A 1153433-nucleotide genomic window follows, 5' to 3' on the forward strand; every position below is an offset into this window, starting at 1 on the left:
TGAATGACTCACGTAAATTATCTAACATGCTTCTCACAAGCAGGAAACATCCTTTGGACAACACTGAAGATGTCCTCATTGTTAAAGGGAAGCTCTGCACGTATACTGAAGGATCAGGAGCTAAATGTATAAGACCTTGCCAAGAGACCCTGAGAAGACACAACATTTTACATTGTGTCACATGTGCATGGCATACCAGGGAATTCACTGCCTAGGTCAAAAAAGCAACACTTCTATTTAGTCCTACTGAAGTGTAGCACTAGCAAAGAAAGAAAGCTTTTTTTTTTTCCCATTATTACAGTTCATCTTAAATAAAAGTTACAACCAACTTTTCTCCCTTCACAGAAACCTTGTTATGTTTAGCATGATTGTTCTTAGTTCTTCGACAGTGTGTTCATGCAGGTGTCTCATAACCATCATTATTCAGAGGTACTCTGCTGTTCCCTTTGTAAAAGCATTGAAGTGTCTAATGTCCAGTTAATAAAATGAAATCTATAAAAGTCACCTCTTTTTCTCCAGCATTATGAACATCAATTATCGGCAAATTGTTGTAAAACTCATTTAAGAATAAAATGTAGAATAGCAGCAGATGTAAATACTGTTTGAGTCAAAAAGGTGCACACTTCAAATACATACTTATGGCATATCTCCCAATTAAAAAATACACTAGTTCCATTCCTATTTTGAAAAACCCTCGGTCAATCTTTTTATTTTAGTAGCAGCATGAAAACCTCATGATATATGATACCTTCACAAAAGCTGAAGAAGTTGTTGCCAAAGCAAGTTCCCACCCTTGCTTTGTTGCATACAAAGCAGGTATCTGGCCAACCAGTTTACCAAAATGCGTGCATCTTCCCTCCCTCACAGTGATGGCAGCTCATTCACCAGCTATTACATAGACATTCACAGTGTTGTGCAGCATGGGAGTTGCTCATCCTTAAACAGTGTAGTCTTTTTGGCTGTCAATTCAGTTTCAAGCAACAAACCTTTCTTGTTGGTCTGAATAATAATTTTATTTTCTTCCTCTAATTTTTCCGTTTAAAATATTTAGGCGTGCTCATATGAAAATGATGAATAGGCACATAATTATGTCCATCTTTATAAGATCCAAACCTAAAAAAAATATTCAACAGAGCAATACTATTACAACATTATTTAACCCATGCAATTAAATCATACAACCCCTCCTGTACTTCTGAATGTTCTAGGCAATTTATTTCAGAAACAGGGCCCAACTCTATTAAATGTACATCAGGTTCTATGAACCCTCTCCTTCTAAAGGTCTTTGAGTATACTGGAGACAATTAATTACATTGATTCTGCTCATGCTATAGGCAGTCTATAATTGGAACTCCAGATGAAAAAGCTGAGTGTTGCATTTATCTACTTAAATTCTAAGCTAAGTTCTTCATCCTGATTTTAATGGAGATACAATTTAAACACCCATAGTATCAAAACAGTCAACCCTGTTACAAATACTGTACAACCTGCTTTGGCAAATTATGATGAAAATTCTACATTTTCATGCCAAATTTAAATATGAAACTTTTGACAACTGACTATTATGGTACACAGACTTGCAAAGGTAAAATGGAGCACTTATCAAAATATCAGTGCTAAGTAATATTTAAGAGCAATGCCATTGTATTGCTAAAGAAGTAGAGTTAATCAGAAAAAGTTAAATACATTCCAGTAGGGTGAACATTTTCTGTTTATAGGCAGACAAAAGAAATGAGGACAAGATTCTGTGCTGAAGTCAACTCAGAAAACTGTGAATATGAATGCTACCTGTAGGCAAGTTCCATCATGTGGAAAAGTCTGGGCAAACCCCTGCTTAGACAGGAAACCAGTGGCTGAGTGGTACATAAGAAGTGAGTACACTCCACTCTCAGATGTAGATGAGAAAGTAATATATTCTGCATTATGCATGTTAGGAGTAGTGAACGTGGCATTACTGGGAATTATTCTCTCAGTGGCAACATCTGTCACTAACTTCATGACTCTTTCACTATTAATACTTAATACTAGAATAAATATCTTTCTCTATATATCTCTTCCTTATGCAATACCAGTGGAAAAATGATGACAATTTAGAAATAAATGAGTCTTTTACATTAAAACTAGTCCTTTTTTTTCCTTCTTGACACATGCAACATACTGTCTCAGGCCTTCTTTTTAATTTTTGCTCCAGTTATATGGTATGCTTTAAAATGCTTATGCAAAAAGTATTTAATGTATAAATTGTATTTGATATTCTAAGTGACAGTAAGAGCCCAATCTCTGAAGTGCTGAGAAACATGGAAGACCTTTCATTATCGATCAAATGAGTCACCACACCACTTGGCAAATATCCCTATCAAACAATCTCAGAAATTGCCTGGGTGAAATGAGCATTACTTGCAATTTATGCTGTGACACAACCGACTGATTTTCCCAGGGCATATGCCAAAACAATCGAAAAAATGGAACTGCAAATCAGAAGTTCTTGACTTCTCCCTTTCTGATCAGTTGGGTATTGATCAGTGCCTCTCACTTTAGAAATATTTTGTTCCCAGACTTCTCTTTTACGAGATGCCAGGTACATCATCCCCTTCATTTCCTATGAGACACACTGACCTGGGATTGAAATGGATGTCCTCAGGAACTTGGCTGGGATCAGTGACAATTCTGTCGTTGTCAACATAGCTATCCCCGTGATCTGGGATTCTAAATTTGGCCATCTGGACTTCTGAATCACTTAAACCAGCATGAGATATGCGGGCATAACCCAGCCTGTCAAATATGAGAAGAGTTAGTTTGAAGAAATAACCCAAGACAATTTCGCATTCTTAATGAACATATCTTTTTTTTCCAAGAGCTATGCTTTCACTTATCAACACAATTTTCCATTTCTGTGAATCTCACCCTCAAAAAACTAAAATTGCTCCATAAACAGGATCATAATACCATGTCACAAACATAAAAACTGAAAAATTGTGTTTGACAGTAAAAATAAGTTCTATGTATAAAAACCTTTTTTAAAACTTACAGCTTTAGAGTATGAGTGCAGGTATAAGCTCACTAAATTTTCACTGAAAAGATTTCAATATTCAAGAAAGAAACTCAAGCATCAATTGAATGAATAATGAGAAAAATTCAAATTGCAAATAGAGTTTTAGCTGAGTTTTTTTAGTTGCCTTTTTTTTCTTTTTTACTCAATACTGTTAAGACAGCTATTGAGTTTACAACTTGTGAACACTGCAGAATTTGCATAGTTCAAAAGAAGATGAAGTCCATTTTGGTACAAACATCACCAAGAGAATGATTTACAAGCAATTTGGGATTAAAAGATATGGAGTGCATAGGTCCTGTGCCTCAATGTGTGTTTACACAGTTCAAGTTTCCCCAAAATCCAGCATAAAGATTGGCTGGATTAGATCAGCATTTTGCTTCAACAAACCCTAAAGCATAGTTCAAAATTTGTATCTTCTGTATCACATACAAATTAGGTCTTAGCCTTCACATTTAGAATAAAGGTGAAAAGCCAGAGCTTTGGAAAAATGTAGTTTTATACTACCAAAGCAGAGTAGATCTGCTTTTGACAGAGAATGATGAAACCTGTAATAGCGTCTTTGTGAATTGTATTCAGAGATACACCAGTTGTTGTGACCCTAAGATCAATGTTTCACATAATTTTATGATCGATCCAACTGCCCATAATAATTGTTTAGGAATGTAAGACTCTTCCACAATCACTTACAAAAGATTATAAAACTGATAACCATAAAAATATTTAAGCCTACAAATAGGTGATTCCCTTTAACATACCTTATTAGTCCACGATACATAATATAGCTACACCATCTGTCCCTGTCTGTACTGTCAATATCCTAGAGGGATAGTGAAAGGGAAAAAAAGTCAAATAAATAAGGTAAGTGTTCATCTGGGTAGGCTTTAAATCAGTAACAGGACCAAAGTGTAAACTCACTGCAGAAAAATATTTTGTCTAAAACATTGTAATAAGGCAGAAAGAAAAAAGCTCATTGTTAGACATGGAGAAATCAGACAACTTTTTGGTATCTCCTAATGCAGAGTTCATTTTTAAAACAAAAGAATCACAGAATTAGAGGCTATCTGGAGGTCTCGTACTCCTAACCTTGGTCAAAGTCACTTCAGGCAGGTCGCTCAGGGCCTTATGCAGCTAACTTCTGAATATCCCCAAGGATGAAAGTTTCACAACTTCACCAGCTCCCTGTTCTAATCCTTGACAACCCTGTGACTTTTTATTTCTTCTAATTGACATTTCCCTTGGGGCAGCTGCTGTCCATTGCCTCTTGCCCTTCCACTGTGTAACTCCACCTTCCCTGCAAGATATCATGAGGTAGCTAAAGATTATACTTGAAAATGGGCATGTGTTTTCTTCTCTATTATATTTACCAATTTGAAATATTAAGCTGAGTGTTTCCAATGTATATATTTTCTGTAAAGATGAAGTATTTTAATATTACCTGCACATTTCCATTTTTTATTAATTCAGTATAGTCTCTGGATCCAGGAGCTGAAGTGATGTATCCTAGAAACACAACTTGCTTAGAGCTAGTCTTCAAGAGGTTTGAAACAGCTATTGCTTGGAGTTTTCTGTCCAAGTCCTCTCTAAAAGAAATGGAAAAGACTTTAATACATATACATTTTAGCTCACAATCTTTGTGGTATGATATAGTAAACCACAAAGCAATCTGGTACCATTTTGTTGCTCAATATTAGAGAGCATGAAAGTTCACAGAAAGCTCATTGATTCAAAATTATCACTACATTTGATAAAAGCCACATGGTCATGGTAGATGCAATTCACATTCTCTTTCTCTCCATTACAGGAATGACATTTTCTATTACTGTTTTGTTTTTAACACTGATATCATCACTAGGAAATGGGAATGTTGGTGTTTTAGTTATCTAAGCCTTTGTCTCTGCTTGCACTTAAAATTAAACTGTGCTAGAACAATGTGGTGTGTAGCAAAGAACTCACACGCTAGAGAAATTTTATTATGGATAGATCATGGTAAATAAAGTCTTAAAGTCTGTGTCCCATAATTTATGAAATGTAACCAGGGTTACATCATCCCATTAGCACTACTTAATTACATTTGGCATGTATTTCACATCTCTTTTACAAGATTTACACAAGAGTTCCAACATGACCAAAAGTGAGAGAGAGTGAAGTAAGTGGAGCCTGGTAAAATACTTCATTGGATCCCATTCCCTGTCCTTGGATTTGTCATAAAATAATGAAAAAGCAGTTCTCTTTCAATGAATCTTCATGTTAATGACTTGAAATGGTTGTGTAAATCATATTGTCTTCTAGATTTTGATAGTCTGGGCTAGCAGTAGAAACATTGACAGAGAGAGCTGATTTTGGAACCTCTAAACCCTGAAGAAGACAACAATTTAAGTGCAGCTACGCTTTCTAAATAGTGGTACTTCTGACTGAAGCAACTGTATTAGGGAGAAAGAGCACACAGACAGGAGACAAAAAGAACCCCAAACACTTAAGTAGAAGTCTGACCTAGGTATATATGAAGTTGCCTGCTCAGCTAGCTGCTCTTTCCAGAATGCAACTCTCCAGAAAATGGGATCTTTTAAAGGCACAGGCATAGTTATAGTCCCACATTTTAAAAATCCTATTTAAAAACAACCCTAGTTATCCAGTATTCTATAGTCTGTCAATGTAAGCAGCAGAAGAAAAAAATACTAAAAATGAGCAGTTATGTGCAGTATTTAGTTACAAATTCATTCCTCTCTAAAACACAATCTAATTTGCACTCATTTCCCATGTGTCTCCTCAAATTTTCTCTTTCATCTTTATCTCATTTCTTTGCAAGGGGATAATACAGTGTTATTTTCTTCTACTTTGACAAATAGTTTCTCAGACAGGCAAGTCTAATCATCCATGTGAGGCACAGAATTAAATTCTTTTCTAGAGTTAAAAATGGGGAGTGATTTCTGACAATTATATTTGTTTAATAAATGGGAAATCTATAAACAATTTGCAGGTTTGGTGCAGTTTCTACTCAGGGGAAGAAAATGGGATACAGAGAATTCCTCTGGCTTTCTGAGCAGCTTCTTTGTGTTATAATATTCTGCACCCTATCCATAAATTTGCTGCTCCATTAATTGTAACAATTTTTTTTTAAATTCCAGATCTTACTACATAGCCACAAACATACTAGATTTCCCATGAAATATAACAGAAATAACAGCTACATGGAGCATTCACAAAAGGATCTCTTATTAATATTCATTACACACAGGTAATCCAAACATTGTTTTCAAGAACTGAAATATATACCTTATTCTTTTTCATCACTTATTTGATTTATAGGTATAATATTGCTTTTCTGAATTCAGAGATCAGACTTTCTATTTCCACTTGCATACTCTCAGAAAGACACTGATGGATATTTTGCTGCTGTTTCAACACTGTCCTTTCTTGGAGGTTTCAGATGTATTACTTTTTTTAAAAAAATACAAAACAGTATTCTATTAATGCTACCTATCTGTAACTGTACCTATCTGCACTCATTGTCGAATGTAATACATCTATTCCACATGCAAAAAGTCAGAAGGATGCTGTCCTGTGCTGAGGTGCATCTGCAGCCCTATCATTTGTTGTGACTTTGCAGAACTGTATCTTTAAATCCCTAGTAATTCAGATAGTAGGTTCAGCTGAGTTTTGCATGACACATTAAAAATGCTTCAAAATTTTAAACCACTAGTTTAACCAATTTTGTTTAACCAAAACTGTCACAGTATTTCTTCAAATGTGCCCAGCTAGAACCAGTATGACAGCAGCAGATTTTAAAGATTACAAAATAAATCCTGTAATTTACAAATTACATTACATGACTTTGTACACTCTATGTAAAAAAAAGTGAAATACACACTCTTCATTTCCGAAGTGAGCAACTACAAAATCAACCAGCTTCCCTGTGAAGTTGACAGTCAGGGAGATGGCAGGTGCAATCTCTCCCTCTGGAGATGGAAGGAGGTGATGGGTTGATTTTACAATTGGATACCTGGACAGTGCCATAATCCTACATGAGGAGAGGTAAAAAGTTACATTTTGTGATTCACAAGCACCAAAGGTGTGAACTAAGCAGATAAATGTGAGCAGAAGATTAACAGTCACTGAAATAGAAAACTATAAGACCAGAACACAAACCATGTCTAGTGGATTTTCCTCAATATAGAAAGTTTCCCTCTAAAATACTGCTTAACTACATGTCTAAAAATATATTATCAAGTTAATTCCTACACTAAGAAATATATTTTCATAAATATTAATTCTTTCACTGAGATTTTCATGATCTGTATTTCAGACAAAAAAGAACTTTATACTACCAGAAATTAAAAGGTATTTTATTAAAAGTAGAAGTAGGTAGAAATATATCTTTAAAATGAGAGATTTCTCTTTTTTTTAGCTTCTGTTTGGACATTTTGCAACAGGCTTTTCAATGTATTTCATTAATAAAATCTCAGAGAATTACCTCTCTCCCCCATTCTGTCTCAAATAGACAGGGTCTGGAAGAAGAAAATTACAAAAAGCCCCCCACATATGTCAAAAATTAAATGGCCATAGCAACATCAGTAGGAAGTTCTATCTGCCACAGAGATATGTATATCCCTCTGAAAATAAAAAGCCACATTATATGCCAGTATTTTTCTAGAGGACAAAGATGTTTAAAGATATGCAACTGGTAGGTGGTCAAGCATTAAGGTAAAATTAGACACAAAATATCTGGTCAAGCAGACATGCACCTTTCTATTCCCATTTCCCATTATACAGCCCAAGCTAGATATGAATTCAAAATTTCTCATACCTCCTGATGTGCTGCATTTTCCAACTGCTGTCACATTTTTAAGTCTGCAATATAAAATTCTCATAGCCCAAACCAAAATAATGTGAAAAGGGCATCAGGTGCAGCACTTGGAATGCTAAACTTCCAAATCTGTACATTAAAGGGTAGGATGCCATTCTCTGCATCACCAAAACCAAAGCAGCTTATGGAGGCAGGCACCAACATCTGATCGTGTTTAGCAATGAGAAAACTTCATCCACGTGTTGAATCAAAGCCCATTGCTAAAGGACAAGCTTCAACAAGTGATTATAGTAAGTACTATTCCAACTATTCTTTGCTTCTGTATTAGTGCAGTTTGTATTGGGCAATATGATTACATCTATTTATTGTCACTGCGCATGTAAATGTGACTCACCCCCAGGTGTGATCTCTTGTACTTGGACCAAAATCTGTGTAAAATCCCAGTCTTTCTCCTAGCCACATGGTTGGATCATGATTTCCAATGAATGGTTTAGAGGCATCACTCTCTATAATAGTGATAAAATCTGCTTCTAGGATGGAAGGACAAAAAGAAAATAATTTCACATTTATAACTGTTACCTAAAAATGGGACTTATAAAAAACTACAAAATGTCATTATTTTGGTTACAGAGAGATAGACACAAGCCCTTCAGGGGTCAGTCAAGGCAAATCAATGCTGGCAACAAAGTCATGCCCAAACTTTTGGCTAATGCAGGCCACACAAACTCTGATGAAGATGCACTTAGTGTCTGCTGGCCATGGCTCATCCCTGGTGCATAAGCAGAGACACAAGAGACTGCAGAATACAGCTGGCCTGAGCGGACCTCGTGCCATTTCTGAAGCATTAGAGACACCGTGCACACACAGATTAACTGCACAGTAGCAAGTCTACTGCTTTCAATTTGATGAACAAACACTACATAGCACATCTGCACTTCCCTTCATCTACCAAATCCTATTGGGCTTTAAAAGGTCCTGTGCAAGACACAGCTGGTTACTGTTGCCAAAATAATTATTCAGCCCAGAGCAACCTTGCATCAGCCCCAAGGCATGGTAACAGAAGGGTTTGCAGCTCCAGTGAATTACTGACCATCTGCAGCCCCCTCACTTTCTCAAAGCACTGTGGTCCCTCCCTGTTTACATGCAGAGGTGTAGTTTTGCCAGGGGAACATGATGGGTTCCCCTATATTTTAACTGCAGGATAGAGGAGAACTATGCAATTCCTTCAGGAGCTGGCATCTAACAAACACCTGCCCATGCCTGAAGGAAGGTGGGAGTCTGCAAGCTGTCTCCAGGATGGCTGAACTATTCAGACTCAGCTTGAGCAGCAGGTCAGTAGAGCTGCAGCAGTAACAAGTGCTCCAAGTGCTCCCTTCTTGCTGCAATTATGCCACTCTTAGAGTGTTCCCCTACACAGGAAGGCAAATCAAGTCACCATTTCATCCACAGCCCATCCATAAGGAATTATGACCATCCAGCACCACAGAAGACTTTTTGCTTTCGAAGTATCATATGCAGGAGTGTAAAGCATTGTAAGGAGGGAAAATGGGGGCTCAGAGTTCTTAACTGGATTCCCAGGTTTTTCCTTCTACATCATTAGCATACATGCTGATCACAGAAACAGTAACTGAAACCATTAAGATGGGTTGATGTTGGATCCCTCCAGGGCAGACAGAAATTCCAGTCCCAAAAGCCATTATATGTTGCATCTTCACCTCCAACAGAGAGGTGAGCCCAAGGAATGCACACCACCACACCTACCACACCTTTAAAGACAGCTCCTACCCTAAAGCAGATAGCCACTCTTTTCTCTATGGCTCTCAAAATCAGAAACTCTTCTTTTAGGAATTTCTAGATGAACTCTGAATGCATTTACTGACAATGTTAATGTAGTATTTTTTATAACAATATGCATGTAATATAAAACTCCAGAATACTGTTTCCACCTATTAGAAACTATGATTTATTAATTTATATTTTGGAATTTGCTGCCTTTTTGACTTACCAATTGTCTTTTTTAGAAGTGATATTTTATTACCCTAAATAAATGCCAATGGACATAACAAGGTAATCACTTTTTCTAATATTCATTAATTTAAACTATAGGTACCAGAAATGAATGCATTCATCAAAATTAATAAATAAATATGCAAAGATTAAATAACCACCCAGATATGAACTATGGAATCAGTTATGCAGAAGAATGCTCCAAATTTCAATTCATTAAATGTCCTGGCTATTTTCTCATATCACCAGATAGCCAACACAGCCCAGCTCTCTGAACCTTTGATCATGGGAAAGTGAAGTGAAGTGAACAAGGTTAAAATCAGCCTCTTCACTCTTCACTAACTCCTGTGTATCTCTGCCACAAAATCAAGACTTGCACAGGAGCACCATTTTATTGCTTGGGTCTGTAAAGCCTGAGCTGCTCAGGAAAATACTGTGGTGGACCGGAGAGCAACAAATGCTGGAATGGCAGCACAGACATTTGCTAATTCCCTGAACTGCTTTTGACGTTAAACTGTCTGTCCCCTGTCTACCCTATCTCATGGGTACTGCAGGAAAAGAGTATCACCTACAAGCGCTACTGGCCAATTCCTTTCAATGCTCTCTGTAACAGCACTCATCTGGAGACCAAATTCTTAATTTCCTATAGCTAATTTTCCAACCAAAATCCTGCCCATGAGCAACAGTTTAGACACTCTTCTTTACAGTGAAATCATGACAACCAAGCTACAATCACTTCTTTTCCTGTAAACATTGCACTGGTTCAGTGATGGAAACAGTCTTGTATGTTTCTTCTCTGTATTAATGGTTAAGGGCATTGGAATTTCACACCCTTTAGGAATTATATAATGCTTCACATTTAAAAAAACCCACATAGGAGTTATAAAACATTGTATTTTATCCAAAAGTATATTTATGTTTGTAAATACCATTGTATTTTATCTAAAAGGATATTTCATTTATGCAAAGAATTTCTCTATAGACAAGTAACTCATCAGCAATATGAGAAGTAAAATCCAAATAAGAAATATAATGTTTCCTCTGATCAGAAACCTCTTTAAAACATATTAAACAAATTATCACCTCTGCAAATGGATTTTTGACTGAAGTGATTGTATTGGAACAGTTCACAAATTGAGGAGAAAACCACGAAACATGGGTTCTTGTTTTAATGCAAAAATGGCCTCAGTTACCAAGGTGTTTTCACTTGTCTCTTCAGATGAATTCTCCCAAATATAAATGAAGTAGGGGGAAAAGTTACCTGTCTGATTAAGCAAATTAGCTGCTCCTTCCAAATTAGACCATCCTTCATTGTCATATCCAAATCTAAAAGGCCAGATCATAGCAGAGAAATCTCTTTTTGGAACCTCAAAAAATAAATGGAAAAAAGTAAAATAAAATTTGAATTTTAGATATTATAGCTTTGCAGTAAACAGCACCATACACATGGTGCCATAAAAGACATACAAGAAGACATGTTTTAACCAATCTATTTTCCTAATAAAGCTATCAGAATTAAAAAATACTAAATCTGCTATTAACAAGGGAATAAAAGTCATCATAGTTCAAATGAATTTGTACAAGTAACAATAAACAAATGAAGAGGAAAGAGACAATGCATTTTTTCATCTTACTAAGAGGAACTGACCACTTTTTGCCACACAATAAGGCAAAACCTGAATTAATTGAAAAAAGAAAGCCAACCATATAAATCTGTGTGCATTTGTGAATCTAACACTAAACTCCACGACTGTTAACCAACTTGTTATTTGTTACCTTTGCAATACCTATTTTCTTGCAAGATAGAAAACGGGAATCTTCAAATTTTTATCCAATTTCCATACCTAGTCTAAGTCGAATCTATGTCAACCAACTTTTCAGAGAGCTTCAATTCAGAGTTAAGATATAGTATAGAACCATAGAATTCCTTCACCTGGAAGAAACCTCAGGAAGTTATCTGTTCAAACTCCCCCTTCATGAGATCAGAAGGCTAACAGCATTGTCCAGTTTGAATACCATTCAAATAAACTAATTTATAAAAGTAATGCTCAAATTGAACATATGAGATGTGAATCTCTCAAATTTTCAAAATATTTTTTCCTTCATAGTTTCACTATAAATCTCCAAAGACAAAGACATGTCAATTTGACACAAATTCATAAATTAAATTTTTGCATCTTCATTTATGCATTAGTTTTTCTGAAAATCTGGTTGCAAAGATTTCTTCAGCAACAATTAACGCACCTAAGCTATTACACACACATTTTATGTATATTTGAAAGTTACCATTCTCATAAACACCCTACTCACCCCTTGGCCCAACTTCTTCTGGTAAGTTTTATAACGTAAACCCAATCCAAGCAAGCCAACACCAACAAACAGCCACAATACTTGAAATAGAAAAACACAGAAAAATGGTTTTAATTCCAGAAAAAACATGTTATTATTGCTGTTAAACAGGACACTGATTCTAAGGTGTGCTATTCACAGGATGAGAGATGTGTCCATTTCAGTGACAACACCAGATCAAGGCAGTATCTATGCATGCAGAATGTGTATATATGTGCAAATACACTCTCCAAAATGCAACATGCTGAGCAGACAAAATGTACAAAAAAATCCTTGAAATAGTTATGAAAAAATTACAACTACTGAAGAATTCTTTACAGGACGTGAGTAAGAGCATCATGTAAACTCTTCTGTGTTTTCCTCTCTCTGTGCAAGTATACATTTGTAGTATGCAATTTTTATCTTATATTAACAAAATGTGTGGAATAAAATTTAGTTTACTTTACAAGCCTTTAGATGTCAGAAAGATGTGGCTCTTGCCAGACTTACAGAGTGGTCATTTGTTTGACGTACTCTTGGAAAGACAGTGCAGCTTCATAGAAAGCATGTTCAGAGCTTTCTAATTGCTCCTGCAGCATTATAAATAACCACAGTGTGCACATAAGAGCTGTGACCATTCAGCATAATTTAATTTGATGATCCAAGCCCTCTGCATTTATTTCATTTACACAGTAGCATATGCTATCTACAATGATTTCAGCAACTCCAGTTTATTCTTTCATACATTCAAAAAGATATGAAATTATTTTAATGCAAGTTTTCTGGAATGGTTTTGTGTAAACTTCAAATACATTTTATAATGGAAGATGTCAGAAAGAAGGACATGCTGTCTATATTAGCACATGTCAAGCAATTTCATACTCTGCAAGTCACAAAGGTTCTTAGAGTGGAAGCTGAGAAACAGTACAAGTGTGGGCATGATGAGGAAGTACAAGAGGCACTGTTGCAACATTACAAGGTTAGCTGAGCAAGGGCTGTGCTTTGTGACAGGTAGTATTTTGAAATATTAATTTACTTCTGTGAAATGTTTCTTAGCGATAATATTCAAACCACTTGAAATGGTGCTCATGTTGTCTCTGACACACAAACTCTAACAGGCCACATGCTTTTGGCTCCTGAGTATACAGGGTAAAGATCTTCATAAAGATTCCAGAAACAGCTCTGAAAAACTGTGAAGCACTATTGTCTTCTTATTCCAAATGCAGCAAAATGTACATAAATGGCAAGTGATTTGATTCTAAGTCACAGAAGAAAAGATGCAGGAATTGCTATCTTCAGCATCCTAATCTCCTTAGGGTTACCACGCCCTCATGCCTAGCACTTTGTTCCTCTACCAAACTTTGTGCTACTGACAGGCATTTTTCTTTAGAAACAGTAAGCTGGCAATGAAAACAAATCAGGGACTCAAATGATTGTAGAGAAATAGTTGAAAATATTTGTATGCTTCAAAAGCCAAAAAGCAATAAAACCTCAAACATTTGATTTTCATTTCTCTTCAAAACCTAAGGAAAAAAGCAGACCCCATACATATAATCTGAAAATCTGGGATCCCTAGGCATAGTTGAGGGGCAGCAGATGACAATAGCTTCCTGAGGACAGGTCTGGTCAGAATGCACATCCAGCTTCAAGCATTGTGCTGCCAGCCACAGCAGGCCTGCAGGACAGCCTCCTCATGCAGGAGAGTGTCACACGTACAGCAGCTCAAGGCCAGCCAGTGCCGCCACACTGGCAGCCAGCTCACACAGCCTGGCAGTGCTGTCACACCAAACTGCTTCAAAATCGCCGTACCGCATGGCTGGGAAACCATTCACATCTTTTGTACACACCATGTAAATTCCAAGATCCAGAGAGGCCTCCTCCTCAACCACTAAAACAAAACCACCAATGATGCTGAATCCATTTTCACATTTTGGTTTTTGCCCAGTTTCTTGTCTCTGTTTAACACATTCCATTAGGAATAGCCTCTATCAGTCACAATCACAGTGAGTCAGCTCCTCCAGTAGTATATGTCATCATTAACCTGGAACTAGGGAAACACCAACTACCAGTCTAAGACTAGCACCAAAAAAACATTTCTAAAACATCTGAGAAAATACTCCACAGTGTTATTTTTTTTTTCCCAAACAGTATTCCTAGAGTCATGGAGAAAAAGAACTAAAATTATACTTACGTAGTTTAATATAGTTTTTACTCCTTTTGAAGAATGGTTTTTGATTGCTTTTCACTTCAAAGACAGAGCTAAGGTCTTTCTTGGGTCCTGTTAGAAAGTCTACCCCAATACATAACATTATAAAACCTGTAAAAATATAAGTGATTAGTTTTTTCATAGACCTTTAACATATTCAACATTGCTCATAAACAGGTTTTATAAACTCCCAGCTGTTGTGTTACAACATAACAACCTTATGGTTTCAACAACAAAGAGGATTCAAAGCAAAAGGCAGATAAATGCCATACCTAATGAGGCAATGCAGGAACTATGAGATTTATTGGAAGCACTCTCAAGTAAAAACTGATTTGCAGTGCAGTTACAGGGTATTAGGTCCAAAAAGCTAACACATGGCAGATTATTTATGCTAAAAGCCTTCCAGGCCCTGTTGATGGCTACAACTCTCAGCTGAGCCCACTGTTTTCAAAATCTACTGAAACTAACCTGGACAAGAACAACTGAGTTATACCTACATATTACAGAACCTTAAAATAACAGCTTGATGAAAAAAGTACATTGATGATTGCACATATCCATTATCTTTGACAATGAACTGCTCTGTCACCAAGATAAAAGCAACAAATTTTTTATATAGGAACTACAAAAGCAATTGCTCAACACTTTGTTATAAAACAGTGCAAGCAGACTGCAGCAGGCTGGAAGTCAATTTAACATGGCAGCAACTTGTATTCTGGAACTCCAGAAACAACAGAAATAGTTCTGCTTTTTAAGAGCAGAAAACTAAACACACATACAGACACATTTTAAAAGCTAGTAAGCAACTTCAGTGCACCAACTGTTGCAATGAGTGGGGATAGTATCTTTTCAATATGTAGCTCAGACTAATAGTACAAGGTCTTTTCCAATCCCTAATGAGATAAAGAATCCAATTACTTTCAAAAAAAGCATGGGAGGATAATGAACTGGATAAGAGCTCTGCTGGAGAAGATATATGCCCTTAATATCTTTGTGGCATACTTAATTAATTATAGAAGCTATATTTTACTTCAGAGAAATAGCTAACTATTACTCAGTATTTTTTTATTTCCCTTACTTGTTACATCAGCTGTAGTGAAAGTTTGCAAACCAGGACACTCGGTCTAGAACAATGAAGGGAAACAACAAAACCTTTCTCAAAGGGTGACTGATTCACAGCCATTAAAGTTGATGGAGATCAGGAATCTGACCCCTCAGCATTATATCACCTCACAGTGAAGCAGCACAGAAGTTTTGAATTTAATGATCTTACTTTCATTGTCACTTTTTGTGGTGCAGTTCCCTATCCAAACTGCAGCAAGAGAAAGGCAGAACATTGAACAGGAGAAGAAAGCAAGAAATAGCACTTGCACCTGGAAGAAACCAGAAGAAAATTAACAGTTTGCCAGAAAGCCAAGCTGTAAGAGTAAAAGCACAGCAACATATACCCAGTCTCAAGGTATAATCTTTGATAAGCATGGGATGGCATCAAAAAGATAGAAAATGCATTCCCAGATGGAAGTTAAACTCATGCAGTGCCATCAGCTGAGATCTGTTCCATTTACAGTTGTCTTTACCAAAGAGAAGATTAGGGCCATCTCTCGGCTACTACCCAATGATCACACCAGGTAAATTAATCACAAGTGTGCATTTCAAAGGAAGTAACAGAGAGGAATTTTGAATAAAAGTATTTCTTTTGTAAAAGCATTACTCAAGAAAGCATTTGACACTCCTCTACCACATGCTTTCTTCATATAACTTCAAAAATTAAATTTAATTACCTAAGATAATTGTTTCTAAAGACTCCTCAGAGTGCTTTCAGAACAAAGAAAGTAATGCAATAATGGAATTAAATTCTCCTAAAACACAATGAACTGAAATCCCTCATGTGAGTGTTGTAATATAAGAGACACACATGAAAAGTAAGAAACTGGAGTGACACAAAGTATTTGCAAAGACATTTATGAAATCTGAAACCTTTGGAGCAACAAGTTAAGCCCAGCGTTCATTAATCCTTTCCAAATAAAATATACTAATGCGTCACATTTTTTAAAATGTCCCACACAATGAGCCCAAGACAATGTTTGGCATTGTTTAAATATAGTTAGTGAAATATGCCATTGAAACATGTTAGCACCTATTGCAAAAATATTTCTGGAGACAAAACCAGGAAGGGTTGGTTTCCTTTCCACCTCTCCACCCTCATCAAGTCATCATTTTGCTAAAGCCTATATATTTGCTCAACTCAGTTTTTCCTGATTCGCAAATACCTGACAATTTCTTTTCTGCTTGTCCTGTTCACGTGTTTCTGATGCTACAGGCTCATCTGAATGCCGTGAAACATGCTGGTGTGTCCACAAAACATAAGGTAGAGCCACAGGGGAAAGAAGCTCAGGTCTGCAATGTAGACTAGCTAGATCAGCAGGATGCTGCACTTTGCTCTCAGAGCAGGGCTAAATACTGCACTGAATTACATCAGAGTCCCAGTAACTACCCTGTTACCTGAGGCACTGCTGCCTTAGGTAACCAGCATATCTGTGCATTCACACCCTGGACTGTAGCTATATTTTTAAGGTGACTGGGTAACAGATCTCTGCCTTCACTGCATACTTTAGTTATCAGACATTTTTCTTCTTTGTCATTTTCCCTTAACTGAATTCTATTTCCTGTCCACATTTTAGACTATTTCTAACAGTAACGAAACAAGTAGAATATTTTTTGCATGTCTCATTAATTTTTACACTGAAACTCTTACCACAGTAAGTAATTAAAGAGTAACCAAGCATTTGAAAAGACTCTTTATACACTACATACATTTCACATGTCTGTCTGAGGCTAAAGCAAGCGTATTTGTATTTGTTCATTATCATAAATGTACCTAGAAGAAGATGGGAGCTTTCTCTAATGTAAACTCCTCCAGGTACAAATTTATAAGCTGTACACCACACACAGAAGAACAATTCAAGAACGTAGGCAAACATGGCTGTGCTCATGGCTTTCCCAGGATGCGGACAGCTAACAAAGCGCCCAGCTAGTTGAGGCCACACACACATAGTAAAGATACCAAGAATGTTGCCTGCAACAGCAGCACTCCATGTGTGTAGATAAAGGAGGCCAGCTGAAGATGCCAAACCTGTGAAGGGATAGAAAAGAATAGAGTAAGTCTCAGTCAGGTGTATTACCCACCACATTCATTGTCATATTCTGGCTAGCGAAAAAATAGAGTCTGAGAAATATAATTGTGCTTTCCAGCCTTAGAAACTGCATCACTACAAGGACAGGTATTCACAATAGCTAAAGAGAATCTTTTATTTTTCCCAATATCTCATTCTTTTAAACATTGCCTATTCAGCTGAAAACAGTACAGCAAAAAGAGGGCAGAGAAACATCATCAAGAGCCAAAACTGAACAGTTTTTTCTTACAGAGTTCTTCAGCACAACAGAGGAATGATGCAGTTCTTAAGAGAGTTACAGGTACGTCTGTTATAAATCTCTTTTACCATATACAGAAACAATCAAATAGATTAATATAATTTCCTGATCTTTCCCTGTAGATAACAATAGGATGGGCAAGAAAGCAATTATTAATCTTTTACTAACTGCAAGATCCTTGACTTACCATGCTATCTTTGATTTGGGGATTTGACTCTAAACAGAACATTAACAACCACAGAACCTCTCTATAACAAGACAACTTCATTTTAAAACATTATTGTAGATATGAATATTTAATGTGACACCATAAAAGCAAAAAGAAACACTTTTAATACATCAAGGTTCTGAGCATTTTAGAATATAATGTTCGAATCAACTAAAGAACCTTTCTGGGCCTGTTTTAAATAAGCGATGCGTGTACATCAAAAATCAAAAGTTCATGCTTACATTACAATCTGTACACACATTTCTTAACACTAAAACCTGCCTGTTCACACTATTTTACTGCCTGCAGAACTTGGCAAGTAAAGACACAGGAGGCAAGCTTGTCTCCAGGTAGACTGCTTGTTAAATTACAAGTTATTTTGCCTCCTGTGGAATTGAGAGGCTTGTGTCCTCTCAACCCCATAACCCTAGATGTGGCCTTATCATAGAATCACTAAGGTTGGAAAAGACCTCTAAGATCATCAAGTCCAACTGTTATACAGTGCAGGTGGTCAGAACTGAGATGCTGCTCAAGGGAACAGAACCTTAACAGGGCTTCTGAAGACAATAACACTGCTCTGCAATGGCCTGGAAATTTGGCCTGTAACCCTTAGTCAGCTGGTGACAAATGTGTACTGCAGTCAGTGGCAAGAGAAAAGTAGGCTTTGATTAGCCACACTTTTCTGAGATGTGATATCAGGTCAGAGGACTTGAGTAAAGGGAATAAGGTAACAGACAAAAATTCTGCTTAGGATTTGCACCTACCTATAAGAAACAAGGCAAAACTGATGATAGAAGACCAGCTCCAAAATGAAAGCATCAGTCCATGAGCAAGGCCCAACAGAACTGTACCTCTGATACAACAATAAGGAAAAAGAAAACTTGCACTAATATGATTTTTAAAACACCTGATATTAAAAAAAAAAACCTTCTAGATACACAGACAACGGTCCTTGGTAATATATTATAATTATTTTACTTTAAACAAAGCTAAATTTTGTTCATACCCAGCTACATTTTCTTCCCTTTATTGGATGTAAAAAACATCCAGCTGAAAATAATAGCAATTTACTGTAATGTACAAGTGAGCCGTGTTCAGCAGCAAAAGCAGTCCACTGCAATCTTGGTAAAAAAGGCAAAAACAACTCAGAGAAAACAAAAGGGAAGAATCTACCCCAATCAGAAGTATTTTCTTCATGTCAAATACGGAATCTAACACTGCTGTCAATCTTGGGGAGCTCTTTTGTATACCAATTCCAAAATATAAATGCTGTCAACTGCCATCACGTGTACTTTACTCAGAAAAATGAATTTGTTTTCTTTCTAGATTTTGGAACCTGAATGAACCACATAGAGCATTAAGACTATATTCTCACTAATCAAAACTTCTACTGAAGTATATATTTTAATAGTGCACACAGTTCATTAATACTTTGTGCATGTGTCTCTGATCATCTCCTCTCTGAAGCCAACTGCTCGACTAATTTACTGCATTCAGAAGTCCTTGAACCTCAGCCCTAATCTAAAAATTGTTTTGAAATGTGGCAAACCAAGATTTTAGTGCTGAAATAAAAATAATTATGTATCAGAAAATTTTAAGGTCTGGACAAAATGCTCAGTGATATCTCAAAGGAAGAATGAATCCTCTGTGTGAAGTACCTTGTACCCACTTTTTTCTGTCTTATACCATCATCAGGTTGAGTTTTAACTTGTCACCCACTACAGCACTGGATTTTCATTACAATTTTGTAGTAATCATCATCATCATCATCATCATCATCATGCACTTACCCGTATGGATTAGGATCTGGACCTGTATGTGGATGTCCACTTACTGCCCATCTGGAAATTAAGGAAACCTCCCCAAATATCCACAGAGTGAGGAACATAAGGCTGCCAAAAGCAATCCCTGATAAAAACCAATGAGGATGGGAAGCAGTCTCTCTAATCGCATTAGCAGTTTTGTTTGTTTCTTGTTTCCTCTTGTCTCCACCTAGAATAAGAATAGAAATACAGCCAACCAAACTGTCAAATCCTATTAGCAAGAGTTACTGAGAAAAAGAAATAGCCAAAATCACAAATTTACTAGAACAAATTACATCCACAAAAGCTAATTTATCTGATTAGGTTTGTGTTATCAGAAATTGATAATAAAAAAAAAATCTTTTCTAACAACCCGAGGTCTGTCAAGAAAATGTACTCACCTTAAGTGTTCCAAAAATGCCAACCTGCTCATCTGATTATTTTCCATAATAAAATTTTAAATGTTTAAACTGGCTTTGAAAATCAGCAGAAAAGTTATTCATTTGTTCAGAGGCTTCTGTTCTCTGAAACTCTAAACTCTGATAAGAACAAAACCTGACACTTCCAAATAAGCCAGAAATAAACTCCCTTCCTTCTCCTTTTTTTCCATGTGCTTTAGAACCTCTCTCATCTAAGGAGACTTTAATTGCATAGACATATCCTTTTGTCACCCACAAACAAGACAGATTTCCTTCCTAATCACCTGCAGCAGATTCCCTAAATTCTGATGAAAGCTCAGGCTTAATTTAGATTGTGTAATGCAAGTTTACACACAATATGCATGATGCTAATTTATACCCGTTTACACATAGATAAGGTTTTATCTTTCAATTAATTCATTAAGGTTATACTGAGAAGGAAGGAGATTCTGAGGATTTAACATGAGCTGCCTTAACTAACCAACCCAACCTTGCTGTCTTCCTTGGCAATACCATCTATACAGCTTAGCCTATGCCAGCCCCCACTACTGTGTACTCTGCGCAAACACTCCAAGAACTTGGGCAAATTTAACTGGGACAACTTGTCCACTCCTCCAATTCTTTCTGTTTATTTTCACATATCAGCTGTTCCCCAGTTACATCTCCCCTTCTCTGTTAAAAGATATGCACTGGCAGAGAAACTCAAAGTGCAAACTGAAATAACAAAATAACAAAAACACCCAAATGTTTCACGCTGGAAAGACAATAATTCATTCTGATTTTATAGGTCTAGCTCATGCCTTTGTTTGTGTTACTGTCATATTGTTGGCACTGCAATAAGGAAAAAGAGGCAGTTCTGGCACCAAGTTACTACCACTTGTATGAATTATGATACCAGTTCTGCCATATTATGGGCAGATGGAAGTACCCCACGACTTCTAAAACCTGCAATGCTCATGCAGGCGGTCTAAAATCAGACTGTATTGGGGAAAAAAATCAAAGAATCAAAACCCAGTGACACATAACTAGGTATACTTTAGGCTCTTTTCATAACCACCATCTTTGCTGTAATATACTTACCTGAATGGATTTGCTCCACTGCTGCTATGAAACCAATTGTCAATATGACAGTATTGGCAACTTGTGAGCTCCAGACTGGATTAAGTGATGTGTACCAGATACGGAGAACAAGGAGCATTATCTTGCCTAGCATGAAGCCCCATATCCTGATGAACCTATAAGAATCAGTTTTTGAAATAGTTAGACATTTAGGAGATTTAGAGGAAAAAAAAAAAAAAGAAAACATCTTTTAATATAAAGAAACATCAGTTAAATTCCATCAGTGTAAGAAAATACCTTTGTAAACTGTTTCCTGACCACCATGTCACTGTTTGAACCAGCAATGAAGAAGAAACACCAGCAGCCAAGATGAGCAGTCTAATTGAAGCATTTGGTGCATGGTATGATGCTAAGCTTCCTACAAACAAATACACACACACAGAGCTTACTTTAATGATCAGTAGAGACCCGGTGATAAGGATTTCCTGTGCATTAGGTCAACATTGTCTGTAATTTGAATAGCTACACCACTTATCTGAAAACACATGGCACTACACATTTTTAAACTAACCAAAGAAATGTAGGTATGCATACAAACTGGGTATACGACTTCATAGCAGTCATAATTTTCAAGGAAAAAAATTATATGAAGCAATTGTCCAACAGTCAAATTGATTGCTTTTATTAAAGTACTTATGGTGATTGATTCCATAGAGAGGATATATGGATATCTAAGCATATACAGATATTCTTCAACCATGCACTTAGATAACTCAAAAGCCATAAAGTTTTATGTACTGTGACTGTTCCTTTCTAAAAAGGATATGGCTTTTGCTACAGTGCACTTACAAAAGTAAGTACACTGTGGCAAAAGCCACGTTCTTTATTATACAGGAGCAGTCAGCATACATAGCACAGGGATTAGTAATAACTGCCTCAGAAGGGGTGAACAAGGCTTTCTCTGGCTCAGTATCTGGTCTCAGAAGTGGTCAGTACCAGCCTGTGCCAGTTTATTACTGAGAGTTACCACTTTCCCAGCCACTGAAAGAGAGCACTTGCATACTCCTTTGCTGTTTCCTAGGGCACAGTGACCCCACATTACCTGCAGTTTTAAACTCTGCTAACAGGTTTCCAATTCAAGTGACAATGGACCGCATACATTCTCGTAACTTCAGTCAGTGTGGCAAATTCTGGCCCAGGACCAATGACAAACAGCAGGAGAAGCAGCAACACTGTTATGATACCAGCCATTTGCTAAGTGAGTATGAGTCAAACTTGAAGAGATGTTAAGCAAGTAATGCCAGAAATGGCGCTGCAGATTCTGGCAACACGTGCTAGGAATCTTCCAACTGTTTACCTGCTCATTCTGCTCAGAGTTATAGATGCAAAGCTTAGAGCCAAGATGATGAACAAGATCAGTGTGCAGTGAAGGTGTACTTGCATGAACTTCAACAGAGGTTTCATGTACAGCACACACAGATTTCTGTCACTAAATTGTGCTGGCAATCCATAAACCTGCCTCTTCAAATATTTCATCATGTGTGCTACCCTGATTAAAGGTAGCATGGGTTTGCCAAGTTAGAGCAGACACACCTTTAGTTGCTATGCAAGTACACCCAAGACTTAAATATATCTATCCAAACACCCAAATTTAATGTATGTTGTCTGAAGACACAGATACAAATAGACACTACCACAGGGTACTTTGCTGTTGTTTGTTTGCTTTCAAATAGAACACAAAATCAAGTAGCATGAAAGGATACAGAAATTAGAAGTTGCAGGGAAAAAAAAGCTTCCTGAAAAGGCAGAAAGAAACAAAACAGAAAAAAAATCATCTCCATAAATATTCTGGTCTTAGCTAAGCATGAAGAATTTTCTTATTTTTTGACTGTGAAACTGAAGACTGAGTAGAATGGGGTGGCGCATGCATGGGGTAGATTGTTCTGCCTGACAATTCAACAAGTCCCAGAGGAAGGCCATGGCTTTTCTGAGAAGGAAAAACGATCAGAAAGAGAATGAATAAAATTGTCCCAGTATGAAGGAGGAAAAACACAGGAATAACTGAGAAACGGGAAATCAGCAGCACATAAAAGACCATCATAGGCCTGTCACTGCTCTTTATTTAGCAGAACAAAAATTGCACACTTCTAAGTGATTTCCATATCTTTTGGTAAAGTGATCTAGTAAACACAGCAAGGTGATCTGAAGGATTAACCTTAAATAAACATGGCAAATTTTTTGTTACTGTCACATCTGAAGGAAGGTAAGGTGCAATTTTAAATGCTTATACTCACTCCTACTTTCTAAACTAGATCTTGCAGAAGGCAACATGCGAGGCACTGCTGCAAGAAGCTGAAGAATCAGTTCACTGAAAAGCTTATTACAAAACAAGAAGACAAGTACTAGGATGGATATAATGGGAAGAGCAGGAAAAGAAAAGAACATGGTAAGACTATTCTTCAAGAAAATCAATGACACCAACAAATTCTGCTCAGTTATAGTATTTTTCTAGAGATAAAGAACAAGAATTCTTTTTTATAAAACTATGCAGGGAAAGAAAATAAGATGATCTTACTCTGTCTTCTAGCAGTAAAAGAGGAAAACTATAAATAAAGTTATTATCTGTCTATCATCTTATATTGACAAATGAGGAGCTAGGATCTGCTGCTTGTAAGACACATCACTCAGCAGCAGCATTTTCACCTCTACACAGGATGGAGACCCTTGGAGTTCATCCAGTGTGGCAAACTCTTGCCTCTGAATCTGGCTATAGCTGCCAAACCTTACCCCAAAAAACTTTCAAACAATCAACAAGAGCTAAGATTTGCATCAGTTAGCTGAAACTGAAGTGGGAATACCAGCAAATCTTGGTTTCAAGAGGAGCCTGTGGAATGGGAAACGGGGCATCTATTTCCTGAGTTTAAGATCAAATTTTCATCCTGTGCAGCTGACCATATAAGGGTTATTTCATATTTAGGATGAGCCTATAACCCCTCTACAGGCATGAAGATAGATAGATTTAATTTTAAAAATACATTCTTAGAAGAAAAAACTGCCTCAGAAACTCAAAAAGAATGTTTCACTCACAGAAACTAGCCCCAAGCTGTTCTGTAATGCCTCATCCCTACCCATTGTCACAATTCAAAAAACACCTACTCTGCTGATATTTAAGTGATACTGAAAATACCCTTCCTATTGGGCATCACTCTTACTAAATTAAAAGCTCCTAGAAATAAAAGTGAAATTATATTTTTCTGTATTTATGCAATATAATGGCTACAAAAAATATTTCTCTGACTGTAGCTAAAAGCTTGAGAGAAAAAAAAGAAACCAACAAAACATGAGTATGGGGAGAGTGAGAATTTCTTATTCCTGTCTCTTTTTATAATAGTCTGAATTTTAAGGCAATTTGGAATTTTTATTCTTATGGACTGATACCAAAACAGAATCTATAACTCACTGTAGTGCATACTTACCAACCATAGCCAATCTCAGAAAGGCTAGGACATACTTGTTGTTAGCCAACCTCCAAAAAGATCCAATTGTCAAGAATATTGGGGAAAAGAAGGCAACAGCAAAAACTTCAAGGCCTGTGAGTGCCAGTGTCTGAAGAGGGAAGTAGTAGATCATTGGTGGCAGTGCATGGTAAAGAGACCAAGAAATGTAGCCTAAAACAAGAGCAAACCAAAAAAGGAAAACTCCATCACGTGTTTTCAACAAGATTTCCTGGAGATTACTTAAGAGGTACCATTTTATACCTTCACATATAGACTATCAAATGTATTTGAAAGCAGTTCAAGCAACAACATCCACGTTCTTTGAAGAAATGTTTGTTATTTCAAGTTAAATAAATGCATTTTACGAGGAAATAGAATTATGACAATAAAACAGCTCTTCCCACACTCAGTCAGCAGTTCCTTCTTTGAACCTCAGTGAAGTGCTCAGCTTCGGAAAGGATTAGTGTTCAGAGGGCTGGCTAAATAAGCAGTCCACCCACAGTGTCAGGGCTCCTCAAAGGCAGACTGGTGGCTAAAGGAATTATTCTAGTAAATCGGTGCGCTGTTCTCCCCTGGAGACACCTTATGCGGGCACAGCAGCAGTGCGCTGTGAGTTTCCAGGCTTTGCAGGAGATGCACCGAGCAGACGACACTGCGGGTGCTGGGTCTGGCGACCACCCTGGGCGCCCTGCCTTGAGCAGGGCAGCACAGCACCGCCTCTGCAACACCTGCACAAACAGGTGGCCCGGAGCAGCAATAAATTCTGGCTGATCCGAGAGACAAAAAGCATTCCAGCACTAGAGGAAGAAAAGAACCCGAAGAAGAACGCTCAGACGAGAGCACTATATACTCGTTCCAGAGGGGAGCTGTTCATGGGCGACACAGCTGCACGCAGGTGAGCCCCGCGACGCCCCGCCGAGGCTGCTCAGCTGCGGCCGGCGCCGGCTGGGCCCCCGCTGCCCCCAACCGCGGCCCCGCGCCCCCGGCCCCGGCGGGCGGCACCGCCGCCACCTACCCAGGACACTCTCCGAGAGAACGGCCTTCCACAGGGGGAACATCGCCCCCGGGGCTGCCCGGCTCGGCGGGGGCTGCGTCCCTCTCACCGGGAGCCGAGTCCCGAGTGCCCGGCAGGGCGCGGCGCCGCCGCCCGTTCCGCCTCACGGAGCCGCGTCCTCGGCGGGGGCGGGCAGCCCGCACGGCCGGACCGTGCTGTCCGTGATCTTCACAGCCCCGCCGCGCTGAACGGCCAGGACATCTCGCCCCGCCACTCATGTGCCAGCAGTTTGTCCCCGGAGCAGTCACGGCAGCAAGAAAAATAAAAGCAAAAGTTTGTCATAGCACAGGGTGGCGGGGAAAAGAGGAGCTAACCCACTAGGCAGCCTGTACAAACACAAGGTTGACTACGCGGGGTTCGGGGATGTCCGAATCAGCACTGTGCTCACCTTTGTGAAATGTATGCTGTTCTATAGCAGAGTAAGGACTTCTGATAAGCAATGCTGTCTACAAAAAGCACAAAAGAAGTGTTTCATTTGCTGAGATTCCTGAGTAACTATGTTTGATAATTTTAGAAGAAATCATGAGTTAAAACGAGCCAGCCATGATCACAGCTGCCAAGTTCTGGCAAAAAGATTACAGAAGCAAAATCTCAATTTTAGAATTCGGGGGAGAGGGGCATAAAAAGTAAAATTGTAAATATAAGCTAAGAACTAAGAAGTCCTTTTGCTGTTCGAATATACCATCATCTTAAATTTTAATAATCTTCATCCAGCATCCTATAGAACCACCATCGGTGTCTTCTAATTTGTGTTAAAAAGACTGTCCCATTCTAAATAAACCTTATGGTACGCATTTTCTTTCCCCAGTTTGTGAAACTCTAAATCCATAGGAGTAAAGTATTAACACCTAACATCTATATGACCTATTATTAGCAATAAAGTCTGGTCTAGACCTTTGAAAGGACACGGTAGTAAACTAAATTTTGCCCTAGAAGTCTCAAAGTCAAGTGATTCATTTACCCTTCAATATGACGGGGTTTGGCTATTACAAAAACTCTGTTGAATTCTGGCTGCTATTTGAAAATGTGTTTTTAAAAATGGAAATATGTTTTAAACATCCACACAATAATTAAAGTATTTTGATGGAAAAGTTGACCTCACTAGGGAAGGAAGATTGACACTCACAGATTTAATGAGCTTCTCTGTTTTCTCCAAGTTCCATGTCATTAAAGGCATCTTTCTTTTTCTTCATTATAGAAAAGTCATACCAGAATAGTCACCAAGCTCACTTATCACTGGACATCAGAATTATGTGAGTGATGACACGATTTCATCTCACTGTGGTGTGATGCAAATGGAAGATGAGATCTTTGGCCAGAATAAACCCAGAACATCACTGCTTTTGGAGCTGCTTAGCGGGAGTGTGAGGCTCACAGCATGTATTCAGCAATAAATATAAAAAAAATTTTGCAACCCTTTTTGTAATTACAGTATCTTGCTTCATGGTTCAGAGGTGGAGTTCCAGTAAAACAAGACATGACTGGAATTGCGAACCTGATATGCTTGTGTGGCTTCCATTAAACTCATAATGCAATTAAAATAATGCAAATCCTGACAAATTTACCAATTGTATTCTGGGCACTCTCTCTGAGATTCTTAGTAACTGTTAAGTTTGGCTTTACGTGGCACAAAGTTACATTCTAGTGCTCTCCATAGGGCTGATATATGCATGAGCATCAGAGCAAAAGAGGAGTTTTCAGGTATAACGTCTTAAATACAAAAGTCAATGCTTGCAAGGTGCTTAGTTACACATATATGTGTAGCAATGCCTTCCACTACATTTTTTTGTATTCCTGGCATGCCACAGGTGTACTTGACAAAACTAAAGCAAAAGTATTTGATCTTTATAGGAATACAATTATGTCAAACCAGTCAAGTCAAGAAAACACTACAGTAGAAGCTTCCACTCACAGAACAAGAAGCATTTTCATTCTAGAATAATATTCAAGACACCCCTACCCCAAGGCAGACATAACAAAATTATCTGAATTTAACAGCCCCATAATTACATTGGTTGACAGGAGTAAACTCTTCTAAAGCTAGTGATTGTAAAAAACAATGCTTTATTTGCATTCAAACTGTATGTTTTGAAACCCAAGTAAACACATGGCACTTAAAAGAACTTTCAGACCCCTGTGAGTTGTCCTTAGGTATTGCCTGAGATGCCTGAAATGAGCATGATGTAGAAGCGGAAGCAAGTGCCAGAGAAATGGGGGAAAAAAGCATGAAAGTATGAGCACAGATTAGGATTAAAACTGCAGCTCTGGAAAAAAGCAGGAGTGGCTGAGTTTACAGTTAGGCACTTGTCACAATCACATGGGAAACACAAACACATGCAGGTCCCTGCAAGCACTTTACTGGGTTCTTCACACTGAAAAGGGAAAATCCTGTATCTTAAACATTTCATAATTACCAACTATTCACTTCTTAAAGATAGCCCAGGCCAAGTATAAAATAGAAGTACATCCAAGAATCAGCCAAGACAGAGAGAACTTACATGATTCCTTGCAAGTAGTGAGGGCAGTTTAATGTTTTACTCAGAAGTATGTTGACTGTTTCCTGCTGTGACTTTTCAGTCTTTTCATTCGCCCTTAACTCCTACTCCCATCACCATAAGAACAATGCCCTGTCGTGTAATTCTTACTTCGTTTTCAATGCTCTGTTATGGTTACAAAGCAAGGGGGTGGAGCTTTGTTTCTCAGGGAATTTTCAAGCAATTAACAGGGTTTGATTTTGTAACAGACAAATAAACCACGTTTAACAAAAGTGGTAATAGTTCCTCCCACTGGCACCCACTGCACACGTACGTGGAGTGTTTCTGTTAAACATGCACACCAGAAAGGCTTTGCTTTAGTGACTGTGGTGAACCTCAGGACCCTGGCAACCCTACAGTGTTTTCTAAGAGGTTCTTCAGTCAAGCAGCCAGAGCCTGAAAACCTTCCCTGAGTTTGTGAAATCTCAGTTTTTGATATGCTTCTACTCTGACAACAGATAATTCTTCAGCCAAACATTCAACTCCATATTGATTGTTTTACTTTTGGTATCACTTGGGTTTTTTTTTTTTTCTTTGATGTGTAAAGCTGGTTTTGTTTGGGAGCGGTAAGAATCTCTTTTGCTTTGTGTTTACTCTTCCAAATCACTAACATTTACTGATTTCTGTCTATTACCTTCTCTCAATTTTTATAACTCTGAAAAACTTTTAGGTAAATCTTGGAAAGAAAGAGTGTTTGAAGAACATATTCAATTGTGATAACCAACTTTACATTTAAAGTTACAATTAAAAAGAAGCTTAAACTGATTTTAATAGGCACTTTTGCACAGAAATTTGCAAGAATTCTTTCGCAAGAATTCAAACAATCCTATCTCTAGGCAATCACTATCCCAGGCACACATATGGCCCACGAGAAAATTATCATTCCAGTGCTCTTTCGTTTTATGTTCAGTTTAAGCTGGAGCAGTTAAGAAGTTATGGGTTATTAAGTCCTCACTCCACATGGGATTCTCTAGTGTATTGCATTTTTCAGAATAGCATGTAGCCAATATCTATTAAATAGCTTTAATGTATGTTTTCAAGAATACCTTTTAGATACCAGTATTAAAAAGGTATTAGATACACTTTCGAGACTTGTTTTAGGACAACACTCTTGCCCAGCCTCCATGTGAAAAGCACATTTTGCAGCAGCAAAGTCTGATCCTCTGGTTTGGCAGGCAAGAATGGGAGAATAGCCTGGTGAAAGGGGCTTCGAGTAGCCAAGACTCATGGAAGCTGAAAGCTTTTTCTGGACTTAAGAAAATTAACTATGATTTATGTTTCTTATGAAACTGAGATGCCAAGGTCATGCAAAAGGAGAAGTTTAATGGTGATCTCACAGGCTATTCATTTCATGATAAGCACTGAAGTGGCATATCACCATTTAAGAGACTCTACTGAAAACTATTGTCTTGCTGTGAAAAAAAACAACAAAGCAAAACAAAATAGAAACAGAGACCTTTTTTATTAAAATAAAATGTAGAATAAAACTCATGCTTATATATATATATTTTTTTTTTTAGAAAACTTATTCTTAAGGAAAGGCATTGAATTTCTTATTTTAGAGAAAGTAGAACCATTTTTTCCAATATTTCTTGAACAACCCCTCCCACACCCAACTGACATTTTCAGGATAACTTTGTCTTGGGAAATTATTTTTACTTGATGAAAGTGCCTTTCTTATTTGTTTAATTCTTGTTAATATTAAAATTTAATTATTTACAAGCATCGTGGTATTAAAATCAAAGTAGATAAGCAACACTTTTCATTCCAAAATGGTCAAGGTAGAATTTCTTGTTTCTTTTTTAAAGAAGAAGATTTCATTTCCAGAAAAAATATTTTCAATTTGTAGGACAGACCCCTTATGTTGTATACTGGGCTCCTCACTACAAGAAAGACAAGAAGTTACCGGAGAGGGTTCAGTGGACGCCACTGGATGATGAGAGGTCTGGAACATCTCTCTTGAGGAGAGACTGCAGAAGCTGCGCCTGTTTAGGCTGCAGAGGAGAAAACTGGGAGGGGTCTCATCAGTGCATATAAATATCTCAAAGGTGTCAGAGGATGCTGCCAGACCCTTCTTGGTGGTGCTCAGCAACTGGATGAGGAGCAGTGGCCATGAACTAAACCAAGAAGTTTCAATTCAGCTTGAGGAAGACCTTTTCATTGAAAGTGGCAGAGCACTGAACAGGCTGCCCAGGGAGTTCATGGAGCTTCCCTTTCTCTAGGTATTCCAAAGCCACCTGGACAAGTTCCTGTGTCACCTGCTCCAGGTGGCCCTCCTTGGCAGGGGAGATGGGGCCAGATGACCTCTATAGGGCCCTTCCAACCCTAAAGATTCCGTGAGTCTGTTACCTTCATTAGCACATACCCTCGCTGAAAGAGCGTTCTGAATTTCAGTGGAGAAATCCGAGAAGGCGGAATTTTCTTGGCATGCTCGCTGTTCTTCGCAGAGCAGCCGACCGGCAGGCCAGAAGTGCCCGTGTGACCCCCGAAGGAGCGAGGAGCGGGGCACGAGGTGACCTGGGCGGGCCCTGCGGCCCGGCCGCCCCGGTGTCCCTGCGCCCGGCGGCCGGCAGGTGCCGCTGGAGACCGGCAGCCCGGGCCGGCCTCCGCCCAGCGCGGCTCAGCCCGGCAGGCGGGCATTCGTGGGCTTCTGGGGCCAGCCGGGCCGGCCCGGCCCAGCCCAGCCCAGCCCAGCCCGTTCCGTTTCCTCCGGCGGCCCGGGGAAGGTAAGAGCGGTGGGGGCCCTGAGTGTCAGACTCCTCCTCTCCGCGCCGAGCGGCTCCGCGGGGCCGGATTTCTCCGGCGTCACGGCAGGGGAAGGTGGGGGTCGGGTCGCGGCTGTCGGCGGCAGGCCCGGCGCAGGCGGCCGCTGTGGGCCTGTGCTGCCGCAGGCCGACGACGATGTCGCCCATCAGTTCAGGAAGCACACTGAGGTGCTTGAGCGTGTCCAGAGAAGGGCAGCGGAGCTGCTGAAGGGTCTGCGGTATAAGTCCTGCTAGGAGCGGCTGAGGGAGCTGGGGGCATTTAGCCTGGAGAAAAGGATGCTCAGGGAGACCTTATTGCCCTCTACAACCACGTGGAAGGAGGTTGTAGCCAGGGGAGGACTTGTCTCTTCTCCCAGACGTCTAATGGCAGAACAAGAGGACGTAGCCTCAAGCTGTGCCAGAGGAGGTTCAGGTGGAACATTAGGAAGAATTTCTTACAATTAGAGTGATTAGACATTGGAATGGACCTGACACTTAATGCCATGGTTCAGTTGATAAGGTGGTGTTTGGTCCTAGGTTGGACTCGATGATCTTAGAGGCCTTTTCCAGCTTAATTGGTTATGAATTTCTAGGATAGAAATACTCTGTGCTGGCTGGGCGTGCCCTGCCCTGGGTGTGGGCGCTGAGCAGCTGCTGTAGGGATGAGCCCTGTGCTCTCAGGCTGTTGGTAGGGACCTTTTCATTGACTACCTAGTGCAACTACTCTGTAGACTCACCTTTGTTTTAAACTCAGGCTTTTATTTCGAAGAGCCAGTTCAAATAGGTGTGAAGCATCATGTTGAGGCTTGTAATCTTCCTCACAATGGTCCTTGAAATGCCTCTCTGAAATCTTTGATGAGTGGTGCCTGCCCTCAGCGGCACAGCCCACTGCATGGACCAGTTAATACAAGCAATTTTGGCTCCCCCTTTCTTCCCCGAAATTCTAGCCCTAGAAATTATGGGCTCATAATTCCTATTCAGAAGGAAGCTTTTTTATTGAAAACACAGTGTATGAAGTTGACAACTCTCATATCTGAAAAACTTAGCTATCTTCTTGCATACTGCTTCTTTGTCATCTCATTAGAGGTAATTAAACTGTGAGATATTTTCAGGAGCCTAAAATTAGCATTTTCTTCTGAAAATGAAGACATTGTCCTGAACATTTCTTGTAAAAGACAAATAAGTTTTTTGACTATTTGATCCTTGCAAACCACATTTATTTAATCTTGTATTTTATAGGTATTTCATTTAAACAGAATAATATAACTGGGAAATTCTTCCCAGAATATACAGTTAATTGTTGCACTAAGAATTATGTGTAAGGTTGAGAAAACAGCAATGAGTATTGCAGAAAATTATAAGAGTTTACATTTCTCAGGTAAGCTAATGGAAATACAGTTATTTTTTGGGATAACAGTTGTCTTTCCAAGACACAGGGACTTGAAATATTAGAACACTTTTACATTCATCAGATAGGAGACAGCTTGTGTCCTAGGTATGAATTAATGAGTCGGTTACATAATATTTTGATGACATCAACTCTGTCTCTTTGTTTCATTCTTGCCAGTATAGCTCTCAGCTTTCATCCCATGTGGGAGATGTACCATGAGGCTGCTTAAAGGGCTAAATATTTTTGGGGTTCTTCATTATGTTGAAGCAGTAGCATAGCTGAATAACTTATAATTCAGGAGAATTGTACTTAGGAGGCCCATGGCAAACTGCAAATAGCTATAATCTTTATTTATACCCACTCCTTTTCCTTAATATTTTTTTAATTTATTTTCCTCCTGTGACTCAGCTCTTTTATTATCATGAAAAAGACAAGCACTTTAAGTCTGTTGCAGCCTTTAGATACTGTTTCCAGTGATTATTTTATGCAGCCGTCTGCACTAGTAGGCTTTCTGAGTAGATAAGAATAAGAAGGCAGATAAGAAAAGAAATTTTTTTTCATTTTTGATTGACACAAACCTCTTTAAAGTTTTATGTGTCTTATATTTTATGTCATTTTTTTGCATTAAGTGACAAGAGACTGATGAAAATTAAATTGCTCTCAGATTGAGGAAGACGGTGTAGAGTTGTGAGCTTTCCTCATAGAATGTGGGTTTTCAAACTTATGGTTTTTCAAAGAGACAGTTATCATGGTCATTTTTGTGAGTGTCTAAGAATAAAGTGCAGATTGGTGTGAATTCAATGCTTTAAGTTTTTTTACCCAGAGGATAGGCGGTTATGTTGCTTCTATTGCTTAAAAAAGCTTTGCTGTCTGTATATCTAGTGTATATGAAGGAGATGCTGCTTGAACTTCATAGCTGTGTAACTGACCCCAAAGTAAGTGCAGGAAGTTGTTTATACAGTAATATTATGAATGCAAAAAACCATTTTGAAATGGTATGAAAATAAAAAAATCCAGTAAATTGTTGCATATCTTTTCTATTTAACTCTGCCCTTTGTAGTCACTTTAGCCTTGCTCAGTGCCACTATTCTCACAAGGTACTTTAAGAAAAGGAGAAGTGCCCTCTATGTTAATAAAGTGCCAGAGCATGCAGCAAAGTGCTAGGTAAAAATGGCAATTTAGATTCTTTGAAGTACTCTAGAAATAAATGAGTTTCCTTCTTGCTTTTCCCTAGCAGCATAGCTCTCAAGCATGGAAGATTGCCATTCTAAAACTCTTTGGAATCTATTCTTTGGTGTTATTTTTTTAAAGGACGTTTGTAACTGAATTGGGTTTTTTGAGACACAGATGTGGTTTGTGATAGGCTTGCTTGGTGGGTCCCATTTAATCCAGGCTTCAGATGATGGCAGTGAGGAAAGAAATAGTGCAGCAATTCTGGACAGCACACTAAAGAGGCTATTTCTTGGACCTGCAATACATTAAACAATTAGAAAGTTTTCAATTACTTCTCATAGTTATTTTCATTTCTTTATGATTGAGCATACTATACTAGGTCATGATTCAGCATTTAATTGTAGTTACTGACTTACCTGTTTAAGTTACACACAACTCTGTGTGGCTGATAAGTGATAAACTGCTGTAAATTGTGTATCAGGATGCTCTCTGCTCTGAAAAATGTACTCTTTTCAATCTCCTCATTTTTCTTTCTAGGTGAACATTGGACTTACAAATATCAGTATGATATCTTGACTTTTTACCTTTGTACCTTGCAGGAAGAGAAGTAGCCAAGCATAAAACGCATAGCTTTGCTGAACAAGAGCAGTAGCAGACTACAAGGAAAGAGACAATGTCTTCTGAAACAGGTCAACAGGGAAGTCAGACACCTCCAATAAAGCAACCTGGATGGGTGAGCTGGGTTTCCTCCCTTTTATTTTGATGCTATTGCTAATGAATAACAGATTTTGTCTCAGTTGCTCTTATTGAAGAGAGAAATAGGTGTCTGTTAGCTTAAGCATATAGATGAAGAGAGGAAAGGATGGTGTGTCATTTTTCCTGGTTCACTGTGCACAGAGGGCTAGGAGTTGTGAATCTTAAGGCTCTGATTTATGCCCTGAGTTATGAGCTGGCATAGCCATGGTGTCTGAGTACAAGTCCTGCAAGCTCTGCATGCTTGATGGGGACATGTTCAGAAGGGGAGAAGGGAACAGTACAGCACAAGAATCTGGTCTACAGCTCTACAGAAGATGAACATTCTCCTCTGATGGAGACATTGAGGAATTTAAATGTGATAGGACTTTTTGCTAACCAGTCACTACCAGAGGGCAGCAATACTGGGCTGATCTGCAAGGAAGAGGCACAAGTGACAGCAGGGTGGCAGGGGCTGGGGCCTCAGATACAGAGAGCACAGTATCACTGTACCCAAAAAGAGGAGGAGAGCAGATCCAATGATGTTAACCAGGGTCAGCCTACAGTCAGTTCAGTGATTGCCAGGCAAGTCTGATGCTAAGCTGGGTGATCAGGTTAGCAAGGCAGGGTAAGCATCTCCATGGTATAGCTAGCACAGTTAAGGCAAGGGCCTGAGCTTATATACAGCTCCTGAGCTGAAGGGCAGAGGCCCTGGGCATAGCTTCTTGCTGCTTTCTCCGAGCTTTTCTGTTTTTTCAGCAGTCTAACTCAGTGTTACACAACTGTGCCATGGTAGAGCTGACTCTGAGCCCAAGCAGTTAAACAGCTGGCAGGGTGTGTATGGAGGCAGAAAGGTTGCAAAGCCTGTTAGTACACTTGGGGCTCTGACATGCATTTCCTTATCTTTCAGTCAGCCTGTTTGTATTTTACTGTATTTGTTATGACCTTGCTCTGAAACCAGTTTGAAGCGTTTCTCTATGATCTAGAGTGGAGCCAAATCTTTGTTTGCCCAGTTCCACCATTAACTTTTGTGGGAGCAGTGCTTGAAAAAGGGCTGAGATACTAATTCCTATAATGTGAAATGTGTGGCTATGGCCAGTAAATGCATTTCCTTATTACGGCTATAAAATCATAGATGAAATAAGTCAGGCATAAAAGGAGATAGAATCCTGTAATAGATGAATGTACTCTTTTTTTCCAAGGCATTGCTTCTTCTGTGATGCCTGGCTTTTCTTTCAAGAATGTGTATGTTTGAAGATTATGTGTTTTTACAGAAAAATGCTAAAATTTCAATTAATTTTAACTTAATGACAACTCCCTTCTCTTGGCTTTTTTTGCTGAGCACAATGTCACGGTATGGAATTGGAATACCCTTTGGATCAGCTGGGGTCAGCTGTCCCAGCTGTGTCCCCTACCAAATCCCCAGCCAATTTGCTGGTGGGGCAGCCTGAGAAACAGAAAAGGCCTTGACTCTGTGTAAGGTCTACTCAGCAGTAATTAAATATCCCTGTATTGTAAAGACTGGTTTGGTCATAAATCCACAACCTAGCACCATACTGGTTACTATGGAGAAAATAAACTCTTGTCGAGTCAAAACCAGTACACCCATTTATCTCAGATGGCCGATAACAACACTTCAAATGATACACTGAGTCTTTTCTTAAAGAAAGAAAAATAATCCTCATATGTTTACATGCCAATACCCTGAATAGAATGCAACGGAGAATACTGTCACTTTTTCCTCACAATCACAGTGGGTGGAAAAAGAGCTACCTTCAAGAAGTCTGTTGCTGGTCTGGTTTGTACTAGGGTGAAGGCAGTATGATTGAGTTCAGTTAATGCCATGGATATATTTGAATTGCTCAGAGAGAAAGTTCTTCTAGTGGGGAGTCTGGCAGAATATATGTTGACCCTCCATGTAGTTATTTCTGTTTCTGTATTGGGATGTTACGATTTCATCACACTGTTTGCAACAGAATAAGGAGTTTTGCTTGGGCTTGCAACAGAATAAGGAGTTTTGCTTGGAGGTTTTTGTATTTTTATTTGTTTTTTAAATAATCTTTATCTTCTTTAATTGATTCATTTTTTTTCTTCCTGTGAGATTAAATTCGGTAAACTAATCCATGTTTATGCTTTCAGCCAATGTTATTTTGTCCCATGTCCCAAGTTCAAGACAGAGAGGTTGCGAGGATCATTAAAGAATGCAAACAGGAAAGTTTCTGGTACAGAGGTGAGTGATCCAAAATCATTCTTACCACACTTACCACACAGAATTACTTCTTGATGTATGCAAAGCTGTCTGCAAAATGCTTTTTTGTTGGAATACTGTTGTGGGTTAACTCCGTCATGTTAAGTTAAGCTTTGTATTCTTAAAGGTTTAATTGAATTATTTGCATAATTGTTGTAGGTAAAGGTGGTTGAATTGAGGTCTTGTTTAATCTGAACTTCAGCAGTTGTAGAATTGGTTCTGTTCTTGAAGTCCATTATAACAACCACCTTAGGAATGTTTTACTTTGTTACATACTTATCTTTGCCTTTGAATGAAAGGCAGGCATGGCTATGTGTCTTTGATTTGTGAAATTTTTTGTATGTTAGGACAGCTAAAAAGATCAGTGCTTGGTGTTTTAGTATCCTTTACTTCCACCCTCTCAGTTTGTATCTAAATTACATATTTCCTGAATGGAGAAGATTGAAAAGGATTTCAGCATTTTATTGGAGTTGTTGTCATTAGAAGTGTTGCAGTAGTTAGAGGAGATATAATAAATATATATATATTGTGTTAATTCCAGATGTTACAGCACGGCTGATGTCTGGCACTGTGTGAGGACATAGTGGCTTAGAAGAGAAAGTAATCTGAATGAGCAGATGTAATAGGTGATTAAGACAGTAGGCAAAGTTAATGTTTAGAAATAATGTGTTTAACATTAGAAACAGAAAACATTTAATGTATAAGAGAGTATTTATCAAATATTTAGCAAATTTTGGCTGATACCAGCTGCTCTCCTTTTCATTTTCACAGCTCTTCCTTTATCTCTTGGGAGCATGCTTGTCACCCAGGGGCTTATCTCAAAAGGTAAAGATAAAAAAATGCATCATTAAAGTGCTGTTTTTCAAGATCAATATTCTTCTTGCTCATTACCATCATTGCTATGGTGATTTGATTATTAAGTGTGCATTGCCATAGTCATTCTTTTGCAAGAGCATGAACTGAAAAGAGAATTTGCAAATCCAAAGACTGGTGGCTGGATTTTGTCACCATGATCACATGGAGTTGAGTAGAGCCTTCACTGGGGCAGCTCGCAGGGCAGAGCATTGTACAGCCCGAGCAGGGCGTTTGAATCGGGTGCTGGAGCTCTAACTGTTGTTCTGTTTGAAAATGCTGGCAATGTTTTGACAGTGACCATGTGTCAATATGACTACAGCTTTGGTGCAAAGGGACAAGGAGTACTGCCAAAGTGAGGAGACAGAGAGCTTTCTGTAGAGATGGCTCATGATCTGCAGGCTAACACAAAAGAAAATTGTTTTCTGTTTATGTGGTGGATGAGCCTAGTTCTACACATGGCACCTTCAGTTTCCCTGCTGGGGGCCTTGACTACATATAAGCTTGAGGTTGGTGTTTTGGAGATCCACCCTGAAGTCTGCTAAGCTATATCACAAGAGGCTGATGTGGGTTCCCTACTCCATCCTTGACCTATGAGGTTGTAGGGAGACAGGGAAGGAAGGTGTAAGAGTGTGTTAGAGAAGGATTACACGTTGGAAAAAGGGTGAGTAGTGACAGGAAGGGCACTGGGGCAGTCTCTGTAGCTAGTGTGCCAGCCTCTGGCACCAGGTATTCTTCACAGTTTCTGTTCATTGTACTTGACTGTTTCTGATCAGCTGTGAAATAACAAATGTTCTTAGTAAATAATCATTACTGTGTGTCAACTGTTGGAGGGGGTGATTAGAAACAAACAACACTTTTGTTCCTTCCTCCCCCGAGAGACTCAATACAAAATTGCATAGATCACAGTGGGCAAAAGCCCTTGTGCTTAGCATAGGCTGAATACTCCTCTGTCTAAATACTTTCTTCTGATGGCTGCACACAGTACCCTGCCTCTAGAAGTTGCTGGAGCTTCTAAGCCACATTATTACTGTCTGAATGCGTGTAACAGTGCAACCAGTGTTTACTTCCCTTCCCTTTGCCGTGGTAATCTTGCTGTGTGGAGCCCTCCTCCACAGCATGGCATTCCTCTGCCAGACACATAGTTCTCAGAGGAATACTGGTTTCACCTCCTGAGATTACTGGGGGAATGTGGATTTTGGTGGAAAAGCTAAAGATAATTTTTTGCTTTTCTGGTTTAGCACACCGTTCTCCTCTTAAAGGCCAAAATGTGTGATCTTTCCTCTGGAGAGAGGAAGGCTAGATACTAGTGGTACAGTTTTAATTGATAGCTGTGGAAAGCTACCAAAGAGCAGTTTCATCCTACTTATCACAGCACAAGGAGCTGGATCCTGTGTAAGAGATTTAATTTTGCTGTTTTATATGCAGGGCTGGTTTGTGGTGAAACATAAGCCACCATCACTTCCTCTGCAGTGCTGCAGGTGTCACCAGTGGCAGACATGCTGCCTTCGTGTTGGTTTATACTCTGAACTCCTGCCTGAACTGAATCCTGCAAAGTCCAGATTCTCTTCTTTCTATGACTCTAGAACTGCCCCAAAACACATGCTCTAAGAACTAGTGGAATAGAAAGTGCCCTGATGTACTGAAATGAGTTAATGGACTTCATACCATCTTCACCTTAAGAAATGCAAACTCTGTAGGAAAATTAGTGCTGGTTTTGAGTGCTGCTGAGTTCCTCAAGTCAATAAGTGAATAAGCTTTCTGACTGTTTTCTTTTATTGTAGGCATTTTCTCAGCAAGCCCAAGATTTGGTCCATTCCCCAAGATGGCAAGTAAGTTGTAGCCAATTCTAAATAGAAAGAAAGGGTTCTTTGCCTGTCATATGTCTTTACAGGCATATGCCTGTCATATGTCTTTAAAGGCATATGCCATTAAATGGATCTCTCTGAATTTCTTTCCAAAATCTTCTTTTTTTGCAATTTATATGTTACCCCAGCAGATTAGGAAATCAAATTTCTGATGTGTTTAAAAATAAATGTATAAAGCGAGATTCTTCTAATGTTAATATTTTCAGTAGCAGCTTATATTTATGTAGTGCAGTCTCTCAAATTTGTATAAACTCTAGTCTCCACTTTGTTTTATAAATTAATGTCAGCTCATTGATCATCTGTGCTTGGCAGATTGCACAATTTATGGTATCAAGAAGTCACAATACTATAATCTATAAAATAGTATGGTCCTTTTCATGTGTTTGTTTGATTGATCTCAACTGTCTAATTCAGAACCATGGATTGATAAAGAAAACAGATAGCAGCACAGTAACTGTACTGTACAGTGAGGTGGCTCGTAAATGACAAGAAATTAAATAGATTCCCTCTCCAGCAGAAATTCAGCAGGAAATCGAGGACATTGAAGTAGTCTTTTATTCTGACTTTAGTGAGTGAAAGCCACAGTGCAAAAGTATGGCAAGCTGATGTTCCAGCTTCTTAGAAGGTCAGAGAAGTTGGTGTTAAAAGTGTGATCAATTAGAAGTAAACCATGGTGTGCAATCAAAGGCAAGAACTATTAGTGCTGACATTGTGAGTTAGTTTTATTTTCTATAATCTGGTCCTTTAAATGTTATCTCCTTTTCCTGTACACAGAAATATTATATCCTTTTTCTGTATCAATTATTTTGGAACAGTTGTTCTCTCTCATGATAGGTAACCAGTTTTCAGTAGTTGTTGAATTCACCCCTGTATAACTTCACATGTGTTTGTGACATGTTCTGAGAAGATGTGGTACAGAATTTGTTATATGATTAAAGTGGAGCCAATAGCACACTCCTGATTTAAGCTGTTGTATTAACTATGTTTTGTTATCTGTCTCTGTAGTTGCTGGTGTCTTGGGTTTTGCCATTGGAAAGATGTCATACATGGGAGAATGCCAACAAAAGTTTCAGAAAATGGGTATTGCACCATTTGGTCCACAACAAAAAAGGTCTGTGCTAATTTAAATTATTAAGCCTATATCAAAATAGTCTGAAACACACTAAAAATCATATGCAGCAAAACTATGAATTTAAATTCTGTGATTAGATCCTGAGGTACTTGTTATAGTCTTGGACTATATATCTCAGTATTAGAAACTACAACACACTCTTCAGAAAATGCAAATTAAACTCATTGTAATACCTGTTACTAGGATATCCATTATTTAAATGAAATTATTGTACTTTTAGGTGTGATGTGACAACAGTTACTCATTCTCTTTTCATCTAGTATCATACTGCTATGATTGTCCATGTTATCACTTTGATCCTTTGAGTCTTCCTTTGGAACATACCTCAGGCCAAATATGCTACAGATTTTCTTATAATGTTCTCATATTTTAACAACAGTGTCAATCTTAGCTCGTGTTCCAACTTCCCTCTCCTCTATGGCTTCGCCCAACCTCATGCTTTCATGCCAAACCATGAAAAGCACAAACTGAGGGGGTGCTTTTTCCACCTTGCACCTCTAACTGTAGAATAGATCTCAGTGGTTGACTTCTGTCGCCTGGTGCCTCCATGTTTTATTCGTTGTTTTCTTAACTTCACATAAAGTACTCCTTCACATCAAATCAGACTCTGACTTCCTTCCCAGCTCCTCCTTCAGCTGCCTGTTGTACTCTCCATTCTCAATATGGCTTCTTGTATAAACCTTTTGCTCACAGAACACATTTCCAAAAATCCTATCTAAAAAACCATTCTCCTTTGTCTTTCCACATCTTTCCCCCAGACCAGCATGAGCTTTTATGCCTATAAAAGTACCTGACTGATAATGGGAAGCTTCTTCATTGTTCATCTATTTCTTTACTTGTATTCTTCCCCCACATAACAAAGTATATACTTGGTATTACATGAAATGTTATACACCTTACTCCTAGCTTGGTTTGCTCATAGGTGCAAAGGCAAGGACTGTCCTTTGCTGCTTAGAAAATCCTGTTATATTTTAGCAATTGCTAGAAGGAGTACTTATTACTAATTAATGGGCATTTATTGGCTGAGACATTTAGATGTCATATTTTGCAGTTTATATCCCATATTACAAAAATTGGGGAATCTAGGCAGGAGATTACTTCTTCAAGAACTTTTACCATCATGCTCTATGGTTGTATTAGAAGAAATCCAGCAAAATTCTTCAATGTTTTATTTGCTTTCAATATCGTAGGAAGTGTCATCATACTTGCAAAGAATGTAAATCAAAATCGGGATCGAGTGAGAAAGAAAGTTCAAGTCCTTCGGCAGCTTAGTGCAAGGTAGGCAACCTTGTAATTTTTTTGTTACATCTCATGTTATTTTCCATGGTGAATGGTATTCTTCTTTTGAACAATATAGTGCAGATTTTAACAGTGGATCAAAATGCAAGAATTACTCAAGGAAATATTCTGTATTTGTAATTCCTGATTAATTTTGTTTCTTAATGTTTACCTTACATGCCTTTCATACTAATTTTAAATCCCCCATCTCTGTGGAATTTTTTCTTTAGCTGTAGCTGAGTATTGATGATCGACCTAAGTGGAATTAATTTGGATTGACTGCTTGTATTAAAACAAATACAACTCCTTTCAATTTCCAGCTTGTTTTACTTAAGAATCAAATAATTATGGATTTTGTTGATATTTAAATATGCATTGAAATATTGAGAACTAAAAGCAGACACAACTAGGTGTAGGTTTTTTGCATTCAGTTCTACAATTTGGCTAGAGCCTTAGTGGGGTGGCATAATAGTCGTGCAAGAGCAGTCTGCTGTGGTGGGGCAGGGGACATGGCTCACGTGGTGTTCTTACCCCAGAAAGAGGGAAGTTCCCTTTGTGGAAAAGGAGGGTTTACAGGGTAGAAGGTAGGCAAGTGTTTAAAAGGACTTGCACTCTATGAAAAACAGGCCAGCAGCTGGGTTTTTTAAGAAAGCTTTCACACTGTCTGCTTGTGGTAAGCTGGCCTACATTTCCCACAGGCAGGAGAATGTGTGAAAGTGTTTGCAAATAGTTCGGCTGCCTGCAAGAGAGGAGAGGAGAGGGCCTGTTTGAAACCCTGCCTTGGGAATTTATACAGCTAAGAACACAGGTCTGACACAGAAATTGTTGGATTGAGTCTAGCATATATAATGTACGAATCTGGACAAGGATATTGGTAATGGTGCCTTTCTTACTCCAAAGTGCATGCCCACAGACAGCCTGTAAGGAGGGATATCCTATCAGAACCTGTTCACTTGCCCAGATGAGAGGTTTTGATGGACTTTTACTATGCAGCAATACATTGTGACAGTGAGGATTGAAAAGAGTTTTCAGAGTCCTTAAAGAAGGCATTAGAATAAAGTCATGATTTTAACCAACTTTGCCACTGGTTCAGCATTTTTTATCGAGTGCTGCAAGTGCTCAGCCACTAGCAGAAAATGCACTTTGGCTTAGGCTCACCTAATAGGCTCACCTAATAGGTGCCAAAAGAATCAGTGTTTCTCTTGTGCCAGCTGTAGAGATAACAAAGTGAGCTGGCACTCCAGGCCACCTCACTGCTCTATTTTGGTATGAGGACAGGGGTAAAAAATCTCCCAAAACTTTCTGAAGGATTTCTTGCTAGTGCCAGCATGAAGGAGGAAGTGAGCCAGACTTAGATAACTCTGAATAAAAAACACTCTAAATCCATTAGCACCTCTGAGCTTAATTAACTTCTTGCAATGCTGTGCTGATTAACTGCGTTTGAAGATTTTGTCTTAAATAAATGCTTACGTAGGCTCACTTATTTCAAATAAGGACCCCAAAGCATATAATATTTGAGAATGGTCATTTACTAGCGATTACCTGTGTAGAGGAATCAAATATTTTTTATGGGATTTACCTCTGCTGATGTCAGAGCTGCAGCTTGCTGAACCTTCAATCCAAGCACATTTTATTTTTCAGCCTTCCTCTGTGAGCTGACAATATTTTTTCTGGTATGCGAGTACCAATTAGCTTTTAAATAAATGCCAAATTGTCTCAAATACAAAGGAGCCTTGCAGCTTTTAAAGGGGAAGAACACAGGATGCCACAGGCCCCTCTCCTTGTTTTCTTCTTGTAATGGGTCCTGAAAATTCTGCTGTGGAACCTGTTCCCTGCTCCAGCTCACATGTTCATCAAAGACCTTGATTGCTGCACATTTTACCAGTAGCTTAGATCTTCTTGTTTGGTTTTTAAAAGGGCTTGAAAGCTTAGTCAAAAAATTAGTTTGAAAACAAATGTAAGGTAAGTGTATTTCTTTCAAGTTTTAATCACTGTAATGAAAAAGCCATTATATTTGGGCCAGTCTTGTATTTTGAATTTGCCACAAATCAGTTCTGATGGACAGGTTTTAAAAACCGAGGAAAAGAAGTACTGTAAGCATTATGTTGTTTTCTGTGTTGTTAAACCTCCTCTGTGTTTCAATAAAAAAATCTTAATTTAGCATGCTGTGCTCTAAAAATGTGCAGAGCCCCTGCTGAGCACATCTTGCTACTATCCATGCAAAGCATATGGTGCAAGATCTGGCAGTACCTGGGAAGACCACTCAGATAAAATTGTATTCATGTTTAGGAGTCCAAAGGCAATGTCTTTTATCCTCAGAGGCTCTGGAATGTTCTCAGAGAAATCACCAAGAAGCTCCACGTTTCACATTGAAAGCAAGGTGACACATAAATAACAGGTCATTTTATTCTGTTTACAGATGTGGTGAACGCAATTAAAAACCTCATGGACCATCTTCTTTCAAGGCACTTTCCTGTAGACTAGAAATAATAATTTTGTGATTCTATCTCTTAGATTTGATATAGATTGACTTATTTGAAATAGTTGCATATTGTTACATAGTTTTGTTTAGTAGTTTTTTAAATGCACTCTGAAATACACTCCTCTCTTTTCAGCACATATTGATTTATTTTTTTCTCTTCAGTGCAATCTAGCTCTTAGTGCTGAAAAATTACATTTGTCTATTGTATTTAGATGCTGGCAATGCTTTGTATAACAAAGTGGTTTATGTTGGAATGTTTGTCTGTGTCAAATGGAAAGGGTGTGAGGATGTTTAAATGGTTTGCACAGTGAAGCAGCTATCCAGTCTCTGAGCTGACCCCTTGGTTATGGAGTACTTTAAGAGTACCCAATTCAGGGTATTGTCAGACTGCAGTTACTGTGCTAACCAATTTCCCATAAGCCAGTGTTACACAGAGGGCTACTTTACCAGGGATACCAAAATCATGAACAAGAACACACAATATTTTGGAACAGTTTATGGTTGCATAAAATCTGAGGCCACCAGATGCTGAGAACACACCAAAGCTAGATGGCACATGCTCTCTACAAACAGCAGGACACAGTCTTCCATGAAACATCTCAGCAAATCAAAAGCAGGCACTTCCCCTAAACACAGTGATGGCTTTCATATGGAAATAAATGCAGCTACTGAAAAGTTTGGCCTTTGCTGTCAGTCGACGAAGACTGTCTTCTGTGGGTTTTTTCTGTTTGCTTTTATACTATGCCTGTGGTTAGTGTTTCTCTTTTGAACTTGCTTCTGTGGGCATCTTTACCTCAGCACAAATAAATTCTGCAAGCAAAATATATAGTGTGGAAAATGTAACTATAATGTAACTATTAATTGGTTAGTAAACACAAAAGATATTCTGGATTTGACAAAGTCATTAGACTGAATACTCAACTCCCTGATAAAGTATTTGGATATCCTTTCCTAGCCAAGCAGCCACCAGGCAGAAGGGGAAGGGTTTGACTGGCCTCCCTGTTCTTTTCTTTACTGTAAGAGTTTATACTTTTCTACTTGGTGTTTAGCCTCTTGAATTCTTGAGCTACTAAGAACCCCTGTTTCAACAGGGGCTTCAATTTTACACTCATTACTTTTCTACAGAATTTTTTCACAGCACTTTCAATGGGAGTCAGGGATACACAGCAGTGCTGTGTCACAGCTGCTGCTGTGTACAGGCAGGTGAGCCTTGGAGAGCCTTCCACAGGGCCTCCAGGGAGAGGGGCTTACACAACCACAGAGAAGGCAGCCTCTGTTGTGAAAATCATGTAATTGTCATGGGTGTTCTGTGATAGTCACCAAAACTTGAGTGGTGACATGTCTGAGCTACTTCCCCTTTATCTGTCATCTGCTGTCAAGATAACAGCCAGAAGCTGCACCAGGGTTAGTCGTGCCTGGGTTATCTGAGAGAAGCCATTACATCCAGCTGACACCAAGGAGAGCAATGCATGTGACAAGGACCTTGCATGTCAGACTCAGAGGTTGTTCTTGTGGTCAGTGGTACCTCTTGGGATTACAGCTTAGCTACTGAGCTTTTCTTTAAATGAAATTTTGATTGTTTTTTACTTTTGATTATTTTTCTGTAATAAATATACTGATGTATAAAATTTCTTGTTTCCTTTTTTTCTAACTTTGTTTCCATACTTTGCAAAAGGCTGAATAGCTAATTGTGTTGATCCAAGTTCATGAGTTACTGTGATACAGGTATGAAAAAAGGCAATTTGTGAATAAGATGTATTAGCCCTAAATTTATGCATATCAAAGGAAACATGAGCACAGTTAATGGGCAAACTGTTCTTTCAAAGGTCGTTAAAAGCAGCTGTTTTGTAGTAATTATGTGCAGTTTAATGAGCTAATCTTTGTTGGCCATTGCTGTTGTGAATTCCACACAAGCAGGTTAAAGAATTTATTTTTAATTGAAGCAGAAGTTGAATACATTGAATTTAGAAGTGATCTATCAAAAAAATTGGGAAAGATTTAAGGTAATCCGTTTCCTCTTTAATAAGAGGAGAAGTCTCCAGGGGGAAAACCATTTGACCTTGCAAAGGTAAACTAAACTTTTCTTAGTGTTTTCTTACACTGATAATAGGCAGTACTTTCCCCTTTGGCAGAAGATGTTACAAAAAGGCCAAAAAAATCCAATGAACTTACACAGCTTCCTGTGAATCATTTGTATCTGGAAAGCTGAACTTGTTTTCTTCACTCAGAGACAAAGGAGTTGAACTGTGTGCTTAGGCATATCACAGCTTAGGTGAAGTCCATGTACTTGTTAAAATCAGGAAACCAAACACCTCCTTCAGCTGTGATACATACAGGGTGGATAGCTGCATATAAGCCTCTGTGCACTTTATGAAATTATGGCTAGAAAAAGGGTGCAGGATGAAAGCTACAGTGACATAAACCTCAAACAACTGCAATAGACTGCTTATCTTTGTGGATTTTTATATTAGCTGTTGGCATTCATTTTACAAATATGGCATTCACTCCAAATTTTGAAAAAAGGTGTTTTAGAAGAGAAAGCAATTGTAGGTTGCAAACAGCATATTCCTGTTTAAATCCTTAGTAGGTGGACTCTAGGCAAGTCAGCTGGTCTGTAATTCTAAATCTGGGAATGAAAGGGACATGAAAGCTCACTATCCAGGTTTTCATAAGTCCCTACCAAAAACAAGATTTGAGCCTTATTTTATTGTATTTTTAGAGAAGAATGAGAGAATAGGGCATGCTATGCAACAACAGGTAACAGGCTCTGGAGTGAACTGGTAAGAAGAGAGCAGGTTCTGGGGCAGGATTTACAAGAGGAGCATGCTGGACCAGGCCCTGTGGGAAATACAAAGTGGCAGCAATGCTAACTTGGGAGCAGCAGCCCCTTCCTCAGGTCCATTTCTACCAGTGGAAGAGCTGCTGATTTGTCCCACTCACCCACCTTGTTTTTAGCATCACACGTGAAAAATTCATTTGAGAGGACAACTTCTGACATCACTAAACCAGTAGTACCACATCCTTCAAATACTAAGAGCTTGTACATTGTATGAGTATGGAGGGTTATTTGTTTTGTTTGTTTTTTTTTCCTAGTAAGTACCTCAAAAAAATAAGGTTCTCCAGGAAATAAATGAGACTTCTCAAGGCTGTTTAAAATCTAAAATGCCTGAGAGGGCATTTGGGGACATGTTAGGGAGCATCTGGTCAACATTTTAACAGATAATCTGCCACAGGAAAACACAAGTGTTTCTTGATGACAAAATTACAGAGCTAGGAAAAAAAATCTTTGCAAGAGAGGCTGACTAATAAACTTCATAGTCATACAGGAAAATACTAACTGCATCACACAGTTGGTTTTAAATTGCTCTGACTTTTTCAGTACAGGGACCTGGGAGTCATTTTGCATAGTTGCAAGACATAGGATCAGTGGTCTTTGACATCCAAAAGACAAGAAGAACATTAACAATTCCCAGGGAAAAAACAGATTTAGACTACATAGCAATTCTATGGCATGCCCTCATTTTGAATATTATGGTGCTTCCAGTGCATCTCAGAAACTGTGCAACAGAGACAGAAATGGGAGAAAGAAAAATTAAAGTATAAAAGAATGATCAGAAATACAAAAGAGATTATGTAACTCACTTTCCAGGCTGAAAACATCTCAAGATGAGGAATACTATGTCTGTAAAAGAGTGAAAGATTAATTGGGAGCAAGTAATTGCTGGTTTTGTAAAATCAACACTCAGTGAAATCAAATTTAAACCAAACAGAAAAGAAACTCTTCTTTACACTGCACAATTCCATCAGGGTCTTTCCTGCCACACGATCTGGTAGAAGCAAAGAAAACAGCTTCAAGAGACATGACCTACACAGAGACTTGGCTGCGAAGCACCTGCATTTGCATGATCCAAATGAGGCCTTTGTGTCAGGAAATTGTGCAGCTGTGATCAGTGAAGGACAGGAGTGGGCACCAGTGAAGATCTCCTTCTAGAAGGATCACTAGCCAGTGTGGGAGACAGGGTGACCATCATGGTGATTCTTACATTCTTGCTGCTATTGAAAAACCAAGTTAAGAGCCTTGCCAAATGAACTAAACCCCAGGCAGGTCATATCTAGAAATGGAGACTGAAACATCTTCATGTGTAGAAAGCACAAGATTCACGATTCCTGAGAAAACACATCTTTAAATTATTTTTATTACAGTACAGTGACTTCCTGTGCAGATTAAGAGTGAAAAAGAACTAAGGGTGGTAATGGATGCTTTTCCCATTGTCTTTGGCACTCAGATTGTTTGAGAGCAATGGCACTTCAACTTCTTGCATAGAAAAACCCCACTTTCCCAAACTTTGAAATGTTTCTTCTCACCTGTGAGCATTTTGAGCTTTCTGCAGCCTGTGCTCAGGCACATCAGCAAGCTCAGGTATTTCAGAGCAAGAGATTTTATTACTTCATCCCAGAGGCACATTTTAAACCTGTCCTTCACTCAGCCAGCTGGAGGCTGAGGTCTGCCAGGGCTGGGCTGGACGTGCCCAAGGGTACTTCCTTTTACACTGTCGCATCTGTAGTACTCAGAGGAAGCCCTTCCCAGCAGCAAACGCTTGCCATTTACTCACTCCCATTCTCCTGCTTAGCTCCACGGATCCAGCAGATCGTAGTGCTCTGAGCCGTGCCAGGCACGGAGCCTGCCCGTGTCTCATGCTGCACAGCTGGCAGCTTCCCCCGTTCCGTTCCGTTCCGTGCCGCTCCGCTCCTCCCGGCACAACGGGAGCTGGCGCGGCCCGCAGGGCTCCCGCCCGCGGCTCCGGCCCGGCCACAGTGCAGCCTCAGGGCGGGCTGAGAGCTGCGCGTTCTCTGGCATGTGAAGGGGCAGTGAGGAAAAATGCATGCAGTCTTACATAAAATCTTCAGTGAACCCTAAAAAGCGCTCTTATGCACTGACTCCACGGCACTGTACCAGCAGAAATGTTTTCTACTTACCATAGCTAAAATTATTTTGATATTGTTAATAATCCATCATTAATGTTTAGGGACTGGCCACTGCAACCAAATTCACCCTTACCTGTATCAGTAGCACTGTTTAAAAATGCTAGTTATCCTAAAATAGTTAACAATTCTATTCAAAGTACAAAATTAAGCCAAACAAAATTATTTATTTTGGCATTAGATTTATATAGAAACTAACATTTGGCTTCATAATTAAAATAAAAACCTAATGCACTAGAAATGTGCTTCCTCTGTGGGTTAGTAGGAGTGGAAAAGAATATGTATCATTCTGTGTAAGGAATGAATTAAAAATTTCAGGGTTTAGAAGCTGTTCATGCAAGAGCTCATACCCTGAAAATGGAGTCCCATGTCATCAGTGAGCAACTGGAAAAACAGCAACACAAAGGTTATAGACTATGAATTTTTAATCCTGAATAATTTACCTCAAGTTTTGGAAAAGGAAATCTAACTCTCAAAATCTAACTCTCCATTTCTTGTTCATCTTAAGATTTTTTTCTCCTTTCAAGGATAAGTGAATATTCTATGTGATTGCATATCCATTGTATCAGATGACTGTGCAGTGTCTATCATATATCCTTTGTTTGCTCACTGCAGCATCACATCATGAAAGTAGCTCATACCAGGCTCTTGCTTTTTAGTTTTCAAAGTATAAACTCGAGGCAGATGCGTGTCCAGGCCTGCACTGGCTGTGCTGAACTAGCACAGACCCAGGGCAAGGGTCTGAAGTGGTAATGGGATGCAAACTATCCCAGTTGTTGCCTTGAGATTAAAATGCAAGGATTTGTGGATTTCTGCTAACAACTTAATAGGAAACTAAACTGCAAAAAGTAAAAGGATATTTTTAGACCCACTGTTTCATGTAAGAGATTACAGAGAATTTATTCTGGTTGTGAGTCAGGAAGATTGGGCTGCAAGCAAAGCCTTCTTCTGGCAGGTTTGGTGTGTTTATGGGAGCCAAGGAACTGAGCTGGAAATGCCTCCTGTAGCTGGGCAAGGTCCTCACTCAGGGCCACAAACAAGAGTCCCCATGAGGAGAACAAATAGGTCTTTCAGCTTCCAGCAAACAGTGGACAAGTGAGGATTTCTTCTTGCATCTCAAGGAGGCAAGAAAATTATGGGTTCAATCTGGAATATTAATGACTTCCCCAGGTTTCTGCAAATCTGCTCAGCTTTCATTAATCACATCAAATCAAATCAAATCAAATCACTTTTCAGTTACACATTTCTCTTCCATGTAGCTGTGTTCCAAACAACAGCAGCAGGGAAAAAAGCCCTGTAAAAGCAGACTAGTACACACTTGGGGCTCTAAACATGCCTACTAATTTGGGGAAACACAGAAACATTCAGGACCAGGATTTTTGGTAGCTTTACCAGCTATAAAAGAGCTGAGGCACATTTCTGCAACCCTCTTCTCTCTGTTCATGTACGTTGGTTACAATAAACTTGGGGATAATGCTACCAGCTCCTTTAAACTGGCCTGCTTGTTTTTAAGTTTGAAGACAACTATTTTAGAGGGTTTTTAAAGAAATGTTCTTTCTAAAACAAAGAAAATCAGACTTTCAGACTCCTTCCAGACTCCTTTCCTTGTGTTTGATATAAGGTATAAAAAGTTACTTTTTTAATGTTATTTTTGAGGCAGAAAAGAAAATTTACTTAACTGTACAATAAACATTTGAGTTAATTCTCAATTATTGACAAATATACAGGTATGATAGACCATAGAAAACATTAAGTATTTTTTAACACCGTTGTTCTATACATTTAGTAACATTGCTCCCAGCAACAGTAACCCTGCTGTCAGCGCCAAGACACTTGGTTTCAGTTAAAAATTCCCAAAAGTCATGGCAGTGCAGTATGAGCAAGCTACTGATGGGTGACTGGGCAGCTGCTATGAAACCATGAGTGTAAAGGCCCTCTATGAAACTAGGGGGTACTAATGGAAGACAAACAGAAAAAGGGAAGAAAGATTGAATTCCCCTGGCTGCTTAGTGAATCAGGGGACATACACATTGTCACAGCAAACTCAATGTGATCCAACTTTGATGAAATATCAGTTCCCAATACCCTACTAAATTAACAGCTATGATAGGGAACTCTCCTGTATTTAATGTGTACTAAGGGCGTGAAATCAAAAGAATTTAAAATTGGGTGACAGCAAACCAAACTTGTTCAAGTACAAAAGAAAGTATGTCCTCTGAGAGTAACTAGGTGCAACAGTATAAAAGCTTTATATTCAATTTAAAAATGCTATCAATACAGAACAACATTTACTGACATGCCTTTTATTATCTCCTTTAAGAGAGGAAGAAAAATTCTGATACGATTTATATAAAACACTGTGCTTGTCCACTCAAAAATATTAATGTGAAGCAAGACACTTTGCAGGAAGGCGCCATCACAGGAATCTGCTCTATTATTATCATCTTAATAGTCTGCCTCCTATTACTTGCATAACTGACAACTAAGAAACTGTGAATATTTTCATGATAAAGCTAATCAGCTTTGGAATAGCACACTGAAAATCACAGCAATACAATTCTGGCAGACTGTATTTTCAGAGTTCCCTCATAACAGCCATGAGAAGCACTCTCTACAAAGTAAATTTCTGATACAACTAAAAGATTATCCAATTAGCACATTAATTTTTTAGAAGATGAGGTTTTCTGAAAGCAATCTTCCTGTTTTATTTTAAGTAGTATTTGGCTCTTTAAGCATCCTCCTCTTCCCACTTCTTCCTCCTCATTTGTGCCATTTGCTACAAGTCCACTAAATCAATAAAGTCTTTGAGAATTTTCAACTTGGTAGGCGCATTGTTTTTCAGCTCCAACAAGGATGTCAGGAATGCTTTTATGTTATCAACTTCATCATGGTTTTTGCTCCCTTATAGCCCAAATCCCCAAATAAACAGAGTGCTGGGAGACAAAACTGCACAGGTGAGAACATGAAAATCCCTAAGTGAGGGCAACATGTTCAGAGACAGAGTAGGTCATGAAAACACCAGGAGAAACTCTTCAGTTTTGCCAATGTAGCTCTTCTCTTACAGGTGATAATAACAAAATATTCCATTGATTGGGATCTCTTCTCCATAAACATGGTGGTTTTGTCATGACTTGCAAAAATTGAGAAATATGGTCAAATATACAGAGCCTAACATTAGCAGTCAATATATCATTCAAGGTTTTACCAAAGTTTGTCATGTTTAGCCTTCTGCACTTAAATGTAGCTATTTTCAATACGTGCAGTTTCACTCAATTATTTTCTTCAGAAATGACTGTCTGTAGAAACCTGTTGTGGGCAAGTCAGAGTATCAATCTAAAAATACAGTTGGCACCAAGAAACAGTTTTGAAAAAGTTATGGTTACTTCAGTGTCTGGCTCAGCTCTTCAGCCCTTTCCCCCTCAACAGTTTAGTGGTATTCCCAACATTAAAAACCAAGTATGATGACAATTTCAAGTTCCCAACATATCACTTTCAGACAAAACAAGGGGAGAGGTTGAGTTCTACAGGTAACTTTTAATGCAAGTCTTGAAAATTTGAGAAGATTCTGATATTGTTCCCTTCTCGATACATGGGATTGCATTTATTTACATGTATTTTTACCTTATGATCTATGTTCATATTACCTTTCTCATTCTTAAACAACAGCACAAATGGTTTATAGTCATGACACCTCAGAGTAGCCTTGCTTTTCATTTATGCAAAATTAAAAAAAAATTCAGCATAAATACAATTTTAAATTTTCTGAGAAGTCAGGATTTTCTCCTCATTTATTATTAGTTGTGTCTGGCAGAGCACACCAAAGGTGCTGATACTCATGACTAATCTAGATGAAGTTCAAGTTAGCTGACAGGAGGTAATTTTCTTCAGTTCTTCATTTGACTCTTACTCATCCCAGGTATCTCCATATTTATTTACTTTAACTAAAGAAAACAAAAGAAAAACAAAAGTAGTCATGTGATAGTTTAACTGCCAAAGTTTATCATATACAGTGCCAAAAAGTATAATGAAGTGCACTGTCATCTGAAGTGGTGTGTGGGGAGAGAGTCAGTCACAGCACAACAGACATGTAATTAAAGCTACTTTTGAATAAATGGGGAGAAGAGTTTGCTAATCATTTTACCTTAATGAATTAATATTCAATCAGGAGGCCTACTGTGCTAATTCCTGCTCTACAGAATTTGTAATTACTTTAAAACAAATGTAACACGTGAATGAAACAAAGACAATTGGAGGAAACAGGCAAGGAATGTTACAATAAATAATGAGGCCACATAATCTAGTTACATGCACAGTTGGATGTATTCAGGATAGTTAAAAACACATTCAAAGACAAACAAACAGAAATCAGTAATCCCGACTAGGAAACTACACAGCCATTATTATTAGGCAGCTTCCTTTAGCATAGGATTGAATCAGGGAGGAAAAAGCCCAGGGTAGTGGTCTAACGGCTTTGCTCAGAAGTGTGCCACTGTAACCAAACAACAAGCAGAAAGTGAAAACAGGCTCCTTGAAAGTGAGCTGCAAAGTCCTCTGTGATTGACTGCCATCACTGAAAAGGTTAAGAATGGCTCCATTTGATCCAGTAGGAATGCTGACAGTAGTCAGGTACCCCTTTATAAATTCACTTGCAAGTTAATTATTAAGCTCACTGTTTATTACTAACTATGCAGCAGAACAAGTGGAATGGAGGAAAACGCCTGGTCCTTGTCTCTGTGAGCTACCAGCAAACTGAGCATAATGCCCTGACAAATCTCTTTGGAGTGACTGATATTGCAGTGAGACACAATGAGAAGCTCTCTCAAAGCAGGATTTGATTTCCATTTCTATTAACCACGGCAGCTGAACAGGCTGCACTCATTCCCTGGAAAATGGGCCAGTCTAGATCACTATGCAGATGCACGTATTTGTGCTGCTGCAGGGAAGGGAGAAGGCACTGGCAGATGGAAGTTAGGGATTGCTTAAAGCTGGTTCAAACACAGTTTGGTTTCCCTTCTGCCCTTGCAAGGAAGGTTCTATTTGCTAGGGACTCAGAGATAAGAGAATGAACCAAGGGGCAGTGACTCAGAAAGTATGAACAAGCACACAGCAAGTAACATGTCCAGTTTGACACAAGAAGCTAAATTGGATCTTAGTCATCAACATCAGTGTAATCCCTGAACTGCAAATTTAAATGTACTTGCATGTGCAAACCATTCCTGAATTTTTGTATGCCCTCCTTCCTCTTTTTCCCTAAAAATGTGAAGAGATACTTTAAAAAGTCTATTTACAAATCTCACACACTGCTCAGTTTTATTCTCAAAGCCCAAGTACAGCCTTCAAACACAGAACCCAGAAATATAAAAGAAAGAATGCAATATTTGATCAACATTTTATAGAGGTCTTTTACATACCTCAAGTAACTAAAAATAAAGTAAGTTAATAAAGTAAGTTATTCTCATTTCACAGACACATTTGCCATGGAATATGGCAAGGTTTTCAGAATGCTGCTTATCATTTCTTTGTATGGTTCACAAGTGACATTTCTAGGCTTTCTACTTGTAGAGAAGTATCTTGAAAAAGAAACATGGTGTAAACCCATGAAGTGTCAGCTGATGGAATTTAAAAGCAATCTGAAACTGCAGCTTCAGTAATTTTTTCATGTCTCATTTGGCACAGTCACATGATAAGAGAAAGCCTTTTATCCTTGGAATAACAGTTAAAAATCATTATACAAAAATGGTTTATAATTTTTCTTTCAAGACTGCAGATCTGTCCAAAGATAGATGATCTACAGAAAGCAATTCACAAGCATCAAAGACTGACACTCTTAAGCAACAATGTTCCAGAGCTTAGTGTTACTGCTTCAGAATGTTTTGCTTTAATACACTCTTTTACACTTGTTACCACCCATTATGCCTAATAGGAGACAACAGCTGTTCCTAGAAGCCTTGTTGCAACATGGCTGACAAGACTGGGCAGTGCACACAAACCCAAACAATGCAAGGTGACTAGTCCATCAGTATGTTCAAAGGTAAAACTTTCCTCTAGCTACAATTGTTTTTACAGATGCCATATTAAATTTAAAAAGTTCTGGAGCAAGCAATTGAATATGAATTGCTTCTGTGTCTCCTTTTCAAAAAACTGAGTCAAAAAGTTGTCTGAATGGTGTCTTGCTCTTCAAGACACTGCATTCTTATTTTACTCTGTAGAGTTTTCTTTTTCACTGTGAAAACAAATCTCAATATTGCTGCCAAATACCGTTTCCTTCCTCTGGGTTTTAATGTAGAAAATGAACCTCTACAAACAATGCCTCTATAGAAATTCACTAATTCCACATGAAACTATTCATAAAATAAATACCCTCCCCTTCAAACCATCAGCCATGTGCTCTATTTTGAGAGAACAATGCTATCTAAAACACACGCCCCTTTCCCATAGCTCTTTGGTATAGCTCTGAGCTCAGAGAATTCTTTTTTGAAAGAGGTTGCTCAACATACTCAATGAAGCAAAACTTATGAGCTCTTCAGTCTGGCACCAAGCAATATGGCTAGAGAAAATGAATTACAATTTTCTATGGGATTACCAAAATTTTCAAAAAAATAATTAATCTGAAACAGGAAACTACAGACTGTATCTATCACATATGAGATACCTGCAGATACACTAAATATACATTGCTTAAAAAGTATGCAGAATTAAGGTTTGTGTTTGCAGCCATTTTTAACATTATGGCAAATATCTGAATTTTGCAAGTATTTCTGTAAATCAGTGTATTACCTTCCTTAGCTGGTTTTTCCTGTGAAAGCTTGCTTGGAGTTTCTGCCTTTGGTGGTTGCATTACCTCGTATGTCTGTCTGTGTTTATTCCTTAGTTCCTCGTATGTGATGCCTTTTTTTTTACGACTTTCTTCTGGAATTGGAGCAGGTTCTGTACACAAAACAAACAGAAAAATACTAAATATGACATCATAACACACCAAAATTTGGCTTCTAGAATACCAGTTAATTATTGCTCAATCTCAAATTAAAAGGAGCATGACAGCTGGAATTCTAAATACAACAGTGAATATGTATGGTCTTCAAGCAATCCATTCCTTTTATCCTTCTGATTTTGTCAAACTTCTTTGAAACACTGGCTGTTAATTAGTTTTCTTCATTTTACCATAAGAAATTCTAACAACCATGTGGTAGTTGATGGATAAAATAGCTCTGGTCACTTTATCTAAAATTTACAATTATTGTACATTTGAGATATATATGATTTCTGAAGAGAAATCTAAATGAAGCTCAAGGGTTTGCATAAAGGCTTTAAATTTAGCTTTCAAAGAATTAGGACAATATCTATCATATGATGCCTGATAAATATTTGATCCTTTTATCTGTATTTATATTGCAGAATCTTGGTTACTTAATAAAGGTTTTACCAAATATTGATATTTGTGATGAAATGCAGTAACAATTTTCTTGACACATTTATATCTGATATTTTCATATAATTATAACCAAGTTGCATGAAAGGGCTTTTTTAGTGAAATAAAACATTTTTCATAAGTAAGTTGAAAAAATCCAAACTAATTCAAAGTACAAAACCCTGCATTTGACAGTATCTTCTTCCTTTGTGTACCAGAGACACCTGAATTCAGAATCCTGTGTTTAACCTGCAATAGCTGTGGAAGCAGGGGAACAGCTGCATCATACTTGAAAACCATTTTAGTTCTCTGTGAGAAAATCAGACTGCTAGTGGATAGAACACAATATCCATTCAGTTCCCAGGAGACAAAAATTTTGTCCCATTGTGAAAAAATGTTAGAAGTTGTTTAATGTCACGGAGTTACAGCACTATAAAGTGACAGCCCCACACACAGATGGTGGAACTGCAATCACCTTGAAGGGCCAGCAGGCAGTTTGTAGGCTGTGGTTTATTCAGTACAGTGAAGGGATGGCATATTCCTCTTTCCTTCAGTCAAAGAGAACTTTCAGTCAGGCTGAGTTTTTCGTAAGTTTAGTTCCACAAAAGATTGCACTTTGTAAGTTAATTCAGGATCTTTATTTGCAATTAAAACAATTTTCAGCTAGAAAATCCTGAATCTAGTTTACAGTTAGAACACAAAATAAAATTTATATTCATCTTCTGTGTAAAAAAATTCTTGTAATTCTTTCACAGCTCCTTCATTCAAAACCACTACATTTTGCCATGTGTGTTTGCATAGGGTGAGAATACATAGTTTAGCAAGAGCAGTGTCTAAAAGAAAGGCAAGAGTCCTTGCAGTACAAACTGTTAAACACTAAGACCCACCTTGAACAGTGTAGTCAGTAATTCCTGTAGGTGAAGATTCATTCAGAGAAGCACTGAATGGAACAGGCTCATAACTTGAGAGGGCTCTATCTGTTGAGCTGTAATCATCTGAATAGCTAGAAGAAGGTGGGAATCCAGCTCTTGGAGAAGATGACTCAGTAAATGACTGAGAAGGCATGTCTGAAAATTCAGATTTACGACTGGAACGACTGGAAAAGAATAGAACTAAATATTAAATACGAAAATACTGAAGTTAAAAATGGAACTATAAAAATACTTGCAATTCAAGAAAATGTTCTTTCATTTTAAATAGTTTAGTTTCCAACTGAATCATCATCTTAAAAAAATTTTGGGATGTTTTGGGTGTTTTCTTTACTTGCAAAAATTTCTCTCCTTCTTTCCCCACAAAATCTTAGCTCATACCTCCAGAATAGGAGAGAAAAGAGACAAAACATATTGAACTTTACAATAATTGAAGTTACAATCCTTTTTCTCAAGGAATCTTCAGACAAAAACACTCCACATCAGACACAAATAGTACACGGTGTGCCCACATAACTAGTGGTAATATGAACTACAGTGAATTTTAAAAGCCTTTTAGGAAGAATTTGATATTTAAAACCCTTCATCATTAGAAGGTGCTGTAATTGATCAGGGCTGAAGAACAGAAGGAGGACAAACAGCTATCTTAAGAAAATTAAATGATGAAAATTAATCAAGTTGCTGAATTCTTCAAAAATATTATTGAATTTTCTCTTGAGAAAGATGATAATATTATATAAAGAATATTCTGGAAATTGGTGCCAGATATATTAAAGTGTTCACTATATTCTTAGACAAGCCACTACACAATACGCCCCTCTATCAGGAATGCCACCACTAGAATGCCACTAGAACATCTCTAGAGTATTTATTAATTCTTGACTTTTAATTTCTGCTTAGCTGTGCTTTTAGTTTCCTATGAAAAACATTTGCAATTAGTCTTAATTTAATTCTCATAATAAACATACAGAACAAAGCCACTTTATTGTCTCAATTATATTTTTAAAATACATGCAAACACAGCTTTAAAAAACTACCTAATCTTTTAGCTCCCTATCAGTTTTTAACTCGTAGTATATTTTGGTAAATCAAATCACCAAAATACATGAATTAGTAGACATACAATGCTCAGGAAAGTGTAATGATTTCTGTTGCCGGGTTAAAAGAGCGTGTGTGGATAATAATGCAATTGAAATGAATTGAAATTATTTATTCAACCAACGAAAAGGAATTTATCACTTAGGAAATAAAATTTTACAGATACAAATGGGCCATTAACGGTAGAAGGAATTTATTGGTGTGGCAGATGATGGTACTTAAACAAGTTCTCATGTAAACACAATTAATGAGCATGACAATTTCATATTAGAAATTGGAGGGGGGTGAAGGGACAAGTCCAACTCCAATTCAGCTGATTCTATACAGTAAGTGTATGAAGTGGTAATGCCTGAAATTGTTTGATGTCATAAAACCATAAACATTTCAGAATAAAGGTAAATTTTGCAGACAAAATAAAAACTGTCATAAATCTGAATTTATAGTGTATTTAAGAATTTAAGCCAATCCTTTATAAACATTTAACAAATCTCAGCACATACACAGGAGGACTACTACTCACTATCCAAACACTATCCTCCCAGTTTTGAATCAAGGGTTTAAGTGACATATTCTGAAAGCAGCTTGCAATTAAAAACCAGTTGAAGTAGAAAACATTCTGGAAGAAAACAGGAAATAGTTTTCAGAACCTGATGAGTTTCTCATATGTACAGCATAATGGTGTTACAGATGTAAAGGATTTAAACAAACAGCAGTAAGTTTGACCACCATGCTTCTTCCTGCACTGATATTGTTTACTAAGCTCTTTCCTTTGATAAACACTGAAATCATTTCCACCCTTTTCCTACTTCAATCAAACTAAACTATGGGAAAAACTTCCAGAATGTAACACTATTTTATTTCAGTTAATTTAGCTTACTTCTAAACTAAGGAGACAACTTGTGCTGTCACACTTCTCTAAGCAAATTCCATGAGAAACACTCTCAATTTTACAAGGAATACAGTTTGCTAAGCAAAGTGTTTATTTTTCTACTCCTCAAAGTGATCAGTTGATGTAAAGAGCTCAAAATATGTATTTTATAGCTTGCCAACTGATACAAATACAGATTTCTGAAAGTGGTAGATTTGAGATAATGGGTAATGAGGGAAGGTGCAGCTCAGAAGGTGTTGGAAAGCTGCAAAAGTAGTATTAATCTGTTAGTGTTTAAAATACCCTATTCAGAATATGTTTTAAATTTAAGAGATAATTAAATTCTTACTTAGGTGAACTATGTCTCTGAGCTTGTCGTAGAACATCTCCTATTGGGGAATCCTTCAGTTTCTTAAATTTCTCGCTACAGATTGGCAAGTAGGATATCTTTCCAGCCAGGTATCCACACATTCCAGCAACTTTTTAAAAAGAAAAAAAGATGGGTTTATATGCTGCACTATAATATCCAACATTGTTTTAAAACAATAATTTCAAATAAATAATGTAGTATCTTGAATAAAAGAAAGAAAACCAGTTTAGATCTAAACCAAAACCATGCAGTAATCATCTCTGCTTCTTCTGCAGACAAAGGGTACTAAAACCAATGCAACAGCTGAACAGAGACATAAAGCAATGATTTAAACATGTTGTGAGCATTAGATGATTTCAGCTAGTACGTGGTGAATGAAAGGTGGCAAAAAAAAAAATTAAATTGCATCTTTTTTTCCCAAGATCCAGAAATCAAAATAAACTATCAAAGATGATAAACCAATCAGAAATAAATACAGGCAGTAAATTCTGCTAATTTAGTCCATCAGAACAGTCAGATCCTGAAAAGGCTTTACCAGTATGAAGAGATGTCTAAATCAACTTAGCAGTAGGCTCATTTTCTGTAAAGGATTCTGTGATTTGGCTGCCAGGGGGCAAACAACTGAATTAGGTGAACCCTTGTAATCACTAAGCAAATGGTTTCAATTTAGTGTATGAGCTACTTGCACCTGCTGCAAAGGACATAAGAATAAATTACCAATATAGGTCTTTCTGGCTTAAAACTTATGATTTCCATCAACTGGCTTCTTCAAGTTTTATGAGTGGGTCAATGGTGCATGAAGGATTCCGTGGGAATTAACAGTTTTCTTGTTGATTTTGTAGGAGAAAATAGACCAGACTCTTCTTTCATGTGCAATGAGTATGCCCTAAATATGAAGACTAAGAGTCTCAATTATCTTTAAGTCAGAAAAGACTTAATTATCAGTAATGTTAATCCTCTGCAATTCTCAGCTGTAGATTACATTGCCTGGGAACCAATATAAAGGGGATTTTACCCTAGCCTGCTTTGCTGATACTGAAATTTTGATTCCTGTTCTAATGTCTTATTTTCAAAAGAAGGGTAAAAGTCCTTTTCCAAGGGAATAGAGAAGAACAGCCACAACTACGAGTGACATTTACAAATGAGGAATGTAAGGGTTCTGCTGCTTAGTGGGTTACAAAAACCCAAACACCTCATATACAATAAATATGTGCAAAGAGAAAAATTACAAGCCCTTAGATTGGCCTAAGAAGAATTTAAACTAAATATTTAGCAAAATAAAGCTTAACAGAAAAGATGATTATTCTTTTGCAAAAATTAGGAAGAGAAAGTCTCTTATTCTTGAGGCCTTCTAGTAAAGAAAAGGGGAAGTATCTCTCTGGAAGATGTTTCACTCAAAGCAATTATTGGCCAAAGTATTTGATTTATTTTATTACAGAACTAAGAGACAGATGATCCACATTTTTAGATTTATCTATTTTATTACATTTTTAGATTTGATTGATTTTATTACAGAACTAAGAGCCAGATGATCCACAAGTTAGCACAGTAAATGAGGTATTGTTCTTTGCTTCTACATTCACTGTGACAAGATCTTAGAGAAGCTGATTAGATATGGCCAGGTCCTACTGCAGACTGACATGAAGTACACAGAGGCATTGGAATCTTCCCCTTCTTTCTCAAAGACAGAGAGGGCCAATAGCTCACTGCTCTGTTGAAGAGGATGCTCTCCATGTAGTGAATCAGCCATGGCTAACTAGAAGTTTCAGTAAATTGTTGAGAGTACCTAAAAAACCACTGAGAAAAGTATAGTAATTCCTAGAGGCAGAACATCCTGGCCAGCCCAGCTATACCTTATTTTTCCCTCTGATTTCAATAAATTAGTTCTATTAAATAAGAAGAATGTGGCCCTTATGTGTAGGAGTGATTGGGGAAATAGCCGTTCTATTATTTATTAGAAATGTTTGTGCTACACCATTGTTTGGTGTTCAAAGAAAGTAACCAGAATTTAGCATAAACAACTGGAGCCCTAGTCTCTCACATTCATTTATCTGCTTAAACAACACTTCCTTGACCACAAGTCATGGGGTTTACCCTCTTCCCACTGAAATAAACTAGCTGTATCTGCACAGATTGGCAAGATGGCAACTTCCTGTTTTACTGTCCTGTATAACATTGAAAAGGCTAATTTATTAAGTTAATAAATTATTTTTGCTTATACTTCGTCCAAAAATCATTCACATGAAATTGCTTTTTTCCTACAATTGTATATACATAATGTCCAGGAAAAAAAAAGTAATTAAAATAGCCTGAATGGGATACATGAGATACATGAATAAAGACCTTCAAATTCGGAAGGGAGGGGTGGGTGTATTCTGGCAATGTAATTTAAAGCAAGGTTGCACAGTATCTATTCACAACGTTTTTATCTTAAATGATTATGTTACACTTACCAAGCAATTTTATACAAACCTTATAAACAAAAGTTGTGCAAAATGTGCAGTACAAATTCAGACAGTGAATAAATCACTGAATCATAAAATTGTTTGGGTTGCAAATGGACCTTAAAGATCATCTAGTTCCAGCCCTGCTGCCATGAGTAGGGAAGCCCCTCACTAAACCTGGTTGTTCAGGACCTCATCCAACCTGCCCTTGAACACTTCCAGGAATGAGGCATCCACAACTACTCTGGGCAACCTGTCCAGTGCCTCACCACCCTCAGTAAAGGATTTCTTTCTAACATCTAATCTAAATCTCTCCTCTTTTAGTTTAAAACCATTGGTCACACTGGCCATTAGGAAAAGGTTCTTCACTTTGGGTTGTCAGGCACTGGAACAGGCTCCCCAAGGAAGCAGACACAGCACCAAGCCTGTTAGGGTTCGAGGAGCATCTAGAAAATACTCTCAGTCACATGGTGTAGTTTTAAGTTGTTCTGTCAGGAGCAGGGAGTTCGGACTCTGGTCCTTACGTGTCCCTGCCAACTTGAGTCACAGTGAATTGGCCAGCCCCAGGGGAATTACATCTGCATAAGAGTCCAGAACTTACAGCATGAATAGAAGCTGAATTTACATATAGCTTTATAGCTTTTACTTACATGCAACTTTAATAAAAGAGCCAAATCTTGAGGTATCTCTTAGAACACCTGAAAATGAGGATGAAATCAGCTATTAAGATAGGATATATGATATTACATAAGATATATGTAATCAGATATCAAGAATTAACTTGAAAAACCTCAAATGTAGTTATGTTTGTAGAAGCAGGTTACTCTTTTACACTTCACATTAAAGAAAATTTTAAAAAAACCTCCTAATATCTGAATTCCCCATAAAATTAAAAAAAATCTAGGAATTATCTCTTTAATCATATTTAATCGTTTAATAAATGATTAAATTTAGTCAAATTTAATCATTTATTAACACACTAAGAACATACTATTTCATAATCAGTGAGATACTGCACTTCTCACACAATGTAAAACATATATGAACTCGATTTTAAGTTCAGCTCCTTCTTTATATTGAGGAATGCAAATCATGTAGCTGCAGAGTCTGAACTTCTTTTATTTGCAAGTAGATTGGACATTATACTATCATAATAACTTTCCTAACAGCAGAAAGATATTTCAACTGAGCAAACTGAAATGAAACTGAAGTATTTTTATGCTTTACCTTTTCTAATTAAGAAACTAGTACCAAGCATGCTCACTGCAGCCAAAGGAAAAGCTGTGAAGAAGAAAAAAAGCTGCTTAAAATACAATTTTTAATATTTTCTACCACATTTAACAAATATGCAATAAAATGAGAGTTGCTATGCCTTCCAAAGCTCATTTGTTTAAGGATATAGATATATAAAATTAACAAAATGTATATAAATTATCAAACATTGTCAATTCCAGTTTTTAAGACCTACTACAAATTATGTCGTACAAGTTAATGAGTCATCCTGCCTGCATTATCCTTCATGCTTCCTAAAATACAAAAGCCACTGTCAGATGGAATAAACTCTCCAGACAAGACTCCAGGTCTAGCTACAACTGCTACAAGGTGCAGACAGGCATACACAGTTCTTCACAACAGAAGGAAGTTACATAGAGGCCAGTGCTTCTAAAAACTGTTGATAATCTAAACTCTTGATGTTTTAAGATAAGAATTTTGGAAAAAGTTTAACTCCTATAGAGCTACAGCTCCCCCAGCTACAACCTGAGGTTAGGGTCAGAAATGCAGAGAAAACAACATTCTGGAAGACTATCACTGCCTACCACAACCAACCTAACAGTTCATGTCAATTTTTATTATATTGAAAGACTTTATGTGGCAAGAAGCATTTGGAGATCGCAAAAAACAAAATGAATGCTTCTTTCAAGCAATGATGATTATTTTACTGGGAAGATTACTGTGCAGCTACTGACCACTGCACAAGATACAGTGACAATGAAGTAAAAAACACAACAGAAGGCTAAAGTTATTTACATTAAAGATTTAAATATGCCATAGAGAAATTTAATTTCATGCAAGTCTGAAAATGTAGATGCTACAAAAAGGCTCAGTGACTTCTAGGAGAGAAATTTTTGCAACAGCACTAGATGGCTGAAGTATTTTGATGCACACAATTTGTTAATTAACTTCATATGTGAAGAAAAATTTGCATTTCTGGAGAGCAAAGTATTAAAGAATACCTTGCAAATAAACATCTAATTCCCTCAAAAATTCTGACAGGTCTAAACTAGGCAAGGAGTCCAACCAGCATCTATCTCAGGGTAAATGTGACTGAATATCGCTTGTAAGAAGAACTATTGGTTCCTTGGTTCAAAGTAGGATTACAGAAAAACTTCAGAAGAGAAAATTAAAACTCCCAACCTATTAGATATTAAAAATCTGATGCTTTTAGAGATTCCAGACCTAGATTTTCAAAAATTTACTGTTCTACATTTTCTCAGATATAAAACAACAGCACAGATTTGAAGCTAGATTGTAAAAGAAAAACAAAAGCAAACAAAGCCAACAACAAAACAAAACAAACAAAAATCCCCCAACAAAACAAGGGAAGGAAGGATGTATAAAGAAAAATGCGTTCAAATATTATTACAGAAGATTTCAGTCTAACCCTTAGAAGTCTGAAATTATTTATAGACCTAAGAGAAACATTCCAGATATCAAAACCAGGCTATACTAGTATGTGAGGATATAAGTGAGCTGAAATGGTACCTAAAAAAGTTTTATCAGTATGATTTGATTTTGTTAGTTAGCATGATTAGAAGGGCACAGGATAAAGTTGAAGCCTGTAGTGTGAATTTTTAAGAGGGTAAGAATTTATACGATAATGTGATTACAAACTAGTAACTGCAATAAATCACATATTAAACTGAATTGTGAAATGACTAGCGGCAGAAGCTGTCAAGAGAAATTATGACAAAACAGATGGTTTATAAGAATGAGTAAAATTTGCTACAGCTTGAAATTTGAATAAACAAACTGAAAACACACAAATTTATAGTAACCTCAGTGAATAACAAAAGCTGACATAATACAAAGTGAGGACTTCAGGGCAGTCACACAAGCACCCTCTTGCAAAGGGGAGTTCAAGCAGTATGCATTTAATACAGTGAATACAACAGTCTGGTACATATATGCAGAACAGGGAAACAAAGACAGGAGACCTAGAAAACAGTGATGGACTTTAGGCTCTCCCAGCGAGATAACAGCACAGTACACAACCCCTGAAAAAAAAAATCTGTTACTGCTGTAGCTCCCTAAAGAGAAATTACTCAAGAAACTAACTTAAGGCTTTCAAGTAATACCTACATATTGTTTCTTCAGGGACTATATAAAGATGCACACACAGGGCAATGAGCTACATTGCCAAGCAGCAGAACAGCTCAGGAACAAACAACTCTCTCTCCTCTTTGTCTTCCAGAAGAGAGATTATAAATAAACCACAACCATCATGGTACCACTAGTGGACCTGCGTCTTTCACTTATAAAATTATACAGAAAATGTACATTTTAGAAAATATGCTGAAGATTTCCAAGTATTTGTATAAAAGTGGATGAGGAGAATGCCAAACCAATGGAGAAAGACAAAGAGAACTTTGAATCATTAATTCAAAATCACAACGCCTTAGGAGCTGTCCCTGAAAGTACTGGCTTCCATGAGAAATCAGAGCCCCAGTGTGCTAAAATTAGCAAATCAGCTGCTAAATTCTACATCTGTCCTGGTTTTTGCCAAGCCACCTATCAGCATCAGTAACCTACTAGTGTGTGATAAAACAGCAGGTAACAATCACATCAGGTCTTTTCAAACCTCGAGACCAGAAGTACAAAAATCAAGCATGCCTTGAACCTTAGGGTTACAGAAACTATGCAGAGACACGGCAATTTTCTCCAAAAGCTGAACAGAGTGACTACTTATATACTGTTCTCTTCACAAGTCTCTATAAAGATGAAAGCCAATGGTTATAAGTTATTTTATTCTTGCATGTTAAAGATAACAATAAAAATTGAAAATAAAAATGCAGAAATAACACAAGAAAGAAAATCCAGTAATATAAATGAGACTCAGTAATTAAATCTATTTTCAGACTTTTAATACTTAAAATATTAAGATATCTTGTTATAAGGCATGCAACTTAGAAATTATTTTGCACCTTTACAAAACTGCTGCAAACTCTTAGTAAATACTACACGGATCAGCATTTGCTGGGACACAGTTCTAGTACACATGAAGCTCATTAATGCTCTGTTGTGCTATATTGACCCGGGCCCTCTGTAATGCCTCAGGCAACAAACTAAGGGTGGAAAGAAAGCAACCAAGTTTACCAGCAAAGGGAGCTTACCTCTATAGCGAAAACTCTCTTCAGCACATTCCTTGAGGAGTCTTCTTTCTTCCTCTGTTGGAACATAGGGCTTTGGTACTTCCCTCTTTCATTAGTGAAATAAATTAGAAAAGAATGGACAAAACAGTTTAGGGGCATTTTTCAATCAAAGAACGTAATGTCTAACTTTCACACCTTGTAGTTTCTATACTTTCACCCAGTTAAGAAATCAGTGCCTTTTGTCCATAAATGTCACATGAAATACATAATTTTTAAAAATCCAGTGCTTCTAAAAATTACATGAGAGAGCAGGAAATACTTAGTGCATAGTCAGAACCCAACTCAGCTCAGTCCTTTACTTTAGAAAAGCCTGCTTTGGTCCCTCCAACCAGCCTTCCAAATAGCTGACATCTGACAGATCATTAAGCCTTTTTGAAGTATTTCTCAGGGTTTCAAAGACGACAGGGTGTGTTGTTGGCTCACAGGGATGTAATTCAGCGAGAGCTGACCAGCTGCTTCACCAGCGTGTGCGAGGTTTGTGCGGTGGTGCTGACCCTGTCCCGCCATGGGAAGGCCATTGGCACCAGGGGAACCGAGAATCACAGAATCAATTGGGTTGGAAAAGACTTCTGAGGTCATCTAGGACTGAACACCACTTTGTCAACCGGACAGCGGCGCTAAGTGCCATGTCCAGTCTTTCCTTAAACACCACTAGGGACGGTGTCTCCAGAACCCGCCATTCCAATATCTAATGGCCCTTCCTGTGAAGAAATTCCATCTAATGTCTAATCTAAATCTACCCCGGTGCAGCTTAATACGATGCTCTTTTGCATCGTATTGGTTGCCTGGGAGAAGAGGCTGATCCCCACCTGGTTACAACCTCCTTTCAGCCAGTTGTAGACAGTGATAAGGTCGCCCTGAGCCTCCTTTTCTCCAGGATAAACAACCCCAGCTCCCACAGCCACTCCTCATAAGACTTGTACTCCAGACTCCTCACGAGTTGCCCTTCTCTGGACACGCTCCAGCACTTCAGTGCCCTTCCTGAACTGAGTGGCCCAGATCTGAACGCAATACTTGAGGTGTGGCCTCACCAGTGCCGACGAGAGTGGGATAGTGACTTCCCTGGTCCTGCAGGCCACACTATTCTTGATTCAGACCAAGATGCCACTGGTACCTGAGGACATCGTTGGCTCACGGTCACACGTGAACACCTCCTCACCTCCTGCCAGGACCCCCGCTCGGCCCCCGAGAGGCCTCAAGGGCACCGGCCCCGCGTGGAGCTCAGAGCAGGGGCGGCCGAGCGGCTGACAGGAATCCCTTTTCCCTGGCCCGAGCCCTCCGCCTCGCCGCCCCCAGCCCCGCCAGGTATCCCCACGGCAGCGACGCCGAGCCAGCGCAGTTACCTCGGCCGTGTCGCCGCCGGGGCCGGGTCCCTGCCCGGCCTCCATGGCCGCAGTGACCCGGAAGTGCGCGCGGCGCACGCAGGGCGCGGTGCGCGTGCGCGCAGCCGGCAGTCCCGCAGGCGGGGCGGGCTTGGCTCGGCAGCGCTGTCTGCGCTGGGGCCGGGCCGGGCCCCTCACAGAGGGCAGCGAAAAGCTTCCGTCTGTCCCTGCCTAGCTCCAGCTGTAGGTACGGTACCCACGGGTTTGCTAACCGCTTGCTAAAGTTGCGTGGCCAGAATATCCTAAAAGGAAAGGATCTCTGTTGCCTAAAAAAAGGGGTTTTTCTCAGTCAGGACTAAGCAAGGGTCTGCTGGGCAGCTCTTGAGCTTGAAAGTGGTATTAATTTGGTGGTTAGGATTGATTGTCTTGGAGTGGAAGACTAGGAAGTTGTGTGCTTGATTCTAGCTAATGCCGTGGAAATGGCAGCTTTAGCAGGTGCTTGCAGTTTTTGAGAAGTAAGGAGAAGTTGAGGGGAAAAAAGGTATGGTGTTGATAGTGCAAGGTGTGCCTTGGCATTTTCTTGTAAACACGCAGTACTATGGCTTGAGCTCACTATGTGCTGATGTGCCCGTACTTGCGTGTGGAATGTACCACTCCCTTTAAGCCCTTCGTACAGCAAGCCATTGTCTCTTTACCCCGGAGTTAGGCTTAAATTGCTGCTTTCTGATGGCTGTAGAAAAAGGGGTCCATGCCTGAAGACAGAAGAAGGAAGGTCTTTGAAATTGAAGGTCTGAAATTGGAAAAGAACTATAAAAGGAATACTGTGAACATGTGAAGGGCCTAGGGCAAATGGACTAATGAAAGCTATAGAGGAGATTGGATTCTTGAAACAAAATAGGTGGATAGAACCAGAAACTATGTATAGTGGGGTTCTTTTATTCATACCTCTCATCATACAATAAATACATTTATAATTTACATGAGATTGGAAGTAATTGTTGTTATCAGGCAGTCTTTATTTCTGCTTGTCACCTGGGCCCGTGCTAATGAAACATTCTCCAATACATGACCATCCATGATGCACATTATTAGTTGGAAGGCAAAAGATTTTTGCCTCATCAGCTCAAGACAGTTTTGTTTATGGGACTATAGCTCATTTATTAAGACAACTTATTTCATGCTGTTTTCCACTTACCTGTGCAAAGAATACAGTGGGTTTTTAAATCTTTAACTTTTGTGGGGTAGGACATGCTTATGAATTGCACTTCCTCTAAACAAGGAGCTTCAGTGGGGAGGAAATGGCAATCAGTCTCCTGCATTGTAGAAAATAATAACTTTGAGCTGCTGTTTTGCTTCTCTATTGTAAAATTAATAGTTATCCATTCAGTTTTCTCACTTCACTGTCTTCAAATTTCTTAGACTTCTAATGGGGAAAAATTAAAATAATGCAGCAAACTGATGAGTTTACGATCCATTCAAAAATCTTTCCTAGTACACCCTGCTTGTGAGAGACTTAAAGGTTTCACCTGGCTACATACATCCATTTGTTAGAGCTTCAGTTGTAGGGCCATATGCAGCATCGATGGTAGAGCATATCCTTGGCACTTAATTCTCTGTACTCAAGACCGGTTGTTGAAGTTCATTCATTGAAAGAAATGTTAGCAAGGACACCCTTTCTGACCCTCTGGTCTTTTTTTTACAACTTCCTTTGTAATCATGCTGTCTTTCATGCAACTGTGAGAACTTCAGTTTGCAATTGATGATTGCATCACCAAGTCCTTCTGATAAACATTAAATGTTGTTCTCTTGCAAGGCTTAAGGCTAGATATTTAACCCCTTTCTTGAATACTATTTTCTCTACTTTCTGCTTTAACAGGTGCCATTATGCAATATGCCATTTTTTTATAAATGTATGCAATAGGGTAGTTCTTAAGAGAAAAAATGTCAGGGATCTTGAACTGTCTGTTTTAACAACAGGCACAATGGTGGTTTGACACTTCAGCAGCTGTTTTATAATTGCTGTTCTGTGTTGTTTTAAACACAAAAATAGTAGATTATTCGTATAAAGTTATATATTTTTGGGCCACTTTAGGAGTCAAAATTATTTTTACAAGTATTACAACTCAAATATCTATGTCTCTAAACTTTTTATCTTTTATGACTTAGTATCATTGTAAGAATGAAGAATATATTTGAGATTCAAAATACTGTAACAAAAAAACTTGATAGTTAACCTTTAGAAATCGGAACTTATTTCTTTGTGAAGGAGATGCCTTGAAAGAAAAATGAAAACTTTCAAATGATGAGATTCTCTCAAAACGAACTGATTACTTAGGTTAACAAGTTGGAAGGTGTGAAAGTCACATGGTTTCTAATTGCAGTACTTTGCAAAGTAAAGTGGTGAATATGCAGCACTCTTGAAGGTGGAGCTCAAAGAATTATTGGGGTGAGCTCTGTGCAGTCTGTCAAGTGGTTTAAAAGTTTATGATAAATTTTTTTTCATCCCTTTGTTAACAGCCAGTGACAGGTTTTATACAACTCCACTGCAAAACACAGGTGGCCTAACAAATAAGTTTTACAGTACTGTATAAGACATAACTAAAACTATTAGATATATGAAAGAGTTGGTGTAAACACTGATCTGGTAAGGAAAGTCTCCAAAGCAAGTACTGGAAGTGTATGTGCTTAAGTACAAAAAACAATGTGAATAGTGGGGGGTTTTTTCTGTTGTTTTTTACTTGGTGCTCTGGACAATACAATAAAATGTAACAGCTGAGAGGTTCTGGTGACTGCCAAGAGTTAACAGGACTGTATTTGGAAAAATGTCTCCCTAATGAGGAAATAACAATGCCTCATACCAAAACAAGAGCATTGTTGTAACTACTACAACTGGTGACAAACAAAGAATCAGTTATTTGCCTGAAGCATTATGGCACATCAGCAAGAATCAAGAGTGAGTGTCTTTGAGGAGCTGATAGTCAAAGCCTCAATCAGTAAGGACTTTACCCACATAGATAATGATTGCCTTTAATATTAACTGGTACTGTAATGTACTTTGAAAATTACTTTACATGTTAACTAATCCTTAGAGCTATTTTGTAAAGCTGACAGGTAAAGGAGCATTTGGGTCTGAAAATGATTGTACATCCTGTAAAGTTCAGGTGCTCAAGGTTAAATACCAGTGATCTGATTTTCGTTGGTGGTGAGGTTCTGCAGCTCTTGTATCAGTTACCTGCATTTATTGGGAAGATCACTGAGCCCCTAACTCAGAATAACTTCAAAATCAGAAGCAACCTGTGACATACTTTGCTTCAATCAATTGTCTGAAATGATACACAACACCAGGAGCAATGAATCCTGTTTGTCATGTTAGGTGCTCTATCACCCACGTTTGGACTGTGGTACAATTGTTAAAATACAGTAAAAAGTACTCCACAAAATTCTTAAAGCCACAGGGAAGAATTAACCTCAGCTACCAGGATACCTTTATTTTTTTCCTCTCCTGCTTTCTTTTCCTACTGGTTTCTGAAAGTTGATGTACATAATCTGTCTTAAGGGTATGCAGCACGTGGACATGAATAGATGAACACGGAGGGGCTTTTACTGCAAATAAACGATAATTGTTAAAGTGTGGTACAAAACTCTGAACTTCTAATAGAATTTTTTTCAACTGTTGTGTTGCTGCATTTGTTCTTTGTACTTTTTACACATTTCCGGTTTTCTTGAAAATGCTTTCTATAATACAGTACTTGGATGACAGGCTTATGTTTAACAGTGGGAAAATGTTAACTGCAGTTTTTTTTCTAATACTGTTTTGCAAATCTTGTGTTATTTTATCACACTTTACGTGTATTTATTTTTCTTTCTTTCCCCCACCCCGTTTTTCTTTAAAGGCTGGAGGCTTTGAGGCACTTTAACAGAAAATATAGTTACTTTTTAACCAGTAAAAATGTTAATGCTGGTACTGTTTCTGTAAACGTTGGCTCCCAGATCTGTGCATTGTTTAGAAATACATTGTTACTTCCAACCACCAGACCTGTTGTATTAGTGAAATCCTGGCTAGACCCAGTAGCGGCTCGGTTTTGTGAGGATGATGTTGTGAATTATTACTCCGCCTCGCTGCCAGTGCATTGCGATAAACCTAGCAGCTTGGCGCCAGCGGGAACGACATGAAATCAAAGCGAATAACCAATGGCCAGAGCAGTCCAAGTGCTCTATATGCCATGCAGGAGTGGCGGCAGCTTGCCCTGCCCTGCCCTGCCCCGCAGGCTGCCCGGGAGCCAGGCTCCTTCTGCGGGGGAAGCCCGGCGGTTCGCGTTGGTAGAACAACGCGAGTAATTCCTGGCAAAAAATAAAAAAAGCGGTATCTCAGCATTTGTGCAGCTGGCCGAGACACAAATATTTGCCCTTATTCGCTGGGGGGAAGGGCGGGTTTTCCGACCGCTTCCTACGGGCGAAAGGAGCGTCCTGACGGCACTGGCACGGCGCGGCGGGACGTCTGCGCGGCTTCATCGCCTCACTAGCCGGAACACTTCCTTGATGTTTCCCAGCGACGCTGCTGCGTGCCCAGAAAGCCGTTTGATTCTCGGCTACCTTGATGATACCGGCCTTCTTAATGGCAGCGATCGGTCCTGCTCTCTCCGGGGGCTCGGAGGCATCCTGGGGCCGCCCTCCCCGCCGGCCTGGCCCGCTGCGGGGCTGCGCGGAGCTGCCGGGGGCCGATGCACTGCCCGGGCGGCCCGAGGGGAGCGGCGCCCGGAGCGCTCCGGGGGCGGGGCCGGCCGCTTCCCCGACCTATCACAGCCACGGGAAGCGGGGGAGGGGGGGGCACCGCCAATCGGGGTTCGGCTCGCCCCTCGCCGCCTCGCGATTGACCGAAGTGTGGAGGGTGGTGCCTCGTGGGCGGGCCGGACGCTCGAGAGCCAACGAGGAGGGAGCGCGGGGGCGGGGCCTTGTGAGTGCTGCGCGCCTGCCCCAGTGAGCGCCGGGGCCGGGCGGGGCCGCGCGTGCCAATGGGGCGGCGGGGGGGGCGGGAGCGCCGCGCCGGGACGTCGAGGTGCCGGAGGGGAGAGGCGGTGTCGGGATAAAGCCGGCGGGGGATGCCGGTGGCGCGCGTCGCTCACTGGGTCCCACCAGGGTCGCTCTGAAGTGTGGGGGAGACCGCAGCCACCCTGAGATAGGCGGCGGCGCCCGGGGCTGCGGTAGCTTCCACCGGCGGGAGAGGTGAGGCGGCGGCGCAGCCAGGATCCGGTCGTGGCTGATCGGAGGGAGGAAGGGGCGCTTTGCCCCGACGGGAACGGAGCCCGCTAGTTGTGCTGTGCGGCCCCTGGCGCTGGCCCGGCCCCGGTCCTCGCCGCTTTGTTTACGGTGGGGCGGAGAGGGGAGGGACGGAAGGGAGGGCATCGTGTGGCCGGGCGGCCCTGCCCGCCGGCATGAGTAGGGCGGAGGCAGAGCGGGGGTCGGCGGCGCTGCGTGCGCCCGGCCGCCCCCCACCTGAGCTCCGGACCTCCTGCCCCGGGGAGACGGAGCTCCCCCGATCCCCTCTGCGGCCCGCGCTCTGTCTCCTTCCGCCCCTTCCTCCCCGGCCGCGGCCCCACCCGTGCGTGCCCAGCCTTCTCAGCCAGCGGCCCCCGAAGCCTCCGGCGTAGGAGCGGCACTCGCACAGCCCCGCGGGCCGAGCGTAAAGCGGCGGTCGTCGCCGGGCTGCTCCCGCCCCACGCCCGTACCCGTCCAGCCGGCTACGGCCGCCCCCGGGACAGCGGGGCCGCGCAGCCGCCGGGCAGCCACCGCCGCAGGGGATGGCGGGGCTGGGAGCGGGCCAGGCCGGCCGGGAATGGCGGGACGGAACGGGGAGGGTGGCACGGAGCCGGGCTTTGTTCCCGGCCCCGCCCCGCCTGGGGGTGCCCGGGGGCTCCGGCGGAGAAACGCGCGTCCCGGCTCCTGGTGCGGAGGGCGGTGCGGGCGAGCAGCGACGCCCCCGGCCGCCCGTGCCGTCCTCCGCGCAGCTGGCCCGCTCCCCCGCCTTCGGGTGAAACTTGGGAGACTTGAGCGGCTAACTAGGGGACGTGTGTGCGCTCAGTGTGCAGCGCCTCGCTGATGGAGTCGCTCTGAGGTGCTTTTAGGACCAAGTTTCGCTTCCACAGTTTTTACCGCCTCAGATGGGCGTGCTTGTATAGCTGTAAGTATTGTAGGGGCTTCATTAGTTTTCCCCTCTTCACTTTCATGCGTGTCTTTCTAGTATTTTGGTAATGTGATAATTTTTGTTACTCTGTGGGCAGTTCAGTTTGTGTCTTGACCAGAAATCACTGCCTGACGATCAGGGTAGCTGTAGCTAAAACATCCTAAGGATCAGAAGGAAAACATTAAAAAAAAGTCCCTGAAAACCCAACAAACCTCAAATATTTTGGTGGTCACTCATACTGAGGGAATTGCAAAAGCAATTTGCTAATATGATCTTAAGGAATAGTGAAGCAGTCTGGAGATGAGGCAGCAAGAGTGTAACCTGGACTTCCTTCAGAATTACAAATCTCAAATGGACATTAGGAAAGAAATATACTAAACCAGAAAATGAATTCTTTACTCCTTTGTGTAGTGTGTATCTCTGTGCTGCAGACTCCATGGAGTATATGGAGTACTATGAGAAAGGTGATTTGCTGATCGAGGGTTGAGCAAAGAGTGAAATTTACTGTAGTTTCTTCAGAAGTATTTCCTCATTTCCTCAGTAGGCTGTTTCAGCCGCTTTGCTTCTGTGTTGTTACTGTTGTGCTGAGGATATGTGCTAAATACTTCAGAATCTTTGTGGAAGATCGCACACCAAGTGCTGTAAAACCACGCTGATTCTTATCTTGTGACACTATCTCAGGAAGGAAGCAAACCACTCCGTAAAAATTGTGTTGCAGGTTTGTAAGTCGTGTATTTAAAGATGAGAACAACATTTTCAGTGTCAAAAGCTTCCTTTATCTGTGGTTTGTAGAGGTCCTTAGTGGTACTTGATGGTGGTTGTTTCCCATAGACAACCAACTTCCCTGGGCAAATTGCTGCTGTGAATGACTCCTTATTTATATTCCAAAATTGATTTGGGTAAAGTCTCTGCTGACTTCTCTGGAAGTGGTTTCCTTGGAGCAGAGTGGTGGTATGTTGCTTTGGGATATTGTAGAGCAGTGTTGCTGAGCTTCATTTCAAAAGAAAAGTTGTTTAATTCTTTCATGAGGTTAGTTAAGGTAAAGTTGGAAAATCCAGCTAATTCTATTTCTTTTTGACTGGCCTAAGTGAACCAAAGCATGGTGATAGTTGGTTTTCGTGTAATAACATAATACTTCTGAGAAGGGAGGTTTTAGGTTGTAGAGGCTAAGGCAAAAAGTGGAACTGTTCATTTTTCATGTTACTGTATTAACGCTTTGCAGAGTCATCCTGCTAGGCATCAACAGCTCAAAAGTGGTCCTCATATGATTATTTACTGGGAATACTTGTCTTTCTAATTTGGGGTGATAGAATTAATTGGTATGCTGAAAGTTTTTGCTAATACAGTTGAGATCATGCTGTCTGTATTTGCTTTTTATAAGAACTTAAGACGCTTATAATTCCCTTCAGTGGCTATGCATCAAGGAAAACAACTTGGAAAACAGTGTGTTCTGCATCAGGCAGGAGTTGCCTATTTTATATCTAGCTTTGTATTTAAGAGGGTTTTGTCTTCATCATCTTGCCAGGTGATGACTACTTCATAATTGCATAAAGGACCAAAGGACAAGTTTAGATTTTTTTGTCTGTGCTCCTTAAGACGTGTGAAGGCAAACTTTTCACTTCAGTGGACTTGCATAATACAGAATATGGGTTCATAATGTGCTCCTAGCTTAGAGTGGCATGAGTTTTTAGCAATTTTTGCCTACATTTAAGCCTTAGTTTGAAAGAAACTATAGGTATTGTGCACATAACGTCAGAGGAAGGAGCTATATGCACATATGGGTTATGAGTGACTGTGAGAAAAATGAGGATGATATTTCAGGGTTTGTGACCCTGTACCTGTGGTTACTGGCCTGCCTTACCAGTAGAAAATCTGATGTAGTTTATCCTCGAGGCGGGGGGGGCAGCTGGCCTAGCACATAGCCTGGCTGTGGTTTGCTGCTTTGTGCAGCTTCTGCGTGCTTGCACCCAAACAACTTTCAGCCTTTACAACTCTTGTATCTGTAGTAATCCTCCCAGGAATCACAGTGGACTGGAGAAGTGTTGCAATGTTAGAAGGTTTCAGAATTCAGCATTATTCTTGTCTGGTCTTGCTCTAAATCCTGATGAACTCCAGTAATAGGTGCTAGCCAGACTGACTCAGCTAGGGTTGCTTCTGCCTTTCTATATTCAACTAAAAGAGCAGTTCTTTCTGCTATTTAGCTTGCTTATCCTCAGTGCTCGACAGTTAATTGTCTGAGTATCTGTGTACTGCCATATAGCTCTCTCCTCTGTCTCTTCTAAGATTTCTGTTGTCCTCCCTTTCCTTCCTTCCCTTCCCCCAAATCTATTATAATCCTAATTCCCTCTGACATGAACACCTCCCAGGAAGAATGACTGAATACAGTATCAAACAGAAAGTGTCCAATACCATCAGTGGAAGATATCAAAAAGGAAAAAAAAAATCCCCTTGAGCTAGTTGAACAACAGTGTTTGCTCTGGACATGGCTCCAGTTTTGAGGGATTTTTGTATTTATCCTTAGTTTTTCCTAGTGATTTATGTTTGCATGCAAAAATAGAAGAGGAACAAGTATTAAAAACAAAACCAAACCAAACTTCTAAAGTTGAGTTTGAGGTTCTCTGAAATGTCTACATATTTGATATGGTGCGAGGACCTGGTGTCCTGACGCCATTGCTGTAAGTTTTGGGGTTTTATTGTTTTGTTCTTTACGAGGGTATTCTTGCCCCTGTCACCAGAAGCAACGTGAATTGGTTTTTGTGGTTAGTGACTATAGTCAAAGCTGAGCTGCATGGAATTTGCACAGACCTCGTTACAGAAGGACCTTTCTTCCATCATTCCAGCTGCTGCTTTGGCAGCTGGTCCATACAGGTGTAAGAGAACTTTACTTTTCAAGAGCTGGGGCTGACCTAGCCTGAAATAGCTACAGACTAGAGTGTCTAGCAGTAGGCTTGGGACTATTGACATGCCGCTTGAGTGGTGTAGATGGTCCCTTTGGAATTAGTGTGGTGACCTATTTTCTTCTTATTCCCTGTATTCCAGAAAATGGGAGAAGACTCCTAGCTTGGACCTTTTTCTCCCCTCTCAGATTTTTTATAAGTGAAGTTACATGAGATGGTCATGATAATAAAGCAAGTGTGTTTGTGTGTTTTGTCAGCTAACTATTGGAAGTCTGCTTCAAAACTAAAAAACAGATACTTGGGGAATATTTGCAACTGTATTTTAAAGCAGTTTGTCAGTGGCAGTTGCCAACGTTATTTTTCATCTTGGGTAGCAATTTTTTTCTTTTTAATGTTTGTTTCCCCTTATCTTGAGTGTTTCTAGAGAGCAACAGCATAATTTTGCTAAACCAGATAAACCAGACTTTCTCTTGTACAGGTGAGATTTCTCGTTCACCTTATCATACTAAAATACTGTAATTGCCTTCTTCATATATTTAGTCTTTTTAATGTGCATTGGCCGGGCTTCTGTAAAGTGTACCAGGCAAAATTCCAGGGAGAATTTTTAAAGGTTTTTTAATACTCTGGTGAGTGTATCTTGCTGGTAAACCTTTGGGATCCTGTTTTCTTTCCATAGTCCTCTCAAGGTTTCTCTCTGTCTTCATAAACTGCAGCTTATAACAAAAAATATTACTGCTCAAGTATGTTACATTAAGGGGGGAAGAGAATCTGTAGGTTAAATCCAGCTTTAGTGAGTATCACTTTTGCAAACAGTCCTTGGTCATACTATAGTTTGGGTCCCAGTGGGCATGGTGTTAGTTATACTTGTGCAGAGAGTATTCAAGGAGCTCAGAGATACCCCAGCAGTGTGCCAGTAAGCAAGGGAGAGGAGCACAAAATAAAACGTTGTGTGCTAAAATGATCCTTGTGGGGTTATGGCAAGACCTGCCTTGCCATATGCAATCCCATTTGCTTAGCCTTTCACTGACTTCCTGCTGTTGAACTTTCACTGCTGGCTTTTTGTAGTAGTCTCAAGGACAATAATTGTGTAGATTTTACCAGCCCTATGCAGTTAAGTTTGTTTGTTTAGAGTAACTGAATATAATGTTGGATATGTTTATAAAATAAGAGCTGGAGAGAGCATAAAAACTACAAATAAAGATAGTTTTGTTGTACTTGATCCTGAAGATAAGGCTCTAGTAATTCAATGTGGGAGAGTGTTAAAAGAGATTAAATTTTTTCAGAAGTGAAGGAATATCTATAACATAAGGCTTGGGAATGAACTGATAAAATGAGACCTCAGGAATTTGCATTTGAAGTTGATATTGCATAGAGTGACTGTCTTTCTCTCTTGATGTTGTCCAGTTTTGCAAAATAAAGAAGCATCTTCTTTTGTAAATGCCATGTCCTAAAGAGGACTTGGAACTAAGAGTAGACATGGACAAAGGCTGATTCTCTTTAAAGGCATTGGCATGGGAGATAGCTGAAGTGTTCCTAGTAATTTTTATCTGTCTTTCATGAGAATAGTCCTTATCAACGCCACTTCTGCTCTTGCACTAAATCAGAAAGAACTGCTGGGGTTGTGACTGTGGCGGCTGGACATACTGATATTGACAGAATTTTCATGATTTTTAATTGAGCTAATCTAAGCTGTCAGTAATGCTGATTATGTTAAAAAAAATTGCTGCAAGCAAAAATACTAAGATTTCTACCTCTGTAGACATCATCCAAAACCAATGTCATCCAAAAAGCTGAAGAATTACTGCCCTGTGCACTGTGACTGCTCACTGGCCTGTTTATTCTCTGGGATAGGGTGATGAGTGGTCACTGGTCCTATGATGGCTGTTGGTGTGACTCAGGGGGCTCCTGGATACCCCACATGAGCCCATAAAGAGAAAGGAGTTGCAAATGAGTGCTCTTATTCTTTGCAGGAGTAGCAGTATGTATAGATCTCCCTGACATCTTCACTTGGATATAGCAAACCTGATACTCTGTTTCTTGACACAGAAATCATGGAGATCGTGCCCCATTCCCTCTGTTTCTTTAACTGTGAGCCTACCACTGCCACCCTATTTGAAATTACTTTGGTGGTAGGTGTTGCATATAAAATTGGGGATCAGAGCTGTCTTTTCAGATGGAGTTGATACAGGTGTTTGTGTGCATATTTATATGTATTTACAGACACCTACCTGCAGAACTGATAGGTGAATAGCTGGGGAGGGTGAGAGTGGTGGATAGCAAGTGTGGGAACAGCAGGCTGGGTAAACAGAAGTACAAAAGAAACAGGACAAGCTTTTGGTGCAGGAAACAGAGTTTTTACCTACACATTTCTTTAACACTTTTTGTATAGTTTTGGGCCTTTGCTGTATTAGGGGAAGAATGAACCTTATTTCAAAGCGTTTATGAACACTTCCTGTAAATCATGATCAGGCTATGATATTCACAATCTGTAAACAAACTATCAGGCACAGACTGTACTTGTATTTTTGTGGTGCTGAGATAAATTATGTGCAACTGATTTTATCCAGTTGGAAACCCAACCTTGTATCTCCTGGGACAGGATCTAAAGAAGGTATTGCACAGTGTATTCCTTTTTATGCCATAGTATGAGTTGTTCTCTTGTCTTGCCTTTTTAAATCAAGATTCAATAGTTCTATTTTCAAGTATCTCCATAATTTGAAAGTAGCTTTTATTGCATGTTCCTGTCAAACCATATCTAGTATATAAAACTCTTGCATATAACTTAGGTAGTTTAAGGGCTTTAAATGTTTGTGACTGTAGCTCAGTATTACCAGTGCTCCAAGTTGAAGAACTGACACATGTTAGGGACACAAGACATTCTGAATTTTGCAGGTGGCTATTTGAAAACTACTGCATGATTGTTGGGGGAAGACTAGAATGAGTAGAGAGAGAGAAATCACTAGGGCTTTCATAATGTTTTGTGCCTAGAAACAAGAAGAATAATTCAACTACTTTAATGTTTGTTATTGTTACGCTGGAGAATGCAGACTGGCCTCATTTGAGCCTTTCCTTAAAGTGAAAAAGACAGTTCATGTCTCACCCTGTGTCATTATAAACTCTATGAACCCTAGAGCTTAAGAAAAAAGAATAGGTTGAGATGGACTGCAGGTACAACAAAGTCCCCATTCTGATCATTGCAGTTCAAAAGCAGTTAGCACTACTGCTTTTTATGCAGTATTTGTATTCTATTTCCAGAGGCCAGAGATAATTGCACTAGGTTGGGATATATAAATTAAAATGTTTTTCTGGAACTTGAGTAGCTAAGAGATCAGCTAGCTGATGTTATGCTTGCTATATTAAACATTATTGATGTTCTACTTCATTGTTGTCTGGTCAGCATATTGGAAGAACTACTGGTGTTTATATATAGGACCTTAATTTAACCTCTATTGAAGATGCTTTGAGGGGAGGAAGTGGGGAAAGCAGCTTCCTGCTTTGTTCGAGGGAGTAAAGTGGTGAGGTGTTTTTTGGTGTGGGTGGAGCAGTGGGGAGGTGTTATTTTTTTATTTAATTCATATAGACCTTTCTACTGAATGTGCATAAAGTTCATGTTGGTTCCTCCTAATGTAATTTCATAACTAACAAAAATTGCCTCATTTTTCTTTGTATAGATACAGTAACAGAACTGGTCAGTGTTTTATAATTTTTGGCACTTTTTAAAAAAGAGAATGTGTTTTGAGCCTTAACAGTCTGTTAAGGGAAGAAATGTTCTACATCAGATGTTGATTTTTTCATCATTCCTTAATTCCAAGTGCTTGAACCCTGCTAGATGCTGATCTCCAAAAGCTGATTGAATAAAAAGGGATAGTTGACTTTGGTTTGAGATACTTTCAAAACTAGGAAATTGCCTAAAGCAATTTGAAGGTGTGATGTAAGGTCCTGTTCTTTGGATCTATTTTATTTAATTTCAGGCTTATTTTTAGTTCAACTGTGCTTGCAATTTGTTTTGTAAAAAGGGACAAAAGGAGTTTAGTTTCCAAAGCCATTTACCATTTTTTGCATTTCTCAGTTGTTGCTTTAGTGGTGGTGCAGAGGTCGGAGTTTAAAGCTTCTTCTTGTCTACACTGCACTCTCATGGAAGTTCTCACTTTTCCTGTGGCTGAAACTTTGTTAATATAGATGATGGTGAGCAGTGGTGTTCAGATGAATGCAAACACTCCAGATACACTGTTGTGCTTTACTGTTGAAGGCAGCAGTGCATCTGAGGAGAAGATGATGGTTTTTGCTCGTCATAAGGGTCTGCTGTTTTCCCTTCCAAGCACATATGAAATAAGAAGGCACAGGTGATGATAAATTCTAGGGGACATAAGATTAGGCAAGCTGCCGTCTTACTCATTTCTTCTCTTGTAAATACTATACAGACTTAGTTTTAGCTGTTCTCCTGGTGGAAGCAACATTTCTTCAAGTCAGTCTGAACATCTGAGTTGGTTACAACCTCTCATGCTAAGAGGAAAGAACTGTAATTTCTTGGTCCTCTGCAGATCACTTGCAGAAAATATTTCTCCGTTGCAGTTTCTTGAAAAGCAGCAGAGAAATACTTTCTCTTAGACTGCTAGTCTAAATTAGTGGTGTAATAGAAGGTAGTAAAGGTCACTTTTTGGGGGGCCCAAAATATTTGGTTCTGTACTACAGCTGAGGAAACACTCCTCTAAATCAACAATCAGAAAATAGCAGAGGTAAAGGAGCAATCAGAGGGCATTAGCACCTTGGAAAGGTATAACTGCATCACTAGTTTCTATAGGCAGTGGGTTCCTTGTCTTGTGGCACTAGTAAAGGCAATTTTTCTAAAGAGAATAATCTGAGAAACTGAAAAGATCTTAGGCCTAGATGGAAATATCCATTCTGCTGTGCTAAAAACACAGTCTGAGTTTTGGCATACTCCTAATACTTTGAAATGAAACTCCTAAAGAGAAAAAGTTATGGTAAAGAGTCAAAGAACAGGCAGGGTTTGTGGCCCTGGCCCAGCGGATAAGATTTGGGATTGACTTACACTAACTAAGGAAAAGAGAATTCAAATAACCCATTTTGAGTTATCATGGTCAAATTATTACACGTTTAGTACCAAGTCCTCAAATTTATCTTGCAAATCCTCCTTCACTACAAACGGGAGCATTTTCAATTGAACTTCATCAGTTTGTAAATGGAGAGCTATTTGTAATACTTGGAAGAAGAAAGTGTTGAACCAGTAAAATACATGTAGTTCTCAGGTGCAGGTGGTTGGCTATATTCCAAAGATATGTTATGACTGAGGCAGTTTTTTCTTCTTGTCCCATGAATCCTTTTAGGTGATCTTGATATGCCTTATGAGTGTTATCTCATTTCCATATCAGTTATGTAAAAGCTGAACCTACATTAATTTCGTACCAATGATCTATGCATCTTCCAGTTGCAATATTTGTATTTAATGAAGTTCTCCCTGCCCAAGCCCCTGAAGGCTTGGTTTTTGCATTAGTGACTCTGTCTGTCTCCTTTTTATGACTTTTGTGGTTCCTCACTCAACTGATTAATTGATCCTCAGTTAATTAATCAGCAGCCACCCAGCCTTGCTGGTTGTGTGGATTGTGGTGTAGAAAAAAAGCTGTTTTTCAGTAAGGAGATGGCTGGTGAAATTGGGAGAGTATTGCATGACTATTTTGTTCTTGACAGCATTTAGTAACACTCAGTTCATCATGTACCATTTTTAATTTGTGATGTTGATTATTGTTATACACTATTAATATACTTAAAACTTTTACAGGAAGCAGAAGAACAAAGTTGTTACTAAAAATCTTCTGTTGATTCACAGTGTGCTGAGCATCAGTAAGGAAATGGAGTAGATTTGAATATAAGGAGCCTGGGAAACTTCATTCCCCCTTTTTATTCTTATGACATCCAGTTTTATGGAGTAATTAGCTTAAAAGTGGCTTCTGTAATACTTAGGTACTCTCAAGCTCTTCTTTTTGCTATTTCTGATGTCAGTCACCAGTATCACTTACTTGGGAGGACAGCAAGCCATAAGCTCAATATAGTCTAGTAGTGCATGCTGTTGCTGAGGAAAAGGTTGGGAGAACAAGGGCAGTGGTCAGCCACTGAAAGTCTTTCAGCCTTCTGGTGTCATTTTCCCATGCTCTAGTGGAAAAAAATGCATAATGGTCTGTAACAGGGAAGTCTTGTATAAAGTCAATATGTTGTATAATAAATCTCATTTATAGTTAACAGTGCTAACTACAGTTAACATTTATAGTTAACAATGTTGTTTTCTTGTTTTCATACTTTCTGTATGAGGAGTGGTGTAAGTTGACAAGAGGACCAGAGCTCACCAGGGATAGTGTATTATCTCAGGAGTGCTTGTGACAGTAGGTTACTTAGCTCTAAAAAATGCTGAATTTATGGGTCAGCCACAGGTTTGACCATAGTGCCATTGTGTAAATGTTTGCCCCTAAACTTCAAGCTTCTTGTTGTAATTTTTCAAATGATGTCATAAAAACTGATGTTGTTCCTTTCTGCCTTTATTCTACATGTGTAAAGGCAAGCTGTATTAAAGCCTGGTTGAGGTTTGTAATGTGGAAACACCACTTCTAGCAGATGATTAAAACTATTAATATTTCTTTCTTTCTTTTGAAGTATTGTCTTATTAAATCTTTTGGGCTAGTAATTGTGAAGGCTTTAATTTAGTGTGTTGTGTGTATCTTCTTAAATGAGGTTGCTGATACTTGGATTTCCAGCAATATTAGTATTAATCCCCATCCCTGAGGTTTTTGGAAGTGATCTGCTGTACCCCCTCTCCTATGCTTAGCAACATGTGCTGAATTGGAGCGTGTTAATTGCTGCTCAAAAGTTAAAGTTGAGTTCCATCTTGCATAGTAGCCAACATTATAGCAGCTGCTCTGTGAGTATAACACGACAGCTTGACAATAATGCTCTGTGAACACCTGTCCTTCCAAAAAAAAGTGTATGTAATTAGAAGTTACATGTGCTGTTACTTGATCAGATTTGAAGTTGGCAAAATTTTTATTTGTGTTTTCCAGTTCAGGTTGTTAGGAGTTCTGAATTCTTTTAGATATGAAAACTTAGAGGCAGCATCAGTTTTTTCTTTGTACTATTTTTTGAACCTTATGATGGCAAACCTCTTGTATTTTCAACTTTGTTACGTTTCTCTTTTTCATGTTCTGCTTCTTAACTTTTCATAAATCTTCCATAGGGGTGAACCCCAAACACTGAAACTACACCTATGTGATACCTTTCACTTCAAATCTGAAAAAGTATTATTAAAGTTATATTATTAAAGTATTATTAAAGTTATATTTTAACTTGTCAGCTGCCATTAGGAAATGAAGCCAGATGAACCAGCAATATGCTGTAGCTACTGTAATCTTCACTGGCATCTGATGAAGACTTTTGACCTTTTTGCTACCTTTACTGATACTTTATTTTTCTTGTAGTCTGAGTTAATCTGATCAGATTGATTCCGTAGAATACCTCAGGTTGTATTCAAATCCAGCTGTAGTTATTCTTGAAGTTCTGGGCAGCAGCTACAATGTAAAATTCGTTATTGCTCAGTGTGCACAAAAAAACCTGACTACATCGCATGGGTTTTTGTGGGCTTCCCAGAGGCCTCTTTCCCTTCAGTCTGCTAGCTGAACTGACAGTGCCTTCCTAAAGCTTGGACAGTCGAATCAGTTTTCAGCTTAGCTTACCTTTATTTCCTTCCTTAAGCAGCTGGGCTGTTGGGTGGTGTTGTGGTGGGAGGGGGAGATTGAATGTGGTGTGGTAAAGAAGGAAGATGTTTGCTCTGAAGGCAGCAAGCAGGGAAGCCTCTAATCAGAATGGATTGTGTACTTGTGAATGTATGTTTTGCTTGTGGTGGTGAGCTAAAATGTCAGCATATGCCAGGGGGGTTTCTGTCTGGGTATTTATTAATTTTGGGGAGGGTAATAATGCATGGGTTTGTGTTAAAGTGCTGTTCCAGGTGATTGTATTAGGGGAGGAGTTAAAGGACAGCTGATCCACTCTCTTTTAAACTGGGTAACTGAATGTAAGGTTTGGCATGAACTGAAAGAAACTATTGCTTACCTTTAACTTAAAAAAGGAGCAAAATGAAGAGGAAAAAAAGGAAATGATACAGTTTATTGATGTAGGTAGGCTGAAAGGTGATGCATTTCTGCTGTGCAGAAAACAATGTTAACTTATCCTAATTGTCTGAAAAGGTAAAAGTGATGTGTGTTTGATGCACTGCACTGTCAAATGCACAGACTATGGAAAACAGTTGAGGTTTTTATTAAAATGTTGCAAAATTTAACAGGTAAAATTCACAGTCAGATAAAATTCACAGTCATAATTTTTTCTGTATTTAAATGCTTTCCTTTGTAACTGGTCAAGTCTTTGAAACACTTGACTTCCTTGTTCAAGGAATTATGTAATACATTCCCAATTTATATATAAACATCAGGTTGCCTCCTATTTGCAAGTTTATCTAATTTTCTTGCTTGTCTCACAGTCCCATTTTTAAGCTCTCTTTTACATCTTAAAATCTTCAGGATGTGGCTTTTTACTTTTAGATTGCACTTATATGGGTCTCTCTTCTGTATTTTTGGAAACACTAATTAAGAAGTAGAACAAATTGTACATAAAAGAATTGATGATGATTGAATAGTTCACACATACTTAAAGGAAACTACTACATTTGTGCTGCATCAGAGCCCTGAAAATCATGTTGGATGTACAGGATTTTTTACAAATTTTTCCTGGAAAATTTTCAAGCTATGGAATTTTAAAATTCCTGGATTTTTCCAAGCCACGAATTTTAAAAAGAAGAAAAAAAACTTCCCCAGATAAACTAGATGTTCCAGAGTGGTGGACTGCTGCTGCATGATGGAACTTGAGTTGTTAAAAGCAGTTGAAAGTGCTTGATCTGCCTTCAGGGTAAATTTAAAAATACTGAAGTGCTCTCTTTTACTGCAGTTTGGCACTATAGAAGAACAAAAAGAAACTGCTGCCTAGGCAAGTTGTGGCAAGTATGTCAGCTGCATACAAACTTCTATTGTGAAGGAATCTGTAGAAGTTCTCAAAGCTTTGTTAGGAAGACCCAGCTCTGAAGTATTGTTTTGTTTCTTTTTCTGACCACATCCTCCTGCTAACTGAGCAGATGGAAAAAAAACCCCAAAAAATCAGAAAATAAATTAATAAAAGTGCTAATATGAAAAAATTGATTCAGAATTACTTGCATTTTAGAGTGGTTAGATATGATTAATAAAAATATGATTGTAACCAAAGTGCAATTAAAACCTTTTATAAGGCATGGATACGTGCAGAATATGCTGAGCGTGGGAAACCAGATGTTATTTTGGTGTCAGTTTTAACTTTTCTCTTTCATGGGGAAAAAAAATCATTAAGAATAATTAGCTTCTGAGCAGAACAGCAATTTTGAAGACAAATGTAACAAATAGATTTTTATAGTTTTTAACATTTCAATGATAAATTTAGAATTCAAAAGCATTGGGAAATTGTTGACATCTCTGTTAAATGTCTAAGGTTTGATTTTTTTTTCTCGTTTCTTTTTCAGAGTTCTGTATTTCATTTGTCTGTACTGTTTTTGGAGATCTTTCTCCAATTTTTGGCTACATACCAGCCGACTCAAAGCTGTTTACATCTTTGTCTACTCTTACATCTCGAAGCACAACGTTGGACTTGTGGGGAAAATGTCTTGATGGATCCAACCTAAGCGTGATAGCTCTCATCTGTGGTTAACAATGGCTTCTAAGTGGTAAGGTCTTTCTCACAGTAGAGCCATAAATAGATTTTCATCTCTCTCTTTCTGTTTTCATAGTCTGTGTTGTACTGTTAACCCACCTTGAGCTGCTACTTCAGATATCCCTTGTCTGACACAAGTCTGTCTGTACTGTGTTAAGTCCAACAAGAACATTTGTTTTAATGCACTTTAGTAACTGATGATGGCCAAAAGTGAATGTCTAAGGAAGAGGTCAGGAACAGGGCAAACAGCCTCCCTGTCATCTGCGTCTTGGGGACTTCTGAAGCCAGTTGTGGTTTCTGTGCATTCAGTAATTCTCGAATTGCCTTGAATTAGTATTTCTTTTGTGTAATTTCTGTATGTTCAACAGTTCTCTCCAGTTTCCTTTAGCGAGCGTCAGTGCTCCGTGCAAATGGGAGTTGGTGGGAACAGAGCCCTCCCGCCTTTGGGATGTGCGGGCGGGCGCCTCGCACTGCCCCCTTGTGGGTGCAGCCGGATACTGCAGTTCATTGGCAAGGGCAGTCATGGAGTCGTGGAACGCTTTGGGTGGGAAAGGACCTCTGGTTCCTCAGTCAGTTCTCATTCCTAAGTCAGTGCCATGTACAGATGCTCTTTTCTTTGCTGCTTTGAATGTAAGGATTCTACCAGTAGGGAATAGATAGGCAGTGATGCCAAGGACAGGGCAGCTATTGTCACTAAAGCGCTTCTGAGCTGAAATGAGATGGACATCTAAACTGTCCTTCAAAAATAATATAACACACTGCTTTTCTGTAGTCAAATGGTAAAACTGATAGACCATGCTTTCTTTTGGCATTTGAGAGCAGAGGCTACATTGGTGTGACAAGACGAAAATACTGAAGTGCTGTTGTTGATATGCTGTTTACTATGTAGACTTTTGTATTCAAGAAAATTTTATAATTTATGTATTCTATAGTATTTTGTAGAATGTAATACAGTATTTATGGTTTATTACTAACAGTCATTAATAATTAGAATATTATATGTTATATAATATTTACTCATAGCTCTCACTTTCCTTTATTTTTTATTATTCTATATGTTCTGTGCAGGAGAAGTATGCAAAAAAATAGAATTTGGATGCATGATAAGATCTGCCTTTGGAACATCTCCAGTATATCATGTACTCATGTTTGCTTCTGTTACTGTTTTTCATTTCCAGTGATGTAACATGCTGACCTGTTTTACTGTCCTTTCTTAGAATTTTATACCATAATTATTTTTGTACTGATGCATTCTTTCTCTCCAAGTTTAGTAAATTTGTTGCAGCAGAAGTTTACCTTAAACACTGTATCTTGCTATTGCTCAAGGAAGGCAAGCACATCTTTGAACATTAGAATAGGAACTCCAAATCCATCTTTTAAATGAAGCAGAACAATGGAGGCAGAAGGTTTGAGAACATTAGAATAATTTTTTACTCTTTTTCTTCTGTCCACACTGATCCTGCTTGGGACAACTTTAGTTTTACCGAACTCTAAAAGTTTTTAGTGCTTATGTATGTTTCTACATTTCTGTGTGTTTATATAGAAAATGTACTTGAATTACAAACTTCAAATGTTCAGTTTGAATTGTGTAGTTTTTTTTATTGGGCACAAGGCTGTCCAGTACTGATCTAGTTTTTTGGAATACTTCTCAGTAATTATTGTGCTTTTTGTACTTCCTGTGAGATGTTGAAAAAGCAATTAGGTTTTAAAAAATCAGCTTTAAAACAAATATTCTTAGTACTGGGTCCACACTTGTGTCTATTGTCTCCTGTATTAAAAGCCTACTGTGTTTTGTACAGGTAATAGATGTTTGGGGTGTTTGGGGTTCTTTTTGTTTTTCACTTTAGGGAAAAGTGGTCTTTCAGGGTCTGCTTTCCTGTTGGAGAAGAGAGAGTTTTATGCAAGTGCTTTCCTTTAAAAATATACATGATAGGGAAAAATAATACAGATGGAAAAATATGCCAGTTGCCAGTCTTCTTTGGTGTTGCTAATTTACCTGCAATCAGTTTCCTGATCCACCTTGTTGTTCAGGGCTTTGTCCAGTCAGGTCTTGAAAAGCTCACATGACTTCTCTGCAAAATTGTCTGGAGCACCAGTTATGCTGAGAAACCTATTTTTGTAAAAGCAATTCCAGAACAGTATTCAAAACAATGTGCGTGTTAATACTTGACAAGCATTTTTGCAAGTGTACTACCTAAGTTTGGTTAATTTCTTTTCCAGCATAATTGAGGGTCATCATGAGGAGAAAAGTGTAGTGGTTTTTTAATGTATTTTATTTAAAAAAAATTTCTTATTCTTCCTTTTCTTATTTCTTTTCCTTAAATAATCATTTAGGATTAAAGGAGTACTTATTACTCACTTGATACTCTGCTCAGCAGTTTCATTAGTTGGGTCAATATAAATTCTAAAGAGTATATTGGAAAAATAAACAGGAAATTTAAGTTCTTTTTTCATCACAAAGTTTCTATTAAGATATAGCTCAGTGGGCCTCACTGACTTTTAATAAGGCTTTTTGTGGGCTTTCCCCCTTGCCTCCTGCTTCATTTGGACATTTGTTCTCACTCTGATGCCTGACTAGAGAGGTATGTTTCTGCGGAAGAACTTTGCAGACCATACCGAATTGTAGTGACAAATGGCTTGGAGAATGCCTCACACTCGATGCCTCGTATTGTTCAAATAATGTGGAACATCTGAGGCACATCTACCAAACAAACCCCAGAAGATGGAAATCTAATAGGGACACAGAGGAGCTGCTTAATTTGTCAAATGGAAAAGTGTCTGTCAGACTAGAGGGGAAAAAAACTGTTCAACCTTACTTAGGACTTACTTTCCCTAGGATTCTGTGGACTTTGTGCTTTGTTTTCATTTGTTTGGGTTTCCTTTTTAGGCAGCATTCAATGTTCATAATTTTTTGTTTTCAATGTTTTGTTAAGCTGTTTATTGATTTTATTTTCTGGCATAAAGAACAGCTATGTATCTTGATAATGAAAAATAAATTTTAGTGTGATTTTTTTTTTTTTTTTTCTATTGACTGCATTTTTTAAAATGTAATCTCATTATGCATTGAGCGTAATATACAAGGCACTACCTTTAGGTGTTTTTTTAAAACCTAAAACAAAATACATTTGGCCTTAAAAGGGGCTAGAGCTGTGGTGAATTTCTTTTAGCAGTCTCATTATGCATCAGCAGAAATATTGTGGAGAAGAACTCTGTATGCTAAGTAATTTTGCTCTTGCTTAAAATTGCACTATTACAGCCCTTTTTAAATATGCATATATACACACATATATACAGCTATTTCTATCCATATATATCTTCAACCCTCATTTTTAATGCTTTTTTTGGTTGGGCAGCTGTTATATATTGGTTGTGGAGATGCTGCTGTTCTCTATTTGCAGCCAGCAACTGTTTGCTTGAAAGCAATTCACTTAATTTAAAAGTAACAGTAACTTCTACCTTAAGGTGTTGGGTAACTGTACAAGTTACTGTAAAGACTCCATACTACAGTTTGAATCTCTGATATATAATGCAATGGAAACCAGAAATCTTTAAGGAACTGGAAAATGTTTATTCCTTGGTTAGCAGCTAATGAAAATACTCTGTCTTTAAACAAAACAAGTATGTCAAAGACAAGAAAAATGATGATAAATTTTTTTCAGAGGTTTGGGTAAAGCACAAGTGATGTAGTTACTTCTGATACCTCCTAGGTAGCTGCAGAGCTTTCCTGCGGAAACTCTGAGTTGCCCTCCCTTGTACCCTTGCTCATCAGGGCTTTATACATCTTGCCTCACTTGGCCCAGGGCAATTTCCATGTACAGTGCACCACTGGCCATTAAGTTCTTGTTTCTACTATGGTTAGTTCCTCCTCAGTAATGCTCTGGCTCAGAATGAAGTGCAGCAAGCCTCACTTCTGATGTAGAACTGTTCTTCGGTTTGAGCCACTCCATAAAGAATATAAGGATTCAGTCTAAAACATACAGCTGAGTTAAAGAAGGAATTGCAGGGTTGTGTAAGGAAAGGAGCCTTTTCCCTTTCAGGTGTACTTAGCTCCTATTCTTAATGTTAACCACATATCATTGGCTCTTCTGTGTGAGTGATGGAAGGTAATCCTAGCATGGACAAAATGACAGTCACACCTCTTTAATATTTCCTTTAAGAGGAATTCATTCCAGTTTGTGAAAATTTTTGGAAAAGAATCCTCATGTGTTTCACTATTACTAGTCTTTTATTATTAAAAGTCACAAGTGAAGAAAGAACTCCAGGTGTTCTTTAGGCTTTCTGTTCTCATCAGATGACTGGAATGTCACTTCTTTAAATGAAGGAATTCTTCCCTTCCTTGGTGATCATTTTCAGCCAGGTCCTTAATTTTCAGTTTTCTCTCTTTCCTCTTCAAAGGCAGGTGATTTTTTTTCTTCCTGCTTCTAACAGGAACAGGCTTAACCTCTCCTTCAGATAGGTAATACAACAATTCTCTTCCATAATAAGGATACTTCCATAAATCTTTTACAATACATACTAATCTTGTATATGTTTCTTCTGGCATTAGAAATTAGAATAATCCTTTTAATCTGATGATATGTGTAAGTAAAAAGTATGCCACCACTCTTTAGTCTTAGTCTGTACTTTACGATTTACCACTCATAATATTATCTGTTCCACAGATCCACCTTAAGGTGTGGTACTTGGGTAGAACTACTGAAACATGGAATGCCTTTTGAGCTTTGCTGTTGCCCCCAGGTGACTGTCAGAATGCCTGAGCAGCAGAGCTGGTGTGTAGGAACAGTAACTTTTCCTTGATTGCTGTCTTTTAAGTAAAGTCTGTTCACTGCCCTTCTGAAGTTGCAAAGTCAGTGTGCTGTGTATTGCTTCTGGGTTTTTAATTTTATTTTTTATGATGATCTTGTTTATCACACTTCAATTTTATGAGCTTTACTGTGATAATATGACTGCATTTAGCAAACAAACCTGCATGGTTGTGCATAAATACATAAATGTTCCATAAAGGGTAGAAGTTGATGTTTTCTCTTGGGCAGCTCAACAATTTTTTATTTAGTTCTTTCATCTTCGTGTGTTTGTTTACTTAGCAACTTTGATGTACTGAGAATTAGTTATTCTAGCAGTGCATTTAGCGACTGTGTTTAGCTATTTGCTAATAATCAAAAATTGTTTGGTTTCAAACTTAGGGTTTTTTCCTCCCCTTCTTCCTAGAAACATTTTTGAACTCTAATTTAGTACCTTAGCTGGACTCCTGTTTCATCCAAGCATGTTGTATCTTTCCAAACAGGAAATTAGATTTCATCTAACATTGAAAGTTAGAATTTCCTCTCCTGTGCTCAAAGCCCTGAAACCAAAACCTCACCAAACCTAAACTGTATCTGTTCTTTCCTTTATAGAAATTGTAAAAGTGCAAATTCTCTGCCTCTTTTCTTGTTTTATGATAAACATAAATGATATTTTGTAAGTGTTTATGTATTTAAAGCTACAATACTGTGGTGCCCATAGGCCCATGTGGAATTCTACTGGGAGCGTTATCCGCTCTGTCAGGTGTTTTGGTTGTTGCTACTGATTTTTTTTCCTCCTCCTTAAGACAGGAACCCAGATGTTTCCATTCACAGTCCAGCCCATTTGCTGAGACAACAGGAAACCTGTTAAATACTCGTACTGATACATATGGTATGTTTTAGAATTTTAGTATTATGGTCTGTATAACAGAGCCAAAATTAGTAGAGACTTGAGCATGTCAATCCACATGAATGGACTGGTGAATGCAGCCACCCAAGTAGGTTGGGTTTTCTTTCAAGTAGGTTGAATATGAGTTTCTACTTTTTATTTTGCCATGTAGATTAAATTTTCTGTGGCCATGTTTCAAGAACCCAGTTAATTTTGGAATAGAAGAACTGAAATAGATGGGATGAGTGTAAACCAAGACAGAACCTGTATTTAATGCAGGCATTGAAAGCTTTTTCATTGCTATTGCAAATGGAGCTTATCCTATGAGCTCACTAAGCATGTTTGGTTTTTTTTAAGTAATAGAAGCTATGGAGAAAAGTCACAGTGGAAAAAAAGGATAATGATAATTCCCCCAGGTCAGCAGCATTTGAAACATGTGTGCCTTGTATGAAATTTTAAGCAATGAACTACACTTAGGTTAGGCTTGGTAAGGGAAGCAAGATAAATGTGCTGTACGCAGTTTTGGGATTGGAATGATGGTTATTTTGAACAGTGGAATATAGAGTCCCATACTGTTTGACTTTAATGCTTTTGGCCAACTTTTAAAATCATGTCATTCAAACATGAGGAAGTTCTTCTACAGATGTGTACTTTTATGTAGTGCTGGAGAAACTCTTTAAAAGAGACTGTGACAATGGCTGTAAAAATCATCAACTAAATACCCCCAATATTTGTTTAAGAAATACATGTTGACTCACTGTTTTTGAGTATTCTGGAAATACATGTGTGCTTGGTATCTGGTTATCACTTACTGTCTCTTCTGGCTGTTCTGTGCATTAACAATTGGCAACTCTTTTTTTTCTGTAAAGAATGTAAAAAGCTTTTGGTAAAAGTTTTCAGGTCTCAGTTCCTTAGAGATCCAATTTCACTGTAATATTACCATTGCTGTTCTGGCAACGAACCTTTGATTTTAAAATGTTGCTTATTTTGAGGTCCTTTATATAGAGATATCAACATCAAGATTGTCATCATTCACTTCGATTATTTCATAAGAAAAAAGATCTGGCCACTTCTATTGTTATGGGATTGTGTAACGATGTTTTCTCTTGCTGTTTCTGCTTGTGTGGAAATGGGTATGATTCAGGTTGTGCTGCATAGTTTGGAAGATCTTGTGCAATATATCAGTACTTGGAACAAGCAAGAGGTTAGCAACAGGAAGCCTGACTGGATTGTAGAAGCTGTGGGGTAGACAATACCTCGATCTTCTCAGGAACTCCTAATGAGTTCAGGAAAGCATTGTATTCTTGCATGTGACCTCAAGATAAGAACAGTTAAAACTTTATATATAAATGGTAAAAATTTGGGGGTTTTTCTGTTAAACAAAATAATACAATATTCAGTCAGTGAACATAACAGTTTTATGTTCAACTGCTGATGGATATATTTTGACAGATATTTGTATTTTTTCTTTCATGCTAATGCTAGATAATCAAGGCCAAACTCTGAAACCTCCCCCTCAAATCATTCCCGGAATTTTGCAACCTTCCAAAGAAAAAGCCCCACAACTTGTTCCGAAAGGATCTCCAGCCCCATTTATAGCAAATAAATACAGCCTAAGTGATTAAAAAAAAAGTGAAACTTTACCAGAAACTGACTGTTGTTTGTGTCTTTAATTTCTCAGGAAAGACCTAGGTGTGTCTAAGAAAAGTGTGGAGATAACTGAAACTGTTTACATTTTTACATTTAAAAAAGCAGTAAACCAAAACTGTAGAAAGGTTAAATGGCCTAAAGTATTTTGTATGCAAAATAATAGCTACAATAAATTTGCACTGATATAGAGAGAGTGTATTTGAAAATTGTACATTGATTTGTCCCTGGTTGGGTTTTTTCTGTGAAATTACATTAGTTGAACGGAACCAAGGAAACCATTAATGCCAAGTTGCTTAGGAATTAACTGTAAAGTTAAGTGTAAGTTACATGAAGGATGGCCTCTTAAATATATTTTTAAAGTTTGAAAGTTTGGCAAGTTGATTCCTTTAAATATGGAACAGGTCCTTACAAGTGGTTAGTGCAGACTGCCAAAAGATGAGATGAGACTACAATATGACAGGTACACTGTTTTCTCCCTCTGTGTGTGTGTGTTTTTCTAGGCTATGTTCTTTGTTCAAAGCTATGTGACAGTTGTAGTTTTAAAGAAAAAAGATTGCTATTTAAAAAAATGCAGCATATACAGAGGAAGAAACAGGGTTTGTCTTCCCTACCCATGCAGGCTTTTGTGTGAAATTGAGTGTCCTACTATTTGCCTAGCAGGTATAACATGGATGTCCAGTGCCCACTACCTCACGTGAGTTTAATGCAGGTGTGTTAATTTATACCTGTAGGCTGGATTTATACCTCTACTGTTTTATTCTGCTTTCAGTTGCCTGTCTTGTATCGTATCTTTTTTTAAGAGCAGTTTTTTTTCATTGGGATATGACAAGCTATTACAAATAGTCTTACAAATATGTCTTCTCTTCTAAGAATCAAGAAGAAACTTCCTGTACTTGGATTTTTCTGCTAAATATTTGGGTATTGTAGTTAGTCCATTTTTTTAGCAGATTTGCTTCCACATGAAACAATGATGTCAGGTTGAAATGAGGAAGTTGGTGAAAACGGTCATGTTTATTTGGTGCACACTAATGCTGTGTTTAATATGTTTTATATGCTATGTTCAGTATGGGATGCGTGGTTAACACCCTTAATCTCAAGGAATATTAATGTTTCTTGAAGAGCTGCAAACAGATAGACCACTTTGCATCACTTGGCCTGCTTACTCTTTCAAAAGGCCAAACTTGCACCCTTTCTTATGCTGCTCGGTCTCTCCTGTTGAAAGTCCTTTGGTGATGCCTCCAGTACCAGTGTCCCAGCAGGAAGGATAGTTTTGCTTTGTAGGTTCTTGTTCTGATGGAGTGTTGGTTAGGTTGGGTTGTTTTTTTTGTTTTTTTTTTTTTTTTTTTTTTTTTTTTTTTTTTTTTTTTTTTTGGTGTTTCGTTGTGGGAAATACAGGCACAAAGAGCTCCCAAGGCCTCAAGCATACAAGCTCAGAGATAGAGATAGATACAATGTTTGACCTAAGACCTTGGAGGAGGCTTAAAGGTTTAGAGCAGAGAAGTGAAACAGACACAAAGTAAGAATAAAGATTTGTAGTTTAAGCAGAAATATGTTTTAAGCAAGTAGAAATATGCCTCATGTAAGCAAGTAAATATGCTAAGCAAGATAGTAGAAAATTTTAGAGTCTAGTAATGGAACTTGTTACAGAGTTGGTAAAAAGTAGAAGATACAGCAATAAGTTTCTGTAGAGTTATATGATTGGATAAAAAGACATGCATTGGGGCAGAATCACATAAAAAAAGATTGGTTTATGAAGATGCTAGTGAGCTTTGTGGAAGTAGTTGATTGGATAAGAAATATATAAAAGATATTATAACTAGAATTAAACTGGCTTTTGATGTGATGGCATTGGATGTAACAACCGTACCATCTCATCCTTCCATGAGACTGATTTTGCAAGAAACCATTTTTTAATCACGTCATCAGTTGACCCCATCTCCTCTGTATCCTGAACACATTGTTCCATCCTGTTAATGTTGCCCTCTGGCTGAAGAGTTGGGAGAAAGCATGGGGTCTGTGTGTCAATAGGTGTGCCCACCCCATAGCAGTGTTTTCCTAAAGGGGAGATCATAGAATCGTTTAGGTTGGAAAAGACCTTTAAACCACCAAGGTTTGCAGTGTGAACTTTAACTTTGCTGGCACAAGAATGCCTCCAGCTGTGTCCTTTGCCAGCGTGGTTGTACCGATGGCCATATTGTCAGCATGGCTCTTGAGGAATACATTGCTCACATGTGGCCCGGAGTGCAGCTCCAGGCTGAGCTCTGTGGAGCCAGGAGCCCGAGGCAAGAGAACGTGAGTTGGTGACCCTTTGCACAACGAAGGGCACGGGGAGCTGTGGTGCCAGCCAGGGCACTGGACACTCAGAGACAGGCGGCCAAGGACTCAGCTGGAAGACCCCAATCATCCCTACATCTGCACTGTGAGGAGGGTATAAATGCCCAGGGGTTCCTTTGCTCGGGGTCCCTCCTCTGAGGCACCAGCTCCAGCTGTGATTGTGATTTAATTATTGCATCACCTTAAATTATTTTAAGGATCTGGACGTCTGAAACTCTGCTGTGGGAACCCTGGGATAGAGCCTACAGGAAACCTCGTCTGACTGTGAGTGTGGGGTGTGCAGCTGCGAAGGGGCCTTAATCCCAGCTCAGGTGGTGCCAGGGTGGCTGGCAGAGTGGCTCCGGGATGGGCGGACTGGGAGTTTCCTTAACATGGCTGTATTTTGGAGCACACGTTCCCACCGTGCTAAACAAGCTCCCCTGAACTTGTTGCCTTCTGCGGGGGCCTGTGTAATCTGGCGCAGTTCTCCTTTTTCCTGTACCAGGGCGGTCTGTGCGGCCCTGACAAGTTAGAACCAGCCCGCGGTGAGGGCCGTGGGCTGCGCCGGGCCGGCAGCTGGGGCCAGGCGGAGCGGGGTCCGGCCTCAGGCCGCGCGGGGGCGCTGCGGGCAAAGCCCTCCAGGAGCGGGGGCGCGGGGCTCCCTGGAGAGCCGCGGTGTTCCCGGCCCGCGCCTTGCGGGATCCGGTGGGACCGGCGGCACCGCGCTTCCCGCCGCCTTCCAGCACTCTCTTGCCGCCTTACGCGTTCAATATAAAGGAAACTTCTGTCCCCTCTCCCACAGCAGGTAGGGCTGGGCTGGCGTTTCTCTGGCACAGTAGGGTAGTTCTGGAAACGTTTCGTGTTGCAAAGTTGCAGCTTTGCAATGCACACTTGCTCGGGAAGAGATGTGTAAAATGATGTGTTGTTTGTGGTAGGCTACAGGCCCTCTAGGCAGTCTTCCAAAATTGTACTTCCCAGTATCTTGTCTCATTTACAATTGTCTTTTACTATTATTATTGCTAATTCTAGTAATTCTCTGCGCGTGTGAATTCAAGTCACTTGCAAGTAGTTTTTTCTCACGTGGATCTTTCTTTCATTGACCGTGTTTTGTTTTTTCAGTATTTTTTATTCTTCGGATGTTCCTCCATCCGCAGGTTCACCTGCTTCAGTGGAATTCCCATGTACATGGCTTTCAATGCACCCCTGCCAAACAGCTTGGCTATTTGTGTTCTGAAAGGTCTAATCCAAGGAGACAATGCTCTGAGAGGTGCTGTTGTGCTGTGATCATTCACTGGGTTCCCCACTTCTGCAGGTTTCATGATCTGTTTGCAATCCCTTCTGATGCAAAGTTCTGCTAATGTGGATTCCTGTTAGTGAGAGGTGCAGAGCTCAGACGTTATCTTGCCAGCCAGTAATACAAACATCAAGAACTGTGGCAGGGGAAGCTTGAGTGACTTCAGCAGGCACTTCAGTGCATAATCAGAGTGTAACCGAAGTGGAATACACGTGAAAAGACATCAAAGATCTTGCTGTAATGCATGTAACAGTTTTAAGAGCAAGTCTTCTATTTTTTTAAATCTTTTTGTTTAGAGGTTCCAGAATAAGAATTAAAAATTCTTACTATTCTTATTCTGTTAAAATTTATTGAATAAGGCTTATTGTTGCCTGTTTTGGTTTTGTTTAAACATGAATTTAGGTATAACAATTGTAAGACTTCTGATATGTTTTATCCCGACAGATAATCTGTAAAACTTGCTTAGGTTGTATAGAACCCACAATTGTACATTGTACTATTTAAGATGATGGTGAGAACAAATGTGAGGGAGGAGTATATGTGAAATGACATAACAAGGCAAAAACATAAACCTTGTATCTTGCCTTAATTTTTTAGAGAATACTGTTTTCATAGAATGTAGTGAAGCATGGAAGTCCTGGAGTTAACCTCCAGCCATCCATATACATATATAGATATATGTGTGTGTATCCCCAGCTATCTTCTGTAGAAAACTTCTTGATGCTCTTTTCTTAAGAGTCAAAAGCCACCCTGAAGGAAAAATTAGTCAAAAACTTTTTGATACATCTAGTTTTTATAAGCTTTATTAGTTTATCAGATTTAATCCTTAAATATGATCACGTGTCTGGAGGGTGTTTTTTTGTTGCTTGTGTTTTATGTGTCCTATTACTTTAAAGGCTATTGTTTTCTAATTTTACAAAAAATGTGACTTCAACACCTGTCTTTTAAATTCATGATTAACTCACATATGCAACATTGTTGTGTAAAATGTCACACCTTGTGCACTTAATGGTAAGTGATGTACTAGGTACTTGAACTTCACATGTCTACTCCAACCTGAGTCCACACACATAATAAAACCTCCACAGTGTGGAGCACAGCACTTTGATACCTAGTCTGAGCCTTTCAGAGTGTGTTTAAGATAGGTACAAAGTGAAATATCTGGTTGCCCCATCTGCAAGCTCCAGTTTGGCAGGTGGATATTTGGAAGCATTCTCAGTCTCGTGGAAGCATCTGAATTGCTCTCTTGCTCCCAAATGCTAGGAACTGCAAAGTAGGTTTGTGGCAAGATTTCAAGGGCAGAAAAAGGATTTCTATAGAAAATAATGCTGTTATGAATAAATGATGGCTTGAGCTTGTAATGGCTCGTGATCTGTTGTAATCACAGATTGTCTTAGTGCTATCTTTATTATTGTTCTGAAAATGTGTAAACCCGCTTCTCTGTGTTTTCTTTTTGTGTTGAGGGTAAAACACTGTGAGTGAAATCATTATAGGGAGACTTTTCTGCTTGATCTCCCTGCAGGAAGTGGTATTTTTGCAATATGTCTCTTATGATAAGGTCAGAATTTTGTATTCATTTCTAAGGAAAAAAATTGTGTAGATGTTTATATTCATTTACAAGGGGAGTTTGGGCTCACCTTGATATCTGGGGATTTTAATGCAGAATTTAATAGAAAAGATATTTTCAGTCTATACAGAACTTGAAAAAATATCTTAGGTGGCAACTTTAATGAACTTGTACCAACTTTTTCAAGTTGTGGCATTCTGAACAACATACGTGGCAGTTGAGTAAGACTGACAACTTAATCCAGTTGAGCAGCCCCTTGTCAGCATGTAACTGAAACTCTGAGACCTAAAGCATGTTATGCTGCATACCTTTCATAGACTTCTGTTTTTTTCTTTTTAAGAGCTAAACAGTAGTGAATTTCACATTAAATACCTTCTTTTGAGGAATGTATAGAAGTGTGCTATGCTTCATGTGTAGTTTGGATAGTTGTGTTGCATACATTCAGCAATGTCTTGGATACTCTGCTGCCGTCATAAAAATAACAGAATCATGCAGGCTGCCGGTGAGATGTTTGGAGTGAGCATTTAGTGTATTTCCTCTGAGCAGTGTGTACAGTCTTCAGTGGTAAATGAGGTAGGAATATTGCCTAGTACAGTGTCTATCTCCACTCTTAAGTGTAGTAAATAACAGAATACAGTAAATCAAATGACTATACATATTCCCAATTGTAGAAAGCCTTAAGGAACATTTTTCTTCTATGATAATTTATTTGTTTTGTCCTTGAACTTTCTGCTCCAAATGCAAGTCATCTTTCTGGCTTCTTTAAGCTAAATATAAAACAACATTTAAACTTCCCGAAATAAAACCCAAAAATTCAGCTAAACCAGGCATGTATGGAGAAGTAGCCCTAGGGATAAAGTGGATGTTTGGACAAGAGACAGGTTATTTCTGTACATGTAGTTTTCTGGAAGGTGGTGCGAATATTTTAAGTGGTAAAAATAGCACCAGAGTCCCTGCAAAACAGCACATAAATATAATAAAAGTTAGTATTTTTGTAGTTAGTGGCTAAAACTATGTAAGAATGTGAATGGAGATGTTATACACCAGCTTTAAAAACAAAGTGCCTAGACTTTCTGAATGGTAAGTGTTATCTTTCAAATACAGAAGAACGCTCTCTGTGCACTTCATGAAAATGAAAAGCTATTGAACTCTGTCTGAAATGAGTTTGCAAATGTGTTGTAAATTTTCTTAGGGCTTAAAACTTTTGCAGTGCTAAATAATGTCTCCTTGGCGTGCAGAGTTTAGCATGCGTTGGTTAATATATAGGCTTGGTGGTGTTTGGTTTTCTTATCAGTCCACACAGTGAAATGTCTTTAGAATCTGCCTTGGAGCAGCTGGCTGGCAGCTGACGCTGCTGTTGGCACCACCCAGGTTTAAGCATGACATCACCAGAAGAAGTCAACCTCTGTGCTCAAGGAAGTTCATGTGGGAGCTACGCTCTGTGGAGCATAACTGCTGAGAACACAGAGGGCATGTAAAAATGGAATTCCTGAAAAAAATTGTTCCCGCTGCTGCTTCTGGAGATGTTGTGGATGTTGGGAGTACAGCCCGTGAAAGCTCTCCCAGGCTGCTGAAGATGAGACGGGTCAGACTGTTTTCATTAGGACAGACAATAGATGAAGACGAGGAGACACATGTTTTACATCCTGATTACTGTATGTATCCATGTCATCAACCTGGTGGGAACTGATTGCTAAGCTTTCTTCAGATCATGATTATTTTGTTAAATTGACAAATTTGAGTATAAAAGGCCTTTTTATCAGAGTTCCTATGACTATGGCGTCTCTTTAGAGCTATTTTATCACTGATACATTATCATCTGTTAGTGACCTATGTGGAAGCAATTTTTCAGGATTTCTAATTTCAGGACTTCTTGTCTTTGCATGCCTGTGTAGCTTTTCCCCCTCCTCTTTCTGGGATAAGAATATGTTTAAGTTTTTCAACTGTTATGTACATAAAATTAGTCACTAAGTTGTCTAGACAGAAGTGTGCTACACCGAGATCTGTGACTGCAGTGCAAGATGTGAGTTTTGTGTCATCTTTTCTCTCCTTATTTTTTGATCCCCTAAGTTTTCAAAGGTTTTCCTTTTAAGTGTTTTTTATCTCAAAACTGTGTATGTTTCACTTTCTTAGTATTTTGAAGATTGCACATTTTTAGAAAACGTATTATGTAAATAAGTCAAGTAAGAATATGGATATTGTCTAGAGAATTTTTAACCTCAAGAACATGGGTAAGGTTGCTTATATGATTCCTTTTTTAAAATTGTTTTTACCATGTGTTAGTGGCTAAATATTAGTGTATTGTGCTAATAAAAAGTAGAATTAGTTCATGTTCCTTTTTCAGATAGTACAGCTGGGTGGTAATGGAAAATTCAGTTTTACTTTTTTTTTTTTTTGCCTTCAGCTAAAATAGGTCAGTCTTGGGCCTTTATGGTCTTGGATTCTGCTGGCTGTCAGATGAAGTTTTTGCCCTTTGCTGTGTGGTTAGATATTTGCAAGAATTAGTACAGCTTTTAAATTTTTTTCCTTACCTGCAATTTTTTTCCTGTCTACCTGCAGTGGTGAGAGATGGAGGCATCCGTCTTACTGAGTGATGAACTTACAGTGTTAGGGAATTAAGCTTGTGGTAGTGTGAGAGAAAAGGATTTCCTTGGAAAGACTTCTCTTAGCCTCTCTGATTGTAACATGAACCACTTTTTTCAGTGCATCAGGTTGAGCAAAATAGGCAGCTGAGGAAAGCAGGGACAGTTCTGGTCTGTTAAACAAGTGGTTCCTGTGCACAGCAAATTACAACAAGTTAATGTTCTAATGCTGTGGGTTATTGAAGGCTGCCTACAGAATAATTTGTTATGGCTGCCTGTATACTTGAAAACTGATCAGACGCCCATGGTGTCTGATGGCAAAGGTTTTTTAGCCTCATTTAACTTGGAATGCTCTACAACAGCCCTGGAGTTTATAGTTGGATATCCCTGTGAATTTAATATCTCCATAGGTGTATCTCACCAATCCTGCTTTTATGCTACATTCTAATTTCTTTATAGCTCTCAATTAATATTTTTTCCACATGTTATAACATCAGAAGAAATAGAATTGTCTTTGTGTCAGGTTAAAAGAAAATGCTGTGGGCTGATTGAAGTTGGTAGACAAAACAGATACATTCATCTTTCTTCAGTGTTTTGTTGATAGAGCAAATGAGGATAATAAACATAGAATAAACTACTCTGACTCTTAAAGATGAATTTACCTCTCTTGATCCTTAAATATGTGCCAAATGGTGACTATTAGGAGTGATTTTGTGGAAGCCAGCAGTGCCTGACTAATATTGTTTAATAGTGTGATGTCATCATTTACGAAATGAAGACTTAGTGTCTGTTCTGGGATCATGCTTTTACAATAGCAGATAGTAGCTGAATCCTCTTTAAATTATCTGCTTATTTCTATTTTTGTATCTTGGTAATGGAATGAGCTGCTCTGCTGGAATAGAGCAGAAGAACTACTGTGTTTACCAGTTGGGTATGCTGCAGAAGGCAGGTGCTGACCAAACAGGTAATAAAACAATAGAATTATTTGAAAAAATATTGTAAACATTTACTTGCTTATTGTTGGCAGATGTGGTGTTAATGCACCATAGAATTTGAGGAGCTCAGTCGTCTTTTAAAGCTAAGGTGGTTTGTCCTATTACTGTGTTTGAATTTGAGAGTAAGTGGTGTTTATTTTTTTTTCTTTTTACTTTCTGTTCCTTATTGCTGCTGTTTAAGATTTTTTGGGGTGGGTTTTTTTTTTTGTTTTGTTTTGGTGAGAATTTATGTGAAATTCTGAGCCTGACAATTATTTTTAAGTATAACCATATTTTAGAAGTTCTCCAACAGGCAGACCAAGCAAAAAAAAAAAAATTCCTAGCATTGAAATCCTAAAATATTATTTTTGTAATACCAGTTAGTTGGGTTTGCATCTAGCTGACCTAAACTTTTGTGAGAAATTCAGGTGGTGAAATTTTTTGTTGTTGTTGGTTGTTAAAATATTTATCATATCAGCTGTCAAAATATTTACTCAGTATATACTTTGTTTTAGAGCTGAAAATAGGACCTTAAAAATACATGCTCTGTGATACATCTTTTAAAATATGTAGTTTCCATCGGAATGGTTTCAAGTGTATTTTAGAAATCTTTTCAGAAATGTCTTTAGATGGATAAGATTAGTACAATTGTAGAAGAAAACCACAACTGACTTGAAGTGTTTGTACATGACTGTGCATCACAATGCTTAACAGAGGTTAGTAAAGGAACTGGCAGTTTTTTAAAATTTACTGTAGAGTTTGAGTGGGCATGTTCTCAGTTGTAAAAATTTTTTTCAAAAAAAATCTACAATCCAAACAAAACATTCAAAGTTGAGCATGGAAATTTCACGTTGTGGCGTTAAAGGGGAGTGCCACAACTGCCCTGAGTGAACTGGCAAAGGCAGCTGTACCTGTGGTGTGTGAAACGTGCTCTCCTGTTGCAGATCTGTGCTTTCATTGTGTTACACGGCAGGGTAGCTAATACTGTGGAACTGTCTTAATGGCCAGGTGTGTGAGTCAAATCTGCAAGAATTGTAGAAGAGATGTTAATTTTATCAGTGATGTGAGTATTCTCACTGCTCAGAGCCCCCATGTTATTTCTGGGTATGGAACACCTACTTCACTTCAAGTGCTTCTGCTAGGAGAGTAAAAATACACCAACAGGAATGTGTTCTTTGGTGGTAAAGTAATGTAGCTGTGGCTGCCTCAGGGGTTAGCAGCAGGGGCTGGATACACATACAGTACCTGTGAGCAGTGTGTAACCTATAATATCAGCAGCTCTGCAGGGCATATTCAGTTCCTAGTTGCATCTCTAATCAGCCCTGTACAGCAAAGGATGACCTGGGACTTGGTGTTTATACATGAAATAAAAGTCAGTTTCTGTACCCAAGTGCAGAGTTTTGGTTAGAAAAGACTGGAGGGGTTGGTGTACAGCTCAATACCATGGCTTCCCCCACAATCTCTGATCGCTTGTGTTTAAAGACTGCTCCATAATAGTGTTTGGGATCCAGAATACTATTTGCATAAAAGCCTCTAACCTCTCTCCTTGTTTTCTTATCACTGTAGATAACAGTGTTTTGCTTGAGTAGTGCCCCAGGAAATTGTTCTGTGTATATTTTCCATAAGAAATAATAAGTGAACCTCTCCTAAGAGCCTTTGGAGTCTGTGCTTGGAGCTCTTTGCAACAGAAGGGAGGGAAAGGAGATTTTTGGTTCGATTTTTGAGTGCAGTTTTACAAGCGGATCAGGCTGATCTAACAGTTTGCTGTCAATGAAAAGGGCAATCTCACTCACAGCTGTGCAGCCTTCCCCATCTTCTCCTGAGTTCTGGTGTGGCTTTTCCCTGAGCTGATTAAATTCACAAAGCCAACGGAAAATGTTCCAATGTATTAGGGCCACTTTTGAAATGAATCGGCAAGGGGAATCAACTTGCTGAAAGGGCCTTTTGGGTCAGTAGTGGGGACAGCATTAGATGTCCTACCATTACCAAAAGTAGCAGTCACCTTTTGGATATCCTCTGTTTTAATTGATTTGTGGAAAATGAACTCTTAAATATTTTAGATAAATGGAAAAACAAGCATCTCTCCAGAGTTTTATTTTAAGTGCAGGCATGATAGGTTTTATTATTGCTGCTTATAAGCAGATAAAATGACCACTGGGTAAATGTTTCTTAAGAAAGGCATTAGCTTAAGATGGAGTCAATAAAGAACTGAAATCAGGTCCAGCAAATCTTTTTAAAACTAAGCCCAAGTGCAAAGAGGTACACCTCTGACTTCTTTATTTTACCATTAATACAGAAAATCAGCTATAGTTGTGTTTAATTGTCAGGCACATCTCAAATATAATTTTTACTTAATTCTATTGAAGATCTGATTTTTTTTAAAATTGCATACATGACTATATATCTAATATATTTCTGCTGTAGTTTTTCTCAGGGTTTTTTCTGAAGAATGTGTGCATAATTTTACAATGAATATATTTTAGTCAAGTGGTGAAGTAATTGAAATTTAGTGCTTCATACAAGGTGTGTATCAGTACAAATTAAAGGTGGATCTCAAGGTATTTCTTCGTACTTAGCAGCTTCTTATGTGAGGTATATTGAAATAAATGTGTGGAGTATATGCATATATAGTGAGGTAATTTACTTGTTTTCCTCTGACACATGGTGAAGAGAGCTTATCAATTTTTTTACTGCTGTTGGTCACTTACTAGATTATCTTTGTATCGCATTTGCAGGGTCTCTTTTTATGCATCTTCTGGACTTCAAGCGCTTTAAAGGTCTTCTCACACATAGTGTTAGTATGAGCTTTCATGTGACAGCTGAATCAATGTAATGGCTCAGTGTTGTGAACAGGAGATTGTACCCTTCCACCTGTGTAGTTGTCTTGTGTATTCATTTTTGGTATTCCCATTGCATGTCTATCTTTGGTGAGACTATTCTACTTACTAAACCAGAGGAAATCACTCTTCCCTTTCAATACCAGTGGATAGGCAGCAAACTGGAACACTGTGAGAAATAACCAAGAGGAAATTTAGGAAGTTAATGTCAGTAAACCTGCTGTTTGGACTTTGTTTTTCTGTTCTTTTGACTGTCTGTCCTGCAGATTTGTAAGGTAAAAAGTAAGAAGTAATAAAATCTCCAGCTTATTAAGGGAAAAAAATAAAAAGTGAAATTGGACAATACTTAGCTGCAAATATTCATGGAAATGTTATCTTTAGGCTAATTCTTTGAAATAATGCAGATAAAATTTAGTGGTAAAATTGTAAATTAAGCAAACATCTCTTGACCTTTCCAATCTACAGTTATTTTTAAGGTAATTGTGAGAGGGACAAAACAAAGCTTTTAAGTTGAAGGAGGGGGAGAGAGACATGATACATGTGGGGGATGTGAGAAAACTTAACATAGACAGAAAAACAAGTTTTCAGAAGATTCTACAAAAGCTGATTGAGGAGAGTTGTGAAGTGATGAAGTCAACAAGATGTGGAGCAACTTGTTGCAAAAATATCTGCTGCTGTAAAACTGTTCTATCTGTGATATACTGGTAATAGAAGAACAAAAATATTCTTTTAAATTTTGTGTCTAAGGTGTCCACAGGCCTTGGAAGTGACATTTTGAGAGAGACAGAATAGTTTAGCATGTTGTTCCTGTTTTGAATGATACTGTAAATATCTTGCACATAGAACAGATTTTAAAACTTTATCTGCTGTCAATGTCTGTTAGTGATCCCAAGGCAGAGTATGTAAAAGGGTGGATAGCAGGTAAAACAAAAGTATCAGCTTATTTTTAAGGACCTGTTTTCTTTGAAGTAAAAAAACTGTTATCCTTTAAAACATTAAAATTGATCTATGGGCTAAAAAAATCTAAACTAATATCCTCCTAATGCTCAAGAATCTATTTGAAAGGTCAGTATAGTATTTACTAATAGGATTAATTCAGCAACTGCATATGAAGATGCCATGCTTGTGATACCAGCAATTCAGATTAAAGTTACAGAAAGGTTAGAATTGGAACATTGTAAAACAGCTTTTAAATTATCACTTAAAAAGAAGTCTGTGTTTCAAATGGAAAAGTTTTAGTTTGTAGGTGATCAGACTAGTTTTAATCTCCTTTAGGCATGTTTTTTTCTGTTTCTAATGAAAATGTGAATTGTAAGTGGAAGAGTCAGATATGATATTTTTCAGTAATTGATATTTTTGATGACTGGTAGTTTCTGTTGGCTGCATTTTTTTTACTGTTTTATGTCTTTGTAAATTTACAAAGTTTCTAGTTGCTTTTGTTCTAAGCTCTTCAGTAACAGGATAGTTCTTACCCTGTGAGTTCTAACTTTATATGTGTTCCTTTATTGTGTGAATCCAAACTGGAGGAAAAAGGCTACTACTTCAACTACATCTTCTTAATCAAAGGCTACTTTGGAAAGCCTTTCCATTTTCAGTATATGTTATTTTTGGTGTCTCTGACTCAGCACTGAATATATTGCCTTTAGTTGCTCATCAAGTAAGAATATGTTCTTTCAGGTAGCAAATGCTGTTGAAGAGTAGCTGTGATTTGGGAAGCAGTGTTAGTGACGTTGGTTGTTTCACTCGACATGCATCCTCTTGTTCTCCAGCCAAGTTCTAAAAGGTCCCTTCAAGCAAGGACCCACCCTCCCAGACAGGAGTGTTCTTGACTCATGCTTGTAAATTTTTGATGCTTGTATTTATTTATAAAAGAAGGATTTTGTTATGAGAAATCCAAACACACTGGTGTTTTGAAGAGATGGGTAAAACTTTCAGAAAGCCATGTCACTTTACCAGTGGAACCTTCTCAAGAGATTGTTTCTGACTGCAGCAGTTTTTCATGACATGCTCTGGATGTTCAGGACTTGGTGTATCCTCACTTCATGAGCTGTGCAATATGCCTTTGTAGGGCGATACTACATACATAATAATAGTTAAAAAAATAAAACTATATAAAAATAGTTACAAGAATATATAAAAATAGCTGATTAGTCTAAAAAGGTACGTAGGGACATGTATGTTGTGGACCCTCATTGCTTTGGATACTTTCAATGCTCATTGACAAGACCCGTATGGCAACATAAGCTTCAGATACTCTAACATCAGGATGCTGTTGCACGGTCATATTAGAGACTGACTCAAAACTGTCTGGTGTCACTTGGTACCTCTTAAAAATGCACTGGTATGAGCTTTGTCTCAGTTAGTTCTTTGAGAGGATGACGTGCTGTAGAAAAAAAAAATATTGTATTTATCTAGTGTGTTGTTTTCAGTCTGTTAGAGTTAGTTTAAAACAGTTTTTTCTTTGTTGATTGGGGTTTCCGCAAATTCTGTTTCATGGAAGGAGCCATGCAGAGCAGAGTAGGTTAATTTGCCCAGATATTGAGGAAGTTATAGACATTTATAGGTACATTGTATGTTTGGATAATTAATGTGTTCATATCAGTTGCTGGGAGAAATGAACAGCGTGCAAATACTCTATCAATGAATAATATGACTGACAGATGGGGAGAGCCAGTTGAATGAACAGAAGAAGCTAAAGCACGTTGTCCACTTCATGTTATCATCTTGTTACCACCTGATTTCAGCTGTTCATTTTTCAGTAATTCGTAGGGCTTGCAGTGGGGTGACACCATGGCTCTCGTTTGATGTGCTGTGCCTGATGCAGGTGTGTGGATGCAGAGCTGCCTGCCATGGTTCAGGTGGAATGCTGGGCTTTGCAGCTGCTGCCCTGTGTGCAGCTGTTGGCAGAGGCCAGTTTGTAGTCCACTAGCTAAGGCACTTTAAGGAACTCTGTGTTGTGGACTATTTGCACAACTTCCAGACAAACATGGCCTTGTAAAGTTTTAGTGTGTGTTAGGTGTTTAGTATCTAACTGTTGCGTTTAGCTGCCCTTGGTTTGTTACTACTTCTGGTTCTGTCCCTTTCTGATTTTTGTATTTCTTTTCTTGCTTTTTTGTAGTGTAACAACATGCTTGCTCAAGATAAAGGCTCAGAAAAGACACTCATGAATTCTTTTATTTCTGATTTGCAAAACAATGTATATTTTACCTTTTAATTATTGTTTTGAATCTTAAAAGCATCTCTATTTTTTACTTACTCTTCAGGTTCCTACAAGAATATGTGTTTCACAGAAATGGGAGAGCTGCAAAATTCAGCATTATAAACAGTTAACTGTTCAAATCCTGGTAGCTAAAGCACTAAAGAAAGGTGCTGTAAATATTTTCTGGCTTTGGAGTAAAGAAATATGCCATTTTAGTTCAACTGTGAAGAATGCCATATTGATGTAATGACTCCATTTATTTTTTTTATATTGACTGGTGGAGCTCCATGTGCTCCTGCCCTGTGTAAGTGAAACATCAGGAAAGGCAGTTTTAGGAGCTGAAACCTCAAGAGAAAATTGACTGTCCATGCCTTACCTCTCCTTGCTTTCCTTTTTCTGACTCTCAAGTACAACTGTCCAAGTCCTTATACTGTGTGTGCAGAGCTGCCGCCTACATAGGATTGAAGCCATGGTGGAATAAGTTGGTAGGCTTGTGATTGTGAGGAGGTTTTACAGAGACACCTGCAGAAGTTCCCTGTTGTCACTGTGCCATTGCCCATCCCTCTGCCTACTCTTAAGTGCCCTGTGGCAGAGGTGGCTGAATGACACGTCTTCATATGCAGGGCTTTATAGTGTTTAATGTATGAGCAGGAGCGGTCTGCAGTGACAGTGGCTTGGGAGCAAACACTCTGCTTTGCTTATGGCACAGGGAGGAAGGCAGGAGCTCACCTCCAGGCACAGGGTGAGCACATACACAAGGATCTTCAGCTGCTCTCTGAGTTTAGTGGTAATCTGCGTCCGAGAATATTTTCTGCTCAAGTACTGTTGCGCTTGTGAGGCTTAGTAGATTGCAGCTTCTGTGCTGAGTTTATCCCTATAGGTAGCTTTTTTCTTTAATTTTTTCTTCTTTAAAGTTTTCCCAGATGAATCATAAGCTCTCAGTGGTTTATTTTTCCCCCCAATGCTCTCCATAGGGATGGAATAACCGATCCTTGCATAATGTAAATACGATGTTTCCCGTAAAAGTGGCACAGACATCAGCAGCTTGGGAGGAACAACAAAAATAGAAACATAACTGATTTGTAGCAGTTGTCTTGAGGCCTTGTAGGGTAACAGAGTTAAGCCTTTCCTTACTCTATCCATTTAAACGCCCAGCAACTAAGCAGGGATTTTATTTTCTGTGTAGCTCCATCACTGTTTCCAGGTCTCATTTAAAAGGTTGGTGAAAACTGAGGGCCGCTTCCCCAGACCCAGTGCATTGGTATGTTAGTGCTGAAGCACAGTGAGGAGGCTGACAAAGTACAGAATTGGACAGATCAGACCTTAAGGCAGTTATTTCAGGTTGTCTGACATTGAGCTATCCTAATTGGGCTTTTTACCTTTAAGTTTTATTTGCAGTCATTGAAGATTGAAATTTAGCATCTGAGAAGGGAATAAATCACTGTTTCCCAGAATTTTAATTACAGGGTTGCTCATGACAATTGAGAAACTTGGATTTGTCAGACTTAGAAGATGTGGTAGCAACTTTAGCCTTGGGTATCACTTTACCTGTCTCATTTTGTCTTGGTGGGAGATAGGTTAAATAGCATCTCAGAACTGCCTATTGTAGTTTTTGAAATGTTACATCTTTTTATTACTGATTTATTTCCTTGTAGTCTTACAGTGTTTGCTGATCTGGAAAGCTAGATTTTCAGGAAGGACTGGATATCTGTTCACTGTAAACTCTTACAAAATTCATAAGCCCATTGTTAACTCTTGAAAATGTTTTGATTTTTCAGGATTTGATTACTCTTGAAGGCTGTGGGGTATTCCTTCCCTTTTTTTTTTTTCCTCATTTACAGCAAACTTACTATTCAACCTAGATGTTGTTAACTTAATGAAAAGTTAAATATTAACTGTATCCTCTTTGATCCTACTCAAAGACTCTGTTCTGTGAGGAGGCTGTGCATGTGCATCTTCAGTGTCCTTCCAGAACTAGCTGGAAAGTTCATAATTTGCTTTAAATGGGAAATATTATTTGTAGTTCTGAATGCATTTTCTGTCAGTCTTTATTATCCTGAATATAAACGTAGTAGGGCTGAAAACTGTAAAGAAACTTCCAGAAGCAAGAGTAGCTGCATGTTTTTTGTAACTGAAAAGAATGCCTTTAGCTTTGGTTTTTAATTGTGTTAATGCCAGAATGCTTTGTTCAAAATAATCTAAATTATTTTGCAGAGGGATAAGTAGAAAAATCATATTCTGTTATCTTGGCCATGTCATTAGAAAAAAGCAAGAGCTGCACTGGGGGTTTGAGGGAGGGAGGTAGTGTGTTATGAATATGCTCCTAGAGAAATGAAGCTATTGTAGAACTGGGGAAGAATGCTTCAAATGAAAGGAGTGGGGGGGGGGGGAAGGAAATGAAGCTAAAAATATGTAATGCTCCCTGTGAAACACAAATTAATGGCTTATAAATGTTATTTCTTTGCCATTTAAAAGCAAAAACTTTTTGAAGTTAAATATTGCTCTTTTAAGATAGTAAATACAGCAATATCTTCAGTCATGAAACCCCTCTTACCTTTTCAGTCTGTAGAGGTGAAGCAAAACCAGTATTGTATGAATCTTTTTTTTTTTTTTGGTCTTACATGTCAGTGTTTGCCACAGGCCAGATCTCTGGCAGTTACTGCAGTAGCAGTATTATGCATATGGCACTTCATGTACATTGTTCACAGTAGTTGCCAGCAGTGTATCTGGGCATCTCCAAGAAAACGGCATGATGTTACTTGAATTCAAGCTGTGCAGATAGCCTTTGCATACACATTTCTGGTAAATGTATTGATCCTATTATGGATAATGATCCTTTCAGAAATATTTTTATTAAATACCTAATGCTGCAAATAAAGAAAAGTTATCTGTACTATCTACAGTGCTGAAGTTTCTGATCTCTTACATTGCTTGGGTCCTCTAGCTATTAAAACGCTCAAAGCAAATCTTGTCTGTCCTGTGACTGGGCTTACTGTACATCTATTGAAAATGCCATCTAAAAGGTATGTGTGGAAGTGCTGAATGGGCTTTGCTTGTACAGGTCAAGCGTGCTGTGGATGAATGGTACCAAGAATGGCCATTCTAATGGTTCCTGGAGCAGCTGGGCTTACAGTGCGTGGATCTTGTAATGTATCAGTCTATTTCCAGCCTGGAGTCTGCTGACTTAGGTCGCTGAAGCAGCTTGAGCTATTTGCTTCTGGCCATCCTCTTTACTAAGAGTTTTCCATATCAGAGCAGAAAGCGTGGTGTGGACGGGGCACTTGGATGAATCATTTTAGTAGAGTGCAAACAGCTTGTGTCTGCAGATTGAGCACTTCTGCTTTACTGCACCTACAATCCAATTCTTGTCTTGTTCTTTTTAGAGCTTACTGATACTAGTGTGCTTATTCATGCATACCTCACCTTGGCTCTTGAGAGTCTCAAAAATAGACTTTATAGTAGTCTGTTCCCTTTAGAAGTGAAATTGATCCAGAATCAAAAGGTATACAAATACTGAGATCAGTATATAAATGGTGTATTTATTGGAATTGTGTAATGTTCAGCCTGTTTATAAAAGTATGCACAGATCTTCAATTTAATATTTTCTTCTTTGGATTTTTTTCGTGCATGAACCATCTCCAGATGAAAGCTATTTGCTGATATTTAAATGCAAGTGCTTTATTTTCCATTTTATCTAAAACAGTAAAATATTAATCTTATGGAAGACTTCTTATAAGTACTCAAACTGATAGGTATTTTTAGTGGTCATACTTGTTGCTCTCGGTTTTAGACATAGTGTACTTTCCAGAAGACTTTCATTTTCCTCTCTGAGAATGAGGAACTGGAAAAAAATCCATATTGTAAATGACATTTTTCTAACAGTGTTCTAGAAATACATGATGTTGATATCTTGTAACTCTGCATTATGAGTTTTCTTGGGCTCTTCTCAAAGAATTAGCCTTGTCTGTGCTTGTCCAAGATTCAGAGGCTTGTAATCCATAGTTTTCGTTCCTGTTTTTACCATTCTTGTTTTGATAAAAAAATAAAAGGTTACATTTTAAACTTTGTGGTTTATACTGAAATCTTCTGTTTATTCTAATATTTGGTAGGTTGTTTCATTAACTCATTTCAAAGGAAAACCAAAACCCAAGAAGTCTGGTATGGCAGTCATTGTTACTAACACGCCTTTGGTTGTAAAGCAGTTAAATTGAGTTGTGAGGAAGAAGAATTGTTGGAAGACTTGTGCACAGTTGTACAATAAGATAACTCCTATGATGCTGATGTTATATGATGGGTCTAAGATGCTGACAGACTTGTTACTCCACTTGTGAAATGGACTTGTACTGATAATTTGGTTTTGCCTTTCTTGGGGGAAGGGGAGGACTGTGAAAATAATTTTTAAGTCTAATAAATTAGTGATGTCCATTTAATCAAAGTTGCTATGTCTGTTCATGTATGTATGAGAGCATACATATTTATCTAGTATTACAAGAACATATTTATTTTCAAAATATTGATGCCTAATATTTTATATTCCCAGTCTTCAATGCATCTACTGAAATCCTTAGAAGGAGAAGCTTATACTCTTGGTACATACAATTCTCATTTCTTAGAAATTGTTAATGGGCTAATATTTTTTCTGTTAATAATTTAAAATAACAATTGCTAGTATTCTTGAGGAAACCCAATCTATTGTGGTCATTAGTTGATACTATGAATAAATAACAGTGCTACAAAATCTCAGATGCTGTGGTTAAAGGCCGTGTAACTTGCTTGGCCAAGCACCTCAACGTCATAAATAAATGCAAGTTTTGAAAAAGATTTCCTGATAATAGTTTAATTTTGAAACGCTGCTTTACAGAAATACTGACAACTTCTCTGTTCAATGTCTTCTTAACAGGAATCCAGAAAGGTGGAACATGGAGACTCGTATTTTTGTAGGGTTGTTTTAGTATATCTCCTAGAGATTCTGGGATGATTGTTTTTAGTAAGTTTTTGGCACTGATAACTTAAAGAATAAAAACTGAGGGGGGGGAAGGGCAACTACAAAGAACACAAAGTGTATTTTTAAAAGTCATTATTTTTGAGGTGCTGAGAGAGTTGGCTCATGATTTTGGAATGCACACTGTTAACAACGATTCCTTTGAAGAAGTCTCTGTAGCCCAGTGTTAAAGACAGTCAGAGACCAACCATAATTAATACAGTCTTTCAAATTAGTGGGGAAATTCATCAGCCGGTTCCAAAATCTGACCTTTATATCGTACTCGTAACAAAATACAACCTCTGTTATGTCTTATTTAGTAAGAGGAAAAAGGAATGCTTGAAGTGTAACTTTAAATGTATTCATAAAAGGAGTGATGAAAAGGAATATGAGGTAACACTACCCACCCGCTATGTAGGCAGTACTACCTGAAACAGGCTTATGAGAGAAAGTGTGATGTGAAGTCCCAGAGTTACTCTGTGGATGTATGTTCTGCTGTAACTTGTTTGGGAAGAAAAAACATAGTATTTTGATATAGGTGGCAATTTGGTATCTAATTACAGAAAAATATTTTTTGTATGGGGAAATTTGGATTATTTTTAATCTATGAAAACTGAATGAGATTACTGGTCTCTCTCTTAATAAAACTGTTCATCTCCTAAATGACAGCAACTGTTGCTTCAACAAGCCTAGTGCAGTGGCAGGCTTGTCCCTCTTTCTCCAGTGTTGTTCTGCTGCTGTCTTAGACCTGTCACTTAGAACCACTTAGTTTTACATCAACTGGTTTGTGTTACCTCTCTGTTAATGATAATTCTTTTGTCTATGTGGGGTGAGAGATGAAAAAAACCCCAAACAAACAAAACCAAAACCACAAATAAACCCCAAACCTGAAAAAAAATTTTTGTACACTGTTCTTAAATTTTTCCTACAACTTCAGATAATTCTAATTTGTCTGAGGACACAGGTATTATTTTCTCCTCCTGGTTTGTTTATTCCTAGTACAGTATGGGTAGCAGTTTTGAAGCTGTGTTTTTTTAAAAAATCACTTTAAAGCAGATTTAGGTAATCAGTGTTGGATTACATCCCTTGGAACCCAGAACTGTAACTTCTAAGAGACTTTCCATTGTAGCATTTGAGATTATACTGGACAGAGTAAACTATCAGAAATACCAAAATTGTGCAAAGTTCTTTGGAAGACACTAAGAAAAAAATCCCCAACCCAGCTCAAGTCCTTTAAAAGACATTAAGGAAAACAGCCACCACCAAGCAAACTCCAAAGAGCTAGCAGAATCATAAAAGGATTTGGGTTGAAAGGGGCCTTAAAGCTAGCGCTACACTGGGTTACTCAGAGCTTCATCCAGCCTGGCCTTGACTCTTCTGGGGATGGGATGTCCAGAACTGCCACTGGCTGTTGTTCTCTTGCAGGCATCCACAGTAGGATTACTTACGGCCTTCCTGCCCTCCACTGTGAATGTTTTTCACATTAGTGATTTCCCATCCTCCGTACCGCCACCCCTCCTTTGATTTTGACGATTTTTAGCGAAGACGGCTTGATTGGCTTTTGGCTCTGCTGAGAGCAACGCTGGGCAGTTTATTTAATTCATCACGATTTTAACAGATCGGTTGGAAGTTTAAATAAAACTCGGAAAAGCACAAACAGCATTTTGTAGCACCTTTTGGTTGTAGTTGCAAGGAGTCGCTTCGTTCGGCTGCCAAGGGCTGGGTAGCTCGGTCGCTGTGCCTGGGTCGCTGTGAGCATCCCCCGGCCGGAGCGTGGGTACACCCCGGAGGCGGGAACGGCCCCGGGGCGGGGCCCGGCGGGCGAGGAGGGGTCGGTCCCGGCAGGAGCCGCCCCCGCCCGCCGCCCCCCGGGCCCTGCGTCACACCGGCACCGGCACGTCCCTCCCGCGGGTGCTGGCGGAGGCGGCGGCGCGGCCGGCGCCCCGCTCCGCCCTGCTCGCACCATGCTCAGCCTGCAGGACTCCCTCTTCTTCGAGATCAGCATTAAGTCTCTGCTGAAATCCTGGAGCGGCAGCAGCAGTAAGTATGTCGCTGCACCCGGAATCACAGCAGTGTAGCAGATATCTTATCCTTTTTTAATTATCTTTTTGAGGGGATTTTTCCCCCGTTTTTCTTTTTCTCTTTTTTTTTTTTTTTTTTTTTTTTTTTTTTTTGCATGCTGCCGTGTGAAATTGCCCTTTAAAAACCAGGGTTTTTCTGGTCCTGTGTGCTGGTGCAACCTGGCATAGTCAGTCTGAGATATATCTCCTTCTTAGTTCTCATGAAAGATTTTGTATGTATATATTTGTTTATTATTTTATTTTCTCAGACTGCAGTTGTTTCAGTCTGGTAAAGTTCTTTGCATCCTTTGCTGTCCAAGAGAGGTGACAGTAGATGCTCATCTCTGCGGAGTTCCCAGATGCTGATGATGTCTTAGTTCTGTCAAGCTCCAAATGCTCCTTTGAAGCAAATCAGTCACCCTTGGACAGTGTATTTTACGGGGGGATATTGTTTTTGTGCCTGAAACCTATTATTATGCCTACAAAAACTGCCCACTTTGATCTTCTAAATGTCCTGAAAGGAGAGTTTCTAGGAGGATTCCTTGTCTGAATTGAACCAGCGAAGCAAGGATGCTGCTCTTGGTTAAGATAACCCGTCTGTCCTCACATCACCCCTTCACACATGCTTCAATGCAGGGTCTGGGCCCGGAGCTGCCTCACATTGTGTCAGAGGCTTTGCTAACATAAGCACAGCAACTTCATGACAGGATGCCAGGAGGTGACAAAGATGACGTAATTGAACGTCAACTGAGTATTTCCTACGTCTTAAGGTTCTTGTATATGTGAAAATGAAAAAAGTTAAGATCTGGAAGTAACTGGTATCTCAGCTTTATCTTTCATTAATTGCTGCTTGAGATGTACTGGGATGCACAGTTTCTACTCACCATACACTTCATCAAAATAGCTCCATTAGGATTTTTACCCCAATACAGTAGTATCTATTCACCTGTCTTGTTTGAAGGAATTAGTAGCAAGTTATTTATTATACAGTGTATTAATCAGTGCTAGGAGAGCATGCAGATACTTAGTTTGTCCTAATAGCTCATTCAGACCTGATTTGCTTTTTGTATTAACTGCTGTAATTCATGTTTTAGACTGATAACTTCTAGACTATTGTCTTACAACTTAAAGCAATTTATGTTTCAGAACAGGTTTTCCGTATAGGTTTTGCTTTTTAGTTTAATTTGTGTCTTGCAGATTAACAGTATCTGTTCCAAATTATACCTTGTAATTGTACTTGATAGTTATTAACATGCTTGCTGCAATGGAGATAACCGGAAGGATTTTTCCAGTATTTTATAATAGAAGTTGAAAATACCTTATGAAAATGATTAATAATCCTTAATATCGATTCATATATATTGTTTCCAAACTAAAATAAATAGCAGGATACAATCAGTAACAATAAATTTAGTCTGCAACTAGATATATAATTGTATCAATAAGGAGATAAATTGCAGCTTCTCGACTAGATAATTGTCAGCTGTGACAAGACAGAGTGATAATAATAACAAGATAGAATGTAATAATAATAAAAAGGTTGTCTGAGAAGCGGTTATATATGATGCTATGTTTTCTCCTTTATGCCCTCTGTTATGTAAGCACAATGGAGTAAGATCTTCCTGACTCCTTCATCAGGAAGTGGCACTTGGATCATCTACCAACAAACCAATTTTTTGTGTGCGCTGGTGAGATAGCTGGGAACTATTTCACTTTTCCCAGCATTGTCACTCCATTTGTGAGAATGGTTGTGATTCCAGCATAGCTGCACGTCTACTCCTGAGCGTGCGAGAGTCGCATTCTGATGGCACTGTGCAGACTGGCCGGGAGCAGAGCCCTCTGTGCAGCCTGTGCCAGCTCCAAGGACTGTGATTCACATGCATACCTTAGTGAGTTGAGCTGAAGTGGGCAAGCCATTTGCTTTGTTCCTAAAACATTGTCCATTCAAGTGATGCAGTATGTGCAGAGCAAGGAATTACACAATATTTGTATTGAGGATGAGCTTGGAAATTCAGGAAATATCCATATGCTAGGAAATTACTTCAGAAAAGTTTTTGCTATGTTTTCATAAATTTTTTTGGTGCAAATACTACTTTTTATGGTTTTTATCATAACTTAAAATTTTTCCATGCTGAAGGATGTCAGAAAAGGAGTGGGTGTGCTTGCATGCATTTCCATGTACATAAAAGTAAGCATCTGCAGAGAGTGTTTAAGTGTCTAACAGAAAGGCAGCAAAGCTCCATTTGTCTGGTTAAGGGCTTGCTTAGCTGGCATTATGTTGCAGTGCTGGCTAAGGTTTTATTGTAGTTGATCTTTTTTCTTTCAGTAACAACAATGAAGTGACATTCATACGGCCTAGTTTCAGAATCCTGTCTCTGTGCCAACAATTTTAGGCATTACTTCTTTTTAAATGGAGTCAGGAATGTTCTTTTAATCCAGCAGTGAGTTGAGGATGTTCCTGCTGAAGAACTGTTTGCTTACTGAAGTTGTGACTGTAATGGGGGCTTTATGCTTGCCTGTCCTCAAGGTTCCTTGGCTCCTTAGTATTTAAGGAATCCTAGATGTGATGATGTATCTCAGTGCTCTTGGATTCTGTTGTGATGATGTATCTCAGTGCTCTTGGATTCTGTTGTTTAGCCCATTGCAGTTTCAGTATGTGGTCTGTCTAGCAGTTCTTCTGAGTTCCTAAATTGTAGGAAAAATACTAATTTTGATTGATATTTATGTTGCTTGGTGTAACAAAGTTCTTTTATTTTGTCCACTAAGACCTTCATTTAAGGATAAGGAGGTCTGGATGCCATGAGAATTGCTTTTAGTAATGCAGTATGTGGGTTCAAAAACCAAATATGGTGCTGCTTACAGTGAAAAGCATTAAGTAATAAATACCTTTCTGTAAGATATGACACAAGTTTTAATGAAAACTAGGCATGTATTTCTGGGGCTTACAGTCTGGACAGGAACATTGACTTTCCAGTAAGCACAAGTACAATCCATTATTGCTTTTTTAAAAGCTTTTTTGTGTTTCCGATATATACTGTATTAGTAATCATATCCTGTTTAGAAATAAAGAATTATTTCTGGATTTTTTTTTTTAATAGGATGTATTGTCTTTCTTAAAGCTATCACACAGCTTTCTGTAGCTGTGCTGCAGTTGTGCTGTATCTATCTGGTAAACAGAAGGGTACACCTGTCGTGTGGATGCTTCTCTGTCCTTGAATTCATCCCTATCTTCTTCTGGATGAATCAGTTTTGGAGGTACTTTGTGAGATTTTCCATACCACCTTGCTCAGCTTGATTCAGAAGTCATGCATATATCTCAAGAACTTATGCTGGTTCAGAGAACAAGGCTGCACTTTGACAGTGCCCCTGCCAAAGCTACATTGAGGTTGTTGCCCTTGGCCTCTTTTTGATAAAGGTTTGTCACAGTGATTTTCAAAGTTACTGAGACTTGTGAGCCTGGGAACAAAGTCCTGCCAGGAAAGTGGGCTGTATCTGCCCGTACAGCAGTTGGTTTGGAAACTGTTATAAAATCAGAAAGAAATGGAGCAGCTTTAAAAGCTCCAAATTATTGGAGCTGTGGCTGCCAGGTGCTGATGAGCACATGAAAACTGGGGAGCTGCCTGACAGATAGTTTTGAATCATTCTTTCTGTGAATGAAAAAAACCACTTGGAGTTTGGTTTTTAAGAGTCACTTATCATCCCATAGGATTAGTTTGACTAAAGATTACTTTCTCCTTTACCAACCAAAAATGAACTCTTGGCTCTCAAGAGAGCTTTTGCTCTGCTAATACAGTATTTAACAAAGTAGATGTAGTGGATTCATTTTTGTCCTGTGACTTTTTGTTTGAGGACAGCAGTGAAGCTGTAATCCAAGTAAGAAAGGTCGTGTTAAAGTGCCATGATAGGATTGTATATGAAAGAGGACCATAGGAAGAATTCTGGGAAAACAAATGTTTTCTTGATGGTCTTATTCTTTAGGAGAAGATGAGTGAGATAGAACATACATGGAGGTGTGTGTGGCTTTCTAATAAAACCACAGATTTGCTGCTTCTGTGGCTACTTGCTAGTGGATTATACTTTTTAAAAGTAATTAAAGCACCAGTTTTTAACATACTGGAAGTCATTGTTGTGTGATAAATATCAATTTCTTTTCCCATTAACTGTTAAAGAGCAAAGAAAAATTAAACTTAAGGAAAAAATTGATCTCAGACATTACATGATTGCTTCTCTTTCAGACTGTCCTTTGGGCTAAGAGTTACTAGTGGCATGGCAGTGCTCGAGAGAATTTTCATACAGCTTTTATATTCCAGTGGAAAAATCAGTATTGCTTCACAATGTAGAGAAATCCTGTTTTCATGAGATACTATTTTTGGTGCCCTCTAAAACAATAATAGTTATTAAATAAGTACAGTGTTAAGTAGGGTGTTAACTTCATTTCTCTAGTGTTAAGCATCTCAAACAATAATATGCTCAGTCTTTTTTGTAAGAAACTTTTTCTTTATTGTAACCTTGACTTCAAAGGATCACATCAGTTAGTAGTGTTGCCTTGTATGCTGAAATATGATAGGCACTTTCTAGAGAATTTTTCTTTATTATTATATCTTCCAAAACTGTTTTGACATGTTAAAAAGTGAATTTTTTAAATGAAATATGAATCCAAATGTATTGAGTTTTGGAAAAACTACTAAATTCTGATTTTTTGAAAAAAGCATCTACATGTAATTGTGTTAGTAAATGTAGTTATAGGTCCCTGTACTACCCGAGCAGCAATTTTTTTCCCCTGTAGAAGGGACATATGATGACCTTTCCACAGTCTTCAAGTTGTCATGGGAAAAGCAAGTTTATGTCAGTAGTTAATTACCCAATACAGTGTCAATGTATCAATGTATTAATGTATTGTGGAGTGTGACCTCCATATTTGGCTCTGTTTATGAACTTTTGTGGCCTTTGATGATGGCCTCTTGTGCAGTACATCTTGAGGTACATAATGAGTCATTGCATTTCCAGATATATGGTGTGTTGGCATATTCATTAACAGAGGTGCTGGTAATGTTCTGTGTAGTAAAATTTGCTATGTAAAGAGAAGAATAGGTGGGGATTCTTTTCCCCTCTTCCTTCCTTCTTTCTTTCTGGGTACATTTGGAACAACAAGGTCTATCAGTGGATGTAGGCTTGAAGAGGGTAACAAGGCTGTACGTATACCATCCAGACTAGTCAAAGCCAAGTACCACCCTGAAGCTGAAGAGTACCCAGCATAGATAAGTGAATGGTCTCAAGGGAAGGAGGCTCCTGTAACAGAATGTGACAGGCTGCCTGCCTCTCTTGGTGGGCCTGTATGGATATCTCTGCTCAGCTGGATCCTTGAGTCTTGCTCTCCTGTCTTTTGCATAGAAGCCTTTTTATATTTGCTCCTTTTTCTTCTGCGTGACTGAAGATGGGGGGAGTGGGTTGGGTGTTTTGGAGTTGGTCTATGTTCCATTATTGCTAAGCATTCATACCTATTTGTATGCTTTTTACCTGCCTTACCTATTTGATGCCAGCAGTCTGTATTGTAACACCTTCCATGTAAGTTGGGCATTAGGGTGTGGATGCTCATTAGGGAAGTGCATCAATCCAGATTTTTACCAGTTGTAATTAGCTAAGGTTATATGATGTTTTGTGCCTTACTTTGGGCTTCTCTGCATGTAAAGATGGAAAATATGGAACTGTTATTTAAAACAAAAATTTTTTTGAGGATTGTTTTGTGTGAAGTTCTTTGTATTAATTTTTTAATAAAATACTTGTGTTGTAGGTAGTACATTATATGTTGGGATATACATTATTTATCTTCATCAGACATAGATATGCTAGAATGAGCTTCCCTTTGTGAAATTCTTTCTATGAAAGTGATAGACTTTCTGCTAAACCCATAACTAGATTCTGTAATGATTCAAATTGCAGAAGAGGATGCTGTTGAAAGGAGAAAGTGCACCAAATGCAAATCACTCTGTCAGCTACTGTTGCTGGAATAAACTGCCTGCTCTGCATGGACTTCAGGAAAGCTCCAGATAAACCAATTGCAACAAGCCATATCAAATACCCCATTTCTGCTGACTGTTTTTTTTTTTTTTTTGCACTCTAGCTCTGGTGCTTTTGTATTTGAAGGGGAAAGGTTTAGACGTTAGGGGTTTAGTAGCATTTAAGAGATAACTGACACAACGACATTTATTTATTTGGAAAGAGGATTGCCAACTTTTTTTTGCTATGTTATATCCTCTGTACATGTAGTTAGAAGTTTTCTGCTTTATAGAAATAAATGTTCTTCCTCATTCCTATACAAAGAGTAATGAGGCTGGTCAAAGGGAGCTGTTAAATTCTGTTAGGTACAGTGCAAAATAAGCGGCTGTTTAAAGAGGAAAAGACCATTTTAAATCAGAAAGGACACTCAGAACCTAAAGGAAACTGGGCCATGCTACTGTAAATAAGAATTAGGTTTTTGAACTCTTAACATTCCCAGTTGCCTGTATGAACACCACAAGCAAAGGTTTATATTAGTAGGGCTGCTGGAAACTACATTTTGTGAGAGATGTCAGGGGAGTTAAATGAAATATGACGTGTATAATAGGCTACCAAGCTGCAATAACAGAAGAAAATAAAATGTTGAGGCATAGAATTGCTTTAACTGCTTTTAATATTAGAATACTAATTATTGCAAAATTAAGGTACAGAACGAAATAAACTTTTTATCATTGAGTTAGCTTTAATAACTCTCATTAGACAAATCCAAGAGTCTCTTATAAACTGATCTAGAAGTACTTAAAAATACAGTTATGGTCAAAAAGCTAGATGTAGAAAGTGTTTCAGTACAGTTACAGAATTACATGGTTTCTGAGTCTTTAATTAATTTTCATCAAAATTTAAACTTGATGCCCAAAGTAGGTATAGTTAGAAAAAACAAGAAAAGCATGATGTGTAGGACTGATTTTACTCAGATTAGGACAAATTCTACTAATGAATATATATGTATATATATTTTAAATGCTTTCAAAGTAGTAGTAGAAAACAACAGACATATGAAACATTTTCTTCATTCTTTGCCTTTTCTCATTTTTCTTCTAAGAATCAAGAATTTGAAAATCCAAAGGAAGTACTTTTTATCAGTTATATGTAGCCTCAGAAACAGACTGCTAAGAGTTTAAAAAACAACCATTTCAATCTTCAAAAATAAAATTTTTAATTTAGAACATTAATATTTATAGGTTTCTTGCTCAAGAATTCATTTAAGTTCTAGAAGCAGTTAATTTTGTACAGAGATCTTAGGAAAGCATGGGAGGTATAAATAACTCCTGTGCTTCTGCCCATCAGGCACAGCTGGCATGTGAATTGGAGATATTTTCAACTATATATTTTGAAGTTTTCTTTGCAGACAACAGGTACAGACAAGAATAGTGGTCTAGAAAGATGTATGAATGCCTTAAGTGCTTGCAAATCAATGCTAACTAATTATTGGATATTTGAAAGGATTGTTACATTCACAGTGCTATCAAAGCAGTGTGAGTAGCTCTGGGGGTTGTTCATTTTCTTCCTTTTGCTACTTTTATTCATCATCCCTGTTCACTGCCTTTGTTCACACTGCTGAACTAGAACTGAAGATCTTCAGGTTAGGAACAGTGATGTTTGTGAGGGTGCCAGGGTCACTGGCCAGTAACAGCTCAGCAGCCCTTAGTGCAGCCCATATTGTGCTTAGAAAATTGTGTCTGACATCTCAGTGGAAATCTGCCTCCTTTTTCTCTCCAACATCTTGCTTTGTACTGGCTGTCAGCAGGACACAGGAGCTGGGCCAAATATCACCAGATTTTTACTGTTCTTTCAGCTACAAATGAGGTCTTATCCTGAAAAAAGGGAGGCTGGCAACTGGCACTTCATTTTTATGACAGTGAAGTAAAGAAAGAAAGAAGCTAAGCCAGGTGTACTGAGGTTTGGCTGAGACGTTCAAAGGTTTTTTTGGTAGCTGTTTGAACTTTGTGTCCAGAAACCCATGATAGACTAAGCTGGGGATATTAAGGTGGGTTCTGCTTGTAGGGGTGTTTTAATCTTTTAATCTCTCTCTCTTCAGAAAGTAACTGGGTAGGAAAAAAGGAAGGAGGAACCCAAAACCTAGAAATAACCTAGCAGAAGTGCATGGATGGCAAAGATTTTGCAGTCTTTTTGTTTTTGTTTTTTTTTTTTTCTTCTTAAATAATGATTAAAAAAACTCTGAAAGAGTACTTCAAGTTGGAATTTTTCTTCCATAGGAAGAAATTAAAAGTGTATCATTAATTCTGAAAGAACTACCTTAAGAAAACTATGGATAAACCCCAAGTTTCCCAAATATGGCAAAAGGTGGACAAAAGGAAAGTGATTATACTGTTAGAAGTTTTCCTAATATCTATCAGTGTAGTATTGTTCAAAGGTTTATTTGAATAATTTTTACTTATGTATTTATTTTTAATTTATAGTTCATGCCTATCTTTTATGGCCACATTATCCCTAAAGACATTGCTGTAACTGGAAAACTGGTGTGCTCATCTTGGAGAAGACAAGGAAAAACAACATAATGTGTTTAATCCAACAGGGGAGAGGATGGCAGGACAGAGCCTGAGAGGTCCTTGGCATTGGTTCTATATTATTTGAAGTAAACCTGTAGGATTTCACTATCTAAAATGTAGTAGATAGTGAAATGATAGTGGGTTATGCTACCACTGAGCACAAAAACTTTTTGAAGTGTATTGAAGCTGAAGTTCAGCATCACTAAAAGTCAGTCTTGCTGTGCCAAACTGGTGTCTCGCTGTAGATTCAAGACTTAAAAAAAAAAGTATGCACTGCACTTCTTATTCTGAAAACCTGAAGTGAGGAAGTAATGTGTCCTTGGTTAACTTTAATTTAGATACTGTTTTTTTAACATATATTCTATTTTCTATTCTAATTTCTATTTTTTTTTCAAGCTTTTGTATGTTTTTCCTGCGTGCTTACTTCTGCTGAGACCATCTGTCTAATGATGCTGAGAAAAACAATGTTAAGTCCTTGAGAACTGTTTGCAGTTTTAAGACTGAGGTTACTAGGACTGACTGCCAGAAGGCAATTGCAAATACGGGACAGTTTTGGCTATTTGGGACTGAGAGAGGTGACAAGAGGCCCATGAGGTGCAGCTGTGCCATCCTGACATGATTAAAACATCTCGGTGTTTTATGGTGGTGTTAATATGCGACCAAACAGGCTTAATACCACATCCTGAAAGAAAAAGATGAGCGATGAGCTCTGCATATGAAACTCGCATTTCCAGGTCACTGGCCAAGAGTGTAGCTTTGCCGAGGCCAGAGCTTGTTAGCGTTTGGTGGATTGCATTTGGTCTCTTTCCAGGTGTCAGGGCTGGAGCCCTCCCTGCTTTGAGGCCCTAACCCCCCACCATGCCCAAACTGCGCCTCTGCTTCTGTTCCCCCCAGAAGCTGGTCAGTTGTTCATCTCATCTGTGTTTGATTACTGGAGAGTAATTATTGAGGTAATGTTTTATTAGAACAGGTACAGAATTTGCCGGTGTAACTTCAGTATACTGAGGAAGCTTGAGCTCCAAAACCTTGATCAGAGAGTCTGAGATTTCCAGGGTTAAGTGGGAATAACTGGGCTGTGTAAAATATCAGTTCTGTTAACAGTATACCTGAGCAAGAATGAAGAAAGTATTGCTTCATTTTTAAAATTAATGTTGCCAATATATTTATATATTGCAGCTTGGGATATGGCAGCATTGACTACCTGTCTGTACTAATTCTGGTTGGAAACTTAAGTGACCTAATTGTTTTTTTTTTTTTATCATGTAGCAGTAGTAAGGAATGCTATAGATTATCAGACCATTATATGTTTTGTGATATCCTCTACTAGGAAATTTCACCCTTTCTTCCTAAAGAGGGATGAACAATGGAGAATTTTTAAATCAGAAAATGAATAGTTTCTTATAATTTTTCCTGCATATTCCTCATTTTTATATTTGTGTGAACTGTGTAGTCTTCTAAATATCGTGCAAGTACTACTGTCATGATTGGCCAGCCATAGTTGATGTCAGCACATGCAGATAGATACTTAGTTCCTTTTCAAGCCTCAAAACATGGTAGTATTTGAATGACTGCAGATCTAAATGTAGCTATGACACAGTTGTCTCACCTCCTTAACAGGATGCTCTCTTTAAAATATGGATTAATGTATAAACATGTATTTATCCCTGTCCATCAGCTTGTAGGCCAGCGTATCTGTTTCTTTGCTGATAGACTGGGGATATTTTCCATGTCTTCCTACACAAATACAAAACCCACTATTGGATTTTTACCACAAAACAGTGTAGGAAATGCTGTTGCAACATATATAAACTATGTAGCAGACGTAAATGTGATATCTTGTAGGAGGGAAAGTAGATGTTATTTAAACTGTGAACTGAGGAGAGCAAAGCACATGAGTCCAAGAGGTCCACCCTGCAGCCAGGCACTAGGATAAGGGGTGCTTAAGGTGTCTGTCCAGCAAAAAGGCACCACAATGCTTGTGTCAAGCTATTACATCTGTAATGTATGGTCATGGTCAGGGAGCCAGGAATGTCAGGTGTAACATTCTTCGTGTGTCTTGGGCTCTTTTTTGGTTGGCAACAGATTTTGAAGCAGTGTTTTTGAAGTTGTCACTGTTCAGTGTGCCCATCCTGTCTCACTTCTGTGAGTCATTTCATGATTCTTTGTCTCCAGATCTGGGTGTGTTTTGAAACTACAGATGGGTGAGGTGGGTGCAAGGGGATCTTCCTACCCACTCAGCCAGGTGTTGTTCATGCAGGCCATGCTGAAAGCAGCATATTCCCTGGTGCCTCCACAGCCAGAACTTCCCATTCATATCAGCCTCAGCCTCTCAGTTACAGGTCTCTGCAATGATTTTTAGAGCTTAAAAGAATGTATTGAAACCAGATAAAGGTTCCTGTTGCAGAGAGAGCAAACTACTTTTTGAAGTAAATTAGAATCAGGTAAAAACATAAAAAGAAAGTTGAGGGAGGTAGGAGAAAAAAAGTTTTTTTTTTTCCTTGTGATACCAGTACATGCAGCTCAAATCTTTTAAATGACCAATTTAGCCATGTATTTTGTAGTTTCATGGACAAGCATATGACATCCTATTTTTATTTCAGATGTGACTATTCTCCTCCCATGAAACTGACAAAGAAGCTGTTAACTCTGAAACCTTGGTGTGTTTATGGTGGCTAAGAATAGCTCTGCATGGCACTGAGTATTGTCTTCATATAGAAGTCCAGTGTGAGTGCTGGCTGTGTGCATGCTGGGTGGCGTTTTTTTGCCAAGTTTGTGTTATGCCCTTGAGCTTCGTCTGAGGACTTAAAGCTCTGTAGGCTGTCATCTGCTTCCCTAAGGAATTGCACAACTTGGAATTCTTCCTAATTTAGTTTACTTTTATTTGCAGTAAGCATAGATAAATTTAGTCAAAAAGACTGATTAGAAATACAAGTGTCTCATGATTTTTCTTAAAAAAAAAAAAGCTAACTAGGTTCTCATGTGAACTCAGCACTACCTTTTGCTATTAAAGACTCAAAAAGCACTGAGAAACCTCAAAAAACAATACCTACACTAACCCACACATGCAAAGCAAATTTGGATAAGTGTCCTAGTGAACAATCCTAAATTTTCTATATATTTGTTAATTTTCATATTCATAAAACTTTTTTCCCAAGAAAATAGGTGTCCCAGACTATCAATAAATTAAGCAGCTGACACTGCTCTTTTTCTGTAGAATTTGATGAAAGAAGGACTTGGCTCAGAAGAGCACATTTGATAAGCAGGAAAAACACAGACAACTAACTACATGTATTTAAAAACAGAACTTACAACGGCATTATAAGATGTGTTTGTGCCTTCACAAGGAAATTTTTGCAATACTCAATCTCTCCAATGTGCGGATAACTCTTTGGTAATATCTGCTGGGAACTGAAACTCGTTGGAGTTGAATTTCCAGAAGAGCTGATCCCCTGAGTTCAGGGCAGAAAATTTCATTCAGGGAAATTACCAGATTTTTTTTTTTTACAGTTAAATTTAGGTAGTTACCTGGATTTGAAAAGAAAAAGGGGTTTGTTTTTTTATTCCTCGGCAAAATTACTAAGAATATGCTTTTGAAAATGTTGGGTTCGCTTTTTCTGTTTTTCTTCCTATGACATGTTTGTGTTAAATGTGGCAGATTGAGTTAGTCTAGTATATTTTCCTTTTCAGCTCATATGTTCATATGGAGGATTACCAGGCAAAACTGACAGAATCGGAGCATGGAACAGTTGTTCTTTTCTGAAATTGATATTTAATGCATGAGACATTTTCTGTCCCTTATTTGTGTATGCTTGAGCATATTCCAGTGCTGGATTGTATTTGTTTATTTATTCTCTTCTTTGCTTTTTTTAATCCTTGTGTATATATACCTAACATTTCAATTTTCAAAACATACCTTGGTATCAGAAATGCTATTACAGTATTTCTGAGTACGTCACAAGACAGTTATTTACAAAGACATGAAGGTGCTCTCTAAGAGGACCCAGTCTGGGCTAATGTATTGGGTTTTTTTTAAATTTTGTTTTAAAATGATACATTATTTGAAGTTCTTGGTTACTTTATAACTGACATTCCAGAGTCTTTTTCTGAAATAATCTTTTAGAGCAAAACTGCCAGCATTCATTACTTTTGTGCATTTTCTCAGGAAAGGTATCAATTTGACACTAATGAGGATAATTGAGGATAATGAGGATAATGAGGAAAAGTTTTTTCCTCTTTGAACTAGGAGCTGGAATTGCCCTCTTCTCACAAGGAAAGAATAAGCAGGCAGCGAAGTGAGAGAAGGTTAAACAAACTACCTTGGGCTGTGCTCTGCAAGAGACCTCTTTGCAAAAGCTGCTGGCTTCTGACACAATCTTATTTGGAAATAAGATTAAGCATACATTTGTTGAGTATTTTGACATTGTTTTTTCTTCAAATACAGTAGACCAATAGAGTTTTTTATATCCTTAAGTCTGCAAACTGAGGATGTGAAGTTTTGTTTTTCCAGAGAACCGTGGATTAGGAAAGATGAGATAAGGTATTTAAGTTTCTGTTTGCTAGTTAACAAAGGCATGCCTGTGGTCACTTTGACCTTGTTACAGGATGCATTTTTTGTGCGATGTATACCTGTCATTTAATATATTGAAAGGAAATAAAACATCATCACAAGTGATATGTTTGCAGTGACAGCTGTTAGAGTGTCTGTGCAGCCTGTATTTATGTGTATTCCTTTGCTGCTATATCCTTGCCTTAGTTTAACATTTTAAACGCTACTTCTTAAAACTTGGATTTAGTTTGTGTTTTTCTTTATCTTCATGTAGTTATCATACCATGGAAGTGAATTCTTTATTCAGAGTAGGTTCGCTCTCATCATTGCTGTGGAAATATATGTTTTCTTAACTTACAGATCAGTGTATAAGGAAATCTGGAATAAACACTAGTGAATAAAATTCTCTTTCCTTCTCTTCCTACTCTTTCACTCCCCAGGCCTGACTAGTGTATCTTTCTACTGCTGCCTTTGCCTCCCTTCTGCTTTTTAGTTTAACATTATTTAACCAGGCATTGATTTAATTTTATTGCCTTTGCTAGGTCATGCTTAATGCAGGATTCCGAGCATTAGTGTGTTTCCAGCCTGGTGCAGCCTTCAATTTGATGGCAAAAATGGGTTCCTGTCTTAGCAGTAAGAGAGAGGAGTAAGTTCTGTTCTCTGCCCCACTTCCCTCACCCCATGGACTGTGCAGGGCACACTTTATGTGCCAGTCAGAAAGGTCATGAGTGCATGCAAACTTACCAGCATGCGCTTCCCTGTTGCTTGAAAAGTTGACCATCAGTATCTGGCTCTCAAATGGGAGTCCACCAGCCAGGAGAGGGAATGATGAGAAACTGCCCTCAGCAAGCTTAAATTTGCTCTGTAGTAATCTGCATCCCCCTTGAAAACTTCTTTTAAATAATAAAAAAACTCCAGGAGATGGAACTGAAGGAGAAATAGTACTAATGCATTATGACCTCTCAGCCATTACATGAATCCACATATCATCTAAAAGCATGGTAACTGACTGGTATGGTGGTGACCCTGAACTTATAAGCCCCTATGAAAGGCAGGGAATAGTACTGGCTCAGACTTAGTGGGGACTCAGTTTACATTTTCCAGAGTGCAGATGGATCAGAAGAACTAACAGAACAAGCAAATGTTATGCAATTCTGTCTTTGCTCTCCATGTTCAGTGGGAAGTTGATGTCTTTGTTCCTGTTACAGAAATAAAGTTAAATAAAAAATAAGCATCGGATACTGCCCTTTAAAATTAATACTGTAAGCTTTTTTTTTTGCAAGTTAATCATACTGGAATAAATTGCTTCTGTGTTTGCATCGTTAATGAAAGTATGACTTGCAATGCTGTAGAAGCCTCATGCTAATGAGGATAGGAAGTAAAGAAACAAGTTTAGGGATTTTTTTATACTTTTGTGGTTATTCTTTTGAGGGAACACAAAATTTTTAAATGAGTGAATGTTGATAGTTATGTATGTTCATTTCTTAAAGTCTGGTGTTTTGAAGGAAGCTGAGATACCAGGCTGGATACCTACATTCTTTGCTTGTGCTGTGCAAAGTAGTTTGATAGTTAAGGGCATGTTGGTCTTCACAAAGTCTACTGGGAAAGGAGACTGAAGGTACCAGATACGTGCTTGGGGTGGTATTGTTTCTCTGAGAAGTTTGCAACTTGATTACAGAACCGTTTTCAAGCAGAAATTAATGTATTAAAGTCTAGCTTGCTTTATTGTATGTGCAGCTTAAAATTGAATTGAACCAGTTGTAGAAAGTGTCAGGACACTAAGAGCATTTTTGAAAACTACTGTTGGGAATTTAACTTACAGCCCTGAACCTTTACATTCCTGCCATTATCCTGCTTCCAAATGTGATGGATTATGTTTAGATTATGGACCGATGAGACTTATCCTTTACATTCTTTGAAGCTGATCTTGCATGAGAGCAGCTTTCTGACAGTGAAACAAAGCATGTTAAATAAATCAGTCATTTGGAAATATGCTATTAATTAAATCTCGCTTCTTTCTAAATAAGGATTGCTGTGAAATTCAAAAATATTATTTTTAATTAAAGTACTTTATTTGAAGAGGTTTTCTTTTCTGGCTGTTGTTCTAGAAAAGGAATTACATAAACTATATTTTTAATGATTTGACACTTTAATGGCCAGGATATCCTGATAGCATGCCGTAATCAAGAGTGACTGGGCAGGACTTGAGACAATTGAGTTCAAACTGATTTCCTCTTCCCCCTCTAGTTTTTGTGTTCTATCACATTGTTTTCCACTGTGTATGGTTTGCTCTTTTGGCATCTCGTGCTATCAAAATTATTTTTTAATTTTTCTTTTTTTCCTGTCTGATAATAATCTACATGCATGGTCTACCATACAAAGCTCTGTAAAATGAGTCACAAAATGAATTGCACTTCTTGCATATGCATGTAGAAATTTCAGCCGGTATTTCCCATCTATTCCTAGCTACTGTGTTGTTGAGGATTTTTTTAAAGTGTATGTAAATTTATCTTATATTCATCTTAGTAATTTAAAAAAAATAATATTTAATTTTAAATTTCTTGTTTGCCATGGTAGTTGCTTGTGCCATAGATGGGACAGTCTGTCCTGCTGTCAGACACTACATTAGAATTACACAGCACTAGAGATCAGATGATCTTCAGCATTATCTTTGGAGCTTCTAGCAGCCTTTGATGCTCTCAAATCCAACATTCTCAGTGGACAGAGGGAGCTCAGTAAGAACTTACAGTATATTTCGTACTACTGCCCTCAGTATCCTCACACTATCCTGAATGTCAGATCTGATCTCTTTTTCAACCGTTAAATTTCTTAATAAAAATTTTTGTGTGTTCTACTCCAGTAAGTAAAAAATGCTCATCCATCTGATTTAGGTGATTGTGCGTTATGTACGTGGCTGTTGTTTGTCCTGTTCAGCCACAGTTCTGTGAGAAGCAGGTGCTCCTCTTATGCTTTGAGGATAGAGGTTTAGAAAGAATGGTTAGTGGAGCTGCTACTTCTCACCTATGTATAAAGGTAAGAGGGATGACTGCCACAGTCCATAATGGCAAAGCCAGTAGGATTTACTTGGAGAAATTTGAAGCCTGGTTTCTCTCTTTTCATGTGTCTGAGTTTATGAAAAATAAGTATTTAAAAGTAATTTCCCTGATTTTATTTGAAATCCATTTTATCTTTTTATCTGTTCTAGAGTTTCAGGAAAGAAATCGTATACCTATTTTATTTTGGACTTTTCAAAATAGGGAAGGGATTATAAGAGATGAAGTCCCATACATAAATTGGAGTATTTGCTGGTTAGAGTTTGCTAAGCCGTTAAAGAAGCTAGACAAAAAGAACGTCTTGTTCTCCTCATAATGCTTCCTCAAAGAACATCTGAATATTAGTACAAAAAAGAAGTAAAAGAACAATGTGGCAGAGAATATAGCAAAAAGTCTCCAGAGAATTATGGTGATGGGGAGTTTAGAAGGGAAAAAGACTTTTCAAGGACGTTTTTTGTGTTTGACACACGGGGAATTTACTTCAGACAACCCGGACAATGGTTATATGTGTGGAAAAGATGCTGGAGAAATTTTATTCTAAACTGAAATATTTGTGGTTTGTTGGAGTTGGGTTTTTTTAAATAATAAAAACATCACTTTCAAATTTGATGGAATATTACTTCCCTTTTGCTTCTTTTCTTGTGGGAGACTGTTCAGTTGCATTTCTAGAAAGTTATGCGAAATGAAAATCTAAAAATCACATTTTAAGAATGAAAGTGACAGAGGTATTAACAACAGTGGAGAAGAAGGCTACTGAATCTCTGGAAGGACTAAATTACTTAGTTACAAGGCAAAGCTCGAAATCTGAGGATCATCTGTAGCAGCAAGACTTCTAAGGGATTGCAATCTGGCCCAGATACCTTGAAAACCAAATATTGCCAGACAAGGTTCTATGCCTTAGAATTTCTGCTGTGTTGGCAAGAAGTAATGTTTCTATTACCATTCTTGCCTGTGTTTGCAGAGTCTTTGACAGCAGAAAACAAGTTTCATGTGAGTACCTGTAACTAGACAAATTCACAGCTGCTCTCCCAGTTGAGTCAACTTTCCCTAAAGAAAGAATGTTCATATTTGCTGGAGGTAAAAAAATAATCTTTACAGTAAAACTTCAAAGATTTCTGTGAAGATTTTGTTCTGTGGGGATGTTTTTAGTCCAGATGAAAGCTCAGCTGTCATAGCACCAGTTCCCTCAATAAACTCAGAAATACCTTCTGTATTCTCTCTCAGGCTATCCTTCATGTTACATCCATATGGTTAATTAACTACTTGTTGAAATGAATTTATCTTCTGTTTATTGATGCTGCTTTCATTTATGTTCTTTGTCCCAGAGTTTGGCTGAAATTAAACATATCTGAGACTCCTTAGAGAAGTTTTTAATAGGGAAGTGTTTCTGCTGCAAAAGTAAAATGGGAGTTCCAATTTAGACGTGGAGGGGAAGTTATCAATACACATAAAACTTCCTCTCACTGAAAGGTTAGACTTGGCTTTACAAACTTTACATGAACCGTACCACTGAACAAAGCCACTTCTAAGCCTGTTTCTACTTCACAGGTAGGTAATCCATTCATCTTGTCATCCTGTGACATATCATAAATGCATGACACAGGAACCAGCTACAATTGCTGGTTACTTAATTATTTCCATAAGTCCCTTAAAACCAGTAAAAAATTGAGAGAGGTGAGGTAAGAATTTGCACTCTGGGCTTAGTCCATGTGACCTCTTAATGAGATAATAGTTTTTCTTTGCCTGTTGCGTAGTTGGACACATGTATGAAGCCAAAATCTTTGTTAAACATCTTCCAAAGAAAATTCACTGTATACTGCCAACACAGAGAAAGAAGAGTGAATTCCATAGATGGTGTTGCTGGATGAATTAGTTGTGTAGTCTGTATTGAAAATAATAGGAAGTTTGTGCATCAAGAATATACATCCAGACTAAAGTATGAGAAATAGGGCAAAAAGTGCAAGTTTGTTTTCTTGATCATGTATATTCTAATGTATTCAAATTGATTTCAGTTTCTACTGCTGTGTTTGTATTTGTGGTGTTACCACAAATCAGTTCATATGTATTATAAAAAGCAAAGGAATATCTAGGTATCAGACTCTATGAAAACATGCAGTCAGTTGCCCATAATAGATACTTAATTTCACTGTCAAAGACTGTGAATTTTGTTCACACTATTTAGGTTATCTTGTAACACGACATCACTCTGGTATCAGGAGGCCGCTTTGCCTCTCTCTTGGCATTGAGTGTTTCATACCAGTATCAAGATTAATATTCATATTAGGTATGGGGTTTTTTAAGGGCCTCGTTAGAATGCCTCAAAAAAGGGCATCTGGCAGAAACTCAATTTCTTGATCTGTTCAAACATATTATTGAGAATAATTTACAGAACCAAGAAAATCAGAATAGCATTTGTATAAAATGAATGTGTATTTTATGAGTTTGCAATTTTTTTCTCTTTTATTGTATCTAGTAGCACTATTTAAGATTTGTACCACCTTGCTGGTAAATAAGTGTTAGTGAAATAAATGAGAAAATCTGGATAAATGCAGTATAATGCAGAAGTGTCTGCTAGTTCTGCAGGACTGCTGAATCCAGCACTTGTGTGACGCTGGTGAGCCAAGGAGCCAGCCACGTGTGCCGCAGTACTGGGTGTGCGTGACATCAGCAGGGATTCAGTACAGCTGGAGCAAGTGAGGCAGGGATGAATCCAGCTTTCAGACAGGCTTCATGCACTATCAGTAGTGCTACATAGTTGGAGCAAAAACCAGTGAAGTAGACCTGGTTGTCTGCTGTGCCACCACATGCTTCAGCAACCCAGGTAAACCACGTCCTCCCATCGCTACTGTGGAAGCAAATCCAAGAGATTTGAGTGAAGAATGGCTCTTTCTTTGTATTTGCTTATAGGTTGGAGGCTAAGATCTGGAATGTGCACCTGTTACTAGAGCAGTGCTTGTTGAATTTCATTATGTTCATAAAGCTGTTCACTGTTCTGTTCATTCAAGTCATAAGACTTTCTTTTCGACTGGTAGGAGAAAGCAGAATTTGGAAACAGTAGAAACTTGATGATCAACAGGATTTTCAGAATTGTAAAGTAATGATAAATTTAGTGAGGAAGTTGCTCTGAAAAATGGGGTTTTGATCAGGGACATGAGAAACCTAAGTTTAATATTTGGGCTCTATTCATAATTTGTTGGGATGATTCTGGATAGATTGCCATGTCTTTTGAGCATTGACATCCTTTTTAGGAAAAAAAAATTCTTTTGGTAAAAAAGCTAAAGACTTTTTGTTATGAAACACTCTAACAATCACTACAGACAAGTTTCCATGTATATTAATATCATTTCTGTGAGGCAGGATAAAATGTTCTAGATGCTATCAGAGTAGAAGGCAAGGAACTTAATTAAAATTCCTTTAAGTAACCACACGCAATATTTTTAGTCATTGGAGATTTTTGTATTGTCAGTTGGACATGCAAACCCTATTCTGCAACAAGTGTCACAGGAAATATAAAGTACTTCTGAAAGCGCATGTGCTTCAAAATAACAGTAAAAAGCTTAATTGCTAAATGTGAGCTATGTAAAATTATGTACTACTTTAGCAATTAATTATAAAAATAGCAACCAAGAATATAATCTGCTTGATGAAAACTGCGGAGGTCCCTCAAGATTGTGTTGAGCATGTTTATTTTATAGTTGAGTATCTTATTTCAAAATGCTATAAAAATAATTCCAGATGTGTTTTCAGGTATGTGGAAAGAGGAGAGGTACCTGATGGAAGTTTTGCTTCAGTCCAGCCATTTCAACTTCCTGAGACACAGCAGCAAGTGAACCCAAATTTCAGTTAAAGCAAAAACCATTAAAAACTTGGGGAAAAAGGCACATATAAAGTGCCAACACTTGGCTAACTGTAAAGTAGTACCCCAAAAAGTCTGAAAGCTAAAAATCATCGTTTTGTATTAGCCATGAAGTAAAATGAACTCATCAGCTGTCACTGGCTGGTGTCCATTACCTTTCAGTACCTGCTTTGTATGTTTAAACTCTGAATAGTCTCATTGGTAAATAGGATGCTACTTTATAGCCTCCAATACTTGATGCATTTGGCCTATGCGGAGAGAAAGAGGATGATAAAATAGTAACATTCTTTACTATCCAATTGGGTGTTAAATAAGTGTCCAGAACTAGGAAAGGTTGTGTTTAACATGAAGCAACTTTGTTTTTCACTTAGCATACATCAGGGCGTGTTGCCTTTTGACCTAGGAGTGTGTTGTCTGTCTAATTACCCTTTGTATTGTTTTACTGTTCCTTGAAACTATCCAAACAATTCAGTGTAGCCCTAGCAACCAAACAATACTGTTTAACAAAGATTTCCTTACTGCATTGCTCCCAGATTTCCCATGTAGCAGTAGCTCACATCAGAGCAAACAAACAGGATATTGTTTCAAGTGAATAATGTTCACTGTTTTCAAGTGATTTGTGAAAGTAGTTTTTTAGTTTCAAGCTGTTGCAAGTTGTATGGTTTCTGGCTTCAGATCTCATATGAAGTTCTGTAGAATTCTTTGTGTTTTGAAGCTTCCAAACGATGTTTGAGACTTACATTTTCTCTGGCAGCTAAGAGTAAAGAATGGCTTATGCTGAATAGCAGAAAAAAATTATTTAATTCTGTCCTGCAATGACTTTTTTTTTCCATTAGGCATATTTAAATTCATATCGATCCTTCTTACAATTTTATTGATTGCAAATTCATGAGTAAATGCATCCCACTGAATGTAATTATACCAGATAATAATGTTGTTTGACCTAGCTAAGAAATCTAAGAATAGATTTTGACTTTTCTTTAACAAACTCTTATATATTTATTAAATATTTGAGCTTTTTCTCCATTTTCCCTCCTACATGTTTTTCTGTGTGTATTTAACCAGATTACTGGTTTTACAAAGCAGATAAAACCATGAACATTGTCATATGGAAGACAAGAGTCTTGATGCTAATGTCAACCACTAGTGGTGTTATGAATTAGAGTCCTCAGCAAGTTCATGGATGAAAGTAAATCCTAATAATTTTTTCTTCCTTTTACATACTCTTACATTTTAGGAAAAGGAAGGTATTTGTAATACTCTCATGGCGGTGTTTATAATTGCTTCATTATGACAGTTTTCCCTTGTTTTTTTTGGGGGGGGGGGAGGGTAAGTTCATTGCCACCTGGAGAGTTTGTGCGTGTGAACACAGAGATTAATAACATGAATGGCTGTAGGATAGCCTTGACTCTGCTTAGCTGCTGAAAGAGTAAAAAAGCAAGCCCTGTTCCTGCACTGACTCTGTGTTGGCTGGAAGAGATTGCATCCCTTGACAGTGCTGCAGTGTGTGCTTCCAAAGGGGGCTCTGTGAAACTATAGGCGGAGAGAGGGGTCCTTGCTAGTTCTGGTGGATGTAAGGCTACCCTGGCACCACATTTCCTTGGCTGCATGGTCGTGACCTCTGCCTTGTACTGAAATGTCTGCAGCACTCGCAAGACCCAGTCAGATTATAGTCCAGTTACTTCTTTTTTCTTGCCAGCATAAGTTTTTTGCCCAGTTTATCCATTTCCTATGGGTTTCTTTTGAGCCTGAGGAGGGAATTTACCTGTGTTTAGATCAGTGTAGACAGCCTTGGAGTTTCATCCTTAGTGAGGGAAGCTGTCTTATAGCTTTAAAAGTTAACACACTGAAGTGGTCCCTTTTACTGAGGATTGAATTGCTAGCACTAAGTAAGGATAGCACTTAAAAGATGATCAGCTCTCAATGTTTCCTGATTCTTGAGTGACAGGGGCTTTTTGAATGTGATCTTTTAAAATCTGAAGACAGAAATGTATTACGTAATCACACTATTAAGAGTTGCCTACCTAGTTGTATTCATCTAAATATAGTTTGGGGTTAAGGAGCACAGTGATCTTTCTCAGTTTCCCCAGAGAGCAAAAAGAGCTGGTTGAGTACCAGCTCCTCTGGCATGTTTGCTTCAGTCCAGATCATGCAACAGTTGTGGCATATCCAGTAGGTAAATCTGGAATGATCTGAAGCTGCTGCTTTGCTAAATTTCTTCTGACAAGACACAAGTAATGATATTCAGAAGAAATGATACTCATTTCTTTCCAGCCTGTTAGCGTTAATATCTTTTAAAATAAGACAGTCCAACTTGTCTGTAATTAGAACAAAGCTTTAGCTTTCCTAGAAACTCTTATATTTAGGATAAAAGCAACTGCATGTATTAGAAATATGTGGTATCTTTTGTGGGTCCTTAGCTACTCAAATTTCTGTTTTGTTTATCTGATGGAGATGAAAGGAAAGTTGTTCAAAATCTGCATGTTGCAGCATTCTTCTGTTTTGCCTATCCCATGCTTGGTATTTCTGTTTGTTACCTGCTATGGCTATGAAGGATGTCTTTATTCCTTCTTTCACCTATTCTCAAACCTCTGTGCTCTTGTTCTTGACGCATTTTCATCTCTCTCATTTTCTGCGCTGCCTTTGGAAACATTGACGCTTCAGGATGGCAAGAGTATAGATGCTGAAGAACATAGGCATTGTAAAGATACAATTTTTTTTTTTTAAAGTCCCTGTAATGTTCATGTTTTTGTACTGAAGGATGAGCCAGTCATCAGATGTGGGATGAGAGACTTTTGGGTTGTAATCTTCCTTCTGCAGCCTGCACTTTGTTCTGTTTCTTAATGCTTTTATGTACTTATATGTAGTGAGCTTCTACCATAGGGATTTAGGTCATGGCAGTGTCTGTGATGTCCCATTGTCTCCGGCTGTGTGGGACATGCTCTTCTCTTTTAGGGCCTCTGTTACTGAGATCAAAGTGCTGGATTGAAGTGTTAGAGGATGTTTAGAAATTTTTTATGACGTATGCAGTGTGTATCTGTTGTTCTGGTGTTCCCCCTGGTGCTCAGGAACTCAGTTTTGTGACCTTATGCAAGTCTTTCCAGCTTCAAAGAAAGGGTTCTGCAATTTATATTTATTTCATGTTTTATGCAACAGGAAAAAAGTTGTTTTTTCATAAATGAGTTGAAAAAAATTTGAGAAAAAGTTGTGGATAATATTTAGCTTACAGGGGTTTGCACATGTAAAAACTGAGATAATATAAAAAAATTTTCAGGTTCAGCAAAATAAACCAAATGTGTCTCCTCACACTTTACCTGCAAAAAGCCTTAAAAAAGCTTACCTAAACACATCACAAAATATAGCAGAATAAAACAGATGGGAACTAGACTCCCTGCATGACTGTCTTAAAATCTTAATATAAATAGATAAGAATTGTTAATATCAATTCCTAATAGTAATTGAAAAATAACATCTGCAGTCATGGAATACACTAGGGAAATATCAGACCTCCCTTGGTACATCTGGGTCATCATTAAGAGGTGTCAGCAGTTACTTTGATATATAGTGTGCAAGACAAGAATTGTAATTATCTATCCTGATTGTTTTGTGTATTAAAACCTCTGTGTGTGAATTCTGAAGCATGATTTTCCATACTGCAGTTCCCATTGCTAGCATCTTTCACAATAAATAGATGTTTTGAAATGCCTGAGGAGAAAAAAATTAAAGGTGGATAACTATATATAAAGTTTGTATATGACGGTTTCGGTATAAAAGCAAAATAATTAATTCTTAGAAAATGAGACTGACACATACAGTGGGTTTTTTTTTAATTAATAAATATTTCTGACAAGGAACAAGTTTTTAACATGGGAGGTCAGTTAGCATGACATGTCTAAAAAGGGTTTGCATTCTTGTTAGGAAAACCAGCTTATTGACAAAAATAGTTCCAAAGAAGAATTTTTCTTGAAGGATTTTGGACACTAAATAGAAACATGAACTTAATGGATGATCCATAAAATGGAATCAAAAAAAGCTTCTCATACTATTGGGATAACCCTTTCCATTCAACCTTCTGATTTTTAGTCATACTTGAACTGAAGCTACTGTATGTTAATCATGGTCATTGTAGAGCATTTCATTGACAACAGGTGTGACCTACATTGTAAACCCTTGTGCAACTTAAGCGTAGAAATGCCGACCTAACTAAAACAAATTCTTGTTGTATGTTACAGTTATTTCCTTCTGTTTTAGAGAACTTAATGTGTGAAAATGTGTGTGATGAATGGGAAAATATACAGTGACTGGCACCATGTTTAGAAGCTCTGCTTTATAGCTTTGTGTTTTTCTTGTTTTTTTTACCTTTAGCCTCCGCACCACCCAGCAGAGTAAATAAACGTAGAGTTTCTCCAAGTGTTGTTTCCACCTGGGAAAAGAGAGGCATCATCATGTCTAACATTACTATTGACCCAGATGTGAAACCGGGCGAGTATGTCATCAAAAGCCTCTTTGCTGAATTTGCTGTTCAAGCTGAAAAGAAAATTGAACTTGTAATGGCTGAACCTTTGGTAAGTCCTTCTTTTTCCTAGTATTTCTCAAAATGCTCTTGGTTTTTTCTGGAATAGGCTGATTGATCATATGTATGGTTACTGAAAAAAGCACTCCCAGATATTGTTGACTTTTCAGAGAGATTACTTCAGGAATAAATAAGCTTCTGCAAACAGGGTTGCTCCCTGATTTGTTTTATTGACTTGTGTCAAAACTGTTACCTAGTAGTTACTGGAAACAAGACCTCTTTAGTGTATCCCTGAGGTCTGTGAAGTTACTAAAGGAAATAGGAGCAACGAAAAATGTTATTTCATTAATACTGTGAAGTGTGTTTCCTGTCAGTGTTTCTTTTAAATAATACTTAGGCAATATACTTTCAAGAAAAGATGCATTTGGTTTGTTTTCTGAAGTAATGATACTAACACCTGGAATAATGTAGTAGTCTGCATATATTGCAGATTAAGCAAAAATGTAAAATTTCACTGGTGATCCAGACTTCGTGATTTTGAAATAAATAGTTTTCTTTTAATTTGGAAATTTCTGGGGGAAAAAAAAAAAATCAAACAAACCCAAAACCACAACAAACGAAACCAACTTCTTTTTTTTTTAAACCTGGAAATTCACTGGGCAAGTGAGATGCTGTGGCTAGCAGAAGGCCAGCTCACAGAAGGCTTCTGTTGGCAGCTGCTGCTTGCCAAAGTGCTAGTGTGCAGAAAGTGCATATGTGAGTTTTTGAGCCCCAGTTTTGAAACTTCAGGAAAAAGTTTTCTTAGGAAGCAGTCCAAAAGAACACAAAAGCAGGGCTGAAACTGTTTTGTGGATTATGGAATCATCTTCAGCTACAACCATTAGTAAATAAAAGGATGAGGAAAATGAAACTTTTCTTTATATCTATTTTATATATATATGTCTGTGACCACCAAGCAAGTTTACAACTTAAATATAACTTGTCTGTTTGTTTTTGATATCCAAAATATAATGTATTCAGGAGGGGTTTATAAGAAAGCACAAAAACTTTGTAGCAAAAGGGGCACACAAGTGATGAAGGGTACCTGGCTGAAAATGAGAGGAGAGCTGCAGTGGCAGTGATGCTGTGGGAGGAAAGACTGGTAGCTCCACTGTCCACCTGTGTGCCAAGTGCTGCTCCTCCAGCCCCATTCCCATCCGTCGACTGAACAGATAAGGGAGGGTAGTGCTTGGCCAGAGGGACAGACTGCCTGGAACTGGGATGAGCTCAAGAGGGCTTTTTCTGCAGACACAGCTAGTTTGGAGTCAAATATAACCAGAATAATGTGAACAAGGTAAATATAATAGCCCTGGAGTTCACTTTTGCTGCAAAACTTGTCCCTAGACCAGATAAAATAAATCCACTGTCATCAATCCCAGGTTGTGTCTCCTTTCCATGCTGTTGACTGTTAATTAAACAAATGTTTTTATCTGTTAATCATACAAAATTGAAACGTCTCACCAGATTAAAAATTAAAAACCCCATGAAACTAATTAAATAATTCACTTTTCACAGAAGAGTGATTCCCAGCTCTGTTGCCTGGTGAGGTTTTATGGTGATTGCGTGATGTCTACCTTAGTCAAGATTTTTTACTGATAAGAATATGAAGTCAGTATTTTGTGTGTATACAGTGTGTATAAAATTCTTTGGGATAAAGTAAGAAATTACAAATATTGCTTAAGTAGTGATTTATAAAGGTTTTAAACAGTTTCTTCTGGGTTCATTGGCTGAGGTGAATTCCTTTAAACAAAATGTATTTTAATGGAAACAAATGTAATTAACATGTATAGCCAGCTTTCTTTATTTTATATTGGTGGGTGAGAAGGACTGTATAAAAATAAGCAAATTAAGAGAGGTGCCAAAAGCTGGGGAAAAGTGAAACAACCTGAGCCTGTATAACATAAAGAGGTAGAAGGGAATCCTTAAGTATCCAACTGAAAGGAAATACTGAAGTATTGAAGCAGCTTTATTTCTGTATGTAGGATTGGAAGTACTGAACATTCAGTTCTAGTGTATGAAATTTAAAAAGAAAGATAAAAAGGCTGGAAGAGCACCAGAAAAGCACTGATTGTGATTGGATAAGAGGCTTTAATGGAAGAGTGGAAAGCCCTTTATTATTTTAGTGTGATTTGATTTTATGGAATGACTTGGCTGCAAACAAAAGTATGAAGAATATATATAGAGAGACATAAATCTTTAATGGAGCTAGGCTGTTGGGTGAAGCTGTTTGAGAGAATTTAAAGCCAGAGCAATAAAAATTAGGAGCTAGACAGTTTTTAAAACTTGAACATGAGAGTAGGGGAGCAAAAATTAATTAAAATATAAATTTAAAAAAAAGTCACTGCAGATCAAAACAGCATCTGTGGGTGAGGGGTAGTATCATTTTTGTTAAATGCATGGATTACACTTAAAGGTAACTGACTTGTGATTTCAAAAATTAACTGAATGGTTTCTCTGGCTGTGATTTTTTTACCTTATTTCTTCTTACTCATTTAATTAAGAGTTTTCTGCTTGCAAAGTTGTAATACCTTAGCGTTTTCAAAGTTATAGACAGAGCTCATCAGCAAATGCTTAAAATAAATGATTAAATGAAAGCAGCAAGTGTAATGACAGGAAGGAAGATCATCCTTTTAGTGAATAAATGAAATAAAACCACTTTTTTTTTTTTTTAACCAGCTGTGCTAAATCGTTTGGAGCAGTATATAGTTTTAAAGGAAAAAAGAGCCCAAGAGTAGTCTTGTAGCTTAAAAAATACTCCTTCTCAGCTGAGAAGGATGACACTGAGGAATGTGACACCAGCCTTCCCAAAATGTGACATAAACCATACCAGTTAAAAAGATTAGTGATAAACTCAATTATTTTGCATTTTGTCAAGCTTCATGTAAATATGGATGGTTAGAATTTAAGCAGAGAATTTAACATGGTGCCAGGTACTAAATTGTACTAGTCTCATGCTGAAGTCACATCTAGCAAGAGTACTTATGCCTGTTACCAACACAAGCGATTTTATTCTGCTGTGGAAATACTACACATGGCTCAGACTAGCACTGTGCACTTTTGCAAGTGCACGTGCTTTCACAAGTTTGTCTGAAGTAAAGTTTAGCACAGTACTCTGCTTGCCCCTGGGGCAGGGATGCACTGCCCAGCCCTGGGGCTGCAGGGCAAGGCAGCGTCCCTTGTCTGGTTTCTTCCCTGCAGCTTGGAGCACAGCCAGAAGCACTCTGGTTGGCAGTGCACACCTGAGCCACCCTGCTGAGGTGTGCTAGCCACCAGAGGATGGTGCCAGGAATGCTGGAGAGGGGCCAGCGGGTGGTACCTTTTTCCATGGGTGTAGTTGTTTGCACTGCACATGCATATCCTGATCCCTGCTGCCTGCCATATGTTGACATTTCTCCTTTACACAATGGATGCAAACTGCTCTTTGCTTAATGCAATAGCGGCTTGGGTTTTTTTCATTTCACTTGTAAAAGATAAATGGAGACCTATTATTTTCATCTCTCTCTGAACTTCAGGAAGCCAGGAAAATAAATCTTAAATTATTCAGTTAGAGTTTCCAGACCTTTACTTTATGCTGTTGAATAGATTTCTTTAAATCATGTGAGATGACTGCAGCCATGACAAAGCAGAGGTAGAAAAAGACATTGAAAGAAACTAGATTTAAAAGCCAAATAATTCAAAGGCCTTGATAAACCTGTGTTGGGTTCAAGAGTATTATTTGGTTATGTCAGGTTTGTTTGGTTAGTGTTACATTAACTCTACAGTGTGTTTACCTTTTAACAGTTAAGATCCTTAGTGCTGAGGAAACATAATAGAGTTGGTTGTGAACTTGTAAGGTCTTCATTCTTTTTGACCTTAAAATCTTAATCATTTGATATACAGAAGTATCTAAATTAGTATGGATTATGGGAGGGAAGCTAAACTTTCAGAACTGGTTTGCTCTCTATTGACATAGATTTCAACTTCTTTGGGTAAAGACTTAGAGATTATTTCACTTCTCTTTGATTTGTCATTCTTTTCTTTAGCAATTTTTGGGTTTAGACACATGCAGTGGGTATAGTGAACCCAAGGTTTCTTCGCCTGTATAATAGCATTGTAGTATTATGGCGGAAGCATGGTCTGTTGGGATGTTGTATCCTAAGGAGATTTAAGGAACCTGACTTTTCCCATCTTTTTACAGGAAGACTTCTTCCCATTTTCTTACACTTTTCCATCTTGTAAGGAAATAGTTTTCTAGTTTTTCGCATTTAACTTACTTAGCAATGATACAATGTTTGTATAGAGTGGAACATTTCTTGTATTTCTGCTTTACAGATAAGCTAGCAACTACTGTACAGATAACAAGAATTCATCTATAGCAGGGCATTTCTGTGTAAAAAAAAAGGAGGCAGGCTTGCTAGCTAAAAGAAAATTTGGCTTTGCAAGTGCTCTCTGGAGCTTTTAGTATATGCTTCAAAATATCAATTCTCATAACAGTGTTTTGAACAGATTTAACATGTAAAATTACATGAATTTGAAAGAAACAAGAAAGTGAAACCTTTTCCCCTTTGCTTTTAAATAGACAGTGAAAGAACATTAACTATTACATCAGTTGATCAAAAAATAGAGCTTTTTCAGAATAACCAATGCATTTACCTAGAAACCCCCTTCTTAAAATATTTTTTAATTTGGGCATACTGGAAGTGAACATAAATGGTAGTATTTTCTTAGATAATTAAGTGGATTTCTTTGGATTATAGAAAGTGAAAATGGTTTGTACATTGGCATCTTTATAATTTCAAATTATACTTTCAGAGTAGGCAAGTCCTTTTTGCCTGGGCAGTGTTGAATCCAAGTTTTCAGAGGCTGTAATAGTTGCCAGATATTGCTTTCTTTTTAACACCAAATACAGGTGCACTTACAGGAGAAAACGCCAGAACTGTGCTGCATTTTCAAGATTACAATTACGACAAGATAAAATAGGTTGCCAGTTCAAACCTTGGATTTGGGACATACAAAATGAATTTTTATCTGTTGAACATACAGGCTTAGGCTGTCTCTTGCAGCCTTGCAAGTGTTAATCACCAAGCAATGTTGACTTTCTCAGTTTTTGTCAACAGCCTGACAGCATGGGTGTTGTCTCATTCTAAACTACTGAGCAGTTACTTTGTGCTGAGTTACAACCTGTTGAGAGCAGAACTGGCTATCAGTATTGCTCACACCTCCTTTGCATGCCAGACCAGGCAAGTTAACTACTTGACTTACCTTGCTCCATAAAACTTCCTTGTTTGCTTACTGCAATTTAATGTGAACTATTAACTCTTTAGGTACATTTTTACTTTCCTTGTGAAAGGTAACATTTTGGACTCATTTATATTATCAAGTGAAGGATAGTTTAAAATTTTTTTAAATAAGAGGAAATGCTCAGCAGATCTTTACATATGTTACTGAGGCACTTGGGTTGCTGTAAATCAGTGACCCTCAGAGCCAGTCCACAGGATTCAGTGTTCTTTCTTCTTCCTTTAGTCTTTTATTCCACCTTTTTATTTTTTAATATTGCCTTTTTTTTTTTTTGTTCCTTACAGTTACTTCAAGTTAAAGCAAGTGATTATTCACATTCTCCTTTTACTGTCTTCTAGCTGTGTTTCCCTGCAGTTCAGGGGAAGAGCAGATTGGAAATGCATTGAACACTTGTCTCTGCCTTTGTGATGACATTTAAAAAATCATTTTTGTAACTTAGAATAATTGCGGTGTATGAACATGAATAAACTTGTTAATTGAGATAGGAATGGCTTTCCCTCCAAGTTACAGTTGACACCACCAGCTAATCCTCATTTGACCTCTGACATCTTTGTTTGTCAGTCTTAAATGTTATTATTGTTTACCTACTGAATTAATTTTTGGGAATATACTTAACATCTCCAGAAATATTTCTATCTGAAAAAAAAAGCAAATATTTATATTAAAAGTTATTGCTTTGTTCTGTAATATAACAAAGAAAGAACAAATCTATCTTTGATAATAGTCAATGACATTGTGAAATGTATGTTTCTTTTTATTTTTTACAGGAAAAGCTCTTGTCCAGATCTCTTCAAAGAGGTGAAGATCTTCAGTTTGATCAGGTAGGAGACATATAATTGAAGTCAACTTTCATTGGATTAGGGTGGGCTTTTTTTATACAGAATAGTGGTTCCACTGTTGTAGTAACTTAGAACATCCACGTCTGAACCTGTGTCAGAAGATTTAGACTCTGAATGTTAAACCTTATTTTCCATTGTAGAATATGATAGTAATAAACTACTGGAATAGGTAATTATTTGGAGGTGGCAGTGAAAATTGGTGGAAGAAAGACTCTGAAATACACTGGAGGACAAAAAGTCTTATTTATTTCTACATCACTTATTGTTTGACTGTTTGGGGTTCTGTTTTTATAAACAAATAGTGTTAATTTTATTTTGTTTTTATAAACAAATAGTGTTAATTTTATTTCAGGAACATGGTTTTTACTGAGCTTTTTGATTCTATGGCAGAAGGTATACGGTGGATTCGAAGTGTTACTAAACTGTTACTTGTCCTTTTCTGAGAATGTAGATAGACTGCTAGGCAATTCCATTTCACTTACTCTCAGTGAACTGTGTCTGGAAAGACTCTCTGCTCAATTTATTCATATTTATTGTCTGTATTTCTAATTCTTCAATAGTGTAGGGATGTTTCTGTCTCATAACTACTTCCTTGCAGTGGAGAAGCAGTGTTTAGAGGAAGCCCAATTAATTGCCTGTTCTTGTTCTTGACTGTTCCCGAATAGCATCTACTATATGAAGCTTAGTGTTCTGTCTACAGAGAGGTTCTAAAAACAGGCTGAGTGAAGAAAAATAAAAAATAAAGCATATAACTTCTAAAATGTGATCATATATAAAGACAACATTAGTTCTCCTGAAAATACATTTTTTTCCAAAACAAGTTTTGTTTGTGTGTGTATATGTGTGAGTTCTTATTTTGTTCTTTTGTTATTTGTAATCTACTTTGAAGTTGAGATCTGAACTTTAATGCAACTGAATAACTGCTTTAGACATACCTGAATGGCTGGGATTATGAACTTTGTTAGGGAATTTGGCACATTGTTTGGCAAAAGGAATAAAGATTGCGTCTCTCTGTTTGTTGCTCACTGTATAAAAGCCTCATTAGGAACAATTCTCCAGCAGTGCAGGAGATTACAGATAAAAAAAGTCATTGGTAAAATATGGGAATGAGGAGGATCCAGAGGTCACAGCCACAGCATCCAGCAGAGAAGTTAGAGCTGTTGCTGGACCAACCTTGTTCACCCAGAGGTCTTTATGGAGCCAGGAATCTGAGACTAAAAAATGGCTTTACCTGTACTGATAATGGGGTCTGAGCTAGTAAGTGTTGTACTTTGTGAATAAAGAGAGCATGCTTGGAACACAAGAGGGCCCTGGGACTAAGGTGGTATCTAATTAAGACTTGTTCTCTCAGCTGGGTAAGTGATGAGAAGAGAAGAGGGGTGGAGGAGGAAGGCATGTAGTGTTGCCTGTTCCACTAATGAAAAAGTAAAATAGCATTTAATGGGATTATAAGTAATTTTTATTAGAAACATAACCCGACCAAGAGGGCTATTAAAACAAATTGGAAAAATAAATGGCTTTTGTCATTTGATTTCTTAATTGGAGCAATAATATAAATTTAGCCAAAAGAGGTGATATTTTGGAAAAAGAGAACAAAATGTCTATGTTGATACACTCGTGAAGTGTTAATAATGTTAGCATTTTAGTACCAGAGCTTTCCCTTCACCATTCCTAGCACATCAGGAAGCTACCAGACGGGAGTTTTTTATAGAGCATATATTGCATTTCCTAAAATATTTTTGCTTGTACAGCTTGAAACTGAAATAGCTTGTGGTTTTCTTTTTTTGCTCGTTGTAGGAAACACGCTTGGCAATTTCCTACTCTTGTCCTAAGACACCAAAATTTTATGATCCCACAGAAGCCTGTGTTGGCCTTCTCAGTGACTGAAAGCAGATGTACGTGAGGTTCAGGCTTGTTCATGCTTAGGCACAACTTGAGCAATGTTTTCAGGACCAGGATTTTTTCCAAAGCTGCAATTTGTGCTCTAGCATCTTACTATAATTTTGCTTCTCTCTTTTTACTTCTCACTGTGCTGTTGGATATGCATGCAAAGCAATTAGCAATATGTTACAGCCTTTAAGACTTGAGCAGGATTTGCGGTTTCATTCTGAGGAACTGAAGTATACGTCACATCTATTGCAGCCCTGTCCTCCTGGGTATTACAGGAGCACTTTGTCTGGATTGCTGCTTTCCACCTAGGCATAATGCAATGCTAAAATAAAAGAGTTTTCTTGTATGAGAAATATATCTTTTATGTAAGAAATTATTTTTAAAATATAAAATTATTTTGAATTTAGTATCTAGGCAGTATAGTAATTATTTTAAATGAAAAATAGCTGATGTTCTGCTTAGATGCTATGCAATAGTAGCAAAGATATCATCTTCCTGGTGATTCCAGTGCCTTTTCATTAGAATACAGAGAATGCAAAACTTGGCAGGAAAAAAATAATCATTATGTAAAGGTTTTTATTTTTCAAGAGGAAAATGCTTTATTATGCCAGTAGTTTCTGGCTTTAGCATTTTAGCAGTGACATATTTCAATGTGTGTGATACATGTTTCTTTCTCTAGAAGGCAATGTAAATTGCCTAACTACCTTTATGAACATTTATAAATGGTATTGGTATTGATAAACTGTGTAAACTTGCAGGAAAACCTAAGGAAAAGGTTTATTAAAGCTTAAAATGCAGCTTGCTTCTTTTTCTTCTGCTAATAAACCCATCAGTTCAGAGCACTTTTTAATTCTTGTGACTTGAATAACTGACTAATTAGCAATCTGAGTATTGTATTCAGAAGATTAAAAGAAGTCCTTCTGAAGTTTCCCTGTAGTTAACTTTTCCCTATCCCTTTGACAAACCTAAAACCCCAAGATGCTTCAAATGAGGAAAAAGAAATAACTTCATTAATGTTATATCAGAACATATAATGGTATAATATTATATGGTATCTGGAGTAGTGAATAATAGATAAGTTACAGCATGAGCATGGCTCCTATTAAAACCTTATCTGAAAGATCCAAGAGGTAAGTAATACATGGCATCAGTGAAGCAACATGGTAACTCTTCCATTCCAGCCTGTGTTTAGGGAATGGGCTTGCTCCCTGCTGCCTCCTGGAAGCAAGTTTATAATGGTATTTTGCTGTCTTCAGTCATTCTTCTCATTTCCAAAAGGTTTTTAGTTAAAGGAAGCCTAGATAATTTAAGTTTAATAACATCTTAAAGTCTTCCTTCGATAATGGTTTCTATTGCCACATCTGTTGCACACATGAGTTTACTACTCATACAGATTTTCTGAAAGAAAGCAGAAGATAGGGGAGTTATACTAAAAATAAATGTAGCTTGAGACCCAGGGCAGTCAAATGTAGTAGAGGCAATGGAGAATATCTAAAAGGCTCTTATTTTTGTTTATATAATAACCAAAGAACCAAGTTTTTTAAAAGTTATAAGCTTCAGTTTAGGAGGGTTGGCTCTTGTCATTTGTGATGTGAAGGTGTGTATACTTCAGACATGCATACGGCAACATTCAGGGACATCCTAAAACCTCTGCTGTTTTCTCAATGATTTTATACATGTTATATGTCTATAAATTTGTCATTTTGTGATCCCTGTGAGCTTTGGAACACTGTACTTAAATTTATTATAATAACGGACTCAGTATGTTATATTTACAGTTAACTGTCCTAGGTGAAAATGAATATTAACTTGCCACTTCGTGAAGTTATGTGAGACATGGTTTTTAACATTAAAAAACAATTTAAAAGAATTATTAAACCCCAGGATTTTCATTGCTATATCAGGCTAAAGTATTTTTCTTACTCTTTCAGTTGATAAGCTCTATGAGCTCAGTAGCAGAGCACTGTCTCCCCTCCTTACTACGCACCTTGTTTGACTGGTACAGGCGCCAAAATGGAACAGAGGATGAATCTTATGAGTATAGACCTCGGTCAAGCACAAAATCAAAGGGGTAAGAATTTTCCTCACAGAAGTCTGTTTGATTTTTATGTGCTTTCTCATAAGAAAATGTGTGCTTTGTACTTCTGTAAAAAGTATGTTGTATTTGGATTTGTCCTTACATAAATTTGTGTAAAAAAAACACCAACTTCTTTAAGGTAGTGTATTTAACTTGTGTAGATGATATACATGAAGTGACTTAATGGTTTTGGTGTGGATATACAGAAGGAAGTTGGATACTGGTAATTCGAAGCTAGTTTGTCCCCCTTTTTTTTTTTTTTTTATTATTGGCAGGACCTTTTAGGAGGAGGGGGCAAGATGTCAGTACTGTGCCAAACTCCTAAGTCTTTCCACCTATCCATTTTATATAAATCTGCAACAGTGATTACATGAAAAATAATGCAGTCATTGTCCCTGCAATATTTGTGTTCAGTTTTGTGTCTGATAGCTGTGTTTTTGGTTTCTTATTTTAGGGATGACCAACAACGTGAAAGAGATTATCTACTTGAAAGGAGGGACTTAGCTGTAGATTTCATTTTTTGTTTAGTTTTAATAGAGGTTCTAAAACAGGTAAGATCTTTTGCTTTGGCAAAATAATTTTAATATTTTGCTTGTAATGTTGGTTTTGATAATCTCCTTTAAATTTTTATTTTAAAAACTAGAATGTATCTATGATGAGCATATGCAAGGCTGTAATTGTACTCTCAGTTACATAAAGCCTTTGGCCTCTCCTGCCTTTTCTTTACATGGCTGCATTATCTCAGTTCATGTGTCTTGGAAAGCTGCTGATGTACTGCAAAAAGCAGAACTGTAAAAAATAACATTTAATTTATGCTCAGTACCCTTTGTTGGCTTAAATGTTCTTGAAATACAGGTTGAAATTGTTGCATAATGAGGTTAAAATGTCACTTTAGAATTATCCTTACTTGGCTGAGAATGCCAATGCAGATTGTGTAAAAGTTATATATGGCAGAATTAGCTTGATATATGGCAGCAAAGGATGTGTCCTTGGACACTTGTGGGAGAGATTTCTCCAGGGCATCTCACAGTACTGTTTATTTGCTTCATACATGCATGTATGTATAGGTGCTACATACATGTAAGTGATATGTGCCTTTCAGATACCTGTTCATCCAGTGCCAGATCCTTTAGTTCATGAAGTTCTAAACTTGGCTTTTAAGCACTTTAAACATAAGGAAGGGTAAGTTTCAATTGTGTACTTTAAAATACTTTGAATTACCAGCCTGTGTTTTTTTGTTGTGATTGCTCTCATTGCCTCACACGCAACATGTTGGTGATAATACCAGTGTGAATGAACACGAGCCAATGTCTTTAAATTGAAAACACATCTTGAAAGAACACAACTGTGTTCAACGTAGCACTGAGTTCATTTTGCTTTGAATATACAGAATGATTTGCATCCTCAGACGGAGTAAAGAAAGTCTGAGTTTGAATAAATACAGTAAAATTTCTATCCAGAATATGTTGCTTTTGAAATAAGAAATGAAACTACATTACTTTAAATGCCACCCATGCATTTCATATTTAAATTTAATTGTTTTTATGGTAATAATTTGCCTGCTAGGGGACAAATTTTTTGTTTGTAATTAAAAACTTGCTTGGGTTTTAGAAGAGCAAAGTTGTATTAAATGAGGTTTTTTCCCTTTATTGGTTTTTTTTTTTTTTCCTCTTTAGGTATTCAGGAACCAACACTGGGAATGTTCATATTATTGCAGACTTATATGCAGAAGTGACAGGGGTTCTTGCTCAATCAAAGTAAGTTTAGTCTCTGACTTTTTGTGTTTAGGGACAGGCCAATGTAGACTTAAAGACTATTTGATACAGCAGAATCTATTTGTGTCCCCAGTAGATAATCCCGTAAGTCAAATGTAGTCAGATGTAGTGTGTTGTGTCTGTCTGATGTTCCAGCACAAAAAAATTGAACAATTTTTTTGTGCTGGAACACAAGAAATAATCTTTAGTACAATTGCTTTGCAGTCGGCTTGTAGGGGCAGGGAAAGGAGGCCCTGTGCCAGTTAGCTGTTGTCTACTTAACTGGTATATTCTAATGTACTGATCATTGTAGGCACTTGTAAATGCCTAGATTTGAAGTAGCAGGGTTCATGTTCCTTGCATTTCTCATGCAGTAGCTGCTGTTATTGTTACAGACTAAAGAAATTGGTTCAAAATTATAGACCTCGTACAAAAGTTACAAGAATGCAAATAATTGCTATCTGTATCCCTGTTCAGGTTTCAAGCTGTTAGGAAGAAGTTTGTCACTGAATTAAAGGAACTGCGGCAAAAAGAACAGAGTCCTCATGTAGTACAGAGTATCATCAGTTTGATTATGGGAATGAAGTTTTTTCGAGTAAAGATGTATCCTGTGGAGGATTTTGAAGCATCGTTTCAGTTCATGCAGGTAAACAAATGCTACCGAAAACTGAAATGAGTATAATTTTAAACGTTTAAAGTCATGAAGCTACGATGACACTTGCTGTGATCGGTCACTCCCTCTACTTGTGTGCCATCCTTCATCCTTTTCTGTTCAGTTCCTAATTTTTCGGAGGTGTGAATTACTTGTTTCTGTGCAGTTTGTGAGAACCTGGCATCAGGAGAAGCCTTTCACAATTGCCTTAGTAGTGTGGCAAACCTGTAGACTGGTTGAAAATGGATAGCAGTCAAATAATTTCCTCTCTTTACAAAAGCAGTGTATTAAGGGAAAATAATTATTTGATATATAATTTTTTAACAGATGAGAAGTCAAGACATACTTTTCTTTACAAACACTTCACTATGGATTATTTATTGTGTATGGAATATTTAATTATCTTAAATTTTCTTTGCATCAAAGTCCTTTGAAAATGAAAATTAGTATATAAAAATAAAATATAATTTTCCAATAAATTTAATGGAGGTAAGCATTTAAATTTTTTAAGCTTCAAAATAATCTGAGGGAAAATGTGCATATTTATATTCTTTTGTATTCTGAGTACTCTTTATATTCTGAGTAAAAAGTAAATAGCCATCTGGTATTACAAATGTTCTCCTTTCAGTTCAGTGAGGTGTAATGCTGGCCAAACATGTTTTAAAGTTTCTTATGTTTTGTGAAGTTGATGCTGTTAAGGAATATAAAACTAACTCAAACACATTACATGTTTAAAATTAAAACAGGCAACTAATGTTAGAACACTAGTGGCTTTTATGACATAGTTATGTTTGTATTCCTTTTTCTAAATAATTTTCTAATGTTTTCTTACTAAGGAGTGTGCTCAGTACTTCCTGGAAGTAAAAGATAAGGATATAAAACATGCACTTGCTGGTTTGTTTGTGGAAATTCTCATACCTGTGGCTGCTGTAAGTATTTTAATCCCCCCTGCCTCCTACTTTCTTTTGGTCTCTCATTATTAAAATTATTCAATTAATCCTCAAATTATTACATTTTTATAGATTCAGAAGGACATCTGGTACCTAGAGGCCTTACAAGGAGGCTGAAGAGGGACTTTTTACAAGGGCATGTAGTAATAGAACAAGGGAGAAGGGCTTTAAACTGAAGGAGGGTAGGATTAGATTAGATTTTAAGAAGAAATTCTTTACTGTGAGGGTGGCGAGGCACTGAACAGGTTGCCTAGAGAAGTTGTGGATGCCCCATCTCTGGAAGTGCTCAGTGCCAGGTTGGATGGGACTCTGAGCAACCTCCAACACAAACTCTTCTGTGACTGTTACATAGATTTCAAGCACCTTCATAGTCTTAAAGGGAAATAGGTTGGCTTGTGTGTTAGCTCATTTCCAAGGTTTTTTCAGAAATTTAAAAAATTGTCTGTTTTCTGGACACATTTATTACCAGAGCATTGTTTAATTTTATATGTGCTCTAAAAATTTGAAATTTCCTTGGTTTAATATTTGTTTGCTCAAGGGTCTAGTTGACTTTTTTTTTATTAGCTGAAACCTTTTAAGTTCTTTCTGTAATAAGCTGAGATGTGCAACATTTTTACAATCTGATAAGGAGACTGTGAACTCTTATGCAGGAAGGAAGAATGTAGGTTTTGGCTAATTAAATAAAAATCATTTGTAGAGGTGAATGTCCACTGGATTTAATCCTTCAAGTGGAAGAGCTGTCAGTCATCTTGTATGTGTGTTTTAAATCTAAAAGTAGAAATTTCACGCAGGAGCCATGAACAAGGAAAAAAACCTTATTATCTTCCCAGTGTTGGATATACTGTGCCTGTAACACTGCTTGTGAGAATCTTTTAGTCAAGACAGGCTTTCTGTCCTACCAGGCTGCTTTGCTTGGTTTTGTGAAGCTTATTCAGCAGGTCAAGAAGAAATTGTGGCACCTGAGTATAATTCAAGTTGACCATTGACAAATTCAGTTAATTTCTTCATAGTAGATTGATACTTTCTAGGATTGTTGTCTAAAATGCTAGTTGTATTAGCAGATGCCAGGCCTATGTTTGGCATGCAGTCCCAAAGAGTGGCCAGTTGTGGCTCTGATATGCCACATCGACTATAGGGACACATCTTGCTATATATGGAAAATTGGGACATGCAGATCTTGTTTTGTAGAATAGGATCCATGAAGAGTAGCAGGCTGGGTGGGCATCCCATCTGAGCAAGACTATAGGAGAAGAAAGATAACTCTCTCTGAGCTTTCCATCCTCTTTTAAATGGTTTATCTTGCCCTGGGCAAATGCTTCTTTCCTTTCCATGGTCTCAGTCTTGGTTTTTTCAGGGGGCGGGGTTGTTTGTTATTGTTTTGCTTGGTTGGTTGGTTGTTTTTGTTGATTTTTTGGGGGGGAGGGTTGTGGTTTTTTTGTGGGTTTGTCTAAGTTTTTTTGTTTGGCTGCCGTTGGTTTGTTGGTTATGTTTGGTATTGAGGGTTTGGGGTTTTTTTATTATTTTTAAATTACAAAGGAAACAATCTTTCTTCAGGTTGCTTCCTTTGTAATTTAAAAAGACAGAATTAGAAAGAGGTGCTTCAAGTAGTAACTGCTTATGGGATGAAGTTTTGATCTTACCCAGGCATGCTTACACTCTTCTAGAGAAGAATAGAAGAATTTCTTTCCTATTAAAGAGTGAACACGTTTTGTCATTTTGAATTCCATAGTCGCTTGGCAGTTGGAGTGGGAGTGCTGAGTGAAACTATTTAGCATTTAGGTAAATGCAAATATTAGTTTGCAGAATCATAAACGTGGTGAAAACTGCCCTTGAAATAATGAGGTAGAAGCAGCACTTGGCAAGGGTGGAGGCACGAACAGGGCTGTGCAGAGCACTTGTGGTGCTGTGTGATCCGGCCTGAATCAGCGCTTCAGACAGTTGGGAGGGAGGCTTGATCTTTCCTTCTGACTCACTGGGTCTCTAATCATTTCATACAAATGGAGCTTCTTAAATAGAAATGAGGAGCTCATTCCCAGGCTGAGGTGCAGTTGAGCAGGTTAGTCATTCTCTGGGAAGATGTGAGATGCAAGTTTGAATATTTTTGATGCAGCTGAAGGAATTGAATGTAGATTTTTTGGTATCTTGGATACAGAAAATCACTCAAGTGAGGAAGTGGTTGGGTTTCAGCATTGAGACTTCTCTACTGTCATTTTCTTGCTTAGTCATTCAGGCATTTTAAGAAACCTGACCTGATTTGGACCCTGCAGGTATGATGAATCATGGCATATTTTATAGCAGGGAAGTTACAGCTGCTCTGAAAGCCTAAGGTTGTATCCCAAAGCAGCAGTGCTGCGGTGACAGCAACTGACTGATTTCTCATGTGGAACTAGCAGAGTACTAATCAACCTATAGCCCAAGAATAGCAAAAGATAAATAATTTGGTAGATAGGAAGTGATTTAAATCATAACTACTTTCTCAGTTCTTTCTTTGTGGATCTGTACACATTACAGAGATACATGCTATTTTTGTGCTTCTACATCATGAAGGTTTTAGAGTGTTCATAGCAAGATGGACATGATTTTTCTTTATGTAGTGTTAGTAGATATAATGTTTGTGTAATATTAATAACTGTAAATAATAAAGATAACAAAAATTATCTTATGTTGTAAGGATAAGGATATGTATAGAGGACCTCTTCCAAAAAGCCATTTCAGTCTCCAACACCCCCACCCCTCAATTTGATAAATACAGCAGAAATAGTTTAAAACAGTAGGTTGAGAAAAGTCTTTAAATAGACCATCCTGAGGATCCAGAGAGAAGCCTGAGGCTTGCAGAGGTTTCAGTAAAGAAGGTGGTAGTTGCCTGGGTTGTGGAAGGAAACCTATTCTATGTGCAAGAACAGAGCGGGTCAGAATGGTGTAGGGCTTCATGTGTGTGTCGTTAATTCTGAAAGCTGAGCAAAGATGACTTGCATGATTGGTTGACTGGTAATCCTGTGGATTATTTCTTAATTTTCCAGTTTTCAGTATTAAAACAAAGAAGAAAACAGGAGCAGTTAAGAGGGGAGCTGTGAAAGTTAAAGATACTAATTTTTTGAATAAATGTAAATATGCATTTGAAGATCTTCAGTGTAGTTTTTATTTGCTAGTTGGTATCAAATACATTTTCTTCTTTGAGTATGGAATAGAGACCATGCTCCTAAACCAGCTTATTTTAGTGGGCTGTTCTGTTGGGGTGGAGGTTTTTTTGTATGTTTGCTTTAATTGTTAATTTTAACCATATGGTTGTCGTGTATGGCATGAATTCTTATGCTTCTGTTTATATTTCAGTTAAATACACTCAAATACCTTGCTAATGTGAAATTTATCTTCTGAATGGTCTTGAATTCATAAACATCTTAATGTGTATTAAAATTGCCTTCTTTGTAAATTTTTAAGCCCATTAACTTGTGGTTTTTGTGTTTTTTTTTTTTTTAATAGGCTGTTAAAAATGAAGTGAATGTGCCATGTTTGAAAAATTTTGTGGAGATGCTTTATCAGACTACCTTTGAATTGAGTTCAAGAAAGAAGCACTCGCTGGTATTTTAAAGAAATATTTCAGCTTCTCCATTTTGCTCATCTTAGGCTCTTAAGATAGTACATTATTGAGGAAAAGCTTATCAAGCCATATGAATTTTAATCTTAACATCTTAGTTTAATTAAATTCCCACAGTGTATGTGCATTTGTTCTAATTTTGCTTTGTTTCTTTGTGCAGATATGTGCTCTTATCTCACATGTGAGATTGTCTTGAAATCAGTGCTTGTTTTTGATTATTTTAGTGGGTGTTAGCAGACTTATTTAACCTAAGTCTTTTTAGTAAAAAACTTGCATATATATGAATATATTTAAATTAGGGTTAATTAAAAGATGCAAATGCCAGACAAGACTTTTTCAGTAAAATAGCAGCCTCTTAATAGCCCTTCTCTGCCTGGTTTTCTCCTCTCTTCATACACCTTGTTTTTCTTTTTCCAATATTTTTTTATTATCTCTTATTTTTGCAGTATTTGGTTATTTTTTATGACTGTGGCAGCCATATTTCAAGTCAATTCACTTCACTTTGCTGAAAATGTAGAGCTAATTTTTGCATTTCAGTTGGCGCATTCAGTAAATGCAAGTGAATTTAAAATGTTTTAGTTTCATGTTATGGATGAACTTTTCTTTCTAGTATTCTGCACATATGAAGCATATATCATTGTACTGGTTAAACTCCTTATGTAAGAGTAACATTGAGTGGTTGATATTAGTATTAAAAATGTCATTTTATTTATGAAGTTAGAAATGTTGTATCAAGAGTACTGTTTACCTACTCATCCTTTAGTTTTGCTTCATAACAAGAAAAGCTGCAGTCAGATTTGGTACTAATCACCATTAGGTGTTTAAAGTATGTGGTACTTAAGCAAATCTTAACCTTACTAAAGCAGAGCTAAATCATACTTTGCATATACAAAGGTTTAAAATAAAACATATTGCGGTTCATTCCTCACTAAAAGTAGGTCTTGAGTAGAAGTAGCATTTCAGACAACAAGTCTGTCTGAGTTTTTACTGAGTTTATATTTTTCCTGAATATTCTTGAAGGCAGTTCACCTGCCCGGCATGTAGAGCTACATGAATTGAATCTTGTGGTTGCAAGGAAAGCCTGAACATTGCATGAAGGGTCAGACATCTCTCAGTCCTTGTTTGATATCAGGCCTTGCTGGGGGATGAGCTTCACCTTGGTCCCACTGCCCCAGTCTGACCCCCTGAGCTCTTACAGCACTCAGAGTTACCCAGGGCACTGTGCCTGGCGCGAGTGTACCAGGGCAGGGGAGAGGCTGCCATGCAGTGCCAAAACTGTGAGAGTGAGAGGCAGCAACCAACTGTGTCTCATTCTCAATGTACAACACATAGGAGGTCTGCAAAGAGCAATTTGATCAATTCTTTTTCCCCCTACTCATAGGCTTTGTATCCATTGATCACCTGCCTGTTGTGTGTCAGTCAGAAACAGTTTTTTTTAAATAACTGGCACGTTTTCCTGCAGAACTGTTTGTCACATCTGAAGGTAAGAATCCTTTCTACTTAAGAACTGTTGCAAATCACTAGCATTTATTACAATGTGTTCTCAGCATTCTTGTGCCAAATAAACAATGAATAATATTTGGCTGTTTAAAAGGACACTGAAATATTTTTCTAAAAAGAAATTAAATGTTTCGAGTCTCTGTATTAAACCTAGTAGTAAATTTTTTTGTGGTGCTATATCATGTTGGAAATAAGTGTGGTCCCCTTGGGGATTATCATTTTTATTGAGTAAAATCTGCAGAAGTATCTGCTAATAAGGGCTATTAATGCCAGAGAAAATACAAACCGTATTTCTTTATGTGCAAATTATATGTGAGAAAATAAGTGACTTATCTATCTGCTCTTATAAGTAGAATGTATAGGAAGTGCAAACTTTCTATCTCTTGTTCACTTACTGAGGGAATAGAAGATGAACTGTGAGACCAGAAAAAATGTTTCATCTACAGCCTGTGATACAAATTTTTAAAAACCAATTACAGTGTCCCTTTAACTTGTGCCTTCTGTTGATATCATTGTAACCATCAATTGTTTGATAAAGACATCAAGATATTTACGAATCAGTCACTTTATTGTAGTTATTGTACATGTTCTTTCCTTGATTATGATTAACATAATTCATGATTTTGCCTAATGTATTGATTTTGATAATGTTAATAAATTCTTTGATCCTCCTTCGCAACACTGATTCTGGTTAGCTATGAGTGACAGTTATGAAGCTTATTTGTAAAATTCATAAACCAGCATGAAGTCAAAAGGAAAACGGTTTAGCTGCTTTGATTGTTTTGGGTCATTTTGTTCTTACAACATCTTTCACACCTTTCTGTTGCTTGTTGGGTTCTGTATATTTTTCATCTAACATTATTGCAGTTCTTTTGCAATATTTGCCTTGATTTTTGTTTTGTGGTTTATTTTGCTTATGGAGGCTGCTTGTGCTTTTGTTTTTAAAGCTTTTAAAAAAACTCCTTACAATCTAAGAGTTGCCTTTTTCTGGCATAATGTCCATCGCTGGTAATGGATGTATTAAGATTATAAATGCCAGTGAGTTTAACTGGTATTTCCTGAGCATGCATTTTATATTTTACTTAGATTTGTTAACCACTAACCGCTTAACACATTTACTGTAAGGCTCTATTCAGCAGAAATTCCACTTATGAGTTTCTGCACTTCAGAATTTGCAGTGTTATGATGCTATGCCATCAATGAGTCCTTTAGGGTATTTTATGGCTTGGTTTAATTTGGCACACCAATTACTATCAAGTTTTTTGGGTGCCTACCTTGTTAAAAAAATTCATTGAGCTTAATCTTGAAAAATACACCCCCACTGTCCTGATGTGTCTTATGAATTAATGTGTTCCTTTGTTTCTGAAGCTAATTAAATGCATGCATTCTGTAATAAGTAATCTCATTAATTTACAAATCTGAATTTCACAGCAGTTTAGTCTTTCGGATTTCCCCTCCCTCGTATTTCCTGATTTTCTAATGACTAAAATTATTTTATTTGGAGTTATTTAAATATGTAAAATGAAATAAGAAATTCCAAATCCATTACCTCTAGTGTCCTTGTTATTAATAAAGTAATTTTGAAAGTTACTAGGAGATACTTAGAGCACTAATAGGATTCATCTACCCCTACTGAATTTGGTGAAATTAACAAATTAGGAATTGAAATAATGATAACACCTGGAGTCTGTCACAGGGATATTCTTTGAAGAGTACAGGCACAATAGAAGTCACCAAGAGGTAATATAGGGCACGGATTCATGGTGCTCTCATTATTCCCTGGTGAGTGCCCAGTACAAACTCTTCCTTAGCCATGAACACCACGTTGCATGTTGGTGACTGAAATGAGCCATTTCCCATTTGCCATGGTGTGAAGGCTCACACCCTTGCAGCGGCCCAAAGTACCTGGGGTACAATTTGTTCATACCCTGCCTTACCTTCTGGTGCTATATTAAATTTGATAATGCTCCTGACAGTGCTCTGGATCCTAAACCTGGCAGTATTTATGGTCTTTGTAAACTCTTTGTGCTGGGTTTCAGTGCACATCACCTTTAGTTATCCTCAAAGCAGGCTTAGAATGTGGGGAGAACATCCTAGCCTTGCTGAGAGGAGGAAACCTAGTGGTCTGGACCAGTGCAATTAGCACATGAGTGAGCTGTAAGAGTCAGTATAGACCAGGAGTGTACAAAAGAGTTGTTTTTTTTTCTGGTATATATATAGTTAGCTTTGTCCCACAAATCTCTTGGGCTGCTGTTTCAGCACTGAGCCCAGCAGGCATTTTTTTACACATTGTAGTGTGGGCAAAATTCTGAGTTTGTTCAGCAGACAGTAAAGCTGGGTCAGTATGTAAAACACTTTGCTTACTTTTTTTGACTAGTATTTACACAGATTAATTCCAGCAAGTTTGTCAGAAATCTGATAAATTCTTGGATGAATCTGAGTTGTGGTATCTTTACTACCTCTTCTGGAGGGAGGAAGAAACATTTTAGAAAGCTGGAGAAATGGGAGAGAACAGTGTCTGCCATTCTGCACCACTGTTGGCTGGAAAAAGAATACTTTTTTTTTTTTCCCTCACAGTTTACCATAGTGTCTGTCACCACAAAACCTTTGAAAGTCGACAGAATGTTTTCTGCCACTGTAGCAAACCCTTTATTTCTACTGAATAGAGTCCTTGCTAGACAGCTATCTGTTGGTTTTGAGCTTTTTTTCATCTAACATGCATGTGCCTTCCATTCTCATGTTTGTTATGTTTTGCTGTCTCACATTGCTTTATTTAGATGCCATCTAACAACAGTATCAGAAAACAAATAGAAACACTGCAGGTGAGTTAATATGTTGTTGTAACTCAGTGAAATGTTGCTTTGTCTCATGTAAATACTTTTGTTTTGGTTTTTTATGTTATTTGTTGTATTTTGTGCTTTCCTTTCTTTGTTAAATTGCTGTTAGTACTGTTAGAAGCAATAGGACTAAGAATAGCTAATGTTTCAGAGATGTTTTTCTCTTGCCAGGGAGTAAAGGAGAAAGATCAGAAAATTGTCTAATACCAGTTTTTCCTTGGGGGTGAAAGTGTGGCTTTGTGAGATTGATTATTAATATCACAGCTGGTTTCCCTGAACAGCAGTGCATGTTTCCTCTGGAAGTAACTACCTATTCAGATGTATGGGTTTTTTCTGTTACTTCATTTCAAAAAGTGTCTTGCATGTGACCAAACTGAAAACATTTTCACAATAAAAAAACGTGAAACTGATTTACTGTAACAACTTGCAGTGCACTAACTTGAAAGACTTTTACACTGTTGGTTTTGCAGGTTTTAAAAAGTAGAAATTGTTTTAGTTCAAAACAGAAGAAAAGTTTAACATCAGTATTAAAAAGTACTTTCTTCAGTAAGTGACTACATTTGACTAACATGGAAAAAATGCTGTTTTGTTTCTTGCCATCATTGAGATTTGTTTCATTGACTCATTTTAATGTGTCATGTAAAACTACCGTAATTTGCTCTTACCTTTTTGGTTTCGTAACAGATACTGTTCCTGACAACTTTTTTCATAGTCTGCTGATACCATAATTTATGTTTAATAGTTTTAGAATTTTAAACAGAACTATGTTTCAAAAAACCCAAACATATACAGTATTTTAAAATCTGACAGACGTCATCTGAAAAAGACAAAAATTATGCAAGGATGTTGAATTACATAGCCATCTATTCCTTATTCTAGTTGCTCTAATATCTAAGAGAAAATAAATACTGACATCTTAACACCAGGTGTACATGCAGTGTTGTAATTCAGACCCCAAAAGCAATTTACTTCTAGCATATTTGTTTAACTCTTCATTGTAGGAAGTGATAATTCAAATTTTCAATGCTTAAAATAATAAAAATACTGCAGAATTTATTTCTTAACTATTTTTAAAACGTGGATGCCTCTATAGATATGCTCCTTTTTTTTTCTTTATAACAAGCAAACTTTGTCATAACTACTCAGAAGTAGCTCTATTGGATGATGCGCCTCCTAACAGATGGAACATTGTTTACACATTATTAAACTATCTGCTACCTCTACCATTTTTTTATTAGATGATTGAAAGCCATCAATAATTTTTTTTGTTTACTTCTGGACCTGTAAATTAAGCTCCCCTGTAGAATATCAGAAATTAGAAAATTAAAGCATTACTCATTTCCAGATGCATTTCAGATAGACTTCAATAACACTTGTATCAGTGAATTCCCCAACCTGCTCTGACAATCAGTAATTGTTGGCCTGTAAATTAAATACAATGAGAAATAATATTGTGGGTTTTTTGCTGTTTAAGCTAATTAGAATCAAAGCTATCACAGTCTCACCCTCTGGTACAGTTACATTTCCTTGTTCCTCACAGTAGCACTGCAGGTAAATTAACTGAAGAGTGAGACATTTATAAGTGTGAATAGTAAACAGGGACAGGCGTAACTTCTTACTGGATAGATTTTGTCCAGATCACTTCCCTAAATTTACCCACTGCCTAACTGTAGGTGCTAATTCAGAGGTGATGGCAGCACACATTGATGTGTGAAGGGGAGATAGAACAGCATTATCACTGATGTAAAGTGGGTTAAGTTATTCCCTCTAATATTCTGGTATTCAGTCTTGTCTGTTACTTGTCTGTCCTACTTTGAAATACCACTTCTGCCTCTGTGATTCCATGATAGGCTTTTAGTGCCAACACCAGTAGTCTGGACACACCTGTCTTTAAGCCACCAAAATTACTCTTCTTTGTGTATATAGTCTTTTACACAGACATGGACATGAGGTTATTTTGATCAGCTTATGGGTGCAAGTTGGACTTTCTTACTGCTAGAATTAATGTAGAGGGAGCATTGAGGTTGTGGGAGAGACAACCATGAATGAGACCACCCCTTTTTGAACAGTATGGTTTTTTAGTTCCACTTAGACCCTTTGTGAATTTGCACTCCGTTTGTCCTGGAAGGACAAAATGATCTGCTATTCTGACTCACTGGCTTGTGGCACAAAATATGAAATTAATTATGTTCAGGTCATCATATAGATATGTCTTGAAACAGAGAGACTTCACTGGAGATGGGGAAGGTGTGCTTTTGGGGTTCTGTTTTTGCTTTTTAGTTGGTTTTGTTTGGGTTTATTAGTTTGAATTGGGATAATGCCTAAAAAGTTGACAACTCGGAATCATTTATTATATTCAGAAATTTATACTTACGACCAGGTCCAAGAATCTTGCTGGACACTTCTAGATTGTAAGTACTCCAAGAATCCCTATTTGGAAAGGAGGTTTCTGGAGCTGGTACAAAGAATGTTACTGTTTTACACAGTTTAAGAGCTTGGAGGAGCAAAGCTAAACTCATAGTAGCAGCTTTAAGACAGAAATCATTTTGCGTTCAGTAGGTAGTTTAAACTGAATTGTGCTGCTAGATTTTATATTAATTCAAGAAACAGTAGCGTAATTGTTGCAATAAAAATTCATTGAAAGTGGGCAAACACTAATACAGCCTGCGGGAAGTGTCTGCATTGTGTGAAGCCACACCCAGAGATGCATCTTTGTGTGCCTTCCCTGTTTTGCATTCTTTTCTTCTGCACCTGCTGTTGTCTTCTGTCACAGGCTGAGTGATGGAATGAGACCTTGTGCTTGATCCAAAGCAGCTACTCCAATGTTTTAGACAAAATATAAATTGGTTTGCTATGAAGTCGGTATTTGTTATCAATGGCATTCTGAGAAAAGTTCTTGAAAGCAATATACTCTTGGTGTGTTCATCTCAAGAGGAATATCTGCTTTTTACTTACCCTCAGAGTTAGAGGTGTGTAAAATGAGCTGGAGTTAGTAGTTTAAAATGTAAGGTTAGGAAATATGCAATACAGCCTTGGTTTTTTGAAAAAATATCAAAAACTTGTAGTCAGTATTAAACTCATCTGTTTTCATTGTTAAAAAAAATTATTTTCAAAAGTAAATAAACATTATAATAGAATTTTGTCACTGTCTCACAGGCAACAATAACTGTATTTCTAAATTTATTTTACAGAATAAAGATCCCAAAATGTCCCGAGTTGCACTGGAATCTTTGTATAGGTTATTGTGGGTTTATGTTATTAGAATTAAATGTGAAAGCAACACTGTAACTCAAAGGTAAGTTCATTATGCAAAGTATTTTAAACTACTGATGATGGAGATTTTTTTCCAACCTAGTGATATCAGAGAAGCCAGCTCAGGGATTGTTTAGTCAAGTAAGCAGTAAATATTTGTCTTAGTAGAGAAAAACAAAAGCCCTTGAGTACTTTGATGGAGAGAAGGAATAAAGTCTAGAATTGTCTTTGCAGGGATAGAAGAAGGCAGAGAGGATGAGCAGGAGATTTTTTAAAGTCAAAAGGCACTAATGGTGACAGAACAAATTGGGTATGAAGTGTCCATCACTAAGTATGGACTGAAAATAAAAAAGGTTTTATTTATAATTGTGTATACTGAGAATTTGTAATAATCAGTCAGATTTTGCCCCTCCTCCTGACTATATAAGTAACTGGTTTAAAACAGGATTTTTTTCAGTTCATAGGGGAACCCATGATCCTTTTGCCTGTGACAGCTGGTGCTGGGCTTCCTGTACGTGGTCCTACCATATTATTTCATAGTAGCTCCACACACACACACTTCTAGATTTGAACTGTAACATCTGTGCTGTTATAAGTATCTGTTTTTCAAAGATCTTTTTTTTTCTTTTTGTTTCTAAATTCTTGTAGCCGTCTCATGAGCATTGTATCAGCACTTTTCCCAAAAGGATCGCGCAGCGTGGTCCCACGAGACACACCTCTGAATATATTTGTGAAGATTATTCAGTTCATTGCTCAGGTAAGAATACATCTAGGTAGAGCCAGGATAGTAAGATGAGCATTATTTGGAAGAAATGTAAGTTTAAAGTTCGTTTTTGAAATGTTTGTACTGAATTAGTGGTCTCATATCTTGAGTAGAATTTCTCCAAATATGTGTAACAAATGAAAGAATTCATTCTCTTTCTAGTGGTGACAAAACTTTTTTCTTTAAATTTCCCAAACTGTTATGTATAAACATTATGATGATTAGTATTTACATTTGTATTGCACTGTTGGGGGCTGTGTATATATATATTTATATATGTTTGTAATATAATTACTATATCCATTATGATATTTTTATAAGGGACAAAGAATTAGAAAAGTAATACCTACTTATGTTTAGCCTGGAGACTGGCCTCAATAGACAGAAAAAGTATGCAATGAATACAGTAGTGTATAGTCAACATTACATTATGATTTATATTATTTTAGGTGCTTCTCTTGTCCTAATATCAAAATACAAGGTGAACTCTCATTAATCTTTAACTTTATAGATTTGAGACATTTTTCCCTGTCTTAGAAATAGCTTGTCTGTGCTTCAGCTTCCAAAACTATTTGCTTTTGGTCATACAGGGATGAGACAGGATACACAACTCATCACTGTTTATATTTTTTTGTATTTATATTGCAGTATTTTTTTATACCTTAGGTCTTCTCTTTATCCCATTTTTTTTTCTATAACAGCTCATCTTATTTGTAGAAATGTGTTTGATCTGATGATGAATTTTCTGGGAATTTTTTCAGGAAAAATGGTTCAACCATATCAGGGGATGAGCTTTGTTGAATTGTACTAGATTAAAAAAAAAAGTCATAAGAAGGAAAAAAGAAATATTTTATAAAAATTTTTTAAAAACTTTTACAACATGATACCCAGTAGCTGTGCAAAGCCAAGAAATTATGCATATTAATGGAAAAGAGATGATCATACAAATATAATTTTTGTTTGCAGGAACGTTTGGATTTTGCAATGAAAGAAATAATATTTGATCTTCTTAGTGTTGGAAAATCACCTAAAACCTTCACTATTAATCCAGAGGTAATAAATGCTCATTACTTGCATGCCATGAGAACAAGGCATTGGGGGATTTTTGGGGGGGAAGTGGTTAACTGTTTTTGCACCAGGATAAAAGCAGATTAATGAGTATCTGAAGGAGTGTTTTGCTAACATTAAAAAAGCAATTGTTGTGCACTGTTGCTGTTTGATTTTAGGTGAGCAAGCAGTTCTACAGTTAAGACTCATTTCAACAACAATTTCAGAAAGTATGTTTTTTTTGGCACAGTGTAACTGTAAAGCATTTTTTCAGGAGAGTCATACCTAGCTCTTCAAGACCCGGTCTAACAGATGGGATGTTTAGCAATGTCTGTCTTCAGTGTGTTGCTCTAGAGGGTCATATCAAGTCCTGGAGTGCTCAGTACTATAAAATATTCTGTATCTTAGCCTGGGCCAAATCAGGCTTGAATCAGAGTGTGGAGTGGCACAGAAAACTTAAGCTCTATTCCTGTTACTTTCATTACCCTAATATGTAACATTTAAATAAGGTCTGTCCTGCTGTCTGTTTAAAAGAGAGGAAAAATGCAATTTGTATTTTGTCCCTGTGTGACTTCAATATTGTAATTTTTTTCTGCTTTCTCTTCCCTTTTTTCCTCCCATTTTTGTTCTTGAAGAGGATGAATATTGGCCTCAGAGTCTTCCTTGTCATAGCAGATAGCTTGCAGCAAAAAGATGGTGAACCACCAATGCCAACAACAGGAGTTGTTCTTCCGTCAGGAAATACTCTACGTGTGAAGAAAATTTTTCTTAATAAAACACTGACAGATGAGGAAGCAAAAGTTATAGGTATGTTGCATTCTTTTGTAAGTTGGCATTTTAATATGTATGTATATATTCCCAATTATTTTCATCAGTACATTAATGTAACTTTATTTATGTATTTATTTTAATTGTTAGCAAGAATTACTTTGATTCTTAAGGAGGGCTGCTAGACAGTATTGACCCTCTGGTGTCTCAGACTAAACCCATGCATTTTCTTAAAGTGTTTTGCACTCATTGCAAAGTAAGCACAAAGAAGCCTGAGTGCAGTGAGTGTGGTAAATAGCATGGCAAGTTTTTTTCCTTGATGTCACTCTAAAATGTCCCAGATGTCTCACAGCTGAGCGGAGTAAGACAGTTTTGATCCGTGTACCTTGTTGATCTTCTGTGAATGAGGTAGTCATCTTCAAAGGACTGTTTCAACATGTCACATTTAAACTAGAACTAAAAAGCTTGGAATTGAAAAAATGAAGAAGCAGCTAATGGTTACTTCATCGCTTTTGTTTCTCCTGCAGGAAACTTCTGCTTTTGTATAATGTCTTATTTTTATAGATATATATTTCATATATACATAGATATATATTTCATATATGCATGCATTTGTTTTGACACTTAAAATATGTATTTCATGTCATCTGTGCAATAAGAAGCTTGTCCTAACCTGAATAAGTGGCAGAAATTTTAATAAAAATATGAAAGACGCTGATGGAACTCTGACTTTTCAGGCATGTCCATATACTATCCTCAAGTCAGAAAAGCACTGGATAGCATTCTTAGGCATTTGGACAAAGAAGTTGGAAGGCCCATGTGCATGACCAGTGTGCAGATGTCCAATAAAGAACCAGAAGACATGATTACGTATGTACTGAATTGCAGCATTTTCGCTGTCACAGTAGCATCACATTATTTTTATTCTCTAATGTTGCAGATACCATCATTAAAGTGTTACAGTTCTGGGTTTTTTGCTGGACTATTAAGTGAATGTTAGTCTCATTAATTATTGATAAAAAGTTTGTTACCTCCATAGTTGTGGCATGAAATTGAGAATACTTTTTTTAGTGTACTGAAATAGATTTTCCTGTCTCTTTGTTTGTTATAAAATGCTTTTGTAGGGGTGAGAGAAAACCTAAGATAGATTTGTTCAGAACTTGCATTGCTGCTATCCCGAGACTGATTCCAGATGGCATGAGTAGGACTGACCTCATTGAATTGCTTGCAAGGTAAGAGAAAAGGGATTCTGCTCTTAGTGGATGTTCCTTTTCAAATGCTGCGTGTGCACGATTGTCAGTGCCCTCACTATGCAGCGTGAGTCACTGCATGCAGACTCTGTCCTCGCTGCTCCTGCCAACCTTCTGCAGTTGGTCAGGTTTTACCGGAGGAGGTAAATTTATCCTGCAGACCTTGCACTTAATTTTAGAGAGTATTTTGAGAACTAGGAATTTATCTCTGTTGCTTTGTTTTTTTGAACTTCTTTTATCTTTTTGTTACTGCTATACTTTTTTCCTTTTTCTTTTCTGTTGCAAATACTATAAATTTTCGTTAAGTCATTCTAGTTTGACATTACCAAAATTTGAGACAGGCACCTGGGGGAAACTTTAGTATTTTTCTCTACTAATCCTGCTTTGTTTTTCCATTTTTCTGTGATCCAACACTACCCATATTCTTCCATCTCTTATCTCCATTTAAATTGAATGTACCTTATCAGTACTGATAAATAGTTGAGAAGATTTTTTAAAAATTTTTAATGTGAGGATAATCTGGCACAGCAATACAGGACAACATATAGCTTTGAAATTATAAATCCATTTTCATATAATGGGTTGAGTTACATATATAAAAAGTTAGTGATAACTTAAGAGAATAAGATTTTTCTAACACTCTTTCTTCAATGTTTAAAATAATATTAAAGACATGAAATTATTAAGTAGTGTTATAATACTGGAATAGGAGTCTTCTATCATAGTAGGCTGAGACAGATTTTTAAGTATATGTGCAAAGGATTTTTCTGTGAATTTTTTCTCATATCCACAGTCAATGTCTGTAAGTCCAGTGTCCAAAGTCAATAACTACAAAACAAACGTGTTGTTTTCAATTTTAATTTGAAGAAAATAGCCTATACATCACAGGGTGCTGGTCTGCTGAGCTCAGATGCATGCAAAGATGCACCTTTGTTAAACACTTGATAGTCTCTCTTGAACACAGTTAATTTGTATTAAGTTTTGTGAAACATTGCATTATTTTGCTGTAGTAGAAGTACCTTCTGTTACTAGCCAGTTTCAGTTTTATTCAGTGCAGAAAAAGAATCTCAGGAACTGTTCTACATTGTGGAGTAAAGAAGGAAGAGTAAGCACCAAACATTAAATGATAAAGGCTGGTTAAGAGTATGCTTATCTAGGGTGATGATACCAGTATTTTTTCTAAACAGGCTGACAATTCATATGGATGAAGAACTTCGTGCCTTGGCTTTCAATACGCTCCAAGCATTAATGCTTGATTTTCCAGATTGGCGGGAAGATGTTCTTTCAGGATTTGTTTATTTTATTGTGCGTGAAGTGACTGACATCCACCCAACGCTTCTTGACAATGCAGTAAAAATGTTAGTGCAGCTCATAAATCAGTGGAAGCAAGCAGCCCAAATGCACAATAAAACCCAAGATGCTCAGGTATATCTCTATAAGGTCCTTTGATGTTAAAACGTACTTAGAACCTACATACAAACTTAGTAGTGGGCTTTACTGGTTTTGTTAAGTAATAAAAATTCAGCTAAATTTCTTACAGCACTTGAAGACTTCTAGATCTCTCATTTTAAATTAACATTTTTTTACCAAAATAAAATTAGTTCCAAATTATTAAGTATTATGTGAACATTAATTCATGATGACATTTTGCTTACGTTGTAGGTCATCATGTGTTACTGGAAAGATGTAGGAGTTATTAAACAGTAGAACTAAACCCACCATGTAGAAAGGGTCCAAATAATTTAATATCATAGTTGTTTACAAAAGAGTATTGCCTGAGGTTTTTGAAATTTTGCTCTCATTGCATCGTCTTGTGAGAAAGTGAAATAAAGATGTTTCTGTAGTATTTGTTTGGACTAAATTCAGAGAGGTAATAAAAAATGAAATGACTAATATTATGTCATTCTCATAATGCAAAATTTGACCAGTAGCCAAAAATCTGAATATTTCATTATTAAATCTGCATTGCCAATAATGGAACTGTGTCTTAGTTGTGTTTACTTTTTCTTTATTTGCCTAACTTATGTGTTGTTTTTTTAGCGTGGTGTATCCAATGGGGCTGCCCATACCCTTCCCCTGGAGAGGACCCTTTATTCCAGTGTATTCCATGTGGTGGAAGGCTTTGCTTTGGTCATCCTTTGCAGCACAAGGCCTGCCACCAGGAGATTAGCTGTCAGTGTTCTCAGAGAAATAAGGGCCTTGTTCACACTTCTAGAAATTTCAAAGGTAAGAGTTGATGACCCATTCTTAGGCTGCCTGGTGAAACTGCTTTTATTTTGACATTCTTTGAGCCTGCTATGCTTTGTGTTTTGTAGAGTGATGATGAGTTGGCTATAGATGTAATGGACAGACTAAGTGCTACTATCCTGGAGAGTTTCATACATCTCACAGGGGCTGACCAGGTAGGACCATTCTTATGTAGAGTTGCTTGTAAGATGAGGTAATTCTGTAAAGCTATCCCAAATAAATATGTATTTCAAATGAGAGTGTCACTATGTTCATGCTGATTTTAACAGCAATTTATCACCACAAACAAAAAGGCAAAAATCTGAGGAATGTTGTGAGGTTGACTCTACCATTGTAAACTTTCTGACTGATAGTGTGTTGTTATCACCACCATGTAAACACTGAGAGCTGTGTCTTTATCTGTTTTTTCTCATCTTGCTCACAGGCTGCAATTTCTTAAAAGCAAAGGGCACTGCTTTTTTCTGCAGTAATAAAGTGTCATAACAGTCAATGTGCCCTTTTTCCATGATGAATGCTGTAATAACTGTCAGTGAATATCAGCTGAATTCCATACTTAGGTATTTATCATAAACTCCTAAGTATCAAGGAAACTTCTGATTTTGGGATTAAGAAACAAATTGGAATCCAGTAGTAAGGCTTTTAGAGTACAAATCTTTTGGAAGAATTACATTTTTATGCATGAAAGGGTCTTTTTCTAGGATTTGCTGTTTCGTAATACCCATTTGTTCACAAACAACATGTTTCTATAGCTGTTCACATTAAGATCTTCTGTAAAAAGCCCCATAAATTACTTTTTTCTCTGTTACAGGCATGCTTTTGATACTGATACTTTATTAGATATATAACAAAAGATATTTTTGCTTAAAGTACATGGGTATTAAATATTTGCTCATTGTCTTTTCTGTGCACACAGACTACTTTACTGTACTGTCCCAGTTCAATAGATTTACAAACTCTGGCTGACTGGAATTCCTCCCCAATCAGCCACCACCTTGATGTGGTCAGTCCCTCACATATTTGGATATTTGCACATGTGACTCAAGGCCAAGATCCATGGATTATAAGCCTCTCAAGTTTCATGAAGCAGGAAAATCTTCCAAAACACTGCCCAACAGCTGTAAGCTATGCTTGGACGTTTGCTTATACAAGACTTCAGCTGCTGTCTCCACAAGTGGATATCAAGTAAGTTTATTTCTAAAGTAAATACACTATATTGTATTGAGTAATATTTCAAGATGTATCATCATTGTAGTGTCATTATTGTTTCGTTGAGGTAACATAAATTCTTGATATTGTTTGTGGATTTAATTCAGCTTTATATAACAAAAAATTAAAGCAGATTTATCTACCTAAAATATCAGCTACAGCTAACATTAATTAATGCCTTTGGCCATATTGTAGTTTAGCGGATTGGAATATAAAAGCATGCATTATTGATGTACAAGTCTGCTCTGAATAATTTATTCACAGTTTACTATGTTAACAATTTGGGAAGTCATGACATATGCATAATTGAAAAATAAATTCAGTAGAAAACCAAAGTAAAATGTGGTAAGCTTCATTTACTCTACTGAGCTCTTCTCTTTCTTTTTTAATAGCAGCCCTATCAATGCAAAGAAAGTAAATACTACTACAAGCAGTGACTCCTATATTGGGCTCTGGAGAAACTACCTGATTCTTTGCTGCAGTGCAGCATCCTCTTCAAACTCCTCCACTTCCACAGGCTCTGTGAGATGTTCCCCTCCCGAGACGCTGGCGTCTACCCCAGACAGTGGTTATAGCATTGATTCAAGAGTAGGTTCTTCTGATACTTTCTGTAAATAAGTCCACATCTTATTGAAAATAGAAATACCAGAGGTGTCCTATAATAACTATCATGATTAGAAACTGGTATCATTTCTCTGAAAATATTTTTAGGATACCTTTTTTTAAAATCTGTTTAGAATACTGTTGTAGTTTGCTTTTCCCTATCTGTGGTATGTTTTTAAAGCAAATCCAGTCGCATAATGAAGACGTTTACCCAATCTCAAAATCTTATCTGGCAGTAATGAGGAAATGCTTTGTTTGCTGTTAAAGGGGTGGTTTTGCTGGCATTGTACTTCTGTAGTTTTGAGCAAATAGCCTCTCACTTCAATAACTGAAACAGGAACCTATTCAGGCATGATGTATCTTGTTGTATTTTCCCAATCACAGATACTTTTTTGTCTTCATATTATCTTCAGATTGTTTTTTTCCCCTCTTCATTGTGTCTTTCTGTTTATCTCCTTTTTGGCTTCCTGAAAAAGATACAGTAGACATAAAGATAATTCATGGACTATGCAGCAGATTTTGACAGAAGCAGCCTGTTCCACTTGTTTGTTACCAAGATACTTTCCCTAAGTCTGATAAACTATAGACTGAAAGCTTTGTTCTCTTTGAGAGCCACACGGGAGTCTAAGGGGTTGGGCACCAGAAATCTACTTCTTCCCCAAGGAGGGCAGATATATACACATGCAGAGCATCTGTATATCGTGTTGTTTAATTCATTGTCATCTGACTAGGAAAATTCAGTAATGCGAGAAATAGTTAATACGGCTTTACTATTTCAGGAAATCTTTTCAATGTCAAAGATAAATTTCACTTTTATCATTTTGAGTTACTGGTCCAGTGTGTATAGACTGTGAAATTACAGCAGATGTTTTCATGTCACCACCTTGTGGTAGCTACTTCACTGTGTTTTATTCTGGCTTTCTTCTTAGATTATTGGCATTCCATCCCCTTCCTCCCTGTTTAAGCACATAGTTCCAATGATGCGCTCTGAGAGCATGGAAATTACAGAATCTCTTGTCCTGGGACTTGGCAGGACCAACCCAGGAGCTTTTAGGTAACTGTTGTGTTTCATCTGTTTCTATTCTAATTGGTTACAAAGCTGGGGAATTGAAGCTTTTTTTATGTGTGTATATATATATGTAAAATTCTATTTTTTTGCTTTTAAGAATTTTTAAAAAGCTGTGACAACTGATTCTCATTGTCTTTTCTAGCATTTAGAGGCATGATAGAACTTGTAAGAATTTTATGTGGAGGTCATGCCTGCATAAAGAAAAAGAAGTTAGTAGAAAGAATAAACAGCTTATTGGTATTTAAAGCTGCCCTTATCTGAAAGAACAGATTGTGTGAACTAATAACATTTGAAGTGTTAATTACAATCGAGTTTGTAGGAGTTGATAAACTTTCCTCGTTGATATTGCCAATTGCTCTTTATGAGGATGAATGAAGAGAAAGAGCATCTGAGGGCAAGAAAACCTCCTGGGAAGGCCATTGGATGTTCTCTGACAGCAGCCAGTCTTTGCTGCTGAGAGAGATTATGAGAGTTATAAAGTTGAGATTATGAGAGTTATTATGAGAATTATAAAGTTGTACCATACACAGCAGCCAACTCTGCTTCTGCAGAAGGAGCCAGGAATTGCTAATACTGTTGGTTTTGAATAAGATGATGCTTCTCTCCAGTCATTTTTGTCCCATATTATCATAGATAACAAGTCAATATTGATATTAATTTTCAGTTGTCATATTCTGTCTTATATCCCTTGATAATCTTATAATTTTATACGATATCTGACTTTATTTGCTACCAAGAGTAAAGCAAGACTTGGTGCCATGATCCTGAAGAGCTGCTTAACAGCTCTGAAGTCTAGAAAATGCTTTCAGAGATAATTTTAGCGGAAATCCTTGATTTCTGAATTAGAAAATTTCTGAATAAGAAAAAGAGATCTGATCCTCATCAGATCAGAATGTGATTGTTTTTTTTTAAAACCAGCTTTTTTCTCTGTCCAGTGCATGTATTCACACCAGATGCTAGCTCTAGCCTACTCCTCACCATTGCTGCTCTGCAGTGATTTGGTGTTTAGCTTTTGTGGTTTTAGGCACTGTTCCTCCCCACTTGTTATGTTTGCTCAGGAACTTTTTTCATTTTATATTTTATATATATGTAATTTACATAAATTTATTAGAATAATATTTTTGTTTTGTTTAACTGATCACATGGACTCTTGATCTCCATTGTAAGCTGACCCTTTACTGTATTTTAATGCAAAAAAGTTTCTTCCAAATTATTTTCTGTGTTTTCTGTGTTTGAAAGAAAATATATAACAATATCTAACCATGCTTAGCTTTCTTGTAAATGAGAACACCACAACATTTGTGCAGCATTCTGATCACCTGGACCTACTCTCTGAAGGAGGAACTTTGGATGAGGTATCAGAGGAGTCAGTCATTACCATGAAAACTTGAAGTGGTTTATGCTTTTGATATATCTCAATTACAGCACCACAGGAAGTAGAGGAATGTGTCCACTCCAACAAATCTGGAGGCAGTAGTGACTATTTTAACAAATATGAAAGTAAACCAAATGTGTTTTTACCTTAGTATTTTGTCTGTATATTTTCATACTACTGATCTCCTTTCCCTGCCTCCTTTTTGAAATCATAAGAGAATCTTAGTTTGGCAGAAGGAACCAAGTAGTGATAAAGACTGTGGAGCTTCAGAACAAATGGGGAATATGTAAGCACACTCTCAAAACCTGTTTCAGTTTTCAAAGAGACTGGTCTAACTTCTGTCAGTGTATTGTTACTGGACTTAAAGAAACAATATTAACAACTAAATGCATCATAAAAGCTGAAAGGGCATTGTATGATAAGTTGCTAGCAACTTTTTTTCCCCCCCTAATGATATCTGTTTGCACCACATGGCTTTGTTAAACTCTTAATATGAAAATAAATGAAAATTATCTGTGATAGAAATAAGCCATAATACTTGGAGAATGCAAATTTAGGGATAATTGTTTGGACATTAATTAAACAATCTGCATTAAATTAGGAAAATATCTTTCTAGGAGACTTCGCTTTTAAAGGCTACGGGTAGAGAAGGAAAACCCGAGGGTGTTTTAACTTCTGTTGTAACACCACTTCTTGAGAAACATCTTTCAGTTGAGATGTTAATTTACTGTTTGTTTTTATCCTTTTAATTATTTTAATTCAGGGAACTAATAGAAGAATTACATCCTATAATTAAGGAAGCACTTGAAAGAAGGCCAGAGGTAATTAAATATTTAATTTCCATTATACTCGGTACAGTTTTAACTGTCTTTTCACAGAGAGGAAGCATTAGTTGTTTTCTTAATTTATGCATATAAAAACAGTCAATATAACAGAAAAAAAGGTGAAATATTGCTTTTTTAAATGATTGTGAAGTGTTTGCATTAGAAGAGCTTCATGTTTGAGCTCTCTGTTGTTCCTCTATCAAGAGGTTTTGTTTCAAATGATGAAAAAATGCAGTAACCTTTTCCACATTCTTTTAATTTCTTTAACCTAATCATAGTTTTACACAATTGTCACTTTTTTATATCATCAGTGACATTCCCACAATTACTAGTACCTATGACATAGAATTGAGTTTTACTGTCCACCAACTTTGTTGAGGTTTGGTGTTGCTGGTGGTGGTGGTGGTTTTCAGTGAAAAAGTTTTTAAACTCACCTGACTGTTCTAATGAAAATGACGGAAAGGAAAAGCACTTCTGTTTCAAAATGTTCCTGTACTGTTGTGTGTCGTGTCAGGCTTGCATAGAAAGCCTGACTCAATACACAAAATCATAGAATCATAGAATATTTTGGGTTGTGAGGGACCTTTAAAGGTCACCTAGTCCACCCACCCTGAAGTGAGCAGGAGCATCTTCAGCTGCATCAGATTTCTCAGAACCCCATCAACCTGACCTTGAATGTTTCTGCTGATGAGGCATCTCTCACCTCTCTGGGCAACCTGTTCCAGAGTTTCACACCCTCATCATAAAAAGTGTCTCTTTTATATCTAGTCTAAATCTACCTACTTTTAGTTTAAAACCATTGCACCTTGTTGTATCACAACAGGCCCTGCTAAAATGTTGGTCCCCATCATTCTTAGAAGCCCCTTTTAAGCACTGAAAGGTCACAATGAGATCTCCCTGGACCCTTCTCTTCTCCAAGCTGAACAGCCCTACCTCTGGCAGCTTCTCTTCACAAGAGAGGTGCTCAAGCCCTCTGATAATTTTTGCAACCCTCCTCTGGACCCATTCCAATATACCCATGTCCTTCCTGTGCTTGTGGACCCCAGAAGGCAGTACTTCAGGAGGGGTCTCATGAGAGTGGAGCAGAGAGACAGGATCACCTCCCTCAAAATATGTGAGGAGACTGCCTTTTGCACTTCATTGTTTTATATATTGCACTTTGTGACAAGAGACTGAATAATACATGTAATAGCAAACCTGGTATATCTCAGAGCTGCAGCAGGGAAAACGTTTGTTCACGCTCTGGTTTATTAAACTTGTTAGCAATTTTGGTAAGTTATCTTGAAAGATTAGTGCCTCTAATAACAGATGCCAGTTGTAGTACAGATATAATAATACTTTAATATTCTACTCTGGTTTTCTACTTAGTTTTTCTTCTGCTTCATGTAATTTTGTGTTTCCTCTGATGGACAGAACATGAAACGGCGCAGGCGTCGAGATATTTTACGAGTACAACTAGTACGAATATTTGAACTGTTGGCAGATGCTGGTGTCATTAGTCACAGGTAGGGGCAGCACACATGAGAAGTTGTTGGTGTTCATGAATTGTCACTGATAGACTTATGACTCAGTATAACAAGCATGCAAAATTCATCAGTGAGTTTCAGTATACCACTAAATAAATAGACATGGGTTTATAAAACTCAGAATTTTGCTGGCTTTCTAATCCCTCTCACTCCCATGTTCTTTGTCAGTGTGTTCTATGTTTTATTTAAAGTGTTACTATTCCCCATTCTTTGAACAGGCAGTACGTCATGATCCCTTTTGTTTGTGTGTGCTCAAACTTTGCACCACTTGTGCAAGTTGTAATTGTTCTGTGATAATTCAGGAACTTCTGCCTTACTTGGAGTGCTGGTGCTAGTCAGCATATCCTATGCAGAGAAGGCTACTGCTCATTAATGCTGGACTTCTGAAGGATGGAGAGTGCTAACTTGGTTATTGAGGGCTTTTTCCTCAGTTTACCCTGCTTTGGTAGGGACACTTTGAAAGAAGTAGTTTTGGCATATGTTTTACAAAAGTCCCTAGGAAATCTTTTCCTATGCATGTGGAATTGTATAAGAGCAAGTAGTCTAGGAGATGGTTGGCCCCTTCCTCCCACTCTGTTTGGCAATGATGCTTAGACATGTATTTGTCAGCCTTAACAATGTATGTGTGAAATTCTCATCTTCAAGTGTATTTCAGAATGTTGCCCCAGAAGCATTGAAATGTCTATCAGCGTGCTGATATTTTAGAGTCCAACTATTAAAACCATTCTTTTTCTAATCTTTTAAGGTTCTCACTAGGGGAGGGGGAAGGGACTTTGTGTTTGGAGATTTTAGTTAATATTTTTAACACTTGTCCCCAGTATAAGAACTAGTTCAGTGGAAGGATAAGTGACTTCAGATAATTAGGTTTGATTCTAAGTTTGCTTTCACTGGAGTTTTTTACTGTATTGCTGAAGTAAAAGCTGGATGAAGAAATTACTTTGAATTAAGTATTTGCAGTGAGGAGGGTGTAGGGTTTTTTAAAGATAAAAAACATAAGGATGATTTTCAAATGTTGTGTGTAATTACCATGCTCTTTGGTTTTCTAAATTTATTTTATATGTTCAGTGCAAGTGGTGGCCTTGATAATGAAACACATTCCCTCAACAACACTTTACTTGAGTATGTTGATCTAACAAGACAACTCCTAGAAGCAGAAAATGAAAAGGACTCTGATACATTGAAAGATATCCGATGCCATTTTAGTGCCTTAGTGGCAAATATCATACAAAATGTTCCAGGTATGTAAAAATGTAACTTCTGATTACTGTATTTAATATGCAGTACCTTTAAAAAAAACAAAATCAACCAAACAGAAACTAAACAAAAAGGCACTTCTTATCTGAACTTTCAGAATACTTTTATTAAAATAATTTGTGACATGAGTTTTGAATATAACTTTAGCAGTATTAGTTTTAAGAAATTTTTGGTACTGTTTGGCAAAGTCCTGTTGATCGTCTATGTATTTGAGTTCTGTAATAGGTAGTTCTGTAATAAATAGCTTATTCTTGTACATTATTTGCATTAAACAGGACAATAGTCAACCTACATCCAGGCATTATGGTGTTAAAATAATAGTCTTTACATGGATTTTTCCTTTTATATTCATAGTTTGGGTCTGTTTGTGTTACATGCTTTATCTTAAAGAATTGCAAGGGGAGTGTGTATAACTGTGTGCTTTTCTTACAGTTCACCAGAGAAGAAGTGTCTTTCCGCAGCAGAGTCTGCGCCACAGTCTGTTTATGCTGTTCAGTCACTGGGCAGGCCCTTTTAGCATCATGTTTACTCCCCTGGACAGATACAGTGATAGAAACATGCGAATAAACAGACACCAATACTGTGCATTAAAGGTATTTCCACACTTCTGAATTTTGGAAACAGATTGTTATGTCAGCATGATGCAAATTTAACATTTGGGCTTTTAGATGTGGTTTTCACATCCATGTTTTAGCACCTTTTTATTCCTTCTGCTTACATGTGTATTTATGTCAGTTCAGCTTTTCCCATACTGTGACTGTTGGACTTGCTATTGAAATTTCTTACAATCACTACTGAATATTCACTTTCTGACTTTAGTTCTCATTTGCTTAAGTTAAAGGCTTTCATCTAAATGTACATTAGCAATGAAACTGGTTAATGGTGTATTAACTCTTCAATATGTCAGAATTTAGTATTGACCTTTCTTTGTATTTGAAAGTTGGGAAAAATATGATTTCCTAATTTCTTTAATAAAATGTTAAACATTTTCTACTACCCCTGGTCTTTCTCTCTTAACAGAATTTAGTTATCTGAATAAGAGCAATTCCTGTATCTGAGTTATTAAAATGTGTTTTTCAATTGCTTTCCAAAGGCTATGTCTGCTGTACTGTGTTGTGGCCCTGTTGCAGACAACGTTGGGCTTTCATCTGATGGCTATTTATACAAATGGCTGGATAATATTTTGGATTCACAAGATAAAAAGGTAATACAAGCAATATCAACATCACTTTGCAACTATCAGTGCCTTAAACACATGTTTTAGTAAGTTTGCAGACAGATTTGCATAAGTGCTCTACTTAAGCTCAAAGCTGTTTTAGTAGAGCAGGCTTTTGCGCTGTCCTTCGTGTGTATTCACCCTGTTGTGAGGAAGGTGATCCCTAATCAGACCAGAGAAACAGAACGGAAGAGGAAAGGACAAGGGGTGAAGCACTGTATATTGATTATATCCAACTGATCAGCCATGTTAAGTTGTAGTAATAAGTCAGGTGTTCCACAGATTTAAAGGAGGTGAGATTTGGAACATGAACTCTTGTGAGACTCTAGAGTTCCTTGGGGTCCTTCGGAGTTAGTAAAACCAAGCTTTTCATCTAAACAGCATGGTAAGCTTTAAAGGCAGGACCTCTACTGCCCTATAATGCTAGGACGACATAAAAATACAGCTCCTGGGGGCTACTTTGATTTCAGGAAAGGTGCAATCTCCATGCAGGTGTATCCCTTGTATCCCACTGGAATTTTTGCATGTATTTAAGTGCTTCTTTGTATCTAGTGCTTTCAGGGCAGTGTTTCTGTGCAAGACATAAAAAAGGTAAATAGCTCAAACTAGCCTTGGAATTGAAGGGGAGTGAAAAAAGTCAGTAGAACTCTAGTTATTTGTGTCAATAATTTATGACTGTGTGCAAGTTGAACAGTAAACAATGTGACAGAATTATCTGCTGCCACTTTAGGCTATGGTGTCATTGGTTTTGGATAGAACAGATTTCATGTTCCCAAAGGTTTCAGCTTTCTTAAATAGTTGGTTTCCTATTTTATATGTTGATTTTTTTTTTATACATTTTTAAATATATATTTACTCTTCCCTAGGTTCACCAGCTAGGCTGTGAGGCAGTCATGCTGCTCTTGGAACTCAATCCTGACCAGAGTAACCTCATGTACTGGGCCGTTGACCGGTGTTACACAGGTTCCAAGCGGGTAGCAGCTGGCTGCTTTAAAGCCATAGCCAGCGTGTTCCAAAACAGGTACTACAGCATTTTTCAAAGCTTTAAAACTTCCATTTTCAGTGTGCTTTTATGTAGAACTGTGGGGTTTGCTTCCACAGAGAGACAAGATCATCACTGTTTGTGTGTTTGTGTTACTAGAGAAGCTTCTCAAAATGTTATTCTGTCCCCTATCATATTCCTTGTAAATTAAACTTATATAAATTCAAGACTTAGAAAACCAAATGTAATTTTATTTTTTTCATTCTTGCCATTTTTTCCTAGGGATTACCAGTGTGATACAGTGACCCTCCTGAATCTGATACTATTTAAAGCAGCTGATTCTACTAGGGCTATCTATGAAGTTGCTATGCAACTATTGCAGGTTTGTAAACTAATTCAGATTATTATTTTTTTCTTTTAAAATAATAATTGTCCTGTATATTAAAAAAAAAAATCTGGTTTTGTTTGGATGTCTTCAGTAATGAAATACAGTGTTGTTTTTTTTCTTCTCTATTTTAGTACATAGTTAAACCAGATCCTTACCTGCACAAATAGACTTTCCTGAAAGTCTGTCTCTTTCCGTGCACTCAAGACCTGTATTTTCATAATGCCTGCTTTTTCAAGAAACAACCTAAATCAGGACTCTCTTGATTTGGCCCTGAAACAGAGTGATATATAGGTCCATTTGTCCAAAAGCACCTCAGAGAGAAGCAGGTTGTTTCCCCAGCCTTTGCTGTTTGCTCGGGTAGCAGTCCGTTTTCTGAGTTTTGCACTATTACCAAACATTTTTTCATCTGTCTGTGGAGAGATGGCAGAGAAGATCTTGTTACCTATTTAATTTACTTTTGTATGTTCCTTTCTGAGGTCATTTAAGGATAAACTTAAAGGTAGCATTAGTGTTTAAAAATCTGTGCTGAGAGTAGCTCAGACCTTAAGTCTTGAAAGTTTTTTTGAAGGTTTTTTTGTCAGCTAAATTAAACAGCAAAGTCCTCACTGAAGTCACACCCTTATTGATACATCATCCCCATCTTTCTTTTCATGTGGACTACTTCTTAAAATCATCCCAAATTTATTTTTAAAGTATCAGAGTGCTTTAGCCTCCTGCTGTATCTCTACCACATAAGAGATTATGTTGTTCCTGTCCATATCTCATAGATGAGCAAAAATTGATATTGTTTAGAAATGCAGATGTTAAATAGTATTTCGCATTTCGTTATGGATAAATTTGTATTTAAGATGGTATTTTGTGAAAGCAGGTTTTGGAACTTTATTGCTGGAAACTCAAGTGGAATGTATCTTAGTTAGTCTTCTATTAATTGACCACAGTGTTAGCAAATGCTGTAGATGTTTGGAGATCTGCATAGATAGGAAACATTAAATGAGAACAGATACATGAATTTAAGAAGTGATTTTTGTATAAAAATTTCTACAGTAGCTCTATACTTAGCTTCAAATTCTGAACATTGCTGTTGCAGATTTTGGAACCAAAGATGTTCCGTTATGCTCACAAACTGGAAGTTCAGCGGATGGATGGGGTTTTGGGACAGCCTTCTCCTTTACCACATTTGTATTCTATGTCATATTATCAACTGTCAGAAGAATTAGCAAGGACTTATCCTGAGCTGACACTTGCTATCTTCTCAGGTACGATTTTAAAACAAAACAAAAAACTTCATCAAGTCAAAAGTGTTGTACAAAATGTGTCATTCTTATTTTTCAATAACTGATTTATATGTAATTCACTAAAATCAGGACACCAACATCATCATACTGAATAGAGACAAAAAAGCCTACTAAGTGACAGTTTTTGTTCACTTGTGTTTGAAATATATTCAGGGTAAAAGAACATGAATCAAAAATATTTTTACTGGCTTACTGATAACCATGGAAAATCACATTATAGAAATAATTCACAATTTTTAAAAAAATTCGTTCTTTCATTGTTCCCTTTAGTGTGTTATTTATTGTAGATTGCTTAAATGCATTATTCTGTACCATTTTTAAACAATTGCAGAATAATAACCTATTACATAAATTAAAAAAAACCTACTAAGACTAATATAAGGAAGAAAAGTTTTTCACACACACACATATATGCATACTAATGTGATTTCTTCAGCATACTGTTTGTCAGCACTTTCTTCAGTTAGCTCTGCTGAAGACTGTGGACTTAATCATTATGAAATGACACTAGTCAGCTAAACAAAAAAATGCATCTGTATCAGCATGACATTATATCAGTATGGTGTGCTGGGCTCATGATTGTTGTTACCACCAAGCCAGTTCTCATTCTTGATTTGGAATTTGTGTGTGTACCTAATTTTTGAATGGCAGAAGTGAGTCAAAGAATCCAAACAGCTCACCCAGCTGGGAGACAGGTGATGCTGCATTATCTGCTGCCATGGATGAACAATATTGAGTTGGTGGACTTGAAACCTTTGCCAACCATTCGTCGGCAAGATGAAGATGAAGAAGATTCTCTGAAAGACAGAGAAATGATGGTGAACAGTAGACGATGGCTACGAGGAGAAGGCTGGGGATCACCACAGGCTACAGCTATGGTTCTGAACAATCTGATGTACATGACTGCAAAGGTAAAATTAATTACTTAAATGCTTATCTTGTTTTAGTGAATTGTTCTGTTTAGGATGCAGGAAAATACTGTTCAGAGATATTATGTCGCCAAGCTTTCAAGAAGTACTGTTCATATTTGTGGAGGTGCTTTGTATACCCAAACTATACCCTATAGTTTTGAGGTATTCTAAGAAATACGCAATATGTAACATAAATGTCATAGTAATTGTTATGTGTTGTGACAGTATATAACTAAAGTTTTGCAATATAGGTGTCTAGCTGGATAGAGAATACCTAACTGCCTGTATGGCTATGATCTCAAGGAGTTTTGGAACCTGTCTTGCTACCTGATTGACTCTCCTTCTTCCCATCATAGCTACTTCCAACAGAGAAGTATTGCTCACATGCAATGCTCTTGTCAGTCAGAGTCCTAGTGATGAGACATCAGGTTTTGAACTATCAGTTAAAAGCTCTTGTCAGTGTGTGCTCCATGGAGTTTTATTCAGTATTGTCAGCAATTGGGAGACTGGGTCTCTATTAAATTTCACAGAATCGTTCGAGTTGAAAGGAACCTCAGGAGATCTTCAGAACCAACCCTCCTGCCATGGGAGGGTCACCCTGAGCATGTTACACAGGAACTTTTCTAGGTGGGGTTTTGATTTTTGGAGAAGGAGGCTTCACAACCTCCCTCAGCAGCCTGTTCCAGTGCTCTGCCACCCTGTATGGAAAGAAATTCTTCAGGTTGAGGTGGAACTTCTTGTGTGTTAGTGTATGCCCATTGCTCCTTGTCGTGTCGCTGGGCACCACCAAAAAGAGCCTGGCACCATCCTTTTGGCCTTTGAGATATTGATATGCATTAATGAGACCTTCCCCTCTCAGTCTTCTCTAGACTAGAAAGGCCCAGCTTCCTTAGTTTAATGTATTATATATCAATGGGATATAAAATATGTACACATATGTTTAGATATATTTTTATACAATTATATCTATAAAAGAAAAAGCTATTTCCAGAGTATGTTTTTAAAAATACATGTGAGTGCAGCATTCTGGAACATTAAAAAGGCAACAGTTTCCTACAAGATTTATGTCTCTTTTTTCTAGAGCCTGTTTCACTTGATCATACAGGTAATATCTGAGTGCAGTGTTTTCTCATGAAGTTTTCAGGACATACATTTTTTTTTGTTTTCTAGTATGGTGATGAAGTGGCTTGGTCAGAGATAGAAAATGTCTGGACTACTTTGGCAGACAGCTGGCCAAAGAACCTGAAAATAATTTTGCATTTCTTGATCAGTATTTGTGGAGTGAACAGTGAACCCAGCCTTTTGCCTTATGTGAGTATGTGACAGATCTCTCATTGGTGCTTATTGATATTTTAAAAATTAGTATGTCTAGCAGCAAAGATCACCAAATAAAAATGTGAGGTAGGATTTATAGTATCAAAATCTCCACCCTGTATTTTATGACCACTAATACTATGAACAAATCAAATTCAGTTCTTTTGTTTGCCTTACTTTGGACATCTATGTCAAAATTACAGAATCAATTTGTCAATCAATTAAACCAATTAATTTGTCATTCATGGAATGAATGTAGGACTATATGAAGACCATAGACATTATTTAGTGATTAAATAATAAAAAATGTAAAAGAGTTACTAAAATTCTACATATGTCTTAGCATTTTATTTTCTTGTCATAAAAAGAAATCTTAAGAGTTTGATAGCTAAACTTGGATTAATTTTTTTAAGAATACACACTGAACAATTTTTTTCCCATGCTATAATTTAGTATGTTCCTAAAAAGATAGATAATACAGGAAAATAAAGCACCAATTATACCCTGCAGAGCATCATTCTTTCATGACCAGTATTATACCAAAAAAACCTCACCAACCATCCCAAGCACCCTCAAAACCAATTTTGTTTTATGTGAAAATGTATGTGAGAGCACTGCAGGATAGCATGAAGAAAAAAGTAATAATATGGAGGAAAAGAAATGGTATAGAACATAACTGAAATATCAAAAAGAAATTACATCAGAATACATTCATTCCAGTGTTGATCTCAGGTGCTGCTAAAACCTTTGTAAGAAAATCTTTTGCTTAAATAATTTTCAGAAGCGTACTTTCAAACTCAGAAGATTTACTTTCTTACTGTTGTGATATATTTTCCATGCTTCCTGCTATTGACAGCTAGGAAAGCAACTTTGGTTGCTTTTAGAACTGGAGTAAGTTTCATGCATCATCGCTTGCAGTGCAGATAGATACTGATTCTAACAAGTTGTGGTATTCAAATCTTTTAATATAAATATAAATATAAATATTTATATATATGTTTTTTATGGCAGGTAAAGAAAGTCATTGTTTATTTGGGTAGAGACAAAACGATGCAACTACTAGAAGAGCTGGTGAGTGAACTTCAGCTTACGGATCCTGTCAGTTCAGGAGTCACCCATATGGATAATCCACCATATTACCGCATTACATCCAGTTACAAAATCCCCTCTGTCACGTCAGGTAAGCATTTACTGACTTAACTCACTTAAACTGTTATTATTGATAATTATAAACATCCTGCTATCAATCAGTTATGCTACTGCAGTGCATTTGTAAAAATATTCAATAGGAGTGCAAGGTTCTGTTTCTAAAAAACAGCTTAAAGGTTTGTTTTACAGTATCTGCAGATTTTGGTGTACCCAGAGTTCTTACTGAAGAAATCTGATAGGTTCACAAGGGATGGGTTTGTCTTAATATGTGCATCAGACTTCATCTGTGTTCGGAGACCTTGCACTGTTTACCCTCACTATATGACTTTTATGTCTAGTCAGTAAAACTATGGGGAAAATGTATATAATTTTAAAGCATTTAAAATTCTGTTACAGACACAAACTGCATCCATAGGAATTGTTTCAAGAGGATTTAAGTTCACTTACTTAAGAGAATTTATCTAGAAATTATTAACAATAGATCAATCATCAAAAACCCCCCAAAGTGCTGAACATACCAAAAGTGTCTACCTCATAGTTCAGTCAAAGAACATGCTGAGAAATGTGGGGAGAAGCAGTCTTCTTTTGGTGGAGTTTCCATCTGTCTAATTGAGCTGCAAAAGACACAGATGTGGGGAGGGTATCTAAGCAAGGCCTCAATTTTTGTCCTGAAAATTTGTCAATATTATGAGGCAGCCTGTACCTATCATATGGTATTATCTGGATCACAAGGTGGATGCATTGGCACTTATTCTTGGAAGTGTTTGAAAAATGTGAAAAAAATTCTGGGGCTCTTGCACTTTATGTAATTTAGAATAGCAAAGGCTAGAAGGGTGCAAAATAGCTTCCAATTGGGGCTGTCAGTTCAATGTGATGCTTGAAAATTTCTCCTAAAAGAAAATTGTTAAAAGTTTCACCGCAGGCTATTAGGTTTTAATCCTTAATGAGTTTGTGGTTTGAATTAACTAGATAACAAAGTCCATTTTACAGATTGCTGTGAGGTGTATAATACAGGAAAAAAGGAAATAGGCCTCTAGGTACCGCTTAAAAAACTTTCTACTTTAATTCACATTGAAGAGTTAGAGATTCCTGGAATAGATAATTTTTATTTTTTTCCGGTTAGTGAAATGTTGGTAGCAGCTCACAGTCCTTTATTGCACATGAAAGTATGGCTCAGTTTGTATTGTGCCAGTTGCTGTAGAATAAACCTGATTAGGGCTCTGGGCAAGGACCAGTAAATAAGGGTGATCTTGTAGTGCTTAAGACTACTTTTCCATTTTATTGACCAACCTTTTTCCTTGTCCATAATTCACAGGTACCACTTCTAGTAGCAATACAATGGTGGCTCCCACAGATGGCAACCCTGACAGTAAACACATGAAAGACAGTATTGAAGAGAAGTAAGTATCTCCTCAAAGTGCAGTTATTAGTTGAATTATAGGAATTCCTTCTAGGTACTTTAAATACTCCCATCTCAGCAGCTCCAGGTATGTCATCATTGCAGGGATTACATTCCATGTAATGGCATGCATGTCAGCAGAACTGGAATACTATTTGGGATTAACAGTAGCAGACTCAAATGTAGTTTCAACTCCAGTCCAGGTCAGGCATTGTATTGCTTATAGCTATATTGTTGGTGGTGCCTAAAGTAACTACTGTTACACTGGACTCTGTGTTCACATGGGGGCAATTGTACTGTAGGGTGGGGTTGGTGAGACTCTGGAACACATTGCCCAGAAAAGATGCCCCATCTCTGGAAATGTTCAAGGCCAAGCTGGATAGAGCTCTGAGCAGCCTGGTCTAGTGGAAGGTGTTTCTGCCCATGGCAGGGGGGTTGGAACCGGATGATCTTTAAGGTCCCTTCCAACTCAAGTAATTAGGTGTTTTTATGACTCGCAGGTTGGTTTATTACCTCACTGGAAATGAACAGTGCCTATGTCTTTCTAGTTTATTTTCCTTAACTGGAGTATTTGGATGCCTGGTATCTGTGTAAGATACCTTACAGCTAACTTTAAAACAGATTTCTCCCTCCCTAATTTTGGACCTATTTAAACATAATCTTTTGGAGAAATTTGGCAGACACTGTGAGGCTGATGGAAAGGAAACAGTTGGTACAGACTTAGTCTTAGGCTGTGTACTTGGAGCTCAGCATAACTGACTGTGGGCATGCTATCATTTTGTGTTAATATGAATAGCTAACTTTCAAGTGAAAAGGGAGTGGAGACTCTGTAACTAGCATGAGCAAAAGTGTGCGTGTATGCCATTACTGCCGAGTAGCAACTATGTCATAAGTTCGCAAATGAGTTTCTGACAACTTGTTTGAGAGCTTTAATAATTACAGTGCTGATATAATTTCCCAGTTGGACACTTTCTTTCCTTCCCTAGGAAAATTATTTCAATATAATTAGAATAGTAAACATATTGGTAAAGGCAACCCCAATACTTAAATTAAATTGGGATGAGCTGTATGATAGTAAATCTCAGAAACTTGGAAGGCAAGGTTTCATTCAGAATTCAGCCTAGCAATGCACAGACAAGGACTTGGCTGCTATGGAGGCTCAAGCTGAAGAAACTTGTAAAGTAAAGAAGGCAGTTTGGAAAGTCTCTGAGTTTTCCCATATACTGTAGGGTTGTCTCAAACCTCCCCAGGATATAAGCTTCTGGATAAGATGTACCCTGTACATCTTGGACTTGCCAGAAGGAGAGAATTTTAGAAACTTACATAGAAGCAGTTTGGAAATGGTGCTTTTAGCACTCTAATTTCTCTGATTTCTTTATAGTTCAGCAAGGTAGGATTTTGCACACTGTGTGTGTATACATGCATATGTCTCTGCCAGATCTCATATGGATTTCCTTATTTTGTTGAAGAGTGAGAAGAACTTCTGTAAAGTGGTAACAATTATTTTAATGTGCTTAAATGCTAGTGAAAATGATGGAACAGAAATACAATTTTAAGTGGATAATCTCTTCGAATCCCCTTGTCTGGTGTTGCTTGAGAAGGTATGTCTTGCATGGCTGAGGTGCTTTGGCATCATGTTGATTATCCTTGTAAAATGAATTGGTTTTTGGACAGGAGTTTTGCTGAAATTCAGTTTTTCTGAGAGACCCTGATTAGTGCTTGTCACAGAATGTCAGTTACTAATTCTGCTTTGCTTGCACCTACAGCTATGCACACCTAGACATCTACAGCGGGTTGAACAGCAACTTAAACCGCCAGCACCACAGACTGGAATCTCGCTACAGCAGCAGCTCTGGAGGATCATATGAAGAGGAAAAAAGTAATATTCTTTATTTTAAAATACTTCTATGAATAGCATACATAATTTTCACAAGCCAATATTTCTGCTGAAGGTTGTGGAATATAAAGAAATGAGCATTATCAATGTTTTTTGCATAAATCTATTAAAAATCAGGGGTTTTTTTATCTTCATCTTATTACAGCTGTTGAAGTCTAGCATACATTTGACTGCAATAAAATATTCCAGGAAGATAATATGCTTTGTTCTTTCTGTTATCCTCTTGAATGAGTTGTGAACATCTTCCTGAATGAAATGGTTTTACTCCATTTCCTTTGACAGTTAGGCACAAGAAACAGAGATGAGCAGGATGAAGATGAGATTTTAAAAAATGTGATGGAAAAGAAGTTTTTTAAAAGAAAATTATGAGTAATTGTTCTTCTAAAGGATAGCATTCTATCCTTTACTTATTAAAAAAAAAGGGTACTAAACTTTTTGAATCCATAACAAGGGAAAATGTAGCAGGGAAAAAGGTTCTCTTTATGTACATCTAATTTCCAAGATTGTTCTGAGAATGTGTCTTGGGTTATTTTTTGTGACTTATGTTGGTTTTTTTTCCAACTGAGATGCAGAGGTATGGAAGGAGATAAAAATTTCTTCTGAAACTCCATTATGCATTTGCAAAGATTTCCTTAAGGCTTATTAACTGTGGCTACTTTTGTACCAATGCCTAAGATACAAATCACCATGGCAGTGCTATGGAAAGCAAAGCAGGTCATGTAATCAGGCAAAAATGAGGTCAGTGGTCAGACAGTAAATGACGTGCTACATTAGTGGGTTCTGTGTGCTTAGTCAGAAGAATTATTTCACTGAAACTCTTGTTTCAGCTAAGTGTTAGTAATTTAAATGACTTTGTACTTCACCCTGCATGGGATAATCAGATATAGTTCAGTCATGGAAGTGGTCCCATAGACTTAGGTTTCACTCAATTTTTTATTGACTGTTGATTTTACTACTGGTTAAGTAGTTTGGGTATGTTACAGCACACAGTACAAAACTGCCTTTTCCTTAATTTTCTTGTATGACTGAACAGCAGGAGGTGAACTTCTGCATTTTGAGCTTTAGATGTCAGTATGGAACCTATCCTGTCCCTGCTGTATTGAAGCAATGAGAGTCCCTGAGGATCTTCTAATACACTCTTCAATGACTGATTCTTTGCACACTGTGAAGATTAGACTGGATATGTAGTTCTTACTGCCTCTGTTGAGGAGGTGAACCTAATGTCCTCTACAGAGATTGTTGAAAGGGCTGGACATACTAATGCAGAATCTCCTAAACTTTGGGTCAGTAACAGGTTAATGGCTTCTGGTCAGCCAGAATGTTTATTACTGCATGGATAGGCATTATCCAGAATCACAGCTGCAGTCAGTTTTGGATTTGTTTGCTGTTTGTGATAGCAGCACTGAGTATCCTGAACTAGATGATATTTCCCATATTCCATCAGTAAGGAGTTTGTCACTTCCAGTGGAGAAGGTGATAATGAGTTGAAACATGTGTGAACATCTGAAATTTCTGCAGCTATACTTCCAAACAGAGCTGGTAGAACCACTGAAACATGAAACTATTGAGGCAATTTTCTTGTTTCTAGTCTTGACTGATAGTTCTGAAGTCCAAAACAACTTTTAAACCAGAAAAGGATTTTGGGTGTGTTAACACAGTACATGCTCAGACCAAACAGCTGATGTTTCTCTTGCACTTTTGAAGCTTGCTAAATGAAAAACTAAATGTCTTTCTGTGCTTTCTTGACAAATTTACTGATTTTCTAAGTAGTAACTTTTATCAACCAGTGGGATTGAGCTATGCTGTTGTAAAAGTGGCAACTTCCAAGTTACTCATGGATCAGGCTGGCATTATCTGGCAGATAGCACTGGTGGGGTTTTGTTGTGAGACCTATAAAGATGTGCTCTTGATGAATACTTCCTTAGCCTATAATAAAATGGTCTTCAAGATGAGTTCAGTTAAATCTTAGGGCCCATCCTTAATTAACTACCTATCTGGCATGAGGTTTGAAATTCAAGTAAATTACATTAGATCACTTTGCCTTTTATCCTAAGTTTTATGAACCTATTCAAAAACATCTTACTCTGTTATGTAGCATCTTTAGCATCATCCTTTTACTAAAAGAAATAACACTTTCTTCTTTCAAAAAACTGTGTCCAACTGTTACTGTTTACAGCTGGCTCCCCTTCCCCTCTCCTAGATCTCACCTTTTCAAGAATTTAAAAATATTTCTTCAGAAGACTGTAGCATACATACACATGCATTGTAAATATATTTCTGGTTTAATTTTCTGTTCTGTTAGGTGATTCAATGCCTCTCTATTCCAACTGGCGGTTGAAGGTGATGGAGCACAATCAAGGAGAGCCTCTCCCTTTCCCACCTTCTGGAGGTTGCTGGTCACCACTGGTGGATTACTTGCCTGAAACTTCTCCTCCGGGCATGTCACTTCACAGGTAGCTGTTTTGGCATTGCCAGTGGCAGTTCATTATGTTTTCATTTGTGTTGCACAAATAAGTCATTTGAAGATAGCAGATTAAAGGGCAGTTAATAATACATTTGTTTTCTGTGGGTTTACTCACAGGTCTAGCAATTCAAGATTACTTAAACTTTTAATCTGGAGGATTAAAGTGTTTCTATTTTTATTATGAGCCTTCATCTTTTCCCTTATAACACAGCTTTGTGAATGTTTATAGACTGAAGAATACAAGTTAGAAGCATATGAAGCTCTTTGCAGCTCTTTGTGAAGTTCCTGTTACATTCTTCTAACATACTATTTTTTTTTTGTTTTAGATGCAATATAGCAGTGATTCTTTTGACTGATTTGATAGTTGACCACAGTGTAAAGGTGGAATGGGGAGGATACTTGCATCTTTTGCTTCATGCAATTTTTATAGGTAACTAACTTCTTACAGAAATACTTATAGTAACTTGAGGACTTCTCAGCTGTTCTTTTTGATATTTAAATTAATTTTTACCATTGTATTGAAATCCCATTAATTTGGTAATATTTACAGTATTTTTAAAAATTCAATGAAATGTCTTTCAGCTTAATTACTATAATGTAGATTTTTTTGGAGTTGTTTAAGGCACTTTGTTTAGGAGTCACTTTTACCTCTTGTAGAAGACACAGTAAAATTCAATGTTTTCCTTTCTGTTTCTAAGTGTAATAATTTTCATACAGAGCAAAAATGAAGTTCTTAAAATTCTTCTTACTTAAAATTACTTTGTACTTTAACCTTGCATGGGATTGTCAGAGATCTGATCAACATACAGTTTGTTAAACTATATGCTATTGTTTCTGTATTGAAACACTGAAAAAATATTGTTTAGAGAATTCTATATCTGTTGCTTGGTAAAGTATAGCAGATCGATTTGAATACTGCAATTTTTTAAATAATGTAATTGAACATGCCCTTTGAATATCGTAAAGCCTTGCTGTTTTCCTTTTGTGTTAGGTTTTGACCACGGTCACCCTGAAGTCTACGAGCATTGTAAACGACTACTTTTGCATCTACTGATAGTGATGGGCTCTGGCAGTAATGTCCAGTCTGTGGCTTCTGTCCTACTCAGAAACAGAGAGTTCAACGAGTCCAGGGTGCTTACTGTCAAGCAAACTACCCATTTAGATTACACTTTCACAGGTATGCTTTTGATTTATTACATGTTGCCTGCTAAAATAACATGGGAAGTTACCTCTTCTTACAGGCATTAATAAAATTTCTGTTGTTTGAAATATTTTCCTGTGGCCTTGGCATTAAAATTTATTTCTTTGGATTTTAATGAAGTCAAAATGAATAGAGTTCTCACTGGCACTTCATGCTCAGTCATCAGAGTAGGGAGCAGAGTTATATGATGAATAGTAGTGGAAATCAAAGAGGGAGATCTATGTCTTGGAACTTTAATGCAGTTTTCACGATGCCTTTGAAAATAAAAACCAAGAAGATACATCTCTTACTTGGTTATAACAAGTTAAAATTTCCAAGTTTTGTCAGCTGTGATTGCATTCTTTATTGGCTATCAGAATATTTTTTGAGATACTACTTTTTAATATTCCCCTTAACTTTACAATATTGTAATTATACAGTATACTTTATATTTCTATGTAACTCTTTATGAAGGGAATATTCTGATGGTGAGACTGTATTGTAGTTTCTATTGAAATAGTTCTTTGTAGGTTTTTTTAAATTCAGGATTTCATATTATTTCAGTAGGTGGCAGCACATTGTTATACAGTTGTTTGTTCTCTTTTGTTCGCATCAGCAATGGTTTTATTACTTAGCAAAAGTAGTTGTCTGATTTGTGAATTTGTTTTTTTGTAGCAATGAGGAATTAAATTCCACTGTGTATAGTGGAAGGATTATTTTATAGGAGTCTGTTCAGCAGAACTTTAATGGTGCATCTACACAGTGGCATATACAAACCATTCCCTTCCTAATCTTTAAGGGCTTGGATAAAACTGTCTAAACAGGACACAGTAAAACAAAGATGTTTGATAGTAATTAGAGTAAGGTCAGCATTGAACATTTCCAGCTGGGGACTAGGATAAGGTGTTTACAGGTATGCATGCCTAGCACAAGGTTGGACAAGATAATTTTAATTTTTATTTGAGCTGGCTAAGCTCAAAAACCCACGTCCAAACTCTGTGGTTCTGTAGTGAAAATTTGTGGTGGGTTAGTGAATCTTAAGCTTGTTTAAATACAAGTGCTACAGGCAAAGGCCCTGCCAGTTTTCCTTGGTAGTTTACTTTCCCTCAGCCCTTCATAGATGGATAGAAGGGTAATGTGAGGAGTCACTGCAGTTGTATTTTATTGTCACGTGATTCTTTATATGTGAGAGAAAAATCTTCTGGCCACAAGATTAAGCTAACTTCAGAGAAACTTTGTGCAGCCACAGAGGCTCTGCTCAGAGTCCATTCACTAGATAATACTCAGTGTCCACTGATTTCAAGTACTGTCAGTTACAGTGGGACTGGGTTTTACCAAAAAAAGTCTGCTCACTAGTAAGAAGTAATCTGTATAATTTTTTAAATTAAGTTGAGATGCCTCAGAAGCTGATGAGCTCTGATACTATTAATACAAAATCAAGGATAATACGGGGGTTTTAAAAAGGGATCTAGCAGTCCCCAATTAAAGTTCAGATAAATCATATGAAGAATTTGGATATATGAGATTTGTTGATTTCTTTGAAATTATTGCATCCATTAATTTATTCTCTTTAAAGTATTCTCATTACATTTACTAAGTTATTGATCTTTTTAGAGGGCTATTTTTTCTTTTGATATATTTAATATTAATTGTCAACATAAAAGTGCATAATCATCTTGTTTCAATTTCAGCAGGTGTTCATGATTTTATACCTGATTACCAGCCCTCCCCAATGACCGACTCAGGGCTTAGTTCAAGTTCTACCTCTTCTAGCATCAGTTTAGGAAATACAAGTGCTGCCATTTCTCAACTGCACACCACAATCCTCAATGAGGTTGACATTTCAGTAGAGCAGGATGAAAAAGTGAAAACTCTTATAGAATTTATTACCTCAAGGTAAGATTTCAGTTTTTATTTTTGTTGAGACACATATTTGGTGGAAAAATGGCAAATGTCTCACTATTTAGCATCATATTGTCTAACTCAGTCTCTGATTTATCACCAGTAAATGTTTTTATGTGATACACATATGAAAAGCTCTAACTTTACAACACTTTCAGAGAATTTTGACCATTCTTTCAAGTCCTATCTGTTTAGAAGTATTTTGCCATGTTTTACTCTGAATTAGGGCAAGAATACATTGAGATGATTAGAGAGCTGCAAGATTTTTGTGCAGTTTAGGGATTACCTAGGAGTTGAGAGCTGACTATTCAAAAATGATGAATTTGTTGCACAGGACATTGGTAAAATCATCCACATTCATGCACTTTGTATGATAGTTTATATTAAGCTTTCAAGATGGTGTTAATCTGAAATCCTACCTGTTTCTCCATGCTTTGATACTTTTTCTTGACCTCAGCCTAAATTTGTGATTGTGTAGTGTATAGATGGAAAGGAATTGGAAAGGAAGGAAGTTAGGAAGTGCATAATGGTGGTAGTTGTACTGGTTCTTTCTTAGAGAGCTATTTATTATACTATAACTGTACCTTCCATCTGTTATATCTGTTAGATACTATAACATCTCTTCCATCCTCTTACCCAGTTATTTCAATTGGAACTGATACACTGCTTTTCACTTTGTTCTTAACTTCTTGTATATTGTAAAATATTGGTCAGTTGTCAAAATTCCTTCTAATTCGTGCCTGCACTTCTAGATGGTTTCTTTTATGTAGTACATAGTAGATTCTTTTGCAATTAACCTTAAGGTTTAAATTTCATTTAAATAATATTAAGGACAAAGGCTACGTTTTATATTCTGCTTACTCTATTTTTATATTTTTTAGGAAAAGAGGCCCACTTTGGAATCATGAAGATGTTTCAGCCAAGAACCCTAATATAAAGAGTGCTGAACAGTTAACTGTGTTTTTAAAGCATGTGGTATCTATATTTAAACAGTCTGGCTCAGGTATGTTAGCAAACAGACAGTACATGATCTAATCTGCAAGACTGTGAACTAAATAAATACTTTTCAAGGCATGTAAATGCATAGGTTATCTATAAAATCACTCTAGGAAATTACTACTTCTAAATAATGGTTTTCTTGTGTATTGCTTACTTCAGTTCATGTTTCTGTTATGACAGATTTAAATATAATCTTTTAGGAACGGGATAAAATATCTCAGTAATTTATTGTGAACAGTTAATATTCTTATCATAAATGTTTTATTGTCTGCAAGTCTCTCTGGCATCAAGTATCTGGAATGCATGTTTATATTCCTGTAAAGATTTTTGAGACTAATACTTCTTGAGAAAAATGTAGAGGATGTGAGAATATTTAAAATTTGGGGTTGACTGTGGCAATTCACTTGTAAATTCAAGTGGATTTGTTTTTTTATAAGCCAGTGATACTTGACTATTTATTTGCCTTCATAGGAGGATATCAATTGGAGCATCGTCTCAGTGAAGTTGCTTTGCAAACTGCTCTTTCTTGCTCCTCTCGCCATTATGCTGGGAGGTCTTTTCAGATTTTCAGGGCTCTGAAGCAGCCTCTCACTCCATCTACACTTTCTGATGTTCTCTCCAGATTAGTAGAAACTGTTGGAGACGCAGGAGAAGAAGCTCAGGTATTTGAAATTGTATAGTTGTTTTTTATTTTTAACTATTTCAAATATGAAACAGTTTTAATCATGACTTAAATCATGGCTTCCTGAATTTCACCTAATTAACTGAGGAAAAGTTGTTCACATTCTCTTCTACAGCAAGAGGCTCTTTCAGAGAGTTTTATACATCTGTTTACTGTAGACACCACCTCTTTCATTGTTAGAGAATACTGAGATCAGTCATATAAGAAACTTTTTTTTTTGTTTTCTTTTGTTAAGAACTTTACCTGATAAAGTGTTAACAATCATTCAACTTACTGTCATTGTACATCTTAAGAGTGTATCTAATATTTTAATACTGCAAAATAAGTCTGAATGACTTTGTCCTTCAATCCATCCCTCAAAATAATGCAAACTAGAATTAATTCAGTAAATGCTTATAAATAAATTGAAGTTTTTCCTTGTCTTGAAGCTATACTGCTAAATTGAACCATCTCACGAGGATTGTATTCTAACTGAAGCATGAAATAATTTAGTTACTGCTACTGATTTTGTATTTTTATATTACTACTCAGTAGATTTTCTGTGATCTTCCCTGTGCATATTGCATAATTTATAATGGCCTGTGGCTTTCCTCAGGGTTTTGTCATAGAGCTGCTTTTGACTTTAGAATCTGCTATTGATACATTGGCTGAAACCATGAAGCATTATGATCTGCTTTCTGCCCTTTCTCAGTAAGTTCTTTTATTAGTCTATCTTTATTATGCACTTTTGTACATTTGAATTATCAAAAATCTGTATTATAAATGTAATTAAATAATTTCTTGTCATCTTTGCAGAGTAATTGTATCCATATAGCAAAATTGCTTGCTCTGGTATGTTTTTATCATTCTGCTTCAAGCAAAACTTGTAAGAATCTAGATTTCCTAAAAAGGATATCATATTGCCTTTCTGATTTACCCTCTTGGGTTCAATTTAATTTTGTAAAAATGGTGTTCAAGGAGTTTTTTATGGCTCAGTTCTGAAATATTGTCAGTTCTTCTTAAACTTCTTGAATTTAAAGGGTCTGCAAATGTTGGTCTGTCTTAGGCCTCAAGTTTGTTGTCCATATATAAAAAGTGTAACTGAACAGTCTGAGTCATTTGTGTGTCTCATTACAGTTTTAGTGGTTACCTTGATGACTTTTTATCAAACTGAAAAAAAAAATCTCTAAATGTACAGACATCTGTATTTGTTTGATTTCCTTGCAAAGTTTTTGAAAATGCTGAGATTTGTAGGAATACATTCAGGTTCTCAGTATCAGAATAGGAAGGTGTTGGGTTTTCAAGGTCAGATACCTCAGAGAAATACATGGTAGTAATTGTGTTAATTCATTTATTTCCCTGCTTTTATCACATCTTTTAATAAGTTGGGATGCTAGATCATCACTTACACATAATCTTTTGCATGCTATGGGCTAATGCTTCCAATTTTACTGTAATTTTATGGTATTCTGGGCTTGTAACAAACAGATTTGATAGAAAAGATAACAGGATGCTGCCGTGTTGTTTTTATGCCGTAAGGATATTTTAATAATAGATACAGATATCCTGTATTTGCATGTATTATAATGCTCTTAGGATGATGAAACAGAATATACTGCATGTATATGTGATTATTGTAACTTTTTCTTTCTTTCTTTCCCTTTTCTAAATTCTTTGTTATTAAAGTATTTTGCTTGTAACACTATGTAATACTGATTTTATTTTAGAACCTCATACCATGATTCTGTAATGGGAAACAAGTATGCAGCTAATAGGAAAAGCACTGGACAGATAAATCTAAGCACAAGTCCCATTAATAGTGGCAGTTGTTTGGGATACTACAGCAATACAAGGAGTAATTCCTTGAGACTGAATTTAATCAGCGAGCGGAGAGGTGACCGGCGACGGAGCAACACACTGGATATAATGGATGGAAGGATAAATCACGGTGGAAGTTTGGCAAGGACTAGAAGCCTTTCCTCCCTGAGAGAGGGAGGGATGTATGATGTGCAGCCCACTACTGACCCTGTCAACTTGATGGCCACCATATTTTGGATTGCAGCTTCGTTGCTGGAGTCAGATTATGAGTATGAATACCTTCTGGCTCTCAAGCTACTCAACAAGCTTCTTATTCACATGCCTCTGGATAAATCAGAGAGTCGGGAAAAGATAGAAGAGGTGCAGAATAAACTGAAATGGAATAACTTTCCAGGCCTTCAGCAGCTTTTTCTGAAAGGCTTTACTTCAGCCTCTACACAAGAAATGACAGTTCATCTCCTCAGTAAACTCATCACAATTTCCCGGCATGCTTTGGTGGATCCTTCTCAGTTAGCAGGTACCTTTAAATATATTTTAAGGTGAAAAATATATTTTTTCATCAAATTAAGTAGAGTCAAAATCAGTAGTAATTGTGCATTTGCCTTAAAGAAACACTCCTGTAAAATGCTTTCTGCAGTTTTCTGTATTACACTGCTACATAGTGGGAATACATTACAGACGATGATTATCTCACAAGCAAGATTGCATGTGAACTTTATGCATTGACTATTGCTTGCAAGTGAGTTTTAAGAGCTGTGTATTTTTTTTCATTATCTTATGCTAACTAGCTCAATTAGCCCTGTTTACACATTTTTAGAAACAATGTGACATAGTGCCTAAAACTATGGTTTCATGGTAGTTTTGATTAATTGGTCCAGTGATGATTTTATTTTCATCATGCATTTTTATACCTAACACAGACTTATCTATATACATTGTTCATACATACATACTTAGGTAAATGTATGTGTATGTATAATTTATATATCTGTGTGAAAGTATGTGTCATGCTGTCAGAATTTTAAATACTGGCTAACTTCACATTAAATTAAGTCATTAAAAACCTTAAGGACTCATATAACTCTGTTTATGTATGTGTTTAGGATTTCCCCTAAACATCTTGTGCCTACTTCCTCATCTGATACAACATTTTGATAACCCAACTCAGTTTTGTAAAGAAACAGCTGACAGGATAGCAAAGGTATGTAACATGATGCTTGGAGAATTGTCCAGGAGGATATATACACCAGCATTGTTTCTGTATTTTTTTGGGGTCCCTGATTTAATGCTTCTATGTGATTCTAATAGTAATATACACATAACTCTAAGAGGCCATATTTTAAAGATGTGATTCAGTCAAATTTGTATACCTGGACCTTGTATCAACCCCTGAGTTTGTTTCTTTAGTTTGTTGTGTAAAATGTAGATTTCAAGAACAAATTTTCTTACCCATTATATCAATTACTTTTTCTTACTTCTCTGTTTTTTCTGCTTGTAATTTTGAATGTCAACCTAATCACATTTTAAGCATGCTTCCTAATTTTCTGACAAGGAGAAAGTGATTCTTACTGGTGGAGAAGAAAAGGTTTCATTGTACACAGTAAAATACACCTTGAAATATTTCTGAACTGCAGTGGCTGTTAAAGCAGTATGTGGTGCACACCAGCTGTTAGCCAGGATGGTGTTGCACTGTCCTGACAGAGTCTTTTAAGGAAGAATGTGGAAAGGAGAATAGAAAAGAGCTGTCTGGCATAGATGCAGGCATACACTTCTGGCTGCTCAGGCTGTGACATGTGAACCACTAAACGACTGAGGCTGTACACTCAAAGAGTATGTGCCTGATGCAAGTGCAGAAATCACTGCTGCCCTTAAATACTTGTATTACTCAAGTGAGGGATATTGGTCCATCATACCAAGTGTATGATGAATAGATAGACTTGGAACATGGATGCCACAGTACCAAAATTCAACAGAAACTGTAGGTCAGGCTTGTGTGATTGGTTTGATTTCACTTACTAGAAAATAATTGAAGTGAAATCTTAGAAGTGAAATCTTAGAGTGAAATTTGGGAGAAGCATAATGACTCAGGAAGGCTTGGATTTTAAAAAAATATTTCTAATATAATTAAATATGATTTTGCTTTTCAGGTTTGTGCAGAGGAGAAGTCACCAACTCTTGCCAATCTGGCTCATATGATGAGTTTATACAGTACACACAGTTATTCCAGAGACTGTTCTAACTGGATTAATGTAGTGTGTAGATACTTGCATGACTCTTTCTCAGATGCCACATTTAACCTCATAACTTATCTTGCAGAGGTAAATTTTTACTGGAAGTATCTCATGACAATTCATTGCCAATTACTATTTTCTCATGATTCTGCATATCAGGGGGAATACAGCATATCGTCTCTAACAGGAAAATATTACTAAAATGTTCTAGAATGTAGAAAAGATGATATTTTGGAGTGGAGTAATTTATAAATACCTTGAAATTAGAATCCCTCTAATGACAGATCTCCTTTTATGAGAATGGTGTTTGGTAGTAGATATTTATATTCTGTAGTACACGAATATACACTGTCTTGGCTTTAGCAAAATAAGCTTAATTTAAAATTTTAAGAGACCTTCTTTAGTCAGGTACACATGTCTTTATCACAACTTCAAAAATTAATTGCAAAGTTCATTTGTAAGTAGTGCATAATGTAGAAAAGATATATCAGTATATTATTCTGCTGGCCATTCATACAGGAAAGCTGTTAAGTACTTCATATGAAAAGCTTGTAGAGCTTGTCCTTGAAGTGTATCACTTTAAACTGATGGAGGCATTTTAAAAAATTTGTTCATTCTTACAAATGACTTTATATATACATTTTTTGTTTGTAAAACTGCATTTACCAACCTTCTTTAAGGTGTTGCTGTAATTGTTTTTCATACTGTTTTAAGATTTTAATTTGGTATGAACTTTTATTTAGTGAAAAGTGTTTTACTATTAGATGCTTTCAGTCTCTGCTGAAAATATGTCAAAATTCAGGGGAAAAATTAATTGGGACAAAAAAACATTCTGCTGTTACATTACTGTTTTTTAGTGCTAAAGCAAAAATTTGAAAGATAGGAAGTGGTACGTTTAAGTTTCTTGAAGGGAAAAATAAATATGTGTAGAAGTTAGCTGTATTTTAATGTTTGCTTTCACTTTTTGCTACCATTGAAGGCCCTAATTAAATTTTGTATTTTAAAAACCTCATTTTAGCTGTTAGAGAAAGGCTTATCCAGTATGCAACAGTCCTTGCTGCAGATCATTTACAGTCTTCTGAGTCATATTGACCTATCCACAGCTCCAGTGAAGCAGTTTAATTTGGAAATCATAAAAGTTATTGGTAAATATGTTCAGGTAGGTACTCTGAAGAACTGTAAAAGCTTGTCTGTTCATTATCAAAATGGTATCAAAATTACACTTGAATATTGGGGGGAATTTATTTCAGATATAGAAAGAGTTGCTTGTAGTCAGATTTCATAGGGTTGGGGATTTTTTTCCTATGTACTTAATTCACTAGATGCTTTTGTATTTGTCCAGTGTGGTTTGGATCTGGTGGCACACGTTATCTGGGTGAATGTGCATCTATGTATGGATGTAGGCAACTTGTCATACGTAGTTAGAGATGATCCTTCAACTATTAAAACACAAGGAAATGTTTACTGCTAAGCTGGACAAATGTTTATTTATGTGTATATGTTTTAAAAAGAAAATTTTACGGTTAAATGAATATTTAAATCACTCTCAGTAATATATCCGTGAGGGACTTTAAGGTGCACCTTTATAAAATTGAGTACATTTTTTATTAAAGAAAGTCCCCAAAAGATGAACCACAGTGTTTTGCCCAAGGTAGTTTAAGCCTTTGTACTCAAAACACAAATTTACTGAAAATCTATTTCGCAGAAGAAAGTCTAGCATCTTACTGAAAGATTTTATAAAAATGCCTGGAGCATAAAACCATTTCAGTGCACAACATTCTCTTCTTTTTTTCTCTGAATTCCATTATTGCCGAATGTATTTCAGTCAAATGGTTTAATCATAATTAACCAGGAAAGTCATGTTCCCTGGATGGTTTGTTATTGATGGATATGTACTTTAGATATTGTGCTCCTGTCAGAGTGCATTAGGCAAAATAAAATGATTAGCATTTTTAGCTATAGTTTTTATGGCCTGGTGTCTTCTTGCTTCACCTCTAACCCCTCTCTGAGCTTTCTATGCAAGCCCACACTACCGTGGAATGTAATCTGAATTAGATGTAAGCTATCAAAAGATGGTACTAGTGAACAAACATTCCAGAGAAGTCTTAACATATTTTTGATAAAATAAAATGTGTTACTATAAATGACAAAAGAAAAGATCATAAATTATCATGTCTTGTGTAAATTTTCTACTAAGTTTTGGGTCTTTTCAGTCCTCTGCAATGACAATGGCTGTAAATAAATCTAAGCTGCTACAGGATAGTTCCAGTTTGAGAGTGCTTTTTTTATGCTTATGATGCACAGAAATGGAGGAGATTATTGAAGACTCTCATTATCTGCACAGAAGCATAAAGCATATACTACTTAGTGGATTGAAAGGGGTGTTTACTTTTTTTAATGCAATAAAGTAATAGTTTGACAAACATGGCCTCCTAATTAAAAAAAAAAAAAAGGCAGACATCATGCTGATTTCAAAAATTGGAAGATTTAAGTTTCAGGCAGAATCATTGCATTTCTGGGCGTGTAAATCTTAATCTTTGCACAAAGCTGCTTTTATTTTGTCTCTTCTTCTGATCCTTTTCATAATGCATGTAATTGAAACCACTGAATTATTTACATTGTCCTAATCATTTTTTTTAAGGAAAGTCCACTTAACTCTGGCTCTGCCTCTTACATTCTCACACTTCTGTAGCATTTCTTAAGCACTCCATTGATTCGATACTAGAAACTTTGTAAATGTTTTCACTTCTTAGTTAAGATTTTTTGTATTTCCTCATGTATTTCAAGGAATAGTTTTGCTTGTTTCAAGTTCCATTTACTCTCCCCGTAACTGTAAAATGATTAAATATTGCCAGAGTTGGAATTGTTAATTTGAGTACTGTCAGTTACTGTAGTTAAGTGATAGTAAAATACTCTCAGTTTCTGTCTCCTGGGTCCCAAAGGGCAGTTGCTTCAGACAGTGGTAAAAAACATGGTGTAACTACAGGGATGGAGGGACATGGGCTGTGGTCTGGTTGTGGCTGGCCCCGTGAGCTGGAGCTACGAGCCTGCTTGGCTGGACCTGACCACACTCCATGGGATGGCCACTGCTTTCCTGGCACTTCAGGGTCTGAAGTTTCCCACCTGTGCTGGCCCCTTCAGCCATGGGTAATAGCTCAGAGGTTTTGGGTTGGGGATTTTTACAAAATGCTACTGTACATAAAAATTGCTGTCTTGGTTGAAGGGATTGTTGTATGATTTGTGTATGTTCTCTTCAGAGTCCATATTGGAAGGAAGCCCTTAATATTTTGAAACTGGTGGTGTCTCGATCAGCAAGCCTTGTTGTGCCTAATGATATTCCAAAGTCTTATGGAGGTGACATAGGCTCTCCAGAAATCTCTTTCACGAAAATTTTTAATAATGTCTCCAAGGAGCTACCTGGGAAGACCTTAGATTTTCATTTTGATATATCAGAGGTAATTATTATATTTAGATGACAATGCACTTGTGACTTGCTGTTACAAACTCAGATGTTATTTTTTGTTAGCCTTCTACATTTATATGTTTTTGAATAAGTACAGTTTTTAAAAATTGCAGAGGTTGAAGTTTTATGTACTTGTAAATGAGAGTGATACTGGAAGATAAATTTCAAATTCTTTTATGATGTTTGTTTGCCTTTTCCCCCTTTTGAATATCTGGAGAGTGAATTACTAAAAGTCAGTAAGGTTATTCTCAAGGGTTTCTCATCTGTGTCAGAGAGCAGACAATGCAGCTGGCTGCTGCTTGCAGCTGAAGAGACCAGGCTTTCAACAAATGAAGGGCTGTGCATTCAAGGGCTGAGAGGATTAAAACCCTGTACTGCAGTTTTGGCATGAATTTGGAAGGGGGAGGAAATTTAAAGGGGGGGATAGGATACAAAATGTAGGAAATTCAATGTAAGAGGGATACAATTGGAGAAAAACCTCCTGCGGTTAAAAATATCGCCCCTGCCACCAATGATACTCATTCCACATCTGAAAAGGGGAGCATGGCCAAGTGACTGCAGTGTAATGTAGAGACATGAGAGTTGTAGAAACTTAAGAAGTGATCAGAAGTAAGAGCCCCTGGTTGAAGCTAACCCTAGATAATGATAGGAGATACAGATGTCTTAGGAACATTACTTAAATTGGCAAGTACATTCACTACTGAAGTTTCAGGACATGTGGATACCTGAGAGACAAGATAAATTCCTACAGAGTTCATTGGGTTAGCATTTGCTGTCAAAAGAGTTGAATTTGATAATTGTTTTTTCAGAAGTGTGTGTGTGTGTGTGTGTGTTTGTAAAGTTGCTGGTCTGTGAAAACAATTTGTACATGTCAGGGAATGATTCTACAGAGAAGCTTTTCATCTTTTAAACTTATAGCACATTTGGTTTTAAAGTGTGTTTAAAAATATAATTGGATTGTCAGCATAAAATGTGCATAATTCAAAGCCACACAAGTGGGCAGAATGGCCCTTGCTGCATAGGGTACAAGTATTCAGCTTTGTATTTCCCAATGAGCCAAGGCTCAGTGGATTAGACATGGGCTTTACAGAATGCTTAGAAACAGACCAACCCTCCTACAATTCATATAATGCTAAATTCTAAAGTCAAATATGTGGTCTTTATTAATGTAGATTTGAATTTTAAGAAAGTGTTTGTTATCTTTGCTAGACACCAATTATTGGGAATAAATATGGTGATCAACACAGTGCAGCTGGTAGAAATGGAAAGCCAAAAGTCATTGCTGTGACCCGGAGCACTTCTTCAACTTCATCAGGCTCCAATTCAAATGCACTGGTTCCTGTCAGCTGGAAGAGACCACAGCCATCTCAGGTACATCGTGCCTCAAACACTTTATACATATATTAGAGACAGTGTTTGTGAATGTATTTAAAAAAATGTATTGAAGTGTTATTTGAAGTTTGTATTATGTCATAGCAAAACAGTAAATTATTACAGCATAAACTAAAAGCTGATAATAGTGAAAAGTAAAAAATTTTAAGATTGTTTTTAGAGGATGTCAATATGCAATATGACTAGTTGAATATGCAAATGTTTTCTGTTTTTACCTGGACCTCCAGCAGCTGCCATGCTATGTGATTTTCTTTGGTATATTTTTTCAGAGAAGGACTAGGGAGAAGTTAATGAATGTGCTTTCTCTGTGTGGTCCAGATTCTGGTCTCCCCAAGAATCCTTCGGTAAGTGGTAATGGTGGTTTGTTTTGGTTTTTGAACTCAACTAGCAGAATGCACCAATGCTTGGTGAAGTTATGAACAGTGGATTTGGACAAGCTAGTTTTGGTTCAGCAGTTCACAAATCCAATGGAAAGATTAAAAAGAAGAATCAGAAGTAATGGATTACTATTGGTCCTCAAGGACTCCAGTGGGCATGGTTGTCTTAGCTAGAAAAGAGAACTGAACTAGGTCTCCCCTGTTCTGACTAAATCTCTACCATTACAGATGCTTTTGAGCGAAGGCATAGCAGTAGCTGAGGACTGCAAGGGTGTTGATGCTGTATTGAAAATATCATAGAATCCATTGAAAATAACCAGTGGGTCATATACCTTGAAGCGTGGTTATTTATAGGAACAGTAGTCTTAACTGTTGAGTAAAAATAGGTTGATGGTTTTACTTCTGTAAAAAGAACCCCACTGGCATACTATACTTGATGGTGGTGCTTTTAAAATAAGCTTTTAAAATAAAGTGGACAGCCTACCTTGGTTATCATCTAGAACATATTTGTTTTATTGTGGCATAACAGTTCTTACCTGGGAAAAATATTGGTGGGAGAAGGATCTTGAATCTAGTGGAAGAAGCTAAAATAAAAATAGATGCCTGAAAGCTGGAACTGGAGATATTAAAAAACAGTGTATGGAAGTAAACAGAATATTGTCATTTGTGAAGGTTGTGAAGGTCACAGTATTGGATCCCTTTTAAAGGTGTACAGTCCTTCCACAGAAGTTTGTAGGTGAAAACATGTCGCAGTGAGGGAAGACTCGGAACAGCTTAATATGAGAGTTCAGCAAGCTTTGTTTATTGATTAGAGCATCAAACATTTATGCACAACAAGTAATAAGCTCATGCATATTCTGTAAGCTAAGTAGTCTATTGGTTATACTATAAATATCAATTCTTATCTTGCTCCCTCATTCCTTACGACTTAGATCTCTCTTTTCTCATGCTTTGCTCTCGGCTACATCATCTTGCTATCAGACTACAGCTATACTCAAGGCCACGGCGGCCTTGCAGGTGCAGGGACCCAGATTAGCTGGGTCCAGTACTTTTCTAACTCTTGGTCAGCTAACCAGAGCATGTCTACGTGACCTTTGTCATGTAACTAGTTTCTAACAAAAACAATATAGTCTCTGTCATGTGGCTGGTTATTATGATGGATTCTTTTGTTCTTAAATTTGGTATTGAGATTATGAAAATGAAGTTTGGGTGATACGTTTTTCTCTATATATCTTTGTAACTCTTAGTTACATTAAGGAGAGAATGATACCACTAATTTCAAGATGTAGTTTAAAATCCAACTAGTCTTGAAGCAAAGTGTTATCAGTACAGGGGTAGACACACTGCCTGCCACTAATTCCATTAAATGGCAGGAATTAGGATAGCTGACTTTTGGAGTCGCAGAAATTGGAAGCTTCTACTTTTGTTTTTACCTATATCTGCAGGTTGTGTTTTCTTCTAATGAAGACTTGGAAGTTGGAGATCAACAAACTAGTCTAATTTCAGCAACAGAAGAAGTAATTCAAGAGGAGGAAGTGGCTGTAGAAGACAATACCAGTGAACAACAATTTGGAGTTTTTAAAGACTTTGACTTTTTAGATGTTGAATTGGAAGATGCGGAGGTGAGACCTTGGGGTTTCTTCTGTGTATTTCCATTTGAGAGCATTTTAAAAATAAGGTTGTGTTGGTGCAATTCTAAGGAATTGGCAGCCCTACTAGCTAATCCAATTCAGAAGAATTTGTGACATGATGGAGCTTAGTTAGAGAAACCTGGGCCAAAAACTTTGCAGGGTTAAGTTGTTGCAAATTGTTGGCTGGTTTCGGAGGGAAGAGTGGAGGGTTTTTTGGAGGGATTTAAGTGACTTTATCTGAAAGTGAAGTGATATGACAGTGTAAGCCAATGTCAGCATGAACACCATGCAGGAGAAAACTTAATTATGGAACAGTGTGTTAAGAAAATGGCGTAATCCTTGTTTCTCATATGTTTCTGGATTTTGAGAACTTGATGAAAGGCTTTCAAAGTAACAAACTGTATGATATACTATCTCATTATATACAATTAACTTACTCTCTATAATTGCTTGCTTTGACTTTTACATTATATCTAGTATATTGCAGTTTTTGTATTTCCTCTACTTCTCCTGTCAAAAAGAGAGAGGGAAGGTAAAACAAAATTCAGTATTGAGAAATATTGAAGATTCTGTTAACAACTGTTACTTGTTTCAGATCAACAAAATGCTTCAGACCAGAATTTGCTGAAGCTTAAAAGTATGACTATAAAAGGACTGGGAAGGAAAAAGTCAAATGTTTTATAGTTTCTTGCAGTGGTTTTGTTACAGTCTACGCAAACAATTGAATTAATAATGGAAATCCTTGCTGGTCATGAGTCCACAAGCTACTAAGAATATCTACCTATCTAAACACGCATTGTTCTTCTCCTGATTTATGTAGACATCTTTATAGGGTTTCCCCCCTAATTCTTTAGATTTATCTCACTTTCCTCCTGCTTCCTGTGTATTGCTTCACTTCAGCCAGTATCCGCTCCTTCTAGGAAAAGTACAGGCTCATTATCCTCTATTGCATAGATGTAAGCACACACTATTCAGACACCATTTCCTGTATTGAATACAAGTTTAGAATTGAGTCTCAGTAGTATTAAAACATTATTTTAACACTAGACAGGACTTGGCAGATAGGATGGCAGAAGTTGAAAACTTCACCAAATGAAGTTAACCTTCAACTTCATTTTCTGTGCTATTTTAGTGGCAGATCATAATTAAGAAAAGACAGTTTCTTCTTTATTATTTGCCTGAATGCAACATGTAGTGCTGTACTAGAGAAAAAAAATAAGACCACAGATAGTACAGATTTAGGGTGTTACATAAAAATCATGCACTTGGTATAAGAGCTCTGGCTTATTTTTTCACCAAAAATACAGAATGTTCTTTATTGCTAGTGATTAAATGCCAGCAGTATGAACTGGGGCTTTTACTTTAACATCTGAGTAATATCCAGATTAAACTTAAGCACTTAAACCCACCGTAGTAATGCTTTGTTGGACTTGAAATTATTTTGCTTTGTGATAACTTTTCATCCTCCTTTGAGAAAAAGAAATCACCAAGAGAGAAAGGAATTACAAAATGTTTAGTTTGCATGTTTAATGAGTCATGGTGATTTCTTGAGTCATCACAAAAGATACTTTTAAGGCAGTTTTGGAGCTGTGTTTGGGGCTAGATGTGGTGTTATAATAACTGTAGACCAGTGAAGTAAACTTCACCAGGTTTTTCTGTATTGCTTAGCTGAATTGTTAAAGGTTGATGAAGTGCTTGAGAAAATCAAAGATCATTATTGTACTTGTGAATTAAAATAACAGTGTTTTTAAGATATGGATGCCACTTAGTATGATGGATATTTGAAACCCAAATATCTCAGCTTGAAAATGCACAAGCATGGATCCAGGATATTGGTATTCAGAGTGCACTTCATAAAACTGACACTAAATAGCTGGTAAAATAGTTAGCAACAGCATCATCTTTTCTACACCCTGTATATAATTATTGTTGATAGTGTTTTGTCAGTTGGATGTGGTCAGTATAGATTCGTGTGTGTTAGTTAAAGAACTTCATCAGTGTTTGTTGGAACAGTTGCTTTACGTGTTATGTTAGAGAAAATGTATCATGAGCATGCTGATGTTAGTGTTTTGTCATCAGTTTGTTGGTTTTTTTTAATCTCATTAGAAAGAGACATTATTTTAAATACTAGCTTTTTGACTAAAGCTTTTTTCCAGAGCTTGAATCAGTCTTTTACTGTTGGCAAATCCTATGTAATAAAACATTTTTCCCTGGCTCTAGAGTATCTTTAAGTGTTTGTCCTCGTTCTTTCTAATTATATGTGTTTTCCTTTTTGCTAACCAGGAGCTGCAGGTAAGTTGCAGCCTGGTGCCCTGGCTTGTTCATCTGTTGTTGTCTGTGATGTGTTTGTACTTTCTAGTCAGATTATAAAATCAATACTGATGTAGTTCTAGATTACATAGAGTTACTTTCCAAGAAGATATTCAAAATATTTCTACTTCCTTTGCCATATATTTTATTTACAAGCATTTACCAAGGTACTTAAAATTTTAATAAAACTAAAGGGCTGATTGAAACTCTGTTCATGATGCATTCAGTGCTCATGTTTTCTCTGTCTCATTTGTGTATTAACTTAATTATGTTGAAACTTGTACATACCAGATGTGTGCAAACTTTTCTATTCCAGGGTGAAAGCATGGACAACTTCAACTGGGGCGTTCGCAGGCGCTCTCTTGACAGCATTGACAAAGGAGACACGCCGTCCCTTCAGGAGTGCCAGTACTCTGGTAGCACACCCAGCTTGAACTTGACCAACCAGGAGGACACTGATGAGTCTTCAGAGGAAGAAGCAGCACTGACTGCAAGTCAGATACTGTCTCGTTCACAGATGGTAGGTTATTTTTTTGTGGAAGAAATCTGAGAACTTAAGCTTTCCCTAGCATTTTTAATGGATAAGTGTGGCTCACACTTTCAGCCTAAGTGACATAGTAAGGAACTAAGTTAATGTGGCTAAGCTTCTTTTTCACAACAGCATGAATGAAGGAAAAAAGTTACTTTATGACATTGATGGTACATAATTTATAATTTTAGATTTATAATTTTAGAACACTATTAATTATTAAGTGTCTTTACACTTACATTTTTTAAAATATAAGCACAAAATTGGATCTATTATATCTAAAGTGTGTATCTTTGTGGATTTCTAGATCAAAAAAACCACTCCAAATGCTAAATAAGATCAAGAGCATTAAGTGGTTTTATGGAGGTCTAAGCCCAGAAATTGCTAAATTAATTATGGATTTTGAAGCCTGTGTACATATAACTTAGGAAAATCAAGAATGCTGGCTGCTCAGAAGTCTCTCTGCATTACATAAATAAAATTAAGAAAAAGTTGACTTGATGGGGGGAGCAGCTTGATGTCTATGTTGCTTTTCAGACTTTAGGCAAAGCTTGTATTAATGTTGCTCCCAACAAAATTCTCTGCTTTTCAAGGGTTTCAATCTAGCAAAAAGAACTTCTAAAGCAAGAAGGAAAATAATTTTCCTTAAAGGAAAAGCTTCTTTTTCAAACAGAAATGTTGTAGAAATGCATGTGATGCTTTGTAATAGTTCTAGTGTAAAGCTGTGAAATTCATAATATGTGAATAAATTCAAATAGCTAACAATACTGAAAAAACCTATTTTGAAACTAATGTATTCTTTACCTGAAATTCGTGTTTCCTTTGAAGAATTTTGTTTCTTTCTTTTCTGTTTTAGTTAATCGGTGATTCTGCCATAGATGAAACGGTGTCAGATCATGCTGGTTTATCACTTCAGTCTCAAGATTCCACTAGCAGTGTGGGAACAGAAGAGGTGCTTCAAATCAGAACTGAGACCCCAAGTTTGGAGGCTTCTTCTCTAGATAACTCTAGCAACCAGCTGCCTGAGGTGGGGAGAAATATGGGCTGGTGCATGGCTGATTTGGGCTCCTTCTAGTTTTAGAGGCAACTTTGGCTTTCTTTTCAACTGAATTTTCATCTGTTACACTGATTAGTTGATTTGCTTTTAATATTTCTAACCTGTTGGCGTGTTCTTACAAAATGTTCCCTCAGCATGGAGACTTCTTAGATGGACTGAGGGAACTCACCACAGGTTAAAAATATTTTTGAAGGGCTGATCATGATCATTTCATGGTGCAGAATGAAACAGGCTTATATTCAAAATGCTTTTACTTTATATGGTTGAAATCCTTCTTGAGCGACATTTTCTTTCCAATACTTTTTTATTTCCCTCCCCCTGTCCCCCACTTTTTGTTTTTTGCTTTCTTTGGGTTGTGATTGGTGCTATATGGGAATAAAACCTCAGGCCAGCTGTGTTAGCAGTTGGTTCCATAAAATAATCCTTTAGTAAGGACTACAGATGCTAGTGGTATACTTTTTTGGAAAGGCCCATGTGGACTGAGACAGATTTCAAGCTAATGGCCGCCTGCAAATCTGTGAGTACTTCAGTTTACTATGTTCAGTTTAATGTGTTTTCAAATGTTTGAATAATTTAAAATTTAAAGACACCCCTAATTTAAAACAAACTGTCATCTGCTACAATTTTGCTCTAAGTGGCTTGATTTAGGTGGACTTCTTATCTCTTCTTTTAAAATTATTTATGCTACTAGCAATCTTATTTTTATTTGCATAGTGTTTGCATAGCCAATCCCTTCTTTAACTATGCATGCAGTTTAATTGAGTATTGCAGAAAATTAAGCCATTCCTATGTGTATTTGACTAACCAGTGAGTGCACTGTTGACACTTAAGAATGAGTCTTCAGCCAACCTGGTTCAAACAATCTACTGACTAGTTCAAGTGACAGGGCTAGTTCAAGTTTCTAAAGGCTCTAGTTTACCTGTTTGCTACTAGAATAAATTGCTCTTACTAACAGGCAGATCACAAATGTAGTGAATATTTAATGAAGAAAATGTAACAAAAGAGACTAATAAGGGGAGAGTGGCTGATTTCCTGTAATAAAATCCTCACCTTTTGCAGGTGTAATATTGTGATGCTCATAAAATGCTTTCCCCACATTTTTTCCTATTTTCCCATTATGATTATCTATATGTTTTTTAAAAAAAGTGTTTCATTACACTGCTGTTGATAAATTGTCTCAGCTGTTGCAGAGCACCTGGGTTTACTTAGATTGTCCAACAAATTGTTGTCACTTCTTGTACTCATCTACAACATGCATTTTTGATCCAAAAGAATTTTGTTTGAGGAAGAACACCTAATCTGGATGAACTTTTTGCACACAGAATAGATGATTTATATTAAGATTTCAGGAGCAAGAAGCAATATATAAGCTGTAATTTTAAAGAATTAAATTCACCTCAAAAAACCTTTGTGACCCTTGCTGGCGTGTGGTACATCCTCAGCCATAACTAATTTTTACATTTTCATCATTCTTTCTGAGACTGCCCTTAGAATTCATTGTTCTTCTGCAGCTCCCTTTATAAAATCACTATATACTGCTACAATACAGGTGAAAATATTCATTCAAAAAAGCACCACTGTAATTTTAAAATATTGAAAACATTTAAACTGGGCTGTAAAATAATTCTATGACTAGGCAGCATTCAGAACAAATTGCTGTATATAAAACAAAATACTGCAGGTGCATACAAATGCATTCACTAGATATGATGTGTTTCAGGTTTATTTTGTGCTTGTTAGAATATGAGATTTGGACAAATACAGGGGTTTCTTCAAGCAGAATTCAAACACTCAAGGTTATTACACTGCAAGACTTAGCTATCTGGTTGGATTTTGTTGCCCAAAAAGTGAGCTGGCCTTATGCTTCTTACCAGAATAAGCTTGAAAATATGCACACTATTGACTCATCTTGAAATATTTATGAAACCAGTAAAACTATTTGTATTCTAAATACTTATACTGTACAACTTGTAGCATAGGGCAGTTGTTTTTTCCTGTGCTCCTGTACTTTATATATAAAGCTCTCTCAGCACAAGCATTTCATTGTATGCCAACTGCCAGTTATCAAAATATTTTTAATATAAATAAGTATATATCAAAGTTATTTAAGACAAAATGGGGAAAATTGAAGCCATTATTCATAAACAGGAGTGTGCTGGTTAGATGAATTGAGTTCCTTGTTTGTCTCATAGGGATGCTGTATTTAAATGAATTGTTTGCTTAAATGTATTTGGCTGTTTCCCAGAAAATGCAAAAAAGATATTTCACATTCCAGTTAAGAATTTACTGTCCATCTGAGAAGAATAATTTTGTTCAAAAATATGTTTTACAGGCTAATGCATATGAAAGTTTCTGACTAAGATGATTCTCTGTTTTACTCACTTGTACTGTAGATTTGTGAGGGAGTAGTTTAGTAGAAGTAATTTTCCCAAGGTTCTGTGGCATTGGTAAACATATAACTATATAAATCAGCTTTTTAAGATACTTAAGGAATATTCATACTGGTAGTAATGTCCAATGACACACTGAAAATGGAATCAGGAGTCATGGCACTATGAAGACTTAAACTTGGCAGTAAATTTATTATTAATAAGCGTGTTTTCAAGAAGTGCATCTCTCATGTGTATATTTACCAGTCATGATCAGTACAATTCTGTATCCTGTGTCAGCACCTGTAACAGAAATGGGCCATTGGTTCAACCCAAAGTATTTTGTTGATGTTTTGTAAAAGTGTCCTTCATTCCCATGTGCCTCAGTTGCTCGGTAGGACAAAAATGACTCTTCTGTGAAAAAAAATCCAGCTTTTACTTAAACAAAAGAAGCATAAGAAGTGAAGTCACTAGCTGTGTCAAATGGCAGCAGTGTCACACTGAGGAGTACCATAATCAATGTGAGATTTGGCAAGGATCCCTGTGAAAGAAAATTATGTGGTTCTCTTTAAAGCTGAATTGTCTTTTCTAATATGTATACAGTTATTTAATCTGTCAGAGGATCTGTTTCAACTCCTGAAAACCATGAAATGATGTGTATGCTTAGAGGCTGTCCAAAGGTTCCTTGACCAGTTTTGGATATGCCAGTAGAGGAAGACCAGCATACTAAGAATGAAAATATGTGGTGATTTATGTCTTTAGGAAATAGCAAGTGTTATTTTTATTCCACAGAGGAATCCAGTATAAAGGTTTCAAATTAATTCACCATCAATTAATTGAATCTTAATTCATCTGTTCAATATAGTGATGTTAATGAATATAATAATGCTAATGGAGGACGGGAGAAAGGGTTGTTTTAATATTACCTACATGAGTTTAATTATCCTCTCTCTGTAATTGCCTGTTAATGAAAGCCTTCATTTAGAGATTCAGGGTAAAACCCTTAAAGAAGCCCATATTAGTAGAAATGGCAAAATAATAAAAACAGTGGAATGTCCCTTTTCCACTGTTTATCTATTACCCTCTTGCTAAGTAGTTATGCTTTAGAAATTTGTTAAAATGGATAGTGGAAAGGAGAAGAAGTATTCTGATACTTGCTCTAGACTCCAAAGGCAAGCATGAGGCAGTCATTTTGATCCTTACCTAGAAAAGTAAACCTTGAAAGTCTTGGGGGTTTGTTTGAGCTCACTAAGTTTGAGGTGGTTTGCATATTTTTCTATCAGTATTCTCTAACAGATTTAATTAAATGGATTTGAGAAATTGTATTTGCTCTAAAAAAGTCACATTCTAGGATATTAATGTTTACCAGAAGTTATAAGCATTACAAATAGGCTGCCTGTCTTTGCCCAAGTAAAACTGTGTGAACGAGCCAAAGACCTGAATAGTTAGAGTAAATATTTGTAAATAATCTTTTATAACTGTTAGTTTACCATAAGAAAAGCTGACAGTAATACTAATGAAAGGATGTGTGATTCACAGGAAGGCAGTTCAGCAGTAAGGGATGAACAGGTTAGCACTGCTAGTGAAGACACTGGGTCGTACCTACTACATGAGCAGCAAGACTGTCTGGTCTGTCACGAATCTCTGGAGCTGGAAGAGACCCCAGAACTGGTAGAGGCAGCAGCTCCTGAAAGCTATTCTGAATCTGTCTGTGAAGAGGATGTCACTCTTGCTTTGAAAGAGCTAGATGAGAGATGTGAAGAAGAAGAAGCTGACTTCTCTGGTTTGTCTAGGTAAGATTAATACTGGTTATAAGTAACAGAAATGACATCTTATCAGTGCATTATCAAACAGGCTTTTCTATGGTATGGAGATTTCCATTAATCCCATAATACAAAAATATAAAACAATGGTTTGCATATCTGAAATAATGGCTGATCAGTTTTGCCTGTTATAGCACCTAAACTCAATATTTTTTTCAGCAGTTGTTTCAGATAGAAAGAAAACAGTTGTGCATGAAAATATGAGAATTTTCAAATAAAAGAAATTAGCACTTTTCTTCACCATCAATAGGACAGAAAAGCTCTTTATCTGCTCTGACTTACAGCAGTACCCAATGACATGAAAAAAACAGGAGAAGAAGTTGTGGGGTTTTTTTTTTAATCAAAGAGTCTGTAGCAGTCAGATCAGTTTGTCTTTGAATTTGCTCAAGGGTTATTTTCATTATTAAGGTTCATAAGTCTCCTGTATATTTCTAAGACATTTTAATAAGGAGAGCAAAAATAACTACCAAGAGGAAAAGTTAAAGCTAGTCCTAGCTGGTTGAACCACATTTAAAGTGAAACTCTAAGTCCCCTGGAAGTAACAGTCTAAGAAGGACGGAAAAGGAACAAGCCACCCCAAACAAACAAATAAAACCCACAATCCAAATTGATCATAGGGTTGTTCATATTTAAAATTTGTTCAGAAGTTTAGATTGAATAATAGAGAGACTTGGTATAAATAGGAACATATACTTGACATCTGTTCTTCCAGAGAGATCTCTTCAGGAGGCTTTTTCAGAAAAGAGCACAACAGGAGATGCAAAAGAAGTTGGTTGAGAAGGTTTTACTGGGAGAGTCAGAAACTTGTCTCTTGTGATCCCATACGTGACATACTGCATATGGCTTGTGAGAATTCAAGGCTGGTACCAGTTAAGAGCAGTTTAGTTCCTCATTTGCAACTGAAGGTTGCATCCCTCAAGGTTTTATTTTATTTACACTAAGCAGGCAAATGAAAAAACCCCATAGCTCTAGTGTAAAGAGTGACAGAGGTAATAGTATTGGTACACTAGTTAAGAAATATCTGAAAAACTTTTTTGAAGCTTTGCTTACAGATGATAATCACAAGGGATTTGTCTTAGCTTTTGAGCTTTGTGCTACTAAAATGAAGGTGTTTAAAACCAGCACCCATACTTCTTGTTTAAGACATGTTTTAAGTCTTGTTTAAGGTGTACTTAGTGCTGTTGAGGATGAGGCAGATGTCATACAGAAAAACTGTATGTGATTTAAAAGATTATTTTAATAAACTATCTGTATATTTGGAATCTTCCTACACATATTTGTGCTGCCTACATACAGTTATACAAGAAGAAATGTCAAAATGTATCATCCCTTGAAATACAAATATTTTAGGTTAATCATTATTTTAATGATTGGAAGTAATAGCATTGATTAATTTATAGTTGATATTTTTATTGGATGTTTGGTGCCTAATGGAAAGTATGACAGCAGACTGTTCTGTGAACAAAGGCCCGTTAAACTGATTGCCCATAAAAGTGAGTGTTTCGCTCTATCTCCATTTGCTTGTGTTACTTTAGACAGTTATAAAGCACTATTACATTGCTAAATGAGCTCTGGTGCTTCCCTTAAGGAAGGCTAAAACTTGTTGCAGATATTGGTGGACCATCTGTTCAGATCAATAAAAATGTGAGAAATGGGATGTTACTTCAGTTATTGGGGGCAAGAAAAAGATGCCTGTTTCTAAGCGGTGTCCATATATATATAGTGCTGTATATACCTGTATATAACCTCCAGATAGCTCTTTGTCTGTAGTTTTGTGCAGAACTGACATGCAGTAGCAAATTTTGGAGAATATAAGCAATTTTTAATATATTGCAGTAGCAAAAGTTTTTGTTTGTTTACTCTTTTCTTGGCTCATAGTTACCTTAGTTGGTCTGTTATTTATTTTACAAAATGCTATTCTGAATCCAAAATCCTTATTTTTTTCCGTCTTGCCAAAATAAAGGTGTTTTTTTCCTAAAAAGTTTGCTGAGGAGGTAATTTCTGTTATTTATTGTTTGTAGCCAAGATGAGGAAGACCAGGATGGTTTCCCAGAAGTGCAAACTTCCCCTCCTCCCTCTCCCTTTCTTTCTGCCATATTGGCAGCTTTCCAGCCCGTGGCATACGATGATGAAGAGCAAGCCTGGCGCTGCCACGTCAATCAAATGCTGTCAGACACAGATGGATCTTGTGCTGTCTATACATTTCATGTCTTCTCAAGATTGTTTCAGGTCAGTGAATTCTCCATGTATGATTGCTCATCTGAAATCCTTTCCCCCTACTTCTAAAACTATTCTTCCCCTTGAAACTGCAAAAGCCACAAGATTATGATAGCAAGAAGCTTTAGAGAGCAAATGAAAAGCAGACCAGAAAAACTGGTCCAGACCAGAAAAACACTGCTGAAGTAATGTTACACTGTCATACCCTATTTTCCCATAGGATATCTGCTGTATTCATTGCCTAGGAGTGAACCTACTCAGAAAATAAACAGAAATTGAGAAAACATAAAAAAAAATCAGTTCAGTGTTTCTTGCAAGCTCTTAGTCCAGGTTGTGTCCCTTCTTTTATTTTCTGAACATCACTCGGGTTCTGTGATGATTACAGAATTAAAGGCTTTCTCCTGTTTTTTTTTTGTGGGAGTCATTATTATGGGATCACAGCATGCAAACATTTATGAATTTATCTTGCTTCTGTCTTGAGAGAAAAAGGTTTCTTTCTGCAGAGAAGTAATTGAAACACCAGGAGATCCACTGGAGCTGGATGCTTCAAATGCCTCTCTTTAACTATATTTACCTCCTAGATCTGCTATCCAGCACAAAATGCCTATGGCTTAATTTTTCTGGCTCCCTCCTCCCTATACAAAGGGAATGAGATTTTACATTTTAAAAGTAATGCTTCTTACCAAATTCCCGTGGGGTAGAATAAGTATAATTAATTCATTTTATGTACAGGCAATGTGCCAAATGAGCTAAGAGAATATTCAGGACAAGGCTTTATGGCTCCAGCCCTTTCTTTTATCTCTGTTATTAATTTTGCTTGCTGTTTGGCATATCATAATAAATTTCTCAGTGAAAGACCCACAATAGCACATATTTTGTCCCGTGTATGGGCAGTAACTTAGATGTGATGAATTCATAATCTGCCTTTCTTATGGAATAATTTGTTTTCACATCTATACCCATTTTCCATTTTATGTTAAACTAATATCATGGCCACAGTGCCATGAAATTTCTGTTACAGGTTGTAGATTTTTGTCTTTTGCTTTGTCTAGACATCAGGGATTTGGTTTGTCTGTATTTTACCAAAGCTTAGCTGCAGTTGGTGTCCACACATTCATTCATTCCCTGAAAGTGGTAAAGCAAGAGCTCATATTCTCTTGTGCTCATTAATGAGGGAGCTAAGGAAGGATGAAACTTGGCTTAATGGCTGGAAAGTTGGATACTCTTCACAATAGCAAACCTGTGTTCAAACATGGACAAAAAATGTTCCTGCAGAGTTGTTACTGGGTACAGAGGAGGGTTAATATGATCAAATGATACTTGGGAGGCCTTGTTTGACTGGACCTTTCCATTTTGCCTTTTGGCTCTTTCTTCCTGTGTTAAACTTTGCAGCTGTTTGCATAATCTTTATATAGTTTTATTCTACATGTAACTTCCAGGATTAATGAAATAGCAGAGTGCAGTGTTACGTTAGGCTAAGTTGACAGTCTGCATAATCAAACATGATAAACTCAGGACTGATTTTTGAAGAAGGTAGAAACCCTGCAGGTGGCAGTTTTGGACACAGATTGTGCTATGCAGGTTGCATACTGACCCATAAAACTCTAATTTTCTGCAACACAAACACTTGAAAATAAATTGAACTCTCTGTACTGTGTAAAGGCAAATAGTCATCTACCTATACTGAGGCTAGAGGCCTAGATGTGAAAGGAGTACTTGTCTCTATAGATACTGGTTGGTTTTATTGATTTGTTGCATTTTCCAGAGTTGATTTTACATAACTATTCAGAGAAAATTGCATATTAGTTTTTCATTTAATGAAAAAATATAATGTAATGGAAACTTGTCAGGATAGAAATTTGCTTTGAAGTTCTTACCCAAAAAGCCGGAAGAGTAGTAAAACACAATGTAAGAGAAATGTTTTTCTGATTTGACTTCTAGACCATTCAAAGAAAGTTTGTATCTATAACAAATGATTCAGTCAGCTTTCTGGGTGAAAGTCTACAGCGCATTGGAACAAAGTTTAAAAGTTCTCTGGAAGTGATGATGTTATGTTCAGAATGTCCAACAGTCTTTGTGGATGCAGAAACGGTAAGAATCTCAAACCTGCATGTTGGAATATCTGTCTGCTTAAACATTTCATGTAACATACAAGATGATGTTTTAATATGTGGAAAAAAGAAATTCTTTGAAATCAAAGGGAAATAAAATCTTAAGTGGCCACTATGTATCATAAACACTGGAAACCACCACTGAGAAATGCATTTTCGTAAAAAATAGGCTCCAGCTGTAACAGTGAACAGTAAGGAAACTTACTGATAGTAGATATCACTTTAATTCCCTTACTAATCTTTACCTTCCCTGCTTGTTCATATTTATTCTATGTTCTCTGCACAAGTAAGAAAAAGGAAGACTACTTATCTAGCAGCAGCTTTGCCTTTTTCTGTTATATTGTTTTATGTATATATTCAGTGATGCATGAGAAGAACATTCTCACTACAAATATACAATGGGAAGACTTGGAATTATTTGTTGTCATGCAAGTTGAAATCCTGATTATAATAGATACTAATCCTACAAGTCAGCTCAGTGTTTAGCAGCAGGCAGAAAAACCCCTGTGCTAGAATTATCAAGAAAGGAGACAGCAAAACATGAAATATCACTGAGTTATGTCTTATCATGGTTAAGTGATAGAAAATGTTTTCTTTTTGTCTTAAATGATGTTTAGGGTGATCAAATTAAGCTAGCAGTGACTTACAAAACATACAGAACGAAGGTCCTTCATGTGGTACATAATCAAACTGTGAAATGCTGTCACTTTTTATGGTATCTGTTAATGTTTTCAAAAAGCCACTAAAGAAATTCATGGAAGAAGTAGCTGTGGACAGATCCTTTAAATATGCAGAACAACACATTGACAGAGGCTTAGAAAGCACTCTGGGCCAGGTGGATCACCACGTTAGCCCTTGTTTAAACAACTGCCATTAGACATTGTCAGCTGCAGGCCTGAGGTAGATGGATCTTTGACCTTAATGCCCAGTGTGAGACACTTCTCCTGACGTGCTTTTTTCCCTTGGTACTAAGGGGCAACTCTTTCTTAAGCTCTCACTTAAGAATATGAGAATGAAAAAGCATGATAGAGATAGCACATTTCAACGGAACCACCTGTAATGTTTTTTGGTTTTACTTACGCCACTTTAAAAGCAGTAAAAATTTACAAAAAAAAATTTTTAAGATAAGAAGCCTTAAGAAAAGTTACACTAGTGTCTAACTAAAACACTGTGTGTATTTTAAAATAAAAAACCAAATCTATATAAACACAAATATAAAAAGGATATAAATAAATAAAAATACTTACATTTGTACATGGACATACACACAATAGTGTTGTTACATTGACAAATACCGTATAAATAAATCTTTCCTCTCCAAATAATGAAAATTAAATGAACCTGTTTGTCAGATTAATTCTCGCTGATAAAGTACAGAGCTGTTATTGTGTGCAAGGACTGACCAGTGTGAGGGAGGAAACATCGTGTTAGCGATGATTATTATTACAGAAAGTGTCAGAAGAAGGACTAATAAAAAAACCTAAGTGAAAGTAAAACTACAGGGAGAAATAGTGTAGAAAAAAGCTGAGGTAGCAGCCCCCAAGGGAGAAAGAGATTCTGAAACCACATTAAAAGAGGCAGTCATTAATAGAAGAAAAGTCTTCAAATATCCAGTTCATTTTCTTTCCTGCTTTGACCAAGTCCTGTTTCTTACAGACTGCAGAAGCTTTTCTGGTAGTATATTTTGTATACTGAGAAGAGGCAAGTAACCCTCAGTGGATACTCCTTAGGTTGCTACAGGAGCAATCCAGCAGCAGTACCCTTCCTTCCTTCTACAGGCTGTTTTATTTACACTAGTTGACTAGTTGTATGTGTGTATCAAATATTATTCTTCATTATGAAAGACCTAAAAATTGCTTTGAAATCTCTCTTTCACATGTTGTTGTTGTTCACTACTCTTCTTATTTTTGAATAAAACTGTTGTTCACTGGTTTAAATGGTAGAGCTACATGTGTTAATTCACTTACTCAAAGGAGTCACAAATTACATGGCCAGCTAATTCTAATTTGTTTTTCCAAATGTGAATGTGGGATTCTCTATTATGTAATTTAGATATTAGACTGTATGGATTATAGTCAGATATTACATGACTACAGAGTTTGATTGCTTTTATCTTCCAGCTATTGTCTTGTGGCCTGCTAGAAACATTGAAGTTCAGTGTTCTAGAGCTCCAAGAACACTTGGATACCTATAATGTCAAAAGAGAGGCAGCAGAACAGGTGAGTCTCTTATCTCTCTTGAGGTCTCTTTGAGATCTCAAAACACCACTATTAGAACCAACTCATCAAAAAAATGTTGCAGGTCCTTATCTCTCATCAAAGGCATCTAAAGGTAAACTGTGGGAAAACATTTCTGAAATAAAATCCTGTTTCCTTTTCTTACTACTGTAACCAGTACCTGAGGGGTTTTTATTATGTGTGATTCATTTTTGTTGCACATATTTCTGAAACTGATTTTTAATTATAACACTGCACAAATCCACTAACAGTGGGAAAAGCACATTCTAATTTTAAAATATTCAAGTATTTCTAACATGAATATGAATAAATAATGGGGGTTTTTAAATTAATGTTCTACTTATTCTATTAGACTGGGGATTCACCTCCAGATTTAGACATTTACAGATAACTATCCTTCTGGAATTCCAAGTGTAATAACACCCATAATATTCAAGGATCAGGTCAATATATCAAAAGGAATCAAAAAAGCAGTGCATTTATTTTAATACAGATACTGACTTGTTTAGCTGAATATTTCTTTAGACTTCTTTTTGGTGACTGAATCTCCACTGACAATTAATGAGGGTTTTACAGCTGTGTCACACAGAGACAAATTTAGGGCTCATCTTACAGCTGGATCTCATTGAGGATGATGTTTCTGTGTTGCTTAGAATAATGCAGTTTAGTTTTCAAGGTATATGTTAGTGGTTATATCCTTTTTCCAAAGAAATGCAGTTTAGAAGAAATTTAGAAAATTTCTGTAGTAAGGGTCTGTATATTTGGTTTTGTGAACCTGTGTGTGAATTTCAGAAAGTAAGATACTAATTTCAGAAAACTGACACAGGTAAGATTTGTGTTTCAAGAGCCAAAAGAAAACATGGATCTGCAATGAGTTTTGCAAATAAAGGGAAAGGGAGAATATATGGGGTTTTTGTTGTAGAGATGATGATTCCTAGGAAGATTGAACATGCTGAATTTTACTGGTCTCAGCAGCCTCTGAGGCTGTGACAATGGCCGTATAGGGAAGCTTGAGTAATACAAAACAGAACCAGAATTCAAGCCATGATGCTTTGGCAGAGCTTTGGCAGATGTTTTGCAGCACAAGTGGCTCCATGGCTTGATCATGCTGAATTTATTAGGAAATTATGGCCTTTGCCTTGCAAAGATTGCTGACAGCTCATCTGTTGAATAGAGCAGACATGCACTTTTTTGTGGGAAGGATCTCAAAAGAAAAGTGGTTTCCTTGAAACCGATGCTAAAGTATGCCACACAGCACTGTTAATGAAGACAAACAATTGGCAGGATCCAGGCCAGCATTTCTGTTAAGGAGTTGCTGCATTTATTTGCCCTGCTGTGTGGTAATAACAATTTATTTGATCTAATATAATGAGCTACATTTTGCCATGTAAGCTTAATCAGAAACAAGTGCTCACCTAATGACTAAGATAATTTTACTCAATGTAATATTTCATGTCTGGCAATCTTCAGTGCAGGATGCTATCAGCACTCCTGTAAAAGCATAATATATTTCATTCCTCCTTTTAGAGAGCAGCCCTGAGGCACAGAGGGTGTAACTGATTTGCCCCATGGTCAGACAGGAAGATTTGTGACAGGGTAAAAAGGGCCCTGTGTGTGTTTGTCATTAGAATGATGACCGTCCAAACATGAAGGAATTTTACATCAACTCTCCATTTTGCCTAGTTTATCACAACAATAACCAATGGTATTGTTTTGTTGATTTGTCAAAGTATAGTAAACTAAAATTACATCCCTTTCAGATGGCAACTAATTCACTAAAGGTATTATTATTTAATTTTGCACTGCCACATTTCATATTGATATAAATCCATGCTGGATAATAAGAACTTATTTGTATTTTATTTTACTAGGTAAACATACAAATACATCAATTTGATGGCCTCTGTCATTATATCATAGTGAAGGAATTGTTTTTTCTGTCAAAAAGGGAGTCCAGTAACATGTTTCTGTGGTCAGCCTGTCTTATGCGACAGATCTGTGAGTGACTGGAGCAGGAAGAAGGTTCACAGGGTTAAAGGAATTGTTCTGAAACAACTGAGAGCATTTTGTCAGGGTTTTCTTTTTGTTTAATCATTTATAAATAAAAAGAAGGAGAAGGAGTACTGAGAAGGAGGAAACTTTTAGCTTTGACCAGTCATCTCTGACTCTTGATAGCACGTCATTTAGACAATTTAGGGCATTATTTAAGTGATTATTGAGCATGTTAATTTGGAAGTAGCGACTACTCAAATACTTTACTTTTCTAAAACATTTTAGAAGTATTTTTTTAGCATTTGGCCCTCTTTTCCTAAGGTATATTTTATATTAAATGTAAACTATGAATCTTCGAAGCTACATCTTAGATATATGTTTTATTGTTTTCTTACTCTGTCCTCTTAAACAGAGTATAGGGAAAGATTGAACAAGACTTCCACAAGTAAAATCTGAATTTCTGTTGCTACACACAGCTGTGCTATGTATCCTATTAAATCTGAAAGTATTAAGGCAAAATGCTTAATCAACTTAATGCAGACCCTTGCCTTTTTTATAGAAACACACAGAAAAATGACCAAATTAAGTGGTTGGGCTATTGTGTAATAAAGTAAATAAAAATTAAAAGATATTTTCGCATGTTAATCTGGTGTCCTCTAGAATCAACCACTGGGAGAATCTGTATGTAAATTTCTTTAATGAAAAACTGTTGTTTAAACTATACCCTAACAGATGATGTTTGTCACTCTCAGTGCTGTGTGGTGTACAGGCATTCACATGAATCAAATTGAAAAAATAAAAGGCTTGGGCTGCAGTTGCTTGAAACACTTACCTATACACCAAGATAAGACAGAAAGGTACCTATAGTATAGGCTGTTTGGCATGTCTGTTCAGGGTGTAATCTGGCAGACCAACCTGTGCTATGACCAAGACTAACCCCAGACTTCCCTGTGTAATGCTTTCATCAACACTTTGTAGGAGATACGTGGAGAAAACATGAATTGACACAAAGCAAACACATAAAGAAGGTTATACTTCACAGTATTCCTAAAGAAAAAAAATATATCTTTCTACCATGCTGAACATATATTTTGTAAAAATTCTTAACAAATTAATTTTGTCACCTTTTTGGAGCTATTGTTCTATTTTCTTGCAAGGGGACTGCTAGACTTCATGTGTGTGTTAGGGACAAAGATACTGAAACAGATAAATGTAATGGAAAGTGCAAGCTTATACACACAGCATTCTAGGCACACCCATATTGAGACTGGTTCTGATTTAAAAAAGGATCTTAAAAGGGTGGTGTGTGAAAAGAAATTCTAGCTTCCCAATTGCTGCTCCTGTTTGTTGCAGTGCAAACCTATTCTATCATTCCTGATGGAGGCTGGCTGATAAAAAGAAAAATGAGATTTGCTGTGGATGTTGGTATCCATGTCACTAATTGAAACTGACACTGCGATGTTCAGAGAATTCCATTTCTCCTCTTGATGAGCACACTGGCCTAGTTAATTCACTAAGTAACCTTTATTAAATTGAGCAGATGGGAAATCACATTTTTCTTTTTCTTGCATCAGACAAAGGTTAGAAAAAGGTCACCAAGATTCCCTCTGAGATTCAAGATACCAAACATAAGCAGTATGCTAAATTATTCTTCCTTGGATGTATAAAGGCTATTCTTCATTTCACATTATATTATGCACTTTATCTCAACATGATGCATTCCCATTTCAGTAATAACCATGCTTGCAATTGTTTGCACTGTACAGAAAAATTTATCAGTGGGGTGATCAGGTCGTATTGTCCAAAAAGAACATACTTGATTCTATAAATGCTTTATAGTAACACAGAAATTCATGGGAATGCCAGTACACATAGAGGTTATTTTTTGAGAAATTTGCATGGTTGGTTAAAGGTAGAAAAAGAGACTGCCCACTGAAATTATTAAACTTATTGCCTGATACAGGAAGTGAAGTTAAATGCAGACCTGAATGGAACCTGCGAATTTGCATTGTGTAATGCAAGAATACTTCATCTCCTTGGCTTGTATGAACTGGAGGTGATGCTAAACTCCCACTGGAGAATTTGGGTTTTTTCATTCCATCCTGTAAACCTGCACTTACACAGGAGAGCTCTATTTCCTTCTGTTTCTCAAGTAGTCCCAAGAAATGTAATAGGCTTATTCTCTAATTAAGGAGAATGAGAATGAATATGAATTAGTGCTATATTTTAAAGGCTGATAAATCACATTAGTGTAAAACTCATGCAGAAAGTAAAGAGAGAGATATTTCTGTTTCTACCCTCTCATACATTTTCCTGTAACAGTATCAATTCAATCATGGGTTAGTATTTATGCTGAAGTGTACTATCTCCATTTTGGGTAATGAAGGCTAGAGGAAATAAAAGTTACAAAGTGATCTATCAGAGTGGATATCATCACTGCAAACATCGGTAAACTATTGATTTCATACCACAATTTCTTACGTTATCCGGGAATGTACAAGACAAAGTGTCTTAAGCAGTTTTAGCACAGTCTTCAGTTTGCTGTTTCAGAAGATATTCAATCTTGTTTATATTTATTTTGCAGTGGTTAGAAGACTGCAAAAGGACGTTTGGTACTGATGATGGTATTCATGGGACTAGCACAGATGCCCAGGTAGGTGTATGTCATTTGTGAGTCTCAGGATATGAGATTAAAAATAATCTTTATTGCACAAAAATTCCAATATTTGTAGTGATATTAAAATTTTATGAAAAGCTTTTCATTTCAGTTATCATCCTATCTTCTGCAAACTCAGAGTCTCATGAAGTGGCAATAAAAATGGGTCTTAATAAAAGCTGGCAATCCATCTAGGGTTCTAGATTTAATAACACTGAGTAGATAAGCAGACTAGATACCATCTGTGTACCAGCAAGTCTGCTTTTCTGCTGCTGTTTCTAGAAGGAAAAAAGATTAAAATTCTAGTTATATTAGATACATTGTCTACTCAAAAACTTAGAACTACGTAATACCTTTCTGGAGCCAATATTTGGGTGAGAAGTAACAGGGAGTAAAGTAGCAGTATAGCAAAAAGCTCATTAAACTATCAAAATATCATCTAACAATAGGTTAAGTAACCATTAATAATAGTTGAATATTTTGTATGTATTTGCATGGCACTCATCCATGTTTAGTATTACTAATTGCTGTAATAAGTGATAGCTTTTCACAAAATGGACTAGGACTGGGGTTTTTTTTTAAATAGAATAGCTGCATAATATTGATACAGTAAAAAAAGCAAATCCAAAACCCACATTAGTAGGTAAAAGGAGTCTGCCATCTGAAGTACTGGGGGTAAGGACAGTGAAAGATGCAAGAAAGAACTGCAGGTAGCAGATGAACTTACCTTTTCACAATCAGAGTTTGACAAAAATCTCAAATCCAAGCTGGAAAAGGAGGAATTTCATTTCTTTCATTCAGTTGAACCATTCATTGATACATTTGGTCATGTTTCTGCTGCTGAAGGTGTAGTATTCACCACGAGAAATGTTTACTGTATCTTTGGACTATTCTTTTTTATAGTTTTCTTTTGCTGTTCTTCATATATATATATATATATATACACACACATATATATTTGGGGCTTTTTAATGTAATCACAAAATGTACCTGAATTTTTAGAGTAGTAAAATGTGGTAATTTATGTTAATTTTTATACTGCATTGAAGTTGCACATTTAAAAAAAATCAAGTGAATAAGCTTAGATAATAAAAAACCAGCAAAATAATTTGCTACTATTTGCAAGGACTTTTAGCTTGCCTATGAACACATGCTTTAGTGTATTTTACACTAAGTATATGTCTTTGTATACTGACTGGTATATCTTTGGAAATAGATAACATTTACTATTACAATACAGTAAATGCTGTATATATATTAATTTAAAAGCAGCATTTATGTATTTCAGTCCATACTTGTAATTTTGTTGACATACACCAGTGCTTCTGTTCTAATATTTTGTTGTTAGAATAGAAGCATTCTTACCATGAAGGTAAATGTTATGTTCCTACTGTGTAGCTGGGGAAACTAAAAAATGGAAGACAAACAACATGCAGGCTTTCAGATAGCTTGTACAGAGAAAATCCATGATTCCTTGGCAAGGCAGTTTGGCCTATTCTTCCCCGTTTCTGCAGGGTTTGAAGATGGCCTCTGAAAAGGAGTCTGAGACCTTTCACACTTAATCACACTGATGATTATTTGTGGGGACTTGTTTTGATTTTGAGTTTTAATCCACCCTGCAAGGATGGCATGCTGGTAATTCTTCAAAAGTTCTTGTAAATGGAGTGTGGGGCTGCTAAGTCTGAGCAGTCAACCAATTAATGCTAAAATTGTGTAAGTGTTGTCTTGCTCAGAAATACCGATTTTTTTTCATTCACTAACACAAATAAGATTTTCTTACTAATTTTTGGCACTGTGGTCCATACAGCTAAGGAATAGCGAGATTAATTCTGTTCCAGCTTGTGCATTGCCAGCAGACTTGCAAGTAAATCTAATTATTCAGTTCTTGCTATTAGTACATCTAAGCCTGAAAGAATGCATCTGGACTCTGGCTTGACTGTTTCTACAGGACAGGCAGGTAGAAAAATCAGATTATTTCTCAAGTAAGCATGTATGTGAAAGACACTGAAGCATACAAAGCCATTTTTAAAGGAAAACCTCTCCTGAATTTTTGAAAGGTGTGTTTTGGGGGAAAGGGATTAATTATGGCTTACAGTAATAATGAGACTTGGCTTTAGGAACACTGGAACTTAATGATTAAAATTATTAAATAGTCAACCCTGCTATTTCTCAAAATCTGATTCTCTGTGCTTCATTAAAGTGATTCATCGAAGTCATATTAACTTCTGCAGTTCAAGATTTTATGTCTTCAGTGTTCTATGCATCAGAAATATGGTAATTGTGCTGAGTATATAATAGCACAGAGTGCAGAACAAAAACATGGAGTGTAACAAAACCATGCAATGTTTATAACCTGGGAAGCACGTGGTATATAACTTACCATAACACCATGTACAACTGTGTGCTTAGTAAAGCTCAGCTGCTTCTGTCTCTTGGGAGCCAGACATCCACTGACATTCCTTTTTTTTGCTCTCAGGCACATGGTGTGATTCCAATGGGGTTGTCCTGTGCAGGGCCAGGAGCTGGACTTAGTGATCCTTGTGGGTCCCTTCCAGCTCAGGATATTCTGTGATTTGGTTTGCTGTGACCACTGTACATGACTAAGTGCCATCAGTATGCTCAGTGCTGTACAAAGCACAGACGTGGTGAAGTTCACATCCCTAGTCTGACACATACATTTTCTGACTGCTTCTCTCCCTAATGTTTTTTCTGAAATGGCTTGTGGAAACCAAGTGCAATTACAGTACAGAAATCTCTCAGAGGGGTTGAGAATTGAGTTTAGCAAACCCAAGAATTTCTAAACTGATTCAGAATCCAAATTAACCTTGCATCACCAATTTTAAAATGCATTATTTTTGCTTTAACTATTGTGATACAGGATACAGAACAAGAAAGAAGCTTTGTACAGATGTTCAGATCTAAGTGTCCTTGATTTTGATTACCTTAAATTTGTGCACCTTTTAGACTACACAATGTACAAAGATCAGACAGGGTTTAAGAGTGTTATTCATGCTATGGGACAACAAAGCCAGTACTTTTTATCTTTAGCTATAGCAGCAAGTAATTTTACATCAAATTCAGCCTGTTAGTTTTTTTTACATTCAGGATATGTTTGGAGCATGTTACTTGTATTTCTTCCTCCATTTTACCTGGGACATCTTTTACCCTAATTAAAATTATTTCCTACACTAATTCTTGCTCTTTTTTCTTTCTTTGTATTTTTGTGACCTGCTCATCTTCTTGCTTAGCAAATGGAAATTCTAGCAGTAAGTGACAGTTCTTGATTTATCAAATACTTAACCATGCCAATCACCAAACTGGTCTCCATCTGTCTTGTCCATTTGTGAAATAATGATGTCTTGTCCTAGACTATTACAGAAATGCTGTGTGCTTCAGTTTTGCATCATCTAACCCATTAGACTGTTGGTCCTTTGTAGATAATAGGATCCTCTAGTTAGTAGAATGTTATAAAGGTTATTCCATTAGCATTAGCTTTTATGTCTGTATGTGAAGCAGTATTAACACTGTCTGCATTTCTGACTAGTGTTTTAGAGGCATAAAAATGGAAGCAAGACAGTGTGTAAGTTAATACTGCTATTTCATTTCCTTAAGAATATATCATGTGTTATTTTCTAAAGCAAAATAAGAGCTACCTTTTATAAAGAAAACATTATTCTTGCCTCCAGGAATGGAATTATTCTCTTCCTACTCGGTCAGGCAGTGTAAGCTAAGAGCCAGGTTATATACTGTGCTTACAATATAAATATTAATGGTTATGAAAGATCCTATACTTATGGACCACAACTGCTTCTTTTGGATATTAAATGAATTTAAAACAGTAAAATATCAACAATAAAAGTAAGCGATCTATGAAACTCTTAGTTTTAAGACATGAAATCTTGAAATGTTCCAGACATTTCAAAATGCCTTTTGAATCACTTCACATCCCACTCCACCCCCTTTCTTGGAAATGTAACTTAGTAAAAAGTGAACTTCAAATCTCTGTAAGAAGCTACTTGTAAATCTAGAACTGAATGAAGCTTTCACCTGCTTTTTATTAGCTTACTGTATGTTAGCCTCTAAATATTTTTGGCATTTTCTTTATTAGCCAAAATTAACTACTTCTAATTTTGCACACTCTACTGAAGAAGTTGTGATTTATTGTCTCTTGCACTGGATAGTAGGAGGTTTGCACTTCCTGAATATAACAGTGTTGTTTACATTTGTAGGAGCTGGAGTTGTGTCGGAGGCTATACAAGTTGCATTTCCAGTTGCTGCTTCTGTTCCAAGCCTATTGCAAACTCATCAGTCAAGTAAAAACAATCAAAAAAGAAGCAGAGGTAATGAAAACCATGCCATTCAGCTAGTAATTGTTGACATTTTAAAAGAATACATTTTAAAACACATTTTGATAACATTTTCATCAGTGGGACATCCTTTTAGAAACTGGAAGAGGGTTCCAGCTGTTTTATACCCAATTAATAAAATATTTAAGTAGAGATTACAAGAATTTTCTGAGATGTTCAATTATCAGTGTTGATTTTTGTACAGCTTGAAAGCTCTTTAAAAAAAGACAGGAACGTAGGGAGTCTAATGATGAGTATTTTAAGTATTTCAGTAGCACTCCTGGTGTATTCTAATCAAGCTACAATCAAGGCATACCAAGTCCACTCAGAAGAGCTGAACCTTTCCACAGCTCTGGTGTTTCCTATAGCAAACACCACCACCACTGTCTACCAACTGGTTCATTTAACTGTGTCACTTCAGGCACCATTCAATTACTCTGCAACCTTAGTCTCCATCCTAAGCACAGTTAGTAGTGCATAAGCATCTCTTATGCCTGATTTTTAGTTGTAGTAACTTCAGAAGTAAAATGTATTTTTCAGCTGTGCACTTGTGGTACATATGTGATGTTAACTGAGTTGTGTGCATTATGCTATTAATAATGCCCTCTGTAAGTTCTCCCCTGGGTCTGGAATTCAATAAACAGTGGTAGCAGAAAAAAAAAAGTAGGCTTGGTCTTGCTTGATATACTAGGGAGGAAGATCCTAACTGAAAGTGCAAAAAATGTGCACATTCCTCACTTGTATTTCCAGATTTTTGGAGAGGCTGCAAATAAGCTTGTGTTTGAAGAACACTGTGGAAGGTTGGCATCACATCAGTCCCACTTCTTGCCTAAGTTAGTCAGATGCAGAACCGTGTTCTGAGAGATGGCCTCATGGTTTACTTGTGCATTGCAGCTAAAGCCAAAGATATTATTATATACACTGGCTGCACTACTGTTTCTGTGCTGGGTTACCAGTCTTCCCGATTATTTCCTTTGTATTTAAGATGTCTTTGTAATGGCACCATTGCTGTGATACCTTTCTGAAATGTTTTATTCTTCTCAGTTTCTTATTAAGTAACATAAGGAGAAAATATTTTTTTTTTAAATAAATTTTAAAAGAACTAAGAGGGAAACTTCATCAGGGAAAGCCCAAATAATTGACATGCAGGCTTGGGCCATTAACTGTATACTTAAGAATCTGCAGAAAATCTTTGGGTGTTCTTTTTCTATTTCTCTTTATTGCATAGAGGATGAAAAATAAAAACCTTATCTTCTGAAAGTTATTTTGGCTTGAAATACATTTAAACTAAAGAGATAAATTATACTTGTTTTAGGTAATAAACATGTCTGAAGAACTTGCTCTTTTGGAGAGCTGCCTGAAAGAGGCCGAGGCAGTGTCTGACAGTGGTATTGAAGAAATTGAAATTGCAGAGGCTGCCCAAGCTAGCACAGAAACAGCTATTCACTCCCTCATTGAATCCCTGAGAAACAAGGAGTTTGTGTCAGCTGTGGCACAGGTCAAGGCTTTCAGGTAAGTTTTTAAGGATTGCTTTCAGATCTTGAGTTTCTTAATAGACTGTTTTAAATTAAAAACAGGGATAAGCACTATTCCTTTTTTTTATTTCAGTTCTTGTCAGATATCCTTGTTGAAAAGGACAAGCACTGTTGCTTCATTACAAGTTTTAGAGTTTTCTTTTCAGTAATTTAAGAAAAGTAAAAAGCAATTTTAATAATACTTATTTAGAATTTATCTCTGAGAAATTACACTGTTATTTACCAGGACTCAGTAGAAGAAACTTTGCTCTAGCATTTTTCTGTCTTTTGTTCAAGTATCTGCTTAAAAGTATTTAAACTTTTGATTTTTAAATCCAAATTGCACGTTATTTTCCCTTGCATTTTCCTGTCTTCTGTTCAAATATCTTTTAAAAGAACATTTAAACTTTTTCTTTTTTTTAATGTTTAAATCCAAACTGTGTGTTTACAGATCTATTTGGCCCCACGACATCTTCGGCAGTTCTGAAGATGACCCAGTTCAAACACTGCTGCACATCTATTTCCGTCATCAGACACTTGGCCAGACTGGCAGCTTTGCAGTAGTAGGCTCCAACCAAGATATGTCTGAGGCCAGCTCAAAGCTGATGGAACTTAATCTAGAAATCCGAGAGTCTCTCCGCATGGTGCAATCCTGTCAGCTTCTAGGGAAGATCAAAACAGGAATAAATCTTGTGACCACTGGATTCTGAACAGCTGTCATTTAGAAAAGAACTGATGATGAAGACATTTCAGACTATTATTTAGCACCTTTCACAAAAAAAACATAAACAAACCTCCAGCAATCCTGACAACCGACACACTTTTATCACAGCAAGAAACTGTTTCATCACAAGAAAAACCCTGAAAATTGAAGTGAACATCCTACTTGACTGCTCTTTCTACACAGCAGCCTGTGTGGCAGTAGTATTTTTTTATTAAATTTATGTATAAAAACTACATGAAAGGAAAAGGGCTTAAACATAATGCATACATATGCATTATTTTCTGTTGTAACAGAACCATAAAGGATGTTTGCAAAAACAGCCTCTAGAGGTTGGCTCAATATCGCAGGTGGGATGAGGCTAAAATCAAGGCTGGTTTATTTTGGCTGAAGACCTGCAAGGCTTCCTGACTTTCCAGCAGCAAAACCATCAGCTTAACACCTAATGAGACACTTTGCAATGTCATGAAGAATGTGCAGTCAAACATGAGTAGAATGATATATGACTGCAAAAACCATTGACTTCTCAGTGTTTTATTTGCTTTTGTTGTCTGTTATAAGGAAATAATGTGTGTGAGTTAGAATGTATGGCTATGTGACAGTTGTTTTTTTGAAGGTATGGATGATTGTTAAATAAGGTCTCAGAGCATGCTTAAAAGAGCTGCAAGATTATTTTTGAAGAAATTTTATTTTATTAGATCTAATCCTCATAGTGTGTAAATGTTAGGACATTTAATAATATTTTAAACTGGGATTTCCCAGTGTTTCTAAAAGAAATAATATATCTGTTAACTTTATTGGAATGCTGCTCAGTTCTCTGACCAGTGCTTATGTTAAAATACTGATAACAACTAACCAAAAAGTAGCTGCCTGCAGAGACTTTAAAATGTATATTAAAGATATATGCTGCCCATCAGCAATTCTCATTAGAAGTTAACTTATTTTATTCTGTATATATTCTAGAAACTGTATAGAGCAAAACCAGTATTTTTCATGTAAATTTGTGCAATGCACTGTTAAAACAGTAGGTGTATAAAGCTATGAGGAGAAGGGGGCATTCCCTCTTGGTAGTCACATGCAGTACTTGCAGTCTGAGTAGCCTGCAGGGTTTGAAGACATGTATATGCATCTTCATGACTCAACTGAAGCCTAAGGAATTGGGACTACAGAAAAAAAAACAAACAAAAAAAAAAAAAACTGACTACCAAAACATGCAAACAGGCAATATACTTATAGTTCAGTGTCAAAGTCTGTAGCATAAAACAAACTGGATTCTGTTGAAACCAATAGCATTTTGTAGGAAAAAAAAAAAAAAGAAAAAAAAAAAATGTAGTCCCACAATTCCTGTGATTTGAAAGGAACACCCAGTATTTTTATATACATCTCTTACCCACTGTGATTTTTTTTAATGGGCTCTAATTCCAGAGTTTAGAATGTAGAATTGAAATTCTTAGCTCTGCCTTTTTGGGGGAATTAGGCCCCACTAGAAATGTAATTATGCTGAAATGCATTAATTGAAGGCACTGTGCACGCTGTCAGACTGCTGACAGTGGTTATGTTATCCTAACAAGTTCTGTAACTGGTCAAGGCACATTCATATTCACTGTATTTTTTTCCCCTGTCCCTGATAAAATTTAATTATTTTGATGGTTTTGTGGTACTGTAGATGGTGTTCTTAATTATTTAACAAGTATTTACAGGGAAGAGGTAGTTTTATTTAGGAGCGCATTACACTTTTATTTACATCATCTTTTACCAGCTTTTTTTGTAAAAATAAAAGACATTGTATCTCTCATTTTGTGTATTTTTCCAAGCTAGAGTTTAAATACTTTAGCTAAACAGATTAAACACTGACAACTGAGGCCTGGGGGCCCTGAAGTAATTTTTTTCCTTTTATGTCCTGTCATTGCAGCAGCATTTTTCTAGGTATCGTCTGAAGCTGTTACTGGATTTCTCATGAAACTCAAACTTGAATTCATATATGTAATTCCTTATGATACACATCTTCCTCCATTTATAATGGCTAGTGGAACCTACCCTATTGAACAGAATCATGTTAGATGACTGTCTTTTGATATGCTTTAATTTCATTAAGCTTTTCAAAAATTACTCATCTACTGCATGAACTGTGACCCTGCATTACATGGTGCTAGGCCTGTGCTGAATCCAAAGCTCTGGTAAAGCTGTGTAGAAACAAGCAAAACATGAGACAGCTCCTGTAAGATGCAGCAAATACTGCACTGACTGAGCTAAGACTTGGAAAAAGAATATGAAAAAGCTGTACAGAGCAAGTTCAGGATAGCTTTTAATAACTGGCACCCTTCCACACTGCATAATTACAATAGGTCAGGAGTGGCTTTCCTTCCTGCACTGGTTCCTGCTCAGCTAGGAACCAGTGCTTACAATCAGTGTGTGCTGTCATGGATGTGACATGGCAGTAAAGCTGAAAAGCGGCTAGGAAGTATAGAATTGTACTTGAGCATCAAGCAGTGAAAGCACTGAACATATTTATGTAAGAGGGATGACATGTAGAGCCACTCTGGAACTGAAGAATGCTACAGGATTAAGGAAAGCTTGTTTAATATAGCTGCCCACTGCACTGGTCTCCACCAAGCCACAGAGCCTTGCAGTAGCTGATAAAAGCAGGGGTGGCCTCCTTGCTGCCACTCAGTTCACATCAGCTAAGCCTGTTCTACATCTTATGCACAACCAAGTGCTGCTTTGACTATAGTTAGTGGGGATGACAGCCTTTAAGTTGTACTAGATCTCACTTTGGGCTAGTACTGATAATCATGTAAGAGTCACCATATTCACAGCAAGTAATCCTCAAAGCCATGTTTTGTAAGGATGCCTACATAAATAGGAAGCATTGAGCTGTTCACATTGCCATGACTTCACACTGACATGGCAGAGAACTTCAGTTCTCTGACTCATTACTAAGGTGCACAGGCTCATCACAGTCAGTTTCTCAATGCATGCATCAGGAACAGACTACAGCCACAAGAATGGGGAAGGCAAATAGGAAAACACTGAAGAACATCCTTGGAGGGGAATAGGCTCAGAAAGAAAGACATCCCAGGTCACAGCTGCCACTGCAAACTGAGGCAGTGGGGCCAGGCGGCTGCAGAGGGCCCCAGGTGCATTCCTCAAGCTGGAGGCTTGCCACTGCTCGTCAGAGTAACTACAGGTGAGTACAAGGCATGTGCATCTACAACTCAACACTGCCCAGCTGCAGGGCAGCTTTTCAAATTGAATAGGGCAGGGATGGAATTTGCTGTGAGAGTCTGAGTGAGCTGGTAAAGCAAGGGGTATTTCCTTTTACTGTGATACATGGGAAAACACTTCAGGTAGAAGCATGAAACAGAACCATGCTCTGCTCTGGAGGGAGTAGGTCTACTTCTTCCCAGAATGCCTCACACTGCTACAATAATGAATGCAGTAAGAATAAATAAAATTACTTTGCAATAAATTGACACTGAGGCATGAAGCCTACTGCAGCAGGTTAAAGGGGCATATTGAAATGAGGCAAGAATTTACAGCAAGATGAGTTAAGCATATAGAAATAACACTGCTGCTCAAACAAGAAATGTTGATATGAAGGATACTGTTTGACTACCCTGCCACACACTAGCTGCCACTTACAGAAACTGGCACTGAAGCTGTTCTACAACATGGGCTCAGACTGATTCTCTCTTTAGCATTTAATAGAATGGTCTCTCAAGTAAGCTGGGTACAGGTGTAGATAAGTTTGCTAGAGCAAATATATTTAAAAAAAAAAATCACTATTTTAAAAGAAGTTATCTTGAGAGTTCTACAAAAAGCTTGGTGACTCTATGCCCAATTTAAAAATTACCAGTGCTGATAGCATTCTCAGAAAAGTAGGTTTTCATCTGAGTTTATTCAGCTATGAAGCTGAAAGGTAGATTGGGTTTTACTAGCTTGTGAACCTGCTCAGATGGTGATGCTGTAGCTGACTCTGTGCTGATGGTCACAGAGTTAGCTTCTAACACTTGGCTGAAGCACGGTGTTCCTATAGAGAGCACCACCAGCCCACAGAGAGAGCATCATCTGCAAGGAGCCAGTGCTGGTTCTGCCATTACTACCAAACACGACAAGTACAATTCCTAGCTGCAAACCCAAACCCAGACGAGTGGGGGAGTGTCAATCCTTTGGATGGCAGGCATCTAAACTGTAATTAGATCAAACTCTTCAACTATAATCCACCAAGTGTGCAGCTCTTACACTTCACCTGCAGGTTGAAAAGGAAGCCAGGCAGATGGAGTATTATTGCACCTTGCTCCTCTGAAGTGTCACTTCTCTCCATAACCTTGTGCAAGTAAGATGGGCAATACATTTACCAAGAGACCTCACCATAACATCAGTGACTCTGTTCCTCAGTGTTCTGTGAGAACCATCCCTGAAAAGCTTTCTTTCACTTTTACCTACAGACAAAAATACCAACTTAGCTAAATGCAGGCCAGCTGCACCAGTAGAAGTCATTCAGTACTTACACAGCATTTCTCAATCATTTTCTAGTGATGAAAAACAGGTGCAGGATACTTTGTACATTGAATTGAGGTGTGCAAAGTAAGTGAATACTACTGGTGTTTTGTCCATCACGAAGGATGGTCTACTACCTACTGCAGATGTCAATTTGATGTTAACTTCAAGCATTTGATTAGTTCAAGAGCAGGAGCACTTAACAGAAACCCTTTCCACCTGAGAGTCTACAAAGTCCTGAGTCAGTTGCTTCCAAGACCAGCACTGATTTACAATACACCTTTAGTCTTGTTGCCTATGGAAGTTACAGAATTTACAATATACACCCTCTGAGCTGGGCACAAACCCACCTGATCATTTGAGTATGCTTTGCAATACTTTTATTTTCATGTTTTCCTAGCTACATCTCACCAAGTACCTTCAACAATACCAACAAAAACAACAACAAAAAAATCTGCTCTACTTGCAGTTTTCTTCAAGAGCCCTAAACAAAACAAACAAAAAAACCCCATCCCACTCAGATGATGTATTTGAAACTGAATGTGCTATCGCAGGAGAGGCGTTTCCCTTTGCATCTCCCACAGAGGTCCTGGCGGTGGGGCCTCTTGGGATCCACGTGGCGCATCTTCACGGGGCAGGTGCACCGCGTCTGCTTGCAGCTCTGAGGGAGAAGGCGACGGTCGGCGGGGGCAGCCGGGCCCGGGAGAGGCAGGGCCCAGGGCAGGGCGGGGGTCCCTTACCTGGCAGGTGATGTCCTCCACGCGGTACGGGTTGTAGGACTTCTGGCAGGTCCGGCAGAACTGACGGAAATAGACCTGGGAGGAAGGTCGGGGTCAGTAGGAGGGCGGCGAGGAGCGCTCGCCGGGGTAATCCGAGCCGACCCTACCTTGTTGGTGCCCTGGACGCACCAGACGTAGGCGCTCTCCCAGCGGATGTTGCAGGCCTTGCAGTGGTAGTACCCGTACTTCTGCTCCAGGAACTGTCGGGGACAATGTTATTCGACGGTGCGGGCGCCTCCCAGACCAGCAGGCCCCGCTCCGCTTCCGCACGGCCGACACTCACCTGGAAGCGCAGGCGGGTCTTGCCCGCCGACGACTGCTGCTTCTGGGGTGAGGCCGGAGGCTCTGCCGGCTGGGCTGCCGGCTCTGCCTGAGCTGACGGCTCTGCTGGCTGGGCTGCTGGCTCTGCCGCCACTGCCTGGGCTGACGGCTCTCCCGGCTCCTCCTGGCTTGTCTCCGTCGCCGGCTCCGGAGGAACGGCCGAGCGCTGCCCCAGCGGCTCGGCGCCAACCTCGGGGGGCTTCTCCCAGCTCGCCCTCACGGCAGCCGCCTCCGCCGCCCGCTGCTCCCGCAGCGCGGCCGGCTCCTCTTCGACGGCCGCCGCCTTGTCCTGCTGCTGCGGCCGCCGCTCCGGTTCCGTGCTCGGCTCCTCCAGGAAAGTGGTGAGTCTGCGGGACGCCACGGGCGAGTAGACGGCAATGGTGCGGGGGAAGCGCACGGCACGGGTGTTGGTAGTGGCGGGGCTGCCCAGCTCCTGCTCTCGCTCCGCCTCATGGGGCCGCGGCGCGGCGGGGCCGGGGCGGAGGCGCAGCAGCGTGCGGGGCCCGAGCGAGCACTGCACCGAGGCGTCCTGCCGTGGGTTCACCTGGACGCCCACCTCCTTCGTGTTGGCCTTGCGGAGCCGCGGCGTCAGGTTGGGGTTGACCTGGGACAGGATGGCCTTCAGCTGCGCCCGCTGGTAGTCGTCGAAGTACTCGGCGGCCGCCTCCCCGTAGCCCGAGAAGTAGCTGCTGCTGCCCCGCGGCCGCCAGCCGCCCGCTGCCCCTCCCTTGCCCTTGGGCGGTGGGTAGCGGTAGGAGTAGGGGTGGTAAGCGGCGTAGAGATAGCTCGCCATCGCCTCCTCAGCCATCGTACCGGACCCAGGGCAACCCCCGGGCAGTGGCCTTAAATACCCCCGGGGCGGGGCCGGGCTTCCCTCGCCCCCGACGGGCGCTGGCCTTGCGGCCCCTTACCATCCCCACCTGGTGCGCGGCCTTGGGCCATCCCCCACCCCCCTCACAGCTCCCCCGCTGAACCAGGTAGCGCGTCTATTAATTGCCTCCGAGGGAGTAAAAAGCGCAGAACACGGGTTTGGTTTGGCTTCGCCATGTATTTGTGGTGACAACAATGAGAACAATGCTTTTACACCAGGTGGGAGGCACAGAGATACACATGCGATGTGGTTTTTTCTGTCATCTGAACTGACACTGAGTTGCTGTTGATTCTGTAGAACACTGTTTCTTCTTTCTACCCATTCCTGCTGCACTCAGCCAGGCAGCAGTGTCCTTGCATGAAGTTTTACAGTTACTGGTTTGTGTTGCAGTGATGCTTTTTCCTTTTTTTTTTTTTTTTTTCCTTTTTTTTTTTTTTCACATTTACTTAAGAGGAAGTAGAACTGTCATGGTAATAAACACATATCATCTTGTACAATGGGAGTAGCTGGAGAAATGATAGAGGCCGGTCAGCTCCACTTGCACAGCAGCGAGCACAGCCCCAGCCTGGTTGCAAGCACAACACACATTCACGTCTCTGGGAATTACCTCTTTGTCCTGCCTAAAGCGCCGTCTGAGTTGGCTCCATCTGAATGGAGTTGTGCTCCTCTGTGGTCACTGTGCCATATGAAGTATCAGCTACCTCCTCTTCCTTCAGCTTCTTGTAGGAAATATCTGTGTCCTCCTCTTCACCAAGTGTATCTTGCTTGTAGCTGTCTTTTCCGTACATCTTGTATGCCAGCACAAACAGTCCCGCTTCTGCTGACTGAAAAAGTGCATAAAGCAAGGGAAACATGTACATGCTCCCTATGAGCTCCGGGGAGAAGGTGAGTTTTAGGATGGCGGTGCAGAGCTGGACATTTTGGCACCCTGTTTCCAAAGATACTGTTCTCCTGCAGTGTGGGGGCATTTTAAAGACCGTGGCTAAGCCGTATCCCAGAGCGTACCCGGCCAGAGGCATCAGCACTGCAATGGCGTAGACGGATGCAGGAATCTGTGCCAACAGGTCTGGGCCCAGCATGGTCCCAGTCAGGATGAACAGGACCACCAGAGTCACCAAGAGGGACCACAGGGAAATCTGGCAACAGATAAAGACGTTGATAAACAACATGAGGGCTATTATTTTGAAAGGATAAGCATAACAGGTAGAGGCTTGCTAAAGAATCTAAATGGCAAAACATGGTTGCACTGCCCTTCCCAGGTTTGCTCCTGGCCTGGAATTTTGGTAGTTTGATCATATCCCAGGAAACAAATGGACTGAGGTCATCCTCCATCATTTTGCCTTGGGATGACTCGCTGGGAAACAAGAGTCAGGACTTGTGTCTCATTCTTCCTTTCTCAATTAAACTAATTTAGTTGCACATTTTAAGGAAGTGTGGCTGTGCCTGCAGGTTGGTTTTGCCTGACGTGGGTGCAGCAAGAGTGGGGAGAAAGTAGGATGTCATGGAATGCCTCTGCTACAGAGTCCAGGATGCCTGCCAGGGAAGAGGGTAGAGCACCACGCTGCCCTGCTCCTGTGTGCTGCCACAGGGGGTAAGCCACCCTTTCTTTTGCCTTCTCTGTTCCACCGTTTTATTTCAAGACTGTAAGTCATTGTATTCCACCTAAGTAGTTGAATATGCTTATGTGACGCTAACACCGGTTTGGAGAGATCACATTGCTTACTGCCATCGGCTCCCCGTCCCCGGTGCCGCCCGCGCTCATTCCCCGCGGCGTGGCCGCCCTCCTCCCCTCCGGGCACCGTGCCTACCTTGACTAGGAGGTCGGCGGCGCGGGGGTGCCGGTAGCGGATGAGCACCCCCAGGCCGATGGGCAGCAGGGTGCTGCCCAGCGTCAGGCTCACCGCCCCCAGGGGCAGCAGCTGCACCACGGCCGTGTTGATCCAGTGGCGGCTGTAGATCCAGAGGCAGAGGGGCATCAGGAAGAGGGCCAGCAGCGTGGAGGAGGCCGTCATGATAATGCTGCGCCGGGGGAACCAAAGAAATGCTCCATCACCGCGCGGCCAGCCGGGGGGCAACCCTGGGAAGCTCCAACCCCCACTAGAAGCGGGTTCTGCAGTCGGCCGGGCACTTCTCACGACAAGAGCCCGCTCGCTCTCCTCTCTCCATCCTCCACCCTCTTCCCTGCTCCGGCCAGGGCGCGGGCATGCAAGCTTTTCTAGGGAAGGAGGCAGGAGGCGTGTGTCGGAGCTCTTTTAAGATCCTCCACGGGAGAGGCAGGAGAGCAGTGCTGGCGATTCCCAGCGCGCCGTGCCCACCCGCCCGCCCGTCCGTCCGTCTCGGCTCCGCCGGCGGCAGATGCCCAGCGGACCCTCCCCGCCTCCCGGGGCCGCCGCAGCTCCCCAGCCGGCTGGGGGCGAGGGGCAGCGGGGCACCTACCTCAGATTCATATCCCCGTCGACGAGCACCGACATGAGGTTGGAGAGGTTGCCGCCGGGGCAGCAGCCGCACAGCAGTACAGCCACGGCCGCCACCTCGTCCAGGGCGAAGATGAGGGCGAGGAGGAAGGCCAGCAGTGGCATGGCCACGAATTGTCCCAGCAGCGCCAGCAGCAGCCCTACGGGCCGCCGGAGCTGCTGCCCCAGCTGCCCCAACTCCACAGCGCAGCCCAGCCCCAGCATGGTCACGCAGAGCCCCAGCCCCACCAGCACGCTCAGGCCCTGGCTGAGGGAGCGGTCCCCGAAGGTCTCGCCGCCCCCCGCCAGGGACCCGCCGTCGGGGCCGCCACCCCCCGCCGCCGCCGGGGGTTGCGCGGAGCTGGCCATGGGCTGCTCGGCCCCGGGAGCCGCCGGCTCCCCGCCAAGCCCCGGAGGAGAGTGCCGGCGGCGGGGCGGCCGTCAGTGCGGGACGCGGGGATGTGTCGCCCCGGCGGGCGGCGGTGCCCGCATCCCTCCCCGGCTCCGCTCGGATCTCCGGGCGCTGCTGATGCGCAGCGGCCGCGGTCCCCGGCTGCCTGTCTGCTGCGGGCGCCGCCCGCGCGTCCCCGGACCCACGCGGGGCCACCCCCGGCGTGGGCGGTGTCTCGCTGCCGCCTCGACGGCGGTCATCGCCGGCCGCCAGCGCCGCCCGGGCCCGGCGGAGGGAAGCGCAGGTGGCGGCGGGTTCGCGGACGCATCCCCCTCTCCGGTGCGACCCTCGGCAGCCTCTTCTGGAGCCAGCAGGGCCCGACTCTTCCAGCGGAGGACCTGAGGTATCGCAGGATTTACTTTGGCGTCGGCATTACAAAAAGGTCAATTAGCGTCGCAATGTCATGCGATATGGGTGGGCAGCACTGGACGCCTCTGCTGAGGGATTGCCAAGCTCGTTCTCCCTCCAGGCAAGTTGCTATTGATACGAAGTTTTTGGAATGTGTGAGGAAGAATGGAAAGCCCTTTTATGAGGTCGAAAAGGCACTGGTTCTGGTGGGGACCCAGAAACTTGTCAGGAGAGGTGATACCTTTTAAACGGTAGTCAGTACTCATGAAGGAAGCAGGCAAGCTCACAGGCAAGCAAATATTCAAACCAGGGTAAGACACATAGTCCGTCACCCAAAAATCACATCCAAGGGCGATTAAACTGTTTTCAGTCATAAAATTGTGCTTACAACATTTGCTTTTCATTTAATAATTGTGTGTCACTATGTTCCTTCAGAAGTAAAGTGCTGTATAGAATGCCCAAATAGATGCACAAGGGCAGGAGTTCCTGAGAGAGGAGGGCAGCTTCCCAGGGCAGGAGATACATCGTGACTCTCACTCTTGGCACTGCTGTTGTCCTTGTCTTAGGAATGTAACTCTTTCTCTTGTTCACCCACAGGGTTTAGAGGGGTCACAGCCACCACTTCACATTATCACTCCTGGGTGAGGGTAGCTGATTCAGGACAGAGCATCCCCAGGGACTCCCCCTTGGCTTCTGCACTTCATGTGTGGCTCTATTTCTGCATGGATCATTTCCAGTCACAGCTGAAGGAGAGCACACCGGCTGTAAGGAGACAGCCGATGGGAGCTGCACTGACTGGCTGCTTGCCTTAAGCTCCATCAAACAGCAAGTTTGGGTAAATTTTAGGTTGTCCTGGGACTCAAGTAGAAATTATTGGTGGCTTGAAAGAAAGCTGGACAGTTTGCTTATTAAACCTTTGGTTGTTTCTTGGGGCACAGGTGATACAGGAAGTGCAAGTCGTACCTGGTGACAAAATCATGGAAAAGCAACTTTGCCATAATGATGCCAAGTTCAATACTGTTCTGCCTGTGTTTGTTTCCTTGTCATTAGCCTAAGAAGAGCTTAGATGAGAGCTCAGGGAAGATGAGTCATCAGAGCTGAGCAACCAAATAGGATTCGGATTGCTTTAGTTCATTCATATTTTTGGCCTCTAGAGGAGGGGAGCTAAGGATCTGGTTGGCTTTTTGATCCAACAGCATCCTCTGGATTTAATTTTCTGTTTTGCATACACAGAAAAGTGCATGCAGTGTATTTATTGTGGTTCATAAAGTCTTACCACTGTTGTGTCTTATTTCATTTGTCATGTAGCCAGTTTTTTGCTTTGCAACATGCAGGTCATTCGCTTGTCATCCCCTCCCTGGTTTGTAAGAAATGCCTGGGTGATTTCCCTGTGGTGTGGCTGACCAGAGATCACTGTGGGCAGACCCAGGATGGATCCACTGTGTGAGCACAAGTGGGCTGCTTATTGAGCAGGTGGGAAGGGCACAGCCAGGCCTCCTGCTTTATCTCTGACTGCCACTCCCCAGACTCCCCACTGCAGCAGGGCTCGCCACAGGAAGATATTTTTATATCATAATGTGTGGCACCTATGGTGCAGGCAGTTACAGGAGGAGTCCAGTAGCCCTGGAAGCAGATGCAAGCTCTTTCAGAGCCCACCCAGTCAGCATAAAATTCAGTTTCAAGGGACACTGAACTATAGTGGGAAAATGTCATGAATGCATTGCAACCAATTAAGACCTCTTAAAATTTTTGTTATAATTTATCAGCTAAAATTAAAGTTAAACTCTTGGTTTAAACATGAGCACTGAAGCTGCCTTCAGGGAAAGCCAAGTCTGAACCCAGCCAATCAGTTTTGCAAATTGTCCATCCCCAAAGTACCTCCACTCCAGGTGGACACCCAGAATATTTTCACATGGAGCATTTAGAATGACAAAAATGTTGTACCTGCTGCTGAACATGGTTCTTGTCTCTAACTTGCTGCAGGCTTTTCTGATATGTCATAATGAAAGCACAGTCTGGAATCGGGAGTGATGCTGAGTAGTTTTGCAGGATCTGGCTATGAGGCAGCCAGCTCACATGTAGTGAACACCTCAATGTATCTAAATCCATGGATAATTCCTTTCTGCTTTCTTTTGTGGAGGGCAGGAGAAAGGATACTGCCTACCCTGCTATTACTGGAAGCCACAAATTGAGTATTTGAGTATAAAAAGACTTGGCAAGTAAACCTGATCATACATCATTCTCAATTAATCCTTGTTAGTCCTTCTGTTGAAAAATGGGTAAAAGGATAAGAGTTAGCAAGAGCAAAGAAGAGGGAGGGAAACGACCACTGAAATATGAACTTGTTGGAGTTTGTAACTTTTATTAAAATATTGCCTTGCAATAATCTTAAAAGAGGGTTGATTTCCACAGAAGAGCACTTGTGCCATAAACCAGTCTGGAGAGGGAGAAGTCTCTCAAAGCCAAGGAATTGTGTTTGCTCCTTTGTAACAGGATTTGTGTGCCTTCCCTTTATTCAACTAGAATCAAAAGTGAAAAATAGAGGGAAAATTTGTAAGGAATTCTGATAGTACTGTAAGGAATGAGCAAAGCAACCTTGCTGTTTACTCAGTGACTGCTTCAGCACACAATATGATGTTTCAATCACTTGCTTCTCCTGACAGAGATTAAAAGCATCTTTAGCCCAGGACTACTGCAAAATTGCAATAATTGTGTTTATGCTTCCTCTTGGTGACCCCCAAGGGAAGTCGCTGTGGGTGTTATCCACTGAGCTGAATTTGAGGCAGCAAGAGGAGGTTTGGTGTGTGCCTGTCGCTCTGCAGGCTCTAGAGCCACAAGCAACAAGGGTTGGTTTGCAAATCCTGAGTGAGTTAAGGATAAATCAGGGTCTTGAACTTGAAAGCCTAAATCCCAGACATGTTGTACTTCAGGTGTGTGCATGCTGTAGTTAGGAGCACTCCAGAAAAGCAGCCATTGGGGCTAAATAAGAAAGCAAAGAGTGGTCACCCCCTCTTTTCCTGCTCTTCCCATTTTCAGCTTGATATCCATTTCAGCTCTCCGCTCCTCCCGTCTTGGCTCCTGCGTGCTGTGCCTGGGTCTGTGAGGAGTGGCGTCACCCTCCCATAAGTCATGCTCTGCCTCTCTGCAGTCCGTGCCAGCTGATTTGTGGAGCTGTGCTGGGTGTTTGCAGAGGAAGAGAGGCCTCTGAAGGATAGTCCTGGAGGATGGAAAGCTTTCAGTCAGCACCTTAAGGCAGTGTGCTACTAAAGATGCTGGGACAAAATACTGCTGTGAAAGTGATGTTCAGGTGAAACCTAGCAGGAGTAGTTTCTGATTTCCAGGGGATGTACAATCCCTTCATTTCTACCTTACTTGCTATGCATTAGGGTATGGATAGAAATAAAATTAAAGACTTAATAGAGCAATAATCTTTTACCATTGGAAGAAGTCTTTGCTGTTGCCTTGAATTAAAATATTTCTTTATCATGTATTCTGTGATCCCCTGTATGCAGGCTAAGCTAATTTTGGGGTAAACTCCATGAAATGCATAAGCTTGATCTTTATCTATAACGTAGATCCAGAGCACTTATTTTTGTGGCTTAGGAGAGTTAGGAATTGGAGCCTAATTGTGCAGAGATATTGGTGCTTTTGCTTGTTCTTCCATGATTATCTTTGTGCTAGGAAGGATGTGTCACCTGGTCCTTTGCTGAACTAGGACGTGTCTCCCACTCTGTCTCTCAAAGAGTGGCAGCACACAGGGGACTTGGCACCTTTTGTCACTCCCACCCATAGCCCACCCTCACGGAACCAGCAACTGTCGGATCTTAGCAGACAAGTGACTTTATCCTTTTTAAAAAATTTATGTTGTTTGGGATGTTGTTGTTATGTTGTTTGGTCACTAAACAGGTAAGAAAATACATTTTGGAAATAAGATGAAGCACTGAGATCTGTGCAAGCAAGTTTTTCCCAAGAAACCTCCCCAGCCAGATACAGGCAGAAACTGCTTTGGTGAGGATATGCAGATTGATCAATGTTGCTCCTGCCCCAAGCTGCTTGTGGGTCACACAGAGGCAGAGTGCAGCTGTACCATGCAGGTGGAGAAAACACAAGAATCGTGGGTTTCCTGCTAGTTCATTGCTCCTGCAGATGTCTGTAGTGCAGAAGTACTAGGATAGACTGGCCTTTCCTGCCTCCCAGGCTTTTCTGCTACTGTTCAACATGACACCTGGCCCCATTGCAGCACTGTTACATCTCATCCTGATCTTGTTTATATTCAAATCTCCTCTGTCCTGTCCTTAGCAAGGTGCTACTGCTCAATCCTGCTTGGTAAATCTCCACAATAATCATCATCTTTTATTCCATGGCCAGCATCCTCAAGCAGTCCCAGGGTCTGAATTTCAGGGTGCAGAAAATTAGATAAATGTCCCTTCCTCTCCTCTTCAGCAGCTGTCATTGCTGCATCCCTGTTGTCTCTTCTTAGAGGTGAGATTCCATCAAATCATTCTTGCCTTCTCCTGGCTGAGGTGGCAAAGGCATCCAGGCACCTTCCTCTGCTGCACTGTGTCTGCCTCTCCTCTTCTCTGCTGTCTTTGTCATTTCTCTGTTCATGGGAGTGCTGTCTCCCTTTTCTCATGGGCTCCTCTTCCTAATGATGCCTGTTTCAGTCCAATCCTGCTCTGTATTTATGCTTGCCTTGGGAGCAGTGCCCTCTACCAAGCAACTTAGAGCCTCTGAGATTTTATTAAATTGAAGTGGTGTGGAAGGGAAACAAGCATAAGCCTTGCTACCTGGCTGGGCAGTCTCCTTTGTGTCCCCCCTCTATGTTCAGTCTCTGACCATAGGGGAACAGAGCCTTTCACTGAAGCTCTGGGTTAGCAATAAAGGGCAGAAATTATTAAAATCCTCCTGTTGCACTTGGTGTTCCCCCACGTTTATTTTTAAGATGAAAACCATTAATCAACAAGTGATGCATGATGCCTTAGGTCGCAATGTTCCAGTACTTCATAATTCGAACTAAGTGTATAAGGCTGCGTGATCTGCCTTCTAAATGAAGAGGCCTTTTGCCAGCCATCCCATTAGAAAAGGTCTTCTGGCCCATGAAAAGAGATGAAATCAGGGAATCATTGAAGGATAATTTTGTAAATTGACTGCTGACAGTGAGTTGTTTAGGCAGTTGTATCCCTACAACTGTAAAACAATTACTAGCAGCAAGTTTTTCTTTAAGCAAGTAAATGCCTTTATGTGAGGTACCTTTACCCAGATTCAGATAAGAAAGGATTCTGCCTCATTCACTATTCCCTTTTGTTGTCCTTTGATCTTTTTCTGGAGTTGGAGTATTATCAGAATTAAAATGAAAAGTCGTAATAAATGACCTGATGACTACTGCATGTGTTGGTCTAGAAGAGCCAAAATTATCATCCTGCCCCATCAGATAGGGACAAGGAGGTGAGATGAGGATGGCTCTGAAAGCACTGGATTCCGATTTAAAATTCAATGCTGTTTTGCACTGCAGGCACAGGTTCTCACAGGCAGGTGTTCACAGGACTTTAGAAACAGGCATGTCTTGGATGTCAGAGCTCTGATTGACCTCCCCAAGAGCATCACAAACAGGCTGCTCAGCATCTTCACTGATGGTGTGGGGGACTGGGGGACCACACTGTGGTGTGGGGGACCCTGATGGCTGTGGAGGACATCACGGTCAGAGAGCACAGTGATGATGGGATGCACAGCCCGGTAAATGGTGGGGCTTCAGGATGGATGTGCAGTTGCATCTCCAGGTCCAGCTGCGTTTACTTGGCATCCATCACCTGCTGAGGGTCCCAGCCCCCTTTTAATTTTCTATGTATGTACCTGGGTTTAGGGGCATAAATCAAGAGAGGTAATGTAGAGGTGGATCACACAGATGTGGTTTTGTACCTATACAACCTATAATTTGCAAAAACCAGATCAGAATAAATGACACCAAGATATTGTCCCACAGATAATTTAGTTGTCAAAAATGTATAAATAAATACATTTAATACAATCCACAGCAGCAGTTGCTTCATAGAGTATTCATTTAATTGAAGAAAGACACCCAAAAGAAAAATTACATCACTCACCTGCCAAAGCTTTCTCCATATTAAAAGGAATCTTAATGGTGAGCCCCGTGGGAATGGTAAGAGATAATAGCATCAATATTCTGTATCTCGGGTTACACACAAAAAATATCTTTGCACTCAGTTACCAGTCATTTCTATCATGCCATCGAAGGTGCCTGGATGTGGACTAAAGCCGTTTTGTGCTAGCATAACCATAGAATAAAAATGCTTCTTGTCCTGCTGCCAAATTTTTACCAGATATTAAAAATTAGTATCAGTAATGCTGATCAGCAAATAAGGAAGCCCTTCAAAATAGGTGCACCATTACCTAAATTAACTCTTGAGCTGTCTAGAAAAAAATGTCAGGGAAATGGGGAGAAATAAATCTCAAACGTAGTAGACATCTCTTAATACTTGTCTTAGCTAATGATGTATATTAAGCCTATGAAAATAGCCTTGACACAGTGTTATGTGCAATTTTTAAACCGTGATGAAGCAGAACATTTTTGAATCAATCACAGTATCAGTAGAGCCTGTATGTCACTGCAGCTGAGGGAGAGGTATTCTTGGCTTTGTATATTTGTTGATTTTCCAGAGAGATAAAAGCATGAATGTCTTGATCAACAAGATCTTTTATTTCCTTTCTGCAGTGCCTAAGCAGAAATGCTGGGTATGAAGCCATGGGAATATTTGTTCCTGCCTGGGCTGTCCATTCTACCAGTAGCTGAGAGTAATCTCTTCTTATAAACTCACAACTCCTCAGAAACACAATGGGTTTAAGCTGCTGTAAGAGAGATTCACATTAGATACTGATGGGGCAAATAAAAGCCGTGGTGCTGAAGGCTGGATAGTCTGGGCAGGCAGCAGCGATCTCCCGGGAAAGGTCAGGTGAGCATCTCTGTGGCAGTGTGAGCTGCAGCTGCTGACTTTGCTTTGGGGTGGCACAGGCTCCTTGCCTTGCTTACCTGGCTGCCTGGTACCTTGTGCCCTTTAATGTGCCCTTTAATGCCCTTTATCCTCCGTGGTGACACCTGCTGCTACCAATAAAACCTCTCTGGGGCGTCTCTCTGGGGCGTAACTGCGGCTGGAGCTGCTGGCAGCGCCTTCGGGATCGCAGGCATCTGCCCAAGCTGGAGACATCAGGTGCGGCTCACAGCCCAGAAATGAAGTCTGTGTTCTGAACTGCTTGCAAATTTTATTAAGCAGGCAGCATCTTGCATCCTGCCTGCCAGAGAACGAGCCTCGGACAGAGCTGTTTCAGATTGGATAGTCAGCAGAAGGAATAAAAAGCGGTCAGCCCCTTCTTTCAGGGTGAAAGAATTAAAGAAAGACAAAAGATTGGAATAAGCCTACACAAAAGGGCCACCATAAGAGCTTCTTTCCTCTGCTCAGTCCATTATAAGAAAGCAAAATATTAGCTATTAGATATTATTAAATGAATTTTAGGATATTAAAATATATAATTTACTGAAATAATATAAATAAACATATAACATTTATTTCATACACACTGTTTAAAGGATATAATTTCTAAAGAAAATATTTGAAACATATAGTTTACCCATATGTACATGGGCAATCTAAATGCTGAGGAAGTTTCAGTAGGAGATTGTTGCTGCTGAAATCAAATCTGACTGGAACCAAAGGAGTGGCTGTCCACAGACATCTGTAAGGTGTCAGTGCTCAGTGTTTCCACCCAGCTGTGAGTGGTACCTTGCAGTAACCCCAAGCCCACAAGGGAAAGTCCACCCAAACAAACTCAGCCCAAACCCCTCCAGGCAAGGGAGCCCTGTGCAGGATAGACGCGGGGGATGGGCAGGAGATGTCAGAATCACCACTTCCCATGGAAATACAGAAACTCATCCTTGCAAAACAACTTGCTTCAAGCTAACACCAAGAAATCTATACAAATCCAGGTCCCAAATACAAGGTAGTAATGCAAAGCCAGCTAGTGAAGGGACCTTCCCTGTCCCCAGAGAGTTTATTATCAAGTGCAAAGATACAGGGTTGTTACATTATAATGGTTATGTGCAGAGGGAGGAGTTATACATGGGAGTGATTAATTTGCATAAGATCATGCTGGAAATAGTGGCAAAGCTGCACACTGGCAACAAGGGCACTAAGCTCCAATAGGTACCATACTCCTGAGGAGGCAGCATGGACAGTGTGATCCCTTAGGACAAAACAATTCTGTTTCTCTACCATTGCCAAACATCTACAGAATCAATTTTCACTTGTCGCTTCTTGAAGTGTTTGAGTGGTATTGCTGGGACCCTCCTTAGGACCTGCCATAAGCAGTGAGCAATCACCTCCAGTCTCTACAGACACATGAATCCTGCTCCCAGAGAGACTCTACAGGGAGGATGATTGCTGGGTTCCTCCAGCAAGCAGCAATTCATAGTAAGTGCTTCTTTAAACCCTTTGATTCAGTAGCAAAGGAAAGGTGTCCAAGCATATTTTCCTTTCAAGTGGAGAGGCTGTCTCACAGCTCATGGCTACTGCCTGTCCCTGCAGCATGCTGGCACTCACCATTAGCATCCCAGGCCTTTTGACATTCAAGACATTTTTGGCAGTGATCTTAGCCTTCATTAGATAATGAAAGATATTATCTGAGAACTCAGAAGGAGATTTTAGAAAAACCTTGAGTAACCAAAAATTTAATTTTGAGGGATAACAAAAAGTAAGAGCCATTGGCCAACCAGCACAGGAAGCACCAATACATGAGTGCAAATTTCACTGTTGCTTGTGCAAAAAGGCATGTCACAGCTGAGCTCTTCCCAGGAGATTTCTTGGATCACATGCCCAAATCTGGAAGCCCTGAGAAGCCAAGCTCTGCAGAAAAGGAGACTGACCCATGCTCCCTGTTGCAGAGTAGTAACAGCATCAGTTTGCAATCACTGCTGTTGCCCAAAGCAGAACCAGTCCTGGTGCAACTCAGACTCCCAACCCCTTCAGGGATTTCACAGCCATGCTGGTGGGAATTGGTGGCTCAGCACTGCTCTTGGGTTGCTCAGAGGGGCTGCTCTGGGGGTTGGCTCTACTTGAGTGCTGTGCTAACTGCCACAGCAAGAAGAGGAGGGGGGTGTATGTCTTGTCTAATTTGTGCAATCTCTGAGTACCTCAATACAAGCCTTTGTGCATTCCACAGTCTTGAGATATTGCTGTGTCACCACACATTTAGCTGGAAAAACCCAAACCAGTAGGAAAATATTTCTGAAATCTTAAACAATTTAAGGAGGTTTAAGTCCATGTGACACTGAGCAAAAAGTCTAATGGAGGTGTTTCAGACTCCTCAAGAGGTGTTTTTTATGGCCTGCTGTGTGTGGCTTCATCCTCCCTCTGACTAGGGCTTTCCTGGCATAAATGCAGCTGTTAATTACATTCAGGACCTTGTGGACAATTCAGTGAAAGCTCAGGACAATGTGTTGAATTGAAGCTGAACTAGACCAAACTTAGGATGAAAAAGCACAGTGAAGGCAAGATCACCCTCTAGTGTCTGAAGAGTCCTGGGTAGGAAGCAGAGAGCAAAAAGAAAACCCTGCAATATTTAATAGAGTAATAATAGACAAAAAATACAGGAAAATAGAAGGGCTAAAAAGAGTGCATAAAGGGGTTATAAATGTAACCTACCAGTGGTAGGTTACATTTCAAATTTTGAAAGAAGGTTTCTGGTATGCAGCTTTCAATTACTTGTTTGTGTAATTAAATGTTATTTAATTATCTTGATAATGAGAAGGATGCAGAAAGTGAGAGCACACAGATAGAATCTACTAATGAAAACAGCTGAGAGACTTCAGTGTGGAGGGCAGTACAGAGAAATGGCCTGGGCAAGGAGCAGGGGAGATGGGCTGAGTCAAGGCCCTGAACAGGGTACAGGTTGGAGCTCCTTAACAAGAAACACCTATTTTTGTACTTCAGTTCTGCCATTGAGGCACTTGGGTCAGGGAAAGTAGTCTTACACTGATGTTGTACCTTTGTGAAGGTGGGGAGATTGGGTACAAAATCAGTAGAGCTTACTACACTGTAGCAAGTCTTGAGAAGTAAAATGTGAAGTGGCTTTGTAAATTGTGGGTACACAGTTTGAGGTAATTGGGAGTGGGGCTGTGGCTGAGCCTCATCCCCAGTGGGTACAGCTGTGAAAAGCAGGTGGGCAGCATTGACAGCAATGAGCCATGGAGTGCTGAGGTTACTGACCAACCACCAAAGGGAACAGAGGGCACACAGGTGCAATTCATCAGCATGAGGGGTATAAAAGGTTGGGCTGAAGAACAAGAAGGACAGCTGCTTGTTGCCTTTTGAAGAGACATGATGTAACTTTGTATGGGTAGACCTTGAAGCCTTTTGCTGTGGTTTGGTGTTGCTGTGTTTGAGTTAAAGCCTTCTGACATTGTATGATGTACTCTGTGTATTGTGGCCATCTCAAGTGTGACATGTGCTGTGGCATCTGCTGCGACAGTAAATGGAATGTTCCATTTCTTCCACTGACAGTGGACTACTGGGCAGGAGAGCTGGCACTGGTGGCTGGATGCAGGGACCTGCAGAGAATTGTATTTCAGTCCCCTGGGCAAATTTTGGGGATAAATTGTAAAGGTGAGAAGTCCACCACATATCAAATCCCTTTGTTTTGCTCTGGTAAAGGTAGCCTGAATTTGCCAGATGTTATCAGAGCCTTGTGTTACAAAAAGCTGCTTTATTGCTGAGGAAGGCTGAGCTGGGCTTTACCAGACCCATGATTTTAAGCAAGTCCCCTTAATATTTCTCCAGTATGTTTGTGTATGTGGGCTCCACCATTCATGCTGAGCCTGTGTGAATGGCAGCATCAAGAGTTACTAAATCTTTGTTGATGTTCTTTTAAAGGGAAAATAAAAATCCCTTGACTCTGACATTTACAATAGGTATTATCTGCTCTCTGACATTTGAGCTCATAAACTGAGGTCAACCAAATTTCTGTTCTTAAAATTTCCTGCTGTATCAGACCAGATATGAACTGACTGGCCGTCCCTTCCTCTAAAGAGCAGCCACCTACCCCTCGCTCCCAGCACGTGAGTCAGGAAGCCTGGGAGTCATTTCAGTGATGATGGACTGAGCCTCAAGAAAATAAACAAGCATCCTCGGGAGTGTATGGCAGAGCAGGGAACTAGCTGAGGGTCTTCTATAGCCCACTCTTGCACCACTACGAATTATTTATTTGAGCCCACAGGCATTCGGGAGGTCTGTGTGCACTGACTCAGCAGCGCTGGTCCGGCAGTAGCCATGCCGGGTGTTATCAGTGGCTGCTGTGGCAGTGCAGCCGCACCCTCGGGGGAGTTTGGGCCGTGACCCTGCTGCAGGTTCTGCGTGTGCAGGCAGGGGCGTCGCGTGGCTCCGAGCTGCCGGTTCTGCTACCAAGGCTGGCCCCGCATGGAGGGGGATGCTCCGGGCTGCTTTCCTAAGGCTGGGTGGTGCTTTCCTGTGACGGTGGTGATAGCACATGGCTGTCTCTGACACGTAGGCATGGTTTTAAAGGGATGAGAATCAGGACGAGGTTTTCATGACTCCTTTGAAGACAGGTCACTTGAAGCGGCATTATCAGTGGTTTTCTGTGTCTGCATTAGCCTGGTGGGGAACAGATGAACAGAAACATTACAAGCTTGCCCTGGGCTCAGTAGTTGGGTGAATAAATGTAGGGGTAAATGGATCACTGTGGAGCTCAGAAATACAAGTCTAAGACAGGAGCTGAGGCAGAGCATGGAAAGGAGAGGGTTTGCCTGATCTCCCTCTCTTTTCTTTTTCTTTGAGAGGGGACTCAAAATGGTAGCAAGAGCTTCAATGAAGTTTTTATTTTAAAGGAGGAGAGTGTCAAAGATAAAATTATGGTGGCACAATAGTCTGTCCTGCTGCTCATCATTAAGACAAACAGCTTTGAACAAGAACACTTACTCTGCCTTTAATTTGGCTTGTATTGGGTTCAGTAAGCCAGCAGCATATTTGGCCTTACCCTCTGCTCTGAAAAGGAACCAAACTCACTGTAACCTAGAGCTTGGTCCAGCATTACTTTCTCCTGGCAGCATTTTGGCACTCATGTGCAGCACAGAGACCAGCAGCAGCTGTAAAATGTGCACAGCAGTGTTAACCCTGCTGAATGAAATGCAGGTAAGGATCAGTGGGATAACTAAGCTTTGTAATGGGTTGTGCAGTTTCTTTTGCTGGTATTGTCTAAAGGGAAACAGCTTAGGAAGAGCATTGTAAGAGAAATGAAGGAGACTGCTGGGGGTTACAGTGCAGTGATGCTGGTGTTAGAGCAGCCTCCCCGTCCAACCCTGCAGCTGATGTGTCAGTGCCCAAGGCAGGTGCCTGGGAAGAGCAGGAGACTGGGGAAAGGCCAGCATGCAGGCCCCTACCCTGACCACTCTTCCACCACCAACCCATCACACCCCAGCTATTTCGTGATCATATTTGTGGCTTTAAGCAGCCAAGGCCACACAGAGTCCCAGGTCAAGTCACTGATGACCTACTCCCACATTTAATGAACATCTTCTTCTCTTGGGCAGGGCAGAAGTGGGGAACAATGAGGAACAGAAGTGTCTTTATTCACCTTCCTGTTACTATGTAGAGAGTTTCCATGAAAAAGTCCTATCCTTGCTACTGGAAGAGAGTGGAGGTAGCTGGTATGAGGCTTCCAGAGATCATGTACTGGGTGGGGGGCCAGTAGTTTGTCTGACATTAGTCCAAGCTGTTTGCATTAGTGAGGTTTTTAATCAGCCTGTCATAGCAGGGCTGTGAAAGGTTGCGATTTTCCAAGTCCCAAGAAAATCATGGCAAAGAGAATAGAAAATAATATATAGTCTGTATTCTGTGCATCGTGCATGATAACCAGCAGCTGAGTGGCATTGGGAACCACAAAATACCTTCTCAGTAAGGCAGATCCTACTCACCCCACCAGGTGTATTGTCTTGAGTACCCATACTGTAGTGCTAATGGAAGCAAGCTTTCAGGGATAATTTAAAAACAGCAAGGAGGGGGAGAACATGCTGGGGAAGAAGGCATCACATGCCACTATTGTTTGTTGCCACAAACTTTACTGTTGTTAGTTATTAAAACTATTATTTACTGTATTTACTGTTTAAGTTATTAAAGCTATTTTCAAAAGAAAATGGATTTATGTTATTTTTGTTGCTTTCAGGGCAATGAAGCTGGTGAAGAGTCTGGAGCACAAGTTCAAGTTGTTGTGTTCTAGTTTTAGCACAAGGAGCAGCTGAGGGAGCTAAGGTGTTTAGCCTGGAGAAAAGGAGGCTCAGGAGAGACTTCATCCCTGTCTACAACTGCCTGAGAGGAGGTTGTAGTCAGGTGGGGGTTGGCCTCTTCTCTCAGTCAGTCAGTGACAAGAGGACATGGCCCCACGCTGCGCCAGGGGAGGCTGCATTTGGACATAGAATTTTCTGCACAGTAAAGGGTGATTAGAAATTGGAATGCACTGCCTCAGGAGGTGATGAAGTCACCATCCCTGCAAGTATTGAAGGAAAGACTGGACATGGCACTTGGCTGGTTGGATTTGATGATTTCAGAGGGAGGGCTTTTCCAACCATGTGATTCTCTGCTTATGCTGCTGAGATTACAATACAAGTATCTTCTTTTGTTTAGTCTGATGAAAGAGACAGTATACTTTTGTCCCCTGAGAGTGCCACACTGCATAGAGATCTCAGGCACTCCAGTTTTCAAATCTAGTATTTTTTTTTAATTCAGTTTGTAACAGGTGGATGATGCACCAAGTTAAAAAATGACTTCGCTGGTAAGAAGTAATTTTTGCTACCTATTCCTTTAAATCCTTTAAATAAATGCTGAAGAGTTACAAATCAGCTTAATCACTACAGCTGCATTTTGTGTCCTTCTAAGTGCTTAATGTGGTCCCAACAGAATTTATCATTTAGTGCTAAGAGGACAATGACACACAGGACAATTCTGAGTGGTCTCATAGCTGAAAACAGTTGTAAAAAATTTTGTGGAGAGTGAGCCAGGTGGAATATGCTCCTTTAACTCAGAGCCAAAAGAATCTTCGTCACTGGGCAGTTGTGTGTAAAACACGACCGAGAGCAGCCGAATGCCAGCCTCACCTTCCCGAAGTGTACAGTGAGTACAGACAGGCTGCCTGTAGGTGTCACACTCGGACTGCACAGCAGCATAAATGCAAGTCAGGAGCAGGTGGGCCTTCTGGTTTGTTTCTTAACTGAAAGTAATCTCACATGTTGCCTGTTTTAGTTAAAAAATAAACATTAAATTTAAAGTTTGTTCTGTTTCAATCAAAAGAGGGAGAACTGCAGACAATACTGCTGACATGGTCATGTCCCATACCTGTTTTAATGCAAATACTTCTGAGAAATAAAAAAAGTAAGTTTTAAATTATTGAATTGTGCACTCTGCAGCCATCTCAAGACCAGCAGCATAAGTATTTTCAGCCTTCTGCCTCCTTATATGTTCATAACTTTTTTTTCCCTTCACCACCACAGTCGGGCTGCCAGAGGGGAACACACATGAAATGCAAAAGGACCCAAAGGAGCTGTCACACCTTCTCTCAGAATGAGAACTGAGAAAAATACTACTTCTAATCCTGAGTCTTGCAGTATGGTGGTGATACTAATTATAAACAACAGCTTAATATAGAAGAGTTTGTTACAGAAACCTACTAAAAGAGAAGGGCAAAAGGCTATTAATTACCAGATTTTGACACTGCTCCACTTTCCTGAAGGATCGGGGCAAATGGTACTTGACTGCAGACAAAAAAGTGACAATACCTTTTAGAAGCAGCAGGTCTGAAGCCAGTTCTCCATAAATATGTCAGTTAACTAGGGGGAAACATTTTAACCTACTGGCTTAATTACAAAATAAGGGACTAAGCTGAAATAAATTAGTTAGAAGTTTTACAGCTTAAATTCTCTTAAATTTAATATTAAGTGGCTACCAAATAGAATTAAACCTGTCCTTATTAATACCAAGACAAAGATGGCATTCACATTACTATTGAATCCATTGCTTTATAGCAAAATGCAGATTACAGAAAAATACCAAGTTCAAAACTAACTTCTTGCTTGTATGTGAGCCAAAGATGGAGGCACTCATGTAGAAGGTAGATAAAACATGTACTTAACAGTTCCAAGAGGGCTTAGTAGGTAAACTTTTTGCATTGGTCAATTTTCTGCTAAATGCCAGAATTTTCAAAATTAAAATTTTGTTCCATGTGGTAGCCTGAAGTCCTGGAAAATGGAAAGGCAGGCTTGTATACTTCAAACTGCCCAAACAAATCACTCTGGATGAAAATTTAGAATACAGTTTTTCATGTAAGTCAGAACTATGCAGGGTCCTTCTGGAACAGAGGCACAAGTCCACCTCTGTCTGTCAATGAAATCACAGATTTTTTCCAAATATAGTGTTGTACTCAGTTCATGAATTACAGTAGGCAGAAGCCAATACTGGTAACCTCTAAAAAAGAGAATACAGTTCCTGAAAAACAACCCAAACAACCAGACAAAACAACAACAACAACAAAAAAAAACCAAAACCCATAAAATATCCTCTAAATTTCTAAAAGCTTTTAAAAACACTTTGTTGTAAAAATAATGATCCAGGAAGTATTTTGTGGTAAGAATATTTTATATTTTTTTTTACACTTTTAACACTTACAAAAACATTCAAACACAAAAAAAAAATTAAATAACTTTGGGAGCAGAATAAATCCTTCTGCCTACACACATACATCAATTCCAAGCTGTTGGCACAAAAAGTAATCCACATTCATAAAACCCTTACTACAATATCAAACATAAGTTAAGTAAATCATAGGCACTATTTTATCAAATCCATATTTCCACAATTCTGCAGTAAATCTCTAAACACAGAGCCCCATGATTTCCTGATATCAATGAACTGGTAATGCACAAAGGCTTTCTAGCAAACAGACAGTCTGTCCTCTCAGGAAGTCATTTGCTGTATTTTGGGGAGAATAGCAGAGAAAAAAAATCCCTATAAAACTCAAGCTGAATTTACCCAAGCAATGAATTACTTAACTTAAGGAAACGTACACAAGTTTGATGCAGCCATGGTAAAACCCCCAATATTGTCACCTAAACTGACTTTCAAGATTTGTAAGTCAAGTGAAGTTTGATCAAATCCATCAATTTAAATTCCCCTTTCTTCAGTGAAGATTGCAGCACTGATGTGTACAATGCTGAAATACTAAAATTCAGGCTTTACTGAGAATATGCACATTTGATCTAGTCCTGTTTTCTGCTGAACAGTGCTGTGAGATACATCCATTCCCTGTACCTGCAGGTGACTCAAGGCTACATTAGTGGTAAGTACTGCTCTGTACTGGTGAAAGGTGGTTTCTGCTGCAATCTGACAATTACAGTATATTTGACACCCTGACTTTGAAGTCTTAGATCTTGGTCTGGTGTGTGAAGTCACCCATCAACCCAGAGCTTGCTTGAGTAGTTTAAGTTGCAAGTTAGTCTCCACTCCTTCCTATTTGGTTTCTTCCAAGTCAAGTAGTATTGAATGGCTTTTCATCCAGGAGTATGTTTATGTTGGCCTAAAATTCAAGTGCTGGAATTTCAGGATTAGTTATCCTCTTAGTGGTGGGAACAAAATACACCAGCAGTCCCAAACTCGGGTTGAAGGCTACCTACCGTCCAATCTGACTTGTAGTGTTTGTCAATCATTGCACACAGGATATACCATTCACATTCTCTTACTTCATCAACTGTACATCCAAAATATTGAAAAACCTTCAAACAAAATCCCTTCCACTTAACTAGTCCCACTCAATACAACTTTAGGTACAGATTTTTGCATGATGTCTTCCAAAACAGAAAACAATGGTTCAATGCTAAATATATCGGTTGTTCTGAGCAAAATGTATTAGAGTAAGTCAGAGCCACCAGAGGAGTTTAATAGCTTGTAAACAGACATAGCAGGTTTCATACTCTGTTACCAGTAATGTAAGATACACATATGTAAGGCAAAGTACATATTTAAACACACTTACATGGGCAATATCTTCTGTAAAAATATTTACAATTTAAAATAAACCAATTTAAGAAATGGATGAAAGTAAAAAAATAGGATACAGAAAACTCCCTCATACCATGGAACATCACCTAAATGAATATCATTTGGCATCAAGAGTCAACTAATTTCCTTAAAATTTGTATGTTACAAGTGCATAGTTGTGTTTCCTTCTCAACTATCAGCATTTACAGTTGCTGCAGGCTGCATGTATAGTGGTATGTATTAAGAGTAAATCAAAATTATCACTTGCTCTTTCTTTTGCAAGGAAACCTGCTATAAAATTTTATTTCCCCAAATAGCAAGCCATGTGTTAAAAATGTGGCTACAATAATGAAGGCCATCTTTCCTGAGCCAGGAATTTAAAGTTAGAAAGATTGTACAACTGATACTAAGCCCTTTTGGCAATCAAACATAAGAGTAGGTAAAGCCAATAAATCAACATAGGAAAGATGTAATCTATACTATTGCATTGTGTGTGTCTGCTACATTCAAACCTTTTAATGCAACAGAAGTCATGGCTACGACTCCCTGTTCTGCCCAGTCCTTCAGAGTAACTGCTGACTCTTCCTGCAGTACTGAAGGACGGATCCAGTCCCAGCTGGGATCTGATACAATTGTTAAAAGCAACATTTCCCTAGCACCGTAGCAGTCTGCAATCAGAACATGAGCTCTGATTCCTGTAGCCTTGTTTCAATAGTACATATTCACCAATCTTTCTGCTGAGTTAAAGCAGGCTGAAAATGAAATTTTGGATAATGTATGTTGATAGTTATCCTTGCTGTTTTTCAAGATGGGCATTTCTTTGGCATTCATTCATTTTTGCCCCAACATTAGCCACTCTCATAAATGCTCATATTGATAACATTTTTAGCAAGCAATAAAAAAGCCCCCAGAACTGATAGCAATTTAATGTAGAAGTGATTGTATGACCACCAAACATCTGATGTTAGATGTCATTAAAGTGCTGCTTTATAATAATCTCTGCCAGTTTGTGCTAATTAGAGACAGAGAGGTTTGGAATTTTTACAAATTCCAAGAGTCACATCTGAACAGTTTGTTTAATCAAGCTGTCTTTTCGCCTGGTGAGGAAGTATCCATGAGCACTGGAACTCTGCATTAAGCTGTGCAGATCAGTAGCAGCCATCTTTCCAACTCTCATCTTTCACGTTGCCGTATGTCTTGGGAGCGGGTAATGATCTAAAATGAAATGAGATATTTTTCAGTTTCACATATAACTGTTCAAGTCTCTATCTGCAATACATAAGAATTTAAACATTTAAATAACTGAAAAATACACTTCCTTCATTTCCTTCTCTGCAATACAGTTTACTTAAGACAAACCCTAGAGTATTTCCAGTTTCAGGTTTCATGTGTTGTATCTTGGCAACTATCACACCAGGAAAAAGGCTAAATAAATAAATAGACAGAAAACTTATTGCTATTATACTCTGTGAAAATGCAAACCTAATCTGCTTCCACCTAAAATGGGCCATTTTTCAGTGATGTATATAAACAGGCAAATCCTTGTTTAGAATATTGCATTTTGCTTACATCAAAATCTCACATTCATAGCAACTTGATTATTGCACTGTGTACAGAGTCTGCATTATAGAACCATGGAATTGTTTAGGCTGGAAATGACCTGTAAGATCATCAAGTCCAAGCATTAACTCAGCACTGCCAAGACCACCACAAGACCATGTCTCAAAATGCCACATCTACACATCTTTTAGATATCTCCAGTGGATGATGACTCCACCACTTCCCTGGCCAGCCTGTTCCAATGTTTGACAACCCTTTCGCTGAAGAGATCTCCCCTGATACCCAGTCTAAACCTCCTCTGGTGCAAGCTGGGTCTACTTCCCTTTGCCCTATACATGCAAACTTAAAAAAAAATATTTTTATAAAGTCAGTTTTAATAAAGTTTAGTAAGTGAAACACTTTTCTATAAGACAAGCTGTGATTTGGACAACACTTCACTACTATTAGCAAACTCCTGGCAAAACAACTGATTTTTATTACAGAGTTCTGTACTGCTGACCAGTGCAGGCTTTAACCACAAAAGTCAGTGCTGTGACAGTCGCTTGTCATTCCCCTGCCTAGTGCTCACTGCAGAGAAGAACTTTTCCACACTGTGCTATTTACCACCATTTTATCTTTTTTACAGTACTACAGACTGTTTTTCCCTTCTGTTTAAGGAGATTCTTAATATTTCTCATGAATGACTGCTTCCTTATGTCAGCTTCTACTTAAGACCTTCAGTGAAAACTGACATTTACAGTTAATACTCAGTCTCTCTTGCAGTAGTTTTCGAAAAGACACATCAAGCAACTTCTATAGTTGGGTGCTAGCACAGTTATGCTTAAGCTAAAAATTCTGTTTCATCCTGTGGGTTAACTGCAGTGATTTTTACATTAAGTTTAGCAAATGTTATAGATGTCTTGGTGCATCTTCTTTCTGGGAGTTTCCAGCTGCCCAAGGAGAGAAACTACTGTCACCACAATGCTGTTGCATGAGTTATGGAGGCAAGCAGTTCTGACTTCAGAATGTGTCACTCACACAAGTGAATTTTCTCTTGCCAGCTATATTTTGGTAACTTTTTACCACATGCAGACAAATTCTTGCTGCTTTCCCAGACTAAGATTTTATTTACTTAGTTCAGTATCTTCCATTACTGATTTCACTTTCACTCGTTTACCTTCACTCTCATTAAAGAACCTTTATCTCTCAGTTTGGATTCAAAACTGTTTCGGAAATACTTCACATGGAGGTCTCCATTTCTGTTCTGAAAACCTTAAGATCAAAATCACAATTGCAAGAAGAAGCAGCACAAATACACAGTGATCAAAATTAATTTTGAAAACTTCAGCCTAAGACTGCCTGTCATAGACTCACCTGCGAACAGGCTGTGCAAGTTTGCTACGAGGCACTGGGATGCCACCTGTGGAAGGGGCACTGGGTCTGGGCAAACCACTCCTCATCCCTGCTGGTCTGGTAAGAGTAGTACTGTTAATACTGCTGGCAGGGCTCGGCAAGCCTGAGCTCTGGGCTGCAAGAGGCCCTGGTGAAGAACTACTGTGCGTCAGCTGAGCGGCTTCTGGAGAGGCACCCGAGCCCGGCCCGTGGGTACTGAACGCTTTCACTGGCTGCCGGAGAGCCAAGGGAGACGGTGCCGCAGGCGAGCGGAATTTACTTGAAGAAGGTACTGGAAAATACAGAAGTTACTTTCAGCTTGTGTTACAGTATTACTGAAATTAAGAACTGGAAATTACTTCATGTGATTGTACAAACAATATGGAATGTATAATGGAATACAGCCAATCAAGCAGCAATGAGAAACAGGAATTCAGATGTCCTCTTTGTCATGTGTTTTTGATATCATAACTCTAATGCCTCCTTGCTGACTACAAATATTTATCTGGATTTGTAAGTAATCCTAATCAGGCTATAACTGTTGTATCAGTTAAGTCAAAAGATATAGAGAAGAAGGCTTAAGAAGAAATTTAACTGCTTCAGAAACATGTGAACTTAATGCCCATCTGTGAAAGAACATGTTGAAGATTACAGTATTCTAGTGTGACACAGGCTTTAAACAGATTCAAAGTCTATATTAGACTTCAATGATGAAATTTTGAGTGCAGAGCATCTTGGTGTTTCTTTTATGCTGTTCTTTTTATCCACTGAGTTAGAATTCATCTAAGGATATAGTTACGTCCCATATTTTCTGGCAGATGGGGAAAAAAAAAAAGATGGGGTTAGATGTCCTGATTTCAGCTGGGATGGAGTTAATTTTCTTCCTAGTAACTGGTATAACGCTGTAGTTAGATTAAGGATGACATCAGCCAAGCCCTAACACCAAAGAGGTCAAGGTGCTGCTATGAAACTTAAACCAGACAACTCTTAACAATTTATAGCCTTCCTCTTCTTACAAACATTACCTAAATTATCAGTGTAACTAATACCTGTTTTCTAGTACTTTGTACCTGAGTTAGTATGCAAGGTTTTGTTATCAAGTCCTTTCTGGATTAGGTTAGTAAGACAGAAATATTCAACAGTCCTTTGATAATGCCAAACCTTAAGCATAATTCTTCACAAGTATGAGGAATATTTACAAATTATGCATAACTTATCACTGAACAGAATACTTAAATTAACCCATAATCTTAGTAATGGAATGAAATTTCACCAGCTTTTTAAAGTGATTAGGGTGCGTCAGTAAGAGTCAACACAGGATGATCAAATCAATCACGAAACAAAAACATGTTTACATTTAGTAAATCTGCATTAACTATACTTTCCTCTACTAAATAAATGTTTTATACTGAGACCAAAGTTGCATTGTTTTTGACAGATGTTGTGCATAAAGAAGCTGGTCCTTAATACAGCTTTTATTATAATTTTGAAGGTAGATCCAGTAAGAACACAAGGAGTGAGAAAGGAGACAGGTAAGCAGGAACATAGCATCCTAAATGGGTTACAGAGGAACTGGTAATTTTGAGATTGCATTCTGAAGCTGTTTCGTATAGGGGATGTCTAGGAAGATTAATATGTCCTTCATTACAGATGTGAATTGGATTTGATTCTTTTCTGGATTACCCAAGGGGGCCTTTCCCCTGACAGCAATATCAAACACAGCATGAAGCCGCTCATGGGAAAAGCTGACAAGAAAAGGTGACAGAGAGGTCAAAAACACATGACAGTTGCTAAGTGGCAGGGAGATTAAGTAAAAAACCTTAAAATAAAAACTGGCGTCAAGCCAGAGTATGGATTAAAGAAAGCATTACCAACAGAATGACTGGACAAGAAAGAGCATCCAAGTGCTCCTAGGACTAAGATACATCATATATAAGTTTTTAAAATGTGACCTCGCCTGTTAACATCGATGCAATCAAATCTGCAGAATTTCCAAGTGACTCTACAGTGTAAATACTGGGAGCTTTTATCACTGAACTCCTCATTACAACGCTTGGAACACAAACACAGCACCATGTTAGCAGCTACCAACAGAGCAATGCCAGTGTATAAAAACTGAATACAGCTTTGAGCCTCTTACAGGCACAACAGGGAAAAGGTTTTTAGGTACAGAATATAAGCAACAAAAAGTTGCAACAGAAGTAAGCTTCTAGCATTCCCAGCAGAAGTAAAAGATCCAGTAAATTAGTCTTCTCCATCCTCTTTAACCTTCTGCTGGCCATATTTTACCATGCTGCAAACTTGAGCTGTCAGTTCATAAAACATTTCCTGTCAGCACAGCATTGCAGACATTGCTGAGAGCTATATTCATTCTTGTGCATAAAGGAATGAATTGTCTTCCAGAGCAGCCCACATGATGCAGTCTGGCAAACTGCCCAATAGTTCTGTTCTACAGATAAAGAATTTGGTCTCAGAGCAGTTTTGGATGTTCATTATAGTCAGTTTGGTCTATCTGTAAGACAGGATTACAAAGACTGAGGTATTGCCTCACAGACTATTTGGTAACTGTGTAACCATGTATAGTATTTAGATGATCCATGTTTTACAAAACTTGTAAACATGTAAGTGTAGTGCTTAATAACCTTACACAACTCAGTCTCCTTATAAAGTAAACTAGAAACAGCTACAATTAAAACATCTGGCAGCCAAAAAAAAAAAAAAAGGAAAAAAAAAAAAAAGGAAAATTAAAAGGCATGGTGCAGTTATGATATTTAGATGTCCTACCCTCTCTGGATTCTGTCCTGGATTGTGGGCAGGGAGCACGAGATCTCCATGTGGCAAAGTTAGGTGCTGTGAAGCTGCAAACTTATTTGGCTTGCACTCCAAGGCCAGCTGCTGCACACCAACTTGAAAACAGATTAAATTCTAATGCAGTTGTTAAATCATAACCATTATGATGAGATGAATCACCCCAATATGAAAGAACAGATGAGGTATAACTATCAGAATCAATAAACTGATCTGTCATCTAAGTACAGGAAAGATGTGGACCTGTTGGAGCAGGTACAGAGCATGGATGAGTATCTCTCCTCTATCTGGAGAGAGGTGGAGACCTTCAGCCTGGAGAAGAGAAGGTGCTGGGGAGATGTTACCACAAAGTGGTAAAAAAAAGCCAACGTGTGTGTGAAAGGTGTCAAGCTATGTAATGAACAGTATTTTAACAATGTAAAAATCGTTGCTCAGCTGTTCATTTCTCTGCTTCATTACTGTTAAATACTTCTATACTCATGAGGATCTCAGATCAGGAGAAAGAAAATCAAAACATTAAGGACTATAAAATAGCAAATAACTGAAAAAGACAAAGCAAGTAACTGAAAGGGTCCTCATTTACAGAAAGGAATGACAACAGCCATAAACTGGAATATATAACTGGCAGTGCAATGTGCTCTGTTTCTCATTCTCAAAGGTTTAATAAATTTTTACAAATAATATAAACTCAAAGAAAAGCTGATTTTCTGTGCATTCCTACAGGCTTGGACTAGGCCATTGACCTAGTAAGTGTTCCAGACAGCCAGAGGAGGGCATGGCCAACTGGAAAGAAAGCAAAGAGAGCTCTGCAGAGGAACAGTGATGGTGGTCTTATGCAAAGCAGAACATCGGGAGAACTTTATCTGGTACGAAGTATGAAAACTTTTAAGAGACTTCCTCTTAAGACATGTGAATCTGTTTCACAGGCATTATACTCTGCTAAAACTTTCTGCATGCCATGAAGATGACTCTAAGGAGTTGGCATTGTTAAAGCCCCAGGAGAAACATGTACATTCTGTCAGCCCCTCGTGTCTGCACCAGTGACTCTCACAACACTCAAAGGCTTCTAGCATCTACAAGCTTATAAATTGGTCTCAAGTGTAATATGATCTTTAAAATGAGATCTTCTTGATTGTAATAGACAACAGACTAACTATGCTTAAAACCAGAATCATTGTTTACCTTAACTGTGAAACTGAGGCAGTGTCACATACAAGGCTGCCAGAGCTGATTAAAAATCAGATAAAACTGTCTAATTGTATTAGAGACTTGATTTTTCATTGTATTAAAAAAAAAGTCACGTTCAGCCATTAGCAAACTGGACTATTATATACAAGAGTCTCTAATTCCTTGAGTCAAAAAACCTTAATTAATCTGTGTTGGGATTAACCTTCTGGTTTTGTGAGGAAAAGAGAAAGCACAAGTACATCCAAAATAAATTAACAGTCTACACTCATCTTTTCAAGGATAAATTTGTTAGCTTTTGTTCCCAGCACAAAGGATTTTACAACTTCTCTTTTAAAAACTGTATTTTGCCATTAAAAAAATTGCTATACAAATATAGCCTTAGCGAATACGTATTTAGGAGTCTACTTTTCTAATCCCTATTTCCTGATTAATGTTAGAAAGTCACTGTTCCTTGGATTTTTATCCCAAAATTCAATCTCCTATATAAAACAGAGTTTATTTTCAACATTTAGACCAAGAAGTTAACTTTCATACAGCAAGGACCACTTGATTAATCTCTACAGTAATTGCAAGAGCGACTTTATTAATCTAGAACATGTGAGATTTAATGCAGGTGAACCATCATCCGAGATTTGCTGGAGCTTGATAAGAGGTTGTAAGTTAATTACCTCCTTTTGTAGATGGAGTTTGAAGAAACTGTTTGGTTTTGAAGGCAGCACGAGGCAAAATTTTCTGCCTTTGCAGAGCTGTTGAAAGACAAGAAGTGTTATATTTGTCTAAGAAGATAAGAAAACTAAATTTACTGGGAATTTCAGAATTGTATCCACTTGTGAAGCGTCAAGAAACAGTGTGAGTAAAACACTCAAAAAGCTGTTATGACTCTGGAAGTGATGGAGTTTTGTGGATGGTGCTCGCTCTTAATGGCAAAGAGTTGCAGAGGAGTGTGTCAGAAATTTTGCAGTGCAAAATGCGCAGATTTGGTAAGAATAAAGCTTCTTGCAGGGCAAAAAGCCCAGAAATGCAAAACAAAAATTAAAACACCAAAGGGAGAACAAGCCACCTAGCAAACATGCTACAGCAATATGAGAGCAAGATTAGATACAGATGAAAATTAAACTGTTGTATTTGACCTAGCAAGACTAAATTTTTAATTTTAGAAGTGTTTTCAAAAAAATATTCTAATACAATACAAAAGCATAAATCTTTGTCTAATATGATCATCATATAAACAAATTGTATGCTTCAGTTATGGAGACTTAAGCCTTCTTGAGAGATGTCTTTTTTTCTCTCCTCTCTGAAAGGTATGCAAGAGGACTTAAAATGAACACTAAGATTTATCAAATGCCAGCATGTACCCAGCATGATGGAAATTGGTTTTTATTGCTCCTTTTCTCCCTTGTCCTGCCTTTTGTCTGGTAACATTCAAGGGCTGGTGCTGCCTTGAAATGACCTCACTACCTACCAGTTACCAAGAGAGAAGCCAATGTTCCGAGAGCTGCAGAATCTTGGCATGGAGGGAATTACTTATTGCCAGAAGGAATGCATTGCCTCAGCCTATTTCCATCGCAGCACATTTAAGGGGGAGAAGGAGGAAAGCAGTCAATGAAATAAAGCTCTGACTACACAGAGACTTCATAAAATGATAATGTATGAATAAACATCTCTGCTTATCTCAGTGTATGAAGTTTTATAGCAGTATAAAACTGATTGCACTAGCAAGGCTTATTTCCATAGTGAGAAGGAAGAAAGATGGGGGAACAGCTGTGCAAAAAGATCCTGACCCTGAGTAAGGAATAATCCCATCACAAATTACTGAATATCTCTATAAAGAAAGTGGGGGGAACAATTTGAATCCTAATATTAGTTAATCCTTTTGTTTGATAGCATGTAATGATTACTATCACCTTTCCTATGCTTCAGTCAGTGTAAAATACACAGTATTTTACGAACTATAAAAAATTCATCATGTGTTTTAACATCATATTGAAATTATGACTAGGCAGGCTATTCAATTTAGTCCTAATAGCTAACTAAAACTGTCATGTTCAACAAACAGCAAAAAGGAATTCGATTGTTCATAAAAACAGTAAAAGTCTGCCTGTGCCTACTACGAATAAAAACCTTATTCCTTCTACCAACTAGAATCTAATGCAAAATAGCCTGTTGGCAATATGTAGTTCTCACTCAACTGGCACATGGTCTTCCTAGAAACTTTTTTTAAAGCATACATGTGAACAGCCAATTAAGCACAGTACGATCTCTAAATATGAGCACAATTCCTAGAAATTTACTGAGGCAGACCACTAGCCAGACTGCTTCAGTCCTCAAGTATTCCAATTTGTTATTTTCTACAGAATCACTGTTTTTGTTATACCACACAAAATGAAGAAAAGCTTCTTTCTTCATCTTTTGTTTTGTCTTAATCCACTCAGATTTCAATATGCTACTGCACATGGCACTTTCTTCCCCCATCATTATTCACACTTCTTGCAAGTCAGAGAGATGGGATGATATGGAAAGGATTTTAAATATGCATATATCAAATTCCTTCCTTCTCAATGGAGACTCTAGGAAATAGACACTCAATAGCAAAACATTTCTGTGCACTGAAACACTGAACAGAGCTTAGGCAGTACAATTTGAGCAATGCTGAGCAAACATGCAGTTTGAGATAAGCGCCCAGTGCATGTTTATCCACACCACTTGCTGCTCTTGAAGTGCTCTGTGTGCTGTGACATACCCTGTCACAACTGCTGTGTGCTGAACACATGTAGTTACATTTACTTCTCTGATCAACAGAACTGGACTACTTGGTTTCTTCAAAACTTACTCTTCCTCCTTTTACTCTGGACATGCCAAGCAGTTGGATCTTGCCAAGCAGACCAGTCACTTTATTGATAGTTTGAATCTACAGCTCAAGAAAGTTTTGTATTTAGCTCTTCTTAAAAGCATCCATGTGCTCATAGTGCCACTAAGTACAAAAACATCACACAGAATTCAAAAGCAGGTAGCTCCTACATGGAAGTCACCCTACAGTTTCTAGAGCTTTGTACAATCTATGTGGTATAGGACCCAAACACAGAGATTTCCCATCACTAACACTTTAGACAATACCTATTCCTTGGGGAACACACATATTATTGTATCTTCTAGTATTTTAAGGTGAATTATTTACTAGCTTTCATATGTTAAAAAAAGTACTTTCTGCAGAATGGCACGGAGAATCAGATGTAAATGAAGAATCAAATTGTTACAATTGCTATTTAAGTCAGTCTCTCTTCAAAACCAATTTGGATTGTTCACCACACTGTAGCTAAAAGTTAAAATGCCAATGTTTTCATGTTTACAGTTGTACCTCTAAACACATCACATGTGTCTTCCCTCTCTTCTGTAAGCAAGCAAATACAATTTGGCTATAAAACTCTAAGAGGAATTGTCACTTCAGAAACTTACTGGATTCCTAGCTCATTTTTGAATGCCAGCAACCATAGCAAGTTCAGTATTGCAGCCACAGCAAATGTGCAAGTAAATTATGAACCGCAAATCTTCAACAAGGAGCAAAGTAGTGACCTTGCGTGGCAAGCCAGCATCCTCGCAAAGGTAAGCTCATGCAAAACTAGCAGGTGTATGAGGAAGCTTCAAATCCCAAGACCCAGAAATCATTGCCAAGGGAAAACAAAAATTTGCTGCAATTTAACAGTGCTTTGTGCAAAGTGACAAAATATAAAACCAATAAAACAAAAAGTATACAATAAAAAGGACACAATTCTGGAAATCTTTATACAATGTACAGTTTTGCAGAAAATTTTTTAATCCGGACTAAGCAAAGATACTTACTCATTGACTTCACACACAAACCGTTTTACGATTGTCAATAGCAAGACTCTGACAAACATCTGTAAGAGCAGGGAAACTGTAAAAGCTAGAAATCTGGCCTTTATTAATGATATTTAACTTACATTTAAATGTAAGTTGGTCTAGAGTGGTTCACATTTGGGGAAATTGTCTATGAAAAAAAAGCAATTTACCTAGTAATTCTTAATGCATCCACAAGTTGAAAAAAAAGAAATATAAACAAAATCAGACCACTTTGGTTCCCGCAATGAAGTAATTGACTGAATACTGAGTCTTCTGTTGTCTGATCTTTCCAGAAAGTTTAACCATGAATATACTTTTAATTCTGGAAGTAGCCTTCTAGCTAAGACGCTCTCTATGCTCTTCCCTTCCCAGTTCACTCAATTCTAAAGCACCAAATAAAATCTGTAGAGATTTTTACTAAAAATATTTTTTTGTTCATTTTCTTTCAGCTCATTTTGATAGTTCTTCCTGTCATTGAAATAGCACAGCTGTAGACCAGCTGCCCAACTGCTCTGAGTGCTTTATACTTTGATACGGCTGCCTAACAGGTAACAGTTGTGCATTTGAACTACACAAACGTCCTTTCAGCTTGAAATCCCACCTTCTGAGTGTCTGCCAGAGGTGGAAGAAGAGGGCCAAGGTGAACGGATGCTGGAGTAACTTATATGAACAATGGTAAAGTCACACTAACTTCTGTCTACTACAGTATCACACACCTGGGACTGACTGTCCACACAATCTTTGCATCTGCTCTGAGTCTGTACAAAGACAGAAACCTTGGAGTCTTTGGCTTGCTCTCTATCCCTTATTTTGTATTTAACTGTACTTGGTAGCTTCAACACATTGTTTTGAAAGTTTTAAGACAACCAACTAGGCATGCCACTATGCCTTCACTGTTCTATAGGTAAAATACCCCAGTTAAATTCACAAACATTGTTTTTACATTTTGTGTCTAACTTAGATTACTGATGAACCTTTATCACAGAATTTTTACAGCTCAAAGCTCTACACATAAAAATATTCCTAATGTGTTCTTCCCTTGAAAATGTCACACAAGGTTATTAAATTTAGAACCTTGTTTTAAAAGAAATGGTCAGGAAATATTTAAACAACAGGAACTGGCAATATTGACATACAAAGAAACACTGAATATTTAATTTTTTAATATTTAATTTGCTTTGGCTTCTTTAAGGTCACCATTTTCAAGAGATTTGTGAGAATAGCGGCATTTTCATTTGAGCAGTTAACTTTTGGAGAAAGTAGGAAAGCAATGGGAGTCCAGCACTGGGCTAATCGGTTTTATAAGACACAGGTTCATCCAAACCTTTTTTAGTAACTGACACTTAAAGTAAATAAAATTGCCAACCGGATATATAATCCATGTACCAAAAAAAAAAAAAAAAAAAAAAAAGACCAAAAACAAACAAACAAAAAAAAAAAAAAAAAAAGGAAAGAAACAGACATGGGTTATCTTAAAGGGCTCAACTGAAATTAAAACTTTCAGGTCATGTTTCACTAGTTTAAAAAAAAAAAATAAACATCATCTAGGTGCTTTTTTCAGATCCTAGAAAGAAAACAGTTTCAGACATGCCCAAATACTGTATTTATAATTCTTCATATTACTTCTACATATAGTTTTGGGAAACTATGAATGACACCTTAATAAGAAATTAGACTTTGAGTATTCTGTGTACCATAAAAACAAATTCACAAAGGTCTGATTATAAATCAAGATTAGCATCTCCAGTGTGGCATGCAATATTTTGCTTTGCCTGAGACTGGGCAAAAACAGCTGAATACCATCAGCTCACTCTGAAATTTACACTGAAGTAGTACTAAAGGTACTTACTGGCTGAGGCTTGAGGTTGAATGCGAGGTATTCCTCCATTTGGCACTTGGAAGTTTGAGTCACTCCTGCTGTTTTTCACAGACTCGGCTTGGATGTTAGAAGTCCTGGACAAGTTTGGAAGACTACGCCTTAGTTTTTCTGTATGAAATAATACAAAGATACAACGTGTAGTCTGATGCTGGACAAAGGTCAGGGTGTGAAACCGTAGTTGAACCCCAAATTTAAGTGACATAAAATGTTAGCCATATAAAACTACACTGCAATTTAGAAGTGTATTTTGTTACATTACTTCTTCTCAAATCTATCACATTCAAAATATTTATGTATCTAAAGAGTAAGAATGTCTATTTTTCACCTATGGTGAAAAAAGTCAAGCATATAGTGTTTTGAAATTGAAACATATCTGGACTGTGATTCTCTGGGTTTTATTGTACTATTATCAAAGCTGAAAAGACAAACCTAATTTGCAGTTTTGCACAGTTTTCAAATTATTTACCTAGAAGGTTATTTGTAACAAAACGCTTGCCTGAAGAGTAAAAACAACACAGACATTTGAGTAAATTTTTGAGACTGCCTTGTCCCATATCAGTCCATTATACAACAAATAACAGACACCCATTTGGTAAGGACCTCTTCATACACAGCATTCAAAAATAATCAAGTGTCCAGTTATGCTTCATCTTTCACATATGACTTGACTTATCTACTCAGCTAACGCTGATACTTCAGGGGCCTTCTAATATTTGTGTCACTGTTCACAGAATATGAAAAGATGCCATTAAGTACTTCTCAAGTCTAATGACATTCTGTGTATCTCCAACCCATGCAGAGCTGGGTTGATGACATACTTTGGATAGAAGACTGAAGATGCCTTGACAGGATGAGTGGCCAACCTGATTCTGCAGAGGGATGCAGGGAAGAAGTAGGTTACAATGCACGAGCACTAAATGCGAAAACAAAACTAAGTCTTCATTGGCTGAATATTCCAATAAGTGTACTTTCTTCACTTAGCAGTTTGCATTCCTTTCTACTGCACTTGGTACATTGTTGAACTCTGTCAACCAAATTTCCCTCCAACCATTCTAGACAAATAATACTAAAAGAAAAGAGAAAACCTGAACAACTTTTTTTGGCTGCTGTCATATCAACTCTGAATATCCAAGCAACACTCAACTGCACAAAAACCACTGCAAGATAACTCCTTGGAAGTGTTTCAGAAATGCATGATCACACACTCTATTTTGATCCCTCTGGTATGTGGGATACCAGCTTTTGGTACCACTCCTCTCATAGGATATTTTTACTGCAGCTCATCTCGCATGCATTAAGACTTTCATTTTAAGAAATGAATGGGAAAGGAATTCTCGATTAAGTTACAATATAATTGGTTCACTTCTGTGTTGCACATTTTCCTAGAGACCTAAAATTTCCTCAAACCACTATTAATAGTAAGGGGAATTCTTAATATCTAAATGTATATTCTTTCTAAATTAAAAATTTTACTTGCTGGATAAAAAATAGGTTTGTTGAAACGGGAATATGCTTGCAAAATTTCATTCCACTAAAAGGAGTTTCTCCTAGACTGCTACTAGGAAAAACTATGTTCAAGAAGAAAAGTTGTATCAGTATTATATAATTTTGTTCTACGCCAATATAGTATAACTGCACTGAATTTACTCCAAACTTTATTTACTACGCAGCAGTTTTCACAGCTTTGAGATATCTAAAATATCCAACAAATGCATTAATTAAGTACTAATATTTTTAAGACTAAGTTCAAGATTGAAAAGTTTCAGAGTCCTGTGCAACCAGAAGAAAGCATTCAGCTGCCTCACAGGCTATAGGCATGCATAAATCGCCATGTAACTCTTATCTGACCACCAGTTACTTTCCTCTGCATTTTGTTCTGTCATCTGCGAGGCCTAGCTCTACTAGTAAATGAGCTTCCCTGCTTTACTTTAGTGCATTTGCCTGCCAAATATAGACCTTGGTCACTATGAAACTCAATTATACTCATTGACTGGATAACATCTAAAATAAATATAAGCCTATCAACTCATCTGACTGTAAGGGTGCCCCAGCAGAACTTAAGCTTTTCTTGCTCTGTGTTTTCTTCAGCAATTCAGAGATTAAACCACAATGTTACCCAGGCACATAGTTTTAGGACTGCACACTGACAAAACTCCTTTAGAGAAACTACACAACTACTTGTGAAATGAACTTCAAACAGTTTTTTACCTTCACTTTTGACATTACTAGTTTGCAAGTCTGTAGGATGGCCTTGAAGCGAAAGACGAGGCTGCTGTAAGCGGCTGATCATAGGCTGTGGTGACACTCTACTGTACTCTATGCTTCGAGCAGGTGATCGGGAGCGAGGCGAATTTCTTGGAGATTGTTTTGGTGAAGGCCAGGGAGAACTGCGAGGTGATGGTGAGAACCTGCTGACAGCAGGGTGCACTGTGTGATGCGTGCCATCTTCCTCATCTTCTAAGCTCTGTGCATCAAGCTCCTGGTCGCTGAACGTGCCTCGCCGCGTGGAATTGCAAGAGGAGCCAGAACTACGCCGAGACGCTGTGGCTGCGTACTCTTGCCGCAGGCCTGGCAACAACAAGAGCGTTGTTTACTTGCTTCCAGCCCACAAATGGTTCAAACTAGAGACAGTGCACACAGATATATGCACAGTTCTCAAACTCAGATTTGGCTCACCTTCACTCCTGTTATTGGAGGCATTAAATAAATTCCGATTAGTACCAAAAAGTTATCTACCAGCTGATAATGACTTGAATTAGGTGAGCTCATTCCTTTTTCTAGTAAAGCAATCATCAGTATCGGTGTGTTGTGTATGTACTTGTTCATCTCCTCTCCCAGGCTGCAACTAGCAACACAGGCTACATCATAATTTTGGTATCAAGTAACATCCTACAACAATTACAGCAGCCACAATGAAATGTCTCTTGCAATGTGTTGGTGAATCTAACCAAAAAAAGCAACACAATAAGCTACTCCTAGAGAAACTGGAGGTGTTAGATCAGTGGTCTCTGAAGTGTGGTGCCCACAGCCCTGGGGATATGCAAACCAATCCACTGGCATAAAGCAAGAAAATTCTGAACAACTAGTATTTTTAAAACAGCTTTTATCTTGTCTTTATCTCATACTTTTTAAAATTATAATTTTGTGTATATTTGTGCATGTTATACATTAGAGTAATACATGTCTATAATTTATTAAAAAGTACATATATTAGGCATTTGGTTTTGGTTTTTTTCACTGATAAGGACACACAATAAAATAGTCTGGAGACCACCTAGTTAGACAACTGAAATTATTACCACTGCAAATTCAGAGGGGCAGAAAGTCTCAACTAAAGCTATTATTAAACTAAAGCTATAATTATAAGACAGATATCTATATAGGCACTTTTCTTAATAATTCTTTGTCATATTGACTTTCTATTTCAATTATTTAAATTATGATTTAAGCACTGATGTGAACAAGACTGGATTACATCACGAAGGCACCAATCTCCTCAGAAGAATGGTGGCAGGCAGTAGTCCATTCTAACAATCATCCTTTCAGCAAATACTGTACCTTACAAATTCACACTCTCCAGCACTGTCTTGTCCATTGTTCCTAAAGAAAACTTCTGCACAGCAACCTCCTTTCTTTAGCCTGGAGGCTGAAGTCCTTAACCAGTTTTCTTGAGCAAACTACATTTGTACATCCATAGCAGAAGTTATACCACTTTTCCATGCTTACTAAACAACTACTACTGCAGTTATTAGAAAAAACAAAACGCAACAGCTCTATTTGATTTCAGGAAAAAAACCCCACTTACTTTCTTCCTGCATTCGTGCTAAAATTTGCACATCTGTAACATCATTTAACTTGTAATTAGACCCAATAGAGTCTTCATCCATCTCCGACGCACTTAATTCACTGTCCAGAGAAGACTGTGGACTTAATGGAGGATTGCGATCTCCTGAAATTTTAAGATGACCTATGGAAGGAAAATAAAGTAACAGGAATTGTTTTTACTAAAAAAAAAAAATTAAAAAAAAAGGAAAGCTGCATTTCCTTTCCTAGTAAAAACCACCAGTCTGAAGAAATTGCTACTGAGACATTGATCTGACAAAGCATTTGAAACATTTGATTATTTTATTGCAAACCTAGGCTGAAAATGTAACTTACAAAAGCAGGTGTTAGCCACTACCTTCTAAAAACAGGCAACTTTATGAAATCATTGCAATAGTCTCAAAACAGACTAGTGGCAAATAATTTGGTCTATCACAGCATGTTACAACTGCTATGAAGTTTGCACGGCTCTACAAAAAAAGCAACTGTGTACCTGGTTCCATCTGTGATTTCATTCTCACCTCTGTATATACCTTGTTAAGATGTAAGTTTGACTGGTTCTTTCTTAATAATAACGTTGTTGCTGATCCAATGAATATTGATTCAGTTTGGAATGCTTAAAATAGACTTTATCTGAAAATACTACCTGTTCCACATACACACCTTTGCTAAACTGTAACATGGAAACTATAACAAGGGAAAACTCTCCCTGTTTGCTGCCTTCTGCCTTCCCATTGCCTGTTACATCTCTGTCCCTCAGGCAGACATGTCATTGTAGCACACAATGCAGAGCAGAGCTACTGAGATTAAACCAAAACCTGGATAATGGCTCTCATGCAGTGCAGGTTTCTATAATAGTCCAGTGAACTAGTGATAGCTGGATTATCAATGCAATGTTTTTTTATCTTTCCTCTAAACTAACTTAAATTATATACAATAAGCCAACAGTCTGACTTCAGAGTAGAGATACGTTCCAGGCACCAATTATTTTATGCAAATAAAGTATATACAGAGCAGAGTAAAAGTAGAAAACCTTGCCAGAAGTTAATGTTTACACTGATGGCTACAAAGTCTCATGGAATGCTTAACTGGAACATATTTCACATCTCAGAGGTATTGATGGATACACTGCATTTCAAATGTTTCAGTCAGTAAACAACAGGATAGTTGAAAAGACTTCATAACTACCAACCCCTAACCTTTGAACACCTACCATGGAACTTACACCCCTGTCAATTACAGGGTCAGTTCCAGAAGCCACTTGGAACTCCACAGAATGAATTCAGGTGTTTTGGTCTAATTGCTAATCACATACATCAGTAATTTTTGGGACACAGACACCCAAAGAAAACATGTTTCTCATGCCAGAGAGTATGCAAAAATCCCATCCTCAAAAGCTTAAAATGTGTGATGCACACATCCTACAAAATGCTGGAAAGTTCTGGAGTCTTTCTTACTCTAGTTTGATGCAAGTGTTGTCCGAGCATATTTGTGAAGAAAGAGGAGGAAGAAAGGAAAAGACCAGACACATAGTGACTTACCTGAGGTACCAGGAGGTATGAGCTGTTTCACTAAAGCAGATTTCACCGGTGTTGAGGAGGGAGAGTTGAAGCCACTGCTGTAGGGGCTACCGGTATTTGGACTGTAGGAGCTCGCGTAACTGACCGCACTGAAAGGGCTGCTGTACAAACTCTGCCTCTTGAGAGCTGCAGGAAGGAGGGGAAAAGTGATGAATTGTAATGAATGAATCGATGAAAAATAAATACAATACCATATTATGTCTTCAGTGTGCTTTAATTACTATGCAATTTAAGTAGAAAACTTCAGTCACCAGAAAGTTTTTCCACTGCTTTCTTCACCCCTAGATATAACCATAATGTGAAAAGAGTGGCAGAAGAGGGCAAGACAAGATAGTGACGAGTGTTTTCCTTTTAGAAGTCAGATCTAAGATCACTACAGCTGATGTCTTTGAGATGTCCAGTGTAGGTGCTGGGCAGCAGGAAGGCAATAGTAGCTCAGTTACACTAACATACACCCTATACACAACTACGTACAAACCAGAGCACACCATGAAATCACATTCTCAGAACTCTCAGACCTGTCTGAATCACACAATACTTCAACAGTAACCCCAAGACTGGCACCACACAACTAAGCAGTACCACCTAAAAAATTTCCCTAAGCATATGCTAAAATCAAAAGCCATTAAGTAATGCAAATGCTTCTGTATAGATTTGTGGGTACCAGAACCTACCAGACTAAAGCAAATTGACTATTTCCTACTGTTAAATTTCTGTGCTAATAATTTGGGAGTTTCTGACCATAGGCTTCAACCTCATACACAATAAAAGATCTAAATTTGGTACTTTCCTCTGCCATTTGTTGTAAATGTTTTAATGCTGAAGTATTTTCAGATTAATTTTAAACACTGGTGAACATTAACAGTCGTGAACAATATGATACTGAAATTCCACTGGTTGTCAGGTATATTATTTGTCTAGTTACTTGACTATTTTGTTCAAAACTTTACATTTTAAATATAACAGAAAATGGAATTTCAGCTACAGGGGTAGTGAGATCCAAAAGATATTTAGACAGTTTTGCTACAAATCAGCTCCTTCAGTGCTGGAAGTATATTAATGCAGAAATGTATTTAAGGACAAATTAAATTGCAAAATTTTAAGATGAAAAAGCTAGAAATGCCAGCTTGATGTTATATACATCCAGATTAGATTTAGTTACAGCTCACCCAGCTGCTGAAAGTAAGCTATTAAAAAATATTGTGTGACATTTCTCTTAGTGAAAAGGGGCTCCAATGAATGCAGTAAGAATTATGCTACTGATAGCAGCGGACAGAAAAAAAAAAAGGAAAGGAACCCAAATTTCCTTACTATAAATCATTGTTAATTTGACATTAGAAGCCAAAACAGATTACAGTTGCATGAAATGCTGCTTTCAGCAGCCAAGCCCAGCAAAGCTTCAGCTTCTCCCCTTTGCTCTTGGTCACTCTATCCTCAGTTGTCCAGTGCAAACGCTGGTGGGGCTCCACTATTATCTGACCTACTAAAGTAGATTTAAGTTTAAAAATATCAGGAGTATTTTAACTGATTGCATCACTTAATCCTTTTTTAAGAGTGCCCCCCAAAAAACATAACATCCAGCTAGCCAATGGCAGAATACAGGACAGAGGCAAAAGCAGCAGAAATTAAAGCTGACTTTGCAGAAAATTCCTAAAATCGCATCTCATGTAAAGATCCTTTCTAAACCAGTTAATATTACCAGTGTTTAGTTAGAATGAAAAGACAGTTATAGATGAAGGGTGAAAGGATTATATTCCAGCTTTCACTGCAAATCTTAAACAATATGTGTTAATTTCAGCAAGTTGTGAATTCACTAAATTCTAGCAAGTATTCATGAGGTATCTTCAGTTTATTTTGAGCGTCAGAAGGGAAAACCTCCATTTGATTACAAAGCTCAGTAAACAAAGCCAGTAATTACAACTCACTCTGTTCTGGGTGATTATGATGAGGCCTTTGATATCAACTTCTAGCATTCACAAAGGAACCCCAAAGCATCTATTCCAATTAAATCTTTGTTCTCACACACACAAAAAAAATCTGCTTTTCATCTCTTACCGAAAAATGTCATTAAAAATCCCTAAAATGTAAGTCTGCACAACAGTTCTTTCTTTTGTATTTATTACACAGACAAGTCTTTTAAAATACTAACCACACATTAGAAAACAATTCTACTACTGTATAGTCTTCAAAACAGGCTCTTTGTATACATCCATAATGATACAAAGTATTTGATCATACACAGATTTTTTTGGATGAAAGGTAGCACAATTTTGCTACATAAAAAGTTTGCTCCAGTATGTGGTGAGACTTGATACACACAGTAGTTTTTAACCTAGCTAATGTGAACCTTCATCAGCACAGTACATTTTCCCAGACAACAAAAATCTGGATTCAAGCCCATTTTATGGACAAGAATTCCTAAAGGTTTTCCAACAGGGATTTTTGTGACTCAGGAAGACCTTGCTATTTTTACAAATAGAGATATGGTCTTTATTAGGAGTGTCAAAGAAAAGTAGCAAGACAGATAATCATTTTAGCATTAAAATGATCTTAATATTAAACACTACCTTACAAAAGATGACACATTAGCTTTCAAAACACCAGAAGGGAGGGTTGATAATCAGCAAATCTATTTTAACGTAAATTTTCTGGTATAACATTCAGAAAGAGTATGCAGCATATAATTCCTTTTAGTTATGTTTTTGCTGTAATGGTAATGAATTTCTCTTTTGCTGTAGAAAATAGGAAAATTTGAGTGCAGAATATACCTAAAGTTCCCTCTAGTCTGAACACACTTCCAACACTGAGCACGACCTGCTCTGCAATTGTAAACCTGACTGCTGACAAGGCATTGTGCAACAGTAACTGCTTGCAATAGCATTGAGCTGAGAGCTCTTCTTCCCTCCTTTATTGTCATGCAATGAAAAATATGATGGAAGAAGAAAATGAGAAATACAAGAGAGCATTTGAGACTGAAAAAGAGGAAAAAGATTAAGAAGTCCTAACAACAGGAACTAACAAAGTAATAAAGTCAATGCAAAAGAAGCATCAGCAAGGATTCAGGAAAGAAAGATACAATTGTGTGAAAAGCCGTAGCCATGGAGACTGGAACCAGAATCTATGAACTGAACCAGTAGCTAGTAACAGGTTAAGTGATGGGCCCATGAGATACAAGTACTATGCAAAATGCAAGTTACACGACACTCTTTTTCTATTTTTAGAATAGGAAAATACACACAAAGTTACAAGAACCACTACTTGTCTTCTCCAGCAGAGCTCCCTGCTATCCTTACTCTTAAAGAGGCTGGTTGCTCTGAAAGACAATTTTTTGTTTTGTTGAAAATTCATTTTTACATGCAATCTGCTCCATCCAGCATGCACCCATCTTTTCTGCCATTAGTATTTCCACCAATTAATACTATAAATTAATTGTGTTATTCTTACAAGTATCACTGCCAGAAGCAGATTCACAGATCTATGGGAAAACAAACAAAAAAAAAAAAGAAAACAGATCGTTGGAATGTTAAAACTTTCAAATGTATCCATTTCACAGAGACGTTTCCTGCCATTCTGCTTTAGCTATGAATTTTTAAAGATACCCTGTGGGCAGCAGAATTAGTGGTACTTCCACCAGAAGACTTCTACTCAGTTCTGAAAGAAGTTAAACCACAAACAGAATTATGTCAATCAACTGCTATCTACTCATAAATACTCAGTAGTATTCAGATTCCCAAACCTGTATCATCCTTCATAAATCCCTGTGATGTGAGTGCTTTTTGTTGTTCAGAATCTCATTCTTTGCCTGTATCTAGTCATTATCATGTTAACTGTTCAGGTAAATTTTTAATAGACATTTGTCCAGGCAGCATAAAAAAGCACAAAAAATCGGGAAATATTCAGGGTGACTCGTACTGAAGGCACTTCCACCACTATGCCCACAATTTTCATAAGAATAAAGAATGGATTCAAATTTTATTAAGAACAGTTTCAGTACAAACCAGAATAAAGACTGAATTGCTCCAAAAAGTAATACAAGGACGGGAAAGAAGTTACAGTCAAATAAACTCAGCACAAAAGTTTACATATAACCATGGAAAGGAGGTGGCTGCTGGAACCACTCCTAGAACTGTGTGTTCATACACTCTTAGCTCAAGTCCAACTATTCTACAAATTCCTGAAGATAACAGTTTAACATGCAGCAGTAGCAGACTACAAAAAGATGGAACAGGAGGAGAATAGCTATTAATAGCAAGACAGTAAGTTTTTTCAGCACAATTAAAAAAAAAAAAAAGGTTCCAACAAAGAAACCAGATGGACAGAGAATTCTAATCAGACCTTCAGCATTTTGCTGCTGGTTTGACATTAAAAATATTACCTTCTGGTAACAGAAGGATGGAGAATGCAGACTTTCATTCTCACAGGGTCAAACACGCTCCAGCTTTGAATATAACCAACTAATTAGAATTAAGGAAAAATCATAAACTCTGGATTTTTTTAAAATCTGACTGTAACTAGATCTCAAGTTACTGGGGATGTGAGGAGAAGAAATCATTATCATCTCCCCAAAGTATTCAAAAACGTAAGCCTTCATTTCTTTAGATGAAGTAAAATAGGTAATCTAGCAGAAAATCAAGTCTCATGCTAACATACTGACAAGCACCTAACAGTTATATCTTAATACAGGCTTCTATTAAAAAAAAAAAAAGAGAAAACTTTTGAGTTAAAAGCATTGGCTTTTCCTGAAAACATTGGAACAAACCATGCAGGTATTACAAAACTCTGAAATCACGACTCATGATCTAATGCCTTCTTTCATTTCACTCATATGAGTAAAATGAGTAGAGTTAATGACTCTGTAAACTGTAATGAAAGCTTTAGACACAAGTAATCGACAGATGTTTTATCTCACAACCATTAGCTAATTTTGATGCTGTTTCAGAATAAATACATACAACCCAGTGCTTTCAGTGTGCAGAAACTCACCCGACATTGTTTGTTCCAGCTTGTGGATCAGTGACTTCTTAGCACATTCAACATCGGGACTTGGGTAATCCAATACCTGTCTGCACCAAACTAATGGACTGACACTTTTTTGCAGTGGATTTTGCTTCTTCTTTGGAGATGTATATAACCTGGAAAAGAGAGGAAAAAAAAATTATGAGGACAGACAAAATGAGCATAAGGTCAGACATGCAACAGAATACCACAGAGCATGCTATTTCTGTTTTTATACTCTATCTACACTATAGTACAATCCCAAAAGACAAAGATAGCACGGATTTGACCCCAAAATTAACTATTTTGGATAGAGTATAACAGTGATAACATATGGCTACCAAAGACTTCAGACACATTATGGACAATTTCACTGTAACAAACATACAAATGAGGATTAATCTTTTCAGATTCATCTGAAAAATAAAAACCCCTATGCAATAGAAAACTCTTGTTTTCCTAAGCAAAGGAAGCAATAAGTACTAAAGTACACAAAACACAGCTACTGTTTCAGTAGCCTTGAACAATAAACAATTTATTTTTGTTTATTATTTCTATCCTAGCAACTGATCTTTTAACTCTCTTTGAACACAGAACAACGAAACTATCTCCCTCCTAAGGAGGTATACAGTCAAGCATCAGCAACAAGGAAAAAGAGATAATGCACACAGGAGAGTAGAGAGAAACAACAAGATCATATTGTTTTGCCAGATAGCCTGAAACCTTTGTCTGTACACATCTCCATTCAGTTATTTTAACATCAACATTCCATGACTGAAGAAAGTAGTCCAGTTTAAAAACTCTAGAAATATAGCTGAAAACTTCTCCCTCAACAGACAGATCAAAGGAAAAGTCATAACCAATCACATACTCACAACAGGGAACTTTAAGCCTTACTTTGGACTACAACCAAATTTGGAAATGTGGTTCAGCAAAAGACAAAAGTGAATTGCAAGACATAACTTTTAACTAGAGATTATGCATGTGTAGAATCAGCTAAACAAGTGTTTCTTCTAGAGTAATGACAGACTTCATTTTCCAAGTGAATATGATTGTATGCCACGCAGCATCACTTAGGAACATCTGACAGTCTAATCAGACATCTGTACAAAATACAGCAAAAGTTGTTCTCTTTATGCCAATGACATTAGCAACACAGAAGTTATTTCGACAACTTTCTCTCTACAAGATCATCTCATCTCTCCTCTGTAAGTCTAGAACTTGAACTTGTTTGTGTTATAATAGCTTTGAGAGATTTTTTGTAATTACTACCATTAAGTTCCCTTCTTACAAAAGCTTATGTTATAAAACCACCACTCACCCAAAACACTGATCTTTATTAAGAGCGAGCTCCAAAACACTCTTCCCTCTAACCCTGAAATTAGCAAGCCATGCTTACAGATCCAGGTGCGAAAATATTTATCAAGGGCCAGGTTTTAAAAGAAAAATGAAGCTGTTTGTAACAATCCAAATAGTCACTGCCACTTATTGTAGTTCAAGGCATTTATGCTTTGGCCAGTATCATGCTGTCTGTCATAACTGCTTTTGTAGAAATGCCTACAACTGGGCACTCAGCCCAAAAGAAAAGCTAAAAGCCCTTCATGTATTTATAGCCCTGAAGATCCTCGAAAAGCACAAGAGTCACTCAATTTTCACAGTTGTATAAACAAATGACACCACTTTCTGTAATTTTTATGACATCTCCATACCATTGAAAGTAATGTTTAACATTTACTCTCTCTCTAGCATTTTGAATTTACTGCCTTTTTAGTACTTACCTGTACTCCTTTCTGTCCTAAGGTATGTTTATACAATACAAACAAGCATCAAAGGCAACAAGGCCAGCTTTTGCCCAGTACAGGCCAGACTCACTCCTGGTTCTCTGGATAGCTGACATGCCTTGCTGTGTTTGAGAAGTTCCATGCACATTCAGTTTACAGTAGCAGCCAGTATAAAAGGCAAGAAAAAAGTGCATGTCCTCTTTGAGAAACACACAAAAGGGGTACCTTCAACAAACCTCCAAGATTGTTCTAATCAAAACTCTACCTGATATTTTAAGTTTCAACACATTCATTTTGTTCCATTTGTTTCACAAGTAGTTTATTTACTGAAGCAATCCAAGCTCACACAGCTCCTCCCTCTTTTCCACCTCCTTTTCTAATCAAATATATGCTGCATATTCCCCCCACCTCTTCTGAGTGAACTGTTTTCCTTTATCAACCTTTGTTTCACAACTTGGACTTCAAGGAAAGACAGAACTTGACAACCTACATATTTCATGCAACTCCACTACAACACACACATGTACACTGATGGAGCAACAGAACAGCTCTTTCAGGGCAGTTTCTTGCACATCATGTAATTATAAAGTCTCACTATAAAGCAGTGATCTTGATATTCCACCTGACAAAGAACAGCCAATCTCTAGTCTTGAGACTGACTTAATTCTACTTGCTTTGCCTAATTTGGATTTTACAAAAACCAAAAGGACCAAGGGCAAGGCTAAGAATCAGAGTGATGCCTCTAGTACCTCTTCCTCTTTTCCCAACATCAGAAAAATAATAAATACATGAAGCACGTACAAGTAACTTCACAAAGCTAAGTAGTCTTCTTTATCAAACTGTTTGATCCAAATGATATATGTCCTCTTTAGCTGAAGAACCTTCCAGAAGAGATCCCATTTGTACCTCTCAATGTATTCTACAGCAACACAACAGCACTGATTGGCAGTATAGCAACTTCAAGACAGAAGATGATCAGAATAACTTCATACATCTTTAACCACTGTAAATCAACTCTCTCAAAACAGGAAGTTAAAAATGACTGAGGAAGTTGACAACTTAGAGTTGCCACCCATACTACAAAAGTTAACACAACAGAAACATATACTCCAATCTCTCCACAACAGAGTAAAGACTCTGCAACTCAGTGACATAAGGTAAAGCAGAACAAAATGGTATATTAAAAGGAGCTCAGGAACTTTGATCTACTTTGAAACAACACTAAGGAGACCAGACACTATGACTCTGCTGCAGCCATTAATATTTCCTTCCTTTGGCTCTTACTAGTCAACCATGCCAGAGCAGCACCAACCTGAGGCTGAAAGCAGCCAGGGGCTCTACTGATTAGTTCCAGGAAGATGCAGCACAGAAAAGGGCAGAACTCTTGCAGGAAGAGTGCTGTGACTACAAGCACATATGATGTCAGCCAAATGGAGCAAGCTGCAGCAAGTTGCACTGGGACACAGATGAGTCAGAAAAGGCTTTGAAGAAAGAGGACACACCACTGCAGTAAGAGTGGAATATCTGTGTACAGATTACCTCACCTTAGGAACACCTCCCAGTGAATTAAAATACAAGAGGCTAGTTGCCACAGGCATGAAACAAGAAGCCAAAATTCTCACTGGGGAAAAAAAGGAAGTGTCTTTTTGTAGCAAAATCGTTCCACTGCTCAGTATAAGAGTGAGGGAAAACATGCAGATGAACACGAATTCACAAATCAGAATTAGAAAGAAGATGGTAAGTGGAAGGAATCTGAAGTTAGAGCTCATTTATTTTAGCTACATTAGCTTTAAGCAAAAACTGGAAGGTACAATAAAGGAAATTAAACGGGAGCACACAAAACGATGCATGCAAAAGCAAGATTAAAAACCTGAAGACATGATGAGGAGAAAAAACTGAAATTCAAGGACAAATCAATAAGAAATGCCTCTAAAATACAAGAAGGAAACTTCACAGTGAAAAGCTACTGAAAACATATAAATCAGGAGATGATAATACTGGACAGTCTTGGATAATTTAGAACACAACAGTGTCAATCTAAGCTATTTTAAGACAATTTAAATGTTTTAGGAAACCCTATCTGAAGTGGCTTAAGCATGTTAAAATTTAAGACAGATTTTGAATGGACAGGTAAAGATCTGAAAAGCATCTCTGGCTGAAAGACAAATCAATCAAAAAATTAAGTGGCATCCCGGCACTTATGTGGCCCACAGATTTCCTTTCCTTCTCCCCACCCCACAAGATTCCTATACTACAGCTGTGGCTGACTAAGATACACATTGCATAGCCTGCAATTATTAGTTTTCAGCTCTACTTCACAGAATACTTCTAGTTCCGAGAGATTGCACAGACTGCAGCAAATTCCAGTTCATGAATATAAACTCCAGAATATGAATACTACGAAAAGCCTTTGACAGTCTCATTAAACCTTCATATTACCGTGGTATATCTCAGTTACATAATGCAATTTTTAAGCAGAATTAAGAATATCCAAGAGGTTGCAAAGTGCAATTTGGAACACAACTATCTTTCTGTGCCCAACAATTAAAGATAGCTAGCTGTGACCTGGCTAGTTGCTGGAAATTACTGCCATTATTCATTCCCTCATCCAAAAGAACACATTTGTGTTGGAAAATGATGTTGCAGAATGGGAAATGGGCCATCAAAACCACCATCATGTAGCTTCTCTAGAACTATCACACAAATTGTACAAGTGTCCACTACTTGAGAAGCTTTTCAGAAGAAATTTGTTAGTGCATATGTGCTCAAACATAGCATTGCTCATATTTACATTGAAGAGAGAAAAGTTGAGAACTTCTGTGTCCTAATAAATGTGTTGCAAAATAAAATTCCGTTTAATGACTATGCCTGAGAACTCTACCAACAACTACAAGTAGTAGAAATGTGAATCATGGCTAAATAAGATACGATTATGTAGTAAATTTCAGGAATATCACTAGGACAGTAAAGGAAACCCATATCAAAGATTTCATTATATCTAAATATCAAGCATGTTTAAAAGGTATAATTATCACAAAAAAATTCAGAAATTGAAACAGTTCTTTCTCAGGATTCTTCCTCCAGTCCTCAAATATCTGTCTCCCAACAAATATGGATATCTCAAAGACAATAATCAAAGTGAGTATTATTTAATGTTACCAGTTGTTTTTCATTATAACACTGATGACTTCCATAACCCTTGCTTTTCCCACATGCTTCTTTTCATACTATCTTCCTCGTTCATGAAGATGTTATCAGAATTTGGTTAAACCCCAAAAACTTTAAATCAAATTGACCTTTTTATCTGCCACAAAATGAAAAGCAGCAATTTCTCTTTTACTTACACCATGGAACAGAAATTAATCAGAATCTGTCTGGCTTCCAAGGGGCCTAAGCCACATGAATACAATAAAATGTAACAGTTGAGCAGGAAATGCTGCAATGTAATTTCAGCAATTGGAATTCATTCAGGTGGAGCTCTAGCCTAAAAGAGTCATGGTATACTTTACCAGCTCATTAGGGCAAACCAGGATTCCAAAACAACGCTAGTGCTCAAGGGACATCAAGCAATACAAGACAAGACAATCGTTACAGACGACAATCGACAATCGTGTATCTCAAACAGGCCCTTGGCCAACTAACGATGATGGATGGCTAGAATGGAAACTTGCACTGTTATCAACAGCTGCAAATTAGAAATAGCTGCTGAAAGAGTGGGTATAATAGTAAAAGCATGTGCCTTCCATTTCAACTAGTCAGGATACACAGCCAGTCTGAGCTCTTAACAAACACTGAAATTATTACTTTTAACTATTCAGTTAGTAAAAAAACACCAATAATTTCATTTTAAATACACAATAACTGCCTTTTGTTTGTAAATGAGGTCATTCAACTGTCAGCTATTTTAACCCTACCAAGGAGACTTTATGCTAATATGAAAGCATGGGTGCTAGGCTGGTTTTTATAGCACTGTCATTTAAAGAGGACACAACTGTTCTGAAGTTTGCTGAGCAACTACATGTACAAAACAGATACACAGCAAGCTCTATACTCTCTTATGCACATGCTGCAAGTAAATTTTGAAGAAAAGCACTGCACGCTTTGCTCACATTTAAAACAAAACTTCTCAGAGGGCTTAGTCTGGGAGACAGTGCAACAAGTTACCACAAAGGAAGTCAGAGTGGGGTTACAGCACAGTAACTAATCTACAGTAATTGCCCACGTGTGCACACTTATCCTGCAATAAAGTCAAGACCCAATAAACTCCTTTTAAAAGCAGAGTGGCAAGCCACCCTGCACACTGTTATCCAGACAACCCATCCACACCCAACCTTACCCAGCAAGTCAGGCAAGGAGGTGCACACCACTTCTCTGAGATTTCTCCACTCAGGTCACCCCTTCTGCCCTATTGTCTTTTCAATTAATTAGTAAGAAAAGACCCATTCAGACTGAACTCGAAAAAAATTAAATTTGATGCAATCTGGTTCAAGAACAGCTAAATAGGAACACCCATAGAGTAGATTATGAAAATTGCTGATAACTGAAGGAAATAATCAGCAGGCCTAAAGCAAAGTCTCCATGGGTCTGTGCAGAGCTCAGAAGAGTGTGCAAGGACAGATGTCCCTGTCTGCAACCTTCAGGACCTTATCAGAGAGAAAGTTTCAGCACATTAAACAACACTCAGAAGCATTTGGACAAGAAACTCAATTTCACTGAAATAGTTTTAATAATTTACCACATATTATGAAGATTGTCTGATGCAAAAATGTTTAAAACTTGAAGTGAATCTGGATTTAAGTAACCACAGAGAAGAAAAACAATGAAGCAAAAGTATAAACAATCCCAAAATTCACTAACACTGTATGGATGTTTTAATAGCTAATGCTGCTATTAAAACAGCAGTGTCAAAATTCCTTTGCTTGTTTGATAGTTGCACCTTCTCCTTACTTTTTCACTTTATACTTGTCTTCTGTACTTACCTAAATGCATTTTAAAAGCTAAAAACAAGTTGATCAACTCTACAATGTAGATTTAAAGAAACATGTCACATTCTAGTATCAATTTCAATCACAGTATCAGGTGTTCTCTTTTAAATTCACAGCCACTAATCTCATGTGAGCATTAAATGTAAAACAAGGTAATTTTAACAGTTAAGAAAAATATTTATTCTGTCATGACAAAACTGCAGACAATTTCATAATGGGGTACGAAAATGTCTGTATCACACAAAACAGAAAAGAACAGCGACAACCAGCACCCTTTACCACCTATTATTGCCCACAGCAAGGTCCTTTTGAAATCAAAAGTAAAGACAAATCTTAACTTCTATGTGTATAACAAGCAAAACAGGCAAGATGAATCAATTTTTTATATGCAAACAATGACTTAAATTTAGTTTGTTTCCACAAGAGGCATCCTCAGCTGCTAAGAGATATTTGATTTTGACAGTATAATCCCGTATTTTAAACGGGATTTTGGGTTAAGCAGCAGTGATCCAATCCATTTGAACCTCAAAGAGTTCATATGAGACTTAAATTTTATTGAATACATTCACCCTTTCAGTTGATTAAATTATTTTAAGAATGACTTTGCATAACCAAGGCCTTAGGAGCAGGATCTTTATGAAACAGTTTAAGGGAAATCCACTTATTCACACCAACCCCTCCTAAAAGAAACAGGCTTGTTTCTTTCAGATTGCTCCATTAGCCCTCTGAAAATTTCAAACTTCATTAATAGCAATAACCTCCATGAATCAAATGCATAAATACAAAGGCATCTCACCTTCATAGGAAAATAAAAGGGGTTGGACTATTTAGTGTCTCAACAGTTGAATTAGAAGGTGTTCAGAAATTCCAAGAGCTTGATTTCCATTTTTATTAAGCACTTTGGAACAAAAAAATCATCAATCTAGCCAAACTATGTTTATCATTAATTGCATATTAAACTACAGCAGGAAAACACTTTTTTAAAAATAACTACATATCCATATTTTTTGATATGTGTGATAATTAGTAAATTTCTACCATTGTTTTTTTTGTTTCATGCATTTGTGTCTCAGTGTCCCACGCCTGAGACTGAAAATTAGTAGCTAAAACATTTCAGCATTATAGTTGCCAAAATATTAGTAAAGGAATGAAGATGTGCAGAAGACTGCCTTTAAGTTTTGCTGTCTTTTGAGCACCAGAACTTGCACAGAAACATGACGGTGCCACAATAACTGGCAGCCAAACACCTGACACCAGCAAGGGCAGTGCTCAGCGAACCATGCGGCTGCCCCGTGAGTGCCCAGAATGGAGTCAACAAAAACACAGCACTAATGCCACCACTGTCACCATACACTCTGCCGGGACATTCACTTTCACTTAAGAGACTCATTATGTCACCCCTGATTTAGAATGAATGTATAAAAGAGTAAGATCTATTGTCACTAGAATTCACAACATTTACAAATTTGGCCATGCCACTCCAAACTTGCTGTGCAAATTTACCAGATTCTCTATCCATCAAGGGCTGTAGGCCCTTGTAGATTACCAGGCATACAGTGAGAAATAAGAGTAGCTGCCTTGCAGACTCATCTTCTGGGAGATGATGCCTTGTGTTAATTTAGTGTTGGATGAGAATAAACTTATGCTCTCATACTTCTCCAGTGGATCAGGCTGAATGTCAGGCAAATGACTTCTCCAAGGAAGTGCACATGCTGTCTCCTCCCTGAGCAACTAAAACATTGCTCATGGATGGAATCATTCCAGCATTTTTAAAGACGTTCCTAACTCTGAAAGACATTTTGGTTTGTTTTGTAAGTTTGTCTGCATGTTTGCTTAACCAGAGACCTTCGTAGATGGACCCACAATCAGTTCTACTGAAAGACAGTGTACATGTCTGTTTAAACAAAAGTTTACACTTTCTGTCCCTGTACATGCTTCCCTTGCATTTCTCTGTTGACATGGTGCTGACACGGTGCTCCTCACCACTATTTCTCCTGCAGCTCTGAGGCTGCCCCTCAACAACTGCCATAGGAAACTTCAAAACGACAGCTGGAGACAGTGTGATGTTTGGAGAGAGTCAAGACTTCTTGGTTCTCACTGGAAGCTCATTCAAGTGTAATAATGACAAGGCAAACAGCCACCTGCAGCTGTTTCTGCTGGAGCAGCAGGGTAAGCAGTCCATTTATAACGAGGGAAACCTAAGGGAAACCGTGATCCTACGTCGTTAGCAATAAATTAGAACACCTAAAGGCAACACGTTTATGAGATGAAAAAGTGTTACATTTGCTGCCTTTACAACTGAAAGAAATCGAGGCATTAAAGGTCCCTGACGCATGTCTGAAGTCCAACAGTACCTGTGGGCTAATTCTGAACTACCCTAGAAATTTCCCACAAGTTTCTCAATGCCTCCCCAACGTCTGCACTCCCGAACATACTGACGGCTGATTCTGCGGCAGCACCAGAGCCCGCTCGGCGTCCGAGTGCCCCGAAATAACGCTCCCACCGCGGCCGAGCAGCTGCGCAGAGCCGCGGCCTCCAAGGAGCTCCCTCGCCCTGTGCAGAAAGCGAAACACCCTTCCCCGGCAGGCTCCGGTACGTCTCGCACAGCTCATTAAGCCCTTCACCCAGCCCAGAGGGCGAGGCTGCCTCCGCACACAAAGCCCCGAGACCCCTCCAACATCAGGCACACGCCTGGAAACAGCCCCTTCCCCCAGGCATGGCGGGGGGAGGGGGGCGCGGAGCCCTGCCCGCCTCCTCACCAACCCGCCCCCGCCCCATCCCCACCCCGGCCGCCTCCTCACCAGCCGGTCTCGTCCTCATCGCAACCGGCCAGCCGCTCCAGCTCCTCCGGCCTGAGCACCGCCGCGTCGTCCAGGAGGCCATTGCCGCCGCTGCCCCCGTCGCCACCGCCAGGCTCCTCGGGGAGCGAACGCCGGGGAGCGGCTCTCGGGCTGAGACAGCGGCCGTCGGGCGACGGGGAGGCGGCGGGGGGCGGCGATGAGGGCCCGGCGCTCGGCAGGCGCTTGGGGCTGGCGGGGGCGGCGGACAGAGCGCCGTGGCGGCTGCGAAGCTGTTCATTCTGCTTCTCTAGCTTCTTCACCAGCTCCTGGAGCTTCCGCACCTCCGCGTCCGCGTTCACGCCCGAGCCCACATCCTCCATGGCGGCCGCCGGCAGAGCGGCGGCTGCGCGGGGAGAGGCGGCCGTGCCGCCCCGTCTACGCGGCCGGGCGGCCGGCGGCGGGGCAGGGCCGGGGCGGGGCGCAGGACGCACATCCGCCGCCGCCATGTCACCGCCTCCCGTCTCCGCCGCCGGAACCGCCGGCCCTCGCGCCGCCTTCTCTCTGAGACGCACGGCGTGGCGTGGCGTGCCATGGCCGAGCGTGGCGGTTGCTCGCGGCCCCGGCAGCGGCAGGCTGTGACTCGGCCCCGCTTGGGGCCGTCCGAGGGGCTCTTGCGGTAGGCTCGCTCCTGAGGGAGCGGCCCGGCCCGGCCTGGCCTGGCCTCCCGTGTCTTGGGCACCACAGGTCCCAGACTGGAGTTGTATGGGAAGCCCCGGAATACCTTCCAAAACCGTTCAAAACCTCTGAAGAATAAAAGGCTGCCCATGGTCCAGGGCCTAGGTGGAAGTCCAAGGGCCTACTGTATATGACGGACGTGTGAACTAAATATCCTTCGAGTCTACATGTTGTATAAATAGATGCATGTTCTTGTAAAGGTTGTGGTGATTTTTCCTTCCATAGCAAAACTTACACCTTTAGGTTTAAGGCATTAGTGGGGCTTGGGGATTTATCACAGAATCACAGAATGGATAATGTGGGAAGGGGACCACGGTCATTGATCTGGTCCAGCCTCCCTGCTCAAGCAGGGTCATCCTAGAGCTGAGGGCACAGGATTGTGTTTACTGGACAATGAGTTTCAGTAAAGAAGTTCTTAATATTCAGGTGGAACTTCCTGTGCATTGCTTTCTGCCCATTGCCTCTTTCCTATTTCTTGGGATGTTTTGTGTCTTGTGACAAATTATCTCCAAATTTCATTGGCTGGCATTGTAGGGATGCTCTGTGTCCCCCTTCCCTGAGCCACTGAGAGACAGAGCCATTAGTGCCAACCCTTCACAATTTTTTCCTCTCCCCAAGTTCCATCTACTCACCAGCTTCATTTTGGAGCCTGGTTTAGGAGGGGAGAGGAGGGCCACCAGCAAGTGGGACAGAGGATGGCTGGAGTCTTCAGGGGATAGCACTGCTGTGAGCAGTTTTTACCAGGCTCAGGACGGGAAGAAGGAAAATAAGACTGGGGTGCTCAGACCTGTGGGATGTGTTGAGAAGTTGCAAAGTTTAGGGGCATTTAATGCCCACAATCTGGGTTGTGTTAGGTATGGTGCATGGGCTGCTGGTGTGTTGAGACTGCCACGCATGAGTTCACAGCATCCTTACAAGACTGGGTCACTTCCTTGCCTACACAACACTCCCCCCTTATACATTCAAAGATTACATTCCCTGTATGTACAGCATTATTTGAGGGTTTATTCTGGGGTGGTTTTGCACTGTTGCTGTTAGCTTCTTACCAGAATCCAGGCCTTTGATCCATACATGCAATTTATGTCATTGTTTTCCCAAAATAATTATCACCTTAAGTGTTTAACTGCATCAAAATACATCAGGGCTGGTATCTTTCAACAAAGCAATTTAATTGCTCTTATGGTAATGTCTTCGTTATCTGTAAGTGAAACAAACGTCTTATCAGCAGCAGATTTTGCCACAGATTTTGTGTAATTCTCATAGCTATAGAACTATAAACAGTTTTGGCCCATGAGCTGAGGCCTTTGGCACTCTGCTCACTGGCACCATGTTAATGACTCCTTAGAGACTGCTCTGTAAATCAGTTTGTAAATCCAGCTCATTCTCTATGTCTGTATGATATGGTACAAAGTCAAGTGCCTTAAGGGAATCCAGATATATTCTGTGAGAACAGTTACTTATCAACAGAATTTACAGTCCTCCAAAAGGCCAAGAAAACTATTATATAAAGGTTTTTTACATTAAGGATCTTCCATGACTCTGACACTTAGAGTGACACTGCTGACAATTCAGTGGTTGGTGGGTCTTAAACTATGCAGGGGACTTTATTCCAAATTAGAGCACTTATAGCAGGACCACACAATATAACTTATTTATTCTTCTATAACTATCCTCATGCCAAACATCAGTGGCAGGAGAAACCCTCAGTCACTTGAATTAATCATGCTTTTATGGTAGCAACAGGAGGAGTTAAATCCTTTCTATAGTTCAAACTACTGGGATCAGGATGGAACTTGGTTCCTGGAACTGAGTGTGACAGAGTATGAAGTGAGGCTGTGACAAAGGGCTCTGCCAGGAAATGCAGACAGGCAGTGCAAAGGAGGACCAGGACCACAGAGAGACACAGGCTCCTGGGAGCTGCTGACAAAACTGCAGCTGTTCCTGGTGATTCTGTTATGTTTAGGGGCCTCCTCTGATAGGTAAAGGGGCAGCTCAGAGAGCTCTTTAGTGGTCAGTGCACTGCCTGCATCCTGCTTCTCCTCTGCTTCCTCTTCCTTCTCCCTTCCTCTTCCCCCAGTTCATTTCATGGCCTGTCTGTCCCCCAGATTTCCTACTCCAACCTTCTCTCCCCTGCTGACACCATTACTTTGCTGCCAGCAGCTGTAGCAATTTTTTCTCCCCACAAGATACACTCCCTGCAGGAGTGTGTGGACAAAGGGGGAGAAAAGTGAGAAAAGAGTCTCAGAAAAAAGCTTCAGAACTGCTGAATCATCTGCTATTTTTACAAAGAGTAAGGGCAGAAATGAAATTAAATGAACAAAGGGAGTCGCTGCTTAATAGTCTCCATAGTCTGTGCTTTGAATAGCAAGAGCTATGATTCTGCTTTCTCATTCATTCCTGTGCTGTGAGTGCCCTTCTCATGTGCTGGGAACTGAAGAGCAGCAAGGCTTGGTCCATAAGTTTCCTATGAAATATCAGGTCAATAATAGGCTTCCACAACCTTCTTGTTCCTCACATTCCAAGCTTGCTGTGGCCAGATGTGAGACCACACCCAAGCAGAGGCCCCTGGGTGATTACACAGAAATAGTATTAACTGATAGTAATGCCACAAAAATGAAACCTTTCCATTGTGTCACAAGAGCAAGAGAAATTCCTCTGTGTGTGAAAATTAGATCTGTTGCAGAGTTTTTTTGAACAGCTGTGACTGCACCCACACTGTGTTTTCCCTTTTCACAGAGAGGGAGGAGAAAAGCAGCCTTTCCACAGCACTGTTTCCAGATCTCAGGATATGCATGGGTGCTTCTCTTGTCTGACTTGGGGCAGGTTCTAAACTCACGAGATGAGAGAAAATGAGGAGCAGTCTCTCCAAAGGAAAGGAAGTCTGAACAAGGCTCTCATGTCACTCAAATAATTCAATACACATCCTTCTGATGAGTGGATCCTAGAAAAAGGCCACCAGGAGCCTTGTTTTGCTGACCTTTGAGCTCTTTAGCATGGACAGCCCTATGGTTAGATTCTCACAGTGGTGATTTGCTGAATCTTTGTCTTTACATCTGTCAAAACTGTTAGAATCTGACTTTGAAACCTTGATTTCACTTGTCACCTGGAGGACAATCCCTCAGGGGGAATAGTACATGAAGATGGGCAGATGCATGGTGGGAAGTTAACATTTGTTGTAAGTATTTAACTTGATGTCTGGAAAACCGGACTGGTTTTTAAGCAGCTTTGTTTATTCTCCTGCAGAAGGGTTGTTGCTTGCCAGTCTTCTCAAAGGAGGTGTTCAGCAGGCCTACACATGTTTGTGTTAGGCAGTGTTTAGCTGAAGCTTTGACAAAATAGAAAGTATTGTTTATCATTACAATATATGGCATGTGCAGACATTGAATACAGAGTGGAAGAAACATGTTCCTCTCATAATATGTTCCTTTCAGAGTTAAAGTCAGAACTGTTACTCTGGTTCCACAAAAAGAACCAACATTGTAACTTCAGTTATTTATAAAAGACACTTCTGAGTATATCAGGCTCATCAGTGGTGAGACAGCACCAACAACGTTTAGCCCTTTAGATTGGACTTTGGAAACTAAAAAATGTAGTCAGTGTTTCTGCACATATCTTCAGTACCCATCCCCTGAAAACTTTAAAAGCAGTGAGCTGTGCATAAATACACTTTAAAAGTCTTTATAAATAATTTTTAAAAAGTGTTTTCTGCTGACAGTGTCGTGGATGATAGACGATCAGTACATTGGTCCCCTTACCAAATTACAAGGCACGTAACAAAATTTAGCTGAGCAAGCTTAAACTTAGCCAGATTTAAATTATTCAGACAGAACAAGGTACTTTCTAAGGCATTGATTGGAATTTTTTAGTCTGGCTTACAATATGTTTTGAGAAGAAGAAAACCGAAGAAAGAAAATAAAGAAAAGAAAGAGAGAGAAAGAAAAGAAAAGAAAAGAAAAGAAAAGAAAAGAAAAGAAAAGAAAAGAAAAGAAAAGAAAAGAAAAGAAAAGAAAAGAAAAGAAAAGAAAAGAAAAGAAAAGAAAAGAAAGAAAAAGAAAGAAAGAAAGAAAGAAAGAAAGAAAGAAAGAAAGAAAGAAAGAAAGAAAGAAAGATGCAAATTCAGTTTTGTCATGGATTTAGCTACCAGTATTTCATGTTTATCAATCACTTGGAAATAACTTAGTTGCTCTTTAAAAAACTGCTGAGCTCAGCATACTTTAAATGCTGTGGTGACATGGAAATTGAATTGACATTGTGGTGACTCAGAACACTGGGAAAGGATTTTTTGTTGTCAAGAAGATTCATGATTGATGTTCAGTTGCGAGTGCAGTGATTTTAATCACTGGGGTAACAGTGAGTGAAACCTTACATGTCTCCACCCATATGAATCAACCTTCTGTTGTGAAAAAAAAGTTTCTAAATTTTCTCTCCCAACATGGCTTTATTAACAGGCCAAGGCTGGAAGGAAGAAGACTTTATTGCACTCGAGAAGTTTTTAAAACAGTTTTCCCTCTGCACTTTTTTTAGCGTGATAAAGTACCAAACCTTCAGAATGCAAAGTAATTGGAAAGCCAGGAACTTTCAAATGTGGTGAAAGTTTGAAATCTGCATACTGGAAAAGCTTGTATGTTTTAAATGTCTTTTTACTTAGATTTGCAGAAAAAATTGTTATTAAATTGGAGATAGAGGGTATTCACGCTGCATAGACAAAACTTTGCAATTAAATTAGGTTTATGCTCGATTTGTTAATGGTTTGTATTTAACAAGGCTCTGCTTCTGTCTGAAGACAGTATGCTGATGCTGACAAAAGTAATTGAGATTTGCAATCAAGAAAGGAAAATGGGTGACCATGAGTAACCAAAATACTGTATGGAAACAAAAGAATTACCAAAGAAGCCTGAGATACTACGTTGGTACTTGTCTCCGGAGAGAAAACGAGACTATGTTATTTGAGAAGTGGCATATCACTGTATAATGCAACTTCTGCTCTTTTTTTTCCTCTTCCCGGTTCTCTCTTGAGAAAGCTTTTGGCTGTTTTGCACAGTATCGAAGGTATCCATCGCCATCTAGTGACACCACGTTGTGCCTGAGTCTGAGCACGTAACCGGAGCGTTCCCATGGAGCAGGTGGCGCACCAGGACTCCTGCCACCCTCTTTCAGAGATCTTGAGGTCAAGAGACCTCGGTCATGGCTTTGGTGGCTCAGGGCTCACTCCTGAGGAGGAGGCTCAGAGAGGGGACAAATGTGTGTGGAGAGTTTCTCGTGGGACAGCTGTTGCCATGCCTGTGCAGTGGGGAGGTAGCACAGGTATGTATATGCTCTGGCCTCTGCACTGACATTTTCCTGCCCACATTTTGGGAGCACTTGGAGAAGGCACCCTGCACGTCCCCCATGGGAAGGAGTTCCCTGTATTTGGAGGACGCCATGAAGTAATTCCTATGGTGTAATCAGTACCAACACTTACTGATCTTCTTTTCTTCAAGACCAGTATTATTTAATGCAGTGTCATAATGTTTTTCTTTTGGATTCTTGTATGGTAATTTTTTAATATATCGAATGAAGGCTGATTTTACCCAACTGGAGTAAAATAAGAAATAATTCATAGGGCTGGCTAAAACATTCCCTATGTGGTCCCTGCTGCTCAAATAAATGAGCTGACCTCAATGAGGAGCTGAGTTAGTCACTGTGCCCTCTGTCGGCAAGGACAAGTGAAAGGAAAGGCCCTGCAGGGAAACGAAAAGAAAATTAAAATTCATTTGTTTCCCGAAGCAAGTTTTCCAGGGCCTAATTAAGTGCATACCTTTTTGCTGAAGTCTACAAGAAGAACTATCATTACATTTCCCATTGCAAGAATATTATAGAGTTTGTAAATGAGAAGCAAATTGGGAAAATATTGTTTAGAAATCACACTGGAATACAAGAGCAGGCTGTCCAGGAAGGGGGGCAGGAGTCCTGCCCTCAGAAGGGCTCGCAGGCAAATGGCCCTCTCATTGTGCCTCTCAGCAAAGTCAAAGGAAAGTAGTCTGGTCTTGATATGACAGGCCACTCACCATAAGTCAGTAGGCTTGATACAGAGATTCAGCTGCCCAGCTGCAGGTGGATCTTAATAAACAATTTGATGTTAAAAAATCAGGACAAATGTATTCCATTATTTCCCTACTGAATGATTTGCTTCCCTTCTAATATTATCACAACATTCACCAAGCAGACTGGGATTTTTTTCTTTTTCAGTAATGACTGCAATAGCAAGATCATCCTTTAAAGTATACAGTATAACTAATCTTATTTATTTTCCTCTGGTTTTGCTTTATTTTACAGACATTTTAGACACTACTGAAAATTAGAAAAACCAGCCTGATAAAATAGTCTGTGTCATTATTCATGCTCCTGCATGTATAATGTATTTGTATTTTTTCTTTTTCTGTTATTATCCCCTTAAGATCTTTGTTTGGAGCAGTTTTGCTCCAACTTCTGTTTTTTAAGTGCATCGTTTTTCTCTAGTACACCTAATAGAACTACTCAAGGGTAAGTCAAGCTCTGCAGAATATAACTAGCTGAAATGTTAATTTAAAAATATTTGTTCTATTTAGCTGTTTTGAAGCCAGAATGGCTCAGTCAGATAACTGTGGAAGGCAACTGGAATTCTTTTAAGCCTAAGTGCTCCAGAAATTATCTTCAGCATGTCTCCCAAAGGGAAAAAAATGTGGAAATAGCTCCTTTCACAATTAACTGGGAAACCCTGAACTTTATAAAGTAAAGAGTGAGTCTACTAGGAACAGAAAATTAAAAAATATCTTGCCAGACAAAAGACATGTGAAAATGTCAAAAGTCAGGCTTAGGAAGAGGCTGCAAAAGAAATTTAAGCAAATAGTAAAAGGTACCTTGGCCATATAAACAACAAAAAAGGAGTGGATGCCTTATAAATCATGGATGTGGTTACAATTAAAGATAATTAAGGTCCCACCCCAAACTACTTGATTATTTGGTTCAGCATGAGTAATGATAATGCTGAAGTGCACAGAGCTAAACCCAAATATGCTCATGAGAATGGGTGTGGAAAGAAATTGTTGTGTGCGAGGTGAAAATGAAGGGCAAAGAGCTCGCCTGTCAAGGAGGCCCAGTAGCAGAGATATAATATCCAGTTTTTCCTAAAACAGACAACAATACCATATGATTGAAAGACTAAAAAGTGAAGTAGCAGAATTTAAGGAAAAAAGTGATTCACAAAAGTGCATTATGATGATTTCATTTGTCTGTATGGACTCAACGTTTTTGTGAAAACGTTGAGTCCTTACAGACAACTGAAATCCTGAGTTGAGTCCTTCGTATCAGCTGTGAGAGCAGATAAAAATGGGAGACATAATTGCCAAGGATAGATTGTGACAAATCAACTTGTATTTTTCTTTGCTAAAATACACAATGTTTTTGGAAAATTAAATTGCAATAAAGCAAATCCATGTAGATTTCAGTAAAGTGACTGGCACGGTGTTAAATGGAAATCACTGTGAAAGAAGCCAGCCAAAGAGCAGCAGCAATTACTGTACTTCGAGGAAACTGCCCTGGCTATAGGGGATGGTTTGTGTAACTGGATTAGGGACTGACTGCATTTATTATTTCTGTTATTGGTTATGTCCAAAGACATAACCATTAACAGACAAGAACTAATTAATGAAATACACTTATGACCAAAAGAAAATATCTGGACTGAACTGACATAAAACAAAGTCTAAATTAACAGAAGTCTAAGACAACAAAGGCAAGGTACTTAAAAGACTAGGGGGAATTTCTTCAGTAACTACAGGTTTATCAGCTGCTGAATAAAAATGAAGAGAAAAGCCTGGCTCAAAATATTTTTGAAGCTATTTAGGCTGAGACCTTATGGAGATTACTCAGAACATGTCACAGTGAAGAAAGATTAAAACACACTCAGAGAAGTTTAGGAGAGAGAACCTTAAAATGGTCAAGGAAATAGTGATACCTTAAGTATAGGTCAGGAGGTGTCTTGTTTGGCTCAACCAGATGAAACCAGATGTGGTTTTAGAGAGCAACAAGGGTAAACAATGGGGAGGAAGTACAATGCAAGTAAAAGAACAGTGCCCCATGAGCAGGTTTTCCAGCTTCCTCCACATTCAAGTTGCTGTTCTACACAGTTTGAACATTCCCAGTGCAAACAATACATTAATAAGCCATGCATTGATGGTTTACTATAACCAAAACCTGATCTTATACTCCCTATTTATTCCTATTATCAGTGGGAATTAAAAGGTTGTAGCATCAGGATCTCTCAGGTGCCTTTGTAATTCAGGTAAGTTACCATCACAGAAAATCTGTTTATTGGGGGCTTGACAATAATAAGCACAGCAGAACATGTACATTTTATTAGCAGTTACCTTCTGTATGTATCCTTCTCTGTAAAAATCCCTGGTTCTTTGCAGTATTGTACTTTGTACACATGCAGCTTAACTGATTTTATCATTTTCATCTTGAAACAATCTTTGGAATGAGCTGTAACCTTCTAAATGCCTTTGTTCCTTGGTGGAAAGGCTGAGTCACTTGTCATGAGGGATTGATGGAAGATGCAAAATCAAAAGAATATATGGGACAGACTCAGCCCAAGTGTGGCTGAAGTCAGTGGTGCTCTAGGGCTAGATATGAGCCACATTTAGGCTTTCTCCAGGAGAAGAGAACTGTCTTGGGCTGAGGCATCTTGCCCCCATCACAACCAAACCTGCACATTAGGGCACAGTAGGATGCTGTTGTCTGGTTCAATAAGACACATTTTGCACTTCTTCTGTTAACAAGTCTGAACCTGTTCCACTGCTGCACAATTCTTTAAGTACAGAAAGCCCTACATAAAAGCTAAGCTATATTCAGACCTCAGAAGATGTGCCAAAATGACAAAAGTCAACCTTTAGTGGAAAGTTCAGAGTAGAGGGAAAATTCAAAGGCCTCTTATTTTTAACTGAGAATGTAGCAGTTTGTCTCAATTTCCCAGCTCAAACAATGTGGCAGACTGGTGAGAGTGTGATATTTTCTATGGGCTCAGTTCCTGGTATTGTTTGCAAGCCAAATGTGAGGGTAGATAGCAATGTGTCAGCCCACTCACAGTCATGGCACAGGCATCTCCTACTAGTGACAGGCCTGGCTATTAGAACAAAGAAACACACGAGGCAAGAGACTTAAAGACTTCTTCCTTTCTCATAAGCATTTTGGCAAGAAAATTTTGAGAAAAACATTAAGGTTTGTCCAAGGAATCTAATTATTATTAAATAATAAAAAAAAGCTTTTAGTGCTCTTGACAATTTTTTTTTTCCCTAAAGAAATAAGTGATAGCTAAATAGTTCTCTGAAAATATTGGATTTATGACAAAGTCCAATGAAACATAGAGGGGTATTGATTTGGGAAGACTGGGGTTATGGTCTGTTCATATTGCCATATTTCAAAGTGATGAGCCATATTGCGTTGTTTTAACCTGTCTTTCATTAGATGTATAGCAAACAGTGTGTACGTGAGCAACCACGCACATGTGTGTATCTGTGTTTATATATGCACATACATACCCACACACACACCTGTTCAACACCATATCTGCAGACCATGTTGGACTTGAAAAATTGTTAGAATGTTGGACTCTAGCTTCAGGCGGTTGCAAGGAAACAGCAATGAAGTATGAAGTGGAAATTCCCTCTTTGTGACACTTGAGGGTCCCTAACTCTTCCTATACTTCAATATTAAGGGCTTTTAGGAACAATGAAAACAATTTTTTCAGCAAGACCATTGCTTTGGACATGACATTTTGAAGGATGCAACATTCATCTTCACTCAGCTTTGTTCACAGCAATGCACATCCACAGGGGTTGAGTTAGGAAAAAAAAATTATATTTTATGTCCCAACTTTATTTAATCAGTAAATATAACTTGAAAAGTGATCATCAGTTAAATAAAACTTTCTAACATGAACTTGAAAATTCTTTAATAACAAAACAAATGTTACTTGCTGCAACTGTTTTGAAAGTCTGCAACATTATTGTCTGGCAATGAAGGCTGGAAAAGGGGTTTTAGAGTGAGTGTAGGATGTCAAATTCACTCTAAAATAATAGTAAGGTCAAGTATGTGATTATCACAGTGGATTTACTCTGAATTGTCATTACTGGGATGCCATCCTGATAAGGGCAGAAATTAAGGTCATGTGGCAAAATGCTTGGACTGAAGGCTGCTGCCCTACTACTGATTCCATTTGTTTAAGTGAACTTTTATTGTCAGCCAGATGCATGGTATATTTTATTTTGCAATTGTGTTAGGGAATCCCAAATACACTAAAGCTCCATAAGCAAAACCATAGTCTGATCTACATGTAAATTCAGAATAACTTAACTAGGAACACACCTACAATAATATCACAATCAGAATCTGACCTCCTCTTGGGGATTTGGTGTGATAGCCTTCTAATCAATGTGGTTCAGCTGTTTCTTATAATTAAATCAGTGTAACATGGTTATATATACAGTGATACAAACCTCTCAGAAAGGGAGATTAAATATTCTTTTCTCTTGAGAGAGAAAAGTTGTTTGCATTTTTGCTTTGCTTTCTAACCTTACTCAGTCTTACATAATACTTTACGTACAAGCTAAAATTACACATTGACAGCTACTTTTCCGTAGTATATTCCAGTTCAACAGACCACATCTTGACACAAAATTTCATTTCAGCATTTTCCCTGTAATAATTCCACTGAAGTCAGATGTGAAATCCCAGTTTTGCTGAGCTCAGATTCTGTTCACTGAGCACCCATATTAGTTGCTTAAATTTTGCTTTGCCACTCATATCTAAAGGCTAAACTTGCTTTTGAAATCTAAGAGTTGGCTCTTCAAGCAGACTTACTGTTTCCTTACCAGTAGCACGTGCTAAACCACGTATGATGCTGTCTCAGTGTCTGTGCTTTAGACAGTCCACACTGACTACATTAGCTAGGGCAGTAGTTTTCAGATCTGAAGATCCTTAGAGAGTGAATCCTACTTGGTTAGAGAGAGTGGTCCTTCTTGGTTACCTCCTAGGGGTCCTCTGAGGAGTATCAGAGAGCACAAGCTGACAATCACCAGAGCTGAACAACCCAGCATACTAATCCACATCTTTGTCTTTTTAGATAGTTGTTCTCTGTACAAGGACTGGCAAAGAGTTTCAGTGTACTCCTTACCACTACTGTTCTGACCCTGGATTTCAGGTAAAATGTGCAACTAAATGAGGACTCTTTATGTTCTCTTCCATGTTATATAGTCACATTACTTTCCTGTCATGTTATTACGTTAGCACATCAAGCCACCACTCAAATTGGGCTGCACTGTACTGAAGACAGGGCCCTGTTTTTAATAACTAGCTCCTTTGCTTGTGGCAAGTTGCACTGCAGCAGTACACCATAGCACAGAGAAAGAGGAAAGAAAGGTTTGACAAATGTGTGTGGTTATATGATTTTACCAAACATTGTAGTCAAGCAGGCCCACCACTTACTAAAGAAATTTCTCAAACTCTTTTGCAAGTTTATGGGTCTGGTAGCTTTAGAGAGGTCTATGGATTTTTGAAGGCTAATTTAGCCTCATACATGTCTCTTTTACCTTTTGTTCATTAAATCAATAACTATATTAATGTTCCTTGCAAAGTTTTGTGCGTTTTACTCCTGGCATAACAATAACCTGGCTGTTTGATAAACTATTTCCCCAGTTTCTTTTTCCTACATGGAGTTAGCATTCATTTGTGACTCCTACTAGACTGTGGATATGAAAATCCCAAAATGCCAGGTGACACAGCTGCATGCCAAAGGAAAATCTGGCAGCAACTGACAACAGTTCACACTGAAAGGATAAAAAGTTTTCATGATGGAAATCACCCTTCATCCCCAAAAAGATTAATCCTAGTTAGACCAGCGAAGGTTATCGCCATGTAGGTCAGGGCCTGCCCCTTCCCAGCCATCCAGCAGTAGCAGCTACATCCTCCCACTTGGAAACACCAGCTTCCTAGTCCAGAAAGTGAAGTTCCTAGAGGGGGCTTTTCAGAGGAGATGGTGATCAAGGAAAGGACAAGTGATACATACAGATAATTGCTGCTCAATAAATCTAGATTATAACCACATAGCAGAACAAATATTTTGTTCTGTGGTTATATGTTTTGTTTGTGCACATAGCTTGTGCACAGATCTTTCATGTTGTGCTGGGCAATATTTATAATGAAAAATGCTATAATATTCTAAAGCAGTGGGTAAAAACCCAGATTCCCTGTATTCCAGAGTGCTTTCAAAACTCCTTGGTATTTTGGCTGTATCTTCCTGTTGTGACTACAATATGTTGTAAATCAAAGAATCACAGAATTATTTAGGAAAAGACCTCTGAGATCAAGTTCAATCTTTGACCAATCACCACCCTGTCAACTAGACCATGGCATCAAGTGCCACAAACAGTCATTTCTTGAGCACCTCCAGGGATGGTGACTCTACCTCCTACATGGACAACCCATTCCGATAACTGACCACCCTTTCAGTGACAAAATTCCTCCTAATGTCCAGCCTGAACCTCCTCTGGCATAACTTGAGGTTATGTCCTCTCATCCTGCCACTTGTTACCTAGGAGAAAAGACCAATCCCTACTCAACTACAACCTTCTTCCAGGTAGTTGTAGGGGGCAATAAGGTCCACCCCGAGCCTCCTTTTCTTCAGGCTAAACACCACCAGCTCCTTCAGCCCCTACTCACAGGAATTGTGCTCCAGACCCTTTACTACCATTGCCCTTCTCTGGACTCACTGCAGCACCTCAATGTCCTTCTTGCAGTGAGGGGCCTGAACCAGACAGAGGATTTGAGGTGCAGCCTCACCAGTTCAGGGGGACAATCACTGCTCTGGTCCTGCTGGCCACTCTACTGCTGATACAGGCCAGGGTGCCATTGGCCTTCTTGGCCACCTGGGCACATCTGGCTCATGTTCAGCTCCTGCTGACCAGTACTCCCAGATCCTTTTCTGCTGGGCAGCTTTCCAGACACTCTTCCCGCAGCCTGCAGCACTGCAGGGGTCACTGTTGCTGTGACCCAGATGCTCCATCTACCACTTGGCCTTGTTGAATCTCACACTGCTGGTCCTAGCCCATTGATCCAGTCTGTCCAGATCCCTCTGCAGAGCCTTCCTGTCCTCCAGCAGATCAACTGCTACCTAGTTTGGTGTCATCCATGCGTTTGCTGAGGGTGCACTTGATTCCCTCATCCAGATTACTGATAAAGGTATGGAACAGGACTGGGCCCAATATTGAGCCCTGGTAAACACCATTAAGGACTGCCACTAGCTGGATATGACACCATTCACTCTCTGGGTCCAGCTGTCCATACAGTTTTTGACAAAGAATGCACCCATCCATCAGCCATCAGCTGCCTACTTTTCCTGGAGGATGCCATGGGAGACAGTATCAAAGGCTTTGCTGAAGTCCAGGCAGACTACATCCACAGCCCTTCTCATCTGCCTGGTGATCACCTGGCCATAAAAGGGAGACCAGGTTGGTCAGGCAGGACCTGCCCTTCCTAAACCTGTGTGGCTGGGCCTGATCCCCTGGTTGCCCTGTATGTGCCTTGTGATCACACTCAACATGATCTGTTCCATAACCCCATTGGACAAGCACCTTTCCCTAGGGTGGCATTTGTCTGTAACAGAGACATTGTACCAGACATGACACAGCTCATAGTACCCTGCACCAATGTGCCAACCTGTTGCTATGTTGATATGATGCTTTTGCTTCTTGACACAATGTATGTCTCCTCAAAACTGTGGCACAGCTAGGATACACCCTCACATTTACTACAACAAAACACAACCCAGTGGCTGGCATTGTATCAAGACAACAATATTTACTGCAAGAAAGAGGATTTTATAGTAGGTCTCTATTACACTCCACTGTTTAGTTACTTTCTGTGGTACAATGGAATTATCACTCCCAAAATCTCTCAAAACTGGGCCAAAGTTATGGAGAAAGAAAAACCAGCGCATTTGCTGATAGGGAAACCAGATAATGTAGAATGACTGCAATTTTTCTCTCATTCACAGGGTTCCCTCTTAAGAGTGTTATCTCTGTGCACAGCAAGTGAGGGAAGAGAAATAAACAGAGAAAATGCTCAGTGACTAAACTGACAGAATCCTCTGAGAAATGGACAAAGAGGATTTGACAGGCATGTAAAGGAAAAGGAAAAAGAGCCTCTCTGTGATTGAGGGACTGGTAGAGATGCCTCTCTCTGATCAAAAATATTACAGAATGACTTTTTGAACCTAAGAGCACACCCAAAAGAACAACACTGGCTTCAAAGAGAAAATGGGCAGGATCCATGAGATGATGAAGCATCAATAGGTGAAAAACTGCTGGAAAAGGTGGTCTATTAAAGTTGCCATCCAGCTTGTGTATTTGTCTTTCTCTCTTTGGTACTTTATACTACATGTGGGCCTGAAATTTCATAAGTCTCAGTCTTTCCCAAAGTGAGACTTCTGCCTTGAGACTTTGCTACAAGGACTCTTCTCCACTACTCTTTCCTTATTAGCAGAGCAAAATCCTGAGAAGCAGCGCCATCCTGTAGTTGCTTTGATTCCACCATCCTTATGATGTCCTTTGTCTGCCATTGCAGTAGAAGAACACAGGAAGGGAACTGAGAACTGCAAACTCCAGCAAGTTTGTGCTCCACACATCCACCACAAATGCTCTGTCAGTTGTCTGATCAACATCAAAGTAGTTAACCCCTGATCAATAGTTGTAAGAAGAACAACTTCAGCACAGCAATGGCCACATGCTTTGAACCACAGAGATATGCCCTGCTGTCCCTTTGCTTCTGCTGAGGCTCTGGAGTGAAGTCTCAGGAGTAATGTAGCTGCTGCTGGTTAAGTCACAGTGTAGCATAACACACAATCTAGCTCTCTGCTAGATGCCACTTCTTTCTAGACATCAGAAAGGGCACTATATGGGGCAAAGCTATTTCAAGTTCCTCCTTTAAACAACTGTGTGGTTTTATTGCCCTTTCCTTGTGCCACAGCAGCAGCAGAGGGGGTGAGGAAAGCTGTAGCTGCCATTGCTTGAAAAATGAAGCAATAGTTGCCTGTTTGCAAAACTGACCACATCAGTGGCAGTGGGTAAAGGTGTCTGAATGGGTGCCTGAGTGTGTGCTACCACAAATGCGTGGATATGGAGGGAAGTGGGAGTGGTGACATGGGCTGGTGGTACTAGTCATCATAAAGTGGCTGCAGGCAGACTGCCCATGTATTTAAAACAGAGAGGCCCCACACACATGGCATTCAGCCCTGTGACTCCCAGGTCTCAGCAGTAGTGTGACAGGCATGGGAGACATGGCCACAGTGCCAAAGTAAGTTGGAGGAAATCCCTCAAGTGAAAACAAAGGCTCGGTAAGTCATTTCCTCTGAGCTGAACAGAAAGACATCTGTGTTGATACAGCTATTACACACTAATCACAAAAAAAAAACCAATTCTCTTGCAAACAGCATAGAACCTGCTTGCTTTCCTCTAGGCTGACTGAAATGTGAGAGTTGTATTTCCACTGAACTTTACAAGATCTTTTTCTTTCAGTGTGGTTTTGCAGTGACAGTTTCTATAGGTTAGACTGGGCTAAGAGAGGTAAAGGAGGTAAAGAAAAGAGCCTACATGCCATTTCAGTACAGACCCTGAACTCTGAACAACACATGCACCTGAGGGGTGCAAAAAGCCACTTTAGTTATTTTGGCTGTAGGTATGAGGTGGCTGGATGTGACTGTTGGCATGGTTAATTATGAAGGAGGGCACTGTAACCCCGGGGCACTGGGACACGAGCAGATCTGAGATGGGCATTGAAGAGGAGCAGCCTCGGGGTGCGCAGCCCGATCGGGATGGGGATTGCTGTGCCCACCGCCACACCACGGCCCTAGCTGGAGCCCTGCGAGCACTCATTCTCACCGTGGTTTGGTAAGAGAAATGCTGTAGTCAAAGCACAGCTTTCACACAATTTACAGCCAGCTGGGGCCAAGAACCTAGATTTTGAGGGAGCGTTTGCAACCTGCTCCGAATTACGTAATTTGCCTTTTTCTTGTACTTCACGGACAGGATTCCAGGCAGCTCCCGACGGATCTAGTGGGTGTGGGACACCTCAGTTCAGCTTCTCGCAGTGCCGCACCCGCCCCGGGCGCAGAGGGCGCCCAGACAAGCGCGGTCGCTCCGCGCAGCGGTTGTCTCCACTGCTTCCTCGGCTGGAGGAGGAGGAGGAGGAGGAGGAGGAGGAGGAGGAGGAGGAAGAAGAGGTAGTGCCGCCTTCCCGGGCCGGAGCGAGGCAGTGCGGTGCCTCTCTCCCTCCCTCTCTCCCTCCTTCCGCCTCCCTCCACGCCGCCGGCTCCCGGACTCCTTCCGCGACCGCGGCCGGGACACGCAGGTAGGGCAGGTAAGGCAAGCCGGGGGTGCCCGCTGAGGGAGCGGAGCGGGGCGGCTCCGTGCAGCGCGCCCCGCCGGGGCTGCCCCAGCGCTGGCAGCCGCACCGCGCCCGCCGCGGGGACCTGCCCGGGGTGCCGGCACACGGAGCCCCCCCTGCCGCCGCTCCGAGTCCGAGAGTGTGCGGCACCGGTAGAGCGGAGGGGCTGCTGCCTCGGCGCACAGGTGTCACAGCAGCCCTAAGCGGGAGCGGTGACAAAAGCCGGCTTTTAAACCTCTGCTTAAAATTGCTCTAACTGTAATATAAAGGGGTTGTGGCCCAGGCTGCCAAATCCATTTGAAAGCCAACACCGATGAGTATTTCTTTGTTTATGTGACTTTCTTCTCTGCGTCTGAGTTCCATGCAACCACTGTGCTTTGCTAAGACTGTTTTGCCTTGTCTCAAGGGAAGAATTGCCTTCTGTTGAGTTCAGTTATCCTAATAATTCCTCCTGCTTTCTATCCCACATGGGTTACCCTTTGTTGGCAGTGAATGCTCTTACGTAGCCTTGTGCTGGATACAGCACACCTGCTGCTTGTTCAGTAGGTGACGAGACTCGCATGGTGCTTTTCCACAGGCTTCCTTTCTACACCCTTAAAAGTTGGAATGGGTAATTCTTTGAGCTGTAAACTGAACTTTTAGTACAGGTATGGCCATGAGCTCCCTGCTTGCAATGACAGATGCTAATCTGAAAAACTCAGGGTTATTTTATGAGTCAAATACATGTACTTTTATAGATGGAAAAACTGACTGTAGTAGAAATGCAGGCAAAAAGGTGTCTTGCAAGTACTTGCTTCTGGAACTTTTGTTTTTATTTTAGAGTACATGTTTCTGATATTCAGACTGTCTCACCTTTGATAGAAGATGAGGTTTTGTTCAGTCTCTCAGAACTCTTCAGAGACTGGAAGATGGGTTATTACTTACTGCTGTTACATAAATGTTTAGAGTATTTTGAGCTATCAGAAAGCACGTGCTTTTTTTTTTCCTTCTGGCACACCAGCTGTGCTGCTCAGATAATTTTACCTGTGCAGAGGAGGCCCTTTAGGTGTCCTGGTCTTGTTGGCTGGGTACTGCTCTTGTAGGTGGGGAGGTAGCTCCCAGACAGGCAGTTACTTACAGTCATTTGGTGGTTATAGTTTGTAAGGGAACTGCAGCAGGAAAGGGCCCATTTACTATCACACTCTCCTCTGGTATGCTTTATGTTTCTCTGGGGTTTATTTTTTGGTTTTTTTTGTTGTGAAATACATTTTATCATGAAATTATCACATTTATCTCTGCACTTAGTTCTTATTGAAAGGGTGCCTTATGCGTTCCTCCAAATTTCTAAATGAGTATTATGATTGTTTTGAACCAAATGGTTGATCTCTATGTTTGCCTGCTGAAACCACTGAAAGCAGAGCAGCATGATTATGTTTGGCATGGTTTTTGTTTTGATAAGATAATCTCATAGGTGTGCATATCAAAACCATACTGGCAGTTATACCTCTGTCTTGAAGGAACTCTGGTTATCAACTGCCAGACCTGCTTTTATTAGCCCTTCAAAATTTATAGGAGTACCACCTTTTTTTTAATGTTAATATAGAGTTTTTTAAGTCTTTGAAATATTTTAAAACCATTTACTGTGAGGCAGTTTGAACTATGTCTTAAGTTAGATTACATTTTAAAGCTTAGTTGTAGGCATTGTGGATTTGGCATTGTAGTGTATCCACTAGGCTGTCTACAGTAGATAAAAAGAGAGAAAAATAATAGAGCTGATAAAACAATATTAACTCCATATTTTTTCATCTTGCCCTGAAACAACATTGTATTCAGAAACACCATGATGTGTGATAACTTGTAACTGGGAAGTGGTTAATGTAATAGAATTACTTGGAAGTGTCAAGAAAAGTCTTCCCCCCCCACCAAAGATAGGTGCAACTTGTTGTAGATTTGATTACCTCTGTGTTGTGTTAGCTTATAAACTGGATGCCCAGGATAAGGTGCAGAATAGTGTATGTTTCATACAAATATTTATACCTCAAATATGCAAAACATTTTCTGTTTCTTAGACAATAGAAGTCTGTGCTGCCTGCTGTCAGTGCAAAGGTCATGGAAAACAGTCTTTAGCCTTTGTTAACCATTGATGTCTAAGATGTTTTTCTACTTTTGCTTAGTTTGACTTTTTTTCAGTAACCTATTACCTTCTTGCTGCTGAACCTGGAACTGTTCTTTGAAACAGGAAGATTTGTGCATGCCAAAGAATCAGTTGTAGCAGTCTACAATGACTCTCTTGCAGAAATAGTATAAAGAGCTATAAAAACTGAAAAATGTGGAAAACAGTACTCCAACAGACTGGAGTACAGGTTGGCATGATGAAGAAAGCCTGAGGTGGTGGACCTTTTATATTTCTAATTACATATGTGCTCCTGAAGGATGTATATATTTTTGTATTTGTGCTACATATATTTTTATTATTATCTAGATGCATCTATTTGCACAGAATTACTGATACCTTGTCTGGAAAGTGTTGACAATGGTCAGTCAGTTGCTGCACCATGGAAATTAGAGTGATGAAGTTCATTAAATGACCTGCTGATACCCATAGCTTTCTCCATTATGCAAAATGCAAGGGATAGACTCTCACTACACTGGCTGCATCCTGCTCCTTACTGCAGAGGGATCAGCCCAATTTACCCTATTTCTCCTGGCTAGGACTTCATGCTAGCACTAGGCATTAGAGGTATTACTGATATAATGGGGCACAACTCTCCAGAAACCCATTAAATTGCACCAGTGTTTTACCAAATGGTCAGTCAGGTCTCAAGAAATGTATTTTTGTTAATGGAGCTGTTTGCTTCGGGCAGCAAATCACCAGTTTGCCCTGCCAGCCATCAGGCAGAGGAGCATTCTGCTCTCCTGCTTTTGGTCTGTTTTTCTAAGTGTATTTTCTAAAGGAAAAAGCATTAGGAAAGAAAACAGTGAGCAAGTGAGGGAAATGACTGTTTGGGTAGACGTGTCTGCTCTTTGTCTGGTGTGGCAGAAGAGGAACTGGGGAACTGAGCACTGCCCCGTGGCCATTACAGCACTGGCAGTTCTCAGTCATCCTCTGGCCTGGCTCAGCCCCACGGGCTATGATTCAGAGTCAGGGAAAACAACATGTGAGCTAAAACCTTGAAAAATAGATAAGCAGCTATGTCCTGGTATGACAACAGTCTCATTGCAGAAGGTGCTTTGTGGGGACAGGAGCAAGTTTTTGCATTTCCTGGGCATAGAGGTGGGATGGAGAGAGAGCCATTTCTTACAAGTACTGCGAAGTGGCCACTGTGTTCAGATGGGGTCATGAAATCTTGGGAAGAATTACAGAAGTCTCCTGAGAGTAGATCTGTCTATCATGGGCAGGGTTTACCTTTCTTAGGAAGAATGACATCACCGAGACGTTATCTGGGGTTTGGACAATATCCAAACATTTAGGAGGAAATGATATTGCTGAAAAGGCACCTCTTGGTTGCACGGCTGTTCCGTATTCTGGGCAGTTCAGTAAAGCTCATGCTTAGCGTGGTGTGGTCCTGCCCTTATGTGGTGGGCAGGAGACAGGGTTTTCAGGAGCCTGCTGCAGAGAGAGGAGTTGCTCTGGGAGAGTCTGAGCCTGGCCAACAGCTGATGTACAAGAGCTGTTTCCTATCAGCTATGGCACTCAGGTTTTGGTGAGGGGAAGGAGTGTTTGGCCATGTTTGCAGTCACAGCTCCTCTGCTGAAGCAAAGCACCAAGCTGCCAACTGGGCTACTCTCTTTCAGCTCTTAAGGTAAAAATCCTATGCAACACTAAACAAATGCAGGAAAAGAGGAAAAAGAAAGTAGTGTGCTGAGGCATGTGGGACCTGAGCAAAAGCTTTCTTGGCACTCCTGCTTTTTCTCATTTCCAGTTCTGTTATCAGCAGATATGTGAATGGGTACCAGTTTGCCACACATAGGGTATAACTTTATGTAGGCTCAAGTAGGTCACAGCTGAGTTTCCTGTGAGGAGGGGTTTTGTTCAGCCTTGTGCCTATTACAAGCTGCAATCTGATTAACTTGTAAGATTTAGGCCTTGTTTTCAATTGAATGTAGGGCAGAAAAGCATGCCTTTGGATAGTAAAGGAAGCAGGATTCTTCCTTCTGAAAGAGGGTCTGGCCACAACACTGGGACCCTGCCCTTCTAGGGGTACTTCCAGAGTGTGCACTGTACACTAGTCTGGGACAAACTCCTGACCATTTATATTTATGAAACAAAAAAAGGCTCTCTTTTTGGGTTTTGGGGTTTTTTCCCTCCACAGGATAGCCACATAACTCACCATCAAACCCAGGTGATATCTGGACCTTCATTTTAGCTGAACATTGTAAATCTGTCCTAGGCAGCCCTGTGAACAAATCTTGTCCGATTCACTGTGCAAGCTTACAGGGTAGGTGAGATAAGTATAATAAGTATATTAATATATTCAAGGTTGCTACTTGTCCTGTGAATTACAGGATGTCCTATATCACAGGGCAAGCTCCATATCCTGGCAGAAAAAACCCAAAACTGTGTGTGTTTTCCCTGCCTCCCCACCCTTATTCTGAGCATCTCTTCCCAGCTGAAGTTGCAGACCCCATCAGTGGTCTCCAGTGCCATCGCAGGAGGAGGAGAAGGGGGCAACTTTCCCACTTTGAATTGTGTGACCCAGTTCAAGGGATGTGCAAAGTGAGTTGAGCTGAATGGGCCTTTTTCTGTCCCACGAGAGATCCCCTAAACTGATAATTTTACATATACTTTGGGATCTTTTGAAATTAAAATTTCCACCTAATCTGTATCCAGAAGATGCTTAAAATAATATTTTTTTTAACGTGAAGAGATCTAACACTCCAGTATTAAGAGTGGCTGGTTCAAAACTGCTATTGCAACTTGAATTCAGCTTGCTTACACATAATCTGTTACATGTTCAGTTGTGTAGCCACATGTGATCTTGCTGTTTCATTCAGCCCATGGCTGGCTGGACTGTTTCAGTTTGCTTTGTCGTGGTAAGCCATGAGGACCATCTCCTCCTCAGAGCTGCAGGCTGGCAATCAGTCATCCTCAGTGGTCCTTGAATATAACAGGTTCAGTTGTTGGAAGGAGACCTATTTACAGCTCCAGAGTGTCAGATGAACTGTGAGGGTCTGTTTTATCAGCAGGGAGTGTGAGAGAATAGCATGGTGAAAGGCTGTGGAGTGTGAGAGCAGTGGGAGTAGGGCCATTGCTCTGTGTCAGGGGCTGCAGGCAGCCTCTTTGCCACCACAGCAGCTTTCTCTTCCCACCAAGGCACTCTCTCCCACCATGAAGGGGATGACAGCTTTCTGAGGAAAAAGTACAAGTCATGGGCAAGCAGCAAAATTCCCTCAATTTGGTTTAGTTTTTTTTCTGGATCTCTTAACTTGAAACTAACTCTGAAAGTCAGTATGATGCAGGCACTCCCCATGAAAAGCTGAGACCTAACCATAAATCTTACCTTTGCAGTGCCTTAACTTGAATTCTTGTGATTTTGACCTCAACGAGACTGGATTATGGTAGCCCAAGTTGTGATGATGTTTGATTGATTCTCCAATATCCTTGTGTCTCACCATAGATAAGCAGAGTGGAGTAAGATCCCGTGTAGCGTAAATGACTGTGTTGCATGATGTCTCAAAGAGTTTGAGCTGAATGCTGTTCCTTAAGACCATAAATGTCTTGTGACACCTGACAAGTGCAAGTCCAATTCCCTGTTTAACTTGCAACAGTTGAAACACCTGAACACATCTGAGATCTGATATCAAGGAGAGCAGAGATAACAAGCTGCTTTGCTAGAGATGCTCACTCTAGCAAATACTACCTTGCATTAACCAGAGGAAAGGGAAAACACGAGACCACAGCCATACGTCAGTTGTGTTTATTTTCAGATTCAGTGAAAAACTTTTCCCCTGAATTAATACTCATATATTGACGTGAATGAAGCTCAAGTCCTTTGGCATTGCTTGTTGCTTAGGGTGCACTCTATTGAAGAAGAAACTCTTCAAGGTCACAGCCTGGCTTTTCAGTCCTGTATGGGGAGTCTTTATTAGCAAGTGGCTGAAATGCAAGTAAAAGCAAGGATTTCTTTTACTACTTCCTGTGGGTAGACAGGTGTTCAGCCATTCCCAGGAAAGCAGGTCTACATCATGCAAAGCAGTTTCTTGGGAAGACAAATGTCATAATTCCAAATGTCTCCCCTTCCTCCTTCTTCCCCCCACTTTATATACTGAGGTGATGTCGTATGGTCTGGAACATCCCTTTGGTCAGTTTGGGTCACCTGTCCCAGCTGTGTCTTCTCCTAATTTCCCATGCATTCCCAGTCTCCTTGCCAGTGTGGCAGTACAAAAAGCACTTTTGTGAAGTACAAAAAGGTCCTGGCTCTGTGCAAACACTGCCCAGCAATAACAAAGCCATCTCTATATTATCAACACTGTGATCAACACAGTTTCAAAACACAGCTCCATATTAGCCTCTGTGAAGAAAGTTAACTCTACCCCAGCCAAAATAAGCACACCTATCCAACATAACAGGGTAAGAGAGTCTGGAATCACAAGATAAGCAGGCTGACCTTGCCAACACCACTGCTTTGCCGTGCATGGGAAGGGCAGTACACCATCTCAGCTGAAATGTAAATGGTTTGTTTTGTGTTCCATCTCTAGCTTGTTCTGTAATGGAGGTGATGTGTCCTAGTGAAAACAACATGGGGAAAACGTGACAAATGGAACTTGGATATTTTCTGTTCCCCACTCACTGCCTTGGGTTTTTCCTGTGCAGAAGGAAGTTCTCACCTGTAAATTTAGATATATTGTTTAGATATAGATAAATGTTGCTTTTTCACACCTACTGAGACCGGTCAGGTGGGACTAAGTAGGTGTGAAAAAGCAACATTTATCAAGTGACCTTATAACACTACCTCAAAATAAAGACTTTGAAGATAAATACATCCATTAGTCAACATGAGAGATGGCCCCATAGTTTATCATCTGAGTCAACTTCTCAACTTTGTCTTCAGCAGAAGTTCTCATGTTTGTTGAAGCACTTCTTACTGTGTAGCTTCCACATAGTCTAGCATGTGGAGAACAAGCAGTTGTTTAGGAAAAAAGATTTCGGAATGTTTGGAAAGAGAAATAACTTGAGGAAGTGTTAGTCATTCCCTGTGCATAAAGACAGTCATAATTTGTATGTATTTCAGTATTTTAGTTAGACCATGTCAAAAATGTGTCTTGACTACTGAAATAAATTGAGCTTCTTTTTGGTATAATATATCACACGCTCACCTGAGATTGTATAACATTTGAGAATACAAGTTCAAATTGTGAAGAAAGTTAATTAAGTTGACTCCTTTATGGTAGTTGAAAAGAAAGATACCCTCAGGCACTGTTGACCTATTTTCTTTTAATATTTTTCTTTCCTATAGATTTGATTTGGTTTTTCTCATGCTTGTAGTTTTGTGTACAAAAGCAATTGTCCTACTTGATAGTGAGCTTTAGGATTCCTTAACAGAGTTAGGTTCAACCTCTGATTTAATAGAGCTTTTATTTTTCTGCCCTCTAAATCTTCAACTTCCTGGAGAAGTAGGAAAATCTTTTGCATAAGCATCACCCATTTTGTTTGCCAATCTCATCTTTGCCTACTTCTTTAGAAAATGGGTGTTAACTGTTTCTCTTTCCTTCTTATCAGCAGGGGATTTTTGGAAAAAGGCTGAGGCAGCGCTCTGCTTTACTGAATGTCCAGCCAGTGGGGTAGTGGTGGGGTAGCCTTGGCCTATGCTGAAGTGAAGCATATACACTCTGCTCTTTAGGTGCTTCTGCCCCTCCAAACCACTAACTCCAATGCCATGCCAGTATGGAGTTAGTCCTTCCGTGTCCCTCTCTGACCTTGTTTTGGAAACACTTGCCAGAATAAAGCAGATTGTTTCCTTTCAAAGGTACCTAAACCTGTGAAAGGGACCGGTAAGTACACCACATGTCTCTTCCCAGTTCAGACCCTGCCCTTCCCTTCCTGTTCTTACTTTGTCTTTTAGCTTTTCTCTGTCAGGTGAGGGTCAGTTGTATTTGTGCAGTATCCTTCACCAGACCTTTATGCTGCACAAGTGAATTAAGTAGATCTCTTTATGCTCTGCCTCATCTTGCCAGCTACAGTAAAACCTCTTGCAGCATCCTGAAGTCCTGGTGATGTCATCCAGCAGGTTTTGCCCTCTATGGTGCTAACAGAAAATTGTTTGCCATTTTCACTCTGCTTTATACATGGTATTTAGAATAAAAATAAATCTGAGCTATGAAGCCTGGACTTGGGAAAATCTGCTGTCTCCCTTTTAAGGGTTAATATCAAATTCTGAAGTTTCAAAATCTTTTTTTTGTGCCTTGCTTTCCCATGTCCCAAACTAACTTTCAGATTTATTGTCTTGCAGCAGAGAACATTACAAATGATAGAGGTTTTTGGTCTGAATAAACTGAAGGCAAAATAGTCAATGCAAGTTTATAAATATTGCAAAGTTTTTGTGTGGGGAAAAATAAGAAAACTACAAGTACTCAGTTCTAGAGGAATGAATAAAAATATAAGAAGTTGATGAGTATAGTGAAAATTGATCAGTCCATCTTTTGTATGGCATCTTATCGTGCTGCCAACTCAAACTTTGTACTAAATAATTTCAAGTTAAAAATGCCCATGTCAACATATTTCCTTCATCACAGATGGTAATAATGTAATTTTTGTTTCATAAATTTCCTGAATAATTTAGTTGTGAAGAAGGTGCCCCCTAAAGCTGTGAAAGGATAACTTAGTAACTGGAGTGTACGGTTTGCAGGCAATCCCAGTAAGGAGCAACAGCTGAGTTTATAAATGATTTGGAGACGTGTACATGCCTGTTCTACTAAATCATCGTTCTAAGGGGAAAAGAAACCCTTTTGGTGCTCTTACCATTTTCCCTGAGCTGTTCTGTGTACTCTCTGGGGTGCATTTCCCTTTTGCACTGGTTGATGAGCTGAGGCTCCAGTTTGGTGTGATAAACCACCTCAATGCCAGCTGACCCTAAGAGGGACCATCAGTTGTCATCGTTTTCTTTGCTTACCCCAGCTACCTAAGTTAGAATGCCAAAAGGAAACAAATGATGTATTTTGTAAAATGTAGTGAGCCTGTTTCTAAGAAATTTGGGAAAACTGGTTCTGATTGTGATAAAATGCTCCTTCTGTGTGTGTACATGAGTACCTTTCAGCTGAATAAAGGATATTTTGCAGTATCACATGGTCTCTGAATCTCCAGTCAGAGTTGTCACAGAGTTACCCCTTAGCCTGTTTACTTTTAAACCTAAATTTCATACAGATAAATATGAATTTTATTTTCACAGGGTTTGATTGTGTATATAAAATTAGCCATTTATCGTTTGGCTGATTTTCAAAGAGAAACTAAGCTTTTGCAAATCTTTGGCTATAATTTTGAAATCTCTTAGAAAGTAGTCCCCCCAAATTAAATTTCTCACAGTTAAAAAAAAACCCAAAAACTTGCATATGATGGAAGGGGTTTCTGAGTGTTTGCGGTTAAAAAAAAAAAAAGGAAAAAAGTAAATCTAAATATTTCCTAATGTTTTTTACTTCTCCTTTTTCTGGATATGATACATTTTGTATATTATTACAGTATTTTCCCCTGAACTTGAATTTTTAAATTATGACAGATTTTTTGCTAAAGTATATTTCTTTTGTATTTGTATTTCTGTGAAATTTACCTTTTGAACAGGGATTAATAACAGTTGTATTTTATTTTTTTGAGTTTGAATTTGCAACCTTAGATGTGGGACAAAAAGGCAGTACAAGAGTACATTTTGCAACCCTTGCTTACACTGAGTAGTAATTATTCAAATAAGCCTGTGCTGGATACTTATGTAAATGTTCACATGTAACTCAGTTCATGGTTTCATGGTAAAGCAACAGAAGCTCCAGCAGAAAAACCAGGGTAAGGAGTTCTCCTTTCCTTGTTCCTTCTGCACTGTTTCTGCTCTCTACCCAGAGGGGCACTGTGCTGCCTGTTCACTTGCCCCACTGCAGACATTTGCAGGGACACAATATGAGCTGGATCAGCAAACTGATCTGAACTAATTAAAATGAAGAGGGGAAAATATTCTGAAATTTACAGATTTGAGGAGGGATTACAAGGTACCAATTGGGTTTTTAAAATTGACATTTTGATTGATACTTTCAAAAATTGAAGTAATGAATATTCTATATTTTTTTTTTTCAGTCTGCTGCCCCAGGAGGTACATTTTCAATGTTAAGTATCCAGATCTGGGGTTCACACGGGTTTGGATTGATGTGTCCCAAATCTGAAAAAGAGCAATTGTGCACGATGCGTGAAATCCAAGTCAGAAAGCTGAGGATGCTTATTCCTTAGAGGGATTGCCTGCCTTGATTGCCCTTCAGCTTAACCTTAAGACTTTGCTCTGAAGGACACAAATTCCTAGGGACATTTTACCATCACTAAGGAGGTGTTGAAACTCAGAAAACAGTTCCACCTTGCTTTCATTTTTCTTTTCAGCTAATATTTCCTCCTAGTGTTCATTTTGTGTCATTGTGATAAGTATGTTTTTCAGAATGAGTTTTTTTCTTGTGAGCCCCTTCATGACTATGTGTTTTGCAAAGATTTGTGCCTTAAAAAGTGACAATTACTTGTTACGTTTGGCTGAGAGAAGGCCTGATCAGGCTGGATGCACTTTCTCTTTTCTGCTCGCTAGAACCTGCCCTGAGAATTTCATACATTTTTTCGATTTTTTGAATGTTAAAGGTGCTTGCAGTCCAGCTGGCTTACAGTGACTAATTGTTTCAATAAACAGACACAGTCTGGGAGCTGGGAGTGGGAGCCAGAAGATATGTGGGGTGGGTAGTGTTGCAACACCTGAGCTTACCACATCACTTAGTGGCTCAGTTTTCCCCAGTGAAAACTGGCAGAGGTGGCATGCATAAGAAGCTCTGTGTAGTGCATTTGGACCAATATTGACTTAGAAGGCTTATCTGAACAGTTGTTTTCATTTGTTTTGAGGAGGTGTATGGTGACTTCATGGCTGTACAGATTATTACTTGTACGATGGGAAACCTGAGCTGATGCAGATATTTTGATACTTGAGGACGTTTTCCCGCCCTGAGAACAGCTGAGAATCTGTAACTCTTTCTGATTTGTGCCGTAATTCTGAGTCTTCAGCATCTCTTCAAATCAGATTGTCTTTGTTATTGTGTAACTACAGTTGGCAGGGAACAGGGCAATTCCTTGGCACCAGTCGTATTGTGAAAAGTTTATATTGGGTGTCAGCCTGAACCTCCCACAGTTGTTTATAACAAGATAACAATGTGTCATGCAAACAGCTTCATGTTCTGAGGGATGGTCTGGGAACAAAGGAGTATTTTGGGGGGAAGTGGGGACAGGGAAAATGTGCAGAAAATGTCTAAAACTGTGATGAAGAAAAGTAGTGATGTATGGGTTTGTTAAGAAGTAAGTTTGGCTGTTACAGGGGCTTCTTAATGGAGTATTGCTATTCTGAAAAAGAACTTTCAGAATGATAGGTGAGGGTTCAGTTATCCTGAGCCAAACGGAAATGTATCTAGAGCCATTGGCTTGGAAATAACCCCAAATAAGGCAGGTTTCTGTGACCAAATGCAGATTCAAAGGCTGATCTTGTGACCTGGGAAACTGATTCTAATCTGCTGAAATCTTCATAGCAGAGATAATACAGTGTAGCAACCAAGAGCAGACATTTATAGACGTTTTTATTTTTAAACCCCGATTTTGTCAAAAGGATTTTTTTTTATTCTTGCATCATGTTTATGTAACCTGTTAGAGAAATGAAATATATTAGCATTATCAGTATTGAGATTTGAAATCATAGTTAACTTTGAATCCTTCTTGTGCCCTCTAATGCAGCACTCTAGGGATCTAGAGATAAGATGGATAATAATTATGTTTTTCTTAAGTACAAACAGAGAATTTTTACTATTGAGAACAGTAGAAATGTTTGGGTGGGAGAGCCTGTGATGGAAACCTGTAAAGTTTTGTGCGCATTAAGCTTGTCTTTTAATTTTTTGGACAATGTTTGTATTTTCAGTTTATGGTAGTATTCTTCCTTCTGCAATTACCTTTAAGATTGCCAGTTTATTTTTTGAAGGGCAATAAAACAGAATTGGTCAGCTTTAGTAGTTAAATAACATATCCGAGACAATTACTGATTAAAAAAGATCTGCCTTCTTCCCAGAATGCAATATGACAGATTACCAACAAAATGTATGCATTTCAGAAAAAGAGAAATAACAAAAAGAGATTATTCATAATAATCACCATTTGCAGTGCAATCATCATCTTTTACATATGCATCTAGCCTGATCTTATTTTGTAGCTCCATTTAAACCACTGATTTTTGGGTTTTTTTTTTAATTATGAAGAGGTGTTCCTAGGAAAGAAAAGGATATTTTAAAGCAGTTAACAACTACTTCCACCTGTTGAGGTAGCAGCAGTATGGGCTATGAGAGCTCAGCTGGTCAAACCAGGAAGTGAAAAGTAGGATCAACACTAGACTGGAAGGCAAAGAGTGTCATTTTATGTATTGTGACAGCCATTAATTGCTCAGAAAATGAGACACACTCCAGTGAGGTTGTTTACATTTGATTTCATTAACAATTAAATCATGTAAGGCAATGTTGTGAGGAGGTTTGTGGCTTTTCAAGATTCTCTGCCACAATTCAATGAAATGTACTGTTTTGTCCATGCTGAAGTTACGTTGCCTGCAGAGAAAAATGTGCGTGCCATTTCCCCGGTGAATTCTGAAATACTCTAGGTGGCAAATAGGTGCATAAAGTAAGCCCTGTGAAGAATGAATTATTTTTTTGTTTTACTCTAGGGCTTTGGTTTGGGTTATCCCCCCACGCCCCTCCAAACAGTTGAGAGATTGTTCACAACCACTGGTGCTTCAGCAGATGCTGCTATTCCTTCTTCAAGCCATGGCTTCAGCTCCAGCTGTGCTGCTCTAGCCAGAGCTGCTCTCCAGATCTGTGCCTGCAGCTTCTCCTGGCTTTGGAGCACAGCTTCAGGCAGGAAGGGCCCAAGTGGTGCCATGGGCAAGGCTGGCAGAAAGTGAGAAAAGCAGAAGGGAGTGGGGAGGAAGATTTCTGGAACAGCTTCTCCACAACCTCTCCCACAACTTTCATTCCTGCCTCCGTGCCACTTCATTTAATGTGTCTGTGCAGGCAGCTGCCTGTGCTGCATGATGAAATCCTGGCTGGATCCCTTCCCTAACCTGCTTCCCAGCCTGGCAGAAGGAGCACCTGCACAAGGCAGGGTGGCATGGCAGGACAGTGGTGTGTTGATGAGGGAGGAGGTCAGCTGTGTTTAAGCTGGCATCATTGTGTAGAACAGAGAGATTGCCTATGGCAGGACCCTGGAGGCAGATTGGCAAACAAAGCAGCTGTGGGTGCACTGGTTTTCATGTACTCCTAAGTTTGCCCTACAGGTATCAGTCATGGTGTAGAGCTTAAAGCAGCTTGACATTACTGAGTGACCAAAACTGTCTGAATTCAATGGCTTGATTTTGATAGTCAGCATGAAATCTTTCTAAAGAGAAGCTGGAAGGCATATGCTTAGCAGTTTCTGAAAAATGAGTTCAAGTTCTTTGTTCTTAAACTGACATCTTCTAAACAACCATTTGTGTCTGAAATTTTTCATTAATAAAATTGGAGTAAATTTTCAAAATTACTTCTACCAATCCATCTTAAGTACAAAGGGTTGTAGTAAATGGGATTACATCAGACAGGTCACTAGTGGAATTCTCCAGGGCTTCATTTTAGGCCCAGCATTCTTCAACATCTTCATAAACAACTTGAATGCAGGATTGAAAAAATATTAAATGAATTTTCTAAAAATACTAAATTGGGAGTATCTGTTGATTGCTTCAAGGGCAGAAAGAGGCCCTGCAGAGAGCCCTTGACAGATTAGAGAGATGGGCAATCACCAACCACTTGAAGTTTAACAAGAACACATTGGGGATTCTGCACCTGGCATGGGGCAAGCCTGGTTGTGTGTATAGACTGGGGAATGAGAGGCTGGAAAGCAGTGCTGTGGAAAGAGACCTGGTAGTTGTGATTGATGGCAAGCTGACTGTGAGCCAGCAGTGCCCTGGCACCCAGGAGGGCCACCCATGTCCTGGGGGGCATCAGACACAGCATCACCAGCTGGGCAAGGGAGGGCTTGTCCTCACCTTGAATATTGTGGGCAGTTTTGGATGCCAAAATGTAAGAAAGACATTAAGCTAATCAGGAGAATCCAAAGGAGGGCAAGAAGGATGGTGAAGGGTCTAGAGGGGAATCCATATGAAGAATGTCTGAGGACACTCGGTCTGTCCAGTCTGGAGGAGACTGAGGGGAGACTTCATTGCAGTTGCAACTTCTTTGGGAGGGGAGGAGAAGGGGCAGACACTGATCTCTTTTCTCTTGTGACCAGTGACTGGACCCAAGGGAATGGCCTGAAGTTGTGTCAGGAGAGGTTTGGGTTGGATATTAGAAAAAGACTCTTCACTTAGAAGATGGTTTGGCACTGGAACAGGCTCCCCAGAGAAGTGATCGCAGCACCAAGCCTGACAGTTGAAGGAGCATTTGTACAATGCTCTCAGATAAATGGTGGGATGCTTGGGGGTGTCCTGTTCTGGGCCAGGAGTTTGACTTCCATGATCCTTGTAGGTCTCTTCCATGCAGGATATTCTATGATTCTATGATTGTCAATTTTATATATAGAGCTCTTTTGCAAATGACATTTATACATGCACAGACCTTAGCAATTAAAACTTCTATACAGGTTAGAAACTTCTATACAGGTTTGTGGTGAAGAGCAGTTGTGCACTGCTGTTTGCCTGGAGCACATTTCAGACTTCTCACCCATATTCTGTGACACAGGCTGCAGTGTACCTTATTTTCTCCCAGTCACGTACAGCTTTTGGCTTCCTGGGAATGTGCCAGTGCAGCCCTCAGCTGAGCAAAGCCTGAACTTTTTAGTCTAATAATTAACTTTTGTAAACTTCCATGTGAGCTCCAGCTTTCTGTATATTCAGGCAGTTTCATTTTATAAGTAGAAGCTCTGTTTGTTACAGAAGTCTCCAATTCTGTGATCCTCCAAAGACCTGGTAATGTTTTATTCCTCTTCTTCACAGGAACTGATGTTCAATGGCTAGAAGAGAGCTGACAAGTGGCTGAAATGAATACGACTACTATCCTACAAGAGATTTTGATTAAAAGATCGCAGCAGAAGAAGAGGACTTCTCCCTTAAACTACAAAGAGAGGCTTTTTGTACTTACAAAGTCTATGCTAACATACTACGAAGGTCGGGCGGAGGTAGGAGACACAGATTGCCTTTGTTCCTTTTTGCTTTTGTACCAAACTGGCTTTTTTTCCTACTGTATGTCATGCTATCAAGAGCTGGTCAGGGAAATGGTCATTAGTGGCTGTGAACATGAGCTGGCTTTTCTCTTATTTATAATGCAAGCTGACAGAGGTGTAGGTAACTTACCTGGTAGTCAGTGTGAATCGGTTCTCAATAGGAGAACAGGATGGCAGGAATGACATAAAACAGCATTTAGAGGTGGTCATCAAAGCTGATTTCATTTTCTCTCCAGAGAAAGATCACTGCTGTGATGAATTGGGGAAAAGGTAGAAAAAGTTGCAACTGCAGTTTCTTGTAGCCATGTGTGCTGTGAAGGCCATTACATTCACCTCTGGCAATTAACTCCATCTGAACAGGAGAAAGATCATTTGATAGGAGCAGTGCATTGCAGACCAAGTTCAGCAGAGAGAGATCCATTAGAGTGGATCATGCTACCTGGTGATTGAAATGAAGCTGGAAGCAGTTTATCTTTGACCATACAAGCAACTCATCCCAATTACCACTTTCTGTCTAAGTTCAGTTACTCAGAAAGTCATTAGTGTAAACTATGCAAATCCTCAGACCAGCATTTTTTCAAATAATCTTCAGACTCAGTTTCAGCAAGGTCACCTGCCCCCAGAGTGCCCTGTCATATCCTCAGTGCTGGGGGTGAGATTTTCCACTTAAGTGAGGCTACTTTCCATGTTTGTCACAATGCTGAAGAGGATTAAAATGACTGCAGTAGCTTGTGAAACATATTGTATATCTTGGGAAGCCATTTAACAAATAAAGCTTAATGGAGGGAACCCTGCCACCTCTTGTCTTGGCTGTCTTACCTGTGCTAAAAGAAGAGGGTACAGGAGAGCTAAGACTTGCTAAGCATGTTTCTCTGCCAGATGTTATGGTTGCACCAGAACTGAGCTCACTTACCATGCTACAAGATGCTCACAGCACTTTGTTCTCTGAAAGTAGCTTGCACACAGTCAGGGATTAAGAACAAGATCACAGACTGAGGTTGGAGGGGGCCTCTGGAGGCTGTCTGATCCAAGCCCCCTACTCAAGCAGGGCCACACAGAGCTGGTTGCCAAGAGCCAGCTGGCTGTCAAATATCTCTGTCCAGCTGACTGTTGAGTATCTCCATTGATGGAGTCTTCACAGCCTTGCTTGGCAACCTGTGCTAGGGCACAGTCACTCTCACAGAAAAAAAAGACCAATATTGTTTCCTGGTGTTCAGATGGAGCCTTTTGTCTTTCAGTTTGTGCCCACTGCCTCTGGCCCTGTCACTGGACGTTGCTGGCAGAAGCCCAGCTCTGTCCTCCTTGCACACTCCTGTCAGGCATTTTACTCCCCATTTTATGATGGCAGAGTATACCAGACACTCCCATTTTGGTGACTCTGGCCTCCTCCCAGAGAATAAAGATGTGGGGGCTAAGAAGCCCTCTGAAATGTGTCTTGCCTACTTATCCCATGTCTTACATTCAGATCAAATAGAAATGTGACAAACAGGTTTTGCAGGTCTTGTCGCCACCCTTTAAGAAGTTACCATTTCCAGCTTCCCTTCTTCCAGTCTTCCCCTTCCAGTTTTCCCTTTGCCCTGCAGGTTAATGTCCTCTGGCTAAAATGCTTTTCCAGGAGCCTGACATGTGGATCTCTCTGAGAGGGGGGTTTAAACTGTCAGTTTTATTTGCAGTGAGATTTAACAGGGCAGCCTATAGTGCCCTCAGTGGAGGATGCAGTAACTTCTTGAAAAATCTCTGCCTAAGATACAGCCAGTTGGGCTGAAAATATGCATTATGCCTATGCAATGCCATCAGTTTGCTGCTGAAAAAGGCCGTTTTGTCCCTGTCCTAGCCTTCCTAGACTCCCCTACTCGCTTAAATTCTTTCTGGTCCTTCTTGGAATCCATATCGCTCTGAAAAAAATTGCTAATCATGGAATCATAGAATGGCCTGGGTCAGGAGGGACCTTGACGTTCATCCAGTTCGAACCCCTCTGACGCTGGGCAGAGATAATTTCCACTAGCCCAGATTTCTCAGAGCTCCATCCAACCTGGCCTAGAGCACTTCTAGGGATGGGGCATCCACCACCTCTGTGGGCAGCCTGTTCCAGTGCCTCACCACCCTCACAGTAAAGAATTATTTCCAGAAATTTGATCTAAACCTCTTATTTGGAAGCTATTCCCCATTGTCCTGTCACTACATGCCCTTGGAAAAAGTTTCTCTCTTGCTTGTCGTCTCCCTTCAGGTGCTGGAAGCCTGCAATTAGGTCAGCAGAAAGATATTTGATCTGGTTTTATTTTTGTTGGATTAGTATTCTGCTGGGTTAGCACGCTGCATGAGCTGGGTGCAGGATCTAACAAGTGCCAGAGGCCGTGCCAGGTGGTGGAGGAGAACAGGATGCTCCAACTGTTGACATCAGCAGGTTGTTAGACTGGCTCAGCCATAATGCATTACTTTCCAGCCTCAAACCATTTTCGTTTTCACTGTTGCTCTCATTTTAGATTCTTTTAAACATTAATCAGCATTTTATTTTATTAACAGTGTTGTCTGAAAATAGTGAGCTCTGATCTTAAAGTGGCATACTAAATACTTTTGTCTCTTTAAAAAAACACAACTGTAAGGTTCAGATCTCTGTGGCACAGTTAGTTCTTAATGTCTCTGAACAACTTAAATGGCAAAGATGTTTGTGGGTTTAATTATTTGTTTGGTTATTGTTTGGGGTTTTTAAAGCCAATTGTGGTGGCTATAAATATGTAAGCTGGATATTCTGGCTGAGGTAATTTATATGAAGAGAAAAATGTTACTGGCCATCAAGATAATTCTGCCCCCTCTGAATAGCTGGGGGTTTATTGCTGAAATAAATGTGACTCCTGTATGCTGGTTGAATTTAAAGACATGACAGATGAAAGGATAGGTACAGACTGATTTAATTTTGGGCTTGGCAGTATTCAAAGTCCAGATTGGTAAAATAAGCATGGAAATCCCAAGCCAAGAGGATCTCACACCCTCATTTTAATCCCATAACTGCAGTGGTAGCAGTCTGCCAAGGGTGGTTGAGTTCTGCTCCTCTAGGCAAGTGTGCAATTCCCAGTTTGATTGTTGGCCAATCTGAAATATTTTCTTGTTTTCTTCCATTTTAACTTTTATGGAAGTTCAGTAGAGAGAGTTCAAGAAAAAACCAGGGTTTGTGGGCACGTGAATAATCATACCATTTCTTTTTTAAAACAAGACTGAAGTAAATCTCGATAACCAGATTAGTCAATACTCAAAGTGTGGGCAGGTTGGGATTATTAATAAAGTGACAGAATTAGACATTTTGTATGTCTGGTGACAGAAGTGGAACATTTATGACAACAAAAAGCAGTCAACCATAGCAGATAGTGTTCATGTAAATGCTGCTGAGAGATTTAATTGTTCTGTGCAGCCAGAAGTGGAGGGAGCATCACTTGCTCTTTGACCAGAAACTCCATATTATAAATGCCACTCTTCTCTGTTTTTTCCTGTCCTACATACTGAAAAAGTCCCATATACCTTACTTGGAGGCATAAATTATTTTCTCCTAAACATGACTACTAACAACAGGCTAAAATCTTGTTTTAGCTTGCTCATTACTGGTTTAAATCTATTTATACATGCTTTCAAGCAGATCAGGCCCCCTGCCATGGTACAATGACAGTGCATGCCTGCAGTGAAGCTGGAACTGCATGGCTGCCATGAGAAGGAGAAATACACAGTTTTCTCACTTAAAGATATTGCTCTGCTGTAAGTCATGGAGCAGGGGCATGAACTATTGATGGAGCATAGCTACAGAATCAGTGAAGAGGCTGCATTTCAAGACTGGTTTCAAAACATAGAAGCCTGAGGAGGGAGAATCCTGGTTTGGGTCTCCTGTGCAAAGCTCTACAATTATGATTAATATCGTGGGAAACTTACTTTGCATAGGAAGCCAACAGGACCTTGGCTTTTACTGATTACCCTCTGGGCATTATGCTGTTGGATAAAAAATGTGGAAGAAGTATCACCTTTAGGTTTGTTAAAAAGATGGACGTTAAGAAGCTTGAAAATAAAAATACATCAGGAACCAATGTGCCTTAAGTGTCATGAAGATAGCTTTTTAATGTCAGAAAACAGAAATATTCTGTTTAAGCTGGGATGTGTTCTGGTTTTGTCTTTTTTTCTTGGTCATAAATTCTGAGAATTAGTAACTGTAGGTGTTGGGGAAATGGCATCATTGCACTGTTGTGCAATATTAGACTAACAATGATTATAAGCAAATAAAAAGGCTGAGCTAATGTTGTTTCTTGAAGCTCTTTATCAGCTGTCATTGTTGGAAAGAGTATTTTCTGTATTTTTTCCTGATGTTGCAAAAGTGGGTATTGAAATCTGAATGTGATGTGGTCCATTTACAATGGAGACAAAAATTCACTGTAATAAAATGTAACTGCATTGGTCTCCAAGCACAGAGTACTGGTCATGAATGTATGAAAGTAGGGAAGAAGTAAAATATCTTCTTATTCTGAGTGTGGAGATGTACTATAAAGTCCATCTTGCTGGTTATGCTACAGTCAGAAAGACTTAAGATGAGTGCAGTATTCTCAAACACGTATTGTGGACTTGCCAAGCCAGCTTTAAACACATTTATGTAGACAGTAGTAACTAGTTTGAAGTGGGAGGTGGTAGGAATTTTTTCACAAACTGGCCCTTGTTCTTGAGGACTGCTGCACTATTCTTACTGGTGTCAGCTGGGGTAATGGATTGTAGTGGGACTTGGCTGGATAATCTGGTTGTATAGCAAAGGCAGTGTTTGTTTGTTTCAAATGAGGAAACATGAGCATGAAATATTTTATTAGGAACTCTCTTTTCAATTTTGTGTGGCTTGAAAACTGAGGATGATATTTCAGGTGTGCTTCTGGTCATTTTCCTGAACTATTTTCTTTCAAGAAATCAAAACATACTAGTAAGTATCAAATTGATAAGCAAATTCAAACAATTTTGAAATTAATTGACTTTTTTGAAAATCAAATATTTCATCCAGCGATTAAAAAAAAAAAATCTCACTTGGAATGGCTTTCTTTATTTTTGACCAGCAAAAATTTAGCTGAAGTTTTAGTATGACTTCTTCCAAATTGCTAATTTCATCTTGAATGGAGTGTAAGTTTGAATTCCAAGGAGGCATTTGTGGAAATAACGCCACATATGTGTGGCCCTAGGTACGTTTAGCCATTTTCTGTCAAAAGTGACCTCATATCTTGAATATTCAACTCAAAATTCCCTGGAGTTTATTTTCGGTGCATTGACACTTTCATCTGTGTCTGTTTGGAAAGTCAAAACCGAAGTGCTTGTCTAGGAGTCCACTGAAATTTTAAACACTTCAGTAAGTATCAGCTGGACAATGGAAAGGAGGACTCATCTTATCAGCAGTTCACATGCCCCCCACACTCCTTTGCAGGCTGGCTGCAAAGAACAGCATAATTTATTCCTCTTGAGTTAGCCAACTGGCCAGACCACACAAAAATTGCATCTGAGCTACCACGTCCATCAGGGCTGGCCACCACCTACCTGTGGTTTATTGGCTTTCTCCTTGTGTTCCAGTGAGTTTGGCTGCTGTGAATCCTTTCTCAGCACACAGTGAGAAGGTGTCTCTGAAGTGGGCAGCTGGATGGCCTCAGCTGGAGCAGGCTTGCTGCTGCATTACAGAACAGCCATGAGAGCAAGTAACACCTACTGCACACAGGTTTCAGTTAGCTGGTACTGGCAGGGCATCTTGCTTGAACTTAAAAGTGCCACCAGACTACAGGTTTTTGCTCTAGATGGCATTTTAGGCAAGGGAAATTCGTCATGATGAAGGAAAGAGAGTAAGTGTAGGTGTTAAAGTACTTCTCACCCGTGAATTAGCTGAAACAAGCTGGTCTGTGCAAGTGAAATGTCCTGCTAGTTTGTTGGTTTGAAAACTTTCACATTGATGTTTCTCATGAGTGTGGTGCTTCCAAAAGGCGACACAGATCATAATTTTATCGGTCCTTGTCAATATGTAAACTGTTAGTATCCTCATATATATTGAGCCTGTGCAATGTTCCCTTTCACCACGATATTTCTCTCTCTGTTTGTCACTCAGCTTGTCTATCAGTGACACTCTAGTTTGAAAGTGTGCTGATGTGTGTGGTTTGGTTACTGTCCTCCCACGCAGGGCACAGCATGCTTGAATGAACCTTTCCATCCCATTGCAGCTTGCACTGGCCATGAGCTTATGAACCTTAAATTTCTTTGTGCTTTGGCATCTTTATTGTTTGCTCACGTTTGCTGTGTGGATGACAGTTCACAGCAACAAATAGTGTACATTGGATTTTACATTTCCAAAAGGCAGAGGCTATGTCCTGGTTCCTGTGGTTACCCTGCATGTGTTTGAGTGGACAGGAGTCTGCAGTGTTAGAAGGGAGGAAGAGAAGGGGGCAGAGTTTGGGCTGCAATGCCCATTAGCTCTGGAACAGCTGCACAGAAGATATTGGAGTAGGCACATCACTTACCTGTTTATTAGTGTGCAGAACCATTTGTTTCTACAGAGAAGGCAAATGATAGTTCCATGAGGGAAAACGTTTAGGAGTCTGAACTTGGGAGGTGCAGAATGCTCCTGTCTTCAGTGGCAGTGGTGGTATTTGCCATTAGGATCAGATTGTGTGAAAACTTTCTTGTGCAAACAGGACTGTTACAAATGATAAAAACCAACCAGGATATAAATAAAAAAAGCAGAATACAAACCATTTTGGGGGGTTGCTCATTTTGAAAGTCTCTTCCTAAGGAAAAAAGGTCCTTTGGTAAGGGTTATGTTTGGTTCTTGCAATTTGAATATAGAGGAGACAGAAGCTACTGAAATTACAGTGGTGATATTTTAAGGAAGGAAAAATAAAGCTCTGGGGCCCACCCCAAAGCTGTAGGTTTCAGGGTAAAATTGTGTAGCTTCATTGCAACACTAATATTGTGCAAATACTTCATTTGGAGCGCAACAACATTATAGAGTTCGAAAAGCTGTGCTCCTTACTTTTCTTTTTTAACAGAAGATTAATTCATTCTACTGTTGTTTATTCCTATAGTGCTTATCCTTTAAAATTTTTAAAATAATTACCATGATTTATGGGATTTCCTTAGTCATTGCATAGGTGATGTAATTATTTTGTATAAATGAAAGCACAATTCAGTATTACAGTGCTTCTGAAACCAGCAGGTTTACAGAGAATTTTTTAGCTGCAAGTCACAGGTCATAACAACAGAGCTTTCTTTAAGTACTTGTGAGTGAAAAGTGTTCAAGTTGGAGACATAATGTAATGCTGTTCATGGGAATGGGAGCAGCTTAACAGATGCATGGGAATGCTCACTTCTAAAGGACAATTCATAAAGAAACCTAAGTTGTAAAAAAAGTTGGTTATGTTGTAGTAATGATTCCCTGTTTTCTATAACAGCTGCTGAAAGAAAAGTCTGCTATAAAATGAGAATCTGCAGTAACTATCTTTCTACAAGAATTTTGATTTTTATGAGATGGAACAAATGAAATGTAGATGAAGTTGAGAAGCATAGGTTGCAGTTGTTGAGATATAGAAAAGACATGGATGAGAATATTTACTTTATGACTAGACAGGGGTGGATGAGTCTTAAAGGTCTTAAGAAGGAAGAACTGGAAAATAGATAAGAGAAGGCTATAGAAGGCCTAGGTTTTTAATAAGTGTGCAGAAGAGGAGCTGAGAAAGTTAAATCTATGAAGACAATTTAGAGGAAAATACAAGAAAATCCAGGCTTATTGAAGGTACCTGGAAGATGCAGAAATTGCACATCAGCCAACAAAGAAACAAAACAAAAGAAAGAAACAAAACAAAATAATCTCACACTTATCTATGCTCTGTCTGTTATGAGGTAACAAGTCTTGTGGATAGCAGAAATCCTGTGTTTTCATCCCAGTAAGGGTTTCTTGACACTGCTGAATGAGACATTTTCATATGTCAGCATTAGAAATTACCTATATAAACTTTGTGTAAATCTGATTGCAAAGCACATGGGAAGCTGGTACTGTGTTGAATAGGCATGGGTGACTTGTTTCCATATTGACAGCCTATCTTGAATGGGATGTCCTTTTCTGCATTTTAGTATTTTCACCAATGATACTGTTACTGGAATAGAAGCTTGTTGAGTTCTCAGGTTAAATAAAACTTGAAGGAGCTGCAAGTGTTTTGACAAACAAGTCTAGAAATCCATGTGGTATATTTGGATTAGGTGTGTGGTGGGTTTTTTTCCCTCTTTTTTTTTTTTTATTTTGTAGATTGCAATTCAGTGTGGACAAGTAAAAAAGGCAGGAATGCTGAAATGTTCAGATACAGAACAGCAATAAGTAGCCAAGTGTCAGGCTGTCCCCAGCAGGACCTGGGGTCTGCAGTTGTGGAGACCATCATCTGAACCTTGAGAAAGTAGCTAAAGCAGCAAGTGCCTTGGCTGAGTGACCTCTTGGATCCTGTTTTGGGCTCTGGTCACTTGCCTGTGATGCCTGTGGACTTGGGCTTTCCTCTCAGCGTGGCTCAGGCTGTCCAAGCCTGGTGCTCAGCCAGCGTGGAGGCTGAGTTTGGGCTGAATGCAAGGTGTCACTCAGCCAGCAGCCTGAGGGTGGTCCTGAGCAGGGAGAAAACAGGGCAGAAATGCTGCAGCTGGGCTGGGCAAACTGAGAGCTCTGTGTGTGTGGACTTCACAAAAAACCAGCAAGAGATGACACTTGTCTGAAAGAACCTGAAGAGGTACAGCAGTTACTTTGGCAGCTGAAGAGTTGTAGGGTATTTAAGGCCTGATATGGATGGAGACCTGGCTGATTTATTGTGTGTCCTTTACTTTTATGAGGTTGCAGCAATGTATCATAACTGCAGTTGTGCACAGTTTATTGGCTGCCTCTCCATTGCAGGAGAAGAGTAAATTAATTACATTAATTGCAGATACTACGCTGTAGTCATGGTTAGGAAGTTGTATCAGTGCTGTGACTGAGAATTTATTTGTGTGCTTTTCAGTCTCTCCAGTACTGGTCACTGACATCTGCTGAGCAGCCAGGCCGTGGTAATGGATTCTGTTTCTTAATCTGCAAGACAGGGTTTAAAACTTTCTTCTTCCTAATTATGTCTGTGTTTTTTTCCCCTTCAAATTCTTCCTTGCACACACATATTGGATCAGGTCAGACTAGATCAGAAGAGTAATCACCTTTCACTTTTCCTATCAATTCTAGCCACTTTCAAAAGATAAATAAAAATACTTGATACTCGTTTTTCTTAACAATTTAAAAATATAATTGAAAGGAGAAGGGCATTCTTCAGTGTATTTAACACACTGGAAAATATAGGAATAGAAAAGGTGGCCACCTAACACCCAGCTGCAGTAATTATATTCACATAATCCGTAATTGCTTGCCTCAAGAGGGAACTGCAGAAGTATCTAGTCAGTGCTTCTTATTAATAAATGGCAATACTATTAAAAGAAACAAACCCAAAAACCTGAAAGCCCAACCTCCCCCCCTGCAAAGAACCCAAAAATAAAAATACCCGTACGTTTGGCTCTGGAGCATATTCTATCAGAGCAGCTGTCTGTCGGCAGTGCTGGCTTAGCCAGGCTTTTTGTGGTTTTGCAAAGTTGAAGAGACACTCCATAAAAGGAGATAAAAGTAGTGCTGTGATGTGCTGCACTTGTGAGAACACAAGCTCCATGGGTCACATGCTGATGACCTCAGGATTTCCTATATGGGGGTAGGCATGGAAGAAAGAAATAATAAGTACATCAAGGAAAGAGAGAAAGAGAGAGCAATGGGGAAGACAAAAATCTAGATATTTCTTGCAAGCTGGGCTGACTTACACATGTTTTCATTGAGGATTTTTTTTCCCCCCGGATCTAACATCCTTTGTATTGTTTAACACCCCCATGTACACACATACTTCTGTAGGGGTAAACAGTGCAATATGTTCATCAGCAAAGAGGAAATACACTGAAGAAATTTTCATTTGGTAGTGAGAATATGGGCTTCTGTAGGTGTAAAGCTTCTGTATTTAGCAGAGGAGGAACTCCAAATGTACACAGGATCAGCTGCTTGACTGTATACTTATCTGACCCTTGGGTATTTCTCGCCTTACTGTATTCTAAGATTATTTTTTTAAGGAATTGTGTAATCCTGTATTTGTTCCATATCTGACGACATAGGTCTGGTGTTATGACTTCTTCATATTACTGTTTAATATGCTAAAATAAAGAGCATATTAAAGAGCTTATTCTTTTGAGATTGTATGGAAACAATACTTGGCCATACCCATTGAGAGCAAGGAGCAGGACTTCTAAAACTGTAAATCAATGTTTTGAAACATAGGTAGATATGAAATAAGTACAGCAATTTGAAAAGCTTTGTATAATAGTTTCTGTATATTCACTTCCCTTTTGTTATTTTCAGAAAGAAGATATATTAAAAAAGAAAACCCTTACCAAAACCCCAACCTTTAGTGTGACTTTGAAGCACATATTTTACCTATTTTAGGTTTTCCCTATTGGGACTTAGTATTTTATACCTTTATTACTGTTCTAACCATATTTGCTTCTACAGGCCTCCCTCTAGAGGCATATATCTATCTTTAGTAAAGGAGCAGACCAGGTTTCATAGATCCCTGTGTTTCACAGACCTGTGAGTCTTCCAAATCCTCTGTGAATACTTGTATCTCATTCTGAGAGCATGCATGAATGTTCTGGTAAAATACTGCTACTTCTACAATAAATCTGTCTTTTTTCTACTCTGTTAGCCATCTTCCACCTAAAAAAAAAAAAGAATCTCTAAAAAAGTCCCTCTGCTTCTTACTCTTCAACATTGCATGATTAGCCATTGTACTAATTTTGTCTCTTGGTAGCTTTTCTTGTTGGAAAGAGTGGTTGTGGTTGAATTTCTCAGGGCTGGCTCATTTCCACATCTCTACTTCCCAACTGCTTCAGGGCTTGAGCTCTGCCTTGATTCTGCATTTCATGTCTGCTGTACAGCTGGTTGTAGAGCCCATAGGACCCATTTGCCTGGGGAATAAATGCAACACAGTTATGGTATGCAAGATGTCCTGTTATTATAAAGGGAAATCATCTAGGTAGGGAGGAGAGAGAATTGCAGTGGTCTCTTTAGCATTTTTCTTGAGTCATTCTTTCCTGCTTCTGTGCACAATAGTTTATATGATGAGTAATGGTCACCTAAAACAGAGCTGCACACTTGGCATTGATAACTGTTGCTTCTGGTGTGATCTGAAAATGTCTTGAGCAGTAGGTTTGTTTTTAATTTCACATATGCAAAGGGGGTTTTAAATCTATAAAATATGCAACAACAGAAGAATCTTCCCTGACATTAGGTTTAATGAGGTGGATTGCCTTGTAAGGTGGGTCAGCTTTGTGTTTGCTTAATTTAGCATCTTGTGATGAAGCAAACTGAGCCACCCTAAATCAAGAAAGCATACAAAGGTATGACTTAGGAAATACAATTACTAGATTGATGTGCTGTACCCCAGGGGATTTCCTTTATGTTTCCCCCCCAAATGTTAGATGGTTATCTAGTTGGATTCCTGTCTTTTGTCCTCCTGTCAGTGTCCTGAGTGAGCTCCCTGAATGCCAGAATTGGCATGAAAATCTCTGAACCCAGAAGGAGGGTGATTCAAGATAAAATAATAGTGTGTTCCTCTAAGGGAATTCTGAGATTCTGGGCACAAAAACCCCCTCCAATGTGTATTGTCTGTCTGTCCTGCAACCTCAGTTAACCAGCAGGTGGGATCCAAGCAGTATGAGCCCCCCTCTGGACACAGAAAGCAGGGTAGATAAGTTACAGGAGTGGTGTTTCTTCTTCTTTGCTTGTTGTTGTGCACAAGAGACATCTGGAGGGAGAGTGTCTTCAGCACAGTTCTGTGGGGTGTTGAATTCTGGGGTTCATGAAAAGGCTGATCTCGCTTGGACCCTCCTGTTCTGCCCTGGCTAACCTGGCATCCCTGAAACTGCTGGGTCAGCCACACAGTGACAAGGAGAGGGAGAGGCAGTACTGCCTGCTCTGCCAAGTGGTGTGGATTTCAGTAACAACTTTTGGCTTTTGCATGAACTTTAGGGAGTCAATGTTCAAATAAGAGGATACCATAGAATATACTGAGTTTGGAAGTGACCAACATAAAATAAACAAAAAACTTAAAATGATTTTTTGGTAAAAAAATCCAAGGTTGCATACTTAGGACAAAATTATTTTTCAGTATTACTTGATACATCTTTGTAGTACAACTCATGGTAGTGTTTATGATTTACTTTTTCCTTTATGGTTGGTTAAAGTACCTAATTCTCCCATACATTTCCCTTAAAAAACCTGCCTCTCTTGTGTGTGTTGGTTTTTCTGGTAACAAATAGCAGTTGCAGCTTTATCTGAACCTATCTCTTGGCATTCTTCCTGGTGCTGACCATGATGTACATGAATTCTTTATGCATGTTTACTCTGCATTAATCTACATAAGACTCAGAGTGCTAAATGCATTTTAAGTGCTGATGAAACTTTATGGGTAATTAACTGTAGTGTTTCTAGGGTGATGGAATCAGAACTGCTGTGTTTGAAGTTGTTCTTTGCTTCTGTTCACAAGACTGTGTTTTCAGTTGCTTGCGATTGTACCAGACTTCTGCTATTTGGGCTAAAACTTCCATCCCCTAGAGAGGAGCTGAGTAAGGATTAGCATATCTCAAAGAATTCAGTAATTGCTAATTATTTCCACATTGTGTGAACAGTGTCAGTCTTTCATAAGATGTACTCTGGACTGGATGTTCTGGATGTGCTTGGAAAATCAATTTTTTTGATGTGTATTAATTCAGTACCAGCCATGAGCTGCTACTGCTTTTGTTTTGTTCTGGATTCCAGTAGAAACTCCCTCTCCTATTAGAGATTTGGTTGTCCCAAAAGTGATAGATGGCACTAAACAGTGTTTCTGTGGATTTCAGTGTAGACTAAAGCCCAGTACACCTGCCTCTCATTATCAGCTGTTCTTCCAAGGGGCTTCCTCTCCAGAGTGTTGAACTACACTGTCATTCCATGCACTGTGCAGCAGCTGCTGAGCACCTGTGCCTTCTTTAAAATGCTCATAATTATCAGTGTAGGTGACTAAATCTCAGATTTAGTCTCTGCTTTTGACTTCGCTTCTCGGGGCTTCTGCTAGCCTTGTTCAAAGTTCCTTCAACACAGACCCCACTTTGGTCCAGGGTTACACCTGTATCTTCTGCCTTCAGTCTGATTAGGGCCTTGTGTTGCCTGTGTAGCATCTGGAACCTTAGTGGAACACAGCAGAAGCCTCCAAATGATGGAAGCACTTCAGCAACAGAACAAGGAAGCAGATGAGATGATACCAGTTTTAATCATGAACTCAGCGAGGGGGAGGCACTTCTTTTTTCTCAAGTTATTTTTTTGTAAAGAAGAGTACATTAAACCTACAATCACATCTGATTGGAAACTTTCTATATAAAGAATTGGTACTTTTCTCTAAACAAATTTACTGTACTCAGTGCATTTTCACAAGTGCAAATCTTTATACTCTCTGTTTTCAGACAACTTCTCCAGTTAAAGTCACATAAAGTGAAATCACTGTTACAAGTGGGAAAGAAATCAGGATGTCTCTGCTCAGAAAAAAAAAGATTATTAGATAAATTGGTTATCTTTTAACAAATGTTTTCTTTTTTTTCTCTTATAGAAAAAGTACAGAAAAGGATCTGTGGATATTTCAAGGATTAAATGTGTAGAAGTTGTAAAAAATGATGGTATTATTCCATGTCAAAATAAATATCCTTTTCAGGTATGTTTTCAAAATATAAAATACATAAATTAAAGTTCTTTTCAACAACACCAAGTCATTTGGACATAACTGCCCTTAAAATTACTGTCAATTCCAAATAATGAGCCCATTCTCTGTCTCTTTTGGGCTGGTGGGAGGTAATTCAGGACCAGTGCTTTAAAAACATCCCCTGCCAGGGGGATCTGCTGCCCTTGCAGTCCCTTCCCTTGGGAGCTGGGCCACAGACACTTGGTTGTTTTCTTTTCCTCACCCTCTCAGCTTGACTTTTGACTGGAAACTGCCCTGCCCTGTTCTTCTGCTGGAACAAGTGAGCTGACAGCTCAATTTCTCTGTCTTCATTCTTTCACAATAATCTAAATCTAATTGCCATGAAATTATATAGGAATAAGAAAATCAAAATAGAAGTGGTTGCTTTTCTCTTTTCCCCTGTTTCATTGTGAATTGAAGGGAAATGAAAACAGAAAACAGAATGCTTAGAGGGGAAAAATAAAAATATGGGGGTTGGATGCTTACTATTCCCTCCTTACTTTAGAGGGGATGGTTGGAGTGAGGAGGAATTCCACTGCTGGAGAGGGGCAGCAGTGACTCTGATCCATTTTTGCCACAGCAATACTCTTTTTCTGCCAATACAAGCAGTGGAGAAATAAAAAAGAGTCACTCCAGAGCAATAGTGAGTCAGATGGGAGAATGTCTGATTACAAAGTAGTTTTCATTCATTAAATTGAACTGTTTTTAGAAAAAACACACTGAAGAATGAACAAAGCAAATAATGAAGCAAGCATTTTAAGGAATGCTGACAAGATAATATACCATTACAAAATTCTTCCTAATTCTCCTGAAAATATCATATCAGAATAATTCACCTTAATAACCTTTGCCAGTTTCTGCATTTTGTGCCTGAATACATTAATTTTCCAAGTGTAACAGTCATTTGTCTTGTTCTGTTTCTTCAGGAAGAAATGAATTAACATTATGAGGTGAATGTATTTTGATAATTTCTTTTCTCCCTTTTCCCCCCTCCAGGTTGTATATGATGCTAACACACTTTATATTTTTGCACCGAGTGCCCAAAGCCGGGATCAGTGGGTGAGGAACCTGAAAGAAGGTAATGGGAACTGCTTGTACTTAAACTCTAACATAGGCAGATACCTTTGCTTGAGCTGTCTGCATGGATTGGAGTTAACTTGGTGCTGTGTTTTGGGTTTGTGGCCAAAACGGTGTTAAAAACATACCAGTGTTGAGGCTGCTGCTGAGCAGTGCTTGCACAGCATGGAGGATTTGCATTTTTCCTCCTCTGCTCCCACATGCTGGGGGTGGACAAGAGGCTAGGAGGTGACACAGCCAGGGCAGCAAGCCTGGTCTGACCACAGGGATATTCCATATAAAATTGAGCTCAGCAGTAAAAGCTGGGGTAGAGGAAGACAGGGATTAGGGTTTTTTCCTTCCCTATTGGCTGCTGCACAGGGGCTGGCTGGGCACTGCTCTGCTTGTGGGAGATGGTGAATGATTTACTGTACATTATTTGTGGGTTCTTTTGTTCTCTCTTTTGGTTATTAAACTGTTTTTATCTCAAGCCAAAACTTTTTATCTCTTGTTCTTTCTATTCCTTCCCCCATCCCACTGGGTTGTGGGAGTGGGTGAGTGCCTGCATGGATGCTTAGCTGCTGGCTACATCAGCCCACAACAAATTACAAAAATGCAATGGTAGAGCTTCTGCTGCTTATATCTACCAATTTTAATTTTTATTGGGCCAGCTCATTGCTTGCATACACAGGGTGTGGTAACAGGTACTGAGAGCCTCAAATACTCAGACTGATCTAGTTTGATTTTGTGAAGTTCAGCTGCAATCAGAATTTGACTCTACTTTTGCACAATGAGTTAAAAAGTTTATCCAAGCTAGTTGATGGCGTCACGGGAAAGTTTTGTTTGGATGTAGCTAGGCAACATTGTGGGCCTTAGGCTGATGTAAAATGATAGGAGATATCTCTGCTGAGATGTGATTAGATAGTTGCTTTCACAGTGAGTAAAGGTGGTTTTTTTATTTGCCTCTTAATGCCCTCTCTCACCATTAGGTGCTCACATTAATTACAGGTGGTCTGTAAAGTAATAAGAAATTTTTTCTGGGCTGAGGTGAGAGGGCAAGGAGGGACCTCTGAAACTCAGCAAGCCCATAGCATGGGGTAAGGAGCCTTCCAGGCCAAAATGATGAATTGTGCCACAGAATAGAGATAAATATCCACTGTCTTTCCCTCCAGAACACTGTTTGTAGATGAATTTGAGTCACTTGCAGCGGTGACAAAGGAGGAGGCAGAGCTCCCAAAGCCTACACAGCTGCCTGACTGATCCCAGTGGTGCAGGGTCTCCTTTCACTGATGCACCAAACCCCTGCTAGGATGGTTGGTGTAGGGGGGGAGTATGGCATACCCTTCTGGAATAAAGTTATTACCTTAACCATATCCTCTGTGATTGTTTTATCACCTCCATGTAAACTTGCAAGAAGAGAAGCCATGCTAAAGTAAGGGCAAGCAAAGATTATGCCTAATGTCAAAGATAATGTATGTATTAAAATTACCCTCTTGCAGACTCTTTATTTTTTGTATCTTTCAATATATGCTCCTTTTCTTCTTGTAGAAATAAAGAACAACAGCAATATAATGGTAAAATATCATCCTAAATTCTGGACAGAGGGAATTTATCAATGCTGTAGGCAGACAGAAAAATTAGCACCTGGCTGTGAAAAATATAGTCTTTTTGAAAACAGTAAGTACATATGTTTTCTTATGAAGTTCTTCTGGCACATTTTTCTGTATTTTTATATGATCCTGTTGTCACACCTGAATGCCCTGGGTATTAGGCAAATTTGTAGAGCAGAGTCAATATTGGTACTGTGCCTAAAGACAAAAATAATTACCAAGCATTCTTGGTAAAAAATAGAAAAGCCAGCAAAATATCCTTCCAAAAAAGAAAAAAGTTTAGATAAATCTGAAAGGAATCATTGAGACTGCTGAATTTAATTTGTTTTTTTTTCTCCCCTTTGAAACTTATTTGACCAAATGTTTACCTTAGACTGAGGATAAAACCTTATGGTAAAAAGATTCAGCTACAAATCTTGCCAGCTCTTCAGTTATTTATTAAAACCTCTTCATATCCATGTGCATATATGATATGAACATTATCATATTATTCATTCACATATATGTGAAAGAATAATAACTGTATTGGATTGAGTGTTCCTACACCAAGCTGAAAATCATCCAGGAAGGTTTAGTGTATTTACAGACACTGGACTGAATTTCCTCAGAGGTTTGTAAATGCCCCTGTGCTGAACCTGGATGAGCTGTGACTTTTTCCATCCTCCAAATTGCAGGTTCTGCTGACTCAGCAGTGGATGCTGTAGTGTGCGCTGCTGTGGCACTGCAATATTGTCCAACAAAGGAGCTAGTAATTATTCAGTCCTTGATTTAAGGAAAATTCTGTTGTAGGGAAAGAAACTGAGCCATTGCTTGTCTCCCAGTTAAATCTGTGGCACCCAGTGATTTCTTATGTCTGCACAGGCAGTCAGGGGGACCTGGGGATTCAGTAGTATTAGAAGACTTGCAGAATAAACAGGGGCTCATGGCTTCATGCTGAGTCAGCAAAGTGAAAACCATGACCTATAGCTCAGTGTTTTAAATGCATGAAAAAGGCATTGCAGGGGGAATAAAATTTGGATCTGGAAGATGTAATAAGAAAATACATGCAACTGTTACGCATTATTTAGCAAGGCAGGGGTCAGGGGCTTATGTATTTTAAAAGGGCAGATGTTAATACTAACAGACTTTTAGATCATCATGCTGACAAGAACACAGCTTCATTTTCTTATGCCTTTTTCATCTCTATCCCGTTTTTATGTCTCATAAATTTTTGTATCTGAGGACTGGTTCAGAGCTCTCTGTGGCATGCTCTGGTGTGGCATAAATGTTGCCAAATCTGTGGTCAATGTAACCTCCTGGCTGATTTAGGATGTATTTGCAAGAATATTTAATCATTTTTCTTATAGTTTAATTGGAGTTGTCTATGTTTCTGAATTTCTAAGCCATACTGAAAGCTTGTTAAGACATTCAAGCCTAATTGGAAATTTAAACCTTTTATTTCATTTTGAGACTTATAGCTAAATAAATAGGCATAAATCCTCTCCTGTGCTTTGTTTCTAGATGTAATGAGATTGTCCTCTTCGATGCCAGAAAAAAGTGCGGTAGGTAGAATCTTTAAAATATTGACTAGATAATTACTGCCTTTTGAAAAAGTGATTGCATTTCTCAAAATACTTGCTGTATCCTGGAGCAAAGGTCTATTTCTGGATGCATCAATTGGCATCCTGCTCTATCTCAGGGTGAAAAATATCCCACTGAAATGTATCTGCATCTGTTAGCTGTATCTGTACTGCTGGTGGAAGATGTGGGCAAAAAGCAAATGCCAGCCAGCTTTGCTCTTTACTGGCAGCTGCAGGGCTGCAGCACAAACCAGCCCCATGGATGGCACCTGCATGGTTTGCTGCCACAGAGCCCAGCTGCCCCAAGGCCACCACAGACCTAGCCCAGCTTTTGCCTCCAGGATGCACTGGTGTGATGGTGAGGGTGAATGGAGGGTGGAGCAGCGTGGGATGATAATGATAATTTGTAATGGTAAAGATAATTTATAATGTTGTGTTATTTTCAGAGAAGGCCTCCACCACCTGTTCCTCCAGCTGAAGAAAATGGGAATGAAGAGGAGGAGATAGTGGTAGCAATGTATGACTTTGAACCTACAGAACACCATGATTTAAGATTGGAGAAAGGTGAAGAATATACAGTGATTGAGAAGAATGACATTCATTGGTGGAAGGCAAGAGACAAATATGGGTAAAAATGAGTTCCTTACTTGTTGTTATAAAGTTCAGAAGTCTATTTTTATATTGTAGAAGTTCATTTTGACTATGTATCAACAAATAACTGCATTAGACTCTACATTAGGCCCAGGCTCTGAAATCTCATCCATATATTCTCATGCAGAAACCAATTTCAAAAGGGCAGTACTCGACAGATAGATTGTGGGACCCAAGTGCAAAGACAGTTGCAGAACTGGAAGCCTTTCCAATTATGTTTACTTTCCAATTTTATAGTTCCCCAATTAAAGCACCAGCCATCCTTTAAAACCTCACTAGACTGGTAAAGTATTCCCACTTCCCTGGGGAACATCTCATTAGGGAGCAATATGGTTAACATTTAGCTCAGCAGGCTCTAACTTCCAGACTTGAATAATCATCATTTTACTTAATAGCTGGATCATTAGGGACAATCTTTGAATAAGTTGAGAGAGAATTGCAGTGAGATGCTCAAATGACTACTACTTCACATTCCCTGTATTAGAATTTTCCCTGCGGTTTCAAAGATGAAAGTTTTCATATTTCAATATTTATCAGGTTCCTGTTGCCATATGTTATGGGTAATTGTGAGTTATCAGGCTGTGTCAGGCTCCACACACATTTCCCCTGCCTGACTGGGACTTCTGAGTGCAGAAGAGTGACAGAACAGCAGAGGGTTACTCACTCTCCTTCATCCCTTCTGCTGGTTTTCTTGGACACTTCTGCTGCCCATGACACATTTCTAGGGGTGCTGACAGTTAATGTGGAAGTGCTGATGTGGAAAATTAGTTTCTGAATAATCAGTAGTAGAGTGGGTGGGTCAGTAATTAATAAATTACATCGAGAGACCACTGGTAATTAGCAGAATGAAACAACTGTCTTCTAGGCATGCATTTTTACATGTTTTCACTCAGATGATCTATTCTATATTTTTTTAGAAAACAAGGATATATCCCAAGCAACTATGTAACAGGAAAGAAGTCCAACAACCTTGATCAATATGAGTAAGTGAATGCTTGAATTAAAATTTGGAATATTATGAAATGAAACCAATGCTTCAAGAATGACAACGTATTTTTAACATTTTGAAAGTGACTGTTCATGTATGGTAGCACCTAGAGGTTAAGCTTAAACAACTGCAATAGGCATATATTTTTTCAGATTCTCCTCATTGATTTTGTTGGGATTTATAATGTGGAGTCAAGTCAGCGAGACAGCCATCAGCATGTGGTATTTAGGCTATCATGCTAAAGCAAAATTCCCCTCTTAATTCTCTGGTAGACAAAGGGAAACTTTGAAGGAAATTTACTCATTTTAAGTGTGCTAAGTATTGTTTTATTAGTAAAGTGACATGTCTGTCCAAAGTTTGTAGCAGTAAACAGTAGAGGAGAAAACAGTGGAAGTCACTCCAAATAAACATAAAAGACTGGATATTTTGGAAGCTCTAGTTTTCAAGAGCTTCAAGAGAAAATATGTAATTAGATGCATTTCAGATTTCAATGTAACTTAACAGCTATAAATGTCTAGTTCTTTTTTATTTTTATGCTTTTTCCAGTTAATTACTTAAATAAGTACTGGTTAAGTACTTATTTAAGAACATCAGGGTAAAATTTACCATGATATTCTCCAAACTTGTTCTTGATGCTCATTATGCTATAGTGATGATCATTATAGGATAAATTGTTATGCCTGAGAATTTAGGACACACTTCATGTGATAAAATGGAACTGTAAGAAAATAATAAACAAAACCAAATTTCAAAGCTATGTTAGTAGTTCCAAAACTTTACTCTCAGCTACATATGGTTGGTTCCTACTTGCCATGGTTTGACAGAAGGCAGAATTTCATCTGGGATTTTGCCCTTAGCTTGACTAGAGGGAATTCTTTGTTGCTTTCTCATCTTAGGAACTCTTGCTAAGAGCTCTGCTCAGCTCTGGGCTGGGCTGCAGGGCTGGCAGAAAGGGAAGGAAGGAACTGGACTGCCTTATCTGGTCCAGCCACTTTGTGCTTTTACCACCTTGGGGCCAAAATTCTGAGTCTCTGTGCAGTCCAGGGAGCATTACTCCAGGTCACGTACCAACTGCAAGAAACCACTGTCTCCAGAACAGGCAGAATCTGATTAGAGGCTGCTGTGCCACTTCCCTGCTTGGTTACTAAAATAACAGCACAGCTCAAAACAACAGCACCACACCATTTGCAAACTGCCTGGTTTTCCTTTTTTTGTCATTCCCTGTGACTGGCTGACATGCTGGTGCTTCTTTAGCTGCTTTAACCTGCCCATGCAGCAGGGAGCTCAGAGATGTGCAGCCATGACACTGAATTCAGAGTTTCAGCCTCTCCTTTGCTAGGTGGGTCCTCCCTGGGAGCCCAGAGGTGTGGAAATGCTGAATGGCAGAGCAGTCTGACACCAGCTCCGTGGGTGGTTTGACCACTGTGCAGGCAGCTGCTTCCCCAGGGCTGCCAGCCCTCCCCTTGGGCTGCTCTTCTCAGCAACTGCTGCCATCACCCTGGATGTGTGTGACAAGTGTTTTTTCCAAAAACTTACATCAGTTCCCTGAGTTTTATGGGCTTTTGTGGGATGGATTTGTTTCAGGGCTTTTTTATGGGACAACCGCACAGTGTAGTAGAGACTTATTTTTGCATGTTATCAAAGGTTCAATTCTTGATCTTCATTTATCATAAAATTATTTAATCTCCAGCTTCATAATACTTTGCTTAAAGCATTTTAGGTAAATTGTGCACCTTGGGGAAGTTTTATTTACTGATGTTGTGTTGCAGGTGGTACAGCCGAAACCTGAACAGAAGCAAGGCAGAGCAGCTCCTCAGAAATGAGGTAAGCACATCAGCCTTGCAGTATCAACTGTGAAATTCACTTTAAATAGCTTTTTGAGATAAAGCAGAGGCTTATTTTGGCAAGTGCACATCCTGGAGCCAAGTGAAAGAATCATATTGCTTAAAACCAATTGCTCAGAACTGTCAATGTGCTTGTGTTTTAGGATAAAGAAGGTGGTTTTGTGGTGAGAGACTCCAGTCAGCCTGGCCTGTATACTGTTTCCCTTTACACAAAATTTGGAGGGTGAGTTTCTGTAGCTTCTCTGCACACCTTGTCTCATCTGAATCTGTTTGTATCTGTATCCAAATTCATTGGCTGGGGGAAAGCCAGGAGAAGGCTCAATAAAGAAATGGGCTCCTGATAAAAAAGACAGGTGACTAAATGAACTTCTCACGGTTAGCTCCCATGGTTAGCTCCCATTTGGTTTAATCCAGAGAAGACCTTAACCCCCTCCCAAAGGAGTGGGTTTTGCTCTCCCACCCCATTTGGTCTCTTCTCTCCTGCCAGCCTGCATTTGTGTCTGCATGTGTCAGCTGGACTGGGGAGCTCACTGGGCTGAAAATTAACTTTTTCTGGGTTAATCTTCAACTTGGTTTGAGCACTGAGATGAAGGCGAGTGGCCAGTGCTTAGGATATTTGATATTCAAGCTGTTCCCAGAGCATGTGGTGCTCTGCACCTCTGCTGGCCCTTTCAGTTTACTTTTTCTTGTCAACGTGCTCCTCTTAAAAAATTCACCCTAAATGATATGATATTATTACTAATTGTTATTGTTGTTTTTTTCCCAGGGAAGGTTCATCAGGAATAAGACACTATCATATAAAAGAAACAGTAACATCACCAAAACAGTACTACCTCGCAGAAAAACATCTCTTTAACTCCATTCCAGAAATAATTGAATACCACAGCCATAATGCAGCAGGTAGATGGACTGGATTCTTTCTATCACTTAAGATTGATTTAAAAAGGAGCTCGAGACATTTTATTGTTTGAATGAAATTTTGGGGGGTTTTGTGCATCCTTCCTTTTCAGGGAAGCCATGAAACACTGTTGTTTCACATTATTTCAATACGGAATATAGGCAGTAATTTGAAAGGTTTTGTCTGTGTGTATATGTATATATATATAGATATAGATATATATGTGGTGTATAAAATGTTACTGCCCCAGAGTAAGAGGAGAATAGTTGTATCAAGTCAGGAAAAATTGTTCCCTTAGCTCCACATAGTCCTTCTTGTTCCCTTAGCTCCACATAGTGCTTCCATCAGCTGCCTGCAACCCATAGTAGATGGAGATAGGGATGGTACTTCCCCAGGATACTCTCCAGGCCCTACCTTTTTACCTGCTGGTCACTGCCACTTGAAATAATCTGACCTTCCCATACAGCAAACAGTTGAGGAGAACAATAATGTGTTGTTTAGAAAATCCCTACTCCAGATCCATAGCTGATGACTGATGCTGGTCTCTGCCCACTGCATGATGGAGTGGGGAGAGTATAGGACATGAGTTCAGGGCACAGATACTAATACTTCTTTTTTCCAAGTCTGGTCTGTCATAAATCTTGCTCAAAAGCCATATCTTCCAGATCTTTACATCAAACTCAGATAGCCCAGCATTTCCTGATGACACTGGAAAATATACCCCAAAAACATACTCCTGCTTTTTGATTTTTCTTCATATTCTTAATTGGAGTCTGCAGTGAACTGGAGGCTGAGTTGCTGCCTGGTGCTGTTTCAGAAGTAAACTGTGTCTCTTGAATTGTCATTGAACCTCAGGTCTCGTTACCAGGCTGCGTTACCCGGTGACCCCGAAGAGGACGACAGCACCAACAACGGCAGGATTCAGCTATGGTGATTGCCTGTTATCTTCATCTACACTTATTCTAATGATTTTATGTATGCTGAGATGCTACAATACTTTCTAAAAGTTTTGAAAATATCTGATTCTGTGCTGTGATTGGCTATATGAACTGACTCTGGTCCTCTGGTAGTTTCAAGACCCTTGCACAGAGTATCAGCGTGCAGAGGCACCACGTGCCATTGGTGCTTCAGGGCAATTTGGTCTTTTCCTCCATGTTTTCTGCCATGGATATCTTGAGCTCTGCCTTATTAGAGAGCTGTGCCTTTGGCTCCTTCATTAGTCTCCAGACTTCTGACTCAAACTTGACCCTTTGATCTTTGTTGAGGGGTTACTGTTTTAAAATATAAACTTGGAATAGCCATTTTTCAAGTGTGGTGATGTGAGCAACTTCTATGCATTGGCACAACTTTGTGGTGGCATTTTGTTGAGATCAAATCTGATAATATCAGTATGTAATTACTGGCCTCAGGAAAGTTTGAATTTTGACTTCTTAGTCAGGAGTTGCTTAAAGGTCATGTCCACCTAAAAGTTTGTTTTGTGACGTACAGAAGTGTTCAGTCTTCAAGTGAATTCTTGGACATTTTCTACCTAAATTCCTTAATTTGCTACTAGTCCAGTTTCTCTTTCTTCTTCCTTATCCTCCGCCAGCTCAGTAGGTTCCTGAACTGTTTGTTAACTTGTTTTGTTTTACAGAGAAATGGGAGATTAACCCCTCAGAGCTGACCTTCATGAGGGAGCTGGGGAGCGGTCTGTTCGGCGTGGTGCGCCTCGGGAAGTGGAGGGCGCAGTACAAAGTGGCCATCAAGGCAATTCGGGAAGGGGCCATGTATGAAGAGGACTTCATTGAAGAAGCTAAAGTAATGATGTGAGTTGTGTGCCTGGCACTTTGATTTCCAGTCCTAGGCCTCTGATGCTGTATACTGATTCTAAATAAACTCTGGGGGAGGTGGTACTTCTGCAGTTTTGTGTGCTGGAGAACTGGCGCTGGGTGGAGGAAGTAATAACGATATGATCTCAATCTTTTCAGGAAGCTGACACATCCTAAACTAGTTCAGCTGTATGGTGTGTGCACACAGCAGAGGCCCATTTACATCGTGACAGAGTTCATGGAGCATGGCTGCCTTCTCAATTACCTGAGACAAAAACGGGGAGTTTTGAGTAAAGACACACTGCTTACTATGTGCCAGGACGTATGTGAGGGAATGGAGTACCTGGAGAGGAACAGCTTTATCCACAGAGACCTGGTAACATCCCTTTAGGCAATACACTCCTCTTTGAAGTTTTTATTTTTGAATGTATTTATTCCTTTTTGAAACGACCTGTTTGTTTGAAACTGCTTCTGTTCTTGCAGAAAATTGAGTTGGTAAAGTTGGCTCTTTATGGTCTAGTCAAGTCTCTATGACTGGTCTGTATAGAAAATCATGAGAGATTTTTCTCTCCCAAGAAAATGGAATAAAATCTCTCTGAAATGTTTATAAATAGTAGCAATTTGTGCTGATTTAACAGCCTATCTCCTTTCTGTATTGATGCCATTTTCACCACACATTAATCCCTTCAGATGATAATTTTTTCTGGTGATCTTTTCCACAGTAGTGTAGTTGTGAAAATCAAGAGTAGATGCATAAGAGGTATTATCAAGAGGAGATGACATGTACTTTTTATAATGAGAATACACCACTAAATGTGGTAAATGGCTTAATTTGCTAAGCAATGAATAAAAAAACATGATAATGATAAGATTACTGTAATTGTTCTGCAAGAGACTCCAGGTTTTCATCCATCTCTAACCATTCCCATTGCAGGCTGCCAGGAACTGCTTGGTGAGTGACTCAGGAGTGGTCAAAGTCTCAGATTTTGGAATGACAAGGTATGTGGGAGTGTGCAGATGCATTTATGGAGATTTGGGAAAATTCACCTAAGCCTTGTACTTAGCCCAAAGGCAGCACAGACCAAGCAAAATTGCATACAAAAACGATCTTTTTTGACCTCTTATTTTTGTTTTTTTGGGGTTTGTTTTGCCTTTTTCTTTTCTAGTGCCTTTAATGCTTGCTTGTTCTGTGTTGATTTCCTTACTCATTTTAAAAAAAGACAGAGTTTGTGTTTCAGAGAGCAGAGCTGCTGCAGAGATAATAGTTAAACTGTATTTTGTTAAATAGATGTTAGAAAGAGGCCGTTCAGTGAGTTTGGGATTCTCTTGGGATAGATGTTTCAGAGTTGTGCTAACTGAAGGGCTGGGAGATGCTGAGATCTGGAGGGGGTTAATTTCCTGCCCTTGTTAGTGCCTGTGTGGGTGATGTGTTGGTGAGGCAGTGGTGGGAGCAGCTCTTCCAAGAAAGGTGTTAAAGCACCGTGGTTTGACTTTTGCCACATCTCTGTGTTGCTAAGTTTCTATGTCCTCTGACAGCTGAACTCAGACTGGCTGGTGAAAAACAGATCATGAAATTTCTGCTTTTCCCTCATTTTGTCTCATAATAGAGACATTTAACTAGCAGGTGGCCTAGACCTGTGTTGTATAGCTAATAAATCACAAGAAAGGAGTCTGGGGTAATATGAAAAATGAACAGAGTCGTGGCTGAAGCAGTAGTACTGCCCCAGGGAAGCTATTTTTATCTTGTGATGCTAACGCCCATGGCCATTAGGTGGCAATATGAGCTTCTAATAATCCAATCCAAAGTTAAATTAAAATTTGAGAAGGATATCATGTCTCACCTTTTTTTTTTTTTTTTTTTTGTGTGTGTGTGGTTTTTTAGGTATGTCCTTGATGACCAGTACACAAGTTCTTCAGGGGCTAAATTTCCTGTGAAATGGTGCCCCCCAGAAGTCTTTAATTACAGCCGATTCAGCAGCAAGTCAGATGTCTGGTCATTTGGTAAGATATCATCATGGAAAGAAAGTGTATTTTTTATATTTTATCAGTAGCAGTTAAGCTCTGGTTATTGGGAAGGATTTAGACATCTGAGAAGAAGCTCAGAGAAACCATTTGCCATGGTTTCATTAGTGATAAAGTTCCCCAGACACATTTAGTTCTGTTATTCATTAAAACCCATGCTACTAGAATAACACATTTTCAGTGATGACACCTGTGAAAATTGTCTAGAATATGGATCTCAAACTATTTATCTTTCAGAAAATTTGAGTCTGGGACTCAAAATAAACACATATGTTTAATAAACACGTATATTTAAGAAGTTAGTTATTTTCTTTTTTCTTTCCCCCAGGTGTTTTAATGTGGGAAGTGTATACAGAAGGAAAAATGCCCTTTGAAAAAAGCTCCAACTATGAAGTGGTAACAATGGTTAGCCAAGGACATCGCTTGTATCGGCCCAAACTGGCCTGTAAGCAGATGTATGAAATGATGATGATGTGCTGGCAGGAGGTATATATAAATATATTTTTTTTTTTTAATTTTTTTTTGCCTTTGAATTGAAATACAGGTTGATCTAAAAAGAGCAGTTATTTTCTCTAGAGCAGCATTCTGAGTGCATCCAGGTCTCTCAGCTATTCCTGTGCAACTGAACTAGAGCTCTGATAAGATAAAACATTGAAATTTCTATGAAATAAATGATCTGTCAGATTGAGTATGTGAAAATAAAATTGATATAAAAGAGGCACCGGAAAATGACACCCAGCATTCTTAGAATCATGAACAACTTGCATAAAGAAAGATTGGAGCAGTTCACTGGGGAAGGGTGGGAATGGGGAAGAAAAATAAAAAAGAAAAATGTAAAACTACGCAAAATAATGAATTATATAAAGAGTGTAGTCCAGCAACACCTATTTATGCCTTTTTCAAAGCATAAAGCAAAGTGTTGCTTACTGAGATTAGACACATCCCAAAATCCAGACAAGGAAATATTTTTACATTAAATACCTAATGAGATGCTAAATTCCTTACCAAAGAACGATGATATGTCCAGTAATTTATCAAAATCAACACAACTTTATTGATTTCTGATTACAGCTGTGCATGCTTTTTATTTTTAGAAACCAGAGGAACGCCCGACTTTTGAAGAGCTGCTTCATGCAATCATTGACATTGCAGAGGGCGAAGATGCTTTTTGAAAAAAGGCAACAGCAGCACAAGCAGAGAAAATCAGGCACTTCCAAGAGATATGTGCCTTCATAGTTTCTTTTTAAGAACTTGATCCTGTAAGCTGTTGGGTGCTGCTAAATAATGTGGGCAACCTGTAATATCTGATGCACTCCAGAACAAGGAGAATTTTCCATGATGTTGGGAAATGAGCACAGTATCTTCAGCAATCTCTGTATTTTCTCTGAAAAGAAACAGAAACTTTACAGCACAGCTGTAAAGTTCAGCTCTTAATGGAGGGAGAAAATGTGGCCAGAGGCCAGGAACCTCGTTTGTATTTAGTGGGTTGGGTTCATGTACATATAGTCCATGTTTTTGGGTTTCTCTTTTCTTGGGCAGTAGCATTAGTAGTGATTTGCATGCTTAAAAATGGAAGGTATCTATAAATAGCTTTTTACTGACACTGAAATGTTTCCAGAGATTCTTCAGAAACATTCTTTTTCTTGGTTGATGGGTGTTTGTCAAGAAGATGAAATGCACCTCTTTCATTTGCACATAGTAAGTTGTTACCAGCTCAGTTTAGCATAACACTCTAAAAGCAGTGCTTCATGAGCCATGATATGCCTGGAGTCATTCTAAAGTTGGTTTATCAGAGATCTCCCATGCTTAGTCTTCATGTTACTAATGAAAAATAAGTCCCGGATTCACCACAACTGGCTGTGAGTGAACCATAGTACCATGTTTTGGATTAATTATAAAATTATTTATATGCTGTATGTACTGTAAATATATAAATTGAATGCATTTATTTATGTAAAATGGGGAGGGGTTTGTCTTGAAATGTTCAAGCAAAAATTTGTCCTTCCTTCACTTAAACACACAATTCTATACAGAGGGTTGTGAATGAAAGAAATTCTCGAATGTGTTTAAGAAGGGCTCATTTTTCTGTCTGTTGTCTGTACATACAGTGATCTAACCTTTCTGTTCATAACAGAAGATATACTGCATGTGTGTGTAAATAAACTGAATGTTAACTATTGTTTGGAACCAACTATTTTGTAGCCTATAATTTACAGTCAATCCATTGTAAGGCACACTAACTGTTCACATGAGTATGGCATTATGGTAGCACATGTATATATATATGTATATATGGATATGTATATGAGAATATATAGATATGTACACTTTGGTGTGTATACATACACTCTCTCTCTCTTTCTCTATAGATATATATATATATAAAAATAAATATATGGTAGAATGAATACATATTTAAATGAATTTGGCCATGATAAAATGTTCAGCATTACCTGAACTCTCCTTGGAAGTTACATGCCCTGTCCCCTCTGCTGGAGGCTAACATCTCCACAGTCTTACTGAAGCCTACTTCAGTTAACCTAACTTTGTAGCAGTGCATACGAGGACTATTTGTACTCCTGTTTTACTGTAGTCACCTTCTAAGGAGCTCTATTAATTTTTTTCATTTTCTGTTGCTACTTGTGCTGTTGTGCCATGTGTAATAGCAAATAGATTGCACCAAAAGGTTTTTTTTTTTTTTTTGCAGGTAGTCAGAGAGAAGTATGATGAATTTAATTTCCAATGAAGTTATTAAGAGTAACCATAGTTAGCTTAATACATTCCATCATTCTGGCATTGGAGTGTTTCAGTAATCAATTTTAGAGATGTTTAGATTCCCACACTGCTTTGCTTAATGTTTGCCTTTATGTTCAAAAGGAGGAAGCCTCTTCTTTCTTGGAAGAAGTGCTTTCCTTTTCTCATGCTATTCTATTGAAAAGCTACAGGCTGCCAGAAAAGGTTCAGATGCCTATTTCCTTCATGACAAAGTCTCAGAAGATTATTCCAACCATGCAAACTAACCTGCCAAATTGCTGAGTCCAAAACCACTCTCCAATCAATACCAAGAGCAGGCATTGTTGATAGGGAAAATTTAGGTGATTCTACTCTACCTGGTAGAAAAAGTAGTGGAAAAAAGCAATGTGGAATATTTAAAGTAAGCCAAGCACATCTTTCCTTCCCTAACTGCTCCTTTGAACCCCACTTTCTCTTAAGATCCTCCAAAGTATGGTGCTGCTAACTCTTTCACTAACACACCATGTCATAAGTAATAATGTTTCCCTTAAAACCTAAATGAAGCTTAGGAAAATCAGAAGATTAATTGTTTGCAATGAACCTTAAGCCTATTTCTTTGCAATAATTAAATATTTATCATTAATTTATGTAATAAAACACACCCTAACTGTGTGAAGTTTTGGCAGCAGTTTTGTCAGTGGGATGGGTGCTTTGAATCTGACCCTTTCACCTGCCTCTTCCCAGTATCTTCAATTGAAGATAATTTCTGCCTACTTGGTATGGGACTTGATACCAAGGATGTCTGAGGCACCCAGTTTCTAGATAAATTATTTTTTTTTAGTTGAATGTAGCCTTTGGTGGCTAATTTTAGAAAGGATCAGAACACCTCTGGAGGCAGGTGTGTTGCTGACTCCCCTGTGTTTTCAAAGGCAGGTTGAAATGTTGTACCATCCTTTCTTCTGGATGAGCTCACTCATCCTTAAGCAACTTCAGCCCTTCCTACCATTTTTATTATAACTGAATTCAGTCAAATGTTGGGGTCAAAAATCCATTTGAACAAAACCATTCTGTGATTTATATCTGCTGTGGGTTTTTTACTTTTTTTAAAGCAATACTTAGACCTAGTAGTAACAGTTCAATAACTTTTTTTTTCCTATAAAATGTTTGATACTAGAAAGCAGACCATTTTTTCTCCTTCTACTCTGTTTGGGTCTTTTTTTTTTTTTTTTTTTAAATAAAAGGTGAGTAGGCGTGGTCAAGCAATATTTGTGGTTTACCATGCTTCGTATCAGAGTAAAGAGCTCAGTTTGGTCTGTTTTACTGGCACAGCTGATGAAGAGAGGTTTGCATTTTCATTTTAATATAAAGGGATAACCAGACATGATTCTTTCTACCTGTAAGTAAACTTGGCTGCATATTTTGATCTTGTAGTTTTGTTTTGTGCAACAGCAGTGTACTTAGCAAATGAAGCATTTAAATATTGCCATAAAAATATGAATCTACTTTCTCTTGCACTGCTAAGGGGATCTCTGTTAAGACTGCTTGTCTGGACTTTCCAAATTAACACACAAATATTAATCCGTTGTACCATGGATTTAGCAAAGCAACTGATTTTACATATAGATAGGGAGATATTTCCTCATACTGTTCTTACACTTGTGAACTACATAGACATGGATAGAGAGTTTGGTAGAACTAAACCTGTCTTTCCTCCAGAGTATAGTTAACTCACAGGAAAGACAGGAAGCCTCAGCTTGTATGCACCAAAAGCTGAAAGCTTGTATTTTAAAATGCTTTTAGAAGCAAACTATACTGTGGCTTTCTACCAGGTTATTGATTTTTCTAGTGATGTGGAAAACTGACAGATGAGACCAGGAGGCACGTTGTGTTACAGCAAAGGTTTGGTGGGTGAAGCTGAGTTTGTAGTGTTGAACACAGTTAACCTTCCGCTCCATTGCAAGAGCAAGAGCTTCTAGCAAAAAATGATGGAAGAGTGCAAACCTTAGACATGGGCTGGAGTGTTTTCAGTGTTGGTAGTGCTTTGGGAAACTGATTCAGAGAAAGAAACTCAAATGAAGAAAATTGTGAAATAGCAAAGTTATAAAATGCAAGTTATAAAAATGAATTTCTAACTTATTGCTTTTGTCTTTGATGCTACTTTCCTAAAGCTGCCATTTACAGTGAGTGACAACTGAGGATGGGAGGAGGATTGCACATATATGTGTGAATTTGCCATGTATACAGACAACATTATCAACCCAAAGCGTACTCTGGGTGTTGTGGGACTGTATCAGGCAATGATGTGTTTTCACTCTACCTTCTCTCTTCTGATGGAACTCTCTTTAAGCTGCTTAAGCAAATGGCTGTTTCTGACAGCTGACCCATCTTTTCCTTCTTCCTCTTGAATCCTATCTGCTCTGTTGTGCACAGATAAATTTATTTCCAGGACTCAAAAGTTGGTTATCTAAATGTCAGCTGCACATTTTTAGGCTGAGTATTTGTCAGATTAGCTTCAACACTGGTTTCCTAGTGTTTTTACTTTAGCCACATGCTTCTTGTGCCATGGTTATTTCTTGTTCTGGAACAGAGCATCCTAGTAGGTCTGATGTACAGAATTGTCATGGCTCTGTGCTGGTGTTGGGATTCGTGTTTGCTTGACTGTCATCAGGGAGATAATGTGACACTGCTTTATAAACTAGTGTCTTCCTCCTAAACTGCTCCTTTCCAGAAAGAAAAAGACATTAGCAGTGAAGTGCACTGTGTTTGCTGGTTCCTGTGTTAAATAACTTTGTCTAAGGTGGCAAGCCTTCATCAAAAACCGCAGAAATAAAAAATTCTCTGTACAGTTGAAGAAGGAAGATGGCAGGTTCTAAATTCAACATCTCAAATACTCTTCTTGTTTAATTTGAACCTAGGTTTCAAACTACTGAGTTTAGTTGTTCCATCATGACGTACCCAGAAGATCAAAGCAACGTGTGTACGTAGCTTATGTTTTGATAGAACACAAGGGAATGTGAGCTGGAAGATTTAATGGGGCTGTGGTGCTGGAGGAATCTTCCTTGGTATGGATTTAAAAGAAGCAAGATTTGATTACTTTCTTTTTTTTTTTTTTTTTTTTTTTAATTTATGGGAAGCTCTTTGGTTAGGTCAGAAACAGAGAAGTGGAATCTAAAATAATTGATAGCTCCATAAGTACTTTATTTTAACAGACTTCAAAATTAATTTACTGTTAAAAATTATAGAATATTTCTTCCTCTTAGCCTGTATTTCTGTCCTGTGTCCTGTCCAAGCAGTCTGTAACTTATAACATGGCAAATATAACTGGTCTCTCTGTTCTCTTCCAAATATGGAATCCAAAATGTGATTTCCTTGCTGAAGCACAACTCTCTGTGATACCATCAGTGACTAATCTTTAATTTATGAACAGTGTGGTTACTTGAGTTGGGGACCAGGGGATCAAGGCCAGCTAATACATGACTCTAACACTCCTTGATAAATCCAGTGTTTTGCTTAGGAAAATGTCCTTGGTGAAAAATCGAAGGAAATCAGATAGAACAGTTCCATTGATTTCAGTGATCTAGCAGAAGGGATAATCAAGAAGAAATAGTTTCAATCAGTAAATTCTAAGAATCTATTTTCAATTTATTTGCATTTTTGAAAAATTAAAATACAGGGGTTTAAGCATTATCATTATTTCTTAGTTTTTCTGAGGGGTGTTGAGAAAAGAGAAAGGAAGGAAGAGCACAAGCCATGACAGAGTGCCTGTGGGGGTGAGAGGTGGCAGGCAGGAAATGCTGTCTTCCTGTGCATGACAGCACGCACTGCTGTGCAACCCTCAGCCTCAGCATCTTCCTGGGCCACCAGGAGAGCAAGCTAAATCAAATTATTCACTCAGGATGTCAAAGCTTTCCCCATCTGTGGTGTTGGCCAAGTCTTCCTGAAACAACATCACAGTTTGGGCCTAGTTTCTGAAGTAAGTTATGAACTTAATAAATATGAATTTAATTGGGAGGGAAAAGTGTACTTCAAGACGCTTACCAATGACCAGGGAAGATGTAAAATGCATAGATCAGTACCTGACTCTTTGCTTGAGAACTGAAATTCCAAGCCATCAGGTCAAAGCTTCTGGCCTTAAGTCAGTTTAACTAAAGTAGGACTTGGCTCTGCAGAGCTGAAGGCCTTTTCCTATGGGCTTTGATAATGTCTCCTAGCAGCCTTGGCAAATTTTCAAGCAGAAATGTACAGTTTGCACTGCAATAATTTACGCTTGTACTAATTTCTACTGAGTTAATTCCACAAATACTCTAGGAGTAATGCAGGGACAAAAGAATTTCAGAAGTGACTGAGGTTTCTGAGAAAAGGTGTATAAAGACAAATTAATTCTCAAAGAACTGGAAATTATCTGCTTTAGGGTGATATCTGCTTGATAGGCTGTGATTTCTCTCTTAAAATACTCCAATGGAGTGAATGAGGACAACTAAACTTTGGCAGAACTGTGCAAAGTTTGTGCTGCTCCTTCAGATCCTGCAATTCAGTTCAGCATGGTCTTGTCTGATCCATGGCCTTAATCTAATCTGAGCCTTAATTTAGAGTCTTCAGAATTTATCATCTCCTATTTTGTCATCTTTATTAGGTTACACACTCCACCCTTGAAAAAATTGCTCACCAAGTGAAGCGCATGTCCCAGGGAGAAACATCACAATTACAGCTTCAACCTGTACCTTTTCTGTGGTTTTATGGATAGGACAAGAGGATAAATATTCAATATCAAATATGCTTAGGGTATTTTTTAAAATGTCACATACAGTCATTTATTACTAATAGCTTCTAGCACAGTAAAAAGAGGGGGTCAGACATAAAAAATCATCCATTAACAAAACAACTCCGAGATTCACTGAAGGCAAAAAGGATTCCTGACCTTATGGTATAAATATACTCAAATTACTGGGCTCATAAAGAAAACAAGACAGAATTACACATCCATGGCATCTGTCTGAACCCCTTGTTTTCAAGCCAACAGCCTAATCTTTAAAATCTAATTAGAAGATTATTCTAGTGTTGCAAAGAAAGTCTGCAGCGCTCTTTCTAACTATTTCTTGTAAATATTTGATATGGAGAGCTAATAACCTGATGAGAAATAATGTATTTAATTAGACTAGATGGTTCAATGAGAAGAAACAGACAGATTTTCAAATATCATATTCTTTTTTGCAAATAACGACATACTTTACAGACATTTAATTAAACTTATGTCACTGGCTGAAATAAAAGAAACCCAAGCATTTTTTTCACGCACAGTGTTGACTACTTATGAGGCAGGTTTAAATGGCCAAGGGACAATTCAATGTACACTGGACAATTACACAGCAAATCAACTTCACTGACAATATCTTTTTAGTCTGGTTGCTTTGAAGAGAATTGTTGCTGCCAGCTGGCTTGGGTATTTTTAATTGCTGCATTTTTCACAGCTGTCACTGGAAGCTTTTATCAAACAATTGATGGTGTCTTCTGATTACTGCCAGCTCATCCGTTTCCCACACATTAGATTCTTCACAGGATTCAACAGTCTAAGGGAAACTTCACCATGACTTTCAAGACAGTCTAAACAAACCACTTACGAGACAGGGCACTTCCTACTAAGAACTAGATTTGGTCTCATCATTCAGACATCCAACATTCTCACTTCTTTTATTAGCACAAAATTTGCTATGCTATGTACCTTCACAGGGAAAATAATTACATTTTCATAATGTGGTAAGGTTGCTTAATGCTTTGAATGCTAAGATTCGTACTTTTGGCACATTTGGCTTTCAGTTGGTAATAGGCAGTGGCAAAAAGTCTCACAGGACACCAGAAGGGACATCCTATTTATTCCAGGCTGGATTCCAGGTCACTAGGATCAACAATGCAAAAGTGCCATGAGGGCAAAACAAATAATGTGGAAGGAACTGGTGGGACTGTATAAAGAAATATATGAAATACAAAGCAGCAAAATTCTGAGACCTTGGGAAGTCTATTTCAAATAAAAATCTGAGGCCTCTTTGCAAACTATGACCTCTGTGGCAGAGAAAAATAGGACACATTATAGTGGGATATAAAGTTTATTTTGTGTTGATGCAGCTGAATATGAGGGGAACCTTGTTTCTCCATCCCTGACTCTGATGCTTCTTAAAAGACTGTACATTGCACCTGAGAACCTGAGCCTGTCCTGCAGGTGCTGCTGCTGCCCTCCCACCTGCATAGTGGTGATGCATGAGGGTGAGACTTCAGGAACTGAAGGGAAATTTTAGAAAAAATGTTATAAAGAAGGATTATCAGCCCCTTGACATGCATGTGTGAAGCACATATTCTCTCTGTACTTTAAACTTAGGCTAGTGCATTTATTATATTGATGGCTGCAAGAGAAACAGGAAAATCAGTAAATCAGTATTAATTCAAAGAAGATAATACAGTGTGGCTCCTTTAATAAACCTCAAAATAAAGAAAAGCTAGTCATGCAAGCATGGTTTGGTATTTGGCTTGAATAATCTAAAAATTATGTCAGTGCTGAAGGGGACAGTTCTCCACCTCCTGTCCCTGACAAGATTCTCATCCCCCTCATTGCACTAGGTAGAGCTTGTGCAGGGTGGTGTAATCAGTCAAATCAGTATGAATTTGGCTAATAATGTATCTTTGTTTATTATTTAGTTTTGCTGATTTAGTGAGCTGATTTAGCTCATACATATAGCCTCATAATTGCCAAAACATTGTAAGGGGGACTGTGGTAGGAAAGATCTGGAGGTTTTGGTGGCTGCAAATTCAGCCATAATGATTTGCTAGATATCTCACAGCAAGACAGAGCTAACAGTGGGTGTAAGCACATAGGATAGCCCTTAATTCTGTAAGTTTTGTGAGCAAAAAAACAGGAACACTGCAAATATGGAAATTGTTTTTGTTCACAGATCACACCATCCAGTCTGTTTTCTGCTGCTGCTGCTGCTCAGTGCAAGAAAGGTATGTGAAATGCTTAAGCTTTTCAGTAATTAAATATCTACACATAAAGGACTTCTTAAAATCCCTCTATTTGCAGTAGAAGAGCAAATATGAGGAAGTTTAAAGACACTGTACTCTGCATTTCCCTAATGAAGGAAGGCATGGATGGCCATGGATATTTTTATGTGGATGTTTACAGATAGGCATTCACACCAATGCTTCATGTTTTTCAAAATCAGAGAAATGAGAACAAAAGTGAACCTGGACCCTGACGCTGTCCTGGTGACCCAGTACTCTGCTTCTCAACCAGACATTTCTTATGAATCTATTTGGAAGTGTGGGGTAAGTAACATTTTGGCAGGTAAAAAGAGAGAATTGAAGTGATTTGACAGTGGCTCAGTACCAGAATTAGCAGGGGAGTAACTAGCTCTTGAGCATATAAAGTTCTTTGTTGCACAAAAATTACAGAGTATCAGTAACTAAGCAATCTATAGTAGAGAGAAAAGTCTAGTTATGAAAAATACTTTGATTTTTCAGCAGCACAAGGGACAATTACAGTTTAAGGACAAGCCATTACCTCCTCTGCCTCCTGAGGCCTTTGAGGACTGCAAGAACAAACCCAGAGTTATTGCACTCTATGACTTCTTTGCTAGAGGGCCTTTAGATCTACCTCTCAAGAAAGCAGAAGAATACATTATCCTGGAACAGTATGATCCCCTCTGGTGGAAGGCAAGAGACCGACACGGGTAAGAGAGAGGGCATCTCTTTCAGTCTCCCTACACAGGAAGAAGAAAGCCTGAAGCAACCTGTGCAAAAGTGGGCAGATAGAATGAGACTTATGGGACTATTTAGGAACAGGCTTGATAGTGTTCAACCATATATGAGGCACACAGATTGACTGGGCAGACTTTCAGCAGGGCTTGGCACCCCAGAAATGGACAGGGAATCTAGAATCTGTTGGGAATTCAGAGTTAAGCCCTACAGTCAGTAAGTTCCTGGGCAGCATAAGGGTGTTTGAAGACCATGTGAATCACTGGGCTCTGGGCCATGTGCAAACCCAGCTTTCCATATTTCAAGTGTTCTACAATGGAGAGTATACATGTAAAAACTTTATGAAACCATAGAGATTATGAAGACATACCAGAAACATAACCTATTCCCCAAAATACCTGGTTATTTTAGAGAACTAGATAACTTCAGTTAGGATCCTTCCCACACTTAACTTTGTTTTGTGTTGTTCCTCTTTCTCCTTTGCATTATCTTCAGTATATCCTGTACTCTGATACTGGGAATGGTTGTATGTTATATTATAACCATTTCCTTTCCCTTCAGATTTCTCCTTTAAACATTTTAAATGCTTTTTCTCAACTCTTGTTTTCAGTAAAAGTATACTGACAACTATTTTGAACATACAAGCTAGCACACGCTTTGTATTTCTTCATATAGGAGGTTTGTATAGGCCAGAAATAAAGATGGTGGCTTCTGGTTCAGAAGAAAAAATTTTTTTTCCTAAATCTCAGCCTATACCATCTGGCTTTTTCATCTGAGTAGCCATCCACAGTCGTGGGACAAAAAGGTTGTGCCTGGATGAAAGGACTCAAATTTTCATTCAGTTCTAATGCTGGAATTCAGTATCTAGCAACATAGCCCCTAGAATAAGGAACCTTTGTAATTCAACAAAAGGATGATGTATATCTTAATCCTACTAACCTTTTATACCATACCATAATATTATCCCCAATATGTTGTTTCAGGAATGAAGGTCTAATTCCCAGCAACTATGTTACCCAGATCAAGAAAAGCAATTTAGAAACATACAAGTAAGTACCTTTGAAAATTATTGGGCTTTTATTTCTAAAAATGGATTGCAGAGATACATTTTAATGTTTGATCCTTCAGATTTTTACTAGACATGTACATGTTTTTCAAAAGCTTTCTTTTTTTTAATACAAAATATTAGTTTTAAAATGAATTAACATTCATGTACATGAACCATAGTGTCAGAATCCAGATTTTTCCTGTTTCTGTAAACCCAATGCATAATGCTTCTGTATTCTGATCTTTGCTTGTTGTGATTATGTAGCTGATTCCAACTACTATAAACTTAAATTACTGGAGATAAGATGAAAATTCTGAAAAATTGTAAAGAAGAAAGTGTTGACACATCATCCAGGACTGTAAATTTCATCATGGTTTAACATAACTTTTTTCCCCCCCTGGAGTTTCTTTTTCTTTTATTTTCTTTTCTTTTTTTTTTTTTGGGCTAATATTTAGTCATAGTAAATTGGGGCCAAAAAAGTTCTAAAAAAATGTCTAATAAAATCATTCCAAATTAAGGCATGTTCATATACAACAGTAGTTCTAAACATGTTTTTGACTTGGAATAATGCAACTACTAAACTGTGAAACAAAGCAAACATTCAGTTTTACTGGCTGAAATTAAGGATAGGTTATGTCCTTGTTGCAGGTGGTACTGCAAAAACATGAACAGAAGCCAGGCAGAACTTCTTTTGCACCAGAAGGTAATTCAGCCTACACATATAGCTAACAGTACTGAAAAATACCTATCAGAGGCATCACGAGCATTATCACAGTCAAATCAAAATCTTTTTAGTATTCTGTAAGATAGAAAGTGCATTTTAAGATTTCTACCTTAAAATGAAAAGGCTTTCTGGTGTAAGTGTAAAGTTCAGGCTATCCAGATTTCACAAAGCTTTAAGTTGTAGCCCAGGCAAATTCTATGTAGATTTTCCATGCCAGATAAATCAAATTATGTGGCTTACTGTGCATGTCTGTTGCATTAGACATTAAAACTGAAATCCATGTAGTGAGCTAATTAGCTCTGAGTTTAGCAGAATTTAACAAACCACTGCATCTTCCTTAAGTACAGAGCAAGCAATCCACATTGCATTCTACCCCTGTCAGGTACCAAAGTGCCTAACTCAGTCAAACTTATTGGGTCTTTGCTCAGGGCCAGGACAAGAAACACCGAGGAAGAACATCTCAGACAGAATTGTTTTAACTGGATTTTTTTTTTCCTAGTGATTTGTACAATTTGATTTTTTAATAAATTGAAGCGTTTCACTACCTCACACTGAATAGTATAATTCAGCTAAATTCCTTTATCTCTAAAAAGTTTTCTGGCACTCATAGTTTTCTCTTGGTTTATTGTGCTCTGCCATGTACCTGGATATCCATTCCTGTTCTCCACTTCTTTATCTTCCTCCCAAATAGTCATAGGTATTCTACAGAATTTGGTCATCAGCTGCAAGTCCTGTCTCTAGGGAGCATTACTGAAGCTCAAAAGTATAAAATAATTCTACTTGGATTTCTTTTCAGCCCAAAGAAGGTGCATTTGTTGTCAGAGATTCAAGCCGGCAGGGTCTTCTTACGCTGTCCATGTATTCGCGGGCTAAGGGGTGAGTTCCTCTGAATGGTTAGGGCTTGAATCAAGTGGTGATGGAAAAGCTTCCTCCAGACTCCTCAGAATAACTGGGTAGCTTGGATATGCAGTGCACAAGAGCAGGGAGCCACTGGGATGCTCCTCATGCAGAGTTAATCACCCGGTGTGCAGAAAAGATCAAGGTGGGCGGTGGATCTGGGAGTCCGTGTGCAAATGTCCTGGCAAGACAAGGTTACCTGCACTCACTGAAATTCTGAAATGATCTGCTGTGGAAACCGTGCCACACCCTTTGGCCACTGCACCAAACTGTTTCCTTTCTCCACAGGCTCTGGGCACTGTAAATCCATCCCAGACTCTGCTGTCCTCAAACTTCACCTGTTTGTCTCTCAAAATCACCTCACCCCTACTGTGCAATCTTACTTTTACTGGACAACACCCACAGGACTCACACTTGCCCATATCAAGAGCAATCACCTACAGCACTGAGTTAACCTATTTCAAGCTGTCTTGTACCCTCTTGATCAGCCCCCCCACATCCCCCTGTATCAACTGTGTCTGCTTTCCTTCTCTCCCTCTTACAACAAGCCCGAAGTGAGAGCAGCTAAGGCATTGCTGTTACCTCCACCCCCTCCCTTCCTCTCTCTCTCTCTCTCTCTCTTCCCTCCATTCCCTCCTTGGAAACATGGGGCCAGCCTTCCCCACCATCCCTGTGCTGAGGACAAGACTCACAATTTCTGTAGGCTCAGTAGTGCTTCTGACAATGACTCTGTATAAAATGTCTGTATTCTGATCTCTGCTTGCTGTGACCACGTGTCCACAATTTAGAGTACTAACCTTCAGCAACCACTAGCCTGAAATGCAAACAAAACTGCTTAATTTTGAGTGTCACAGAAAGCAGGGATAGATGGGCAGCAAAATATACAGGAAGTACAAAATACAGATAATAAGAATACAGAAATACAGAAAAACAAAGGTGTCAAATAAAAGCTCCAAGGAAGACCCTTTGAAGTAATAGAACTGAAAATTTAATCTCAGGCTGTACATGAATATGTGTTTATGTTTTTTGGGAGAAAATGCAGGTAATTGGTAACATTTTAATTTTCAGAGATTATAGTCAAATAAATACTAAATGAGAAGGAACATTTCTTAAACACTGTGCCTATTTCTTATGAATGCAATGATACATGGGTGAAAAATACATGGGCAACAAAAGACATTGTGCAACTGTCTCCCAAAGTTGGGAGAAAGAGCCAGTTGTGGAATCTTTTTTTTTTCTCCTGAAACAGTAGCCATTGTTACATACAGCCATTTTAAGCTGAAAACTGTATCCCAAGTTTTCAGATTTTTTTATGTTTTCATAGTGAAATTTAAGCAGATCTACAGTATAAATTATTTTTATAAAATTAAAAACTGAAAGTTACAATGCTTTGTTGATTTCAGAAGTCATAATGGAGATATTCTACATTATCAAATTAAACAAAATCACTCAGGACAATATTATGTAGCAGAGAACTATGTCTTCTCATCTGTTCCTGAACTCATCGAGTATCATCAACACAACGCTGCAGGTAATGCATGTGAGCTGAAAACAGTTTTACATCTTTTTCTAATACTTTCCTTATTAAAAGAGACACAAGTGTTTCTTTTGCTAATGAATTCAAATATGCCTTGGTTCTTTCTGCCAAAGTCATAGCTGTCATGTGCATATACCGTGGGGGAAGTGAAACTACCAAACTTGTCTACACATATTAAATGAGTTTAGCAAAAATAAAAGGCTGTTCTCTATTCTCTTGGTTCACATTTGACTGAATGTTACTTGGGTGTAATTTGATCATAATTCTTTCTTTTCTATGACAAGGACCAGCATACATGCAATCTAATATAAGCAGTAGCTATGCTGTGCATCAGCAGGCAGCGTTCTACTGATTTTGGAAAAAAACCCAAGCCATACCACAAACAGTCAAGGGCAGAATTAGTCCTTGTGCTCAAAAGACTCTCTAACACTGACTTTCAGCTTACCAGGGTCAGATACCTCTAACTGTTGGCTGATGGCAGATGTTTATGATTTTTAGCATAAAAAATATCCTTCACCTTGGTTCTGTCCATCATTTTAATACAATATAAAATGGTTTTACTCTGACTGAGGGAAGATGGGAAAACATATGGAGATCCCCTGCACTAGAGAGGAAGATATGGGAATGGAGAGAGCCTTTTGCTGGAGGGAGGAGAATTGTAGGAAACACTTGTAGCCCTAAAAGTAATAGTAAGAAGAATCAATGAACTCAGGGAGTCCTTGGTGAAGGATGTGTTCACTAGTACCATTGGCTTATGAATGCAAAGAAAATAAATGAGACACAAAAATATTTCAAACCTGGAAGTCATCCGGGCAGACCCAGCTTAGGTTGGTGATACAGGATTTTAGAGTTCATTTAAGCTCACTATCATGATACAGAAAAGCAAGAGTATTACTGTTGGCTTTATGAAAGTAAAAATACTTTTGTAGTCAGGGCCCTATTAAAAATTCTCCCTTCTCCATTTCTTCTCACTGTAGTGTTTTATCTGAACAAACTAGGCAAAAATAACTTCAAGAAATAAGAAATTTACATCAGATTCCAAGGAGTTTTGCTTAGAAGAGGTATGATATAGCATATTTTAAAATTAAGTAATTTGTCAGCAGAATATTGTGGCTTTGTCCCCGACAGGTCTTATCACACGTCTCCGACATCCCGTTGGATCAGATGGATGCACCTCACCAGAAACAGCAAGATTGAGTTATGGTAAATTTTTTATCTTCTTATGAAGGAGATTTAGCTGTCTGCCTGGGCAAGAATTTAGCTTATATTCACCCAGCTAGTAATTAAGTTGTATCTGTGAAATTCCTTGGTAATAACAAACAGATAAACAGTGTAAGGTGTCAGTACCAAATGAGACACCTGACTCAGCTGCTTCTGTGCAGTGGCTGTTGTGCTCCTGTTATAACCACCAGTGCATTCAGAGCTATTTGGACTTTTCTAAGCAAACCTAAGACTCAAATATGCATTTAATAGCTTTTGAAAGGCTATTTGATTTTTGTAAATGCTTAGGAAACCAATTGAAACCTGAAATTAATACTGTTTATGGAGAAGATTTTCTTTGTCAGTTCTGCAGGTTTTAGAAATGGAACCTTATGTGGTGTTAAAACAAGCAAACAATAAATGCCCATTTTGTGTATATAGATCAGAAATCTCATACCATCTATTGGACAACAGGAACCTCCAAGACTGAGTATCTTTCATGTTCCCATGAATCTGAAGGCTTACATTTCTGAAGGGTTGAGCTTTTGTAGTTATTACAATAAAGGTAGCCAGTGACTATTTCTGTAGCCATACAATCCAACTGGAACTGGTTTGGAGCTAAAAACATCACATATGAAAGTGCCAAAAAAGTTCTCATGTGTAATCAAAGCTAAACACTTGCCTTATCTTCAAGCCTCAGACATTCCTACATTAAGGAAAATTACCAATCACGTTCTTTAAGCTGTAAAATAGCATTTATATTTAAACATATATGAGCCAGTGAAAATTTTCAGATATTTAAAACTCATGCAGCAGCTGATGAACAAGTGTGATGTTCTGCAGTGCTCATTAACTGCCATCAGCAAGGTGTGTCTCCTGGGGCATGGCTCAGGAAAGCTGGCCTGACTCTCCTGACATACTGGCTTGCTTTTGCAGAGGAGTGGGGACTAAACCCATCTGAACTGCTGTTACTGAAAGAACTTGGGCGTGGGCAGTTTGGAGTTGTTTATCTTGGTAAATGGAAAGAGACTGTCAAGGTTGCCATCAAAACAATCAATGAAGGTGCAATGTCTGAAGATGATTTCATAGAGGAGGCCAAACTGATGATGTAAGTACAAAAGATATTCTGTCAGTTTTCCAAGAAATAAGAATAACCTAATTCCATTTCAAACAAACAAAGCAGTTTGATGGGAATGGTGGATGTGTGGACAGAAAGGCTGGTGTAAAGATCTGAACCAAGCTGATGCAGATGCTTCCTATGGCCAGACTCTTCTTTAGAGTGTGCCTTGCTTTGTACTGTGGAGCTCAATGGGGAATAAATGTTCTGGTAAAATGTAAATGTGCTCCTACAACTGTTCTTTAATCCATAACTCAGTGTCTCTAGGAACACTGGCAGAGCTTCTATCCACCTAAAGCTTTTGAGAATCTGTATTACCATATCTGCAAATTTTGCAAATTGAGGAAGTATCCACATGCAGTCTTGGCAAAGCCCAGAAGAGATGAACCCTTGCAGGGTCAAGGCCCCTGCCTGCAAACCAAGTGTAACTAGACCTTTCCATTTTGCATCAACCAAATCAAGCTTTGCATTCACTGCATTTGTATAACTCATGAACAATTATGAGTTCACAGAGTGAACTTTTTGTAGGAAGTTGTAGAGAGAAATGTGCTAAGTACTGGGAGAACTCTGAAGACAGCTGAATAGGATACTGTTTATCAAGTAGTGAAAATATTTTTCAAAACCATCATAAGAATCAAAGGTTTAGTTACCTGCCAAGAACAAATATAAGGCTGTCTAAAATGTGATTTTAAACAGGAAGCTCTCCCATCCAAAGCTGGTCCAGCTTTATGGAGTGTGCACACATCACAACCCCCTCTACGTTGTGACTGAATTCATGGAAAATGGTTGCCTGCTCAGTTACCTTCGGCAAAGGCGAGGGAAACTCGGCAGAGACGTTCTCCTGAGCATGTGCCAGGACGTTTGTGAGGGGATGGAATATCTGGAAAGAAACAGCTTTATTCACCGTGATTTGGTAAGTACAATAGGTTTTCTGAGGTTCTTGTCAAATATTTGCAGTGGAGAATGTGCTGTTGCATTTTATTGGATGCTATGTATCCTGTAAGACTTCAGCCCTGAAGGATCTAATAAGGCAAACCCAAACTTTTCAGCTGTTGTTTTGCCCATGGACAGCTCAAAAAACTACTGGAGAGAAGTTTGTCCATTGGAAAAACTCCTTGAGAGGTCAGAGAAAATTAGAATATTGACATAGAACTATCTGGTATTAGGACATCTCAATGTGAAAGTGATTAGAACACAACCAAAATCACAGCATTACAAAAGGTCAGCAACAATGAGATTTTAAAAAAATTGAAATATTTTTCTATCTGTATTTTTTGGCTCTCTACAGCCATTCATTAATGCTGGGATATATGAGTGGCTTTTCTGCCCATAGGCAGGGAATTAGAGGAAAGGAATTTGTTTCTTTACTCCTTGATACTTTTTCAATGCTCACAATTGGATGTAGAGGAAATCTTCCTCCTTTCCTACCTAGTTACATGAAGAAATGTAAAATCTTGAAAATTACCAGGAGGTTCCTGATTTCTGTAATGAAAACATCACAAAACAAATTTTTAAATTTACACTAATTGTCCCTAGTGTTGATGCTCAGGAAAATATCTGGTTGGATCATTAGACTCTGCAGCCTAAGAGTCTTTCACTGTTAAGAATACATAAACATTTTGCAACTCATACAAGCATATAGGTTGCTAGGTGCTATGTATGTGTAACTACACAGTAGTGAAATATGTGCACTGGCTCAGAGACAAAAATTCACTAATATTTTTGACCAATACACTAATCTCCTTTCAGATATAAACAGCATGAGCTAAAGCAAATATAATCAGCTGCTGTATTTTTCTTAAAATTCTTTAACACAGATTTCAGATATGTTTCTCTCATTTTCCCCAGGCTGCAAGAAACTGTTTAGTCAATGAGGAGCACGTGGTTAAAGTATCTGACTTTGGCATGGCAAGGTATGAGGCCACTGACGAAGGTTTTGTGAGCACCTATTCTCAGACAGCTGCAGCATGATCTTTAGTTAACCTCACTGCTTGCTTCACTGGTTTGGGGAATCCCACTGAGGGTAATTTTTGAATCCTGATGAAAATTTTAATGTTGTTTAACCACTGTACCATGAACTGGATGTCGTGTCCTCCTCTTGCTCTTGGTGAGTGCAAGATAGGTAAACAAAGTGCCAGGTAAACTTCAGAGGTGTTTATGGGCAGAGAAACGCCCAGAGTGCACAGGGCAGCCAGAAGCCTGAAGAAAGAAGTTCCCCAACTTTGCTGAGCAGGATGGAGGTCAGAAAGTCGCTAGGGACAGAACTGGAGCTGGTGCTGACCTCTGGAGGCAGCAGTAGCTGAGTAGGTGAGGCAGGATGCAGGAAGGACCATGTGGGTAGGAAGTGTGACACATGCTGCTCTAGCAGGGAAGTGGTTTTTCTGCTTAGAGATAGAACCAGCCAAAGTGAGGAAAGAGAGCACTCTCAACTCTGACAAGCATCAGCCTGAGAAACATATCTCTAGCCTCACAGACTTTCCTCAGAGGACACAGCTGAGCTGGCCAAATGACTACTAAGCTGCCCAAAGGGGGTGTCTCCTTTCTTCTTTCCTCTTGCAAGCCCAGCACAAAGCTCTCCACTTTTGTATTTTACTGGCTGGTTTTTCTGTGGGTTAGCAGACTGAATCAGCTCACTTAGGAGGCAGATGAGCTTGAAAGACAGACAGTGGCTCTGAGCAGAAGGGTGTGGTGACATTTACCTTGTGGCTGTGAGTTGTTAGGTCAGCACAGCCATGCTCCGTCAGTTTTGCCTCCTATTTGTAACCTCAGGCTTACAACACCCTAGCAGTTTATAGCTAAGGACTTGTTTTTCAAAGGGCGCTCCTGTTCCATGGTTGTACTGCTCCCCAAAAGGGTAAGGTCAGTATCAGGGCTCTGGACTCATCCAAATGAATGAGAAAATACAGAAAGACCAAGGTGGCTGTCAGGCTCCAGCCTAAGAGTATGGACCTGAAAGGCTCACTGTGGCCACAAAGGGGAGATCAGTGGTGAGGCTCTAGGACTCACTCTCCTGGGGAGCCTGTGGAGACATGATGGGACCTAAATATTCAGAGCTCACACAACTGCTACTACAGACTATTCTGTACTGCTATTTCATATGTTCCTTATTCAATAGCCTCCCATGTTTCTGTGCCTGCACCAAAATGAGAAAGTGAGGAAAAAGATTACTTATTTCAATGTGACCTCCTTTAAAAGGTGCTCTAAAAAAATTGCCTCTATGCTTTCCCTGAGAATAAATGTGTACTGCACATCTGTGATCTGCTCAGGAACATTAATACTTGGACAATGTGCCCAGAGTTCATAAGGACGTTTGGGTCAGCCTAGTAATCAGTTAAAATGTTGCCCTATAAATGCCTGCATTAGGCAAATAATTTCATTTTATCTGGGAGGTCAGGTCCTATAGGCTTGGGGAAAAACAATTACTTTAGTGCACCTACAAGAACTGCTGCCTCAAATGTGATGAACATTTCTTTGTGTGTTGCTTTGGTAACAATGTCCCGCATATGGCATCTGTGAAGATGGGCAGCAAGAGTCTTATTTGGGTAGAATAAGCAGTTGAAAAGGTGGATCCTTTTAAAAAAAGACTAATTATTTATTGCTGCTGATTTTCCTGCCCATGATGATGTGTCTTATTAATATACACCCAAAAGATGACAATAATTACCGTCCTGTCACTCTTATGTTTGTATCAAAATGTTCTAGTCTGACATATTTCTGATAATAATCTCAAATCCAAATCATTCATTTAAACAGAAATGTCTTTAAGTGCATAGCTATGGGGGGGTTTTTTTGTGTGTGTGTGCATTTTATACTAAAATAGTGATATAATTTTGTTGTTCCCAAACTGATACTATTTTTCTGGAATTCTAAACCATTTGTGGAAATGTCTCTCATTCAAATATATGTGGTTTCCTCTTATTCTTCAGGTATGTCATTGATGATGAATATATCAGCTCTTCAGGTGCCAAGTTTCCAGTCAAATGGTCATCTCCTGAAGTCTTTCATTTCAAAAAATATAGCAGCAAATCAGATGTCTGGTCATTTGGTGAGTTGATTAGGTGAAAGGGCAACCACAGTTCCCTAAAGCTATTGATGTGATTTAGGAAAGTGTAAATTTTTACCCATGCTACCTATCTTAAGCTTCAGTCCTTCCCATTTTTCAGTTTGCTTATATTGGACAAATGGATTTTTCATTTGAAAGGTTCTGCACCTAAAAAGTAGATTTTGACTGAAATGTATATTTCGGATGAGTCCCCATTAGCCAAACATATTCATCTGAGTTTCATGGACCATCACCTTAGCTGGCTTAAAAGACAGCAGAATTATATTAGTTGAAAATTGTTTGGGTTGTATCCTTCATTCAGCTCAGGCTGCCCGTATTTTCATTCATTTTTCAACACACAGAAGAATCAGGAGTGTTTTTTATTTTCCTAATTTTGTTAAAAGCTTGTGGGTTTGGCATCTTATGTTTCGTCCTAAACCTATTTTGGTTCATTCCTAGGTGTACTGATGTGGGAAGTTTTCACAGAAGGCAAAATGCCTTTTGAAACCAAGTCAAATGCTGAAGTTGTCCGTGAGATTTCTCAGGGTAACCGACTTTATCGACCCCATTTGGCATCACATCCTGTGTACAAAGTCATGTACAGCTGCTGGCATGAGGTTTGTTCCCCTTTTTTTTCCCCTGAGGTATCATTTTGTTCTTAATTTTTAACATGGATACAAAAGCAATCTTAAAAGCTCAAGGCATTAAATCCTTATTTCACATCTGTGGCATTCTCAGCTTCTCCAAGTATGTTTTCCACCAATCACACCAAAGTTTACAAGCCTCTGCTTGTTTTGGCTGGTGCAGCTAAGCAATACAGAGCACACTATCAGTACAATAGCTCTGGACCATCCCAGGGCTGGAGTATGCCACTGCTGTCCTGTTTCTCTGCTGGCTGCAATGGGATTCCTCTCTTGTGCCTTTGTACCGTTCATGGCTTTCTCCAGATCTGCTCTGAACAATAACACATTCATACACCAAGTGGATATGCCCACTAAATGTAGATTTTGAAACCCCTTTATCAAGTGTATATCAGTATCTCTGTACATCAGTACAGCTCCTAAGCTGCACCTTTCACCCTCTCCAAGCTGATTTAGTACTTCATGTTCTGTCACCATTTGTCCAGCACCTATTATTTTCTATATTGGTAACAAAACTGATTTCATCAACTTCTCCATCTGATTAATCCCTTAAGGGCCCTCCTTCTCTACTGTCTCTAGAAGAAATGCATCTTTATTTTAGGTTAAAAGTCCTTTCAGAAGAGCTTTGTGTGCAATTTTTTCAGGTAAAAATGAAAGCAGTAAAATGTAAAAATGTAAAATACACAGTGAGTAGCTGGGGAATCTTTCTGCTACCATTGTCTCCTTTATCTCCCACCTTACAACTCTGAACAAAATTTTAAAATCCTGAGTAAAAAAAAAGCTTAAGAGATGGAATTCTAAATTGCATCCAGCTTGCCTGCCTACTGGAAACATCCATTGGGGTGCCAGCCAGCAGAGAGATCATGGGAAAGAAGTTCTCTTTTCCTGTCTGCCACCAAACAGGAGTTTGTTCCATACTGAGCTGCAGCACTTCAAACTATACAGCAGTGAAGATCCTTTTTCAAAAACACAGGAAGCATTCCTGAGTGCCATGTTTTCCTGGCTGGTAGGGCATTCCATAGACCTACTGCAGGGAGAAATTCCATAGGAATTCTGATCCAGAATAGAAATAAAGAAATTTCAGGAATCTTTTTACAAGTGTTTGTGCTCATGCTGCTGGTGTCATGAATAACAGATTTTCATTTTTCTCTAAAATGACAAACTTTTTTTTTTGTCTGTATTAATAAAATGAAGTGTAATTTTTAAGTGTTATCTCATATGTACTTATATCCAATTTCTGAAGTCTGGTACTGTAATCAACCAATCTGCTAACACAAGTTTATCCTTTGCTTTTCTTTTCAGAAACCTGAAGGACGTCCTACTTTTGCAGAGTTAACAGTGACCCTCAGAGATCTAACAGAGATGACATAACCACAGATTTTGTACCAATATATTTCCTGAAAGGTTAGCATTAAGCATGCCACTAATGAAGCTGGTCCAGAAAACCTCAGCCTTTTGGAGAGGTCTCTACCTAAATCACAGTACCAGCATCCTGCATATTGAAGCAGCTGTTTGATCTTGGCACAGTTTTTCTTATTTGAGAAAGATACTCCAGGAAACTGGTTTGGGCCTCTCAAGGCTTTGTTTTCATGGTTAGGGGAAAAAATCTGTCTGAAAAGCAGTAACCAAGCCTACTCCCCTTATGGATATTTTTATTCATTCTTTTGTTCAGAGTTACACTAATTCTTGCATTAATATTATTACATTATTTATACTTACTATGACACATGCACGGGGGAATACTGATTGGCAGAGCAAAAATGATGGAAGAACCTCTGATAAGCTCTGGCTAGGTCACTTTTAAAGGCAAATCCTTGTGCACTGCAGAGCATCCAGCCCTGGAGAAGCAGAGCAGGGCTCTGTCCAAGGGACAGCCAGCTAAGTGACTGGCTGCTGGAGCAGTGCCCACACGTGTGCCTGGACCCACTACTTGGACAAAGCAGTGCCTCAGCCCTCCCCTTGCAAATGGCCAGGATGGTTCATGGGCAAGTTAAAACTGGAACCTGGCAGTAAAGCTCAGATGGATCTCAAGATACCTTACATGGACACGTCTGTACCCCTACTTCTTATGCTATTATTCACTTTGAATTTTAAATCTTAACTATGGTCAGCACAAATATGTTGTAGAGAAGGAAAGGTAGATGGAATTCATAATTATTTAAAACAAAATAGTCAGATCATTGCAAATAAATGTGTTCTTGGAAATATGTGATTACATTGTGAATTATTTATAGGTAAATACATCACAATATTTAGTTTTGGAGGGCTTTGTAGACAAAATATGTAAAACATGCTAGATAAAGAATGAGTTCAATTTAATTTTTGTCACAAATTGAGCCACAGTTTAATTTTTTATTTCTGAATTTAAAAAATAACTGTAACATTAAAATTAAATATAGAAAATCCCACAAAGTTTGGAATTTCCAAAGGATGATGACATCTCATAATCAAATATAGTCTTGGCAGTAATCAGTCTTTTTTACTGCAATAGTATTTTGATAGTTATAAGCCCTTGGGAAAGGAAATTGTTAGTCCCACTGTTTGAACATTTAGGAGTACCTTCAAACACACTTCTAAGGTATTTCTGCATCAAGTAAGCCATGATATTCTCATTATTTCATGTAATTTCCCAGAAGAATCGATGTCACTGTTTACTTTCATAATCAATTTATTTATGAGCATTCAACCCTTTCTCAGACCTATGACTAAATGCAGACCTGTGATTGTTGTGGTTTAACCCCAGCTGGCAACAGTTCCACCAGCTGCTTGCTCCCTGCCTCTGCCCTGGTGGGACAGAGAGTCAGAAAGTAAAACTTGTCCATGAGATAAGAACAGCTTAACAACTGAAACAAAGTAAAATGTGACAACAGCAATAGGGATTCAAAGGAGAAGGAGAGGGGAATAGAAGCCAAGAGAAACAAGTGATGCCCAGTACCAGTGCTCACTCCCTGCTGACCGATGCCCAGCCCATCCACAGGCAGTAATCAGCAGCCCCCAGCCAGCTTCCCTCCCTCTCCCCCCCGGTTATACACTGATCATGATGTTCTGTGGTGTGAAATATCCCCTTGGCCACTTAAGGTCAGCTGTCCTGGCTCTGCTCCCTCCTAGCCAAGACTGAGACAGCAACACAGTACACACATGGAGCTCACCACAGTTTATGCTCAGGCCACAGAAGTACAAAGCTTTTCAGCAGATGATGCACTACCAATGTGAAATTCAAACTCTCTCCACAATATAAAGTAAATGGGGACTTTGAATAATATATGAGACATCTTTTTAAGCAGGTCTTGTAAAACTGGTTTTGCCATATTACTGCAAGTTAATGTGTAATACGTTACAGCACCATGCAGTAAAAACAGCTCCATTAGGTTTATGTACTCAAAGAACCTTGCTCCTGCCTCTCACTGAGCTGGCCCATGGTGAATATGGGACCCATATTCAGGTTTCCACCCATCCTTGAAACATGCTGGTCTAATAACTGGAGCCAATAATGCTTGCATACCAGGCTTCCACTTCCCAATATAATCCTTCTGTAGGAAAGATTTTCTTGGGGAAAAATTTGGAGAAGCTGTTATTAACATTCTGACACAGAATAAATCTAACAGCTGCTATCATCAAGCTGACAGTAAATAAATGAAAAAGCACAAGAACTTGCTTCAGAGTCAGTGAAACTGGTGCTTAATTGGCAGCAAGAAATGGTCTGCAGTGCAAAGGTCAGGTATCTACAGTGTGTTTATTTACCAGAACAGTTACACCCTTACATAAAGACTGAGTAGGCCATCTTAGATCTCATGGTGACTGTGAGCTTAGTTCAAATTCCAACCATATTCTAAGCAAAAAATGGGTGAATAGGGAGCGACATCCTTGTCACTGACCATAAAGAGATGTCTGTTCACTGTTTTTTTTTTAAATTCCATGTGATGAAAATGATACCTGGAAAAAGCAGTAAAGGAGACACCTCCATACAGGGAGACACCTCCATATAGGGAAGCTTACATCAAAGGTTGCAGGAGTGTTCAGCATTTGTAAAAATTTAGCTACTGTTTGCTGATCAAAAATCAGAAAATTTGGAACAAGTCTGTATTATGGATAGGAGGAAAAAAAAGGCAGAACTCCAAGCTTTTGTGAGCCAGCCACTTAGGATACATCTCTTTTCTATAAAAAATGCATTATTGACAAAATGGAATTTATTTTCAGAAAGTGAATTGAATTCCTTTGTCAAAGTACTCATGAGAAGCAATGCAGACCAATAACTAGTGTGTACAGGGCTGGTGAGACTTGTTTCAGACCAATTCCTGCCCCCATCCCTCTCCCCCCAGCAGATTTCACAGACAGGAGGCCCTACAAGCCCACCAAAGCACATCACCATCCCTCCTCCCCTGTGCACCACCAGTCTGGCTCCTGCTCAGCCTCCCACCCATGTGCTGAACCATGGCACCATTTTAAAACCTGCCCAAAAGGAGTCAGTGCAAACCTGCTCTGCTGGAAGGACACTTCTTAGCTCACTTGCCAGTTTTATTTTGCTGGAATTTAAAGAATGAGAGAACAGCATTTTTCAGAAGTATGCAATTCCCCATATAGCTCCAGGATGCAACCCTGATGAGTGGAGCTTGAAGTTTTGAATATGTACCTTTTGGGATGAAGATTTTTTTTTTGTAGCATGGTTCTTTCAAGTGTGGCTGGAAAGTGAAGATGGTAGAACAGATTTCTATAGAAACTAATAACTGATGTTTTTCCTTCCAAAATCGTACCGATTTTTTTAACCTATCCAAGTCTTCTTGACCTACCTAAATTTAGTTGGTGCAGCTATGTAAGGAACTTTATTGCCCATTAATTTGTCCTGAGATATGGTCATAATGAGTAGCTGCCAAGATTTGTTTAGTATCAGCATTTAAAAGCTGTAATTTGGTTAGCAATGTATTACCTCTGAGGATTGCTTTGTTCTCCTTCTTAACCATTCGCCCTACATACCAAAACACATCTAATTACTTTAAATAGTGTTCTTCATTTCACTGCCTGGAAAACCTGACAACTCACTGAAACACTGTCCACTGAGACTGGCTGTGAGACACACATGCTTTGGGTTTTCTTCTCTAGCTTAGAAATATGAATGATACTCTTTTTTTATCCCTTGTTTAAAAAACACAGATAATTTAGTACATAACCATGAATAATTTATTACAAGAGAAATATTAGCATAATTTCAATTAAAAAAAATCAAAGTTATTCCAAACTAGTAACTAAATATCAACATTTAAAAAAATAGCATATCTTACAACAAATGTTTTTATAAAAAAAATTAATCACTAATTTATTTCTAACATGATGGACTTCTTTTACATCATGAAAATAACCATTGTTTTTTTGACATTGTTAGAAAATAACATTCATTTAATATTAGTCGCTATTTATGTTTAACAGCAGAAACACAGGTCCAGTAGAAAATACAGGAATTTTGCTTGGTATGAGCTAATTATTGCCAGCAGTTGGTATATAAGGAGTCCACATCCTTCTCAAATAAAGTATTATGACATATCTTTAAAAAATACCAATGCACACCCATTCAAGAACTGGACTGGTTGCTATTTCTTACAAATAACTCATTTGGTCACATCACAGTGATGACTCTATAAGCAAATAAAGGAGCCACAAACTATGCAAAAGCATTTCTTTTTCTCTTTTTTGCAGTCAATATTTTCTTCAGTTATTCTTTGAATTGTGTAATTCAGAGTAAAAAGCAATTCAAGTTTTTATTAAAGAACAAACTATAAAACCCCCTCCATCTTTATTCTTTTTATTGTTTGAATTACTTCTTTTTAACTATTAAGATTTTGAAGCTTCAATCTGGTCAATAAAACCAATGTATTCTCTACATTAACTAAGAAGTAATGAAACCCTGTTAGTAGATTTTCTTGTATGAAGCTTTTTTAACACAAGCATTTTAACAGCAAAGAATTGCTGTGAATTTCATCACTCAAGCTGAAAAATACTCCAAATTGATAATGTATACAATGTCATTATATTTTGAAGGCAAGTACATTCTTGGTGAAAATGCCCCTTTTGCTGGGTAACAGTGATGCCACACAAATATATGAAATATAAGCAGCAACCTTTTTGTAAAGGATGAACTTTCTTTGGCAGACCAATTTTCTATCCATCCAAACTGTCTTCCACTAAACCTTTTGAACATTAGAAAATATACAGCTTGCTTCATGAGGATGTTCTGCTTGGCATATAAATTTCAGCTGATTAAAACCAGTTTTTAACTGCTGAAGTGCTGGCATCCTCTGGCAAACTTTTTGGACTCACACCTAAATATCCAAAGACTGGAAATGCTGCTTTCTGATGAGCTTGTCACCAACCACACATCTGATTGCTGAAGTTACTTACTTACTTACAAAGTGGAAAACAAAGAGGATTGTAATGAGCAAACCATGGACTGTGCAAGCTTTTTTGTGACAGGAAGACCAGTGACCACAACTGAGGAACTACAGTATTACAGTACAGTTACCAATCTTCAAGGCCTCAAGGTAGGTTAACATATTGTAAAACATCTAAAAGGCGTGGATACTATTTTTTAGAGAAGTCCAAACTCAAAAAAAAAAAGAGACATTCTGATGTTTCTCACCCCTTGCCTACAGCCCATCCTCTACGTAGTATTTTTAGAAGTAGTGTATGGATTGTAGAATGAATTTTGCACTAAGAATAAAAATTAATAGGACTGCTTTATTATTAATAAAGAACAATACCTTCCCAGAAAATGAGGAAAATTTTGAAAAGCCTATATGGGTTCTAATTAATAGATGGCTGTATTAGGAAGAAGTATGGAAATAAGTAAAGCCACTTTGTAATCCTCAAAATAATGTAAAACAAAGGGGAAATTTTCAATTGCATGTTCTGGTTTTCTCCTGCCTTTGAATACTTAATTCTACAACCTCATGTAACTTTTTAAGCCAGTAGCAGCTGTTTTCAGGCCTCTAATGAAATTTTTTTTTTCTTAAACTTGGTCTTAGTTTTGAAATAAAAAAGTACAGGTACATTCAGGGATTCCTTGGGTAGAAAACCTGAGATGTATCAAGAATTGTATTTGCTAAAATTTTTTTGTGCCATCTAATCAATGTTCATTGGCCAGTCATCAAAAGTGAAAAAATCTTGCATAAAATTTTATATGAAAAATTAAAATGGTTAAACACTGTTTTCTTCATACTATGTCTCCAATGAATATCCTTCATGTAGAGAATCTACAAGCTCGCTTGGCAATAAATTATAAAAATCTAAAGAAAGCCAGAAATATTAAGGCCATCACCAAGATAATAGCAGAGTACCTGCTACTTCAGCAAGGATTGTCTTTTATCATCTAAAGAAAATTGCATTTTTTAAACATGGCTTACAAAGACATTCTTTTTTTCTAAAATTTCCCAGGAAGAGACGCTGCATAAAAAAAGTACCACGTTTTTCATCACCTAACATATAATCACCACCAGGTTTCTGTCTGTTGTGCTAATTACTGACCATGTTCACTCATTACTGGCAACAGCTGACATAGAGAGGAGTGGTTCACACTTAACAGACCTCACAGACAAATTTCCAGAGGACGGCAGAAAAGTGGAGCTTTCTAGTAGACATGGGTGGGCTGAGTTTGCAATTCATGATACTTTGATGATGAACACTCCTGAGTGTTTCACTGACTAAATAAAATGTTGTCTTCCTCATATGCCAAAGCTGGGTCTTCCATACTCTCCAGCAAAGTGTGACTGGTTTCAAATTCACGGTGAGGCGGTGACGATTCTTTGGCAACAGTGGACATCAACTGACTCCAGGTGATGTTAGTGTTTTTGAAAGCATGCAGCAGGAAGATGCCAATGATGATGCTGCAGAATCCACTCAGGGTTCCAATGATATCACCCAGTTCCATACTGCTCCACTCCTTGAACAAGATGATGGAGCACGTCACCACTGTGGTAGTGAAGCACACGTAATAAATGGGTGTCACAAGGGATGTGTTGAACACGTCCAGGGCCTTGTTGAGGTAGCTGATCTGAGTGCTGACTGAGAGCACCAAGATGCCCACCAAAATGTAAACCAGGGGATGGCGATAGGCTGGCTTCCCCTGCAGCATTTGCTTAATGGCAATACCCAGGCCTTTCACAGACGAGACGGAGAAGGCACCGATGAGGGAGCAAATTAAAATGTAGATCAATATATTTGTCTGACCTCTCTTTGGAGCCACAACAATGATCAGGACAAGGGCAACGACTGTCAGGAGAACAGCAAATGTAACAAATGCTGTAAAAAAAAGGAAAGGAAAGAATAATACACACAACACCAGACTATGCCCACAAACATGCTCAGAGTTGTTCAGTGTCCTAGACACTTCCCTATGAACGGCAGCATGTCTTCACTGCAATTGCATACAGACCTGGATCTTGCAGCTTTCTTTCCATCTCATCTAGTGAGGTGACCTCCTCCTCCTCTGGAGCATGAATAACCATGACTGTTGACCCCAAAATGCTCAGTACACATCCCAGCTTTCCATGAATATTCAGCTTCTCATTTAAAAAATAGGATGACAGTATAGCACTGTTCAGCAAAATAGAAATAAAATGTTCAACTCCACCAGGCACAGAAGACATTCAAAATCTCTCTGTGTAGCATAACAGAAAACCTCTTTTGAATTTGGATACATGGTAAGCCAGCCTGAAACAATCAAATTGTAAGGAGTTTTTCCAAGAAAGTTGGTCATGACCAAGAAGGTAAGGTCAGGTTTTAGGGAGTTTAGCAACTCTCATCACTTCCCTCCAGGTTATAAAAGGGTCCAATTTGCTAAGGAGCTTCTCATTCCTGATTGCCTGAGTCAGGGTATCCACTCTCACTGCAGATTAACCATAAGAGCTGTTTCTTTCTTCCAAAAATGGTTCAAAGCACTTCATTTGCCACTACAACCAATGAACATGAGTGTTGGAAACTGTTCCTCATCCCTCCCCAGGCTCTCCCACCAAGGCACACTTTCTGCCTGGCTTGCCAGGCTCCCCCCAAAACACAGAGAAGGCATGTCTCCCCATTCAGAGATCAACCCCAGGATCTCCCTGGGGTTGATTATTTAACCTAAGCACAATAACATGGCCTAAATAACACCACTCACAGGGCATGATTAGCCTGTTAGAGAACAACCTTGGGCACAGACACAGGCTTAATGGTGTGTGAACACACTCACAAATAGTTATTCAACCTACTGATCAAAATACAGACTTTTTTTTTCACACAAGGGTAATGAGTTCACTGACATGAAGTTCTAACAACCCCTCTGTCTCATGAAAATTTGAATGATTGCTATCCCCATCAAAGAAGAGGGCAATAAAACTCAAGCTGTTTTTGCACAGCAGCCAGGCAGACAGCTGATCTGCATTTACCAACACACTGACCCCAGCACCACTGCAGGGACTGTTACATTAGTTTTGCTACGACAGAACAGCTGCAGTTTGAGCAGGTAGATTATTCCAAGCATCCTCGGGGGTTTTTTTTGGTTGGTTGGTTGGGGTTTTTTTTTATTTTGTTTTTTTTTGGTTGGGGTTTGTTTTGTTTTTAATATGTGGCGCATATTGTTTTAAACACAGTGTTTCATATAATATACTCAGTTCTTAAAAATCAGAGTTTTACATTTAAAATACTCTAATTTCATTTTGCTACAAGATTATTTCCTATAAAATTTTTGTATGCACAGTACATGTCTTTTCTGCTGCTATGATAGCCACATTACTGTATGTGCTTAAGAACTTGGAAATTATTTTTTTCTTCATACATAGGAAACAATAAGTCTGTGAAGGACATTTATGTTTCAAAAGAACCACAAATTTCAATTGTGGATAGAGAAGAAAGCCTAGATTTTCATTGCCTTCTTTCCAGAAAGATTTCAAAAAGAAAAAACAAAATCAGAAGGTTTACTAACTGTGCCTTAATATGAAATTATGCTCCTATAAATATAAACACTTTTGAAAACATTTTGTGAAGGAATGCTGTATTTTTATTTAAAGTTTAGTCACAGCTGAAGAACAGGATAACAGTTTTTTAAAAAGCTCCAGTTCTCCAGGAATAGATAAATTACCTTCTATCAGCAGTATACCTTGTTTATGCTGATAAGAATTACTTTGTCATCTAGGCGGAAAGCTACTGGGAAGGCATTCGGTGGCCTTTGCAACAAGACTTTTGATTCTATCTACGCAGATAACTCAGTTCTAAATAAGGAAAAATATCTTTCCAGCAAGCAACAAAAAGCATTTTCTGCCCATCAATTGCTTTTTAGTTTTTTTATTAAAAATCTCTACTTCCAGCCAAAGACAGTATTTTTTCCCTCACGCACTGAGTGGTTCATTTGCCAAGGCTTGCTCCCAATTGGTACTGACCTTATGAGAACACTCAGGGCACCCAAGGGGGTAACCAAGGTTGCAGGTGCAAAGGCATAGGCAGCAAAGTTTGCAGCTTCTCCTAATCCCACTGCAGAAGAAAGAACATTTGGATCAGCTTGGAGGAGAATATTGAAATCACACTATTGTAAATATTTTGTATCACAACTATGATAGCAAATACAAACCAAAATCTTTTTTCTGCACTATATATGCACAATTATAAATTGTGCTGCACAAAATTAGCTGCACAATTAATAAATGCTGAAAGAAAGTAAAATACTCTTCTCCTAAGTACTCCTAGAAGCTGGACAGATGCAATTCCATGGCATTTGACCAGATATTAAAGAAAAGATAGTTATTCTGCAAAGAGCTCTGAAGACCAAATGTAGTATTTGAAAGATGGCGTATGAGAACAGCTTGTCATGAATGTGATTGAAAGGACATTTCTTTTAAGTGAAGGGAATGAAAAATCGGATAATAAATCTCTTTAATAAAAACAATCTGCTTTTTGTAGATCTACACATAGGCTGAGAGGAAAGAGCTGACTTACTTGATAGCAGTCCAGTCCACCAAAGCCATTCCTTCAAATAAGAATATCCACCTTGTCCTGAAAGAGAAAAAAACCCCTTATCTTAGAAGAAACAAATCACCTTATTGTAAGAAACAAAAAGTACAACCTGACATTTGCACTTACAAAGTACCAAAAGAGCATGTTACCTGGATGCAACAAGAAGAATATTTGATTTTGACCGACATTAACCACTCTACTGCTTTGTGACTCTGACTTCTAAAAACTGCTATTTGACTAAATATATGCAGAGGGGAAGTTTCAAGCAAAAGTAAAATGTTTATAAAGATTGTTGGTGAGCTTAAGAAGTGTTTTAAAATGCTTTTCCAGGTCACATCCAATATATTCATACAGTCAATGGCTGTTTGACGTTCCTTTTACTTTAAGTTGAAAGAAATTATAAAGAAAAATGCCCCTGTGTACATGATTTTTTTTTAAACTTTAAACATAAGTATATATAATATTCAGTATCAGAGTATTTTCAAATAACCAAATTCTCTAGAATAATATTTTGCAATAAACACAACAACAACAAAAACTGCTAATGCTTTGTATTAAAATCCATGCAAAGGAAATTATGAGATTAGTGAAACTGTTCTTTTTCTAGCTGTTCATCTCTTGACTTTGATGAAGGGATAGTTGTACTAACTGTAGAAACTTGTCATTTCTACAACTCATTGCACTCACTTTGAAAAAGCTGAGCAAAACCAAGAAGCTAAACCAGCTTAAGACTTTCAATTTCAAATGAGGGGGAAAAGAAGGAGAAGGACATTTTGGAGGGTAAGACAAATGGAGAATTTTTTTTTTGGTAACTGATTGCTCTCAGTGAGGAAATAGCACCAGCTCACTAGATTTAATACCCCCTGCATATCCCATAGTCCTAAGAGTTCTGAAATCCCAGTTCCTGTAATCACACACAGAAATAACACCATGTCTCCATCCCTCACCAAGACAGGACTTCTGATCACCATTAAAGTCGTTTCAAACATGTGATCTGTGACTTGAACTTTGATTTGGTCAAGTTAGAAGAGGTGTTTGTGTCCCCATCAGGAGCAAGGATAGCACCATCACGTACCAGCTCGGGTGACTCCTCTGTCTGCCAGTTTTAAAAGTCCTTTCTTCTTAAGTATGAAACTAGAACCAATAAAGATACTGGAGCCTATAGCCAAAGCCAAGCCAATGTAGAGGTGGTATTTGCTTCCAGAAGGCAGGGAAATGCTCCAGTTTGTTTCATTGCCAGTCCCCTCCATAGAGGTGAGGAGAGGAGAGTGTGATTCAGGCACGTTGATGATCTGGCACCATGCCTGGCAGGAGTCAGGGCAAGAAAAAGAGAGCACAGCACCTGGGAGCAGAAAAAGAAGGACAAATGATTCACGACACAGCTGTGGAAGAGTCCTGTCCTCACTCTGCTCACTCCTTTTCGTGTCTTTGCAGAGCACCTGTAATTCCTGACTGTGCAAATAACACACAAAACCCACACAATGTACACAGTGCTGCCCTGGGTCATTACCCACTCCTGTAGCTCACAGGTGATTACATTATTTTACATCCGTATTTTGCACTTCAGTGGCTCAGACAGGCAATAAGAGGAATACCAAGCAATGCAACAAAAAAATATTAGTTTCAATTTAAAATTCAACTCAAAATCTTAAAAGCTAACCTGAAACCTGAAGATGAAGGACTCCTTTTTGTTGTGCAGAGACCACAAAAATACAGCCAAATCCGATTTTGGACTTTGCCTGTTAAAGTAAGCCTGCTGCTATTCAAGGCTTCTGGTTTTACACTGGTAGCTGAGATTGGAAAAACAAATGGAAAAAAAGGAAGGAAAATCAAACAGGGAGCAAACTCTCACTGCATATGGGCACTAACACATTTTATGAAAACTGTTCAGTGAATACTGTGTGAGCCAAGTCTTATTTAACCAATCACAAAATTTTCAGGTGAAGGCCTCATTACACCTCCCAGCAAATTTAATCTAAGCTCAGTAAGCTCTGGGTGGAGGTAGATCACAGGCCACAGGGGACAGTTCCCCCAGCTATCCCTGCAACACTGCTGGAGAGCTGGGTGATCCCGAGCAGAGACCAAAGCTTCACACTCAGCCAGCCAAGCATTATCAGCAACACTATGATGACAGTCTGGGAATGACATCATTGTTATCAGCCTAGATTAGTTTCTAAAGGAAGAACAGGTACTGCACTGCCAAGAACGAGAGGAGTTGCTTTTTTCATGGGGAAGCAGGGGTTAGGCAGCAAAGCTGCAACAGGGCTTAGGCACTCTAGGCTGACATCTCAGTTTGGATGTGGACATCTCAGTGTGGATTATAGACTCTAGCCTGGAAAACTTTTAAGAACAACCTTTTTTGTAAAGAAGGCTTATTGTGAAGACACATTTAAATATGAAACAATTAAAATATGAAACAATTTGCAGAAGTACAAAAGCTCAGTCCACTGTGATACATAGAGAGCAGGGGATGCAACAAATAGTTTTGTTTTCCATGTTTTCCCTGTAATTAAAATAACACATGAACGATTCATCCTGAAGAGTGACAGCATCAGTAACACACTCCCTTTTTTCTTTTTTTTTTCTTCTCCCCTTTCCCAGCTGAAGAAATGCCTCTTGGGGACTTGGTAGAGAAGGATGTGCCTCTCTGTTCACACGTAAGCTCTGGAAATAAGAATGTTATATCAAAAGTACTCCACTGACCAATGAACAAGAAACAGACTTGGATAATTCATTTAATACAGTTTAACAAAGAATAGTTAAAATACATAAGGTCCTAAAAATATCCTATTTGCAGCTGGCAATGCTGGTATCAGCTCTGGGAGACAGCACCCTTTACAAGTAAGGAAGTAGAGCGAGTACCTGCTCCCAGTTTTCTCATTCCATATTTTACAACAAACATACTACAGGAAGTTATAATTTGATTTGCAGGCTGTGCAAACACATTTCCTTGTTTGCTAAGAGTGTTTCCATATAACAGGAGTTGTTTTGTATTGCTAAGTATGTTCCCACAAGATAGCTATGTTCATATTCCACAGCTGAAGATTAAAATCTTAGAGAATTTAAATCAACATGCAGTTACTGTTGCATAATACATAGGATAGATACTATTCTACACTCTTATCATTACTAGAAATTACAGTTGGATAATGTAAAAATACAGAATTAGCATTTGCACCTGAAAGTACTTTAAAATCCTAAACTATAAGTATAGTCTTAGAAGAAGAAAAATTTGCATATACTTGTTTTGACACAATTAGTGAAGAATAAATCACAAAACAAAATAACAGAAGAGTCCTTTAAGCGTAAATATATTTTCTTTTAGTAAACACATACCAGGTCAAGATAAAAATGCCCCTGGTCATGGCATGGGGGTTGGTTTAAATAGCCTTCAAAGTTCCCTTCCAATCCAAACTATTCTATTATTCTGTGAAAAAAACAATGGAGAGATGAATGACATCCCTTAGCTCCCAATACCTATATTGATGCCAAACCAGGATGGTGCGAGAAGCACTAACATTCTTGCCTTTAATTAAAAGAAAACATGAAGATAAACACACCTGAAGAAAATAACAACAATTTTTTTCCTCCTTTTCGGTGACTGGGGTATTTTCATTTAGCTGCAGATAAATGGCAGGCTTATTTTGTTTCACATGAAACAAAATATTTTTCTAGGTGTTCTAAAGCTTTTCATTCTTCAGCATACCTTACGACATAAGAAAAATTTAATCATGCCATTTGTACTAAGTCACCCAGTGACTGCCACAGGTTGTTTCTCTCCTTTTTGAATTACAATCCTTGCCCACATACACAAAGAAATAATGGATTTATCACTGAGAGGTGTAATTTTGAATGCTTATGATCTGTTTATTTGGTTGAGCAGCTTCTCATGATTAAAGAAAAAAAGAAGTCATTTGTTCCACTTGTATGAAAAGTGGCATGTAACCGCACAGACCAAAGAACCACCTGAGAGACAGGAAGAGGAGGCTGATCCAGGAATTACTGTTATTTTATTACCCCTGTGAACAGTCTGAAGATCACTTGGAAAGGCTGAGGAAGATGACAAATCACTGAGGCTGCCTGGCTTGCTCAGCACAGAGTTTCTGTAGCTAAGCTAGTTTCACCTCCTACTTCCAAATGTCAACAAACATGAACCTGTCAGCAGAACTCCTCCTAGCAGAAACAATCTCTCCCAGCTCTGACTCAAGGCTGGCAGCAACAGGAAACCAGTCTGAGCCAAGACAGTTGCTGGTGTAACTTTTAAACTTTCTTTATGATTCGGCTTTTTTTTTTCTTTTTTTTCCCCTCAAACACCTAAATATTCTCTATCTGAATTGGGTAGACCAGACACCCCGGTGCTACACACAGCTTGTGACATGTCTAGCCTGCTGTCATTCTGCAGTTTAGGGCTGACTTGCCAGGCTTAGTGACAGCCAACTTGGTTCTTAACCTGCCACTGAAGATACTGGTCCTAAGTCATCTCGAAAACTTTGACTAGATAATAATTTCACTGCTTTGATTAGACAATAATTTAACCATTTCTAACGAACTTATGACTCAGCTCACCCCTGGCAGAAACATGAAACGCCTTTCTCGGTCACCCAGGAAATACCAAGCCCACCTTTGCCAAGGCGCAGCTCCTGGGGCCCAAAAGTGGGTGTATCGAGAAGCAGCAAGGAATTCTTCCCTGGCACACCTGGAGTGGAGACTCACCAAAAAGGCACACAACAAAGCTGGCAAGATGTTTAAAAGAGGCAGCCGCGGCAGAAGCGCAGGAGCCTCCCCGACGCCGGACCCAAGCCACTCCTCGGAAAACAACGGGGTGACGCCAGGGCGGAGGAAAATCTTACGGGGGCTGCGGACACCGGGGCTGCAGGAGCGCACGGCCGCGTCCCGACCGACGCGAACCCTCCGCGCACACCGAGCCAGCCCCGCGCCCTCCCGCGGTGCCCCGGCCCCGCCGCCAGGCAGACACTGACCCGCACGGCAGGACGGACGGCCGGGCAGACACGGACCCGCACGGCAGGACGGACGGCCGGGCAGACACGGACCCGCATGCAGGAAGGGCGGGCGGGCAGCGCCTCTCCGGGCCCCATGGCTGCCAGGCTCCGCGGGCTCCGCCCGCCCGGGCGCGGCACGGCGCACCTGGGCGCGCCCGCTCGCCGGCGGAGACGGAGGTGGCATCCTCGCCACCCTTCTGGACCCAGCCTGCGGGGAAGAGGGCACGCAGGGCTCCAGGAGTGGCCCCGAATGGGCTTTCTAGATCTTTATGGAGTCCCAGACCTGAGGAGTTCTGTGGCCCCATCTGAACACTGAATCCAAAGAGCGCTCTTTCCTGAAGTACCTTGGCAGCATTTGCCTCTCCAGGGAGTCTCTACAGATTTAATTTTCTTCCCCGTCGTAGCTGGGAGAAGAGATGAGCAGTCTTGATGTACAGCCACTTATGCCTGTGACAAGCTGCCTGTGCTCACTTTGGCCGGTGGATCTGCGGACAAGCAGAGGGATCCCCTGGCCAAACTATGGCAGCGTCCTAGAACAAGGGCAGTGTCTGGTGATGCATACCCTGAGACGACTCCCTGTGGGTTAACAGGCTCCAAGTTGTTGCAAGAAATAATTATCTTGATTACCCAATGTATAGTTTTAACTAAGGTCTTGGTTTTGAAATACATTTACAAAATGTAAAGCTTAATAAAACATTACATGTTGCCCAGCAAACCTCCTGGGACACTCTGCAGACCTTTAGCATGCACAAGGATTTCTCTAACTGGAGGCAAAATTGTGAATTTAACACACCTCCACAGAGCACCACAGGGACACGCAGGATTGAAATGAGAGCTGGAACCAGGCTTTGCAGCGCAGTACCAAAACTAATCATCATTGGTTTTGAAAAGTTGTACCATTGGGGCACACTGCTGAAATACATTGACATTATCAACAAAATAACTTGGTTTTCCTTGGCTTAAGTATCCTTGACTTGGCAGTCCTGTTGTCAAACCAAGAGATCAGTTTCAATGTCTTAGTCTCATTTTTTATTTCTGTATTTATTTTTTAGCATAACCAGCACTATGTATGTTAGGAGAAAATGAACATTGCATTTGCTTTTTGTGATTTTAGTTACCATTCCACTTTATCTTTACTATCTCTACACTATAACAACTTCTAGGGAAGGTGGCCTGAATCCAGTGCTGGCTGCATGATAAATAGTTTGACTTCTCTGCTTTAACTTTTTTAAAGCAGGTTACTGCTAAAAAACCAGAGCAATAATTTTAAAATGTATTTGAAAGAGTTAAATCAAAATTTTAGAGCATAATCTGAAAGTCTGGGAGAAAACTGTGATCTTCTTGTACAACATAAGCATGCCTATAGGATGAAACCACTTATATGGACTGAGGCATGTCTGCAGTCTGCTTCAAATTCCTATTTTTGTTCTGCGTCCTCTCAGATCTGTCAGCTCTGTTTGTTCATATCCCCGTTTCTGCAAAAATGTGTCAATTTTTTGAGCTTGCTGCAAACCTGCAAGTGATTCTGTTGGCAGATCTGCTGAGAAGGGAAGTAGTAATATCCACAAAATTCTGCTGGAGCAGCAGAGAAGGTGGAAGAGGGTGAGCTGCCAAAGACCACCTCTTCCTCTGGCACAGCTCCGGCTGACCTGCTGCTCATGGCTTAACTGTGGTGCAGTACCCAGAGCAAGAATACTGAGAAACAACAGAGCTAACACTTCTGTAGATGGGCCTCTGTGCCAGCCAAGTCCTTTAGCAGGCCATGGACATCAAAGTCTATTTAATTAGTGAATAAAATATTTAATCTGATTTACACATTTGTTGACAACTGGCTGAACATGAACCAGCAGTGTGCCCAGGTGACTGGGAAAACCAATGGCATCCTACCCTGTATCAGAAATAGTGTGGCCAGCAAAATTTTGTCCCCCCGAAGCTGGCACTGATGAGGCCATGCTGTGAATCCTGTGTTCAGTTCTGGGCCCATCACTACAAGAAGGACATTGAGGTGCTGGAGTAAGTCCAGAGAAGGGCAGTGGAGCTGGTGAAGGGTCTGGAGCACAAGTCCTGTGAGAAGTGGCTGAGGGAGCTGGGGGTGTGTAGCCTGCAGTAAAGGAGGCTCAGGATAAAACTTACACCTTTCTACAACTGCATGAAAGGAGGTTGTAGTTAGAAGAGGATTGGTCTCTTCTCCCAAGTCAAAAACAACTGGACAAGAGACAACTTCAGATTGTGCCAGGGGAGGTTTTTCTTCACTCAAAGGGTTGTCAAGCATTGGAACAGGCCACCTAAAGAAATGGTGGACTCACCACCCCTGGAGGTATTCAAAAGATGTATAGGTGTAGTAGTGATAGGTATGGTTTAATGGTGAATGTTGTGTTGGGTTAAATTGTACTTATTTATCTTAAGAGTATTTTCCAACTTAAATGATGCTATATACTTATTGTTCCTTGGCTGAAAATCTTTAAATTTTTATATTGTAATAAACTGCAAAAAGCACTATGAGACCTTTTTTCTTCTGAGGGAAAAAAAGTGAAGTCACAAAAAAATTGTGACTAACAATTCAAGTCAATGGACAGATGCAAAAAACTTGCAATCCATAACATTATTACAGAAGAGAGTAGGCATACTTCATGTGTAAATACTTCACTGATGATTAGCAGTTTTCATACACAATTTGTTCTGAAGAACTTTGAGACAATGTCAGGAAGAAACTAACTACATAGAAGTAATTTATCAACATTGATATATTTTTCTTTATTTTGGATGACATGTAAAGGTCAAATGGGAAAGAAAATAAAGTATTGATATACAATCTTGTTAACTGATGTAAAGAGAAAAAAAATGCCATTTTGCCATTCAAAATGACACTTATGACTGATTTAGAGCAATGCCTGGATCATGAGCTAATGCAAATCAGCACAGACCCATTTAATTCCCTGGAGCTGGGCCAGATACAGCTAAGCACAGATCAACCTCTTGTGTATGAAGTAAAAATATGCATGTAGTAACAGTCAAAGCAATTTTGTGGCAGTTTCCATTTCTCCCAAAGAGGAATAGGTGCCTTATCAAACCCTACTATGTCCTTCTATGTTATTGCATTATTTTCCCCCCCATTAAATGTTTGGAAAATGCAAGAGAAAATTTAAGTTAAAATTCTGCTACGTAGTAGTTACATAACTTCATTAACTATGTAATATATGAAAGGTTTTGTGAAACTTTCCTTAAAGCCAGCAATCACTGATGTTAATTATTGGTCTTTCATAAAAATGGAAGCTCTGGCTATCTAGCCAATTTTAATCTTTACATTTATAACTAAAACAGTCATTGTAAACCTCATTTTTGTGCCTTAATAAATCCCATCTTCACCTCTGTTTTAGCCATGAACAACTTGATTACCATAATTTGTGTGTCTCTTTGGTTTTGTTATAAATTTAAACTTGTTGAGGATTTTTTTTTCTTATGTGCACGGACATTAAGTTCCTTATGCAGTATTAAATTATATTATCGTAAATACTGAAGATGATGACAAGCTTCACCACATTTAGAAAACCTGTTCACTGTGCAGCTGGTTCAGGTGCAGACATGAAGCAAGAACTATCTCTTTTATTATTATTTAGGAAAATTGCCTGTGGCATGTTTAAATCCTGTTATCATTGCTCAGCTTCCCTGTCCTGCATTACTCTACCAGCAGTTGTTGCTACACGACAGTGTCCAAACATGAGTTCTGTTCAATACAGAAGCTACAGACAGATTCATTACCTTTCCTGGCATTTAGCCACACAAAAATTACTGAAATAGTTTTGTGAATGAAGCTCAGACCATGGGAGCTCTGTCTTCCCCACTACATGGTGATTAAGTGCAGATCTGCAGGAGCAATACATGAAGAAATTAGGTTCAACTGATGAAAAGAAAAGGTCTTGAGACTGAAGTTCAAAATTATTAGATTGCTCTGATTGCTGTGGAGAAATTAATTGTATATATGTTCCCTTATAAATGCCCAGATAGTGCCATCTTAACTCCTTCTATACTGCAAAGAGTGAATAACATGCAAGGCTGGATTCATTATACCTTTTTTATCTACAGTGCACTTTCTACCTCTCTTATCGGTGGCAATGTCATATATTAGTGATTTTTATGATTTTTGTTTAGGCAGAATTAATATCAGTTGAATCACCTTTTTATGTGTAAATGTTTCAGCATCATTATCATTATTCTGTGCAACCAACCAAGGTTTCCTATGTTATTTTAACTTGAAATAAAATTCTGCTAAACAGAAGTACTGACTATACAGAACTTCTGGAGCTTCTGTATGGTCACTACAATTATTCTTTTTCCCAATTATACCCCTGAATGAAGATCTAGTGTTTCCCAGAGAGTTTTCTGATAAGCCAGTCTCTCTGTTCCTTGCAGGTTTCAGCCTGGGAGTTGAGGAGACATCTCAGGGGAGAAACACCCACTGAACCTGGAAGACACAAGGATAATCGTATTACAGGTTCATCTCAGGGCACAGAAAGAACTGCCAGGCATGGCCACACACAATATGGACTTTTCAGAAGTGCTAGTCCCTGTGCAGAGTAGTCATGCAGAAACTAGGCTCTGGACCTGGAGGATGATGGCGAGAGGCTTTGAGACAGTGTTTGAGCACACTGTGCGGTGCTGTGCTCTGTGCCTGAGTGCACTTGCAGTGCTTTGTGATTCCAGCCTCATCTGCACATTAGAATCCAACTCACCAACACACATCTTAAAATTGCTTCTATTTCACTCTCCATCATCCTAAAGTAAAAATACAGTACCACCTACTGGTGGAGACACTGGTGGCACTGAGGGTTTTCTAGTCATCAAGCCTCATTGGGGCCCACTGAGCTTCATGACACTGAATTCTACACAAGAGCATAAGTAAGTTAGAAGCCCTGGAGTCTTCTCAGCTACAGCACTTCCAACATGACATTAGTTGCTGAAATCACACCAGCACTAGAAAAACCAGAACAATATTTGCAGAAAATAAACCTGCCAAAACTGTAATCCAAATCCAAACTCTTATTTGTTTACAGAGCTTCAACATAGTAAACTGAAAGGCAATGTGCCAATAAAACCTGCTTATTTATAAGTCATAGATATGTTTAATGTATCTAGTGTTTTGGCTATAGGTATATGAAACTACACTTAGAATTAATAGGATTGAGAAGATTACAGATGATGACAATGCAAGATGCAAAGAGAGATTATAGTTGGCCTACTAAAACAATAATCCATTAGTGCAGTCATTCTCCCATCTGTATTCACTGGAATACAGAATGACAGGAAAAATATCCATGAAAAAATATTGACATTAAACAAATATAATTGTCAGTGAAGTCAATGACAGCTATATAATTGGCTTTTAAAGGAGGGCAGAATTGACACCACTGTGTTGAGCTTATCCAGAATTTGTCCTGAAAACTTCTTCACAGGTTAGCGAGGTCCTGGCCACTGTCAGACAAGGAAGTGGCCAGGCCTAGTAGGGTTTATTTTCCTCTGTTTGAGAGCTTTGAAAAATTCCAGGGTAAACCAATAAAGAAAAACATAAGTTAGTTTTGCTTTGCGGGACTTATTATTTTATTAGAAAACTGGCAGTTCCTTACCAGATTAAAAAGGTGTATCAACTCTTTTGTGACACATAACAAGGCATATGTCCCAAACATTTAGCGTCACCCCATATTCACAGAATCACTGCTCAGCACTGAACATTGACATCTTTCAGAAAGCAAGACAGGGAAAAACCCTGGAGAATGACAGAGGTAAACGTGATCAGGGTTCAATACTAGTCGGATGCAGTAACCTTCTGAGATTCCTTTCATATATATGATTTTAGGATAACAGATGCATTTCAGCTCTTCAAAGACAGCAGTAAAGCATAAGCCATAATTTAGAAGATTATTCACTTTATCTGTTATGTTGCATATCTTACTCAAAACTCCTCTATGTGGCTTCCATTGTGTGTAAGATTATACATTTCCTTGTTTCCCATTATTATCTTATTTTAAATTATTTTTATTCTTTAAATTTCAATGCATGTTCTCCTTTCTGTAAAATGGAATGACTGTCTTCAGGGCTGGAAAGTCATAGCAGCAGAAGTGTTTAATTTGCTTCTATCCTCAGGAGGCTGACCTGTGCTGAGCTTTTGTTTTATGATTAAATCCATAAACTCAGTCATCTGGGCTGCAAGATTTAAGCTGGTTACTATGATTGCTAATAGCATTTTTTCTTGCTGCCTTTGGTTATAGAAACAAATTTATCATAATCCTGGAGTCCAAGGGGCTGGACTGATTTCCTGGATTCTGCTTTTTGTGAAGCAAAGTTAGAATGTAATTCATAGAATGTAAAAACTTTAGCTATGTCTGAGTTGTGACGAGGATATAAATTCAAGTTTCAACATTTACCTCTTTTTGCTGCTTAAGAACTTTTTTTTTTTTCTTTTACAAAAATGGGCCAGGTACAAGATTCCAGATTGAAAAATTAATCACTCAAACTTCATAGTACATTATTTTCCTCATTCTTTTGGTATCCAGCAGTGAAATATAAAAGGTGAAGTATGCAAATACCATGTTCTCTTTTGAAGTATGTGCTAGGATCCTCATGGAGCCTTTCCTGACTCTGTGGCCACTACAGATGCACTCTTGCACATTTCTAATGGAGGAGGAATGCATCTACTTAAACCATTTTGCAAAGTCATAATCGATACTGAAATTGAAGATTTGTTCAGTGTCTTAGAACTTCATAATCAAGGCATTTTCCACTTAAAATGTATCCACAATACACTGAATTTTTATGCATCTAAATATGTTATGTTATATTATTTAAGAATGCTAATTAGTTTAAAATGTTATTTCCTTTTCTTCAGCCAAATGGTGTACACATTAAAATAAACAGGGAATTTCCATTTATGGTGTTTTATCTATTACAGTAAAAAAACCTGTTACTACAGTTAAAAAGCATTTGCAATTTTAAGAAAACAAGTGAACAGACAGTACTGAATATATGGTTATTCACAATATTTTTTTTCAGTTTCAAAACATAGCCATTCCAGTATTTGTCACTTCTTGTACTTGTAGATAGGGCTAGTAAGATTCTGCTGAGGTGAAGGATAATACTGACTGCCACTGTTACTTTCACCTCCCTCTAAATCTCAAAATCCATCACTAGGTCAAGGAAATCCTCCTCTAATAACCATGTCCTTCCTTCAGAATAATTCAGAGAACTGCACAGGGGGCTGGCTCTTTGTGAAATCAATCAATAAGGGATTTATTTATTAAATGTTGACTATATTTAGCTTTTCATGGTGATTCTGCTTATGTAGTAGGGAAATGTGGCTGATTTAAAGGACTGAAATCTCTAGTAGAAGCAGCAGATTACATTCCCAAGGTAAGCATGCACACTGCTTGTTGAAACTGCTTATGGCAGAACTACTGCTGAGGACTCTTAGCATGTTAGAAAAGACAGATCATGCTGTAGCATGCTGCAGATTTCAATGCTTATGAAGATTTTTGCTGCTTTTTGTAGAGAAAAAAAAATAGATCTTTATATGATACCCAAATCTGTTTCAGGGTATCCTTATTTAAAGCATTTTCTTTATGAAAATAATGATTAGAGATGTGAATGAGATGGGCCAGTAAGAAAGGGAGAAATCTGTAAAATAAAAGAGCAGAAGAGAGAGAAGCTGGTCTTCCACTCATCACAATCCTGTAAAAGGCACAATCCTGCCTTCATTTTCTTGCAGCCCTAAAGATTTTGATGTATAGTGATTAATAGAATTAGTTTTCAGCTCATAATGCTTGAAAACTCGGTTGTTTATTATAGTAGTTACATTTTAAAAAAATCCAAGTAGTAAAAGGAAACTATTTGGGATGATACAGTAAAAACCATATGGTAGAAATCTAAAATATGTCTATAGAAAGAATCTATTACTTTTTGAATTTGCTACCTAAATGTGACAATGTGAAAATGTGCATCCCAGTATTAAAAAGCACTGTAATAAGTTGTGACAATGTATCAGTTAAATAAAAAAATATGTGTGACTACAGAATAGGAAACATGATAGTGGTAGAATTTAGTAAAAATTTTGAAATGCTTGAAAATGCCTTAAGATGAATTTGGACCCAGTGAATTTAATGCAGTATTTTCTACTGTGCCCAGTATGGGCAAGTGCTGTAACAAAGTAAAAACAGTCCCCAAACTAGATTTAATTTCTGTGTCTGTCCAACTTGCACTGGGCACATGCTGCATTAGCACTTCTGTGTCTTAGATTTGGGAACTTAAACTCCCCACAATTTGCTTTTAGACTAATGGAATTTGAAGATACTCTTGTGCTTCACATCCTGACTGACAGGAAAAGAACCTGGTGCAGCACTTACCTAAGCTTGACGTTCAAACTTGGTGTTTTGAGACTACAGGGTAGTTAATACTTTAATTTCTATGCCACTTAATGTTTTCAGTGCCTCAGTAATATGAAATGTCCAGTACTGCCTCAAATGGCAGCTCCTCTTTCCCAGCAAATCCTATGCATGGCTGCCATGGCTGCTTCCCCAGAATACACGGTATCCCACACTATCTCTGCTTACAGCAGACACCAACAGAAACAGAGGAATTTGTTTATTTGAAAAAATGCAAAGAAAATCCTATTTAGCTGAAAAAGATGGGAATGTAGAGGATAAAGATTTTTTTTTTTCACAGCCTTCAGGCTGCATACTCTGGATTGGTGTGATTTTGGGCACGTTCTATTTCATCAAACTTATCATCATGTTTAAACTCTAGAACAACTGCAAATCAGTTTGTCTGGAGAGCGCAACATCAAATTTTTTTTTTTTTTTTTTTTTTTGAAACTCAAGAAGACTCAAAGAGCAAAAGTAAACATGAAAAATATATGCCTATGTAGAAATGTGAGTGCTAACACGAACTGACTGGTTTAGAGCCCGCTCTGTTGGAGAAATTATTTCCCTTGAGATTAATGCATTTGAAATTGTCTGGTGCTGAGTTGGACGCAGCTTTATTTTGCACCATTATTTGTGTGGTCCTGTGGAGGATATAGGTTTAATCAGGATGGAATTGTGTGTGCCAGCATTAATAGAGCTTTCAGAGCACCTGTAAGCAGATATAAAGCTACTTAATTGAACCTGGTGTAATTTCAATCCTCTCATTTTCAAGCAGTAAGTCACTGGAAACTCTGATACAGCTTTTAGTCTCCTGATGAATCTAACCTGAAGTTTACCATGTCTTAGATACTTAGAATATTTTTATGTCTATTTATCTAAAACCTGATCCATGCTGGTAAGCATTGAAAGACCAACCAGTAATATTGGACTATATTTAGGACTATACATGGAATAACACATCTTAATCTTCAACCTTTACCTTTCTATTGTGTAGAATGTTAGGTCTCAGTTGGTCGGAGCATGGTGTTAATAACACCAATTGTGGATTTGATCCCTGGATGGGCCATTTACTTAAGGGTTGGGCTCAGTGGTCCTTGTGTCTTCCTTCCAAATCAGAATATTCTGTTATTCTGTGATATTGCTGTATTATTTTTTGCACCATGTGTCATTCATGTCTAATGAGTGCTGGAAACATGGATTTCCCCTCCTGTTTCCTGTATAGGCATATTTTTAGTTTCATTGACAAATAAGGGAAGTCAAGTCTAGCAGCAATGGAAGCTGTATCATTCTGCTCCTCCTTCGGGGTGTGCCAGAATACACTGCTTTAAGACTGATCCCTATGGCATTTGACTTCACTAATCAGTGATACAGACACTCGTTTGTCAATTTGTGGCTTACAGAGATCTCTATATTCTGATTTCACACATACAGGGATATTGTTACTGCAGCGGATTGCAGCATCAATATCTGTTTTATAATTCTCTCTAAATGGCCCTGGCAAGAGAAAATCATACTGGTAGAATTCATGCCTAAAGAGCTGGCAGTCTCACTGATGCCAAGACATTACTGACAGCACTGTAGGAACAAGTGGTGAAAAAGGACAGCAGAAGTTAATTACACCAATTATGCAGTAGAATGCACTGTATTAGCTATAAGACATTTTCATTTTTTTTTTTTCCCTTGAGATGAACAGACAAGACATAAAGAGCCACTAACACTTCTATTTAGGTGTTTATATAACACCTGCTATACAAATAAGGAAACCACTACATTAGTCTTACCCTCTTACTTACAGAACCCACTCTTTGATCTCAACAGAGTTAAGTCCCAATTATCAGATATACTGAGATTTCTTTGGACCTACAACTAGGGGATACTTTTTAGTTGGGTTTTCAGGATGCCATCTGCGCATGAATCTGTTCCTCCATCTTGATACAGTGTTTCAAGCCTTTGGTTCAAAACCAGAGCAACAGCGGTAGATGTTTCAAACACAATTGTTTAAATATTTTCAAAGTATGTATCAAAACTCAGGAGAAAGACCTAAATTAGCCCTTCCCTGAAGATGTGTACAACGTTCCCTTTAGCAGGAGTTGCCACGTCATTTTCTTGTCTGGTGGGAATGTCATGGGAGACAGGAAACTGCAAATATTCTTGTTGGTCTTCAGGAAAGCAAGAATGTAAAGGATTCATTCTTAGGGGAAAAAAAAAAAAAAAAAAAGCTACTTATTCTAGTGGTGAAATGATTTGATTCTTTTTTTGTTTAGTCTTCAATTACCCAAGTTAAAACAAACCTGACCATGAAGGTTGGAGTGATTGAGACCCATCACTCCCATACAGTTGTTCCCACTGTGGTAGTGCATGACACCAGTAAGGACCTTGGACTGATACACAAAGGGGAAGACAGGTATGTTAAATATATTTTGTGTTGGTTTGGGTTTTTTTAGTTTGATGATTTACATAGGATTATCTAAGCACATATACTTGCTATCATACAGTTTTCTTCACTTAGTAATAAACTTAGTTTTTAAGTAATAAACTAAGTTTTTAAGATTACAGTATATTGCTTATTGTAAATATTTAGGAGTTTTTTTTTTTAATTTCCGCAGATATATAACTGTGCTGTTTTGTTGTTTCCCAGGCAACAACATCTACCTGGAGTATTTGCATGCTACAATATTAACAATAATAGTAATAAAGATGAGTAAGTATCTTTGCCATTTGATAAAATGAGAGTACTGCAATTTTGATTATAAAAGCACAAATAAATAATTATAATAAATATATAATTGTTTCACTAGAAACAGTTATGTCATTCAGGTAAGCCCAAAAGAGACTGCACATACATTTCAACTTCATGCACATCAGTTATGATGACCATCATCCTTATTACCAAAGTTACTGATATTGTATCTATTGATTTAAAACAACAATAGTTCTAGGTGAAAGAACAAGTGATAAGAAAAACACTTTTTTTGAAGGCTAAACACATAAGTACAATGTTATCCTTACTGAATTCAGATGCTTCTAATAAATAGATGTTGAAGAAACAGGATGTGCATCCCATGACCCTATCATATTTTTCTTTTTTTTAGAGAGGAGAAGAAAAAGAAAAAAGAAAAGAAGAGGTAAGATGAAGAATAATATTACTATTTCTAAGAGATTTAGGTTTTTTTCTACATATGTTTTACTTTGTCCTTAACAATGGAAAATGTTAATCTATTTCTTAGTAAGCCAGAAAAAAAGAAGGATGGAGAAACACAAAAGAACAAAGAAAAAAAGGAGAAAAATAAAAATAAAGATAAGTTGAAGAAGAAAGAAAATACAGAAGAGTAAGTATTTTTCTTTTAGGTCCAGTTATGCTATGTAATAAAATTGCTTTTGATGTAAGAACGAATTAATTTACTGATGTCATGTAAAGATGTTTATACCTTAGTGAATGAGTGTAAAGACTGCTGCTGTTCTCCCTAGAGTTGTTTTGACTTAATGTCATATGTGGACAACAGAAATATGCATGCATGCAGGTGATTATTAATCAAAATATATCTCCTTTGGATTCTGATTATCTAGTATTTCTTGTATAACACACTGCAGCAAATGACGTGCCAGTATAAAGCAACCTCTTCCACACACAACGGCACCAACAAGCCAATAAACTCTTCTATGCTCTAAAAGTTGTTGCTTTATATTCTGCTTGGTAAATTCATAATTTTCTGGCTAAGGAAGAGAAACTCAAAACAGTGCAATAGAAACCAGTGTTGTGTGATTTCCTAGTCTTTGGTTTCTTTATGTAAACTATGCCAATGTTTTATCTTCCTCAGGGCCAGACTTCTCCCTGTGAGAAAGGCATGATTCATCTCATAATTTATATTTATCTAAAAATTAATGGTCACATAATAATTTTTTATGATAAAATAAATTATCAGATGAGAGTGTTATTTGGGTAGGAAAAATAATTTAAAAATCACATGTGCCACTATGAAGTGAAGTGAGACTGCCAAGCTAACTTTAGTCAGTAAAATTTAGATTCTAAATTTGTGTTACACCAAGTCGTACCAGCTTCATATCTTCCACGCATTTGAGCCAGGAAGCTCAACTTTGATAAAGACCATTTATTTCACGATAATAATTTCTGGAATGCTTAATTCCTCAAAAATGAGATGTGTATTTCAAGTCTCACATTAAATTTCTTTTTTTCCCCCTGCTTACCACTTAGGAAGAAGAAAGATATTTTCACCATTGATCCAGCAGGAAATATATATTACAACTGGCTGTTTTGCATCACAATGCCTGTCATGTACAACTGGACCATGATTATTGCTAGGTGATGTACTCCTTCAGTGACTACACAGAACTTCTGGAAAATCATAATATCCCTGACTAGATTTAAAAAAAAAAACATTGAGTCATACAAGTATTTAATTTTTGTTTTATGGTAATTTACTTTTGTTTTTTCATATTCAGGGCCTGTTTTGATGAGCTTCAGCACGATTACTTAGTGGCATGGTTTATTATTGATTATGTTTCTGATGCCATTTATGTTGCTGATATGTTTGTACGGACAAGGACAGGTAAATATACTCAAGGATTAATTATTCCTTTTTACATATTTATGCCAGTTTTTTAAAATCAAAACCCTACTACTTCTATTATCTGAATAGCTTTGATGAGGTGCAATAGTGAAAAAAAGACACTGAGTTAGATTTCTGAAAGACTGCAGCCTTACTGTAAAAGTAGGAGAAGTTCTGATGAAATTTTTTTTATGTATTACTCAAAGGACACATAAAGTTTGAGATATACAGGTACAAGCTGTTCTGCCTGCAGCTGACTCACCCAGAAAAAAGAAACATGTAGTGCAGCCAAGAGAGGATCAGGGGATCTGAAAAACCAGCACCTAAATCTGGTTTTTGTATTAATGGGAGATTCAAGTATTTGCTTGATTTTCAAGATCATTGAGCAAGCAAGACATCCCATTAACTTCAGCTACAACTATTCATTTTAAAATATTAACCTATGGAGCTATTAAGTAGATACACTCAATATGGAAGTGCAATTCCTGTGTTCAGATTCTTTTCCTCATTAATTACCCTTTCTATAGTTTGTGGAGGTTTCTTTGGAGGGGAAGATGGGATTTTTTTTTCAGATGTTCACCATAATGGAAAAGTAGAGGAAAATATTCAGATCTAGAATTGTTTATCTTTCACAGCTGAACCATATAGCACTAAGCTGACTATTTGGAAATAAGAAATCAAATAGTAAAAAGTAAGAGAAATTATGTTCCATATGGAATTTGCATCCAAAATATTTTTCAAAGTAGATTTGGACTGACCTTAAACACAACATATTTGAACCTGTAGCATTTTTTTATTATTTACAAATTTATTTTAGGTTACCTGGAGCAAGGTCTTCTGGTGAAAGAAGAGCATAAGCTACGAGAGAAATATAAGAAATCTTTTCAATTCAAACTAGATTTTCTGTCGATCGTACCAACTGATCTCTTATACTTTAAGTTAGGATTGAATTATCCAGAATTAAGAATAAACAGACTACTCAGAGTAGCTCGGATGTTTGAATTCTTCCAGAGAACAGAAACAAGAACAAACTACCCAAATATCTTCAGGATCTCTAACCTTGTCATGTACATTGTGATTATTATTCACTGGAATGCCTGTGTGTACTACTCCATCTCAAAAGCCATTGGATTTGGGGCTGACACGTGGGTCTACCCCAACACCTCAGATCCTGAATTTGCCCGCCTGACTAGAAAATATGTCTACAGTCTCTACTGGTCAACACTGACCCTGACTACTATCGGTGAAACCCCCCCTCCTGTAAGAGATTCTGAGTATTTCTTTGTGGTTGTTGACTTCTTGGTTGGAGTACTGATCTTTGCTACCATTGTTGGTAATGTGGGCTCAATGATCTCCAACATGAATGCTGCCAGGGCGGAGTTCCAAGCAAGGATTGATGCTATCAAGCAGTATATGCACTTTCGGAATGTGAGTAAGGACATGGAAAAAAGAGTTATAAAGTGGTTTGACTACCTGTGGACAAACAAAAAAGCTGTGGATGAAAGGGAGGTGTTGAAGTATCTGCCAGATAAACTAAGAGCAGAGATTGCAATCAACGTTCACCTGGAAACGCTAAAAAAAGTTCGGATTTTTGCGGACTGTGAAGCGGGTTTGCTGGTTGAACTGGTTTTGAAACTCCAGCCCCAAGTATACAGTCCTGGAGATTACATTTGCAGAAAAGGAGATATTGGACGAGAGATGTACATTATCAAAGAAGGTAAGCTGGCAGTAGTTGCTGATGATGGAGTTACCCAATTTGTGGTCCTAAGTGATGGCAGCTACTTCGGAGAAATCAGCATTCTTAATATCAAGGGTAGCAAAGCTGGCAATCGAAGAACAGCCAATATTAAAAGTATTGGATACTCAGACTTGTTTTGTCTGTCTAAAGATGATCTCATGGAGGCTTTGACAGAGTATCCGGATGCAAAGGCTATGCTGGAGGAAAAAGGCAAGCAAATCCTAATGAAAGATGGGTTGCTGGACATTGAAATTGCAAATTTAGGAAGTGATCCTAAAGATCTGGAAGAGAAGGTCGCCTATATGGAACGTGCTATGGACAGGTTGCAAACAAAGTTTGCCAGATTGTTGGCTGAGTATGAAAGTGCACAACAAAAAGTGAAAAAAAGACTTACACAAATAGAGAAAATATTGAAGCCAGTTATAGAGGAAGAATTTGCAGACTTAGAAGAAGCAGATCCATCCACAGATAAACCTGGATTGTCAAAAGCAGAATAAAAACAATGGAAGTTGCCAATAAGACTGAGGGTCAAATCCTGACTGGGGCTGAACACATTGATTTCTAATCTTTGTAGTACCTGACTGTTAATTACAAAAACACTATTTGTTGAGACAATGTCACTAATCTCCTACAAGTAGGGCATATTTGGCAGTTTTGGGGCAGAAAAAGAAGAATCAAGAATGAGAATGGAAGATAACACTTTGCTCTTGCACTAACAAGTGTTATTATCTACTAATGTGTTTTGTGCTCACTGTAACGCTGCTTTATGGCACTGTCATATACTGGAAAATTTTGGAAGCTTTGCTGGTTGTTTTAATTAATTTCTTTGTGTCTGCTTATGGAAAGAATGAAAGGTTTGGTAACAATTATATTATTTTAAGCAATTAACCTTTATATTGAATTTGTGTATAAATATCACACATTTTAATATCTATAGATTACCATGAAATTAAGTATGCAATATTATAAAAATAATTAGGTATATCTACTAATATTATCTACTCTCATCTACAATTTAGATGAGAATACTGAAGGCTGTAAGATTTGGAAAATACTGTTAGTTCATTGGGTCCACCTTGGCTGATTTCTTGAAATATAAGTGGGCAGTTTGAAATACACCCTTTTTCAGGATAGTACATGCAAAGGCTGGAATACACAGAGGAGAAAATACAACTTTATGCAAAAAACAATACGAAAGATATGGATGGCTCATAATCTAGTGTTCTTTTCACAATTAGAACAAATAATATACAAACAATATACAAATAAAAATATGCATTAAAGATTGTTCTGTTCTATATGATGATGTGGCTGCAGAGCATGGACTACCAAGTTTTGAAGGTTTGTAATTAAAAATGTTTATGTCCCTAATATAACTCTTGGTTATGCTGGCAGAGTGCACGGGGAAGACACGACAGCAACAGGTGAAATTCTTCCTAGAGTAACTTCTCTAGATGCTGTTGGGGGAAGAATATGACTAAAGAGGCTGCTTTTTCCCACTGATAGAGGATTTCTTTTTTCATAACTACTTCTGAAATAGTAAAGTCTAGAGATTCATATGTTAGATCCATTTTCAACTGCTTTAAGATGCATTATCTCCTTGGACTTTCCCCTAATTTATGTATTTTTCCATGGGCAAAAAAAATAGTTTGCTCAGTTATGGTCTCAGCTGAGTACTTGCAGCTGGGTATTTTCAGCAGAATTAGATCATAGGCACGTAACATTGGATAAGTTTGATGAAAAGGAGTGAAGAAAGGTACTCTAATGAGAGAATGCATAATTCTCTATTTAGGGAAATTTGATTATCCTGAGCAACTGAACTGCCACTCTTAAAAAATACCTATATACATGTTACTGTCAATAATATTTCTTCACTTGCATTCTCTCCTTAATGAGATGGAGAGAATATAAATTGGGCATTTTATAAAGTGCATTCCTTTGTGGCTGTTTTTTTGGGTTTTTTTTGTTTTTTTTTTTTTTTTTGGGTTTTGTTTTTTTTTTTTTTTTTTGTAATGTTGATGCTTTCCAGCATGCCAGAGATTTAGAAATAACTTCTGATTTAGTGCAAGGATGAAATTTTATGAAGTACCTAATGCACAGGATATCTATAGAACAACAAGGGTAAATATAAACACAAAATGGCTGTTCATGCCCTGTTGATCCTGTGCTTTGAATGATAAATGGCTTCCTCAGGTGATAAGGGGAAAGGGTATGCCATCCTGTCAGTAAAGATTCTATCCCTGTACACAGGAACCAGGATTATTCTGGTATTTAGCTATATTTTGAGAGCTGGACTTTGCAATCAACACTTTTCCAGCTCAGGTCTTAAATATAATTTGCAATTTGTATGCCAGCAGCAACCTATCCTGTATGGCTACTAGGCACTTAGAAAGCCCTTCTCTCCTTTGTTGAAGTGCTTAAGACTTTTTATTAGATAAATGTGTGATATGAAGATTTAATTTAAGAAAAGGACAGATATTTACTGTTAACTTTTTTTTTTCGGTATTGATCCTTCAGTCTAAAACATGAATTGTATTCACTAGCTGCCTCTTTCTTGAGAATAAAAACTCTTTGATTTAAACCATTTCAAAATAAAACAGAAAACCAGAATTAATCTCCAGTGGTTTACTTACTATTTTCAGACTACTTATGGCTGGAAATCTTCTATAACAACTTTTATGAGAAGATATTTGCTGAAAAAAGGCTAAATGCAGTTTCCTCCTAGCACACGACATAATGTAAGTGCTATAAGGAAATGTCAATAAAATTAAAATTATTTCAACCTGCCTTTATTTGTCAGAACTCGGGAGGCACACGGGTTCCTCAATATATGTTTCTGTGCGCTAAAACTTTCTGGATGTGCTTCAATAAAGTTTCTAAACAGGCTTTGTTGTCGGTTTTTAACTCTCATACTCCAGGAGCTATGAAGTTACAGGAGCTGTGAAGAAAATGTCTGCAAGAGCCGCATGCCGCAGGAGCGGCTGCCCGAAATTCCCTCCGGAGAAAAGGAGGCTCGGGGGGATCCTATCGCTGATACAAGTACCTGAAGGGAGGCGGTGGTCAGGGGAGGGGAACCGTGTCTTCTCCCTTGCAACAAGAGTCAGGACGAGAGGAAATGGTCCCTAGTTGCCCCACGAGAGGTTAGATTAGTTTAGATTAGTTAGATTAGTAACTAGGTTTCCTAGCTACTAGGAGAAATTTCACCCGAAACGGTTGTCAAGCACTGGAACAGGTTTCCCAGGGAAGTGGTGGAGTCACCATCCCTTGACGTATTTAAAAGCCGTATAGATGTGGCACCTGGGGACATGGTTCAATGGTGGACGTGGCAGCGCTGGGTTAATGACGGTGATCTCACACCCTTTCCAAGCCAGGACACTCCGTGACCGCGGGAGAGAGCCACAGCCCCGAGCCCGGCCGGCTGAGGCGGTGCCCAGTGCGGGCCCGCCCGCCGCGCGGGGAGCGCCGGGAGCTGTAGTCGCGCTGCCGCGGGAGCACCGGCGGCGCCGCCGCCTCCACCGCCGGGCGCAGCGGCCAGGCCGGGCTGGGCTGGGCCGGGTTGGGTGCAGCGCTCTCCGGGCGGCCGTGCCGGCGGGCGAGAGGCGGAGGGTCTGGTCCTACCGCCGTCCTTCGCTATCTGGCGAGGGACAAATGGATGCTCAGTGGCGTCAGGGCGGCCGGGGCCGCGGCCGCGCCAGGGCCGGGGACGAGCTCGCCGCTCGCTCTGGGGCGGCCGCCCGGCCCCCGGCCGCTCGGGGCCGCGGCGGTGCCCGCGCTGCGGCAGCGGGGGCCATCGGCGACGGGGCCTGCGGTGAGTGTCGCGTTCTGCCCCCTACCCGCGCTGCCGGGCCCTGGGCTGGGGAGCCGGCGGTGGCCGGAGCCCCTGCAGGTGCGAGGTCGGGGCTGTTCCCGGCGTCGCGGGGAAGGGAAGCTGGCGGGGCCCGGCCCCCCTCCCGCGCTGCTCGGCGGTGTCGAGCCGGTGTTCGCCATGTGCCGTGTCCTGCCTACAGGCTCCTGCCGAGGAGAGACCCGAGGCCTCGGGCAGTGGCGAGGAGCGAGGGGCTAAGCCCTCGCCAGGGTGCACTGAGTGGACCGGCTTCCTGAAGCAGAAGAGTAAAGTGTGAAGTAATGGATGAAATGTTTCTTTCTGGTTGGAAACAGCCCGGGGAGTTGCTCGGCAGAGACAGCGTTAGGTGCGCTGGTCAGGGAAACACTTCGCTCTGGTCTGGGAAAGGTGCGGGCTCTCGGTGTGCGCGGCAGCTGTGAGTGCAACTTGGGAAATACACCAGAGAAGTGCCAAAGACAGAGCTCTTTTCAGTGGCGTCATAGTTTCTTAAGAAAAGCCTTAAAACTAAACTAAATATATTGGGTCTAATAGAAAACTCTGTGAAATAGCGTGAACACGCTCTTGCAATAAAGATTTGTTGAATTTGAGGGAGATCAGTGAAAGTAATAATTTAAGAAATACCAGATGCTGGAGAAATACCTGTATGGTATCTGCAAGTTATAACAACTGTAAATTTGTTATAAACAAAACTGTGTGTCATGTTTTGTTTTTCTCTTCCTCATGCTATGACAGTTGTGTTTAAGTATCCTTTTCATAAAGCAGCATTATAGTTGCTTATATTCTGGTATGTTGGATTTGTCAGCAGTAATTGATAGATAATAATTCCTGCTGTGAACTTTATGGTGATGCACAGTAAAGAAGTAAATACAATTTAACTCTTCTTGTGTGGTATTGAAATTGTAGTGATATACTACTCTTAAAAAAATCAGCAAACTCTTTAAAGAAAGGGACAATTGAAAGTATGTCGAACTGAATGTGGTGTTTACAATTAGCTATCATGGTATTAATCATCATTTTAATTAATATTTTCTCTTAATAGAATTATCTTCACTGAAGAAATTTGATGAAATTAAGAAGGCCAATCAGGCTGCAGCAAAAAAGCTAGTTGAAGACCAATTAAGCTCCTCATCTGAAGATGATGATGAAGATGCTGAAGCAAAACAAGGGAAGATTTTGGACAAAACATTTACCATTTACACCAGTCAAACTGGTATTGTTTTCATTTATTGGCTTTACTTTGGTCTGAAAACATTAGCAATGCAGTGTCATTGTATTAGAATTTTACTGTAGTTGGAAGGAAGCTACTCTATCATGATGTCTTACATTAAAAATGTTCTTTCCCAGCAGTGCATGCTGGCTGTACTTTTTGTCTTTTCGTGCAGAAGCAATGGTATAGCTTTTAACTGGTATAGCTTTTAACTGTCTTAAGTGTGGCCTTTTTAATAATACATGACTGGCTTTATTCAGAGAAAAAATACTTGTGCAGTAGTTTCAACATGTACAAAATAACAGATCAAATGTTACTAATTGCTTTAAAAATCTTTATCCATTAAAGATGGAGATGCAAGTGAGCTGGAACGTACAAGACAGTACATGAATGAAGCTTTTCAGTCAGGGGCCATGACATGTCTCATCTGCATTGCTTCAGTTAAAAGGAACCAAGCTGTAAGTACTTTACAGTAATCTTTTAGAGCAAAACAAATGTTACTGTCTGAATAACTTGTATTATATTATTGAGGCTATTCTTGGGATTTGTAGCTTTAAAATGGTAAAAGTACTAAATGCAAATTTGGCGTATTTGGATTTTGAAACACTGGAAGATGTAAGTGGTTATATGTGTAGCTTGTAATCAGAATGTCTTTTTTTTTTTGTTGTTGTGATATGTTTGTTATCATTGTGTAAAATAGCTATTTTTAAGTTTTAGGTAGTAGCAGGTGACAAAGATAAGTGCTTGAATGCCAGTGCTTGCAATTGTGTATTCAGTAAGCTATGGAGTAGCAAAGCAAAACATGAAATACTAGAACATTAGGAGATATTATTGTTGTTAGGTTTACAGCAGGGAAACTAAGATAAGCTTCGCTGCTCTCAGTGGTGGTCAGGTGAAAAAGAAGTGTGTGTGTCAGAGAAGTTTGTCCTTTTTCATATAGGTACATTTTATATGGAAAAGATTTCGGGACAAATATTTTTCCCTCTTTCTGTGAGAGGTACATGAACCAAAAACATGTATAACTGTGATGCCTTGTGAAGGATGACCTGGAACAGAGACTAGGCAGAGCTAAAGGAATAAAGTAGGTATTTATTAAAAGGCCTTAATGGACACACCTCGGGCAGTACAAGAGCCCAGCCAGGGCTACACCCAAGATGGGCCCAAAATGGTCACAAAAAAGGGACAACCGGTCACAAGATCTTTCACTTTTATAAGTTCTGGTCTATTTGCATATTGGAGTTCATTGTCCAGTTATAGATTTAGGTATGAAGTCCCATCCTCCTTGTTTTTCTGTCTTCATTCCACCACTGTTTGTGCTCTTGGGCCTGAAATTTGGATTGGTTGTCCTTGGGTCCGCAGCTAGAGAAGGAATTGTTTTGTCTAAGCTACTCTGTGAAGAGAGCTTACCATCCCTTAATATGAAGCTCCGAGCTTCACACTAAAGCAATACAGAATCTGGAAAATATAAAAGCTAAATCCTGAGGCATCAACTGTGTGTTTGACATGAAAAAAAATAAAGTGAAAAAATATTTTTTTCAGAAATTTCAGAAATATTTAAATTTCTTATGACATATGTGCACAGACCACAAGTACCCAATGAAACTGTAGTCAGTAACTGCTTTCTAAAAAGAAATGCAATATATTTTGCATGAATTCTTAACATATTTAATCCATATTCTTTCAGACCTCAATGAGTATGTTTAGCTTCATATTTCTGTGGCTCTTGATAGAGTTAATCTTATCTTAGCAGAAGTGAGATGATTTGGTTACTTGAAAGCCTTCTTTTATAACTCAGTGGTTTGCTAATTATCTTGAATCTGTGTCATTTAGGCCAAGTCTGTTTGTTTACATGATGTCTCCTGCTTAGCTTTAGTTTTGGGAAGTTAGTTACCATAGTTATAGAACCTTAGTCATTGGCACTGTCCTCTGTAAGTTACTGGAGAAAATATCTGCATTTTCACAGTATTATTTTATAACATTGTCTTAAATTATTAAAAAAAAAAAAAAGTTAAATTTTTTTCTGCACTTTTCTTACCAAATTGTTATAATTTTGGGTAAGGCCAGTCATCTTTATGGTGCCATGTGGTTTAATAAGAGAGAGTGGCACAAACTGGGCCTTGGGAGGTGCAGATTGGATACTAGGAAGGTAATATGACATTTGGAGTAGCTTGCTCACAGTGGTTGTGGAGTCCCCATCCCTCAGGACTTCCCAGCTTTGCTTGGCAAAGCTGTGTCTGAACAGAGCTAAGCTGGCAGTAGTCCTTCTTTGGGCATCAGTTTATGCTACATGACCTCCAACAGTGTTTAAATCAACATTTCTCTGATTATCTGAGTATTTTGGGCTCCATCAGCCTTGGCAAAAACTTCCCACTGGAGTTGGAAAAAAGATTATAGGTATGACTCTATAACAGAAAAACTGTCTGTATTGATCTAACAGTAGGTATAATCTATGTTTGAAAAACCATTTTTAAAGGGAAACATTTCTTCACATATTATGGATCTTCATAAGTGGAAACAGAAATCTCATTTAAAGCAATTGATGCTTGATGTCTGCTCTTTAGGTCTGGAGCTGTTGTGGATGCTTTTGTATATTTCATCTGGTGTGTATCCAAAAGTGGGCCAAGGACAGCCTCTTCCTTGTATCTTCTCCTCTGACAGATGATGATTTTGGGAAGAAAGACTATCCCTGGCCATGGTGAGCTCCTCATGGTACATTTGCAGTTATTTCTGTTGGGAAAACCAGGCAAACTGGTGTTCCTTTAGAAGGAGCGGTACTTGTACATCAAGTACACAACAACAACAACAAAAAAAAAAAACAGTTCAATAGGCTGACTTTTCTTTCCTTTTTAAAATTATAAAAGTTTTTGTTGACATGATCAGAAAAATTTCATGATGATACTAAAACCTTGCTGCATCAAATTTGTTTTAACCTCTGAGAAGGTAACTTATTTGTCATGTATCTCAGCTTCTGACATTTATTTCTGAATGGCTTTACATATTTTTCACTTTTAAAGTTGGCACCATGAAATAAATTTAAAAAATATTGTCAAATAGCAAGATGTAAGGATTTATTTATTTTTTTAGTCTCATTATAACCCAAACATTAGGTCAGGTCTTGCAGTTTTCCTTGAGATGGTATAAAGAAGAAGGTAATAATGGGGCTACATAATAAAATTTCCTAAGCAGGTTTGTTTAGGAAATAAAATGTCAGTTGTTGCTTGGCAGTATCTCAAGTTGATAATGCCTCTTCAGGCAAATGGTATTTTATTTTACATGTAAGGACATGGTAAAACTATAGTATCACTATACAGAAATAGTTAATGGTCTGTAATATGTCGGGGCAAATTGATGTTTTGTTTGATAAACATGAGTGCGTAGGTCTTTCAAAGTCTTTCTATTCTTCTCTGAGGGGGACCTTCTTGTCTGTTGTCTTTTCTCAGTGTAGCCAGCAATGTGAATTGCTTTGTTCTCCTTGTGTTGCCTCCCTTGTTCTTGGCTTCTGTTGGGCCTGTGGCACTTTATAAATTCCAGGCCTCTAGTGTCTATATACCTTTAGCAGTAATTAATTTTAAAATTTCTGTAAAAATCAGGGGTGAACAATTAAGGTGTACATCTTTAATCTAAAATTTTTCTGATAAAATTAAAATTATTATGCTTGGTTTTAATGGCATTGCTAAACTTTTACATGGCTGATAGACTGCTACTAGTAAACCCCTGGTTTTAATCCTTTTTTTTTAATTGGTTCTATTTAAGTAGGTTAACTGTTGCTTAGATTCTTTTGATATTGCTTGACATAAAAACTGTTCTGATTTTTGCTGTGATTATTTTTGTCTATATATATTCTTAGAGAAAAGAAATTGCATTAGCAAGGCAATTCCTTAGACATTCTAAATGTATTGTAAAATATGACATATAGAAATACCTTTATTCTGTGTTACTGTATATTTTTGTTATTCATTATAGTAGTTGTAAAAATATTAATTGGAAGCATTGAAACATCTTGGGAAGCAAAAATGATAAAACTACTTTTTTTTTTTTAATTGTTTTAAGAAGTTGTTTTTGTTTTCACTCCTTTTTCTCTTGTTTTAGTCCAAAATGTAGGTTTGAATACAAACGCTCTGAAACTCCCAGTAGGTATTACTGTTACTGTGGAAAAGTGGAGAATCCAGCAGTGGACCCATGGCTGGTACCTCACTCCTGTGGTCAGATATGTGAGAGGGAATTCAAACCCTCCTGTGGTCATAAATGTTTGCTGCTTTGTCATCCAGGTAAATCCTTTGCGTTTCTTGGTTGTGTGACCTGTATTTAGGTACCTGCTACACGGTTCAACTTAGTGTCTCTTAAATATACTTCAGTAAATTATCAGAATAGATGAGATGTAGACAAAGCTGCATGTGCTGAATGGTCATTAGGAAGATATTGTTTTTCCTGTAATTAGGACCGTGTCCACCTTGCCCCAAGATGGTCACAACAACCTGTCACTGTAAGAAAGCCAAAGCAGTGCCCCGACGGTGCAGTGCCAAGGAGTGGTCTTGCCGCCTGCCGTGTGGACGAACATTGCTATGTGGACAGCATGTTTGTGAGAATCCCTGTCATGCAGGTAGAAAACCTTTTCTAAATTTCAGAGCAGTAGCTGTTTCTTTTGTTAAGATAGATCATTCTTTTGCAATTCCTACTCTCTGTCACTTTGCAATTTCATACAGGAGATTGTCAGCCTTGTCCACGTGTCAGTAAACAACGGTGTATCTGTGGGAGACAGACTGCGGAGAGACTTTGTGCAAGCCCTCAGTGGCAGTGTGATCAGGTATCTTGAAGCTATCCTTTTAAACAGATTTCTCACCTTTATAAAATTTGATTACTTGGTGTATTAAGGATTGGAAAAACGTATTCAATAAGAAAAAAAAAAACTTTTTAAAGTGTACAAATCAAAAATATAAACAGCATCGTTTGAGAAGAGATTTAATTGGTGGCTCCAATAATTTTTTATAATAGTTAAAATGTTACTGTTCTGGAATTGTTCTGGCATTACTGTAGCAGTGAATTTAACTTTGTATATTCTTTTCCTTGTACTTGAGGTTGAAATTTCAGCTGTTGCCTTCAAAAATAAGAATGAAACTGCAGCTCAGCAATCAAGAGTTTCATGCTTAATTTTAGGACTGTAGCAGAATGAAAGCTTTGTGATTAATTCTTTGAAGTATATTTGCAGCCTGTGCTTAAGACCAAGGCTTTGGATTGACAGACTGGAAAAAAATAAAAATAATTTAAAAAATTAGGTGGTGGAGGGGAGGCTGTACCAGGAGATACTTGGCCATTCTGATCCCAGTAAGGAAGGTACTTGGCCTCTGTGAAATATCAGTTAAAATGCAGTTTATTTCAGCTAACACTGTAGAGAAAAGGAGTGTAATATAAAGACTAGCATGTCCCTTTAGATCTCTGGAACCCCAAGTTGTGCAGCATTGAATGGGCCATGATAGATGTACAGCATACAGTGCAGACCCCACTTTGATTGTTGAAGGTTATTGTAGGATCTTCTTACAAGAGGAAAGCATCCTTGATCATAATTTCTACAGTCAAGCAGAAAGGCTATTCAGATGAGAACTTCTTGCTGCACTTTTAGATAAAGGCAAGGACATGCAGGCAGCATAATCACTGGTACCAAGTGGGAGCTGCCTCCAGTCTCTTCTGCTACAATAAGTTTATCCTGTGGCCAAAATGTATGTGCAGCACAATGCAGGCCTGAAGGCTGAGCTCTGTGTGCAGCCCAGCACTGACCTGCAACTACTCATGTTTTGTGTATCACTAACTCCTCACTGTACTGTGGCCTTCCAGGATCACGGCAGGGATGATCAGTTTTATTTAGTGAACTCAGCAAATACAACATTAATAAACAAAATTCAGAAAAAGTGAAATTCCATCCAGAAGCATTTTCACTCCTGCTTTTTACCCTTGGCTTGCTTTGGCTTGGTATGTAGTTCTATTACATTGCATTTGCTGATTTCTCTGAATTTCTCAGGTGTGTGGGAAGTGTTTGCCATGTGGCAATCACACATGTGAACAAGTTTGTCATGCTGGTCCCTGTGGAGACTGTCCTCGTTCTGGGAAAAGGTTCTGTCCATGTGGAAAAACAAGTAAGCTACTTTTTTTTTTATGATAAATTGAATAAAAAATCCTCCACTCTTTCACAGTTAGTAGTTTAGGCTAATTCTGCAAGGCAGGGCCCATAAAAAGTTCTTGCTGTCAACCATGACAGTACAGTAACTTTTTTTGCATAGCTTTCAAAGCTTTATTTAGCACCAGGGGTTTAATTTTTGATGTCAATAACTAAGTAAATCCAAGGAAGCTTTTGAAAAAAACAAGACATCTGTCATTTGAACTTACTATGCATTGCATTTTTTTCCTAAATATTTTGGCTTTTTTTTTGTTCCCTAAATGTTTACTTGTACTTTTCTCTCTTCATCTAGAGTTTACATTGCCTTGTACAGAAGATGTGCCCACCTGTGGTGATAGTTGTGACAAAGTTCTGGAATGTGGCATCCATAAATGTTCACAGCGCTGTCATCGTGGTCCCTGTGAAATATGCAGGCAGGTTAGTGTTACTTTATCAGGTTCACATTTGGTTTGGGCTCTTAAACTCTGTGCCTGGAACAGTGCAAGTTACCTAAGGAAAATGAAATCATATCTTTCAGAAAATCTGTCACTTTGTTTATTAAAAACAACATGTTCTTTCATTATTCCCCTCCCACCCCAACACAACTCTGAGTAAGTAGTTGAGCACTATATTGATTTGAGGCTTCACCTGTGGATGAGTGTATTGCTTTAGCTTGGTTTTATTTTATTTTTTTTGTTTTGTTTTTTTCTTTTCGAATTATTATGCCCCAAAAGACAATTTTTTCCCCCATCTTTTCTAGCTTCCTTCTGGCTTTGTCTTTCTATGATATTCCTTCATTAGTGAGATAGAAGGTGGTATAACATAACACTATTTTCTTCTTTGTAAGAAAATTAACAGTAAGAAATTTACTGTGCTGTAGATATCTCTGGAGCTTCTGTGGTCTGGCCTACAAAGCCATTGCTCTGTCAGGTCTCAGCTGTCTCTTCCTGAACCAGCTTTGGCTACAAAGTCTAGGTGACAGTAATCATCACTTGACAGCCTTGATGAAGGTCAGATAAACTTGCTCATCTACTTCTTAAATTATCTGTATACACTAGGGGAATCTACTTTCATGTGCAGGAGAGGTACTTTTTTGTAGGAATTTGTTTTTGTCTTGCAGGACACATTTGCCTCGTGTATGCAGTATAACGTTACTTTTCCTTCAACTTTCCTTCACAGACAGTAATAGAACATTTTATTTTCCTTTTTTTTCCTCTTATATGAACACCACCTTGCTTTTTTCCCTGTGCTGCTGCCCAGGAGGTTGAAAAGCAGTGTCGCTGTGGGAAGCACACCAAGCGCATGCCGTGCCATAAGCCATACCTGTGTGAAACCAAATGCACTAAAATCCGGGACTGTCAGAAGCACCAGTGCCGCAGGAAGGTGGGTGCCCAGAGATAATCTGTCTCAAATGCATTGTTTAGCTGACTTGTAAAAAAAGTCTAATAAAATCCCATCAACTTGTTGCTCCACCTCATGTTACTGTGTAGCAAGACGAGTTTTCTTCCATGTCACTGAAATTAGTTTTCAGTGTATCAGAATTCTCTGGAAAGGATGACATTGAGTAACACTCGCTGGCCTTATAAACAGGGAGCGGATTTTGACAACTCTACAGTTCCTGAAGGCAGTTTTGCTGTCAGATTATTGAGTAGTCACAGATGCTTTATGCTTTCTGCAGCAGTTAAATCAATTTATTTCCCTACTTTGTAGGAAGAGCCGGGAAACACTTATAATTTTGTCAGGGACACACTCTTTATTTTTGACAGCCCAGCATTCCACCCCACATACGCAGCAGTGGTCTGACAGTTGGGAATTGGAGTTTTGTTTCGCTTCTTATTTGAAGTCAAAAGTATCAAAAGTATCTTTTCAGTTTATTCATTCAAGAGAGCCTGAAAGTTGCCTCCTATTTTTGAATTAATACTTTGTGAATTTAATGAATTAATACAAAATTAATTTATTAATTTTGAATTAATACTTTGGACTACTTACCACAAAAAGGCATGAAAAAAGACAGTTTTACTCTTAAGTACTTTTGAATATTATTGTTGTAGTAAATTTATTTCATGTGAAAAGATTACAAAACAAGTAAATGCAATGTTGACACCTCCATGGTGGAAAATACAGATTTCTTGTCGGAAGGAGGGTGCTTTTCAAGTTAATAGAAAAGATGGTGTTCTCTCCTGATACGACATCCACTGATGTGATGGTTTTAAGAAATGTTTTGATTCTTTCAGGTTCCTAATTTATTTAAGAATAGAAAATAGAGATAACTTGTCTTGAAGTTATCTGCCTTTACTACAGAGGTAAAAGATATATAACGAATTGGTTAGCAACATTTTTCTGCTGGGGGCAATAGAGCATAAAAGTAGAGCATAAAAGAAGAAATTGCAGAATAATTAGGTGAGGTGTTAGATGTCCTATCTTCTGAAATTATTTGGGATTAAAATATTATAGTATTTTGAACTTTATGCTTTTTCTGAAGCCTTATACCTTTTTAATGTGTTGAAATGAAGCATTCAAATGTATATTTTCTTGTTATTTTGTAATAAGAATTTTTTTTAAACCACTTTACGGGTAAAGTGTTTTTTTCTGGAATGAGTTTGAGGAAATTTGACTAAATTGCACTGACTTATTTTAAAATAAGTATTGAAAAAATGAGATAGTGGAAGAGTTAAAGTGTACACCAAAAATTTCTGCCTCCAGTTATTAGACTTTATGGTTTTTTTTTTAATAGTGCTGTTCTGGAAACTGTCCACCTTGTGATCAAGTCTGCGGACGGACTCTTGGCTGCAGAAATCACAAATGCCCTTCAGGCTGCCACAGAGGTAAGAACAGGTGAAGAATCCCTATAGTGATGGAATAGTGTTTATTTTTTGCCAAATTTCATGCTTGCATGATTGTGTGTAGTGCTTAATAAATTCTCTCCATTGTTGCATCTGGGCATTTTGTGGGGGCAGTGCGTTTGAAGGTGCTGGTTAGAACTTAAGGACTTACATAGTGGCAACCTGAGTTTTCACCTGGTGATTTTGCTTAATACTTTCCCTCTGAAAATGCTCGTCTCCTTTCCAATTGTGTAGTACAAAAGCCATGGCTTGACTTCATTTTCTCAACAGTTCTGTTCATTGAATATGCATAACAAAGTCCAAATGCGTACAAGAAATGACTGTGGCTGATTGAGTCTGAATGGTTTTTAAAAATCCTAGAATGCAACATGTGGGCTTAAAATGAAAAAAAAAAAAAAAGATGGAATTTGAATGTATATCGGTATCCTACTGGTGAAAGAAAATAAGAACTTGTTACTGACTAAGAAGGGTAACAAAAAAGTTTGCTTCTGAATCTTAGTGACCTTGGTTAGAAATATGCTGGAAATGGGCAAAATTGCCTGGCAGATTGCTTGGACATTTGCTTGGTAGGGGGTTAAATTGGAATGACTGGAAAATTGTCTGCTCTCTCAGCAATTCTCCCCATAGAAGCTGCTGCCCTGCTGAAACAGCAGCCAAGTAGCCCCTGTAATTTTCCTTAGTATTATGAAGTATAAATTGCAATGACTCAGGAAATAAATCACAACTTGTTCATCCAGTCTTCCTTTTGAGGCAGTGACTCTTAGGAGGAGAGGCTAGGTAAATGTGGTAGTTGTACCTGTTAACTTGCTATTAAATGTGTTACCACAAACTAGGAGTTTGGTTTTTCTCTGTATATTGTGCCCCCTTTTCTCTTTTCCTTTCCTTTCTTCTCCATCCCCTGTAGCTCTCTAAAATCTTGGAAATATGTAATTTTTTGTGTACTGTCAGAAGAAAACTGGTAACATTGCTTTTCCTTGTTAGTTTGGTTGATAACTAAATTCTAGCATAAAATTCTGATTGGAAATCTAAAGAGCTTATGCTGTATTATAGGATAAGCTTTTGTGTTGAATGATTGTTTATATTTGATGCTGCTGGCTAAAAGTGCCGAAGATTTCTAGTGATTAACATGGGAACAATAAAGTCTGGAAGAAAACAAATGTGATCTTTGAGAATGTAAATAACAAATATATACAATTTGAAGAGTAACTTATCAGAAGAGCGTAATTGTCTATTTACTAACTAAAGTTGCATATAATGAAGATAATCACTAATGATACCAGGGATAAATTGATTTTCTTTTCTAAATTCTCTGTGTTTTAACAAAGTACAGTCTAGTACAGTTTGTAATATCTTCATAAGTGTTTGAAAGTATTCCTAATAAAGGCAGTTATTTTAATGTAAGAATATTTATATTCATTTTGTTTCTCCCTATATACCAATATACCTATATATTTTAATAGCTACTGAAAGTTATGATTAATTATTTTATCTTTAGTATGTAATACCAGGTCGGGGTAATTTTCCTATGAGCTGTCAGATCACAGTGACCACTGATATTAAAGGAAATAGATGCCTCCTAGTAAATAACTACCCAGATGGGGTCCTTTAGAAGGCACCAAATCTCAGAATTTTTAGAGGTTGGTGATAATAAACACTTGGCCTTTAGAAGGGGTCCCTGAAAAAAGGTAACTTTATCTATTCTGTTTGTGGTTTGGGTTTTTTTCTTATCTTCTTAAATATTTATTGTGCTTGCTGAAATTTACAGTGTGTTGCCAGGGAATAGAAATGTTTTGCTTCCTACTGTAGTACATTATAATGCTTGATTTGAGAACAGTGTGCTCTCACCTTACCTTCAGGCTCTCTGAATCTCTGATCTCTGCCTTTCTGTATTTTGGAGAATGTAGTCTGTTGTCTTCCTTCATAGGATATTTAAGTGAATTGTAGACATATTAGCCATTCTGGGCAGTATAGCTTAAGACCTTCAGTTTATTTTGCAAAAGTAGCTGGAAAAACTTGGGACGTGGGCCCTTGGGAATCTCATGAAGTTTACCAGCCAGGTGCAAGGTGCTGCACCCTGGGGTTGGGGCAATCCCTGGTATCTACACAGGCTGAGGGATGAACAGATCCAGAGCAGCCCTGCTGAGTGGGTCTTGGGGGTGCTGTGAGAGGCTGGACATGACCCAGCCATGTGCACTCACGGCCCAGAAAGCAAACGTGTCCTGGGCTGCATCCAGAGCACTGTGGGCAGGGGGAGAGGGAGGGGATTCTGCCCCTTTTCTCTGGTGAGACCCCACTGGAACACTGCATCCAGCTCTGGGGTCCCAGCACAGGAAGGACATGGACCTGCTGGACAGAGTCCAGAGAAGGGCCACCAAGATGATGAGAGGTATGGAGCACCTCTCCTGTGAGGAAAGGTTGAGAGAATTGGGGTTCTTTAACTGGAGAAGATTGGCAGCCTTCCAGTCACTAAAGCAGCCTACAAGAAAGATGGAGGGGGACTTTTTACAAGGACAGGCAGTGGCAGGACAAGGGGCAGGACAATTCTTTTGATGAAAAGAGAGTATGTTTAGATTAGATATTAGGAAGAGATTTTTACTGTGAGGGTGGTGAGGCATTGGAATGAGTTGCCCAGAGGATTTTTGGATGCACCATCCCTGGCAATGTTTTGAGGCTGTGTTGGGTGGGGCTTTGAGCAGTATGGTCTAGTGAAGTGTGTCTCTGCCCATGACAGAGGGATTGAATCTAGATCATCTTTAAGATCTCTTCCAACCCAAATGATTCTATGTTTCTGTGCATGCCGAACACTATATTGTTATTTAATTTACTTTGCAATATGAAGACTGTAGTGCTTCCGTCCTTTTCTCTTCATCAGCCTTTTGCCAGTGAGACATCTGCTTCTTGAAATGCTGCATTTCAGATCCTGCTACCAAGTCAGAATTGATTAAAAATTTTTCCTGTAAATATCTTCAGTTGTTTTCTTTAAAGCTTCAGATTGGAACATGATTAGGAAGCTGAAATCCCATGTCTTTGCTTTTTTTAGAAGATTCATATTCTTGCTGCTAAATTAGTCAGTAATAAAACTTAGCAGTTGGCACTTGGTGAAGAAATGGAGTGGGAGAATTATGAATTAAAACAGATGTTTTACACATACAGTTTTTAAAATGCATCAGATTAGTAACTTTATAGAGATGGAGGATGTTTTCAAGGAAGCATTCATTTTACATAGGCTGAACGTTAGTATCATACTAAATCTGCAAAACTTTGTTGTACCAGTTTTTCAGTGTCCCTTTTTGAATTTAGATGAAAGATGACTATTTCTTCATAGGTATGTAAGACTGAAATACAAATTGAAAACATCTAAATGTTGTGTGATCCAAATAACTGGGCTTCTTTTTAAAATGTGAGAGAGGGGTTATTTCTGACTTGCTTGTCACACTGTTAATATGTTTATTTTTAGGTAGTTGTAATCCATGTCCGGAGACTGTAGATGTGAAATGCAGCTGTGGAAAAACTGTCATTAAAGTGCCCTGTGGCAGAGAGCGCACCATCAAACCTCCCAAATGCAAGCAGCTGTGCAGGTCAGTATCGAAAGTGGGTCTGTTTCCTGTTGTTAAGTGGAGTTCAAAGTGTTCTTAAAGAAAGTGGTAAAATATACCTTGAAAGCCAAAAATTGCTCATTATCTAAATACAGTTAATACTTCTCAGTCTTCTGAATCCTTGACCATGCAGATGGAGATAAGCAGTAATCCCTCCTGTCAGATACCTTTCTGACACTGAGATTTCATGAGCAGCTTGCCTGCTTCATAGGGGAGGTTCTGTCTCACCAAGCTTTTCCAACTCTGTAGTCTAGCTCATTTCTTCAAGTCATCTCTGGTATGTTTTGAAGTACCTCAGTGAGGCAGTTTATCTAGAAAACTATACTAGCAAAAGAAAAAGAATATTTTCTCCTGGGGTGTAGCAAGATTATGTAGTGCAGAGTAGAATTAGGATTTAAACAGCTGTTTGAATATGTAAACCCAACTTTGATTTTTAATTTTATTTAGAATTCCTTTCTAGTTTTATTGTAATGTTAACTGCCTGCTGAAGGTGAGAAGTAAACTAATTTACAAAAAACACCAACAACTTGTTCATTTCAATTTTTTGTATGTTGAACATACTTGCCCAGTGACTGTAACTTTGTATTTCTTGCTGTCATATTGATTCATTCTTGGATTTTACTTCAGTCGGCCACCTACCTGTCACCATTCTACCCAGGAGAAACACTATTGTCACTTTGGGCGGTGCCCTCCGTGTCGCCAGCCCTGCCAGAAAACCTTACCATGTGGCCATTTGTGCCCTGCTCCCTGCCACGACGAAGCACTGGTGAAGCAAACCGGCTTAGTAAGTAAACAGTGAAAAACAGTACATTACTTGTGTTCATAACAATGAGCATCAGTTTGACCTGAATCTTCTGTTTTGATGTTTTTGGAGTTCAGAGTAAACACATAACCAAGCACGGAGGTAGGTGTACTGCTCAGCATGATGCTAAGTGGTTCTAGTTCCTTCGTTGCAATCGAAGTACTTTTGTAATACATAATTGAATTGCTCAAAAAATGATAAGATTTTTGTTGAAGTTGCATTAAAAACATTTAATTTCAGCTTTAAGCAATTGCTTTTAACATAAGGAAAAAAAAATTAAGTCTGGTATTTACAAAACCATCAAATTTTGTGGTTAGAAGTCAGAAATTGGCAGTTTTTAACATAACATATGGTATGCACTGCATGACGGTAATAGAAGTAGCTTAATAATTGAAATATTTACCTTTATTTACTGGTTAGAACTGTTTTACTGGTCTTTATCGTTTGGCTTGGTGCTTAATTTTTAGCTCTAGGAGCCACAGGACTTAATATTCCCATCCCTAACCAGGCTAAGGGTAAAACTGTAATTTTTTTTGTCTATATGGGATGTGGAGATTTCCATTAGTAAAAAGCTAGTTACTAGAAAGTGAATTTCTTAGAATTGGAAAGGCTTTAGATTGTACATGTATTTATGGTCAAGCAGGTAGTTCCATTTATGTTTTGTATTCAGCTGGTGTCTTTTGCTCTCAGCATCAGTCTGCAGGGCCTTGGGAGCAGCCATCTGAGCCAGCCTTCATTCAGACTGCACTGCCGTGCCCTCCCTGTGAGGTTCCTATACCAGTGTAAGTATTAAAATATAAAAAAAAGGTGAATTAAACAAAGAGATTTTATATGGAAAGATAATTATTTTGTGTCCAAGAAGTTATCAGGGTTATTTTATAAAAAATAACTGCTCTTCAGACTAGACCTCTGAAATAACTGAAAAATATGATGTATTAGAAGAGAAAAAGAAGATGCTATTTGGAACAAAAGCAGATTACTTTCTAAAAAGTAACTGATTTCTTATACAACTATAATTGATTTACAATGAAACAAATTTTGAGATTTTTGTTATAAAACACAGCAATCCAAACAACTGTTCAAAAAGAGGAGGCATTGAGCTGAATAGATGGGTGATTTTCTTAATTTGCACTTTTGAAATAGATTGCACTAATTTTTGTGTGAAAAGCACTGTCACTGTTTGCATTTTCTAAATCTGATTTTTTTATTTTTTAATAGGGAGTGTCTTGGACAGCACGAGGTAAGTCATGGAAACTGCCCTGTGAAGTGAAATATGGCAGTTGTCTTACTTCGTAAGTCTGCAAAACAGACATTAAAAAAATAGTAGATTTTTAATACATATTTTTAAATTGATGAAGTACCTTAACAGTTTACATATCAGAAGAATATTTTAGTTCCTTTCTGAAGAATGTACAAACTATTTGACTTTGTGCAATTAATGGACAGAAATTTAAACTCATTATTTATCTAGCTCCTTGTGTTTTCTTGCAGGTGTTTAAATGTTTTTTGGTGGTCGTCTTACTAAATATTTATGCTTTTTTTCCCCTCATTCTATAGTTAATATTCTCTCTTTGTCACACACTCTTGAATTCTCTGAACTGCTGTGTATATTTTAAAAGGATAGTAATACAATGTCACACAGGAAAATTTTCATGTGACTTGGATCTAAGCACACATGGATGAAATCAGACAGAATAGTGGAAACTTCTTTAGTGTTAGTTTCTAGCATCTTTCTGGTGTGTAGCCTTCTCTAGTTTTAGCTGAAGTTGCTGTCTGTTTTGGCTTACCTGAGAAGAGAATCTAATTGATGCTTAAATAGCTGTCATCATTATTCACAATAATTTCTAAAAGTTATGAAATGTAAGGTCAAGTATTTTTTCTTGATTTCAAAAGATGATTGCTAAACTAATTTAAAAAAAAAATTGCTGTTATGGCTTTGTCTACTGGTATGTCTGGTATAAATTCACCGTCAAAGCCTGACTGACAATATTATCAAAAAAACCTAGGATCATTTTAAGCAAGTAAAAAAATTGTAGAAAACACTAAATAAATACAAAAATATTGAACATGCCTATTTTTTTTCCCCTTTGACCTTTATTAATAATGTCTTGATGTGTGTTGTAATGGTGCCTCAATTATATTTTGTTGACATCTTCAAATGTTGTTGCCAGTGTCCATGTAGCTGCAGTCTGTTGGGGCAGCACATTCCTAACCCATCCAGGCTGTGAGTGCAGCTTTTCCACAGAGCTGTTTTGCAGCTTGATGGTTGCTGAAGAAAACGTGTCCTGAAAGTGGATGAAAAGAACAGCAGTGCTTGTCTGTTTGTTGCTGAAACAGATGGGCTTTGCTTTGTTTTCCCACAGTAAGACTTAGATATGTATCAGCCAGTTTTGTATTGAGTCAGTGACATGGTTTTTGGTAGGACATAACGAATCTCACCCAAACTTCCATGAATTTATGTTAAACAAAATGCAAGCTGTGGTCAATAGACCCAGTCTATAATGTGACCTAGACAATGTAAAAGGATTTGGTCCTGTTCAGATGTACATGACTGTGAAGTGCATAGCAGAAGGACAGTATCACTACACTTAAAAGACAAAATAGTAACAATTACTACATACTTATTACTACTTGTTTCAGAATAATTAAAAAAAATTCATTTTCTGTTGCATACTAGTATTGGCAAAATCATTCAATGGCTTTGGGTCATGTTTTCTATAGGGATTTGCAAAGAAATAAGGACAAATCCCTGTGAATCTACAGCTGACTGTAATTATTTAGAGTTTTTGATGCTACATGGTACTCTAGATGAACTGTTACTTCTGCCAGCCCGCAGAGGGCGGTGCTGCCTTCCTGCTGAAGTTCCTCGAGTGAAATTGTCTCCTATTTGAGATTTTGGTGGAATTTATGGAAATTAATGATTCATTAATGGGTATAGGAAGTGTATTTTATTTGCAGTGGATTTTGTGCTCATTGTACATTTTTGTGTTGCTCTGAGATCTCTGGAAAGAAAAAAAACATGAAATGTCTGTTCACTGTTCTGCAGCCACATTGGTTCTTAACAAATAATCTCAGCTCAAATTAATTTATTAATTTGTTAATGAGAGAAAACCTATGTATTTAGGAATGCTCCCCTCCAGTAGAAGGGTCCAACTCCTGAGGGGATTTTCACTGGGAAATGGGGACTCTTGACATGTGACAAAAGTAGTAGCAATTTTCTTAAGCAAACTTTTGCTGTGAGTAGGTGCTTATTGCTGTACTATGCTACTGCTTATGTTGGACTATTGTTATACTTCCTATAATGGAAGAGATATAAAAAAGAAAGAAACTAGGAATGAAGCAAGCTGTAAAGTCTTCTTGTGTTTTATCAGGATGACTGCTGACAATGTGTAGAATAGAGAATAAAAGCAAACACCTTAGGACTTGTATAACAAGCAAATCTACTGTCTAATTTTTTTTATACTTGGACAGTAATTTGTGTAGATATTGGAGTTGGTTGTTTGTTGGGATGGCTGTGTATGGGCTTGTTTTTTCTATTTTATTTCTCTTTGGTATTTAATTTAGGAACTATTTTTAAGGGGTTGATTTAGTTGGAGGTCTTACATGTTCTGGCATTTAGAACAAGCAATTTATCACTTAAGAACAGACTTAAAATTACTTTTCAGATTATGTAATTATATAAAATCTGTGCTTATTGGAAGTATGATTCTACGTGATGTTTAAGCTAAAAGAACATTTCTTTTAGCTGAAGTCTACAGCCTTCTCTTAAATAATTTTACATATATTTAGAACAATAAATAACTCATCATTCTTCCATTTGTAGGCTCTTAAAAGTGGCTCTCAATTTTGTTTCAGGTTGTGTGTCAGAAAAATCTCCTATGGTTGATGTCGTCCCAAAAAAGAAATCTTGATGTTCTTTTAACTGTTATATATGTTGGAATTTCATAGCAGTAGTACACATGTACTGTTTTAAAATATTTTAAAATGAAGTTATTCTAAATCTCTTTTTTATGGGAAACATACATTAAAGCTGATGCAAGGTAAATGATGACAATGAAGGAAATCTTTACTGACTATGATATCAATTTATCTGCTGTGTGATTTTGTTCTAGTTGCTTCATTTCATTAAATGTTCTAGAGGAAGGAAAATGCTCTGGTTTTGCTTCCTTGTAAATATCCTGTATCAAGCTGGGCTTGATATATCATTGAACTCTCTTTCTTCCTGGGTGTTTCTTTTTTTTCTATTGGTAGGAATTTAATGGTATATTTTAATATTCTAAGTGGGTTTTAGTTCTGATTTTTTCATAGGAGGAAGACCATTACTCTGCCTCTAGGTAAAATGTAATGTGAAACTTGATGAGAACAATCTTTATGGCTAAACCCTTATAAAGGTTTCCAGAATTTCCTTGCCATGTCGATTTTTGTTTTCATATTCTAATTGATTTATCTGTTAATTGCTTTTATGCATTTGGGAGATTTCCCAAAATCCTGGAAAGCTTTTGAAAGTTGTCATGTGTTTTTTTCCTTTCATTTCTTTCCTTGTCCTGTGGAAGACCTGTAGTCTGAAAATGTTGCCTTCTTATTTTTTTTGTTTTCCCATTCAGCTTTCATAAAATACTTATGGTTCTCATCTGCCTTCTTCATTCTTCAGCTCATCAGCCTCCTGGAGTTTGTGGCTATTTTGATGTTTGTCTTTGTATTAAGAATTCCAGCCCTTATTTAACCATTTCAGAAACTCATTCCAACTGTAAGAAGTAAAACTTTACTTTCTCGGCTGGATTTATAATTTAGATTCACAGCAGAGAAATGGAGAAAAAAAATAATGTAGGTTTAAATTAATTGAAAATTTTCAATTTTTGGCTGCCGTGTCAGTTGATTCCAGGAGATTGTCATATCGTACCGAGCTCAAGCTGAAGCTCTGCTGGATGCAGCCAGAGGGCTGGAGTATTTCCTCTAGTCAGGCCTCTGAAAGCTGCCATTGTTGCCTGGCTGACTTGTGTGTTTCACCAGTCTTGCCTTTGTTTAACAGTGCTTCTCATTGTGTACTTGAGTGATGCTACTGGGAAGGATGCTCCACTTCTGCCCAAGTGCTTGGCTGTAACTGGAGCTAGTGGTTGTGCCCTTACTGGTGGAAGACTAACTCCTGGTAACAAAAGTCTCACCAGCATTATGGAACAGCTAGAGCTAATTGCTGTTGTTGCCCTGATCTGCTGTCACTGTCTGAGCCACAGCAGAAACATAGTCATAAAAAACTGAGTGGCAGTGGGCGAGCAAGGAAAGGTAGAGAAGTGAGTGGAATGTAATGATTAACACATCTTTTTTTCATTCTTTTATCTTTAACATCATTTGACTACTTATATTGCTACTGAAATGATGTTGTGCTCTGGGGAGGGAGATTAGGAACATTAAAAGCTTTGGTAATTGGTAAGTGCATTCTGGGTAGGGTACTAGGCTCTGCTTCAGACCTGCTGCTTGCTGGCTTTTCCTCCTTTGGTCACCGGAAGCATCCATCAGAGACAGAGTAGGGTATTTGCAAGGGGCAGTAGGATCCAGGTGTGGTTGTTGTGTTAGTGCTTTAGCCAGCATTAGCTTCAGCTCTGACACAGGGGTGTGAAGGTGGTTGGATGTGATGGCCTCAGGATTTTCTCCTGTGTATGCCATACTTGATGTTCAGCCTGCCATGCAGACTTCTCTTTAGTCTTGGTGAGTCAGGATGATCAGGGGAGTTCAGAGGTCTTGTGAATGAGCTGGATTTTGAAGTGATGTGGTGGAGTAGTATTTTTTGAGTGAAGCCCAGAAAAATTATACAGGCAAGTGGATTTAAATTGTACTTTGTGTGATTGAGGGAGATAACATGGACAGTGCTGAAGAGAGGCTGTCCCTCATTCTGCCCTGTGGGGTCATCTCTCTTCTTTCTTTTCAGTTCCTGTGTTCACCTGTTTGTATGGCCAGGCCACTGGCAAAAGGCAAGAAACGTTTTTCTCTTGATTGCTTTTCTTCCATTTTGATTATTTGAATCATCTTTCTGTAAAGAGGGATGTGTGGTAGGACTTGTTCAAAGTGGTAGGGGAGTGCTGTGAGGGTTGTAGAGTTTGAAGAGAGAAAAGGAATGGGTACCCTGCAAAGCAGTTTGTTCAACTGCAGTTGCAACATAAAATCACACCCTTTAGTCAAAGTGAGTTATGTCACATTAGCCTCTTGTGTAATAACATCATGAATAGTTTGTTTTTCTCTGAGAAATGACATGAAATTAAGAAAAAAAATCAATTTTTTTGACAGCATCACAGAAAACTAATTTTTTTTTTTTGTATGAGTATTATATAATGGTTGGAAAATGCTAACAGCGAGTTTCCTCTAATCCTTTTGTATGGAGGGACTTAGACTATTCAACTTTAGGCAAGTAACCTAGTTAGGAGTTTACACTGGTTTCAGTACCAGTGAAGAGTAATGGCTTTTAAGTAGATGCTCTGAAGGTTTCTGCAGAGTTCTGTTAACTGGAGTGTTGACCTCAAATTGGAAAATACAGATGTGACATAAGACATTAAAAACTTAGTCCTGTTACGGAGCTATTTCTGCCTCTCCTTACCTCTCCTGGGAGTTATATTTGATGTAGTCAGTATTCACTTTTTAGAATTTCTGGCTTGCAGCTTGTTTTCTGTTTTTCAGACTGTAAAATATTTTTGATTTATGGTGACCATAACACAATTAGCCCTGTGAAAGCAAACTGTTACTGTCTTTTGCAATAATTGTAAAGCACCCTAGGAATCTTTAATGTAAGACGTGAGTGCAATTCAGAAGGATGGAGCAAATGACACTAAAAGATTTGAGCTCATAATATTCTTTCAAAAAGAAAGGGAAACCATGCTGCAGAAGTCAGCTTGCTTAATGAAGTGTGCTTTTTTCCTGTTACAGTCAGTGTAAAACAAATTTGTTTGGATGCATTGTTATGTGGACGTGAACCCAAATGATACTTAAAAAGAAATAAAATTTCTCTGGTGGTTTTTTTTTTCAAAGGAGAACCAAAGCTTCTCTGTAATAACTCTGTGTCTTTATGTGTGTAAATATATATTTCTCACATGCTATCATATGTGCAATGTTTGTATATATATCCCACCTGAATATCTATATATATTTATTTATTTTTAACTTTTAGGTTAGTCCGTTGCCATGTCACTCTGCAAATCCCTACTCATGTAAGAGATTTTGTGGGCGGCTTCTTGATTGTCAGAATCATACCTGTATGAAAGAATGTCATCGTGTTACTAAATCAAACAGTAGTGCAGATGGAAAGAAGGTAGGTTAATTTCCTTTTTGCTTTTGTTTTTGTATATTTTATGTATTTTATATGGAAATTGTCTTCAGTTTTATTTGGAAAATAAGGAATTTGCAGCTGGAAGGTAAAGATCTATTCTGGATCCTGCTGGGAGACCTGCATGTGTGCTGTTCCCATTGATGGTGTGACAGTTAGCTAATCTGTATTTCCTTAGACTAGAAATCTGAGACAGTATTACGTTTTTTGCAAATTCTATAACTTTGTTTTGTGATGACATTACTTTGATTTCATCAGAACTTTATTTAATACCCTAGAGAAGTCTCTTCTGAAATTACTTTTTGTAACTATCAAGATCAAGGGGAGCTACTCATAATCAAATATAAGTGTATATAAATGCACTTGCAATCTACTGGGGAAACTATTTACTGAGGAGATCTTAAATGGGTTGAGGAGGCTGGGAACCTTTAGGAGAGCACTGGAAATGTTGCAGAACTGATGAAGACTTTTCAAAGTCCTGGGATGATACATTCATGTTTGTCAGTGTCTACTAGAAACTGTCATTTATGCAGTGAAGTTGCAGGTGTTAACTGCTGAAGATAATGTGAAACAAAAGTATAAAGCTTAAAATTGTTCAAGTTATGAGCAGTGAGAGACACATATATATGTTTTATGGTTTGGGAGAATCATGATTTGGAGGAAAGCAGCTTCTCAAGTTTTTCTTAAGCATTACTTTAGAAAAAGTTGCAGCATGGGCAATCTGGGCATTTAGAAAATAGAGAACCCTTTTGTTGGGTATAAAGCAGGAATGTTGTATTTCAACTAGCTTACATTTAACTTAAATAACATAATATCTCTATGGATTCATGTCCTGGAAGTGATGGTGTTGTCATTTAATAACTGTATATTGTAGCTAACACATTAATCTATGATTGTGGAAATTTTGTGTGAGGAGTATGGGCTGTTAGTGCGTCTGGTGGAGCAGTAACTTGTAGCAACAGAGTGACATCTGTAAATAGTGAGAGTGACAGTTAAGCATCCCCAGTTCTGTCTAGAAGAGGCTGCCTGCCTGCTGCTTGAGTTAAGCCAATTAAAATGTGAATGAGTCAGGACTATTCCTAGCTCCATTTTGAATGAGGCAGTACACTCTAGAAGAATGGGAGTCTGTGTACCTGCAAAGCATGGGTAAATCTCATTTCTCAATTTTCTTCAATTCTTATGAACTCAAGTTGGTGTTGACCTTTAGAGCTTTTGTTCTCTTGTTTTGGTAGACTAAATGTAGTCAGGGCTGATTAAATTTCTGGCTTATATGTCTGAGTAGTGATTTTTCTGTCTGGAATTTCAGTTTGTTCTGCATGTTGTGTTAGAAAAATGTTGCAGAAAGGCCAGCTGTTTACTTTTACCTACTGTTAAATGTTATATGACAGTTTTCTAAATGGTTTTAGTTGCTGTTGTTTTTCTTAGATTTGAATTTTTGTGAGTTAAGATTTGTAAACAATCAGTGTACAAAGGTTTCTTTTTAAACTTCAGCAAAAATTATTCATCTATAGAAGGAGAAGGAAAGGGGACTGGGGAAAAACTTAAAACCTTAAAATTCTTATGCTGCTATTTTGAACAGCATGAAGTGGAACACTGGTGTTGGAAAAGTCCTTTTGGGGAAGCTTTTTGTAGCTTCATTCCTGAATAAATTTGCTTTACTTTGGCTCACTTGGAAACTAAACATTGAATGGGATAGTGGGCCTTAAATATTGTGTTGTGTAGGTTCAGTTGATAAATCATGTCCATCTGTCTGGGTCTGTTTGGTCGCAGATTGGGGTTCTGGAAGTGTTGTTAAGAATACGAGTAGAAATGAAGCTTTATTTACTGTGCTGTTCATCACCTTGTGCCGGTGATCACATCACCTGGAATAACAGTGACTTCACAGCTGTGGTAGACTTGTGTAGTCTGTGGAATAGAAGCAAGACCTTAGGCAGTTCCTAGGATATTCCCAAGTTAATAATCCTTTTTGGAAGATTATACAGAATATCATATGTATATGGAAATGGAATGACTTAAAGTTTGCTTCTCAAAATCAAGCAAACCAATCCCTCCGCCCTGTATTAGAGGGTAGTATGCAATGACTCAAGCATTACAAGAACATGGTGAGTGGGATAAGTTGGTTTTGAATATGTAGTGAATTACTTTTTTAACAATTTTCCTTAGAGAATTAACAGGGGTTATGGTCACTTTCCAAAGCACTAATATTAAGAATGTTCTTTTATGCCCAGGAGGGAAAACAGAATTCTCTTTGACTGACAAAAACTGGCATTTCTGTTTTTTTCTTAAAAAACATATTTTAATAATTACTCTTGCTTGTGAAATATCTTACTGAGTAGCTTGATTCTCATAGCAGAAACACCCCAACTCTTTCTTCTATGTAACGGGTCGTTAATGACGCCCCACACAACAAATACTTGGCATTTTCTTTAGTACTTTGTTTTAATTTTGTTAGGCGGGTCCAGAATGTTCACAGTGTGAAGAGGAGTGCACCAAGCCCCGGCCAGCTGGCTGTCCTCACCGATGTGTTTTGCCCTGTCATCCTGGGGATTGCCCATCATGTCTCCAGATGCTTAAAATAAAGTGTCACTGCAAACTATCAGTACTGTATATTGAATGCTTGTAAGTCTCAGAACTCAGCTTTTCATTTGAATGCTATTAACTGGAAATAATTTGAAATGCCTGGGGATGGGAGCTACTCTTATGGCAATTTATAAAATTTCTCTTGATTATAATTTCTAGGATAATGGGTTTTTTCTATTTAAATTTTGGAAGTATTTTATTTGGTATTACTGCTAAAATTACTATAAATGCATGGAGTCTCATGAACAGAAGTTGTTTTTATAATACAGATAATCCTTTGAATTATGCAAATATAATGCAATCTATATAAAATTTGTTCTATATGTGCTTCTTTTAGAGTATGTAGGAAGAATTTTATACAAGTATTAAAATGAATGTAGTTAGTCTAAAAGATTTTTGTCTTTGCAGTTAATATCTTTCAATTGCTAGCTGTTTTAATTGAAAAACTGCTTAGTCTTTCAATTTGTACACTTTTTTAATCATTTGTGTGTGTGGATAGATTTTAAGCTAGACTTCACGAAATATGAGTTGGAACTTGGGGATTGTTCTGAAAATATTCATCATATGCAAGTATATTTTTCTTCATTTTCTTTAAAGTACTTTAAGTCCTCTAAATTTATGTGGGTTTGTCTGTAAAACAGGGCTGTTTATATTTAGTCACACCGGATGTAGACAAATGAGTCTGCTTTTATTTACAGTGAAATATACTGAAAATACACCCCTAATTGCATTGACTTCTGGTATTTTTCAATTGTTTGGGGCTTTTTTTTAACACAAATACATCTTTCCTTTTACAGAAAACTAACATGTGCCGATGTAAAAGAAAAGGAGCTTCTTACTTCCTGCAGAAATCAGTGTCCAAAAGAGGTAAGCCATATTACCAAAGAAATACTTCAGTTGATGGGTATGTGGAATTTTGTGAATATAGGCCAAGCAAACTAGAGAAGCTTAGTCTAAATGAATATATTAAATTATAGATTTGAAGATGGTTAGTGAACTGTACTTGAAGGACATTTATTAATATATTCCTATCAACTAGGAGGGTTATACTAAAGGAACAGAGGTTTGTCTCCAAGGCACTAATGGCTTGGATGTTTAAACACACAGATGAGATTTAATGTGGAAGAGTATGTCCTCTTACATGGTTAAAAACTGGTCATCAATATATATCTCATAAATTATAAGATGCTGTTTGATTAGGAAAAATGGTAGGAATTGTGCTTGCTATTCTCATGTAAGTGCAGGTTTATAATCCCTATCTGTGCAATTTGGAGGCTAAGGGATTTTATACTTAATAAATGAGGTGGGATAATAATTTCCTGGTGTATTAGTGAAATACATGTTAAGTAGTGTAAAATGGAAGACAAGCCAGTTAGTCTCTCTGCTGTATCTGGGTGCATTTAAAGATTTGCTGTGAAGAAGAGAGGAATAATACCCTTACTACATGATACATAGGCTATGAGCCAGTAGCATCAGTAAAGAAAATTCCTGTTCAATACTATGTTTAAGTAATAAAGCTACCGAATTTTCATCAGAAGCAGCTTAGAAGTGTTTCAGGATGTCTCTTGCAGCAGTGTTACCTACAACTGGATGTGAGGGATGGGCCAAAGGACTTTGTCCTTGCCCTCCCAGTGCTGCAGTTGTGTGCTGCTTGTGTGCTTTCAGAAATCCTTGTGTTACTTACTATTTTATGTTTGTTCCTTAGTAGTCATTAATTGTGCTGAGAGTGACAGCTCTTTCTTTACTCCATTTCCCACTGGAGGGTTAGAAAATGTGTAAAGTGGAAAAGCAGGAATTTCAGTATCATCCAATGTCAGAAATTTCAAATTTGAGTCCTTGTCTTTATTAGAAAGCTTTTTTTTTAAATTTTGAATAAATACAAAAATTTACAAGATTTCTCCTGCTTTCGCAACTGTGTCTAATCCTCTGCTTTTCAGACAAGATTGGGTTAACCCCAATGGGAAGACTGTGCTCTGTACATACTTATGTTTTCTGCTTTTTGCCCTTGTAGATGCCTATCTGGTGGATTTTTTTTCTGTACTTGAATGTTCTGTCACAATTTTCTCATTTGGATGTCTGAAAGCTCACTTCCTGGTGGGGGAACACTTTGAGATATTACTTAATTGTCCATTTATCTCTTAATTTTGTCCTTTCATGTCCTTCTCTGTTCCTTTGGTTTTATTTGCTCCATGACTTCCTTCTCTGTATTTTCAAGAGTGCTTACAATCTCTTATCATGAACTATATGTTCTGTACTTCAGCTTCTCTTCAAAGAATCTTTTGTTTCCCATAGCTCATTTTTGATTAATATAACTGTTGTGATTTTTCTGAATGTATTCCCCAGGCTTAGTCTGGGATTTAAAATCCACCTAGCAGTGGTCCCAAACTCCAGCTTGCAGTTCAGAATTGCCCTGTCCCACAGATAATGTCTTTTTTACTTCGTTTGGTGGGATGTGAAATAAGGAGTACAGTAACAGAATTTATGTTAGTTTTGTGAAGCAATTCTAAAATTCTTACTCCTTTAAATGCTTTGGAAAATGAGGGGTTTTTCTAGCTTCTGTTATCCAGACCATTGTTTTACTGTAATTGATGCTGAAAAAATGCATGTTTTTCCTTTTCTGTGATGCTAGCTCTAGCTCTTACTGTCTTTCATGAAATATAGAAATTAGCTATTAGTACCTTCTTGCTTCAGGTAGTTCATATCTTTGTGTTACACTTCTTCCTACTTTCTTCAGATCCTACTTTGGTGACTACAGGGGTACTGTATGGGGGTTTTACTATTTTTTGTCTAAAAAGTCTGTTCTATTTCTCTGAATACTGAACAGTTCTAGGGATGTTTTGTCTGTTTCTGTTTTATAAACAAAATACATCTCTGCAGCTGTGAGAAAATGAGATACCTGTATCATAATACAAATTATACTAATAGTGCTCTTTTAAAGGAAATCATTGATAAACAGAATTTGAAGGGGCAGCCTTAATGGACACCACCCTGCCACTCCCACTACCACCTCTCCCCAGCAAATACAGGCCAAGCTCATTTTGTTGTTTTTAAGTTTTTGTCTTGAGAGACAAGAACTTACAAACAACTTGGCCAGTGATAAGATGTATATGACTACTGAATTTAGAGCATTTACAGACTGCAGATCTAAAATGTCTGCCCAAAACTGATTTGGAAGTGTTTTTGTGTGTACTTCTGGAAGCCTCAAGTAAATTTCACGTTAGTGTCTCTTGAGAATTTTGTTATTCAATGTCAGAAGCTGACATCGAGTCATTCGCAGAGCTCAATGAAGTTGATGTTTCCTATAAATCAGTGTGCACTATCACTTCTAGCTTACCATAGTGCAACTTAGGTTCAACAGAATGAAGTGTTTTATTGCAGTTGTCATTTTGAGATGTTTTTGGTTAATGGAAATGGCAGTAGATAATATTAATAGACAGTGGTAGGACAGATAACACATTTGTTTTACAGTTGCTGTGGTACATTTGGGGATAAAGAAAACCAATTATATTGTCTGGTCCTTTGCAAAAGTGCTACAGTACCTTGAAAAATTTGATAAGTTCCATGCTTTTCTTTTGGCTATGGCAGTATAAAACTAAAAAAGTAACTTCCAGCATTGCATAGTACAGCTGATATTTCCTTTCTGCTTTAGGGATAAGCAGTGTCTTTAATGCTGCAACAGCTGTTATATATGAGATATTTTAATTAAAAAGTTAATTCTTTGTTTGGTAGTAATAACAAGATATCCTGTTAAAGGAAATTTAACTTTATTTTTTTCTTAATCAGGGTGATTAAATTCTTACGATCATGCTTGCAGATGTTTTGAGACAATTCTTACATAGAAATTTTAAGTCCATCAGTTTTCATTGTCTGTGTTTTCCTGTTAGTATTTGTGAATCTGTATTTAATACTTTATTCCATATAGTTAGTATTTTTTGACAAAATAGCCATACTTTGTAGTTTTACTGTGCACTCTACTTTTGTCTTGATGTGAAATACATGACTTCATTATGATAAATCTTTTTGGTTTTTTTTAATGCATTGAACTAATTAAACATTCTGGAAATAAAATTAAATTCTGAAAACACACACTGCAAATGTAAGTGGATTGGAAAAATTTAGTTTTGTCTTTGGAAGTGGTAAAATTCTCTTTTGTACTTAGCTTTTGGGATCGGTGCTCAAAAGTGCTGTTTTCTTTAGAACCAGGCTATTTTCTGTATTATCAGATGTGTATTAACAGGTTGTGTTTACTGCCTTCAGCTGGAGTTCACTTAAACCTCCGTAAGTGTTGACAGGTTAAGACATAAATGCACTGCCTATGTAAAAAAATTTTAGCACATTTTTTGGTTGGTTTTTTTCAGAGCTGTGGATTAAATCCCTTATTTTAATGGCTTTGTCATATCAAACATAAAGCCTGTCCAATTTGGGCTTTAGTCCAGAAGCTGTTGACAAGAGATTTTGTACAGTGTCCCCCCAAAGGGGGCACACACTTTGAGCACCATGTAGCTCAGCACTGACCTAAAAAAAAGCAAAAAAAAAATCCTTCCCCATTACATTTTTTATTCAGCAGAAGCAGCAGAATGATTTCTTTTGTTTTCTGCAATCATGGGGAAATGTTGTTTTGCCATTCATTTCACAGCTTCTCTTGATATTTTTTTTAGTGTTGGTTTTTTTTAGTGGAGGGAGTAAGAAGAAAGTTCCCGCACAGAGATATAGGACAAGAAAAAAGCTGGCAGGGAAACTTAAGCGTGTGCATTTGCTTTTCAGTATTGGAATAACATATTCCTGCGCTATAAATATTTTGGTCTAATGGTGTCTAAGAATTTTATTGCAGTAGCACTTAGAAGATGAAGTGAGGATTACTGTCTTGAATTTGCAGCTCTAACATGTCAGTTAGGACACGACTGTTTGGGCTTTGACACTATTAATGAAAATGTGCCTAATTATTATGGAAGAGTAAGCTGGAAGTAATAGTTTAGCCATGGCTTGTTCTAGCCAGCATGAGTGACTTGCAGGTGAGACTAGATGGAGTTATTGTCTGATGCTGTTGTGTAGGGAGCCAGGAGGCAGTGTTCATGCAGCAGCAGCAAATTGGTTTTGCAGAGACTGTAGTCAGTTGTGAGGACACTCTGCCATTAGCTTCCGCATTCTGGGTGGTAGTCTTGCCTTGGTAGCATACAAGGCTCAGACAAGGTTTTCCCCTCATATTTTCAAAATGAGGCAAAATAATTTTTTGATTTCAGGGAAAAATATTTGCTGATGATCAGTTGTGCTTGAAAAAAAACTAGATTCCTTCTTTGATAAGGTGACCAATTTCTATATTTTTTCCTCCAGATAAAATGAGTAGGTGACATCGGCTGCATACAGCTTCAGCTGAATGAGTGAGTCAATGCTACTTAGTGACTATCTAGTTCAGATACAGGAGAGGGTTAATACCAGCATGAAGGTGGCTAAAAGAAACAACTGTATTTGATTATCTTTTGAATAAACCACCCAACTTCCTCCCCCAAAACAACATCAAAACTAAAGAAAAAGATGGAGCAAGAGATATTAACAATAAGGAAGATTTTCCAAGGACAGAACTGACTCTTAACTTTGCATTGTTTTCAGTAATGACCTTGGCAGTAAAAACATGGTAATTTTCTGATGAAAAGTTGTGGGGTGTTGTCAGTGTATGAGAATTGAGGAAGTGCATCTGTAGAACACATGTATTGGGGTCATATTATTAAATGCAGAAAAAAAGCCCAAAACAATAAGACCATACATTTGAAGCTTATAATAAGCTCCCAGGAAACAGCAGATATTCTTATTTTCACTGCATGATTAGCTGGAGAGAAATGCGATGAGAGCTGAAGATGTTTTGGGGAATGTACCCTACGAAGAATGAGGTGCAATCAAGGCATGGTACAAAGTCCTTCTTGCTGAGATGTCACTTGAAATATTACATGCAGTTCTGGCTGTGTATTCAAGAAACATTGATTGAACATAGTTGAAATTCAATTAAGGCAATACTATGATAATAAAGAGCCTTTTAAGAAAAGACAGAAATAGTTCAATATGAGGATAAGAACTGCAGCTTGACTAGCTAGAACAAACCTAGGAAACTCAAAAAAACCTCTTGTATCTTGTAGTGACCTCATGGAGCAGCCTCCTTAGTGAAACAGTAGAATAGGCTCAGAATGGGGGACTGTTTCCACAGTAGGTGTTCATCCAGTCCTGGAAGGATATATGAGGTACCTGCCTCTAGGAAGACTGGATTTCAGGATAGAACATGGTGACTTAAAGGTTCCTTATAGTCCTGTATGAAATGTGCTGAAACAATAACTAAGAAACTGAGCTGAAAGCACAAAGTATCTATCTGTAATGGCTTGCGACTGTCATGGACATGAAGACATGTAGAAGTGTTCCATAATTCTAGTCTGAAAGATTCATGTTCTGTTTAGGTATGTGTTTCATGATACTAGCTCAGATGTTGTGCCAGTTCCAATGGACTTCTGAGAACCCAGGCTTACTAATCAAAGTTGTACCCACCTGGGTTTGATACTTACTGTTTTCATTCTTGTGGATGAAGTGATATAGTATGTATACATTTTGAATTTTTAATAAATGTGAAAAACATATCTTAAAATTGTATGTCTTAGAGCATTTTCCAATTTGTGTTAATCCCTTGATGACAGTGAAGAGGTGAATTTTCACTTTTGATAAAGAACACTGTCTAATGCTATTTTAAGCATTTATAGAGGCTTTAAAGCTCTCTATAACTAAGTTGCTTAGATGTCTTCTGTGAGATTCTATCTTTAGTTATTAATTGTATTGGGTTATGTAATTGAAAATGAAAAATTGTTACTGTGAAGACTTCTCATGAGCAAGGGATATTTTTAGTCAAGTTCTTAACAATGAAAAAAATCTGTTTACTTTCCTGACATACTTTATCTAATGCAATGCTGGAAGCACTGCTGCATTCTTATCAATCAGCATACTTAAATTAGTAACTCAATCCGTACACAATAAATGAGCGATAATACTTACTTTGTAAGTTAAAAATTGCACTGGCAGTAAAAAAAGTCTTTATGTTTCTGATGGCAGAAATAGGATAATCTGCCAAATGCAGAAATTTAGGAATTTTTGAAATTATTTTTGACATGATAAGAATTTTGGTGACCTTTATTTGATTTTTGCTTAGTTCAGATAATGCTTGAATAGAAGATTTCTTCTGTGGTCTTTTTGCTTCTGATTCTTTCCTCTTCCTGTATTACTCTGTCTAATCTACAAGTACCTACAGTACACATAATTTCAGTTTTCAGGGTTTTTTAACCTTATCCATTTGTATTCCCCCAGCACAGAGATAGCTGGGGTGATTGTTGTATACATTACTGTGGAAATTACTGTTTTTGAAACATGTGAAAGGAGAAATTGTCTTCTAATGAAGCTGTGCCAATAAAAGAGAAATCATCTTACAGGAACTGAAAACCAGTAAATAATAAGCAAACATTTCCCCCCCACAAAAAAAAAAAAAAAAAAAAAAAAAAAAAAAAAAGGAAAAGAAAAATAAATTATTTTACAAGTTTAAAAGATTGATTACCTGAATGAGTTTTCTTTTAAAATTCTGCATCTGAAATGAAGCCAATTCCATGGGTTTTTGATAATTTTACAATGCTTTTTTGATGTGGGAGTTTAATTTGTGTTTTATTCCTTACAGTTGCCCTGTGGTCACCGGTGTAAAGAGATTTGCCATTCAGGTAGCTGTCCTCTTAATTGCAGCCAGAAGGTTAAACTCCGATGTCTGTGTAAGAGACTGAAAAAGGTAAATTTACAAGTTGCAGTTTCTGAAGGATGTATATTCTTTGCATGTTCCTGAGCTTGTATGGATGGATTATGTAGATGCTGCAGATTGGATAAGGGCCTGTTACTATAGTAGGGCTGTAACGTTTCACATCAGCTGAAGATCTGGGCTGCTGTATCAGAAGATTCACTGGAGAATATAAAACCATGTTAATTCTAAAATATGTTAGCTGCCTGACTTACAATAGCTTTAACTTCATTCACACTTAAATTTTTGTGAGAAAAATCCTCAGATGATCTGGAGTGATTTGAGAATAAAAATTACATTTTTATGACAATATTGGGAAAATGTACAGAAGTTGGAATTAGTACAGATGTTGTGAAACCTGAACTAATATAATTAATTAAGGTTCCCTGCAAACCTAAATCAAGTATGGGCATCAGCATCCTTAGCTTCTAACACAGATAAGAACAAAGTAATATAACAGGTTTACTATACCCATACACTATTATGAGGGAAACAACAGAATTTTATATTGACAAATGATAATGTCTTAATGGAAAAAAACCCCCATGATCTGTCTTAATTAAAAAGTGTTCAAATGACCTTTCAGTACCCAGTTAACTTCTAAATCTTCCAGCAGTTCCCCAGAGTCCTAAGCTTCTCGAAAATATGTCTTGTGCATCCAAGAAGTCTTGCAGGTGGGATGCCCAGCAAGAGAAAAGATGACATATATAGAATAAGTGCTTAAAACTGAGCAGCCTCTACTTACAGATAACCACTTCGTTGATTTTTTTTTTTTTAATTTCTTCAATACTAGGAAAAGGGGAGAAAGTATGATTGAGAATTAATTTCCCCACCATGACCAGACTATGTCCTGTAATCTAAGCCAGTTAATATATATGAAATTTCTGACACACCAAATGCAAAGGTTCAGAAGGTTATCTTACTTGTCTAAGGCAAACAGATGAGTAAAGAGGAGTAAAGTTAAACTGGACTGTAGATTTATTTTTCCTTTCAGCTTAGCTTATAAGAAAGAAGAAAAAAAGGACAATTTAATATATAATTACATGTTGAAATAACATTCAGTCATAAGCTTTATATGTAAAACAAATGTTTTACTAAATAAGAAACTTTTATTATTTTCATAAAGAAGTTGATAATTAAATCTTATATAGGGAAATGATCATAAAAGACAAATTATACTTAACAGGAAGTGCAGTGCAGCAAGATACAAGAGGGCCAAGTTTCACTGGAATGTGATGCATTATGCAAGGAAATGAAGCGGAAAGCATATGAGGTAATGTAACCATTGGAGCTATAATTTCTTCTCAGAGCTTCAAGAAAAGCAGAAAAAAGAACATTATTTTTCAAGGCAGTACCTGCAGAAATGCAACGTAAGTGGATGTGCTGTTGAATAGTAGCTATTTTTCAGTCTTGAATTTATGAATGGTGTTAATTGACTCAAATACTATTTTTACACAGTATTATGTTATTTTTCTTTTTTTTTTCCTTTGAATTGATTGGAACTGATTCTTTCCTCTTTCACTGAGAACAAGTGATGATCAGTGATGATAAAATAGTCATTAGTGCTGTAAGACTAGAGTCAGACTGCTTTACAGGGCATTGTAAGATCTGCCTTTTCAATGAAGGTTTTGCAGCTATCAGTTGCTGAGCTTGTCCAGTGTGGAGTATAATCTGCCACGTGGTATTAGTTATCCTATACTGGAAGAACTGAGACTTTCCAGTAACTGCAGACTACTTAGACTGCTGTTAATGTGACTTCTCCCTAGCTCGGCTGTTTCATGAAGTAAAGAATTTGCTGTGTGCTGTCACGCAGAGAGACAGGATATGATCCTTCCTGTTAAAAACCTTTAATAAAAACATACACAAAAAGAATTGATGCATAAATTGCTTGGATTTTATCAGGTAAGTATTAGATGTGATAAATGTACAACCCAAGAACCCAATGGGCAAAGCCGACAAGTCAGCTTCTGCTCAGATTTTCAGGATTGATTGACAAGCTCTAACAAGTACCACACTGACCAAATCCTGCAACTTTGCTAGCAGGTTAAATGGTAAAACTCTTGGGATATGCCTTTAGGTAATACCAACCATAACAAATAGTTCCAGGAAGAATGTGAAGAAGATAAGTTCATAGTATATGGAGTCCCTCCCTAAAGCAAGGTGAGCTCACAGTAAGAGTGCATGAGCTGTGACCCATCAGCATGTCTCAGAGTGGTGCAGTGTCAGTGCTGTCTGACTGGAGCAGATACTACTAGCACTGTCTTGCCCCGATGTTGTAATCCACAGGGAGAAATGGTCTAAGGCAGTGAGCAAATGGCCACAAGTTTCTGCTGTAAGCAATGCTACAGACACAGTGGATGGCACAACCTAGCTATGTGTATCTTCTTCTCAGAAGAATGGGTATTTATTTACTTGTTTTGGGGTTTTTATATAAAGTGATAAAGTTTTGTTTGAATTCTTCCTAGGCACCTTTTTGTAACCTGTGTTGACATACTATGCAAATGACATACTAGAATAGCCTACTAATATGGACACTTGATGAAAGTGCTTTATATATGTCTATTACTGTTTCAAGTGTCCAGACTGGAAGAAAACTTCTTGAAATCTGCAGACATTTACAAAGATAAATTAGTTTGCACATGTGCAAAACACCCATTAATTTCTAAAACCAAAGTGCATTAATTCTTAATGAAACTTTTCATGTTTGGCACCTATTGAGTAAGCATTTCTTACTCACTAGATGCCTAGGAATTGAATGTGTCTTTTACTGTACGGTTTATTAAAGAAATAGTCCTAGAAATGTTTTTCCATGCTGTGGTTATAATAGTTAAGGTTCCCTTTATCTGTGTACATTATACCTGTGTATCTCATACAAATATGACCATACCAGTGTAAAAAGAAGGTTTTCTGTTGCTCTTTTCCACATTTGAAGGTCACTTTTTCTTTTATAGCTGAAGTTTTGCCATTAGATGGCAGTGAAAAATGAAGGGGCTCATTGTGTAGTTTTTTGCGTATCAGATTTTCAGATTTCAGATGTGCATGGCTGAAAAGGTCCTTTAAACACATTTCTGAAGAGGCATTGCCATTGTATCTAGATTAATGAAATTCTCAATAGTGCTTTTATTTGATACAAGGTTTAGTAATTTAAAAATTAGTCAGAAAACCTGCAAATAGGACTGTGCTTTTGGCCCTGCCCCCAGTGCCTGCTGTTTGAGCCACAGTGTGCTAATGCATGAGCTAGTGTGCTGTCTCCTTAGTTATCAAAAGCTCTTGAATTGGAAATTATTTGTAATCAATTCTACCTGTGCAAACAGTATTCAGTAAACTGTTTTCATTTTTAGTATGCAAATCACCCAGTTACTAGGATCAAGATTTTTTTCATTTCAAGTTATTAATAGGTTTTTACATCTAATTTTTCTAAGGGAGTGATTCAGTAACTGCAATGCTAAAAGCCTAAAAAAGGTAAAAAAAAAGGGAGATATATAAACATCTCCCATATACTCTTCTGTTGAGAACGTGTGAGACTTCTGGTGAGATGGTGTCTTTCTAATGGCCTTTGTTGGATTTAACTCCTATTAGCATGCCTGGTTGTTTTTCAGTTGACATAAACTTTTGGCATCTACAAATGTCCTGCAGCACTGAAATTCGAGATTTAGCCAAATACTCTGTGGGAGTAGAATACTTTTCCTCTATTGTGGGCCAGCCTCCTGGTAAATTCATTTTATGCCTTTGCATTATGAGAAATAATTATTGATGTTTTATGCCTGTTTGGCATCTGCGTACTCTCCTGGATTTGGTGTCCTGTTAGTCACCTGATGAATCCTAGTAATGCATCTCTTCAGATGGGAGCCACTCCATCCTGTTGTCGTTTGCATACGTTCAGGTTTTACATTTATTTATTATTGTAGGACCAAAATGGAATGCAGGTGCTAAGATTGAAGTACGTGGTGTCTTTACGTATTGACAATGTTTTCTGCACCATATTTTTCTTAATACTTTCTAGCATTTAATTTGCTTTCTTGAACTCTGCACAATATTTCTGTAGAGTTATCAATCGTAACTTGCATGACTACTTTTCATATGGCTTTCAGATGGTGGAGCTCACATGATGGAAAGTTTGCAGGCTTTTGCTGAGAACCATTCTGTAGGAGTAATTATGACTTCTTAAGAAAATAGGTTTAGCTGCTGTTTACAACAGTTTATTATAACTTGTGTGTCTGGACAGATAAAAGAAGCAGAAGCCAAAGCTGCTCTTGAAGAGGAGAAGCGAAGACAACAGGTATTAGCCTTTCTTTTTCCTCATCCACATCATCCTCACCTTGTTCTTGTTAGTAAATAATGTAATTTACATGCTATTAAAGATTTATAGTTTTTAATGTGGTATGCACAGTCATTCCTGTCAGCTGTTACCATACTCTGTGTGCTGTAAATTATTTACAATGGTTGAGGCCACATTTTTACAAGCAGTTTTCATAATTTTGTGCAAAATGGTAACTATATAAAGATTTGTATTACTATAGCTTTGTATAATGTAATTTATTTTTAATCAAGCACTTTATGCAGCATAAACACTACAGAACACTGAATGGCCTCTGCAAGATTTAAATATTGGGTGAAGCTCCCCTTCCCCCTCCTATCATGAAAGAACAAGGACAGCTAGATGAGTCTTTGTCTTTCAAGGTCTCTGGGGTGGGAACATGTATTTACTGTAATTGCTGTTGGTGGTGAGGGTATGTGGTTGGCATTGTAATCCACAAAGCTGCTGTGCCAGCTGCCTGGAGGTGCTGATCACATTCAGGCAAACACTCTAAGCTCAGTTGGTGATGGCTAGGACAGGTTTGTCATCTGGAGTCTGCATGCCTTCAAGCCAGTTCACATGTGCCTGTGCTTGAGTGAGCATTTGACACCAAATCATATTCCATGTCTGGTGTGTGCTTTCTGGCTTGTTTTACTCAATTATCAGAGCATCTGTGTATTTAGTTTATACTTGTGTGGTCACCTGCATGTCACACTATTTTTATCAGGGATCAGTGGCTTTCTCTCTTCTTGAAAGGGGGCACAGGAGGCTTACAGAGCTGATCCACTTGTGCCATTTCCCCAGTCTCATTAGGATAGACAGTTTCTCTGTGGGTTGCAACTTCTGTTTTACACACTATTTAAGCTCTCTTTGCAATTAATGAAAATGTTACATCTAAATTGCTCTAGCAAGGCATGTTTTTGTTTGTCAGAGGGGAACCTTATATGCTCATCCAGCAAGAAAAACACGGTTATGCATCTGTCCAGAGCACCAGGCACTGTTTTGTGATCATCCCGCAATGTTTGTTGCAGCATTCATATCTCAGCTGCCTACAGAATTGAGCACATATAACTTCTAGACAGTTCTTCTAATTCTTCTTGTTCTCTAAGCTGACCCTGGAAATGTTACTTCTGGCAGATAGGTCAGGAAGTGTAACTTACATACAGATGTCTGAAACAAACTGGGCAGAGGAAATCTGTAGGTGTTGGTTCTGCAAGCTAAGTACTGAAGTGTGCTGATGGGCATTTAAACATGTAAAGAACACGTATACTGTCCTAGAGCTAGAAAGCCAAATTTGCTGATGTTTGTCTTGCACTGTTTTCATGCATTCCAGAAGGCATCCCACCCAAATGCTAATGATTTCTGCTCAAAATCAATTTATAGTCCCTCTAGTAAAGTCTCAATAAGGAGGCTCCTCTGAAACAGTAGCAGATTCACTCTACCAACACAGTGTGCTGGATTTTGGCTGGGTTCTTCAGCAGTGATTGTTTCTCTCTGCAGTCACACCACCATTGCTTTCTGCTTGTACATTCTCTGAAGTCTCACAGTTCCAGCCCAACAGCAGTAACTTAATGCAATATATGGCAACTGCTCCAGCATATGTGTTTTGTGATGGATGCAACTTCAGGGATGGAAAACTTCACCTATACATAATGAACCTTATTAAAAGGTTAACTTAGAGTTGTTAGTTATTTAGTGCATTAGGACGCTGTAGGACAAAAACAGTCAAAAAATAAAGGACAAAATAAATTGCAAAAAAAAGAGACTGTAACTAATAAATAGGCTCTATAACTGCATACAAGAACTAACCAACTACTGCAGCCTTTTTATGTAACATTGATTCCTATCAAGTTAGAACTCATAATTTCACATCTGTGATGGAAATTGGAGGACATCACTATAGCAGGGTCACATTAAGAGTATATTCTTGAGTGTCCTCCCTTCTGACAAAAGTTTGCATCTTGTACCACCTTCCTCAATGTCATTAGCACATTTTTGTAGAGACTGTTCATCTATTAGTCACAGTTTCTTAAAACTGTTTTGATTAGTACTTCATTAAATGTTTTATATAAAAATTAGTTAGTGCTCTAGTAAGTCTGTGCATTTATATTTTGGTATTTGCTATATTTGGTAGCAACTTTTGCTAATACCATTTACAGATGGAATCAGTTGTTTCTTAGTGGAAGAGATGGCTTGGCTAGGCTTCTTGTCATGGCCCTAACAGCCAAACTTTTCCTCTGCTTCTCATTCAGAGGCACCCTGTGAGGCCAGGGTTTTCACAACTGCTAGAGGTGGAAAAAAGATCAGTGCTTTGATTATTTCACAATTCAGACCAAGCTCTCTCTGTCCCTCTCCATTGTAAAAGTTTAGTTAAATTTTCAAGCTAGCTGTTTAGAGTTTCAGTATTGGAAGTTAAAGTCTTGAACCTGAAGTGTAATTTACTGAGTTGTAGGAAAGATTTATTTTCCCTTTTTTATGTACAAAGAAAATTTTTTAACAGATCATTAGAAGTTAAAAAGTCAAGTGTTTCCCCTCCCCTTTTAATAAAAATATATCCTCACTTTCAGTAAATACAATTTGTCACTGTTACTTGCATTCATTTAGCTTCACTTTCCCATGGGAATGCTACTCCGTTCAGTGCAGAAAGAATATAGTGAACAACACGTGAAAGAACAAAATCCAGGGCCTGAGCAACACTGAACTAGATGTTTTGAGTATACAGTTCAAATAAACACATGCCATTTTACTTTTAGTATGTCTATATACAAAGAAGTTAGGTTCTTATCTAAATAAAAACCCTAGGCTTGTTTAGCTTGAAAAGTTAAGCTTGTTTGAAGATTGTGCGCAACCATTACTTCAGAGGTCATTAAGGTGACACTTCAGGAACGTTGACAGTTACACAAAATCTGTAGGTAGTTTTTCAAGGATAGTGATGGCTTCTCTCTCATATTCTGTGCCTACAAATCTTTTTTCATTCTGTATTTTTGTTTTTTTAAATTATATATTTATTTTTAGACAGGTTTTTTGTAGAGTTCACTAGGAAAGCAATTCAATAGCTATTACATAATTGAGCCCTATTTTTTAATTTAACTATTGTAATTCCTAGACCTTTCTGCTTTTAAAATGTACAGATCACAATTGTATAGTAACTATAGAAGCCCCAAATTTTACTTGAGTCTGTCACTCAAGTAAATTAAATACTGTCATGAAATACTACCATGTTGTCTTTAAAACCATAAACCTCTGCCCTTGCCTCCAGATTTTATATTTTGAAAAACTGTTTCATTAAAATACTTTACTCTCAACTAGCTAATCCTCCCTTAAAAAAGCAGTCTTGTTTTAAATAGGCTGTGACTTTGTCTGAACTCTTCTCCCATATCATCAGAGAAGTGCCAACAATTTCTGCCTTTATTAGGTACAAAGGAACAGACATCAAAATAGGTCCCTTTCTCCTGCTAACAGTGGTATCTGGCTCAGGAGGGGAAGAGCTGCTTTGTGAAACTGACCAATATTTGCTGTCAGTGAAGGAACACCAGACATCAGGCAACCTTGAGTTCTGAATGAAAATTATATTTACTAAACTACTACTCTATCCATTTCCCAAAAGAGTCTTTTTCTTGTGTTTATAGTGCACCTACTGTATTGTCTTAGTTCCTCTTCCTGGCAGCACTGGAGCCATAGTCACATAGATTTATTTCCTCTCATGGCCAGGCTTTGTCCCTGTTCACTGTCCATGATTCCTCTGCTTCAGCTCAGTCTTGCTCCTTTTGCCAAGCCAGTCCTGCCTTGCTGCGCTCTGCTACTCCCATCTCTTTCCTTTCACTCCATCTGGTTTCTCTGCTCCCTAGTGCCTTGTACCATGTTTTCTCTGGTAGCTAACAACTTGACCAAAAATCCAGGTTATCATCAGACTTTTTCTGATTTTAGTCTGTCTCAGGTCTTCCTAGCAATTAGATACCTTCTCATTGGAGCCTCGTCCTAGTCTTTACTCTTTATTCTAGGCTGCCTAGTTCCAGTTTCATTTCAGCTTTGTACACTCAAATGAGTTTTTTCTGTATTCTCATGATGGTCTTTAAAACAAATGTGAAGGGGGATGAGGAACATCTGTCTATTCCAAACATTACCCTGAAACTACCATTCTTTGTTGGAAGCCTGGCATTCTTTCTTTTACAATTGTTTTGCTCCATTTTGGGCCTATAGGCATGGGCTTCCTACTGGAGGATATTATATACCTCTTACATTCATATGAGTGATTATATGTTTGAGTTATAACACTTAACAAATGGAATATTTTTGTGTGTATCTAAGTGTATAGCAATTAATCTGAAGTTTAGTGACCATACAAATATACAGAATTGAGGGAAATAGCACAGAGTTTTAGTTGCTTATGTTTTTATTAATTTATTTTTGGCAGAGTGCATCTTTATTGCAAGGGAATGTCTTTGATGATTTCAGCCTATGCCCTTATAGAAGTTGGTAAAATAGCTTAAATGCAAATGTGTTTTTTAAGAGGAAAAAAATGTATTTTTAACATATATCATGGAAATAACAATCTTATTTTAGCTTAGTATTTTCAGCCTGAGTTAAAAAATTGAGCATGCAAAACTTCAGTTGGCTGCATTTTTGGCAATGTTTTTACAGGAATCTAAGCAGTGGTTTAATATTTGAAAGCAATGTGCTTTGTACCTGTGGGATGTAGTGCCAACATCTCATCTGCGAGATGTGTAGCTTCCCCTGGCTCACAGTTACTTCTATTGAATGTTATTTGGTAATGCTATTTAAAACCTTCACACTTCCTTGGTTTTAATTCTAATACAAATGTCAACTGCTTGTGGTTCTCTTTATTTAGGCTGAACTGGAAGCTTTTGAAAATAGATTGAAAGGGCGAAGAAAGAATAAGAGAAGAAGGGATGAGGTAGAAGTTGAACAATCATCATGGCAAAAGTACAAGAACTTCATTATGCTGCCAGTGTTCGGAGTTGCTGTTGTGATGGTTGCATGGCTCATGGTCTACAATGACTGAAAACAACTCAATATTTCATATACCTCAGTTGGACTTTAGGTAGTTACAATGTTAGTCTGTGTGTAACAGAACTTAATAAGCATAGATTATGTATGTATACTCTTTGCTAAGAAAAATGTAGAGGAGAGAAGAAATGCCACCTTTAGTGTTATTACAGTCACAGCACCAACTGAAGTCAGACACTGAAAGTAATAGTAGATTCTAGTCTACACTGAAGTGCTGATAGTTTGACTGGGATTTGTTAACATCTCTTCTATTATTCTGTTATTTTTCCTTGTCTCCATTTCATAATAAGAATAGCTTAGTATAAAATGGTTTATTGAATATATGTTTCCTGTAAAATCAGCTTAGTTGTTTATTGAAGGTTAGTGTTCTTATGCTCATCTTTGTTGTATCACACAATAATTCTATGCTTCATGCCAGTTTTAATTATGGCAACTAACAGGGAACCTTGGGTCACTTAGGCTTGCATATTCTGGGGCCTTGTTCAGAGCTTTGTTCAGATAAAGGAAATGTGAACTTATCTTTCAGTTCAGCTGTATCACAAACAAAACAGTGTCTCCCCCCCGCCCCTTACAAACGGTGGGGTTTGCATTTTGTTGTTTAACCCCACCCCTTCCCACCCTTGTTTCCTCAAAATTGAACTAATTGAAAAGTTCCTTTAGTGGACAGATGCATATGCTAACATGGATGTGAAGAAGTTTCAAGGTACAAGGCTGCATTCTCACTATTGCCCCAACCGCCAGCAGCAGAAAAACAATTTGAAATTAAACTTAAAAGTAGCAATTGACTATTCATATGGATAAATGTCAGAGTTGGCTATTTGCATAGGTATGCAAAAATATAATTAGACAGTGTAACAATACAGTTATATGATGTTCTGAAGCCATCTGGATGGTGCTTGGTAGTCACATTTAAACCATCTAGCTGAACTTCCAAATATTTAAATATTTTCTTACTGACACTTTTGAATTCCTTGCTTTAGATTTTCAGTATACATTGGTAGAACTGGAAGGTTTTTTTCTGGCTTCAGGATTATCAGAGAAGCTATGTAGTCTCAGCTGAGAGACTGCAAGTTCAGTTCAGAAATGGGGAAGTCAGAAAACTGAATTTTTAAACCTCTGCTAGAAACTTTTTGCTGATACTTGAGTATTCCAGGTTACTGCAAAGTGATTACAAGCTCCTGCAAAAAATGGGGTGCATGGCCAACAGGTATTAGTATTATGTCCTTGTAATTCAGGCATATAATTTCATCACAAATTCTCCAAAAGCAGTGGGACCATTTGTATGAATTAGCAGAAAACATTGCAGTTTGCTTGAAAATTCTTCTGGTTGATTTTTGACTTGGTTGTAAAGGGACCCAGTATTAATTTGAACAGATTATCCTATTGTAATTCTGATTCAGCAGCAAGAAGATAAAATAGAAAAGCTGCAAAAAGGCAGAAGCTTTTGATTACATAGATAAAGAAAACAGGGATAAAATTAGTTTTTTTCAGTTTTTCACAGAAGTTTGGTGAATGAGGAGAAAAGTAATATGCATCTCTAAAATTTAATTTAAAAACAAAGTACCTATGTGTCAGACCATTAGTATTTGAAGTTGTAGAATTAATTGAAATTACACTGTGCAAAGTTGTGTCTCCATTGAATTTCTTATTTTCTAGTATAAAAGGTAAATATTGTTTAATATTGTTGCTTTAACTTTTTTCTATCATAATAATGCCTGGAAGATAATTTCAGATATAAGTATGTTTAACCAAAGTGAGGTGATGCTATTGTATTGTGACTGCATATGTCAGTAACTCTTCTGTCACTAAGGAAAAAGGAGAGATATTTTTGTTCAGATGAGGTAAAATGTGATGCTTTATCCAAAAGTACAAAAAGATACCTTTCTGGCTGAAATATGGAAATCAACATGAATGAGAACTTTATGGAAACAGCTTTTATCTTGCATGACTACCATTAATTTTTATTTTTATTTACTGCTAGCTTTAAAATAGCAATGGAAAGTTTATCCTTGCTTCTACAGCAAAGAGAAGAAACCTCTCTCTAGTGAGTTATACTAATTAACTGCACTTATTAGATGTTTGAAGAAGTCCTTAGTATTCTTTTCTGCATATTTGTGGGAAATACTGGAGAGGAAAAGGCTTCTCATTGATCATCTTCATTAAAGATTGCCACGCTTTTTTACTATACAAATTCATCCTGTTCATACAAAGGTATGTGTGAGTGGGCATATTCCCTTTCTTAAAGGATTTGTATTTCTTCTGAACCTTGCATATGCAAGGCATACCTATTTTTGAAATTTTATTCAAAATAGTTCTGTATATCTTATCCAACCATCTGAGTCATTTGCACTCTGTTGGTCTGCCTGCTGAACCAGATATTTATTTCTTGGCATAAAAAAAAGTGTGGGGGTTCAAGCAATCTGCAGTTTAATTAATCACTAGGTTTTTGTTTGTTTCTTTAAAATATTTTTACAGTTAATATTTTGCCTTTCTTTGGTTGGAGCTGCATGTTGTCAACAACCTTTGAAGTAAAAGATACAGATAAAATCACCTTTTATTCAATATTAATGAAAGATGGTAATTTTAGAAAAGAAATTTTGAAGATTTCTGAAGATAGGGTTTGGTAGCAGTTTATATGTAATGTACTGTTACATAATGTAATAAGCAAATATTTTAATGTTAACAGCTTACAAAAAATGCATATTGATCAGTATACATTAAAACAAATTATATAATCTGACCTGCTGTTGAAGGGAAATTACAGCGGTAGAAGCCTGATGATGACTTAACATGAGGAATATTTAGGGATGTGTAAAGTGAAAAAACTTGTGGCTTTTTCTGATTCTGGGTGCATTGTGGTGAAAATGTATCCTTCCATTGAGCCAAGGTTCTTAAAACTGTTCAGTATGTTTGGGATTGGAAACTCCTAGGGCAAGTTTTTTCCCTGTAACAGTATCAGTCCATTGTGTTTGTTAATTTAATGTAAAAACCAAGTCAGACAATAAATATATCAAAAACAACTTGAAAATTTGTTTGTTCTCAAGGACTGGTGTACTGAAGCAGTAAACTTCCCAGGTAATGATGACTGACACACTGCAGCCTAAGTTTTAGGGCTTTTTGCTCCCTTCTCTGGCAGTGATAATACTTACTTCTCAGATGAATGCTGGAATTATGTAATTGTCTTCCTTCATGGAAGGATGGTTTGGGGAAGTCTAATGGGAATGGACTTGGTAGATTTTTTTTTTTTTTTTGCCTCAGAGGGCGAAATATAGCTGATTTATTTGACATTTGTGCTGACCTTAACTAGAGAAAGAAATGTTACTAAGCAGAAGCACCAAAATTTGTTCATAGAAAGATCTATGTTTGATTGTGGCTTTAAAGCAGTGAACTCTGAGTTTGTCATCTGTCATCTCAGTAGTAGTTCAGGCCCCAAAACATATCTGCCCTGTGCCAGCTTTCTCTGAGTCATGAGCTTCTGTTTTGTGAGGTTAGAGCACAGAGATGCTTGGTCTGAAGTGTGTTCCAGTGCCAGGCAGTGAAAGCTTGATGTGTGTGCTTTAGGGTTAGAGCATTCTTGTTTGGACACACATGAACAGGGTTCATGTGTGGCCCTGTTATCATTTTCATTTGGATATCCCTCTTCTGCTTGGGTTGCATCCTGTTACCAGTTGTAATCTATGAGCATTTCAATTGCTCCCTTTCCTTTCTTCATGAATATGTTTGTATTCCTGTCTGCTCTTACTCAGGTAAATTAGTCAGTTGCTCTAGAGAATTAGAAAATTAAGAACCTGTAGTGTCTTGAATTTCCTAGGAAAAGAAATGCAAGGTAAAAATTAAGGAAAAAATCAAATTAAGTCAAATTAATTATAAGATAATGAGATATACTTCTTTCCACAAAGATGGAAAGATGGTTAGATGTTAATGAATTATTTGAACACTGTATTATGATGTCTACATGCTGTGGTACCAGAAAACAATTCTGTGGTATGGATAGTGTATGAATATGACCTGTGATACACCGAACTCAGCTGTAAGGTAGGCTAAACAGCAGCTGTGTAGAAAGAAATAAGTCATACTCTGAGGGAACTGTGGTTTGATTTAATCAAGCATTATTTACACTAAATGTTGCTCATGCAGTGATTTCCCTAAAATCACCAACAAAACCAGAACTCAGACTTTCTTTGTATGTTGCTGAATCTTTTTGTGAAACTCCAGTTTCAGTGGCACTCCTACTGGAGGAAATTAGTTTGAGATTAGGAATCAAGACTGGCTTGGGGTTTGGAATTCACAGTTCTCCAGCTGAGGCCATCCTCAGCCAAGGCCAAGCTGGCTTTGCAGTCTTGAGTCATGTACTGCACTTCTTAGATACATGTTGTCATTTACTGTTATTAGAATTTTTGACAGGGCTGCCTAATCTCTGTAATGAATCACAAATTATGGTTTGATTCCTGCATTAAAACACAAAATATTTGTTGTTTTACATTAAGAAATATGATGATTTTCCATTAATGGTCTTTCTTCTCTCTCTTCCCATGCTTTTCCTGTTTTTGGTGCAATTGTTTTAAAACCACCACTGTTTTCCTCCAGATGCTGGAGGTTGGTTTGGAGAGATGTTTGGTTGGTTGGGTAAAAGGTGCAGCACTAAATTACCATGAGCAGAAGCCTCTAAGTACATTGGCACAACAGAAGCATAGAGAACACTGCACCATAACATTTGCACACAAGGTAACAGGGCCTAAATCTGAAGGTATAGAAATACAGGTATGGAAAAGAAACTGGGAGAAAAAGTGTTCTTCATATTTATTATTTAAATATAAACATATATAAGACCATGTATTTATATTTACAAATATAAACACTGTGATGAGGGGTATCACCCTCACTGATTGTCAAGAGTGATGACGAGGCTGGAAGCCGTATTCATAGAGAGGTGGTGGTTCACATTTTCTTGGGTGTTTTCTGATTCACATGTAGAATGATAGCATTTCAGAAGTATTAAATCATGCTCAGTAAAAACTGGAAGCCTTTCTGGTTTACAGATGTCATCTCAGAACCCGGCAGTAGTCCCAGTGACATCTTTCTGTGACTCTTGGAAGGGTCCTGAACTGTTTCTATTCTGGTAGCACACACTTCTGCCCATTTTGTACTCAAAATGTTTTACCTTTTGTCCTGTTGGCTTTATCGTTCTTGGATAGTATTGGTGAACTCTGTGTGCACAGACCGGGGCTTCAGTCAGATTTGACATCTTTGAATGCAAACACAGGGCAAGGGGACAAACAGATCAAATGCAGGTCTTAAAAGGTGGTATCTCATGGGGGTCGGACATTTGCTCTGTCATTTGCAGCTTCAGACGGCACTTGTCTCTTGGCCTGAGAATTTTGCTTCAATTGATATGCAACAACCAGCACATCCCTCCGCTCCGCATCGCTGGGGCCTTTCAGGACCGGGACCGGCGCGGAGACAAGGGGTAACAACGTCGGGTCGCCGCTGTTCTCCCGCGCAGCGCTTCCTCGCAGGGGAAGGACGGGGCACGGCAGGCTTGTCCCCAGGGGGCTGGGACCGGAGCCTTCCTGCGGGGAAGGAGCTGGGGAAACATGTCGTTGGCTCCGGGAGGTTCCTCCCGCTGGAGCTCTTTCCCCTCCGCTTCTGCGGTGCCATCGCCTCTTTCAGCTCTCTTTGGAGTCTTAGAAGCCGGGCTGCGACAGGCCAGCCGCTGCGCTACAGAGCGAAGCGCTGCAGTCCCTGTAGGCGCGAAACTCTCCGTCCCTGGGCTGAGAGGAAAGCCTTTGCCGGACCGTAACGTAAAATAAAGCGCAGTGAAGTCCAACCGGGAACCGCGGATGAATGAAGGGACACGACAGTCTGGCCCACGCTTGCCAACCTCCGCTCTGAACTCTGCGCCTCGACTCGGTGGGCCGAGAGCGCCTGCAGGTCCGTGCGCTGGGCTGGCTTCGGATCGCTTCAGCCGCAAGTGCGCGTCCGGGCCGCCCGGGGGCCAGGGCATGGCGGAGCCCCGGCGAGCCAAGGTAAACGAGTGCGAGGGGCGAACTCCGCGGGATATTGCCCCTTACATCATCTCTGACTCGGGCTTTTCTAAAGCCCTTCGCAGCGTGACGAGGCGTCCCTTAACCGGATGGGGGGATGGGGAGGGGCGCAAAACCTGATGCCCACTCCATCCGCCCTCCCTGGGGGATGGCTTTAGGGCGAAATTAGCAAGTGGGCTGTCTCTCAGCGTGTCCCCAAGGGGTAGAGCCTTGTGTGAGAAAGGGGTGGGGATGTGGCTCTTTCTCGCGGAGGTTTATTATTATTGGGTGGAGGAGCGGGGAGGGGGAGGCTGCAGAGCAGACAAAATGCGAAGCCCTCCTCGCAAGTGTGTCTGTGCAGGAGGCGGGTGGACGAGGTTCGTCGGAGACCGAGGTAGAGAACGGTGAGGGGGCGGCCAAAGTGGAGAGGGGTCAGCAGCAGCCAGAGCATGCTCTCCACGCAACAGTTCCCTGCCCTGCCTGCGGAGGAGGAGCGCTACCGGCAGGTCCTCTCCGCCAGCCGGGTAAGGCGAACCTCGGGGCGCTCCCCTCCTCGCCGGGGGCCGCCTGGGGACCGCGGGCCGGGGGCCTGGGGAGGCGGCTGGCTCCGCCGCTCGGCGACCCCCGGGCTGCGGGCGGGGACAGCGCGCTCGGGGGAGACCCCTGGCCGCAGCCGGCCCAGGGGCAATTCCCGTGCTCGGCGCACAGCCTGCGCTGCCGCCGCGGGGCTGAGCGGTAGGGTGCTCGGGCAAGCGGAGGAGGGGCAACCCCCTCGCCGAGCTGTTGTAGCGAGAAGGGACCCGTGGCTCGCAGGCAGGGACGGGGCCGTGTACCCGGGAGGTGCGGCCTGGGGGACGGCCGGGGACAAGTGACGGCCGCGCCCAGCATGCCGCGATGGGGACGTCCTGGAGCGCTCCTGTGTTTAAACTTGCGGGGTCGCGCCGGGGACGGCCGCGTTCAGAAGCGCGGGCTGCAGGTGAGCCGCAGCCAACAAGCGTTCGTTGTCAGCGTCTCAGGGAGAGCAGAGCGGCGCCCTCGCCCCGCTTTTCTCACCAAGCGCGGAAGATCAGCGGGGTTGCTCTGCCCGGTAAATGCTCTGCCGCTGGAAGGAGCAGAGAGGGGTTGTTCGAATCCGACAACAGGTCCGGCCAGGATTTGCGGGAGCAAAGTTTAGGCTTAACCTCTGTCAGGGCTGTCATGACAGCTCCATCGGCGGCTGGGCTCCCGGGGGGGGGATGCATCGTGACTCCGGCGCGATAGTTGCCTCCCGGCATCAGCGGGAGCTAGCTTTATCCTTGCGTCGGTGCACCCTGGTGTCGGGTGGAGGGACCCGCCCCACCCCTCCCACGGCTGTCCGGCGTGATGATACCGCTGGCCGTCAGGAGGTTATCCTGTACAGGGTCACAGAGTGGGCACTTAATCCTTCCAGGGAGAGCCAGCCTGTGTGGTTGCAAGTGTCCGGAGGGGATAGCGCAGGTGTGGTGTGGGCAGTCTATCAGCACACACCTGTGGGGAGGGATGAGGGAGTCTTCCGTCCTTATGGGAAAGGCTGCATAAGAGGGGGCGAGAGGGAACTTGCAGGAGGTGTCTGTTGCGCTAGTGCGAGTTTGCAGGGTGGGTCCCCTGAGCCTGCCCTTCCTCCGCTAGCAGGGGCGCCCGTGTCTCCCCCGTGTCCCCGGCGCCGGTGCGCTGTCAGAGGGGCGGGCGCGGCGGGGCCGCAGCTGTACAGCGGGGAGCCCACGGCGAGCGAGCGGGAGCGTCCGCAGGGAGGGACCGCCTGCCCTCGCCCTCTGCCGCCGGGAGGGACCGGCGAGGGCCGCGCCGGAGTGCTGAGCCTGATGCGTGGCACATGTGGAGAGGGCGACGGAGCTTCTCGCGCTGTCACACCGATCGTACGCGACCGAAATGGCACAGCAGGGGGTTTCACAAGTTTATAAACATGGCAGTATACTTTAGTAGTATCATTGCTCCGCTTGATTTAAAAAGCAGAGTCTTTGGATGCATTTCATGGGAGGCAGTTAATTAATTAGCTTAATTTACTAGTAGTCTGGTTGCGATTATGAAACTCTGAAGTGAAATCCAATATCTAGAGCTTTTAATGCATTCACAGGATCTCTTGGGAAGTTTTGGCTTTCAGCAGTATGAATGTGGTAGTGGGTTTTTCCATATGGGTGCATACACCCTTCCTTGTGTTCCTTAAAGATGGACCAGTCAGCAGGGCTAAATTCTTTTGTTTGTTTTTGTAATGGATGCTCTAGTTGGAGATCTCTGTTATAAGCTTCTTGGGTACTGTGGCACTTGGATGAATGAATGTTTCACTGAGATAGTCAAACAGCAAAAAAAAGTTGTAATACAAGAAATTCGAGAACTGTTCTGCCTGTGTCCCTATAAAAGCTGGTGGTATCCCCAGAGGACCTTGGACATCTAGGTTCTGTAGAAAGATGGGGACTTCTCCATCTGAACAAAGGAGTCCTAAACAGTGTTTAAACCTCTTTTAGACATGAAATGCTCATGACTTTTTTCCCCTCCTCCAAAGGCCATTTATGAAGTACCCCAACAGGCAGACAGGTCTTTCTGTCTGTGGAGAAGCCTGGCCCTCCAACCCCACATATAATCCTCACTCAGCATGCATTTTTAAGGAAGCCACCAGCACTCATTTTCCTGAGAAGGCTCTCATGGTGGTGAGCCAGGCAGTACAGCACTCTTTCCCATGTTAGAGAAGTTTGCTTGTGCTTTTAGTATCTCATGAGGTCATCAGGACAAAATATTGTTTTTCCTTAGTCTTTTAGAGCTGGAACTATAAAATACTGAAGAAAACATTCACTTCCTTTCCACAAGTCTTAGCTGGCACTCAACTGTAAGCAGATAACTTGAATGTCCAGTGAATTAAAGGTATTGTATGTAGATGGTTGGAAATGTGTCATGATTGGAGGTGTTCCATAAATGTGCACAGGGCAATTTTATATATCTCTGTTACTGTCTGGCTGTTAATTATGTATTAGATGATGTCTGCAGATACAAGTCAAAGCCAGGACTGTTAACAGTGCCAGTAATTATTTTAAAATGTGGGCTTACTTGAATGTAGGAGTTGCCCTTTTTAAATTTTTCTTTTCCTGCTAAGCTGATATACATGTTTAGGTCTTAGCACTCAGCTCCCTTGAGGAACATTACTGTCCTGGCATTGTATTAAGCCCATGTATTGCCAGACACATAATTTCTTGTCATTAGTCGCACAGCTAGACAAGGAATGTGTGCAGAGGCTGAGGTGGATAAGCACCTAGACAGAAATCTCTTTCGTCAGAAGGAGAATGGTCCTTTCAAGTGAAGGTGAAACAGGCAAGGGAATTTTGGGACTGTTGTAACTGGTGAAGAAATCCAGCAGCTCCTGCTCAACTGCTCTATCCAACAAATGGTGAACTGTAAACTTCCAAGCAGGAAGACAGTGCTTCAGTGTGGATAAGTGGATGTTCGAGCTCTGTCAATCTTTGCCATGCTGAGGCCCAGCAGATTCAGGTCATCCCAATCCAGAAGACACAATATAAGCACTACTGGCATTTCCTTAAGACATGAGACCTGTGGCTTTGACCCCACCTGGACTGGGAGGCCCTCGGTATCAGGTCATCTGCTTTCAGGCTGAGCAGATCATGCTGTTTGGTGGTTACATACACTGGCACTATCTCCTGTGTGGTCAGGTTTTAAAAGATGGTGGTTATAGCTACATTGTGTGGGAAGAGTCCTGTCAGCGTGTCAGGTATCCTTAGCAAGTGCTTAAAAGGCCAGATGAATGTCTTGTTTCTGAATGCCAGCCAGGCTTTGGCAGGGGCGGATGTCAGGCCACTTGCAGCAGGGCAGTTTTAGACTTGCACATACAGCTTAGGCCCTTTCAAATGTGGCTGCCAGACACCTCCTGATAGTTAAATGCCTCCAGGATGAAGCAGCTAAGTAAGCAGCAGGGCTTGAGGGGGGCAGTCTGATTACAGTTTGAAATACTGGTGCTTATAATCTGTCCCAGTTTCTTTGCCTACTGAAAAGAAATGGACCTCATAAGTGGCAGGCTGGGTACATAGAGTTCTCCAGTGCCAGGAGAGAAGGGTAGGTGATAACCTGCTGTGAAGTGATGGCTTGTCATAGTGGGAGAAAGAAAGGTTAGGTCCTCCTCACAAAAGTTTTCAGACTCAGAGCAGTGACTGAAGACAGTATCCACATAGCTGCAGCCTGACTATTCTCATTGCCTCTGAATTTTTAATTCTCTTGGCCCTCCCCAGTCAGCTGTTGCCTTGTGAGCGTGTGCAGTTTTACACAGAACTGTGCTGGGCCTCACTCTGGGTGCCAGGGCGTCAGAGCCCCCCTCCACTTGCTGGGACTGCGGGGATTGGGGTGGCCCTCGCTCCCCGAGAGCCAGGAGTTAAAGTGGGGGCAGAGAGGGAAGGAAGAGCGCCTGGGCCTTGTCCCTCTGGCTCTCGCCGCAGCAGCCCCCGTGTCCGGCGGGCTGTCCCCTCTCCCGGCCGCGGCCGCCTTACCCGGCCGTGCTGAGCGGCGAAGGGGGGGCTGCTCCTGGGTGCCTCTCCCAGTCCGCAGCCCCGCGGCAGAAGAATACGATGCCGATCGCATCCTTTCCCTCAGTCCCCCGCCCTCTATAAATAACTCCTGCTGAGCTGACCTGTCAGATTCCCCTGGCAGAGCGGATCCCCTGACCCGGGCTGCCTGCAGTGGAAAGTCTGAATGCAAAACATACCGTAGTATAAATAGAGCGGCCGGGGAGCCCCGCCGGCAGATCCCGGCGGCTCTCGGTGCCGCACCGGGCCCGGCTCCCGCTGTCCCCTGGGCGCTCCCGTCAGCACTGGGGGCTCCCCCCTGCTCCTATATCGGTGTACACTTTAATGCCCCAGCGGTGAATGCTTTTCTCGCTGTCAGATGGAAGCATAATTCAGTTTTGCTGTGGAGCAGATAGTTCCGAGTAGCATTTTTAATTTCGGCTCGCCTTTCTAACCAGCAAAGATGAAAGAAATACAAAAAATGGTTAATTTCCTAAATGTAAAACTAATAACGAGATGACTGTCAAGCAAGAGATTCCAATTTCAAAAAGAGGTGAGAATGTTGCTACCTCTGAGGTCAAAATTAGATTCCAACCTGTGCCTACCGTGTGCAGGCAGCTGCTCCCCTGAAGGGATAGATGCTCCTTGGCTATGGTTTCAAGACATTATAATTTAAAGCAATGCTTGTAACTAAATTGTGCATATATTATTTCTGGTTGTTTTACCTGTGAAACTTGAATATCTGGGGGTTAAAGCATGCAACAGACACCAGAAAATGCTGTCTGATGCTGCTGGTTCATCCTTGTCGCAGTTGTTGGCCCTCAGTGCCCTTCGGGGCTCAGCCGACTCTAGGGGTGGTGGTGGCGGCGGCATGGCCTCAGCCCACAGCCAAGATTTTAAAGATTTTTTAAAGATTTTATTTTCATCCCACATGGCCACTTGCTCTCTTCCTACCCCATCCTGTGGGGTGGGGAATAAAACAGAAAGAATGAGAAAGCTCATGGGTCAAGATAAAGGCTGGAAGATCCCTTTGTGATTGTCATCATGGACAAAACAGACTTGAGTGGAGTAAATTAGTTTATTACTGATTAATACGTATTGACTGACTCAGATGTTGTGAAACAAAAATGAAAAATGAAGCCAGCATTAAAACACTTCAGGAAAACACCTCTCACTTCCCAGACCTCTCAGCTTCCCTCCAGACTCCTCTCCTTCCCCCTTGTTATCGCCACAGGTGGCACTCAGTCCCTGCAGTGAGGCAATGAACAGCGCAGGGAAGGACTGTGGTTCTCTTCTACTCCTTCGTTCTTACTCATCCTCTGCTCCAGTGTGGATCCTCTGTGGGCTGCAGTCCTTTAGGGAGTATTGGCTCTATCATGGAGCATGTACTTCTCTGACCTTGGTGCGGGCACTGCTATTTCTCACTCTTTTCCTGCTTCTCTGCCTGTGTTGTGTGTGTGCCCTAACTTAAATACTTTTTCATGGAGGCACCACCAACTTGGTTGGTGGGCTCAGCTGTCCCATGGTGTGGATCCAGGTGGGACTGGATGTATCTGGCACACAGCAACTCCTGCTCTCTTCTCAAGGAGGCCAAACTTGCCATCCCCCCACTGCCATCAGCTTGCCACCTACATGGATGTCTATATAATTGGGACAGAAGTGTTGGCCAGGATACTGACCAGAGTAGCAGTGTTTCCTCTGTGGTTTTCTGCTTCTCTGTCTCTTTTCCCCTATCCCCAAATCATGAAGGAATGAAAATAATCCAGCTATCCTTCTGTTCCTTTTCATAATTTCTGTCATTAGAGTGGAACCTTTGCATCATCTGCTTCTTTGGGTGCCACACAGTTTAAAGTTCTCTGTTTTTTTTTTTTTTTTTTTTTTTGAGTTTCCAGCATAAGGTAGCTTTTTAGCACATTGACCTCTAGAAACTGAATAGAGTCTGAAAATCAGATACTGACAGCTACTTTTGAATGGTGAAGTTTGTGCTGTGATGGTTCAGGTGCTGCCCCTGGGGGACAATTCCTCTAAGTCTGTAGGAAAAAAGACTGTGAGGTTGCATCTCTGCAGGTGCTCCTGTAAGCTATTGCTCTTCCAGAATTCCAAGGCCAACTTTTTCTTGCAAAGGAAGTATTTTGTCTATTGAACATTTAATTGATCTTCATCTAGTCCTTGAAGGGAAAGGAAGTGAGGGTAGAGTATCCTTTTTTTAGGACTGCATTAGATTTCATCTACTCCAATTCATGTTCTGTAATTCAGGGATATTCCAATATTCAGTGTATGGTGCTCTTGCTTTTGGACTGGTTGGTGACTGTCAAAGTCTGTCTTTCCTATCTTCCCTTCCTAAAACATGTAACACTCAGTTCTGCCATATACTGAACCCGTGTTTTAAAAACTAATGTGCTAGAATCTTTCAGAACTGATTTGTTTGATGCCAGAGAGAGATTTCACTTGGCAGTTATTTAGCAGTAGTAGTAACTGCCCAGAGCAATTCCTTTTACTGTTCATCACCTCAAAAGAACTCCTGGTTTCAAAATAGCCTATACTGTCACTCTAATATTATTGAAAATTTCTTGATAACATCAAAGATTCAGGAAGCATTTCCTAAGGAAAGAGATTCTCATTTTCCCCCTTTTTTGCCTCTGAGTGAAGCAGCGAGAAATTGCTTGTGTGCTCCTTGCATTGTTCCTCTCACTAGTGATTTCAGAAAGCAGTCCGGTCTTTCTCTTGGAAATAAAACCTCTGGTAGGTAGCATTGAGGAGTTTTCCATCCCACATCTCTGAGTCCTGCAGCTCTGCATTCATGTACTAGTACAGCAGATAGCTGTATTACACAATCACGTTTTCTCCAGACTTCTGTGGGACAGTGGAGCCACATGGACATGTCTTCCATTGCTGCTGCTTTTGCTGTCCAGTTTTTTACTGGGTGGATTATTTTGCCTGTGGTAAAGTTGTCGTCAAACCAGTGGCACCTGGAGATTATAGAAGCAGAATAGGCTACGTTTCTCAGGCTTTTCCCAGCCTCCTGCATTTTCTCATCTCCAGGAAGAAACAGACAGCTGAGCCCACCTTGCCTTAGCAATCTTTCCTTTTTTGCCATGACACAGTATTGAGTGACAGATGGATACTTTATTGTTTGAAAAAGCTAGTTATGTGCATGTGCAAATATTGCCTAAATGGATAATATATCTGAAAGAATATTAGGAACTGTAGAGTAAGTAGCTATCTTCTTTTTTTTTTTTCCTCATGTTGCCTTTTGATATGCAGCAACTGTGTAACAGAAGAATTAAGTAGTACATGCCTTTTCGTAAGCTCTGTTTTGTCCCTGCTCAGCCATTTTAAGGGTGTTAGTTTAAATAATTAGTAGTGCATGTAGACAAGCCTGAAAAGGAAGTCCGAAATGATGATTGAATGTGTTTAGAAGTTGTTAACAAATTCGTTTCCCTATAAAGTGAGAGATATGGAATAGTGTTGATGGTATGAGATGGTTTGAGAATCCAGATGGTTTCCATTTTCTTTTTCCTTATCATAGATAGGATTATTCTATGACTGTTGGAGTTTTCCAAAGAGAATGTGAATGGAAGGAAATCTGGCATCTGTTCTAGGGATGACAAATTGAATATTTCTAGCCATAAATACAGTAGAATTTTAATTATTTGGTGAAATAATCCGTTTGTTATTGTCTCAGTGACTTAGATGAATGTTTTTATCCCATAAATCTTAATGTGATCTATAAAACTTCATTATAATATCAAAGTAATAGTCAAATATATACATCAATGTACGTGCCTTGTTAACCCACTTAATCTTGAGTTTTCTATATTGGCACAATTTTTTGTAAGTTCAGCAATATTGAATAGGTTTAATCTCTAGTCACCTCTCCAGTTATTTCTGTCTCACTGTCCTAGTAGTTTCAAAAAATATTCTTCCCTTTATTTTCTTTTACTGAAGCAAAGTGTTCAAAGATGAACGTGTTTTTGAACAAGGTGGTATTCTACTGAAAAATGAATGAGTTAGCTCTAAATTTTTTAGGTAGTAGGTAATTGACCTTTGTGACATTGTGTAAACCCATTTTCATCTTTTGAAGGAGGTCAAATAAAAATCCAGCTATACTGAACAGATAAGCCTTTGCTTTGACACTAAATCAAATCCTTTCCTTTGATTAATATTACTGTTGGTCTTATCTTTGGTCCAAGGGTTAGTATCTTTTAAAATCACAATTCAGAAAAAAGTCAGTAAGGCTAACATTATCCATTCAAATTCCAAATTTTAATTTATTCTAGTTAGATGTTTATAGTTAAAGAATAATTATACATTTTAAATGAAAAATAAATAAAAATGCATGAAAGATAAAGAGACAAATGCTTTTAAAAAGATTCCTGCAATTTTTTTAGCTCGCATTTTAATTTACCATCTAGTTAATGTAATTGAAAGCTTCTGATTTTAAATGGGTTAAGCAATTGCATAATCAGCAGTCAGCATTGCACAGAGGGTTAAACCTACTGATGAGGCATTACCAAGAAAAAAAGGGTATGTCCAATTATGAGCTCTAACTACTTTGTGTGGGGTGGGACTTCTGATGGGATTTCTACATAGGCAGAGGTGACTGATACACTGAATGTGAGCCTTAGGACAGGCAAGATTTCCTTTTGCCCTTTCTGGTTTTCCAGGCTTGAAAGATTCTCTTAAGAGGAGGTTTTCCACTAAGAGTATCCCTCCACCCCCTCAAAATGTTTTTTTTTCCAATTTTTTTTTTTCCAGTTTTTTTATTGTGAGAAATTAGGCCGCTAAGATTTTTCTGTGGGGTTTTTTTTTATGGTTTTCGAATTTGCTTTTCTTATGCTAATGGCTCTTCTGCAGACGTCTGCTCATTGAATTCCCATCAAGGCAGGAACCTGGAGAGGGTACTGTGTTACTTACTCCCTGCTTGCTGGGTTGTGATTCTCAGCAGTGTGTAGCCAGAGGCTTGCCATTGCTGTTCAGCGTGCTTAGCTCAATGCAATGAACATCTGGGTAGTCAGGAAAGCATTAGAATAGTCTCTCCGTGTGCTCAGAAAAATAGCACGGCACTGTGGAAACTTCCATGAGTAATTTTTGCAAGCCGTGGCAACTTAAAGAAAACTAATAACCCCTAGAGCATGAATTCTGCATTAGCTAAAGAGTACTTTCCCCAGAATAGTTTCCCACTGCTTGTGGAAGTGGGCTGAATGGATGTTCGTCTTCTGGCACTGAGAAGTATCAGATAATGCTAACCATAGTCTAATCCTTAAAATTACTGCCTTTCCTACACACTTCAGTTTTTAAAAAATCTTTGCTATCTTCCATATGTTTACTGAACCTTGCTCATTTTATGAGGAATGGCAGCATCACACATCTTTGCCACCAGCTGTGAGTAATAAAGAAGAGAGAATTTAGAAATATAGTAAGTTTGCCATCAGCTGTACTATTTCCTAATCTGAACATTCTTGAGAATCCAGCAAAGTTCTATTGTAAATGTGGGAAGTATCCCCACAGTAGTTTTAAGTTTACATCAGTGAAATTATAAATAATTGTAAATATGTGCAATATATATCTAAGTATGTAAACAATTAGCATTTATGCCAAAACAGAATCATTATTCAGCAGCACTTCTTTTTAAAAATGAAGGGATGACAACATACTGGTATTTAAGAGTGATACTACTGTTCTCTAGTAATGATAAATATCCTTTTTTCCCTGTTTTCTAATTCAAACTTGAAGACTGATTTGTACTGACTGTATATATTGGCTAATGGTGTGTCTAATTCTTATTTATAATGAGATGGAGAACTGTTATTGGTATCACACATGGAATCCATGAAAATTCTTTCTTTTCCACTTCCATCTTTTGCATGAGATGTGAAGCATAGATTACCTGTAATGGAGAATCAAGGCCAATAGTTTGCTTGTCAATAGATTTCTGATATCTAAATAAAATATTTTTAGGGAGACCAACTATTAAATTATTTATGTTTATTTTGATATCAAATAGATGTTTTTCAAAGTGCCTTTATAATCTACTATATTGCCAGGACAGAACAGTGTATTCTTTCCCTGAAGAACTAGATGAAATGAGAATAAACTCAGAACTCCAAATTGCCTGGCTGCAGTGCCTGTGTCTGAGTGGCCAACTTACTTCCAGCTCCCTCAAAGCCTTCAGAAAGGGAACAATGAGTTATGAAAGAGGAGTTGCACTAGAGGCAGGCTCTCTTAATTGAGCATACGCTGTAAAGATAGTAACTTGGGTGTTGGCAGCACCTCTGGCAGCACAGCATTTATCTGTCATGCCAGATGAAAGCCGATTTGGAAGTGCATGTTGGTGGCTCAGCTGGTTGTTCCTCAGGCAGAAATGCAGAGTGAGGTTGCCTTGTGCAGGAGGTGTCTGCAGTCACACTGGACAGCACAGCAGGCACACACCAAAGGAGATCTCACTTGGTAGTGGCAGTGAAGGATTTCCCACATACAGGAGAGTGGAGCACCACAGGTGTGCCTTTGGATTTGGTCTCAGCACACTTTCTGCTGGCCCACTCAAACTGAATCTGGAGCAGCATAAGAACAGTGTTGTCACTGAATGTGGAGAGACATACCTGCATGTCACCTTGTCCCTTCTGAGCTTCTCCTGCACACCTCCTCAGTTACTCGGCTCCAAAATTGTTTCAGTGGCTCACAAAACTGCTAAAATTGTTGGGAGTCAAGAACTCCCAAATTTGTGCAACAGAAATGAAGGAAAGAATATCACATAAATATTTGTAAAACTGAATTGGTGACTGACTTCTGGTGATGCCCAATTTGTTTTTTGCAGCATTGTTTCTCAAACTGGATTAAAACCAGCTTGAAAAGTCTATTGAACAGAAGTGGTCAGTGGGTCTATATGGCAGTGTGAAAGGCAAAACATCACATTATTTTACACCTTGCATCTTCTTCAATACAGATGAAACATCATCGACACAGTTTCACTTTACTTATTTTAAGTGAAAATATACATCAGGCAGATTAAATGTGTTTCAGGTTTATGCTTCAAGCAAAAGAATCTGGCCTCTAGAACCAACCAAATACTTATTTTGGAAAGATATGCCCAGCTTTATATGTTATCTCCCCTAGTGGGATACTCGGTATTTTGGATTGATTATTTTTATGGAAGAGAAAGGAGGTCTGATCGTCAAAATGAACTTCTAATGAATTATGTCAGCAATTTGTATTTTGTCTGAGGATATGGAATTCCCTGGGAGAAGTTAGAAGATTACAATGAACTTGAACTATCAGGAAAATAGTGCATTTTATTGGCAAATAACAACTTTGTGATGATAACGTGCTTTTCATGTTTTTTTCCCCTTTTTTTTCCTGCCTTCTGTATGAAAAGGTGTTTGAGTTTTTTGTTGGTTTTTTTTTTTTCCCTGCTTTACTGGATAAGAAGGTTTTTTTTCCTTTTCCCCTCTAAATGTCGCTATTTCCTTTTAGAATAACTATGACACTACTGTTCTTTAATTTGTGTACGCTAGAATTTGGGTTCTGCTTGTAAATACAGACAAAAGCTGCTTAATATACAGTTTCTTATGCTACCTTTACATTTATTTGCCAGGGTCCATTTATATTTGGCTCTCTAATTCCTCTAACACTGAAAATGAAATATTCTGCAAGTTTTTGCTGTATGTGTTTTTAGCATGTGACTTTGTACCTCTGGAGGATTTATCTTACACTTTCTATTTGTTACAATGACTATTGAAGTATGGTGTTATATTTTTTGACAATAAAGTAGTCGAATGGAGGTGCATTACTGCCTCCTAGTATTCTTGTAAAGAACTGATAAGAACTGAAAAGAAATGTAGACCATTTTCAGCTTCTCTTACTCATTTCTAGGCCTTCGAATATTATGAGTTGATCAGAAAAGACTGTAAGAATGAGTATGGTTAAATTTATATATATAGTGGTGTTTTGTGCTTAAACATGGATATTTCACATGTTCAGTTTTTGCTCTGTAGTCATACAGGTGGGAACCATCTTCCTCTAATGGCAGAAGGAAAGCTGTAATGGCTGGTATGGTCATGTTAGTCCAGTATCTAGAGATTTAAGACCAGCATCATAAATGCAGATGAAATCACAAGAACTGACAACTGAGCACTGCTTCGACATTAGAAGAGGAGCAGTATCAAGGATATGGAAAGAGCTGCAGATTGCTTTTGTAATCTTACATAATTATTGCTTGGCTGGATATCAGATTCTTCAATGGCATTATGAGGACTTTTGAGGAACAGTGGCATTATGAGGTGACCTGTTTACTGCCCCCTGACATTCTTTCTGCATTTCATGGTAGTACCTCCTTCCATTTCTTTCCATTACAAACACTAAATAATGCTTTGGTGGATGGCTTGCTCAAGATACATTAATGCTTCTGATCTAAGAGGTGTCTTCTACATTTCTGTGTAGAGACCCATCATGCACAGAAGATACTGACAGTAGGCAATTAGCCCTAATGATACTTCTTTATTGGGAGAACATCTGTAAGTTCTGTGGTGACAACAGCAGGAGATATTTTTGTCGAGTGCTTATACCATGATTCAGGCTGTTTTATAGACTAGTAACTTAGATACTGTTAGTATCTAAAAGGAAAATTGCATGCTGCCATAGGCTTTTCACCCATAAATCTTAATGTAATCTGTCATTTCTCTGCTTTAATATGACAGGCATGTTATTGAAATGACAGCCATGAGATCACATTCTTTCCACGTCTTGCAGAAAATAAGCTCTGAAATTTGGTCTAATGAATTCTTAGTCTTTTTGCAGTCAGATGGGACTACACACTTTTTTTTGTCTTACTTTTTTCCTCCCTCTGTGGTTCCAGAAAATAAACTGAGTAGTCTGATCCAGCAGTCCTAGATAAACCTAGAATTTTTTAAAGATACACACTGAAATTAGCTCAGAATTTCTTTTTAGTCTGTTTCCTTTATTGCAGTCATTACTGAAAGATTGCCACTCAGGTAAGCAGAAGTTAATGTAATTTCGTTAGGGACAAAACTTCTTAGCTGTCAGAAGAAGTTATCTGATGTTTTTAGGCATCCTCTTTCTGACTATATTCTTGTTAAATAGAAAGCCTGTTTCTATTAAAAGCAAATTACTTGTTGCCTTAAAAAACAACACCGATATTTCCTAACTGCAGTGCACACAGTATTTAATTATGAAAAATATTTCTTAGATTGAGTTTTCTAATAGCAGTGGTTGGAAGACAACTTGCACCAGTTCTTCAAGTACTGAGAATATTTTTTAGTCTAGTGCTATAGATTTTTGGTTAAATCTATTTTATTTTGAGCTCTTTAGCATTTAGGGTTGATTTATTTCAGTGGGCCCTCAGGGATCCTGCTTTTAAGTCTTCTTGTCCTCTCCTTGGAAAGGGAGATGTGTAAGTATCTACCAGATACCTCAATCTTAGAGACTTAGAGAATGAGTCAGAGAAACCATTAGCTACATAGAAAATTGGGGGAGACTGGTTTCTTCTCTCAGCCACTAATATAGAAGCTTGAAGGGAGCCAAGGAATAAGCATTTTGCACCCCTGTTTCCTTCCATAGGCCCATTTTTATCTGACAATTCCATTACTTATGTCTTTAGTCTATTATTTGTTCATCTATTCCATTATTCATTAGAACTGAGAGAAGAGAGCACGTCTGCGCTTTATGCAGATACCATTGTCATACTAGAGCACTTCAAGCTGGTGCATGTATTCTTTGTGCATTGCAATATTTGGTGGCAAGAGGAAAAGAAATACTGTCAGGGAATATACAAACAGTAGGTGTAATGCATTCCTGCTTATCTGTAGGACACTTTATTAAATTCTCATTGTTGATATAGGAACCAGCAACACTATCTCTAGTTTTAGTTCATATTCATCAGAGAAATTGACAGAAAAAAACCTAATGTAGATGTTCAGGTGATGGAACATGGTAACATTGGGAAACTGGGAAAATTAATTTATGCTTGCATAGTCACTGAGGATGATTTAAACAGGTGTATTGTTTTTCCTGAGGTTTTTTCCTGTAGAAGTGAAAAATACAACATACTGTTTAGTTGCCTATAAATATTTACCTTGCTGTTATACAGAACAAGCAATTCATGGTGCTTAAAGAAACATGTCTTTAACAATACAGCATTCTTTTCTTGAGCAGATACTGAAAGCAAATTTGGATACAGCAGCCCATTTTAAAATCTGTGGCAGTGAGTTGTCAATACAAAGATTGAGATTTATTGCTTTTGGGAGTGGACAAGAAAGAAAATGTTTGATGTTCTCATTTAGTATTGAATATTTATATAAAGTAAGTAGTATTTACAATGCTAGTAGACTTTAGAAAACATTTCTCACAGAAACAGAGGATCACCAGAAGCTCACTGTTTTAATTGGCACACATTTAATCTTTCTGCTAGGTTGACTCTAAGGTTTATGTATGACAATTGTGGTAACTGCTGTCAGTTAAACACTTGTGCTTGAGATTATTAAGATCTCATGTACCTCCAGAATAATCAATGTCATCCCCTCTTCACAAAAAGAGTAAAGTGATGATGGATACTATTTCTGAATGTTTTTTCAAATATTTGAGAACAAAACTTTTGTTCTCTCTTGCTAAGTTTTTACTCCTAAGACAAACTCTTTGTGGAGTCACAGGTCAGAATTTACTTTGTGTTACACTGGGTAGAGTTGGACATTTCTGCTTGGGACTTGCAAGAAGTGCATCTTGGTTGGGAGTAATTTCTCTTGGAAAATGAGCTGGATCTAAAATTTGTTTGTCTTGAAGAAACTAAGAATCAGTTCCTGAGTGCCTTGATCACTGAACTGTGTAGTGATGGTCTTGCTCCTTGTTGTCTGGCCCAGAAGAACCAGGTTCATTTTTAGAGAATATCATAATTTCAAGGCATGGCATGCTCTGATTCAAGAGGAGTCTGTGTTCATGTGGTTGTGATAGTCTGCTCAGTTGTAGATCTAATTTTTTAACTGCTTCAGGCCAAAGAGGGTATTGAACTCAGTTGCCCCCTTTCCTGTGGGAGCACTGCATCTACTGCATCATTTTCTGTGCTTTCAGAAATAATTATGGCAGTATTTTGGGAGATCTGTGTTCATAGCAGATTTGCGTTATTCCTCTGTTACCTGTGCTCAGAACTCACAAGGGAGCCTAATACAGGCTGTGGAAACCCAGGTTTTGGAACTCAGGGATGCCTGTTATGAGTACAGCAGCTAAAGCTGCTGGATTCCAGCATTACCAGAAGCAAACCATCAGGCAGACAGTGAAGACTTTAATATGACAAGGTAGACAAGTGTGGACTGCAGGAAGTCAAGCAGGTATTTTCTGAATGTTACATGGATTGAAGTTCCTAATATTCACCTAAATTCTTAGCTTTATCTGAATGTTTTAGGTGTCCCTTGTGGACAAGGGCATTAATTAAGCTGAGGTATCCTGAAGTCTTGGTTTGAAACATTTTCTGCTTCTGAATAAGCTGCTGATTAAGAAAAAACAATTCTGACAACCAGTTAACTCTCTGCAACATTATTTATATTCTTGTGTTGTGGGAAATGAGGATCAGATTACAGACCTTGTCATCTCACTCAGACTGTTTCAACAGACACTCTTTATTCTCATCCTGAGCTGGCTGTTTAAGATTTTCAGATAAATCCAACATTTTTAGGTTTACCATCCTTCTTGCTAGATAAATCTGGTAGTAGGACTGTGTTGAGACTGAATCACTGGAGTAGGAGGAGGACTATCAGGTGAGATACTACTAGCAGCTCACACCATGCCAATACCATATGCATTTTCAGTGTTAATGTCTCTACTTGGAACAGTGGAAGTAGGAAAAGAAGTCAAATGGGACAGACACTGCACTGGATGAGTCTCAAAGTGGTCAGATGATGTGGTGCTTAGCAGTGCCAGAAAAGACACAGACAACTTCACAAATGCAGTTTTCTTGGCTTTTGCTGTCTGTCAAGGGTCTTGCAGTGTCTAGTAACCGGGGGTTTCAGGAATAGTTGATAATTCTATTATCAGTAAGGAAAATTTCCTTCCAAATAGTCTTTATGCCATGCTGGGACAGGAGACATTGTAGAATGATGGAAAATGATTCTGCAAATCCTACTTATGCCTAAGGTCTTCTCATTCAAAGCAGTAAGTGGGACTGAGGTTTGGGGTGGTAAAAATCCAGTCTCTTTGCAGCAATTCCTTAAGAAATAGTTCAGCTTTGGTTTGTGCAGTTAGTCTGATGACCTGCTCTTTACAGAAAGGCACATTCAGCAGACCCAGGCAAAGGGATAACCCACAGAGACTGGCATTTACAAGACTAATATTATTTATGTTGTAGACTTCAGTCTCTTGAGGTTCTTTGGGGAGAGGCTGTCAGGGTAATGGATGCCTTTACTCTTGTGCCGTGACACAACCAACTTTGATGTGATGGATCTTGCTGACAAAGAGGATAAACTATTAGTCATCCTTTGGGAAGACACTGTCTGCCATGAATAATCCTATCATCCAGTTTGACATTATCACAGGGAAGATTTTATTTTTTGGTCAATTTTAAATAAAGGGGCATTGACTTTGTAACAGTTTCAGTCTTGCAATTAAATGTTAATTTGGAATTTTGTTTTTGTTTCTGTTTAAAACCAATGACATTTCTCCAATATATGTGATCATAGTATTAATGGAGTTAGGTTTAAAAAAATAAAAAATGCATGTTTAGGCTTTTGCAGGGGTTTGAATTTTTGTACTTTGTGTAGCTCAGTTGAATTCAGATAATTGTTTTTCTCTATTCTTTTGTATTCCACTCAAGAACAGAAAATGTGATTTGCAAACTACAGAATACTGTGTTAAGTTATAATTATATAAAGGACTTAAAAAATCAGACATCATTACTGTGCAAATAAGTCTTCTATTGTTGCTTAAAGATAATGATAGTATGTTGATTCTTTAATAAAAGAAACAAGAACATGGGGCTCTTGAATAATTAGTAATGGATTGTTTTAAATTATAAAATAATCTGTATTTAGCCTTATTCCTTAAGTTTATTATGTATTTTACATTTTTTTTCAAATGAAATGCCTATCCAACATCCAGTTCATCAGAAATGTTTAGAAATTTCAAATATTGAGTAAAATTTAATAAGTCATATGGATTGCTCTAGATTGTCGGCCAGAGAGAAAATTTAGATACAACTTGTCTTTAAGAATCTATTAGCTAGATACAGCATATATTTAAATCATGTAGCTGTGTAATAGGGAGGGAGGACTGCTATTGGAAACATAAGATTTACTGATGGTCCCCAGCATGATAAAACTGCATTTTGTTTTTCAGGTCTTAGGAACAGATGAGGATAATATGGGGGATGGTTGCTCTCAGAAACTGGCTTCTGCCAAGTTCCTTCGACTTTTGCTCCTGATACTGATTCCATGCATCTGTGCCCTTATCCTTTTGCTGGTGATCCTGCTTACCTTTGTAGGTGAGTACTTTTTTGATTAAGAAGACACTTTTTTAATCAAATAAACTAAAACTAAGACCACATTCTCAAGTGCTAATATAACTGTGGACATTAGACATATATCTTAGCACACCTACCTAAAAAACGAATCTACCTAGTGACTCTTTGTTACAGAGAAATAAATCTGCTATTTACATTCATATCCTTAAAACATATTTAAAGTATCGATGAGGAAACCTCTTCTAGTTTTCTCAAGGTAGATTTTTGAGGAACACATTATCTTGAACACGTAGATAGTTTTCAGCAGCCATTTTACAAGTACAAAAGATACTTTTGTTTTCATTTTGGATCACTATTAGTGGAATGGAATATACATCCATTTATGTCACACATTCATATACAAACCTGGTTCTTCTTTTCAGGTGAAATTTAATTTATAAATAGCCACAAATTTTTCTGAACTGCATACAAAATATTACTGTTTGAATAAGGAAAATTATGTTCATTTCTTCTACATACAAAATATGTATCAATGCAGAACACCAAATATGTTTTGTGGTAGCTAGTTCAAGGTATTCATAGGCTTCATAATGGCTTAGTTGGTTAAGTAATTTTGTGTATATGTTTTTCATAATTAAAAACTGCTAATTTATTAGCATAAATTTTTTTTGAGAGTCTTCCGTTTGTTACTTTTAGAAAAGCTGACATATCATTAAATTTTTTCAAGTAGTAAATGAAAAGGACAATAAAACTAGGTTAAAGCATATTTTTTAAGGAAAAAAAAGTTTAAAAAATTTGCTTTCAGTGCTAAGTCTTTTTTGGGTTTTTTAATTTTTCTTTTTGTTAGTGAGAACATTTCTAATTGAACTTCCTTAGGTACTTCAGAAGCACATCTGAAATAAGTGGGGTATTGTATCCAGTATCCAGACATACAGATATAAATCTATATTCCTGTTTTGAATACTCCAATTTCAATTCACATCAAACAGTCAAACAGCAAGCACAGGAAGAAAGTAAATGTTTCAAGAGTACGGTAAAAATCAGAACAACTTAAATCTGTTTTCTCCATTCGGTCTGTAAAGGATATGCAAACGACGTTGTAGGCCTGTTCTTTTCATTTAGTTTAAGTTCAGGAAGTAAGAAAACCCCCAAAGCTAGTGAATGTTATGATTGACAGGTAAGTCTTGGGTTGTATCTCTGAACTAAGAGCAGTCTGAAATGGATTAAGATCAAGTGAGTCTTGCAATTAGGAAATATGAAGCCGTTAAATTTGCTTTCCTTATGTTTAGCATTCCATTTGTATCTTTCATATCCTCTGCCCTAGATTTTCATTCTTTGGTGAGAAAGCAGATAAAAAGGCAGGTGTATTTACATCAGTTCTACTCAATCTCTTCCTCAGGCATGGATCAACCTGTGATTAAAATGTATGAAATCCTCTGGGAAATGGGGCCTATTATGATCCTACTTATGTAGCAGAAATCGTGACTGTTTCCTCTTAAGTCAATGTCATTACTGTAGGGTAAAGAATAAGGCTTGGTGTTATAACCCAAGTCTAAAACTGGCCAAGGTCCCTTCAGAAGCAGCTTTTGAATTAACATTTTATAATTTACTATTCTTCTCAGCAGCTTTCATTTTCTGTGCATTGATAGCCTAGAAGCAAATATATTTGATGACCAGAATTAGGTGAACTAATGCTGTGGACATTTAAAGTGTGTGTAGTAAAATATAGTCTGTTACAGAAACTAACAATACACCGTATCCAGAATGGTACTTCATATTTATTTCAGGTCAATAATAACTGAATTCTAATACTGATATGAAGTCTTACTGTGTAAGAAATAAGTTGATAGTATTGAGTGGCTAATAGAAATTATTTGATGGGAGGGAGGTTGGGGGGGTGGGTGAAAGGAAAGGGAGGAAGAAGGAAAGAAAGAAGGAGGGAAAGAAGGAAGGAAAGAAGGAAAGAAAAAGAAAGAGAGAAAGAAAGAAAAAGAAAAGAAAGATTACTGCAGCTTAACTGGCATGAAATAGTTTGGTAAATACTTTGGAACCTTCATAGTATCAGTAATGTGCCCATTTCTCTAGAGTGCAGAGTCACCCTGCAGGAGAAATCTCAGTTCATATGTGCTGGCCAGCTCTACTAGTGAACCAGTGATTTATTTCCTTTGCAACTTCCTCATCAATTACCCATACTTTGTTACTGCTTTGCTCTGTTTCATTAGCTTTTAAACAGACTTGTTCTCTTTGAGCTTTCCTGCTCTGAAGAGCTAGAAATCCTTCACAGTTTACACTGCAAGAATCTCAATTTATGAGCATGAACAGTGTGACTATTTCTTAAATCTCTTAACTGTCCATTTTTAACTAAACTGTCAATTTTTTAAAACCTGTCATATTCAAGCAAAATATTAATTCCCCAAAGTGAACAGTAACTGGAAATCATCATTAAAACTGCTGGAAAGCATTGCTTTGAAATGAATTGGTCTGGTCCCAGTAGCTCTCTTTTGTACCAAGCACAATGAAGGCCAGCATACTTCATGTTTCTGTCATCTGGACATGCCCAGCTGTAGCTGGAGACACAATTTGAAAATGGTTACATCTCTTTCTCAGCTAATTAACTATTTGGCTTGTGATTTACCATCTACAGCTCTGCCTGAACCCAAGTCTGAAGAATAGTTGGATATAGTGTGCCTGTATACATGAATACAATGCACGTTCTGTATGTGCTGCATGTCTGTTAGCGAACACTGATAGAGAGTAATTAACTTCTCTTCACTGAAGAGATTAAGAAAGAACTGATTGTTTTAAAGCATCAATCTGTTTTCTTAGGTATCTTGAAATTTAAATATAGATGCTATAAAAACATATCCAGTAAGCTTAATTTCAGATTTAAGATATACAATAGTGTTTTTAGGGGAAGGGTGGGGGGAAGGATGAAATTTAAAGCGAATGGGAGCCCAGCACAGAGAGTGGAATCTGCAGCCTGTTATAAAGTGCCTAAATTCTCTATGGTGCACTGGTGAAAGGACAGGACAGGAGGAGAACGTGGGAGAAGAAAGAGGTGACTCAGGAAGGTGACCTAAAAATCTTAAAAACTGAGTGGAAACAGAGTTGTCATCTAGAGCTAGCAAGTGGGGAATGCCACAGGCCTACTCCTGCCTCCCTCAAGGGCATATGTACCTGAGCCAGGCTGATGTTATTTTGGAGGGAAAAAAGGTTAAAAAGAATTTTAATACTGCTCATTATCAGTGGAGATGATAAAATTAGAAAGTCCTTTTGTGTCGAAGAGGTTCATTGTGTGGTTCCCCCTGTTAAGAGGAGTTGTTATCACTAGGAAAAAGAGAACAAAAAATGCTGTTGGAAAGATGGGTCGAAGAAGCAAACAAGCATTTGGGGATCTCAGTGAAAGAAGTAAATGACCTCATGGCATTGATAAACATAGTTATTATTTGTTGTTCCAGAAAAAGAATGAAATAAGTCTGAGTGAGAAGAGGATAGAATCCAGTGGGTGGCCTCAATATTTTGTTTCTCCATATTTGTTTGACCATGGTATTAAACCAAAGGGGGTTTTGAAACATTTTTCAAGAGTTTACCTGTCTTGTTATGTATTGCCTCTTATTCTGCTGAGTGATATATAAATAGCTAATCATTTTAACTTTAATTTTAAATCAGTATTAATAGCTCTTCGGGACCAATGTTTTGCAGCCTTTTTCTATTTTTATGCTGAGTGGAAGAGATGAGTCTAGGGAGGAGGAGAGAGAATGTGAAAAAATACCTTAAGCTATTCTTGAACTATGGAAAAATACTATGCACTTTCCCAAAGGAGTTCAAAAAGCTTATTTTAACTTTTTGAAAACTGCAAAAAAACCTGGTAAAGTTTGAATCTTGAAACAAAGTAGGCTTCTGAATTCTAGAGATTCAATGCTTTGTTTGAACACAAATATCTGGCATCCAAATAAAGCCACAATTTCTGAGCACAGCCACTCACTCTTCCTTAGACTTTAGCAAATCATATTAATACTAGTCCCTATGCACTTACCATTTGATTTGACAGAGGACTCAAAAAAAGTGCTGCTTAGATCATTTGCAGGTGGGAGATTTTTAGTTGCTTCTGTAAAGTACACACAGTAAATTCCTCCAAACCCCAGTGATATATGAACATCTGCTGATGGAGAACCAGAAACCCTAACATTTATATACATATATACATATATATATATATATTTGTATAAAGTTCCCCTGGGTTTGTCCAGTAGAAGTTAGACATAAAGACTTACTCACAGTTAATGACACTGGAGCCAAAACAATCCAGCCTGGATAAATGATGATATGATAAATCTCAAATGGTAACTGTTTAATTGAAACTCACTATATTTCAGAAATTTCACCAGTTTTTCTTGCTGTTTGCATTTGCTATAGTTAAAGGTTGCTCAGTAAAAAAGAAAATGCTGACATTGCCCCTGCTCAGCGATTCCAGTGCTCTTTTTTTCCCTTACCTATAAAGCTTTCCAACCCAAAATCACTTAAGCTGGATTCTTCTGGCATTTTCAGATACTTGTAGCTGTGATTAATAAACATTTCTGCCTGCCCAGTCCTTGAATTTCAGACCAGTGAACTGATTTATTCTAGCAGCAGAATGCACGGAGAAGTGAGAAGAGGAATTCAGTAATGGGAATGGGCTCAGGATACGCTCTTGGGCTCTGTGTGGTGCCTGGAGCTGGCGGAGGGGTGGGTTTGTCTAGGGACAGAGCCGGGGGCAGGGGGCCTGAACAAGGCCTGAGAGGTGATAGTGCAACCAGCCATTTTGGTAAATGCAATTACCAAAATGAAAATTAAGTCCAGGAGAGATGGTAATGGGTGTTCTGTGGACTTAGGAGTCATGGAACCATAGAAAGATCATCTAATTCCAACCCCCCTGCCATCTGGGGTTCCTCTGTACCAAACAGCTAATGAAGGGTCAAATGAATATGAAGAAAAGTTACAAAAATTATCAGTTGTTGCCAAGGTACTTGGTACATTTGGGAGACTTTATGTTTTGATGATTCCTTTTAATTTTTTTTATAATCAAGTCTAGATGCACTGTGTCTCTTATGATTGTTGAGCTTTTTTACCCGTCAGTGGCAAAAATTACTTTTTCTATTTACCAAAAATTTCTTATATTGTAGTACAGAGTGGTGCTTCTCTTCTAGCATTAAATATGACTCTAATGCATTTGGTTAAAGAATTTGATATAATATTTGTCGTTTTTATTATAGATAAATAAGTTATATGTTCTACACATGTTTAAGATGTCTTCTTTATTATTTGGATTACTTGGTTAAAGATCAGTTATCTTACTATGTAGTTTAAATTTCCAATGCTTGTGGGATACATCTACTTACTGTTTTGATTTGTGAATTATAATTACTTGCAACTATTCAACACATACAACTAAGTCTGGTTTTGTCTCTAATACAATAAGTGATTGAAAAATAAAACCAGCAAGTGACAAAATTTTAGACAATAACTGTACATTTAAAATCCATCATCAGAGAAGAATGACAAATAACGCAGGGCCCCATATTTAGCAGTGGTAGTTGAAGTACATAATCTTATATAGAGAAAACAGTACCTCTTTCCATTTTACAAATTAGTGAATATGGAATATGTTAAAAATGTATTGATTCCCTTAAAGCTGCAGAATTGGATTTCTGAAGAGTGGTACTGTGAAAACAAAGAGACGATGCAATTTAAAAGGAGTGAAAAATAGCATTGTCCATCTTGTTAACATTATAATGGAATGAATGCATGTTAAAGCTCCTTGAAATTGCACTCTGTCATTTTAAACATGTAAGTATTTGGTGACATACTATAAATACAATTAAAATATTTTAAGCTCATGGAAGCATTTGTTTTTCTATTTATCCTACAACAACCATGTTTTATGTGCTCCTGTCATTTTGTTGCCAGATGGAATTCTTAAATTTGTCTTTAATTTTAATTTTGATATTAAAATACTTTTAAAATTTGTGTCATCTTATTTAGTATTTACTTTCCAAAACAAATTGGTAACACTCTTCCAGGTGATGGTAATTTTCATGTTTTTTTTCCTTTATTGCAGGAGTGTTAGAAAAAACATGCTTTTATTCAAATGGAAGTGAGGGCCTCACAGTTAATGGTGACTTTGAAACATCTGATCTTTTGCCAAATATGGTTGAAAATAGTTCCGAGACTGATCCCACAGTGGACCTCAGCACACAGCCCTCTTCTTGGACCACCACGCCTTTATCCCACATTGACCAAATGAACAAGAACTCAAATATATTTAGAGAGTCTTTCCAGGAAAATTCCTTTGGTCCCCCAAATCAAGCCACAGTGCTCAGTCATCAACCTGCCTCTGAAGCTGCTTTGACAGAGGGCTCTGAAGACAACACCCAGCTCTTTGCCACTGCAGAGATGATGTTGTGGTCTACAGATGCTTCTTTTAACAACACAGAGAGGATGACCACTCTGCCAGTATTAAGTCCTACCCATCCATCTGTGTCACAAAAAATGGATCAGAAAAAAAGTAAGTTTATATTTTATGTGGCTCCGTGGTTCTGACCCAAAAACTACAGAGCATACTATTGGCATGCTCCCCTGTGTGTTTCTGTGAGGTCTAAGGAATGTGTGCCCCTTTCCATAATTTATTTTATTGTGAACATTCCATCTTGCAATCAGTTGGTTTCTTATCAGAACATATGTTCAACCTGTTAAGGAAGATGCTGTAAGTTCTCTCAGTATGAAAACTTAAAATACATTCTTCAATTGGTGAATTGGCTTACCAAGCCTAGAAAAGAGGTAATGCACTTATAAGGTCTGTAGATTGTTTATTCTGTGTTTCTTTAAAACTATGTATGTGGCCATTATATTCCTGATCTTGGCATGTAGTTGCAGTTACAACTTTTTCTGTCTTAATGGATAAGCTCTTCTCTAATTTGAAGCAGTTTTTCTGTGTACCAATGAAGTTCCATTGGCATTTTTGAGAGAGAGTAACAACAGGGATCAGGACTTACTTGGTTTTTTACTATGAAGGTAGGTCCATTTTATTAATGTCATAGTAAATGTTATTGATTCATCGTATTAGTGGTAGTGAAGAATTCCCTGATACTGCTTTGCTAATTGCTGAAACAAAATGGTACCATATTGAAATGAATCAATTTCTCTAGAGCTGCTTCTCATTGTTTTTTTCTTAATCCCACCAGAGCACAGAGCAAAACTGATGAATAAGGTCATAGAGAAAATGTAATGTAAATCACTGATTAATCAGTATTTTCTTCTCTCCCCTAGACTGTAGTGACTTCATAAGCCATTTGAATGGTGCAGGCTTTTTGCAGGTTCTATTTGCTAAGTGATTTTTCTCATGTAGATTTCTCTCTTTTTCTCCCCCTGCACCCCAAACTCAGAATAAATATGTATAAATGGACACTTGAATCCTATTAGTGGTTAATTTATTTACTTCTTTTGCCAACTTGGCAAATTATCACTGTGCCAAGGAACAGCAAGAAAGCATAATGTGCTACAGTACGAATATTTTCATTGTCATGTTTGAGATACCTGAAATTCCAGGAAATATAGATAAAACAGTGTAAAGCTCTTTTGTCTTTTTTTACTATGTTGGAATAAACTCTTTTGAGATGCACATAATATGCATATGGTATATGCACTTATGTGTATGGCGCATGATATTTTTCCCTACTATAGTGTTAATGCAGGGACAGCACTGCAGTGACTCAGGACAACCTTAGGTCTGGATTTCTAATTTTTTTGGTGTTATACAGAGAGGCACTTTTAGCACTTTCCAAGTATGTGTTCTATTCTGGTAAGTGCAGATCATTCCAACAGCAGTATGACTGCGTGTATATTCAGCAGGCGTGACTACTTGGAATTCTATTGTGGCCTAGTATTTTCTCTGTAAAGAGAAGAGGACAAAAGGTTTTCAAAGTCAAATTTTATATACTACGGATATCTTAAAAAAAAAAACAAAACCCAACACAACACCAAAAAAATCCCATCCCAAACTGAGATAACAAAAAAACCACCTGGAGATAGTATGTAACTAATCTATAACCTTGCAGTCTTTGATTCCACTTTCAGGTGTTTTGCTTATCCGTATTCATGGGGGCATTGTCTTAAATCTGTGTGTAGATTAAAAAAAAATTAAGTATCCAGAAGAATTTGATCTTACAATAACTGTGTGTTCCCATGGCTCTCCAAGGCATAGAGGACTAGAAAGCAGGGGCTTTCTAGCACTGTCTTCTACACCCTTTCTTGTCCTGGCCTTTGCAGATTAACTCCTTATACTCATCTTTAGTCTCTTTGATCTTTTTTTTTCCACTAAGCTTTCTTTATGGAGAGATCCCTAAGGTAACACAGAACGTGGTCTGACGTTCACAGGAAGTTCTTAAGTATTCTGATGTGGACGACAGTGAGATATAAATGAGTTTTGGAGCAGTGAAACTGGAATATTCTGTTGGAGTAATTTTTTTTTTTTTGGGGGACAAGTAAAACTTAAAAGACCACATCAGATTAGTGGTAGTAGGTCAAATTATTTCTCTCTTGCTTAGTGTCTGAATCCAACTGTGAAATTTAGCACGTGCCTGTAGAAGAATAAACTAGGGCTGGGCTGCTGAGACACTTGAACACTATGTGGTAGCAGATTCCAGTGATCTCCAGTGAGTCCTGGTGAGTGGTTGTTTGTCCTCCCATGAATGTAATCACTTTTGAACCCATGTAAAACAGAGGTTTGAGATTTTTAAGCATATCTTGTAAGGAAATTGACCTCTAAATGAAGTGTCAGGCTGATGTTCTATCATCATCAAAGCACACTAGCAGATCATCCGTCAGTACAAGTTTCATTTGGTATAAATGTGGGGAGGTGAATGCATTTCTGTTCATTTAGTAAGCATGTGTAACTTGGACTTTATGCTGATTTTATGCAGTACAATAAACAATAAATGATATGTCATATGACATTGAGACTGCCAGTTCAAAGGCAAACAGACAAAATTCTGTGAACACATTTGGACTGGCATTCATGTGGCTGTTAAGTTTTTGGTCTGATGCGAGTATTCCTAGTGCTGGATTTACTTTACTGGTGGACCACAGCTTCAGTAAAAGACATTAATAAGAGAAATTATAAATATTGTGACCATATGGTATTCAGTCAAGACTTTAAACTAACATAAGTAAGACATTGCTGAGTTACTAACTGGAGGGGAATGAAATATGGCACATATGACTTCAATTATTTAAGAAGTCCTTGAAGAAAAAGGAAGTTATTTGGCAGAAATTCTAGCAAAGAATAGATTAGTGGGTAAATAGGAATGAATGATACAATAAAGAAGAGATGAAGTATTTTGTTTTCATTTTACAAGGGGAAGCAATGCCTCACAAATCTATTAGAAAGTTCTTTGAAGGAAACAGTGAAAATGCTGGTTAATACAACATAGTTGGCTTTTCAAAATGCTTGTCTTCACCAAGAAGTCTTACAGACCTCTTCTCACAGACTATGCATTTGTTAAAAGACAAGAAGGAAAAATAAGAATGAAGGGCTAGGCTCCAGAGTGAAGAAGGCTGCTGGTGGAATCTTACAGGCAGTGTCTTACAGACAGACATTTCTGCTAATACAGATATAGCTCCCTAAAATGAATAGTTGGGAATCACATTAAGATTTCATGGTGGAGATAGACATTTTATCAGTCACTAAAATGTTTAAATGATTGTGCCAATAGATGTGAAAGAATGCTGGAGAGTGGAAAACAATGCAAACTCTATCAAATACAGTGCTGGACTTTAAGCTGGTGTTGCCACCAAAATAAGGACCTGATGGTTTTCTGCAGTCAGCATTCTGTCTCCATGAGAACCCTCACCATGAAGTCTACAAAGAATAAAATGGAAAGTACTGCTATGCCAGTGTGTAACTTAATAAAGATAACAGATGAATTGGAAAAGGCAAATAGCAGGCAACCAGACCAGTAGAGACGTGGAAAGACTTAGATGTGGGGAGGCACTAAATAGAAGGAAGAGACTGTTTTCCTTCTGGAAAACAGCTGGCTTATTAGTAAGTTGTAAGTTGTTGTGGTGGATATTCAGACCATTTTGAGTGTCTAGGTGAAATAAAACAGTTACTCAAGTGTTTTTCATTATATGAGGAGTTGCCTTTTTTTTTGCCTATCAGGCAGTAAGCTTAAAAAAGAGACCTCATGGAACTTACTGCCGCAGGATGATGGGAAAACCAGAAAGTATGGAAATGCTTGGGGAGCTTTGTGAGGGGTTGGTCTCTTTGGGCTCGTAGAAACAACAGTCCATTGCAAACTTCTGACTTCTGAAGGTTCAAGATTTTATGTTGCCACAAGTTGTTCTTACAGTCCTAGGTAGTTGTTCCTTATATTTGCCCAATATTACTATAATTTTTCTTGAATATATAATGGTGGCCCCTACCAAAGGCCAGCTTCTGAGTTAAATGTATCCTGTGTTACCTCTCTGTTGGGAAGCAAGTGAAAGAATATGTTTTTCCTATTGAGGGATTTGACTTTGTGTGACTTCATATTTAAATGTTTTCTGGAGGCATGGACCATGGTCCTAAGTCACGAGGACAGCTCACTGGAGAGTTTTCTGATAGCAAAACCATCAGGATGGGAGTCAGGTGAATCAATAGGCTCAGTAGTGTTTATTCATAGAATTTAGAAGTATATGCAGTAATATTCTACTCATCTGTCAATCAATGCTTAACAGAAAAAAGACCGCATATTAAATAGTAACTATTAAAAAGAATAAACCATGGTTATCCAAGGAAATACCAATACAATTTATTGCTTCTTTTTTCTCTTTGAAATAAAAGCAGACTGCAGTGAGACAGTAAAGTGGGAGACTTGATTGAGATGAAGCACGACTCCCTGTTTGTAATACTGATGTTTTGGGGAGACAGGAAGAAGTAGAGAGAGCGAGGGCCGACATTCTTCCTAGAAAAACATCCTGTAGATGAGTGGAATATACACTGGGACAGGAAGTATTAGTATCTGATTTTGTTTCTTCCACTCACTGGTGTATTTGCATATGTATGTTTAATACTCCTTTTTCTTTGTGCCAAGTCTCCCGTAGATCTCCCCTAGCACGCTATCTAGTAGCGCCTCTGCCATTTCACAAAAGCAGTTTCAGCGGAGAGCTATACCGGTGGCCAGATCCTAACGTGAAAAGTAACATGGCCAGGCTTGATCCTCAGCCATGCCCGTCCGTGGGGGCATCCCCGCGGCCCTGCCGGCCGTGAGGGGCGCTGGGGGCCGGCCGCGCCCCTCCCTCAGCACGGCCCGGCTGCCGCAGCGGGGCCCGGCCGCGCTCCTGCCCCGCGCCGCCGCCAGAGGGCGCCGCGAACGCGAGTCCCGCGCCCCGCCCGGCCGGAGCGGGCCCGGAACGGGGCAGGAGTGGGACGGGAGCGGGGCAGGAGCGGAGCCGGAGAGGGGCCTGGAACGGGGCAGGAGTGAGGCAGAAGTGGGGCCTGGAATGAGGCCTGGAACGGGGCAGAAGTGCGACCGGAGCGGGGCTGGAGAGGAGCCTGGAGCGGGGCAGCTAGCGCTGCCAGAGAGAAACACGGTCACTTGTGCAAGTATGGAGGAGGGTGAAAGCCCCCCGAGCCCTAAACGATTGCTTTAAGGAATGAAGTGGAAAAGTGTTCTCGTAAAAGCGAGTCCCTGTGTCTAAGTTTCAGAAAGCACAGGAGTTTCAAAAAGCACAGGCTTTATGTTTGCTTGCTTGCGTCCAAGGTACCTTGGGTCTTTTCACCTTTCTAAAGCATCTTTGAAACTGAACGGCTTCGTTTCTTTGCAATCCTGCACTCAATCTTGCTCTTACCCTAATTCTTTTAGCACTCAACTATGTTCAATTTATACATTAAATAAATCTCTTTGTCGCTACCCAGCATTTCTTATGATGTATTTGGGGTTCTGCCATTACTGGAATTCTACTACACAGAATTTTGTGTTCTCCCAATACTGCTACAGAGAGGGTCCAGCTCACCTTTCTGTTTGGTAGGAAAGAGCAGTAGGAAAACCACGGTGGGATAGCTGAACCCAATATGTCACGGGTGGTGCAGAAACAAGAAATTCCCTGTCTCTCTATCTCAGCCTTGGGCTGCTCGTACTAAAGGCATCTTTTCCTGCTGAAGCTAAGGTATCCAGGAACTTCATCCCAAGTCAGTCCACAAGCTTGAGTCTCCCCAATCCCTAGTATTTCCAGCAGTCATCTAATAAATCATTTTGTCTTTTAACTCAGTCTGTTTTTAATTACTCATACGAGTTGGAGTACACTCAGTTGTGTAAGGAGTAACAGGAGCACTGGACCCATGGTAGATTTTTAGGGTATTCTTGTCTTCAAAAATAAAAAAGAATTCGAGATGTTGTTAAAACATTATTTTCTCTTGAACCGAAAATGTTTTGATTTTTTCAGATTGGTGCAGAAGAACATAAGAAATGTCCTAAATATCAGGCCAGGAATTTAACAACTCAAATGTATTTTTGCCATGCAAATGCAAGCATGATTAAACTAATACGGTAACTATTAATTTTGTTGGTGCTTGAGTCCATGCTTGAGAGTTTTTTTCTCTTCCAGCAGTACAGTCTGTTTCATTACCTCACTAATACCTAAATTTTCTCTAAAAATTAAAGACAGTGAAAAAAGCTGCCTTAAAATTTGGCAATATAGTTCTCATTTAAAATTTTTTTCACTAGTTAAAAGAATCAAAATTCTGCTTTTCTTCCCTAGAAGAAATTTGAAATTGTATTTGCATTTCACAGGGCAAAATTAGTAAGCTAAGAGAAACGTGGATTTTTACAAAATTCATTACCAAGAACCTGATTTTCATCAGTTTTACCACTGTTGTTTTTTATGAGTACATGAACATAGCTTGGAAAGGAAACTGTGAAGTTTCTGACATGTGAAATATATTAGCTGAAATCCAAAGGATTCTTAAAAGCCATTAATTAATACATAGAATAATTTTTCGTTACCATTTATGCTTATTAAGGGGAAAAAAAAAGCTTGCTAGTTTTTATCACCTGGTGTGTTACTGTTGTCAGGTGACTGCAAGTTTGCCAAAAACTTCAGATGCTCGTATGAAAACTGTAATGATGCTGTTAACATTGTCATACATTTACCTCTAGCTAAGCTTGTGATTTCAATTCTCTTTAATAAATTTGTGGCTCATTATTGCAGTTCTTCAGTTTGTAGTTCATCTCTTCAAATTCATTCTGATGAAACAATGTTCCATGTTAGATATCTAATAGACTTCAAATATTTGTTACGATTAACATTGCAATAAGGTCTGTGAATAACTAACACACCCTGCTTGAAGTTTCATGTATCTTTACTCTTTGGCCTTACAGTGCTGTGGTTTTCTTTAGAGTGAGAGATTCCCACTTCTACTCAGCTTTGGAAAGAAAGTCAGCTTTGTTCGAGTTTAAATGACGTGTGCTTCTGGAGTTGTGGATGTGTGTTCCTTTAAAACTTGAAAGAATGGAAGACTTTCAGCTTTACGCCTGTTTTACATTCATCATGGGTTTTTATACTTTGTTGCTTGCGTTTCAAACAGATGTTTGTTGTCAGATTGAATCATGAATTGACCAAGAGGCTAAGCAAGACATCGCATGCTTAGTGAAGTTTTCAAGAATGATAACAAGGAAGCAAGGCAGATCTGAAGATAATTGTTTGAGAATTGCAGGCACTGGTTTTTGTTTCAGACCCATCAGGTTGTCCGAAACTATATGGAAGGTATTTGTGTGGCAATTTCAACAAAAAGGTGATGTTAATATATTTTTTTTCTGTTCTATATTGTGTTTGATCACTTTGTTTCCAAAGGTACACCTCACATCTGGTAGCAGTATGTGATTTTATGATTGATTGAAGTTTATCTGTTTTGTGCTTCTGCATGGTCTGTTATGGATTATAACACATAGAGTGCAGCCAGGTATGGGCACAGAGTCATCATTAATATAAAATGGTAAGTTCTAAACCCGTGGTGAAATACTGGAAGGTCAGAGCGTTGATGCAACTAAGTGATTTAGAGTCACTGTCATCTTTTACAATCATGTGAAATTCAAGAACAACATAATGAGTACCATGGTTTGAAATCATTGTAGGGGTGGGAATTTGAGAAAGTGATAAACAGCCAAATACAGCTGAAGATTAATTTAGCTGTTAATCCTTACAAAAAATCTGTATTTCTCGCCTTTATTATGACTGCTAATTAAAAAAAAAAATGTACTCTCCAGTGAAATAAGATAGCAGAACTTCATAGCAGAGATTAGGGAAATCTTTTTCATTGGATGGGTAGTGCAGAACCCATTGTCTGCAGTGGCTGTGGGATCCTTTTCCTTGGGTGTTTCCAAGACTCAAAGTCATGGATGACAGTGTGCTGGCAGCAATCTCACTTGGATCAGAAAGTTTGGTGGAGACCTCCAAAGGACTCTTTCTACCAATAGTTCTGTGATTCTAGGGTATAAAAAAATTGAGAGTAGAACATGAACATTTTGCATGGTTGGAAAAAGTTTAACATTACAGCTGGTTTAATGATATTTAAGATAATCCTAATTTTCATGGGGGAACTTCTTGTTTCTCTCCAGCTGACATAGGCAATTAAACAATGAGCTATAAGAGAGAGTATTGAAGGCAGCTATTGATATTTATTAGTGGATTTATTTGAAAGAACAGAATGGATTTTCCATTCTGTGAAAAGCAGTTGAAGTACAAGGATTTAAAAATCTCAGTTTGCACAAGCAACTTGCAGGCATCATGTTCCTAACATTTAAATACAACCTGAACTGACATAAAGCTGTAAGAAACTTAATCATGTTAAGCTCTTAAACATTTTCCTTTTGCACACTAAAAAATAGGGTTGTTTTTGACCTCTCATTGCTCAGGCTGAGAAAGTTTGTAAGAATTCTTCTTTGTTGACACAGCAAAAACTGGAATATTAAAGAATAACTGCATTAATGTAGTCAGCTAGGCTTGTCTGTGAATAGAAGCATTCCGACTGTAGGGGTAGAAAAGGAATTAGGCCTTCACTGAATATTTTAAAAATGCAATGCTTAAAAGAAACTTCCAGTGCTATAAACAGGAGAGTCAATAGCAGTTGGATAAGTTGAATAAAGCAATGGCCAAGGAAGTTGTATCTCATGTCCTGCAACACATATTTTGCAAAATGGGCTGTCAAACTGAGAAGATCTGGGCTGCAGTATTTCTGGCTAACACAAACAATCTTAGAGACAATGACAATGCTATAATGAAACAAGCATATCCATACCTTTGAAAAATATAGTTGTGGGAATTTCTCATAGGGAAAACAGTTTGTTAGACTGATCAGTCTTAGTTAATCAGGGCTTTGAAGATCAGCACCTGGATCTAAAACTTCCCCTGTGAATTTCCACATGGGAAGCTGCAAGTTGCAAGCATATTTTGTGTATACTTGGAGTGTTTTGCTTTTCAAGTGTGAGGTGCTGTATTGCGCTCTTAGGTCCTAGACAGATTTTGCAGGGAGGGGTTTGCTGTGTTAGTTTCATCTGAAACTGAGGTGGGTATAATTATCACTGTGAAATGTACTTGGAAAAAAGGTGCCTAATTTCTTTTTAAATAGATCAGAATAGTGGCTATCCTAGAAAGGTAATTAACCAGAGAGAACTGGACAGCTTAGGCACAACCTATTTCTGTGCTGACCTATTCATAACTTAAACTATTCTAAGTCTTTTAGAAAAGCACTGTGGGTTTTTTTTTTTTTTTTGTTTTGTTTTGTTATGAACATAACAGTATTGGTACATTATCAAATGTTGTCAATCAAGCTAGCATTCATTTTCACTTATTTAAAACGTGTTTGTTAGAAAAACCCACAAAAAACCCCAACCAAAAACATCTGGATGTCTGCCTGGTTCCAGTGGAGGCTACCATTTTTTATCCCCCTTTTTTTAAAAAAGGCCTATCAAGAGGGGTAAAGTCATGCACATGTTTCAGAAGAATAGCAAAATCCTGTCCAACTTAATCTACCATGGAAAGTAGCCTCTAATGATAAATCTAAGCATAAAATTAATTTCAGTATGTGCCTTTTGTTGAATGGTAGGCTCTTGGAAATATGTCTCAAATTTCACTAAAGAATTCTGTAATTAGGAAATGACTAATCAAAATACCAGATCTGGAATACAGGCATGCTTGCAGGGGGGTAAATATTCAGCCTCGGCTTTGGCTCTTGAGCTTACCTGCTCTCAGCTGTGCCTGCCCAAGGGATTAAAGAAGTATGTGCTTCAGCCAAGAAGAGCAGCATCTGGAAGCAACTTGCTGAGAGAAGTGGGGCTCTAAAAAATGAAGTGACTTGATGAAGTGTCCGGCCTTTTGCAATATTCTTTGGTCAAGAGAATAGCTGAGTTAGAATTTAAGACTTGCTCTGAGCAAGAAGTGTCTGGGACAGACTGGGTGTGGTGTTCCACTCTAAAGCAGCTGGTACCGATTGCCTTAAAAAAATAATTATGATAACACTTCACCTCTGATCTAAAATATGAGTTGTATTTCTCTCATGGTAATCCACTCCCAGGCTGGGAGATAATGAATTGTTTTTGTCTCTTCTGCAGGTGGTCAGTAGCCTTACCACCTCTCCCTTTGGTACTTTGTGGAGCACAAGGAGGAGTTGAAAATCTCTCATTTCTTTCAAATTGTATAATTCATTAGCTGAATGAAATTAAATGCAGAGCAGTTGTTCTCAGCTAGTCCTGGTGCCTGACTTGTGTTTCAGATGGATGGGATTTGCTGTTCTAAAGTTTGTTTTCCTCTTCCCCACATAAACTGTTATAAGTCAGATGGGCTTCATTTAAGGGTTGGTGATACTGACAAAGTGTCCCCATTCCCTTTGCACTGAGCCATACAGCGCTGCGTGCTTTTTATGGCATTTGTTTGCTCAGTGAGCTGACTCAGCCCTAACACAGGCTAAGTTAGTTCTTGGGTGGTTTGGCACAAAAGTTGTTTCAAAGGAAATGGCAAGCACACATGTTGAAAGGAAGCAGTATGGCACCCTTGCATCAGTTCAATTGTCTTGTGAAATGTTTTTCTGGTTGTGTCAGTTGACTTGAGAAAAGTCTTCTGTCGGAGACTTACTCGAGAAGTACCTTGCTTCTATCTTTAGGCTACCATCACTGTTACTGAGCCCTCAGGAGACGGGAGTTTGTCAAATGTCTACCCACATGTAAATGTAACAAACTTACTACTGCTTATATTCAGATTATGTCTTTGTGCTGTAATAAGGCTGTATAAATGCACTCCTCTTAAGCCTTTCTTTAGGGATTAAGACATTGCACATTTCATGTGTAAATTGCTTCTGATAATTTCCCAAAGTCAATAGGATCATTTATGCTTAAAATATCATCTAAAATAAAAGCTATTAGTGCTTTTATGTATGTGCTTCTTAATAATCCATGTTTCCATTTTGCCGTAGCAAATGAGAAATGATTATTTTTCGCATCTAGAATAGGGGCTTCTTTTTACATTGTTTTCCATCCCTTCATCATTTTTACATTTTAGTAATGGTGGTATTGCTGTTTGCACACACTTCTGCTTTTGTATTTTCTACAGACACAGTATTTACCAAAGGTTTGTTGGCTGTGGTAGCCCTCTTGAATGAGAAATACTGGTCAACCCCACAATTTTGTGCTTGTCAAGAGTGGCTGTTAGAAATGGGGACCTTGCTGTTGACAGTTGTTTGTAATATTGTGCTTTTACACCAGAGTATGGAGTTAATTTGTCTTTTCCTTCACTTTGTCAGTGCTTAATGGATGCTTTTAGGTATGACCTCTCCATTTCCACAGTACAACTAAATAGTTTGTCAGTTGCAGAGGAAATGAGAAGTGTCATGGAAGTGGTGATTCTTTTACCAGAGGGTTTGTTGTTCTATGTGGATGTTACAAATTTTGGTAGTGATAAAGCATCCCTTTACTGTTTCAGTGGATTTTTTTTAACAGAGAGCAGGTATAAATGGGAGACAGCAACAAAGCAAACACTGGTCTCTTGATTTCTTTTGGCAAATAACTGTATGGCAGTGGTTGGCATCAGTTTAGAGAACGATAGCTGTTAAATAATTTACTTTTCATTAAGTCGCCATCTTTAAAAATTAGAGATTAATTTTAATCTCAAAACTACGGCTTTTTATGCTATTTTTTAGAAGGTGAATATATAATAAAGAAATTATTTAGTTCCGTAAGAGGATCTGTGCTTTAGTTGCAAGATAATGAAACGTGTTGCCTGATGTACATTAGTAAGGAAACCTTAAGAAAAAAATGCTTTTGAACCATGTGATTTGTATTTTATAAGCTTCTTACTGACTACAACTTTTTTTTTTATTCATGGTATCATTATTGAAATTACTGCTATGCAGTTATCATTCAGTACTTATTTAATAGAGTTGCAGAAGTGAGTTGTGTCTATTACTCTAGAAGAAGTTTTGGGCTAATCAGAGACAGTTGACATGTATTTTGTACACGATGTTTCTTTTTAAGCATCAGTATGAGTGGAAGTTTAAAGTACTATTTTGATTTTGTGCAAATGTACCTGAATAAACACAGAAGGAATATGTGCAATTGAAGAGAATCCTAGCAGGAACCATAGATGAGTAGACATTCAGCTCTTCTTCATTCATTGTGTTACTTCAATTTTTTTCACTCCACTTTCCTTGTCATGAAGAATTTGGAACCTTCTTCATTTACAGATGGCTCTTTAGCAATTTTTTTATTTTTCTAGTGTTATGGTGACCATGTGTCTCGGTTCACATTAAATCTCAAGGAGCTACAGATGTCAAGAGAGTGACATCTTTAAAAAGGGAAGGCAGCTATTTAGAACAACACTTGAGCATATGCTAACTTCATTCCTATTCAGACAGCACTTCAGTACATGCTTAAAAGATGCTCTCAGCAGAGAAGCTGTCTAGCCTTAAGATTGAAATTCAAGAGAAGCTGAAGTTTTAGCTTTTAAAAAGTCATTTGGCCTGTACCTCCCCTTTTGATTTGAACAGGGTCTGCTGGTGCTCTGAAATGATGAAAAAAAATTGTCCTTGTAGTCTATGGCTAACTTATCCCTACATGTGAGGATCTAAAGAGTTTTAAGCAGTTTATTCTATCAGGATCTTGAGAACAGTGCTAAACTTAAGAATTCCCTTAATTACCCACGGTCTGACAGAGAGATTCTGCAACTTTTCACAAACATCTCGCTTCTGATTCGAGGCATCCAACTAATGCTTACTAAAACAGTGCACTTTGAATGAGATAGATGCCTTTTAGAGCTGGATGTCTCATTTTGGATATACAGTGAAAAGATGTTAAATCGTGGTATGGCAGTCTCAAATATTCAGTTAGTGATTCAAAATATGTAGGAAAATAAAGTCTTTGTAATGCTTTCGTTAGCATCTATAATTTTAACTGCATGTAAAACATGTGTGATTCATTTAGATAGACTGAATTTTGGTAGGATGACAAGGAAGTCTGATTAAAACAAGTTTTTAATTTGTTATTTAGCTACAGGTACATTTGCAGTATTTGTGTTCTAAGTGTTTCAGCATTCCATGAGGAAAAAAAAAAGAAACTGAGGCTCAAGGGACATAAAAGTGTAATGTTTCTTTAGAACTAAGATATTAGTCCAAAAAAAGCATCGCAGTCACTATAGATTTAAAACAGGCCAAAATTATATATATCTGAATAGCTTACATCCTTGTAAGTATTTTAAAAATTTTTGTGTAAATAATTTTCAAAAATCTTACTAAACCATAAGCCATTAAGTGCAGAAAAGTTGGATGAAATCCAAGTAGCAGAAAATAATGAAGCATCACAAGCAAGGTGGGATGTGTTGAAGAGTAAATTACAGTCATGATTGAAAAGTTATATGCACTTGGTATATGTCATAATTGTCAGATAATTTCTGAGATCTTGGGTAGAGAAGAAAGTATACAAATAGGGATATAAAAGGTCTCTCTGAAAATAAGAGCTGCAATAACAATACAAGGTTGTAGAAATTATAGGATGAAGTTGATATTGCAATACAGAAAGTGAAGAGAAGGTAAAGGTAGAATACAAAAGGAAATATAATGACATGGGAGGTAATCTTGTATAAACAGTAGTTTCCACTGTGTCCAGAATAAGAGAGACTCTGGGGGGGGGAGACAGCAGGGGTCTCCAATAGATGGGAAGAATCATTCAGGCACGTAAGAGCTGAAATTGTCAAAGAAATGAAATGCTTTCATTGTCTCACTATTTATGATGGCAAGTTCAGGACAGATGCCTAAAAGATAAGCATTTTTAGTAGTCTCGAAGGGGAAATATTAAAGGAAAGCAGAAAAAGAAATTTAAAAAAAGAAAGATCTTTAACCATCTGATTTAAAAACAAAGCCAAGTGAACTGGATCCAAACTGAAAGTATGAAGAAAATTGTGACTTACATGGACTGGTATATTTTGAGTAGTGTGGCCAAACTCTCTGTGATGTTTCCTTACTGTCTTTTAACTGTGATTCAAAATACATCCTGACTGACACCAACAGCTCACATTAACCAACAGAGTGCTTTTTAGAGGGATTGAGAGTTTTAGACTGGAGGAATAGTAAAAATGATACAGAGATGTTGATCAGACTTGAAAAAAATTGAAGTCTAGATTTTTTTAAAGCTATTTCCTTCCACAGCTTAATTTTGGTTTTCTGCCCATTTAAAATTTTCCTTTGATTTATGCTCTTATATAGTCAATATAGGCTGACACAGATATTCATGAAAACTTTAACCTGCAGTGGGAATTACCCAAATAATCTAAATCTGTTACTGCATCTTTGATGTGTCCCTGTCTTTTCTTTGCTTCTATCTAGCCTTCCATACAGAAAGGTGACCTATAATTTCCCTTTCTCTCAGGCTTCCTCTCCCCACATCACTGAATTTTTTCCACATGACTCTGAGTTTCAGGTCTCTATTTAAGTTATGCTTGGTTGGCATGGAGTTTATCTTCCCTGCCATGGTCACCTCCATGCAGTGAGAAGCACCTAAAAATTATCCAAATCTGACATGGCTAAGTGGGATCTAGGCCAGCTAAGTATTTAAAGAGACAGTACAGCAATGCATGAGTTGAAACTAACTTTGTAGAATTGTTTCAGTTGTGAATTGTGTCTTAAAAAGTGTTCTTAGTTATATGTTCATGCTACTTCACTTTGGAAAGAAAGGACATTTTTTATTAGACTATGGTGGGTTTCTCTTTATGGGCTGCCAGATACCCACCCAGTTTCTCTCTCTCTCCATCCCCTCTACAGGACAGTGGGAGGCAGGAAACAAGTTAAAAAATATCTTCGGTTGAGTGAAAGGCAGAGAGATCACTTACCAATTGCTATAAGGTGCAGAACAGACCCAGGAAAAATTAATTGAAAGATTGCCAATTAAAACCAGAACTGGATGATGAGAAAAAAAAAATAAGAACTAGAACTTTCCCTCATCCTGCCCTTCTTTCACAGGCTTTACTTCACTCCTTCATTTCCAGCTCCTCTACCTCCTCCCTGCTGTGAGTGGCACGGGAGGATGGGGAATGGGATTGTCATCAGTCCCTAAGAGTTCCACTCTGCTGCTTCTTCTTCCTCACAATTTTCCCTGCTTCAGTGCTGGATCTCTTCATGGTCTGCAGTCCTTCCAGAACAGATCCTGTGTGGGCCCTCTAGATGGGTTGCAGTTCCTCAGGATAAGCCTTCTTCAGCACTGGTCCTTCACAGGCTGCAGTTCCTTCAGGACATGGCCACCTGCTCTGGCACAAAGCCCTCAACAAGCTGCAGAGTGGATAACTGCTCCTCCCAGCTCCCTTCCATGGGCTGCAGAGGAAATTCCTGCTGTGGTGCCTGAAAAGCCTTTCCCCCTTCTTCCCTCAGCTCAGTGTTACAGGATTCTTTCTCACACTTCCGTTTTGCTCACTCAGTCCCAGTGCAGAATGTGGCTGTCCAGCTGTGTTCCCTCACAGCTGTGCCCTGTGGTCACCTGCTGGGTGCCAGCTGCAGCCACCCGTGTCTGCCATGGGGCAGCTCTGGCCTCACCTCACAGAGCCAGCCTGTGAACCCCCATTTCCACCTGCACCTGGTTCTGAGACAGCTGAGAAAAACACGCGGGTTTTACACTAAATTGTGTAAGAGGAAGCAAACCCTAGAGAAATAAAGTGAGTAAAGAGGGAGAAATTACATCTACATTTTATTTTAGTTGTAAATAAAATAAATTCTGGAGGAAACCCCCACCATTTCAACTAGTAGGAAGAGCACTACTTAGGTACTCTTTAGACCTTTGGAAAAGTACGCTTAATTTCAGGATAACAGATCTCAAAAAACTTAAGAAACTAATTCTTTGGTAGTAGATGACTAAAATCAAATCAGCAAGGGTGTTATACTCAAAAATTTTAACACTACAAGAAAAAACAAGGTCTGAAGAAATGGATAGCTTTAATTATGACACCTGATACAGAGAGAATGAAGTACTATTAGCATTTCTGTCAAAGGAAAATTTAGCCAATAAATGGTAATGGTTTTACAAGGATCATGCGACCTTGATGGTTACTGCAATGGTTAAAACATATCACATCATCCTCCAGCCACAACATTTCACTGTACTAACTCTTGTTTGGTCTTTCAGCAGCTCTGATCTTAACCTCTAGTTTCTGTCACTGCACTGCCCCACCCCTTTTTCTCTCTTAGGAAAAATTAATTTTTTGCCAAAAATCTATTCAATCCAATTATTTGATCCAAGTTAAATAGTTGTTTTTCGCCTCTTTCTCTCCTTTCGCCCTGTGCCCACCAAAAAACAACATTGTGCAAGAGAAGAGAGAAAAGGCAGGCAGGCTAATGTGCAGAGCTTGTTCATTGCATGGCCTCATAAATCTGGAAGCAGCAATCACTTCTGGGTGAGGAACTAAGAACTTGTTATCATTACAGGCGTGGCTCAGTTTTTTAAAACTAAAAAGAGGATTAAGCTTAGCTGCAGTTCCAGTTGCTTTTCTTTGGGACTATGATAAACTTTGTCTTTTGGGAGAAAAGGTAGGTGGTTATTTCCAGTCAGCTCAGCCTGCTAGTTCAGTGTATTTTGTGCAGATGCAGGCTGTAAGAACAATTTAAAGAGGAAAATGGGAAAGGGAAAATGTGCGGTTTAAATTAGTTTCAGCAGGACTGAATATGAAACTGTACACTTGCACTGCAATTGTTGGAGTAGAAAAAAAGCACTTTTTTACCAGTTCAATCCATTTGGCAATTGCTGGTGATAAACAGAAAACTCTTAATTCAGATGAATGTCAGAAATAACCCGCATAATTAGGGACCATGCTGTTCTATCAACAGTGTTTTCACATGCTGTTATTCCTATTCACTGCTCTTCTTACCTTCTAGTAGGTATTGCCAAAACTAGTTTATATTCCCCATAATTACAGCCTTACAGTACGTGAAAGGAGCCTGTGAGAATGATGGAGAGAGACTATTTATTCTCTTCTCTGTGTGATCATTCTGTTGCAAGGACAGGTCCTGGGTTTAGTATCTTCTTTGTTTTAAAAAATATTATATAATTGCCACAAAATTCCTTCTTCTTATCCCTGAATTTTGAATTCATTGCTCTGCTGTCCAGCCAGTGAGTACCACAAAAAGATCAGATAGCTCCAAGGACCTGTACCCTTCTCTGTCAGGACTGCAGGAATTTTAAAATGTCTAAAGCAGTCCATGCATGTGATCTCAGCCAAAAATGTCAGTACTTCTTGCCATATGCCATGGCAGGGACTATCTTGCAGTTGTGCCTCAGGAGATACATGATGATCTCATAAATAATTTTGATGAAATTTCACTTGATGAAATTTCTACTTGAGAATGTAGAATGGTAGCGAAAAGAGAAACTTTATGGGAGCACTAAAGCCAAAGCAGCTTCAGAACCCATATTTTTCTGTGTGACTTCTACTCTCAGATTCCTTTGTATTTTATTGTATCCAGGCTGTATCAGAAAGAAATTTGTTTTGTTTTGTTTCTACAAACAAAATCCTCTGATAGTTTTTACAAAGTCAGAGGATTGTGGAAATAGTTAAAAGTTTATTTGGTTTTCCAAGGTAAGCTTCTCTGGTGTAATTTTTTTCTTATTTTTTGACAGTATTATAATAGTACTATGGAATGTAATCTTACCTGTGAGATACCAGCATTGTTTATATATTATATATACTGACTATTCAGTTCAATACATGCTCTTCAGTGCTCATACTATTGTTCTAAATATACTGTTTTGATTTCACAGGTGCCTGCAGAAATATCACCAACAGCCAGTGCCAAATGCTGCCATATAACTACACCACTGTAACTTCAGTTCTTTCCATTGTCAAAAGTATTGAAATGGAAAAGTTCCTGAAGTTCTTCAGTTACCTCAATCGTCTCAACTGCTATCAGCACATCATGCTGTTTGGCTGCAGTCTCGCTCTTCCTGAATGCATCAGTGACGGTGATGACAGGTATTTGGGAATGAAAATCCATCAGTGACTAGAGCCAATTGTGGCAAAATGCTCTCTGTCTAATCAGACAAGGGAAGATCCAAACTAAGCCTGTGACCTCACTGCAAAATTCCTGTCTGTCAAAGCTATTGACAACATTTCTGCCATGATAAGCCAGCCGTAATAGAGCTCTTTTAGAAAAGTGTTGCCAATGTGTAAACTAAAATTGTGATATTGGGGCAGCCAGGCTTATTTTCCTAAAGAAGCCTGTCCAGAGTTCTTCTGCCTAATTTCTCCAATCTGGCTATGCCAAAATGGTATGTTTTGTAACAATAATGCCTTGGATATGTATAGTATTGTCATAGATTGGGGTGGCCATTTGTTAAACTTCAAATTTGTTCAGTCATTTCCTTTAGCAAAGTTAATATTTTAAATATATTTTTTGGTATTAAATTAGCAGGATATGTTCAGGGTGACATAAACTATTCTGGAAGTTTAAGGAGCGTATATTTTACTGCATTTACATAATTTCATAACATTAATGTGCATGCACTTTCAAATTGAGTTTGATTTGAAAGGATCAGTGAGTTTAGAAGAGCTAAAAATCAAAACATGACACAAAAAGGGGAAAAGGAATATTTTTTAAATATATATACACAATCTTTGATGTTTCTGGAGGGTGAAAGAGAAAAGATAGATTTCTTTCTCCTTGTTTTCATTTTTTATTTCCAGTTCCTCCACTGTAAAATTTAGTGGAAGAGAATATGACAATTGAATAAGTGTTTCAAACAACATGACAAGCCCAGGAAGTTGAAAGCTGTGCAGATAGAAGGAATGGGATACTTATGAAAGAAGTTCTGTGAGAACTGGTCAAAAAATTCAGTTGCCAGTGAAAGGTACTGTCTCACTCCAGGCAATATATGCCTGCCACTTCCCATGCATCACAGTGATTCCTTGACTGACTAATTAAGCTCACTAAAGTGACAGAAAATTAACCCAGAATAAAGGTGTACAGATGGTTACACGGATAGGATTAATAGGAAGGAAAGGCAGCACAGTTAACAGTGAAATGAGACTGATCTTTAGACTGGCTGAGTGGTTTAAAACAAATGTAAGGTGTACATATCTTTGTTAGCCTACCAAAATCTATTTTAAATTAACCCTATTTAATTGAGTGCATTATTAGTTATAGCACCTCTGCTCCAATTCAGTATTACAATTTTTTCTACTTAACAAATCTGTTAACAAACAGCCTTACACTACATGTTTTCTCTAAAAATTAGTTTTAGGGTTTAGGTAATACATTGATGCATTTAAATGTTCAACAACAGAACACACCATTTCTCTGTTGCTTCACTTATTCTGCCTTCTTTGGAATTTGACTTTGACAAACCTGTTGAGTGTGAGTTGTGTGTATCAAAAGTGCAAAGCTCTTAAAACAAATAAGTGAAATAGTGGAAGGATAAATTTTGTACATTTCTTTTCCATTTCTTTCCTGAAAACATGTTTTTGCTCTGTTTTCCAGTGACAACCAAAATACTTAAAGACTCAAGAGTCAGGGGTCTTCTTTGGGGTTTTCCTTTTCCTTTTCCCCCTCCCCACTTTGTTCTCTTTTTGTTTTTCCTGCTTTCCATAGCAGCAACCTTCTCCCATTAAGTAACAATGTCAAAGCTGCAACTGGATTTTGATGTCCTGTTTTGTGTCTTGAAGGTCACAGTGGTTCCTCTATTTGTATTTTAATTTTTTTTTTGGTGGAAAATATTGTTGCCTCCACAGACTGATGGGGAAGAAGGTCCAATGTAAGACTGCAAATGATGTAAGATTATGTTAGAATCTGACTTCAGTTTTAGTAATCATGTCTCCAGAGTGTGCCATGGATGTCACTGAAAATTCAATGACTTGCAGTCGGAGTGGCAACCATGGGAAAAACTGTAAGAGTGGATTGAGTGTCCTGATTAGTTAAGTCTAGTTTGCTAAACCTCAGTTGTCCTAATTTAAATTATGGTTTCTCCTTTAAATTGTTGCGGTGAGGGAGGCTCAGATGCTCAATATGAGTGATCAGCAAGCTTCATTTATTGATGAGAGCATCAGACATTTATGCACAACAAGTAATGAACTCATACGTATTCTGTAAGCTAAGTAATCTCTTGGTTATACTATGGATATCAGTTCCTCTCTTACTTCCTCATTCCTTACAACTTTCATCTTCTTTTTCTCATGTCTCTCTCTCTCAACTACAGCATCTTGTTATCGTAATACAGCTATGCTCAAGGCCACAGTGTCCTTGCAGGTGCAGGGACTCAGATTAGCTGGGTCTGGTACTTTTCTAATTCTTGGTCAGCTATCCAGAGCATGTCTATGTGGCCTTTGTCACATAACCAGCCCTCCACATTAAATGAGAATACCTTTTTTTTTTTCTGTAAGGTGACTAAGGGATTTTTGTGATTATTGTCCTTTATGAAGCATCAAATTATTGCAGGCAAACACACATATTTTACAGCCAAGAATAACATATTTTAAGGAGCATCAGATCTGCAAAAAGTAGGTATTAACACCTTCCCTTTTCAACCCAGCCCCTTCCCTGCCTTCTCCCCGTAACTCCTGTCAGTGAGATCTAGAGAAAAGCATATAACATAGTAGGGGGAAGTTACTTTGTATATGCTGAGTGCAGATATGAAAAATGAAAGAGACAAGTCCGTGTTAGGTCTGTTTAATAAGGGAATCTGGTTAGCAGAAAGATACTGAAGCAGAAGAGTCACTTTGGAAAGCCTCTGTTGGTAATGAACGCAGATAGTCCATATGCTGTTGTGTTTTTTGGGGGAGGACTGTGGTTGTCTAGAACATACAGCATGACAGAACATCCCCTCATGTTGTGAGCAGCTGTTACTGACGTGGTCATTATTTCCTGCCGTCAGTTACAGCTGGCTCATTCGAACGTCAGCGGTTCTATATCTGATCATCACTTTCATTTGTTGTTCTCTTTTTGCTTTGCAGAGCAATTGTCCCTAATGTATGTAAAGCTTAATGTGACAAATGTTGTTTACACAGTGTGGAAGAGATGAAGCTCCTGTGATGCCTAGATGTCTATTCTTAGATATTGTTGAGAGTCTGTTGGCAGCTTGCAGCCATGGGAGCAATAATTGTGACAGTGCGTTACAAGAAGGAACAAGAGGGAATGTTACAAGCACTAATCTTTGGCATCCAGTGAGCTGTCATTACATAGCTTTTCTCTGATATTTAAACTTATGCCTGTTTCCCATTTATTTTTCATGTATTTATAGACATTGTTTTCATTAACACTCGAAGGAGATTAAGTTTCTAGGCAGAGAGCATATTCATTGTTTGTGTAGTTAGGTACAGGGAGTTCAGAATACTACCACAATACTGTTGTTCTTCAGAAAAGTTCTTCTATATCTTACTGCAGTGAAACCATGAGTGACAGTAAAAATACAGCAATTTTAAAAGCTGTATTTAATTTCAGCAACTGGATATAAAATCAGCTAGCCCTGCTCTTTTAAGAAAGTACATAACAGTATCTATGTATTACTTTCCAGTATAGAAAAAGTTTAAAAGTACAACTAAAACCTGTGTGAAAATGGGAAATGGAAATTTCAAGTGCAGTAAGGCATTTTTTTTGTGCTTACCCATAATTTTTGTTTAAGGGACTGCTTACATAAAGGTGTTACTCAACTTCCTCCTTCTTGAGTGGGTGGATGAGATCTTTCCAATCTGACTTAAAAATCTGCCTTAAAAACCCTGTCCTACCATGGTCCATCAGCATTGCTGAGAAAACACAAAAATTAATACCAGTGGTGGAAGAACACCTTAAACTAGATGTGCTGATCTAATGATGTCTAAAACATTCCCAGTAGTAACTTTGTTGGTAGTAATAGTCTGTATCCTCTGACCACCACATGCAACACTGGTACTTCGTTGTAAGAGAGATCTGTCCTCAGAGCTATTGGTTATTATTCATGAATCTAGTGAATTCTCCCTCAGCACTGCAAGATACTAAGAGTGGGCCAAAGGTCAGTTACTGCAACGTGGTGGATGTTTATTTATAGCAACTCACATGCATTGGATTCCACAATGCAGGAAGACAATAAAAGTTAATCTGCAATGTTTTCAGATTTCAAAAGGAAAAAAAAAAGGATGTGTTTTAAGCCCAAAATTAATGTAAAAATTAAAGATTCAAAATCATTAGAGAAATTCATAGTGGGTCAGCCTGTTACTGCATAATGCAGTAACAGACTCATTGATTGATGCTTTCTAATATTTCTTGCACTCTATGAAAAAATCAAATTTCATCAAAAGACTTGGAAAAATAGGCAGGCTATATAAGATCTTGAAAGCCCATGTACATTGTTTATTTTGACTTTTTATGCTGGGAATAAATGTGAAGCTTATGATTCTCATACCCCTGTGCTGTCATGCTGCCTTTAAAACAGAAAGAATAGCTTGAGTACTTACATTAATCGTCTTTGTAGAAGTGTATTGTAAAGTTGAGGAAATGCCTTCCATTGAGAGATCCTCAGAGTCTCCTATCTTTGAAAATCAAACTTAATTTAGGCTAGAAAATTGTATTAGGGTAATGCAAATTAGGAAATATTATATGCTCCCAAGCTAAAATTCCAATGTACCTTGAATTTCTGTACATTTTTACTCACTCTGCTTTTTTCATGTCAGACATCTTTGACAAAGAAGTTGTGAAATGGCTTGTCTTCACTTAGGGCTCAAAGAATCCATTTGAGATCATGGCTTTTTATGCTGGATGCTGTGCAAACATGCACTGAGGGGCAGCCTCCTGCCTCTGGAAGGTTAAAGCCCACGTGAAGAAAACAAATATAGGGTGGGAAGAGAAAGTAATGCTGGCCCCTTAATGGGTGGGGAAGCCAAAACTGAGCAAGAAATTTACAGTAGAGCAGAGAACTGCTCTATAACACTTATAGACTGTGTCTTTAGGCACAACATTATTTTTCATCTTGTTTAAACCCTGAAAATTAATTTCATTTGCTCATTCTCTTTGCTTGTGATCTTATGCATAGTGAATGTATGGCAAAACTCTCTGCTATAATTCAACCTTTTTTTTTTCCTCCCTCCTTTAGATTAGTTCTAAAGGGCAAAACAATAAAATGAAGGGAGAGGACTTTCTTTGATTTTCTAACTCTTTCCTTGAGAGGAATTTCTCTTATAAATGTCTATGTGCACCATATTTTATTGTGCTGTAGTATCTATGCTACACACAGCAGTAGCCAGGTAAAGACTTGTAGAAAGCAAAAGAGGTCAGAATAGGTCAACATGGTATGTTTGGAATGGAAGAAATTATCTAAGGAGAATTAGATTGATACTAAATAGGTTCTAAAAGGCTGTGAATAGTTTGTGTGCAGTCAAATGTTCTTTGAAGAGCTGCTGATATGACTCAGAGTGGCAAATTTGATTCTATGTTTTTTCCTGGTTGATTGTTTTAATCTTTTTTCTGTAATTAGTAAAAAGGAAAAACCAAATAGTATTGTTTTCACTGTAGGCCTAAAATAGGATGAAATATTAGGTCCAAAAAACAAATCCAGAAATATGTGTGGTGTCTTTTATTAAAAGCTGTCAACAGTTCAAAACAATTTCATTAATGTTCTGTTGAAAAATGGAAAGGAATCAGTCTTCATAGAGTAATAGATATCTGTCTGTCATGTTTAGTATAATCCATGAATGAGACCAGTGGTGTGGTTATATCCTTTTTCCTGTTTTTGTGAACTTCACTTGAAACTTATCCATGTTCTTTGTTTCTCCTGCTGACAGCAAAATTAATTATATTTTATCACAGTTATAACACCTAAACTTATTAAAATAGTGAGATCTTATTGAAAACCTACATTTTAGAGTTAATTGACACTTTTGAAGTGTTTAGGAGAAAAAGCTGACTGATCACATGGACCTTGTTTACATAGCTAATGAGAATTTTTGTTTTAAGGCTTTGAACAGGAAGCTATCAGCATATATTTGAATCAATATATATTACACAAAGTCCATAATGGGTTTAATTGTGTCTGAATGATGTGTGGATATGTATGAGTTTGTATAGGCAATCCTCCACTGGCATGCTTCAATTTTGTTTTAATCCACTTGATTTTGGCAACAAAATCTCGGTAAATATGCCGAGGCAAAACAGCAGCTGCAAGGATCTCTGAGTGAACGATCCCATAGGTAGTCTGTGACCCAGCTTTTATGCTGTCTTTTTATAATGCACCTGTGGAGGTGTAAAATCATAGTTGCACAGGGAACTTTGCCATTCTGCAGTTTTAAGAAATGTTCAGATTTTACACACTTATGAAGTTAGCTTCAGAGTAATTTTTGAAGTAAAGGTATTGAGAAACCCTCTTGCAAGGACATTTAGAATCCTATCTGATAAACCTATCAGAGATGCTTTCATTGAAATTGGTGGTATTTACTTTTAAACATTAAGCTACTGCACTGGTGACAATCATTTATCAGGTCTCCAAGGAATAAGGTGGGACAACTTTCTCCTACCACTGTGTTGTCTCTTCATGTTCTTCTCATGACTCCATCCAGTGTAGTTCTTGCCATGACCCAGGCACATGGAGTGGAGGCTTCTTTCAGATGCTTATAAGTGGCTACCAGTTGTTTCCTGGGTTTGCAGTCCTGTCTTTCACATCCTGTGGGAGTTGCTTCATCCTCTCAATACACTTCCTTTTTGATGGTGCCTTTTTAGCCTAAGGAATTTCACATGACTCACAAAGGCTATTCCAGATGTAGTTCTGGCAATAGTTGTTTGCCAAGGAGATACAGAAGTTTAGAATTGAATTTAGGATTCAATTCAAAATAAAGCGGAGGTGATGTTCAGTGGGTGAAGTGATTTATACATAAAATGTTTGAAATCACATGTCTTTTGTTTTAAATGTTGCCATGACTTGGCTTGCAGCCCTTCAGAATCCAGCAGACTAATTGTGTGACAAAACCCCACACTGTTGTAAAATCTGTCTTTGGGTATAACCGAGTCATAATCTAGTCTTCAGTTTTTAAATCTGGGTATGGTCTGTCTAAGTGCAGTTGTGACTTGAACCACACAACTTTGGAGGTCCAGCTAATGAAAAACAAGCATAGTCAAATCCTGTCAAAAAGGAACACAAAAATTAGAGAGTGTGATAGTGTTGCAAATGCTTGCCCACCTAAATAGTGTTCTCTGTCTGCTAGGTTTTTTTTGTTTTGGTGTTGTTTTTTGTTTTGTTTTGTTTTTTGGGTCTTGTTATTGTTGATTTAAAGCATCCTCCTAAGGGAATTGATACGTGTTACTGTTTAGCAGAAAAACTGAGGAATACACAGGGTCTGTGTTATTTGAAAAAGCCCAGAACACCAAAACAAATGAATCATTTTTTAATTAATGTTGTCCTTTCTACCAGTTAATAACCTTCCAATAGATATAATTTAACCTCTAGCTATAATAATGATTTTATGGTGTAATTTTTTGATAAGCAAAATGTTGAGGATAGAGTTGCTAATGGCAGATAGTCAACATATTGTGTGAAAAATTTTGTAAGACTTTCTGCAATGTCAGTACTCAACGTCAGCTCCAGTCTACCATCAAATTGATAGCACACTAATTCAAGGTGAAGTAGAACTAATTTACAGCCACAAGAAAGTGGAATGATTGAGAGGTGTAATGCATTGGGGAGGGTTTCAAACTAGCAAAACTGTCTGTTTAATGTACCTGTAAAATAGCACTAGATAGTTCCTGTGTACCTCTGAAAGTGTTTATGTGCAGTAACAGACGTCATATGCAAAGCCATGATTGAAAAACATGTTTCAATGATGACATCAGTGTTTCAGACATGAATTTCTAAAATAAGGATACAGTGAATAAAATTAATAAAATCAGGGTGACTTGAAATGGAAAATTGAATAGGTAATGAATAGATACATGGATCAAAGCAAATCTACAATATGCAGATCCAGAAAGTAATGAAATATTTGCACAGAAAAAGGATCAAGAAGAAAATAAATCCTCAAGCCCCAATTCCTGCTCTAAAGAAAGATAATTTTTCAAAAACCAAAATTTTATTTCTGCTGTCCTGTGAGTATAACATGTTCTTCATGAGACATGAGTGAGACTTTTAGTTAAGAAACAACTAGTTGACATCTGACTTCAAAGAAGGGAATGCTCACATTTCTCTGTGAAGAAATGTGTATTGGAGTGGACCATCTTGCCAAGACATAAGTGAAGAAACTTGAAGAAACAGCAGTCAAAAAGTAGCATTTCTAGAGATATACCTTTCTTCTCAGTGCAGCCTGTATTGTTTGTAAATAATTTCATAGTTATTTTAGAAATCTTGTCTAACCATTATTCATACAGCAGAAAACAATGTGCTAATGAGAAGATTATGGTTTACACAGTCCCTTAGAACTCACACCATGAAGTCAAGATGTCGTATTTGTCACCTTAGGAGCCACTACTACTTTCTCCCAAGCTGAGATAGTATGAAGGTGACAAATACAAAGTTTGCTTTTGCCAGGAATGCTGGGGAGAACATTGGTATTGAAGTGGCATGGGCCAAAATGCCTGTATTTAAAGTTGAAAAACATATCTTAGAGAACCCTTTCTCAAGATATGTATAGTTTTTGAGGGGAAAAACGAAGAATTTTTTTTTTGAATGCCTACATAATGCCCTGGGCAAAAAAACAGAAAAAAAAATGGGTTGCTTATGAAAAAGCATTCTGTAATCACCAAAAGTGCTCAAGTATTTGAGCATTGAAACTTTAAATGTATTTGGGAAGTTGCTCTAATAAGTACTAAGCTCTTCCTCATGGCTGTTAGAAGAGGGAGATAAGGGGATTAGAAGAAAAAATGTCCTTACTTTAGGGGACCTTCTGTTTATAAAGTTTATGTGCCTGTGGATATGCCTATGGAACTTAATCACCAATTCCTAGCTTACACATCTGAAAAATCGTGGAGTCTCTGAAAGCATCTCTGTAACTGTCATGGCTTGGCTGCTGTGGGTGGACCTAAAGGGTCCCAATAGCTCAGGGTGGTACTGGATATAGGTACAGGGCCTGAAGTTAACTCTGTGATGCCAGTTCTTTTACGCAGGTGCAGTGTCAGGAAGGACAAACCAGGGACAAAATATAGGGGAAAAGGACAGAGAGATAGGATGCTGGAAAGGATGTGTTTTCCACATTTGGAGAACTGTCCCCTCCCTGCCCAAAAACTGTTTAAAATTACTGGTAAGTATAATCTGCCAATAAATCAACGTAACAAAAGAGGAGATTAACTAAGAAATTAATTAGAAAAGTAAAAAGTTAGAAAAGCAATATAGAAGTATAGGCAATGGCATCCTGCATTGGCCAGAATTATGTATGTGGTCCAATGTGTGTGAAGCCAGCCTTTGCCATAGCAGGCAGCATCAAAGCTTCATGCAGTGTTTCACCCTCCCCACTGATGTAACTTCAAAGTGTGTGTGTTATGGATGCACCAGAGTTAAAAGGCTATCAGATAGAGAAACACTTTTGAGAATAATTGGGGCATGGAAATGTCTGCTTGAAACTATATTTCACAGTGCTGCACAGAGAAGTTAAGGGAAGGAGGCAGAAAGGAAAATCAGGAGGGCTGGTTATTTTATTAATGAATAAAATAACCAGTCAGTCAATCAACATGTTATTGATTGATTGACTAAAATAACTAATTAATCAATAATTATTGATTGAATAAAATAACCAGGCAATCAATCAATATGTTAGTGATTGATTGCCTTCATTCCTGTTGTTGCAATGATTTTCTGTGTGTATTATCTGTTATAAGCTGTGGTTTATGGTTCTTAAGTTGGTATGTTAACTAGAGATCATAAGTTGTTCTGCACATGCAATATATTATTATTAATAATATATTATTTCTTACTAATAAATACTGATCATTTATGTGGGTGAAATAATTTTTTACAACTACTCTTAAAATTAGCATGGCTTTTTGTTAATGTTTGTTTGCTAATTTAGAAAAACATGCTTTTTCACAGAATAAATTTTTTTTCATTTAATGAATTGCAATAGTTGTAGGGTAGGAACTTTTGGTAAAACATTGCATTTTCATAAGCATTTCGGGAGTATTAACACTGATTATTTCCTGTTTGATTGGTGTATCTGGGCTCACAACCAGAAACATAGAAATGAGGTAACATTTTATCTTAGTTTGGTAGATAGAGCTCTTCTCCTAGGTATGAGTACACCCTCCTGTGCAGCAATTAGTAAACAAAATGGTTTTGGATTGAAGTGTGGTTAAAGAATTCTCGAAGAATTCCTATGCTTTTCAGCTCATGTTTCACTTCTTTTAGTGCCCATCTTATTAACAAATAACTTATAAACTTTCTGCACTCAAACCCCATTGAGGATTCAGTTAGTGAGACATACTTACCTCTCACAAGTCTCTCTCCTCTGTCAGGAGGAGTATTGTTGCCCTATTGGAGACCCCACGGGAAAGCACCAGGCTCACAGCTCAGCAGGGCAGTCAAACTAGAATCACGAGATTATGCATGTGGGGAGGAGAGAAACTTCTGGGACTCTTCTGGCTCACATCAGGATGAGCATTAAAGAGGAATGAAACTCCTCAGGGCACTTTCTTTGGGTTTTGAGGATCTCTGAGGGTGGAGGTTGCACAACCCTTCTGGAGAACATGTTCCAACTACCGTTTCATGATGGATAATGCTATATAAAATGCTAGTGGTGCTGAAAGAATCAGTATTATCCTATTCTCTTGCCTGTTATTCCCCATCTCACCCATGTCTTTTCCATGCCCTGTCAAGAGTATTTAGTCAGCTCCATAGCAGATTGGATTTGGAAACTGATCTGAATTCAGTTAGGAGTGACTGATGCTATCCATTGTGTTACAGCGTGAAGTGCCGTGCTGGCACAAAGAAATAGGGAAGAGAGGTGGGGAGAGGTTTTGTGGCAGGCTGATGGGCAGTAGGACAGCTTCTTTAAATTGACATCTGCTTCTGACAGATTTGTTTGTGAAACAATTTTTATGTGAACTTGAAGCAGTATGATAATGGCTTACAATGATTTTCTGCTTGACAGAGAAGATTCTTGAATGTCATTGAGTGAGAAATGTGTCTGATTCTTTAGGATTCCTAGTAAGATGCAGCTCAGAAAGTTTTAACTTGTGTTGATTCTTGAGGTCTTCCTTCTCGCAATGCCCTGAAGTGCACAGGGAAAAATGAGTTCTAGAAAACTGTATGAAATCAAGGGTACCTCTCACAGGGTCATCTGTGGAAATGGAAGGCAGTTCTTTAGGAACAGTATTGTTTTGGGTGTATTTATTATCCTGAAGATACAAATACTTAGAGCAGCTGTGCAATGTATGATTTACTTCCAGTTAGTCCAGAATTCCTGTAGCAATGCTGTGATTGAAATACTGGTGTGTAATGCAGAGGACTTCAGTTTCACTGTGCCAGCTTCTCCTTCCCATGTGTGAATTCTGTTTGCTAAAATCATAAGATCTCATAACCTGGATTTTCAGGCATTTTTGAAATTTGTTTTGTTTTTTTAAATAAATTTCTATAGAGTAAACTAAATAAACAGTGTGTTCATAATTTGCATAACAAATACTAGGCAAGATTTTTCAGAAATATTACTTCATTTAGGGGTCATTTTGGCAGATAATACAAGATTGTAAAAGTAGGTTGTAGTTGTAGCAATATTCTTAATAATACTTATTTCAGCTGATTCAAGGATGAACTAAAGCTCTAATTAATTAATTAATGTAGTACCTCTCTCCCATTTTCACTGTTGTCTTTGAATCAAGTGATGGGATCAGTAAGAGAAATCTGGAAGGGCTGATTGCTTTTGTCAAGACAGATCGTCCCAACTGATTATGGTCATTGCACAAAATACACTGAAAATTTTTGAGATTTTTTTTTCTTTTCAATGCAACATTGCAATATTTATGCTTTGGCTGTACAGTGTCTACTTTAGGAATTTCTGATTGCTATGGTATTGTAAGCTCAACTTGCGATGTATTGTGCTGTCATGAAAAGTGACTGAGGAGTCAGAGAGGATTTCTGAATTTGTTTCTTGCTGATTCACAGAATCATACAATATCCTGTGTTGGAAGGTACCCACAAGGATCTCAAAGTCCAACTCCTGGCCCTGCACAGGACCATCTCCAAGGGTCACACCCTGTGCCTGAGAGAATTGTCCAAGTGCTTCTTGAACTCTGTCAGGCTGGTGCTGTGACCACTTCCCTGGGGAGCCTGTTCCAGTGCCCAAACATGCTCTGGGGCAAGAACCTTTTCCTGATACCCAACCTAAACCTCCCCTTTCTCAGCTTCAGGCTTTCCTCGAGCCCTGTCACTGGTCACAATCTTGAAGAGATCAGCATCTGCCCCTCCACTTCCCCTTATGAGGAAGTTGCAGACTGTGGTGAGGTCTCCTCCTCTAAGTCTCCTCGTCTCCAAGCTGAACAGACAATGCATCTTCAGTCTCTTCTCATATGGGTTCCTCTCTAGACCCTTCTTCATCTTTATTGCCCTCCTTTGGATGCTCTTTAATAGTTTAATATCCGTCTTACATTGTGGCACCCAAAACTGCCCCTAGGACTTGAGGTGAGGCTGCCCCAGTGCAGAGCAGAGCGGGACAATCCCTTCCCTTGCCCAGCTGGTGATGCTGTGTCTGATGCACCCCAGGACAGGGTTGTCCCTCCTGGCTGTCACAGCACACTGCTGACTCAGATGTGACTCCTTATTTCAGTCAAAATAGTTTATTTGGGTCTTGTCTACAAAATAAATTATTGCACTGACAAAAAATTCTAACTGGCATTGTAGAGACTGTATGTGTCCATTCTTAAGGATATCAACGCAGTTGTCTGAAGAGCATTTCTAAGCCTGAAAGAGATGTTAAATAACAGCTGTTGATGTAGATGAAGTAAAATTCAACAGCAGCTCTTGCTTCCTTTACTCATTTTTGGACGGATTAGGAGTCTCTTTTAAATCTAATGATACATTTGGATTTCTTCCCAGTTCCACTTTCACTGGAATCAGGAATTTATATTTCTCCGCTGTCTGAACAGCTTTCAGAGTTCTGTGTGAGCTCTTTCTTAGGTATGGTATTCTTGGATAGTAGATGTGTTCTAAGACTTCTGCAAGTATAGCTCTTTAGCTGTCTCTTTGCTGTTGCCATAAGATATGGCAACTATTAGGAGTAGTTAATTTGAACTGTTATTCTTAGTGAGAAAAAATCTGTGTGACCCACAGAAGAGATTCTAGTCCAGCTTTTTCATCGAATTTGTTTTTGCCACTTTTCTGTTCTCACAGTCTTTAAACAGAATTTTCTTCCATGCTGCAGGCAATCCATTCAGTATCTCCATCTTTTTCATTCTCATTGTGTAACCCAGGCTTTTTTCAGTCTCTTGGAAAGGGCACTCCTCTTGTGGCTCATCTGTAGTTGCCAAGGTTCATGTCAGCAAATGGGGTATTCCTGGGTGTGAGAGTTAGAACTGGCCTTCTGCACTAGCTCTAAATCCTTATGCTGAGTCCCTGAGGGCAGATGAGTGGACCCTTACCTGCAGTTCAGCCAGTTCATGCATGGCCTTAATCTTGTCTAAACAGCTGCAACCCCCCATTACTCAGGCTCCCAGCCCTGGGAAACTGAGCTGCTATGCCTTTTACCATGTTCACCTCTGAGGGCTTTTTTCTCCTTTAAGATGTTCCATGTTTCTCAGACTGTGGGTCCTGTCCTTTTACAGGTAATTTTGCATCTTTGTACTTATACACAGGAAACTGTTTTGACAAAACACTACATGCATTTAAGCTAAAAACTAAATTAGTGGCAGGTAGTACTTTGCTTTTAGTGTTACAAAGTGTTCCATGGAATTGAGATGCCATCTTTCAATGTTGCTATATGGATTCAATACCATTTTGTCAAGTGAAATAAATACAAAAATCTAAAATAATCTTGCTTTCTTTTCAGATTTTTTTATGTAAAGAAGCAAATTTCAGATTTAAACCCCCATCTAAGAGACAAAATAGAAATTCTAAATTTCAAATGAACTTGCAAGTTAGAGATGAAAACCAAACAAGAAAAATAAAAATACATAATTTTCTTGATTTTGTGAAACATTGGCAGACAATTTCTTTAAAAATCCATAAATAAAGAAGTGGTATTGAGAGGTTTATGAATTTGTCTTATAAAACTCTGTCAGTGACTGTGCTGCTCTCCATATTGGAGTACTTGTGAGAGGGCAAGAGAGAAAGATTTCACAAGAATGGTCACTCTAGAAAACTGTAATCCTGGGTGTGTGTGTTTGCTCTGCTGTAGAAACTTCTTTTTCTGACATTTATGTTCTCTGGAAGTTATTGTTAGAATATCATGAAAAGTATTAAAGACATTTAGAACACACAAAGGCTGGTGTGTGAGCTAATCACTTCAACTTGTTTGATTTCAGGGCTGTAGCAATAAAGAGTAACCTCAGTTTTCTTCTTCCCATTATTTCATGATGTTTCAGTTTGTCCTTGCACTCATCCTCCCTGCCCCAGCAATCTCTCACAATTGTATTTATTATTCATTTATTTTGCCTCAGGCCTGAGATCTGTCACCATTCTTAGCATGTGTGCCTGTGTATGAATGATACAGCAAAATATCCTTCAGTTGTTTTTAACTTGTCTCAGTACCTGAATACAGCTTATTGTGTGGCCACAGAAAAAGTTATCCTGAAACAACTGAAGAGATGAAGCTAGGGAAAGAACAGTAATGAGAACCAGCAGCAGCTGAAAATGTTCATCAGTCTGCCTGCAGTCAGGTTGTCTAATGAGCCACAAATGTGACCTTTAGCAATGCAGCCAGCAGTGTGTGTTCTCAGAGTGATCTTCGTGCTGCATTTTCAGCTCTGGCATAACAACTTGGTTGTCAGCCTTTTGCAAATCATTTACCCTCTATTGCTTTAACCTGTAAAACTGCAATCATGAATTTCTCAACGGGGCCTGTCTATAGCAGTGCTTTTACCAGTGGAGACACTAAGAAATACAACACATAATAATAAGCACTAGATATAAGATAGTATTTACCAGGTTGCATGGGGAGCTTCTGCAGGATGGTTAATTGTTAATTTTATTTAATTTAGTGCTTTTTTCAGCTCTAGCAGTTTCCGCTTCTCCCTCTCATGACATCTCATTCCTTCTTTGTCTGTATCCTTTTGGACAACCCAGTCAATTGCCAGATGAGAAAAAGGTGCTTTTTCTTTTTTTTTTTTTTTTTGGTCACATTACTCTTCAGTTGAATGAGTTACTTGACCTCTTATTTACAGCCTGAAAACAGCTCTTACAGGCAGCAAAACTGAAAGTAGCACGGAACCAGATCCAGATTTGGGAACCCAGCTGCATACAGTGCTGCTGCTTCCAGAGAAGACATGCCCTCAGTGTCTGCTGAGGTTGGGAGTCAGACTCTTTAGCCAACTTGAGTCTTGAGATAACCTTAGAAAATGTGCTAAATTCTGCAGCAAGCGGAAAACAGTCACCATGAGGATCTTCCCTCTCCTTACTGCTCCTTAGAGTATTATTTCTTTGATAACTTCTAGTACTCAAAACGACTCAAGAAACAGAGTCCACTGAGGACCCCTGCGCATGGTAATGTGATTGCAAAGAAGAGAAGGAGTAAATTCTGAAAAAAATTCATCTAAAAACGTAAAATATCTCTGAGTTATAAGGAGTAGGTCCCTGTAGGATTACAATCAGGCAGTCTGAGTTCCAATGTAGATGAACGCTAGGTGATCGCCATGACAAGGAGTCAGATCTTCTGCTTTCAGGCAGTGTTTAACCTCTTTGGAAACTTAAAGTCACTTTACAGAGTATATACTGTATTGAATACTGTGCTTCAATGAGTATTTCATACAAAACTTCTGATAGCTTCTTCAAAGATGCCTTATGCAAATTTAAAGCCCTTATATATTCTCTCTACCTTTAAAATGCTTTTTAATAAATGCTAAAGAAGATTTCTATTTTTTTTTTTTTGGTTCCCTACATTTCTTAATGTTGGTATTTCTGTGCAGCTGAATTTACTGAAGTGTGGGTTTTAGGTCTGGGGAAAACAACCACAGCGATAAAAGTCTGTCATATTTTCTTTCTTCCATCAAACTCCAGTTTCAGGAGCTTTTCTATTAATATCCCAATGAGCAGATTCACACACTAATATATTACAACCTGCTTCTGTGCCTGCCAGTGGTGCCAAATCAATTATGGTAAGATTGCCATAGACCTGTCAGTTTATTTTTTAAATGATTGGTCTCTGAGTAGTTGTAAATAAGACTAATCAAGATAAAGACTATTAATAATATTTTCATCCTCCAACAAATTAAGCAATAAGTCCATACTAAACTTGATCATTATCCAGAAATATTTAATTTATGGAGCACACATGACTCAACATTGAAACTGGGCCAAATATTGCAGTAATAGTAAAGGATATTGCAGTAAAAGTAAAGGATAATCCCATGTTTTCTGGTTTTTCAGAGCTTCTCTAGAGACTACAAATTCTGCTTGGTTATTAGATCACCGTGTAGTTGTCTTTTAGAAGACTAGTAATTTCCAAATTATTACTGTTCTGGGTATGTCTGTGGTAGGCTGACCCTGGCTGGTCACCAGGTGCTCTCCAAAGCTGCTCTGTTACTCCCCTCCTCAACTGGACTGGGGACAGAATATAGCACAAGTCTCATGGATCAAGATGTGCACAAGGAGAGATCCCTCACCAGCACCAAATGCTGCTACTGTCATAGGCAGACTCAACATGGGGAAAGTAATTTAATTCACTGCAAATCAAGTCAGAGCAGGGCAATGAGAAAAGAAACCCCAAATCTTAAAACATCTTCTTCACATCCCTCTATTCTTCCTGTGTTTAACTTTGGTCATAAATTCTCTTCCTCCTGTCCCCTCAGAGGTGTAGGGTGATGGCAGGTGTGGGCTGTGGTCAGTTCATCACACATTGTCACTGTCACTCCTTCCTCCTCACACTCTTCTCTGCTCCACCATGAGGTCCCTCCTATGGGGCACAGTCCTCCATGAACTTCTCCAGTGTCAGTCCTTACCATGGGCTAGGTTCTTCATGAACTGTTGCAGTGGTCCCTCCCACAGTGTGCAGTCCTTCAGGAACTTCAGGCTGCTCCAGTGTGGGATCCCACAGGGTCATGGCTTCCTTTGGGCATCCACCTATTCCAGAGTGGGGTCCTCCAGGGGCTGCACCTGCTGCCCCTCCTGCTGCACTGGCCTTGGTATCTACAGAGTTTTTTCTTTCCCATATTCTCACTCCTTTCTCCTGGCTGCAGTTGCCTTGCACAGATTTTTTCCCTGCCTCCTTAAATACTACAGAGGTACAGCAGCCGTCAGTGGTGGGCTCAGCTTTGGCCAGTGGTGGATCTGTCTTGCATCTGACTGGAGTTGGCTCTGTCAGACACAGAAGTTTCTGGCAGCTTCTTACAGGAGCCACCCCTGTATCCCTCCCACTAAAAGAACCTTGCCATGCAAATCCAATATCATATAAATAAGGTGAACTTTTTGTATTTTTGGGTTTTTCCTCATACAGATGTAAAAAATTCAATGTGCAGGTAGATCTTCTGAAAAAAATTACTCCTGACATTTTAGAAGCTTTTTAACAATTATGCGTAAGTATAACTCTGCATAGTTATATTTTAATACAACTTTTTAATATTATTTTTAAAATCCTGATTTAAATGAATGTTCAGTATGTTTAAAGACCTTTGGAAACAAGGAACCATGTAGATGGAAGTTTGCTGTAGTTACATTTGAAGGTATTGACATACACATACTACTATTGCCTGGTTGCTAAATGTCATGCTATAGCTCAGGTGTGGTGCTTTAAAAGTTAATGATTTAGATGTGGATCAGGAAAAACAGAGATCATATCAAATACTCCAGACTTGTATGAAACTTTTTCTGATAGTCCTCAAGAACTCTCTATGTTTTGTTTGTTTGTTTGGGATTTTTTTTCAAATAGCATTTCCATTTGTAGAAATCATGTGTATAGACTGGTTAACTGTGATATACTCAAGTAGATCTCTGTTGGAGGCCTGTTAAATTCAAGTAATGTCCCTACTAAGACTTTTTTTGAGATCAAAAAATAAACTTAGCAGAATGTAATGCCTTCAGATTACTACATGTGATCATCAGGTATGCTCCATTGCACCAGTAAATGAGGTAGAATTACTGCTTACAATACTTTTCACGGTAATGCAGTTTTGTAGCGTATTTTGTGGTTTTGTAAAAAATGAACAGAAAGTTCAATTAAGCATATCAGATTGAATAAAAGACAGGCTTATCACCAACAGATCAAATCAATACTCCATTTTAGTTTTGTGACATCTTATTTCTTACAGAAACTCAAGTGCCTTCTGTAGTAAGTAGCAGCATTTCTTTTGGCATTTTTGTGTATTAGGGAACCTCTGTAAAACCAGAAGTGTTATTAGTATATTAGTTAAGAAGGAAGGAAGGAAAAGCTTAAAAATGTCTGGAGACAGTCACTTGCCTTGTCAAATCCCCTTTATTTAAGGAGTTTCTCAGGCTCCAGACAGGAGGCAATGATGACTGCTTGAGAGCTCTTGTGCCCTTTCTTTGTCTCCACATTGAATAGGTTCTGTAAAAAGCAGAAGAGTGTTTCAGAACATCTTTATCTGAGGAACCTTTAAAAGTCAGAGGAACTTTGCCAGTACAATGTGCAGAACTAATAAGTGGCAACTGTTCTGTCTTCAGATGAAACACTTCTTGGTTTTGTACACAGCCATATAGGTGATCTTTAGTGCAAAAATTTTCTGTCTTTATACAGATCACAATAAAAAAATCTGGTGGTCAAAAGGGCTATTTTAGATTACATATGGTTATTTGCAGGCAACAATAATCTGCCATCCTGGAAGCTGCAAGAGACAATTTTAGAGATAAATTCCTTGACTTGTTTCTGAGATAAGTTCAATACTGCAGCATGTGTAGTGCATTGTGTAAAAGTCTTTAGCATTACCTGGAGAATGTATCTCTAAAACCACCTTTTTTTTAAAAAGTGGTTCCATCCAGAGTATGTAATGAACTCAGTAACAACACTGGCAGCACACTTGTCTTTTTAGATAGTAAGCAGAGAAAGGCAACCATACTGACTTCAAAATACTTACGCAAGTGAATATTTTGCTTTACATCAATCTCTCAGTTAACATTGTAGTGAGGCAGCTCTGGCAGCTTTTATATTTCTTTCTCATGGTCGCTGCCATGTCACACAGTTGCTAAAAGTACCATGTTATTCTCTGTTACTGTAAAATGAAACACTAAGTTGGTACATTTTATGGTACTGTAGACTTCTTCAGTTCAGGCCACTTCCTTGTGACTGAACATGGAGTTCTAGCCATGGTTTTGAAATGGGCAGGTACAACTGAGAGTCAGACATAAAGAGAAAGATATCTGTGGTGTACTGGGAACAAGATCGTTCTGTGACATTGTGAGTGGTTATGAATAAAGCAGAATTTCATTTGCTAAAGCCTAAGAGGTTCTGCAGTAATTTGGACATAAACTACAAAAAAGTTGTGTTGAAAATTTAATCACTGTAAGGGTATGGGTGGAGCTCTGTAGAGTGCAAAATTTGTCAAAAGCACTTATTATTACTTTTTGTGCTTTCTAAAAAGTTCTCACAACCTGCTAAAGTAATAATAATTTTTAATTTTGCTCTGTCTCTTTTCTTTAGTCAAGGCCTCTTGCCCTGCAGGACGTTTTGTGAGGCAGCAAAAGAAGGCTGTGAACCAGTCCTGGGTATGGTGAATGCTTCTTGGCCAGACTTCTTGAAGTGCTCTCAATTCCAGAACAAAACTGAGAATGACACCACTACAAGGGTATGCTTCTCACCACACCAAGAAAAAGGAAAGCAGTGTATGTTTCCATTCTTAACTGTTACACTGTGTTTATGAGTTTTCATTTAATAATTTATTTTCTTCCTGTGTAGGAAAAGCTCTGGGGTGAAAGTATTATTTATTGTTCTGTGTTCCATCTTATTACTGTAATAAAGTCTGGTTGTCAGTTGATTATAGTTTGCAGTGCTTTAATTGTTCAGGCTGATTTTTTTCAGACTTGTGTTGATTTAAGGCCTTTTTATTTTACATCAAAAATTCTGAGCTGTTTCAAGGAAAGAAGGTTGGAGGAAAGTAATATCACCTGTTGACTTTTTGTTTGCTCACTCTAATAAATACAGGTTTGTTATTTGCAGTAGGAACCTGATACACAGGCCAAAGTTCAAGTGAATCTCCTTTTTCCTTGCTGTAAAAACGAGCCCAAAACTGATCTAGAGGTAAACTTCTCAAAAAGCATGGTCTTTGTATGTCCACACATAAAGTCATAGAATCATTTTTTATCTCCAAAAAGATATTGAAGGGCATCCAGTCCACCTGTTAACTCAGCACTGCCAAATCCACCACTAAACCCTGTCCCTAAGTGTCATGTCTGTGCATCCTGTAGATACCTGCAGGGATGATGACTACACCACTTACCTGGGAAGCCTGTTCCAGTGACTGACCAGCCTTCCTATGAAGAATTTTTTTCCTAATATCCAATCTAAACCTCTCCTGGTTCTCCTTGAGGCTTTTTCCTCCTGTCATATTGTTGTTACTTGGAGGAAGACACTCACTGCCACCTTTATACAGCCTCCTTTCTGGCAGCTATAGAGAGTGATCAGGTCTCCCCTGAGCATTTTTTCCCCAGGCCAAATAATCCCAATCCCTCACACTCCTCATAAGGCCTGTGCTCTGTAGACCTTTCCCCGGCTCTGTTGCCCGTCTCTAGAAATGCTCCAGCACCTCAGTGTCTTTCTGGGGGGCCAAACTAAACACAGGATTCCAGCTGTGGCTTCACCAGTGCCAAGAAGAGCAGGGGACAGTCACTGCCCTGGTCCTGCTGGCCACACTATTGCTGACACAGGCCAGGATGCCATTGGCCTTTTTGGCCACCTGGGCACACACTGGCTCGTGTTCAGCTGCTGCTGACCAGCATTCTCTGGTCATTTTCCACTGGGCAGCTTTCCAGCCAGTCTCTAAAAACAAAGCATTTCCATCTCCTCAGAGGTGCTGCTGTGTTCTCTAGATCCAAATCTAGAGGTGAGATCACACCTGAGAGCAGTAAGCCTGACTTTTTCTCACTGACCCCATTGCTGGAGTTCCCTTGCTGGCATCTGAGACTTTGCTGTTGATAGGCATTCTGTGAGATGGAGAGACTGAGGCTTGTACAGTCTGTCTGTGGGTTCTGACTTTCTTAATGACTTCTGTGTGACAATAAACAAGAAGAAATGATGTGGTGAAAAAGAATTTATTCTTTAAAACTACCTTAAAAGATCAGGGAGGTTATACATTGTTTCTTTAAATGTTAGTTAATGGTACAATTAAAATAGAAAATATATCCTGGGCTACCTCCTTGTGATTCCTGAGTATACATAATGATGTAGCCTAAAATTATTAGACCAAGTCTTTCACCAGTTGGATTCTCTCCAGCTCTAAAGGCATATTTTTGAAGAGTCATGAAGTAAAGGAGAAGGGTTGCCCATACCTACTTTCATCTGTGGGAACTTTTGTATTGGCTGAGGAAGGAAAGGATCCAAAGGATTGTGTCTTGTTGAAGTTGAATGATTGCCAGTTAAATTGAGCACTGTCCACAAATTTTTTTTATAGAGTCCTGTGGTCTCTTGTGCAAGTTGCTGTAGTGAAAGCTGCTGGGACCAGTGTCTTAACTATATGATTAAAATATATGATATGTATGTTGAAAAAATTAGGTCTAATGGATCTCTCCAAATTGGAACAGTAAGAAAGTAAATTTAAAATGCATTTTCTTTTTCTGTGCCTCAAAGTCCCTATGTAAAGTGGGACTAAAAGTGTTCTTTTAGCTCACAGGGTTGCTGTAACCATTGTTTGTTACAGCTGGTCAGTGTTCAAAAGCCCCACCAAATCTAGAGAGCTGAGCTAGATTAAGCCAGAAGAGATTTTGTCACGAAACTTAAAAGTTTCAGAATAGCCTGTGGCTAAAAGAATATATTTACTATTGTTAGAGAAGGAACTTTTAAGAATAGTGCCTGGTTAATGATTATTCCATAATCTGTATGGCAGGATTGGTATTCATCTGGTAGTGAGCTGCAGAAATTAGAGGCTTCTCCACAGTGGAAGCTTCTTTTTTCTCACCAGGGGAAAAAATGTAGAGCCAATTGTGAGATTTGCTGCTCCTACCTGACAGACTGTGGAGGCCTTTATTGCCCTACTTATTGTCAGTTCTGACATCCTGTTGTATAAAAAAAAAGGGGGTTTTAAAATTGAATTTTTCATTGGGCATGATGCTTGGACAGGAATGGTTTTCATGTAGAACGAGAGACTGATTTGAACTGTCTTCCAGGACCTGCAGGGAGCCTACAAGAAGGATGGAGACAGGCTATTTACAAAAACATGTGGTGACAGGACAAGGGGGAAAGGCTTCAAACTGAGAGTAGGTTTAGATTAGATATTAGGAACAAAATCTGTGAGGGTGGTGAGGCACTGGAACAGGTTGCCCAGAGAAGCTGTGGATGCCCCATCACTGGAAGTGTTCAAGGCCAGGTAGGATGGGGCTCTGAGCAGCCTGGTCTAGTGGAAGGTGTGCCTTAATGGCAGAGGGGTCAGAATAACATGATTTTTAAGGTCCCTTCCAACCCAAGCCCTTCTACCATTCTGTGATTCTATAAATAAGGAGAATATTTTGACCTTTATTTTTATTTGAAAGAATGGGTTTGGGTTTACTAGGCTGCTTCTCCTACAGAAATAAACTTTACTGTTCTTGAATATTTATTTCTGCAATTTGTATATTTGAGAGAATTTGCTTCTCTGACCACAGTAGAACCAAACAGCTGAGGCTGATTCTCTGCTCTAGTTCCTTTTCATCTAGTGCTCAGCAAAAACTGCTTTTCACACTCTTCTCAGGGTTCAGTTTCTGGAAATTTTAAGAGCATGGCCTCAGTTTATGACTTCTTTCTCAACTCTGTGGTTTCTTTTGGGATTTGGTGCCTCCAGATTACATGCAGTGAATCCTTCCCTGCCCACATATGCCTTGCATATAATCTGTTTTGTGTGATGTATTTCTCTTTTGCATCTTTAGTTATATCCTGTGTTTATCAAAATTAAGGTCTGACCACTGTACCTGCTTGTTTCACAGATTCTTGTACAGTGTCACCCAGTCACCTAATCCCCAACAAAACTTTTTCTTGATTTCTCTTGTTTATTTTTGTCTGATTTTGGCTAAAAACTCCATATCCTCCACATTTTCTGAATGGAAGATTATCACTCCTCCAAAAAAATCCTTGAATGCCATAGTTCCCTGCCCTGTTGGAGAAAATATGCTTGAGTCATGTTATAGTTAGAATCCAGAGCATTTATCCTGGGAACAGTTAACAGTTCTTCTAAAAAATGTTTATTGGTTAGAATAGGGATTGTCTTGAGGATACACACTGGTCCGTGTGTCACGGCTAATATTTATCTTTGTCTAAAATTTAGCTCCACAAGCATTGGAAATTCAGTGTACAATACCACTGTGGGGAATCTATTATAAAATGCATCCCTGATGTGAACACAGATGTACTGATTGTACTGGAAGATCCAAGCCATGCCATTATAATAAAAACATCTGAATGTAAAATGACTGAGTCATTCAGTCATTCTCTGAGTCACTGAGAAAAAGATGCAGGTCTGAAGGCTGATGTCCTTCAGATTGATACCTGTTTACACAAGTGACAAGTGAATTCTCAGTAGATGAGAAAATCAGCTACCCTAATAATAGTTGTAAGGATTTATGTTTTGAGATTTAAGATAGGTGGTGGAACTGGTTTCACAGGTTTAATGAGCTATGAGCGTGTAAGGGAGTGAGCTGGAGGCATAATCAGTAATTCACTCCACATGTAACCAATAATGCATTATGGGGGGAAGAAATCACAGAAACCTTCCTCAGGGCTGTTATTCGTATCCCTACTCACAGAAAAATTTCAGCTGTGTTTTTTTCTCTCTCTCTCTGACACTGTTTACATAGGTATTTTATTAGCTTTGACCAGCCAGCATAACTATTGGTGTTAAAACCATATCAGAAGAAAACCTAGTAGCTTGAAAGAGAAGCAAAGCAACACAATTATCTGATTTAGATTAACATGGAGCTTGCAAAAGAGCCCTGAAGTGATTTTATTTTTCTGTTAATTTGAATTGTAAAATGCTTTCAAAAGCAGCAGTGAATATGATGCTTCTACTGTTTATACCACAAAACTATGTAAATTCCAGTGTAGAGTTATGAGACATTGTTCACTTCTGTATTTTTGCTGAAGAGACATTATGAATAAATGTCAGTTTCTGTTAAAGATGTGATGCACAAGTAGCCTGAACTTCACTTCATTGTCATGAGATTTTGGGTTGGAAGGGACCTTAAAAATCATGTTACTCCAGCCCCTCTGCCATAGTAAGGCATACCTTCCACTAGACCAGGATGCTCAGAGCCTGATCCAACCTGGCCTTGAACACATCTAGGGATGAGGCATCCACAGCTTCTCTGGACAACCCGTCCAGTGTCTCACCACCTTCACAGTAAAGATTTTGTTCCCAATATCTAATCTAAACCTACTCTCAGTTTGAAGCCCTTCCCCTTGTCCTATTACTACATGTTTTTGTAAATAGCCTGTCTCCATCTTTCTTGTAGGCTCTGCGCAGGTATTGGAAGGCTGCAATTAGGTCACCCCTAGCTTCATTCAAACTGGTATTAATTAAGAGGATTGTCTTTGAGGAATAATTTGAGTAGGGAAGTCGAATACCTGATTGCAACAGGTATTTATTTTTCTATAGGCAATATAACTATATACAGCCAGTAGATAATTTTTCTGAGAAAAAGCTTTTAAAATCAGGAAGATACTATCTTTCTTTTGTGCCCTTGCATTTACTTAGTGCAGTGAAAAGGAGAAAGAGGAGAGAGAGATGACTTGTGTATGTGTAAGATTGATGCTGAACAGCTACAAAACCAGCAATAGTGGAATAATTTTTTGAGGGAAACAAAATGTTTTTCAGGATTGTCGTGGTGTTTCATGTGATGAAATACACACAGTTGCTTAAACTATTTCCCCTGCCAAATCCCTCTTTAATTCTATTGATCCTGCATTATATTTTGTTGTTTTCTCTGGTTTTTATTCTCCTATTCTGCATGTTTCTTTTCCAGCTTGGATTTTATTATGTGGCCTTTTTAGGCCACATCGCTGAGTGAAAGAAAAAGGTCTTTTGTCTTTTTTCTCCCACAGGATTTTGCATCCTAAGGAAATAGAGAAATGCACATTTATCTGGGGGTAAGGAGTCACCAGCTTTTCTAATTCCATGATTGTGATCATAGTGTGATCAAAACTTTCTAGAATTGACAGCAACAAGATGCATACACTGTACTGCAGGGTACATACATGATATAGGGAGCAGGTGATGAAAATCTGAAAGTGAGAGAATAGAGGGATTCCTCTGTGTTCCATTGTGCTCTTATGACTATATTGGGTAAGAGAAAGAGTCCATCTGTCTTATAATTCTTACTGCAAAAGCTGACCAAATCAAATGTCCAGAAAAGGAGAACAGGCCAAGACTATGTGGCAGTACTTTTCCAAATACTCCTGCACCTTCCATGTGTTTGATTCTGTAATTTGTGACCTGCCATAGATTTTTATTCTATTAATGTGTCCCTTTGTTACATGGGTGTGTATGTGTTTTAGCATCCATAGTACTGTGTTCCAGAATGTTACAGCTTGTCAGTGTATTGCATGAAGAGCACTGCCTTTTGGGTGTTTTAATACCTCGTACTTCTTCCATAGCATTAGATAGTAAATGTGGTCTCCTCTTTGCTTTGGAAAAAAAAAAAAATTGGCAGCACTTTTCATGGTAATTTTCAGAGTTGTAGAATGCTTTATCTGTTGCTATGCCTTGAAATGCAACCAGATGTCAATCTTGAGGATGGTAAAATAATGTTTATTTCAGTCTGTGCTCTCTGCAGGATTCTTTTCCAGGGACCTCCACATAATCTTCTATAGATGACATTCCAGTAATCTATCTGGAAAGTACAGCAAATAAATGGTCTTACCTCCTCAAAGACACTTTTGATAGTACACCAGACACAGGTAAAATTAAACACTTTTTGCTGCCACTGGTGTTTAGTCCAGGATTTTGGAAGCTAATCCAGATTGTAAAACTTTCTGGGTAAGGACTAAAACAAGCAAGTTTCTCTATTAGGAAGGATTGCTTCCATTTTATTTGGGCTCATTTTACATAACATTCTTCTTCAGGAGTTTGTGTGTGTGTATATTTGCATGATTTTATTAATAAATGTGTAAATTATTTACAGAGGTATCAGTAATTAACATTTCCCAGCATATTTCTTTAGAATAACATCTTTGCCATTTGTAATAATTTTGAGTGGAATGGTCTGTGTTTTTCCTATTTCAGACATCTATTTCAGGCATTATTTCTTCTGCTGCTGCTTTGTTTTGTACAGTACCAGGGTTTCTGAGTATGTAGCCTATGTTCAGTACAGTCTTATAAATGGTTGCTTACCTAAATCCACTAGGTTCCAGATCAAGTACCAAAATTTAACATTCAGCAAAAGTGTTTTACAGCATTAGATAAGGCTTTTAAAAGTTCCAATAAAATCTGATCTTTGGCAGTGTGATGGAATGGTTTTCAGCCTACTGAAGGCTTCTTGCATTAGCTTGGTAGAAAGCAGAAATTACATTATTGGACGTACTGTCCACAGTACCTTCCTGTACTTTCCTTGCCCTGAACACTGCACTGACTGGACCAAGCATATCCAGTCATTACCTATTAGAAGACTGCAAGAGGTGAGATTAAAATTTCTTAAGATTTTATCTGATTGCAGCTGGAAGCTAAAACTGAGATAAAGAAACTAAAGAAACTAATTTCGCTCTTCCTCTTGTTTTTTGTCTAACATACAAGATAAACAGCAAAATGCTCACTTTAGGTGTGCAGAAATGGAGAAGTGGTTTGGGATAGGAGCAGAACAAGACAGAGATGTATTAAGGAGGCAGAGTCAGGATGACTTATAAGTGTTTCAACACACTTGTTCATAGCCCAGAAATGAATATGGAACCCTAGAACCTTTTCTGATCTGTAAGAAAAGTTATCAGATATTCCTGCTGTTAACTTTGATTCTCTCAGGCCAGCCTGGCATGTTCACACAAAAGATAGGAGTCCATTACTCTTGCTGTCTTAGTACCAGTGAAGCTCTGTTCTGATGGAGGTCTCCATCAAAGCAAATCAAGGTAGCTTCTTTTGAGTTATTTATGCTCTTTTCCTTTTTAAACAGGAAGAAAATTATGTAAAGGCCAAGTTATAGGAATGTAAGATTACCCATGAGTTAAAGTTGCCTTTCCAACCTCTAAGAGCCTTTCTTGTATGATGAATTGCAAAATTTTGATTATGCTACCATATTGTCTTTTTACCTGACATCATCATCTGTGGGATAAACTCTGGTGTCCAGGGAACTAGTACTTCCATCCCAAGGAAGTCTCTTGTTTCTAGGGGCCCCTGTAGAGCTTAGCGACTGCAGAAATCAGGAAGTGCAGTGTCTAGGACAGGGAACTGGAGAAATAAAAAGATTGGCTCATAATAAAGTTTGACATTATCATATGAAATGAGATTCTTGCCCTGTCACTGTTGCAATGACCATGCTGAGCAAGGCACTTGAATACAAGATTTTCTCTACTGTTCTTTGAACACTTTCAGCTAACTGGGCTCTTCATTTGTATAGCTGGAGTTTATTTGCAACTGAGACATTTGCATCTACAAGTAAAGGCAACCAGAGCTATTCTTTGAACATGACATCAGTCATGTAAAATGACATCAGTCTTTGCCCTCCAAAAGAAATCACTTGCTGATTTTTGTGTCTTAGATGTTATTATTCATTAGTTCTTATAACTTTCACTTTAATATCTCATTGCCTCATTTTTCATGCTATAAAATGAGACTGTGACTGTTACCTGATCTCATGTTTGTCTTAAGGCTATCATATTTTGCAGTTCATAATACCCTACCAAAACTGATAGAATACTGATGAGGCTGTAACTCTTCAGTTAGAGGTTAGGAAATGTGTCCAGCCACACAGTGTGAGGGAGCCTACTGGGGAACACATCATAAGGGTGTGCAAAAGGATGATACTGGTGGTTTTGCACTACTTTGTCACTGATAAAGAGTCACAAACATTAAATGGCACAAACCAGTTGAAAGTCTTTGGTTTAAATTAGTATTAGGGCACCTAATTATTATTTTGGGCACTGTTCAGTAAAGTTAAAACACTCCTAATTTAAAATACATTGCATAAGCAGCTTTCACTGCAATAACCATGTTCTCATTACACAAGTGGAAAATGATGTTTGTATTGTAAAATCAAAATTATTTGCTGTCCAAGTGGACAGTACACCTGGAAATGTCATAGAAAAGATTTTGAAATGACTCCTTTTTATTACAAACAAATTTTCCATAAGGAGTGTGTGTTTCAGTTAACTAAGTTTGCCCTGTTTCTTGGGGATAATAAAATAATAGTGAGGCTTAGAAAAGAAAGTAAGTATATTGAAAAAAAAAAATCTCCTGCTGACAAAATTTAAAACTAAAAATGAAGGTGCTGAGAGTGTGTGTGTTTTGTGTGTAGAGACATTGCCATAGTGTGATAGAAAGACTGCTGTTCTAGGACTAGAAATAAAGCTAAAAATCTAGGTAAATAGTTTAATGTGCAGCCAGTGCAAGCTGGAGCTATTTGTAATTTTTGAAAAACACTGAAGAAGCATGCCCAGTGCTAAGTGGTACCTCATGGAATCCACTGTATTGGTTTGGCAAACTGTGAGGAATACCAAAGGGCTGTACAGTACTGCCAGTCTTAAGCAGAAATAATTATATTTTTTGTAGACATATTCCACATAAGGCTCCTTCCTTCATCCCAGGGGCAGATGTAGCAGGTGTAATAGTCCTTTCATGACTGCCTGTTGAGGTCTTTTAAAATGGGTCACTGATACAAGTTTCAAATGGCTTTGTGCTATCTCAAAAATCATGATTTCTTTTTTCTCTTTTAGGTTTTCCTCTTGACCTTCTTGCATTCAGTGATGCTCCTCTGAGAGCTATCCTAATGTTTTCCAAATTGAAAATATATTTCAATCCCTTGGAAATACTGAATATCAGTTTGACACTTGTAAGACTCTAGTATCACTAACTTTGTAGTGTTGATGCTAATGCTTTTTCGCCACATTCTGTCTTTTGTGCTCTCTTACAGCACTGTGTGGAGGAGAGGAGAGTTTCTTGTGTGCCAGTGGGATCTGCATCCCAGGGAAACTGCAGTGTAATGGCTACAACGACTGTGATGATTGGAGTGATGAGGTCCATTGTAGTAAGTTTCTTAAACCTTGCAGTGTTCTGCTGAAGTACTGAATCCATTCAGGCACACCTGGGAGCTGAAGCAGGCTATTGGCACAGAACAGGAGCTTTGCATAGTGTTTGCATATATTGACATTTGGACTCTGTCAGTTGCTGTGGACTGTATTTAGCTTTGCCCACTCAGGCCACAGCATGTGCTTTTGATCTATCAAATTTTGTGCTTTGAGGGAGCTTTGTGGAAATAAGAAGAATTTGGGGTTTTGTTTGTTTCTTTGTTTGTTTTTTTTAATGGATCAATAGTGTACATCAGAAAGGAGCACTTCTGATAATCAGCTGCATACTATTAGTTGTAGCTTTATACTGGTCCTTGGCATTGATTTTAGGCTAGATGCAAGACTGTTTCTTTAGAAAGTTCTCTTGGTCTCAACACTGGATGAGATTTATTTCAGTTAATCCCAGTATGTGCTGCAGTAAAGTGTGCATATGTGATAGCTTAATTTTTATTTATTTGTCTGTGGTAGTGCATGTCTTTATAGCTCCTATGTGTTTTTCTGTGTTAACAAAACACCTTGGACTACAGACACCTTTAGAAAAGTGGAGCAAATGTACCTTACGAAGACAATCAGAAGGCAAGAAGAAAAAGAACAGAAAACGATGTGGAAAAATTACTTAATGGGGACTGTACAGGACATGATGCCACAAAACAGGATTTCTCATTCAGACTTTGAAGAATGTCAGACTGTGCAGTTTAGACTCAACTCAAAAGATTAGTTCTTATTAGTGATTTAAGAGCCTGGGCATTCCAAGACTCACAGAGTTGCATTTAAGGAAGTTGTTGTTAGATTTTATCTGGGATACTACAAGGAATAAATGAGGACAGCAATTTCCTCCTGGTCTCTATATGAATAAGGCTAGAGCTTGCTTTTCCTTTAATAGCCTACAATTCATTTCTTGGATGGTGAGATAATGTCTATTATGTAAAAAGTATTGTATGTTTTTATTTTCCAATTTTTCATGTCAGCTTTAGATTTAAAGTAAGTTCAAAATTTTAAAAATGCCTATGAGACTATGGCTCTCAAGTTCAATTAGAAATGGGAAAAGAAGAAATTAGTAGTAAAATAATAAATATATTACATGTCTTGAAAAAACAAGAATAAATTTCAGGAGCTAAGATTGCCTTTGAAAGGATGCCTGTGTGTTTAATGATACAGGCTTTATATGCAGGGGACATCTTTCATTAGGATGCTTGGTAGGAGTTGAGGAGAGGGTGTGGAAGTCAAATAAGACTTTCCTGAATTACACAGTAGAAGGAGCAAAACTGAAGGAAGACCTAGTTGCCTGAAAGCTTGGCTGGTAAAAGATGCTGTGTTTCCTGCAGTCCTTGTCCCTCTCAAAGTCTTAAGTCTCCTCATGAAATTACAGAATAGGTTGCTCAGAATCCCATCCAATCTGACCTTGAATATTTCCAGGAATGGGGTGTCTTACCATTTCTCTGGGTAACTGTTCTAGTGTTTCCCCATCCTCATTGTGAAACATTTATTCCTTATGTCTAGTCTAAAAATACGCTCTTCTAAAACTATTACTCCTTGTCCTATAACAGGCCCAGCTAACAAGTCTATTTCCATTTTTCCTATAAGCTTCCCTAAAGTGCTGAAAGGCCATTATTTCTCCAAGAGAAACAACCTCAACCCTCTTTCAGCCTTTCTTCAAAGGAGAGCTGTTCCATCCCAATGGTCTTTTTGTAGCCTTGTGTGGACCTCTTCCAACAGGTCCATGTCTTTCCTGTGCTTTGACACCTAGGGCTGGATGCAACACTCCAGGTGGGCTTTCACAAGAGCAGAGCAGAGGGACAGAATCACTTCCTCAACCTTCTGGCCGTGCTGCTTCTGATGCAGCCCAGGATACAACTGGCTTTCTGGGCTGCAAGTGCACATTGCTGAGTCACGTGCGGCTGTTCATTTACCAGTTCCACCAATTTTTTTTGGCCGGGCTGCTTTCCATCAGTTCACCATCCTGGTTGATACCAGGGTTCTCGCTGACCCAAGTACAGCACCTTGTTAAACCACAAGAGTCCCATGCACCACTTCTTGAGCTTGTCCAGATCCCTCTGTATGGCATCCTGTCCTTCAGGTGTGTCAACCACACCACTCAGCGTGGCATCCACACCATCTCCCCATCTCATCTGCAGCTTTGCTGAGGCTGTGCTTGATCCCTTCATCTATGTTATTAATGAAGACATTAGATAACAGTGGTCCCAGTACAGAGCCCTGGGGGATGCCACTGGTCGCTGCTGTCCTTTGGGATTCTGAGCTATTGACCCTTGGGACGTGATCGTCCAACCACTTCCTTATCCACCAAACAATCCACCCCTGAAATCCATCTCTCTCCAGTTAAGAGGGTAGGATGTTGTAGGGGTTTGCCCAGACCCGTGTGCAGCAGGTCCTTCTGGATCTGTATCATACAGGGATCAAACCTTCCGCCTTGGCTTTTCCACCGTGCTTTAAGCAGCTGAGCTTATCTCAGGGCCAAATTGTTGAATGCAAAAGATTCACCAGGCTTCATTTGTGTTTAGTGGAGTACAGTAAAATTGGAGTACGAGTAAAATTGTATTTAATTTTGTGTAAATGGGGATATCCCCATCATTTATAAAATTTAAGTTGAATCTTTTACAAGTGGCAGCTGCCAAGTGCCCATCTTACTTAACAGATTAACCAATTACCTTTACAATACATTATTGCCTGTATCTTGAAGAAAATGTATATTAAGGCTGTTAGATTTTCATCAAGTGAATCTTCTTTCCCTGCAAGGAAGTTTGTATTCTTTTTGTTTACCCTTTCTGTGTGGGCCTGTGGGTTGTCACCCTGAAGGACACTGCAGCAGTTTCAGAGGTATGGATGGAAACAGGAATGGGGATATGAATGGAAATTAAACAGTAAATTTGTCCAGAGGAAATAACATAGAAAACGGCAGTTTTTTTTCATTTGCAGGAGGAGCAGTGGAAGAAACACAAAAACTGTCAGAGCTACAAACTGATCAATAAGATTAAAGGTTGCCAGAGTACTTCATGCTGTTGCATATTCAAAACAAGTGATGTTTAGAATTTACTCTCAGCTGGGTGTTGGTCTGCTTACAGGAAGCAAGAACTTAAATTTATTTTCATGTAGTGTGGGGTTTTTGTTATTCCCTGTTTTATGAATAATGATTCTTTTTGAAGCTGAATTAACTATTGAGTATGTAACTCATGGCTTAGCCATATTATTTTACTTCATATCCTGAAGCATTTCCTTCTTATTAAGCTATAAGTTCTGTTTGGACTTTCTAAGATAATATGAAACTTGAAGAAGGCCGTAATACTTCGGTGGGGGAAGGAGAGGACATGTTCAAGTTCTAGAGTTTTTGTTCACCTAGGAAGTGAAAAACTTGGTTGACATTGATCTGAAAGGGTAGAAACCCCTCTGCACTTTTCTGGAAGAGTTCTGCACCTTTCAGTATGTAATATCCTTGGAAGGACACCCTGCTTTCAAAGGGGAGCCGCAGTGCAATCATGAACACAGGAATCACATGCCAGGAGGAGAGAGGGAAGTGGTAGCCTGATTCTGTTGTTTTGTGGTTGATCATCTCAGAAGAACGGAGGCACTTTGGTTCCAGTCCTTGCTTTTTGAGCTCTCTCTCTCTCTCTCTGTTTTCCGGGAAATAACTCATTTAAAATGCCTCCATATGCCAGGAAGAACAGACATAAAGGACTTCCTTGGTTCCAGTGGCATAGCTCCAACAGGAAGGCAGTGTTGTCCACCCAGTTGTTCTGTATCTCAGCATTCTCCCTGGAAAGCTAGAGGTCAAGGAGAAGTCTAGAGGAAGGCAGTGAAACTGAGTTTCCCACTTCCTAGCTGTGTGCTTGAAATCAAAAGTTATTACTGATGGGACCAGATACCACAAACCATAATTTCTCTTCAACCCACCCAACTACAACAAAGATTCCATGTTTTTGTTGAACCTGATATTATTCAAGTATTATGGTTATTCTCAGAGAATATCTGGCAGGCTTTACTGATGCATCCAGTCATGAAAAAACATGAAACCCACTTAGGGCTGGCAGTAAGAATTCCTTGATGAGAAGGCACCAGGCCAAATTTGAGCTCCAAACTGTGTGAAGCATAAAGCTCATTTGAAACTATTGTAAGACCAAAGGCGGGCTCAAAAGCAGGGTGTAGGGATCTTGATTTTCCTATTAGAACCTTCATCTCCACTTAATAGCCACATCAGGTACTTTCTGAGTAATCTGCAATGGTGAAGGCTACAACATTTCTTGAGAACTCTATGTGTATAAAGTAATTAAACTTTTAGGTCCCTATGTGCAGCCAGAGCACTCTCTCCTTATGGTATTGATCAAAAAAAACACCTGGCAGAGAGAGAGTAAAAATTTCTAAAAATGGCTTTTGATTTTTCATATTCTTCCAGATTAGTTTCTCATAAACTGGTACACACCAGTATTAATGCAGAGCTGTAAGTTGTAAGGAATCTTTAGTTAATCTTGTGTGTAGTCAGTACATTCCAGGATTCATAGTTTATATGAATGTTCCAATGCAACCTTAACATTTTACATGCTTTGTTTTGTAGATTGCAGCAATGATGTATTTCGTTGCGACACAGGAAAATGCCTCAATTACACCTTTGTTTGTGATGGATACGATGACTGTGGGGACCTTAGTGATGAACAAAATTGTGGTAAATGAAATGTGGTTATGTGCTTTCCTAGTCTTTAAGATATTAGGGCTGCCTAGGCCAGTAAACCTTTTCATTAAACTACTGAAGGAGTAATATACCCTGCTCTTACCATATTTGAACAAAGTGAAAACAGCTCACAGATTCTATCTGAAATTTGAAAAGGTTTAAAGGAGAGTTCTGGGTCAGTCCAAATCTTGAAGGGTTTGGTATTTGTAAAAAATACTGCTATTTTCGTTTTACTTCAAACTATATTCAAAAGATGCTTCCTTGCTAGCTTGACTGGATTTAACTGAGAGTAAAGCAAACTATATGAGGGCATTGGTGGTGCCAGTTCTTTTATAGCTGAGCTGTTTTTATGTAAGATTGATAGTGAAGTCATATGTTTTGATTATCAAATTCTGTTTCTTTCAAATTGTCTTCTCAATCAACTTTCCATGTTCTCATGACACTTACCTACCTAACATATGTATCTACCTATGCTTAACTTCCATAGGAGAAACAATGAGGTTTTGACATTAAAAAATAATAATCTTAACATGGAAATATTGGGAAACTTAGAAGGCCTTATTTTTACTAACCCTTGGTCCTGTTACTACACCTGAGAACAATTACATTTTCTAAAATAATTTGTAACAGTTAAAATATTATTTCTCCCTTTTTTCCTTTTGCTTTTCTAAGGAAGAACACAATATAAAAACTAAAAATCAAGGCACATTTTTGTCTGAGATTTTTTTTTTTTTTTGATTTCTTCAAATTAGGCACACTCCAGGACTTTTTAATATTTTCTTGTCAGTTTTGGTTATTTAGTGGGTTCTTTTTCATACATAATCTTAGTTTAAAGATGATTAAGTTTTTTTAAATGTTGATTTGTCTCCTGTCTTTCCTACCTTGACAAAGGTTTTCTCTATACAATTTTTAAAATCTAAGTTTTTGTACATGCCATAATTGGTTTTCATAGCAGATTTGGAGGAGTGGACTGTGTGTTCTCTCTATTTTGATGTAAAGTCAGTGTGCTCAACAGAATGCTCTTCTTTGTGCATTCAGGTAGAAGGAGCAAGATGACAATTGGAATAATTTCCCTGTAGATAATTCTTATGGAAAATTCCAAGTACATGCAAAAAATATAGTTTCTGAAGCTGCAAAATATTTTTTAAATGCCTTAGTAAAAAGATGAGTGAAGGAAATTATTTTCTCTGATGGTTACTGAAAATGTTGGTTAACTGAAAAGCATTCCCTGAGATGGTAAGCCAGATCTTCTAATGGGTTTAACAAATCTTAGAAAATTGTTTATTTACAAATAGTCCCAGCTGTGCCCCTGAGAGAAGGAATGAGTGTATCACTATACAGGCAATACAATTAGGAATATATGTAACTACCATCTGCAGATACAAAAAAAATTCTTAATAAAATTTATTAATTCAAAATGGCTTAATTAACAATAAAAATTAGCTAAAATTATTAGGAAAATTAACTAATAAGCATAGAACAATGGATCAGTAATATTAAATATACAAATGGTTACTTAGCATCCTTTTTTTTTTCTTCAAATTTGCATTTTATGTAGATTGTAATCCAGTGACACATCACCAGTGTGGAGAGGGGAGATGTATAACAGCTGATTGGGTATGTGATGGTGACCATGACTGTATAGACAAATCAGATGAGATCAATTGCTGTAAGTTCCCTTAATCTCTAAATTATTTTTTATTTCTTTAAAAACCATTAAAAAAAAAAGAAAAAAAGTTCTCACTTGACAAATGAAATGTCCATTTTCAGTAGAGAGCAGCAGCAAACTAAACATTTGTTGCCTTTGTTGAGAAGTAAAGCATTGCTTTCTGTTAGAGTTTCTTGTTAATTACAGAATTAGCTTTTTGTTAATTGTAATGTTCCCACTAAATGAGTAAAAATTATGTGCATTATTTTTCCTTGGGGAAGTTAAGACTTCATGTCAGGCTGTTGCTAATACCTGACATTTATAGTTTCAGTCTCTGTAGGTAAAGATCAGTGCAGCTATTGAAAAATTAGCCAACACGCAATGAGAAATGCCTCCTGATCTCCAGTGCTAAGCAGTGCTGTCAGCTCCTCCTAAAATAACTTCAGTGTGATGTTCAGATATAATGCAGAGCTTCACTGAGCTCATTCATCAGACTATTGTTTTTTTAATATTTTTTTCTCTCTAGCATGTCACAGTCAGGGTCTGGTGGAGTGCAGAAATGGGCAGTGCATTCCGAGTGCATTCCAGTGTGATGGAGATAATGATTGTAAAGATGGAAGTGATGAAGAAAACTGCAGTGAAAGTAAGGATATGGCTCATTTTACTCTTCTCACTAAACCTACCATTGACTGCTATGTTCCACAGTGCCTTTAGCTAAAGCTGTCTGACAAATGACTTTCTCCACCTTTCAAATAACACTTGCTGAGGCTGGTTGGTGTGTGCTTTCACACAGGCATTTGTAAGCAGAGACTTCTTTTAATACTCAAAATTATTAAAAAAGGTGAAGAAGTGGGGGTGATATTTAGCACAGTATTTAGTTATCTGATATAATTAGCTGTTTCCTGAAATACAGTGTTTGGAGCAATGAGAATCTACTATTACAGGAACTGGTGTCATTTGAGGAGGAATTTTCTCATTAAAATCCTTTTCTTTATCAGAACTTGGGAATCAGAGAAAGAATGTTTTCATGAGTAAACTAATGATTTAGTGTGACTAAAGGAAAATTTATGAGAACATAAGTTTTCACAGCTACTTGATAGCTATCTTATTATGGACTCTATGAGAGAATAGGAAACTAAGCAATGGCTTGAGCCCCAGAACATGGTTTTCCAAAGACACTCAGAAGGCAGATTTGTTATGATGATTTCAAAATTTGAAGGTATTTTTCACATGTAATTCTCTTATTCCTGGTAAGGTATAAGTTAAGATTGCAGCCTTTCTTTAATACAAGAATTATTAATGTTTTTTTTAAATGAATCTTATTTTAAAGACATTAAAATAGTTAACCTTATGCAGAAAGCTAGTGTTGGCAAGTATAGTGCTAATACAACAAGCTGTTTAATAGTTACTAGAGTAGAAAAGACCTGTTATAAAATAGGTATATAATCACACACAGTGTGATTATATAAGCCTTGTTTCTTTAGGAAACTAGTCTAAAAGAAATCCTTTCATAAGCAGTCCCTTCTTTTCATAGAATTTTTTTGGGATCTTCTTACTCCAATTTAAATACTTTCACTCCATAAAATACCTGAGAGGATGAAGCACAGAAATTATCATTATTTTTCTTCACTTTTATCATTGACATTATAAAATAGTCTTGAAATATCTTCTAGTTCTGACTGTGGCAATTTAAAAACCCAGAAACAAGTTTCTGTCCTCAATTCTGACTGTGCACTTTCACAAAATGTTCACCTTTATTCTTTCTTGATGTCCAGTCTCAGTCTTATCCTATGAATTCTTTTATCCTCCCTTGTTCTTATATGATGTGGGCTAGAAGTCAGTGATGTATTTTGTTTTCACTGCCTCTTTTTTTTCCCTTTTGATATTGAAACAATTGTTAAAAATCTTTTCTTGATATGATGAATAGGTATGGGTTAAAATATTCAAGCAGTAGTATGGGGTGATAATTATGTGTTCAGTGATCTCGTGACATAATAAAATATCTTTTCTGCTTGGCATTAAACTGAAGAGCTTTTAAATACAAAAATTTTCCTAATTTTTATTATTAATTCTTCAATGTGCAAAAGTTCTATCCAGTATTTTGCAGTATTGTGTAGAGAAAAATTCTTTCTTCAGGCAACCACCATCCTAATTTGCATGGGAATATGTTGGCAGAATTTAGCTTTCATTCATCTTTAGTTCCTTGCAAAGCCCATGTAAAAGCAAGGCAGAATTCTTGTTTGTAGCTTACTATTGTGTTTCTTATATATTTTGTTATTTCCAGCTACTGCAAAAAATGTAGTAGGACATTCATTTATTAGAAAGACTTTTCTGCTCTACAAATCAAATTTTAAAAATCTGGATATGTCTGTCAGAGTCAGTGGAGTAAGGCCTAATGGAGTCTGGAGTTCTGGTTTTGTTACAAACACAGTAAGTATGAGAAATCAGCAGAGAAGTTTGAGGTCAGGGTGTAGTGACTGCCCCTTGCCTATAAAAGGATACAGGGATCTTGTGTCCTAGTAGCAGTATATGCATTCAGGTATTGCAATTGACTGTTGCTTCATCTCTACCTGGATGAGGAAAGTGGTCTCCTTCACTTCATGCCTTAAGGAAATTTAAGGCATCTGTCTGTGAGCACTGCTCTCATTCATTTTGTGACAATAGAAATCTAATATCATGTATTCACAACTGTTTCTGTGATCTCTTCAAAAGATAGGGTACAGTGTGTTTGTAGAAATTCAGCATTATTTGTGCTAGGATCAAAAGAATCTACCTTGTAGCACAGGGATTTTTAAAGTATAGGAAGGAGTTGGAGCAAACTTTAACAATAATTTTAAAGTAAATATTTGTGATAGCTTTAGAAGTCAAAAGGCTTTTCCTGCCTTTCAAGTTCCATTTTGCAGTCAGATGCAGCTGTAAAATAAGATTGTCAATCACTATAGCAAAGAAATTACCTCTGTTGCTTCAATATATGACATGTATGAAGGGAAGTAAATCCACATAATTATGATAGATATGACTGTATCATCAGTTCCTTTAGACAAGATTGTTGTCAAGGTTATTGAAATGAGATCACTCTTTAGCACCTTCTGTATCTCCAGTGGAGGGATGAATGATCAATGTTCATGGGCAGTAGTGCAATACAAATACTAAGCAATCAGGGCAATAAGCTATTTTAAACAGGATAAGATGATGAATACCATCTATATAGTCTCTCCTTACAGAATAGTAAAACTAAATGACTCATTTTGCACATGGAAGAGAGAATTTAATGGTTTGGAAAGGAGCTAGCACAACTATGAGAGAGAGAAGTCCAGGGATTTTTCAGATAAACTAACTACTCAAGTAGTTCAGAAACTTTTGAGGAAGTGCTGGTTTTATTTATTCTGAAGTCCATCATTAAGACTACAGCATTTTTTGATTTCTTTCTGTTGTTGTTTGTTTTTTAACCAGTCAAAGGAGGACAATTAGTCTTCATCTCTGACCTTTCTTTAGGATGTCTTTTATTCTCAACCAAAACAATCATAAAATGAGAAGCAGATCAACTGAATGCCATTGAAGAATAATCCCCAGACAGTGTTCTCTTTCAGCTAGGCCCTATTGTTCTTTATGTAATGTGATTTGCATGACTTTTCATATTCTGCATGGTGATCCATGCCTCTCATTCGGAAACTGGGATATAATTTTTTATATTGAACGGAGGGGTAAGAAAAGTGAGAACTGAACAGTGTTGCACACTTTTCTTTCTTACTGCACTTGAAATGCTGTTGGGTTCTTACTGAAATATGTAAAGGAAATACTTAAATTTTATGTAAACACTGTACTGTCTCCTTATGCTCCAGTCATTTTTATTAGTCTGGTAAATAATTTGAAAAGTACATTTTTGCTTCCCTCAGATCAAACCCTCTGTCAGGAGGGAGACCAGAGGTGCTCTTCCTGCCCTGATCCCTGTGGAGCTTCTCCCTGTGAGATGAGAAACAGCCAGGCAAACTGCAGTAAGTAGGTCATGTGCTTCATACTGTTAGTCTTTTAGGGTGTTCTAGTTTATAATGAGGATGCAGGGTAGAACACAGTAAGTAATACTGTAATTTTCTAGCTAATGTAGATGTCTAATGACTAAGCTTTGAAAAGGGCTATGTTGAAGAAAATATGGCATCAAAGCTCTTGATTATTGATGTCTATAATTTATGACATTTGACATTGAGGTATTTTAATTTTCTCTTCTGTGAATTTTTATATTTCTTGCATGGCTGTTTACCGTTGCACTTTCTCTTAACATTTAATTAATTTAATTCATTGTCTGTGTAAAGTAAACAGCATAGTGTAAGTGTGAAGCAGAAGATACTGATTTAATTTCACAACATAAAGAACCCCATGTTACAGTATTTAGTAGTCTGGAGAACTTCTAGACCTTTATGAAGGAATGATTTTGGTATTCAGACTGTAAAAACTAATTATACTTTTGACCAATACAAATTGTAGAGGATCAAGGTCTTCATCTCTGTGTATCCTCATTTTCTCTGAGCTGCACTATACCACTCCATGCAAGGTTCCTGTACTAATTGTGCACTTGCTTTTGAATAGCTGCTTTCCTCAATTGTGCTATGTGAACAGGTAATCAATAGAAATATATTTGTCTATGTTTTCAAAGTGGGGCAGAACTGTATGAAAAATTACTTAAAGTTAATTAAAATGTAGTGCTGTGTTAATACAGTCACATTAGTTCAGGTCACCTTGATGGATGGACAGACTTGGCTTCACTTACAGATTATTGTTACAGAATTCATGTGTAATTGCTTTGTGCTGCAGTTCTCTCTGCAAGGTATGCTTTGATACTATATGGTAGCTTGTGTGGGTAATGTCATTCCATTTAGAATAGAATGGGCATGGGAAGGTCAACTAGTCCAAACTCCAGTTTCTCTCTAAAGTTGTGACTATTACCTTCAAGTGTTTGAGACAGACACCACTGATGCTGGGGCCTTTAGATGCTGCTAAAGTAAAGCTGTAATGCACTTTATAAAGCATAAATGCTTTACATGTGCTTCTATCAATGCTTTGCCTAAGGTTTTGTAAAGGAATAATCTTATGTACCATGTTTGGCATTAGAAGGAAGCTAGGTAACACCTTTGGTAATAAGGCCAAACTTCTGATCAAATCAGTGCCAATTAAGTTATGTTGCCCGTGATCTTGTGCAGCTGAGCAACTCTGTCCTTAAGGACAGAGATTCCAAAATCTTTCTGAGAGATCTGTTTCATTGTTAGAGCACTTCCATTCTAAAAAGCTATTTTCCATATAAAAGATTGGAATTCTTTCATGTCTTCTGACTCTCATCCTATCCCTGCATGCTTCAAAGGGTCTGGTTCCGTCTAATTTTCACTAATTAGTAAAGATGTTTCCTCAACATATTATGAGCAACTGTCGGTAGTTCTTAGCAGGACTAACACATAGTCTGAACTAGTCTTCTGGATCATCTCACTTTGTCCTTTTCTAGTCCAGTGAACATTTAATTGTTTATACACAATGGAAGAGCAAGACAATTTGGGAGAGATTGTTTTTGCATAACATCTGGAAGTGCTGTTGTATTTTTTTTCATATTATTTTCGTTCTTCGTATTTTGACCTGAGTTATTTCCTCTTTGATGAGACATGAGAATTCTCATGAAAAATTTCAGTTTTGACAAAGCAGTACTTCTTGGCCCAGATTACTATCTGGTTGAAAAATTCCTAAGTGTAGGCCGCATTTCTCCATACTGAATATGATGGATTTCTTCCAAATGTGATAATATCCAATCAGTTTAGGCTGGCATTATAATGTATTTACAATATATTTAGGCTAACAGAATGGATATCTGAAGGGAGAGAGTAAAGAAGACAGGGCTCAGTGAGAGGATCAGAGGCAATTGGCACAAAATGAAACACAGGAGAATAATGAAGTTCTGATGATAAACACTTTCTTTACTGCAAGTGTGACTGGACACAGATTGCCCAAAGTGGTTATAGAGATTCCAATGGATAGAGCAAGTTATTAATAAACATTGGAAAATCTTAAATCCAGGCATTGTCTATGTGGTAATATCTTGGCTTGTGGGTGTTTGTTTTTTTTTTTTTGGTTGTTGTTTGCTTGGGGTTTTTGTTTGTTTTGGGTTGGGGGTTTTGGATTTTTGTTTGTTTGTGGGTTGGGTGTTTTTTTACTTTTATTTTGTTTGTTTTGGTTTCTTTCTTCTTTTAATTCAGTATCAAAGATGCAATGAATTTCATTCCTTGTTCCCTACTCATTAAGTTGTACTCACCTGTATTGCAGATAAGGGAGTAGCAGGACCTCTTAAGCTGTAGGACAGACTCAGAAGGAAAGACTAACATTTGGGTTACTTAAAATGAATCAGATGCTCCCCTGGACCATATGTTCTGTTTATTACTCTCTGGATTGTTGGGAATTGTGTGTAAGAGTCAAGGTTATAATTCTCAAACCTACAGTGACCCTTTTGCACATAATGTAATGGAAGCTTTCTAAACAGTGGGAAAATTATAATCATGTTGAAAAGAGTATTCAGTATGTAAAGAGCTATTCTCCAGCAGCATTTCAGTTGTCTGGATTTTCTTCCAGAATTCATTTAAACCCATATAAATATGAGGTGTAATAAAAGAGAATGGTATATGTGCATTTCAACCCTTTAATCTTGAATGATGTTATGTTATACAAACACTTAGAATATTGTATGTACTTTTGTGGTCATCCTGAAATATTGCTGAATGTGTAAACTTCTGTACACATCAAAGATAGATGTTTACTGGCCAAAATCAAAAGATGAGCCCAAACTGATCTGGGCATCTCAGGCAAAAGTGTGGAAGGGCAAGGGATGGTTCATCATGAAGGAAAGGAAATGGCAATAATTTGAGGAGAGTTGTTCAAAGTCATTGAACCTCGTGTACACCAAAGATGTGACTTAAGACAGCAGAAACAGTTCACTACTGGTAGTGTGCCAGGATTTAGCAGTGAGGAAAAGCTGGATGTGAAATGAGTTTTGGGATCGATTAGGAGTACATTATAAAAAAAGTTATAACACCAAATGCCAGACCAAGAAAGAGTGCCCAGTTCTGCTGAGTAGCTGGATAATTGACTGTTGGATCTTCTTCCACCTTCTCTCTAAGATACAGCTATGGGATGACCCAGTTGTCACACTGTACTAGCAACTGATGCTAGCAACTGGCTAACAGAGCATATTAATCATATTAATGTATATTTGCTCCCAGAATAGACAAATAATAATTTTTTTGGAAAACTTTCCCAATATATCCAGGGTAAATAAGTTTAAATAATTTCACAACCATCTCATTGCTAAATAAAAAGTTAAATTTAAGTCTGAATTGAAGTGAAATTCTTTCTGTAGTTTTCTGTTATGGTAGAAAATTGAAAAAAAAAAATTTTGGAATACCAGTGTGAGAAGAAATACAAAAGCTATACAAATTTTAGAAATCCAAAATACTTGGCTAGTTCAAAATTTGTTGTGATAAACTCCCAAAAGTTGGAATATTTTTGTATGTAGCTGTAAAATATATATAATCACATAGACTTGTAGCTGTTGCATCTGTTTTGTCTTTGCCTATCATTCTAATTTGTTATTAGTTATGTCTGACCCAAATTAAATTATTAGCATGTAGACTGTCTCTTGCTCAATGCTTGTGCAATACATAACCTAATTGTCCCTTCCTTCAGATCTTGGTAAACAAGCTAAAAATTAAAAGCAAGTCCTGGCTTTTGTTTTCTATACAGAGAAATTGTGCAGTCTCTGTCACTGGAGATTTTTATGAACTGACTGTCTAAAGCCTTGAGAAAGCTGACCAGTCCTCAGAGCTGACCTGCTTTGATCAGGGCATTGGAGTAGAGACCTCCTGTGAGCCTTTCTAACCCAAAGTATCTGATGATTTTTGTCTTCCTAATTTTGGTAATTGCCCTGTCAGTTTGAGGTGTGTCATGGTAGCATGGTAGGTACACCAGTGTGTTGCTGTACAGTGCACACTGTACTGGTTTAAGGATGTTTTATTGTACCACCTTAAAGTTAAAATGTTTCTAAGAAAGTTAATGAATATTAATAAGGAAATAAAAGTATCTTAATGGGTTATGAGGTTGGCAGAATTCAAACCCACCTTTACTGGTATGAACAGGCTTACAAGGGATCTCTAGCTCTGGAACTTGTAGTTTCTCAAGCCTGAGAGGATACCCCCTGACTGACAATTTTTTAAAATATGTATGGAATTATTTCTTCTGTATTTAATTTAATCTCACACCATTTGTGGTTCTGTTTGTTTTCTCTCTGTGAAAGGTCAGTGTGAACCAATTACTCTGGAACTTTGTATGAACTTGCCTTACAACTATACTTATTACCCAAACTACCTGGGCCACAGGACACAGAAGGAAGCCTCTATCAGCTGGGAGTCTTCCCTTTTCCCAGCTTTGGTTCAGACCAACTGCTACAAGTACCTGATGTTTTTTGCCTGTACAATCTTAGTACCAAAATGTGACCCCCATACAAATCAGCGGATCCCACCTTGCAGGTACTGTACTAAACCATATTTCATTTAATTTTTGACTATCTGTTTTTGTCTGTCATAGTAGTTGTTCCCAATTTTATGCTTTCAATGAAAATTCCAAATATTTTGCTTTGGAATTCTATAGGAAAAGGCTACTGCTAACCAGCATGCCCAGGTCTCTCTTTGGAGGGCTGCTTTCCAATTTGTGCCTGGTGCTTCTCCATCCTTGGTGCAGGATTTGTTTTTGTTAAATTTCATGTCCTTGATGATTGCCCTGTGCAAAGGCCTCTTGTCCCTTGAGAGTCAACTGAGTCAACACCATCCCTCGGTTTTGTATAATCAGCAAGCTTGCTAATGATGCACTAAACTGCTGCATGCAGACCATTGGTAGATGTACTGAACAGGACAGGCCCTGCAGTTGAACCCAGAGGAGCAGCACAGGTGAGCAGCCAGGTGCAGCCCTGTTTGCCAGGAGCCTTCAATTTTTCACCCAGGGCACTGTGAACCTGCTCACTCCACTGTTGAGCGAGGTGACAGGAAGGGTGCTGTGAGCTTTGTATGAAGTATTTTCCATTTCTGTGTGTTTGATTAGAATTGTGCCACTATCAAGGGTGTTTAAACAAGGAATCAATTAATTTAATTTGGAACATTAGCATTTTGTAATAGCTCCTTGCATTAGTACATTACTTGATGCAAAGCCCTATCCAAATGCTCAACAAATCCTGAGATTTTAATGAATGTTTACTTTTCTAAATTAGGATTGCCACATCATTCTGAATTCCAGGCTAACTTAGGTTTTCTGCTTGTCAGAGTAACTCTTCCACCATCCTCACTGAGTAACATCACTGTGCTTTTTAAGGTTGTGCCTGTAATTTCTTTAAAGAGTCTGTGTTCTGTAGATAGCATGGCTCTCTGAGCAGCAGCTGTTGCAGGTTAGGAGATCTAATAAACTTGACCAACAGGCAGAGCCCTTTGACCTACTGGCTGATAGAGCCCTCTCATTCTGTATTTCTGCCTCTTTTGTTGGGCCTACCTTGACAATATTGATCAATTAACACCTTGCCTTTGAAAGGAAAGTGTATGAAAAATTGCAGTACACATCCTAAAATTTCTTATCACATGATACTGTTGGCAAATAGATAACATTTCCTTGTCTAGTGATGTGCTTCTTAGTGCAAGGAAAGGGTGAGCCACAAGGAAGTTTATACCTATACTGTTAAATTCTCACATAGGAACCTAATAGGAAAGAAAATATTGCATACAGGGTAGCTTCAAAGTTACAGAGAGGTTTTATGTGAGAGATTTTATGTAAGCTCTGTGTCAGCCTTCCTAGTTTGAAAATCAAGTTTTTTTTTGTTTTTTTTTTTTTTTTTTAAGAAACCAGTAAAATTAATAAAAATGGGATTAGTTTATTCTAATGTAGAGGGCCGTAAGTTAAATTATAGGCTTTTTACTATCATACCTAGCTAACAGATTTTAGGAAGTGTCATGATACAGTTGAATAGTCTTCAAATTTAACATATTATACAGATGAAGGGGAACTTATAAAAAGCAGAGAACAATTAAATTTGATAGGAACCTCTGGAAGTCATCTGGTCCAACTTCCTGCTCAAAACGGGATAACATCAGATTTAGACCAAACTGAATATATGACATAAAACTTTAAATCACAGGACTCAAAACTCTACATTTATGATAGTTTTTAAGTTTCACTCTTATGTTAGCTCACAGATACAGAGTGTTTTTGTCAGGAAGGGGCATCTTTGGAGGTACAACTAGATCTGTAGTATCTGCTTAACAATAACATTTTAGGGAGAATTTCAGATACCTATATAATGTAAAAACCTAAAAGTGTTTTAGAAATGAAAACAAAAATAAGCTCATACCAATAAAAATTAAATAAATTTGATATTTCAATATAAATGTAAATCTACTTTACAATTTGAAGCTCTGAGAAGAGAAAATGTTCCATTGTCAGAACAGAAATGATATTCTGAGAATCTGCTCTTGACTTTCAAAATAACTGCCCTCTTGTTCAAATATATCAGTGATTAATTGAGCTTTACAGGATATATGTATTGTTTTTCCTGTCTTTTCCTGTAAATACAAAACTTAACTCAGCTAATGCAGTTTTTCAGTGTTACACTTTTTAAGTCAAAGTGTACTTTTCAACCATGAATTGCACATTAATGTTATAATTTTGGATTTATTATAGACTTATCAGAGAAGCATTAGATTTTTTTAATACAGGCACATGGATCAGTTTTCTCATTCCAGGTGGTATAACTAAATTATTTTAATTCTACTCCCCCTATATAAAGCAGCTGTCCCTGCTTTGCAAGGCTTTTTGTTGTTGTTATGTTAGTTTGGCTGTCATGCTTTGTTTTTTAACTGTAACAGTCTTCATAAAGTTTTATTCAAAGTAAAAAACACTGGCAGGTGATTTTTTGGAAGGAACTGAACTTATTGTTATTTATAATGTTTGTTAAAGTATCAAGTGTGTTTTCAGTTTCTGAACATTATTCTTCATCTCTGGTAAGGAGTTGATAATATTAGTCCATGCCTACTTTGATGTTTAAATAGATTCTAATTCTTTCACCACAGACAGACAGATAAATGTTTTATAATACCTGGGAAAAGGTCAACTTTGACCAAAGATTGGAGTGTACAGAGAACACAGGACAGAAGTGGCTTAGATGTCTCTGCTATATTATCATATTTTTGTTGTGGGTTTTGTTTTTTGTCATTGGAAAGTAAAAATTCTGGCATCCAGAAATCTGAGGTTGTAAATGGTGTCAGTCAACCTTTTTGATATTGAGGAGGATGTAAAAGAGAGAGTCTGTAATGTGGTTGACTGACATCAGTGCATTCTGTCTTGTTACTCAACTCAGTGGGGAATTGTTTGATGTGGAAAAACACCTACTCTTCTTCATCTAATTCCTCAAAACAAAATTAAATTTGGGTGGATTAATATGGTATTATTTTTCAAAAGTAGCATAAAATAATCCTATATAGACTTGTTTTTTTGGCATGTTTGTGAGCAGTTATATTTGGGTATCATTAACCTATTTATAACATAACTGCACAACAGTAACTTAGTGTTTCAACCATAGCATTCTTTGATATATGTATTTTTTTCATATTAAAACATCTGTTTGTCTGATTTTTTTTTCTTGATCTACATGTTTAACTTCAGCTAGGATTATTAACTTCTAGTATCTGTGAATTTTCAAACCATTCATTCAGTTATTTGGTGCAATTCTGCTTTGTCTCCTCAGGACATTATGTGTACAGTCTAAGGAGCGCTGTGAGGCTGTGCTTGGGATTGTAGGTCTGCAGTGGCCAGAAGATACAGACTGCACTCAGTTTCCAGATGAGAACTCTGACAACCAAACCTGTCTAACACCAGATGAAGATGTAGAAGGTATCTCCTACACATATTGCAGCAAATAAAAGATTGAAATGGGTTCCCAAAGTCACCGGTGTTTGTTTATTTCATACCTCCCCTTTAAATTATAATATTTAAACGGTGGAAATCGTTCCAAACTGAGTTCCTCTACTCAGCCATGCCAATCTCTTGGCAGAATTCTTTGCTGGATTACTTGCTCCGGGGAATTGCTAGCACTCAATGAGAGTTCCTAAAGATCTGCCAACTCTGTTTTACTCCTTTGTCCCAGAATGGTACTGTGAGATGAGGCAGAAGCAGTGAGAGGGTTAATTAGTGGAAAGTTATACCTGGTTTTCATAAGCTGAAATAGACACCACAATGGTGAGAAGAATAGCTAGGAAATTCATAGCCATGGTCTAAACATTTCATGCCAGTGATTTGGCCAAGCAATGATATTTGATAGAGGGCAGCATGGAAGGGAGAGCTCTGGAAAATGTTGCTCCACCACGTTCCTGGCGCAATTATGAAGAGTCTCACCTGACACATATTTCCAGTCTCACAAGCCTTCTATCTGTGTTATTTACCCCTCTGAAACAGCCTGGGTGACAAATCAGTGCCCATGTCCTGATGAAGCTTTTATCTTAGGGAGTGCTGTTTGTCCCTGTTGGTTGTCCTTGGCAGAATGCTCACCCAGTCACTTCAAGTGCCGCTCCGGGAGGTGCGTGCTGGCGTCGCGGAGGTGCGATGGGCAGGCTGACTGCGAGGATGACAGTGACGAGGACAGCTGTGGTAAGTACATGCAGTCAGCTGGAGTGGAGGGCAGCTGCAGGACTGGAGGAGGATGAGCTTCATCTTTCATTCAGTTATTTGAATTGTACCATGAGAGTTCAGAGAAGGAGAGCCCCCTTTTTTGTTTATTTACAAGTACTGGGGTTTTTTTAAGACAGTATCAGTAAAAATACTATAGCAAGAATCCTTGATCAACATGAATACAGTTTGTGATAACTGATCATTTAGATTCTGATAACCATATTCTGGGGTGTTTGAGTATCCATTAAAGAATGAAGCTAAAAAATTTCTGCAGATTTAGTTATTTTCATATTGCTGAAGGCTTTACTGAGCTAAAATGTAACTCCCTGCCAGATTAAATCTTGAATCTGTAAACGTAGTTTTAAATTTATACACGGTAATGTTCTCGTTAAGATGTATAGACAAAAGATGTCATTATGATATATTGGGTTGCTGAAGTGGATTCTGCATGTTTTTTCAGATTGGTCAACCTCAAGTTACAAGTACAAGCACAAACCCTCAGAGTTTTTTCTCCAGTATGTTTCTGAGTTTACTTTTAGGATAGATACTTTTGACTTTTAACTTAAGGGGATGTATTGAGCCAAGAATAAAGAATCAAGAAATTGTAAAGAATCAAGAAATCTCTTGATCACTACATATCCTTCTACCTGCTGGCAGGACAGTTTCAGAAGGAGAAAGGAATTCCAAATATTTATTAATTGACTCAGCTGTAGCCTTCAGGGAGGTCTGCATGCAGGCCTGGCATCCCTAGGGGCAAAGAGAACAATCATACATCACTAAGGATTTAGAGATGAGGTGTGCTTTTGAGCAAAGGACTGGAAAACATTGCAGCAGAGTAGAGTTAAGGTGCACAGTCTGTATATTTTTTTTTTAACTGAGAATGGGTTAAGAGGGAAGCAGAGCTTATGTGAACAACAAAACTGTGGCAATAAGAGAATTTCTACTCAGAGACAGTAAAATAAAATCCAACACCAGAAAGCTGAAGCTAGTCTAAACTTCAATCTTAGCAGTTCTATAAAATGCTTCATTTTAAAAAACAGATTGTTTTAATGTTTGCAGTAGCCAAGGGTTTGTTTACCCCCAGTGTGTGATGTATTTTCAGTCTCTGGGAGTTTCTAGATCATTCTTGCTCTTCTCTCTCCTCTTTCTTTATTTCTTTCCCTCCCCCCACCCCTGTAAAAAAGGAAGGGGAAAAAAAAGGTTATGCTCTCTGAAATGTGATTTAATATTAGGTCATTCTATTGTTTGGGTTATAAAGGAAAGTCAGAACTGACGATCACGGTGATTCTTTCAGAGTTTGACATCTCTTTACTTTGAATCAATTGTCTCAATTGTCCTCCCTGCCAAATATTTTTTAGTTGCGACCAATTTTGAACTCCTTAGAAAATGAATTGTTATGTGTCTTTTAGGATAATTTTGTTCTCCTAGACATTAACATATGAAATATTGTTCTAATATGTGACATTCGTTTCTCGAGTGGATCTCTCTCTAAAGTCTAGACAGAATGTCACAAGCAATCAGCAGAATTCTTATCAGTTTCTATAGATATGGAAGACTGTATCAGCTAGGAAATTACTGCTGTCAGGGTGACATTACATTGACCAGGGCTAATACTGTTACTGAAAAACAAGAAGTCCTTGTTGAGCTCCAGGAGTAACTGTCTATAACTTACTCATATTCCATGTGTGCAGGACAAAATCAAAACTTGATGATCTTTCCATGTGTAAATTGATGGCTCAAATTTTATTAGCTTTATCCTTTTAAATTGGTTTTCTAACGTTAAAAAACCACTGAATGTTTAATTTGAAACCCTTGTATTTGAAAAGCTTTAAATGATAGACGTGGAACAGCTTTACAGTGCAGGCAGGAGGCTGAAAAAGACTAGCTACAGCTTTCTTATGCTTAGACTACTCTGGCCAAAAAATGCAAGTTAGAACTGTCCAAAGGGACTAAGGTGTACTCTCCCCATGCAGAGCAGAGCTGTATTCAGCACCCACGGTCTCCTTCTGTCAGCAGTCCCTGCCATACTTTCACATGGACTTTGTGAGAGGACATCTCAGCCATGCAATTGTAGTGAAATCCTCAGAGTTTAGTGCCATCTGCACTGGGATTTGGGGAGAAAATTTCATTGAGATTACTGGAAGTGAGACTTCTGAGTGCAATAAAGTGCAGGGAAGGTAATTTCAAGAAAATATTATTATGAAAGATGTCATGAGAGTTTGTGGTATTAAATATTATAGTTGGTTGTAATTGAGTGCATTAAATTGCTGGCTGCTGAACAATGCCTCTGGCAGGGAGCAGAAGAGGGTCCTGCACCTACTAAAGAAATTTAGGACATAACATTCATAGCCAATACTGTCTTTCACTATTTTCTGCAATCTGGGTTTTGACCTGTAGTATTTTAGGTGAGGGAAAAATGTCATGGTGTTGACGTTAATGATTTAATGATAATTGGGTGGGAAATGTATATATGGACAACAATTGGTAACTTCCTTCGTGTTATGAAGAAGAATGAAGGTAAGATCATATATGAAACCATATCCCTTCTCAAAATGTATTTTTGAGATGGAGTTAATGTACATATAGCCATTATATATATGTGTCTACATACAGGCATATATATATATATATATATATATATATATATATATATATATATATATTTATATTTATGTGTGTGTGTTTTCCTGGCTCTGTTTTCACTTCCCTTTCATTGAATTAAAAATGCATATCACAAAAATAATTGGAGATGAAATATAAATTCTCCAAATGGTAGATGATCTCTACCAACAAAACAGTGTACTTGAACACTGAATTCAGTAACTATTTTTCATAGGGAATTGTCTCTGTATTTGTCTATGTGATTAGTTTTTGAGAGTCCTGGTACACTCCACAGTGTAACACTGTAATGTGTGATGAAGAGAAAAGGAAACGTGTATTTAATGAATTGTAAACACTGCTAAAAAATTGTCGGGTTCATAAATTATGGGGAGTTTAAGCTTTTTTTATTTCATGTTCATATCAAAATCCCAACATGGAATTCCTTGTTCTATATAAGAGTAAAGATTTTTTTTTGTTTCAATTAATTTTTCATTAGTAGTTTTCAGAAATATTGTCAAGGAGGAGACCTGGAAAGTGGTGATACCCAAGAAAGTTATTTGATCATGAGGAATTAGTTTCAAAGGTTAAGGCTATTTATTTCTCTGGGCTTTAACATTTATTTACATGTTTTTTCAAATTAAAAAAAAAAAATCAAGCACCCCACACATCCAGGTACAGGTAAAACCTGAACAGATTTTTCCATTAATCCAGTAGGGATTCTCTGGTTCATATTTGTAAAATATGTACTTCAGAATTAAAATTTCTTGGAAACAATATATTTGCTTATAACTTACTGCTGATATGCTTTCACAGTTCCAGGTCCAAGCAAGGAGAGGTGCTGCTTTAAATACTGCTTTTAAATTTATACCTGAATTATTTGTATGTATGAACATCAGGGCTATCAATTGAGTTTGCCCTTAGATTAAAATGAAAAGTATCATCTATAGAACAGGCCAAACAAGGCAGTTAATCAATCTGGCTTAGTCAGGACAACATGTCATTTTTATGGCTTCCTATAATACCAGAGTGTCAGTTATACAGGACATTAGTATGTCAAAGTATTTAAACTGATGTCACAAGAAAATATTTTATTAGTTGATGGAAATAAAAAGTGGAATAAAACAAGAGAAAACTATTTTCTAAAATGTAGCTTGGCCTATTTTTAATTTCCTCTAGCTGACCAAATGGAATTTTTCTGTCAAAGCACTTTGACACAGTTTTGTATTACTTCTCTTTCTACGTTTCATTGTGCTTCTGTGTTAGATTCTGCATCAGCACTGCCAGAAAAAGAGTATGTATTTCTACAGTGTTTCATGGAGATTCCATGCTTTTATAGGATTTGCTTTAGAAAGACCGAAGAATTTCTATGGACTTCAGAATTATAAAAGTTCCTACATTACTAGCAAATGTATTTCAAGAATAGTGGTGTATTGGTTTTGAGCTCATTGAGCTAAAGCCTAAACTATTATAGATATGTGTAATATACACTCATAATGCAATTATTATTTCAAAAGCACTGAAGTATTATGAAGTATTACAATATTTAGATCCATTTATCATTGTGCACTGTGCCAATCTTATTTCCATTTATTCATTAGTAACTATTCTTGGTACCTTCTAAAATTTATAGTACAAGTGAAAATATTTTGTGTGTTTCAGGACTTTTAAGGAAGAAAGCAGTTGGTTCAAAATTGCATGCAAGTATTTAGAACTGTGCTTCTCTGCCTCCAGGTTGTAGAGAAAGGGGTCTTTGGGAGTGTCCTTTGAAGAAGCTGTGCATCAAACACACTATGATCTGTGATGGTTTCCCAGACTGCCCTGACATGATGGATGAAAAGAATTGCTGTAAGGACTCATGCAGTTTGTTACTCCCTTAAAAGGCTGATCACATTTTTGGGATGTTGGGGTCCAAAATAAATCAAAGTAAAAATGCTTTATGCTTTCTATAGGCATAAAGACTTAGTCATTCCCTCAGTTCCCTTTTCAGTCTGTCTATGGCACCAATTTCTCTCTTTCCTCCTCTTGGGTCCTTTGTCATTCACATCCTGGGATCCTTGCTGTCTGTTTGGTCACTCTCATCCTCTTTTTTTTTTTTTCCCTTTTCTCTTTCTCCCTCCTTGTTCTTGTGCCTTTGTACTTTCATTCCTGGTAGATTTTTGACTTCTTTTCCCAAGTTTCCTCAACTTCATTTCATACACACATAGCTCATAGCTGGTCACTGCTCTTTTTTCCTTGATTCCTGCTTGATTTTGCTTCTGATCTGTTTTTTTGGTAAATGTCCTTGTCTAGTTTCTTTCCTGATTGACATTTCTTAGATTCTGTCTCCCTATTCTGCAATCCAGTCAGTGATAACAATGAAGATACAGAACTTAGGAGGGTGCACTGGTGGCATGGGCACACAGCCCATGTGCACAGTGCAAGTCTGTTCAAAGTGCTGGCAGGGAGCAGCCTGCACCCTGCTCCCCTCTGGGGGCTGCCCTCAGTTCTGTTCCCACTGTTTTTCCATCTGAGAATGGGATGGGAACTGGTGGAACATCTGCACACAGCAGCTGCTTTGCAGGCTCACACCCTGCATACTAAGCTGGGAGTGTCCTGGGATGTTAGCTCCACTTTCAGTAATATATTAGTGGTACTCTGGATTCTCTTCTCTTGAGAAAACCTGGTGTGTGGGCATGCTCCCAAGACAAGGAAGCAGAAAAGACATACTGGGAGAAAGTCTGCACAAGAAAGGAGGGATCATTGGTTGGTAAAGGTGGTTGAAAATGGAAATTTTTAATTCTCTGAGGAAACCTGGTGTTTTGTCATTTTTTCTGAGATGTTTGGATATAATTTTGTGATTTAAAAGAAGTTGCTCCTGAGTCTCTGGAGTTCTGTTGGTAGGAGCATTTTGTGTCCTAAGTGAAGCCTATGAATATGGTTCCCAAAATGAGCAGTGGCCTGCATGTATTACTAGATCAAACTTTGCTTGTCTTTGGGAAGCTGAAGCTCACAAAACATTTCTTAATCTGCTTCTCCTTGTAAAGAGTATACCACTTAAATTCCAAGCTCCGTGCTGTAAATCTGAAGAGTGGAAGTGGTATTAAAGTGATTTACTCGTGCTCACACATTAGGAGCACGACAGAGAAAAGATTACCAAAGGTCTAAAGTTAAGTTAGTACATAATTATCAGAGTGTATTTCCTCTCTGCTTGTGATTTGGGGCTTGAATAGTCTAAAATGGCAGCAAAATTTTCCCAGCTGAGGGCTTCCAGTTTTTGAATTATACTGTCTCTGGAAGGCGGACTTAAAGTGCTTTTTCTGGTTTTGCATGCTTTATTTCAGAGATGGAAAGACAAGGAGTAGGCAGCCCTGCCTGCTCTATCTGTATGGTTTTCACCATGGAGTGCACTTTTAGTACTAGTGTTGCAAATAAGTGCTTGGATTGTGTGACAGTATAAATGCTGTAGATCAGCCAAACATGGGCACAACTGAATGCAGCTCCCTTCCATGCATTTTCTCCCCCTCTGCCCTCCCCCAGGTCTCAGAATTCCCTAGTGATGGGGTTTATGGAGCTGGAAGTGTGTTAGTGAGGAAGGTACTGTACTTCTACACACCTGCCTTTTGGAAGGGAGGTTGCTGAGGGAAAACTAAAGGTCATTTGCAAATGAAAGCTCTTGTGGTTCCCATACTGAGCAGAGTCTGGAAATCCATATGTAAGGATACCAGCTGGGAACTGGAATATGTCTATCAATACAGCAATTCTCTACCTTTAAAGTGGAGATAAAAATAAATACATGATTTTCAAGAGCAAAGGCGAATTCAAAAATTAAGATATATTTGCTGTGGATGAGAGGAAATAGATACTCATTGTGGTAAAAGAATTTTTTCAAGAACCACGAAGAACTAAACAGATTTGGATCAGTTGGCTAAAAATCCAAGAACAGTATTTTCTCTTACAGCTTCTGAGGGGCTTAGACAGGTTTCATATTACAGGATCACAAATGATACTGAGTAATCCCAGATCTTGCATTTATAGACACTCTTCCTTCCCTCTGAATTGCAATGCCCTCTTGTCACTGCATGGCAGCAACCACCTTCTGCATCAGAGGTATCCATGCTGAGTTTTGTTGCAAATCTGCCTCACTTACTTTTTCCATAAATCTGATCTGTATCTACCTTCACCCTCCTCAACTTTTCATCTCAATGTGGATTTCACTTTTCCTCAGGAGGAAACATGTTTTTGTCTTTGCAGCATTTTGTGACGAGAGTGAGCTGGAATGTGCCAACCATGAGTGTGTGCCCCGTGAACTCTGGTGTGATGGGCAGGCAGACTGCAGTGACAGCTCAGATGAATGGGACTGTGGTAAGTGTCTGCTCTGTGGTGCCTCAGAGTGGTGTTTGGGTGATGGTAGCAATCTCTGGTGATTTAATTGAGAATACAGTGGTGAAGAGGTGCTCCCTCTGTTAGCCAAGAGAAGACTGGGGTGAGGTTGGGAAAGCATGCAAGGAAGTGGGCAAAAGAGAAAGCAAAAGCTGAGTGTGAAGTGTCACAGTGCAAAGATAAAACAAAAGTGATACAGCAAGAAAATGTGTAGATGATGTGTGTTATCTGGAAAGTATTGTAGATAGAGGAGAGATTAAGAAGACATTGAGATTTGGAAAGACCTTTTGAGAATCTTTTTTGCATGTGATAAAAGCAGTGCCTGAATTTTTATATACAGATTAAGAGAGAAGAAATGGTGATGGTCTTTCTATCTAGATTATCTAACAAGATTAAGGCTATAAAAATTAAGGCTATCAGCAACCCATGTGAATCTGTGGTGGTAACTTAGAAATATTTGGTTTTATTCTTACCTTCTCAATGCCTTTGCTGTTCAGTGTGTCATGCTGTTCACTCTTAGCAAGGTTCTGATAACCACACTTGCCTTGGTTTTAAATTGCATAGCTGTTCAGCATGTAAAGCTAGGAGAAGTGCAGCAACTTGGAAGAATCTTGAATGTAATTGTATGTTTTCAGTTTACCATCTATAAAACTATTTGAACTAATACTGAAGTTTTCTTCCTTTTTTCTTTCCAGTTACGCTGTCTAAAACCAGGAATTCCCTGATGCTCCTGACCGTTCACAGGTCAGCTGCTGATAACCATGTTTGTGCCGATGAGTGGCAAGAAAACTTAAGCCAACTGGCCTGCAATCAGATGGGTTTAGGGTAAGGTCAGTAGTTTGTAGCTTTGATGATTTCTTAGGACAATCGGAGTGCTGGAGGTAGATGTGAACTATCATTGATCACTGCAGTGTTAGACCTAGCGTGGAAATGGTTCTCAGAGAAAAGAGGTAACGAAATTTTGTGAACTATGGCAGAATTTCACTAAAATCTAGGCACTTTCACCACTTAATAAACATTGCACCATGGTTATTAAGAGTGTTTTGAAAATATAATAGTGGTTTTGCCAAGGCTCAGTACATGCACTAACAGTTGTTGCTGAGGCTCAGAATGTAATACTCTGTTTCTTCCTAAAGAATTAAAGCAGACTTAGAGGGAAAGTCCTCTACATTTATTTGCTTTCTGCAATAAATACTAACAAAAAGTTAGACAAGTGGATGTATTTAACTTGGGCATCTCTGGACAAAAATTGTTAAAGAGAAGGTTTCTGTGTGGAACTCAGAAAAAGAAATAGCCTCTAATTGTCTGATTGCATGCACACTAAATTGTGGAATGATTGATGCAAAATAAAACTATTGGATAAAAAGTAAGTTCAGCTGCTCTGATATTCACAGCTGTTTCTTACTGGGAAGGGGCAATCTCATGGTATATAAGGCTATCTTTTGCCAGTGTCTGATCCCCAAACTGAAGTAAGTGGTGTCTTTTCTGTTTGCTTTTCTCTACTACACAAACTGACATCCCTTGTACCTTTCTCAAAGTACACAGTAGGATAAAGACCCTGGGTTAGGGAGTCTGCACTTAATGTGCTCTGTATAGTCTTGCACTGCAGGGATACTTGGCATCCATTCTAACAGATGCCCTGAACTGAAGTTACTGGACTGCCTGCCATTCTAACACACAACAATTTTTTACTCCTCTATCTAGTTTAGTGTGCCTAAATAATATTTGCATTATCTTTATGCTTTAGCTTTATATAGCATCCTAAAAAAGCTTTATGGAATCACAGAATATACTGAGTTGGAAGGGACCCATCAATGTAATTGAGTCCAGCTCCTGGCCCTGCACAGGACACCCCAACAATCACACCCTCTGCCTGACAGCATTGTGCAAATGCTTCTTGCACTCAGACAGGCTTGATGCTGTCCCCACTTCCCTGAAGAGCCTCTTCCAGTGCCCAGCCATCTCTGGGTGAAAAACCTTTCTCTGTCACCTAACCTAAACTTCCCCTGATGCTTCATACCATTCCCTTGAGTTCTGTCACTGGTCACAAGATGGAAGAGATCAGTGTCTGCCCCTCTGTTTACCCTCCAGAGGTAACCAAGTGACCTCAGACACTCCTCATACAGGTTCCCTTCCAGTCCCTTTGCCATCCTCATGGCCATCTTTTGGATGCTCTTTAACAATTTAATGTCTCACATTGTGGCACCCAAAACTGCCCACAATATTCCAGGTGAGGCCACACCAGTGCAGAGCAGAGCAGAGCAGAGCAGGACAATCCCCTCCCTTGCCCGGCTGGTGATGCTGTGCCTGATGCCCCCCAGGACAGGGCTGTCCCTCCTGGCTGCCAGGGCACTGCTGGCTCATGTTCACCTTGTCATTGGTCCTAACATGAAATTTGCTTCTCTTTCCCGTGATGCTTGGTACTGGGAAAATGAAAATGTGTTAAACCATCACAACATCTCTGATTCCCTCCTTTGTTCAGAGGTGTGCCTAGGCTGAAATCAGCATGGGTAGAAACTTACACCTTCCTGCTTCTTCACTGATGCTTGCTAACAGGTGTCATCAATCCCACACTTTTACAAAATGTAAGAGACAAAAATGATTCTTAAATCTCACAATTCCATTTTCTAACAGGGTGACATAGTTTACAAATCAATTTTTCTACAAGATCTTTTTAGTAGGGACAGGCAATTGCATCAAGGGCAGTGGGAAATTTAAATCTGAAGTCTACAGCTTCAGTTTGACTCCAATACTAATTTCTAATTCTTTCTTGCAGCACTTCAGAAAACCAGACTAGTGTTTCATCAATTTTGCCCAATTTTGTCAGTCACCTGAAGCCTGATTTTCTTAGCTGTTCTTCAAGTTTTTGTGGAGTGGCACTGCCAGAACTACAGTAAATTAGCTTTGAAAAGCCATAAGAAAAGCAGAAATTATAATGTGTTACCAGAACTGATTTCCAAAAGGAGTAATATGAGCAATATAGCTATTTAATTATTTTGTTAACATTGCATAGGGATTCAGTGAAAATGTCACAGAGGCTGATGTTTTCTATACGGTGAAATGGAAGACTCTGTAATTGGAGTTTCATGCTACTGTGTAATGTGATCTGAAGCCATGAACTTCATCTCTTGGTATTTACATGCTGTATACATTATTTAACTGACTTAAAGCAAGAATGGCTGAATGTGAAGTTGACAATATTGGTGTTTTTAACAAGCTCTTTCTGCTCACCATTGAGGGTGCAGGTAAATTAGACTGTATATTGCACAGAACTCAAGTAATGATAAAACATCTCCTTTTTACATTAAAAAAATTATTAAATAAATATGAAATGTTTTCTGCAGTGCTTTTCTGCAAGTGTTCCCAATGGGAACAGCTTCATTTTACTCCTTCAGAAAATTAAAGCTGTGAATGTACAAATTCTGTCCACATTAGAGCACACTGCAGAACCACCCAGTTTTGTGGCTGTGCAAATTTCTTTAATAATTACTTACAGCAACACTTGATTTTGCTTTAATAGCTCTCTTGTTTATTCTTAGAGAAAAATAATGTATGTGAGATATCAAATTGAAGACTTATTAATGCGTTAGACCAGGAATTACAATGAATGGTAGCATTTGGAATTTTTATTCTCTGTAAAAATCTATTTTTCATAACTGTCTGGTGCTTTGTCAAATGAAAACTCCCAATTACTCTATAATGTGGTAATGTTTAAAATCTAAAGACAATGTCTTTCTAACAGCTTTTGAATATTTTAATTATTTAAAAATAACATATTTTAATAATTTAGGCTAAATTAATCTGAAAAAAAAATGAAGATAATGAAGTGATAGTGGTCAAAGTTAGGCTAATTTAATGGATAGTGGTAACACATTTTACAGAATAGTAGTCAACAGACATGTTTGGAATGTATAAACCTTCAGTCTGAAGCAACATGAAAAGTTAATTCTATTCTGCCCATTTCACAAAATGCAAGCAGTTTTGCTGGCTGTTTGCCAGTTATAATTCCACAGTTGATGTGGTTTTCCAGTTTTTCATAGCACCACTCATGGAATGTGTTGTGTGATGCATCACACAACATCACATTTGTGGCTTTGTGTGACACAACATCACACAAAGCCACAAATTCCAAGCATTGTCTGCAAGGCTTTGGACTAATGATGGCTGGTGCTCAAGTTATGCAATATGTATTCTTAGCAGTTCTTATGTTTCCCTCTAGTACAAAAGATGTTACATTTGTTTGTTTGTAGTGCTGAGAGCTTAATGGGAATGCTCAAGTCTTAGCTTTCACAGTTTACAACCAGATGGGACTATCATGCCACCTAATCTGACTGCCTCTTTATGTCAGGACATATAAATTTATTCAGAGACTTCTGATTGAGGCCCAGATTTCATTACAGTGAATTTAAATGCAGTCTCTGGCAGTTAGTTTTTCTGTTAACACAGGTAGAACAGCAGTCAGTCTCACATCTGTCCTGATGTGTGCTAGAGGCTGTGCTGCTGAGGATGGGTATACTGCATAGGTTCAGAACACTGGAAGAATGTTGGAAGAATGTATTTTGTCATGATGTTCAGCTGAAGAAACCCACTTTGCATATACTTGGAAGTCCACATTCTTTGTTGATGAAATGGGAATCGTAAAAGCGTGGTCTGCTCAGCTCTGAAATTTGATAAAGGCAGTATTGGAGTTGTTCTGTCATTCATAGAGAAAATACAGTGGAATAATTTGTCTTTCTTGGCTGCACTAGGATGAGATAGCAAATACAATAAACTTCAAGAGTTTGTGCTCAGCAGAGTACAGGGGAACTTTACTTCACTGGCATGTTCTGGTCTAGTATCAGTGTAAAATTGCAGCTGTCTACCAGGTTACTTCTTTTAATAAATCTACTGTTATCTCTTCCTGTGCCAGCTGCTCCTTTTCCTGGAGGCTGTGTCACTGGTGGTCCACTGAAACCAGCAACTCCTTTTCCTTCTTTCCTCTGCTGTAGCATCTGCTGTGTGTGTATTTATGGAAGGGATGGGCAAGTCTGCTGTTGCTGCCTGGCTGTGTGTCTTTTCTGGTACTTTTCACTCAATGTCTTTGGTATAAAGATCTCGAATATTTGACAACTGAGCAGTCAGGCTGCTGGACAAACAATCTCTTGTTTTCACATGATCAAATTTGGTTTTTTTATTAATCTATAACTCTTTCTGCCAAAGGAATAATGGAAGATCGGCTAATGTTATATTTGCTCAAAGAACATAACAAAAACAAAACCCAGAATTCTCCTGTAATACCCATGTAATAAATTTGAACTTCTGAATGAAACTTCATTTTCTCCAAGAATAGACATGACATTTAGTGAAACAAATTTCATGCCAAAGAGGAAGTATTTGTACTCATTAATTCAATCTAGATTTCTAGGTCCATTCAACAGAATGTAACATACTCTTAACCTGCCTTGAATTTATTCATGTTTTCCATGGCCACAGTGTTCTGTTAATCCTGTAGATGATGTAGAAAGATAGCAAATTTTTTTTCATTCCATTTAATTTTTTTAAGAATGGCAACTAATAACTCATTACTGAATTTTACTGAAAATAGAGCTGTGGTAAGCTGTTCTAGTAAATTGGAGCAATAATAGACCAATGTTAAAAAATGTAGGCTTTATTCATTGTAGTAGAATTGTGCTAGATTAATATCTGATAGATTATGTCTCATCTTTCATGTACATATGTAGTTTAAAATATAATCATTTGGATAAGGCTGTTTTTGAAGAAATTCCAACCTTATAATTCCTGACAAATTGTGAGTTTCTTCAAATAGTCATTAAATGTGTGGTCAGTGCCCTCATATTACACTTTCTAGTTCCATGATTGGATATTTTCTTTTTTTTAAAGTAAAATGATTCTTACTCATAATTTTATTATCTCAAACAGCCTTGGAGCTCTCTGAATGTTCTTTTGGGTAGTTGGCCATAGGTGGCCATACTTGACCTGCAGAGGTCCCTTCCAAGCCCAACCATTCTGTGATAGGTTAAAAGAAAGATCCATGAATACTGCCAAACTAGGAAATGTTCTTATTCTAATGATTGGTCACAAATCCTTTTTCTAACTGTTTTATGCTGTAACTTGTACATTATAAACCTACTGCCCCCTTTTTCTTTCATGTTTTATCCAGGGGCTCTCTGATTAAAATTTACTCCATTTAACACTAAACACATACTAAATCTCTCTGCATTGAAAATTTATTCTGAAATCTGCAAGTTGAATTGTTTTAGTTTTTTTTTTTTTTTGAGTTGTTTATTGAAACTAAAATAGTGTAGATTTAGACTAGACATAAGGAATAAATGTTTTACAATTAGGATGGGGAAACACTGGAACAGTTACCCAGAGAAATGGCAGACACCCCATTTCTGGAAATATTCAAGGTCAGGTTGGATGGGACTCTGAGCAACCTATTCTGTAATTTCATGAGGAGACTTAAGACTTTGAGAGAGACAAGGACTGCAGGAAACACAGCATCTCTTACCAGCCAAGCTTTCAGGCAAATAGATCTTCCTTCAGTTTTGCTCCTTCTGCTGTGTAATTCAGGAAAGTCTTATTTGACTTCCACACCCTCTCCTCAACTCCTACCAAGCATCCTAATGAAAGATGTCCCCTGCATATAAAGCCTGTATCATTAAACACACAGGCATCCTTTCAAAGGCAATCTTAGCTCCTGAAATGATGTCAGTGTTAGCTTTCCATATAAAAAATAAGCTCAAAAATGTAAAAATACCTATGAGAATATTGCTCTCAAGTTCTGTTAGAGGTGAGAGAAGAAGAAATGGGTAATAGAAGAATAAATATGTTACATGTCTTGAAAAAAACAAGCATAAATTACACTATGGGAAGATTTCTTAGTGAATAATCATTCTCTAAAGGATGATGTTGAACAAAGAAACAAGTGGATTTTGTTCAAATTCAGTGAATACTTTCATTACGGGGGAAAAAAGGTTGAAAAATCAAGTTATTTGTTTCAATTTTTTGAAATTAAACAACTAGAATTTCATTTCAAGCCAACATTTTTCTCTAAAATTCATCCTATTTTTAAAATTAAAAGATAATTTACTTTAAATGAAGGACTTAACATTAAATTTGAAATTGAATTAATACTTCCAGCTAAAAAAATCTAGATTGTATTTGAAGCTTTAACTTTAGATGCTCCCAACTGGTCTTTTTTAAAGTTTAGCTACAGAATGATACTTCATGAGACCTATAATTTACAGAGTCAGAGAAAGAGTGCTGCAAAGTCAGGCCTCTGTTATCAACACTGTTTTCAGCACAAATCTGGAACACAACCCCGTACTAGCTGTGAAGAAAATTAACTCCATCCCAGCTAAAACCAGCATGCAGAGATAAAGCAAGCAATTTTTTTTGCAGTATAATTGTGAGTTAACTCATTCTTTGTAGGCTTGACTAGTTCATCAGCTAGGAGATAGGACTGAGGGATTTTGAAACCTGAAAACATCACAGTGATTATCAACTTTCTACCAAAAGTTTTTAAGAATAATTTATTCATACCTGTTTATTTTTTCCATCAATGCAGTGAATACTTTTAATTTCTATTTTCTATATTTTAATATGCTTTCACTTTAAAATTTCAGGTATCTCTGATTTTAACACTGTTAAAATCAAGGTTTTGATATTTTACTCCATATTCTGTAGCACAGCTGTGGCTTTAGAGAATTCTGCTCAAGACCAAGAAACATTTTAACCAATATGTACAGACAGGAAACAGATGTTCCAGCTCTGAAATGGGCCTAATTTGCCTTAAATTAGTGCCCATGTGTGTGTGATCCATTGCCTTCTGGCCTAACTCAAGGCTTCCTTTCTCAAACCTGCTGCCACATGAGTCCTGCAAGAATGGAATTGTAGAACCTGAACTGACATATGTCACTGTTACTTGGAAGCAAGAAGTAATCCAGTTTATGGATTATACTTTATTCTAAACTTGCAATTGAATGCATTTGAACAACTTCTTCCAAATGGAAAAGGGATAATAAGGTACTGAAAACACTGCTGTACAGAAGTATCCCAAATAGGTTACAAACAGAATGAACTTCATAACCTAAAATTGGTCCCTGCCTTCTAGCTTGTTTTCTTTGTTTTTCACTATAATTTAGTATGCAAGTCATAAAGATTATTTTTTACTGTAAATGTTGACTGTCATGCACAGTAATCAGCAGGTAGCAGACTAGAATTCTCTGAAAACTTTTTATTAAATATTTCCATTGTACAGTTTACCTAATGAAACATTACTTTTCCCCACTGATAGCACATTTATAATGTAGTACACAGACTGGATTCTCTTTTTCTCTCTTAGTTCTAAAAATTCCTCTCTTAAACACACATAAGAGAATTGCTAGCTTGAAATTAAATTTATCAAAGGAATATTCTAATTTTTAAGTTGAAATTGAAAAATTAGTGAAATTTAAGTTGGAAATTCCTACTTGAGTTGTGTAAGTGCTACTGCAAATTGAAATGTTTTGCCTGATTTAACAAGTAACTGATTTTATAGGTTATTAAATATTTTTAATTGACTTAGATTAAAGGAAACTTTTAGATCAAATGAATGAGATATGTTAGAATGTTATGTGCCCTGTGATGGTCATTAAATCTAGCAGACATCTTTCTGTGAAGGAGCAAGACTGACTTGGCTAAGGCACAAGCTGTAGGGTGACCCGAAATGGAAACTGGAATTCTAGAGAGAGTGAACATGTAGATCAAACCTACAAGAACTGGTGTGAACCATAAGAGTCCTGACAAATGAGAAAAACCAGGAATATTATACAGCGGGGAAAAAAAAAGGCAAAGCAAGAAATACCCCAAAACAAAACCACAAAGAAACCTTATAAAATGATATTACATTACTAAGATAGCAAAGACTTAAGAATGATGGTTAGAGTAAGAAATTAATGGGTAATACACTGCTCTTTAGAGTAGCTAGTTTTGTTGAAATCATCTAGGAGCATTTAATATTTATGTCTCTGGCAGGTCTCCATTATGGCTGACAGTAGTGGCAGCCATAGGTTTGAGAAGTTGTAGAGAATGGAGGAAACTGGTATGTCATCTTTCATTAAAAAGGATAAAAGAATGAGATACAAGGATTTCCAAACCACTTTCCTAGCATGAATTACCAACAAATTACAGCAGTATAGGGTCATAATGACAGACAGAATGTATTTATCAGGAACAAATCATGTCAGAGTCCCTTAATTTGTTCCTTGAAATACCAGAGGCACTGTGGATGGGGAAAAAACTGTAGATGTGATATACTTTTAACTTTCACACTGTGTGAAATGACTTTTGAAATAAATAAGGAGCTATGAACAGAGCTGAAATGATGTGGGAATGTTGATGATTCATTGGCAGACCATAAAGATGTTTTGGTGGGGGGCTAGACACATGGCAGTGTGTCTGGGAGGATGCAATGGTATTGTGAATCATTCAGAGGAAAGAGTGGAGAGCAGGCCTGGTAATTCCTCATTCAGCATCAAGCTGGGGGGATCTGAAAGCATTTTGGAGGACAGGATTAGAATTCAAAAATTTTTTGACAGGCTGGCGAAATGGCCTGAATTAACCAAGACTGTTTATGTGTGATCACTTTGTGGTATTCAGTTTGTATTAGATTTGGACTAAATGAGAATTGGTCAGCAGGAATGACCAGAGACCTAGAAATCATGGCCAGTGAAGAAAGATTGGAAACTCTGCTTGGTCAGTCAGGGGAAAGGAGTTACAAGAGCCTTGGAATATGTAGAAGGTTAGGCATAAACTACTCTCCATTTCCAATGGAAAAAAGAGTAATGAGCTTAAATGACAAGTAGGAAAATTTAGAAAAAACATTAAAAAATTGCTTGAATATATTGACTGGAAATTCTGAGGATTCTTCATCATTAAAGTTATGTTCAAACAAGGAGCATGAAAATCTGCCAGAGAGAATTTATATATGGTTGGTCTTATTTCAAATTAGGGGGATAGATCAGATGGCCTCATAAGATTTTTTTTGGCTGAATTTCTGATAGTTAACATTTTAGTGAAAGAAAGTCTCATGGAAGAATTTTTTCATAGGTCCAAATCCCATTTCATTCTTGAAAGCAGTGCAGAGGACCTAAAGAAAATCTGTGTGAAAGTCACACTGGTCTTATACCACTAAACTTGGTATTTCTGTCACCTCAAATGTAGAGGAAAAAAAAGTAACAAAACATTGCTGTTTGTTTTGTATTTGTATATCTGTTGTATATCTATTTGTATATTTGTTTGGTTTGTATTTTGTATATCTATTGTACACTTCCTTTAATATGGAACTTTCCACAGTCTTGGAGAAGCCCATAGGCTGAGACTACAGGACAAAAATTTATTAATTGACTGTTATATTCTAGCAGTTTGAGCTCAGAAGGACTAGTGCAGCTCTTCTGCTTATAAAGATTTAATGGACATGAGAAAATTAAAATTTTATGGTCTGCTTAGACTTTCAGAACCATGTGGGTTGTAAAATAGTACTTGAGTATGCAAATAATTTCATCCAAATAGCACTATGAGATGTTTTAAAGTTATGTGGTACAGGTAGGATTTCTAATTTATTTTGTGAACTTGATGAGGGATCTGGTGAAAAAATCACCACTCAGAATGTGTGAACTATTGTTACCATGGTATGAATGTCTTAAGTTTGCAGATAGCATTAATAAACTTTCTGAAGTAATGTAGCAATTTCAGATATCTACATACAGATGCTGGTTGGACTTGATGATCTCGGAGCTCTTTCCAACCTCATTATTTCTGTGATTCAGTGCTTCAGTGACTGTTCTGTAATGTCAAAATATGCTCTGGTGTGTGAAAAGTCTGATCTAGTAACTTGGCCTTCTTTAAGATTCAGCTCTTTGTCATAGGCTCTGGTCACTACGGTGTGTTTGTGCTTTGCAAAAAATCACAAAAGCCTCACTGTAACAGGCATCTGGAGAACCCCTAACCCTTCTCCCACCTGAAGCACACCTATTGCCAAATGGGATCAGGTCAACCACTGCTCTGTTTAGCCAAGCCATGAAAACGTTGATGGATAGGGCTCTTTGTTCCAGGGCTGCTTCACCTTCCTAATGAAAAAGTATTTCCTTTTCGTGTGCTGTGAGTCTCCAAAGCTGTAGGTCTAGGCCATTTCCCCATGTTTTACCATGCAGCACTATTGAGAAAAATTTGTTTCAGTCATGTTTTAACTCCTCTTCAAGTAGTTGCAGGTTGCTGCTGAATTGCCCCTTAGATTCCTCTTCACAAGAGTAAACAAGTTCAGTACCCTCAACCCCTCCTTGAGAGTCAGTGCCAGCGGCCCCTCAAAAATCTGAAAGCCATTTGTGTGATCCTTTCCAGTTTCTAAATATCGTCTTAAACCGATGCACCTCCAAACTACACACTGTAAACTGCACACTCTCTTCCAGTATGTATGGTTTCAGTCAACAAATACTGTTTCAGTTTTGCTTTTTGCCAGTAAGGGTAATAATTAAAAGCACTAATTTAAAATCCACACCAAGTTTCTGAGCAAAGTGATTATGGTATATTCAAACCAAAGGGGAAAACAGAAAATTACAGAGAAGTAAAGAAGCCTTCTGAAAGCATTTAATAAAAAAAAATCTTTATTTGTTTGGGATGAAATCTTGGAAGATATTGCAATTTCAGAAGGACACTAAAAAACTGGCAGGGGAGCTGTTTTGGAACTGGAAGATGTAGCTTCATAACTAGAAGTAATTAGCAATATAACCTTGTTGTCTTAGAAACTCAGAAGAAAATGTGTGCTACAGCTCCAAGAGGGACAAGGAGAACCTGCTGGCTGCTGTGTTTCTGGAGCACAGGATGAGGCTGGTAAAATGGGTACCCACTGCTCCACCTCCCTCCTTTTCTCTGAGTGATTTAGAGTCCCTGGTGTAATGTGTGCTCCTGGCCCAGCAGCCCCTCTGAAAGTCTCACACTTAGAAACTCTCACCAGCCTGAATCTTTACTGCAAAGATTTTTAGCTCATGTCCTTTCATTCTCTAGCAATTCTGAGAATGCTCTGGTCTCTACACAAATGGTAACCATTGTCTCCAGCTTTTTTCATCTAGAAATGAGGCTCTTTTTTCCCCTTTATTCTGGCTATTTCTCATTAAGTAGATGAAAGGAGACAAGTGGCAGCCCTTGCCTATCTAAAAGAAAATATTTTATAAGCAGCATCAAGGGGGGAACATAAACGTTTATAGAAGCCATTCTAAATTGAGAAACCATATAAATTAAGATATCCTGGTTTTGAGTGTTTTATATCAAACAGTGACCACCAAAGAAAGGTATGATCTTTTGACTTTTGCTTTACTTAAGTAAAATAACTATGAAATTTCATACAGGTATAAGTGTTTTGGAGGTTGTTATCTTGATTTGGAAGCACATATCTCCTTAATTCTGATTGCAGCATCACTGTAATCTGTAATCCAGAACTGCAGGCTTCATCAAAACAGTCTGGTATTTTGTATTAATACAGATTTGGATTCATCAAATGGCATGATATTCACACCTTTTGCACATTTTTGAGTTGCATATTTTATAGCTCAAACACTGTTTACAAGTTCATAAAATAGCACTGTACACAGCTATGAAATGGTGCACATCATTGTTCAGAGATCATAAGGCAGAACGTCATCTTGAGAAAAAGGTATGCATATGTTTGGTAGGAAAAAGGGTAGGAAATATGGAAGAGAGCAGATCTTTATGTGGATTCTAAAAGCAGGCACTGAGAAAGAAACCTCTTTTTGCAGCAAACATATGCCTGCACACTCTGGTTAGTAGGTCATGGAATGACATTTGCTTAATATGCCCAGAGAAAGTTCTGAAAAATAAGTCATGTAACAGGCAGGGTCCAGGGCCGTGACCTCAAAGTTTGGTTTATCCTGCCAGCTGTGCTGAAAATATTTCCATATGGTTACACTGACAACTTTACCATAAAATAGAATTCTTTGATCTCTGTTAGTCTGTGCAATCAAGGATAAAGAGTGCTGGTGTTTTGTAAAGATTTTTTAAAAAATAAATATAATCAATATTGGGAATTGGACATAAAGACAACTAATATTCTGGCTGGCATTACCAGGTACTATCATGAGAAATTGGGTTCACAGGCCAATTTTAGGACACATCACAGTTTTGCCAAAATTCTCTAATTCTCTTTTCCATGAGTTAGGATTTAGAATTTGGCCCTTGACTAGTGTTTGGGAGAGCACTGCTTCAAAGTCCTTGTCATTGACAGGGATTGATGGCTAATCAGGAATGTACTGTGCTGCAAAGCTGCATGACAAGTAAAGTAATTTAGAAATGCTCTATTTTTTTCCATTTGGCAGTCAAGGTATGATAAAATAGCAATTTCTTGGGTCTTTCAGGCAATAACTAGGCTGAGGAAGTGGATATATGAAAATATCTCCTGGTGAACCATTCTAACCCTCACATACTTGTTAGGTTGCTGCAGAAGAACGGGTTTGACATCGTGACATCGTCACCAGTGATTTGTTCTGTTTCGCAAAGCATGCAGCTTGGACCTAGAGATACACTCAAGCCCTATTAACAGGGCTAGACTGCTCTTTACTGTTAATTTTTAATAGATTTCCAATGACAGGAATGTAAGAAAATATTTTTTCTGTTACCTCTTTTACATATGAAGATCTATTTTTCTTTTTTTTTTTTTTTGCATTTCGCATTTTGCGAGGCCAAGAAACTGTTGAAAGAGTATCAATGTGTGCATTACAGCAAATGCCACCAGAAGGTTCTTGCTGTTCTTTATTCTAATGCTGCTCCTTGTTGGGAAATACAATGTGACAGTCATGTTGGCTGGCCTGGCTTCTCAGGGTGATTTCATTCTCCTAACTGTGTATCTGCCACTCGTGGCTTTGCCATATCAGTCAGACGTGTATCTTCAGAGTAAACAGGTATTTTAGGGCCTCTGCACCTCCATAACTCTAACATAGAAGTTCTGTCAATGTCTTTCATTTGTTTCAGAGGACCATCCAAAACAGAAATTGTAATAGAGAGTGAGCAAATGGAGGACCAAAAATGGCTGAATCTGCACTCAGACTGGAGGAATAAAAATGCATCCACTTTACATGCACTTCTAGTGAATGGGTAAGTAACAGGTTAAAAAGGACCTATTTCACTGCTGTGGGTGGTCACTTACGAATGCAGCATGACAAACTCTGGTAAGCTCTTCTTTTCCATGGTATCTGTGTATAAATCCCAGCACATTCTCATGTAAGTTGTTAAGATACATTCTACAATTACTTCAGTGTCTACAACCACTGTAGTCTCTTTTGAGACCATTTTGTGAATCCTCAGGGGCCTGTTGTGGTAGAATAAGAGCATTGGAATGATACAGAGGTGATGCCCTTGAAGCACCTGGACCAAACAGCTTTGTTAAATCTCTGCTGAGCAAGAAAGTCCAGCAAGTACTGTACAGCAAAGTCTGCAGCAACATCTTACCATCCTCTGCAGCCTGTGTAGTCTGGATTCATTCAGTAGAGGCTATATCCACTTACAGTAGGTTTCCTTAGCTCTGGCTTCAGGTGATGGTATAAACTCATGGTTGAGACATTCAGAGTGGGACTTTGAAGAGCCAGTGAACTAGAAATCCAGGGCAAAACTGGGGGAGCCACCTAATCCCCACTGGCAGCTGCATTCTTCAAAAAGCAGATTCATGTTATTTAGATTATTCTCTTTGAAATGCCCAGGAGCTTTCAGAACATTCTTCCTCCGTAGAAAATCCCTGTCTTTTCACAAGAAAAGATTGTCTTGGGTAACGGCAGAGATACAATATCTGTGAAGACAAAAATCTGAGGAAGAAATCTCCATTTCTTTTGCTTGGCTCCATTGTTTTCTATGCTCAAAGTTTTCCCTAGTGGGAAAATACTAAAAAGTTTGTGCCTGCAAGGACCTAATTTTTCTTTCTTACGTCTCAATTTTGTACCTGTTTTGTTTTACATTGGTATTTTCCCCATTCCTTTAAATTAATTTATAGTTTTTCATCTAGAAGGGCCATTACTGAACAATACTTGCAAGTTGACTTTTTAACTCTTTGATTTTCCTTTCTCACTGTCTTTTTTCTCTAGCCTAACAGTGTCCAAATGCTTTTCTCTAGAGTAAAACAAGAATAAACACCTTGGGTTATGACCAGATGCAAAGGCAGATCCACAATCCTATTCTGTTCAGTCACTAAAGTGCAAAGCAGAAATTTCAAGGTACTTTTTGACATTTTTGGAAGAGGTCTGCTAGGAAACCTATGAAGTAATGGATCTGGAGCCTCTGAGTTACAAGTTCTAGTCACAAAATATTTAGTTTTGCCCAAAGGGCAGGTTAAAGGAGGGAAAGCATCAATAATGAGTATTATTGTTAAATCTGTCTTTAGTTTTGGCTGTATCAGGCATCCAGTCCAGATGACTGGGAAGTGCTCCTGAGCCCTGCAGTCTGGTGTATTCATCTGTGTCACCTGCAGCATGTAAAATGTTTGTGCTGTGGAGTATGCTGTATGTTTAAAGGAGTTGCCAGGCTTCTGGACTAATGGGAACTTGGCCAAGAACTAACAAATAGACCACTAAATCATAAAGTTTTGATAGGAGGGAACAGCACAGTTCAGGCAGTGCACACATAAAAGCTTTAAAGTTTTCTCTTTAGAGCTGGCTGTATGGTATGTCAAAGAAACAAGTGTAAAACACGAGCATGGCTGGTCTTAGTTATATTCTGTGTATTTTCTTTGCCTGTCAAAATTGTGCAGAAATTTAATTTCCTGAAATTGGTTGTCTGCTATCTCTAGAAAAATAATTTTTTGAGTTGTGTTTTCAGGAAGACAAATAGACTGATTTTTACAGTGTATGGATGAGGTATATGCAATGTTAGGGACAAAGGTTTGGTTAAATTCCAGATTCAGTACAGATTCCAGGTAATCTGGTGGGCTGGCTGACACTGTTGTTTTGCCCACATTAGTATCTGTATCTATGATTTAACATGAAATGCAGCCTCTTTTTAGGTGGTTGCAGTTTTAAAGATACTGCCTGCCTGCTGGGGTTAAAGTCTGCAAAGAATTACTGGGCAAAGAAATGACCTGTGTATTCAGCTCTGCACCTCAGAAAAGCGTGTACACAGTAGGAATGGAATAACTGTGGAAATAAAAAGCAGTCAGCTAGTTGTGCAACAGTGCTTGCTGATTTAATTGTGATTTCTCCTCCCTTGACAAAAAAAAAATCAATTCTTCCCTCTCTTAACTGAAGATATTCAACAGAAAGTATAAGTTTTTGTTGTTCTAATACCTACTTCTGCAGACTTCCTGGATTCTTTTAAAACAGCCAAACTCTTAGGGCATGAAAGATCATCTGTTAGCAAAAGCATTTCAAAGAAAATCCTGTCCTTTGAGTGTAAGGAAGAGGAATGAGACTGGCAATCTGTGCTTTCAGGTGCTGTAAATAAGAGCTTGACAGACTGTGCATCCCAGCTGACCTCAGTGCTGGATCCATGCCCAGGGAGCAAGGCAGTCTGCAAAATATATGACACCTACTCATGAAATCTATTGTAAAGCTGAACTAATATTTTGAATTATCTTCAGGCAGATGCTGGAAGCCATGGATGATCTGGCACAAGAAGCTCCTTAAGTGTCTTTTTACAGTTTGAGGGAATTTTTAACAGCTGGATTACAGCAATGAATACAATACCTGTGCTGATTTTCAAATTACCAAAATGAATCAATTAATGAGATTTCCACCATGTTTTGTTTCAATATTTAGACAGACGTGTCAAAGCAGAAGCAAAGTGGCTCTCTTTTGCACTAAAGAAGGTAAGAGAGAAGTGCTTGTAAAATAAATACTTTAAAATAAATACTTTTCAAAATGTGTTAAATCACTTTAAAAAGTCAGATGTTTAGTATGGATTCATTCTAAAATTTTTACTATACCTCTGAAACATCTAATTTTGCACTGGGTTCATTTTTCCTTACTTCACTCAGTCTCATCATCTTTTCTTACATTTTGACTAGGATGCTGTGTGTTAAGGTAGCCCATTCCTGATACCACAAAAGGAATTCTGTCAGCAGTTAGGTTTCAGAAAGTAATTTGATGAAATATCCTTAACCAGCAGAGTGGTTGGCAGACTGTCTGCCTGGGAGTTGAAGCCGTGATCTGTTTGTTAAGTTAAAGAGGATAGAAGAACCTGAAGTAGAAAGTTATGGACCAAGTCTGTTGGCACAACAGATTGTGCAATTTTAAGTGGTTTGAAAATGCAGAAATTCTTCATCTCTGATGAAACCATGTTCTAGAGACAAGAAGAGCTTTGCCGAAGAACTTGAACTATGAAGTAGCTTGAGGCTGGGAAAAGGAATTACAAGACAGGAGCTAAATTTGGGAAACTAATCAAAACATTTGCTACTTGTCAGAGAAAAGCAAAAGCTCAAAGGAGCTTTGAAAAAGCTCACTGAAGGTATTTTGTTCTGACATATGTTGCTTACTCTATGAAGTTAAATGAAAACAGTAAGAATTATAAGGTACAAATAACCATTGCTCCAGTTTATTTCTTCAGCATTAAATTCCCAGACACATGCAATGGCAGCATATCCTCCCTTGGGATGCTAGTTGCAGAAACTGGTGGTGTGCTTTTGTTCTCTAAATTAGACTGAGTATAAACAGAATAAATAACAAGCCTGGCATCTTTCAAATCCAGAAAAGAAAATGAAACAAAAGTGAAGGATTATTTTAGAGTAGTAACTGGCAGGTAGGTAGTCTGGTGTAGCTTCTAGTGGAAGTGGCTTGTAAAGTGTAATGGACAAAGTACCAGAATGTCTTCAGATCTTCAAATATTCTCCCTTAGTAATTTCTGCAGGCAAAGTGAGTTTTCTGCTGTGTAGCTGAGTCAACAGCATGACATGAACCTCACACCTGACTTAAGAAAAACCTTATTATTAGCCGAGTAGATTTTTCAGAAGCAATTCTTCTGGATAATACAAAGTAGGCCAAAATGTTACTAGCTAGAAGGAAAAAAAACCATCAGGAAATCTGAGTGAAAGGAAGTCAAGATTCCAGACTTGGCTTGGTTAATATTTCAGACTGATCCAGGCAAAATTAATAACCGGAGAGCAAATCCTTTGATCCAAAGGGATGCAAAAAGTGGCTCAGTGTCCGATACAGCCGTGTGTCAAACACTTTGGTTTGATGACTTGCCCTGGTTGGTGATTGCCTGATTTACTGTATTGTTCAGCGTAGTCTCAGGGCTGTGACACGGCGCGGTGCCTCTAACGCTGCTGTCCCCGCAGACTGCGGCCGCCGCCCCGCCGCCCGCATGAGCAAGAGGATCCTGGGCGGCCGGACCAGCCGGCCGGGGCGCTGGCCCTGGCAGTGCTCCCTGCAGAGCGAGCCCAGCGGGCACGTCTGCGGCTGTGTGCTCATCGCCAGCAGATGGGTCCTGACCGTCGCGCACTGCTTCGAGGGGTGAGAGCGCTCAGACCTTGCACTGCTCATGTATCGTGTGAGCAAGGCGTGTTTTATGATCGGCTTTTCGCTAATATTTAAATGAATATTTTATGTGTTGTGTTAGAAAGTAATGCTGTAGTAATTCTCTTATGTAGTGTGTTAAATATAGATTTAAGTTATAACAAAATGTTAAAATAGAAACTATGCTATTTAAAATAGTTTTTTTCTAAAAGAAAAGACTCGCACAGAGATAGAGGTCACAAGGCACCTAAATCTTTCAGAGAAAGCGAATTTATTGCCCCATTATCAGGAGAAAAAAACTTCTTCCTGCCTTGCTCAGACAGAGCGATGCCATTAAGATTATGAAGAAGAAGTTGACAATGACCAGACAGAATCCTGTATTGGAATAGAATTTATGCATCATGTATGAAATGTATGAGTGTGCAACAAGTTATTGTTTTTAAGAGTTAATCCTCTGTTAACTTGTGTCCTTTTTCGGGCTTATGCTGCCCAGAAAAAGGTACCCAGACATTCGTAACTCTTTGTTTCTATTATCTCATATTGTCCTAATTCAAATTGTCCAAATTATTATTGCTCTAATTGTATTACTATTTTTATAACCATTTTATTACTATGAAACTTTTAAAACTTTAAAACCAAGTGATTGGCGTTTTTCACATATTGCACGTGTGAATTTACAAGTTCTCCCTCTACTAAACACACGGGGCTTAGGTGGAGACTTTTGCAGAATGGCCAGTCATAGAGACTTGGTTTTAGGACACTAAAAAAGAAGGTAAAAGGTACAAACCAGCATCAGCGTAGGTTTTCACGTTTTATTATTCACTGCTGGCATCTCTGCTGAAAGCTAAATGAAGATGCCCTCACTTTCAGCAGGAAACAGGAGAAGGAAGAAGATCAAAGCACTAATTCTGTAGCTGTCATATAACTGCCATGAGTTTAAAAATCATCCTCTGTACCAGTGTAGGAAAGACACTGAAAAAATGCTGTGGCCACTGGTAAAAAGAAAAACTGAGTATTTACTCACAGTGCAAATGACATATTGAAGTCACTGCCTTTTCTTTTTATACAGCCCACTCTTTTATTAGGATTGCAATCATTAACAAGTCAGTATTAACATCTGAGTGCCTCCTGGTATCAGAGGCCATGGTGGAAGGGCAGTCTGGAGTGCAGAGGCTGTTTACATCTCTTAGCAATTGTTTTGATCATTGCCAATTTTTTGTTTCTAATCAGTATTCCTTTCTGATGAACCACAGATTTCAGAGGGAGCTTCATTACCTGATTTATTTTGTCATGTACCAAAGTTTTTTAATTGGGTTTCTATAGAAAATTTAAACAAGTGTTTTCTGCTGTAGTTTGCAAGTACTTCTCTGGCATATGGTTGCTTAATCCTGCTGTAAACTGGTGTTTGCTCACTGAAAATTATTTTAAACTACACAAAACACTCTTTGTGTTTAAAGCAGCAGAAATTCTATGTTAAGCAAGATTCTCTTGAACTGATATTTCTTTATAGTCATCCCCTTTCCCAGTAAAAATTCAGATTTTGTCTTTTTATTTCTGAAAACCTGAGTTCTTTGGTGTTTGTCCTTTTTAACTAAAAGTTTGCTAAACCTGTATAATACAAACAAGAGTACTGTATTTTACCGGATTTTGGGTCCAGAAGGAATTTCTCTTCCTTCTCCATCTATTTTTAAATATACTGCTGGAATATTTCCTGTCCTTTGGAAGAACACTTTCTGGTGATCTAAAATAAAGGGTGGGACAGAGGTTGATTCTTCAGCAATATTGGACTGCTCTTGAATTTCCTGGATAAGTTTCCTCTCATTACTGAAAGATAAGCAAATGAGCTGTGACATTATAAAGTAAAAATTCTCCCAGTTTTGTCAAATGCAGAAAAAGTGCCACTACATTTTGGAGCTGTAAGTTTACCCCTCATGCAGAGCTGCATAATATCCCTGTGAGTTAAGAGTATAACTTATTAACAAGTTTCTTTCACATTTATATTCTAAAGACCCTGAAGTACTAAGATAGTCTGGTCTAATAGTCTAATAATTGATTGAAAAGTTATATTTTTTCTCTTTGCCTTTCTGAATAGATTGCCGGGGCGGGGGGGGGGGGGGGGGGGGGGGAATGTACCCAGAAATCTGAAATCTTGAAAATCTTCATTTGTAAGAACTTTTTTTGTAAGCTTAATATATCATCAGCAAGGCCATTCTTTGTCACTTTTTTTTTTTACATAAAGTATTTTAAACATTTCCCAAACCAACCATATACATGATAATTCAACAATATAAAAGATTTTACAGATAAAGATAATAGATACAGATTTTAAAGATAATACAACAATATAAAGAGATTTTAAAGTGTTCTGGTCCTTTATACAAAATGCTCCATTTTGTGAAACTCATCTGAAGTTTGGAATACAAAACATAAGGACCATATAAAACCAATACAAATAGCCATGAATAGAGGGCATTGTAGAGGGCATAAATAGAAAAGGCTGCATTAGCCTTGTGTTCTTTGCAAGTTTTCTTATTTTAGTCCCCAGGGTTTTGTCAAGATCATTTTGAAATGCATTACATTAAAGCATCCAAAACATTTAAAGATTTTTTTTTTTTTATGTGTAGGACAATGCATTCTGGCTGACTACTTATTTCTCTAGGCAATGCTATTTTACAGTGGTCATAAACACAATAGTTTATAAATATTCTCAGCACTTCATTTCTGTAACTTTATGGAACAGCTCACTAATTGATCATGATGCTAAAATGATCATTACAGTCTGAAATTCCAGAATGTTCATCCAACTCTTAAGATAAACATAGTTTTCATTTAGCAACTGAATCGCTTTACAAATTACAGGAATTAAAATCCTGTTGAGCACTATGAAAAAACTGAAATTTTGCATGCTTTTACTTGCACTGCTTTGAATAAGGTTCAGTCCTGTCAAAGGTGCTTAGTTATATGGACTTGTCTTTCAGCAGTCGTGAAAAATGGTGACTTTTTGGAGAGCTTTTAGCATCACAGACTAATTAGAAACCACAAAGAACCCACAACTAATCCTGTGACCAGTTAGGACTGAGAGATTACAGCCTCAAAGCCTTCCATAAAATCTAGGCTTTTCTGATGTGTCTCAACAGACAATAGTTCAGTGTTGATTACTAGTATTATTTTTAATATTGTATCATTTGTATCATTGCTTTATGGTCTTGTATGTTTACCAAAAGAGTCTCAAGAAAATTTAAGAGTCAAAGTAACCTTTGATTTTAGGCATAGAAAGTATACTTGGCACAGACTGAATGCTGAATAAATAAGGGATTTTTCCCATGGCTCTCATAAAATATTTAATTTACACAATAAAATTGCTTATTTGAGACTCCTTAGGGTTTTCAGTGAGACTTAACTGCTGTCAGCAGCAGACTGCTGAACAATATTCTCACCCCAGCAAAATTTCTATGTGCCCACCACTGAGCATGTGAGCAACTAATGCTGGGAAGGATCCAAGGGATGACTTTGACAGCCTTTAATACAGCAACTAATACATGGTTACATATCTTCTGATGGAGTGAGCTTTAATGTGTTTGATTACAAGGAGGGGGGAAATGGAAAGCATTGACTTCTGTTGCTCAGATCTTTGCTGTAAGGAATAATGCATCTGTTTAACAGAATAATAATCTGTTTTCTTCTTGTAGTATTTGTATGCTTTGCAAAGTGTAGTGTACAAAAAGCGAGAAAAAAAAATCTTGGGTATTTTAGCTTAAAAGAAAGACCTTGACTGAAATGTCATCTTTTTTTTTTTTTTTTCTTCAAAGGAGAGAAAATGCAGCTGTCTGGAAAGTAGTGTTTGGGATTAGCAATCTTGATCACCCATCAAGTTTCATGCAGACCCGACTAGTGAGGACCATCATCCTCCATCCACGCTACAACAGAGCAGTTGTAGACTATGATATCAGCATTGTGGAACTAGATGAGGACATCAACGAGACAAGCTATGTAAGACCTGTCTGCTTGCCCAGCAAGAACCAGTTGGTTCAGCCAGACACCTACTGCTACATCACAGGCTGGGGACACATGGGCAACAAAAGTAAGATGAATATTTCTGTGATTTTTGTAAAGTAAGAGTATTTCTCTGTGTGTGACATTTGAAAAACGTGTGAAGTTTCTACTGAGTTAATCAAATTAGTGATACTGTTAGAAGCTTTTATCCATTTATACTATTACTGGATCTTAGTAAATACTAGGGAAGTGTAACTACTCTTGAAGGCATCAAGCTGTGACTATAGCCTAGCTTTTTTAAGCAGCAGCCTCGATTTATGCTCCCTGATACTTAGACACTGACTTGATTTTTAAAAATATTGAGGATCTGGAAAGTCCCCCACATTAGTTATGATTTTACCCATCTAAGTTGCAGTCAGAACACTACTGCAAAGGTACCACCTCATCAGTGTGGGGGAAACACTCTTAGCTCAGAGAATGCTGGAGGCACTGGAAGCACTGGCATACAGGCTGGAGGAACAGGGTCATGAATCATTTCATACTTGTGAGACAAATTATTCCATAATCACAAGTGGTGTTTTTGTATCTCTGAATAGAATGTTAGTGTGTTTTCTTGTTTTGGGGCTGCCACAATCCTTGACAAGAACTTTTATGTAAATCTTTGTTCAGGCAAAATTCTGCATTAATAGTATGCAAATTAGCCTGGCCCCAGCCCTTTTAGTGCACTAGCCATGTGTTTCTGCCTTTGCTATTGTTATAGTAGTTACTAGGGATGGCTTTTCCATACCCTGGGTAAGGAAATCTTCCTTTCCATATTGCTTCATTGGAACTTCAGTTGTAGTGGCCAGTTTAGATGTGGTAAAAATTAAATTGGATAAGTGAATGGTAAGCTGTTTACTAGCAACTCTACCCATCTATGTGATGTCAGGGAAAAAACTCAGACAGAATGTTTTTGACTAGTAAATGTTTTTTTTTTCCTCTAATGTGGTCAGACTTGATTTTAAAGTTGATTTTATACTAGGAAGCGTCAAATCGTGCCATGGCTACATAGCATTTAATACTGCATACCCTAGGTTGAACAAATTTGGTTAGAATTTGAGCTTATTCAGTTGCTTGGACTAGGAAGAAGTTTTCTGTTGTCTCTTGAACATATTACAATAATTTCATTAGGTTCAAATCCTGATTTCCCGGTACATTTTGTAAGTCAAATTTACCCAAACATAACATGTTCTGATTATTACCAAGTTTTACCATGACAGACACCAAGAAACAGGGAGGTCCTGCCCTGGAACAGTGAATCAAACCTGTTGTCCACCTCTCTCACATTACTATTTTCCAGCCACTACTGCCCCCATCTTAAAAGTCACAAACTGCAGCTCGTCAAGGTGTGAATGCTCAATAAAAAGCAAATGACACACCAGTCCCTGTGTGCTTAGTTGTTCTCCAGAATGCAACACATAGTGCTCCTTACATTTAATACATACAGAGAGAGCAATATTTATAATGTATCCCAGTGGAAATGTTTGTCATACTTCATGGAGGCATAATAAGTGAGTATTTGTGAATTTGTGTATAGTAAACACCTGATTCTGTTTTTCAGTGCCTTTCAAGCTTCAAGAAGGAGAGGTTCGCATAATTTCCTTAGAAAAATGCCAGTCATATTTTGACATGAAAATCATCACCAGCAGGATGCTGTGTGCAGGCTACGAATCTGGCACCGTGGACTCTTGCATGGTAGGCTTCTCTGTAAGGAGAAACAGAAAGTTTCCAGAAACAAATTTGGTTTTAGAAATAAAAATACTGTGATGTTAATTAGGTGTAGCATACTTTATCTATTCTAGGAATGACAGCTGTCTATTTACATACTTGAACCCAACTTTTATTATTACTATTATTGTTAATATTGGTGTAAAGAACTTATCTTCGTGCTAGTGAAATGCTGCTTGAAGACTCTAGGGTTTATCCGTATTAGTTGAATTTTTTATTTGTATGAGCCTTTTACAGGTTATGTTTTGTACAAATGTAATGGGTAATAAATACTGGTAATGCTGCGTGTGGCTACACAGTTCAGCAAGTTTTTACAGCTGAGTTATTCACTAAAGGCAAGTGGTTGTAGGAAATGTGATACAGCTTTAATGATGAGTGCTGGCCACGTGTATAATAGACTGTTTTTAACTTTCCTGTTGCAGGGTGACAGTGGAGGACCACTTGTGTGCGAGCATACTGCCGGGCGCTGGACTTTGTTTGGTTTAACATCTTGGGGCTCTGTCTGCTTTTCCAAGGTTTTGGGACCTGGAGTTTACAGTAACGTGTCACATTTTATTGAGTGGATTGAAAGACAAATATATATCCACACCTTTCTGCTAAACTAACTCCAGATGGTAAGAATTGTGCTGACAGACAAAAGAAAAAAGGAATCAGCCCTTCAGCACTGAAGGTTTTGCAGTCCAGAAACTCTGTGAAAAGGAGTTTCAAGCTCTATCTATTCTTGTTGTGGAGCTATGGAATATGCAGTGTATGTTACCGGTAAATCCTCTGCTCATGAATATACTTTGTGGTAGAATTAATAATCCTTTTGACTTTTCTTTTAACTGTGTTGTGGTGCTATTCTAAACACTACAAAAAGCTTAAAAGAAAAGAATCAACCACTTTCTGCCTTTCAGCTATTAAAACTAAGCAGTAGCACAGACTAGTAAAACTTTTTAAAATAACCTATTTTAGTACTATTCAATTAGTAGCACATGCATTTTCACTCACTTCTTGTGATGAGGAAGGAACTTTGTTCATTTATGTGGCATTGCAGGACATACGTTCACAAGGACAACTCTCGACAGAGCCATACCATGTGCTGTAAGGTGTGGAAGAGATTGATGGGTTTGTACATCCATGTAGCACAGGACACATCAAAGCACGTGTGCAGGTCTCCAAAGGTGGGTAGCCATATGCTCCTGGCATGCCTGAGCTAGTGCATTTTGTCCCTCAGGGTGGTTAATTTGCATGGGCATAACCCTGTACTGTCCTGATTCCATAGCTTCTGTTCCCAGAGCCAGACTGGGCATCTCTCTAGGGTGATGGAGGAAGCAGTAGGCCAGCAGTCCCAGAACTGCCAGTAGAGGCACTAGAGACCAAAACTTTATTGTTCAGACTCTGGACAGCCTCTAGCACTTATTTTCTGAAGCTTCCAATGTCCTAATGTGTCCAGGATACACCCATGTCTCAGCAGCACTACACTGATCAGTGCATTTATCAAACCTGTGCCCCACTGGCTTTCCTCCTCACACTGTATACAGCATACAAAGCATGCACTGACCCTCTCCAGCCCTCTAAAAACATGAGGGATGACAATACCACTGCAATGGTTTCCCCTCCTAGAGTCAGCTAATTTGGACATCTTGTGAGACATGGAAAATGCAGATTTTAAATGCAAAAGATGCAGTGTGGGCACCTTCACTAATATTGGGGAACTGGGTAATTTTGTAGGTCTCTTCTTGTACCTTGCATTTAAAGTTTAATTTTGACTAGCAAGATAAAGCATTTGGGAAAAGGAAAAAAGCAGAAAGAAAATGAGTGATAGAAGACTTGGGGTTCCAGCTTCTGTTCAAGTATTAGAAATACCAGAAGCAAAGTACAACAGCTTCACCAGCAAAGGCTTGAGGAGCCCAGCTCAAGTGCTTGGTAGCCAGATGTGGAGTGCTCTGTGCAGTAGGAAGACACTACGCCTTAACTCCACTTAACTCCAAGAGAATCTGGTTGGAAAAGATTATGATGGAGCTTGGCACCTTTTGATGGTGCTAGAGCTATCAACTGCTGTAGATGATGTCCTGCACAGCTATCAGCTTTTAGGAAGCCAGAATAGGACAAGTCAGGAATCTGAGGATTACAGGACAAATTCCACTGGGGAACAATGCAATTAAAATTTGTGTTTTCAGTGCTGTGCCTAGTCCCTATGAATCCAGCCTAAGGCACATAATAATCCTCTCTGCTACCTCTGGCATGGCCCCATGACAGCACAGCAGGGCCTTGTCAATAGCATGATTGCCGCATGTGGAAACATGCATAAAAAAGACCTAACACATGGACATTTCAGGTACTATGAATCATGTTGCAACTCATCTGCATAGATCTATTGCTTTCATGAAGGTTTATCTCGTACCTCCATATCTTCTCCTTAAACATTGCTAAGATTAGAACATTAGTCACAGTAGACTGACTGCACTGTAGACATGAATATTAATAAATACTCAATATTGATGTTATGGATTCTGAAACTATTTAAGTGATTATTCAGTCATTGCTGCACGCTCAGAAGGAAAACTCTTCAAGGCTTTGCTAGGTTTGATTGTTGGGGTTTTTTTACTTTTAGTATCTTAAGGATATAACATTTAAAATACTCTTCTTTTCCCAGCTATAGAGAAAGCAGCTGTGACCATGTTTATCTAGTCCAAGTAGATTACTGCTGAAGTAGGTTATTGATGTCCTTGCTTCAAGGATATGGAGGCTGGAGCTCTCAGTCCTCATTCAGCTTTCCTCTGGGGTTGGGATCTCTGTGGCTGTAGGGCAGAAAAGCTCTGAGTCCTGGAGCTGGTTCAAGAGTTCCCTGAGGAGAAGGTGGCCCAGTGGTTGTTAGAGCCAGCTGGCTGGTGTCAGACAGGTTCTGGCCAGGTCTGTTTTCCAAAGAGGTGCTGTTTCAGAATAAGCAACCCAGCCTGGCTTCTCTCCACCAGATACGGTCGGTGGTTAGCAGCTTTGAATTTTGTAAAGCGTCAGAGTACATAAAATAATTCATGAAGATATTAGCATTACCAAATGATAACATATAACTACACATTTTAATTACCTGGATTTGACCTACCACCAGTTTCCAGCAGTCCTTCCCAGGAAATGAGGCAGAGTCCTGCTTAAACATAAGGTCCAGGCCCATTCTATATGGGATGTCTGAAGAAATTCCAGGCTGTACCCCATCGCAGATGGCTCTAGGAGGGAGCACTTGGGTTTTATCCTTTCCCACGACTGTCTGACACAACATTCCATGTAAAGAGGAAATTTGTAATTTTATAGATGTATTTTTATACGGGGTTTTTTATGTGTGCACATGAAATAGGCAAACATGCTCCTCCTTCCACTGTATCAAGCCTTTTCCTCTGTGCTGACACAATGGCTATGAACTCAGTTATGCTGTTTGTCTCACAGGTGTCATAGCCTCATTGTAAGGTAACATTTGTTGGTTTTGCTTCTGCCACAGCTGTATCTCCAAATGGAAGCAATGCCACTCAGTCAAGCCAGTGTGTTTCTTTCTAGTTGTACTAATAAAAATTTACAATCATTTTCCAAATAACTTCTGTTGAAAATGTGTTTTAATCTTTAGAGAGACTAAATGATAATATGGAGTTAAGAAGTTATAACTTTAGCAATAGTGCCTAAAAATGGCCTTCAAAAGGCATTTTTGAATCCTTAGCTGACTTTTTTTAGCAGCCCTCTTAGTACTGCAATACTTGTGGAGATTCTGGTATTCCTACCACTGTACAGCTTTCAGTTTTTTCTCTGTGTGTGCTTCCAATACAGAATATTACTATGAATACTGCTGCCGACAACTATTCTGAACTTAGAAATCTGAAAAACTAAAGCTGCAATCAAATCTGCAACCTGAACACAGTTTATTCTATAATTTTGCTCAGAAATGCAATTAATTTTAAATAAAAAAATCTCTTATAAGTTGTACACAGAATTTCAACAACATGTATACATGCTGAAATCAAAATAATAAGCAGACAGAAGCTTGAAACTGTTAAAATTTACCTTTCCACTGCAGTGAGGAAGCCAGGACCATGAGGGCAAGAGTAACATAACCAGAATAAAACAGGAACAAATAATACAAAGCTCACACTGAAATTCAGCTATGGGAACGTTGTTAAGACAGTCACATTTGGAAATTGCCCATTAGCCTTGGCCAAGGGCCAGGGCTGGTGAGAGCAGTGGGTGCTCTGCTTTAGCTGGTCTTCAGCCAGTCCTGCAGCCTGTGGGTCTGTGGAAAAAACAGCTTGGGCTAAACATCAGCTCAAACTGTGCCCCAGGTACTGACCAAAGCTCACTGTACTGCCAAAATACTCAGCAAAGGCTGTGGCTGACTGCCACCCACAAATGTTTAGCACAGGTGTGGTTGATGTGAAAGAAAAAAATTTAAAACATGCACTTTCTTCAGTAAATCAAATATTGCATATCAGAATCAGAGTTAAGACTCTTCTAGATGTAGCTGCAAAGTTTGGGGCAGTTGAAGGTGGTTGTTTTGGTTTGTTTTAAAATTAAAGAAGTGTAAATGCTGTGCTTCCTTTCACAAGTGAAAGGCACCTTTGAGATGCTCTTAAAAAGCTTATTTTCAAAATGGAAAAGTCAGATCACGCTGTGCCTACGTGGAGAAGCAAGCAGGTGATTGTGATGGTTTCAGTGCTAAAAAAAATAATAAAGGGAACATTGAACTGTTGAGAAGCACAGGGAGCGCAATGTGTTTCCACCCTTCATTTGGCACTACTTTAGTTATGGCCAATTAATATTTTAAAGGTTTTATTGAAGACTCACAACCCTCATCTCCCCTTCAGTAAAAGACTGAAAAGCAAGTCATCACAGCAAATGCCCTCAGCTATTTCTGCTGTTTGTCCACCACAAAAAAACCCAACAAACCCAACCTCAAAACCACACCAAAAAAACTGAGAGTCAAACAAAAAAACCAAACAACCCCCAAAGCAAGTTTTACCCAACAGATAATTATATTATGACTCAGACTGCTTGTTGAAATCCTCTAATAAAATACAGTCTGTAGAGGGCAGTTTTAAGCAACATGGAGTACCAATATGCAACACACACACACACACACATCACTTTTCACTACTTCAAGTGGTACAAAAGCACTTACAATCTCAGCAGAGAGGAACAGTGTCCTGAAAGCCTCATTGCACTAAGTTGTGAGTAACAGAGTGCTGAGGCTTGTAAAGAGTCCCATAATAGAAATTTAAATGTCCACCATGGAGCTGGTCTCGGGTCTAATAGATGACTCCCACTCATGTTTCTTCATGTAGTTATTTTGATGCCATGGCTTAGTCAGAAGGTTTTGGAAAAATCTTACTCTGAATACTTACAACTTTTGTATGAAAAAAATGCAAACTCCTGACACTAAATGATCATCTACCTGTCAAATCTGCTGGCAGGTTCTGCTTCTTCAGCAGAGGCAACAAGAGGGCAGGTCACAGGCTGGTGTTGTGCCCAAATTTTTTCAGAGAGGCAGGGGGGACAGAGCTGAGGTCTGCATTCCCTCAGGTCACTGGAAGTGCTGGAGGTCCCCCATCAAAGTTCAACATACCTCAGTCACAGAGTTAGAGACTTGTACAACATGGACCAATCTCCTCTCAGTGGCCACAAGTGCAGAGAGGCTGTGGATTTAAAGTGTAGAAGAAACATTCAGGTCAGATAATGAAAACAAAACCAGTATTTGACTCTGAGGGCAGGAGAGCACTGCCTGTTTCTCTGGAGCTCTTTACAGCAGGATAACATTCACTAGGAAGGACAAGGGTGGAGCAGAGTAGATGATTTCACTTCATCCCAGTAACTCTCTTCCTGTATTATTCTGCCCCAGTCCCAGCTTGTCTTCCTGCACAACCTGCTGACTGTTTTGCAGCCTTGCAGCTCTCATTTCTTGACAAGAAAGCTGAGATGTTTCACTTCGGAAACCAGTAGTACACTCATGGCAAGGTGCTGGCCCCACAGCAAAAAGGTTGTTACAGATAAATATCTGAACAAGTAACTCTAACCAATATGATCTCTTGGAGTTTGAATGTCTGCCACCACTTCAAAGGCCTCCACTAACTTCGTTAGAACCTACCAAAAACATTTTGTCATATGTTGAACCGAACTAAAAAAAAAAATAAATTCAGAAATGGCTGTCATCACTTTCTCCTTCCACTACTTTTCTTCTACAGGCTAAACAAAAAGTATATTTAAGTATATTTTCTCTTTCTCCCCTCACTAACACTAGGGATAGAGTCAGCTCTAATTACATTCTACCTTTTGAACACAGAGCTGTTTTAAACATTTGGTAACATGTGGTGACTGGCATTTGAATGAACTCAGCATGCCCTCAATATCTGCCCTGTATAGCAGCAGCTGTCCAGACCTCACAGCATTTGTTTAAATTCTTTCAGAGATCTTAAAAGATGTGGAAAGCTCATGGTTCAACTAGAAAGCAGAGCCCTTGCTCAAAACACGGCGCTTAAAAATAAGCACACATATCTTGGAAATTTGAAAGCAGAAACTTTGAGAAAGTAACAGAACCAAAAAACAGGCTCAGCACTAATAATTCATTAGCAGCTACAGTTTGAGGAAACTGTTTATTTCAACAGGTGCTAGTGAATACAAACAGATTTCCTAAGCTCCTCTCTATATTGTCCATCTAACTTTTTGGGTAGGGAAGTAAAAAAGAGGCAATATTTTAGAGAGTCCTGGAATCTAGAAGTTACCACGTGCACCTCAGCCACTTTTTGTGCAGTGTGTGAGTAGTGGGAAACTGGCAGAGGGCAGGACTCATCTGTCTTGGAGACAGATGAAGAACAGCACTTAAATGTGAGACATGCAATGCACGATGTCTTATTTTGAGCAGCCTTTAGAGACACTTAAGCTGATTATTAAAAAAGCCTGGAGTAATTTAAAAACACCTCAGAGTGAAGAAGAGTGATGTTACCAGCTAAAAGCTGCTACTTGTAAGGGAAGACCTGAAGACAGACTGGAGCTCCTCACTGTTGCTGGCAGACAATTTTGTAGTACAGGCATGAGGTAGTTTAGAGAAAAGACAGCCAGCCAACATCTGAATTGAGTGAGGTGGGAACAAGTCCATATTGGTGGCAGACAACATGAAATGGCACATGGAGTCAAAATGGAGTGATACAGCAGAAGGATGAACTGTCATGGAAAGCAAAAGGCTGCACTTAGGATTTGCTCCTTATATGAAGGAGAAGGTGAGGGAGACATTTTATATGTGTCTCATCTGGGCTTCTCTCTTATGGTTAAAATGGTGTTTTGTCCAGCAGTGAGATGGCCCTTGCAATAGCCTTGTGAACAAACTGGACGACAGTGGTTATATAAATTACTGTCTACACACAGTACAACATCTAATAAAAAGTCTTGAAACAACCCAACAAGTAACACCACATCCCAGCGCTGTAGCTTACTTCATATTTCAGCAAGTGGTGAATCCCAGGGCATGCTAGGATTCTAGGGCAGCAGTGTAAGGGAGCAGGATGACTTACCTGAACTGGATTCTGCAAATCCACACTCATGCAATGTCCTGCCCATAATACCACGAGGTGTTATGTAATGTTGCATACAAGAAATAAGCAGTATGCAAAGTCTAGTGTGTGAAGAAATAAAAACTAATTCAGACATTTAGACCTTGAACAATCTTAATAAATTACGGGAAAGTCTTACAAACAAGCTTTTAAGGAAATGTGTTCATCATCTACCTTGGCTGAAGAAAACAAAACAACAGCATGGCAGAAATCAGCAGTTATTACTCCTGTGTTTAACCAGCTAGCATTCCAACTTTGTAAAATACAGTAAAGCATCTTCACACAAAACAGAACTCAAAACTGCTCTGTGTGCTAGAGATACAGCACTGCTGCCCTTTTCAGAAGCACACACAGAGACTTTGGCACATGATCTATTGCCACGAAATGTAAATGTATTAGTTTCCTTTGGTAAATTCAGTCTCTTCAGAGTTCAAGCCACTTGTACTCCCAGACTCATCCTGAATGTCTGGTAAGAAGGAGGTGTTCTTTAATAACCCATCTCTTGAACAGGTCTGAAAAGGTGTTTTAGATGCTGGCAAAACACTGTCAGTGCTTTCTTCCTCTGATACAGCACCTGCAGCTGAGCTGGAAGGCACACAAGTAGGCTGGAGCTCCACCCCATAATTCACATTGCACTCATCTTTCCATCTCTTAATTTCTTTCCTCTGCTCCTCGTGGGACAGTCTGGCAAGGTACTTGGCTCTCAACACTGGAGATGGAAACAGTGTTCCTTGGAGAACTCTTATCAAATACCTACAAAATAAACACAGTTACAAATGAGCTGTTTATAAGAAACCCCAAAACTGTTTCCAGTGCCTAAAGGAAACCAAACACCATTCAAGTAACCCTGAAGCCTAGTTCTTGGACTAGAACTAGATGATCTTTAAGGTCTCTTTCAACCCAGGCCATTCTATAATTCTGTGATATTAGAACCGACTTAACTGGCAATTTAGGTTGGATTTAATCACAGATTTTTGCAGTAAGTTTCCAGGCAGCAGGGCATCCAATGTCTGTCCCTCTGTAAGAGAACTTCTTTAAACCTCCAGTGAAAGCCCCAGTCTCACTCCCTCATGCTACAAGCTGCAGAGGACCCCCTGGCTTCACAATACCCTGAGTGGGGGCTTTTCAGCACCCTACAAAGGATCATATCAGAAATAAACATGGGAAAAAAACATACATGTGACAGCAGTAGTCCCATAATAGGTACTTCTGCTTCAAATCACTGCAGTAGAAAAGCTGAAATTAGCCACAACAGCAATAAATCTTCTGAGGTATTGACACAAGGAGAATACATGACTTAAAGAATTTCTAAACAGTTTGCCTTTAATTTAACATGAAAACCACTGTCTTCAAAATTCAACAGCCACAAATTGGAAGTAGCCACCAAGCTGAAACCTTTATCCTACCTTGGCTCTCTACAGCCCTTCCAAAAGTCTGACAACAGCATTTATCTTGTCATGTAGGGGAGATTTACTGTGTGAAAGAAAAGGCTCTACTGTCACCACCTGAACCAACTGAGAGCAGGGACAGAAAGCCATGTGTTTCTTGCACCTCATGGTTTGCCATTCTGCTGAAGTGTGAACCAAAGCCATCAGTCAGATCCGATCAGTCATAATCCCCAGTGAGTGCAGTAGAACTCTTGATGACATGCCTAAGATACAGATCACACATGTTCCAACAGGACTTAATACTTGGTGGCCATTGCAGGCATCTACAGGCATGGCTCTGCCAGCTTTCCTGCTGGTGGGACTGATAACTTATGCAGCCTGTACTACAGCACTTGATCCAGAAACTGCTCAGATTGTGTCTAATGATATTAAATTACATCAGGTGAGCAGGAAACAGCATTTATTCTCCTCAACTCTTCTCAGTATCTGTCTGTGCAATTCAATTTCAAGTCTCATTCTTTCTGAAATGATGTAAGAGGGAAAGAAAGAGACACAACACAGAAGAATGAGTAATTAGCACTGGAGGCACTTCACTAGTAGGCTACAAACTTGAGTTCATGCTCAGGCAGTGAAATGAAGATAGCTGTGGCTACTAAAGAAAGCTAAACAAAAGGTTTGATGAAGTCTCTTTCACTGGTTTTCACATGGTTTGGTTTGCTCTGTTGGCTCGTTCAGGTGTCTCCTTGCTCAGCATGCTGTAGTTTCTCACCTCCACCCAATACTACTGCCCTTCCAGGGAGAATTAATTATTAAACTTGAACTTCAGTGAGACAAAAAATTATCCAGACCCATTGTGAATCTAGGCAGCATGTTTCCACCCCACAAAGAAGCCTGTACATGCATTCTTTACTCTAAATACTCTTGTACATATTCATGACATAACTGTCAAATAGAAAATCAATTCACAAACTAACACAGACTAAGCATAGTATTTCTTTGTCTATATATAGAACATGGCCACTAATTTAACTGATTTGTATATAAATTATGAACTCTGTGATTACAAAAAATACTGTTTCTTTGCCCTCCAAAGACAATAATTAATATTATATAAGTCACAAAAGAAAATTTTTATTACTGAAATTTACTTGGAGAACTAAATGGCAATAAAAAGTTGTCCTCACATAGCTTGGTTTAATAGAGTAATGAAATCTTCATTTTTATTGGGGGATGCTAGGGAGGAAACACCTAGCCAGAGTTTCATAACATCACTGACTCACAGAAAACTAATTTTGGTAACAGCAGTAATCTATAATTATATAACAGAAACTCACCTGGGTAGCAGAGCAATGCAAGTAGTCAGGAGGCAAACTAAGTAAAATACTGGGTCTGTCATGTGCTTTTCCATAATCCAGTAAAAATCTGGTCGTGGGTTGTGGATTTTGCAGGTTGCTCCAACAGCCAGAGTGAACACAAAGTAAAACAGGATGCTGCCAACTATAACTACTGTATGTATCCATGTCTGCAATTCAGACAAGGAAAGAAATAAGATTTAAGCTGTAAAACAGAAAGACTGTTACATCTGTATTTGCATGAACATGCACATTTTTCCTCCAAGGGCAGCTGTTGAATGTAACAGAGGATGCATCTGTTCAGATAATATTCCTAATTTCATACAAAACAATCCAGAAGGAATGGAGCCTTCTTTTTACAGTATGCAGGTATTCCATTAATTTTTTTAACTCTCATAAATTCATAGCTTTTCATTCTTTTGTGAAAGACATTTGCCTCAGATTACCACCTTATCCACTGGCAGCACAGAAAGCTTTCTCAAGCAAAAGGAGGTGATATCTTCACATGACACCACCTTTATATATATCTTGCTTGAGACATTGGTTACCTTTCTACACTGGAGTTTTTCTGTAATTTTACATGTAAATGGCTATAACAGCTACTAAAACAACCAATATTGTCACTGTTCTTACAGCCTGCCAACATTAAAAAATGCCAAACAAAACACATTTAAGTAAAGTTCTCTAATCAGAGTGTGAATACACTCATGCTATATATATGTCCTCAATAAAGACGTTTTAATTATGGCTGTCATACTCCCAAAAGAACAGTTAAAAGACTGAATCACAGCTTGACATTTTGTCCATTATAAAACAATCCTAAAAATACTTCTAAAAAGTCAAAGAAAAAAACAAAACTCATTAATAAGTGTCCTTCACAGTACCCATTACTGTATTTTCTTTAAAATTAAGCCAAACCCCAAAGTATTACCCTTGTAAGTACTCTAGATTTATCCAAGCTGAGGCACATGCTTTAGATTGTGCAGACTTGAAAACGGAAATAATGTTTCTTAGCATATCGGTTTTCGAGTTCTGGCATCAAAATACACCTCTCTAAGCTGTTTATCCTGGCCTCAGAGAAAATAATCAATTCCAAGCATTCCAAATCAGCAATTTACACTGTTGTCTTTGAGACACAAACTTTGCGAACCAAAGAAGTTTCAGCAGATCACTGGTGGATTTTTTACCATTTGCAAAACTGATCCAACATCCCCCAAACCACCCTATCTTAAAAGGAAGCAGGATCATTTCAGTATTCAAAGATAATTCTGAGGCTAAGTTTTGTTAATTTTAGTCATATTTCTATTGGTTCCAATGACAGATGCGTTAGGAGAGCTCACATGATCACATAAATACAATATTTAGGGTTTGACCCTTTTATACTTATTCCTTTTTGTATTTGAAGACCTCTCTTCCCTTTAATTTTACTGAAAGCTGTAGGCACATACTCTGTAAGGAACTCTTTGGGAAACAAAGTACTCACCACAGACTTGCACTCAATGAGAAGGTGAAACAGCATAATGAAGAGTGCTGCTGTGTTTATAGGGTTTCCAAAAGAAAAAATGTCTATGTCTGAGCCACAGTAAGTCTGTAAAGGAAGACAGTGGTCAGTGTCAAATATTCTTTATGTATAGTCCTACCATGAAGTGGTATGAATAATTTCAATACCATGCATATTTGCACACACACAGTTCAGTTCTGTTCCAATGATGATCTTAGTATACATTCAATATACAAGGAAGTAAAAATCAAATACTTCATTCTAATTTGCTTAGGTTTTAAGTAAGTCAGAATGTATAAATATATTCTGTAGCCAGCACTTACAAAGTAAGGCACAAAAAAGCAAACGAGACTTTGGTAAAAAGCATCCAGCAAGGTTATCCAGAAAGCTGAAGGCAAGTAAGCCTGTAAGAGAAAAAACATAATGGCATTGTAACAAATTGAACAAACTGCTGCATCCTTAACTAGCATCAATTTGGATCTGGGGAAAGATTATCTGCAGAAGTAATTCCAGTTGGTTTCCAAATGAAAAAGGCCTCTTTTGTGTAACAGTTAGTGGAACAAAGATCTCCCTCCACACTAATATAGCTAACTGTTAGTATTTAAATCAGCAGCCAGCTCTGGGAACTCTGATCTTGCAGCTGTTCCTATCAGAATGGATGTACCAGATCCTCAGGTGAGTCCCAAGGAGGGGAGGAGGCTGATGGACAGGGAAGTACCCTGCAGCTTACCAATGAATACCAAGTGCCACCTTCTTCTATCTCCATCCCTTTTTCTTATGTGTGCTGTCTGACTCCTCTGTGCGGATGGGACTCCTCTGTGAGCTAATTTAACTCATCAGATGTGAGAAACCAACTCACTTTTCTGCTGGAATAACACACTGCTCTTTTAGTGAGTTAAATCAGCTCCTGGGAGGACCTGATGGGATAATTGAGCTGGCACTAGGGAAACAGTTTAACTATATGGATGAAGAGGGAACAGGAAGAAAAAAAGGGAGAAGGGAATAAGACTTCCTCCCTCAGTAGCAGCAGACTGCTATGACACATCAACCACCTAGGAAAGCATAGTTACCTATGCTCAGGCTCAGCTTTGTCCCATTCCTTCAGGCACTGAAGTGAGACACATAGGTGAGAAGTCAAATCATCCAGGATGTCCTCCATGATTAGTGGAGAGATGGGTTTTTCCAAAGAGCCATTCAGCCCTTTTAAGAACTGAACCACTGAACTGAAGGTGATGGGGAAAACTTATTTGCCCTTCAGGAAAGTGCTTTAAACTACTGAAGATGAATCCCATTTACTGTTCCATTATTTATTATTATTATTATGCTATTGCATCTTATTGCATCTTGTAAAGCATTTCTCTTTTTTCTATGCTGTATTTAAGTCCAAGCAATTATTTCCATGTGCTTCCATGCATGAAAAGAAATTATAATAATTGAAACCACAGAGAAAGGAATGATGGGATGGACAAAAGACAAAAAAACTAACAGAAGATAAGGGAATAAAAAGAGAAAGAAGAAAATATATTATGTAATGCAGTAATTCTGATTTTATTGCTTCAAAACCTTCATCTCAGCTCAGATCACTGCATTGTACATATCCGGAAGATCAAAACAAATAATGAGGCCTTGCTACATTTACTTAATCAAAATTCTTTGACTGACAAAGCACAGAGCTGCTCAAGCCAATCTACACAGGTTTGGATTGGTACCAAAAGAATACTTTGTTTTTCAAAAATACTGCAAACCAAGCAACATAAAATATTTAAGCGCATATAAAAAGATATGTAAAAGTCCACAAACAAGCAAAACCATTTGTCCATTCACTGTATAGCCTTCTTTCCCTTCTAGACCGGACCTAAACTTCTGCCAGGTTATAATAAACAAGACAACACTAGAGAACAACATGTTGTAGCTCTTTTTTTAGTAGTATTTGTTAGAATAGAGTAGTATAGAACAGAATAAAATATTTCAGTTGGAAGGGATTATCTGATCCAACTGCCCGACCACTTCAGGGCTGACCAAAAGTTCAATCATGTTATTAAGGGCATTGTGGAAATGCCTCCTTAACACCGACAGACTTGGGGTGTTGACGACACCTCTAAGAGTCTGCTCCAGTGTATGACTACCCTCTTGGTAAAGAAATGCCTTCTAATGATGTTGTAGGATCTGATCATAAAGAAAATGTTGAGTTTTAGGTGACTCGTAGTCAATGTTTCCTCTCTCTGGACTATTAGTACCTATTTTGTCTCAGGCTCAGTATGTCATTGCCTTCAATTGTTATAATAAAGATATTATATTAATTATTAAATTTTTAGAAATATAAATTTAAAATTATGCTGGATTTCATGCTAAGCAAGGCAGAAATCAGGAAAAACCCCAATGAGTTATATAATTTTGATTTAGAACCTACTCCCCCACTCCTTTTAGTTTCTGTGCTAAATGTTTGGACAGAAATTACTGACAGACCAGGTATGATGTATAGTGTTTTCACGTGGGAAGGCAAATTTTAGAACATACCTGTAAGCTGAAAAGTACTCTGACTGACAGAAGTTATTTGAGGATTATTTGAAATTAATCTGCTCTGGTTCTCTGTCAACTGAGACCTTTATATGACAAAAAAAAAATTCAGAGTATACAGAGTGCCCTTATCTTGCTCAAACAAATCCCAATTTGAGGAAGCATGTTGACAGCTGACACAATGAATGAAATAAACATGCTGGTTGCAATGTTTGTCTAGTACCTGAAGTCCTTAATTTCTTTTATCATCCAAATGTCTGATAAGATTGGGTCTATTTACTGAAAAGAGTCTAAATAATCTTTTGGAAAACAGGTTTTTATTTGTGCACATATTGCACAGGCCTAGACATTTCATAACAGAGAAAGTAATTTAAAACAATGTTTGTCTGAGATGAAACTTATAAGAAAAGACAGAAATGGCTCAAATGCTGACCATTTCAATTTGCTTCAGGCCAAGCAGTCTGTAACCTACCACAGATTTCTGGCTCGTTATGTAAAGCTGTGGGAGTTCCATGAGTATCTCTGCAGATATATCTTTGTCCAAGACACCATATATGATGGGTGGCACCGATGTAAAAAGGAGATTGAAAAGAATCAAGATCCAGTAGTCAGTCATTGATGTGCCTGAAAACCCACAGAAAAACTGGTACCAAAACAGGAGATTCACGTAGGTCTGAAAAGCCAAAGATGACATGATGAAATTTTAGCATTGACAAATGCTTTAAAAACAAGAGAAAAACCAGTAGGTCTTAGGTCTGGTCAAAGCAATCTGTGGAAACATTTCAAAATCAGACATGACTTTCTGAAACAGTCATGCTGCCACCATATTAGTATTGCCCCTCACGCACTGTTTAATGAAATCAAACAATGGTTTTGAGTGGGAAATTTAGTCCAAGAAATAAGAGCCTCTGGCTTCTGCAAGCAAATGGGAAACTGAATTGTTTGACACACGCTTTCTGAAACCATTCACAATAGGAAGAGAAAAAAGAACATAAAGCCTCAATAAACCTTTCAGTGCTCAAAAATATGTAAACTGTGATTCTCCTAGAATGGGACAGCTACATACCACATTTTTGTAGAAGAAGTAAAGCACCATGTTGGTAAGTCTGGTATAACACCAGTGACCATGGACAAGCAGCAGCTTCCTCAGGTGTCTGAACTGCGAGATTGCAAAGTCACTTGCCATCACAGCCTGCAACACACATGAAGAAAAGGATATGCTATAACCAAACTGTTACAAATAAGCTTCAGAAACTGCCAACCAAGCAACTTACCCACTGTTTGAAATTTTCATTTTATGATTTTTTATACACAGTGCTTGCCAGGTTATCCTCCCTCAGATATCCCCTTCCACATAAGACTTTACAACTAACACACAGAGCTCAGTCCAACAGAGCCCAGGCAGGAATATGGCTGTCATCATTATTACCACACAGTAAATCACTGCACAGAAATCACTGACACTGACAATTAGGCTGTTCATTTCCCTGCATGACAGGAGTAATATGGAGCTCACTGATCCCAGTGGCCACAGGAGAGGGGCTACAGTAGCAAACTATTGTTTGAAGCTTGACCTGCAGCATTCAGCTTCTGATTGCTCCTGGTGGAATGCTGAGGCCTGGGTGTGAGGCTCGGGCTGCAAAGTTTTGCCCATGTAAGGAAACAGACTGTGGAGCTATTGAGTCTCCAGAGTACACTCTGAACTGGTTTAAAACGGAACCTGACCTCATTTGCAGCTGTCTTTGGATACACTACCTGCATGCCTTCCTGGCCAGATATTCCCACACCAGTGTCAGCCACCTGGATCATACTGACATCATTGGCACCATCACCTACAGAGAAAAGAGGAAAAATCAAAACTAGCTTTGCTGGCTATCACATTGCTATGGAGGTGGCAGGAAAAGACAAATATCAAACACCAGAGAGTCCAGAGAAATAAATTTTTATGGCCAACATTGAAAAGCACTAAGGAAAACAGGATTAGTAAATGAAACACCTGACTGAACAGCTATGTTCTCCAAATATGTAATAGATGTTCCTTTTGTCAGAATTTAGCTGGCATGATGCACCTCAAAATATGGGTGCTTTAAATCACAGCCAGTCATCTCCCCTCTGCCTCCTAATTTTGGGGGGTTATGATGGAAAGAAAAATGCTCTCACTTGCTGCTTTGCATATTACATAACAATGGTATGACTGATGCTGTTCTTACTGCTTCATACTGACCTAAGTTTATGGACTAAATTTGCTACTTCAGAAGACAAGCATCATCTCATGTCAGAGACAACTACAACTCAAAGGATTATCTTGCTCATAAAATAAATTTTGTGACAGACATTAACAAAATATACAAGAGAAGAAACTGGCTTCTACTTCTTTTCAGAGAAAGGAGGATAACCACAAGACTCACCTACAGCTAATGTCATTGCCTTTAGCTTACTTCGCACCAGTTTGACCAGGACACTCTTCTGCAGTGGTGTGGCTTGGCAACAGACTACAGCCCGACATTTTTCTGTGAGGTCCAAGAAAATATTCTGTAGGCTGTCATGAAGGACATGTTCTAAAGTCCCTCCGTCAATAACCAAGCCTGAACTGAACCCTTGAGCTTGGGTGGAGGGACTTGCAGAGAAATTTCCAAGTTTCTCACTGCGTTTTTTTTTGACAGAGGCATTCTTCTGGATGTCTTCTAAAATTTTGCTCATTACCAAGGCACAGGCATCCTAATAAAAGACAAGAGAAAGGCATCTTATGAAATGCTGTTTGTACTCTGCCTCCCTTTTCAATTCATAAAATACATATGAGGAAAATGTCAAATGCTGTCCTTGTATAGTATTTATCTTGAAAGGTTCAGACGTGAGGCTGAATGCCCCTTTAAAATCACAAAGGACTGTTGTTAATAAAGACTGTTGTTAATAAAAGTGTCTGTGATAAACTATGCTTTAGCAGATTTGCTTGGGTATTGCACTAAGAGAAGAGAGAAAAACCTATGCAAGCCAGAAAACCTAGTAGGAAAAGCAACCATTAAGGATTCTGTAATATTAATACAGCTTTGATAAAACTTTTGCTCTCTGTATTTCTTTTGTGTGGTATGCAGAGCCAAAAGTGTACTTCATATCACATTACAGGTGAGCTGCCATGAATTATTGAGGAACTGGCCTTGTGGAATGTTTTACCTTATCAGAATCAATATAAGATGCTCAAAAAGTTTGTGGTATCAATATATAAAGCACACGCAACATAGAAGAAAATACATCTTCTTAAATCTTCTCATCATTTTACTTTGAAATGCAACAGTATCAAATCCTGGTTTTTACTTCTGAGCCTAGTTAGAGGGAGGAAGAGCACTTCTGCAAAAGAGGCTTAGTTATCACTGTCAAGAAAGACACTAATTTCCCAGCAGAGTAAAAGGAAAATGTTGGCACAAATCCAACTCCAAGCTCTCCTCAAACACAACTGAACTAAAAATCCTTTATTTTTTTCACTTCATTTTCCCCACAGTTAATGCTTGCCACACTATCTTTTATGGCATATACAAAATGTATTTCTTATGATACGTATAAGCAGAGAAAAAAAGAAAAATTAAAGGTCTTAGAACAATCCACTAAACCTGAGGCCATGTCAACTCCTCAGCTTACTACAGAGAGAAATTAGGAAGTTTTGATTTTTCCTCTTTTCTCTGTAGGTGATGGTGCCAATGATAAAATAATTAATCATAATGTAAGGATTGTATATAAAGAAACAGATGTTACATACATAGAAAGGATTTCATATTTTACCCACAAGGAAGAACAATACAGAAAAGCAAATGTTCTTTGATTTCTCAAGCAAACAACATCTGCTTTTCTGTATTGTCCTGTGGACTAGCCTTATTGAATTTTTCAGCAGAGAAGAAAATTACTTTTCTACTCACCCTAGTCTGTGATTTAAGAGTGAAGATTCTGTCCTCTGGTTCCAGCAGTTTACAAGCATAGGCAATGTTGACAGCTGTCTCTCTCTTGTCACCTGTCAACATCCATATTTTTATTCCAGCTTTCCGTAATGCCTGTATTGTGTCTGGAACACCCTCCTGCAGGCGATCTTCAATGCCAGTGGCACCTTAATTTAGACAAGCAGAAAGATTAGTGCTGCTGTACCAAAATGCTTCCAGAGTGACAGGACGAGCTGGTTCTCTCTTTGTACCTACATCCCAAAACAGACACGCTACCATGACATGCTTGGAACTTCCTGAAAGCAAGCACCTTGGCAGTATGAAGTTGTTTAACCTCCTTTTTTTCACTTCCATTTAATGTTAGGGCCAACCCATATTGCTTATTGTAACACCAGTGACACAAACCTGCAAGACAGCAGGTCTCCAAAGCAGCTTGACTTCTCTCTGCTGGCTTTAGTGGCCAAGGGTACCTGTATATCCTTAAAAAAGAATCAGTTTGCAGCACTGCTCTAGCTTCTCTGCAGAAACTGAAGCCAGTGAATCCAGAATTCCTTCAGTATCAAGTTTTACTGCATTTACACTAAGCAGATATGACACAAACTGAGAGAAGGAGCACCTTTACACAATAGGATCTGTCTCTAGCGTGAACTGCCTTTACCACCACAGTCAGATCTCTGCACTTTGTTTTCCAAATGTTATTTGCTGGACAGTTCTCTAAAATTATTATCCCAGACTGCCTGCAGTTTACCTTTCACACACCAACAGCAAACATTTTTTGTTTCATTTCTGCACAGCTGAATGACCTTCTGAGGAATGGTTCTGGCAGAAGCATGCCTGACTTCTCTCCATGTTATTAAAGAAGAACACAGCACAAGCACACCTGCTGTGCCACGAATGCAACACTGATAGAAAATATGCCCAAAAGTGGGGTATCTCTGAGTATTTGCACAGGCAGGCAGGTGACTTGTAATTATCATTTCATGTGTTTGTTATAATTACATTTAAAAACTCTAATGAAGATAAAAAAATACAAAATAATAACAATAAAAGAAACCTAAAAACCCCAGAACAGTAGATTTTTACAAACAACAGGAGAGCGCCATCTGTCTTCAGTGTGCTTTACAAGTAGTACAAACTTAGAAGTGAGATTTATGAAAATTCAGGAGTGATGATAAATTCTAAGTCAGTAGAAATCTATGTGTTACACAGGTTGAGATTAACACAGCTCTCTGCAAGCAAATTACAGTTATGAACATCACAGGCATTTTCCTGGGAGTTACAGTATTTTCCACCTACCAAGCAAAGTTAGTTTGGTCTCAAGCTTCATGGCAGATTCAAGCAGCAGGTCCTCCCTATTGTCAATGCTGGTTTCTGCTAAAAAACGATGATTTAACCACTCTGCATATTCTGCATCACTCATCACCTACACAGGGAGGGAAAACATAGGCATGTATCTATAATGGGTTTTCAACAGTGCATCGTAAGTGTTCTCATGGTTATTTCTGCTGTCCATATCCCGAACCTGCAAGTGCAGCTCCTGGCAGCGCATTGCTTACGTGCTCCAGAATGTCCATAGATTTAGTACAATGTTCAGAGTGTTAGACTACTTTGCCAGGCTACTCATTGGCACCCTGCAGGTTCCTAGGGCTGCCTGACAGATTTCCATTTAAATGGAAGGCAGAAAGGGCAATGGGCACAGTGCACTGCTGCTCACCTGCAGCACTGACACTGGCACAGAACCACTGCACAACTGGGTACAGCTTGATGGCTGCACAGCCACACAGCCTGCACTTTCACTTTGCATAATGCTTTGTCAAGAGGCTTCTAGCCTGTTTTAATCCCTATAGAATTTTACTTCTGAGCGGCTTTGAATTTAAAATGGAATCTCAAAACATCACTTCAGTTGTGCATCCACAGCTTGTAATACTGCAAACTGTTTGTGAAATCCAATAAAACAGGTATAACCTAATCTCTTTTCTGTGTCTGAAATTCCACAGAGGGTAAGATTCACACAAGGACACCTGCTTATGACTCCTGAAGAAAAATCTGGCTATTCTGGACAATCCCTGTTTTAAAATTAGGATGCTAAGATGCTTGGAATCCTGAACTGACAAAAATGGCAATCTAACAGATGTCAGGAACTGATCTTAAAAACTGGGTTTTCTTACAAATTCCTCCTAAAAGAACATCAGGATAAACAAAATGTGGCAATAGGAAAATCTGTTTAGAAGACATGATGTTTGTTCCATTGGTGGTACCACTGAGGCTGGTCGCAAACATTCTTCAAAATATATATTAAAAGAAATACCTTCTTAGCAATACACAGAGTGCGCAGTCCTCTTCTGGCATAATCATCCAAATGCTGCTGAGTTCTCTCTTTAATCTTCTCTTCAATTTCAGAATTATTAGTATGTACTATCACACAAAAAGAAGAGAAAGCAAACTAAACATGTGTGTTTAGGCTCAATTTAGCAGAAAATTTTGAAGGTCTAAATACATTATTGAAGTAGCAAAATGTTAAAACTTATCATTAAGGAGTGAATTACAGGTTCTGTAGATACCTTCAGATGCAGTTCTCAACAAATCCATGATGACTGAGTCTGCACCTTTTGTGTACACCACCACCTTGTTGGAGAGTGGATGCCGAACCACCACTGACATCCTTTTCCGCAGTGAATCAAAAGGCAGGATATGCAAAAGCTGAAACGTTAAAGACCCCAGACCTGCAAAGTCCACAGTTACTTGATCTGGAGTCCTAGACTGTAAAACACATTCATAAGCCCTAGCAGCATGAACCAAGGCAGCTTCGTCTGGACTCTCAGCTTCGTAACAGAGTTTTGGTATGGGAGATAATTCAATAGATGACACAGCATGGTTGGGTTCACCACCAGCAGCTACATTCACTAGATGTAGGTCTCCAGGCACTTGAGAATTTTCTGGGCTGTCAGAAGTGTGCGGTTCAGAAATCCTTTGAGCATCTCCATCCAAAGTAGGTGAAGCCAGTTTCATTCTAAAAATAGACAGTTTTCTCACAAAACTACTGGGGCTTTCAGATGATGACTCCTGTACACTTGGAAGTGGAGAAGAACTTAGTCTCCAGACTGAAAACCTCTGGAACATTTGCCTGATTTCCTCAAGAGATTTAACAGGCATCCTACTCAGTGAAGTGAGTCTCATCTGGAACACAACAGTTAGAGAAAGTATTTATGTTAAATTCTTCCTTTTTTATTATATTATGGAAGGACACCTTACCAAGTAGGTATGTTTCATAATGAAAGTAGTATTTTAAAATTTACCATGGGTTTGACTGCTTGTACTAAAGATGGCCAGCTCAAGTAAACCATATGAGTATAGTAAATAGCGTCTACAAGCTGTGAAAGTACTTCAGGTCTGAAAATTGGATGTGTTTCAAGTAGAATTCATGACTCCATGCAATACTTCTCTTCAGAACTTTCAGTAATGAACAGAGTAAGCAGGACATTGTAACTTTTTGAAGTTGTGGCACATTGAACTAAACACTTTAATCCTTGTCCTGAATTAGCAAAATACTTGTGAAGAATAAACCAACCCCCTCACACTAACTAGCAAAAAGAACTGCTAAACATTCAGTTTATGTTTATCATTTTATCATTTATGTTCATCAACTTCAGTGATTATTCTTATTTTTCAGCCAAAAATAACCTATTTGCGAAGGTAACCTGACTGTTAATGTATTATTACAGGAAGTTATACCTGTATCTAAGAAAACCCATAACTAGAATATGGAAAAAATTACAACTGCAATTTTATCTCCAAATTTGTCTTGTAAAAGTTACAAATGGTTACAGAAACAAAAAGATTGAAGCCAATTTATCAGTATTATTTTATTCATTAACTCATTGCACTCCATGGTTTTCCAGTAATTCCCTTCTTTCTAATAGGACGAAAACGCAGAGGTGAAAAGGATAATTTTTAAAATGTCAATTAATTGTATTTTTCTTTTTGTAATTGAACCACAAAGAGATCAGCTACTTGCAAATGTGGCCAAATAACCAAAAGCAAGGCCTTCTTACCTTCTGACGTGTCTGATTGGGGCCTGAGACTACCACAGTATTACAGACTGCCAGAGCAAGAAAGAAATCAGTGATATACATTGTCTCCAAAGATAACTTGCTGCTAGCTTCTTCTGATTGTAGATAGGAATGAAAAGAAATTTGACTGAACTTCTCCAGCAGCTCTCTGTCTGGTACAACATCTGTTTCCTATTATGAAATGAACAAAAGTTTCCATCAGGTTATAAACTTAGCCTCTGGAGGTTAAATCAGTTACAGATGATTGAAGTGTAGAAGCTCATACAACTTCCCTCCTGTGCTGAGTTGTAATACCAGGAAACAGAGGAATACTGGCATCTTCACTGCCTTGTACTAGACCATTGAAAATGGCAAACTTCCTGCCCAAAAAGGTAAACACTGAAGGCTTAGTTCATAACCTTAGACACTTCAACAGAGATTAAGTATGATGAATGGTATTTAGACACCTTCAGGTACAGAAGCAGAGTTTTCTCCTCACATAACCTCAAATAAGTATTGACCATATAGATATTTCCTATTAAAAGCAGAAGAAAATGCTAGAAACCTCTTAAAATAAGAGAACAAACTGTTATTAAGTCAGTAATTTCATTTGAAGTGATCATGGATGCAGAGCAGCAAGAATCAAAGTATACACCTTCATGAACCAACATGTGTCTGCAATGTCAGTTGTAAATAGCATGCAACTAAGCCATCATGACACCCAGAATTCTGGTGGAAGAGAGAAGGGATTTCTTAAATGACAACCAATCTGATCAAATGGGAGTAAAAAGAGATACCTTCATGAGTTAATTCAGAAATTTAGCATCAAACCAAACAGCTTCTACTTACAATGGGACTGCTGAAAGCCATGTGTCCTGAGTTGGGAATATCACCTGCTTCATCTTGCCTTTTGAATGCAGAGTAACTACCAGATAACCGGTTCAAAGACTTTCTGTTCAAAGGTTCACACACAGCTCTGCAGTTGTGCCCCTGACATTTTGATGTAGGGGTTGAAGAGCCACACTGACAATCAGCTGAATCCTCATCCTCTGAATCAATCTCTTGATAGGATTCCAACCTCTTTGCTAAGGAAAGGGAAAAAAAATTATTGTTCCATGAGCCAAAAGAAACATGTCCAAAACACCACCTAAAGCAAGGAATTACTTATATAGTTAAGAATAACCCACCATTTATGAAAAATTAAAACTGTAACAAGCCACCACACTGTCTTGTTTGAGCAGCATTCTACTGGATTGAATCCAAAAGAGGGAAGAAAAATGATCTGAGTTCTACATAACATGAGTCACATAGATACAGTAAAATAAACTGGAGTTACACAATCTCCAGAAGGGCACATTGATGGGAGTCAAATGCATGTTCAAGCGAAGGGAAATTGCATAGAGATAGGAAGGAAATAGCCTGTTTTTTGTGAACACTGTGGCTATCACAAGACCCAATGTCTCCATATTGTGGCAAGATGGACTCAGGCTAGGTATCAACAAAACCTTGTCAGAGATGATGGGACATATTACAATGGAATGCCTGAGAAAGCACTGAATAGGACTTTACTGGAGGTTCTGAAGAAATAAAACAAAGAATTTCATCAAGAATAATAGCAACAATTCTGTTTTAAGCCAGAAAAATGGGACCAGACTTCTGACGAGTTTTCTAGCCATTATGTTATTACGGATCAGGACTGTACGTCAGGGGTTTGATAAATACAGCTGCTAGCAGGAACTCATTCAAACTATGTTTATTGTTTCAGTACTGGACATCCCCTCAAAAAAAGATACACATTTTCTGAGTTTTTAATTGAAAAGCAAGTTTCAATAATCAAACTTTGTCTGGACATGTGTAACACCCTTGTGCCAGAGATGTAAATGCAGTTCTGTTCCTCTCCACAAATCAATAGTGTAAAGAACCTCTGTAGCAAATGGAAACTATGCTATCATGTGCTTGATTAAGAACATATCCAAGTGTTTGCATTGGAGTTCTGAGAGTGTTTGACCACATGCCAGAAGTTGAAATCTCTGGAAAGCACTGGAACTATGTACACTATTCAGCTTTCAAGTTTTACCTCTCACTGTGGAAACAGCATTCCATGAGCATACACTAGCACTTCAGTGCCTAAAATCCACAGACAGCATGGAAAAACTGTTCTGAGAGCTGTTGTGTTGCCTCTATTTCATTGAAGTCTGAATACAAACAATAGCAACCTAGCAAAAAAACAACTTTAGCATACATTGCAGACATGTCCAGCAACACCACTAATTCCCTATTTCTTTATTTCAGGTTACAGGAAAGAAGTGAAAAGCAGGATATAATTCTGTTTTATGCAAACAGAAAACCTTTCCACAGGTCAGTCCCCAGGTCTGTTGCTCTAAATGAGATGGAAATAGGTTTATTATGTCATTTACAAGTCTTGTATTTTCTACTGTCTTCTCTTTCTGCAACACAAATGAAAGAATCCTGTCCTCCATCCTGCTATTCTAATGAGTCCAAGGAAACAGAGAGACCGGAGCTTACACCTTCCTTGGCAGGCCATCTTCCTGATATCAGTATGAAACAAGAGACATGGCTCTTTTAAAAAGCAGCTAAGTGGGAACATAACAGACTGTGGCTCTCCACAACTACCAAATACAAAATCCCACACGAGGGACTGATACCTTTTACTGGAAAGCAGCACCAATGACTTAGTATGTGTGTTTGTAGAGGCAGGCTTGGACAACACACACCCATTCTGCTCTGCTTCCAGGCTATGGAAAAGCAGCATGCTCTGTCTGAAGTAACATGTGGCATCTCTCACAACACCATACTGCTCTACTGCCATGGTCCAAGAAGCACACGTCACTTTAGACAGAACACAGCCTGGGGACATCTCTATGGAGGATTATTCTGAATCACAGGCGTCCCTTTACCCCGGGAAATACAGATATAAACCCAGAAATACATATTCAGATTAGGCAGCTTCTGTGCAAAAGACTGTACTGTGTTGCACTGTAACTCTTACCATATGTAGCAAGAGCCTTGCAAACAGCAGCTCTGTGAATCTAAACAAATATAAACCAGGGCTAAAAACCAGGACCTTCAACATTCTTCAACCTGATTTTCAGGGCTCATATAATTTCTAATTTGTTAGGAAGAAATGCATGTTTACTATCCAGGGAAAAGACGGGGCACAGGAGGAAGTATTTATGTACATAATCAACACACTAATAATTTTGGAAGATAACTTTATATGAACTACTAGCAGAAGCATGTGGAGGCACACTTTGCCTGGCACACTGAGACCTGAATCAGCCACAGCTGCATCATTCACACCACTCTTGGGTTTCTTTTCTGAAAGTTTTCTTCGATTTAGGAAATGCTCTGAAAATATAATGTGCTTTTTATTGAAGTTATTCGTTCGTCAAGTTCAAAACTTAAACATTTCTTCTCACTTTGCTGTTGTCATCCTTCCCAGGACAATTATGCAAAGCCAAAGAAGCATCTGGGAACCCTCATCATAAGACTTCCAAAAAAACGTGCAGAAATTGCTGTAAAATTTGTCTGTAATATCTGGTCCCATTGCATAACAAAAGAAGGGCTGAACTGATTCATTGCTGTGGCCAGCAGAGTGTGCCTTTTGCTTGTAGTTGTGAGCAGTTCTATCTGGCAGCAAACCCATGAAAACCACAAAGAGTGTTTACTATACAGCTGTGCCTCACATGTTCACCCATCATCAGCACCTCACCCTTGATCTCATATGGAATACTTGCATTGTCCACCAGCAAAAGAGCAAATGTCTGCAGGCACTAGTACACACACATGGTAACTGTAATAAATACTTTGTGGTTTTACATAATTGATAAAATGGCTAATTAAATCATTCACATCACTCTGCCCAATTTTCTCTTCTGTCTGGAGCTGTATCTTCTCCCAGCTCCCAGAAGACTTCAAGTTGGCTCGTATGAAATACACATGTAAGATCCTACACTTCTAGACAATAAGACAGTAACTATTCATTAACACTGCTTCTTGACTTTTTGCCCAATAACAAGTAGCTGTGTAAGATCTAATTAAGAATACAACAGTCATTTTTAATGAAAGTACTTACCTTTGCAGCATTAACACATACATGGACACACATCTGTTTGACTTGTATCTTAAAATTACTGTTAAATAATGTAGTAACACTGTTAAGCATGTATTTAATTTGGGTTACTCTGTCCTCAAGAGCAGAACTATGTCAAAGTGGAGTCTTAACACATACTACAAAAAGGTGGTACACTGCTAGGACGGTCAACAGGATGTTTAAACCTTAAAATGCTAGGTAAGCATTGGCACTCTAGTTAGAGAAAAAAAAAGAAAGAGCAGATGGACAATTTTCCAATGTTCTGAGTTCTGAATATTCATGGAGAGAAACAAAACCGAGTAGGCATGACTTCTTCCACAATGAGTAAAGAATATTTAGCTCATGGTATCAAATATGTTGGAAAAACGATCCAGGTGAACAAAGGTTTAGTGTCTTACCGTTCTCCTCATGGCAATACTCCTGTCCTGCAATGCTGCATCTCCGAAAAACCATCTTATTTTCAGTGAGGGTTCCAGTCTTGTCAGAGAAAATATACTGAATCTGACCAAGGTCTTCAGCAATATTTAGTGCTCGACACTGAATAGTTGAGTCTGTTTTCTCATGGTAAAAATCAATGTCATTCTGTATTAAATAAATTTGTCCCAATTTGACAATTTCAATTGAAACATAGAGAGAAACAGGGATCAAGACCTACCAAAATAAAACATAGGGATTAAATAAAAACAAGGTCTTTGGCCAGTTACAAGCATGAAGTAGTTCTACTGAAGCCAAAGAGTTACTTCAAGGGTACAAATGAGATGAGCATATGACCCATGTTCAAAGCAGACCAGTTACCTGTAATAAAATTATCATTGTCCAGAACATATAGAAGCCTGCTAATGCTGGAGGACTCGATTTCCCATCTGGCCCGGGGATGTTAAAAAAAGGTATTTCCGAATACCTACTTAACCAAATTCCATGACCTTGAAAACAAGAACAAGATAAAGTCAATCAGTTTTATATAAAGTGTATCACAGCTCAGGGTTATTATGTTAGCTGTTACACTCTGTAGTTCTTTCTAAGCTTTTAAACTACAATTTTTTATCTTGGGTTTTTTTTCCCAACAGGAGTCCCAAGTATCAATACATACATGAAGAAACACCTTACACGCCTTCTATCTATACAACATATCTCAGAAATAAAGAAACATTAACTACACTTCACAAAAAGTTTTCTCCCTCCAAAAAAACCTGCTGGCAATTAATTTTGTTATCCTTGCTTGTCTAGGTTTTAGTCTACTAGTGAACACATCATGATGTCATAATTTTTAAGTGTAATCTGAAGAAGTTTTATTAAACATATTTTAAACATATTTTAAACCCCTTTATGATCTGTCAGAAAAGTTAGTCTGTTTAGATGTACTCAATCTAACAATTTAATCAACCCCTAATATATCAAGTCAGTACAACTCTAGTTACACTAGGTCTCTCACCACAATGTGTATATGTATCTCATGTTACCTGAAAAATCCTACAGGAAAATAGGAGTTTTGCTAAACAGTTAGTTAGAAAAAAGATAAATCAAATGGAGAAACAGGATCCAGATTGAAAAACTCACATCAGGAACACACTTTTAAACCACATTCCAGACCAAACATGACAACATGAACTTTAATCTCACAGAACTCCCAACTTTCAGGAAATTACATATGGATGAAGACTGACAAAATCAATCAGCCCCAAAATAAAACGCTAACCATTGTAGGCTGAGAAAGGAAAATAGCAGGAATCTGAGTGATTCTCACTTACCTATTGCACCAGTTAAACACATCAAAAGTAGGAGCAGAACACACCACAGAATATCAGTGTTCACTTTTCTTTCCAATTTGCTGCGCTTGTAATGAGGACCGCTGTTATTCAGCATAGCTTTGGTTTCATGACCTGCAACCAAAAAGGAGGTTGAAATTCTCTAATAACAGGTACCACAACTGCAAGTGCTTTATATTTCTAAAGCTTAGGGAAACAACATTTCTATTAAATAATATTTGAACAGCCATTATAAACATGAGTAAATTAGATTCTCATGTAATACATGAATTCTGTCCCAAAGAAAACTGAACAAGTTAAATCAAAATCTGTCATGTATATGTTAACTTTCATTAGCTTACATTAACTGTCACTAATATTCTTTCCTTTAGAAACATCATTCTTGACCCTTCCACATTATTTTAACATTTTCTACAAAATGCTACACCTGTGTTACAACTATCTGGATACATCATATTGATTAGTGTAAAAACCTCTGTCCTTTCTACAAATTGTAGAACAGAACCAGAAGAACAGCACTAGTTTCAGTTTTGATTAAGAAAAAAGTCGTAAGCAAGTCACATTTCCATATCCATTTCAAAATCTCAGTTTACCATTGCAACTAACAAGTTGAGGATGAGGACCTGCTCACACACAACAGATCTGCCCTTCCAGGAATAATCAGGGGTATCAGATTTTACTGTGAAAACAGAAACAAACTTAACTCAGATACGAATTCTTATTTTCTAGCTATGGCTGCCTTCTGCTGGATTCAAGCTTTTACTCTCCCAATTCCCCTTTGTACAATACTGTTTCTTAGGGCACACAACCATATTGTTGCAAGTCTGTGAAAGCCAGGGCAGTTCACTAACCTGCATATACCACTATGCCTACCACAGCTTCTGTGTTTCTTACTGTGCATCCTCGGAGCAGTAAATTTTCCTTGCTGAGACCCACTCGGTCCATGTTTGAATGTTCACTGCAAAAAAAAGCACCTCAAGTCAGCTGCAGGAATCCAGCAATTACCAACCAGGCTTTGCAAAGCCATTAGCAACAGATTTCCCAAAGTAGCTGCAAGTCACTGAATGCCATCCCAACATGTCTGATTGGACTTTTTATATGAATGGAGTAACAGGAAAGCAGATCACCCTTGAAAATCTGAGCCTTTGCCATCTGGTATATGAGAAGCAGGCAACACTACTGAAAAGAGACAATACTGAAAATCTAAAACCCTATCCTATTTGGATTATCAGCATCAGAAAATATTTGAAAAAAAATATTAAATCTCATCGTAAATCTCATCGTGAGCACTGTCACTCCTGTGGTATGCTTCCAGAACAGCTAGGCCCACTCTTTGTCAAGGTGCTTCCTCAGAGACTAAGATTTATATGTATTTATTTTTATTCTCAAATATCTAATGTGTCAGTGTGCAAAGGGAAGAATAAAGACATTCTAACTCTCAAAACCTGAAAACAGGTTACCCCATAAAAAAGTATTTTGTTTTCCTATTATCTGTAGAAAGTCATAAACCGGTAGGTATCACAGAATCATAGAATGGCAGGGGTTGGAAGGGACCTAAATGATCATCTAGTACCTTAAGGTCCCTTCCAACCCTAACCATGAAGGAAACTCACAACATAAACCCAGCCTGAAGAAAAGACAGAGATAGGCACACTGGTCAAAAGGAGATGGATCAATTGACTCAAGGTTACACAAAACAAATCAGAGTAGGAAAGGAAGCCAGTCCTTCCGATTTCTAATTCTAAGACACGCAGCTTGTCCAGTCAGGCTGTGGTCCAGACCAAGTACTATAGATACCATATGTTATGAAGACCAGATTTAAAACAGCTATTTAAAGTATAAAGTTTGCAAAACAACCTGAACTAAGATGTTGAAAGTATTTAATACAAAATAAAAAGCATCAGTGCCCCATCTGCTGCTCAGAAAACCCTTCTGGAGCTCTGTCTGTTGTGCTGCACTCAGAAACGCAGCGGTGCAAACTGACCTCTATCCATATCATTACTTCTTAAAGCAAACATTGCAAGATCTCCTAAAATTAGTACGAATGCCAAAGCAAACAACAATAGCTTAAAGAGCCAGCAAGCCTACTTACACAAAGCCTCGGAAATGATTGAGGTCATTGTTAGGACTTTCACACTCTATTCTACTGGAAAATTCTTCTGGATCAATTTCAGACACCTAAAGCCATGGGAAGGGAAAAAAAACCCAGAGAACTCAGACAAAATGTGTAGAACCTAAATACATTGTAAATTTAGAGGTTCAGACACTACTATCTAACAATTTAGCCTCTTATCTGTAGGTTGCTGGTGGTATTGATGGTCCCCTATCCAGTATCTGTAAATCAGATTTACACAGCATAGGACTTCCTAGTAAATATTAAACACTGTCAAGTATCTCTTGAATTACTGATATTTTGAGAACCCTGGAGAGGAAAAAAATGGGTGGAAAGATGAAGAGGAAGAAAAAAATGCAAAACCAGTAAGAACATCTGAAAGACAGAGATTTCCCACAGATTTTTCTCATTGTATGATAATGAAAAAACAGAAAGAAGAGACACTGTCTTCCCTGCAAGCAGAATTTCTTGCAAACAGACTTTTTTTTCCCAATACCATGACTAGGATGGTTTCTGTGCTAACACAAAGAAAGCAGGTAGAACTTTGCAATGATGTTTGAGACTCACAAGTACCAAAGAAAGGGCTGTTATGAAAGACCAGAACTACATATGGCAAACAAAAAGCAGGTGAGCATTTCAGTGAAAAGTCAAGTGAACCAAATCTCCTGTATTAATAAGAATGAAACATGACCAGAAGTAAGAGAAAAACCAAAAGGCCTTATCTATGGAATTACCTGCTACTGTGACTTAATTTCAATTAATGGCATATGAATATGCTTCTAGTCTCTAGTATAACACAGGTTTGCCTCTGGTATAACTGTGTCATTTCCAAGCTGAGTACCTGCCACTAACTCTTTGGAAAGTCATTTGTTCTACTCTTTAAATAAAAACCCTAATGACCAATTTAAGGTTTTAAACTCCCAAGCATAATTCTCTAATTCACAGGTGTTACTGAATATATCTTTGACATAATTACAAGTCTCTGAGAAGGCTGTACTCCATCAATTGGATGACTTCACACTGGCAGAATAGCAACTGTGAGCTTAAAACACAATCCTGTAAGTAGAATTTGAAACTCAGAAGACATCATATTGTTACAAGTGCTTTGTTAGCTTGATTAAAATTCTTTTTTTGCTATGTTTTGCTATATTGATTTGTTGCACTGCATCAACTTGAAGTCAGTATGAACAGTCTTTGACACAGATACATTCAGTCTCTTTGCAAACTTAGTTAACTGTGAAAGACCTGTCTCTCCACTGACCCTTCTCATGTTGATTTGCATAGGAGGTACCACATTTCTGTAAAATGTTAGACAGAATACTTGATGATGCTTTGCAAGAATTTTTCACTGCACACTTATTTACCCAAATAAGAACAACTCTCAAAGTGAAATAACCAAAGCAGTGAATTCTTTTCTTCTACTGTCTGGAAACATCTAAATACATATTGGTGGTGGAGCTTCTTGTAAAACACCTTGAAACAGCAAGCACTGAAACTCTGGGCATAATCTACAGTGGACACAGCTATCTGCACTCTGCCAGCATAAAAGAGTGATTACAAAAACTATGTCCAAATGCAGGTGTCTTCATATGGACACTCAGATCTTCCTGGACTATAAGTTTATTTTCTATATTTTTTCATTATAATTGTAATTTTGGCAAAGCAAACACTGAGAGTAGAAGCCTTTGTACATTTTTTTTGTGTGAAGTTTTCCTTTGTTTCCTGGCACAAAAGAGAAGATTTGAATTCTGGCAGAATTAGAAGTACTTGGATTTTGTGTAAAAGATACCTAAAGAAGGGAGACAATAAAGATGGAAACTGAGTAAGGGAGCTGGGAATGACAGGCCCTGCATCAGAAACTCACTGAAATGGGGAGATGCAGATTCCCAGGGCCAAGCCAAGCCTGCTTTCTTTGGCCGTGCTGTGTTCCTGACACACACAATTTGATAACATAGCATGGGAATGGAGTGGGTGTATGGCTAAGGTGGAAGAGGAGACCCAGGAATGCCTTTGATCAGCTTGGATTAGGCTTCCCAGAAGAAAAGAACAGCACTTGCCACTAGCTTTGAGGATGCTGCAGCCAGGACTGGATTCAGTCACTGACCATGCAGGCTAAAAGGGAACCAGCTTCTGCAGTTCTTTGCTATTTCTTATGATCTAATAGGAAATATTCACTGTTCACAGTGTTTTAGTGCTAATGACATATTAGCTTCTCCACCCCCATGAACCTGTACGTGGTTCAGCTAACCACAGGGGTAGAAGGAAAAGGAGATTAAACCCTTGCTAAGAGAAAGCAACATTTTAGTATCTTGAAAGCAGCAGAGTAATGTCAGATTGTTCACAAAATAGTTTATCATCCTCAGGAAGTCAGTCCTCTTCTGTTTTGTGTATTTCTCTTGGAATGCCAAGATGGTTGGAGACAGTGCTCTATGTTTCATTACCCACTGCTATTTAAGAAGCCTCAAGTTACTTTCCCCATTTCTTTCCTGTTGTCATTTAAGCATTGAAAATATACTACAAAAATCACTATGAGAATTTCAGCTCCTGCCTCTTGCTTTCATTTTCCCATGCCTTCTCTTAAAGGAATCCCATGTGCATCAACAGGAGCCCCACTGATAAACTTTTTCATTGTGTTTCTACTTGCTCAGTCATAAAGAAGCAGGACGTAGCAACCTTGGAAAAAGATTAAGACTCTAGTTCTTGTATTTACATGTTCTTTAATTTGGTGTTGTTTATTCCTTTACTTCTGAGGTTAAAAACTTGGAGAGGTCAGTCAACCCCTTACATGGCACTGCCAGTTTTACTCAGCCTGAGTTTACAAGGACAAATTCCCAGGCTGGAGCTCAGCTGGAAGTGCACTCGAGGTCTGTGAAACAGACCATGGCTGTACATTCAGAAACCAAGCAATCCTGACAAGAAGACTCTACAATAACTATAAATGTTTTTTTCTTATTTGATGACAAAAATGAACAGTCTTGAATGGTGAAGGAATTGACACTTCTTTTGGACAGTATGACTCTTCCTAGAATTTTGGTACAAGCTTTCAGAAAATGAAGAAATCAGTCTTTTTCTTGAGTGGAACTCAAATCAGACCTGGGTAGCTGGAGCTGGTATGAGAATTGGGCCACCTCAGTATGCTGTAAGCCTGAAGAACCATTGGAATTTTGCTTTGTGTAATAAAATGTATATAAAAAAAGGATCAAACAGTCCTTCCTGCTTTGCTGTTTTAAGATTAAATCAAGAAATAAATATAAAAACAGAAGTAAAAATAAAAGTAAGCATGTGACTGCTAGGGGACAAGAAACAGCCTTATTCATGGATAGCACATCACATCTTAGGTCTAACCATACCCACTAAGTAACGGCACTTAGAAACAACTTCTCCTCATTTCCTCACCACAGCTGTAAATTTAGAGGCAGTTCAGGTAAGTTTTACTTCCAGAGGTCTAAACACTCTAAACAGTTCTTATGGACAACACTGAAGCTCCCTGCTGTTGTTTTAAGCATGGTGTTTCAGCAACAGAACTGAAGTCTACAGAAATGCCAGAATTCTTTCATCTTTTAATACTGTCCTTTTTGTGCCAGCCTCCAGCATTCTGGCTGCTAGGCATAATGTTAAAATATTATATGGGAGTAACAAAGCATTTGCAATGTGAAGAAAGGGTGGAAAAGACAGTATCTGCTCTTTTCTTTAGGTCTTTATATAGCACAGAAATCCCTCCTAAAAAACTCCAGTTTCTCACCCATGACATGTCATACACCACAAGTAACTATGTGAGGTTTACCTGAATTGTTAATTTTGCTGGTTTTCATTACTCGAGATAGATCCATCTTTCTCTGGATTATGTGAACATGCAAAGTTTTGCTCCAAAACCATTCAAGCAACAAATTAGAACTGTGTTACCTAGTACCTTGATTTTCAGATGGGGATTGCTAAGCTACCATCAATTACGCAGTCTAGAGGGCTGAGCTGTTTGGGGTTTTTTAGTTCACCACCTGTAATGTCAACTTTCTTACCCCACTAGAAAAGCACAATTTTTACCTGCTCTGAATATCCTCTCACCACCTGTCTCTGCTTTAGATTGGTTTCTCCATCAAGACCTGCAGTTTCAATATAACAGATCCCATCTGGATCACTAGAATATAACAGCACCATGTCAGCAGGAATGATTTCATTGCGTGAAAGCCGGACGAAGTCCCCAACATTGACATTTTTCCAGCATTCATCTGTGTATTTCTTCTCTTTCCTAGAATATACAGAACAGTGATTTTTTTACAAATGCATAAGCTGAAACTGAGAAAAACCTACAGGTACTATTTGTGACGGCTACTACAACATATCAAAAGCAACATTTTCCAAAATACTTGTTTTCCCATATGGAAACAGAGCATGCAAAAAAGAAAAAAAAAACCATTCACTATACTTCCTTTATCTTTGTATTTTACATCTTAGAATATCTTTTTATGATGGGTATAAAAGAAAAACAATTATATGGGCAGCACTGATATACACTTAGAGAAGTTTTTTCATGGTTAATTTAGAATATGATGCATCTGTGTCTTTTTATCATCCATGATAACAACTGCCTAGCAGACTCGCCACTAGCAGACTCCCTGCCTGACCTGCACCCACAGTGTGTAATACTGCAGTCCTACATGGTGGAATACAGATGTTAACACTCATACTGAATGAACTGTGTAATGCACTCAAGTGGAAAACCATCTTGTTCTCTTTGGGGAAATGATATTGCTTTATGAGTACAACATGATGCTGTTAATGAGCGATAAACTAGCAGCCTTCCAATTCCATTAAGCTATTTTAGAAGAATTAAAAATACACCTTTCAAAACAAATGCTATGTTTAACAATGCTTAACTAGTCAAAGTACCTTGGTTAATACATTACAAACACACATGTGAACTCATTTGACTCAAACCAAAATTCTTTTTCCAGATTTTACACTACTATGATAACCATTTAACAAAACTGGTGACTGAGTCACAATTAGCTCCTGAGTGAACAGATCAAAATAGCCCTGCTTGAGCAGAGGGTTAAGACTAAATGACTTTCAGAGACCTTTTCCAAATTATATTATTTTATGCTTCTATAAGTATCCAGAAGGTAAGCAAAAGAGTTATCACCAACTATTTCATATAATAGTCACAGTCAAATAATAACAATAAACCACAAACACTCTTGTCTCTTACCTGCTATATACTTTGGTTACTAAATTGTTTATCTGTTTATCCATTTTGTATCTTGAGTAATCTTCCAAACCATCCTTCACTGCAATAATTGTCAGAACCCCTATCAGAGGTAGCATTGTAATTTCTTTTTGGAAAGCTTCAACTAGAGGAACCCAATTTAGGACAGCCAGAAATAGAAAATATAAATTGGCAACTCTGAAACAAAGAGAAAACACAGGATTTAACTGTGCTAGCAGGCAATGATCCTCATTCCCCCACTCCATGCTATACAGGCATTTAAGCTATCAGCGATTTATCTTTTCTTCACCCGCAATTTATGGAATAACTATCCCAAACTCTGTTTTCACTCTCCAGTCAATAGATTATTTAGCAACACAGCTGGTTAACATACATGACCAGGTAACACAGAAACCAAGAATTCTCTGTATTTTCAAAACTGTCTTCCGGGCACATGTTTTCCAGAGTGAAGCACTGGTGAATTTTGCACTCTCAAATTTCCAGGTCCTTTAAACTTAATTTTATCATCTCTTAGGAAGATGATATTCCTTTCTAAAAAGGAAGCTATCCTGTAACCTTCTTGTGTAGCTTGACAAATCCACAGTTCTCCAAGCAGAAGGAAGATGAAAAAAATTGACAAGACAGAAAGACATGTGGGAAGGGGAAAAAGACATTTGCAGGAAATAAGCTGAAAACCCCACTGTCGATTGGTGTGTGGCAGTGCTCCAAGAGCAAGGAACAGTTCAATAGTCCAAAGAAAAGAATAAGAAGAAAGTACATAAGCTAAAGAGAAAAGGATTAGCTCAATGATGATGATACTCAAGAAACTCTGGCCATATAACATGTATCTTTTCAGAAGTGATAGGTCAGCAGAAGGAATAATTTTTTAATATAAAGTAACACACACAAATGTTTAAATAAGAGGATTCAGCTTCAAAAGAATTACCACAATCAAAAAGGAGTTCCTTACCTGTGAAATTGTTCAAATAAATTCCGTGGTAAAAAATTCAATAAAGTATACCTAGTAGTCCGTATTCTGTTATTCATGTACAGTTTTGATACTTTTTCATACTCTTCTTTAAAACGTCCCAAACAGGGTATCACTATCCTATGTTTGCCAGTAGTTTTTGATGAATGATAGCACTTGCTATTTGAATTGTTGCTGCTGCATTCTCTGCCCTCTGCTGATACCAGTCGCTGCCAGCGGTATCGGGCCCAGCGGATGGGATCTGCCATTGCACCTGAAACACCTTACAGTCCCAGGAGAGTCATCTCTCTAGAAATGTTTGAAAATACAGCAAGTTACACAACAACTCTGTAAAGGCTTTCAACAAAAAGTCACAGCTACAGTTCTGAATGAATCTAGGGAAAAAAGTAATTTTCATAATGAACCCAGCCCAGACTGTTAATAGGTTATGTAAGGTCAGGAACTTCTGCTTCAAAGATTGAATTTATCTGAATTTCATCAAACCTTTCAGGATGCTATAATTTGATTACTCTGTTTTAAATGCACAATATTTTTGTAATAGCAGTCCATCCACCAGTTTCTCATGCTGAAGCATGGTGCAGAAAGGCAGACAAGCTGCTAATTCTGCAGAGAACAGCATTTTGAAAGGAATCCTCATCTCAGACACAGCAGTCCATGCTGATGATTAACAAACCTTCTTAAACTCAGAAGTCAACAATCTAATAATATGCATCTGAATACAGCCTTAGACACAAAGTGAGGACTTGCCAGTGAAGGGCACTAAGTAGCTGTTATCAATCAAACTTCTTCCAGTGAATTAAAGAGGTTTGAGAACTTTTAACAACTGACAGAGGATTAATAAATTTCATGCCAATGCTTCTCCTTTATCCACTGAACTAAGCTCCACCATTCTACCAAGGAATTTGTTTTCCTACAGAAAGCCAAAGTTCATAGCTACACTTATAGCTATATGTGTTGCTCACTTTATCAAATCACCCAATGCAGTCAGAAAAGGCCTCTGGCAGAAACCATGCTTTAGTAGAAGCTCAGAAGTGCTGGTTTTTATAACAAAGTTTTTTACCATTTGAAAGTTTTAACTAATGGTTGCTACATTTCTTGTATTACTTCTTCCATAGAACAGTTCATCGTATATTTGTTTAAAACTATAAATTGCACGAGCCTAAATCATAGTACTTCTCACTTCGGGTTACGTTCCTTCCATCTGGTACTTTACTACCTGCATAGATTCTTGCAAAATTTTTGAATAAAACCTCTTACTAAATTCCCACACAAAAATTGCTTCTAAAACTTGCTAGATCTTCCTAAAGGAAATCTCTTTACAACAGACTCTCCTGTGTGGTTATCAAACCAATCCTGACTTTGGTTTCAATCAATTCAAGCCTCTGTGGTATCTTTCTCTTCTACTGACAAATGCCACTCTGTCCTGCTCAGATTCCTCCCAAATGCTGCTCTAAATAGTAATTTTCCAAACTATCAACTTGACTATTTTATCCAGACTATCTTCTCGCACGTATCTTCCTTGATTCTTCTATTACAACTGCAGAATTCTTGACACATGAGCACAATGCCCTCAACAGGTCCTCTACAAACTGGGTACTATTCATATCTCCACAACAACCCATTCTGTTCTGAAAAAGGAGATACTTCAAACTTCCTAAAAAGTCAGGATTTCTGTGTCACAACTAGAAAGCTTTTCTCTAATGCTTATCTGGCCTCTTCATATCACCAAATCAAGATGGGAAATTTTTGTCCTATCACCATTAGATGTGGTAGCTATTGACTGTCATGGTGTCTTGGAAGACTGTAACTATGTACATGAAAATCATGTTCTTTAGAAACCATGACCTGCACATGAAGGAGAGAAAAACCCCACCAAAACCTCCATATAGCATTTCCTCTCAGCATCCCCTGGCAGTACCCTACTGTGCATCCAAGGCCCTTCTGCAGTGCTGCCCCAGACATCATAAGGGACCAGTCTAAGGAAATGGCTTTCCTTTTTTTCTCAGTCCTAAACCTTGTGGTCCCAGTAATCATCAGACTACCAAAGGTTGCAAAGGAATGCAGCTTTGTCTGGGACTTCTTAGAGAAGCAAGAAAGAAGAGACTGTGAAGATCTTTTAAAACACATGGCATCCTCTTATTTTCACAGACCGTGGAATCTTCTGTCCTTGCTTCCTCTAATCCTTGCTGCTCTAATCCTACTCCCAGAGAGATTGCCCTCTGCATAGAGGTTACTATGCCATTTCATTCAGGGTCAGCCTTTCCTCCAGAAATGGGAACTCACATTTAGAAGCAGCTACTTCACACCAACGAATCACAGTAAATGTATGGCTACCACACAGTCTCACATACGAACACTGATCTGTACACACTTGAAAGAGATGCTTCAGTTAATTTACACTGGGCCTGAGAACAAGTCTAAAGATTGAAAGGTCTTCAAAAATGTTTAGGGACTGCAGAACATACTGCTAGTGGAGTCTATACATGCCTATGCAGATTTCAATATACCTAGAGCTCACAAACCCCCAAATTAACACAGATCCATCTAAAAAAGTCAGGACTGAATTAAAGAACAAAGTACTGGAAATTAAAGAATTTTAAAAGATGGCTGAAAAGAGGTAGGTTTGCTGTTTTTCCTGCAATCACAAATTTCGGCAGTTCAGTGATTAAAAAAACCCCAAATTTCTGGATTTTTGATGACATCCTTAAGGCTTGGCCATTTTGAAGAACCAACAATTCTCCTTAACTGTCTCTGCTGTGACAAATCAGTAATTGTAAAACAGATTTTGTACAGTGGAGGGCCTTTTCAAATAAATGTTTGCTTTAACTAAAAATAGGCTGGATTATCAGGGAGAGTTTTACCACAATTTCTTCTGTTAAATTTTTCAGACTCTTTCAAGCTTTCATCTTTAGCATGAATCATACAGGGTGTGTCAATTAACCACACTTTTGCCCAATAATCTGACATATCTCTACACACTGTAACAGTGTACAATGACCTAGGAGCAAACTTAAGTAAGTAAATGCCAGGAAATTTCCCAAGATATCACCAGCCAGATATCTGAGAGCAGGTTACATCTGTAGTGAAAATCATGTTTGTTTTCATAAGACCAGGCAAACAACCATCTGATACTGATGAAGAAGGAAGGAATTCTTTCTTGATCTCCCAGGGCTAATGGGAATGAAAAAGCTTAAACAGGAGATCCTGTTCATTCAGTGAAAATTATATAGGCAAAATAACCTATACAGCTAAAATACACCTCACAAATTTCAAAATGTTCTAAATATTTTTTGTTTACATAATCTATTATCTTTTCTAGCATTTGATACACAGTGACCACTATTTATACAAAATAAAGCAGCTGGGAAAGCAGGGAGGAAGAGACCTGGACATTTTAACATGACAGCATGTTAAAAAGGAATTCCTCACCACTGGATGAGGAGCTAAAAGTTTAAACTGCATATGCAATGTTGCTGAAGAGCAGTCACCCCTCACCACATACATATATATCCTCTCTGACTCCTGACACAGCTCCAAAACCTCTGCCCCACCCTTCCTCAGAGAAGCAGAGCTTAAAAAGGAACAGGAAACATCAGATTCAGTTCTGTGCACTGCATGTTTTTGTCAGTATCTCCAGTATTCTAATGTAACTACATCTAAGAAAACTGAAGATTGTAGGGATGAGAAATAACTAACCCAAACCCGCCACACTGGAAACATTGTATGAGAAATAACAAATAATCTCCTATGACCAGAAAGGTGAATCAGACAATTAACAGACATCCTGGGAAAAAAGCATCTGGATCTCATCCTCTGCCATAATGCCCTCTGACTCACCTTGGATTTAACTGAGCTACTATTTTGCACTTTTTTATTTTTTTCAAATAACTTGCATTAGCATTTTAAAATAGCAATTTTGATGTCTCAAACTTCAGAAACCTCTTTTGCATTTCTTAACTCAATTTTGAGTAATTTTATTCTTCCTCAATAAATTTGGTTCATAAAGTATTGAACACATTTTCTGTGGTCAGAAGAAGTTTCATCAACTTCATGTTAGACATTTTAGAGAATCAAGTCACCAAAGATCAAATAAAAGTTGTTTTAAACAATTTTTCTGAGAAATTAATTCCCTTAAAACATTATTTGACCCTCTTATCATGTTACTTTTCATAGCCAAGTTTTGAGTTCCCCAGCTAATATGAACTTGAAGTAGAAATACAAAACACCAGATATTTCTTGCAACACTGGCAAATGATCTACAAGATGAGTTACTCTGAAGCACTATTTTTAGAAGTTAATTTCTAAAAAATATGTTTATGTTTAAAACCCCCAGGAATAACGTTCATATATTTGAAAACAGGAAGCCTAAATGATCACATGGTAAGTTTTGAGGACAGCCTCACACAAGCTAGCCTGTCCTCATTTTCACACTATACACTGTTCAAGTAAACACTCTTGATCTTGCTAAATGGAAACAGCTGATATACAGGCATTTCAGGTATGTCTTACACTCAAAAAGGGAAGTTCTTGTAGTAAGCTTACTAACTGTTACTAACATAATGGTAACGATGAAATTTGGAAAGGAATTATATGACTCCGGATTTATTTGCTTTTTTGCTTTTTTTCTACACCAGTTCCTTCATGTGCTCTGATTCTTTCACCTTCTTATAATACAGTTTGAGATATGAAAAACTGGAGGGACTAGATATGGTTAACAGGAACTAGCTGGCTGTCATGCCTTTGTTAAAGCAAGACACAACAGCATTATTTTTCCCACAGGACAGATCAACACTATAGACTCTCCATGTCTGACCACCCTATATCACAACAAAAACAGGCTTTGAGACCTCTCTGCTAGTGGTAATGCTGAGAAAACCCCTACTTTTAAAGTCTGTACCCTGGAAGAAGGGCCTTACACCATAAAGCCCCACGTAAGCATTCTCTTGAAGGTCTATTTCATGTCTGTAAGTTGTTTTCTTTTCCCATCACTTCCCTTCCACTGTCTTTTTTAAATTCTGTCAGCTTCCAATTCTGTGAAGTATCACCTGCATATCTACATGCAACCCTTTCCTCCTAGCTTTTCTGGTGGGGGGTGGAGCTGACACTAAAAATACCTTTGTTCCAGTTACATTACTGTAGCCTTTGGCAAGTCACTTAGCAATCCCTGATCCCTCTCTTACTAGATAGTTTCTTAAGATCATCAGCAAAACAGATGTGTAGATAATTTAGCCTATGTTTATCCTGCTCTGGAGGTGCACCTTACTATTATGTTGTGGTCATTTGCTCACATGTCATGTGAAGTGCCTTACCATTTACCCTGGCTTCTCCTAACCACTTCCTCCCTTCTGACAACATCCTTTTCTTTTGCTGTGATCTCCAAATAATTAGTCCTCATTTTTCTTTCAGAAAATTCTTCGTTAAATGCACTTGGTAAATGACCTATTTCACAATAATGTTCCCCAGACCTTTGACACATGCATGCTTATGGTGTGTGTCTCTACCCTGCTGCTCCTCAGGCAGTGTGCAGTAGGCCTTCATCTGGGCTAGTTTCCAGTAGGAAGTAATACATCAATTATTGGCAAACAGAAATGCAATTAAAAAAAAAAATTACCTTACCTGAAAAATTTCTACAGCACCTAAAAGGGAAGCAACTCAAACAATGAATCTCCCCCTTAGATCTGAGGTTCTGGGTGACCAGGGAATATAAAAAATGCTATCCTAGATGGAAGTTGCACTACACAATGGGGAAGAGTGGATCATCCCCAATCCACACAACAGTCCCATTCAAACCTCTTAGCAAGTGTTACTGCACAGGTTCACTACACTACACTATCACTTTTGTCACTACAATGGCAGAACCATACAGGCTAAATACTAAAAAGTCCTCTTAACAATCTTTTAAAACTCAGAAGATAGCAGAAAATGAAGAAGGTTCAGGGAACCAGGGCCTGAAGATTAATTTACACTCTGAAGAATGAATCTTTTCTCCTAAGGTTTGCTGCTTTCTCTGTAACATGATATTTCACAAATTTGTCACACATTTACAAACCAACAGGAAATCTGCTGAAACATTCTAATTTGCCAAACAGATCTGGATAAGAGACTTTTGCTGTCAATTTATGGGACAAACAGCCAAAAATCTACGGGAATCAAAACTTCAGATTGAGAAAATTATGTGGTGATTTGCAACCATATATTCTGAGATATATTTATAAAAGAGATGTAAAAATTCTTGACTTAAGAGTGGAAGCGAGATGTTAGTATGAAAAATCAATTGCTGTGGCACTATTTTGCCATGCACTCCTACCTACAAAGACTAATTCAGCATGGGCAACACTGAAACCTTGCAAGCCTTAAAAAGCCTTGGATCTTAGGAAATTTCTTGGTTTGAGTATGTTAAGCCAGCCATCAACAGCTCTTCACAAATTAAAAACAACCAGCAGGATGCACTAAAACCCAAGTAGTGCCAAGGCCATGACACAAGGATGGATGCAAGATAATTTAATAGTAAACCATGCAGTAATACTGGTTAACATACTACAGTGTGGGAGCAGTATGTAAAAGCAGAAAATCTCCTTCATCTTGGGAAAAGTTATTTAGGATACCAATCAGATCTTGTACGTACAGACACAGCCAAACCATACACTACCAAATTTTAGGTTTAAATTTCAGATTAAAGAGTTCCAAAATAAAACTGAAGACTGCTGAAGAGTGATCATCTGAGAAAATATTTCACATCCTTTTCTCCATCAGAGAAGTTCTGCTTTATGCCATGTTCTCATGTGCCACATTGGTCTCAAAACTGTAAACCAAAACCTTGCAGTTTAAGTTTCACTCTTTTATGACTGTCTTTCCACACAGGTATATCTTTACGTTATGGTCAGCCAGCATTTAGTCACTACAGATGCTTTCCTATGTGTGAAATTCACATGAATTTCACAGAAAGACTAAGGTGTGGACCATATTAATTTTTTTTTAATAAAAATTTATACTTGTGTTCATGTAACACAGATGAATGTCATTTTTTTTCTTTGTAGCCATGTACACTCCCTATGCTACCATAAATACTTTTAAGAGAAATGGATCCATATTGGCAGTATTGCTGGTTTCTAACTCTTTTGTGTAGATAAGGTTTAGCATCCTCACTGAAATTTATACTGAAAGGACCTATTAAAGCAAGAAGCTCTACTTGAGTTCCTAAAATCCTAGATTAGGTTTCTGAATAATTTTTTCTATTCTTCTGGTTTTTTAAGACATCTACGTTATGAGCTACTCAAAAGTTCCATAAATTCCCAAGGGATCCATCGAGGTTTTCAGGTCTAGTGCTCCAGGGTTAGTGAAATTTTGACAAAACCAACTCTTGTACAACCTCAGGAAGACAATCAAATTTGCCACAAAGCAATAAAACCTGCCTACTGCTTGGAGATATACGGACAAGAATAACCTGTGAATCCACTTTAACCACTAGACCTCCTGTAAGACTATGAAACATACTCTTGAGATGTTATTTCAAACCTGAAAGTGAGAAGTAACCTACAGCAATTGAGGGCTCAACTACAAATGTGTATCTCTCAAGTTTTTATTAATAAAAATTAAGCCACAATATATAGAAGGCTAAAAACAAACTATGCAAGGAGTTAAGAATGCTGAAATTCTGACCCTAGTAACCCCAAAACTATCTAAGACACTAGATAATCACTGCTGTGAGCAGCTGAACTGAGTTAAAAGTTAACACTGAAAAGAACTGTTCTCACTTCTGCCTTCCACTCCTGGCTTAGTCAACTCCTTCATAATGAGTCTGGTACTTACAGGACCTGGTTCTCACTGATCTGCAAGACCTTTCACTAATTCAAAGACAGTAACATCACTGGATTTCCCAATCCATCATTACAACTGTGAAAGTACTAATTTTGGCATAAGCAAGGTGGGACAGGAATGTCTGCCAGAGATACAGAGAGTATCTTTGAGTACTCATGTAGAGCACTTGGTCCCAATTTCAGTCTAGTTTTCATCAAAAACATATATCAGCTCTGGTTATTGCCTTTGGCATCCAGATCATCCAGGGCAGTGGCAATTAACAGAAGAATGTGATCCTCACCTATCAATCCTACCTTTTGCTCCTGTAAGCAGTCAGTGCCCACGCACTACCTGTAAAAATTCAGTCTCAATCACTGGCTTCAGACTAGCTTTGGAGTCACACAGAAGAGCTAAGTTAATTCAATTCCACTCCAATCCTAGGTAAACCACATAGTGCCTTCTCTGCTGGAAGCCAGCAGTAATGAAAACAAGAATAATGACAATTCTGCTATCTCTTGGTGATGATATGAAGACAAGTATGTTTTTTAAATAAGGGGGTTTTCAACACTGTGGTCATTGGGGAGACACAAATACCCTGTATCACTTTGTAGGTATTAAAATAATAGTAATTTTGATATTAGAAGTAAATTTTTCTTCAGTAGCTGTCTTTCTGATACAAACTTGGATTATTCTTTCCCATCTTTGCAAATACTTTTCATAATTCAGCCCAGTAACTACTGCTGTGATCCAGTCCTGTGAGTGAACATGTGCACTGTGCACCCCTGGATGCTTTCCTGGAGTTTCAGGAATTTCCCTGCGACTTATATGGACTTAAGCCTACTTCCTTGCCATGAATCTGTGAAGTAGGAAAAAGCTGACACCTCAGTCACCACCGCGAACTATTAAAACAAAGACTTTTCTTTCCGGAGTCAAAGTCGAGGAGATAAACATACGCAGTGGCGGGGGGGGGTGGAGGTCACTCATGGTCCCGGGGACATTTAAAAGTATAAACCCACAAATCGTCCTTTTCCACGGCCAAATTTCTCGGGCGCCGTTCCGGTGCCGGCAGCGCTCTCCGGGCCGGCAGCCGGCGGCCGGGCTGAGGGGAGCTCCCCGGCGGCCGGGCTGAGGGGAGCTCCCCGGCGGCCGCTGCTTCCGCGTTTCCCCCGCCTCGTCTCGGCCCCGGAGCCCGGCACCGCTGTCCTCCCGCACCACCATCCACGCACCCGACCCCCCGGGCGAGCTACCCCCATGAAACTGCTCTGGACTTACCGACACAGCCGCGCACATCCCCGGGGAATGGCCACGCACCCGCCCCGCCCCGCCCCGCCGATGCTGCCCGGCCCCCCGCCCGCCTCCGCCCCTCCGCTGCCCACAGCAGCCTTTGGCCGCTCGCTCCTTTCGCCCCCTTCTCCCTCTGATCCTTCTCCCCCGAGGAGTCACTGAGGCCGGCCCGAGCTGCGGCGGGGGACTCTTCCAAAAGCGGCCCCTCCGCACCCCCCACGGCTCTGGGTGAGAGAGCTTTGCCACAGAGTCCATGAGGCTCAGTTAGTTATTGTTTAAAGGTTTATTTTTCCTTTGCCTTAAGGCCTCGGCACATGGAGTTGGGGGTAGGAGTATGACTGTCACACTGCCTGACGCCCTTGACAGCTCTTAAGAGAAACTGATCTTGCTTTTTTACAGTCATTTACAACACTGAAGGCAGCTTGGCCTGTCTAAACATCACGTTTTCTGGCCACTGGGCAAATCAAGGTTAGTAAACACTTCCTCTTGTTTTTTGGGAAGTAAGCCTCTGGCTATTGAGAAACTGCCCAAATTGCCTTAAACAAATCACTGCCATCAGGAACCTCAGTGAGTTTTTTCCTCAATAACCCTTGTGAAGTCCCACATTGTCCTTTTTGATCTTGCAGTCTTCCAGGGCACTCTTGGAGGCTGCCTCTTACAATGAAATCACATAGCCTTTTACATGAAAGTGTGAGGATTCCTGATTCAAGATCATCTTTTGCTGGAAAAGAAAAAAGAAGAAAAAAATCCACCAGGAAATGTTATTTGCAGATCTCTCGGTCCCTATTGAAATAGAATGGGGTTACCAGTACTTGTCCAGTGTTAACAATGAATTCCTTACAGAGAGCTGGGAGGGCTGTGTTGAGCAGTGGTACTTGGTTGTGCTCTCCTTCCCATCTATGTGCATGGTGTTGGTTTCCACTGTTCTCTGCATTCTAGCATGTCCTGCACCCCTGACCACACACTGTAAACATTTTGGTTACATTCAGTGAACAGCTGCTGATGGGCTGTTCTTTGGAGTACCCATGTGGCTAGTAGAAATTTCAAAACATATTGGCATGTCAGATGGAATAAAAATTCTACATGGAGGAAGTCTGTAACCACTGCCTTGAAATTACATAGGTTCTTCTTGACAGAAAAAGATGTAGGGTTCTATTTCTTTACTACCACCTAGCAAAGGTAGATCCTTTGCTAGGAGATCCATCTACAATCTACCAGCTTTGTTGGCTCAGGTCCTGTAGGAAAGAGGAATCAACTCTGGGGAGGGCAGAGCAAGCTGCTGCAAGACACAAGCTGGTAGTAGGCTTTGCCAAAACCCAGTTACTTTAAAGTGATTTAATCAGTTAACATTGATTTACTGGAACATTAAAGTTGGCAAAGATGTTTGACAAAGAGAATATCACACAGCTTGTCACCAACCACAGCTACTGTAATCCCATTGCAAATGTAAATAATTCATATCCAGTCTTACATTTCCCATTCCTTTTTTTCATGCTTGACAGTCCATTCTTTAAGCCTGCAGCTATGAAATGCATTATTTTGTTTGCCTTGTTTGTGCAGCAATAACAATTGCCTCAATAATGCCTCTACATCAGTGCATACAGAAATACCTGAGCAAGCCATAAATGAGCTACCCTGGCTGCCAGAAAGAGCACAGTTGCCTTAGTGCAGCACTCTGTGCACTTTAATTAGATGTGTTGAAGCAGAGCATGTGAGTGTTTGGAGAGGTAAGGCTGATCAGGTGAGTGGGAGGCATTGCTGACTCCTGACTTGGCCATTACATGCACGTTTGCACTTCTATCCTTCAGTACAATTGTCCAGTAGTATGAATGGTCTTGATTCCAGGCATGCAAACAACTATCCACCATGTCTGAAGTGTAATTAAACTGTCTTCTCCCAGGTATCCTATGGCAAAGTACAAAGATCATAGTCACCAGAGATAATGCTTGACTGAGAAATCTTACTGATAGCTTTTCTTCTAGTGGAGGTATAACACTGAACATCCTCCACACGGATATATCCTTTTTTTGTTTCCCCAGAGATCTGCAGGTGTTTTTTATATCGTCTTCTGAACCACCACATGAAAAAGGAAAACTTTGAAATTCAGGTCTTCCAGGGTAGTTAGTGGCAATAACAAAAGAATGTGATCCTTGCCTGTCAGTCCTACCTTTTACTCCTGTAAACAGTCAGTGCCCACACACTAACTGTAAAAATTCAGTTTAAAAAAATGGCTTCAGACTAGCTTTGGAGTCACACAGAAGAGCAAAGTGAATTACATTCCACTCTGATCTTAGTGCCCTAAACAACTTAGTGCCTTCTCTGCTGGAAACCACCACTAATGAAAACAAGAATAATGACAATTCTGTTATCTCTTGGTGATGATATGAAAACAGGTATGTTTTTAAATAAGAAGTTTCTCAATGCTTTGGTCATTGATGCGAATACCCTGTAAGTATGGCTTTGTAAGTACTAAAATAATTTTGATATTAGAAGTACATTTTTCTTCAGTAGCTGTCTTTCTGACAAGAAATTGGATTATTCTTTCCTGTCTTTGTGAATGCTTTTCATAACTAAATCCAGTAAATATTATTGTGGTCCAATCATCTAAGTGACCATGTGTGCTCTGCACCCCTCCACACTTTCCTGAAGTTTCAGGAATTTCCCTGACATTAGTCCAATGACACAAGAGCTGTTGACAACTCCAAAATAGTGCAGAGCTCTTTGTGTATTTCAAACTGTCCATCTGTTCATGGCTGCAATAACTGTGCAGGTACAAGCATGAACAACTCAGCCTGCTGTGCTCATACAGACACTGTTTGGGACGCATGAAAGAGAGGAGCTCATGAACTGCTGACTAAACATGTTGGCAAACTGAAAACTTTCCAGTGAAGACCTGAAAGGAAGAGGGAAATTTGCCTTAGCATGCTATCAGACATTTCCCAGAGCACCTCAAATTAATGGAATGTGAAAACTTGGGTATGATTCTTCTCTGGGAGGATCTCTTCCCTGGAGAAGAATCATACCCACTGATGATTCCAGTGCCAAATCCACATAAATAGCAGTGCCAGTGGGGATTTGGGGTTGTAGAAATAGATGGTTATCATTACTGCAGTGTGGATGCTCCCACATCAGCTTAGTGCATTCATATGAGGTCAGTGGATATACTGGAGACATCCAGTGTGGATTTACAGGTAAATAGTGACAGGTTATGATATCTACTCTAGTCCAAATACATTTGAAGATGTGGTGGCATATTAATAATAACTTATAGCCAGAACAGGATTTTATTACTATCCAGTAATTTCATGATATTTTTACTTCCTTAGCTCTGCAATAAATCCAAATGATTTAACTGAAGCAGAGATTTCCCAAAAAACCCCTTGAATTTTAAACTACATTGAATTATTGTTCACCAGATCATTGGCTGATAAATACATGTTTAGAGTCCTAAGCAATGCTGCCAGAGAAATTAAAGCAGTCTGTTGTACTTAGCACTAAGGTAATTTCCTACATGATCATCAGATGTATCTCCTGGCAGGACCCCTGGAAGACAGATGCACAGTGAACAAACAGCTATCTTCTCTAGTTTGTGTGTGGCCATAGCCTTTATTTACCATACACTGTCTCGATCTGTACTGGTTTATTGATTTCCTTGTGAGGAGATTATTTTTATCACTTGAGTGAGCATTTTATAAATAGTCCTGAATTTTCCTTCAATTTTCCTGCTCCCTGTGAGACAAGAAGGTATTACTACTTTCAGGTTACAAAGAAAAATTTGAATAAGGGAGAATAAACACCACAACATGAAAGTATTTGTTAGTGAATCTGAGGCTACATGCTCAGTTTGAAAGATTGAGCATTTGTTTTAATATGTTTTATTGTGTAAGATACATGCTATATAGATTGTATACATTTAAAAATCTTGAAAGAGGTAGAGTTGTATGTGAATAATATTGTGGGGACTTTCCTGAAAGGCATTTTCAGGGTCATTAAATCCTTGCAATTGCAAGCATGCCATACACTCTGCTTCATAAACTGAGTAAATTTTTCTAAAACTAGTTAGGTATTTTGCTCATATTACTGTACTAAAAAAATCGCCTCAGAGTTTGGTTGCTGTGAGGGTTAAGAATTATCTTGTAGCTTCTAAACTCAATTTCATACCCATTTGCTCATATACTAGCAGTGACCACTGCTTCCATTAAACAATTCTTTTTGTTCCTGGTGTTTATCAACCCACCTTTGTTTTGCTAAAGTAAACCAGATAAGAATGAATCATATCAAACTGACCAAAGGCTAACTAAATTTCGAATAAAAGTGTCCAGCCGAAGGTGTAATACAGTTTAACAATCCATTCAGACCTTAGTTAATGTTGGATAAATTGCCGTGACATAGCTTGTGTAGACAAGTTTTAAGGGAATTACTGGCTAATACTCACTCATGTAATCTTCATGCTTTGCCTGTGATTTATACGTCAAGTACAGGCAACTGCAGAATGGAAAGAATCAGGAAGCTGGCATTAGATGCCAGTTCTGGAGAGCAGTTATTAGCAGCCAGTAGCAGTTATTGTTATTGGCACAGGACTTACTGATTGTCACTCACTATGGTTTGGCATTGTGTGTATTAGGAACTTCCATCCTTAAAGCCACTAAGATGAGACTTTTTGTTCTAGAGATTTTCATCTTATCCGTTCTGCAGAAAATAATTATCAGCTGGACTTTAAGAAGGAATCTGAAAGTCTTTCACTTTTAAGAGGCTCTGAATTAATAAGACAAGCAGAAAATAATTTTAAATGATATAATGTCTGCTTACTGCATCAGGAATTTACCTCTTTTCCTGACATTTTTACTTTGTCCAATAGAGAAGCTGAGGTGGTAATCTATAGGGAGACTCAAGCTTCTAACAATCCATATTCACTCCCCGCAAACTATCACAAGCCCATTGAATAAGAAGACACAAAACTAATCCTAATAAAAGGGAGCACCATGTAATGCTGATACTTGTGGACTGATAGAAAAGTGTGCATGATTGGAAAGGAGTTCTAGCTAAGTGGAACTGCACATAGGCAGTTTAATGCACTTGGAAAAATCCTTTATTCCTTCTTTTCCTGTTTACTCTGATGTGGCAATTTCCCATGGCTAATCTTCAGCCATATCTATCTAACTTGTCATTAGCTGGTTTACAGTGTTACAGTATAATTGTGTGTCAAACCACTTTTGATATGCACTTAGGATATGTACTTATGTGCCTTTCTTTTCATTGTATATAAAAGCAAGTTAACTTGTTGAATTTATCTGGTCCACAAATAACCTTAGTTCTACACTTTCTTTTTTTCAAGCCACTTTATCAGCTAACAAAAGGAACTGAGTCAGTGATATCAAATGAAATATTTAGTAACTGTTGGTTTTTTTTTTTTCTATCTTTGCTTGCATAAGGTTACTGTCTGTGTTATAATATTTTTCAAGTGTTTTTTTCCTATTAAATTTTCCTACAGTTTTTCTAACACAATTTCTACTGGACAGTGACTCCAGCCTGCCAAGCAAATTTTGTCAATATTCTAACTTAACTACTTATGCCACAATTACTATATCAATTTCTTGAACAAATAAAAATAATCCAGCAGATAGATATAAAGATACCACTCAGATTTTTTGATTCTCTCAGGTGTTTTTCACCTGAGAAGGGAAAATCCAAGGCTGGTTTCTCATAAAATGGTTAACTTAAGGTTAGGAAACCTAGAATCAGATTAAAAGTGTCCACAAGACATCACAATGAAAAAAATCTAATGTTTATAGTTCATGTATAGTTAAACATTTTTGATGGGGAAACTTTGCCCCAGCAGACATTCTATCTGATCATTTCACCTTCTAGAGCCAGTAAACCAAGATAAAATCTAAACAAAGATAGACCAAGACTGAGACAAAGCACAAGTACAGCTTTAGCTTACTTGGAGGAAATGTTACCACATAGGTGTTTCTGATTCACTTGGTGAGCCCAGTGCATCACAGATCCCAGATGAATTAATGAAAAGCAATACCCATGGTAAAGACAAGAGAAATTTATACTGTCACAAGTATTGTAGGTCAAGTTCAAATTTAGAAGCAAGCTTAGGGTTTATGTGTAACGTGCACTATGTGACAGTATTAAACCAACTGCTCCTTGCTAGAACTTTATGTCATATAGTTCATTGTAAATAACATAAGGAAAAAACATGTCCCATTTTGAAGTGAACAATTTATATTTTATCCTTATTTTGCCTGTATAAGGAGAAGAATTATTTAAGGAAAACTAGGAAAATTATAATAATTGTAAATTTTCTGGTTTAAGTTGCTCAGTATTTCTCTAGAAATATTCTCTAAATTGAGAAATGAAAATTTCTGACTACATTCTTTATTTTGTCACCTGGAAGAACAAGTAGGTCATGTTTTCACAATTCAAACAAATTTTCTAGATAACTCTTCTCTAGAATTTGCTCCAGAGTAATTCTACATTATAGTAAATGTCAGCTACTTTATTAAAAATTAAAAATACCTCTCCTGATGTAATAAAATCAACCCATTGAAAACTTGGTGTGAGCAAAATAGTAATCAAAATACCATGGTCACCCACAAAATAAGATTCATTATTTTATTTATTATTCCTATAGCAATTTTTACCCTTCATTATTACAATAGCCAACCCTATTTGTATGTAGCATTTTCCTATGTACAAAACTCTTGCACTTGTGCATGCACTGTAGGGCTTCCAGACTTTTTCAGATGGCTGGTAGTGTTTTTGGAAGATTAGAATTTTTTTTTTTTTTACTGAGAGGAATTACACATAGGCAAGCTGAGATGTTTGGATTGGTACAGCGTCTTATTCATCAGCAACTAAGCCATGAGAAAATTTCCCAGGTAAAAAAATGCCTCTCTTCTTTTTGTGCCTTTGCTAATTTGAGACACTCTCAAGATTAAAAAAAAAAAAAAAAAAAAAAAGAAGCAAAAAAGGGGAATTACAGTAGTATGATTCAAAGCTCAATTTGTCGCAGGAGCCATGAAGGTTATGGGTCATGTGGTCATACAACTGCAGTGAGAGTTAGCAGTTTGAAAAGCTGGTAAATATGCAGAAGCTGTCCAGAACACAGACAACTGCTTCTAAAAATCTAGTTTTCAAATTAATACTTGAATTGTCAGTTAGCTTTGAGAGAAGTTGTCACTTTCATAGTATTTGTTTTGCTATCTTTTGGAGAAGCCTATTAAATTCTTATTTCCCATGGAAAAGACAAGAGCAGTAGGAAGCAGAGATGTGAAAAGCTGCTCCATATTATTTAGAGACCACAAAGAAGTCCAGAAAATCTGGCTTATACAATGTGCTGCCAAGCTGGACACAGACTGACAAGACTGAGAAAGACTTATAAATCACAAGGCCATTTTGTGAGGAATTCCTGGGAGGAAGTTGGCTTTATTTACCCCAGAAGAGATTTAGTCAAAAAGCACTGCTGTGCCTCACTATGGATGTATCTGTATACAAACTGTTTTTTCTTAGTCTGTCATGGTTACCTTCTCTTTATATGCCCTCGGTTGAAACAACCTCTGTCAGCAGAAACAAAATATTGCCAGTGCAGCTTTCAGCAGCTGCTGTTTTAATTTCATTTCAAAATATGATGTGATAAAAGTAAAACCCATAGTAGCTGTAATAGTAGCTCTCAACTCAGAGTTACATAGTAAATACAGACCCTGAAGTCCTTGTGTAGATGAGATGTTTGTAGTGGGGTGTTTATTATTTTAAGAATACTTTCTCCCCACTGCTATTATGACGTGTTGGTACAACTTGCTATGCAGCATATTCCAGCATCTACTAATTGTTGTTTACTACTAGGGTTAAGAGTCACCATAATCTACCTACTGGGCATTTTCTTTTCTGCATTATGATGTCCAGAGATTTTTGAAAACACCAACACATTCTTACCATTCATTATTAATACTGAAATCTTAAGGTTGGGCTTGGAAAAGCAAGGGAATATTTTGACTTAGTTTTACTACATCTGCCCTAAAAGGGATCACTGATTTTCTGCTGTTGTCATTTTGAATTCCAGACATTACAATCATTAGGCCTGAACATTGTGAGTAAAATTCCAGTCCTGAGGTGTACCTGGTGTTCAGTTCATCCAGAATTTTAAAGCATGAAGAAAGAGTCATAGAAGGGTAGAAATGGTGACAATAGATTTTTCCTTATAAGATAGTATCAATAGAGAAGATAAAAATAAACTTTCTGCAGGTTCCCTGAGCATGGGATAAGAAATAAAGGCTCTGATTGTAGAAAGGAGAGTTAGGAGAATATTCATAATGTTCTTGTAGGATGGAAGATGAAGACTCCTCCCTCTCCAATCAAAGAAGCTTATGCAAAGAAGTGTGTCTTGGGGACAGGAAAGGAGAGGTAGGGTAGGTCTGAGAGTGTCCAGCTGCTTACAAAAGATGGTGACCAGTGGTACTCATGAGCAGAGTCCCAGCTACTGACTCTAGTTTGTCTTCTGAGCTGTTGTTTTAGTGGGTATATGGCTCAAGCCAACTACAGGCTCCTTGGAGTACCTAGGATGTCACTTTTCTAGTCTAAGCTATTCCTCTGCCTCTGCCCTGCAGAATACCAGGTGTGATACTAGCTCCTGGCTCTTCTGTTACCTCAGCCAGGCAGGTATTGAGAGGTACATAGTATAGATAATTTACAAACCTATGATATTAACTGATTTCAAGTAATATGTACAATATTTTTTTTCCATCTGGTTCTTCCAAGTATGCTTGGAATGTTTCCAACAATAGCACTACCTCTCTCAAGATCTTACAGTGTAGCAGAGCTCTGTTGAATGATCTCTTCAGTATGCTTTTGTCTGTGAAAGGCAGTACAGATTTCATGTATAAACTGTGACTCTAAGGGGTGTTGAACCACAGAAATGTCCCTCAGAGCTATTGCTAGTTCTTCACTTCAGTCTGTGGGAAGGACAGAACTGCTACAGAAACCAACAACATGATTTTGAAATATTAGTGAGAAGTGAATTCAAGAACATTTAAGTTCCTCTTGTTACATCTCTTACTGGAAAAAGGAGACATGACAGAGATATGTGTAAAGCTGCAGGCACAGACCGTATCCATGGTGTGCATGACACACTGTACTCCTCATGTCTCAGAGAGTAAATACATGAGTATTATATTCACTGAATAAGCACTGAGGGAAAGAACAAAAACTTCTCATGGTTTTGTATGTTCAAAATTTACAAGTAAAATTATCTGAGAAACAGATTTGTAATTTGGAAGGAATTATGATTATAGATGATGAACAGCAAATACGTTATAAAGTATGTTATGCACATCAGTGTCATGTTCATTCAGCCTCACTATGAACTTCATTGGCTCATCAGAGTATAAACATTAAATAGAGATATGTTATTTTCAATCTCCTTCAGCTGCAGCATATCACTAGGACCATGATTATATGTAAGCTTCTACAAAAACTTTCAAGATTCCTGGTTTAATAATTAAAGTCCACTGATTGATATTCATGTGTCAACCAATTTTATCAAAGTATAAGCTACCAGAAGGGGTAGTTTTGTCCCCAGTCCCAACTGCAAAGGTCACTTCTGTCAGAAGTGGTGCTCTGTTTGCAGTGGAAATCTAACACATGGGAAAAAAAAGAATGCAAAAATAAAATGACTTTTCATCTACATCAGCTGCAGTTTCATCTTGCAACCCCAGGCGCCCTAGTGCAGGCATGAGGGTCTGGGAGAGGAAGCAGAGCTGGCAAAGGGACTAGGGGACCAGTGGGACCTCTCTTCTCCACAGCAACCCACGTTTAGCTCAGCATAATCTCAACTGCACTCTCAGTGTTTCCACTGCATTTAAAAAATACCTTTACTGTCCCCTTTGTGTTGGTAAAATACACAGTTACCTATTTACTGCTATTGACATACCTGTTTAATAGTTCTTTGTGGGACACTTAGACTGGTGCTTGGATATCCTCCCCAACTAGATATACTTAGAGCAATGTGCAACACCATCCTACTATATTATGTACACATTATTTATAGCAATTGTTATATATTATATAAAATAATGTATAATTATTAATATATTGTTATGATAAAATGTATGTTACTATAATATTAATAACTTCTGGTTATTAAGTTATTTACCAAAGTTTTAATTATTTATATTCTTCCAAAACAAAGGGAAACAAATGGATTTATCTTAAAATGGGTTTAATTACTGTAGTTTAGCTTGTGGGTTATCTTTAGCAGCAAATAAACCCCTCTAAAGTCATCAGCAATGTGGATAAAATAATGTAAAGTTCACTCTACACTTTTCTCTCATAAAATTGCTTCTTTCTGTGTTTCTCTAAAATCCTTGCCTGTGTACTTACTGTTCTACAAGTCTCCCTCCCTGATTTTGTGGTTATTTGAGAGCTTAACTTCAAGGCGTGGTGTGCGTTGTTAATGCTGTGGTACAGAAGCATGAAAAACAGGTATTTTTAAAAGGTTAAGACTTGATGGAAGATCCAAATAGTGCAGTTCCAAACAAAGTCCAAACTGCCAAAGGCCAGTTTTATATCCTCTACTTCACTGCAGTTGAACATGAGCTCTGAAAGATGGATTTATAACACCGCTGTGGTTTCCTTGAGCAGTCTGACTTTGCTCCTCGTGGGCCAATAGGCTGAATCAAAAATATTAATTTTAAACTACATATATGTGAAAAAATGAAAAGCAAAATTCTTTATTCTTCAGACTGGGAAAAAATTAGCTGCTTTGAAACTGTTCACTGGGATAGTGTCACGTGGGATGGCAATTTCCTATCCTCTTTATCTCTTCCTGTCTTCATGCGTTACATCTTTGCTCTCTTCCAATTTTTACTTGTTTGATCCCTTTCAACTGAGTGGGACGCTCACTACCTTTCTCTTTATTTCGTAAATTGTTTCACTGCAAGTCTGGATCACCTTCGTATTTCTCCTGTTGTCGCTAGTTTGAATTGTTTGGAGCAGACGCTCCCCCTGGTGCTCTGTTTTGTAGCGCACAACACAGTACAGTCAAAGTGGGTAAGTTTCCACTTATCTAACAAATTTCTAGGGGAATAAAGGAAATTACAGTTGAAAATATTTTTTAAAATTTGAAATTTCATCTACTCCTCATTTAAACAGCAGCTTTGGATAATTTCTCCATAATAAAATTGAATAAATTTTCTTAAAAGCTTAATCTACTAGCAGTAGCAATCCCTAAGGAAAATGGGAATTTGAAAGTTTTCAGTCAGCAAAACATGGGGAAGTCGGTTCTTCCCCATGTATTTCTTCTCCAAAATTCCCATGCACCACATCATTCCCACAAGGCCACATGACTGTCTGTGAAGAAGTTGTGCTGCAGACTGACTTAACCAGCTTGGGTTTTTTACAAACTCCTTCTGTCCACCAGTTCTGACTTGTAGCTGCCTTGGCATTCTTACAACCCAGTGTTACACCTACATATGCATAACTGTTTGACTGTAAATGAGCCTTGTGATTTCAGAGAAATAAAGTCTGCCTACAGGTATAACAGTCTGTGCAGTTTTGTGACCTGCTGTGACTTGAATTCTTACAGGTTTTCTTGTAAAAGCGATCAGAGTAATTTTGCTTCTTTGCATTCACATTCAATCAATTCAACACATGGTAAGGTCATTGCTAATGTAAAAACCTATTCCATAAACCTCCTCCACTGTCTGGCTAGGATTGAATTCACGCTTTGATAAAGCATTAAAAAAATGAGCTCTTCATGGTAAACACTGTACAAGCAGCACAGGCTTCTGCAGTAAGTGTTTCTCCTAACTTCCTCAATTTGATTGAAAATCACAGAAGATGTGGTGCACGTTTTAAGTCTTGAGCTTCCTCTCTTACCGCCAAGTGCAAATTTAAGCTTTTAAGAGGTAAAAAGCAAAGCTGCAAGACAGGCAGAACGCAAAAACAGCCTAAGTGTTATTGCCTATAAAAGCTTGTAAAATTAGAGGGGTTCTGACTCCATTCGCCGTCTGACCGAAGCTCGCACGGTGCACGCTCCGGTCCCCAAGAGCACCGGGCGGTCGCGACGCCGGGACTGGGACTCGAACCCGGGTCCTGGGGCGGATGAGGGCGGGTGTTTGCACGCGCGCATGCGCGCCGCCGGCGGGCTGGTCACGTGGCGGAGAATGCTGCGGCTCCTGGAGAAGCTCCCGCCGGGCCGGGCGCTCGAGGTGGGCTCACCCCGGGCAGGGCAGGGCAGGGCAGGGCAAGGCAAGGCTGGGCCGGGCCGGGCCGGGCCGGGCCGGGCCGGGCCGGGCCGGGCCGGGCCGGGCCGGGCCGCACCCTCCGGCACCTGCGAGGGAGGCAGGGCCCGCCGGCGGCGCGGGGCGGCGGAGCCGGCCGTCCGTCCCGCCAGGCCGCAGTGCCAGAGGACAGCGCTTTGGGAGGCTAGGGAGGCCCGCGGCTCGGAATTGAGCAGCTCGGGTTGTGCTGTGCGGCCCGGCAGTCTCGGTGCGCGGGGGACTGAGGCGCCCTGTGACTCGGCGTCTCAGCAGGACTGTAGTTGTGCTCACAGCTGTTCAGTCCGCTTGTAAGTCCAGGGTGAATGTGAACCACCTTCTTATTTCTGGGGCCAGACCTCGTGGACTGCCTTTTAGAGGAGCAGGGAGGACGGTTCATATTCAGGGAGTACCTGAATATGAATATTCAGGAAGTACCGTTCGGGGCTTTTTTGGAATGGTGCTTGGCTGCCGTCTGGAAGCACTGAGGCAGTCCCCAGTGGAGGGAGGGTTGACAACTGAAGTGCTTGATCAGTCTCATATGAGGTACGGATTAACCGTGATTATAAATTATGTATCACATCGTTTCAGTTCCTTCATAAGGTAGTTGATGGCATCTGTGGCCGTGCGTACCCTCGATACCTGGATTATGGCAATGTCTGGAGCTTGTCAGAGTGGATGGAGGTTTTAGAAGAAACTATGAAATATTTCAAAACTGCAGTTGGCAAAAATATGTCTGATGAAGAGGTAAGGGCTCATCACTGATTTGCCTTGACTTGGAGAAATCAGGACTGGAGTGATTAGTTTTGTAGATCGTTTAATCCTAAAATATTTTTATAGTGTAGGATTTGAATGGTAGTGGATTCAACCTAAATAGGTAGAAAGTAAGCAGCATTTAGAGATACACTACCAAGACTTCTACAACAAAAAGTGAAATAGATGCTGATTTTAAAATATTTTTCTAATATCACTGGATTCTTGTTAATCACTTAAATTGGTATTTTGAGTATCCGCAGATTAAATCTGTTTATATAGTACTGCTCATTAACAATAAAACCAGTTCACTTTCTTTTGTTTGGTTTTCTTTATTTGTTTGTACTGCATTGAAGTGGTATAAAATATTGACTGTTATTTAAATAAATTTTGTAAAAAATCTAAGTATGAATGAAGGACCATGTGGTACAGGGACTGTAGTTCAGGACATTCCTGTAGGTATAAACTTTGCAAAATCTTCTATTACTAGAAATATTAATTCTCATCTCTTGCACATTGCTTCTGTTTTGACCACCTGCTAGCAACTGGGTCAAAGAAAGACACCTGTGTAGCCTTGGGGACCACCCTGCATCAGTATTTCTGTTTTAGCTGAGCTGATGTATTTAGCCTCTGCCCTGATGCTGAGAAACTTGCAGACCTACACCTGAGTTGTTTGGGAGTGTGATGTTCTTTTGATTTTAGGGTGGCATCTAAGAAGGCTGATAAAACCTCTATTCTCTGGTGTCTTTTAATTTAAATGATTTTTTTTTCTCTGTGTGTTGCTGTGGTAAACACTGACTCTTAACTACCAAAGACAGAGCAGCCACAAAGAGCAGCTATCAGCTTAGATATTTTAGTTATTGCAGTGGTACATGTTAATTCTGTGGTTCATAGTGTGAGTAATTGTGGTTTTAATTTTTATTTTTATTTTTGTAGGCTGCTCAGCAGATAATTGAGTTAAATTCAGATTATCAAGAAGCAATCACAAAATGTCTGAAAGGTAGAAAGGAAGAAATCAGGAATGCCCTAGTAGAAAATGTACATGCAATCTCTTCTGCCCAGCTGCAGGATTTTGACTGGCAGTTAAAGGTGAGATTGTTGCCTTGATACTGTTTGAAAGAAATGTTCTACAACAGGGAAGTAACTTGATACAGTCCCATTAGGCCTGCTCTCTCTGCAGAGTGGTTCGATTATCAGAGGTATTGCAAAAGTACGTTAATGACTGATGTAAAAACACATCAAAGACTTGCCAGAAATTTGCAAATGTAAGTTTTAAAAATTTGTTTTAGTTTGTTTTTCCTGTCTTTTCTTTTAAAGCTGCTCACGGAGACTTGGTGCTATTCAGGAGCACCTGAACGTTTTGTATGCTGTTATAATTTTCAGGCCTGAAAAAACAGTGTTTATTCTCTAAGGAAGAAGTATATGCTTAATTTTAAGATTAGTTGACTGATTCAGGATAAGTTTTCTTGACTTCCTTCAAATGTTCATATTTTCGCAATGGACATTCAGTAATTAGTTTGAAATCATTTATCATTAGACTTCCTGTTTGGTAATAAACCAGTGATATTGGTGTTGCCTAAATTAGGATGATGGTTTGAGGTTATGAAGACCTTAAGCTTGACCAAAGACTTAAAAACATTACTTATACTGTTTATATTTTTGGTTGGACTGTGAGAGCTGTTAAACCGATCTGTAGAGGTGTTAAATAGTTTTCCATGTTTACAAGAGTGCTCAATATTTCTGCAGCAAATAGCTTTGGAAATCAAAGAACAATGCCCAAAACAGACAAGTTTTTGCAAGAGCAGATATGGCATCATAATGTGCTTTAGATGAACTGTTACTGAGCTTGATCTCTTGCTAACTGCATTTACTGCTGACAAAAATATGGACTTATGTGAACTCTTGTTTTTTGTTTGTGGTTCTTTTAAATTTTTCATCTAGAGAATTTTTTGAGTTTCTTTTTATTTTGTGATGCAAATTTCTGGAACATGTCTGAACTGTCATTTTTCTTAAAACCACTTTTTTACCCCTTTGAGCTGGTTATGATTTTTTTTTTTTTTTTTTGCTTGCCATGATTGAGCTCCACTGCATTCTCTTCTCTAAATAAAGATAGGTCTGTGCAATACTAACCTATAGCACTGTCAACTGATCTTTGATTTTAATGTATTTTAAAAGCCTTGTCTATGCTAGAGTGAGTATTGTAGTCAATAAAAAAGAAAGCGCAATGGGCATGTAACCTGACTCAGTGTTTGTCTAATAGGATATCTGACAATGTGTTTGATCAGCTGCAGAGTCTTGAAAAATGCATAAAGGTCTCCTCCTTCTCCCAACAAACCCATTCTGTAAGACCCTTCTTGTTGATTAGAAGACCCATTTGAATATGGTGATTTTGGAATCTAAGTAATTCATTAAGAGCCGTGATCAAATGTATCCTTTGTTTTCACCTAGAATTCCAAAATGTGGTATCCCAGAATTTTAATAAATTGGTTTTGGCAAGTGTATATGACAAGTCTGTGAAGAGGATGGTCTTTATTCAGTATATTGTTGATATTAACAAAAATCCCTATAATGGAGTAAGAAACCCTGAAAACATGAGAGATGACTAACATGAAGTTAATTTTGTCATGCTGATGTTTGTTCTGGTATTATAAGTTCAATATAAAATACAGATGTGATATTATGAAAGACTAAGAATTTAATGGCTCCACCTTACACTTAATTGTTGTTGTGTCAATCTGCATAGCTTGCTCTCTCCAGTGATAAGATCTCCATGCTGCAAATGCCACTCCTCAATCTTGATTTGGATGTGAGAGAAAATGGTGAAATTAAGCCAATTTCTATAGAGATGAATAAGGAAGAGTTGCAGAACCTAATAAATGCACTAGAAGCTGCTAATAAGGTAACTATTACTGATGTAATATTTTGTTCCTAACTTTTTAGGTACTGATTTGTTTTAAGCAGAATTTGTAGAACCATAGCATAGTGTGGGTTGAAAAGGATCTGTAAAGGTTGTCTAGTCTAAGCTCACTGCAAATATCCCAATGAGCAGGGACTTTTTTAACTAGATCAGGTTGCTCAGAGCCCTCTCCAGCCTGACCCAGGGGTGGGGCATCTGTGTCCAGTGTTTCACCACACTCAGTGTAAAAAATTTTTTCCTAATATCTAGACTAAATCTGCATTCTTTAGTTTGATTACCCCTATCCTATGCTGAAAGATTGGTGAGAACTCCCACATTTGCCTCAGCTTCACAAAATGTCATTGTCTGGGAGACTTACTTGGTTCATATTAAGTCCTTTAATTTCCATGGCATAGTGAATCAGGAAGAAAGTTACGGAGATTACAGTATAGTGACCCAAGAAGAGAATTTCAAGGGAAACTATAAGGCTTCTGAGACACTGAAGGGTCTCAGATTTCTTAACAGAGAAGGCTAAGCAAAAAGAGAATTTGAAGAAAATTGTGTTTGCATGAAATTATAGCCCTTAAGAGCTTTCACAGCTTGCTTCCATATGGATTTTCTTCCCTGCAATACTAAATAAAAAGATTATGTGAGCAAGGATTCTTCCAGGACAGACTTCAGTGTTCACATGCCCTTTGTTCTGCTTGAGGGTCTGTCTGGAAGCTGTGGGATGTGGTCATCTCCATACTTAGTTCTGTGGGCACACGAGGAGGAATTCGCTTCAGACTTGGTCCCTTGGCTCTGCTTTGTGCAGAAGGAGTCTCACTGGACCTGGACTTGCTATTCTGCTTTTTGATTGCAGGCAGCTGAGGAATGGTTTGAGTGCAGTAATGGGTAAAGAAAGTTATTTAAAGTGATGGTTTTGTGGGATTGTAAAAGAGAGTTGAGAGAGGAATGGTGTGCTGTCCAGAGGAAAGATGTTTATTCAGTTGCATATTATACTGAAACAGAAAGCAAAAGGCATCTTTTCATAGGCTACTTAAATTTTGTTCTTAACCATCTTTAATCTCATTCCTTTTCTCCTTTTTGAAGGTTGTCTTACAACTGAAATGATGGAATTCAGATCAACAGCCGTCTGCTGGTGATGGCTCCCTAAATGATTTGGGGAAAAAATGTGTTTACTGCAAAGTGGAAAGGTTTTGGTGCTGTAAAATACTGAAGTCAGAAGACTGTTATGACCAAATGAGCTACTAATCCTTCAATAAAAATAATGAATTCTTGTATCTATTTGACCAAAAATATGAAAATCTAATGTACAGTTTCTTTTAGTACTAAAGATTTATAGACATTTGAAGATAATCACTTACAACATGTGCCACATTTGTTTTGGTAAAACTTGGGCAGTGACTACACAGCTGCCTGGTAAAACTAAGGCATCTTACTGGCATTGTATGTTACCTTATCTAAAGTGCCATGCTAATAAAGAATGAGAGAGCATTTGTAGCATTAATGTATTTATACTTGTAAATATGGGAAATAAACACCTGACTTTGTGTGTGAATAATTGTAGTAGGCTATTTTTTGATTTATAAATATCTGAACTCAGTCTTTTTAGATGCTGGGGAAAATCACCTTTACAAACAAAACCAGTGTAGAACGACAGAACAGTTGAGGTTGGATGTGAGCTCTGGAGGTTATTTTTTCCAGTTTCATTGCTCAAACAGGGTAACCTAGCGCAGGCTGCACAGGCCTGTTTCCAGATCTCTTGAGTATTTCCCAGTGGTTGAGGCACCACAGTTTCTCTAGGCATCCTGTTCAGTGCTCAGAAGTTGTAGAAAAAGCACTGCAGAGTGTATCTTAGTTGGTAGCTTTTCAATTAAAAATATTAATGTTTTCAAAAGGGGGTGCAGTGCTGGACAGGAGCTGACCTATATAGACTATGAGAAACATATTCCTAGCTCACTTAATACAGGAGATAATTGATAAATTCTACTCTAAACTTTTCTGAAACCAGATGGAGTTTTGATTGTAGTATGTAAGAAAAGTTCAAAGCACTAGCACTAGGAAGGTACGCCAGAGATCTTCTGGTGTAGGTTTCTACTATTTGTTAGACCATTTTTCCATACATAAAGAGCAAATGATCTGTAATGCTTACATGAATACTGATGAGTGATTCTCATTGTAAGCATGTGTGTGTCTTAGGCAACTTTTGTATAAATAATAAGAAAAATTATTGATGACTTTATTCATAGTTTCAGAATCAGGGTCTTGAGTTTATTCCACTGTATTTTGTTGTGCCATAGGTTTTCATATATGCAAACTTTATTATAAAATAATGGACTTCAGAGTACAGGTCACAGGAGGAAAGTCTTGTAGAAAGGCTTCTATAAAAAGGATTTTAATAGGTTTAGTAGAGAGGAAACCTAAATATATTGTTTCTCTTTTATTTGGTACTGATACATTTAATCAGATATACATGTTCAGTGTCAGCAATTGAAGAATGAAGAAGTGTGGAGAAGTGGATAAAGAGTTGTAAAGATGAAGGAGTGGAAGATGTATCTTAGTGAAAAGAGTGCAATCTCTAAGAGACATGGCTTGATCATAGTCCTGAATTTCCATAAGCAACAAATTTCATAATGGATCAAATGGCAGGTAAAGGCCTTATATAAATGGTAAAAAATTCAAACTAAAAATCAGGTTGGAATTGATAATTGTTTAATTTTATGAAAAATCTGGAAAGAGTTACTGCAGGTTGTCCTGCAGCATGTTATGAGGATGCTGTTTTTTTAATTGTGAGTGTAAGGAATAAATTTACCAAGTCTCTTTATTTTATTTATAGGTATATTTGTGTTGATTATGCTTTTTCCTTTCCTCTAGATCTAGTTGCTTTATAGGAGAATATGGCCTTATGTGTTCAAATGCTCCATGTATTGTGTGATGCATGTCTGAAGGTATAACTTGCTCATCTGATGGGCGTATATTGCTGAGAGGCTTTTCTAGAGAAGAGAGGCTTTAATTTTTGTTTTTATTGTTGCCATGCTGTTTTTTATCATTTAGGACTGTCAAAAGGGAACTACTTCTATTTATAGTTGCAGATTTAATAACAGCAATTTATTTCATAAAAGTGTGCTCTGTTGTTTGGGATGTTTTTTGGATAGAAGAAACTTGTGTGCTGATGTATTCATACAATTTATAGATGTACAGTGAAATGGAAAAAAAAAACCATACCTACAAAGTCTGTACTTCAATGAAAGGTGGATATTTAAAACTAATTTTTAGTGTGTTGCCAAAGTGAACTTTTGTGTTGCTGCGTTGATTTTACGTGTTGCTCTTAGTTTTCAAGATCAACCATTCAAAAATACAAAATAGTGGTATTTTCTCAACAACAAAAGGCCACAAATAATAACTTCCATTTTTATGTCCAACCAGTGAAACTTCTGTTGCAGAATCTGCTACAGATTCTACTTTCAATATTTGTGACTTTTTCTTAATAGTAGACTTAAAGTGTTTACATAGCTTCATTTTAAATTCTCTAGCAACTTATGTAATAATGGATTTCTAATTAAGGCTATGTGGTGGTGTTCAGTCTGTAGTATCATCCTATATTTGTCTGTCCTTTACTGCAGCACTGAACAGAAAAGGCTGAAAAAATCTTTTTTCAATGTTTTTTTGCTTTAACAAGAAGACAGGTTTTTGATACTGCTGTTGTTGACAGAAATAAATGTGCAATGGATGCTTTTTTTTATAGGTGTTAGACTTTATTGAAAAACTGAGTATTTTTAATATAACCATCAAAATTATGTTTTTAATAGGGGTCATAACAACACGGTGTGAATGGCTAGAGGGGGACAGGAGCTCCTGTTGACAAGCAGTTGAGAAGCAGCAGCTAAAACACGGCATTTGAAACGTGCATCCTGACCTTACATCTCTACAGACAAATGTAAGGCACATAATGGCCTCCAGCAGATGGCAAGGAAAAGGACCAGAAAGAGTGGAGAACAGAGCTTGCTCTTTGTACTGTCTGTCAGATTATTTTTTTTTCCTCTTTGCTCAGAGAATTAGGTACTTCTGGAACAAGCAAGGTCTCCCATTGTGCCAGATAACGCCTTTGTGGAGACTGTACCAGAATAGATTAATGAAAAAAGTCAGAGCTTTCACAAGACCCATTACGGTGGTGTTGTCTTCAGCTACACTTTGCTGAATGCAGGTAGACGTGAGCAGGTAGTAAACAGGACAAACATACACAGGACAAAAGCATCTGAAACAAGTTTGTGGCCAGGAGCCTGTCTTGTGGAGAGTTTATGATGTAAGGAGCCCCACTGACAAAGAAACTTGTGCCTGTGACTAAGAATTAAGCCAAAGGTCTAGAGAGACCCCATTAGCATTAAAGAACTGAATTTTGTCCTTGCTTTTCTGCTCTGTTTGCAATATCTGTATTTTCCTACATTCTTCCATGTGTGAGCTCTTTCTAATTAACTGGCTGCAGCATGTAGAATAGCTCTGGAGCTTGCACATCCCACCACACTAACTGGTAAGTATTGTTCCCAGGAGATGCTGCTCCTTTGGCCCAATTCTAGACCATGGGTTCTTGTTCTCCCAGTCCTTATCTGGCAGAGCAGCTCACTGCTGGGGCCTGCAGTGGCATGGGCAAAAAGCCCCCCAACTAACCATCATAAAGGTGTTCAAGAAATCTCTCTGGTTTTGCAGGAGAGGCCTCTTGAGTATGTAATTTACACCAGAAACAAAACTTTGTGCAGGAGGCTTTTTGAACCAAAAGCTAATGAAATCAGTACCTACAATATAATAGACACACTGTAGGAAGTTTTAATTTCACCACCTAAAAAGCACCTACACAAATTCACATTGCATATACAGACCTGCAGTTTGAATCAGAAAATCAGCATATCTTGCTACAAAATACAAAAAGTGAATTATAAAAATAATGTTGCTTGCCCTCTGCTGGCATTCATTGCACTTTTCTCTGTTTCACCAAACTCTTCCCTTGATTTCAGAAAAAACTTTTTTTGTTTCATATCAGCCATGTCAGCTTTGATCTTGGTATGCTAAAGGGAACCAGAACTGCATATGAACAGCAAACTGTCAGTATGGGATTGACTATTGTTTATAAAACTGCTTTTGCAACAAAGCCATTATATATGCCAAGAAGCTGTGTTTTTAAAAGATCTAAAGTCTGTAGAACATTTTTGAGTTCTGAAGCAAGGCTTTCTGATGGGAAACATGTTGAGACATAATTATGCTTTCTTCTGAAAGGTGGTTTTAAGAACCAGTAACACTCTATCCTGAAGTATGCACATTTTGCTATCATTTTGATTTGTGAATTAATATTTATAACTCACTTTCAGCAGTAAAGGGATTTTTACTCTTCTAATACTAAAGAATGCTTTCATAAATGCATCAAGATAGTCCATAATTTTTTTTACTTTAAATCAACCTCAGTTACATTTAGTGGTATGTGCTCTTTCCTCTGTAAAATTTTAGTTCATACCTGCTGCAGGGCTTCTCCAGAAAGACCAAATAACTCCCACCAAAATCTAGAAAAGGAGGCAAATATCACAAATATCTTTCTTTGGACTTCTGCAGGCCTGTGTGGAGAGTACTACATAGAGAAGGCTCTGGCTATTTTTAAGCATTGGGTCACTCAGCTAGTTTAGCTAATAGAGTAGTGAAAGGCACTGGAAGGTGTGGGGATTTTTCTAACTAGGGACTGCTACAGTTCCACAAGGACTGCTTTGGGGATGGACTATCTGTGGGGAAGGATTCCTAGTGTCATATAGATTAAATAAATTTTTTTGATGGCTACACTAATTTTTTTTGAGGGGGGTGAATGCATAGGTTTCAGATCTGTCATATTTCTATTGATATTGTTTAAATGGGACCCAGCGTGACATTGGATCATCTAATGAGAACTGCTGTAAACTTCCTTTGTAAAACCCAATCCTGAATTCTTTACCTATGCCAAAATCTCATTCAGCTCTTTCTTGAAATGATGATTTGCCTGATTTGTTTCAGAAATGTCAGCTGTAGTGTACAACATTCAAAGTTTCTTCTAAAAATCTAAAAAAAAAAAAATCAGGTAATATGTTGTCATCTAGATAAAACAGCAAATGACATTTCAGAGGTAGGAACAAGGAAACTGGTATGTTCACAGATGTGGATGAGATGGCTGATGTTCTCACCGAAAGGCATGATCTGCTAAAGGAAACCATCTTTCTTACATTTTGGCAGTGGGACTGATTTTATACTTTTGCATGAGACTGTGCAGGTAGAGAGAGCCAGGGATGAGTTAAAAGAAATTGATCAGAGATGATCTCTAGCAATATTACATGTTTCTGCTGCCATGTAATTATTTTAGTTCCTCATTGGTATTGATAATCAAATGCAATTGGACTTTGCAATAAAAAACATGTAAAAGAGTGAGTACCAGGCCCTTTCTTAGATTGGCACCAGCATGAGACAAGAAGGAATGTTTTTATAATTCTGGGAGATTCAAGATTACTTACAAAATCATTGAGAAATACACATGTCAAGGAACAAACAACACTGTTATAGTTAATTGCATTCCAAAGCAGCAAGTAGACCAAAGTCACCTGGTCTTCTTTTAAGAAATGCTATCTTTTTTATTTGTCACTTAATTCTTTCAGCCTGTGCATATACATATCAGCATTATTACATGCTGAAATTCATTATTCTTGTGTGATCTCTTGCCTTCCTTGGGCTGCAGGGTGATTGGTTGCCCAAGGAGGTAGGAGGCAATGCACAGTCACAGATGTGGGGAGGTCATGCTTTGTAATAGAGAACCCATTTTTAAAGTATTTTTTTTATGTAACAGATCTAATCCAGCCTTTTTTTTACGAATACTCCCAAGGATGTGTTAGCAATGCATCGTCAATATGGGAGAATTCATGGGAACAGGCTCCTTGGTGATGGGAAACAGCTGCTGGAACGTGGCCCTCAGGCCTTGAGTGACTTTACTTGTGATTTATGTCAAGAAATCCTCCACTTGCAGTACAAAAGGAAGGAACATTTCCTGTAAGGGTGAACTAGGTGAACCAGCAGATATTCTGAAATTGCAACCTCTGTGCTGTTCACTGGTAGTATAAAACAATGTAATGTCAAAAATATTCCTGTTTCACTGAAAAGACTGGTTTTTGTGTCTAATAAGGCTGGAGTTAATCAAGCTTCTTTCTGCCAGAGAAGAGGGGTGATTAATATGAGCTTTGCCCTAGCTAAACTAGCTGCTTTGTTGAAACTTGTAGGAATGTAGTATCTCAGATCCTTACTGTTCTTTTAGCTTTTGAACGAAAAGTCTTGGTTGATATTATCAATAGATTCAAATGTTGTTGGGAGACTCCAGGTAGGCACACAAATATACATGCTCAGGGATAGTAGAAACTCAACTCAGGAAACCCAGCTAAAACAACTTCCAGTAGAAATTGCATGAGAGCTGCACAAACTGCATGGGAGTTTAGCTAAAATCTAATTAGAAATAGTCCTTACCTGTGCTGATCTTGAAGTCTGGTTCCTCAGGGTAGGGAAACTACTAAAGTCCAACTGTGAGGGAACTTAGCATTATAGCATTATTCAGCTTTATTGCATAAAGTCAGACAAATTACTTCAATGTATTGATGGGAGAGATCGGGTTTCCTTTGTGCTCCATAATTTCTAGCTCCAGATGGCATTGTACCTGGGTAACCTATAAATGGATTCATTTTGCCATGCCATGCCACTAATAACCACTGGCTTTTCCTTGCTGACAAGCTATTGGTCTCAGGTGAGAAATGTTTTCTTCTGCTTTTTTTCTCTAGAAGTTGTTGTACCTAGTGGCTCTTGCCCTTGTATGTGATGGGTTATTAGTCTCTGCTGCTAAACTTGGCACCAAGAGCTGGCAGCTGTTTCCTGACTTGAGGTCATGGCTTCCAGCTCTTGATACAGACAGGCCTTGGTGTGTGCTGCTTAAAATGGACTGCAGGGCTGGGATTTGGATAGGCCTGTGTTTGACATCTCCTGGGGCAGAAGGCTAGATCCTCCTATTTTGGAATATGCTGTTCTTAAGCAGTTTTGCAAGTTGTTAAACTGCTCTTGTTTTGTTAATGGCCCTTACCCTGGTCCATACTTTGTTTTTTTTCCTTGGAACTGTACAATGTGAGTGATTTTAGTCCAGGTACCTATCAACTGTGCCAGGAGTATCTGGCTGAACCATAAACTAGGAAAAATATGTGTATGTAGATGTTAGAGGACTGCAAAAGAAATGCTGGAGACCAGTAAAGCTGATCTTTGCCCATGTAATCAAAAACAAAGGATCCTTTTTTTTTAACCCAACGTCTTTTTTTGATGTCATGATGGATGTTGGCTCTTCTAAAACATTCACTGCGGCTGTAAGGAGAGGTTGTAGTATCTCTTCACCACTGGATCAGCTGGGCTTATTTACTTACCTGAGGTCTGTCTGTGAATATCTTTGGGAAATCAGGTAATGAAAAACATGAATCACTGATGGTTGTATTTTACACTACAAATCTGCAGAATTCATTACTTTCTTAGAATTAATTTTTGTGTCTAAGCACAAAACAGGCAAATTCAATGGCTCATGGACTTACTCTGTTGAGGGTCATGCCAGTTAAAAAAATTCAAAACTATTTAATGGATATGTGTTTGCAATGGACAGCACATATGGTCCAACTGCTGTCTCCCTCCTGGTGCTATTTTTTGCAGTTTTGGAAAGTTCAGTTTGCAAGACTTCCTTAATTTAATTCATTTAATATATATTACAACCTATTTAATATAGGTAGAAGATGACTGACCTGTTTCTTCTCAGTTGCATGGACATTGCTAGCCCTTTGCCTATGGCTCCTTGGCTGGAGTTGTGTCAGGCAACAGGCAGCCAGGTAAGAGGAGGCAGCTCCTCAGGAGTGCACCCAGCATAGCCAGTGTGCTGTAAGGCTCAGCTGTGTCTCCTGGCTCTCAGTGGAATAAAGAAATCTGAAGGAAACTGTGTGCAGAAACTTCCTCAGATCTGTTCCCAGACATCTACCAACTTTTGGGAGAAAGTTGCAATTACCAGCCACAGGAAACCTGGATGTTAAGAAAAATCTTGGCCTGGGTTATCCCACAGAGTTGCTTCAAGGAATAAACATGTGTTTATTTTCTACTTTTTAATACAAATTTACATATGGCACAACTGTTCTCATAAATATCGACTTTGCTTCTGTTATTGCGGAAATAACAGAATTCCATTAAGATCAAATAAGCTGAAGAATTGCTTGGATAGTCTGTGGGATTTCTCTCTGCCACCCTTTTTTCTTTTGAAGATCTCTGTCTATGAAAATGTTATTCGACTTCTCCTTGAGTGATACTTCTCAAACACACTATGGAAATACTTCCCAGTAAAGCTATTAAGTTTGAAGTGAAGCATGGTGCAATAGTTATAATTCTTTAAACTGTAATTTCTTCAAATTTCTCTACACTCTGAATGGTGAAAGACAGTGACATGGATACTACTAGTAGTTTGACTGTGTTTGGAAGCATGCTGCTGTGAGCTGCCAATATGTGATAAGAAATACAGTGGGGCAGATTTCCACATAAAAATAATTAAATTTGGCACAGAAAGGTCATGGGTGATGCATAAACTTTTTAAAAATCAAGGTAGAGCAGTTTTTCTCAAGATGCTTCTTAAGAGATGATCTGTACTGTTCTGATCTAAATGTTGCAACCCTGGAATTGTGTTGGTTTTTTGGTTTTTTTAAAAAGCTTAAATCCAGAAGTTTTCCATGGTGGAGTATCTTACATTGAACATGGGACATTTTAGCTACTGCAGTTCTTCTGAATTAATGAAATTGAGAAGGAAAAGAAACAAGTCTAATTATGTTAGTCTGTGATAACATTATTGCATAACTTAGTGGACATAATACAGCCAGTAAACAACATTAAAAAGAATAAACATGATGGGAAAGACCATTCTGGACCACTTGTCTATCAGGTTAACATCAGTCAAATCAGGGATTTTGACTTTGATCTGGGATGCCCTCCTGCGTAAGTGTCCTTTTTTATGGAGCCTGTGCCTGTCCAGAGCACTCCTGCTGTAGAGGTCTCTGCTGGAAGTGGCTCTTCTGTACTGCAGGTTGGCACTGTCGTACGTGTACGTGGTGGCTCGGGGCTCGTGGAAGATGGTGCAAATGTTATTTCGTAGTTCAAGTGGTTCCAGAAGCACGTTTCCATGGGCATCAACCTGTGTCAAGGAAGGAATGGGGATTAGACAAGCTCCTCAGCCAGCCCAAGGTGTTTCCCAGATGGACCTTGTGGCTCTAGTGTCAGGGTGCTCCTGGGGCTGCAATGACAGTCCTGTCTGGTACAGCATTCACAAAGGTGAAGAGACACTGAATACGCTTTCCTGACTGGTGTGAAATTACCTATTCAACATCTAGGCATCTTCCATCCTGACTTGGCTCCTTGGTCTTGTAATTCAGTTAATTTTCTCATCCTCTGTGAAGTAAGACTTTTGTAATTTTATCTTTTACTTGGACCACGGCCTTTATGAAATACTGATTTTTAAAGCGGATGACTGGCACCTGAAGCTTTCACATACTCCAGATGAAAAGATGATGTTGCTGTCTCTGCCCATTTTAAACAGTTTTTGACTGTTTTAGTGCTGCAGGTTAGTTTCTAAAAGTTTTGTAACAATGGGTTCATCATATGAAGACATGTAGATAAACGCATATTTTATCAGTTATTGTGAAGTACTCATGATGAGAATTGACTTTGGGCAATTACTATATTACAGGGGTGAAATCATAGCACATTAACTTGTTCATGTGCAGATAGAATAATCCGTTTTATTCAATGAAAACTTACATTCAGTTGCATTTTTTTGTGTTAGCATCAGAAACAGCTGTTTCAAATATGTTTGTCCCTTTATTAGTGCTCTTAGTCAGAGCATTGTTTTAAATACCTAAGCAAAAACCTGGAAACTGCAACCAGTATGTCCATGTCTGGCACAAACAATTATATATATGTAAATATTAAATATTTTTGTATCATTGTCTTCTCATGTATGAGTGTAATTGACCGTAAATTGCTACATTGCTGGGAAATGTTCTCCTTTTCACAAATCTTTAGTTTTCTACACATTTGTAGTAAAACCTCTTTTGAAAAGTTTTTGTGGTATTTCCAGGTTAACTTCAGCAAATAAGGTATTAATTATAGATGATATCTAGTCTTGTGAAGCACCATTGATATGCAGTGCTTTGTTTACTCTCTGAGTTTTAAGTTTTTAGTAAGACATAGCAGACCTAGGAAATTATATAATAATTACAGCAGATTTGAAGTATGTGCAAGAAGAAATTCCAAACAAAACACACAGGGAAACCTAATTTTTGTGGGTTGCTGCTAAGAAAGGATGGGACCAAAGAAAGTTTCAGTTCCACCTGGCAATGGGGAAGATATTCTTTCCCATCACAAGGAGAAATCTTTACATCATTACTGAGAGCACCTTTGCACTGTGCCAGACTAAGCACTTACTAACTGAAAGAAAAGCAGTGAAGGGAGTATTTGTATAAAAGCCACACAAGAGAACTGTGGGGTAAAAAAAGCCTTCTAAGTGAAGTAAAAAGTCATCACAGGTAGAAAATGCACTATTCTGGTTTAGAAATTGATTCTGTATGTGCTGAAATGAGCATTCAGTGGTAACAACCCAGTTCCCACCACTGTTTTGGTAGGAAAAACTCTGGGTTAGAAAGGTCAGCTTGTCGCAAATCAGCATGGTGTTTCAAATGTTTGCTTGAGATATGGGCTACCCAGTTCATACTTTTTAGGTCAGTTCTTCAAATTTAAGAAGGAGGAAAATTTAAGCTAGGGTCTCCTACTCTCCAGAGGACTGCCCTAACTATGGGACTAATTCATTTACTCTGAAGATCTGACATTTTTTCTGTGGGAAAAAACCCAGTGATCTCAGAGTTGTCTCTGTGTAAAAAGAGATTTTTTTTTTAAATTTTTTTTTTTTTTTTTAATTCTCAGAAGTTTTGATAGGTCAGTCTTTTCTTCCCAGTCCTATGAAATAGCTCTGTGAGCTGTCTTTGATTACATAATCTAATGTAATGTGTATGTTAATTGACTTCAGTGTTATAATAATAGTAACAATAAAGCAAGCATTATTAAGCAGTTATGACTTTTTTTTTGGGAAGAAAACTCGTAGCTGCCTACACTCTGAAGTGATTCAGAGGGATCTTTCTTAAACTAATATATCCTGACAATTTGTTCTGAGCCAAGCAGTGTCTGAATTCCTGCTCTAAGCATTCTGAATGAACCTGTTATTTTTAAAATTAATTTCATTTAAGCCATTTTAGGCAAGATGATTTGTATGTCATAAAGCAAGTTGGTCTTTGAATTGCAATCTTTGCAATTCAGAGCCAAGAGCCTTACACTGATCTTGACTAAATTAGCTCATGGGAGTATAAAAGATGTTCTTATGTACCTGGTCAAATGCTCTGTGCAATTTCCCACATCATTAAAAACCCTTTCAGTATATTTTGAAGCTCACTGCAAAGTATTAATACTTGTGCAGCTGATCTCCTGCTGCTGAGCCAACAACTGTGCTGAAATCTTTCTCCTCAGATGAACTTGGTTCATTTTAATCTAATTGTAATACTAATTCACACCTCCATCCAAGGTATGACCACCCCTCACTGGCATGTTCTCCATATTTTATTGACTCTAAGAGTGAAGAGAGAGAATTTTACACCAATCAGTAACAAAAGTGTGTATGACTACAGTGACTCAAGTTCCACCTAAATGTAAAGAAACACGATACAAATAAGTTGAGAATGAGGAAAAGTCAGGCAAGACTCCATTGCAACTACTGGCATTGGTTGATGGACTGAACATGTCTTCTATCCCACAGGGATGCCTTTGGGTAAGAATCACTTTGTGTGGGCTGAATGCTTTCACTGGGGATTAGAGTTTGTCTGTGTATTGCTTTAAATATGATTTTGCAGTCAGATACTATCACTGGCAATCCTTGAACATTACCCTGTGACCATTTTTTGTTCATAAAGAGAGATATTCCATAAGCTGTTAGCCTGAGTCCTTCCCAGGTGCTGGCTGTTGCTGGCAGTGGGTAAGATAAATAAAGAGGAAGACCCACTAAGGGGTCATAAACTGGGAAGACTGCTGAAGGGTCTCCCTCAGGCTGTCCCTGACTAAGTCAGTAAATCTGCCTGTGATCCAGCAGGGCAGTTCAGTGAAGGGTCCCCCTAACAGGATGCTGACAGACTGGGCCACGCACTGACAAGCACTAAGGGTTGAATGAATGTCCCCACACTGAGGGGGATGAAACCTCCTCTTTTCATGTGGCACTCAGAAAATATGTTTCCTGCTTAGGATCATCAAATGATATTGTAAGTGTAAAATGGTTAAAGTAATAAAAAGACAACAACCCAAAGGAACAGGTCTGTATTGACTGCATAAAAAGTAGCCAGACAGCTCTAGAGGAAGTGCATGTTAGCATTCCTTGACAGAGAATGGGTCTCAAATCCTTTATGCTGTCTGGAATGAATTTTTTTTTTTTTTTTTTTTTTTTTTTTTTTTTTGCCTTAACTATTGGGAGATAAAAGGTAAGAACATCTGTTTTCTGTCAATACAAACCCCTTGTTTCTTCCTCTTAAGATGAAAGACTCAGGGCCATGCTACTCATGCAGGTTGTCATATTGGAACAAATGCTGTAGTGTTACCACAATCTGATCTGCAAAAAACCAGCTTATGCTCAGCAGGGCTATACTAACTCACAAGGAGATTTACTTGAAGGTTAAGATTTTTGTGTGGTTATGTGCTTCCCTTCTTTTTCTTTTTCTAGTAGCCACTATATTGTAAAATAGTAAGTTTTCTTCAGAGCCTGTGGCTGTTCTCTGGCTTTCTATCCCAAGTGTTTAGTGTTCCACAGGATATTTAGAAGCAAAGTGTGATGCTGTGCAGAACTGGGGAGACACTCTATCACTTGCCTTCAGTTGATAAGCCTTTATAAACCTTTTGATGGTGTAGCCCTTTTCCCAGTCGCATTATGATTGCATCCTACCTATTTTTCAAACTTAAGAGATATCTTCTATGTAATTACTATTCACACTGTAATTGCCTGGGGAAAGAGAAGCAGTTGCATGCATGGACTATCTAAATATTTTCTTGCTGGGTGTTTTTTTCTATTTATCCATAATTATGGTGATGCCAGTGACATCTAGGTTTGACAAATGAACAAGGAGATATAAACAGTCTTTATACTTTATTCAGAGAAACAGGAAGATTGTTTACTACAAATTAATAGTTTTTGCATATTAAAAATAAAAATGGCATAAACTGTAAGGCTGGAGAGACTTTACTTCCATCTTCTTCAGTCTGTAGAGTATAGAACAGCCACATATGAAACAGCAGTTCTGTTTCATTTTTCATCTGGTCTTCTCTATACTGTTCATATTGTGGTCAGTTTGCTGAGTGTTGCTCAAGCATCTAAAGCTTGTGTTATCTGGTGGAGGAATTTGGACTCTTTTAGTCTTTGGAGTTGTATGTCAGATGGGAATTATCAATATCTTCACCTGGCACAAAGAGATGAAGCACTGTTACATATCTTCTGATAGTTACAGGTGCCTGTATGGGTATGTGGTGTGGGTCAAGAGTAAAAATGTCCTATAGGTATACATACTTACAACTGTACTTCTTTTATGCTCAAAAATCAGCTTTCCCCTGCTCTGGTGCAGGCATCATAATACCAGTGAAAAATCTCAAAGAGTGATGGAGAGGGGTTTGGAGCTGTTTCACTGGAGGTCACGTAACCTTGCTGTGTCCCATTGCTCTGGTCATGTGCACTCTTCCTGCCAAAGACAGAAATACAACTGTTGGAAATCAGCATTTCTAAAATTAATGCTCACAATGTCTCTCATCGGTGTGTGGAACACAAAATTCACTGGTACCCATTCACATGTGTGTGTTTATGTATATGTGTGCACATATTTGTATTTATGATCACAAACCTGCACTGTACAGGCACAAAGCAGTCTGGTCACTTAAAGCACTCTCAGTCTCAGAATGGGGTTACTGTCTGAAGTGTGAGCACTTAGAAAACCTGGTACAAAGCATATATGACTTCCTATTTCTATCAGAAAAATGATGGTGTATGCAATGTGGTGCTTTAAAAAACTTTCCATCCCATTCTGAGTACCAATCTCAGTGTAATTTTTGCTGCATAACATTTAGACAAAAGCTTTTAGTTATGAGTTACGGCATTTTGTTAGTTAAATGAACTCTCCAAATATGTAGGAGGAGAACTTACCTGCACTCTTATCCTTTACTCAGTTCAGTGCACTGGGGCACATGTAGCCGAGGCTGACCTCTGAAGGAGTCTTGATTTCCTCTTCGTCAGGAATCCTTGCTGTGCTGCTTCTCACCTAGGCTGGGTTATCTCAGGAGCTGTTGAGGTAGCTGGTCAGAATTTGTGGGTCATGTTTTTTTTTCCTTCCTTATTTTCCATAGAAATGGATACCCAGTGTCTGTGCACAACAATCCACTGGGGTGGTTTATCTCCTGTGCTCTGTGGAAGACAGTACTCAGTGGGGTCTTGGAGACTGCCCTCACTGTAATAAAGCATCTCCTACACAGTGTGACAGAAGGCAAAGAACTTTTAATGGGCTCATGAGTTCACTGAGACTGAGGACGTGATGGCTTTTTTAATGATGCATAGCTGTAGTGGTGGGACACCAAACACACAGCTCTAGAATTAATATCACAGAGTTTCTGAAATGCACTTCCAGTGTACGTGACACTGTAGCCATATATCAAGATGAAGTCTTACTTCTTAGAGTTTTATGTGTTGGTCTCATTTTTCAAACTGAACAGAGAGCTTGAATACAGTTTTGTCCAAATGTTTTCACTTCAGGTCACAGCAGTAAAGAAGTTTATAGGACAGCCTGCACAAGATCTCATTAATACTTGGAAGTAATATACTGTAAGTAAAGCACAGGAAAGAAGACAATTTTTGGTTTTTCAGGATATGTATTTTCCTCTGTGTCAGACTGGCCAAATACACCTGAGGCTTCAAAGGGTTTGTTTCTGAAAAACTGGGGAAAAGTGAAATAGGTTTATAGAGGTTTGCAAGTGCTCAGTGACGTATTGCAAAATTAAACTCATCCTCATTATGTCCATAGTATTACTTTCTGTAAGTTTTCTGGCTTGTTTTTTAAACGGGGGATAATTGTGGTGTGCCTGAATTTAGCTGAGGGAAGAGTCCTGACATCTATGAAAGCTGCTATAACCTAGCAGCAGCATCTTTGTGTTCCTCAAAGGTCAGTGCTAAAGGCTTCATTCAGGGCTTACTGAGGCAACCGAGCTTGTTATGCTTTTTATTTTTTTGGTGAAGTTTCGGTATGCAAAGAGGAACTTTACTATAAACATTTCTTTTATACCACCTTCTAAATCAAAAAAAGATACAGCTGAAATGATAAATACTTAACTTCCTTGTACCTCTTGTATTTCTTTTGCAAAAAATACAAAGAAGAAAGAAATACGTGTCGTAAGTATTCATTTGCATTTTCTGTATTTTCTTACTCTGTTTCCAGTTAAAGATGGAACAGACCATATGCTGCTGTGATCTCCTTTAAATACAATCTTTCTCTAGGCAATCTTAAGTGCTTTTGCATTGCTTTTGCACGTGTTCCACCTGTACTTGTCTCTATCATCATATAAATGAACATTTTTACAGTAAAAGTTATGTTTGTCAGGATAGCTTGAACATTTTACCTGGACTCTATTTGTTTCCAGTCTGCTCTTCTCTCCTGTAGCATGTCCTGCTCTGCCTGCTGTCTTTTTTTGACGTTGAGGTCCTTTCCCAAAGAAAATGTAGTTTACAAAGGCATATTCCAGCAAGGCCAGGAACACAAACACAAAGCATCCCATCAGGTAAATATCTATTGCCTTGACATAGGGAATCTTTGGCAAGGTCTCCCTGAGGTGGGTGCTGATGGTGGTCATGGTCAGCACAGTCGTGATTCCTGCGAAGGGAAGAAATAGACATTGACTAATAAGACAAGGAAGGAGATTTGAGCACAGTAGACATAATGGCAGCATTGCACTTCTCATGCACATGGGTTTATTGCGTGATCAGGTTCTTAGCAGCCAAAGGAATGTGTTTTGCAGAACTGGAAAGGAACATAACCTTGCAAGTCTGATGATAGCACCTTCCTTGGCTTTTCATGCAGCAGAGGATGAATGAAATAACCTTTAATAGCCCAGGCTATGTCGGAACTTCTTGCCTTAATTTTTGCAATTACTGTGCTAGGGAATGTGGTGTTAGCAAAACCTGATTGCTGTTCTTTCTATGTGAGAAAATGCTTCTTCATTTACAGCAGTAGCTCTGTTTGACCCTATAGGTGACTTGCATTGCTGAGGGGATCTGCAGTAAGTATCTAGCTTTTGATTTAAATGGAGGATTAAAAGGAGAAAGGGAAGCCTTTTGATAAAGTCATAGTCTTTGATGAAGAGAAGGTTAATATATATGCTCATACCAAAACAGCTTTTCCTGTTAACTAGGTGCTTGCAAGTAAAGCATTTCCATCTTATTGTGTTATCCACCACTGATTTTTTTTTTTTTTTCTCATATGTGTTTTTTCTTTTAGCTGGCTGAAATTACTTTTTAGTCTGCCTTAATCACAGGTCATTAGTGCATGTAGATAATAGCTCTAGACACAGGTATAACAAGTTTAATTTGCAGGGAAACGGGACAAAATGGCTTTTTGGCAATAGAGCTGAAAAACATATATGCCTTAAAGCACAGACAGTGCAGAAGATCATTCTTATCGAAATTTTTAGGAAGGAAGGTGGTATGGGAAAGAAACAACTATAGGTAAACCAGATTTATTTGGTGCAAGCTGGTATATCTCCACTAATGTCAGTAGGATCTTGTGTATTCCTTCCAGTCACAGATCTAGCTGAGAGAAGTTTTTAACATGAACAGAGGCTGTTCATGCAGCACAATGTGGATACCCTTAGACACCTGAACTGGACTTCTACGCTCCAGTTTGGAAGCAAGATGCTTTTGGCCTGATCCAAAGACCATTATGGCAACAGGAAGTCAGTCAGAATCCCAACCTAAGTGTGGAGCAAGAGCTTCAGATGTAGGCAAGGTCACACCTGCCTGCCTTCCTGACAACCAAGGCCCTGTGCTGCTCATGTAAGATCACAATTAATGATGCTACAACCAGCAGAATGGATTTGGTGTCACTGTTTTCAAAGGCAGCAAGTGCCCACATCATTCAGTCATTTTGAGAAGTTACCTAGAGCAACTCTGGCTGCAGAGGCATCATAATTGATCCAAAAAGACACCCATGACAGAATTGTGATCAGCGTGGAAGGCATATAGGTTTGCAAAATGAAGTATCCAATATTTCTTTTAAGCCGGAAGCTAAGGGATAGTCGAGGATATGCTCCTGAAAGAAAGAAGTCATATAATGACTAATGCCTCACAAAAGGTAGGCACTGATATTTCTGGGTTGGAGGAAGAGGGGACAACTCTTTTTAACTTGTCAGTGCTTACCTGTTGTAAATTCCACTCTCTTTGATACCATCTTGTAATCCACAATAGAAAATTGTGGGAGCTCGATGTTACTAACTCCTGTCACTGCTGACTCTCCTCCATTCCAGTAAAATTCAATATCATCAGTAGTGTATCCATCTGAAACAGAGGCACAATTTGATTATCGACTTTTCTTTTTGTTTTATTACTTTGCTTAAATAGTTGCAGTTCAAGTGGAAGGAGCTGCTGTTAAACAGGAATTCAGCCTTCTGTTGTGTGACAGTCCTGTTACCCAGAAGCCTTCTCTATACCCTGAGGACGATTCTAGATGTAGAAGAGGAGAAGACAAAAAACAAGGACAGGATTCATGATTAAAGTTTGTTTTTTAGCTAGCTCTAATACTACTACTTTTCAGTCAGGCTTGAGCTGCTCGGTTTGCCAACAGACAGACACATCATCAGCAAAACTTTTAAACTCTCTTTGGAGGAGCTCTGACAGTAAAACCAGGTTCGGTTCCCAGATTTTAATTTGATTTCCTATGCAGGATGTGACAAAATACACAGTGGGGAGCCAGTGGAGACAAAGATGATTCCAGAAGAATTAAGGTGCTGTAGTATCACCTGACAATGTCTGTCAGAGCTGTAGGTAACCCTTTGATATTCATGAAGCATTTTATATTTTAATTAGACCATGCCATCTTTGATCTTCTGTTATCACAGAACTATTTCTTTTTTACTCCAAAACTAGCTCCTTTCTTCTGTTTCCTTTTAACAGTGATGTTGATTATTTATAATGTAATTAAAAATTAATTTGCTATTATATCACTGGAAATGTTAACATTATTGTTACCATTTTCAGAAATATTCTGATTGAACTCAGAAGTGACTGAGTTCAATTGACTCACAATTGACAACATTTTTGAACAAATATTTAAACTGGTTCCACTTTATTGCATTTTTCTACTTTCCCCAGATATCTACCAGAGGAGAGAATATCTCATCTATTTTTAAATTTTTCCTTCAGGTGTTAGATTTAATCAGGTTTAAATCATATACCACAGATCAAAAAAACCCATGTGTTTGAACTCAAACCTTTAGAAAACTTGACAGTACTTTTGCCAGTTGAACCACCTGTAGCCTTGAAGCCTCCACAGAGTTAGGAACCTATCCTTTCATATGCACAAGTAATGCAATATCAAGCTAAGGAAATTGGTCTTGAGATGTCTTTTCCTATGATGGTGCCTGGTAATAGCCTCATCCCTGGAAGGCTGACCACATGCAGAACAGATCCATGGTTTCCCTGGTGACTGTCAGAGAAGCTCTTAGGACCTGCTGCCAGGCTCCAGAGATTGCTTGGAAAGTCTGCAGCTGTTGAACAGCTATCTTTTGATGCAAGCACACAATGATGGGCTGAAAAAGGTTAAATGGTGACAAATTTTATTTCTGAACTGCTCAGTGCCATGGTGTTCTAACTATGACAATTGCTCTGAAAACCACACTAACCTATGTAATATGGATTGCTGCTGCAAGCTTAAAACTGGGTTTCCCATTCCTTATGCTATTTTATTTTGGTTTCAAATGGCCAATCCCAGGGCTGTGACACAGAGCTCTGCATGCCTGGTTTTCATTCCCTTCTGCTGCAAAAGGTCGAGGTAGCTGCTTGGTACGGAGACTTCAGCAGCTGCTTTAAAGGCTTTGCACACAAACCCCAGGGCTGACATGAGCTACATGTAGGGTGTGATACAGAATGACTGAAAGTGAATGAAGACTGCTAAGACTGTTTAAAAGACCAAGACTGAGATTGGCAGGGAAGTGTTACCTTCATTTTCTTGCAAATCTGTTTTATAAAAACCTTCTCTTGGAGGATTTCTCTTCTCAGAAAAGGTGGTGCAAAACAGATGGCATTGGAACTGCCATCTCACACTGAAAGGGCATTGATTATGTGTAGACTGCATACCACACAGATATCCTCTACATGAGGTTATACCCATTCTTTGTCTTTAGGGGACAGAATAAAAACCAAAAGGGACATCACTACCTAGCTGTTGAGCACCTACTTGCTGCAAAGTCACAGGTGAAGGTTTAGATGTGAGAATCCTGAACTCTGCCTCAGGCTTTGGAAGAAAACCATGGAAATTATTCTTCTGTGCTGTCATCACCTGTTACAGTTTTCACATCCTGCCCTCCAATTTTGCTCTGATTGTGCCATTTCCTTGGGCAGTGCAGGCTGGGACCCAGGGCAGTGAAAGGAACAGCCTCCAGTCCCCAGGAGCTCCAGACTTTACTTGCAGCTTCTTAAGGCAGCCACAGCCAGCCTCTCTGCAGTTTCTCTGCCGTTTTGAGAAAAGAAATAATAGTTTGGCACCTTATTGTGGCTGAAATTCCCTTCCCTGAAGGTGAGTTATTAGTGATTCAATTGTTAAAACCCACATAGATGCCAAATAAACACCTGGGAAATTAGAAGGCAGATTTCAAAAAGAAAACAGGCACAACCTCCTACAAAAAGATTGCACCATGCTACTGATACACTGTGTGGTCATGTTGGATTTTTGCAAAAGGAAATTATGTGAGTTTTGTAATGTAGACTATGTGCTTTCTCCTAGTTTTGCTATGACTTTGGCTTCTAAGTGAAAAATAGAACTAGTAGGTTATAAAGTCAACTAACCAAAAGCAAGAACCTTGCATGTAAGGCATCAGCTGGTGACAAGCTGTCAATCCTGACAGGCCATGTTTTTAATCTCTGCAAACTTCCAAATACAACAAAAAGTGGGTCGAATGTGAGCTAGTACTTTTTCTGAATATATAGAATTTTTTTCTTGGATTAAAGCTTCCCTAAAGTTGATGGAAATTTTGAGAAAGGGATAGTGATGTTTTTCACCCAGGAGCATTCACATTTTTAGAAAAGCAGTTGAGCAAAAAACATCTTCCTGTGGTTTCAGGTACAGTTAACTTCAGTACATTCATTATTTCCCTGGCAGTCATTGTAATATCTCTGCTAGACACTAACAAGGTGTAAATTCTCCCGGGACAGCCCATTCCCTGATATGATTGTTGCTGTGTGATGCCCTTTCCTCATGTGTTTTGCACGTTGTTCCAGGTGTGTGAGAGGCATTGCTTTTCATGGCTGTCAGTGGCTCAGAGGTGAAGGAATTTCACAGGTGCTCATGTTTCATAGGTGTCCACATGGCTTTTTTCTAGCAAACTTGGGAGGAAGATGGTTTGTTGCAGGTTAAAGACAGGAATTGATCTCAGCTCTGAACAGGAGACAGATTGCTCCTTCTCCTTTTTCAAGTGGACAGCGGCTTTAAGCGAGGAGCTGTAGTCATGGAAATTAAGAAACCCCTAAGTGTGGAGCAGCACTGACTGCTGGCTGGCAGGCAATGGAAACCCCTTATTTCGAGCAGCAAATGCCTTAGCGTTTACAAAGGAAGAAAAGCTATTTCAGTGATAGGAAAAGTGAGTCTTGCCCTTGCAGTGGCCAGTGTTAATGCAGGTTTGTTCGCCGAACTGATCAGTACTGCCCAGGTATTCCCTCGGCAGCTCTTCTGCCATGAAATCCTTTTCCCTCTGCGTACGTACCCATGCCACCAATTCAAACGCATAGCTCTGCTTTTGTGACAGAGAGAGCAGCACTCGCAGCTGGACCGTGATGTCCGAACACGAATTTCATACAAGCCAGAGACACCGCGGGCCCGCAGTGTTTCATTCAGTGACGCTGACGAGAGCGGCCGCGGGCCGAACGGGAGAGCGCCGCGGGGAGCGCCGGCAGCGCGCAAAGGGGCCGCGAGGGGGCGCCCGCGCTCCGCCTTGGGACCGCGCAGGGATTGCGCGGGGATTGCGCGGGGATTGCGGAGGAAGCCGAAACCCGAACCGATTATTTAGGGAGCTGGTTTGCTCCCAGCTCCTGCCGCGAGCATGGCCTCATTGCTGTGCTGGCATCCCTAGCAGTCTAGCTTGCTTAATAAAGTAATTTTCCCAGGAATTCTCCGTGTGGATTTGTTGTCCTAAATAGTAAGTGACCGCTAAAAAATTATTTATTTATTTGTTGTATAATTTGAAATGGTCCCTGAAAAAATATTTGTTCTACTTAAGCCTTTTTTTATTTTTTTGCTTGCTAGATTATTTTCCATCTTCAAACCACTAAAAAGGACATTTAATTGCCCAACTCGAGATATAAAACTTCTGCTTTCTAGAAAATATTGACTAGAAATTAAAATACAGCTCTTAATCGCCAACTTTTTTTTTCTTTTGGGTTTTTTATTTTGTTTTTTTTTATAACCCTCAGCATCTGAGAGTTTAAGTGAGAATGCTTGGTCAGAAGCATCACAGATCTAAAAGTAAGTATATACACTCATGGCAAGAAATAGGCTATGTATAAATCTCTCTGTTCACAGAAAAAAAATGCTTTAGAAATGTTGCTGACATTGTGATTTAGCCAAGTTTAACAGTGTATGGGATGTCACCAGGCTGTTCTGTTTTACACGGCAGCACTTCTCAAATATCTCTGGGATAAGTGAGGATGTGTGTTACATTCACAAATACAAATCATGGTTCCACTATCATTAGCAATTCAATGGAGATGTCCAAACAGAATCCCTTTTCCCTTCCGATTCTCCAGGGCAGGGGGGCAGCAGCAGCCAGCAGCCGGGTCTCTTTCTTTGGATCTAAACAGGACTTTTCAAAAGGCTACAGCAATTCTGTGTGCACAAATTCGCTGGCCCTAGGTAAGGACAGGGTCCTCAGGCTGAGATTGAGGCTGTACCCCAACCCTCTTCCATTCCTCCTGGATTGTGTCTTTCATTAACAAATTAAGTCTTTGTTGCTAAATGTTTTACATTTTTTGGTTATTATTTCTATGATTGCATTCAAACAGGAAGATAACTCATTCCTTCCACAAGCCACCAAGGCGGTCCATACAGTGGTAAGTATATTGTACTATTCAGTCTTAAATCTGACTTGTGAATGGGGCACCACACATCTGAAGATATGTTTGGGAAATCAGTGTAACTAGTTAACATTAAGGTGAGAGAAAAGATTTCCTGCCACTTGTGTTTGAGTGCGTATTTGCTTGTATAATGTACTTTTTTTTTTTCTACTGAGAAATATTTTTTGTTTTCCCTGGAGATATGAGTTAGCCTTAGCAACACTGGCTCAAATGAAAACTTGGTTACTTTTACTTGCTGGAGTACTAAACATTGTCAGTTATTTAAGAAGTTTTCTCAAATAAAAATAAATTTTATGTATGTGGCAATCTGTTCCATCCCAGTTGGAGACATAACTTCCTATCCATTAGAAGAGGAAAATAAATGTTATTACAGCATAAAGTCACTCTTGCAAGACCCTAATCTAGTTCAAAGAGTGAATTATAACCTTGCCTTAATTTGCAAGTACCTTTAATGGTGATTCAGTTTTACTTGTTATCATTTTTTGCCAGTGAGACCTGACACAAATCTGAAAGTCCTGTGGGAGAGACATTATTTGGTTTTGCTTAATATCTGTTCAATGGCTAGCACAGCAGGACTTGTCTGTATCAGTGTGTCTCAACAGAGGGAAATGAAAGATTCTGGATAAGCAGTCAAACTTGTATTGAAAATGCCTTCCAGTTAGTTTGGCTCCTTCTACTGGACTATGCCAGTGATGGCAAAGGAACTTAAAGGCTAAAATAAATATAATTCAATGAACAATCAGAAACACACATCAGTATGTTTTAGCTAGTATGGCTTTCATGTGCAAGAGTACCTCCTGTAAGGCATGCTGGTATTTTTGTGTCCTGTTCACTGCTAAGAATTTAATTCTCATTAGCTATGAGGAAAGAAACCCAAAAAAACAAAACCAAAAAACAACAAACTAAGGAACTATTAGGAAAGGGAAGTAAATGCAAAATTCTTTGTTTGCATTTCCATATACATTCCAATTCACATTGTGCTATTTCATGGAGTTTTCTTTCTTTGCCCAAAACAGCAAACCTAAATTGACTAGAATGAAGGGCACACTTGATCCCAGTGAAGAAAGGACCTGTCTGAGTCAAGATTCTTTAGCCTGGAGGCAAGGTGGCTGATAAAAAGTCTGTAAGATCCTAAGTTAGCATGGTGAGCTTGAAGAGCACATGATTATTTACAGACTATCAGACTTTCAGACAAAGAAAGCAACAAATCATGTCTAGTGGCTAGTTTGAAAGAAATAAAGGGAAATTCACCCTACAGATAAACTGCAGAAATCACTCATTGACATAAATGTCCTTAGTTTCTGCTTGTTCAAAAGCTGTTGCAGAATCACAAAATAAAAATCTATCCAGGTTGTTAAGTAATGATACTGTTTCTGACTGGATGTAGCAAAGTGCAGAACACTTACTGGAGGTGCTTACTGAGGAAAGAACAGCATGAGTGTCCTAGGCTGTGTTGTACCTTCATTGATATGTTCTGCTGGCCATTCTCAGAGACAAGATAATGGTTAAGACAGACACTTGATCTAAGACAGTACAACAGTTAGGGGTCTGACTTGTCCCAATGCAGCCTGATTTACCCATCTCATTTCTTTCACCTTTACAACACTTTCATCACTGGAGTGATGACTTTTAGCCTGATGTTAAGAGCCTCTGCTCTACACATCTCGCGTAATTCCTGTAAATCAAACTGTGATTAAAAAGTCTTGCTTATGTCCACACATTTTGTGTAGTAATAAGCAGCTTGCCCATAGTAGCTTAGAGGCTAAGATGTCATTGAAAATTCTGAAGTTCCTTATATGCAAATGTTTAATGAGTAGTGCCAGTGATTCAAATTTGGACTTGAATAATTTTGATGACCTGTTGTCTAAAAAAATTCCACCAGTAATATATTGTTTTTAAATTTTTTTTTCAGAAAGCAGGTGAGCAGTATGTGTTCATGGTGTCCTCTTGTGCAGCCCAGACACTTGTGTAATTGTACATGTATTATGTACAAGGGCAGGTCAGCTCTGACACACACATCATGCATCAGTTTCTAAAGACTTTTAGCAAGTTTCTCATCTTATAAATTAGTTTGATTGGCTCTGAAGCATGAAGTTTTATGATGGCACTTTAGTACTTAGGTAATTACATATGCTGAGGAACATTTTGTTTAATTGCTTCCACATTCCTCACTCGTTTGCCTGGATCCTCTTCTCTTGTGGGGTTGAAACCACCAAAGTTCTGAAGTCACACTGTCATGTTCTTGTCCAAAGACTAGTCAACAGTGATTAGTGCAGCAGCTATGCATGAGAAAGTTATCCCAAAGAGTCTCCTTGCCTTTCATGCCATTTCACTTGCTGGTGGTACCAGACTGTCCATGAGAGCCTGGAGCTGGAAAGAGAGGATTTGTTTCTTTTCGGGTGCAAGTGTCAGAAATCCCAGCCATCTTCTCTTCCTTTCATTCAGAGATGCCTTTTTCCTGAATCTGTTTTGATCTTTCTGCTTCTCACTTTCTTATTCTTCTTTTGAATGGGGACACTACTGGTTACCAGCTGTATCTCAACTGGCAGAAAGGTGAGCCAAAGATCCTGACCTCTTCTGCAGAGCTTTGCTCCCTTCTGTTCCCCCTCTTTCTTTTTTTTTCTTCTAACCTTTATTCCCCTCTGGTTTGATGAGGAGGAAGTAAATACCCATTTTTAGGAGTAGCAAAAGGCAGACTACACATTGTTTCTACTCTAGTCCTGGCAGCACAGTCTGGGAGTGCTAGACTCAGGATGAAAGACCTTGGCGTGTTGAGAGACCTGCCCTCTCCTGAAGCAATCCTTCACCTTGTTTGCTAACTCAAAGGACTTCCACACCTTCACAAGAACCTGACAAAGGTAACTTGCTTGCAGTGCTGTCAGGAGCACATTTTATGTAGAATTTGTAAGTCCAATGCAAATCCTTTTTCAACCCCACCAGTTTCTTCCTTCTTTTTTTTTTTTTTTTCTCATTTGAGCTGCTGTACAACAGATGACTCTCACGGTCTGAGCCATAATCCTAGAAGTTTTTTTCTGACTTGAGTTGCTTTACAAAGTTAAAAAGGGAGCAACACTATTTATAAGCACATTATGTAAACATTAGCAACAGAGGTTCAGCTGCTTAGCATTCAATTAATTTAGTTCAGTCAATATTGCATGGTACACAGTTTTGTCTGCTCATATTGTAAACACATCTTGCCCTTGAGCACTTACTTCATTTGACTAATTAAGATCTACTTCTAAGTGCTCTCATTTTGTTGCCAGGCAGACTGGCCCAACTTTAGATACAGCTGTTGTACTTGGTGAAAAAGGCATTTGAAATCCAGGTCCATCTGGTTGGTGCTCTAGTGGGTCAGGCCAAAACCTGCTCTTCTTTAAGGCAGTAGGGTCTCTGCTTTCCACAGGACTCACACTGGAGATGAATCAGGACATTGTATGTTTCTCACCTCTGCCAGCATGTCTTATACAAGTACACATATTTCTGCACAGTATTGTGTTCCCACCTGAGACAATGAAAACCCTTTTAAAATTTTAGTTATTTAATGCAGGTGCATAAAGTTTTTCAGAGAGGTAAATGTGGAAATGTGGGAAATGGATTTGTAGAAAGAATCTGTCTCTCCCTTCTCATGAGACTAGAAATGAAACAAAAGATTTTAAAACACCTCTCAGTTGCTCCATCTCTAAGTCAAAAAAAATGTTTTGTCCAACATGGAGCCAAGTGCAAGTCCGCTGTACTTGGGTGTTTTAAGATAAGTTGTAAGATAAGTCATCTTCCCACTGAGTTTGAGGCATTGTGTTTTGTTTGTATTACTGCAGTGTCAAGAAGTCATACATAACAGATCAAGACAGAGAAGGGATAAGCACTGAGCAGATAATTTCTCAAGATTTATAATATCTGTAAATACAGATGCATTGGGGGAAAGGCTTCATTTTCACAAACTGAAAGAAATCCATGAGTACCAGAATCTTCCAGTTTGTTCTGGGTTTTTTTCTTTTAAACAGCAATTCACACCTTGGCAGAAGACACATTGTCTTGAAATATATAAACCATACTTATGGCTGTGCCATTCAAGAGCAGCTGTATTGTCTCAAAGCACAGTACACCAGCTCTTCCAAGATTGTTATAAAGGTGCATTCCTTTAAGTGATCTAAAATACAGACTCATCTAAGAGCACAGCCGCTTCTGCAGAAGTCAGCCCCTCCTCCAAATCAATCCTTAATTTTTTTTTAAAGCAAGCTAAGCTTTTCCCTTTGCTGTTCCCCTGGCCTGACGAGTGTCAGAGGCTGAACACTTTGACTTGATGAGGCTGTGCTGGGAAGTGACTCAGCTCCAGCTTTCCTGTACTCTGTGGTTGCCAGGGGACACCCTGGGTCACATATTGGGACCTCTGAGATTACTGAGATGACACTAAACAAGAAGAACAGTTGGTGAAAATAACTCTGCATTCTTCTGTGTGTAATAAAAAAAGTGCTTAAGAGAGTCCAAGCTTTGCTAATTTCATATGCTCATGTTCTGGAATTGTTGAATGTCAAATATTTGCTATCAAAATCTATGCATCCATATAAAGACAAGCTATCCATCTTTTTGAAAATAAAATGTGAAAGTCATATAGACTAAACTATCTGCATCTGAGTAACTTGTAAATTTGTGTGCAGTGTAAAAATACATTCTGAAAGTAACATAACTGATTTATAGTCCTCTGGGGAAAGAAATATTTCCAAAGTGTGGAAACAGAGCAGTCACTGTGGTTTAACACTAGTGTGCTGTGAAGAATGAATTATTTTAGCTCACTGGCTGACTTAAAAGATGAGTGGTAAGGAATGACACAAACTGAGCCAAAAATACATTTTAACTTTTGATGTGGAAAAAAAAAAAAAAAAGGAAGCATGCAGTCCTACTTGGCTAATTTCTCAGTTTCAATATCAACAAGCTATTTGTGAATCTGCCTCTCAAAGTATCTAAAAAACAACTTGCTCAGCTTCACAGCTCTGTGCTAGTCTTTCTGTTCCTGTGATGTTTAAATTGACTGCTGTGGATGCTCATGCTGTAACTTTAAAATCTCTCTTGTTTTGCTGCCAGCATGTTCTCTGCAGCTCAGAAGGGTGGCATGTCAGAAGTTAATGTGGATCCAGAGATTGTTGTGTGCATGCAGAGTCTCCATGGGCAATCCTTCTGAGAGTGCATCTGCAATGACACCAGCTCAGTATGTATATTCTGCATAGGGTATATGGAGTAACCTAGGCTCTATTATCTGAATGCCTTAATAAATTATAAAGTGAGTTTCAAATTGCAAAATGTGTTGCCCAGAGAGTAGTCACTTTGCTATCCCAGTGGGCAGTATATGGGATAACTTGGCAGTCTTTTGTGCTGATCTCCATTCCTGCTCTTGCTGGGTTTTTTTGTATGGTACTGTCTTGCTTGTTTTATGAGTATGCTGTGATAAAATGTGCTTTTCAGTGTCCTGCTGTTGCCTATTCTTTTGTTAGGCTTTGTGGGAGCTTGAACATGGCGTTTGATCCAGGGGCAGAGTCTTTGTGAAATAAGGTGATTTGTTCATGTCACAGCACAGGCAGCAATGGGAGTACAGCAGGCATGGATGGAGACTCACCTGCACACTGGTGAGTTGGGAAAGCTGTCAATAGGATGACATGCTAAGAACATCCTATCACTTACAGCTGGCACATTAAGGGAAGATGGGCAGGCAGGAACCCTTCTGACTTTTTCATTCAGACAGTTTGCATTGCACCACATCCCAGAAAGAGGCACTGTTTGAATGATCTGAGCTTTGGAACCTCTATCTTGCTCCTCTTAGTTCACCAGGTTCGGAATAAATTTAAAGCTGAGTATGTTTTTAGAACACTTAAAGGAATTGGCCTGAAGCAGAAGAAAGTTTTTATTCCCAGTGTTATGCTGTAAAAACCAGAGACAAGTCAAAGTGGAGAAAATGAGTTTTTTTTTTTTTCCCCAGGGTTTACAGGAGCCATGGGAAGCAACTCATTCCAGAGAACAGGTTTATGGCTGACAGGTCTCATGGGACAGCTGGGGCAGTCTGGCAGGAGAGTGACTGAGAGAAGCTCTTCATTTACAGATGTGTAAAACCTAAGCAAGTGGTACTGGGGGGCTGCCCACTTTGGAATGTCAGAAATAGAAGCTCTTAAAAAAGGCATTGGGTTCATCATACTTCCAGACCTTTTTTTTTAATTGGGAAGGGGTCTTGCAACTGGCTTTTAGAATACTCTGAGCAGCAAGCTCCTTTGAGAAAGGAGAAATTATGCTTTCTGTGGAACCAATTTGTTATGCTTGGTGAGAAGCAGGATGGCACCAGATGCCCTTTTAGTGGTTTTGGATACTTTAGGGACAATATATAAGTGGATCCAGCTCAAAGCTCTTGCTGCCTCAGGTACAAGAACAGCAATATTCATTAGTGAATTTTTATTGCTAGGCATGAATAAATTACTAGATATCTGGTGCCTGCAGACAGGCAAAGGAAAAGCTGTATGGGAAAGCTTGGATTTAAGACAGGTTTTTCATCTCTAAAAAAAATCCCTATTTGTTTGAGGTGTAAGTTCTTACATCCTTGGTAGTTTAAATGCAGTCATACCCTGGATCAATGCAATCTTGTCTCAAGCAGAGATCTATGATAAATCTGTTCAAATCTCATTCCCTCAGATGGCTCTGTGCCAACAAAGGTGATAATGTTTAGGTATGAACTCAGTTGTTTTTTTCCTGGCAACAAACTATGTAGAGGTTCAAGTGGAGCATTTTATTGATTAACTTCAATATCACTCTAAGTTGGTTGTGCTTTCATAGAAACATTACATATATTTAGTATTAGATCTATTTCTATATGAAGAAGGGACAGCCTAAACAATGGAATTAAAACAGAATTGCCATTTCTTATACTGTAGCCAACTGAATAAATCTTCCTCTTTTCCCCAAGTATCTCTGTTCAGGTGTCTGTGGGCTTGTTCAGTTCACCCATTCAAGTGGTTTCGAAAGGTGCTGCTGTAATGCACAGTTTAATGTTGCAGTGTTGATCCCTGAATCCTGCTGCAGCATTAACTGTTGTCATAGAGGCACAGATTTTTGAGTCCAAAGGGACAGTTTTGATAGTCAGCTCTGACCTGTTGTAAAACACATAGTAGCTTGCCAATAAGTAAACAACTTTGCCAAACTGGAGCACAGCTGGTCCCTCCCTCTCCTGTGACTGTGAAACACATTTCACTGAAGTTTGTGAGATGCTTTAAGTAAAACCCCAAATGGGCATTTAATTTATTGTAAGAGTGATGCTGTCAGCGCACATTTTTTTCTGATGACTGAAAGCCAGGTGCAAGCTCACTCCACAAGATCCTGCTGTTACTGTGATACTGGCAACCTCAGAGGGACAAAGAATATTAAAACAATAACAGTATTCTGTCTTACCCTCTAGGTAGTGCAGTGAGGTTAGCACTTGTACTTCTAAAGAAGGATGCTAGAGTGGGGCAGATGTACTCAGTCAGAAGTCTCTGACAGACAATATAATTGTAGCTTTTTGATACTACCATCCCTGGTTGCTTGCCTCCTCCTTCTGCTCGCTCCTTTATCAGCTGTGTGTCTGCACCCATGCTAGTCCAGAGCCTGTCATGGCTTCTGCCAGGAACAGTGGACTTGGGCCAAGGCACTGGGTTCTGAACTGCCATAGCATTTGTAGCCTTTGCCAAAGGCTACCTGATACAGCAGAACTAACAGCTGGGGGATTTAACATCTTAAATTGCCAAGCTGACATCCATCAGAGCTCATGTGAGAGTGCCAAGCAGTCTGTGTAACCTCCAGCCAAGTATTAAGTCTCCTCTTTCCCAGTATATGCTAATCTGTGAGAAATGGATTGTTACAGATCCCAGCTCCACTGATGAAGCAGTTCCAGTTATAAAATCCCTTGATTCTGTACACAGAAGTTTCCAGTGGCCATCATGGTATTAGACACTGGAACAGGTGTAAAATGTCTGATATGGTCTCCCCATCTTCCACTGCAGAATTTGGAGTAAGGTGAACTGGTTGGGTAAAGCTGTGAAAAATGTGTGTGAAGAAATATATGCAGCCAAAATGCTCCCCTCCTAAATGTATACATTTCTCTCGTTGTCAGCCACGCATACATAGCTTCTGCAGTCCTGTAAGATAGCTTTAGGAAAGCTGGAAATATGAAAATAATCTGCTGGCTCAATATAGGCATGCATTATCCATGCCTTTGCTGTGCTGCTGGAGAGGTTTGATAATAGTTCAGCATTTGGTTCCTTGTGCTCTTTTGCATTCCTGTGTCACACAGCTTTTTTGCTGCTATTTGCATTGCCTGAAATTACTCACTGTTAAGTATTATTACGGAACAATTCTTATCACTTTAGGTTTTCAGGGTCTGTCTTTGGCTAATTACCACAGCATCCCTATGAGGTGAAATGACTCAGTGCCTTTCTGCTCACAAGTAGTGCAATGTTCATCTATTCCTTGACAAATTAATCTGTGGGACATGCTGGTTCCTCTGGAACACACTCCTTCTGTGGCAGGAGTAAGTCACCCTTAAAAACACATGGGAACCCAAAAGAGAGACAGGTTGTGTGTGCTTCAGCATTGGTGCTCTGTGGCAGTGCTGCACAGCTGCACAGCTGTTGTGGATGCCTTGGGGAGCATTCAGGTTTTGGAGGGGAAAATGTGTCTCCACCTTGCTTGTTTTAGAAATTGGGAAGCGCCCTGGGACTCTCTGAGAAGCTGATTGCCTGTCAGCCTTTGGGAATGAAGGACGTCCTGCAGCTCTCGCAGTACAAAGCACTGCTCTGGAAGCTGGTGCCACATGGGTTAAGCCACAAAACTGTGCACAGTATAAAGATGAACAAGCCCACTTTCCAGTGCTTTGAAAAGGGTTTGGCAGTGCACATTCTGCACAGTATCTGTCTAGTGGTGCTTGAGAAATGGTGCTTGCTGTTGCAGACTTGCTTAGTGATTTAGAGACTTGCTTAGTGACTACAGCACCACCTTCCCTGGCCCTTTTATTTAAGGAATAGTTCCATCCTGGGATCTATTGAATTCCTGTCTGTCCCAAAATTGCAGCGGATAAGCCTTTCTATCAAAGAGATATTTTTTAAACCAAGAAAATATGAACAGTTTCATTTTCAACCTAGCTCTGTGAACATTCTATACTGGCACAATAGAAAGAGAACAGAAGCTCAGTAGCTGAAGGGTGATGCAGAAGCTGGAAGGAGGGCTTGAGGGTGGGAGTCTTATAAATTGGTTCTGTCATGGAAGCAAATGGCACATGCCAAACACACATGGCATGAGCAGAGAAGCCGTGGTCAGGGTCATCACCTTTTTATTCACCCTATTTCATTCTGTCCCCTCATTACTCTCAAGGGGATTAGTTGGTACTACTGAGTGCAGAGTACTCTGAACAAATGGCTTACTTGCACTCAAATGCCTAAGAAAGGAGCTGGCAGCTTGCCATTCAGAACTCTATTCATCCAAATATGATGTCCTGGTTTAGGGCACCCCTGGACATATGATCAATAATTTTCAAGAATTTTAGACATGCAGATGAGATGAACCGTGGTGCATTAGAAGGTACGTTTTAGGTGGACAGTTGTCAAAGACACCAGTGCCCCTGACACATCTACTACTTGCAGGCTTCCAGTAGCAGGTAAGCACATCTGTGCTTTTGGAAAATAATTCCGTTGTTCGTAGAACTGACCTAAACACTCATGAGAAGAAACCGACTCTCCAGTTTTGACCTGTTGCAAATTGTGATCAGCACAAGTCTTAACATACCAACATATGTATCTCTGGAGACATGAATTATTTATACAAGTGTTCAAAAGGTCTGAAAAGCAATTTTCTTTTGGGCATGTGTGACTGGCCACATGAATGACATGGTATTCTCTCAGCCCTGGTTGTGTTAGCATTTTAATTGCTTATTCCATCTGATGCTAATCTTGATTCTTGATGAGGTGTCAGTGGTAGTACTAAATCCATTCTCACCAAACATTTATCCTTACAAAGCTTCATTTATGTGAAAGCTTGTGAAAAGAGAGGTACAAACCAGTAAAGTGTCAGTCTAATTTCATCATTTGGGCTGATAAATGCTAGCTGATAAATGCTTACCTACTTTCATCATCTTCAGTCATGACTGAGCTGGAGACTTCAAATCAACTACCTCCCAACAAATAAACTTGGTAAGTGTTCAATATGAAGGCAACTTCACCATTGTCATCCATTTTGGTTGCTGTGGTATTGTATAGATATCTGTTTCCTCTGCTAATCAGGTGGAAAAGTGACTGAGGAGAAGTGTTTTGCACTATATTTTGAAAATCAAGATTTGACTCATTTTCCAAAAGTATCCATTACATACCTTAATAAGTTTAAGCCAAAAGACTAGCCAAGGAGCAGCAAGCAAGAAAATTGTTTTGTGCCAAAAATAGGCAGGGGACTGCAAAGCCCAAGTATGGGAAGACAACCGTGCATTTTAACAAGCAACTTCTTAGGTCCTGTAAAGTGGTGGATTGTGACACTCGGACTGAGTTTTGAACGAGCAGAAAGTGACTGGGGGGATCAGTAGTGTGATGGGAAACACTGGAAAGGGAAGTTACATGGCCAGCATAATAAACATTCTTTTCAAAAGCCTTCACAGGCACTTCTCTAACAGCTACCATCATAAAATAAAGAGACACTAACAAAAATTTGTAAATACATGCTGTGTTCCCATGCTCATGGAAGACAGTGACAAAGCTCTCATTAACCTTGGTGCTGAAGGATCAAGTTATTTCCCTTTATAACCTCCAAATGATTTGGTAAAAGCAATTGATCAATCCTGCCCCAACCACGTGGGACAGATGTCAGTCCTGATGTAAGAGATGAATGTGCTAAGGTGAAGTAATTAATCCAGGTTCAGCAGTGCTTAGGCACTGAAGATGGACAGTGCTTGACTGCTGTCCTCTGAGCTAATCTTCAAAAAATACCCTCATTCCTTCCTTGTCAAGAGATTTTGAAAGACACCTTACAAGCTTGGATCAACCAGTATTGTGAATGAAACACATTTTGGCTTGTGCGTTACAGAAATGCATTTAGTATGTTCAGTGTGCAAGCTCACTGAACCCATAGTATTTGGACAAATACAGTACTTGCCCCTGTTTTGCCTAACCTGTGAATGTAGGTCAATTCTCAGCTGTCATTTGGCCAACCCTTTCCCTCCAGTAACTTACAACTTTCAATTTCTAGTGTGCAGTTTTGTTCATCCAGGGGATATCTGCGTAGATCCATCATGCAAGCAGCTGTTGTTGTGATCCTGTAAGAGGAGGGTGAAAAAAACCAATGAGACTTGAAACCACATTTTACTTGTTTGAGATGGCAAGATTTTCTATAATGGGTTTTCTGTTTGTTGAAATACAGAAAGGTATGCACTTGGATTCCTGGCATGCATGTCACATTCACATTTTCTGAAAAATCCCTTCACCCAGGATTTTTCTGCTGGGAAACTGAGAAGCCACAGAAAAATTAAAACAATAACTATCTGATTTGCTTCTCCTCTGCTTTGCTCGTGTAGAATGTGTTTGGACATTGTTTACCACAGGTGATTGTTTCATTGGATTTCTGGTGTGTGTTTTGACTCAATGGCTAATCAGGGTCAAGCTGTGTCGGGACTCTGGAGAGACTCACAAGTTTTCATTATTATTTTTTTAGCCTTCTGTAAGTATCCGTTCTGTATTCTTTAGTATAGTTCAGTTTAGTATTCTTTAATATAATATAGTATCATAAAATAATGAATTAGCCTTCTGAGAACATGGAGTCAGATTCATCATTCCTTCCTGCCATGGGGGTCCTGGCAATTACAATACAGACAGTCTTTATAGAGCTTGTAAAGCATGATTAATTTATTCAGTACAGCATACTGGTTACAGCATAAAGCATACAACGATATGCTGAGTATTGTAGAGAGGATTTTGACTCAAAATTTTCTGTGTAAAAGTGTACAGTGTTTTGAAGAACATTCAGTGAGATTTCTACTTGGACATCTTTTCTTAAATGTTATTAACTGAGACATCTTCATATTGTTCAGCAAATTGTTTTATTTCTATCTCATATTGCTGATATCTTTCTTTTTCCATTTTGTTGTCACTTACTGCTGTTTTAATTTTGTCTGGTAAGTAGGTGTATTCTCATCCATGCTGTGGAATACCTGATACTACTTCATTCATTATTTTTAAGCTTTCATAATCAGTTTATCATTAACTATGAGAATTGTAATCACCTCTTAAAAATGACAATCAAACACTAGTGAAATATAACATTGTACAGTGGTTACTTCATGAACATTGAGAGTAACTATGATTGCAGGCTGGATGCTCCAGATCCTTACTTCTCCCAGAGGGCACGTGAGCTGATATTTGGTCCTGAAAGGTATTCTCCACAGCCTAAGACTTTTTGCAAGGCAGTTCCTCTCCTTTGTTAGACCATAAATCACAAGGACATCTAAAAAAATATTTGCTGATAAGTCTGTGACTGCATGGGAGGAAGGTTAAATGACTTCATGAGGATGGGGATCAAATTTTAAAGCGGCCTTTGAGAAAGACAAGTGAGTTAACACCTTCATTTGCTTTTTTTTTTTTTTGTTATAGATGTTAAATGCTTATAAAACTTTTGAAGCTGTGAATGGGCAAACTTGGCTTCTAATTTTATTGGTCTCTCTCCTTCTCTCTCCTAAGATTTATATCAGATAAAGGCAGATAACCTCTTTTCTTGATCTGGATTTGGTCCTGCTGTTCCAGTTCCATGTTAATGAATACCAGACGAGCACATCTTGAGATTTTACTTTTGATGTGCTGAAAGTCAAGTGCACTTACATGCTGTATTGGGGTGATAATCCTTGCTGTCACTGAACTGTCAGAAATTAAAAAGGAAAAAAATGCCACACGCTTTATTACTGCAACATGCTTCAACATTTCCTAAGTCTACAAAATCCATCTGTCATAGCTGGTATGAGGAACATCTAGCAAGGACTGTAATAAGAACCAGCCTATGAAACTACTCTGGAATAATGTGTAAAGTACCATAAAAATGGTACATTTAAACTTTTTTTCAGGCTGATTTTGTCACATTAAATAGAAATGCACGGGTCCTAACATGCATTTGCCATAAAAAAGGTCTTCAGCTGCAGTAGGATGTCATTTAGATTAGCCATGTATCAAATATACCTCACTGAGAGGCACTGAGAAGACTCTCATTTATCAGACACCTGCTTAATAATGCTTAAGATCACACATAACAATATACTAACATTAGTCACAGTTAAATGCTTCTTAATGAAGGTTTCACAGGGAAATGTTTTGTTCCCAATTAATAAATTGGCCTTTATGGTAATTTAGTTCACCTGTATCAACCAGAGTGTTTTCTGAACCACTGTGGTGAGGTTGCACTCCCCCTGCTACCTCCTCAGGCAGCTCTGTGACCTCAGGGACTCCCACCAGGCCTTGGCTTTTGGGCAATGAGTTGAGTGGTGAAGTGTACCTTGACCGTGCCACAAATTCTTGCATGGCTAAGGTGGGGGTGGCACTCTCTGTACCAGGGACTTCTGCTGCCTCCCCAAGGAGGGGAACAGGAGATAATCAGTCATCCTCTGACAGCCTTGGAACATTATTTACCTGAATTGTAACCTGAGCGGAGCCGTACCATCGTTTTTAAGAACTCCAGTAATTACCAGCTTGGATTGCAGCCAGGATAGAAACTCACTAATGACTAAAGCTTAGCATTTTGTGACCCTCTAAGCAGCTGTTCTAGGAGCTGCTCTTTGAGCTCTTCTGGACTGCAGTGGATGCACATCTCTCTTAGAGGGACACCTCTCAGAGCTTTGCTATACTTGCTGGACCATCACTGAAAACTCACGGTGGGATCCACACTGACACCCCCACTACCTCTCAAGGCTCAAGTCTTACCCACAGAGAAATTACAAGGTATTTAATATGAGTATTTAATTGGATTTGAGGGTAATTTTAACAGGTATATCTTTGTAAATTTATTTAGACACAGACATTGTGTCTGTAGATGTTTGTCTGTGTGAAGTGATTGAAACACACTAGAGCAAGTATAGCATGAATGTTGCCATCTTGGATCTATAATGAGTCAGGCACCCTCTTCTGCACCCTTACACTTTTCTAAACTGATTCTAATCTGATTTTCATTTGTATGCTTCATCTGTGTAGCAAGTAAAAGAGTCACCTTTCCAATTTGTGAAGCTGTACAAATTTATATTAAACCTTCTTTTGCTAATATGTTTAACAATGATTTTTGAGTCATCCTAACCACTCATTTGGGATAACCAGAGTTTGAATGATCAGTTATTCCTTATGGCAGGGTATCTGTACTACTTCTGCAGTTTTTCATATTTTATATAAGTTACATAAGCAACAGCAATCAGCTATTCATTACATCATCAATGCAAATTGATAGCGAAGTTGTAATTAATGCAATTGTTTGTATCTTAAATTTAAATATTCTACATAATCTTTTCCCCTGACATTGTAATTCTGACAACTGTACTGTCTTCTCCATCAGCCTGCTAACACAATATGGTCTCTCCTAAAGCTGGAGGTGCTTAAACTTTATTGGGAATCTTAAGTTTCAATGAAAACAGCTGCCTGTAATTGCAGGGGTGCTTCAGGATTCAGTAACCTTCATTACCTGTAGTTCATAAATCTGCCTTTCAAGCATGTTTCTCACTCTTGATAGAGCTCAGCTGTGTAAAATTGTTAATGGCACTATGCTCTGGATGACCATAAAACTTATTTAAGCAGATAAATTAAACCCAGATGAAATAATGGTAATTGTTGTCTTGATGAAAATAAAATCAAGCATCTTATAATAAATAGAATAAATAAATCCCAGACCTGTTAGTGGTTGCACTCTCTCTGGGTGGAGAAAGTAACTGATGGCTTGCACATGCACCAGAAGCTTTAAAATAAAGACATTCAAATGCAGAATACAGGGGTGTAATGGCAGGAAGGAGATTGCAGTATTCTGAAGATAGGGCAAAGCTCCAGCAAACCCGTGTTCAAGAGGATTAGACCTGAAAGGCCCTCGGCACAAGTTTGTGGCAATGGCAGAATATCATGAGGCTTTGTAAATGTTTAAGTGGAGGATTAATCCTACACTTGAAGCAGAACTATTTATATCTCAAAGTAGGATGTGTTTCTTCCAGGCTTTCCATTCTTAAAATACATTTTAAGTTCAGGTGTTGGGGCTGATTTATTTTGTTTGTACAGTGTCTTTTATTCTACTGTCCTTACATTCTTTAGAATAATTTGGCTACAAATGCCATAAATGGGATTATGCAAAGAAGACAAGCAGTTAGGTGGAGATATTTCATTATGCTACTTAATTTCACTCATGTCAGTACTCAGACATTCTGAGATGGAATGAAGTCTGAACTGCCAGCAGGCAAGATAAATAGTATTTGCATAAAAGCAAAGTCAACTGATTCAATTTTTTGAAATTGTGGCTTGGGGTTCAAGTTATTAAATCTACTGCTTAGCTTTTACTTTGATGTCTTATTATCTGAATATCTTATTCTTACTATAGTAAGAATATTCAAGATTATTCAAGTTATTTTTTGCTAAATATAAGATAAAATGACCAAAAAAAAAAAAAAAACCCCAAAAAAACAACCCACTGATGTCCAGTATTTTCAAAACTGACTTCCTTAAATAATACTGTTAGAGATTTCCCTGCAGAGCAGCAGATTTTGTAGGAACAAATGTTAAAGCTTAGTATTTTGAGTAAAATCATCAATGAGCAGTTAAAGTAAGTTCAGAATGAATAGAGGAAGTAGATTTATGGTTCAGTACTTAGACAATTTCCTCAATTCTTGGACAAGAAATAGATGCAATATTTAAGACAGCAATAATAATTAAATGTGAAGATGATGAGAGCTAAACAATGCAATTCTATTGTGAAATGTTTCCTTCGTTTGGAGGTCAGGTATCAAATTTTAATACGTTTGTTCTTTTTCTGTCAGTCAACAGAGCATAAATTATAAATGTACATGAGGATATAAACTGGGATGGACTAATTTTTTTTTTTCCTTAAAAGCGAAATTAAATCTTTAAATCAAATAAAGAAGAAACATACTTCTCTTAACCACTGTAGGTGCTAGGGCTCTAGTACATGCTGGAAGTAGACTTTCATATTCCAGGTAAAAAATTGCTTTTATTAAATAAGTGTTAATTTAACTTTACTGGTATCAGGGAACTTAGTCCCCTAGGAACATCAGAACCCAGATCTGTATCCTTGGTGTAACTGGTTTAATTTTTCTGAAACTGGAAGAATTTTGATGTTTGTGTGGAGATGTCTTGTAAGGAGAGTTATTAAAGGAAAAGAGGAAGGCAGAAATAAAAATATATGTAATCTGCCAATTTTTTCTCTGCCCAAGCCATGTACAAGGTTTATAGCTATCATACCTGCTGACACCATACATTTCCAAGCACAGACTGAGTGCTTGACCCTGGGAGAAATGTCATCTCTACACCTGGAAACGTGCCCGACTTCTACTGCCTGGAGCAGGCTACTTGTAGGGTGTACATTGAGCATCAGCATTATTGGTTTGGTATTGGGTATTTGATATAATGCTTTGTGCACTTGGGAAATCTGTGCTCAACAGCCTGTGTGTCATTTGTCTAGTCACATTCCATTAAAGTCTATTAAATTCTATCAAAAAAAGGAGTTATGAGTATTAGTAAAATTGGCAAGGGCCAAATGTGATTAAATAATAATGTTTTCACAGATCTCATTAGAAGCTGAGAAAAAAATTTGCAATATTGGATCCTTAGTTTTAGATATGAGTACATTAGCATGTGAAAACTTTTCTTTTCTTTTTTTTTTTTTTTAATTAGGAAACTATTATTTTTTAGCTAATTTTCCCAGTAGGACATATATTTGTGACTCTAGGGTGACAAGCTGTCAACTGCTAGGTCACTGCTGTAGACTGCATACTTTGAGATAACACTCAAGTTTATAAAGAAAGCTTTTGTAGGATTTAGCTTTAAAAGTACGACTCAGATTTCCTTTTGGTCTTGCTTGGAGAAATAGTACAGTTGAATAATCGTGCCAAAATAAATAGTACAGTTGAATAATCATGACAAAATAAAAAGGACCTTGAGGAAGATGTGTAAAGAGAAATACACAGCTCAAAGACCCTTATAATATCTGGTAAAGTGACCTGTTATACTTAAGTTGCACAAAGATTAGGCAGGGAAAAATGGGTCAGACTATGGGCTTTCTACTGTATTTTATCAATACCCTGAACTTGGCAGTGTTTGCTTGATTTGCCTCTCCTTCATCTTTGTCCCTTTAGTTGCCCACATTGAACTTGAACAAAATGTGAGCAGCTCAGCGATAACGTCATTTGCCTCAGGTATCAAGGGCTTGAGCTACTACAGCTGCAGCCAGAAAGGGACACATGGTAAAATTTTGCAATGCCTTTCAAGGGCTAAAACGCTGCTTTTAAGATAAAAGGAGCTGCAGTGGTCAATGACAACACCCCCCAACAAAACCACAACAAACTATTGGAAAAACTAGAAGAAATGACTCACAGTAGCACTGACTAGTGCAGTAGCATAGTAATGGTCATGGATTTGTGCTGAGACCTGGAAGAATCATTCTGGGTTTGTCCTTCGCTGTGTAGCTAGTAACATTCCTGAGAGTGAATAGACTTGTCAAATGTAGAGGAGGAATACTGGGTTTTCTCTGAGGTGTAAATATAAATGTCTGTTTTCAAGCAAAAGACAGGCATGAAAAGTTAATCCACAGGGTGTCAAATCAATCAACTGCATTGGCTTGAAATAAGAATGCTAAAAAAATAACAACTTAATGAAACCATGACTGCTCTTATTGCTCTTTCCACTCTCATTTGCTCTCCCCAAAAGCTACTGAGTTGTCTGCCTGGGCTGCCATGTTGTCTTGTAGGTCCTCTGACACACTCCTTATCTCATTCTTATTTGCCCCCGTTATATCAACTCAACAGCAGCCAAGACAAATGAGGCAGAATTTGCGTGAACTGACTATTGATCTTGAATCAGTTCATCAGTTGGGCCCCATGCCAGGCCCTAAAGATAGTTAAATAGCACTATATCAGAAAAGAGTATTAATGATGAAGAACAGATGAAGGCAGTGCTCCCACACAATGAATTTTGTCAAGTTATTCCCATGTCAGTGGGAATATTCACCGCCAGTGAATTGCCATGGTCAGCTCATTGCTCGTAAGCTGCCTGAGCATTGTCTGAGACAGAAGTCCTGGGAGAGTCAAAACTCTATTCCTAAAGAATGTTCCCTGTCTGTCTCAGCAGCAGAGCCTAATCCTGAGGTATCCACTCAGTCTCAGGCAGGGGCAAGCCATGGAGCACAGTGTGACACTCACTGAGGAGAGGAAGAATGGTTTGTGACTACGTCTTTATACGCCCAAACAGTTACTGAGTCTAATGTAGGATGTGATGATTGGAGTAAGTATGTGCCAGGTCTTGCTGTTGTGGTCATTTCACTTTGCTTCAATTAGTATTCTTTAACATGACCCAGGCACTAGTTTATCACACCTGTTTTGTGCCTACAAAGCTATGCAATGGTCAAAAGCTCTTCTGCCAGACAGAACTGACTGTGAATTTGAAACCTGTTATCTAATTGCTGTTTATTCTTCCTTGTATTTGCTTCCTTTGATTTTTTTTTTTTTTGTTGTTGGTTTGTTTGTTTGAATGATGAAGGGTTGTTTGAGAAAGGTCACTGCTGATCTTCCTTTAAGTATTCCAGGTTCAGAAATCTCTTGCAGAACTTGGGGCATAAGTGTTTTGTGTTGAAGGCTTTCAGATGCAGCACCCTGTGGTAATGGTGTTGTGATGTATAGGACAATACTGCCTAAGAACTGCCTGCGGCACTGATGTCTTCAAGCAGGATTCTCTGTTCCTTACTCTGATTTTTATTGTAAAATGTAAACTGGTGGTATCATTCCTCCCTCTAACCTCACTTCTGAATGCAAATAGATGTGATCAGATGTGTTAGGCACGTGCTACTGACTGCTTATGGGAACGCTGTGCTTTTGTGTTTTATGTCCTGCTTGGCAGTAGTTTAAAAAGATTTGCTGCCAGAGCTGTAGGGTCACTTTTTTTCCCCTGTATTTTTTCCTATAGAAAACACTGACTTCTACAGTCAGTGCAAAGTAGGAGTGTATCAAAGGTTACATAATTTTCAATTAGGCTGCTGTGGGCATGAAAATATTTTGCAGAAGGAGACATCACGTTTCAGTAGTCTTGAGAGATTTACCTTGATGCTCCAAGTAATTGTCAGTAAATTCATCATTTTTTGCTTAAACCCTGAATGAACAGTCTTTCACTTCCCAGAATTCTGCTTCAGCTACATAGTTAGACAGTTAAATAGCTGCTTAGGACTATCATGAATAGGGATGGGGTGGCTAATTTCCTGAAATTCAGGCAAGCTGACTTGCTGGCTTCTGCCTTTTCCAAGGGAAGAACCTGAAGCTCCAGCAGAGCGGTGGCAACAGGAGGCAATGGGAAAGGGAGAGCTCATACATGGGGGAGATGAGGAGAGAGGTGGCAAGACAAAAGGTCTGTGAGCACACATGTTGCTCTGATTGAATTAGAACCTTCTAAAATCAAAACCTTAAGCCAGATATGTTCTGTTAAAAGATAATGTGAGACCATTATTCTGTTCAATGTAATGCATCAGAAATAGCTCAGAGTAGAGTGAAGATGAATGGTGGAAGAATGAAGATGTTTGTAAATATCGAGAATAATAATTAAAAAATCCCTACAATTTTCAGTGTAAAACCTTTTAAATGTAAAAAAAAAAAAGCTGTGTATTTGATGTTTCTTAGCCAAATTTCAGTGCAATGAGAATTTTTACTGCACAGCTATAAACCTATGAAAAAAATAAATTTTACAATATAAATCCCAAGAGGCCTATAACCATACCAGGGCAACCAAGATACTTCAATAAAAAGTGCCTTAGATTTGGAGCTAAAATTTACTGCAAATAGTAATTTAGTTTGACAGTGCAAGTATGTTGCAGGATAAAAGAAAAAGAGCAAGCCAGATGGGAAGTGCTTAGCATAAACGAAGGTTCAAGAGAGAAATAAAGTCAGATAACTGGTTTTCAATCTGGTTTGAATTAAAAAAAAAAAAAGTTGATAAATCTGTAACTTTTTCAATGTCTTTATTCAAACCTTCTAAAAATGACTAAATGCTAGAAAGGTGCAGATAATATCCACTGACCAAAACACCCTGCTCATGAGAGAACACAAGTCTGCTAGATAGCAGCAGTAATGTTAGTATCATCTGGTATGGTCACCTTTTGGGTTGTTTGTTTTGTTGTTGCTTATTTAAAAAAAAAAAAAAAAATTAGACACCAGCATACTCAGACACACTTTGGCAGGAGCAGAAACAAGGCAATATCTTCCATATGCAGCCTGGTTTGGAAGGCTTCAGGATGTGCTTGGGCAAAATAGCTGGTGGTTTTGGTTTTTTTTTTGTTTTGTTTTGTTTTGTTTAATATTTGTTTTTCTAATTTGTTTGGTTTTGGTTTGCTTGGGTTTTTTCTTTTGTTTTGGGGTTTTTGGGGGGCGGGGGCGGAATAACAGATGCTTTTTTCCTCCTGCCTTGAGTAATTTCAGAGCACCAAGCCTGACAGAGTCCAAGGAGCATTTGGACAGTGCTCTCAGGCACAGGGTGTGATTTTTGGGGCTGAACTGTGCAGGGCCAGGAGTTGGACTTTGATGATCATTGTGGGTCCCTTCCAACACAGAATATTATGTGATTCTGTGATCTTTAATATTCTGCAGGCTCAGACTCTGCAGGCTTTTGTTCTCTCCTAGCAACACATCTGCATTTGATTTCTACAAGTAGTTGACGTGTAATTCCTCACAGTCAGTATCTGTTGTTGTTCCTGTTTCTTCTATCTTTAGCTTTAAGAGCACAGTACAATAGACTCTTTCTAATGCTACCGTGCCTTTATTTATGCAATGTTTACAAGGACAGAAGAAGTAAAAATCTCCTTAGTTGACAGAGATGCTCTTTACCATAATGTTAAAATACTGCATTAAGACTGAAACTTGTAAAACAGACCAACTTTTCTGCTTATGTTATCTGAGTAGTTAAGGAGAACTTTTAGATAAAAACCAGGTTGTTTATGGTGTTAAATTCTCACTTTTTGTTTTTTCATCATAACCTTTCTGTGTTGCATGGCTTCTTGAGTCCTAAGAGGTAGTTCAGTAATTTTACTTTTTTTTTTCTTTTTTCTTTTTTTTTTTCTTAATCCTTCTCACAGAACAAGAGGATAATACAGTATGGCATTGCTACTTGACTACTGTGTCATATTTTCTGTTGAATTTCATAGGTCAGAAGTTCCTCCCTGAACTGTTTTGATGATGTAAATCACAATAAATTACATGGGCATTCTTTCATTAGGATAAACTAATAAAAATGTAGAAAAGTCGTTGTGTCAACCTGTAGTATTTTGAAATTCTCATCACTATACTTTCCACCCTGTATAATTTTTTGCTATTATTCTCAAGTCTAGTATCTAAATAACATACTACTGCTAAGGTTTAGTGTCCAGTGGTTTCAGAGAATGATTTCTTTTCCTTCAATGAACACCTTATTTTCGTATCCTAGGATGGAGTTTGAAACCTTTATAGGAGAAGGGTTTAAAAATGGGTTTGGAAATGTTACATTTTAAAGTTCATATATTGCATCTTCTACTAGTTTCATACATTCTTCCTGTATCTAATTTAAAGATGCTTTGGAAGGGAAAATATTTACATATACATTTTACTTATTGTTACCTTTACACAAAGTGCATACCTGGCACACTGAGGAGAACTGCGATAAGTTTTTTCCTTTGATCTTTAAACTCCTCTTGCTATGGCCATGACCTTCTCTTTGAGTATGTTAATAGCTCTTCAATTTAGCAAATAATTTGCTTATACTGATAAAATTTCCTACAGGTGACTGAGTATAGCAGAAGATTGAGTTATTCCCCATGAAAGCAAAGAGTCCTGAACAGCACTGTGCAGTATTCAGGCAGATTTTCTTATAATCTTGTGAGCATGCAGGCCTTTGATTTTTTCTTAAGAAAGAGCTTTGATATTTTCACTGGCATCTTAAACATAAGCCTGACATTTTGCCATTTGGAAATAAGAGAAAAAAGGAATTAAAAATGGAATAAAAGATCACTAGTGAGTGAAAGCTCATACATATATATCAAACAGCCATCACCTCAATGCTCACAAAAGACAGAAACTTCCATTGCCATTGAGAAAACTTTTCCAGCTTATAGGGAGACCTACAAAGTATCCTCAAAGATTAATCTGGAAACAAAGCTTTATGTCTGTATCATTCACAAGCACAAGAGTGAAATTATATGGGTACAAAATACTTGTGGAAGAGGCTGGTGTTTATAACCCAGGCAGTTTAATTACACAGAGCTCTGAATGGCTGTACCTGCAGAATGGAGAAGGTAGTGACTACAGTATGGGCTGAAATATTTTAGATGAGTTTTTCAGGAAAGAAAATACTGATGATCTGTGAGTTACAGTAATTGTTCTAATATGTACTTAGCCTGAAATTTGTTGGTTTGATTAGACAAAATTATTTTTGGTATTTTACTCTTCCTGCAGTCCTGTAATGGCTGTGGTTTTGGGCTTTTTTTTTTTTTTTTTTTTTTTAAGTGTATGTATTAATCAAATGGAATAAAGCTAATTCTGTTTATATGTTCTTTAATGATAACCACACAGATCACTCATCAGTTTGAATTCCTTATATTCAGCAGATAGGCTGCCCATTTGAATCATCATCATGAATTATGAGAATAAGGGATATTTTAAAGTATTTTAAGCATTTAACTAATACTAAGCATATGCCTCTGCTGTGCAGAGTTTTCATTTTTAGTGATTTGTTTATAAGAAATTAAATCAGGTTGTGCTAACATACCATATATAGCATAATTAAATATTACTGAAACATCTGTAACCCACCTTCAAAACAAAACCTTCTCTTTTCTCGTTTTCTCTCGACAGAGTCCCAGCAGGGGGCTCCCAGGTAACACAAAAATCTGTAGCAGTCTTAATACACACGCGGTGCCCACACTTGGATGACAGCATGCATTTTAAAACATTCGAGAATTTGAGTTAAATTACTCCTTAGTCTTTTTTTTTTTTTTTTCTTTTTAAGCCTTTTACTTAAAGCAGGTTTTACTTGCTGAACTCTTTTTGCTCACCTTGAAGTGTTTCAGTGGGAATTGCTTTTCCGTGCATCTAAAGGTAGATAGATGGTGAAAAGCTGAAATTGTTGCCTTAGGGGTTTTAAAAATCTGGCTGATACAGGTCTTGTGCCAGTTTAGGCTTAACTCTGATATCCCTGAGAGACATCTTGGAGTCCTTATGCACTTTAGTAATTCTCTGTAGATGGGTTAAATATATACCCTGTGTTACCAAATTATATAAAGAGCAGAATTATCAGTCTGAGATGAAGAAATATTTTAAAAATGAAATATTGCTATACCTTTCTAGAATCCTGCCAAAAAATTTAAAAGTCCTAATTTTATAGCTTCTAATTTTATAGCTTTTCCATTCACTTTTTTCAGTGAAAGACTCAACAGCAGGAGACATCATAACAAGACAAGTAAGCCAATAGCCAAATGTATTTGAAATTATGCCAGCTGGGATCAAAGGAATATTTCTTAGGAAATACTCTGACAATCTTTTATTCTCTCCCCTCTTTCCACATGAAAATCTGACTAGAGATTTCTGGAAGGTATTTCTTCAGAAACTCTTATTCAGGTATGGAAATATTTCTTGCAGAATAGTTCAGGACTAATAAAATAGAAATTGAGGGTTTTTTTTAAATTGAACTCCAAAGGTGTATTCCACAGATGGTTTCTGACATAAGAAAATAACAGGAAATGGGTTAGACATTATTTGAACTAAATCCATAACAATAAAATCTGTGCAATTTTTCTTTCTGTCTCTTGGCCACGAGATATTAAAATTGATAAACGCAGCACTGAAGATATATGGGTAATTTAACTGTATAACTGTTAGGCCTTTAACAACCTGCTCAATTTTAGCTCTCATTTTACTAAAAAATAGCTAGCCTTAAGGTATTTGGTCTTTTGTTTGTAAAAAGGCTTATCAACAAACCCGAGAGCAAGTTTGAAACACCTCATATCTACTAATAAACCTCAAAATATTAAGTTTTCCACACCACATTTATTTTCCAGGTTCTTAATTTACACAAATACAATAGGAACAGGACTGGAAGTAGATTTATGCTTCCAATATAGCCATTTGATCACACTGTCTCACATAGTTTACAAATCCATCTATCTAACGACTATGAAAAATGCTGCATTTGCAGTCACTTGTGATTATACTCTCTGAGGTTGCTAGAGAGGCTCTGCTAAAAGACACATCAGCAGCAGGAATCAGAGCATCAGATAGTTAAACTTCCCAGGCCTGAGAAGTTCCAAGTGTTTAAACTTCCCCAGGTTTCTTCTGCTTGTGCCATGATCCATGGGAGATGTCAGATTACCCTTTGTACAGAACTGATCTCAGACTATAAACTCCTCTGTCTGAGGTATAGGACTGATGGTGGTATAAGAGGGCGTGTATGTTTCTTCTTGGATGACTGGTGCCTGGTTGAACCAAGCCTTTTGTTATGCATGTGGCTTGGAAAAACTTGTCTCTGGCATTTTCTTGTGAATATGAAGAACCAGACTCTTTGCACGTGTAAAGCATTTAGTTTTGCAATGAGTGAGAATGAGTAATTTGTGTGTGTTTTGGTTTGGTTTTAACTATTTTTTTCAAAGAAAAGCTAGGTGTAATGAGTGTATATTCTTACTGACGTCTAGAAAGGACCTTTTTGTGTTTTTTCCATTTGTGTGCTTGTGTTTCATTTAGTAATTTGGGGTTTATTTTGTGTTGGTGTTTTCTGTTGTTGCTGTATCTGGGAGTTTGCTCTTTGCTTTTCTAATGGAATTTCAAAAATTGGAGCCAGTGTTTCTGTCAGTGGGACATGTTGCTGGTATTGAAGCTGGAGACTGACTGCTGAATAACCCTGGCCTGGGGGCAGGTACCTCAGCTGAGGTGAAACCAGCCACTCTGGCTGCAGACACAGCTGCACCCAGGCTGGGGGAGCTGAGCTGATGTTGCTGCCTGATGATTTATCCAGAGACGGAGGAACAGTTCACTGTCAGCTCAGACTCCTCTCTAGGTCCCTCCCATATACATTTAGCTGCTATAGGTTTTAAGTGCTAAATGATTTTCAAGTTGCTTTGTCCACACTTTGACTCCTGCTTTAGGCTCTGAGTAACTCCAGGACTTCTGATATTTCTAGATTCTTCCCTGGAAGATCATATCTAATTAGATTTGTAATCCAAAGCTACATGAATTATATTTGAAGTACCTACCTCCTGTCTGCTCAGCTTGATTTCCTTATTAATGGTTTTACAAACTAAAGCATTTTATTTGTCACATATTTTGCCTCTTAAAATGAGGCCATTTTGTCCTGGCAGTTATAACACCATGTATGTTGATACTGTAGAAGAAGTGCCAAATACAGGAATATACAACTGCGTTTTATGGAGTAACTAATTTTACAATTTACATTTTATTATACTCAAGGGCTCGGCTATATTATCTAGATTGTGAATTCTCTTGCAGCTACTTTTAAGCCAGGCCAATGATATTTGAGAAGAAAGGCTAATCCTCTTTTTAGATGGAGATATTTATAGAAGAGTGAGGGTTAAAGAGAAAATATATTGCCTGAAAATATTTTTAATGCATTATTATTTGCATCGTTGCACTGTCCTCAAAAAATGGATTTTAATTTCTCCTAAAATTACTTACAAACACTGCATTTGATAGCTGTAGTGAATTAAATCAGTGCAGGGTTGCTTTTCACACTGATACCCTTAAGCACTTCGTACAGCACCAGCCAACCTGCATGCTGCAGCTCAGAGCAGACGTGGCCTGACTGCTCTGGGCTTTTGAGCAAGGGCATGTCTCTGAGAACAGCAGCCCCCACAACCTGGCATCACTTACTAGTTTTCCTTTTTCACTTTTATGTCCCTAGCAAACAGGCTGTATCAGCACTTGTAGAGGATTTCAGCAGGTTTCCAGGTAGCTTATTAGGAAAGTGCTTGTCTCTTTGAGAGAGCACCTAAATTAAGACTCTTCCCTCTTTTGTATCTAAGTGCATTGATCAGTTTGGAGCAGGTCTGGTAAAATATTTGCTGTCTCCCCTAGGACCTTAATTTACCTGCCTGATACATTTATTGCACAGAAATGGCACAGATTTCCTCATCCTATGCCCCTCTGATTTTTGGTTGCATAACTGTTTCACTGATGTCATGAATCAACATCAATATAAATGAAATGAGAGTAAGGTTAGTTTTAAGCAGCTAAAACTTGTATTTTGTCCTTCAGTATTAACTGTTCTCAGCATGCTCAAAATTAATAGTAAGTTGGACATCTGCAGCAAAGTACAGATTTAATTACTGTTCCTTTTAAATTTTTATCATTAGAGGGAATTTCTTTTTAATAAATGGCATTTTAATGAAGTTCAGGATCTGAAAAACACACATAACGTGGTATGTACCAAATTTATAGTGATATGAAATATACTAAAATATGTTAACATATTAGGACTCAGATCTATTTTAGATCTATTATATTTAAAATAGTTCTATTTTATGTACCTGTATATAGCCTTATATAAAAATATACACGAAATAATCTGCACAGCTAAAATATATTCCAGCTATATAACTTAAATTACAGTGGTTTTTAAAATATTTTTGCCTTTTTCTTTCAAAAATACAAGTAAGTGTTGTAATTGTATATGTCCATTTGGTGTTCTTTGCAAAGCATAAGTGGCAAGAAATGTGTTAAAAATCTGGAATTTCAGGGAAAAAGCAAATATGATGAAATTATGCAAACTTAAGCACTAACTTCCAGAGCATGCAGGTTAAGTATGTGCTGCTTCAGTGGAGTGTATCTAACTGACTACACTGAAACAACAGGAGTTTCATGGCTCAGTTGTGAAAAGCTTGTGAGGATTTTCTTGCTGGTTACTGAATTGTAGGATATCTCTGCATCTGAGCTTTTACAGTATGGAGAGGAGAAAACTGAGCTAGTAAATATACAAAAATTCCTTTCTCATTTAATGCCTACCCCCTAAAAGCAAATAAAGAAGGAAATACTTGTAAAAACTTGCCTATATTATTATTGGATGAAGTGATTCTTAGAGTGTGTATATAAATTCACTTGAAATACTTCTTGGTCAAAAGTTCTTCAGCGCTACTCTCTGTCACTAAATTCTTTTTTCACTTGATTTTGTCTCCCAATATGTTTGAGCCAACTACAATAGTGTTACTTATACACACTAGTGATAAGCTTTGGTGAGACTGGAGTTCTTTTAAAAGTAAGACATGGTAAAAAACATTGCAGACCATTTTAGCTAGAAGTGCAATTTTGATGCAGATGAGGTTGACAGTGAAAGAGTAATAATTTCAAAGTAATGGAAGATATTTGCACTTCTGATATGGGAGAAAGAAAGGACTTAGATTTAGTAGGCAGAACAGAGCCTGTAAAATAGAGGATGAGAAAATCATCCAATATCTATCTATACCAAGATGGTAAGAGATGGTGTACTGCCTAGAAAATATGTAACACAAACACTGCAGTGCCTTTCAGCTTTAAAATTAAACATTTGCTAAATATTGTCTAATAGTTTTTATTTGTTCTTTTGATACTATTAATGAGATTAAATAGTTATTAAAATATTAGTAGACTTAAATAGTTGACATATCATTTCAGTAATCTGAATTTGATCTAGACCGACCCTGCTTCAATTAAGTCATCTTTGAAAGAAGCATAGTGGGCTTTGCACTACAAAATGCTGATTTAGCTCTTCAAGCTGCTGTACTTGATAGCTGCAACCAATTACAGCATCTATAGCTTGTATTGAAATTCAGGCCTGTGAAGCCAGTTGTGACTCCACCATGTGGAGTTTATGTACTTCAGCTACTGATTACAGGAGCCAATGCTCATACATTTAAAGCTGAGTCCATGTTCAGTACTTGTGTGTTTCTGCTATTTTTTTTTATAAACTTTCTACAGACATCTGTTCAACCTGAAGTGTGACCTCCTCTTCCCTATGTATTAAATGGAAGAAATGCCGAATAATTGCTTGATTTATTTTTGCAAAGTTCTTGTATATTTTTAGGGTCTAAACTATAAAGGGAGTTCCAGATTTGTTCTCATGAGTCTCAAAATGCTCACTGCTAAGTCTTTTGCCATTGATGCGTGGAAGAAATATTTTTGTAAGATTTTCAAAATTATCACCTAATAAAATACTACTTTATAATTTGCTCTATATTTTTTCTGTAGTGAAATAAAGTGTAGCTTTTTATTTCACTATATAGATGACACAGATTTTTCTCATTTAGAACAACTGCAGTCTGTTTTTTTGGCTGGACCTGTTTGGTAACACAAGTAGGGCTATCTATTGAGTACCAGTGTAAATCAGCTACTTGTTGCCATGATGGGTTGTCCTCAGAAGAACTCAATAACTGGCTCTTTAAGGAAATCCATGAAGGTGTTTAGAGGAAAGCCAAAGCTCCATAATCCCAAAACATAGCAATGCAAAAGCAATCCACAGACTATTAAAATTTCACTGCAATAAAAGATGTAAACAACTGTATAGCAAATTTCTTTAATAACACTCAGCTATTTTGCCAAAATTGAGGAAGTTAAAAGTAAAAGACTCCACTTAAATTAACTTTCAAGATCATACTAAAAACTCAACATTCTGCATAGAAATACAGCTTTTCTTGCATTCCACCTCTAGGATTTGCTTCCATGGATATTGCATGAATAAATGGTTAGTAAATCAAATATTAAATGGAACAGTTCTCCTTTGTGAATTGGTTGGAGGTAAGTAAGAACTTGTCTGCCAGTGTTTGCATCACAGAAAACCTTCTCTGTATAAGAAGTGGTGAAATAAATCCTTATGTTGAAGACAAAGATTATTCTTCCCCTTGTCCTCTTGCATTTGTAGCAGTGCCTAGCAAAGTGGCATCCTCTGCTGTAGCAGTATAAAAATGTGTGGTCACACTGAAACCAAAAGTTTTAGATGCTCCAAACCAGCTCTTCACACCTTGTCATGGTATAATCAGTCCCCCTGCCTTGAAATAAAGAATTGCTCTAATCAAAGGTGGATTTGTGTCTGAACATCAGAAGAGAGAGAAGTCTGTGCAAAGGTACTGCTGGAGGTATGTTACACTTCCCAACAACTAACTCTGCTGAAGGATATGCTCCCTCCAACACACATGGAGTTCTGCTGTTGTTTATTGAGAGGCAATGTCATGATACAAGAACAGGTGTTTCCAAAGCAACATGGTGTCATTTTTCTGCTAGTGAAAATCTGAGAAGAATTAAGAGGTGGCATAAAATACTAGGAAAGGATGATTTAAATCAGAGCTTCCATTCCTGACATCATGACATAAGAATCTGAATACGGAACTCAGTACAATAAATTATTAATGGGTCCTTAAATATCTCAAAGACACATTACATGACTAGCATCTTACTTGGGAAAGCTGGAGAAAGTAGAAGCAAAAGAAGCAACAGAATGTATTGTTTTAACATCTGGAGCTCTAGGAAAGATTTCCAGAGAATCTTGCCTGAACAGGGAATAAAAGTAATGAGAGACACTACTAGTGCCAGAACTGTTAGAGCTAATGGCATCCAATCACTTGTTAAAAATGGGTAAGGGGAAAAAAAAAAGAACAATCCAGTATTTTACCAGCTGTACTGGCACCAGGCTGGCACTGTCCCATACACCAGCCTCACAGGGCTGCAGGTTTGCACATTGACCCAAAGGGATTTTTTCCTTTCTCTTAAGAAGCAGGTGACTGTACTACAGAAAATTATAATAGTTGCTGGCAGGAGTACTTGACAGAAACTGAAGAAACATGATCTTCAGGTAGTTAATAATTAACAGTGGCCCTCAACTTCCCTGGGATATTTGAAATGAAATTCAGTGGAAATATTACCATGGAGTTAAACGCGTTTGTGTGCGCAGTTCTTGGGTGAAAGGATGAAAGTTATTTGGTTTGCAATATTACACATTTTTTCTACTGTTAGCAATTAACAGAACTGCCTTTTGAAGCAGGGGACATAACAACAATGCCCAATTTCAGAGGTCAGAAGGCTTAGGAATATTCTCTGTCTGCACAAGTTTATAGCACACATTGTTTTTTAAACTGTGGGGACATGGCAGCTGAAAGTTACTGGACAAAAACAGCTAAAAGGATTGTTGAGTTTATCATAGAAACAATCCAATAACGGAGACATAGTAATGTGATAATGCTTTGTTACATGATCTAAAACCCTCCAGTGTATTACGTGCATGTTTCCCTTGTTTATTCATCTGTAAAGCCAAACTGTTAACCTTGGTTTATTTCTCCTCAGCCCTGTTGAGGCTGAACATTGCATCAATGAAAAACTGCTGTGTACATGGGTGCAAGCAAGCAGGTTATTTAGAGCTGTTATAATTTTCCCAATTTCTGTTTAAAGAAGCCAGTAAAATTTCATAACTGAGCCTGAATGGAAATATTAACTCTGGACTGAAAACAGAAAAGCTGTTTGGGGAACAGGAGGCATGAGGGAAAGGAAGCATTTAAGTCCTCCTTGAGATATGGTTAAAGACCCTAACTAATTTGTTAAGAACTCAGACCCCGGTTGCAGCATAATTGGTGTTGCTTTTCTTGTTCAAGACATGCAAGGTCAATGCTCTGTCTTCAGCAAAGAAAATGAAACTCACAGGTCACAATTCATGTGAGAGCTTTGGTGATACTGTCTTCATGCTCTCTACTGCCCAGATGCTAAATCAATGTAATATGCTGCAGAGCTTATTTTCTGCATGAGACTAGATTGGAACTGTGCTCAAATTTCTGAATGCTGAATTTTATCTAGAAGTATTTCCTGCAGTGTTTTCTCATGTTTTGTTTCTTACAAGGCATATATGTCACCCGGAATATGAAAAAATTGAAGTTTACATGAATTAAAGGTAACCTATAGGCTGACAGAAGCATATTTATTACCATGAGGAAAGTGACCACTTGTAACAGATACAGGTTTAGTGAAATAACTGCCATCTGTTGCAGGAAAAAAAAATTAATGTATCTTAACTTCATTTTTTCTTCTGCTCATTTGTTATTTTGTCTTTGGTTAGAGCTTTCTTGTGGGATGGGGACACTACATGTGTTTTTACTCGCAACTACAGGCCAAAGTCTGTTCACCAGATGTGTCTAAACAGCTGCCTTTTCTTGGGGAAAACACGGTGCATCAGCTTGAGCTGTGAAAAAGACCTGACAGCTCAGCATCTCTTCCTGCATGCAGCTGGTGATGGCAATGCTGTCAGTGTATATGGGCCCATCTGGCAATACTTGGCCTTGCTGCACCCTGAGAGCCTATACTCAGGCATATAGATAATATTTAAATAATTTATGCCAATCTACAAATATCTCCTTTGTATTCTCTACCAAATATCACATTTCTTCAAATTACTTCAAATTTTAAATTCCCCTTGTCCTAAAGAGCTGCTAGAGAAATTTTAGAGGGAAGGAAGTGTTTGTGTGAGCTGTGATGGATTACCGGGTGAGAACCACAATGAAGAACTCTTTAATAGTTTTAACACACTCAGAAGAGCTGGAAGAAAGAGGCATTAGGCTACATTAGCCCCAGCTGTAGCTGTTAAAGGTTCTGTTGCTGCTCTGTGGTGTCGCCCTGATTTTCTAGGATTTTCTAAGCCTTTTGATGTTTACATTCTTGTGGAGAACTTTCTCACACACTGTCTGTAGATAACACATTGTTTTGCATTCCTTTATGAAGGATGAGAGACTTGATGGACTGTTGGTTTGCCCAGTGGCATTGGAGAGGTGGCACTGTCACCCTCCAATCCACTGTCACTTTTGGAAAGCTATAAATGTTGGAGTCAGGAAATAAACTTCCCTTTTTGTTCTTCACCTTGGAGCAGTGGTGAGCGCTTGTGTTCTTTTGTGTTCCATAGCGACACTGTGGAAAATCCTTGGGTGTGTTGTGGTCAACTAAACGGAGTATGTGCTGACTCATACATGAGAAACCAGGAAAAAAGCACAGGGAAGTGGCACTGATTCTACCTGCACTTCTGCCAGCACAGACAGATTAAAATGCCCAACATACCGTAGGCCATAAAGGACTGTCCCATCTGGATGGAGTCGGATCATTCGGTTTTTCACTGTCACCCCATGGACAAATGATTTCTTGTCATTTTGGAAATACGTGTCCGGCACCCAGAGCTGGTCAGCCACTCTGTTGTCCAGAGTTAAGTTCAAAGGTATTCCAGAATAAGAGAGCCTTTTATCCCTCCAGGACTGCTGGAAGTACATGGTCAAGGTGTAGTCCTAGGGAAGAAACAAGAAGGGCTTTTTGTATTTTCATACTGATTGACTGACCAGAAGTTTATTTTTGGATAAATTGCAGTAAGTGAATACCAGTAGCAATAGGAAATTTAAGGATCATCAATGCATTGTTGCCATTAGGCATGAGCATGAATCTTGGCTTGTTCTATTAGTGTGTCAAACTTGACACTTACCAGTGGCAGTGACTACACCAGGCTTTCAAAATCTCCTGATCCAGAGGGAATAGATGGCACATTTGGCTCTCCAGTCTGTGGATCAAACTTGGTTTCTAACTTTTCTTTTTTTAAATGTGAAAAGAGCAGTGTTTAGCTGAGCTCAGGCAAATAGCATTGCATAGCTCTTAGGATATTTTTCTGATATTCCCTCCTTCTGGTATTCCCTCCCTTCACCCTGAAAGATTCCCCCCACAATCCAGAAAGGCCTTGTCCTCCTCAGAAAGAGCAAATACAACCTCAGAACAGAATGGATAACTTCCTGTTCTGCCACTGCTGGAGTTGCCATATGTAATGACTCCAGATAGCCAGGCATTTCTCGTCTCAGCCTGGGAAAGGTGGTGCTTTCTGTCCTTGCCACTTGGATTTTACTGTGAGAAAATCAACAATTTGGCTATCATGTTATAACTCCAGTGAAACACCATTTATGCAGCCTTTCATTTTGTCTGAAAAGAAATTGTTCTAAAGGCTTGTAATCTGATTTACTCTCTTGTATATGTCTTTCTGGGAAATTGATGATTTTAAAGGTAGTCAATTTTTTCAAGTGGAAAAACCCATGTACTTTGTAGCTCATGGAGTTCTTAAAAGAGGAACAGAACAGCAGTATGTGGACTATTAGTTTTCTCTTCCTCCTCTCCTCCCCCAGCCCTGTTTTCAAGTGACAGGTCACTTTGTCACATGTTTTTATGGTAGAAGTGCATCAAAATCATAGCTATTACTGAAAAAATTGGTCTGGTCAGGAGTAAGATTTTCTTTTATGTGATAGAAAACTTTACCTCTGTCATTGTCACAAATTCTAGCCTGGACTTTTATTCTTGAAGAAACAGCATAAAAGCTGTCTGATACAATTTGCACTTTTCATCTATAGTGATTTCTTAAGACTGTATCATTGCCATGAAATCAAAGCACAGTTACTTTTCAAAAAGACTTTCTGCCTGAAAATTCCCAACCAACAGAGCTATAATACAGACTTGCCAGTGAAAGTTGTTAATAAAAACACTGCTCTTCCTTGTCCTGGGCCAGTAGTTTTCTTTGAGTTTTTTCTTTATGGATGAAATATCATGATTGATGATCAGTGGTTATATACAATAGAATAATTACATCCACTGTGAGCACAGACCCCAGACTTGCAAGGATTTCATAGATATGCCCCTTTTCAGGCCTGCAAACTGGTTGCTACCCACAACAGACACAAGAGGCTGTATGCTGAAGGTTTGTTCAGTTTTTTTGCTGGCCTGGGTCACTAGGAGGAGGTCAGAACATCTTTCCTTTTCAGACCATACTGGTCAAGCCTGGAACTACAAAGTGATGCAATGAGATATATGCTGCATTTTGCTGATTAGGTGATTTAATTTAAACAAGGAGTACAGAGGAACAGGAATACTAAGGAGGCAAGTTTTTGAATGTAAAATTTGAATAGAGGTGGGTTAGAAGCACCACTTCAAGAGAAGTTTACCCTTAGCTCCTCTTACACATATACAAAAACCAGTTGGGAATTGGATGAGAGAAAACAAAAATTAAAAACAAAACCAAAAATCAGCCAAATGTGAAAGAACAAAAAAAAAAAACCAAAAAAACCCACCTAACACCAAAAATATCCCATAAGCCCCCACCACTATTCTGGTGCTGTTTTCATACGTTTTATCTACTTCCTATCCTGCCCTATTTCAAGTCTCTTTAGGCAGAAAAGCTTTCATAGATGACTGATAAAATTCAAACCCTCAGTGCTGCACCTGCTATCCTCTACATCTTCTGCCTGATCCAGCAGAGCCTATGGAGTCTGCAGCACAGATGGAACAGAAATTCTGATTATACATAATTCTCTTTTCTCCTTCTTGCCTTTCTTTATATTTTCACTAGGCCTTTAGGCTGCTTTTGTGGAATTGTTATGCTGTTCTATAGAAAACCAAACAATTGAGAATGGTGTCTATGCAAGGGTTCTCAAAGCTCAACCAAGACAAGAATAGCCACAGTAAGCTCAAGAGATCTTAAGGGATGTGATCAAGTGAAAGATAAAGAAATTCTGTCTCCTGGCTATGACTACTAGAAGAAGTTGAGTTGCTATTTTTAGCATCATGGTCTGTTAAAAAAATCTGTTTCATCCAGCATTTGTGCTTTACACAAAATGCTGCTGTTGGCAACACCACAGTAGAGAGTGATCCTCTAGTCTGCAATTGTGCTGCACTATGGAGAAGTACGTGGCAAGCCAGCAAGTGTTAAAGAGGAAAAGAAATCTGAGCTTCATCCTAAAGCAATCTCAGTGTTTCCTAACTGAGAGAATTATCAATTTTTTTTTCCATTCCTCAGTACGTGGGGGTATTACTCATTCAGTATTCAAATAAGAAAAATAGTCTGATGTCACAATTGTGAGAGTCCCTGTTGCAGTAAGTTCATATTTTAAAAAGCATAGTCAAAGACTGTTTTTATGAAAAGCAAATTACAGCTGCACAATAATAACCCAAATTTTGTAATTATAAAATTTCTAATTGTTTTTTAATGGAATACAGCCTTACCCTTCTTATCTCTCATTGGTGAATTATTAAATGCTGGTAAGCCATATGGCTAGCCACATCTTGGAGGTTCTGGTAATATTTTTTATATTGCACAGTGGTGTGAGTGAAGTGGGGATTTAATGACTACTTGTCTTTTACCCTGTAAAATTTGCTGGGGATTTTGTGCTTTCAAGCTCTAGACTATATGAATAATTTCTGAATCTGTCACATCTGTAGTGGTAATTGGCTGCAGGATTTTTTTTAGCTTCTTGTGAAAGATCTCAAGCATAAGTCTAGATATGAAAATAAATCACACTGTATTTAACTTTCATATTTTAAAAATTCTATTCATGAGTTTAAGAAGCAGGGCCCAATGCAAAATTAAAAAAGAGAATCAGTTTCTGCAGCTAACTGTTCTTTCAAATGATTTGTTTTTAAAAACAATTCATGTTTTATAGAAACACACTGAGCAGTTTTTTTTCTGAACTGTACTTTTCATAATTAAAAAAAAATCTGTAATTCTGCTGAAAAATCATGATATTTCAGTAGATTTACTACTGCAGTTTATGTATCTGATCTAGTTTCCATTTTCTCCATGACAAATTTGATTTACTAGTACGAGATCTTTTTCTCTTTCTTAGTAATTGCAAATTTCTTATTTCTTTGTATCAAACCAGAAATTTGTAAATGTGTGTATGTAGATGTGTACTATAAGTAAAACTAAGGTGCAGTAGGTTGCTAAAACAAATACTTACATGCTAGTCCTACGTAAGAGAAGTTCTGTGAAAATGTGAGTAAGAGAAACTAGTCTACTTTACTCAAAATTGAAAGCTATTTCATAGCCTGAATTTAAGAAGCCTCATAGATAAACACTGGCACCAAGCCTCACAGTATAAATTTCTCAGTAAAGAAAGTGAATGGACCATTGAAGCTTATTGTACTTGAGGTTAGATGAACAATTTAGAGTTCCAGTAAGGAACAGACTGAAGAGTTACCATACAATAATAATTCCTTTTTTAATTCTGTTTTTTCCCCCCTATTCTTTTATTCTTTTGTGGAATAAGAATAGATAATATAAGGGCAGATTTTTTCCTGTTAAACCTTTGTAGATCTCTGAAACCAGAAGAGATACATTAAAATAACTGAAGAATTTGGACTTGCTGGTAATTTCTACTCTGTGATTTTCCAGTTCAGTACATCAGAAAATAATGTGGAATACATTGCTATATTGTAATCTAACCTTCTGAGAGACACAAAACTAGAACTTCAGCATGTTTATCAGCAGAATTATGGATTCTGGTGGAATAAAAGATGAGTTCACGTCTGCTGTACTGCTAGTTATTTTTTGTTTTACAAAGTCCATATTTTAAGGAGAAAATAGGGAATCTGTTAATGTGCACTTTTCAGCTTGGTGGTCTAAAAGACCATTTGTTTTTTCCTTTTCCAAGGTGGCCTTAATCTAAGCTCTGTTATCATTTCATGAACTGAACAGCAGGTTGGCACATTCTGATATATTTAAGTAATAACTGAATATCAAATCACACTCTGAAAGTCTTAACAGCAAAAAGTAAATAATGTGGATGCAGTTATTAGAAAAAGTTAGCAAATCAAATAATATTTTGTGAAAATTTAGCTGTTCTAGGTCAATATCAGACATTAGCTCTCTACATGAGTTTGCACATGAAGGCACTGTGCAGCAAAATGAATACATGAAGTGCACCAATGTCATACTTCTAATAGACAGAAGTGTCTATTGGTAGTTGTGGGATGAGCACTGTGCACCCAAACAATCTTAAATTTAAATTTTATGCTTGGGAACCACCCACTAATACAATATCTGGCAGCCTCACAGAAAATGAGATGCAATGAAATTCAGATACATTATAACAATCAACACAAATGTAACTGGAATTGCAATTCAAAATTAAGTACGGAGTGATAATCAGAATATTAATATTGACAGCAATAAACCATAAATACAGAAAAACAATATATGTAAATCCTGCTGTGACTGCAAACTCTTATTAATAGGGAAAGAGCATTTTCCGTGTTTATCTGATCCAAGAATAGGAAGGGCAGAGTTTTGAAAGAATGGTGAATATATAAATTTGCAAATTGTAAAAAATTGTACTCATTCCTATGTTGCAAGAATGCTAATGTATCAGAAGCAGCTGCTAGTTGTTCAGCAAGTTAATTGTCCTACTTTGCAACTCCAAGGGAAACTCACCTGCAAAAGAGCTATTTTATGGTAAGAGGACACAATTGGTGATGTGGGATTTTGGGTTTATGTTTGAAATTTGTGTGTGCTTTGTGTTGGGGTTTTTTTGCTGGTTTCTTTGTGGGCTGTTTTGGTCCTCCCCCACTTCTTGACTGCCCCTGATGCTGAATTCCAGATACTGCACAGAAATTAGTGGAAAAAAATTTAGCTAAAATTAAGGAGGAAGAATATACTGGTTCTACTAATATTCTTTTCTAAGAATGTCAGGGGAGCTGCATCTCTTTATTAAGTCTCCAGTCCAGCCAAACAAGGAAGCCAGAGAATTAGGGGGCACAGTACTGGACCAATTGTCCTTGCCTTTCTTTCTAAGGACACAGTTCAGAGTTCCTGTGGTTGTTTCCAATGAAGACTGATGCAGCATATGTTACCCAGCTCTTCTCTTCTCTCCAAAGTAGTGGGAAGACAGGAGAAGGAGCATGTGCTCAAATTATTCAGTATTTCCTGGCCTGGTTCACAGGAGGCCATGGCTCTTGTGAGCTACACTTCTGACAGAGAAAATGGAAGAAAAAGCGAGGACTCTGGGACAACAGGATAAACCCCTTCTATTTTCCACACAGGAGCTGTTTGGTGCTTTAACAGGATCAGAATTTTCACACAGCAAACTTCTGTTTTGCAGAGATCATGTTTTCCACCAAAAAATTACAGATTGTTTATAGACGTGAGATTTCTGTAGGAGAAAAAGTTGTGTGAGGTCTTGTAAGGCCAAGTGCCAGGTCCTATGCTTTGGTTAAACTGCAGTAGGCTGTGCTACAGGCTGGGGGCAGAGTGGTTGGAAAGTGGCCCAGCAGAAAAGGACCTGGGGGTGCTGGTGACAGCAGCTGACCCTGAGCCAGTGTGTGCACAGGTGGCTAAGAAGGCCAATGGCATCCTGGCCTGTATCAAGAATAGTGTGGCCAGCAGGAGCAGGCAGTGAATTTGCCCCTGTACTCTGCGCTGGTGAGGCTGCACCTTGAGTGCTGTGCTCAGTTTTAAGCCCCTCACAGCAAGAAAGACATTGAGGTGCTGGAGCATTCCCAGAGAAGAGCAACAAAACTCTTGAAGGGTCTGGAGTGTAAGTCATATGAGGAGCAGCTGAAGGAACTGGGGTTGTTTAATCTGGAGAAACGGAGTCTTGGTAGGACCTTATCTCTCTCTCTACAACTACCTGAAAGTCAGTCTTTTCACCCAGAAAGAGCAACATGGGAAGAACCACAGAGGTTCAGGTTGGACATCAGGAGGATTGTCTTCACAGAAAGGGTTGTTAAACATTGGAAAGGACTGCACAGTGAGGTGGTGGGGTCACCATCCCTGGAGGTGTTCAAGAAGCAACCAGATGTGGCACTTAGTGCCTTGGTCTGGTTGACAAGGTGATGATCAAAGGTTGGACAACATGACCTCAGATGTCTTTCCAACCTAAATGATTCTGTGATTTTTTAATTTTATTAGATCCAGTTGCTAGTTCCAATTATTAACGAGGAGCCTTGCATTTTTGTTGTTCAACTATGCTGATCATTCTTCAGGGAAGCGCTGGCATTTATAACTTCACAATCATGTATGTGGCATGACAGTTGGGTCTTACAGAAAGAAGCAAAGATCTAGCAGGAATCCATATAGCTGTAATGATGATGCTCGTTATTGCTCAAAGCACAGCCAAGAACAAGATTAGAATCATAATAATGTAGGAAGTGAAGGCATTACTGTTTTGGGACCCAGTACTACTCCTTGAAGTCAAAGCAGAAGTGCCCTGAACTGCAATGGGATAAGAATTACATCCAAGCATTACTGGAAAAGCAAAGCAAAACTTTTCTCAATTGCAATGTAAATGATGTATTTTGTTGCATTTTGTTCAGTTTTTTTAGTAACAAGACTTAGCAGAAGCAGTAATAAATGGTTCTGACATTTAAAAGGGTTGTTGTGACAGTGGTGTTCCATTGGTTTTTTATTATTTTACATAGAGCAGGTCAAAATCCCAATTTTATCTTGTGTGTTCTGTTTTGCCTCCTGAGGAGAAGAGTAAGGACTTCTAAACATAAAACCAATAACCTACTGCCTTGTCCTTTGCTGCTTTTTTTCCCCTCTTATTTGAACTTTGCTAACCTGAAAGGCTTGAATGTGCCATTTGCTCTTTATATAGGAAGAAGAGAGATGATGTTACTAAAACTAATATGGAAGCAGACTTGTCAAAATTTATCTGGAAAGTAAGGCAGCAGGTAAGCAGATGAGTTACTGTTATCCTCACTGCAAGCTGGAAACTCCTTTAAGAAAGGTGTAAAACTACTACACCCTTCTTCTCAAACTTCCAGCTGCATAACCCACTGTCTGGGATAGCAGTGAGACACACCTATAAATATAACATTTTTCACAGTTCAAGTTTAATACCATGTCTGTGTTAAGTGGCTTTGTTGCCAACAAAAGAATCAGAACATGTCCATGGAAAGATCAATCAACTGCTTTTAGTAGGAAACAAGCAATGATATGTATTCCCATGATATTTGATTTTGCTTTTTTTTTTTTTTTTTTTTTTTTTTGTATAGAGGGTAATACTGTCATGAAGTTGCATGAGGGGAGGGGTGGAGAACAGGAGAAATATGGCACAGGAGATATACACAGTTAAGTAAAATGTCAAGATGTCATATGCAAGCATGAAAGGAAATGGTGGAATGACATTCGGGGACTGTGACCTTGTGCTCAGGAAGTGCTGTCCTCATCCTCTCTGCAAACAGGTGGAGAAAGCACTCCCAGGAAAAGAAATTTTAATTGACATTCGAAAGTTTTTCATCCAGCCTGGAGATGAAACATCATTACAAAGGAGTAGGACTGGGCATCTGGGTGAAAACTGTACTTCTCATCTTCTTGTGTGCTTGTGTGGACTATATGGGATGGCTCTCTACTGACTGGAGGACTCATGACTTGGGCATAGATGAGCTCTGAGGGTCTATCACATGGAATGTGATGTGAGGACTAAAGCAAACTAAGCCAAAGATAGTTGGGAGAGTGCAGCACTTTCAAGTCCCCATTAAGGAAAAACATTGTAGAAGAGTGAAGAATTAATTAAACCCCACTTCCCTTGCTACCTATAAGCAGGATAATTGGAAAGCAGTTTTCCATCAATGGCTGTTACTGAAGTACTTGATTATTTTTCCTTTGCAATTTCCATCTAGCTCAGCAGGGGTGAACTATGAGACCATTACAGAGTGTGCTGTATGTCTAAGGAGGATGACACACTGCTAAGAGCTCAGTAAAATTCCTTGTGGTGTCAGTGCACAGTGCTGCAGGTGAAGCAGAACTGATTGCAATCTTAGGAGCAGATGGGAGAGGTTTGTTGACTTTTGTCTTGAACCCTATTGTATAAGGACTAACAGTACCAGAAATCTTACAGGAACTGGACAGAAAGTTAGAAAACATAAGGAAGTGAGTATCAGCAATGTAAAATGAATTGGAGTCACAGGATGAACTAGCTCATCATGTGAAGTTAAAGAAAATACCCACAAACCTTAATTCTGCTTTGAGCAGGGTCTTATCTTAAGCCAAACTTTAAAGTAAGAAATCAGAAATAAAGACAACCATAGCTAGACTCTTTGGATCCAGAAGATGCTTAACAATTTAGGACGGAAGATACATCTATCTTAGTATGAGGTTGGGCTAACTTTATAAAAACAGCAACTGATTTTTTTTAATGCCTTTATATATTTATAATTTTTTTTTTTTACCCATCTAGGAGCAGGAGTTATTTCTACTTCTATGGGTCTGGTGATTGAAATCTATTTGATTCCTCCTGCCTGGTTCTCAGCTGTCATTCTACTATATCAAATCTCTTTAGTTTAGAGCAAAGCAGATGGAGGTCAAAGTGACATGTGATGAGTCAGTGTCTCTACCTGGAATAGAAACAGTTATTACATAGCTGCTGCCAGATCTTTAAACTTGTGTATACCTTACTGGGTTTTTTTTTTTGGTGTTTTTTTTTTTTTTTTTTTTTTTTTGGTGTGTGTGAGGGTATTTTTGGTGTTGTTTTTTTTTTTTTAATTGGTTGGTTGCTTTGTATGTAGCTACTACCTTTTTTTTTTTGTTTTGTTTTCTAATGCTCAGGACAACTTAGTTTCATTGTTCATTAGGCTTATGATTGAATAGTGTTTGCTGAAATGGTCATGCTTATGATGACTTATGTGGCCAGAGATATTTTTCCTGTATATTTTTGTCACCCTGACCGCTTTACAGGATTCTAACCCATAAATCATGGGTCATGCTGATATTCACATTTTGTGCTGTATTTAGAAACCAGAGAGGAATATCATGACATTTCTCCTTTATAATGACAGCCAAAGCAGAGGTATTTTGTGCTTAGAGTGGATAACACTAAGGGTATTAGTGACACTGTCATAGTACTGGTTGCAAAATCCTCTGGGAATTTCTAGTCCAATCTCCTGTCAGAAGCAGGACTGTCACCAACCCTGTCTCAGGTTGAGATATTGGTTGGCTAGAAAATCTTGAAGATCCTCAAAAATGGGAATTCCACAACATCTGTGGGCAGACTCTTCTAGTGCAGCACCACCTTTTTGGTAAGAAATCTTTCCTGACATCTACTCTGACCCTCCCTGTGTGCAGTTAGTAGTTGCTGCCCTTCACTATTTCGTCTGCCACTACTGAAAGTGGTTTTACTGCAATCTTCCCTTCAGGACATTGAAGGCTGCCATGAGATTTTCCTGTGGCTTTTCTCCTTGCCTACTGAAGAGAGGCAAGTTCCCATGTCTCTCCTGACAGGTTATGTGCTCAAGGCCCTGGCCACATTGATAGCTCTTCACTAGATCCTTTTCAGTTTCTCAATATCAGGAAAGAAATGGGAGACACTGTTGAAAGTGCAGCTGTACCATTACAGAATTTGGGAGGGTAATATTTCCCTCTGTGCTGCCCATATCCTGCCAGTGTCACTTAGCATACAGTCCATACAATGAAAGTGCACTTTGTGGCTTGTATTCAGCGGCTGCTTAATCCATGAGTTTTCCACCTGCTGAATTCTGAGTTTCCTGGCTGGACCTAGAGATGGGTATAATGTTTGTTGGTTTTCATATCACCAGAGACCTTCTCAATGACACACGTTTTTCACCAGGGCTGGCAGCAGTTTTGAAATTCTTATCAGTGAACTCCTAATTATCTTTTAACCCATGTTGTATGTACCTTCATTTTACAATTAATGTAACTAGAGAAATCTTTCCTGTTGCCCTGTCTCTTTTTACTGTCACGTCCAACTAGGATTCGAAGCAATATTTTTATGCTTCACAGAATCAAAGACTCATTTAGGTTGGAAGGGTCTCATTGAGATTGAAAGAGAATTTTAAACATGAAAGTCAGAGGCAGCCTTAGCTGCTCTCCTGAAATCCAGGGCTGTGATCCTGCTTTTTGTTGTTTTTCTCTCCTCTCGGATTCCTGAATTTTACCATTTCATAGTCATTGCAACTAAGGCTGCCTCTGACTTTCTTATCTCAGACAAATTTTTAGTCTTGTAACTACAAGGTCTAGCAGATCATGTTTTCTTGTTAGAAAAAAGAAAACATGATCTTCTCAGTTACCAGGAAGTTGTCATCAGTGCATTCAAAAAATCTTCTAGATTTCCAGAGCCCTCCTATATCACCCTTCTGGCAGATACAGCAGTGGTTAGTGTCCCATGAGGAACAGGACCTGTGCACATGAGCCTTCTTCCAGTTGTTGGAAGGAAGTCTCATCTGCATTTTCTTCCTGGCCCGCATGTATATAGTAGATACCCACAATACAAGGCCAAACAATATTGCTTTGGCTGCTAATCTTGATCCATAAGATGTTGTTTGGCTTCTGATCCATCCCAAAGCAGAGCTCCAAGTATTCCAGCTGTTTTTCACATAGAGGGCAGCTCCATTTCCTCACATTTCCAGCCAGTTCACCAGTAATTATTCTTGCTGGTTTCCTTGCCAGTTCTGTTGCTTTGTTTCCTCCTCCTGTATGCTCCCTGCTGTGTTTTAGTTCATGGTGAGGCTTCTGTCTTAGCCTGGCAGTTCTGCTGGTGAAAGTCTGGCCTTCTTGCGTGACACGGTGGATTGTTCCTGGTTTTCTTAAAAATTCAGCCTCATCTCTTTCTGCTTGATGACTGCTTGCTGGGGAATTTTACTTACCAATTACCCAAATAAGCCAAATTCTACTGTCTTGATATCCTGAGTCCTAACTCCACTGCTCACTGTCTCAGCTATCTTCCAGATCCTGAATTCTGTCATCTTGGGATCACTGCAAACCAAATACTAGCTTTTCATCTGGGATGTTTCAACAAAAGGCAGCTTGAGGAAAAACCCTTCATGCGATTTCTCATGAGCTGCATAATTTAAATATTATTAAGCTGCTTACACGATAATCTAGCATCACAGCTGGTGAGTATACAACACTGATGTAGACTCTCTGTGGAAAATTTGCTTTTGGCTTTTGCAAGGAATCAGATTGCCTTTAAATGCATGTATTGTTGACACTAAATCCTCAGAGCAGAATGCAGAGCAGAATGCAGAGTGTTGATAGTAAAGGACTTTCTTTTTATTTTAACAGCATAATCAGCTGGGTAACTAATGGCACTGGCCAGTTTAATATGATTAATCTGATTAAAACCCTACATATGCAGTGCTGTTGCCAGCCTCATGGGAGCCAACATTTCAAAATACTACATAGTATGTGCAGACATTTTAGGAGATGAAAAAAAAAAACCCAAGAAAGAGCAAATAACTCATCAGTCAGTTGGAAAGCATCTGATTAATACTCTTGAGTACTGATTAGGATATGGAGGTTCAGGCTCTCTTTTCTGCAAAGTATGTAACTAAGGAGAACATGGGATTAGTAATTATCTGAGGAATTGAGTAGCTTAGTGCAAAAAATTAGGATTGGTGCCAATATACTGAAAATCTAGGAGAGTGTCTTCATGTAAATGACTTTATAAATAATGCAAACCTCAAAATCAGTTTTATTTAATGCTTAGGGCAGTAAAACCTCTCTCTGAGAGTGAAGTTCCCGAAGGCTTCTACCTCAGTGAAGCCCAAGACAACTGCTACTTCCATCCTTTCCTGTGTGACTGCACATATTTGAATAACTAGTTAGGAAGTGGAAGGAATCCAGGTTAGAGATGAACTTTGTCATTACTATTTTTGTAGGTAAGTTCCTTGATCCTGTGTCCATCACCAATCGCTATCCAAGCATTGGTTCTGAGGCAGAAAAGGACAACTAAGAGTGAAGGATGAAGCTAAAGCAGCTTTGAAGACCAGCTCAGAGCAGCTGTGAAACTACAGTTCTGGAGTAGGATTTACATTACGAGGCAGGAAAAACTAAAGCATCTTGTGAAAGATCACAGGACTCATGTACCACTGTCCTCAGTCAAGGCAATTTTCCTGTTTTCTAGTCAGAGGAGGCGAGGGTGAGCCAGAATGAGGTAGCACTGTGCTGCCAGGCATGGAGCTACAGCTGAGACCAGGTTTGGTAGCTGTGTACTACTGTTCTACAGTGTCAAGTCAGAAGGAGCTTAGTTCTATAGCCAGGGTTGCACCAACCCTTCTCAAATGACTGTGACCCCCAAGCATCTCATGGGTTGGTATCTAATAACCTAACTACTCTCTTATATTTGCTAGGTAAGTGTATTAGTGTTTTCACAGTATTAAAATACTGCAGGAGCTCAGCAGCCAGTCAACTATTTCAGTATTTCCTCGGCTCTGTTTGCTCATTTATTAATTTGGGGGAAAAAAAAGAAAAAAATAGAGATTATACAGAATATTGAGATGCTGTTGTGAAGTTTGTCCAGCATGGTGACCTCTGAGAGGGACAGACGGAACCTTGCTGGCAGAAGCATGGAGTTAGTTTGTTGAGTTGTTGTCTGGGTTTTGTTTTTACATGTCCCTGTGCTTCTGAAATATTAATTTTTTGGTCCATCTTGAAAGGTCAGGAGAAGTACACATAGCAGTTCTTTTGCAAACAGCTTCACTTCCCTTGGTGCTTTCTAGAGACAGTTGTGTCACACTACGAAGGATAAAGTTAAAACATCTATGTGACCCATGCTTGATGGTCACTGATTCAGATACCATAAGTCTGGTATGTCCTGAATTTATTGCAACTGATATGTTATATGCAAGAGGGACTATTAAGGGCTGAGGGATGTTAAATCCATGGGCTGTTGGCCAAGCAATATTTTCTTCTTTAATTTCTGGAGTCATTGTAAAGCCTCAACTGTGACAACTAAAGTCCTCATGCATATTTTTCCATTTAGAAACAAGTAAACCACTGTTTGTTACTGGTAAGTTTTCACTGTTTTGCAAATTAGACAATTTCAGTCCAAGAGAGGAATGGAAATTCACTATGTTTTCGTAGTGAAACAGGCATTGTTCCTATACATTTATTCCTCCTTCTACAAATATGACTGCTTTTCTTTTTCTTAACGCCTCTACTGTGTAGAAGGACTAATTTTCCACTAAAACAGACTTGCATTTAGCCAGAGATGTTCTACATACAGCTGGCCAAACTGTGAAGCTTAGGTCTGTGACACTATTGTTCAAAGCTGAAGTGTGGTGTTTTCTCACCAGTTTTTTGTAGGACTGGTTTAACTTCTTGCAGAGCTAATCAGAGGTGCTGTTATCAGAGCAGCATGAGGTATAGAGGTCCAGAAGGTTTGGCTATTCTGAAGACAGTGTTCATAAATGAGGTGTTTGTGGACACAAATGGAAACCAGTGTCAGTGAAGCAGCACTCCTATAGAGGAGTAAACTATGGGACAGATGTAACTCTTTTCCTCTTGCCACCTACAAAGAGTCTGTGGCAAGAAGGAGGTGATAGTGAGAAAGTGATCAGAAGGAACCCCTGGGACAGGAGATCAGTTGTTTGGAAGTTTTGGTGCACAGCAGAGGTGGCCAAGTGATGCCTTTGTTCCTGGTATGAGCAACAATGCAGATGATGGGAAGGATTTCTTTGTGGTAATGACAGTGAATCTTGCTGATCTTCAATATGATAAAATAGCTCTAGCTGGTGGCTCCTAATCAGATTTAAGGCCCTCCCAGGTAATGAGACAAGTGAAGCTACAGCACAAAATAGGATGCAGCCCCATGCCATGCAGCAAGAAAATCTTGGAAGTGATATGGCAAATCCCTTCAGTTAAGGTTCCTGATGATATGGTGTAGGTGAAGTCAAGCATGGGTTTAGTAAAATGAATGTTTTCCATATTTTTCCTGTTATTTGCCTTACTTAATTGCACAAACCTTGATTAAATTGCTACAGAACCAGTGGGTTTGCATCAGTAGACACTGAATGCTAAGAGATAAATGTGCTGGCTAGTCATAGGACTCTCCAGATGGATATGTTTTATCTGAATGGTTTTGTAGTTTTTCACTTATTTATAGCAGGAATGGCTTTAAGATCTGTTAGGGAATAGTAATAAATTAACTGAACTACAAAAATAATTTATCCTTCTGCTTGCTTTCAGCTAATTACAACATCTTAAGGTATCTCAGGATAGTATGAACATCTGTTCCCTGAAGATTGACCCTTCTCAGACAATAATTAAAGAGCTTATGAGTGGAGTGGAGAATGGAGTTTAGGAAATAACAAGGGACAGCTCTGCCTTTCTTTGCTCTCACTTTAGTACAGTCCTTTCCTTTAGTACATTTCTTCTTAACATACCCTACAGCAAACTTTCCAAATGCAATAGTCCTTTTTCTTTGGAAAAGGATAGAAAATCAGATAGTGGCTGTGGGACTTGAACATCTTGCTCTAACAATTGGTGTTAGCAGATCATCAGAAGCAGGTAGTCCTGCCTCCTTTTCCAACCACTCTGAACCCTAGAACACAATTCCAGAAATAGATCTCCAGCATTCACCAGTGTTGCTGCAGGGAGATCTCCTATAATTTCTCATAATTTGAGTGATATAAATTACTCTTCTGATATGCTTTCAGTTTCCTATTTTTAGTGATAGAAGTGACACCTAATTTGCACTTGTTAAAACAGGCTTACGAAAGTGTGTTGTAAATAAATCTTGGGAGGAATATAAATTAGCATGGTTCAGGGCAAAATAACTTCCCTTTTGTGGGTCAGAATGAAAATAATGTCGAGGGTGGGGGGGGGAGATTGTTCTACTTCTCTATGTTAGAGGATTCTTGTCCCTTTTTATATAGTATTGGATGGTGGCTACAGTGGAGACAAGACTTAATGGACACCAAGTCTTAGCATGAGAGCCCTCTTGTTCTAAGACAGCCAGATGAATGTTAACTCTTGGGTCTCCCCTAGATTACAGATGTGATAAAACAGACAAAAAATGTTGGCGGACTGAGCAATGAAATAGCTGCAGATGAGTAAGACCTTTGTGGTTTCTGCAAGAAATATATATATAGGTAATGTAATCCTACTCAGAATGTGTAGAGGACAGGATGGGAGAATAGCTTGGTTTTAGCTACAGCAAAAAGAGGTTCAGTAGGCTTAATAGGTATCTTTTGTGGTCTGCTGCAATGGTAGCTGCCACAGTTTTATGACATGGATAATCCTTTTATGTCTCAGCTCCAGAGGAGCAACTATGACATCTTAGTCCCTGCCCAGCACTTGGTTTTTATCATATATCCTCTCCTATATCACCAACCTGATGTTTGGGAAAAGCCTTTCTGTGATGGGGATATCTGTTATGTTAAAGATTAGTGTTCTGTGTGAGAACAGTGTTTTTATTTCTCCCTTTTTGTATTTACAGGAAAAATTCCTGTTTTTTAATCCTGATTTAAGTCAGTTTTTAACCGTATTTTGTCTTCAAATTCTGTCTGCAAAGATTGCTTGTCATAAAGATACCTATTTTCTGCAATATCAATGTAGATTCAGCAGTAAGTGTCAGTTCAATACTGGGTGAACTGTTTAAATCTCTCCCCAAGCCTTTTCCTTCTTCATTTCATGGAGAGTCAAAGTCTAGCAACTGAAAGGTAATCACTATGGTTACGGCATCCAGTTCTAGCAACAAATCCAAGATTTAAGTCTTAAAGCTTGTAGCAATATATATATATTTGAGACACCCCAGACATTTGGGATCATGTTTGCAAGTGTTAAAACAGACATTGACAGTTTGAGATAATTCCATTGCAATGCTTTGCTTGCAAGACAGTGGTCTGCTATTATAAGTGGATTGCTTACATAAGAGGTGAAAGAATAGTTTAAAATTCTAGTTTAGAATGCAGCTCAAAGCAATATTGGGTTTTCAAACTCAGAAATCTAAGATTTAATCACTGCCTGGTTTGAAGCCTGTGTCAACACTGTCAGCCAAAAGAAAGATTGAAACTTGGATCCTTCCCAGCTGCAAATATTACGAAGACATCCCTGAGCCATTTTTAGGCATTATGAGAGCAGGTGACTTTATGGCCCAGGTGGCTGATATTTCATGTGTTGAGGTCCCTCACCCCAATTAGTAACTAATTTCAATCCATCTGCTCACAGATGGCAGAAAATTGCTGATCTACCACAGTTCTCTCTAATAGATAGGTATCCATCCATAAACCAAATTAACAATCCAAGACCAGAATCGCCCAGGGAGATTTCTTGAAATTATATTAGTGCCTGAGCACTGCTAGTGCAGGACTAGTGGCTCTTTTCACAGACAAGTCTAATGGGAAAATCTGGATAAATAATGCTTTTAAGCTGGCAAATGTCTCTTCTGACTATGGCTCAGGCATAAGAATGAATCTAGATAGAGAATGTCTAATCTGGACCATTCTGTAGTTCAGGATAGGGTACAGGATTGTGCTTTATGCTTAATGGATGGGGAAAAAAGGTGTAGAGTTCTGAGAGAACTGAATTTCTAACCTGACTGCTAACTAGTGCAGGGCAAGAGATTCTACCTCGCAAATCATGACAATGTGTGTTTTGTTATTGAATTCTCAGAATGGCAATAATTGCTAATCTCAAAGGCCTCATTATCCTACCACTTTCATAACATCTTACAGTATATTTGTTCATTCTGGAGAAAAGAAGACTTTGGGATGATGCGATCGCAGCCTTCAGTATCTGGAGGGAGCCTACAAGGAAGATGGAGAGAGGCTTTTTACAAAAACATGGAGCGACAGGACAAGGGAGAATGGATTCAAACTGAAAGGAAGTTTAGATTAGATATTTTAAGAAATTCTTTACTGTGAGGCTGGTGAGGTACTGGAACAGGTTGCCCAGAGAAGCTGTGGATGCCTCATCCCTGGCAGTGATCAAGGCAGGGTTGGATGGGGCTTTTAGGAGCCTCCTCTAGTGAGAGGTGTTCTCACCCAATTCAGGATGAGAACTAGAATGGTCTTTGAGGTCCCTTCCAACCCAAGCCATTCTATGGTTTTATGAATTATTCTCTAGATGCTTTTTCATAACGAAGTGCAAAACTAATTAGAATTTTTTATCAAATCTTTAAGCAAAGCCCATTCAGTTGTAAATAGCATACTGTATTTTTTCATTTGATATATGACTTTTTCAATTTTATGATACTGGTTTTTGAGTCTTTGAGGAAATTGAAATCTTATATAATGTTTAACTGCAAGTAACTTTTCTATTTAGTGACTCATAATTGTGGTTTATTTTTGTCCTGAATATATTAAATATAATACTAGATATAGAATATTCTCCGGCAAGTCTTTGAACTTTACATCTAAGTCAACTGTATCACAACCAGCTAGTACATATTTACCATAGGATTTGTTTGTCTGTTTGTTTTGGTAAATAAATTAGGATGTGGCAGCTGCTGCTGCTCTCACTTGATTTTTAGATTGAGGGTGTTTAAAAGGATGCATTGTTTCAGATTAAATTTCATTTGTATATGAGATCTGAGATTAATTGGTAACTCCTTTTACCCTGGAGTTGGTTTTGTTTTGCTTAGAGGAATCTCAAGAATTATGTAAATTGAGTGATGAGTCTTTTTTGTTTTGTTTGTTTGGTTTTTTGGGGTTTTTTTTTTTTTTTTGATTGCTGTTTTAATACCATAAGTGACAAAATTAGAAACAGCTGGTGATGAAATAAAATGCAACATATACTTAGCAATTGTAGATCAATGTAACTTCTTGTTTATTCTGTGACTGATTCCCTAGATAAAAGAAATCCGGCGGACCTCGGCTATCTAATGTTCAGTAAAACATCTTTGATTACATGATGTAAATGGATGAAAATGGAATTAAAACAAAAGAAGTGCCATGGTTCAAGCCCAGCTGGCAACTATGCATCATACAACCACTTGGTTATTCTCCCTACCTCTCCCAGCAGGATGGGTGCAAGAGAATTGAAAGGGCAAAAGTGAGAAAACTCATGGGTTGAGATAAGAGCTGTATAATAGCAGAAATAAAACAACATTAGTAATAAATTGTAGTGAAAATCTAAATCACAAAGATAGAGGGAGAGATAAAACCCAAGGAAGACAAGTGATGAAAATGAAAGCAATTGCTCAGCACTAGTTAACAATTGCTCAGCCAGGGCCTCAGCAGTGGCACCCTGGCCACTTCTGCCCTGGTTAGTGCTGAGCATGGTACATATGGAATGGAATTTCTCCTGGGTCAGCTGGGGTCAGCTGTCCTGGCTGGGCCCCCTCCCAACTCCTTGTGCATCCCCAGCCTACCCACTGGTGGCCTTGCCTCTCTGGAAGCACTCTCAGCAATAACCAGAACATCCCTGTCCTGATCAGCACTGCACAAACCCAAACCACAGCCCCACACTGGGCAGCTGTGAAGAGAATTAACACCACTCCAGCCAAACTCAGAAAAACCAGTAGAATGGTTAAGATCCTGGTTTAGAGGGGCTGTGCCAGTACTGTATGGAGAACACAGAAAGTCACACACCAAAGTAAGATTGCAGGCAGAAATACTCAAAGGATGAGATCTGGGACTAATTTTTATTTTCTCTTATATTTTTTCTGCCACTAGAAAAATCAAAATGTAACAATGAAATTTGCAGCTGATATTAAAGTAAGGAGCCACTGTTACCATCAGAGAGTATGAGAATATCACAATGATCATCTTGAGTGCTGGGGTAGTAAAAGTGGGATTATATTCAATACTGAATAGGAGACGAATTATAAGGAAATATTTTATAAGATGAGACCTTGTTGGGGAATGGGATGAAAAAAAGATGAAAGAGCTGAATACTTATCTATCTGATATGTCACTTGAGCACCAAGAAATAGCAGCATCAGAAGGAAGCATGAGGTATTTGGGGTTTGTTGTTTGGGGGAGGGAGGTTTGGCTTTTTTTTTTTCCTTTAGGTCAGCAGACAAATGGAAAATGAAAAGAATTTTGGATCACCCAAAAGTAAATAATGAAAGTTCCTTGAAAATAGTTTTAATCCAATGACACCTCATATTTGTTTTGTTTTGCTTTTTTAAAACTACTTTGTTAAATAATTAAATAGAGATGAATATATTATAAAAATACAATCCTATAAATTAATATATCAGGCTGTTGACACAGTATTTTTTTAACACTGGACAGGTCAAAATTCATAAATTGTGAGAAGAATTAATTAATATTTATTTAAAAAATTATTTCTATTGTGAAAGCCCTCCCCAAAGTTCCACTTACATGATTCAAAGTGTGTGGGTGTTCAGCCTCTTTCTAAGGTACACCTACCGGTTTTTATATGAATTACAGAATCATACAAGTTGGAGGGAAGCTCCAGAAAACCTCCTCCAGCTCACAGCATATCCAGTGAGATCAGGCTTCTTGGGGCCTCATGCATCTGAGTTTTGAATATCTCCAAGGATGGAAAATCCACAACCTCCCTGGACAACCTGTTCTGGTATGTCATAGTCCTAAGAGGGGAAATCTTCATTCTTATGCTCAGTCAGAATTTCTCACATTCCCACTTTTGCCCCTTGTCTCTTATCTAATACCTATGTGTGTAAGATAAATACAAAAAAGCTCATGTACTGAACTAAAAATTTCATTAGAGCTGACTATGATTATGAATGATATTACATGATGATACTGACTTGCAAATTCTTCTTATATATTCCTGCATGATGTTTTAACATTGGTTTTTGAACAGGAAATGTCTCATTGTTTAAAAGCATGTTAAAGTAGAATTATGTCTGACAACATAAGATAACAGGTGTTTAAAAGTTTCAACTGTACTGTTATTTTCTGTAAAATAATTTTTTTCCCATTGAGTTTAAATTTGAAATTTTTGGCTGAAAAGCTTAGCTTTAAACATCTACACAAGAAAATCAAGTAGATCAAAGGGCTTCTCTAATTTGCTAAATCTTCACTTACAGATGAAGGAAAAGTTATCACAGGCATGTGTTGAGTTGATGATTTTAAACCTTGACCTGGTGGGGAAAATCTGTCCCATTCAAGTGTAGGAAATTACTTTCATTCACATATGATATTTTCTGAGGTAATCTCCTGCATTATTTTACCCTGTAATATTCTAGTAATAGCACCTCTGTGTGTCTATGCTGTTTTTCTTTTTAACTTAAAGTGTTTGGGAAAAATACTGAGAAATAATTTTTTTTTTAGCCATGAAATGCTGTCATGTCTCAGCAGAAAAATGACAGAAATGGAGCTCATGAAGAATTAATCTAGAACATTTTACTTTGATTGAATTCTTATTAATAAAGAGGAAAATAATAGTGAGAGCTTTGAGTCACTTTGAGTAATAGCTATTAAAAGTCAGATGTGTTTTACTTTTAGACTCTTGTCGAATTCCCAAGTGTGAAGAAAACTGAGGGATGAGAAGGAAAGGAAAGAAAAGCAACCTTTGTTATATACTTCTACCAAAGAAATGTTGGGAATCAAATATTGTATTTGCATACTTATCGAGATGCACAGGTGATTTGCAATTATATTGAGCATTTCCTTTAGCTGGTGTTTGCAAATAATATTTCTTTCTGGCCAATGTACAGTGTATAAAGGAATAATAGTGCAGCTCAAGTAGTAAGTCTATAGGAATGCTTCAGTGTGTATCTTGGCATCTTGGCATGAGAACTGGCTTCCAGCTAAGCCTTTTGTAATCATCTGAAAGCTTAGACAGAGGAAGATCTGACATTTGATTTTAGAATACCAGTTCATTTCCCTTTCTTTTCTCTAAGGTATATCACATTTCTTTAATAAAAAAAGAAAGATTTCCCTAACAGAAGACACTGATATTATGATAAAAGAGCATAATAGAAGCCACAGGGACACAGACAGTGTTTGCAATAATTTCTCATCTGTTTGCAAATATTTTTAATACCAATTTTTACTTTGATGTGGCTGTTTTGCATTGCTATGACAAATAAGATACTTCCTATTTAAGCCATGGTGCTCCTAGCTCTCTTTATCTCCCGAGCATTTGCTATAAAGCCACTGAGGAATCAAAATAAAACTGGACCCTGTACAAATTCTGAACACAGTGCATCCTACCTCTTGAATTTTTCTGCAAACACATTGCTTTGGTTAGATCAACAGACAGCCTGGCTTTTCCCCAGGCTTACAGAGCTTCTTCAATCAGACTGCAAAGAAAGGCTACAGGAGGGTGTGGTGGCTAAGGCAATATAACATTTGTATGAGGGCAAAGAGAAAGTAAAATTACCAGTGGAGATGCTGGGAAAAAGGAAGACAGTATGCAGAAAAAAAGAAAGATCTTATTTCAATCCTGGGAAAACCTGGAAGAAGAAATTACAGGAGAAAATCAGAAGCTTTATTGTAAATTTATCAAGGTGTTAGTGTCATACAAGAATTGTTTCTGAGCCTCTTGATTTTTATACTTGATTAGTTTAAAACACTGAATTTCTCTGAAGTTAGAACTTCACAAGCTCTTTTATACACTTCAGATATGTATGAACACATAATTTGATCATCTGAACTTTGACACTAGTTTTCTCAGATACTTTCTGTAACTTTTTGATTGCAATGTCCTCTCAGGAAAAATATTCAGCTTGATTTAGAACAAAACTTTTGTCTGCTGCCATTCAATCCTATGTTATCACTGAGCATGCCATTCCTTTGTTGCCTTAACTGAATTTAGATGCAGTGGGATGGGGGTCCAGGTCCTTTACTTGAAAGGAGTTAGTAAAGCAATATCATAAAGATCTTAGCCATGCCTAGCACAATGGGGCTAGAGCTCTAACACACCCTATGAAGGTTTATTACCAATATTCTAAAGTGGAAAGTGGTAAGTAGTATAGCCAGCAGCAAACCCATGAAATTCTAAGACAGTAACATGGGATTCACAGAGCTCCTAAAGCAATGAAAAGCAGCATACCACCTTTCCACAGAAAAACTGGTACAGGCAGGTGTTGACTGCCTTTGGAAATCAATGCTCTTTTCTGACAAATGCATTAATTTGTAATGGCTGGTAGTATCAGCTGTAGGCAATCTCCCTGATCTCATAAAGACAACTCCTACATTTCACAGATGGTGAAATCTAAAACTGTTTTTGATGCTAGTCTGGATCAATGCTTTCATGAAAGAAATCTAAAATCCTTCCCTTAGCTGCTGCTTTCCACTTTGAGTGGCCACATATATATATATATATATATATTTTTTTTTTTTTTTTTCCTACAGTGATGAGGTAATTTTGGAAATGCTTGTTAAGAGATACAAAATAGGTAGACTATTTTGGGGACATTAATGGAGAATTCAGCACTAAATTCTGTGATTATACAGGCTAGTCAACTGACCATTCTTCTGAGTTTTCTTCATGTGCTTCTATTTCTCTAGCAAGTTAAGTAAAGTTAGCATTTAATTGTTATTTCTGTTCTGAAACTTTCAACCTTCTACTTAGCAACTGAAGCAGGGTTAATTAGCCAACCCTAGGGTTCAAATACCCTCATTAGTGTGAGGTTCACTAGCCATCAAGTATTACTGAATAATGATCCCATCAAGAAAATTTATAATATTACAAAGTGAAAGCAGCAGAATTTTCAGAATGTTTTGTTCACAAGAACTTACGAGCACAGACTTATGTCTGACAAGACCTTTAAAGGAAATAGGAGAATCATATTACATTCGGAGATATGCTTTTGATGTCTGTTTTGCTGTATTTCAGGTAAATTAAAAAGTCTGTGCATACTGCTTTGACTATTCCGACAACCTGAATTTTGAAGCAATTGGCCTGAATTTCTGCAATTGTTTCCGTTTTTGTTATTTGCTTATTGTGTACCACATAATAGGTTTTCCTTTCTTTGTAAAACTGATGCCTTTTATGTAACGAAGTTCACTTGTGAGCTGACTAGTTTTGAACACACTAGAGGAATATGCCCATTATCTCACAGAGGAAAGTTTCACATTACTTTCAATCGTGGGAATGTGTTTACAAAGACAGTATTTGGAGAGGCTTTGTTTTGGAGTAAAATGATGTTTCACCCCCTGCAACAGCCAACCATATCAGTTCTACCATGATTTAGGATTTTAATCTAAAACATGCCCCAAATAGCAAAAATATGCCTTTTTATGAGTCATCACACATGAAGAAAAAAAAAAATTCTTAACATCTTTTAGTCCTTTAGAGACATCCTTGGCAGAGATACTCAATGCAATGATGAATATCAGAATAACAAAATACCAAGATAAAGATTTTTCAAAAATTTTTCAAAACCCAAGAATTTTATTTTGTCTGAAATCCTTTTCTTTCATTTTTGCTTCCAAATTCCTCTCTTACAGGATAGTCTATTTTTCCATTTTAGCCTTTTACTATGTGAATATTAAAATATTAATTTATCATAGGAATAATTGTCTACTGATTACAGAAATGACTAGTATGAAAGGCTATGTCAAGTTCATTTATAAATTCAATTTGTTTTTTAATGGACTTGATATAAGGTGTTTTAGAAAATGAAGGAAGAAGCAACCCTAAGAGAGAAATGATGGGTCAAGCTTAACTATTTTTGAAATGAATCCATAAGAAACATGAGAAGAAAGGCAAGTTATTTGCTACTCAGTTAATCCTTTCCTGTTGAAAGCATCACTGATCATGAAAATTTACAGATCAACTCGCCAAGGGAGTTTTTCTCCCCATCAGTGACACAAGGCTGGACCTTTAAAGAATGAGAGTTACTTCAACATATTTTTTCATAGTTTTATAACATTATGTTATACTTTTCAGCTTATTCTAGCTCGCATGTCTGCTTTGTTTCTTTTTTTTTTCCTCTCTAAGGCAACTCCACAGCCTACAATCTGTTAGATGTTTTAAAGCTCAGCTTTCTTATATGAGTCTCATACTTTTCACAGAAGCTGGAAGATGCTGCATGAAAAGGGTGCCTTGTTGCAGTTATTTTCCACTTGTGCAAGAATCTACACCAGAACATGGAATTCAAGAGAATGACATTTCTGTCATATGTTCCTAACTCACTTTTCTTAACTGTATTCAACATATTTCAGCAGTCATTGTTAGCTGTAGTAGATATTTAATTTATTTAGTGGATATTTCACATAATTTCTCCTGAATATGAAAGTAGAAAAAATTTCTGTTAATTTTGCCATAAGTCAATTTTTTGTGATGCATGCTCAGATGCCTACTCCTTCCTGCTTCTTATGTCTTCCTAATTCCAGCATCATCTTAATGGGAAACATTACTATGTGTACATATAATGGAGTCCACAACGTGGCCCACAGTTGAGTTCCAGGCGACACTGAATGAACAAGTACTAATCTCCACAGCTCTAATGGGCAGGAGCCTGAAGTTTTGCCTTCTTGTGTCCTATCGTCACTGGCTCAAGCTATGTTGAGCAGATGTTCTCTGCTGTACCCTCCTTAGACCTGGTATATCAGGCATCCCTGCCAGAGGACCTATTCAAACAGCCAGTGGCTTTAATTTACCCAAATCCAAAAGTTTTCTTTGGGAGGAAGACAAGGTGAACTGTGGAAATAATGGAATAAAGACAACCTTTTTGCAGCATGAGCTGGTGGTGAAGTCCACCTGTGGTGTGGAAAGCAGGGTGAGCAACAGGGTGCCCATAATCCTCAGGCAGGTCTGTGCAGCTCTGCTGTTGACAGCAGATACACCAGGACACCTGTGATCAGCTGGAAGGCATGCTGTTGAGTTACTTTGTGAAAAGTCCTTGCTTCAGGGGCATGGTGCCAGCCTGTTTTTGAAGCCTTCTAGACCACCTCATCTAATCATGGTGGGGGCAGCAGATTCAGGCTTGAAGTTCATTTGTGTGAGTAGACTTGAATATTTTCATGATTTCATCAGCAGAAGATAGGAAAACATATTTATATTTGACGAATACCATAAATAATGGAAGCAGATTATTTGAGCTGAACAGTTTTGTGGTTTTCCTAGAGGAAGTGAATCACTGTTTTCACGTTTTTAGGTCCTCATATGGCAGTTGAGGAGTCCCAATGACATCTTTGCTTTACAATATTTCACAGCTTTTGTAAGGGTTCTAACTTTTCTTTGGCAACACACAAATTACTTGGTGAATAACATTTTCTTCTGACTTATGACTGAACTTTGTCTTAAATAATAATGTTTAAAATAAAGTAGCAAATATTGGCCTTTTGTTTTCTCTTCTTCTGTTTTTCCTGCTTTGGCATCTCCCACATTTATTCTTCCTCTTCTGTCATTTCCAGCTGGATTCAATTAACAAAAATGTTCCCAAGACATCTATCTCTACATCATGTTTTTTTTCCTCCTTTCTGAATTTATATCAAGCTATTTCTCGGTGTGATTCTTCAGGGATTTCTTGGTCAGCTATCTGAGTCACAGAAACCATATGGGAATTTCTCCTTCACTTTGATCCTAACAAATGCTAGGATGGTGCTGGGTGAGAAATGCTTTCTGAAACTCATGGACAGGAATATACCCTACTCCTAGAAGTTCAGAACATTAAAACCATCTTGTGTTGACACTAATCAGTACAGAAGTAGCTGTTATTTACAGTTTTTTTTATGTTAAAGCCTAAAAGTATAATTACACTTGCCATGGTGAACTGTTCTTTCATGTTCAGTACCTACCAGCTTGCTTTCCTGTTTTTAGTTTGCATTTAATTATCATCAGCCTCTGATGCCAGTAGGACAAATTGACTCCAACTACATGGCAGGAGAGTTCTGTGTTTTTATGTTTTCCTGTCTCACGTATCTTTGGCAACCCACCAAGGAAACTGGGTGGGTGAATTTTTGTTCACTTGTTTGTCCACTGTAAGTAGACCACAAATAGTCTGATTAAAATCCTGTGTCTGTGTAGGTGGAGGAAGAAGGCTTGAATAAGAAGAGAGATATGTAGCCACCTGAGATGAAGCATCCATGTAAACAGACAAATAAGTAAAAAGAAGCTCTGCTATGTCTGTTTGAGAATAATACTACTGCATCTGTATGAGATTCAGCAAATTAGCACTACCTATAGGTTCTGCTCCTGGTTCTGGACAGGTAAGGCTGATTAATCCACTATGGACCTCTACCATAACCAGTTTCAGAAATGTATTATTTTTATTTCTTTAATGACCTTCATAAGTCATCTATGTGTGGCATCTTCAGATGCTGAAATACAGACTTTCAAGCTATATGCTGAACTCTGAAGGAAGGAGCAAAATAAGGTTGGGGGGTAGGGGGAGGGCCTAACAGACTATTCAAAACCAGTTCCAATTCAAAATTAACAAACAATTCTGAATGTCTTGAAAAGTAATAATCTGTTAGTATCAAGAAATGTAAACTTATCAGCATTTGTGTAAGAATTATTGTGATCAGTTTGCACTGAGCATTTTTCTTGTTTATTCTTGGTCCTAACTTCTCTGTGCCTCAGACCACTCACCTGGAAAATAATAAATCTTGGCTATTTCATAGGATGTTCTGAGACTTAATTAATTACACTCATTAAAGGACTGTAGTTATTATACTGTATTATAGAAAATGTCACACTTTAATTGGTAAGAAATGTCAAAATAGGTACACATGGGAAGAGATATGTCTCTTTAAGGCTCTTAAAAGTTTTAATTTGAAAATCAGAAAGGAAGAGAAATTAAAAATAAATCAGTATAATGTTTCCTTTGCTGCTAATTTTGCAAGGCTTGTTCAGGTTGAGAATGTGTAGACTTTGGGAACTGGAGACAAAACAAAAGAGAGTATAGTGTCTTCAGCCTAGAAAGAGGGTCTGGAACTCAACTACTGAAGGCATCCATTTAACCTACTACCTACTACAATATAGCAGCTGAATCCTTTGGAAAGCTATAGCTCTGGCACTAGAAATAGTGTCTTTGTACTGAATATATTTTTTGAGACCTTTTTCTTTGATTCAGAACCAAGGCAAAGTGTATTTGTCATTGCCTGGGGAACTGTAAGCATGTGGCTCCTCTGAAGGTTTTAGTACATTTCTGCTTGAAATTTTGTAGACTTGCAATCCCAAGCAATTTTTGGATTCCTTAGGAGGGAAATTGCCTTTCATCCTTTCAAGTAGTTTGGATATAGCAGCTACTCTCAACTCAATTAGTATTTATTGCTTAAAACACTCCCTGCAGCTACACCACAGGAGAAAATTAACATTTGGTTAAGAAATTTGCAATTCCTTGATGTAAATCACAGAGAGAAATAAATATATCTATACATTCATGCATACATATATATACACATATTTGAGGAAATGTAAATTCCTGCCTCTGGGTAGGAATACCACCATTCACTGGTATATACTGGTGGATACTCACCTGGAAAGTAGCCTGAACATGAGCCAGAAATGTGCCCTTCTTGCAGAAAAGGTTAATGGTACCTTGGGCTGTCTTTGTCAAACAACATGTTGCCAGCAGGTTGGCAAAGGTGATCATTTCTCTACCCAGCCCTGGCAGGACCAAAGCTGCATATTGTGTCCAGTTCTGGGCTCCTCAGAACAAAACACACAGGGAACTACTGAAGAGAGTTTAGTTAAAGGGCCCAAAAGGTGTTTAAGGGACAGCAGCATCTCTCCTATGACAAAAGGCTGTGAGAGCTCAGGCTGTTTAGCCTGGAGAAGAGAAAGCTGAGGGGCAATCTCATTCATGTCCGTATATGCCTGAAGAGATTGTGGAAAGAGCACAGAGCCTGGCTATTTCCAGTGTTGCCCGGTGACAGAACAATAGTGAGCAGGCACAAACTGAAACACAGGAAGTTTCTTCTGAATTTCACAAACATGCTTTTCACTGTGAGGGGTGACTGAGCACTGGTACACGTTACCAAGAGAGGTCAGGGAGTCTCAATTCTTGGAGGTATTCAAAAGCTGTCTGGGAATGGAGCTGTACAACACACTTACAGTGGCCTTGCTGGTGCAGGGGGGTTGGACCAAATTACCTCTAGGGGTGCCTCCCAACCTCAACAATTCAGTGATTTTTACCAATGTAGAGTTTATGAAAAGTTTGCAGGTTTTAGGTGGTTTAAATCCTGGATGTATATGCAGCTGCAATGTCAACTGAGGAGAATTTGGTTTCTGACTTAGGCAATCACCCTTCACCAATACACGTTCATTCAGAAGATTGAAATGCTTACTGAGATCTCGCAAAAGGTGAATTAGACTCAAATGGGTTTATCTAAGCTGTAGTGCTTGACACATTTTGCTAGCACATTGCATGCTGCATTAGCTGCTTTCTGCCTTATTACTCTATAAAGTTCTAAATGTTTAGTGAGAGAATTGGCTTTCCACATCTGATAGCTCTGCTCCTGCAATTAGTGTTAATGGGTGAACTAACAACCAGTTTTAAAGAGAGGGGATAAAGCAGAAACATCTCATGAACAGTAATATACCTTTTCCCTTATAGTCACAGCAAGCTAGGAAGTGAGAAATGCAGGCAAATGAACAAGTATGTGATGCACTCTGGGGACTTTGAGCTGACATATGGTATTAACAGGTATCTATTATAGGCAAGGGAAATTTTCAGGCATCTATTCATTAGAAAAAAAGGGAAAATCTTGTAAACTTTTTCTTGTGTTTCGTTTGTTTACCTTCTCAGTGAAATTTCTGGGTACCTGACTTGTCTCCCACCTCCCACTTCTGTACTTTATGAACACTTTTGTTCAAAAGTTCTATGGCAGAGACACTCACCAAAGGGGCACACTGGGCATGTGGTGAGCTTAACTAGCTAAAACACTTCCTTGAGTCCCAGATGTTCAGCTTTGACCTCGATATATAATTTCTTTGGCTCACATAGAACGATGGTAATCTGCATTGTCATTTTGTTTCTGATGTTGATGTCTGTTGAAAATGATGTTGTTGTGCTACACAACACAGGCAGTTAAAAACAAGCATCCATGTACTTGTCTAGGAAGGCTTTGGATGATCCATTCTGAAGTGGATCTGATATAGAGACAAGCAGCTCCAAACAGAAGTATGATACAAACTAAACTCACTCCTCATTCTGAAAAGGAGCTTAATTATATTATTCTATATACTGTAAAATTGTAGACATCTTATTTATTTGAAACCGATTTAAAAATAATGAAATGACTGTATTTTTGTTTTCACCTGGAATACATTCATACACACAGCACCTGGTTTATATTGTGAAGTGTGTTATCAAGCAAGATTAATGGGTAAAGATCTGTGGCAATGTGGCAACGAAGAACTGTACCAACTAGTTTGGCATTGAGATGACTACAAGGAAGAATAAATCTAGTGCTAATTAGGCAACAAATATCAAATTGATTGTTCTTAATCATTTGTTGTGTTATGAAGCGGGAAGTTTTGAGAAGCCAGTAGTCACTGAAGAAGACTTTAATGCATAACATTTAGCCACCAGTAGCAAATTAGAGATTTAGGATTTAAAATGTCTGCAAAATTATTTACAAAAGAGAAATGGGGAGTTGCATAATACAGCCTGCAGCTGTGATAAGTGAAATCTCTGGTTACAAACAAATTATTTCAAGACTAGTGTTCCAAACAGCTCACAGCTGAACCTAACCCAAGACTGGCAGCTGATGGCAGCCCACTTAATACAACAATGAAAAAAGAGCACTCTGGCAGCAGAGAGAATCAGAGGAAATCTACAGCTGTGACACGTGTATGAAAAATCTCAGTTTTCTTTGAACTCTTCCTTTTGTGTCCAGTATCACTCCTACCAAAGCTTCAGATTAAAAAAAAAGAAATCTGTCAAATATTTTTTGAGTTGCAACAGAAGCTTTTGTAAGAGGAAGAAGGAACAGATTCAAACATATACAAGGTACAGGAGATTTCTAAACTGTAAAACAGCTTCTAGAAAATACTGTGCATCCTTGAAGAGAAAAATATGTGGTTGCTGTGCCTGTAGGCAGTTGACCAAGGTGCTGCACACTGGAATGGGGAAATGTGTTGTAGAGGCACAATAATGTGCTGAAGGCATATCCCAGTATGTCCTGAAAGACTGACTGTGACTGACTATAAAAGTAACAAGGAAGCAACATTTAGTAAGTTGCAAACTCAGGTGTACTCTGAAGAACTGGAAAGATACCAGTGAAAAGAGACTATTTCTGAAAGTATTATATGCTGGTAAAGATGCTGAAATTAGTTGAAAAGGGAATTTGGAGGGGTAAGGGGCTGAAGTAAGCACCAAAATCCATTTTGTGCCTAAAAAAGTAGAACTTAACAAAAGTTTCAAGGAAACTTTTATGGTTTAGTAGTGGTCAGATGTGCCATTGCCTTTTATTTTATATGCTAAGTGCCTTTGTTATGAAGAAATTTTAATGAACTAGGTCCCCAAACAGCAAACACCATTGGCAGTAGGATGTGATGAATTATTCAAGCAGGATAATCCTGGCAGAGTGGTGAGGCTCTGCCTTCAGAGGCACACTGTGTGTCCTGGGCGGAGGAGGGCTTCTGTCAGGGGCGTACTGTACAGCCTAGCTTGAAGTCATGGCACCTAATGAGTGTGCAAAAAGCAAGTCTCTGGCCTACTTGGGAAGAGTGTCTATAACATGAGTGAGGGGGGTTTCAGATGCACTTGAATTGTGGCACTTGTTGGAAAGGGTGTGAGGCAACTTAAAAACTCTTGTTTGCCTTTAGAGAGTCTCTAAGATGAAGCCATTAATTCTAGATAGTACAAAGAATGCTTAGGGCAATACACTGAAAAATAAGAAGCCCAGCAGAAGAATATGACGATTACTTCCAAAATCTGTTTTTGAGAATATTTGGCTTCTGGCTGAACAGAATTTATTAAGCTAATAACTCTTCTCCTGACTGGAACTGATCAAAACTGCCAGAAGCAGGACACCACTGTTGGGCAGTTGGGGATCACTTGAAGTATCAACTGAAGTTACAGCTCCTGTTACAATCGATCTGACCAAAGATACATGGCCTTTGAGAGCTTTCTGCATAATAAAGTGAATTTGTTTCTTTTCCCTGGGTTCTTGCAGCCAGGCTTTCATGGCTTTTGCCTGCACTGCTGGGGAGTAAAGCATCACAGTGAATGGATGGGGCAGCTAAGCTGTTCCTTTAGAGGTCTTGTACTCACCTCAGACCTGAAGCCTCAGGGAGCTGCTGTACCAGCTCACTCCTCAGAGTGACTTCTTCGCTTTGGATTGCTAACTCTGGAGGACAATGATCTATAATATATTGCTCACTCTGCTTTTAAAAACAACAGGAAGGACAAAATGCCACAGTGAAATGAAGCAAGGGAATGGCTAAGTCGTGTTAACATGCTTGGAAAAAAAAGAGCCCAAGCAAAGCCACTGTTAGTGTAAGAGTTCCTTGGCTGTCACATTCAATCATACAAATCCCAGTGATGTTATGTCTGCAGCAGATGTGTTTTATTATTTACAATGGGTTGTGGGGAACTTGCCTTATAGTTGGATTTGTTTTGGTGCTACCATCTTTGTTCCCCTGGGCCATTTCAGGTCCTCTGAGAGTCCTGGTGCAGAGCTAGTTTTTTCTCAGATATCTTTAAAGTTACTTTACTGTATGTGTTGCTGGAGTGCTTTTTTTTTTTGAGTTGACACCATACTGAATCCAATAGTGTAGGTCATGTATTCTCTTAATAAAATCAGGCAGAGTGGTGAGCTTTCTGCTGTGAAATTTCCTTATTGGTCTGTCAGAAAGAGTGAACATTGAGGACCAGGCACTAATTTCCCAGAAATATGAAGAGCTGTGTTTGGTGTAAGTGGGATTAATTCGGCAGACTTGCAAAAGGTTGGCAAAGGAAACATTTGTAAATTAGTGAGATCATCTCAGATCTACTTTTATTTAAAAATCTGTATCCACACTAGTTTTGAGCAAGGACAAGAGGATGCAGCAGAGCATCATGAGAACAGATGATCAGCACCCAGCAGTTGTGAGGACAAGACACTGTTACCTAGCAACTTCTCAGAGCTGTCTTTTATAAATCCATCCTGTCATGGATGTCATGTATACACCACAGTTGGTCTTCACAGAGTTTGCACTACTTAGTACTATAAAATATATCTTCTGAGCAGTAGCATTCTTGGCAGGTATTAAATCATGCCAGTTCAGGTTTTTCTTGCCCTACCTGTTCCCACAGCAAGGTGAGGGCTATGGATTTGTTTTTTTGCATAAGTTACCATAAGCTGCTTAAGTTCAGAGATGGAGCATTTGTGGGAGCTGTTGTTTCTCAACCTTTCTTCTTTCTTGTACAGATTGAGAAAGAATGGAGAATTACCTTTGGTGATTTCCATGCCTATAAGCTGCTCCCCATCTTTTGCAGCAGAAGGTGACTGCGATCTGTAATTTTTTCTTTCTGAGGTAAAGAACCTTTACTCTGACTCAGTATTAAAATACAAAATGAAGATGTGGAGATATTCTCAATTCTGACAAGTGCTGCTTTACTATACCTCTACAGATTTCCCAGACAGATTATTTGATTTTGGATGTCACAGGATTACAGATATTCAGCAAGACTGATTTAAGGCCTTAATTTTTCTTTCTAATCTTTATCTTTGCTTACTAATCACATTTATTTTGAGATAATGCAAGCACACCATTGTTTCCAATGACATTTGGAGTTGAAGTTTAGAAATTCCTATCTGTTTAATGTTTTACTCCTTGTACTATTTTGATGTGTACACTGTAATACCGTAAATAGGGAGTTGGACACATTATCCTAAATATTACACAGAAAAAATACCATGCTGATTCCTGCATTACCCTTTTAAATTACTTTCCATCCTTTGTTATAAGCAGAGGGAGTGCAGCATCCCTTGCTTCAATAATTATCTCTAATTTGATGTGTTACGAACTAGACTATTTTTCTTGGATTCTATTACAGTACAAGAAGTTCAACAAGCTGAGTTTTCTCTACAGCTCCTGGAAGCTGACAGGCATCACATCTCAAAAAAAAAAAAAAAAGAAAGAAAAAAAAGATGGTATTAAAAAACAAAGTCATGTTTTGAACTGAACAAATGCAGTAGTAAAATATGGTGGTTTGTGACTTCCTCATGGTTACTTTAAGTGACTTGATATTAACTTGTACACTATCAGAGATACCGAGAGGACTGAGTTCCTATTCTGGCTTTATTTTGTGGGTTTTCAGCATTCCTTCTAAGTGAGAAAATGTCACTAGAAATTGTCACCATCTATAAGAATGTTATAAAGAAATTTTAAGATAGAAGCCTGTCGCAGTAGTGGTGAATTCAACCTTAAACACATTTAGTGACAGAATTGTTGTTTTGTTTCATTTTCACTTGTATGCTTTTTGATTTTTTTTTTTTTTGGGGGGGGGGTGGTTTGGTACAGGAGTTGTTTAAATTTCTGCCTGTAATAAAAAAAGCAATGATTTTAATGACAGAAAAGATTCTGCTATGTCTTTTCCTTTACCTATCTCGTATTTGTGTCAAGATCTTGATAAATTCAGAAAACAGCCTAAAAAAAAAGTGATGTGATTCAGTTAATAACACATTCAAGTTCTATACTCAACAGTAATACTGTGTACAGTATCCCTATCCTGTATATATATATATATATATATATATATATATATATATATATATATATATACATACATATATATATATATATATACTGAATGTGTATATATACAGGAAGAGAATAAAAAGCAGCTCTGAGCAAAATGTAGCTTACAAAATGAATGTGGACTACTGCCAAGCTGTTGCAGAAGGAAAAGTGGCATATGCTCTAGTGGGATGTGTAAAGAGAAGGAGAATATGCAACAGCTTGTATTTAACACAGTACAGAGAAGACATATAGGAGATAAGATATATCAGTCTTCAAATACCTGAAAGACTACTGCTGACTTGACTTGCTGCTGACTTTTTGACCTGCGAAGTCAAGACAGGATGGGCTTAGAATGCTACAAAGTAGATCACAGTTAGCAAGGGGAAAACTTTCTAATTCCGAAGATACATTTTACATCAGTTTTACATCACTTCCTTCAAGTTGTTACAAGGGATCCGTCACCGTCAGTTTCTAAGTCCCTATTATCCTCAGGTGTTGTGCAGGTACTATAGCACCACCTAAACTTGCAACATTCAAAGAAATGGACTGTGGGACTTTCTCAGGCTGCTCTGGAATTGCCAATATGTCTAAGTGCAATATTTCATTATCAGTATTTGGTAAGAGGCAGGACAGAAGGCAACATAATTTTGAAGTACATTACTTTATTTTACAATTACACAAATACCTATTCATGCCAATTCCTCATGTTCCAGTAGCAAATGTTAATAGCATCTAAAGAAAGTGTCCTAAATACACACAGAGTGATCTCTATGATACAAATTATCCTGTTACCAGAGCTGCAGGTCATTCTCAGCTGAAGTCTTGCTTTTGAGGTTCCTGACATCCCCAAAACCTTTATTCTCTTCTATTACCTCTCCTAGCTGTAGCTGACAACTTTTTCAACCCCCTTTCCCTTTACCATGACACATAGTCTTTCAATCTGAGGATGACAGGTGGTAAATTGTAATCAGGACCACCCTTTCTAACTCATGAACTCAGGACAATGGACACTGGAGAAGAAAAAAAAAATTGTTTTTACACCAGCTGGATTCCTACATGCTTTTGTTTTGGCTCAGTTGTTTCCTTTATCAAAGTATTGACTTCTAACTCAGATGATGAAGTCTTTTGAGTCAGAGCTACCACCTACTGTTTGATTAACAACTTGCACACGGGTTTTCCTTCTGTGTAAAGATGTCTGTGTCTCTCTTTGGTACTTGCTCTCTTGCCCTTCACTGGCTCAGAGTGCCTAAGGCAGTGGATCAGCTTAATAACTGGAACGATTTCAGATGAAATCCTTGGCAGGACATGTGAGTAGAGCACTCATTCTGGAAATGGCTCTAAACAGCAGAGCTTGATTATTTGATTAGTGCCCGATTTCCAGTTAAACACTTAATAAATCTTATCTATTATGGTATGCTGTGCACAATATGTGGCATATGAAAGTGGACAGCTGTTAAGATGCCCACTGTGCTGTTCAGCATATTGGCCAGCCAGACAGAGTGCAAATCAAGAAAGCTGCCAAGCCCTGTGTGAGGATTGGGCATCTCAGGAAGAAAAAAAGAGGGCATCATAGAAAAAAAAAGGTAGAAGGGTAGTAGCAATGATGGAAGAGAAAGGAAGTGCTTTAGGACTTAGGGGAGGGGGCTGCAGACACTGCTTATCAGGTGAAGCATAGGTATTTACCCTACTTGTTTCAAGTTGATTACTCATACTCATACTATTTACCATCAGATTTTTCTTTTTACTGCATTATATATCAGATCAACATCAAAACAGAGACTGGAGCCAAGATAAAAATGTTGCAACCAGTTAATTGCTGAGCAAAGTGAACTGAGCACAAGCTAAGGGTTAGAGCACAACATAAGACCACCTCAGAGAAGCAGCTCTCTAATTAATTGGAAATGCTACTTTTGGCCCTGTGAACTATACTGGAAGATGGTAAAAATTTTTAAAAGTCTTTCAGAGACACGAGTCATTGAGCAACCAGAGGACCTCAACAGGAAAAGGAGCAAAACCTGTCAAAAGTATGGACTTAAAGATTTTTGGGATACTCTTACTCCTAGGAAAATCCACTATGAAGTACTTGGTAACATAAAAGAAGACAAATTTAGAAAAAAATTTGTATGTTTCTAACATCTCTCGTATTGTTCTTTTCTAGCAAATGATTAATTCATTATCAAACTATTTAAAAAAAACTCCTTGTGGTAACACATTTGCACGCAGTCTATTTGGTCCAGCTGGGAACTGAACTGAAGGAACCTGACTTTTTCAAACAAAAATGAACACATCTCCTTGTTTTGAAAATTTATCAACAAAAAAAACCTAAGTGCTGCTGATTGCAACATTAACACTTAAATTGGTACAGATGGCAGTAAGGTGCAGCATTTTTTCCTATCAAATGTAACTTGATTAGTATAGTTCTTTTTATATTTTTATGCTTATTTGACATATCTTTATTTTTTAAAAAAGCTACATAGTTTCTGCCTTTTTATAATTTGTTATTGAGAGTCTCTTAACCACGATGCTTTCAAATTTCAGCCCCATAAGCCTTGAATTATGAAGTTTTCTTCGTCTGGAAGTAATTTTAATTTGAAATGCACACAGAAAACCAGTATCTTATTTTTTTAACTCAGCAGTGCAAGTCTGATGGCATCAGATGCCCCTAAGACCTAGTGCTTCTCTGACTTAATTATACAAATTAAGTCTACAAATTAGGCCTGACAACATCTGAAATTTTTTCTATCTTCCTGACTCCATTTCTGTGCTTGAGAAATCAAGTGCATAGGCAGGAGAGCCATTACTGTGCTCTGGTTCATTCCCTAGCTGCAGCATTGGGACCAAAGAGACTTGAAGCCATGGCATGAAATGCCTCCTCCCAGCACAGGGATGGGGCACACCAAGGTTGTGATTTTAAGAAGCACTGCATGTAAGAAGGAGGCATGAAATCAGCTGCAATAAATCGCACTATTTCTAAACCAGGAGGCTGTAATTGCTTCACACTCTTATGTAACTGGGGCCTCTGAGAATGTGGGTGTGTGTTTAAATGCACATCAGTGTGTTTCTGTCACGCCATTTCCAGATGGCAAATATGGAACTGGAGAGTATCTCCAAATAGAGCTTTGCTACAGCCACTCACTCAGCTTCAGATTGGGAGTGGAGAAAAAAGTCTAACAACATTTGTGACTGATTCAATTACCCTGGCTTATTGACGTGTTTTATTGCTGATTCTTGATTTTTCCCCTTGCTCACTATCTCATGTAAATTGTCCCCCTCATTTAATAAATAATTTTTTCTCTTTATATGAACTGTTATTTCACTTAAGAGTAGAAGACTTTCTTATCATACCTTCTACAGAAATTTAATGAATCTTAAAATAGTAATAAATTGACTGATAACTTGCTGGGCAGACATTTCTTTCTCCAAGACAGTAAAAATGAGCTTAGGATATTATTTGGATCAGAAGCCTAACACCTATGGGGCTGTGCTTTGACCTGAAAATTTCTACCTTGGTAGAACACAAACAAGGCTCACAGTAGGTGAGGCCTTCATAATTGCCCTTCGATAATCTGAAAAGGTTTTGTCAGGTAGAAGAAAAAATGAGAGAGCTAATGTAAAAAATAAAACTATTTTTACATCATTAATAGCTGCAGCGAATTCTCTATTTGAATTCAAGCCTAACCCTCTAGACAGATGTAGCTTTCCTGAGATTGCAGATAGAAGCATCAGTTCAGGCTCTAGGTTCTTTTGCAAATTTCTCTTTTGGAAACAGAAGTAACTCTTCTAGGATGAATTTGAGAGTATTCTTGTTTCTTCAGAGTTAACCCTTACACTAGCCAAAAACAGTATGAGAAGACCTCTGGAGTTAGAGGGTAGGCTGTATCGAAATACAAGCGTAGAAAACTTAAGCTTATTTCATATGTAAGTGCTCCTTGGTCCTTAAGGATTCAGCACAGTGAAATCACATCTTGCAAATTGTGCAGGACGTGCAATGATAGCAAACAGACTCACCTTGTGGCAAAGCATGCTGTCAGGATCTGTAGTCTTCTGTTGTAAAAAGTACATGGAAGATGCAGCATGAGCTGGTTCGTATCCACCCATATACTCAGTGGGCTGCAGGTTTCGTATCAGTACAAATAAATTTACTGTCTTGAGGATAAGACAAAATAACTCACTAATTTTGACAAAAATTCAGTTTCACAGCCACAAAAGTGTGGCTCTGTCAGGCACCATCTACCTGTTGGAAACAAAGGCCGAATGAGCTCCATTTCCTGACACTTGTATCTGTTTGTGTATTCAGTTACATCTAAAGCAGCTGCTTTCCCTGCCAGTACCGAGCTCACACCATGCCCTGCTGTCTGGAGGAATGTAAGGAGAAGGTTGCCAGCTGCCTCTCCCTCCCACCAAAGCAGCTTTAGCTGCACAGCCTTGCAGTGTCAGCACCAGCAAGCACAGCAGAACCAGGGGTGCATTGCAAGAGGAAATTGCCTTCAGGGATGCATGGGGAGAGGGCACTTGAATGAATTGTTTTGGGGAGAGGCTTGAACCTGGAGTAGAGTTGGGGTCACTGCTGGGAGAACTACAGGATTTCCCTCCTATGTTTACCCCTACAAATTTTCTATGTCCCGCACTTGCTTAGTTTAGGTAACTGCTTATTTTGCTTGAGCCTTTGCCATCACCAATCACAGCTTTCAGAGCTCTGCTTGAACCTGATCTGTCTGGGAAAGACAAGCCAGTAAGGAATAACAGTTATGCTCCCATACATTGCACCAGCAGTTGGGAATCATGTGGTGATGCAGTGGGAGGTACTGACCTCCTGCCTCACCCCCTTTTTTAGCACATGCAGTCACAAAGGACCAGGATACTGCATGTGCTCCAGTTTGAATTTCCCAGTACAAACACTCAAGCAGAGCTGTCGGGTGTGGATTTCAGTTAGAATTACACACACCATGTATTCTGATGATGAATTTGCTACAAGACTAGAGAAAGCTAATAAATTATTTATGACTTGACAAATTCCTGTTTATAATCCTTGTGGCTACTGCTGTACTGCTGCTAGATTTTAGCACCTTTGAGAAGGGACTTCATATTAAGAAATTTGTCATCTGAAAAATAAAGCCTGTCGGCATATTTGGTACAGAGGGACTTCAACCATCCAAAAATCTTCTAAGCAGGCTTCTTTTATCTTTCCAGGGAGGTTTTACAACTTCACTGTAGAAAATCCAGAGAAATATATTGTTTCTCTTAATAAAAATTATCTTTATGATTCAGCTTCTTTGTTATTCTTACCTCTGCTGAAAATGTGGTCACGTAAATGTTGTGTACTAAGAATTTGTAATATAGGTTCTTGCACAGACCTACATAGATTTCTAGAGGGGCGAAAAAGCCCCCCTTATAGGGGAATATATCCAGTCCTTACTCCTTGCCAAGGCAATGGAAGAAGATTTTAACTGTAAATTTTCATACATTCCTACTTTGTAAGTTTGCTGGATTTCTGCTCAACTCCTGGGGGAAGAGAATTCCCACCAGAACTGCATATGCAAACATTTAAATCTGGTATTAGTGTGGTTTTAATATTAGGCATTTATGGAAGTAGGGCAGGACCTCAGATATGTTACACCTCGTGTTTTATTACTCAAAACCATGCAATTACTTCCACAGGAGTAGCTTAGCATAACTTTGTTCAAACCGTTCCTTAAGGAGATGTCGTGGTTTAACGTAGTTTGGTTTTTAGCTGGGGATGGAGTCCATGAGCTATGACAGCCATTCCCTGTAAGGACCTTGGCAGCTTCCTTCAGACCTGACAGAACCAATCAGCTGGCTGGTTTTGAATGCTGACGCTCTGCTAAACCACTTAAGAAAGCTGAACACGCCTCTGTGAAATCACATTTGGAAATGAGCAAACCCCGGGGAAAGCTCTCTTGCTTCTGGCCTTTGGACAGGTGAGTGGGCGCTGGCAAGCCCAGGCCAGCAGGCCGGGCCCCGCTCTGAGGCGCGGCCTGGCAGGGCCGGGCCCTCTCTGCTGCAGCACTGCCCGCGCCGGGCTCGCTCTGCTGCACGGCCAGGGGGGCTCAGCCTGCGGCATGGCTCGGCAGAGATCCTGCTGACACCGAGTTCCAGCCATGTTTAGTTTACTGAGCCACTTGGCTTTGGGCGGAACCAAGCCAGGCCCTGATCTGGCTGTGAGCCGCTGAGCCATCCTGCTGGGGCCGTGGAAAATCACGCGGCTAAGAACAGAGGCGGCACTGCAGCCCCGTGCAGAAAGCAGCCCTGCAACTAGAACTGAACGTGGCAGGGGCCAGAAAACAGCCATGCAGCCAGAGCAGCCACTGCCCACAGAGATCACATAACCTTCAGTAGGCCAGGGCGAGATACTAACTCTTTCAGTGCATAGATGAAACCTGCAGACATCAATCCTCTCTCGAGTGAGAAAAAAAGGAAAGGGTGAAGACACGTAAAGAAAATAACATGGAGACACCAAGATCAGTGAAGAAAGAGTCAAATCCCAGATGGGAGGAGAATGAGGAGATGCCTTAGTCTTGGGCTGAAATTCTCTTGTAAGGCTATGGAGAAGATATAATTGATACATGAGACATTTTTTCTCCCTGTAACCTATGGAATGCACTGGGGGGATGTAGCTTTCTAACTAAACCCGTGAGCAGAGGCACTGGCGAGCAGATGTTGAAGTAGCTGTGATCCATTGAGAAGCCTGAACAGAGAGAAATGAGAGATGAAAAACCTTGCCCCAGGAATGGAAGAAGACCTCTGTTTTCAGAGATAATACAAGAGAATTTTTGTTTCTATACTAGAACAGCTCATCCTTAAAATTGTACCCCAATAAGCTGAAATGACCCATGGTGGTAGTGGTGGGAAAACTACCAAAACCGTGGGAGGGACCTCACAATTGCAGATTTCTGGGCGGCTGCTATTCGTGAAAATTAAAATCATAAGAGATCTGTTTCTTGTAGAAAAGTCTCCATGGCGTGGTAAGAGAGACTCCTCTCCCTAAGTGGACTGAAGAAAGATTATTTTAAGAGTGGAAGACTGACTGAAAATACCAAATTTTTCTCTTTATGTTGTCAGTGGAGAAAAAAAAAGTTAAGATGAGGAGAAGTATTCTGAAAGCTTATTCTGATTTATTACTATTTTTCTTTTAATTCTGTTAATAATGTTTTCTTATACCCTTTAAAATCTTGAGCCTGCTTTGCTCTCCTCCTCATCCTTATCTCACAGCACAAAATGAGTAAATAATTCTAATGGGTGCACTGGTGTTTGGCCAGTACTAAACCCACTACAGGAGACATGGAATCAGTTACTCTAGAACACGGAAATTGTGATTTTACACAACTGCTCAAGCCCAAAGGCAGCCAAGTGAAAAGACAACAGTACTGTAGTTTTCTCCTCTGTGACAAACATCTGGTTTGCAAGGCCACACCGTGAGCAATCAGTTAGGAAGACAGCTTTTGTCTGGCTAGGTTAGGTTGAGTGAGCTGACCCCATGCTTTAATTTCATGCATGTGACTCTTTTGCTGCAAGTCTTGGTACAGGCAACATAAATGGCTTCTCACCTTTCTGTACCGAGAGAGAAATGATACAGCTGAATTTCTGCATGCCAAAGCAAAATTCATCATCCCTGCTGAGTCTGGACTAATTATTTTGGGCACAGTGCTGCAAGATCTGGCTTCCCTGCTTCCAGACTAAAACTAGTATCTTCATGTTATCCTGCATAACATGGAATCCCTGGAAAGGAATTAGCTTGATGATTATCTTACACTCTATCACAGGGTGACCAATCATTGTCTTGGATGCCTCACAATCTCCAGGCATGCTGTAGAGTCTGGTCTAATTCAAGGTGCCATTGCACCTACTCTATCACACCACTGCAGGCCTGACACAAAGTGCTGCTCTTCAGATTTGGTCTCATGAAACGGAGTGGAAAGAGCAGGGAACAGGGCTCTAAATTTAGTCTGTTTAGAATGCCACACCACTCAGTATGCCCATCTATTTTCAAAGCTGCAATAAAGCAGCATGGCAATACTAGTAAATGTCATTAGTTCTTTGAATTGAAATAATTACTTCCAGCCAACAGTAATATATTAGAGCAATTCTCATCTACTACATTAGAGTAATTCTTGGCAATGTGAACATAATGAATCTGAGGAATTTACAATACAACCATCCAACTAAAACTTGGAATACAAATTCTCAGCCAGTAATCACTTCCTTTTTTGTCTCTTTTCTTTTTAGTCAAGGCAATATGATTTTTTTTCAGTCAGAGAGTCGTAAAGTTTTTGTTTGAAGTTTTTATTGGTTCTTGAAAATGTAGTTGATTGGTTAATGTGATTTTCTTTTAAATAATCCTTCTCTTTAACAAAATCCCTCTCTTTTCAAGAGATGTCATTTTCAAGCTTTAAGATATTTACCTTATTTACCTGAAATTACTTTTTTTTTTCAGTTAATAGATTATACATTTCATTACCCAAATATATTGATATATTGTCATACATCTTAACTGGGATATGAATATTAAAGTACTGACCTTGTCTCATTGTCTTTAGAAACCTTTCCATGAAAAGAGTAGCTGAAGCATACCAAGTGTGTATTCTTTTTCTCTCCTTAGTGTTTCATAAGTGTATTGACAAAAACGGCATCATCAAAGAGCATCAGCATTTGAAATGCTCTGAAATTATATACAGAACCCAGTATTTTGTCACTGTAGTTCTTAAACCTGATACTGATTTCTCTGTTGTTGGTATAAACCCCTGGAATAAATGGAGTTATTATTGACTTATGTTGGAGAATTAAGTCTTGCTGCGTCTGTTAACACTAGAATGGGCTTGGGAATGGGACTGGAAACTTGATTACAGCTCCTTCTGTTTGTGAACTGGTCTCCACTACTCCTACTCTCTCTCTGGACTGCAGTTCAAACACTACATTAGTGACAGCTAAATCTGAAGAGATTTAGAGACTTCAAACTAGTTGAGAAAACAGAGTGCTTTGATTCTTCAACTTTTTGTCCTAAAGTTTGAATTATTTTTGAACAATCATACTGAAAAGAGAGGAGAGAGCAACTCCTACTTGCTCCAAAGAGATGTTGGTTAGACAGTGAGCAAATACTCTCTGACATCTGTTAAGAAATTACTTCAAATGTTCTCTGACACCTTTAATAAATTATTTCAATACCTTTAAAAGGTACCTTTTAATGATCACATCTTTGGTTATCAATGGTATTGAAAGATGCTGATGGTTCTAATGTAGAAAAGCTTGCCAGAAGACTTGATCTATGTCACAGGTTATGAGAAGACCTGTACAGATATTGAATAATACCATTGGTACTTTTTACCCAATGGTAGATTTACAGACACCTAGAAAATCTCTCTGATTTGAACACAGACGAAACGTTGAACTTAATGGCTGCACTCTGAATGATTACTGACAGACAATGTCCTGCACAGCAAAGGGGAACTGCCAGTCATGGGATTTAATTTATTTATTTAATTTTCCTTTATGAGCTATTTGTGTTTATTTGTATGATACTTTGCCTTGCTGGCAATCACTAAAGGAATGCCCCTGAAAAACTGAAGTGTTAACTGTTCCTTCTGTTTCTTATTCACAACTAACCTTCCAATACCACTGTAATGGGGAAGCAGAGTTTTATGCAAGCTGAACAAAATGAGTGGATGAACCTACAGTTTGACCAAGAACAACATAATGGTGAAAGAACAAAAAAAATTACAGCAATGTAGAGACAGGGAAGCCTTATTTCTGAAATGTCCAAATTTACAAAAATGATAAGCAAATCTGAATCTCTTTCATGCCCTTCCCTCCAGTCTTCATCATTATATTATATGTCTTCTGTATTTTCAGGTATTCTGAACCAAATAGTAGTCTACACTGAGAGAACCTCCCAAAGGAACTAAAAGTACATGCAAGAGAACACCGTGACCAACTGCTCTACCAACAGATATGGCCTTATCTGTCCATGTTGGCCAGCATTCCCTTGGTTTAATTCAGGAAGGGTTTTTACTTGATATTGCTTCCAGTTGTTTTCATTCCAGAACAGATGAATTATGGAAAAGACAGTAAAAAAACAGTTGTCTTTCTGTAGCCCAGCACAGAAACAAATTGTATCACTGCTTTGACAAACATGTTAGACTCAGTGAAAACAAAACTGCTTTTTATCTTGCCGCTCTATAATCAGTTTACAGATTACAGAAGCTTATAGAAAAGATAAAATGGTCAAAGACTTGGAGACTCCATAAAACCACGTTTGGTTTTTTTTTTGCTAACGTGTGCAAGTCCAGTAGATATTGTTAGTTTAAGTCTCAGGCATATGATCAACAGGTTAGAAGAGAATTTTAAAGAAAAATGCATATTTCTAGGTATCTTCTTTCATAAAATAATCCTCTTAACCACTTTTTTCCCGAACTGTATGAGCAAAAATTAATTCTCAAGTGATTAGGAACTTGAATTATGATCATTCAAAGAAACTCCTCCATGATCTGAAAATGCTGGAAGCAAATTATAGTCACCTAATAAAACACGAAAATACAGATGCAGAAATATATCATACAGGGAAATAAATCCTTCTTTGTGACTCTAGTTCTTATGGTGTGAAATTAATTTAGGTAATTCTTCTTTTAAAATGAAATCAGAAGTACCATAAAATATCACCCAGTCCTTTAGTAATAAATCTGATGGATGTTGCTATAACTGGTCATGTTGAAAAGCTCAGACGTTCAGCAAAAGAAAATAATATTGCTACATAAAATACAACTGCAACTCTACAGGAACTGCATCAGGCTATCTAGAATCATAGCCTAAGAACAGCTTTCCTTTCTAGTCCTGGTTCAGGGAAGAACACCACTGCCTTTTACATGATCCCTAACAACTTCATATATGATGTCCTTGATCATTGAGCAGTTTTTTGTTACCAGATAATATTTCTTTGCCTGATTCATACTTTTGACTAAGTAAATGTTTAAATAATTGTGGCCAGGCATTCATACCTCTTTTGGAAGTTACTTTTTTTTAAAGTATCTTATTTTTAAAGCTTTTTTTTTACTTGGAGAGTGCGATATACACACTGTTCTGCTGCTGGTTAACTATTGCATTCCAACAGTTGCAAATACTGGAAGTGGAAAGCAAGGGATAGATTAATGGGTTTTGAAGTATTTTTTGCCACAGATTTTTGTACCCTGAAAATTTGTTAGCAGGAAATCTCAAGTGAAGAAGACTCCAAAGGATCTGACAAGAAAAGAAAAGCAGTAATACCCATTTGAAAACATGGGAAACATAAAGAAAAAATGGCTGCCACAGGTATAGGAAGCATGGTTTATAAAATCTTCAGGATAAAAGTTGGACTTCTGCACTGTTTTCATTTACCATTTAGTTCACCAAGGGAATCCATTGATATTTTCCATGGAACACCCTAAAGGGAGACAGAAACTGAGTCATAGTATTTTGAGTCTATAAAAACTGAATCACAGTATTTTGATTATATTTTTTAAAATTTGTATCTTTGTGTAGAAGTAGCAAGAAAGCTAAGAGTAAATTTCACAACACTGTTTAATATCACGCTCAGTTGTTCGTACTGTCTGGTTTACAAAACATTTTCTGGAGGAAGGAGGCTACAGAGTAGAGTTGGGAATTTGTTTCTGTTCTGAAGATGATAATATCTGTTCACAATCATGGTAGAGCACTACAGGATTGCTTCTCATCTTTGTGAAGTTTTCTATGAATTTTTCTCTTGCTCTGTTTGTTTAGCAATGAAGAGTAAAGTGATGCTTTAGATTGTTCCATTCCATTTTCCAGGGTTAATACCAAGTCCCTAGCCTTTTATGGACCTTAATGATAATCACTAAATAAATACAGGAATTTAGGAAGCATTTTTCAAGACAGTGTTTCCCCCATCCCACTTCTGCCAAAATCCTCCTACTCAAATCCCTAGTTATGCAGCTACCTGAGCAAATAACTCTAGAACTTGTTATTGAAAAACTAGTTCTGGCTTTTTATCATTTGAGATACAGCAAGGGATGAGGACAAGAGATAGGGGCCATGGGACAGCAGAATGCAGAGAGCAGTCTTTCGAAAGGAAACTTTCTTGGCCATCTTTTCCCATCCAGCTAAATACAGACAATAAAACATGGTATAAAATAAAATTAAATTTTAAAAATTAAAGTTAAATTACATTTTGTATTTATCTTTAAATTATAATTATGTTTACAGATATCTAGACAGAAGAGATTTAATCTGTTAGCAGACAGACAAAAACCCAATTGTTTTGTATTTGATTTTTAATGTTTAATCTCTTCGGAGAGATTTTGTTGCTCAGACACCATCTTTAATGAAAAATGTAGTTATTTTTAAAAATTTGATCGTACTATGACAGATTATATACAATACACCATCTAGTATTAATATTTCAGTCTGGCATGCTCTAGGTACATCGTTATCATATTATTTACATATTTTTTCCTGCTGATCCTTTCTGAAATACATTTCAATGATCCTCTGATACACTTTTATCACTTGACTCTGAACTCAAATTGTCAGTAAGACTGTCTGGGCATACCACGACTACAAAGAAACTGAGAAATTGCCCATGTCTGCTATTAAGGTATTATATCACTTCCTGCTAAGGTGAGAAACATATTCCAGCTTGATGCTTAGAATCTACTTCAGGGAAACATACTGCCCACGCTCACCAAACTCAGAAACATGCTGGAGAGAAGATGACTATTTTGTTTTGGTTTCTTTTAAGTGGTGTTCTTGACCTGGGTCTAAGATATGCCTCACTGTCTGCACTGAAGGCTCATACACTATTTGCTTTTCTTGCTTCCACCACTATTTCAAAATGTCAGTGTTCTCCCTGGAACCTGACAAAAACCATGGAATGCCATCTAAATGACTCTCAAAATGCAGGCTAATTTCAGCAGCTCCATAAGTAAACTCTAGCTGGGTATCTTCCTAAAAGATACCAGAAGTCCCCCTTCACATCTGCCATGCAGGTGTTCTGTTATTCACATCTATGACAATGAATCAGACACCCTGTAAGTTTTCAGCTTTGCTGCCCCTTTGTGCATATCTCATGTGTCAGAATATACTGAATATGGAAAAAAAAAATGATTTGCTGATAGCCTACTGCTGCATATTCAATGGAAAACTGAACACTGAGAAAATAAGCTGGATTGCTGACACTAAAAAATGTGTTTACATATCTTATTGTAACACATTTTTTAGTGTCAGCAATCCAGCTTATTCCTTCTTGGCACTGATGTGGAAAGCAATACAGAAGTTGCCTATCTTCTAGAATTCATACTGCAGAAAATACACTCTCTCCAGGAAGAGAGCTTGATTGTTTTAGGTCTGCAATAACGCCCAGGCTGAGTGGTCAAAGCTTTTTATCTATATCCTTATCTCAAAGACTTTGATTTCAAGCTTACTTTAGTCAGAGTACCTAAGAACTTGTTGAGAAATAATTTATGGCAGCAAAGTATCTTGAACCTGTTTACTCCTAGTTCTTTTCACAAACAAATTTAATATATATCATTTTCCAGGATGACAACCTGAAAGTTGAGTGAATGCAGGAAGTCATGTTTAAAATAAACAGGTTGCAGGTAATTTAGGTAAGACTGCTTAGATGTAAGAACAGGTATGAAAACAGAATTAATAAAATATTATTTATAGTATAAAAACCAGGAGGGCTGTGCTGTAAGGAACAAAATTACAGAGAAATGACGAGATTTGGGAATGATACACTGAATTGTAATTACTTTCCATCCAACATCTGAAAGACACTTTGTTCTGGAATACATACATATGCAGAAGTTGGCTTTTGAAACTACACTTTGTCTGCTTGTCCTCCTTCTTTCATCTAAATATGACTCATTCAATACAGACTAGTTACTGCCAACTTATAATAGTACTGGTGAACAAGAGTTCTGATCTAATGTCAATGTGTAGTGAAAAGTACACCTCCAAAAGGACTACTCCTATGATGTGTAATGGCTTTACACATCAGTTGCTAAGTTTTCTCAGCAACATCTGAAAATACACCTAGGAAGCACGAACACAGCCAAGCATGGCATTCCAGACTGCCTAAGACAGATCCTTACAGAGGCTGGTACTTGCAATGGCATATGATGTGCTGTTTTATTAATTTGAAAGTAAGTAAAATGACCATTGATTTTAAAGATACCATATCAGAGAAAAAATTTGAGGGGACAAAAAGCACTAATGAATGTAAAACAAAGGAGAAAAAAAGACTGCTTTCCTTTCATGAAAGGAGCAGATGCTTATATGTGATACAAAAGTGCTAAAATGAATAGATGAGAAATAGTATCTTGGAGTCAAGGAGAATACCCTGGCTCAGATAGGGAAGGACTGCTCAACAATGTTCTGATTTTAGCTCCTGGAATCTTTCAGACTGGCTTGGAGGAAGAACAGTAAATACACTATGAAGGGTAGGATTCTCCTCACTTAGTGGATGGACTAGGTTAGATAACTTCTCTCATTTCACACTTTACTCTTAACAAATGTATCAGGTTTTGACATGGATCTAAACATCTTGTCATTCTTAGGTCCGGTCATTTATTCAGTATCTTTAAGCAGCTATAACACCAGTTCACTCAGTTATAGGGACTTTTTGTCAAGTGCATGAAAATTTACAGTTGGCACACACCAGCCATATTACCTTGTGTTGCCTTTGACTGGTCTTTTCCCTAGAGACATGGCTAAAGGAATGAGTCCAAGAAACAATTTTATGCACCAAACCACACTAATATCCATACAGTTTTCAGATGCCTTTACATTACTTGTGCAACTGGTCTGGTAATGTGATAATGCTTGAATCATGAGATTAAGAATTGCTAAGTGAGAAAGTGCTCCTTGCTTTGAATTTAAGGAGTAACATATTACAAAGCAAGGAAAAAAAAAAATCTTTGTCAAGGTCTCATACTGCCTAATTTTAGCCTCCTAACCTTAAAGAAATATCAGCATAGACTTTGTACGATAGGATTAATAAAGAAAGAGATAAGGATACTTCAAACAAATTATTTAGAGGAGGGAGGAAAACTTTCCTCTTTGTCAGTTTAAGGAACCAGCATTACCTCTCTGGTGAGTAGACTGATAACAGCTGAAGATATTTGGCACTACTGCACTCAGTTCTCATCCCAGCACATCTGTAGCAGTGTTTCAGAATTGAAGTACTTGACCTCCTCCTCTACCCAGGAACTAAAACTAGGTATCCACACTCTTCTACCCCAGGGATAGCTGACTTTAAAGTGCTACTCCCAGCACAAAACACAACTTAGCAAGAGGCCAAAGGGCTGAAACTGCAATGCAGAGTTGTCTAAGAGCCCATTGGGCCTGGCACTGACAGAGCACCCAGTGAAGTAAGTGTCCACTCTAGAAATAAGAATGGCAGGTCTGGGAAGAGTATTTTCAGTTGTCAGCCACACACTTTGCATGAAGCCTATTGTTTGTTAGGGTGCACTAAAACTCTTTCACAAATACCTAAAGAAAAATGTCCTTCCCACAGAGGGGAAAGTCTGCTCATGCCAACTGCCCTGGTAAGTGTGTGAGACAAAAAGCAAAATTTGTGCCAGTCTTTATTGTTTCTTCCTCCCCACATGCCAGCCTTGCATTATCTTGCAAAAGACAATATGAGGACTGAGTGACAAATTTGAAAAACTACCACTTCCCTAATGATTAGCAAAACCTTCTGCATTTGCATGTTGTTATCACGTTCCAAAAACTGGGAAGATAATGTTCTGAAATAAGGTAAGATTAAATAGCCTTCCTAACAGGATAATGATGCAAGTAGCTTACCTGTTCTGTTAATGACAAGAAATAGGCATTTAGTGGCATCAAACACTAAACAGAAAGAAAGAGAAAGCTTCATATTTTGATGTCTGATTCTTCTGACAAATGACTATCATTATTGTCTTCTCCTGTGAAACCATCTGCAAACAATATATTCTTAAATATTAGAGTGAATATGTAAGCTAAATAAATAATGAATGCAAGAAGATTTCCCAAGCCAGCGCAGAATCATATGTGCTTTGAAAGCTAACGCTGACAAAGTATGCATGACGCTGTGTGGTATTCAGAAACTTCTCTTTATTCTGACATTCACTATGTTCATCTGGAAACCTACTGTACTGGGCAAAGTACTGTGATGACTGAAGCTAAATTCACAGTTGCCTCTTGATATATCACAATATGTCATTCAGCAATACCACTGAGGAAAATGTAATTACTATGCAACATCTTGTGCTTTCTTGGGATTTCTCACTAGGTAAGTAAGAAATAAATTCCTGTCAGGACTGCAGGAGTATTGTTGTAGAGATGTAGGAACAGACCAGCTGGGTCATAAGCCATGATGCTGTGTTGAAATAACTGGTCACAGGGGATATATTCTACTTTAGCTGCAGGCTGCATGCTTTTACTTTCCACCTGAGTGTGCAGAAACTTGCTCACTGTCCAAATGAATGTTCATACAATGCATTTAAATCCCATAGTATCCCTGCAAGGTAGGAATCTTAACAGAGAAGCAACTGAGGGCAGAGAAATTAAAACAAACAAACCAATCAAAAAAATCCATGCAAGGACAGAAATTTACACTTTGGTTCCACTTGATATCTCTGCCCTGAGACTCTTTCCTTCCATAAAGCAAACAACATATAACCCCTGTAGGCACTGATCTCCTGCTGAACACAAGAGTGAAATCTAAGACACTGGCCTCCAAAACATTTTCTGAGCATGACCCAAGCCGCCTGAATCACTGCCTTTTTCTTTGGAATAAGGACCTCCACTCACAGCTTTGTTCTGCTGCTACAATGACTGTTGTGATTACCAGGAGGAAAACGCATAACACCCACACATTTACCCAGTTTCAGTACAAAATTCAAAGCTCCTATTATGGATCTATTTTGATTTCTTTATTTTAAAGTCAAATATAAAAATAAAATCAAAGGTACATACAAAGAACAGAAGAGATTCCCACTTGTGTCTTTTAAAACTTGCATGCCATTCTGATGATGTGGTTGTGGGTATGAATAATAAAAAAGAAGATGCATAAGTAGTTCTTCATGCTCATGCTGTATTCACTGGATCTGGATCAGCATAGACTAAGAAGACTGAGGTCTCAGATTACTCTTGGAAAGACCTGATAGCTTCTTATACCAACATTTAAATTGTACCATCATAGAATTGTTATGGCTGGAAGGGACAAGATCACCTAGCTCCAACCTCCCTGCCATAGACAGGGACAGCCTTCACTAGACCAGGTTGCTCAGAGTCCCATAAAATCTGGCCTTGGACACTTCCAGGGATGGAGCATCCACAACTTCTCTGGGCAACCTATTCCAGTGCCTTACCACCCTCACAGTAAAGAATGTCTTCCTAATATCTAATCTAAACCTATTCTCTTTTTGTTTGAAGCCATTAACCATTGTCCTGTCACTACATGACCTTGTAAAAAGTCACCCTCCATCTTTCTTGTAGGCTGCTTTAGGGACTGGAAGGCTGCAATTAGGTTACCTCGGTGTCTTCTCCAGGCTAAACAATCCCAATTCTTCATATGAGAGCTGCTTCATCCCTCTAACCATCTTGGTGGCCTCCTCTGGACTTGCTTCAACAAGTCCATGTCCTTCCTGTGCTGGGGACCCCAGAGCTGGACACAGCACCCCAGGCAGGGTCTCACCAGAGCAGAGCAGAGCAGAGCAGAGCAGAGCAGAGCAGAGCAGAGGGGCAGAATCCCCTGCCTGTCCCCCTGGCCACAGTGTTCTGGATGCAGCCCAGGACATGTTTGGCTTTCTGGGCTGTGAGTGCTCATGCTTGAGTCATGTCCAGCCTGTCACCAAACAGCACCCCCAAATCCTTCTCAATAGGGCTGCTCTTGATCTGTTCATCCCCCAGCCTGTGTTGATACTGAGGATTGCTCCAACCCTTAATTTAAACACTAGGCTAGGACTCATGAATACAGCAGCAGGAAAACAGTAAAGATGCTTCAAGGAAAACCAAGCTGTCTGCAAGCCAAGACTCCACAATGACAGAGAATATATTCTCATGAGGGTAACGGGCTTCTTGGTTTTTTTCTCAATTGCTCATTTTCATTCTTTTTTGCATTTTGCTTCTTAGAAGCATCATCATAATAATTAAGCATTAAAAAAAGTTTTTCTTGATGTCTGTGTGCATTCAGAACAGTTTGTCTTGAGTTTACACATTACCGGCAAAATTTTTTCCAAGAAAATGCAGTTATTGCAGGAAAGTATAATCATCTTGAATAAGGTTGGTTTGACTCATTACTGATGCAACTTCACTGATTTTCAGAGGAACGAACCAATGAACAAGGTGAGCCGAGCATGCCAATGCTTCATGTACTCCAGAGAAGCCATTTGGAGCTGATATTCCAAAGTGGAAGAACAGCTAATAAATGGGAGCAATCTTTTCCCCTACCAAGATGTCAAATATATTTTTCTTGACTCAAGAGCACATGGACAAATATAAATCTTAGCTAATAAAATATTTCAACTGAAATGTATTGGTTCAAAATTGCATTTGGCTTGCTGTTGCATAAAATTTGTCCAGCTTTTTGCTCCAGAGTTCTTGGATATTGCAACATGCTGTACTGATCACTTCTGTTTACTGGAAGTTACATGAAATACCGACTTTCCATTTTTTTGGACTAAAAATTGCAAAATTAGGCATACTAATGAGTTTACAGATTCATAATGTTTTAAGTACAAAACTCCTTATTTTTAAATTCCTTTCCATAACACTAGGCTGAATTCTTCATTACTATAATCACTTAGATGAGAAAAAAACAGCACAACAATTGCTTTATTTCAAGTTCCTTCTAGACCCACAAACATCCTTGGAACAAAAAAAACAACTATGCAATTCATAAAAAATATTGCCTACATTATAAAAGGTTCTAAATAGAAAAAATATAAAACTATAAAAAATAATCTACCACAGTATTGCTGTTTCAAATCTGTTGAAAAGAATTAGCCATCTGTCATGACAGCAGCTTGACCTGATGGGCCCTGCAGAGCAGCAGTGAGATCAGCAGGGTCCCTGCTGAGCCAGCAGTCCTTTCCTGCCAAGCCAGGCCCTGATGCCATTCCCTGGCACAACAGGTTGTCCTCAGCAACGCCACTTCCACTCACTTGTTCTCTATGATCTGGAGCACCACTGGTGTCTGGATTTCCAAACAGAAACTGTGCAAAAGTCATTGAAACCATGAGGTTCCACAATAAACCCAGTTAATAAGCTTGCCCGAGTAGTATGTCAGAATCATCTGCAGATTAATATTTAACTTCAGAATTTACAGGTGGCTGTCAATCCCATGTTTTTTTCCCTTCATAGAAAACCAGAGACAAAGCTGCACTGCCTGTGAAATGTGCTAATGTGAATGAAGCCTCCGAACCTCATCCATTTCCCTCCTTGACCAGTGTATTATTTTGATCAGTTAACGGTTTACAAAAAAAACCACTGATTAAGGAAAGGATAAATCATAACGAAAAACACAGGAGGGGATGGTATCACTCCAGACTTGGTTATTCTCTCATGCTGTTGAAGAGAAAATTATAAAGAAACACAGGTTTAAAAATTATGTAAACTGGAGAGTTGAACTGCTCCTGCAAGCTGCTGAGTAAAATGTTGAGCTGGTGGAGATATTATGTACTTCATTTTAGTGGTGCAAGAAATTTTATCGGTGAGCATATTCATTGACAACATGGGACTATCAGCATCTAGTCCACTTGGATGGGACAGCACTCCTCAATGCACTGCAATAATTAGTGCTTACAGAAGCTTCTGAGATACACAAGCACAAACACATCTACATGCCATTAACTTCTGCTTTTATTACTTCAGTCACTTATGAGGCTCTTCAAGTTAAAATTATGCTACAAAATTAACTTCATTCCTCTTTTAATATGATTAAGATCCTGCATAATATTTAGACACCGTTTATGTGTTTCAAGAGTTTTAACTTTGCTAACTCTTCAGTTCTCTCTACAGGCAATTAAAAAAGACATGACTGAAATTCTTCCATCTCAGTCAAATGGATTGATGAGTTTTAATGGAACACATTTATTCCAACCTTTAATTAAGTTTGGCAGTCTGAAATCATTAATCTATGCTTTGAAACTATGTACTATAACGTGAGCATTTAAAACCATACAAGTCAATCTTGTTATAAGGTGGATGTCTGAGTGATAATGCAGCTTTCTAGAAGCTGCCTTTGAATCCTTTAAATTACCTTTCCTTAGCTCATGACATAAACCATTAAGGATTTGCTCCAGCAGGGGATGAAGCCAACCTCAGTGTGACACTGCTTTGGCCAAAAGCAACCATTTAATCTTGCAAGGTTATTGTAAAAGTTGATAGGCAAGGAATCTGATCTACATTTTCCATCCCACGTAAACCTTAACACAGTTATTGCTTAAAGAAAGAATCAACTGCATTATCTGGTGTTATTCTGCTAGATTATTCAGTGACTCCTACGACCAATTTCCTTGTGAGAATATTTGCAGTAGTTTAGCCTTTGGGGTGGAAATAATTTCATTTTAATATGTTTTTTGGAGAACTGCCAGAGTTACAGGCAATTTTTATGCGAGAGAATTGTACAAGCATGAAAGTGAATACCTTGAGATTCTGGGTTCTCTTTCTAGAACAAAATAAGGAGTCTCAAAGAGCATTAAAGTATAAAATCTTTCAAGTAGCCATCTTGGCTACTTTTCAACACCTGCCAGAAGACCTTATAGTTATTTTTCGGCCTTTACTGATGCTTTAAAGTCCAGCACACTCAAGATGGATGGGAGATAAAAAACTACTGAGAATTCTCCCAAGCAGCTGCTGTTTGGAATACAGTGATCAACAAAACACACCGGTTGGGGATACCTCTGAATTAAGGCAATCTCTGGGCTTGATTTAACAGTTTGAGCTGCTGTCACAGAATACCTGGCATCCTGTGAACAGGAACAGGTCTTTCTAATAATAGCTTTTCAGGTTGTCACTATTCCTCCACTGAGGTTCCTCTTTCTTTTCCCACCTCAGGGTGAACTAGTGGTCTGAGTGTTCCCTCTCTTGGTTGCAGAGCTTCAGCTTCAGGTCTGTAATGAGCTGCAGCTGGTAGGTAATTATGATACTATGGCCTAGAGGAGGTATGGAACTTTTCAAGCAATAGAGTACTAAGTAAAGCTGATTTAAAAAAAAAAAAAAGGACTGTGTTTTGGAGGCTTTTGGATTGCATGCCTTGAATTTCCTTATGAAGAATTCTTAGTTTGGAAGGTTCTGATACTCTCTTTCAGAAGTCAGATGTAAAATCCAAAATCAGAAGTAAAAGGAAAATGCAATTGTGGAAAATGTGAAAGCTTTTAAATAAGCACTTGTCCTGTCCTGCACACAAGAAAAGAAACATGAAATTTAATTTTATGGATTTTTATTTTATTAGAAATAAGTTAATTTAGGAGAATGGGTCTTTTTGAGTTAATAATTTGTGTTCCATTATTACACAACAACTTGGCACCGAATGTTTCCAAAGGTTTGTACCACTGAACTGCAGGACTTGTGCACAGTAACAGATCACCAGCTGGATGTTTCCAGTGGTCACAGCACAACCATGTTGTACACTAAACAGGCAGTGCTGGGGAAATCCTTTCATTTTCCCTTCCACACAACTAAAAAGCCTGTCTCTTTACAGGCATACCCCTTATTTAATGAAATCCTACACACCCCAAACTGGGTGCCAAAGCTTCCACTATTAAAGGGGAGGGTGTCACCCCTTTAATTTCATAGGCGCCATTACGATATGATTAACTCTTGATTGTGGGAGTCAGGAGAGTTGCATTTGTGGAGAACTGTGAGTTTAACATTAGACAAAAGAAATACATATTTTCTAAAGGGCATTCACAGGTAGTTTGTCTGAGCCTTGAAATCAGAAAAGTATTGTGCCTGCCAGCCTGAAAAGAAAATGTGGACTACAGCTTATATCAACCCTGAAGCTGGTCTCAATTTTGTTCAACGTTTGAAAAATTAAGATATATCAGATTTCTGGATCATATGAGACAACATTCACATTATTGCTTTATAAGTTTTGCCTGTTTATCAATTTTGTTGAATAAATGCTTATTCTTGTCAAATCAAAAACAATCCAACAAAACATTCACTAACAGTGACCCAGTCATTTAACCTCAAGCTGCCCATTTCTACATTCATTCCACATTTCACTCTCTAATATAATTACTCCTGTTCAGAACAGACAGTGATGAAGTGATCTGGCCTTTACGTATTATTACTTGACTAGTTTTTCCATATTTGATGAAAAAAAAATAAAATCAGTTACTGAACATTCTTATTAATATTAAAGTGTCCCTGCATCTCCTTCATGCTCTTTAGGACAGTTGCTATATAACAAAAAAGTATTTCTCCTTTTCTTCTTCTGCACTACAGCTAAGTAAATTTTCATTAACAATTGTTAGGCTTTATGAATTTTCAGAAAAAAAAATAGTTTAATCTAATTAGTTTTATTTGAACATCTTCTGATAAATATATTTAGACCAAGGACCATTTATTATCATTTGTGTTTCCACACTGACTGGAGCTAAAGGAATTTTTGACATTTTAGTTCAATACAAACCAGGCTTACGATTACAAAAAATGAGACTTGGCTGCTGTGTTGCAAAGAGGCATGAGATGGGGCTCATAATGCCAGTTTGGTTCCCTAGGATTTATTTCCCATGTTGAGATTCACAACAGCCACCATGCTAAGTTCTCAGATACCTAATTAAGACAGAAAGGAGGAATAAGATGTGTGAAATTCTGGCTACTCCAGTAAACACAGCTTAAGTCTTTCTCAATCTGCAAAAAGTGTATAATCTCCATCCATGCACAGGAAGTCCTTCTACCATTTCTGGAGCTGGGGTGTAATGCACGAGCAGTGGTCTGCTAGGATAAATGGTCAAACTTTCAGTGCCTTGGTTCTAAGCATTACCCAGCTCAAGTGTTTAAGCCCACAGATTCAGATTCTCTCAGCTAAACATCTAAGACTGTAGGATGCCACAGCCACCTGGGCTAACATCAGCCCTAAAGTAAGGGGAAGGCTTTTGCTCTTCTAGGCCCTGGATGCTTCTGTGGCAAACTGGAAAACTTCTGTTTGTGTATAGATAGTCACATACATACATACATACATACATAATAAATACATATATGTTTATGCAGTTGGCTTATTTAATTATCAACTTTACAAAAAGTATACAAAAAGTCAGCGGTTTAAGCTATATAAATTCTTTCTGGGGCAAAAAGACATTACCCAACAGGTTGGGATGTTAAATAAACTAATCTCTGCAAGATTTGTAGCTCATTTGGGAGATTAGATAAATGTAAGAACCTTGAATACAATTTTAGAGAAGCTAAAGAATTATACATTCTTTCCATGATTTTATTTACCTCTTTTTGCTGGGACATGAAACCTTCAGTCTGTGATTGCAGAAATTACATCATCATCAGTGTATAATCAGTATGGTAGGTCAGGAACAGTGTTCCCAATATAAAATAAAGGGATTTTTTTCCTTTTTTTTTTCTTTCACCTTAGGTGTCTTTTTCAACTACTCTATAAAAGGTTCTTTATCATATGCCTTTTTTTTTAAACTTTAGGACATGACATCTTTTGCCCATTACAAAGGTTTGACCACCTTTACTTCAGTAAGGAACACATTTTAGAGAAAATGACAACATGTACTGCATGTGAATTTTTTTCAAGTCCAGTTACTTCTCTTGACTGTTTCTTAGTAGATAGAGAAATACATTATTAGTTATGCCCTAATGCATGACACTAATTACTGCCAATCATTCTGCCCATGTTTATTCTTGATGTACAAGCAGCACCTTCTGCCAACCACATAAAGGCATCAGAGTAAACCAGACATCACAGCAGCTTAATAGATCTAGTCATAGCATGGTTCTTAATGAACTCTATATTCATGTAAATGTCTATTATACTTATGGAGCTCCGTCATGAATGAAAATTAGCTCAACAGTTATTAACTGAGACAAGGAGAAAGGTCACCTTGTGCCTTTGGAAGTGAAATGCTTGCACTTGCCGTAGCAAGGCTGTGAAAATCAGATGGAAAACTAAACTAAAACTTATCTCATGGTACACAAGGGAGGAAGCATGGTTAGAACCAGGCAATGGTCACTAGGATGTTTACATTCTACTTCTCCTGCTTGTTTGTTGTATGACAAGCTCTTCAGATTATTACCTGCAAAAATCAACATAAGACAATATATCTGAAGTCAAATAAAACAGTTGACTTCAAGATTGTGCAAGTCTTGCTTCCTTAACTGAGTAAAGTATTTTACAATAGTGTCACAGATCAGAACAAACCACTTCAACCAGCCAAGCTGCTTGAACAGACAGTTATTACTATTGGTGCTCACAGAATTCAAAATAATTCTGTTGCCTATATCTCAACTTTTTACCCCAGGACTGGACATACAAATCACCCTGTTGACATGGCAGACAGTCTACAGCCATGACCATGTCTCACCCAACACACCAAAGGAGAGCACCTCTTTCATAGCCTCTCTCTCCCTCCATACATAATCTTTATTCTTATTTATGCATTGAGACTGGAATACAAAATTTAACTCTGTGGGCACCATGACTGGAAATGTGTGCCTCTATCACTCTAGACAAAAGTTTTCATGTTCCTGAGGAAAGCCAAGGGATAGGACAATTCCCTCCAATACTGCTAGGGTGAGACTGATAGAACTCTGGTGGATCCAACCAGACTCTCTTGTCAGGAGGACCTCACATGATGAGGGTATTGCTCTCCTTACTCCCATTCCTTCAGCAACAAAACTGTCCTATAGCCAGAGGACACTATAAACTTAGATCTTCTGAAAAACATTCCTGGCTCTGAAGCAACTGAACAGTAGTTGTTACTAAAAAAATTTTGAAAAAATCTATAAGACACGGTTTAAAGGAAAAGACAATTAAAGACTTACATGTGACTGCAACATTAAGATTCTCAAGGCTGTGATTTCTCAGAAATAAAATAAAGTACTAGAAGAAAGCATTATTTTACTAGGTAAAAAACCTTTCCTTCTTATGCCAAGATATCAATCACCTTGTTTTTGCAATGATGTATGAAATTACTGATCACTGTCCAAAACCAGGCAGACAATCTCTAGCAACATAATAAAGACCTTGCAACACAGAACACTAGATACAGGTATGTAGAGGTAGCACTTGTGATACCAAAGCCCTTTTAAACTGATTCAGAATGGAGACTCCATATTTTGCATTCAGGAATGGCTACAGCTACAGCTTGGACCAGTTGCTTGCTTCCACTGTGAGACGTGGCATTTTATGAAATGAAAACATTTTCTTACTTTTTGACCAGTTTTAGTCAAGCTGCCCCCTACACACAGAGATTATAGAAAGAATCCATTTAGCATATATCTTCTCTTTCCCAGAGGCTGTGCAAGTGTTAGAATGGAGAAGAAAGCTTTGACAGGTACAGGATGCAACTAAGAAATGCTGAGAGCTGGTGCAACGCAATTAATGCCCTGTGAGACTGCCATCAGAAACTGCCACATCCACCCCCCTACAGATTAACAGCACTTCAGGTGTTGAGACTTTACAAGATAAGTTTTGGACTTTTCAGAACAGGTGTTTTTGTGTTTTGCCCTGTTTGGCTTTTTCCAGATGTGAAAGCAGCAATCCCACTATAGTGTCATAGAAATAGCTTGGAGTTGGAGCAGATTTGTTCTTTGACTATTTTGATAATGTCTGTGTTCTGTTTCCTCAGCCTTATCTGTATGGTCTGCATCATGATCCTCCCTGCAAGTACAATAAAGCAACAGGAAGACCAGGAGCTGAAACTTGCAAAGCGTTGTCTTTGTGTGGCATTAGCAGTCTGCAGACCTTGATATGCTATACACAACATGACAAATTCTGTTTCCTGCCCACTCTACCATGTATATACATAAGCATATAAAACAGTAGCACACAAACAGAACCTGTGATACATATAACAAACAACAGAAAAAAACCCTAAGAATGAAAACGAACCAAAAAAAATCAATGAAGAGATTGTTTTAATGACAGCGATAAACTAATATACCAAGGAAGAAATCCCTACCATTGGGTAAATTACTTCAAACAAGCAAATATCACCCAGTGAAATAAACAGCTGATCAGAATGGAAATGTAAGGTTTTTAAGCTTCTTTTAACTAAGTAGGTGTTCCCTTACATACAGGAAGCAACTGAGATTTTCAAGTGAGATCAAGCATAAGAAAAGAGAGTGAGAGCAAAATGCCCATGATGCTGACTAATTCAACATGTTTTTGTACAACGTCCAAAGTTGCAACTGATTCATTGTCTTCTTCTGGGAAAAGGCTGTCAAATGAGGCAGGCATTAAAGTCACATTTTTGCTCTTTAAACCTCTTGTCTATTAGCATTCCTTCCTGCAGGAGAACTGAAATCAAATGCAGTATGTTTCACACCTGTAGCTATGAGACTTTCAATTCTGATAGCTGGAAGCATCCTTATTTACTTATTCTGCAGTGTCGTTATTTTTTTCCCTTCTACAAGAAAGAGAGCATTTTCTACAAGTCCTTATTCTCTCTTTGCACCTTTTACTCAAGGCTACTAGCATGCAAAGTGAACTGTCTAACTCTTTAAATAATTTAACATGAAAACACTCACATCTGGCCATCTGCTGCTACAGTTCAAGAGACTTCAGCATTTCCGACGGCAGCTGCTGACTACGCAAAGGGCAAACCAGGGCAAGAGGGACCCAGAACCTCAAACCTGCCGTAGGTATTCTGACCAGGGCAGGGAGCTCTTCTGAAGTGCCACCGCAGGCCTGCCAACATGCCCCCAAAAACGCAAATAACTTTTCCTAGCAAATGAGACGTGCTCGGTTATTTTGTGGCAATCGCTGTGGCTCGGTACGCGCATCCCCGCGCAGCCAGGCTCCCGGCCGGTCGCATCGCGGGTCCCGCGGCGGCGGCAGCGCCCGCACGGGAGGGGCGGCGTGGGGTCCGGCCCGAGGGTCACTCACCATGTTGACTTCCGAGACCACGTCGATGCTGGCGATCTCTATCCGCATGCCCACATCCACGGGCGGACCTGCGGGGGGAGCGGGAGGCGGCGTTAGCGCACCTGGGGGGGGCCGGGGCGCGGGTCGGGGGGCCGCGGGCGCCTCACCTCCGAAGTCCGGGCGTAGGCGGATGTCGTAGCCTTGGAGCAGCCCGTCCACAGTCTCCTTCACGTAGGACATGTTGCTGGGCCCGTCGGCGCTGCAGGAAGAAGCACAAGCGGGTTAGGGAGGCGGCCCCGCGCCCGCCTGTCTCCCTCCCTCCGTCCGCAGCCCGGCGGCGCTCACCTGCGCGCCGCGCACGCCACGGCCAGCGCCAGCGGCAGCAGCAGCGCCCGCGGACCGGCCCGCCTCGCAGCCGCCCGCATCCCGGCCGCCGCCTCACGGGGGACCAGCCGCGGACTGGAACTTGGCGCGGACCGGCGAGGAGAACCAATTCCCGAGAGCGGGACGCATGCGCGGAGCGGAGGGCCGCGGCCCCGGGGCGCCCCGCAGCCCGCCCCGGCCGCCCGGGCCCGGCCGGGCCGCGCCCGCCGCGGGCTGCTGAGGGAGCGGGACCGAGGGCGCGGCGCCGCAACAGGTATCGCGGCAGCGCTGAGGCCGGCGGGGCCCCGCGGCTGGCGGGGCACAGCGGGACCGGGACCCCCGAGCTGCCGCAGGGAAGGGGCTGCCACAGCCGGGCGCGCCCCCCCCTCGCTGGAGCGCCGGCTTCCCGTCAAGAGACAGTGAATGATTGTTGAGGGCGCTTCGGCGTGAAAATTCCCCTCGATGTTATGTTAGCCATGAAGTGAAAGGGGCATGGCTATTCGGACAGAAAGGCACGTTTTGCTGCAGGTAGCCTTTTGCCGAGTGGCGAAGGCTGGGCAGGACGCGCGCGCCCCGCGGAGCGCTCGGCGCTCCCGCTGCGGTACCCGCGGTGCCCCAGGTAACTGATCTTTAGTTCCAATGTTTTAACCAATGTCATTGATCTTGCCTTTAGAACTTCTTCTTTTTTAAGACTCTCGGAATCGATGCTCTAATGTAACCTGACCTGTCGTGTGCATCATTACACAGTGACTGATCGGAGTCCTGTGAATAGTTCATGACTTTGCCGGTGCCGCTCGCTTTCAGTGCACCGTAGCGCAGCAGAAATAACATTTATCCCTTTCAGGTTCAGCCCATCTCCTCTGCGCGCTTCACAGCCCTGCGCGCGGTGCCCTTGGGATACGTATTGAGTCTGCTTTTGAGTCTGCTACAGCGTCATGCAGACTTGTTTCTGAGAAATGGCAGACTTGGTGATTTTTGTAGCTGAAATATGCCACGATACTTGAAAAATCCTGGAATATTGGTATAGTTTGTGACACACATTCCAGTGATAGTTTTGAGCAGCTTTTGGAACAAATTTTTGAACAATGCATTTTTCTATGAAAATTTATCTCTTTTGAAGAAGGAGCCCAACATGCTTCCTGAGAGATTACTATCGAGTTCTTCATCTCACACCTGCTTTCTCCAACCACTCTTGTACAAATTTATGAAAATAATTATTTTATCAGTTCTTTGTAACAGTATATAAGAAATATTTTTTATTTTCTTTGAGGCATTTTATATTTTTTTCTTTTCCTCCTAGTTCAGTAATTAGCTGCTGAAAAATGTGACCTCCCAGCTTAACTTGAGAGTACTTTAGGATTGCTGTTTGGAAAGAGTTTTGCTCAATTATAATTAATTGGTGTGGGTTGAGTAGAGTGCTTTAAAAAAAAAAAAAAAAAAAGAAATCCTACCAATCCTACCTATAGCTGTCTGCCAAATAGTATCTTTAATTAGAGTTGTATCCCACACAGCCATCACAAAGTTACCTGGGTCTTTTGAAGCACTGAATTAGGATTTACCATAGAGCTATATATTTTACTTCTTGATGGTATGCAGCATTACATTAGATTTGTCATAAGCCATGTGAAAGTCAGTTATGCCTGTATTTAAGGGAGACCACTGCTCTTCAAGGCTTGCCAAAATCTGTCTTGAGGCATAAGTGCAGGGGTTTATTCTATTAGAATACTTAATCTGCTGCACATTCCAGGCAGTTTTAATTCAGATGAGCTGTAGTCTGGCCCCTGGACTGAATGCCCAATAATGGTTGAACTGTTCTAGGTGAATTTCTGATCTTACCATCTGGTCTGAGAAGGCACAAGCAAAGCCTGTCCTGCAGGTCTCCTGCAATCAGGGATGCCTCAGCCCACCAAATGTACTTCCAGGAGGGATGAAGATGTTCTTATTGGTGCTGGTTCCTCTGAGAGCTCTCCCAACCAAGCTGTCCTGGCTTCTGGAGACCAGCCTCGAGCTTCCTCCACTGTACATCCCAAAAATAAGACCCAAACTATTGAAATTCAACTCCATTTTGTACAGCTTGATTACTGGGGACATCCAGGCTCTAAACTTGGGTTTTGAAACAACTGCAAATATTCTGCAGTGTAGAGACAATACTGAACAGATCCCTCAGCAGTAGGGGCTTGAGAACAAAGAGATTTATATGGTATTTTTAATAACCATACAAAGGAGGAGCTGCATGGCATTACACTGCCAGAGCAAAGGGGGTGAGAAGGATTTCTCTTTCCCTGTGGGAAGGATGATGGAAACATATCTGAGACCTCTTTTCTGTTGTTTTCAGGACTGAAAAAGGTAAATTATTATCAGCAGGACTTCCACTCTCACACATGTTGCTAGCTGAAGTAGTCAATGAATTAAGAATTTGGAAGCTCTGTTCTCTTTGCAGATCATCTGTTTCTAGAAGAATATAGTATGCTTTTCCAGGACACCAGTGTGGAAGAATTTTGACATAATTTTGATAAAACACTCCATGTGACATAGTTCTTGCTTCAGGATCTCTTCAACAACCCCTTGAGCAAAGAATAAAGACATCCAAAATGAATGACTATGGGGAAGGGGCTGATGCTCAAATATTATGATTATTGTTTACAAATATTTTCTAAAGCTTCTACAGGTGACAAGACATCTGGTAATCTGTTTTTGACATGCGCTTCGAATGACAGCTGCTTCTGCAGTCAATAAATTGATTTCAAAACACAGCAGTGTGTCTTTCCATCCACTCCAAGAGGGTTTGCTCAAACGCCCAGGCTGAGTGAAACCTGGGGGGTACTCAGCATGGCTTTCGGGCATCTTGGAATTTGCTGAGCATCCCAGAATACAGGCAACTAAGTAGATGGCTAATTTGAAGTTTTGGAAATCAGGCTGTTTAGTGTCCAAAGTTCTAGGAGCTTAATCTGGAGAGTTTTGGCACTAGTTTTCAATATTTTTAGTACTCTCTCTCACCTCTGAGATATGCAATTATCAATCTGTGGTTTTTTTAATAAGACTGGAAATAACCCAGCTGCATGGAAGTGTCTGTCTCCACACAAATAATTAAATATTTCTATTGTTATTGCCTTTCCTTTCCACTCCGTCAGTGGAATGAGCTCCCATGGCAGAGCTACCACCCTGACCCATGTGTGCTGTTTAGTGACACCAGTGCAGGGGATGCAGTCAGTTCACAGCCTACAGGAGCTGTAACTCCATTGTAACAAGCCCAGTTTGGTTTTCAAACACTTGTGGTGCCTTCATTTTCTGCTCTTACCGTTTTTTCTTATGATTATTTCCACATACTGCAGTTCAATAAGTTTTCTTGAAACCCTTGCTAATGATAGTGCCAAGTTTCTTTCCCAATAATTTCTACTCTGGGTTTAGTATGTATAGGGTCTATGAGGCAGACATACAGCTTGTAAATAAGATTTAAAAAATATATTTTCTGGTCTGTGTTAGAGAAGGCAAAATTATTCTTTTGGGTGAAGAATAATTTCATATTGGTTAGACATATGTAAGCACTAATAAACTAAATAATTGAAATCCACTAGTTCTAAGATATTAACGATTACTTTTTTTGTTCATATTCTAAGACAAGTCAAATACTTACTAGAAGCAAGATAAATAATAATATCATAAACCATGATGCAGAAACTATCCTGGGCCAAATGAATGTTCATTTTTTTCCTTCATTATGTTTAAACTTTCAGGATGGTATCTTTTTTCTTACACAAATTAATGTTTCCACTTTACTAAATACCTTTTTTGCACTGCTCATTTTAATTTGGCACCAGAAAGTGCACATCATACAAAGATTATGTCTTGCTCAGATAATGTTGGCTAATTAAAAAAAAAAAAAAAGCAAGATCACTGAAAAAGAGGGAAATTTGGAGATTGTTTCTGTGTCCTTCTAGATAAGCTCTATGGGCAGGAAGACCACAAGTTTTTAAGAAATAAAGGAGATAAAAAGCAAAAATGATGACTATGCAATCTCTCTCTAGTGATATTTTGTACCTTAAAAGTAGAATGAAAGAAGGTGTCAGTGTGCTTCTACTCAAAACAAATGGGGAGCTGTGTCCCTCATACTTTGTATGTGGAGGTGATGACTGAAAATGATAATTGGGATACTGACAGGTTTTGAGAAACTGCAAATAAGGACTTGCAGACCCAGGATACTCCTAATCTGTGTCCAATTGGAACTGCTGTGTGGATTTTTCATACTACATACACAGCTGAAAGAAAAATGAGAATTAGGATGGGTACACTTTTTTTTTTTTACTTGGCACTGAGCAGGCAACATGTTGCAGTAATTAAATCAATAATTTTAATTCAAAATTTTAGATCAATTTTTTTAACAATTGAGATGAATGGTTGGATTTGAAAACTATGAAGTAAAACCTTGGAATTGTGAAATAACTACCTGGGCAGGTAGAAAACAAACCTTGTTCATATTTATACGTAAAGAGGCAGGTAACGAAATAGGTCACTTGTTTCATCTGCTTAGGGATAGCACTATTGTTGTTTTGTACCTACAGCAGTCCCTCAAGTCAAATAGAGCTTGTGAGCATCTTCTCAAATGACAAAAAACTGCAAGCTGGAAGTACTTTTAGTTTGCCTTGGGGATTTCAGTGCAGCAGCAAAGCTGTGCAAGCTATCGACAAGAGCTGAGGACTGCCATGCTGGACTTGTGCTTTTTCCTGGGATCTGTAGGCAGTGTGGTACTGCTACACACTGAGGAGATCACCTCACCCTCACCCTATTTCCCTTTCCTTTGGGCCTCTCAGTAAGCCCTCACTCTTATCTCAGGAAAATAAAAGGTTCCGCTTTGTGCTCCATTTTCATCCCTCTCTTTCCACCTGGTTAAGATCAATTAAGGTCTTTCTAGTGCATGTTTTACTTTGTTTTAAAAGACTTTAAAATGCTTAGGGCAGTTCTTTTGAGGAATTAATAGTAAATATCAAAACTGTGAATCAGTTACTCACTTTTAATAGTCAAAATGAGAAGATATGAGCTATAGGATTTTGTCCTGTAATAACTATAGCCAGGATAATTTAGTGAGACTTTAACATGTCAGCTGAACATACGTACTACTCATTTGAAATCACTTTTTAGATTTCCCAGCTTTTTTCTGTCTAGACCACCATTCAACATCCTTTCTTAACATTACAGAATTTGCTTCCTCTCAAGATGTGCATGCCCAGTACTGCATCCCTAATGACAGAAAACCCTAGAGCAGCACATTTTCTTTGTCCTCTCTCCTCACCATCTCTGGGAAGCAACCTTGCTTCAAAGTCCTTCATCCCATCTGTGAAAGAATCAGAAGCTCCTTCATCCTCTGATTCTGGCTCAGGAGAAGTAGTGGGGGCTAAAGATTAAGGTGTTTGTCCCAGTTGCTATAGAGATTATAAAAAAAAAGACAATTTTAGTTTCAGAAAACAAACCATTCTGGGCAAATAAGGATAGAGAAGCCACAAATGTTCAGACAGACACGAAGAATGTGAAGGCAGCAGTTAGTCTGTGTGCATTTGTATAGTTTTTATAGACATATTAACTACGAGGAGCCTGTCATTTTAAGTGTTGTTGGAAAAAGGAAGGCAGTTTGATGGCAGCACTACAGAAGCTCGTTTTAAGGAGGTATTTAGAGAACAGAGACATATGAAGGATGGTATTGTTTTGATTTCTCTTTAAAGGTACTTCAGATGCTTCATTTTGAACAGCTCCTAAAAGCTGATTTTTTTCAGTAGTGGCAATATGTCAGAAGCAGAATAGCAAGAGTTAACACCTGATGTTTTATCCTGGAGAAATTGAGCACATGTATACCTTTTGATTACAAGCAGCTCCCTTGGCTTTAAGAGTCTGATGCATACTGTGGCAAGGTGCTTTTAGATTTGTAGGATTGAGAACTTTGCTTCTATGCTTTTTAGGCCTGCTCCTGTCTTGGTTTGTGCAGTTTTTGGTTGGTTTGTTTTTTTTGTTTTGTTTTGTTTTGTTTTGTTTTTTTAGCATAAGAAACTAAACACTTTTAGTTGAATGGCTCAAAAATTATTTTTTGGATAAATGGATTAATTTAACCTAGCTTTGCCTTGACATTGTTTTCGGAAGCAGCTCACTGCAAATCCCTATTAAAATTATCAGGTTATGAGTATTATTCTCAGACTCAAGCATTAGTATTCTCACACTCATACATAAGTATTTTACCACACAGAGCCACTAGAATGCAATGTGTCTCTTTCTCCCATTTCAGTGATGTGATGCACTCACTACAAACACTTGTGAATGTGAGTCATGTAAACAAGAGCCCAGCTTGTTTTCTTCTAGCAATAAGGAGATAGAATAGCTGAATTTAGTCACATATGCAATTTCTCTGGAGATATCTTCCATAATTGTACAGCTCAGAGAATTCCTTTCTCAGGAAGAACTAAGTAAAAACTGGATCAAAATGAAATTTTATTTGAGAAATATACATTTTTTGCATTATGTACTCTCAAGAATTTTTGAATTAAAAAATACTCCTGAGCAACCTGGTCTGTCTTTGAGGTTAATGCATCTCAGAGAGGAAAGTGAGCTTGGCTCTGCAGTTGAGCAGGAGGTAGGCTACTCAGCTTCCCCTACTAATTTCAAGTATTTTGTGGATCTAAAGGGTGGTAACATAGCTTTTTGCCTCTTCTTCGGGTTTATAATTCTTCCATAGAAATGGTAGTTCCAGTTCCTTTTTAATCTCCAGCAGCCTCTGCTTATTTGGTATACTATATTGCTGAGAACGTTGAAGATCCTGGCTAGTTGTTCCTCAAAGCTAGTTTTACATTAAGAGTTTTGGGCTTTTGACTTAAATCTGATTTGTGATGAAAACTGGTGCTGAACACAGGCCTTTTCTATTGGCCACCACTTCCAGTTTTAAAATTAAATCTACCCAAAAGTATTCTTAGTGCACTGAAGACCCAGACTCCAAATCACATACTCCTCAAACAGCCAAGTTCAGTAAGAAGGGAAACAGACATTTTGGTTGAGATTTTATAGTACTTGTTTTTTAACAATATGTAGGTTGTGCCTATATATGTTAAAACCCTAAAATGGAAAAGCTTGAACGGAGTCAATAATGGGCATCACAAACAGAAACAGTTCTTTATCTTGCTGTTGCACCTGCCTCATGAAAGGTAGGCATTTTATATTTCCACCATTATCAAGGTCGTTTGCTGCTTCCAAAGATGGTGGTGACAATAAGAAAAATTTGCATTGTATTTCAAGAATATGTTTACAAATATGTCACCTCTCACATTTAAGAGTGAGTTTTATGTAAAGAGCATAATATAACAATAAAACTTGCCAGACTGAAAACTTGCAAGCTGTTTTCTTCGATGATGGTAAATTCCCCAGGAATTCTGTTGTCAACTTACAGCCGTGAAAATGACAGCATTAGGTGCCACCATGCACAGTCATACCTACGCTAGGGGAAAACAAAGTGGGCATGACTTTAACAAATGCAATAGTCCTACACACCAGCTGCTTGCACACTCCTTTCTTGCCTCAGGAACACATTTGAAGAGTGAGACAGATGCTTCTGGCTTGCTGAAATAAAGAGCACGTGTGAATCTCTTCTGCTGAGAGTCACTTTGTCATCAGGGAAGTGTAAGACAACAAGTAATTTTACTTCTCTCTTTAAGTGATGTAGGGGTGCAGGTCTAAAATCCATGATTTATATGTGTCATGTGGGCTGGCAGCAGTCACTGGAAGTGCTCCATATACTGAGAAATGGATTGTGCCCTGTCATTTTAGCTGCTTTTAACTAAAGAGAAAGGTTGAAAAAGAACCTTAAAATAAAGGCTGAAATAAGTGCAAAGTTAAGAATTTGAAGAAAAAAGGAAATTGAACACAAAGACAGAGTACTGGCAAAGATGTTCCTCAGCCAGATCACAGAAGTGGGATGCTTTAGTGGTTTTTTAACCACGATTGATATCTCTTCCCACTGCAGTGGCAGGCACAGGGGCACAAGGATGCTCCCATGGATAACTGCTCTGAGAAGAGGTGTTCAGGGGGGATGGTTCAACAGCATGGGGTGTTGCTTTATTCACTTTTCATACATTTTGGAAAAGACTGAACTTTTTATGGCTGCTCTCAAACCCAGCTCAGAGGGTGAAACCATTGTGACTTCTCTTTTAGAGCAATGAGCAGCATGTTAAAGCTCAGGAAGCAGTAAAATGTGAGATAAGGGATGCAGGAGCATCCCCTTGTTCCCTTGAGCTTCTCTTGAGCAGCATCAAGCATTTGTGTGATGTCAGTATTAGCTTCAGACAGTTTTTAGTACCATTTTGGGACAGAAGTGAATAGAGGTTGAAAGAAGATTAAGTTTTGTGTGCAGAAGAGGCCAAAAGAACAAATAGCAATGTATTAATGATTTGGAAACCTTTTTCTCTCATCTTTTCCTACTGTAAATGTTGATTTTGCAATCCTTCACATGAGTTGACTTCTCATATTCTCAACCTCATTTTTGTGTCTTCTTTGTCCTGCTAAGTGCCTCTTTAAGTGGCTTGTTCTTTGATTCAAAGTGTTTCTCTCCCTTCACCTGGTATATTAAGGCTTATTTTTTACTTCAGCTCAGGAAATTATCAAGGTTTTAATTTCAGAAAATCTGCAAAATGTGTTTCACTGAGAGATGCTAGGCCACATGAGTGGCAGACAAGTCAAATTCCTTTCACCCCCCTTTGAGAAAGCAAAGTGTTGCCTGTCTGTCGTCAGAAAGGAAACTGAGGAATTAGAAAATTTGTATAAGAGGATTAAACTGCAATAATGAGGCTATAATAAAACAAAGTATTTTAAATATCGAGAAAAACCCAACACTATAGTAAATAAAGAACTCAGAATTAAAAATGCTATCTTGTTCTGATTTAGAATCATCTGCATGGGTGGCGGGGTTTTTGTTTACTTCAGTGAGTTTTGGAGCAGGACCTAACTGACCCTAGTATCTAAACCATACATGAGTCAAGGAAGATTTTTACTTCTTGGGTAAGGAAAAGATCACGAAGAAAGATAAGGGTAAGAAAAGACTGTCTTGGGTAAAAAAAGATCCTATTAACCCAAGATATTGGGTTAATAAGACAGCAACAGCACCTCATCCATCCTCTTAAAACCAATAATCTTGTGAAGTCTGCCTCCTGGAATTGTGTATTTGTCTCTTAAATATTCAGCTTCCTTTTTGTCCCTTGGATTTTCCACCCACTCATTTTTACCATCAGCAGTGGAAGTTGTCATGTCAGAATTTGTCATGTCTGAGTGTGCTAAGAGGTGAGGGAGATGATGGTGGAGGCCTGCTCACAAAGACAGGGTATTGCTCAGAGAGTGTTAATCTCATGTACTCTCATATCTGTGTCCAGCAGAGAAATATTTAGAAAGCTGATTATGTATTAAACATCTGAAATAAGACACAAAGTTGACACAATGTCTAAACTACTAAGGACATGGGTATTGGTTAAATACTGACCTATTTGGTAATAATACTTAGTATTTCTATATGTTTTTAATTCCCTGTGGGCATTTGAACTAATTAAAGCCTTCAAATATCTGTTCAAATATGGAAGGCTTTTCTAAAATTTGAAGAAGAGGAAATTCAGACATGGAGGTGTGGGGATGAAAATTTTAAATGCAGATTTGGGTATTCACCTCCACAAGGTCTGTGGCAGTCTTATGTATAAATTGATGCATGTAGACTGAGCTACACTTGTTAGAAGATTTGTCCTAAATGACTTATCCAAGGTCACAGAATTCAATGGCAGAGCTGAGAAAGGATCTGAAGAGTGCATCTTTAAAGGTAAAAAGTAACTGAGGTATAATACTAATTCTGTTTTTAAGTGCATTATGCCCTCTGAATTTTATAATTATAATAATGATCTTTTTCATGCTGTTCTTGAAATATTCAATCTAGTACATAAGACATGAAATGCTGCAGCAGCACTGGATTAACCCCATGGTGTACACAAAGTAGCACACTCTGTGACTGTGCCCAGGAGATTGTATTGGTACCCTCGTAAACCACTTAGAGTGGACTTGTCACTGCACCTCAATTACCTATTGATTTATACACTTGGGTAAAAGCAAAAGGGCATTGCACTTTGTAAATTAGTTTACTTCTTTTACTCTGTATAGGAGCAGACTACCCTCCCTTCATAAGAAATCCTTCAAGGATAAGAAATACTCCAGGAAGATTTAAAAGGGTGAGGAACTCCTCAGAGGCCCTGGACCTACCTGGTCTACTTCAATGCTGGCTGTGCTTTGAGAAGTTTGGACCAATGACTTTGAAAAGTCACTTCCAAGCTGAATTACACTGCAATATCCCTTTGTGTGGGAATCATTGTGTGGGAAGGGGTAGAGACTATACAGTGGATAGATACAGAGGCTATTCACTGTGCAAGAGGTGAGCTAGCTCCCCATGTTGCTGTAGAATGGGATTAACTTCCTCTTGCTTACCACTGAGGACATGGCCCCCTGCTAGGCTAGCACTGTAAAATACCTCTCTGGGACAGTAGTGAGGATCTGGGAACTAGTTATGGAAAGCAGCTAACAAATATCTTATCTTGTCAAATTATCTTAGCAGCCACTGCTGTCAGCAGGACAGAGCAGCACACTGTGCCTCCCAAGCAGCTCTCAGCTCCTTGCAAATGATACTCAGGTACACCTCAAAATACTTGAGAGAAGTACTTCTTCATTTTTTCTCTTTTCTACCTGCTTATCTTTACAGTGTTTTCTTTGCCTGATGACTTTGTATTGATGCCTATAAAACACGACCACCCCCCTTGTGCAGCCCACTGCTGCTACTTTCCTTTCCTTTCTGAGGATATTAAATTTTTCCTCAGTAACTTTGAGATGTGAGTAATGCCACTCCATGCAGCAACCACCAGATGGTAATGAAGAGCAGACTAGTTGTGTGTCTTTTGTAGCTTTAGTGTATTGCCACTGTGGCAAATTTTGCTTTTGTTAGCAGACCTTACAGGTCTAAACACCAATTTGTTCAGCTGTTTACCTCTGGGCCAGTCTGCTTGGCAGCTCTATTTGCATTATCCCCCCAATCATTCTGTTTGCTTTTATACTAAAATATGTGAAAGGGAATATTCTCTACCTAACACTGATATTATTATTCAGTACAAAAATGCTCTCATTATAAGGAAGGTTTGGCTGTATTTGGTGTATCACTATATGAACTATCTCTTGTGAGAAGGTGGATGCAGAACACTTTTGAATGACTGCATTCCTTGCTTCTTCTGCTGCCATTATATTTCCCCAAATGTTATGAAGGATGTAGCTCTTTCAAGGTAGAAAGGAAAGTCTGTTACTGTGCGTGCTTGATGTCAGCAAAGGGAGCAGTGTTGAGAAGTAAACCAAACCAATGCAAAGTTCTTAGCTGAACATCATTGTCAGTGAAGAGGTGGTATTGAGCACAGTTTGCCAACACCCCAGCATGGCAACATGAGGGAAGAGCAGCATAAACAGGGCCTCTTAAGTACTGCTAGACTTTTGAGAACCGGATGTCAGCCCCACAGGGCTCATGAGATTCAGAAGTTTCAGTTTTACCTACCTGCCTGCAGGACTTTGGGTTCTTTATGCAGTACTTGTGTAGAAAATTAGTCAAATTTTCATCTAGGTCAAATTTTCAGGTTTTTCCTGGCATTATACAATCCAGCGACTTTGCAACTCTTTCCTTCCCTCCTTTTAAAGAAAAATGAGGCTCCTCCTCCTTTGGTGGAAGCCAGGAACCAGGAAGGCCGGGAGAAAATCATGAGAGCTGTTGCCAATGTGGCAACAGCTGTGCCTTCCAAGGAATATTTAAGTCATTCCCCAGGTATCTGCCCATGACTCATATACTTCTGGGATTAGTTGACATGTAATGACTGGGAACAATGAAGCCTTCCAGGAAGGCAGTTTGTTGGTACATCTTCTCTCTTGTTCCTTCTGGCAGCAGTTGCCAGCAGCAGGATGCAACTGTCTTAAAACCAGTAGGCAGAGCAGCAGGCTCTGCCTGAAAGCAGGAATTTGAAGGAGACTGCAAGTGGGAGCATCCAGCCTTCCTCTCCATGTGAGCTATGGCAGCCCCCCCAAATTTCCCCTGCCCCATCCCCCTGCCCCTCTCTGCCCTGCCTGTCACTTCTGAGTGCTGCAGGAAGTGTACAACTTTTGCTCATGGCAACCAAAATTTTTTGACACATATTGTATTAAATGTGGGAGCCCTGACAGGGAAGGGCAAGATACAGGGCAGTATCTTACAAAATTCCTCCCCACAACCTTAGCTGCCATGTCCTTCACCTCAATGAAGGAGAGACAGATTTGTATTGCTTATAGGAACATCTGCATTTCCCCCTGCATGAAGAGGGTTTTCTTATCTTGTTTTTCTGGGGATGCCCATTTTAGAGACAGAAATCAGGAGATCTCATTGATTCCCCACTTTGCCCATGAGGACATGACTACAACTTGTCCTGATGGCCCTGGCTGTACATGTGACGTGGGTCAGTGATGTGCCAAATTATATGAGTGTGTGTGCCAGGAAAGTATTGGGGTCAGATGAGAAAGTAGAAATGAAGGCACAGGAATCCTCTGGTGCGTTCTTGGTTACAACACTTTTTGCCCCAAATTGCAGTTCCTGCAGTGAATGCTTCCACAAACACTGAGAGGTCCCCTTAAATATGAAGCTCACAGTTTACCTCCTTAAACATCCATGTGTCAATCACTATAATCCATATAAATCTTCTTGCAATCAGTAATAGCAATATATGCATGTGTGTGTATATATATTTGGTAATCAAAGGATTTTCTAGTCTTATTCCAAGCAATCAAGGACATATGTGTTAAAATAACCATGGTACTGTAGAGCAGTCTTGTAAATACCATATGTCAGAGGAAAAAATACACAGCTAAATGCATGTCGGCATCAGCTCCTGCAGTTTCGTAGGAGTTCTGGCCATGGAAGTGAAGCAAAGCTGGGCCAGCTGGAAGTTCAGTTTTACATAGAGCTTATGCTGTGCTCTGAAAAGACAGGTGAGGATGTGACTAGAAAACTGACCTGGGACACAGCAGACTGAAATTAATCTCATGTTCTGCTGCAAATTTCTTATATTGGAAGCAGTTACATTTCATACATTGTATTGCATTACCACTTAAGCTTTTGGTGCCTCTATTCCCAGCAAAACAGAAATAACAGTACTTTCTTGTATCCAGTCCTTACTTAGTCTTGTTTAGCTAGCATATAAGTTCTCTAGAGAGGCAAGTGTGTAGGTACAAACTTTGTGATCAGATACTGAAATAGGAACTGGAAAGAAAACTTCTAAAACTACATCAGGAAAGGGAACTACAGGGAAAGCTGTAACTGGAAGAAGACCCAGAAAGAGCTTATTATCTTACTGTTCTTATTATCTTACTGTTCCCAGAGCAGAACTTAAGTTTCAATCAATAGACCTAAAATCTACATTCCTTAACCATAAACACATCACTAGAGGTGTGGTCAAGGCCCACAGTGTCCTGGTATCCTCCCTGACTGAAAACACTTCCCTGAACAGGTGGTACAGACTTGCCCTGAACTCCAGATCAAAGTTTTGATAAAGCCAAGACATGCAAGTTTCCCTGATATTTTTAATCAGTGTGGATGTTGGAGAAGAAGGGAATGAAAGACCCTTTATTTAGTACAGTAAAGGTATCCATATATTTTCTTGGTCATTTGCCAAAAATCGGGATCAGGGGTATGCATTTCCAAAGAATGCATACTCAGCCCCTGATTTTTTTAAAAAGGATGTATGTGAAGACAAGTTGTTTGTTCAAGATTGTAAGAAACTCTACTGATTGGGATAGACACTAAAAAATCCAAGAAATCAATGACTTACCTATTGAGATAACGAAACATTGAGATACTTGGCAGTGATCCCAGTTTTATCTTCTCTTTTCTAAGAGTTAGAGGTTTTTAACTATGCAACATATAGCTGGGCATTAAAGATTTTCACAGCCTTTTTAATCTTAACTTGTCTGTCTTCATGGATTTGATGCCAAAACTAAATCAGGTAAAAATCAGCTGAATAATTAAATCTGCTGGAGGACAGGATGGAACCTATGATTTACCTATACAACCTGTAGTGTTGATAGAGCCTATGGTTTACAGAGAGGGGAAAAAAGCAGCAAAACCAAAAAGTAAAAACGCTGTAAAGGTTAGATAATGATTAACACAAGAAAATAACTAACTTCCTTTTTCTTTCAGCTTAATCTGATTGTAAAGTAGAAATGGGAAGGGTGATAAGAAAATCTGCTTCTCTGTGTTGTAAGAAATAAAAAATGGTTAAGCTGTATTTAAAATCCATAGCTTTGGATAAACCTTCTTTTGAGGCTTGGCCAGAATGTCTGCTTCATCAAAAATCATTAGTAGGATACATCAGTAGAGGGACAGAAAAAAAAATTCTATTTAAAAAATTCAAGTGCTTTCTGAGCATATGGAGCCTGGCAAAAATAGTCCCCTTCTTACAATAGTCCCCGATGGGTGAGATTTCTTCAGAGAAATCTTGGAAGAATTGGTGGTAAAAGCTGGAGAAGCTGGGAAAATGCTGAATTCAGCAAACACTTTTGGGGACCATCAATCCAGCCTGTGACCACTAAATCCTTCTTGGAGTCATCAAGTTATTTTAGAGAGAGGATATAACCCAGATATTCTGTGAAGAGATCAAAGCCCATTTGAAGCAGTACTTTTGAAAACAGCATACATCTGCTGGTGACAAAGAAGAACCTCTGGAGTTTCTGTGTGTTTATGCTACAAATACATTAGCAAAAAAACCCCAGAATAGCTCTTAAGTTCTAATTCAGAAAACATTGAAATTTAGCAGGGCAATGCATATATCAGAAGTAATAAACACAGGACTGTTTACTGTTATTTTGAACTGCTTTAAGCTCCGTTTTCCTTCAAGACTAGTTTTGTAAATGCTTCATCAATCTGTAAATGATACAGTTTTTCAGATATCAAGGACAACAGTCTGGTTTTGGTACTAATCTTATGGGTTTCTTGATAATCATTGCTGGATTTAAGGGAGACATTAGCAACCCATGAATCTGAGGTGTTTTAGAATCAATTTTCTAAATTTATACAAAGTGAATTTTCATTTAGTTGTAGCACCTGTAGGGAGTAAATGCAGCCCTGTGGCACCCAGAAACCCAAGGCTTGGTGTGACAGGAGGGCACTATGTCTACATTTTCTGAGAGAAAACAACATGAGCATCTTTTTAGAAGCCATGAGTATTTCTTGCCCTTGCATGGCATGTCCACGAATCTTATAACCTGATGTTACTTTTACTGAATGTTACTTCAGTTACCTCACTGAAGTACCTGTACTGAAGAGACAAAAAGTATCAATAACACTGTTCTTTGTTCTGAAGAACTTGGAAATCATTCAAAGACCAGCTCAGTTCCTAGAATTGATGAAAGGGAGAATTTCTTTGATTTCTAGCTGTAGCAGAACTACTGACTCCAGGCATGGCTTTGAGAGGGTGTTGTGCGATAGCATTTCTCACGACGTTCATGTGCTGAGATGGTTACTGGTGAATACCACCAGATTTTCTATTTCAGCTCACACAGGTGTCTATACATATCCAGAAGATATTAAAACAATCTAAACCCAAGGGTGTCCCCAGCTCTGCCTGGGTGTTTATTTTCTTCTTCAGCAGCTGCAGTAAGTGACAGTGCCACAGAGCCATGTTTTGCTCCAAGTTTGTGACTAGCCAGCAGGATTCTGCCTAGTTCTCAATTACCCTCTATTGCCCTCACTTTCATTTTTGAGTTTCACTTCTGTCAGCAAAATTTAACTGAGGTATCCCTATATAAGATAATCTCACTAGGAAATATTTTCAATAAGGGTCTACTTTTTATTTCAAGGGAGAAAAACTTGACACTCTCTTTACTGGAGGTGAGTTCTCAGTATCCCCCTGGCATAGTCTATGCTTGAGCAGAAGATTGATCCAGAGAAACAAATCACAACACTTTACAGAAGATCCCGAGGGGCTGATTAACCCAGAGAAATTTATCTGACTCTGGTGAAATTAAACTTCTGAAGAGCTGTTCATCCATCCTTCTGTTGTTCCTGATCAGATTGCTAATGGAGACAGAGCAGTGGACTCTGTCCGTTGTGCTGGTTTTAACCTGGGTGTGGAATTTAACAGAGCCTCATCACAAGAGCTGAAGTGACCTTGGCATGACATCCTGCCGTCTGTGCTGCCCAGGTCTGTAAATACTGCACAGAGCGTGTATGCTCCATAGGCAGGCGGCCCCACTCGGTGACGTTTTGGCAGCACATTTGTCATTCCACTAAGGCAGTCAGATCAGAATCCTGTAAAGCAGTCAGGAGATGAGGATCCTTGTCAAAATCTCAGGAAGCAGACTAGTAATCTGCAGAGGCCTGAATAGGGCTTTTAAAATTGGAAGCAGAACTGACTGCCTAGACAGAGTTTTTGAAAGATAAACAGCGTCAGCAGGCTAAATGGATTTCAAGCACAGCTTTAATTGTTTTTCAAACAAATCAGCAAAGGGCACCCTAGCTGGAGCAAGCTCTGAAGCACAATCAGGAAGATTTCAAGAGTAGAGTGGTTTTGAAGATAATCAGGCATTTCAGTGCTAAAAGATACTGTAGTTAGCAAGGAAGAAAGAGTTTTTCCTGTCGGCATTGACAGTAAAAGACATGTAGTCATTGAGTCAATTAAAATACCTGCCCTATGTGCATGATAAATTTCACCACCCTCATTAAAACTGACATGCACATTGATTTTCAAACCTCAGAGATTGTCTCCCCAGCACACTTGTTTAGAAGAACAAGTTGTTTATTGCCAATACTTACCGCTTGTGGAACACCCCCCCTTCTCTTCCTTTCCCCTAGTCTTCCCCCTCCACCCAACCATCCCAATAGTTTGTGACAGACTAACAACACTTCTGAGTGGATTTTACTGTAATTCTTCAGAATCCCTTGGACCTTGCATAATGGAATTTTTTTGGGTCACCAAATCATGTTTCCTAATTATAGGAATGGATAAGAAAAGAAAAAAAGAAAAAAAAATCAGATATAATGTGAAACGATTCCCTTATTCTGGCTTTTTTTTGCTTTTAGAAACCTGGGATAACCCACTTGCTTCCATCTGTTTTGGGCGCGCTCTGTTTTAACCTTGAAGTCAAAGCTTTCCTTCACCTCCTCTTCGTACCTCTCTCCTGCCAGCTCCTCTCCTACCGGAACGGAGAGACCCTCCTGCTCCCAAGCCCTCCTCGCTGGGAAATTATTCGCCTCCGCCCGCCCCCGCTCTCGGTTTTGTTCCCCTCGCGGGGTGCAGAGGCGATCGGGACGAGCGGAGGCTCCGCCAGCGCGGTCACCCCCGCGACGCCCCCGGCCGCCGTTCCCGCACTGTCACCCCACCTCCGCACCGCCACCGGTGGCAGCGGCGGCCGCCGGCCGGGCCGGGAGGGGAGCGCGGGGCGGAGCGCGGGGCCGCGGGCGGGGCGGGGCGGGGGCGGGAGCGGGGGGAGCGGCGGGGACCGGCGCCTGTTGCCCCGAGAGAGTTAACGGTGCGGGGAAACTCGCTCGCCGCTCCTCCGCCCGTGCCGGGCGCTTGGCAACCGGGGCGCCGCGCATGTGGGACCGCCGGGGGCAGCCGCCCCCCCGCCGGGCCCCGCGTCCCCCTCCCCGCCCCGGACAAGGCGTTTAACGTGCCCAGGCGTGAAGTATGGCATGCAAAGATGGTTTCTGCCAAGGAGCCAGCTATCGCCATGTCCTCGGGTCTCTCCATCGCCCTCCTGCACTGCCTGTGCCTGGCGACCTGGTGAGTAGCCCGGCGGCGGCGGCGCCGGGGGACCCGGGCGGCCGGTCCGGTGCCGCTGCTCCCCGCGGGCTCCCGGCGGCTCCGCTCACCCGCTCCCTCTTTGCCTCGCAGTCTCACCGGGCCGCCAGGGCAGATCAAAAAAGAGGAGAAATTGTGGCCGGAGAATTTTACCAGCATCCTGAACAGCCTCCTGGATGGCTATGACAACCGGCTGCGACCGGGATTCGGGGGTACGGTGGCGGCGCGGTGCCAGCGGCGGGCGGGGGGTCGCTGGGCTGGGGCGGGGGACGCAGCGCTCACCGCTCGGACCGACCCGTTGCTGACCGAAAACGTGGGGGTGTGTCCCCACTCCGTGCTCCGGGGACCGAGCCCTCCGGGAGGGGCCGGCAGCGAGGCAGCGCCTGGCCCGAAAGCCCGGGGGGTGCTGCGCAGTCCCGGCCGTGGGGACCCCGCTGGGGCGGTCCCGGGCTCAGCCCCCGCTTTGCTGCTCTGCCCACATCCCGGGCTCGGGCGGCTGCTGCTGCGCTGGAGGAAAAAATAAGCACTGAAGCCGGTATGCGTTGGCTTGGTGGGGACGGAGTGACCTGTCTAACATCCAGAGTCTTCTCGTTCTTGGCAGGTTTTGACCCGTAAATGCCACGATCGGGTCCTAATAGAAACAAGTGTACTTTTACCAGCCTAGGAGGTTAGGTCTGATGGATTCTGTTCCCCCCAGTTAATGAAAATCAGAGCTCAGGCACCAGTTCTTTACCACAGTTGCTGAAATTCCAGGTTTGATGTAGAAGTAGTAGGCTTAATTGCTGTATAAAAATTAGACGTGGCGGGGTTTTAAATTTGCCTTCACCTGTGCTCTGTGCGTGAGGGTTTTGGGCCTCTTCCTTTCCCCAGGCTGTTAAGATGCAGTTTTGTGATGCTGAAGAAGCCGGACTTGCTGTTCTTTATGATTTTGATGTTTTTGTGTAGGGTCTTGAAACCAAAAATCATTAAGATCCAGGCAAAATGAAAGTTTATTTTGTAATCTGGAATGAAGGTATTAAAAATGCAAATTTGAAAGTAAAAATAATATTTAAATATTTATAAAATAATGCTACAGACCTTTTCATGATTCTCAAAGCTGTAATGAGGTTTTTATAGGCTTCTTCCAATACAGAATTGAATGAGATCCTTGCGTAGGTTTATGTTGCAAAATACTTTCTTCCTCCTCTGGAAGTACCTTCTCCATACATGTGATCCATCCACACTGACATGTATGCCAGCACATTCCCCACCTGCCATATGCAGTGCTCTCACATGCATGATCGTGTTTGTTAAAGGACAGCACCTGGCACCCATGGACCACTCTTATTATTTTGAGTGTGTGGAATAAATGAGGCCTTCTTAAGTTAGCTTACACATCAAGTGAGAAGGAAGCTAAATTTGTTAACACCCGGAGGAGTCATTGGGAACTGATAGTTTTTTGCAATTTAGTCTTTGTGGAGAGGTTACAGACACTTCTGCACGCGTACAAGAGAAGTGCTAAGTTTGGCATCATTTTAGGTTGAATGCCAACTAATTAGTCATCTAGCAAAGATGCTTTATGAGCATTATCAGATTTCCAAAATTAAACAACTACTAAATATGTAATATATGGTGATTTTTATTTTAATAGAGTTGTCCTTTGCAGGATGTTTTGCAAGAGTAGGTATTTTTCCCCTGCAAGTGTGGAAGACTTTCAGCAAAACGCAACCAAGGAGAAAAAGTTCATTGTATCTTTTTGAACTTTCACATTGGGAATATTGAAGTAAATGAGAAAGGGAGGCAGAAACTCAGATTTCAGCCTGGGGAAAACACCTCTGGGCCAATATTTCACAAAATGGATGTTATTTTGCTTCTTCCTTCCTCATAACCATGTCTATGGTTAACATTTAACCACTCATCTTTGAGTTTTGAACTTCTAAGTAAAAAATGGGGGGAAAATGCTTTGGTTTTAAAAGTGATGCTTGCCTCCCTAGGTCTTTGCAGTGAAAATTATCTACACCTGATTTGGGAAGAACAACTTTGGATTAAAAAAAACCAAACAACAAAACCAACCAAAGAAAGAAATTTCTGTAATCAATCAGATTTCACTTTTTGACATTGCTCGGAGTAATAACTACAGACTATTTCTTGAAATGGAGAATATAAAAATCAACTTTTACCTATATTTTGGTGCTTTTTCCTGATAAATTTTTATCAGAAGTGGGATTTTTCTCTTGAAAGTGGGTCACTCACTATTTTATAGCATTGCAAACAAAATGTCAGAGGGGATGGGAATATTCAGAGATGGAAAGTACAGTGTGTTTTGGTAATGTTAAAGCTACATCACTTTCTGATGAACAGTAGAATACTTATTTTTGTTTTCTTCTTGAAGCTGATTCACCATCTAGTTTTCACAGGGCCTGAAATGAAATGAAGGTTTTATTTTAAGAACAAAAGGCCTCGCAGAGGACTGACTGATGCTGATTTTAAACTTCAAATTGATGAAAATATTTCTAATTCTGGCACAAATTATGTTTAAAATCAGACTCAGGGAAGTAGCCAAATTCTGAATTTTGCTGGCATGTTACAGCATTACCACAAATAAAAATACATGAAGATAATTGACATGCAGAGCAAAGCAGAAAATGTTTGATTTTGGAAATTTCCTACAACTGGATCAATATTCTCCATACTATCATAAATTTTCACAAATGTTGGTAGTTTTGGAGGAGAAGTCAAATTGCCTCAGCACGTACAAACGTGGACGTGGTCTCCTGGGAGACTTCTGAACCCTAGTGGACTATGTGGAAGCTTCTCTTGGTGGTAGTTATGCATTGACACCTTGAATTATAAGTTCACTTTATGAAATGAATTTAATAAACTTTAAAAGTTGCTGTCACCTTACTAGGCACTGCGAGGCTTGGTAGCGTGAAAAACAAAACCAGAAGGGTTTATTTAAAAGGTTACTACAGACCATTTAAGTGAAAGTTCTCATTAAATTGAGTCAGGGGGAGAATCTAAAGAGAGTAGCAAAGAAATGTTACCTAGAAATTGAATGAAATAAAGCAGAATGGGCAGTTTCATGTAGGAAAGAAAAAAAACCCTGCAACTGCTGTCAGGAAAACTTTAAATGCATAAGAGTTTTGAATTTGAGTAGATGGAAGGTATTTATGGACTAATGAGTAAAGTAATGCTGTATGATGTTTGAAAATAGTGTGATGGAAGTGAAGTTAGTTCATTCCCTACACTGTATGACCTGTTATATCCTTATCCTGAATTTCTGCATGCAATTTATAATCCAAGTAGGTTTTGTGGTCAAAACCACTCTATAAAAACAGTGTTTTTACAGAAGCTGCTTGTAGTGTCATTAATTAAAATCATCATCTGCTGGAAAACTTCGAGCGTACTACCAGAGTACTATTTTGATTCAGCTGTAAAAGTTTGAAGTAGAAGCATTTCTAGCTAAACCCTGTCTATAGTTTTCATCTGCTTTTAAAATTTTGTGTATTACATGAAAGTTTCAGAAGCTGTATTTTCTCTGCAAATCACCTTATTTTCTGGTCATTAGTTTCAAACTGACAATAGAAGTCCAAAATCTTTGAAAGGAGCCTTATTCACTTGAAGTAAAAAGTCTAGGTCAGATTTGCCATTTTAAACCCTTGCATGGTTTCAGACTTTACCTGAGTGATTCTTGACATTAGCAAGGGTCTGCAAGAGCTGATTCAAACCTGTATTGGATGTAACTTTAAAAAAATGTACTGGTGTCTTTGAAATTTTCATGATAGAGTAACTAATCACACTTAAACCTGGACTTAGAGATGTAGGAAGGAATAAGGAGACTGAAGCTGATGACTGTGTGCTGCTGTGTATCTGCTAATTTTAATGAATTGTGCCTTTCAGACATCTGATCTCTGGCATCTTGCTTTTAATGGCCAATTATATGGCCAGACCAAAGAAAGAAAGAAAGTGGTGTGTGACTTGCCTCCTGCCCAAGGCTCTCAGGTTGGCTGTGAAACCCACTGGCCACAAGCTGTGGCATTGCCTGCAGCCTGTTGCTGATGTGTTGTGGTGTGGTTGCCCATCAGTTGGTGAAAGATGGAGCCCTCTCCCTTCCTGAGTTCTGTTAATTTGTGTGAGATAGAACCTGGCATAAGTTTTGAGTCTCACTCAAAACTACTGGTGTTAGCCAGTCCGTGGCTTCCTCTTTGGAAATTGCCATATCCGCTGCTGACTCCTGAATAGAAGGAATCGGACTGTGTTCATCCATTTCCCTTTTTCTTTTCTTCCTCCTTTTGTGTTCTTTCTCATGATCTTGTGACTGAGTGCAGCTCAGTAGTGCAGCTGAGTACTTGGTAAAATTAAATATGTTGGCCATTGTCTCCCCTAGGAAGGGTAGGAGAAGGATTCTGTGCCCCTTTAGTCTGTGTGTTGTTCAGCTGATGAACAGCATTTCTGAAGAGTTTCATTTCCTGTCTATGCAGGACTTTAGTCAGAAAATAAACACAGAATACATTTGAAGTGCAAAGGCAATTTTCTGTTTTTAGAGAAAATAAAAATATCTGCATGATTATTTGCTCTTACTAGGAACTCAGGCATACCTTCAATGTTCCATTGCTCAGCATAATAGATATTATAATTTATTTTTACTATTTAGATTGCAAATGGACTTGAAGTGAGCATTGAAAAGGGAAGTGGGTCACTTTTTTTTTCCCGGCAGTTGTCCATTCTTTCTCAGCTGGTGAAATTTGATGACTCAAAGCTTAACAGGATATGGTGTTAGATACCTGTAGGTGACAGATTTGAATTTGGCCTCGGTTAGTAATGCTTGAAGTCATTACCATCTGTCTGTTGTTCAGTGATCTGTATAAAATTAGCTGATATTCTTAGTCCAGTTCTTAGTAGACAGGTGTCCACATCATGAAAACTGGCACCAGTATCAGCCTTACTGGCTGGCTCAGCAGAGATGTTTTGTTGATAAATAGGCAAAGAAACAGTAATCTCCTAATTTCTGGAGGTATATTTTCCCTTTTCAGGTTCAGACATGCTGATGAATGAACATACATAGAGACAAAGGTTGTTGTATTGTCTTTTGATAGAGAATGTAGCCCATGTGTTTGAATTCTGAATAATTTTTTAAAAAATGCCCTACCCAGTTCTTGCTTCTGAGCAGAATTCTTACATATACGATGGGGTTTTTTTTCTTTTTTTTCCTCCCTTAAAAAATGTCAACCCTATTCAGGCAGCAAGAACTTGGAATGAGAAAAAACCAAATCTTTCACACGTAGTTATATTTAAAAAAAAATCTGTAGCAACTACCTTTTTTTTTTTTTTTAAATGTAGCTGTAGGAACTGATGTTATATGGTTTTATGTAGTTTATATATCCTGGGACTGATCTCATAATAGCACCAATAGCTGCACAGCATAACTGCACTTTGTATGTTGAAACCTTTGTACAGGCTTGCTTGTTAATGTTTCCAATTAGTTGTGGGACCCTTGATGACAAAATTTGCAATATACAGAAATCTTGTGCAGGATTTGAGTGTTTACATACAGCAGGGATCTCTGCAGTGACAGTTGCCTATGGAGACGCAGGGATAATGGATCCCGAAGTCTTTCACTGGGAGCTGTGCTGCAGTTCAACCCATATGTTGACATAAAATGCATGGGAGAGCTCTCTTGTGCTCCTCTTCCCAGGGTTGGGGCCTGGCATCACTTCTTCAGCCCACATGTAACATCTATAACACTGAACTATTCTGGCTTTTTGCAGGGGTTGCTTTTAATCTTGCCTGAGCTTCTTTAAAGTATATTATCTTGCAAGCAGTGATTCAGACGTAACTGTTCCCACTGCAGTGTGTAGGACTCTCCTCCTATTTCATTGACATAAAAATACACACCAGTATGATATAAATAGATCTTCAGCATTCCTGAAGATTTATGGTGGATAGATACTTTGTGAAGATCCATTGAAGGGTATGCCCAAATGGTCATATTTAAAATTAACTGGCCTTCTTACAACTCACTGCATTTTATTGCCAGTAATAGAGCGTTAAGGATTCTAATAGGATCTTCTGCTTGCAGAGCCTGAGTTGATTAAGTGGTGCAACACATTCGTTTTGGAGGGCTGCTTAAATCACCAGTAAAAGTAGGTTAGGTGACTACAGATCACCTCCTCGTTGACAGGAATTCCCACAATTAATAATAGTTTAAAAAAGAGGCAGCTGCATGACTCACTATTTATACCCCCGCTATTGTTACCAACTATGTTTTCTTCTAGAGCAAGAAGAATAAGAGGTAGGTATTGGTGTCGCCATAGATACTCCTGGGTTGGCATTAAGTGCTGGGATGTGCTAGAAAATCCAAGATTTGTCATTTCACAACTGTTAAGGCCAGTGTAGGTGGAAGATGTGGCGCATGAAAGGGCTGCAATTGGAGAGAAAGCATTAAGGAGATAATCAGCTTCACTGTCTTTGCTCCTACCAGACACTGAACTGTTTGGCCAAGGTTTTGGCTGCAAATCAAGGATTTGTATGCCTGTACTAGCTGGATAACTGTTATGATGTTTAAGGTATCTCTAGATCCGCATTCATCTGCCATTTTCTAGTGGAATGAAATGTGATTTTCACGTCTGCTTTGTCGCTCTTCTGCCATCATGTTGGGCAAGCAACCAAAAGTAAACACTATTTTGTGGCCTCCTAATTGTCTGAGAGTTCCTGCTTCCTTCTTTCTCATGGGTCATACTAATAAATATTTGAGAGCAGTATAGCAGTTACTGGAGAGCGACCTCAAACATAGCTTTAGTCTTGTGCTGCTGCTATAGTGTTTCTAAATAGCATTAACTTGTAGGCTTGCTGATTTGGAGATTAGCTTCTTGATCTTAGCTTTCCCCTTCTTTCTGAGAAACTCCAAAACACAAAGTTGCAATGCCTGTTGCCCATGAAGCTGTAATCATTTAATAAATGAAAGAAGTCGATGTCTGAGGAGAAGCAGCTCATGCCTGTAGGAAAAACTGTCCCTTTGCTCAATTTGGTATGATTGTAAAATTACAGTGTTTTGTGAGCTAAAGAAAAGACTCCATCAGAGGAAAAACACTTAAAAGTCTGGGGTTTATTTAAGGACTATTCCTATTTAGTTTCTTAGGACTAACAGGTAAAGCAGTTCCTGAAAGGAATTCAGGCATTTGTCTCTGTTACTCAGTAAAGAGGGAGACCTGAATATTGAACTCAGTTTCTGAAAGGGATTCCTTCAGGAACTGAGTGCAGTATTCAGTATTCTCTTCTTATTAAGTAACAAAGACTAATTTCCTGTTATTTTCTTATTAAAGCTATGTGAGAAAATGATTTTTTCACTTCTATAGAACTGATTGCAGAAATATTTCGAGATAAATGAAATAAATATCTGTGTATATAAATCAATCCCGGATAAATTTTTAAAGTGTGCTTATGGGAGATCAGTGGTGATTGAATCTCTTCTATTTCTACATGCAACTGTGGCTGGGCTTTTCTCTCCTATTTTCTAGCACTGTAGATAAATGTTTTCACTTCTAATCTCTTTGAGCTCTTCTCCTCTCCAGAAATCAATATATTCAGGAAATGTTATTGGACTATGTTGGTAGTAAAACGAGTGATCTAAACCCTCATGGATTTCCATGACTGATGAACACTTTGCTATTTGTAGAAAAGGGAGCAGCTTCCATGTTTAGGGAGCAACCCATTGCAAAACAAATGGCATGGTATGAAAGTGTGTTATCTGGAACTGGGAGGTTGCTTCTCAAAAACCTCTTGGAGACAGACATGCCAAACAATACAACTTTCCAGGGACCTCTGAGCTACCAGCTGTTGTACAGTGGAATTTCTTTAGAGTTATTTTAAAAAAATGCCCTTCTGTGAAACTTAGCTACCAGTAAAGTAATCTTTTTGACATTTGGATTTAAAAATTCTTAGCTTTTCTTCTCTAAATAATTGGCAAATTCTATACTAAAGCAATTTTACATGGTTCTCTTTTACTTTTTGTTCACAGCTTGAGACTTGTTCTAGGTGCAGGAACTTCAATTCCCCTGTTTTCCCATTGCTTACTTCTTTTTTTATCTTTTACCATTTGATTCAAAGTGACATCTGTGAAGACTGATTTTTTTTTTTTTAGTTTTTTTTTTCTTTTCAAGTGGGACGTTCTTCTGCTGCTAACTTTGTTGAGTCTTTCCTTCTTTCATTTTTAGATTGCAAATATTATGATAAAACCTGATTTATCAGACTTGAGCCACTTATTTTTTTAGTAATTTGAGTTGTAGGGATTTAGAAGTTGGAAATTTGTAGAGGATGCACATTTTTTCAAGCAGATACTGTTTGGTAAGACATTTGGTAAAATGTCAGTACATTTTTTTTTTAAACTTACAATGTTAGTTAATTACCTGAATTAAACTGTTAGCTAATGCTTTGATCACAAAATCATCATAATGGCTAATAATGATTATCATCTTTCTAGACTACTACAATAGGAAGAGACCTAAATCCCAGTGAAATTAGTGTGTGTTTTCTTTGGTTCAAGGGGAAATGTAGAGTGTATGAAGAGTGAATGCCCATTTAAGATTTCAAGGTAGTAAAGGAAATAATACATTAAAATGGAACTGCTTTCTCTGGTGCTTGGTTTGCTGTAGGCAGCTGTGAAAGTGCAAAATCTCTGTTCAGTGCACTGTTTTTGGGAGTGTCCTAAGTATCATTGGTTCTTTCAGGACAGGCTTTGTAGCAGCATGTGGATCTTGGTTCAAGCCCTCAAAGGTACTTAGACCTCCAACTTTTATTTTGGATGTTAGTATAAAAGCACTTAAGTACACCTCAGGAAATGGATGCAGTTCTTGATTCTGCGATACTAAATTACTCGGTACATGGCATGCTAATGTCCGTCGCCCAGTTATTGCCAGTAGGTCCAAATATTAGTAATAAATGCTTTGAAGAAAGTGGATTTCCGGGATTCAGTGCTTGTTGTAAAGTGGAATGGTGTTTTTAGTGAGCCTTTTAATTTTTTGGCATCAGTTTTCTTAACGCTTGAGTCAACATTGGTTTTCTGAATGGGGATTTGCACGGAAATGCTGTTTTTGATTTACTTATGTGGTAAAGGTAATTGAGCAGTGCTTCCTATTTGAGACTTATCTGAATTGACCTCTGTTTGCATTTTGCTCTTGCTCGTCCACAGAACCCTGAAAGCGGTAACTGTTCACACACCAGGATCATATATGGGAATTGTTGACCTGCAAAATTCAAATTTTCTTGCTCACTTCCTTTTCATACATTAGGTCCTGTTACTGAAGTCAAAACAGATATATATGTCACCAGTTTTGGACCTGTTTCTGATGTAGAAATGGTATGTATTTCTGGGATTAAAATGCCATTTCCTGGTTCTGAGAAACCATTAGCTGCAGTAGGAGTGGATGCTTCATCTGTACTGTTCTGTCAATCATGCAAATTAGGCAAGATTAGTAACAGCTTAATTTACAGGTTATAATTAGATACATAAGGCCTGATTCTGGTCACACTTTCAGTGGGTTTTGGCTGGCTTAAGAAATTCACTTCATGGGATTTAAAACAGATTTTCACGGCAGAGAGGCAGAATCCAGCCTTGCAGGGAGTGTCTAAGTAAAGTCTACTGTGGGGAAAATGTGTAATATCTTTGAAATTGCTTTTCATTTCTGAAACTTGTGTTATTCTCAGGTGAATAGTAATGACATCACTTCAAAAATACTTGTTGACATTTTCATTTCAGATGAATGCCCTTTGCTGATCTTTGTGCTCCTTTAAGCATCACTTTCAGCAAATGTTTTTCTGATAAGAGTTTTCACAAGTATATGCAGAAATTAAACGTCCAAGTGACATGCATGAAATAGTAACAGAGGAGAAATATTACATTTGCATGTTCTGTTATTTGTGGCTGAATGGCTTTTGATTTCAAGGTCAAATCCAGCAAAACTCTCATCAACTTCTAAAATACAGTGATACTCCCTTAAATCACACAGCAGTTGATTTTTTATAACATAATCAAGAAATCCCATGGAAATAATGCAGCCATATATGTTGAACTGAACTTTTTCATGGAAAAAGCAGTTTCAGGGTAGTAATTTTCTTCCCATATAGTGCTGTTGTTCCCCATGTGTTGCACCTGATTTAATTCTGTTATGTGGAAAGGTATGTGATAGCAAGATATTTTTTGAAGAGCTACAGTTGTGACAGCACTCTCATGCGAAATGCATTTTACCCCTTTGTTGGTTATCATGTGCAAGATGATGCTTATCAGAGTGACAAGGGGTACAAGAATGTGGTCCCAAGGAAATCTAGAAATAAGTGCCTCAAATCTGCGGTGAGGGCTGCATGGCATCTCTCAGGTTTCATTTTCATGGGAAGTCATTAGTTATGTTGGAGCAATTATCTTGGCAGAAGTGAGAACATGGACTGAAGATGGGTAAGGAACTTGTGAAAGGAGAGTTTATTTCCCCTTTCTTCATCAAGGATGATTTAGGAGGCTAATTAGGGATGCAGGAATTGTTTCTGGAATACTCTTCAGTTAATATATCCATTAGTGACCCAATGTAATCTGAATGTGGCTGCACTCACAAAACTTGCTGCAACGGTGACGTGGGCTATGGTCTCAGTACAAGGGATGGTCAGAATGTCTTTTTAGTTGCTTCTGTACCCATTTTCATTTTTTGAATGATTTTCATTTAATGAAAATGGTTGAAATACTATATTACAAAATCTGTCAGGTAGAAGCTAATAACAGAAACTGCTACTTATGAGCTATGAAGTTGCCAGCAAGAAATGACACTAGAGGAGACACTTTTCGTGTATTAACTATAAATCATAGTGGAGGATACAGTCATGAAAAAGAAGACCTATAATCCTAAAATGCATTACACTAGTAGTCATGCCACCCTGCCAATGCAAATAGATACAGCCTTACAAGTAATTTCAATGGAGACATTATGCAGAAGAATTTGAAATCTTGTCAGAAAACATTGTTTGGCTTAACAACAAAATCAAAACTGTAAGTTAGAAAGGACTTAAAGCCTTCCATGTGACCTTTTTCATTGCCACATTGTAGTTTTTTTGTGAAATGCTTCAGCTTCCCGAGATGAGAAATGCATTCTTTCATCCATTCATTCACACATGATTTCTCATGATGTGCCTATGTCTGCCGTTCTGCAGTTGTTTGCATGTTTTTTTTGGAGCATCTGAGTGGCTTTTCTGAGGAAGTTAATGGGATAGTTACATACTTTTAAAAAAACGTAGATATATATGCAAATCTCTATATAATTTATTATCCTTGTTTTGTGGACATGGCAAAAGACTTAGCTTTCCTCAGTTAAAAGCTTACTTTCCATGAGATGAAGTTAGGTTTTCTTTCCTAACTTTAAAGTGGAACTAATCATTTGTCCTGGTAGTTTCAATTTAGCCAGCAGCAGCCAATTTATGGATATATTTTCTTTAAAAATCTGTTGACAATTCTTGTCAGAGATAATTTTGTTTCCAGTTATGTGCTTGACTTAAAATTCAGTTGCCTGCTTCCTGCAACTTAATTAGGTTAATTATTCCTTAATGATTAAATGTGTAGCAGTTTATTGATATGACTAATGTAAGAAATTAAGCTATTAAGAAATACACAAGACACTTTAATTGGTGGAAAGATGTTTTTGTAGTGGACTTAGGATTTTCTTCTCTAATGATTTCTTTGCTCCTGAGGGATTTCTTCTTTTACAGGAAACACACATGCAAATGTGATCTTTGTTTTTCTGCAATTTAATACAGGAATATACAATGGATGTCTTCTTTCGTCAGACATGGGTAGATAAAAGATTAAAATATGATGGCCCTATTGAAATTTTAAGACTTAACAACTTGATGGTTTCGAAGGTATGGACTCCTGATACTTTCTTCAGGAATGGGAAAAAGTCTGTTGCACATAATATGACAGCCCCAAATAAACTCTTCAGAATAATGAGAAATGGCACCATCCTGTACACAATGAGGTATCTAATGTGTTTGTTTGACTTCTTACAATTACTGTATGCAAAAGTTGTACTGCCTAGACAAAATGGCAACCAGAGACTATTTAATTTGTTCCATTATAGGCTTACAATAAGTGCAGAGTGTCCCATGAGATTAGTGGATTTTCCCATGGATGGTCATGCTTGTCCTCTCAAATTTGGGAGTTGTAAGTTGCAATTATCAAATTTCTTGTAACTACAGAATTTAAATAGTAGAATTAAATTTTGAGCGGTTACTAGACTTTATGAATTTATAGAGTTGTGTCTTGATATGCAATCTCTATGCAGACAAAACTCCTGTTAATTTCCTCAGGACTTCAATTTAGGACCTCAAAAATTAAACCCAGAGAACTAAAAAGCAGATGGTGATTCAGCTATTATGTTAAATCCCACTATTCTGGACACACAGTTGCTTGAAATATGTAGTTTTTCTTGGTTCCTCGGGAGGAATTGGATACTCAGTGAAGTCAGAGGTTCTCTGGAGAAGACAAACTTACCTTTACACAGCCAGGTAAAAGACACATAGGGAAGCAGGTTGGCTGACTTTCTGTACAGGTAGTGGAAGCACCTTGGCATCTTAAGAAAGAGGTGTAGGTTATATGCAGAGATTTGATGTCTAGTTGTAATTGTCTGTCTGCTGGCCGGTAAGAGGAGTCTGCATGGCAAGTTTAGTCTAAATAAATGATTTTTTAACTGGTGAGAAAAATTTTAATGCAGATGACTTTTCTGCTTTGAAGTCAGATGTAGGTTTTTGAAAAAGATCCAAATTTTGCATAGAGGAATAGTTTGGGATTTCTTCATAAAAAACTAGGGAGGGTAGCTGGGGTTCCCTGATGTGAATACAAAGCAGAAACCTCTGCGACCCCCTGGAAATGGTTGGTGCACTCCATTAACTATCTTGTTATTCTTTTAAGCCTTCTTGGTCACTGACTTCTCTGCTTTAGACCCTCCAATGGCTGGACATTAATCTGTTTTCCTTGACCCCAGAGCTCTGAAGTCAGAAATCGCTGGAGAACCTTCAGAGATTTTCCACTGCATAAATTTAGCTTATACAGCTGGACAGTCAACCTGAACAGGGGTATGAAAGACACAGCTCTGATACGATTTTTCATCAGTGGAGACCAGGTGCTGCAAGATTTGTCTTTGGTATCAGCTGTATGATAGGGGTGCTCTGATAGTGGGGGCTCATTCACAGAAACAGCTCTTCACACAGAATCACCACTCAGCAGGAATTGCTGAACACTAGTCTGATATTTCCCACAGTGAAACTTGAAATCATGTGTAGCCATTTCAAATGTAAGACTGATTTGATTCAATTTTAACAGGAGTTTGGACTGTGTAGGGATTGAATGCTAGCCCTAAGACATGTCTTTTGCATTAAATGTAAAATGTTTCTTTGTGTGTGCTTATTTTGGGGCCGTTGTGAATTCTTTACTGACCTATGGTTTACTGGCAAATATTTTAAACAGAAGTTTAAAATGTTGCTATTTTTTAGTATAATTATGATTTTTTGTAAAGTAACGTGCACCCAGTCTTCAAAATATATCCTCCTTGTACATACTCTTTTCTTTTTTAGATTAGTATATTTTGATAGTAAAATTTTACTTAGAAATTGCTAAAAGAAACTTTGCATGCCCAGTAAGGGCTGATCCATAAGGGATTTATCTTTAGTCTTCACATTTATATGTGAAGTGAATTTGTGTGTGACACTTGACATATAACCTCAGCTCTTATTTATTCTACTCCAAGGGTGGCTTTTTGGGGGTAACTTAACATGACGGGTATCTTCTGAATTTCATGTATGTTTTACTGTTTGGTTTCAGTAGGTTTGGCTTTGGTTCTTAGTAAGGCATGAGAAAAAGTTTCCTATTTATGCCAACTGATGCTGTGTTGTAGATGCTTATCCAAAGAGTGAAATGATTTATACCTGGACAAAGGGACCTGAGAAGTCAGTGGAAGTTCCTGAGGAGTCTTCCAGTTTAGTTCAGTATGACCTGCTTGGGCATACGGTGTCCTCTGAAACAATAAAATCTATAACAGGTAGGAATCTCATCAGTAAAAATCAACTTGAGGTAAAACTAACCTGTAATGTTGCCCAAAGCCTTTTTTCTTTCTCTTCCTGTAAGTTTTATTCTACTGAATGTCATAGGGTATGTATTAAGGGCTGAGAGTGTAAATCTGAATTAGGTTTCTGTCCTTGAGATTTACATTTGCAGATTCATTACAGTAGATTGCGACAGTCTTTCAGAAAGCTAGGATGAGATCATTACTCCAAGGGACAAAATGAGCATTTAATCACTGCTTAAAACGCAGTTTGAAGAGTCAAGAGGATGCCTGGGTGAGGAAGTAATTTCTCAGCACTGTATCCACATTATGTGCAAAAGACTTCCTTTGTTTGGTGGTGCAAACAGCTCGGGATAGAAGTACAGCACACAGAATGGGTTATTGAAACCATAAAAACCCTCTAGCCAGATAGGGGTAGGCACAAATACGTTAGTCACAATAGATACTTCTGCTGATTTATGCTGTAAGAAATAAGGCAAATGGCAACTACAGGCATCCAAAATGAGTGAAGTATCACTGATGAGCAGTGTGGTGATAAACAAGCATAATCCCAAAATATTTTTAAAATTTGGAATCATTTTCTAAGCATCAGCAGGTTTGGGTGTTGTGAGATAGTCAAAATGAAACCAATAAAGCAAATATATTTGATGTATTGCTCTACGGATGTTTTACTCAAAGATAAAATGGCATTTTGCAATTCACAAGGAATTTACTTCTCAGCATATAGATTATTATAAACTTTATTAAAAAAAAATCCTTGCTGTCCCAAAAGGTTCATTCTGTAGTGCTTTATGTAGACAGTTTATTGTGTTTATGGTAAAACTGCTTTTTAGATGTGTTTGCTTAATATGAATTATAACATTTTAGATAAATTTAGAGTATTTTAAATTCTTCTCAATGATTGTTACATTTGTTTCACTGTCATAGTGGGACTGAGTTATAAATCTCGCAAAAAGTGGAGATGCTTGCATAACATTTGATGTGTATCATTGTTCTTAATTTTTTATTCAGCAGGTAGGTACTACAATGTTACAGATATTGTGGTAGGTAGATAAATTGTGTTGTTGGATTCTCTTCTTCAACAGCTGTCAAAAGGATTTTTAAAATCATGTTTGTATTGTAAAATGAAATTCAGTATTAATTGTAATATAGCATTTTTGATATCAACTTCCTTGTAAGGACCTACTCTTTCTGAGATTTTTAAACAAATCTTCACTCATTCTTGTTCTGAGAAGATATCGTTCTGTACATGTTAAGTTACATGAATAGCATCACCTTAAACAATCCTACTTGAGAGTCTGAAGCACAAATTTTATACCCAGAAAAATATTTTCTTTCTTTTTTTTTTTTAGGTGAATATATTGTTATGACAGTTTATTTCCATCTCAGACGGAAAATGGGTTATTTTATGATTCAGACCTACATCCCATGCATTATGACCGTGATCCTCTCCCAAGTTTCATTTTGGATAAATAAGGAATCAGTTCCTGCTAGAACAGTATTTGGTAATTATTTCCCTTTTTTAACTTTTTCTTGTACTTGCTCTTTTAATAACTCTCACTAGAATAGGCCTTTTCAGTGCCTTGGGGTATACTCCATGCTATTGCAGAAACAAGGGAATAATTTAAATTCAGAGGGAATCTTGCTATTGATGTATGAAGAATGGTGTTGAGTGAATCCTTGGACTCTGAGGAGAAACTTGGAATATATAACCAGAAGGGTGGCATGGTAACCAGTAACAAATGGCTGCTCAGCTCTAGGGATTCTACCTGCTTGAGGGAGCAAACTGGAAAGATCTGTCTCTGAGCAATACAATCAAGTCCTTAGTCTACATCCAGATCAGGTTTATCCTCCAGTGGATAGTAGTGAAAATACATGAACTCAAGGTTTATAGAATACTTGTAAAATAAATTGATTTGGAGTGTGTGAGATGTTCCAAATGTCTTGTTATGAGGTATCTGTGCCGTCAGTGGAAGATTGCTATGAATAAGGCTTAGATTCTGTTGCTGTAATTTCATATTTAGTGCTTTTCTTTCCTTTCCGCCACTGCCATCATGAAAATGAATTACAAAAGCAAAATGATCACAAGATATTAAAATTGATCTTTTCAAAATGCAGCTTGAATGAGGTGGCACAGTGAAAATAACAGAAAATCTTCAGTGGAAGACAAAGTGAAGAGTCTAAATGGAAATACGTTTCCTAACAAAGAAATAGGATGAAAACATTTTAAAAGCTGCCTAAAGCAGGAAGAGAATGTTCTACCACAAGCCTCTCTATAGACTGCTAGATGCTGGCAAGAGTAATAGGGGCAGTTGTACTGGCAGCTCCAAGTCTTGCAGAAGAATGATTTAATAGAGAAAAATCTGATAAAGACTGTCAGTAAACTAATACTGTCACAGACTACCTCCTCGTTTTTGGTTAATATTTGGTCATCTATTTCACTTTATCTTATTTTTACATCTATTAAACAAATGTTTTTAGAAACAATTCGGACAAAGTTTTTGCTTGAAGTGGACAAAGGTCCACTCAGGTACTTAGAAAGGATAGGGCTAAACAGAGATGGGTCTCCTCCAGGGAAAGAAACAAAACCCAACCAACCAACTTTCCATGATTTTTTTTCCCTCAGACTTAAACATTTTCAGTGGTGTGGTTTTCAACACCTTCCCAGTGAAGAAGATTTTGTGAGCTTGCATCTGTATTTTTTATCCTCCGAAAAAATCTGAGAAATCCTTTGAGCTGTCATGACCTGGCTACTACTCTTTTTTTTTTGTTTTTCCCCTTTGGAAGAAAGGACTGATTCCATTGTGAGCATTTCTCTGTATGACAGTGTGTAGGTGAAGCTTTTTTTTATTATATTACCTTGATGGAATACCATCATTTAGCAAATAAGGATGTGAGAAATCAGTTGTAAAACATAATCCTAATGAGTTTAAATTCTTCTGAGCATAAGAATTGCATCTTGAATTAGAATAGGTACAGTGTTCTTTTCATAAGAGTAAGGACATCTCTATCTGCAGTCACTCATCACTGAGGTTCTCATGCTAGGATTTATGCAGTGTGCAATACATACCTGGGGTTTTACAGTTCTATAATATGGGATATTTTGGATGAAAAATGAAAAAATGACCCCATTTATTTGTTTTTTATGCAGCATGTGTTTGCATTTGAAGTACTACCCTGAAGTGGCCATCTTTTGATGGTCATCTTCAGTGTTCATGCCTCACACGTTTTAATTAAAGTTGTTCTTTCAGAAGATGAAAATCTAATTAAATTTCATTGGCTGACTAGTAGCAGAAGGCTGTAAAAAAACCTGAAGGTTTCTTAACTAACAGAGTTTTTAGCATAATATTCTTCCTTAGCACCAAAATAATTTGTCGTGACTTAGTGTTTTTGGGTTACAAGTGTGATCAGAGGCACAGATGCAGAATTAATAGGGGGCATTCAGAACCATTTACAGAGGTCATGTTTCTGTTGCAGTCTGAGGAGAACTCCCCAATTTACCATCTTGAATCTTACTGAAATGTTTAGAAAATAACTTGAAAAAGTTATAACTTAAAAAATTCTACTGAACTTGATGTGAAAAACATATAAAATGGAGGCTTCTGTGTTTTCTTCATGTGAGCTGTAGATGATCTGCTGAAGTCATGGCTTTCTGTGCCTCCTTTAAAAAGGGGTAAGCTGTTTTTGGACTTAGCTGCTCATGGATATGTGATGCTTGCCATGACTTGAATCTAATGCAGTATTCACAAGCAGCAGAGAACGACTCATATGTGGTTTAAAATTTTTTGTTGGAAGGTGCTTGCCAGTTCTTGCTTTGTTTTACTTTAACTCAGCAGCTCTTTTGTTTTATTTTTTTGAAGGAATAACCACAGTGTTGACAATGACGACGCTGAGCATCAGTGCAAGGCATTCACTGCCAAAAGTCTCCTATGCTACTGCCATGGACTGGTTCATAGCGGTTTGCTTTGCCTTTGTGTTCTCTGCTCTGATTGAGTTTGCTGCTGTCAACTATTTTACTAACATTCAGATGGAAAAAGCCAAAAGGAAGACGGTCAAGTCCCTTCTTGAATTTCCAGTTGCTCCAGTACAAAGGAAAAGAAGTACAGAAGAGACATTCACGGTATGTTTCCAGCTTACACAAACATTTTCTGTATTTTTGGTAGTGTTTCTCAGTAAAAATTGGCCTTTAGCTTCCACCCAGGCTCCCCTGGAGCTAAGGATGCATTGTACATCAGATTTATGGAAGGCTAATACTACACTATATTCAATTATAAAAACCTGTAAAACATTATTTAATTCTTGTTTGCATTATTGAATAAACTCAGGGGAGAGGTGGCACTTAAGTCCATCCATATGTGCAGTCTCTTCTATGTTTGTGTTTTGGTGAAGGATGGGAATCTTAAGGAAAATTAGTTTCCTTTTCCACATTGATTCTGTATGGACTGATTATACAGGCCAAGATGTTGCAGTTTATAAGGGCACCACGTTATCCTATGTGGCTAGTGTCTTTAATGAATTAAAATATGTTGAAGCATTGCATCTGTGCCTTGGAGCGCTTCCCCAAACATCACAGATCTCCTTGCATTACACGTGTTGCCTACCAAGATTTTTCTTTCTTTATCTGTAACAATTTCAGGAGTTTTGGAAGAATGTTGGATGGAAACTTTTTATTTACCATATATATAATTTTAATGTAATTTGTGTATCTTCTCAATTCCTGATAAGTTTTTGTGGTTCTCTTTAACAAAATGCTTGTCTGCTTTCCTAATGGTTTGGATTAAGTGTGACTTGTTGGGGAGCTGTTTTAGTGTGCGGACCAGCTAATAAGGGCTCAATCTCATTTCCAGTTGGATTTGCTCGTGATTACCCTTTCCTCTCTTTTCCCATTCCCAATAAATGGTGCTTAGTCTCTGAAGCAGCTGTTCAGGAGACATGTAGCTAACAAAGCCATTGCAGCACCTGTCCCAGCCACGCAGTGGGCCAGTCCTTCCCAGCCATGACTGGCTCTTGGCAACGCCACTCAAGAAGTGAGACGCTGACAGCAGCATTGTGATTTACTTACTCTTCCTGTGAGGCTGACTTTGTAATTTCCTTTGGCTGAGCCGGGATTTAAGAAGTGCTGTTTTAGACTAACTCTTGTTAATTTTGTCTTCTGTCTCTTTTCACATCTCGTTTGTCTCCTTCCCTATTCATCTTCTCATTTTTGCCTTCCCACCCCTTCCATTTTCTATTGCTGCACAGCTGCTGTCCACCCACTTCCATTTTTCTTCCTCTTCTTTGCTCTCCTACTGTAGATACTGTTTTCAATCTCCTGGCTGTGTTGTTATGTTAGCTCTCATTTCTGCTTAAAAGGATAGATACGCTCCTGAAGAGTTTGCTATTTGTCACTCCTGCTGGTAAGACACAGGAACCAAGAAATATGCTTATAGTAGCACGTAGTTCACCTTGTACACAGAGGCATTAGTGCTATGAGCTTATGCTAAGCTTCTTGACTGTGCAGCAGGAAGTTTAGTGGAGTATCTTGGCTGCTCCTGAGGAGTGAAAGTAAATACTGCTTTTGGTGCTAGGTTTTATTTGGATACCTTGGAAAATAAATTACTTAAGAACAGTTTAATCCAAGGTTTATTTATTAGATTTTATTTTAAACAATAGGAAAACAGTCGTTTACTCAGGTAGCTTAATAAAACATTCTCATGGAGGCTTCAAAGAACTCTTTTGATTCATGGACACGATTGCTTTAAGTTAGTAGTGTGTAATACTTAGCCATTTATACACATTTTGGGGAAATTCCTCTTTTTCTCTTTTTTTCCCCTATTGTTCTTCTTATTACTATTGCTATTATTGTTTTTAATAAAACAGCAGCAAGAGAACACATGTCTTCTTTCAACTTGAAAGATAGATAAAATGAGACGTGAAGAGTTCTATTCTACTGCTTAATTAATACTGCTGGGATGAATGTGGAAGCATTCTCACAGACTGGGAGATTTTGAAAGCACTCAAGGGAGTAATCTCCTCAAGGGGTTACACATTAATGTTATGAGTATGTAAGTGAGTGATAGTGTTGATTGGACCTTGAACTGTTATTTTTTTCCCAAGGGTTTCTCATTAATTCTGCCTATACAAAGATTTGAGACTTTGTTCTTCCAAGACAGGTGTACAAGGTGAGCCCACAGCTACAGTTAATAAAGGCTTAACTACTGTTTCTGCAATTCTTTCCATGACTGGAAGATTATTTCTGGTCTCCCACTGTGCAGAACAGAAGCTCAGATCTAATTCTCTAGAACCTTACATGGATGTTACACCCTGCTTTCCAACCTGACATGTAAAATACTCCTTGCTATATTTTACTTATAAGGACTAATCTAGATTTTTTTAAAAAAATCCCTTATTATTATGTATTATATTATTTTATCTTTTATCATTATATTATTATTATTGAATTATTTCTTTATTACTTATAATGAATATGACTTTTTGCTCTGCAAAAATACTGTCTGGTCAGTGCTGATATTGAAATCTCAGTTTCCTTGGTACTGAGATTGGTGGTGAGTTTGTGGTGCACAAAGAATCCAGGACAATAGCTGGACTGTAGCATGTAATTTGCAAGCAGTGTTTCTTGATGTAAATCTGCACATTTTTTCTCAATAGATAAGTGGTAGTATTTAGTATTAGAAGTATTTAAAAAATCTGTGCTGTGCTGGCACTGTTGTGGTCAAAATTCTGTAAGTAGCAGTACAATTGCCAGAGCTCAAGGAAAAGTTGTATATTAAACCTGAACTTTTTTTCAAACAGATTTTGCCTATAATAGTAAATTTTCCAGTCTCCCAAAATGAAAAAGTTTCACTTAGCCCAGAAAGAAACTGTGTGCTTATTGGGAAAGGAGATGGCTGAATACCTAATCCTTACAGCTCTTTCTGTTGAATATGTCACCTTTTGCAATGGGCTTTGAATCTTCTGCTAACTGGGAGGGGAGATCCCTGCCTTAAGCCTATTGGCCCTATACTTTAGCCTACCTTGAAATGGCATAGAGGTGTCTCTGCCCACTGTTTTTGCAATTGAGGTGCCACCTGTATAGGTCCTCTGAAAAAATTATGGAGCAGTTGAGGTCGTTAAGGAAAATGAACATGGTGACATTATACTCTTAAATAAGTGTTTTGTTTGATGAGCTATTGATTCTGTATTATTAGTTGAATGGTTTCACGCATTTGACTTTTTGTTTTTCCTCAAGTAACATGATGGGATTGTATGAGGGAGCAAGTTGGGCTGTGAACCTAGATTAGCTGTAGAATATGAAGATTTTTCTATCTGATTATATTAGAAATTAGGCATATTAATAGTAAACTTTGATAAAGTAAAGATAAATTGTACATTTTTGGAAGTCCTTTTTTCACAATCCTTTTTTTCCCTTTTTCATATCTTTGACCAATTTCTTACCATGGAATTAAAGTGGGTTTTCTGTATTGAATCAGTTAATATATTACTCATGCTAATTAGAATTTTTAATGGTGGGTTATTTTTCTCTTTTTGGTCAAAACAACTTTTATAGTTGTCTTGGATCAAAGGCAACTCCTATCATTTATCATTATGATCAAAATATTTTACTTCATGTTATACATTTCTTCACCAGAAGCCATAAATCTTTACTGTAGAAAATGTGGGCTATCTGTTTTTCTAAGTTATTCTCTTATGTAATTATATTTACTTTTTTAGGGGCAAGTGATGGGTGTTTCTGATTAATACATTGATTAAAATAAGCATTAAATGCAGTCCAGAGTGTAGCTAAGTAGTCTGAACTGTATTAATTCCAAGAAAAAATCCTGGCATCAAGATAATTTACTGGGCTGAGGGTAGGAGGAGCAAGCTTGCAATAGCTACAGATGCAGTTTGTGTTTCTTTATCACTTGATTTGAGTTAGGCCATGGTAATCTGCAATATTTTTTTTTATACTGCTTCCCCTGCCTACTCTTTCTTCTTGTCTTTAACTTCTTGATACAAACTTAATGAGTTTTAATGAAGAGGAGTGCCGGTCTGCAGAAGACATCCTAGGAGTAGGACCCAAGCTTTTCTGAGGTCTGGCTTGAGTTCACGAGGGACTTGGACAGACTTTCTGTCAGGCACAGCAGGATGGCACTGAAATATGTCTAACCCAAGAGAGGTAACTTAAACCTTGGTTACCTCTGATTTCTTTGTTTTGGGAGCAAGTTAAAATGATTTCTGTTTAGAAGGAATGAATCTATCCCTAAATGTTCTGAACTGCTTTTGTTAGTATAAGCAGAAATATTGCTGCAAGTCAATGTGTGATGGAAATGAATGATTTATAGTTTGTTATTGGACTCCTGAGTCTATTTTTATGCTTCTGTACTATTTCCTTTTCACTGTATTCCTATGAAGTTTATTTTTAAAGACCTACCCAGTTTTGGAGATGAAGAATGCTACTGAAAAGTAGTCTTCAAAAAACAGACTCCTAAACAGTGGTAACATGAGCTTCAACCTCAGCTGTTTGTTAAAAGAGTGTGAAACTCGGGAAAAATCAGGTCAGACTCAAAAAAACCCTTTTGAATGGAATTATTTCTTCAAACTCAGCCACAAGTAGGTTGTAACTCTCAATTTTTCTCCCTCTTTTCTGAAGACAGTTCAATGTCAGCTTGTCCTTAGCAAGTCCTGTAGCATCTAATGGGGGAACTTGGGGGTCAGGCTGTTCACTGCCCTGTAGGCACACACTCCTCTCCTTGCTTGGGTGCTCTGTGACTGGAATCCACCTCACAGGTTAATGAGAAATGTTGTCAAGTGGACAACCTGCATACTGCTTTTGTGTGATTCAGATGTATTTTCCCTGGTATTAAGTACTTACCTTTTTAGTCACTTATGGGCACAGCTCAAGTTATGTGGTGGGGTGGGAGAAAAGTGGAAATCCTTTGGCAGCCCTTGGTGAACAGACATCTAGAACAATTAATCTGGCAGATGGCCAGCTCTGTTCCCCAAACTCCTGACTTACAGAACAAAGATTGGGCTTGATAAATTATTCTGACGGGCTGCATACAATCTTGAAGCTATAGGTAGGATGCTTCTTTTTTTAGTGTGCCATTGTTTTTTTTTTTGTTGTTTTTGTTAATCCCTGAAGTTGATTAATGGTGAGATGTCAGCAGATACACTCTTGTGTCTAAAGGTTCACTTTAAGTGAAACTGAAAATTTTAGCCTCTGGACCAAAACTTTCATTTGAATACACAGACATAATGGAGTGGTGCAAAAAACACACCAGACCTAGAGTAGTACCACTTACTTTGCTCCTTCCTTGGAGTAGTGGAATAATAGCTTCCTTTGTCCCAGCAATAGTGAAGTGGAGCTAAACCCTCCTGCCTCACATATGAATTGAAGTATTTGAAGAGCAGCTTGGTCTTGATGGCAGCACTTGGGCCACAGGTCTGGTTACTGGACTCCTTATGTAGATGCACAGCCTGTCTCCTTTGTGTGACTTAAACAGTCCTGCAGTTAGGACATCATTTCAGTTTTTAAATATAATGACCATTTTCTTCTGCTTCACTACTTCTCCACTGCCTAGGGTGTTACGGTTTGGGTTTTTTAGGGCAGTGGCATTTAAAACTCAGATCCTAATGAAGGAAGTCAGGCTTGAGAAATGGATAGAGTTCATCTAAATATAAGTAGAGGACCATACAAATGGAAGCTGATGTGCCATTGAACAATTTCTTTGACATGTTAACAGTTTTCTGCTGCTGTAATTTCATTAGTCAATATTTTTATTGTTGATGATTTACAGTCAAGATATGCTAGCATCAGGTTTAAATAGGACAAGAGTGGGTGCAGGTCATAAACAGCTGGCACATTTTGTACTGAATGCTGCTTGAGAGATAGGAGACATCAATCACCTGGGAGAAGGTTGCAGTGACTTAGTGAGAAGTTTCAATTTTTGGATACCTGAAGATAGATCCAAAATGGTTAATGAAATATTTTGTTAGCTGTGATGCTCAGGTACAATGTTTTGTGGGGATTTTATGCTTCCTTGATTTTATTTGCCTTTTGTTGTTTTGCTGCTTTGTTTTTTGGTGCAGTTTTTGGGTGGGTTTTTTATTGGTTTTTTTGAGCATTTTTCTTGGGAGGGTGGGTGTTGTGTGTTCATTTGAGGCTTTTTTGCTATTGGTTTTGATTGTATGCATTTTAGGTTTTTTTTGTTTTGTTTGGGGTTTTGGTTTGGTTTTTTTTTGTTTGTTTGGTTTGTGGTTTGGGGTTTTTTGTTTGTTTTTATTTTTTACTTGGTTCACTAGACTTAGTTCTACTGATCAACTGGCACTATTCATAATGTATAAAGCTAAAAATGAGCTCAAAAAATATGACTTGGTCATAAATGAGAGACATAAAATATAAAAATTTTGTTTATTATTTCACATAATATTTCTTTTTAAATAGCACAAATTAAAGTGCTATATTAAAAAAATTTGTCTTTCTTCAACAACCTGATATTACTCTACCTTTAACATGCTTGGGTTGTGTAATGAATTTATACTGTAGTTAGAGAAATTTCTCTACTGCAAAGTGAGCAGAGTAATTAATGGAAGTAGGCAATATAGTGTGGGATTTGTGCCTAAATTCTGACCCAACTTGACTGTAAACTCCACTGATTTCCAGAATTCCGTTACAGTGAGGATAGAAAATGGCAGATGCTTCATCAAAACTGTTGGGATTTAAAGGTGGACAATGAAGTATTTCCTTATAGTAGTGGAAATGGTTTTCTGGGGGGAGGCTGAGTCTGTTGTGATTTTTTTTTTCAATATGCACAAAAAGAAGCAGGAGTTTAGTTGCAGCACCTGGTGGATAACAAAAAATCCTTCTGGAGTGCTGTCTTCTCCAAGCCTTATTAGGAAACATTATAGCTGATCACTCTTCAATTTCCTGTAAATATTAGAATGAACCTTCACAAAGTAGACAAGGAAATATAGAGTAATAATAATACTTGGCTGTTACTCATCTGATGCTAAAATACCTGACAGTGTTTACTCTAACTAGTGGAAGACTTTATTTAAATAGTATTAGGATAAGTCTTCTTTTTGGAAACCAAAGCATGATGCAGTTATTTTAAAAAATAGTATATATATTTTGAATAGTATATCCTCTTGTTTTAAATTCCAAAAATGTGTGTGAATGTCTTTCTCTGTCATTGTGATGATCTACTAGAAAAACAAAAAGACTGTCTTGCTCCAAAAAACCATATTCCTTATCTTTTTTTCATTAGGATATACAACGTGTGTTTCTGTTTAATAAAAAGTTGTTTTCCTGCCCGTGCCAGTTGCAGGCATTCAGATAGGTCTTCTATTGATATAATGTCAATTTCCTCCCTTTTAAAAATCTTTTTTTTTAGATGGAAATGTTAGGTAGTCAAAAAATACGTGTTAGGATTTCAGAAACACCAAGTCAAGGGCCGTTCTTTATGGTGACAGGGGTAAAATTTTCAGATTGTCCAGCATCAACCCTTACACTGAAAATTGCTGGGGAGTTTGTAGTTTTCCCTGTGGTGGTTAGTATGAAATGATGTCTCTGAACACAAGACTTCATATTTTCTGCTTAAAACTTTTCATGTATTTATATTTAAATATTAGTTTTGTTTCCCCTCCACAAAGTTTTCAATAATGCATCTAATGACATGAAATGACATTTGAATTTTCCAGCTGTGTGTAAGATCTCTGGGTGACTTCATTTTTACACTGGGAAAATTGGAATCAGAAGAAAGAAGCATTGAGAGACTTGGGAAAATCTACAAGGCAATGAGTGTTCAAAGCACTTTCAGTGAACTACTAAAGCAAATTTAACTGTAGCTTTAAGCCTAGTGAAATTTGAAAGATACAGGAAATAACTAAGGTCCTTGGTTCCAATCAGCCATTCTTCTTCCTTTCAGAGATGTCACACAAGCCACCTCCACAGTTCATTAAGACATGATTTAGGCTAATAAATTTGTTCCCCACCATAGTTATGTTTTCAGTTCTTTCATTTTGTCATAATATAAATAAAATCTTCAAGAATTGTGTGCACCAGTGCATACACATTTGCATGTGTAAGGCTTTGAGGTGGATGGGTTTATTTGGCATAAATTTGCCATCCATTTATTTAAAAAAGGTTTTTGTAATTTATGTTTTGTGCGCTTTTATGCCTGTCTAGTGGTAGAACATAGAATGGAGTGCTCTTCTTGCATCTTTTCCCTTCCCATCACATGATTCAGATTGCAAAATGAGCAGAGTGGATATTGAACTGGCTCTTATAACTTATCTCCTCTTTGTTTTTTCCTTCCAAATAATTTGCACTGCTCTCTGCACTGCGAGATCTAGGGACTAGAATTCATTGTATTTTGTTGCAGGTGGAGCTTTTACTTGGCTATATTCCAGGGCTCTATAAGGCAGTCCAAAATCTCTCATATTATTCCAGTGAATTCTGATTGACTGGCTCTGCAACACAGTAGTAAACCAGGGTATATTTCTCCTCCAAGTTTTGCTTTTGCTCGCAGCAGGTCAATATGGTGACTCAGTGGGATTTGGGACAAGCAGCATTATTTACACTGATGACAACATGCTGCTTCCCTGATAAATGTCAAATAGTGTGAATTTGGCAGGCTATACAATGTCCTCCCAGAAGAACAGACTGTTTTCTCAGGAAGGATTGGTAAGGATAAAAACCACTATGGTAGATTTTAATAGTAAAATATTACTAAATTATCATACAAACAATTTTGTTGTTGCAGCAAAGCAGTTAGTGATGTCAGACTTTGGTTGCTCTGAGCCTTCCAATTTTTGAATGAATTTTTGCCTGGATTAATTGAGTTCTCCCCGTTTGGGAAGCCCATGCTCTCATATATTACATTACTGACACTCCTGTATATTAATTTACCTGTGTCTCATTGAAGTTTTAGTAGTGCGGCCATGAAAGATGCTAATTGTATCCTTGGAAAATTAACAGAAAAGCATAAAGGTGTTTATTGGCTGTTAAGTTTTGATTCCATTCTACTAACACCTCATTGTTACATGCCTGATTATTCTAATAAACAATTAAAATTCTTTGCAATTTTGAAACTGCTTTGATTGTGGTGCCCTTTTCAGGAAATTTTTTTTGACTGGTTGATTTTGTGTTTGGGTTTTGTTTTTTACTTAGGGAGATGAAGTATGCAAAATGGTGATTAGGCACCTGAAAGGCTAAATTACTAAATTTCCCTGGATAGGCACATAAAAAGCTAACTTGCTGCTTGTTAAGTGTTTGCCATGCATCTTAGGTGGATACCTACCCTGTTTCAACACGGTGGCCAGCATGCCTATTAGATACAGCCTCCCACAAATCCCATGTGGGAGTCTGAGCAGACTTGAGTCCTGCCTTTTCAATACTGGAGAATTAGATCAGTAGCCAGACTGCTAGGTAGGTATTGGCATGCTAACTTCTATTGAAGCTGCTCTCATTAGCTTAAATAATTTATATGGGGACACGGAGAAGGAAAGGAATTGATCCTGGAGCTGGCTTGTCCGTGCACGCACTGCACAGGGAGGGCAAGATTGAAGCGTGGAGAAAGCAACATCTCTAGGAAGGAAGGATGATCACTTGTCCTAGAATATCCAGTGGCCTGGTGGGAAACGCTTGAGATGTGAAAAGCCTGTGTTGATATCCTTGTGACAGTCAGGGCAGATTAGAGAAGTGGGCTCCTATCACCAAACCCATGCTCCCTTCCTGGTTGCTGGGTTACTGTAGAGGAGGACAGAGTCTTTTCCTGAGTGTCTTTTTACAGTGTGTCTTAGCTGTCTTGCCTCAGGAAAAGCTCTGAGCTGGAGGCACTGGATACAGTTGGGTGGCTCCTTCTGCAAAGGCATGTAATTTAGGCTGTGATCCTACCCAGGGCATTTCTCTCCAGCTTTGACAGCTGCTTGCTGGATGTTGAAGTGTTAGCTCTCTCTCCCACTAGAACTGGTACCAGATGGTGGTGGTGTGACTTGTAAAGTCTGCTGTGTACTTATCCCTGGGAAAAGAGAATTTACTCCTTTAAGTATTGTGCTACCTCAGTCCCAGAAAGAGATACCATTTTAGTGATATCCTGTGGCAAAGATCTGTTGTGAACTAGAAAGTGTATTGACCTGCAGCAGTGAGCTCTCCACTTGAGGAAACAAACAGTGCAAAAGCAGCCCTTGCACAGTGATGCTGTGAAGCTCTGTCACAGGGTGAGCCTGACACAGGTCTTCAGAAGTGTCTGTATATCCACCCCACAACTGCTGAGCTATTTTCCAGGGAGTCCTGAGGAAGATTAGAAGAATGCATCTGAATTATATTGCCAATACATGGCTCTAGTTTTAATGTGCACCTGTTTTTCAGGAGTTGATGATGGCTGTGCTTCCTAGTGATCAGAGAGCCTAAGAAGGGATTTTCCATGCTGAGTACTACTGATACTCTGTTAGCTCAGGCAGTAAGAGCTGCTTATTTTGGATTCCCATCTCAAAAGGATGTGCCCATCATAAAAACTGTGAAGAAATTTAAAATTACAGAGATTGATTTAAAGTTGCTATGTAGAGCACTAACAGGCTACAGAAAGATGCTCTTGACTTGCATGAAACAGCTGACTGTACAATGTTGTACCAACACAAGAGTTTCTCTCAGCTTGCAGTGTTCTCACTGCTTTTGTTTTTAAATGCACTCTAAGGACTAACTTCCCTGGTGTCCTGGTAACATTTTTATCATTGCTGCATTCTCCCCAGGACATGGCTTGTGACTTTTAAATTATGCTCTTGTTTGTTTTGTGGATTCTGGTTGGCCTTATCATAGGAAATAGGCAGTGTGGTTGTTACCAGCTCTCTTTGTTCTGTAACAAGATGACTAAGTTTGTCAGTTCAGTACTGCATATTGCTGTGCTGATGATCCCCTTCCCTTGAACCTCAGCTCAGCTGCTGCACGCTACTTCACTTCGTGCTAAATTTGCAATCTTGACTTCATTGAAGTGCAAAATTGCCTTGCTTGTCAAAAACTGGTAGTGCATAAAAAACAATCCGGTACTTTATTTTTTTTCTTTGGCTCAAGTTGAGGCTTACATAGACTTGGAAATAGTTTCAGAATTTCCACATTATGTGAGCAGCTGTTTATGGTGCACAAACCATGTTAAATATTGAAGAATTTAGATCAACTCATATTTGTGCATCATTTTAGTGCTGTAGTAAACAGCAGTATCCATCAAAGTTGAGCTTAAATGGAAAAGCAAATGATGTGTGAGTTGACTTTTGGCAATAGATTTTTGTTTGTTCTATACATTCTGTCATAGAAGCTGACCATCAAATTTACTCCTCAAATCTGCCACAGTATTTAACAATAAATTGTATTGATTTATCCTGAATTATGCTGAAAGCATCTTTCATTGTATTATTCATGGTTAATTACATGTGAATCCACTGGTAAAGGGAAGGATACAGCATTAATTACCACATTTTACACGCATTTGTAAGGAGGTTGGTATAGATGTCCTATCTTCATGCTAAATAGACTTTCTGTTCTAGTACTAGCAAAAGGGCATCTAGCATCAGGACATTACACATGAGAAGAATTTGTATTCAATGATTCTTTCCCTAATTTAGTTCTTTTAAGGATTAAACATATGAGAAATAGCATGTGATACTTAAAACTAAAGCAAAATCTCAATGCCTTTTAAAGCAGTCAATACTTAAAAAATCTTTTTGCATATTGCATGCTATGTGACAAAATTTGTCTGACTGAATTTGAACCTCCTGTCCTATCCTACACCCTCCTTCCTCCTCAGTGAAGTATGCTTATGCATAGGATGGGAGTTTTCTAAACCTGTTTTACTGAGCATGTTTTTTGTTTTCTTTTCTTTTTTTTAGTTGTATTTACTAAGGAAATATTCATTTGGATAGAAAGGAGGAGTGATTATCAATCTCTTCTGAAAAAGACTTTACTCCACATTTTCCCATATTTGGTCAATTCCTTGGCTTTACTACACTCACCTATCTACCTCTGGTGTGATCAAAGTTTTGGTGATAAATGTCCCATGTTCCCTGAAGGCTGGAATTTAGTTTTCACTGTTGCTGATATTGGCTGTTAAAAATAAAATAGGTGTACGTTACTGTATCCCAGCCAACCACAGAGCTTTAGCCAATGAAGATGTCTTACAATTGGGACAATATATGTATTCTCAGAGCTCTTGAGAAACTTGATTATACACAGACAGGAATTGTGCACTCAGATCACCCAAAATTTTGAAATTAATCCATACTGTTTCTGCCAGTAAAGGTTCAGATGCTGAATTCTCCTGACAGATCTGTAGCAAGAAGCTTTCCTCTTGAAGGAGGATATATTGGAGCAAAGTGCTTACAACTTCTGATTTGGTGGTGGATAGGATCGGAGTTTCTGATGTGTGTGGAATTGGTTGGACCAATTGGTTGGACCTGTCAGATGGATAGACTGTTTCAAAGAAAAGGTGAGGTGTCATTTACCTAAGCAGAATTTGTTGTTTTACAGACAGGCAATCTTTATCAGGTCTATTAAGCCTGCCACTGCACAGTGTAATAGACTGGGTGTTATAGTAGTTTCCAGGCTCCCATTTTGCATTCCTGAGCTACACAATTTTAAATGTCTCCCAAAAGTCTTACTGAAATGCCTCCAGAAAATCAGAACCTTTCTCAATCTAGAGTGAGAATGTGAAAAATGTGCACTCGGTGTTTCCTGTGGAGCCCCGTCTGGACTAGCACGGCAGTCCTGTTGGCTCAGGACCCTTGAGTGGTTTCCTGACTTGCCCTCATAAAAGAATCCTTACTTTTGGATAATCCCTTCCTTTCTTGGCTTGCATTTTAATTTGGCACCTATTTGGTTTTCATGTTAAATTTCTTGGTTTTGTGCCTGTGATGGGTTTACCCTGGCTGAACACCAGGTGCCCACCAGAGATGCTGTATCCCTCCTCTCCTAAGCTGTGCAGGGTAGAGAAAATAAAACAAGAGGCTCGTGGGTCAAGATAAGGACAGGGAGAGATCCCTCACCAATTACCATCATGGGCAAAACAGACTCAACTTGGGGAAAATTAGTTTAATTTATTACTAGTCAAAGCAGAGTAGGTTAATGAGAAATAAAAACTAAATCTTAAAACATCTTCCCTGCAGCCTTCTTCCTGTGCTTAATTTTACTCCTGAATTTATCTCCTGCCCTACAGTGGTTCAGGGGGATGGGAAATGGTAGTTACAGTCAGTTCGTTACAAGTTATCTCTGCCACTCCTTCTTCTTCAGGGGAAAGAATCTTTACAGTCTGGTCTTGCTGTAGTGTGAGGACCCTCCTGGGGCAGGCAGTCCTCCATGAACTTTTCCAGTGAGAGTCCTTCCCAGGCTCTGCAGTTTGTCATGAACTGCTGCAGTGTGGGACCCTTCCATGGAGTGCAGTCCTTCAAAACCAGGCTGCTCCACAGTCTGGCATGGGCACCTCCATGGGCTGCAGGTGTATGTTTGTCAGACACAGGGGAAGTTTCTGGCAGCTTCTCACAGAATCCACCCCTGTGGCCCCTAGGTCATGCAAACCTTGCCATGCAAACCTAGTCAGTACTTCCAGACTAAAAGGCAGTAGCTTGGTGTTTCATGCTGTTGTTTTAAAAAATATGAAGTGAAATAATTTTGGGAGGTACCAAGTGCTTTGCATACCTTTATAATTTTTTTTGGTCAGATTGTCATTATCACATTACCCTTTTGCTAGGGGTATATACCATAACTGAAATCACTGTGGAAGTTTTTCCTAACACAAACTGAGCATTGTATTTTACTCTGCTTTAAAACAGAATTTGAGTTATTAAGGCTTGCCACAGAATCAAGCTTGTTTGACACTTTTATTAGTGACCTTGTCACTAATCTTCAGATGATGTAGATTTGTGAGATAGCTTCTCACAGAGGAGAAATAAACCAAAGAAGGAAGAACTGAGTTATCATTGCAATGTTGAAGAGAGAAATAGATAAGAGCCCTATGTATAAAACCAGTAATAGGAATTTTTGCTAGAAATTTTTTAACTGGACAACTCAACAAGGAGGGACACGTGAGTACTTTAAATGAAGAGAATGAGCTATTGCCATATTATCTTGAGTAAAACAAGTGCAAGGAAAGCATAAATGAGGGAATGTGATGGTCAATGTGCTGTTGATGCCACCCTGACAAGGAGAGTGCTTTCTGCTCAGCGTTAACAAGGCATGGATGTGAGTGCTCCAGGAAGTAGGCTTGTTTCAGTACCTTTCAAGAGCAAGATTCTACTCAAGAACACAAATACAAACTATTACGAAGACATTGTGCAAGAACAACTGGGTGTGTGTGATGCATTGTCTGTGGAGCACGTTAGAAATGCCATTTCTGATTTCAATGATCTGAGTGATTGGAAGGTGGTTTCCAGAGAATTAAATGTACACAAAAGTGTGCCCACATTTTTGGTGCTTGTTATATTGTGTTATTTTTAGATGTTACAATGTTATTTATTTGAGTTTTCTGTGTACATTTATGTGTATGTTATGAGAAAATTGTGTTTCTCTCTAAACTTAAGGTTTCTGAAGTATTGGAAGTTTTCTGTATCAGTAATGACAAAGCAAATGCCCAGTAGGCTTTTACACAGATACACATTTTGATCATTTGAGATAGTATAGATAATTTTATTCTAGAAAAAAGATTGTAATGGAAAATAAATAGTGAATCCAATAGCAACAGGTCTGATTTGGTCTTTTAGATGACAGTAGAACTGGGGGGGAAGATGAGGTATTATGCAAATATACTGATGGAAACAAGTTCCTACAAAAGAAATGGAGATGACTGGAATGTGAGGAGTTACCTGGACTTTTACCTGTCTGTCTTTCTTGTGTCTGTAAATGATTATGCACAAAAGGGAAATATACTGAGATGGTCAGTGAAAACAGGTGACAGTATAAGTGAGCAAGAACATAAAATGGTGTCTCTGTAAATTAATGGCACCTAATTTATTGGTTTGCTCTTTGGGCTATTCTTTACGGTTACCTGTGGAGTGACTGAAGATGTGGTAATTCTATTCTCCAGCAGCACACTTCTAAGCCCCTTGTCTAAGATAGGTAGAGAACAGGAAGGAACTGAGACATGTCTTGGTTCCAGTGCAGATCTACTTTGTATCCCCTGCCCCAGCCTGTGGATTTTTGCTTCCCAGGCACTGCTTGAGAGCTTTACAGTGGGTGACACATACTTGAGCAAAGCCAGGTTGTCCGAGGATCTGCATGTAGAAGATAAAACTCACCTCCTCTCATTAACTAGTGTCAGCTTCTCCATGGCACAGAGATGTTGTTTTGGGCAGTGAGCGTTGATGACTTCTATCTGCTTAGCTTTGCATGCCCTCAGGTGACATACAGCACTCCACCAGGTAATACCAAGTCTCTAGTAAATGTACTCCTGTCCTGATTGTACTTTATCATTTCAATTTAGCAGTCTGGAAAATGGCTTTACTATTCCTGGGTCATTGACAACCCCAGTATGAAAGTATCCAATTTTCACATCTGCGTGTACTTCTGCACTTCCCAAAGAGTGATTCGGCCTTCTCTATCAAACAGTAAAATTAGTGTTTCTTTCAGGAAATACCAGCTTCTTGTGTTTCTGCTAGTCCTCTGCTTCTTTGGATTGCAGATGCAGAATAATAAATCAAAGGGATTGGCGTGCTTCTATGCAGGAAGGAAAACTGAAGTTTAAGAGGGATTCTTTGATATATCAACTGTGAGCTGGCAAATACATCAGACATGAACAGGCATAAAGCTGTGACAGTTTCAGATAAATTCAGGCCAACAGTGTTGCCAGTGACAGATTTGTACGGCAATTAACAGGATTAGGGACCAGCATTCTGGTCATGATGGGAATACTATCAAGTGATTTGATTTTTTTTTTTTTTAATTATTTTTTTAGATTTCTTTTCAGCTTCAATTTCTCTGTTTCCTTGAACAGAACAGTGAAGCACAGCTGGTGTAGCAGACAGACACAGTGTCACTCTTGTCACCACTCAAGGTACTGCTAGTACCTTCAATAACACCTAACCTACTCTGTGTTACTGCTCTGTCACTTGGCTAGAGAGAACTGCTCTTGGATGAAGGAGGAAAGACATTGCTGCTTGCTTTCTCTCTCTTTGATTTCTGCTGTGGGCTTTGGCAGGGTTTTCTGGGAAGGCTGGAGGGAAGGGGAGCCAAAGGCACAGTCGGTATGGTGCAGGGCAATGCTTGGGAATGGTATCATCAGAGAGGCATAAAACATAGGACTTTTTATATACAACAAGTGGTTGTTTCATCCTGTCTGTATTTAGACCTGTGTACCCTATCTGTCCTTAAGTCTTTGTCTTCCGGAAATCTGTTAGTTTCTTAATTACAAGATATTCACATATCTTAAATATTATATGTTTTACATCATATTTAGGTGCAGCACTGAAGGTCAGAATTCTTTAGATACCTTTCCAGAAAGAAGTTCAGGAGATGTTAGTCTTCCTCTTAAGCGCAGAGAAGAAAGGCAGAAGCCAAGTCCTACTCCCAAAAGTCAGTAGAATGTTAAACTCTGATGGATTTCCTATTCCTATACTTCCTTATCTGTATTTTGGTTTCTCATGCAGCCTAATAAGTACTATTTGGTTGAAGAATATCCTTCAGAAAGACATCCAGACTTGCCTGAAGACACCAAGTGATGGAGAATTCACCACTTCTCTTAATGAACAGAGAGGAGTAGTTGATGAGAGACTAATTTATTCCCTGGTTCAGTTGTGCCTGGTGAATTTATTGCCTATGGTTGATGTGAAAAAACACTGGCTTTATTTCTGAAAGAGCAATAATGTGGCAACTTCATTTGTTGAATACTTGCATTTTAACAGCCTCTTCTGTAGAAGACTAGAGTTCCTAGTATATGGTAGTTATTTTTCTGGAGGTATATAGAATAAATAAATCTTCATGGCTGGTAAGTTGCATCTAGAGTGTTTTTGTATCATCAGAGAAAGAGGTAGACATTGGAGAATCTTGTTTTGAGCTTGAGCCTGGAAAAAGCTGTGACTCTAACCAGAGAATCCTTGGCTTCATGGTATTCAGTTTGTATAGGTACTGCACCACATGGAGTGTGATGTACTTAGATGTCTTCACTCTGGTATTCCAGCCACAGGTAAAAGGAGCTCTTGTTTGTCACTTTATATGCTATTAAATCTATTTTCATCAGTTTTTGGTATCTTTGTTCTTCAGGATCAGCTATGGTTATATTTGTGAGTATTACTTGGATAGTGCTTGATGATAGTTTCCATTGCTTTTGTTTGAGTGTTTATTTTAAGAATGACAATTATTTTTTGTAACTTTGCAGAGTACAGATGCCAATTCAAATGTGAGGAAAAGAACAAATGCCACAGTACAGTCTGAAGCTGATGGTGGGAGCCGAATCGACACAAGGCACAGCTCTGTCCAGCCTCCCTCTGTAGCTCAGGGGTCTTCTGACATTACACCCCACTCCCTTTCTGCATCGAGTCCCAACCCTTTCACACGAATCAACGCATCGGAGACATTATCTTCTGCAAGAGCTACCCCTCCAGCTCCTCCTTCTACCCCAATTCTAACTGGATTTGTATCCCAGCATGCCACAGCTGGATCCCCTTCCATTCAGCACTTGCTTGGATCTAGACTGGAGCAGATTCAGACCACCACACCTAATACATTAGGAGCATCTGCAAAGCCATCTGCTGTCACACCACCTCCTCCCCCCGCCTCCCACTCTGGCACGAGTAAGATAGACAAATATGCACGCATTTTATTTCCTGTTACCTTCGGAGCATTTAACATGGTCTACTGGGTGGTGTATCTATCCAAGGATACCATGGAAAAATCAGAAAGTCTAATGTAGTTTTGCTGCTATGTAGTAGTTCCTAAATTATACTCACATTTGATGCAGAGTTTCTTCTTTTGAAACTATTTAAAAAGGTCAGTAATTCTTATTTATAAAAGCTGTGTGGTACTTTCCCATTCTAAAGGCTGGAGTTATTGGGGATAATTAGTTAACTCTTAACAGAGTAAAGGGTAACAGTAATGGGTCTTCCTCCCTTCAGCCAGCAATGAACCAACACTTGCTTGAGACAAGCTACTCTGGCTGCACAGAACCTGCATTTGGGAGGAACATGCACCTGAAAGAAATCAGAGGCAGAGGTGCACAGCTGTGCAATGGAACACATCTGACTGCTAGGAATATGCATGTTGGCTATTACAAATGCCCGAGGCACCCAGCACTGCTGTCTGGACACAGCATTGCATTCTCTGAGTGTGAGGTCTATGTCCTGTATATGACAGTGCTTGCTAGAAAAGGAGTTCCCCTGCTAGATTAAAATTGACAGAATAGGGGGAAGAAAATCAATAGCAGCAAAAGGGAAGAGAGTCCAGCCTGGGAGAGTGCAACTCCGGGAAAGTTATGCAAAGGAGTTGTAGAGCTCCGTATATTTTTACTAAGCATTATTTTGCATTGTAACCTGGGAAATTCTCACACCAAACTAAGAATGAGTGAACCTTGTAAAATCTGAAACCTGATGTAATTCTCAAAATTGGATTTTCTTGTTTGGTAAGGTGATCTTAAGTGGGCGATTCTTCTTTGACCTTGCTGACCAGCTTGAGTGGATTTATTTCTAAATTACATCAGTTGTAGTAGATGAGGACCAGACCACAATGTTCAACTTTTCAATTAAATTCTTTGCTTTTTCTTTGGATGCTTTGGGGTTTGGGTTGGTTTTGGTTTTGGTTTTTTCCCCCCATACTTTTCAGTTACACTCCTGATTTCCTTTAAACACATATTCCATTCCCCCACCTCCTTATGTAATGTTTGTGTCAAGTTAAATTTTCAACACAGTTTTAAAAGTGGCTTGAAAATTAGGCAAAAAAAATCCCCATTTCCTGTGCATAGATGAGTGTGGCATGTCACTGAGTGAATGAAAGACACCCTTTTTGAGAAGGACTGCTGTGATATAAATAAGAAAGTAAACTTTCTAGGTGGATCTCAGGCTAAAAATGTGAATTTACCATCCATTTGTTTACTTTAAACTGTGGCATAGATAGGTGCTTTTCTTACCAAATTGCAGTATGCAAACAGGCAACATTATCAAAGAATTGAATAGTTAAACCTGATAGAAATCCTGATCATAAATGTTATTTTCACTAGAACAGGTAGAAAACAAATTGCCAATAAATGAACAAAATGTTTGTATAGAGTTGTCTGGCTTGGCAAATGGTTAGTGTTTCTGTGCAGGTGACCAGTGGGAATCAAGGACCAAATTCTCAGCTATGATCTGGCTGTGCCTTTAAAGGGTCTGGGCTGATCCTTAGCTTCAGCTGACGGGATAGGAGATTGGTAGCCTATTGTCAAAGTCTGTATGCTGCAGGTCAGACCAGGTGAGTGTTCAGGGGTTCTTTGCCCAGAGAATGATCAAGGGACTTATGGAGACCACAAGCTCCTGGCAATAAAAGGGATGCATAAGAGTACCCTAGACTATGCTGGGACAAGAGCCAGGGTAAAAAGCTCCCATAATGGTGAAACTATGACTGTGCCTCTGCCTCTCCAAGCCTTTTAGCCAGCTCATGGCTGAGAATCTGATCTTTAACTTGTGGGACCTGGGAGATACCTGGCAAAAGATACTGCAGTGTGTAGTATGGATCCCAGATGGTTCTTTCATGTGTAATAATGAATTGTAGATGATAGAATGCAGTAGGAATGTCCTATGTAACTTTATTATAATGGAGTGATATAATCAGTTGCCTTAGTCTTTCTTTTGATTAAGGGATGCTCTCAAAAGGCCAGGCATGGTTCTTTCCTTTTTCATCTTTTATGTCTGGAAGATGGTTGAGACTACAGCACTTGTTGGGAAAACATTGTGTGGCATAATGGAGAACTGGAAATGGAGCACCCGTGCAAGATGTCTAACTGCAGCAGTTTGTATCTTTGGATGTACAGCTAGTTGCTGTAGCTGTTTCCTCTCTAAATATGTCACATTGTTACAAATTGCTAGAATAGAAAATGGTATGCAAGGGATTATTTATTTGGTTAAACCAGAATAAACAAAGCTAAACCTCTGGAAATTATTGATTATAATTGCGCAAATGATAAAATACTTTGAGCATGAAGAACGGCGACCTGCTGTGTGGACAACCTAGTATTTGCACCAGAGGTTAATGAAATACCCTTTGCTTTCCTCTGTGATGAAAACCAAGGATGTTTTTGTTTTCCTCTCACAGGCAGAGCTTTAAACAATTAATTAGAAACAGTTGTCTGTTCTTTCCACCCATCCCTCTATACTGATTTTATAATCAGCTTTTTCTAGTGCATTGTTCAGTGGGATCAACACTAGTTCAGGCTAAGACTGATCTAAATGTGCTGCTTGAATTCACTTGTAGTTTCTGTTTAAAGGCTTATGTGGAGGAAAAAGGACTGCAAAAATAATAAATTATAGATATTTATGTCTATGCTTCCATTTTGGAAGAAATATTTAATGCTACCACAGAAAAATATGCCAGAGTATTTCTGAAGTACCTTCCAACACATGCATGCCTAAATTCAAAATGAAGCACATTAAAAAAATCATTATGAGTCTAGGACTAATTTATTGAACTGTACTACGTTTTTATGTTGCAGCATATGAAGAAATTGCCATAATTACCTTTCCAAATTACATGTGGACAATGTAAATAGGAATTTATTGTTAACAGTTGTTCTTAATTATTTTTAATCTCCCTGGATGATCAGAAACAGTAAAACAAAAAAGAGCTTGCAATATACTCAGTGATACCATAACTTGAAAGCACAAAAGGAGGAATATGCTAAATATAGCAGCCCAAAACTACTAACTAAAATCCTAAGGGAGAACATTTGAGGTGTCATTTCAGTGACCAAATGGCTTATTAGAGATGAGGTTCAGTGAGGTGAACTCTACAGGAGCCACATTTTTAGGTTTTTGTCCTTTTTTTTCTATTTGCTTTGTTGAACAATCTTTTTTTTTTTTTTTTTTTTTGACAGTATCATAGGGGTTTAAAACTAACCAAACACTTCAGATAAGTTCATATCTATCAACAGGAAAGGAAACTGGAGAGAAAGACAAAAACCTTTAAAGGAAACAGAGAGAGGTCTTAACCCATATTTCCTCAGAGACATTGTTACAAGCAACAGAATTCCCACAGATTGCAGTGGTGCAGCCCTGACCACTAATGCAGCCACTTGAGAACAACAGTTAAAAACTTGGTTCAGGAAGATTACCTTCACAGGAGCTGAAGTGTGGTTTGTAGTCAATTGTGAGCCCACTATGAACAGGTTTCACTGCAACTGTGAAAATAGTGAAGATGAGAAAGGTGGCCAGCTTAGACCCCAGCCCTTCAAGGTGACCTTAACTCTTGGAGCTCACCAGCAGTACTGGAATCTGTTTTAACTCCTATTAAAATGGACTTGTCTCCATCAAATGGATGTTGGTAGTGCATTTCTACTCCCATGTGTCTTTGAAGGGGAAAAAAAGACTTCAAACTGTTTAGTTATTCACTCTACACTACCCTTTCATCAGGCCAGTAAACTGGACGATAATTGAATGAAAGAGGTAAATAGTTGAATAAGGAATGTGATTAGAGCTCTTCTGTTAACAGGAGCTGAGAGTTATTGATTACAGGGTGTTCAAGTGTAGCCTTTGGCATCTCATCATCTTCATCATTCAGAATAGACCTTACCAAGAAATGGGAAAACCAAGTAAATGTGTTTTAATAGGATTAACCAGTATTTCTAAAAAAAATTGAATGAACTCACCTTTTTGATATGCCCAGAATTCCATCTTCTTCCACTGTACTGTGTACCTCCTGTGTGTCATTTGGCCTCAGTGTCCCTTAATGCTGTAGCTCATTGTCTGTATTCCATGGGAGAACGACAGGGTATACAGTATCTATTTATCCAATTTATCCAAAGCCTGACTTCCCATATTCCTCATGCTGTTAGAAGTGTAGGGAAGGCCAGAATGGGAGAAATGACACATAGCCTTTGTAAGAGACACACATTGGCCATCTGGGACATTTTCCCATAGACACTACAGATTTCTTAGGAGACCCTTTTTCAGTGTGCTATAGCAGCACACTGTACATACAAATCCCAAGAGCTGCCAAGAGCTCTGTTTGGATAGCAGAGTAGATCATGGGCTTTGCACACTTCTTATAACTTTTGCTTGACTTAGAAGGTTAAGGAGGAAAGAAACTTTGGTGAGTTGTACCTTGTCTTCCTGGGACTTCATGGCCCTTACCAATAGGCCTTGACGTCCCTAAAATAGAAAGGGTTTGTGTGGCTAGCACTGGTTATGAATTGCAATACAGACAGCTGGCAAAAACTCACCCTTGTTTTTGTTTAATCCTAGTATTGAAAAATAGATTAGGAAAAAAAGCAGCTGTAGTGTTGAGAAGCCTAGGTTTAGTATAACATCTGCTGATGATACTGATCAACGTTGTAGAAGTCTTACAGAACTTCAGGGCCATACAGCATTAAGTTTGCAGCAGGTCAGTGCTAAGTGACAGCAAAAGGAGGTGCTTCCCTTTATACTCTGACAGGAATAAAGCAATAAAGATAAGCAGTACAGCTCCTCTATTTATATGTGGTAGAACAAAACTGCATAAACAAAATTTCATACTCAATGAAAATTTTAGGGGGAAATAGCATTATGGAGGTCACAATACTAACCACCAGACACCAACCCCCCAAAAAAAACAGGGGAAAAAACTCCAGGAAAAAAATTAAGTTAAATGACAGTAGCATCTTTTAAAATTATTTTTATATATGTATATATTTCTTTTTTCTCAAGACCTTGTATTTCTTTCACTGTGGGCTTCCAAGGTGAGTTTACATTTTTTTAAGAATCTCTGCTGGTATCCACTGACACCAGTATGTGTTTTTCATTTACTTCAGTGCACTTTAAAAGGGAAGTTTACTGGGAGGAAAAATGTGCCATTTTGGAGGAGTCTGATATGCACTAATTTGTACAATCTTCATTTGTAGGCCTCTCCTCAGAGTCAAGATGTAGCTATTTTGGAGAATGTGAGTGTGGTGAGAGTTTCAGTGTGTTCTGAGTAAATCAGACTCTGAAAGTAAATTTTTGCCACATCCCAGGCAAGTGAGAGTAGTGCGAAGTACAGAGCACCCTGTAAAGATCTCTCTTTGCTAATGTTACATTCTGTGTAAACTGCAGGGTATGAAAAATGCAATTATTGTAAAATTGATAGAACTTGCAAAACATAATTTGTTTTCATATGAGTTAGAAATGTGGTAGGTATTTATCCAGAATTGAATAGCATTGTCCTCTAGTCCATAACTTATTGCATCTAAAAGTATCTCTTAGACTTTCTCATGCTATTTGTATTATTCCACTGGAAAGGATTTCAAAGAAAACCAGTTAATATCCATTGAGTTTGCTATATTTTTGGTCATAATTCTAGTTTCATTTTCTTGTGCAAGAGGAATGGAGAGCATGATGGCTTTTTCAAAATAAAAATAACACTGGCAAAACAAAAGGCTTGGAGATTCCCTTTTTTAGAAAACCCTCCAAACTCCCATCAATTTTTGAATAGTTTAAAAAAAAATTAGTGTAGTTTTAGCATTTAAAAATACTTATGCTATTGCAGCCTAGGTACATATATACATATATTCCTTGAAATAATATAATTTCCCTGAATTTTAAGGAGGCAGACTCAAGATGCACTTGCTAATAGTTTTGTACTGAAAGAGCACCTTTCTGGATGGAAAACATCATGTGAGGTAGGTATTTTTTTATCACTATCTTCATATACCTGTTGTCAAGAAAAATATCTTGTGGAGGAAGGGTGTGATATTACTGAAATAATCTTCAAGTAGCATGAAATCTGGGTTATTTCCTGCTGGTCATCTTGCTGTTGTGTCAACATTTACTTAGTGTTTTTGTGAATGCTGTGTCCAGGTTGCTGTTAACTGACAGCAGTCTGTGGATGATCTGATGACATAAAGAAACACTAAAGGAAATCATTGTTTGTGAATATGTTTTCATCCTTGGAAAATACTTAACTGGATTTTGGTAGAAGAAGCAGATGACAGTATGAAGCACTCAGCTGTACTTCTGAGCTCAATACATTGAAAAAATTAGTTGAGTACTTCTTTGTCTTGCATCATCACCTTGTGCTGGTGGCTCATCTCCATGTTAAGTAAAACTGCTATGAGGATGGAGGTCTCAGAAGTAAAGAATGTCTGCAAATATTTCTTCAAAGTTATTTCAAAATATGAGATGGCTAACCTTATTACTAAGAGTAATGTCACAGTATGCTTTATATTTGTAAGCTTGAAAATGTCCTTTTCTGTTAGGGTGCACCAGGATGTCAAATGAACTTTTCATAAGTAGATGAGTCTGTATGTACACTCATTTCATTTTTCTGGTAATTTGTGGTCACATTCTCTATCACCAGAGGAGTGGTGGAGATTTGAGGTATTTCAGGTAACCACGGCTCTTGAGCAATTACTTTAAAATATTTGTTTCATAGATATATGCCTTTGCAAATCAATACCAGCAGTGCTTTTGTCGTAAAAAATAATCCACCTGTGAAAAATCCTGGTCTTGAATACTCAACCTACGTTTGAAGGGCTGATGAAGCACATTGGGCAAGGCAGGACTCAGGGCATGTTTATTCTTAGAGGCTTCTGAATTGGAGCTGCCTTATGTTCTGCCATCTTCTGGAGCAGCCTGCACCAGAGAGACTGCAAGCAGAATCCATGAGCTTTTTGCAACCTTTTTTAAGACTCCACCATAAGACTATATTACTGCTGAATGTAGCCCTCTCACCTTCTTCTCTATTGCCTTGCTTTGTGTGTGGGGAAGAATTTCAGTGCTTGTGGGGAAGCAGGCTGAAATAACTTGTCCAGTTAAACCCCCAATTTTGTCTTGTTTCCTTTAGGCTGGTAAGTAGTAGTGGAGTCTGTCTGATCTGGCTCCCATCTTAGTGCTGGGAAAAAGGAGGGTGTGAGGAGCCTGGACTGATGCTTTGAGCTGGGTTAATGCTGGTGTGAAACCACAGCCTGAGGATTCTCCTCTTACCTCCACTGTCATTAAAACAGAGGCAGGCTCAGGCTTTCTCAAACCTCCTGTGCCCCCTGTGGTCATTTTTCCTCCACAAAGGTGATTTTGTGAATTATATCAATGACAAATCATGGACTAGAAAAAACCAACAAGAAAGGAGGCCAGAATTTTTGAAAGAGCCAAAATCAATGAAGTTATTTGAAGAGAGAGGAAAGGAGAGAAGGGAAAACATGAGTATGGATGAAAAATGTATTTTCTTGCTACCAAGCAGTTATTTTAAGATATGTCCTATTAGAGGTACTAGAACTGCATCTGGCAGGAAACAGCCTAGAAATAATTATTCCTTCATTATAAGTATAATGAGAAAGTATTAAAGAAAAGTGTCTAATGTCCTATTATAAACATTTGTGTTCCATTGAAGCTGTTTGCAAAAATGGTATTTTCTTTGTCAGCCAGGAAGAATTAGGAGACAGAATGGGAAAGGAAAAAGAATGAGTTTTATTAAGTTTTACTGTTTTCCATTGTTTTAGAACATTTCTCAACCAAAAATGTAAACAGTAGCATTAAAAAAAAATTTTTTTTCTGGGGCTCTATACATTTAATTTTCAGTAATGAAGAACTTTGGAATGCTTAGCATTTAACTTGCTTTATGTTTAAGAGACTAAATAGAGAGCGTGCTGTCTCTGATTTAATTCAGTTATCAGAGGGGATGTGGGTGAAGAAAACAGCTTTTACAGTAACAGCCAGTTTTTTTAAAGCATCATGCTTTCCTACTAAATCTGAAGAGTTCATTCTTGTACCCGAATTCACGGGAGCTGTTTGGTGCTGAGCATTTCTGATAATGCAGTCAGTGCTGCAGCGTGTGGGCTGCACCTGCATTTAGAGTTGCCATGTCTGAAAATGTACATTCACAAGCTGGCCCTTGCAGAGCATGGATCCACAAAAGGCAAAGGGGTGTGTGTGTGTGTGTGTGTGTGTGTGTGTGTAGCCCACCGAGGGTACATGAGAGCTGTTGTGTTGCTCATGTGGGAGAAGATGGGAGTCTGTGGTCAGAAACAGAGGGTAAGGAGAGTGTGTGACTGCCTCTCTCAGAGGCTGAGCAGAGTTTATATTGGATTAAGCTACTTACGAAAATGCCCCCTTATCCCCTTTTCCAAATAGGCAGCATAGGAGCAAGTTGAGTGCAATGTGGAATTCAACTCCAACAGCAAATCCTGGACGAGGATCAGCACAGTTTATCTCCCCTAAGGGCTCTGATGCTGTGGCTAGAAGAGTGAAAAGATGTGAGGTAGCTCCTGCTGCCAGCTGGAATGCCTCCATGTTGCTGTGCATCCAAGCTGTCCTGTAGTTCAGCAGGGTCTTTGGAGTAGTGGGAGTGGGATGGAAAATGCTTTTTTGGAGTACAAAATAGGGCAGAATGAAAATTTCCTTCAGATCAGCCCTGCTCATATGCACTGCAAGAGCACAGAAGGTCCTGGAGGAGCACCAAGGTGTATTGCAGTCTTGTCTTCTCTTTGCCTATTGGCTAAATGTTTTGAAATGGAGAGTGGTGGGAATGACAAATACAGGTCTGGTAATGAAACAGAAGATGCATAGTGCTGCTGCCAGGCAAGTACCCAGAGTCTCCTGCCAGCAGCTTGTGGGCTTTCCCACAGACAGAACTGCATTGCTAACTTTTTTGTAGGGATAATTATTATGCCCCTACCATCACTCCTGCACCTTAAACACTGGGAAAAGTGGCTTCTCTTTGATGCTCCATGTTGTTGCATAATTATTAAGAAGAAAATCAAACTGAATTCTTCTCATTTTTTAAATTTTTTTTTTAAAGAGGCTTCCTCACCTGCAGACACGGAAATCATAAGCTCCATTGCAAACTTCAGGAAGGTAGGAAACACTTCTATGCAAACTTCTGTCTGTGATTATCTCGCAAAGATAGCTTTTGTTTTCAAATAAAATCTCTAATTTGGAGGATATTTAGTTAATAATTTAATAATTTTATATACAAAAATATTTTCTCTGTACTGAAAATGTGAATTTTATTTGTAGAAATTTCACTCAGGAAGGTAAGGTGAAACATATGTGGATTTTCTGATTTAAAGCTAAACCAGATGCTTAGCTGTGGGATATTCAATGGCCATTTCATAAATACATGGATTGTATTTTTTCTCCTTGGAGAATGTAGAGATAATATATAAACAGAAGGTAGGAAAATTCTGTGGAGAGGTTTTAAAATGCTATTTCTTGCTTCCTCTCTAGCTATCATATGCATAAATATAGTGAAATCAGATAAGAAAAGATATGTGAGTGAAAAAAAGTCATTCTTTGATCTTCACATTCTCAGTTGATCTTACTAAGTATGCAATTAACCAGCTTCTCTGTACACTTCCAAGATTTCTTTCTGCTATGCCATGGGTGAACTGTGGAAGACCTAGGAAAGTTTAGGTTCAATACATCAGTCCAGTTAGGAGGGCACTCAGTGCTGGCCTTGCTGAGGTCAGAGCATGTTTTTGTAAGTGGTGGCAATCTGTTCAGCAGGACAAGGTATCCCAGTTCTGGATAAGAACAGCTGAGGCATTTTCCTGAGGTAAGATGTAAGAGTTGAATTAGGTTTAAGGGCTGCTCATTAGCTGTTTCAAACTTCCAAAATGAACAATCTAAACCCACTCTTTGGCATGTTCTGCTGCTTTTGCACTGTTTTGGTTTGTTCAAGTTCTGTCCCTGACTTAGCTCCCTTGCTGTGTGGCTGGGGTGAGGAGCAGCACTTTCTGGGATGGTGTGGGATTCCCATGCCTTCCCTTTAGCCACAGGCTCTCTATGCATCACATCTCCATCACCAGGTGGACAGCAGAGTCTGGGCAGGGAGAGGGTGTGCATCCATGCCAGGGGCAGATAAGCCCTGGCAGTCAAGCAGCAAGGCACAGTGTGGGTAGGGCTGGAGTCCTAAAGAATGCTGTGTAAGGATTTAGGGGTGGGCTTCAAGATCCAGTGCTAGTGCAGTGGCATAAACCAACTTTGGCTGCTTGAGATACAGGGCAGTTGTAGAACAGGCAAAAATTCTCATGTTTCCAAATTTTCTGGATGACTGCTAGCACTGCCAGCCCACCTGTGCTCTGTGCTGCATCACTAGCAAGCACAGGGAGCAGAGACAGTATGTTAAAAGTCCATCTGACATTGCTGGTAGTAAGCAAGTCAGTAAGGAAACAAGCAAGTCAAGTAAGTAAATAAGGCACCTAGAAGTTGCCCTGGGTACCTTTTTCTCCTCACCTTTATCTTCCACCCTTGCAGCCTGCCAGTCCTGATATCCCAAACTGCTGGGGCACTTTAGTAATATCAGTCCATCTAACAAATGATGGAGTAGCATCCTTTCTCTCACTCCTTCTACTCACAAATTCACAGTTGAGGTGCAGGTTGGGAGATATCATCAACTCAACTTCTGTGCTAATTTGAACTTTGAGACCTGTGTACCAGCTAAGGAACAAAAAAAAAAAAAAAAAAAGAAATTATATGTGATGTGTAGCAGCTGCTATATGTCACATATATTGTGTCATTTTAAGCTGAAAATGAAAAATTTAAAAAGAAAAGAAGATGGTATTTACTGATCTTTTGTTTTACTGTAAGCTTGTCTTTTCCTGAGAAGCCCTGTCCATTGCAACCAAAACATTTAGTTTAGGCTTGCAAGGAAGACTCCCAGTGAAAAATATGAAGCTTTTGGAAGTACTTCTATATTTTTTTTCTGTAAAAGTAGTGGCATGCAGAAAATACACTTAAAGCAAGCATAGTGAAAATGCTTTCTACACACCCCCTGTAGGAAAGTCCTATATTCTCTGTCAATAACTTACTACTTCTGCAATATGTGGCTGACCCAGATGCATGTTGCAAGAGTTCCTGTGCAATTCCAAATTCTGATGTTTATCCCCTTGTATTGGCTCATACATGGGGAAAAACTGAAAGGAAATCAAAGCAAAAGAAGCCTTTTGTTGAATTCTTTTACACTATTCTTGGTGCACATTTTAGTTGCATGGAACAATGTGGCTGGGAAGATTTGAAGAATCAGAGGTTAACTAAATTATTTGAATGATATGTTCAATGCTGGTCACCTGACTATACTAACAAACTTAAAAGGTGGTTTGATAGCTGTCAACTTGTTTTGCTATTGTGCAGCTTAACTGTTACCTTCCTGTATTATGAACATCTATGTATTTGGAAAATAAATCCATCTTGCAAGAAAGATTGTGCAAAAAAATTGTTCCTATTATACTCCAGTGTATTGCTGATGTCAAATAAAATACAATTGTGAGAGTTCTTAAACAGTTGTCTTTCTAATTGTGGCCTGAAGCAGAAAGAGGAAGGAATACAGTAAACCTCTTTAATGTGGATTCTCCTGAAATTATTGCTGCAACATGGATGCTAGCTAAATGGTTCCATCAACCTGATGTTTTAGATATGAACAGATAAAGGGATGGGTTTCATGAGCAATATAATACATATTAATCTGCTTTATCAGTATTAAGATGGCAGACCAGTCTACTGATGTATCGCTGTCATGATGTATCTCACTATGTCAACAAGCCAAAAGCTAAATGAATTACCTTGCCTCTCTCACAGCAGCAGAAACAAATAATACACAGATTAGCAATTATTATCCAATTTATTTTTTTTTATTCCTGTGAGGTAATCTAAGAGCACTTCCTTCTTGCCTTACCTGCCAACAGACCATTCATCAGCTGCTCTATTTCTTTACATGACCTAAAGTGTTTTCCTATTATTCTTTGCTTGGGCCTGGCAAAGCTTCCGCACATTAGAAGCCACAGACTTGTAAAAATTGTGTTTCAGCAAAAATGAACTATAGCTTGCAACAAATATGTGTATAGAGGCATGTATGGAGAAATCATTTTGGTATGAGTAGTGGCCCATGCAAAGCAGGGAGTGGGGAATCCTAATTTATTTTGCTAAGTGTGGCCAGGACCATCAAATCTCTTTGCAGGCTGAGCTGAAAGCTGTCAGAATGGCTTGCAGTGCTGCAAAGTGCTGTAATTGCTGCTCGCTTCAGGGACAGATGTTGATGCCAAGAAATCTGCTATGTTTGACAACCACAGCTAGATCATAGATCTGGGAGACTACAGCCCTTTCTCCTAGCTTCTGTGGCTGTCATTTCTAAGCCTGTAGCACAAATTAGTCATACATGCTGCTGCTGCCACTTAATGCTACATGGCATGAAACTACCTACCCCCCATCTCACATTTTACTCACGTCACTTGCATTGATTAGATGGGGATTTCTGCTGTTAGGTTATAGACAAGGCCTGTTTAGCATCTAAGGAGAGTTTCAGTGGATGCTGGGGTCAGGTTTTGTGTAATTTAGAACTATGGCTGCTGGCAGTATAAAAGGAATTCAACTTGAAGGCTGAAAATTATCAGGAACTTTACCTGGGCTGGTGAAAATCACCTCCTAAATTAATTTTTAATACTTCTTTGTGTACTGGGTGTGATTAGTGCTTCTTAAGAGCCCTAGATCCATTTCTGGTAGTTAGGAGCATGAGACTTCTGTTTACATATTTTCAGTCTGGGTTTTAGGGAATTGAGCCCATGTTTTCTGTCTGAGTGGTCTTAGTGTGGGCCCATGAAATACTTGATATTGAACTGGGAACAGGAGCTCTCAATTCCCATTAAAATATATTTACTTTTATATGTAGTACTTAGTACTTCTCTTGAGAGAACAGTACAGCTGAGGAGGACTTAGTTGTGGAAGTCAGGTTCTGGCTTTTTGCCTGCCACTGCCTTCTGCCCTTTTCCCTTCCTTTCTGCAGGGTTGAGTCTCAAGTTTGTATTCTCAAATTTGAATTCGGACGCTCTTTTGGAATGGCCCTGGAGAAGAGACAATTAACTGTGGTCTTAAATGCTGAATTTGGACCAAAATTAAATGGACTAAATTCAGCATTTGGTCTCAGACTCTGAATATCAGTGTTCATCTATTGAATAGCCTCTGACCTGGTATGTATATAAAGGTAAAACCTGCTCAGCCTATTCAGTGGTCTGAGATGGTAACGCTAAGTTTTTCTAGGAAACCAGCAAGATGACAGCTCCAGATAAAAGTGAAGAAGCATCTGGGGAAAGGCTGGCTGTAGCTCATGTGACATTTCACAGCTTATGCTAGCAATTGTCATGTCAGGAGGGCAGCCAGTGCAGGCACAGGGAGACAGAAGTTGCATCAACTTCAGCACAGCCGAGTGAGCCTGGAAGAGAAGTTCAAAACACAAGGTGAAGGGTAGTCCCAGTCTGAGTGCTGGAAGGAGCTGGTAGCACCTCATGCTGTTACGGGAGGGAAGATGGAGGTGTGAGTTGATGTGATTAAGCCCGGAAAATTTAGAGAAATTATAGATCAAAGGCTTGTTTTTCAGATTTGCTGGAGGGTGTCTAAGAGGAATAGAGAACTTACCTGTATTGCTGAAGTGCTTTAATGCTGATGAAAACCTTTGGATGGAATTTATGTGTCAGCTCTGATGGATAGTGTGAAAGGAAACTTGCTGGAGACCTAGGAGGTGTGAGGCTGTTGGGGCAAATTGCCAAAGGTATTCTAGGATGGGCAGCATGTCCAGATGTATTTGCTGCATTTATTGCAATTTTGGCTATTTTTCTTAAATGACTTTTTCTGTTTGTTCTGTGGAGATTTTTACTTTCTTGACTGAGAAAATTTCATTGCAAACTACAGGAAATTCATTAAAAATGCATTGAAGTATTTTCTTTTCCAGATAACAAGAAGCTGAATAAAAAGCTACTCTGAAGTGTCGTTCACAGCATGGGAGAGCCTGCCAAAATGACACAAACAACTCGGAGCTCCCTGGTGTTTTATCTGCTGGGGGTTTTTTCTTTGGTGTTTGGCGGTTTTTGTTCGGGTTTTTTTTTTTTTTTGTTTTGTTTTTGTTGATTTTTTCTTCTAGTGATTGCAGATGGAGGTGTTGTTACACCTTCCTTTACAAGGCTAATGATTAGAGCACTTGCCCATAAAAGACATTGAAAGTCTTCTGCCTGTTTTACAGCATGTATATAGGTGCCAGCTCCCAGCTGACATAAAAAACCTGTGTGTGTAACCACAGTCACAGCAGAGGAAAAGACTTGTGGGATCCCTTGAAGCATAGTAGAAGGTATTTTGCTTCAGGAGTCTGTCCAGGATCTGAAGATAAAAGAGATGTAGGATTCCATTGCTGCGTGTTTTTCACGGTGTTTCTGGACCCCTTGTTTGAGGAACCTATACACGCAGGAAGCCTTAGCACCAGTAATCTACATGGAGAGGGAATAGATGTTAGAATGCCTACAGATTTGGCCCTGGAGGGAACTGGACTCAGATGAAGAGGCCCAAATGCTGTGTGGGCACAATTGTATGGACACAATTCCAGCAATAGGAAAGCTAATTTTTCCCAGGGACACAACCATCCTTGGGATTCCACAGCAGCTTTATGACTAGGTGTTATAGTGGTGTTGATATGGGGCTCAAAGAGATAATTTGTAAGGGTAGAGGTGTCCAGCTGGAAGTTAAACAGGCCTGATTATTTGCACAAGTCTGGGCCTGTCTGAATTATTTTTGCTCCTGCAATATACCAGCCTCTTTTTTTACTGTGCATTTGACTTTGATTCCTCTATTTATCCTCCTTAATAACAGTCTTTGCTTTTATTGAAATGGATTGCATCTGTCAGTTCAGGCTGGAAGTTGTGCTTGTGTTTTTTCTAAACTTCCAGCTCCTCTAAACAGCATTGCATCTGTGCTATGTGATTCATTGTGAGCTGTAAAGCACAGCAATGCTTTGGAGACTCTCTGTGTGTGTGTGTGTGTATAAGCTCTGCTTTGTTCCTTGACGGCTGAAGGTCGAGAAGCTGGGATGACTTAGGAATGCAGAAGCAGACCCCTGCCAGATTCCCTGGCCATCACAGGGAAAGAGGTATTTGAGATGTGTTTCCATTCTTTCTGTGTGGCTCCAAGCTGTGCCTGAGAACTGGCACAGCTGGCATTATTTTAAGGCCCTTTTACTATGTTTTAAATTTATCATATAAGATTACAAAAAATGCCACCTTTGGAGAGCAAATGTGGTGAATTCTGTCCCTGAATTTAAGAAAATATTATAACTGTTTATGAATGTAACAACACAAGGAGTGTAATTGTTAAATCTGCTTAATTTCTCTAACTGGAAGCGTCTTTTCCTGTAATTTTAAGAGCCTAGGATCCTAACAACATCTTGGACTTTAATAATTTTAGTTAAGATGTCAATATTGTTTCTTCTGAATATATTTAGTTATCAAACTTGTGATCACTTACCTATCACAGCACCTGTCAGGTCTTTTTCAATCAGTTCTTACATAATACATGTTTTATCTTGCCCTTATTTCCATACATTGCTGTCAATAAGCTGCATTCTAAAATACAAGCCATTAGTCTTCTCTGGGATGTGAATAGAATCACATGAAAATAAATGACCATCAGTTTGATATTGCAAATCATGATGGGGAGGGAAGTTGTTCTAGTATATTCTGAAATTCGTTAAAAATACATGTGTCTACATGCTGAGAAAGGTCTGGAAAGAGCTCATCTCTAATGGATTGCTCAGTTCTCTATCCAAGGTATCTGTGGGCAAAGCTGGGTAAGTAGGCACATCAAAACCTTCAGATGAAAATTTTTATTCCTGTACTGGATATGCCTTTTAAGTGCTTAGGCATTGAGTGCTCTCTCTGTTGGAATGCAAAACCAGTGCATATAAATGCTACCAGTAAGGAAGAAGTATGCTCTCAGCAGAGGGAAAAATTGAGAAGGTGTGCTAGAAACATGAGGCCTGCAGAATTTCCTAGGGAAAAAAAAAATGCTGTTAGCAGCAACTCACTCAGAGTTTTTAGCCTGGAGAAACATATCTCACTTTAAACCTGAGTGAAACCCAAAGAAGCAGTTGAAGAAAGATTAGGATATACTGTCTTCAGTTTTCCTTTGAGCCACCTCCAGACAGTCCCTCTTTAGCATCCTAATCTTTGAAACCCCTCTCTGAGACACCCTAACTCTCAGATAAACATAAGGAGTCAGGGATCCCACAGGAGGAAAACCAACGGCATCTCCCTTGAACCTCTGGACTGCAAACCCTGGGATAAAACCAGCAAAACAGTTTAGTGCTGATTCCTCCCACTGAAATCCAACATCCACACCTATAGTAAAGTCTGAACTTAAGCCCAAGCAGATGCCATGTCATAGTGATACCATAGCAAAGGCCTTTCTTCCTGCATTTTTTCCCTAGGAATGGGGAGGAGGACAGAAGACAGGTAACAGGGAAGTCCAGATGGACAACGAATGGGAGGAAAAGATCTCTATTCTCAGGTAATATTGGCACAACTTGAACAATATAAAAATTTGTTCTTAATGGGGTCATTATTTTTATGTCTTTTTCTTGAACAAGTATGCCATGCAAGTCTTGAAAAAACGTTTAAGTTTGGTCATGTAGGAACATGTGCTGAACTCCAAATTAGGTCTTTGGTTAGTTATCTAGCCTCTCTCCCTGCACATGCTCTGGTTGTGCTGCTCAGTCATGGGAAGAAATGACCTGTGGCAGGAACAAGTTGCAGGTGCTTAAAGGGAGAGCAGAGGGAATGAGCCTGAGCATTTTTTTGTGTCACACCCCTTGATTTATTGTTTCTTTATTCACATGAAAGTCAAATTCATTGAGTAAATTATATAGTGTGAGCATCTCTTACTTCTGTTATCATAGTAGCAGAGTGTGCTAAATGGAGCAAATCAACCAAATCATTACTTAATCATGTGGTTAATTCATTGTCATGGATTTTTCCCATGAGTATTCATTATATGCTTGCAAATGCATTGCTGTTGCATTTGCCTGTAACCGTTATTTAGGTTTTTTTCACTAATTAGTTAATACATATTACATTAATGTATTTAAATTTGTATGAAATCACAAGTACTTAATTCAGGTTAAAAATGTCTTTGTGCTGTGTTACTAACATGGTTCTTTAAAGAATTTTGTAGGGAATGTTGTATAAAATAAAGAATTTTGCAAGAGTCATGAAGAAACAAGAGAAGTAAAGAAGACATTTTCTACTCTATGTGTGCTGAAACTACTGGAGAGTGAGGTACAGATTCCAACAACAGCTGAAGTACAGTGACACAAGGCCACCAGATTTAATCTCAATTCCTGGATTTTTGGCCCTTTTCTTTGTTTGATTTTGCTTTGTTTTGGTTTAGGCTTTGTGTCATATTCTGTTTCTGTCCTTCTTGGCTATTTAGTTCCTGCCTTTCTTTACCCAGTGTTCCACCCCAATCTCTCTTTGTAACTGATTCCCTCAACTAACCTAATAATTGAATTCAGTGGAACTTGAGGACCCGCTCAAGTGCTCTCCTGAAGAAGGATGCTCTAGTTAATCAGACTGAAATTGTCTTTGAAGTAAATAACATTTATGAAGATTTTTCTGAGTTATGAATAAATGCAAGAACAATTTGTTTATGTTAAATTGATCACAAAACTCTTAATTAATAAGTTGTTCAGGCAACTAGACAAACCTGTCAGATACCTGTTGTAGGAGAGAAAAAAACCCCACTTACATATTAATTTGGAAGCCTTTGCTGGCACCCCCCAGTGCAGTAGCTATACTCTGCAGTCCTGAGCTTGGACAGTGACACTCCTCACTGTGTGAAAAGCTGGCTGGATTGCTGGGCCCAGAGAGGGTGGTGAATGATGTTCACCATCCAGCTGCTGGCTGCTAGCAGTGCTCCTCAGGGATCAGTGTTTTGGCTGGTTCTGTTGGATATCTTTAGTGATTTGGATGAGGGGATTGAGACCATTCCCAGTAAGTTCACAAACAACACCAAGTTGGGAGGGGTTGTTGATCTGCTGGAGGGCATGAAGGCTCTGCAGAGGGATTTGGAAAGGCTGGATTGATGGGCCAAGGCCAACTGTATGAGGTTGGCCAAGTGCTGGATCCAGCACCTGGGTCACACCAACCTCAGGCAGTGCTACAGGCTGGGGAAGAGAGGCTGGAAAGCTGAGCAGCTGAGAAGGACCAGGAGATGCTGGTTGACAGTGGCTGAACGTGAGCCAGCTGTGCCCAGGTGGCCAAGAAGGCCAATGGCACCCTGGCCTGTGTCAGCAGTAGTTTGGCCATAGAAGTGGTTGTACTTGGCTGTGGTGAGGCCACATCTCAAGTGTTGTGTTTGTTTCTGGGCTCTGCCCTTCAGAAGAGACATTGAGGTGCTGGAGTGAGTCTGAGGATGGGCAATGGAGCTGGTGCAGGGTCTGGAGCACAAGTCCTGTGAGGAGTGGCTGAGGGAGCTACCTGACAGGAGGTTGTGAGGTGGGGATTGATCTTTTTTGCCATGTCTCAAATGAAAATATAGGAGGAAATGATGGTAACTTGCTCTAGGGGAGGTTCAGATTAGATGTTAAAACATTTTTTAACTAAAAGAGTGGCTGGATATTGAAGTAAGTTCCCCAGGTAGGTGGTGTAGTAGTCACTGCAACTGGAGCTGCTCAAGAGGCATCTGACACTTGGATTGTTGTTTGGTGGTGATTATGGTGGTGCTGGGTTGAGGGCTGGACTAGAATATCTTGAAGGTCTCTTCCAACCTTGATGATTCTGTGAAAGACATGTTTTCATTTAAATTTTTCTTTAAGTCTTCTTTGTTTTTTCTTGACTATCTCCATGCTGGAAGGTAAGCACCTAGCTAGTCTTTGGGGTGGTTTTGGTTTGCATCAGCTAGTCAAGTTGTTTCTGGACACAAGTGGGAGCTCCTGATTGCCCTCACTGGAGGGCAAGAGGAGAAAATGACATCACTCATCACTCAGTGCCAGCTGGCCTTAGCAACAGGCACAGTCCTGGTCAGGTTTAACCTCATAGCATAGGTGCACCAGGCTGCAGAGGGGTAGAAAAGAGTCCTTGTGCTCCTTAAGGACTATGGAGGGACACAGCAAACTTTTTTGTGGGAAGTAAAATTTTTAAAAGCAGTTGCAGAGGAATACTCTCTGGGTTATAACAATCCTTGCTGGAGGTCAAATTTAACTACCATTACTGGCATTGTGTGCCATTAATCCCTGTCTTTCAAAATGAAATTGCATGTGTTATTACAATTTGGTTCTTTAAAAATGCTTTTCATTGCCAGGGAAATAAGCCTAACACAGTCCTTCAGTTTGAGATAAAGCTATTTAGTATTTCAGAGATCTCAGATGATCTTGCTGGTGCTGTCACATGTGAACTGCACAGCCTCTGACCACATCCAAGCAGTGCTACACCAACAATTCACCCGAGACATCCCCCAGCATATTCCACCCAGACTAAGAAATGCTGATGGCCTCATGAATCATTAACCACGTGGCTGATGTGCACACAATCCAGATAAACTCTTTGTAGTCTTTCAGGTCTGACAATAAACAGTCCTGACTCTTGCATGCTGGTGGCTGATTTTGCTGATCACTTGCAGATCTTGCAGAACACTTGAGTCCATGTCATAATCATTAAACATAAAGGAAGCACTGGAGCTCTTTGAAGTTGATATGTGTCATAGAGCTTACTTTGACCAAGAGAGATGTCGTAAAAGATGACATTATCATAGATTTTTGTTTTCTTTGGTGCTAAAATTAAGCTTGAAAACAAGAGTGATTGAAAAAAAAAATCCTTAAAACATCTAAGTTTTCAAGTCAACAAAACAATGATTTTCAAATTTTCAATGAAAAACTTGGAAATTCTGTCCAGTTCTGATGAAAAAAGACAGATTAATATAGCAACCAAGTTGTGATATGCATGCCCCATTTTAATGCTCTTGATCTAATGAAAGAATTTCAAGTGAGGGGTTGCATCAGCTTGCAGACTTGCAAGTGATAGAGAGATAGAGAAATACAGCATTCTAAATGTAAGAAAAGGAAGATGATCGAATCAAGGACAAATCTTGTTTTACTTTTCTGCCTATCTGCACAGACCCATGACCCTGCTTGCCTTGAAGTGCAAAGGGAGAATGGGAGAGTTCAGGTACACAGGAATGATTCCTGACCCAGGTGAAGAGCTTGGGGCTAACTCTATTTTTTTTTTCTCTCTGGCAGGCACTGAGTCTGATTTGCAGTCTTAAGCCATAGGGTTGTTTCAGCCACCATGATCTATATGTTCTTTATCACCTATAAAGAAATGATTTTTTTTTTTTACATTTAATTTTATTTAAACAGTTGATTAAAATTTAAATTTTATGCAAACAAAATAAATTTTATTTAATGAAATAAATTTTATTTAAACAGTCTCTGCTGGTATTGCCGCACTGAATCAAGGTTTAGGCATGTAAGTACACTTTACAGAAGCATAGACTCATATGCTTGGCTGAGTCAAAAGCTCAGGTGAATGTGGGACTAAACATGTACCAAAAATACATATTTATAAATCAATTGCCAGATTTTGACCTGCACAGAACTATTCAATAAAATGACATTGGTATTTCCAGCAACACTATATTTAAAGGCTAATTCTAGAGAAGTAACAGGCATGAAGCTTAGGAAGTTTTATGTTTTGAGGATTTCAGCCTATGGGTACATCTGAGGTACAGGGTACTGCATGTTTCAATGCTTGCTATTAATAATACAATAAAATTGAAGTTAGGAGAAGCTACTGATAAACAAAGAATGGCATTTTGGCTAAATTATGGCACTCTTAGATAAGGCTGTAGAAAAGAATTATTCAGATTTAGCAACAAAGAAATTAGCAGTGGAGAAATGGAATGTCTTGGTAAGTCAAACCTGTAGAGATTTTTTTTTTATACAAGAAAATGTTTAGAGCTATGGAATTAATAAATCAGGAAATTATCAAGGAATGTGATGCAGTATGAAAACGTGGGGCCAAAAGACCTACCTCAGCTGGAGAAAATGTTTCCTAGCTTGAACTGAATAGTAAGCATATCTATAACATACTATTGCAGCAGACTGAAAAATATGTTAGATGCCATCTGGAAAGTTGCAGTGATTGCACTTTTTAAAAATTTCCTTCTAACAAGAAGCAATTTTGCAATCTCAGCTGTGGCAGAAATTATCAAGATGAAATGCTTCTTTACCTTTACTTAAATGATACATTATGCAAATTGAAAACAGCAATTTAAGGAAACAATTACATAAAGTGAATAGCTTCTATGATCTTCAAACAGGAAATTGGAAGGGATAAAAAAAGCAAACTCTAAATGCTCTTGAATTCAAGCTAGTACAGGAAAAGAAGCTCTATACCTTTCTTCATAGCAGGAATGGCAATTGCTGGTATAGACAATGCTTCTAAAACACCCCTGTTGGAGGCCTTTAAACAGCTAAGAACAATTAAGTGGAGTAATACACCTGAAAACTTGAAATGTGAAGGTAGTAACTTTGGAGAGATAGAGGAGTAGTAAACACTTTCTTTGCAGGGCAGAACTGAAAGTAGATTCTTACTCTGACCTAAATTCCTGTACCCCTTTGGATTTATCAGCTTTTATGGGATTCATGGCTCTTTGCTGGTGGTGTCAAACAGTCCAGTGCTTGCTGATCCATGTCTGCCAGTGAGTGTTCTTTATAGAAATTTATATATGTTAGGCTTTAAAACTGAGAAAATGGTCAGTGTCTCTGTGTCTCTGGAAAAACAGAGACATTCATGTGATGGCAATACTGTGTCACTTATACTTCACTAATTCAACTCCCCTCTGTATTTCAGTGATTTTAATTATGTTTCCATCTTGTTGGCTTTATGTGCTCTCTTTATTATCTGTATGTAGAAGATTACCCTTTAGTCTTCTGCATTTTGTCCAACAATTCAAACTTATGGGTTGGCACTGAAGCAAGGAGGGGTACCTTTGGCATTGGGAAAAATCTTCTAGCTGCTATTGTATTCAAGCACTGGAGTGTCTATAAGTTTTTTTTCTTATTGCTTTTTCTTTTTAAAAAACCTGTATCAGAAATGTTTCAATAATGTTGGTCCTGCCTTGACTATGTGTCTAGATTAGCTGATCTCTTATGGTCCATATTTCAAGAAAAATAAGGAGCATTTCCTTCATTCAATTAAAAAAAACAAATTAATCAAGTGTGGGTTTTAAAAATTATTATTTTGATTCATATTTTTGTGAATATAACTCCTTGTGTTTCTTAAGAGTTGACGTCTTCATTAAAAGTTTTCCTGCAACAGTCTTTGTCACATAGAATAATTTGGTGACTGACAGTTCGTCTGCGTAGTTCTTTTCTAATCCCATTTAAACTCCTGGTCAATATATTAATTTTCCTTGGGTAAAAATGAAGAGACTACATTTGTACGTAGAATGATGAAAATGCTAATTTTTTAAAAATAAAAATATCATTTTTACAAAAGCTTTCCTTAGACCATGATGTTCTCAACATTGCTTTTAGTTTCTAACTGGGCTGCAGCTCATCTTTACTGTGTTGAATTAGTATGTTGAATGTAGAGGCAAGTGGTGAGATCCAATCTATGTTTCACCTAGGCAGTTCCAGTAATGTCCTGTCCTCTTTTCTGATGCTGCAGCTAAAAGGTCCTGTTTTTGCCAGCCCTCCACCTGCCCAACTTTCTGAATAAATATTTCAGCAGTGCCGCGATGGAATGGGCTGTGGTGCAAAGCAGATATGATGTCAAAGAAGCAAAAGCTGCAGGTGAATTCATTGAAGCCATGTGTGCCAGTAAAAAGTGGAATATCAATAAAATGAATGCTTCAGAATGGGGAACAAACCTGCACCCTATTGGCTCAAAGAGAGGTAGCTGTGATGTACTGGAGTCACAGCTGTTGATTACTGTGGATTACTGCTGCTGTCATCACTACTGGTATCACTGTGTATTGGGGAAAGGGACAAGAAGAGATTGGGTACATTAGTAAAATGTACTCTTGGAAATATATTTAATTGGTGCAACAATGTTATATACTTTTAGTTATGATGTGTTTATTATTTTAGACTGTTATTATTTAGGGCATGTTTGTGTTTTCTTTATTTAGGATTAGGTGTTATATTTTAACTGCCAATGAAAGTGGAGTTTACTAGATAGTTGTCTGTAGTCACATGTTCTTCTACTCAGGCTTCCCTCTGTTTCTGATATTATAATTCTCTTGAACATATAGTTGAACATAAATTTGTATCAAGAGATAGTGTGGTAAGCACTGGAAATGTGAAAAAAGTTCTGATAATACAAAACATCCTGAGATTAAATTGACATGTGTCAGTTCTCTTGGAATTTTGTGAAAACAAAAGTAGGTCTATAATTAAGGTGTCCAATTCTCAGACTAAACTATGAGATACAATGAATGAAGGAAATTGAGCTGAAGACAAATGGAAATAAGAAGTTCAGTAAGTGATTTGAAGGTGGTGTATGGAATTTACTTAAGGAAAGAAAGAAAAGAGCAGGAAATTTGTGATTCAAATATTATACAAAATAGCTCTGTATCTTTCTAAATTAGTAAACTTCTCAGGTTTTTGGGAAGAATTAGATGGCCTTCAAGCAGTCAAAGAAAGACTGAAGATTTGAGTTAAATGCCTTAGAGATCAGAAAATGAGTAGGATAAAGAAAATTATAGTCAACCTCAAACACAGAGTTAAAACAAAGGGCCTTTTGCTCAGTAAATAAAGAGATAGTGGCATTTATTATATTAAAAATAGTATTAGGATGGAGAAATATTACACAGAAACAATATAACTATAATAATAGAGGGTTGTACTGAAATAATACACAAATGCATGGGTAAAGTCATAAGAATGAAGTTTCTACCCATCAGGGATTGAAATAACAGTCTAATAGAAGATCTTTGATTTCTGAGTCAAAACTTGTGGGTGATGATAATAGAGAAAGCATGATTAAGGATGATGCGACAGCTTAGTGGAAAAAGAAGCAAAGTGCTTCATGAAAACTAGAGGCAGGTAAAAAAAAAAGGAGGCATTTGCGAGAGTATTGAAGAAACCATTAAAATCAACATACATTAATAATGAATTGGTTTGGCTGAAACTAATCAGGTGTTAGATTAACTAAGTGGACAAGAGTAAGAAGGTAAAGCAATGAGAAAATAGCTCCATTAAGTTTTAAGAAGCTAATCGGTCAGAAAAAAATAGCTGAGAATTCTGAATCTCTTAAAAAGAAAATAAGGATGTTGAACTACAAAACAACCCAGCTCTCAATTAAAATCAGCTTTTCTCATTTCTACCCTTCCAAGAAAAAAAAAATCACATAGGATTTAAAAAAAAAAATCAACAAATGAGAACATAGTCTTTTTCATTTTTAAATTAGCTAGAGGATGCATTCAATAAATGCTAAATTTAATAAATAAATTTAGACTTGAATGTACAGGTATTTTTGCTTGTATATTCACCACTTCTGAATGAGAAGCTGTGTAATTGCACTAGGTCAGTGCAAGTAGCATTCGCAGAGTGTCTTGTCCTGAGTCAATTATGGGCATTATGAAACCTGTGTAAACACTCTTTGTTTAAGACTTTGGTGGATGAATGAGTAATTTGGCATCCTCTTGAGACTTGGGTGGGACCTAGTTGCTGAATTAGGCAGGCTGAAGCAGACATGCAGAAGAGCAGAAGGCTGTCAGTGAGGATTTTGGGTGTGTTCAAAGGGATTTGACTATTTTCCCAGTTTGAAGGTTGCTGAATGCAATTTTTTGGGGAAAGAACTGGGTTGGCTAAGTCCTGCTGTGGAGCCTGCCTACCTCTTCTATTTAACATGTAGCTGCTGGCTCAGATAATTTTCAACACATAAAGAGCTGTTAACCTGAGCTCCTATAATTCACTTAAAAACAACCAACCAAATGGATTCATTGTAATCTTTTACAGCGCACTTTGCTTCATTAGTGAGGGATATCTGGCAAGAGATCTGACAGATCCTGGGGCCCTGAGGAACACAATTGCTTTAACCCTCATGTCTGCCATGTAGCTGTAGCCCCAGAGACCCTGCCTCGGTCATATTTGGTAAGGTGCACAGGAAGAGATAGACTTTGACCCAAAGACCTTCTGAGCTTTCCAGTGTTTTCTTTTTGTATTATTTAGGTTTTCTACATTCTTCTATAATCTATTGCTCATTCTTTCTTTTCAGTGCTGCACAGAGATTTTCCTCTCTGCAGTGCCAATCCTTTATCTTTCAGAGTGTGTCTCTAATGCTCTCATCAGTCTGTTCATTCACTCTTCCCCGTGCCTTTTCTCCCCTTATAGTCTAGTGACACGTAAGCTGATCACAGAAACCTTTATGTTCCTTTGTTCGAAGCACCTCGGCACAGTTCTTCATTTCTTCTTTCTGCCTGACAATTGTGCTCATGGCTTTGTCATCCCAGTAAGTGGGAGTACAAGAGCTGGCAACATCCTGGCACCCTCTCTGAGCACCCGCACTGGATAGTTTTGTTGAATGCCATTCTGTCACGATGTTCAAAGCAAACATCTACTGCAATGCAGCTGTTTGAGCTGTGCCTGCACTTGGTACTATTTTTGTTTGCAGTTCAACATATTTTCTTAAACCTCTTTTAGTAAACTCAGATACATGCTGCAGGCTGATAGCTTTTCAGAGAAAAGCATAATCCCTAGGAGCTGCCTGCCTTGGCAAACATGTACATGCCTTTCAATATGTCAACAGGCAATTATTCTAGCAGTGTTTATTCCCTCAGTTCCCTCAACTCAGCCCAACAATTTTGTATTTTTTCACATGCCCTCACTTAAGAAAATCAGATGAGTGCCCAGAATTGTGAATTTGTCATCTGTGGATTCATGCAGTCACAGCTCTGATGATTTTGTTATTCAACCTTTTACACTCTTTTAGAATTATATTAGAATACTAATATTTCAGAACCAGTATAATGAAATTTGTAATACTTATATGATAATGACTATGACTGTGAGCACCATATTTTCAAAACCCAGATATTGACATTCCAGGGAGAGTCTTCACTAGCTCTTTTTTCCCCAATTTCTCTGTCACAGTGCATTCCTGTCTCAGTAAAACAGTTTACCTCCACAACATCAGGAGAAAAGCTACTTCTCTGCTGTTTTCCCCAATCAAGATAATTTCAGATTATAGAATCTTACTCTGTGTATGCCCGGGGCCTCAGTTGTAAACATCCTTCAGAGCTGTAGTTTATTCAGTAATTAGCCTGTTACTGTATGGCTCATGCAGTGCACATATAGTTCAGATCTTTATGTAGAATGGTCTGCTGATCTGAGAATGGCTTAAAATAATTTTCTTTGGGAATATATTTTTTTAAAATTAAAATAGTTTAAAAAATGGAAGCTGCTTTTTATGTCTTAGCCAATTTAGAAACATAAAAGATTAGAGTCCCCCACCTCTTTCAAAGAATGAAACCTGCTAAAATGGATTTTTTCTCACATCATGTCTGGAACTCTTTTTTCTGAAGAAAAGTGACTGTTAGAGTGCTCAGAATACTTTGATAGAGTGATAACAAATATATACTGCTGTCTGGCATGGAATAATTGCATGTTTGAGATCTGGATTTATTCCCTTCAGTTGTCTGTTAGTGATGGGGGTTCTAGTTTGAATCTTTGACAGCATTTATATTACATATATAGGTTACTAACTATATATATACATCTATATAACTATACCTAACATCTATATTGAAACTTACATCTAACATCTGTACTAACATTTCATTGCTATTTAACCAAGTATTATAATACTAGCAATTACTGTCTAGTAAATACGAAAATAAAATACTAAAATACTGTAATACTAAAATACTAAAATAAAATACTAAAATACTACTAATAATAGCTTTCTTAACTTCTGGGGGGCTTTGGAAGACCATGAGTTCCCCCTCCCTTTCCCTCCTATTATAGGAACATCTCATCTGCAGCTGATGAGAAATTGTGGGAGCTAAGATTCATCTCAAGATGCAGTGCCAAGGCCCTGACATGCTTCATCTTTTTCCTCCACAGTAAGTTCTATTTTCTACTTATTACAGCTGTTTCCTCTACTTGGTCCCTTTTGCACAATGTGCTTTGCTGCGTGTGCTCTTGGGGACTGTGTGGGCAGATGCAGATCATGAGAGGGGGAGATGTGAGCAATTCACAAAGTCCTTTGACATACAATAGAGGCAGAACATATTACTGGCCAACATGAGGAAGCTCAGGTGATGGGAAACAGCTCACAGGTTCAAAAAGCTCTTCTTCAAGAAGAGGAAAATATTGAAGAAGAAAGATTCAGTGTTTTAATTTTACAAAATCATAGAATCATAGAATATCCTGAATTGGAAGGGACCCACAAAGATCACTGAGTCCAGCTCCTGGCTCTGCACAGGACAGCCCCAAGAATCACACTGCGTGCCCAAGAACACTGTCCAAAAGCTTGTTCCAAAGAGCCTTTGGGTGAAAAACCTTTTCCTGATATCCAGTGTAAACCTCTCCTGACACAGCTTCAGTTTTTCACTGGTCTTCAGAGAGGAGGTCAGTGCCTGCCCCTCCACTTGCCCTTGTGAGGATGTTGAAGAACACAATGAGGTGCTCCCCTCAGTCTTTTCTTTCCTTCACCATCTTTGTAGCCCTTCTTTGGACACTCCCTTTCTATCTAGACTTTCTACCTTTCTCAAATGGTGGTGCCCAAAACTGCACACAGGATTTGAGGTGAGGCTCATCTTGTCACCAATGAGGACTCCCTGAAAGTGGTCCTACTCTCCAATGTCTCATTCCCCAATCTGTCCGTACATCCAGGCTTGCCCCATCCCAGGCAAAGGATCCAGCACTTTGTTAAACTTCCTCTGGTTGGTGATTTCCCATCTCTCTAACTTCAGGGGAGATTTTTTTTTTGAGGGGGGAAAGAGGAATGAATAAAAACAAAGAGGAATATTTCTGTTTTAGTCTGGAGTGCCCTGTGCTCCCACCTAAAGAAGGGCAAATTATTTTCTCATGTTGACTTTAACTAAATAGAGTCAATCTGATCCCTTGTTTTGGTGCAAAGTGAGAAAATTAAGGATTTTAAAATTAAAGGAGTTCTGGTATTTACTGAGCAGACTGGAAGGAGGCATGGACAACGCATCCCTTTTGCCACATCCTTTCTCTCCTAGCCACTGCCACAGGCAATACTCTGGCATTATCCCCTTGGCTGGAAGAAATGTTGGAGAAGGAGCAGTGGGGGTAGGACCTGGGCCAGGGGCCTTATATAATCCAAGCCTGAGCACATGGAAATTCTCTTTGCCAGAAGAATTTCTGCCTAACAACTTTGAAGTAACACTGCTGCAACAGAAGCATGTCGCTTTTGAACGTGGCTCTTTTGATAGATTTGACTGTATTGGTAAAGTTCTTGTATCTCATACATAAGAACACAAACATCTAGTTTGTCTCTTTGTTTTTCCCTTAGTATTCACAGTTTGCTCTGGGCACTTGCAGCATTTAGGAAGAATATCAGTCTGATTTGTTGCCTGCAAGAGAGTCTAATTAAAACAAGAGAGCAGGATGGGAACTGATGACACATAGTGCAGCTGAGCTGCTCCCAAAGCTGAACATGGCAGCTGTGGTTTTCGTCATTTGCAAAGCCTCAGCCAACACGTTGGCCCACAGAGTTAAAATAAATGTCTAATTATGTTGTTTAATTATTTCAGTTCCAAATTCCTGCTTGAAAAGTATTGCAAAAGATGTGAGAGAAGAACAGAGAGTGCAATTATCACGTCTGTGGCTTGCCAGTAAATCAGAAATCACAATGCTTTCTCTTGCTCAGGTTCCTCCCTTCCCTGTGCCTGTGGTCAGGTTGCAGAGGAAGGAGTGTGTGTGCTTGAACCAGCCTCCAGCCCTCTCCCCTCCCCTGTCACTTGGCACTGACTCACAGCACTGTTTTTCAACATGATGCTAATTAGCTGCTGAGTAGTGAGATACTGTGAACTCTGAGAGAAAAGACAGAAAAAGACTTCAAAGATGTTTACCGTTTTTTCTTTTCTTTTCTTTTTTTTTAATTGTGACAGTAATAAAAAAAATTCTTATCACTGCTGTCTGGATCCAGTAATTTCTTGTGTGCAGGAAGACATTGCTCCAGGTTATTCTGGGGTGAGGAGGTTGTGACTTTGTTTGCTTTCCATGGAGTGGGCCAAAGAGAGGGAGCAAATATGGATTGCTGTACTAAATCTGGTGGCTATAATTTGACATATAATTCCACTTGGTACTAGTGTGCCAAGCAGAGGAAAATTGATGCAGGAAGAGACACTGAGACTCCTGCATCAGTGAACCTCTTCGGAGGTCTTGTTAAGTCTAAGTCCAGTTTGGAGAACTGACACCTTTTCATGCACAGCTTAAGCAAATGTCTTGGTTGAAGTGATGAAGGCCATTATGTCCTTCAGAATCTCTGTTTTTTTAGCCTGTATTCACAAAATCACTTGCCAGTAAATTGGTTGTTACTGTCTCAATTAATGGGTCCACTGGCTTTGGACACCGGGTGTCTATCAGTTAAGCTGTTTGTGAACCAAATGTTCATCAAAATTGTCTTTATCCAGAACCCTGGAAATAAAATGACTTTTCACACACAAATGGCTCCCACTGGTCATGCATCTTTAATTAAGTAGTGGCCCACTTCTGCCATACAGTGTTATTCTAAATTTGTCATTCTTCAAATAGCTTAATAAGAGATGAATGTTGAATTCATTGTAAAAATGTAGTGGAAAAAGTCTTTGAGAAAGACGTTTGTTTTTCATCTGAGTCTATTTGTCTTTTATTTTCCTGATGTTAAAGGTCTTCCCTTACCCAGTTTTGAAAATTCTGCAATATAGTCAGTGGCCCACTTGATATTAGTATGTGTCATCAGAGACCTGTGAACTGCTCAGGGAACACTTCGAGTCAACAGTTTGCATTCATCAGGCTCATGATTCACACACAATTAAACTGTGGCTGTAGCTGATGTGCTCGCTTAGTTATCTTGAGATCACTGTTTTGTTCTCCCACAAAATGAGTTTCACATTTCTCGAAACTATAATGAGATCTCTTTGTTTTCACCTGGAAAAAATAAGAGAGGAAAATGAAAGCTAGAGCTCCAAGAAGTCAAGTCTTTTCTGTATCCAGAGTTTTGGGGTTTTTTTAATGAACATTTTGAATTCCAAAGGGATTTACTGCAGTAACAGTTGTTAATTATTGCAGAGAGAAACTGGCTGAAGAGGAGAAAGATTTGTCTCCAGAGTTAGGTGTCAGTTTGCTGCAGATCCCTTTTCAGCTATGGGAATATTGATACTACAAGCAATGACTGCACACCACAGTCAACTGAAAAAACAATTGATTTCTTTGAACTTCTTTTGCAGCATGTGGTCAGTCAGTGATATCCTCCTCTTCCAGTCCAGGTATTCTGATTTTAGTTCTCAGTTTCCTCTCAAAACTGATGCTTTTTGTAATTAGAAAATCACAAAAAGACTTTCTGAAAAGTCTACATAGAAGGAAAAGTAGGTTTAATTTCTTTTGTTCTAGTCTGATCTTGTGAGGAGTCCAAATGTGATGACTGCATATAAATCTTGGTGCCCATCTGAGAGTAGTAGGAATTTAAATGAAAGATTTTTATTTCTCTTAAACTGGAGACAGCATAAATTAGAATTTGACAAAATGCACAAACTGGAGCAAAATTAAATTGAATATTTTCAGCTGCCCTTGGATCTCTAAACCTTGTCAGTCCCTTTCCTTGTTTCTCTTTTTGCACGTGCACATCTGAGTAGTATTTTATTCTCATATGTATTTCAAGATTTATCCATGTCTATTTGTTTAAACTGTGTAATCTGTATATGTGCAGATTGTTGTCAGCCTTTATCCAGATACCATCCACAACTCTTTTTTATCTTGACCATTATTTTCACATAATTCAAAGTACATCTAAAATAGCATTTTATTTTCTGCACCTTCTAGCTTACTCCTACAAAAGAAGTAAAAACTGCTCTTGTATTTTTTTTAGTGAGGGAGAATTATTTAAGGGTTATTAAAATATACAGTGATTACTCCTGCTCACTAAAATCCCTGGTCTGATCCCAGCTCATAAGAAGCTGAAGGGCACCAAAGTCAGTGTTAAATGTTTGTACCTGTCCAAATGGGAATTTTCTCCTGAGTATGCAAAGGAAGGTCATTAATCAATGAACCCCAGGCTGGACCTCTGCTGGTGTGACCACTTCACATCGTGGCTGGTGAGGATGCACTTTCCTACTCTTCAGGGCTTACACTTACCAGTGCCAGCTGTAAAGCAGAAGGACTTTACAGCCAACATGAGGCCAGCGTGGTAGGATGTGATGCTGCAACACATAACTAGTGCTCAAAAGACAGGGTGTCTTTTGCAGCTCATCTCTCTGCTCTGTGAAGGTGCATTACTTATCAGATGCAATGAGCATGAGGCCCCCAGGCCTGAGATTTCATTGGGCTACAGGGCCAGAAATGCAACCATGCCTCCCAGTGACAACAATCTTCCTTCAGCTGTGAATGTGTGTGCAAGAGAGGACTACAATTAATATTGTACAGTGCATGCTTTGAACAAAACCTCATCAAAACTGTGTCAGCTTTAAATTTTTAAGTTGAATATTACCCTGGATTTTCAAAGACTTTGTTAAGTAAGAGGTTCTTGCAATTCTAGAGGAGTAAAACTTTCACAGCGTGTCAATGGCACATCCTGTCACTATCAAAAGAGCAACAGGTGAGATTTCCAAGGCAAGTATATAATTAAGCTAGCAAAAGGGACATTGAAAGATGTTATGTTAAGGATAGCTTTCCACATCACAATCCATACTTGGAAAATGTTGTGAATATTGTTATCTTTTGAAAAGGCTGCAGTAAAATGGGAATAGAGGAAGGAAGAAAAAAGCAGAATGTAGTATATTCAGACTTTTCTGCCAGCCTGTTAATGCTTGTTACCTTTATACAGCTTTTCTGCTGTTAAAATAAAATTGAAAGAAAATCCCTCGTTACATTTCAATGAAAAATTTAAAAGAATGAAATGCACACATTCCTGCAATATCCTCTTATCCAGAACATCTCTGGAATATTCTGGTACTTCAGTGAAACATTTAGGTATCCCACATGGTTTCTTTACCAGTTTTCAGCATTCCCCTCATGGGAATAGTCACCGGTTCCCTGACTCATCATGCCATCCAGTTCCTGTGTCTCTTTCAACTTAAAGTGTATGTTTACATAGTTAAATTAACTGCTCTGTAAATTAAATGCTCTACTAAAATCCAGGCAGGAGGCTGCCATTGGTGGATGAAGACTTTTTACTTCAAATCCATTGCCCTCTCCAATGAGAAATGGCCAAAGATCCCCCCTGTTCTAGGTTTCTTACTCATCCACGGCGGTAGTGTGGATAAGTTTAACTTCATCTCTAACTTTCAACTCTCACATGAGAGCAGCTTTAGGTATTTCTGTTGTTAGTTTCTAAACTACACTGCAAGATTTTTGAGTGCTAATGGCAGCTGCAAGGCATGAGTTCCACCACTGTGAAGGCTGGGCAACTTCACAGTGGGGAGGGACACCAGTAACTGCTTGGGTCTAGATACAAAAGGGGCTTACTTGCCTTTTGGACTTTGCAGCTCCTAACTTGAGTTTTGAAATGAGGAAAAACTCTTAAAGTGATCAACAAAGAATAATTTGGGTATAGCAGCAAACTTTGGAAGTGTTACTATCCTGACTTTTGCCTGATTGTGACGGTAGCCAGAATTAAGTGCATGAAATTTGGGCAAATTTTGAACATAATTAGTAATACTCCCAATTTATTTTCTAAATACACGACTGACTGAAATTCTAGCTCATTATATTCTTTTTTTTTCCTCATAATTTGATGCTTTTGGATATTTTATACTTAGGAATAGTTTTTATTCTTTAATACTTATTAAAACCATGACCAAGGTGCAAAGTGTAGCTTTAAAGAGTCTCACAAGCTTTCTCTTTCAAGATTCAGAGCATCAAAATTATGATCTGTCTGAAATTATAGGTAAGCCTTCTTCAGAATGATTGCCTTTATGAATTCCTAGTTTGCATTTCTCCAATATTATTTGTTATTTAAAATGCAGCTTGCCTTGTTTTGTTTTGATGCTTGAATTTCATGTTACAGTAGCAATGAGACACTCCAGGTAATTCATTTCCAGGTGTGTTTCACTCTGCTTGAGTGCTTAAAAAACTATTTGGCTTTCTATCTTGTACCTTTTAATGCCTCCTTCAGTCTGCAATAACTCCTCAAGAAATTCACTGCTTGTCATGGCCTATTGGTTTAAATTAAAAAAGTAAATTTGGAAACTCCACATGCTCTGCTACCAGTTTTTCTAGTGTAAAGCTGTCCTACCATGGGAAATTGCCAATGGACTCCACCATCCCTGAAAAAAATCAGCATTAATACAGTAGAAACAGAGTAGAAGAATATTTTGGCTGTGTCTTCTTGGTGAAATATAGTGTAGATATAAATGTGAAACGTGCCAAAAAACCCAATTATTTTAGAGCAACCTCTGCTTTGTGGGATTGAATGCACCATGGAGACCCTGAAGTGGCACGTGACATGGCAGCATCAGGCAGAGACACTCACACAGGTCAGGAGGCACTACAGGAATATCAGCAAAGCAGCATGCCTGTGCCAGGCTGTGCTGCACGATAATCGTGCCTCTCGATGGTAGGTTTTGTGGAGACATGTCTGAGGGCTGTGATGTAAACACAGCAGTTCAAGAGCAACCTAAGTCACCGCAGTATTTTGCCACCACAAGACAGCCCCCAAGTCGCTTTTTGCTTGACTAGGCCTACTCATGTGGTACCTAAAATCCTGGGGAGACTGACAGTCAACAAGCAGGTTGGCACCCTCAGAAGGGATGCCATCCAGAGGAATCTTGACAATTTTTTGAAGTGGGACTGTGTTCAAGACCAAGTGCGAGGTCCTGCACCTGGGTCAGGGCAATCCCAAACCCAAGTACAGACTGGATGGAGAATGGATCAAGAGCAGAGTTATGGAGAAATACTTGGAGTGCTGGAGAAGAAACTTGACATGAGCCAGCAATGTGTGCTTGGATCCCAGAAGTCCAACCATATCCTGGGCTACAGCCAAAGCAGCATGGCCAGCAGGTTAAGAGAACTCATTCTGTTCCTCTACTCCACTTTCATGAGACCCCACCTGGAGTTCCACATTCAGCTCTGGAGAATCTAACATAAGAAAGTCATGGACTACTGGAATGAGTCCACTGGAGGGCCATGAAGATCCCCAGGGGACTGGAATACTTCTTCCCCTACGAGGACAGGCCAAGAGAGTTGGGGTTGTTCTGCCTAGTGAGGAGAAGTCTCTAGGGAGACCCTATAAAAGCCTTCCAGTACCTACAGTGACTCCAAGAGAGCTGGAGAGGGACTTTTTGCAAGGTCATGAAGAGATGGAACAAGAGGGAATAGCTTCAAAAGATAGGAGGGAATATTTACATTAGTGTTAGAAAGAAATCCTTTACCCAGAGGGTAGTGAGGAACTGGAACAGGTTTCCCAGAGTTGTGGATGAACCACCCCTGGAAGCATCCAAACCAGGCTAGATGTTTTGAGCAACCTGGTCTGGAGGAAGGTGTCCCTTCCCATGGCAGGGGGATTGGAACTAGGTGATCTTTCAGGTCCCTTCCAACCCCAACCTTGCTATGTTTCTATGAAAGTGTCACACCTAGCAGTGGGCATTAAAGGTCTCATTTCTCCTATATATCTAAGACTACTGTATCTCCCATTGAAAAGGAACATGACCTGCTCTGTACTACAGAGGAAAGCTGACCAGTAAAAGCACATAACCAAGGGTAGACACAGCTGATATGTAAAGGGTGGCAAGCAAGTCTGTAAGAGCTCCAGCCACAACCCCAGCACTGTAAAACTGACTCTAGACAGCTCAGATCAGTGAGGTTCTCAATCTAGATTATTACAGTCACGTATCTGCCTGGTTTATCAATGCTTGGATTTGGCAGATCAGCTTCTGATCAATCTGAAAGGCAATTTCTCTTACAGCATCCTACCAAATACCATCTAGGCATAAGTTTACACACAAAACTGAAAATCCAGGCATTTTTAAGGTTCACTTAATGGATAGGATGGGGTCCCTTGAAATAATGTGGTAGAAGCCTGTATTGGGAAAATAAGTTCGTTTGCATATAAAGGTTCAGTCACACCATTGAGATGAGGGAAGTCTAGACTAAATACTTTCAGTAGATCTGTCCTGTTCCAGGAGAATGCCCTCAAGTGGCATAGAGATTGGGTAAGTTGTGTCCTTGTGCAGGTACACAATGTTAAAGGTTTATGGATGCCAGAGAGAAGAGTATAGTTGGGCCCTTGGTATATTTGCCTAGTGTTTTTAAGCAGATGCCAGCTGTGTATGTTCAGGTGTCAAGCTGGCTGAATGTGAGCCAGGTCTCAGCTGAAGCTGTGCACCTCCAGGTAATGCATTGCTGGCTCTAGGATAATCAGCATCAGTAATCTGAAAGGTAGGATTTCTTTAGGCTGGATCCACTGCCGCTCCAAAAAACTAGAGAACAACCAACTCAAGAGCAGGCACCTCTTAAATAAGGGTATGCAGCTTTGAGGTGCCTGGAGAAGACCTTGGACTCCAGTCAGCAACCTCCAACAGTTTCTGGGCTTGTAGCTGTTCTCCTTCATCTGTGTCACAGAAATCATACCAAGTTTGGATTGATCACAGTACGATCAAAGCCATGGTTTGACAATAAGCAATTTGAGCTTCCTTCTTTTCTGTTCCTGGCTAGACCACTTTAGAGCTTTTCAGTGTTGATAGCTTTATAACTTAGTTATTTATCTCCAGATCACATCACATGCTGTGTATTGACAGCAAATTGACTTTTGTTCATTGCGTAACTCTAACTTTTAAAAATAAAGTTATTGCAGAATTGTGGTTGAAAGCCTTGTCTCTTCACTGATGCTCTATCACTTTTTTTCTCTTTTGTGATCAGTTTAGCATGAAAAGCTGAAAGCATGCCTACATATTTAGTAGGCATTTCCTTTTGCAGATTTTTTTTCTTTTTAATCTTTACACATTTTTGTAAAACAGTGTAAATCTTAATATGTAAAGGATTAATATGTGCTTTTCTTTTCAGATGGTCTGCGCATTAACATTCCATAAATAGCCCAATTTTCCCCCTGAGTTGATAAGTAGTCAAATACTTCCACTAAGGACATTTTTACTTTATCATCCAGAATGTGAACAAATTTAAATTTAACTGGCAATTATTGGTGATGAATGGAAGTAAAATATATGAGTGTTTTTCTAATTTAGTTTGCTTAATCTCATCTTCAGTTCTGCTAAGTAATTGCTTGAGAAACCATCAAGACAAAAGGCTCATAACAGGCTCATAGACTCCTATTGCTGTGGCATCCACCAATTTATGTTGCATCAGCATCATCCACCAAGAGATTCTAGCCTCTGATCCCAGGAACTTTAAAATTCTTTTCATTTGCATTAAGGCTCTCTAAAGAATATAAAAATTCAAATTCAGCCTCACTGTGGAATTTCTGTGTTCAGCAGCTGAACTGCCACTATGGGACATCTCCTAAAAATCATTCTTAATTCCAGACATACATGTTCTCTATGAGAGTTTATCTCATGTATGTTAGTTACATACTCTGAAGGCTTGGTATCTATGCAATCATTAAAATAATCTCCTGATCTTCAGTTCATTTGTTCATGTTGCTCTTTTATTCTGATGTTTGGTAAGGATAGCAAGTTCTTCCAGGTTGCAGGGGACCTGTTTCTTCAGTTTCAAGAAACATACTTGTGGAGCCAAACCTCATAATTCAAAAAGTGACAATAGATAAGAGTGGAGTGTCTACCACCTGGCATCCTAGGTATGGTTCAGATAATTTCAAATAAAACCAGGACTGGTAAACTTCTATACCAGCAGAACCCAGACTGGAGTGTGTTGTGCCAAGCTGTACTGTATTAACTGGGAAAAGAGACAACATTTGGGGGTCCAGCTGATATATAAACTTTTCAGAGCTTTAATAAGCAAATAGGGCAAATACTTGGCTCTCCTAATTCTATTACTTTCTAAAATTCATTTAGGTATAAGAACATGGTCGGAGTTCCTCTTAGGGAACGATCACCTGATTTTGGTCACCTACACTGAGGAAAGATGAACTTGAAACAGCTGATGTAGAGTAAGACCACCAGTGTAGTTAGTAGCTTTCTTATATATACAGAAACTGTGCTTGTGTGGCCCCATCAGATTAAGGCTGAAAGATGACAGCTGACTGATAATCTAATTAGTATCTAATATATCGGAGATTCAATATCAGGTGAAGAATAAGGTGACTGAATGATGATTATTTTGGTTCACTTTATCCTGAGTTTGATAACTTTTCATTATTTTTTTCATAATTCTAATTCAATTATTTTTCTTAAGATCACTTATGCGGAAGCCAAAAGGTAGACTTGTTTTCTTTAAACTTATCTGAATTCAACAAAAGCAAACAGTCTATAAATAATAGTATTATTTATTTACTTTTTCCTTGAAATACATAGACTTGGTTTCTTTCTCCATTGTGTAGGAAAAAAGAGTCAAATGTATTTCAAACACTATTACCTTACAGTTTGAAGCTTATTTGTCATCTCGTCGAGCAGATGTAAATGGTACAGGGGTCTACTTTTGAAAAGCCAGATATTCCTACTTTTCTTGTTCAGAGAAGCAACACTGATCTCATTTTGATTATTTTATACCTTGGAAATCAGCATTCCTCTAAACATCAGAATACAAATAAAAATCTCTTGGTTTCTATACTTGGTAAATACATTTTTCAGACTTGAAATAATAATACTATAATGAAATTGGTCATTTATTGCTCCCGCAATTCCAGGCTAATTAAAATTAGTCAAAGAAGCTGCAGTGGGCAGTCTTAGGATTCCTTCTGAAACGGTATTTTTCTAATCAGCATTGTTCTCAAACTCTTTTCATACCATTTGATGGTGGTATATAATTAATATTCATGTCTTTAATTTGGTGTCATGGCTCAGGAATGATACTGTCAAATTTAGTGCTCTCACTGAGACTTTTTAATCCATTAATGTCTCATTTGCTCTCCCCCTCTCCCTGTAGTGGGATGGAGAGGAGAATTGAAAGCACAAAAGTGAAAATCATGGGTTGAGATAAGAACAATTTACTGGAAACAGCAATGAGATAGGAAAGTGAACAGTAAGAGCAACAATACTGATAAGAAAATGTACAAGACAGGCCAACGATTTCCCATGTGATTGCTCCGAACAAGTGTTACCCACCAGGCTTATTTGATCAGGTGGGACCCCTTCTCCCCACCAGAGACCCCTTTCCCCCATGCCCAGCAACGACATGAGGTGGTACAGAAAAACCTTTGGCTCCTGACTGTGCCCCATCCTGGATGCTGCAAAGATTAAGCCTGTTCTGGCTGAAACCAAGACATTTGGTTAAAACATAGAATCGTGTTTATTGCGCAGAAGGATACAGGACTATCCTGATGGATAGATGCACATCTACATTCCCAGCTACGTATGTTTCTTTTCTAAGTTTTGCTGATGCATCTCCATTCTGAGCACTTGGCTTTCTTCCTGAGATTGCACCATTCATGACTTCTTGAGGATCTGGATGAAATGAGTCAGGATTTTTCAGGATGACTAAGATAAGATCTAGTAAGGCAGCCACATTAAAAGAGCAATGAAGACAATCGCTGCTCTGGCAATCACCTAAGTCAGAAAGGCTACAAAATTCCTGCAGCAGCTGTAACTAGGTCACAAAATTTTCCTTAGTTTTCCTTTATAGGTAAATTAGAGGATCCATGGCCTAAACAAAAGTTATGCCACTGATTTGAGCTTCACCATGGTCTGCATGTGAGGTGGAACAGGGTTTAACCTCTGCTCTCTCTAGAAGTGACTACAACTCTTATTTAAACATTGCTGCCTTCTAGAGGAGGCGAAGATTTTCTGACCTAAAGCAGTTTCTAGTCTAGAATCTCCAAACTGGAAGGTAATGGAATTTTCATCTCAGATACTCTCCTTAAGGCAGAGAAGGTCATCTCTAAATCCTTTAGCCAAATCTCCTGGGATGTATAGGTGCAAATGTTACTTATCTTAACATAAACCACAGAAAACTCACTTTCAACATTGTGTTTGAACAGTGAGATGGTGTATAAATAGTGTATTGGTTAAAGAAACACTCCATATCTGGTCTGATATAGAAAGCGATCTGAAAAGAGAATATCTAAGGTCACTTGGACTGACAGTTGTGTAGTGACCAAGAAATTTCCTTACAGCAGGAGTTGTCTTTCAAAAGACTGCTAATGTAAAAGAAAAAAAAAACCTCTTTATTTACTATATAGGTGCTAGGATTCTTCAAATTAAATAATTAAAAGGCCATTTGGAGACTTGATAGACCTCTGTGTAGAAGATAAAGTTTGCACTAATTTGAAACAGAACTTTAATGGCTATTAAACCCTGATGAAAATGAAAGACTATTTCAGAAAACGGCCAATGAAGGAAAAAGTAAGCTTTGAAGATTCTGTAAAATTTTTCTGCCATAATAATAAAGCCATTTAGAAAACACTGCATATGTATGAAGTCAACTAAGTATTCACGAGCTGAGGCTTAGTCAAGAGCATTGTGTGAAGGTGTTGAGTCAAAATGGGAATGACAGTAGCTAATTTTGAGCCAGCCAAGCATGAATGGACTTCATGGCTTTTTTGTTAGTCTTTTTCTCATCCTTTCAGAGCTGTTGAAAAGGTAGAGTTATGAAGCCATGTTTATTATACTAGCAGCTCTGTACTATACCTGCCTAAGTTTTATAGTATTGTGCATAGCCTCTTGCTATACTCAAGATTGCCAAAAATAAAGGCATAAGATCCTGCAATACAGCTTAATAGCTGCCCAGTTTATCACTGTTTTGCACTATGTTGACATTACAGAAACATGAACTTGCAGAACACCCAGATGGCAATAAGATCGAGAACAATCAGAGTTCTGAAAAACTCTGTGTTACCTTTTCTACTAGTTTTGTATGAAGATGTATATGTCTATGCAAAAAAGCCAAACCCAAAACCAAAAAACAAACGAAAAAAATCCCCAACCCCAACCAACCCCATAGTAAGTTTTAAATCTAAACTCCTTCTAACTGATTTTTCCTTTTTTTTTTTTTTTCCATGAGGTTGGAGCAATTAACCTGGTATTTAATGAAATTAGGCTAATATTAGTATAACATTTTCTAGCAAAAATAGATACTCCAGCAAATATTAGTGCTAGCTAGGATTTCAGTTGCGAATAGGAAACTAAATTCTTTATCTCAGACTTCTCATTAAGCAAATAATGGCTATATTCAGCTGTGTACTCAGTATAATTTCCATTTTTATAACCTTATCTAGCACATTACAGAAGTGGAGTTGCTGTAACACTTTTGTGTTTCTAACCTTCTGCACCTCAAATGGTAAAAGTCATTGTCAGGGTCTCAGTTTCTAGCTGCTCTCCATGTTTGAAATCTCTAGTGAGGAGATCATGAGATGCTTGTTTTTGTGCTGAGGTCTGCTTGCAATGCAGCTGCTGCTCTGTGGTACAGTCACTTTTGGTAGATGCTCACTGGATGTGCCTGCCTTGCAGTTCCAGAGACCCTACCCTTCTGTTTACAAGGGAAGGAAACATTCTCAGAGGGCATGTTCTAATCAAATCCACTTTCACACCACCTCATTGTTACTAGCATTTGATTACTTACATATTTTAGCTGGTTTGTTTATTCAATTTGAATACAGAGTGTTCCATTTTAAGAAGTCGCTCTCTGTGGACTTTGGCATAGAAAACTTTGTATTCTTTATTGGTATTGCTGAGATTATAGCTTTTCATATATCAGTGTCATGATTTCCTGATAAGCTGTCCTGCCTTGAAGCTGAATGCCCCTTCCTGGCCTTTGGTTATGGGAATAAGCTGAGAAGATACACCTGATTTTACTGAGGATGACCTTAAGTGGAGCAAAACCCATTCCTGTTGATTTCTGGTCACTGAGGTTTTGAGGGTGATATCTCTTTCTTTTTTTCCCCACAAGATGTTTGCTGATGAAAAAGCATGTGAGGAGAAAGCAGATCTGCAGCTTGATTCACCATTGCTCCAGACTTCACAAATGCCCAGACAGAATTCACAGATCTGAAAGTTACCTAATTTTTCAAAATTAGTGGTCTATTGTGAGCTAGCTATGATGCTGCCTGCCTTTGTTACTGCCCCACTGAGGAAGCCACTGTCTCAGTGGGCAGGAGTAGCAAAGAGGAGGAGGTCAGCCCATCTCTCAACAGCTCAGACCCTCAAGCCACTAGCAGAGGAGTGTGAGATTGCTGCTGTTTGAAATGGGCGACCTTAGCTGGCAATTAGCTGTGCTAACAGCCCTTTCACCAGGGTGGGCAGGAGGGAAAAAGTTCTGCATGTGACTCTGATTTGTGTTACTCTGCCAGCCAGTCCGTGGTGCCTTTTAAGGTGTGAGCAGTTTTTGCTGTCTCCAGCCACCTGCTATGAAGTGCTGCTGCCTGTTTGCTGACCCCTGTTTGATTTAGTAGCATCTAATGCTCATCTTGATAATAAGACGTAAAGGAAAATAGAGAATGAAATTAAATTATCTGCAAACCCAGTGACCCACTTTCTATTTCAAACAGAACAGAAGGGTTTAAAATATACAATTTGTTCATTTGCCTCGCAGAAGAACGTGTTGGGAAGAAATGGTTATGTGTTGCATAATACAACAAGAAAAAGCTAATGTGACATGACAAAATATATGTAGCACTGCAATGATAAAAAAAATTGGTCTACTGGAGATTATTTTAATTTTTGCTTTTTGTCTTTCATATGCAAATATACAAGTGCTGGTCTTCTAAACCATTTTACAACTAAGAGGGTGACTTATTAGCTGCCTTGTTAGTAATATTCACAAAGTGTCATCTTCCCAACGCAGGAAATATAAGAAGGATCAAGCCAGGATGACTCTGTTCATTGCAATTTAGACTTCATATTCTTAGGTACTTGAAATTCAGAGAAACAGGTATAATTACAGCTAAAATTTTGATCTTACTGTAGAAGCAAATGTATTTCTAATTTGCCAGGTAGAGAATGCTGAAACCTATGATAGAATGATGCCACCTACTCAATCAACAGGTTCACTATCTGTTTCAATTTGTATGGAACATAATTACTCTTGTTTTAAATAATTGCAGCTATCAGTGCAGACCTTTGAACAACACAGAGCATGTTCAAAAACAACAACCTTTTCATGAATTAATGGTGCTATATCTTTCTTAAAAGTTCTTTTTCTGCTTATGCCACTGTCTATCTCTCTTTGGCTAATAAGCACGTATGACATCCTCTTCTAAATAAATTTTTTTCCCTTTTTCTTGATTTAATAAAATAAAAGGTCCTAGCAACAAGGCAAAATGATGTGTGAAGAAAAGATTTCTACAAAGAGACAAGTGTTGTTTTAATTATCTCCTGCTTGTACAATGTTTCTTACTCATCAGCTACTTTCTTACTTCTCATTGTTGTGTAAGTAGACCATTAGCAAATGAAAAAGTACTAGGAAAAAACCCTTAAGGGTCTCCTTGACTCCTATCAGCATTTATGATACATTTAACATATGTTTAATGTATGTATCTTGCTGACCCAAGGTGAACCACTCAGCAGTTAGACTGCAAACCCCCAAACTGAGCTGACTAATCTTAAATTTACCTCCAACAATATCAATGTATGTACTAGTTGTGCATGATTCTGAGCCAGTGGGGATTTTTTAAACAAAAATCCAGGGAGGTTGAAAGTAGATAGAAAAGAAAGGCTATTTTGTCTGTGTCCTGAAACTGTTCTGTGAAGCTGTCCCCAAAGGATGTAAAAATCCCTTTAGACTGCAGTGACTTTCTGCAATGACAGTTGAATCACATTTCTGTCAGGTTTTATGGTATAATTTCTAATGTCAAAGAAATAGCATGCTAGATTTAAATTTATTTTTCCAAATAATAAAGGAATTGTTAAGAACAGTCAGAAACCTTTGCTAAACTTACAACCATACTTTTCCTGTCTCAAATATAAAATAATAACCCTATTTTATTTTAGCTTGATTTTTAGAATGCCAATGAAATGTTGCCCGTTATTGAAACCAATGAAACCCATTTTTTATGTTTTGTGTCTGGATTCCCTGGTGCAGGTGGATTGAAATCACAACACAATCTTAACCTTCACATCTTTGCTTCTCTCTCTGGCCACCTATATTAACAGGACTTAGTATCTTCAAGAAACAAGGAAAAAAAAAAAAGAAAGTGTAATGAAGAATATAATGTTAGGATATAAAGTAGGGATAAAAAAATGTTTAAGGTGATAAAGACATTTCTTAACATCTTTATGGTATTTACAACAGCACATTCAACTCTGTCATATTCATCTGATAAATGGCAATGACTGCAAAAGATGAAGAGCTCACAGGGATACAGACAAATGTAGATATTCACACAGAGATGTGAATCCTTGGTGACTTTAAACCTCATTTCCTTGAGGCAAAGACCAATTAGGGGCAATTTCATCTTGTCAGTTAAACTGAGGAAAATCTGTGATGAACCTTCAACATTAGGCCTGCCTATAATTTAACCTGAAAATGCTGAAAATTGTAGCTTACAGTAGTAATAGATGTACCTGGTATTCAGGGCATTAACATAGATTTTTCTTTATTGGTTATTTTTTAGCTTGAGTTTATGCTCAGTAAAACATGCTGTCAAATCTGACTAATGCCACTGATGTTAATCATTTATGGTGCAGAAGGATAGAAACAGAAACGATAAAACATTGCATTCACTTAGTGATATTAAATGGTCAGTAGCTGATTATTGCAATAATCATTTTTCAGATAACTATTACCCGTGAGTTAGGGTATTGCCTAACAGACTCCTCAGCCTCCTGGGGGAGCATCCCACTCATTAGAGATATAAAATACACTGTGAAACTTGATAGCTCTAAATTTCCCTCCTTGGTCCTTGTGTAAAAGAGCACTTGCTCCTTGTATTGAGATATTTGTACCTACCAGAGGAGCAGGTGAGATTTTGACATAAGAAGATTTGGTTTCAGAAACCCAGCTGTGCCTTAAAAGGGAATTTGGCAACTATGTTTACAGCCCTGAGTCTTGTCCTTTTTGCCTGAAGGAAAGACCTAAATAGATCTGGGAAGGGAGGTACTGAAGGCAGCTGGCAGATATTTTGAGAAGCAGAGCATCCTAACTGTTGGATGTGAGCCCTTCAATCCCTTCCTGGATTTGGGTCACAATTCATCTCCTACTGCTATAAGACATCATTTCAGAGGGGAGAAAAGCTACTATGTATGCATATAGAACCTGTGGGTTTCTATAATCTTAGGAGCTACTAAGCTTTGGGGCCTTGTAGCAAGCTGTTCAGTAAATACTTGCAGATTCAAGTTCTTTTTTCCCCATCTCTGATATTCAATTCACTGACAGGTGGAAATAGAAATGTAAGATATATAAGTGCTTAGAAGCCCTTTAGGGTTTCTGCTAGCTGTGGGGATGTGGGTAGTGGTTTCTGCTGCCATGGCATGCAGATCCCTGCCCATTATTAGACTCAGCAGGGTTTGGAATTAGCTAGTTAAGGAGTCTTTTGCTCCTAAGGGTTAATATTTCTATATCTGCCTTCTCCTGGGGAAGAAATGCTGCCTGGTGTGGGTGAACAGAAAAATAAGCAAAATATGGATGTCTTGGTCAGAGAACAGTGATTAGTTCCTCATTAAAAAGACAGAGAGAGAGAGACACCGTAACTATAGTAACCGCTGCATATATGATCCTCTACCCACCTCATTGTAACCCACGTGGTTAAAACAAAGATTTCAAGCTATTGTTACTGGTTTGTACAGCCATTCCTCCAACTGAAGAGTCACATAATAAATGCTTTTCAAATATGCATACATACCTATATATATGTGTATTTTTATAATTACACATGTACACAGACTCAGAGAAACTGAGTTTCCTTATGATTAGCTAAACAGATGGATAAAACCATTAGTATAAATACCCATCAGTGGTATTTGTAATATTTTTTTTTTGCTGACTAATGAAAAAGAAATGCCATAATGACTCAGGAACCACGTCACCATTTAAGAATACTTGTATCTGTGCATATATTTCTATTCTCTGAGCTATTACATGTTTAATTTCAGCTCCTTCTTTCAAATAAAATACCATTAACATTTAAAATTTGAGTTAATGAAGTATGTCTCAGAAATCCTGCTGCCTATATCAAAGCATGTTTCTGATCTCTCTCAAGTTGATGATGCCATTAACTTGTTCCACTGCACTCCACACCTGGCTAACTGCACTAATGCATGATACTGCTCACCTACTTGGAATGAAATGACTAACATTTAGCCCACTGATATGATCAAATATAAACCTGAAAAAGACAAATTGCTGGCAAATGTTCTCCCTTCTAAGGAGGTCCTGGCAAGGTTTACAATATTCATCCTCCTCTGTCTGGCCAAAATATCCTGTTCTGTACTAAAATCAAAGGGCAAATGTGAGTTAAACCTAATGCCTTAGCAACTATTTCCAAGTCTTGTATTTTATGGACTTTTAGCTAGAAGTTCTGAGAGCTTCCAGTCAGCAGAACTGAATGTCTTTCTTTGGTTTGAAACTGATATTTCCAAATAACAAGTTCTTCCATTTAATTCTGATAATGAAACCACTTAGCTGTAATAGTTCTATCAGCATTAAGGGGACCAAATTTTTCGAATTTGTCGAAGGCTACCAAGAAAGTCTTTGCTCATGTGAGGGGATACTACAGCAACTGAAATGCCAGAGAGGATCAAATACATTTCTAAACAATTTCTTTTTACAACAGAGGAGTCTAAGTACAGCATCCTAGTCTTACAGTCATGAGTATACTTCCAGTCACTGAAATGGGGGGGGGGGGGGGGGGGTGGGGGGGTGTTATGGGTCACGAGACCTATTCTGATAAGCCTTTTAGACTGCTTAAGTGGAAAGCGTTAATTTTTTACTGTTCTCAAACAAGCTCCTGCATGTTTTCTGCTTGCCTTTATCTTTTAGAGTGAAGAAAATTCTTTCACCTCAGTGAAATGTCTTCACTAGCCTGAATACCAAGGCAGAATTTCACTGAAGTGTGAGCTTCACTGAAATTTCTTCTGTTTCCAATAAGGTAGAGATTTCCTTCTTGAAGAAAAATCAGGATCTTCAGGGTCAGGACCCTCCTGACACAGCTCCTGGGCATGGATTGCAACTCGCCTTTTGTAGCTATAGGGCCATGCAGTGAGTTATCCTGGCCCTCACAGTGAACATTGGCCACAGTGACTCCTGGGACATTCACTTTTCTTTTCTTGTGTGTCTCCTGCTCTGGGAGCATGTGAAGGTTGAAGTTTCTGAGGCATCCAAAATGTTCAGCATATCCAGACATTTGCAGACCATAGTGGATAACTGATACAGTTATCACAGAGAAAAACCTGTATGTGTGAAATCTGCTTCATCCCACCAGGGCTCTGTTAGGTTTAGACTAAGGTGCTTTGGTTTCCTAGAGTCTCCTCCTGGTCACATTGCATAACTTCTTCCCCAGAGATGCTTCTTGCCCAGGTGTGCAAGAAACAGCAGCAACTCCGAGCAGGAGGGTGCTGACAAGTGAAAACCAAGGAGGCCTGCATTATCTGTCTTTAAAAGCTACTTCAGAAAAGGTTGTGAAAGACTGTATGTGGCCTGTAATTACTTTTTGTCAGAGTATATCAGAAACGACCAAAGAAGCTCTTGAGATGTGTTGCTTTAGGTTCTTGCTGCCAGTAACACAGAAAAAAGGAATTTGTGACACAGTTCTAATTTGTTGTTTAGAATACAGTTAATTTTAAATCTGTCAAAATTTAAAAAAAACCCTATGAACCTACCTCATGTTTCTATTATATTTGAAGCACAAGATGTCAGCCTGAGCATCTTGGGAGAGCTTTAAAGTTTTTGTCATTCTATAAATGCAGTGGTATTTTCAAGTGTATTGTGATGTACTAGCAGGTACACCTTTTTCTCTTTTACCTTTGAAATGGAACAATACTTTCTGGGATATTTCAGAACACAGAACAGGCATTCCTTAATTTCTTCAATACTTTTTGTAATTAATGGTATTTTCTTTTTCATACTGCAAGAATTTTCTCATTCATTTCTTCCCCTTTGAGATCAGTCAACAGATAAGTTAACACCTAGAATGTCTTTTTCTCTTTCCATGTGAAGTAGTAGGGTGAAATGCCTTTTCTCTGCAATATTCTGGCAGGACTTTAAATTATGCATATCCCACCTGATGTCAAAAACTGCTTTATATTTGTGCAACTTCAGTCTCTGAAACAGGGAAGCAGAGTAGTGTTCATTATGATTATGTGCATGTACAAAATGAACACTTGGAGCAAAGTTATGGCATCAGCTAGTTGAGCCTGGCATTTAGTTACATCTCTAGAGCTGAATTACACTATTTTTTCCCATTAAAGATGACAGTCTGCTGAATTTCAAACCTAGTTTTATTGTCTGTATTCCACAATGTAATTAGACTTAAAGCTTGTAATATAACTTTTCCTGCCATTTGCAGGGAATCATGGGACAAGGAATGGAAAAATCACACAGATGAAGAGATGCTTTGAGATTGGTGTTAGCAGCAGAATTTTGGGTTTTTTTGATCATGGGCTGGTTTATATGCCACTGAGCCTCCTGGAAACATATGAGTTCCACCTGTCTCAAAGTGGAAAAATAATCTTACCTAAAGGGTTAGCAGGGCTTGTGGAGAGAGGTTTAAACTAGATTTTAATTAATCTGGAGAAAAGGAGGCTCAGGGAGGAGCCTTATCATTCCCTACAACTACCTGAGAGGAGGAGGTAGTGAGGTGGGGGTTGGTCTCCTCTGTCAGGTACTAAGTGACAGGATGAGCGCAAATGGTCTCTAGCTGTGTCTAGGAGAGGTTTGGGTTAGGTATTAGGAAAATTTTTTCATGTAAAGGGCTACAAATCATTGGAATAGGTTGCCCAGGGAAGTGCTGCAGTCACCATCCTTGTAAGTAGTAAAAAACTGTGTGTGTATGGCACTTGAAGACATTAGTGGCAAACATGGTGGTGTTATTAGGCTGATGGTTTGGGCTTGATGATCTTAAGGTCTGTCTCAACCTCATTGATTCTACGATTCTATGGTTCTAACTTGTTAATTACATCAAATTATCTTCAGAGATAAAGTTGTTAAGTTTTGTTTCTGAGTCCCTTGAATTTCCTTTTTATTGTTTCAGTTAGTTAAAGTATTTTATTTTATTATAGTAAATGTTATTTTGCTTGGGGTTTTTTGTTTGTTTGTTGCTGCTAGCTGTGGTTTCCAGTTACACACTTGCACTGTGTACTCTTCTGTTCACTGTCAGACTAAACAGCATAGGGCCTGCTTGCTGAGATAGGTACAAGGTGTGAGCTTGTCCTTGGTCCTGGTACAGCCAGCCTCCTGAGCTAAAAACATTCAATATAAACTTAACTCTATGATTAGGTCTGGGGAGCTTATGCAAAACAAACTGATTGTCTCAATTTCCAAACTATATGTGGCACAATAAAAGAGAAAATAGAAAACTAATGCTTTTTATAGTAGTAACTTAAAACCTTGATCCAGATTCCCTTAGTTTAAATGCTTCGTTCAGCAAGATATATAAAGAAGACTTGTCCTTAATTACACTTGAGCCAAGCACAATTCAGCCTCTAGTCCTTTACTTCTTTTCACCTCCAACCTCTTCTTTCAATACTCTTTCAAAAAGCAGTTAGTCAACTCTTACTCTAAAATAACCATTACACTCAGATGGGAACAAGAACCTAATAGTGTCTAGCGTTTAAAATACTATTCAGGAGCCCCATTTACACTGTAATATTTAACTGTCTGGGTCTTGAGGTGAATCTTGGCAATAACTCTTTACCCAAGTTACAATTTTTCTGCAGACCTGTTGTCAAGCATATTTTATGCCAGTTTGGGATTCTTGGTGACTATTCCTCAACTCAGAACATCTGCTTTACCTTCCTTATGCTTCAATATAGTCAGAGAACTCAAGCAGCTATGAAATACTCCAATTTTGGTCAGAGCCCTGGAAGCTATTTTCAACTTCAGATGATATTTCTGCTCCCTTTACCCCACTGGGGTGTTCTGTTTGCTATGGCTGCAGTTGGGCTGCATTTCATAACTGCAAGTGACCTCTGCCACACTGGCCACTTTGCCAAGTGAGAGGTAGCATCATTCACAAAGCAGATGCCCAAATGCTGAGCTGTGCATTCCCACAATGCTTTCAGTATCAGCTCCTTCCTCTCCCTTCCCAAAAGCTGGCATAACTTTGCAGAGCTCACAACATTTTCAGCCAGACATGACAAAAGGGTAGAGATCTCAAAGACATCAAATTGGCCCTAGTTTTGTAGATGGCTGGTGAGAGGGGAGAGATTTCTCTCTGACAGAAAGTCTGGGCCTTCCTGGCTTCTACCTTCTCTTTGGTTCACTCATCATCCAGTACAATGTGGGATAGAAATCATATAAACATGGGCTGCTTCTTTCTCCATACACAGAAGAATAGATTTCATGAGTTTTCCTGCTCGGAAATGATTTGTAGCTTTTTGTATTAAAATAGCAGCTTTTTTGGCAAGGTGCAATCCACAGCAAATTTTCTGATAACTTTTTTCTGAAGTCATTGAAATGTTCAGCCTAGACTGGCATAACAGTGAACAACTGCTAGCACCAATGAAGCAGTGTCACAGGGACCCCTGGAAAATACAGATTGCACAGCATGAAATCAGAATATACTAGGAGAACAAAAAACATTCACATCTGGAAAGATGCTAAAATGGAAATAAAAAAGACTTTAAATAGAAAATATGAAGATTTAGAACTGGGATGAGCCTATTTTAGAGGAGAAAATAAAATGACAAAGTTTCATGTGAGGCACTGTAAAGGTGGCAGAGGTTTATTAAAAGATGCTCTTGAATTTTAGTAGTTACACTACTGAGGCTGCAGGCCATGAGGCTACAGTAATAATAGAAAACTTGAAAATATACAGCGAAATTCACAGATGCACCATTCCTAACTGAGTAGCAGTAAATGTCGCCCTAACCAAACTGTTTATCTGCATATACTCTGAAAAAAACCCCTTACATGTATTTTACATATTTTTGTCAAAAATATACCTGTACAACAAAGTGAATGACAAAGTGGAAGAACAGTAAAATATCATGTAACAGGGTAAACTATAAATTGAGTGAACAACTGGAAGATGACAAAAATCTATATAAAATATAGTATGAAAAGCAACATTCCCATATGTCCCAGATTAGCTTTATAAACATTAAAATTTTCATGCTGTAAGAGATGTACTAATAGAAAAAATCATGATGGGATGAAGAAACATAGAAATTTTTTTTAATTTAAAAAGATAATATTAAATAAGAATGGACAAACTATGTAACAGTTCAATATGAATCATTGCAGCCTTTTGGATAGTAACAGATGAATGACAGTGCACAGGAACATTACGTCTTAACATTAGCACTACCATCCTCTGTTTAAGATGTTTATAAACTAGGTAATGAAGAGATTTGAGCATCAGATATTCCAAAGTTTTAGTAAAGTCAAGTCCTACATTCAAAAATGCTTCCAAATACTGTTTTTTCAGGTGGGGTTCCCGGCAATATCAGTAACACAAGATCAGTCCAAGCTTTAAGGCATGTTACAGTGAACTTTTTCAGCAGCAATGAGTGGTACAATAGTTATAGTTTGCAAAAAATAATATATGTGTGTATGAAAATGAAATAATTTTACAGATTAATGATTAAATGTAATGATTTTAATAAATCATTAGATAATTAAATAATTATTAACGAGCTAGTTAATCATTAAATCCTTAATGATTAAATGATTAAATAGTAAAAAAAAATTCAACTTTTTAAAGATTTTATATGTAGTGATCAATGAACTTGTTCAGATAAACATGAAACATGTTTTAGAGGACTTTTATATAAACAACTACTTTAAATCACCTGATGCTTTTAATGTGGAAATGTAAATCTTAAAGAAAACCAGGAGGCCCCTTGGATATTTTCGAGTGCTGTAGTCTCTTACCTTTGCCTACAATGTCATGGTGTATTATAAGAAGCATGAATTGCATTCACACTAAGTTTATTTCATTCCTTTGTTTACAGCTGACTCAGGAGCCTCTTTTTCTATGGAAATACAGGCATACTAATCCTATTTATCTCCCCTGAACTCTGCTAAAATGGTCGTGATTTTTCTTTATATAATTGCACCATAGTACAGATGAAATCTGTTTAACTGAATCACTCAAATTCTTAGTAATACCCCCATTTAAAGTGATAATAGAGGGTAATAATACTTCCTAATCACAACTTCAAATTCAGTCATAAATTTTAGACTTCCAAAGTAAGTGTGGTCAGTAATGCAGAGATGAAGCACAGTATTGTTTCTCACCATCTGTGGCTGCAAATTGTACTTAATTGATGCCCATGACTAGACTAGAACTGCTGCATCCACGCCTGGTGGAAACACCTTCTCACAATACATTTCTGCTTTCATAGCTCTTAAACATTCACCACACCATGCACTCATATGGCCTTCATTTGTGTTTGTCAGAGTAGCAAATGGCTTATTCTTATGTAATTTAAACCATGGCACCCACAGTGAGCCATGGCAGGAGTGGAGATTATTTCCAGTAGAAGAGAAATTAATATATTTGTGCTTCAGAGTTTTACTGTCATCTACTTGAGGGAAGTAAAAGCCCTACCAAACTTCTAAATAACCACCAACACAAAAAACCAGTGATTAAATGGTGCTTGAAGTTCTTGTTTTGACATGTTCTCTATACCACTTCCTTCTACAAGCAAAGGGCTTAGATTGCCTTAAAAAGATTATGTAGAAAGCATCACTAATTTTCTCTTTTGCATATGGATATTGTCTAGTACTGCAACAATCATAGGACCTGAGAAATGTGTATTTGTTAATAACAGCTTAATGAGCTACTCTCTCAGAAAATTAATTAGTCAGTCTCTGGGTTACAGTCTTTTTTTTAAAAAAAAATCCCATCAATAAATCTTTTTCGTGGTGTTTCTTTGGGTAGATATTAGATGATGATGTCAGATTCAGTGCTGCACTCTTTTGCTAATGATTGCATTGGATCAAGGAGGACACTAACAATTGCAAACTTGTCAGAAGCAAGAAAGTAAGTAGCTGAATCAATGCTTGAACTGTAATTAAAAAGAGCCCTGTAGCTAACAAGAAAACTGTGATAAATGAAGCAAGAAATTGCTTGTTATCTGTTGTGTCAACTACTCTTTGACATTAATATTTTTAGAATAAAAGAGTAATGAAAATCTTCTGTCATGTTTATAGTTGCAAAGCTTAACAGTCATTATCATGAGCAAGGCTGAGGCTTGGGATGGGCAAACTGACTAGGGGAAAAAAAAAGGATAGTTTTTAATTATGCTTATCTGTCTGTGATCAAAACAAAATAATCTTTCACTGCTAATCTACTAATGACTTTGGCCTTTAGCTGCCGCCCAGTAGCTTTTGATTCTCCTGTTGCAATCTGCCCAGCAAGTGATTGTGCAGGTTAGTACTGTGCATTGCTTTAAATCTTTACTTAATATGTTTTAGCTTAAAACCAGATTTAGGCTGGGAGCAGTTCCTCTCTTAATACAGCAAGTTTTTAATAACTGCAGACTACCCAGGTTGAAACTTTTGCTTACATTGTCTTTTTGAAGACTTATGAAATCTAATCAAGAAATTATAGTCCTAGTAATTCTTAGTTTGATTGTTAGGTGGTGTACTTGAATTATACCATGGCTATATGATGAAATTCATCTCGGTAATATGTTGAACAATGCAGCTCTTAACCTTAGGCTTGTTGGTATTACCAGCTGTGAGCTATAGAGACGAGTGAATGTTCACTCAGGCTTTGTGAAAGTAAAGATGCTTCAGCAGTCAGCTGAAAAAACCACTGGGGTGATTTTTAGGCTTGCTGTGTCAGCAGCCTACTTGTGGTGCCGTGTCCCCATCCTTAACAATGACAACAACTGCTTAATGCCAGTCCCCGTGCCTCCTGCTCTGCCCTGGCCAGGCTTGAGCCCAGGACCTGCCCCCAAGCCCGTGGACCACTGTGGGCACGGCTCCTCCTCCCATCCATCAGGCGTGGCGATGATATCTGGCTGCCCAGGTTGGGCCCTCTGAAAGCACGCTCCCATCTGCAGACTGCTCTTGCCATTCCTGGTTTGGTGTGCTGAGCTAGTCCTCTTGTCTCAGAGCTTCTCTCAAGTCAATTGTATTCCTGCAAGGTAGCTCCAAAATCTCTGCAAGTCTCTCTCCTGCATGTGTGTGTGTTCAGTATGCTGAACAGCTGAATACAATATTTTACCTTATTAGGAGTCAGCCTTGTTCTGCTCCGATTATCAGACACTGAAAATCTGTGTGGTCTTGTTGCTACAATTTTCGGGCAAAACCAAAAGAAAAGTATTTTCATCTCCTTTGTTCTTTGCCAAAAGCATTTAATTAATTTCTTCTGAAAATATTCTACCAAGACAATCAATTGCCATGAGAAAGCTCTTAGATATGAGTGATTACTGACTAGACGTGCTGATGAGCTTTTAGTTATTTACTTTGTAAATAATAGGATTTACTTGTAAAAGGGGTAAGAGTAGCATTTATTATAAACCTCAAGGCACTATTAATAAGGCAAATTTCCTTAATGGATTTGGAGACAAATATTTTTATTTATCCATTTCTTTTATGCATGTGAAAAAATAAATGATGATAAATGCATCAGAATCTCTATGTTTAGCTTAGATTACTTGTATCATCATACTAACAGAGATTCCTAGTGATGGATGATGAATATAGCATAATACATCCCTAACCACGATTTTTTTAGCACAGCTCCCTGCAATGATCTCGCTGGGAAAGGATGTAAAAAAAAAAAAAAGTTAAAACTATTTAAGAAGATGATCTCTGCCACCATCAACTGGCCTGGCAAGACATCTTCATCACCAAATTTGCATTAAAAAAGTGAAAGCTGTTATTTCTTGCCAGACTTCCCTTCTCCACTGGAATTCCTCTGGAAATTTACAGGAGAAATTCCTGAGAAACTGCAGTGGCAATATTCTGCAGCCACTGTATTATTCCTGTAAGTCTTTAATACACTTTAGAGTTTTGTAAAGTCAATGGCATGTGTTGTTACTGATTTAGTTCATCCCTCTACCCTGGCTTACAGTTTTCTACTTTATCCTTTTCCCTCCTTGGATAATCAGCAATATCCTAGAAAAAAAAAATCTGCTGAGTGAAACATTTAGAGGATGTGGAAAAAAAAAAGCCTGCCTAGAAATGAAAAGTAAGAGTCCATGATTTTTAGTGTAGTGTTTTGAATGATCATTTGATCATAGCTGATGCATACCAGTGCTGGGAAGAGATACCAGTCAGCAGAAAAACTCATAAGAAAAGTCAGTAATTTAAATTTGAAACTGAGCAAAATTTAAATTTGAAATTAAATCAATGGGGCCATTTGTGGCCCAACGGTTGCAGTTCAAAATTATATTATAGTCTTCACAGCAATTACAAGGTGACATACAGTGACCTATTTATGCTACTGTATGTCACTACAGAGACTTGTAACATTCTGAGTGTGAAATTCTATTGAAATTAAGAATAATACCAAGGGCTCCTGAATTGAACACTTAAGGTTGTTTTATGCTGTGCTTGTGCTGTTCTATGGATAAACAAATGCTCAAATTATGCTATGTCTTGCCATATAACAATTGCTGAACTCTTTCAAAATGGAGCAATCTGTAAAATAAAACAATTTCTGTCATAATTGTGCTTTGTTTTCCCTAAACATTTTGACAGTGTAATTTATCTCCTAAGTGCCAGTGTCCAGGAAAAAAAAAATCTGTTTGCTAATCTCTTTAGTTCTAGGGTTTAATGTGATGTTAATAATCATGCCCACAACTAGCATAGATTTAGCAAAGGCATGAATCACAGCACAATTATATCTCAGTGAATTGAGGAATTTGTAAGCAAGCCAAAGTACTTAGCAGTTCCTGCTGTAAAAGTAGTATAAGAATATGGTACAGTGTTTCCAGATGCAGTTCTATTACAAGCTGCAGCAAGAAAAGTCAAGGGGAAAATTTCATATTTTTGTGCGAAAGAAAAGAAGTAGCTGTTCATGATAGGGTGATCTTAGTAGCCACAAAACAGTTTCAATTGAGGAAAGAACAATAGTAGTGTAATTATTAAATACAGAAACCCCAGAAATTCTAGTTTTAAACTACCCTGTAGTGATGCACATTTGAAGGGGGCTTCATCCAGATTGCACAGTAAATATAGGTTGCCCTATCTCAGTACTGCCTGGCTTTTTACTGCTGAAAGAAAATTTACTGCCTTCAAAGACTGGCAGTGTCCTGGGAGCTTGTGCAGGCTTCTGTCCCACTGGAGGGAAAGGGAAAGGCCTGGCAGAGGAGGGTGGGGAGATGCTGTTATATCCTTTCTTTATCCTACAAAAATGTAACTTATAAGAAACAAGGTATAAGGACCTGAGGAGGCTGTCCATTCTGGCACAGCTGAAATAACTTAGCCAGTGCTTTACCACTAAATGATGAGCTCCCCTTTGGCTTTCCAGGGTAAAGAAGGTAATGGAGTATGACCTGTTCCTCAGTTGACAAGGAAGGGGCCTGTGGCTCTGGCTTCCAGAATAAGCAGGGAAACTCTGATGTATCCAGTTCTTCTGGCCCAGGAAGTACCAATTATGTATAAATAGTTCCTGACAGATGTTTGTGTGATGTGGTCTCAAAAACAACTAGTGTTGGAGATTTCTCTGTTTCTAGGATGACTACCTTAGGAAAACTATCACAATGTTTAAGGCTAGAAATACAGCTCTCTTGATCTCCAGACCAAATCTCCCAGGTGTTCCTTAACCTTGCAGTGCTGTTCCTTAACCTTCCTGCAATGGACACAGAAACATATTGACCTACTCTCCTTACAAGAAGATTTTGCATAACAGAAGGATGCTCAGTGTCCCTCTAGCTTTTTTCTATTCAAACTAGTAGCTGCAATTAATTCAATCATTCCCTATAGGATATTTTGTAGCCCCCTGATTATTTTTCTTGTCTTCCTCTAGGTTATCTCCAGCTAATCCATGGATTTCTTGAAACTGATACTCTGTGGAAAGCAGCAGTGCTGAACAGAGCAAGTTGGATGACTTACCTACAGCCCCTTTTCCTATATATGCATTAGGACACAAAGACAACATTTAGATTGATGTTGTTGGGTACTTAATCACTAGGTCAATAGACCTCTTGTGTTTGGGCAGCTCAACCCACTTAAGAACCAAATAGAAAGTACTTTTTCACTCCCCAAAATCAATAATATCAAAAATTTCCCAAGATTGATTTTGAATTTCAAGAATTGATTAAAAATGTCACCCAAACTTCAGTGGAATCAAGCTGGAAAATGTCAGTCTGCTATACCTGTGCAGTTAAAACATCCATCCTGCCTTCCTCATGTTTACAGATCAAGTACTCTACAGAGCTGACATATCCATACCACAATTATGGGCAGTGAAAGCAATAACTATACCACTGTTAACCACCTTTATCATAAACTCATTTAGGTTAGAAAAGAACTTTAATATCGTTGAGCAAACCTAACCTAAATCCTGTACAGTTTGCTCCTGCAAAACTGTTTTATTATATTCTATTATATTCTGATATTAGAAGGTTTTTAGTACAAAGGGCATCTTCCAACTAATCTTCTAACTGCTGAACTGCACAGAGGAACCAGATGTGGTCAAAATATTTAAAATATTTCTTAAGCAGATTTGAATATTCTGGATGAAACTCTGTCATTTTTTTTCACACAAATCTTCATCTGTATGTTAGTAAAGTACCTTCTAACTTAGTAGATGTGACCTTTTCTCTTGCTCTTGTCTCTGGACTTTTATTTCACTTTGAATGTTTGATAAAACATTCAGCAGAGCCATATTTTGCCTGTCACTTTGTGAATGTTCTTTCATTATTTCCTTGAGTTTCCTGCTCTGTTTACTTCTGTCTCTATAATTCATTTCAGTCTTTTTGATAGTCTTTCAAGTTTTAGGAAGCATCAGCATATTCTCTCTCTTTTTGTACAGTGACAGCTTGTCTTCAGCTGAAGTCAGATGATGTCTCTTCATTGCTGATAATATTTCTGTTACATTAATTTCTGTTGTTACTATTTCTTAGAAGGTAGGCCACTTCTAGGAGCACTGTAATAAACTGTCACCATCAGGCATTAGCTAAGTCATTATGCAATAATCTGATGTTGGAAATAATATTCGCTGCTTGATGAATCAGACATATCTAGAAGCATTTCCAAGTCTGTAAGTCATATCTCATATGCATTGTAGTTTGTTGAGCTGTATACAGTGATAAACAGAATCATTCTTTAATAGTGTTAGGGTGGCTTTGGATTATTTTATTTTTTCTGTTTAAGGTAAGATGGCATCAGTATTTTTCCTTCCTTTGTTGCTTAAGAACTTTCTGGTAGTGGAGCTTCTCTGTGTATTTAAGTTAGCAGAAACATTTACCCTCTTCTCACCTATGTTATGTGCACTACCAGTAAAAGAAGCAAATAAAAATTTAGAGGAGCAAAATGGTTGCAGCAGTAACTTGGAACTGTCTAAGGACAAATTAATTGGGCTTTAGTACCTCAGATAATTTTTTAACATGACTTTTTGATTTTCAGAATTCATAGTTCAGCAGAGTATCTCTACTGCTTAGACACATCTTAGCATGTAGGTGGTGCATACAGTGTAGATGGTACCTACATACAATGAAATAAAATTGTAAAGGAGGAGTCCTCCAGAACCTCCTCTTTCTGTTGTGCCCTGAGCAGCATGCAGCTGATGTGGCTGAGCAGCTGGGTACCAATCATACTCTGAAGCTTCTGTGAGATCCTCAGGTCGTTCCACCTCTTCACCTCCAACAAAAGCACCCTCACAGACATGAACTCTGAGCACCAGAAGACTTGTATGGGATCAATAAAAGCCCTGATTTTTATGGAAGTGCCTTTCATATTAGTTGTTTTATCTGGTAGTTTTTTTTTTCCGTGATCATTCAGTGCATATTTTAATTGCAATTCAAAAGGTAAGGGGGTGCGAAACAGGCGGAAGTACCTTCCTGGCTCTGTAGGGTTCCTGAAAGAATAACTCTGAGACGTGTGACTTGCTAGTGTTGAACATTTTCTTAAGTCTCAATTTTAGTTGTTATGACACATTCAACACCTCTATTCAGTCTTCCAGGCAAAGCACACAAAAAACTGTATTGGGTGATCTATATAGTTTACGGCAAATAGCATCTAAATTGGATGCTAGATTGAATAGACTCTGGTTTGTTGGCAGAGTATTACCTTTTTCCCCATATGTAATGTCTGATTTGTAAGCAAAACTGAAAGAAATTGTAATTAAATAAAATAGGCATGAATGGCGTAAAATTGTAATTAAATAAAATAGGCATGAATGGCGTAAAATAGAAGTGTAATACAAATATGTAAAGCAGAAATATTTGTCATTGTTTTTGTTCTTTTAATTCTTCCCAAAGATGTCATAACCCGTCAGACTGTGGCCATTTGTCTGATTTGAAAATCTTTCCTTTCAACAAAAAGTGAAATGTTTCCATGGAGATCAGCCAGAGATAGCCAAATGACGAACTTCTTGGCTGTACTTTCGGTTTGGTTTCTATGGTTTCCAGACAAGGAGGGGGTGACGTGAAGTCACTGAGCTTTCTTTTTCTTTCTTTCTTTCTTTCTTTCTTTCTTCTTTCTTTCTTTCTTTCTTTCTTTCTTTCTTTCTTTCTTTCTTTCTTTCTTTCTTTCTTTCTTTCTTTCTTTCTTTCTTTCTTTCTTTCTTTCTTTCTTCTTTCTTTCTTTCTTTCTTCCTTCCTTCCTTCCTTCCTTCCTTCCTTCCTTCCTTCCTTCCTTCCTTCCTTCCTTTCCTTTCTTTCTTTCTTTCTTTTCTTTCTTTCTTTCTTTCTTTCTTTCTTTCTTTCTCTTTCTTCTTTCTTTCTTTCTTTCTTTCTTTCTTTCTTTCTTTCTTTCTTCTTTCTTCTTCTTTCTTTCTTTCTTTCTTTCTTCTTTCTTCTTTCTTTCTTTCTTTCTTTCTTTCTTTCTTTCTTTCTTTCTTTCTTCTTTCTTTCTTTCTTTCTTTCTTTCTTTCTTTCTTTCCCTCCCTCCTCCCTCCCTCCCTCCCTCTTTCTGTTTTTCTTTCCAGCTTTCTCTCTCTTTCTCTCCTTTATTCTCTCTCTTTCTCTCTTTTTTCTCTCTCTTTCTCTTTCTCACCCACTTTAAATTTTTGGAGGTTAAAGGTTATAAAACAAGTTGTGTGGGCCCACAACTAGCAAGGGTAATTGTCATCCTGGTCTTCGAAAAGCATTACATAGGTCAATTGTGCAGTTTTATATTTGCCCTTATTCTAAGATAAAGAAAAAGTGCTAAGACTTTCTTAGCTTTCTGAGCAAAGTTATAAGGAAAATAAGTTTATAATGACTACATTTACCTTGACTGCGCACACAATGAGAAAATGGTAACAGGATTGACACTGCACACTTCTTTTTAAAGGATACAAAACTAACAATGAAATACTGCATATCTCAAGGCCTTCAGAATAAGAAATGCTGCAGGTCTCACTAGCAATACTAAATGGAATGGAGAAATTCAGGTATTAGCGTAGTAAGCAGGGTAGCTAATGGATTTCTATACAGTGTCAAGAGAACTCCATAAAACAAAAAAAATCTGTCGCCTTGACATCTAAATTCTCATCTTTCCTCTCACTCTGCACACTAAATTTTTTTTCTTCAAAAAGTATCACATGGTTGTTTGGATCTGGTAAATACATCCTTTCCATGCTACTTCAGAGAATGTTACAAAGCACACATTCCTTCTTCATAGATCCAAAGGGTGTTCTCCTCTCCATCCTGCTTCACTGTTTCTTTCTTTCCCAAGTACAGTAACACAAACTGATTTCCACTTCTCAATTTTTTCGAAGGCTAACTCAATTCTCTCCTACCACTTCTGCCATGTTTCTGAGAAGGCAGCTTCTGTCTTTTGCCTCCAATTGCATCCTTCTTTTTCTGGCTCCCTTGCAGAAAAAACTTTATGACATGGCAGAAAGAGTCTTAAGTAATAATGAAGAAAACAAGATGTGATGCTATTGCTATTTGGAACTCTCTGAAATGAGGACTGAATGAAGCTTGATGACTTACAAAGACTCTTATATCTGCCCAGTATGTAACACTCTACAAATTTAACTGTTCATGCTGTCTCCAGACAAGAAACTGATGAAAATTGAAGTATATCGCACAACCTGCTGTGATGCCTAAATCCACCCTTTCAAAAAAAACAACAAGAAAGAGTAAAGAGTAGGAACTCTATTAACAATTCAAGCTACCCCCTTTCCATTGAAAAGCCTGGTTAAAGAATTGAAAAGCTGGCCATGATCCAACAATTTCCATGGTTCTAAATTAAAAAAAAATAAAAAGGTAAAAAACCCCTAGATTACTAACATGGAGCACGATACATATTGAAAATAAGACCACAGAATATTATTCAGACATAAAATCTCTTATTTCTAAAAAGCTTTGAAAAGCATTTGGAATCTGCAGAACACAGATGGTTGGAGGTAGCAGAATTAGAGAAAGAGACCAGAAGGCATCACCAGCGTGACCCACAGTAAATTAGTGAGGGGACTACAGTACCTTAAACGTGTGCAGCAAGGGAAGGTGGCAGGTGCTGCTGCTTTCCCTCCAATTGATTCCTGGTCACAGCATTCACTGTTCTAATGGTGAAAGGAGATGGATTTGTAAAAATGGCACAGGGAAGAGTCATCCCTTCCACTTACAGCAGTCTCCCCTTAAATTGTCATGTATGACTACAAGACTGCAAACAGCTGCAAGAAGATGAAACAAGCAGCGGGAATCTGGTACAATTGTTATCTTAAATACTCTGAGGTGAGATGCAGTTTGCAGAAGCATTGCCAGGGGAATCATACTGAAATTGGTCTGGGTGGTATGAGATCTGATTAATACAAACATCTAAAATATTCATCCTTTACTTCGAGATCACTGTATGAATGGAATTTTTTAGGTAATGAAATGTAATTTTTATCTTTATTAAGTAATAAAAGACTAGTTCACTGATGTCCATTTGTAAAGCATGACAAAACAGGGTTTCACCTACATAACAATTCCTAATTGTGTGCAGCACAGAGTAGAACTTCTTATTGCAGAATAACATCTTAACTCTTGTAGAAAAGATTCTCCATGACAGAAAATATTTTCCTGGAGGGTATAGACCGCATGTTGCTTAGTGGATTAGCTTACAGTGAAGACTGTGCATTGTGTTATTCATTGCCATTACTCTGCTTTCCCTGAGTTATATAACCTGTTAAGAATGATAGATAATTTTCCTAAGTTTTTTCTCATCAAACCAGAATTAGTTGAGATGTGATCCATGTGCCAGATGTACTTTATAGTAAAATTCCTGCCTTCTACAGTGTGATTCTGTTGCCATTGCCTGTGTGCCTCTAGGAACTGTCTGCTATCTTTGTGTCTGGGAAGGGATCAAAGCCAAAATACTGTGGTGTCGATCAGAAGCTGCTCTCATTTCACCGAATTACCGAATTGCTATTGTTGGAAAAGACCTTCAAGATCACCTAGTCCAACTGTAAACCTAGCGCTGTGAAGTCCGCCACAAACTATGTCCCTGTGTGTCACGTCTATGTCTTTTAAATACCTCTAGGGACAGTGATTCAACCTTTTCCCTGGCCAGCCTGTTCCAATGCTTGACAACATTTTGGGAAGAAATTTTCCCTAGCTGGAACAACTTGAGGCTGCTTGCTCTTCTGTCACTTTCTACTTGGGAGAAGAGACTGACTCCCACTTGGCTACAACCTCCTATCAAGCACTTGTAGAGAGTGATAATATCCCTGAGCCTCCTTTCCTCCAGGCTAAACACTTCCAGCTGCCTCAGCCACTCCTCATGGGACTGGTGCTCCAGACCCTTCCCCACCATTGCTCTTCTCTGGACTCACTCCAGCCCCTCAATGTCCTTCTTGTACTGAGAGGCCCACAACTGAACACAGCACTTGAGGTGTGGCCTCACCAGTGCCAGGTAAAGGGGGACAATCACTGCCCTGCTCCTGCTGGCCACACTATTGCTGATACAGGCCAGGGTGCCATTGGCCTTCTTGTCTTGACTGTCACATGCTGGCTCCTGCTTGCCACTGTCAACCAGCACCCCAAGGTCCTTTCTGCTGGCAGCTTTCCAGGAATCTGCAGCAATTTCCCTGCCGTGACCAATCACATACCCATTGTGTGAAAAGCAATGCTTCTTTTTGACACGTGCCAGATGTGCATCCTGCAACATCCATGACCTGCAAGGATGAATAGAGAAGCTAGCTGTTCTGCCTGCTCCCCCACGCCACAGTCCCATGACTGATGCTGCCACACAGTAAGGATGTGACTGCACTTTGACTGGGTACTGGATGTGCAAATAATCGTGACAGAAGAGGGGGATGTAACTTCCAGTGCAGCAGAAATAAATCTATGGCCACCCTCTGGCTGCAAGTGTAGGTGTCACTTTCCTCCTCTGCACATTTTTGATAAGTTGAAATAGAATTGCATACCATAAATTATCTTCAGCAATCCACATCTCCCCAGTTATACCTTTCTACAGTGATCTCTGTTGCTTAGAAAAGGAGAATAAATTAACAAGCATGAGGGTTTTTACCTCTGATTGCAGCCCTGGGATATCTCCCTGTTATCAGAACTTCACAGAAAAACTGTTGGTTTTCACCCTTCTGAGGAAATCTTTTCCACTTAAGCTCATGACTCTCCTTTGCCTCTTTTAATCTTGGCAGAAAGTCCTCCCCAACCTGCAGCATAGCTAAACATGCTTGGAGATATTTGCAAGAATACTTGAGTGTTATTCTGACAGGGTAAAATACAAGGAAAGCCTTCTGTTGTAAGTCTGAATATTTGGCTTTTGAATAAAAAACTGGAACAAAAAAAAAAAGCTTCAAGAAAACAAGCCTCATGTCATCTAGCTAAAATTTAAAGACAAAGTGATGTTAACTACATGATTTTGCTTAAAATCCCCAAAGTAATTCTCAGAGAGATTGTGACCAGTGAAGTCAGAAGAGCCCATAAAAACCAGTGGATGATAAAGGCTTCAATCCATGGTGAACTAGGTTTGTCTTTGTAAATTCTAAACGACAAAACTTTCCAATGGAAGGGAGAAAGAGGTAAAAAAACCCAAAACCAAAAAAAAAAAAAAAAAAACAGAGAAAAGAGAAAAGAGAAAAGAGAAAAGAGTTCTTAAACTTGCTGGGAGTAAGTAAGCTCGTCCAATACATATATGGGACAAGCTTACTTACTTATATGTAATATAAGTACATTATATGTAATGTAACTTATATGCAATATATGTACTGGACAAGCTTACTTAAATAAGCTTGTCCAGTACATATATTCCCCAACCTTGACTGCAAAATGAAAATGTTAGATCCCTCCACAAGTCTAGCCATCTCTTTCCAGCTCAACTTACCCTACCACCTAACAAGCACACTATGACACTGCTGACAAAGAAGCCAGAATTTAATGTCATTTTAGCTGCCATTGACACTCACATCACTTTCTGCTGTAGACATGCAGAACACTGAGTCTGCAGACTTTGCATTCTAACTCAGTCAATATCTGCACAAGAAACTGCTAATTGTTCCAGAACTTGGGAAGCCTTTAGCAGAAATAATAGGTCGGCTACTGAAAAGAATAGCAAAATATTTTTCTTTCTTCGCAAAATTAGTTCCCAGAAGTATATAGTATGGTGCAGGAAATTAAAGGTCTTGAAGTCAATGTTCTGAGTTCTTCTAATATTGAAATTGAACAATAAAATTCAATATTCTTAATTTGAATGCTTTGAAGAAGGTATATTTTCCTCTTTTACTGGATTCATCTGTTCAGGATATTATATTGAGACATCCTTCGTGTGAAAAAAGTTATTAATTATCTGCTTTAACAGTTTTGTAGCTTAAAAATTCATGTTTATGAGCAGATATATCAAATATCATAGTAAAATCTGTCTCCCAAGCCGTCCCAACACAGTCCCCATTTGTATGGCAGCAGCAAGGCTCAGTCATATTCCTTCCCATTTCATGCATCCATCAGAGGTCACCAGATCACTTGGCCAGTTTAGATAACTCAGTGAATATACAACACATGGGACAGCAAAGAGATGCTTTAATGTGGAGATTTTCACTCTAAGAGCATGACAAATGATGAAAGGGAGGAACAGACAGTAAAAAGGGATGTTAAGGAGCGGTATGTGGTGTGGAGGGGTAGTGTGTGAGGAGTGAGGAGAAGTTATTTGTGATTAAGGAGACATTCTGTGAACAGAAAAAGCATTATTTTGAATAGACGAAGTGGCAAAACAGGAAGTTAAAAATTTGGTCCAGACAAAAAAAGAGTCATACTGAGGGCAAAGAAGGAGGATGCAGTAGTTTTGAGACACTCCTGAAGGACTCATCTTTGCGAGGGAAAAGTTATTTTTAATACACATTCAAATTTTCATGTAATACAAGTTGCATCTTTCTTCTAAACACACAAACTGGTCAAATTGTGTAGTGGGCTGTCTCAAAGTTTCACCCCAATGTGAGTTAAAACTTGTGGTTTAATTTGATGCAAATGGCATCCTGACCTGGTTTGCCTTCTCTCATTGCTATACACCGTTTTAGGACTTCCATCTGAAATAGAGATTTTTGGAATTCACTTGAGTTAGCAATATGAATTAAGCATTTAAAGTTTAGCCTGTAGAACTATGTGTTGAATTTTAACCCTTTTACTTAAGAAACCTCTGCCATGGTACAAAGGGCATAGGAAAATGCAAATTTCTGAAGCTTCTTGCATAAAGAACAATACCAGAGGAGACCAAGGGATGCAAAGAACCTAGATAAAGGAATGACTCAGTCTCCAAGCTGATCAAGGCCGACAGACATACTCAGATAAGCACCAAGTGACCAAGAGTGCACGCGTAAAGGAAAAAAGTTCAAAAGTTCAGTCATGAGGAAGACCATGGCCTTCAGCCTCAGAGACCACCGAGGGGCCCCCGTGCGACCGCCACAGCAAATAACGCGTGCCCAGCAGGGCGTGGATCTGATTACCGTGCAAGGCGAGGACAGGCGGGGCCGGGGGTTGAATGTACATGAAAAAGTTGTGCAATGTATTGCATATGGAACACCTTTGTGAATAAAAATGTGGGTCAGACTGAGGCTCGGGGCACAAGTTTTTCACGAGAGCTATCTCGCTTGTGCCGGGCGCTGACATACATACCCACTTCATAACTATCTCTGGTTGTGGAGTTTATTTATTCCGCTTATCGCTTCACACCCGCACCAGTAAAGATCCAAGTAAGCCCAAGTGTAAACTGTATTTTAGTTCCTGTCACTGGCATACTGTAAATGTACCACAAACATGTCGGGAGGTTTTACTGAAGGGCCGTCTCCAAACCTCTGCTTTGTCCCAGGTCGGCACCGGGCCATTCCTTCCCTGCGGAGCCGAGGCCGCTAACCCCTGCCGAGCGAGGCCTGTCGGGAAGCCGTCCCTGTTCCCGCCGGAGCCGCCTCCCGGCGCCGCGCTGCGGAAGAAGGAGCTGCTTGCTGCCATCTATTGATGGCAGGGCGGAAGGTCGGGAGCCGCTCCGCGCCGCTCCCAGCCCCTGCTGGCAGAGGTAACGAGGCGAGGTTACTCTCAGGGATTGAACAAGCACAAAATGGTTTCAGTTTGATGCCGGGTCAGCGAGGCTTCTGCATGACCCAGCCTCAGCCCCGGGTCACGGCGTGTGGGGGTTCAGAGTCTCAGAGAGAAGGGAGAAAGGCCTCTGGGGCTTTGCCAGAGTGGATTTCACAGTGAATGACAGTAAGAGTTAAAAGTGCTGACACAGAGATCATAATACTTGTAAAGCAATAATTGTTGGACAGTTTGGAAGCACGACAATCCCTTTCCAGGGCTGTGCGAAAGGCAGAGGACCACGAAGGCTCACTCGGGGAGAGCCATGAGGAGAGCAGGACACAGTGACAGGAGCATCCTCCTGACGGCACGTGGGGGCCGAACGGGGCATGTGTAAGGCTGTGTAAGGATCTGTAGGGCTCTATAAGGCTGTGTAAGGCTGTGTAAGGTTGTGTAAGGTTGTGTAGGGATGTGTAAGGTTGTGTAGGGATGTGTAAGGCTGTGTAAGGTTGTGTAAGGCTGTGTAAGGTTGTGTAAGGTTGTGTAAGGTTGTGTAGGGATGTGTAAGGCTGTGTAAGGTTGTGTAAGGATGTGTATGATTGTGTAAGGATGTGTAAGGCTCTGTAAGGATGTGTAAGGCTGTGTAAAGTTATGTAAGGATGTGTAAGACGGGCTCTGTAGCTTCACTGACCATGGATAGCATGCAGGGTGGCTCTGCAAACTGTGAGGGACCAGAGGTCTTCAGTACTGGGTGGTGTTCATATCAGTGGGTGGGAAAACTGAGTCAAACGACTCAGAATGCCTGAGTTGTTTTGTTTTGTTGTTGCCTGTGTGTTTTGCTTTTTGTGCAAACACCTTTGTGGTTGTTGGCGTTTAATTCCCTGAAATTATCTCAGTTTTGTTTCCATGTGGGTTTTTTTCGTACAATGACTTTCATACACAGGAATATTCTGCCTGCAGGAGGTTTCTGTCATTTTTGCATACGTTTCAGGGAATGGCTATGAGCTGTTTCTCCTATGAGTAGTAGGGAATCAAGAGATATTTTAACCTTACTATCTTTGCTCACAAACACTCACTAAGAGTGAAGTGCCACCAAATTCAAACTAAATGTTATACAGACATTATATATGAGCTGCTTGCTGTTAACTTTATATTCATATGAAAATTCTAAAATTAGAAAGTTAATATGGAATAGATGAAAGGAAAAACTCTACCTTTAAAAATTAACCTAAAGCCAACACACTGAGGTGTACTTGAGCCAAGTGTGTTTTTCTGTCTTAGATAGGTTTTAAATATATATTTTTAATGTTTTTAGTTTAATTAAACATAATTAAAAGATCCTCAGCAACTGAAGTCTAGATCTGGAAAGGCAGCATATTAATGCCGCTTTCATTTATTTTATATGTCATAGAGGTAAAGCAACATTGGATATTGCACTATTATCTTTGTGTTGTGTTTACTATCAAAATAGAATGCATGTAGGAAAAAATATCTCTCTCAGAAATAACCCAGGATTTATTTCTAGTAAAATATAATTAATAGATAGAGTATTATTGTCTGCTTCTTAGGATCATATGATTCCTCAAAGACTGTGATTTTCTCCCCAGGACACTCATAACTGCTCCACTGAATGAAGCCAGCTGCTGAAGACAGCACTTGGCCTAGACATAGCTGCTGATGCTCATGGTGTGTCTGTCTGTGGTCTGTGGTCTGTGGTCTGTGTTTCTGGCCCATCCCACAGAGCCCCAGCTCCAGACACGTCGGCCAGCAGAACAAGCACGGCCTCTGAGCCAGGGCTGCTGCTCTTGTACAAATATGTGAGTGCTCCTTGGTGCAGGTGGGAGGGTGCAGTTTGCACCCCCTCAGAGATGCCAGGCTTTGTGGCTGCTCTGCCAAATGCCTCAGCTCCTCATTTGCTGGCTGCCCTCACACTTGCATCCTCCCCATGCCAGCCCAGACTGCTGGGGCCTGGTCCACTCTCCTGTTCCAACATGCTGTGTGGGCATGATGTGTCCTCTTTACTGGAAAACACCTAGGCTGCCTCTGCCCAGTTGAAATGAGCAAGGTTCTACTGAGGTATCTCCTTTCTTGCTGGCATTCCAAGCCTAGCAGGAATAAGTTAACTCTTCACAATCTGCCTCTCACTGTGCATTCCCAGTGTCACCTTTACCATCTGCCTCTCCAGTTTCATAGCTCCTTGTTCAGGTGAGTCAACCCACAAAGCATTTCACTTGGGTCCATTTGATTCAAATCAGGGAGAGAAAGCATCTACTCTACAGTAATTCAAAGAAATCAAAATTTTAAGACTGCTTTTTCATCAGTCTTTTCACTTAAACTCTGCTAGGCTCCTTCCCACAGTTGAACTTTTTTCTGGAAAACACGGAGAAAGAATAAAAGAAATAAAAAAGAGCATGTGTTTTTCAAAAAATATTCCCTAGGGGATGTCAGTGACAACCCGAAGGGTTGGAATCCATTTTGCAGAGAACAACAGAATGGGAGGGCTGTGCCAAGAGGACTGAGACCTATGGAGAGGCTTTGCAAAATAAATGTCATAGGGAGAATGTCAGATTGGTTTTTTCGTGATGCATTTTTCCACTGAGAATCTATTCATGAGCTTAAAGAACAATATCAAGACAATAATGTTTAATGCTGGAATTATATGTTCTTGCTAATATCTGTATTCCCTTTGATGTTGATGAGGCTACTGAAAGAATGCTTGCTACATTCAGTTCTGAAGTCTATAATTTACAAACAAAAAAAGTATTGAAGAAGATTCAGAAAAGAAAAAAAAAAAGAGTGGGGGAGCAAGTAGAAAATAAGCCTTTAAATAGTTCCTAAAGACTTTCAGTCTTTTTAACTTATCAAGGAGACATTTAAGTGCTGAAAAATCTATTTATAACAGTGAGAACAAACTTTGATAAGAGATGTTCAGTATCTGACTTGTGAAAGAACAAATATTTAAACTTGAAATAAATGAAGCTTCTTAATAAAAAGTAACCATCCATTGCAATGACTTGTCAGAGTACAGCAGGTTCCTCAGATCTAGAAAGTTTCTATTGGTGTTTGGACACTTATTTCATATCCAAACAATTATTGTGTTTGTGTTATATGTTTGTTTAGTTTGGTTTTGTTTTTTTGCTTTCCTATTAATGTTACCTATCAGCATTTTTCTGTCAGTCTTAAATGTTCAGCAAGTCTTATCAAAATATAGTATTATTTCAAGATATCAGAGGGTGGTACTGCCCTGCTGCTATGTGTTCTCTGCTGAATTTTCAGGAACTTCTTATTGCTTTTGATGGCCTTTGTTTAATTTTTGTTAGACTAGGCACCATACAAGCATCACAGATCCACAAACTGGAATCTCAGAGAGCTACAGGACAAGAAATTTTATCTATGAACTAAATGGCAGTGCCTTAGATGTGAGAAGTAGTATTTGACATTCTGTGTGTGTGCGTGTTCAAGTTTTTCGTTTGATCCTCATTCATCATTACAGTTTCCATGTAGCTCACACTCATACACTGGTTATTTCATCTTCCCTAAACCCCTGAGATAGGAAGGGGCTGGTCAGTGCTGTGTAACAGGCTATTCCAGATAAGAACTACTTTGTACCAGGTGAATTTTATCTGGAGTCAGTGCAGAGAGCGAGCAGGGGACAAGTCATAAAAACGTATATTCAGTGTTGCTATTGCAATGGAGGTGTAACTGCTTTCACCTCAGGAGTGGGAAAGCTTTTGGGGCATCTTTTGAATGTTAATTCTTATACCATCTCTCCTAGGGATCTATTTTACCTATTTATCAGAGTGAAGAAGTATCTTTATTTTCCTCTCTGCAGTTGCCACAACATGGAGTAGGAGCAAGCAAATATAATTCAAAATTTTTTGGAACAGAATTTTGCAAAAAATGAGAGGTTGAAATATTTCCTGTATGACAAATTCTTGAAATCTAACCAGAAATACTCCATTTTGATTATTTAGCATTTTTAATTATTCTTTGACTTTTTCAATTACATGATCTTAAAAAATATTTTCAGGTGTGAATTTATCCTGAATGTACAGATGGTCTTCACTCACTGTACATAATTCCAGTTTTACTTCTGATCTATTTTTTAAAAAAATATTCATTTGTCAGACTATCTACTTTTCAAAACATAGATGATTCTTAAGCAGTCTTTAACTCCAATTAAGAGCAACCTTTCAATAAGTTATGGCTTATTACACCATTAAATACAGCATTTTACCAGTATATAGCCAAAGTTTCATGCAATAGTATGAAAGCTTGAAGGCTGCCTTTTTAGAGTAAACACATTTGCAGGTAAAGTTGTAAAATAAGTAAGGACATTTGATGTTATAGCAACAAAAAAAATTGCTATTTTGGTAACACAGAATTTACACTGTTTTAATCTGTATAACAAGTTTATTTCTATGGTTTAGACTTGAAATTTTTTATCTCCTTTTCAGACAAAAAGATGGATATGATAAACCTCTATGAGTTTCAGCTCATAACATATGCTGTTGGCATCCCTTCTGTTTTGTGGTTGCTTTCTGCTCAGTATACTTCTTTTATACATTATACTTCTTTTATGCATGCATATCCCCTTCTAAAAAATAAGCATGACTCATTTTTTTGACAAGTTATTTGTGTAAGTTGCTGCTACCTCTGCAGGAGTGATGTGTCCTGTGTAGCAGGAAAACATTCTTGTTGTACTGTTTGTGTTTTGACCAAAGAGTTTTTAGATTTATAGCCATTTCTAGAATGGTTAAAATCAAACTTCTACCCAATGTTCCATACTTGATATGATTCATAGTGCAACATTGTATACATTCTTGTGTTTATTTAAAAACCTTGCTTAAAAAAGCACAGCACATGAAACAATACAAAATTTACAAATCCTCCTTCTAGAATCACTTGCATTCCTTTAGATTGAGTGCACTTGGGTTCAGAGCTAAGAGGGTGGCTTCCCTTTGGCTTCTGTTAGTAAAAAACAGATTGCATATGGATTTCCTTAACCTGTTTAAGTATATTGTGTCACCAAGAAAGCAATCAAAATATAAACACTTGAGAAATTGCTCTTTGAGTGTTAAGGGCATGAAATTCACTGGAAAGTTTCTTGCAACAGAATGTTAGGGCAAAATCAGGATCAAAATAATGGGAATTATATGAAAACAATAATCAGTTTTGGTATCAATATTGAAGTCTGTTGATTGATACTTCCAGAAAATAAAACATTTTTTCTTTACTACTGACTCCTTCATTGCTATTTATCACCTATACAGAATATGAAAAATGAAATAAATACTGTCACCTATAAGAAATTAAAGGCAAAATTAACAAAAATTAACAAAAACAAAATCTACTTCAGGAAAATACAATGTCCTTATTTTAGCAGAAAGTCTCATTTATATATCTTTTTCCTCATAGCTTTTTCTTATTCTATGTGTGTGCATGACTCCTGAAGCAAACAAAAAGCATAAGATTAAGAGGGTGGTATATCTCAGAGAGGCTATCTGAATTATTTTAGGGTTATTATGCATCTGTTCAAAGTCCACAGACAACGGAGAAGCTATTCCTGAGCAGGTTGTAAAATTACATTTATCATCATAAAAACAGATATACTTTTGATTTTTGGCTTCATTGCTTGTGAACACCTTAAAATTGATGTAAAGGCTCTGAAATGTTTCCTGAATTATTATTATGTCACTTTGACATAATTTAACAGAACTATTAATGTGACTTACAAATCAAGTGGCTTGCCCACTGGATTTCATTGTTTATAAAATGCACAATTTTTTAGAGTGTTCCCAAAGTTGCTTTCTACTCAGCTTGGATGTTTTTGTTGGAATTTGGATGTTTTTTGCCTTCTGCAAACACCAATGTTTAGTGTTAAGACCTATAGCTTTACATGCCAGGTAAGCATCTCTCCAAAACCAGATGCCTGCCATGGAAAGGCAATGCCAGGAAGATGCGGAGGTGCTGGGATCTGTGGGAGCTATAACCATTAGCTGCAGGTACATGTGATAACTTGCACTTGCAGTTACCTGATGAGATTTTACCAGGCAACAGCACCAAAAATCTTGTTTTCACATGCTATGTCTTTGCAGCACACATGCCACAAAATGAAGTATTTTGTCATCTGCTTTAAACTGAGATGTTTCTCTGCATGGTAATACTTCTGTTTAATGCATCTGATGGGCTAATAAAATGCTCATTCCACAAAAACTACTGACCTGTGGAACTGCACAAGGCTTATTCTGTAGGAAGAACTGGAAAGCAACCAGCCCAGTTGTGCCAGCTTTTACCAATTCACCAGGCAGTCAGGGATAACTTTGGGATCATTGAGCACCAGGGTCTACCAAAGAGTCTTCCAGGACAGAAGACTGGATGTGTAAAGGGGAAGTAGTTTAATGATTTTGGGGAAATAATTGTCATCTAAATGTTTATTCTGAGAGAATCAATGAACATGTATGTAATGTACAGTACATGAACAGGAGCTTTTTCTCTACTAAGCATGCATAATTTTTGGAGAAGATATCCTCTTGTGCATCTGGCTGAATAAAGAATGTCTGCTTTTTGAAGCTGCATTGGTTTTAAAGAGTCTTTTTATTTTTGTTAATTTTTGGTAACACTTCCTTTCATTGCTGCAGTTAGAAAACCTAAGTATTGTAACAGAAGAGATTGAATATGGCAATTTTAAATGGCCAAATAATCCACTACTGAAGTTAATTTCAAGGTTTTTCTTCCTTTGCAGCTATTTATGCTAACAGAGTCACTTTGTTAGAGTATTATCCCTTTATACACAAGAGTCTGATTTGTCCCAGTGATTTCAAAGCAAGTATGTCTGTCAGACAAGAGCTGTAAAGTGCACCAGAAGTCTGAGAGCAAATTAAGACAAATGTTCTTCATATCCTCTCTGATTATCAGGATTAATTGTATGTATCCTTTCCTTTATCTCCTACAGTCATGTTGCCTTGATGAGTGTTATATGGATTAGCAAAACAGCAGAGTGTCAGAGGAACTGTGCTTTGTTGGTAATTTTTAAGTGAAAGAGGTACTGAGGTTTTTGCTGTTCTTATCCTGCCCCTCATTTCTGTTGAGGTGAAATTAAGCACCCGAGAGGGCTTAGAATTCTCTGATTGCCTGATGCTAGAAGCCACCTGTGCTTCATGCCAGGTGACACCAACACTTTTGGGGGGCTGTGTATTTTTTGATCTGTCTCTGGGAAAAATGCGGAAAACCCAAGTTGTGATACTGCATGAAGCTTCCTTACAGAGACTAATCCAAAGCAGTCTGAGAAAAACACAACTCTGAGACACTCTTAAAGTCTTGGAAAGAGTTGCAGAATGGGATGTTACACTAAGTAATAATCCATTCTACGTAAGGAGAGGTAAGTATATTGCATAAATGCAATCAAATATATTGTAAGTGTTAATCATAGACATGTCTGATGAAATTGTGCAAAGAATAATCAAATATCTATGACTACTTTGGGTAAAATCATGCAAACATTCTTTGATATATCTGAGGAATAAAAGGCCTTCATTTAGAGACATAGCTGTTATTAAATGTTGATTATAAATAATTACAGAGATGCAATTGGTTGAAGAGTTAGCCCTGTTCTGAAGCAGAGTAATAGCTCCATCATATGTGGTAGGTAGGTTGCCATTTGTAACAATGGGAATTGTGAGCTATTTATCTGTCAAAATTAAACATCTACATTAAAATTGACATGTTTTGACAGCATATACTTGGACCTTTAAAGGCACTCAAATTTTATTACTCCAAATTATGTTTCTTCACCCATGAACCCATGAGGATGTTGAAACAATACAGCTGGCTGATATTAAAAAAATCCCACCAAACAAAAACCCATCTCCCTCCCAAACATAGCCTTCAATAATACCTGTGACCTGACCAAGAAAAAATGAAAACATACAATGGCTGATATAATACATACATATTATAATACATACATATTATACCAATAATACTTACATATTATACCAATCTATAATACATACATATTATACCAATCTTACCCAGTGAGGCACCAAACCAGAAAGCATTTCCCAGTCCCCTCCTATCCATATCAAAACCCAGGAGGTGTAAGCTGAAATTAGAAACCTCCAATTTCAAAGCAGCAGGCACCTTCTTATGAGGATAATTCAGTATTTCAGAAGAGGGGCACTGGATATATGACACTGCACCAATTTCTGATAACCTTAGAATGGAGGCAAAATATTTCCTGCAAAGATTTTATATGTTCTGTTTCTCTCTCTCTCTATTTTTTTTTTTTTTTCCCTAGGATGCACAACTAAAATGTATATTTTATTTAGGATGATTTTAACATTTGCAGGTTCATCAAAGACAGCTGGACATGAGCTGGCAGTTGCACACTTGCAGCCTAGAAAATCAACCATCACCTGGGCTGCATCAAAAGCTGCGTGGTGAGCAGGTCAAGAAAAGTGATTCTGCCCCTTCTCTCTGCTGTAATGAGGCCCCTCCTGCAGTGCTGCATCCAGCTCTGGGGTCCCAGCACAGGGAGGACACAGACCTGCTGGAACAAGCCCAGAGGAGGCCAGCAAGATGGTGAGAGGGATAGAGCACTTCTCCTATGAGGAAATGTTGAGAGAATTGGGATTGTTCAGCCTGGAGAAGGGAAGGCTTTGGAGTTACCTAATTGCAGCCTTTGAGCACCTGAAAGGAGCCTACAAGAAAGATGGAGGGGGATTTTTAAAAGGGCATGTAGTGACAGGACAAGAGGGAAAGGCTTTAAACCAAAGCAGAGTAGGTTTAGATTAGATACTAGGAAAAAATACTTTACCCAGGGAGTAGCAAGGCACTCAAACAGGTTTCCCAGAGAAATTGTGGATGCCTCATCCCTGGAAGTGTCCAAGCATCTGAGATGCTGCCTTCTCTAGGTTTGGCTGGCAGGGGCTTTCTCTTGAAACTGAAGGTATTAATGGGGCTTCTTTAAGTTAGCCTGGATATTTCATTATTTCCTTGTCTTGGACATTGTTCTTCTATTTGTTGTCTGAAAAAAGTCAGTTTATTTATTCATCTAAGAAGTGTAAAACTTCAGTATAAATCAACTGATGGGGCTCTGTCTAGGTCTGTCTGCAGGAAATTACAATGATCCATGACAGTGGTTACCCAAGTTTTAAACTCTCATACATCATTGTGAAGCATTAGATTTACTTGTATCCTACATGCAAGTCATAAAGAAATGAAGAATGTGTGCACTTAGTTGTTTAGTAAGCTGTAGATCAGCAATGATAGGAAGGCCAGACAGATGAATGTAGGTAATGTAGTGACTTTCTCTTTGTTTAAGCTCTGTAGACATGGCATGAAATTGGAGCTTTCTTTCTGTCTTTAGTTTAGTCACTTACATTTTTATGAGCTGGCTGCTTTCTATGCCCATTTCATTCTTCTTTATTACCCTGCTCACCATTGTAAGAGATTGCTTCATAGATAACTAGACCAAAATTGCACTTGGTAAGAAAGGACATTCTTTCAAATACTCCTGCTATCATATTTTAGAGAGCAAAGAAAAGTGACTTCCGTAAATGAATTTCTTTCTTTTTTTGCATCTTTTTGAAAAAAAAAGGATTGAGTCATCTTTGATCCTAAGGGCTTAGTCTTTAACTTTGCTGTAGAGTGTCTGAGGGAAGACTACTGGAAATATTTATTGCCTGAGAGAAAAGAAAAAATAGGAGAAGTGGTGATTTAGTCAAGAGTAGAAATCATGAATCATAGTGGCACGGTTTTTCTTTTCCTCAGTCTAGTATGAAATAAGAGCAACCAGACAGTCTTATTGTTAGTTTTTGGACAAACTGCTTCTGAGTGACAGTATTCTAGGTAGTTCTGTAAAAAATACTACATCTTGAAAAATGTGTGGAAACACTTCATGAGTGTCTGTGAATCTCATTTGACACAGAATAGAAAGTTATTCCAGAATGACTTCCCATTAATTACTGCTATTGTTCCACTTAAGAAAGGTGCACACAAAAAATGGGCTTGTTTTTATAACAAAATATTGTCCATTCTTATCACTTTCAGTACTCAATGAAGTATGTTGAATTTAGGATTTTTTTTTTTTCTGTTGAAGGTGGCATTTGACATAGTAAATTATGGAACTGATCTTTGGGTGGTATGAGTAAGTGTTTTGTAAAAATAATCTGCCAGTTGTATGTAAGCTTCTTTACCTTTCATGCCTGTTCGGATATATTTTAATTTAGATACAGCTAAATATAAAAGCTTGAAGATATAAACTTCAACTTATTGATATATGTATTTCTATTCCTGGATCACTGATCAAGGATAGTTAATTCCTAAACCCAAAAGTCTTGCCTAATTTGTGTCTGAAAACCTAAAACATGCTGTGACAGCAAGTTCTACCCTCTGCTGTTCCTCAGTGTGTGGCTGGAGCTGTCAGGTGTACAGACACTGTGCAAAGGGCTGGAGACCCTTCATAAAGATGCACCCTTAAATAGAAGACAATGAAAGAAATTTTTCAGTCATTTTGGAAGAAACCTAAGAAAGGAGGGAAGCTAGAGCTTTTGTTTTTTGTGAAACGTACAGCATACTCGGTTCTTCAGTGGCTTGGGTAATTAATAGTACTTTGCTTTAACTATTTACCTATGGATTTTTTTAAAATATTACACGTAGTCCTCTTTTATGACACCAGTATTACTAGTAGTAATTTAACTAGAGCCTGTAGGGGATCTAGTTAAGCTCTACTAAAGTAGTAGAGCCTGTGAGGTTGAGAGGAAGGACACCATTGTGGTATCACAGTACAAGGTCAGAATGATTGATTCAGAAGCCTGTATGATTGAAGTCTTGAAACAATGACATTAGTGGTATGAATTTGGTTTTAGTGCTCCTAGATATGTGGAGCCGTTTCTGAAAAGTGAATGTTTTCATGAGGAGACCTCATGTTAGGAAAAATGATTAATTCTGTGAAACTCTGCTGCACTTTGGGGAAAATTGGAGCTTTTCTGTACTGGTTCCATCAGAAGTCATCCTGGTTTTTTTCACCAACACACTTAATTTCAAATAAAATGTCTGTTATAAGTGTTTATTCAACCTCTCTCCTTTTAAACACCAAAAAGGGAATCCAGAGAAAAAAATATGCTAAACTAACATCAGGAGTCTGATTAAACTGGGAAGATGCAGAGGTAGGACCAGACATTTTTGTGCTGAGTTATTTTACACTGTTTAATTTGCAAGGTTCCTTTCCTGATAGACTGTAACAGCTGCCAAAGCATAACTTTAATGAGGTAAGGACTGCTTTAGCCTTGAATGTAAGTGGTTCCTACGTTATGCTCCCCTGCATTAGCTGTATTCTTGAGATGCATCCTTCAACTATGAGAGGTTTAGAAAGTAGAATGAGAAAGAACAGACTATAAAATGAACATGCTAGCAGGAATTTAAATTTTAACCTCTGCTGTTGTGCTGGTATTATGGTTGATGGAAAGTTGCACTTGAGCATGCTCACTGCAGAAGTACTTTGTGATTAAACAGGACTTTTGTATGAAAATAGATGATTTCCCCAGGAGGAGAAACTGACCTAAAAAGGACAGCTAAAGAATGAAACACACACCTTTTCCTGGAAAAGTTACAGCAGGGTTTCCAAACTTTGACCAAAGTATTTAGATTATTATATTCTCTTCATCCTTATGTAAAATCCAACATTTTAGTTATGTCTACAGGTACAAACTGAATCAATAGATTCACTGGAAAACTTGTGAAGGAAATATAAGAATGCATAATGCATATACATCATTAAAAACTAGGTAGCAATGAATTGAGTCAGAAAGGACTGCTGTGCACAATTTTTTCTGCTGCGTACATTGCTCAGAGAGAGAGAGTTGGAGGGCAGATCAGATTTGGCAGTGAAAGGCTGGAAATGCTTTGAGTGATGAAGCTATCCATCATGAGGATAAAGTCCTGGGTATGTTGTATCAGTACTGACTTATTAAATGGCTCCACACTATGAAATTTGCTCCTGCAGAAGCTTGCTTCAGTACAAATGTATAGAGAAATCAGCTAAACCTTTCCAGATATCTCAGGGCTTGTTCATCTTGTTGGATGAGCAAGAAAATTTAGCACTTCCCTGAAGTTGAATGGGCTCTGACCCAGCAAATTATCTTGGATCCAAAAGCCATTTGAATATTGAATTTGGGCTATGCTTAAATTCATAGTCTTCTTGCCTTATCTGCTTTCCCACCAGAGATTTTTCTGGGAATTTTTCTTGCTGTTCTTGAAGTCCGCCCTGTCCATTGTGCATTATTTCATAGGAAAGACAGTAGAATTTTTTTGTGTGTCTTTACAAATAGCAGGAATCTGTCTCTTGGGAAGAATTGTAGTAATGGCTTTAAGATAGCAAAACTAGAAGCTGAAATTACGCTAAATGCTACTTAGAAATCATGGAATGGCATTGTTGATATTGTAAAGATAAGTGAAATTGGCTATTTTCTGTAGTGACCCCCTTTTGAAATTTAAACTTAATAGGCAATACTTAATCCTTACTGAATATAAGAAAAGACTTCAATATATTTTCAGAAAAAAAATTATCAGGTGATGTTTGTCCATCTTATACAACTTAAAACTGACAAGTCACAGACTAGAGCATCCTTCTAGCTGACAGTAAGTGGTATTTATGTTCCTCTGAGAGGAGATTAATCTAGATCATTTCCTGGGGTCTCTTTTAGTTCTTCATGTTCACAGTTCCTAGATGCTGACAGCAAGGGAACATTCAGTCAGTTCAACATGAAGCTAAGTAAAAAACACTTATGATTTTTTTGCAATGCATAATTAAACTCTATCATGTATTGCCCCAAGATATCATTGCAGACAGATGGCAAACAGGAACCCAAAAAGTCTTAAAATTTTATATATCTCCTCACAGTATTTACAGTTGTACTAGAAGTAGGAATTATAAAAGGGATATAAACATTCATACTTCTGCCGTCTGTCAGATGGGAAGATGAAATAAAATTGGTTAGTGTCAAATTTTCTTATTTTAGAAAACCATACATTGTTGTAAATGAGACAAATGGTCAAGGTCTGTGTGCTAAATTCTGCACTCTTTGAGTAATGGCTTTTGCCTGGCAAAAGCCTATGGAATTCAGCTCAGTTATGTCTTTTCTGTGTGAGTCTTTTCATGCAGTGCTGTGCACTGCAAATTGATAGGAGGCATTAATAACAACAATGCAAGTCCTAAAAAATTAATTGCTTTCATGGGTAGGAAATTATATCTTGCTTATCATTAACCAGCAAACAGTGTTTCCTGTACAGTATTCTATTCACCATGGAATAGTTTGACACGTCTTTACAGAGTTTTTAGTGGTTTAGGTTTAAAAGATTCTGTGTTGCTGAACAGACATACAGCTGGCTGACTGGCTGTACTTTTAGCACTACTGGAGTTGGAGCACTGCTTTAGGGAAATAAATAATAAAAAAGGTACTAACTTTTAAGGTTAGTCTTGTTTGTGATAGAATGAGGAGCATGTTCCCATAAGTTTAGGAAGATAGAGATTTGAATTGCTCTGATACTAAAGCAGAACTAGCATTCTTAGAAGATCTAAAATTTTTTTTTCTGTGATGAATGCTTTGAAAAATCTGTTCAAAATGTTGCTAATTTACACTACTGGAATGAACAAATTTAGAGGTGATTTGTATGTACGCTATTCATAGCACATCTGAGTGCTGCATATGCTGAGCACCAAATTCCACCAAAGACATCAGTGCATTGCTTCTCAATGAGACTCTGCATTAAGGAAAACACACGCTGCTGAGAGCAGGATTATTGTTGAGAGAAAATGTACAGACAAACCGGATGGGCAAAGAATAGATTTTCAACCCAGGGCTTATTGGAAAGAAAAAAAGGAGTCAGCTGTTTCTTAATATACTATATTGTAACAGAATATATTCTGAATCTATATTCTACTTGAATAACTTTATGTTTTCTGAATTGTGTAATAATTTCTATGACTTTAATGTGTTGCCAGTGTTTAACTTAACTTAATTGGTATAATCTATTTAAATCCTTTAGAGCTATTCCATCAACTTAGTGACTATTCCATGAATCACTCAGGGAATGTGTGAAAGTACACCTAGGCTCTGGAGTAGAAAACTTCCACTGTAATGTCAGAAATTCTCTTCAGATCATGGGAACTGTTTCTGACTCTAAACAAAGTCCTTTTTGGTTTTTTTTTCTGAGTATCATATTTAATTTGGGATTCTTTTTTAAAATTATTATTTACTTGTAGGCAATTTAAAAGGAGTAGAAAGTCAAGGAGATCTGTTGTGAGAATGACATATGCCTCAATGGATATATGATGTCAAATAACCCAAATCTGGTTAGAAAGCAGAAAAAAGCTCTGGAGGGCTCTAAACAGGTAATAATACAGATATTTTTAAAGTAGAGGAAAAGCAGAAATTTGTGTTGCTCTTTTAAGCTACTCTAGGAGTACTTCAGCTATAGAAAAAAATGGCTCAGCTTCAGTGGTTATTAGCCCAGAAAGAGCTGTCTGTCACCTTGACTCCGTTGAATCACCCACTGCAGAGTCAGTAAGAGTAGTTGCCAGTGTTGTTGCCAATGATTTGGGGACCCAAATGGCTTTGGTTTAAAATTATTTTATAGAGTTTTGCTTTTTTTTTTTTGTCAGAAACATTCACTTTTTCTGGTTTGAGGTTGGTTGAAAGGAAAGAGGAAAACACTGTGCACATGCATGTACTGAAGTGCACAGGTCTCCACAAAATCACACCCAGTAACAGCTTCTATAGCTTTCTGTCTGCAGCATCATCTCCCCTAGATGTACCAGCATAGCATGAAATTCTTTTTCACAAGTAGAGCAACTGCTTACTGTGAGAAGTGTGGTGAAAGCAGTGTGAGACAAACATCAGAGAAGAACAGGAAGTTTCAGGAGGGTCAAGAAAAGCATTCAAAGTAAGGAGAAATCAAAGTGTACCTTCAGGGCTGGAAAACATTTAGCTATTCTGGAAAACACTTTGGCTTCCTGCTGCTTGATTTCTCACCAATAGCACAAAATCCCATACTGTCATTGAAGACTGGAGTGTCAGCAAAAGCTTCTTTTCCTTAGCTTATTCAGGCAGCCACACTTCTGTCCATGGCTCCTAAGCACAGTAGGATTGAACATGCTCCACTTTCCATATGGGTGCTGAACATGTGGCTCTGGATCCTGCTTTGAAACCTTCTTAAAGAGAAATGCAACAGAAAGGAGACTTGTTTTAGTAGCTGGCAGCGCAGAAGAAATGAAAGAATTGTCAATTGTTATTAGCTATTTTAATCATAAAAGTTGCCTATAGCAATCACCAGTCTAGAAGAATCTCTGTGTGATGGGCTTGGTTCATTTGTCTACACCTCCATGCACTAACAAAGTGCTGTGCTGTGTTCAGGAGTGTTTACAAAGCACTGGGACTCTGAGATTAATGTAGCCAGAAAAATATTATAGGTATTTCTGAAAGAACCAAACTTTTCCTATATAAATTGATGTGTTCAGTGCTTTGAAGTCCCTTGAGAACATGAGTATGATAAATTCATCATACACAAGTATGATAAATTCATTATTGGTTCGTGAGGCACCTTTCAGCTACAGCAAGGAACCACACCAAACTTAAACTGACATTTTCTAAGCTCACATGGCGAACTTTAAGTCTGGTGTAGCTAGTGTCTGTACTTACATTCAAATATTAATATTTTGGCTTTTTATGTCTTACTTGCTGGTGCTTACAAAAAAAAAAGTATTTTTAAAGAACTTGGCCCATCACTTGTTTCTGTTGATCATCTGTAGGCAAATAAGGGTTTTTTTGTAGACATATGAAGATAAAAATAATAAGATTCATAGCCTTGCCAGGGACCTGATGCCAGGTAGTTTCATTGTTGGAGTTACATAGGTATATTAGTACTGATAACTCAGTGCTATTAGATCCACTTGCATAAAGAGCCATTAGTACTAAGAAGTAATAATTAAAGTACTCAAACCCTGAATTATTTTAATTAGGAGAGGAGAAAAAAAATGTATCATTGCTGTAGATGCTAAGAGGTTAATACTTGCAGTAGGGCAGCTCTGCACAACTTTCTGAAAAGAGAGGGAAAACTTCTCCCTAGAGGGAACAGGAGAACTCTCTAATAATTCTGCTCTTTAAATTTGCTGAGGTTATGCATAGTTAATGAAGTTAAATCAGTAAGAATTTTCCTTCTATTAGGATGAAATAAAGCTCTTAATAAAGTAAGTCCATGACATACTGCCGGCTGAAAAATGTCAAAGAGATTTAGAACCATCTTCCCACATGTAGTAGGACTTAATAGCTTGTTTCTAAGCATCTTTTTCTTGTCCATTATTTGCAAAATATGCTCTTTTTAACAAAAAAATTAAAATTGTATTTGAGCTTAAAATAATAAGGAGGATTTTTTTTTGCATAAAGACATAAAGTTAGAAAAGCAATTTTCCATACAGAATTTAATAATTATTCCAGGAATGTAGGAATCTTTACCAAAAAAAAAGCTTAAAATTTTTTAGTTAATTATATACTTTTGTATTTAATAATATAAATGACTAATCCTGATTTTCAATAAGGGAAAGAAAGAGGACGCCAGAAACTACAGCCTTGTCAGTCTCAATTCAGAGCCTGGTAAAATAATGAAAAAAGATTATTCAGGGAGGTATTGAAAAAAATCTCTAGGACAAAACAGTCATTTGTCACAGCCTGCAGGGCTTCGTGAGGAGAAAGTTCTGCTTGTCCAACCTAATTTCCTTCTATGACAGGGTAACCCACCTAGCTGATCTAGGAACTCCAGTAGATACAATCTTTTTGAATTTCAGCAAAGCTGTTGATTCTGTGTCTCACAGTCCTTGTGGACAGAATGTCGATTCCACAGCTGAATAACTGTGTTAGGCACTGGGTGAGCAACTGGCTCATGGGTCTGGCACAGAGTTACAGGGAATGGGGTGACATCAGCTGGTGTCTGGTCACCAGTAGAGTTCCACAGGGCTCCATCCTCAGCCTGGTACTCCTCAACATCTTCATTGACAACTTGTACATAGGACTTGAAGGAATACAAGTAAGTTTGCTGATGACACTAAATTGGGAAGCACTGTTGACTGCCTGAAGGGCAGAGAGGCTCTGCAGAGACACCTGGAGAGAGAGAGGTGGGCAAACACCAACCCTGTGAAGCTTAACAAAGTCGAGTGCTGGATTCTGCGCCTGGGAGGGAGCAACCCTGTTTGTGTGTATAGACTGGGGAATGAGAGGTTGGAGAGTAGTGCCACAGAAAGGGACCTGGGGGTCCTGGTCACAAGGAGAACATGAGACAGCAGTGCCCTGGCAGCCAGGAGGGCCACCCGTGTCCTGGGGGTCATCAGGCACAGCATCACCAGCCAGGCAAGGGAGGGGACTGTCCTGCTCTGCTCTGCACTGGGGCAGCCTTGCCTTGAATACTTCATGCAGTTTTGGGTGCCATAATGTGAAAAAGACATGAAGCTGTTGGGGAGCGTCCAAAGGAGGGCAACAAGGAGGGAAAGCCTTTTGAAGAGTGCCTGAGGTCGCCTGGTTTATTCAGTCTGAAGAAGAGAATGCTGAGGAGAGATCTCATTGCAGTCTACAACTTCCTCAAGAAAATAAGATGAGGGGCAGAAACTGATCTTTTCACTTGTGATAGGTGACAGGACTCAAGGAAATAGCATGAAGCTGAGTCAAGGGAGGTTTAGGTTGAATGTTAGGAAAAGGTCCAGAGGGTGGTTGCGTACTGGAACCAACTCTGTCAGGCTCGGTGCTGTGGCTACCCAGAGAAGTGGTCATAGCACCAAGGGTGACAAGAGTTCAGCAAGTGTTTGGACAGTGCTCTCAGGCAAATGGTGTGACTCTTGGGGATGGTTCTGTGCAGGACCAGGAGGTGAACTTGATGACCCTTGTGTGTACTTTCCAACACAACATATTCTGTGATTCTATGTCTATAAATTATATATCATGTGCTTTTATCTAATTTGAAGTTCCACAATGTATCCAAGTTGCCATCTATTTTAAACTAAGGCAACTTGTGCTTTAATACTTTCAGAAACCTTGCTGGTTGACTATGTCAAACTATTGAAAGAATTGGCAGAATGAGTGGAGATAATGATCCCTATAAATGACCTTGAACTGTGAAGCCATAAATAGATCATAAATGCCATTTTCAAAATAAGACATGAAGTTTTATTCTCATTATACAGTATGCATGTAACTCCCAGAAGTAATTCAAGCAGAGATGATACATTCCCAGACTATACCAGATTTACCATGAGAAAAGAATGGGAAGTGAATTGTGTTTTCTTCAGTTATAATTTCTTAATAAGATACATGTGACAAACTGATTTATATGTGGAAAACTTAAAATGCTGACTTATCACTTGAACTGCCACACTTTATATCTTCACATTTAATGTTTTCACATAAACTGGTAACATTTTAAGTAATCCCTACTGAATTGCTATATGGAAGGAAAACAAAAATTACTTCAGAAAGTTACTTCAGAAAGAACTGGTGTAGCACCACTTCTATTCAAGTTCAAATCTTTACATCTAGGAACAATGACAAATGTTTAATGACCATTTAATTGGCCTTTGTTGAGGGAACAAACAATATCTCTCAGGAAAATGCTATCAGTATGCTAGTGATGTGTGGTTCACAAGAACATCCCTTCCTGGTTGCTTTTTGAAGAGCACTCAGAAGAGCCATAAGGGGTAAACTTTCTCTTTTGCTGGTAGGTGTATACAACCTTGGTCCAGTGAATATTTCCAGCCTCTTTTCTTGCTTGTCATAAAATGTAAGGAGAAATAGAGGTGCTGAGTTTCTTGGAGCAACTGGGCTACAAACAAACGAGCTACGACAGAGGGGTATGAGGAAGGCTGCGTGTGAATATAACATGAGCAAGAATAGGAAAAAGGGAAATTACAGTTGTTTTCTTTCTGGAGAGCAGCTGTGGGAAGGCAGATAATTCAGGTGCAGTCTGCAGGAGTAATTTAACAGGAACAAGCAAAAAAATGCTGGGTTTTGATTTCTTTGTTCCTCAAAAGTTACTGAAAGCTGTGGGAAGCATGTTATTGCAATTTTATATGTTTCATTTTTGTTCACGAATGGCCACACGTTCTTTAGCAATTTATTTCTGGTATCTCTCCCTGAGTTCAACACTAGTGGAATAAATAATTTTCCTTCAAATATATTTCAAATATATTTTATATCCTTCAAATATATTCAAGTCAATTGATGACTTCCTGCTCTCAGTATATACAAATAAAAACTCAGTGACAATTATAAGTCTGAATTGGCTCAAATACTAGTATAATTTTTATTTGAAATGTGACTTTCAGCACCCAGTAACTTGTTTCCTTGCCAACTGTAACCATGATCTCTTGCTTACAGCTTGTGTGTCTGTGTATAGAAATACAATATAAGTCTTCAGTAACAAAGCAATAAAGGAATCAAAATGGATAGACAGATCAATTTATACTGCACTCTGAACATAGCTGAAGCAATTTGCTCTTATGCAGCAGGCTTTGATTATAACTCTAATTCCTTCTTCACATAGTCTTCCTATATTAATGTGTCAATTCAAGTACTCTTTACTCTTGTCCTACATTTGATTAAAAAAGAAAAAAAAAATCACATCTGGGCTATATAATTTTAGAATACGCTCCATTAGTCATGGTGACCTTGATTGACCTTATTTTTTGTTTTAGAAATGTGCATATCACATAGTCAAATGAGCTAAAGACCCATTTTCTAAGAAAACTTTGAAATGAGAACGTAATGTTAGTGAAAAGAGAGTGAGCCTGATCTGAAGTCAGTGTGTAACATTCAATCATGCAAGAGGGTAGGGAGAACAGGAGGCATGCATAATCCAGAGGATGGTGGTTAGTGGCATGCAATATTCAAAAACGTCTCTGCAAGCAGTATGGATACTTACTGTATCTTCCCTTACCACACTTCCCCTTACCTTGCAATGTATGAGAAAGGATGTGCAGCTCAGTGTAGCAATCAGGCTGTATATAGGGGAGAATTTACCTAGGTAAATTATGAGCCAAACCTGCACAACTGCGCTGCTCCAACATGGTGAAAGTTGGACTGGGACATAGCTTGCTATGCCTTTATAATTCCTGACAACACCTGAAATCCTGAGCTTCCCATTCCAGGATGCTAATGATCATAAAGTTTTTTTTTTTTAAATAAAAATTCAAATAATTGCTTTAATGATCCTCAGAAAATAAATACTATCCACATGTGTGAAAGTGGGGAGGCACATCTTCAAAAGCTATGAAGACGATTTTGTCTGTGGATGTTTATAGGAGAATGGTTTTGTTTTCCTCCTCTAAAGAGTCTAAACAGACTTACATGGTTTACAAAGAAGTGCAAACAAATCCAAAACAGATGTCAGGTCCCAGCTTCCCCAAACATTCACCTTCTGTTATTCATTGCTGTAGTGTGTGGATTCCTATGAGATTTAGGCCTCCAAAACACATTTCTTTACTGATGAGCCCTTCATGCACTGAAAAAGTTCTGCCTTTTTTCATTTTTGAATAACTTCAACCTTAGCAAGAAATTAGTTCATTAATAAATGAAGAGGAGTGAATTAATTATGAATTGAAAATGGCAAAGATTGAGATTCTCTGCAAAATTTCTTTGTCATATGTGCACACACAAACTAGAAACAAGAAAAGGTCATACAGAAATAATTTCAGGAGAGGACAACAGAAGCAGAGCCTGGGGGACTTGCTGCTTTGTAGAATTTATGGCATTCTGTTGTGTTCAGGGTAACCACTTAACCTGTCACTTAAAAATGGGAGAAAAACACCTGTTTGTACTAATTAGAGAAGAAAGGGATTCAGGTGGCAAGGTAATCACGAGCCTTCCACACATTTAACTTCTGCTTCTAGAAACATAAGAGAATCATAGCAAAAACCATCTCTCTAAATATATAAAACTATTTTGAGCAGGAATTGTCATGATTCTTAAAAAAGTTGTCTTTATTAGGCATATTTTTAATTGTTCTTTTAAAAGTCAAGTAGATAATCAGTGTCTGTATAGACTGCAGCATATGAAATTAAATATGTTTGGATTTAATTTCAGAATTTTATCTCATTCTGTGAAATCAGCTGACAAAAATTAATTCACATTCACTTGAAAAAAAAGAGCTGAAGGACTACCAGATGTACTAAAAATAACAATATCTCAAACAATATAATTATTTAATGACCTGTTTTTTCTTTTGATGGTAAAACATAACCATGAGTTCCAAACATTCAAAGTAAATGTTAGGGAAAAATTGATATAGAGTCAAAAGACTAGATATACAGGTAAAAAAAAAAAAAAAAAAAAAGTGACGGTATGGAAAGATATCTGTTAAAATTGATGAAATAATTTTGTAATTACTATAGACACAGTAAAATATAACTTATCATTCCCAAGAATGTCCTTAAAAAGGAAAAAATATGCACAGGGGAATGAAAGAAAACCTGTCCAGAAACAATCTTCTCTATTTTGCAATTTTGGCCTTAGGGTTTGTATTATTTATGATGTTAATTCCACAGGCTTCAGAGATCTTTTTTCCTCAGAAGCGGAATGCCTTGAAAAAATATCTTTGGAGGAAACTGTGAAGTTTCCCTCCTCCGAACCATCTCAGTCAAAGATTTCATCACGGAATCTGTCCTTACGTGGTTACAGATGAATCAGGCTTTGCTGGAGAGTGAATTACCAGATACATAATCAGCTTAAGGTGAAGAAGAGCAACAGAAATAGAAAGAGTGACATATGGGTAAAGATAAAATGGCGTTAAAAATGCATAGCTTGGCTTCAGAAATGACTTCATCTGTGATGGGCTTTGACGATAGTTTGCAGCTATTGGAAAAAGTGTGAAATAAAAAGAAGGAAAAAAAATTGTGTGAAACTTAGAGTATTTTTGTTTACACCAAGATTGAATTCAGCCATATGTTTTCTGTAGAGTTGGCTGTACATTCCTTTCAGCCTATTCCACTAGATTTTTCAACAGTTTGTGCTCTGTGAATAAAAACGGTATACAGACCTAATATTTCACTAGCTCTTTGACATCCATATCTCTGCCCAGATCACATTTTAATAGGATGTAGAAGATTGTTATGTTCATCATGTTCATCCAATAGATAGGAAGGCTTCCAGTGTGACTGCAGGAGGTATCCTTATGCAGGCTTGTACAACACCTGCAGAGCCCAGTGGAAAGCCATGCCATGACTATGAACCATGGTATACCGGAAGGACCTGAATTGCCTAAATTGGCTGGTGAAACTTTACACCAGAAGGGTGTGGCAGGGCAGGGAATTGAACCTACCTGACTCCTCACTTCTCATGTTGATGTCACTGTGTCATACTTCCCCCCTCTCTTTAGTTAGACATTTGGTTTTATTTGGGGCTTGCCATGATGGGAAATACTGCTGTGGTATGGAAGCAATGCTGTGCTATGAACATGAATGTCAATTCAGCACTTTTACAAACAGGAATAGGTAAGCAGTTAGTCCGAGGTGGTAAGTAATTCTATTTCTATGATGATACCTCATTTTCTCCAGAAGGAACGCAGATTTTTTTAGTCCCTTTAAATCTGTTCATTTCATTGTGAATGCTGCACTGAACCACATGAAGCTGTGGTCAAAACTGAATTAGTTTCAAATACTATCTGCATGGTGGCCAAAACCCTCCTGCAGCTTTACTTTCAGGCTTCTTCCTGCTTTTTCCTCTCAGTTCCTCTTATAATTTTGTTGGTATGTGAAGCTGGTTGTTGTTTTCTTCTCAGTCAGGCCAGGTGGTCCCATTTCCATTGTGGCAGTTTTAGTTGAGGGTTGGCTTCCTGGTAGCTGGATGTCTTTTCCCATTAGTTGGCTGTTGCTTGTTAGTGATTGAGCTGCTGCTTCATGTTTACCACTTTCTTTTCACAGCTCTCATCTTGTTTCTCCAGTTGACATGTCAGTAGACTCCCTGACAGCATCAAGTATCCCCTTGTGTTACCTCTCCTCCTCTTGCTGCTTCTGCTCTTTCCTGTGCCTGGCATTCTGGCTCTTGTTCAATGGGTTTATTGTTTGGAACAAAAGTCAGCATATCTTTGCTGCTTATATTTCTGAGTTTTTATTGAGCTGTTTATGTTCTGCTGTATTGTTGGCCTTAAGAGCTAGAATTGTATTAAAGATAGGTAGGCTATTCTGAATTTCTTTTGCATATTGATTGCACATAGTAAGGCAGTGGATAGTTATGAGTATTCCATGGTGGTTAAATGATGTATGTTTTATTTGTGCAAATAAATGTGCTTTGGACATTTTTAGTATTTCTGTTCCTAACCAGCTGTCTGTGAATTTTGTTAATGGTGTTAACAAAGGCTTGAGACTGGACTTTATCATCTATTTCAGAAATATAGGTAACATAATTAGGCTTCTTGATAGGGAAGCAAGGTCTGTTTTCAGTTGAAATATTTAGGTTAATTAGCATGAAATGTAGATCAGAGACACTGCATAGCAAGACTTTGTTTTTCAAATTCTGATCTTCAGATGTCAATATGTATTTTTCTATTGACTGTGCTAATGAACAAATGAATGGTGTATTTTACAAAATCAGACTTTAAAGTAGGCTGCTACTAGTGTCAAATCTTTTAGAAAAAGAATTGAAGCCAGAGTATTTACCTCAGTGGAGAGCATTAGTCATGCATTAATGGGCTCCTCTAAAATTTTATATCTGTGTCACACAGTTCCATTTTTGTCAAAAAGGGCTCTCTGCCTGCCCTCTGTTTGAAAGGAAGATGTCCTAAAACTATGACTGCTTCATGTATGCTTATAATTATTTCTGTTCTGAGGAACAGAATAGCTCTTAGGCGACTAAGCAGCTTTTGCCTTTGCATGCATTGACCATGTTTGTGAGATGAAATCGTAGCAGCATGAGATAAAATACAGTGATATTTAAATTTTTTTTATTTATTTGAATCTTATTAATATTGTATGTGTACTTTACTGTATTGACACTATTTATAGTAATAATATGACAGCAATAGCTTATACTGAATTATTATGAAACCCTGGGTTACAAGGGGTCTGCAGCAGCACTGTCTCCATTGCTTTCCTGATCACCAGCACATGACTAAAAGGTTCAAACAACCTGACATCCAAAACCAGTGCAGCTGGAGGGACTCAGATGATAAAGCCATCTTTGATTGTCGGAGCCTCAGTTTTGAATTAGGCACTAAGCCAAAAGGAACCTTCTGACTTGTGCTAGAAGCCAGGGTGTTTTTTATCTTGAGTCAGTGGGTACCAGCCCATGGCTTGGACATTGGAGAGTTGTGTCCCTCTTACATTTTGTGTCCCTTTTCACAATTCAGACTGCTTGGTTCTTCCTATCCTATGCAGACTAATATGTCAGCTATTCCTCTGTGCTGTTCCAGAGCTTTACCAAGATCCAAGCTCTGTCAGAGCTGTCTGCAGTCATTTGTGTGGGAGGTGTGTGAGGGGACTTACGCATTAACTGTGCTGAAATAATTACCGTATTTGACTTGACTAATAAGTGGTATTTTTTGCAAAAAAAAAAAAAAAATCTGGACAGGGGAAAGAGGAGTATTTTACTCATTAAACTCTGTATTCAGTAATTCCAAGAAGATGAAAATATAAAATGCTTTGATGTAAAGAAGCAATTACTTCTAAAAGATGTAGGAAGCACTATTTATGAAATAGGCACCATTTGTTATGATTTTTTTGTGCAAAGTTTAAACTCAGAACACTGAAGTCTTTGGAGAATAAAATGTTAAGTAATTCTGCAGTCTAATTTTTTTTTAGATGCTGCAGTTTCCCTGTGTTGCCATGGTAACATACTTTCTGTATAATTGCCAGGCTGCCTTACAGTGATGCAAATAAGTAAAGAAGTTGTCACATGGCATGACCTAAGCTTATATTTGAGTGATGATTTACTGCCCACAGAGCAGCAATAACACCAAAGATATCTGTCACCTGCAGGATAAGGAATTACATGTCGCTGGAGTGCTGCAGAAACAAATGGCAGTGAATGTGAAGTGCTGGGACTTGCTGTTAATCAGGACTAGAAGCCCTCCCCCAAGACTGCTCCTGCTGAGATTATTTTTTCTTATGCTTTATGTGAGTGGAGGATCAGAACTTTTAGGGCTAACACCAGCCCCAAGCATGTTATTCAGGAATTTAATTTGTCTTGGAGATACAAGAAGTCTGGAGCAAAGAGATTTGCAAAGAGAGTTATAGTTCTTAACAGCAAAATCTGGCCTCTTCTCTGAGATGAATTAGTCCTGGGATCCAAAGAACTCCTCTCAAAAAGGGGTGAAAAAAGGGGGAGAATTGTGGAAGGGGGAGGAGAGTGAGGAAACCAAAAGGGACAAAAAGTCATTAACAAATTTTCCTTAGTTTCTGTTTGATGAAGGCAGCACTTACATCTTGCACACTTCAGGATATTTTTTATGTGAACCACAAATCCCAGCTGTTCCTGGGAATGCTGTCTTACAGGAGCCCTTCTCTTGGCTGAGCTTTCTGCCCTCAGTCCTCACTGTATTGTGATGTGTTACTCCATAAGGAAGAAAGAACTGGGGTAATATCTCATAATAGCTTAGTGATGAGCCCTGGGCATTCCTGAGAAGCAGTCTGAGAGTGCTCATCACCGCGTTCAGCTCAGGCTAAAAATAATTTTCTTAAAATACAAATTTTAACATAGAAATCAGAAAATAAATTAAACCCCCCAAACCAGTAAACCACCATAAAGTGCAGATCTGCCTCAGTCTTGGCACTGCAAGAATTCCATACTTGTTCCAAATTGCCCATTGTTAGGACACAGTAACTAGCTCAGATGTTCTGAATGCCATTTGCTCAGAGGTTTTCCTCTCTTATTGCACCTCTTTGTTCTTTAGTTAAAGATGGATTCTGCTAAAGCTCTCTCTTTCACTGCCTCAGCATTTCTGCTAGGATAGGTGCTGGGGGATTACCGTATATTGTTGGGGTTTTTAGCAGTTCTTTCTGTAAGAAGTTCTTTTGGAATTTGTTAAAACCATATTGTCCCTAGAGTGAGTTTCTCTCCATAGACTTCTTGGTTTTCTTATGCATGGCTGTGAACTTTCTTCCTCTCTCGTGAGGCTACTTGAACACCAGTAGTAAGAATGATGATTTCTTATCCTTTGCTTCCAGGGGTTAGGTTTAGTTTCTCTTTCCCTCCAAATGTATCTCTATTTAATTAGAATTGTATCAACATAGATATTTCCTCACCCAGATATTTCCGCCATTTTCCTTAATTAGTCTTCCTGGCTTCTGGCTCTTCCTTCAAATATTTTAAGGCTGTAAGAGAACTTCATCTCCCTAGATTAGGAGGAGGATTATGCACAATAGAGAGTTTGTGACTTCCAGCTTCACATTAGCTTCTTTCTCAGAGACTATATGTGGCAAAATAGTAAAAATAAAAAATCTGACATCTCCTGCTTTCTGGGAAAAGGTCATGTCATTGCAGTGTGTGTCATTGTAACTGTGAGTTATGGATGCATCATGACTGTTTTCTTTCAATAAAAGCAGATGTAGAATAAAAAAGTAGAAGTGCAAACTAGGGGAGCTACTATACCTACAACTACAGGATAGATTCAAATTGCATGGAGGTCACAGCCTCATGGGAAGCATAATAATATTTTTTTGGTCTTCCTTCCCCCCCCCCCCCCCTTTCTTTTTTTTTCCTTTGAGGAGAAAAGTATGGTAATTGGTAGCTGTATTTCATATCATGATTGCATTTCAAGAGTCACTTTTTGCTTTCACAGTATGGTTAGTCTTTGTACTGTCCTTTTTGCAGGAATGGATTATGGAAAGGCAGAATACAAAAAACAATGTCTGAGCATATCTGACAGAGAATATTACCTACGAAAAGCTATTATACATCCCTCCTATGCAGGAACTGTGAAAACATCACAATAGACATTCTGAGCATGTAAGCTCAGGTCCATAGACTTATCACTGACACTTGGGACAGGATAATTCAATTTTTATTATTCAGGACACCCAGCTAATGCAATATCAGATTCTTCCTTTTTTTTGCTTTTTTAGAACAAGTAAAAAATGTATTAATTGTGTGAATGAAAAATGACCATGTCCATATTAATTCTCTGTAAAGCTTGCTTTAAAACTCTGGTTATTTTAAATGTAAGAGTTACGAGAAAAAAAATAGTCTTTGAAGTTTCTGTACATGCCACCATTTAAGCAGGAAAATCACTGCAATTCAGAATTGTTCTCATTATAATATTTTACACATCGCCTTAAAAAGAATGTGTAAGTTGTTTGAAGGAGGAATGATTTTGTTGTTGTCTCTATAATGGCAGGTTGGTCTACTACTTGTACCCAGTGCTAATAAAGATAATAGTCTATAATTGCTATGTTCAATAAAATTCTTGTAAATGGGAACACATAAAATTATTGTGTGAACCTCAGTAAGGTAGATGAAGACCTGCTTATATGAGTCTGTGGGGGGGAAAAAATGAGTATTTCAAGTATAATGCAAGAATTTTAAATTGCAAGCTAAGTTTCTTTCCTTCCCTTTCTGATTATATTCTGTTTTGCCCTTTTTCACATTCTCTCTTTTTCATTGTCTGTCCTCTGTTGTTCAAATGAGTTGCTGATACCAAGGGAAAATATGAGACAATTTCAACTTATGCCAGATCTTGTTTCATCCTCAAAACACCAGCAAAAAAATACTCTTCTGTCCCTACTATTTCTGAAATAAAAACCCAAACAAAACAACTCAAATATTATTTATTTTTTTAACTTTTTAAAATCAGCCCTAATTTCTATTAGTCTTAGCCCCAAAAACAAGGAATGAATAATTTTCCAGCCTGAAAATTGCATCAATATTTTTTTAGATATCTTTCTATGGGACTTCAGAGTATGAGATCCACTCTTAGGAGCAGAGTACGCAGACACAAACACACAAAATAATCGTGTGCATTTATGTCCCACATCACTCTGGTTCCGCCACTTTTATGACATGAATGCAGAACAGAAACCCAGAACCTCAGGAGTTCTTGCCCTGCTGTTCCTATCAAAGTGCTATTTAGTCATTACAATGACTAAGCCTGTTTCCATGCTTGTAACCCCTTCTGCAAACTGGGCAGGAAACTATTCCTTACAAAGTCGTCTCCCTGGGGTGTCCTAAGGATTAATTGCTGTAAGTGCAGTTCCTGGAACACATAAAGTTCCCTATAAGTATCCATCATAAAATATTATATTGCTTCAAGTACTTAACCATATTAGTTTTTCCTACTTAAGTAGCCCCAGTGATACCTGTTTCTATTAATTATTTTTACTATTTTCTATTATTCTTAAACACAAGCTAAATGGCTTTTGCTGTGGGAAAACAAATTCATCAGACAGCTTCTTTCTTCTGTATTTAAAGGGTACATACCTCTTTTTTCATTACTTTATTCACTTACATTTATCTTTGTCAATAAACTTTTTACTCCAGTGATTTTCTGACTCTTACAACTTGTATTAAAGGAAGTAGTTTAAAATATTGAAAGTAGACGATTTGCACAACCCAGTAGCAGAGAAATTAAGAAGAAGAGAATCAGAAAGCATCACATATCCTTGCAACTTGCAGAGGTTTCTGTACCAGTTTGCAGAATAAGAAAGGAAGATGTGGCAATGAAGATTTCAGGAAGCTATGACTTGAGCAGGCGCACAAAAAATAAGTATGTTTTTTAAACCAATTTCATCAGCTTCTAATTAATTTAGCATCCAGTTAAAATTTTGCTTAGAAAGCTGTTCTTAAAACTCACTCCTCATCCACCATTTTTCTATTCCTTTTATTTACTAGAGCTGCTTACTTTCTTCCTGTGTAGTCTTACATACACAGACAGAAATTTTCTGTTCTGGAGTCCCATAGGCAGAGGGTTTCATTTCCTGCATTTTTTTGATTTCCCGTTAGCATTCCTAGTGTATGAACAAAGGTGCCTAAACATAATTAATATATTTTCCAAGACGTAATCAACCCATCCTCTTGTCTCCACTCTTTCCACTAGAAAAGTGCAGTGACTTTCTCCATTAAGTAAACAGAGTTTAAACAACTCATTTGGTTTAATTTGCAGGAACAAATAGGTAGAGAGACCTAATGTGATGATATAAATTAATTCCTCACCAACAACCAAGGTACTCCATTCTTTCTGCTTATGTGGTTGTATTCCTGTCTTCAGGATTTTCTTTGTTTCATTCTCATTGGCCATTTATTTTGTAGTATTAGAAATGTCAGGATAACTCCAAATTTAGGAATCTTCTCTCTCTCCTTATTTAAAATAAATAAACACATTGATAAGTGTTATCGTGAAGCTGGTTAATTACTTAGGACATTAATGGCTAGATCAAGAAAACCTTGGTTCCTGCTGTATATGAAATGTTCCAACCAAGATGTACTCTGCACCTTCCCTTGTCTTAAGAAGCATTTACTAGGGCTAGAAACTAATTAGGGCTGAATTCCACATATGTCTAAACATGTTCCTTAGTTTGGGGACACATGCAGTTGTATTGACTCTATATTCTTATCCGTAGCCTTAAATTTGAGTACCTTGTTGAATCAGAACAAATTATGAAGATGCTGAAAGGGGAAAAAAAAGTTAATTTGCTCTAAATGAAAGAAAATAGAAAATACATTTTGATTTTGGGAAATATATGCAGTCCTTTCCCACTCCACAGAAAAAACCTCAACATATTGCACTTGCCAAGTACCAAAGGGATATTGAGGACCTATTACGCTCAAATTTAAAATCTGCCTTTGCTTTGTCTTAGTTCAAAGCCTTGGAACTGTAATAAATTTCTAAATTACTTTATCTGGCTTCTGATATGTCCTTGGCAAGGACACATATTTGTGGCAAATAAAAATCTTGGGCATTCTATAGGAGAACACTTATCCTGGGTTTCTGTAAATAAATACCTTGCTTATGAATTTAAACTAGCCTATAGTCATGTATCAAAGTATTCATGTCTCATAATATGACAAAATATTGAGCATATGAAACTGATATCATAGATGTTTGGTACACCAAAGATCACAACCCACATTTTTTCTTGGCAAGCAGTGGTACATTACTATGCAGCCAATGCTCAAGATCAACAGGAGAATGCCCACACTCACAAAAATCACACAAAATAATTAGATTATTTCAGGAGTTTTCCCCACCCTCTGGAGGGGAAGCAGCACTGGGGGGTTTTGTGCGTTCTCTCACTTTTTTTTTCCATCCAAGAGTATCCTGCACTGTACAAAGGCAGTCATCATCTGGCTCCCAGCAGTAAAAAGTTCAAAGGTGATCAAGTCTGGCAAGAATTGATGTTTGGTGAAAATATTGGTGAAAATAGCCAATAGTGTCTCATTTACTAGATGCTAAGGTGTTTGCACCAGCAAAGTACTGATTACAGGTGTGTAAAGATAGAAATGTCTATGTCCTTTATGCCTTTTGGAAATCTCATGCTTTGCCTGGATCTGACCATTCTCCTCTCACACCAAGAGTCTTAATTGCTCAGAAAAGAGCCTGAAATTAATCTTTCAAATTCATCTTCCGTGGCACCCTAAAAGTTGCACTATACATACAATTTTACTGCTCTCAGATCACCTTCTACGAGTGCGGATATGGTTTTCTTGTGGCAAGCTAGAGGTTGATTAAAAGAGCATGCAACTCACTGTTCTTCAACAAAATGGTAAGGCACAGTTTTAGTGGCAACTTTTGGATCTCTGGCTAAATTAGGTTTTCCAGTAGGAATCTCTATGGATTCCAAACGTTCATATACATTAGCAGAAGTTAAATATGTGCAATAAAGATTTTGGCATCATGAATTAGAATTGATACATTATTTTTTACTTTAGAGTTTGAGCTAATGCAAATTTATTAAAGAATATACCACTGATTTTGAAGGGCACTGCAATAGGGTGTTCTGTTCTCTGCTCACATAACAGCATCTGGGACCAGCCAAACTGGGTAAAGACCTGCTATTTCTAAGAAATCAAATTCTGTGAAGCATCACCAGCCTTGGCTGGGATGGTGGAAGAAAGAATTCAGGTTTCCTAATGTTGTGATCATCTGGCCATTGAAAGGCATGTTTTTATAACAGAAGAAAGTTTAAGATCAGGACAAAACTTGTGATGACTTACTATTTAAAGTACTTTATACATAAACTGGGGTCAAAGACAATGAATTCTTTGGATGCTATCTAATGTAGCTCTTTTATTCTTTTAAGCATTATAAGTTTTGACGTTAGAAACTCCTTTTCCTCTCATGACTTACTCATCATAGTGGTTCACTAACTGATGACAATGATCGTGTATCATCCTTTGGGCACCCAGTCACTCTGGAAATATGGATTTCCTGGCTTCTTCTCAAGAGAACAATATATTGAAAAGACCAAATAGAGAAGATGGGAGAATAGTTCTTAACAGTGTATTTCTTAGGATATCAGTAGGAGAGAAATTATGATTATGGATCTTAGGGTTGACTTCCCAAATAGCTTTGTCCTTACAAAATATGAAGTCCGTCTCTGAAACTCTCCCTCTGGGGCAGTAATGACTTGCATTAGGAGTCTGAGATAAATCTACCAATAGCCTGACAGCCTTAAAAAGCCCATTGCACTCAACTGTTTGCATTAGCAAGGAAGTGCAGACTGATTACATGTGATCACCCATAAGGCTACAAATTCCTAAAAGCAAGCAAGGTAGCTGATGCTTTTCAATAAATAATGTAGAAAGATTGTGAACCACTGTGGTTTGGTTATGGTCCAACTATTTGCTAAGTTTACTAAAAATGGATGTTATGACACCTTTTGGGTGCACAATCCATTCTGGAAAATTTATGTTTTTCTGATCCTTTTGCTCTTGAGTGCACTGGAAGGCATCCTGTCCTGTGGCTTTTCTTGTCACAATTGATGAAAAAAGCTCTTATTCTTCATGTTTTTTTAACTCAGTCTGTTGTCTAAAAATAAGTTTGCTATTTGTATCTTGATATAAAGCTTTCCTCAATCTTGTACTCACTTCACAAATGTAAGCCAAAGACCACAAATTCAAGATAAACAAAGCCAGAAGTGTACACATTCAGATTGAAAATGAATCCTCTTTCTGCAAGGTATGGAGTCCTCTCCTCAAGCTGACAATTAGTTGAGTCAATGGATACCTAGAATCACAGAATATTGTGAATTAGAAGGGACCCACAAGGAGTAGAGTCCAACTCCTGCCCCTTCCCAGCCCATCCCCAAGTCACACCATGTGCCTGACAGTGTTGTGCAAACACTTGCACTCTCTCAAGCAGCTGCTGTTGCTACTTCCCTGGGGAGCCTGTTCCGGTGCCCAGCCACTCTTTGAGTGAAAAACCCTTTCCTTTTATCTAACCTAAATCTCCCCTGACTCAGCTTCATACTGTTTCCTCATGTCACTGGTCATGAGAAAGAACAGATCAGTGTCTGCCCCTCCTGATCCCCTCACAAGGAAGGTGAAGAGTATGATGGAGTCCCTTCTCAGTCTTTTCTTCTCCAGGATCGACAGAGCAAGTTACCTCAGCTGTCCCCCATACAGCTTCCCCTTAGGATCTTAGGATCTTCCTAGGTGAGATTCTGTCCTGACACTGGGCTGAAAAGAAAGTTCACTGTGGCTAGTCAGTGGTTACTGAGCAACAAATTCTTCAAATAAGAAGTAAAAAAGATGACCTGATAGGTAACTTCCTTTATACACTACAGTTTGTGAGCATGTAATTAAACACTCATTCAGCTGTGGGCTTGATTTATTGCAGACCAACTCAGGAATATATAATCAAGTTCTAGTCTTGCCTATTTAATTGATTGATGAGAAAGTAGCATGTTGTAATTTAATAAAACTGAAAGCAACAAATGTGTTCAGTGTTATTATTTGTCTTTGCATATGGATTATAAAATATGCAAGATGACCCTCATTTCTTGCTGGATTCCAAGACCCAGCCTGCTTTTCATGCATGGCTACTTTTTATTCCTTCCATAGCAAATCTCAGTCTTTCAACAGAAGCTCAATGTATTGAGGCTTGAAGTCTCATATGTTGTGAGCACTCAAACTGCTTTATTGTCTATTTTTCCCAAGATTACCATCACTTTCTCCCTTTTCCCAGAAAAAAAAATATGGCTGCTAATGTCATGTCCCTTCACTGTATCTGGGAATATTTTGCTACTATTTTTTCTTGGAATCTCCATATCCACTGCTTTTCATTTCAACATCTAGAGCAATTTTTAAATGAAATAATTAGCAAGGAGAGAAATCATTAGCATTCTTCATTTCTTAAGATATTTGTAAATGTTAACTAAAATCCTTTGTGCAAGTATTTTATTGTATGTGTATGTAAGGTTATGACCATTGAAGAATTTCTTCAGTCAAAAAAAAAAGCCTCAGAGCAGAAACCATATATCTGCTGGTGACACAAAACTTACTGTGTTTTTTAAGTGAACCAGCACAGTATCACTAGGGCGTCATTGCAGAATGTTGCTGTATATTGTTCACTTACAGATAATAAATATAAATATGGTATCTAGAAAGAAGTAGCTGAAGGATATACCGTATTTATTCTTGATCTTAGAGAAAGGTATTGAGTAATATATTGCCACTGCCTTTGCCTTTTGAAAGGGATTTGGTGCTGAGGCAATATTTTTACTTTGAAAACTTTCTTCTTAAAACAAATTTCATTGCTAAAAAGCCATGTTGGTAGAGGACAGCACTCATGCTGGCTGCTTTCCTAAATCGGAATGGGTGAGTGTACCTCTTACATCTTGCCAGTGAGGCTGCCTTGCACTGCTTCCAGAGAAGTAGTGGATGCCCCATCCCTGGAGGTGTTCAAGGCCAGTTTGGATGGAGCTGTGAGCAACCTGGTCTGGAAGTAGACCAGTTCCAACCTCTCCCCATGGCAGAGGGGTTGGAACTAGATGATCTTTAAATTCCCTTCCAACCCAAGATGTTTTTGCGTTCTATGATGTGTTAGAGCTCCACGAAAAATTAGCAGCAGAAGATTCTCTGGTAGGAGGTGGGGGAAGTGGGAGTTATGACTAGGAAAATGCAACAATGCAATTGCAAGATGAAGTTAAAAAGCATTTTTAGGGAAAGATGCAACCTGGGGGCGGGGGGGGGAAATAAAATGTCGGGCATGATGGTAGCAAGGATTAGCATTTCCTAGCAGCTATTCATTTTAGTATTACATAGGAATTACAGCTGTGTGTCAATCCATGCACAGGAAGCAATTAGTGGATAAAAATAATATAAATCCAAAAAAGGTAGTTGAAATCCAATCTGACGTCAGAAACAATTATTTGTCTAACTAGCTAAATTGAATCAGCTATTAATAATGCAGTGATCTGAGAGATTCAGCCCATAGAAGTGATTTACTCTCAATATGCCCAGAAAGCAGTGTTCTAAAAGAATAAGCAAAAGTTTCAAACTACAGAGGTTTCTTGCTGCTTTTGTACTTATGGCTCCTTCACTGAAAAGGAAGCCGCAGGTATATGCTGGGATCTTATTTTTGACATGAGATTGAAGGTAAGACTGGATTGACATCACATCCTAAAAAGTAGAGAGTGTTCCAGTTTCAAATTGACTCATGTGTAGGTACACAGTTTGTGGTAATTGGGAGTGGAGCTGTGGCTGAGCCTCATCTCCAGTAGGTACAGCTTTGAAGAGTATGTGGGCAGCATTGACAGCAATGAGCCATGGAGTGCTGAGGTTACTGACCAACCACCAAAGGGAACAGAGGGCACACAGGTGCAATTCATCAGCATGAGGGGTATAGAAGGACAGGTGCTTGATGCCTTTTGAAGTAGGATGATGTTCTGTATGGGGAGGTGCCTGAAGCCTTCTGATGTGTTTTGGTGTCACTCTGTTTGGGTGAACATTTAAAGCCTTCTGAAATTGTATTGTGATGCTCTCTGTATTGTGGCCATCTCAACTGTGACATGTGCTGGGGCGTATGCTCTCACACCCATGTATCTAAATCTATTAATTAATTGTATTTTCAGGTATTAAGGAATAAATCTTAATTGTCAAAATGTATGTATGCAATACTAGATATTGTTAGGTCCAACAAATCTCTGTTAAATAAAAATCTTCTTGGCTGACAGTACATTTGCATATACAGCTGAGCCTGTCAGATAGTTGATGGGCAGGTCTGCTCCTCCTTCTGCCTCCCAGCTAAGCACCTTCCTTTTTGGGTTCTAGTGTAGCCTCACAACGATGGGGCCCTGTTCAATGGTTAATTTATTCAGGGAGCTGAGCTGAAAAAATTAGGGTACAGTTGTGTAGTGTAGGGTTTGAAACTGGTTCATTGCAAGTGAGACAAATGCTAAGGAAATAGTGTAAGGAGTCTGTTGGGACCACTTGATTTCAGCTAGGGGTTAGTTTCCTTTAGCTGTAACTATGAAACTGCCTTTTACTTTCATATAAAAACATGTGCACTTAGGTAGATAGATAAGATTATAAAGAAACAGCTGTGTCAGTAGAACTAGAAACAGCTGTGTCAGTAGAATTGGACATGAGATGGACATACCTTCTCTGCCTTTATATTTACTAACATCTGTTATCACCTCCTTTTGCTATTTTCTTCTTCTTCTCCCCTAGGACTGGCACATTTCCAAGTGGTATGGACAAAACATTAGATCCATGTCCTAAGCCACTGCATCTCTGGACAGTCTGGGGAAAGAGGGAGCCCTGTGCCATTGACAGAAGGGGTGGCTACAGCAGAAAGGCAGATGCGTGAGGACTGTGACTTTGGCCATGGTTCTGTGCAGTGGGTTACTGAGCATTCGTGTCATGCCTCTATTTTGTTAACAAGAGTCCCAGAAACTGAGATCAAATTCAGATGTCTTGACTATCTGAATTACTGAACTGTTAGCTTGCTAACTGTCCCTGTTTTGGACCATCCCATCTCAACTTGCTATATCAGTGTCCTTAAACTCTGATATAGCATGTGGACACTTGCCTGCCAGGTTTTAATTAGCAATAAAGACATATCTTGTGTGATTAAGAGAAAAGTCTCCAGGGGAAAATGCTCTACATATCCCACAGCAGTAATTTAATCCCAGTCCTTTTCAGCAATAGTCACCTTTCATACTCCCTCTAATGAGGCAAGTACTTCAGTGTCCAGGAGTAGGCAGAAGGCTCCATTCCCCATGACTTGTGATTGATATGAGTAGGTCTTAGCTCTGCAGGCATGAGGTCTCAGTTGCTGATCCATGAAGGGGCTGGGCTCTTGGCTGAAGACTTAAGTCACAGATGAATAATTTATGTATGCAGAGAAAGAAAATGTTGCTCAGCTACTAGTTAATAAACCTGATACTGGCATTCAAATTACATTTACTATCTCATCTGAAAATCTGGCTTAAGTTTTGGATCAGATCGTGGAGTGTGTTTCCACAATTGTTTTCCTTTCAACAAATCAGCTATTGAAGGAAAATGGAATTTTATCTCAGCTGCTGCATGATAAACACTCAGGTCACATGCTGGCAGCCTTGCATTCTAGGTACCTCTAGGATCAACCAGCAATCCTACTGCAGTTAAATTAATAATGAGGATGTGACCTCAGAAAAAAGAAAATCATCTGGACTCTCATGAGTATTTGGAAAAGCAATTCTCTGACAAAAGACCCCACTAAATAGTGAAAGTGCTAAAAACCTTTGAAAGAGTGCTACAGTTAGTATATTGTTCCCGTTGTAAACCTCTTGGATAGGATTTCATGGAGAAGCTGACTTTGGTTTAATTGAAACACATCAGAAGGCAGTGTTCTGGTATTGTTTAATTACAACCGAAGGAAAAACAGCAATAGCAAAAAGTACTTGAGCAGTAATTTCTGCAGGTACATCAGCAGTAATAAGAAATCTCATTCTTGCTTATCATTGTCAACAGGGGGGGCATTGTTCCTTCAGCCCTTTCCTGTGAATCACCAGATTATCACAAATCAGTCCCCAAGTGCTATTTCAATAGCACGAATTGGAGAGAGGAGCAATTTGCTGATGTACTCTCTATCTGTTCATTTTAAAATCTGTTCATTTACAATGTCTTTTTCCAGTGGATAATATGGGAAATTAACTTTGTGTCTCCTCCTGTTGCCGCCACAGGCACATTATTTCTGGGGAGCAGTATCTTCCAAACATACACACTGCAGAGATTTCCACCACTACACCTCAGCACAAAGACTACAATGCCAGTGGTACTGTGAGTGGGAAACAAGAAACTTGAGGTCAGTCTAGAAGCTTGAAATGCTTATTAAGTGTCCATGTAAAAAAAATGTTCATTTGGAATGGAGAGTAAATTGAGCTGAGACATAGGATGATAGGATGGGATTTCTATCCATTTTCATTAAAGATGGCCAAGCATGTATCCCTGATGAGAGTGAGCTCAGACTGGTCACCACAGTTGAAAGTTAAGCAATGAAGGCGCGTTCCAGTTTGGTGAAGGTTTTAATTGCACCTAAGCATAAAGACTCAAAATATTCTAAGTGTCTCCTCAGGTTCTTTTGAGAGCTGAAATTAAAATTTCAAAGGGAGATAGTGATCTTGTTTTCCAAGCTCTTAAAGAAAAAGATATATTTTTGCATAAAGAAAGAATAAGCTTTCCTTGTAAAACTTACTGGGTGTACTTCACCCATACCCTTCTGCATAACAATCCTCATGTCACAGCTGTCTCAAATATATTTGAAAAAACAATGCTATCAGTTAGAAAGTCAGTGTCTATCAGATGTCAAAGTGATGAGTTCTACTGAATGGAAACGTTTGATTAGAAGCCCCTTTCTTCCTTTTTGAGATAAATAATTTTCAAGGAAAAAGAAAAGATAGCTAATGCCAATAATTCGACATTCCTGTGTTCCCATCTCTTTTCTGATGTTGAAGCTGAAAACTCATTTTACAGTCAAAATAGTGTCTTTTGAGAAGGACAAAGATAGTGAGCATGCTATGGATGTATTTCAGAGAGCAGCTGAAAAAGTCAATCAATTCAAACAAAGTTCCCTTCCTTCCTCATTCTGGTACCCAAACATTTAATTGACTCCACTATAGCTGTTGTAAAGTGTCAATCTAAAATGTTGAAATGAGATTATTGGAAATGCTTGTTTAAATCGCTTGACTACAAGCAGGCAAAAATAATACAGGCTGTAATTTTATAGCACAGTGTTGAAATTTGATTATATTTAACTCAGATTCTTTACCCTGTGTGACTCGTGTGATCTTTGCACAAAAAGTCATTTACACATCCAGTAGTGTCTTTGGGATGGAAGCAAGTGTTGCAAATCAGGGCAGTACGCTCACAGGAGTTCACTGGCAAAAAAAACTGATGATATGAAATAGCAGTCATGTCTCTTGAAACCAGAGAGAAAAGATTTCTGTTGACCATGATGACTGAATTTATTAAATGGCTTTTCAGTCTTCTATTTTATTGTGAAAGGTCCTAAATGAACCCAATTTACTAATGTAGTTGGTTACAAATATATCTGACAAATTTGTGTCCCTGGCTTGATGAAATGTAAGAATTTTTTTTACTCTTGTTGTCTATTTAAACCTTTATTTGGACTGTAATACTTATTAAACATGCAAATGCACCATAAAAATGCTTAGATGGTAATAGCAGAGCTATAAGTATAAATTCAGAGGAAGAAAAACATAACAATGCCTTAGTTTGTCTTTTCCCTCCCTTACTTTAAGGACTGATTATTTAACATACTAATTTAACCTTATTAGTCATATTAAAACTTTACATAAAATAGTATGCTCAGCATCTTAATATATTGAAACAACAAGGGATACAATCTCTGAAGTGGCTGGGGAGACATTTGCTTTTTATTCTAAAATGAATTTTTATGAAAATCCTACATGTGAATGAGAAGTTGGGTTAACAGCTCTTTTAAATACTCTTGTGAAATAGCTTTTAAAACCAGTGATTGCTTTGCAAAAACCTCTACGCAGCCCAGCTTGCATTTTCATGCAACACTTTCCTGTCTCTTGTTGAATAAGCCATTGGATTTTAAACTTTTTCTCCAAAAAATGTTTTGTGTGACTTGTGTATCAGACATCTTTGACAATAGGAAGTATATTTCTCTGTAGCACAAGAAATTCAAACACAAATTACTTTATTTTACAGTTATATTATTTGAAGTAATACATTGATTAAAAGGATTTGCACCAGTGGGGAATGGAGTCTGTCACCTATAGTCAGAAGCTTGGACATTCAGTTCAAGTAAGGATTTACAGATTTTGGTGTTTCTATTTTGCTAGCTACTTACATGCTTTCTGCTCTGCCAAAAGCAGAATGGATGATGAGATTTTCTGTACAATTGGAGTAAGTGTCCTTGAAAATCCAACATACCCCACCCACCACTCTTCATTCAAATTAGACAAATCTGAAGCATATGGGGAGAAGAAAGAGTAACTTAACTTTTCTCTCTCTATTTTTTTTTACCCAGGCAAATTCTTCAGAAATCTCAGTGAGAAGTGCAGAGTAATAAAAACTCTGTGTGTATGTGTGTTTGTGATGGCAGGTTACTTGCCTGCTTTTTCTTGGGTTTTTTTTTTTTTTTCTCCAGAACATATTCCTTCTGGAAATATCTTTGAAGAAACATGCCTTCATAGCAATATCCCTGAATCTTCTCACAGTGTCCATCCTGTTTGGTCATTCCTTTTGTTTCTACATAGCAGCCTGTGGTTCCATAATTGAGATGGAGTTTTTTCTCTTGTATGTTGATGGACGAGTTCCCATAGTGTGGCACCGAAGTAGGACAGTGACTGGGGTGCCATTATGGGAGAAGTGGGTCAGAAGGTATTTGACAGACAAATATCTGCCTAGAATGTAAGAACCAAGTGCCTCAGTATTTTCTAAAAATAGAAAACAGCTTGATTTTTAGAGTAGTAAGCTCAGGAGATGTTTGTAAGTTTGTAAGACAGCTGTTCTCGACACTGTTTGAGCTCTCCCCCTTTCTGGGTATCTTACACGAGGTCTGGGTTCTGCTTAAGCCCTACTTTGGATACAGCCTCAACTGTCTGTCTCAGCACAGGGTGCTTAGGATCTAGGGACTGTGCACACACCAATGACTGGAAAAATGAGGGACAGGCCAGGCTTTGACAGGTCCATTTTCCTCCTGGGTGCCCTATCTGAGGTACAACTGCACATGCAGAAGGCAAATTTGCTCTCCAGCGTACTACTCCTCTGGCTGTAACGTACATGCATAGAGTTAAAGGGATTTCTTGAGTTTCTTGATATGTTTGCACTTGACTGATAGAAATAAAGATATTCTAGCTGAATAAAGGAAGAATTTTTCATAGTTTTCCCCTTTAAAGTGAACCACCATTGGCAAAGCTTTGATGAAAAAATATGGAATTGTCTTCGATATACATATATAAGTAAATTCTCACCAATTCAATACTGTCTAAATGGGAATTATATTCTTCTGTCTTTAGGAAGGCCTGGAAAATCAAATGGTTCAATTAGAGTCACAGGATACATTCACTGTTTGGTTGCAATAAGGATAAGGCTTGGACACCATAGCAGATTTTACTTTGTAAAGTCTATGAGTTCCTTCTCAAAGGTTCTAAGAAATGGAACCCTGACATGTTGGCTTAATTCACTATATATCTCCACAGGGGGGATTTTAGAGGTCTGCAAATTGAAAATGTTTGAAACCAAAGTGCATTAGGTCTTTATGTAAAAGGAGGGGGAGTAGGATGATAAAAATACACATTTCAAAGCTTTATTTGTGCCCTTTATTGGAAACATGAAAGTATACAAGTTAAAACAGAGATCACTGTGTCTTCATAGTATTGGGAGAACTAGTGGTCCAGCCTGCACTTGTAAAAAGAAGCAGAGAATGTGCAGAGAGGGCCAGAGGCTTGCCTGGCAGGTAAGGGAGGAAGAGGAAGGGAAAGGAATGCTGGACACTGGCTGACTAGTAGTTTCAGCCTACATACAAACAGCCTTGATGTTGCTGAGATTTAATTTCATTGTAGTTTCTGTATAATTAATTAATTTAAGCCTGGAGAAATGTCTTTTTCATCTTAAATCTAGATAAACCCCTTCATCCATTAGAGCACGATGCAGTATTTTGAGGTGTGTGTGCATTTTTTGAAAGCTTGGGCACTTAGGTGAATCTCCAGGTGGACAGCTTTCATGCTGCAGTTTAGTATCAAAAACAAACCCCCCTACCTGGCAGCAGGGCTGTCCTGGAAATGCCTTTCTGGCATAACTAAAGCAGCTTCTGCTGGGCATAGCTTGGCTCAGACATCAGCAGTCCCTCTCCTGGCCAAGTGTGTGAACAACTCTTCCTTGAGCTCTAGGAGATATTTCCTTTTTTTTTCTTTTCTTTTTTTTTTTTCCCCCAATACTTAATTGCTTTTTTGATGCAGAAGGACATATATTCTAACTTCAAGTTTTATAAAGGTCCTACTACATTTATGCCTGTATTTTCTTATTTAAAATAGGGGAATTGTCTTTTATGATTTTTACAAAATCGTAAAATAACATTTTGCAAAAGCTTTTCTGTATTTCTGGTTTGTAATTCTGGATAAGGACCTGGAAGTGACTTGACAGAAGTTGTAAGCTACTCTGTTAACTGATCTGTATCTGATAATAACAGACCAAAGTAGGAGAAAACTGTTTGCTCTTTTTATTTATACTTACCTATTTATCTTTAACTAATCAAGGTTAAAAACAAGGCTGTAGAATTCACTGGACAACACACCCCCTTTTGAAACAAGGAAAAGAGGGGGTACTCCTGACCATTGAGACTGGCTTTGGCAGATGATCACTCTCTAGGAAACACACAAATGTTCAATCCAGCTTTCATACAGCAACACAACAGTATCCAATCCAGCTAGTAAAGAAACTTTTTCAGTGGATTAAATACTTCTGTCCCTCTTCCACCTGTGTAAAACTGACCTATCTCCACCAAAAAGCATTTTTTTTCTATATTTTCTTGTTTCAATGACATACAATTCCATGTCCAGGTACCTCTGAATCTCTGGTTTCTACTTTTAGCCTTAGATATCAAAGTTCCTAACTGAATTAATGAGATAATTTTCTTTCCTTATTATGGTCTTCTATTACCCTTTCTCATTTCTCTGAGATTTATTATCTAATCTTTGCATGCCAGTGGCTGGAATACATTTGCCATTTGCTCTTGGGAGTTCTGGGTACAGTAAGAAAGATATGCATTCTAATCACATTCATTCTTAAATGACTTTGCTAACATTTTTCATTCATTTTTTACCTTCCATCCCTTTTGGGATGGAAATGAACAATGCATTTCAGCTTAATCAAAATTAGGCTTAATCAATCACACTTTTTCAGTGTGTTGATATATATATACATACACATATATGTCATGGCTCATTCTCTCTAATAGAGAAAAAATAAATTTGAGGTAGTAGCATATCAAATAAATTATGGTGATGCTGTAGGGCCTGTAATTTTTTACTCTACAGTAAAATGATAATGAGATGTTATATTATTAAAATATTTTTTAATAAATACTGTGACAGTTTTGTAAAAATACTTTCCTGTTCAGCAGAAAATATCCAAGCTTGATCTTCATCCATGTATACATTTTTATGGGACACTTTGAGACACCTCAGTTAGTTATGACTTCTGTCAGCATGTCTCTTACTCTTCTGAGGTATTCAGAGTATATGTTTTTATAAAATATACAACTGTGATGTCACTGAATCCATATCGAGCCTTAAGGGGAATATCCTAATTTTACAAAACAAGGGAAAGAGCTGTAGCTTCTTCTCTGTGTCTTTTTGGAAGAAGTTTGTCTCAACCAGCTAATAAATCTCAAAAAAAAAAAAGTAATTTTGTGTTTAAAAGTTCTAGAGCAGGCATGGTAACATACTTTAATACTGTATCTTTTTCATAACCATAATGATCTGACATAGTGTGGTTGCCTGGAAAAGAGCATGTGTAAGGAATCAGTATACACATTATTTGTTCAAAAATACAATTTTCTGCAAGACAGCTCCATCCAAAAACTGGACAGTGGAAGTATTTAAATATATGTGCAATAGATGCTACCAGTGTTGCCAAACTAACACTCATCAACCGTGTCTGTAGGCACTTATGATAAAGTGTTCTCCTCAGTTTTGTACCATATTTGTTATAAAATTATTGCTGTCATTGGTTTTTCTTCTACTACCAAGTAATAGTGCTGAAACATTCAAGATGTATAGAAGTAAAATAACTCACTCTGCTCCTGCCTATAGTTTTCCCGGTCAACACTGCCTTTCAGGAGAAAATATAGTTGAAGATGATAAAAGAGGGGTTTCCAATATTTTCAAAGTTTAGTCAAAGAATGAAAAATATATCCCAAAACAACAGGCATCCAGAAAAATTATCCCCATCAGCTGGTTTGCTCCCTTTTTCTAACCAACAGTTGTGTTTTTCTCTCTCGCAGTCTCCTGTTGCAGCTGTTCCACTTTGCTAGAAGCCCTCTGTTTTCATGGGTACATCTATTTGAGACCTGTGGTTACCCACCTCTTTTGTCCTTCAGCAGCAAAATCTCTTTTTTGCTTTGATGTTTCCCAAGGACACCTCGTCAGAGCTTCCTACCTCTTTTTGCCCCTCTTTCTTCAGCCTTCACTGTAGTAGGCACAAGGAAACAACTCTTGATTTTCTTGCAAGTAATCCTGTCATTTCCATATCCCTTTTGGGCAGATATTCCAAGTTTTAATTCCGTCTTCTGAAACACCTATTTAAAAGCTGATCATTATTATTCCTGACAGGACCACATAAGCATCCTATACTGAGTTACTAAAACTTTATTTCTCCTGCAAAAATCTTCCTGGTGTGTCCTAGGACCACAATTACTGTTCAGTGCCACTTTCCATCAGTGATTCAGAAGCACCTCTCTTCTCTGCTTCTGACTAATGAACACTGAATTTCAGAACAGTGTAAAAGAAGCTATTTGCAGACCTGGGACACACTGTGCTGAAGATCCTGACAGCTGGAGCATCCACCAGACACACCACCTAAGGGCTGCCCAGCATATCTGGACCCCTACACATGATCCTTTGACAATCTCCCTGCATCCATGCCCCTGCTCATAGTGCAGCAGTAGTGGTCACTGTCTCCTGAGTAGACCCTGAGGATCTTGAGGAATCTTTCCCTTCTGTGAACACAATGAAAGCTCTTCCCTTTTTCTCAGTTCTTTTTGTGCACAGATTTATTTCTGTTCCCCTCTCCTTTGATGTTTCACGCCTTCTGAAAAGAATACAGTCATTCACAAGGTCTTAACTATTCAAGGCCATAAACACTTCATTTTAAACTGTTACCCTTAAAGTCTTTGAACTCCCCCCAGTCCAGTGTTAATTTTCCTGGGTTACTTGCCTTGAGTTAATTAGTTCTCTGTGCTCACTGCCCACAGCTTTGATTTGTTTTAGAGGTTTCCTTAGTTGTTCAGAAAAAGATTTCTTCTTTCTGCATGTGAGTGAAATGTAAAAATGGTCTTCAGAATTCTGCAAGATTATTAATTCAGGAAGATGAAAATCATATTGTCGTTCTCTATGGGGAAACCTATTATTATATCACCATTAAGTACTGATTAAATATAAATTGTCCTTGTATAAATATATTATGTTAATAGTTCTTCCATGATCTTATAATACTTCAGGATTATTCCAAAACCAATACATGTAGAAAATTCCATTTTTAGTTTATAATGTATTAATTTTCCTCTACATCTTCAGTCCATCAGATCACAGGTACAGAAAAGATAATGTGGACCACATGTAACACTCTAGATCTTAAATATGTTTCATAAATACTGTATGTATGAAAATCATTACGTTTTTAGAGGGACTCATCCTGATACATCCAGCATAGAGCAACCTGCAGACAAATCTGGGTTAATAGCACTAAAGTAATGGAGTTACCCACCACTGAGTGTTCATTCTGCCATCTCAAAGGTGCAAACATTATCAAGAAAGTTTTGTTGCTCCTATTGCCAAATTCCACACTGTTAACAGAACATGAGCTGTTTTGAAGCTTCTTCACCTTTCTTTCCCAAAAAATTGTAGTATACCGATGCTCTCACTCAAACACAGGTATTTGGGTGGAATAATGTGCTAGTTCCTGTCACTCTTCTGTGAAACACACCAAAGCAGTCTCTGAAATGAAAACCCTTGGAAAGAATTATGGGACCTGTGGAAGTCATGAGAATTGGTTGGGGTTTTAACACTACAGCTTGGGTTTGCCAGGTGACTGGTACATAAAAACTTGAGGAAACACAGCAACAATATGCAACTGGTGGCATGTGATGAATGTTTTCCAAGTTTTGACAGAGTTGAAGTGCAGAACATATAAAATAATGAAAGCTGCAAACAAGCAGTCTTTGTTTAAATAATACGTCTGAATAGTATTCAGAATAAACTTAAATTTACTCTTTCATTTTCAGCCAAATAAAACCATATTGTGTCATTTGAGAAGACCTGCATGGCTTTACAAGTGCTGTTTATAATTTTTGAGACTTGTTATCAATGCAGCTGGGGTACTAGTCAAGTACAAAATTCTTTATTGACAAAATATTTTTTTCACTTTAAGGGATAGAATGCCAGAGACTCATTTTACATTTACAATAATGTTCACAAAATGAAAACATTAGTAACAATTAACTTTGAAATAGTAATTTTTCCAGCATTTTAATGATGTAACACAGGAGCAGCTTGAAGCCTGTGATATTTTTCTTAAAATGCAACAGGCTGGTAAAAAATACAGGAAGCTGAGAAGAAAATCACCCTGAAAAAGAGAGACAATTGGGTAAATAAATTATATAAAGAAAGAAAAATCTTTACAGTCTCTTTGAATAGCTTGATCCATTTGATTTTTTAAATATTTTTTTTTAATGCATGATAAAATTACTTTGAGGAAACTGTTTATACTGAATTAAAGGTAGATGTGCTGCTATGCAGAAAGAAAAAAATATTAGTATTTCCCATTTCTTGAATGTACTGATGAGGGACTCAATGCAGATCCCCATGGGTAGAAACCAGAGAAGAAAGACCTTCTCTGCAGTCCAAACTACTCCAATGAAAGTCTGTGAAAGCTACAAGTCTGCCAAATTTGGCTGCAGGTACATCTCTAATATAAACAGTGCACAAAGACTGTCTTTCATGTTTTCTTCAGTTTCTTGAATGTAAGCTGTTGGTTTGTGGTAGGTTGATCTCTTTTTTTTAGCTGCAGATTTTAATGTAGGCTTTAGGTTTGGAGCAATAGAAAGATCCTTATAGAAACAGAACCCCCTGCTAGTCCTTTAAAATTTCAAAAACTAAATAGGATTCCATTCAGCTACAATTTTTTTTCTTGAAGAGAAACTGATTGCGAATTGTAACAGCCACATACACTATTTTTTGGGTAGAAATAATCCTGTTGGGCAAATACATAATTAAAAAATTTACAGTCAAGGATATGACAACTTGAGTTTCCTGGTGAACTGCAGCCTGTGGTAAATGGGAAGCAAAAGAGAGGAGTGGGAATTCTGTGAGGACTGTAAAGCTGGAAGTTTAAGCTGTGTGACTCAGTAAATTAGATTAAAAAATTACTCTCTTCTTCAATCTCTTGCATCCCAGATCACTGTCCCTCTGCCTCTGATGTTTGTGACAACAGATTGAGGCGCTGAGGGAGAGTCAGTGCTGGGGAGCATCTTGTCCCAGCTAAAAAGCATGTTTGTGACATATGGCCATGCTCATGCCTGCTCTTCCATACAGTGACAATTTGGGGTGTGCTGAAAGCTTCCTCCATCAAATGTGGCCCTGCACTCGCCAAATAGGGTGGGGAAGGAGCTGTCCCTGTGCACCCACAGCATCCCTTAGGGCTTCCCAGGAAAAAGGAACTTGCAATGCACCAAAGCAGGCCTCTAAAGCCAGGTGGCTCAGTGAGGAAATTGTGCAGAGAGAAAAGGGAAACCCAAACAGGAAAGAGGGGCCTGATGCCATGCTCCCAAAATATGGCATGCAACTTGCCCACCCATGCCAGGGACTGGCCAGACCAAGGTGATAACCTGTCCAGTTCTTAGAGAGACAACAGAGACCATCAGAATGAGCTCAGAGCACAAAGGCAGGTACCACAGAATCAATAAAAAAGGACACAAGCTCTCTTCTCAAATAATCTTGATGATGTTTAATGAACTCTTACCCCAGCCACCCCTTTTTGTGTGGCAAACCTGAATAGCACCATGCAGAGCTTTTGGGTAAACCCAGTTCTTTGTAGACAGTAGCATATCATTTCTATTGCAGATGCTGTCTTGTGTCCAGCAGTTGCTACCCAAACTCTCACTAATAAAATACTGTGTTGACATAAACTACCTGCCATATGCAACTATTTATACGTTCTCATGGCATCCAGGAGATATGAGGGCAGCAGTTTTTCCTTGAAAATCCCTTGGCACTTACCAGCAGCTTTGACTCAGCTTTGCAAAAATGAATATTTAAATGCAGCCCAGTTTTCTCCCCCTTTGGAGCATGGATGGCTACTGCAGACTCACATATGAAACAGAAAGCATGTTTTGGATTCCCCTAGTGAGTCATCACCCTTTCACTGGTGATTCACTGCTTGAAAGGAGAGGAAGGTAAATCAGGACTGTTTATATGAGCTGTCATCCATTTATCTGGTTATTTATGTATTTATTTATTAATTTATTTTAGCCCGGGGCATTCTCAAAGCAGTGGAATGAAGTTGGACTGACAGCGGCCGAAGCCTGAAGCTTTTTCTCAGGCTCTGGGCTGTGCTTGGCATCTACATGTTTGGAAGTGAGGAGAGATGAGATGGAGAACCTTCATCCACACAAAGATCTCTTGTGTTTAAGCAAGGAAGAGTGAGGAAGGGTGCATACTGCCAGCTTAGGGGCGTGCTAGGAGAAATCATTGGGTAATTCAACCCCCTCCAGCAGGGCAGGCTGAGCACCCATCTAACCATCTCCTCAGGTCCTGGGGTGGTTCTCATCTGCCCAGCTTGGAAGCTTTCTGATGTCTCTATCTGTTGGTGCAGCAAGGGGCATTTTAGGAAACAGCAATACTTAGAGCAGGCACTGAAATCCATCAGTTTGTTTATGCAGTTGTCTACACTATGATTTAATTGTCATCCTGCATAATATGTCATCTGCAGTGTGCTGAAAAAATAAATTCTCCTTTTAAATGCATAAAAATACTGTAATGGCAGTTAATTAACCCAGATATATATAGCTCCATGCTTCTGCAAAATGTGAGCAGACTGCTGTAAACTACAGCTACACCCCTAAGCAATTATATGGTTTATGTATTTAAAAAAAAAAAAAAACATGGAACATAGCACAACACTTCTCCTGGACTCCATCAATGAAGAAGCTGCATTTGTGTTAACTCAAGTATGGAGTGATGTGATTTTGTTGTTGTTGTTGTTGCTGAAGCTAGGCAAGACATTTCATGTTAGAACTGTCTTTGGATTATTTGTTGTTACTGATAGAAGAACACCTTTGTGTGTGTTTTAGCTAACATTATTCAAAGACAGGAGGAAGCTCTTTGAAGTCCTGGGAGGCAGAATAATTTTTAAAATGCAAACTTTTTGCCACCCAAGATAATGTAGCCTTGGATCAGCAACAAAAGCTTTCCTGACTAGGAGCGATTATTGAACAGACTGCTAACTGAATTCTAGCCACTTTTTTGAGGAGAACTGAAATGAGGCCAAACAATGAAATTTTTTTTAAGGAATTTAGAAAAGCATCCATTATTTTATATTTAAAATTTAAATGCACTCTTGGTAGGAATAAGCGCCTCATGATTATTTTCTGTTCAAAACCTGGCACTGCCAGAACTGCCAATTTCAGCAATTTTCAGGCAATCTGAAGGTCTGTATTGTGCTTCTTGTTCTAGAGTGACTTGTGCTTATTTACAAAAGACAGTATTTTTGAACCACTTTGTCTGAAAAGTTCATCCCTCCTTAATCCCTTTGTCATACTGTACTCCATTTAGCTTTCTGCTTATTTTAACTGATCTTTCATGCTACTGGATCCCAAGCAGAAGCAGAATTTAAGTAATTAAATAGATATTTTAAACATAGAAATATCACTGCTCAGTTGTGTCATCTGCCTACAGCCTGCATTATGGTGCTGAAAGAGATGTGCAGAAGCACATTCTCTAAGAAGTTGTCTGAGGCCCTGAGGCTTAGGCAGATCCTGTGGTCATTGATAAATTCATGGGCATCAAACATTATTTAGGATGGCCAGTATCAGCTAGTGACAAGGGGAGATGAGGCCTTTGCAGAAACAAAGATAACCACTGACAAATGATTCCTCATATTACCAAGCTGCAAAGCAGGAACATGGCAATTTTTTAGGCCATACAAAGTGGCAGAAGTCTAGTGTCTTTCCTTTCTTTCTATTCCTGGAAAAAGAGTCAATTATAACTGGCCCTAAATTTGTAAAATGTTCTCTGAATATCAGTTTCATTGTAGCAATACAAAAGGATTTGGTTTTGAGCTTTAAAATACATTCAAACAAAGGGGAACTCAAAGTAGTTCTATGTTGCAACTCTGATTTTTAGAAATTAAGTATATTTCGATCTTTCTAATAAACAAGTTCTACTTGCCCCAAACTGGACACCTGAGACATGAAACACCATAGATGTGTGTTGCTTTACCTTAAAAACATCTTCAGAGTCCAAGAAATACTCGAGTGAAAGATAAACTGTATTTATACAAATAACACAAAAATAATTATATTTATAGAACGATTTAACATGTATTTTCATTTTCAGCATTCTGCCTTGTCTACTCAAGCAAAGGTCTCATTTTTCTGTAAGCTATAAAACAGAAAACAGGGATTTGCAGTTGAAGAAAAGTGTTGCTTTTATAAAAGCAGATCTCCCCTTCCCCTCAACTCAGACCCAGAGTGATTAGGCTGTTCTATTTACCAGAGCTTTCCTGCCCCAGCTGGTAAATGTGTTACATTGCCCTCTGTTGCTTGTCCTGCATTTCTCCCGCCAAGGAAGATCTACTCTAAAAGGATGAGGAAAGTTTCACTACTCCTGCTAGACAGCAAAGACTCTCCACTCACTCCTGTAGATATCTTTGTGTTTGGAGAAAACTAAAAATCCTCATCTGGTATTTAAGATTCAAATCTGGGAGAAGTATAATCCTGGGAAAGAAGAAACATTCATCAATATTTGAGGTGGGAAGGCTCATTTCAATTTCCTGTTCTGCTGAACTTCTCAGTGCACACTGGAAAGCCACTTAAAGCCGATTACACACAGCTGTAATAAAGCTGGCACTGGCCCTTTGCTTTTGTTCTTCAGTCAGGAAGACTATGACAGCTAGAGCTCTTGAACAAGCACAGAACCCCTTCCCAATCTGAAAGTGACACAGTCAAATTGAAAACTCTAAGAGTTGCTCGGACCCTTACAATGGTGGGTAGTGCACAAAGTTGTAAGATTTTTTGTGTTTCCTTGTTATACTAGCATCTAGTGTTGGATGGTGCATCTCAAAATAATTTCAACTCTGAGAAATTTGTGCTTCAATTTTGCACAAGGAAGAGGAGTTTTGGACACCTGAGTCTTTTTACAGAAATTGGATTTCCATCATTGTTTTACGGGGCTCCTGATAAAAGCCAGCTTCTTCCTTCTTTTTTCTCTGACTAGCAGTCATGTACCTGTATGATGAGCCAGTCTAGGGTCAAAAACTAATTCCCCCCTCTCAACATTTCATTTCATCATTATTTACAGAAATAAGATAACATGCACGTTTAAAATTACATAGAAATTATGTCTTAGATATATATCTCAACACTTGAACTTATATTTAACTATTTAATTAATAGAAATAGAAATTGTAAGAGGATGAAACAGCCTATCAAAAAATTAATGTCATATTGAAATATGTTTTATGCCTTTTCAGAGATAAGAATATTTATAAAAAGCATAATTTATACCAAAAAAATCCACTTATCACATACAAAAATTTCTGATGTACCACTTCAGTTTTCACACAATGCATCACTTCATTTAACTCCAGTGATTATTGTTTATATCCTTGCAGCTCAGAGTGCTGCTGGCCTAGATATAAGGGTGGGGATTATTCTCAAGCAGTACAAAGTAAATGCTGATTACCTCAATCTGCCAAATTTTTTTTGAAAATGTTATACTGCGAATGTACCCCAGATCAGAATTATGTATTAAGTTCTGTTTTGCATTACTTGATTATGTCCATGACAGAAAATGATTACTGTGACCTCCCTAGTGGCTACAAATCGGAGGTATTGTTTTTGAGTAATTTATTTTGTCTGAAGGATGGTGTAACTTTGTCACATAAATGATTCTTTTAGCACAATTTTAAAGGAAGCATTCAATCTAGTGTTTTTCAGTCTGGATAATGACTTGAGGCCTTGGCTTAACCTCTCCTGTGTTTCTATTACCTCTAAACTCTAAGAAATGGTTATGAAATGTCACATACCTACCCTGCTATTCAATTTGTGCTCACAGAGGAAGTCATTCCAATCTCACAAAAGAATTCTGAAACATCGTTTATCAGCCTGTGCAGAGTTTTGAGATCCTTGGCTAGAGGGAATATTAGGATTGTAAGGTCCTTTGTTAGTTTTTAACATTCTTTAAATATCAAAATAGGGATTAAATTCTGTGTATATATTGCAGCAAATACAGCACGACAGAAAATAAAGCCTTTTAAGTAAAATATTTTATTTGTACTTTGAAAGGAACAATTTGTAGACCTGCTGCCTTTCTATGGACTATTTCAAGTCCTATTCAAACCAAGGGCATGACTCCCCACCTTCCAGGGTGCTTGCATCAGGGCTCAGGGGAGTCTCACAAACCCCAGTGACGTGTTGGATGCGGCACATCACTGAGAGTTAATTGAAATTCAATAACGAATGACAGCATTCAATACCATACCAGAAATAATAATGCAGAAGGGAAGAAGGGTTCCCTGCTGACTGTGCACCTGAGGGGGCTTAAGCACACTTTTTCTTACCATCTAGAGCTAACACATTTGAGCTATGCTTGCTCAAATGTATGTATGTTATGTAACCCAACAGAACAATAACAGCCCAGCAAGACCACTGTTTTCTCCCCACGTACTTTCCAGTTCACCAGCAGCACAGGTTGTAAGTATGTGAGCCTAGCAGAAAAACCCTTCTCTCAGTTAGTAATTATATTGGCTCTGATTTTTCATGTTGCCACATAGTTTGTCCCTGTACGCAGCTTTCCTGTGATTTGGGATGCCTCACAGGCCTGTCCAACTTGTTTAAAATAGGTATGAGGGTTATTTAAAAATTTTAGATCTGAAGCATGACTTCAGTGCATGAAGCTGTGGTAAATCTTAAAGAACATCACAGGTAATAATTGTGATTAGAGCCTTAAAACCAGCACATTTACCTTGGGAAAGTCTATGAGCACAAGCTCAGTATAAATACACACCTACCCTGTGTGGCCTTTGAGGAATGACAATGTGCTATCACAGCAACAAGGAGCCATTCTGACTGCTCTCCTTAATGAATGTGGGGTTTTTTATTTTTTGATGCAGCTTACATATGAAAATTAGATTATAGTTTTGAAAAGGAATACCTGTGGGGAAAAAAAAAATCATCCTGCTTGGATTGCATAATGTGTTTCATATAAGAAAAAATCATGAAGACTTCACTTCCAGTGATTCTTTTTTTCTCATAATTTTGATATCTGTGAAGTCAATTTTTCTTAGGACAAGTAGTTAAAACTATTTTTTAGTGTGAGGGTTGATTCTGCGTCTAGTATCAGTTATTAATTCCTAATATGTGGGGCTTACAGGCAGATCCAGAGAAGGCTTTAGACTGACCATAGATACCTAACTGATGATGAACAGAGCACATTTTCACATCTGTACAGGGAGAGATGAGGGCCTTGTGTCTTAGACACAGCCAGGGTTAGATGGTTGCTGAAGGAGTGTTTTTCAGGTTTCAGTTTTTTTCTTCTGTGTCTTTATCTTTGTCATTTTCCACAGTTTGGGCTGTCATTTTACAGGTTATTCTAAAACAAAGGCATTGAGCTTATTCCCTCTCTCTTCTCAGTCTTACTCCAAGTTACAAAATATCTCTAAGTTGGAAGGAACAAATTGTCTTGATTGCCCAAGTTTTTTTCCTCCTTCTTCTGTTTCTCATCCTCTACTGTGGAGTCATTAAACCATGAAAGGAGAAGGAAACAAGGACACCTCCAATTGCAAACTGCAACAATTAGGAAGCAGGAACACCCCAGTTCTAGAGATAACCTAAGAAATTTTTTCTTATTTTTTTCCTACTTCTCCTTCCCTCCTATTTCCCTCCCCTCCCTCCTTGCCCCCCCTCCCCCAACCCTCCGACCCCTTCCATGTGTGCGCATCCTCTTTCACGTGTTCATTTTGGAACTGGTATTGATTCAGGACCAAACTTCATCAAAATAATTTCAGTTAAACACAATAAGCGGGCCAGTGACATTAAGAGAGGATAATTGAGATGGTGCTTTGGGCAGTTAAGAGATTGAAAGGAAAGTAGATATATGAGGATTGGTTTAAAATGCAAAAAAAAAAGGGCTGAAATATTATTGCCAGCGTTATTTAATTATTTCCGATAATAACAATGCAAAATGAGGGTACACTAAATATAAACCCTTATCTTTAAATATTACGCCTGTCCTGTTCTACTTGTACTGGAAAACCTAAAATCAATGGCAATGAATCCCAGCAGCAATCCAGTTACTGCCAGAGAAGGACTGCATATACGAAAGGAGGGCAACGTGCTTTAAAAGACAATACAAGAGAAAGTAATGCAATTTGAGTGGGAAAAAAATACAAGCGAGGTTTGTTTCCTTGTCTGCCTTCATCCTGAGCTCACATTAAATGATAGATTTTTCTTCTCTCTGCATTCCAATTAGACTGTGCCAGTGGGCAAGCGGGGAAGGGAATGTTAATGAAGCAGCCGGGGAGCGGGCTGGGAGCCGGGGCTGGCGGCTCCCCGCTCCCGCCGCAGTCCGGGGCAGCGCGGCGCGGCTGCCGGGCTGTGCCCCGCCGAACGCGCACTTGACCGGAGGCGACTGAGAGGCTGAGGAGGGAGGGCTACGGAAAATGTGTTGTACCGGTCCGGGGAGCGCTTTTCGCCCCGTTCCTCGTTCGCGCACCGGCGACGCTGCAGCGCCCGCCCGCGCCCCGCGCCCCGAGGCCGCGGAAGCCGCCCCGGGTCGGTGCCGGTGCCCCGCGGGCGGGGACCCCTCGCCCCCCGTGTCCCGCGCCGGCCGGGGCGCGCGGCCCCGTGACGGCCTCGGCGCGCCCCGCGGGGCAGCCCCGCGCCCAGGCACGCGCGGGCACGCGCGCGCGCGCCTGCAGCTCGGGAGGCGCTCGGTCCCCGCTCGGTCCCGGCCGCGCCCGCCGCCGCCGCCCCGCGCTCCCCGCCGCCGCCTGCCCCGCTCGCCGGCGGCGCCCGCCTCCCCTCCCTCCCTTCCTCCCTCCCTCTCCCCCTCCCTCCCCGCCTCGGCCGCCCGCCCGCCCGCTGCTCCCAGGTAGGGTCCCGGGGGGTCCCCAGCTGCGGCGGGCAGCGCCCGCCAGTGTCGGGGGCTCTGCTGCGCTCCGCAACTTGTCGCCCTGCGGGGGCTGCCCCCGCCGCCGCCCCGCGCCCCCCTGCGCTCCCCCGGCGGCGGCCGCCGGGGCTCTGCCGAGCAGCTGTCAAACGTGCTGGGCGCTCGGCGGCGGCGGGGGGCGGCTCGCCCGCCGTCGGTCCCCGCACCGAGCCCCGGCGAATGGCATGACTCTGCCTCCCGCCCGCCCGCCCGCCCCCCCGGCTGCGGTGTGCCGTAGTGAGGCGAGGGGTGGTTAAACCCCCATCCTCCCATACATACGGTTTTTATTTTTTGTTCCTTTTCGTCTCGGGGCTTTCACATCACGGAACAGGAAAGCATCTGATGCGCCGGCTCACATGCCACTTCTGATCATACATTGCCTCCTTGCACAGAGCAGGATCATTGGGAAAGATGGAGATACAATAAGTTGCTAGTACTGAAAAGTGCTGCGGAAATCCAGTGGTTTCCTTTCTCCAGTGAAGTGACATATTTTCCTCGGGTTTAAGTTGAAAGCACTGCTTGGCGGAGACTGACTGTGGCTGAGAGTGGCTTTGTGTTTTTCTTGCACCGTTAGGTTTTACAAAGAGCAGCGATGAAGAAGAAGCTGGCACTCTCCGAGATGCAGTTGGTTCTTCTGGTTTTATTGATGTGGCTACCAACAAGGTGAGAGGATATTTAGTTTTGTTGTTCAGTGTGAGCATGTATGTTACAGTCTGCTAAGGGTAAGCTTGTGTGAGGGGTTATAAAAGTATAGTATGTAGTAACGTAATAAAAAATTCTTTCTTAGCTGTTTGAATGCAATATTACATAGTTTTGGGAGCAAATGCAGTAGAATGTAGTTTAGGTACCATAAAAGCCTGATCTCTTGTCCTTAAACGGTTTGTAAATTGATGCTTTATTCCACCATTAAAATAACAATTTCTTTAAATGCCTTTTTGGATCTTAAAGACTTGAGTTACTGCATGACTGTGATTCTGTACCATACAAAATAGAGAAATAGATTTTTATGAAGTCACACTGCAAATCACTGTCCTTAAAATAATGCTCATATATTTATTAATATGGGCATGCCTTTTTTTATTTTTGATTTTTTTTTTTCGGTCAAACATAATAGAATTCAAAATGATGCTTAAGCCTTAAACCTCTAGGTGGAGATAGCATACAACTTCACAATCACATATAATAAAACAATAGCATCATTTATTAATCAACTTTTCTTATGTTGTGTAAAGTTCTCAATTTCTGAAGTGACAGCATAAGAGCAAGTAATTTTTATGACATTATACTTTTGTGTTGCTCACAGTCCCTAAACACATAATTAATTGCAGTTTGTAACTTTGATTTACTTGCTTTGGTTGTGGCTGCAGTAGGTCTTGTCCTAATATGGTAAAGATTGTATGCCATATAATGCAAGTTTCCTATGATTTAACGTCTCCAATATTTTTGTTTGTTTCCCAGCGAACAAAGTATTTTCTGAAACTATGTTTTCTATTTCACTTTATACCTAACTATGGTGCAGTATTAGTTGAGTCACAGTGGGCCAGATCCTGCAAACCCTACTCAAGTGAGTAATCTTACTGACGTCAAAGAGACTATAAGCATTATTAAGGACTTTATGCCTGAGTAAAGTTTGCAGGATTTGACCCTAATTTGAGGTAATTGTATTGATCTAATATTTTTGGTGGAATCTTGAGTTTGAAAACTGTTGTACCTCAAAAAGAAGCTTAAAAATGGCAGAGACATACTCTGGTAGTCCATGAGTGCAATGATACATTTTACAAACCGAAAAGGAACCGTCCAGTAATTGCAGCTAAGAAAAAACTGACACATGAGTAAATTCAAACATGACATTTTCATGGATTCTTTACAAGTTATCTGATTTGGGTCGATTCTATGGTTTATATGATGGAAAGCACAGACTGCAATGATTTACATTTAAATACTTCTTTGTGTTATTGAGCTGGGGACCAACATGCAGCCTTATCTTAAATCCTTTTATGTCTTGCTTTAGAGAAAATATCACCCAAACCTACTTTTGATTTGGAGGAGGAGGAAAACATGCTTGCATTCAAAATGCCTTCATTTCTAGATGATTAATACTCAAACATTTAGGGTTGAAATTTAAGGTAGCTGAAAAGGGTGTAAATGGTAATGTGTGTAGCATATGATGCTTTACTTCCTTGATGCCAACATGCTGGTTTTAAGTAGATAAGACTGAGGAGCTCATGTATTTCATATGCATAGTGCTCAAAATTGTTGGTATGCTAACATTTGCATGTGTGTCAGGGCTTCTGTGTGTCAGGGTTTCCCTGGCACAAGCCCTGTTGGTCTGGGTGCCCAGGTTCCAGCGGACTGTGTAGCACCACGGCTGGCTGGGCAGCAGGTTCATATTTCAGCCCCTATAGCACAGATATCTGACACTGTCCCACAGAGATTTGATCCATAAAGGCTGTAATGTCTCTTTCTTTATTGGGGAAGTTTGAAACAATCCGTGATCTACAGATTCTTCTTGACACTTCATTTATGATTCCTTTTTCCATCCAACTTTTAAAAGGTTTGTCTGCATCTAATGGAATATCAGATAGTGCTTTTTATGACAAAATAGCGCTTTAGAAAGATGAAGGCTGTCCACAGCTATCCTGCAGCTTGCTAGTCAGCACTGGTGTTCCCTCCCACCAACTGCTGGCGTCAGAGGACTCCCTGAGCATGATCGCTGGAGTTTTCCCTCGTTAGTTCTTCTGGTCATGTACTTTACATGACCATTGGGTGGAGGCAAATCCACAGGATTTATCCAGAGATAGAGTATGCCTAAGTGAGGGCAGATAAGATAGAGCTGGAAGGAGATGGGTTTGTGCATGGGATCTCGGGTTATCAGCCCAGGAGTGACATGCCACCAGAGCCTGGGAAGCTCTTCTAGGGTTTTGCACCAGCACAGCCTCCACTAACAGTGTTTGTGGAGCTTGAAGCAGCACTCGCAGTAATGCAATGATGCCTACAAGTACATGCTACTGGAAAATGACTTCCTGGATATTTTAAATAGTATGCTGTTGACCCTTGTGTGTCTGAACTTGTTATATAGAAATTCTGTGTTTGCATACTGTTAAATACACCTTTCCTGTTGGAATGAAGCAAGTAGAGGCCATTCCGAAAAAAATGCATGTTGACTGTATGCTAGAACATACTTAGCAGCTTCTAAAATGTAAAATATCCATTTAGATCGGTGCTGGCTGACTCCCTGGAAGACGAAGCTAAGAATAACATCACCATCTTTACAAGAATTCTAGACAGACTTCTGGATGGTTATGATAATCGCCTCAGACCTGGATTAGGAGGTAATACAACCAATTAAAGATTGATTTTAAAAAATCAATTTTAATGTTCGGATTTTATGCAGTGATATTCTTCCTTTGGGGTTTTTTTTCCCTAACAACTGGTATGTATCTTGATAAATTATTTATAACTACATTCACCCAGATGAATCATTTGAAGTTTGAGGAAGATAACATCTATGAATGGAAAGAAGGCATTTTCACACATTTATCTTAAGTAAAAAGAAAAAAAAATCTGGTGTTTTAACATAGTAAAACAGAATGTGAACAAAAATAACATCTAAAGCTGTTATTCCAGTCAGGGAATTTTGGTTGAACAAGGAATGCAGGCTTAATTCCCTTCAATCTGATAGATGTATGTTTTCAGAAATCTGCACAAGTGTTTTGCGTGATGCATATAAATTCCACATTTTAGATTCGTTCCTTGGCCCAGTAAGTTCAGTGAAAATGTTGTGAATTTGACTTCTTTGGAATTAGGGTGTCACTGGTAATATAAATTTCGTTTCTGGGCACCTTTCACTTATTTGAGCATTTGGAAAAATAAATACAGAAAAAGAGAATATTGAAGGACAGAGGTCACTGCACTCTTGTGCCATGACTGTCAGTTATTTTTCAAAATGTCAGTTCATATTTTAATTTTAAAGCTGTATGGCATCTTATGTCAGTATGTGTTATATAGGCAAGAAATTGAATTAATTTTTATGGTGTTGAAAATATTACTGTGTACAGAAAAATCTCTATGACATAGGGAGAGGCTGAATATCTTAGTTTTGGTAATATTTTGTCTACTACTATTGTTTATCGGTATCTGTTATACTATCTAACATTGATACGTATGATTCAAATATACACTTCTACTGCCATTATTATTATTTGTAACCGTTTTGGTAATTGTAATTTTCAACCTGGAGACTGTTTCAGCTTGGTGAAACCTAGTACAAAATCCTTGGGAGTAATTCCTGTTCCTGTTGATTTCAGGAAGATCAGGCCCAAAGCTAGAGACATGCTCCAACTTCCATGGAAATTACAGTAACAGCTCTGATCAAATTAGGCATTAGTTAAAGCTCAGAGTTTTTATCCAACACTATTCCATCCTGACCTGTGGCTCTGTTGCTGTTCTGGTCCTGGGGAATTGTGGCTTGAATCTGACACAGCAGTAAGTGGGAGCTGACGCTGACTGAAACAGCCTTCTCATTATACATTGCTTTTAAACTAGGATGTCTTTTCATTTCCATTTCTGGCCTCTGTACAGTGAAGGCTTGTGAAATATTTTATATTCAAAGATTTCTTAATTTGGATGATACAGGGCACCTATAGCACTGTTGATGCCAGAATTTATAGAGTAATGTTTTACATGGAGTTTTGATCTCTTTGAAAAATACTCAAATTTAAGAATTTAGGCACAGTGTAAACATACAATGACTTGCAGAAACATTTTGTATCACCAAGCTCGTGTTGAATTGGCAGGGATTTAAAATCATGCATTTTATTAGAAAAATAGTCAAATTTTTCTTCCTTACAAGGAATGAGCCATTTAATTAGAGCAGTCTGCAGTTCCTTTGCATACCAAGCATTCTTTTTAATATTGAAATAATATTGTTGGGAACATGAAATAAAGAAAAGATCCAATGGATTTTTCTTTTTTATTTTTCACTAAATTTGCTTCAATAACCTCCCTCTTTTTCTTTATGAAGCCTCATAGATAATTAAAACATACTCTGAGAGCAAAAAAATTAAAGAATTAACATCTGTTTGATATTGGTATACATGGCAATCAACCCATGCAGAATATGTGTGAAATGAAACTGTGTCATGCATATTAAACCGTGGTGATTCATGACACATTAATCTTAATCTTCAAGAATACTTCAGTTGTGGATGGATGGATTCTTACTGTTTAAAAGAACACTTGTAAATGGCAGTTGTGGCAATTCAAGATGCAAAACATACCAAACAAGGCTTTTGTACATAGTGCTTAGTAATTATCTAGTTACATATTTCAGGAGTTTTCTAGCAGTTTATTCCTTTTTCTATATGGACCTGTAGTCTGAAAAAAGATGTGGAAATAATTAACCTTCCTTTTTTTAACACTACGTGCCTAGTAAGCCTGGGAATTTCAAAGTGTGTTTATGCAAGAGATTACTGCATTCTGACCATGCCACACATCATTAATTTAAGATGCCTAGTCTCAGTTGTGTTTCACTTCCCTTTATATGAATCTGAAATAGCTCCTTTGAATGCAGCAGAATGTTTACTTTGGCATAGCATTTTGCATTATCATGCACATATCACTCCAATGACTGGGATCACAATCTGGTCTAACATGCTATAAGAGAAATAGTCCAGGGTCTGAGATCCTTTTAAAGTCATCTGAAAGCAAGAGCTGTTCCTTAGTTCACTTTTACTTGCTGTGAAAAATGGTGAGACATTTTCAGAGAAGTCTTACAGCAAGAATTTAGCTCATAGTTAAAAACTGCTCCTTTAGTAATGAAATGTTTTGGGTTGATGTTGGCATTTTATCTAGTTATTGACCAACAAAAGGGAAATGTACAGGCTTCTTGAAAGTCTGTATATTAAATTCAGCTAAGTAAATGTCTGATTGGGAATTAATTCTTGAATTAAGGGATAGATTTGTAATTCGTTTTACTGGGAGACTTAGTGTGAGTACTGGCAGTATGTAACTTGGTGCTTTACAGAAGCAATTCAAAACAGAGTACTATTTTCTACAGATGATTGAGGAAGGTTTAACTTTTACTGGTGGTGCACCTCCAGTCAGATAAACAGGTTTTGGCTGTTGGCTATTGGGTATCCTAGCAGCTGGGATCCTTGAGTGATGTATGAACACTGTAATGATGAAATGACCTGCAAAATGGGTGTGGGCAGGGAGAAGAGGACACTGCACCATCCCCTGAAGCCAGAGACATCTCATAGGACTTAGATATATATCCCAGCTTGCTGTATTGATATGGATGAGCATGGGTTTATTCAAGGGGAGATAATCTTTTCTCTGTACTCATTTTATGCTAAGCACAGGATTGCAGCTGGAACACTCTTGACTGCACTTTCAGATCTGAAGTGAACTATTTTACCCAAACATTCCATGCCATTTCTGTTTAGTCATCAAAATAAATTACAAGTTTGACTTCAAAACAAATTTTCCTGTATCATTAGCATTAATTTGTATTAAATATAGCCATGCAAATGGCAAGTCATACAGATCTTAATTGTTTATGAGTTTCTACAAGTCATGAAGATATTTTCTTCTTTTTATTTGCTGTAATGTTTGCAATACACTTAGGGTAACATTTTTTCATAAAACCTTTGCATGTAGAAAGGGAAATCCACACATTAATGAGCACTAAAACTAAGCAAGGAACCAAAATATCTGCAAGTGATTGAATTATCTGTCTGCTCTCCTCTGCCCCATGAACAGACATCATCATGATGGATACTTCAGTATTGTGACTATCTCCATAAGTTATTCAGCCTTCTTTACTTTCTCATATCTGAAATTAGCCTTTCCAACAGCTAAAGAACTTCTGTCTTTTCTACTCTCAGAAACTTATAAAACAGAACTGAATAGAAAACTTAAATGTTGGAGAAAAAAACCCAAACAACAAAACAAAAGGGAAGTTACAAGGACAGAAGACTGGACTTCATAGTCTAAAGTTTCAAGTGCCATATTGATGTTGAAAAGGTCTATGGAAATGTCAGGATCTTTCTGCAAATGTGGTCAGTCTCATCAGCTTCAGGAATGGTATTCTTATTGTGACAAAAGAGTTGAATGATGGTTGCTAAAAAAAGAGGAAGATAAGACAGTAGGTAGGTGAAAATTAAATGCACTGTGAATCTATTTTGCAGGAACCATCTCTGCTTTCAAATGTCCTGATTGCTTTAGGCAAGCATCTGCATTGCATTTCTCATACAGACAGACCAAATCCTCTTTTTCCCCAACATTTTTTAAATCAGTGGAACAGGAAAACTGAAAAGAATGGAGGGGAATTCATGCTGACTATCAGAGAGATGGTCTGCAATGAGCACTTGCAGGTGTGATCTTTCACCTTTGGAGAACTGGATATTTCGTTGCATAGAATCAGTGTAATGGTATAGGAGATCAGACTTGGTGATTAAAAGTTGTGATGTGCTCACCAATATGAGCACAAGGGAAACCCATTTTTTCACAGATTACTTTTGTCTTCTGCCCAGATCAGGAGAGCTGTATCCATATATATGTGTGTGTGTGTGTTTTTATCAAATAGTTGGAGGTTTTCAGTTGCCAGGAAACACAGCCATGGTCATATGCTGATAATCTGGAATATGTTGAATCCAGGGCACTATTTATATATCACTATGATTCAGAGTTTTTAATGAGCTTTAGAAGAGTTTGTAGCTATAGCAGTCCCTAGCTGAGGGACCCTTGTTTGGCTAGTCCCCCCTAGCCAAACCTAGTGGTGTTTGTCAGCCCCAAAGATGCTTAATGCAAATTCAGAGTATCATAAAGGAAGGTTCTTTGTCTATTTTTTTTTTTTTATTTCTGCAGAGCACTACAAGAAATTTTCCACTACTGTTTTTAAAGAAAAAAAGTGCAGTTCCCCATCTCAGTTCTGGTTGCTTCCTTAGGCTTTCTTTGATCCAGGTTAATCTTTTGGAAATGGCAATATCTCTCTGCCAGTGCTAGTGCAGAGCAATTCAGAGCAGCACTTGCATCTTCTAAAAGCCCACCATCTTAGTAGCTATGCTGGGACACAAAAGGGCAAACTAGTGTATGTATGCTCCTCTTTTGGGCATACCTGGAAGGGCCGCATGGAATCTGCCTATAATGGTGCTTTCAGAGGAGTCAGTGAGAAACTTATGTTAGAGCTGTGGATAATGTATATTGGCAAAAAGCATTCCTTGTAAAAAATGGAGAAGCAGTAGAGAGCAGGATATGAAAATCTCATTAATAACTTATCCAGGGCATGCAGACAGTGCTAAAATGCAGGAACAAAACTAACTCAGTAGCTATAAGCATTCCAGGGAATGATTCATTAGGAAAGTGGAAGGATAAAAAACCTACAGAATCCTCTTTGAAACTAAAGAACAAATCAGAAAAATTTGTCTAGTATAGGATAGGGCTGAGTAGCTAGACAGAGGTTATTTGGTTATTTATTTATTGGAAGTCTGTGAATAAATCAACAGTGAAGACGTAAAAATAAAATTAATGCTACAGCTGGGCAGAGTAGTGCAATTGGAGAAAGTGTTGCACAATGCAAAGCAAAAAAGTCAAAGAATCACAAAATAACCTGAGTTAGAAGGGAGCCACAAGGATCATTGAGCCCAACTCCTGGGCCTGCACAGCACCATCCCAAAGAGTCAAATGCTCTCCTCAGATGAGTTAACAGAAATGTAGGTACTGTACAGTAGTTGTATGTGCCTGTAGAGGAGCTAGTCCAGGAGGCTCTCCCAGTTCACTGAACATATATTTTTAGTACTTTTTTTCTCTCCTGGCAAAGCATCAGCATTTGCTTCTAATGCTAGAATTACTGCTGACGACACCAAGGCTGAATTAGAGCTTTGCTTACTTTTGTCTTATCTGCAAGGAAGCTGTGAGAGCAGACACTGCAGATTTCTCTGTAACTCATTGGTGCTCATTGTAAGTCAGACTGGTGGGGTACTTACATTTTTTTCAACCAGATTTGCTGGACAAAGACATCAAAACCATCACCTTTTCTCTGTGATGCAGTTTTTCTGGGTTATTTAAGAAATGGTTGAGAAGAAGTGGTCTTGCTGGTATCCAAGGTATTCTACTGTTGACTGCTTTCCACTAAGGCCTTTTATCTTGTTAAATCTTGCAATGATTTTTTTTCTATCTGAAATATACAGCTATTTCTCATTCAGGCTGACTAGTTTAAATAGCTAAGTACCAAAGGAATGCAATATCATAGTTCCAAAGTTTTTATTACTCTTGTGTAATGATACAATTTGCATAAAGCTACCTGAATTGGAAATATAATTATTATTTAAATAATCTAACTCTGAAACATTTTCAGCAATATTTAAGTGCATTAGAAATTCATCCAGGATAACTCTGGGTATTTTAATGGATTTCATGGGTTTTTACTAGTGGATTTTACCCAAGCAAAAAGTTAATTTAAAATGTAGTAATCAATGTATATGTTGCTTACAATGAAAAAATTAATTTTCAATCTGTAGAAACGAAGAGATTTTGTAATACAAAATTAATAATATTCTGTGTTACACTTATAAAGAATATCAGGGAAATTCTTTCGTGTTTACTGCTGTGATGCACCCATGGAGGACTCAGTTTTGTACATTCCTTTTATAGGAGACACACAGAAAATTAAATTTCAAATATTTTCTTAAGTAAGATATACCAAAAAACCAGAGAGCTAATTAAGAATGTAAGAAGGAAGCTATAGAGATCTCCTTTTTAATTATATAATTACCTAAAGATATTGTGAAAATTTTGGTGAAGAGCTATTAAACTGGTTTATACTAAAGCATAGATGGTCTTTGACATTTTGGGTTTTGATGTATAGGATGTAGACAATATTTGAAATACACTGCCCTTCACAAAGATGAAATAATGGACCTTAGAATATGTTTGATTTAAGTAAAAATGGCAATTATAGCATCACTATTTAGTGATGTTGATTTCGCTTGTGTGACAACAACAAATACTTAGGCAAATAGTCTAGCATAACTTTAAAGACAATTAATTGGCAAGTTTTGACATTTTATTTTCAATGAAAACTAAAAGCTTGGGATTAAATGGGCATGTATAACTCCTTCAACTTTGCGTACAAAAGATTGGGGGTTTTGTAACCTTTGTTCTTGAGCCCTCTAATGGTAAATATACATTTAAATATATTTTCCATATTTTAGCAACCATAAAGAAAAAACTGCCATAGGGCATTCATTCTGCATAGCACAGTGGGCTTCTACTACACTCAAGGCCTGATTGTGGCAAAACAGTGTAACAATACTGTCTCTTCATGAGACATAATCTAAAAGGACAAAAAAAGAAAAGAGAAGAAATATTTTCTTCCCCTCCTTAACTTTACTAGGCAAACTCATAACTATTATAGTTATAATATAACTCATAATTATTAGGCCGATGGTGATGATTTTCAGCAGTTACAGAGATAATACTTGCTCAGAGTTGTGGTGGAGTTTCCATCTTTGTGGACACCCTCACAAATTGACAGAATATGACCTGGGGAAGTTGCTGTGTGTTCAGAGATTGGTCTGTTTTGGACCTTCCAAAGGTTTTTTTAAATGCAGTTGTTCTAAGATTCTTTAAATGACAGCCAGCAAGGCATTGAAACAATGGCTGCAGATTTCCATCTTCCTTGGAAAAGGTGAAAAAAACTGTAGTATATTAGATCTTGAAGATAGAGCTGAAGGAAAAAGTCTGTGTAAATTAAACATTCAAACTGGTTTAGGACAGCAGAATGCACAGTGTTGTACAACTCTTGAGCTTATTATTCATAAAGACCCCACTGAAATATATAAGATTTTGAGTAGACAGGATCTGCAAAAATGAAGAGGAAATATCCTTGTTTCTGGTCTTAGCCACATTTTTCCTACTATCATGTTATGCAGAAGTCCTGAAAAGGGTTAAATATGTGAAAAGACAGTATTTTAAACTGTATTTCATTGAGTCCTTTTCAGGTTACTTCAGCAGTGTACAGGGTAGTGAAAAGCTGCACAACACTGTGTATCCTAGAGATCAACACCTCCTCAGGAACCACCCAGGAGCCTCTAATCACTACCCTGCTGAAGTGCCCCAAGGCACTTCCCAAGGTTCCTCCTGCTTCATTCTTCTGTTTTTATATTGCCTTTTTCTTTTCTAAATACCTGTCTAATTTGTCCATCCTTATAAAAAATGTTCAACTGTCTTTTTTGATCAAAATTTGATGAACTTATTTAATTCTGTCTTAAGTATAGTGTTAGCCAAGTCCAGGTGAGACCTTCAATGTAGATGCAGCTGTGTAGTTTTTTTGTGGCTGGATACCCAGCATTACCTTCCCCTCCTCCCAGGTACAGCTGCTGCCATCCAGCTGCCTGAAAGATTTCTTATCCAGTGAAACTGGATGGAGGAGGTTGGAATGATGTGAAGACAGACTCCTAGGGGGGTAGAAAGCAAAGATTATCCTTTACCCACAGATTAAATGGTCTTCCTTTTGTGCCAGAACAGTTCTCTGGTGTTGTTGACTGGTCTGAGACAGATCTGTTGGTCCTGGCAGTTCTCCTGACTGAGAACATATTCCTGTTTCTGTTCTCTTGCAATGCTACTGTTTTGTGACTGTCTTTAAGAATAACCTTTTCAATGCACAATCTAGTGCATCCAATTTTTAGAATTAATAGTCTGGAGAGAGAGGTAGAGGTATTTCATCAGAAAGGATCATAGAGAAGGACGTTGTAATTGTCTGTATATTAAAACAGCACATGCTTTTTTTTTTTTTTTCCCCAGTATTTTGGTCTGTTTTAATTGTCAGTGTTTGTGGCTACAATTAATATCTAACAGTAGCTTCTAAATGCTCAAAATAACATATATGAAGTAGAAAAAAAAAAGCTGTTTTTCAACAATCTAGCATTAGGGTAATACAAGCCAAGGTGAAAAACCACTATGAGCAAGAAACATGGGAAAGGGAAGGAGGGCAGAACAAAAGAGATGATGAGTGAAAAAAGGGGATAAAATTGTCATACTAACCATTGACCACTTTTAAACAACTGGCAGATTTAAACAGCTGTATGATAGTTTTTTAAAATAACCTTTGGAAACTTGACAGTAGAATAGATAAGAAATTTTATCATTATGGTATATGCATGCATTTAAATTTCTGCTATTAGTGTTGTTCAACAATGAGTCATCCATCTCAAGAAACAGGTATAGAGGATGTGTTGCTGTACTATTCACCAAACTGCTAAATTAAAGCATCAGCAGAAGATTTTGAATTAATACTGTCAAAAGTCTAATAAATTTTAATTATAAGAATCAAAAGACCTTAATATGCTGAGATTAATCTTTAAACACATTTTTATATCTTTTTTTTTTCCATGTTAATGCTCTAATGAAATTAATCACAAGCTAAAAGAAATTTTGTTTACCACTGCCACCCTATTAATAGTTTGCTTTGTCATGCAGAGTATTTCCCCACTAGTTTGTGGAAATTGTGTGTAAATCACAAAAATATGATTCTGCTAATCTTCCAGAAGTGCTGTTGCTATTTGGGAACCATTTATGTGATTACTGTGTAGCACATGGCTCCTGATTTACATTCCTTAATTCCTTGCCATATGTTGAGGGCTATTTAATAATTAGAGCATTTAACACTGTGAAAGAAATGTAAATCAATTCTCCTCTTACCTGGGATTATTGTGCACATCAGAGAACATTAAACACTTTAGTGAAGTTGTGCAGCTACAGGGATTGGATCTAGTCTGAGCAAATTGCATTCATTTTTTAATGTACATACATACATATTTGGTCCTCCCCATGCATTTTTTTTTTGTTGTCGAACCAGAAGAGATCACATGTTCTTATTTGAAATTTGTTTGGGAAAACCTGGGTGTCCCATGTTCCATCTGCTTAACCTATGTTTTTTTATAGACTGTAAATTAAGCATTTTATAATCTTGTACTGTTATGACTAATAGAGTTGATTGAAGATAAAATTCAGTGGACCACTGACCTTCACATATGGTTCAATAGAAATCAGTTAAAAAGTGGTGTGTGCTGTAAAATTTTCAAGACTGCTTGCATTTATGATCTTTGATGTGAAAGTAGTTTCCTGGAGTTACCTATCTTCATTTAGCACCTTCTTCTGTTTTAATTTAAAACATTGCATACTGTCAATCTCTTAAATACCTAGATGACATGAAGGCAAATGTATGTTCTGATTGAATGATTGCCCTGAATGTTGCTAGTTCTTCTTTTGTTTGTCTCAATTACTTGGTGCTGATTCTCTCATCCAAGAGATGCAATTGTCTTCCAACACATTCCCTCCTTTTTCTTTCTTGTATCCATTCTTAGTTGTTCTAAGACAGTAGGTTCCATAGGTTCCTCAGACTTCTGTCAGGAAGTAGGGAAGTATTAGAGATTATTATTATTATTATTATTATTATTATTATTATTATTATTATTATTATTATTTCCATTCTTGAAAGTGTGTAAGTCTCTCAGCACAACACCAGAGAGCAGAAAAGGAATGGATCAGGTGAGAAAGTCTGTGTTTATATTCAAGAATTCAGAGGTGGGTTCAAGAGACAATTCCTACCCTTCATACACCAGCATAATGCTCTAGATGTTTCATTCTGAGTGACAATCTAAAGGCTACTGTAAATGCCTGTTTATTCTCATTATTTGAAATAATAATTTAAAGGCATTAGGAATGCCTTTAAACTAACTGAATAGGAAGCAGCTGAAGAGAGTTGCATTGTGGTGTATATAAATGAGAAAACCAAAGTCTGAGATGCAATGCTGTGTTTATATAACCACTCTGCCATCCTAAGGCATTCCACAGCATTTCATGGGCTTGTTTGTGTCAATAGTTTTAACTGAGCATTGAACAGTGAACTTCTTTTTACCAGATCTTTAAATGTGAATTTGGTACTGCATCATCTCATGCAGTTTCTGAAAGGAAAAGGGAAGAGACTTCCACCTGGGAAAATAAATGAATAAAAAAATAAATAAAGATGAGAAGGGAGAAATATAAATGCCTGTTATTTGAGATAAGGAAATGGTCACATTTTTGATAATCCCTTTTTATCTGCTGGGTGCTAAAAGCTGTCAGAGAATTCTTTATGCTTTTACTAGACATTTTGTCTCTAATGACCATTAGAAGAAAAAAATAGATAATCTGGTTTGCGATTGCATAATAATGCTATTTTTCAAGTAATTGACTGTTTTAAAATAATATCTGTGGTAGATACTACCTGCATTTTCACAAATGTTTCTGCTTAGAACAACATGCACTTTAAGGAACTGGATTCTGATTAAACTCATATTAAGCATTGTTTCAAATTAAAAACAACACCCTATTTTTTAATTTATGCCTATAAAAAGTCCAACCTGTTAATTTAATATTAAAAGCAGATTCCAGTCCCAAATATATAATCTCTCCACATATAGAAGCCTAGTGGATTCTCAAAATTCCATGGGCAGCCAGAGGCAAATTCTCTTGTCACAGGCAAAAATAAAAGACAAATTTGAAGCTGCTTAATCCAAGCTCTGGGAGTATCCCGGGAGTATGTTTTAGAGGAGATTTAGGGAAACACTGTTATCTGCAAAGTAGCTTGGAGACATTCTAGTGACTCAGCTGTGGGAATTTTGAGTGCCACAGTATATTTCTTGTATGCACTAAGACCTAAGACCTTTTTTAGTATTAACTGGATAACAGAAGAATAACTGACAGCTCTGTAACATGTTAAAAATGGAATTAAAAATTGTTTCATTGCTGTCCATGCCAGTATATTTTGCATATTTGGGAGATGCTTGTTTAAGTATTAAAATGATTCTCTGTTGGGTCAAGCCATAAACTTGTTGTTTGTCAGGACTCCTGTATAGCAGGAAGCTTATTACCCATGACCATCCCTGGAGTTGTCCTGCCAGGCAAAAAATGTTAATAAAAAATTAAAGACAGCTTGGCAGCCTGATTTGTGCTGTATCTTGAAACCATAACTCTGTTCGTTCCTTCCCTGCATTTCAGCAGTTGTGATGCTCAGGAATGTGTGAGGAAAGTGTGTGTCTATGTGTGCTTAAGTATGCCAGGTAGTTAGGGTGTTAACATGCACACAACCTCCGGCTGCTTTTAGTAATTCCTCTGGCAAGCTTTTCTGGGAATATAGAGTACTCTGGATAAACATTAATTTCCTGTACTTCATAGTTATTTTACCTGTCTTGAAATAGGAGCTGCTGCCTGGTTGATAGAAGGATTTAAACACTCTATTTTTTTTTTTTTTTTTTTTTTTGATAGTGTATCACAGTCTTCTGAAATACTATTACAGAATTTCATACAGCATTACATATGAAAAATATATTTGAGGATCTTGCTGCAAAAAATGCATTAAAAGTGCCCACTAATATGCAGCTCTATTAAATAAAGGCACTACCTCTTTCTGCCATTGGTTCCTGTCATGCTTGAATGCGAAGTACAAGGCTAGCAAAAGATAAAAGAGCTGTAGCTCCATTTTTAATGACTATACAATCCAAGACTATAATACCCAGACACTAAGCACAGACATTAAAATTAATCTGTCTGAAAGGATCTCCATTTTCAATGCTTTCTTATGTCTGTTGATCTCTAGAGGACCTTCATCAGCCTTTGGGACTTCAGAACATGTGAGTTTCATACTTTTTTCTGATAGCAGCAAGCCTTGGGAAGATGCCAGCTTCTGGTGGTGTGAGTGCTTGCCACAGAAGAAGCAAGACAATCCTTCCCAGAGCTTCATCACAGTTTCTGTCAGCTCCAGGGTGGCAACTTTTTTGCTCTGGCTGACCACAGAGACAGACATAATCCAAAGGCTTCTGCTGAAGCTGGTAATCACTAGGCAAAGACTTTTTCACTGACTTCAGTGGCCTCTTCCATGCTACTCAAATTCCTCATTAAATAATTAACAAGGCTAATAAGCACTGTGACAGTGTCTGCTTTAGCTTAGAAAAAGTAGTGTAGCCAAGGAATGAAATGCTCTGTGTATATCATATGCATATGTATATCTATGTATATCTATGTATATCTATGCTCTATGCATATGTGATAATGTATTATCACAGTTTCCTGGATATTCCACTGAATTCTGTGGCCATTTTATAAGTGCTTGATGCAAAAGACTTCTGATGTTCTTCCAGGAAATTACAAGAATTTAGGGGTTTTTTTTAATATTTAGAAGTGGGAAGTCCTGAAGGGCAGCGTCCTTTCATAACTTGTACTTTCACAGGTGTGTTGACGTTACATATTTAATATATGAAACAAAGTGGCTTCTGAAATTTAATTTGGATAAAATCTAGGAGGAGTGATCTTGGTTAGAAAAGCAGCTGGGCCTATGTAAGTGATGGGCAAGAAAATAAGCTAGCAACAAAAATGAAGTTTTTGAAGAACCAATAGCCACTATACAATAAAAGCACTTCTTAAGAAACCCAGTCTTGGCTGCATTATGACTGCAAAGAGTAACTGGAAGCTTCTACTTTTTAAAAATGATATTGCTGTTAGGGGGAGATGTGGTTTGAAATGCAGGAGGGACTGTCAGAATGAGTGTATCAAATGGGATGATTTATAAATGCTATGACTTGGAATAAAGCACAGGGATTAAACATGAAATTAGCCTAGAAGAGTAGTAGCAGAATTTGTCAAGGTGTTCCATGACTCTAAGTACTGACATCATAAAATTCAAACATTAAAAAAAAAGAAGAGACATAAAGACCTCTGAGTATAAATTTCTGCAATCTGGAATAATTTTGGGAATTTTTCTGCCTTACCTACATGTTATGATTTTCTCTCTAGTAGCACAAATCTCTAAGCAGAGTAGACAGAAATATGGTCTCATGCGAGTAATAACTTTGCCCTCCCTACTTGTGTGATGACACCATTTCAGGTCAGTTCAAATAATTACTGCTCTACTTTATCAAAGTCTGCTCCCTTCAAGATTTCCAGACTTGTTTGAGTGCTCTTTTTGTCTTCCTCTGTCTCATTCTTTAGAGAGTGTTGGAGCAGTCTGGTTCCTTTTAGCTCCATCATGCTCATCCAGTTGATCTAAACAATGCAGCAGTCATATTTATTACTCAGCCTGGTAATTATAAACACTCCTCATCCTGATGGAAGCTGTAGTGTCTAAAGGGACAAGATTTAGTGCTGATGTTTTAGTTTTCATTTGTGTGACATATGGTTTTGGTTTGCTGCCAAATGTGTTGTGTGTTAGCTGAATTCCTTTTACTTCAACATTTAAGTAATCTGTTTCAGCAAGATCACATTTCTTCCAGCCAAACTCAACTATGTTTTCAATTTCATGTTTCTATTTAACATTTTATGCAACTTGAACTAAAAATTCCTCACACTGGTAGTTTATTTTAGAGCTGCCTGCTTTCAAGTTATTTTAATTTTTTTTTGTTTTTTCTTCATGGAGTGTGAGGATGTAATGAAAAGGGAAGAAAGGAAGATTTGGTGGATTTCCTGGTAGTCTTATGGGAACAAGTTTCATATTGCCCATGTGTTTAGAATGTTCTTCCCAATGATTTAATTTACTTATTTTCAATGTTTTGTCTCTCCCTTTTTAATGGTCAACACCAATGCTCATAATTACCCAGCTTTTACAAGTATTTATAAAACCAAAGCATCCATATTGTAGTAATACCTTTACAATGAACCTGTAAATTGGAGAAATACTCTGTTTAAATGATAGGGAAAAAATCCAAAAAGCTGTCTAGATAGTTAATTGCTTTCTTAATCACTTGGCAGTCAATACCTCTGAGGTTGTCAAAATGTTGCCGGAGGTGACAAAATCTATGCAGTTCAACAGTAATGAGTGAGAGTATCTAAATATCTTCTTCTCCCAGTGCAAAGAACCAATTAAGTTACGCACTTTTGGGTTGTTTGAAATCTCTTTCATGTTAAAGTAGTGGTGGATTCAGACTAGACACGGGTTGGTTGATTGGCCCAATGTGATATGAGCTGCATCAGTCAGTACAGCAGCCTTCTCATCAGGGATAAAGCACATTCTAGATTAAACGTCTTTGTTCCTCCCTACCTGGTTTGGAAAAGGGATCTGAATCAATGTTTCCCAATTTCCAAACTTTTTATGGAGACACGGGGCTTTTAATCATTCTGAGAAAGTGGCTTCTTCCATTGCAAATGTTTTACTTTATATAAAATAGCTACATATGTGTCAGAACATGGACTGAGATCTCTTTTTTTCCTGCAGGCCTTTAGAGGCATTCATGGTCTTTGCCAGTTGGCCCCACAAGATTAAGGTTTGTCAGTTCCCACATCTCCTGGACCCCACATGTAGTGGAATTCATTGCTTCCAGCAGCTGGGTGTCCTATGAGGATCATGAGCAAAGCTGGGCATGTTGGCACATCTCAGAGATGGTGTTGGCATAACTGTCTACGAATGTGGCTCTTAAAGTCGATAAACTGAGCAGGAATCTGTCAAGCTAAGTAATTAAAAATGCTGAAGAGGAGCAAGCAGCTGAAGCCTTTCCTTACCAACACATGTGAAACAATCAAGTTTGGGTGTGAAAACTTTACCAGTCTCCTTTTCATCTGTTCACAGGGGTGTTCCCTCTCTTGTCATTCCTCCTTTCCTGAAAAGAGCCATGAGAGAAGCTGATGGTCAGGAAACTTCTAAAATAGACAGCAGCTCTAGTCAAGTGGATGCTGTAATTTAAAGCAGAGACATGAACTCAGTTACTGTGTGTTAGGTTCTGTCTTGACCACAAATGTGAATTTTCTAAGACACAGCTTGCTTCCTCAATCTTTGGAAGGAATTGTTCTGCTTTGTGTAAATAATTAGATCTTGAGTAGAGGCTTCAATTTAAATCTGCTCTATCCCATGAGTACTGCTAGGCTGTGGAATCAGTCTCTTGCTTGTTTTCTTGCTTTCTCTCTCAAAATCTTTCTGGCTCAGTAAATTTGTAATTATTTATAGTTTGAGGAACTCGTTGGGACTTGGTTGAGAGCCAGTTCTTTAGGCTTCTTGGCAGCATTGGGATATATTTGCCTTAAGGTGGAAATACAAGCAGCCAGGGAATTTCAGGTACTGACAATGTTAGACAGCAATTTAGGAATAAAGGGGATTCAGACAAATATAAGTGCAAAATGTAGTCATTATGATCTAGACCACAGAGACATTCAGATTAACTTTGATTGATTTAAATGGAAACTTGGAGCTTAAATAACTTTGTGCAGCTTGTCCAATATACTTTAAGAGATAATTGGGCATCAAAATCAGTCTTTAGCACTATCTTTGAGCAACTTTCTCAAATTTGTGGAGAAAGCATAAAATAAAGTTAAAACTGCACCTCAAATGTCACTTATATCCAAGGTTCTTCATTTGTAGGACCCTTTGTAAATTTAAATTTGTGATCTGAAATAATAAGGTTTGCAAATTAAAGGTCAGTTGAGAGAGAGAGAAGAAAATGTAGTAAATATAATGTTTGTGTGTGTGATCTGCACTCTTTGAGAGTTAAGCCTCAAATTTGTCATATACATGTGAAAATTATCTTAGTAATGTGTAAATGTTCTCTCAGCAGAGAATTTTTTTGTTTTTTCATTTGATATCTGGTAATGGTGCTAAGGCAGATTGCACCAGGGTCTTCTACATACAGCACAAAGAGTAAATACTGATTATGATAATATATCACATTATTTGTGTTGCAGATGTGCCTACATATCATTCTGTGCACATTTTATGGGTAACCTACACCTAGAAAAGGTGTTAGTTTAGCTAAAAACATATCTGAGAATGTTTTCACAAGTCATATTTTTTGCTACAGTAGAGAAGGGTGTTGACAGTTAAGCTAAATTCTTTTTTCCAGGTTAGTATGTTTTTCTGATGGTCAAAAAGTCTTACTCATCTCTAAAGAAACACTAATGTTTAACTGAATTATTGTCTTATTGCAAATTCTTGTCTTTTTGAACAATTTTTAATTATTTCAGAGTAATGAATACTGGATTGCTGAAATAAAAGAATGGGCTTATATGCAGCCCAAGTATTCTGTTAGTGTAAATTACATGATAGTATTTATGGCACTGCTTTACAGGGCTGCTGAATTTCATAAGTTCTGAATAGGCCTTTGGAGGGCCCCTGATAGACTTTATATAGAGCTGTCATTAATTTAATAAGCAATATAATATCTGTTAATAGATATCAGCTCTTCAGAGGTAAGTCAGTTGGGGTCTCTTAGCCTTGCTGGCTTTCAATTCCTTTCTCTTCCTCCAGACATTTTCGGCAGAATATATTCTTGTTCCAGTCAACACCATGAGAAATTAAGTGCAGTGTCTGATTCTGGTCTTATTTACACCAATGTGAATGTGCAACTGTTAATATAATACTTAATAGTATTATGCTAGCAGCTCTAGAAGTTAAACTGGTAAGCTTATTCTACATATACCTTGTTAAAGATGGAGATTTGAAAGACAATCATGGCCTTTATGAAGAAATTTTCTTGCTGATAGTTCATGGATAAAGTGAGGCCATTGGAAGTGAAGTGCCAATGTCAAGGGGAGAAATGGATTTTTTCTTCTCACAGATGACTTCAGTTTACAAATTGGATGTGGTTTTATGTAGGGTATATGTGGCTTTGAGACTGTTGTAATTTAATAATGGCTAATGAGTGAAGATGCCGAAGCTGGATAAATAAAATTGTTGCATAAACCCCCTAAACCAAAAATAAAGAAATGGCTGAACATGATTTTGAAATATCTGTGTTCCCACGGATTTTGCTGCTGTTCCAGCTCCGTGTTGCTTGACCTCCTCTGACCCCCATTCCCTGCCAGCCAGTCAGTGTCTTGAGCTGTCAACAGACACACTAAGGAGCTTGTCAGATAAGGGCAGCATGTTGAGTTGGAACAGTGTTTGATGGATTAAGACCCTGGCTGTTTCACCTGTGCAATTTCTGACTTGTATTATGAATGACATTTTCAAGGCCTTTGGGCAACATTGCCAAGCATGCCCCTGGAGACCAGATTACAATGTCAGAACAATGTCAATTCCAGACAAATAAATTTCTATAGAAAAATAATTAAATTAACATCAAGCTTTTGACACCATTTCCACAAAAACTCAGAAATCCTCAGTTGTTTCCCGTAGCACTGCAACTTGACCTCCTTTTTTTGTTGTTGTTGACATACTTATTTAAGGAGCAGTATTTTATTTTTGCTTCTCTTTTTTTTTTTTTTTTGCATGCTTTAGCAGCCTTTCAGTTACAGCCTTGCAGTGTTCTCACAGGCACTATTAATTCTACATTAAAAAAAATATTTGTCTGAATATTTTTATAGTATACATTAGAACTTCAAATGTATACTTTTAAAGTTCTATCTCTCCAAGAAGACTTTTGATGGTTTTTGAGTACCTCAGAGAGATTGTCTTCTATTTTAGCTGCCCAAAACCTGTGTTTACAGCTTTATTGAATAAAAATTGAAATTAAAAAGAATAAAAAGCCCAACCCAATCTTCCAGGCCTGTTTTCTTGTGAAAACAGCCTTGACACATTAATCAATAATATAGCCAGTTTCATACAAACAAACATCTGGAACCATTCTGAAGATTTTGCAGTGATCACACTATTTCTTCTCTTCTTTTAAACATGCACAGAGTGAGCCATGCATGTTTTGTCCCTACCCTCTATGAAGAAAGGACTCCAGATTATTTTGGTGAGAGAGAGAATGAATAATAGTCAGGTCATTCTCGAATATGGGAAATACTCTGAAAATTTATTTCAATAAAGGTAATGCTTTCTCAGCATTCTGCAGGAAAGGGAGAGCTCTCAGGTATGCAGAATCCTGCACATCTGTCTACCTCACATCACAGACTGGAACTCTGTGTACCCTGTCAGGGATGCAGGCAGCTGAGAAGGGACATATGAAAGAACTTGAAAAAATTTTGAAAATTGCTGTCAGACAGCAGACCAAAGGAACTCATTGAAAATTTGAATGCCTCTGTGGAATCTTAGCATTTTGACAAACTGGTAAATGCTCATGAGGAGCTTTTTCATCTGACTTTTCTGATCATCTGCATTACTCAGCCTGGATTGGTTTAGACTTCAGCCACTGCAAATTCTCTGCCAAGCAGCCTACTTCAGCTGAGCCAGCTCTTCTGCTGAGCAACAAGCCAGCAGGATTTCAGACCATCAGAAAGAGTATCCCAACAACCAGAGAGTTGGCATAAAGGAATTGGCAATGCCACTGATACCAGCTCTAGCTGAGCTCTGAACCACTTTTCTAATGTTTTGACAAGTCAATGATATTGACATTTTCCAGTGTGGTTACTTGGTGTTGGACAGCTGTAACCAGGCTTGGCAAACACCTGTACTTCACCTTACTTGCACATAATTTAATCCTTCTGCCTCAGCTTCCCAAGGAAAATTGAGGATAATAAAATTGTTGTCTTCATCAAGGAGTTGTTGTGGTTAATGTTTTTTAAAATCCTAAATGTAATTAAAGTACACAGCAAACATTCCAGCTAAGGACAGAGAAGGATGTATAAATCTTCTGCAATTTGGTATATGTATTCCTTTTTCTTACTTTCTGGTTGTTATTGTTTTTTTGGTTGGTTTTATTTTTGTTTTGTTTTTTAGTTTTCTGGGGTTTTTTTCCCAGTAATGATATCATGTCAGTTCAATTAAGGAAAGGGAATCAGAAGAAACCAGTGCTGGAGAACCATGTGCAATATGATCTTAATAATTACTGTGGGGTTTTTTTTTTTTTTTTACTTCCATGGGATGTGCTTTTCTTCCTTCCTTTATCATTAACTTTATTGACTATATTTTGTCAGTGTACCCTTGGCTTTCGTCATCTGAGTAACTGGTCTGATCTAAGTCAGATAGGGCTTCTTTTTCACATTTATTACCAAAGCAAGTTAGAAGTGGTGCTGTAATAGCTTTTGCAGAATTTTAGAGTACTTCATGTGATGGTGGCAGCTACATGTTATATTCTTTGCCTGAGATTTTTTCCCCTAAAAGAAGCATCTTACATAGAAATTATATCCTTACCCTTTGCTGTTCCCATTTCTCTGTATAACATTCAAAAGCAGTGATTCAGAATAACATAAGAGCCCAGTATAATGTATAAGTATAAATGAATCTGCCACCCTTGCTCCCAAAAGAGGGTTCTTTAAAATCGAGACTGTTTTACAGTGTGGGCCTCCATTGATTTAAGCACTTTTGAAAATCAGGCCTTTTAGTTACATGCATACATGTCACTTGAGGAAACAAATTTTATAATCCCAGTAGGGAAAGCTTGTCCTTTTCTCAGAAAAACAAGCTAAATTTTTATGCAAACACATGTTGCATTGAACATCTTTTAGCTGAGTATATTCCTTGGCTTTTCCACAAGAACTGATGATCCAGAACTGTTTGAATCTCTGGTGGGCTAAGTACGATGACTGGTGCTGTTCTTGACAGAATATGAGTTATAAAAAGCCTGTAACTGTGACGCCTGCTGGATGAATTCTGATTAGAGAGCCCATATGAAACTGTGCTTTGTGCTTCTGAATTGTTTGTTTGACAAGCATATACTCCTTCAAAGCAATAGCTACAATATTTGTTGGAAAAAAGGAATTATGTGTTTTTTGTTTTTGGAGATGTTAATTCTGAACTCTCAAGATTAAATTTTTAATTCAGAGGAACCTTTATTTTAGCACTATGTAAAGTAAGAAGGAAGAAACAAACACAAGATTCAGGCTGCTAAGACTAATGGTAGCAGGAGTAATTCAAGATTTACTACATTTCAGCTTCCTTTGTCTTTAAGGACTTGTTTTCTTGAAGGTAGGGTATGAATAGAATCTTCTTCACTATGCAGAATTTGGAAAATAAGAGGCAAAAATATAAAAAACTGCCATTTCTTCCTTAGTGTACTTTTTCTTAACACAAACCAGCACAGGGAATCAATAGACTGTTCTAATAGCATAAGTTGTGGTCAATATATTTGTTCTCCTCTCTGTCTTCTCTGCTCATTTCTGATGGAAAATAGATCCAGAAGAGTTTAGAAATCATATATAACAGAATATGGGAATTTTTTAAAAAATTAAAACTTGGAATGCAAGGCAAGCTTGAAGATTCCATGTCCTGTAGTTTATTATATGCTAATATTAAAATCATTCCTCTGTGTCAAATAATAAATCACATACAAATAACTGGTAGCATTAGAGTGGGGTTACAAGAGGACCATGTTTGCAAGCATTTGGGGGGTGGGGAATAGGCAGGTAAAGATTTGCCAAGTGACTTTGTTGCCTATAGTAGGGTTCCTTCAAGTTATACAAGTATATTTGAATTTAGCCTTGATACTCTGCTGTTGGGATACTTGATTGTCAGTAACACCATATTTTTGTAACACCAGTGCTTTTCATGGAATTATAATTAATATTTTGTGTTGTCATCACAATACAGGCCAAATTTCACAATTAGTCCCTGCAGCTCCATTTACCTCCTGAAGGGTAGCTCTCCTGTCACTGTCCCATTTCATTCCAGTCTGTGCCAGGTAACCATTTGGAGATAATGATCTTTTTTTTCTGGAGAGTCTCCTACGGGCAGCATGAAGTCTCTAGTCCTCTGAAATGTACTAGTGGCTTTTGTAGGATACTTCAGCCATACCTGTACTTTATCCTTGTTGAATAGCAAGAGCAGGGCAGACTCAGCACCTTTTCTGTCCACTGACTTAAAATTTGTTTGTAAGAAGTTTGGAGTAGAAATCAACTTAGCTTGTGTAAGGATGCTTCATAAGGGGTTCCAGAAGTCTCTATCACACAAATAAACATATCTCAGGACATGCAGAGGAATTTTAGGAGTCAGTCTTTATTTATTTGCTTAAAAAGCAGACATGATCCTGGGAAAAAAGATTCTTTTTGGTAGGAAGGGCTTTTTGAAGTCCTATATTCTAGCATTTGGCTGAAAAAGGAAGTTTCCTTGTAGATGAGAACAGATGAATATTCCTTGCCCATGCTCCAGAAGTTGTCTGAAATCACTGTATCTTTGCAGCTACATCCTTTTGAAAATGCACTGCTCCCCATGCTCATGGATCAGTCCTGGCCTTTTCCTGGAGGCTAGTAGAGACTCTGCTGTCATGAGTGACCATCACTGGTTTCTCCCAGTGAGGAGCAGGGATTATACTGTTGGCCTCCATATAATTAGAAGTAAATTTGCTTGTATCATGTATTTGTTAAAAGGCAGCTTTCAGGAAAACAGAAACTATTAGCTACCCACATTTAATAATGATTAAATGTGGAAATATAATCACAATACAACAGCAGGATCACTCATACAACAGGCAGTTGTATTATTTTTGGGAATGGGAAATTCTGCGATGAGTCAAATTGCACCTAGTTATATTCAAATTTTTCTTTTCCAATCAGCAGCTGGCTTTAAGGCAAAGAGTTCCTTGTGTTGACTGTCTAGAATGCTGACTGTATGTCTAGAATGCAGACTAGGGTTGGCAACTGCTGTTAAGAAATTTCCTGTGCATAGTACCCCTCTTAGAGAATATCATTCTATTCTGAGCCTAATTGAAAACTGAAGATAGCAAACTAAGCAGTTATTTTTCCCTGCAGTACAATATCTAATATTCTGATTTCATGGCTGTCTGACTGCAATGATTGGAAAGGACATATTCTCAGAGTGTTCACAGTACCACAGCAATGTATCAGGAGCATTGCCTATCAAGGAAAGGAGCTGTTATGTTAAAATATGTGCCACTTAAAAACACACCCAATTGAAAAGTAGGATGCTGTTCTGTTACATTTGGTACAATCAATAATTTTCTTGTCTTTTTCTTTCAAAAAGCTCTTAAGAATGTAGAAAACAGCCTTCAACCAGAAAGGCTTTAATAGGAGAGATCTGCAACAACAGAGGTAACACCTCTGCAACAGAGGCATTTTGTGTTCAGAGCTCTCCTTCCATGTTAAGTCCACGATGCTGTGGTTATTTTTGCTGATAGAGAAACGGGATATATATGTGTGTAGTTGCTGGTGATTGTATAGCTGAACAAACTTAAACAAACTACTCATTGGGACAAATGCTTGTTTGTTAAACTCTGTGTTAAGTGGGAGAGAAACTCCCACTTATTTACAACAGGACACTGGTGGGGGTGGGGGGTAGTAAATAAGGAGAGAAACCTGTTCAAAATGTCCCATAATCTTACAGAAGAGTTAGAAAAAGTACTGTCAGTTTAAAATGTTTGCTTGTTTTTTTTTTTTTTTTTCTTTTTATATCAGATAGTATTACTGAAGTCTTCACTAACATCTATGTGACCAGTTTTGGACCTGTGTCAGATACTGATATGGTGAGTTCCTGAATCTTTTGCATATGTGGGTAAATGGTGTGAGAGATATATAAACTTCCTTTAAAACTGTATTCTTTTACTTATTGTGGATGAATTTGAAACAATCTCACTGAAATCAGAATGTGCCAAACCCCAGTTAGTTTGAAATTTGAAAATTAATTTATGGACTTTACATGATGAGTGTCCTTGTGTTAGCTGTTTAATTTAGACCAGTAAATCTTCTGATTGTCCCACTGACTGTACTTTGGTTTATATTCTGGAGCAATCTTGATATGGATGAACTGGATTCCTCTTGCATGAAAACCTGGAGTTAAAGGAGCACTCTTAATATTGGCAATAGGCTGAGGGACCTGATGGGAGTCAAATCTAAATTAAACTTCTTGGAAGACACAGCTTGGAAGCTGGGTCATCAACATGATTGTGGGGTTTTACAGACCTGTCCTTGATAGTTGGCATTGTTTAGTAAGCATTTAAAGAAGTCAGTGACATTAAAAAAGAAAGAAACTTTCAGAATATTGCTCTGGATTATAAAGGATTGTTTTTAGGCTCACTGCAAATAATACAGAGATTAGGGAGAATGTTTCATACTGGGTGGAAAGACCTGATGGATATAGCTCTCTAAAAGGAAAGGGAAGGACAGTCTCAAACTTACTTTACCTGTTATGCTCCTGTTTACTTCCCTGGTTTAGGGGAAGGTGGTTTAATTGACTCTGGGCAATATGTAGGAGAGAATAAAATTCTCAGAAGAGTCATCAACAGACTTTTACTTGCAAAATGTAGAACATCAAGATAAAATAAGATGCTTGACTCATGTTAAAACAACATCCAGGCAAAGTAAGTACTTCACTTTGCTAAACTTTAGTTTTGCAAACTTAAACTTAGCCAAGCTTAACAAATCCAGATACAGGGCACTTAATAAGGCATTGACAGGAATTTTTTAGTCTGGCTGACAATGTATTTTGAGAAGAAAGGGAGAAAGAAAGAGAAGGAAAGGATAAGAGCAGAATGATAATCACCATCCGTGGATTTAGTAACAAGACTCAATTGTTGCAATTTTGATGTCCTTTGGTCTAAATGGTATCTTGATCCATCAGGGGTGGAGGAAACCCACAAAACACAAATTACAGAGGTTTTATATATACTTAGCTTTAGATGGAATGCCCAGGCACCTTCCCTGGGGTGGGGAGTTTATTGCTGTCTTTTGCAGCACCTTCGATCTGTTGCAACACTGTGGATCCTGCACAGTCCTCTGGTGGAAGACCCCTGGAATTATTCTGGGGGTATTTTGGGTGTCTTTGGTGGTTTATGACACTTTCTAAGACATGACAACTGCCTCTCAGTGCAGTTGAGCCCCTTATGCCCCATCAGAAGGAATGAACATCTTCAGGCGTATATGTGAATGTCCCAGTATGTCCTCCAGGTGGGGAGGAGTTTTACAGCTGGGCCACTTGTGTAAGGAAGGACATCAGCATGATAAAAAGTATTAATCCATCTCACAGGATCTGCTCCTTTTTGGCTTCTTCCCTCATCTGTCTCAAACCCCAGCTTCTTGCTAAGCAAAGTTGCTTTGCCATGGTCACACACCTGGTGCTCACACCCTCTGCACCTGGGCTGTCACTGTGCTCACCCTCAGCCAAGCACCTGCTGCTTTTGCAAATGGCTGATTGTTTGAGCCATTAGCCATTAACATCTCTATCTCTCACACTACTCTTGCCAATCCTGCAAGAAATTATTTTTGAAATGTTTCAAATATTCTTTATTATGTATGAGACATATTAAATACTACATTGATGTATCTGTAGATATCAAAAATTAATATTTTTTAAAATCAGACATTTCTTTTTCTATGAAAAAAATCAGGTTATGCATCATATAAAACAGGGAATATTATGATGTTATGACCAAGTTTATGAAGCTAAATTTTTCATGGTACATTGAACATTTTAAAAGTTATTTGCTTACTGGTAAGTTAAAAGTGATTTGATTACCAGGTAATCATAGCTTTGGAAAATATATTATGGTGGGGTTTTGAGGGTTTTTTTTGTGGTTTTTTTTTGTGTTTTCAACCTCTGTTTTGAAAGTTATGAATACACAGATAAGACTTCACATGAAAGGCCATGAAAGGCGATTTCATAGGAGAAATAGACTTTTGTTTTTATTACTGTACATGTTGCTGATTCTCCTGAGGTGTTTTTTTCTGATGATTTTAGGCTTATGAAATAACTCTTATTTTGTTAATAACTTTGTAAAAAAGGTATCGCATCTATGTACAAAGATGATATGAGTGTCTTGACCTTGTTGGTCTACTATCTCATGACTTTAGAGCAGTGAAGTCTTGCATTTATGGTAGTTCTGTGTAACAGGAAGATGATACTAATCCACTTTTAAAGATGATTACTGAGCCACAAGGAGACTTACCAAGGCTGTGCAAGTCATCTTTGCTTAAATGGAAAAGTAATGAAAGCTCCCTGAGCTTTCCCTCCCTCCCAACACACTCCTGACATCAGTGGATAAATGTATGGAGAGCTCTGGGTCTATATGTCTGCCTATTTGCACAGACATATAGACAGTGCAGGAAGGGGTCAGGTTCTTAGATGCTATAGCTCTAACAGATCTATGCAGAGGTGTTAATCAAAACAGAGTGCAGTGCATCAGAGTGGCAGCTGTTACTCTAATGGGTAGGTTTATTTGCAGATAAGTAGATAGATAAGTAAGAGCAGTTTAATTCTTATTACTACAAGCTTCAGGGTTAATTTAGCTTGTTCTGTTGATAGTCATAGAATAATTTTGAAACGTATGAGCAGTCAATAAGAAAATTCCAACATGTGAGTTTTGAAATAATAGCTTCCAAACCATCACATATTCTGTCGAACATGAAGGTGACATTAGAGTTTAAACCATGAGTACTTTTTCATTTAGGAACTGCATGACTGAATCAATAATTTAAACTACTATATAGAGGATTCATTGATAATTTCTTCTGTAAATGTTGGAAACTCTGAGATATTATATTTTTAAGAATTTCTTCCTTAAAAGGCTTTATTGGAAGAATAAGTTTGACTCTTGCCCATGTCCTCTAGAATTTTTAGAGGATCCCAAGCTCAGATTTTTTCAGGAAGGTTGGGTCCCATCTCCTGAAGTCCTCTGCTGGCACAATGTGAATGGTGAGGCCCTCAGTCACATGAGGTATTTAGGCTGAACACCGCTGTTGGCCAGAACTCTTAGGATTATTGCTGCCCCTAGGATTCCTTCCACTGTGGTTTCTTATAGGAATAAAATCATGAGGTATGTTACTGCACCCCTTTTCATGATCTGTTTTTTAGTGTTACTGCACCCCTTTGCATGATCTATTTTTTTCCTCCTTGGTTAGTATATTGTGAAGAATAATGGTGCTTCGAAGAAGAGGGCTGCTTTTGAAGACAGGAAGGGGACTCACTGACATGTGAGGTGTTTAATATGCATTTACAATACGGAAGAAGGAAGGGACAAACAAGCAGTGATGGGTGGGTTGGAGCTAAGGGCACAGTTCTCACGTAGTGTTGATACACAAAGTTGATAAAATTTAATTCTAACCTTTGTTGTTGCATTGCTATGAATTTGTGAGGTTTCTGTTTTCCTCCCTAGCTGCTCCCAATGATGGTAATATGGTATGGTGCTCGATCTGTGACTCAGTCATTGCTGAGTGTGGGTTTTTATTGACATTTGCTGTATTTTTCCAGTATCACAACTTTGCCAAAAAATCATTATGTCCAGGGGAATTTGATCTTTGACTGATTTTAAGCTAGCTGGAGTTGCTGTTGATAAATTCAGGAAGTAGAAGCTGAGGCTGAGATTTTTCTCTAAATGTGTTAAGAGTCAAAAACATTTGGTCCTTGTAGTGGATTAACATTTTGACTAAGTTCAAAAGATGCAGTTCTGACCAAATTATTCAGCTACCAAATGTGTTCTCTCTTGGCCAGGAGCCAGTTGCCAACTGTGCTTCAAATGAACAAAAATATTTTGGTATCTATACCATTCGTGTCAAAGGAAAGCTATTGTATGTCAGCCACTCTATTTAATGTCAAATATGCAGTGCCAATACATAGGGATTTTCAACTTCCTTTTGCAAAGTAACGAGAATCAAGGAAGGCAAAGCAAAACACTGGTTTAAACAGATTTTACTTTCACTCTTCTTTTTGAGCTGTTGTTTCTCAGAAATGTTCAAGTTCAGTATTGTGATGCTATGCCTTACAGGCTTCCAACCCAATCAGTGATAAAAATTTATTTTGACATTAGCCCGAGAGAAGAAAAGCTGCATTATTTAGAAAAACAAACAAATGAAAAATTGGACAGAACAACTGAAAAACAAGGCATCTCTTAATTTTCTGAAGTGTTATAGGACTAAATTCTTGCTAAGGGGCTAATTAAAGCATGTATCATGAAATGAAAATGTTTAATATTTGAAAATTCAGAGGTAAGAGATGAACTTGTTTGGACTATAATTTGTAGGATATAAAAGGATTGAACATTAAACCTTATTTTTTCTTCTGTTTTTAAAAATTAATTGTTTGAAATCTGTTAGACTGTACCATCATTAGAAACCTACATGCTGCTGACTTGAATTTCATCACTGAAAGCTATGTATTTTTGCCTCTTTCTCTCAGGCTTGGTGTCATTCCAGGCTCTCCTGACACTTAGGCTCCTAAAATTTCTCCTACAGCCATAGACATAGTGCGGATGTCTACAATTGAAAAAATTATACATATAATAAATGACACCTATTTACTCCTCAAGCAGTACTTATTTTATGTAAGACAGATTATGTAGGTACTGAGTCCCTTTATATAAGGTCTGCTGTGAAGAACGTTTTGCCAAGATGTAGCAAATTTTGCCTCAGAACAGTCTTTCTGATTGTTGTTGGGAACGGTCTTTCCTGCTTTCCTCCAACACATGGTTAGTAGGTGGCAGGACTTGAATCAGTTTAGCTTGAATATTAAAACTAAGAAGCCTTCTGAAACTTTTGTATTTCTACTTGCAGTCTTAGATTTTCATTGTTATTGGGGAGTTTTGTTTATTGTGGTTGCACCTTTATTACCAAGTCGCTTGTAAACAACAGTTTTTCCTAATTTCTTGATGATAGACTTCCTGGTTTTCCCTTTGAAGTCAAGGAACTGGAACATTTCTTGTAGAGATCATCATACACAGCTAGTTCATCACTACACACCCTTCCATCTCATCAGTTTTCAACTGGAATGTCAATAAGTGTTTCTGATTTTTCAAATACAACGAGATTAGAAATTTTCAGTGAAGGCTGAAAGTCAAATACAGAAATAATCAGAAGGATTGTTGCAGCATTCATCATTACAATTGAGGATGGTTCTTTAGAGACAGTGACTGAACTTGGAACCCTGTTTCTTTTTTTCAAATTTCCCCATTTCAGTTTGTATTTCAGGTTTTGTTTGGGGATTTTTTTCTATACAACTTATTTTTAGCTCTGTTTTAGATTCTAATTATTAGGTAGAATTCCTTAAGAGAAGCTTTACAGAGCTGGTATGATATGTAAGTCTGGACAGAATAAGGGAATGCATCAAGATGATTTATTTTTCAAATAGACTAAAAAAAAGTACTGCAATTACTTTTATGTAGTTATTATTTGAACTCAGTAAGAGAAGGCTAAAGAGTAAAGAAATGCTAAATACACTTGGAATTTTTGGGGAGAATTGGGGAACATCTAGGTTGTGTTTTTATAATTTATATGTTTCTGAAAAGTCAATATGTTGTTGGCTCAGGTAATTGCCTTTGCAAGTTAAATCCATACACTGAAATTTTGATGAGACTATCTCACATGATCTCTTGCAGAGTTTCTGTCCTTTTATTCTGTTGGGAAGGCTTTTTCCTCCGTGCAACATCCTGCCAAGGGAATCAGTATTGGAGATTGATTTGTCAGAGGCTGTGTCCAAGCCTGTCACTGCTGTTAGGTCTCTCTGTACTTTTGTTTGGATTCCTGTTCTTGGCACCAGGCATCCACCGTGTTTCAGGGTTGCTCTTTCTCCATGTCTGAATAAAAAAGGGATAATGACAAGTGTTTTTATTTTCAGTGACAGCAGAAAAACATTCTGTAATCTCTTTTCTACGTAATCCCTATTCATACCTTTTACAGAACTTCCTTATCCTCCTTGGTACTTCTTTTAGACTCAAAGTTGACTCTACATCAGGTATATGGAAAAAAGAGAGAGAAAATTATTCTGAGAAGGTCCTTTTCATAAATGAATATGAATAGAAAGACATTCTCTTCCCTAGACGCTATCATTCAAACTGGTTGAACACATTTTTTCCGGATTTTTTTTTAATACTTCATGTTTCGGTTAAATGCTTAGACAAAAATGACTGAAGTTGACAGATAGTCAGAAATAAAAGGCTTGAAATGAGTTCTTCCAATAGAGAAAAATTGTGCTGCAATTCCCTAGAAATATTCCACGTTTTCTTGATAGTATGAAAGGGCATATGTATCTGGCTGGCATTACTTATGTATTTAAAAAGGAATACATGTTTCTTTGAAATGCAGTGATAGGATTGTGTTTCAGTTTTTAAGAGGGCTGTTAAAGGTTTTGATAAAAACTAACCAACAGTGCAGTTTCAAAGCACAGCCCTCCTTCATCAGAATATTTTCAAGGATTCTAGTCACTAGTATGTAAGAGCCACGCTCTGAAAGACCTGAAGGGAATTTCTGTCTGTCTGCTGTTTCCTTCTGTGCTCTGTGTTGTGTACACATCAGGAGCTGGGTTTTGGAGAAGAGAAAATGGACTCAGTTTATTTATCTGTGCAGTGAGCTTTGATGCTGATACACAAGTGCTTGTACAGAACCTGAGTAGTCAGTGCTTATGATTAGAGCATTGAGGGGGTTTGGAGGAGAACTCTTTCAGTCCTTGTATTGTAAGACAATTGCTTGTTTTTAGAGAAGAGAAAAGTAGAAAGTGAGATGGATTGTTTGTCCGTTCTGGTAGGTGGGCCTAGGTAAAGCCCACCAAGCAGTGCAATGATGAAGTAGCTTATGCAGACTGCTGTAGTGTGTTAGTCCTTCTGTGTGCCATCTGCACCCTGCATGGATCTGCCCACAGAGACAACCACCAAGAAAACCAGCTAATGATGTGATCCTCCTACTGTAAAGCTAATTTCAGCACTCACTGAAAATATCTAGTGTGCAGGTTTAATAAATTGAATTGCAGAAGTTGCATCACAAACTTACACTCGTCACACCGACGAATATCAGGTTATGGTAAGAGTTCATATAATGGGTAGATTATTTTTCTTTAACTAATTACATTTTTTTTAATCATCTGTCTAAACTCCTTGGTTTTCTTGAAAGTAATTTTGATGCTTAGATACATACCAATCATGTTAGTATTCTGCTGCACCAAATACATACTAAGATTGTTAATGTTTTTAAACAAATCCAAAAGAAAAATTACATGTTTCCTTAAGGCATATATGAAAACTAGAATGTACATTTTAAGAACAAAAATGAAGAAATTATACTGATGTAAAAATAAATAATAATATGCAGTCCCTATATTAGCTAGGCAAGATTTAGGTCCATGAATTTGAACTGTCTCATCAGTGTATCAACCACAGTATTTCTAACTCTTTTAAGGACTCAGTGAAAAGCTATATGTGCCATTTCCCCTTTGCTTGCTTTTAATTTTTTTTATTTGCGTTTTTAAAGTTTTATATTTTAAAGTTTGTTTTTGTGGTTATATCAATATGTCTGTTAATGGCTTTAAGAGTGGTCAGGAAAAAGATAAATATACTTTAGATAAATGACTCAGAAAAATCTTTACAAGTAGGGAATGAGGAACTCTGGCTTGAACTATTCATTAAACAAAATGCTGTGTTCCAGCAGCTAATTAATAAAATGTTCCATCAGCTTCAGGACAATACTGCTTGCTAATGGACCCTTACAATTTTTAAGATATTTGGAACATGCCCATCTTTACTCCGGATGATAAAACTGCCAAAATTTGCCAACCATTATTGGAAAGGATGAAAGTACATTTTTTTTTGTTTGAACAGATACAAATCTGGCCTTGGCATTAAAAATAAAAAAAAAAAAAAAAAAAAAAAAAAAAAAAGACTGTCATGTAGTGGGGAGGGATTGCTTATACTCAGGTCAGTTAAAACTTCTGCCAGAGACACTAATATCTTTTTTATGGTGTGTAGTGTTATGCACAACAACTGCATATTAAAAGAGGAATAAAACTTCCTTGCCATTTTATTCTTCATTGAACTGGCAGAGTGTCAAGTGCTTCTTAAAACTGTAGCAAGACTCTCAGTGCCTGTACCTAAAATTTCATGTAAGGTAGTATAACACATACTTGAAAGATTATGTTTAATTGTACTGCATTAGAGTCTGGCTGTATTAGCACCATTTTAGACACAACACAGTAGGCAGCACTTTCTTGTCTAGAAATTATCACAGCAGTCCTCTGAAGACCTGGAAGTATGCTCCTGTGATTTTGTGGAGATATTGCACTATATACTGCAGAGTCCTTAGGTCATATCCAGAGAGAACAGGTGTTTTTCGTAGAATATTTGCAGAATGAATGAAATATCAGGTATTAATCTCAGTATTTTTTCTAGAGTCCAGATTTGCCTTTGTCACAGACATTAGACTTGACTGAAAAGTAAACATTGCACAGCATTTACCATAAAGTGGTATATATCAAACATATTGAATAGGAATTAGTCTCAAAATCTTTATGTAGCAGCTTTTTGTAGCTGGCTTTTTATCATATTGATTATGTACTTCAATTTACTTCAATGTACTTCAATTCCTTCCTATTTTTTAATATGGTAAACATCAGTAGGGATATTCCCGATCATAAGTAGAATAGATTTGGCACAGAAGGGAACATAGGATCAGTGAATATAGCACTGGGATGAAAAGGCAGGGGTTGTATTTTGCTTTAAATAATCATTTTAAATGGACAATGACAAAATTGAGATCTTAATACTTCCATTGGAAAAAACGCAAAGAAGTCTGCAGAAAGATAAGTTAATTAAGAACTATGTGGGATTTTACTACCATTGTGGTAAATGCAAACAGAAGGTGTTTGTCATCATTCACACCAAACCTTGGTTTATCCCGTTTCCATCTTCTAACTGAGATGTTCTGAAATAAAGATCTCCAGCACAGATTGGATGGTGTTACAAACCACCCTAAAAGTGAGGCTAACTCAGGTTCTTATTAATTGGTCCTGGGAGCAGATTAGGGTGAAACAACACTGAATGACCTGTGTTTATAAATACACATATATTTCTATTTCTATTTCATATTTATAATTTATAACTTATTTCTTTTTATATTTATATATGAGTTAATTTTGGAAAATTTTGGTTGCAATGGAAAGAGAGTATGTAGCCATTTTGGTTATTAGTATCAATAGCAATATAGCAGTACAAAAGCATATAAATAACACTGAAGAAAATTTCTAAGGAAATGAAAGAAAGAGAAGGAAAGGAGAATAGAAAGATATCACCACATATGGATTCAACAAGACTTGATGTAATTTCAATGTTTGTTAGTCAAAGTGATGGTCACAGTTTTGATCTGCCAGGGGTGTGGGAAGCCCATGAAACATAAAGTTAATATGTATGTTAGTATTAACAATGAATTAATATGTTTTCAGGTTTACAGTGGGACTGCCCAAACACCTCTCCTGGGGAAGGGAGCTTTACACTGTCTTTTGCAACACTATGGATCTGTTGCAACTGTGGATCATGTGCAGACCTCAGGTGGAAGACCCCAGAAATGAGTCTGGCAGCTATGGTCTTCCCCTGCCAGACCCAGCCAGGGCTTATTTTCAGCACATCTGTGAAGTTGGCTTTTCTTGTGGATACATTCGCTTCAGCCTTGTTTACTTCTCCTTAGACCTGAGAAAATGGGACAATAGTAGTGCCTTTATCTTATCTCAAGTTCCCATCTGGAGGCTTAACTTACTTTCCAAATTTCCAGGAATTCACAGAGGCATACTGGGGAGAGGGAGATGGGACTTCTGTGGTCTTAGAAGAGCAGTAGCTTCTTTATAGGGTTTGCCATAGTGGGCAAAGTCCTTTGGTGATTACCTTAACAGTGTTTGAGCCATTAACCATTACCTGCAGATCAGTCAGAGATTTCCCAGTAGGATCTCTCAAGGCTGCAGCTCTTTTTACTGCTCATTCTTTCCTGCTCATTCTACTTCCTTAGCTGTTGCCATGCAGCAGATGCAGGGTTTTGTGAAATGTTGCTGTTTTGATTTAGTGGCATTTCATGTCTGCTTTTTTTTTTCCTATTTTATTTCTCTTGTAATTCTTTTTATGTATGTTGGAAGACAGTGAAAAAGCAGGATCTTTGAAGTTCTTTATTGATGGAAACATTGCAAAAAGGTTCAGATTTATATTCTAGTCATTTATGTGCAGAGGTGTTTGTCAAAAGAACCTGTAGGATGTATCACTCACTCCTGTTGAATTTCAGTGGAATTTCAAAGTCTTAATCCCTTCAGGCTCTTCTTCCCGATTCTTTATACCTCAAACATCAGTCTTACCATAAAAATGATTTCTTGGTAAAGTCCCTCAGATGAAAGCTACAAGAAGGCTCTTAGGGCAATGTTCCTTTAATTACCTGGTATTTCTATCCATATTTCATATGCTCCCTTGCTGCTCCTGATCCTCTATGATATTATGCATTTTGTCACTTTCCCTGGTCGTCAACTGAACTGATAGGTAACTTGTTATTTGTAAATGGGATTTTAAGTCACATGATATCTAACAAATAAAACAACATACAAATCAGCAAATAAAAGAGAACAATTAAATGTGATCTATCATAGAGAAGTGAGCAAACCTCTTGTTATGAGACAGTGTCTCTAGCAGTGATGAGGTACTGAACAAAATCAAGTATAATATCAAAGAAATGCATGTTTTAGAGGTTCATAGTTTTGTATTAAACAAATATATTTACTAAAATTTTATTAGAGAAAATAGAAAATGGGATTAAAGAAAACCAAGCAAATAAATGTTCAGTGTACTGTCATGTTAGTTTTATTTAAGTTTATTTTAAAAATTTAAAGTTTTAATTAGAAAAATGACAAAATTTTATTACATTAATGTGCAACATCTTGGTATTGCTAAAAGCTGAGCTTCTGTTTTTTGTCAGATTAGTTTATAAGTATCCATAATTTCCAAAATACCTCTTTTAATTTGTCATGGTTCATTAAGAGAATTGCTTTCTCTCCTGCCCCTGTCATGCTCCTTCACGTAACAAAATTCTCTTTCCTTTATTCCTCATTGTCTCCTTAGCCTCTGGCCCTGACCTGGAAAAGGTCCTCACAGCTCTTTGGCTTGCAGACCAAAGGAGCTGAAGAGAGCTGTCACTTGTCTCTGTCTAGTCAGCACTCCTTTTGTATTGCTGTATGATTGATGGAGAAGAACCTTAAGCCTTGTTAATCAGCACACAAGGGAGCCAGCAGAAAATGATAGAGGCTGATAAGTTCCTTGAAGTCACATTTCTATTGAAATCCCTTGAACATTTTATATTGGTTAAATTTTATCAGGTCTTGTCCATTCAAAGTAATTTACTTGAAAATGGTCTATGCAGAGCAATTGCAGTAGTTCAGACTGTTGCAGCATACTAATATTTTGAAGTAATGAGAACCCATTTTGTACCTGTCCAACAAAACAAAATTGCACCAAGGTAGCATTTGCTAATACGCCGAATACAGTTTGCTTCCAGCATAGTTTTTAAGCTCTCCCATATCCAATTTTTATGCTGTGTTGACAGAAGCAAAACACTAATTCAGATAGTTGATGAATTTACATTATCAATGTTTAATCAGTTTTTTGTTTGTGTTGTGGTTTAACCCCAACCAGCAACCAACTAAACAGAAACAAAACCCACCAGATGGGATTCCCAGCCGGTTGACGCAGGCATCTGGCCCAGGTCATCAGTCTGTTTTTGCTTGCATCCTTTTTTCCCCACTGTACTGCCTTCCTAAGACTAAGCATCAGAACAAGGTTCACCAGGCAGTGTGTGTCACCTGTTAATCATCAGCTGCTGCTTCCTACCTATGTACTTTTGTTCATAAAATCCACACCACTACAGAGCCTTACATTCCTCTTTGAACAAATCTTATGTCATTCTTCTTGTATAATCTGTACCCCTTTTGGATTGCCTTGTTTCCTTACTTCCAGGCTCAGCCATTCTCCATGCTCTTGAAATGCTGGGTTACTCTACAGGAGAAGATACTGAAAGAACTATTTAATCTTGTGTATTTTTTTCTTACTTTCCTTCCTTACTGTGTTTACTGTAATTACCCAGGTCACAGATACTTTGTATATCAGAAATAGATATAAATATTGAAGGAGTTCAATCTATAAACAACACCTAACAATCATGAAGAAGAATGCCATAGCCTTAATACACTGACTTCCTGATTATTATTCTCACTTCTATACAATTTTTTGTGATGATTGTTCTCCCTTGACAATTTTGCCAAGGAAATTTGCAAACAAAGCTTTTCTATTTTTGTTCTCAGAAAGCAGATTAGTGTTTCATTGTGTCCAAAAAGCATATATTTGTTCCATTACAGGAGTACACGATAGATGTGTTCTTCCGTCAGCGATGGAAAGATGAAAGATTAAAGTTTAAAGGCCCAATGAACATTCTTCGACTGAACAACCTAATGGCCAGCAAAATCTGGACCCCAGATACATTTTTTCACAATGGGAAGAAGTCAGTGGCTCATAACATGACAATGCCAAACAAGCTTCTACGAATCCAGGACGATGGGACGCTCTTGTACACCATGAGGTATGTCTGTTCATCTCTTCTCCACTCAAGCTATTTCTTGATGGGATTTTTCCATTGAACAATTAAATCAAGTTTCAGGAGAACTCTCCTTTGTTTTATTTTTCTCTAAGCAGAAAGAAAGCTAGAAAAATGTATGTTTTGTTTCCAGTTCTGTTAGAAGACTCTTGGATGATAATGAGTTAGATCAGTATTCCTATGTGTGCCTCAATTTTTGTTAGGAATTGAAGATATGGAATAAAGTTAAGTGAGACCTTCAGGTAAAGTTTACCAACTCTGTCTTAGAATGATTAAAATAATGGAAGAGTTTTGCCTGTTTCTGCAGTCATTGTACTGAATATGTGAGCCCCTAAGCAAATTTTTTATTAAGATCAGGGGCAATAAAAAAACCAGGGCAAGAACGAAGAGGTAATAAGGTCCCAAATTCTTTCCAGCAAAAGCTAAAGGGAAAATATATCTTACTGTGTAATTATATAATTTAAATATTTAACTTAAAATTTTACTTTTTTTCATCTTGTGCATCATGTGTAGCTAAGATAAATATTTCAGGTGGTAAAATGTATTAAATTTGCTTAGAAAATAGAATATAGAATATGAAAAATTATTAAAAAATCATATATACACCGATATTAGTAGCATTTTTATAACACTGATTTCTTCTTCAGTAACTCTTTTGGCAATAATGTTACCTATGTGAATTTTTTTGAATATTTTACCCAAGTTTCCAGAAGTCCCTGACTTAGTTTTTTTTATTTTTCTTGGACAGTACTTAATACATTGAAGTTGTCATGCATATTGACATAAAATCCCCAGCCTAAGTCAGATAGAAAATGTGAGCTTCAAAGTTAACGTGTACTTGGGTACTTTTTCCATGCAGCCATGCCAGCATCCCTGAAACCCAGTTTTACTACACAGCCCTGAAACCCTTACACTACTGAGTGTTGATGGGCAGACTGCTGATGATATTGGATGATGTTGTGCTTGGAGAGATTCAGAAAAGTTTGCTTGAAGTAAATGCGGGCCCCCTATGTTGTATTTTTGCTTTGGCTCAAATTAATATTTGAGATTTATCTGTCTAAGCTGACTGAAATTCTATTTCTCCAGAGAGTATAATAATCATATACAATAAATTATAGGAAATACTGTTTGAAACCATTATGAAGCATAAGCTGGGTCAGGTTAATTATAACTGACAAAGCATTTTCATTACTTGTGAGTATGTTGGTTCTCAGGGTATGAGATTAATGTGTACCCTGATCTAACTGTTTTGCCTAGATTTTAAACACCTATTTTTATCATGTCTACATAAAATGATTGTGTGATTTACAACAGAAGCTCATGCAGTTCTTTCCTCTGCCTTCAGCTGTTTGCTGATTCTTATCTCTTGGTGCCCCTTGAATTCAGATAAACATTCCTGGGGAGTGGAGGAGTAGAAATAGGAAATACTTTTTGGTGGAAGACTGGGAGAATATGGCAGAGAATATAATGACTAGGAACCACTGGGAATACAGAAGGATGTAACTGATGTTTGGGGCTGGATAAAGAGGAAGAAAAGGCATACAGGTCTCTACCCAGGGAAGACTTAAAGGATAGGAAGGAGAAAAAAACATAGATTTTTTTCCTTGGCCTTTTTTTTTTTTTTTTTAATAATTGAAAATAATGGGGAAGTCCATGAAAAGCTTTCTTCAAATTGATTTAAATTATTTTTTATGACAGTAATCCCATATATGATACTAGGATATTTCACAAAATGGGCAAAAGCAGATGCTTTGTTTGCATACTGTAACACTTTACATAAATATAAAGAATAATCACTAGTAACATGGAGAATGAGCAGCAGCAATCTTTTGAAAGAACCCAAATATTTTTTCTCTGTATATTCCATTCAAACTGTACAAAAAAATTAATTCAAAAGACTGGAGTACAGTTCTTTGGCAAGTTAATTGTATTTTAGATGCTACTTTAGGAGCCGTAGTAGCACACAAGTACCACAGAATATTATGATAAGAAAATTATTTTTCTTAACAGCCTGGTAATACTTAATTTGTGTTTTTCTTTAAATGACCTTTGTTCATAATTTTGAGGTCAGCTTTTACAGGTTCTTGATATGATAAGTAAATGCCTTTCAAAGGAACACAGAAAATGGAAGAGGTAAAAGCTGATTTAAATTCTTGTTCGTTTAATGTAAAATTTCAATTCAGTCTATTAAATTGGCATGAACTCTGCTCATTTCTGTGGAACTGATTTTCTTGTCCTGCTAAATTACTTAAATGCATAGAGATCTTTTGCCTTTTAGGCTTACAGTCCAAGCTGAATGTCCAATGCACTTGGAGGACTTCCCTATGGATGCTCACTCGTGCCCACTGAAATTTGGCAGCTGTAAGTATATGATGGGAAGTGGAGCCTTTGATTAGTGAATATCTAACATTTCTCAGCATTATTTTGTTTCAGTAAATTTTTACATGAAAAATGTAAACCACAAGATGGGACTTAAAAAAAAAAAAATCTGTAACCTGACCCATCAAAATCTCTTTTCTCTATTCAAGTATTGTGTCTTTTAGTGTATTTTAAAGATATCATTACTCCAGTTAACAATAAACACCCTGCACCTGATCAATACTGCCGTGGTCTACTTTCATTGCAGTGTGCAAATCATACTGACCCACACAGAACTGGATGCACGTAGCCTGTGTAGCACTAACAAAGAGCAGATTGAGGAATTCAGTGAGTGGGTTTTTAAAATTTATCACAAGAACTTAGTTTCTCTTTATTGTTAATGATAATTTTAATGTTATTATTCAATGAACTAATAATGAATGGCTTCATGTGATAAAAAAATTCATTCTTTAGTGCATCTGCATGTTACAGACAGGTGGAATTTGACCTCACTAGTATTATTTTTAACAGCAGCATTATTTAACTTTCTTAGATTACAGCCATTCTTCTTCGTCATTATATATACTTCCTGGATTTTTCACACAAAAAGCTTTATTTTTTTTTTTCCTTTGGCTGCAGCCTACATTCTCTGCTGGGCCCAGGAAAGGAAATTGGTTTTTTTTTTTTGTTTTTGAGGAAACAGTTAAAGCCTATAAATTCTGGCTGACTTTACAATACTTGTAGCAACCACAGAATACAAAACACTAAGGACCTCATTAACCATATGATGCTTGTCATAGCACTGTGCTACTGTGCTCACTCTCTCTCCATCTTGCCTCAATATCCCTTTTCCTTGGAGTTTGTAGCAAATTAAACAAAGCCCATGCTTCTGATGATGTTTCCACATTTGAAGGAAATCTTAGCTATGGAGATAAAAGATTATTAGAATGAATACTATTTGCATCATGGAGCCTTCACCTGCCCCCTCAATATTATATTTGTAGTACATAATGCAGCCTAAATAACTAACACCAGAGATGTTAGCCAAAATCGGCTACTGACTAATAATGTTTACATATATGTGCCCAGCAAGGCATGTTGGATTTATAAGGTGTTGCAGGAAAAAAAAGACTCTTATGTAGCCTCAAAACAATTTGAAAACTCTTGTAATAATGGAACTGATACTCAGTCCAAAAGACTACTTTCTTCAGGAGCAGTTTTAGGTTGGAAACCCTTATTACTAGGTGTATTAGACTTTGTGTGAATCACTTCCTTTTTTTGTCTTTTTTTTCCATCTTGGTTGATTGTTTTTCTTACCAGCTTGCTCTTTTTTTCTCTGCCTATGATTTTCAAATAATCAGAGAAATTCTAAATGTGAGCAATGTGATTTTAAAAAGTGTATTTCATTTCCCTCAAGTCACCCGTGCCTGTTGGCACATTCAGGGGACTCTTATTTCTGTTCATTTTGAATGGCTTCACACACATTTTATTTCTTTACCTAGGACTCAATTCTAGACAACTATGCATTTTTCAGCTTTTATTCTGGGATAGAATCTGAATGGTGAATAGTGGTGAAAATAAGCAGGAATCCTGAGGATTTTGGTTTAACAAATTTGCCAGTGGTATATATTTGTCACAGCTCTTCATATGCTGCTAATCTTACATTGCTAGGAGGGTCATCAGCATGTATGAATGTCTCTTTTTATGCATAACAGACAAGCCAAACTGAATGTATGGGAGAAGCTGCTGCTTAATAGATTGCTTTTCTTTATTCTTTTCAAAAAGTCTAGCTGACGGTGAAGAGAATGGAGACAAATCAACAATTTGCCATACTGCTGGTTTGCATTAAAGCAGAGATATTTTTGTGTAAAGCTGGAAGGCTACATGGGAAGTGTTAAAAATCTCTACTTGCTACCCACCTGCCAGATTTTGTTAGTCATGCAATTTATGGCTAGTTGCATGAAGAAGTTACTTTCTGAGCCTCTAGAGATTTCTCTAGTGAAAATGTTTGCAGACCAGCAGTAATGATGCTTTACTTTTTAATTGCACTGCAATTATGGTGTAGGATATAAAATGTACTTGTCTCAGTCAATCAAAATGAACACCCAACTTCTTCCATCAGTGGTTTACCTTTTTCTTTTATATTCCATTTTTTAATAACATATTAGACTGGAAAACCTTTCAGAACATACTTTTTTTTTTTCTTATCTACTGGAGAGGCTTTAGTGCTGCTTAAAATACAGTGTAGATTTGCTTTCATGCTAGTTTATTTTGAGAGACCAGGCTAAATGTATGTTTGATCATGAATGTACTGAGAGAGCAGCCTGTTTAATGTTGGTGTGTCCCCCAAAATAATGGACACTAGTGAGATTTGAGGGTAGGCAGAACAAGATGCCAGGGTGTTTTCACTGCTGGCTTGCCATATTTAACTCTGGATTTCAACTAATAATAAAATTATTGTGATACATCCCCGAAGTTGAGCATGGAGACAATGGAAGGTCAGAACTATACAGGAATGCATTTTAAAAATTTTTGTGTGTCCTAAATGTTGCAAATTGTTCTTCTTTTCATCTGCCTTATCACAAATTGTAGGATACATATAATATCTAATCTCTGACAAGTCTTTTAACAGTGTAGTAGAGATGTTGTTTGTAGTTTATTAGAAAGTAATTGTGGTTAATAAGATCACAAGTGAGTGCCCTGTTCCATGCTGCAATAAGCACTTACTTTACAGTAAAGCTATTTTACACAACCAAAGATATTTTTTACCACATAATTTTAAATTCTTTGGGGTGAGTTTTATTTGAAAAATAAGTAGTTCTTGTAATTCTGTGAGTTTTGATGGATGCTGTGTAATTTAAATTGTTGATGAAATATTTTATCTTGTTTCTCACAGATGCATACACAACTTCAGAAGTGACATACATTTGGACTTATAATGCATCAGATTCAGTGCAAGTGGCACCAGATGGCTCAAGACTGAATCAGTATGATCTTTTAGGCCAAACAATTGGAAAAGAGACAGTTAAGTCAAGTACAGGTTAGTAAAAGATATTTTGAAATATTTTGGAGAAAAAGGCAGTTACCGGCTGTGGAAACCATATTCCAGGTGGTGTGAAAGGCTTCTGAAATAGAATGTTGCAAAATGTGATCTATTAGGCATGTACTGAACAAGTAACACAAGTAACAACATTTCACTGATTTTTTCAAATTATAATTAACTGGTGATAGCAGAGGTGAATTTGCCCTTAGTAACTGTTTTTTAAAATGCTATCTGGAGCTTCATGTTTAATCCTAACATTTGTGACCCAGGGTTGGGATATTTGTTAAATTTCATATTGTAAATGACATAGATTTTGTCTATTAAATGGCAAAGCAGACAGGTTTCAACCATGCTTCCCTTCCATCAGGTTTTTAACATTAAACACTGGACTATTCTGCTAGACTCTCTGTTTTCCTGCATGTGCCAGGCTGTGATGGACCCCCATGACTGCTTTCTAACTGTGATTAAATTCTCAGAGAGCTGTTGTGTGAATGCAGAGAGTTGCTTATAAGCAGAAGATTTCAAGGCTGAAGTACTTCTCAGTGCATGCAAGAGTTCTTGGAAGTTCCTTAACACTGAACTCTCATGGAACACAGTGGGAATAAGAAGGATCTGTACTCAAAATCTTTCTTATACTCTATAGGATGCTTTTGATTACAAAATACCTTTGGTACAATATAACCCTAGATCATTTGTTTCACATATATGTAGCAAATGTTCTCTTATCAAAGAAATGGACTTTCTGAAGATGATAACCTTTTGTTTCATTGTATTTTGTTTGTTTGTGGCACCTAGGTGAATATACAGTAATGACGGCTCATTTTCACTTGAAGAGAAAAATTGGTTATTTTGTCATTCAGACTTACCTCCCCTGTATCATGACTGTCATTCTGTCTCAAGTGTCATTCTGGCTGAACAGAGAATCTGTACCTGCCAGGACAGTCTTTGGTGAGTATACTGAGTGGCATTAACTCTGTTTGTAGTAGCTGAAGATGCTAGAAAATACTCCTTAAGTAAAGGGCTTTTTCATTCAAGTTAAAGTGTTTGCAGAATATAGTATGATTTTTAGTCCAAAAAGCTTTCAACTGCAGCTTACACATCTCCTGAGAATCTCAAAGGTCTTGGAAAGTAGTACATGCAAGCAAACTGTCCTCATATTCTTGACTCTTAAGAGGAAAAGAAAATTCACAGAATAGAAAAAGATGGTAATGTTTCTATTTAAAAAGTAAATTTAGTAAACTTAGACGATTTTATGAAATATTTTACTTACCTTGGTATTATCCAAGTATTCTGGTACTTGGATAAACAAATTTCTAAATTTATTTGTAAATTAGGCAAATTAAATTTGAATTTGTTGAATTATTTGTGTTAAAATTTTAAGCTGAAGTTCTTTTAAAGAAGCCCTATTCTGGGGGTTTGGGCAACACTTTTTCACAAATTCAAATTGGAGATTACTGTGAGGCAGGTTCAGCAGAGCAATAAAATTATGTTCCTCAAAGTAACAAATGTCTTTCTTATTTGCAAAGCAAAATTCATTTAGTTTGCTTGCTTTTAAAGAAAAAGAATAAAATTATTGTCTGTGTGGAATCAGCCATCAAAAATGCTGCATAAAATTGTATGCTTAGTCATCAGTAAGCACCGTGTACTCTTCAAAAAATAGGCTAAACTCAAATGCATGTTAAATATGATGCACAACAAAGCATTTACTGTCTCTCCTGGTAGAGAACACACCACACAAAGCACTGTGAAAATTGCAGGTTTGAATATGAGCCTTACAGAAGTCAGATGAAATGGGTCAGTGCTTTCAGTGGGACCAGAATTCTACCATGGTTTTCCAGGCAGCTATCAGGCAGATTCTTTGTCTTTCTTCAAAATCTTCTGTGAATTTATCCATTTTTGATTATGAAAATGTACACTCCTGTTTTCTACCTCGCAAGTACACTGTCAAATCCTTCTATATCTCTGTCTTTGCCCTTTTCTGGATCCACTCCAACACATATAGGACAGTGTCACTGGTTTCTCCAAAAAAAGTCTCACATCTGCTCTTCCTGAAATGCACTTTCTGTTACTGTGTCACTGTTAACAAGGCACTCCATCCATAACAAGGACCTGGGATAACTTTCCTGAAATGTGTCCTTTCCTGCATACCTGTTCTTTGTTCTTGATTTATTTTCTGTTTAATTTATTTATTTTTTAGAAGTAAGTAGTATCTGCATGGCACCCTGCTGCTTTGCTCTCCTGGGGTTTAGTATAACATGAATAATGAAGTGTCCTGTTTCAGGATGTCTTGAGGGAAGTGCATAGGAGGGCCACAGGAACAGAATCACACCACTCAGTGACACCAAATCTGAAATCTCTTTACTAAAAACGATGGGTTTATTGCAGACTTAGAGGTTTTATGCAAGTATTTTATTCCTGCCACACAGACATGCACCCTGTATGCCAGTAACAGCTCTGTCCCCTCCAGGAACCCTTAACCTAGGGAAACAAGACACATCCAGGCTCTGCCTTTTGGAGAAACAGCCCTAGCATGCAGCACTTGCTCCTCAGGCTTAGCCTTTTCCATTGGGTTGGGTTGGATTTTCCCTGAGGAGCTATTTCATAACATTCCTTTACACTCTAGATGAGATTGTCAGCAGAAGCTGCCAATGGGCTCTCTAAGTACACAGCCTCAAGTGGATCTCCCAGGCTTTCTCCATAGCTGCTGGCAGCAGTTGTTACTGGGATTTCTGATACCCTCTGGTCTCTTTCCTGAATGTGTTACAAAAACGTGCAGTTAGTCAGAGTCTCATAACAAAGTTCCTCTGATGCTCTTTAGTGGTTTTTGAGAGTACTGAAATATTCTTGTCAGCTGGAGCTGGGCTGATACACTCAAGGTTTCATCTGGGTGATACTTTGGAGTAGACTCTATCCAGGGACGAAAGAAGCTCCTACTACAGTTACATTAATGAAACTAGCTACATTCAGCAGAGAATATAAAAATTGTAGGGGGTATTCCTTTGCACTTCTAGTGATCATAGTTCATTTTTAGTTTTTGCATGGAGTAGTCACTTGTTAGATACCCATCTTTGCACTGTATATTAAATATATCAATTTAAAAATATAATTAAACAGAAGTTATGGGTTTGACAAAGTGTTTTTGAAAATCAATAAGAAATTTATTTCAATGACCTTGAGAGCCAAGGACCAACTACTGGGATATTGTTCCTTTCAATGAAACATGACTTCAAGTTATTCAAAACACCACTTAGCATGCATTATTTCATGGGTGAAAGAAGTTACTTTTCTTTTCCCTTTTTATTCTCTTGCAATGTGGTTTCAAGTTCTAGGCTAACATTAGGGGGGTTGGTATAATGAGACTGATTTTATAGTTGAGCTCTTTAATCCCTTTTCTTTATGGCATCTATTTAATATTACTATTTTGCTTCAACTTTGCTTTAAATTATTGGAAAAAGAAAGTTTTGTGATCGTTGATTAAACAAGTCTTGAATGTGTTTTCTCTAGAAGATAAATCTGATTGCATTCTTAATGAAAGAAAATAAGACTGGTTCATAATGCCTTCATTTAGTGCAAGATTAAAATCTGTCTCATTTAGTAATGTGTTTATTGTTATGCATTTAGTGTCAACAATATTAGCAAAACTAATCTTGTGCAGCTTATTGGATTCTTGCTTCGTTTTTAACAGGTCATAGCACTTATAAGTATCACATGTGTTTGAATAGCAGCATTAGATGCAGGTGACAGAAAATCAGAAATTAGTTTTCATAGTGCTACAGTTATCTATGCTTTGACTCACATGGAGTATCAATGAGAATGATAAAATAAATGTAGTTAGGTATATAATCTTTTTTAACTGAAGCAGGAAAGAACAAAAATTAGTCTTATTATTTATTATATTTAAATTCACATAGCTATGTCCTTTTGTCAGTTCACTGTGATAATTTTAGTGTTACTCTGAGCTCCTGTGTCTGTTTTTACTTGTTCTTGATGTGTGTCCTTTCCATGGGGTGCAGTCCTTTAGGAGCAGAGTGCTCCAGCATGGGTCCCCTGTGGAGCCACAGGTCCTGCTGGAAGCCTGCTCCAGCACAGGTTTTCCATAGTGCCACAGCCTCCTCCAGGCTTTCAGCTGTTCTTTTGTGGGGGCCTCTGTGGGCTGGAGGTCAATCTCTGTTCCACTGTGGACCTCTCTGTGGGCTGCAGGGGCACAGCTGCTCCCCCATGGCTTTTACCACAGGCTGCAGGGGGATCTCAATCTCATCTCTGGTGCCTGGAGCACCTCCTCCCTCTCCCTCTCCAGTGACCTGGGTGCCTGCAGAGGTGTTTCTGTCTCATGTTCTCACTTGTCTTCTCTGCCTGCAGCTGCTCCTGCTCAATATAATTTTTTCTCCATCCTAAATGTGTCATCCCAGAGGCACTGCCAGTGTTGCCCTTGGGCTTGGCCTTGGCCAGTAGTGATGGGTCCCTCTTGGAGCTGGCTGCCTTTAGATCTCTCAGGCATGGGGGAAGCTCCTGGAACTTCTCACAGAAGCCACCTCTGCAGCCCCCACTACCAAAACTTTGCCATGCAAACCCAAAGCAACTTTTTAATTGTGACTCTGCAGAAAGAGGAACCGAAGGAAAGTTCTGATTTGTTCTCTGGTTATTTTTATATTGGAATTGAATAATAGAGACCCATCCTTTTGAGCAATTCTATAAATACAAAGTACATTTGCCCATTTAATTGAAAAAAATCTCAATTGTCTCTATTCTTCTCTCCTTCCACATGCTGCAGATTATCTTTTGTGCCTTTAGAGATATCCCACCACTCACATATTTCTGTATATAATTTCTTAATTGGGAATTTCTGTTAAATGTGGATATATTAATAGAGTGATAGGCAGTGGGTAGTGGAAAACTAGCCCTGAGTTAGAGACTGAGCTGCCTGCAAACAAACCAATATGCATCCTCAGCTTAGTTATGTATGAAAACACTAGTTCACATTCCAGGAGTGGCATAATTGCATGCAACTTTTCCTGGAGTTGGGGTAAATAGCATTTGCCATTTGGCTTTGGGAATAAACTTGTCTGTTGCTCAATGGGAAGTTGTGTTCCATTGCTCAGTATTGACACAGTGAAGCAGCATGGTACCGACTTCACCATATGGATTTGTAGCTTACCCAACTGATTCAATTCAACTGTTCTGGAAATAGATTTTTGTCATGGTTCTTGTCTCCCAAGCTATTTAAAAAGGCTGGTTGGTGTTGTTATTTTAGTGAAAAGGGTAGACAGAGTGCTTGAGCTATTTTCTATAATCTTTCTCTCAATGGTGGTTCAGATTTACCTGCTGGTGTTCAAGGAAAATCACAGTACCCCCTTTTTGTATTGCATTCCCTGCTAACACATATACATTAAGTAAATAAAAGGAAACAACATCACGTGTAGTGAAATGTTATGGTGCAATGCTTTAATGTCATGCTACATACAGAATTTTTAAACTTTTGTTTACACTTCTATTTGGTCCTGGAGTGATAAAATGAATTGTAATCTGTATCTCTGAAATGGTCAGCAATCGTTTCTTTCAGCTGTTACTTGTATTTATTAATCTCTTTGGGTTTTGGACCAGGTTGGGATATTTAATTACCAAAACTTGGTAATTGCTGTTAAAAAAATAGAGCAATTAAATTAATTTCCTAAATTTAAAAAAAAGTGATTTATAAATCTTTTTGTGATATGTTCTTCAACCGTTATGCGTAACTAATAAATGTGGGCATAAAGTAGTCAGCTTGACAGATTTTAACTTTAATAGTTATGTGTAACTCCTCCAGTTTCCACTCTCTGTTTCTAGTTAGACATTTCTAGTTTTTCAGATTACCTCTTCTACTGTTATGAGCATAACAGACCCGCAATTTTCCAGAGATACAAGTTTAGTGCTGGTGAAAAGTGTTGAATTTGCAGCTCTGGAGATGGATTTTCTCTCTCCAGCAAGCAAATGCTGTTTCAAAAGCAGCACCATAAAAAAAAAAAAAAAAAAAAAAAAAAAAAAAAATCCCAGGCAATCAAATAGCTCCAGTCTTGGCTGTAATGGATAAACCTGTAGTGATAGAAGATATTTAGCTTTGTAGGCATGCACTGCTGAGAACAAACATGTAAGGATGTTTACTGTTAAGTAAAATATGTTTGGTCTTCTTTGGAGAAATAAGGTGGTTGGACAGTTTATTTTTTATATCTTTTTCAAAGAGGAACTGATGACTGCTCATGGTCCCTTGCAAAATAATATGTGACGGTTTCTTCTGGCATCAGTTCAGTTGCCACATCTGCTGGGTGCTGAGCTATAGAAGAGAGTTCTTGCCCTGTATGTAAACTTTTCTGCATCATAGTGAGATATCATGCAGTCTTTACATAGCCTTTTAAATGTTTTTTTGACCACTTCATTGTAGGGGCTGCAATTTACTCACTGTTTTTTATACCAATTTTAGTTAAATAGTGTTGTGAATTAAATGAGAAAAGAGGAACAGTTTTTTTCTGATCAGTGTATGGCTTCTGTGAGGTTTTAAGTTAAATCTTTATGAAATAAATGAGTTTTGTTTTTTCAAGTTGACCAGGTTCTTCCACATTAATAACTTTTCAGTCCTCTCAGGTTTAGCAGTGGCAAGGAGGCAGGTTATTTCCATTCAGTCCTTTTTCATAAAGAAGACTTGATAAAACTGATTTTTCAAATTAACTATAATGTGCAAAATCATCTGTCTTTTCTCTGAAGAATAATAGCAATCTAAAAGGACTAGAGAATCCTAAACTGACAGATATTACAGATGAAATTTTCTGTCCAATTTTTTCCCATTCAGTTCAGGTTAAATGACTGTGGTAGCTTGAACATCACTGAATTTGTAGAGTGAAGGAATAAATGAAAGTATGTTGGCAATGGTCTGACAGTTCTCTTCTTGATTAGCATTTGGGTCACAAAGTGTGCAACTTGCTGAACTTTTTAGAGAAATTGTCAAGTGGTAGCATGTGGTAACAAGACATAAATTCACAATGTTTTAACTGGGACTAGGAAAGGTCAGCAGTAAATCTTAAATCAGATTTCTGAAGAAGTCACTGTGGTTTCCAGCAGATTAACTTACTCTATAAAGTGGGATTTAAACTGAGCAATACCTGAGCAACTGTATATATTTATATGTGGATAAGGTCACCTTACATCTGAGAAACATTCACTTTACTGATACCTCTGTATAATTATAGTGATTTATCTGCAGCTCAGGACCAGTTTACATGTGATAATTTTAAATGTAAGATAGGCTGTCTTTTCCCTGAGGCTGAAAATAATTAAGCCATATGCATCAGGAGAGACTAAGTTCTTTACAAAATACATTTTGTCTACAGATTTTCATACTGTCCCGTATGATAGCTGCTTCCTTTTCCTTGTATAGCCTAGGAGATGCCAACAGTGTCATGGCTGATTCCAGGCCATCCACTTCTTTAATTTATGGAGGCTGAAAAGCAGCAATTAGAGATTTATGTTTGCTAAGGTGTCTCCTGTGTGACTCAGCAGGATGCTTCTGTGAGTTGTTTTCCCTGCTGCACAGACGTTTGAAAGCACTGAGGCTGAGTCCACTTAGCTTTGCTCTGTCGCCCTTTGTGGCACCTTCAGAGATGGAGAAGCTTTACTGGAGGGATGAAAATTGTGGGTTCTGAGGAAGTCTCAATAGATGCAAATGCTGCCTCTCTTCTCTTTCCCACAGTGGTTAAAATTGCTTCTTCTCTTGTAGCAGAAGGAAAATCAGAGCTATGTTGATCCTCCAGAACCCAGGTGACAGATTGCTGACAGCAGAAGATCTGGCTTAGGGAGAGTGACTTTACTTTCTCTTGGGAAGCCTCCTACACCATTTTTATGAGTGTGTATTTGTTGAAGCTGTGATGTGCTGTTACTAATATTTCTGCCATGGCATCTCCTTTGCCTGTCACAGTGAAGTGTAGGTTTGCTGATCTGTGCTGAGCATATCACTTTGTGTTGCCTCTAATTCTGCAGACGCACTTAATGGCGTGCCACAAAGGAATAGTTTAGTTTGTCTACGTGTGATTCAGCCTGAGGTGGGAGAACTGATTTACTCAAGGAATGGAGACTGTATTTATGGCTGTGGATTTCTGCTTGCTAAATCTGACTCAGACAAAAGTTCTTCTCCTCCTTTCCTCCCATGTATCTTCTTCCTGATTCTTTTTGGGAGGGATTTTTTTTTTTTTTGAACCAGGTCCTTGTTATGTAAAAAGCACTGCAAAGTTCTTTTAGTAACTGCCACAGTGAATGCACAGCCTTCCTGTATCACCAGCTCTTGTTTTCTGACACATAATACAGTTACAATCATCTGTCATTTCAAATCAATGCTGTCCTAGAATGCAGTCCATGTTACCTGAATGTACTTACCCTGTTTATGTCTTTTGAGTATGTCACTGAATGGTTAGTAAGACAGCAACTGTAAAGAACAAAAAATTCTCATTAAAAAAGCGTATTTGTAGAGTAATTTCAGTAAATATGTGTGCCAAACCTGCAGCCATTGCAGAGAAGCCAGCTACCAAACATTAACCTGCTAATCATTATTACTCTAATGTTGCTAAAAATTATGAATCTGTGAAGAAATTATTAATTTTGTTCCTTACAATAACCTATCCTGCTCTGACAAGTTAAGAAAAATTATTTTCTGTAAGTAAAATCATCAGCTCATCTAAAAAGGAAAGTTTAGACAAGAAATTGAACTGACTTTACTTCAAAGGAAAATCCAGATATAACATTTAATACGATTGTAGCAATGTTAGTCACCAGCTTAGGAAAAAAAAAATTCATTGTGTTTCAAAAGCATACCCCGATATTGTTTGGTTTATTTTTGCTAACATTCAAAATCCAAGTGAAATAGTTGATGTTCTGTTTTTGTGTCCCCTTGCAGGAGTAACAACTGTGTTGACAATGACAACACTGAGCATCAGTGCTCGAAATTCACTCCCCAAAGTAGCATATGCAACAGCTATGGATTGGTTTATTGCTGTTTGTTATGCATTTGTATTCTCTGCATTAATTGAATTTGCAACTGTAAATTATTTCACAAAACGAGGATGGGCCTGGGATGGAAAAAGTGTAGTGAATGATAAGGTAAGTCCTAAGGAAATTGTCCTATTTCTAGTCAATTACCTAAACCAGTTCTAGTATATTTCAGTGATATTTTGCTATATAAAAAAAAAAAAAAGCTTTAAATCAAAAGAATGTACATGTATTTTTTGTCCTGAACAGGAATATTTCTGCCCTTATGCTAATCTCATTTGGTCTCACTAATCTAGATTTGGTTCTCAAGAACAGTATTTTTTTTAGTTTGGGAACTGTCTGTCTTGTTTTTTGACTCCTCAGATACAACTGTTTATCTGGTGGTTCATAAAATTTAATCCAGATTATATTGGTGGATCATTTTTTGTATTTTTTAATTCAGTTGAGTTGGGAACAAACAAACCCCCCAGAAATATGTAATGTATGTTAATTTTCATGGTATGTAAGGTGTAGAAAAGCAAATTAATGTCCATATATGTAAGTACTATGAATAACAAAATCTAGAACTTCTGAACATTTCCAGTATTCTGACAGTTATTGCTAATGATAGCTAGACATTAATTTTAAAACCACTTTAGATAGCAGATGTACAAAATTCTTCACCTAGGATGTGTTGATGCTTTGAGTACACAGAAACACAGCCATGCCTTAATTTTCTGGTCTTTATAATGGTGTAGCCATGATGGAATGATAAAGTTTTGACCTGATAGAATTTCTCATTTCACAAATGAGAAATTGACATATCTAAATTTGTGTATTTGCAGTTTAGAATTGTAATAACACAGAACAATTATTAAAGCTCACTCTTTGAGCTTTAATAATTTGACTGATTAATATATTTTATCCTTTTTTCCTATCTGAGTTCTTGATTTTACCAATGAAAACAGATTTCTTCTGAAAAATACACAGATTTCTGTGATCCTTCTTAAAATAGGATAGAATTTTATTTGCTTCCTAAATGATTATAGTAAATGTGAAGCAGCTTTCATTAATTGATTTGTCATCATTTTGAATGCATAAAGAAGCATGCATGAAGAAGCAGTTCATAAAGAAGCAAAATGTTCAGTTAATAGTAAAGGAGAATTAGAAGAAATGTTCATTCTTCATAATTCCCTGTGACTTCTGGAAGGGCATGAGCTATCCATTACTTCAGGTTCTGTTACCTCCAGCTAGAGGTAAATCAGGGCAAGTTTATCAGCATGTCATGAGTGAAGCTTTTCAGATTGGCACATTGCTCTGTATGCCAGGTATTGCCATTATTACAATAATGTCAATTATAATTGTAGTAATGGAGGGAGCTCTTATAAACTCTCTAATCATCCTCTGGTTATTTCTTTAAAGTACAACAGTGTTGTCTCATGGTTTTAGGAGTGGCAACTGTTTAAAAGCTAGGCAGTATTCCTTCCCTAGGAGTGACAATAGCATCCATTTCATTGTAAGATTTATATACCATCCACTTGTCCAGTTCTCTTCTTTCTTCAAACGACTTAACAAAAAGATAAGCTTTTAACATAGTCATAGTTTCTCATACAAAAATATGGTTCAGCTTTATCATGCAGGTTTCATTAATGGTATTGCAGATACCTTTTAAAAACACACTGTGTCTGAAAGGAAGGACTTATGGATGAATTAAAGTGTTCCTCTCATAATTTGATTTGGTAATTTGCTCTCTTTTTTTATCTGAAGGCATCTGTACACCTAAAGCCAGGCTTACTCTTCACTAATTGAAATGAGATATGTTTCTTCAGTGACAGTCGTCTGTGTTCACATTATATGGAAATTCTTGTCTAAGTGCTGTTGACAGGGAGTTTGCCTCACAGGAAGGCGGGTGCAGGAAAAAGCTACATTTATTTTATCAACTCTTTTTCACACTCCAGTCCATAAGGAACAATGCTGAATTCCCAACTGATTCCCAGATTCTCTTTTCATGTGACACCACCTCCTAAGACAAGGTATTTTAGGCACAACATCCAACCATGAATATCTTAGCTGGATTTTTAGATGGCCCAGATAAATATCAAATTGGATGTAATTTAAAACCAAAATTGCAAATGGAATAGATGCCTCCCAGTGGAAGTAAAAAATTGAAATGCACCTATATGAGAAATATAACGAGAATTCCTTACTCAAGTCACTTCCATATGATTAAAAATCGAAACAAACCAATACAGAAAGAAGTTAGCTATTTTTTCATCTGCTTAATTCTGTATTTTGTGAAAGAGATGGACTAAATCTAATATTTATTTGCTTGTCTCTAAATTACATACATATATTTTAAATTACAATATATTATTGTATTGTTTTATATAAAAATGATATATGTTATATTTTTATATATATGTAAATAATATATATCGCTTCCTGAGAAACTGCCTTCCATTCTTTCTTGTAGGTTATTAGAAATTCCTTAGTCTGAGATTGCTGCAAAGTATTGGATCAATTTACAGCATTACGGTCTTATTGCAGAGCTAGTCTGTGAACCTATGTATTGGTCTAAAACCCCAAGCCTGTATTCATTCCCCATACCTCCTTGTGCCCATGTACACATGGACTCTCCAGTCAACTGCCCCTGGTTGAACTTTAGCCCTTTGAAAGCATACACAGTCCCACAACAACACAGAACTGGTGAAGTTGGAATTGACCTCTGGATATCATTAAATTTAAATTTATCTCCCATAGTGCAGGCAGGGTCAGCTTGGGATGGTTGCTCAGGGTCATTGTCCAGATATTTTTTTAATATGTTTGAAGATGAAGATTCCACAACCTCTCTAGGTAACCTATGCCAGTGCTAGATCATGCTCATAATAAAAATGGGAGGTTTTTTAATACTTAAGTGGAATATTCTGTATTTCATTTCATGCTCATTGCTTCTTGTCCTTCAACTGTATTTCAATGGGGAAAGTCTAATCTTTATTCTCAGATACTTACACACATTGACAAAACTCCCCCTGAGCCTTCTCTTTTCCAGGCTGAACAGCCCCAGCTCTTTTGGCCTTTTGTATTTCAGATGCTTCAGGCTTTAAATCATCTCTATGCTCCTTCACTAGACTAGTTTCGTTATGTCCATGTCTCTCTTGAGCTGGGAAGCACAGAACTGGATCCAGCACTCCAGATGTGCCTCACCAGAGCTGAGTCAAGGGGAATGATCACTTCCCTTGGCTGGCTGGCAGAACTCTGTGATGCAGCCCAGGGGGGTGCTGGCCTTCGTTTCTGTGAGGGCTCACTGCTGGCTTGTCTTCAACTTGGTGGCCACCCGGACCCCCCAGGCATTTTCTACAAAGCTTCTTTCTAACCCATTAGCCTCAACATGCACTGGTGCATAGCTTATTCCTCCTCAGGTGCAGGACTTAAATTGCCCTTTTCTGAGCTTCATTAAATTAATTCCATCCCAATATCCTTATCTTCTGCTGGTTTTTAGGTTCTTAGTCCTGTTTTCATCATTGTCATGCATTTTTTTTAACCAATAGTTTATGAAAACCAGAAATAGTTCTAGGGCTAAATCTCAGCTCAGTTCTAAAACTATCAGTCTGGATTCCTTCTTTCACTTAATTGCAATCTCTTCCTGACCTCTCTAGATGTGTGTCTGTGTATATATATATGTAAACTAATTTCTCCAGAGTCTCTAAAAAATGTATACCATTATCTGAAATTCATGTATTGATTAGTGGTATGTTATGACATGCCCAAATAATAGTCATACTAGTTTAATGTGAGAAAGGTGGCCTAATTTTAATTTTGCTACCATAACAGGTAATCTTCACAGAAAATGTTGTAAAGAGCTTGCAATTCTGTTGTAAGGAGACAGATGCAAAGCCACTACAGAAAGGCCAACTCTTCTCCAGTTATGCTTGCAATCACAATAACAGGGACTTCCTCACATAACTTCAGTAGGGCATTTGATGGTGCAAGAGCAATCTTATGTCACTTCAACCTTTTTTTTTTTTGATAGACTGGAAATGTCTTTCTTTATATCTGAATTTATTGGCATGGTATTTATTTTAATATGGTCACTTGTTTCTTTTACTTTTGACATTATGTTTTATAAAGTCTGTTCTGGCAAATACACATGAAATATTTAACTCCCTGCTGTCTTCCAATAGAAAAAAGAAAAAGCATCTGTCATTAAGAAAAACAATGCCTATGCAGTGGCTGTTGCCAACTATGCTCCAAATATTACCAAGGACTCAGTGCTACCAACCATCTCCAAGAGTGCTACAACTGCAGAACCCAACAAGGCAAAACCAGAAGCGAAGCCACAAGAAGCAAAGAAGACATTCAACAGTGTTAGCAAAATTGACAGAATGTCTAGAATAGTGTTTCCAGTCTTATTTGGTACTTTTAATTTAGTGTATTGGGCTACATATTTAAACAGGGAGCCTGTCTTACTTGGCTTTGCACCATCAACCTAAAAGCTGACTTGCACTGAGGACTTCAAGCATCATTCTAATCAGATAGGTTGTTCGCTATGTACAGTCCGACTAATAACTGCTAATCTGTGAACCATTCTGTACATGTGTATATAAATGTCTTGTCTGTGTGTCTCCAAAGGAGGGACACAGCATTAATTCATGGGTCTGTAAACAGATAGCACCCATGGCAAATACAGCCAGCTCTTTAAAAGTTAAACCCAGGGGACTTCTGTTAAACTAGGATTCAAATATACAGAATTATATTCTCTCCGTACAATGAGATGAAGATGTGATCCTACATAATTATTTAGGAGCAGTATTTTTTTAATTTAAAGTTAAAATATTTTTCTATAAAGTAACTAATTCTACTTTAGTGAAAGAAACTGTCATTTAAAAAAGTGATTTTTTTAAAAAGGTGTAATTGTTTCATACAATAGCAGTACCCATGTACATAACAGAGTATGGAGGTCGTACAGTTCTGCTCTTCACAAACATTCTGGATACAAGTTAGATTGAGGAGGTAGCAAACACTACTGTATGGCAAAAGCCACAAGTTTCTTACTTCTGTCCTCTTTGAAGTTGTTAATAAATTCATCTAATTGATTTCAGGGAAAAGGGTAAATCAAATTCAATATCAACCAAGTTCTGCTAGTGAGATACTTATTTTTTTCACTGTTTTATTTATTTGATATTACTAAGCTGGCTTGTCTTCTTGGTTCAGCAAAGCTGGATTTTTTAAATTATTTTTTTATTTTGTTCTTAAGTGAATTATTTTCAGGTTTATAGAATCACTCAGAAATTTTTCAGGTATAAGTTTATCAGTAATATAATAAACTTTTTTCCTTTGCTTAATGTTTTCCTCAATCCTGCCATTACAAAATTTACCTGTATTTGTCCCAGGAAGCACTGTTTTCAAGGGAAACAAGAACCATGATTTAAGTTCAGGAATATGTCCATATAATAAAATTTACTGCTGCTTTTGTAAATTGCAACTTTACATTTCGCTGACATAACTTTACAACAACTTTGTATACTAGAAATGATTTTGCTAAGATTTGAATGTTATTTTTTTAATAAAAGGTCATGCATCATCAGTAGGCATCAACTGTATTTCATATACACAAATATAAGAAAATTGGATCTGCCATTGGCAATTTTATAAGAACATTTAATACTATCAGTAAAATTGTTTTTCTTCTGAGCCTTTGCAAAGATTCTTTATGCCCCTAAAGGCCTGGTAAATCATAGCATAAATAAAAATTGTGTACTGTATTTAGATTTTAGTATACTTGGCCAATCAAAAATATTTTGATTCACACATACATTAGCAGTTATTAGTTGACCTTTAAAAAAGATACACCTTTATGATGATGTCTTCTAGTAGAGACATATGTAGTCGTATAGTGTCATTTATTGCAGTTTTGTACAGTAACTTGAGTATAGTGCATAAAATAGATATGTTCAGAGTTTAAAAAAAGTTGTACAAATATTTCTAAAATCAAATAAAAGAGTATCTTAAGACATGGAAGTGTGTTAAAACAACAAAGAGAAACACCGCTTTCTTTTGCTGTTTTACTTTTTTGCTTTTTCTTTGCTTTTGATGTGATTCTGTTTTGTACTTTGTGTGACAGTATAGATGCCAAGGTCACAAATGCATATTATAAATAGAATTAATAGTTAAGACAGAGTTGACATCAGTAAAATAAAGACATTTGGTAGGTTATAAAAGAAGGGGAGAAGCATGGACAAGGTGTGTATCCCTTGAATTCCCTCTAATTAAACTGTCAGACTAAACCTTTCTCATCAACAGTAGCTTAAAAATGAGCACTTTACTCAGAACATTAAAATAAAAATATCCTTATTTTCATATATATTTATATGTAAATGTAGATCTTCCATGTAACATGGAGATGTGTGCAATAGTGTGATTATGAACAAAAGGCTAGAAGGCAAGCAATAAAAAAGGGTTTTTTCATGGTATAAGCATACATTTTTAAAATATTTCATTTGTAAATTAAAAATTTTCCCTTAAACATCACGTTGTCCAGGTATGAATAAATATTATAAATATGTACATATGTACAAATAATTGTAAATATTAGGACTGTAGAAAAATCCCTTCACTTTTAGCTCTGTTTTTGGCAAAGGGCTCTGACTGTATAGTTTAATGGAGGCCCCTGCTAAAATGCTCCTGAACTTGAATAGCTCAATTATATTTTCTGTGGCTGAGGTCTCCTTCCTGTGACCTAGTGAGTTCTTACCTTCTGTTCTCATTGGCACGATCTAGGGACTCTCCAAACCTCACGAGACTGGGATGTGAGAAACAGAGGTTTGTATGTTACCCTTGGCTACATCCCAGGTACTCAAACCCTTCACAGTGTAGAAACTGTTGTGTATTTCTCCATGCACGACACTGTATAGTCAGAAGTCTCCCCATGCCAAATATGAGTGTGCTCAGTCATGTTGAATTACCTGATAAGGAAGGATCGTGAATTCTTATGCAAGAATGGGACCTCCTCAAAGGCTTTTAATGGTAAAGTCTTCTCCAGCAAGACTTCTCTGGAAAATACCACCTGGGTAACTCAGAGCTGCATGCAAAAAGCCCATCTTCAGTTTGCACAAGAAGCCCAATGCTGTCTCATGCTAGTCAGCCCTGCTGCTAACAATTTCATTAGGTACTACTATTTTTTCATTCACTGACCCTTTTCTGTACACTTGCTTGAGTCAGTAGAAAAAACAGGTGTTTATCACATGGTAAGGTTACATTTATTGCCTGCTTGTATAGAAAAGTAGGCATACTATATAAACTCAGTGGAAAAAATCCCAAACATTTTAAATACATACATGCAGTTATTGTGGGCATCAGCAAGGCTTTTAAATGGGCACGCTCCAGACAATTTAGTAAATTGGTCAACATTAAAGCAATCTCCTCCTATGGGAAGAAGGAATATGCTTTACTGTTTCACTGCTGAAACATTTACAGTGGCCCAACTGAGTACACATAAGTTGCAAATTTGTAAGACTACCAATGGATAAGGGAATATAGATGTAAAGATTTAAGTGAATAGGAGAATTGTGCAAGGAATAGCAGAATACAAGAGTTAAGCCTTTCTTTGCTTTAGAAGGAATCTGTGCCATTTCATTTACTATAGAATCTGTGTTTGGAATTTTAAAGCTAATGTCACAAATCTATGTGCCAAATATGTAGAGGTTTCCTATAATTTGAGTAAATCTTGCAGGTCTGAAATACTTAAAGTGGGGACTATGAGTGAGAAAATGCAAGTCACTTCTCTTGCAAGGACTTGCACATGGAATCTGACAGTGAATTTTTTGGTTGACACATTAATCTAACCTACTTCTATTATTCTTGGGTCAGTGTGTCATATTTTATGATTTAAGAAATTAATAAAATAAATAAAAAGATAAAACACTGTGGTAAAGCTAGATTGGAGTTACAGTAATTCTAAATGAGGTTTATGAAGTAGGCTTCCAGTGTAGTACTGGGGCACATACTTCTGAATGCATGTGTCAGTTAATTTAACAGTAATTTATAAATCAGCATGAAAAGTAGAGATCTGCGCAGTTTATCAGCCAGAGTTGTCTGCTGGAGACTTCATGACAGAAGAGTAGAAAATTGTCAATTATGCTGTGGCCAATTAAATTACCTCCACCTGTCATATGTGAGCTAATTCAACTTGTAACTGCTGCGTTGTTGAGCATCTTTTAAAAAAATATTATGGTAGGCGTTCTGAGATATGAGTTTTAGTTTGGCAGACCACTCATACCACTGAACTTTATTCTAAATTAAGGAGCTAATTTGCCCATGAAGTCACAAGAAAGAGCATCTAGAGACTGAACAAGAGCCCTACTGAATCACCTTCGCTTCCCAGTGGTTACAGATAACATACAGGGTGATGAGATTTTTCAAAAGAGACCAAAGACTGTCTGCATGAAATCAACCAGAAGCAGCAGGGAGGAGGTAGGGATGTATGGGGGAGGAAAGGAGAAGAGAGAGCACACAAATGGCTTTGTTACCATGGCAGTGGAATGTGAGATAACTGAGGAGGAAGTCGCTGAGGGAGGTAATGTGTATTTTTGTTTCAGCTTCAGTTCTGAGCCTTCACTGCCACATGTGAGTTGTGGACAGTAACTTCTAGAGCACATAAAATGGAAATACTTGTATAATTCTACTCAACTTGAGGGACACGAGTCGTGCCTTTGAAAGCGAGAGGCCTCTAGTGACTGCTTTGTGAAAACAGACCATGCAATACTGTGTGTCTCCTGCAGGTTGGAACATCTTGGGTGGAAGGAGAAAAGAACCTTCAGAAATTAAGTAGAATTTTGCTAATTCTACACTATTTTTTCTTAAAAAGCATGGCTTTCACTTAAGCACAGAGAGTCAGCACTCATCCTCCATACCTCTCATTCCTTTTCTGAAAGCTTAGTAGTGCATAGGTTTTGCCTTGGCCTTCACAAAACAGATGAAGTCTATGCTGCTGAACGTTACCACTCCTAACAAATCTGCATGAAAGATTATTTCAGTGTGGATATGAAGCTATCATCTGTGCCCGAATATGTGCAGACACATAATGCTAAAATTTATAAAGCCATGCAATGAGTTTTAAAGTAGAGGAAGAAAACATTTTAAAATAAACCAAGTAAGTTAAATGGCTTAATTTAAAAAACACAGTTTGGCAAGTGTAGAAATGTCTAAACATACCTAAATAGACTCTGAATGTGGTATAATTTCATGTCACATATAAAGTTTTTGTCTTACACAAATGCTAAAATAATTATGTGAATTTGTGGAAAAGTCAGATCACTCTTCAGCCTTGAGTAAAGTGAATGGTTCTTAATAAAGCAGTTGTAGGATTTCTTCCATCTCATCCCAGCACTGGTGAATGTCCTGCTAGAATGCTTTTAGTGCACAATATAAATTCAAGTTAAATCCCTTTAATATATCTTTTTTTTTTTTTTTAAGTCAAGGAAACCTCCACCTCATTTCTGTAGATGACCCAAACTCCCTAAAAATAAAAGTTTTAATTATTTTCTAAATCCTGTTATTAATTACAGCCATCTGAGACTCAGTGAGGGACTTTAGGTCTTTAGTAGTGGAAGTTAAAGGATCAAAACTTTGTTACAATGCCTGGCATATGTTAATTGCATAAAATGTTTCCTTTCTCTCTACTTTAAACTACTCAATTTTCTAGATTCAAATATTTCTAGGTGAATTTTTTAACTCATGTTTTTGGAGTCTGTGATTATATCTTACTGGAAGAGGATAAATTTTGAGGGCTTGACATCTCTGATGGAGATCAGGGCAAAATTTGCACTGAATTTAAAATAAAACTAATTTACATCCTCATCATATTTATCTCTACCAGTGAAGTCAGTAAGGACTTTTCCAGAAGAGGAGTACACCTAACTACACCTGGGCTCTCCTTTGGATATGGGTTGTCAGTTCTCTAATCCATGAAAATAAGCCCTTAAAAGAAGTGTCAACCATACTGGAATACAGAGCTTTGTCTGGTTTTTCCTTGATATTTATTAATACTCTTTAAGAATCTTGTGAAAGTGCTGTAAGTTAGGATGAGGTGATAACACTAACAAAAAAGAATTTGGAGGATATTTTAAAATATGCAAGATAATGTATACTCTTCCTCTAATGTTGGAGTCTACATGAATATATATGATTATATTTTTATTGTTGGATAATTTAAAAGATCTATTTTGCTTTCAAATTATTTACATAATGTGAATACTTTACTTGATAAGGTGTTCTGGAGTGTGTCCTTATGCATTCAAGGTTTTTAACAATTGAAATGAGTGCTTTCATTCATCTGATATTAAAAGGGGTGAGCTTCAACAGGTTGAAGTGTTATATTTGCTTTCCTATACTTTATCCATCAAACTGCTGTTGAGGATGGATGGAAGTAGCGAATGGAACAAGATATTACTTTGATCAACTGCTTTTGGTATTCTTTATTAGATGCTCATTTTGGCTGAATTTATCAGTTTATAGGCTACTGTAGCTTAGCAATAGCACGGAATGCAATGTAGTACTTTACATCTGTTAGAATACATATGCACCGTATCTATAAACTGTTAAAATATCAGTTCCTAAACTGCACCCCTCCACCCTCTCCCCTCCAAATAGTCACTTTATTAGGAAACATTTGAAGGCACTTTAATTTTCATGGAAGTGATTACACTAAATGTCGTTATACTTGATGAAAAAAAATAGTAAAAACAAAGTGGTCTCTGATTCATACATAGTTTGCAATTTCTCAGCTGGGCTGGAGTCAGAAAATATTTATGCATTGTATGACACATCTTCTTTAGTGAGTCACTTAGGTGTGAAAATGTATAGGACTTGGAAAATAGGCACTCCCAGTATAATAAAAAGAAATTAGGGAATGGGAAGAATGAAACCAATAATTTTGAAATTAAACACCAATCAAATATGCACAATAAGAAACTGCATGATAAATGTAAGTATACTTAACCTTGAACATCAATGTCATATAAAATATTCTGGGTGACAGTTTACTTATTTAGTAGGTTTCATAGTTATAAATAATTAAAGAAGATTATAATATTCTGTAATTTGTGACCTTGTTTTAACTGGGAAAATCGTTACTTTTCTAAAATATAAAAGAAATAACTGGATTTATGTTTGAATGTGTCACTGCTTGCTGTTGAAGAATATTTATTAACCACATGCAAAATATTGCTTAACATTATCTTTTTGTACTTCTTATTAAAGTTAATTTAAATATAGCACATTTTGTATTTTTGTTTTTAATGATTTGACAGCACAAATATTTAATTCCCTTCATGTCTTCTCTCTTAGGAACTGTGTGTGGGTTTTTCATTTTCTTGTTTTTAAACAACCCATTACAGCCTCTACAAAGGTTCTTTTTTATTAAAGACAGTATTTCCCAAAGGAAACAAACAATATATTGAAAAGAAAATATTCCTCAGCTTGGTGAGAGTTTAACAGATTTCTTATTTATATAATGAGAATACCCTCATGTATTCATATTACAAATGGCAATGTTTCACATTTTTCTGAAGGTTATAAAACATGTTGCTGCTGGGTATACACTAACAACTGAATGATGTGGAGCATAAGAAACCTCCTACCAGACAGCTTAATTCATCAGTGGGAGTATATGGGGTAACAAAGCTTACTTAGAAACAAACAGAAGACTCTACTGTTAGTAAGGTGTGGGTTTGGATTTGGGTTTTTTGTTTTTTTTTTGTTTTTTTTTTTGGTTTTTTTTTTTTTTGCTTTAAAATGAGCATTCCGATTCCAAGTCTTTCTGGATTTGGTTTGGTTTTTGTTTTTTTTTTTTTGCTTTAAAATGAGCATTCCAATTCCAAGTCTTTCAGTAGAAAACCTGTAGATTTTTCTGGGATGATCCTTTCTATTCCTGTAAAGTCACATATTCTCACAAAAAACACATAAATGTTCTTCATGCATGATGAAGAACATGATATCCTTCTGTCCAAATTGGAGAGACATGGATTTGAGACGTGGACTATATGATGGATAAGGAATCAGGTGGATGGACACAGAGAGGTGTGGCAAATGGCTCAATGTCCAGGTGGAGGCCAGTGACAAGAGGTGTCCCTCAGGGCACTGTTTTGGGATTGATGCTTTTCAATATCTTTATCAAGAACACAGTCAATGAGATCCATGCACTGTCAGCAAGTTTACCAACTTGACACAAAGCTGAGCAGTGCAGGTGACACAGTAGAAGTAAGGGATGGCATTCAGGGGGACCTGGACACACTTGGGAAGTGGGACCATGGGAACCTCATGAGGTTCAGTGAGTCCAGCTGCAATGTGCTGCACCTGCATTGGGGCAGTCCCAGACATGAGCCCAGACTGAGAGAAGATGTCATTGAGAAGACTTCTGCAGAGAAGGGCTTGGGAGTTCTCACAGATGAAAATACGACCATGACCCATCAGTGTGCACTCACAGCCCAAAAGGCCAATGGCATCCTGGGCTGCATCACAAGCAGCTCGATGGAGGTGATCTTCCCCCTCTGCTCTGCCCTGGTGAGACCCCACCTGGAGTACTGTGCTCAGGTCTGGGGTCCTCTGTAGGGGGATAGAATATAAGGAAATAAAGATAGTGTAGAAAGTAGTCTTACCCCTAAGGAGTTGCAGCTGGGCCAATTATCAAAGATCAGGAAGATGCCTGACTTTAACAGGCCACAGCTGTAACCAAGAGTGCTATAAAAGAGTGGGTTGGCCAGTTGAGAAGGGAACTGGAGTCAGTTTGCTACTTTGTGAGGAAGAGTCAGTGCTATGAGGAGCTGCCCGTGAGAAACACCAAGAAGGTGTGAAACTTTTGCTATAAAGAGACAACAGTATGGAACCCCTGCAATAAGATGACAACAGTCCTCAGCACAGGAAAGACACAGATGTGTTACAGCAGGTCCAGAGAAGGCTGTAAACATGCTTAGAGCGCTGGGACACAGCCTGTGAAGACAGGCTGAGAGAGCTGGGTTGTTCAGCCTGGAGAAGGGAAGGCTATGGGGGGATCTCATTGTGGCCTTCCAGTACTTAAAGGGGCTTACTTAAAAAAAGGGAGGAGGGACTTTTTACAAAGGTAGATAGTGATAGGAGGGGGGAATGATGGTTTTAAACTAAAAGGCAAGAGATTTAAATTAGATATTAGGAAGGAGTTTTTTACTCTGAGGGTGGTCAGGAACTGGCACAAGTTGCCCAGAGAAGCTGTGGATTCCCCCACCCTGGAAGTATTCAAAGCCAGACTAGATGGGACTTTGGGTAACCTGGTCTAGTGGCAGGTGTCCTTGCCTGAAGCAATTTATGGAGTGCTGAGGGATTAACTGCAATGCAGGAAATAGTCCAAAATATTGTATGCTTTTTTCAGAAAACAATACAAAAATCAGAGTGTAATGAATAAGGATTTAGTTTCAAAAATGTGTTTTATGTATAGATAAGAAGCAAACAGGGGCCTGAGTAATATTTGCAGAGCTGACAAATCATATGGGAGAAAAGAACCATTTAAGAAAATACAGCATGGAAAACATTTTGAACATTTTGTCCTGTGCATTTTGGTGGATAGGAGTCAGAGTAAAAGTGAAAGATGAATATTCATAACATTTTAAATATTGAAAAGCAGCTCTGCTTTCATGTTCTCTGCAGATCTTTTGAGACCCTGCTATAACTTATTAAAGAGGAAGGAATTTAATGTCTTTTCAACTTTCCAAAGATTAGCATCACTTTTTTCTAATGCTGGACATGAGTGACAAATACAAAGCATGTGACAGTTTTATGAAGATTACTGGTTTTTGTAGAGCAACATACTTAACTCCTGCACTCCTCTCCCTCCCCACCCCCCCCCAAAATCAATTGTTAATGTTGGAGCTAGTAAGAACCAGCAGTTAAAATTGCCCTCAAGTTGTGGATTGACATAGAATCTTATATCTTTCTGATGGAACACATTTTCCTTCAAAACACCTTTCTGTTATTCTTTTCTACCACAGCCACCTTACACTAAACAGGTTAGTGCTCTCAGAAATGACAGTGATGGGAGTTTAGAGTCAACTGTGCTTCAAGTTTCATTGGAGGTAGAATTCTGCTGGTTTTACTTAACTATACAACTGTAGGTTGTATACAGTGGTAAGTGTTTCTATTTTTAATAGAAGCATTCTGACAGCATTAATACCCTAAAACAAGTGTCCAGCAATGAGCCAGTGATCAGGTGATACTGGGAATATCAAAGACTAGATCCATCTCGTGACTCTGCCAGCTACCAATGATAACTTCACACTAAGACACAGTATTCAAAAAAAAAAGAGTTGAGAAAACTCAGGGAAACACATGAGGCTCTTGAAGTGCATTGATAACAACTTCCTGGCTGAGGTGATGGAGGAGTCAAGGAGCTCATGCAGCTCTGGTGCAGTTCATACTTACAAAAGGAATGGACAGGATCGTGATGTGCAAGCCTTGGGTGACCATGAGATAGAGGTGTTCAGGATCCTTAGAGGAGGGAACAAAGAAAAAAAACTGGATACCAGCCCTGGACTGCAAGAGAGCAGACTGGCCCTGATCTCTGCACAGTGCTAAATCCATTTGCAGCCCCAGCCAGCTGAGGAGAAGCCTTGAAAGAGTCCCTTGGCAGATGTTTCTGGAGAGAAAAGAGGTCCAGAGCATCTGGTTGATTTTCAAACATATTCTTCTCCAACCTCAAGCAAAGACCAACTTGGCAAGCAACAAGTCAAGCCAAGGTGGCAGGAGGCCTGTACAGATAAGTTGGCCTTGACTAAACTCAAATATAAAAAGGTGGAAGCAGGGGCAGATGACCTGGAAGGGATATAGAGACACTCTCTAAGTTTTTAGAGATACACATGGAAAAACAAAAGTCTGAGGATGGGAAGGATGCAAATATTATTCCTACCTTCAAAGAGGTGTGGAAGGAGGGTCTGGTGACCTACAGGTCATCTTAACTTTGATTGTTGATTGATTTCTTTGTAATGAAACAAATACTCCTGGAAAACATTTTCAAACATCTTAAAGACCCATTGACCTCCATGTGTGTGACATTACTTGTGAAGGTGTGGCATCAAGAAGTGAATCTTTTCCAGCAGTACCAGTAGTCTAACATTACTATTAGGCTGCTAGGATTTTTTTCTGATTCTGCAGATACTTTTTTCCTACATGAAAGAGTGTAGGAAAAATTAGCTGTATCTCTTGCATTCCCGCAACAGTCAACACAGTAGGCAACCCTTCAGCATTGCCCCCTTTCTTACCTTTTTTGCTGATGTCTCATTTTGCCTTAGAACAACAGTTTCTATTCCTTGCAGCTACAAAGAAAGCTTCTGAAGTGTATGCTCGACATCAAAAGATACAGCACTCCCTGAATCTGCAGACAATCTGACTCAATAGATCACTTCTGAGAAGTGCCATTTTAGTGTGTTGTGGAAAAATCAGTTAATCACTTAATTGGTACTCCAATTAAGACAATTTAAGTAATTTGAGCATGGAAGAGGGTTTGTTTCCTGTGCCAGGCTACAAATACATATTTTTAACTTTGGTGCTTAGGAGATGGGAAAGATGAAATCATAAAATAAGAGCCAACTGAGGTTTATGCAGTGCTACACTATAATAAATCCAAAAAAACCTGAGTTTTGAAGGTTGTAAGGCAAGGAAGGATGTATTTAAAAGTACCTTCTAAAGGTATAAAGCATGTAATACACTCATATTAACAGTACAGACACATGCCCTTTAATAAGGACTTTTTCCTGTGGTAGAACACATGCTAGAGTTGCAGTCCCATTTTGGTATCAGTAAGCAGAACCCTTTTGCCAACCACAGAAAACCAGAGTGTGAGAAAGCTTTTCATGTGTTTCATGACTTTAGTTATTTCTTCTCTGTTGAATGACTAGATCTCCTATTATAATTTGATGACTTATATTTATGACTCTAAAAGTGCATTAAATAGTCCTTTTAATGCTAAGATGCTGCAACTGAATCAACATTTTGCCTGCTATCCATTCTCCATTTTCACAAGGAAAATTTTGAAATAGTCCATTCACTTCTGTAGACAATTCATGGCAACAAGATGATTTCTATTTTTTGTGAGCTAATTACAATGCCATAAAGAGATGACTACTTGAAATTGTTGCCTTTCTCACTATTCACACATCGCACTTGTTGCTGAAGCCTAAGTATTTATGTCTGAAGTGTAATTGCTTTCTTGACAAATTATAATAATAGCAAAACTTTCAAGACTTTTGAGCAGGATGCACATATCAATATTATTGTAATTATTTCACTGTTGATGAAACAGTGATCATCAATGATAAATGAATAATCACAATGAAATGAGAATCTTCTATGAGTAATATTTTTTTAATTTTAGCTGTGTATTTGGGTTATGACAGGAAATATATCTCAGCTTGACTTCCCTCACTAACTCCCACTGCAGATCTTATCCTTTTCCACTCAGAGTTTCTACCTGGTTTTATTGACTGGATGTTTTTAAAATGAAGGTGATTAAACTATTCCCTTTCCACACAGACGTATAACTTCTGACATTTATTTTTTCATGTATGTTGGCTTTTCATTTCTTACTTCAGTAAATATTCCTGAATCCGTTACACCTGCTCAAGCACCAATTACTATATCCTTGCATCCAATTCCATTTTTCAGTAACAGTTAATTTTTTTTCATTGTGCTAAGTGTTGCAATCACAGATTAATACTACTTTTCAAAATGTTTGCAAGTGTCGTTCATCAGAATTTACTTTGATCCATGGTGAAGGCATCTTATAAGTTTTTAATCTCTGATTAATAGATGGTACATATATTATTCACAATGATTAATGGTATCATTTGCATTTTCATTGATTACAGTTTATAAAATGTAGACCTTATGTAAAATCTGAAACAAAAGCTTGTCAGCCTAAAGATTTCTTCAGTGGAGTAGTGGGCCATTGCATATCATAATTATGTATTATCTGTATTAGAATGAATTGCCACTGAGATGATAAAGTCTGCTTCCTGTCTATTCCTTGAGGAAAGCCACAGCATTTGAGTATGGAATTAAGTGCAGCATTGTACTGCAAACAAACAAGAAGGCTGGAGTGGCACAGGGAAGCAAGCATTTCCGACCTGATGATCACCTGACCTTATGATATGTGTGATGTTTCCATTTCTAATAGTCTACATGCTAAATTTCATTTAGAGAAAAGATCAAATCAAATGTTATAAAGTACTAGTCCTTCACCCTGTGTCTCTTTAGCTCAGACCTCTGCTTGAGTTGCAGAGAAAGCCCTCCCAGGTTGAAGGGGTCTGGTGTGGGTTTTATTCCCACCTTGCTGAACTTCAGAGGCTCCCTGCCATGGAGCAGCAGTGACCAGAATGCCATCCAGGGAAAGGCCCCAGGTAACCCACATTTCTTAGTGGCACAGTGACCCAAACGCAGAACAGGACTCTGTTGAAGCAAAACCCTTTGGTACTCATGCCATGTCTGATTTGCCCTCTTGCCCACATTGTGGTGGCTTGCCTCAGGTAATCCTGGATTAATGGATCTCCTCACACAGCACTTTCCTGCCTTGGTGGGCTGTGAGGGCAGATCTGCTCCACATGACTTTGGTTTTCCCCTCCAGGTTCTCTGGGTCCCTTCAACACCAGCAGGCACCTTGTGGGGCTGCTGTAGGAGAGCAAAGCTTAACACCTCTCTGTCCTACATCCTGTGGTGTTCTGGTGACCTGTGACACTTTATTTGGTTTAATACATAGTAAGTGAGCCACCAAAAACTGCCTGAGGAAGGCAAGAGCCCTGAAGATCACCGTCTCATCGTGCAGGTACACCTATGGGAAGTCCAAAGTTGTCTGCTATCTGACCAGCTGACTCATGAGTGTAATTGCAGTCCCAAAGGAAGCACGATGGAATGCAGTGAGGATGAGGCCAGTGCTGTCCTCCCATCGTGGTCCATAGTGGGGTCTTGTTGCAGCAAAGAGAATTAATTTCCATAGGCGTTTTACCAAGAATTGTTTTCAAACTACCTAATCCAGGACCAATGCCAGAAGTTAAGCCTGAAGGCATTATCTAACCTTCAAGGACTATTATTTTTTATAGTTTGCCATTTTCCATAAAAGCTTTAAAAATATAAAGAAATGTTGAGGCCGTAAAATAACCTGGATATCTGTTTTGCAGCCCTTTGATGGTATCTTAGTGAATTCCCTTCCCCCACATATTATTCTTCCTCCCCAAAAATGGTTTAATTTAAAGAGCAAAAAGCTGCAACGCATCTGTTGTGTGGTATAGCACCATAGGGAATAAAAGAAAATGAAATATGCAAAACATCTAAGAAAATAATTACTTTAATTGAGAAATAATTGGAAGGAGAGAAATTGTTCAAGTAGAATACTTCAAGATAATGACACACTATTTTCATAGCAAATTACAGAACTAATCTTGTCAATTTGGCGTATTATGTGTATATTTGAATATTTTTATGGATTTTAAAATTAAAATCTTGGAAAATGATCATGTTTCTAATCCAAACTACCTCCCAGTCTGACTTACCTTTAAAGAATTATTCCTTATAATTTTCTTTTGCACTTGAGAAAATCTGACTACATAAAGGAACGTGATTCATTGATACATCTGCTTTAAAAAGCAGTTCAGCAAAAAGCACAATAGACATATTTCTTGCCAAGCTGGAAATATGGTCATTTGAGTAAAGTCTTAGATTAGGGTTAAAAATGTAGATTGCACAATGCACATTGTATAAGCAAGCATGAAAACTAAGTTTCTCATTCATAGGGAGCACCTATAATAAAAATGAGATGTCTTCCATGAGAGAGATCACAGGTTCTTTAAGGACTACTTTTGAAGCAATCATCCTTAATATTTAGAAAAATAAGAAAACCTGTATAGGTTTTCCATCTCACCTGCTCATGCAACTGTGTCATACACTTTAAAGCACAAAAATATTTAATAGGCACCTGGATTTCAATATATGTGTTGTGGGATAGGAGTATGTATTTTCATTTCATGGACTATTTCCCTCATTGTGAGTCAGAAACACAGTCTAGGTAATTGTCATTAGTTAGATAATTGGGGAGTAACTCAATCTGACACAGAAAGCATCAGAATGTGAATATCAGTACCTGCACTATTTGTGAATCATTTAAAACTAGTATATAAGTGTTTAGGAAAGGTTATTGCTATTTTCAATAGGCAATATTTGGAGGCAACTTACATCCTAATGCAATCTCTGAATAAAGAGACTCTTGACTTACTATCTTGTCCCAGGCAGCTGATGGTGCAGATCTGCAGCTCCAACCTGGGCATGTTTCCCTCTGATAGAGGCATGCATAAGAAAGAAGTGCAGATTCTTTAAAATCAATGAAAAAATATTTTTTATGAGTTTCTCTCCTTCTGTACTGCTTTCTTCCCCAAAACATTAATACTTATTTGTGCTTTTTATTTGGAAGTTATCCCACAGAGATGTTGGAAGAGGGGACTGTAGCTGATTTGATTTCCTACTTAACAGGGAGCCCGTGTTGTAGCTGAGTTTTTGTAAATCTTCCTCTGCTTAAAGTGTCTCCCTTTTGTTCTTGCACTGTTCTATCAGATTACAAGAGGCTATATAACAAAGAAGAGGTTATGTAATAATGTACCACTTCAGCTAAAATGTATTTCATATTCATTTTTCAGTATTATATATCCCTTTCATATAGTCATGTTTTAGAGTCACCATAAAGAAATTCAGGGTTAGATTGTACCTCTCAAGGTGACTTGTTCAGGATAAATGCAGTTGTTATTGTGTTTCAGCTCTTTGTAATGCATGTGCAAAGCAAGGAGGGCTTTATCAAAAGAAAAATGTTTTAGTTTTGTGCTTTTTTTCTCGTAGTCAGACAAACAGACCTATTGAATTTGCACTTTCTCAAGGAAAACTTGCTGAACAATTGAGTAAGAATACCTTTTACAAAAAAACCAGTTTGTTTAAATTCCATTTGGTTATGTTTGCTTTTATTTTTTCCTAACACATTTCATCCCACTGAATTTTTCCTCAGTTTAGTTGAAAAGACTTCTTTAGGGCCAGGCTTTTCCAGTGCTTTTCCAATTTTTTTACACCTTCAAACTTTTCTGAAAATAATTTGTTTAAATTCCATTCAGTTTGGGTATTGGGGGTTGTTTTCTATTAGATTTTGGTGTTGATTTTTTCCCTGATGTGTTTCATTCTAGTGAATTCCTTCTTAGCTTAGTGAAATGAATTTTTCCTTGGATTCAATACAAAACGTCATATTTCTTTCTCTAAAAATGTGAGCGCTTACAAGAGCATTTCTGAGTCTCCTATCTCCTCTCAAGCCCAAGGAAGATTAGATTCAATGCACCTCTTATTTCTGAGGCACAGAACTCTGGGGAAGAAACATTTTTGTTTACAGAAACTTCTGCATGCATCGCAGACAAGTCAGGCAAAATACCAGGCAAACCTCAACTACATAATACCCTTTGCAGATGGTTTGAAGGTATGAAGGCGTAAGCATTTATAATATATGTAAAGCCATAATCCTTTCCTTAGCTTTACTGAATCATCTGAGAAATTCTGCCTGGCTCCTGTAGGCTGGCTCAGCCACTGCTCAGGGAGGGGATACTCAGAGGTTTTGGGAGCTGCAGATGGGTGCAAACAGCACAGTGAGCCTCCTGCTCCTGGAGGGCAGCAAGGGCAGGGAGGGAGCTGCCAGCTCCCAGGGTGTTTGCTTTCTCCTCTTTTTCCCTTGCAAGCTGACTTACGACTGCAGGACAGGATGCAGGTTAGAGTGACCCATCCTTTTGCAGCAGAACAGAGGGCTTGAGTAAGATATAATAGCAGCAATGAAAATTATCCCAAAAATCCATGGTGGAGAATTACAGTGAGTTTGCTGGAGACAGTGGGAGAACTAAACAAGACATCAAAGAAAACATGCAGTTAAGTCAAGCAGAGGATCCATATCATTAGATGGTTTTTTCCTACAAAAACTGAAATTTGCTCAGGGCCTATAGACAATTTAAACCCTTATTTATTCCCAGAAAATCCCAAGTTAGCACTCTATAATAAAAATGATGCAGTACATTTGTTATGTTAATAAGCTAGCCAGGTGCCTTAGAAGCACTTTTGGGAATAAAATTCCCTCTAGATGCATCAGATGTAAGCAATCATTTTGCCTGGTGTATTTTGGCAAAGTAGCTTGCTGTATTTTTTTCCATTGAGGAGCAATTGAGATTGTTTAAGTATTGGAATAACGTGGGAGAAAATTAGAATCATAACAAGCGTTAAATAGTCCTAAAGGAGCTATGGCTCAATAAAATCACAATATTTTTATAAGAGGTATTTAACTTAAATTTATTTAAGATATTTTCTACCTCTTCCAACTTGCATGGTATTTCAAATTATTACTGAAATTTTATGTGGGAGCAGATATTAATTCTTGCATATTGGACTGATCCCCAGAGAATTCTTAAAGCAGATCACATTGCAGCTCTTCATAAAATACAGCTCAGAGTTTTACAATTTCCTTTCCTTCAGTGTTTCCATTCCCAGTTCAGTTAGTATGAATTGCATGAAAAATAATTTTATCTTGTTTTCCCTTTACCTTGCCTCACAAGAATTCTTCCCACATATTTTGCATGCATGAAGAGCACATCTGTAATTTGTTGTCTGAGCAGGAAGAGTGAAATGGTCCCATCACTTCCTTCTCTAGAAATAATAGCAAAGAAAGGTCAAGCTCAAAGTCTCATTTCCTCAGATACCTTTTCTTAAGCTTGATTTTGAGTTTTATGAAGCTTTTGCTAACCCAAGAGGCTCTTCCCTCCAACATTTTAAACCTCCTAGGAGCCTGCAGTGTCCTGCTGCTTGTATTGCAGCCATGGAAGAGCATTGCAGGAATATTGTGTCACAAATAGAATCCCTCAGTTCTGTTACATGTTTGTATTACTGGTAAATTTACCTACACTACTTGCTTGAATTTTAGTTGTGTTTTCATTGTCATGAGAATTTTATCTTAATTGGCAACAGAACACTTCTAGCTCATTGTCTGTAAACACTTAATTGTTTTGTTGGAAATTTAGGGCTGCTTCACAATATCCAGTCACCACAGCATCTTCAAGGTGCTGTGTTTAAAGCCCAGCTGGTAACTTTGCATTTAATTTTAAGTGAGAATGGTTTGGTTTCCATTAGAGAGGCCTTCACACAGCAACAGGTAGAGCTGGGAGATGACTAAGCATTAGCTAAGCTCAGTGCTGCCTACTGTAAACAATAAGGGAGCACAAGAAGCCTTTTTTTATCCCAGACACTTTCATTTAGGGTATGAAAACAGTCTTGAGACATATATAGTACCCAGGTAGTGACTTTGCTCTGCAAGAGTTGTCTTTTAAAAGACTTGTTTGTCTACTATAGTATCCAAGAGTTATTTTTTTCCTAAAAGGACATTTCACACTTAGATGTCATTTCAGCCTTGAAGAACTACTACTTAAATCTGCTGGATCCTGGGTCATCCCTAAGGGATTTCAGGACACCACATAAAGTCAGCTTTTATAGGTCTTTGATCCTTTATGACTAAGACAGTATTTTGATGTAGAAATGTGTCTACAAAGTAGATACAGGGAAAAAAATTAAAAATTATGCTTAGGCAATTCAGAATGGAGAATGCAACAAGCAAACACATTAATAATTTGCAGTATTTAATCACATGCTACTGTGTTACTCCTTTTAAAAGAAATTTCCTGAAGATATTCTTCTTAAAAATTATTGATTTATGTTAGGATGCAGATTATTTAAGAACTCTGCAAAGGAATCAGACACATCAGAGAGATAAAAACATGGATTCTCTGGAAAGGACTTTTGCAATGGTTATATATTCAAAGGGGACTGCTATATATTATCAAAAGTGTTGCAGTATACAAAGTTTGTTGTCTTTTGGTAACTCTGTCTTGGTCTGACTGGCCATGATTTTTATAAGGGATTTCAGAAGTTCTATTCATGAACATTTATCATTAATTTATAAATACTTGTTCTAAAAAAATACTTGGTTTATATCATTTTATGTAGTATGCCTCTACTAGTGAAAATTATAATTATACTCAAACAAATATCAAACATGTAAGGAATATTTTTCCAGTGTGATTTCCCCACAGAAAAGTCTCAGAAATGTAATTTTAGATAGTAGTGTTCTGCATACAGGAGGAGGTAGGACTTTCTGTGCAAAGGGAAGAGTTTGATTTCAGGTGCTTCACAGGAGCCTTGGAAGAGGAACTGTAAGTGGAAAAGACAAACCCTCCAGCCAGACTTGCACCAAGATGGGATTACATATTTTCTGCATTTGCAGCAACTAGAGCATGCAGGCATTCCAGAGAGGGACAGGAAGTCAAACTGTGTCTGTATGAGTGAACATAGGGTACAGGTAACTTCTTTGTTTGTAACACAGGGCTTCTAACTCCTGTGATTTAGAAGAACCACTCAGCGCTGGCAGCTAGCTGGTGCTGTGAACACTTGTGCTCCTCCCTTGCTGGAGCTTGTGCCTTTACCCTGTGCCTTGTTTCCAGAGCATCAGGGGAGTTAGGACAGCCTGTGGCAGAATTCCCACTCTTCTCATTTTGATTTTCATGGCATCAAAAGTGATGAAACATACCTAGTCACTAGGCCTTCATATATGCCAAGCCTTTTGCTAAAAGAAGAGCTGTCCCATTTATTTGTATATTATTGCATTGGATGAATATGTAAAGAGAATAAATAATACATGAGATATGCTATATAACTTTAAAGAGCAGTGCATTCAAATACAGTTAAGGGTAAGGCAGCAGATCAAATGCTCTGTGTAGTGCATCTGGGCTAATGAAACACACACCTCAGGCAAATTCAGGAATTTATTGTTAGTCCAATTAAAGTATTAGAAATCTAATCAAATTTTATATTACCAATCTAGCTACAATGATGCTAGCACATACAGTTGAAATTAGACAATTGCAACAATTCCTTATTTAAAATACAATTGTTGAACACAGATTTCCTAGTCTGTTTTAGACATACCTCTATTATTCTGGGTCAGTATATAGATGGAGTTAGCGTTAAGCAGAATATAACAGGGGAGCCTGGCTGTACTGTGGATCCAGCTTCTGAGGTGCTTGACTGACAGGAAAATGGTGGTTTGAGTAGGACTTCTTCCTCGTACTTTCTGGTTTCACTTGGTGTTATATATATGTGTTTGCTAACTAACTTACTTGCTCTTTCTTCAATGCACTGCAAATTCTGTGTTATCATTAGTTTTCAGTATATACAGTGTGTTTTCCATGTCTTACTGAATTTTGCTGCCTTTGTTACCTCTACATCCAGTACTACCCCAGTCTGTTTCCCTAAGAGCTCTGAAACCATCCTGCTCTTTCACTTTTAAGGCCCATTCTGCATCTTGTGCTTGAATTTTTGGAGAGCACTGTTTTTCCTCAAAAGCCTGGAGCTGTTCTTTCCCAGTAATGTAGCATTATAGTAGCACAATCCAGTCAAGCACACAGCCTCATTCAAGGGTTCATGCCACAAAGAGGAATGCTCCACGGGCACATCTCTTTGTATACTGATATGTTTTGGTAACTACTTGTTATTAAAACCTATTAGTTATGGCAGTATCACTGTTATGGAAATTGCTTTACCAGAGGAAGGATTTCAGTCACTAGAAATGGAGTAGCAATTTTAAAGAGTTTACAGTGTGTTACTTTTGGTGTTAATAACTTGTCAGTATGAGTTAGTAGCTTCTGGAGCTGAGGGCAGATTTGAACAGTTGAACTCAAATCCTCAGTGCACTTTGCACATTGTCAAAACTGTGCAGGATTAACTGTGGAGTAATTCTGTTTGAGTGCATTGCGTGTGAAAAAATTCATCGGTAGGTAGGATTGGGATGCTGTTTCTAACTCATTGATTCCAGCTTGTTGTTATTACAACCATGATTTAATTCTGGTGACAGACTTAACAGTTGTTTCAATCCATTTATAATTTGCATAGGTATTTACATCACCTTAAGCAGGTTGGCAACAGAACGAGGGCAGACCAACATGCCTATTACCAAGCCCTCTATCATTCAGGATCTAACATTTTGACAGTTACATATTTTAAATATTATTTGGAATTCCTTAGTGAAATCTGTGGACTGACTACATTAGAATAAAGACCTACAAAAATAAAATTCTGCAAAGGAGTAAAACTTGTTGCAGAAAAGAAAGAGAACTGGAAAAAAAACCTCCAAAGGGTGCATTGGTGGAAGATCTTCAAGGTAGAGTTTGAGCTGATTTTTCAAAAGGGTATTTGAATAAATCTGGAAAGGAGTTCAAAAAGATTTAATTAAAGATTTAAAGGCATTAAAAGGTACTAAAACTTACAGCAATTGATGGAAAAATAGTGTCACCAAGACCTCATGGCAGAACACTCCCCTGGTATTCTGAGAAATCAGTTCCGAAAAGTCAACCCTTATTAAGACCTGCAGGTACCAATCATCAATTCTCAGTCCAGCAACCAAATGTTCAGAGTGCTGTTCAAAGCTAAAATTCTGATTGAGAACCACATTGCAAATTGATCATTAAACCAACACACCTCATCTCCTATCTCCTGTAGTTCTTGAACAAGGCCTCTTTGCTTTCAACTTGTCTGTTTGACAAATGCAACCATGGTAGATCCAAAGCAACTGCACTTAACCTCTGCTTTGCTTGGAATTTTTCACAATTTTTTAAGACTTGGTGAAGACATGGTGTACTTATAGAGCATAGTGTAGTTATAAACTACCAGGTTGAAGAGGCAGGTGAAGTATTCTAGGAGCAGCTGGCTGATGTTTCATGGTTGATAGTCCTTGCTCTTGTGGTAGACTTTATCATGCTGGATGTCTTCTGGAAACTCAACACAGAGGAGAGGAGGCAGCCTGGGAGGTTCCTGGAGTGTGTGGAAGGTAATTTCCTGACACAGCTGGTGAGTGAGCCTGCTGGCGTGGGACCCCATTAGACCTGCTGTTCACAAGCAGAGAAGGGCTGGTGGGAGATGTGGTCCTGGGGGCTGTACTGGGCACAGTGACCATGACATGAGAGAGTTCTCAATTCTTGGTGAAGTAAGAAAAGTGGTCAGCAAAACCTCTGCATTGGACTTCCACAGGATGGTCATTGGCATGTTCATGGTTTAGAGAGTCCCTTGGGAAACAGACCTTAACAACAAAGAGACCCAGGAAGGTGGGACACATTTTTGAAAGTAAAGGTGCAGGAGCAGGCTGTCCCTATGTGCCAGAACACAAACCATCATGGAAGAAGACTGGCCTGGTTGAACAGAAGGCTCTTGCTGTAACTCAAGGGAAAAAAAAAGAGAATTTATGACCTTTGGAAGAAGGGGCAGGAAACCCAGGAAGAGTACAAGGATGTTGCTAGGTCATGTAAAGAGAAAATTAGAAAGGTGAAAGCTCAACTTGAACTCAATCTGACTACTGCTGTGAAAGATAATAAAAATGATTTTATGAATATATTAATGACAAAAGAAGGGAAAAGGAATATCTACATCTTTTAATTGGATGTGGAGGGCAACATGGTCATGAAGGATGAGGAAAAGGCATGAGGTACTTAGGTGCTCCACACTTGTCACCAAGGATGAGGTACTTAATGCCTTCTTTACCTCGGCCTTTAACAGAAAGGCCAGCTATCCTCAGGACAACCAGCCTTCTCACTTGGTAGACCAGGACAGGGATCCCCTGCAACACGGGGGAAAGTAGTTCGTGACCTGTTTCTCTACTCAGACACAAATCAATGGGGCTGCATGGAATTCACCTGTGGCTATTGAGGGCACTGGCAATATGATTTTTCTCTTACTCTATAGGAAAATTACTGTTAAAAGTCACCACCACAATCTACAATGTGAGAATAGTCCTTGTGTGTATAGCTGTTACTTTATCTTTTCAAACCCATTCATTCCAGAAACACTCCAGCAGTGCAGTCATGACTCTGTACTCAGAGCTGAGACAACAGGACCACTGCAACAGTGTTAAAGTGTATGTGTTAATAAAGAAATGTGGTAGCTCGAATAATTTAGGATAATACATCCATTTAATTTTAGATTAGCACTTGGTTACTGAAACATTTCAGCCTGCTCTCAGGACCATCTTTCAATTTGTAGACATTGATATTACTGAGTTCAAGTTGTGCCAGCCTGAAGATAATCCATAACTTGGACTTAAGTACTTTGCTTTCCAAACACACATACCAGTAAACCATACAGATGACTTTTAAAAATGCTACTTTTTTTCCCCTACATATAGATTAAAAAAGCAAGATTGCTTCAGTATAGTGATTTTTTTTTTTTTTTTACCAGACTACTTCTCCAAGGAAAATTTGATGTTATTTCAGGGAGCATTCTTGCAGGATAAAAGCTCATTGTGCTGTCTTGAAACCTCTCTAAAAAAAACGAAAAACCAAGTTAAAAAAGTACCAGACACTAACAGATGTAAGGTAAGATGACATTAGGTACATCTAATAACATCCTGCCATTTTATGTTATCCACACTCTATTTAGATGCAATTTAATCTTTGGATTTATTTTCAATACATTCTTAATCACCAACGGCTTAAACAGGATTATTAACTCATCTGTCTTCAACAGATGCAGTGTGTAAGGTCACACGTTCTCACACATCTTGAAGAGTTGTACACCTGTGAATAGGTGTATTTATTTTGAGTCCAAACAAGAAATAGGTGCCCCTGGCTAACACATTCACATAAGGTTCCAGCCAGAATACCTGCTGCTAGCAAAAGTCTTCATCATCCTGAAAATGCAAGTCGCTTTCCTTCGTAAAGACAGTTAGTATTTACTCACTATGTCAAAATTGTTCAGTGATACCAAATTGGACTGGGGACTTCACCACTGCTATTGAAGAGTATCTTGCATTTGCAGTAGGCTCTGGCAATCCCTAGTTTTTTTTGTACAGCCATGATTCACTTTATCTGGTCTTACACCTGGACTACTGCTTGGCACAATGTGACTGTGACCCAAAGCCAAGAGGTAGCAGGAATGTGCATTTTACATTGGTGCAATATTCATGCCTTGGTTCTGGCCAGGATGGGGATATTTTTTTCCAGCAGCTAGGAGAGGGTATGGCCAGGACCCTGATGGTTTTTGATACCACATCACCTTGTTGCCCCAGGGGAAAGGGACTCTCTTTCTTCCCAGGAAAAGGAGATCCTCCTTTTGAGCAAATATTGTGCCCATGGAGTACTCTGGTATTTGTTTATTGTTGGGAGTTTTCCATGCAAATTCTTTATTTTTCTTACACCTTTTTTCATTTTTATTTTTGCTGTTACTGGTTCCTTTTTCATCTCATTGCTGTTTCCAGTAAATTGCTCTTGTCTCAGCCCATGACGGGGTGGGAAGCATTTAGTGGAAATGCTGAGTTGGAGAATACCATTCCTAAGCAACAATCATTTATTACAAGGGGCAGATCCTATTTTGTTATAAACCCAGCATGTGGAGCTACAACAAAGATGAGCAAGAGATAAGTTTCCCATTCTTGCCATGATTTCCCAAGAGAGCACAGCTGGACTTTGGGTAATGCTCACAACCGGGCTATAAATGTCAAAACCTGGAGCAGGACTTTATCAGATGACAACGTAACAATCTACTGGAAGCAATTTGTGGAACTAGCAAAGCCAAGCAAGGTTCATGATGGACACGGGCTCTGCAGAACAGCAACACTGAAAAGAGTGACTGCCTTTATACCTTTTTTTTTGTTTGTTTATTCGTTTTCTGTTTTTGTTGGCTTTTTTTTTAAATAGAATTTTCCATTCAAACCCTGCACTTTTAACTAAGTGGACTTCGTGTAACTAGCTCAGACATTTAATGAGGTAGTTTAAGAAATTATACAAAGTCTTTGATACTACAGTGGCTACTTTGAGAAATGTCTGCAGTGAAAAAGATTCAAGCTGGAAAAATGGAAGCAGGAGTATAGTCCTCTGACAATAATCTTTTCATAGCAGAAACATAGCAGAGCTGCAAATTCTGCTGTAAATAGGTATCCAGATTCTGGTATGCTCTGGAAGGAAGAAGGAACTGTCACAGTATATTATGAGTTGGAAGGGACCCACAAAAGGATCATTGAGTCCAACTGGCCCTCAGAGGCCATCCCCAAAAGTTACACCCTGTGCCTGAGAGCATTCACTCACCAAACACTTCTTGAACTCTGTCAGGCTGGTGCTGTGACTACTTCCCTGGGGAGCCTGCTCCAGAGCCCAACCACCCTCTGGGTGAAGAACCTTTTCCTGTTATCTAAGTTAATTTTCCCCTGGCTCAGCTTCAGGCCATTCCCTTGGGTCCTGTTGCTGGTCACCAGAGAGAAGAGATCAGTGCCTGCCCCTCCTCTTCCCCTTGGGAGGAAGCTGTAGATTGCAATGAGGTCTCCCTTCAGTCTCCTCTTCTCCAGGCTGAACAGACCAAGTGACTTCAGCCTCTCCTCATACAGCTTCCCCTCCAGACCCTTCATCATCCTCATGGCCACGTTCTGCTGCTCTCTAATAGCTTTGTGTCTTTTTTACATTGTGGTGCCCAACACTGCCTGCTATGATAAAGATTTATGGAAGATAGATCATGGAAATTCCTCAGCTCTGGGCACTGGAAAACTCTGCACAAATGGAAGCTTCTGCTTGACGCCTGTCATAAGCCTGTGGCACACTGAAACTGGCAGCTATTAACATACTACAGCCTTTGCAATACTTCCTAAAAAAGTAAAGGTGAGTCTCTGGATGGACAACATTTTTCCAGGAGCTAATGAGAATTTAATGGGAAAAAAACCCTCAGATTCGTACTTTAGAAGAAATATTTAAAAGTAAAGGAGATATGAAACAAAATAGATGAGAAAATTAAATTACGTTTTATTTTATTAAATCGGACTAAATTATAAAGATTTTTATCAGACTAAATAAAGCGGTTTTACTTGGCTAACACAGTGTGATCACTGAGGTGAATCTTCAAAAAACATGCAATGCTTTTAACAGCCATTAGGGAAATCAAAGACTCTGACAGAGAGAGTATCATTTGCAACATAGCTGAAGCAGAAGATAAGTATCACCAATCTTGTCAGTGGTATTATTTTAGGAGATATTTTCAAAAGAATGATCCTTCTCTGGAGTAAATCAACCATTCTTCAGAATAGTCATCAATTATGCAAATCAAAGCAGCTGTTTCATCAGTCTCCAATCAAAAGGGTGAGTTGGTATTGATAATTATAACTGATAATGGCCTTCCTGAGAGCATATGATAAACCACAGGATAATGTGTCCACTTTCAAAAATAGTTGATTTCTCTGTTATTCACTGAAATTATCTCTGCACAGCAACATTTTTTTGTCATGCTAGAATGATGAATTTTCATCATAAGCAAATGCTAGAATATGCAAGTTGGTGATTAAAGTCAACCATGGAAAAAAGAGTTTGTCTAGGAGCAACAGACCTAAGACTAAGGGTCTTCTAGTCCTATTTTCTGGTATTGTTTGGGAGGGAAAATTATTCTTCTCTGGGACATGTTTAAAAAATATAAAAATCAAAGCACTTTCATCATACTGATGATGCAATGAAGTAGTTTTGAAAGCATACCATGAAATATGTATTTAAAATATTGGCAGACTTGTGCATTATGACACAGTGGAATATGCATGTATTCTTTAACCTCCATGTTATGCCAATGCTGCTAAATGTCTATATGTTTTTTATTATCCACAAATGATTTTTGATAATCAACAGTATTTAACTTCCACAATCTAGTGAGGACCTGTCATAATAGACTACTTTTCTCTCTATAATAAACCAGGGAGGAATGCTGGTTTTACATGATGTATTCTGACACTATCCTACAAATATAAATAAATCTATTGACCTGACAGCTGAGTTTACATCAAGGTATATTGTAGGGCAGTTTTATCTGATTATGAAGTGAATATCCAATAACAATTAAAATAATTTGAAGCTCAGCCAGATCTCTGCTTATTTCTCTTGTAAACACAGGAGATGTGATGTATGACTGTGATGTATTCAATTGGGTTATTCAACATTTGTTTCATAAAGTGCAGTATAGTAACAAATAACTGGAAGAGGAATCTTAAGAAAAATGGACATGCAAAAGGATAAATTTAGTCAAACTTTAGAGAATGTAAAAGGAAGCAAAATACAATATAATATACCAAAAAAGCAATCTCTAAATATCTGAGACTTTTATTACAATTGAGAGACCTAGAGGTCAATTAATAGCAATTGTAGAAGTTCAGCAAGTGACATAATATATTGCAGGCAGTGTGTTAATGTTCTGGACAGAATTACTTTGCTCTTCCTTTAGATTTGCTATGGGATACTGTTACCAAGAGTTTAAATTGTCATTCTGGAGAAAATGTTTTCCAATTATCAGACAGACCAGCCTTCTGAAGAGACCTTTTTATCTCTTGTGCTTTGCAGATTAAAAAACTTCTTATACTCTAAGGAGGATTACTCAGGATAGGGTCTACTGAAAAGCCACTTTCAACTTTCAACAAAGGCTGGGCCAAGTATCAACAGAATCTTTTTGAAACTGGAAAAAGTACAGACCACAGTCTTTGCCTGCCCCATTATTTTTCATTTTCACATGTCTTTGTCCTCCTGATCTGGCTGGAACAGTAAGTGCTCACAGTAGCAGGTAGAACAGCTGCCCTGTTAGCCTCTAACAAAATAAGACCAGACAGATAATCAAATAGTATTCTCCCTAGAGCATCATATAAGCTATAAGCCTATGAAATTATTCGTATTCTTAACCATTTGAAGGGAATTTTTGTCCTAGATGGAGACAAGTGAAATCAGCAAAAAGAAAAGATTTCTTTGCTATGGGATTTTGAAATTTGGAAGAATATACACCGAACATAAACTGGCACGCTGTTTTGCCACGATTCATGCCAGGGTCCTAGTCCTCTAATAATTTACTGTGGCTTTGGCTACATTGGCAAATACTAGAGTGAAATAGAAGCAGATCTTCAGAGACAATCCACTGTACTGAGAACCCAGCAGCCACAGTAAGTGTGACTTGGAGGGGATTTACTTTCGACTAGCGCCAGTCTAGCTCCACAGACAGAAGAGGCATTAGTGCTGGAGCACAGTACATTCCAGCAGCCCAGGCAAGCACATTCAGAAAGATGCTGCAATCACCTTCATGTACCTCATGGCCCACTTTTTAATTGGATGCTCCTCATTTGCATTTCAGTGCCAATGTAAACCATACTCCTTGTACATTTGTGCCACTGGGGTCCACTGGGTTGAACTGTGTCACTTCCTTGACAGGAAAAGAGAGCGCAGACTGCAGACGAGTTTGAATAGTGCTCACCTCCTGCACATGACTTTGGGGTTATCCAAGCTGGATTTAACTTCCTAAATTAACTAGAGTGCACCTTGGCGTACAAGTCCGCTCTAAGACTCCTTGCCTTGTCTGCAGCATTCATGTACCTCAAACTTGGAAGCACCCCTCTTCCCACTGGTCATCATATTCCCTATCAAAGTTGGTTGCTTTCGAGGATGTGCTTTGACAGATGGTAAATCCGGGCTCCTGAGAAATGCAGAGTCCTAGTCTCTGTTTACTGGGAAATTGTGTGATAGGAGAAGGAGAAGCAAAGTTAAAATTGTGCTCTTAGGGCGAAGAAGAATTAAGGATGATGGACTTATGCCTTGTAAAACAGGAAGATCAAAAATATTTATTTGCTGTTTGTTGGCTTGTGTTGAAAATACTTGAAGCTCTGGTGAAAGGCAATGACAATAGTAGTAGACCAAGGGAATGTTTGTGGTTTGAAGTTATCTTTCTGTACCTAGGCACTCCAGCCTAGTTACCACAGATCCGTTTATGAAGTGTAAAATGAAAAACAAGTGTACTTGTTTTTAATTTCATCTTAACTTAAATGGAGAGGAAGCATAACATAATAAATGTAAAGGAATATCATATACTGCAATGCTTCCCATTCCCCTGGATGCAAAGATAGGTGCTGTCTTCTTTCTTCATCAGTTTTTCTCTACTTGAGATTGCTTCCCTTGCTTAATTTTTAAGTGCAACTGAAGATGTGTTAGTAATCATTTTAATGGGTAATGTGAGTAGTTAAATCAATGTATCGGAGATGAAATCCTAATTAAATTAGTATTTAGTTATAAAAAGTGAGAATTAAAAAATCTATTTTCTATTAAGATGTTGACTGTTTCACTGAAACCAATTATTTTGTGGTTCAAATCACAATATACAGGCTGCAGAAATGTAACTGAAGTTACATTTCAGTATCTTTCTCTTCTCTTCCTGTGGATATCCACCACCAAGTCTAAAGGCCCCTTTAAAAAGGCCAGTACCAAAATGTTTTCATTAGTTTTTTTTTTTTTTTTTTGAAATGTTCTTTACATTTATTGTAGCACTAGGCTACTATGCTGTTTAAGATAGCTCTTTAAGTTTATATTAGAGTAAACATTTAGGTAGAATTAACCATGATGATGCATATTTAAAACCACATTTTCTGAACTTCCCTAAGAAGAATGTAACTGTTTTCATTTGGGTTGCAGGTTTTCAATACCATGCATGTGACTCTGTTCTTATGTTTGTCCTTACTCAAATGCAAGCACAAAAATGGCACGTGTGCACATTTTTAAATTGTCCCTGCCCATGACAGGGAGATTGACTAGATTACCTTTAAAGGTCTCTTCCAACCTAAAGTATTCTCTGATACCATAAATCTAAGGTGTGAGGTGCACAAAGGAAATTGTTTTGTGAATGCACAGTTGAGGTCTACATATGCAATTTCATCAAAATATTGCTATGTAAACCTACCCTTTTGAAGACATGACTGAAGTGGTCCTTGACCTCTTGCTCTTCCATATGCTTTTATTTTGGTGGAGGACAGAACACCACAACAATTTGTTCTTCCGTCTCCACACGCTGGATAACTTTGCTCTCAGCAGGTAAGTGCTCCTTACAGAACCACATGAGAGCCATTAACTTCCCTCAAGCACAGTGAATGAAGATGGGCCATCCACTAAGTCTGGGTTTTTAAAGCTCTTATGCACTCAAAATGGTATGCAGACATACAAATCATGCATCAATTCTCATATGCTCCTGTCAGGGAAGTAGCTATATCCAAGAGAAATACAGCAAATGTAGGATGCCAGCTATGTAAAACTACATGTGAGTGTTTTTAAGTTCCTGTGGTCCTGAGCAATTGAATTGTGAAGAATCAAAATGCTCTTACTAAGTGTGAAGCCTCCCAGGTGAAAAACACAATGATATTTGCTTTTTATATATTAATATGGCAGATTTTTTTTCCTCCTCCTTCTACTTGGACTTCAGCTTTAATAATGAAAATTCTTTCTCATGTCCTTTTAGATGAATCACAGATTGTAGGTACCTTGTGGTCGAGTAGGTGGCTTCCAGACTGGAAATCAAGAGCTTGTGCTGAAGTGCCTTTGCTCTTTTTATAGTGCATGAGGTTAGGTGTATTACTATGGAATCCAAATCAATAATTACACTTTTAAGAAATTAGGGAATTGGTGATCTAGCCTGGCTGTGTTTTAGAGGTCTTTTACATTAGATTTATCCTATCTTGCACTCCTTAAATCTAAACAGTTGAGAAAGTTTTCCAGTGAGCTTGGGCAGAGTTTAGGCGCTGAGCTGCTCAAATTAGTGCTCCTCCTGTTTGTATGAGTATTCCTCTACAGTCTTGGAGAAATTTCAGTTAATTCTGAATATTGGTCTTCTCTGGATTTTCCACTACTAGGCAGCAGCAGAGCTAACAGCTGAGATGTGATTTTACATTTAAGTACTTTAAATCTTTACCAAATTCAACCCATTATTTATTTTTATTTTTCCAATTGTTAGCACATTATCACTTCCTGTTTTATAATTGATATTCTACACTGTGATGATTTAACACTGTAATAATCAAGGTGTTAAAATTTAACACTTTTTTTTCTATAGACTTCACCAATCTGAAACTTTCATCTGCAAATTTTTGTGTTTCTTCTCTCTGACACCATTAGTTCAGTGAGTAATCAGTTAAATACAGTAGTCTCAAGAGCAGATTTGTAAGAACTCCACTTTTTAACATGGAATGTTAATTGCTGACAGTAGTCTCAAGCAGTTTCTGAAAATGGCCTTACTTTCCTACTGACCCCAGAACTATGCATCTTCTTCAACAGTTCCTGATAGACCTAAAATGGTTTTGAAAGACAGTGAATTATGAAGCTCTGTTCTTCTATTGATAGACTCATTAAATATGACTGAGGAAGATAGAGATGTGGTTTTCCATTGCAGAAGCCATTCTGGTTTGTTCCTTCTTAGTAATAGTAGTGATGTGAATCCTACACTTTTGCTTAACTTTGGTTAATTTGATGTTCCTGAAATGATGCCTAGCATGTCTGAAGAGACAAGATTAACTTGTTTCTTCATCTTGGAGGGTTTTTTTAAAGATGGCCTTCTTACTTCCAGCATCAGAAGGTGCTTTTAACTGAGAATTTAAATACTGTTGCTAGGTTAGCTGTGCCAGTACCAAGCAGAGGAGAAATATCTGCAGGCCTTAGTAACTAACTCACTATCTTTTAGTGTATTGTCCTGTATCGACATCTCCTCTTGGCACCCAACTAGGTGATTTCCCCAGCTTTTCGCTGATATTCTCTTTTACATTTTGCAGTTTTAAAATTCATTTTTTGCTTCTTTTACTTTCCTTAGGAATACAGACAATCTGAGTTCATTTATTTCCCTTCATGTTTTCTTCTGCTGGTGAAAGATTTTTTTGCTATTTTCTGTTCCCAGTTTACTTTTCAAAACTTTTATACCGATTTCTCATCTAGTATTTTTCTTAATTACGGAATAATTTCTTCTCTAGTTTTTAGAGGGATGGATTTCTATTGTTTACATGAAAGTACAAGAAAAATTCAGATTTGGGACTACCTGAAACCAGCTTGTCTAGATGTTATCCTCAGTTTTCTGTCATTTGAGAAATATCATTGGTGCTGCTTTTATATTAATTTTTTTAACAGTACTTCTATATGCCTTAGTTTTCTCAACCTCGAAATCAAATTAAAAATTCCATTTCTTACTATTCATGCTACATGTTATTTTAGCTGTAATTGTCCAATTCTTTCACTGTTAGCAAGCTGCTGGATCATCACAGGGGTGAAATTAAGTTTTTAAGTAGATGCTCCAAACTGCTCATGTAGAAAGAAGATGTCTTGGAATCCCGTAAGTATGTTTAAACTTCTTATGTCAAATTTTCGCAGTAGTTACTTTAATTGCATATTTTTCAGTGACAGGGTGGAATTTTATAGACTGGTAAAGAGCTTTAATGATTCCAAAAACATCAAAATGCAAAGACATAAACATTCGTTGCATATTTTGCAAAATGCAGTCAGTTTGACAGATAAATTGTAATAAACTTAAGGACCATGGCCATTTTCAGGGCAGAGGGACTTTCCAGAGAGAAAGGGACTTGGGGGTGGGCTGTGCTCATTGTTTTGCTGAGATGGACAGCAATCCTGCTTCTTGGAGCTAGTGCCACCAGCTGCAGCAGAGGAGCTGCTTCTGCACTTACTCTGTAATAAATGCATATGCTCTGAGCTCATGCCTTTGCCATCACGCTAGGATGCTGCCTGCTGTGTTAATCCACCAGTAAAGAGACCTCAGGTCATGCAATAATATGTGCCTTTACCGTCTGCCCGTACCCCCAGGACTGGCTATTAATTTTCAAGTTGTTGAATTTTCATTTAATGTACTGCAGCTGTCTGAGGCATAGTGAGTTTCTTTTAATCATTAAAGCAGTAAGCTGTATATATAAAATAATAACCAGCTGATGATGTGTAAAGAAGACATAACACTGCCTTTCACAGAAGAACCACTGGATGGGAGATTATTTACATTTCTGTACAGTGGCAACTTGACTTAAAGGAGGATGATGATGATGGCTGTAGAACCGTTTGCTACTTCCACCGAGAACTCGGTGCACAGGTTACTCCGTAGTGCCCAGTAGAGAGCCGCGAACAAGGGCATCGCCGGGGCCAGGGATTTGGGTTGGTGTCAGCCTGAAGCCGAGAGGAGAAATACGCGTTATCTAAGCGCTGGTCCCGCCGGGACGTGCCCACTCGCCCCTACCGCCGGTCAAAGCCTGCGAGCGCGGAACCTGTGGTCTCTGCCGCGGCCGCGGCGCGTTTCTGCCTCGGGTTCGGGCGTGTGTGTGCAGGCTTGCTGGGGGGCATGCCTGCCTACTTTCCCGCCTACGTCTCCGGAGAGAGACCGGGAGGAGGGAGCGGCCAAGAGGAGACAAGAAGGAAAAAACAAGAAAAACCCCCCCATACCCTCGCGCTTTGCATGCCCTGGTGCATTTCACAGCGCAGCACGGCGCATCGGATGCCTCCCGCCCGTCGCCCCCGGGGCGCTCCGCGGCCGCGCAGAGCCGCCCGCAGCCGCCGAGCCTGCGCCGCTCGCGTCTCGGCGGCGCGCAATTCCCGCGGCTGCCCTTGCGCGCCCGGCACGCCGCCTGCCTCCAGCACGGCTTTAGGGACTGCGGATGCAGGGGTGTGCTCCCTCTCCTGGGGACGAACGAGGGGATGGCGGATGCCCCCTTCCCCGCGGCTAGGGCCGCCCCCCTCCAAATCTCGATCGTGCCAGACGCGGAGACGCGCAGCCCCACGGGTGTCCGTGCGCATCCCCCGGCGCTTCTGCTCCCGGCTGCGGGTCTCCGCTAGGCAGGCAGGACCGGACCGCCTGCCTCTCTGAGAGTCGCCCTCTGAGTAGCTTCAAAAAAAAAAAATTTAAATGTATATGTGTAGCTTTAAACATGTATTTAACATTTTACACACTTCGCCTATTTATATTTACATGTATATGTATATACGTAAGGTCTATTTCATTTCCCTCTTTGGAGAAAAATACCAAATCAATGCCACCCTTTCTCCCAGGCATGTTTCCCTTCTAGTAAAGGAGGCTCCACCTCTGCTAGGGATTGATTCGTCCAGCAGTTTTTAGGATAATTTATGAAGCAACCTGATGAGCCTATTGGGCGAGTTGCTCGGTCCTTGCAGAGTGGGTTTCTACCTGTTTGGGTGTTTTATTTTATTTTTTTTTCCCCCTTTCCCTCCCCTCCCCTCTCTCTCCCTGCCGAGTGCCGGGGGGTGGTGGGATCGGTAGGGTCGCAATTTCCCAGGCTCTCCGGAGAAAACTCGGGCAAGAGAGAGCGCCTTCACGCTCATGGATGCATGGGGGGGCCCCGCGCCCCGCTGGATCCGCCGCCGCGGGGCCCGGCTGCTGCTGCTGCTGCTGACCGTGCGCCTGGGGAGCGGGTGAGTACGGCGGGCCCCGCACCTGCCCCCGCCGGCACTCGCTACCTGCGCATCTCGCCCCAGGCTGAGCTCGGGGGCTCCGGGAGGGGACAGGGGTAGGAGCAGGAGGGGCGGCGTGTTGAGCCGCCAAACTTCAGCCAAAAAAAGGTGTCGGTGCTGCCGCTGTGGCTCCCGAGGGCGACTGCGGCGGGAGCCGGCTCCGGCAAAGTAAAACTTCAGCCGCATCCCATTTGTTCGCTGGGCGGGTTGGTGAGTCTAGGCTCGGCTCGGTGCTGGAAAAGTCTCCCCACGCCGAGGGAGGCCCGGTGCCCCGAGCTCCCCGCGCGGTGCCGCCCGTCCCCGCCGGCGGCTGCGGGGAGCGGGGCCGGGAGCGCGGCTGGCGCTGCTCCTGCTGCGGCTGCTGGTGCGGGGCACCCACAGCGGCAGCGGGACCTGTGCGGGGGCCCCGCCCGGCACCGGCTCCGGCCGCTGCAGCGCTCGGGAGAGGGATCGGCCTCAGGTGTGGGATGGAGCAGGGCAGATGCTCAAGTCCCAGAAGTTGGAAACGTGCGTTTTAAGGGAGAGTTAGAAAATTGAGCTGGAGACCTCTGAAGAAACAACAGTTTGGTACGGCTGTGTACATGTGTTATTAGTACCCATAACAACGAAAAGCAATGTGGTAATTCAACTCCATTGATGATGCAGAACTAATGTGAACCATTCCACAGGTTACACTCATAAAAATCACAAAGCAGCACTTTAGGTATAAATAAAGGCTATTTGACTGTTGCTCAGTGTGTGTTTCTTTTAAAGAAAGACGAAGTTATCATTCTAGAGGATATTAAAATGTGTAGTTTGAAGGCTGGCAAAAAAAAAAAAAAAGAAAAAAGGGAAAAAAAAATCTGTTAAACATTTTTAAAAGTCCATCCTACTCTAGACCCCTTCCCCACACTGAATGATGTGTGAGGTACATTGATCTCATCACATCTCTCATGTTCAGAAGGCTGCTGTGTTATCCTAGTAGAAAACCACTGATTATATTTTTCTTAACCTGTGTCTTTTAAAACCTTGATAAATTATGGAAATGTTTTTCAAAGGCATTGATGAAAATGATACCAGTGCAGCTGTGCATCTTCAGAATGTTTCTTAATGATCATAGTGTACCTCAGGTGTGAAAGAAATTATCAAGTGGTTTGAGAGGAAAGAATATGCATCGTAATTTATCAGTTCAAAGACTTTGTTACAAAGGAGAGCTAGCTAAAAAAAAAGTTATTTTGCTTTGCTTGTCAGACTGTGGTTGGGATTATAAAACTAGGTATAGATTGCTATGGATGCATCTCATTAACATTATCATTTATAAATAAGTTGATAAGATGTGAGAAAAAAAGGTAACTTACATGCATTGTTTTGTTCTGTGTTCCAGGACATCTCAGGTGAAAGGGAACCTTTGGTATGAATATCCATGTGTCTGAATCAACTGTTTTCAGCCTTGACTTTTTTTCAGAGGCTACATGAAAAAATGGTGTTTGAAAGATTCCCCCTCTCCCCGCTCCTTTTTTTTCCTTTTAAGTGACCTCAAATGGACATGTGTTGCAGATCATAATTCCCTGGTGTGTAGTGCATTGCAATTCATGGGTGCTTGTGGGGATCTTAGGACCTTTGGCACTCTTCAAAGTCTGCTACAAAGTAGGATGGAAATACTATTTTTCTGCTTCTTTGGATGCCTCTCTATAGTTTCAGCCCAAGATTTTCCTTGAAGCTCAAACTAAAACACAGGAGTAATGGTCTACTCTCAAGAGTAGACCAGGCTGCACCAACTCTGCCAGTTTTTCTAAAACTATCTTGCAGGAGCCAGTCTGCCTTTTCAACACATATTTTTAAAAGGATGCAAATTGCATCATTTTTAGTACACATGTATACACAAAGTACTTGGTGCTGAGTATGAATAAAGTTGCTTCAGCTGCAGCAAATGGAGCTAAAGCCTAAGCAAGGGCACTAGAAGTTAAGCCCAACCAAGAGTTTATTCTTTTAAGATACTGCCCCAAAAGCTGTTCCATGACATTACACCAAACTTCCCACAGCAAAGTGTGGGAACTCTTTCCCATGAAGCAGTTGTTTACCTCCAGTTCTTCACCTTCAGCACTAATATATCAGAATGGCCAGTACACTTGATTTAATTTCATGGGTCAGTATTTTGAAGGACTACTTTTGTCAATCACAGATATCTCTTCTGTATCAGAAATTGGGCTGTGAGCCTTTCTGCAAGATGTGTGCAGGGAAAGAGTACTTTCCCAGCAGTCACTGCAGTCCTAAATGCTTGACAAACCCATTATTCTTGTTGAATTCAAATAAACAGATAATTGATAGGCACAGCATAAGAACTGACAATATAATTACTGTTATTTTCTTAGTTCTATCCATACAGGTACACCATAACTGTAACTTTTCTTCTAATTTATACTTCTTTAAATGGTATGTGCTGGTCAGCACGCCTAAAAGTATATTTTAAGTTTAGCCTAATTTTGGCCATATCTTCCATTTAGTTTTGTAATCTGATGTTTTAAAAGCAATTATAAATGCTCTATTGAAATGCAACTGTCAGCAAATACAAATGTCAACCAATATTTTCTTTTCAAAGTATCTGTTAGGAAAATATATAATACAGCCTATGTTTTCCTCTCATATAAATTCCTGGATCAGAGTTAAGCCTGTCATAACAATGTTGGTTTCTTAGTGCTTGATAATAGTGATTTAGTGTTTCATTTGAACATCTGTGATGTTTATTCATGATTATCCTCACTCTTAAGTACTTTGTTCATGATGTGACAACAAAGAACTTCTTATTCAGCAGTCCCAGTGGTTTAAAATGCTGTTTTATTTTATTGAAAGTTTGTTAATATTTTCTTTTGTTGGTGTAAATTTAAAGAGACCTAAATATTGAGAAATGCTTATGTTCTTTGCACATAATCTTCTTACAGCGGTTTCAAGGAAACCTTCAAGCTATGTCAATCTCTTAAATAAAGAAAAGGCTCTCAGCAAATTGAAACAAATTTTCATTTACTTTTAGCTTTCTGTTTGTTAAATATGCCTGATGTTAAAAAAAGCAGCTTTGCTGCAAATTCAAGCCTTTTTGAGCTGGACAGAAAAGTTTACAGGTGAGCGCTTGTTGAGCTTGTTCAACTTCTTTTCCTGAATACAGAAGTCTGTCTACAGAGTAAACTACAAGAGGATCAGGAGAACAGTGAGGTGTCTTTTCTTTGAAGCTCTAGACAAACTGTATTAATCTGGGTCAAAGAGAACACCTAGTAGGTAGGACCACTTAAATGGACTAGGTGTGTGCCCTGTTTGAAAGTGAGTTGCTTTGGTTTGGGTTATCATAGTATATAAACTGAAAGAGTCATATGTGTTGAATTCACAGAAAACTAAAAGCGATCATTTTAAACCCCTTTTTTTGTAGTTCCATTTATAGTAGAAGAGAGTAGCACTTCTTGAATTACCTGCATAACTGTTTCTTGCACTTCATCTTAAATTGATCATGTGCATGAGTAAAATAATGATATTGTAACTTATTTGCTAAAGAGCAGCAGAGTCATGTACTAATTACAAATGAGTGTAGCACACTGACAGGAACATTTCAAAGGCTGGTAAATGACAATGGCACTAATTTTTATTTCTTAACAATTTCCCTGAATAGTAATAATTTGTACAGAGAAATTCAGATGCAACTGAATTAATCTGAAGAAGACACAGAAGTCCCTATTTGGCATTTTTACATGTGCAAACATTATTTAAGACTGAAAAATATATATATAAATATGTAAATGAACCTAAAATGGGAAATCATGGAGCAGCACTGCACTAAAAGAGGTAACTGGGGAGATTAGGATGGTCATCAGGAGTTCAGCAGAACAGAACTTATTTCAAAGAAGAGGGCAATTTCAGTGATATGGATATGATGGAAATAAATAGTTTCTAAAATATGCGTTAATTGGGGATTTTCCAGTCAGTAGGATTTGTTGAGATAATCTGGTCTTATATAAGAATGTATAAGAGGCTAAACAAAACTGGAGAATTTAGCCTGGCATCTCTATCATGTTTGCTCCTTCAGTTTAACTAAGTCCCTGCATACAGACTTGATGAGGAGGAATCTGATGAGATATTATACAGTATTTCTAGTCTGAGGTTTCTCTGGCTTCCAGACAGTGGATCTCCTGTTCTCAGTGTAACCTGCTACACCTGGCTCAGCCACTGTCCATCTCTTTGTGGAGAAATCCACGTCTTCTTTTATACTTCTGGTTCTGCAGGGTAGCCTCAAGATACAGACCAATGGCTGCAGCTGTTCTTCAGGAGCAGAGTATGGTCTGCATCCCTCTGCTCTTCAACAAGATAACCAGTCATCAAAGCTTCTCCTTGTTCTGACTGCCTCTGCCAAGGACTCAGAGCATCTCAAGTGAATCCTGACAATTCTTAAAGGAATCAGCATTTTGATCAAAAAAACATCCTGGTGCCTTTCTCTTTCCAGCCTAGTCTTTCATAATATGTTGTGGAAACATCCTCACCTCAGGGTGACAGGAAGCTCCAGTGCGGTTAGATTCCAAGCAGTTCTTGCAGGATGAATGATTTAGTCCCAAATGAAAGTTGTGTACAAATGTGTCACAATTGGAGACACTCTGTGCAGAGTGGAAATGTCCACTGAATTGGGTTTACCCATGCTGCAATCATATGAACTCATCTTCGAAACACTTCCCTGGTACGTGTAGTTTAAAAAACAACTTGATAGCTGCTTGCATTCTCCTCTCACATGAGTAAACTGAGATACCTGCATTTCTTCAGAAAATATTTAATTATTTGCTTGACCACTTTTAAGTGCTTTCCATTTTTTTGTCTGAAGAAGAGACACACAGAGAATATTGCTTCATTGCTACTTTGTACTGCTCAGATACTGTCTCACAGGATTAGCTCCAGTATTGTTCGGGTGTAACTCGTGTTCTTTTTGCCTTGGTTGCCAAATCCTTTTCTGTGTCACTGCATTCGTGTCTGGTAAGGTGTGAATGGCTGATTCTGTGTTTCTGAATTTATATGCAGCAATTTTTATTTGTTTTAAGGATGACAGACAGACATAGGGATAGAAGAAATCTGAGGTAGAACAAAGGGGATACATCCCCTTTGGATTAAATTATTTGATGTCTCAAATAGATTGTTATTCCTTTCCTTTAATGTGGTTTTCTTCTTGTTTAAGGCAGTGTACCATGAGGGATTAAGTGTTATTATTGGTAGTAGTACTGTAGTATTATTGTCCAGTTTTTCTTTCTAATTAAAGTTTGACTGGATAGAATTTATATTAGTAAAAATTGTAGCATCAAGTGTCCATTTAGGTGGTAAACTGTCAGTGTACGTCACAAAATTTTTTTATTTCATTGTCCAATGTTAAATTTGCATGATAGATTAAATTATGTAGATTTTTCTTAAAATAAAGTGTCCTAGTTGTTTTCTCTGGAGGAGAACAGTTCATAATATCATCACCATACAGCCATTGGATATGGATTGGGTGGTGTCAGACCTGCTGCAGGTGACTTATGGACTTGGTTCTTGCTTTGCCAGTGAGGGCCATCCAGCTGATGGCCTGTGGGTTGTGTCCAATAGGGGACAACTCTGACTACCATAAATTTTAGTCACCATCTAACATGAGGTGTAATACTTCTTTTTTAAAGATATGTAATGTAATACACAACATCAGAGAAGATGATTTTTTGCATAGAGAGAGACAGCAAGCTTTTGATTACATGGTTTAGGTATTTCCATTAGTCCTTACAGAGTATATTCACATTTTTATACAATTATTCATTAACTTAACTGACCTTTAGATTAGTCCATAATTGCCTAATTTTACACTAAAATTTCAGTAGAACCTATTAATTATATTTCTAGTGGGTACATGTTGTCATTGCCTAGTTATTGTAGTTGCATGGCTTTTTCTGTAATTTCAAGCTGAATTTACTTGTTATGCTGCAATTACAGCGTGCAATTGAATGCAAGTCTCTGGTTCCATTGCTACTTCAGTCCATGCATATTTCTTTGGCTCTTGTGGGAGGAGGATGGCACCTGCTCACATGTGTAGCAGAGTTTGGAAGTATTTCAGATAAGTTTGGTTTTGTGAAGAGTTGTAGTAGATTTCTTGTCACCTGAAGATTTTGTAAGAAATATGTGATGAATTGTGTTAGAAAAAATGTTCAAATGGATATGCTGAAATACCATCAGCTTAAATGACTGGAAATGCCCTATAAAGGATTGCTCATTTGATATATTTTTTGAGATGCTAGTGATATTTTAAGGTAGAAAATTGACTTTGCAATTGGTGAATTTTATAGTTAGTGTGAGATGGCATCTTTTTTTTTTTTGAGGTTATGGTTCTCAGCATTTATTTATCAAAAGTTTGTTTTAAGTCTAGTTTCACTGTGGAAAGTGTATCTTAGATCAAAGCACTTAGCCCATCAACAGTGTATCTGCTCATTTTGAACTGGATGGCAATTAATCTTTCATCATTTTAGTGTAGATAATGTGTGAATGGTGTGCTGATGTGTGACACATGGATTTATGTGTTCCTTTCCTTGTGTCTTTGTGTGATGATCAGTCTGAAACTTCCAGGAGACCTGGTACTGCCATGGTTAGTACGTGTTTCACATATCCAGAGAAGTTATCAACACTGTGTCCTTCCTTAGAAATTTGGGGATATTTTGACCTTTATTCATTACCTCTTGTCCCTCTTCAGTTATATCTACTTAGGTTTTATAATTTGCTTTGTTATCCTCTTACCTTCTGTTCGAGTCTTCATTTGTTCCCTGCTGCTTTGTCTAGATGAACAGTGCACTATGGCTGTTTACATTCTGGTTGTTTGATTGAATGGTGTGTCCAAAACCCACAATGAAGGTAAAACTCACCAACTGAGAAAACAAGATTGCACCTCAAGTCCTGTGTTCAGTTCTGGGCCCCTCATTGTGAGAAAAAACATTGGGGTGTTGGAGTGTGTCCAAAGGAGGGCAATGGAGCTGGTGAAAGATCTAGAGGTTAAGTCCTAGGAGGAGTAGCTGAGGGAGCTGGGGTTGTTTAGAAACAACCTGGAGAAAAGGAGGCTCGGGGGGCCCTTATCACTCTCCACATACAACTGCCTGAAAGGAGGTTATAAAGGTGGGGGTCAAACTCTTCTCTCAGGCAGCTAGAGACAGGACAAGAGGGAATGGCCTCAGACTGTGCCAGGGGAGATTCAGGCTGGACATTGGGATGAATTTGTTCCCAGAAAGCATTGGAAGGGGCTGAGCTGGGTGGGGGAAGAATCACTATCCCTGGAGGTGTTCAAGAAACAACTCTGTCGCACTTGATGCCATGGTCTAATTAACAAGGTGATGATCAGTCAAAGGTTGGACTTGATGATCTCAGAGGTCTTTTCCAAACTATGATTCTGTGAAAAGACATCATACATGTTCTTCAAGTTTGTAATCAGAAGATGAAATAATTGCTGTAAGGAAAGAGAAGTGAGAATGGTGTCCTATTTCCTCCTTTCTCTGGGGTGGAGCAAGAACTGCTCAGAGCACCAGGAATAATGATTTTAGCATAATATTTCTTGAAGACATTTCTTTTCCGTCTTGAAATATTACTTTTTTACCAAGTTCATATGTTTGCAGACAGGGCTGCTGTTCTGGGGGAGCAGGAGAGCCTGCGATGGTGGGTTGACAGGAACATTATAAAATTTCAAGGATGAGTGCTAAAGTCTTGCACCTGAATGGAAAGTCCCCCTCAGCAGGACTGGAGCTAGCTAGCTAGGGAGCAGCTCTTCCAAAAGGACCTGGAGTTGCTGCTGGAGAGCATGGCACCTTGGCAGCAGAGAGGGCCAGCAGCCTCCTGGGCTGTGGAATCAGGTACACATTCAGGAAGTTGAGGAAATTGACTGTCTCCCTCTGTTCAACCCTTGTGAAAATGCATGTAAATCCTGCATCCAGTTTGGGGCTTAAACTGGAGGGAGCTCAGGAGAGGGCTACCAAGCTGGTCAAGCAGGAGCACCTGTCCTAAGAGGCAAGGGCTGATCTGACTGGAGGAAATATGACTTGGTGTGGATTCAGCATCAGTCCCCAGCTTTTACTGGGAGACAATCCAGAAAACAGAGGTAGGCACTTCCTAGTAGCGCATGGTAAGAAAATGAGAAACAATGGTGATGAATTGCAACAGGGAAATCTCAACTAGATACAAAGAAAAAAATCTCTAGGAAGATAATTAAACAGCAGAACAAGATGTCCAGTGAAGGCTTTGGATGCCTTTCCATGGAATTTTATATACCAGCTGGATTAGGCAAGCACGCTGGTCTAAATTCAGAATCAGCCCTTCTTTGACTAGAAGTAAACTTCTCAAGATCCCTTCTAAATTTTATGTTAAAACCAATAATTTCTCTGGAAAATTGCAGAAATCAGCTTGTATTTTTTGTTTTGTTTTGCTACTTGTGCAAAGTGCTTGCTCTGTATTGTGTAGCACAAATAGGGGGTTGTAGAAACAGGTAGTTTTCTGCCTCAGGTCTACAAAACTAAATATTTTTGTCATCATATATGGAGATAAAGACATGGTCAAAGTAAAATTGCAATACTAATCAAGCCGAATATGTTTGAGAATCCAGCAGCTCTGAAGTGGTGTAGAGAATTACCTGTACTTGGCAAGACAGATGTGAGAAAAATTGTCAATTGATTTCTGGACTGCAGCTTGATAGGAGTAGAGGCAGCAGTTTTACTGGTCTGACCATATCAGTGTTTGGATGAACTTTCAAGGAGAAAAGATAAACTTTGTATTATGTGAGAAAACTGATGGATAAAGAATATCTGAGACACTTTGAGTCTTTTTGACAATTTTGTGAGATCTGTAAAATCCATTTGAATTAATAGCATTTGACCAGTGTAATTTCAAACAGCATGCAGCATTATGTGAAAATTGAGTTGGAGAAGAGCAATTTGTGTGGATCTCAGAACAAAATTGTTCTCCCGGAAGATAGCTTTAATAGTATCTGTTGTTCCTCTCGTTAAAAATCCACATTTCTATAAATACTCTTTTAGTCAGATTGTAACTTTATTCAGTGCTCAGAGTTAAGTCTGGTTGTATTGTTCAGTAATTTTGACTTAGTTTTTAATATTTAAGTGTCACAAAGATGTTGAAGATTTTATGAGAAATGTGATAATGCTTTTAAGTGAAGGTATCACTGCAATTAAAATCAGTTGGACTGAAAATGTTTAATATCTTTCAGAGATAGTTGGAGAAAGTGTTTAATATCTTTCAGAGATGTGCTTCAAAGAGGTAATGACTCAAAAGATCTTAATCATCCAATACTTGTGATATGTATGAAGATATCACAAGGTTAATAGTCCAAGCACTCAGATACATAGGCAACATTTTTTGTTACAGGGAGTGAACACCAGAGGTGCAAGTTTTTATTCTGTTATTGCTATGATTGTTCAGTTTTTTGCAACAAAGCTTATTTAATACCAAGTGAACTTCCCTATGTAGCTTACACTTCTAATCTAGTGTTCAAATGTTTTTGTGTAAGAATTCCTAATATATTTTCCACACTCTTCCCTGATAATTTATGTCCAAATTAATCCCTTCACTAAACACCAAGGAAGAAGAAGGGAAAGAAGAAGCAGGGCAGAAAATTATAAACAGTCAGACAAATATGAAATAAAACAAAGAGCACAAGGCACTATGTGTATTCAGAAGAAGAATCAAAATATGTGGTTGGTGTACTGGAAAAAAGATATAGGGAATAAGTAAAACACACTTCAGTGGGAGAGAAAAATACATTTTTACACACAAACGAATATGCCCAAGTCTGGCAAGGCAGAAAGGGGGGGAAATTGATGAAAACATGAGATAGAATAGATGGGGGAAAAGAGATTTTTGTCAAGAGAATGTCTAAAGCAGTTTAGGAAGGATAAGGAGGAAGGACTATAATATCAGTGGCTCAATATCCCACAGGATTACGAGGAGTAAGTAATGCTTTTTGGACACATTTTTTCAGTAGCTGTATTTTTTTGCTTGCAGTTACTTTTATTTTCCCAGAAAATTTCTGTGACACAGAAAGCATATCATTGAAGATGCTGATGATGAAATGCAAGAGTTCACTTCCACAGAATTGTAATGGAACTGATGACTATGAAGTCAGCCATAAAGTCTGAAAGATAAGTCTTGAGAGATATTTAAACCAATCACTACTGACAGCTAGCAGTGATAGTGAGCTTTCAAGCCTTTTCTAGAAAAATGGAATTGAGTTCTATTTTATGAGTCATGACTATGTGGTCCTAATTATTTTTGCTATTTGAGAGTAGTATTTGCATACCTGAAGGAGTGCTGGCAAATTCTCAGCTTCTGAGGGTACTACGAGTCTATCTGACATCCATGTTTTATCTTAAGGAGATTCAAGAACATATGCAAATATATAATTTAAATTTCTGACATGAGAGTAATTACTCATTCCTTCCATATTGAAGTTGCATTTTTCTCTGTATTTAAGGAACTTTGCTCTGCTTCAGGCATTTCTTAAACTTATCATCCTGCCAGAGTTCAGATTTTCATCTACACTTGTTCCTATGCCTTGGTCGTTCACATGACTAAGTACTTGCATTTTCATCTTCTGAATTACAATCATCACCAGCCTCTGTACAAATGTGTGACTCTGGACACAGGTGTGTCAGTGACCATGTTTAGCTTTTCAGCAGAGCTTTAGGTCTTTTTTCATGTGTGGAATTTGACTAGGTCAGGTGAGCTCTGACCTCACATTTATGGGCCATGAAATACACTTTACCACATACAAGCATATAATGCTTGGTGATCTGGAGCAAGCTAGTGTCTGGTTCTTAGATGATCTTTTGGAAAACTTCCCTGGGATCCTTACCTGTCTTGACTGACTTGGTATGAAGGTATGAAGGCCAGTCTGGTTAAATGCACTATTTTGACAAACCTATGAAGCAATATTTTAGCTGACAAAGTAATCTGTCATGTTAACACTTCAAGAAACATTTTTTTTTTTGTTTTGGGTTTTTTTTTTAGTTTTTTAAGTAATACAAAATAAAGGTTAAATTGCATTATATTTAGACAAAGGTTGTGTCCTGGGGAGCACAGCCAATGAATAATAGCTCTCTTATGGCATGTTTCATCATTTAGGTAAGTGTCACTGTGCCCTACCCCTGTGTTGGTAAAACTCCTGAAGCAGCTGAAGATCCTCAGGTAAATGAAGTTACACAACTAATCTAACTGTTTTAATTCACATGCGTAAGGCAACAAGGAAAGAAGTGTATTTGTTTTAGCTCTGTCAGCATAGAAATGATCTGAAACACTCACTTTCCTCCTTATTTATTTATTAAATAATTATCAGAGTATTTCTTGTACAGAAGGATCACTATCTCCAAATAGACAACGCCCCTATGAAGGTTGTCTAAACCTCAAGGATACCAAGAGCTTGATTGAGTTGCTTGTGCACAGACTTAAGCTTCAGCAGAGATAAGTCAGTTTCCTTGACAAGTCTCTACTTTTCCAGAGGTCTACAGGTTCCCTATAAATCAGCCCATCTAGGAAGACTGGATATCCTTCTGTGTGTTGGAATGGAATAGGAGCCTGGGAGTTCACAACTAAATTGATGCTTAGCTATACTTAAATACTCCCACTTATGCCATACCTGTACTTCTGTGTGTAATACTTTGACATGCATGATGCAAATAGCAGTCAGAACACTTTCACGATATTAATTTTTCTTCCAGTTCATTGCATAATTTGACAGATGTTAATTGCAGCACAAAGGTCACCTGACTGATTTTTCTCATATTTAAAGGAGAACAAAAAGCTATGATATTAATGTCTGAAGAGAAGCACGTTGCCTGATGTTGAAAAGACTTATTTAGTCTTTACTCACTTGTGCCCAGAGATTTATTAGTCATGGTAATGTCTCCAATTAGTTGAAGGACAGCAAGTATAATGGGGGCACTTTTTGCCTAATTGCTGATAGCTGTGTACATGCAGTTTACTGTTGAGTTTATGAGGGTAGCCTAAGTGTGACAACAACAAGCATCTTAAGAGGTGAGTTCTCTTTCTTATTTATAAAATCATTAGAATTAGCACCTGCATTAATAGACATAAAGTAGCACTGGGCCATGGAACAGAAATATTTTAATGCTTGATGATGTATTTTTGTTCTAAATCAAAATCTCTCCAGACATTCTGAAAAAGACAGTGAGTGAACTTAGCTTGAACAAATATATTTTACAGTAAATGGAGAGATGATCAAGTATTATGTTCTGTGTATAGTGAAATAACCTTTAGATTAACTTGGAAAGGAAAAGAATTCCTCTTTAATTAAGTTTGCCTTTCTTTGTGGGGTTGTGAAAGAGACAGGATGGTGTTACCATTAAAGTGGGAGTGGAGTTAATTGAGATTAATCTTCATAGGTTTTTTAGATTTATTTTAATGGCAAAGAAGTAAAAAAAGTCCTCAGCCCAAGTTAACTGTCACTAAATAATTGAATGGCATACCTGAGTTTAACGTTTTATTTTCTGGTTTAGAATGAAGTTTGCTGCCTTCTGTTTTTCCTTCTGTCCCATTCCAGACCCTGGAGAAAATGCTGGAGATACACAAAAGCTTGGTAAAAGATAGACAGTTTTGGCCCATCTTGTTTTCTAAAGTGAATGCTTCTTTATAGAACACGGTCTAGCAAGGTTGATTAACTGATAACACCATCTCAACTGATCCTGCAGGCTTTTTACACCTGAAGGGATTTCTATCTTTAAAACAAACTAATTCAAACCTGTTTAGCATGACAAATATTGGTAATTCAGATTCCTGGAAGTGAATATGTACACAGTGTCTGTCCTGTTGCCTTCACATGACTAGGTGCTCTTTTGAGGGAGCTTTGTGCAACTCCCCCCAAACCAACTGGATTGACAATTCAAGTTTGCAGGTGGTGTGCTCTGCTCCACTGAAGGGTGTACAAAAGACTTTCTGTATATTCTGGTCACTTCCTTCTTCCATCCAGTATCATTCATTCTTACACAGTCTTGTTGCTGCACGTCACTGGCTGTGGTTTAGGAGTCAGAACTGTAGAACAGGGTGCCATCAGCATTTCAGAGGTATTACAGGCTTTACTGCACACTTGGTGATCTTGGGCACATTTTAAAGACAAGTTTAGAAGATGGTATTCAGGCAGTGAGATGGGTTTGTCTCAGTCAATCACCTCTGAAAAGGCTGGTAAGATAGGAATAGAGTGAGAATAGCTGTTTTCACCATGTAGAGCAGCAATAATTCAGGTCTTCCACATTTAGTTGCATTATCTGATTCATGTTGGTTTCTTTGCCAGTTTAGCAAATGGGTTAGTGAGTCACAAGCTCTTGTTGGCCTTGTGTACTAGTATAGGGGTCAATTGTGTTTCTTTTCATGCGGTTGGCACTTTTTCCAGGGTACAGTATTTCCTAGATAAAATCAAATAGTTCCATGTAAATAGTCAGAAATGCACGTTTTAAACCAAGACTTATCAGACACCGAGTAAAGACATGTTGCCTCTAATAAAACTATCTTCTTAAATGGATTTATTTACTGTTGCCTGGAAAATTGCTCAGCTGTTGGGATGGAATTTTTCCCTCTCCCCCTGGAATTGCATTAATAGCTTTCTGCAAGCCATAGTTGTATACCTATTTGTAGTTCAGAGTTTTAAAATTGGAAGAGGACCAGAGATACTCCAGTTAAGTGAGACAGCAAATGAAAAAGTGAAAAGTGAAAATCTGAAATCTGTTTTGATTTGCATTTTTTCTTCTTGTTAATTTCCAGTTTAAGTATATTAAATCGTAGAAAACAGCCAAGTGGAGATCAGGTTGCTCAGAGAGGTTGTGCAGCTTCCATTTTTGGATGTCTGCAATAACCAGCCTGATCAAGCCATGAGCAACCTGCTCTGACCTCAAAGCAAGCCCTGCTTTGAGCAGGAGGCTGGACTAGAGACACCTCTCATGATCTCTTTCCAATGTGTTTTGTCCTGTGAATCCATAAATAAAACTAAGGACTCTACGAAATGTCAAGATATTCAAGTGACTGTGAGTTAAGGTGTTGTGGTTATAACTCCTGTTTGGTTTAGGTGGTCATGGCATGACCTCTTGTACTTTCCATTTTGGCTAATTCTCTGCTGTTTTAATAGCATTGTGGAAAAAACTTTAAAGCAGAACAGAGTAGTGTCATAATCACTTCAAGTTCTCTGCACATAACTGGGCTGATCCAGAGAATCAGGTACCCTGTATATGTAAGGAATTCTGTTAATTTCACTATACTTTCTACTGTTTATGGGATGGAAGACAAAAAGAAGAAGGTCAGTTTTGTGGTTTTTATGTGTCTTTCCTTAGAGAGCTAGTTATAAATTAACTTTTAACTCCTCATCATCTTAATGCCTCTGGGAAAAGGCTGGGATTGCCACTGCACTCTGAGCAACTGTAAGCCAATTTATAAAGTAATTAGATGCCAAAAAGTGAAGGCAGACCATAAATAGATATAATAATAATAATAATAATTAAAAAAAACCTGTGTGGCAACAGCACATCAAAGAAATAGGTAGCTCTGAGGGAAAAGAGTGTACATTTACAAAACTTAGCTTCCTAATTTTAGTGTTTCCTTTAGTGGGATCTTGCTAATGGGAAATGTTAAATATTTAATATCTGACATTTCTCTATGTAGTACAGTAAAGATTAAGTATTTTATGGTGCATTTCAATTGAAAAGAATGAAAGCACTTTTCAGGCTGTTACAGGGAGGCTGTCAGTGAGCCTTGTATTTAGAGTGTGTATTACTTTCTGCTATAATAGACTCTTTCAACTTGTTTGCAGCAAGCTAGGTATGAAAGCTCTGATGGCTGAACAGTGCCTTTTGTTCATCCTCTGGAAACCTATTGAGCTGTGGCAAGGTTTCACTTCCCAAATGAAGCAGGCATGCCAAAACCACTGAGAGTTTCCACAGCCATGAAAATTTTGATTTTCAGTGAGACTTGTTAGTGCTATCTGAGAGGTGATGCAAGGCCTTTCTATTACAGACTGGTTTGAGACATTCCCACAGAGGGCTGCAATAAAAGGCAGGCATGCCTTCTCTCACTTTGTCCTTTCCTGACTTTTTCTGTCCTTTCTTCACATGGAACATACTGGTGGTCTTCTTTCCTGTAGTAAATTTGCTGAAAATTTCCACTTTTAGTTGTGAGGGCAGTATATGTCTGTGTAATTAAGAAGTCCCTAATAAAGAAGTAGCATTTTTAGTTTTGGTGTACAATGTGAATTAGTACCAGGATAGTTATTTAATTCCTTTCTTTTACTGGAATATTGCACTTGTGTTAACACTGGATCTGATTTATAGGGGCTGCATGTTTTCTGTAATTGCTAGCCAGAGCCCATTTGTGAAGGTAGGTTGTGTGGCTGTTAGTTACTGCTGTCAGTCTCAAGCAGTTTGCTTGACCTCAAGCCCATAGCATTTCCTTGAAATAAACTGGATGAGTAATAGAGATTGCAGTTTTTAGCACTGGAGGAATACTGAAGTTCATACTCATTTGATTGAAATGGAAAGAAAACTACTTTCAGGCATTCTTTGACCTTTTAGTGATAGCTGAGTGAATTTGCAGATGCAACCAAGGTATTGCAATTTCTTTTAATGATCTAGGGATTAACTATCTATTGCTGCTTATCTATTTAAAAGATAGGTAATAAATGAATATGTAATTATTTTCCTTGTACAATTGTTTCCTCTTGATAAAATAGGTAGCTAAGAAATGGGCTGAAAATGGCGTACCATTCCTTTCAGTTAACTGTACCATGTATACATTCAGATACATAATTGGCATGTGTCTGCAGCTTCTGCCTCTGCTAATGCTTAGTTGTAACACATGGATGTAATGTTTGCTTGCTTAAAATGTGAATGGAGTTTAATCAGTATGCAAGTCTTATTTTTTTACATCATATAACAGAGGCTACTAGGAAGGAGATTCTGTTGATGCTCTTTTAAGTAGCATACAACAGGTATGTTATTATGAAGATTAAGCATCTCTTAGAATTATCAGCAGCACCGCTTGAAAAAGAAATGCATGTAGGGAAAAGCTTTGGAATTACACTTTTGTTTCAAAACAGGAAAAGGCTGCTGTTAAGATGATGCCTGCTGCTGCTTTTGTGGGTTTGACTCATGGCTAGAGTTTTTCTATATGGGTGATGTGTAAATGCCTCTATTAACACTGTATCTTGTGTTTTTCCCAATCTTTTTTTTTTTTTTTTTTGTTTTTTTTTTTTAATCACACAACATAGAGCTGATAAAGCAGACGATGAGGACGATGAAGATCTAATGATGAATAAAACATGGGTCCTTGCACCAAAGATTCATGGTGGTGATGTAACTCACATACTGGACTCCTTACTTCAAGGATATGACAATAAACTTCGGCCAGATATTGGGGGTAAGCTTATAAAATGATTCAGTGTAATAGAAAATGTGAACTAGAGATGGTGTGCGTTTTGTCAGAGATGGCAAAACTATGCTTATTGCAGTATTTAAAACTCAATATAGCAAGCTAAATATAAGAGTAATAAAATACAGTCATTTTCTGGAACTAGTAAAAAAATGTTCTATGCAAGATAAGACCTCATGTTCTATTTATAATCTTTTTTTTTTTTCTTATGGAAGGTACTGGTTTTGGGGGACAGTGAGCAATCTGTAATAAATCACTAAAAGGCAATTATAATTTGCTTTGTTTAACAAAGATCTTCTGTCAGAAAGAATTGTAGATGTAAACCAGCCATGGTCATTTCAAAAATTGATCTAAGTCTTTTGGACTTCATTAAAAAATTATCCCTAGATATTTTATTCTTACTGTAGGAAATTCATTGTGTCTATTTTGAGCAAATATAACTCAACTCAATTGTCTTTTTCCCTTAGCTATGATTCTGAAAAAAAATTCAATAGTTTAAAAATATAACTTAGGACCGTTTTTTTAGGTGGAATATAGGAAGAAGAACTGCATTTCTATAGATCTTGGCAGCTCTATGAAAGCAATTTCGTCTTTCAGTAGTCAAAGCATCAATTTGCATATAACTATTAAGCATAAATATTTGGAAGAATCTTGTTTTGAAAACATGTAGTACATGAAGACTTGCCAGCTCCTTGCATGCAGGATCGAATAAGAAAAACAATATGTTTTCTCTGAGTTTGTTTCCTGAAATGTGAAGGAAGAGGTGGAGGACATAAGGATTTGTGAAGTACCTGGCATTCCCTATCAAAGGAATGCCAGGTAAGTCTGTAAGCTGTTTATACATTTAACAGCACAACAATCTAGACCTGTTACATTTATGTAAGGGAAGAAAAAAACACAATCTCAAATTATGCATCTTCCTTTGAAAGCTTCTGACAAATTGTTTTCTTTCCCAAACTTCTTAGTTCTGTTTTATTGGTGACTGTTATCTTAGGGATGTTGAAAGGCAATACTTCTCTCCCTGTCATAATATAATCCCATATGAATCTCATAAAGTTTGGTTTAAGTCTTTTCCTTCATGTTCATTTAATTGAATTAGTAAAAACATTTAGACAACACGAAAAGTCCTCCAGCATGTTTTTCCTTAAATTCTCAATGTGTGACAAATGTATAGCTCACTGTTGGTTTTTCCCCATTTGATGCAACAGACAGAAAAGTCATTGTGAGGAAATAAACAGTCTCTTCTAAGATTCCTTCTAATAGTTAACTTGTAGGTGGGGATGAAAGAAAAGAGAATTCTTGTTCTCTTCTCCCCCCATAAACTAACAAGTAAATGGAAAAAATACAGAGGAGGAATTTATTCTGATGTATCAAATGCATTTAGATGGGCGGGGAAGAATTTTGATGTAATTCTTACCTTTATTTTTCTGGTTGTATTCTGTGGATTTTATATATTCTAGAGGATAAAAACTGTTTCTCTCTCATAAATGCACCTCTTCTCAAAAGTCCTATACCAATACAACCTTTCCTGTCTGGGGCCTGCATCCATCCACTATACTAGAACATAAAGTTCATGAATAGTCAGCCAGAGTAATGAAAAAAGGAAACATTTTGAGTATTCACTTTGTTTTGAGGAAATGTTAATTTTGATTCTGCCACAAGGAAGAAATTTTGGACAACATAAGATGAAATTTCTGACTTCAGGTGGAAGCATTTTGTCCAGTTGTTTGGGAACTGCAGCAAATATTTGGCAGGCAGAAAAACAAAATCAGGCTGTTGTTTATTCATCTTAATCTGCTTCAAACCTGTGGATGAAATCTGGTGTCAGATTCCTTTCTTCAGAGTGTATGTTAGTTCTTGTACAACAAGGGTATTGAACTGGAATTTTCATTATCTTTCAAAACATTAGACTCCCACAGGAGTCTATGATTGAATTACAAAGCTCATTTACAATAGCAACATTTTTAGTTTTGAACTTGGACTTTCTGGGTTGGAATCCCAGAGCAGAATTTAGTTTTCTTCCTGGTGTTGACACAGAATTTCAGCATCTCACAGTGAGATAAGAGTTTCATTGTTAAACATGCAGTTAGTTGAGGGACATGCTAAAGGAGAGCCAAATGAAAATTGGAAATTTGGAGGCAATACTGAAATTTAATAGGGGAAGACCACTCTGTCACTTTCTGTTTGTCTCATTCAAATATCTGTGAGTTGTAGGAATTACTTAACTTCTACCCTTTGCTATGTTTAGTAATCTCACTAGCCTTTAACTCAATTTATGTAGTAGGCTTGAGGTGTTTGGAGCATAAATGTCCTAGCATTCTTCTACTCAGTATGAAGTAATAGTAGTTATCAGATAAAGTCTCCTATCTGAGGTATAAATATGTCTAATTACAGATGAAACTTTGGACTGTTGATATGCTAATAAAGCAGTATTATTCTCACTGTAACATTACCTTCTGGGTGCATGGTTTTATACCCGTACTGTTTCAGCTCTAGTCCTGCATCAAAGCAGCTATTATTTTTGAACTTTGCTTTTTAAAGGAAAGAATTATGGCTTTTCATTTTTCACCTCTATCATCCTAGGGGCACTGATTTATTAATATTATCCTATCAATGTACAGATAATTTTTCCACCAGTGATGTGTGTATGTGTGAAACACAACTGCACTATCTGAAAATTTAATTAAAAATAGGAAACAGTCATCACATATCTACAACTTTAGTGAGTGTTTTCATTAACAGTTTCAGATAACTCATCATGGATGGAAATTTTAAGAATGGTGGGAATTTAGGATAGTTGCTCATGGACATATAAAAATTGGATACCTAGAGAAATGGGGATAGTTGTTATTGCCCTAGAGCAGAATAGGGGTAAATAATTACATCTCTCAAGTGCACTAATGTGAATAGTCATGTTCTAAGAGATAAAAAATACATGGAAAATACAGGACTTTCAAACATAAGTGCTAATTCTCAAAAACTAAATGTATTAGAAAGTATTCTGTTGAACAGGTGCTCCTAGTGTAGCAACAATGAGAGTATGATAGAGGCAGAAAAATAATAGGCTCAAAATTATGCCTAAAGAGTTTTAGATTTTTATATATTTTTCATATATTTATAACTTTGCAGACTGTTAATTCATAGTTATAACTTCCAGTAGTTTTCCTGACTTCTCCCATCTTTTAAAAAACTCTTACTAATACATTGCTGAAATTCTGTTTGTTAGTCTAGCAAGGACACTTAGTTTTGCACCACACATTGTAGACACAATATTGTGGAGGGTTAAAAGATGGGGGAGCTCCAAGGGGGCAGGACCTGGGGGAAATTACCTAGCCAACTGTTCTTCTAACTGGACAATATTTGTTAGATATACTAGTTAAATAACCTTATAGAAATTGTAGAAATACTTTATCACATGTGCATATCACCATATTGTGCCACTGTGAATGCTTTCCATTAAGGACTTGCTTTTACATTCTCATTTTAACACTGTTTGGAAAGGTTTTGAGTTTTATTCCAGGCAGCAAAACAAGTGAAAAAATATCGAGGAAAGTTAGAGAGAGATGCATTTTAAGTTTATTTTCCAAGAATTGAAGAAAATCAAAATACAAGAGCAAAGTGTAGAAGCACATATTCAGGGAATATTAAAGGTATTGGACCATGTGCACTGCATAGAAAATCATGGAAATAATAAAAGTGGTGGGGTGGGAGTATCTGCAAAAGATGGATTTCTTTTAAATAGAAGGGTAAAAAGTTTAGAGAACAGGGCTCTGCCTTCATCAAAATCATTTTGAAAAAATTCTTCAGAGGTTGACCTGGAAGCCTACTGTAGACCATTGAGGTCAAATTTTCAATATAAGTAGCCATGTAAGTAATAATCTTAGATAGCTGATTGTGTATTATTCCATTAAAAGCTGCTGCTAAATTGAAAGACTGTTATTTCTGAATATGGTAGTCACCCAATTTATTTGCTGAGTAACTGCTTTACCACTATAGGGGATGCTTCTTTAGGCAAGTAATGAGGAGTTATAGAAAACGTGCTCAAAGAAGATAAGCCTGGAGGAAGTTGCAAAAGGGGTCTTAGTTAAAGAGCATAAGAAGTATTAATTAAAAACAAAGGTGATGTGACTTAGACCTTCATTTGAAAATGAGGGAATTGTGGTAAACTCTGGGGTTAGTGAATTTAGATGGACTGCCATGCTCTAGGTTAATGTATTGAAGTAATGGATTGGAAGAATGAAAATAGCAGAATTAAGCAATAAAAAGTGCAATGTTCTGGACTTTTACAATAATGATAATTATTTGTTAATAGGAGATAAGTGTTTATAGAATGAGAATAGCTGATAAGAAGAGCTCTTAAGTGTAGCAAGAAGAGATATACCAAATATTAAAAGCTGAAAATAGAGCCCTCAAAAATAAAGACTAAAAGCCAGGCATGTTAAATATCAGGGGCAATTACTAAAATAATTTGTCAATGATTGAGATAGTTTTTATTGCTATGATTTTTCTTATCAGGAATAAACATTTTTCAAAATTTTTAAAACCAGAAGGAGTTTAGTCTAGTGAAAAAAAGTCAGAGCAGGAAATCAGAAAGTGAGTATATCTCTCTAGATTGTGCTTACCAAACAGGTTCCCTGTGTGCTTCAGCTACATTAGAAGCTGACCTTGTGGTCAGCTGCTCTTTTGTGCTCTTCTTTCTCTGTCTCCCCCTTCCTCTTGAATATGCACTCTGTTGTCCTCTCACCTTCTTGCTTTACTCAAGCCTGCATCATACTGTCTTTCAGTTTAAATATTTAAAGTGTTCAAGCCCTTTCTCCCCTTGTTTAGAGCACTGCTACTCTGCACTTCATGCAGGATGTGTTAAATACCCTTCTTCCTACTTGTGAGTCCAGGGCTGATACCAAGTTTTAAAGTAAAATAGGAAGCAATCAGGGTCTGAAAATCTTCTCAATTTGTTCTTCTCAAAGTATCAAGAAGGTATTTTCCTCCAGCGTTTGTCATTTTTATGAACTGTTATAACTTCTAGTTCAAGAACACAAAAAGTATTAATTAATCCTTCTAATTCAGAAGTACATTTCTCTGCACCATACAGAAGAACTAAGGTAACAAAATAAGCTTCTTCCAGTCCTCTTGAATTAAGTTTCTCTCTCTGGATCATTTATGTCAATTAAAATAATTTCAACAGAGGCAGATTTTTAAACTGTTCACTAGCTCTTAATACTTCTTATAATCTTACTCAGAGCAGTATGGAAAAGGCAAAATTAACTGAGTGGCTCATTACAGGAAAGCCCTTGTGGCAGATGAAGTACTGCATGTTGTAAGTTGGAGTTTCTTAAAATTGACACAGCCCCCATTAAAACTGAGTCACTGACAGAGCTTGAAATTTTGTTGTTAATAAGGGATGCCAGTGGCTGGGGTATCTATGGTGTGGTCTCAGGAAATTTTTGATCAAGAATAATGGTAATTTGAATTATTTTAGCAATTCATTTTTGTAGTAAAGCTGGCAGATGACACAAAGACTGTTGGAAAGGGAGTGGCTGCATCTGCAGAGTATTTAGCTCTTTCAGTATAACTGGAATTGAGAGGGGGAAAAAAGGAGGTGGAGGGGAAAGAATCCTGTGAGTTGTATTTCAGTGAAGTATTCTACACTACTTGAGGAATAAGGCAAGATATACTCTGATCCACCTCCTTGTGTTCTGGTCTAGCAGTGGGGCTGCTGTTATAAAAATAAATAGGATTGCAAAGTAAAGGAAGAGGATATCTGTTTGCAGAATGTGATATATGTCAAAAGGATTATGTTATACATGTGACTATATATACACATGATAAACTTTTTTCTTTGATATTTCAGTCTCTGTGTACAAGTTCTTGTGTTGTCTCCCTTCCTTTATGAGCTCTGCAGAACTTGGAAACTTTTGCAGCTCAGAATCAAAGAATAACAGAATTACAGAATATATTGAGTTGGAAGGGATCCATAAGTATCATTGCAGGAAGTACTTATTTTTTCCCTCAGGAAATAAATTGGTTTCCAGAATCTGTTTAAACTTTCTCTGAAGCATGCTGGGGACAGTGTGGTGATAAGTGAATCTGTGCTCTGTAGTCATACAGAAAATCCTTTGTGCAGCCTCACTAGTGTGTCTTCCTGTCAAGCTTATGTTCACACCATTAACCAGATTTGGAATCAGGGCAAATTTCCTCCCAAGTGAGCTTGGCAGGGAAAAAATATCTTGGGATATTTAGGAAATGCATCTTGCCTGTCATTGTAGTTGGCAAGAAGGTCAATGTTATGGTCTTGCTTTCTGTATGTCTGTTAAAGTTTCCAGAATTAGGTTTGTTGTTAAATCCTTGGCTTTTGCTGCATAAAAAAATTAAAACTGATGACCTCAGAGCCTCTCCTATGAAATCAAAATGCCTTTTTGTTTGTACCTTCCCTCTGTTTTTTTTTTAGCTTGAAAAAAATGCTTATTTTAATGTGCCATACCATAAAAGGGCTAGCAGAGCTGTATTATTGTTATCCCACTTCATTCCATTGGGTACATATATTCTCTTGAGTCCACATTCTCTTTCTCCAGCACAAAGCAGAAGATGATGCTTGGAAAAATTATGAAATTAAAATGCATCCTTTCCTCTTTCATTTGTGCCCTTTTTTTCTGTATAAACCAGTTAGGAGGAAAAAAAATGAACAATGAGATCTTCCTGTACTTCAGGCATGCCTTTTATGGACACTCTTAGACTTTGAGTCCTTCTGAAAAGGCACAGAGTAGAGAGTATATTCTGTAATGGAATACATTTTTAAAAGTTTTTGGTCTTTTGTCCTTACAGTGAGAGTGTTTTCCCTGTTTTTAAAGAAAATTACGTTTGGTAATGTTTATCTTTTAAATAACTTTAATTGATGAGCTTTCAATTTGGTGTTTTAACCAGTGTATTAATCAAGCTGATGAAAGAGCATTAGTAGTCCCTAGATGTGCTGTAGCTTTATAACTTGAAGAAACCTGTAGTGAAAAATTATTTTATATCTGTTACATATTCTCAGTAGAAATTGATAGAAGGCACTTCAAATTGGTTCTTTGCAGCTGATAAACACATTTGTCCCATACCTCATGGTTTGTTGTATGAAAAAAAGTGTTCCAAACTTGTTTTCTTTTTGGACTGTATTTTTTTGTTGGAAGAGAGTTTTGGCATTTTTTGTTTTATTGGTTTTTCCTTTCTTTACCTTTTTTATCTATCTTATATTGATCAAAAATCACAGGTGGAGATCGCATTATGAGCTAAAATGTTCAAGCTGGTAATTCTAAAAAGTCATGTGAAATAAGAGAGCCAAGTCATATATGATCCTTCACAAAATGAACAAACCAGAAATTTAAATATTCTGAATCTAATAAAAGAATACCAAATACACTGTTTTTAGTTAAATAAATTAAATTACACTGTCAATGCACAGAGTTAATAACTATGTAATTATTATGGTTACTTTTTTGTTTAGTGAGAACTACAGTCATTGAAACAGATGTCTATGTTAACAGCATCGGTCCAGTTGACCCAATCAATATGGTAAGTTCTGATTATTGACACAAAATATCATCTGCATGTTTCTCTGGGTTAATATTATGAAATAATTATAATCTCAATTTAATTTTTCTTTATTTCTTACTGTGTATTCTTATGCTGTTGGGTATGATTGTAGTTATTGCAGAGATACATTTATTCCCTTTGTTTGAAATTGTTACAATTTTAAAAATAGTTTTACTTTTCAAAAAGTGAGGTCACACAGAATACATTGTATCATGTCCTTGTTTTAGTTTGTGTTGAACATTTCCACGGTATTTGTGTATATCTGGTTTATCTCTGGCCTGGTTTGATTTCCTGGAGCTATTCTTCAGAGCCTAAGAAAAATAACAATTGACTCAGTATTTGAACAAAAATATTTTCAGTGAAGTGATCTATTGTTTGTTTTGTTTTTCTTCAAATTCATAGAAATCAAAATCTGAATTAAATCTTTTGTCCTTCTTTTTCCATTTAGTCTTCTGTGTCCTTTTCAGTGTGTGTGTGTACATGACTGGTTTCCTAGAAGTTAAGAAATACATCTGACCTTGTTTGTGGTACACCTGTTGGGATCTGACCTATCTGTTTAGTACCAACACTGAAGTAACAGCACTTATGAAGAAGCTGGAGATGTGGTATTGTCTTAGCTCTCTTAGATTGTGTGTTGTATGAAAAGGTGGAGGCTTTAGGAAGGTCTTTTGGAATGACTTCTGCCCAGGAGTAAGAAGGGGCCTTGCCCTCAAGTGATTTTGAGTTTACCTCCTTTACTTCCTCCCTACAGAATTTCTGACAGTATTGAATTTGCATGGCAGAGAAAAGTTGTTCAGAGGCTAGAGCATGCCACAGGGATTCTGAGAATTTCCTGAGAGTGCAGTAATTCTCAACTATTATTAAGGATCTTCTGGTTTAGACATGTGTCATCATGTGGGGGTGGAGAACAGCGACTTTCAGTGATATGAAGCCAAGCAAGAAAATCCAGTGGTACTTAGGTACTGTGGGAAAAGATGCAGGTCTGTGGCAAAGGATACTCATTCTAGCATAATGGTCTAACCAGCTTAGGTTAGACCTGTCATTACCTGGAGCTGTGGCAGGGAAGTCCATGTCTCAGGCCAGGACTGTATGTAATGAAATCTGTGATAGAACATGAGTGACTGAGTGGAGAACACTTTCCAGCTTCCATGTCTGGTGTAAGTGGTGTCTTTGTTTTGTCTGTCTCCCTTCTGCAGTCGTTCTCTTTTGCTTCTCTCTGTCTAACCCTCTTCTGAATGAACCTACTGTGGAAGCAAACTGGGAAGATGTGTAAGGAGGATCTAGCAAGTGGTAGAAACTTCTTTTTCCAGTAATCTGTGTAAACTCTTCAGCCTGTGGCCAGCAAGAATTGCACACACTGGAACTGAACATGAGCTATACTTACAGCTTCAGTTTTCTAGTCATAGAGAGCCAGCACATGGCTGGCTTTGCAGAATAACCCTGCCCCTTCTCCCCCGCCATCCTCTTGTCTCTGCAGCCACTGGGCAGCCTTCCAGCCGTGGTTCAGCTATGAACCATGACCTCTTGTGTGCCCACAGCTTCCTTCTGCTTACTCAGCCCAGGGCCTGGGGGTATCATCCATGGAACTATTGAATGTCAGCTGTTCAGAGGTCTCTTCACATCTGCCAGAGCTGTGCTGGACCTGGTGGTGATGTCCTTGCCATGCTGCTAGTAAAATCCAGCCATGCTAGCTTACAGTGCAAGGGAAGGATTGGCATCCTACTGAAAAGGCATATTACTTCACTAGAGAATAGGATCCTAATAGTTAATAATGGATGTTTCTCTCCAAGTTTCTGATTTTTCTTTAAAGAAAAAAAATAATGAAGCATGCCACCAGAGGGTAATAAGGTAAATGTTACTAAGACATAGAACTTTCAAAACTATTCTATGGTTTTTTAAAATGGACAGAAAGCTACTTAGCAATTTAAATTACAGTCTAAAACTACTGTGGCCCTCATAAAAGGGCAATTGCTTTCACTGGGTTTGCACTTCTAGAACATGGCTTGTATGAGCAACTAACCTCAGTACAGAGATCAAATCTTTGTAAAAATTAGTAAAAACCATATACTTGAAAAGAATTTGATCAAGTTTTCAAAAAAAAAAGTTGTTATTCTGGGAAACAACAGTCTCAGCAAAATAAATAATAACAATTTTTACCCTATAAGCTCCTTTTATTTGAGCTGTTGATTTCATTAGGAAAGCACTTTCCCTGGAGTCAGTATTGTTTGAGATTTTTAACCAATAATCCAAAATTTGCTTCCATTTCAAGGGCAGTCTTTAGCCCCTAATTTGATCACTTACTAAGAGAATACATTTTCTGGGATTTCCAATCCCCATTGGACTACTCATTTGCCAGATATGTTAATTCACTCTGGAAAATTATGTCCTTTATCTATCAAGTTTGGATACAATATGGCATGACAGAGAGGGTATTTTTTCTGACAGTGATGCTGAAGCAGCATATCTAGGAGTATCTTTTTCTGAAGGTTTTAGAGAACATATATGAGTACTGAACATATATGAAGACTATGACAAGAAACAGTTTTTTTTTTAAATTGTCTATTTTCCTGTTGCTAATTGATAAACTTCCACTTTCATAATTGAGGTCTACACATGACATTCATTGGAGTTTGTTTTTGAGGGCTGTTAATTTTAGCCTTTACTGTTTAGCAAGATCTACACACCATTTTAGAATCTATGGTCACCCTATGATGAAGATACATTTTCCTAGAGCTTGTGATCTCTTCAGGGATCTGCATCCTAAGTAAAAACTCTAAACAAGTGTCTGGATCACTAGAGTATTTATGCTTATAATACTAAATCTAAAGACTTGTGAATCTGTCTTTTAGATGTAATCAGTGCTATGTATTGTGCAACAACCATGTAAAATGCAGCTAAGTGCCACTACGTGGCACATTCAGGACTACCAGGGTATCAAGTAACTGGGCTTGGTGCCCAGCCAACATGGACTTTTGAAAGTAAGGTCCAGGATGACCAACCAAATCTCCTTCTATGACAAACTGACTAGCTTAGTAGATGAGGGAAAGGATGTGTTCTATCTAGACTTCAGTAAAATATTTGACCCCATTTCCCACAGCATCCTCCTGGAAAAACTGGCAGCTTCCTGAATGAAAGGAAGATCATGAAGGATGCACTTTGGCCCATGCATGAAAATTTATGAGGCTTCCTAAATGTTTTGTGTATTCAGTGTGCAAGCAATGGAAATTTTTGAAAAGTCAAGTATATACACTTTGTGCAAATTGGTTTAATTATCTTTCAAAGGGCAGGAATTCTGTGATCAATTTGTTCATAAGACAGGACAAAAGTACCAGTGGGTCTTTGAATATTATCTGTTGTATCTTCTTTGAAAGAAGTTAGGATTATATTTTTTTTTCCCAATGTAAATTTTTATTTCAGTTAGGGAAGATAGATTGCAGTCATTGTGGTGCCTGTCAGCACTGCAAGTGATCACAGTTAATTGGCTTACTCAGATGACTGTTTGAGTTTGATGGATGCTGTTCATGTACAGCAGCTGAGTAAATATTTTTTCAGTAGCCTTGAGCATTGTGGGTTTTTTTATGGAATATACTTAAAAGTCAAACCAAATATTTCTGGTAGCATTTCTTATGTTATCATCTCTAGAAATTGAGTAATACTTCACAAGTACAATTTAATGATTGTTTTCTCTTTTTTTATTCCCCAAAAATATTAGCTTTAATTGATTAATCTGGTTCTTGCAGTTTGATTACTGCAATTGGAAAATACCTCTACGATTTTCTTGTTCAGGGAGAATTGGCCAAATCCAGGCAGTATTCTGCTCATACTGGGACAGCATAGCAGTTCCTTTTCAGCAGCTGGTCTCAATTCCTCATCAATTTGATAGGGGAATGGTGAGGGGGGAGGGAAAATGAAGTTACTGTACAGTTAATGTATGGAACAATTTCTGTACAGAAAATACAGTTACAGTACTGTACTGTACTGACAAATGTTGCAGTAGCCTTCTGAAACCAAAGCAGAGAACAGACATCTTTTCAGTCCTGACTTTAAACAGCATTCAGTATTTTTCCTGTTTTCAGCTACAGTTTATCAATTGTCCTTAATAAGTGTGAAGCCAGGAGAGGTGCTGAAGGTTCCATACAAGTCCTTGGGAAATCCATTCTCTTTCCTGTAAAATATGGCCTAATTTCTATGTGCCATATAATAGCATTGCTATGTACGGCTTCAGTCTTTTAGTGTTGTGGTTGGTTCTTAAATCTTAGATTAGTTCATGCTTTAGGAAATACTGGTTTTGTATTTTACCACTGCATCAATTAAGCCGCAGCTGGCATAGTTGCAGTAATGATAATAATCAATATAGTAGTAGTAGTACTACTACTACAACAACTACAGTTTATTTTTACTTCACTTCCCTGATTTCAGTAGAGTGGGCCAGCATACTGTTTGGAAATCCTGTTTGTCTCAGATTTATAGCATTCACAGCCAGAGCAGTAACCAAACTGCCTCTGAAGTACCTGAGCTCTCAGACATAAGTGCTCTGTAGTTGCACAGGGCTAATCTGGGATTCTGTAACTTGTTAAGTAAATGGCAGGAGTGCTGAGCTGTGGACGTGGATAGGACTGGACAACAATTCTGAAAAAGCTTCCTTTTTATCTGTGGTCAGTCTGTCAGTGTGTTGAGATAAAGCCTTAGTTTCTTGTGTTCATAACTCTTGATGTGTTTAAGTATTGATGTGAATGTATTTCTTAAAACTTTTCCTTTGTTGCTTCTGCACAGTATGTCTTCCACGGTCACCTTTTCTTCTCCTGTGCTGAGTTTGTTCTTGGAAGTTTCATGCACAAATTTAGCCACCTTTCATTGTCAATAGCCTGCTATTCTGTGTCTCCTTTTGTCCTAAGGAGTCTAAATTCTGTCCTGTGTCACTCATTTGTGTTCACAGTTGTTTTGTTAGCTCAATATGTCTGAATCACAGCTTTAAAGCCTACAAATTTTCGCCTCTTATTCACTCTCAGTTGCTGTGAATAATCATTAATTTATGCCATTGAGGACTGAAATCTAAAAATTTTCTATGATGTGATGAGTCTTAGAGTAGTCTCAATTTTAGTCTTGCAAATTCTGAATACAAAGGGATTTTATATTTCTTTATTTTTTAACCCATCGCATGAAAACTCTTGTCCAAATCCCCATTGCTACACTAACATATTTCTGTAACCTTTCCAGTTGCAGCTTGGCTCCACTCATATCATCTAGAGATGTCCTACAGGTAGAATTTTCCACTTTTTCTACTGACTTATCTCTTGCTCAGGTTCTTTTGTCTTCTCTTTCATTGGATTTCACACATAAACTGTTCCCTTTCACTTTCAAGGTACTTCAAAACCTGTCCTCAGCAATTTTTAGTTGTTTTTTTTTTTTTTTTCCTCAAGAGGCCATTTCCTGCCTCAGATCTTGCTAGTTTCTGCTCACATACTTTCAACTTTTTATATCAATTCCTCCCAAGCTGCTCTTTATGCTTGAAAGAAACTTTCTATAAATGTCTGCAAAGCCACTTCATTGTTTCTCATTTTGTTTCTGTTTAAATTCACTTTTCCTTTTGCTCATTTCCCATTTTCCCCCTCTGTGAAGGTTACAAAATATCACAAAGAATTAAGCTCATGTTGTGCTGAAGTTGCTATCTGTAATTATGCCCCCGTTGGCTTTCCAAATCTTGCCTTTTATGTTGAATTCAGGCCATCAGCTCCTTGCAGAGGTTGTGTATCCTGTATAAGCAATATTGAGCATAGTTCAGTTATGATCTGAGATGATCTAAACCAAGAGTATGTTAGTGTAAGTATTACATAGCACTTCATTGAGAAGGCAAAGGTATTGACTAGTGTGAAAGCTAACCCAAACAGCACTTTACTCCTTCTTTTCATCCCAAAGCTGCCCAGACTGCTTGTCTGCTCTGATGTATATTTTATCATTACTTCCTGTGCCCTAATATCTTATCCAAATACTTTGTCTTCTTCAGATGTGTTGTGTCCCTTGTGTCTGCGGCTAAGACAAGATCCATTTAATTCTTTGTCTGTACCCCTTATCTCTGTGTCAGCTATAAGATAAATATTTTGAAGAGCATTACACACCCGTCCTTTAATTCCTTACCTGTCTGTCTATACGGACATACGTCCTGCTGCATTCCAGTTGTGTGAATCATTCTGCTGGCCTAGGTTTGAGCTGGGTTTTGGAGAAGAGAGGCAGAGGGTGTGCTTTGATTGTTGCAGTAGCTTGTAACAGCTTGTTGTGATAGGGGCTGACCTCAGCAGTGGCTCTTATCGCAGGGGTTTCCGTGGCCGTCTCCGTGGCTGTGCACCAGCAAAAGCTGCTGTAATTCCCTGGCCTCTACAAGGGCTGCAGTCAGCATCTGTGCTGACACTACAGAACCTCCTTCTCTCTAAAAGCCAGCCAGCTACAGCGGGGTTCTTCTCCTCACGGCATGTGCTACAGGAAGTTCACTTTGCTGACAGGGGAATGGTCTGGAAGCTTTGTCCTGCAGCAGCGCCTCCAAACTGTTTACCAAGAAAGTAACTGTCCTGGTTTAGGGCAAATTTTGGAGAGAATCCCCAAAAAGGGGCCCCTCCAGAAAGCAAACCCACACGGCCCCTCCCCCCAACCAGTTTGGGAAGAATTCCTCGGAGAGAAGTGGAAAGAACCTGTTTATTTAACAGGCACAGCACCCCCCAGCACACAAAATGATCAATACCGGATGACACCACTCTTTCACCACTCTGAAAAAGAAGACAAATTCAGAAAGTCTCTCCTGGGGGGTTGCTCTGTTATCAGTCACTCCGGCGCTGGGGCAGCTGCTGCAGCCACAAGATGCAAACTCTTTCTTGGTGTTTCCCAGATCCCAGTCCAGAGCAGGTTCGGTAGGTCCAAAAAGGAAAGGGGAAACAGTCCAGGAAGGAATTTGGACTGTTTAGCTAAACTAACTAATGAGAAGAAGCAGAAAGCAAGAGCAAGCAGAAGCAAGAGCAAAGCGAAAAGCAGGGCAAAAAGCAAAAAAGCAGCGTTATGTATGGGACTATCTGTATGTCCCGCCGAGTGGCTGATAAGAAGTCCAAAACAAAACTTTCACTCTGCAGAGCCAGTCTTAAAGGCACAGAACATACTATCCAGCATAAAGAACACACAGAAATGGGGATACCAGCAATCTAACGTCGCCCTAGGACAGTAACCCTACCCCTGGAAGGAGTGTTGCCTTGCTCCCTAGGCAGCAGGGCTGACTGCCCTCACCAAGTAGCTGTTTAGAAATGGAATATGCTTTTGGTGATAAGTGAATGCAGCTTCACTGCCTGTTGATCTTGGCATCCATTTTATTCTGGTTTTGCCCGATTTAAATTTCACCGAGTCTTCACATCTGGGTGCTTGTTTAGACCACCATGGAGAATGCACTTTTAAAACACTTTTTCTTGGGCTGTATTGAGGTGTGTCATTCACAAGCATACAGTAAATGCTGATTAAGATGTTGCCTTTTTGAATTACAATTGTGTCTCAATTGTAGAGGTTTATCCCCACAACAGGTTATGTACTTGAGACCAGTAAGACTAGTAAGTAAGTAGAGGCTCCTTTTAGGAAGTTCTTGATGGCTGCACATGCTATTATATATTATATCTCTTGTATAATGTAGCAGATGATTGGTGTTTGAAGCTGATTTTTGCCCCAGAAAACCAAATAGGTATACTGTATTTCATGTGGGATCATGTATTTTACAGGAGTTGCAGAGTAGGAACCAAGCCACAGATAAGTCTGTTTGCCATCAATGTTGGGATTTTTAACCATGGCAGGAAAACCATGTACATTAAAGGCCACACAGTAAGTGTGCAGTTAGTCTTGCTTTGAAAACAGTTGCAGCCTACTGAACGGTGAAGAATTTCCTTTGCTTATAAGTGGAAACTACAAAACCTTGTGCTTGAGTAATGTAAGGCTTTGCTCAAAGTTGCCTGTGAGTCCAGCTTTGGCTAGCATGTCTCTAATTACAGCATAGTAAATGTAACTGCTTAATTTAGAAAGTACAGTCAATGGAGCAGATAAATCACTATTGACAATCTTTAAGCCAAATCCTTAATCCATTTATTCATGTGGTTTTATATATATATATGTATTTACACGTTTGGTAGTTGGTTTGTTTCTATTTTTGTGGGGGTTTTTTGTTAGGTTTTTTGGTGGTTGTTGTGGGTTTTTGTTTTGTTTTGTTCTGAGTTCTCTCCTCTTGCTCTTTATCGAGTTTAATGTTTGTTCATGAGAGCTGCTGGCTGAAATATTCAATTTTCTATTGAAAAGTAAATAAAAACTTTTTATATATTTGCCATGAGAATATATATAGATTATGTATGTAACTTATCTACGTCCTCTCCTCGTGCTCTCTTCAAATGACCAAAATCTAAGCTGATGAAATAAAAGCATAAATTTTGCTGAAGTGCTTTAGCTACTTTTCCAGCTAATCTTTTCACTATGGGCAAGATTTTAATGATAGTTCATAATCTACAAAACATTGAAATAAGTCTTGTCTTTGTTGTTTGCATCTGTCAATTTGCATGTTCAAAATAAGGACTAAATTAGCACAGATGCCAAATTATGATGTGAAGAGTGAGATTTTTTTCCTGAATTGTGACTATGTAGGTCTTGCTGTACTCCCTCACCTTCTGTAGATATGATTTGCCATATTTCCACTTACCCTGTGCATATGTTCTCATAGCATCCTCCAGTGTGATTATCTGTACAATTATAGCAATCTGACTGATTAAAAGACTCTGGAAGCAGACACTGTGCACTTCTGTTCAGTGCATTTCCTGCAGCCCTCACCTCTTCCATGGCTGCAGTATCATCAATGTAGTGTTGCAGGTATGTGTCAGAAGCACTGTGGTTTGTTGGATTTATCAGGTTTCACTCTAAGGTCAGTAAATTCAGATTGCTTTAAAGATCAGACTAAAATGGTTTACTAAACCAAGAAATTTTACTTTGCTTTGGTCTCAGCCGTGGGGATTAAGTTCTGAAACCATCGTTGGCCCTGAAGCATCTCAAAAAAATCTCTTTAAAGGGCTTTCAAAGTAACCTACCAGGAAGAATAGCCACATTTTCCACATTTTGTTAGGAGAGGTTATACATCAAAGATAGGTTAAGTATTTTAATAAATTACTTTATAGCCCTTTATTGATGTCCAAAGAAATTTGGGTGAGGGAAATGGCAAAGGTTACAAGTGTTTATTGGCACCACCCTGGGAAGATGAAGATAAATTAGCAAATGCTTGATGCTTTATTTTGTGCTTACCTCTTAGGAAAGCATGTGGTTACTAGTTTTGTCTATGAAATTTTTGTTTTTAAAATCTTTTAATTGGAATACCAAATTGATATTTGGTATTAAATCACATCTCCTATTGTGAAACCATATAGGCTGGTCGAATGCTTTCTTTGGTTTCCCTATCATAATTTTTTTTTTCTGAAAAATTCCCTGCCTCACTGACATTGAATTCCAGTTTAAGAAATTAGAAGGCAGAATAGAATGATAAAATAAAGGCATATCAGCTTTTTAGTTGAACTGCTTTGAGGAGCTCCATATGACACAGATTTCAGAATGTGCCATTACAGCATTACAGGAACACTGAGGTGCCCTTCACCTAAAATTTTGAATCTGGAAGAAAAGCTGGGGTGGGTTTCTGAGCAAAGATGAAATGACAGGAATATTATTTATTTTTCTATTAAATTCACTGGTTATTAGCTATATTGTAGGTCTGAAGTTTGTAACAATTTTTTTTTTTTTTTAGTTCTGAGTTTGGTTTTGGGACTCATCCTTGATTTTCTGTTTCAGAAAACAGAAAATGGAACTTGGCCACTTTCTTCTGTTCTCAAACTAAATGTGTTGCATTTAACATAATCCTGCCAACAATTTAGCTACTTGTTACTTGCCTTCTCCACAATTTTTTATTGTGGAATATCAAATCAGTTGTTGGACTGTCAGGAAAAATATCCAAGAATTTTTTTTTTTTTTGCTACATTTTTTCTTATCCTCATTGATATTATATTGGAATTTGTGTGATGCAGTTTATAAAGAGAAACAATTGTATTAGATGATATCTGCCTCTCTTTCTTTCACAGCTTTCCAGTTTAAAAAAAAAAAAAAAAAAAAAAAAGCAATCCACTGACATGTTTGGAAATCTGACTTTAATTGAACTGTTCATGACAATGAAACCTATGAAGGATTTTATTTATCCCACTTCAGTAACTGTTCTTGCTTTGTTTGAAGTAATTGTTTTTATATATTAAATGACTTCCACTCAGGATATGAATCTGTTTGTCAGTAGTCACAGTTTGTGCCCTGCCTGGCCCTTTAATGGTAATCTCTGATTAGTCACACTGTTCCCAGCCTTTGGAGTTTGCTAAGATCTCTTAGAGAGGAAAGAGATGGAGGAGGATTGAAGTTATCTGTAAATATTTAGGCAGGTGGGCACTTCATGCCAGCTGTGAAAAAAAGTACTCAGCAATTTAATCAAATGCCAAATAGGAGCCAATATGTGCCATTGTTCTTGAACCCTGTGAGGCTAAATATGAATTAAACTGTGACTAACGAAGCCATAGATGGATTCCATATTATTCTGCATGGTTATTTTGCCATTAGTTTAATTTGAAAGAGAGGGTAGTAAACCAATTTTTATGCTTGCACAGTGGCATTAAATGGTGAGTTTCATGAAAGTCTAGTAGAAGTGATAGGAGTGATAATTTTAAATTTTGTAAGAAAACAAGGAAAGCAAGGTAGTTGGCTAGAAAGATTTATTGCACTGAAGGAATATTTTATAAATCTTGTTACTGTTGTTTCCTTGCTTATACAATAGATAGAGCTTTTATTCATCTTGTTACAGAAATAAAGTACTCTCAGAAAAGAGAGTATGATGTTTTTTCTACCTAATTTTAAATAACTTTTAGGGACCCAGATTTCCCCTTCTTAAAAGGAAGTAGGAAATATTTTGGGCTAAAAATGTGATCACATGTAAGACGCATTTTGTGAAGAATATGTGCTGCCTCAAGATGTGTTATGTACCCTCAAAGACAGAGAGGTCTTAGGGAAGCATAGGATAAATGATATGCTGAAGAAGTAGGTAGTGATGCCACCAAGGCAGATGGTAGAAGTGGAATAAATGTTCTTGGGGGAAATCTGAGCACTGTCTCTGGATCCTTGCTGGAGAGCATGGTGAGCTGCTGCTGCCACCCACCATGAGGCTGCAAGTCCATGTCTTTCAGGTGGGATGAATGGTAGGATTATGCCTGTAGTTGGCTAATTCCAGAGGGAGAGGGAGAAGGATATGTCTGAGTGTAGAAGTGTGAGCTTATACATGGAGGGAAAGTCTCTTAGGTGTGTTACAAGAGGCTAGCACTTGGGTCTCATTTGACATTCAGCAAGATGCTTGGGAACTAATTTTCTGATGTTAAATTATTGTGTACTGGGTTATTTTTGAACAGTTATAAATGTATGATGAAGAATTATTGTTGGGGATTTTTTGTGGGGTTTTTTCTTCCCAAAAGTTTTCTAAACAGCTCCTCTAAAACATGCTGGTTTAATCTGAGACAGAACTATTTTTCCACTTAGTAGCTGGCACAGTGCTGCTCTTTGGAGTTAACAGGATACAAACTTGCACATTTAATACTGAAAGGCAAAAGAATACAAGCATCTCAGTCTGCTGAGGCCATTCCCTTGTTCTTTGTGTTCAAAATAATCTTCCTTTTTTATTCCAGTTTATTAGGGTGGTTGGTATTCTATGACAAGCTGTGTTTCCTTGCTTGAGTGGATTTCACTGTAATGACTCTGATTTTTTTTTCTCAAACCAGGCATTGCTCCTGTGAAGTGGCTGCTAAGAGTAGCACCTTCAAACTCAGATGGTTTTCACTTTTTGTACATTTCATCATGTCTGTTGATTCTGCTCACTTCTTTTTTTCTTTCTCCTACTTGTGTTGTAAAGGCAATGTGTAAATCTTTGTTCATTCTGTCCCATTAAAGCCCATTAAAACACTTCTCTGGTGCACTGCCTTGGGCTCTCCTTTATACTATAGCAAGGCAAGTTTCATTTTCAGTTGTAACTACAAATAGGCACAGAAAGCTGAATTTTAAGGTTAAACAGTTCCAGGGTTTTCACAGGTATCTGGAATTCTGTTTACAGAAAAAGAAATAGGTAAGGACTTGTTTTGACCTTCAGAATCTTCCTCTGATGGCAGTGACTCTCAAGAAATACACAAAGTTTTAGAACAAAGTCCCCTTAAAACTGCATTTTTATAGTATTTTTGTTCTCTCTGTCTCTCCACTGTTTCCCTCATGCATTACTTGTTCATAACCTATGGAAAACACTGAATTACCAGGTGGTAATTCATCTGCCATACATCATAGAGCAAGAGGAAACCTCCTTCTAGCATATCAGTTTCCTGAACTTGTACTTCTCCCATCAGGAGAGGTGGGAAAATTAAGAGAGGTTAAGATAATCCTGGAATATCTGCCTTGGTACTTCTCTAGGTTGAAGTGACAAATTTCTCAAACTTTCCTAAGAGATGGGTGGTTTCAGTTGCTGAAACTAGTGAGGAATCTGTAACTTGTACAGTTGGCTGCTGTGATTGCTTAAAAGGAAAATGAACAAAAAAATCCACTCCAATGAATGAAACCTTCAGCTTTTATTTAAAAACAGAATTGATTGACTGCACTATGGGTTTTTATTGACCAAGTATACTAACCCCTTTGGCTCAAGCAAGAGTGTGAACACTGTCTCTTCCTCACTGAATGGACCTATGGGTCCATTTAACCCCACAACTGAGAGGTGAACAAGGAGCACCAAGTATTTCAGCTTGGTCTCCAGCTCTTTCCCAGAATAGGAGCCACCCAGTTGCTCATGGAAGCCCTCATGGGGCAGCCTTGCAGGAAAGATCACATCTGCCATCAGGTAGTGGGACTGTTGCCATTAAGGTCAGAATATGGTCTAGAGCTCTGAAAACATGGAGAGCTGCTGCTTTACCCCTTTGTCTGAAGTGTAGAAACAACTGGCTGGATTCTTCAAAAAGAAGAATTCTTTTATGCATCTGTATTGATATCCCTCTCAGGTTTTACTGTGTCAAGAAATACTTCATAAAATGGGGTTACCTTTTTCTATTTATTTTTTCACCTTTCTTTTCTGGCCATAAATCTACACAGGAATTTGATTTTTCTATTACAGAAGGATCTTTCTTGAGGCTTCAACAAGTAAAGTGGAATTTCTTTAGGGAAATTTCCTTCTTGATTATGATTATGTGTACTTTTGTGTGTATGTTGGTACGTGTACAAGGCAGATGGCAACAGATAGTTCTGCAAACTGGCATGTTTAATTTCCATATATTCTTGAATTCTTCATAATCTGAAATTTCTTGAAAAATGTTAACTTGTGTGTTGAAAAGTTTGGGGGAAAACATAGAAAGCTTGCTTTGTTTGGTTCTTAAAAATATAGAATTTCTGTCTTAACATAGTCTAACCCTGAAGTACTAAGGTTGCCCTTAAATTTCTGTCCAGGGCCCCCAGAGGTGATTGTACTGTGCGAGAACCTCCAAGTTACACTCCCATCCCATATCTTCTTCCTGAAGTAATCAGTGTGTGTCAGGGGAGAGGAGGTAGCGACAGAAGGCTGTGTGCATCTTTTGTCTCTCATTCTGGGTTCACTGGCTGCTGTCTGCTATGCAAATGGTAATACAAAAGAGAATAGAGGAGGTGGCTTCAGATTTATATATGAGTCAAAAACCAGTTGGCTTGCAGACGTTGGTAAACGTAAACATAGATATGGTTGTTTCTCTGTTTTTAGGAATACACTATAGATATAATTTTTGCCCAGACTTGGTATGACAGTCGTCTAAAATTTAACAGCTCAATGAAGGTGCTTATGCTTAATAGCAATATGGTTGGAAAAATCTGGATTCCAGACACTTTCTTCCGGAACTCGAGGAAATCTGATGCTCACTGGATTACAACTCCAAATCGTTTGCTTCGAATCTGGAGTGATGGAAGAGTACTATACACGCTAAGGTGGGTTTTGATTATTTGGGTAGAAAAATAGCCAAAACATATTCCTGTTACAACCAGGAATATGAAAATAATGAATATGAATCAAATTCCTGGCATGTCTTTTGTTATGGACCATTGGAATTTGCAAGGAATTGATTAAATAAGAAAATAAAAAAGGTCATTCAGTCATGAAAAAGATGAAATTCGTAGCATTGAAATATAATGCAGAGATAATTACCTAAGGACAACTGAAGGTGATAGCAAATTATGATCTCCTTTAGATACAGGCAAGATTTAAAAAAGGGTGCTATATAGTATATAGCATCATGGTGGTCTGTCACTAATATATTGCAGATAAATTATTTTTTGTCAAAATACTTAATAATCCAATTTCCACCAAATTATATTTCATAAGTAAAACATTAAATGCTTTAAATAATAAAAATTATAAGAAGCTGATTTTTAATTGATTAAAGCTAAGGCCCCAGTCCTGCATATACTTCTTAACATATTTACTCTCGTAAGCTATTGAAATCAACAGATCTATTCATCCAAAATAGCATAAACAAACATGTTGGTGGTAATTCTACTTGGCAAATGGGAGATGCGTGTGCTGCTTTTAAGCTTAAGGCTATCTACTGATTTTTGAGTCTCTTTTCAAACAGTTCTTGAAAGGCTGTAGTCTACAGAAAGTATTTTAGGGTCATCTCTGTCATATTTTCTAAAAATCTTGTAGTAAGTCAGGAGCTGATCAAGAAATAATCTGTGCAGAGAATGCCATAAATATGATTTTGCTCTTAAGAGTTTCTTTATTTGTTTATCTATTTAAAACAAAAAGTGGCACTTTTAATTACTTTCTTCTCAATCATTTATGCTGTGTTCATATGCAGTATATGTTGCATGAACAATGTATAAATTTCTCATGTATCGAATGTAAGAAGAATTAGAATGCTTTACAAGGATTTTCTTCACTTTATTTTTTCTTAGTATGCATCATTTGAGAGCATACAGACATCTCTGAAGAGAACTTTTTAAATGGTTTATTATGCCAGTTGGTGTTTATAAAAGTCTCTAGAGAGACCCTTCTGTTGACATGCTAATTTATTTTTTCTTTTTCTAATTAGCAATTGTAGAGCCATACTTGGACTTTACCCTTCCATTGTCAATTCATTTTCAATGAAAAAACTATTCTAAAGAGATTCAAAGTAACAGAAGGAAAAGAATATGAGCAGAAAAATCATGTGAGCGCTCACAGAGCAATAGGTTAGAATTCCCGTGTCAGAGTATGAGAAATAAAGTGCAATGAGCTGGTAACAGAACAGCAGAACAGGCTTTCACCCTGCACTGCAACACACAAACATCTGTATGGGTGAAGATATGGCCTGAATTTGACCTAAGGTAAAACAACATTTGAGAGGTTCATATTGTGCTTATTGAAGGAGCAATAGTACGATCTGACAGTGCTCCAGGTTCGTGGGCTCCCCTGTATCACCACTCTTTCCTTGTTGGTAATTCAGGGGGCAGACATGGTGAAAATGTTAACCAGCCTTACTGAATCTTCTGTAGGGTGGACCATGGTCTGTCCATTGCACCATCAGTGATTCCAGATCTAGTTGTGGTGCTTTGAACACAAGGCTCAGCTTGTTTTCTTTTCCTATGAGTATTTAACTATCCCAAAATTGAAAGTGGAAAGTAAAGGCAATAAATGCATAGATATAGCTGACAAATTTGAAAAACATCTCCATAGCAATGCAAGTATTCTGCTTGAAAGTGTGGGGAAGGGTCTCTCTTCCTCTCTCCCACAGTGTATGCTAAGAAATACACTTTTCCTTATAAACCTTTAGTCAGGTCATAGTGGCAGTTTGTGTAGAACAAATACTTTGTTCAGAGGCTTATAAAACTATCTGGCAGCATGTCTCAGAGTCTTTTCCTATCTCTTGTCTAAAATGTAAGTATTGCCCACAGTCAAGTATGTGAGCATTATGGCAATTTTTAAAGTTGATTTTAGAAGACATTCTGCCTTTCTATACAGTATTGCCAACAAAGGAGGAGGTATTTTAAATGCAAAGAAGTCAGTTTGAAGTTTAGCCCCTTACTTTGGCTTACTAGTGAAAGGTAGCAGAACTGGATTTTGCACTTCTTCCTTGGAAGTTGTGTGGAAATTTGTGATAGCATTTTCAAAAGCAGAAAGTGATTTAGTTCAGACAATTATGACTCCTAAACCAGTCCTCAAATGTTTATAAGTTGTGAATTATTTGAATGCCTTAGACATTAAATAGGTAGAAGCTTAGTTTGCTTTTTCCTATCCAAATACTGTTTTCACCAGAACTGCTTCTGTGAATACAGAGCGAGTCCAATGTGCCCCACAATTTCTCTCTTAGCTAAAGCCACCTGATACAATGATGCCACATGCAATTTGACTTGATAAGTGTGTTCTACAAAAACTTCCTTTTTGTGCTATCATAAATTCCTCTCCTTCCCCTGTCTTCAGATCCTAATTTTTATCTCCTATTTCTTGTAGAGCTGAGAGGTGCCCCCAAATCAGTTGAAATTTTGGAAATGGCTTGAAATACCAATTGAAACAACACAGATCCTCAAGTTGCATGCAATAATAATTCCTGTTTTGTTCTTTGTTGCTAATGCTGGATGTTGTTTTTCTGATACAGAGGAGACTATTCATAATATCCATTAATTGGAAAAATTTATTTCTGTGCATGTTCTTTACTATGTAGTACGAAGTGTCTGAATTCTTGAATATAACCTATTTTCTTCTTCCCCTTCCTTTTCTAATTAGGTTGACAATTAATGCTGAATGTTATCTTCAGCTTCATAATTTTCCTATGGATGAACACTCTTGCCCTCTAGAGTTTTCAAGCTGTACGTGGTAAAACACTTTTTTGTCCTCTTTACATTCAGGCTTTAAATTTACTTAAATTTTAGCATCAGGAGAGCAAATGTTTACTTTTTAAAGCCTCATGGCAAAAGAAAGAACTGACCATTCATATTTTGACTCGATTTATTGCATTGTTTAATACACTAATGAATGACTTGAATCACATACATTTTTTGCAACTTTAAAAATAGTGTTTTTTCTTAGGAGTCTAATACAGTGCCTATTACAGTTAATGGAAATGCACTGTCCTGGAAAAACTTTGTTTTCTTATGCCTGCAAGACTTGACAACTTTGAATTTGTTCCATATTTTATACTTTGTTCCATATTTTATATTTAAAAGGAAGAATAAGATATGTCTTCTTCAACTTGCTCCTGTAAATGATGAATCAGTAGAAAAAGTTTTTTTCCTTTCAGTGGACTTCATTTATATGAGCAAAACCACAGCCTTCAGGCTCTTTTTCTTGATACAAACTATGTTTAAAAAAAAAATCCAAGGGAATTGTGCTATTGTAATCATGCAATCATTAATATTGGAGAAAAACTCCAGTATCATCCAACCTGTGACTGAACACCAACTTCTAAACTAAACCATAGCACAAAGTGCCATGTCTGGTTGTTTCTTCAGCACCTCTAGGGATGGTGATTCCACCATCTCCCTGGGCAGCTCGTTCCAAAAAGCTTCACAACCTTTCAGTGAAGAAATTCTTCCTGATATCCAGCCTGAACCTCCCCTGATGCAGACATGAGGCCATATCCTCTCACCCTGTTGCTGGCTGCATGGGAGAAGAGGCCAACTCCCATCATGCTACAGCCTCCTTTCAGGTGGTCTTCCCTAAACCATCAAATTATGAACTAAGAAGTGTGCTTTTAAGCTCTTTCTGATCATTTAATAATAATGTAATGGCATTTAGGTTTTAATAGTGATGATGCTGAGCCAATTTTTGTCACTGGAGTTTGAGAATACCATGTAGATATTTTCTAAACATTTGTATTTAAGCAGTTTTTGATAGACTGTACATTTACCTAGGCTTAAAATTGATGCCATTTATTTTGTGGGTAAATTTTAAGTGTATCAAAAGGACTATAGATGGTCTCAGATCCACTTTATGTAAAGCCCTGGTTTAGTTGATAAGTAACTTCAGAGATCAGAAAACATGCTTTGGTACATTTTATGGCTAAATGTTTGATTTTTTTTTTTTTTTTTTGTTTCATTCTAGATGGATATCCCAGAAATGAAATTGAATACAAATGGAAGAAAACCTCTGTTGAAGTGGCAGATCCAAAATACTGGAGATTGTATCAGTTTGCATTTGTAGGGCTACGAAATACAACTGAAATTTCTCATACCTTGTCTGGTAAGGCAAAGTGTTGAGTTTTATTTTGTGCAATATCTATTTAGATCAAGACTAACATATGAAGATACAACTGAAAACCATAATATATGCCTTATAATTTTTTTTCTAATTTTTAGGTGATTATATTATTATGACAATATTCTTTGATCTCAGCAGACGTATGGGATATTTTACTATTCAGACATACATTCCTTGTATACTCACAGTTGTTCTTTCATGGGTATCATTTTGGATCAATAAGGATGCAGTTCCTGCAAGGACTTCTCTGGGTAAGAATGTCTTTTTTCAGTCTTCAAGGATCTGGTACTCCCAAAGAAAACAAATGTGTAGCAGGGAGCAAATTAACCACAATTTATTCCCCTTCAGATTGTGACCATTGGTCATTCTCTCTTTAGAACTGCAACATTGGGAATAGGAGAATCCTGCTGTTGTTGCACGGCAGAGTTTAAGGAAGCAAAGCTGAGCATGGAAATCCTGATCCAAGTTTGTTGGTCTGTTGTTGTTCACATAAATATGTTTTTTCTTCTTTATGTTATTTTTTTTATCATCTCCAGGGACTGTCATGTGGCAATTATTAGTCTCACACTTAGCATCATGGAACAAATGAAGTCATTACTACATGACCAAAAATGATGAAAGTCAGGTTTAGTTTTTTTGATGGGTTTTTTGTGTTGCTGGCATTGGTTTTTTTTGTTGGTTTTTGTTTGTTTGTTTTGGGGGGTTGTTGGTTTTTTTTTGTTTTTTTTTTTTTTATAGAATGATTAAATTATTCTTTTAGACCCAGGATAGGACAGAAAATTTGCAACCAAAGTTGCACTTGAAGAAGTTAAGCCTGTAATTCACAAAAACTCCTGCTTTTACCACAGACAGTTCTGAAGTGTTACAAGTTCTAATACAAAGATAATTCTGTGTTAGTGTCATCTTGGCTGACCTGTTTAGCACGGCATCAGTCTGCTAAATTTGACTGTTTAGGATTCTTGTGCTGCCTTGGAGAAAAGTTTTAGTCCCCATGTAAAGCCTGATAAATGGGTACACAGAGTGCACAGGACACAGCTTCGAGCTTAGCAGGGACAGATGCTTGTAGCAGAACTAGTGACAGCAGTCTGACCTATTTTGGGGAAAGGGTCAAGAGCTGAGAGTTGTATGTTAGGAAGTTAGAGATGAGAGTTAATTTTCCCCATCAGCTATATTGCTGTGAACCCACCATTCCCACCCTGCCATGAGCCCACACTTTAGCTCCCTGCCTTTCCCACTGAAACTGAACCACCTGCAAGCCTGCCAGATTAATGAGTCAAGAGAGAAAGTAAGCAAGAACAAGCATGGCTCAGTAGCCTAATGAAAAGGTAAGGGATGAAAATCTCAGTCTTGGACCCCAACTTTATGTTATTTGAAAGTGCTGCAAAATTTAGTGAAGAGAGTCTAAAGTCTAGAATAAATAAGTGAAAAATACTTTTGATGCAGAAATTTCATCAGATTTCTTTGACTCAAACATCATTGTAGGTTCTGATTAGTTTCAATACAATAGTTATAACAGGAAAAAAGTGGTGGGTATCCTTCAATTCTGTATCCTTTTGGGTATCTTTTGGTATCCTTCCAGTTCTGTATCCAGTTTTTTGCTTTTATAAAGTACTTTTTATATGCCACGAACCTAGAACTCTGTCTTTGATGTCACAGTTAAGCTGAAGTTTTCAAGCTCTCACATCAGCAGTACCAGCCTTCATCTACTCGAGATGGAATACAAACTTTTGTAATAACTTATTTACAGCTCCCTGCAGGTAACTCTGAACTCCTTTCTTGTAAACATGCAAAAGCCATCACTTGACATCTTGTAGGATGACTTTTCTTACGTGCAAATGTTCTGGAGAAGGAGAGTACCTGTCAAATAAACACAATTCTATGGAAAGAGAAAGTAATACAAGAAAACCAAAACTAGGCCAGGTTTATTATGGCAGGGAGCCGATTTGCTGTTGAGGGTTTGCTCTCTGTGACAGCCCCCAGTGCCTTTCAAATAGCAGACAAGGCTGGAAAAATTTGTGTCACTTTTTGTCCTCTCTGAGTAGAAGAAGGGAATGGTGGGTGCCACTTCCCACCTGAAGGATGTGCTGGGGTCTGGTACCCTGAAAAGGCTGGACCTTTTTCTCTCATCTCTTGGAAGATCCTGGAAGATTGTGGTTTCCCAGAGCAAAAGATTGGAGGTGATTACAGATATTTAAATATCTAGTTATACAGAGGAATGCCAAATCAGTTTTCAAAAGTACCTGGTGGGAGTGAAGCTCTTTTGAAGAACACTGTGGTTCTCTGTTTGCCCCTTTAGACATGTAATTTCATTGGGAGACTCTTGGAAAAACACCACTGCCTTCGTGCTGCAGGAACAGTCCATAGTTACCAGTGATTCCATGCTTTGATTTGTGAGCCATAGACAGTTTTAGCCTGGTGTAATGCTTTTTGTTTGTTTATCTGTTTTGGTTGTTTTTGTTTTAGTTTTAAATAATCTTGTGCATGTAAATAACAAATTATTTCTGTGTTCAAGTATTGCTTTTCAAAGGAAAGGTTATGCTTAATTTTGGACTACTGTGTAAATGGATTTGCATCTCCCTGAAGCATCAAATACAGGAAGAAAGTGTTAAAACCTTATAAATGCTAAACTAATGAAGAGTGGTACAGTTGAGCATATATTTTGAAAACATAGCTATTAAGGCCAATTTGTTCTTTTAATTAGCTTGTATGTAAGCAAATCAAGGGGAACATTTACTTAAGACACAGTGTTGGAAGCATGTCTGGTAACTTAGACAATGAGACCAGAAAGCCGTGAATGTCATCAAATTTGATCTTCTATGTCTTCTTCAGAAGCAGACAATTGGAAACATTATTCATTTTTTTTTTGTTTACAAAAAGCTCAAAGTCATTGATAAATAATGCACCTTTTATTTCTGAATGCATCCTTTTTTAACCTTTTAATAGTTTGAGCTAAGGGACTTCCTTGTGCTCATAAGGTTTGTTAGCTTATTTGTATCCATTTTTCTACTGTATTTATGTGTACATTTCATGTCAGATTTATAAAATTTCACAAACTTAGTGTCATTGTTTGTTCAGTGTGTTGAAAATAGGAGGGATTTAAAGGGAATGGAAATGTGTTGCTTTCTCTATGATCCCATAGAGGATGCTGCATCCATAGGGATGGATTCTTGCCATAGCACCAATGTGGCTGTAATGAGTGGTGAACCCACTGACCCTCCTATGGGTCAGTCCTTATACAATTCATCAATTAATTAAGAGCTAGTATGATTACTTTTTTCGGTGACAATATGATTTGATTACCTCTACATTTCCCATTTTCTGTCTTTTTTCCTTTCTTTACAGGGATCACAACAGTGCTGACCATGACAACGCTGAGTACAATTGCTAGGAAGTCACTCCCAAAGGTTTCCTATGTGACAGCAATGGACCTTTTTGTTTCAGTTTGCTTTATTTTTGTGTTTGCTGCCTTGATGGAATATGGCACCTTACATTACTTTACCAGCAACAGAAAAGGGGTCAAAGGAAAAGAAAAGAAGGCAAAATCCAAGCCATCAGTAAGTTTAGTCAAACAAGAAAAAAAAAAAGAAATACAGAGTGGTTTTTATTGCAGCTTTCATTTTGAATGACTGCTTCTTAAGTGGAAAAGCTAATGTTCAAATCTAATTAACACTAATATTTATTTTTTCTCTTTTTTTGCAGCTGGGGGCTTGTACTAATTTTATGTAAATACAACTACTGAGCAAAGGGTTTAGGTGATTTCACATATGTGAATGAGGATATGTGAGCCTAAGGTGGAGAGTGGTTTGATATAATATTCCATGTCCTTGGTGCTTCTAGAGCTGCCCATGAAGTGTGTGCCCACGGAGATGGTTCTGTAGGGGCACAGTGCTTCTGAAAACAGCACCTGGCAGACCACAACTAAAACTGTAACAGTAAACATAATGTGCATGGACTGATGAAGGTGTGAGGATTTCTTTGGATCTGCATCATCTAACTTAAGCCTTACAAAGCTTTGCAAAGGAAAAAATGCTTATTATTGGCCAGTATTCTGAATCCCTTTACAGAAATTCTATCTTAACTCTTTTCTAAATTGGCTTCACATTTCTTTCTGGTTAAATAACCCTTCTGCTTTTACAAGTTGATGTTTTTATGGTAAACCTCTACACATCTTAGGATCAAGTATTATTCAATTTTAAGAGTCTTTCTGCTTGTGTAGTAAGAATATTGTAATTTCCCAAGAATTCATTGTTTTAAGTCAGTACAAATATTTAAAGGTAGTCTTTAAAGTAAGAAAACATTGGAAACAATAAGAGAAAGGAAAATGTTATAAAGCCCCTTTCCAAATCATCTCATCAAAAGATGCAGGAGCATACCTGAACCATAATACCAGTTGCCTTTTATGGATGAAGGCTGAATACCAGCTCTGTATGAGGTGAAACAGAAATCGGTAAGAAATTACAGAAGTGATTGCAGCTATGGAAGTGCAGAAATCCTATTATGAACCGTATTCATTCTTGCTCATGTCAGCAAGAGCTGGTGCAGCCATTCTGAGCAGCACTGCTGTGGGCCTCTCTCTTATGGGGACACTGTGAGGCTGTTGGGGCTTGATTCCAGGGAAATGAGAGCCCTTAGGCTTCATTTGGTGAGCTGTAGCAAGGGGATCAGCTGTGTGTTTAGGACAAGGCCAGTGGTGAAGTGTTCCCTATGCTGCCTTGGTCAGACATCACTATGATCCTCAGGGAATCCTGCACAGTCAGGAAAACTGGAAAATGGAAACCTCAAACCTGCTCCCTGTTAGTGGTAGAAACACATGTGGGAACAACAGAAGGAGCAGAACACAGGCTTTGGCAAGGGCACAGCTGAGTTATGAGGGCAAGTGGTAACAGAGGATGTGGGGGCATCCCAGGGTCAGCACAGCAGATTCAAGTTCAGGTTGCTGCTGCAGGGAGGTGCCAACAATGCTTATTGAGCAGGGAGCTGAGTAGGTCTGCTCTTGGCATGCACAGCACAGAGAAGGCAAAGATATCCGGATGTAGTGCTGTATTCAAACCAGGCAGATATTAAGGATCAGCTGCTGACAAATCAAAAGACACTGAAGCAGTTTGCAAGTATGCTCTATTGAATGAAATAATGCCATTTTGCAGAATCTGTTCACACATCACCCATGTGTGCAATAATCTGCCGAGCGCTTTGAGATTTTCAGTGCGTATGAAAATTTTAAATGGAAAATAATGATGAGATAGAAACTATGAAACTTCCTGAATAAATAGCTGTGATTTGCACTAAGAGTAAAATTAGCAGTATAATACTAAAATACTGCTCAGTTGTGTTTTACTGGGTTCTCAAACAATGCTTTTTTATTTCTAAGAAGTTGAAAAAACTTCTTAGAAATAAAAAACTTTCTGCACAGAGTTTTTTAAACATGTTATGGCTATAAGACCATACAAAATAAAGAGATTACACAAAGAAAGGGAGAATTAAATGTAATATACTTAGATGCAAGGATTCTAATTTGGTAAAAGTTTTTCCGGTGATGTTTTAGAAAAAGATGTGACTTTTCTTGCTCCAAGTAAATAAAAAAGCCATCTAATTAGTTAATAAATCATAGCATTACAGATACCTTTATTTTTATTCTTTTTTTTTCTTTTATTTTTCCCCCTTTATTTTTGTCAATGACTTATATTAATTCTTTTTGTCTTGTAGTTATGGATATGTAACTCAAAAAAACAGTTTAATTTTTAAAGTCAGTTTAAGACCTTCCAAAAACTCATTTACAAGTTATTTTTTCCCCTTGGGAAACTTGCCCTGCATAGGTCTTCTATTTCTACTGCAAAATGCAATAAATGGTTACTATTCCAGGAACTGATGCCAATAAGCCACAATAAATGATCTTGTGGAAAAAATGGCAAGATTTTGCAAATGATTACAGCAGTTTTATCTTAGAAAATATGGACTGACATCATTCAAGAAAGGTAGTATGAATTGGCTTATGCAAATCCACATTAGTAAGGATAATGAGTTTGAGCAGGAAAGATTAAACTGAATTAGTTATGGATCTTGTTCTGATCATCATTTCACCTGAAATGAATGCATCACCTGTGCCATGTTCTCCACAGACAATGGATTTCTTTTGTACTTGTATTAGTGTTATTGCAGAATAATTGGAGTTTGATCCTATCAGACTGTTTTATAAATGATCTCATAATACCTGCTGTTTTATCTACAATTTCAGTAGGCATATCCATAAAAAGTCAGCATGTACTTCTATATCTACATGTTGTGGTGTTTTGTTGTTTTGTTTTGTTTTGTTTTGTTTTTTCCCCAATTTCTTCCAATTTATATAAAGGCATTTTCTTGTTAGGTGTTGGTCTTTTTTTCTCTTTTCCCTCTCATTGCCTCTTACTCATATTTTATGCATTTCCTGTAGGTAGTTAAGCCTACAGGGTGATTGTGTCTGCCTCTCTCAAGCCACCTCTTCAAACTTGTAATTCAGTAGCCACCTCCAGTCTGTGCTGGTGATGTGAACAGTGGAAAGCAGTACTGTAATTTTTTCCTTCTCCCATCAAGTTTCTATGTTGAGGATTCCTGTTTTACCCCACTAGTAGAGACAACTCATGCCATAAATCTTACATGGGCAAAACCAACAGTGAGCAGAGCAGAGTAGGTGTGAATCAGAAATAGACATCTTTCTCTGCTTATCTTTAGCAGAATAAAGACTTTATCTTAATTTCAAAAAAAACCCTGAACTTTTTTTTCATATATTGTAAAAATAACCCCTCTTTGCAACGCCTCAAATTAGGATAGAAGCATGTAACTCCTGTTTCTTAGTCTTGTCAGTATTTTTTCATAACTGAAAAGAATAATGAGGTCATTCAGGATGATAATTAGCTCCCTAGGTCATCATGTGTAATCATTTTTAAAACAGCAGTCTGTGTGAAACTTTCTCAGGTAGAAACATTTATTAAATAAAGCTATTTGAAAACATGGTGGATTTTGCACTCTATTAACACCATCCCTTGGGATATTGTGTAAAATGCCCCTGAAGCAAAAGAATGTTACCTTAACAATGTATAGAAATCTGTGTACTGGTCTAAGTAATTCCCAGGAAGTGGGACAACAGGACTTTAAAGCATAACAAGAAGTTAAACAATGGTTTCCCACTTTCCATATTTTTTTCATGCGTTTTCATTGTCTATCATGTATAATTGGTTAATAATATCCAATTAGATTATCTCCCTGCTTCCTTTCCTGCTCTTTTATGTCCTTACATGACAAAATATGAAGAATGTGGAAAAGAGAGAGCACAATGTAAGAGTAGTGTTAATGTAATCCTTCTCTTTAGTCTGAAGATTTTAGAAGAGATGCCAAGTGTGGGGTGGGGTAAGTTGAAAGAGGATCATGAAATGTAAAACAGGCGTGAAATTTAGAAAGAAAAGATAAAAGACATATGAAGAAAGAGAATATATTTTGAAACAATCAGGAAAGCAAGGATGATGCATATAAAACTGTGGAGAAATGAGGAAATAAAAGGGGAAAAGGTAGCTTGTGTTAGTGTAAGTAAAAGGAAGGTGGAAAGGCAAAAGTCACAAGTAAGGGAGTAGCAAACACTATAAGTACTAGGCAATAAGCCACCCAGATTTTTTCGATGAGAATTGTAACATTTTACCCTGAGTTTTTATCAGATACAAGAAGGTTGTTATGACCACAGAAAGTAAAAATAAGAATTAAGAACTGAATTAATTGGTGACTTGAGTGGCATTCTCCTAAGGAGTCATGTCTTGGATTCTAAAGGGAGACTCTATTGTTTAGGGATTTAACATTTGAGGGTTAGAGGGCGTAGCCTGGCCTTACATGTCTCAGTCTGTTAAACTTCCCCAGCAATGCTGTGTTAAACCCATTAGCTGTTTTTTTTTTGTGAAAATGTAGCTTCCAGAAACACATCTAGTCTCCTAAGGACTCCAGAAGATGGGAGGACCATCATTCCTTTGTTAGTGGTGATTACAGCCTGCTTGTGGACTTGGTTGTGACCCACTTGCCAAGAAGTGACTGACTTCAAAATGTTTGTCTGTGTTGTGTAGATGGGATCAGCTAACCCTGTCTGTGTGACTAATTATCTGCTATTCCCAAATCCCAGCACAACCCAATTTTCACTGTGGCAGGTGAAAGTAGTTCATTTGCCTGCATGCACTAATTACATATAGCAGTTCATCATTTTCTAAGCTCCCCAAACTGTTTTCTTTAATATAGGAATTTCTGTGTATTGTACCTAAGGTGATTATATTGTCAGGGAAAGCCTATGGAATTATTTAATGTGAGGATAAAAGCATTCAAAACTATATTTCCCTTTTTTTTTCCTTAAGAAACCACCTACAATTGCTGTTCGACCTGGATCAACACTAATTCCAATGAATAGCATTAATCATCTCCCTGAACGTGATGATGATTATGGATATGAGTGCCTAGAAGGAAAAGACTGTGCTAGTTTCTTTTGTTGTTTCGAAGACTGCCGCACGGGATCTTGGCGAGAAGGAAGAATACACATCCGGATAGCAAAAATTGACTCCTATTCTCGAATCTTCTTTCCAACTGCCTTTGCATTGTTCAACCTTGTTTACTGGATTGGATATCTTTATCTGTAAATTTCAGAGATTTGACAAACTCAGAAAAAAAATATTAATTGAATAGTCATTACTACTTTTAACTGAGCAAAGATTAGAGCTGGTCCAAAATGACTCAAATTGTTTGTATGCTTTAAAAATTTGAAACAATGAGAGGAAATATGATGATGTAGTCTCCCTCTTGTGATCAACTGTAGAACTGATACTGGTATTTTGAAGAGAACATTTTAAAATAAATATCCCTAAGATCTATCTTTCCTTAACACACATACATGCATTTTTTTTCCAGCTCTAAGAAAATGCAGAATCATAGGCTATGGTATTTAACTGAACCAACCTACATAAGCTCTCAATTTTAATCCTAAATGACAATGCAGAAGGATTTTGTAGCATCTCTTACACCTTTGCAAAGAAAGCCTTAATTAAATGGGATTAGTTACTCTCATCCATTTCATCCATAAGGTGATGATTTTATTAATCCCTAATTTTAAAAAGCTGAAATGTAACATTCCTCTTTTCAGTCAGCCATTTGTTCTCTCCAGTATGTTAAAAAGTGTGATTAGAGGATAATTAATCAGTTCAGATTTATACAGAATGCAGATACAAGAGCAGCAAGGACTGGATGTATCAAAACACCCAAGGATAATTCTGAGCTTGTCTTATCCTGACCATGAATAGAGGCTTTTGGCTTTCAGCCTTAGATTTCGTTTATAACTGTGCTCCATCTCCGGTTACTTCATGGTTGTGAGTTCCCCAAAACTGTCCAAGAGGTGTACAACTTTCAGAAATTCTTATCCAGCTGCCATTGCCTGCTCATTTCATGGAAAGCAGACTGGTGTTGGCCCAGATTCTGGCCACTAAGCATAATGGTCTTTACATACTCAGTGTTGGAGAAAAAGTCATAACCCCACATTTGGAAGCATTTGTATCTGCAGAATTTGGAAGGCCTGTAACAGCGCTGTAGTGGTTGTACTCAAAGTCGCTGTGTTAAACCCCAGTCCTAAGAGTGCAGCGTGTGATCTGGTCCCCTTTGCACACAGTGTGGTTTTGTAGAGCTGGTTTGTTACTGCACATGCTGCTCTCTGAGCCAAGGCCAGGTGGTATTAATGTATGGAATGTGTGGTGTGGATTGCTGGGTAATTACCTTCTTGATATTTGTTTGTTTTTAATGGAAAAGACATGTTATGGAGGGGGGGTTTAAATAATCCTTATGCATTGCTGAACCTTCTCCAAGGTGGGATATATCACCCCAAAATCATAGGACCAGGTGCCCATCCTTTCCGTGGTGAAAGTTTTGATAGAAATCCTTCAGTAGTGGTCTTTCTGGACTGACCTCTTGGTGTTGACTATTGCTGTCTGGCAGCATTTGGTATCTAATTTCTATTTCTAAATCCATTGTCTTCATTATGGAAAAGTGCAGTCTTTCCTCCTTTCTTAAAGACAAATTGGTCTCAAGTGAGCTTGCAAAAATCACTGTAAAATTAAGATATGCATTAAGTAAAAGTCAGCATTACACAGAAGACCTTACAGATCTTTGAAGAGGATTAATGGGATTAGTATTTGGCTGTAGGTAAGGATGTTCAGTACTAAAGATAAAGACATGATTAATAGCTAAGAATAGAAAATGCTGCATTAAGGGCTCCCCCTCTTCCCCCAATATTTCAGTTGAATATGCTCCCTCCTCTAAATTTCTTAGAAAGGATTACTGTATTTATAGTCTAGTTGGTACCAGGCATAGTAAGATATGATATTCAATATACATTTCAGAGGAAATGTTATTCCAGTGTTCAGCCCCAAAGTTTAATAGAGAGTGTGAGATTATGTGCAGTTGTTGTGGAAGGAGGTGTGACAAAAGATCCACTTTTAATGAAAATTTTATTTTAGTATTTAGCTGATGAAATATAGGAGTGGTTGAGAGAATCTGAAAGCCCTGATGATGAGGTTGGCTGGCATTATTTTTGGTATGACCTTTCTGAGCACCAGCTCTCCTGACTGTTGGACTGGGTGTAGAAGTGCGGTATCATTAACGACACTGATCAGCTATAATTGATTGGTTTTTTAGAGTCTTGTTTTCATAAAATGTTCAGTCCAAAAGAAACATGTCAGTTTTTATTCCGCAATGTAGGTTGATGCTTTTTGACAGCATGCTGAACACTTTCCTCTGTAGGAGGGATGAAGGTTGCTTCAGCAGTATGCTGGATGTGTGCTTGAAAAGCAGTCAGTTTGCTGTACAATGCAAGGCCCAGATTTAGTGAGTTCCTGAGGTTCATTAATTCACCTTTAAACAGAGGAAACTTAAAAGAACTTGGCACTTCACTAGAGGAAATACAAATTTCACAGCCTGCTCTCCTCTGGCTCATCTAGTTAGCTTTTTCTATTCATGTGGTTGTCAGTTGCCAATCAGCCTCCAGTGACTGAATTGGAGAACTGAAAACATTCAGAATTGGCAAGGGATGGATAAGAAGTCTTTCATCTCTAATTTTATGGAACAATGTAGTGGAGTATTGAACCTATTGAGTGTTATGGCTGTTTGGCTTGTGGATACACTTGCTTTTGTCTGTTGACAAACTTTTCTGTGTACTTCCTTTGTTTCCGATGAAATAATTTTAGTTTCTCATAGTAATGTGAGTGCAAATAGGAATGAGAATGCAGTGAGCTGTTACATGGCATGTAATAAATGTGTTATTTTAGTCCTATGCATTTTCTTTCTAATCTGCATGTAAACACTTGATTCCAAGAAATCTAAGTGATACTTTAAAAAAATGGCAAGAAACAGACAGTATAATTAATTGGAGTTAGATGCTGCAATCATTTTTCAAATTTACCTGGATCAAAACTTTGTTTACTCTTAGCTGGGATCATATTTTTTGGGAGTCATATTATTTTGACTATCACTGCATAAGCACACACTCAAACATATTCCTAATTACTACTGTTATTAGACCAGAATTCAGAAAAGGGAGTCTTATGTACTGTCATAAAGAGTGATGCTATCATGAATTGATGCCATTAACACATGCTTAATTTGCACTAATTTCAATAATGAGTGATCAGTAGCTCAAATAATTGAACATTAAGGATGTGAACCAGAGCCTTTTCAGTAAGAGGTTTTCTCATTGAAAGAGAGGGACATAAGAGGAGAAATTGTTGTAAAAGCAGAGAGGGGAAAAATTCTGGGAAAACTGTTTTATACTGCACCAATCTTTGGCATATCTGGAAATGTATTTTTCAAAAAAGAGACCTTTCCTTGATATTTCTGTATTAATGTTTACCAGTTGTCTGTTTCAGTAGTGAGTACAGATCAGTGTGCTATTTTTTGGTAAGGTTCTGTCTATGATTGTACCTCACTGAACTTTAGTGCATGTCTTCTGCGTCTGAATAAATCTGTTTTATGTAGTGGCAGTGCAACCAAAGCATGAACTCTGGGTAATGTATTTTGTATTCACATGTTGATGTGCTTCAAAGATTTTAACCTTATCCAGTTTTCTGGCATTCAGAGATACAGGATTGTGTTGGGCTTTGAAGGAGAATCTCCTCCAACAGTATTTTTATAACTTTCTGTTCTTTATTTGGTATGGTAGTAAAACATTTATTTAAAATTGATATATGAACTGTGTTTTGTAATTTGTGAGCACCTTACAATCAAAAGAGAGCAGGAGGAGTCTGGATTTAAGTATCTATCTGCCTAAAGTAAGATAATATTTCATTTAATTGTATCAGTCATAATTTCTGTCTGCTGTTTCCAAATAGCTGAGAACTAGTGCAAATATATTTTTCTGTTACTATAATTATTTTTGTAGAATTCATTGTAGTTTCCCTCAGTAATACCTTAAATGTGATCTTTCATGTTTATGAAATAATACTGTATTTTTTTTAGTCAGTATAATAGATACAGAAGATAGAAACTAATGTGCAATTCCACAGCTGAAAAATACAAAGCCAGGAATCAGAATTACTGTGCTTCTGTTCCTAAAAAAGCTCAGTGGATGTCCACATGCCTCATGAATGTGCTGGAGGGGGAGGCTGACTCACAGGGAGTGCTAGAATAGTCTCCAGACTGTAGAAAATGCTTTTGCATTGGTTCATGCCATGAATTTTCTAAAAAAGCAGTTCAAATGGAGGAGAGGAATAGATCTGTCCTCCTTTTTTCAGTGATCTCTTATTTCTGCTTCATTTCAGTCACCAACAGCAGTTCCAGTGCTCTGTTTGTTGCCAGATGAAACAAAACCAGAAAAATTATCTTCATTTTACTCTTAGTTGGTTAATATTTCCCACAGATGGGTGGGATCATCTGACTGAGCCCACAAGATTATGACCAAGTTTTTCTCCAAGACAGGTGGTGGGAGTTTGCAGCTGGAGGCTGAAGGATGGCTTGTTGTGATGGGCATTTTTCATTCAGTTGAGAATCTGCACTGAAAATTGGTGGGAGGAAAGGAAACAATGGTATGAGGGAATGATTGATGGTGGCAGTGATCCCAGAATCAAGTTACATGGATCTGAGTGACTTGTGTTTAGTTCATAGGTTGCTCACTGGTATTTGGGATAATGCCCTTGGTTTCTCTGCAGCATAATTAAATATTTCTAATGTTTTAAATAAAAAAGAAAATATTGTGTATTTCCTATACATTAACTACAGGCTGAATGAGCAGTAGAAAGTTATCTTGAGTGAACATTCTGGGGAAATGTTGAACAGAAAACAGAGATCAGGTTAAATGAGAAAAAGTTTTTTTAAAGCTCCATTTATTATTAGAGATAAAACCATTTTTAAAATTACTGAGTATTAATTAGTGCAGTAGGCACTGGGAAAGGCCTAGTACCCAGTCTAAAATGCTGTTAGTCTCCTCAAGGGCTAAAATATTTGGGAATAGAAACCTGACTCACACTGCACTCAGTGATCATCCCCTTTTTCCATCAAGAAGTGAGAAAGATGAATTGTGATTAGGCTAGACTGAGCTAGGATGGCTGGGGTGCTCCAGGGAGGTTGGTTTCTGGTTTAAAGGAAGGGTCATATCTGCCTGAGACTGCACTTTGAAACATTCTTCCCTCAGAAGATGGATCTGTGCTGTGACTTCCATGATGATGGAAAAGCATCCCTGCCTTTAATGTTTATCTTTGCACAAGAGCAGTTTCACTGAATTGACTGTTCTGCTATGGGGCACCGAGGTATTCCCTGTGTGGTAGAGAAGAGTTTTGGTGGCACTCCTGGGCAAAATGTTCAAATCTAGTCACAGGGAGTAGTCACAGTTGTCTTTTGGATGTTATGATGCCTGTGAAAAGGCAGTAAATAAACTTTTGATTTTACTTACTAGTAAACCTCACTGAGAAAGCCAGAGGGATAATGAAGGCTTTAGCGGAAATGTCAGATGGCCCTTGGAGACAGGATATTGGCTAAAACTGAAGCAGACCAAATGATACAGCCCTTTTTACCATAGATGGGTCCTGTTCACTAGTAATGTGTTGATTCTGAAAAAAAACTGTGAAAGCCTCATGGTATTTTAAGGGGGAAAAAAAAAATCCGTAAAATTCTTATTCCCCTTCTCAGTGACCGATCTTGCTCTGCCTGCAGATTGTGCTTATGGTACATCAGCCTCACTTAGGCTGTGTGAGGAGAGCCATGGGAGATGTAAGACAAAAGACCTGTAAACTGTTCTACCTTGTTCTTTCTCAGTTCCTTTTCTTAGTCAAGGGAAGAGGTTCAGAAGGGTGGGCGTATGGCATGAGCAAATGAGGACAATTTTCCTACTGACAACAGGGCCTGAGTCCCACTGACAGGATCAAGAGGGATGAGACTCTGCTCACAGTAATAAGGCGTCTCTTTTGTAATTCTTTGTAGTAGCTACTTTTCCATACATCACTGCAGGCCCACCTGAGATTCAAAATACTTTTCAGGTTGGAGGTAATTCTTTTGTGTATTTCTGGCTTCATACAATGTCTTTATCATCAGGGTTTGAGCATTGCTGAATTCAAAAGGAAAGATTTCCTCTTGAAGTTTCCTTGTCCAGGCATTTGCAGGTAGGAAATGTCTTCCTGCCAAACTTTGGAAAAGTGATTTTCAGTTGATCCTGCTAAGGAGACAGACTGGCTCTCGGGGCTGGAATTCCTGTGTCATTCAGACATGAGAATGTTGGAGGCTGTTAAAAGAAATGACCAGTACTGCCTCCACAAAGGATGTATTACTTTAGCCAATTTGATATTTAAAAACAAAATCCAGAGCTGTTACTGTGGGAGGGAAATGAGGATGAGTCATAATTTTACTACAGATATGTATTTCCCTTTGAATAGTTTTTCTTCCTTAGGAAGATGGTATATAGGAGTCTTTTGGCTTGTGAAATATTCAGAAAAATGGTGATGGTCTCTTTAAACAGGAAAGTCATGTTAGTTCATCTGCCCAATGATGGCTTAAGAGCAGTAGAATTGAAAACATTTGCCCTATAGTTCAGATTTCCCAAGAAGGATGAATATGGAAATTTGCATATTCATAGGCCCAGTATTAATATGTAATCTATGTTCACACTTTAAACACTGAAAAAACTCTTAATGGCTTGTGTATCTTCACAGTATCTTTTGTATTTCCCACTGTTGGCCACTACAAACACTTGGACTCTTTGTCTGAACATGAAGAGTTGTGTTATGATAGCTGTGATTACAGTTTAAATTGCTATAGAATATACTTAAGAATCTCGTAATCTCATAGTGATTCCCATATTTTAAAAAATGAATATTTTTACTTAATTTACTTAAGCATAATACTGCTATAATTTATATTTCCCTAGATTAAAGTTTTATAAACAATTGCTGTTTATGGTCTGAACACTAAATTTACAGAAATATCTTTGAAAAATAACATTTGTTGATTTATGATATGCCTCAGTATTTGTTATATTGAGGGTCCAATATTCAAATGCACCCTTATTCCAAATCTCTGTCTTGCATCTATAGTTCACATAATGTTTCAGTTACTCAGCCTTCACTCCTTACAAGTACATCCTTGTTTTTTATTCAGTTTTTTAAAAATGCTGATATTTTTAACTACCTAAGTGAATATTTATACCATGCATTTAATTTGATAGAGTTTTGGCACCAATGGACAATGTTGCAATACTATGCATCAGTGTTCCTTTTAAAGTTATTTATTAATGCCCTTGTGGATAACTTACTGTAAGAAATATGGAATATAAGATAAATGTTGTAACTCTCTGTGTTGCTTCTAAGGTTTATATATAAAGCAAATTTATTCTTCCATTTCAGTTTTCCTTCCAAAAACATCCTCAGTTGGGGTATTATTTTTATGATTATTGCTATTATTGCTATTATTGTTATTATGCTGATATTTACAGTTCTTCTTAGTTATTTGGTACTTTTCCAATAGTCTTGGAACTTATTCATCCATTAGTAAATTCAATTACCTGGAAACATCAAGGTATCCTCGCAGTCTTTCAGTGTGATTAAGCCATGACTTCTTCAGCCTCTCTTAAAATGCCATAAACTTTTGTGTGCAATACCAAAACTAAAGCATTTTCAGGTATTAAACTGAGTTTTACTTGCTTCTTAATTTTGAAAAAGTCTGTCTGCGGGGTTTTAATGAAACACTGATAACATCATTTTTATATTTTACAATATTATTATATGATCATGGATGAGCCAGAAGACTTCAGAGTTGATAAAAAGGTGATACTCTTGGCTAAGCCACATGTACAGCTACAATGGACATTATAGAAATTATAGTGGCAATGGCAACAACATATATGTATGTTTATATACATACATACATACATACATATATATATATATATATATATATATATATATATATATACTGGAAAGCAAGGTATGAGAACTTACACATCAGTTTCTGATTGTCATTTTAACAAGATTCTTCCTGCCAATAAAATTTATACTCTAAATGTGACCAAAAAGGTCATAAAAAAACCCATTTAAGATTTGTACATTTGGAATGTAGGAGTGGTTCAGAAGCTTAAAATAACTCTGGGTCTTTGTTTGATGGGTTTTGTGGATTAATTTTTAATTTTACTTCTTTTTACTGAAGAAGAAAGAGAGAAGAGATAGGCCATGATATTACTAAAGGTAAATATGAAAATACCATCCATGTGAATAGTGTATTTTCATATATATCTGTAGGTAGGAGCAAATTTCCTCATTTCATCTGCATTTGCAGAGTAGATGGATTCTGCTCTCCATTTTCAGAACTGTGTTGGTATCATGGTAAATGATCAAGCCACAGTTTTGCAACTTAGTATGCTCTTAATTTTTGGATGCCTTATTTTTTGATGTGCAATTTAAGACATGAAAGAAAAAAAAATCTGCTTTTCAGAAGTTTAGCACTTTTAAAAAAATTATCCCTTGAGCATTCAGATTCAAGTACTTCAAAAAAAGCAACTAGGCATCACTGAATGTTTTAAATAAATTAGATTGCTATAGAATAGTGCAGAAAGTTCAATTATGGTTCAAGGCTAGAATTTTGTAGCCTTTGGGGAAATTTTCTTTCTTTTTATCTTTTTTTTAATAATTTTCTTGACATGTGGGGAGATGTGAAAGCAAAGAGACAGATTTCATCCTGTGGTTGCTTTTGTTTCAGCAGCATAGCTCATGCAGGATGGTATATCAGCTGGTAAAAGCTGATTTTATGGAAGTGCAAACGAGACTTTGAGGCTGGTAGCAAGAACACTTGTAACAGGCTAAGAGAGGAGATGCTTGTGGCCCTCATTATCAGAAGGGGCTTGGAGGCAAAAGGCTTTGGAAACAGAAGTTCAGAAGAAAGGTTATGGGAAAGAGTTGGATTATAAGGACCTCTAGAGAAAAAATCTCAGAAACCTTTTGCCAGAAGACTAACAATGGTTTGAAGGATAGGTTTTATAGTTCATAACTCTCCTGTGAATGTTAACATCTATTGAATTTTCATATCAGTGTTGCACTAGTCCTTGTGCATTGAAAGGAAATGTGTTTGCACCCTGGTGCATGGTTCATACAGATGTTACTGCGATGTAATCTGTAATCTTCTAAATGTAAAACTCTGAAAGCCATAGTCTTAAATAAAAAAATAAATTTCTACCCCACCATTGAATAACATGTGTTCTGTGAAAAATTAATAGATTAGATGTTTGTGCTCTGATGTCTCTTAAATTGATAAGAATTGAGAGAGTTTCAACACTGAATTTTGTAAAGCAGTTGTAATGCATTGTTTATACTGTATCTGCTGTGAAGTTGATTAGTTACACTGTGAAAAAATAAATAGTGCCTGGCTACTTACTTTCTTATGTTATTTATTTTCTATATGCCCTACATTCTTTTCTCTTTAAGACAACGATGACAATGGTCATTCTGGTGAAAATAGTTTTATACACTGCTCTGATATACAGCAATCCTTTATTTGCTTTAAATTTTTCCCTTCCCCTCCCTCCTTACCCCTCCTCTTTCCTTCCTTTGATAATAATGTAGGAACAACAGCAGTCATGTGACAGAAATAAAGCTCTGGAACTAAAATTCCACTTTTATCAGTCATTTTGTTTGGGACCAGTTTTACAGCTAATAAGTATGTCCTGCTTGTAACTACCAAGAAGAGTGATCTTTCTTTCCCATGCAACTCTTTCACTTTGGCCAGCTCTGGTGCTTGGCTAATACCACTCTCTTTCCCATTCCAGAATCCCTCATGGCCATGATATGTGGCTCCCTCTTCCTTGTTCTGTCCTTTTAGGAAAAGTTGTAATGCTCTCTTAGATGTGCTTCAGGTCAAGGAGCAGGGCTCATGCTGAAGTGAATATCCAGGGGAAAATCACTCATTATTTTCCTCAAATACATTCTGTTCACTGGCCTGACTGTCCCACCAGAGAATCTGCCTGTAAGTGTCATCTTCCTCATGTAGTCGGTCCCAGGAAATATTTTTAATGCATTCTAAACTGCATGTGGAAAGGTGATGAAAGAGGGATTCAGTCAACGTAAAAACCCTGGGAAACAAGTCAAAGATGTTTAAAGCCTCTGTTAGTTCTGGAAAATGCCATAGATATCTGCAGTCTCTTACGTATCCTTTTCAGATTAAATTTAATGATCTCTACATTTCCTTTAGCATTTTGTGTTCTTTTTTCCCTGGTAACTACCTCCAGTATCATGTCTTGACAGCTTACTTAAATTATTAATATGTTTTTCTTTAAGATTGTTGATGTCCATTGTACATACAGTGAAAAGAACTGTGGTGTTTTATAACAACAAACCTCAGTTTTCAAAATGTTTTGAATGGCTTTTTAGGCCAAAAGAATCAAACCTCTAGCTTCCACAGCACTGTTGATGAATGAAGGAATTAGGAAAAGCCTTTATGTATTATCAAATAATAATCTGTATTTTTAAGGTAAACCTTTCTCATTTTTATTGTCAATGGGGTGAATTTCAGACATACATGCCTGTAAGGAGCTAAAATGACTTAATTCTCATGGAAAAGCCAAAGTTTATTATTTTCTACCAAACTGAGACTACTATGACTTGGGATGACACAAGCCTTGTTGACTGAAATTACTAAATGTCTGTCCAGAGCCAGAACAAAAAAGTTAATTTTAAGAGTTCCCAGCTACTTCATCTTATTAATATCTAAAATAACCTTTTCGTTTGTAAGAATTAGTAAACAAATTTCATAATAAATAAATATTTCTTAGTAATACCCAAATTTAATTTTTGCTAATAATCTCCGCAGTAGAAATTAAAGAGGTCTTCTGAAGTGTGTATTAGGAATTTAAAGTATATAAATGAAACCTGTGGATATTAAAAAATGTTAGTCAAAAGAAATGACTGCTTTTCAGAATGACAGAACTTTTCAAAGTAGTAGGTAAAGCTGTCTCTGCATTCCCTTTCATGCCCTAAGGTTCTGCACAGTGGTTTTTTGTGAGGGAGTACCCTGGTCCACAAGCCCTAAAACTGCCAACAGAGCTTCTCTTGGTAAGGGTAACATCTGTGGTGCTCCCACTTCTCTTTTGGGAAGGGAACTGTGAGCACAGAAGTCATTCCATACAGGCCAGTGAGCAGCCAGCATGCAGTAACAGTTTTCAGACCCTACCAGCTAATGTTAGGTACACACTGGCAACTGAATGTTTTCATGTTTTCACTGCCAGTTCCTCATGGAGTTGTGTCAGGTCAGGAGCTACTCTTCTGTTTTCTCATGTGTTCCATCCCACCAGAAACACTTCAGGTTTCTTCATCCCTTCTCCTTGTTTCAAGCTTTGGCTACCATCTTCTCATAACTTTCCTCAGCAAATCTGGTTCTCAGTTCTTTTCCTTACCTTATAAATCTCTGGTGTTTCCTAAACTTCCCCTGTACTGTCCATCCTTTTCTCATTTTCTGCGCCTTTATTTTCTCATTTTCTGTTATTGCTGGGTTAATTCACACTTTCACAGCGAGAATTGCGGAGGGTGAGAGATGATCACTGTGGAGGTGACGCTGGCATAAGAAATGAGACATTTCCTCACACACCAGCAGCATCAGGCAGTGCAGTATATCAGCATCCTGCTGAGTGAAGATCACCTCAGAGATTTTTGTCTCACACGAGTCATCAGATGAGAAATAGAAAATAAGCAGGAGATCTTTCTTAACACTCTCCTAAGGATGTCATAGGACAAAAAGGACCAAAAATCCTTGAGAATGATTTTTGTTTAGGTTGTTGATTACATGGTCTTGCTGTTGAGGTCAGTGGGCTCTGAGCAGCAGAGCCTCAAAAGGTGCTGGGGATCCTGAATGCTGGGGATTCCTTACAACGTGTTTGGAGGGGCAACCTGGCAAAAGTTCAGATACTTTTGTAAGCTTCCTGCCAGCAGTACCTAAAGAAAAAGGGGCACCAACACCTCAGCAATGACCTTATTTCCCTTCTCCTGACTGGTATTTTCCATAGAGGGCCCTACTAGAAGACCTGGGGGCTCAGAGCATGAATGAAAGGGTAGATATGAACCTTAAGATTTGGAATTCAAAGTTGTCCTTCTCCTTTACTGACACTGAATCTGCAAAACTCAAATATTTTCTCTTTAGTTTGAGAGAAATAATTTTATGTGTCAGTATATATCTATAGGATGTCAATAATGCTACTCATAAAGCTGTTAAAATTAACAATGACTTAATGAATGCAAAGCACTCAGCTTTTTTGTAAAGAACTTGTCAGAAAACTAGAACAAATTACATTTGTGAACTTAAATTCTGAGAAAGAAATATATGCATCCCCTTAGTCAGATGTAGCCTGATTAAGCATATAGGTGATATTTCTGTGCCTAGAACTTTCCTAAGGTAAATAAATCAGTAATTAATGAAGACAAATCCTCAGAATTTAGCAATCAGGGTTCCCCCCAGGAAGTAATAAGGAGCAGAGCTATCTGGCTAGTAAATTCTGAATCTGAAAACACTTTGGAAAGAGGTGTGAAACTAAGAACTCTGATATCTTTCTGTTATTAATGATAATACACAAGAGCAATTTTATCCTGCTCATCTGTTTCCTGTTTTGGGTCTGTTGCTGATAACAAAGCATGCTATCTTAATAATGAACTTATTTGTAATTTGTCCTATAGGCAGTATTGGAAGACTCTAAGACCTTCATAGTTGCAGCAAATTAAGCTGTAGTCACAAGTACAGCTCATCACTGCCTAGGTTTGAATGAGAGGGGAAAAAAAACCTGTCAGCCAATAAATAAAGTTAATAGCAAAGTTTAGCTGCTGTAGTGAGATTGCTGATCTGATTTTATTGAAAAATTGACAGGATCAGAGTCTCAGTGTAAGGCAGCATTGCTCCTCTGCAATCAATAGAACTGATTTACAGCTGCAGCTGCAGGACCAAAATTATTTTATAACTAAGAGCTGTATGTTCTGATGTGACTGAGAAGTATAACCAGTGTTTTGCATCGAAGTATTTGGTCTGGAATTACAGCTTTCTCAGCACATAGTAAAGTCACAGTGAGATCACATGGTCATCATTCAGGCTGTCAATGAGCCTCCAGCACTGTTCCCATCAGAAGCTGCTACTTATTCCATGCAGTCAGTTGCACTGAGTACATAGATTTGTGGCTTTACAACAGAGTCATCTCTGCTGAGAAATGAGTTTGATTCCCTATATTTGGTATTTCTACAACAATGTGAAAAACGGATTTGAAATATAATTTACTAAAATATTTTCACCATGTAGAATTTTTTGGGCTAGAGATTTTTTGCTGCCTTCTGATAACCCAGAGTGCTTTAAAATTCTAACATAATTATTTAACTAAATGGGAAAATCCTGTTAGAGACAACCTTCACATTTCCCAGCAGCAACAATGAAGATAAATGTGAGTGTGTTATCACCACAGCATTCCAAAAAACACATTAAGGGAAGTGATACATCAAAGCTGACGTGTCCTACAGACTGCCAGGGATTAGTGGTCAATAACTGGGCAGCAGGGCCAGAAGAGTGCAGGCAGCCATGGCTGGTGCCCTTGCTGTCAGAAGCAGTGCCCTGTAACAAAGGCAGCAGTTAGAAACTTGCAAAAACTTGGCAGTTGTGCAGATGTTAAAAGCTGTGTTTCTGGACCATTGCCATGTATGGCTACGGGTCCCACCTCAAGCCCACGTGCTGTCATGTCCCTTAGAGGAGGACCCCTGTGAGGGGAAGGTGACCCTGGGCACCCACAGAGGCTTCCCCTGCACAGCTCTCCTGGGCAAATCACTGTTCTCTAATGCAAATACCTGGGTGATCCTTCAGCCCTTTGGGCGAAGCAATCAGATCTTCTTGGAGCCTTGGAAGGAGAGGCCTCTGTGCATGTGTGTGTGTGCATGTGCACATGTTTGGGTCATTCTTGTCCATGTGGTAACAATATTCCTGATGGGTACACCAAACTTGTGACCTGTTAAATTACATTGCAGTGTCTCTGCAGGTGACCACCTCTGTGTTTGTTAGTTTTGGGAGCTGGCTTTAATTGCACACTTGACTTTTTTTTCTCTGAGGTTGTTTTTGTGTGCTTTAGTGACAACTCTGCAGCCTTTATGTCCTGAAGCATTTCAGTTTGCTTCTCTCCAGGAGCAAACCACTTAATATCTTTGTTCAACACAAAGTCAGTACCATCCTATTGCTGCCTTAGGAAACAGGGCAGGAGCCACTTGATGAGAACTCGATGAAGATCATTGGTGTAATTTCCACTTTTTGCAACATCCTGGTGTTTAAAAAGGGCTTAATAAAAAGAGGAACAGTTCCTTGTGAGGACAAATAGTGGCAGGATAAGGGGCAATGGTTTTAAACTGGAAGAGGGCAGATTTATATTGGATGTTAGGATGAAATTCTTTACTCAGAGGGTGATGAAGTACTGGAATAGGCTGCTCAGAGAGGTTGTGGATGCTGCATGGAAGGATTCAAAACCAGGCTGGATGGGGCACTGAGCAGTCTGGTCTAGTTAAAGTAGTCCCTGCCTTTGGCAGAAGGCTGAAACCTCTCTGATCACTGAAAGGGATCTTTAAGGTCCCTTCCATCCCTAACCCTCGTGTGATTCTAGGATTTAATTGTAGTGCAGAGAACTCACAACAGAAATATCCTTAGCTGACTCCTGCAGATTAGAAGATAGATAGGTTTGCTAATGCTGAATGCATATTTACCCAATGACTCTGTACTCGAGACACATTTATTATGTTACAAGCACTGTTTAGAGAATATTTCATACCATTGTGTTGAACTAGCACAGATTCTTTATCCATTATACAGTTCACTTTTTCTAAACATCTGTTGATGGTAACAACTAGTTACTTAAACAATTAGAAGTCATAAAATAATTAATGACTTTAAAAAGAGATGCAAGTTATTGACAGTTCACTGTCAATGGCTAAAATGCACCATTTAAGGGATTAGGGGCACCTGCTACAATTCAATTTCTGATACTTAGATTTAGCAAAAGTTTGCGATGTTTTCACATTATTTTTATTAGATTTTTCCTCCGCTGGTTTCTATTTTGATTTTGTAGATATTTTTCTTACCTTCAGTCCATTATTCCTGCAGGGTCTAGTGTCTGGTGATACCATTGCTTCCCATCACTCCCTTGCATTAGAGATTTTCATGATTTTGTTCTTTCTTGTCTCCTGTTCCTCTCCCTAATACAACTTTTTCCTTTGGGAAACTCATGTGCAGCAGCTGAACTAGTACTCAAAAACTCTACCAGCCTATCCAGTGATGTGTGCATTGCATTTTGAGCTACCAGTCAGGTAGATAAACAGCTCAACATTTTGGGCACACAAATAAAGTTCAGTGATAGATAAACAGGCAGGGCTGGACCAAGAAATTACAGCCTACCATTAAAATCAAACTTCAATCTCAGAATTCTTGTTTTACAACAAAAAAAACACTTGCACAATCTCATTTGATCCTTGCTTCTCAGAACGTGACAATGAGGGACAAAATGGAAGAGTTCAACATAAAATTTGGAGTGGTTAGAGGAACAGATGTGAGTTCCCCAGGACCCATTGGTATTATCAAGAGTGCTATACCATGCTCTGCTGAGATGTGCTTTCCTGAGTGTTGTGATCCTTGCTAAAGCTATGCTTATACTTCTTTCCCAGAGCTGGGTGGAGTTGAATCCTGATTCAGTTCTGTGATCAGAGAAAGAAGGGAGACTGGGACAGGACCCAAATAAGCTCTTCTGCTTATCTGGTGATTTCTGTGGGCAGGAGGCCCAGGTGGACCATTGACCTGGTCCCAGAGGTCCAGACCAAGGCTGGTGGTGTGCTGCAGGCATATCTGCTCCATATTGCATGTGATAACTGCCCTCAGTGATAACTGCCCTGCCTTCGGTGAGTCTTTCCAGCATCTCTGCTTAATGCAGCAGGGAAAGAAGAAGCTTCAAACCCAACAGACAGACTTCCCATTATTGCTTCCCTCTCCTTTCTTCTGTTAGAAAGGCAATGGTGCTGTCTACTTAGAGACTAATGTCTCACAATCAGGAAGAAGAATATTATCTTTCTTCCCACACATGAACCACATAGTCCATATCAGCTTTTTTTCAGTGCTTGTTGGTGCAGTACCTCAGAATGAAACCAGAAATATCTGAGAGAATATCTATATTCTTCTTTGTTGGTGAAAAATTTGTATAGGCAATTTGGCAGAATACCTCCTGGCCAGTGCTATCAGAGAACACAAAATCATGTATTTTACCTTTCTCCAGGGCAAGTTGTGTTTTTACTTAGGAGTTTTCCTCAGTTTTACCAGCACTGCTGTTTTTCTCTTAGTGTTTTATCTTGCTTGTCACCATTTCACTTTCAGACTGCTGCTCTCGAAATTCCAATCAGGCAGGTTCACAACTGCACATCTTAAATGGCTTACAGCAGAAGAGAAATGAAAATTTCTGTATTCGAGGCCTTTCCCACCCTTAGAGCCTCTGGACCTCATAGAGAAGGCAGAAAGCTTGCACCAAGCAGAGATTAACCTTTATTTGCTTTGTATTTCTAAACTTTTTTGTGTTCTCAATTAAAAATATTCCCTTTGAAGGCTTTCCCTCATGAAACGGATTATTGCTTGACCAAGAAATAATAATTAGCTGATAATTTAGCCTGAAAATAAATAAACCACTAATTCATAATTCATAATACAGCAGGAAATTATAGTAGCCTGTGAAGTAATCCAAAATTGCATTCTAATAGCCATTATTCCCTTTGGAAAAAGCTGTGTGAAGGCCAGGTTTTACCTGGAGACACCTTCATTGCGAGATGGAAGTTGAGGGCTCCTCCTTGCTCCTCTTTTCTACCCAGACAAAGCTTTCCAAGAATAGTCTCATCACAGTTTTCTTTCTACAGGGGAATTTCCCAGAAGGAGGAAGAAACAGAAGGCAGGAAGACTTGAGATCCAAGCACTGGAGGAGATAAACAAAACTTTAAATGTCAGAGGAAGACCCTATACCTTTCAGTGCACCCTCAGATGATTTATCACCCAGAGTGATGGTGAATAAAGTTAAATCCAGTGTGCAGTGGGTCACCAGTGGTGTTCCCCAGGGCTCTACAGAGGGATCTGGACAGGCTGGATTGGTGGGCCAAAGCCAATGGTATGAGGTTCAAGAAGCCCAAGTGCCAGGTCCTACGCTTGGTTTACATCCCCAAGAAGCACTATTGGCTGTGGGAAGAGTAGGTGGAAAGCTGCCAGGTGGAATAGGAGCTGGGGGTGCTGGTGACAGCAGCTGAACATGGGCCAGCTGTGCCCAGGTGGCCAAGGAAGCCAATGGCATCCTGGCCTGTGTCAGCAGGACCAGGGCAGTCATTCTGTATTCGGCACTGGTGAGGACACACCTCAAATCCTGTGTCCAGTTCTGGGCCTGTCAGTGCAAAAAAGACATGGTGGTGCTGGATCATGTCCAGAGAAGGGCAGCAAGGCTGGTGAAGAGATTGGAGCACAAACCTTGTGAGGAGGGCTGAGGGAACTAGGGGTATTTAGCCTGGAGAAAGAGGGGCTGGGGGGAACCTTATCACTTTCTACAGCTCCCTGAAAGGAGATTATAGCCAGTCTGGAGGGCAGGCAGTTCTTCCACGTGTCAAGTAAGAGGATAGGGCAAAATTGTCTCAGGTTGCACCATGGGAAATTTAGACTGGATATTAGGAAAAACTTCTTGATAGAGATTTTTGTCAAGCATCGGAACAGTCTGCCCAGGGAAAAGCCCAAGTCACCATTCCTGAAAGTATTTAAAAGATGTGTAGAAGTGACACTTAAACATGGTTTAATGGTGAATGTAGTGGGTTGATCTTGGCTGGATGAAATGCCTTGTGCCTCTGTGGGGAACTAAGCTCACCCTGAATTAACTTTTTTTTTGGAGCTGCACTTTTAGACACTGATTTAGCTTAAGCCTTGTGCAAAAACATCTGTAGAACTAATTAGAAAGAGCAATCCATTCTGTATGACCTGAATGAAACTATCAGCTGGGTTAAGTCCTGCTCCTCATTGCTGCAAAGTCTATGCCTTGAACAAAAGATAAGAAATAATGGAGTCAGGAAGAACTATTTTGGACCTTATAGAGTTTACTTTGAACTTAAATTGAATTGCAGTCTCTTTGTAGGTGCTAGATGATTTTTTAAAAATTCTGTGGTTCACAAACAGAAAAATAAAAGTATGAAAATAGAACATAATTATTAAGGAAGACTTCCTTTACAATTGAAACTGTGCTGTTTGGATAATCTTGTGTACAATCCTGCTGAAGATTACCAAGCTTGTTTACTTTTAGTCTTGATCATATAATAGATTGTTTCAACCTTTGGAAGTGTAAAGAAGTTAATTAAACAGAGACCTGAGGGGAAAGAATCTCAACTGCTGTTGAGGCTTCTCTTTGGCAAGGTAGTATATGAAATTCTATAGAAAATTCCTTAACAATTAAAGTTTTAATTCCAACAGTAGATGACCTGTTTGTCAAGTAGGTTACAGCTGCTTGGGACTGCCTCTACATAGGAGACAGGACAACTGAGTCATACTTGTACTGAATTAGCCTCTGGCCAGCCAAAGATGGTTCTAAACCAGAGTGCCATACAGAGAGAATTTGGTATGTGTTCTAGCTTTTCTTTGGGCTGTGCTAGAATAACAATCTTGTTCTTTCTGAGGCAGAAAGAAGAACGTGCTGTACATCTAGAAACAGGAACTTAAGAGAATTGCTGCAATCTCATTATGGAGGCATAGGACTTTAGCAGATTGTTCACATATTTCTGTTAGGAGTTTTTATGAGACCGAAGCTGGAAACAAAACAAAACACAGAAATTTAGGCATTATGACTTTTACACAAGTGAATCAAGCCATGAGGATATAGTTTTGGAAAACAATGCCTCTTGCCATTGCAGTATGGCCACCCTTTGTTATTGATCTGCAGAACAGCCTTCCTGACATGCTATTTCTGTTACTTGTATAGTGGAAATTCTAGCAAGCCCCTTTGAAATGTTTTTTTTTTGTTTTGTTTTTTTGTGCTGAACTATCTGGTTATTCTTAGATGGCAGGTAAAATGACCCCCTCTGCTTCTAGTGCTTCTGGAAAAAATGATTGTATCTGTGGTGGGTTAGCTTTGGCCAGCAGCTAAACTTCCACCCAGCTGTTTTTTCAGTCTCTCCTCCTCATCCACTGGAAAAGAGGGAAAATAGGAAGGAAAGGGGTGAGAAAACTCCTGAACCAAGATCCCCTGCCAGTTACCATCAAAAACAAAACCAACTAGACCTGGGGAATATTAACTTATTGCAAATTAAAATAGATATCAAATTACTGATTTGGGTAGGAGGAAATGAAACAACAAACATTAAACTAATACCTGTTATTCCTCCTTTTCCAGCCCTCCCTCACTCCATTTTTCCTCTGCTCTGGCTTTGTCTCTTCAAGGGCTGCAGTTCTTTAGGAGTATCTTCTTCACTATGGAGCACCTTCTCCTTTTCTTCTGGTCTTGGTGTTGCTGCTGCTGTGTTTCACTCCTATCTACACTCCTCCACTGCCTATGTGGTGCTTTCTGTCTTTTTAAAAATATGTTTTCACAGAAATGCCACCGGCTTGTCTTGTGGGCTCAGCTGTGTCCTGTGGAGGGTCTGTTGCGCCCTCATCTCTTCCCAGGGGGAAATCTTTCACCAATTCCTGGCTAGGCCTGAAAATTACTTTGTGAAGGTATTTTGAAACATTTTATTTTGTATTGTGAAACAGTCATGGCTGGACTGAGAAGACCATTGTTCCTCTTGAAGTCCTCCAGAACCCAAAGATAGCTGTAGAAACCATGCAGTTCTTGTCATAGGAGGTTAAAAATCAGTAATTTATTTCAATGAATGACAGTTACAGTCTGAAAATCCAGTTTTTAATCACAATACAGAATATTTTCACTGAGTCTCAGTGATTTAAACCATTTATTTAAATCAGTGATGAATTACAAATCCTGCAAGTATAACTCAGAGTTTAGAGGTAAATTCTGACAGTCAGTAAGGTGCAATCTTGTGAAAAAATTATAAATGCTTTTCATACTATTCGATCATTTTAACTGCTTGAACAATGTTAAAACCACCCATTATCATATTAATGGTTGTTTTTAACATTGTTCAAGTAGTTAGAATCTACTGCTAGCAAAACTTTGCAATGAAGTCTGGTAACTAACTAAATCTTCCTTTGGCAAGAAGAATATAATTTATACCACCTAAATAGTTTTCCAGACTACATTGTTTTGATTTCTCCCTGTAGATGCACAGTACTTATTCTGTTTTATCCAAGAATAACATCTTTCATGAGACTGAATATTTACTGTTTGAAGTTCTAGCCCCCTTGATAATATTTGGTAGTATTATTAAAACATAAATGCAAAATTGCTGCTGTTCAGAGTACACCAGCAGGGAAAGGCCAGACTGTTGATCAGCTTGATGCAGAGACATGCTGACAGCAGAATATTTATTTACTGTTTCTAATTCTGAGTCTGCCCCAAAAAGTGTCATTTGTTTTTAGCAGTGATTCCAGCTGGCATTTGCATCGCATTGCATTACATTAAGCAGTGTTATGGTTTGGAGAAATACTAAGCTATGTAGGTACAGCACATAATTTAAAATAGCAGCTCCAAATGAAAGACATGGCTAAGAAAAGGCCCTTGAGGTTTAGCACAGCTGTTGGAGGAAAGCTGAATGGAATTTAGTCTAGAAAGACTGGAAGACACCATTACAGAAAGATAAGTGGTCTCCTCAAGTCAACTAGAGCCCAGAGCTACTTTCTGAGGTGCTCAAGTTGATTAAATCTGCCTGAGAGTTTTTTACATGCATTTAAAACGGTTATTTCCTGAAATCCCTGCTAGTGCAATTATAAAATGGTCTGAAATGAACCAGCACCATTTTTGTTGTAGTTTGCTATACCTTCTTTCAGCCATAAATCAGACCAAGCCCAAAAATACTACCCACTGAACTCCAAGCTGACCTCTAACCAGACTTCCACATTCTGCTTTGCATTAGTCTCAACAACCTAGTAGAAGGTGAAAATCTCCTTTTCGGTCAATGCCTTGCTCCTTCTATGGAAGCTTGCCATCTTCCTGTTGGCTTTATACAGAGCAGGTCTTGTTTTTAATATTTGTCCCCATGCTTACTCTTGGAAATTTATTTAAGAAGCTCTAGCATGAGCTGTAGGGACCCCAAAGTAGTGCTGGGTAATGTTACTCAATGGTAGGAATGCACTCAGATGCTCACAAATGTGTACGTTTAGTGATATTTAGTAGGAAAAAAAAAAGGATCCAACTCAGCTCAATGGACAAAAGCAACAATTTAGGCATGGGCTAAATCTGCTCCTTCAGAGCTTTGTATTTAGGATTATGTCAGATAAGCAAGAACTGCCCATGCACATATTGAAACTCATGTGACACACTGAGGAACATGGAACAGGCTTTCCACCTCTTGTACATCTTCAGCTGATGACCCTGCTGCAGAGAGGGGTGAGCTGAAGGCAGTGTGTTTTGTGTTTTGCCTTTCTAGCTACTGCTGTCACCATCTCTGATCATCACGACCAGGGATGTCAACCTCATTCTGAAGATGGCCTGACCAAAATAAGTCAGAATGGTAAATCTACAGCTGAACTTCACAACAGAAGACCTGAATGAGAAAGAGAGGTTTCTTTCCTCTCTGGTTTCTCCTTTTCCTTCCCCTGACACATTTTTTTTCTGTCTCCATCTCCATTTGCATTCTGCTGACCAGCAGAATGAGTTTCTTTAACAAAAATGCTTTACTCTTCTGATTGGAAAGGCGGCAAAAAGAGCTGTCTTTCACTGGCACAAGTTTGCCAGTTCTTGGCAAGGCTTACAGGATCAGGGACCAGACGCTACAAAGGATTAAAATTCCTAAAGCAGGATTCATGCAGACATTTAGTGATGAAATCCAAAATTGTGACCTCAAATTGTCTCTCCTTAATCTTGAAGCTGTCTGAAATCACTGACTTAATTACTGTCAGCACAAAATCTATTCTTAGACTGATGATATATGTGTGCAGGTCCACAAATTTTGTTCCCAGATACATTTTCAAAAAACAGAATGTCAGAGGACCACAATATTTCAGCACAGCAGAAAGGTACTTTTTCTGGTTTTCACCTCTGGTTCTATTGCTCTGACCTGAATATGAAATACCATCAGATAATACTGCCTAATTCTATTTAGGAAAGGAGCATCAGGGGAGACTTGATGATACTGGAGAATCCTAAAATTATATTTCTATTTCAGAAGGTGTAATTTATGTTGATTTGAGAGTCCTAGAGATTAAAAGTAACAAGAATAGAGTAAGGACTCCAAAAAATAGTGATGAAAGTGTTCTCTTCAGCCATTTTAAGTGCTGTGGGCTAGGTCAGCATACTGGGCTTGAAACCTACCCTGTTCTTAACTCTTTTTATGTTTCAGTTATCTTTGCCACTCCCACAGTGCCCACAACTTGGCTGTGCATTTGAAACTGTAAAGCTTGTTTCAAAATCTTCAAACTTCTGCAATAACTGTAATTTTGGAATACAGTTACCTGAAATTTGTTGGCATGGTGAAGTTCAGTCAGACTGTTTAGAAGAGTGTTTCTGACTGATATAAAATGCAGCTGTATTTAGCTCCCCTCAGCTGTGAATTCCCTTTGCCTATCACAAGTTTAGGAGGGCACAGCTACTCTCTATCTCTGATTATGCAGAAACATCTTTGCTGCAACTGAGCTGCAAAGACCAATTGGTTCCACAGAGATTAATTTGTAAGTGTCTACGTACCAGCAAAAGATAAAGACAATTGATAAAAAAAAAGACAAGAGATGCTATTTAAATGAATATTTCTGTGTACTTGCTTATTCTCAGTTATTAAAAATAATAATTAGAAGATTGTAACTGCTGGAATGACAAAGGTATTGTTATTTAACATTCCCAGTGGTCTTACACCAGGACATATCCTTTCACGTCAATTAGGTACCAAGGAAAAAATGGAGAAGAAAAATGTTTAACAATGTGATAAAAGTAAAAAAAAAAAACCACATTCTTAGACCTTGTTAGCTCAAAGTAAAACCTGACTGAAAAAGGAAAAACTGTATTTATTTGGAAAATGACAGTAGATAATAATGAATTCTCATTAAAGAAAAGACTGCAGTTAAAACTTGGACCTTGGTTTCAAATTTTCTGGCAAATTATTTTGAGCCAGTTCGTAGTTAATGGTAAAGTGCTAAGAAAAACTAATAAAACCCCCTTATAATTAGAAAATTTGGAAAAGCAGTAGAGAAAGCTTTTAAATCTTGTATTAAAGTTCTGATTAAAGGAAAATTATTATTTCATGTTCTGGGAGGTGGGGGGACTGTGGGGTTTTTTTTGGTGGGGCTTGTTTTCTTTTCTTCTCTTTTCTTTTTACTAGACCAATGTTTCCTGCAAAGAAACTCAAGCTTTGTGGAAATTTTATCATATGTGAAAGCATTTTTTTCACCAATAGAATCAGTATTCCAGCCTTCTGGTAAAATGGTCACCACTTTGACCACTGATGGTGTTAAATTCAGTATAGAGTAAATATCATCTCTTCACTGAATCTGGTGGTGGAGGGTCAGACTGTTCAAAACTGATTGGAGATTTGGCCAGCTGACTCCATCCTGTAGTGAATAATGGGATTTTTCATTCTTTCCTGTGACTATCATCACTTCTACTTGGAATATCTTCATCAGATAAGTATGGACCTTTTACACTATATCTTTGAGTTCTTAGTGAGTACTTTTTATTGGTACCTATTTAGAACTTCTCCGTAGTTTGTATATATGTAACAAAGCGACATGGCATGTGAAGGAAAGAATGAATAAGAACTCCTGTAAAATTGTGTATGCTTCATTGGTGGCTGTGGAATAAAAAAATAAAACAGTAAGAAGAATTTGTGACTTTTACTATCTACTATTTGGTATAAAAATGTGTGTTCTAAATTTACTTTAAAAGAGGAGTGGAGCCTTTCATTTTAGAAAGGAAAATATTTTGTCTGCAAAACAGACAAAAGCTCCTAAGTTTCTAAATTCAGTACCCTAATTTCTTTGCTCCATGACATTTGCAAAGAGCAAGTGGTAGACTTGGTAATAAGCTCTAATAATTCATCATGGTTGAAATTGCATTATTTAACACCTCAGCACTAAGATATCTAGTAAAAAAAAGAAAAAACCTTTCAGTGCTGCTCAGAATGAGCAAAATTCATTTGGTATGTGGCAAGTATTATGCTATGGTACTTACACTTTGAAATTGAATCAGCTCTTATTCTACTGCAGAACCTTACTTGAAATTCAGATGCTTAGAAAGATGGTTGGGAGGAACAGAGTAGAGCAGATGTGTGCCTGTCATTCTACACTTGTTCCACAAGTAGTGGTTACTGGGCAGCTGAGTTAGTAGTAGAATAAAACCACAATTTTCAGAAAGAGTTCTGGGTATGATGCCTTTAAAGCTCTAGTGGTATTACTGAAAGAACAGTGAAACGGAAAATTCTCCTTAGATGCTATTAACAGCATTTTTAAACTAAATTTTAATCTTTGATGTCATTTCAGTTCACTATTGACCATGAACTTACTGATGATTGCTTGAAGAAAGTGCTGTGTCTTGGGGCAGAGGGTAAAAGTTATATTGTTTAGGTTCTTTGTAAGAAGAGCAGTGCCAGGTTCTGTACTCCCAGTGTGTAGCCAGGTTCTGTACTCCCTGTGTGTAGCCACCCAGATGTGAAGTCAGTGTTGGTTTTCTTTGTTCCTTTTCAGAATTTATAGCCAGCCACCAGTTGAGATGGGCAGACTGTGCATGCTGGGTGGCATATCTTATCCTGCATCATGTGTAACTCCAGACTTGCTAGCAAAATGGCCTAGAGCACGTAAAAGGCCAACTCATGGATGAATGACAGCTGGCTAATGCTGAACCCAGATGAGTTTAGATTTGTTTGGAATTTGTGCCCTAGTTTTGATTTCTACTTGGATTCTTCATCAATACTAAGCTTTCCCCTGTAGATACTAGAGTAATGCTCAGTTCTTCTCCTTCTTATGAGGAAAGCAATCCTCAGCTGTCTATGCAAGGAACTGCTGCTGGTTGGACTGCTACAATAAGCTGTGTCTGAAGTCCTGTGTGCTTTCAAAGTTCTAGTGCAGAGCACTGGAATGAATATTCTCAGAAACAAAAGACTTACACTATTTTTTCACAAGACTTCCTCCATTTCTCATCTATTGGCAAAACATTTTCTCAGGCATAAAGGTCAGTATCAAGTCTAAGCTGCTTACAGTGGAGGGAGTCTTTTCAGAAGAGATGAAATAGAAAGGAAATGGCTATAACTTTATGATGCAAACTGTTTTCTACTTTGCTCTGAAGCTCCAGTTCTCTACAACATTTTCATTGTGATCTACTTGAGTCAAGAAACCTTGGTACCAGGAAAACACTGTATTCATCTATTCCCCTTAACAGTTCTGAAATGCTTATTTATGACCAATCAGACTGCTCTGCAGAAGGTACAATAATGTCAATTACAGGCTGCCCATTGCATGAAATGCCTAATTAAAGTTTCCTGTATTAATATTAGCCTTATGGAAGTCAACTTGCTAGCACACACTTAGTCAGAAGCGTGCCAAGACCTATGCAAGTCCCAGGAGATGTCTGAAACATATTTTTCTCTGACTCAGCTTGCATTAAGGCACTCTATAAGCTACAAATTCAAAAAGAAAAGGTAGGTCTAAAGCCATACATATGTAGAAAAACAAATTTTAAAGTACTTTTAGATAGCAGAGCATAATCTCTTGCTATCTTGGGTTTTGCTGCTAGTTCTCCTAGATTTCCCTGTAATTTAAGAATTTCATGTTTTATTGTTAATATTGTGACTTGGTTGATACAAAAGTAATTGACAATTTACATTCAGTTACATTATAATTATGATCAATATACATGTTTGGTCTCACACCTATGAAGAGGACAGGAGTGACCCTGTGGTCTAGAAGTGGACAGCATTTGTGAAGATGAGCTAGTCCAGATACATATCATTAAGGTGGCAATAGGTGAAACATTGAGAAAATTTTTTATTTTTCTGGATTTTATAAGGGATAAAGAGCTATTTTTTTAAAATAAAAGTTCTTTTTCTTGTAGACTTAAATATTAAACCCTTTAAATATAGCTTATATAGCTAGAGATGTAGTTTGTTCTGATAAGGCCAGATGAACAGCAATTTAAATAATTTGCCTTTGTTAAATGAGCATACCCCATTGATTATGCACCAACAATTATGTAATACAAGGAGGGACAATTAAACTCTGTAGATTTAAACTATTTTATTATATTGAACTATATTATGTGGTTTGTGGAAAGAACATGACACATTTAGTGTAGTAATAACAATTTTCCAACTCACAAGTCATTTAAATGGAGATAGATATAATAATAGTCAGCAAAAGTGGCTTTCCCAAAGCTCATACTCCATTTCACTTTCACTGCCTGGAGCTTATGAGGGATGGCATTTCAACATCTTTTTTCATGGCCTTTTCAGGAGTGAAGCTGCATCTCATTAAGATAACTAGAATATGCTGCAATGAGTAGATTATGGTCATTTCTGGGAGGCTGCAGGTATGGAGAAGATGTTCTCAGGTTTTCTATGCTGCTTACTGAGAAGCTGAAAAGAGGGAAGCTTGGCTTTTCTTTACATTTCATTACCATCCTGACAAAGAAGCACACCTGTCTGCATCATGTGCAAAGATTATGGGCAACTTTCTCATGTTTTCATTAATACCTTATAAATACAGGAAAAAAAGAAACTGCCAAAGAATAAGCACAAAGACAGCTGAAGGAATTAGAAAAAAAATGCCCTTTATGGTGAGGTCCTGAATAGAAGCTCTCCTAGGTTCTTTGCATGACATTTCTTGGATCACAAAGTAAGGAAATAACTGGAATGATGCTTCATGGTCCATGTTTTCAGCCAGGACAAGGTAAATTTTTTGCAACAGATGTGAAGGGGTGTGGCCAAGATCCTAAATTTATTGGATACAACCTCACATCATTTTCAGGGTGGGGGAAAGGGACTCAATTCAGGGGAGGTGGTCATTCCTTCAGGTGGTGAAAACATGGTGGGAGAGAGCCCCTACCATGTTTACCCCTGATTTACTCCCCTGATTTACCCCTTTAAGTTCACAAAGGGACATGAAACACTGCAGAAGAAGAGAGTAAGTTTGTACCTAGCAGCAGAAGATCGGAACTGAGCTTGGAAAAATGGCCATTTGTTTATTTTGGGGGACTATTTGTATATATTTTTTTTTGTCTTACACATTTTGTTGTTAATATTTTTGTTGTTACTGTTCATTTTCTTATCTCACTGCTGTTTCCAATAACTTGTTTTTATCTGAACCCATGATCTTTGCCTTTTGTGCTTCCAGTTGGAGGGGGAAAGGGAAGTGACTGGAGGTTTAAGTGTGAGTACTACATTGGAGAATACCATTACAAATACCATGACATTCAGTCATTGAAAATCTACAAAAATCAGGAGTTTGAAATAAAAAGAATTGAACTTCCAAGGAATGGCCATCAGTTTCATCAAAGTTACAACTTTGTGTTTAGACCTACCTGACTTATGAGCAGTGTGGTAATTGTTTGCAGTAGGTTAATTTTAAAAGGGAAAGAGAACCAAGATTCATTTTTTATGTACCACAAAAATGGGCCATGGAGGAATTGTTTCCAACTGCTCGAGACTTGTAAAGGAGGGGAACTTTTCCAACAATAAATTGGACTTCTTTTTATCTTTCTACAGGGAGAAACCAAGAATTTCTCAATTCTTGTTCTTTGGTACCCGCAGAGACACCAAACTCTGTTATTCAAGTTATTGTAGCCAGGACATAGATTGTCATTATGTACAAAATATAAGCCTATAAGCCACTTTTTTATCCTTATCCTTTCCCCTCACAACTCTATGGATATATATATATATATATATATATATATATTTATATAAGCATTATGTATTCACAAAATGTCTTTAGATGTTTTCTTGAAAAGAAAAGAAATCATAGATAAATCAAAACTTTTTATAAAAGCAAACGCAAATTTTTCTTCCTAGTACATTGGAAGTGTTCTCTTGTTGAAAGACACAAGGCTGGTGAATACAAAATGACCTTTCTTTTATGAACCTCTGTAAGGGGGATTTGAAACCCAAGATAAAAATGTTTCATTCAGATTCTGCATGTTAGAGCTAATCTTCACAGAGAAATAGTTTACTTTTGCTTCTGAGGTAGAAGCTGAATAGTCCCTTGGAAACAAAAAATACTGCATTCACTTAACAGCATCCAACTATCCCACTATAGAAAGGCAGAGTTTTCTCAAACAATATTTTTCTCACAAGCAGTCATGGTAGGAGTTACTCTAGGTAAAAACATATTCTTTTTTTTACTAATTATGAAGGGGAAATGAATGATAATATTACTTACCTGCTTTGGTAGAAAATGGCTATCCCTAGAAAGTTAAATCACCCAATCTGAATGCAATCATTAATTTCATCATGATAGATGCAACACTTGAATTTCATTAGACTATGCATTATGTGTTGTCTAGAACACTATAAAAATAAATATGCAGAGAATTTGATTTTTTAAAAAAAAAGTGTCTATATATATATTTATATCAACAAGCCGTACAGGAAAGAAAATGATAAAATTGTTTTCGTTCATGAGTTGAAACAAAATGCATTAGTGTTTTTCCCTTTCAGATATTTTTTCTATTTTATTTTTGCTGTGTGAATCCTGCTGAAGGTTGATATACCTTATTTACCCCTTTAAGCTGAAAAAGTGGAAAAGAATAGATTTGTACCTAAGAACAGATTATTGGAATTCAGCTTGAAAAGATTTTCAATGCCTCCTTGCCTAAATTTGTAATTAATAAAAAAACCTAAATGCTCTCAAAACCCAGAAAGCTAAGATTCCATTGCTGTGTTTTTTTTTTTCTACAGATTTTTACAAGCTATCATAGTAGCAGAAATATTTTTACTTGGCTTTAATAGCAGCTGTAGTTCTTAATATCAGGTAGAACAGGTGCCAGTTCAGTTCAAGGAAATTTTGTGGTTAAAAGGAAAAGGTCACTGGAGATAAAATAATGGATATAGGGGAAAAGATAGGTTGTGTAGGCCTGTGTCTCCATTAACAAGTAGTTTAGGTTAACAGAAGTGGTCTGAGAAGCATTTGTCCCTGAGGACCTATCAGACATATCCTAATCATCTCGGAGGTGATACAAAACAGCTCTTGTCTCATATGCTCCTGGACTTTATTTTCCAGTTTGGTTTTCTACAAAAGAAGAGCATTGAAGCCACTTTCATGCCTCTCCACAATGCTCCCAAGGTGCAGTAGGTGGTAGTAAGCACAAGGTTAAATTCGAAAGTGCTATCCTCAAACTCTCTAAAATGCTAATACAGATGCATATTGTTTCATTTTTTAGTGTGTACTGACTAGACCTTGTTAATGATGCTATATAAAACTGGGACATGTGGGTGTTAATTTACCAGAAAAAAAAAAAAATCTAAGAATCCTTTCATAATTTTACGAGAAGGCAAAAAAAACCCCATAAAACTAAAGGTTCACTTTCTCTCTTTAAAAGGTTAATTTACTGTGCAACTTCCAAAGGCAAAAAATATAGTGCTTTGAAATCTATCAATATATTTTGAAGATTTAATGAAGTTATCACTGGCAATCAAAGAGAGTCTATAGTCTGTTGTTCCAGTAAACCACACTATGTGTGAATCTGTGTTTCCTATTGAACTCATACTTTAAGTATTGAAATAGAGAACTGTGCTATTTCTGAATGACACCAGACTTGCAGTGTAACCCACACTGTTTGTGCGTCTGAGATCCTATTGAATGTGAACAGAACTGATGGTGCTGAATTTTTCTAATCAGAAATTAAGCCTAGCTGCACCCAGCCCCTCTGACCTCTGAGGACTAGCTGGAAAGTAAGATGGTTTATAATCTGTACCTTAACCAAAACAGTATGCTGAATCATCTGGACTCTCAGGATGTCATAAAACTGCTAAAGGTCTTCTAAAGACAAGACATACAAATTTTAAAGGCTGCTTTTTTCTCCTTTCTCCTCCTACTAGAAAGCCCCCAAAAGCTTGTATCTTGAATTTTTTACTTCACTCTAGGCAAAGTAGCATGCCTTCTAAAGCCACCTGCAAATGCCAAAAGTTGATTTTTAGGTGTGGGATTATGACTACAGAAAGTTCTGAAAATGAAAGTCTTCTGATTTCTTGGAAAAAGCTACATCTTTCCAAGTTAAATACAGACCTTGGGCTCAGCATGCTTGAGTCAGTGCCAGTCCCGTTCACCATGGTGCCTCCAGAGGCCTTGTCTATACCCAGGAAGATCAGCTGGCAATTAAAAGCAAGCAAACAAAACTGCCTAAACCAAGAGTACACATTTCATAACCAGAGTATGAAAAATGTTATACATAACTTTAGTTGAGAACTGTTTTAAACTTCATTTTTTCACAGAGGCTGTCTTGGCAAGTAGACTCAGTAAAAGATATGTTAAAGAATTATATTTTCAAGCACAAAAAAGCACAGAGTGTTGTATCTACAAAACTGATATGGTTTTCTTGTTGAAAACTTAGCAAAACATTCTCAACAAATAACAAATTAAATCTTCATTAATATTTATATGGATTCTTGGTGCAATGTTACCATTTAATTGGCAACATTAGTATACACTTTTTCTATTGTTTTCAATGACAGTATTAGAAACAAGACTACTAAGTATACTAAAAATAAGGCATAATGTTGTGTGGATGAACTAGATGTTTCTTCAAAAGAAAGCTAAATTTGGTATATTTCCAGTTTATATTAAATTCCAGCAAGCTGATTAAGTGGTAATTCCAAATCATCCTTTGGGTGGTGTGGAAATTGTGAGGTTTACCATAACTTTGGAGTATGGCTGATAGCATTAGGTACTGCAACATCTCTCCTTTGAGGAGAGGCTGAGGGAGCTGGGACTGTTTAGCCACAACAGAGTGGTTGGAACTAGAATACATTTAGGGTACCTTCCAGCTCTAGACTGTCTATGAATCTCTGGTTCTATGATTCTATGACGTGTTAAGAGCTGGAACTAGCTGAGGACACAGTCAACAGGCAAGGTTTGTTTGCTGCCCCTGTGTCACCAATTGTGACACAGTGGAACTTGCTGCATGCTCCAGCAGAGCCTGCTGCCCGTGGCTTAAGAGAACAGCACTGGAATGCCGGCATGGATGCACAGCACTCTCTGAAGGGGTTCTCTTTGCTGTTACTACATCAGGGCACTCACAATCATGAGCAACTGCCTTCCTTCTCTGGTTGCCTCGTTGCCTGGAATAATCATCATTTGTGGCCTGATTGCTTTGCTCTGCATTGTGCTTTTCGACACCACACCTGCTCGTGGGCAAACGAGGACTGTTAAGTTCAAGGAACCAGAAGAGATTGAATGTGGTATCTGCAATGCAATTGCCAAACCAAATGCACCTCAAAAAGATGGTAAATTTTATACAGATGGTTTACAATTCAAGGTGGAGAGGGAGATCAGTCCTGACTCCATTGTGGTGAGTAGCAGGATTTTTATTATTACTGGTATTAATACTATTTTATCTTTGCCATCAAAATGATCAATTTTTAAAATTTGGTTGTTGCTGTTCCAGGCTCAGTTTAAAGTAGAATTTAACTCTATTTTTAATTCATCTTGATATGTAGGAAAAACAAGGGGATCCCTTTACAGAAAGTAGTGGAAATAATTAATATTAATAAAAGTTATTTGCAAAAACTTTGAGCTGATATTGAGAAGTACTTAAAGATGTCATATCTTGTTTATAGATTAAGCCTTTGCAAATAGTTCATTAGCTTTGAATTCAAAATTAGTACTTGTGTGTCTCTGAATATGAAGGCAGGCCTGACAAGTCAGTGTCTGTGTGTAAAGGTAATACATTTATAGCAGATGAAAACTGTCAGTGCTAGTCTCTTGTATTTCTATATGTATATATAGATACACTTACAAATTTATATTTGTGCATTTATATGTTAGAACATGGATTTTTTTAGATCTAGAATTTAATATATTTTTAATGCTTGAGGATGCAGGTTCATCTGATCCTTCTAAGCATCCTTCCATAAATTTGCCATATTTTTCATCCTTTTATTCTCGTTGTTCTCTGTCACTATGTCACTAGTTTATGGCTGGGAAAAAAAAGTATGCTGGTGTTTGTATTGTCAACAGTATGAACATTAAAAGAGAAGGGTACTATTTATGTTTATGGAAAAGTCTACAGTTTTTTCAATCCAGATTCATTTGGACTTCATCCATCTGGCACCAAAGGTTGTATCATCTGTTGATGTGGTTCCTTCTTGCTCAGAGTTCCACATAATGGAAAGAACACAAATCTGTAAATATTTATGTATACATACATATGCACAGACACACACACACGCACACACACACACACACACACATATATATATATATATATAGTGTATATGTATATACACACATATATAGTAGTATACATACATGGTATATATGTCTGCAGTATATATACACATATATACTCTATATACATATATATAGTAGGTGCTGGGGTCTAGCAGTGCTGGTCAATTCTTAAACATCACTGTCTAAAGACACAGGAGCAGGCAATTCCCAAAGGCTGGAAGTCAAGCAGACGAGGCAGAAGGCATTACTTATGGCACAGAAGCCACTGTTTTGTACTGGGTTCCAGAGATGGTTGCATTATTCCATGTGTGTAATGAAGCTGTCTTAACGGTCTATCAGTGTGTAAACTTTGAATAGCTATCATTTGTAGGTAATAACGTTTTCTATAATGATGCACTGTAAAAGATAATGATGAAGTCAAATTTTTTCACTTTTAGAACCATTTGTGGTAATGTAAGTCCTTTAGACAAACAACAGAAATACTGTTTCTGGTCCATTTGAAACGGCTGAGTATGTTATGAAAATGAATAGGAGAAAATTAATCAGCAACAGTAGATGGTAACTTTGCAAACCAATCTGACTTTTCTGTGTTTATATTGCATGGAACTCTTTACATAAAAGAAGGGGAAATTAGCCTGGCATAATGAAAGCTGGAATAACTTGTTTACTGGTACACCTGGTCTAAATATTTTCCTGAGAACTGCAGAGCCTGCAAGAGCTCTTTCTGGTCTTTATGGGTTTTTTGTATGTGCGAAACCAGATATGATAGAAATCCAGTTGTGGATTGGCTTTTTAGATGCTAGCACAGTATTAACTAAAGAAGGTAGAATATCTTTGAGCCAGTGATCAATCTGACATATTTTTGCTAAAAATAATTGAGGTAGGGAATACAACTGCTGTTACCAGTACTTACCAGGCATTTGCCCACTCTTATAGAAATGAATGCTATTATTTCCTTTGATTTAGAACTGTAAATTTGACTGTGTTTTGAGAATCAGTATTGAATTTCAGTAATGCTCTTCTTCTGGGCCATTACTGTCAGAATCCTGAAATGAACCTGTTTTTTATTAAGACTTTAGATTTAATTAACTTAAGTTCATTTTTTTTTTTTTTTTAAATTTATAAAGTGCCTGGAGATCTTTCCAAAAGAGCAGTTTGTGCCTGGCAGCAAGGTATGGCAAGTACAACTGATGACTGATGGAAGACAGAAGTTCAGATGAGAAAAGTTATGTTTTGACTTTCCACTACTTGCAGAACACTTTATGGATCTCCCTGGAGATAATTTCTGGCACTTCCCAGAAGAGAGGTGATGTGAGATTTACCACCATCAATAAGAACAGAAAGTTCAAGTAGGCAGCAAAAGATAAGCCAAGAAGGCAGCAAGAGTGAAGTTAAAAAGAGAGAACCTACCCTATTTTCACTTTGGCAACTTGCCCTTCTACAGCCTTTAGTGCAAAGAAGCTTCTCTCCTTTGTCACCTAAGAACTAAGCTTTGTGGGTGTGTTTCTCACTGCTTCATTAAAAATTCACTGTGTTTAACACTCATACTAGATGTTTGGGCTTATTTATAGCTTCTTATATTTAAATGTGATACACTCAGATTGTTGGTATAATTGAAAACCAAATTTGTTTAACTACAGTACAGAGGAAACTATGGGGAAGTAAATTATTTTATTTTACTTTTCCCTTTAAGAACTAGAAATACTGATGAAAAAAGGATTTTTTCTTATTGTTAAGAAATCTAAGTCTTCTCCTATTAATTGATGCCTGGACAAAAATTCTAATCTTGACAAATTAGAAGGCTGGGAATTCATCAGCATGTGAAGTTAAACGAGGGCAAGTGCCAGATCCTGTGCCTGGCATGGGGCAGACCAGGATGTGCATACAGACTGGGGAATGAGATGCTGGAAAGCAACACTGCAGGAAGGGACCTGGGGGTCCTTGTTGAGGGAAGCTGGACATGAGTCAGCAGTGCCCTGGCCACCAGGAGGGCTGACCCTGTCTTGGGGGGCATCAGGCACAGCATCACGAGCCAGGCAAGGGAGGGGATTGTCCTGCTCTGCTCTGCACTGGGGCAGCCTCACTTTGAGTGCTGGGGGCACCATAATATAAAATAGTCAAAATGTTATTAGGGAGCATCCATAGGAGAGCAACAAAGAGAGTGAAGAGTCTGAAGTGGAAGCCACAAGAGGAGTGGCGGAGGTCACTTGGATTTTTCAGTCTGGAGGAGACTGAGAATTAACTTTACAACTGCCTCATTAGGGGAAGCAAAGGCACTGATTTCTTCTGTCTGTTGATCAGGATCCCTCAGGATCTGAGGGAACAATGTGAATCTGAGTCAGGGGTCATTTAAGTTGGATATGAAGAAAAAGGTTCTTCACCCAAAGGGTGAAGTTCCCTCAGCTGAGCTCTGGAACAGACTCCCCAGTGAAGTGGTCACAGCACCAAGACTGCCCAAGTTGAGAATCGTTTGTACAGTGTTCTCAGGTACATGGTGTGACCCTTGGGGTTATCCTTTGCAGGGTCAGCACTTGAATTGTGATGATTCTTTTGAGTTCCTTCCAACTCAGGATATTCTATTATTCATGTAAGATACACATATGTTAGTTGTAGGATTTTCCCACTGTAGCAGGATTACATTTTTTTGGTGACAGATAGAGGTCCAAGGAGTGTATGAATGCTGTTTGCTGTGGAGTGGCACTGTCTTTTATTCTATTACCAGGACCTGTAAAATTTCTACAAAACTACATTTTAATGTATCTTATAAAAGTGTTTTGTGTCTTTGAGGTATTTTTAAGCATCACTGAAGGATTTTTACATAATTTAAAAGACTCTTGTATGAACTTTCAGATTCCAACTTTTGCGAAAAGAAAAATCCATGCCAGGAATATGGAAGGATTCTTGATTAAAAATCTCATTTCAAAAATAAAGGCCTTCTCAGATGTCTGGAAAAGATACTATCACAGTTCTTTTTTTTCAATAATCCCTGGGGAAATGCTAGTCCAGACTGATTGCTAACTTATTTATGTTCCTGAGCTATTAAAATAGTGTAGAATATATACTGCTCTGAAATTATATTCACATTTGTTTCCCTTTAAATTTAAAACTTTTTCAAATATTGAGTATTAATACTGAATTACAGAATGAATTATTAGTGAAATAGTGAATTACTTTGTTCCTCCAGAAACATTTTGGAACTCAGTGAAGATCACGTATGCAAAAGTTTAAACAAGTATTTAAACCCATTAAAATCAGTACAAACCATTTTCTAAAATTATTCACTTCAGTCTCAGCGAGAAGTTAAATGAGGAATTTCACATTACATTCTTTCATTTTTATGGTTGATCCAAGCAATCAAGCCTTCTTAGACCTGTGGTGATTACCTTGTCAACACTTCACCACCTCTCTTTTCTGTAGCTGGAGAAATACTGCTTTGAATGTCTTCTCCCTGGTGCCCCAACCTACTCAGTTTCAGTCGTTCACTTCTCCTCCAGCAACCTTTAGATTTCTGACAGGTGTCTTGGTATGTCATTATCTTTAAATTCCTATTTTTGCATTTCTTTCTTTTACAATTCTTACTCTTTGCCAGAAACTGTCAAGAAAAATAAAGTGTCCAATTATAGAATCATAAAATTGCTAAGTTTGGTAAAGGCCTCTAAGATCATTTAGTCTAACCATTAACCTCATGCTGCCAGGTCCCCCACTAAACCATGCTCCTAATCACCACATTATTAGTCGTGCACAATTTTTTTTTTGGTGGTTTGTTTGTTTGTTTTAGTTTGTGGTGTTTTGACTTTTTTCCCTAAGATATCTTCACTTATGTATGGAAAAGTTTTAAAACTTTCTGAGCTGCACACAGACTTCAGTACAACACTTGTCTCAGAAGCATGCAGTATAGTAGGTATAACACCTTCTTAAATCTTTTTATGCGAAAAAATGAATCCCATGCTGACTCCATAATTGCTTTTGTAAACTTACAGGTATTTTTGAGGGGAGGTGGGTGTAAAAGTGAAGAGATGAGAGGTGGCTGTCAGTTCTAGCAATGAATGATCAAAAACTCTTTCTCACTGAAAGATAAGGAAGAGGTGAGGCAGTCTCCTCCAGTGTGCTGTCTGACCTACTAACCTGATTTGCTCGTGACCAACATTGCAGCAAAAGAATATTAATCACTGGTGGCTGAATATCTTGCTCATTCATCAGGATATGGTATGCAGATACAGCCATTTTGGACTGTTTCTTGCCTAGGAATAGTAAAATCTTAGAAAAAAAATAGTAATTTTTACCCCAATTCTAGTATAGTTACGCAATATTAAAAAAAAATAATGATAATTGTTGGTTAACCACATTTGAGAATGGCCCCAGGGAAAATGTAAGCTAGTCTTTAAAGACTCTTCTTTCAAGAACAAAGATTGCAATGTTTTTAAAGCAACCCATTTTGTGCTGGTAATGTGTCAATGCTTCCCTCAGAGACTTCATGCCTCACTTTGCTTTCCTTCTCATTCATCCAATAAATGCAGAGAAGAACACATAAGGATGTATATATTATGCATATATATAAAGAAATAATGACATATGTGATAAAAAAGCATTTTATAAGAATCTGAAAATACCTTGATGTGGGTAATTTTAATAATTTTATGGAAGTTAACCTCCTTCCTCTCTGATTATGAGTGATAATTTTTGTTGTTACAATACATTAAAATATTGAAGAGGTTGATCTAATGGAAAAGAAAGAATAATTGAATTCTAGATGGGGTCTGATGTATTAAATATCAGACAACTAATTCATAATGTCTAAGACCAACACTAGTAATAGAAAGAGCAAGGACTGAAAAAAAAATTAACCTGTGATAAGAGAGCAAAACCGGGTCTATTGCTTTACCAACTTCTCAGAACTGGCACATCCACATTTACTACATCTGATCCACAGAAAGATATTCTTAATCATGTATGTGCTTAATTAGAATCAAATAATTTCACAGAGCTTTTTGGCTTTGCAAGTTTGCAGAACATAGGACTTAGACTTTTCCTCCTATCACAGGATATCAGACCTTAGCTCTGACTTGGCTCATATATAATCCAAAACCAGCCCTCTTTCCCCATTTTCCCTTACTTACTGTCCTCAAGCTTGATAGCTGAAATATTTCCAGGATGCTAACAATCTGTGCAGTTCTAAAAGGAAAAGAAAGATTCTTTACAGCCTAGTGGCAAGTTTCACCAGGACAAAGCCACTATTAGGGCTGTTAGAACTTAAAAGCTTTGGTTTTCCTACAAGGTGTGTATCTCAGTATTTTACAGAGGACTTTCTTCTTATCTTTCTCTGATTAATATTTTGTCTAATTCTGAAGGAATTTAAAAATTGAGAAAAAGTTTTTTAAATTTTTTTTGTTTTTGTTTTAATCTTTAATAATTTTATTATTTTCAGATGAGATTTTTTTTAGTGTTCTTTCTTACAGGAAAAAAGAAACAACTTATATAAATTTTTTACTTTGACCTTTATAATTTATTTTTAAGGCTTAGAGGTGCCACAGAAAGGTACATGTTATGTTGATTCCCTTGAAGGCAGGGAGGCCCTGTAGAGAATTTCCTGTGCAGTCTAAGAGCTGGATTTAATGACCCCTGTGGGTCTCTTCCAACTCAGCACATTCAACCATTCTGTGATTAACCCCTGGTACAGTGCATTATCTCTTCTCTTAGACAGCTGAAGGATGACTCAGTGAATTTACCTAGCAGCAACTACACAGTCATGATATGGATTTGGGCAGTTAAAACACTTTAGTAGGGTCACTTCATAAACTTTTCTCATCACGCATCTGTATTTTTGCTCAATTCATTAAATATCACATAATTTTACTCTGTCATGGAAAAACAGTTTCATCTGAATTCACCCAAATCCATTTGTCAATGCGTTTCCTGTCAAATGAGTTGAAAAAAGTGTAGAATCTCCTTGTTTAATCTTGGAATTTGCTAATCTTGAATGGATATTAAAGATACTAAAGAACTTTGCCAGTGCAGGAACACTACTGATTTTACTGCTACCACTTTTTCTTTGTCCTACTAATTTTTATTCCATTTCTCTGTATCTTGCCCTAAATCCAAGAAGGTAAGATGGTAGAAGGTGCAACCTTCAGGGTGCATGTCTCTGAAACAGTCAACCATTCAGCTTCTCTCCCACTACGACTCTTCCAGATTAAATGAGGTGAGTTTATGTCTTTTAGGTCTATTAGCTCACTTTATTCTAGGGTGATTTGATAGATCTACTACTATTCTAGCTGGGGCAGGTAGGATGTTGGTGATCCTGAAGGAACCTGACACCCTTCAGGATTCCAGGACTTCCTGGATATCACAAAGTCAGGACTGGACATTAGCATACAAGAAAGCAATATCACATAGAAATTTTATTGTTATGGATGGTGCTCCTAACAGAGATCGTCTGTTAAAATATTTGTGTCATTAGATACCCCAAAACAAAACGTTGGTTGTAGAAAACCTGACATTTTGAACAGGGTATTGTTCTCAGGTTTTGGTATCAGACTCACTTATGAGCTGAGAGCACTGATAGGGCTTTAAAATAAATTTATTCAGTTAGTTTGTTCATTCTGGAGAGAAGCATTCAGAGTTGTTAAATGTAATTTCATTTTGAAACTTGACTATCATACACTGATGTCTGAATTTTTTGTTTGTGATAGCTAAGGTTAGTAAATTGCACATTAATTCAGTTTTCACAGTTATTCACACCTTGGGTAAAGATCAAATCATGTTGTTCTTAGACAAAACCTGTAATAAAATAGCTTTCTAGTTTTTCAATTTTAACAAAACCTATAAGAGACTGAAATATAAGTTGCAATAGAATATACAGAATAAATAGAATAAAATTTTCCTAGTGCTTCTTGAATTTATTGAATGGAATTATCATTTGTTTGAAAAGAAAAAAAAATGGGATGCAAAACACATCATAGCTCTCCCCATGGATATGCTTTTGGCCAGTGCCTTTTCTTTTCCAGTCATACGTCAGAGTCTGCCTCAGGGTTTGAGTAACAATGACTTACAGGAATTTGCCGGGTGAAAAGAAGATTCTTTCACTTATTGAACCTAATGGGAACCTTTTGCCAGAGTTAATGAAGTTTTTAAAAACATCTTTCCTTCTGTAAAGTTTTTTCCTTCTGTTTCTGTTCACAACACAAACCTGGCTGAAAGACATAATAATGAGTAAGTACCACTGTGTAGTTTTATGATTCTGTACAATGGTATTTTTAAATGATAGTTCAAACTAATACTGGAGTTATTTTTATTCAAATGTCTTCCTATGGTGTGTCACACTATTATAAGTAACATTAATATTCAAACATAATGCATTATATTAAATTCTACTACAGGGATAAATCATTATAAAGACTGAGTTCATAAAAAGGGCTGCCACTTGTCCTGCTCTGTGCTACTGTGAGTGTATTTTCAAGTACATGGCTGTAAAGTGACCCACATATCCTTGCGTGTGTTCACAGGGCTTCCAGTCAGGGAAAGTTATCTTTACATTGCAGTTGGGGAAATTGAGCTAAAAAGCACTGTGGCACAATGAATATGGCACAGCAGAATTTAATTTTGAATGTCTAACCTTTGTTATATTCCTATTAAGAAACAAACAAAAGGAAAATAACCCCCCAAAACCACCAGGAACTGTCCTCATCCACGCAGGACAGACTGTGGACACTGTCAGCCACCATAGGAAACGACTGAAAGCAGGCATTTTAATAGGATACTGGAAGAGCTGGGCTCAAAACTAAAAGAAGTTTTGGGCTGCAGTTTCATCTGGCTTGATTTTGAACCTTTTTTTGAGAGAAAGGAAACATTTTTTTTTAACTTGGCAGCTGTCGTTGAGCTCACATGTCGCTGCTGACTGATCTGAGGAAGATAAAAATTTGTAGACATGGTACATTATTAGGAATGACAGCAAGTCAGTGTGTAAGCTCTGGTTTCTGGCCACTTAATATTTGAGACAGAATTCTTATGCCTCCCAGAAAACATAGTTTATCATCCCTTTTTTTTCTTTTTTTGGCATAAAATAAGTACAAGCAAACAGTACATTGTTAGGAACAAGCCAGTTCAGAACTAAGAATTTTTAAACTCATAGAACTGAGTGATAAAAGAAAGTTAAATTAAGCAGAAAATGCTGCTGATAATTTGGGCCATGTAGACTAGATAAAATTAATAAAGTTGAAATAATCTGAAAACCTTTAGATTCTGAGCAGGAGCTTTATTTTCCCCATGAAAAGCCATCATTTCCCTTAAATGTAATTAACCTTACCAAATTATTTTTGGTTGCAGCTTAGTTACATCACTAACATTAACTTGTGAACATCTGGAACAATTATTCCTTCTTTTTGGCTGATCAGTGGGTAGCACAAACCGAAGGGAGGTGTTACTAAGGACAGCAAGCAGTATTGATTATATACTCTACATATGATTCCAGAAGCATGTGGGAGGACTTCGTTGCCATAGCCTTCTACTGCAATAAGCAAACAGAATTTAGTTTCATTGTTGGCAAGGGAATTAGCCGGAAATGTAGAACCTACTAGGCTGTAAGAAGGCTATTAGTAATCCAAAGTGAAATCTTGGTATTAATTTAATTAAAATATTTTATCCCACTGTTCTAATCTAAGGTACTCCTTTATCTTGGATAATGTGCATTGTTCTGAACATCTGCCTCTCCCACACTCTTCCCTTTACAAAAAGACAATGATAAAGCTAGAAGTTCAGAGAGGGACAAAAAACAATTCAGAGGATGACCAAATACATGGAACATTTTTCTACTAGGAATAGGTTGGAAATGTAGGACCCCTTGCTTAGAAAAGAAATAGTGTAAGGAACTACATAATGATCTGTAAAAACATACACATCATGACAAAGATGCAGCTCAAAATTTCTTCTGGTAAAGGAGCAAGGAGCCAGATGAAACTGTTGAGAGTATTATGCAAAATGAACTAAAGGAAGTGATTCTGTCTACAATAGGTAAGTGAGCTACAGAGCTCCATGACATGACATGAGGTGACTGTTAAGTGGGTGCAAAAAGACACTGGGCAAATCAATGAAATCTAAAAAGACTATAAAATTCAAGCATATATATTTTGAGAGAAAGCACCTGAGCTGAAAATATTGGAGCCTGTGAGAGAGTTCTGGGAAAGCATTGCTGCCCACTTGGTTGGTCCTAGTATTTTCCCATGACATCTGCTCTTGACCAACCTGTTGGAAAAGAAATATTAAGCAGAGGGACTTTGCTGGGATGCACCAAGTCATTCCTATTTTAAAATATTAATCCTTTTGCAATAAGTCTTTTTGGGACTAAAAAACTATAAAAAACCACTACAATCAAGGAATATCCTGAATTGAAAGGTCTCAAAAGGATAATCAAAGTCCAATTCCTAGTCCTGTATGGGACATTGCCAAGAATCACATCATGTTCCCTAAAGCATTGTCCAAACACTTCTTGCACTCAGCCAGGCTTGGCGTTTGACCACTTCCCTGGGGAGCTTATTCCATTTCCTGACACCCTGTGGGGAGAGAACCTTTTCCTAATATCCAACCTAAACCTCCCTGGACACAAATTCAGGTCAATCCTTCAGGTCCTGTCACTGGTCACTGCAGCGAGAGATCAGTGTCTGCCCCTCCTTTCCCCCTCATGAGGACATTGTAGACAGCAATGAGATCTCACCTCAGTCTCCTCTTCGAGAGGATGAGCGGCCCAAGCCACCTCAGCTTCCCCTCATGGCTTTCACCACCTTTGTTGCCCCCTTTAGGATGCTCTCTAATAGTTCAATATCTTTCTGGTATTGTGGTGACCACAACTGCACACAATATTCATGGGGAGGCTGCCCCAGTGCAGAGCAGAGCAGGACAATCCCACCCCCAGGACAGGGCTGGCTCTCCTGCCTGCCAGGGCACTCCTGACTCCTGTTCAACTTGCCATTGACCTGGACACTCAGGCCCCTTCCCGAGACTTGGAAAAACAAAGCTCTGGGAACACTGCCTCAGTATTCCTATAAGGTTGCCAGGTTACCATATGCTTCATTGTCTGCTCACAGAGACACTTGCTCTTCTGCAAGAGAGGGGAAAATAGGTTATCAGACTTGAAATGCTAATCCAACAGCTTTCCAAAGTTCATAATTACAATTGAGGAACGATTATTAATAATTTAATACTTCAGGTAAATTAAAGGACTGAGAAATGAGTCAGTATCACACAATTTTTTGTGCTTTATCAGTAATGAGGAACATGTGTAAATGAAATGTATAAGGCTTAAATATGGCATTGTTTTCTGAGACAGCTTAGGACACCACTGGAAAAAGAATTGGTGAGAGACGTTATCCACTCACTATTATTGAAGAATGAAAACCTCCATTTCATATATCCACCTGACACCTTCTTCTCCACCTCTACCATGTGCTGTCTTTGAGACTTTAAAGGACAAATTTTCTTTTCAGAGTGTTCTCTGACTCAGAGAGTTCCTGCTAGGTCACACAACCAGCCCGGGTAACATGCTGAAAGAAGTGTGGCTTTTTTTTTCCCTTGAAAGCTTCACAGCATTCCAGAACATAGAGTATGATTCATTCTTCACTTTACAAATTTTAATTAGACAGACCCTTGCTATCTAATGATGAGTTTTACTCTTCCTGCTACAATTCGTCCTTGCTGATGCCTTGCATTCATGGAAATCTCATTATAACCCTTCTGTGTTTCACATCTGGTTAACTGCAATGATGCAAGCCCCAGCTAGGCATCAGATGTGCTCCCCACACTGTCCTTCCCTGGTGGGATGGGGAGTAGATTTAGAAAGAACATACAAATTATAGGTTAAGAACAGTTTCATAATTGAGAAAAAAATTTAAAAAATAAAAATAACAGCAACAATTACTTAAAAAAGGGAGAAAACACCAAAAAAAAAGAGAGATAAATAAAGTCCAAGATAGACAAGTCATGCACATACTATCATACAGATTGACGCCAGGTCCATCTCCAAGCGCTGACCAATCAGTAGCTCCTGGCCATTCTTCACAGTTTGTGTACTAAACATGACATTCTCTGGCATGGAATGTTTCTTTGGCCAGTTTGGGTCATCTGTCCTGTCCATGTTCCCTCTCAGCTTCTTGTCCACCCGCTCACTGGCAGAACATGGGAAACTGGAAAGTCCTTGACTTAGAGTAAGAACTACTTAGCAACAACAAAGCATAAGTGTGTCATCATTAATATCATACTAAATCCAAAACTCAGTTCTGTACCAGCTACTTGAACAAAAACTTTATTCCAGGTGAAACCAGGACATTAACTCAAAGCCACAAGCAGAAAAATTCATCTTTGGATGTGATTCTAAATTCCGAAAATTTGGGCACATTTAGAAGCGATGTCATTTCAAATGAGACCATGTAGATCAACATTTCACTGCAACAAAAGGATCTCTTCTTGAGGATGTGGAGTTGATTTCAGAAATGAAGATTTTGGCATTAAGAAGAAGCTATTCATTTCAGGCTGACTACAATAAATTGGTTCAGAATGAGCATTTATTACTTCTGGGAATAGGAAGCACTTTTTATTTATACAAGGCTCAAATGAATGCTTCTCCCTTCCTGAAGACGCAGCACCAAAAGAAAAAATAAGTTAAAGCAAGAAACTCACTGTTCTCTTTTTTTTTGCCAAGGATTTGTGACTGATTACAAGTAATACCTTGTTTCAGATTCTCTTGCAGCTTAGAATGCCTTCCAGGATGAAGCAAGTATCTGCAAGAAGAAAGGCAGGGGGCATCATGTGCCAATCATTCTGGCTGACATAGCGACTTTACGTCAACTTCTCCCAGTGCACTTTCCATTAAAAGTATCTGAAAAGGCAGAGGAAAGGTATCTGAGCATTGTGCAAATGAGAACACTGGGGAAATCTGTGACTCCAGTTCACTGTGGGTTTTGTGTGCATTTCTACTCCCAAGTAACTGCCTAAATAACCTGATGTAAATTAATTTTTCACCCATTAAAATGTGGGTGTAATATTGAAAGGATAACAATTCCGAGACTGTATCTGTCTTGTTTTCACTCAACTGTCTCCTGATTAGTACTTTTCTACTCTTGCTCCTTTCATGATTAACAAATATGTTTTTATTTTATAGTATTATCTCCTGGGGAAAGAAAAAGATATTTCTATTAGGAGACATTTAGGCAAAGTGAAAAAAAAAGTTCTAATGATCTAGAAAAAAAAGAAAACATACCTGTCATGCATTGCTACATACAGAAATAGGATTGCACTGGGTTCTTTTGAGTACCTGCAAAATGCAAATAATACTGAAAGTTTTACCTAGGAAACCTAGTGTGCATTTATACATAAAGGTATCTTTCTGTAGCAGCTGCTGGAATGGGGGGAAAGTATATTAGCTTTACATTCCAAGTGAGATTATTTATTGGAGTTTTCAGTACTGCTTGTGGATCAGTTGTACATAAACTATTTAGATCTGTTATTTTAGAGCGTTAAATATTTAATACATTGTATCAGTTGCCAAAGATTTTACGCTATTTCAGTGGTTATTGAACATTACTTGAGATAATAGTCTCTAATTTTGAGGCTGACTTGAAGTAAATATTTCTGTAATGGTTCATTTTATATGGACTATTAAAGACGAGTAAGCACAGTTGTTTTGTGTTTTTATAAAAATAGAAACATTGTTGCAGTCTTAACTAACATAACTTTAATAATGTTGCCATGGTAATGCTTAAAGATTGCATTTGCTTTTATCTTGCACATTCTAATTCAGAAGCCATCAGGGATATCTCAAAGCTTATGAAGTTTTCTAAAGATCAGACCTGGATCTATAAGTTTGAATTAAAGCATCTGTCAATAACAACAATAAAGAGTCACCTTTTTTTCTTCTGCTCTCTCTTTCCTTCATCCCTTCAGAGAATTCATGAAAAGTTTCACACTGTATTAGCCTTGTAAGACTAGTACACTTGGAGTTATCATCTAACAAATCTGTCATGTATAAATTAGCCTGAATAGCAGCTATATAAAGAAAATTCTCTATTTAGATCAGAAGTCTTATATATAATGAATTAGAGCTGCATTCAGTTTCCTTAGCATGGAAAGCAATGTTAAAAGAGTGTTAAAAATAGACTACTGGAGTTTTATGATTTTGCTAATCCATCTGATTATACATATAATTTCTTGTAAATGAATATTGCTAAAGTTAAATAGTAATTCAAATAAGATATAGTGATCTTTAATCTAAGACATAAACCTGCTTGTCCAGGTTTGTGTTTCCCTGCACAAAATTTGAAATGTTCTAATAAAATTTGTCTTCACACTTTTGGAGAATTAAAAATCCAAAATCACATCTACAACTGGCAGTACTGACCCTGAGATACAGCAGGAGTCTGAGGCCGCCAGCTGGACACTATGGCTGAACACATCCCTCTGGGACCTGCCATTCAGCTGTTTCTCAGTCCTCTGCACTGTCCACTCATTCAGTCTGCACTTCCTGAGTTTGCTTAGAAGTGTGTTGTGGGAAACAGCATCAAAAGCTGTGTTGAAATCAAGGTTAACATTCTCCTCATCTATCAGGCAGCCGTTCCAGGAGATTGTGTAGGTCAAACAATATTTCCCCTTGCTGAATCCGTGTTGACTACTCCTGTTAATCTTCTTTTCCTCTGCCAGGTCAATGACATCCAGAATGAGCAGCTGTTCCACCCCTTCACCAGGGATTGAGGTGAGGCTCACTGTCTTGCAGTTTCTAGGATTTTCCTTTCTGCCCTTTTGAAGACTGAAGTGACATTAGCTTTCCTACAATTCTCAGGCACCTTTGCATCTTCCCATGACCTTTCAAACATGATGGAGAGTTGCTTTCTAATAGCACCCACGCATGTGTTCCGTCAGGGCCCATGGATTTGCCATTGTCAAGTTTGCCTAATTGATCTCTAGCCCTGTCCTACTCTACAAAGGGAAACTCTTCGTTCCTCCAGAACTTCCTGGTCTCATGGCAGGGATTCTTGAGGTCCAGACTTAGTGGTAAAGGCTGAAATAGGAAGGCATTCAGTAACCACCTTCTCTGTGTCCATCGTAGCCAGGACACCCACCTCATTCAACAGTAGGCTGACATTTTCTCTAGTGTTCCCTTTCTTACTGATACAATTGAGTAAGTCCTTCTGGTTGTCCTTGACATCCCTTGCCAGCTTTCATTCCAAATGGATCTTAGCCTTCTTTGTCACATCCCTGCATACTCTGACAACATTCCTATATTTCTTCAAAGTGGCCTGTCCCTTTTTCCACATTCTGTACACTTTCTTCTGTTGGAGTTTTGCCAGAAGCTTCTTGCTCATTTATGTAGGACTCCTGACCCCTGAGTTCTCAGTTACAGAAATACATGGATACTGAGCTTGGAGGAAATGAAGCCTGAATATTAACTAATTTATTTACCTCTCTTCCAGAGCCCTAACCTGTGGAATTTCTCCAAGTAGGACCATCAAGAAAACAAAGTTATCTCTCCTGAAGTCTGGGATTGTAATCCTACTTACCGCCTTCTTGCATGCAGGATCCTGAACACCACCATCAAATGTCACTGGGACCAAGACTGCCTTCAACCTTCTCGTACACAATCGGTCCTTATTTGTTAGTACAAGGTCATATTAAGTTCAGATGACCAGTAAAAATGTTTTACGAAATGCAGGATTGCCTAGCATAAATACTTGTCATGAACTACAGGCATCTTCTGGTGAATACTTCTTCTGTGGCTAGCACTAGAGAACAATAGGAACCTTCAAGGTTTCCTTAAAAAATAAACTCCCCTAACTGAGATTTTCTGACCTAAAGCATTTCTACCGATTGACTGTGAGTAACTGCTGCTTTTTCTACCCTTGGCAAGGTTGAGACTTTATGCCTGAGTATAAGAAAGTGGTGGTTCTTGGAAGCTAAAAATATGAGTTTAAATTTCAGAGGTACCCAGGTGCCTTACAGTTTGTGTTCACAGACAGTTAATCCACAGAAAAGGAGGGAAATAATTTATAGCACCACTTTCTTTCTGGGCACATCAGAAAAGCACTTGTAGATTGGACTCACAAAGGTTAGCTTTAGTTTAGCAAGGTTAATTTCCCAAGGCTTCTCTAAACAGAGGAGGGAGATAACTTCATCTAGAATAGGACTCAGCGTGGGACCTCTCATCACAAAATGACATCTTCCAGTCTTGGAGTTAGAATAAAAAAATTATTGCGGTGTAATCATGATGTACTGTTTGGGCCATGAACACAAGTATTTACAAATCTATGATTTATTTTGATCCAAAAAGGCTGATTCTTATTTAAAACTATCCCTTGAAGTTTGACATATTTGTCAGTGATTATGTAGGAGATTTTGTGTGTTGTTTTCACTGAGAAACTCTGACAGGCAATACTCAAATTTCTCCTTTACTATTGGGGTTATTTGTAAAATGTAGATGCTCCAGTTTCCACTCTTGGCTTCTTCTAGGAAGAATGCACTATTCCTATTATAGCAAGTTCAATCATTATTTTGTCACTGTGAGAGACTGCAATGTTAATGGTCAATGACTCGACCAGCCATTTGCAGAAGCAGCAGCTTCTTTGCTGAGGATGAGCACAGTAACAGCCCAGGTGCAGAGGGTGTGAGCTCTACGGATTAACCACGGCAAAACAACATTTGTTTGGAAGAAGCTAGGTTTTGAGGTAGGCAAGGAAAAGGCTCATAAGAAGCAGATCCTGCAGGGTGGGATAATGCTTTTCACCATGCCAGTGTCCCTTACACAAGTGGCTCAGTTGTAAAACTCTTCCCCCTACCCCACACTGTCAGCTGGGGAAGGTAGTGGAAGATTCACATTATTCAGCCCTTCTGATGGGGCATAACTGGTTCAGCTACACTGACATGAGAGGCAGCTGTAGCTATCACATTTTAGATCTGTCATATACCATCAAAGATCTCCTAAAGCATGCTCAAACTGCATTCTGGGGGCTACTCATGATCCACAAAGCTGCAGTGTTGCAAAAGACAGTGTAAATATTCCCCCCCAGGGGAGGTACCTGTGTGTTTTCACATAGCCTGAGCATATATTATTTTATTTGTGTTTCACAGACTTTCCCCATGGCCAATGGATCAAGACTGCAACCACCACTTTTAACCAACAGACATTGAAATTGCAATAATCGTCTTGTCACTGGATCCCTGAGTGGTGATATCTTTCCACTCTTATCCTCTTCTTTTTTTTTTTTTTCGTTTGGTTTCCTTATAGATTTTCTTAAGTAGGCTTTTATATTATTATATTACTATAAATAATAATAACCATAATGGCTACATACCTCCTTTCCATTGCATCCAAATTGTTCTAAAATTAACCCTACACATATACATGTTTATAAACATTGATCATTTACTGTTGTTTCACTCTAGTCTGCTCCAAGGGAACTATTTACAAGAACCTGAGTCACTCTGGCCTTCAAGTGCACTTCTATTATGGTCAGATATAAACAGATAAAAAGAAACATAGATATCATCCTGTAAAAAGATAACACAGTTACCCACCACGTCAGTAAATGCAGAAGCCTTGCTGCTTGGAAACACACAGATGAATAAATGACTGGGGATACTTACGTTGCCAGCAGCTGAATTTATCGTGAGCTTTGTCCGCGTAAATGTCGTTCGTTTCTCAAATGGCACTGTCAATTCAATCAGTTATAAAATATGCAGCAACAGTTAAAATGCTTAATTTTCAACATTTTGTTTTAGGTACATTGTTAAAAATCAATGTTTCTATGCCATGAAGTCCTTTAGAAGGAAAGGTGTCTTCTATCATTATTTCTGCAATGAAAGTTTCTTTTTTCTTCCTTTGAAAGTGGCTATCCATCCAGTTCTACAGTGAACAATCACTAGCATGAACAGCACAAAAAATAGTTTTCAAATCTAATGTATTCTGCCCTTTCTGACAGCATAAATGATAGCAGTTACAATTAGAGATAACAAAACCAAAAATGGTAGCAAAACCACTGCTCACATATCCCTTCTTCTCAAATGAAGCTTATCTTGAGAAACAAACAACATCTTATACCCTAAGGAAGCCCGGACTGGGTGACAATTATTAATTTGACAAACCAGAAAGAAATAACAGAGACACATCTTTACTGTCTGCCATTTGTATGAAAAAGCTACAGCTATGTGATTAGAGGTTGTAACAGCAAATATCTGTGGACATTTGACATTAAGAGACACTTAACAAACAGCTTATTAAAGCTGCTTTGCTAAGATGGATACAGGCAAAGGCATTCATAATTAAAGGAACTGTTGTCCTTAATTATCCCCTAGCTTCTTGTGTGCTAGATGTCCTGAGGGACAAGAATCTGAGGATGGGTCATGTCAGATAGGCATATTACTCAGAAGAATACATTTAAAATTAATTGTTCCCTACCTTTGTACAAACTACAGGATATTCCAGTTTGGGCTAATTCTAGAAGACAGATATGTGGGGACACCTTTTGCTTTTGTTGCAGCAATGTAACATAGAGGTCAGTAAGAAATGGGCTTCTCCCATAACTGTCAAGTCATATGGTGACTTCTACATTTAAAGCAGTGGTAAGCTCCCTAAGCAGAATAGCTTTTCTCAAACTGGTATTATTTTCAAAGTGGATCTGATCTTCTTGTCAAGCACAAGAGCATTACAGATTGATGACATTTGAAATACAAATGGGAGAAAGGTTTGTGTCTGTTCTTGGGAAGAATTAACCCCCCCATCACCCTCCTCCAAAGAACTAGTGAATGTTCTCCAAGTGTGCTCCGCTAATCACTCAGTTTGAGATGCACAGGGACTTAGAATACCTAAATCTAGAAGAATAAGGAGATTGTTATGCAGCTGATCTCCAGCTATCCCTTTCCTGTGCCCAATAACTGGTTTGGCTGCCGTTTAACTTCCAGAAAGCCAATCTTAATGGGAAACAATCAAGACAGAAATAGGAAATCTATCACCTCCTCTGATAATTGTTTTTCCACTCATTAATCAGTATTAAAACTCTGTGTGTTTGCATATTGGATTTGTCTGATTTTAGCTTCCAGACATTGGGTTTTGCCTTTCTTTCTCTTATAACTCACCAATTGCCTTAACAGAGATTTTCTCTGTAGGACATTGTGACGCCACTCATATTAACTGTCATTAACTTTCTTTTGCATAAACCATAGTGATTGAATTCTTTCTATCTCCCTCAGGATGACATTTTTTTAGCCTTTGAATACTTTTCTGCACCCATTGTTATTTCTCAGTAATGTTTTTGTGCAGCATGAACCCCTATTGCTACTTATTATGGCTGTGTTGATCTTTTCATTACTTAAGGAGAAGTGAAAATCACTTTGCTGCTGTTGCTTTGCAATCCCAGTAATATTTCTTCTTTCAAACCCATTTAAAGATGTGTTTAAAGCACATTTTTTTCACATTTTTTCAGTACATATTCAGCATTTAATATTTCCTATGTGTAATTTTGTTGGTAGCTGAAAAAACTGCTAATTCAGTGTGATTGAACCTTGTTTTTACTGTAGGAATATTGGCCTGTCCTTTGTACTTTGTCCCTCCTACTACTTATGATGTGACCACCCTTTGTGTTACCTGCACAGTTGATATGTAATAACTGTTCTGTTAATTCACTGAGAGTACTTCAAATGCAGTGGAATACCTTTGCGTTGTGCTCTTCTGCCTCACTTTTAATTAATATTTCTCCACAGCTGTCAGGTACACCTTTCCTAACCATCGATGCGCTCTCACAGTGCAGCACTAACATTTTAGTTGAAACACTGAAGGATTAGGTTCATATTTAAACAAGGTGAAGCATTCACAATAGACAAAATAATTTGTTTGGAAGGGTTTGTGGTTTCAAGACTTCTGTCTTTCCTCTTTCCCCATTGGCACAACTCTCTGAGCCACGCCTTTCTTCCTCTGTCCCTTCCTGTATCTCTTTTGTCTGATCCTGGCAGAAAAAACTCACATAGGTACCAGGTTAATGATGGTAAGAGCCATTCCACCTCTGTTAGATATAAGTGCTTCCATTCTGTTAGTCTGATTTTTTTTTTTTTTTAATATCTAATGACATAAAGAAAATGGTTCCTCCTTTCCTTTAGTAAGCTGGTACTAATCATGCTTGCTTTCCTGTAAAACCAAATGAAAGAAGGTGGGCCCTCTGCTTTTCTTTTTTTCTGTCCCTAGGCAGTCCCAAACAGACTTCTGTCCTCTTCATGAGCTTCAAAGGCTGCTTCTCTTTGACGTTAAAATATTTTCTCTAGGTTCTTAATTTTTTCCTGCCACTACACTCTCATTATCTTCCTTTTTTCAGTGTCTCCCATTACCCCTTTTTCTGTTCCCTTAGATTTCTTAGTAGGCTAGACATAAATGCTTCCTTCAGCAGGATTTGCAGTAGATGTTCCTCCCTGTGTCCATACATTTACAGTTCCAAACAATGAATCCTTCTGGATTTCTCATCTAGGAAAATAAAAAACTAAAAGACCTACAATGAGTAATGCCCTACTCCCATCAACCTCTATCAATAAATCACAATTTCCTTTTGGTGAAATTGAGGAGATGGGAGACAGCCTTGCAGATGGGAGAAATTTGTGACTACTGCATTCAGCAGGTAATTATTACCAAGCTCAAAGTCACTTTAATGCTTTTTCTTACCCGTCTGAGATTAATTAGTTTATTGTAGTGATCTAGGAAGGCTCCAGCAGAAGAATGTATTTTTCCTATCTGCAAAGAGCTGAAGAAGATGACTTCTAATATGTCTCAATGTTCTCACTCCTTCTTTCTTCACTGCTAATACCTTCAGCTAATTCTTTTCTTCTTTCACCTCAGGAAGGCTAGAGTGGGAAAAAATGGAGGGAACAGACGGTTTAGTAAACTCTGGATCAGAAAATGCAAGAACACATTAAAGAGTTTTCTGTGTTTGCACATATTTGGCCCCATTTCCTTCTGAAATTTCCTTTACTTGGGGCAGTCAGTGACTTCCTAAATTCCCCACAAAATTTTATTTGGGTCTTGGTTAAACTGAGCTAAACAAGATTTGCATTTCATGGTATTAAATTAGGGGAAACTTTGGATGACTGACATTACAATTAGACTTCTATACTGTACAACTGATTTTTTGGTAAACTGGTTAGAAGAACTCCCTCTGAATTTCTGTAATCCTGGGAAAATCTGCAGCTGCTACTGAAATGCAATTATTTTGGGAAATTTTACTTTGTGTGTTTGATGTGATATGACTGTTCTGACAACATTCTCTTTTTTGTGGGTTCTTTGTGACCTTACCCCAGGATACCATGAACCTGCTTAACTTTAATTGAATTAACAAACATATCATTCAAAATACTGTTGTGGAAATAAAGTTTCTTTTTACTTTTCTTTTATTTTTCAATCTATAAGGTTAGAGGGTTCTTTTTCTGGAGTAAATAAAGATTACTCATGCCAGGCAGGAGCAGCATCAGTAATTTTGGATGTGTAATGCATTTGAACTGATTTCCAGTTGCCTATATTTGAGTCACTTGGGCTCAAGTGCAAAAATTAAATTAAAGCCAAGTATTGTGTTCTGCAGACCAGCATGATTAAAAGCAGTACAAATACTCAAAGACATTAGTCTTAATATAAAACACAGATTTAGTTTCCATGCTTTAGTTCAAACTTACAATCTTGACATCTAAGACATGCCACCAAACCCTAGATGTGCCTTTCAAAACCTTTTTCCTCCACAGGTTTTATTTTGGTATCAGAGAATATTTCTGTTCACTCACAGAGCTACTCCATATTGACATCAATGGCATTTTCCCCTCTCAATTCTAAGGCCAGTAGTATTTCTTTAAGTAGTAAGTGACATGTTTTTTTTCCGGCTGGAAAAAAACCAAGGAGAGAGTTTGCAATGTGGTTTTTCTTCTGAATCACACTTTAGATAAGTCCTAGAAAAATATTAAATTTTCTGTGAAGAATAGATTTTCCTTCAAATGTTGAATTCAGTTGTTATGAACTCATTTATGATTAGATTTATTATGTCTAGCATTAAAAAAGTAAAAACTCATACAATATGAAAGAAAATAATCTTAATCTGAAGCTTTGGTTTAAGAAAATCAATGTCTAGAAAATTCTCTGCCCCTTTTTTTAAAAAAGAAACATTCTGATACTGCATTTGAGGTAGTATTTGGAATAATATGTTCCAGACAATTTAAGACATTAAAGAAAACCAGATTAAAAATCAGTGTTATACCACTAATGTAAAATTATTCAACTATGCACCATCATTGTGATAAAACTCTCAGTTGTGTAATTCTTAAAACGAGTCCATTTTCAGCCTTTGGTCTGAAGTCAAGACTGAAAATATATTGTAAAGTTGATTTTATATTTCTTTTTTTTTTTTTTTTTTGTCAAAGACTGTGGCTGAATTTGATTATTTTTTTTCACCTTATATTGAGATAGTAAGCCAGGTATCTCAGAGCTCTTGTATACCTCAAAGTAATCTCTTCTGATTTTTTCCACTTTGTCACAATTCATTTTAGGTGATATATTTATGACCACAATATGTCTCCTCATTTCTGAGCTGTAATTTGTCATTTTATGAAAGTATTCCTGTCCCAAATTTCATACTCAGGCAGATCAGATTATCAGAGTTATGAGATTACCACATTAAAGCTACTTGCTTTCAGAACCTCAGAGTCTCCATCCTTCATAGTTATCTTTAATTTAAAAAAAAATTAGGAAATTCTGCTTGCACTCACTTGATATTCAAAGTAATTTCTAATAGCAGGAAAAACTTTTAATGTTTTTTAGTCACCAAGTGCTAGCCATACAGCCTGCCCATTCTGTTCTAGCAGAACCTAAATAGTTTCTGTAATCTAGAAAGTTTTCTGGTGACTGAGAGAAATTATTGTGTAAGAGAAGATCCAGTTTTAAAGAGCAAATTTTAACTTATGTACAATGTACTTTGCTGTCTTAAGCAGATCGTTACTTGGACAATTAGCTAGAAGCAAAGTAATTCTCCTTTGGCATTGATTTGTGGATAGAACAACCTGCTCACCTCATTTGCAACCAATGACATTCTCCCAAATTTCAAGCCATTTATTCTTAACACACCTTCTCCTAATGCAATTACTATGTTGCTATTTTTAAAGCAATCAACCAGTCACAGCAAGTAACATTATTACTTATTCAGCTGCACTTAAAAAAATATGCTGGAAATATTTCCATAATTATGTACTAGGACAACGGCAATTATAGGAATTAATTTCTTAAAAATTTGTGGTTTTTTCCACTGATAGGATAAGGGCCATTTCACAATATACAGCTGAAATAACAGTACTTCCAAATGTAAAGAGGAAATAAATCTAATCCTCTGTCCTGTGCCTAGGAAGAACTGAGTTAACATTAACACACAAGCTTTGATTTATCTGAGCTCTGCAACAGTCTGCTGAGGTGTAGGAGAAAAAGCTTGGGATCCATGCAACAGGCCTAGTTTCTGGTGAAAGTCTCACTAAAATTACCATTTTTCCATTAAAAATGTCAGATTCGATAAACGGCTGTACGGGTATCAGAGCTGTACAGAGACAACAGCAGTTCTAGGGCTGTGATTCATAAGCAGTCTGGAATCCCCCTTCATTTAAACTATTAAGAGTGATACTTCAGACAAGGCTGTATAGTTACTTGCCATGTACAAATGCTGCTCAGGGGAAATACTAAAGATCAATAAACCAATGGCCCTTTTTCCTGGCTAAGGCCCTTCCTTCAGATGAGAGGAGGCCAGACTCAGTCTCTACAAATTCTATTTACCTGTCCATACAAGAGGCTGTTTCAAAGGGAAAAAATCCTCACATTTTAGTATCTTCATTAGTATTTCCATATGTCTAACTTAACTGCAAAGAAATATTTGAAAAGTTTTGTACTAAGAAAAATCTTCCAAAGAAGCCCAGTGGTAGTTTCTGCCAGAGGATGGTGTGTTCATAAAGTAACTCTTCTCTTAATAAGGAGGAGGAGGGAAGAGATTTCTCCATAAATCACTATTGCCATCAATACTTTTATTTTTTAATTAGAAACTATATTGTGGCTCATCAGTTACTAGTGCTATTTGATCTTATGTTTGACACAGAAAATGGTCCAATGATCATCATACTTTATTTGCTACACCAGGAATTGCTCTGCACAAGACCATGAGTCCCAGTAGAAGTATATTTTGTTAAATGATTTTAGTTATGTAAAATAGAATATTCTCCAGTGCTGTCTGCTCAGACTTTTGGCATCAGGGCAGAACCAGGGCCATTTTTTTTTTTTTTTAACAGGCTCAATAACATAATGAGATTCATGGACAGTGTTGCCATATGTTCTATGGAAGCTAGCCTATGATTCACTGCAATACCTACAAAAATGCCAAAGCAATTTTCTGGAGCTCACTTGCTTTTCCCAGAAGACTGAGGACCTGTTCTATATAGGTTCTTTACATCACTTCACAAATGTGAAAATTTTCCAGTGGTGTATCTTTCTCTATGACTAACATCTGTCTCACCATTTCTTCCTGATGTCTCTTCCCTAGGAGAGAGGGAAAAGTGTGGTCAGGGGACTGTTTCTGGGAGGCTGACTGTTTTTACTATTGGTCTAAAGTTTCTGTATTCTGTTTCATGTTTCTACATTATTAGAGGCAAGGACAAAATCACCATTGCATGTAAGATTAAAAAGTGGTGGTATGTTTTTGTCTGTTATAGATTTCCTACAGTGTTAGAAAGTATTCTGAGGAAGTCTCCATACTTATAGATGTATTGCTTCAATTTATCTGACAACCCATGGTTGGTTATCTTGCAACTTTAAACAATCTTGGATTTGTAAGTCATCCTTTAGATGACATTAGGGCTCAGATCATTGAATACTCTGATTTGTTTTTTTTATTTTGTTGGTGAATGGATTTGTTTAATATTAATTATGTCAACTTTATGGCAAGTATAAAATTTTAGGAGAAAAAAGGGCAAAGAATTCACCCAAACTTTATGTTCTCATTTAAACACTAGTTTTGATTCCTGAAGCACATTTAGCACTTTCCCTAATTGGGCTGTGACTCTGTGTAAGCAAAATTAGTGCAGTGTTGATAACTTTCTTGGGGAACAAAAAGAAAAACACAACCAAAATCCCCTCCTCCTCCCAAAAACCCCACAACCAAACAAAAAAAGAAAATCACAAATAGAAGTTTAGTTTGCTCTTACTTCCAATCTTGCAAGTCCTGCCATCTTTAAGTTATATATTAGTTGCCTTAAGTAATGTTCAGTAATTAAACTGAGATCCAAGACAGGAATGGGAAATGTAATGTTCAAGTAAGGATAAAAAAAAGGAGAAACATCACTGTTCTTGTAATTTCATTTTATTGACTCCTGCTTTCATTTGCTCTGTAAACCTCAAGCAAAACTTATGGACAAATCTGAACTTTTAAAGTATTAAAGTCTGTGAGTTTCTGCTCTTTTTTTCAATTGACATCATATATGGGAATTTTAAAAAGTGCTTTAAGACTCTGCTTGACTGTAAATGTCAGAATGAACTATGTTGTCAGGTGATAAATAGAGGAATGTTTCAGACACTACAATTAACCAAATTTTCTTAAGAGTCATGTCCAAGCCCTCTATGTCCTCACAAAGGCAAACTTTCTTTAGGATCAGTCATTCAAAGTAACATAACTGTGAATGTCTCTCTGAAAGTCCAAGATATTCAAAACAGTTTCAGTGAAATCAGGGAATTAACTTTCTCAAAAAATATGTTGCTGTGCTAAATCATATACTAGATGACTTATCTCCAGGACACTACCCAGAGTAGTCAAAAATAACCAAGTCTAAATGGAGCTGAAACACCAGAAACTCAAGCCTATTTTATAAGGCCACCATACATTAGTGGAACTCTGAGGAAATCCAAGGAAACCAAATTCTAAATATCTTTGGAATCACTCCATTAATTAAAATAGTTTACAAGTTCACATTAATTAAAATAGATTACAAGTTCAATACCTAAGCCCCCTTTCTTCCTAATGGTAGATTGATGAGGAAATTATGAAGGATCTCTCAGTTTAAAATCACTACAACTGCAGTCAGTTGTAAAGTCTGCTTCAGCTCTTGCTTCCACACAGTATCATTTTTGTCTTTTTCTCGGTTAGCTTTTATCTTTGTTTTGTACAAAGCAGTTTTGCAGAGCCAGAATTAGGTTCAACCCCATTAATGACGATGTTCCTAGAGCAGTTAACCAGTTGGAATGAGTTCAGTGTTGGAACACTGTATTTCACAATTGCTAAGAGCTGGCATGCAAGGAATTGCTCTTCATGGAAGTGAGATTCTCTTGGCAGCTTGCCCAGGTACTCCAGCACCTTACTGCAGAAAGAAAACATCTCAGCTTTACATGGATGTTTCCTGTACATTGTGGGCATGAACACACTGCCCAGAACGGCACTGTATGCAAATAGATTATTTCTGATGTTTTTAAAAGACATTTCAAGGGCTAGCTAACCTATCCCACTCCCAGGAGAGAAATGCTTTTCTCTTATTCAGTTACTTTGAAATCACTCTTAATTCAAACTGCCTTCCAGGTAATATGCATCACAAAAATATTAAGATTGCAATAGCTGAATAGACAGACTTGCCGCAAACATTTATGAAAGTCAGAGGTTGTGGAATGAAAATTCTCACTCATTTATCCATGTGATTTCACAGTCTTTTCTACTTCCATTTCATCAAGTTTTCTCTTCTTCTGCAGGCCTTAGATCTCTGATTGTGTCCAGTAAGAAATTTCTTGAAGTTGGGCAACCCTAAATTAAAAAAAAAAACAACTTTGTATTTGCACAACAAGATGTCATTTTTAAAATCCATTCAGGTAAGTTTAATCTTTCTTCATGAAACTTTTAAATTTCTTTCTTATTCACAAGAAATATTTGTCATTCCTCCCAATTAGTGTCAGTTCTTATCCTCATAGGCTTCAGGATTTTTCTAAAGCCAGATGTCATTTCCTGCGTGTGACTAATGAATTAACAACCTTTTGTCTCAGAAGGGATCAATTCCCTTCTTTGATAACTCAAGATGTATCTTTCAGTGTGAAGTGTCTTTTCTGCTGAATCTTATATTTTATAGTGATCTGTACTTTAATGAAAATACTTGACACACAAATCTAAATGGGTGAATGGATGTAGCTCATTAATCAATTTTAATTAAAAACCAGGCAATATGGTAGGTAGCCTGTTCAGAATGGCTGGAGGTGATTAATCTGGAAAATTTTCTTCTAAAGCTACTATAAATGGCCTTTAATCTCTTTGCCAGCCCCTCTTTCCACTTACACTCGCTAGTACTGGGATTATGAAAAGAGTATCTGGAATTCTACAGAAAAAGCCCTAAATAAGAGATTCCTGGGGATCTAGAGAAATGGGCTATTTTGGGGGAAAGGAATCTTAGGTAAGGCCTCTCCCTGTGAGCAAGGGTTTTGTCTAAGGGTTCTGTCTTCCTTTGTACTTCTCTGTGAGGGGATTCTGCACCGAGTTTTGAGTTTGAACACCTAGATCATAATGGAAGTAGCACTGAAATCACACTATAAATTCAGTTGGTCCAGGCTGGAGAATAATTTTCCTTATCCTTGTCTTCATCTCTAGAAACAGATGCAAAGTCATAGAAACCCACCCACAAGTTATTGCTTGGGAACTGATGTGCTGTTGTTGATCAAGCTCATTTTAAAGAAGCCAGCAAAGAGAGCCTCCATTTTCTCACAACTGGAGGAATTTATGGGGGGGTCCAGTATTCACATATTCACCTGGATAAGGCTCTCACACACTGTAACTGGATACTTACAGTTCAAGTGTGAATACAGGAATATATTTGACAAAGTGTTTGATGTCTTGACTGGTATTTTGAATTTTCTCTTTTCCTCATTTCTCATGCATGACTGATTTTAAACCCTGATTTTATACATTGTTGGTTAGGTTTGGGGTTTTTTTTGAGATTCATTTCCCCACTAACTTAAAAAGTTGCCATAGTTAAATTGCTATTCTGTTCAGAATTCTCAAATGAGGCCAGGTGCTTGAAAAATAAGCCTCCTATAAAGGATTTAGTTTAATTAACAGAGTCAGATATGAGAACACTGGGGTGATGAAGCCTACTGGTTACTGATTAAACTGGTGCATACATTAGCCTACTGGATTTCCAGAAGTTGTTTGTGTCCTGAAGAAATTTGTGTCCTGATCACAGATAACTTTGGAAAGGGATACTTGGATTTCAGTTTGCTGTTTTATATGGAAAGAAAATAAATTCTGGTTTTGAAATATATTGAAAGCAATTGGTCTGTACTATGGGTAAAAAATCAGTTTGACTTTTCTTGGCATTTGGAGAAGACAGTTTTAAAAACAGTTCTTAAAATAGTTTAGCAATTAAAAGGAAATGGTGAAATTTAAATATATTTTAAATCAATGCCAATATGTACCTCTATGTTTGATATTTCTATAAAAGTATATCAATTATTATTTTAGGTTTTGTTGGTTTTATTTCCTTAGGCAGGGGGAAGTATCTTGAGATTTTTGCAATTTCTAGAGAGCCAAGCCCTCTGCTTCTGTTTCCTTAGTGAATAATTTCTCCTTGAGAAAAAAAAGATCAGCTTTCTTTAATCAGTTTAGCTGTATTTTATTCCTTTTCCTAGCCTGCCCTGGTATGTGTACTATCTCAGTAGATATGTCTTAAATATTTTTCTGTTTGCTATTCTCTTACTTGGGAATAAATACTGAATATTTTATTCTACTCTTTTCCACTTTAATCTGTGAACAGACAGCAAGCTGGAATGATTTAAAGTGGACTATGACTTGTGCTGGGATAGCAGCCTAAGGAAATGGAAGCTGCATTCAATGAAAATTTTCTGTCTCTTACTGATGGAGGCAAATCTTATTGGGGCTATCTGACTATGATCATTCAAGTGACTGAAACACTAAGCAGTGTTTGAGTAGCTTGGTCTCTGGAAAATCAGGTTAATAAGCTCTGGCATTTGTTCTCTTGCCAGGTGTGAGGGGTTAATTTTGTCTGGATGCCAAGTGTCCACCAAGCTCCTCTATCACTTCCCCTTCTCCTGTGGACAGGGGAGAGAAGATAGAAGACAACTCGTAGGTCAAGAAAGGCAGTTTACTAGAGCAAAAATTGAAAGTGGTACATGCACGTGCAAGGAGAAAAAATTAGCATTTATTCTCTACTTCCCATCCACAAGAAATGCTCATCCACCCCCCAAGAAGCAGGACTTCAGCTATGACAAACTCTGCCCCAGTCCCAGTCATGGACAAGGCTGGGCAGCTGCTCACCCCTATGCTCAGTCACCAGCCTTAGCATGGCTGAGATCCTTCTTGCAGGGCAGGGTTTCCATCACTTCTGATTGAAAGTGGTGCCCCCAGCTTCTGAAACCTTTTGCCTTTCAGCTCGGGAGGGAAGAGATTTTGCTTACTCTGATAATATAATATTACATTATACTTTTGTCTAATTTAATTTCTTGCATAATGATTTTTAAATAAAATCCATATTTATTGAAGCCTTTTAATAATTTAACATCATACATACACTTTTCTAAATTCACATCCTTATTTTTGTATTCTGCTATCAATTGTTTAGTGAATAAACTTGAAAAATATTGTCATGTAATTGATGCCTGCATACACTTTTCATTTCATGTCTTGATTTGTCAGTGGAGGACTTGTTCCCTATGCAGCCATGTAGCCAAGGTTATCCTTTCCACTTGAAAATACCAAGCTTTGATACTGTCACTGGAGCCAGGAGACTTCTTAATTTTCTTCATGACTGCTCTTTATGTCCCACATCATAACCACAATCTGTTTATCTAAGGGCTAATTGGTTTTCATTTTCTCAGCAGCAATGTATGCATTCAACACATAGACCATTTTCTACATAAATTGCTTTAGCAATATTGTGTATTGCTGAGTTACACCAGCATACCCTCAAATTCTACACGCCTAGACAAATTGAAACTCTGAGAAAGACAAATATGTACTCTGTCTAGACATTCTTTATACTTGAAAACTGAAATTGGTAACTCTGCTAAATTCATTTGCATCTCTGTATGTTTGTTGTATATTGGATGTCATATGCATTCACACAGAGAGATCTGCAAACTGAGAGGCACAGTTTTTACCCCTATTAACATAAAGTTTTAAAGCAGAGGAATCCCAAAGACTAGGAGAAAGGATTTTTCTGAATTTGTAGATGGAAACTGAAAAACGGTGAAACTGTTACTGGTTCAACAGTTCTTTTGGACCACAAACACACCAGCTACCAGCTTCCTTAGGATGCATCCTTGGAGCTATACAGGACATGGCAGGAACAGACAAGAGAAATGGTCCTTGCACTATGGAGAGGATGTGAAGTCAGAACAGAAGAATCAAGAAGGGAGAGTAAAAGGAGCATTCTTTATTCTGAGTTTTCTACCAGATTTTGATTTCTCTTGGAAGTGAAGACAGGAAATTACAGTTTGAATTTTCTCAAGTGATTTGGGAATTACCAGGAAAAGAGTTACTGAAGGTGAGAGGAAATGTCATTGAAGATTGAAAACTTTGTCAGAGGTAGCATCAAATATGTAGCACAAGAAGGCAATTCTATCAAAACAAGAAAACCTTGATTTAAAAAAAGGGGAAAAAAGACGAAGAAAAAAAAAACCTGAAAAATCAGAGAAGAAAGGATTTGTGCTGGTGGTGGAACTTTCTTTTCTGCTGCTGAACTGTATGCTTGTGAAGATGTACTGTCTTCCCCTTCAAGAAATGCATCTTCAAAAAATGCTGCACAAGTTCAAATGAGTATTTGTCTAATTCACTGAAAGGAAAAGGCAACATGTCCAGCAGCAATGGTATGTTGATAACAGCGCTCATAAGGTTATAAAAGCATTTTATTTTCATACAATTCCTACCATGAAGCTAATGTTTTCCTGAGGGAAGGAACTTAAGCTGGATGAAAGCCTTCTTGGCAGACACTCATAAGACAAAGACTGACCCAGGGTTACTGTGAAATCTCTGAAACTTTGTGTTGAGGATATTATCCAAAGATGTGTGTGTATACTGCTAAAAGGATAACAAATATGCCTCGATTTATGAATAGTTTTATTGCACCATTTCTCAATAACAAAATGAAATATATTGCTAATATACTAACAGCCAAAGAAGAATAAAATAGATTTGCATGGCAAGGTAGGTACCAGAATGTGAATTGTCTCCACGGCACTAAAAATTTAGGCTTAAAAGTCTGATTTATTTTCATATTTTATAGATTTAATTTCTAGCAAATAGTTTTGCTTCTTGCTGTGGCTTTGTTTTCTGCAGGGTGGTTGCTTTCTTAATACGTTTGAAGCGTGAAAATGACTAAATAAGATGTTCAGATAGAAATAAACAGTTCTATTAAAGAAAAACCAAAAAACCAAAAAAACAACAACAAAAAAACTCTACTGTATTAAAAAAAAAACCAGATATACAGGGGAAAAAAAAGAGGAAAAATTAAATTTTAAAACTAAAAAATATTGATGTGCTAATAGAAATAAAGTCATGAAAGTGAATATAAACTGGTTTAATAAAATGAAATAATTTGCAAAAATGATAATTTAAGCCTTTATCTTGAATTCTGTTCAGCTATAATTGCCAGAGTAAAAAATACAAACCAACCAAACAAACAAAAAATGGAAGTATTAGCATGAGTCAAGGTTCTTACACACATTATTCTGTTTCTGGAGTGTTTGTGAATATCAATCTGTTATTCCATAATTAAATAGCTCTGTCTTTTTAGTGCTCTATTACATTTCATTATGATTTAATTTTGTTATCTCTTTTGAACTGAATTATTTTTCCTCCAGTGATCAGTAAAAATATATCTGCATTATTCATGGATTTTATTATTTTTTAAAAACTTCCCTGTGTTTAACTCTTGTTTACACACAAAAACACTTAAGGTTTTGTCTGAGCTACAGAAATGAACTTTAAATCCTAATTTTATAAAGTTGTGGCCTTACCAATTTTAATCGTATTTGTTAAACAATTGCAAAATCTTGTACATCTCCAAATTATTTTTTCAAGGGTTCTTCATCTTCCAATCATTTTCCTGTTATTTTCACACCAGAAAGCATGCTTTTCATTAAAAGTTGCATTTACTTGTGGAGAGAAAAAAGTATTGCAACTTCCTGTAACTTTGTAAATGTGGAAGAAAAAAATCTTTGAAAGACTATTCCGGAAACTCTGCTTTCTTGCTAATAAAGGTGTTTTTTTCACTGCCATCACTGTTGCTGTGGTCATGCCATGTGAAATACTCCTTCATACAAAGTTTTAAGCTCAGGAGATGGCAAATTCATTTTTATAACTATGTCTGGTAATCCAGGTCTTTGCTGGAGGCAGCTAACTCTGTGGGGATAGAGGCTGTTGCCAAATTGGATCTTTTCCCACGTGCTACCAGAAAACTACTCCATACCATGTAGAGCGTCCCATCCTGTCTTTGTTCAGCTCATCAGGATGGTCTCTCAGCTCACCTCAATCACCCCAGGAGTGAAAATCTCCCCTTTTACTCCCAGGTAGCTTGGATGCATTATACAATTCTGGTTCCTGTCTAGAGTACAAAACTTCTTGAAAGTAACATTCATGTTCCCATTACCAGATAAAAATCTTTTTGTAGGAATTATTTGAACTGTAAAGCAAGAGGAGCTGCATGGAAGCCGTGTGCCGAGCACTAAGGTTCATGTCACCAGTAATTTTGTCATCTCTGTTCCTTTACAAGAATTTAAATATATTGATAGCACTAGCACCACATGTAAATAACTTCTGTTGATTGCTCCTTGCTGAAGTTTCTGGTATGGGCAAAATTTCCAGGAGTCTTGGTTTTACAATTTGCAAGTTGTCATTTGGGGTTTTCTTCTGAATGTAAGAAACGGAAGATGGTAAAAATGGAAATACTTGTTAAAAAGTAGTCCTATTTTAAATGAATACCTCAAAGAGCAGAATAATTCTTAAAAAATGTGAAAAGTGACTATTGTTGGTTTTCCACTTTTTGGCTTGGCTAGTGTTCTGTTATGTTTAATGTCTTTCCCAGCTGTAAGATAAGGTAACTCCTCCTCATGCCCATGTTATCCATAGCACCTCAGGTTACATCTCAATGATTCCTCCTGACAGCCTGCATCAATTCTTTGGTGATGTAAACGTTCTCTGAACGTGTTAGATCTTTCCTGCTGGATCTTTCCTGGTGCACTGTGCTGCTCATGCTCCCTGTGTTAAATAACCTGTCACCTCTTGGTGCTGATTGTTCACAGCTGTATTCCTTAATTACAGCCTATGCTGCTATAGTTTCAAAGCTAAAAACAACAGAGAATAAATTGTCTCATAGTAATTTTGGCCAGCTAATGGCCAAATGTGTAGCTGAATTAAATTTCTCCAGCAAAAGTAAATAAGTAAACAAATACTCTAACAAAACCTATCAAATGTAATAATGATGTTAGAATGGGAACTTAATTAGCTTTATGTTATAACCATGATTCTAGACTGGATCACACTGATTGTTCATTTATAAATCTTTCAACTATAATATAGAAAAGCAAATACAAATTCCTGTGACCCAGAAAAAAAATCCAGACAAGAGCATGAGTGTATTTTCAACACAGTTCTTCATGGAGAGGAGCTTCACTTTTCATAGGAGTTCTTGACTTTATATAGAATATTGGCATGGAATCTAGTGGAAGAAAAAGAAGTCATTGTTCCCTAATGACTCCCTGTACAAAAGGTTTTGTATCCCTACTCTATTTGCAGAATAGCATAATACTAGCCCATAATGCACTGCACAGTTGCTGTTAAAAATGTTTACTGCTTAGGACAAGAAGTAACTTGCACATTTTGGTGTTGAGCATGATGCCCTGTCAGAGATCTGCTAGAAGTCTTTTGTTTGGTTATTAGGCAGATTGTAGGTCTGCCTTTCCAATCTACTCTTGAAGCTCATTAGATATTTTCTGCAAACTAAGTGCATCTTTAAATAATTTGAAGCATGAGACTACTGTATGTTCTCACAGCTCGACTTGCTAGGAAATGGTAAAAAAAAGACTGACAATATATTTCTCTTTCAAAAAGGGCTCATTCAGATAATCCCAGTTTCCCTGGAAGATCTACACCTGCATAATTCGTAATAATTTATGGGAGTAGGGTCTAGGAAGATGCTAGGGGCTGAATTCTTTGCAGGAGTTTTATTCATCACCCATAAATTACAGTTTGCCTTCGTAGTATACTTCCTCCTTGATTATAAAAGCACACTCTGCTTTCTCCCAACAGAGATCCTTATGCTTCTCTATAAAGTTTCTCTGGATCCTGGGTCTGGGTCCTGTTGAATTTCACCACTCCTCCTGTTGCTCTGTCCAATCTCTACCTCACATTCCTTCCCTTTCCATCAAGACAAAAAGGAGATAGTTTTTTTCCCATCTCTAATGAGCCCTGAGCAGAGTGATTATTGATCATAACTGGAGTGTCAGTTTGTTTGTTTTGTGGAGAGGTTCTGACAGATGTTTAGATGATTTGTCAGAAAAAAGAGTATTCATTTGCGTGCAGACGTGTGATAATTTTGCCTGTAACAGCTTCATGGTGTTCATGAGAATTTGTAAGTTTTGCATCTGTTCCTCAAATCCTTCCTAAACTCAGAAGGCTTCCCTACAAATGTTTGCCACTTCAAAGCTAAACTCATGCTTAGATGTATTTCCTGTTCAGGTCCTTAGTTAAGATAGAGCAAAAGAGTCTAATAAATAAATGGTGCCAGGATAGGGAGTTTTAATCATTTATTGATTGTATGAAGAGAGCTATTTTTCATTGCAATTCTGTGTGCATAAAGCTTTTCTTCAGCAGAGAATGATACTCCTGACAGAGAAATCATTCATTGTTAACTAAACAGTACTTGCAAACTCTTTAAAATTTACTTGTTGAGGAATCCTTTTCCATTAAGTATTTCTTAAGATGTGTGTTTTTTCAACAGTCATTATTCTGGTTTTGTTGTTTACCTTTGAAAAAAAGCATGACAACATATTGTACTTTGACTACCAACAAATAATATTATCTAAATATAATTATAAATTATTGATATTACAATGTGACCATTTTTATTATTTATTTGAAGATTGAATACCTTTTAAACTCAGTAGTATATTTTGTACAATGTCATTATCCACATTAAGTTTTGATATTTAAAATGAAAATAAAATATCAGTTGCTCTCTATAGGCACCTCTGAAATGAACAGTTTGCTTCACGTTACCAAGGAAACAGATTTTTGCAAAGATATAAGGCCACTTTGATGTCATTGTAAACCACTAAAGTGGAAATCTTTAGTGTTTGTCAGCCTCTTGAGAGTAAGCAGTTTGCTCTAATCAAAATGAATATAAAATTATTCTGAGCATGTAGAAATGCAGTATTTTTGAAGCAAGCATGCTCACTAGTAACCACACATCTTTTTTTCAACAATGATTCAGGACCAAAAGAAATCTGATTACACTTTATTGAAAGATACATAGACATATAACCCTGCCTATTCCTGAGCAGTTTTGTTTCTGAAATTTAAATTGGCACAAGTATAACAAGTTGAAAATATATTATTCAATTCAGCTGCATATTGTGAGTTGCTCAAGGGGATAAAACATGTTTATTTTTGAAATGCACTAACAATAAAATGATTGGAACATGGTGGGGGGGAACCCCCAATGAATAACTCCTGCTGTTCAGGGCTACACTGTGAATTCAGAGAACAAGCCAAATCCCTTTGTGTGAAATGGCCCCACAGGCATTTTTGCTTAGGGGATGAAATGACTGACTAAGTCACGAAAATAGTAGAAAAGATTTACAGGGGAAAAAAATAAGTCTCATTTGAAATATAAAACCCCATCTCTTTAAATATGGAAGGTCAATTTCTGCTTATCTTTCATTCAGAAGTAAAATACAATAATAATAAACCCCAGACAAAGACAGATAGCTGTTTAATGCTTTTCAAAATGATTCTTTGGCTCCAGGAGCTACAAAGAAGTACCTATGCAAATATGTTAAATCAAAATTTTTTCACTGGAAATATATCACTAGAAATTAAGGAAAATGTGAAAAATTAACATTACACTTTGACATTTCATTGACACAGAATCTTTTCACTTGACTATGCTGCTCTCAATGGAAACAGCTGGATTCATGATAAGGCTGGGGGGGGAAGAGAACAACAAAGTTGGAAAGTACTTTTGGGGAATGGGTGAGGGAAAAGGAAAGTAAGAGAAAGAACATGGAAACAAATTCCACGGGGAGAGTGGAAACAATAAGGCTTTAAATGACATAGCCTGAAATCATGAGCTACAGAAATCTGGGAGACAGGGCATGTGTCCACAGAGGAGATACAAATAAGAACCAAGCAGTATAGCAGTGCAGTTAACTAAAGATACTAGCAAGAAGTGGTGGCAGTGCATAGCCCTTGCTTACCAGATTGTATACTGTTGGTTTTTTGTTGTCATGTGCTCTCTTCACTTTCCAACCTCCTTGTTTATTTGTTGGACAGTATGTAAAGATAGGACACTTTAACACTTATTACTTTGTTAAGTACATTCTGCTAAATAAACACCAGATTACCCATGTTTTTTTAGTGGACTGTAGGCTTTTGGTTAAGTAATGCATTTCATCCCTTCAGCACTATCAGCAATGGGGTCATTGTGGTATTATTATCACAGTCTGACCTTACAGATAGCTTAATGTCAGTCCCAATTCTGCTTAAATTCCCTAACTTTCTATAAAAACACTATTAAAAACGTTTACTACTTTATTTACACGTTCTCCAAAAGCACAAGAATTTTATTGATATGCCCTAATTACAGGGATAAATCATTGTGTACATACATATATATATATATATATATATATATATATATATATATATGTATGTATGTATGTATAATTCCTTTAAATTATTTCAATTATTATAGCCTCCTGAAAAGTCCAAATAAATGACTTGTTAATATCTTGATTAATTTATTTTTGTCAGCTGGAACTGCTATCATTTTCTAAAGGTATAATATAAACAACAAAGCCATGAAGTTACAGAACAGTTCTATAAATTTCATATTATCCATATACAATTGCACCTGTATACTGTTTTTCTTCGAGATAGAGGAAAAAACTACTGCCCCTCTGTTTGGCACTGATAAAATAGCATTATAAGTACCAAGTGTCTGATAAGTCCAGTTCAAGGAGTATGAAAACCTAGCTAATATACATAGAAAAATAAATCTTTCTTTTGTTAATCAATAAAAACCAGTGGTCCAAGAATATTTATTTATTCTTTATATAAAAACTGGGAGTGAGAGATCAATGGCAGAGAAGGAGAATGAATATTCTCTAGGTCAATGGTGACATAAAAATAGGAAGAAACTATTGACTTAAAAAGATCTTAAGCTGTAAATCAGAAGGATGTTCCAATTATGAAAGGAAAAAATTCTAAGCTAGCTTTCCTACAACCATAGTGGGAGACAATAGATTATGATTTGACTGTTTATCTTTGCTATTTATCTTATCTGGATTGTGTACAACTGCAAGAAATGCTCTTTGATCTGTGAAATCACTTTCAGCTTTTTATTCCCATTTAATATAAGAATCTGATTGGGAAGTGTGCCAGAAAATCGATGGGTGGTCAATACCAATTGTGTAAGAAATGCAAGCTTCATAAATGCACACACATACAGAAAGTCTGCAATATCTGCTCCCTATGCTGCTGCCTAAGCATCAGATACACATAAACTGAGTGGGATACATAGAAATATAAACTCAGTCTTGTAAAGTCACATGAACACCATGAGATTAAAATGTACTGAATATTAAATACATAAATATTGGCTTGGGTTTAGCCCAGTTTTAGCTGTTTAAAAATTAGGTATCCAGACTAAGTCATGGCTCTCTTTGAGCTCTGTGCAGTCAGCCCTGGAAGCATATACATTCCACCTGCCTTCTACACCTATTTTATAGTGAGGTTAACTCTTTTCTCTTTATCATAACCACTGCCTTAATTGGCTGGCTTAAATTAAGCTTGTAATTTTAATTACTGTCATAAATCTGCAATTTCCCTTTGGAAGTAGTAAAAGGAATTTTTGCAAATCCCACACAGAATTTAATGGCAATAGTTTATTTTTAGTAATGGTTACTCTACTAGGTGTTCAGTTAATATGCACAGTGGGGCACAGTGAACTAGATGAAAGAAAATATCTGTAAAGAATTAGAGATTCCAGCCGTATGGGATAATGAGGGGACTGACCTACAACTCCACACGATGTGGTGCAGGCAGCAGGCTGGCAACATCCAGGGATCAGCTGAAAACTTCCTGCTAATAAAGACACAGGCCAGCACAAATCCCTAAATAGCTTCAGCCAGGTCAGCAGGCAGTTGGCCACCTACTTGGATGAGTCGAGTCTCTTGTGCCATGAAGTGTTTCACATGCATCTGTGCTAAGGAACACTTGTTGGAGGAAGTTGCCCCAGTTGGAATGGCAACACAGATCTAAAGTTCATGTTTCCACCTATAGCTGGGGGGAATGAGGTCACAGTACAAGGAGCAATTCTTACAGCACTGCCTCCTTTCTGACAATAAAAACACTGCCAGCCAGAGATGACACCTGTGCACAAAACTCTGATACAAGCTATTTTATACTGATATAGTATAAAGGTCCTTTTCCTCTTGGCTAATACAAACGGTCACTGTATTCTATAGGGAAATACTGGGGATAATGAAGGGAAAACAGCGCTTGACAGGGCTTGTTTGCAGAAGAATTCCAGTCATGTATGTGTCAATCACCCACCAGTACTTTTTGTTAAATATATATTGCAGACAGCATTCAGCTTGCAGCTTGCACAGAGGTAAGTCCTAGCTCTACCACACCATCCACTGCAATGAAATTCCAGAATTCAAAAGTATTTCTTAACCACCAACACTAAAGTCTGTGAATTTTAAATACAGAAAACAATGACAATGCCAAGGTTCCTGCAGATTTAATGACTCCATTATTCTCTACCTAGCAGTGTACTTTGTTTTTAATGTTATTGGGGTATGAAATACTTTTAACAGACAAGTTGTTCCACATGACAGACTTTCCTAGCTGGGAAAAAAACAAAGCAAAGAATCTCAGTAATGTGCCAGCAGGTCATCATGCCAGCCTTTTTTGATTTTTTCAGGGGGAGAAAAAAAGGAAGAAACAGAAAAATGTAAGGGGAGAATGGCAAAATTATACTGGAAGTAGGAAGTAATATGCATTATATTAACCAAGCAAACTTTGTGCTGAAAGATTAATGTACAGAATGTCATGCAGAATAAATCACATGACAATAAGAAATGGAATAACTGAAAGAGGATAAGTTTTAATAAGGATTAGTAGTACCAGAAAATTTGAATAGAGTAAAAAAAAAAAAAAAAAAAATGCAGTGCCTTTTGCATGAAGATTCTTGTGCCAACAAGAATTTCTGATACAAACCTCATCATAGGAAAGCCTCTTCATGTCAATATCACATAAAAGAGGGAATTTAATGTGACTAGAGACAAAGTTGAAACTACTGGTACAATGAGGACCAGAAAAGGAAAAATGTAATCATAGAAGTCCAGTGACATACAGTGTGAACAGAGAAGTATAAATGATATAAAAATGGAGATAAACTAGCCAGGAATAAAGATAAGCTAAAAAGACACAGCAGGTTCTTAAGAGAGTTATATGGTTTCACTTTCTTCTATTGAAGGAATAGAAAGCAAGAAGAATGAAAAAAAAGTAAAAAGAAGATTTTCTTAAAAGATAAGCTTTGTAAATGAATAATTTTGTAGAGCAACATTCTGGAGAAAGAAATGAGTATATCTGAAGATTAAGGACATTCCTTCCAATCACACATTTGTATTTTGAGGAAGTTGGAAAATATATTATTGTATGTCAAAGATGACTTCATCTTTATTCAGGAATAAGTGCATCTGGAGAATGTTGTGAATATTTTAAGGTACCTGAGAATGAATCAAAGACAATTTATATGCCTTGTTATCCAAAATGACATAATAGAAACCGTGGGAACAAATTGCAACAATTATTTTTGAAGCTATTCCTAGGACATGGTCTATTTCTGCTGTAGTATATGAAGCATCAAATTCCTACAACAAAAAGCCCAGCTCTGCCTAGCCAGAAACCTTCTCATTTCAGATGAACTCTCATCAACATCTATAGGTAAGCTTGGACTTGTAAGGATGCTCAGGATGTAATAAACAATGGAGAAATGAGGAACTGAGCCTGTGGAACAGCAGCTGATTTTAGCTGCCTCCATGGTGTTTCAACTTCATAAAAAATCCTCAGTCTTCTTGAAAGATTAGATGTTTCAGCAACAAAGGTCAGACTTTTATTAAATTCACGTATAATTCACTGTCCAGTTGATTTGGAAAAACTACAACCTACCTTGAAAAATTAGTAATTGAGCTATTGAGAATGCTTGGATAATTCAGGAAAAGTTCACCAAGTAATAAAAATAGAGGCACCTCAAAGTCAAGTTTGGTAAAGATGGCTTTCTTTCAGTATAAGTTATTTTACAAAGGTCAGCATTTGACAAGGATTTGAAGTAAAAGACTAAAATCTTTTTAGCCTTATAACATAACCCACTGTGGTAGAAGGTACGTATTCCAAATTTTCAGAAGGGCAGTCCGTTACTTAGCCTACAGAGAGATCACTGATTTGAGCAAAGAGAGATACTAGACTATTAGAGAATGTCCGAAGGAGAGCAACAGAAATGGTGAAGGGCCTTGAGGGGAAATCATAAGAGGAGCAGCTGAGGGCACCTGGTCTGTTCAGCCTGGAGGAGACTGGGAAGACCTCACTGCAGTTACAACTCCCTCGTGAGGGGAAGAGGAGGGGCAGGCACTGATCTCTTCTCTGTGATGACCGCTGATGGGACCCGAGATAATGGCTTCACTTTGTGTCAGGGGAGGTTTAGGTAGGATATTCGATAGAGGTTCTTGCCCCAGAGGGCATTGGGCACTGAAACAGGCTCCCCAGGGAAGTGGTCAAAGCACCAAGCCTGAGAGAGTGCAAGAAGTGTTTGGACAGTGCTCTCAGGCACAGGGTGTGATTCTTGGAGACTGGTCCTGTGCAGGGCCAAGAGTTGAACTTGAAGATCCTTGTGGGTCCCTTCTAACTCAGCTTATTCTGTGATCTCAAGGTTTGGCAATTCAACAACCCTACCCTTTAGGGCCCTGAGGGCACTAAAGGTGCTGGCTTTCATTAGCCTGCCCAGAGGCTGCCCCACACCCTGCTAGTGGCCACATCACGTCCAGACTCAGGCCTGACTTTCCTCTTAGGATAGCTGAATACCATCCTCTTTTCGGTCCTACTTCCTTTTGCTCCTGGCTGGGCTCCCTGTTTGTATGCTGGATCTATATTTTGCCACATCTAAGGCTATAGAGAGAACCTTTCACTCACAGCCAGCTCTGCTGTCTCCGCACAGCCTGACCTCAGCTCCCAGATCCCAGCCTGGAGGAAGCAGCTGCCTCTTGTTTCTTCCTGCACTGTAGCACACCAGTAAACCTGAATTAAAACAAAAAATACCCCAACAAAACAAAAGGAAAACAAAGCCAAAACCAAAACCAAAGCCTAAACAAACCAAAACTAGAAAAACTCAAAAGAAATCAAAGTCATTGGAGCTAATGCTGCAAAGTTGTACAGCTTCAACACTTGCTTGTCTCAAAGAATCACAAAATCACAGAATCATCAGGCTTGGAAGAGACCTTCAGATTCATCTAGTCCAACCATCTGGACTAGTTCATCTAGTCCATTCATCTAGTACCACCATAACCACCCATGAACCAGATCCCCAAGTTTGAATGCTTGGTGGGACAATCCTGGCTAAAGTGCAAACCAGATTGAACTGCTGAGCTACAATTTTAATGTTCTGCAAGAAATGTTAATGACAATTTGTCTTTAGAAGTTTAATATTTTTTTTGGTTATTTGCTTGTACCTCTGATTTATATTTGGCTTATGTGAGTACCAAACCAGTGCCACCCCCAGTGTCATAGTGAAATATTGTTTCATATGTAAAACATTCCTGTGAACTTAAAAAATGGCAAAATCTAGAAATTTTCTGTTCCTTCTGTAACTCTCACAAGCCTGGTAGTGAAGGGATATGAGTTGAGTACCTGTGTCATGAGATTGAGACCAAACATTTAAAAGTCTGAAGATTTTACAGAATACAGTGCCTTTAATAACAGCACGGGAAAGGTTTCACTCATTCATCAGAGAGTTTTGGTATTGGATGCTGAGGAATTGTTTAAAAAAAGACACAGTGAGAAATTCTGGGCAGGTGATAGCAAAACATAACAGTAGAATTATCTTTGTGAAATTAGTATCAACAGCTGTCTTAGTACACCCTGCTCGTGCCCCATTTTGAAGTGTGAGTGGACAAACTGGTTGAACTGTGTGGTGTAAATATCACGGTGGGAAGTCAGGGGAAAAGTCACTGTGAGCAATGGAGGAACATACCCTTTATATCTCTTCAGTCTTTTTCTCATCACTTCATAGCCTTGGTTCCTAGTTTGTTCTTAACTCTTCTTGGAGTTAATTATGTACCTACAGAATGAATGGGTGCTAATAAGGACTAGCAATAAAGTCTCTGATTGACAGAGCCACCTCTCATCATTGGCCCCTTCGTTTGTTTCTAAGCTGTGTGTGCTGAGCTGACCCATCCTGCTAGTCAGATTATTGTGTTAGGTCGTTGTTGGTGTGAATGGTAGCTGACTAAAAATTAATAGGGGCATCAGGAGGACTTCCCCATAAGTGAATACTAGCTTTGTGGTTTGTTGTTGTTTGTTTGTTTGGGTTTTTATTGTTGTTGTTTTTCCTGACACACTCAGGATATCTGGCATTGTGTTTTATATTGCTGCAGTGAGTGAAAGTACAAATAACTGAAATACAGATTCATCAGCAAAGCCACAGTAGAAGGTGAATTAAACTAAAGATTTTGTGCAAGTGCATTTTCTGGGCATTTTTCCTGGTAGGCAGTGAGGTGGCAGTTTGTTTTCACTAATCTTATTACTCATCAATTCTCATGTTTCTAGCAAGAAGACAAGTGAATTGTAGCTGATTTATAGATCTTTAGAGAGGCCTGAAGGTGCAACCTTTAATTTCTTTTCAGGTTCAGACATTGTCTTGCAGCTTTGAAATGGTTACTGCTGCTGCCTAAAAGATTTTAAACAAATATGCTGGCTCCCTAGATAAGTCCATTGTTGTTTTGAAGCACATTGTTTCCATGTCAAACTGTAATCTGTTATTAGAGTATAAGGAGGAAATGGAAAAAAATAGCTGCAAAGTTTGGAAGCTGTCAAATTCATGACATCATTAATTTTGATTTATTTACTTTTATTCCGGAAGCATCTCTGTAAACAGTAGGAAGGAGAAGTCAGAAAAATGTCAGGTCTTGTCAAAAAAAAAGAGAAGATAATTAAACAGGAGGAAGGAGATGAAAACAGCAATTTAAATGCCAGTACAAGTGACAAGCTTGTTAACCTGCTCAGTCCATGACAAATAAGAACAATTGAGAAGGGTGTAGCAGTGGAGGTGGAAGAAACTCAATCAAGTTTCAAGCAAAAATACAGAGAATAAATCTTTACATCTGCGAGTAATACAGGAGCTCTTCTGTGCCCTGTCTACTAATGTGACTGCAATACTCATGTGCACCCTTGGATGAAACACTTCAGACAGCAGTGTTTAATGGTAGTCTAATCCAGCTTTCTGGAGGTGTCTTGCTTGGTTTTTTTTCAGTTCTGGGTTTAAATAGCTGTACTCCTTACAATGTTCAAGCTAGCTGATTGAAAAGTAATTTCAGGTATGACTACTGAATTGTTGTAACAGGAAAATATTCACTAAAAGGATTCCTATTAGGAGTATTTGCAAGGAAGTTCCCTTTTAAACTTTAGAAGTGTCAGACAAATACTAACTATTGCTTATAAAAAAGTGATACACAAATGGGAGGAAGAAGCAGAATACCTTCCTCTATCTCATTAGTAGAGGCGCACCTTAGAATTGCACCTTTTTTACTGTCTTTTCAAAAAGTTATAAGTGAGCTGAAAAAGCATTTTTAAGTGCCTGTGAACATGTCTCTGTGAACAGTAGGGCAAAAATTATAAGAACTATTTAACATTTAATAAAAAGGTTAAGCATTAAAAAAGGTAAAATGTTCCTGTATTATAGCTCAACAGGAATTTGCTAAGGGAGACTGCTGAATTTGGTTTTCCTTTACAAAGAAAATAAAAATTTCAGACCTAGTACTTTCCCCAAAACATTTACCTCAATATGAGCCTTTCCCTTAATTTCAATGGAAATTGGACCTATCCTTCTACTCTCTAGGCCAAGCAATGATACCAGTCAGTCTTTATAACCCTGATTTTTTCTAAAAGCAGCTTGCAGAATGTCACCAGTGAAGCATTCCTTTGTGCTTAGAATAGTGTGTCTTTTTAGAATATACAGAATTTGCAGTCAGAATCAGCATTGGACTCATGCTTGTGTTAATGCTTCTCACTTCTAAAGATGTCAGCTTTTAATTGGCCAGAGTATGCCCCTGGAGTGGGCAGCCAGACTCCCTGGTTGTAAGTGAGGATAACATCTGTCTTTTCAACTTGCTTTGGCAAAGAAAGCGTGCACAATTTTTTGTTATTCCAAAAGCCCTTCAAGCATGAAGAACACGAAGTTCCAGTGAACTGGAACTTCTTCCTTCTACTGATTCTGTGAATAGTTGATGCATTTTCTTTTCTTATCTTTTTTCCCTCTATCATTCCCTGATCTTTTTTTCCTGTCTTTGGCAGTTTTGGTGAAGCTTTTCTTACAGAATCAAAGAACAAGCTGGTTTGGAAGGGACCCTCAAAAAACACTGAATCCAACTCTTAGTGCTACACAGCACTGTCCCTGAGAGTCACATGATGTGCCTGAGGGTATTGTCCAAACACCTCTTGAACTCTGTCAGTCTTGATGCTGTGACCACTTCCCTGGGAATCCAGTGTCCAACCACCCTCTGGGGAAGAATAACTTTTTAATTTCCAACCCAAACTTCCCCTGATACAAATTCAGGCCATTCCCTTGAGTCCTGTCACTGGTCACTACAGAGAGGGATCAGTGCCAGCCCCTCCTTTTTGCCTCATGAGAAAGGTGCAACTGTATGAGGTCTCTCTTCAGTCTCCTACAGCATGATCAGACCAAGTGACCTCAGCTCTACCTCATGTGGTTTCCCTTCAGGCTCTTCGCCATCTTTGCTGCCCTCCTTTGGATGCTCTTTAATAGTTTAATGCCTTTCTTATACCTTGGCACCCAAAACTACCCCTAGGACCTGTGATGGGGCTGTCCCACTGTGGAGCAGAGTAGGACAATCCTCTCCCCTGCCTGGATGGCAGTGCTGTGCCTGATGCCCCTCAGCTGGCCTCTCTGTTGTCCCTCCTGGCTGCCAGGGCACTGCTGACTCACATTCAGCTTGCCAGTGGCCAGGATTCCCAGGTCCTTTCTGCAGCACTGTTCTCCAACCTCTCATTGCCCAGTCTGTCTGTAGATCCAGTGTTGCCCCATCCCAGGTGCAGAACCCAGCACCTCCCCTTGTTGAACTTCGTATGGTTGGTAATTCTAATTTGTCTAATTTGTTGAGGCCTCTCTGCAGGTACTTTCTTCCTTCAAAAGACCCTACAGCTCTCCCAATTTTCCATCATCTTTGCGTTTGATCGAGTATCCTTTCCAGTATCCTGTATCCAGGTCGTTTATGAAGAACCTTGAAGAGCATAGGGTTTGCTGAACCCCACTAGTGACTGGTCTTCATCCTTACATTATTCAATTTTAAAATTAAGATTTTAATAATGTTGAAAATACTCTTTACTCCACAAATAATGCTGGCATGCATGTATGACATATTGAAATTACCATTCAAGCAAGCTGTTTGTATATTTTTGTGTGTGTGATGCTTTAAAACCACACAGTGTTAGTTGGCTTCTAGCATTTAGAGCTAAATAGACATAGTGAAGTGAAAAACGGTACTTAATCCAAAAGCAGAATGCAGATGGCTTTTCAGCAAAGACCAGACTAATTTTGGTGAGCTTTTATAGCATAGGATAAATAGAAGGATTTAAGAGAGCAGAGGAGGAGGAGGTAAATGGTCAGATGTGCAATAAACCTGAAGAAAGGCATTTGTAAGGGAGCATAGAAAAGAGCTACTAGTTGCACTGAGGTAGAGGCAATGCCACCCAAACTGCTGGAAATCCTGATCACTTCCAAAAGATGTTTTGGGATGTGTTTTAGCTGCTTATTATCCTCCCACCTTCAGCACTGGACTGGTCTCAACATTGACTGCCTGCATTGCCAAGGAGCAGTGGCCCCTCTAAAACCTGGAGATCAAGTCCCTGAGTGAACAGAGATGGCCAGAAAAGCCCTTCACCTTCCTTCCAGAACAATTTGCATGTTATCCAGACCTTCTGAAGGTCAAGTTGTAAGCACTGTTTTTCACTAAAGGTCTAAAGGTGGGAACAAACATCATGTATTTCCAGCTGAGTCTGAGATGGGATATTTCAGGTGCAGCAATACCTTTGAAATGTAGACCTCCAGAAGCAACCAAGGACAGTGTTCTTTATTGTATAATGTTATTACATGTGACATGTCTTTGACAGACCTCTTTTATGTGCTTTTAGCCTATGGCAACATGTTATGGAAAGAAGAATTCACTGACATATCCAGGAAAAGAAATCCAATGCATAAAATATTGAAATGACAAGGTTGACAAGGTTATTTTGTAGCTTTTGTTGCATTATGATAATAACTAACAAACTTGTATGCTGCATCTGAAACTTCTTAGGATAAGCGATGCCTTTTTCTCTAACATTCTCTTTGGTACATTTGGATATTTGCTTTAGAATATTTCTCCTCTTCTCCCAGTAGAGTAAAATCAAGCATTTTGTAGTTTCTTCACTAAATACCCCTCTCTGCAGTGTTGCATTTTTTGTCCTCTGTTACTGTTGGCAGGTTTTGAAGTTTGGTTTAGCTCTTAGATTGCTTATTTGTTTATGTTACCAACCTACCTTCTAAATCCATGAGGGAGAAGTACCACAGCAGCACATTCCAGGATTTTTCCCTAGCAAGAAAGGTTGTTTTTGTGTGTACCTGCACCCTTCTTCTCCTATGAGCCCATTGCAGTCCCTGCTGTGCTTTCTCTGTCTTCCGACTTCAGAGACCTCAGTCAGTCTTTCCTAAATAATACTTGACTAAAAATGGAAGCATGCATGATCAGATCCTTCCCTAACTAGGTTTAATAAGTGAAGAGGGTTTGTGACCCCTTGAAGATGTTGACTATTATTGTGATTAGATCTTTGCTTTTTTGTTCTTAATAGGAACTTCCTTTTTTCCCCTTTTGTTGGCTTTTTTGTTTGTTTTTAATAGACCATATAAAACTTTAAAATTGATCAGTCTACAAAAAATCACTGTGAATGGGTATTATTCACTGAATTCTATGGGCCATTTAAATAAACTTGCTTAAAATATTGCTAAAAATTTAAAGTAAGAAAGCTACTAGAGAAAAAAAAATCAGTCTCTGAAATCACACACACAGAACCACTGACTCCAAAGATCTATTCCTTTCTTATTTTTAACCGTATGAAAAACCTCTTCCGTGCAACACAATGTGGAACTAGCTAACTCATAACAAGCTTCTGAAGCAGTAACACATATCTGTCTTGTGTCTGTAACATTTAGTAAACAACTGTGTTTGATGTTTTCTGTTTCTTCTTTGATCTTGCAAAACCCACCACAGAGATATGAATATGTTCAACAAAATCTAAGAATATTTCTTTTCTAGTCATGGAAGTAACATTGTATCATTAGAAATTTGTTTCCCCACTAACGATGAATCATTTCAAGTGATGCATTCTTGATAAGGGAATCAAATTCACTTATGACAGATTTTGCAGTTCAGAGGTAAGATCAATAATTTCTGAAGGCATCATGAAACAGCCGTACAATGCAACTACACACACAAAGAAAACAAGCTAGAAGGATATTTTAAATGAA

At 38.3% G+C, this 1153433-nt stretch overlaps 19 protein-coding genes and 2 long non-coding RNA genes across 45 annotated transcripts; 13 read left to right on the top strand and 8 right to left on the bottom strand.

The window, feature by feature from the left end:
• Positions 1–681: 681 nt before the first annotated feature.
• On the bottom strand, positions 682–28514 carry CWH43 (cell wall biogenesis 43 C-terminal homolog). Of its 4 annotated transcripts, none has more exons than XM_059844854.1 (16): positions 28367–28514; positions 24794–24985; positions 21615–21735; positions 21339–21493; positions 19828–20029; positions 18802–18890; positions 17276–17530; positions 14383–14508; positions 12174–12253; positions 11125–11230; positions 8251–8386; positions 6921–7070; positions 4488–4632; positions 3808–3869; positions 2617–2772; positions 682–1113 (listed from the first exon to the last, which is right to left on the bottom strand). In XM_059844854.1, the coding sequence occupies exons 2-16, from the start codon at positions 24945–24947 to the stop codon at positions 1026–1028; spliced, it is 2025 nt and encodes a 674-aa protein (XP_059700837.1). In that variant the 5' UTR covers positions 24948–24985; positions 28367–28514; the 3' UTR covers positions 682–1025. The 4 variants fall into 4 exon arrangements, with proteins under 4 accessions (XP_059700837.1, XP_059700839.1, XP_059700836.1 ...); XM_059844856.1 differs by lacking the exon at positions 28367–28514 and adding an exon at positions 25830–25988 and having other exon boundaries at positions 17462–17530; XM_059844853.1 differs by lacking the exon at positions 28367–28514 and adding an exon at positions 25830–25988.
• LOC132326527 (uncharacterized) lies at positions 24981–27282 on the top strand. Its single transcript, XR_009486256.1, has 2 exons — positions 24981–25709; positions 27067–27282. It is a non-coding gene; the product is annotated as an uncharacterized LOC132326527 (long non-coding RNA).
• Positions 28515–30974: 2460 nt separating the features above from the next.
• On the top strand, positions 30975–45929 carry OCIAD2 (OCIA domain containing 2). The gene is made up of 8 exons (XM_059844876.1): positions 30975–31128; positions 34309–34442; positions 36581–36671; positions 37461–37514; positions 39326–39373; positions 40415–40520; positions 41732–41819; positions 44239–45929. Exons 2-7 carry the CDS (start codon positions 34383–34385, stop codon positions 41811–41813), a joined length of 441 nt encoding a protein of 146 aa, XP_059700859.1. The 5' UTR covers positions 30975–31128; positions 34309–34382; the 3' UTR covers positions 41814–41819; positions 44239–45929.
• A 6869-nt stretch (positions 45930–52798) lies between these two features.
• On the bottom strand, positions 52799–68282 carry OCIAD1 (OCIA domain containing 1). Its single transcript, XM_059844875.1, has 8 exons — positions 68175–68282; positions 66793–66877; positions 63629–63682; positions 63052–63099; positions 59937–60066; positions 57580–57788; positions 56062–56211; positions 52799–53225 (listed from the first exon to the last, which is right to left on the bottom strand). The coding sequence occupies exons 1-8, from the start codon at positions 68217–68219 to the stop codon at positions 53188–53190; spliced, it is 759 nt and encodes a 252-aa protein (XP_059700858.1). The 5' UTR covers positions 68220–68282; the 3' UTR covers positions 52799–53187.
• Positions 68283–68311: 29 nt separating this feature from the next.
• On the top strand, positions 68312–235622 carry FRYL (FRY like transcription coactivator). Of its 12 annotated transcripts, none has more exons than XM_059844864.1 (64): positions 68312–68400; positions 86833–87033; positions 140535–140734; positions 146766–146819; positions 150659–150798; positions 151259–151355; positions 151907–151986; positions 152481–152561; positions 153036–153204; positions 154047–154139; positions 157641–157739; positions 159137–159238; positions 162033–162077; positions 165284–165387; positions 165993–166101; positions 167074–167160; positions 167790–167961; positions 168660–168792; positions 169047–169154; positions 170360–170597; positions 171213–171398; positions 171488–171574; positions 172333–172601; positions 173018–173213; positions 174158–174282; positions 176436–176493; positions 177910–178001; positions 179088–179260; positions 179709–179869; positions 180370–180480; positions 181359–181513; positions 181757–181856; positions 182950–183118; positions 183809–184068; positions 185239–185379; positions 186394–186562; positions 187847–187931; positions 189697–189809; positions 192130–192280; positions 192618–192721; positions 193283–193468; positions 195163–195367; positions 196255–196376; positions 196844–197034; positions 197650–197744; positions 198761–199368; positions 199955–200052; positions 200999–201169; positions 202101–202241; positions 204340–204537; positions 205755–205916; positions 206207–206281; positions 207760–207936; positions 210572–210775; positions 211641–211811; positions 215750–216003; positions 218055–218262; positions 220192–220341; positions 222482–222580; positions 227175–227243; positions 230495–230512; positions 231476–231586; positions 232908–233104; positions 233558–235622. In XM_059844864.1, the coding sequence occupies exons 3-64, from the start codon at positions 140615–140617 to the stop codon at positions 233814–233816; spliced, it is 9105 nt and encodes a 3034-aa protein (XP_059700847.1). In that variant the 5' UTR covers positions 68312–68400; positions 86833–87033; positions 140535–140614; the 3' UTR covers positions 233817–235622. The 12 variants fall into 12 exon arrangements, with proteins under 12 accessions (XP_059700847.1, XP_059700846.1, XP_059700850.1 ...); XM_059844863.1 differs by lacking the exon at positions 68312–68400 and adding an exon at positions 73236–73376; XM_059844857.1 differs by lacking the exons at positions 68312–68400; positions 86833–87033 and adding an exon at positions 100926–101169.
• Positions 235623–238690: 3068 nt separating this feature from the next.
• Positions 238691–240270, bottom strand: ZAR1 (zygote arrest 1). Its single transcript, XM_059844873.1, has 4 exons — positions 239390–240270; positions 239214–239306; positions 239068–239142; positions 238691–238988 (listed from the first exon to the last, which is right to left on the bottom strand). The coding sequence occupies exons 1-4, from the start codon at positions 240233–240235 to the stop codon at positions 238845–238847; spliced, it is 1158 nt and encodes a 385-aa protein (XP_059700856.1). The 5' UTR covers positions 240236–240270; the 3' UTR covers positions 238691–238844.
• On the top strand, positions 239639–276114 carry LOC132326536 (uncharacterized). Of its 2 annotated transcripts, none has more exons than XR_009486258.1 (3): positions 239639–239768; positions 267115–272112; positions 274116–276114. It is a non-coding gene; the product is annotated as an uncharacterized LOC132326536 (long non-coding RNA). The 2 variants fall into 2 exon arrangements; XR_009486257.1 differs by lacking the exon at positions 274116–276114 and having other exon boundaries at positions 267115–271179; positions 271887–272857.
• Positions 240456–243247, bottom strand: SLC10A4 (solute carrier family 10 member 4). The gene is made up of 3 exons (XM_059844874.1): positions 242735–243247; positions 242107–242317; positions 240456–241434 (listed from the first exon to the last, which is right to left on the bottom strand). The coding sequence occupies exons 1-3, from the start codon at positions 243118–243120 to the stop codon at positions 240919–240921; spliced, it is 1113 nt and encodes a 370-aa protein (XP_059700857.1). The 5' UTR covers positions 243121–243247; the 3' UTR covers positions 240456–240918.
• Positions 259236–293715, bottom strand: SLAIN2 (SLAIN motif family member 2). Of its 3 annotated transcripts, none has more exons than XM_059844870.1 (9): positions 293281–293715; positions 283702–283850; positions 278680–278844; positions 277122–277283; positions 275525–275884; positions 273287–273424; positions 268248–268325; positions 263566–263875; positions 259236–261867 (listed from the first exon to the last, which is right to left on the bottom strand). In XM_059844870.1, the coding sequence occupies exons 1-9, from the start codon at positions 293637–293639 to the stop codon at positions 261801–261803; spliced, it is 1788 nt and encodes a 595-aa protein (XP_059700853.1). In that variant the 5' UTR covers positions 293640–293715; the 3' UTR covers positions 259236–261800. The 3 variants fall into 3 exon arrangements, with proteins under 3 accessions (XP_059700853.1, XP_059700854.1, XP_059700855.1); XM_059844872.1 differs by lacking the exon at positions 259236–261867 and adding an exon at positions 266368–266489 and having other exon boundaries at positions 263659–263875; XM_059844871.1 differs by lacking the exon at positions 268248–268325.
• Positions 293716–310257: 16542 nt separating this feature from the next.
• TEC (tec protein tyrosine kinase) lies at positions 310258–354338 on the top strand. 3 transcript variants are annotated; one of them, XM_059844879.1, is made up of 18 exons: positions 310258–310413; positions 325641–325822; positions 339583–339684; positions 340708–340789; positions 342316–342444; positions 343878–343918; positions 344383–344564; positions 345505–345570; positions 347345–347399; positions 347563–347642; positions 348186–348319; positions 349173–349247; positions 349951–350122; positions 350285–350501; positions 351060–351124; positions 352008–352126; positions 352476–352633; positions 353242–354338. In XM_059844879.1, the coding sequence occupies exons 2-18, from the start codon at positions 325685–325687 to the stop codon at positions 353317–353319; spliced, it is 1893 nt and encodes a 630-aa protein (XP_059700862.1). In that variant the 5' UTR covers positions 310258–310413; positions 325641–325684; the 3' UTR covers positions 353320–354338. The 3 variants fall into 3 exon arrangements, with proteins under 3 accessions (XP_059700862.1, XP_059700861.1, XP_059700863.1); XM_059844878.1 differs by having other exon boundaries at positions 310265–310422; XM_059844880.1 differs by lacking the exon at positions 342316–342444 and having other exon boundaries at positions 310265–310422.
• A 1788-nt stretch (positions 354339–356126) lies between these two features.
• On the top strand, positions 356127–376034 carry LOC132326538 (tyrosine-protein kinase TXK-like). Of its 2 annotated transcripts, none has more exons than XM_059844881.1 (15): positions 356127–356276; positions 361822–361873; positions 362092–362194; positions 362390–362598; positions 363607–363672; positions 364320–364374; positions 365192–365271; positions 366696–366823; positions 367958–368032; positions 368966–369137; positions 369843–370059; positions 370995–371059; positions 373073–373191; positions 373648–373805; positions 375132–376034. In XM_059844881.1, the coding sequence occupies exons 1-15, from the start codon at positions 356261–356263 to the stop codon at positions 375198–375200; spliced, it is 1584 nt and encodes a 527-aa protein (XP_059700864.1). In that variant the 5' UTR covers positions 356127–356260; the 3' UTR covers positions 375201–376034. The 2 variants fall into 2 exon arrangements, with proteins under 2 accessions (XP_059700864.1, XP_059700865.1); XM_059844882.1 differs by having other exon boundaries at positions 362393–362598.
• Positions 376035–379185: 3151 nt separating this feature from the next.
• NIPAL1 (NIPA like domain containing 1) lies at positions 379186–389984 on the bottom strand. Its single transcript, XM_059844883.1, is given in 7 exon segments — positions 379186–382115; positions 382249–382409; positions 384230–384320; positions 384783–384839; positions 385876–386142; positions 389848–389921; positions 389923–389984. Coding segments are annotated over 7 exon segments (1317 nt in total). The 3' UTR covers positions 379186–381510.
• A 10521-nt stretch (positions 389985–400505) lies between these two features.
• Positions 400506–405011, top strand: CNGA1 (cyclic nucleotide gated channel subunit alpha 1). Its single transcript, XM_059845639.1, is given in 7 exon segments — positions 400506–400617; positions 400843–400913; positions 401308–401333; positions 401436–401537; positions 402422–402529; positions 402670–402776; positions 403594–405011. Coding segments are annotated over 7 exon segments (1944 nt in total).
• A 3021-nt stretch (positions 405012–408032) lies between these two features.
• NFXL1 (nuclear transcription factor, X-box binding like 1) lies at positions 408033–452995 on the top strand. Of its 3 annotated transcripts, none has more exons than XM_059844884.1 (22): positions 408033–408322; positions 409398–409568; positions 409914–410023; positions 412127–412260; positions 413655–413833; positions 414004–414165; positions 414269–414369; positions 415579–415693; positions 416027–416151; positions 416974–417096; positions 418448–418538; positions 422014–422134; positions 422780–422936; positions 423645–423736; positions 424173–424194; positions 430108–430248; positions 432716–432882; positions 433641–433710; positions 440540–440644; positions 441837–441923; positions 444876–444929; positions 449797–452995. In XM_059844884.1, the coding sequence occupies exons 1-22, from the start codon at positions 408163–408165 to the stop codon at positions 449968–449970; spliced, it is 2661 nt and encodes an 886-aa protein (XP_059700867.1). In that variant the 5' UTR covers positions 408033–408162; the 3' UTR covers positions 449971–452995. The 3 variants fall into 3 exon arrangements, with proteins under 3 accessions (XP_059700867.1, XP_059700869.1, XP_059700868.1); XM_059844886.1 differs by lacking the exon at positions 408033–408322 and adding an exon at positions 408568–408704; XM_059844885.1 differs by lacking the exon at positions 408033–408322 and adding an exon at positions 408600–408745.
• Positions 452996–455695: 2700 nt separating this feature from the next.
• CORIN (corin, serine peptidase) lies at positions 455696–581766 on the top strand. Of its 2 annotated transcripts, none has more exons than XM_059844889.1 (22): positions 455696–456001; positions 473869–474013; positions 480090–480536; positions 498286–498496; positions 518195–518376; positions 527788–527901; positions 532506–532613; positions 534178–534288; positions 534794–534910; positions 538164–538262; positions 542588–542819; positions 546074–546219; positions 546865–546972; positions 551326–551439; positions 553825–553935; positions 554649–554778; positions 567976–568098; positions 570744–570793; positions 572261–572435; positions 576248–576519; positions 578032–578165; positions 578621–581766. In XM_059844889.1, the coding sequence occupies exons 1-22, from the start codon at positions 455816–455818 to the stop codon at positions 578801–578803; spliced, it is 3498 nt and encodes a 1165-aa protein (XP_059700872.1). In that variant the 5' UTR covers positions 455696–455815; the 3' UTR covers positions 578804–581766. The 2 variants fall into 2 exon arrangements, with proteins under 2 accessions (XP_059700872.1, XP_059700871.1); XM_059844888.1 differs by lacking the exon at positions 455696–456001 and adding an exon at positions 456334–456522.
• Positions 581767–585856: 4090 nt separating this feature from the next.
• Positions 585857–623805, bottom strand: ATP10D (ATPase phospholipid transporting 10D (putative)). Its single transcript, XM_059844887.1, has 23 exons — positions 623747–623805; positions 614660–614965; positions 613693–613887; positions 612528–612732; positions 608466–608551; positions 607225–607331; positions 606356–606487; positions 605403–605530; positions 605006–605258; positions 601343–601578; positions 600497–600685; positions 599006–599621; positions 598753–598859; positions 597741–597867; positions 596427–596611; positions 594927–595236; positions 594274–594350; positions 593585–593710; positions 592991–593191; positions 590325–590405; positions 589984–590088; positions 588483–588670; positions 585857–586513 (listed from the first exon to the last, which is right to left on the bottom strand). The coding sequence occupies exons 2-23, from the start codon at positions 614923–614925 to the stop codon at positions 586156–586158; spliced, it is 4278 nt and encodes a 1425-aa protein (XP_059700870.1). The 5' UTR covers positions 614926–614965; positions 623747–623805; the 3' UTR covers positions 585857–586155.
• A 12085-nt stretch (positions 623806–635890) lies between these two features.
• Positions 635891–641234, top strand: COMMD8 (COMM domain containing 8). 2 transcript variants are annotated; one of them, XM_059844892.1, is made up of 5 exons: positions 635891–635973; positions 636613–636768; positions 637711–637863; positions 639518–639673; positions 640763–641234. In XM_059844892.1, exons 1-5 carry the CDS (start codon positions 635893–635895, stop codon positions 640781–640783), a joined length of 567 nt encoding a protein of 188 aa, XP_059700875.1. In that variant the 5' UTR covers positions 635891–635892; the 3' UTR covers positions 640784–641234. The 2 variants fall into 2 exon arrangements, with proteins under 2 accessions (XP_059700875.1, XP_059700874.1); XM_059844891.1 differs by lacking the exon at positions 640763–641234 and having other exon boundaries at positions 639518–639721.
• An 8313-nt stretch (positions 641235–649547) lies between these two features.
• GABRB1 (gamma-aminobutyric acid type A receptor subunit beta1) lies at positions 649548–756934 on the bottom strand. The gene is made up of 9 exons (XM_059844893.1): positions 756855–756934; positions 756677–756768; positions 756531–756598; positions 695467–695687; positions 674393–674475; positions 658251–658388; positions 657991–658143; positions 656459–656709; positions 649548–649913 (listed from the first exon to the last, which is right to left on the bottom strand). The coding sequence occupies exons 1-9, from the start codon at positions 756932–756934 to the stop codon at positions 649581–649583; spliced, it is 1419 nt and encodes a 472-aa protein (XP_059700876.1). The 3' UTR covers positions 649548–649580.
• A 17507-nt stretch (positions 756935–774441) lies between these two features.
• Positions 774442–822147, top strand: GABRA4 (gamma-aminobutyric acid type A receptor subunit alpha4). Its single transcript, XM_059844894.1, has 9 exons — positions 774442–774703; positions 774815–774933; positions 783988–784055; positions 786491–786711; positions 786814–786896; positions 788626–788769; positions 790146–790298; positions 792654–792913; positions 810126–822147. The coding sequence occupies exons 1-9, from the start codon at positions 774621–774623 to the stop codon at positions 810657–810659; spliced, it is 1665 nt and encodes a 554-aa protein (XP_059700877.1). The 5' UTR covers positions 774442–774620; the 3' UTR covers positions 810660–822147.
• A 109335-nt stretch (positions 822148–931482) lies between these two features.
• Positions 931483–995971, top strand: GABRA2 (gamma-aminobutyric acid type A receptor subunit alpha2). The gene is made up of 9 exons (XM_059844895.1): positions 931483–931822; positions 934376–934491; positions 957410–957477; positions 970080–970300; positions 972594–972676; positions 975570–975713; positions 976512–976664; positions 984631–984833; positions 988883–995971. The coding sequence occupies exons 1-9, from the start codon at positions 931752–931754 to the stop codon at positions 989189–989191; spliced, it is 1368 nt and encodes a 455-aa protein (XP_059700878.1). The 5' UTR covers positions 931483–931751; the 3' UTR covers positions 989192–995971.
• A 26974-nt stretch (positions 995972–1022945) lies between these two features.
• On the top strand, positions 1022946–1074016 carry GABRG1 (gamma-aminobutyric acid type A receptor subunit gamma1). Its single transcript, XM_059844896.1, has 9 exons — positions 1022946–1023037; positions 1039347–1039495; positions 1046991–1047058; positions 1060911–1061131; positions 1063905–1063987; positions 1065222–1065359; positions 1065476–1065628; positions 1068720–1068931; positions 1073738–1074016. Exons 1-9 carry the CDS (start codon positions 1022946–1022948, stop codon positions 1074014–1074016), a joined length of 1395 nt encoding a protein of 464 aa, XP_059700879.1.
• The last annotated feature ends 79417 nt before the right edge of the window (positions 1074017–1153433 follow it).

The sequence above is a fragment of the Haemorhous mexicanus genome, chromosome 4, assembly GCF_027477595.1.
Source record: "Haemorhous mexicanus isolate bHaeMex1 chromosome 4, bHaeMex1.pri, whole genome shotgun sequence".
Classification (NCBI taxonomy): Eukaryota; Metazoa; Chordata; class Aves; order Passeriformes; family Fringillidae; genus Haemorhous; species Haemorhous mexicanus.

Bases quoted from the DNA above. Each gene is read 5' to 3' on its own strand.
- CWH43 (XM_059844853.1), bottom strand. From the start codon at position 25,872: ATGTTCCCCCTGTGGAAGGCCGTTCTCTCGGAGAGTGTCCTGG. The intron at 7,071-8,250 runs GTGAGTCACATT...CTCCTCATGTAG, and splicing joins ACAAGAGATCACACCTGGGG to GATTATGGCACTGTCCAGGT. The intron at 2,773-3,807 runs GTATGTTAAAGG...CATATTTGACAG, and splicing joins ATGTATCGTGGACTAATAAG to GCTGGGTTATGCCCGCATAT.
- OCIAD2 (XM_059844876.1), top strand. From the start codon at position 34,383: ATGTCTTCTGAAACAGGTCAACAGGGAAGTCAGACACCTCCAATAAAG. The intron at 36,672-37,460 runs GTGAGTGATCCA...TCATTTTCACAG, and splicing joins GGAAAGTTTCTGGTACAGAG to CTCTTCCTTTATCTCTTGGG. The intron at 37,515-39,325 runs GTAAAGATAAAA...CTTTTATTGTAG, and splicing joins CCAGGGGCTTATCTCAAAAG to GCATTTTCTCAGCAAGCCCA.
- OCIAD1 (XM_059844875.1), bottom strand. From the start codon at position 68,219: ATGGAGGCCGGGCAGGGACCCGGCCCCGGCGGCGACACGGCCGAG. The intron at 63,100-63,628 runs GTAAAGCATAAA...CCTCATTTTCAG, and splicing joins TAGTTTCTTAATTAGAAAAG to GTGTTCTAAGAGATACCTCA. The intron at 57,789-59,936 runs GTAAGAATTTAA...ATTCTTTTCCAG, and splicing joins CAGAGACATAGTTCACCTAA to TCGTTCCAGTCGTAAATCTG.
- FRYL (XM_059844857.1), top strand. From the start codon at position 100,995: ATGGAATTCCTGAAAAAAATTGTTCCCGCTGCTGCTTCTGGAGATGTT. The intron at 176,494-177,909 runs GTAATTAAATAT...TCTGATGGACAG, and splicing joins CACTTGAAAGAAGGCCAGAG to AACATGAAACGGCGCAGGCG. The intron at 233,105-233,557 runs GTAAGTTTTTAA...GTGTGTTTACAG, and splicing joins GCACAGGTCAAGGCTTTCAG to ATCTATTTGGCCCCACGACA.
- ZAR1 (XM_059844873.1), bottom strand. From the start codon at position 240,235: ATGGCTGAGGAGGCGATGGCGAGCTATCTCTACGCCGCTTACCACCCC. The intron at 239,143-239,213 runs GTAGGGTCGGCT...CCTTCCTCCCAG, and splicing joins GCGTCCAGGGCACCAACAAG to GTCTATTTCCGTCAGTTCTG. The intron at 238,989-239,067 runs GTAAGGGACCCC...CTTCTCCCTCAG, and splicing joins TGGAGGACATCACCTGCCAG to AGCTGCAAGCAGACGCGGTG.
- SLC10A4 (XM_059844874.1), bottom strand. From the start codon at position 243,120: ATGGCCAGCTCCGCGCAACCCCCGGCGGCGGCGGGGGGTGGCGGCCCC. The intron at 242,318-242,734 runs GTAGGTGCCCCG...CCCCCGGCGCAG, and splicing joins GACGGGGATATGAATCTGAG to CATTATCATGACGGCCTCCT. The intron at 241,435-242,106 runs GTAGGCACGGTG...ATCTGTTGCCAG, and splicing joins CCGCCGACCTCCTAGTCAAG to ATTTCCCTGTGGTCCCTCTT.
- SLAIN2 (XM_059844870.1), bottom strand. From the start codon at position 293,639: ATGGAGGATGTGGGCTCGGGCGTGAACGCGGACGCGGAGGTGCGGAAG. The intron at 283,851-293,280 runs GTGAGGAGGCGG...TCTCTTTTCCAG, and splicing joins GATGAGGACGAGACCGGCTG to GTTATATACATCTCCAAAGA. The intron at 277,284-278,679 runs GTAAGTCACTAT...TTCCTTCCATAG, and splicing joins CATACCTCCTGGTACCTCAG to GTCATCTTAAAATTTCAGGA.
- TEC (XM_059844879.1), top strand. From the start codon at position 325,685: ATGAATACGACTACTATCCTACAAGAGATTTTGATTAAAAGATCGCAG. The intron at 344,565-345,504 runs GTAAAAATGAGT...ATATTTTTTTAG, and splicing joins AAGGCAAGAGACAAATATGG to AAAACAAGGATATATCCCAA. The intron at 350,502-351,059 runs GTAACATCCCTT...TTCCCATTGCAG, and splicing joins GCTTTATCCACAGAGACCTG to GCTGCCAGGAACTGCTTGGT.
- LOC132326538 (XM_059844881.1), top strand. The intron at 363,673-364,319 runs GTAAGTACCTTT...TCCTTGTTGCAG, and splicing joins AGCAATTTAGAAACATACAA to GTGGTACTGCAAAAACATGA. The intron at 365,272-366,695 runs GTGAGTTCCTCT...TGTTGATTTCAG, and splicing joins ATGTATTCGCGGGCTAAGGG to AAGTCATAATGGAGATATTC.
- NFXL1 (XM_059844884.1), top strand. From the start codon at position 408,163: ATGGATGCTCAGTGGCGTCAGGGCGGCCGGGGCCGCGGCCGCGCCAGG. The intron at 423,737-424,172 runs GTAAGTATTAAA...ATTTTTTAATAG, and splicing joins TGTGAGGTTCCTATACCAGT to GGAGTGTCTTGGACAGCACG. The intron at 424,195-430,107 runs GTAAGTCATGGA...TTTAACTTTTAG, and splicing joins AGTGTCTTGGACAGCACGAG to GTTAGTCCGTTGCCATGTCA.
- CORIN (XM_059844889.1), top strand. From the start codon at position 455,816: ATGAATGAAGGGACACGACAGTCTGGCCCACGCTTGCCAACCTCCGCT. The intron at 498,497-518,194 runs GTATTTGGGAAT...TCTTTTCTTTAG, and splicing joins ATCAGTGACGGTGATGACAG to TCAAGGCCTCTTGCCCTGCA. The intron at 518,377-527,787 runs GTATGTTTCCAT...GCTCTCTTACAG, and splicing joins CCAAGAAAAAGGAAAGCAGT to CACTGTGTGGAGGAGAGGAG.
- ATP10D (XM_059844887.1), bottom strand. From the start codon at position 614,925: ATGGCAGATCCCATCCGCTGGGCCCGATACCGCTGGCAGCGACTGGTA. The intron at 612,733-613,692 runs GTAAGAGACAAG...TGTATATTCTAG, and splicing joins GTAACCAAAGTATATAGCAG to GAAAGAGAAGAAATACACAG. The intron at 608,552-612,527 runs GTAAAAATTGTG...CCATGGCTTTAG, and splicing joins TGAGAGGATATTCAGAGCAG to GTGTCTGAAATTGATCCAGA.
- COMMD8 (XM_059844891.1), top strand. From the start codon at position 635,893: ATGCGCGCCGCCGGCGGGCTGGTCACGTGGCGGAGAATGCTGCGGCTC. The intron at 635,974-636,612 runs GTGGGCTCACCC...ACATCGTTTCAG, and splicing joins CGCCGGGCCGGGCGCTCGAG to TTCCTTCATAAGGTAGTTGA. The intron at 637,864-639,517 runs GTGAGATTGTTG...CAATCTGCATAG, and splicing joins ATTTTGACTGGCAGTTAAAG to CTTGCTCTCTCCAGTGATAA.
- GABRB1 (XM_059844893.1), bottom strand. From the start codon at position 756,934: ATGCGGGCGGCTGCGAGGCGGGCCGGTCCGCGGGCGCTGCTGCTGCCG. The intron at 756,769-756,854 runs GTGAGCGCCGCC...TTCTTCCTGCAG, and splicing joins GTGGCGTGCGCGGCGCGCAG to CGCCGACGGGCCCAGCAACA. The intron at 695,688-756,530 runs GTGAGTGACCCT...TTTCTTCCCTAG, and splicing joins TGGTCTCGGAAGTCAACATG to GACTACACCTTGACCATGTA.
- GABRA4 (XM_059844894.1), top strand. From the start codon at position 774,621: ATGGTTTCTGCCAAGGAGCCAGCTATCGCCATGTCCTCGGGTCTCTCC. The intron at 774,934-783,987 runs GTACGGTGGCGG...TTCATACATTAG, and splicing joins GCTGCGACCGGGATTCGGGG to GTCCTGTTACTGAAGTCAAA. The intron at 790,299-792,653 runs GTAATTATTTCC...ATTTTTTTGAAG, and splicing joins TCCTGCTAGAACAGTATTTG to GAATAACCACAGTGTTGACA.
- GABRA2 (XM_059844895.1), top strand. From the start codon at position 931,752: ATGAAGAAGAAGCTGGCACTCTCCGAGATGCAGTTGGTTCTTCTGGTT. The intron at 957,478-970,079 runs GTGAGTTCCTGA...GTTCCATTACAG, and splicing joins CTGTGTCAGATACTGATATG to GAGTACACGATAGATGTGTT. The intron at 972,677-975,569 runs GTAAGTATATGA...TGTTTCTCACAG, and splicing joins CCCACTGAAATTTGGCAGCT to ATGCATACACAACTTCAGAA.
- GABRG1 (XM_059844896.1), top strand. From the start codon at position 1,022,946: ATGGATGCATGGGGGGGCCCCGCGCCCCGCTGGATCCGCCGCCGCGGG. The intron at 1,047,059-1,060,910 runs GTAAGTTCTGAT...CTCTGTTTTTAG, and splicing joins CAGTTGACCCAATCAATATG to GAATACACTATAGATATAAT. The intron at 1,068,932-1,073,737 runs GTAAGTTTAGTC...TTTTTCCTTAAG, and splicing joins AGGCAAAATCCAAGCCATCA to AAACCACCTACAATTGCTGT.